This window comes from Puma concolor, chromosome C2 (assembly GCF_028749965.1).
Source record: "Puma concolor isolate L17-30 chromosome C2, mPumCon1.1.hap2, whole genome shotgun sequence".
Taxonomy (NCBI): domain Eukaryota; kingdom Metazoa; phylum Chordata; class Mammalia; order Carnivora; family Felidae; genus Puma; species Puma concolor.
Window position 1 is genome coordinate 66374010 of NC_141675.1, and position 1153433 is coordinate 67527442.

Below are 1153433 nucleotides of genomic sequence, written 5' to 3' on the forward strand. Positions count from 1 at the left end.
GGCTCTCTGGGATCTCTACTGACTGCCCTAGGGATTATCAAGGACAGTCCACTTTAGTTGGTTAATCTGAATGTCTCCCTTCCCTATATGAGCTCTTGGAATAGTTTACAGCACATTGGTCATTTTTTTTTTTTTTGCCTGGTGTCATGGAGTTTTGCTATATGCATGTACAGTTTAGTTTTAGCAATAGACTCAAAGGGATTACTATGAAGATTCCTGAAGTTCTCTTTTTGAAAAAAATTTTTTTTTCATCTAGACTTTTGCCGTTCAACTTCTGGTCAACTTATACTCTCTGAACTGCTATTTTTTTTCTTTTTTCAGTGAGATCATCATGCCTTGCTTGTGATTGTCCTCATTCTAGTAGAGTCCTGATTGTGCCTCCAGAAGGAGAGCCACATGCTTATAGGGCTCATTTCTATCATTTTCCTTTTTTTTTTTTCAGGGATCACAGTTTTACACTGTGTATTTTCCAGTATCTGAAAACAGGTGTTTGATGTATTTTGTCCAGTTTTCTAGTTGTTTCCAGTAGGAAGTTCAGTACAGACCCTCCTACTTCACTATGGTTGGAAGCAGAAATATTGTTACATTTTTAAAAATAGATTTTATTTTTTAAGAGCCATTTTAGGTTCACAGCAAAATTGAGTGAAACTGGGAGATGTCTCATATACTCCTTGCTTCTGCACATGCATAATCTCCTCCATTATCAACATCGCCCACCTGAGTGGTGTATTTATTATAATTGATGAACCTACATTAACAGATCATTATCACCCAGGTCAATGGTTTATATTAGGATTCACATTTCATGTTGTACATTTTCTGAGTTTAGAAAAATATATAATGACATGTTTGGTGTTAGTGATCCAGATTTAGGTCATTTTAATAGGTGTGTAGTATTATATAACTGTTATTTTAATTTGTATTTCCCTGATTGCATACGGTATAGGCCATCTTTTCAGAGGCTTATTTGTCATCTTTATATCTTCTTGGTGAGGTGTCTGTTAAACTCTTTAGTCCATTTTTTTTAAGTTTATTTATTTATTTGGAAAGGGGGAAAGCATGAGCATGTGAGTGGGTGAGGGGCAAAGAGAGAGGGAGAGAGAAAGAATCCTAAGCAGACTCCCTGCTCTGAATGCAGAGCCTGACATGGGGCTCAATCTCATGAACTCAACCATGAGGTTATGACTCGAGCTGAAACCAAGAGTCTGACACTTAACTGACTGAGCCACCCAGGTGACCCCCCTCCTTTTTTAAGTGCTCTTTAACCCATTTTTTAAATTGAGTTATTTTCTTATTTTTGAGTTTTAAGAATTCTTCATATATTTCAGATAATAGTCCTTTATCAGATATACCTTTTGCATGTATTTTCTCCCTGTGAATTGTCTGTGAATTGTCTTCTTATTCTCATGGCATTGTCTGGAGCAAAGTGAAAGTTTTTGATTTCAATGAAGTCCAGCTTATCAAGTCCATGGAAAGAGAGATTGAGAGAGAGAGAGAGAGAGAGAGAGAGAGAGAGAGAGAGAGAGAGAGAGAATATGTGTGTTGATTCCTCTTCAAGTGACTTTAACATATAGGGCTTGTATGAATGTATGTGGAATCACCATTAAGCAGCATATTTATTAACATGGACATATGTTTTCAAGTGAAAAGAATAATAGGGTATGAGGCTATCTATGTACACAAAAAGTCACATGCCAGTCTTTCTTTTAGTTCTGTAGCACGGAGCAAGTTTTTCAACCTCTCTCTTCTTTGGTTCCCATATCTATAAATTAGGAATAATAATAATAACAACATCCTAGAATTGTTGAGAGATTGAAATGAATTGTTATGTGTAAAGACATTTAAAATAGAGCTAGGCAGGTCTGCAAATGGTTGCATAAATATTAGTTACTATTTTCCTCTCTGTCTTAGCTGTACTCTGATTTCTGATCCTTCTACAATATGCACAACTTTGTTGTAATATGCACAACTTGTGTGATACAAAAATTATAAAAAATTAAATGTGAAAATACATATGAATATATGTACAACAGGTACAAATACTTCCTAAAAATGTAAAAGTTCCTGCATTTTTACTAAACTTTAAATATTAAGTTTATAAAATGTTGCAGCTAACATGACATTTTTACAAGAGGCTGAAAATTGGGGTTGTGTGCAGGACTTTGCTAAAAGATTGATTGCTTTGGATTAGCAATCTAATTTTCTGTCTGAGCTTTGCATGGTTTTAGGGGTTCTGATGAAGTGCCTTGGGGGTTAGGCAGGAAATGAAGGGAGAATGAATATGAGTAGGGTACAAGACTCTCCTCCTCCTTTTTTTTTCTTTTGACTTGGGCAACTTCATTTTTATCAGTTTTATATAGTACACTTCTGAAAAAAAAACTGGAAAACAACTGTAATGGATCAAACAGAACATATCCTACAAATATTTGAAGCACATCAAGCCTATGATGACTCATTTGAACAATGAGAAAGATATGTGCAATGAGCAGAAGAGACTTTTCATGGAATAAACACTACTTGTCAACTTCATGAGCATGACTAATGAGAACATTTTTTAATAAGACTGAATACCATGATGACCCAAGATCTATTAATTATTGTAGAAAACTTCTGAATTTTACAGTGACTATTATCAATTTTCTTAGTCTATAGACAAAAATCATTATCAGATTGGCTCTTATGTTCTTAGAATTTTGAAATTTAAGGAACCATGAAGCATGTCAGTGCCAGTTTTCACAAAGCATCTCAATTTTAAAAGAACCTGTGGAAGTCGTTGTCCCAAAAGGAGAGACTTTTCCAGACACGACTCACTGGAACTCATTTGCCAACTCAAGTTGGAGTCTCAGAGCCTCTTTGTAATGCTAAGATTATAAACCAGATGCCTCCAATCAAGATCAATTCCAGGAAATGCTGGCCCAGCTTATACTCAAAAAAAATGCTCAGAACTTTTTGGACTACACTCATCTATTCATGATGAGTTAGAATTAGAAGGAAAAGGATCTTTCTTTAGAAATCTTTCAGTGTTTCTCAAAAATCTTTTGACATCATATGTTTATTTACCCAGGAAGTATGAATTAAAAGTGGATTTATAGAGGTGTGATTTTGCAGGGTCTTTGATTCAGCTGGAATCCTTGATAAGTGGCAGGTGCTTTATCATGAAGGCTAATGGGCATGTTGCAGAAAGAGTGTGTTTTCTCCCTTGTACCAAGTAAGTACCTCTCTGAAGATACAGCCTGGAAGCTTCTCTCTTCAAACCAGAATGATGGGATTTTCTACGTGGCAGATAAATAGCTCTTTCTATCTTTCAAATAATCGAAGCAAAAGCAACCATAGAGAGAAAAGGTCAGATGGCAGTTTTAGGGCCTATGCACAGAAACACACCAAGAACAGTATGGGTAAGCAGTAAAGCAACAGTAGTATGAACAGAAGATTCAGAGGAATTAGAAAAGAGAAGAACAGTCTAATAGCACATAAAGCAAAAAGGAAGAAAAATGGAAAAAGAAAGAAATCTAATAAGAAGCAATATACAAGAGAAATTTTTGTCTATCTAAAGATTAAGTTACTTGCAGAGGGATAGCACAGTTTGTTGCAAAATAAATAAATAAATAAAAAGCTGTAAGAAGAGAAGTGCAATTTAGTTAGCAAGACCAGGGACTAAGAAGTGAAGGGATGGACTGAGACAAAGAGCTAGTCTCCATACTAGAAAACTGTTTCCATTTCTCTAGGGTAGAAGGAATGATGGTTAAAATGGAGTTTAAATTGTACACTGTCTTATCTATACTTGTAATGAAATTGAGTACATTTGATTTAACTGCTTCTTTTGATAATAATTTATCCATACTTCAGTGACTGAGAAATTCTGAAATCATTCATTTTTATCTAAGTCCTTATTTAAAAGAACTAAAATAGCTATTTGTTTTTAAGAATGCTGTCATGTTGCTGCTAATAACATTTCTCTTTGTAATAGAAACAAATGAATACAGTTAGGCCCACAGTTTTCCTGTGGTCTAGAATATTGACCATTTACTTTTTCTAGAAGTAACTTCTGCCACATTCTATTGAAGTAACTAGGATATTTTCTGTAGCGACTTTTTAATTGGTGCCTACTAGACAATAAATGTTTGTTGATAGAAAGATTGGTTCATTTCCCAACCACCTGCAATATTTCTATACTACATATTAAACACTGGTACATAAGAGATCTCCAAAAGATTACTAAATTTAAATTAAAATAGTCCTTGTGTTTTCCTTCCTGATTGGGTTTTCTAGTCCAGAAATTTAAGCTGGTTTACTTGTATATGAATTTAATAAACTAAAAAAAGGAAGCTCTTCTTACATTTTCATAATTTCAACCAATTTCCAAAATTCAGTTTGTTTGGGTTGCCTAGCCAAAAACAAATCAATGCCTGGTCCAAGTTAACATGCTATGCTTGATTAGAAAAAAAAAAAAAGGAGTCAAAATAGCACAACTGATTGTAACTGTAGGCATGGTTGATAGCTGTGGTGTTTAAAGTCTAATCTTAAATTTGTAAATGGCTCAAAAACAAAAGTGGAAAAGCCATTAGTTATTAAAAAGTAGTATAATTCAAGGTTTGTTGTTTCACCTATCAGTTCAGACAACTAAGGAATGGTGATCCCCTCATTGTGTTAGCTGTCCGGATAACTTCTCCTGGTAAATATAACTTTCTGTGGTCTGCAAGCAGTATAACAATGTGATGTAATCATCTCAAAATGTCAATAATATGATATTCCTTAAAGGTAAAGCTAATGAGGGAATCATGCATGTCATTCAGCTACACCCAAAGAAGATCATTTGCCATCAAGATCCTACTGCTTCTTCATCACCAGCACAGTGCTCTTACCTTTGTCCTCCCATATTATTCCATTCTGAAATAACCTGCATTTGTTGGCTTCTCTACTCATGGGCAAAGAAGTTCCACCAGAGCGTGCATTATCTCCTAAGAACAGATGTCAGTCAGCAGCCATATTGTCAAACTGCCCCCCACCCCATTCCAGTTCTCAGTCATGACAGTATGACTCACCCTCCTGAAATATCATTATCATATGGTTTGAAATGTCTCTACTTTGAGTGAAGCCTGGGCCTGGCGCTGGTGCCTTTTTTAATGAATTTCCCAGCTTTCATCACTCATAGCTATTTTAATTAGGGGCACAAATTTAGGTGCAAAAAGCTAAATGCAGAATCTACACTATTTGCCAATATTGCATTTCCTTCCACCTAGTGCATCCTCTGCCTGTCTCTAAACTGATCTTGAGGTCTTTCATATACTAACATATTGGTATTTTATCACTACCTAACATATTGGTATTTTATAATGGTGCTAATTCAAAGATAATTAAAATCACATTGTTGCATTTAACTATGTCCAGAGGCTCATGAACAGACTCATAATTTTGTATTAAATAATGAATTAATTCCAGCAAATAATGTAAATGTCCTAGGTTATGCAAGTGACATTGTGTTCACAATATTCAGTAAATTGTCAGTACCAATTTGCTGTCATTTTAATCAAAGAGTTATGAATCATTCCACTGATAGATTTTGGTGTTCAGTATGCAATCAGTATTATGGAAAATAAAAAAGATGATCAATATATGGACTCTATCCTCAAAGAACATAGAATCTAGTAAGTAGATGCATCAAGTAAACTGACAAAATGCAAACACCAACAATGAGACCAAAAGATAGGCATAAAAAGAAAAATTATATCTGGTTCAGGTGACTCAGAGAATTGAGTGTTAACAAAACACACATGACAAAAGAATGAACTGATTTGATGGGAGGAGCGAGGATGAGATGAGTTTGGCATCCAACATGTTTGCATTGTGTTTTGGTATAATGATTATCAAAGATTTTGGTCTTGGAACTCCTTTGCTCTCTTAAAAATTATTGAAAGAGTACCTTTCTTTATAGGAGTTTTATCTATGAACATTTACAAGGTTAGAAACTGAGAAATTTTAGAAATTAGTATTTAATAATTTAAAACAACAATCAAGTCTTGTATATCAACATAATTAATATATTTTATAAAAAACATTTCTGAAAAATATTATCAAATAGAGTGGTATATATTATTTTAAATTTTTGAAAATATCTTTAATCTATGGCTTAATAATAGTTGGATTCTCATATCTGTTTCTGCAATGTCATTTATGATACAGATTCTGGAAAACTCCACTGTAAACTCATGCTAAAATGAGAGTGAAAAAAAAGGACAAATAGTGCCTAAGTTTTATTACGAAAATAGTTTGATTTTGGTCAGAGAACATGCTTTATATGACTCAAGTCCTTCATACATGTTGATACCTGTTTTATTGCTCAGAATACGATATATTTTTGTAAAATTTCCATTTGAAAAGAATGCGTATTCTTTTGTATTTATGTGGTACTTTCTATAAATGTCAATAGGTCAAGATGTACTAGTATTGTTCAAATCTATATTCTTACTGATTTTCTGTATAATCATTTTATTATTAATTCTATTAATTATTATAAGAGGGTTTCTGTAAAATTATTTGTTAATTCTATTAATTATGGTGAGAGGTTAATTGAAGTATCTGATTATAATTGTGGATATGTCTATTTTTTCTTGCAGTTCTATCAGTTCTTGCCTTATGTGTTTGGAAGCTCTGTTATTATATGTTTAAGTATTCAGGATTGTTAAATCCTCTTAAAGAATGTAATCTTTTTTCATTATGAAATGACCTTATTTATCCTTGCTATTTCTTGCTTTGAAATATAATTTTGTATTAATGTAACCACTTTAGGATTTTTTTTTAATTAGTATTAGTATTAGTATTAGCATGGAATATGTCTTTTCCATCTTTTAAATTGTCACCTAATTTTATTATATTTAAAGAGTGTTTCTTGTTAGCGACATTTAGTGGTGAGTTGTTTTCTATTCAGTATAATAATCTCTTTTTTATTTGGAATATTTAGACCACTTGCTTTAAATGCTTTTTGGTTGATGCTGTTAGGTTTAAATCTATCATTTGCTATTTGTTTTCTATTTGTGTCATGTGCCCTTTGTTCCCTTCATTTTCATTTTCTGTCCTATTGTAGATTAATTTCCTGCTCTTATGATTCTATCTCCTTTATTGAAATACTAACTATAATTCTTTGTTTTTTTATGTTAGTTGTTGTTTTAAGATTTATAATATACAGATTTAACCTATCACAGTGTATCCTTGAATGATATTATACCAATACATAGTGTTATGTTATATACTAATACATAGTGTTAACACCTTACAATACTATATCCATTCTTTCATCTTGAACTTTATTGTGTTATCATGTAATTTAGTTTCACATATGTTGTAAAGCACTCACTGTAATATTTGTGTTTAAATAATTTTATTTTAAAGAGATTTACACAGAATTAAAAGGTATTTATAAATGTATCCATGTAGTTATCACTTTCAGTGCTTCTCATTTATTTGTGTAGGTTCAGATTTCCATCTAGTATCATTTTCCTTTTATCTGAAGACTGTCACTAATACCTGTAGAATAAGTCACTGGTGATGGAAACCTTCAGTTTTTGTACATCTGAAAAAGTTTTATTGTTCCTTCATTTTTGAAAGGTATTTTCATTGGTTATAGAATTCTAGATTAAAAGATTAGTATCTAGATTATTTGTTTTAGTAATTTAAAATTATTTCTCTCTTGTTTTCTAGTTTATGTTATTTCCAACAAGAAGTCTGCCTCCTTACTTATCTTTGTTCCTCCACACATAATGTGTTATCTTTTCTCTGACAACTTAGAAAAAATTCTTTTTTATAACTGGTTATGATTTTTATATACTTTGGTATATAGAAGTATATACCATATTGCTTCTGTTACCACTTATTGAGATTCCTGTATATGTAAGTTTTTAATTTTTATTTAAACTTGGAAAACATTTGGTCATTATTTCTTCAAATATTTATTTTGTACCTCTCCCCCTACCTTCCTCAGGGACTGTAATTACACATTTAATAGGTGGTTTGGAGTTGTTCTGCAATTCACTAATTCTTCATTAATTTCATTAATGCACTTTTTTTGTTTTGTTTGCAATAATTTTAATTACTTTGTCTTCAAGTTCACTTAGTTTTTCTTCTGCAATGTCTAATCTGCAATTAATCCTATACTGTGTATTTTTAACTTTAGCCATTGTAGTTTTCATTTTTAGAAGTTCAATTTAAATCCCTTTTATTTCTTCCATGTCTCTGCTTAACATGTTCAATCCTTCTTTTTTTCCTCTCATGTCCAGTTTTTCCAATAGGTTTTTGAACATAGGGAATAAAGCTGTAACAACTGTTTAAATATCAAGATATTTAATTGTTATAACTCTGCCAGATGTAATTTGGTGTTGATCAATTCTTTTTCTTACTATAGGTTATATTTTTCTGCTCTTTTTCCTGGCTGATAATTTTTTATTGGAAATTGGACACAATTTTTTAATAGGATGTCAGACACAGTGTAGTTTACCATATTGGTTACTGGATATTTTTGTATTACTCTGAATAGTCTTTTTTTCCCATTTACTGAGATCTAATTGACATATAACACTGTATAAATTCAAGGTATACAATGTGATGATTTCATACATGTATATATTGTGAAATACATAATTATCACACTGCAATTAGTCAACACATCCTTCCCCTCATATAATTACCATTTTGTTGTTGGAACGGTAAGAATATGAAAGCTTTACTCTCATAGCCACTTTCAAATATACAATACAGTACTGTTAACTGTAGTCAGCAGGCTGTACATTAGATTCTCAGAATTTATTCATCTTATAACTGAAAGTCTGTACCCTTTTACCAATATCTTCCCATTTATCCACCCCATCCCCTGGCAACCACCATTCTACCCTGTTTCTATTTTAATCAACTTTTTTTTCTTTAGATTCCATGTATAAGTGATACCATGAAGGAGTTATCTTTCTCTGCGTGACTTTTTTCACTTAGCATAATGCCCTCCAAGTCTATTCATGTAATATATCTGTCACATTTTCTCTAACAATCCATTGGTGGGCACTTAGGTAGTTTTCATGTCTTGGCTATGGTAAATAATGCTGCTATGAATGAGGGAGTATAGATATCAGTCCAAGATAGTGATTTTATTTCCTTTAGGTATACACCTAGAAGTGAGATTGATGAATCATATGGTAGTTCTATTTTTACTTTTTTGAGGAACCTCCATACTGTTTTCCAGAGTGGCTGTACCAACTTACATTCCCATCAACAGTGCACCAGGGTTTCTTTTTTTCCACATCCTTGCCAGTATTTGTGATCTCTTGTCTTTTTGATAATATCCATTCTAACAGGTGTAAAGTGATATTTTGTTGTAATGATTAAGGATGGCAAGGGATACAGAGCTGATGAATTAGGGATGTTGAGCATCTTTTGATGTACTTGTTGACCATTTGTATGTCGTCTTTGAAAAAAATGTGTATTCAAGTCTTCTGCCCACTTTTAAATTGGATTGTGTATTTTGTTTTTGTTTTGTTTTGCTATTGAGTTGTATGAGGTCCTTAATATATTTTAGATATTAACTCCTTATCGGATATATGACTTGCAAATATTTTCTTCCATTTCATAAATTGCCTTTGATTTTGTTGATGGTTTCTTTTGCTGTGCAGAAGCTTTTAAGTTTGATGTGGTTCCACTTGTTAACTTTTGCTTTTGTTGCTTGTGCTTTTGATGTCATGTCCAAAAAGTGATTGCCAAGACCAAGGTCAAGAAGGTTTTCTTTATGCTGTCTTCTAGGAATTTTAGAGTTTCAAGTCTTACATTTAAGTCCTTAATCTATTTAAGTTATTTTTTGCATATGGTATATGATATGTGTTCAATTTCATTCAATATCCAGTTTTCCCAAAACAATTTATTGAAGAGATTATCTTTCACTATTGAGAATTCTTGGCTTTCTTGTCAAAAATAATTGACCATGTATGTGGGGTGTTATTTCTGGGCTTTTGGTTCCATTCCATTGGTTTATATATCTGCTTTTATACTATTACCACGCTGTTTTGATTAAAATATCTTTTAATAGAATTTGAAATCAGGAAGTGTGATGTTTCTGGTTTTGTTCTTTTTCAAGATTGCTTTGGCTATTTGGGGTATTTTGTAGTTCCATACACATTTTAGGATTGTTGTTTCTATTTCTGTGAAAAATGCCATTGGATTTTTTTTTATGGGAATTGCATTGAATCTCTATATGGCTTTGGGTAGTACAGATATTTTAACAACATTAATTCTTCTGATCATGAGTATGCAATATCTTTCCATTCATTTGTGTCTCCTTCAATTTATAAATATGTTGATTTTTGGGGGGGTACACAATTAGGTTATTTGGAAAGAGTTTGATCTCTTTGGGTCTTGCTTTTGAGGTTTGTTAGACAGGGGTCTGATTGTTCTCAGTCTAGAGATAACTATTTTCTATTATTAAGGCAAGGGTGTTCTGAATACTCCATGCAATATCCTGTGAATGATGAGGTTTTCCAATCTGGCTGTTAGAACAAGCACTATTTCCAGCCCCATATGACTGTTGGGTGCTATTAATTTTTAATCTTTTGGTTGTACCTTCCTCAGTCACTGATAGTTTCCTCATTCATGTTCTGATTAGCACTCAGCAGAATACTTGATGGGGATTCTCTGAAGATCTCTGGAATTCTCTCTTTGTGTTGCTCTATTCTCTCTGGTAGTCTTCCCTGGTAACACAAGCTCTCCCTAGGCTCTCATCTTTATCTCCTCAATTCAGGGAGTTCAACAGGCATTGACTCAGTTCTTTTTCCCAAGGAAATAGCCTGGAAATGTCTTCATAAGAGTAAGGTGGAGCAATTGTAGAGCACACCTCATTTGTTCCTACTTTGTCAGGGATTGTCCTTCATTGCCTGATAGCCAGTAGTTTTCAGCATTATTGTTTCATCTAATGTTTCCATTTTTTGTGGTCCTCCGTTCCCCTTTTTAACTGAAGGTGGCCACTTTGACATAGGAACAATTTTGGTAGGAAAGCAGTACCCTTAATCTCATTTTTGCTAAGCAATACTGCAAAATTTCTGTGGCGAGACACCCATATTGTCTCTTGTTATTGTGCCTCCTTTCAATTGCCATTGCTGCTTCTGGAACAAATTATTATATTGGTTAAAAACCATGAGCTACAATGGACACTATTCTTGTTTATTTATGGGAAAAAATGATTTATCACCAGGTGGTTATCAATATAATTGAGAGTGCTAGAGAAACAGACTCCAGTGAACTTCTAGCATCAATTCTTAGTCCATAGTATAACATCATTTTTTATTTGAATAGGAAAGCAACTGCTACTACTGCAGAGAAATATCAAATCTGGAAGTGCTAACTACAGAACCAAACTGTCTCCACCATAATCTACAGCAGGAAAATGGATTCCTCATATTTTGTGTCTCCTTTCCTTATTTTGAATCCAGTTGATGAGGTAGCATATTTAATTGAAACATGTTTTGACATAGTGATTAAGAACGTCGAACTTAAAGTCAAACTTTCTGGGTTTAAATTCCAGTTCACTACAATGCACCTCTCTGTGCTTCAGTTCCATTGTCTACAAAATAGAGAAAATATTATGACTATCACATCAAATGTTTGTGAGGATTAAATGTTAAATGCTTAGAACAGTTTCCAGCACGCACAAAAATGTTAAATAAGGATTAGGGATTGTTTTATTATTGTTGGTAGCAGCAGCATCAAGGATGTCCAGCTTTACAGTGTTTTCACCATAAAAAGACCCACCAATAGGACGTCAGAATATCTATGTCAGCCATAGTATTGGGCCCATTGTTCTATATACAAGAATAGTTGCAGTTATGTATGTAAATGTAGATTTCACATAGATATAGATATCAGTTTGGGTGCATTTAATTTATAAAACCCAATAAATGTTAGCTAGTAGTAATAAAATGGAGTATGGCTGAGAAGAATAGGGAGATGAAAAGAACTATAACCCTGAGTACAAAAAACAAATTTAGAATGAATGGGAAAATGGGAAAAAAGGAAAAAAGTCTAAATGGTTTTTAGAAAATGCATTTTTGTACATTAAATAGTTCTAGTTGTTGAGAATTTAACAGTGGAAACTAATACATAATTAATTATAACAGTGTGATGATTACCATTGTATTATACGAGATGCAATGGAAACAGAGAAGAAATGTATTTCATCTTCCCGAGAACATCAGCACCAAATCTACACAAAAGCAACTCTTAGGAAAGATAGTCATTGGTTTTGAAGAGATTAAGGATCTGCAGGGTTAAGGTATTAGAAAATATACCATTATTAATACTGAATTTGTTGAAGAGACTATCAGTTAAAAGAAAATAATATTTTAAGCAGGAAAAATAAATACAGGGATCAAAGAATTTAATTTTAAGGGGGTAATGCAAGAAATGTCACAGGCAGTACAAAAATAATTGCTAATGCATATAGTTATGTAGTTCAAAGAGTACATTTGTGTAAATGTTATAAATGTTTTTGACTTATGTTGAGTCATCATAGTAATACAGTGACAGGCAAGGTGGAATCTAAATAATTAAAAGAAAAGCCAAACCAAAACAATGAATACTGTTTCAGTGTGGAAAAATCTTTTACTGAAAATACTTTTTTTTTATATACCTGGCAATTGACCCATGCACACATTATGACAATAACATAAAGCTGTCCTCCTTACTTGCTGTGGAAGATCTTTTTTTGCTCTTTTTTTACATACAAGAGGTCAGGGCAGCAGAACTGCTAGAAAATAATACCAAGATGAAAAATAAGTTTAAAGATTGCTATTAAATCAGACAAGGTGTGTTTAATCAAATGTAAAAATGTTTTCCACTTTCTGGGAAGAGTATCATAAATGATGCAAATGAGTAAATTAACATATCCGTTCTAGCATAAACAACCATATAGTGACTTTATTGTGTTGAGGGATTGGCAGGAAAAAGGCAAAATATTTTTTCTTAAAATAATTAGAAGTACTAAAAAATGTATTTGAGTATTCACAACATGAAAAATGTAAAATTAAGGAAAATTATTCCCTCTCTCTTTCTCTATGTCAGAATTGAAAGATTCTTCTCTCAGCACAGATTTCAAAGCTAGAGTAGTGTTAACTTTGGAGCTAGAATGGGTCAGAAAAGTGGCTACTGGGAACTTCATTATGCCTGTATAGACATTATGCCTCTGTATATGAACTTTCTCATAATGCCCCTGTTTCAGATTTTGAAATCTCCAAGTAATAGCCTATTCATTACTTGCCATTTACTTTATTTTGCTAATTCTAATTTTTTTGTACCTAACGACAATATTTCATCATCTTTCCAGTTTTTCTTTTTAATCTGGTGGGTACTTTTAATCATACTGATGGTTTATCTTATGTTCTCAGTTCTTCCTTTCTCCATGCATCTTCCTTCCCTTAACACAGATGTGAGACTGTCCATCATTTCCTTCTTTCAAGTCTCTTCTATCTCCTTTATTTCCAGCACTATGTTGCTTTTTTCAAGTTAACCCAAGTCTTCAACAAGTTGTCACTTTTGAGGCATGATGTATGTATAATATTGTGTCCAGATTAATGAGTTTTAATAATTGTATAAACCTGTGTGGCTACAACTCCAGGAAAGACAGAGGTAATCTCACCCCAGAAACCTCAGGCCAGCTTAATACGTTTGAGAGGTAATCAAGAAGTTTTCTAAAACTATACATTAGTGATGCTTGTTCTTAGCTTTCATAAAAATGAAATCGAATAGTATCAACTTTTTTGTGTCTGGATGCTTTCACTATACAGTACGTTTTTGAGATTTATTCCTGTTGTTGAAATTATCAGTACTTTGTTCATATTTATTCCTGAGGAATGTGCTGTATTGTGAATATATCATAATTTGTTATCTTTTTACCTCTTGATGGATATTTGAGTTTTTGTAGTTTTAGCTATTATAACTAAAGCTGCTATCAATATTCTTATGTAAGTCTTTGTATAACACATGTGCTCATTTATCTTAGGTAAATATTTAGTAGTAGAATTGCTGGATCATAGGGTAGACTTATGTTCAACTTCATGAGAAAATTCCAAACAGTTCTCAAAAGCAGTTGTATCGTTTTATACTCACACCATTGAAGAATGAAAGATCTAATTGCTCCACAAATTTGCCAACGTTTATATTAAAAATTTTTAAATCTTAGTTACACTACAAAGCATAAAATGATGTTTTATTGTGATTTTAATTTGTGTTTTCCTGAAGATTAATGGTGTAAACACCTTTTCTGTGTATTTATTGACCATTTGTATCTTCTTTTGTAAAATAAAAATTAAAATCCTTTGTTTTTTTTTAACTCCAGTTAACTAACATACAGTGTTATATTAGTTTCAGGTATACAGTATAGTAATTTAAAACTTCCATGGGGCGCCTGGGTGGCTCAGTGAACCGACTTTGGCTCAGGTCATGATCTCACGGTTTGTGAGTTCCAGCTCTGCCTCGGTCTCTGTGCTGACAGCTCAGAGCTTGGAGCCTGCTTTAGATTCTGTGTCTCCCTCTCTCTCTGCCGCTCCCCCACTCATGCTTTTTCTGTGTCTCAGAAATAAATAAACATTAAAAAAAAAAAAAACTTCCATAGTCACCCTGTGCTCATTACAAGTTCACTCCTTAATCCCCATCACCTATTATTTAACCCATCTTTCCACCCCGCTCCCCTCTGGTAACTACCAGTTTGTTCTATTAAGAATCTCTTTCTTGGTTTGCCTCTCTCTCTCTCTCTCTTTCTCTCTCTCTCTCTCTCTCTCTCTCTCTCTTTCCCTTTGCTGGCTTGTTTTGTTTCTTAAATTTCACATATGAGTGAAATCATATGGTATTTGTCTTTCTGTGACTGATTTATTTTGCTTAACATAATACTCTCTAGTTCCATCTATGTGGTCACAAATGGCAAGATTTCATTGTTTTTTATGGCTAATATTCCATTGTGTGTGTGTGTGTATCTATCTATCTATCTATCTATCTATCTATCTATCATCTATCTATCATCTATATATATATAACCTTTTCTTTATCCATTCATCAGTTAATGGACACGAGATGTTTCCATAAGCTGGCTATTGTAGATAATGCTGCTATAAACATTGGGGTGCATGTATCCCTTTGAATCAGTGTTTTTGTATTCTTTGGGTAAATACCTAGTAGTGAAATTGCTGGATCATAGGATGATTTTATTTTTAACTTTTTGAGAAACCACCATACTATTTTCTAGAGTGGCTGTACTAGTTCGCATTCCCTTTGACTATTTTTAGTAAATTATATTTTTATTATATTGACATAATTTTCTATATTTTTGGATATGAGTTCTTTTTCTGACGTGTGTTTTGTAAATATATTTTCCTCATCTGTAGATTGACTTTTGAAAAAAAATTTTTTTGATGTTTATTGATTTTTGAAAGAAACAGCATGAGCTCCTCTAACTCAGTAGCAAAAAAAAAAAAAAAAAAAGATTTAAAAGTGGGCAAATGATTTGAATAGACATTTTCCCAAAGATATAAGTGGCCAATAGGTATATAAAAAAGTGTTAAACATCCCTAATCATCAAGGATATGAAAATCAAATCACACTAAAACATCACCTCACACCTGTTAGGATGTCTATTAGCAAAGATGATAGATGATGAATGTTTGTGAGGACCCTTGTACATTGTGGGTGGGAATGTAAATTGAAAGCTGTAATAAACAGTGTTATGGCAAATATAACATATGGAAAACAGTATAGAAGTCCTTCAAAAAAATGGAATTACCATATGATCCCGCAGTGCTCGCTTCATCAATATGTATACTAAAATGATCCAGCAATCCCACATCTGGGTTTGTATCTAAAGGATATAAAATTACTATTTCAAATAGATATCTTACTCTTATGTTAATTGCAGCATTATTTACGATAGCCAAGATATTGAAAATACCTAAGTGTCCAGTGATGGGTGAATGTTTAAAGAAAATGTGGTGCCTGCACACACACACACACACACACACACACACACACACCCACGAATAGTTTTCAGCCATACAAAAGAAAGAACCCCTGCCATTTGTAATCACATGGATTGAACTTGCAGGATAATATGTTAAGTAAAATAAATTAGAACAGAAAGACAAATACCATGTGATCTAACTTATATATGGAATTGAGAAAACTCAAATTCATAGAGAGAGTAGAATGGTAGTTGCCAATGGTTGGGGTGTGGTATGGCGGAATTAGAAACTGGTCAAAGAACTTTCAGTTATGAGATGAATAAGTTCTGGGGATCTAATGTACAGTCTGATGACTACAGTTAGTAATACTATATTACATATATGAAATATGCTACAATGTAGATCTTAAATGTTCTCCCCCCTCCCAAAAAAGAAGGTAACTATGTGAGGTGATGGTTGTCTCAGTTAACTCAACTGTGGTAGTTATTTCACAATGTGTACGTATATCGAATCATTGTACATCTTAAATATATATAGTTTTTATCAATTATACCTCAGTAAAGCTGGAGAACAAAGAATATATAAGAATTCTTGTATTTATGAGCCCAAACCTTCAGCACTACTATAAACAGCTGGTACCTCTATGAAACAAGTTATGTGTTTTTTTTTTTTTAAATTTTTTTTTTTTTTCAACGTTTATTTATTTTTGGGACAGAGAGAGACAGAGCATGAACGGGGGAGGGGCAGAGAGAGAGGGAGACACAGAATCGGAAACAGGCTCCAGGCTCTGAGCCATCAGCCCAGAGCCTGACGCGGGGCTCGAACTCACGGACCGCGAGATCGTGACCTGGCTGAAGTCGGACGCTTAACCGACTGCGCCACCCAGGCGCCCCAACAAGTTATGTGTTTTATGCATGTCCACCAAAATATTAAATCAAAGTATACATTTTATGCATTTCTATAAAATATGATGAGTGAAGATAACAAAATTGTCATATTATGTGCATATAATGAGAATTTTAACAACAAAACAGTTAATGAATGCTAACATTTTAAAGAATATTTAAGATTAGTTGTTGAACAAGAAAATTTGAAATGTTCTGAAGTCTTACAGGTCTTAAATAAAGCTGAGTGAGATTTTTTTCCCCAACTTAAAAGGAATCCTATAAATTTATGGGATATTACAAATAACAATTTGTGAGGCTGAAAGAAATTTTCGGAAAAGTAAAAAAGTGAAATGTTTTTCATCAACCATAAGAGAGGAAAGTCTAAATGGTCTTTGAGTTTTCTTTATAGAAAATATTGCAAAACTGTCTTTTAAGAAGGCAATCACACTGTTTGCAACTAGAAAATATTTAGGAAAAAGTGTTGTATAAATATGCCAAGGAGATAATTAATGATGGGTCTATACAATGTTAGTTTCCTGAAATTTTTGATGCTTGCTAGTAGTCTTTGTTGGCATTTTAAAATTTATTATCTATTTTATTTCTATTTTCATGCTGAATACATATATCCATTCACACTTAAAAAAGGAAATTTTTGCCTACCACACGTTCATAAGGCTATTATCCTATAATCTCTAGTAGAAATTTTATGATTCTAGCTTTTACAGGAGGTGTATGATTCATCTAAAATAATTTTTGTAGAGTGAAATAAGGTCCATTTGTTTTTCATAGAAATCTCCAACTGTTCAAGCACCATTAGTTAAAACAAACAAATAACAAAACAACCCCCAAAAACTCTTCTTTTCTAATTGAAGTAATTTCATACATTGGCAAAATTCATATAAGTCTGTAGATTTTACAGACTCTTTAACCTACTAAGTTGATCTTGAGTCTGTCTCTATACCAACTCTACACTGTCATGATTATGGTAGCTTTATAAAATGTTTTGATATCAAGATTTGTAAATCTTCCAAATTTTAAATTATTTACATGATCATTTTTTCCTGCTTCTTTTTGATCTCCTGCTGGTGCTTCCCATTTGCTGAACTGTAGCTAAAGTCAGTGAACAAGAGAAACAGTTAATACTGACAATCAATATTATCTCATGGGTTATAGATCAGGGTGGGGAATGTCAAAACGAAGATGTGATGGGGCATATAGAGGTTGTCCAGCATAAATTACCCATGTGATTTTTGTCTTAGTCACTTAAAAAAAGTTATTCTCATAAATAAGTTGTATTGTTCTTTGGCCTCATCCTCTGCTCTAAGCATCCAAAGACTGCAACATGTAATAAACTCAACCATCCTACAACTTCTTAGTTCCAAAAATACACAAGTGTCTGCGTTTACACATGTTTTTATTCCCATACATAATTTTGAATATATAGTCATTTTGGCTATTTATTCATTCATATTATTTAAAATAGAGGGGAAGCTTTATAAAGTCAAACAATAAGAGTTCAATCTCTCAATTTTATTTAGTGGTTCCTCAATATATACACTCAAATTCAATATATGTGTTCAATATATTCAAATAACAATAATAGATACATTTTACTAAGAAATGCCTTTGCACAAGGTACATTGTAAAACATTTATAAGTAATTTCTTTGTACAATTCTCATAATACCATTATAAAATAATGACTTTCATAACTAATTTCTTGATGAGAAAACTGAAATTAAACTGATTAAATATATTCACAAGGATCATATAACAAATAGTGGTCCTTGGATTCAAGTGCTGGGTTTTCTGACTCGAAAGCCTGCTCTCTTGTTGCCTTTTTCTGCCTTGATAAAAGAACAAGAAACAACACAAGTTTAAAGACTGTCTTCATTGTTAGAATCCAGGAAAAAAAAGAAGAGAAAATGATTCGCATTTTCAATTCCTATATGAAGGTCAACTTAAGTGTCCCTTTAGGCAAGTTGCCCAGACTCTACTGTTTTTCCTCTGTAACCAGTTCTTTCACTCATTTGGCACCTCTCTCATATTGAACGATGAGTCCACTTCTAACATTTTTCTCTTAGTGAAAGAGAGAGTGAAAGAGAGAGTACTGAGCTTCAAGCCTTTTATTTAGTTATAGTTATTGAAATATTTTCAGGAATAAAGGCTCCAAATCTGTACTCAAAAATGGGTTGCTTGGCATTTCAAAATAGTACCATCTATGTAAAATTAGAGGATGCTATTTACAAACCTTTCTTAAGACAAATGCATATGCTGTTTCAAGGATTTTTGTCATCTTAAGACCAAAATGCCTATACCTGTTTTCTATCTACTACTGCATTAGAAGTGAAAAAAAATTAAAGATCATGAATTTAGCTCTGACTGCCTATGCATTGTTACATACAGATGAAGCTAGCTCCTTCCATATTAGCTTTATATGACCTTACTGACCTATTTACTGGTGCACAATATTTTCTATTTGTTGGGAAGAATGTGTGTGTGTGTGTGTGTGTGTGTGTGTGTGTGTGTGTGAGAGAGAGAGAGAGAGAGAGAGAGAGAGAGAGAGAGGGAGGGAGAGAAAATCAGAAATAAAAGGATAATAATAGGGTAGATAATGAATTGGAGAAAAAAGAGAAAATAGCCCCCTTTTTCTGGATCTGTAATCACAGAGCAAGGAGAAGGCCTTTCATTATCTTTAAAGTAAAATCTCTAACAGTTATCATCATCTTTAAACTGACATCAAAATAAATGTCTCAGACAACTCATAGGATTTGATGCCAGCAAATAGGTACATAGATGTCATATATTAGTGAATTCTCTATCATGGGAAATGTTCTAAAATTAAGACCACTTTGAAATATATTCATCAGATTGTGCCAAAGTAGAGTTTTAATGGAATGTAGTCAGAGATCCCTTACAACTATTATTTTATGATCTTACAACTGTAAGGGTTAAAAGTAATTCCATCTATATAACTATGAATTTATGATGTTGAGAGAAATTTCTGATTGTCACTAAGACAACAGTGTAAACACATTGCTTATTTCTGGTCTTTCACTGCAATCATAAAATAAACAAAAAAATGACAATTGTGATATTTAAAAATCATTATATTCAATAATCCATCTTACAGATGAGAAAACAGAGACTCAGAGAAGTGAAATGACTTATTAAAGGGCCCATAGCTACCCAGTCATAGACGTGGTAATTACACTATGGGGATTTGAGCCAGTGATCTATCTTCTACATGCTAAAAGTTATAGCATGTAGTTGTAGTCATAATGTGCAAGAAAGGCCTATGAAGTTTACTACTTCTTAGAATATCATAGGGTTACATTTGCTATTAATATTTTATTCATTTCATTGCTCCAGCAGTATAGTGAATAAACTAATATCTTCTTCCCAGAAGTCATATAAATGTTGCTTCCTATTTGTAATTTTCAAAAGATCATATGGAAATAAATCTGTATATTTCTAATATTTTACACTTGTAGGTATCAAGAAAGATATAAAATAGATAATTTTCAAAAACAAAACATAAGCTCACAGGAAACTTGAAGTTTATCTGGATATTTAATAGGTTGTGCTACTACCAGTAAATCATGAAGAATATACATTCTCATAATTCAGTTGCATTAATAGCTGGTTGTCTCTAAACATTCCACATCAGTAGGTGGTTTCAAACAGTCTTAACCATAGACTTGGTTACCTGAAACAAGACTTCCCGATAATTCATGATAATCCTGCAACCAACAGTATCAGCTAAGAAGCACTCTCCTCCTTGGAGTTCTATATACTGTCTACAAGACCTCAACTTGACTCCATGACTTATGCAAATCCAAAACTCTCCCAAGATTTCTTCAGACTTGCAAGGAATTTGCATTTTCATGATCTCTTCTATCATCTGACCCCCTATTTCCACCTGCCACTGTCTTACAAAATGCAACTCCCCTTGCCAATTTCCACCTGCAACTACAACAACTATCTACAACATCCACACCTCACAAAATATCCACAAATATGGCACAACTAAGTTATTTCCTGATGTGTTACAGAACCTGAGTCATGTGAAAGGGTGGAGTGGTCTCTGCTTTTCATGCAGTCAACACTATAAGACTGAAATCTCTTTTCCGTAGGTCTGTGGGTATCTCTCCTGGCTACCTCCCCATGCAGCAGTTAGTTACTTCTTCCTCTCTGCACTGTCCCCTATTTCCCTCTCATACTCTTTTTCCCTTACTTCTCTGGAGGAAAAAAATAATAGTCTTTGCCTGTCCCAAACAGAGAAGTTCCATCCTTTGCTGTGAGATCTTTGAATACCCTCAAGATTTATACCAAACAGTTACGGTATTTCTTTCTAATCTAAACAAAGGCAGTACTCCCTAGCAATTCTGGGACATATTTTTAGATAATCATATATTTTCCAGTTTTCCAGTTCTAAAGTAAACTTAAGGAGGCTACAAGGGGATGAGATATCTAGAATCAGCTTATGATAGACCAGAAACAACTGGGAGGCTTTGCCGGAGCAAAATACAAGCCTTTAGATCTAGGTGAGAAGAGACAAAGTAGGGTTTGCAAATTTCCATTACCTCCTTGAATCTTATTCAAGCTATAATTTTATCAAGGTTATTGTGTTAAAAAATTTTTTAACTTAACCATAATAATGAAAACTTTTACCCTTGTAAGAAGCTACAGCACTTCAGAATTGCTTAGTCATTTTATAAACATCATTTCAGTTGAGTTCCATGGAAACCTTGACAAATAGGCTAGGAAATATCATTAGTTCGGTTTTGTGCATGCCAAGAGAATGAATGATTTTAAAAATGGGATTTCAACTCGAGTCCCAAGTTGCTTACTCAACTTTACCTACTTTTCTGTTTCCTAAGTAGTGATCTCCGTCTTGTTTTGAATTTCTCCAGTTGAATCCTACTTTTGCAACCAAACGGGTATTTCTAAAGTCCAACTCTCCTCACTTTGTATCCTTTATTAAATTGCTTATTCAATTAATGCCTTCCCATTTCCTGCAAGATTAAACCCAACATGGCTTCCAAGGTCTGTCTCTAAGTCTGTCCCATTCTCCTCCCCAGTGTTCTCAGCCTTCTAGGGCATGCACAGTCATGTGATTCCTCAATTTTATGAATTCTCTCTCTTTTTTGGAACTTTGTACACATTGTTCTCTCTCCTCAGAAGTTGTTCACTTTTAATCTCCTACTTCCTCTGCTAATCATTTTATCACAAATTACCTCACCTTTGACGTTTAGAATGGGTATGACAGACCATACAACATCATGGCACCAGACACACTGTGGTACAATTCTTTCTTATTCATCTGTTTCAACTAGTTTCATGAGGGTGGTGACCTCATCACTTAAGAACAGTTGCTGAATGAATTAATTCAGGTGTCAGCAAATGACACCTGTGGGCCAGATCTAGCTCACAAGCTAAGAAGTTTTTAAAGTTTAAAGCATTTTAGCAAGAGAGAAAGAAGAGAAAAGGAAAAGGGGGAATAACAAGGGGAGGAGGATGTAAATGGAACTCAAAGCTAAAAAAATAATTTATTATCTGTCCCATTACAGAAAACACTTGTCTTCTGAAATATAAATAAAACAATTAATATATACATATATTAAAGATATATATATGTAAAGATATATAAAGATATAAATATATATATTAAAGTATTTATTTTAAGGGAGAGAGAGAGAGAAAGCAGGGGAGGGGCAGAGAGAGAGGGGGGGAGAGAGAGAATCTCAAGCAGGCTCCTTGCTGACAGCATGACATAGGGCTTGAACCCATGAATCATAAGACCATGACCAGAGCTGAAATCAAGAGTCAGATGAGCCACCTAGGTGCCCCAAATGCATCATGTTTTTGTTTGTTTGTTTAGTGAAGGGTGGGGAGGGGAGGAAGGAGAGAGTCCACAAGCAAGGGGAGAGGCAGAGGGTGAGAGAGAGAATCTTAAGCAGGCTTCATGCTCAGTGCAGAGCCCCACTGGGGCTCCATCTCACAACAACTATGAGATCATAACCTGAGCTGAAATCAAAAGTCCAGCGCTTAACTGACTGAGCCACCCAGGCACTTCTAAGATATTTTGATTCCAAGTCTTTGGCTGTTTTAATAAATCATCTTCCAAATGCCTTTAAAATCTATTGATTACAGGGAAAAAGTCACCAGGCCTGTTATATGCACATTCTAAATGTCAGTTCACCTCATTGATTAATAGCAATAATAAAAACGTCTGATATGTATTGCCAGGTAACAGCGGCTGCTAGTAGCATTAACCAGCTTCATGAAACTGATTCAAAAGAGGTGCCTTACATCTGCCAAAAGTATGATGAGCTTGGCAGACTACACAAAAAGTGAAAGGAAACTGTTTTCGAGAGCAAAATCAACCTGGTAATTTTGACTCTCTTCTGCTTTGTTTCCCAAAATATTTTATACATCAATTGAGAGCCCATATGCAAAAGAGAAGAAACAAAGCTTTCATTTCAGTTGGTGGCATATCCTCTACTGTTTTTACAAGAAAAGTGTGGTCTAGGTAGCTGTCAAGGGAGGAAACAGTTTTTTATTTCTGCTACCTTTTAATATGTTTTCAAAGTTGTTATTTAAATAGCTGGCATTGTTAAGGTCTATTAGGCATTCAACCATGTGCAGTTTTATGTATTTTGCCTGTAGCAATCACGGTTTTCTTTCTTGTCTGTATCAGAATGAAGGTACTTACGCAAAGGTTTTCACTTTCCAATCTCTCTCCCTACTTAGCAAGTTTGCTGCATGCTTGCTGATTCTCGAAAGCATCAATTTACAGATAGGTGATTAAATAAAATAGACTCGAATCGGTAACTTATAATTCTGTTTTGAAAACTTCTGGCTCCAGGGCTTTTTGCAAAATCATGTAAAGATAAATTAATGTACATAGCCCTTTCGTGATGAAGTGTTTTAATAGGCGTTGGACAATAAATTATGACAGATTTTTTGTTAATTTTCTTTGTAATGTGTATAAATTTGCTTACATGAGTAATGTCATTGGAAACAATAACCCAATAATTTTACAGAGCAATTTCTGAAAATGTATTTTTTGTTCACTGGGTTGCCTGCCTATTGGAAGTCTATCAGCTTTAGGGTATGATTTATTATCCACTAAGCAACAGTATGGCCATTCAAAATGATGGACAGCAATACAATAAAATCTGGTCTGTTAGAATTGGTGGGGAGTTAGGGGCGCCTGGGTGGCTCAGTCGGTTAAGTGCCCGGCTTCGGCTCAGGTTATGATCTCACGGTCCGTGAGTTTGAGCCCCGCGTCTGGGCTGTGCTGACAGCTCAGAGCCTGGAGCCCATTTCAGATTCTGTGTCTCCCTCTCTCTGCCCCTCCCGTGTTCATACTCTGTCTCTCTCTGTCTCAAAAATAAATAAACGTTAAAAAAAATTTAGAATTGGTGGGGAGTGAAGGGGCAAGTTATTTGAGAAGAGGGATGAGATAGACTTCCAAAAATCCTATTAATTTGCTTTTTATAGGGGTGATGATTAAAATATCGATTGCCTGTAGTCTTATCATATAGTCAGCTAATCAGATAAATAAAATCAGAATTCCTGATTCTCACTTAATTTCTAGATACTACTTGCAGTAAGTGGTATGTTAGTTTAGCTCTGGGCCATTGGTCGGTTGCCCTGATATACCTTTTATTGGAAAAGTATTAGAAAATGCAAAATCTATTACTGGTTAGTTTAGAGAACTTAAATCATAGATTCACCATTGGAAAATTAGGTGCGGATACGACTCCAAATACAGTAACTGACTTTTTTCTAATTCTCATTCATTCACTCAATCACATAACATTTTGGAGCACTAAACACATACAAGATATTTAAAGATAAATAAGACAGCGTCTTCTATCAAGGAACAGTTTAATTGGGGAGAGTAACCTATAAATACTATCATTGCAAACAGTATTAGAATAAATTATGAAAAATGGGCCATAAAAATGCAGACTGGGAAGAAATAAGTCTATCTAGTGGATTCCCTTATGAGGTTCATATTGGCAAATCACCAAATAACTGATGAAAGAATAGAAAGAAAACATGTTTGAACTTTGAAAAAAAACACCTCCTGATTTTCCAAAGATAAGAGCATTCAGACACTCTAAATATTCTTTTTTGTTGTTGTTGTTTTGCACCTGGACAGGTAATTAGTTTAAAGGCAAGAAAGATCTGGCAGAGCTTAGTATAAAATTTAGTTTATAACTTAAGTTCCTAAGATAAAATGTACTGTAGACATGTTCGTTTAGCAAATTTATTATTGGGATATAGTAAATAGTTGTTAGTGATGTAGCCCTCTTCATGAAATAGTTAATAAAAATACTAATATTATCTACTTTTAATGGAGCTTTATTTAAACTCCCTGCTGAGTTTTTAAATCTATGTTTTCCATTAAATTCTTCAACAACATGTTAAGCTGGATACTATTATTATCACTATAGCCATGAAACTAAAACACAGAGATGTTAAGTAATTTCAAGGGCAGATGAGCAAGGTATTGGTCAAAGTTGATTGACTCAGGATATACTTTTAACCACTGTATTAAAGCAAAATAAAGCTCAACATGCTTATATCTGAAAATCCCATAACAAAAGACATAGGCCCAGGTTAATATACTATAATGTGGGCATACTCACTCATATATGTTTCTTTGAAAATAAAATTCAAGATTTTTTGTCTTGTTTTCCCTGAGATATTTGACCTGCTGGATCCCAACTCTACAATTTTGCTCTATTTGTGTGCTTATTTAAACTTGTGTAAAATCAGGAAGGGATAAATTTAGGATGAAATGGGAATTCATTGTTTGAGACAAGCCAAGATGGAGATTGATGAGCAATAATCAAATTGTAGATACAAAATGTTTATGGGTTACACTATATGATATAAGGCAAAGAATACTAGCTGATAGTCATTTTTTCCCTTGTTTCTCAGAAAAATTTATATATTACTGTTGCCAAGAGTCAGAAACCTGGGTGAATTTTTTAAAATTATTTTTTAATGTTTATTTATTTTTGAGAGAGAGAGAGAGACAGAGAGAGAGTGTGAGAGGGGGAGGGGCAGAAAGAGGGGGAGACACAGAATCTGAAGCAAGAAGCAGGATCTAGACTCCAAGCTGTCAGCACAGAGCCCTACAATGTGTGTGTGTGTGGGGGGGGGGGGGGGGGCGTTCAAACTCATGGACCAGGAGATCATAACCAGAGCTGAAGTCAGACACACTTAACTGACTGAGCCACCCAGGCACCCCAGAAACCTGGATGAATTTTGAAGTTAAGCATTCCCTTGTCTTTCCTCACACATGCCTCTTGAACTACTTTTAGGGCAATGTGTCCTTAGCACCTTCCTTAGTCCCTTGTGAACTTTTATTTTAGTGTTGCCTTGTGTGGTACATCATACCAGTGTGATCATTTCAGTATTCCTATTTTGCCTGGACTGCCTGGGCCTCTCAGGACCCAGAAACCTAGTTTTACATTTTCACCAAAAACTAAATTTTAATTTTCTTATCTGTGTTAATTTCCTATTGCTGCTATAACAAAGTACCACAAATTTAGTGGCTTAAAGTAAGACAAATTTATTGTCTTAAACTTCTGGAGGTCAGAAATCTGAAATGGGTCTTTTGTGGCTAATATCAAGGTGTCAGAAAAGCTGTTGTTGTTGTTTTTGTTGTTGTTGTTGTTGTTGTTGAGGCTCTAGGGGAGAGTCTGTTATTGCTTTTTCTAGCTTCTTACAGGCTGCCTGCATTCCTTGGGTCATGGCTGCATCACTTTTACCTCAGCTTCTCTGACTCTGACTCTTCTCTCTCTAGGACCTAGTAATTACACTGGGTCCATCTGGATAATCCAGGATAATCTTTCCATTTTAAGATCCTTAACTTAATCATATCTGTGTTGCCTCTTTTTCCATGTACAGTAACAGGTTCTGGGATGAGGATGTGGATATCTTTGGAGGAATCATTATTCTGTCTCTCACAGTATCCCTTATTTGAGGCAATGTGTCCCCAAAAAGTACACAGCAAAGTTTGCAAGAAAAGCCATGCTTGCAATTTGCAAAACATGAACAACATTCTTTCCAGTTATAATAGGCCCCAAATAATCATGTTAATTCTGTCTGATTCTTTCTATTCTTTCTTTGTTTCAAATGTTAGGAAGAAAGTTATTGAATATGAGAATACAAGTCAAGCAATTTTACATAGCAAATTATTTTAATCTTTCTTTTCTTCAGTGCTTTTTCATTCACCAATGAAAACTGCTTCAGCACTATTATAGACTAAAGGAGGATGAACCGTAGCATGGGTCCCAATTGTATGTCTGTAGTACATGCGTTTTAGGAATTGCTTGAACATCACAGTCCTGTGAAGGGCATGCAGGAAGTGAAGATTGAAGTGTGGTCTTGTTTTCTTATACCTTTCAAAACCTACTCAAGGTTTGAGGAAGGAGTCCATCTGTTCTTAAGCATGACTCTTGAATAGTCATTTTGGTTCTTCCAAATGTCCATCCCAGAAATTTGTATTGAAGCTGGTGTTCACTGAGATTCTTGGATCTGCTCAGTTCTTGACCTGAGGTGACTTTAGTCCTTCACCAGATGGTATATAAAAAATAGATTAGTAAGTTTCATACCCTTGATGACATTACTAAATTTTGCATCATAAAATGGAACTTGAGCTGGAAGATTTTGAGGGTGGGAGTAATCAGAGTAATAAAATCTATGTTGTGGAACAGCGTTCAATTTAAGAAATGAATTGTCCTTTCTCCCTATGCTTCCGGCCTATACAAAAATACATTTCTTCATAGAAAACATGAAACAAGGAAAGCTTGCTTTGGGTTGGTTGGTGCTCCAACATTTGCTTCACTTAAAGTTTGTAAAATATCACTTCATTAATCCTTATTTTCATTTTCTTAGGCAACCACTGACTTGTAAAGGCCATTTTATTATTATAGAAACAAGTGAGAAACTTTGTTCATAAAAAAGATTACAAAGGGGTGCCTGGATGGCTCAGTCAGTTAAGCATCTGATTTCAGCTTAGGTCATGATCTCATGGTTCTTGGGCTTGAGCCCCGTGTTGGGCTCTGTGCTGAAAGCGCAGGGCCTGGAACCTGCTTCGGATTCCGTCTCTGTCTCTCTCTGTCCCTCCCCCACCTCATGCTCCGTGTCTCTTTCAAAAATAAACATTAAAAAAATTTTTTTTGAATTTTTATTTATTTTTTTTTAATTTTTTTTTTTCAACGTTTATTTATTTTTGGGACAGAGAGAGACAGCGCATGAACGGGGGAGGGTCAGAGAGAGAGGGAGACACAGAATCGGAAACAGGCTCCAGGCTCTGAGCCATCAGCCCAGAGCCCGACGCGGGGCTCGAACTCACGGACTGCGAGATCGTGACCTGGCTGAAGTCGGACGCTTAACCGACTGCGCCACCCAGGCGCCCCCATTAAAAAATTTTTTTTAAAGGTTACAAAAGCATATTTTATTTCTATCTTTTTAATTTTTTAAATAAGATAATGGACATCTGTGAATAATGGCTTTCATTTTTATTTAAAAAGAAAAAGATAAATTTAATTTCTTTCTGTGAGCGATTGTGCCAATGAGCCCTTATCAAATGAACAGTATGAGACCCTGATACACCTTGGAATGTATCTAGATTTCATAAAAGAACGTCAACATTTATTTAGTTAGGTTCAGCCAACATCCATTTACTGCCTGCTGTGAACTAGGCATTACACCACAAACAAGCACTGCAAATATAAATAATAAACCCTACCGGCAAGATGTTTATATTTGAGAACAACATTCAAATTCTACTGAAATACAAGAAGAGTACTCCTGCCCAAAGGTGACAAGTTTGGTTCTTGTCCTGAGGAACTCAGAATCTAATGTGGAAGGCAGACAAGTGAATAAAAATGTGTATTAAATGGAAGAGCTCTATCCTGAACATAATCAGTAGGCTAGTGACCTTACAGGATTGGATGGTATGGGCCAACTTACTATAATTCAAATTATATTTGTCACCCTTTTAGGTCAAGAAACTTGACATTATTAATGTAATAAGGAGAGATAATCAACCTCTCAAACAAGGAAATAATGGTTAAATTCTGGACACTAATCAATACATCACTAAAGATATTCTTTTGCCATGGTCAGAATGCTCATATTCCCTTTCTAAGACACTCTTCTTTCTAATTATCAGGAATGATATCAAAGACATATAGAGCTTACTCTGGGGTACATATTTACTTCTTGAATCCTCAGCACAACCTTATAAAGCAGGAAATAATATCTTCATTTTACAGCTAGGGATAATGAGACATAGAGAGGTTAAGTAATTTGCTTAATTTATGGCCAGGAATTGAAAGAACCAGGATTTGAAACCCATTTTTTTTTTTCTAAAATTGACACTTGTAACTTCTATATTGCTTAGAGAGTCTTTGGAAGATATTGATTTAAAAAAAAATGCTTTCTTTATATGGGTTACTATTACTGATTAAACTATAACTAGCTATTTCAAAGAGACATGTCTCCCCAATTATATGTTATTTAAGTAGTCTCAGCTTACACAGGGAAATCTTATTTCCCTGGGTCTTATTTTTTCTACCACCAGGTATGCCTCGAATAGTAAAGATGTGAACCAAGCATTCTAGAAACAAAATAGAGGGATGCAAATGTTTTAAAGTCATATCAATGGACACATGTGAATTAATGAATATCTCATCTCTGTCATTCCAATATGGCTTATAGTAAAATTCTTCCAAGTGATGGAGGTGATAACATATATCAATAAGAACATATTTCATTTCTCTCATCTCAGGATTTATCTGAAAGATCTCAGTGTCATCCAGCTCTAGAAATGGTTATGATTCCATAAAGAACCCTTCCATTTCCTTGTGTATATAAAGTTTTTGTCCTAATTGCAGAGTTAATGTTATTTCCCGTTGTAGCTATTAGCGTTAATCTCTATGTACAATTTGCTTATTACAGTAAAGCTTGGCTATCTGGAGACCAGGCATCCTAAAACCTCAGGCTTTGGTCCAAATCTCAAGACAACTGGAGAAAACATGCACACACAGCATCACCTCTGCCCATTTCCTTTTTATCATGGAGACTTGTTTCCTGTAGACACTACTGAAATAAACAAATGAACAAGCCTTGATAAAATGAAGACTCAAAGATTACAGTCCCATATTATAATTTATTAGTTCTTCAACAGGAAAAAAGGAAGATTAAAGTCTAGATAAAATGAGACTTTTGTGTGTGTGAGAAAGGATAGCATATATTATGTAAAAGGAAATAATGAGATAAAAAAGGAGAAAAGAAGAAAGAAGGAAGAGAGCAATGGAAATTAATAGCATCTTTTCTCTTACTGATGTTGGGGAAAATAAGGATGAGGAGAGGAGGGGTCTGTAATTGATTCAGGGAATCCTAATTAGAAATAATGTAGGAAATCCAGAGGGGCAAACTAACCCAGAAGATCTTCAGTAGAAAAGGTTAGATGCTGAAGATGAGTGGAGGATTAGGAAAAATGCTCAATCTCTAAGTATTAGAGGCCAAGATCAAAACCAGTATGGACACCAGGATTGAAACCAGCCAGCAAGGTGAAATGCAAGTAAACTGAGATCTCACATAAAGGAGAGAAGAGTTCTGTGTGATAGTTTATAACTCAGCAGCATTTGGGATTTCCTTTGGGGTCATCAGGAAGTTTTTGAAATGATGGGTAAATAACCTGCAGTCATGATTACGTATAAATAAAATAATTGAAGGCTATGGACAGCAGATACTCAGTGCTGAGCAGAGGTAAAATAAAAAGGCAATATGATGAGATAATTCCTAAATCTCAAATTTCCATTTTCTAACAGTGTATAGTATATTACTGTGTGTGCGTGTGTGTGTGCATTAATGGCATCTGCACATAAACACTACAGACTTCCTGACACCACTGGCACTTCAATGCAAGTTGCTTTGAGAATGCTATGTTTCCATTAAACTGTTGAAACCACCTACCACATGAACCATGGATGCAATGAAGGGTGAGATCACATGTTCAGTAACTATGGCTTAAAACCATTGCCCTATTAACTGTGAGGTACCACAAGGTCTGTCTGACTTCCCACCAGCTGTGTCATTACCCATATTAAATCCTGTGGTCAGTCATCATACTACTTCCTTGTATACATGCTTGATTACATTGGATTCTCTCCCTTCATCATGGCAAAACTACAATCCTAGTTAAAACTCTTTGCCAGCCTCATGCCTGTCTCTGTATCAGTGAATGTGATTGAAGAAAACACATAATCACACTGTGTTAAATTCATGACTACAACCTCAACTGAGCCCTTAATACCATGTCACAATAATATTATACTTCTGTAATATTATTACCTTCTTACTCTTCAAAATGGGAGTCATCTAAATCCTTGCTACTCAGAGCACGAGCCGTATGGGCCTATAGAATCTTCATTACCTGGGGGCATATTAGAAATGCAGAATCTCATTCCTCATGCCAGACATTTCTTACGCACATTGAAGTTTGAGAAGCACCGATCTTCTGACATCTCTCTTACTCACTCTGCTCTAACCACACTGGCCTCCAGCTATTCCTAAAACAGAACCAGGCACACTTCTGCTTTAGTGTCTTTGCACTGACTGTTCTCTCTGCTTAGAATACTCCTCTCTCAGGTATCTATGTGCTAATACCATCATCTCCTTAAGCTTTCTTCAAATATTACTATCTTAGTGAGTCCTAACCTGATTATCCTATGTTATTCTAACTTACTCTTTTTATCACACTAACCACCCCTTATATGCCTTACATTTTTCATTCCCATTGCACTCATTACTTTCTAACATGCTATGCTATGTTATTTGTTATGTATAGCTACTTATCATTTGTTTATTTTCTGTCTTATCTCTCTTGAGCAAGCCTAACAAATAGACATTATTATTCCTGTGTTACAAACAAAGGAGTCAGGGCTCTGCAAAATTAAGTCACGTGTACACATACACATGGTGAAAGTATGGTGGTATAGGTGGTACACAGAACCATTTGCTTCTTAATACTTTATTCTGAAGGTCTTCAGTCTATCATCCATGGTTGTGCGGAAATAAGAGACATACCTCCTTCCTTGAGAAGCTGATTGTCTGGTAGAACAGTCTAACTATATCATTATAATAATATAACAGGTAAGACACAGTTAAAGAAAATTTGTTAGATGTACACATATTTGGAGCATCTTGCCCGATGTACTGGACTAAAAGTAATAGTCAAAACGATTCTGTTGCAGGTGAAGACTACTTCTCCGGTGACCAGCTTAGCCATTAACTTTATTTATTTATTAAAGTGTTTTTAATCTTTTATTTATTTTTGACAGAGAGAGAGGCAGTGTGAGTGGGGGAGGAACACAGAGAGAGGGAGACACAGAATCTGAAGCAGGCCCCAGGCTCCGCACCAGGGTCGAACCCAAGAACCATGAGATCATGACCTGAGCTGAAGTCGGACGCTTAACTAACTGAGCTACACAGGCACCCCAAGCTTTAGCCCTGAAACTTTATAGTAAGACTCCCTCTCTCATAAAATGTTCTGTGCACAAGCAGCATACAAGTTAGGTGTCTCAGAGAATTAATTCTACATCAACAATTACAAAGAAAAAATAAAGAGCCAAAACATAAAAAGATTATGCTAATTTTGAAACCAAAAAGAAGAAAAGCAAACCAAGGAAAGAAAATCTGTACTAACGTTTAAAATGGTAGCTGTAAAAAACCTGATAGCAAGAGGCCCTGTGTGATAGTGAAGAGCCGCCAGCCCTTACCGTCAGGCAGAACTGGTTCCAATCCCCTTCCTACAATGTTGTGTAAATTCTTTAGCATCTCTCAGTTTTATGTTGAAAAGCAACAACGATGACAACTGCTTAATCGCAATACCAAACTCAGAGGGTCAACGTGAGGATTAAATGATTTGTTAACGTGTACTTTGCTTAGCAAGTATTTAATAAATGACAGCGGTTATTCTTAACCAACAAAATGTGTATTTGCCTAATGCAGATGCTCTTTAGCTCTCTGTCAGAAGCTTTTGGAAGCTTTAGCTGTGAAGGTCCTGAGTCAATGCAGGTCTAGGGTAAGGGACAGGCATTTGTATTTTTAAAAAGCTCTGCAGATGAAGCTGATGCACCACCAACATAGAGCTACTAATGCAGCCTCCATATGCACACTGATTTTCAACTTTATGCCTAGGGACCACTAATTAGCACCTTGGGAATGCGGATACCCAGGCCCCACTCCACAGCAGGCGTGCTCAGTGGATCTGGACTGGGGCCCAGGAATGATATATGGAAGCAGGACCCAGACCGTACTTTGAAATACACTGGTCCCAGCCATACTTTTTATTGATGGTTCTCTGTGAACAAATTTGAAGATCTGGCTTAAACTCACTAGAAGGGCAAAATATTTTTAAGAACACATGTTAACTAAACCATGTGACTTTTGAAAGGATATTTTAGTGATTCAAACAGATACATAACTCAGAAAGTCAGATTTTGCTCTTTTAAATCATCTGGAAAAGCACGAGGCTAAGATTTTGTGGTATTTTTTCCCCCTACGAAGTCATTTCTGCCTGCAGTCTACAGAAAGCACAAACAGCTAAACAGTACAACCTGGGTATCTGAGGCTGGAAGCAATATCAGGTGTCACAATCAAGTAATCAGGACTCCATGTTTTCTGTGCAGAGAAGGAACCTTTGTGAGGCAGGACTCAAATGGGGAGCCCCAGTAACATTTTGTTGAAAAGAAATGGACCAAACATCCCTCTTCCTGCCAGAAAGCTTAATAAGCTAGCCTCTTACTTCCATAGCACAGTTCAGAGGGGCCCAGAGAGAGTCAAAAGGCACAGAGAAGAGAGCACGCAGAGCAGAAAGGCCATTCCCAGGCAATAAGTGGCTGTGGCTGGCATTTTTCAGAGCTTTTGGAAGAAGAGCAAATCTTCTTAAATCCAAGAATTGTGCAGACAATGGAGTAGCTACAGGTTATAGAAATACCACTGATAAAGCCTCCAAAGAGTGAATGTAAGGCAGCTCTCTCCAGGGAGTTTGAGAATTTTCTGCTATTAAAATTAATAACCTTGGTTCTGATCTAATATGGGACATAAAAAGTGTGACATGCCGAAGAGATCAGCAGATGGCAGCACTAGATGATGAGGAAGAGAATCCAAATTGCTTGAGACAGAACTATTTCCCTTACCCTCCTTGGCAAAAGGGGAGCACACATGCACAAGTTGGTCATTTATAGTTTTTGGTATACAACCCTACGTTGGTAGTTTTTTGAACACTGTTTATGGATCTTCCTAAAATCCACATGTTCTGTTAGCTTATACTAACCGTTTTGTTTCTTCACATATTTCCATATAGATGGTTACCTTAAAAAAGTTCATTCCTGGGTAAGTGTGCTGCACTTAGCAGAAGCACAGTCCAAATGCGGAGAGTTTTAGGAAGCTGACTAAAGTAGTCTATCTGGATATAGTTAAAGAGAAAAAGTAATCGCCTCTCTTTGTATGTAATTTTTGCTTCCAAGTGCCATACTCTATGGTAATTGTGAGCAAATATCATTCATTATTCTAGAACTTTCTATTATGGTAAGTAATTTTAAGAATCTTGGAGGTTGTTCATGCAAAAATTGAAGTTTTCTATGATGATGGCCAGGGTTGGAATGGTAAGGAAAATCACGAGTCATTTCATGAAATGTTCAACAAACAGGGAAATAACCAGAAGGTCAATGGGTGACAGACAGTAGCAAAAAAGAGTAGTTCCAAATATTACACATTAAATGAAGACATATTTTGCACTCAAGAGAAAAAGTAAGATATCTAGAGGCAGCAATGGTGAGTTAAGAGATTGCCAAAGTGTCTTTTGCTCTTAGAAGTAACATAGAACCAAGGCGTATGACTATGACTAGGCAGTACTTGACAGGTCTTCAGGGGAAGCTATAGGGGAAGCTATGCCCTGACTTGGTTTTGGTTAGTGTAGAAAGTTTAAGGAAGCACTGAGCGAAAAAGATGTAAATAAATAGGATTACCACAGAACTAGAATTCTAAAGAGTACCAGGATGGATTGAAAAGAAAATCAACTATACTCAAAAGAGAATAAAGCACTGAGTTGTATGTGGGCAACGGGACTGACAAAGTAGTTTCCTATGGTGTCTTGGTGTTTGTCCAGTGGCCAAAGATAAAAGTGAGAAGGGACATACTTATAATGATAGTTTTTGAGGCTGCCATTTTAGAAAGGTGTGGCTAGTAGATTCATGCAGATAGCATATTCTTGAATTCTTCTGCAGTTTTGGTTAGGCATGGTTTGGTTTAGGGTTTTGGATTTGTTTTGTTTTGTTTTGTTTTGTTTTGTTTTGTTGTGTTTTGTGGTGAATTCTCCCTATAGTCCATAGCAGGAAAATATTTGGCTCCTGAGATTCTTAAGTTTCAAGTGTAATCCCAGTTGCTCAATACTTTGAAGAAACTATTGAAGGCATTGAACTTGGATAAAAATGGTCTTTAAACACAATTTTTTGTGGGTGGTTTAGGGTATTAGTTCAATCCTTGAATTCTTACCTCATTTCATTTAACCCCTAAACAATCCAGCAATTTATATATCATGACCCATTTGAATGATAAGGCTAAAAGAACAGTTTAAGCAGGAGACAAGTACAGACACTCCGAACCTCTTCTCAGCAGGAATAGGGCATGGGGAGGTAATCACCAATGCCTGGAGTTCTCCTCAAAGTTGGATTTAGGGAGAGTCTGAAGAAAAGCGTGGCCTGCTGTCATGTCAGCAGTAGTACAACGTCTTCACAGAGTGACAAAGGCTTTATGTTTCAAGAATATACTTTGCTGAAAACATTCTAGCAAATTTTTGAAACAATAAGGAAAATTTTATTGTCATACCCATCACAGAACACATAAATTTGGATAAGTATGCAGGCTGATAATGAGGTGTATGGTCATTGTATCATTGACATTAAAATTACCGATAATTTTTTAAAATAGTGGCGGTAAAATAGTGGCGGTTATACAGCAACTGCGAAGAAGGTGATTGTCTAAAGAGTAAGAACAACATCACTTGGCAAGATATGGCCCTTTATTTGATAGCTAAACTTAAATTACATTGCCCAGGAAGTCATTCAGCTTTATGCATTATTAAATCTTTACTTTAAAAAAGAGCAAAAGATCTACAATATGACATTAGAGGGGGAGAAATGCCAGTATGCTGTCAGACTTATATCTGGCATCATCTGCAATGTAGAGGTTTTTTTTTTGTTTTTTGGTTTTAGTTTTGCTGTTCATCTCCAGCTGCGATGGGTCTCCTTCAGCAGTACTCTGGGGGTGATAGTTTGCTGCCTTTCCTTAAGTGACTGATGGTTTTTGTTCCATAGAATCTAGAGTCTAGGTGGGGCCTCTAGCTTTTCATGCAAGAAAGACCTCTTCCCTCCTCCAGGCCTGCACCACTAAGTGAAGCTTTCTCCAGTCACCAACCCTGCCAGCAATCTTTCTCACTGGCATTTGTTGGAAACCGTGGAGAAGATACATGTAAGTGGGTGCAAATTCCCCCTGTGTCTATGACTCCCAGAGAGTCTATTCTCTTACAAACTGCCTTTAGCAATTTGTGAACATGATAACTGAATTCTTCTCACCCACTGTGTGCACCTGGTATCCATTTCTTTTTCTCCTCCTCATACTTTCTATCACAGGTAAAGCATGTTCATGTCCTGTCTCTACTTGGAGATACCTGGCTTTCCTTTGAGTTCATGCTACTTTGTGCCCTGAGAGCTTACCTGCCTGTTGGTTCAACAGAAGTTATGATTTTGCAATTTATTAGGCTTTTTCTTGTTTTCGGGGTAGGAACAACACTCTCCATATTTCTATGTTCTAGGCAGAAGCATCAGGCTCTAATTTTTCTCAGTACTTAATATTTGCTTACTTGCTCTTTCCCTTCTATGTTTTGGGTGAGGTCTTCAATACTATTTCTGAATTTATCCAGTCTGGAGGGGCTTTTTTTAAAGTTTTTACTTATTTATAGTAATTATAATTTTCTTCCAGACTACTTATTTTCCATATTTTTCTGTTCTTCATTCATCTGATTGTTTTTGATTCCTAGTCTTTATTATGTTTGAATGGCATTTCTTCCTTTATCTTATTGACAATATTAAATATACTTAGATTAAAGTGATTTTTAGATTGCTGGTATTTTTAATTTACTCTTAGTCAATTTATTTCTTGGATTATAGTTTTTATTTGAGTATCTCAACAATAGTTCAATTGTTTTTTTTTGGAAACTAATTTACAGCATTTTTTGAGTAGTTGATTTTTCTGTATGTGTGTGTGCATGTGTGTGCATGTGCCCATTGCCTCTCTCAAGTGATTTTATTGGTCTCTCTATCCCTGGGTCCTAAGTCCAGTTCTAATTCCTAATTCCTAATGTCACAACACAACCTGGCTCTGGCCCTTGATTGTATGTGGAATGCTTTTAGTCCCTTTTGTTTGTAGGAATTGACTTCCTCATGGCTTCCTAAGTTCTTCCAGACCTAGAAGCCAGGAGCCTGTGGTCTTAACCCTTCCTACCACAGTGTTTCTCTTCTATTTTGAGCTAGTGGAGATATTTACCATGTCATTGAGTATTACTACTGTATTAGTGTTCTCCAGAGAAACAGAACCAATAGAACAGAAACATTCTATTGGTTCTGTTTCTCTATATATGTATGTATATAGACATATTATAAGGAGTCAACTCACATGATTTTGAGGGCCGAGGATTCCCAAGATTTGCTGGAGACCCCAGAGATCCAATGGTATGGTTTCAGTCTGAGTTTGAAGGCCTAAGAAGTAAGAAGGTTAATATACACATTCCACTCCAAGTCAGAATCTGAAGAAAGGAGAAGATTGATGTACCAGCTCAAAGACAGCCAGGTAAAGAAAGAATTCTCTGTTACTCTGCCCTTTTGTTCTATTCAGGCCTTCAGTGGATTTGACGAGGCCCACTTACATTGGGGAGGGCAATCTGTTTTATGATTCAAATGCTAATTTCTTACAGAAACGTTCTCATAGATACACCTAGAAATATGTTTAACCAAATATCTGGACATCCATGGCACAGTCAAGCTAACACATAAAATTAATTTCTCTGCTTCATTTCATTTAAAAAAATGTATTTTACTTGTTACTGGCATAAATATGATGTAGGGAGAAGCACTTAAAAATTGAACCCACGGTGCCATTTTAAAAAAAGTGTTTTCATTAATTTTGATGTTTATTTATTTATTTATTTTGAGAGAGAGCTGGAGAGAGACTGTAAACAGGGGAGGGGCAGAGAGAGGGAGAGAATCCCAAGCAGGCTCTGTGCTGTCGGCACAGGGCCCAGTGCAGGGCTCCATATCAGTCTCATGAAATTTGAGATCATGAGCTGAGCTGTTATCAAGAGTCAGATGCTTACCTGACTGAGCCACTAGGCACCCCACCACAGTGCCATTTTGACCAGAAATCTAGATGAGATCAATTTTACTTCCATTTAATGTATGGTTACCAACATAAATAAATATTTGGGCCAGTAATACAACTTGGATAATTGTGTATAGGAAATAATTCAGGGGATTTTACCACAAAGATATTGAGCATATATTCACAAATAGAGACAGATACAGATCCCAATCCCAGCAGTTACTAAGTCTATGGGAGTTCATGACTTCTGAAATTTTTTCAGGTTATTTAAACTCAGTGCCTCACTCTCCTCAGATATAGCGGAGATAGTAAATAGTACCTATTTCATAGGATTATTGTGAAGATCATACAAAAAGCCTTGGACTTTTTGCCCTGTATTTTAATTTCTTTATCCCAGCTGTCTTGATTGCAAACATTGTGCATTAGGTTTTTTACCTGCTAGCCTTACAAACCTAGATCCATAAAATGGACAAGTCCATTCACACACACACAACACACACACACACACACACACACACACACACACACACACACACAGAGGGAATTTTAAATACACCTGTTAATGACATATTGTTAAATTTTTAGTTTTAATGACCATTAAATATATTTATGCTATTTAAAATATTGATTGTTTGGTCCTTTCAAACCTTCAATACCACTCTACAATACACACTTACACACACTGTTTATACATGTCATTGAATCTTAAGTCACTGAACAAATAAAACCATCAGGCAGAAGCTTCTCGACTTCCCAGGAAATCTGTAAGTTTACCTGTATCTGCACTTATCTCCCTGTTAGAAGGGTGGTATCTTTCCTCTTAGCTTTATTTTCCAGGCCCTTCTGCCTTCTTAGGAACCTTATCAATCTTCCTTTTCTCTGTTATGAACCTGACCTTCTATACTAGCTTCTTTCCATCAACATTTCAAAATAATCTCCCCAATAATAAAAACTAAAAGCAAAAAACAAAAGCCCCTCCTCTGACCAAATTTCCCTCTTCTGCTGGGAATCTATCTTTATCCTCCTTTTTACAGTCAAACTTCTTGAATGAATTTTCCGTAATTGCTGTTTTCATTTTCTCTCCTCTAACTATTAAACACACTTCAGTCTGGTTTCTGCTCTGAATATTCCACAACAAATGTTTCCACTGAAGATACCATGGTCTAAGTTGGACCCTGTCTTGTTTTCATTCTGATCTCTCTCTTCAGGATCCGATGCTTGTCACCTCTCTGTCCCTTAGACACTCACTACTAGGTCTCCAGAATCCTTTTTCACCTGAATTTAAAATGCTGTTGTTCTCTGATTCTAGCCCCTTCTCTTTCCTGTTTATAAAGTCTCCTTAGTGATCTCTCCCGGTCACTGATACAGCTTCAATGACCATGCATGTGCGCAGGCTATTCCAAAATAGATATCCGCACTCCTCTCCTGATTTCAGATCCATCATCAATCCCTAGTTGTTGTTTTTTTTCCACTCGGATTTCACATGCACTTAAAACTTGAGATATCCAAATAAAAGGAATTATTTTTCTCCCCTGATACTGCTATTTCTTCAGAATTCTCTGTCTTGGTAAATGGTACAATCAGCTGCTCATTGCTTCAAGCAGGAAATCAGAAAATAATATCGAATTCTCCCTCTCCCTCACTTTCCTCTCCATGCCCTATTTCCCGAATGCCTTTCACAATTTTCCACTTATATCCATTTCTACTTGCCACCACCCTAGTGTATATACTCCCATCATTCTGCTTTGAAAGGTGTGACCACTGAATGACTGCAATAACTTTTTAACTGCTCTTATTTCTACCACATTTATTTTCCACTTATTTATTAATTATATTATTTGTTATTCATTTTCACATATTTATGTATCCCAAAATGCTCATGAAGCATTTATTTGTGCAAGATAACCTATGTGCCAGGCACTCTAACAAATTTTCTAAAACGAAAAAAAAAATCTGCAAAGCACTTTTCCAATAGGGTAGATGAGAAATGCATAAAAATCACAATGAATCAATTAGTGATGTCTGCAAGGAGGGCATTATATCATGAGGCGGGAAGGGAGGAGGTTTCATGCAAGAGGGGATATTTGAGCTGTACTTCACATTTTTTGTATTGAGAGTTTTGAGTTGCAAATGATAAAAGGAAGGAAGTGCATGGAAGGGGAATGCTCCAGGAGGAGAAAAGAGAATGAAGTTAATCCTGTGGGGGGCAAGTATGCAAATCACTGAATCTAGCTGGCTACTAGGCAAGGTGTTTGAAGATGTTTAGAAGAGCTCAGAAATAAATGCTTAACATGATTCATGGGAGTGCATTGTTTCCACATTCCCTCCTCTGTACACTCTATTTTATTAGGAACATACAGAGATAGAGAGGGCCACATTTGAAATTGTTAGCAAATTGAAGGAGGGAAGAGATCCCTCTGGCCTCTGCAAAAATGAGGTGTGACCCAGAATAACGAAATGACCCTTCAGTGCATGTTACTCATCAAGTCTAACAACTTCAGAATTACATTTTACCTGGTTCTTCCCCATACATGCAATCTTTACAAGAGAAAATTTCTACTAGGGAATTCTTGTAGGCTTTACATTACCTCCCTGTACTTGTAGGAGCAAATATCTAGCACCTTCTAGTGATCAAAATGTTTTAGTTAGCTCTAAGTGGCTGTTACATAAATAAACAGAAATCTTGGCATATACGAATATGGTAAGGTAAAACCTAAAAGATTTCTTTTCATAATTACATCACAGATACCGAGTTTTACTGTATTTTCCATTGTGAGAGCACTAGAATAAATGAGAACTTGCTACTTCAGGCTTGCAATCTGTTTCATGAATTTAAAAATTGTAATTATTATTTTAGGTTTCAAATATAGCACTTTTATTTCTCTGAAACAGAGAAAACGAGAAAGAAATGTGAGAGGGCAATTATCTCCAACTTGAATCCCAAGATGCTTAAATCATCTCTTCTTTCCTTTACATTAAATATTTATATTGATTTCCTAATACTGTAAGGGACACTTAACACCTCTATTTATATATAAATGACTGGAAGAACACTTTTAAACTATCGGCTGAGGTAGATTATTAAGAAATAAGCACTAGATATTGTATGAGGAAGTATTTTCTTGCTTTAATGTAGTCCATAAGTTACAATTGAACAGATTTAAAACAAAACACAGTAATCCATTATAAACAGGAAAATCCACTGTGAACTAATTTTTTGCTATTTTAAAGTTAAGCCTATCATTTAAAGAAAGGTATTTTCCTATAACTTCTCTTGTTTGGTTTTGGTTTCCTAAATCTATTTAAGATTATTTTTTTCTTAAAAGATTTGGCTTTAAAACTCCATTTATTTTCTGTATCTCATTCGCAACTTTCCTAGGCCAAAATCTTACACCTAACCAATTTTTTTTAATGAATTTAAAATATCCCACTTCGTATTTTTCTGCTTGAAACATGTTCAATTCCCTACTAAATTAGGAAAAGAAAGAAAGAAAGAAAGAAAGAAAGAAAGAAAAAGAAACTTATCTTTTCTTGACTCTACTACCTTTTAGAATTAAAAGCCTAATATTTCTTTATAGATGATCGAAAATTTAAATGCTTTATCTGTTTGTTCATTTACATCAGCTCATTCATTTGTTCATCTATTCAATTCAAAACAAATATGCACTGAATTTCAATCACTTTTAAGAGCTAAATCAAATACTTTCATTTAAGCAAAGCTTATTCTGGAATCCATATCTCCCTCCTCTCAGATGTGCTTCATCCTTTTCTTTGAATTTCCTTTACTCTTTGTATTCAGTGCATTGTTTTGTTTCATACTTTGGATATTTGTGTATGTGTTTTCTATAACCTTCTAATCAAAAGCTCTTTGAGGTTAGTGACTCTACCCTGTGTGTCTTCTTGTCTCCTGAATGTCTAATGAATTGCTTAGACAATTCCCCACAATGAACATTCATTAAGCACCTAATATATGCAATGCATTAGTTTCTAGAATTTATATTTAATCAGGCAGATTTAGGGGAGGAACTCAAAGTAGCATAAATAAACTGAACAAAGACTCAGCGATGAGGAAGCATGAGATGTGGTTTTGCAACACCTAATAATCCATTTTTGCTAGATAAAAGAACTGAAAAGGAGCTCACAGGAGAAAAACTAAGAGCAGTATGTAGTGTACGACCATTATGACCTTAGTGTAGGTTTGCCCAGAAAAGTTTTTCACTTTTCTTCTTTTGGTAACCATCCTAGGGCTTTTCTTACATCAGCCTCCACTGTCTGTGTAAATCTTGGTGGCTTCTCTTACCTGGTGTAGAGGTAAATCATGTGTCCTGGGCTTGATTAAGCAAATTAACTCCATTGCCAGTCACAGAAAGGAACATGTCATCCAAGCAAAACCACTTGGAGTCTTCATAAGATTTCTTTCTAGAGTTAACAAAGTAATTTTCCCTGAGGACACCAGGTTGAAAGGGGAATCTGGAGTTGCACCTTGCCCCAGGGGTGAAGAGAAGCTGCCAGAAAGTAATGCTGAGTCAAACTGAAGAATGACAAAACAAAAGAGAAAAAATTAAGGACCACAGTTAAGCTTCTAAATAGTCATGGTGAGAACTCTGTAAAGTCTAAAGTTTTCAGTTACAACAATAAACTGTGTTTTTGCTTTTCAGGAATTTGTTTGTTTTACTTATTGGGCTTGAGTTGAGTTTCTGTCAGTTGCCTTAAAAAGAGAGTGGATTATATTGGAAGGTAGTCAGTGTTTTTACTATAAAGATGGAAGAACACTGAAGGTCTGATAAAAGTATTAGATAATTACAGTTATATCAGCTTTCTACTTATGTGTTCTCTGGTTTTCTTAACTCCAGAGGTCTTCACCTTTTTTCTACTCAAACTGATTCCTGAAAAATTGTTGCTAGATTCAAAGGTCCTTTCTCAGTTTGCTTTTTTCTTGACTTCATTACAGTGTGTGATGACAGTGATAATTTATTCTCTCAGTAGAGTGTAAGGCTGAAAAAGATAGGCTTTGTGCCAGACTTTCATTTGAATCTGGCTTCACTGAACAATTCACTTAAACATGGGCTTCGGTTTCCTCATCTATAAAATGGGGTTGGTAAACCTACCTCATAATTTAGTTGTGAGGATTAAGAAAGATAATAAATGGAGAGTGACCGAAAAATGTTTAATGTGGGGTAGCTATATAGTATGGAAAATAAAACATGTAATTTCTCACTCTGTCTCAACAGGTAAATGCTGATAATGTATTTTAGGTAAATGCTTTCATATCTTATTTTTACATTCATGTACAGCACTTTTAATTTTTTCTTTTATTTAGGGAATAGTATCCCAAAAATCAGTATATTCCTTTGAAATATTTCAGATACATCCTTGATTTTCATTCCAATTGCTACCATATAAGGTTTGACCTGATGACCCAGACAGATTTCTTAGCCCATATCGTTTCCTCTTCTAGTCTATCATGTATTCTGCTATTAGATTAATATTTCTAAAGCATGATAATGCTTTAAGATTCGTATTTTAAGATAAATACGAAGATTACATTTTTTTAAAAAGTTTGTTGGTTTATTTATTTATTTTGAGAGAGAGTGAGCATGCGCAGGTGCAAGCACAATTAGAGGAGGGGCAGACAGAGAAAGGGAGAGAGAGAGAGAGAGAGAGAGAGAGAGAGAGAGAGAGAGAGAGAAACCCAAGCAGGCTCCACACAGAGCCTGAGTCTGGGGCTCAGTCTCTGGAACCATGAGATCGTGACCTGAGCCAAAATCAAGAGTCTGAAGCTTAACTGACTGGGTGTCCCAGGTGCCCCTCAACCAATGAATTTTTTATGTCATACATAGTACTTTTCAGTTCTCGATTGTCCTTTTATTTCTTTTTATCATGTATATTTCTCTGTTTAAATTTCCTATTTTTTTAATTTACTGCAAGTATATATGCTTTTGCTTCATAAAGGGTAGTTACAATGGCTGTTATAAAATCCTGATTGGCTCATTCTAACATTTATATAACCTAGTGTTTAGTCTCAGCTGACTTTCTTTTTTCTTGAGAACACATTCTATTTTCCTGAATTTTTGTCTGTCAGATAATTTTGGATTACATTTTGAATGTTGTGAATATTAAGTTATGGGAACTCTGAGTTCTACTGTTTTTCCTCCAAAGAGTATTATTTCTTTTACTTTAGTGGGAAACCCAGCTACAAACTGGGCAATGATTCCAATACTTACTTAAATTTTCTTTAACTGAGCTACTATGATGTTGTGCTCATGGATGTGGTTCAGGGGTCAACCAAAGATGTAAGCAGACAGAATCTGAGTATCTCCTGTACATCTATTTTATCTTCCCCAAGATTTTCACTATTTTTCATTTTCCCCTGGCTTCAGACTTCTGATTCCCCCAAAGCAAGGTATCACTGGTTTTCCTACCACGCTGACTCATGGCCACGGGCTAACATCTGAAAAATGAGAACTCACTTTGCACAATTCCTTCTCTGTGTGTTGATTGACTAAAAGAATCTGCATGCTTCTGTTTGCTATAAAGTGCTTTTCTGTAGCTCTTTTTTTGTGTTATGCCCAAAGTTTATGGAAATTTTTGACTTCAGGAAGGCTAGTCTAAGATGTTATTCAGCCATTACCAGAAACAAGTCCTTCATATTAAAAAAAAATACTACTGTTTATCTAGAAGGTGAATCTATTCAGGCTGTTAGCTCTGTATGCTTCTTCCACGTAATTAAGTCAGATTGATCCTATAAGACTAACTAGAAATTCGGTCCTCAATTGAGCTTTTCCACCCCTCCCCTTCTTCTCTCTTCCCTCTCTCCTGTATGCTTACTGAAGTTTTACACAGTTCTTGGCATCAAACATATTAACTTCTTTTTAATTAACAATACAGAATACCTAAATTTCAGACATTTACCAGGAATCTCTAGCTTCAACAGTTTCTTCTTTTTTTTTTTTTTTTTTAAATTTTTTTTTTTCAACGTTTATTTATTTTTGGGACAGAGAGAGACAGAGCACGAACAGGGGAGGGGCAGAGAGAGAGGGAGACACAGAATCAGAAACAGGCTCCAGGCTCTGAGCCATCAGCCCAGAGCCCGACGCGGGGCTCGAACTCACAGATGGTGAGATCGTGACCTGGCTGAAGTCGGACGCTTAACCGACTGCGCCACCCAGGCGCCCCAACAGTTTCTTCTTGAACTCATATTAAATACAAACTTGAATATTTGAAAGCCATATTCTCATACCTGTTCATTCCTATTAAGTTCAGGAGGATAGTGTGACATAGTGGTAAGTTAATTGGTTTTGGAGTCAGAAGACACAGTTTCAAGTTTAAAGTGTTTTGACTCGGATCTAGTAATTTTACCACTGAGGTTGAGGTTTTCCATCTTGAAATAAGTGTACTAAAAATCACTATTTCATCAAGCTGATGTAATTGACATTACCATTTACTTTGTTGCTCCAGCTCAAAAATAAAAAATCATTTTACACTTTTCTCACGTTCCACAGCCAATCAGTTTCTAAGCTTTTTAATGCACTACTTTTAATTTCTTGTTGTAGTTTTTGCTATGTAGTTCAGACACCTGCATCTCTCCTGGGTACTATTGCAATAATTTCATAACTGGCTTCCCTGACTCTGGTTTGACCTCTGCTTCCCAACCCACTACCCATCCTACTTTGGACAGACTTTTCTAAAAGGCAAATGTGGTCACCCTGCCACCACTGGCCCTGCCTGAGGGTCAGATCCAAACTTCATTGTCTAAAATGCAAGTCCCCTCATTATCTGACTCTACTTACACACAAGCTCATTTTTGCTATTCCCTTATATATCTCCTATGCTCCAGCTAACCTGAGCTGCTTGCTTTTAATAATATATTTTGCACTCAAGTGAGCTCATGCCTTTGCATATGTTGTTTCTCTGCTTGGAATGTCCTTCTCTGGAAACTCTTTTTGTATAGTGCACAAAGTCATCATATTGTTTAGATATGATCTTACCTCAGAGATACTGTATAGGTAGAGAGGGACCATGTCTTTTGTTCTTTTGATCCTTCAATGATGAGGTAATGGGTACAGGTAGGCACTCAAAGGATGGGTGAGTGAGAATTCATTTACTTAATAACAAAGCAATCTTGACCTATTTAAGAACTAAATTCATAGTATACTATAAATGTCATTTTGGGTTTATATAACTGCTCTTATAAATTTTTTAAATTTTTAAATAATTACAAAAAAGAATTTTAGAACCTTTGATAAAGAACATTACCTGGATACACAGTTTAAAGTCATTAAAATCTGGGAAATGAGCAAATGCAGAATCTAAGTCATACATAATAAAGTAGCATTGGCTCTCAAAAGAATAGCATATTTTTGGTAGTACAGTATAGTATCATTGCTTTATGAACACATTTGGGGCTAATATATACCCATTCTAAACATTATTTTTAAAAAGTGGGCTTATGTTCTGTAATTATGGCTTTAATGTATTTTAAGTAAGACATATATTTTTAAGAAATGTCTTTCAAGAACATCTGAGCAAATTCTTATGCCTTTATGTTCAATTATTGGCTGAAGTTAGAGATAGTCAGTAATCGTGCCTCCAAAATTGCTATTAGTGAATCAAATTGACCACATTCATTCATTCGTTCATTTGTTTCACTATGTATAGAGCACTATAATGCAGCAGGCATACTTCTAGGTGTTTGGTACAGAACAGTGAACAAAACAGACTAAGTATCTGATTTCATGGAATTTACCTTCTGGTGAGGAGAAGCAAACAACAGACAATAAATATAATCAGGTTATAATAAGAACACTGAAGCAAATATAAGTTAAGGAGACAGGGTGAATGAGGAGGAGAATGCTGTTTTAGATATTCCGTGAAGACACCTTTTGAAAGTGACATCTGAGAAGAGTTCTATATGAAAGAGTGAGTCATCAGAAAGAGAGAGTACAGGGAAGAAGGATTGGAAAGTGCAAAGGTCCTGGAGTGAGAAATTGTTTAGTATTCTGTAAATAAGTTAGGAGACACAAAAGATCTAGAAATAATGGTAACACAAGATAGGATAAACTGCACAATTGCATTATGGGAAGTACACATCAGTTGTATTTAGAGCTAGAGAAAATAATTTCTGGCTGAGGGAATCTTTGAGGTAGTATTTTTGAGTTTTCAGTAGGTAGGGATGGTGATTTGGTAGCCCAAGAGAAGAAATTTTGAGAATTGTCCTTGGAGACCAATGAGTTATATCTTTTAGGGAAAAAACAGAGATGCGGTAGAAAAGTAATGGGAGAGAAAGCCGACTAAAGATGTATGGAACTGAGAGTATGTTGGCTTTGGATCCTGGGATAAGAAGTGTGCATTTCTTGTGATGGGAATTACAGATTCATTAAGGATTTTCAAAAATGGTTTGACTCAGGGGGCATCTGGGTGGGTCAATCTGTTAAGCATCCTGACTCCTGATTTGGGCTCAGGTCGTGATCCCACGGTTGGTGAGGTCCAGGGGCTCTGTGCTGAGAGCACAGACCCTGCTGGGCATCCTCTCTCTCTCCTACTCTCCCTCTCTCCCTGCCCATTCCCTACTTGCATGCTCTCTCTCAAAATAAATAAATGGTTTGACTTGGTAAAGGCTAGATTAAAAACAGATCAATTGGCCATGCTGTACAAAGTGCATGGGATGGAGAGGAGGTTTGTGGACAGACTGGAGTTGAAGACCAGGTGGATTGTGGCCAAAGAGATACTATATACAACTAGACTATGCTGGTACTCCGAGAAGTTAGGTCTGTCTTTTCTGTATGAATAACATGTATGTCTTTTGTCTAGGTTATATCAAAATACTGCCAGGAAGCTATGCAGGTGGTACACTTGGCAAATGCCATAACTTGACAGATTATTCAGCTCTGTTTTTTCTTTCTTTAGAAGCTGAAATATGAGCTTTTCACTGCCCCTATGAAATCGTTCTCAGTATATTATTTATATTTAACCCATTTTAAGTAATATACATATGATTTATGAGAATGTTGCAGTAAAATTTCATCTAAGCATGATATGATGTTAATACTTGTCCTTCTGAAGCCCCTTGGAAAAGAAAAAAAAGCGGGGGGGGGGGGGGGGCGGGTATTAATCTCCTGCTGTGAGTCTTTGGGATTTTCCAAAGAATGAGTAGTACTCGTGCTTTCTTTTTTTTACATGCCATTTAATTATATATATGTAATTACCGAGGGGAAAAGATCTTCCCACTTAATAACTTTCTGGACTGAAAGCAAACTGAGTCTATATACCACTGTACTGAGTATTTGAAAATACACTGTAATATTTACCTTCAAGCCTAATTTCCTTTGCCAATATTTTCTTTTTTATTTCTGGGAAAGGAAATTTTACCATCACAACAATTAGGGAATAAACGTATACTTACAAAGTTGATTTCACTATTCCTTTAGTGATATTTTCTGCCATTCTCACTCAAGAGAGATTGGCTCTTCTGAGCCAATATTTTCAGAAAATGCTAATACTTTACATATGTGTCATGTTAAGATCTCCTTCCCAATCTACAGATGAGCAGATGCATTTGGGCAAATTTCACAAGGTTTTTATTTGCATTTGACCTTACAGAGAGTTCCAGAATTCATTCCAGTGTCTGACCTGGTTTAAGGCAGCAAACTTGAGCACAGTTAATGTCACAATCTAGAAGATCACATGATTGGCAATGTGAATTGAATTCAACTTCCTACGTTTTATTGATGCCTTCATCACCTATTCATGTGTTTAATGTTTTCTTTTCTATCTCATTTAACACATTTAGTATGATCCCTTACACTGAAATTAGTGAATAGAAGACAGATATTGTACCATAAGAAAAAGAGAAGGCAGGAAGGGTCTAGCAATTACTCTCTAATCACTAATGGCTTCCATGCAACCAAATGTCATGATCAGTTTTTAACCCTAACCCCAAATGTCACTACATATACTGGTGTTTGAACCCGAAGAGGAAAGATATAGCATAGATACCAAAAATAAAGTGAACGCTGAAAAATTACTTACTCATGTGCCAAGCGCTTTACATGCATTATTTTGGATAATCCTCACAACATTCATACAAAGTAGGTACTGTTATTATCTCCATTTTGCAGAGGTGGAATTTGAGGTTTAGGGAGATTAAGTAACATGAACCAGGCAATAACAAATTAAGTGCAGATCCAGGATTCAAACTCAGGCAATTTGTTACCAGAGTCCCAACTCTTAACTACATACCAACAAAAGAAGAAAAACATAAGAGAAACAAAACTTCTTGCTTTCATTCTTTTTTTTTTTTTTTCTTTCATCAAATGGTATAGGATAGGTTTATTTTCCTCAGGGGGTTTGATGGGGAAAGTGGGAAAAATGGGCAAGAAGAGTGTGGCTCATTTGCCTGTATTTACAGATTGTGATAAATGCTGTTTGTAAGGTAATTCTATTTTGTTAAAATTCTTGGGCTTTTTGTAAGACTAACTAATAAAAATGAGATAGTAGTGCCCAGTTGATAAAGTACAGCTGTGAAAAGAATAATGAAAAAACACAATAGAACCTATTTAAAATTAATCTCATACTATAAATACCAAATATTAGAAATAAAAAAAAACATTCAGTCATTATTACCATTAGGGTTCTAATATTAACATCATCTGATGCATTTAGGAAGTGGTCCCAGAGCCTTGAGTTAAAAGAAAGTATACAAAACTTCATCTCTGTAAAGAACAATAGATAGCTTTATCACATTATCCTTATTTCTCTTTTAAAAGTTTGATTTTGCAGTTTTGATAACGATGTCCTCTATCAGTCTACCTCAATTGTGTAGTCTCGTGAAAGCTGAAAGGATTCACTTATGTACTTTTACTGGTATTGGAATAGATCGTTGTTTCTAATTTTTCCTAGAAAATTCCAGTGAATTTTAGAAATTTCAGAGAATTTTCACAGGATTTAGAATTTAGACAAACTTGGGCAAGGCAGATCTTTCACCGAGAAAATCAGATGCATGTTTTAGTTGAATGAAATTTCACTTTCATGGGAGCAATACTGAGATCTACTATTTGTCAACACATCGTCTAAAAGTTACTTTAAAAGAAAAAAAGAAAAAAATGACAAGATAGACTAAATTCTAAAACTGTCAGAAAAATGTGAAACCAAATTCCTTCTAAGAAGAAGGAAGGATATATTTAAGATGATTTTTTAAAAGATCACATATTCTAGAAACTTAGGTTTCTTATTTAGTGTTATTAATTAATTAATGAGTAATACTTCTGGACAACTGCAATCTAAATGTTGGTTATTTTAAAGTTCCTTTCTTTACTTGGCAGCGAGAAAGAATGAAATCATGCCATTTGCAGTGGATGGAACTAGAAGGTATTATGCTGAGTGAAATAAATCAGTCAGAGAAAGACAGATACTGTATGTTTTCACTCATACGTGGATCTTGAGAAACTTAACAGAAGACCATGGGGGAAGGGAAGGGGAAAAAATAGTTACAGAGAGGAGAGGGGCAAACCATAAGAGACTCTTAAACACAGAGAACAAACTGAGGGCGAATGAGGGGTGGGGGAGAGGGGAAAGTGGGTGATGGGCATTGAGGAGGGCACCTGTTGGGAGGAGTAATGGGTGTTGTATGTAGGCGATGAACCACGGGAACCTACCCCAAAACCAAGAGCACACTTTACACACTGTATGTTAGTCAATTTGACAATAAATTATATTTACAAACACAAAAAAGTTCCTTTCTTTTATCTAAATTTTACAGATGAAAACATACTCATTAAATCTCATTAAAACACGAGTTTGAGAAATTTGAGGCAAGCACTTAATAAGACAAAAACACCACTTTTCTACACTGAGTGTCACAATTTCTTCTAGCGATTTCCCACTGGTGGATTTATTTGTTTGAATTATGACACATTGCAATTGATTAATTTAATGCTTCTGTTGTCAGGGCCCTGTCCCACAATTCACTTTCATTCAAAAATTCACACAGAGAAGCTGATCAGAGGTGGGTAAACGATGTGGTATAGTGAGTCACACCCGTCACAAAAGCCAACACGGGTTAGCTATGATGAATTTTTAAATATCACCTATCCAGTGGCAGAAGATGTGGGAGCAGCCGGGGGGGGGGGGGGGGGGGCAGAGGCCCAAGGCAGTGGCATTTATCTACACTATTCCCACAAATGGGGCTACAACAGACGCTACAATTCGGAGCTTACTCTGCCTCTGGCTGGTGGAAACAAAATGAGGGGGAATTTGGTAGCAAGAGCTCTACCACAGGGACGAAAACTGAAGAGGCACGCCAGGAGGCTCTTGCCTCTAACTCTGCGCGTTCAGTTACCAAGACGAAAACGCCTGGAAGGGAGCACAATGACGCCGAGAACACAGAAACTCCTCGAGTCCAAGGCCTCGCGGCTCGGCGGCCGGGCCCGTTCACTCACACGCTCCTCCGAGTGGTTCGGTGAACGTCACACGTGACGCCCGGAGCCCTTAACCCCTCCTGCCGCCTTCCGCGCTGCGGGCGGAGGAGGCTAGGTCTCTGCGGGAGGAGGAAGGGGGGAGGGCGGAACTTGTAAAGGGAGGGACCACCACTAGCATAACGTTAGCTACCGCCGGACCCGCACCCCCGAAAGCCCACCCCACTGCGATCGCTGCTCGGGCCCGGGGGGGAGGGAGGGGACGCGTAGGGGAGGGGATGCTGAGCAATAAACCGGGAGAAGAAGGGGTGGCGGAGGGGGGGAGTCCTGGTTCTGAGGGGCAGGACGGGGTCTGAAAGATGGGTCTAGCTTAATTCAGACTCCTGCACCCGGCAACGCCACGGGGGGGGGTGGGTGGGTGGGAGAAGAAGCTGGGTGGGGGGAGGGTTGTGCTGTGTGTGTGTGTGCGCGCGTGTGTGTGCGTGTGTGTGCGCGTGTCTACAGGTAGCAGCGGCGGCGGCGGCGGCGGCGGCGGCGGGGACCGGAGCAGGGGACGATCTGCAGCCACCTCCCCGCCTGTGATTTTCGGAGGCGATTGCTCACTTAGCTGGCGGATCTTTACCCTCAGGAGATCTTCTCATCCTCTCCATTTCCACGCGTCTTAGGCGTCTTCCAGTTGCAAGTGTGTGTTTTGGGTATTTTATTAAATTTTTTTCTTCTCCCTGTAAATCTTCTCGGGAATTCTGCGTATTGAAGCAGGTGGCTCCTGATAAATCTTTGGATATATTTGGCTTGCCAAGTTTTTCTCTTCCCGGTCCCCTCCCTCTCCAGAGGCATCTGTGGTGCTTTTCTTTTTGGATTTATATGCAGAAAACGTATATATGTTTATATACCGACCGCATAATATGTAAATACATATATGCGTGCCCAAGCGCTTGGTTTTCGTCTCTCTTCCCGACAAAGCGGAATGTTTCGGAGCCGATGGATAACGAGAACAGTATTAACATTCTTTTGAGCCTGTTTTTAAAAAAGGGGAGGGAGCGTGAAGAATTGTTTAACATTCGGCCATCGTTTGGCTGCACACTAAGCATCACGAAGTATTTATGGTTGCAGATCAGGTGCAAACGGGGCTTAGAGAGAAAGGTAAGGGAGCTTCCTGCGTCCGCCGACCTCAGGCGTTTATCTTAATCCCGGGGATTGCCGAGAACTTCCTACTTCCCTGTCTCTTTCTCCTCTTCCCCACCTTCCACCAACCCTGCCCTGCTCACTCTCTTAGGTACGCTTAACCCTTTTTCAGTTCCGATGGATTGGGGAGAGGGGGTGCTGAAGGTTTAATCGTCTGTTAGAGTTTAAATGCTTCTCTCTCTCTTTTCCCAGCCGAGTAACCGAGTTTCCCAATCCCCCTTTAGCTGTTTCAGGAAACCCATTTTGTCTTTTTGAAAAAGAACGCTACCTAGATAGCTGTTTTAAGCATCTCATGGTGCCAACCCCTCACCTCTTTCCTCTGACGAAAATAAAAGCAATAAAAAAAATAATGAACTTTAATGAACTGGGTGGTTTCTTTAGCACTGGGGTTCATGGAACCTCCCAAACGCTTATTTTCATTTAAAAACAAACCCATACCTCAGGGGGAGTCCACAGTGGAGGAAATTCAGCTTCCGTTTTTACATTAAGCCAATTCATTTTACTTGGAGGGTCATTTACCAGAGTTGAGCGAGATGGAGCGGAGTCTAGTGTAGGAAAAACTACACGATACTAAATTCCTTTTTCAGATCCACCCTTGACACCATGACCAGTCCCTGTTTAACTCCCTGCCCAGGGGACGCATTTTCAGACTCGACCTCTGGGGAGAGGTGGAAACTTGCCCTTATGTGTTTCTTCTCTCCCTTCAGCCTCCTTCCCCCTCCGCTCACCCTCGCTCGCCCCGGCAGTTTGCAAATTGCCCGTTTTGCCCACCCCAGTCAGTGGGTGTTTTCTGCTCTTCTCCTCTCCTGCCCCCCTCTGTCCTCTCTTCATTGGCGCTTTCGGAGCAGATGCATCTTGGCTCTTCTTGGGCTCACTCTCCCGCCTCTGCCCGCCCCGCCACCCCCAGCCCCCGCCCCGGCCCCCGCGCTCCCCACCTGCCCCAGCTCTCCTCGCTCCTCCTCCCCGCCTCCCCGCGGCGCCTTGACCCTTCAATCCCGAGTCCCGGCCGGCGGGTGGGGGGGCGTCGTGTCGTGCGCCGACGACCCGGCGGCCGACGCCGCGCGGAGCTGGTGTGAGGAGACACCGCAGGAAAGGCGAGCCGTAGTCGGCGGACGCGAGGCCGGGAGAGCCCGTCCGAGCCGGAGGGAGCCGAGAAAAGGGAGAGGGCGAGTGTGAGGCGCGCACGCTTCCCGAGCTCGTGCGGACGAGTGCAGTCGCCTCCAACGCCTTAGAGCGGCGCCCCAGTCACTGCAGCTTTTCAGCCTAGAGCTGTGCCCAGGGACCACAGAGACCAAGAGCCAGGAAATCGGCCGAGAGGTACTAAAGAAATAAGGAAAAAAATACGAAAGAGCGGGGAGGGTTTGCTGGCGAGATACGGAGGCTGAACAGATGGAGGAACAATGCCGCCTCCAAAAGAAATCCCTCGCCCAGAAGCCCTGGCGGAGGGCGGCGGAGCTGCCTTCAGCCCCCTGCTCTCCCCAGGCCTCGGGCTAGTTCAGGGGGTGGTTCCGCCTCTTAGTTTGACAGGGATAAGAAAGTTGCTCTTCCCCGCATTTCCTGAGAAGAGCTTTTCGGATCTGCGTGGTGCAAGTCAAGATGTCACTCCCTAGATCCCCCCGCGACGAGCAGCTAATAGATTATGCATATTGGGCAATAAAGTCCCCCAGGAAGACAAGGTAGTCCAAACATTTCAAACGTTCTCCCCTGGCTCCTGACCGTCCAGCACAGTGCTTTGTGAGTAGAAATGAAAAACCACCTGCAGTGAATTTAAAATTATTTTAGGTTGAGATTTTGAGTTGGGAATAATTTATTCCAGAGGAGGTTGTTAGCGTGTTATAGAGATGAGGGAAATCATGTGTCTGACATTCGATTCATTTGTGATTATTCTAAATTATGGGCAGTCGGCCTCCACAAAGGTATTATACTATTTCTTTTTCATTTCCAGGGCCATAGTGATACATGTAGGATTTAGGAAACATGAATTCAAATGGCAAACCCTGTATCTGTTACTCTGCATTTTATAGGTACTTAATATTCTCATTTTTCTTTTTCTTATAGTGAAACTACAGTAGACTGTTTTCGCTTAAATAAATTCTTATGCTGTGTATGAAAATTACAGGGTCCTAATGCATTTCTCCAAAATTAATTTTGCTTAATTACAAATAAGAACATAGATATAAAAATATCACTAAGGAAAGGTGTGGGTACGTGTGTTTGAGTGTAAAAGCTATAAAATGTCTCGGCATTTCAATCAGCCATTGCAACCTAGCAGAACACCAGCTTTTTAAATGAGCTCAGAAGCAATGGCCATGCACACATTTAAGATATTAAATGTTAAGTACAAAAACATTAAGTTTACTGTGCCCTTGGCAGAGAATGAATTTAAGGCTACCTGCACTGCTGAGTGATTGAATGATTTACAGAGAAAGTGGAAGTTAATCATTACTCAGGCCTTCTGATTACATGGTTTGATTAAAATAAGTAACTGTTTTCTGTAAGCCTGCTATTCTACAGTTAGTCTTTCCAATCCTCTTAACATAAGCAGAAATTGAAGGAGTCAATCTTTTAGCAGACTATCCTAGAGTTCCTGCATCGTGGGGGTAAAGAAAAGCCTTCTTCAGTTCCCCTTCTTTTCACAGTCTCCCTTCCTTCACCCCCAGAGTACTTTCTGTCAGTCTTATCTCTATTCCCATGGTGTCATTTCATTTGTGAAAATTTTCTTATGTGTCTAGGTATAACATTTTCAAAATAAAAATGTGTCACTTGTTTTGAAATTGACATTGGAATATACACTCATGGAAGGTAGGCAGAGAACTCCATTTGCTGCACATAGAGTGCATGAAGGCTTGGTGATTCTTTGCAGGGCTGAGTGAGTTCCCTGACTTCCTAAAGCCTCTTCCAACTCTGAACTTTTCATATTTTTTTCCACTTTTATTATTTTCACATGGCTATCCAGTGACAGGATCTACATCTTCCTTCAAATTTCCTTAAATTAGTTAGGATTTTTTAAAATAGGATAATTAAATAGCTGTAACTAGAGACTACAGATACAAATCTAAGCTCTCTGAGTTAAAAAATTTTTTTTTGTTTCCATATAAGTTTTAATGTTATTGACAGCTTTGGGATAATATTAATACAGATTTAGGTATGCTTGACAAATGCCTCTCTGGGTTGCCATGTGTTGAAACAAATAATTTTGAGTATTTTTAGCAAAGCATAGTAATCCTTTTTTAAAATTTTTATACAAAGGAATTACTTTATGAATTACCTAACATGCCAGTTTGTAGTTTTTGTAAGCAAAACACAACTGGAATTAACAGTAAGATTTGAAACCACAGCAGTTCAACAGTACACTTTTGCCACATTTTAAAGTATTTTGAAGTGAAGTTTGAAGCCAGAGTGTAAGTAGGAAGATATGATTCCTCAGTTATATTTTCATTATTTGTAAATGGAATCACCCAAGTTCAGTTCATCAAACTTATTTTTTTTCCTAGAATGCAGGTCTGGTCTTGCAGATCTCTTGTTAACAATGGCCAATGTTCCTTATAGCATGGATGCTAATGTCCAGAATGCAGATGGCTTTTAATTCTTTGCACAATTTACTCCCCAACTTTACTTTTTAGGTTAAAATACCTTCCACCTAGAACTCCTCCCCACTTTCCTCTTTCCATTCACAAGACTGTAACTTGTTACATTCCCCAATACCACCCCATTTTATGCCTCTGTACCTGACTTATACTAATATTTCTCCATGGACTACTTTCCCACATCCCCTACCTGCCACACACACACACACACACACACACACACACACACACACCCCAAATGTAGGATAGGAGAACATTTTGTTTCCTTAGAGTGGCCTTTCCTCCACCATCCTGCTTCATTCCTGGATTCCGACATGAGCTCCCACAACACGTTTTTTATACCAGGAGTAGCCTGCCTTTTACACTTCCTGATGTTTGGTTTCCTCAGTTGATAGCAAGTTCCCATAGGTGAAAAACCATACTTGATTTATCATTTTATTCAGAATGCTTAGACCCATGTATGAACATGAAATAAATAATTTGAAATTGATTGAAATTGTATTGATTGATTGAAAAATGATTGAAATGATTGAAAACTGTATTCTTTAGAAATCCATTTGGCTATGAGGTAACAGAAAACTTGGCTAGCAGCAAATAAGGGTTTCTTTATTTCATATAATAAAAACTCAAGAAGACAGTTGTTTAAACATTTGGTGAAAGAATTAGACTTCTTTTATAATCTTGGTATTTTTCTTCTCATGGTCATAAGATTGCTGCTGGGCTTCTGGCATCATGTCTGCTTTCTAGGCCCAAAGAAAGATAACGAGAATACTCTAGGATTTTTCAACTGGCACTATTGTCATTTTGGGCCAGATAAACCTTTGTCTTCATTGGGGGGAAATTAGGATGTTTAGCAGTGTCTCTGGCTTCTACTCACTGGATGCCAGTGGCACATCCTACCCATCCAGTTTTGACAACCAAGAGTTATTTCAGACATTGCCAAATGCCCTTAGAGGTAGAATTGTCCTGGATTGGCAATGATTGCCCAAAGTCAGAGGAAGGTAATTCCCGGTTACTACTTCCTCTTTTTCTTTGCATTGTAGTGGTGGTGAGGATCTATTTGGTTTTTGCTTAATAAATGGTAGTGGACTCTTTATGTGATTGCTTAAGAAAGGAGGGAAGGAGGGACAAAGGGAGAGAGGGAGGAAGGAAGGAAGGAAAGAAAAAAAAGAAAAAAAGAAAAGGAAATGAAAGGAAAGAAAAGAAAAGAGGAAAAAGGGGGAGAAGAAAAGGCCAAATGAAACTTCTCCTTGGGCAGTTTGTCTCTTTTTTTGTGATGCGGACATTCTTCCTGTTGACTTCCATTCTCATATCACTGCCAGAACTGTGTCAAATGGCTACTTCTAGGTACATGAGAGGTCAGAAACAATATTTTTAGTGTGGCATACCAGTACCTCAGAGAAAATCAGAATCTGAAAAAAGAAAGGGAAATGGATTTGTAGTTGGAAACTAGAAGTGTTTACCACTATGACAGGATAAATGAATATGGAAAATTCATCTAAATATTTTAAAAGGAGAAAAGTAAAAAAAGGAAAGCAAACAATAATAAAAGAGGATAGATAAAATTTTTCACATGCTAAATATTTAACAAAATGACTTGGATAATACTGTGTTTTCTCCCTCTAGATGCTAATTTAGTTGGAAAATAAGTGGGCAGAATGGAGGCATTTTGCTCTTCCTAACATTGTGTGTGTGTGTGTGTGTGTGTGAGTGACAGCACTCCATCCCCTTCAATCTACTGAAGAAAGCAGTAAAGTTTGTTATTCATATTTATAAATTAGTGGTCAATAGTGAGAAATGTTGTCAGAGAAGATGAAAATGCAGATCTAGTGTTTTAATACAACTTTCTAATGCTTGTATTTGGAAAGCACATGCTAGTGATGGCATTAGATAAAATAATGGTTTCTTGTACAGCTATGTTAGCATGGGCTATAGTAGCTTTAAATTAGATTGCTCAGTTGTTTACCTCACTGTGGTAAAGAAGTACTATTGGATATCATTATAGGGGAGAATTCTACCTTACAAAGATATATCAACATTGCTGTGATGGGCCAGTAATCTTGTCTGATTGATTACAATTTTTTTTTCTGCTTCTTACCCTTGTTGTTCATTCTTTATGAGTCTTTTGAATGCCAACTTTTGCTCAATTTTATGTAGAATATAGAAATATAAAATATGGTGTCTATTAAGAAACTTTTGCCTTCAAGTAACAGAATAAAGTAAACCGATTAAAGGCTTTAACAGTGAAGACATCTCACAAAACAAAGATTCTGGAGGTATACTGGTCCAGCTAACTCAGAAGTTCAAGGATGTCAGGGCTCTAGGATAAACTTTGCTGTTATTCTCTTGGCTCTCCATCTTGGGAAGAAGAAAAACAATATGGCTATCACAGAGCCAAACAGTCCTACTCAAAGCAAAGAGTTGCAGTCTTATGGAAATGAGAATATGCTTGATTGACTAAAACTATGACACATCCTACTCCTAAAATGATCACTGGCAAAGAGATAATGCATTGTGCATGATTGATTTTGGTTAATCATGGTCCTTCCCCTAGGGCTGAGGGGAGGTCTCCTTTCCCTGTGGACATGGCAAGGTCGTACTTAAAATCAGAGCTTTTGTTAACTGGGAGGAAGGAGGCAATAGCTGTAATCTTGGGTACCTAATAGGGTATTCCATAAACGTCATGCTCTGTCTTCCTCAAACTTCTTATAATATGGAATGACTATATTGGAAAACACACACACGCATTAACCAGTCTTTGAATCCATGAACATAAACTGAATACATGTCAGGCTGCCTGCTTCTGATGTAGAATGATTCTTTCATGATGCTCCAGAGATTTAAAAAAATACTACCTGGAGAATCAGAAAATGTAGGAATGGGCCCTGGATAGAAGAATTACAAACACTAAATTATGGTACATTACATGTCTAAATACAAAACCGTATCTTTTCAACTTATGCCTTCATTATATAATATAGCCGTAGTTAAATCAAAGCATTTCCTCTTCTACTAAATAGATTATCTGTGTTTGTCACATGATATTATAATCATAATTCAGGAATAATGAGAGAAATAACTGAATCCTTTGCCAATTATTCTCATGATGAAGGACTTGATATTAGTTATGCCCAAATTAAAACTACCCTGCTGCTTTTGATAACTGTTTACTTGGAGGGCCTAGGGGAGGGTTTTCAGTCTACATGCCAGGGAGTATCTCTCTCAATGAACATTATGAGTCTTTTTTTTTAAAAACAAAGAAAGCTTTATTTTCATTCTTTTGTCTGACTTCATGGAAGGATAGAGTCAATTTTGTGTTCAGTTGAAAAGGGGTTCTTAACCATCTCCTTCTACCCTGCTTTATTATTTGAATCTATTTTTTTAACTTAAACTTTGCTCTAAGATTTTATTGTATTTTGGCTTTTTATCATAAATAATTTGTGATTCAAATTTTTTCTGAAAGAGGAAGAATATATGTATATGTGCATGTACAAACAAGTGCTGTCATATATCACTCAGTAAGTGTCTTCTCCTGAATGAATACATGTTCAGAAATTAGACAGTATTGTGTGCAATAAACTGCTGAATTATGCTTCCATTAGCATGTGCAATAGGATTTCAGGGAAAGGAGATACCAGCAGTGCTTGAATCATTTTGATAAACATTGTAGTTTACAGCTTGATGGTAAACTAAGGCAGGGTAGGTGGAGAAAGTGTAAAAAACTTGAACTCATCATACGTATTTTGCTCTGTGGTCATATAGAAATGGGTTTTCAACTTTTCTTTCCTCTGTAGCATAAGAATTTCTACGATCTCATTCCTATCTAATAACTTTCTCCCTAATAAAAATGGTCAAATAAGCTTTAACACCAAAGCCACCATGTAAAAGAACCATGAGCAAGAAAAGAATGGATTTGATCTCTCTGTCTTTGTTTTAACACAAATGTTGTGATGGCCATTGGCTATCTATCTCCTGAGTTAACTATCAGCATTTTAGAATGAATGCATTTTCAGCATCTCATCTTTCCATTGCCAGTGCTCTATTTTTGGGCTCCATGCCTGAAGCCGTTTGTGCCACAGCAACCACCTCTGACCTGGGCTGCTCACCTCCAGGTGAACTATTATTTGAATCAAACTTAAAATCATAATTAGTAACTCCATCTGTGTTTACGGGCAGAAACAGATGCTTCTCCTTTTTGTTTTAATAGAAGGTATGTTTAAAAATGGAACCATAGTGAAATTTTGTTCTAAACAGATCCACATTTTAGTGGGCACTCTTGTATCAAATGAAAACCACCAAGAGAACATGTTTTCTAAGCATCTGACATTCTCTTGTCTAGACCCAGGCAGTATCTCATACTTTGACAAATCCCCTGTGAAATAATTATGGTGCACAGAATTGACCTCAGATATTGCAAGTTCCTAAAGCTTCTCTCAGGGAATAAAATGGTTAATTATATAATGAATATACTATGTTTCATCAAAACTGAGGAACACCTGATTACAGGACACATTATTTTAAGTACACCTTTGAAAGAAGAAACATCTCAAATCATTACACAATTCTTTCCTACCACTTAGAATTTTTATTTTATACTTTTATAAGAGCAACCTAAATTAAACAGATGTATAGTTTTATACTATATCAGTCTTGTAAATATATAAGAAGCATAATATTAATAAATACATTGGTTTAAGAATTAAAGAAAATTTGTTCTATTTAGATCCTCACTCTTCTGAATCTTTTTTTTTCTTTTGACTCAGAGGTATCCATATCCATGTTTTTTCTGATGATAGTCTCTGTGTTTGGTGGTATGCTATTTCTGAAGAGTGCTCCATGATTATCTTCAACATTTCATTCCAAGCAGCTGATACCTTCTGAAAAGTTTGATGCTGGTGTTCTGTTGATCCTACTAGAAGGTGACAACTGAGAATTTTCAGATGACAACCAGATCTCATACTTATTTCTTAAATTGTCTTGAAATGTCAGAAGTCGTGGCTGTCTGTTTATGGCAAGAGGAACACAACCAATTTTTACACACAAAGCCAATGACACCTGTGCCTCCACTACTGCTTGGCTATAGGAATTCTAAAATGCATCCTGATTTCAAAGATGTTAAAGGTTACAAAAAATGTGTCAGAATCAATGAAATGTGGCAACTTTAATGCTACATCTGTCCTCATTTTTTAAGGGAGCTAATGCAGTAATGATTATTAATTAACCAACTAATTAATCTCTAAGCATTTGGATATGAGAGATTACTACATAATTCTTAGACAGAATGATTGAATCTAATTCTATCCCCTTTTATTCTCTACTTATCCTCCCAGCTTGTATTATATAAAACAGAGCTAGTCTTCCAAAGAGAGAATGGTAGGATGAAGAAAAGCACAGACTAGGAATCAAGAAACCTATGTTTGTAGAGTGGACTCTTACTAACTGTCACTTCCTATAATTCATGTAAGCTCTCTGGGCCTCAGTTTCCATGTTTAAAATGTACAGCTAGACTAATTGAAATTAATGTGTCTTTTGGCTCTCATAACTGTTTGGGGTAAAGACAATCAGTAATAAAGAATGTTTATAATAATAATATATGATTAAGCTGGTATTATATAAACATGTAATGATAAGTGTTCCTTTAAACTAGTAAGTTTAATATATATAATAGATATTATATAGCCTTAAGATTTATTGTATAGCTTTAAGATTTTACAGTTTCTGGAGGTTTACATATATCTTGTTTGCTCTCTAAAACAACTATAAGCAATACAGAAGTTTCAACAGAACAGTTAGGATTTAGGACCCTTCTCCTCAAATATACTGGATGAAAAAGATTACTGAATATACCAAAGGCAAATAAAGAGTGAAAAAGTGGGAAGAGGCAAGGAGAAAATGCATTTTATACCAAGAACAAAGAAAACTTACACAAGGAATTAACTATCACTATATATAAATATTCCGCTTAAAAAGAAAGTCATCGGAGGGCGCCTGGGCGTCTCAGTTGGCTAAGCATCTGACTTCAGCCCAGGTCATGATCTCACAACTCCTGAGTTCAAGCCCTGCATCAGGCTCTGGACTGACGACTCAGAGCCTGGAGCCTACTTGGAATTCTGTGTCTCCCTCTCTCTCTGCCCCTCCACAGCTCATGCTCTGTCTCTCTCTCCCTCTCAAAAATAAATAAACATTAAAAAAAAAAAAGAGAGAGAAAGAGTCATCAGTAAAAAGCAAGAGGAAATTGGCAGGTAAAAATGAATTTTACTTTTTTTTTTTGTTTTATCATTACTCAACTGCATACCACTGATTAAAAAAATATGAATAAAAGAAAGAGTAGTCTTGGGTTGGATCAGTCAGATGCTACTATTTGTGGAAATATCTTGACAGTTCTTACTGTGCAATTGCACAGGCGACAGTGTTTGTTCTCTGTATTGTATTTGAAAATTGCCACTGCTCCTAAGTGGTCAGAAAGCTGGGTACTTACTTTCTGATGACTAACAAGCTCTGCAGAGGTATGCCACTCTCCTTTCTCTCATTGTAGTATAGTCACCACAAAGAAAACACTGTGGCCTCTCACCTATCTTTTTGGCCATAAAAGTAAGTTGATTTCTAGAGCATGAAGAAAACCCTTTCTTTTGACGAGATATTCTTTTTTTTTTTTTTTTTTTTTCAACGTTTATTTATTTTTGGGACAGAAAGAGACAGAGCATGAACGGGGGAGGGGCAGAGAGAGAGGGAGACACAGAATCGGAAACAGGCTCCAGGCTCCGAGCCATCAGCCCAGAGCCCGACCCGGGGCTCGAACTCGCGGACCGCGAGATCGTGACCTGGCTGAAGTCGGACGCTTAACCGACTGCGCCACCCAGGCGCCCCTTGACGAGATATTCTTGAAGCTCCCATTTCATACAAGTCAAGTACAGAATACATAATATTGCTGCAAAGAAGTAGATTTTTATTGAATTTAATTAATTAAATTATTTTAATCCTCTATTTAGGTTACTTGGTCTATTAGAAAAATATCTGTGATAACTAATACTAGTGTTTAAGATTAAAATGTTTAATGGTTTAGAGTTTTAGATCATTAATTAGGGTATTGAGGTTATATTCCCATTGCAATAAATATTTTTTGACTAAAGGGGAAAATCCTTGTTTTTGACCCCAGATAATATGAAAAATATGATGTTAAAAGGGATAATTCCTTTTTAAAATTTAAAAATAAATATCCAATGGTATTTCCATCTGAGAAGCTGAAAGGGCCATAATGTTTTTTTTAGACAAGTGTAGGCCAGCCTCCTCAGTTTGCAAGTGACAAAGCAGGCCAAAATATATAATGTTTTGCTGGATTTATACAACGATTGAACTTGGACCAAAACATCCCAGTCTTCATGTAATACTTTCATGCATCAATTTTATGTACAAGACAGCAATACATACATGTGTCATATATGTACATATATGTGTATGTATATATATATGATTATAGAATTATTAGTTTGTAAATACAGGGAGATAATTGACAGAAGTTATAAAGAAGGGTGTTTTACTTTTAGGAAGGTTTTGTGAAAAAGGAGATTGAGATATGAACAAATGGAGAAAAGGGAGCAAAGCACTGCTTGAAGAAAAGCAAAAAAATTAAGAATAGGACATGTAGCAGAGGTAATTGGTCGTTCTACGCTTTTTCAAAAGTAAAGTAAGTAAATAAATAAGACAACCCACATTAAGAAGTACTATTGTAGAAGAGAAAGAAAGGTGCTTATTGAAAAGGTACATCTCATTCTGTGTTCAGTAGTTTGGCTTAGGACCTCTGCAAATCAGAAATGTCAATTATGTATTTCCCCTGAGATAATAGTTTCCTCAGGAAAACTGGTTCATATTACTCACATCAGAAGAAACTAGAAAGCAAATTAAATTATTTAAAATGGAAAATATAACTTTCTGAGTATATGTCAAGTAATATAACTGGTTAATGCTAAATAAATTTGAATATGTAAGTGATGAATCACTAATTTTACTCCTGAAGCCAATATTACACTATATGTTAACTAACTAGAACTTAAATAAAAATTTGAAAAAGAAGAAAAAAAAAAGTACTAAATCAATTTGAGATCATTGGTTGTCACCAAACAAGATTCTTCTTATCCTAACTTGCCCAGATACTGTTTTCTAACCTGGGCAGCCTCTCCCCAGAAACTACTAGAGACATTGTGCACCCAAAACATCTTTCCCATGCTCCCATTCAATATAATACTCTAGTCAGTCCCTTCAGAACTTCTGATTACAGGACACTTATAATCAAAATGTCCCATTTGCTTAAGGGAGAGAGGTTCTAGTTGGTGCTAATCTGTCTATTAACACCCAGAGATCATCCTCATCATTACTTAAAGGATTATAATATTACCAAGACCTAAGAAGTGCAATTTCAAGTGAGATATATTCCTCTGTTTCTACTAAATTGTACATGAAATCAACATGTCCCTCCCGACTCTCCTTCAATCCACTTTTTGTAAAAACAGCTCATTTTAGGAATCAGTGCTTAGAATAACCAGCAGCTGGAGAACAGAGAATGCATCAGAAAAGCATGAGCATGTTTTCTATACAACTCCATAAACACGGTTGTAATTTCTCATGAATTGGTGCATTTTGACTCTGCTAGTCAGAAATACACTGGGAATAGTCCTAGTAGTCAGTGTAGAATGTCGTTCCCTCACTGGTCTTCTCTAAAACTCCAAAGAAGCATGAAACGCCACAGAACTACCTCTCGTGGGGCCCTCTCTCTACCATGCAAACCTGAAAATAACAAAAGAGTGAGGTGATGTTACTACAGGGCAGAGAGAAGTCCCAGTCACTGAAATGGAATAGTCTATCAGGGACATACAGACAGTATAAAGAGCATCGTTTGCAATATCCTTTAAATTTTCTGCTAGACACAAGCTTGCGAAACAGGTATATATATGTATATATAAACATAATATGTTTACATGAATAATAAGTGTTTATGTTTATTTATATGAATACATTTGTCTGAATTCTTTCCTTCCCCATGTGATACTCATCTAAAATGAATGAAATGTAAAATAGGTATTTATGGGGAAGGCCAGGAATATTAGTTTAAACCAGGACCAATTGCCAATGAGATGAACCTTGGTTCATGCCAAGTGTTAACCAGAAGGATGCTTTAGAGCCCCAAAGGGAGGACAGGAGGCAATCCCTGGAGAAGGTGGGAGATTGAGAAACTTCGGTGTGAGAAAAGGACTATAAAATAAACAAGACTGAGGCAAACAAACCTCTGTCTTGCTCTTAGCCCCAAAGGTGATCCTGTTGCTACGATAGTATTAAAATATGTGTTTTTTTGTAGCCTTTAGGTTTTCTTTGATTTTGTTTATGTATCTGTCCAATAGGGTTGATAATGTCAACCTTGTAGGGCTGTTGTGGAATTAAGTGAAATAATGTATTTAGTACCTTTGCTTGGCACATAGACAATGTCTCTGAGTGCTCTTGTTATCATGATAACCCTCCACACGTGTACACAAACACGTTCTCTGCTCACTCAATAATAACCATTTATCCCACACTTTTTGTGTGCCGTGCAGTGCTAGTCACAATGAAGACAGCAAAGACAAGTCAAACCTTGTCTCAAATGTCCTGGGAATACTTGTTTTTTCCCCCCAGAGCTTTTGAAATTCAGATATAGAATGTTCTATATTCCTGGCTTGCCTAATGCAAGGAAGATAGGGCTGTTTTTATTTTATTAACACATGGAAGGAAGGATAAAGCATTTATAAATGGTGAAATTGGCAGCTTTAAAAAAATTCAAGGACTCTATCAGCATTAGGATGTGGAAACATTTGAGTCATAGGCTTGCTAGGGAGTGAGTGTTTAATAGGCGCCTTTGTAAAATCTCCAAACTAAGCTGTATCATTTTCTATACATGCTTAAATCTCTTAATTACAAAGCAACTTTAATTATACATAAAGTATGCCTCTTCAATCATGTTTTAATCACACATGAAAAAATTAAATTTATACCAAAGTTATTTTCTGCTTTTCAATTCTGATTTTTAAACTCTGGCATATTCCAAACCAAAAAATTACATTAAGCTAATGTTTATGCTTGCACATAATCCCACACTTTCAAGGCAACACTTAAAATATTCAGAAGAGCTTCATAAGAGGGAGTAGTTTAATTCTGCTGTTGACTCAGAGCCATTGTTCTTCACAGTTACAGCTCCGTTGGCATAGGCTACATATGGTCACTTGTTTTCTCAGTGTACAGAGTGATAATGCATTAACATTCTGGCTGGTGGTAGAGGATACGCTGTTTTAGAGAAGTACATCAGGGAGGATGTGCTGCCTCTTGGGCAGAAAGGAGGACAAGATCACCATGAAGGAGCCTGCAAATTGCCTTAAGAAAAATCCCTGTGGCTTTAACTGTGGTGACTGACTTGGGAGCCCTGATTTCAAACATTGGCTGTCTTTGGGTAGGACTTAATATTGAAAGAGCAGTCGTCAGAGACAATGATGGATCAGAGCCATGGAAGGAGATGTTGTCATTCAGAAATGCCGTTCTGGAGCCTTTGGTTGCCTCTTGGAAAGGACATTTTATGACCCCATGTTTGCTCTAATCACTGCTATGTAGGTCATAGGTTAAAGTGGAGCTTTGGGCTGGTGACTGATGGCCTCGGAGGTCCATTAGAAGTCTTTAAATGAAATCTTTGAGTATTATTTAAGTAGTTTCTTGGGGACTTTGGCCAGGGTTTAGTGAACATGACTTTTCTTTTACCTTTTGCAGTTTCCTTTGGTTTATATTAAATGAAGAAAAAAGGGCAAGGAAGATATTGTATCTATTCTTTTTATGCTTATTTATTTATTTATTTTGAGACAGAGAGAGAGAGAGAGAGAGAGCGAGTGAGCTCATGCACATGAGCAGGAGAGAGATAGAGAGAGAGGGAGGGAAAGAGAGAATCCCAAGCAGGTTCAGCGCTATCTGCACAGAGCCTGACTCGGGGCTTGATCTAACAAGAACCTTGACCTGAGTCAAAATCAAGAGTTGGAAGCTTAACTGGCTGGGCCACCCAGGCTCTCCTGTGTCTATTCTTATACTGTGAAAGATATCACCTTTCATCTAATTTGATTCCAAGTGGAATTGTATCCCAAGAGACATCTGTAGTTATGCAGGCCATGACTTTACTTACTTTTCCCAGCTAATCTGGTTTATATCTATGGTTGTGAATAAAAAAGAATAAATAAAACAAAACAATAATGAATATTAGTAGCATCACCAGAGGGAGCCACTTACACAGTTTTGTCTCAAGCATCAGCAAAGCTAACTATAAGGGTTGAAATGCAGAAATATTAAGATTTTTATTGTATTTTCTAAAAAGAATGGCAGAAAATTTGATGATATATAAAATCTGCTAGCAGCAATTCCAGATTATGGGACTAGCAGCAACCACTTCATTTCTCCCACTTGAAATATTTGTGAATGGTAATTGCCTGGCTGCAATCCAGAAAGTAAATCATATTTCAAAATGTAAAATTGTATTTGGAGCAAGAGGTATTTTCTCTGATCCTGTCATTGTCCCTCTACAGAATAGTATTAGCAAGTTTGTATGTTTGAAACTTATGCCAGTTTACTGTTTTTGTAATGTAAATTATGCTACCAAAAATAAAAATGAAGAATAAACTCTTTGGATGCACATGCCAGTGCTCAAACACATTCTGCTGCCCCTCTTTGTGACACACATGCACACACACGTGTGCATATTTCCTCTAGTATTTGTTATCAATCAGTAGAAGCAGTGTTGCTGTATGGACATCAGATAAGTGTGTCTTTGGGTCCCCTAGTAGGAAAGAGAAAATTAGTACACCTAAAGAAAAATAGGCACGCGTCTTTATTAGCACACTGACCTTTTTCATAAAGAAACAGTCTATGCAGTCTTGGGGATACTCTCTTAATTACCACTCTGACAGAATATTTCAGGAAAATGTATTGATTCCGACTGTCTGTTCTTGGAAGGGAGATTTCTAGGTCTTTGGTTGTTTTATCTTTAGTAGTTCTAACTCAAATCATAAAAAAAACTGGACAGGCAGAATTGCTGTAGTTCTTTAAACAAAAGCGCTTTATGCTTAATACTCCTCAACCCCCCAGCTCTGATAGAATCAGGTAAATCTCATTATATATAATCACAAGAAAGAATGTTCTATAAAATAAAATGATCTCCACTAGCTCATGTAATGGCACTTCGTTGATCTGATTACAATAAAGTCTGCAGTGCATAATATTGATACAGAATGCTTTCTTAGGTTCCTGTCCTTATAACAGTCATTCTCTTCAGGAAAGTATTTATTGTGGTTTGTGCTACAGATGGAAAGGAGAAAATGAGAGTGAAGATTAGTTGCACTTGACTCTGGCAGTACTTATCTTTCTTTCCTTATAACAGCCTTTCATTCTTTTCCTGCATTGCCACCCAGCCAAACTGCTCCCCTGACAAACTGCCTATATCTAATCTATTTGTGAGGGAAGTGGTGGGTGGTGGGGAGTTAGGGGCATGCAATGTGACTGATCAAAATGTCCTGCCTATGGGACTTCAGGTGTACAAATTTGCCTCGGAGGCAAAGGAGCACATATAGTTTATTTTTCGGTTGTTTTATCTACCTACTTTCTGTGTACTTATTCATCCATCCTTGCATCTGTGTATTTTATTTTAATTTTTAAAATAGTACTTCTTAGTGTAGCAAGAGGTACCATTACTGAGGAAAGAGTCCGCAGGACTAGCACTTCTTCAGGGAGCCTCAGCCCCCAGATGTTCTAGAGAAGTGCTGTGTGAGGACAGTGGGTCAGTTGGGAAGCCCTGTACCTAAAGATATCAGTTGATCTGCCTACCCCATAGGCAAGAAGGTAGAAAAATACCTCTTCTCTCTGGGAAGAAGGTGAGGGAGAAAGCAGTAGTGGCAGTGGTGTGCAAGGCCACCCTCAAAGGCATAGAAAGGTTGGCGTGAGCTTTGCACAAAGAGGGTGCCTCCACATTGCCTCAGTGGCATCTCCATACTTCGATTGCCTTGGGATGTGACATATTCGAACAGAAAGCCCTCAGACAAAAGGGGCATGTAGGGCCTGAAGCGGTCATTCTCATACTGTTGTCTCCAAGCTATGTCTGGCAGCAACATGGTAGCTGTATCACTGGCGTAAGAGAAAGAGGGGTCAATGCCTGAACATTGATTTGAGTGTGACAAAGGAGATAGTATATACTACTTGTCTTAGTCCACTTGGGCTGCCATAACAAAATTACCAAAGAGGGGCAGCTGAAACAGCAATTTTTTTCTCATACTTCTGGAGGCTGTAAGCCCAAGATCAAGTTACCAGCAGATTCTGTGCCTGGGGAGATCCTACTTCCTGGCTCATAGACAGCCATCTTCTTGCTATGTCCTCACATGGCAGAAAGGGAAGGAGACCTCCCTGGGGTCTCTTTTGTAAAGGCACTAATTTAATTCATGAGGGCTCCACCCTCATAACCTAATCACGTTCCAAAGTTTCCACTTCCAAATATCATCACACTGGGGATTAGGTTTCAGCATATGAACTGTGGTGGGGAGCCCACAAACATTCAGTCTGTAGTGGTCCTCTTACCGGTAATACTCGAGAAGCTAGGCAAGGGCAGGGGATAGGGTGAATAGAGGATCCAGTGTCCTACCCAGGAATGATTAAATGGCTATATTTGGATTGGACTAGAGAAAGAGCAATCCCCAGGCAGCTAGGATACCAATAAATTTAAGGGATCAGTGGTCTTTTGTTTGTAATCTTCTCAGAATTAGCAGAGGGTACATGGAGGCTTCAGTTTGCCTCCTCAAAGGAAATCAGGAGTTTTAGATAAGAAATTAGAAGGGCATTGTGTAGCTGTGTAATTTCTCCATGATTAGTTCCATCTTCTCTTTCTTTTCTTGTAATTAAGAGTAAAGCCCTGAAAGGAAAAACACCCTCAACATTTATGTCTTTAGCGGGAGCAAAGAAGGAGAATTTAGGGAGCAACCACTCACGATGAAGTCAGATTTGTTGGAGCAGGACCCTAAGGAGTGGAGTGAGTGATGTTGAAAAGGCTGAAGGTGTAGGCCCTAAAAAGATAAACAGTAAGAAACAGTCTGACATGGGAAGAGATCCTGGGACATAGCAGTGGAGAGGCCCTAAGACCCACATAGAAAAAGCTCTATCAAATAAGTCCATCTGGGACCTCTAAACAAACAAATTGGAATAAGATCTCACAATAAGATCCAGAAGAAGACCAAGGAGGAAAATGCAAAGTGAGCAAAATTTTCCTTGGTCTTTGGCTCAATGTTTATCAAGCAAAGTCAGAACATTTGGAGTATCTTAACCACATTTGTTTTGCAAAATAATTGAGATTAAAGGATGATTTCAAATACTTAGATTTAACAGTCCTCCAAATAATTATAGTAACTCAGTGGTATATGGTTAAATTCTGGGCATTCAAGTAATGCTTTCAGAGAACCTTCTTTGTCGTCTGCAAATCAGGCAAATTTATAGCTCCCTATTATATAGGGATTGCTATTTAAATCTAATAAGATGGCAGGGGTGGGAAGGATGATTATTTCAGGCCATTGACAGGCATTATATCTCTTTCTCTGATCCTTATTTTTTTAGTCCTCAACAAGTAATTTAGCAGTATGAAGACAAATCTTGCTTGTTTCTGGAAGAAGAAGGATGTTAAAGAACTTGATGCAGTGGATAGTGTACATGACTTGAAGTTGGATGATGTACATAAAAGTTCCAACTTTGCCATGTGTTGGTGATTTGGTGAAAAAAAAAAAAAACATTGAGATTCAGCTGCTTAACCCGGCTGAATCTCAATGTTTTTTACCTATAAAATGGGAAAGGCAACGTATCTTTGCCTGTTTCATAGCATAGTTGTAAGGCTAGAATGGGTCACAGTCTGAAAATGCATTTTATATACAATTAAGCTCTATATAAATATAGGATTCTGTTGAATATAACACAGCAGAAGGCACCATCTTATAGGCAGTGGAGGGAATCAGAGCATAGACCTTTTAGGAAGAGGAGTCTACATGTGAATTCCAGCTTTACCATCAAACTATTTAGCCTCTCTATGCCTCAGTTTCCTTATTTATGAAGGAAGATAAGGGTAGGTCTCCCTTTGGTGTACTACAAAGTAATGAAGACTAAAGGAGAGTGTACATAAAGTGCTTGGTATGGAGCCTGACACATGAGAGTCCATAGTAAAATAAAGATTAGCTATTACTAGGTGTGATTATTGTGGTCGACTCTACTGAGTTCATTTATCTTGGAAATAATAAACCAATGAACTTCACAGAAAGGGATCTTCAAGTCCAAGCACTGTATTTCTATATCACATTCACATCAATTTATCTAAGTATATAACTTAAATATCGAAGACTGAAATCTGTGTTAACTTTTTTTCACTTGGGTAATTTGGTGACCCAGAATTTAGCATTGCATTACTGGGATCTATCTGTTATCTATCTAGTTAGTTTTGTGGATTGCTGCATCCTTCAGCACTCACCTGTTGTGTCATATTGTCATCAGAAGGATCAATGAACATCATGTAATGGACAGACCTGTTTGTTCAAGAGGAAGGAATCCTGAGAACACCTCTTTCCCATTCTATGACCCCAACCATATTTATTATAGCCATGAGGACACAAAATCCAGTGGTTCACAGATGGTTTACAAAAGAGAAGGGCAAGAGGTGTTTCTTTTTTCTTTGTCTCTTTTTTTCTACTCTGCCATTATCTGCTTTTTATTTTTCTTTTCTCCTTTTCTTTTCTACCTTGTACTTGGCCCTATCCACATTTTCCCTATCTGTTCTCCTTCTTTATTATTAGCTTAGATAATTTTTTAAAGACCATTATAAATATTATTTATACATTTTGAATACCTACTATTGTTTGCCAATTAGTTTTTTTTCCTTACAGTTGCTTATGACTTGGCAGTTTTGCAAACAAATACTTAGAAGTGTAATGAATGAAAAATTTATTTTTTACCTTTGTCTTTGTTGACCGCTCCTAATTCTCAGCCTCTACCGTTTTTTTCCAAAGCTAATGTACAATAGCTTTGCTATAGCTATAGCTATAGCTATATAGGAATAGCTATAGCTGTAGCTATAGAAAATCCCACTTTACTTCCTGAGGGCACAAGAGCATAAAATAGGTTTATAAAGAGCTCGGGAATTTGGGGATGCAACAAGTTAAGTGATAATTTGACCTTTGGTTGACTTCTGAGGCCCGTTCTTATTTTACTGTTCTTCAGTTGGTAAATGGATATCTGTCGGGTTCCTTGTAAATAGATACTTTTGTCAGGGCATGTGCCCCTGAGCCTTACCTGAGAGACTGAGGTCTTGCTGCCTGCTCTCAGCACATCTTCAAGCTAACTTTTCATCTTTGTGATCTTCCAACTTCCCTGTCACCATTTCTGCCCCAGCATTGGATATTTTATTGGCCCTGAGTCCCTCCCAGCCATGTGCCATGCCCAAGGCTGCCTTCTCAAATGTTGCTCTGAGTTTTTGCAGCCCATTGAGATCTCCCTTTCTCATTCTATCCAGATGCCATGAAAGGGAGGTACTAACAGTCCAAATGTTTATGTCTCCCTACCCCCAACATTTGTATGTTGAAATCCCAGTGCAGTGGTATTAGGAAGTGGGGTCTTTGGGAGGTGAATTAATCATGAGACTTAAGAAGAGTCCCCAGAATGCTCCCTTGCCCCTTCCTCGTGAGGATTCAGGAAGTCTGTGACTTGGAATAGGGCCCTCACTGAACCAATCTGGCACACCGATTTCAGATTTCCAGCCTACAGACTGAGGAATTTCTGTTATTTTAAACCACCCAATCTGTGGTATCTCGTTATAGCAGCCTGAATAGACTAAGACAGGAGGACTTGTGGTTTTTTGCCCTGTATTCCTAGTATCAAGCAGATTGAGAGCTTAGCCCTGGTGGGTTCTCAGTAAATGTTTGAAAGACTGTTGGACCATTCCACTGCCTCTCCCAGTGGTTTGTTGCCATTCTACTGGAAGACTTTTTCTCAACCTCTACTGCTGGTAGGTTTGCATAGACAGGGTAGTAAATGCTATGCAGTGATGATCAGTGATAATGTGATAGGGGCACCTCAATTCAGTCTCTAAAGAAGAGTAGGGGTTTACCAGTTATTGGAGTCCTGGAATGGGGTATTAAGACAAATAAAAGCATGGATTTTTTTGGACCTGTAGCATGGTAATGCAGTGTTTCCTTCTTTCCTTTCTTTCTTTCATTTGCTTTTTTCTTTCTTTCTTTCTTTCTTTCTTTCTTTCTTTCTTTCTTTCTTTCTTTCTTTTTTCTTTCTTTCTTTCTTTCCTTTTCAAAAAAAATTTTTCAATGTTTATTTATTTTTGAGAGAGACAGAGACAGAATACAAGTGGGTTAGGGGCAGAGAGAGACGGAGACACAGAATCTGAAGCAGGTTCCTGGCTCTGAGCCATCAGCGCAGAGCCCGATGCAGGGCTTGAACTCAGGAGGTGTGAGATCATGACCTGAGCCGAAATCAAGACGCTCAGCCGACTGAGCCACCCAGGTACCCCCCTTTTCTTTTCTTTTTTCTTTTCTTTTCTTTTCTTTTCTTTTCTTTTCTTTTCTTTTCTTTTCTTTTCTTTTCTTTTCTTTCTTTTCTTTTCTTTCTTTTTAAGCCCCAATTGTCTTTGCTATTTGGTTCCAAAAAGTTTTGCTTTGGCCTATAGCAGAGAAAAGGTATTACTTTCTGAATTGCCTGAGTAAGCTTTAGAATGAGATAGAAATGGCTTCTAATTCACTCTCTATTTCTGGCCATTTTATGATCTCTGCTAACTAACTTCTTTGAGCATCAATATGTTGCTAAATGTGCAATATGTTACTGATATCTCAGTAAAGGTTCATTGCCTTTCATTCTTTACTTTTCATGGACAGATACTGGCATGCTTTCCTGGAACGTTTCTGGTACTTTTTTTTTTTGTGTGTGTTTATTTATTTTTCAGACAGAGAGAGAGAGAGAGAGAGAGAGAGAGAACATGAGTGGAGAGGGGCAGAAAGAGAGGGAGACACAGAATCTAAAGCACACTCCGGGCTCTGAGCTGTCAGCACAGAGCTGAATGCAGGGCTCGAACCCACGAACTGTGAGATCATGACCTGAGCCAAAGTTGGACGCTTAACTACCTGAGCCACCCAGGTGCCCTGTGATACCTTTTACCAGCAACTTGATAGGCTAAATATTCCCGGTGATGTGACTACTACCCTTTATCTTTTATTCTTACTGATCATAGTTTTGTAGATTTTTTTTTCATGATCCAGATCTTGAAACATTAATTTCCATATCATGGGCATACATCTTTGTTGGTAAGTTTTGTAAATAACTTTTCTGGTTTATCTTTGCATTTATTTTTCACTCTACTATTTTTTTTCACCAGTTTTTTTCATACTTCACCATTTTACTTTTATTTTGTTCTTTGGGTCATACATTCTTATTCCTTGAGATTCATATAAGATAAAGAATTTAGACATCAAGATGGGAATCTCTAGAAAAAATGGCTGATAAAAATTCAGTGGAGGATGAACACATTTTCATATTTTGATTTGGATTGGCTAACTCATGGCATGTTTTTTATGAAAATTCCATTGCAGTTGAATAATCAGATGTTTATGGAATTTGTGGTGATCAATCCAGAGATATTTAAACGAAGTGTAAAATCCTCCGTAGTGAGAGACAAAGAGGAAGCAGTGTGGTAAGATAGGATTAATAGTGAAAACTGGCTAGAATCTAAAGTTAGATTGATTCATTCATTTTGTCAAAGATACTTATGGTGCCAGGCTCAGTTCTAGGCTCTTGGGCTACACCAGTGAACTAAACAGGCAAAAATCCTTGTGCTCATGGAACTCATGTCCTACTTTGGGGGAGATAAACTATAAACAAAATGAGTGAATAATTTGTATAATGTGTTAAAAGATGATAAGTGCCATGGAAAAAATAATAAGGCAGAGGAGCGGTGTGGGGAATGTTGGGGAGGGAAGGAATCAGTTTGAATTCAAAATCAGATGGTCAGAGTAAGCCTCATTAACTGGTGGTTTGGAAAAGACTTAAAGGAGGTAAAGGGGCAATCCATAGGTGTACTGGGGAGAAGAGCATTGCAGGTGGGGGGAACAACAGTCAGTGCCAAATTCCTACAGTGAGAACATGCCTGGTGTGAGCATCAAGGAAGCAGCTGAGGCTGGAGTTGGGGAGTTGTTGGCATACAGATAGTATTTAATCCTCAAGACTGGATTAGATCACCAAAGGAGTAAGCAAAGATAAATGCCCAAGATAGACATTCTGTCCCCCGAATTTATGAACCTTCCGTAAGCTCCTTATCCCTCTGAGCCTCATCCTTCATCTATAAAGTGGAAATAAAAATATATTCCTCTTAGTATGGGAGGATTAAATGAGATAATGGATATAGAATATGTGGCCCTTCATTGGTTTGATTTCCTTCTGTTCTTTCCACGATAGCCCAACATCAGAGATGCCAATAAAGAACCAAAGGAAAAACAGGCACCAAGGGACAGCTTCTTCCTCTCCATGAAGTCTCTTCCTTGACTCACACTTCCTCTGTTTTCCAAACTACTCAATGATTGCTTCAGTTAAGAAATTATTGCCGTTGGGGCACCTGGGTGGCTTAGTCTGTTAAGCATCTAACTCTTGGTTTTGGCTCAGGTCATGATCTCAGGGTTCCTGAGTTCAGGCCTCGCATTGGGCTTCACACCAACAGGGAGGAGCCTGCTTGGGATTCTCTCTCCTTTTCTCTCTGCCTCTCCCCCTTTGCTCTCTCTGTCTCTCTCTCAAAATAAATAAATAAAATTAAAAAAAATAAAAAAGAGTATTTCCTTTGATCACAAAGCAGACCCTTGTCAGGTCTTTTGGACCCTTGAGACTTTGCCTGGGAAAAGCCATGTAAAAATTTACATTCAAAACAATACGTTATTCCTTATTTGGATATCCTACCAGGACATGTAGGAGTCAATATTGGAAATGAGGGGTGAGGAGATACATGGATGCAAATAATAATTATATCCTTTGGAATTTAATATGATTAAATAGATGCTGGCATGGTTCAAGCACAAAGATTACATCACTTTAAAATATATAGTTGAAGTGAGTCTAATGCACTTTGAAAGAGAAGAAAACCCAAGTGTTTATTTTAAAGTCCACAAATATGTTCTTGGGATTTCTAATTCTAATAAATTCTTTTGTTATCATGGGTTGAACTGTAACATTGTCACCTGTCTGCTTTAATTTAACACCTATGTCCATGTCAATGTATGCTATTATAATTGTAAAATTAAGATAATTTGTGATTACACACTGCTGACCTTGGGAATCCCTTATTTGGAATTAGTACTTTGTGTTGTTTGTTTGTTTATAGAAGATAACCTATCTTTTTGTATTAGATATTTATTAGGACATATTCTTCCATGTCACAAGGTATTCCCTGTGGCCACACAAGTTATGTTTGTATTAGTCACTTATGTCATTGCATTTAAATATCCTATAAATGTCTAAAAGAGTTTGTGGCAGTAGTAAATAAATCAAAAGTAATTTTTCTGATGCATTTTTTTAAAAAAAGTTTACTTATTTATTTATTTTGAGAGGGGCGGGGAGGGGCCGACAGAGAATGAGAGTGGAAATATAAAGTGAGAGAGAGAGGAGGAGAAAGAGAGAGAGAGGGAGGGAGAGAGAATCCCAAGCAGGCTCCTCACTGTTTGTGTGCAGAGCCCCACGTGGGGCTCAAACTCACAAACGATGAGATCATGACCTGAGCTGAAATTGAGTCAGACACTTAAGTGACTGAACCGCCCTGCAGTCCCTGATGCATTTTTTTTTTTTAATTGGTGTTCTTCCCTTTTAAGACTATGGAATTAGACATTTAAAAGTTCACTACAATTATTTAAAATAGTTCATGGGGCGCCTGGGTGGCGCAGTCGGTTAAGCGTCCGACTTCAGCCAGGTCACGATCTCGGGGTCCGTGAGTTCGAGCCCCGCGTCAGGCTCTGGGCTGATGGCTCGGAGCCTGGAGCCTGTTTCCGATTCTGTGTCTCCCTCTCTCTCTGCCCCTCCCCCGTTCATGCTCTGTCTCTCTCTGTCCCAAAAATAAATAAAAACGTTGAAAAAAAAATTTTAAAATAGTTCTTGATATGATATTCAACTGAATTCTCTAAATTATTTATATTTAAAAAGTGTTTTCCTATTTTGCTTAATTATCTGAATCATAGAAGCATTCCTAATTTTATGGAAACAATCAGTCTCTTTATGAAGTTAGTAATTCATATTTTATCATTATATAGATTTAAATTCTTAGAAAATATTTATCAAATACTAATGCTAATTCTTTTGGGTTGCTTAGTTTTATATTTTATACTACAGAGTAATGTACAAATTTATAACAGGTTGCTTGCAACAATGACTTGCAGTTTTAAATATGTGATGTTGGATCTCTATCAGTTATGTAGTTATTTTGTAGCTAAATGGAGCTACACGGAGATTGCAAGGCAGATATTATAATACAAAATATGAAGAGAATGCGAAATATGAAAAAGTAACTACATTCTTTAGATGTTTCATTTCTTCTTTCATTAAACTTTTTTTTTGATAAATTTTCTCCCTCCTTATGAATTCTCAGATTAAATATTCCCCACAACTTTTATAACTTTTATTATTTTTATTAAATAAGAAACACATGCTCATTTAATCATAATTAGGTAAGAAATAATTGTACAGGTAGAAAGAAAAACCCTAGAATCCTGTCACCCTGATATAACTACTTTTACCTATCCATTTTCTTTCTTTGACTTTCTTTTTCTAATTTTCTTCCTCTGAGAGTTTATGTGTGTACAGCATTTGAAAATGTGTGTGTATCCACACACACACTTTTAAATACAAAGATGATCTGTTAATGCTCTGTCATACATTCATTTCTTGTAATTATATGCCAAATACTGGATGACATAATTATTAGCTGGTTGTTTTAATGACATACTTTAACACCTAATTACTTGATTTGTACAATTGTTTCTAGCTTTTTCCCCTATTATCAGCAAGAAGCATTGCATATACATTGCACAGTTGATTATTTCCTTATGAACATTTCTTGATGGGGAATTTTTGGGTGAAGGATTTGCACATTTTCTTTATTTTTAAAGTATTTATTATTTATTTATTTATTTTTGGGGGGATATGCACATTTTCAGTCCTTTGAATAAATATTCCCAATGTGTCCTCCCTAATAGTGGTGGCCATACATAATCCCTCTGGCAAAAATTCAGGGTGCCCTCTTCAATACTAACATTACAGTCTTTATAATATTAGCAATCCAGTAGGTGTAGTCTTCTCTCTCATTGCCTAAATTGGCAGAACTATGATTACTAATGATTTAAACATTTGAAAATATATTTATTTGCCACATGAACTCCATATTTTAAGACTTGCCTAATTTTTCTAATCTACTGTCTGTTTATTCTGTTTATGGGAATATAGGTCTCCTTTATGGTTTTTTCTTTGACCTCAAGCTTAGGTTCTGTGATGCCAGTTATATGCATATTAATCTATATTTTCTTTAGATACCTTTATGTTTTGAATTTTTTACCACTAAATTTTCATTTCATCTGGAATTTGTTTTGTTGTGAAATAGGAGATAAGATTCTAAATAGCAGTATTGACGAGCCCATCTTTCCATATTAATTTGAAATGTTTTCTTTATTATGTACAAAATACTTACATGTACTCACATCTTTTGGACTTTTTCTTCAGTTTCATTAATCTGTTTATTTGGAAAAGTTCTCCATTGTTTTAGTTTATTATAAATTTTTCGTACTTTATAATATTGAGCAATATGGGTCCTGTGTATTAGTCTTATTTTTCAAATATTTTCTTTGTATCATGTCCACTCTTTCTTCAGTTGTAATGTAGGATAAGTTAAAAGTAATAGTATTGGATTTTATTAAGCAAATTTTAAATAATCTTTGTACTGTTGAATTTTCAGAATCAGGAACCCAGTCTATCACATTTTTCAAATAATTTTTGCTAAAGACTTTTTATTTTGAAACAATCTTACTATGGAAAAGTTGCAAGCAGAATACGAATGGCTTTTTTTCCCTTAAGCCATGTGGAAGTAAGTTGCCCATCTTCCCATCAAATACTTTGTTGTGCATTTCCTAAAAATATAGACATTGTTCTTTTTAATCACGATACAGCCATCAAAATCAGGAAATTAAGGTTGATACATGACTCTGTCTAATTCTCAGACCCTGTTAGTTTTTTGTCCAGTGTTCCAATAATATCCTTTATAAATAACAAAAGGGTTCAGTTTAGAATCCTGTTTTTAGTTGCCTTGTCTCTTTAACCTTGTTCAACCTGATGTAGTTTCTCAATTTTTCTTTGACTTCATAACCTTGGTACTTTTAAGGAATATAGGGCAGTTGTTTGGTAGTCTGTTAGTTTGTGTTTGTTTGGTCTTTCTTAGTGTTTAGCTTTAGCGCATGCGTCTTTGGGAGGTATATCAGGGAAGTGATGCCGCGCTCTTCCCATTGCATCATCACTGGCGGCACTTGATTAAAGTGATGTTTGCCGGTCTCCTTCCCTGTAAAGTTCTTCTTTTCCCCTTTGTAATTAAAAAGTATTTTGAAGGAGATACCTTAACACTGTAAATATTCCATTCCCAGCTAACTTTTAATTAATTAATTAATTTTTAAAAAATCAGGAAGTGCTCAAGATATTCACTTTTATTTAATAGGTTATGTGACTCTCATTTTTCTTTTTGTGTTCAGATCAGTTTTCCCATATTTGATTAGTGGGAGCACTTCAGGGTGGATGGCATGTCCCTATCATGCTTGGAGGAATACCTTGCTTTCTGACACAGTAAGATGTTCCAAGTTAATCTTGCATTTTCACTTCTGTCCTGGAACCAAGCATTTCTCCAAGGAGCCCTGTTTCCTTTTGATCCTCCTCCTCCTTTCCCTCCTCCTCCTTTTCCTTTTTCTTCTTTTGGTTATTTATACTTCATTTTGTTTCCTTAGGGAAGAGAGCAGTTTTGGGGCAAGTAGGAAGCTAATATCTGGTTTTAGTCATGCTAGTTTTCTTATCAAATCTAGCCAATATAGATACAGGTTTCCTCTGCTAGCTGAGAGTAGAGCGTTCTTATGAAAACTTTTGTAAGCCTAAATGGCATTAAGTGAAGAAGCATTACCATTAATGGAGTGGGAAATTTTTTTAGTGCTCCCAGACCCCAAAAATAACCTCTTGTAGGCTTTTCTGATACCTTAGGATACATCTTACTCATGAATACACAAAATAAATTGAGATAATGTTCAGATGCTTACACAGTTCATGGTGATGCTTCATGTTGAGTGTAGTTCCTGGGGAAGGAGCTTGGTGGGGCTACTCTCGCTGCTATGGACCTGTGGCTTCTGTAATGGCTCACTGCAAATCAAACAGTGAATGTTACTTTTGCTTTTATGAATAAAAGGTGAGAGCTTTCACCTTTCTTTTTATTCATAAAAGCAAAAATCCTCTTCAGATTCCTTTTGGTTAATGAACACAAGTACTACTGTTGGTATTTTGTAACAGTGAATTGCCGTAACATGAACCTTTGAAAAGTGGAGGATACCTGTAATATACAACATATTTCATATATATAAATGTCTTTATTTGCACATTTATTGACAAATCTGATGAAATCAACATCTGTTAGATTTTTTTCCATTTTGGTAAATAGTTTTTGCATGAATTTTTTTTTATATAAAATGTATTTTAACTTTTAGAGCAGTTTTAGTTTCAATGGAAAGTTCAGTGGAAGGTACAGAGAGTTCCCATATACTCTTGCCCCACACGTATATAACTTCCCACATTTCCAACATCCTCCACCAGAGTGGTCCATTTGTTCAATTCAATGAACCTACATTGATAAATTATTATTCCCCAAAGTCCATAGTTTACATTAGGATTAATTCTGGGTTTTGTACATTCTGTGGGTTTTAACAAATGTGTGATGATGCATATTCACCATTGTAGTATCATACAGAGTAGTTTTACTGCTTTAAAAACCCTCTGTGCTTTGTCTATTCATCATTCTCTCCTCGCTGAATTCTGACAACTGTTGATCATTTTACTGTCTCCTTAGTTTTTCCTTTTCCATGTTTGGTTTTGTAAGAAACTGACCAACTGTCTTCCGAAGTAGCTGTATCATTTTGCATTCCCACCAGTCAAGAGTGAGAGTTCCTGTTGTGCCACATCCTCAGCAACACTTGGTGTTGTCAGTGTAATGATTTTGGACTTTCTAATAGATATGTAGTAGTATCCCATTGTTGTTTTAATTTGTATTTCTCTGATGATATATTATGTGGAGCATCTTTTCCTGTGTTTATTTGCCGTGTGCATATCTTCTTTGGTCAGGTGTCTATTAAGGTCTTTGGCCCATTTTTGTAACCCAGTTGTTTGTTTTTTTATTGTTGACTTTTAAGAGTTCCTTGTGTATTTTGGATAGTAGTCCTTTATATAAGATATGTCTTCTGTAAATATTTTCTCCCAGTCTGTAGCTTGTCTTCTTATTCTTTTGACAGTGTGAATGTTCTGCAGAGCCGAAGTTTTTAATTTTAATGAAGTCCAGCTAATGAATTATTTCTTTCATAGAGTGTGGCTTTGGTCTTGTATTTAAAAAGTAATCAGGAGTGATTGTTCCCTTTTAGAGGAAAATAATATTTAAAAGCCAGAATCTGGGTGTGAATTGTTACTATTGGGGCATGACTCCTTCTAGGCTTCTCAATGGACAGAGCTGGGACATGTCTCAATGGACATGTTCACACACAGCTACGTAAATATTTCCATATCTTTCTACCTATCTATTTAAAGCAGTGAGTTTACCGCCAGTCAGAGTGGCGAAAATGAACAAATCAGGAGACTATAGATGCTGGAGAGGATGTGGAGAAACGGGAACCCTCTTGCACTGTTGGTGGGAATGCAAATTGGTGCAGCCACTCTGGAAAGCAGTGTGGAGGTTCCTCAGAAAATTAAAAATAGACCTACCCTATGACCCAGCAATAGCACTGCTAGGAATTTATCCAAGGGACACAGGAGTACTGATGCATAGGGGCACTTGTACCCCAATGTTCATAGCAGCACTCTCAACAATAGCCAAATTATGGAAAGAGCCTAAATGTCCATCAACTGATGAATGGATAAAGAAATTGTGGTTTATATACACAATGGAATACTACGTGGCAATGAGAAAAAATGCAATATGGCCTTTTGTAGCAACGTGGATGGAACTGGAGAGTGTGATGCTAAGTGAAATAAGCCATACAGAGAAAGACAGATACCATATGGTTTCACTCTTATGTGGATCCTGAGAAACTTAACAGGAACCCATGGGGGAGGGGAAGGAAAAAAAAAAAAAGAGGTTAGAGTGGGAGAGAGCCAAAGCATAAGAGACTGTTGAGAACTGAGAACAAACTAAGGGTTGATGGGGGGTGGGAGGGAGGAGAGGGTGGGTGATGGGTATTGAGGAGGGCACCTTTTGGGATGAGCACTGGGTGTTGTATGGAAACCAATTTGACAATAAATTTCATATATAAAAAAAAATAAAAAAAAATAAAGCAGTGAGTTTACATTAATACTTCAAATTCTGATCAAACAGCATAGAATTCATTCTGGTTTTCTCTCTTTCCATATTTGCAAATTTGTTATCTGTTACTGGGAACATAGCTCCCAGCATTTTATTTTATTTTATTTTATTTTATTTTATTTTATTTTATTTTATTTTATTTTATTTTATTTTATTTTATTATTTTATTTTCCAATATATGAAGTTTATTGTCAAATTGGTTTCCATACAACACCCAGTGCTCATCCCAAAAGGTGCCCTCCTCAATACCCATCACCCACCCTCCCCTCCCTCCCACCCCCCATCAACCCTCAGTTTGTTCTCAGTTTTTAAGAGTCTCCCAGCATTTTAAAGATATTTACTCATTTGATCAAGTCTTCTGCATGAAACCAATCTCCTATTGCTGCCAGTACTCCTTGCTTTGAATAGATGTCCTCCTTATGCCACCTGGGCTCTGAAAGTCCTCACTAGCCTCCCTGCTGTGCGGACACCCTCCTCAGCCAGTTTGGGCCCTAACAGTCCATGTCTGGGCTTGCCCCTCTATGGATGCCCTCCTTACCTTGCTCATCTTCTGACTCCCCACACTGGGTTGCATCCCTGTTAAACTCCTCCTCACCCTGCCAGGGTCTGACACCTTGCTTTTGGCCCTTTTGGACTCATTCCTTGCCCCATGAGGATGTTGTATTTCTTCTGCCTTACCTGATCACTTAATTGTTTAATAAGGAAAATAAGGGAGTGGGAAGAGAGATCTTTTATTTGTTTTATGTTTTTTTAAGTTTATTTATTTTGAGAAAGAAAGCAGGGTAGGGGCAGAGAGAGACAGAGGTAGAATTCCAAGCCGGTTCTGCACTGTCAGTGCAGAGCTGGATGTGGGGCTCAAACTCACGAACCATGAGACCATGACCTGAGCCAAAATCAAGAGGCAGATGCTTAACCGACTGAACCACCCAGGTGCTCCAAGAGTCAGATCTTTTATGTCCCTCAGTAAACTTTATACTTTGTTGTTAGTTTTCTTGTTAGATTCTTAGCCATCTTGTGTTTTTGTTTGTATTGTGAACATTTATTTTCTATTTTCATCTAATTTTTGGTATATTAGGAAAGTTTTATTTATATGTTGAATGCTTAATTTGTAACTAACCAAGTTCTCCAACTCTTATATATAGATTTAATCATTTTCAATTTGGAATTATAATTTTATCTTTATTTTTTTTTATTTTTTTTATTTTTATTTTTTTTTTTTAAATTTTTTTTTCCAACGTTTATTTATTTTATTTTTGGGACAGAGAGAGACAGAGCATGAACGGGGGAGGGGCAGAGAGAGAGGGAGACACAGAATCGGAAACAGGCTCCAGGCTCTGAGCCATCAGCCCAGAGCCCGACGCGGGGCTCGAACTCCCGGACCGCGAGATCGTGACCTGGCTGAAGTCGGCCGCTTAACCGACTGCGCCACCCAGGCGCCCCATATAATTTTATCTTTAAATAGTAGTCATTTTTCTTCTTCATATGTATGTAATTGGACTTTTCCTATAACATTAATTTCCACATATAGAAGTAGAAAATATACAATTACAAAGAATTCTAAAATTGATTTTAATCCAAAATCCTTAACCAGAAGGTAAGACTAGGTAGGATGGGGAATTATGAAAATAAAACAATTTGTTATTGTTGATTCATATTAGACAGTTTTAGGCCTACTTGAATTAATCAATAGATTCCTTCCTCAAGTTTCCATTCATTTCCTAAAGTCTTCTAAAGTTATCAACAGCATAGCAAAGTAGATTGTAATTTTCATGTTCTTGCTCCTGAAATAATACATGAGCTCTTTCTAGCAATGGTTTTCAAATTTTAACATGCGTATGAATTACCTACGTATAGGGGCTAGCAATTTGCATTTTTTAAAAAAAAATTTAAATTTATTTATTTTTGAGAGAGACAGAAAGACAGAGCATGAGCAGGGGAGGGGCAGAGAGAGATGAAGACACAGAATCTCAAGCGGGCTCTAGGCTCTGAGCTGTCAGCACCAAGCCCGACACGGGGCTTGAACTCACAGACTACAAAATCATGACTTCAGCCGAGGTCAGAGGCTTAACCAACTGAGCCACCCAGGGGCCCCAGAATTTTCATTTTAATCAAACACTCCAGGTGATTCCAGGTCCATGGGCCTCATTTAAGAAACATTGATTTAGAATGAAATAGTGTTTAAGTAAATGTTTCAACTAGTTCACTTTTGTTCCAAGTGGAGATAAACAGGCATGTTTTCTAGTGAGGAGATTAGAATTCAGGGACTGGAGAGCATCGTGTGGTTGCAGTCAACTGCACTCTATATATCCACAAGAGTCTGTTGATGTTCATTTCTCTGAGACTAAGAGCTAAGTTCCTTGAATGTTCCTATCCTTTCTTAGGTTTTTAGTAAAATGACACTATATAAAATCATCTAAAAGGAGTTGAAGAGCTACTCTGCTTTTAGTTATTTATCCAATTTTCAGTGTTTAAGAAGCTTTCTTCCAGGCAAGAGTAAGTTCAGAATTACCTGTGAATAGCTACAAAATAGTGGTTGTTCCTTGTAAGCTCCTAAGTATAGCACATGTTTGGGAGGAAATTATTTGGTCGTTTGGTGTAATGTGAAACTGAAAAGGGGGCCTGAAGTTTGCCCAATAATTTCACATATGTTGGTGTTCAATTCTGCATAACTAATGCTCCACTTTCTCTGTTGGTCCCTTTGCTTTCTGTCACTTCTGAGGACCAGAGCTGTGATGCTTGAGGCCACTCAGGTTCCAAATTTGTGACAAATCCCCCAGGGCTCACTGGACTGGCAGTAAGTCCTCCCAGTTTGATTTCCTTTCAGCCACTGAAGTGTTAGAAAAGTAACAACAAAGGCTCCCACGGAAAACAGCAGTTTTGTTTCTTAACAGTCCTCTCTACTCATGAATTACGTCTTTTGTTCCATGGATTTTTTTTTTTGTCAGATAATTTTAATAGTTTTCTCCATGTAATCTATGGTATGGTTTTCATAAACTGGCATAATCCTTTAAGGGTGTTTTGAGTGTAAGCCACTATTTCGCACATTTTTCCTCCTTCTATCCCCATCATCTGCCATAGAAAAGTTGATTTTATTTTTAAAAATTTCTTTAGCCTTTTAAGCTGTTATTTTCACTTTAAATATATGGTGTTTTATGTTATAAAGTTAGATCCTCTTTTAAAATAGTATAGATACATATAAAAACCCCATGCTCACTGAAACATTATTTTGTAATATTTCAGCATCAGTTCAATAAAAGAAAGTCATTTTTAGGGAGAAATGTATAGTCCATGCCATGCATTCAGTCCAGAAAGGAGGCTAACGTTTTAAATGAGGGAGAGATATTATGAGGAGAAAATAGTGGCTTTGGGGTTAGACAGAAACACCAGTACCAAACTGGTATTGCTCATTATAACTATTATTAAGAAACTGACAAACCTAAAAGACAAAGACAAAGTCAAACAACACAGCAGTATTGTTCTTACTTTTTTGTCATTCTTACTTTTGAGCATGTCTAAAACTCCCCTTTTAAATCAACTCATCAAATCCCAAGTGAATCCAGCACTCACAAAAAAAAAAAAAAAAAGAAATGATTATTTTATAGCCTTTGCTATAAAATGACCCACATTGAGAATGCAAACTGGTACAGCCGCTCTGGAAAACAGTGTGGAGGTTCCTCAAAAAATTAAAAATAGATCTACCCTATAACCCAGCAATAGCACTGCTAGGAATTTACCCAAGGGATATAGGAGTGCTCATGCATAGGGGCACTTGTACCCCAATGTTTATAGCAGCACTTTCAATAATAGCCAAATTATGGAAAGAGTCTAAATGTCCATCAACTGATGAATGGATAAAGAAATTGTGGTTTATATACACAATGGAGTACTATGTGGCAATGAGAAAGAATGAAATATGGTCTTTTGTAGCAACATGGATGGAACTGGAGAGTGTTATGCTAAGTGAAATAAGTCATACAGAGAAAGACGGATACCATCCATATGTTTTCACTCATATGTGGAGCCTGAGAAACTTACCAGAAGACCATGGGGGAGGGAAGGAAAAAAAAAGAAAGAAAGGTTAGAGAGGGAGGGAGAGACTCTTAAAAGAGACTCTTAAAAACTGAGAACAAACTGAGGGTTGATGGGGGGTGGGAGGGAGGGGGGGTGGGTGATGAGCATGGAAGAGGGCACCTGTTGGGGTGAGCACTGGGTGTTGTATGGAAACCAATTTGACAATAAATTTCATATTTAAAAAAAAATAAAGGTTTTAAAGATTTAAAAAAAATAAATGACCCTCATTGAAAGCAAAATAATTTTTCATCGTTACTATTCAAAATGCTAATGAAAACATCTAGATATATTTCCCAATATTCAAATTATTTCACAGTATTTAGAAGCAAAGACTGCTACTCACTACACATTTTCTCTTTGCTGTGATTAGCTGCTCCCATTACTTTGCAAATAACACATGGCACACATAGGAGTTCTGGAATATATTTTAATAACTCTGGGTTTCCTACCACTCATACCTGTCTCTCATAATTTGAGGATTTCATGCTATAGGGAAGACAAATGGGGAGATCTCTATATTTGTGGCCAGAATTCATTTCTAGGGATGGTTTAACTGTGTCCCAGTAATGCTGTAATGTATCTATTACTTATTATCTGTTTGTGACCCTGCCCTATGCACATCTACATTCTGCCTTTCTCTGTCTTGTTCTATGCCCTAGAAGGCTGACCTTGTCTTCTATGAGCATTTACCCAAGCTGCCTTGACGTCAAAGCTAGCTTCCTGTTTAAACACAGGCAAGTCAATGACAGGAATGGAGGGTAGTAAGAGAGAGTTTGGGTTATTTTTTCGCCATTCTTTCCCACCGTGTGCCATGGTTTCTAGTAGTGCCTGTATCCTCCCATGACTATGGACTATGACCTTGGCATAGGTCCATGCCTCCAGCTCTAACTGTACTCCAGTAACACTGTTTTTTGTTTTTGTTTTTGTTTTTTTTTTTCTTCCTCTTTCCCTAGGGCAACAAGTGCCCTAGGGAAATGCCTCTTTCAGTTGCTATTCTCTGGGTGCTGCAACATTCCTTTCTGGTTTCCTTCACCCTGCCCATAACTCTATCAGTGGTTCTGTATTAAAATCTTAGTTTGGATTCTGGTTCCTGAATGACTGACACAGCATGTAATAGCAATTAGAAACACTGTATAACACATTTGATTGTTAAGTTCTTGGACATAGAAATAAAGTGGGAAACCTAAGGAAGATCCTTAAGATGCGATCTGTCTAGAAAGTACTTATATTTGAAATAGCTTCAGTTTTGCTCTGTGTTGCTTCTCAGCTCCTGCTTTCCCAGTTACGATAACCAGCTTCTCAGCTGCTGGTTATCACCTGTCACCGCCAATGCCACCGTGCTTACTGTGGCAATAGCTACTCTTTGACCTTCACTCCTATAGTGAGGACCCCATGGCATACATTGATCAGAAACCTTTTAAAGTGGGATGAGGGAAGATAAGGCTTTTTCAGGAACGTAAATGAAAGACAGTTGAAGTTGCAGTAAAACTTGTGCTGGAATTTATCCAGCACTCCTCTTACTATTGAACCTTTATTTCTAATCCCAGTTGTGCTCTCTGGTTCTCAGCTTGTAGCTGGCTTTTCCTGCTCTGATTTGATTCTTCATTTAGTGTATTGGACTTTCCTCTTGTTTGGCTACTCACTTTTGATGCCCTTTAAATCTTACCCCCAGACCATAATATGCCAAGTCTAACACAGGAGCTACCATCTTTGTCTTCTCCAGTGCTGTTCCTGCCACCATCGTCCTTGGTTTGGCCTCTGCTAATGCCTTCACTTTGATCATCACCATCCCCACCCCTTCACACTTTCCTCCACCCCCATCACACACACTTGTGTGCCATCCTGCAGCCACCATCATCTCCACCATCAACTCTGTATTTTCCATCAACTGCCAATTGAACAGCCTGTTTCCTTCTCTATTTCAGCCCTTAAACTGAGCTCCCAAATATCTAGTCCCCATTGATAATGAAGTTTGGTATTTTGGACTTTGTTTTTAACACTGCAGACTTACTATAATAAAGAGAGGAACCTAGTCCTCAAGGATTCATTAGTTTGGCAGTTATAGCAGGTGCATATGAATATATTGTTCTCTTGAGAAAATAGGAATACACCTTTGATCACTTGGTTATTATGAGATAAATTTCATTTTAATAGTGTTAATTTTTTTTCTTCCTTTGGACTCTATTTCCAAACCAAAAACCCATTTATTTGACAATGGAGAAAATCTTATACCTTATATTCATACATGTTTTGTGCAGTAAAGTTTCTATAACAGAAATTCAATTTCCTGGTTAAGATAGGAGTAGAGTTTAAATAAGGTGATGAAAAAACTGAGTCTTATACATGTTGTCTTTCCTACTAAAACTACATAAAAATTGTCACAAATTACATCTTTATCTTCTACAACTCCAGTTTGTGATAATTCCTTGTTTATAGGGATTCTAGTGAGAAATGATGAATTAAGTAACCTCCTTATCAACTCTTCAGTGTTGTTTTGTTTAGTTTCCCCTCACTTTTTCTCTGGCACTATTAATTTAAGTCAAATTACACAATAATAAAAAAACCCCCTAAGTATAAAAAAAAAAAAAAACTATGAAATGAAGGAAAGAACCAAAAGAGAGACCTGCCAACTTTCTTCAGAAAATTTTCCCCAAATTCTGGGCTATACCATTCTGGGATCGCAGATCTAGTATATGATCTTTCTTGGGCGGTGTATAATATAAAACGTTTATTTTATTTTATTTATTTATTTATTTATTTTTTTATAAATTTTTTTTTTTCAACGTTTATTTATTTTTGGGACAGAGAGAGACAGAGCATGAATGGGGGAGGGGTAGAGAGAGAGGGAGACATAGAATCGGAAACAGGCTCCAGGCTCTGAGCCATCAGCCCAGAGCCTGACGCGGGGCTCGAACTCACAGACCGCGAGATCGTGACCTGGCTGAAGTCGGACGCTTAACCGACTGCGCCACCCAGGCGCCCCTAAAACGTTTATTTTAAAAAATGAAATTAACATGATCCTGAGCTCTCTTAATAATTAGGAATCATGGAGAAAAAATTTATTTGTTTTTATAGTTTTACTTTCAAAGTTCAGGGTTACCATCTTTAAGAAAGTCAAATACAAACTGTAGATTATTCAGGAACAGTGAAGGGTGACTCAAAAGTTTGAAAATGGGACCTCTCAAGAAAGCTTAAAGGAATTAGAGTTATTCAGTGGAGAGAAAAGATGAAGGCACACTTGCCTTTAGGGGGTTAATGGGCACTAAATGTTCCTTTTTTCCCTTGAATGTTAAGAAGAAGGAACAGTGAGTAGCATATGTTAGTAAGAAAAGTAAAAGCCATGGTTTCTATGTGGACATTTTTAGAAACCTCTTTTCTGAAGTTCTTCAAAAGTAGACTTATTTGGAAAAAATTTCCAGCATTTCCCAAATTACATTCAGTAGAAGCACAGTTTTTCAGTGATACTCATTTTTCTAAGGTTCCCATGGTCAAAGATGTTCGGGAAATGTTTCGTATTATATTCCCTTCTTGGATATTAGCAATACACATTAGCATGTTGCAGGCTCTGAGAAGTCCTGGAAAGGTAGGAACTTGTTGAAGTCTGTTTAATGCTTAGGCAACACAGTTTATGTGCACAGGGAAGAATTCCTCCCCCACTGTCAGCGCACATCATATTCTTTAGTTTCCTCTAGGGGCCTGTTTAGGAAGCACTGGTTTAAAGCCTGGAGAATGAATTTCCAAACCTGTTGAGGTTCACTGTTGGCTTTTAAGATTATATTAAGAAATCATTATGAAATTGTGGAATTTAATCCAAGGGATGAATGGGAATTAAAAGAAATATGTACAAAACTATACAAAGAAATTACCTTGAGGTTGCATGAATGCTTTATGCTTCTATTCACATGAAATATGTGTACCAGGATGTAAACACAAAGGAAAATATACTGGTTTAACATATTTGGAGAACCTGAGGTTTATTTTATACTGTTAAAAGTATTCTTCATGCACTTGCAAAATAATGTATATGAAGTGTAAAATCTATTAAACTATCAGCCCATGACGTAAATGCCTGGATGCCTTCTGCATTAATCTTAGTACTGTGAAATAAACCTCAAGAAATTTTTATTATAGAAAGTCAAGGTGCATCTTAGCCCTTTTAAATTCAAAATCACGACACTTGCATTCAAATTATGTAAAAATATCTCTAAACAGCAATTAACTTAAATTTGGAGGAATGAAAGTTTCCTTGTAGGTTGGAAAAATGCCAACAACATTTGGGAGCTTAATTCTGTTACTGGGTTTCCCCCATGCAATGGTTTTTTTTTTTTTTTAATTTTTTTTTTCAACGTCTATTTATTTTTGGGACAGAGAGAGACAGAGCATGAACGGGGGAGGGGCAGAGAGAGAGGGAGACACAGAATCAGAAACAGGCTCCAGGCTCCGAGCCATCAGCCCAGAGCCTGACGCGGGGCTCGAACTCACGGACCGCGAGATCGTGACCTGGCTGAAGTCGGACGCTTAACCAACTGCGCCACCCAGGCGCCCTCCCCCACCCATGCAATGATTTATGTTGAGTACATTGTCAACTTACTATTGCTTTTAAAGTCATTAAATATTGAAATTTGTAGTACTGTAAAGAACTAGAGGGGATGTTGAATGTATGAAGGGTATTGAGTTATGTGTAGTTGTATTTAAAGTTTGTTGAATGGTTATTTTTCCCTTTGAAATACTAATTCTATCCCATCTAATTCTAATTATTTTCATTCTAGTGTTGACTTGGTTTAGTCCCTCCTTTTAATAAAGTAGACCACATTTTTCTTGTATTCAACTAAAAATAATGTGTAGCATTCAAATTGTGTAATCCAAGGACGAATAGACTCCTACAGACTAATTTTTATAACTGTACTTTGTTACCACTTAGATGACTGTGTACAGATGTCTGTGTCAAAGTGTTTAAATTTCATTTCAGTTTTCTCGTATATTTTCAGTAATTACTGAGTCGACATTAGACTCAAAACAACTATAAAATATTATTTTCATGATTATATTGAAACTTTAAAAATTACATTCTTTTTGAAAGGTGCTTGATTCATTCTGTTCAAGTTTTACGAGATAAATACTAGGGAAGATGGTGTAACTTAGAGATCTTGAATCTCAGGATATTAATAACTTGGCTAGTAGTAGTAGTTGTATATCTTTTAAAATTTACACTCTGTCAGATTAATTATAGTAAGACTTAACCCTAAGACACATACACATACATGCACGCACACACACATACATATCTTTGAGTAAGCCAGGAACCTTCAGTATTAATAAAATGTAATTTTATACTCTGTATAAGGAGTGTACAAGAAATGACATGGTGGTTTGAAGTCGGTGTATAATAAAGCATTGGCATCATTTATATTTCTAGGGGAGGCAATTATATTAGATTTATAATTATATTATTATATGTTTTATATTATATTGTTATATATGTGTTATTAATTTTATATGTACATTTTAAAGTGGAAACACAAGATTTAAAATTGAATGCCAAATTTTATTTTTTCCCTTTAATAATATATGTATTCATGACAGACATTGAAGCTTTTTGTGACTAAATTATTATTTTTTGAAAATGGACTTTACTCCCAATACAGTGCAACACAACTTTATCACGATTTCCATTGCCTTCAGGTTTTTCTAAAAATTGTTTTCTAATTAAGAAAGCATTTAATGAGAAGGGAGAAAACAAAAATAATACGTATTTGTATTTGCAGTATCGATAAGATTTGACATCAAGTCTCTATGGTTGATTGTAGAACTGCTGTATTTTTGTTGGTTCATAACAGATCTTTTAACGTTACTTTCAGACTTGGACTTTGGATATTTAATTTCCAACTTTCCTCAGTATTTACTTTTCTCGATTAATGAATTTCCATTGCTTTAGGGGGAAAAAGTATAAACATTACTGTTAGGTTTTTTCTAGCAAACAATTTCATTGTATTTTCTCAGTGGAAAGACTATTATGGAAGTTAAACTCATAACCATTAAGTATTGAAAATTGTAATGCTATAAAGAACTAGAAGGGATCAAGTTCTTCCCAGGTAATGCAATTTTGAAATAGATCATTTGTACCTACTCATACTTATTCATTGACAGCATGTCACTCTGTAAATACCAACTCACTTAACTGACCAGTGAATATATTTTATTGGGTAAAAAGCTATATGTGATTGTATTGACATTGGTATTTGTTTGCTCATAATTTATGTTCCAGTTTATTTTTGGTAACATCTATATATATTTTTAACTTGAAAAAACCTGCAAAAAATGCAGCTTGAAAAATAGCACCGACGGGCACCTTTTTAAAGGTCTTGGCAACATTATAGGAATACAACACTCAAATTGTAGAAATTCAAAATTTTAATACACTCTTGTGTATAAAACTCCGACTTAAAACATCTTTTCAGAAAGATGTCTGCTTTTTTAAGGTTATTATAGAGTCCATTTCATATTTGATATTATGTTGTATGCCCAGATAAAATGATTGATAGATTTCTGGGGTTACCTGTCTGTACAGCAGAAGGAGAGCAGGTAACGCTACTCATCAAAATGGATAGGTTCTAATATCCATAAAATGGAAGATAAAACTTAGGCTTCTGCTTGAATTAAATGAGCCACTGATGTAATTTCATGCAAGTCCAGTATACATTTATTCCATCTTTACTTCTGCCATTCTCTTCTTCCAGTCCTGACAAGGTAACTTTTGCATAGTTGACCCATTATCTGGATATTACAGCAGTTACTTTAAGTGCAGATGTTTATATTTTGGTCCTTAAAACCTGCCTGCCCCTGATTCTTATCATTTTTGTAAAAGTAAAATCAAAGACCAAAAAATACATATTCTTTTTTACTTTCTTCAATTTGGTTGCTTTGATGTGATCAAAAAGGTTAAACTCTGAAAATGCCCTTATCATATTAGTGTATTCTTTATGCTCCCTGCCTTCAAAGGCTAGATGTTCACACTATAGGCTGCAGGATCATAGTGAGATAATTAATTCATTATATACATATATACACATATATGTTATATTTTATAGTTATTTAAAGTTATAAAAATGTATTTTTGGTGTCTTATCCTGCTGTTTCAGAAATGCAAACCATAAAGATATATATTTTCTTTTTTATAAAGAAATATATAAAAAGCTCATATTAAGAACCATCATGGTTTGTTTTTTTTTTTTTTTTTTGTCAATCAGTACCTTTCTTTTATCTGATATTAGAGTAGAATGATCTGTTCCACATGTATGACATTCCCAGGTTAATTAGAGCTTAATTCCCAGGCAAAACAACTCTTCAAGGAAGGCATACATGTTTCAAATTATAGAAGCAAAACCTGAGACTTGGAGAGATTAGGTAATTTGCCAATGATCACACAGCTAGTAAATGCCCAAACTAACTCCAGTTCTAAGCTTGTTGCCCTTCCCATGTGGTGAGTCAGTTTTTGCCCTTTGCGCTAATACACTAATGCTTTTAGAACCTGCTGAGGTATTTTAGATAGTTTTCTTTCACACTAAATGGCTTCAGATTACTAAACCTTTGCATTGTGCTTTTTATAGATCAGTAGCCTTCTTCATTCTTGTTGACTCCGCTAGGGTTTATTTTCTTTGTGCTTGCACCAGGGCAGCTGAGCACTGTTGGAGGAAATCACAAAACGGGGAGGTTTGGGAACACTTTAAATTCACACTGACCAAGTACAGCTGAGCCCTCAGCACAATCTAGCAATTCTACTGCCTTTCTCTGGTTTCCCCTTCTGTGTAATGAGAAGTTCAAACTTCTCTACCTTCAGCAGACATGTGATTTATTCACTCTGTGTCTTATTATGAGCAGATGACCCCTCTTTCTGCTTTATAGAGAGAAGAAATCAGATATAAAATTGGTAAACTTTCTTGCCAGCATTCACAATCAACTTTTCTTAGTCTTGCATTAAAATCAAAGTCATCCTTTTTGAACACTCATGCTAGGTAACTTTGTTCTAGACATTGTGTACACATATGAAAAAACTAAACTAGTTTCTTGGTCTTATGGAGCTATCATTCCATAGTAGAGACAGACAGTACACTTATATAGGAGTTAAATATAAATGGTTATTTAAAAAATAAGTTCTAGGAAGAGAATAAAGCAGGTGATAGGAAGCACAGTGGCTGGGATGGGAGAAGGCAGCATACTAGGGTGGCAAGGGAAGATGCCTTTTGGGATGCAATATAGCATGGTGTTAGGGCATAGCCTGGCATCTGGATTCTACCACTTATAAGCTGCATAACCTTAAGCAAGTTACTTAAACTGTGTTTCTGAGTTTCCTCATTTGTAAATAGTTGGAACGTTAACAAGACCTTTATAATGGGGTTAATGTGAAGATTAAATACATGCAATGAGTTTAGAATAGTGCTTGGATTATAGGAAATGTTCAGTTGTATCTGGCAAATATCAATTAGCCTCCTCAAAAGAGTTCATTTGAAGAGGTTGTGAGGAAGGGGGCATTTACAGAGGTATGGGTTTAGCTAAGGGAACCAGCAGGAGATGGCAAATCACTCAGGTAATGGCAACAGTGGGAATCCATTAATTACTACCTTTGTCTGGAGAGACAAAGAGAAATGATGGGAAGATGCAATAGCTATATCTATGGTAGAGGGTCCCCCCCAACAAGTGCTGTAGTCATAGGGAAACTTGGCCACTGTCTAAAGAGTGGCTTGGCAGGGAGGAAGCTGGGAAGGGAAGCGTGTATAATACCCTGACCTCTCTCTTCCTATTTAACCTTTCAGCAGTGCACTCTACCAGAATTCAGGGGATAACGGAGGCTAGATGAGGCAGTCAGTGGAGGTCATACCTCCAAGGCACAGAGTAAGGAAGAGAAGGGCAGAGAGTAGGCAGTCAGCTATCATCAGATACTTGACCTGAGAAGTCAGGTAATTCAGAGATCAGGGGAATAGTGCCAGAAAGAGAGAACATCAATGCCCCGAAGAAAGGTTGCTACTTGTTGTTGTGCAGATTTTGTGCCATACAACTCTAACAGCTGGTATTAGAGGCTGTGTCCACAAAAGGAGAGAGATAAGTGTGGTTTGAATAAAATAAATAAGGTATATGGAAGGAGAGTTGCAACTGGAGAGATAGGCAGGGCCAGGTCATCTAGGTCCTTATAGCTCATGTTAAGGAGTTTGAATTTTATTTTACATGTAATAGGAAGACCCTGGGGATTTTCAATGAGAAAGTGGCTTGATCTGATCTGTATTTATCAAAGACAACTTTGGGTACTACCTGGAGATTGAATTGTGAGCTTCAACACAATTGAAGTGTAGAAGCAGGTGTAGAAGCGGGAAGGTTGCCATCGTAGACTCAGTGAGAGATGATGGTGGCTTAGACTATAGTGGAGAGTAGTGGATCAAATCCGAATATGTGGAAGTAAAGCCCATAAGGCTTTCTGATTGACTGTGAATGGGGGGGGGGGGGTTGGAGATGATGAAAAAAGAGGAATCAATGATGATTTCAGGACTTTGGCTTAAGTAACTAGGTATAAGAGATTGGCATTTACCAAAAGTTAAAGCCTGGAAGTAGAAGAAATATATGTGTTTTGCATGTGTGTTTTCAGGGGGTGGGGGAGTGAGAAGGGGTAACACATAGTAATTGTAGGATTAAGAGTTCTGATATGTCTGTGAGACAAACAGGTAGACATATTAAGGAGATAGTCCCACAGTCAGTGGTGAATTAAGGCCTCAAATACACATTAGGTGTCTTCAGCATATTAATGGTATTTAAAGCTATACAAAGTATAGTTAAGAGAATTAAGGACTGAGCCCCTGGGGTCTACCTCAATGTTGAGAGATACAACAAAGAGGTACACAGCATAGGAGCTTGAGATGAAGCTGACAGTGAAGTAGGAAGGAAACCGGGAGTGTTCATGACATGTAAATGTTTCAAGAATGATGGAGTGGTATCCTGTGTCCTGTGGAGCTGGACATACTACCTCCTTCTTTCAGTCGCAGGAAGCTTACCCTGAAGATAATTCTTTTTCTATATCATGTACCTTCTGGTCTATATTGGATCCTTGCAATCATCACTTAAATGTATTCAAATCTTTTCTCTCTCAAAAACAAAAGCCAAACCAAACCCAAAACTGCAAATCTGTCCCCAAACTCCAGATCCAGCAATTTCCCCATCCCTCAGTATTTCAGTCATTTCCAAGAGCTGTGTAAACTCTCAGTTTCTAGTTCTTTATCAACCAGGCAGTTCTTAATCCAGTTAATGAGTTGTGATTCTTTTGGTGGAAAGTTACTAAATGCCCAGCTAAATGTGACTTTTTTAAAAATGAAGATTTACTTTTTAGTGTAAAAAGAGACTACATGTGTAATTCAACAATTCAGGAGTGTTGATGCTTTGTGATCTTTTTGGGTTTTTCCTCATGGGTATAAGGTAGCTCTAGCAACTTTAAGGGTAGGTTTTCACATAGGGCATGTCTTTATCTCTCACTGTTTCACGTTTAAGTGAAACGTGAAAGGAAAACCTTTCAAGAAGCCACCAGCAGAGGGCACTCAGGTTCCACTGGCCAACACTACATTCTCTAGCTGCAAGGGAGGCTGGTAAAGCAGGGCTCTAGCATCTTTAGCCTCATTGGTGGGAGACAGGCTCTGTCAAGAGGGAAGAAAGAAGAGGGCAGTGATTGCTGGATAGGCAACAGAATGCTGGCTGCCACAGTACTCCAATATTTCTTCCACTAGATCCCTCCACCAAGAGTTTTCACATCAATTACTTCACTTGACCTCCCTTCTTTTTAGAAAATAGCTTCATCCTTTGGATTCAGGAGCACCACGCTCTGCATTCCTTCCTTATTGTCTACTTCTCAATGGTGTCCCATTGTTCTTAGGATAAACCCAAATCCCTAACCTAGCCTACCAGCCTGTGCATTTCATGACTAGATCCCCTGCCATGATTTCTGTCCTTCAGCCACACAGATCTTCTCTCACACACACACTAACCTTAGCACTTTCCTACATGCAATTTGGTCTTTACCTGGAATTCTTCCCATCCCTTCATCTAGTTTATGCCTATCTTCCAATTTCAGTTCAAAAGTCACTTCATCAAGGAACGATTTCCTCATTTGCTCCTACTGACCTCCTCTCTTCTGCCCCCTCTTTCAGTATTATAGTTTACTGTACTTTTATCTTATTCCTTTCATCAGTTTGTATATTTATTAGATTACCAATGAATGACTAAACTACTTGATCTTATAGCAGTGTCTGTTTTGTTCACCATTTTATTCTGAAAACTCAACTCATTGTGTAACTCAGTTAAATACGTAGTTGTTTAATGAGTGAAACAATGAATTTCATGTCTTTCAATTAACTACTTCCACAATTCTAATTTTCTGTTTCTACTTTGCTGGGGATTAAGCAGATCCCCAAGCCCTTTCAGGTGTGTGTGTGTGTGTGTGTGTGTGTGTGTGTGTGTGTGTGTGTGATGAATGTCATGGCAAATTGGCTTGGAAAGAAGTATTGGCAACTATTGTAACTAATCACAAATTCTGTGACATTTATTTGGTTGATCAAAGCCTTACGTGCTAATTTTCTCATTCCTGAATTTGTTATGGTAAACAAATTAACAAATAGGTGGCTTCTAGATCAATGAGATATTATTTAATTTCTTATTGTAGAGAAGATCATAGAAAATTATGGCAGAGTTTTCTTTCCTCACATTTTTTTCTCATAACTGAAGTATTCTGAAGAAATATTAATGTCTGATTGCACTTAAAGAAGAAAAATAAAACTATTACCATTACTATATTTATGATAATTTTATGCTATAATGATAACCCATATACAGATACATTTCAAAAGAGTGTTTATAATAGGTTTGAGTGAGAGGCAAGTCTTGAATAATTAGGAGTTAAATACTATAATAGCACTTTTTGTAAAGGTGTCACATGTGTATTTTTATTTTATTTAAAAAGCAATTATAATCAGGGATTTTATTTATAAAGCTGTTATCCAGGGTTATTGGAAATTTTTGAGCTTTTATTTAAAATAAAAATACATGAGAAGCAATTATTTTTCTAGTGTATGTGTATGAAAGTTGGCAATACAGAATTATTTTTTGCAATGAGAATTCTTAGATACATACCTTAAATAGTAATTTTAAAAATCAATATTTATTAATTAACATAATAACTAACACATATTTAGAAAACGACTAATGTAAGCCAGGCACTGTGGCAATAAGTGTTGATTATAAAACTCAGAGTTGGAATACTTTTATAAATCATGTAAGAATTTTTATGTGCTGTAATTACCCTTTGAACTTATAACAGTGTATTATAGACATTCTTAGTTACTTGTGAAATATTCCTAAGTTTGCTGAAGGCAGACTTAAGGAAATAAACAAATTATATTGAATTAAAGGATCCAACATGTTTCATAACTAAGACAACCAGTGTGGCCTCCAGAAAGTTAAGGGGGTTTGGTGCTTAGTTGAAGAGATCAGACATATATAAAAATGATAAAAAAAAAAAAAGGGATAGTCAAAGAAAGCATTCTCTAATCTTTTTCTTTTCAAACACTGGCATCCCCTCCTCTTGTGCTGGTTCAAAGTACTTAATATTGATATATTAAAATGTTGGAGGTTGTGACCTAAATATTACCTCAGAGCTCAAGGACTGAAGGCACAATTAATTGATTTTTTTTTTCCCCCTGGGAACCATTAGAGGTAGAAGTACTAACCAGTAGGTTCAGCAATTGGTTGTTTGTGCTTTTCTTTTTCTTTCTTTCTTTCTTTCTTCCTTCCTTCCTTCCTTCCTTCCTTCCTTCCTTCCTTCCTTCCTTCCTTCCTCCCTCCCCCCTTCCTTCTTTTCCTTCCTTCTTTCTTTCTTTCTTTCTTTCTTTCTTTCTTTCTTTCTTTCTCCTTCCTTCCTTCCTTCCTTCCTTCCTTCCTTCCTTCCTTCCTTCCTTCCTCCCTCCCCCTTCCTTCCTTTCTTTTTCTTTCTTTCTTTCTTTCTTTCTTTCTTTCTTTCTTTCTTTCTTTCTTTCTTTCCTTGTTTCTTTCTCTCTTTCTTTCTCTCTTTATATTTGTACTGTTTGCCAAAAGTTAGATGTAGTCTATATTGTGGACTTTATATTTTCTTGTCCCAGACAAAAGTTGAATCTACCAAGGGTAAATAAATTTTAATTTGGTTGTAATCAGATTTGTTGGTGTCTATATGATAATAAAAGAGAGATTTTCAGGGATAAATAGTTTTAGGGATAAACATTGGTCTCAAGTGACCTTGGTATTCCCACAATGTAAAAAGCTGTCTAGAAATTCTCTCTTTCTACACCTAAAGCACAATTCAGCCCATTCTGTAAGCATCTTACAGAGTTGAGTTTGACAGGGACTTTAGGATGTTTCCCCAGAGACATCTAGACAGCATCCCCTCACCAAGATGAATCAGAGAGAAAGGCAGGAGTATGGAGAGACAGGAGTTTACACATTATTGAGTGCCAGGGAGGTCCATTATAAGCAAGTCAGATACATCTCTCAGTCAACTCTAAGCAGTTAACACCTATATGAGCTTTGATGTAAGGAAATCAATCAAACAGATTGCTATGCATGGCTGAAATCCTTGATTCTGAATTGAAAGGATGGTAAAGTACCAAATTCAGTTAGAGCTTTTAGTGAGTACTTGGGGAATTTTACACTCTAGCTAACCATATGGGTTTCTAGTTCACTTGGGAAAATGAACTTGTGTGCACTTGTACCTAACAACACATTTATTTCTATTCTCATTTTTTTTGAGCCCTTGCATTAGCCAGACATTGTGCTGCATTTTACATGGACCACATCACTTAATTCTCATATGCGGAAGATTCTACTATCATGACCATTATAGAGATATGGAAACTGAGGTATAGAAAAGTTAGCTTACGGGGCGCCTGGGTGGCGAAGTCGGTTAAGCGTCCGACTTCAACCAGGTCACGATCTCGCGGTCCGTGAGTTCGAGCCCCGCGTCAGGCTCTGGGCTGATGGCTCGGAGCCTGGAGCCTGTTTCCGATTCTGTGTCTCCCTCTCTCTCTGCCCCTCCCCTGTTCATGCTCTGTCTCTCTCTGTCCCAAAAATAAATAAACGTTGAAAAAAAAAATTTAAAAAAAAAAATTAAAAAAAAAAAGAAAAGTTAGCTTACTTAATTTCACCCAGTTAGAACATCACTTGACCCCAGTGCCTACTTTTCATCATAGCACTATGTCATACGTGTAGTAGTTTTTCAATACATATTTGAGGAAAAGAGTAATAACTCAGAAGTCAACATTAATATCATTCTTTTCATTTTCAAGTTGGTTTTAGGATTGTTCTATAAACATTTGTGATTTAATCCACAAATATTATCAAATCACAAGCCATACACTCACAAAAGAAACTAGAAAATTTCTCTTCTCATGTGATTTTTTTATATTTTGAAAGTGTACTGTAATATTGTGTGAAAAATCTCTCTCCTTCCCTTGCTTCTCCTTTTCTTCTCTTCACCCATTGTTTTAAATTTTTGAAAACTATATGAATTTCTTACCACTTAAATAGCTAATAGGTGTATGAGTTTGCTCAGTGCCTCAATTCTTCTGTAAAATGGGCATAAGAATATTACTTTATGAGGAGCGCCTGGGTGGCTTAGTGGGTTGAGCGTCCGACTTCGGCTCAGGTCATGATCTCACGGTTTGTGAGTTCGAGCCCTGCGTCTGGCTCTGTGCTGACAGCTCTGAGCCTGGAGCCTGCTTCCGATTCTGTGTCTCCCTCTCTCTCTGCCCCTAACCCATTTGCATTCTGTCTCTCGCAAAAGTAAATAAACATTAAAAAAAAGAATATTACTTTATGGTATAGCTGTGAGAAATAAATTAGATAAAGCCTGTAAAGTTGTGTTTCTCAGACTATCAATGGTAAAGTACTGTTTCTGGAATGAGTATTTTCCTTAAGGAAAAATTAAATTAAAAATTAAATTAAATTAAATTAAAAATTAAATTAAATAAAAAATTAAATTAAAAAAATTATAATTAAATGTCAAATTGCTGTAGAAATTTCTCAAAGCCTACTCTCATTTTTGTACGGGTTTCATTGCAGACTGATAGAGAATAGTTTTCTGAAGGGCAATAGTCCTTTGGCCCCATTTTGAGTGACACTGATGTGAAGTCCCAAAAAGAGTACCCAGCATATTAAATGCTCCATATGTGTTTGCATTTCCATTGTAAGCAAACAAGGTACCCATGACACTCTTAGTTCATACTTTTCTTGCTCTTTGTCATCCAAACTACTCCCTGAGGTTTCTCTCTTATTAGATTTGTACCACTTCCTCAACACCTTTATTGCTCTTGCTCATTTATTTTGAAAATTCTTTAAAATTTAACTCTCAGATTTGAGACTCTCTTTTTACATGCATTACCTTGAATTGTTAATTTCATTAGAAGGTCACTCCTAATCACTCCAGTAGTGATCACCAAATCACTCGTCCTGGCCTCTTCTGCTTCCTCTTTTGGTTATGTGTCTTCCCATACCCAGTCTCCAACTCAGGTAATTCTGCCTCCAAGGTGACTTTAATCTTCAGCCTTGTTATTATACTCCCAGATTAAGGTAACAACCTCCTACTGCTCTCTCTACCATCATTTTATTTCTGTTTCAAATTATTTTGTATGCAGTGGTTATTATCCCACCATTTTAGTACCCCATCTCTGCTTTAAATGATATTTATTCATTCATTCATTCATTCATTCTTAAATTTCTATCAGGAGTTGATGACTTGGTGTTTCCAGGGAAATTCTATGGGGTGTTTGTTTTCTCCTGAGGTTTATTTTAACTCCAGTAATAAGTTTTGTACCTAAATATTCTGTTCAGAATTCAAAATCCATCTCTTAGCTTCCTCCACCCATCCATCATTCATCTCTCACATTTTGTGTTAAAATTGTTTATAACTCTGGTCATGCACAATTGTTTTATGTAGGAGAGACATGATCTCCACCTTGCCTTAATCCCTCTGGGACATTTTCTTTGCTCAAATCTAGCTCTGTGAGAGCTAGATTTCCCAAACTAGGAGCTGAAGATCTTTGTGGAGTGCTAGAATTTTTTCCAGGTGGTCTGTGACTCTATATGTATCCCCAAGCATTGGTATTACTAACTATTCTAAATAATTAAAACTCCACTCTCACTAATAAGGATTATCTTGCTCAAAAATCTCAGTAGCACATTGTTTATTGTAAATAATTTGAAAATAAATCAGTGCAAAATATAAATCAAAATATGGTTTTTTTTCCAATTGCATTCAGACGTTTTCATATTCCACATTTCCTCCACCCTTAAAACTCCTAATTTATCTCTGATTTTTTTTCTCTGTTCTCTTCAGTACAGATCTATTACTCCTGCTGATATAATCTTCTCATGATATTTTACATTGGGCACATTCAGTTCCACATTTCAACTTTAACCACAGATGTTATCATTGCCTAGAATATTCTCTTGTAGTTTTTCTCTGATTAGGGTTTATTTGCTATTATTGTCATTATTATTATTGCCATCTTCATTTTCATCATCACTGAATGGACCTATGACTCATTTCCTGGGGGAAAGTATCTTGACTAACTTCAGGCAAGCAGTTTTTAATGGGTAATCGAATCCTTCAGTGTTCCTGATATTCTTTCAACTGCATATCTATGTGTGGCCAGCTTTTCTTCTAACATATCAAGAAAAACAACATATCACAGCAGACTGAATGCAGAAGTATATAGGGCAATACAGCTGTTTTACATGAAGCCCAGCATTAAAGACAGTTAAAAAAGTATAAACTAATACTTATCTTCTTACTGAATATTTTTGTTTCTGAAAATACCATTATTTTATATAAAATATGTTGTTAATATTAATAGGCAATGGATTCATTATTGTTATTTAAAGGTGAAGCAATACACAAATATTTTAAAATTTTCAAAATTTATTTTCTATTCTGGTTAATATCCATAGATTTATCCTAAATATAAAAACTCTTTGGAGTAGAAGTATACCTCATTTTATTGCACTTTGCTTTATTGCATTTTGCAGATATTCCATATTTTACAAATTGAAGGTTTTTGGCATCCCTCCATCAGGTAAGTCTATCTGCACCATTTTCTCAACAGCATTTGCTTCCTTCATGTCTCTGACACATTTGGTAATTCTCATAATATTTCAAACTCTTTCATAATTATATTTGTTATGGTGAATAGTGATCAGTGATCAGTGATGTTACTATTGTACTTGTTTGGGAGCCCATATAAGAGGTAAACTTGATAAATGTGTGTGTTCTGACTATACCACAGACTGGCTGTTCTCTGTCTCCCTCTCCACAGGTCTCCTATATACTGAGACACAACAATATTGAAATTAGGCCAATTAATAACTGTGTGATCGTCTCTTAAGTGTCCAAGTGAAAGGAATAGTGATCCATCTCTCACTTCAAATCAAATTCTAGAAATGATTAAGCTTAGTAAGGAAGGTGTGTTGAAAGCTAAGATAGGTGGAAAGCTAGCTCCTTGTACCAGTTAGTCAAACTGTGAATGCAAAGGAAACGTTCTTGAAGGAAATTAAAAGTTCTACTCCAGCAAACACATGAATGATAAAGAAGCAAAACAGTTTACTGCTTATCTGGAGGAAGTTTTAGTGGTCTGGTTAGAAGATCAAACGAGCTATAACCCTCCCTTAAACCAAAGCCTAATCCAGAGTGAGGCTCTAACTCTACAATCTAGGAAGGCTGGGAGAGCTGAGGAAGCTTCAGAGGAAAAGTTTAAAGCTAGCAGAGGTTGATTCATGAGGTTGAAGGAAAGAAGCCATCTCTATCACAGTGTTCAAAGTGAAGAGCAAGTGCTGATGTAGAAGCTGCAACAAGTTATTCAAAAGATCTAGCTAAGATAAGAAATGAAGGTGGCTACACTAAACAGATTTTCAATGTAGATGAAATAGCCCTCTACTGAAAGAAGAGGCCATCTAGGAATTTCATAGCTAGAGAGAAGTGTATGCTCGCTTCAAAGCTTCATATGACAGGCTGACTCACTTGTTAGGAACTAATGCAGTTGGTGACTTTAAGTTGAAGCCAATACTTATTTACCATTTAAACTTTTTTTAACGTTTATTTTTGAGAGTGAGAGCAAGAGTGAGAGAGAGTGCGCACAAGCGAGGGAAGGGCAGAGAGAGAGGGAGACACAGAATCCAAAGCAGGTTCCAGGCTCTGAGCTGTCAGCACACAGCCTGATGTGGGGCTCGGACTCCCGAATCACGAGATCATGACCTGAGCCAAAATCAAGAACCAGACACCCAACTGACTGAGCCACCCAGATGCTGCAAAGTGGTTTCTTGAGATGGAAACTACCCCTGGTGAAGATGCTGTGAAGATTGTTGAAATGACAGCAAAGGATTTAGAGTATTACATAAACTTAGTTGATAAAGCAGCAGGGTTTCAGAGGATTGACTCTAATTTTAAACAAGTGCTACTGTGAGTAAAATGATATCAAACAGCTTCACATGCTACAGATAAACTGTCTGTGAAAGGATGAGTCAATCAATGTGGCAGACTTCATTGTTGTCTTATTTTAAAAGGTTGCCACAGCCACCTCACCTTTCAGCAACCACCACCCTGATTAGTCGGCAGCCATCAACATTGAGGCAAGACTCTCCACCAGCAAAAAGGTTACAATTCACTGAAAGCTCAGATGATGGTTTTAATTTTTTAGCAATGAAGTATTTTTAAATTAAGATATATACATTATTTTTAGACATAATGTGATGGCATACTTAATAGACTACAGTATAATATAACTTTTACATACACTGGAAAACCAAAAAAAATTGTTTTACTGTGATGTTTATTTTATTGTGATGGTCCAGAATTGAACCCACAATATCTTTGAGATAATCCACAATTATTAAGAGTCTAAAAATGTCCAGGGACCAAAAACCTTGAGAACTATTTCTTTAGCATTAAGATGTAAGGGATGTTTTGTTACTATATATCTGCTCATACTCCCTAGTTTCATAAGTAATCATAGATATCTTTTACTGACACTGTTATAGAGAGTCATGTTATATATATTATCTCTAATCCACCCAGTAAACCTATAAATTAGCTTTCTTATTCTAGTTGTACAGATGTGGACACTGGGATTTAGAGAAATTAAGGAATCCCTCAAGTTTTCCCAGAAACTAAGTAGTAGAACAAGACTGCTGGTTGACCCTAAATTCCTAGTATTTTTTTACTATTTAACACTACTTTTTATAAATGCTTATTATTCCTGAAACTACTTCTTGGACCACCAGTTACAACTCCGTACACAAAGAGTTAATGAACAAAATGATTGTTGAATACATATGGACAGCCCATTTTTCAGGAGCCATTGACGGCAAAGGTCAATCTTCAAATGATATTTCTCTTTAGAACTATTTTTTTTTTCTCTGAATTATTTTCAGGTCTGGATTGCCTCCTGTAGGCAGTGAGGTATTGGTTTTGCAAATCAATAGGTTTCAAAGAATGAACACAATTCATTCAGCTTCTACTTGAAGTAAGCTTTTGAAACTTAATTCTATGTTAATTCACCAGTAGATCCTTAACTTGATCTGGAAACATTTCATAATTCCATTTCCCGATAATATACTTAGTGATTTCTCCACAGAAGAATTAAGATTTTCATAGTTATCAGTGCATAATTAAGCTTTGTTCAATTAACTGGCCTGCTGCCATGCTTGCAGGGTGCTGTGTCCTGCAACTCAGGAAACTGACACAGCATCACAGAGGATGCTGGCTTTTGTAGACTGAGCCAACGTTGAAGACATAATGCTTAGGGAAAAAAAAGAATGAATAATTGATTTTATTTGTTCCTGAGAACTTCTTGGAGGAAGGAGCTCTGCAGGACAACTGACTCATCTTGTAGCAACCTTATATAAACTTTGTGCTGGGGAAGATCTTGGTAGGTAAGACATACGAGGGAAGCAGAGAGAAGAGAAATACCCCAACCTAGCATACAAAAAACACGGGATTAATCTGGGGAAAGGAATTTGTAAAAAAAGGTAATAAATTTAGTTTCAGCCAACTTTGATGTAAAGGCTAGACTTTCAAATGGAAATGTCAAATAAGCAGAAATTTCTGACTGAGCTTAGGGAAAGAACAGGATGGAATTTATAGAAGTGAATGTTTTAAATTAGCGGTGAGAGATGAAGCCATACTTTTTTTTTAATGGAAATCATAAAGATCTAGCTTAAAGAGATGACTGCTAAATCTTGTACAAATCCTATGTTAGACTGAAGGAAGGAACAAGATAAAAATGGCAGAAAATGAAGTGTGGTAGAACATGCAATTAGAATATGCAAGTGCCTCTAAGGTCTAGTGAGAAAAAAGTTTTGGAAAAGAGTATTTCATCAACAGTATAAAACGTTCCAGAGAAGATAGACTAAAGAAAGGAAGAGAATATCATACTTGTTAATAAGGAAGTTATTGGTGACTTGTGAGTTGTTGATGTGAGAGCTAGATCCTACGTCAGGATACACAAGAATAGAAATAAGATGATAACTTCAGGAACTAATGGAAAGAAAACCATTATAAATAAAGATATGAAAATTGACAAGGTTATAGAAAAGACTGATAAATGAGGTTACAATGATGCATAGTTGACTTGAAAGAAAAGTTTCATCATCTCAGGTTGTCTACTAGACACATAGAACATATATTCATTGAGCACCTGTGGCATACAGGCACTCTTCTAGGTACTTGGCATACACCAGTGAAAAATATGAACCAAAATCTTTATGCTGTGAAGCCTGACATCTTTTTTGAATACTTAGGCTAATTGAGCACCATTAGAAGCACTATCCTGTTATGTATATGCCATGGTTTGCTAATAAACAGGAAAAAAAAAGATAAAAAATAAAAAGCCTTGATACAGGTAAATACTCACACATCGGCCAATTTCTAGGTAGAACATGATACCATGCTGTCTCCATGTCCTGTTTTGTGTTCTAGATATATTAACATATCTCTGCCTTTACTTGATTTGCCTATAAATGGAGAAAATGTTTTTAAGTTATTATGAGGAAGGAGGTTATTTTTGAATAGTTTTGGTGGAACCAAAAACTGGAGAAAGAAATATAAGCTATCAAAAAATCACCACAAGTCATAGATCGTTATATGTGAAAACAATTTTAAATTTAGCTGTGGAAAACCACAGAAAATTAAAAAAATAAACTCACAGATGGTAGACAACTTTTAGAAATACTGTAATAACACCTCACTTATCTAACATCGTCAGGGAATTAGCTGTTTCACATAAGTGAATTTTCCTATTAAATAGAATTACAGATTTAAGCACCAGTTTGTATGGAAACTTTTCAAAAATGGGTTAGCAAATTCCTTGCCTTCTTTATTTTTATAACATATATTTTGAATAAAAAATAATGCATGATCATTATAGAACATTTTTATTTTTTTTTTTTTAATTTTTTTTTTCAACGTTTATTTATTTTTAGGACAGAGAGAGACAGAGCATGAACGGGCGAGGGGCAGAGAGAGAGGGAGACACAGAATCAGAAACAGGCTCCAGGCTCTGAGCCATCAGCCCAGAGCCCGACGCGGGGCTCGAACTCACGGACCGCGAGATCGTGACCTGGCTGAAGTCGGACGCTTAACCGACTGCGCCACCCAGGCGCCCCATATAGAACATTTTTAAATAGAGACATATAAAGGAGGATATTAGCATATTTCTAATCCCATCATTAGAGGTAATTAATATCAACATGATGGTTTATTTCCTCTACATCTTATTATTTGCATTAATTTAATATTTTGAAAAAACCGAAGTATTTTGTATCTAGTATATGTCACATAAATTTGTGAACATTTTCCCACATCATTAACTATTCTTGGAACATATGATTTTTAACAGCTGCATAATATTTCATCAAATAGATATATTAGAATTATTTTAAATATATGAATACTGCTAGTCATTTAGGTTGTTTCATTTTTTTATAATTATAGTTTATGCTACAGTGGATAACCTCACATATCTCTGTGTAGATCTATGACATTTATTTTTATTTTTACTGGTTAAATGAAATTTTATTTTATTTTTTTACCACGAATGATGATATATCTTATCAATTGCTATTTTTTTAAGTTTTTATTTAAATTCCAGGTAGTTGAAATACAGCATAATATTAGTTTCAGGTGTACAATATAGTGATACAACATTTCCATACAACACATCACAAAAAGCACACTCCTTAATCCCCATCATCTATTTAGCCCATCCCCCCACCCACCTCCCCTCTGGTAACCATGTTTCTTGGTTTGTCTGTCTCTCTGTCTCTCTCTTTCCCCCCTCCTTTGCTTGTTTTGTTTCTTAAATTCCAGGTATGAGTGAAATCATATGGTATTTGTCTTTCTCTAATGATTGTGCTTAGCACAATACTCTAGTTGCATCCACATTGTTGCAAATGGCAAGATTTTATCCTTTTTTATGGATAAGTAATAGTCCATTGTGTGTGTGTGTGTGTGTGTGTGTGTGTGTGTGTGTGTGTGTGTGTGTCTTTGAGTGTGTATTACCTCTTCTTTATCCATTAATCAATCAATGGACACTTGGGCTGTTTCCATACTTTGGCTATTGCAGGTAATGCTGCTGTAAACACTGGGGTGCATATAGACCTTTGAATTAGTATTTTTGTATCTTTTGAGTAAATCCCCAGTAGTGAGATTGTTGGATCATAGGGTAGTTCTATTTTTAGCTTTTTGAAGAAACTCCATACTGTTTTCCAGAGTGGCTGCACCAGTTGGCATTCCTATCAACACTGCAAGAATTTTTTTCTCCACATCCTTGCCAACACCTGTTGTTTCTTTTTGTTGTTCATTTTAGGCATTCTGACAGGTGTGAGGTGATATCTCATTGTAATTTTGATTTGTATTTCCCTGATGTTGAGTGATGTCGACCATCTTTTCATGTGTCTCTTCGCCATTTTTATGTCTTTTTTGGAGAAATGTCTGTTCATATCCTCTGTGCATTTTTAATTGGATTATTTGTTTTTTGGGAGGTGTTGAGTTTTAGAACTTCTTTATATATTTTGGATACTAACCCCTTATTGGATATGCCATTAGCAAATAACTTCTCCCAATTCCATAGGTTGCCTTTTAGTTTTGATGTTTCCTCCACTGTGCAGAAGTGGGTTTTTGTTTGTTTGTTTGTTTGTTTGTTTTTTGTCTTTGAGACAGAAGGAGAGAGTTCATGTGTCTGTGCATGCATGCGAATACAAGCACCGGAGGGGCAGAGGAAGAGGGAGAGAGAGAATCTTAAGCGGGACTCAATCCCACAACCTTGGGATCACAACCTGAGCCGAAATCAAGAGTTGGATACTTAATTGACTCAGCCATCCATTTGCCCCCAGAAGATTTTTATTTTAATAATAATTTTTTTGGAAGTGGAATTAGTGGGTCAAAAGATAAAGATATTGTTTTAGACTTTTAGTGCAGTTGGTCAAATGTTAGTACAAATTGGTCAAACCTTGACTTCAGAAAGATATTGATAACTAATATTTCTATAAGAAATGTCTGAGAGTACCCATTGTTCTATGTTCTTGCCATCAGCAAGTGTTGCTGTCTTTGCCATTGTTTTCAAGCCATGTGCTACATATTATAATGACTCAGAGTCATCATTGTGTATGTAAGTGAGATAAATGAGATAATGAAAGGGAAAGCGCCTAGAATATTCCTTGGCACATAGTCACTAATTATAAAATAGCTACTTAGGTCACAGTTATGGTTGACACAATAAAAGTTTCTTATTCACATTTCATTACGGATCAGTGAAGAATCTGCTTGATGTAGTCATTCAGCGATCCAGGTTTCTTCCATCTGTTGGCTCTACCATTACTCAGGGTCTCAGAATCCTGTTTTTATTGAGATATAATTGATATATAACATTGTATAAAGTTAAGGTGTACAATGTGATGATTTGGTACATGTTTATAACTGAAAAGTGATTACTGCAGTAGAGTTAGTTAACACTTCCATCACCTCACGTAATTATTTTGTGTGTGTGTGTGTGTGTGTGTAGAACATTTAAAATCTCTCTTAGCAACTTTCGAGTATATATTACAATATTATAGTTAACTATAGTAACCATGCTGTATAGTGCACCTGTAATAAGTGAGTTCAAGCAATGCAATTTCATATTATGGTTGAAAAAACTAGGTATAAAATATGTTCTAAATGTCCACTGCAATTGAATTAAAAATTAGCATATAATAAGGAAATTCACTATGTATTCTGGAATTGAACCAATTTTATTTGGTGTATGACTAGGATATGGTAGGGGTGCCTGGGTGGCTCAGTTAGTTGAGTGTCCAACTTTGGCTTAGGTCATAATCTCACAGTTCGTGCATATGAGCCCCACTAGGGCTCTGCACTGACAGCTTGGAGCCTGGAGCGTGCTTCGGATTCTGTGTCTTCCTCTTCGCCCCTCCCCCCACTTATACACTCTTTCTCTCTCTAAAAAATAAGTAAACATTAAAAGAAAAAGAGAGAACAAATGACTAAGGTATGGTAGAAAGAGCTACTTTGGATTCCACTACTACTAGGTGTTTTAATCTGAAAAGTGTTTTATAATATACTAAAGTGTTCTGTCTCCATCATAAGGTTGTCAGACTTAGGTGAGACAAAGTAGTCAGAAGAAATAAAAAGTGTGGGGTGCCTGGGAGGCTCAGTCAGTTAAACATCCAACTCTTAATTTTGGTTCAGGATCTTGATCTTACAGTTGGTAGGCTTGAGCCCACATTGGGTTGTGCACTGGCAGTGTGGAACCTGTTTGGGATTCTCTCTCTCTCTCTCTCTCTGTCTCTCTCTCCCTCCTCCCCAACTCTCTCTCTCTAAAAAATAAATAAACTTTTAAAAATTTAAAAAAAGAAAAAATGTTATCAAAACTTAAGGTAATACTATTTTATTAAATAATATGCTATTTATACTTTTTGTAAGCTCTTAATTTTTAATCATCTAATTTTTCTAACTACTTGGATATATTTTACACAAAATTACAATAATTTATTCCTGACATTATAATAGATAATGCACCTTTAAAATATTTTCTAAAATATCTCTTCAAAGAGAGCAATATTTTCAACATCCAACTAGGCCTTTGCCTGGGAGTTGGCCCACAGAAACATAGCAATACCTCCCTGATTGTCAATTAGTTCTCCCGCATCCACTTACCCTGATGGTTGCCTCCCCTTCTCTGATGATTCCTGGGAAAGCAGCACCATTACATAGACTAATATATGTTTAGTTAGCCAGTTAATACTATGGCATTTCAAACGCTTCTTGGCTTGTAGCACTTGTACCTATAACCTTTAAAGATTCCGGAGAATATTCTTAGGGTAGTTGGATTGGAACTGGCATTTGAGGGATGTTTGTGAAGAGAATTAAGTCTTCAAAATGTTGGTAAATATACTCCAAAACACTTCTTTTTTTTTCTTAAAGGAATTCATTGGCATTTTGTACAGTCTCAATGTCATGTAACCCCCACCTCTGTCTAGTTCCAAAACATTTTCATTATTCCAAAGTAAAAATCTCTTACCCGCTAAGAAGTTTCTCCCCATTTCTCTCCCCAGACCCTGGCAACCACCAATCTAAATTCTGTGCTTCTTAAAACTTATTTGGAAATAATTTCAAATTTACAAAAAGTTGCCAAGTAAAACTAGGACAAAAGACACTTGTATATGCTGTATCCAGAATCACCTATTGTTAACTTACTACCGCTTTTACTTCCCTCTTTATATATGTAATTATTATAATTATATGTTAATGATAGATGTGTTTATTTATAATTATATATATACTTATATATATAGGTATAATTATATATACATATATCTAGGTATAATTTATTTTCTGAACCATTTTGAAAGTAACCCTCAGGGTGATGGGTATTGAGGGGGGCACCTGTTGGGATGAGTACTGGATGTTGTATGGAAACCAATTTGACAATACATTTCATATTAACAACAAAAAAAAGAAAGTAACCCTCAGACACCTGTGTGGTATCGACAGATTTGCCTTCTTGAGAACTGACTTACCTTCTTGTACAAGCCAGCAAGGGTGCATCTAAAGCATAGATGAGGCTGTTTCTCTCATATGCTCAAAATCCAATGAAGACTCCTTTATTCTACAGAGTAATTACAAACCGCTCTACAGGGCATTCAGAGTGCTCCACACTCTGTCTTCAATCTTGTGTCCTACCTAGTCTGGTGCCACCATTCTCTTATCTGTCATCAGCCCCTCCTATAGTGAACTGCTTCTGATTACCCATGTCTTGCATCATTTTTCTGGAGATTCCTTCTTCCAGATATATCCGTCTCTTTATCTCATTGTCAAATTCATCCATGGCTCAGCTTAAATATTTTTGTTACAGCTTCCCTGACCTCTTTCTCCAACCCCTAATACTGTTAGCACTTATAGTGTAAGGACTAAAGCATGGATTTGTCTGATTGAATTCAGTTTCTGTCACTTTTTAGCCTTGTGAGTTTTATTAATTTCCTTGTCTTTTTTCTACTGCTCACCTGTAAGGTGAGAATAGTAACAGTTCTAACCTCCCAGAGCTGTTATAGGATTAAATGAGATAATACTTTTAGGTGTCTGGAATAGTCTATGGAAAATAGTAAGCATTCTGTAGCATGTTTTTTCAGACATAGCTCAATATATTTCAGACATAGCTCAATATATATCAGTCTACCATGGTAAATTATGAACTTCTTAATAGTTAAAATCTTGTTTATTCATCTTCATATCTCCAGCCCAGCCTTCAGTACAGTTGACTCTTGGGTAATAAATACTGCTAATTCTACAGGTAATGCCTTTCTTAGAGTGGATTACAAGAGTTATCTCAAGGTGACACAACCTAAAATAAAAGCGAGATCTGCACTGAGGAGTCTTTAGCTTATAACTACTCATATAATCTATAATGAGCAAATAAGAATTGTCATTTATTTTAGGAAAAAAATAGGTATGTCAATTGATCTCCAGAAAAAGAAATAGAAGACCTTATCATTTCAGAAAAAGAAATAGAAGACCTTATCATTTCAGCAATTTATTGAGGGAAGATATTATACTTTGGGATACACCTGTTGGTTCAGGCCAGCCTCAAGGAAATAAAGGCAATTTTCAGGAAAGACTCTAGTGCAGTCAAGGTGGCAGAAGTATGAAGGAGATAGACTACAAAAAACACATCCATTAGAATAAAAATTTACAATAAGCCAGTAGCACTTCAGAATCATACAATAACTAAGGTCAAAATCTCTAATAGATATATTAGTCTTCTAGGGCTGCCATAACGAGGTACTGCAAACCAGGTGGCTTAAATAACAATTTATTGTCTCATAGTTCTGGAGGCTGGAAGTTTGAGATCTAGGTGTCAGCAGGGTTGATCCCTTCTGAGGGCTGTGAGGAAGAATTTGTTCCATGACTCTCTTCTAACTTCTGGTGGTTTGCTGGACATCTTGGTGGTTTGTATATGCATCACCCCTCTCTCTGCCTTCATGTTCACATGGTATTCTCTCCATGTGCATGACTGTGTTTAAGATTTCCCTGTTTATAAGGACACAAGTCATATTAGATTAGGGCCCCAATCTACTCTAGTGTGACTTGACCTCATCTTATCATGTCTGCAAAGACCCTATTTCCAAATAAGGTCACAATCTGAGATCCTGGGGGTTAGGACTCCAACATACATATTTTGGAGTGACATCATCAGCCCATAACAATAGACATTAGAGAACATGTTTAAAATTCAGTAAAGGCAGAATTTCAGTGTATTTGGTTATATTCTACTGCATCTTCAATGACCTTGTTTTTGATTTTGTTTTTCTGAGCTTAAGTGCCAAGAGTAAACACATTTATTGTTTCTAAACTTGTATCTATGATACCTGATATTTCTGTGGACTAGAGAAATTTCCTATCCAAATAGATAGGTTTATGATTGCTTAGAGATCATGAACCTGAACTTTGCTGAAGCAGGCAGGTTTGCAAATTTTAGCAGTGTTGACATTCCAAGAAAGAAGGTAATGAATTCCAACTTCCAGAAATTCAATCTGATTATTAATGCAGAAGTGTTTTGGGTTAATAGAAAACTCAAGAAAGTAAAATATTTAGAAGAACTGTGGAGGTATCATAGAATTCAGGGACTTGGGGAACATAGAATCCTACTCTTAAGAAAAGATAGTTACATCCAAAAGAAAGAACATAACATTCTCGGTCCCTAAGCAAAGAGATGGGACGCTGGTTACATTAGTGTATAAGATAAATTCGAAGAAGCATAGCTTCTTACTGTGTCCAGTGGTAAGATCTCTTACAATTTGACTATAAACTTAAAAACATGTCTATTTTTTCTGCTTTCTTTTTCCTTAAAAAGAAAAAAAGTCTCCTCTGTCCTTTTTATTATTTTGTCCTAATTTGTAATGTCTTTTTGAATGATTTTGTTGTTTTATATCCTGAAATCTTGCCCTATATAGAATATTCATATGTGAGCTATACAGGAAATGATGTCCTTTGCCCAGAGAGGATATTTAAGAGTAAAATTTGTAGTTAGGATTTATATTAAATAGTTAAAATGGAGAATTAGCTTCATTTAGCAAATTATATTTGAGTTAACCTTGAGGAACTTCCAGTATCTAGCATTGTGCCTTGGGTAGACAGAATTTATTAATATTTCCAACCCCCTTGGACTTATTAAAATGAGCTTCTATTCAATATTTTTATCTAAAAATTAATATTTTGCTTTTTTATTACTAATAAAGGAATAGGCTTACCTGGAATGTGAACATATAAGAAATGTCACAAGCACGCAAGTTCTTGGTGAATTTAATTACTGTGCCTACGGTATTGTTCTTAGTATTTTCAATCATCAACTTAAAAAAAAATCCATTGTTTATACAGTGTTAAGGCATTTTTACTCAGTTCTGAGTTTTTGACCCAAATAAGATAACAAGTTGTTCTTATCTTTCCTCTCAGGAATCTTTTGGCTTGATGTATCGCTCATCATGAATAATTAAACAGTGTTGGATTGTAAATTCCATCAAAACACAATATCTCAGAGATTAGTATTTATTTCACAAAAGACAGATATACTGAGGAAGCAAATGTGCCAGATCTATATAAAGCTTATTTTCAAGTGTGTAGTATGAAGTATTTTTTCATGTAATGAGAAATCAAAATCTTTGATAGCCAGAGCCAATAAGGACACAACTGAAATCCATGAAAGATCCATTATCCTTCCTTCTGTTAAGATCTCCTATGAAAAATTTAAATGTCTTAAAGTTTGAGAATTTAAGCCATTACGAAGTAAAAGAAATATTTAAAAAGCTGTATTGACCATTACTGCAAATTGAGAATCTGTACTGTCTCAGAAAGAGTACCTGAGCTTTCTAGAATAATGAAGCAAAGTTTCAAAGAAGGCATTGCTTACTCTGTTCATTTTGAATGTTGGCCATTGGGTTAAAAGTAGAGGTTAATTCTCCACTGTGGAAAATGAGCATTGAAATTCTATAAATGCTGATTTGCAGAAAAGTGTTTAGAATATACTCCACTTTTTCTACCTTGACCTTCAAATATGGACCTTGAATCCAGGAAGCAAAAATTATATGTCTGAAACTTTCGTGAAATAATTTCCACTTAAGGAATCCAAACCTTGAATACTACTCCTTTCAGATAGTGATACAACATGGTGTCTTCCAGAAAACTGTCACTCTTCCCCTTCAATTTCCTCACTTTCAATTGTCCGTTTGTAAGTAGGACTATTATATAATAAAACAAAAGATTTCTTTTTGCATTAGGCAATAATTCCTAGTCTGTTTTAATGTGTGCATTCCCTAGTCAGTCCCCAAAGAAGTATTCCTAAGTCAGCTTCTCAGCATCTTTTTCCTGGTCAAGAGGACAAGCCTGCTCTGTACTCTACAGCTGCTGAGATGCCAGCGGACTAATAACACAGCGCTCCCTTTAACGAGGTGGCAGATTTCTTACCTCTGAAAATTAAGAATGTTGGTCTCTGCAGTAATTTGGCACAGGGTTGCCTTTTCCTTATAAAAATTCTTCTAGTAGCAGCAAAAAGCGTGCCACTATTAGACTCAAACCTAGAACAGACTGGAATTAAAATATGTTGTTAACCTAGACCAAGTCTCTAGCGAAGTTTAGATCTCTGTGTAACTTTTCTTCTTCTTCATCACCTCCTCCTTCTCCTCCTTGATCATCTTATTATTTTGAAGTTTAGTTTGCCTTCAACTAGCATGAGGTACGATCTTTAGTGCTTTATAAAAGAATTGTCCTTCTTTTACGTGAAAACAAAAAAAAATAAACCTGAATTAATACTTTATTCAACAAACTATTCTGTAATTCATACACTGGAAAAGTGCCACATGTTCTGCAGAATATTGTATCATCCTAAAAAAGTTAATTATATTTAATTTTCTTAAAAATACTTGTGTCTATATTCATAGATATAGATATTTCCATGTAAGCATATAGATATTTACATATATAAAGTATATATCCATACATACAAATATACAACTTTAATGAAATGTTCAAGATTACTTTTAAGAATAGAACAGAAAAACTTGAGAACCACTTGCTTAATATAAATTTTAGAAGTTTTTCTGACACAGTTTGACTAATATATGCATACCGATTGTCGCAGTTTTCCTTGGTTGTACATATGTGTATTTAATTTATAATATGTCCTCATGAAATGGTATACATTATGCATAGCAAGTTAGCATGGTTTCTGATATTCTGACATTATATGTAAACCAAAAAAATAATGTTTACATTATCTTAAATGCAGAATCAAATTTACTGAAATAAAGTTATACCCTGGCTAATAAATTTTCCAAATAAGAATAGAAAATAACGACACTTTATTTTTTACTCATTAATTAAACTGTCAGGTGATCACCTCTACAATTATTAAAAGTTGTGAAAGATAGAATTTAGTTCATGTAATGTTATTGCAATAACTGTTAGTGTGGTCAGTGCTATTTATATATGTAACAAGTTACATGTGTCTGATGCTTTAAACTTTTTTCTGAAATGAATTACGATGTTGTTTTCTGATTAATTAATAATATCCTTTATGTGAGATAGTTATAATCTTTGCATATATGTATGTATGTATGTATGTATCTACTTCTTAGCATCTGATATCACAGCTCTCTTACCTGTCATTTAAATATGTAGAGTTGTTCATTATTGTTTTTATTTCCAAAATCCAACAAAATGTAGGAATTAGAATGAGTTGATCAAAAGCAGCACATCTCATATACTATGCTAATTTTTGCTTAAACCTGACTGCGTATTAGAACAAAACTTTGTGGCAGCAAGTACTACATCTTGTCCACCATTGAATCCTCAGATCCTTGCATGATGATTGATATATGATGAGATATTTGCAGCACACATTAATGAATGATTGATTCACTTAATGAACAACAATTATTACTAGTCATTCTTCAAGTTATGTTTAATCTTTTTTGACTAAGCACATTAGCCTTAGTAAACTTATAAAATTTTGGAAGTGATGTAAATACTTTAATCTTTGTATCAGAAACAGTTTCTAAAATAAACAAACTGCTAAGTGTTGTTAGAAATCAGTTAACTGGGTCCATTTATTAACTTAACAAGCATTGTGCTTTAAAAGAATTGGCGTTCAGTCTAGCTAATGGAATGAAAGGCAGGAAGGGAGTCATTTTCTTCTCTGAGAAATTAGTGAAGTCGACATAGTGTTATGATATTTTATGACTGTAGTTTTCTGCCTCCAGTGTCTCATAAATATTGATTACTTGAGAGTAGAGTGAGATAAGCTGGAGAATTACCTAAGGAGAAGGCCAAGAAGAGAACAAAAACCCCATGTGGCCGGAAGACATAATTCAACTTGGAAGCAAGCCGATGTCTCCCTTTGACCAGTGGAGCACAGCCTGAGCAGGCACTTTGTCCTCTACAGATTGCAGTAATACTAAAAGTTGAATATGGGTTTCCAGGGAAGTATTAGCAAAAGTCAAAATTTTATAAACTATATAAAATGATTTTTCATCTATTAATTTGTATATGGAAGAAAGGTTTGGATAAGCTTAACATTGCAGCTTTTAGGAGTTAAAATTATTAGGCAAGATAACTGCATACATAATTATAAATCTATTTTTCAAGTACTTGAAAAATTATTCTAAAAACTATGGGGTTTTTGGCTGTTTTACACCTGCTTGATTCTGGAGTTGGGGGTCCAGAAGGAATAAATACGATGGGTAAAGGTCTAGAGGCATGCAGCATTTAGGGAACTGTGTAATAAGTCTATATCATAGGTGATGGGATGAGACTAAGGAAGTAAGAAGGGCCAGAAGATGAAAGTTCCTTGTGTGCTAAGTAAAAAATATGTGCTTTATCTATCATTAAAGTGGAGTGAAGGGGTGCCTGGGTGGCTCAGTCAGTTGAGTGTCCAACTTTGGCTCAGGTCATGATCTTGCAGTATGTGAGTTTGAGCCCCGCGTCGGGCTCTGTGCTGATAGCTCAGAGCCTGGAGCCTGCTTTGGATTCTGTGTCTCCCTCTCTTTCTGCCCCTCCCCCGCTCATGCTCTGTCTCTCTGTCAAAAATAAACATTAAAAAAATTTTTTTAAAAAAAGTGGAGTGAAAAATTAAAGTTGTATTTTGAAGGGCCATTCTGACATCTCTATGGAGGGTGAGTGGATACTTTACCAGGGACAGACCAGTAATAAAATATTGAATGTTCTAGAAGAGGTGGAAAATGTATTTATCTGCATATAAAAGGTAGAGTCCATAGTACCTATTAGGAGTTGGAGAAAGAAGGAGGAATCTAAAGTGTTATCTGAGTCAAGCTCATTGTAGGAATGAATAGTGGTAACCCTAACCGAGAAAAGGAAGAGAGGAAGAACAGGTTGGGAAAGAGTTTGGAAGATTAATGTTTTTATTTTTTGAGGTTGAGTATCTGTGTAACATCTACATGGAATGGGCATTGTCAGCCAATTGGATATATTGCTCAAAATTCAGGAGAGAGGTCTGAACTGGAAAAGTGGACATGGGTGTCATTTACATATATGAGGAAGCATGGAAAATGAAATGAGACCAAGAATGAACCACTAAATAATGATGCATTTTAAGGGATAAGCATAGGAAGGGAGCCCCTGAAGGGACCTGCACTTGGATAGCAAAAGATAAAAAGCAAAGAGAATGGAAGCATGGAAGACAAAGGAAGAATATGCTTCAAAGAATTAATAATCAATATATTCATGTATTAGAGATAGGCCAAGTAAAACAAAGACAGAAAAGTGAAAATTGGATTTGAGAAATAGTATGTCTATTTTGACTGTTGTATAATGTATTTCAACAGAGTAAACAAGGGTAAAACCAGTTTCAAAAGTGGAGTAAACAAGTATAGGCTATCCTTTCAAGAAGCTTACTTTAAAGGAATGTAGAATGAGAAGGAAGTAAATAGAGCAGAATTATGTCATGGAATTGTATGTGTTTGCATGCAATAGAAAAAATACATAATAGAAGGCATCATTTGAAGACATAGAGAATAAAGTCTAGATTGGAAATGATTTGGTGAAGCAGAGTTCCTCAGGAAATGGAAGGAATGAAATCCAGAATATAGGTCAATATATATCTAGCCTTGAGTAAGAGTGAAGATGAAGCAACTAAGAAAATAAAGGAGGGAGAAAGTGGGGGAGGGGAAGAAAGAGGAGATAGAACTGATATATATAATAACATCTTAACCCAAAATATCACAAGCAAAAAGGGGAATTTATTGACACATACTTGTGTGTTTCAGGTTTCAAACTGGCTTCCATAGAGCTAGAACCAAAGGATCAAAGTCACTGCAGCTGTGACAGTCATGGTCTCTCATGGCACATCGTTAGTTTGGTGGTCACTGAGAGGTCTAGATCCCACTCCTCTCATTTTGGCAACCTCATGGGAAAAGACTCTTCTACTCCCTATGTTTGAATATCAAACCAGAGGAGTTCTGTGCTTGACTTTTCCTGGCCATGTGCCTGCCCCAGATTACAGACAAGGTGGAGGTGGGGAACTGTGGTTGACAACCCAGTCAAGACCACAGGGGATGGGATTGGGATGGGGAGGAACCATCAAAACAATCTGGGACAGGGAAAAATCTGTCCTCAATGAAGAAGATTTGGTATAATTTGAGATTGGGCTTAAGATCGAGGTAATGAATACACAATCATCTTTATTTTTATTTTTTGTTGTTTATATTTATTATTTGTTATTTTGTATATGTGAGGTTGAAAGAGAAATTATAAAAATGAGACAGATTAGAGTCAAGTAGGGGGCAGTGATGGAAATTTGCAACTCTACTTGCAATTGAAGAGAACTAGAAAGGAATCTGACCTGGATCTGTAAAGTGATGGACAAGTTGTAGGGTGTTTATTTTGTAAGATAGTTGAAAAGATACTAGATTTGGTTCAGAGGGATTAGAGTATATTTTAGTGCTGCCATATATTTTTGTATGAGTTAAGGTAACTCCTCTGACCCCCTATTATTTTCATTTTTCATTTATACAATTGAAATGTGAATCCCAAGGCTGGCCGCAAACTAGGTATTACATTATGGATTTGCAGACTCCGAATCGGATGAATGACGTTAAAGTGATATAGAGGACAAATGCATGACTTGCTTCTTGGAAAAGAAATGAAGAATAGGTTTCCATTTGAAATTAATATCTAACTTCCACTGAATGGAAAATGTAAAATAAACCAAAGTTCACTTTCCCTTCTCCAGTTTTAAAATATATTAAAAATGAACCTGCTATATTGGTGATGCTCTACACACAAACCCTCAGATTTGAATAAACTGATAGAAAATATAAGAAGAGGAAGAGGTCCAAGATGTTACTCATGGAGTCTGGAGAGATACTAAGACAGATTTATAGCAGTTGCTTTATGTATCTCATTACATAATTACCCAATCAAGGACATCAACAGGATTTAGTCTGATTAAATTTGCAGCAAATGTAGTAAATTTTCTAATTTATCAATAAGAAATCTCTAGATAATCTGGCTAGGTGATAGTTCTTGCTTTTTAATTATTCCACTTAATTAGTCGATCACTTATCTAGGTCTCTAAGCGCTTTCAATAAATGTTACTTGAATTTAGCAACTATGGAGCCTGTGAAACTACCTAGACTGCAGCCAAACTTCAGTGTTTAGTTCATTTGTTCATAACAAGGGAAGTAAAATAAGATCAACTGAGTAATTGAATAATTAATGTTTCATGAGCACAATGACATCGTGTGCGTGTATGTATGTGTCAGTGTGACCCAAACCTTGACATGGTGTTTATTATGTGTCAGTCTTATAAATACTTTCCATATATTAGCTCATTTAAATTTCACAAACATGCCTTGAGATAGTTATTGGTGTTATCATTACTAGTGCAGTGGTCATATTCTGGTTTTTTAGATAAGGAAACCGAGGCATGAAAGCTGACATTTAAACCAAGGCAGTCTGGCTCCAGAATCCATGCTCCTGATGATGCAATACTTATATTCTATATATAAGCTATTTTAAAAAAGTTTTCTATGCAGAATTTCATATTTTTCCAGAATTGTTAAGATTCAGTAATGATTCATAACAACTAAAGAAATATTTGCAGTGGAGTATTTTAAAACATTTATTATTTTTCTGACTGTAAGGTTATATGAATCATCATGGAAAAGTTAAAAAAGAAATTAAACATTACACATACACTATTGTGCAGAGCCAACAGCTGTTATCGATTGGGTCTATTTTGTTCTTTCCTTCTTATTATGAAATTATTTTTTTTATTTTACAAAATTTGGATAAAATTTAAAATTTTTTGTTTTGTTTCTTTCATTTAACATTTCATGAGAACCACATATATTTAGATGTCATTACATGTTCTTCAAATCAATATGTGTCTGTATATAACATTTTCATATGGGTGTATCATGATATATTAAATTAGTATTCTATTGTTGGGTATTTTATGAGTCCAGTATTTTAATATCTTAAATAATAATGTGATGATCATTGTTATGTATTTTGAAAAAAATGTAAAGATAGTTACTTAGATGTTGAATTGCTCAATTAGAATACATGAAGATTTTTAAGGCTCTTTGGAGGGTACTCCAAAATTGCTCTACAGTAATATTATTATGCCAGTTTGCATTCTCACCAGCAGAGTATGAAAGTATTCATCTCATCACACCCTAATTAGCATGAAAAGTTTCGATTTAAAAATCTTTGACACTTTGATAAGTGACAAAATTAAATTTCATTGGTACTTTAAACACTTTTTTTGAAACAGTTTTTTTAACGTTTGTTAGTCATTTTTATTTCTTGGATGAATTGCTGAGGTCTTTTATTATTTATCTCTTATTAATTTAAACATAGTGATTTTGTTTTTCAAATCGCTTTCCATCCTTTCTAAATTGTCATTGGTCTCCCCATTTTGTTTCTGGTGATGTTAGATGACATTTCACTTGTGTGTACTCAAATCAAGTGGACACTTATGTGTTATTTTTCATTCTGATGGTATGTATGGAAATATCTTTCTTACTCTTAGAATGTATTAATCTGTATACATGTCTGGGTGGTTTTACATTTTCATTTTTATAATTAAACTTTAATATAACTGAAATTTTCTTTTATATAAGGTGTGAGGAGGAACTCACATTTCTTTTCAAAGTACTTTTGAAATTACTAACTTATTCAATGTAATGGTTTAATATACTTGATTTTTTTTTCTCCATATGGATTTACCTGTCTCTTCTGGTTTTTGTAATCTTTTGTATTCCTAGCCCTCACTGCCCACATCTTTACAGATTCAATACACTATCAATACACTTGGATATTTGTATGGGCTTTCCTGTCCAAGTGAATTGTAGGAAAAATTTTGTTTCCTCAAAATATCACATAGGAATTTTAATTAAAAAAATGGGTTAAATCCCTTGGCTTTTTGAATGAGATCTATTTATTTTTAATGTTTCTCTTGGAGGCTGTTTTAGATAGAGTGCTCAGGGAAAGTCACTGTTTTCTTCCTCCCTCTCATTCCCCCTCCCCACATCCCTTTTTTCCCTGGGAGTATGGCTTACTCTGTCTGGCATTCCTTATGGGGATGGCTGAGATGACAGTCCCAGTTAGCCCCAGTCAGCTAGGCAGTGAGGTAGGGGGTGAACCACAGGGAGCAGAGTGAAGCCCAAACAACACACACTCAAAGAAGATCTATCTTGCTCCACAGACTAATCCTCAGGTTAAGGCTATACTCCTTTCCCCTAAGGAGAGGCAGCATTAAGAGAAGACATCAGATCAGGGGGCCCATGAGCACATGAAACAAAATCACATTTTTTTTTACTATTATCTAATTGAAATTTAACATTTCTTTAAATAATGAATGTAGACATTACAGTATATATCAGATATTTTCATGCCATTTATAGTTGGAGATACGTCCGATATTATTTCTGCTTATTATTTTGGAATTACAGTAAGTACTAGCCTATAGCTATCATATTTAATGCTATACTTTTTTTTTTTTTTTTTAAAAAGCATACATAGTGCTATGTAAAGAGTTTGGAAAATATGGTTGAATTTCAATTTAACTTCTTTCCTTCGTAATGCTTTATTTTATTTACTGTATTTTTTGATATTTTGAGAAGAGATTTATAGGTTCACCAGACTGTCAAGAAGTTCATTGCACACAAAAGCTAAGAACCTTAGATTGTAGTCATCAGTCTAGGGATTTGGAGCAAAAGTTGTGGAGAAAAGACTTCATAAAGCTCGTTAATTCCCCTTCTGTCTTTATCCCTCCAAAATCAAAGGGCTCTGTACCCTCCGATGCTACTTCCTGGATACCTGAACTAGAGATCTGAATCACTGTGACTCTCAGAAAGGTATTATTGAGCTCTAGTCAGTGGTAGGAGCAAAGCAAAAATATAATTCTAATTGTTCTTCACTATTTTATCCTTTTACACTTGTGGCTGGCTGTTTCCTGCTGAAGATTCATACCTGAGGAAGAGTGTCCTTTTCGGTTTTGGGGTTTCTGTTTTCCCAGTTTCTTTTCTAATAATCAACTTTTGTCTGATTTATTCTATTTTAACTAATTTGTATATGTCATTAATTTCTGGTCAAACAGAATTTTCTTCCTTTTAAAAATTTCAAATTAATATTTCTTAAAAATATGTCTAATGCTTAAGTTAGAAATTTAGTTTATTTTTAAACTTTTTGGATATATGCATTTAAGCTTATGAATATGCCTGTTAGTACTGCTGTGGATGTATTCAACAAAATGTATGTAGCATTCTCATTATCATTTCAAATCTATATATTTGCTAATTACCTTTATGATTTTTTCTTTGTCCCGTGAATTATTTAAAAGTACATTTATAAATTCTTAAATCAGGGGCGCCTGGGTGGCGCAGTCGGTTAAGCGTCCGACTTCAGCCAGGTCACGATCTCGCGGTCCGTGAGTTCGAGCCCCGCGTCGGGCTCTGAGCTGATGGCTCAGAGCCTGGAGCCTGTTTCCGATTCTGTGTCTCCCTCTCTCTCTGCCCCTCCCCCGTTCATGCTCTGTCTCTTTCTGTCCCAAAAATAAATAAACGTTGAAAAAATAAATAAATAAAATTTGAAAAAAAAATAAATTCTCAAATCATGATAAGGGGATTAGGAGATTAAAAAGTTTTGTTATTTTATTTTGTTTTGTTGCAGTGTGATTTGTATTATATCAATCCTTTGGTGTCTGTTAAGATCTGCTTTGTGGGCAGTTTTGTAGATGTTCTATGTGGGTTTGAAATAATATTAATTCACTAATTGTTCTGGCTAGAGTTTTGTACTTATTCATTAGATAGAATTATTTGTCTTTTTAAACTCTCCATGTTTTAGCATTGTTTTTGTTTGTTTTGTCTGGTAAATGTTAAGATACTTATGTTAAAATTGACAAATTCAGTTTTCATTTTTGTTGATTTCTCCTGATAAGTCTTTCAAGGTTTTTAATGTATTTTGTAACAATGTTATTGGGAACAAAAAGGTGAAATATTATTATGTCTTTCTAGTGAATTATTCTTTCTTATCACTCTGTATTATTCATTTTACCTCTGATATTTTTTCCATGTAATATATCTTCTTTGAGATCAATATAATTGCACCAGTTTTCTGAGTATTTGCCTAATTTCTTCTTTTTCATTCCTTTTTTTTATACTTTCTCCGTCATATGTTTTGATTGTTTCTTTTTTAAACAGCACACAGCTGTCATTTTAAATACATTCTAAGGGTTTCTATCTCTGAAATAATGTTTATTTAATGTATATTTATCATGGTTACTGACCCATTTGAATTTCTTCTTTAATCACAAGTTTTTGTTTTATTTTGTTGTTGTTTTCTGTGTGTGTTGTTTTTTCTTCTCCTTTTGTTTTATTTTGTTTTGTTTCCTTTTTTAATTCTTCTTTCCTGTCTTGTGTTTGATGACATTTTCTTTATCTTATTTTGTACATTTTATATTCTATTGCTAATTTTTAGTATTATATTTACATTTTTAAACATTCTTTCCTGCCAAAACAGTACCTAACATTAAATAGCAACTACACTTTTCTTTATAACAATATAAGAATCTTAGAATACTATTTAACTTTAATCACTACCACCTCACCATTTTATGTATTATCTCAACTTGTTTTAGAATTTTAACTTGTTTTGGTACATGTACACTTATGAGTCAAAAAAGCAATATTTGCGTGCAGAAAGAGATGAAATGTATAAATGATAGCATTTTTTATCATAGGATTTCCTGTATATTTGGATGTTTTCTAAGCAAGGTTAAAATTAGTGTGCATATATCTGGTTCATGTTTCTATTAAAATTATTAAATTATAAAGAGATTAGAGTATAGCAGTGAATTAGTCATAAGTACATAATAAGAAATATAATTGGCAAGAGAAGATTTTTTAAACATATTAAATCAGAATTCATTGCAAACATAATAGTTCACTGTATCTGAGAGCCAATAGAAAAGTGGAATAGACTGGAAGGACATCCAAGAATAAAGGAAAAAGTAACTTCTGATTAAATTATTTGCACTGAATTATTAAACAAAATGACTGCATGAATAAACTGGTTTTACAGCACTTTGCAACTAGGCAACAAGAGTGACATTTTCCCAAATTTGTTGTTGGTATTAAAATGCACAGACTTAAAAATATATATATATTCATATCTCTCCAGATAAATATACTTCATTTTTAAATTCTGGAGAGGCAAATAAATTACCTAAGAAGATGATGTCAACTCTAGTAATAAAATATTCAAACAATATTCATATAAACTATAGTGTTCTAAGCATAATCCTTCCATTTTTCTCAGGAATTTATTTTTAACCATTCCATATTCCTCTCTGAAAATTACTTGCACAGCTTTTTAGTTTGTTTTATAACAGTAACTTAGTTAAAATGCAAATGCAATTTTCTATATCTGAAAATTTAATTGTGTTAATGCAACCCTCTATTTGGGGCTTAAAACTTGGAATACTGACATTCTAGCATGGCAAATTGAGTGTCTTTCTAGAAGTCCTAATAGAAGGAACTTTCTGGATCTTTCTGCCTTATCCTCTAGCTGTGGGTCATTGTCAGCAGTCCCTGAGGCATCTTATTATTATACATCAATACGTATTTCTCAAGTAGTAAAAAAAATAAGAATTCCACTTATTGAGTTTATATTATATGCCATACTCCGTAGTAAAGTTTTACAAATAGTAAATTTCATTTATTCCCCAATATATGCCTGTGGGTATTATCAACCTCATTTTACGAATGAAGAAATTGAAGTTCAGCAACATTAAATATCATGCCCCAGGTTACACAGCTGTTGAGTCACTTGTCTGAGAATTCAATCCAGGCGTGTTTATGAGGTATGAACCACAGTCTCTGCCTTCTGGATATGTGCCATATTTTGCCTAAGTAGTGAAGGGATTCATTTTTACATGCTCCCTGGTCCAAAGAAAATAAAATGGGATAATTTTAGCATCTAATAACAAACTGCAATTTGTGTTAATCAATTGAACCTGCTAATAAAAATGGAGATCAGTTACTTAACAACTTTAGTGTGTATTCTTGTCTGTTGCAAATGTATACGGAGCGAATGATGTACATGAATTAATGTATGTATGTAATAATATCATAATAGCTAATGCGGTTAAGTATTTACCCTGTGCCAAAGTTAGAAGTGCCTTACATGTGTAAACTCTTTCAGTGCTTATAACAACCACATGAAAATGGTACTCTTATTACTTATATTTTATAGATGAAGAAATTGAAGCATAATGAGGTTAATTCTCTTGTCTAGGTCCACCCAACCAGTATATAGAAAATTGGAATTAAAATACAAGCAGTGAACCACAAGAATTTAGACATCAGGCCACTGCTCTATAAAACAAATACACATAGAAAAACATTTAAAACATACATAGTAAGGGCTGCCTTGGTGGCCGATTCTTTAGCTCAGGTCATGATCTCACAGTCATGAGATTGAGCCCTGTGTCAGACTCTGCACTGAGCATGGAGCCTACTTGTGATTCTCTCTCTCTCTCTCTCTCTCTCTCTCTCCCCCACCACTCTGTCTCAAAAAAAAGTCTTAAAACATGCATAGTGAATGATTTAATTTAAATGTATATAAAACCAACTTTTCCTTGGGGTTAATATTCTTGTTTTTAAAATTTTTTGAAAGTTCTAAAGATTTATAAAAATTGAAAAATAACTATAACAAACTTCCGTTTAGTCACTACCTCGCTTCAACAGTTACAGTGCTCTGCTATATCATAATGATCTATAGAATGTTCTAAAAATCCAGACTTGTCTGTTTAGTGGCTTGTGTGTGTTTTCAACTTGTTCTTCTAGTCCCTGTTTTTTCAGTTCCTTTACATCTGTCAGTATTTAGTATCACTAGTTGTGTGTGTGTGTTTGGTGTTTTGCCATTGTTTAGTTTAGTTTTAGTCATTCTAGTCAATGGATTTAATTTGGTTAATTTGTGATTAATTTGGTTAATTGTAATTTTAATTTTTAATTTGTCTTCTGAGTGATGATGTTGAATAATTTTTTCATGTGCCTATTGGCCATTTGTATATCTTCTTTAGTGAAGTGTTTTATTTCAGGTCTTTTGCTCATTTTTCTTATTGGTCATTTGTCTTATTATTGAATTGTAAGTGTTCTGTAATATATCCTGGATACTAGTCCTTAATGGGATATTGTCAAAAATATTTTTCTCAGTTTCTTGCTTTATTATTTATTTTCTTAATAATTTTTTTTAATATGTAGAATTTTCTGATTTGATCAAGTCTAATGTATCTTCTATTTTCTCGTTTGCTTTGCTTCCTGTGACCTAACTAAGAAATCTTGACTACCCTCAAATTACATAGATGTTCTGTGTATTTCTCTAACAACTTTTAATTTTAGATTTTATGTTTAAATGTGTGATTTAAATTATTTTTATGTATGATATCATATAACGGCTGAAGTCATTTTTTTTCTTATGAATATCTAGTTATTGCAACACCACTTACTGGAAAGGCTTTCCTCATTTGATTACTTTTGCATATTTGTCAAATATTAGATGACTAAATAAGTGGAAATTTAATCTGGGTTTGTTATTCTGTTTCATTGATGTATTTTTCAGTTCTTATGCCACTACCATATAGTCTTGATTTCTGTAACATTATTTGAGCTCTCAAAGTCAGATAGTGTAAATCCTCTCATGCTTTTACTCAGTTACTTTGTTCTAGATGCCTTGCATTTTCGTATAAGTTTTATAAGCAACTTGTCAATCGTTTTGGGTGTTCAAATTCTTTGTATATGCATATAAATTTTACAATTTGCTTTAAATTACTACAAAAAAAGCTGCAAGGATTTTATTAGGGATAGTATTATGCCTATGGAATAATTTGGGAAGATAGATATCTTTCAATTCATGAACATGTCATATTGCTCCATTTATTTAGAAATTCTTTAATTTCTGTCAGCAGTGCTTTGTGGTTTTCATTGTCTTTCATGGGTCTTTCACATTTTTTGTTAAATTTATCTCTTTATATTTCATATCATGATGTTATCATAAATGGAACTGTTCCATCTTCACACTCTCCCTTTGCTGGAGCACCACTATTTCCTGGAAGGAAGCTTTTATACTTGTCTGGTGCTGTGATCTTTGTGATTACCATCCAGGGGAACACCTTTTGACTGCCTGGCTCTGGAAGTCAGAGTAGAGCTTGAGTTCCTGGTCCCATGGGACTGAAATAATCGGTGTCACCCAGAAAGAAGCTCATACCTCTGTTTGGCATTCCAATTTTTATGGTTGCTGTCAAGGTACACCTCTGTATCATTTGGTTTTGGAGGCCAGTGATGCTTATGCTTGTCCATCCCACAAGACTGTAACCAATGGAGAAAGAGTTCTTAAATAGCTACTACCACCAGGGCACAACAAGAAGCAACAGACTCAGGAACTTGTTCTTCTGAGAAGGAGACCTATTAACTAATCATCATGGCTGAAGCCTGAGGGGCAGGCTTCTAATTAAATATCTAGGGGCTGACCATAATCTTTTCCAGGGACCTTGGAGGGTAGGCACTGCCTTTGAACTTTCCCTCTGCCATATTTCAGAGCACCAGTATCTCCTGGAGGGGACCCTTATATGTGGCTCATACCCTGCTTTTTACATCTGGTGCTCCAGTGTGTGCACCTGCTTTCTGGGGGAAGTTCCTTGATCACCTGGCTCTGGTGGCCAGGGTTGGGGGGGTAGGTTTAAATTTCTGGGTCCTACAGGACCATGGCTATCAGAAAGACACTTCTGGCAGGCTACCACCCTAAGGTACTTCCAAGGCAGCAGGTTGAGCCCCATTTTTGTAAGTATCACCCAGGGAATACAGCCCAATCACCTGCCTGGAGGAGCTTATGCTGGTAGTCCCATAGGACTGTATATATTTGCATTAAGAGCCACTGACTGAGGGTCTGGCTTACAAGCAGCATGAATCTAGGTGCTGAGATTTCCTCCTTAGGGACACTGACAGGTCTTGGCACATCCTCAACAACTGAAAGCCATTAACAATAAAATAATAGGCTGCTTGGATAAACACAAAAGTTTGAGAGGCAACAAAGAGTTGGAACAGGGTTGAAAGACAAGGTTCAATGCCTACCTAAGGCCACCCCCTCAAGATTGGGAGAGATGGTTGATCTTCTATAAGAAACTAACACAGGGAATCAAGAAAAATAAAGAAATGGAGGAATGTGTTTCAAATGAAAAAACAGGATAAAACTTCAGAGAAAAACCTTGATGAAATGAAGATAACCAATATTTCTGGTAAAGAGTTCAAAGTAATGTTCATAAAGATGCTCACTGAACTTGGGAGAAGAATGGATGAGCACAGTGAGAACTTCAATAAAAACATAGACAGTTTAAGAAACTACAAAACAGAAATCACAGAGCTGAAGAATACAATAGCTAAACTGAAAAATATGCTAGAGGGTTTCAACAACAGACTAGATGAAACAGAAGAAAGAATCAGTCAACTCAAATACATGGTGATGGACTTCACCCAGTCAAATAAGTCAAAAGAAAAAAAGGAACATAAACATGCGAAGATAGCTAAAGGGTTTATAGTACAACATCAAATACACTAACATCTGGATTTGCATTATAGGGATCCTAGGAAAAGAGAGAAAGGGACATTGATTGAAATATTGTTTGAAAAAATAATGGCTGAAAATTTCCTTAACCTGGGAAAGGAAACAGATATGCAGATCTAGGAATCCCAGAAAGTTCCAAACAAGATGAGTCCAAAAAGACCCACACCATGACACATAATAACTAAAATGTCAAAAGTTAAAGGCAAGGAGAGAATCTTAAAAGTGTCAAGAAAAAACCCAAACTTGTTACTAGAAGGAACAACCCTCAGCCCCACCCCATAAGACCATCATGATATTATTCAGCAGAAATTTTGCAGGCCGGAGGGAGTGGCACAGTATATTCAAAGTGCTGACTTAAAAACAGCAACAACAAACAAAAACAAAACAAACAAAACTTCCAGCCAGGAATACTCTACTGGACAAAGTTATTATTATTCAGAATGAAAGAGAGAGAGATAGTGTTTCAGGCAAGTAAAGCTAAAGGAATTCATCCTCAGTAAACTGGACTTACAAAAAATGTTCAAGGGACTCTTTTAAGCTAAACAGAAAAGGCACTAATTAGTAGCAAGAAAACATGAAAGAATAAATCTCACTGAAAATGTAAATATGTAGTAAAAGTAGTAGATTTATGACTTGTAAAGGTATATAAAGGTTAAAAGACAAAATTAGTGAAAATAGCTATGATAACAATCATTAGTTAAGGAATACACAAAATAAAAAGATGTAAAATGTGATACCAAAAAATAAAACATGGAGAGAGAAGAATAAAATTTCGAACTTCAGAATGGGCTCAAACTGAAGTTATTAACTTAAATGGACTGTTATAGATAGAAGGTGTTATATGTAAGCCTCATGGTAACCACAAAGCAAAAGCCTATAGTAAATACACAAAACATAAAGAGAAAGGATTTTAAATATAATACTAAAGAAAGTCATCAAACCACAAAGGAGGAGAGCAAGATAAAAAGAAAAGAGCAGAGAGGCACCATAAAACAGTAAACAATTAATAAAATGGCAATAAGTACATACCTATCAATAATTATCTTAAATATAAGTGGACTATATTCTCCCATCAAAAGACATAGAATAGCTGAATGGATAAAAAAATTCCAAAACCCATCTGTATGCTGCTTATAAGAGACTCACTTTAGATGTAATGGTACATACACATAGCGCTGAAAGTGAAGAGACAGTAAAAGATATTCCGTGCATATGGGCATCAAAAGAAAGCTGGAGTAGCTATGCTTATATCAGACAAAACAGACTTTAAAACAAAGACTATAAATGAGAGGCAAAGGTGGATTTTACACAATGGTAAAGGGGTCAATTCAACAATAGGATATAACATACAGAAACATTTGTGCACTCAACATAGAAGCAACTAAATATACAAAGCAAATATTAACAGACCTAAAAAGAGAAATAGACTAGCAATACAGTAATAGTAGGAGATTTTAATACCCCACTTACATTGATAAATAGGTCATCCAGACAGAAAACCAATAAGGAAATCTTGGCCTTAAATGGCATGTTAGACCAGATGGACCTAACAAATACATAAAGAATATTCCATTTAAAAACAACAGAGTAGGGACATCTGGGTGGCTCAGTTGGTTAAGCGTCTGACTCTGGGTTTCTACTCAGGTCATGATTTCACAGTTTTGTGAGTTTGGACCCTATGTCAGGCTCTGTGCTGGCAGTGTGGAGCCTGCTTGGGATTCTGTCTCCCCCCCTGTCTTTTTCAAAATAAATAAATAAACTTAAATAAAAACAACAACAACAAAAAACCCACCACCACCGACAACAACACAACAGAGTACACATTCTTTTCAAGTGCACATGGAGCACTGTCCAGGATAGATCATATGTTAGGCTACAAAACAGCTCTTAATAACTTAAAGAAAATTGAAAAACATATCAAGCATCTTCTGACCACATGGTGTGAAACTAAAAATTGATTACACCTGGAAAATCTGTAAACTTACAAATATTTGGAGATTAAACAACATGCTACTGAATGACCAGTGGGTCAAAGAAGAAATCAAAAGGAAGTAAAAAATCCTTCAGACAAATGAAAATGAAAATATAATATACCAAACTGTGGGATGCAATGAAAGCAATTTTAAGAAGAGAGTTAATAACAATAAATGCCTACTTCAAGAAACAAGAAAAGTCTCAAATAAATAAGTTAACTTTATGCCTCAAGGAATTAGTAAAAGAAGAACAAATGAAGCCCAAAGTAAGTAGGAAGAAAATAACAAAGACTGGAACAGAAATAAATGAAACAGAGACTAAAAAGATGATAGGGGCAATCAATGAAACTAAGACCTGGTTCTCTGAAAAGAGAAACAAAACTCAGTAAGAAAAAGAGGACTCAAATAAAATCAGAAGTTAACAGAAATTTCACAACTAATTCCACAGAAATAGAAAGGATTATAAAAGATTACTATGAACAATTACACTTGAAATAATTGGACAACCTAGAAGAAATGGATAAATTCCTAGAAAAATAAAACCTACCAAGACTGAATCATGATGAAATAGAAAACCTGAGCAGACTAATTACTAGTAAAGAGATTGAATCATTAATCAAAAACCTTCTAACAGACAAAGGTTTAGGACAGCTTCATTGGTGCATTCTACCAAACATTCAAAGAAAAACTAATATCAATCCTCTCAAGCTCTTAAAAAAAATAGAAGAGTAGGGAACTCTTCCAAACTCATAACCTTGATGCCAACACCAGACATGGATGCCACAAGAAAAGAAAATTATAGGCCAATATCACCGATGAACATAGATGCAAAAATCCCCAACAAAATATTAGCAAACTGAATTCAATAATATGTTAAAAGGATCATACACCATGATCAAGTGGAATTTATTCCAGAATGCAAGGGTGATTCAACATCTGGAAATCAGTGTGACATAACACATTAACAAAATGAAGGATGAAAACCACATGATCATTTCAATACATGCAGAAAAAATATTTGACAAAATTCAACATCCATTTATGATTAAAAACTCGCAATAAAATGGGGGTAGAGGGAACATACTTCAACATAATCATAGCTATATATAATAAGCCCACAGTTAATATATTAAATGAAGAGCTGAAAGCCATTATTCTAAGAGTAACAAGACAAGGGTTCCCACTCCCACCACTTTTATTTAGATAGTATTGGAAATCCTTGCCAGAGCAATTAGGCAAGAAAAAAGATAAAAAAGCATCTAAATTGGGAAATGAAGAAATAAAGCTGTTACTATGTGCCCATGACCTGATGTCACTTATGGAAAACCTTAAAGACTCCATCAAAAACTGAAAGGTTGCAGGAAAAAAAATTAAAACATAAAGTAGGTATCATTTCTATATACCAATAGCAGATTATCAGAAAGATAAATTAACAAAACATTTCATTATTTCATTTACAATTGCATCAAAAAGAATAAAACACCTAGGAATAAATTTAACCACAGAGGTGAAAGATTTATTTATTGAAAGCTATAAGACATTAATGAAAGGAATTGAAGAAGACACAAATAAATGGAAAGATATTTTGTGCTTATGGACTGGAAGAATCAATGTTGTTAAAATGTCTATACTATCCAAAACAATCTACAGGTTCAGTGTAATTCCTGTCAAAATTCCAGTGGCACTTTTAAAAGAACTAAAACAAATAATTCTGAAATTTGTATGGAATAACAAGCCCCAAGTAGCCAAAGAAATCATGAGGAAGAAGAATAACTCTGGAGGAATCATGCTGTCTGATTTCAAACTATATTACAAATCTGTAGCAATTAAAACAGTATGGTATGGCATAAAAACAGACATATAGATCAATGGAACAGAATAGAGAGCCCAGAAATAAAACGATTCATATGTGGTCAATTAATTTATGACAGAGGAGTCAAGAATATACAATGGGGAAAAGACAGTCTCTTCAATAAATGGTGTTGGGAAAACTGGAAAGCCATGTGTAAAAGAATGAAAGTGGACTACTATCTTACAACACACACACAAAATTAACTCAAAATAGATTAAAGACTTGAATGTAATGTCTGAAACCATAAAACTTCTAGAAGAAAACATAGCAAGTTAACTCCTTGACATAGGCTTTGGTAATGATTTTTTAAAATGTGACACCAAAGGCAAAAACAATAAAAGCAAAAACAGAAAAGTAGGACTACATCATGCTAAAAATCTTCTGCCCAACAATAGACACCATTAACAATTGAGAGTCAGCCTACTGCACAGGAGAAGATATTTGCAAATCACATATCTGATAAGAGGACTAAAATCCAAAATATATAAGGAACTCCTACAACTCAATAGCAAAAACAAAACCAACAACCAACCAAACAAAAATTCTATTAAAAAATGAGTTGGAGGTCTGAATAGATATTTGTTCAAAGAAAACATGTAGATTGCCAATAGGTACATGAGAAGATGTTCAACATCCCTAATTAGGGAAATGCAAATCTGAACCACAGTGAGCTATCAACCTCATATTTGTTAGGATGGCTATTATAAAGAAGACCAGAAATAACAGCTGTTGGTGAGGATGTGGAGAAAAGGGAACCATTGTGCATTTTTGCAGATGTAAACTGGTAGCCACTATGGAAAACAGTACTGAGGTTACTCAAAAAATTAAAAATAGAACTACCCTGTGATCCAGCAATTCCACTTTTGTATATTTATCTGAAGAAAGCAAAACCACGAAATTGAAAAGCACTTCCATGTTTTTTGCAGCATTATTTACGATGGCCAAGATACGGAAAAATTGTCCATCAGTGGCTATATGGGTAAAGACAATGTGGCCTATGTATACAATGGAATGTTATTCAGCCATAAAGTGGAAATCTTGTCGTTTGTGACAACATGGATAGACCTTGAGGGAATTATGCTAAGTAAAGTTAAATAGGGTAAGACGCATACCATATGATTTCTTTGTTATGTGGAATCTAAAAAAAAAATTCCAAAAACCAAAAAACACACAAACAAGCTCATATGTATAGAGAATAGATTGGTGGTTCCCATCAGTAGGAAGTGGGGAGTTAGAGAAGTGGGTGAAGGGGATCAAAATAGATAAATGAATAGTAGGGAATTATCCACTTTAAACATAGAGTTGTGTATGAGAATTATATTAAAAAATAGAAAAAGAGTAATCTCCAGTCATAAGGACAGTACCCATGATATATTTTTTACTGCTTTTAATATTAAATCTGCTATTGTACTCTCAGCCTCTGACCATGTATCTTTTCATATTGTCTACATTGAACTTCAATATTTAATAATTAAGGTAAATAATTATTTATTTAAGTTATGCATACTGGGATCCATAGAATGATAATCAGTATAAAATAGAACTTCAGGTCATTTCTGACTTAATGAAAAGGCTCATCATTGAATATATTGGCTTGTGTTATGTAGGAATCATGTTAATCAATCTGAAAAAAAAAATAAATGTTTTAATGGAATTTGGTAGATATACTGTAGTCCCTTAAATCAGTTATTTAAAAAATACTTTTAGAGGATTCTTTGAAATTAGTGGAAATTGTTGGTTCTAAGTATATAATCGTTAAAAAACAACATCCCATCTATTTTTGAGTCTAAAGGTAAACTTATAAACTGAGACATTTTGTATTCACAGACTCTTTCAGAAGACAATGTTGTTCGGATCATCTATGAGCATACTTAGTTTTTGTCTACTTTTTTCTATATAATCTGAGAAAATTGTATCAAAATCTCTAACGATTATTGTGTAAATGACCATATTCACCTCTAATTTTGTCATTTTTGTTTCATGTAGTTTGAAGATTTCTTATTAGGTGTGAATATCTTTATGAATGTTTTATCTTACTGAAGAATTAACTCACTTATCATTAGTAAGTGTATCCATGGTAATACTCTTTGAGTTGAACTCCATTTTATCTGATATATTATAGAAAAATCCCCATTATCTTGTTTTCATGGTGTATTTTTCTATATCCTTCTACTTTATATTTAAAGTGTATCTTTTCTGGCTGGCATATAGTAGGGTCTCTTTTTTATACATTTAGGTAAACTCTACCTTTTAATTGGGGAGTTTAGTCCATTATCTAATGTAATTATTGTTATGGTTGAATCTGTGCGTACTATTTTATTATGTTTCTTTTTTTCTTTTCTTGTTTTGATCCTCTTTTCCCCCATTTTGGCCTTCTAGATTGTATAAAGTATTTTTAGATTTTAAATTTAATGTCATTTTTAGTGTTTTTTCTAAGTCTTTTTGTATTACTTGTAGTGGCTCTAGGGATTCAAATATATACTTCCTTGATGTATCAGTCTGCTTAGAGTTAATATTTTGTCATTTCACCAATAAAACAGAAAACATGAATCCATTTGGTCCATCTATCCTACCCTCTCACCCTTCAGTTATAGTTGTCATATATATTATATCCACATACACTATAAACTCCACAATATAATAATGTAATTTTTAGTTTTACGTATTTTAAGGAAATAGAAGTTAAAAAATGTCTTCTGTAGTTATATAGATACTTTGAGTGCCAGTGCTTTTCATACTTTCCTGAAGATTCGCATTTCCTTTTGGTACTAATTACCCTAACCTGAACAACTTTACTTAGTATTGCTTTTACTGTAGATTGGCCAATGAATTCTTCTTAGTTCACTTTTGCCTTTGAAGAATATTTTCAAGTGGTATTGAATCCTGGGTTGACGGTCTTTTTAAAAAGAACTTTAAAAATGTTTTTCCACAGTTTTCTGGTCAGTATAGCTTCTGATGAAAATCCAGTGGTCATTTGCCTTGTTCTGTCCTGCATGTAATATATCCTTTTCCTCTATCTACTTTGAAGACTTTCTGTTCATCGTGTGTGTGTGTGTGTATGTGTGTGTGTAACTTTCTAAAAATATTTTTTCCCTGTTCCTTAAATTGTATAACTTCTATTATTCTGTCTTCAAATCCACTGACTCTTTTTCTGTTGTCTCCATTCTGCTATCCAATTTTATTCTATTTTATTTTGTATTATTTATTTTCAGTAGTTTATTCTTTCTGAGAATTCTTTTATTTTTACTTGAGCATATGTTATTTTATCTCATTGTATAGGTTACAATAACTGTATTAAATTCTGCTAATTTCAGTCTTAAGATCATCCAATATAGATCTTCATTTTTTTGAGAATGGGTTATATTTATTTATCTTCCATATGCTGAATAATTTGGGACTTAACCTAGACATTGTAAATGTTATGTTGTAGAGTCTTTTAGTTTCATATCATCCTGTGAAGTATTGTTATTTTTGTATAACAATAATAATAGTGATGAGGATGATATTAGAAATATTTGAAAAATGATTATAGTGTGAATTAAAAGAAGTAACTACTATGGCTTTTATTAAAACTTTTATTTCTTTAAAAAATTTTTTATTGAGGTACAGTTGACCTAACATTATATTAATTTCAGATGTGCAACATAATGATTTGATATTTATCTATATTATGAATTGATAAATGGTTTTCTTTTTTAATGCAGAGTAAAAAGTATTTTCTCAGTTGATACTCAGGTTATCAACTGGCAACTGATCGTGGAGGAGAATCATTGTCTGTATATTCTCATATTTATCACTAGTGAAACTCAGTCATAGTTCCTTCTGTAGTTACTCAGCCAGAAATAGTGAGAATTAAGTATTGAGACCTTGCCACAGACCCCACCTTCTTTATATCTACTATAGAACCTAAAATTGTACCTTGTTTTTTGAGACTCTGCTGGTAGAGTTACTCATCTTGCTAGTGGGTTGTGATTATTTCTACATCTGCTTAGATTGTTATTTTATACTATCAGAAAATAATGTAATTGCCAAGGCATGATATTATGAGTAAGCAGAGCTCTTATTGAACCTAATTCCACTCCATCATTGTTACTAGAGCTATCTCTGACATAAAGCAATAGCTGAGATTGTAGTTACTCTTAGGTACAGCTCCTATAAAATATCATACTTGGTACAGAAGCAAGCAAAACAAAACAAAACTTTTTTTAGATTATGGAGTATATTTTGCCTATTTAACTTAAGTGTGCAATTAACTTTTTCTGAATGCTAACGTCACATTTTTCCGTGTCTCTGGATAATAGCTGATAAAATGTTTCATCTGTTCTTTTTGTGCTATCTACCTGATTTAGGATGGTTTTACATGTGCCTGTATCTTTCCTTCTATATCTCTTTTTTTTTTTATTTTTTTTATTTTTTTAAAAATTTTTTTTTTCAACGTTTATTTATTTTTGGGACAGAGAGAGACAGCATGAACGGGCGAGGGGCAGAGAGAGAGGGAGACACAGAATCGGAAACAGGCTCCAGGCTCTGAGCCATCAGCCCAGAGCCCGACGCGGGGCTCGAACTCGCGGACCGCGAGATCGTGACCTGGCTGAAGTCGGACGCTTAACCGACTGCGCCACCCAGGCGCCCCAACCTTCTATATCTCTTTACATGTCACAATTTGATGTTGTCTCTTGCTCCTTCCATTTTTGTCTTCACTATATTTTCTCTCTTGTTTCCAATTAATTCAAATAATTCAAGTGCAGTTTAGTTTCATTACTTATTTATTAATTTTCGGCCATTTTGTTATTTCTTCATATTGAAGATTCTGGCTGCAAAATTAACTGCTTCCTTATACCTTGAAAGTTCACCATTCAAGATTTTTTTTAACAAGGCTAATCTCTGTGCTATTGTTCTCATCTCTTCTCAACTTCTATGTATTTTGTGTTACCAAGTGTACTTGGATTTTCATATCTCTATGCCCTTTCTTAGGTTTGTCCCTAACAGTATTCCATTCCTTCTTCATCACCCAACTTTGAGAACAAAGACCATGTCTTCATCATCCTTATATTCACTCAGTCCATTCTTTTTTGAATGCCCGTTTTGTGTCTGTATAGTTTTGAGCATCTGGGATGCAAAGATGTATAAGCTGTAGTCCCTGTCTTTGTTTTTGATAGAGTTCACACTCTTTCACACGTCATCTCCAGCACTTTTGTCAATCCCTAACTTGACACCTTGCAACAAACAGTGCAACACTGAACTGAATAGCTATTATAGAAATAGTCTGTAATTAGATGCACCCTCATTTATTAGTCTTTTGTTATACTGTATATTCTTTTTAAAGCTGTAGTAAATTATCACCTCTGCAAAATTCAATCTCTAGACTAAACTCCCAGCCTCTATTCAAATCATAACATTTTATTTAAAATCTTCTTCTTATTTAACCCATAATCATCATTACTCCTATCAGTCCATCAATAGTTACCTTAAATATGGTGAATGAGGGGCACCTGGGTGGCTCAGTTAGTTAAGGTTAAGAATCTGACTCTTGATTTTGGTTCAGGTCACGATCTCACAGTAGTGAGATCAAGCCCGACGCCAGCCTCTGCACTGAGTGTGGAGCCTGGTTGGGATTCTCTCTTTCCCTCTCCCTCTGCTCCTACCCCCACTTAAAAAAATTAAAAACCTGGTGAATGAGACAGCTTTAACATATCTTACTAATTGCTCATTTATAGTAGTATTCAGGGTTCTTAGAATAGTGTTTCATAAACTTTAGTGCAGGTCTGAGTTGCATGAAAATCCTATCAACAAGGAGATTCTAATTCAGGAAGTTTGGAATGGGCCTGCATTTCTGCATGATGGCTACTAAGTGATACCTATACTGCTGGTTCAAGAACGATATTTAAAGGTGCAAACTTCTAGAGTATTCTGGGATATTGAGGAGATAAAGGTTAGAGCAATAAATATTTCTTAATCTAATAAAAACAAAAATGTGATGTTATGTAAGCATAAAAAGTATTGAAATTTATATTCATCAAAAAAGCAGCATATACTATAGGAGAACAGGACTAACTTGAAGGTGTATATACATGTACTAAATTTAATTTTTTCTTTACTTTGCAGAAAATTGGAAATAATTAGGTGATTGGATTATTAAAGAGAAATATTTTTATCAAAACATGAAAAAATCTGAGATACATTGAACTAATGAGTAGTGGAGAGACTAAATATATGGTTCTTCAATCAGGGGCACGTTAATAGTTAGCTTTCTGAGGTTATCTCATCATAATTGACAGACATGCTTTGGTTGTGAGTTTGGAATATGAACGTAAGTGTGACTGATGGAGAGAAAGAATAGACAATATATTAATGAGAATATAAGAAATATCTTGGTATAGCTAGTTAATATTACTCATATGTTTAAACTGAGTATATACTGAATTAGAGTAAAATTTAAAGAAATAGGACTTCTTGTTTTAACTAGGGGTCTTATTAATCTTTATTAATTACTAAATACCTAAATATCTAAATACAGCTTGGGTTTCTGTTACTCTACCAGCAGCTGTTTTCAGTTTTTCTTATTCTGTCCTTTAATTTTGTTAGCAAAGAGTACCAATTATTTCTAGAATGGCAGGGAAAGAAAGTTATACCGCCATGTGAGGGCACTGTTCTTCACAAATCATCATGAATACATTTTTTTTTTTGTTTGTTTGTTTAGACAAAGGGTGTTTGTTTTCTGACTTTGTCATTGTTTCTTCAGAAAGCCTTATTTATGTCCTATACTAAACCACTACAGATATCCAGTAAACCAGCAGTATCTGCTCACAAGATGATTTAGACTCTTATTTTTTTGAAAATCTTGGGATTAAAAATATACCCATATACATATATACCTGTTTCATAATATAATGTTAAACTCAGTAAATTTATTAAACAGTCACTAAATGATTTGTAAGGTACAAAAATTGTCTTCAAATTTTTCCTCATCTTTTGAAAAATCTTGAATATGAACTCATCAGAACTTTTGACAACTTAGAAATTGATATTCTATTAAAATTCAGTCATAAAATGAACATTTGTCTGAGGAAAAAAATAAATCTGTATTCAAGGCCAACGTAGCCTAAACTTTTTAATGTTTGCTTTAAAATAATGATCTTCAGTAACTATGGCACTTGTTTTATTTTATGGTGTCTAAAAATAGTCTACATAAACAACGCTGTAATAAATATCTTTATACATAGAAGGATATATCTGGTAATTTTAATAATAAAAACTCTTGTTGGACTGAAGGTAGGCACTTTTTATAAGGCATTGGCTGTGATTAACAACTTGCTTCCTTTTAAATTTGCAATAATTTACAATTCCCACGCCACAGAGTCATTTGTGCCAGTTTTCTTAAACTTCCCCCCCAATACCGAGTAGGACCATTCCTTTAAAAACCTTCATTTTCATGGAGAGTCTTTCTCTAACTCTCCAGCGTGGGTTTAATCCCATGACAACCTACTCTCAGACTTCCACAGATTCCAGTAATAAATTACATAGTAGGAACTTAAAAAAATTCTGAAAATAAGCAAACAAATAAATAAAACAAAACCTAAAGTCCACTTCTCATGCAGAACCTCTCCTTTATCCTATTACAGTAGTTCTGTTTACTATGTTCCATTTATGTGACCACCGTTTTGTGACCACCTCCCATTTTGACAAATGGGAGAAATCATGTGAAATAATGGAAGATAATTCCAAACATATTAAAATAATTTATTTTTATGTTCAGTGCGTCTTAAGAAAAACCATCATGTAAAGAATAGATATAGATATAAAATTTTTATCAAAAGAAAGTTGGTTTTTCCTTACCTCATTAAATAAATGCTGAACAATCATTTAAATACTATTGGTTGGAAGAGTTCTAAATTATTAGCCTACCCAGGGCACCCACATACCTCAGTATAGTCTTTGCCTTATCAGTAATAAGACAGTGTGTCTGAGTACCCACAGTTTGCAAGTCCATGGCAGATCCCAACATTGTATCCTCTCAGTCATTCTTGATTTAATAATACCTGTCACGACCCAGACTTTGAGGTTGTTAGACATTTACGACTTTATATTTTAACTCATAATGTAATAATTTTTTCCACAAATATTTTTGCAAGTTTAAACATTTCAAGTGGCGAGTAGTTCATTTTGACAGCAATCAAACTCTATTATCAAGAGTGGATTTCAATTCTTCAGTGTTCTGAAGTGATTATTAATTTTTTTGGCCATAAACATTAAAGTCTAGTTCTTGGCAATTTTCCTAGAGACTTGGGAAGAAAGTATCTTATGTCTCAAATCTCTGAAGTATATAAATAAATCTCCAGATCTAGAGGAGTAATTTCAATGAAATGTGATACCTTTATTCATGTGTGAACTCTTAGATGACACAAATTAAGTTGATTTGAGGTCTGTGCCATGTCAAGCAATGTATTTAATAAATGCTTCCAGGGAATATGAAGCACTACTCTGGTGTTGCCATGATTCTCAGTTTTTCACAAGGGAACTACACACTTTTTTAGGTAATGTTTTCTTCATGTGCAGACATGTTTTAAGTGTGTGTGTGTGTGTGTGTGTATTGTGCCAAATATTTAAGTAAATTCTTTACACGGAAAAGTGTATGTAGGGATATTTTTTCTAGTCTATGAAGTCAGTCACTTGCAAGAGAGGTATTAATAATTTGATGCAGCATATAAATACTAAGTGTTGAACAACTGGGTAAGAGGAATCACAAATGGCACACATCACTGAATTTTGATTGAGACCCTGTTCCCTGGCAGGCCTTATAAGTTCCTATAGGAACTTCACAAAGGGGGTTCTTGTTAAAACATTTAGAGGAAGCAGTGATTAGGCTAGGAAAAGAAGCTAAAAAATAACTTCTGGTTCTTGGAGACTATTTGTTGTATTTTTATAAATTAAAGCTGAATGGTATATGGTTGCAATATGTTTATGAATTATATAATTTTATTGACCTTTTACAACTTGTGATGCCTTATCATGTGTAGTATTTCCTTTTTCTTTATAATTAATACAAAAAGATACGTGTGTATTTGTGTGTGTATACATATACATATATAATGTATGTGTGACATATATATTTATATATGTACACATATGTATGGGTGTGTGCATAATTAACCCTAGTTTACAAATGAGAAAATTGACACTTAAAAACATCAGATGACTAACCTGAGTCCTCACAGCTATTAAGATCTGTATATAACCTCTTGGATACTTAGAATCTTGGTTAAAGCCAATAGTAAATATATAAGAAGCAATATGGCAACAAATAAAACAAATCCATTTGCAAATATTTGCAGAATGCCTACTGGGTGCAAAACAAGGACGGAACCCCATTTCCTCATTGCTTAGCTACACTTTCTAAATCCCTTGGCTGTTTTATAGTTGCATTTTCATCATTATAAAGGCATGACCCTCTCTGGGCTTCAAGCCAAATACTGAACAGCATGAGATAATGTGCAAAGGCTTATTCTTGTCATCTGATAATTTATAAAAGTAAAATAGTCCATAAGAAAGATTTCTATAAATATGTTTTATATAAAATAATTTGTAAAAGATTTTACTTTTTGAATTAAGCCATTTATTTTCACTTATATTTTAAGTTTGTTGATTAATTTGGCCTACTAAGTTGTTAGAGAAGCAGACATTCCTAGTTCCTGCTGTTGTCCCTGGGAATGCTTGTCACTTTGTGGGAACCACATTATCTTTTCGAGGGCACCTGGGGATAGTTTATTAATTTGTTGGTTTACCAGTCTCTAATTATCTTGAAATACTTACTGCCATTTCCAAAGGTGCTACGGGGAACAGCACTGTAAATCTGATACTTGGTAATTTTCGCTTTATGATATCTTTCATTGGTAATTCTGAATGCATGTCTAAAAGGGAGCCCTGGCTGGAGTTATTTTCTCCATCACTTTTTATCCCCCACTGAAGACACTTTGTTTCTTTGTTCACTGAAGAGAAAAAATAACACATTCAAATTATTGGCAACAAAGTAGGAAAATAGCAACATGAGAAATGTGGTAATTAGGAGGTCTATAATGGCACATATGTGTTATAAACTGCCAATTTATCTTGATGATAAGAAATGTAATCAACTTTAGTTACCAGTAATTCCTCTTTCAAGAAGATCTGGACAACTATCCATGGTCAGTGCAGTTTCTAACTTTACTTCTGTTTCATTGAATCACTATAGGCACATTTTTTTTTACTCCACTTCAAAATATTCGTCTATAGACTATAGGGAATACTGTTTCTAGCTATTGAATATAATCCATGTATTTTCTTATTTATACATTATACAGAACATGTGTATAAAGTACTGGGTGAATTCATGATGTAATGTGTGGAATACATTCCGAGATTCTTAAGCTGATAGCTCACTCATATGTGTGCTTCAGCATTTCCAGAAATAATGTTTTAATTTCCTTTGCATGAAATTTACTTAAAATGCTTCATCTGCTTCAATAATTAAAAATAGAGCCTAAAAAAGAGGAGAAAGAAGAGTTTGCAAAGTGCATATCTTCTGGTTCAAATGTTCTGATGGTATGAGGACACTTGAAGTATCTTGACCTCACATTTGGTCTCCACACTAGCCTATTGCCAGTTGCAGCCTGAGGTTAAGACATACCTGTTTGCACTGTTTCCATTTCTCCTTTTCCTTTCACTCTTCAAACCACTCCAATCTGGCTTCACATCAACTCCACACCGAAATAGATTTGATCAGACCTGGATGTCACCAAACATCATCTTTCATTTCTCCTAATTCTTGCTCTCTCAACAGCATTTGACCTGACTGGCCACTGTCTCTTTCCCTTATCCTTTATTCCTACCACTTTCATTTTTTCTTTCTTTCAGAATTTCCTGCAGGCTTGTCCTCTGAAATGTGACTATTGTCAGGTTTCCTCAAGACTGAAAACTCCTAAATAGATATATATGGGTAGGGCCCCAATTCTAAGCAGCAGGCTCAGAAATCCAAAAGCCTGCTTGAGATCTCCAGCTGGATGTCTCATAGATGTCTCAAGTTTAATAAGTCTCTAACAACAAAGTGTATTTTTCTCCTGTCCTCCCCACGCCCCTTTTAGATCCAGCCTTCCTCTTGAGAACTGAGTCTGAGTAAAGAGTATCTCTTTTCAACCATTGCTTGAGTCAAAGGGACTCATGCTGGAAATCTACTTCTTTTTCATTCCCTTTATCAAGTTATCATTTTTATTTATGAATTAAAATCCACCTTGGATTTGCCTATTTCCAGTTTCCTTGCCATAACCTGAATTCACGTAACTCTGATCTTTTGTCTGGGTCAGCTTCTGCATTGGCAGATTCTCACCGAGCAACTTACATCTAATCTAGCCACCACACTGCGGCCAAAGTGAACTGTTAAGAACAGATCTGTCATATCACTACCTTACTTAAAACTGCAGTGGCTTACCATAATTCTTAGGAAAATGATCACATGTTTCATATAACCCATGATGCCCTACAGAATTTAATCCTTGCTCCTTTTCTAGCTTTATTTTGTGCTGTTCTCCTCCTGTCTTTCACTGTACTAAGCACCCTTCTGTCTCAGGATTTCAGCACATTCCATTCACTCAAACTTGAAAGTTCTCTGTACTCATTGAACCCTTATCTCATCTCCCTTTACCAGTGAATAACTACATATATTTCCAAGCTCGGTGAAAATGTTAGTTTCTCAAAAGCCTTCCCTGACCATTCAGGATGCTCTTGTTATAAAGAGGTCATAAGTTGTCTGTTCCTCTCTGTTGTGGAATTTAGCACAATTATTAACTAATGGCTGAAATAAAACTACTTGTTAGAAGTCTTTCTCACTTGCTATAATATATGCTCTATGGGATAAAAACCTGTATTTATATTGCTCTTTGCTGTACAGCATTCAAATAATACCTTGGCCTGAAAGCACTGCATGTATATTTACTTAATGAATGGTTAAATAAATAAGTTGCCATTTAAATGATAACTGATACTAGGTATTTCTAAAGCTACTGGCACATGGTAGGTATTTAATAAATGTTTATAAATATATCAAGGAATATAATTTTAAAAATACCATTTTTGTTTAAATAAGGAATGGTCCTGATAAACATTGAATCCTGACTGGATTATTAAATATATCTTATATTATAAAAATAATTTTGTTATCTTTTTCTTTGGCAAAAGAATTTTTTTGTCCTCTTTTTTCTGTTGTTGTTTTTAAGTAAGCTCTATCCCCACATGGGGCTTGAACTCATGACCCTGAAATCAAAAGTTGTATGCTCTACCGACTGAGCCACCTGGGTGTCTTGTCTTGTCTTGTCTTTTCTTTTCTTTCCTTTTCTTTTCCTTTCCTTTCCTTTCCTTTCCTTTCCTTTCCTTTCCTTTCCTTTCCTTTCCTTTCTTTCTTTTCTTTCTTTCTTTCTTTCTTTCTTTCTTTCTTTCTTTCTTTCTTTCTTTTTTTGTCTTCTTGAAAGCTTACTTTTCAGAGACAATAATTTTGAATTCTTGTATGTCAACATATTAAAGCTGATAGTTACCATTTTAATATCTAGGAAGTTTCTTCCTGTCAGAGTCTACATATTTTAGATTTTAACAAAGTAAGGTTGAATAAAATTTTCTGCAGCTTTTATGTTTAACTTATTTTGTTATATTATTCCAGATTTTTTTTTAACTCTTAAGCATTCAAGGACAAATTCAGTATCCTCTGCTGAATTGTAGCATTTCCTTTAATGATGAATTTAGACAATACACATACTAGTACTAGCTCTAATTGTGACTTAATTTTACCTACCGAAATTAAAAACATTTTATATCGTATTCTAGTTGCTGCAGTCATTTCAAAATAGTGTAAAGAATTCCAGATATGAAATCAGGGCCCCTGAATTCAATCTCAGCCCTACTACAAACGAGCTGTGGCATTTTAATTTTTAAGTGATTTTTATTCTGAAATTATGGTAGTTTTTTGACCTGCTACTATATTTTGTTACTTAATGTGCTAATATGCACATAAAATGTTATATATTTGATTAATTTAAAGTATTGATGACTGTATGATTGGTTCCTTTGGAATTCTATGCATTTTTAAAATGAATTTTAAAACATTATTCTGGGAAGAGGATGATAGGTTTTACCAGATTGCCAAAGGTTCCATGTCACATCAACGGTAAAGCACTCCTGTATTACACTATTTTTGTAGTTGTGTCATACATTAGGTTTAGTGTTGATTCAGAAAAACTCTTGAGGGAGGATATTCCAATCTTCAAAAGAAAGATCAAAATTAAAAAGAATGCCATAGGTCCTACACTCAAGTTTGGTTGTAAAACCTGTATTCTTTTCCATCTCTGTTCTGCTTTGTACCCAGACTCTACTCCTTTCAGGCTGAAAGTGCAGTTGGGTGTCTGAACACTTGCTACTTCACACCTTTCTGCATGGAAGAAATTCTTTTGGATTACATTTTTTACTTCCACTGTAGGAAATAAATAAATGCTTGCTGCTGATGAGAAAGAATTAACCTCAGGCTCACTCTATTCTGGGCCACACAAATCTATGCTTCTGACTGGAAGGAGATTGCAGGGAGCATCCTTATCATTCTGTCACACTGAGAGTGGAGGAAGTGGTGTAGGAACCTTTTCATGCCTGGTGAAGGACAATCAAATCCATCCAATTAAAATGAAAAAACGAGAACACAACTGCCCTTCTCTTTTAAGCTAGATTTTCGTGTTGTTTGAACTGAATTTTCCATTTTTTATGGTTTAACCACCCAAGAAGAGATAACATAGTTGAATTCTATGATTGCTATTGAAAGTATAGTTCCACTCAGTATTTCTACTATGATATATATAATGGCCTTAAACAAACTAGCAATTAACCATTTGTTTTAGTGAATTTTACAAATAATTATTGATTATTTTATACATGTAGAAATTTTGTTTCATATATTTTATTGATGAAGTTATTTCTAAATGCATTATATCTTTGCTTTCACACACACACAACACACACACACACACACACACACATCTGCATTCTAAAAATTATTTCATTATGACCATAAACATCACATTCCGGTAATTGTGGTCCACTTTTTCTGACATTTTCAGATTACTAATAATGGCAGCAAGTGTTGGCATTGGAAAGGACATTGGCTTTGAAGCAAGACAGCTGGGCTTGATTTCTGGTTCTGCTGTTCAGCACGTGGTTTTGTGAACATGGGCAATTTATTTAGCCACAGCTCAGTTTACTCAGCTGTAAAAAGAAGGTGTTAATACTACCTCATTAATTTAATGAAATAGTAGATATACATTGAGAGGTACATATCTGGTACCTAATAAATGGTAGTGACAGTATTAGTGTGTTATAAAAGTCTATTATTGGGGCGCCTGGGTGGCTCAGTTGGTTAAGCGTCCTACTTTGGCTTAGGTCACAATTTCATGGTCCGTGAGTTCGAGCCCCGCGTTGGGCTCTGGGCTGATGGCTTGGAGCCTGGAGCCTGCTTCCGATTCTGTGTCTCCCTCTCTCTCTGTCCCTCCCCCGTTCATGCTCTCTCTCTGTCTCAAAAATAAATAAACATTAAAAAAATAAATAAAAGTCTATCATCAAGACAACTGAAAACTCTGTGTTTTCCTTTATGAAAGGTCTGGTCTAATGTTGCTTTGTCTACTTTTAGTGGTTAGCATATCACTGCTGAAAAGGTATTTGTATCTTAAAGCTCCTGCCTTGGCTTTTTCTTCCTGTCTATAATTTTGGTTCATAATTTTTAGTGTTATGATCAGCAATTCTGTCATTTTATGGATAGGATCAGTACATTTGATCAACAAATTAATGAATCATATTATGATGCATGCGATTATTTTTTTCTCACAGATCCTGTGTTGATTTTATATTGTCTAAAGGCTTTTCTTTTTCTGTTTGGTCCCTTTTGAGATTATGGGAACTACCACGAATAAACAAATATAATCAGGTCTGCTTTGCTGTGTAATCTTAAATGTTGCTTAGGTCTGCAGGTCACACAACTAAGGGGACATCTTTATACCTTTAGGTGTGCCAGAAGATAGTGGGTTGGGTAGGGCGCATGCTTTGTCCTGTAGAGATTCCTGTAGCGGTACAGTTCCTCTCCTCTGGAACACACTACTCCTGCTTCCCTCCGCTTCTCTGTGTGCCAGACCCGTGGGGCATGTGTCAGTCCCCGAGCTGTGCAATGTACTGTTCTTGTCCTGCTCACTAAGAGAGAACCCCACAGCTCTTCAGTTTCTCTCGCAGGAATACAGTTCTCCAGTCATATCAAATTCTTCTCTCTGGGGCAGACAGGTATAGGGTGAGGTTGAAGTAGGCAGTATGGGTCCGGGGGGGGGGGTTCAGCCCAGCCTAACCTGCATGCTTGAACAGACAGCATCTGACACCCTGACCTTGTGGCTCCAGGTCAACCATCCTGCTTCCACCAGATGTCTTCACTCTCACTCATTTTCTCACAATTTTCCTTGAGAGTCTTGCCATCTTCCCGACATTCTCACTTCATAGTTCTGTCACTCCAAGTCCATCAGAAAGATGATGCTTCTGGAATAGGTTCAAATCTCTTTCCCACAGGCCCATATTTAAGAATATTCTGAGATGGGAAGTTCATCAAATATTCTGTAATAGTTAGGCTCCCTTCCCTCTCTTGTCCCCCACTCCAAATGAGGCACAAAGTAAAATTCTAATATAACCTTCAGCTCTGGCTAAGCTAAAACATGCTGTTACAAAAATAAGTTTGGCAAATCTTGTTGTTTCAACATTTAGATTTTTTTTTTAATTTTTTTTTCAACGTTTTTATTTATTTTTGGGACAGAGAGAGACAGAGCATGAACGGGGGAGGGGCAGAGAGAGAGGGAGACACAGAATCGGAAACAGGCTCCAGGCTCTGAGCCATCAGCCCAGAGCCTGACGCGGGGCTCGAACTCCCGGACCGCGAGATCGTGACCTGGCCGAAGTCGGACGCTTAACTGACTGCGCCACCCAGGCGCCCCTCAACATTTAGATATTTTGAGGAAAGATTTTAAAAGTCATTTTATCCTATGTGAAGCTTTTGCCATTCATTGTTTCTCTTACCCTGTCTTTATGGGTTTACTTTTCTTTTAGTCAAATTTTTATTATTTAAAATATATTTAAATTATAAATAGTATTTCTACATTCATGGATTTTTCATACATTTCTTTTCACTAACAAGCAATAAGTCAACATATCTAACTAAACAGCATATCTATGTAATAGTGGTTCTAAAAATTTTAGGTAAATTTGTGAACATTAGAAATTATACCTGACATGAAATTATAGGTTCATGTAGAACTTTTTTTGAATTTCAAAAATACCATCATAGACTTTCTTTTCCTCTGAACTCATGAACTGATTGCACTGGTGTGTTTTTAATCAACAAGTTCATCTTAGGAGAATGGATTTGCTGTGAGATGGGCTCTTGGTTGGCTCAGTTGTTTGTGCGTCTGACTGTTGGTTTTGACTCAGGTCATGATCTCAGGGTTGTGGGATTGAACCCCTTGTTGGGCTCCACACTAGATGCAGAGCTTGCTTGGGATTCTCTGTCTCCCTCTCACTCTGCCTCTCTACTGCTCTCTCTCTCATTCTAAAACAAAAACAAACAAAAGACTGTGAGAAATATCTAACTTTAATGTTCATATGACCCATGCTGTGAAGGAAATAAGCTTGAGGAAGTATGCTTCAGTACCTGGAACGGTTTTCAGTCATTGGAGTAGATTTGATAGGAATCACATCAGTTGTAATGGGAATTTATATGAAGCAATGGAGCAAAGTACATTTTTCACTTAAGGGATCAAAATATAAAGCAGACTTAACTAGCTTCTAGTTTTGTTTGCTCCTAATGTTTATTTTGTGACTCTACGTAAAGGATAGGTTTTACTGTTTGGTTTGGTCTGGTTGTGGGTATTTTTTACTGGCTTTTTTGTTGTTGTTGTTGTTGTTGTAAGCATTTTCTTTCTTCATTGTTTCACATTTTTATTCAACAAACATTTATTCCATGCCGAATCTGGAAAAAGCTTTGTTAGATTCTATGGAATGACAGAAATTAATAAGATATGAACTTGAATTAGCTCCTAAGCTACTGAGGCAAAGAGATCTACAGACAACTGACTTATACAGAGCAAAGGAAACGAGAGCTTTGGCAAGTATGCAGAGGGCCAGTTTTAAACTGGGTGTGCAGAGGAATATTTCTGTATTTCATAGCAGATTCCTAAAAATGAAATCAAATTTTTGGGTGCTGGACCTGGAATTCCATTCATAGCTTGTGATTAATATGGGTTATTATTAGAGATTTATTTTTTTTGTATTCAAGTATGATAAATGGGAAAAATTAAACATTTAAAATCTAAAAATTACAAAAAGTGAAAAATACACATAAGCATTTATATCACATTGGCTTTACTTTGGGAAGTAATATAAAATCAAGTCAGAGAACAGGGAAGTGGCTTCATCTGAAGGGTTCTTCTAGGAATCACTACGATTTGTATTAAAACTAGATAATTATTTCAAAGAAATATAGCTTTCATCCCAATGACTCTGTTAAACTCTTAAGCAATCTATCTAGTCAAGGTAAACATGGTTTCACATTTCTAGACATAGATAGGTACTATATAGTCGCTCTTTCTTGCCACTGTTTGCTGTTTGTGACAAAACTGATTGAATCTGAAAGGTTTTGTTGTAATTTTTATTTATTTATTTTTCTGGAGGGAATAAATCCAAAAGATTTTGAATGGCTTAGGAAAAGACATTTATTTTTATTATAGAGATTACTTTTCTGTAAGATGTTAAGAGTGTTTTATGGGATTATTGGGGACATATTTAGAAATCCAACTGAGAAAAGGTTTTAATAAAACCATGTTTCACAGTATCTTTCTGAATCTCTCACATATCCATTAGCTCAGTTACCAAAGCTCATGCCATTTTGTGATCATGGAACTTTAATAAAAGTGCCCCCATTCCCTTCATTTAAATGTTGGATATGAACAAAGTAGTAATTGTCTTCAGTAGTAGAAAATTCACACGAAATTGGTAAGTCATGTGGCTCAATCCAGAAAAGAAAGTAACAATAAACACAAAATAGTGCCATTCCTCAATATTCTCTTTCTGTCCTCAGTAGTATGGGAGTTTAACATATTATATTTATTTCCATACAAATTTTATAAATCTATTTGCCCTTTTGGTGGCAGAACTATCTTTGTTTTCCTTGCAATAGATAACATGGTCCTTGCATATAAAGGACCTGTTTGTCTAGAGTCAGATATAATCAAATGCTAGTAATGTCAGATGGTTCAAACTAAATTCATTGAATGAATGAAGAAATGAATGAATGAATTATTCTTCCAACTCATAGTCTGTGGACTTTTATCACATACCCAGAACTTTTACTGGAATGTGCACCTTCCAGTCTACCTTCTTGCCACTCTAGAACGTTGCTTTCCAAGCTGTTTTGGTCACACACCCTCATTAGTAAATCATGTTTAAGGTGACACATCCAAATATTTTTTCTTATCATGGCTTATATGCATATATTTTATTACCATATTAAGGTATTCTTGAAATCCTGTGCATCATCTATTAATCACCTGGGGTTTGCATAACTCATTTTGGAAAATATCATTCACTGCTGAATTTTCTGATTTTTTTCACACAACTCCAAGTTTATTACAACTAATCTTTAAAATCAATACATTTTGGATAATTTGATCTAAAATACAATTTCTGGGTGAATATTTAATGGTAGATTCAACCAAAGTGGGGAAGGGACATTTTTCATATACAGACACATTATATATATTTCTATATATAGACACATTAATTAAACAACAAAGGGGGAGGCCTCATGCATTCAAGAAAATTCCCCTTTTTGTGAATCTATTTTAATGCAATTAAAAACAGCCACTTTTTATTCCAGGTTATGTTGTTTTAATTTGTATCTATTGAATCTTTCATAAATTATAATATATTCTACATAGGATTTATGATTTACAGTTACTCTGCCTCATAAAATGTCCTTAATACTTTAGCCTACATTTATTTCTCTTTAAAAATCCTAATAGCATATATTATATAGTGTACATAACCATAGTCATCATCATATACTGTTTTTGTTGGGAAATCTAAGGTAGGGGAAAAGGCTTGAACTGGATGATCTGTTAAGTTTGATTCTAAGATTAGGTGCTTCTTAGTTTATGAATGCTTTTAGGACTTGAAAGTGGTCTTTCTCGATCTATGCAAGCAATATCCACATAACCAAAATTATTTTTTTATTTTTTTAAAAAGAAAATTAAAAAAGGCTGCTGGAGGACAGTTAGAGAAACTGAGACTCCAATTCTTCCCTTAAATTTGATTCCTTTATTCAGTGTGATGATTCATATCACTCACCTATCATTTAACTTGATACTCTACTCTTGGCAAGGATTACTGTCCATTAGGCTCAGTGGGTGATATCATCACTGTCCATATGATTAAATGACACTTAGTAATATGGATTTCCCAAATTGTGTAATATCTTCCTACTATGTCATCACTATCCCCATTTTATAGCCAGAACACAGGCAAATTTGGCTGTACAATGAGGAGTTCAGATAGATAAATACAAGAAGGGGAGGTTTTAATTTGGCATTGGCATTGTTTAACATTCATAAAAAATTGTTTTACTGCCCAGATGTTGGAAATTTATTAATTATCATATTGGCTCTTGGGCCTGGTTCTTGCAAGAACTATAGTAGATGCCAGAAGCTAAATAACCTTTTGTCATTCTGCTGAATAAAGGATTGTTTGTGCTCTCCAGTTGATGAATTATCTCTGTGCCTTGTCGTTATAAAAAGAAACTCATCTTGTTCACTGGCCTGGCAGGAGATGAAAAGGCCCTAGAGAGAGCACAGAGAGTTTTTCCTCTCACAAATCATATGTAGGATGTATGCTGTGGGTCCTGTCTGGAAATGAATGTGGAAAGAACCCAGGACAAAGCATAAAACTTGCATTGTTACTACTGGTTGATATGTGATAGATTATTACAAATTTATAGAACCAAAGATCTGCTTTTACCCATACTAACTTATTTTAAATCTAGCCATCAGTTCTAGCACAGACAAATGTTCTTTTGTGTGTGCTTTGGATATAAGGGAAAGCTTAACATTTTAACAGAGCTAAGACAATACCAGTAGTTTTATAATTGTTCTACTAATGCATGATAAATTTAGGGAAACATTTGATATCAAACCTATATCATTGTGTATTGAAGAGAAAAAACTAACTTATTTCTTTACAATACTATGTTTCCATTAAATAAAGTGTGTCCAAATCTACAGCTGGATAAGCTGTTTTGCTGTTTTTTTAAATTAATGAATAAATCTTATTTTTAGAGCAGTTATAGGCTCATAGCAAAATTGAGCACAAAGTACAGAGAGTTCTCATATAAACCTTGATCCCACACAGACAGAGCTTTTCCCATTATTGATGGTCTGTCCCCACACATGCATAGTCTCACCCACTTCTGATAGCCCACACCACAGTGGTACATTGGTTATAGTCAATGAACCTACACTAACACATCATTATCACCCAAAGTCCACAGTTTGCGTTAGGTTCACTCTTGGTGTTTATTCTGTAGTTTTGAACATATGTGTAAAGGTATGTATCCACCATTATGGTATCATACAGAACAGTTTCATTACTCTAAACCCTCTGTACTCTCCCTATTCATTCCTCCCTTCCCACCCCAACCACTGACAGCCACTAATTACTATCTTTATAGTTCTGCCTTTCCCAGAGTGTCATATCATTAGAATCATAAGTATGTAGCCTTTTCAGATTGGCTTCTTTGACTTAATAATATGCATTTAAGTTTCCTCCGTGTCTTTTTAAGGCTTGGTAGCTCATTTCTCGTTGTCTGGGTGTGCCACAGTCTATTTTTCCATTCACCTACTGAAGGACATTCAAGTTTTGACAAGTATGAGTAAAACTGCTGTAAACATCCATATTCAGGTTTTTTTTTTTTTTTTTTTTTTTTAATGTGGACATGTTTTTAGCTCTTTTGGGTAGATGCTAAGGGGCATGGTTGACAATAATACAATATGTTTAGTTTTATAAGAAACTGTCCATGACTTGCACAGTGTCTGTATCATTTTGCATCCCACCAGCGATGAATGAGAGTTCCTGTTGCTCCACTTCCTTGTCACCATTTGGTGTTGTCAGTGTTTTCTAGTAATCCTTTATCAAGTTTTTATCTTTTCAAAGAACCAGATTTTGGTTTTGTTGATTTTCTCTATTGGTTTCCTGTTTAGAATTTTTTTGATTTTGGCTCTAATTTTATTATTTATTTTCTTATGCTTACTTGGATTTAATTTGCTTTTTGTTATTGTTGTTGCTTTTTAGTTATTAAGGGGATGCCTAGATTATTGATTTTAAATCTTTCTTCTTTTTAAATATTTTTTTTCAACGTTTTTTATTTATTTTTGGGACAGAGAGAGACAGAGCATGAACAGGGGAGGGGCAGAGAGAGAGGGAGACACAGATTCGGAAACAGGCTCCAGGCTCCGAGCCATCAGCCCAGAGCCCGACGCGGGGCTCGAACTCACGGACCGCGAGATCGTGACCTGGCTGAAGTCGGACGCCCAACCGACTGCGCCACCCAGGCGCCCCATTCTTCTTTTTAAATATATGTATTCAATGCTGTAAAATTTCTCTAAACTCTGTTTTCACGGTATCCCATAAATTTTTTTTTTTTTTTTTTTTTTTTTTAACGTTTATTTATTTTTGGGACAGAGAGAGACAGAGCATGAACGGGGGAGGGGCAGAGAGAGAGGGAGATACAGAATCGGAAGCAGGCTCCAGGCTCTGAGCCATCAGCCCAGAGCCCGACGCGGGGCTCGAACTCACGGACCGTGAGATCGTGACCTGAACTGAAGTCGGATGCTTAACCGACTGAGCCACCCAGGCGCCCCGGTATCCCATAAATTTTAATAAGTTATATCTTCATTTTCATTTAGTTCAAAATATTTAAAAATTTCTCTTGAGATTTTTTTCTTTGGCCCATATCTTATCTAGAAATGTATTTTTTAATCTTCAAGTATTTTGGAAGTTTTTCAGCTATCTTTCTGTTATTTATTTCTATTGTGATCAGAGATCAGACATTGTATGTTTTTTATTTTAAATATATTAAGGTGTGTTTTATGGCACAGAATGTAGTCTCTCATGGTGAATGGTCCATGTGATCTTGAAAAAAATGTGTAATATACTATTATTGGATGAACCGTCTATGTCTGTTAATTATATCCAGTCGATTGATGGTGCTGTTTACATCTGTATCCTTACTGATTATCTGCCTACTGAATCTGTCCATTTCTTTTTTTAAAAAATGTTTTAATGTTTATTTTATTTCTGAGGGAAAGAGAGAGAGAGAGACAGAGTATGAATGGGGGAGGGGCAAAGAGAGAGGGAGACACAGAATCCGAAGCAGGTTCTAGGTTCTCAGCTGTCAACACAGAGCCCGACATGGGGCTTGAACTCACAAACTATGATATCATGACCTAAGCCGAAGTCAGAAGATCAACTGACTGAGCAACCCAGGTGGCCCTGAGTCTTTCCATTTTTGATAGAGGGGTGTTACATCTCTAATTATAATACTGGATTCCTCTATTTCTTTTTGTAGTTCTATCAGTTTTTGTCTCTCATGTATCTTGACTCACATGTACATTAAGAATTATATATCTTCTTGAAGTTTTAACCCCTTTATCATTATGTATGACCTCTCTTAATCCCTTATAATTGTGCTTGCTCTTCCATTGTCAGCTTGTAGTGCCTGAATGAAGTAACGAGGAAGGAACGAATGCAGGAGTTAGAATAGGAGAGCTATGGAGGTTTAGTTGGACTCACCATTCTCACTTATTCCTCAACCAAATGCAATTACTAATTCTGCACACATATTGATGAAATTGCTTGTTCTAAATCCAATGAGGTCATTTTTAGTCCTTATCTTATTTGTTCCCTCAGCTGTATTTAACACATACAGACTGCTTTCTTCTTTTGAAATATTCTTTTCCTGTGCTTTCTGTGATGCTACAATCTCCTTATTCTCTTTTTTCTCCTACTCCTCTGTTTCAGATCTTTTATCCTGTCTTACTTTGTAGACTATGGTTCCCTTTATGACATTACTTTAAATATTCATCTTTTCTCCCTTTGTGCACTTTCCTGAGACAATCACATTCATATCTGTGGCTTAAATTTCAATTTTTATCGTTAGGATTTTCACATACACTTTCAGTTTAGGTCAATCTCCATAGGCTACAGACCAGAGCTTACTGGAAAACTCCACTGGGAAATCTTTCAGACACCCTAAACTCAGTGGATAGAATATCGAGTTTAAAGATTTTCCTTATAACTTTAGTCCTTTCTCTATATTCCTTATTTTAGTTCATGATGTCAATCACCATATCATGTGCTCTAGCAGAGAAATTTGGAATAATTCCTAACTTCTTTTCTTTCTCATTTCCAATATCCATTCAATTGCCAATTTTTGTATTTGAACTCCTCAAATTTTTTGAATATATTCAATTACCCGTGTCTTTTCAAATCCGTGTTATCATCATATTTCACATTTGAATGGGATTGTCATCATTATCTCCTAATTGGTCTTCTTCCCTCCAGTCTCTCTACTTTCAAATATCTATCCTCTGTCAAACTCTTTATAACCTCTTGTTGAAATTTCAACCACTTTAATCTTCTTTCAAAAAGGACAGTGGGTTTTTTTCTCCTGTCAGTGTACACTCAGGTTGTTTTCACTGAATGGAACTCATTCTTATGATGAGCTGTCTCTTAGTGATCTTTCTTCTGTAGCTTAAATGCTACTTTCTCTGGAAATCACTTTATGGACATCCAAAGTGTGTGTGAGGGGCCCCTTCTATAAACTCCTATATCATCTTGTATATTCTGTAGTATAAGACCTAATACACCTTTCCATTAGTTGTCTGATTAGCTGTCTCCTCCACAAATTGCAAGGTCCGTGAGAACACAGACCTTGACCTTTCTCAATGTTGTGTGTCCCTGGAATCTAACACGGTGTTTGGCATGGAATAGGTAGTTAAAAGCATTTTCTTAATGGAGGAATAAAAACTGAAACAATAGACAGAAAACAATATGAATAATTGGAGGGAATTTTATTTGTTTGCATTTTTCAAGTTCTTCTCACAAAGGTTTGCGGTAATTAAACAGAAAGAAAGGGGAGGCTGCATTTGAAGATGCTTGGAAGGAAGAGAAAGAAGGGGAACAGCAGGAGGATGTTTCTTAGGAAAGAGGTAGGAAGAAAAGTATTAGAGAGAAAGCATAACTCTTATTTTAAATATTAAAATGTTTTGTTTATTTTCTTGAACTAATATATATCCATGGTACGAAATTCCAAAGTACCCCAGAGAACCCTCTTGCACTGTTGGTGGGAATGCAAATTGGTACAGCCACTCTGGAAAACAGTGTGGAGGTTCCTCAAAAAATTAAAAATAGACCTACCCTATGACCCAGCAGTAGCACTGCTAGGAATTTACCCAAGGGATACAGGAGTGCTGATGCATAGGGGGCACTCGTACCCCAATGTTTATAGCAGCACTCTCAACAGTAGCCAAATTATGGAAAGAGCCTAAATGTCCATCAACTGATGAATGGATAAAGAAATTGTGGTTTATATACACAATGGAGTACTACGTGGCAATGAGAAAGAATGAAATATGGCTCTTTGTAGCAACATGGATGGAACTGGAGAGTGTGATGCTAAGTGAAATAAGCCATACAGAGAAAGACAGATACCATATGTTTTCACTCTTATGTGGATCCTGAGAAACTTAACAGAAACCCATGGGGGAGGGGAAGGAAAAAAAAGAGGTTAGAGTAAGAGAGAGCCAAAGCATAAGAGACTCTTAAAAACTGAGAGCAAACTGAGGGTTGATGGGGGGTAGGAGGGAGGGGAGGGTGGGTGATGGGTATTGAGGAGGGCACATTTTGGGATGAGCACTGTGTGTTGTATGGAAACCAATTTGGCAATAAACTTCATATATTGAAAAAAAAAAAGCAAAAGTACCCCAGAATGTATACCAAAAAGTTAATCTGTGTTTCCTGTCACCCAACCATCCTTTTCCCCAATGTTGAGGATAATCACTATGATCAGTTTTCTTTTTCTTTTTCCCTGTACAGTCTATGTACTCATAAACATCTATATGTTTATATGTGTTAATTTTAAAAATGTATTTTAGAGCCAGCAGCATAGTACATACTTTTCTCTTTTCCATTTTGCTCCTGCAGTTAGCTATCTATCTATCTATCTATCTATCTATCTATCTATCTATGTATCCTACCTATCTATCATGTCCTCATTAGTAATATAGCATTACATTTTTCTTTTTAAACCTCATGGAGTTCCCTTATGTGGATGGGCCATATTTTATTTAATCTGCTCCACACTGACGGGCAATTTTGTAATAACAAACAACACCACAATGTATACCCTATATAAGCATCATTTTACTCACATGAAAAATAAATAATACTTAAACGTAGAAATGTTAAATCAAAGGGCATATATATATATATATATATATATATATATATAATTTTTTTTAAATGTTTACTTTTTTTTTGAGAAAGAGAGAGAGAGAGAAAGAGAGACAGACAGACAGAGCTTGAGAGGGGAAGGGCCAGGGAGTTAGGGAGACACAGAATCCGAAGCAGGATCCAGGCTCTGAGCTGTCAGCACAGAGCCCGACTCGGGGCTTGAACTCACAAACCGCGAGATCATGACGTGAGCCGAAGTCAGACACTTAACCGACTGAGCCACCCACGTGCCCAATCAAAGGGCAGATATATTTTTAATCTTGAAATATCTTACTAAGCTGCCTTTCTTTGAAGCTGTACTAGTTACATTCCCACCAGCTGCATCTTCGACCACCTTTGTAGGCATTGCCACCAATGAGATATGTTGCCAGACAAGTTTATTTTTGTCTAAGTAATGGGTTAAAAATGTCTCATTTTAGGGGCGCCTGGGTGGCGCAGTCGGTTAAGCGTCCGACTTCAGCCAGGTCACGATCTCGCGGTCCGTGAGTTCGAGCCCTGCGTCAGGCTCTGGGCTGATGGCTCAGAGCCTGGAGCCTGTTTCCGATTCTGTGTCTCCCTCTCTCTCTGCCCCTCCCCCGTTCATGCTCTGTCTCTCTCTGTCCCAAAAATAAATAAACGTTGAAAAAAAAAATTAAAAAAAAAAGTCTCATTTTAGTTTTAATTTAGATTTCTGCTAATATGACTGAGATGCAGTGTCCTTTTCTATGTTTAAGAGCCATATGTTGTGGATTTTTTTTTATAAATAGTCCATATGTTTTGCTCAATATTTTTTAGTGGAGTGGGTCTTATGATGATTTACATCAAAGTTACATATTGCTACAAATATTTACACATATAACATATAATTATATTTAGGAATTTACAACTATAACTGTAATTATTATATATGTTTGTATCTAGAGTTATAGTTTTGTATATATAGTTATAGAGTTATAGTTGCATGTCACAAACATATACAGATATGTATGTGCATTGTCTGTGATGTGAGTTGAAAATATGTCCCCCATTTATCTTTAATTTTCTGACTTTGTTCATGGAGCTTTTTTCCCTTTGGAAAATCTTTTAATTCTATGAGGTCATATTTAGCAGTTTTTATTTTATTGCCTCTGAGTTTTGTATAATTCAGAAAGTTATTCCTTATTCTAAATTATGTTTTAAAAATTATTTGCTGCTTTATTTATTTATTTATTTATTTAGACATCTATTATTTGATTCAGCAGAACTTTATTTTGTCATAAAATATTAAGTTATATCCAACTTTTTTCAAAGAAAAAAATTTTTAATGTTTATTTATTTTTGAGAGAGACAGAGACAGAGCACAAGCAGGAGAGGGGCAGAGAGAGAGGGAGACACAGAATCTAAAGCAGGCTCCAGGCTCTGAGCTGTCAACACAGAGCCAGACACAGGGCTCAAATCCACAAACCGTGAGATCACGACCTAAGCCATAGTTGGATGCCCAACCAACTGAGCCACCCAGGTGCCCCTCCAACTTTTTTCAGATAGTTTCCCAGATTGTCTCAATACTATCATTGTATGATACATATTTTTTTCACTGACTTGAAATGCCATTCTTTTCATATATGTCACTGATCATTTGCTAAGTTTTCATCTGTGGTTTATTATAAGGTTTCAATTCAATTTGATTTGATTCCTCTTCCTTTCTACTTCCCCACCAAGACATCAGTCTTTTAATTATTATAGTCTTATATTTTGATATCATTATAGTAAAGATAGTTCTTTCTCATTACTCTTTATTTTTTACTAGCTAGTCATGATGATTATTCTGTGTTGTCTTTAGAATAGTCTATGTGCTTTAAAATATTCTGTTGAATATTTTTATTAAAGTGCATTTATTGCATTGATTAATTTACAGAATACTAACAACTTAATGAATGTGTATCTTCCTTGGCAAAAATATAGCTTCTATTCCTTGTAGTTTTATTTGTTCCTCAGAGGTTTAGAATTTTTTTCCTTATATAGAACTTACATGTTTCTTATAATTTATTCCTAGATTTTTGGTGTTTTGTTGTCACTTAATGGAGTATTTTCTTTTTTTATTCAACATAACTAGGGTTTTTTTGTGTGCGTGCATGTATTGAAGGTATTGATATCTATAATTAATTTTTCACTGTCATTAATTATCTTTGGGTTTCCACACAAAATAATTATATTAATATCAAATGATATGTTCACCACCTTCCTTCCAAATTGTATTTTTTTCCTTATCTAATTGCATTGGATAGTACCTCCTTACCTATGCCAAAAATTATGTGTAAGAGTGGACATTGCTGTCTTGTTTATAACATTAATGGGGATGTGTCTGGTGTAAACTTATTAAACATGTGTTGTGGGCTTATGATTTTAGGCAAATATATTTTATCATACTAATAAAATATGAATTGTAATTCATCAAGAATCCATCAGGAATGGATTTGGGTTTATATAAAATGTAGTATACTATACGATTTAATGTCTCTGTACTTAATAATGAGTAATCATATGTTTTTTTAACTTTAGATCTATTATTATGATAAATTACACAGATACTTTAAACAAATTTTTGTTAATGTTTATTTATTTTGAGAGACAGAGCACGAGCTGGGGAGGGGCAGAGAGAGAGGGATACATTCAAAGCAGGCTCCAGGCTCTGAGCTGTCAGCACAGAGCCCAAGGCAGGGCTCAAACCCACGATCCATGGGATGATGACCTGAACCAAAGTTGGACGCTCACCCGACTGAGCCTCCAACTCAGGAGGTGCCCCATACAGATAGTTTTTTAATATTTAAATTTCCTCACATTTCTGGAAACAAATCTTACTCGGTCTTCTGATCTGCTGCTGAATTGTTTGTACTTAGACTTATATGATAGGAATAGATACAAAATTATGTTGAGATGGGAATGAGCAAATGTGGGACCTTATTGTTACTAAACTTGGTCATTTCACTGAAGGGATGTGATAATCTATTTAATTACAAAGCATTTTAAAAGCTCATGCTAGAACAAGGTAGTGTGCATTGGGGTTAAGAAAATGAGTAGGACATTATTCTTATCTTCAAATCCCAACACATAGCCCATTGTGAGAAAAACATTCAACAAATCATAATACAGTGTGGTCAGTTTTTTTTTACATGATTGCAACCCAGGAAATTCAGGGACCTGGAATGTTTGAGGGAGTTGGGGAGGGCATCACAGGTGGTGACAAGTGATCTGGTTTGGAAGGGCAAGTTTAAATTTGGCATGAGAAGTGGAAGGAAAGAAATGCAGAACAGAGGGTGGCACATGGGATATTCTCAAATCATGATGACATGCTAGAGACTGAAAGTTTGATGTGAAATATACATGGAACACCAGCTGGATGTAGTTTCCTAGGAAACAAAGCAAAGAGATAGTTTCAGGTAACCCATACCTAGGAAGAAGTGTCAACTTGAATTTAAAGTGTAAGCTTTTATAGAACTAAGTTTACTAGGATTATTGAATATAAAGGCTGCAAGGAAACTTAAGACTCATTTCATTTATATGGCCACCTTAGTTGATAGCATCCTTCTCTAGCCTGAGAGCTAGGAATAGAGAGATTGGACTAGAAGCAACCAGGATGTAAAAAGGCACAGTAGATACCAATGTATGCAAGAGCCTAAGGAGGTCTTAGCGCATCATGGATATTTAGCCCAGAGAGGGATAAGAATTAATCCATTACATAAAGAGAGACCATTGAGAATAAACACATTCTGATGGTGTGAGACAAAGAAAGAAATCAGATAAGGCGACTGTGTAGTTGGTGCTTAATGACCACTTGCTGAATGCATGTCAGACATTCCTATGTATAATATCCCCAAACTTTACAGCAACCCTGGGAGACAGGTATTTCATAAGTGAAGCATCAGATACACTATAGAATATGCTTAAATCACAAAGTTGGTAAATGACAGAGCCAGGACTAGAACCCATGCCTGCCTGGTTCTGAAATATAGTGAGAGAACAGAAGCATCAAGCACAACACCACATACTTGAAGTGATGCCTTCTGATATCACAGTCCCATGTATGACTTGCCAATGTGAGACTTATGGGAACTCAGAGAAGTGTGTAAGATCTCCCTGGGGGACTAGCCTTTCATCCTCACAAATTGCATCTGTAAGAACCCAGTTCTTCTTGTGGCTATGATGTGCCTATAAGCATTGGACACCTCCATGTAGCAGTGACTGTCAAAAAAGGTGGTGAAGCCTAGAATCAGCACTGTCCTATGGGCTGGTCTTTTATTCTGTACTAATTTTTAAGATCATTAATTCTTAGCCCGTTTCTGATCATCCTAGTTGTGTCTGTTTTCATAGAAAGCTTGACCTCTATGTTACATATACAAAGTCTATACATTAGGGCTTTGTTATTTCCAGAACCTCCCAGCTCACTTAGATACTCTGAGCCTAATAATAATAATGATAACACTTACGTGGCATTTATTATTTGCTTGTCACTATTCTAAGTGCTTTACATATTTTAACTTATTTAGTCCTCACAGTAATTATATGAGGTAGGTACTATATCATCAGGAATTGAGCCCCAGAGCTTCTAATGGCAGAACAGGATTTAGACTCAGATCTTTAGAATGAAATTAACTAGTTGAATACTTTCTACATGCCAAGATGTAATAGGCACTCTATCTGAATTGTTAGCTCTAATTCTCACTATCACTCTGTGAGGCAGGTACTATCATCCTCACTTGGCAAATGGGGAATGTAAGTATCATAGAGGTTAAACAACTTGCCACTAGGTGGTGGATCTGGAAAAATTTAAGCACAGTCCTGTTTGACTCCCAGACCCATACTACCTCTCTCCCGCTGTGCCTAGAGCCAGCCCCTCATTCTGATCTAGCTCCACACGTCCATGCTGGGTCATGAAAGAGAGGAAGGAATAAAGGACAATGTACTGTCATCCTGGATAAGGAAGAGGGATGAATGGAAGAAGCTAAACTTACCTAAGGGAGACATCTCGCCTGGGCAGTAGTAGATATTACCCTCAAACACAAAAGCTATTTGTAAGGGTAATTTCCAGAGGTGAGTTCAGTAGGATTACTTCCAGATATTAACCATCTCAATGAATGAAGAATTTCTATCATCTACTAATTTGGCACTTTTGACTAAGAGCTGTTAGTGTTGGTCTTTTATCAGCAAAGAAAACATTACTGCGTTAATTGTCACTTAAGGTGTTAATCTGCTGGTTCTTTAATTTCTCATGTTTCTACTCATAAATCTGATTTGATGATAAGCAAAAGCCTGGTCTTTTGCTTTAATTCTGGAGATAGGGTCTAAACAATTATTTCATAGACTATTTCTTTACACTTCATCACTTTTGTCATTTGCTTACTGTATAATTATATTTAAAATATTCTTTGGTTTTAGTTGAAATTCTTTTCACTGCTTGATGCTCTTTTTGAAAAATTAGGTTTCTTAAAGTATTTTTTATTATCTTGGGCTTTGCTTTAATTGACACAACCTTCCAGTTCTCCAATTTTTGAAACTTTCAAAATACTGTTTTTTTTCTTCCAAAATCCTTGATATTGTTTTTGGAATTCTGTGACTTACACTGCTCTTTACTTTTAACATATACTGTTACATATTAGAAAAATTATGTATTAAACTATAATGACAATTTTTGAAACCTACATACATTCCATAAATTTTTCTAAACACCTTAACATCAAGAGATATTTGTGGGGAAATATGTGAGAATATATAGGGGTGTAGTGCTTGCAGAACTTGATTTTTTCAAGAATTTTGGTTTGGTATAAACTTAGAAAAACAGTAGATAAGCACAATAACATGGTACTGTGACAGGCGTTCTAAAAACTCTCTGGAATTTCATATTACTGCTCATTCTCTGAAATGTTTAAAGGCATATGCATTTATGGTATTCAATTTTAAGAAAAAATTCAATTTTTTTTAAAGTTTTCTTCCTTTGTGAGTTATTTCTAGTTCATATGATAAACTTGATTTTGATTCATTTTTATTTTCCCTAAGAATTTTATTCATTTTTACCTGTGTGAAAAAATACATACCTATTTCTGTAGAAATCATGTTATTAGTCAGTCAAGTTCTCATTACCTTTATTCCCGCTAAACTTACAACTACCTATAAATCCCATGCCTTCTTTCATTCAAAGTCAAGGTAACCAATTATTTAAACATGTAATTCTCAATAGATCAAAGATTTTGTCTTTGATTGGCAGCCAATCTAAAGCTCTGCCTTACATTTTATTCCTTTAAGCCTCCAGATAGGGTATTTGATCCTTGTCTAAGTCCTTTGCTCTTTTTTGCCCTCATGCCACTCATCTCCTTGTAAAATCCCGCATTTCATTATTAGCTTCACACAGACCCACAAATGGCTGTTTTCTCTTATTAAGTTTCCCTGGGCTCTTCAGCTGAAATGGAGCTCTATTTTACAGAAGTGTATTTCTACTCCTACTATTACTATTGCCTTTCATTCATTGCTTGAATTTACTCTTCACTAGATTTCTTTTGAATTTTCTTTATTGGTCCCTTAACTCATGAGTTCACCAAAGCCATACTTCCAAATGTCACTAATAATTACTTCTTGTTAAAAACCCAAAGATTTCCCTCTGTTCTTGTATTTCTTTCACTCTTGATTAGGTATATTCAAAATTCTATTCATTGCTTATATTTTTTTCTTAGCTCTAGGACCTATGAGTGCTAGATGTTTGATGTCATGTCTTTCAGATATGTCTTTCAAAGTGTTTTAAAAACTCATTTATATTATTTGGTCTCTTGAGGACCAACTGTAGATTTTTCAAGGTATAGCTGAGCCCTCTATTCTATTTGCAGGTACTAGCAAAGTGAAGGATAATTGGAACTACATTTATATTCCAAAAGTTCTGTGCTTTCTTTGTTCTGTATTTTCCCATTGCCCAGAGGACATATCCACTAGAATAGCCTGTTGCCATGTTAAAACAAATAATTTATCAACTTTCTCCAATTTCTAAGCCATTTGTCCTACTGTATATATGTGTGCTTCTTGATGAAATCTTAGTGATTAATTAAATACTATATATTGTCTGTATCACCATAATAAGCAAAATCTGCTCTGTCCAATATAGTAGCCACTGGCCATTTGTGGCTTTTGAGCACTTTAAATACGACTATAATTAATTTCACCTGTTTATTTTTCATTTTTAAATGTGGCTAATACAAATATTAAAATTTCAGGGGCACCTGGGTGTCTCAGTCAGTTGGACGTCCGACTTTGGCTCAGGTTATGATCTGATGGTTTGCGAGTTTGAGCCCCGTGTCTGGCCCTCTGCTCTTAACACAGAGCCCACTTCAGATCCTGTCTCCCTGTCTCTTTGCCACTACCCTGCCCACTCTTGCTCATGTGCGTGCTCTCTCTCTCTCTCAAAAATAAATGAACATTAAAAAAAAATAACATAAAATTTCATATGTGGATCATGTTTTTTTTTTTTTTTTCTTGGACAGTGCTGGGCTAGGATTTACTACAGTCACAACAACAAAATCTTAGTGACTTACAGCTACAAAGGTCTAATTTTCCCTCATGTTCCATGTCTGTTGCTGGCTGACTGAAATTTGTGTTCTATATTCCCTCACTTTTGAACCCAGCTTGATGGAGCAGCCACTGTCCAAGTCAACCAGTCAGTGGAATCGAGGGAAAGAGAAGTGTCGGGGTCTTGAACAAATAATGAAATGCTCTATCTAGCTTGGAAATGACATTTTACATATATACTCTGATTCACTGACCAGCAAAAGTCACAGGGTACAACATGGTAACAATAGCATCAGAAAGTGTGTCCAGAAGATGGAAAGGAAAAAACACAATGAATGGTACTAATAAATACTACACAATCTTTCGAAAAGTTCTTTCTGGTGTTTTTTTCTCATTTCTTATAGTCTCTTACTTGCAAAGTGGCCTCAATATCTGTTTTCCTATAGATGGCTATTTGGAAATGCTATATTGGCAACTCTGCCATTATTTTTTATAGCATAATGATAATTGTAGCTAATCTTTAGAGGTAGCTTTAATTATTTTCAGTTTCTGATTAGAGCATAGTCATTGTTGGACAAGTCATGTAAAATTGTTATAGTTCAAATTAAATATGTATTTGAAAATTTAGAAAAGCAAACACTGGAAGGTTATCACTTATTCTCTTTGCTTATACATTGTTTTGTTTTTCTGTTTTTTTTTCTCCCTTTTAACTGAAGGACCTTTTACTTTTCAGAATGCTACAGAGATGTGCTCCCAGTTTAGCAGAGACTTCGAAACAATTAGCACACTGTCAAGAGCTATAGTCACTAGTAGAAAAGAAAATACCGAGTTAGTTGTTACCCCGTAAGTGTGGGGGCAACCACTCCTTATATAAGACACTGCTGGCATTGGTGTCACTTGCTTCTCTGGAAAATAAAGCCTGTATTCTTATTTATTCAAATTCACATTTTGACTTGTTCAGAGAATTAATGTAAAATCCTATGTGAAGGGCTCACTCTTCAGGTAAACAATCAAACCACATTTTTGGCACAGTCATTAAAAAAGATCCTGTAAGATGCACTTACATAGAGAGGCTAAAGATGATAGTGAGAAGGGCACAGGCTTTGGAACATGGACTTTGTAGCCAGGAAGCATCTCCATGCCATTATTTACTAAGTGACTTTAATCAAAGTATTTAAGCTTATTAAACCTCATCTTCTGCTCTGGAAAATGGGGATAATTCTTATCTTGCTTGATTATTATGTATCTAAAAGACTTCTGGAACATATTAATTCTATACTGAATGCTAGTTGTTATGAGAAGAACTATAATGTAGCTACATATCCTAATTGGGGCAACATAAAGAGCATATTACTTTTCACAGAATGATTCCTTTGCGAAAGCAGTGTTCTCATTATTAGTTTCTTCTTGATAGCATTTTCATTTTACTTTGACATTGTACGGTCTATTCCAATTTGTCCTTCAAGCCAATTCTTGATGTAGTTTTGCTATGTGTTTTCAAACACATTAGGTAGCCTTTCATTCAAATAACTACAGGCTTTTCTTCAAGCTGACCCTACAGCTGGGGTCTCTGACTTTGATCATTTTTCTCTTGTTTCTCTTACCCCCATAGCACTTTGCATATGCCACCATCATGGTATTTATTACATATGCCCATCAACTATAGTCTTGTATACATGACTTAATTGCTCTATAAATCTCAAGTTTTTTAGGGAAGGAGCTGTCATAAATAGAAAGCAAAAGTGAATGGAAAACATATTCTGTACTAAGTTCTCTAAGGCCTTCATCTCAAGTTAAATCTCTAAAGGACACAAAGTTATTCCTGTTTTATAGATAAAGGAAATTGAGGCTAAAACAGTAAGTACCCAATGTGACACCAATAGGAAGGATTCAAATCCAAGTTACCTCTATCTAAAACTCAAATTCTGAACCACTGTCCTCTTTTCTGCCTTCATCCTACCCACGTCCTGTGGAACTCTCCACCCCTGAATACTCAGCATAGTGCTTTGATTCAAGCTTTTACTTGATTAATAAGTAAATTCAAATGTTCTTACCACTAATATTTTTATCAGTAGGCAACCCTTATGTTACTCATAAGAACTGAAAGTATCAAAGCATTCATAACTTAAACACTACAGAAAGTAATACTTCTGTCTCCCACTATCTTAGTGAAAAAAAAAAAAGACCAATCTCAGGACATGGTAAGAAGGTCTGTTTCAGCTGCGCAGGAGCTACTTTCTAAACTGCAATGCCACCATCTTGAATTTCCCTCATGGCTCATCTACATGATAGATATCATTTCCCTTTCTATCTCTCTTTCTTCTTCATTTATTGCCTACCTACTACTTACACTTTTTTTTTAGCTTGGCTCTGTTTTGAGGTATCTCATAAAAATACATACCATTTAACAAAATAACAATGAACAGATGAAAAAGATTAGAGTAAAGGAAAAATAAGGGTAGAAAAAATAGATATCAGGGTTATGGTTTAATTACAAAGATGCAAATCATAAGATCCTAGGCAGTGAGTGGGAAAAGACTGTAAATTTAATGCTAATCTTCTTTACACCAAAGTAAAGTGGAAATATAACCAGGTATAAAGTTTAGTGTTACTAATATGGAAAAGACTGCTCACCCATGGAAAATTTATCATACACAGGCACGTTTTGGCATAGTGAAAAATATGTATTACATTCAACATTACTTTTTTCAGTGGCTACTTGATAAGTTTGACTTTGAGACCCAGCAGCTCAGTGAAACTTAAAACTTATTAAACAGTGTGTATTCTGTCTTTCCACCAAAAGCCAATCTTGTTCTCTACTGTATTTGAACGTCAGGCTGCAAATGACAGGACTGAGACTTTGAGTCTTAATGAGATATAAAATGAAGCGGAGATATGTAAATAGGATTGTATTTAGGTTACCAAAGTTATGAGAGGCCAAAACTGGAGTGAGATGGTAAGCCAGTATGGACAGTCACCACAGATGTGAACTCACTTTTGGTGATGATGGACAAGATCAATTTTCAATAGTGACTTCATATACATCATTTTTAATATTTGTTCACATTTCAGTAGTGTTTCTCCAGCAACCATTGCTAGCCTTTAGTTTTATGTCATCAAAATAACCAGAAAAAAACCCAGAAGTCAAATGGTTATGGCATTTTTTTAAGTTTCAAAATATGGCAAGATTTTAATATAGCCAAGGGCATGCATAGATGAGTTTTAATAGAACTGGGAATATATTCACGATCATCAGTTCTACTGTTATGATCTGAAACTGATTAACTGATTTGCAGAGTCATGTGGCAAAAAAAAAAGAGGAGCCTAATCTCAGAATTTTTACAAAGCAAGGCTCTGTGCCTAGGCCACAGCAGGCAGTGGTCCCCTATGAGGTGGGAGAATAGAAACCAAGTTGCCTCCTGGAGTGCTCTGTTTGAGTGGTGTTGGGGCCTTAGGAAATTTGATTGGTTTTGTGAATCCCTTCCTCCTTGAGCCTGACTGCCTCTCTGGGATGTGTCTGTGGGAATGTGAAGATGGCCATTGATCCAGCTGGTATCTTATCAATCACTGAATTCTTCTGAAAGATGACTAGGCACAACCCTCATCAGGTTCCTGCTATGTTTTAATCACTGTCAATTTTTGAGATGCTTAATCTTCCCTGATAATGAGGATTTAATTCTATTTTAAGTGTGATTTTGACTTTCTCTTAGTTTCCATTCTTATCACTGTGTTTAATGAGAGAGTTAATCACTCACTGATGTTTGGGGGCTGATGTAAACAATCTTTTCAATTTCAATGTGTATATAGTAAAACATTAAGGCAATATTTTTAGTGCGTCTAAAGATTACCTATCTCAGAATATCTTCAGGTGCCTGATAAAATGCAAATTTCTGTTTCCTACTCCAGACCCACTGAAGTTTGAGAACTGGTACCTTATATAAATTAGGATAGCAAAAGAGTAATTCTTATTTAATCATTATGGTTTTAATTATTTAATGCTTTATTGTGGTATAGCAATGTTAAAGAATGACTAGCTGTCTTTCCATGAATTACCATATTCCTTATGGGGACTATAGTCCAAGTAGATTTCCTCATCTGGGGCTCCACAAGAAATTAAGCCCTGATGACTTAAGGCATCTATTATATGTAATGAATTAATTTCTCTTATGCCTCTAGAATGATACCATTTATGTACCAACCCAGGAGAATGGAGAAAATAATTTCTCAATTTTCTGTGTTCTGAGGTTCAGAGGAAGAAACTTGTTGAAAAGAATTAAAATTATCTTATTAAGCTTATAGATTTGGCATTAACAAAGTCATTATATTTATATATTTAGGACAAGTTAGAATCTTTCCATGTCTTCTGATGTTTTAAAATATCTTATTATCAAAATAAATCATGCACATGTGAAAAAAATCAAATAGCATTCTTTAACTAACTTTTGCTGCAGTGGCAAGTAACTCCAAAATTTCAGTGGCTCATAATACAAAGGCTTATTTCTAGACCATGCTGCATATCATAAGTTGTCTGGGGCCTAGCGCTGAAACGTGTATTCTCATTCTGGTACTCAGGCTGATGATTAGCCACCAAAGTTTCTGATTCATGTTACAGAGAAAAAAAAAAGAGAGAGGGTGATGAATTGTGTATTGCTTCCACCTAGAAGTGACACATGCCACTTTCACTCACAAGTCCTTAGCCATGACTAGTAATATGTTTCCATGCAGCCCCACAGGGACCAAGAGGTGCAGTCCTGCCATATTCTTGAGGGGTAGAGAACTGGGAATATTTGGTGAACATCAGTAAATAATTATAAGTTATATTGAAAAGCAAATGTTGACTATCAAAATCCTCTCTCTTGCCAGGCTCTGCCCTCAAGTGACAACCACTTCAGTTTCTGTTTAGCTCTTCTGATGTTTATTTTAAAATGATATGTTGATATCTCTCTTTAAAAAAAATCTACTTATACATTGTGTGTTGACTTGCTGCTATGGAAAAAGAGTCTAGTTCATTCACACCATCAACCTTCTCTCTGCTTCCTGCTCAGATCCTTCCCCCCTATTATCTTGCCTTCTTGGAAAGTTAATTAAAGATGTACTATAGTGAGAAGAGGGTATACCAAGAAAGATGAATACATGATATCACAGAAAGAATGGGTTTGACTTAGAAGCACAGTAACATGCCATCTCTCTACAATAACTAGACTCTGCCTTAGAGAGAAGTAGAACAAAGGCTTTGGACAGAAGGCTCTGGGAGATAGGAAGAATCTGTAAAAATAAAGAATGATTCCAAATTGTACAAAATTAGGAATATGGTAAAGGCATTTGGTAGAGGATTTAAGGAGAATTCATTCTAAAACACAAGATGGTGTTTTTCTTGTGGAAGTATTGGACTTATAGGGGATGAAATATAATCCTAGTATGTGACTCAAGATTGCAATAAACTACATTTGCAGCAGTAGCATCATAGTAAAAATATTTATTAAGTTTAAAAGTTTGGAACTGATCTAATGGTGTAAATGTGGAAGTAAATGTAAGGCTATCAAAGCTTCAGTAGAGCCTGATGTGGGGCAGGAACCTGGAGATCGTGACCTGAGCCGAAGTAGGATGCTTAACCGACTGAGCCCAGGTGCCCCTAATTAAAACATTTAAAAAAATCTTATTCTTGGGGCGCCTGAGTGGCTCAGTTGCTTAAGTGTTCGACTTCAGCTTAGGTCATGATCTCGCGGTTCGTGAGTTTGAGCTGTGCTGACAGCCCAGAGCCTGGAGTCTGCTTCGGATTCTGTGTCTCCCTCTCTCTCTGCCCCTCTCCCTCTCACACTCTGTCTCTCTCTCTCAAAAATAAACATTAAAAATTTAAAAAAAAATCTTACTCTGTTTTCTAATTTTTTTCTCTTTTAGAGTCCACTTTTCTGTTTGCTTAATTTGACCTTTTATTTTTTTCCACATCACTTGTTTTCCTTAAATGTCCATTAATCATCGGTTACCTGTAATGGTTAGAAATGAGGTATTTCCTAGAAGCTCTATGGGTGTGGGCAGAACTGATCATTACCTTTCTCTTTATGGTGAACATCAATAAGCCAGCCTTTATACTGGGGGACAGGAAATATCATATGCTGAGATTTCTTTTAATATTTTCTTCAGAGAAGAGCCCTCTGTTATTTGTTTTTGTTTTTACCTGGGATAAGTGATGAACTACTAGGTATTTTGCTAGTTCAGGTCTTCTATTTAGAGACTCTCACAATATCCCCATTTTTTTAGTTTGTCTTAATCCCTAGTGTTATTTATATACTCTTGCCCTTTAATTTAAAGATGGCATTGATACAAATGTCAACTAATACTCTAAGTTGACATTACATGCTCCATGTCTATTGTCCTTTCCATTCCAATAACTATAGGATACATCGTTTGTCTAAATAGTTGTTATTTGTGTCTAGAGTTCTAAATATTTCCTCTAACTTTGCTGCCTCAGGCTAAGATGACTTGTCTTTAGCTCTTAATTTGCAGTAGGTAGTCTAGAAGAATGTACTGAAGAAAAACTCAGTATTTAATTGCAGCATTTTATTTATTTCTCTTGCAACCCTGAGGTGTGTCAGATGAGAATACCACCTAGCTTAATTCTGTCTGATTTCTTAATTCTATTTAAAATACCCATTATTGGTTGCTTTTCTTGCACACTAGTATGTTAGCAACTATGTCTTTGAACTCGATCTCTTCATCCAGAAAAAAAAAAAATGTTGCTTGTAAAGCTTCCAGCTAATTTCATAACATATGTTCTGATTTTCTACTTTTGTCTATTAGCATAGCACTTAACAGTGTTCTACAAAGATAGCAAAAACGGATGTGCTGGTAATGAAATCTGTCACTGAATGTGGGGCTTCCCTGGCACAACTTAGTAAAGAACTTTGAGCTTCTTCAAGGTAATGATTCATTCCCAGTACTATTCTGCCTTTTCAAAGTAGTACATGAACCCCTGATGTATACTTAGGAGCATATCCATTAGGATAAAACCAGCTCTTGAATAATTGTTTTGAAGATGTTTGATGACTTTGACAAGTGTTCCTTGAGTGGAAAGTATGTCAGAAGATAGCATACATATTTTATTATCCTGTGTTCTGAAACATGGCTAAAATTGATTAAATAAAGTCAGATATCATAAGTGAAATTCTTGTAAGAGAACCTTGGATTTCTGAGAATAAGACATTGATAGGATTGATGGTGATGATTCATTAATTTATATATGCAATTAATAATGTTTACTGAACACCAAATCTGTACCAGTCACTACATTAGAAGCTAGAAATAAAATGATAAAGAAAATAAATGCAGTCATTGCCCACATGAAGCTTAGAGACAAGTAAAGAGAGAATTATAATACAATGTGATAAATGCAACAAAATATTACTTGTCATGGAAACATAGATGTGACAGTAAAAAAGACTTGGGTGGAGAGATGGAGGTCAGAGTAATCCTCTCATTGGAAATAATGCCTTAGCTGAAATCTAAATGATATACCGAAATTAACCAGGCATGAGAGTTCAAACGTGTGTGTTTTAGAAAAAAGACATGTGGAAAGTTCCGAAGTATGGGTGGGAAAATGGTATAATTGAGTAACAGAATGATTTTGAGTGACTGAATTATTGTGTTGGATTGGGTATGACATGTGGTAAGTCATAATGATGTGCTAAGTCATAATAGGGACATAGCCTTTATCTGAAAAGTAATAGGGGACACTTATTTGATTTAAGTAGGAAAGTGCCATGATTTTGTGTATGCGTGTTTATTACTCTGGCTGCTGTGTGGAGAATGATTTAGAGAGAAGCAGCAAAGGAGGGCAGGGAGACAGAGGGCTATCATTTATTTGTGTAAGAGATAAGGAAGTGGCAACGAGTACAAAGAAAAAAGTAGGTGTCATAGAATTTGTACATTCTAGTAATTTATTGGTTATAATGGATGAGGAAAAAGGACTCAAGAAGCACCATATTTTCTTGGGCACTAAAGTGGTTATCAGTACCATTCTCTGAAAAAAGGAATACATGGAAAGGATTGGGTTTGAAGAAATCCCTTGAGGCAAGGTTGAGGTATATTGAGTTTGAAGTAGTTATGGAACATCCAGATAGAGGTATGTAGTAGGCAGTCAGAAAAATAGGTTTAAAAAAAGATTTGACCTAGATATATAGACTTGGAAATTTTCAGTATGTAGGTGGCAAATGACACCCTAGAATTCATGACACAATCCAGAGACAGACTAAAGTGAAAAGGGAAAGGGTCCCTAAAGAGAAAACTGAGGAATCCCAACTTTCAAGAGAGGGGAAACCTAGAAGGCCTTAGTTAGGAGAAAGACCAGCAAGGAGCACTGTCACAGAACCGAGGAAAGAAAGAAAGAGGCAGGAGGGAGGGAGGGCATAATCCAGAATGTGACATGATCGTGGCAGGCCAATGTATGATAGAGTATAAGTTATCTTTTAGATTTGCTACAAAATGGTCATTGATGGCTCTGCAAAGTTTTTAGTGTCAAAGATGGAGAGAAGTCTTGGAGGTGGTGTTAAGGCAGAGATAGAAACAAATGTATATTCCAGGAGACTTATAACTAAGGAAGTATTATGAGAATTAGCTTTCTCTGAAGCCCTACCAGGGAAGAATAGAGATTAAACTAGATTGATAAATAGATTGATTTTAACTAAAATTTGAGGCCTTCTTACAAGACTAACAATAAAAGGAAAATGTAAATAAATTAGATTTCACTAGATTGCTAAGGTCCCTGATTCTTACCAGGTGACAGTTGTATGATTCTATTATATTTTCTCTCTGTGTTATGCATGGGTATGATAAGCCTTGACAGTTGGGTTATGTTATCGAATCTCTGAATTATTTTTTAACTCACAATGGAGTGATAACAAATGTCCAATATCATTCCTTTACATACTCTTTTACTTATACACATAAAGTTGAGCAATACATACAAATCGGCAAACAAAAAATTATTGCATCTTGAATGAAGAAAATAATTAAATATCTTACATTCTGTAATTTAATGAGCAATACTCTTTCTTTATAAATAATATTTTAAAATTAATACATGCATATGCTTTTAAGAAGAGTAAACAGTACAAAATTAAAAGGTATAAAGTAAAAATGTAACCTTTTAGCGTAAGCCCCTTGCTTACTCCTTGGAGGGAACTATCTCTTCAGAACTTTTCCCTGAATCTATAATAAGATATGCATTCAGGAGAGGCTTACTTACTTTGGGGCACTAGTTAATTGAATTTGGGGCTAGAGTGACTTGAATTATTTAAATTGTTCTTGGGTACAAGTAGTATTTTCTCTTGTGAATATCTCAGTGAATATCAGTCTGAATCTTTCCAAATATTCTTATTTTCATACCAGAAGCCACCTGCCATCCGCTGTCATTTGCGTTCTCTCTCGTTCTGAACTATAGTCTTGTAAATCTTTTATTCACTCAACAGGATTATAGCCCATACTTTGAAACAAGTACTTCATCCTAATTAGTTCCACAGGTGCCTTTCTTTTAAAAAGGAGATAGTTTCCACGCTGTCTCCAAAAGAATGTTTTTGGGTCATTATCCCTTTGATAAATGAACTCACTGTTGAGCAGGGGTTTCCCTAAAGGGTCTCTGTGATGCACAAAAATGCTGTGTTATAACTTTTGATCCATTATTGCCCCAATTTTCTCAATTTATCCAATATTATATCCAGATATGCAGTCCCAGATCTCCAATGAACCATACTGATGCTTCCTTGTTGATTTTATGTACTTATTTTTCCTCAGGTTGCTACTAAACATAAGTTCTTCTCTTCGTACTAGGTATTATGTGTCAGCTTTTACAGAATTAGATGGTTTATGGCATTGGTATGAGAATAAAGTGCTTACAGACAATGGATTAGTGGTTTGAATTCTTCCCAGACTATCAGTAGTCAAAAGTTGTTAGTACTCTCTTGGGGTCTATATAAAATGAAGGTGGTCTGATTATAATTCCAGGCCAGCAAGAAGGAGCATGATTTCTGTTACAGAGGGCAGAGACAGAAGTCTTGGTAAGGACAGCAGATGTCTCCTTTGAATGGCTTATAAAAACAAAACCTGAACACATTTTAATTTTTTTTCCCAAAAGCTCTATCCCCAGGAGTAGGGATAGTGTAGTCCTTCTCCCCAGTCATTTCCTCCACTATTGTAATTCTTTAATTTATTAACTTACTCATTTACTGTTTTCTCCAACACTCATAAAGTTCTTTGAAATTGTTTCTATTTTCCTTGTTCCAAAATAATGCCCACCAGAAACACCTTTGGCCCCTCACTCAACATCTGCAACCATCTTGTTCCCGATGTTTCTCTGGATCCCATAACTTATCACCTTATCAAATGGGAGCTGTAGATCTATACTGCTTCTCTAAAATTAATTGTCTGGTCAGTATATCAAGGAAGCTTTGTGCACATTTGACTATGTCAAGCTAGGATATAAAAATATATATAAAATTCTTAAATGATTCCTATATTAGCTAGACTTTCAAATTTTTGCATGCCTTAATGTAATAAAAAAGCAAAAGAGAAAGTATTGAGGAAATTCAAGTAAACCTAAATTTTTCTTTCTAGATCATGTGATGGTTCTGTGTTGATTATAGATTTAATATGATATGTAATACGATCTAACTGTAAAGCTAATGATGATCAGTTAATTTAAAGACAATTCTCTGAAAAGAAGTATAATATGTGATTTAATATTGTTGATTAAAGACTGGGCTTTAGGGGCGCCTGGGTGGCGCAGTCGGTTAAGCGTCCGACTTCAGCCAGGTCGCGATCTCGCGGTCCGTGAGTTCGAGCCCCGCGTCGGGCTCTGGGCTGATGGCTCAGAGCCTGGAGCCTGTTTCTGATTCTGTGTCTCCCTCTCTCTCTGCCCCTCGCCCGTTCATGCTCTGTCTCTGTCCCAAAAATAAATAAACGTTGAAAAAAAAATTAAAAAAAAAAAATAAAGACTGGGCTTTAATATTATTTATTGAAGCAGTTTTCAAAAAATTTTTTTTTTACCAGACCTACAAAAATGTATTATTTTATATTAGGATCTAGTATATAACAACATACTGATACATGTGTGTATGCATATATATATATTATATATATATAATATATATGTATACTTGTATGTGTATGTAAATGATATGATATAGAGATTTTATTAAATGTTGTTACTTTACTATCTGCAGTGCCCTCCAATATATTATATTCTTTTTTCTTCTGCTGTGTACCATTAAGAAATAGCTGGCCACATCCCATTAGATTTATTTCATGTAATGTCATAGATTACAGTTTGAAAAACACTAAGGGTTCCTGGCTGGCTCAGTTGGTAGAGTATGCAACTCTTGATCTTGGGACTATAAGTTCAAGCCCCACATTGGGTGTAGAGATTATTTAAAAATAAAATTTTAATAAAAACACTGATCTATTGTGACCCCTTGAGAATTGTGAATATATATCTATATTATATCCTTCCTACCACAGTTGCTTTTATTTCAGAAAAAGGTTTGTGATAAGACGTGTTCTACATTGGAGATTTTTTTAACCACTAACTGTGAATTTCTATTAGATTAAAGGTACCACATTTTATGAATGAAGACTAAAAATATGTTCACCATCACCATGGAACTAAATAGTCTGTAACTATCTCCCTTTCACATGACTAGATAGTAAATTCAGATAAATTATGTGTTTAAAAAGATTTTTCTTTTATTTCTACTTATCTGTTTCCTGAATAAATAAAAGACTGCTTTCTAACATATTATTCCAGCATACTTATAAACTTTAAATGTTACTTAGCAAAATATAAAATAAAATATTTCAAATTTTGGTTAAGCAAAGTGATATATAATATGTTTCACTTTGTATACCTATTTTAATATAGTGCCAGTGAGCCATACAGGTTTTTTTTTTTCCCTCTGTTTACTGGTCCATATTCCTGTGTTAATAAAAATGTTGCTTCTCATTTTATACTAAAATTTACTTTCTCCCTGAATGAAAAGAATGCTTCCTCTTTTTTTATTAGATTAAATTATTTATAGGCAGGATGGTAAATCATGCAATGCTTGTGATAAAAATTGTTTGCACCAGTTCTTTATGATGCTTATATTACTGGTGGAAAGATGACCGTGCATATTTCTGAACCAAATTTAGCCAGCTGACAACATTAACCCGTGGGATTTGGAGAAAAACCAATCCTTTGTAAATTATTTTTGAATATATATTTTATATTTATACTTATATTTAGAATATATTTATGAAAATTATTTCATATTTCCTCTGCCTGCAAGTTACCAACATTGTTCACTCTACTATGGAGGTCAGTAACATAGTCTTTCCTAAAAGCTAACCTTTCCCAGTGGGCCATTATTGGTGACATAACCTTATCTTCTACCTCAATGATAAATTCCGCATGTTACTGGCAGATGATGGTATTGAAAATGCAGAAGGTGATGAGGAGATTGTGAGGATCTGTGTCACTTGAGTTAGACTCTGAAAGCTGGTAAGGAGTCCTGAATCCTATTGTTGGCTCAGTCAAAATTTGACTTTCAATATCTTAATTGAACTTAGCCATGGTATCTTTCTATACAGTATTGCAATTTGTTGTAAATTTCTCTTTGGCAAGCTTTTTTTTTAAAGTTTATTTATTTACTTTGTGAGAGAGAGAGAGGGAGAGAGAGCATGAGTGGGGGAGGGGCAGAGAGAGAGAGAGAGAGAGAGAGAGAGGGAGAATCTCAAGTAGTCTCCACACTCAGCACAGAGCCGTATGCAGGGCTTCATCTCATGAACCCTGAGATCATGACCTGAGCCAAAATCAAGAGTCAGAGGCTTAGCCAAATAAGCCACCCTGGTGCCCCAGGAATCTTTTTTTTTTATGTTTATTTATTTTGAGAGAGAGAGAGAGGAGAGAGAGAGAGAGAATGGTGGAGGGACAGAGAGAGAGGGAGAGAGAGAATCCCAAGCAGTCTCCATACTCAGCACAGAGCCCAATGTGGGGCTCAATCTCACAACTGCAAGATCATGACCTGAGCCTATGTCAAGAGTTGGACACTTAACCAACTAAGCCATCCAGGCGACCCTCTTTTTTTTTTTAATTGTTTTTAATGTTTATTTATTTTTGAGAGAGAGAGAGAGAGAGACAGAGTGCAAGCAGGAGAGAGGCAGAGAGAGAGGGAGACACAGAATCCAAAACAGGCTCCAGGCTCTGAGCTGTCAGCACAGAGCTCAATGTGGAGCTCGAACTCACAGACTGCTCGATCATGACATGAGCCAAAGTTGGGGCTTAACTGACTGAGCTCCCCAGGTGCCCCCCAGGCACCTCTCTTTAGCAATCTTGCAGATTTTTTTTCCAAATGAAATGTGACATGAGAATTCTATTTGGACAATTAAGGTGGAAATAATTTTGTTTTTAATAAATATATGAAGAAGTTTAGAACAAAAATCATCCATGATTTTCTCTTCTGCCCTTAATAAGGTATGGGATTCTATATGTGCCATGCTTGGATAAAAAGCATGTTTAGGCACACATGCATATCAAGGTGCTAAGGAAGGATCTTCTGTTGTTATTATGTCTTCCATCAGGCTACATAGAGGACTAAAGGTCAAGTAAAATGAAAGAATAAATTAAAGCAAAGGACTTAAATGAGTTCATCAATAAAAATTATGTTAGATATTTACCTTACATTTCCCTTCAGCACACTCATCACACAAAATTTGCAAATAACCTGGGAGTCTTCATAATTATCAGATGGCCACTTGGTATTTTAGTATATTTCCTGAAACTACTGAAAAGAAATATTGAAAGTATTAGCTAAATTCTCAAAGTTTACAAAAAAACATTTGTAACCTTCAGTGTCTTCTTTTGTTTTGTTTTAAAGGAAAGCATTTGTTAGCATTTAATGAACCTCCCTCCACATGGCTTCAGGCTACCAGGACACAGCACCCTGTCCCCAACCCCCCCCCCCCCCCCCCCCCGCCAGCCCTTAATCTTCTCAGCTCTTCTGTTAAAGAATTAGGCCTTCATGATGATATGCTGTTGTGAGGGCTTTCCCTTCCCCAGAACTTTGTAGTAGCCCAGTCACACCACATCAATGGTAGAAGCAGCTCCAGTCTTGTTTTGGCGGCATTTACCCATGTCTGCTCCCTAACCAAGGTCTACAGTTTATAAAGGTTGATGGTTGAGTAGAAGTTCTGGTTCCTCCTTAAGTGATAATGCCTCATAGCAACTTTTCCAAAGTGACCTGGTGATTTTTGTTGAAGTTGATCCTGTGGTGATGCATGCCACCAGCATTACTCCTACCTCTTGGGTGCTTCCCACATTTCCCCATAAGGCCATTGCCATGGCTCACATGACCCTGAAGCTTCCTGGTCTTCCTCAGTCTGGATGGCATTGTTGGCAGCCCAGGCAAAAGAGCCCTCAATGTCTTTTTGGAACCATTATGCTAACTATTTAGTGAAGTTAATTTTACCAACAGAGACCTTAACAGTAGACCAGTGACTTGAACAATAGAATGAAAACTGGGATACTGTCATGAAACATCTTGATATGGAGAGGTTCTGAGTCTTTAAAAGATGCACCATAATTTGGTTGATTATAGCTGTATTCTGTAGGGAATGCATTATTACTTTAATTCCTTGGCAGTATTTTTCTCCCTACATATAATGATAACTTCTCTTTTCTAATCTCAAGAATTTCTTTTCTTTTCTTTTTTTTTAATGTTTATTTATTTTTGAGACAGAGACAGAGTGAGAGTGGGGAAGGGGCAGAGAGAGGGAGACACAGAATCTGAAACAGGCTCCAGGCTCCAAGCTGTCAGCACAGAGCCTGATGTGGGGCTCTAACTCATAATGGCGAGATCATGACCTAGGCTGAAGTCAGACGCTTAACCAACTGAGCCACCCAGGTGCCCCTCATCTCAAGCATTTCTATGGATCTAATCAGATTTCTTCCTTCACTTTACTATACTTATTCTGAAAAAGGTCATTCTAGTTCTTCTAATCACCTGCACTTTCATCCTGCTCTCATCTATGACATTTATAGTACAGGAGTCACCGATTGAGTGGATTGGAGGTGTGGAGATGAGCAGATGTGATGACTGCGAAAGTGAAGGAAGGCCAGTGATAGGCAGTGTAATTTTCAGGTTCTTACCCAAAGATTTACAAAAGAAGAAGCAAAAGTTGGGGGAATTCAAATTAAGGATCATGGCATCTTGGGGAAAACAAAATAAAACAAAACAAAACACAAAGCTAAGCCACTTCATTGCTAACTTAAACTAAAGCCAGGAGTGCTTAATTCTGCTAAGGTCTATATTATGGATTCATTAAATTGGTTGAGTGCTCTTTGCCACTTAGTTAATATGTGAGATTTGAATAGCTTAAAGTAATTGTTAGACTAATTGTTTTATGTTCTTAAATAAAGCATTGTGTTTGAAAAATTCTCTTTTTATGATCCCTGATCCTAAGAAAGCTTATTCTTGTGCCCTGAGGATACTCTACATTTTAAAATATCCTCTTGTCTTCTAGATGTACTTTGGATCTAGTTTGATGGAACCTTCCAGTCTTGAAGATTGCTATAAATACTTTCTTCAAGATAAAAGCTATTATGAATAATATGAAATACTTTTCAAAGGCAGGCAGGGTTGCATTCTGATCATGGAGCCTAAGCTATTTGGCTCCAAACCTCAACTTAACCATTTACACTCATTTGACCCCAACCGAGCTATTTCACATCTATCAACTTCTATTTCTGCATCTGTATAATGTTCTCTGTTATACTTACTTATCTAGAATTCTGTAAGCATGAATAAGGATAGTACTTTTCATGAGATAAGTGCTCAGTAAATTGTAGTAGTAGCTGTTTTATTATTGTTGTATTAATAAAACCTCTGTAGATAGTTCTTAGGTACTAAAGCAAATTATTAGTTATTATAATCTATATAATTACATAATTTTAATTTTGTAAATTATAATAAATCTTATTAATAAGTTAGTAGAAAACTAAGTAAAACAAATATATCCAAAATGACAGAGAATACTATTTGTAATCCAGCCATGAGATGATGACTGTTAAGTAATGGATGATTCTTTTTTCTTAGAAGAGAAAAAAAAATTATTCCATATTGAAATAGACTCACTGTGGAAAATTCATGTCATAACACATGAGAAAATTTCTGTAGTATGTGTGGCTAATACCCTGGAGAATAAATTCATTTTCACCTTTGTGAAAATAGAGACAAGGTTTTTTGATGGTAAAAGTGAGAGCTGGCCAGCAGGGAGGAATGAAAGTCAGCCTATGGAAATGAGACACTTAATTAACAGGTATAGGGTTAGAAAAGTTGTGGTGGTTTTAATTACCTCACAAGTTTTGGACAATTACTGTCCTTTAAACAATCCAAGGTAATTTGAAAGAATTTTTTTTTCATAGCTCAAAGCACCCATGCACTAGGTAATAATTGTTAGCAGTGGAGAATTAATGTAATAATCTCTATCTTGTCTACATTTTTCTTGCATTAAACAGCATCACCTGTGTTTTTGTGTATATATGCTAGTGCTAATGTTTTGCCTTATTATGTGTTTATATAAAATACAGTAGTATACAAAAGCATATTATATTTTTGGAATTTAATGAAACCTGTATAAGAAATTCTATTTAGACCCTATTACTCAAAATGTGATCTGTGGACCAGTAACATGGTAGCTTTTAAAAATGCATACTCTCAGGATCTTCCTCAGAACTACTGAATCAAATATTACATTTAAATAAGATTTCAGGTAATTCAATACACATTAAAGTTTGAGAGTCATTGGGTTAGGTCACAAAGCTATTCCTGAGGTCCTTATCCCTCCATATTATAAATACTTGGAGGATTTGCCTTGCAATTCCAAATTTCCAAAGTGATGGGAATCACCACATTTAACTAGTACATTAAGAAACAAATCTAAATTAAATGAGAACTAATTGCATACGGATATGTGTGAAATCATATTGTTTACCATGGCTGATACCAAAACCCAAAGAATTGATAAAAGGCTGTAAATATATGAAGCGCTGTCCAGTAACTAGATGAGGAATTGAACTAACTCCATGTAGGTACAGAGAGAATTACTGGGATCAATGAATAGATTTTACAGCAAAAGAGATTTTGGTGCCAGATCATCGAACTGTGCATATGTGCAATACATTCTCTCGCAAATGATATCTATTTATCTCCTTTCCACAAGCAAGAGGCTATCCAGTTATTAGTCAGGAGCACTGCTGAAAGAGCCTTTTATGTGAGAGGTTTAAAATGAAAGATCTCAGAGGAACAACCTCAGAGGTGACTTTGAACTCTAAAATTCTAGGATTTGTCCACTCAGGTACTAAAAATGCCTGTGAATAATTGGATATATGTGACAAGTGAAAAGAGAACTGTTTGAATGAACATAAGTAGTGGTTAAGTTTAACAACTAATAAGAATAATCAGCTACACTGCCTATGCAGATTTAAGAGGCAAATTACATGTTTAACAAAGCCGAAGAACAGAGGTGCTCTTAGCTATTTTCTGAGGACTTGGGAATTCATTCATTATGCCCTCTGCTGGCTGATAAGCAGGGCAGCACTGATTTTTAGATCGGAAAGGAGACTGAACTTCCTCCTTGGGCATAATATTAGTAGGTATTTGCACATGAAAGAGAGGTACTAAGAAAGAGCAGGGAAAAGTTAATTAAGATAGCTCATGAGAGCTGCAACTTGTTTGATTCTTAGAAATTTATTTTTTATTATCTTTGTTATAGCAGTTGATTCAATTGCTGCCATATGGTGACACCAGCAAATAACTTTTACCTATTTTTTAATACTTAAATCAACTGTATTTCCAAAACCGGGCTGAGAATTATAATTCTATAAAGCTTCAAAAAGCATAATTAGCTAAGTAATGTTAGTTTCTTAAACTAAAGATGAAAGATAATTTAAAATTACTTTAGAAGAGAAAACCATCTAAAGTTTCTTCCTCCGGTTCAAAATGTTTAGAAGTAGGTTTGCTTATGACTGAATCAACAATGAAGTTTAACTCACTACTGTTTTCAGGAGGTAGTGGTGACTTTAAGGGAAAATCCAGCACATGGGGGAAAAACATACCATATGGAATATTTCTACCATCCCCAAATGGGGTATTTCTGCTATCCCCAAAAGTTCTTATTGTGCTTTTTTCTAGTCAGTCTCCAACATCTGCACATCCCAGGAAAGTACTCTTCTGAATCTTATCATACTTCAACGATCATAGATTAGTATTTCTAACCTTTAGCATGATTAGTAATCTATACTAACCAGTAAAGATTAATATAATCTTTTACATAGGATCATTAATATAATCTATACTAATCAGTACAGATTAGTCTAGATTAGTATTTGGCAATACTAATACCATTTCAATATAAATGACATGTTTGGGTTTTTTTGGTTCTTAAAGATTCATCCAGGTTGTTGACTTTATCAGCAATTTGTTCCTTTTATTGATGAAGAATATTCTAACAAATAGCATTCTGCTGTTTATTTGTTCTCTTGATAATGGACATTTATTTTACATTTTTAGCTCTTGTAAATAGCTGTTACAAATTTTAAATTTCTTTTGTATAAGTAGGAGTGGAATTCTGGCTATTAGGGTAGATGTGTAATTATAAGAACTTCTAATTCTTTTTATATAGTTGACTCTTTCTGCATTCCATAAGCAACGTATGAGAGTTCCAGTTGCTCCACATCCTTGCCAACATTTGGCATTTTTAGTCCTTTTTATTGTAGTTGTTTTAAATTGTATTTCCTTGTGGTTTTAACTTGTATTACTCTGATGACTAATGATGTTGAACACCTTTGTCTGTGCTAATTGGCTGTTCATATATCTTTAGTGAGTGGTCTGTTAAAATATTTGACAACTTTTAATTGTGCGATTTACCTATGTATTGTTGATCTCTTAGTATATTCTAAGTATAAGTCTTTATCAGATCAAGAAAAATTCCTGTTATTGTTGGTTTGCTGATACATATTTTTAAATCACAAATGGGTATAGAATTATGTAAAGTTATTTTTCTCCATCAGTTGAGATGTTTATGTATTAACCTTTAATTGATAAATTATATTGAATGATTTTTTAAATGTTAAACTTCCCTTTAATTAGTAGGATAAGCACTACAGATTAAATCTTTTCTATGTATTGCTAATTCATTAGCTAGTATTTTGTTATAGACTGTTGTAACTATGATCACAAGGATTATTAGTGGATAGTTTTTCTTGTGATATCCCTGTCAGGTTTTGGTATCAGGATTATGTAGAGCTCCAAAAATGAATTGCTATGAATGATATTACCAGGTCAACTCAACCTACAAAGATGCTGAAAGGGTATTCCCTCACCTTATCTTCCAGGAAGAGGAAAGGGTTTGCACTTTCAGATATTTGTGTGTATTTGTGGATTTATCCCTAGCAAAGCCCTAGAATCTAAGGTGGTGGAAATACTACGTATTTCTCATGCACTGCTGCATTTTTGGAAAAAAAGATTTTGGAAAAATTCAGCTGGGAAGAATTATGGCTCAAACAATGTGCTTTAGCATTTGGATGTCTTTCAGATCCATATGCAACCTGCCTTTCCCACGCTGTCGTCTAAGACATGGGGGATTTGACCTTGTCCCTGAAAACTCTGTGGCAGACCCACTGTGTGTCTGCTCATACCAACCATTTAGCCCAAGGTGTAGTGGCTGCTATGCTTATGGCTCATCTATTAAGTGTTTGTTCTTGTCTGGAATTTGCTTTACCAAGGTTTCTTAGCATGCACCAGGCTTTAATAACCACACAGAATATTATGATTTTTAATTTATCTAGTTTTTCCTCATTATTTGATGGTAGGAAAGGTGTTTTGATCCCTCTACATCCTATTTGGAAGCAGAAAACCCACCAGCAAGTAAATACTTTAAATGAAACTCTCTCCCTGCAGATATAAATAGAGATAGAGATATACAGAGATAGAGACTTAGTATAGTTTTAGAGGAAGATTTTACTTTAATATATGTTTTATATTCTAAATGCTAGAATGCTTTTATATATATTTTATATAAATAAAGATATATATTAATGGATTTTAAAATAGTATATGAAATATTATTTTCTGTCATGAAGAGAATACATTTTCATTAATGAAAAACATTAAAGTTTATTATCATTTGGCTTCAGTGATAACATTACTTGGTCTGGGTCAACTTTATAGTAAATCTGAGCATTATGACTTTTCTTCTAGCCATCTAAGTGTATAATTGTAACAAGGAAATTGAATAAAAATAAGAAAGGAAAGAAAGGAAGGGAGAGAGAGAGAAGAAAAGAAAAAAGAAAAGAGAGATAAAAGAAATGCAAAGGAAAGGAAGAAGAGAGGGAAGAGGGAAGCGAAGAAGGGAGGGAAAGACAGAGAAGAAAAGAAAGAAAGGGGGAAGGAGGGCTAACTTGTTACTTACTCCTGTAATTTTAAAGCAATCAACAGATTGATTTTCTTTTTCATTGTTTAAGTACCCACCGTGTTTATATCAGTGCTAATTTTTCTTCAGGCCTTTAAATTTTGGACTAGACTTCCACTTTCCACTTAGAAAACACAATAGCAGACATTAAATATGTTTGGCAATAATATAAAATCAATTGAAATTAGAGACCAAGTACTGTATCATAAGATAAATATTAGTTGAAGACTTTTCTCTCCAAAAGAAATGAAACATTGCTCAGGATAAACATATATTTATTACTTTATTCTTTGACTGATTCACTGAATTATTAAAAATTTATAGACTCCATATGACATATTAAGGATTAAATTAGATGCTGTTAGAAATACAGAGATTATTTAAGACATCTGTCTATAAAGCATTTAACCAGCCAGCAGGAGAGATAAAAACATGTACATTAACAAGTATAGTACAAGGTATAATCTGCTGAAGGCTATAAAACATTTCGGAACAATGTTTTAATGGTTCAGTTTTTAAAATGGTATTGCAAAAAGATTGAAGAAGTTGGGCCGTGGAAGGTCAGAACAGTTGGACTTTTTTTTTCTTAAATTTATTTATTTAGTTTGTGAGAGAGTGAGAGAGATTTCATGCAAACAGGGGTGGGGCAGAGAGAGAATCCCAAGCAGGCTGTGCTCTGATGGCACTTTACAATTTATGAAGAGCATTTATATGTCATCTTACTTTATTTCCCAGCAGTGACCCTCACTCATCACTCCTTAGTCTCCATTGGTGGTTTACTCCTCTTCATCTAGACATTTTAACATTTGGGTGCCCTGAGGTTCCGTTCTTGGTTCTCATCCTATGTGTTTACACTCACTCTCTCTTGATTATTTCATCCAGTCTCGTAGCTGAAAATAGCATCTATATGCCATTTTCAAAGTTACATCTCTATTCCTGGAAGTAATTCTGAATTCCAGGCTTGTATTGAAAGATACAAAGCCATACTACATATTGGACATGTCCTCCATGATAGCTAATAAGCTTTACCTAACACATCCAAAGGTAAAATCTTTTTCTTTACAACCTGCACACACACATATACCAAAAGCCTGTTCTACCCACAGCTTTCAGCACCTGAGATGACGGGGATTCCACTATTCTAATCACTCTGGCTTATAGAATGGTATGTTGCAGTGGTAGAGAAGCCTATTTCCAATCTGGGTCATCTGAGGACATCAGCTGGTTACAGCACAAGCCTGCAGCTTTGCAGTCATCAAACATTGTATAATAGAACACAGCGTGCCTGCTCAGAGTGAATTATTGTTAGGTGAAAATTCACAAACAACATGGGATTATTGATAATGTACATGCACTTGTTAGTTGAAAATCATCAATTTGAAGATGCCCTTACCTTTACCTGAAAAACCAATGCATGAGACATTCAGAATAAATAACTAGATATGTAGGGAAAAACTAAGGGAAATTAAGCACAAGTACATGTACACCAAAAGCCAAGGAATGATTTAATTTTTACCATCAAGAGACATTTATTTACATCAAGTAGTAAAGTTATGTTGCTGAAAAGATGAAAAAAGCAACAACTTTATCTAATTAGGAATCCCTAGCATTGCCAGGACTTCTGATTTCTCTCCAATCTGCTTGTATCTGTTTGCTCTCAAACAGATTTACATTTTACTGAGCTCTTTGCAAATGTGATAATGTTATGCAACAAGGTTACAGACCTTAGTATCATCTGTGGGCCAGTTCCTTTTCTCACACCCTTATACATTCAGGAAATCATTTTGGATCAACCTTCAAAATATAGAAGAATCCCATCCCTTTTCCTCCCCACTTCCTCATGCCTGCCCCGTAAACATAGAAGCACCCTTGCTATTTCCTCTGCCTAGAATGTTTTTCTTCCCCTAAAAGTTTGTGGGTTTTTTTGTTATACCTTTCACTTACTGTAGGCATAGGTTTCTGTTAAACATCTCTGTTTTTTCTCTGTGCTCTTTATAGACCGGAGTAAAAAGAATATTTAGGGATGTAGGACTGATACTGAAGAATGCAGATTTCTATTCATCCTCCTTGTTTAGGTAGAAAGATATTTAAGTAGAATTGTGCTGATTTTACTGACAAATGAGTGCTTAAGGATATAAAACTTTGTTATTAATTGTGTCAAACATGACTAGTTCTCATCAATATTTTCAGTTCTCTTCATCCAGCGTCATGGGAGGATTATACTTCCATATCCTCTTGAAGTTTGATTGTCACTATATAACTTGCTTTGTCCATATGAAGAGATGTTAACAGATATGCTATTTGTTCATTTAAGAGCCAGTGTGCAATTCTTAGGCTTTCTTCCCCTTTGTGAATTTTGGACTCATGAGGAGATGGTAGCTTCACAAGATAGGTCCAGCCTCATTCCCAGAACTCTTCAATGATTGTGAAGATGAGAATCCTTATTAAATCAAGTTGCACATATGCATGCACAAAAAATCAATCTTTATGGTTATAAGCAATCTGAAATTTTAAGGTTGTTATTATAGCATAACCTAAATTATTTTGAATGATATATTATTGTTTTGTTTAATTCTTCCATCTTGTTTTACCAAAATTATCTCTTATGAAGTGGTAAGACAGTTATTAGGAATTCATGGAAGAAGAAAATCCATTATTTCACTCAATTAATATGTATTAGCTATTTCTATGTTTTAAAAGACTGGGAATATAGTCATAAGCAAAATTTCCCGTTTTCATGTAGTTTACAGCCTAAAAGAAGTTGGAGTCAAGTGTTGAGCAGAAGCAATTATGGGGTCAAAAGGGAAGCCTAGGATGAAGAGGATGAGGGAGTGCAGGGCAGAGTTGGAAGGGATGTCACGCTAGGTTATAAGCCAGTGTGGGGCTGGAAGGCAACAAGGGAGAGTTGGACCAGTCCTGGTAAATGGGCCCCATGAGGATGAGGAAGAGAGCAGAAAGCCAGATGAAGAATACAAGAGAGTAGTCACCTCCCTCAAGTAGACTAAGTAGAGTAAGATAGGCTGCCTTACAGATGGAGGGTGAAGTAGATGTGAAGGTGAAGGCGAGTACCATGCCTTGTGACAGCATGCAAATGGGAAGAAAGAGATCTCCTGAAAATTACTAGCCTTTGGGAGCTGAGCGCCAAAATTATATTTTTCAAACTCTACTAAATCCTGGGACCTGAACTGCTGAGTTCCCACTCGTTCTACTTCACTGAGGCTAGAGTGCATTCAGAAAGCTGGTGCCTACTTCTAATAACTATAATGGGCCCAGAGGAGGGTAGGTGCTGAAAGGTGAGGGAAGAAACATAAGCAGTTCCCCAGACAGGTAGGTTTATTACTTGGCCTAGGGAAACAGAAGGCCGTTGTAAGATATCTGTCACCTCAGACAAAGAAGGAGTAGTTCCAGAAATATGGTTTTGAGACATGGCTTTTCTTCCTGGTCATATGTACTACCACATGAAGATAAACTGATTTATACTACCACCAAGGTGCTTTGACAGTTTGAAATTCAGCAGGTGTAGTTGGAGTGAAGGTGAAGCAGATGTTACGATGAGAATTTTATTAGGACTCTAGATGTATGTATTGAAGAACAGTTCTTTTGATTGAATTAAAACAATATCCATTAAAACTGTTTTAGGAATATTAGAATTTATTGAACCAAACTGCTCTTTCCATTAACTGTGAATAGAGGTTTAATCCCTCACTATGTTCATCCTCTTCAAACTCAAAGCAAACAGATTTATTCATAGAGAAAGAAGAGGACCTAAGAGTAGTGGTGTTATGTAAAGAATGGCCTATAAATGTTGAGGTATAGTGGAGAGATATAAGCCTATAATTAATGGCACTGAGAGTGGCTGATGTCAGGCAGTTATTACACAACAGAACTTTATTATTTCAAATTAATCTAAAGAGAGCCTGAAAATATCCACCAACATGTCTGGTTAGTAAATGGGTTAACTGATGCACAAGTTTCATGAGTCATGATTTCAGTGGGAAATAACTTCAGGATGAATTTTGAAGCTACAGATTCTAGCTTCTCCCCTAGGCTTTGTAATTGTTAGGCATTGTTGACCTTCCCTAACCTCAACTTCAACAGCATTCAGACAAATTACTTCATTGTATGAGTTAGCAGATGACCAAAACATGTGTAGTTAAACAAACAGTATGAAATCAATACTAAATTATTTGGGAATTAAATAGTGCTTGCAAAATTGGATTTTTTAGTGATACCTATTAACAAAATTCTATGAAATCCTTTAATTTGGAAAAAGAATTTACTTTCTAAAATATGATCACTCTCTGCGCCATCTTTTATCTTATTAACTGCTACTTATCCTCCAGGTTTGACCTTTCTCAAATACTTTCCCCAAATTCCTCTTTACACCCATCCCACAAATGATTCAACATTTCCTTGTTTGTATATAATTGGTATCTGCCTCAACAGTTATCGCATTGACTCATACTTCTTTACTTATTTGGATGTCTTCCTTCCTGAACTGCAAATCCTTTGAGGATGGAGGTATCTTGGGCATTTCTTTATCTCTAGCACTTGGTAGACTGCCTGTTTGTCTTCAAATTTTTATTGCATAAAAATAGGAATGAACAAGTGAAAAGTAAAAAATTAAAATTTTCCCGACATACAGATGGCCAACAGGCACATGAAAATATGCTCAACATCCCTGATCCTCAGGGAAATGCAAATCCAAACCACAATGAGATATCACCTTTTGGCTATTATCAAAAAGGTAAGAAATAATAAAGTGTTGGTGAGGATGTGGAGAAAAAGGAAACCCTTGTGCACTGCTGGTGGGAATGTAAATTAGTAGAGCTACAGTGGAAATCAGTATTTTGAGGAATGGAAATTCCTCAAAAAATTAAAAATAGAAGGGGTACTTGGGTGGCTCTATCAGTTGAACATCTGATTCTTGATTTCGGTTCAGGTCATGATCTCATAATTTTGTGAGTTCAAGCCCAGTGTCAGGCTCCATGCTGATGGTATGGAACCTGCTTGGGATTCTCTGTCTCCCTCTCTCTGCCCCTGCCCCACTTGCTCTCTCTTTGTCTCTCTCAAAATAAATAAATAATAAATAAACTTAAAAAAAATTAAAAATAGAACTACCATATGATCCAATAATGTCACTACTGGCTGTTTACCCAAAGAAAAGAAAAACACTAATTCAAAACAATATACACACCCCATGTTTATGGCAGCATTATTTACAATGGCCAAGATATGGACACAGCCCAACTTACCATTGACAGATGAATGGATAAAGAAGATTTGGTGTATATATATATTATACATATATATATATCATATATATAATATATATGATATATACATATGCATATAATACATATGCATATATAATATATATTATATATGCATATGCATATAATACATATGCATATATAATATATATTATATATAATACACATGCATATATAATATATAAAATATATGCATATATACATATGCATATACATATATACATATATATTATATATATAATGGAATATTACTCAGCCATGAAAAGGATGAGATCTCGCCATTTGTGACAACATGGGTGGACTGAGAGGGTATAATGCTAAGTGAAATAAGTCAGAGAAAAACAAACACCATCTGATTTCACTTATATGTGGAATCTAAAAAAACAAAACAAATGAATAAATAAACAAAAAGCAAAAATCAGACCTATAATACAGAGAACGAACTGATGGTTGCCAGAGGGGAGGGAAATAGAGGGATGGGAAAAATGGGTGAAGCGGAGTGGAGATATAGGCTTCCAGTTATGGGATAAATTAATCATGGGAATAAAAGGTTCAGCATATGGAATATAGTCAATGATATTGTAATAGTGTTGCATGGTGACAGATGTAGCTACACTTGTGGTGAGCATAGCATAAGGTATAGAGTTGATGAACCACTATGTTGTGTGCTGAAACTAATGTAACATCATGTGTCAACTATACTCAAAAAATAAATAAATAAACTAAACTAAAATTTTCCTACATTTTAAAAACTTAATGAAAAGAAATTTATCCTCTGTAAGTTAAACATATAATGAATTATCTGTTATTAAGTGGGGTCATGAGATGATGCTAATGTAGAAGAAAGGATTGGAAATGGGTTTCATGTTGTGCCCCTGTGGGACCTTAAATTCACTTGACCCCTTAATCCTTATATATTGAAAAAGATGATAATACCTATAATCTCTATTCCTTTTATAGTACCGATTTCCTTTATCTACTTTAACCTTGCTTCATGGTTAAGAGAACTGAACAATTGTGTGTGTGTTTGTGTGTGTGTACTTCGAAAACTATAAAGTGGTATACATGTAAGTTTCTATTTCTACATTAAAAATGGTCACCTTGGATAAAATGAGATAAATTAGCGGACAGATTAGCAATTTCAAGATACTTATTTGATGTCAGAGTTGAGTGTATGAACCACGTATACATTTTACTATTAATTCAAAAGTGAATCAACTTTTTTTCTTTTAGGGTACTCTTAAATTTGAGATACTGACAGGATAGAAGAAAAATTCTATTATTTTTCCCTTAAAAATCTTATTCAAATAAAATGAAAATTGTATATGTTCTTCAAAATTCTTCAAATTCAAATGTTGACATTTTTATATAATTGGAATAGGGGCACAGATTTAATTTTGAATAGTTTTCTTCACTTCCATTTTATCCTGAACATTGTTCCATGTTGCTACATAATCTCCTAATAATGTTTATCAAATATATTACCATATTTTACTTAAATATTTTATTACTTCTGCATATTTTGATTCCTTCTAATTTTGCTATTATAAATTATTTTGAAAGGAACATCTTTTCCTATGTGGGTCTTCTTTTGGATTATTGCTAATCGATGGAAGAGATAATTAAATCACTAGTTTAGGTCCACCTCCAGAGCACACCTATAGAAGAAAAAGGAAATAATTTATTTCTTACTAGAGAAATCTGTTGATCTCAAAATCCTGAAGCTAAATTAGTGACAAATAACAATTTAAGATATTTCACGAATAGTCAAAATTATTTAAAAAAAACAAATTAGGGAAATAAATACAGCTTCAGAAGGAAAAGGAATTTCCAGGACTTATTTTTTCAACATTCTATGTTTCTTTTCTTGGTACTTTTGCCTGAGGTGAAAAATGCAAAAGCACAACGATAATCTGATGGTTCCTGAAAAGTACAGTAAAATTATTCTTCAAGAGTCTTTTACACAAATAATGTGCTAGGTTATCTAGTCAGTTTTATGACAGCATTGTGTACAACTTGAAAATATTTTATTAGACATAATTTTAATAAAATTGTTTTATTAAGTTTTCCTTAAAAGCAACAGAAGTAAAAGAAACCAAGGGAAAACATGGAATTGTGAGTCTTCATATAAATGTTTCTGTGCTTTGTATAATTCTTAAAGGAGGTATTTTTACTTCATCTTTCAGCTTATAAATTAATCTGCAGCCCATGTGCATTCGGCTACTCAAGGCTTCTATTACAGTTTTCATTTCAATATTTAAATTTTATAAAAACTATTTTCTTATAGATATGTTTTTAGAGAAGCCTATATTTGTTTTCTCAAAATAGCAGTGGTGATAACATTAAATTAAAAACTTGAGCCTCAGTAAAACATTAAATTAAAAAATATATATATATATATTTTTTTGTTTCCTTAAATATGTTTCCCCACCATATATATATTTTTTCTATTTATCTGTTCTTCCTCTTTAATGCTATTGGTTTTCCTCAAATGCTTGCTGTTTATGGTTTTCTGTTCAAATTTATGAATAAAAGATTAGATTGTTTAATATAGGTATCTGGCAAGGTTTTTCTGTCATGGAAATGGAAAGTTCTAGAGCTGCAAATTAGGAGTTGCTGAGGACCATGGCTGTCCTATTTTCTGGCAGTATGATACAGCATATGCAGCAGGTTCAAGTGAGGCCTACTTCTCTGGAATATATACCACACTGTCCCACATTCGTGCTTCTTTGTAAGAAGTTACTTAGAAAATAGCATTGATTCAATCTTGTATTTCTTGTTTTATTGTAATGCTGAATAGGTTCAAAATGCTGGTTAATAAACATAGAAAAAGTCAAAACTGTCTCCTTCAGAGAGCAATTAGTGAAAGTGCAAATGTTCTTAAGAGACCCATTACTAGCTAACCCAGTTTGGGAGTGGGAGAGGTATGAAGTGGGGTGGGATGGTAGTGAGGGGTGGGATGGGTGGGTGCTGTTGAGGAATGGTCTCTAGAGTCAGTGCTAAGGTTTGATGGATCTATGGAAGTTAGAAAAGTGAATAGGTTGGGAAGGAAGGCATTCAAAGAGAGAACTTTGCAGACAAAGAGAAAACCATGTGCAGAAGTTTAATGCTTAATAAAAAGCATGGAAGATTTGAAAAGAAAAAAAAATGATATGTAGCTCTGTGCATTTCTGATAGCAAATCCTGTGCATTTCACTTAAGAAAGCTTTGTTATCATTCTGTGGCATCTAAAATGCACTCTCTAGGTCAGTGTTCTTAAATCTGGCTATACATAAGAATTATATGGGAGCGTTTTAAAAATGTTGATGACCTAGTCAGAGATTCTGATTTAATTGGTTTGTGGGGGGCAGAGAGGTAGGGCTAAGCACTGGTATTTTTAACCTCTCCCCGTAAGTGATTCCAGTGGGCAACTATGGTGAGAACCACTAACCCTGGTAATAATTAATACAGAAGTGTTTCAACTAGATTTATTTAAAAAAATTTAATGTTTGTTTATTTTTGACAGACAGAGAGAGAAAGAGAGAGAAAGACAGAGCTTGAATGGGGGAGGGACAGAGAGAGAGAGGGAGACACAGAATCTGAAGCAGGCTCCAGGCTCTGAGCTATCAACACACAGCCTGAAGTGAAGCTTGAAATCCATGAACTGTGAGATCATGACCTGAGCTGAAGTTGGATGCTTAACCGACTGAGCCCCCCAGGTGCCCCAACTAGATTTATTTTATAAACAATTTATTTTGGTGTCCATATGAGGAACAGATTGAAAAAAAATTAGATGAGGGGAGTGGAGGCCAGTGAGGAGGCTGGCACAGCCATGCAGGATGAGTGTATATGGATCCACATCAAGAAGTCCAGTGTCACTTGCAATTCCTTGATGAAGAATCTTGCTGTTACCTGGTCCTCTAGGATCTGTCTCCCCAACCTTAGTTGACTCTTCTGCTGTCATAGTCTACTCTGAATATGCTTCCTTGGTGCATCTGGCTATATCTTTCAAAGTTGGTCCTGCCTGTGGTTTATAGGCAGCAAGCACCCTTTCCAAGATAATCAGGGAAACAAACTCTTTTGCTAGCAAACCGCAGTGTTGGCTTTGGTAGCCTGGTGTTTTCCCTTAGTTGATGGTCATTTAAAGAGGATTTTGCCAACTGCTCCTAAGTTGGACACTAGGCAATGCTGTCCTCTTGTAGTCCCTCACTTAAGTACATAGTTTTCCATCTCAATGGGTGAAATCACCATGGTGTCTCACCACAAGAAATACCCTTACCCTCTACTGTTCTTCAAAATAGTCAGCAGCATTGACCCTATGTGAGGCAGGGTGAGTAAAGCTAATCTAATCCTGGCATTATCCCTGCTTCTTGAGGAGTGCATGGGGGCATCCCTTTTCCCAAAGGTGACCCCTTATCATTTTGGGGGTCATTCCATTTGCATGAACTCCTGAACACTGAGTCATTTCTTCAGTACCCATACTCTTCACCTGTGAGTTTACTTCTCTTTGCAGTAAAAAGGAAGTACAAGAAACTTGGATTTAAATTTGAATGCAATCCTAGTTTAATCCATTTATAGTGGCAGCAGGTCATTTAGTGTTATGAGGTTTCTGTTTTCTGTAAAAACAGGAAAAATTATATGAACAATTCAAACTTGAAAGACATACATAAGAATAAGAACCAAGTATAGAAGATGCATTAAACAAATGAAAGTAGACATTATTTTTGTTATTATGATCATTATATCTTCGTGTCTTAAAAGCGCTCATGAGCAAAGGAGTAGTTAAAACTGTTAGTCTTTGCAATAACCACATGGGAATATGTATATCTTTATTTGTATATTATGTATATTTAATGATATGTATATTGATATATATAAATATACATATATTATAGATGTATATACATAAATATATTTAATATAATATGTATATTAAAAACAAGATGTGTAGAAGGAAGGAAAGAGAATGAGAAGAGGAAAACAGCCTATATTGAGATTTTATTCTCTTTTCTGTTTTTATTAGTTACTACTACTATTATTATTATTATTATTATTATTATTATTATTTTGTCTGTTATATTGCTTTCTGATCTATTTCTTGATATATCAGGGGAGAGAGAGGATAGAGAAAGGTTATCTGACTTTGCCAAAATTAGGAATCAAAAAGATTAAAGAACACTTCCATGTCTTTATATCATAAGAGTTCACTTGAAATGCATGTAGCCAAAATTAAGATTGATATTGAGTTGTATTTTGATTGATTCACTTTAAATTTAGATTGATTTTGAAGCTTTTATTAAAACTACTCTATTTATAACCTGAATTTCCTTGTAATCCAATTCAATACTATCAATAAGAAATGCCTTTTGATAAAAACATGCTTGATTAATTAAATAGAAATAGTTATATCAGTGAGTAAATTAAAAATAAGGAGACTTTGGTTTCTATGTTGCAATGGAGGATACACAGAGGATCTAGATGTCAAAATCTGATTAAATTGAATTAAAATTTAATTTAAAATTTACTATTTAAATGCTTTATATCAAACTCCTATTAATAAATAATTTGGAAAAGCATCATTGAAAAGTATAATTCCCAAAATAGTTAATGGTTTTAAGTAATCTATTTAAAAGTTCATGGTCTAAGTCCATCTCCTACTATAGCATCTCATTCATACCCATCACTAGACTAATTTGTTTAATGGAAAGGCCTGATTACAAAACAAATTCTTTTAGAAATTTTAACTCTCAAAAAGGGAAAAAAGAAGTAGACATCAAAGAACATTCAATGGATGCTACAGAAGAATGATTGTTCAACTTTCAAAAGATTTACTCAACTACATCATTCAGCCTATACTTCATAATTTTGTCCAGTAGAAAATTATGAGTGGTGTTTTTTAATAAAAGGCCTTGCATGAAGTCAAGATAAACAATTCAAACCACATTTTTGATCTGCCATTCCAATAACTCTAATAAGATTTTATTCTTTTTGTCATATAGTTAGTGAACACATGTGAGCATGAGTTCTAGAATTTCAGTTAATGTCAAGAATAGTAAATGTCAGTTTCTGGAATTCTATTTGAAAACCAGGACAGTTAACAGTTTTCATGGCATTTTTCCATGGTGACTCAAAGATATTAGATATTCATTCCAAAAACACATCTTCAAGTATTTTTAGTATCCTGTTAGGTAACTGATTTGGACCTGGAATCTTAAAACTAATTTAAATCACCTTCAGGCTTTCCTATCATTTTCTCACCATCAAACTCTTTTCCAGTTCAAACATCATTCTTCTCTGTGGAGAAATTGGAAGCTGTGGTTTAATAGTTTTGCTTTTCTCTTGGTCATTTGTTCATATTACATAGTTGGCCCCAAGCAATGTCATTCTTATCTTTTACTTGGTTTATCTTTTTGCTTTGAAAATACCAGAGAAATTTCTTTTCTGTTATCCTTAGCATTTTTCACAAACATCAGACAACTCAGTGTCATTAAGTGATCATACTCTTCTCTCACATTATTCTTTTGTTTTTGCTCCTTTTCTGATCTCCCTTTTGAAATACACTTCTCAAGCACATGGTTATTAGAAAACTGCCTGTACAACCATCCTGATTTCTTTAGATGCCTTTGTGATTCTCAGTCTAGATTGTTATAGGTAAGAGAATATTAGAATAATCTATAGAATAATATATGGATTTTTCTTTTTAATTTGCTTCTTATAGTTTAAAGCTGTGCTACCCAATATGGTAGTCACTTGTCATATATGGCAACTGAGCTCTTGAAGTGGACTTAGTCCAAAATGAGATGTGCTGTAGATACTAGATATCCAATATATACATTTGATTTGGAAGACTTTTACAAAAATTATAAAATGGTTTATTAATAATTTTCAATAGTGATTACATATGAAAATGATTATATTTTTATATATTGGGCTAAAGAAAATATATTAGTAAATTTAATTTCAGCTGCTTCTTTTTAAAAGTGTATACTAGAAAATCTTATATTGCATATGTAGCATGTATTATGTTTTTATTGGGCAGAAATGATTATTCTCAGAATAATTTTAATACATATTTTTGGTGAAGTGTATTAGCTTCCTATTGCTGCTGTAACAATTTACCACAACTTTAGTGGTTTAAGACAATAGAAATTTGTCAACTTGCAGTTGAGCAAGTCAGAAGTCCAAAGTGGGTTGTCAAGGGCTGCGTTCCTTTTAGAAGGCTCTAGAGGAGAATCTGTTTCCTTGACTATCCGACTCCTAGAGGCTGCGTGCATTCCTGGGCTTATAGCCCTTTCTTCCTTCTTCTAAAGCAACAGTATAGCATCCTCAAATCTCTTTCTCTCTCTTTATCTGTCTCTGATTTCTGCTTCTGTTATTTCTCTGGCTCAAAATTTTCTGCCTTCCTTTTATAGGGCACCTTGTGATTACATTGGGCCCATTTCAAGATCCTTAACTTAATCATATTTGCAAAGTCCTTCATGTCACGTGAGGTAACATATCCATAGATTCCACAGATTAAAATGTGGACATCTTTGGCGGGCCATTATTCTGCTAACTATATTGAGCATATCTAATGTTGTGCTTTTTGACTTGTTAATATGCAATTTTTGAAGCTTGGTTGTGGTCAAATACTTTAAGAACAATGACACTTTAATACCAAGAACCAAAGGAAAAACAAATCTAAAGTGGCATGGTGCAGTGGTTTCTCATCTAGCAATGTTATTGACCTCAGTGTGACCTTGGTTATTTTAGTCATTTGCTTTCTTAGGTTTTTTTTTCTATTTAGCAAAAGGAGATCTGTGGAGTCTATACATGGACTTTAAAACTGCATTTCTTTGGGCCACAGTTCAAATGTACTCTGCTTACTTTAATGATAAGTTAATGGTAAAACTAATTTGTTAATGGTAAAACCATCTTTAATGGTGAAACTAATTTCAGACATGTATCTTTTATCAGACTTATATATGATGAGGATGTGAACTGTGAAGTAGGCTTAATATATTACAAATAGTTAAGAATTATATTCTTGTTTGATCTTATAATAGGTAAATTTTCTGTTAATATGTAAACTATCTACTCTGGTAATCTATCAACTTGGTGACATAACAAATCTTTCTTTGAACTTTTTAAATATTACTTTCTCTGAATAATATACTTAACTCTAAGAAGGTTTGGGAAATTTTTAGAGAAAAAAACCCAGTGCTTAGGCTGAGAGTCATGATTTTGAGAATGGATGGTTGGAAGTTTGAGCCACTTATGCATTTAGTGTTAATATAGTTTGACAATCATCTTTTTAATATATCATTCTAATGTGGTTAGTTCACTCTACTTTTTGTTTCGAGGTCATCAGAAATAATTTTTATTCATATATAATTAAAAAGCAAGCTCTAAACCAAATACAAATGATTTTAGGAAAATTCATCCTTTTGAACGTTTGTGACATGATTTCCAGTTTTCTCCAAATGATAAAAAAATTAACTAAGGAGGTGGATTTATGTGTTCAGAGATTCTCAGAGAGAAAGAGAGTCAGAGGGAAAGAGAAAGACATGAAGACACATGTACACATAGGGAGAGAGAGAGAAAGAGTGAGGCAGAAAGAGGAAGAAAGACTGACAGAGAGATCATTCCTTTTGAAGATGTGATTTAAAGGTCTCCTTTATTTAATATTTTAGGAAATTATGAAACTAAATATTTTCGGACGGGTAGATGATGCTCATTAAATCACTAATTGAACAATAATGAAAATCCAGGCCAGTGTTTACTTCTAATTGTGTAATTAGCATAAAATCCTATCCAGAGAGGGAAGAGTACCCAACCCATGTATGTGAAGTCAATGAGATGGTAATGTCATTGGGATGTAACAAAATTTTTCCTTTTCTAGATTGAAATACAAATCATTAATTTTCATGTGACTTTTCCATAATTGAGTTAAAGTTTATAGTAAATTTTACTAGTACTGGAAACATTGACTCAGATAAAGTAATATTGTACAATAAATTTCAATGGATGATGTACAATAGGATGTTTTTTTTGGTTGTTTTATTCACTACTAAAGAAATACTTAAGATCATTTATATAATTTAATTCTAGGCTATACTGCAATGGATTAAAATCAACTATGGTATGATGGAGTCAAAAGCAGCTAAAATAGAGAATCTGCTATAAAGTTATTATTTATATAATAATATAAATATTATTCAATTTCAAAAATATAAAAATCTAAACTCTAAAATACTGTGTAAAATAATAATGTAGTAAGCTGTTAACAGCCAAAATCTTTGAAGATGAGAACTCACATATTTTTAAGTAAAGAATAATTGTGCCAATTTAATATAAATCATAGATTTAAAAAACCTCTTTCAAAAAGAAACAAAACAGATTCTTAATTATTAGCATAATGTCACCAAAATTTAGAAATTGTAACAGCTCAAACTGACTTAAATTTGTTTCAAAAATCTAGATTTATTTCTGACTTAAGCCCTTGAGCTTTGAAAATATGTTTTAGAATCTCAAACTAATCTTGATGAAGCCCCATTTCTCTATTTGACAGTCTCATCCTAAAATATCTAGTCTTGATCATTACTTCCTTGGTTTGCATTACAGGTCTTCAAACCATGAAATATAAAGACACATCTGGTAAATTTAGCATTCAAGCAGGTGTGTTCTCCCAATACATACCTGAAATATTCAGTATCGGTCAAGTGTTTTAAGTAGTCTTTTCTAATTAAGCAGAATTATCTGAGCACATTCTTCCCTGTAGAGAGAACCTCTTTATAAACAGCTACCTTTGCAGTAGTTAGGCCTGTGATGTTGCAATACTTTTTATTTTTATGTCTTTCATAATTTCCAGTTGCCATTCATTTAGATTCAAGTTTTAAGCATGTAAAATGAGGGTACATCAGGGGAATTCTGAAGATGGTAGAAGAATATATTTTCCCAAGACTTGCTTTAGAAAATCTGTTTTACAATACTTTATAAGATTAATTTTTTTTCAGACATAGAACACCAATATTCCATAGCATCTTAAAATGTTAACTACCAGGCAGAACTTAATTGATTTGACTTGGTCGCATAAGATGTACTGTTATATCAATTATCTAAAAAATATCATAACCCTCTTTTCATAATGACTCTTGTATTAAAAGCAACAATTAAACACTTGCTCATCTGTTTTTAGTAGAACTATGCCATTTCTTTACATGATACATTTGGTATTAATCATTTTGTTTGCTTGTTTAAAATGTAAAAACCAAAATAAGATTTGTAATCCTACTATAAGTTTTAGCAGAGCTGAAATCTTAGTGACACCATCAAATTGGAATCCCATATTCCAACTGGCACTCAAGCTTGCCAATCTTGGCCTTTCATTTCCCGTTGTTGTTAGTCACAGTAGTCTTTTACTTCCCTACTCTATTAATTTCATTTTCTGAAGAGATATTAGCAAGCTTATCCAATATAGAGAATAAATTTGTTTTCTTCATGTGCCAACTAGCTTCACACTTTGGTCCATTAAGTCATTCATTCACTAATCGTTTGTACTCTGAGGGATCCAAAGATTAAGTTTCTATGTTGTCTGTAAAGTAAATCACCAGGGAGAGAAATGAGTTTGATTAATACTTTTATCCTCAGTCTTTTCCTTTCCTCTACAACCCTCATCCTTTTACTTCTTGTTTTATTCTTCCTCCTTCATTGACTACCCTAAGCCATCACATCAGTTTGTACTTAAACACACTGAAAATGAACCTTCAGTTCTATATTAGTGTCTAATATCTCATTTTCAGTATAGATGGTGAAATATTAATTCAAAATAACTATTAACCATTTAGAATGAATGAATCAATTATCAATAGCTAACTAAGGGTTTGTGGTGGCTACTTGTTTTAAAGTTAACTCTCTTGTGGAATACTTTATACTATGTCCAGTTTGCAGGAGGTATTCCATAAGTGGTTGCTGAAAGAATACGTCAACATCTCCAAATTTTGGAAATGCTACATCTGCTCTTCCCCCTTATTCATTCTATCATTGAAGGATATTAAATTGTCTCCTCTCTCTTTCTTTATTACAAAGCTGCTTCGGCTGTTGCTCAGGAATGCTGTTGTGAATGGTTGAAAATTGATTGATAATTTGTCCAGGTATCTTTACTGAGTTCAATGTGAGTTGAGTGGTATTAACTGCTAATCTCACTTTTACTTCTAACATTGGGTTCTAAAAAATTCTTTCCTAATATTTGATATGATATCTTCCAGTTTTGTATGAATTATGAAAAATACTGTCTAATGATTTTGAAACAAGATTTCCAGTTCTTATATTTCATATCAACAAAGCCTCCCTGTTTGAATTCACATGTGTAATTTTAAATATTATGGAAGAATTATGTTATAGTTTGGTTTAGGGATACTCTGGTTTTGGTGGTTCCTAGTTAACTGGTCAGAATTGAACATCCATTGATTGATTGCCTGTTTCATAGTTTCAGAGCCTGGTTATTCTATGTGAGATCAAAGGAAAATACAAAAAGGAGCTAGTTGAGGATTATATTTTCCTTGTACGTAACCACATTTTTGTCATTTAGGTGGTAGTTTTTGCTTGTCAGCTGGAAATTTTCATACCTATGGTAGAAATAAATAAGCATTGATCCATTTCCACTTTCTAGAAATAGTAAATACTTCAGATGTTTTTAAAAAAGCACATTATTGGGGCGCCTGGGTGGCGCAGTCGGTTAAGCGTCCGACTTCAGCCAGGTCAGGATCTCGCGGTCCGCGAGTTCGAGCCCCGCGTCAGGCTCTGGGCTGATGGCTCGGAGCCTGGAGCCTGTTTCCGATTCTGTGTCTTCCTCTCTCTCTGCCCCTCCCCCGTTCATGCTCTGTCTCTGTCTGTCCCATAAATAAATAAAAACGTTGAAAAAAAAATTAAAAAAAAAAGCACATTATTAAATTCTAGACTCTCATACTAATTTTTCACTTCTACATTATATTTGTTCTAATTTAAAATATTCTAATACTGTCAAGTGTTCATGGAAATCATCCAGTTTAAATATTTCATTTTTAATGAAATAGTTAAGACATACAAACAATTTATATATAATATAAACACATGTGTACTCAAGATTTAGTCTGAGAAATGAAGCATGTAAAATTCAGCTGAAGTTCCCTGTGATGTCTTTCCAGTGTCATTAACCTCCATTCTTCCCAGAGATAACCTCTACCAAGAATTTCAGGTTTATCATTATCATGGATGTTTATATACTTTTGTCACATATACATATGCTCAAATTATATATATATATATATGTATATGTATATATGTATATATAATTGTTTTTGCATGTTTTAAAACTTGATACATAAATGGTATCACCCCACAAGTATCTTTCTGCAGCCTACATTTATTGTGGCTGCTTCACATCGCATTTTTGAGAGGTATCCATGCTAACTCAAATAGCTATAGTGCATTTTTTTTACTGCTTCAAGTATCACAGTATGTGACTATTCCATAATTACTTGTCCACTTATTTATCTAAAGGTGTTTAGATTTTTTTTCCTTTTCCTTTTTTTTTTTCTCCTTCAAGTAATTCTGCAATGGATATTTTCTGTACATGTGAAGAGAAGTACACAGGAGTAAAGACTAGATTTTAGGAAATGAGAATCTTCAACTGTCTCTAAACTGCTCTCTGAAGTTGTCCTATTATAAACCTCCCATGGTTTCTCCACATTCTCATCCATCTTTCATATTGCTGGACTTACACATTTTTGCCAATTTCATACCTGTGAAATTATATCTCACCATTTTAGCTTCCATTTCACTGATAACTAGGGTATCTTTTTCAAATGTTTATTGGATATTGAAAATCCCCTTCTGTCAATTGACTGTTCATCTTCTTGGCTCATTTTTTCCTATCATATTTTTTTCTTTGTAAGTTTGTAAGAAAGCTTTATGTACTAGAATACTAGTCCTTCTTTGGTTATATGCATAGCAAATTTCTTCTCTCAGTGTATGCCTTGGATTTTTTGATATACATACATCTTTAATTTTAATATATCAAAATTAATATTTTTCCTTTTGGACTTCCTTTTCGATGTCTTAATGTTTAATAAACACTTCTTGTCTACTCAAAATCACAAAGTTATTTCTCTTTAAAAGGTTTTAAGTTTTGCTCTGTATCTTTAGCCTTTATCCTACCTTAAATGCATATTTAGATGTGAATTGGAAAACTAGCATTATAATTTTTTCATTTGTCTAATATATTGTCTGAATAATTCATTTTCCTTCACTATTCTCTAATGCCACCTGTTATTTATCAAGTTTCCATAAATTCAGGGATTTGTTTCTAAGCACTCTGTTCTCTTCCATTGGACTAATTTCTATTCCTGAACCAAAGCTACATTGTCTCAATTACTGGCATTTTATATTAAGTCATAAAAGTTTATATGGAAATTATCCATACCTTGTTCTTAATTGTATTGTACTGTATTGTATTGTATATAAAATCGTATTGACAAGGTTGACCCTTTAACCCTGCAAACACATTTTAAGATTCACTTTTCAAGTTCCATGAAAAATTATAGTGGGCTTTTAATAATAATTACATTAATTTTATAAATTAATTTACAATATTGAGTGTCCCATCTAGTAACAGATATGTTTGTTCATTTATTTTGGTTTACTCTTTAATTTTAATAGATAAGTTCGCCATGGGCCAAAAAGTGACTGCTCAAGGTCACATAGCCAATTAATAATAAAACCAGTAATAGAAGATCTCTTGACTCCTTAATAGCTCATATGCTAAAAAGACTTGATTATTTAGTTAGTTAAGAATGAAGATGGTGGAGTCCTTGCAGCCATTGCACCCACTCATGAAAGTGAATTAAACTTCCGAAGTTTACTAATCCTTGATAATCAGAGTGTAGTGAGAGGGCTTGTTAGAAATGCAGAATCTCATTCCTTCTCTGATGCTACCAAAACAGAATCCTCATTTTGAAAAGATTCCTGGGTCTTTGGTACGCACAGTGAAGTTTGTGAAGTATTGCTTACCAAAATGGAGTCTTGAAATTGATTGCATCACTTTTTTCTCTAAAACCTGTCAAAAATGTTAGTAGTAATCTTGAGATCATTGAATTGCACAAGGTTCAGATAAACATTGAGAAGTAGTATATAATGACCCTTAGGTTTTGCTCTTTGACCATAGGCTTACAGCATCCATCATCTGCTCTGCTGAATGAATATCAAAAGTCCAAAATGAGAAGAGATTGTCTAAAAAATATGTATCCATAATCATATTCTTTTAAAGAAAACAAAACATTAAGGTTTTTTCCAAAGAGCAGCATCTCAGGAAGACTGAGGTTTCTTTGGGTATCTGTAGTTATTCAGGAAACAAATACATTTGCTTTGAAATCACTAGCTGCTCCAAACTGGCATTTTAGCTACTAAATGCCATTGGGGAAAATTCTGTTGAAAAAAAAATGCAATACTGGGGAGATAGACACACAGAAGATTCGGTCTTTAAAGTAAAACAAAGAAGAGAGATCAGACGATGTTTCAAGTAGTCATATACTATTCATGTTAATCTCGGTTCACCTTCTTCTTATTTAACTACTACAGCAGCCAGTTATCTAGTGGGGGGCGGGGGATGGTGGGGGGGGGGAGAGGTGAGGAGAAGGGATTTAAAAAAAAAAAAAAGTGAGATTCCCTGCAATATCACTTCGAGCCACTAGGGGTATCTTTGTACCATTTTTCATCCTGCACCGATTTGGAGTAGAAACCTATATTAGGGGAAAACCAGGGTCCTCGGCATTTTTTGCGAGCAGTGCACCCAGAATTCAAAAAGATTTTTTAAAAAGAAGAAGAAGGAAAGAAACCACAGTTCCTTCGGTCACCCGAACAGGGCTACGAAATCGCTCTACTGGACATCAGCGCCAGGGATTCATTTTTGAGGTCAATTTCCAATCGAGATAAATCTATTGGATTAGTAGGATTATCTGATTGCAGCCGAAAGAAGTAACGTTGTTTGATCATTTGTATTTCTTGCCTGATGGTCGGAATTACATGGAGGTGGCTTTGGGTCCCGAGGATTCTGGATCGTGGTTTCATCTGGAGAGAAAAAAGGATCAATCGACACGTTTTGGAAGTGTCCGTGGGTGAATAAAAAAAAAAAACGGGGGGGGGGGGGCGCGAAACTGGGGTTGCGGCTGCTTAAAGAAGAAAGATAAATAAAGGAAGCATCTTGAATTCTGAAACAAGAATTACCGGTGCTCAAGATTCAAAAAAAAAAAAGAAAGAAAGAAAGAAAGAAAAAAAGCGTCTAGAAGCTGATAAATACTTTGACCAATTCAGCTTAAATTTGACGGCGAAGTGTTGTAGAAACTGTCTCCTTGAATGATTGGAAGGGGACTAGGGAAGGTTGAGGGGGCTCCCTCTGTGGATTTATCTTACTGAGGGTAAGTTTGGGGGTCTTTTGTTGGGAGGGGGCTGTCTGCCTGGGTTTGTGTGCCGCTGCGCGGTAGGTGCTGCGGACGCGGTGCCAGTGAAATGGGGAGAGAAGCGGGTATGCAATAAAGCCACGTCGCGCATCTCGGGGTGGATCGCTAGGGAGCTACCCAGATCGAGCTTAAAAACCTTATTTTGTGGCGTCGGAGGGGAAGCCAAACAACCCCCAAGCTCTCAACTTTGCGTTGAAAACCTCTCAGTTAGGAGATCCCTCTTGGATCCAGGGCTTTCCTCCTAGTGATACTTTAAAGAGAGGTAGCAGTGATGCCTTGGAAAACCTGCTTGTGCAGGAGGAAAACCCAAGTAGAAATCGCTGCTGCCTCAGCCTTGGCTTCGGTGGCTGGCTTGGCTTCTAGGGGAATTTTGCAGGGGGAATTGGCCCTTCTTCTATTATCTTCTTCTCCCTCCCTCCCTCCCTCCCTTTTTCCCTTTCCCCTCCCACCTTCCCGTTCTCTCAGCCGAACGCTAAAGGGTTACAGGGTCACTGCATCCTGTAGACACAGAGGTGGGTGACCGGCCTCACATGTTGTCTTGTAATTCACTTGCACGACTTTGCATAATACAGTCCGAGGTAACTTTCTTGGAGTTGGAAGAGTCCAGGAAGGCGTTGCAGCCTTTATGCCGAGGGCCCCGACTGGCGAGTGCGCCAGGCAGCCGGCTGCATTTCTGATGCATCCCTGCCCTGGCTGCTTCGCCACTCGCTGGCTTTTCTTTCCAACTGAGCGGTGCGCGCGCGTTCCCAGACATTTTCTTGCAGCTGAATACATACAAGGATTTTCCCCCCTTTTTATTATCTTAATTTATTTTTTTAGCTCTCAAGAAAAGATCATCATTATTTGCAGAAGGAAAATCAATTAAAATTAATCACTCAAATGAGTGAATATTAATTGACTTCGGAAACTAAAAGTTGCTTTGGAATCCAGTAAAGCATATTATTCTGAACCAATTTTGGAACACACATAGGTTCAGAACAATAACATATAAAGAAGTAATTCATTTAAATATAGATAGGTAGATAGATAGATATAGATATGTTAAACAGGTTAATGAATATCCCCCAGCCCTTTATACCTTCTGACATCTCAGCACTATAATTTTAGTTGGTTCTTCCTATTTAAGGCCAATTCACTAAATTTTAAACCTTCAGATATCCAAATACGTTAGAATAAAATGAAGATAGGTAATTGTTAAAATATAAAATATTTTTTTTTGTACAGTTTTATCTTTAAAGAAAAGCACCAAATATTTTTTCAGGGGTTTCTGTTTACAGGTTATGATATGATGTGGATACCTTTATGGCTTTAGCACTGAAGCCTCTCCATTATGTGTGAACTCATGAAAGGCAACTCTTCACTGTCATCTGAAGCACTCATCATCCCACTACTTATTTCAGGAATCCCAAATACATCAGACATTCTGGTATTAAACGAGGAGTCTTGCCAAACTTTGTTCCTGGTTTTATGTGTGTCTATGTGTTTCTTACATCTAAGTTCTGAAACAAGCACAATGCCATTCCCTTTTTCTTTTTTAAGATGAAATAGCAAAATATAAAACTTTGTCCCCCATGGATTCTATGATGGTAAAGTTAAATATTTCCTATTTATGCAGATTTTGTGTAAGCTTGCCTAAAGGTGACAAAAATAGCAATATATATATATATATATATCGTTTTTATAAGCCCAACTGTTAGTTTTAAGGAGATATCTGAGAGGCTAGATTTGCCTTTCTTTTACGCAGCTCTCAGTCACGTGGTTCATGTGCAGAGTGAGCTAGAAGAATGGATGTTCTGTGTATTGGTACACTAGCCACTGATCGTAGCCACACAGCCCAATAATAGTTAACATATTTTTTCAAAGTTTAAATTAATAAAAAAGACAGCCAGTAAATAACATAATAAATGATGATAGTAAATAAATAATGAAGGCTAAAGGGTGATGAACTGGAATTTTTCTTTTCAGTCTAGTAGAGAATGTAATGTTGATATAAAGGTAGATGGAGAATATGAAACATGAGAAATAGGTTCTTTTAGAAGTTTATTTGTGTATTTCACAACCATTGAACTGGTGGTCATGGCACATACCATGGTGCTGAAGCAGAAGACTCAACCTAAAGTGCCTTTGTCATGGCTGGACAATGTTTTTCTCTGTCAAGAGTAATCAATACCCTCTACTCTCTTGTTTTATTCCCTTTCATCAGTGAAAAAGAAAAAGGGGAAACTTTGGCCTACTCTTTGGTTTCTATAAGCAGTTCCTGCACCAAACTTCAGTACCTTTGCAGGTAGTGGGTCCACTTTGGAAGGTCAACAGCGATGGAAATAAAAATAAAATTGCATACAACAAAATTTTTTAAAACTGTAGCCAATAAATAAGAGCAAGGTATCCAGTTACAGAAATACTCTCTACTAATAGAGTGGATCACTGTAAGAACGATTGAAAAACCCGAGCATTCACTTAGAAAATTAATTACATTTTGCTCTACCTTATCCAAACACATATCTTGGGTTGTGATTGTTAAAAAGAACATGGTGGTTTTGATCAGCTGTTCCAATTTTGCTGAAGAAGAACACAAACTGTGGCAGTTTGGGATGAAGGGATGGAAGCCTTCCAAAAAATTGGAAGCACAGAGACTGATATATGTGATAAGAAATAGCACTGGGTTGCCCAAAGCTTATGACTGTGGAAAAACTGATGCTGCATTCACTGGACAGCTTCACCTGTCCCTCAAAAGCCTCCCATGTGTTGTTCTAATTGACCTTACATTCAGTGGGAGTTAAGATATTTACTGCAGCTTCCTTCTGTGATTTTGAGATGATTAAATACAGTTAAATGCTATTCTATATTAATCGATTTTTGAGAAGAAAATTGCTATACACTCTTAATTGAAAGTAAAATGAAAAGGGAAATACTTCTTTAATGATTTGTTGAAATTTAACATATGACATCCAAAGATGCAAATATTCCATCTCTGGCTTTCTCAAGAAATGTAAAAACACAACAAAAGTTTCAGTTCATTTTAAACTTCAATGTTTTAATATCTCAAATTTGCAAAGCCCAGAAAATTTTTAAAAAATAAAATCGCGAATATTCATGATGAATCTAGAGTGCCCTTCTTAATACCTTTTAAAAGGTAACTGAAAATATTTTGAGGTAGCTAACCTGTTACTCTTGTGGGGTAGCTACATTCTCAACTGTTTCTAAGAAGAGTGATTCCTTAACAGTAACAAATTTGTTTTGGCTTTGTTTTTAATGGAATCACATTAACAATATACAATATGTCTATGTTGTTATAAAAGGATATGAATTATTTCTGCCTTTAAATTACACCCCCCCCCAAAAAAAAACCCACCTATTTGGTAGTAAACCTACACGAAAGAGAAAGACTGCCAACTCTAAGCTTAACTGAAGTTAGAGAAAACTAGTAAATCACTTCAGGCATTTGAAATTATTAGACATTAAACTTTTGGGGGATTTTATACGAATTCGTTTTATAACAGTCAGTACAATCTCTTCTGTGCCTATTTCCATTGCATGTAAGAGAAATTCTAGTCAATGGCAAAACGCTTTACTGCTGCCATTACTGCAGACTTTATAGATCAGAGACATGTCAGCATGTTAGCTTTAGCAGTAATGCCTCTTTTGTGTGAAACCTTATGGGCCTTGCAGGCAGTCTCTCATCCTGACACTCATAAAACGTTCAAGTCCCCATATTTATTATTTAATTTTCTTCCTATATATAGCAACAGAACACTTCAATATATGAATGTGTAGCCAAAAAATGACAGGCAAGCGTGAATGGGACTAATGAGTTTTAATAATACACATATTAGGGACTGCTAAAGGAAGTTTAATTAAGAAAAACAAGTTGAGCATGAAATTCATTTTGGAACAAAAGCAAGTTAAGTTACTGCTACAGATGTAAAATCAGAAACCACAGTGATAACATCACTGGAAATAAAGGGTCCAGCCTGAGACTAGAGCTACTTAGTACAGTTGACATCTTAGGACCTGCCTTTAAGTTCATGAGCTTGGATTTGATGTATGAAATGGAAGAATATATACTTTTTTCACAGTGATTTCCCTTTTCTCTGGTTTCTGTAGCAATTTAGTTTAGTATTTTAACTATGTAGCCAGCCACACTTTTCAAACATAATACTAGTTCTCTTGAGTTGAGCCACACAGTAACCTTTTCTTTTTCTGTAGTCTTCTCTAATACCACATCTGCCTGCAATTAGAGGTACCTGATGAAGCCCATGCCATCCCTTTGGGTGTGCTGTAAGTGGTGCTTCAGTAAGAGAACTGTTTGTTTATCGATTTACCTGCACCTATAATTCTGTTTAATTTTTGGCATAATTTAGAAAATAAGTAGACCTACTTATTTGTTTGCCTCCCTATTTGTTTATTTGGTACTGCCAGTGGGGACAGATAGGGCAGCAATTGGGGAGCAGATGGAATATTGGGCAAATATCTTCTTAGAATATGGTTTTCTTACATTTTGCCTATATCTAAATAACACAGTTATACTCTGGGAAGAGCGAAGATGTCAGGAAATGATATGAAGGTCTTGTATGTGTTCCTCAACTTCCCTTTTTGAAACACCTAACTGATATACTAATATTCTTTTGTATAGGTCTTTGGTATCACTTAATGTAATAGGAGTTTTATCCTCCCTTAACACACCCAGTGAATGCTGCCTTTTAGGAGAAAAGAGATTAATTGTAACATTTTATTTTATTTTTTATTTTTATTTTTTTAACATTTATTTATTTTTGAGACAGAGAGAGACAGAGCATGAATGGGGGAGGGTCAGAGAGAGAGGGAGACACATAATCCGAAACAGGCTCCAGGCTCTGAGCGGTCAGCACAGAGCCCGATGCTGGGCTTGAACTGACGGACCGCGAGATCATGACCTGAGCTGAAGTCGGACGCTTAATGGACTGAGCCACCCAGGCGCCCCTAATTGTAACATTTTAAAGTGAATTGAAAATTCCTGCTGACTTTAAAAGAAAAGAGTTATGGTGAATACTTTCATACTGTAATATGGAATACTCACTTTGCTTGGAAGTTCAACAAGGTCCCTCATGAAATCAATGAATATTGATTTGATAAAAACTAACTTGGGTTTGTCACTAGTATAAATTTTTCCTATAAGATAACCACTCCTCTTTTTTTTTTTTTAAGTTTTTTTTAACGTTTATTTACTTTTGAGACAGAGAGAGACAGAGCATGAACGGGGGGAGGGTCAGAGAGAGAGGGAGACACAGAATCCGAAGCAGGCTCCAGGCTCTGAGCCGTCAGCACAGAGCCCGATGCGGGGCTTGAACTCACGGACCGTGAGATCATGACCTGAGCCGAAGTCGGCCGCCCAACCGACTGAGCCACCCAGGTGCCCCCACTCCTCTTTTTTTTAATGTTTATTTATTTTTAAGAGAGAGAGAGAGTGCATGCGTGAATGTGCAAGCAGAGGAGGGGCAGAAAGAATCCTAAGCAGCATGGAATCAGACTCAGGGCTTGATCTCACAACCGTGAGATCATGAGCTGGGCCCAAATCAAGAGTCAGAACGCTTAACTGACTGAGCCACCCAGGTGCCCTGATAACCATTCCTCTTATGATAGAATTAACCAAGAAAATAATGATTGTAGCATATGACATTGACCAACAGTTGTCACAATATTCCCACACCTAAAAATAGTACTTGAGCCATTTAATAGTTAACCATAACACTACAAGGAATAAAGGTTCACTTCAGTAACCATCATGTTTCAAGTCAGTGCATCTGTCATTTTTAATTTCAATCTATATTACTTAGCTGTCTAAAACTTTACACACAAGTGACAGTGTTATCTATCCTTTTTCTTATGGGTAAAAAAGTCACTAGTTTCATTACCTCTTTAACAATGCCAAGTGTTCTAAATATGTATGGTGCTGTGAAGCTGATACCAAAAGTTCTCATTATTGAGAGCTGTGGTCTTCAAGTAGTAACTTCTGAGGAGTTATTGAATATACAAAGGCAAAATATATTACACACTGAAATAATATAGTAGTAACTGTATAACTTCTATGATGGCAAGGATTTTTATCTGGTGTTTCAAAGCTGTACCTGGCACATCATTGGTGACCAATAAATATTTGTTAAGTGAATAAGGACACTGGGTTCTAGTCTTGAATGTTGACAACTAAATATGTAACCTCTTGCTTAATACATGGTCTCTTCATTTTTGCCATTTTTTCCTTAACATAAATCAGTTGTTATTTGAATTGACAGATATTTTGATGTTATATGCAAATTCCAAAGGTAGAAAGGAATATATTTAAAAGGACTGAATTTTAATCAAAGAAAAATAATAATTGAAACTTTGTAATGATTTCTTACATAGTTTTTAATTTTGATAAATTATTAAGACTTACAAGTATAATAGGATTATTTCTGGTTGTAATTTACCACAATACATTAGAGTTATTTTCTGCCATGAAGAAAATGTGGTCTCTCAAGGAACTTCGGAAGGACTAAAAATTAGTCAAACACTTACAAACACTTAGACCATAGACAATAAGATCTAAAATACAGTAAAGTTTGGTGTTTTGGTTATAATCTTAAACACTTTTTTTTCATTTTTTAACACTTCATAATTCTAACCCCCCCATTCAATTTTATTAGAGTTGGTGAAATCATTTAATTGGTGAAATCATTTAAATGATGGATTCATTTAGCAACTTATGTTCCATGTATATGTTAAATTCTTGCAAATATCTATTCATTGATGTTTTGTTACACAAATGGCCCGTGAATAGAGCATTGTTTTTAATTTTGTTACTGTCAGTACTAATAGAACTGTAATATGCAGGGAAAATAAAAGATGTGAATATCTGAAGATGATTGCAAGTGTAATATGCTTTCCCCTTTGGGGTACCGGTTGAGCTCTAAGCCAGGTCAGGAGTGGCAGGAAGCCATTATTGTTGTTTGGTGCCTTACGTGAAAGGAGTTGGTGGTCTTAGTCCAGTTCCTACTAGACAGTTACTCCTTAAACAATAGTCACTATAGTGTTTGCCAATTCCAGCAGAAGCCTGGGACTGAATGGGCACAAAGGTTTAACTACCCCCTCTCTGCTAATCATCCTCCAAGGGGTCAAGATTGACACAACCTGGCACAAGGCCATACTGAGAAACTTAGTACTGCTTCTGCCAAAGTTGTAGCTATTCTCTGGCAACAAGGGATTTTTTAAAGAGGACTTTAATTAAGCAGGGCACCAGGAATGGCAATTCTCCACTCTTCCCAGGCACAGCAGCTCACTAGAAACAAAAATAAGCTTAAACAGTGAATTGAGAATGTTGTAGTGCTCTTAGGTTGTGCTATCTTCTCTATAAAGATACCGGCAGCCGTAATTAAGTTGCATCTGGAAGCAACGACTTGTGACCCAAAAGTGGCCCCTTTCAGACAAAAGCATCAACTTAATATCAAGGGAAGTAATCAGCCCTACTTTGCTGGCTCTCTGAGCTCTTGAGTGATTGATTATTCATTTTCTTTTGGGGGATCACAGGGTCACCAATTGGTTTTAAAAATGTGTCCTGCAGTGTTTTACATATACATTAAAAGTGTTACCCATGCTTTTTTTTTCTTCAGCATCCTCTCTTATGAATTCCTGTCCCTCTCACCTTCTTCACCTTCTTGTTCATTCAGAAGTTGAGATTACTAAGTTAGATATTAAATTTAACAATTAATATTTGGAGATCTTATCTGAAAGTAGATTCAGAGTAAACAGAAAGCAAAGCTTATTATATATAATTAAATGTTAAACAGCCTATTTTAGCCATCTCTCCAAAACAAAACAAACAAGAAACTCTCTAATAGTTAGCTGTTAGTTGTAATGATGGCCATAGTAGAAATATTCAGATATGAATACAGAAGGAAGTGCTGTCATTTTGGTCTCTTTTTCTTTGTGTTGTCAGAAAAGCTATGGCCTTTCAGAATCCCGTTTTTTGCCAAACAGCAGTGGAATTAGCTACTAGTCTACATGGGTCATCCATGCACATTCCTGCATGATGAGGAATTTTTGTTGTACTCTAATTTGTTTCTACCTCTTCTCTGTCTTACCCTCTCTGGCTGTAACTCTAAAGTAATGCCTTCACAGAGGTCAGACATCACTGATGGATAAAATCTGAGGGTAGGGTTAAGTGATGGCAAATAATATAATAAATGAATGGGTTTCTCTCAAAGACTATGGCCACCCTAATTATGTCATTATTGTGATTGTAATTCTCATCATACTTGGGATAAGATCTTAAATTCCTAAAATGGCTTAGACTTTCTTGAATTGTCAGCTCCTCTCCAGCCCAATGCCCTACTCTGTTCTCAAATTACACTTACCTCTTTGTTCTTGCAAAGCCCCAGGCTTGACAGCATTTGGGCTTTCTCTTGCCTGTCTGTCCCCTGATCTTCACCTGCCAACTTCTACTCATTCTTCAAAACCCAGTTTATAGATCTCTTCTTCAGGAAGATCATCCATCCCACTCCAGACTGATTAAGTCTTCCCTCAGAGCACCCTGCATTATCCTTCTTGGCAAAGCATTTATGACTAAATAGTTGTCTGTGTGATTGATTTACATAAAGTGTGTCTTTCCCATGGAATTTTAGTCTCCATGAGAATTAACACTATGCCTATTTTGCTCATGTGGACTTCACCAATGGCTGACACTAAACAATATAAGAGAATGAAGAGGGAAGCTTTGTTTATAAATCACTGTAATAGAATGTACTACAGATTCAGTTACAAGAAAGGTAACGAGTGCTTTGAGAGTTGAGGGAAAGGAGTATTTTTGTGGCTGGAAGGATCTGGGAAGGAAGTACTGATATTTGAGCCAGGCTTTGGGGGATGCTAGCTGGGGTTCCTTCAGGCAAACACTGCTCAAGTGAGTACTTCCTAGACAGAAAGATGTTGGTGAACGGTTGGACCCAATTCACTGGATCCTGCTCCCGGTGCTGTGCGCTGCTTTCCAGTAGTAGTCTTGTTTTTTTTTTGCAAAGATACTTTGTTACCCGGTGTAACCTTGGCAACATACTCATGATTTTTTCCCTGCTAATCTTTAAAATATTTTGGTCGTAAAATTTGTTCTTCTATTATTGTCAAATTTTAGTTTGCCTTTTCTTCTTAATAATTGTTTCTCTCTGATATTTTCTCACATCACTGGAGAGCTTCATTTAGAGTGGAAGTAGCTCAAGGAGAAAGAAAACATAGAACTGCTTACATTTTCTTCAGAAGAGAGGGGGATGGTATATAACTGAAAATTATTGAAGGCTGCCTACCCTTTTCTCTGAAAAAGAGGCTCTGGAAAAAATTGAGAAGGGGGCAGGGCTTATCTTTAGAGTGTATTAATTCTTCAGCCTTTTATTTATTAGAACTCAGTATATTAGAACTATCCCCTTTTATTTATTAGAACTCAGTATATTAATAAAACTGTGGTCTTGTTTTATTGAAAAATGTTTCAGTGGCTTTGTGTTCCTGATTTCCCATTTAATTATCAGTTACAAGGAGATGGTAACTATCTCTACTTCATCGTAATTAGAGACAATTAAATGAGATGATGCTGTTAGCTCACTGGCCCCAGTCTATGCTCAGTTGGAGCAAGCCATTAATCAAGTTATTAATTAATGGTGGTAATGGCAGAATATACTTGTTACTGCATTAGTTCTCAATAGCTCCATGGTAGTATGGCCACAATATGGACCATGGCATCTCTTGAAATTCTGCATGATCAAAATCTCAAATTTTGATATTCCCATCTCAGAGTAGACCTTTCATAATCCTTGGTTCTAATTATTTCTTACTTTTTCTCCTTGTACCCTTCAGGTACTACTTACCTTTCTACCTAGATATAGTTTATTCAACACTGGAATTACCATTTCTCATAATCTTTGCTTCTTGAAATTCTAACATTCTTGACTTGCTTATTGCCAGTCCTAACTTTTTTCATTACTCTCTAGTCTATATTATGGAATGTTTCTGGAAGAAGTCTCAATATCACAGTGCTTGGAACTGCTCTAAACTATGCCTATTAATTAACCCTGGCAAGCTGATCAAGAGCCTTTTTATTTTCCTCCTATTAGTGTCTGGTGTGTTTCACTTTCTTCAAATGCTCAAACTGAACATATGACTTGATTGAGTTGGTCTCATTGGAGAACAAAGCAAAATGTCATGTATCATAAAAGTTCAGGGCATATTCTGTGGAGTTAGGCAGTCCCAAGCTTGTTTCTTGGGTCTGCCTTTTCCTAGCTTTGCCTTAAGAAAGTTACCTAAGTACACAAATCCTCATTTTCCTCATCTCAAATACCAGTACTTGGCTTATAAATTGGTTGTGAGGACTAAATGACATGAGACATGTAAATGGTTTGGACAAGGCTTGGTGAGTAATTGGTGATTTATAATATTAGTCAATTTGCTGTCATTTTCACATAAATGTGGTATATTAACCTATAGTTTAAACTGACCATAAAAATAAAACTGTTTCTTCTTTCTTTCCCACTATTTCATTCACTAAGGTAATGGTCTCCACATTTTTGTGATCATGCAATCCTGTGTTTATGATAACCAAACCAAAAAAGTATAAATATATACATACATTCCTACACAAATAACTTTGTGTATCAGATTGCAAGGCACACACAAAAATAAACATTAAAAGATGAGAAAGATAAAATTAGTATTTTTAAAATTTTATAAATGTTGACGCCTTCATTCTATCATTCATGAATATACCAAGCCACTGAGATCCTAAGGACACAGTTCAGTTAGTGAAATGGATATAAATCTGCATTCTTTTTTTTTTTTAACATTTATTTATTTTTGAGACAGAGAGAGACAGAGCATGAACAGGGGAGGGTCAGAGAGAGAGGGAGACACAGAATCCGAAACAGGCTCCAGGCTCTGTGCGGTCAGCACAGAGCCTGATGTGGGGCTCGAACTCACGGACTGTGAGATCATGACCTGAGCTGAAGTCGCACGCTCAACCGACTGAGCCACCCAGGCGCCCCTAAATCTGCATTCTGAGTTACTTTCTTGATTTTTTGAAAATGTTTGTCTAACTTATTATTGTATATGATTCGATAGCCATAGTTTTGAGTCTTGCAATATAGTTGAAGAGCTTGTATCAGAACTAGAAGTTTCATGTTTGTTTCTTGTTCTTATGATTGTGTTACTAGTATTTCCTTTAACATATATTTCTCTTGCGAGAAAAACTTAATTCAGTAGTTCTTTTCTGTGACGGTTGTTTTGATTACAACATGATGAAAAAAAGTATAAATCTACTTATCTAGTGATGTTAACTCTAATATATCATTGTGTGTTGGAAAGAAACAATAACAGCAAAAATGTCACTGCTGGGAATCCTACCATGTTCTAGACTGTACACCTTCCCAAGAATATCTCAAGTGCTATACACGCCATGCAACCATGTGGAGACACTGGTATTTAACCATGTATTCATATTAGCAAAGCTTAATTTCTCTATCTTCAAGCTTTATATAATTATGATACATAGTTCAACGATTACCTTCCTTCTCTCATCTGGTCATCTTGTAGTAGGGTATGAGCACAGTGCTTTGGAGATCCCTGCTCCACAGTACTGCCAGTTTAATTTTCTTCTGAATAAATTTGATAATAGTCTTCCCCTGCAAGGAATATTTAATGACTTTTTATCATCCTGTGAATAAAATCCAAACTCTTTAGCCTTTTATTAAAGGGCTCGCTTGATTTGGCTGTAACCTGCCTTTCCAGTCTCATTCAGTACTGAACCTCATTTACTCTGTGTTCTTGCCAAACTAAACTGTGCCCTCCTCAAACACTGCTGCTTCTTTCCTTTCTGTCATAGGTCAGGTTTCCCAGGGGGGAACAAAAAAGACTCTGAGATGGGGATTTACCTGCAGGAAATTTACTAGGGCACGCCGCTGGGAAAAACACATGGGAGGGAGTGAAGGAATCATAGTCAACTCCTCCTTCTGTCCCTTTCCATACAGTAGGGAGCTTTTGGGCCAGGATAGCCCCTCAGAGTTGGTCTGCATTGAGGCAAAAAGGCCAGGCCTTACACTGATGTGGACCAGTCACTGGAATGTGAGCTGTTTCCAGGAAGACTGAGCGCTGCAATGTCCACTACATATTCTTTCCATGTTTCTAGAATGTGCCCCCTGCCTGGAATCTCTTCCATGACCATCAATATTTGTTCAGATGTCTTTCCTAATCTATTAACTAGAGGTAGACCTGTCTTTTCCTTTAAAGCCTAACAATTTTGTGCAATTGCATTCATTTGTTTATTCATCCTATTTCTAAGTACTTACTGTGTGAATTAATTACACATTAGTTACTTTAAGTGTTCAGGTACTGAAAGGACTCATGGGATTCAAACAGTTTATACTCCTTGGACAGCTTTGTTACACGCAAACAGTACCAGAGAGCAACAACAGGGGAAGGATATGCATTGAATGGGGTCTGGACATCTCAGATGCAGCCTTCCTTGTTTTCCCACTGCTGGGTCACGCAGGATACTCCTTGTCTCCAAATTTTGAACCACCTCCAGAATGTATGTGAAACATCTTGCTATAGGAATCCTAAAATCTGCTGGTGGTCAGATTCTCTTATAGCGAGCTGACTGCAATAAGCACATTCCAGTTACATGGGTGGCGTCGGCTGGCTGAGAACACTGTACTCCACTAAAACCAGTTATTATTAAATGCAATTATTATTAAATTATTAGTAGTAAATCCAATTCTTAAAACCAATGATTATTACTAGTTATTAGTAGTGACAGGCTGGTGACAGGCTGATATATTCTGACCTCAAAATGACTCATAGACCCATAGTTATAAAATATTATTTATCTTTAGTTAATACAGTCAATCATCATTATTCGTGGACCTGTGTTTTCAAATTTGCCTATTCACTAAAATTTATTTGTAACCCCAAAGTCAATACTCACAGGTATGCAGCCATTCACAGAGCAGCAAACACTTTGCGTCTTCCTATAAGCATAGTTTCCAGCTGAGGTTATACAAGGGTATCTTCTCCCTCCTTGTCTCAGCTGTCACACTGAAATGAATGGAGGACAGAAATGATAGACATAGTGCTGTGTGGTGCAAGAAGGTCCAGTGTTGGGGCCAGATGAAGGGGCTTTGAATCTCAACTCTGGCACCTGTTAGTGGAATGGCCTCAGACAAGTCACTTAACATTTTTGAACCCTGTTTTCTCTTTTGTAAAATAAAGAAAATAGAATCTACTAGGATGAACTGTTTTTAGGGTTGAAGATTATAATTTACAACTATGTGAATGATTTATAAATATTTAATTTGAAATTGAGATTATGATTTATAACTATGTGAGTAATTTATAGCTATTTCCCTAGGAACATGTATCCATGTTTCTTAACTTGACGTTTGCAGTGACTTTATGGAACATAACTACAGTAAATAACAACAATCAATTGTATAGCATTGAGCAGACTCCACACCACTCTGGTGATAAGCATTCAGTCAGTCCATATGAGCTGAGGTTTTACCCATGTCTGCATTATATAAAGGATTGTCAACATAGAGTTTATGATGGATATGAAGATACTATTTAAAAACAACAAAATCCTTGCCCTTGAATAAGAAATTCAGTAGCGGGAGGAGGGGAGAGTTGGGTTCAACAATAAAACAAATTAAAAACAGAGCAAGGTAGAAAATAAATAGGTCATATTTTTAAAAAAGACATATAAGACTATGTAAAGTTATCAATCAGAAACTTTTTGCTGGGTTCCATATCCCCATTCATTGTGTATTTGTTGCACACATGTCACATTCCAACCTACATTAGAGTCATTTTTTTTAATGTGACTTATTCCTTTACACTATTATAGCTACTTGGGAGCAAAGATGCAATTGTACTTGTCTTTAAATTCTCATAACATTTAGCACAATAGCTTATATATTACAGATACACAATAAATGTTTATTGAATGAGTGGAAGATTGGATGAATGATTATCTAATGTTTCAAGAAGTTCTCTCTATTCTCTCCAGTGTCATCTCTTTGATCTGGGTTACTCAGGAACAAACTAGTTCCACCAGTTATGATGAATTAATGCAAGTGAGATAATATATTTCCATTTATGATGCCTTTTAAAATGTTATTTAAAATGTTATTTATTTTAAAATGTTATAATTCAGTGGAATTACTCATACTTTAACCCAAAGGGAAGAATTTTTTGAGCTAGTGTCTGCACTAACTGCAAAGTCCAATGGAGCTAGTCCTATATGAATTAATAGACTCATCTACTTGCCTGGCCTGCTGAATAAGGCTTGCTGATCTTATTATTTTAACATATTTATTATAAAAGATTTCAAACACATAGAAAAATACAGAGAATTGCATAACAAAGATGTATAGGTGTGTGTGTATGTATCACCTAATGCTATCAAATGTTAGATTTGTAAAACTTAATTGTAGTCAATTAATTATGGTCTTTTAAGACCTCACCACAGGTTATCAATCTTAATGCCAATTAATTAATTAATAATGTTAATTATTAACCATTAGACTAATTTCATATGCTTTCCTCCTTACCCAGGGATGACAAATATTCTGTTACTACATATTTATGTAATCTGTGAATAATATATAGCTTTGCTCTGCATATTTTATACTTTATTTGAATAACACTTTACTTTGTCTCATCTGCAATTTGCTTGTTTAAAACTTCTAGGATTTATCTAAGTTGACATATTTAGGTCCAGGTCCTTTATTTCACTGATGTATAGAATTCTAATTTATGCATATATCATAATTCATTTATCAATATCTATTAATGGACATTTAGGCTATTAGGCTACAAGGTTGTAATTTTTTTTGTTATTTTAGCATAATCTTAGGTAAACACATATGAATAACTGATCACTGCAATAGATGTAAAAAAAAAGTTAAAAAGAGTAAAATAGAAGAAATCTAGCAAAATAAAATCGAAATTTCCAATAAGAACAGGGTAATCCATTTAAATTTCTGTTCCTATGAAATTGTCAAAGTATTTACCTAGACTCCGTCTTTCTGGAGGAACATAAAACACTTTTACAATTCAATTTTAAGTGCACTAGGATCAATTTTTTAAAAAGTGTTAATTGTGAAGTGAGAGTGTTATCAGGTGCAGTGATCAAGAGGGCAGCTTTTAAATCAGATTCCAGTGGGCTCCTGGATCTGCTATTGATTAGCTGAGAGACCTCGGTCAGGGTATTTAACCTCTTGAAGTCTCAGTCCCTCTGAGTAAAAAGGGGATAACTGTTGAACTTATGTTATAGGGTTATTGTAAATGAGATGTAAATGCATAAAAGCTAAGGGTTTGGCATATAAAAAAGCTAAGAAAGCACCAATAAATAGGAAAAAAAGTCTGCCAAGAAATTTGAGAGTCTTTATATTTAGTAATCTATACACGTATGTGCACACACACACAGACTAATTTACACACATATTTAAAATTTCATTAACTTAAGTAAGCCATATTTTTAGGTTAGACTTGGACAACTGTTATTAATATAACACCAACTTCTAAAAAATCTTTGGGGTCAATACCATAATTCTCCATACAGGTAAGCCCTTGTAAAATGGGACATTTTTGTAACCTCAGTAACAAAATGTTATTAGAATTTGAAAATTTACCCTGGTGTACAGAAATCTAATCCTTCACAACTTGTGTTAAAGTATCACATCAGTGGTAAACAGGACCCCCTTTATTTTTAACACAGTTAAGGGCTTGTGAATACAAAAATGAGTGTTCTTTGTTAATAATGAAATAATTACTTTATAATATTAATAAGGTACCAAGTGTATAAAGAAGAACTTTTGGAAATCACTGTACTTGGAAATAAGGCTGAATAAAAAATGGTGATGGAGATTTTTAACGTGCCACCCAGTTTCTGTATTTTGGGTGTCGATATGGTGCTTTTTATTTGGGATTTTTCTTGTTTCTTGAGATAGGCCTGGATTGCAATGTATTTTCCTCTCAGGACTGCCTTCGCTGCATCACAAAGCATTTGGATTGTTGTATTTTCATTTTCATTTGTTTCCATGTGTTTTTTAATTTCTTCCCTAATTGTCTGGTTGACCCATTCATTCTTTAGTAGGATGTTCTTTAACCTCCATGCTTTTGGAGGTTTTCCAGACTTTTTCCCGTGGTTGATTTCAAGCTTCATTGCATTGTGATCTGAAAGTGTGCATGGTATGATCTCAATTATTTTATACTTATTAAGGGTTGTTTTGTGACCCATTATGTGATCTTGGAGAATGTTCCATGTGCACTCGAGAAGAAAGTATATTCTTTGCTTTGGGATGCAGAGTTCTAAATATATCTGTCAAGTCCATCTGATCTAATGTATCATTCAGGGCCCTTGTTTCTTTATTGATTCTCTGTCTAGATGATCTATCCATTGTTGTAAGTGGAGTGTTAAAGTCCCCTGCAATTACCACATTCTTATCAATAAGGTTGCTTATGTTTGTGATTAATTGTTTTATATATTTGGGTGCTTCTGAATTCGGTGCATAGACATTTATAATTGTTAGCTCTTCCTGATGGATAGACCCTGTAATTATTATATAATGCCCTTCTTCATCTCTTGTTACAACCTTTAATTTAAAGCCTAGTTTGTCTGATATAAGTATGGCTACTCCAGCTTTCTTTTGACTTCGTATAGCATGATAGATAGTTCTCCATCCCTTCACTTGCAATCTGAAGGTGTCCTCAGGTCTAAAATGGGTCTCTTGTAGACAGCAAATAGATGGGTCTTGTTTTTTTTATCCATTCTGATACCTTGTGTCTTTTGGTTGGAACATTTAGTCCATTTACATTCAGTGTTATTATTGAAAGATATGGGTTTAGAGTCATTATGTTATCTATAGATTTCATGCTTGTAGTGGTGTCTCTGGTCCTTTGTGGTCCTTGCAACATTTCATTCACAGAGTCCCCTTTAGGATCTATTGTAGGGCTCATTTAGTGATGATGAATTCCTTCAGTTTTGTTTGTTTGAGAAAACCTTTATTTCTCCTTCTATTTTGAGTGACAGACTTGCTGGGTAAAGGATTCTTGGCTGCATATTTTTCCTGCTCATCACATTGAAGATTTCCTCCCATTCCTTTCTGGCTTGCCAAGTTTCAGTAGATAGGTCTACTTACTACCCTTATGTATCTACCTTTGTATGTTAAGGCCCATTTATCCCTAGCTGCTTTCAGAATTCTCTCTTTATCCTTGTATTTTGCCAGTTTCACTATGATATATTGTGCAGAAGATCAATTCAAGTTACGCCTGAAGGGAGTTCTCTGTGCCTCTTGGATTTCAATGCCTGTTTCCTTCCACAGATCAGGGAAGTTCTCAGCTATGATTTGTTCAAGTACACCTTCAGCCCCTTTCTCTCTCTCTTCTTCTTCTGGTATACCTGTGATATGGATATTGTTCCATTTGATTGCATCACTTAACTTCTTTAATTCTCTTCTCATACTCCTGGATTTTGTTTTCTCTCTCTTTTTCTTAGCTTCCTCTTTTTCCATAATTTTTTAAAACAATTTTTCTTTAATGTTTATTTTTTAGAGAGAGAGAGGGGGGGTGGGCAGATTGTGAGTAGGGGAGAGGCAGAGAGGGAGGGAGACATGGAATCTGAAGCAGGCTCCGGGCTCTGAGCTGTCAGCACAGAGCCCAATGCCTGAATTGGCTCAAACTCACAAACTGCAAGATCATGACCTGAGCCGAAGTCAAACACTTAACCCACTGAGCCACCCAGATGCTCCCATAATCTTATCTTGTAATTCACCTATTCTCTCCTCTGCCTCTTCAGTCCACACTGTGGCAGCCTGCATTTTACTTTGCACGTCATTTATAGCATTTTTAAATTCATCATGACTATTTTTTAGTCCCTTGATCTCTGTAGCAATAGATTCCCTACTGTCCTCTCTATGCTGTTTTCAAGCCCAGCAATTAATTTTATGACTATTATTCTAAATTCTTGTTCAGTTATATTGCTTAAATCGGTTTTGATCAATTTGTTAGCTGTCGCTACTTCCTGGAATTTCTTTTGAAGAGAATTCTTCCATTTCGTCATTTTGGCTAGCTTTCTGTCCCTTATGTGTCTTAAAAGCTTGTTGTGTGCTCTGCACCTGCGAGCACTGCTCTGTTAAAGGAGGGTCATACACTGTCCAGGGCCTGGCCCTTCAGGAGGTGTTTTTCTGGAGATTGTTACTTGCTCTCTGTTGTTGTGACTTTGGTTATTTTATTACCCTACTCGTAGTGATATTTTGGACCCTCCACCAGGTGTACTTTGATTTGTTCCTTGGAGGAGCCCTGTGTGGCAGAGCAAATTTTCTTTACCAAATATTTCCTTGTCTCATCTTCCTGTGATCTGCCTTCTTACCTTTTGAAGCGCCCACACCCCCTCTCCCTTTCCTTAGCTCAGGATGGCATATAAGGCTCAATTGCTTGCTGTCTTTTTGGAGTCTCATATCTTTGTGGGGCTCCTGGACGTAATTACAATGGCTTTTCTACCATTAACTTGACTGACTGTTGTGTTTCATCTGTTGATACGGTGCTTTTTACCACCAAATGTGACTAGGAAAGACTCAGCCATGCTGTGGCTCACCACGATTCTGCACAAAAATAAACACTGTGTACTCTTAATAGAAATGGGTTCGTGTAGCTAAATCTTCAGTATGTGCTTGAGTTTTGAGACAGGAATGGGATGGGTCTAAGCCTGCCTTTTGTATGTTAATGAGCTTTCACAGCAAAGGTTTATGAATTAACACAGACGGAAGTACTCTTGAAGAAAGACATTTATCTCCTTATTGCCTTCTGTGATGGATTGTTCAGAGCTAAAGGAACACCAGGCCTGAACCAAATCTCCCACTGCCCTATATAGTTTGTACAATCTCCTTTTCGGTAACACAAAGTCAGGGCAGCCTCACTGCCAGACCAGCACTTCTTTGGGAATCTTCTCATAAGATGACAGGATAGAACCATTTGTAATACAAATCAACACTATTATTTTCAAAGTAAGCACTTGAAAAGGTTGCTTGAATAAGAAAAGATGAATTTGCGGAGTTGTATGCTATCTTGCAGTTAAAGTAAGATTACGCTGTGAATTGCACTGCACTGAGTGTTACATTTTATCCTGATGTGTTTTAAGTTGAATTGGGTAAACAGTGTTAGATGTTCTGTTAGTGTTAATATGCAAGATGTGGTGATTAAGTATGATTGTTTCACAGAACTACTACACTTTATTTTTTATTGTTCCTTTGATCTCTGATAGGTAGTGAAAACAAAACTTGTAACTTACAATACATTGATGCAGAAATTAATTTTCATGTTGAGAATTTACTGATTTTTAAAATATTATAGCTAGATTGTAAAAAAAAAAAAAACTAAAAACACTTTAGTCCTCAAAAAGATGCCAATTTCTGTTTCTTTTTCAAATTTGTCTGAAGCCATTTTATCTTTAAAATTTTTGAAACTTAATTTAAGGTGAGGGACCTATACCCAATGATTTGGTGCAAACTTTTGAGAAACATCAAGGAGGTTGATCTTATAAGGTAGTTGCACTTAAATGATCACAGTTGAACTAGTGTTAGTTTTCTTGCTCTAACATTTACTTTGTTTTTTCTATGTAGCATAATATTGGGGACCACCTTTTTGTTTGTTTGCTCTTAAATATATATAGTCACTCTTATAGTTTGTTTACATTCCACTAATTCCCTACCAATAATTTTCAAAAGGTTTTCTGCTATTTAATTCTAATTTTTAGTGTGTTTGCTGATTACTTCCGTAGTTCCTTGATGTGATTGAAGACCATCAATAAAGGGGAAATTTTACATATAGCCTTTAGTATTTTTTTAAAAAAGTGTACTGTGAAATGCTCCTGAAATCGCATATTTTGAAAAGGCCCGCTTCCACTTAAATGTGTGTAAGTCAGCAGGCAAGTTTTTCAAGAATCTAATAATCAGTTATTTCCCCTTTCACCTCGCATCAAACCATAATTTTCCTATGGTAGTATTTAACTTAACTGACTCTAGCAGCTATTTATGTATTTCTGTAGCTTGTAAAACATCTAGTTATTGCTCTATTTCAGCTTGTTCATCCTAATGATTTATTTTCATTTTCTTTAGGATGCAGATCTGCTGCTAACTGGATTTGATTTGTAAGAGGGCAATCTACAGTCAATGGCCACTCTTGTCACATTGCTACTATGGAAAACAGAATGGTCAATAGGATATGGTCTGATAAATAGTGATGATTGAAGATGCTACTTCAATACATGTGAAATCAATGGGAGATACTGGATGCATAAAGAGCTTTCTGAGCTTTTCTTGACAAGCTTGCCTTGAAGAAGTTGGAGGTGTGTTCTACCATTATCCAGTCTTTCTAAAGCGGATACAAATACCTTTGCCTCACTGTAACCAGACAACTACACAACTAATGTGGGACCATGGCACTGCCCAGATGCATGTGGCCAAATTATGTGTGGAGAGCAGTAATGGCATGCTTGGTACACAGGGGATTGGGTGCCTCATTGACTCTCTGTGTGTTGGGATGTTTACTTCAGGCTGCCCATGTGCTTTCACAAAAATTGGATGATGCAGACCCACTGGTCACTACCAACTTCGGCAAGATAAGAGGGATGAAGAAAGAACTCAATAATGAAATTTTGGGGCCTGTTATTCAGTTTCTTGGGGTTCCATATGCAGCTCCACCAACGGGGGAACATCGTTTTCAGCCTCCAGAACCACCATCTCCCTGGTCAGATATCAGGAATGCAACTCAGTTTGCTCCTGTGTGTCCCCAGAATATCATTGATGGCAGATTGCCAGAAGTCATGCTTCCTGTGTGGTTTACTAATAACTTGGATGTGGTTTCGTCATATGTGCAAGACCAGAGTGAAGACTGCCTATATTTAAACATATACGTTCCGACTGAGGATGGTGAGTTTACTGCAGGAAAAACAGGGAGATAAATTTATATTTTCTTTTCTATTCTAAGTTCTAACAATATTGATTCATGTGTACTGGTAGCATGCATGGCTTTTCCTGTTGGCATGTAGACATATTTTACATGCTTGCATGCTGCTCTTTTTGTTTATGTGTGTTAATGTTTCTGTTCTTATTTTTTCCTGTGCCTACTCATTTTCTTTCCTCCACAGCACGTATATTTAGGTAGAAATGGGTTCCTAATTTCCATTTCCTACCGAATGACTTCTGAGAAGATGCATCAACATTTCTCCATTGCATGTGCAGGCTCAACGAATTGGGGATCTTTCGCACTCAGTAAATGCAGGAGCGTATTAAGTTAGATAGTGGTGTTGCATGTTCCGGCGGTCTGTGATGGAGCGCCATGTTATTTTCTAGTCTTCTATTCATTTTTCAGTAAAAAGAATATCCAAGGAATGTGCCAGAAAACCCGGCAAGAAAATATGTAGAAAAGGAGGTATGTATAAAAGTGGAAATAAAAAAATGGGGGAAAAAGCTTACAGAGGAAGAAGATATTCTCCCTAAGGATGATTTGCTGAGCTGAGAAGTAAATGGCTAGGTGATATTTGGAATTTAATGAAGGCATGTCAAGGAATAGAAAGATGATTAAGGAGAGCTGTAGCTGAGTGGATAATATTGACAAAGCTCATTGGTGGTGCCTGATGTTTTGGTGCTGGTAGCATCAATAGGGGTTGAATCTCTGCTTTGAGTTTGTGTTCAGAGGACAAGATATGTTTAGGCTATGACATTGCCTGCAAGGAACACAAATGATGCTGCCTTACCAACTGGTCGACTTTATCTCTGAACCCTGTTCTACAGATACAGATTTCTGTTTCTCGTAACACTGGTGAGCTCTGTCACACACCTAGTTTTTTGTTTGTTTATTCTCAGCTACTTCTGAAAGCCCTGTGAACTTTCTCAGATAAGGGTAAATTTGCCGTAACTGTCTGGTAGTCACCATTATTCAGTCATGGTATTTTTTCCCAGATAGTCTATATTTTCAGTTACTCTTCCAGAAAAGAATGAGATTTTACAGATTTTTATACTAAATATTTACAGTCTTAAAATTACTTTAACATTTTTGTATTTATGTTAAACAATTTAACACATAGGGAAGAACATGATTCAGAAGCTACAATTAAATCAACCTTCAAATCATCCTCTAGCCAGATTGAGCACATGTACACACTGACAGCTGCAAGCTTGCATCTGAATGTAGCTTGTCCACACTCCATTTTTATATAACATCCAGTAAATCACTCATAGGAGAGTATGATTTTTTATGGCAGTAAATCATCTAAGTGTTATTTTGACCTTATTCATAACTTTGTAGACTTTCCAATCTTCATACAGAAGTCATATTAACATTCCAGTGCTGTACATTCTGTCTCCCTATGCACTTCTAATCTGGCTGGACCAAGTCAGATTTCATTACAACATCCCGGTGGGGCAGGGAGTGTCTAAACTGTTCTGTTTTATGAGGATTGCATTGTATGGAAGAAGTTTCATATAACAAAATTCTCAACTGCTGACCAGAGTGTTCGCATTCAATTGAGTTTTGGTTTGGTTTTTATTTCTTTGGTCATACTAGTAGAATGGGATTTAACCTCTATTTTATTATTGATGCCATGATTTGGGTTAAAAGCACAGTATACTTGAGAAAAGCACAGATACAGACACAGCAAAGGTGTTCTAAATGACCAAAACAAAGTCTCTTGTTCCCCAAATGAGAAAAACTGCAGTAATTTACATACCTTCAACTAATGTACAATACTGCAGTGGTTATTATTATGCAGCTTGTCAAGCACGTGTAATTAACTAAGTGACTTTCACCTCCTATCACAAAGATGTTGATTCACAAAGTCATAAATAAAGATGCTATTAAAGAATGCATAAATAGAGCATAATACATGAAAATATGTACAATCAAGAAAATGATAAAATACCAAAAAGGTAAGCTAGTAAGTGAGAAAGTGACCTTTCCTCTCATATAACTTCAGGGGGGAATGAATTCATTAGAAAATTCTTCTTCATCATTCTTTAGATGGTCGGTTCCATCGGCTGTATGAGAGAGTTGGCAAAGAGGTGTGTAAGGTTGTGCTATTTACTTTGGCAACTTTGAACTCATTTATAATTAGCCTGAGGACAAAATCTGTAGATACCTACTTCAGTCTGTGTGGTTTAGAGTCCAAATCTATTGTGCTTTTATGTTAAGCAGTTCAAACAATTATTTTGCTTTGGTATTTAATATATCTTATTATTAATACATAAATTTTGATCATTCATTGGCTGTTTGTATATTACTCCAAAGTCTAAATAACAAAGATTTTAAATGTAGCTTTCTATATAGATAGCTTTTCTTAAACTAAATAAAACTAAATTTTAGAGCTTGACTTTAAGCAGAGGAGTAGAATTCTTTTTTCCAAACTTTTAACTTTTTTCCTTCTCTATCATGGAAGGTCTCTTTTGGTCACTTCATGAAATCATAGTATTCTGGTTTAAGAAGATATTAGTCATTTATAATATCTATCTATCTATGCCAATATTTATCTCATATGGACTCTAAGTTCTTCAACAGAATTCTAGATGTTTATAAATGATGATTCAGGAAGTATAGGAATAGGTGTGCTGCATTTTATAGGTGATAAGATATTTTGGTTTGTTATTATTTATCTTTTTAAAAAAATTGTGTGTAGTCATCTTCCAAGGCGGGTGAACCCCCATCCCTGTGCCAAGTACATTATAATCCGTGCATACTGTATTCATCCAAAACTATTTCTTAATTGCTTAAGTCATGCACTATGCAAAGGAGTCAGTAATGAATGAAACGAAGATCTTTCTTCTCATAGAACTTACTGCATTCAAGTAAATATACAAAGAACAAAGCATTTTCTCCACTTTAGTCTGCATAACAGGATCTTTTACTTTGCCTAAGAGATCCCTTGCTATAGTTTTTAAATAGAGCTTTTGTAATATTATCCTGTTCAGTTGAAGGGGGAAAAACATTTTACCAATAAGCTCCCACTCATTTAAAACAGGTCCTAGTTGCACTTTTCAATCTATCTTTTTATATTTCCCATGATAGTTTCAGCCATATGTTAATTACTCCTTAGATATTTCTTCAGGGTTTTATCCTTGCAAAGTGAAACATGGGGGCTTAAAATGGGATGGCTGTCAACACTTGGCCAAATGGGCAGATAATGTGTGACAGAAACTGGAATTTGGATGTAGAGGACAGATGTAATTTATCACCAACAAATTTATGAGAAAAGATACTGCTATCCTTATTATATAAATAAGAAAGTAGGTTCTGAGGTTAAGTGTTCTGACCCAATTTCTATTGCCAGTAAGTGATAGGTTTGTCTCTAGTTCTTGCTTCTATTAGATGCATTTCCATCGTGTTAAATTACCTCTTCTAGAGATTTCTTTTTTGATTTTAAGTTTATTTATTTATTTTGAGAGAGAAAGAAAGAGAGCAAGCAGGGGAGGGTCAGAGAGAGAGAGGGAGAGAGAGAATCTCGAGCAGGTTCCATGTAGTCGCAGAGCCAGATGTGGGGCTCCATCTTACGGTTCTTGAGATCAAGACTGGAGCTGAAATCAAGAGTCGGATGCCTAACCTACTAAGTCACCTAGGCACCCCTCCTCTAGAGATTTCTATAGCTTTGGTAATATATCGTATCTCTCTACCTTATTGATCTTCCTTTCCTTTTTTTCCTTTCAAAAATGTCATGAATTCTTTTTATTCTACCTGTTGACTCTATTTTAGGTAAATTTCATGCTCCCGTTAATTGAATTGGGTCAAGACAATGATAGCAACTGATTTCCAGAAACATGCTAGTAACCATTGTAGTTACTCGGATCTTCAATGCTACACATAATTTTATTACTGTCTAGGCCAAAATCTCAGCATATTTCTCCTGGCTACTATCAGGAGTAGCTTTAATTTGCTTATGTTTCATTTTGTTTCTTTAGTTTGCTGTCTTGTGAGAGTTGCCAACAAACAGAAGAGTGGTCAAATATTAGGCAGTAAACATGAGAAGGAGGAACAAGGGACCCAGAGAATCCACAAACAAATTGATTGGCTCATGGATACCCTAGAGTTGTGTAGCTTTGCATTTCTCCAGCACTTTGACTGTTATTTGCATAGCTCTTCTGAGATGAATACAGAATTGATTTTCCTTTCTGCAGTGGTGAGAAATTGTTAACCTAATTTTCTCATTTACCTCAATTTTTAATATACAGAAAATTAGAATCTTAATAGACAACTCTTGCATAATTGTTTACTCCTTGAGCATTTTATTCCTGATTTTCATAAGTATTTTACTTGTGCATTCTCCGTTTAGTAGTCATTACCTGAGATAACATTGAATTCATTCAAGAGTCTTTTCCACACATTTAGGGTCTATCTGGTTCTTTGTTGTACATAGAGACTGATTTTTCCCTAATTAAATATGTATAACACTACTCCTTTCATTGTTAATGTGTTTAAAAGGAGATTATATTCCAGAATGCTCTCCTTCTTGCCTCATATATTTTTAACAAATTTATGCATCTAACAAATATTTATTGAGTCCTTACTCTGTGCCAATTAGAGTACTGTTCTAAGACATCAGTGAAAAAATAAAAAAAATAAAAATAAAATAAAAAAATCCTTGACCTCCTGGAGCTTACATCTAGTGTGTGGAGACAAATTATAGACAATAAACACAATTAACAGTTAAAGTTAAAAGGTGTAAGAAGATGAGAAATCAACAGAATATGGAGGATCAGGAGTGCTGATGTGATGGATGAAGGTAATTTTAAATGAGATATTTAGCATAGCCCTCATTCCAGCAAAGACCTGAAGGAGATGAAGTGGTTATCTAGGGAGGTGAAGTGGATATTCGGAGAAAGAGGAGAGTAAAGAGCTAGTACAAAGGCATTAAGGTGACAGGTTGTGTTGTGTAGTTAAGGAACAATTATGACTATTGTATATATGAAAGGGGAGAGAGAGAGAGGCAATGAGATTCAGAATGATCCAACTTTTTATTAAAGAGGTAATGCCAGCACAGCAAATGAAACTATGAACAAAATTAAAAGGTAACTTACTGAGTGGGGAAAAATACTTGCAGATGATATATCTGATAAAGGGTTAATATTCAAAATATATAAAGAGCTTATGCAACTCAACACCAAAACAAAAGCCCCACAAATAATACAATTTAAAAGTGGCAAAGGACCTGAATAGACATTTTTCCAAAGAAGAGATACAGATGGCCAGCTGACATGTGAAAAAATGCTCAACATCACCAATCATCAGGGAAATGCAAATCAAAACCACAACAAGGTATGATCTTATACCTGTCAGAGTGGCTAATATCAAAAAGACAAGAAAAGACGAGTGTTGGCAAGAATGTAGAGAAAAAGGAACCCTTGTGCACTGTTGGTGGGGATGCAAATTGGCATAGCTATTGTGGAGAACAGTATGAAGTTTCCTCAAAAAATTTAAAAGAAAACTACCATACAATCTAGTAATTCCACTACTGGGTGTTACCCAAAGGAAACAAAACCACTAATGCAAAAAGATACATAACGCCTATGTTTGTTTTAACATTATTGATAATAGCAACCTATTATGGATATGGAGATATGGAAGCAACCTAAATGCTCAACTATATGATTTTATTTATGTGTGGAATCTGAACAATAAAGAAAAAACAAACAAACGAACAAAGCTAAAACAGATCCATAAATACAGAGGACAAACTGATGGTTTACCAGAAGGGAAAGGGGTAAGAGGATGGACAAAAATGGATGAAGGAGAGTGGGGAAGTACAGGATTCCAGTTGTAGAATGAATAAGTCATTGGGATGAAAGATTCAGCAAAGGGGAAGAAAAAGTTATTATGGCTGATGAATTGAGAGTAGATTGTAGAAGAGTGTGGGGAAACCGGGAGAGCAGATAAGAAGCTATTATAGTCCAGACAACATAGAAGCCTGGTCCAGCCTCAGTCCAGGGAAATAACAATGGACATGATAGTCTCGATGTATTTTGAAGGTCACATTCCACCCCCCCCGCCATTAAATTGCTATGGGCTGTGAAAGAAAATGAGTCAGAGAAGACTCCTAGATTTTTTGTCTAAGTCCTTACAATAATAAATAAACTTGCCATCAATTACTATGGAAAAAAAAAAGGAATGTAGAATGGTTTAGAGGACGTGTTAAATTTGAGATCATTTTTAGACATTCAAGTACAGACATCAAGGAACCAGTTTGAAGTTCAAGAGAGAGGTATAGGAGGAATACATTTAGGAATCATTGTGTATAGAAGGTAAATAATTAAAGTCATGAGGATGAGTGAGAATGAAAGGAATTGAATGAAAATAGAGAAAAGAAAAAGACACCAAAGGCCAATCCATGAGACATTCCAACATTAAGAGGGCTGGAAGAAGAGAAAGAAAGCAATGGAGACTGAAAATGTGTTACATGTGAGATGGAAGGTAAGCCAAGATTTTGTTGTTGCTGTCCTAGAAGCTAAGTAAAGAAAACGCATCAGAGTAAACACAGTTATCAACTCTATCAAATGGACTTTTGTGGAGTCTGATGCACTGGAGTGGAGTCTAAGAAAAAAATGGGAGATTTGGAGTCTCTGAGCATAAATAACTATTTTAAGGAGTCTTGCTATAAAAAAAAAAGAAGAAAAAAATGGGAACAAAGGAAAATAGAGGTTGATTTTGTTGCCGTATGTTAAGATGAAAGAAAGAAATATTTGTATAGTAGAAAGAGAACAATTTAAAATATAGAAGATGGTAGACTGCTAAAATAACATTCTTATAGAAAGATGTGATCTAGTACACATTTGGAGGTTTTGGATTAAAAAGAGCATAGGCAGATAATTTAAATTAACATTAATAACTAAGAAGAGTTCATGAGTGGGATTCCATGGGTAGAAGTGGTAGTAGGATTCTATTTTCATCCGAGTATTTAAAAAAAATTAATGTTTATTCATTATCGAGAGACAGAGACAGAGCATGAGCACGGGAGGGGTAGAAAGAGGGGGAGACACAGAATCTGAAGCAGGCTGCAGGCTCTGAGCTGTCAGCACAGAGCTGGACGCAGGGATCGAACTCATGACCTACAAGATCATGACCTGAGCCGAAGTCAGACGCTCAATTGACTGAGCCACCCAGGCGCCCCGTATCTGATTATTTTTATTTTGTTTGGTGTGTAATATTAAAGGGAATGGGAATAGAATTAACATTGGCAAGCTCTTACTTTGTTCTAGAATTTAGCCTCATTAATTTAATATCATAACAATCTTATGAGATTCTTAATACCATATTACAAATGCAGACATGGAGGACCAAAGAGGTTAAACATCTTGTCCTAAAATATGTAATTTGTTGGTGATCAATTATATTTTCTTTGAGGAGACTATTTTTGAACAGAATAGAGCAAAACAATACAACAGCAACAACAGCAATCCTGTTTATGTGGGATCCCAGATCAAACAGAAAATGAAATTGGTGGCCAGTAGAAAAAAAAAATTATATACTGGAATAATTACAACATCTGGTTCATTTGGGGGTTCAAAGATGAATGGGAAGCCAGATTGTACCAGAGATTTGGGATCACATTTGAATTAGTAGCCTTGGACAGATGTGGTTGTCTTCTAAAAGCTAAACAGTTTAAGTTGGAACTCTGAAATGAAGTAGATCTAAAGCACTGTAAAGTTTTAAAAGAGTAACATCAATTGTTCCATTGTTTACTGACAGGCAGAGAGAGTCTTCTGAAGCGGATGATTAAAAGACCATTATAGTTGTCCAACTCAATTTTTCCAGAGAATAAATACCTTTTTTTCTTATAGAAACTGGGGTTGAAGTTGAAAACATGTAAGACTTATGTTACCAGCAAAAAGAGTTATTCCGCAAAATAAATCCTTTGTAGAAACTGCTTTTCTTTCTCCTATCCAATGTATAATAAATAATATATTTTCTTTCATGTATTGTTTTCACATATGGGACATGCTACTAGCTTAACAGTTATGATATAATTGTTGCTTTAATTCATTTCTACATTACTTAGCATTACAGATTTTGTTGATAATCTTTTGGTTCTTAATATTTCTCCTATGAATGCTCTTCTTTTTCCTCCCCATCATGGTGGTACATGCTAAAATAGTTTAGGAAATGACCAATTTTAAAAATCACACCAGTATATAAATTTGCTAGAAGCAATCATATGAACTCATTCTAGATTTGATCATCTTAAATTCTTGACTAGATGTGGAAACATAATTTCTACTCATCAATTTTCTCATAGCCATTTCTAAGAGGACAGAGTACTTAATGTAACACTTCCTATATTAGTTTCCTGGGACTGCTGTAACAAAGTGCACAAATTGTGGGGCTTAAAATAGCAGATATTTATTTTCTCACAGTTCTGGAGTTGAAAAGTCCAAAATCAAGGAGGTGACAGGGTTGATGATTTCTGGAGCTTCTGAAGAAGAATCTCCCTGCCTCTCTCTGAGCTTCTGGTGGTTGCCAAACCTCCCGGGCATTCCTTGGCTTGTAGATGCATCTCTCTGATTCTACCTCTGTTGTCACATGGCTTTCTTCCCTGGGTCTCCCTGTTGTCTGTGAGTCTTCACATGGCCTTCTCATAGGATGCCAATTACAGGATTTATGGCCCACCATAATCCAGTATGACCTTATCTTAATTACATTTTCAAAGCCTCTGTTTCCAAATAAGGTCATTGTCTTACTTTGCTAGGACTGCCATAACAAAGTATCACAAACTGTATAGTTTAAACAACAGGAAATTTTTGTCTCAAATTTCTGGAGGCTGGAAGTCTGAGATCAAGGGGTCGTGAGGGTTGATTCCTTCTGAGGGCTATGAAGAAGAATCTGGTCTAGGTCTCGCTCCTTGGGCTTACAGATGGCCGTCTTCTCTCTGTGTCTCTGTGCATGGCATTATCCCTGTATGTATATCCGTGTTCAAATTACCCCCTTTTAAAATCTGTTTTTTTTAAATTGACATATAATTGACATATAACATTAATTTCAAACGTACATAATATTTGATATTTGTATTTATTCTGAATTGATCACCACACCCAAGTCTAGTTAACGTCATCACCATACATAAGTACAAAAATTCTTTTTCTAGTGACAAGAACTTTTAATATTTACTCTTAACAACTTTCAAGGGTGAAGTACCATATTATTAACTATAGTCACCAGCTGCATAGTCACCAGCTGCATATTACATGCCATGACTTACTTATTATATAACTAAAAGTTTGTACCTTTTGACCTTCTTCATCCATTCTACCCACCCCTCACCCTCACCTCTGGCAACCACCAATCTGTTCTTTATATCTATAAGCTTGTTTTTTGTTGGTTTGTTTGTTTAATTCCAGGTATAGGTAAGATCATACAATATTTATCTTTCTCTGTCAGACTTATTTCACTTAGCATAATGCCCTTAGAATCCATTCATTTGTCACAAATGGCAAAACTTCATTCTTATTTATGGCTAAAGAGTATTCCTGTGTGTGCATGCGTGTGTGTGTGTGTGTGTGTGTGTGTGTGTGTGTGTGAGTGTGTGTGTGTGTGTCTCTGCGTGCATGTGGGTTATTACATCTTTTTTTTTTTCCATTTATCCATCGATGGACACTTGGGCTGTTTCCATATCTTGCCTATTGTAAATAATACTGCGATGAACATAAGGGTGCATAAACCTTTTCCAATTAGTGTTTTAATTTGCTTCAGATAAATACTCAGAAGTAGGAGTTACTGGATTGTGTGGTAGTTCTATTTTTAATTTTTGAAGGAACCCTTTTGCTGCTTTCCATAGCAGCTATGCCATTTACATTCCCACCAACAGTGCATGATGGTTCTCTTTTCTCTACATCCTCAACAATACTTGTTATTTCTTGTCTTTTTGATATAGCCATTCTGACAGGTGTGAGGCGATATCTCATTGTGGTTTTGATTAATATTTCCCTGATGATAGGTGATGTTGAACATCTTTCCTTGTGCTTGTTGGACATCTTGTATGTCTTCTTTGGAAAAACACCTATTCAGATACTCTGCCCATTTTTAAATAGGATTGTTTTTTTGTTATTGAGTTGTCAAATTACTTTTTGTTTTATAAGGATACCAATCATATTAGGGTCCACCCTAATGACCTCATCTTAACAAATTTTATACATATATATATGTATATATATATATATATATATATATATATATATAGAGAGAGAGAGAGAGAGAGAGAGAGAGAGAGAGAGACCTTCTTTTCAAATAAGGTCACTTTCTGAGGTACTCAGGGTTAGAACTTCAACATATTTGGGGGGGCACAATTTAACCTATAAAGTGAAATGCTGAGGTTCTAGTTAGACATGAATTCTTGAGGGACACTAAGCACTGAATCCCCCTAAAAATTTCAAAATGGGTCATCATTATATCCATTTTATAGGTTTCTTGTTTAAGTTAAATAACTTACCCAAGGTCACATGCTGCTAGTTAGGAGCTGGGGCTTCTTTTCAAATCAGAACTCAAATGTAATATTCAGGCCCTCCAACACCTGTAGATTCTTTGTGCTCTCCTGAGAAGTTTCTTGAATTTGTTTTTTCAGTATTTTTTTATCAAGAGAGGATGCTATGCATTAGTTTAGATACTTTTAAATATGCAAGTGTTTGATCTGTGATAAAATGATTCTGATTTTTTTAAACTTTCCCTGAATTTTAAGCATTTTATCCAGATGGTTACTTACATGCAAATATGGTTTCAGTTAAAATTAAGATCCTATAAATTTAACATTGTAGTAGCATTGATTTTCAATACTATCTCATTTGTCATATTTAGGCAGTTGAACAAAGTTCTTTTTAAAATGATTTTTAGGGGCGCCTGGGTGGCGCAGTCGGTTGAGCGTCGGACTTCAGCCAGGTCACGATCTTGCGGTCCGTGAGTTCGAGCCCCGCGTCGGGCTCTGGGCTGATGGCTCAGAGCCTGGAGCCTGTTTCCGATTCTGTGTCTCCCTCTCTCTCTGCCCCTCCCCCGTTCATGCTCTGTCTCTCTCTGTCCCAAAAATAAATAAACGTTGAAAAAAAAAATTAAAGAAAAAAAATGATTTTTAAATTTAAGAACTATTTCTTTGTTTGCTGTAATTGTGTTCATCTGGTATCTATGTAATGATGGCATTAGAGCAATTTAATTACAGTCCTTAATTTTCATTAAAGCATGTAAAATGTGGCAAGAATCAGTTTTAAACACTTACGAAAAGAAATCTTAATGAAAGGAGTTGGGGTCATTGCAGCCGTAATTTGGAAAATTATAAAATCTGATTAATCAACAGTCCTAATTTTCTGCTTCTCTTTTGAGGACTGAAGAAAAAAAGTTCATCCTCCCTTTTATCTCTTTTCTTTGAGGCAAAGACTTTTGGAACAGTTAGGCCAAAAAAGAAATTACATGTTGTCTGCTAGTCTTAGGAGGGTAATACAAAAGCACTTTCCCTCTCTTCTCTTTCTCTCACAAAAGAGTTCCTATTCTGTTTCCCCAAAAAACTTCTGGGTTCCTCTTCTAGAATCTTTCCAACTTCCTCAAAGTGGAAGTGGAAGGAGGAAGAGAGGGAATAGAGGGATAAATGAGTGCAGCACAGGTATGACATGAGGACAAATATAACCCTGAAAGGTAAATAAGAAGCATGAATATAAATTGTAAATATAGCTGTTCCCAGGAAAGGAGGAGGGAAGCCTAGGTAGAATTATTAAGAACACATATGCTCCTTCTGATTTGGATTCCTGGGCCTTTCTGGAATAGATATGTCCCTGTGAAGTGGATCTTTGGAGAGGAATGCCTATAGCTCGTGCTAAGTTTGCATTCCTGCGAAGTTCCTACTCACCGTTTTCCTCAGCTCATCATCTTTGCAGGCAGTGAGTTCAGGCCTCAGTTTGTAGCTCTAAGCTTTCATCACAAAGATTAATATTGTCCCTTTGGCACAATAATTTACAGGCCAGGCAGAGCCTGAGGTTTCTGACCTGCCTTTGAGCTAGGTAACCAAGGAGCCTGACAGTTGACCTCTGTTGACCTACCCCCAAGTCCCCACCATCGCACACCCCTACACTCCCACACATCCCAACACCACCAGGACAGCTCGGCTTTCATTCCTTACACATGTAGGGAAAGTCCACCTATAGTGCCAAGATTTCTCTAAAAAAAGAAGAAAAAAAAGTGGGGGGAAGTGAGATTTTTTCTTTTGTTATTAAAAAAAAGTTTGGCATTTATTTAGGGAATTAACTTTGTTTCCATGGAAACTAAAATATCTATAAATTTGGATTTTGAAGAGAAAACAATTTTTCTATAATGACCATTTAAAATATTTTGTATTCCAATTCACTCTGAAAAGCTAGGGATGATATTTGGGCTTATTTCTGTTTCTATAGTGTGAAGGCCTTTGGCCACCTGTCCAGCTCAGCAAAGGCGTTTTGGGCAGGGGGGCGCAAACAAAACCTTGTAAAATGTTTACTGGATCCTCAGATTGTCGTTAAGTAGAGTCTTTGACTATCAGAATGATGCTTCTCTCTCTTTCTCTCTTTCCTTCTTCCTTTCGTTGTCTCCCTCTCCCTCACCCTCTCCTTCTCTCCCTCCCTCTGTCACTCTCTGTAGTATTGATGTTGCTTTGGCTTAGTTTGTGTTCTGTGTCCAGAAGGCACTGTCTTAAATTTCCTACATGGCCATTCTCTGTCTCTCTCTTGAGCCTACCATAGGCAAAATATATGTCCCCAACTACTGGAGGCTCAGTTGGGCAGGACAGATTTATTCTTCGCCCTCAGGGAGCTTCCTTTGCAGTGAGAACCCGCCAGTAACAAGAAATCTGATATTGTTGTAGGTGGCCATGTCAATATTACCAAGTAAATGTAAGCCTTATTTGTATTAAAATCTCAAAACCAAATGAGGAAATGGCTCTTTCTGTGGGGGGAAAAAAAAGGTAATGAAGCTGATATTTGGCACTGTGTTCCCTGTAATAAAACATTTAATTAAATCTTTAAATGTGTATGGAGCACAAAATATGCACATCAGAATAAAACACATCAGGCATAACCAAAACTATAATTATATCAGCCCTGTGCCTGAGCCCACCTCCGTTGCTCTGCCAAGAAGCAGTGCTTTAAAACTTTCTATCCATCTGTTAAAAAAAAACCAAAAAACTGCACTGTACCTATACAAATCTCTGGAAAGCTTGAGAATGCTTTGGCTACTGATATAGCAGCTGCTGAGTTACTGGGCTATAGGCTGTCTCTTCTGGAGATAAATTAACAGCTGCTGCGCTGTAGTTCTTTCCACACTTCTGTTGAGTGTCTTCTCTGCGCAGGGCCCTGTGGTAGGCCCCAGACACACAGAGATAAAAGAAGGGCCTGAAAGGGCTGCCCTCAAAGCATTCACTAACTCTTGGAGGTAGTGGATTCGGAAACAGAAAATAGCAAAGTAGTAAGTGCCCTGAGGAATGGAAGCAGGGGGCATGATGGGGACTCATAGGAGAGATGTCTGTGGTTTAGAGATGTTCTGTAGTAGAAAGTTGTCCCTGATGTGACCACTCAGGAATAAATATTGTTATCCGTCTAGTCTAGTGTGGTGTGTGGGACCATCGTACTGAGTTACTCCAGATTGAAATGTTTGTGTTTATTTAAAATGTGTGTTTGTATGTGTCGGAGGACATGTATGTATGTATATCCATGTGTCTCCTCCTCTTTTCTGGGTTGTCTCCTTTTACTGCTCTCACTTTGCCAGGCTGTAGCAACGCTGCCTACCCACTTCTGAGGTGATTAAAACTGTCATGGGTTGGAAGACTGAGCAACCACACTTTAAAAAACACACAAACAAAAAACTTGTTTGTGAAAGAAACACAAATAGACTTAAAAAAAGTGTCTGCACTATGAGTAGTCCATAACAACTTAAATACGTAGGCTTTGTTCAAAAATAATCTTTAAATTTCATATTCTGAATAAATGAGGCTGCTGAAGAGGTAGCTTCCGAATACGTGAGGCAAACACCTCACCTATTGATTTTGAAGCTGACTGTGCTTCACTAGTTGTGAAGCTATAGGAGCCAACCCTTTCTCTTCACAAAGTCACCTCTCGGATATGTGTACAGACATTGCTTACCTCTGATACTCAAGACATTGCAGACATTATCCTTCCATCCTGGTGCACCTTTTCCCTTCTTCTCCACTTCCCTCACCTTCACCTGGAGCCACTTGTCTGAACCACTGTAATAGCCTCATACCAGGTCTTTCCATTTCCATTCCTGCTCCTGAATTCCATTCCTCATATGATGACTCCGTGATGACTCCTGCCACTTCTGCAGTCTCCTTCTGTATATTTCCCCCTTGCTCTCTACAGTCTAGCCTTGTTGATCTCCTTTTGGGTACCGATCTCTATCCTACTTCAGGACCCTTGAACTTGCTCTTCCTTCTAACTTGAATATACAGCATCTACCTCTTTTCTTGTCTAAGTCTTATAATTCAAGTCTTGGTAAATTGTCAGCCTTTGCTGAGCACTGTTAAAGTAACCTCTTTTCACCCAGGTATTCTTTTACATACCCAGGATTATTTCTTTTATTACATTTTATCTCCATATGAAATTATCTTGTTCATTTATGTGCTTACATATTTACTCTCTGTCTGCCCCAGAAGAACATTTTTCTTCTTCACTGTTACATCCCTAGTACTCACAAGGGATTAAATAAATATTCACCGAAAACATAAACAGCCTTAAGACACAATGCACTTTGTTGGAGAGAACCTTCATCTCCTACCATCTGCATTTATTTGAGTAATACTACACCTGCTATCGTTTCTCACCAGACATAGCAGGTAAGAATATATTCTATTCCTCTCTGCTCTGCAATCACTGTTTGTTTATGGCTCCCAAAATGAAGAAAATTTCGAAGCCAACATCAGAGTCCTTAACTAAGAAATAACAGTGTTCAGTGGCTCAGTGTCTGACAGATATAACCTGGACTCTGTTGCAAGGGCCCTTGGGGCCGAGTGGCTGCCAACAGCCAAGGCTCTTGGCTCTCTGCCTGTGCACGTTACTGCCAGCCTTATTGCCTCTGCACTGAATTTATATTTTAATACAGGGCGCCAACAACGCATTTGTGTAATAGAAGCACAGAGAATGATTTCCCTTTTCCAGGCCAGAAGCTTCATTTTCCCTTCCCACCCTCTAATTTAATTTCCTTTTCCTCTTACCTAACCCCAATTTCCCCCCTGCTACAAATATATCTTCTCTTATAATTATTTTACTTTCTTTGTCCTTGTTATACCATCTACCTCTATGATAGAATTTCTTGCCAGTGTTTCTAAGGCATGTCATTTGAGGTTACTAAACAGGCAGAATCTGGGTACTAAAGGATCTCAGAAAAGGTCTAACTGGATTTGTTTAAGGGATTTTCTATATAGCATGAAATAGTTCCTTCAATGCTCTGTGCTTATGATTTAGCCTTTAGTTGTCTCAAATTGCCATTAACATGTACATGCATCCAGAAGGTTGTTTTGTTATTTTCTTCTTTTATTAGATATTAGCAACTGCCAGCTTTCACAGGAAAATCCAGAAATCACATTATAAAGTGGGGCACATGAGAGAATGAGACCTTATTGTATATATAACACCATAGGCAGAGCTTGTGAAATATGGTTGGAGCCCAATAATTGGTTGATAAATGAAGGAACATTTTGAGCATGACAGATAATGGGCAGCTCAGATTCCTAAGCTACATGGAGAGGCCATTGGCTTTTGTAGTGGACAGTGGAGGCTGGATCCTGGACAGTTCAAGGTGGAGAGGTGTAGTAAGAGCATTACAGATTTATAATCTCTTAATTTAGTTGTAAGAGACAAATCCGGCAGTCACATAGACTAGATCCGTGTCTCCAAACACATTGCGTAGCTGATGGAGAAGAGAATGTTAGATTCCTGGCAGGGCTGGCTTCACGGGAGGGCGATCTGTGCAGTCATATTGATCCCTGTGCTGAGAAAGGCTCCATACTTAGTTAAATGTTCCACTGTCACCATCTTGAAATTCATATTTATTTTTGAACAAGGGATCCTACATTTTCATTTGGCACTGGGCCCCACAAGTAACACAGCCAGTTCTGCTTCCTTGTTTCACTGGCATTTCCCCCATGCTTCATACCCACTGATGTTCATACAATTCTGAGAGATAGTAAAACAGAAACCCTCTGTGCATGTTGGAAAGTTCGATTAAAACTCTCAGCTAAACACTAAGAACATTTGTGTTTGTACCCTTGCAGTCTCATTCACATTTAAGGGGAACAAAAGGGACCACATGGTAACTTGGGGAAACAAAAGGTCTGTTTTTCTCTTACTCCTATTTTTATGTATTTGTTCATTGTCTCACAAAATGGTTATTGAGTATCCACTATGTCCTAGAGACTGTGTTAAACACTAGGAAAAAAAACAACTAAACGTGGTGTTTACCCACAAGGGGCATTTAAGGGATAATAAAAAAATATATTCTTATTATTGTGGCAACCTACTGTACCAATACTGTACTGTATAATATCTATCAAGGACCAGCCATTGATTTAAGGGTTTTATATACTAGCTCACTTAATCCTTGTGATTAATCCTCCCACAAATGCCCTGTGAAATTATTACTATTAATATCCTTACTTTACTGATGAGAAATGTGATGCACAGATAGGTCGCATAAACTCTGCAGGTTCCAGAGCTAGAAAGTGACACAGCCAGGATTTAAAACCAAGTAGCTTAACTTTGTTGACTTAGTGCCCTTAGCCACTAAGTGCAACAAATGTTAGAGGTGCTATGAGGGAAGGAGGCAAAGGTTATGCATGGTAGGAGGCTGCCCAAAGGAGGGAATTACCAGTTCTGTTTTGGAGGGGGCTGGTGAGGAAGGTTTTGTCAAATTCATCTTGCTTGAAATGGACTATGAAGCCTGAGGAAGTGGCCCATCCACTGAGGAAGAGAATGTACTGGGGTGAGGTGGGAGGGGCTGGGATAGGTAGATAGCAGAGAAGTAAGCCTGGAGCTCTAGGCAGCAACCAGATGTTGTGTCTAAGGAGCTTGAAGGTATTATATAGGGATGGCAAGTCATTAAAATTTTTAAGCAAAGACTTGACATGATCAGATAATAATTATAGAATACTCTCTACAACAGCATTGTAAATGATAGAATCCAAGGATAAAAACTCACAGTAGAGACAAGTAGAAGATTATGGCAATGGTGTGTCAGTGAACCTGAGGGACTTCGCAAAGACAATGGCTGGAAGAGTAGAAAGGAGGAAATGAAGGATAAGCGATATTTTTTTGGCAGCTCAATGGGATTGGGGTATTGGCTGGTTGTCAGGAGGGCTGAAGAAGGGATGGAGCCTAGGATGGCTCACTGCCCGGTGCCTCCCTTCTTGACTTACGGCTCTCACTTTCCCTTGAACAAGCCTTCTTTAACATAGCTTCTTCACCAGGACTCAAGAAGGGAGGAAAGTATAGAGAGTAAGTTAGAGTAAAAAAATGAAGTCCGAGAACGGGAAAGTGTCCATTGCAGAGGAGAGAGAGAGAAGGGGGAGAAAATTTCCAGAAAACAAATGGAAGGACTAGATGGAATACTGAACAGTTTTTTAATCTCTCATGTGACAGATTAAGGTAAACTCTTGAAAATAATGCCACATATATGTATTTATTTTACTGAGTCATCTTCTAAAAATGGAACTTGATGAAAAGATAAGTATGTCAGAACAAGACAGAGACAGGTGACAAGGATGTGTGTCAATGAGGCAGAGGAAAGAGTCATAACTCTGTAACCTACCTTTGATTGGGGCAGGCTTGAAAATGAGAAGGAAGACATACATAGACAGCAAATCACAAACTGTCAACTGGAAAGAAAGCAAAATCATCTATCAAAATGTAAATTGGTAAAAAGAACAGACAGGTGTATAATTTATGTAGATTTGTATTAATGACGAAACAAATGAACCTAATTTTTCAGAACACTAGTAACTCAGAAAATACATGTTGATTGAATTCAACATGTATTTTTGAAGTGTTTACTGTGTGGCATGCTTCATGCTAGGTATTGGAATACAAATCCAGCCTGTGCACATTAGTAACGCACACAGACATACACACACTGAACTCAGTACTTAACATGTAGCATGAAAGCAAATTATAAATAACCAAATATATGTACTATAAGACCAGAGAGGTCATTAGGGGAATGAAATGTTATAAGTCTTCATAAAAATACAGGAACTCATTAAGAAGGGTGTGAATCAGCAAAGTTTCCTAAAAGAGGTGATAGTCTGGATCAGCTTTGAAGGATTGGAAGACTCTCAGCAGGTAGGGGTATGAGAGCTTTTGTCTAGGGTGGAAACTAATTTGATTGTAGGAAAGAAAACTAGATAGGAGGTAATGGCCTTATAGTTCATATGGAAAGTGGTTGACAATGGCAATACAAAGATGATGGATTGGGGAGACATTTCAAAGCAGAATTAGCAGAATTGGAAACTGATGGCAAAAACACAGACATCAATGCACATTAATTTCATCAATGTGCGCACACACACACACACACACACACACACACACACACACACAAATGCTCTGAAAAAAAAAATCCTACATTCATTTCTTACCAAAGAGGAGAAAAAAGGTGATGCATCTTCTGTGCAAAAATTTCTCTATTACTGTCATTTATGAGCTGTGCATAGTTCTAGATTTCCAAAAGAGAAATGAGTAGGGTACATAATACTTCTCTCAGGAAAAGGCCACCCACTGCCATAGTGTGTGAGTATAATTCTCACTGACAAGCCAAGATTGAAGGATGTATATAAGGCCAATTGCACAGACTCAGTGTGTTTTTCCAGCTATTTAACTCTTCACATCAAGTGCTGTGTTTATTTGCATGGAAGTGGAATGGACCCAAAGAACTAGAAAGCAGCAAAGCTACATACCTTGCTGTGAGAAGTACAGATGGGACTGGAGAGACTTTTACTTGAGACTTATACACCTAGATCATTAAAACCACATAAACCTCAGAGAAAGACTGAGAATATGGAATGTGCGACATCAAGTAGAAAATTGTCTAAAGCAATGGCAAGAACATCTGGCAAGATCAGAGCATGACAGAATGCGCAAATTGCTTTTTGATGCTGACCTGCTGGAAGAAGAGAAATAGTTCCAGGCAAAAGAGAGGTAAAAATATCAAACTCATTTTGAGATTTTAGAGAAACAAAAGTTTACCTGGAGTGATCATAGGGATCACTTTTCTTCTTATGATTCAAATAAGCAAAGTACTTATTTAGGGAATTTCTGAAAAATAAAAAAGAGAACAAAGTTACTAACTGACCCAATTAGTAAACACAGCAAGTTGCCATATTTCCTGCCCAATAACAGATGCAAGCCTTAGGGGAGCTGCACACTGCCTTCCAGATCATTGAACAAATGACTTCTTCAGTGCACTAATTATGCTGAAAGAGTTAAAAGAGCTTCTAACTGCATTCTACACCCAAGGGAGTGTTGAGTCCCAGGGAAGCTAAGCTAAATGAAGAACTACACTAGGCTATTCCTGAAGCTTAAAATGCCAGCATCCTATCTCATCACTATTCTACAGCAACATATGATATTTATTCCTCACAGTCTACCTTGTTAGCCATGTCCCTGTTGGTGGCCTGCCTCTAACATGACTTCCACATAAAACCTCAGTGAAGATTAACATTGGTGAAGGTTGAATGCTTCTTGTGTATTCTGTCCTTAAAGTGCTTTGGCATGGTAGTCCACAATACTGAGTGGATGTTGGCAGCAGGGGTGACAATTGACCTGTGTCATCAAGAAGCTTAGTCTGATGAGAAAGGAAGTTGGGCAGGTTACATATATAATGTAAATGTAAAGGAATATGATAATTTTCATAAAAGACAAAAAAAAAAAAAAACAGAGTCTTAGGAGGGTTAAAGGAGAGAGGGATGATACCTAATCATGAATGTGTTTTTGATGAGTTTAGAGAGTAGACAACCAGGAAATGATAGGATTGAAAGTGACTCGAAATAATGCAGACTTGTGATGGATAGATATGGAAGGAGAGATCTGTTCTCTCAGGAAGAGAGAACAGCAGGGGCAAAGGAAGGCGTGAAGATGGGAAAGAACAAAGATGTGACTGTCACATGGGTGGAGTTGGGCTGGGAAAGAAGTAATAAGTATCAGGAAGAAAAGATTGATTGGGACTTTTGTGAAGGACTTTGAATGCTCGTGTTAGGATTTAACATTTAATTTGGTAGGCAAAGGAGAGCCAGCAGATGTTTGTGCATAAGAGAGTGACAGGATTAAAACTGTTTTAGGAAGATTAGTTTGGCAGTTGTCTTTGGTTAGATGGATATTGCAAGGGGCTGGTGCTTGGAAAAAAAGTTAATAGACTTTTACAATTGTGTCATCTGACAAGAAGTTGATCAGTAATTTAAAAAATCTTATAAATATTTAATTTTTCCTAATGTGCCACCAATATCTATTTAAAAGGCTCCAAAGATTTGGCAATAAGGAGTATTACTAGCTTCCTTCTTCCTTCCTTCCTTCCTTCCTTCCTTCCTTCCTTCCTTCCTTCCTTCCTTTTTCTTTGTTTCTTTCTTTCTTTCTTTCTTTCTTTCTTTCTTTCTTTCTTTCGTTCTTTCTTTTTTTATTCTTTCTTTCGTTCTTTCTTCCTTTTTTTGTTCTTTCTTTTCTTTCCTTCTTTCTCTCTCCTTCCTTCCCTTTCTCTTCTCCCCTCCCCCTTCCTCCCTCCTTTCCTTCCTTCCTTCCTTCCTTCCTTCCTTCCTTCCTTCCTTTCCTTCTTTCTCTCTTTCTAAGAAAAGAAAAAAAAAGTATGCCAGAAGTACCAGTATGTAAGGTTAAAAGGGGAGATGTGCTGGATTCTCTGGCTTTCTGTCAGCATATCAGCTCAGGATAGAATGCTGGACGCAGGGCTTCCTGGTCTGGCTCTGTCGTTGCATTGCTGCGTGACCTTGCGCAAGTCACACCTCTTTGGGTCTCAGTTTTCACTTGTGTGAAATGAGGGTTCAGGCTCCATGCCATCTAGAGTCATTTCCAGCTTTCACATTTTCAGAGTCTTTATAGGAACAAAGTGAATTGCAATGGATAAAAGGGTTAATGTCCGTCTTCGTTTTCTTCTGCCTATTTCACTGACTTCCCAAGAATCCTAGTAAGGAGGAGGAGTTGAAGATTTCAGTTCATGCATGGATTTAACTTAGCATGAGCTCAATTCATTTGTTGCAACAGTTTAAATACCATCTTTAATGGTTTCTTGTCATGATACTCTTGCTGTTTTTCCTTGTTTCCAAGAAGTTAAACTTTTGCTGATGCCTGCTTCCATGTCTTTACAACGAATTAGGATGCATTTTCTTCTTTATATTTAAGAAGACTCGGAATACCAGTTTAAATAAATTAGTTATAATGTAATATTGGTATATCTTAGTTTCATAGGGAATAATTTAAGTCAGCTAGATGTGCTTTGTAATACTTTAAAAAAACGAATACAAGACAGCTAGGGACCAAATGCAGTAAGAACAAACAGAAACTATTTCAATCAGTGGGTTAATTAATTAATTAAATGAATTATAATAGAATGTAGAGAGTATTAAGGAACCAGTGGTTGTGTTTCCAAGACTAATTTATAGCTCATAAGTTGTCTGATTGTTCTTAACTAAGATGATAAGGTTTATAATTCTCTCTGATATTCTATTCACTTTGTCAATTTGTATTTTTTTTTCTGGGGGCTTCCATATAGTTTTATAAAAGGCTTATGAGGACAGCATGATCAATATATTCCAGTGAGAATTTTAATGTTTATTTATTTATTTTGAGAGACAGAATGCAAGCAGGGGAGGGGCAGAGAGAGAGTCCAAAGCAGGAGCCACGCTCAGCTTGGAGCCAATGTGGGGTAAATCTCATGAACCATGGGATCATGACCTGAACTGAAATTAAGAGTCAGATGCTTAACCCACTAAGCCATCCAGGTGCCACCCCCCCCACCCCCCTCCCACCCCCAGTGAGAATCTTCTTGAGCTCTACAGTAATTGTTAGAGATTTCATACATGTCAATGTGGTCAGACAGGTGTAGAGAATGGGTGAGCCAAATATTCTTGACTGTACCCACTTACCATTTGCCTGATTCTAATTAGAGAGACATTAACTCTTTCTGGATTTACTCTATTATGTCTACACAGCCTTTAGCAGAGTTTGAGTCATCAGAGGACTGAGGCTACCACTGTTAAAAGTACCACTCCCCCACTTTTTTTTTTAATTTTGCAGAAAAATGGAAAGATTAACTGGAATGGTAAAGAATTTGGGTAAAAGAATGACATTATATAGATTAGGAAAAATATCCTTGATGTGGGTTTTAGAGATAAGCTAATGTGGACCATTTTCTGAGAGGGTGGACACGTTTTTTGTGATTATAGATACTGGAAAGAATAAGCCTACATATTCACACCCCACCCTAACTCCCATGCTTCATGCTCAGCACAGACTCTAACATGGGGCTCGATCTCATGACCCTCAGATCATTACCCTGAGATCATGATGTGAGCCTAAATCAATAGTCAGACACTTAGTTGACTGAGCCACCCAGGCACCCCGATAAAAGAAATCTTTTTAAGAGGTCCATAGATACAAATCAGATGACTTTTACCAGAGTTACTAGTGTGAAAAACTCAGTACAAAATTAAAATAAACCTACTGTTAGGACTCTGACTTGGTCAAAATATAAAAAATGATAGAAACATCTTTGAAATTTAGCATGATTAATTTTTCTTGTAGCTAAGAAATACAGCTTTGGTAATTGAATTTATATTAGCTTTATATCAACAATACATTCAAATGTATGAAATCTCATCTCTGTTTATAGCCTGTAGGTTAGTGCTAATAGAACTTTCTGCAGCCTTAGAAATACTCTATATCTGCTCTGACTGATATGGTAGCCACTAGCTACAAGTGGCTATTAAACACTTAAGACATGGCTAATGTGACTGAGAAACTATTTAATTTTGTTTAACTTTTATTAGTATAAATTAAATTTTAAGCAGCTACCTTTCATTAGTTGTTACCATTTATGGCAGTGTAACTAGAGAATGAATATTAGTATCACCAGAGGAAAGATAAAAATCATCTACGATTTTCTAATATGAGTAAAACGTAGTCTCCATATTGTGATAATTTTTGAATTTAGAAGATAGTAGCTAATTTTTTATAAGAAATGAACTTGTTCAAATACATTGTGTCAAGTATGATTATTTTTAATTTCAGGGATTTTTTTTATAACACTCTCAAATTTAACTAGGTCTTTCCAAAAATTTTTTGAAAATAATTAATTAATTAATTCTCAGTTTTTCAAAATTAAAACAAAAGTAATTCAGAACAATTTATTACATTAAGGATTATTTAATATATAGCAAGTGTTCTTGCTAATATTTTCTAAGAGATCTATGGAGTTAAGAACATTTTGTTTGTTTCTGGAACTAATGTATACAATATTTTCTCCCAAGGATATACACCAGGATGGGCCACATACCGCCCGCCCCCCCCCCCCCCCCCGCCCCAGCTATTTTAGAATTCATCTCTCACAAATGACTTAATCATTAAGAAATATTTTTATTAGCTGTTTTTTGACAATCAGCTTACAAACTTATCATGCAGTTTGTTTTTAGAGGTTTTGAATTGACTATTATAACCACTGACTTTTCAAATCCTTTTCTAAGACTGTGCTTATGATTTATAATCTATTCTTTATTTTTGAAAACTAGCTATTGCCAAAAATAGTAAAACTATCCCAGTGGGAAAGAAAGGTATATTTCCCTTGGGACCTCTTGAAAGTCACTGACTGGAAAACAAAAACATTTCCATAAGACTGGCTCACGAGTAAACTGACGTCATCAAAAGTTATATCTTCTTTCTCTTTCTTTCTTTATTCTCATCTCCTATGGTTTTAAGTTGAACACATTATATAGAGGCATTTGCAATTTGTGATTTTCTAACATATTAACCTCAGAGTCAAAATATTTATTATTTGCATATTGCATCATCTCACTTAGTACTGGGTTTTTTGTTTGTAGCAAATGGGTTCATTCTAGCTCTTGGTATGAAACTACCTCCTTTTAGGTCATTATTTTTTCATTCATGATTTTCTTGATAGCAACTGAGTTTTTCCTAATCTTTAGGAAGATACATGCCACTTATTTTGCATACTTTTTTCTCACATGCTTTAAGTTATTCAAGCAAATGTAAAGGCTCTACGTTTCATCCAGGTGAGATTTTTTCTTTCTAATTTGTTGTTTTCTGTTCAGCAAAAGAAATCATCCCTGAAAATCTGTATGCATTACCTGAAGTCTGCTGTCTTTTTGTGAGGCTTTTGTTGATGCTGTACTTGATTCCAGTATTTGTCCATTGAACCTCTCTCTTTTCTCTGTATTTTTCTCTTTTATGTGAATGCTTGTTTCTCTTCCTGACAGATAGTGCTTTCACTTTCTATCATTTGCATGAAGAATTAGGCAGTGTAAAAGTTTTTACCTATGTGAGCCTGGCCTTCTGGGGTGAACAAGCTTCCTGGAGCCTCACCGTCATCTGCAAGGGCTTGGATTCCTCACCTCTGGGATGACCTTGCTCCATAACACATTCTTTGTAGTAGAGACTGTTTTCTGTTCCTGTATATAGATATGAGAATGTCATTTGTCATTACCCTTAAGGTAAGCCAGTCAGGTGGGGAAACACACACACACACACACACACACACACACACAACCTCTCTTATTCTGTGATTATTACTGATTTTTTTATGCCAGAAATTCATGTGAAAATGTCTTAGGTTTTACCTTATAGCAATAGTCACTGAGCATCCAAACTGCTCTGAGCAATCTATTAGTCTTGTGATTGGTTAGAAATGAAGAAATCTGGGGCGCCTGGGTGGCGCAGTCGGTTAAGCGTCCGACTTCAGCCAGGTCACGATCTCGCGGTCCGTGAGTTCGAGCCCCGCGTCAGGCTCTGGGCTGATGGCTCAGAGCCTGGAGCCTGTTTCCGATTCTGTGTCTCCCTCTCTCTCTGCCCCTCCCCCATTCATGCTCTGTCTCTCTCTGTCCCAAAAAAATAAATAAACGTTGAAAAAAAAAATTTAAAAAAAAAAAAAAAAAAAAAAAAGAAATGAAGAAATCTAAGCAAGTGTGCACATAAAGAAAATTCAAGTTTTAATATAAATTCTATCAATATGTAGAACTCTGTACAGTTTTTGTCTAATAAAACTGGGAAGACTCTTAAGAGATATATTAAGCTACATCTTCATTTTTTAGGAAAATAACTTGTTTGGGGCCCGATGTAACTTTAAAATTTTGTCCTGAAAAAGCTGAATGTAATATTTTAATTGCTTACTCAATGAGGTCAAAGCACTTTGTGGAGCAGTATATAAATAACTATTTTTACTGTATAAGCAATATTAGAATTTCTATTATAATCCTTTATTTTTAATTTGATCACAACAGTGAGGGACATACCTGTATTTAGAATATCTTATTGCTTTTTTATTTTTAATAAGTCTTCTAAATAGAAGGATCTAATTATTTCTTTGTGTATGTGCTTGGACCATATTCCCAGACTGGGGTTGATCCAATGTTAATTAGGTTGGCAAACACCATCTCTGTGTTCCTAAAAATGAGACTTTCAGACTAGCAAAATGATCAATAGACAATTATGTTTTAATTAAGAAATACTTCTCAAATTTAAAAGAAATATCCTTTACTCAAAGACATAGCTTTACTTATCATTAAAAAGGAAAATAATAATTTAGGTTCAAAGGAAGAGCCGTGTAACAATAGGTTATAAAACATCCAGTGAAAGGTTGTTTGAAACTTGGGAATCCTTAGATAAAGGGCATTTTAGCAAATTGTATATCAAGTTTCTATGAGACAACTCCCTTTGAATCATATATGCATAACTAATCCCTTATCTCCAACTCCTTCACATCTTGTTTAATATTGCTGGTTTAAACATCTGTACCTTCATTGCTTAGAAAAAAAGTCTTGACTGTGTTAAAATAGTGAAGAAATCAATCTCCATTTCAGACTTTATCAGACTTGTATAATTATAGCTTAAAAAAGCTTGAACACTCAATCAATTCTTTTTCTAACCTTTATAGAAAAGTTTTTTTAATACTGCATACCAAAAATTTAGAACTTAAAAAATGTTGAAGGTTAAAGAAGGCAGGAGTTATTTGAGAATGATTTTCTTTTTTATAGACAAAGAAAAAGAGAAAAAAATGTATGACTTTAGAGTAAACTATGTTTCTCAGTTATGAAACCTGCCTGGGAAAGTGAACAAAGGCACAGCCAGTCAATTGTGATTGGGAAACAAAGCTATTTTGGAAGGTATCACAAAATCTACACAGACAAGGAGAAAAGTATTTTCACTGAGGCACTTAAATGACTGATATGCTGTCCAAAGTATGAGGAAGATTTCCAAGGCAAAAAGTTGATGTTTCCCCCTATTGGCATCATGAACAGTGAACAGTAATCTTGTTTTTAAGTAATAAATATGAAGTTCTAGAATCCCTAACTGAAATTATTCATACTCTTACCTGATTTTCTTCGATTTAGGAGTAAGTCTACTATATGTAAGAAGATAGAAACCAAAGGCCATTTCAAAATAAAGCTGAATATAATCTAAAAATTAAAAAAAGATAAAACATGATTAAAGTATGTGTGAATTGGCAGTGTTCTGCATTTCCCTCCAAATCAAGTGGTCAAGTATATTCCTTTCAGGTAGATCCTACTGACCCTTATAATTAGATTCCTTCCTCCGTCTTTCCCCTTCAACATAATTTTTATTTAATAGTATCATATTTTAGAATTCCTCCTCTTCCAGAGAAGGAAGCTCAGTCCTTTGTGGGGTCTCTTATCTCTTCAAGGACATCTCTTACTAGGCACGAGTATTCTTTAAAAGTTCCTTTTGAACATGTTTTCTTAATGTAGAACAATATTCTTCTGACATGCCTTGCTTAAATTTTTTTCAAGTACCATAAGCCTGTTGACTTTGTTACCCCAATTATGCAACATTGTATGCAAATACTAAAGTATCGGACTTTGGAAAAGGAGACTCTTGTAATGAAACTTGAGCGGTGTGCTAAGGGAGAGGTGGTTTGGTGGAAGTTAGTTTAGACGGAGACCCTCAAAGAAAATTCCAAGATGAGAGCCAATAGTTAAGGTGCTTTCTCAGGACATGAAGATGTGGTATTACAAGTTGGCCTTCCTAGTGATATTCCAGATTGGTAATCGTATAGGTAGTTGTAGATTTAAATGTTTGGAGAGAGACAAGTTCATTCTCAAAGTGCTTATTTTAAATCAAATGTGTGGTTCAAATCGTTATTATTGGCAACTACCTATATTAAATTGTCACCGAGTAAGACATAGTCTGTTAAGCAAGCAAGTAGAGGATTCTCACATGTGGAGAATATAGATTTCTTGTTTTGAGAAAGATTGGTTATGGTACTATTGGTCTATCCTTTGTATGTGTAGGTTAAGAAAAAAAAAATGAAGTCTTAATTTTCCTTTTTTTCCCCCTTATTTATTTTGGGGTTTAACTTTCCTTTATTCTTGAAGAACCAAAAACAACAAAAGACTTTGTGCTTGACATATACATACTTGTGTGTTAATGTGTATGCATGTGTGTGTATGTGTGGGGGGTGTCAGTGTATGAATTTATGGATATATGTGAGAAAGAAGGAAACGCTACCAGGAACAAGGGTTTCAGTTTTACCTTTGTACTTGTTGGTTTTGATCCTGAGTAATTTTTGAAGTATATAGTATCATTTGACAACTCAGTAAGAATACATATTTGTAGTTACCTATAAGTATGGTAACAAGAGTAAATCCAGTCTAACTAGGATTAAAATCTATTCTGGAATGACAGCTATTTAGTTGAAGCTTTTTTCCAACATGCATTCAGAATAGGTGAAAATAGGTTTCCATTTCACAAATTTCTGGTCATTATTTTTATTTCATTATGTCACAAATTTCTGGTCATTATTTTTATTTCATTATGTATTAAAATTAAGTTGTGGCACAAAAGCCTTAAAATCATGTTTTTGTAATTTACAATTTCAAGATGGAGTTTAAAATGTTCTTCATTTGATAATAAACTTTAATATTTTTCTCCTTTCTTAAGCCTACAAAACTTGATCCAGGAGCAGATTTTTTTTACAGCTGGTTTATAAACTCTTGGAAAATGGTATTTATAATGGAAATACTGCCATAACTTTAAATCTAGCAGTGCTACGAGGCAGCCTTCAAGCTTTATGATATTCTGATAACGTAGAAGTTAGTTTTCAGATGCATCTGCAGTGTCTATCTTGAGCATTTCAGATGTAGGAAATGAAGTGTCTTACTTTTAGAGAAAAAAAGAGACAAACAAACAAACATACTCATTTTATCGAGGTCAGCATCTGTGGAAATGGGTTTATTATGCTATACATATCACTTAATGCTTCTTGAATTTTGTTAGATATTTTGGTTATAGCATGGGGCTTCCCAGCTGGTGGTTGTGAAAACATTTGTTCTGCTTCATTTTATCCCCAGAATTTCTGGGAAACAAAGGTCTGAAATTCTTAGGAGTAAAGAGTGTCATCTTGCTTCTTTTTCAAAAATTTGGTATATCCCAGTCTTGTGGAAAATGCTTGAAGTCATCATGAGCTTATTTTATCTGAAGAGATCCTTTTGTTGATGGTCTATATATACACACACAAAGAATTGCCATAAACTGTAGCAGAGAAAAATGACCTTTTTTACTTTTAGTTCTGTCATTTGTGCTTCATGTTTAGGTGAAGGTCAGAGAAGTCAGTCAGTCAATTATTAGATTCTTGAATACAAGCTGGGTGCTTGAATATTTGGATGCCCTGCCTCAAGCAGGTGGGATTTTCTTATCAGCTGACTAAGCTTCCACCATCCAGTCTTTCTCTCTTGAGATTAAGAGCCAGGGAAAACAGCCCCAGACACTTGTTTCTCTAACACTATCGGTTCCTGGTACACGGACAGAATTTTAGATAACCACACAGGGTTTGTCTTGAGGGCTGGTTTCTGTAGTTGTTGCCTTCTATAGCAAGAGTGGGATGAGAATACTTTTGTACTGCTCCCAGAGCAATATGAGTCTAATTTGTTTCAAGAAAATTTTTTCAGTGGCCAAAGTTTGTAGTTTGCTCTTAAAATATATTTGACTTTTGATACCGTGAAATATTTGTTATATGAAAGAGATTTGTGGGAATGAAAATCTGAGAAATGGGGGGTCAGATCACAGAAAAGCTTTTAGGATACTTTAAGGATTTTAGCTTTTATTGTGTTTGAGATGAAGAATCTCGGAAGGGCTGTGCTCCAAGGATTGACATGAACTGATTTTTGCTGGCTCCTTTCAATCTGTTCTTAACATGACAGCCACAGTTGGTATCTTAAAATGACATCTTAACAAGACTGGTTATTTTATCATCCTTTCATAGACTCCAGTTAAAAACCCTTCTGTAGTGTTCATTTGGTCTTCATACAATATACTCATGGTTTGGCCTCTGCCGACTTTTCTACCTTTATCTGGTTTCCACACTCATCTGTGCTAATTGGACTACAGTCACTTTGTCCTTCTTTAAGCATTGTTAATGTACTCTTCCCTAATTTCCTGCGTTGTTTGCTCTTGGTCACATATATATGCCCTTCATATCATTAAGTGACAAGATGGGTGTCTATAATTAATCTGATAGGAAATGGGACATTTTGTAAGTTCCTGAAAAGAGGAACTTTGTAGCCCAGGAGCTTACACACTGAGGGAACCTCAGACATATGTAATTCAAGCCATTCACCATAGCATTCAAAAATGGCAGCATGGGTTCTATGTGGGCACCTTCAGTGACAGGCAGGGAAACTGCCACTCTATAAAGGAAGCCCAGTCCACTGAGGTCTTAGAAACAGCTTTTCTGAGAAAAGGATTTCTGGTGAAGTCTTTTAGATGAAGAAAATTAGACTTCTAAGGCCAACAACAAAAAGAAACTTTCTGATTCTCATCTTATAATTCTCATTTAGCAGTACAGTATTCAAAAGAGAATATATTGGGCTGTATTTTTTTTCTCATAGCCCTTTCTGATCCCCCATAGCTTGTTAAACCTCTTATGCATAATCCACTTATATTAGCTTAAACTCAAAACAACACTGCAAGGCATTGTACTGTTGCCCATTTTAATAGAATTTTGAGATGGTGTGATAAATGACAACTTGTTTAAGTAATTCCTTACTAGAATAAAGACAATCTACTCAAGGCTTTATCTGCCAATAAAGGTAACCTTGCCTAAATCCTTATTTTTAATTAAAAATATCATGGGCTTAAAATTTTTTCAAATCAGTAAAGAAATACATGTACTTTGTTTCTTAAAAAAGCAAGCAATACAGTGTTGGATAAAACAACAAGTGAAAATTCCTATTGACTACTTTAATCTCACTAGATAATTCATTGACAGTATATATGAAAAATATGGTTAAAAACAACAAAGAATAAAGTTTAACAAAATGCCCATATCTCTTGTAAAAGAAATGAATAATAAAATCTCCTCTTCCATTGTTCCCAATCTCATCCCACAGATATGATCACTGCGAACAAATTCATAATCCTAAGTATATTTACATATATTACTATGACTTATGTAATATGCTTTCACATACATATTTCAAATATCTAACATATGAATATATAATTTACTCTTTTACAAAATGGGGTAACATAATAGATGTTATTTAGCAATTTGCTTTTTTTAAATTAACAATAAATGATAGATTGTTTTCCACATTAGTAATGCATACTTTTTAATTTTTTTACTAATTTTTAATACATATTTAAGAGGAGGAGTGCACCATGGTTAATTTAATCATCCTGTATTTTTTTGTTTTTTTGTTTGTTTATTTTGAGAGAGGTGGGGGAGGGACATAGAGAGGGAGAGAGAATCTGAAGCAGACTATGCTGCCAGCACAGAGCCCAGTGTGGGTTTCTCGAACTGTGAGGTCATGACCTGAGCTGAAATCAAGAGTCAGACGCTTAACTGACTGAGCCACCTTGGAGTCCCCCCAAAATTTTTTAAATGCATGTTGAGTATTATTTTAAGTAGTGCGTTTATAATTCAGCTTATTTACTATTGTTAACAAGAACTATGCTTTAGGAAGATTGTTCTATCATTGGCATGCAGGAAGAATTGGAACTGAGAAAGTAGGTGTGCAAGAAGAGCAGTAAGATATTTTTTATCCTTGTGATGATCCCAATGTGAGATGTAGAGAGATAGAGCAGGATTGGGCAGAGGAGGGGCTGACACTGAGAGATGGAGGAAACAGAGTCAGGGAAGGAGCTCTTAAGATGGCAATAGAGCATTTAAGCAGACATGGAGGAGACAAGAAGACAATACTTTGCTACATAATGCAGGAATGTTATTGTTACACATGGATACATTAACTTAATTTTGGATCTTCTCTAAAATATAACACTTAAAAAAATTTTTTTTTGCATTTTATTTATTTTTGAGAGAGAGAGAGAGAGGGAGCACAGGTAGGGGAGAGGCAGAGAGAGAAGGAGACACAGAATCCGAAGCAGGCTCCAGGCTCTGAGCAAGCATTCACCACAGAGCCCGACGTGGGGCTCAAACCCACAAACCCTGAGATCATGACCTGAGCTGAAGTCGGATGCTTAACCGACTGAGCCACCCAGGCGCCCCTAAAATATAGCACTCTTAAAAAAATAAGTCATTAATAGTAACATTTTGCTTTGCTTTTTACAGAGTCCATGAACACTTATTTTGCCTGAAAATACTAATAAGTATACAATACCATGAATAATAACAGATATCTATGGGTTATTGTATGTTCCCACCTGCCATTTGCTTTTTATACATATAGAATTCACTCTCTACATCGTCTTGTGAGACAGTCATTGCCGTCCCTATTTTATTTTGTTTATGTAGCTCAGAAGTACTAAGTAATTTAAGTTTATAGGGGTTATTATCTTTGGAGTTATACTGCTTCGGCAGATGAGGACAAGGGAGCTCTGTTTGCTATATCAATTCTCAGTAGTTCTCTAGTAAGTATGAAATAAGGCATAATGGCATAGAAGTAGAGTCTTTGCTCCACTTTGGAATACTGTTATTCCACTATTCTGTTTTGAATTGAAAGTTTGGGTTCATTTTTTCCCCTGCTTTTAGAAGAGGAAAGCAAGCACAAATATCTAGTTTTTTAATTGTATTGCTAACAGGAATATACAATGTTTACCTGAAGAAAATGATTTCAAAAGACACTTTTCTGGAAATGAATGCTCACCAGGCCATTCGAGGAACTGACTAAAATTTGAATTATCTTTCTTTGTTTTGATGTTTCTATATTTGGAAATAATTTTCCTTTATTATCTTAATTTTCTCTCATTACTGTTATTAATTAGAAGACATTTTATATCAATGAAAATCTTGAAATATCATTCATTTTCCCTCAAAACTATTAAAGACTGTGTCTGTGGGGAGTTAAGTTAATTGCATAAAATATTTTTGAAAGGACTGAGTTTTATATTAATAAAAAGAGACTCACATTTCAATTGAATTCTTTTACACTTTAATCTTAATAAATAAGTATGGAAGAAGATAGCAATCAAGAAGAACATTGGACAGGTTCCTGATGTGCAGTTCTAAGCAAAGGAGAACTGTAATTTTCTTACTAGCCTTCCAAAAAGACATCAAAGGTGGCAGTATTTTATTCCCAGCTTCTAAATTATTTTAATTTAGTATTTCACAAATTTCTTACCTTAATTTCTGTGCTTCTACTAAAAAGTAAGAAAAGAACTCAACAATGGTATTTTATCAATTTGTCATTTACTAGAATATAATTAGTCGCTATAAGGGAAAAAATATCATATATAGATTATCTGTGATCCCCCCTACCTCTGCTGCATTTCTGCAGAGAAGTCACATTTGGTCATTTCTTTTTGGCCCTTCCACCAGTGCTAAAAGAGAAAAGAAAAAGAAGAGGAGAAAATGCTTTCTATCAACCACCTTTTCTATTGTATAGCTAATAGCACAATGAAGTGGTTTTATTACACTTAGGGAAAATATAGAGCCCCAGAGGAAAGAGTCAAGGTGCAGGAGTTGAAAAGGTGTGATAAATCCTTCAAGGGCATTATACCCATTTGTATAGATTGAAAAACTGAGGTTCAGAAATTAAATATCTTCCCTACAGTCACAAGTTATCCATGGTATTTCTCTCATTCCTCATCTTTAGTGTATCTTTTTTTTTTTTTTTAACTCTTCACATAGGGATATTCTTAGGTATTTTATAATGAAAAAAAAAATTAAGCCAAGAGAATTGGGCTCATGGTCTGGAACTTCAAAATATGATTATTATAAACTTTTTGTTCATTCTTGGAACTAGCTGGAAAATAGTTCTATGGGGATTTAATGTTAAATTGATATAACTTTAAAAATGGATGGAAGTGGTTTTCTAGATAACATAGTGACTCTCATTTCTCTCTTGAATTTACACACTACTGAGGCCATTAATAAGCATAATGGGAAAGATTATAATAAACAAAATTAGAAGTCTTAAATAAAGAACTAAGTTGAAAATAATTTCTAGTGAAAAGAGGTCAATAGAGGACATTTGGATGTCTCTTGACAGTGCTGTGCCTAAAGCCGCATAAAAAAAATAAATAAAACCTGAGTTGTTAACTTCATGATGTAAAGAATAAATAGAAATATCGTAAATTCTAGGGAATTTTTTGTCTCCTTATATTAGTCTAATACTGATTAAGATAATCGGGGTTACCTTAATGATAAATTCATAAGAAAATTGTTATCTTGGTTAAACAGGGGACATTGGGTGATATGGAACACTCTTTATTCCCAAGGAAAAGACTTGGCTGTGTAGGGACTCACCTGTCTCCATCATCTGAAGGTCAAGGAAAATAATAAAAAGACCATTAAAAGACTTTTTAGCATATTATTCATGGAATGATTTGATAACTGTATCTAAGAGTTTATTATAAAATATCTTTGGAAATATGCAGTTTAAAATATTGAAAATCATTTTTGGTTTCCTCCTTTCTCATTTGTTTTGCTATTTTAATACATAAAGAAGACAATGATCATAATAGTCCATAATTGGCCTCTGAATAACAAGAAAATTGAATGACTCACCCTTGGTGTGGATCATATAGAAAACTATTTTTACCACTATTCCTTCATATGTAAGTTTGTTTTATTACTGTAAATGGTGAAAGTAATATTTAAAAATGAGTCTGATAACATTATATTTATTTAAGGCTATTGATACAATCAAAATTTGACTTTTATGACCCTTATTGCTTTCATAGGCTGAGATAATTGAGTTAAGATTTTGAGATATTGAGATACTGTGACATTATGAAGCATGTCTATTTAGCACAGGTAGGCGTTTGTTCTTTGGTGGCTGAGTTCAGGAAGGTTTCTATGATGCCTTAAAATACAGAATTGAGTTATGGGTGAGAAGACCATGCTATATTAGTATGTAGAACCATGAAAATGGCTTCTTCTGTGCCTAGTCACCATAATATGTGCATAGGGTATAAATCTCAATGGTGTTTCTTCTTCTTTGTGTCTGTGTTTTGGATTTAGTCCTCTGGACCCAGATAAAAATCACCAGAGATGCTGTTTCATTCTTTGCCTTTCAACATTTGCAAGTGGAAAGTTGTGAAACTTTGATGGTAAACCACTTACTGCAGTTGAAGATATATGCTAGTAGGAACATTGATAGATTTCAGCAGAGATATTTGCTTTCTCTACATCCTCCAGAGATCTAAAACTTGAGATATATTATCTAGGATAAAACTCTGGTTTTGTGCCACTTCATGTTCATTAGTACAGTTCTCTCTCTTTCTCTTAAACCAATGAATAGATGGGGAAATTCGTTTGTTAGAATATTTCTTTTATGTAGCCATAAAGTTGAAAAAGCCTAGTTGTGCCTCTGTTTTGATGTTCCAGGCTGAGAAAGTGTAACTGTGTTTGTGAAATGAAGTGGGTATGAAATGAGTCTGATGGTTCAGTCAACTTCAGTAGACAGATGTTAATTTTATCCTTTAATAGAAAAAGGTTATGCAAAAATCCTTATAAAATTAAAAGGACAAGTTGCAGGTTTGTGAGCATTATTAATATATATATAAGTAAGGAATTTTAAAATAAAATTGGGGATCATATTCTTCTAAATATTTTGTTTTTATGTTTTCACAGTTCTCTCCCATTACCCTCTAAATATGTGATGTTAGGTCTTTTACTCCTCTGCTATTGTTATTTCTCAATTGTAAATTGACGATGACACCTACTACACAATTCATGAGCAATTAGATGATAAAATGTGAGAGAATTTTGATAAAACGTGAGACCGCTTGCATGTAATGAATTATTTTATCAAAGATAGAATCTCCATGAAAGAAATCTTTTTTTTAAATTTTTTTTTAATGTTTATTTATTTTTGAGAGAGAGAGTGAGAAAGAGTGTGAGCAGGAGAGGGCCAGAAAGAGGGTGACACAGAATCGGAAGCAAGCTCCAGGCTCTGAGCTGTCAGCACAGAGCCCGATGTGGGGCTCGAACCACGAACCGTGAGAATGTGTCCTCAGCCAAAGTCAGACGCCTAACTGACTGAGCCACCCAGGCGCCCCTAAAGAAATCTTCTTTATGGAAATACTGATTTTTAAAATATGCTTTATAATTTCGGGTTATATCATTTCTCCTGTGAGAACACTGTGAGAAGTAACCAGAGCAACTTTGGAGGGAAGAATTTTTTCATGTATTAATTTTCATGTAATAAATACAGGCATTAATTGCTTTCTGAACTGATAGAATATAAATATGTAGTACAGGAAGGTATTGCCACACACTGAAGGAAATATTTCATAAATTGGAGAAATATATTTATAATATTAAAAACTCAAAGAAATGAGAATTTAAGGAAAAGTCCAAACTTAGCTCCATGTTTGGTATCACCCATACTTTTAAATTATATCATGTTCATATTTACTGTTACCAAAGGTGAATTATTCACATAAAATGAATTATAGGATCTTAGTTTTTTTGAATAAAGGGAGAGGTTCTTATAAAAATAGAAAAACAAATAGGAACTTTAAAATGAGTAATTATCATGTCTCTATATTATTCCTAGTCTTTTTTGTGACAAACAAGAATACTGAAAGGATCATGAGTGCTGTAGGGATGGGGGGGAAGGATTGTTGAGCTTGAAACTTTGGTATAAGATACTTCACCTACTCAGAATTTTATTCATTACATTTGCTTTCTGACTCTAAATGTGAATAGGACAGGACATTAAGAATAAAATATCTAATCAATAAACACTTTTCCTGGCCAACATGTTCTTTCTGGCCTACTCTAAGTGTTCTTTGTAATAACCCACATTTAATATTTGATTATTTTTTCATAATTAGATTAGTTTGGACATTTTTAGCAAGAATATTACCTCGGTGATGTTGCTTACCCCTATCAGGAGCAAGTAATGTCAGGGTATCTTATTATTGATAATGCTGTATTTTTGGAGACTTGATTAAGACCATGCTCATTATAGCTCACCACTGAGATATTGGCGACAGACATTGATCCAGCTTGGAAGCTGGTAAACTAGGGCTTGTGAGCCACATCTAGTGTTCTTCCTGTTTTGGTAAATAACATTTAAAAAAAATTTTATGTTTATTTATTTTTGAGAGAGAGACAGAGCATGAATAGGGGAGGGGTCAGACAGAGAGGGAGACACAGAATCTAAAGCAGGCTCCAGGATCTGAGCTGTCAGCACAGAGCCTGACATGGGTTTCAAACTCACGAACTATGAGATCATGACCTGAGCTGAAGTCAGATGCTTATCTGACTGAGCCACCCAGGTGCCTCAGTAAATAACATTTATTGGAACACCTATGCTCAGTTGTTGACATGTTACCTATTGATATTTCCACACTACAATGGTAGAGTACTTGCAACAGAGACCATATGAACTTCAAAGCCTAAAATATATACTATTTGACCCTTTGCAGAAAAAAAAAAGTGCACCAACCTCTGAGTTAGATGCTTTTAGTGGATTTAGTGTATTTAGGAATACATTTTTTTAATGTCACGATTTTACTTCTCCTTTGACCAAAATGGAGTAATAAAGACTTGATTTACCTCCTGCCTGAAATAACCAAGAAACAAAACAAAATAACACCAGACAAAGTATATGAAACAAGGAGTTATATATTGTATTTCAGGCAATAAAAACAAAGGAGAGCAATCCCTGAGAACAAGCAAAGTGAATCCTGCAACTGTCCCAGCTTATTGCCTTAAGAGAGTTTCCAGACCATAACATAGGGACAGGAAATCCAGATAGAATCTAACCAGCTCCTGGAGAAATGGAGTCCAAGAGGTCAAGGCAGCTTATAAAGTAAAGAGATGAGAAAGCTGCACACATAGAGAAGCCCCAAGATCTTCATAAGACCTACCTCAGGTATTCAGTACAATGATTAGAAGATGCATGTGTAGAAACTATCAGAGGCCAGGGAAAGAATTATCCAAAAGTATTAAAGTGAACAGTACACAATGCATGGTAAATCTCATAATTCATGAGGTACAGTGTAGTGTAGAGTATATAGGAAGTTCTTCTATTGGTAGATGTGGAAAATAATTGGCCTTAGATTAAGCACTGCTCTGTACCTACCTAACACTTCCTAAAGCATGACTTGAAGGACAAAACTGTTTCCAAGTAACTTAACAGAGCCCTGGAACAATGCTCAGGAATATTTATAGGACTCTAAACATATCCAGTACCCAAAAGGTAAAATTCAAAATGTATGGTGTCCAGTAATAGGTTACCAGGCATGCAAAAAAAGGAAAATGTGACCTTTCATGAGGAAAATAGGTCAATTGACACTGAACTTGAGTAGGCAAAGATGTTACAATTAGCAGAAAAAGATTAAAACAGGTACAATAACTCTATTCTAGATGTCTAAATAAAGTTAAATGGAGACATGGAAGATATAAAAGAAGACCTAAATCTAACTTCTAAACATGAAAACTACAGTATGTAAGATTAAGAATCCATTGACAGATAAAGACAAATAAGCATTGCAGGAAAAAAAGTCATGAACTTGAAGACATAAGAATAGAAACTATTCAAAATGAAATACATAAAGAAGAGAATTTAGAAAAATGCACAGTATATCAGTGATCTGTGTTACAACTTCAAGAGGCTTACTATGTATATAATTGGAGTAAAAAAATATAAAGCCACAGATATGAGAAGCTCAATGAGCCCCAGTGAGAAGAATTATATAAAAAAGAAGAAAAAGATAGTGACACCAGTAGAATTTTCATCAGAAGCAATGCAAGTAAGAAGACAGTGAGCAAAACACTTCAAAGCAGTTTTTAAAACTGTCAACCAAGAATTCTCTGTACTCAAAAAAATATATTTCAAAAACTATAGCAAAATAATGGCAGCTTAAATAACTAATCATCAGTAGACAGACACTATATGAAATAATACAGAAAGTTCTTGAAGCAGAAGAAATATAGTACCAGATAAGAACATGGTTCTACACAAAGGAAATGAAGAGCATTGGAAATAGAAGCCACATGTGTACTTGCATATGCTTTTTAAATAATTTAAATCTCTTGAGAAAATAACTATTTAAACAAAACACTTGAAGGGTTTATAACACATGTTAAGTAAAATGCATGACAATGGTAGCATTAAGTCCAGGAAGAGAGAAATGAAAATACACTCTTAGAAGATTCTTATACATAATATTATATAATATTACTCAAAGGTGGATTATGGTAAGCAAAAGATGTGTATTATAAATCCTAAATCAATGACTAAAATAACAAAACTGAGTTATGTCTAATATGCCAACAAAAGATATAAAATGGAATTATAAAATCATTCACTTCATCCAAAGATAAGCAGAAAAGGAGGCAAAAAGGAACACAGAACACATGGGAAAAATTAAAAATACATAAGATAGGGCCAAACCTAACCATATCAGTAATCACATTAAAGATGAATGGCTTTAGACATCTTCATTTAAAAGGCAGAGATTGTCAGATTGTATAAAAAAGTGAAATTCAAATAATTTTGCTGCCTAAAGAAACACACTTTATTATTAAATATAAGTAGTTTAAAAGTAAAAGGATAGGGAAAGACATGTCATGGTAACACCGATTACAATAACGTTTGTATGTCTTATTAGTATATTTATATAAGCTGTGTTAATTTGAGAACAAGGAATATTACCTGAGTTATATAAAAAGTTCATTTTAAAATACAAAGGACTTAATTCATTAAGAAAAAATAACAAGTCTAAATGTTCCGACCCCTAATAATAGTTCTTAAAAAATACATAAAACATATCAAATTTTAAAGAGACATAGATAAACTCAAAATCTTAGTTAGAAGTTACAATACTCAAAAAACTAAGAAGTTACAATATTCTTCTCTCCATAATTGATAAAACCAGTAGTCATAAAATCAATAAGTAACACTATCAACCGACTTGATGTAATCGAAATATATAGAATATTCCACCTAACCTAGAGCAGAATAGATTCTTTTCAAGTGCACACAGAACATATACCCAGACAAACCATATTTGAGCCACAAAGTATGCAAAGTATGCAAAGAATGCAAAGTATGTTTCTGACCTTAATGGAAGTAAATTATAAATCAAAAAGAGAAAGTCTATGGAAAATTCTGAAATATTTAAAAGTAAATAATATACTTCTAAATAACATATGTGTAAAGCAAATCAAAATGACTATTATAAAGTATTTTAAACTGAATGAAAATGAAAATCAGTATATCAGAATTTAGGGGCTACCTCTAAAGCAGGATATAGGGAAATATCTATAACAATAAACTCTTATATTAGAAAAGAAGAGCCATCTCAAACCCATGGCATCAGCTTTCGCTTCATGAAACCAGAAAAATAGGAGACAATTCTACCCATGTTTAACATCAAAACACCTAGGGATAAACCTGCCAAAAGATATTTAAGGCATGCATTCTGAAAACCGAAAAATATTGCTGAGAGAAAGTGAAAAAGACTGAAATAAATGGCGATATCGCTTAATCATTAGTCAAAAGAGTCACTATTGTCAAGATGTCAGTTCTTTCTCTAATGATGGATGGATTCAATGTAATGCCAATAAAAATAGCACTAGTTTTTTTTTTTTTAAGAAATTAGCACCTGATTCTCAAATTTATAGGGAAATGGAAAGAAACTAGAAGAGCCAAAAACTTTGAAAGAGAACAAAGTAGAAGAATAGAAACTACCTGGTTTCAAGAAAAAAAAAAATTGATAAGTTGGATTTCGCTAAAATTCAAAATTCTGTTCATCAAAAGATACTGTCAAGGGAAAACAGAAATGCCATACATTGGGAGAAATATTTAAAAATAATATCTTTGTAAAAGACATATCCTGAATATATAATAAAAGTCTGAAAATGCAGTAATAAGAAACCAAAACACAAATAAAAGCTGGTCAAAGTATTTGAACAAATACTTCATCTAAGAAGATTTAGGGATAAGCACATGAGAAGATGCTCACCATAATTACTTACTGGAGAAATTCAAATTAAAACAATAAGATACTACTACACATGTATTAGAATGAAAAGTTAAAAAGACTGACTATGCCAAATCAATGGAGGATGTGAAAGAATGGAAACTTCTGTGTATTGCTGGTAGGAATGTAAAAAGATACAAAGTCTTTGGAAAACAGGTTGGCAGATTCTTTTTTTTTTTTTTTTCAACGTTTATTTTTATTTTTGGGATAGAGAGAGACAGAGCATGAACGGGGGAGGGGCAGAGAGAGAGGGAGACACAGAATCGGAAACAGGCTCCAGGCTCTGAGCCATCCACCCAGAGCCTGACGCGGGGCTCGAACTCACGGACCGCGAGATCGTGACCTGGCTGAAGTCGGACGCTTAACCGACTGCGCCACCCAGGCGCCCCAAGGTTGGCAGATTCTTAAAACTCTTCATAGACACCTACTATTTGATCGAATCATCCCACTCCTTAGTAATTAACCCAGAGAAAAGAAAGCATGTGTTCATGAAAGGATTTGTATGTGCACATTTATGGAATTTTTATTTGTATTAGCCAAAAATCTGAAATAGCACAAATATCCATCAATAGATGAACAAATAAGTTAATTGTGGAATATTCATAAGATGGAATATCACTGAGTAGTAAAGAAGAAAGTATTGATACAAGGAAGAACGTTAGTAAATTTCAAAATAATTATGCTAAATGGAAAAGCCCAACTCTTCTCATTGAAAAGAGCATATACTGGATAATTCCGTTTATATAAACATTTAGAAAATGTGAAATAATCTATAATTACAGAAAGAGTGTGTGTGGTCGCAAAGAGTGCAAGGAGGAGGACTGGAGAGGAGGGATAAAATAGAAGAATTACAGAGGAAAATGAGAAAACTGTGGGGAGTGATCAATATGAATGCAAATGATCAAATTATACATTTTAAGCATATGCAGTTTATTGTATGCCAGTTATATCTAAACAAAGCATTTAAAAAACAATGTTGAGTTCACATCACTATCTCAAATTCAAACACAATACCATAGAATTCTTTCTCGACTTCCCACAATCTATGTTTGTGTTTTCCTTACTCATAGTGAAAAATGGCTCTTTACAAGATCAGAATAGGTACTCATTATTCTATTTTTCAACATGCAGACACGCGCGCGTGCGCGCGCGCACACACACACACACACACACACACACACACACACACACACAGAGTTAGTTAGTTTTGGGATCACATCTATACCACTGTTACCAAAAGAAAGTCAAAGAAGTTAAAAGTTTAATTCTATACCTCCAATGCCTGATAAGCAAGAGGTGGTCAATAAATATTTGATGAGTGAATTAATGAATGTAATGATGGGCATCATAAACATTTATTAGAAATCTGTGTGAGTTTTCAAAATAAAACATAATTTAACTCTAAAAGTGAAAAAAAAAGACTTATTGTAGTTCTTTTGGTCCTTTTGATGTATACTCATTAGGGTACCCTGAAGGTGTACAATTAGCAACCTGTGTTTAATTTATTTAAATTATTCAGTTTTCTTTGTGTGGTAATAATTATACATTTGATATATAGGTACAGTACATTTATTTGTACATGGATTGAATTGTATGATTTGCCCCTTCCACCCTAATTTTTTAATATATATCTATATGATCCCAAAGGCAAAACTATATGAAAACATATACTCAAATCTTTGTCCCATAATAATTTGCTCCACCTGCATAGAAAGAAAATTATTTTCTTAATTTATTTTTACAAAAAGAAACAAATTGTTATATATGTGTATGTATATATGTGTATACACACACTTATTTTGTATTTCTAATTTCTTTTTCAGAGGTGGCATATTGTATGATATCCAGCTACTCTCTTGAAGCTTGCTTTTTTACTTAATACACTGGGGATGTAACATTCAGTCCATTGACATCTTTTTCGTTCATTTTCCGCTACATACTTTTCTCTCATCATTTTTTACTCAAATCAGTTTCCCAAGGATGACATTTAGATGGTTTCCCTATTTTGCCTTTGCAAATAATGGCAAAATGAATAACCTTTTGCGTGTATTGGTTTTGACTTTTGGAGGTTTATTTCAGGATGAATTCCTAGGAGTGGAATTGCTTTTGTTGTGGAAGGTATTACCAATTTCCCCTCCATGTGGTTGTGTACTTTACACTCCCACCAGCAATCTGTAGACTACCATTTTCTCACAGCCTCGCCTTTGGGTGTGTTGCCAAACTTATGAAGTTTTACCAATTTGACAGATTTGGAATAGTATCACAGTTTAGGTTAAATTTTGAGCACCCTTTGATATGATTGTTTTAAAAGTGACTACACACTTGTCTCAACATAATTTGTTTAAAACATCTTTTTCTCATTGATTTAAGATACTATTTTTATGCCATACACTAAATTTTCATATATTCTTGAGTATATGTCAGGTATTTATTTTATTCCATTGGAGCAGCATCATATAGTTTTAATTTTAAGGTTGTAGAGTATGTTTTCATAACTGGTACCTGATTATTATTCTTATCTAGGGACTTCCTAGCTATTCTTACATGTTTATTTTCTTATATAAATTTGATCGTCAAATTGTTAAGCTCAAGAAAATGAGCTTAATCATTTCTATAGATATTGTGTTCAATTTATATATTGATATGGTTGATTAATGATAGCTGAACACTCTTTGCTACTCATACAAGAAGATGTGGAGTCTAATTCTCCATTCCTTGAATCTGGGCTGGCCATAGTGACCTGCTTGTCTAACAGTATGTAACAATGTGAATTCTGGGGCAGAGAAAGCATCACAGACACTTTACAGGTCTCTTGGGACCTTTTGAGACCTAGACACCGTGTTGTGAGGAAGTCCAGACAGCTCAATGAAGTGGCTACATGGAAAGGAACCAAAGGTTCTGGCCCACAACCCTGGCTGAGTCGACAGCCACTACCAACTAGCCAGTCACTTGAGTGTCTCTTCTTTGAAGTAGATTCTATACTGAGTTGCCTCACCTGATGCTGTATGGAGCAGAGATGAATCTTCCCCACTAAGCCCTATCAAACTGGAGATTTTTGAAGAAAATGAATAATTACTAAAGGTTATTGCTATTATTTAGTGTAGTGTATTACATGGCAGTAGATTGCCAGAGCAATTATGTTCAGGAGAGTTAAAACTAGATAATATTTTAACTTTACATCTTGAACTAAGATGCTGTTGTAAATTCTTTACACTGTAATTTACCTACCTTATTTTATTGAAAAAACTGTTGGGAGTATAGTAGATTTAAGTAAGTGTTTTACCTTAAACACATCAACAATACTAGTGACATCTTATAAAACATTGATCCTGAAGAGCATAACATAAGATTATCTTAACAGAATATTTTCTAACAGTTGAAAGCAACTTGTTTATTACTTTTATCCTATCTACTTTAAATAAGTATTCAGGGTGCTTAAAATGCTACATATAGGTCAGGTTCTTGTTATAACAATATAGAAGGTGAAACCTATAAAAAGAAGAGATTAAATTATTATACTGTTTTCTTTGTTCTAAGTTTCATTCTTTTAACATTTTAATGTTTCTCAAGTTGAATACTTCTTGTGATTGACATATATGTTTAATATAGTGTTTCTTCCTTCCCCAAAAGCTATTATTAAATCAAAGAAATACCTCACAATTGAGGAACCATGTACACATCGTGAAGCATTTTGTTTTCTTTTTTTTTCCCAAAATAAAATAAGCATCTATAGATGTCTAGTATCTACAAGAAGATTCTTCAGGCATTTTGTTTGAAATGGAAAATGTAGATGGATTTATATCCCAATTCATATAGGAGGTTAGGAATTCATGTATGGCACTATTATTTTTTGTTAAGGCATTGCCATATATGTATATATAATATATAACATGTAAGTTATACACATATATTATATGTAATATATAACTATACACACATATATTACATATAAATTATATATAACATAAATTATATATTATTTTTAAATATATTTTTGTATATTTACAAAATATTAAAATTTGTATAAATGTTAAATATTTATATTTAATGTATAAATATATACGTTATATATATTGTGTAAATATATACATTTATTATATATACATTATATATATTTATATATATCATGGAGTCGGCTGAGTATGCAGTGATCACAGATGCTGAAGGCAGATTGCTTGGGTTCAACTCTTCCACAGTACTTTGTAATTTGGGGAAATTTTCCCTACATTATAGTTTGCTATGAAGATTAAATGAACTAAAATTGAAAAGCACACAGCAAATTACCTTCATGTAGTAAGCATCAAGCAAGTATTTGTTAAATAAAAGCCAGAGAGGACCTCAGAAGGGGGATAGATAGCTAAGTATCTTAGGGGAAGAAAGAAAAAAGAAATAGAACTGACAACATTATAATCAGATTTATTTAAACAGCTGCTGTTCATTTAGGTCAACTCCTGTTCCCGCACATGTAGCCTCTCTGTAGCTAAAATGAAAGGTGCTTTTGAAAAGTTTTTAATTCCTTAGAAAACTCCAAGGTCTAAATATATGTGAACTTTTTGTATTGTAGCAAGTTGTTCTGTTATGTACACACTTTAGCACAGATGGCTATTTTGAGAGAGTGTAAGCAAAACTGGTTATAACAAATGAATTTTGTATTCCCAAGATTTGTTTTTCTCTCAGTATGTTATCATTTTGAGCTACATTTTTGGAAGCATATATGACAGGTGTACTTACCAACTGTGCCTGAAAGAATTATGTTTTGAAAAAAATCTACCACAGCAAATCTCTAGCTCCCTGTCCTTTTTTCATGTTGAAATTATTCCTGCATGAATTTGTTTACTTCATATTTCTCAGGTGTATTTATTTATAATTTATACCCTGCCTACTTCCCAAATGATTTTAAGATAGCTTTTTTAAAATTCATGTATAAGACAATTAAACTAAAAATAGCTCAGACTCATGTGAGTATATGTGAGGGAGGGGTTCTCAGTGGAAAAGTACATATGCCTTAATTAATAAAGCATTTATTAAAAGATGGTCCTCTTGCCACCTGCCTAGAATTACTTGAATAATTTGTTATTTATTTGTTAACTATTTAGGACCTCACCTCAGTCTTCCTCAATCAATCTTTGGGATTGGGTTGTTTTAATTAAGCTCCTCAAGGGGTTGTTATGAGCACCAGTGATGGCAAATCACTTGGAGAGGGAGAGCTATGGGAAGAGATCAAAGGACAATTTAAGCTACAAGACATTTGGTATTTACAGACTTTGGAAACCATTATCAAGGTTTTACAACTAGTGAGTTGGTTAATTTTTCCTGTTTCTTCTTCATGTAAAAATAAAGAAAACCATTTTATTTTGTCTCACCTGCTGGAGAGAACTGTGATGATTACATTAGATACTAAATGTAAAAATGTTTTGAAAATCATGAAATTAAAAAACAGCCAGTTTTTATTGTTATTATTGAAAACATGTGGTTTAATAATCTAACTACTAAGGAAGTTGTATGGCCTGGGGGCTTTGGGATCTCACGGTGTGTGACTCCTGAATCCCACTCACTATGGTATCTCAGATAAGAGCCTTAAATAATGAAGATGAAGGGATCTGGGGATCCTTCTGCTTCTTACATAGACTTTCAAACAATCCTGCTGTTTTCAGACTTGGATTCACCACCCTTCGAATTACTTGTGTTGCCAATTCCTGGGACATTTGGAGTTCTGTAGTGCAAGTTGGGTTGGTTTTTACCTTCTCTACTGCCAGTTTAGCAACTTTCTTAGCTAAGTACTTTACTTTTTGTTTTTGGTGTGTGTGTTTTAGTTTTTTATTTTTTGCATTTAGCTTCCAAAATAGTACTATTGTCTGCCCTCTCTTCTTTTGTTATCGTAAGATTTTGCATCTTTCAAAGGCTCTGAACTATCATTTAACCGGGTGTTGGGGAGTAGTGAGGAGTGCTAATACATGGTTTTTGCTTTGAATTTATTCTTTTAAAGTGTAAATGCCTTCTCTTTAAACTCATTAGTTGGAAACCTGATTCACACCCTTATCTTAAGAATGTTTGAAAATATGGTGTATATGTTTTGCTTTCAGCTAAAGATATTAGAATTATCCCACCCACTCCAAAGCCCTAGGTCCGTTCATTTTACTCTCAGTAACATTAAAGAAGTTTGTAAATAAATGTAAAAAGGCTTTTCTGAAAGAGGGAGCCATGAATAAAGGATGTCAATATTTTTTAAAAGTACTGGGTGGTGATCCTTGTTGGCAATGCTCTTCCCAAAAGTCTCTTAGGATTTCATGGGTTTTTTTTCCTATAAAAGCTCAAAAATGTGACAGCAGTATTCCTAAATCTACTATAGGAGTGATAAACCTAAGTTTGAAAGTACATGGACACTTTCACCAAAATCTAGTAAAGGAGACTGAAAGAAATTAGGTTTATCAACCTTACCAATAAAACATAATTAAGGAAAGAAAAGTGGTATAATTTATATGTCTAAGTGAGTGTACTTTAATGGATATGGGGGCAATGTCTACATTAGTAGATGCTGTGGCTGTACATATTTATACCATAAGTCCAAGTACCACATCATGTAACTGTTAGCAATCGGGATGATCTTGGGCCTTTGCTGACACAGGCCCCGTTGCTTCTCATTTGCCTTAGGTCTGTTGCTACCAGGTGTGCTATTAGGAAGCTATAATGACCTGATGTACTCTTTAATTGACTCTCTATTGGGTGTAATTACATTAATTACTTTATGGAAAAGAGAATTCACTTGGGACAGAGAAGTTTTGATGAGAAATAAGAAAAGCAATCTACATTTTTAGAGTAGAATCCAGGATAGTGACCTACAGCAATGATAATCTAAATTTTTTACATGCTTGGTTAATCCTAGTCTAATCTCTATATTGTGACTACTCTAACTTTTTTGGAAATAGCATAGAACGATCCTATTCCATCACATGACTTTTGATGTGTCTACTCTCAGTTGTGTATACTCCTGCAGAGTTGGCAAAATCAGGGTGAAGAAGATATCAAAATCCTTTTCCTACTTTGCTTTGGTTTAAAGCTAAGGATGCTGCTAAACTAAGACTTTCTTGTGCTTTAATCTTGCTACCCATCCCCCCTCCTCCCCTAAGACCCTCTATCAGGCTATGAAGGCATGGGATTGATTCTAGCGCTATTGAATAGTAGTATCTAAGTGGAGTCCTCCAATGACCCACTGGGCCATAATATGTCTGTGGTTTATAATGTGCATTGTAATCTACTCTTTAGGTACTACATTTATATGATGTCTACACATGCATAGAATGGAGGTCCATTCTCAAAGTGTTTGTAAAACTATTTTATAAAATTAGAAAGTAATTCAAAGAGAATAAATATCCTCAGGTAGCCTTATCTGATACTTCCATGAAGACAGGCACATGATTATTGTAATTCTTTCACTCCAAAAGAGAAGCATAACACCAGGAACTTGAAGCCTCGGGTTGTCTCATTAGACTGATGAGCCCTTAACTTCTATTGCCTCTATTTTTATATTTTAACCAAAGAACCGTGGCTTACTATTAGTGTCATTGTGAGCAATAACCAGTGAAGATAATAATATAATATCCAGTGAAAATAAAACACAAATATAGAAAAACTTTAGAGGTCAGAAGAGTGCCAAATTAAGATATATGTATTCTCATATTATATTTAATGATGATGTATAAACTGTTAAAACCAAAGCAGATTAAAGAAAATGCATTTGTACTGCAATTTTTTTTTCAAATAAGCAAGTGGAGATTTCTAAGTCTGTTCTATTTGCTGACTCCTCTTTTTGCTGGTGTCAACTCTGTGAAAGCTGAAATGACAATCACTGCATGACATAACCATCTACCTGGGTATGTCAGAAATATTAACCACGTGGGAGTCATTTAAAAAGCAAGTAAGTATGACCAGGATCATTTAGCACTTAGAACCTTCCAGAGCAGCAGTTTAAAAAATAGCCTTGGGCCACAGAGTCTTCTTTGCCACAGCTAACATACTGGGTTTATTATATAAAAGGGACATTGTGATGCTTTGATCCCTGATTCACACATTTTAGAGCATTGCTGGCTTCAAATCTTGATGTGTGTATTGTTGCTGTTTATTTGTAACTTTTCTGGGTTTGTTTGTCTGCCTTTTTTGGGTGTCTTGTCTTCACTGCTTTAATCATTTGCATGCTGGTGTTTGTTTTTAGCTAGAGGATATATTTGTGTGGTCCTGTATTTTGTCAAAATTCTTTATCACAGTAGGCCCCCACCTCACTATCAGTCTTAGAGATTAAGTATCATGCCTAAAAGTCATATATTTTTGTTCTGAATTTACTTTCCTCTTGCATTTAATTGACAGATAAACAGGTTTTCTTCTCTTGCATTCTGTTGGTTTATGTAGGTCGCTTGTTCTAAGTATATAGCAAGAAAAAATGTGGCATATGTTCTAGTAAAATGAGTGGCTATTCTTGCCATTCTGTAGAAACCTCCATGACTTGAAAACAATGGAGGCAGGTGAATTGTGTTTCACTATGTCAGCCCCAAGCTAAATGGAGCTTTATCTTTTCCACACAGTGAAAGCATCTAGAGGAAATGCAAAGTAGTTTCCATTGTACAATGAATCACTCATTAAAGTTAATTGACATCCATGGAGCACTTGTTTCAGATATCACAGGTATAGGGGCAAAATCTGGTTGTCAAAGAAAGGCAGAATACAGGAGACCCCCTTGTCCATGGGGGATACGTTCCAAGACTTTAGTGGATGCCTGAATCTGCAGATCATACCGAACCTGTATATACTGTCTTTTCCCACACATACATACTTATGATAGTTTAATTTATAAATTAGACACAGAAAGAGATTAACAACCACTAATTATAATAATATTAGAACAATTATGACAATTTTCTGTAACAAAAGTTATGTGAAGGTGGTCTCTCTGTCAAAATATTTTATTGTATTGTCCTCACCCTTCTTTTTCTTGTGATGATGTGTGATGCCTGCATGATGAGCTAAATGTCACAGTGCCATAGCATTAGGCTATGGCCTAGCGTTAGGCTACTATTGATTGACCTTCTGAGGATACTCAAGAGGGTCATCTACTTCTTGATTGTGGTTGACCACAGGCAGCTGAGCCCATACAAAGTGAAACTGGATAAGGGGGTACTACTGTATCTCACTGGACCAATTTTAACTTGCACCGGTCATTTGACTTACTTATTAAGGTTTTACGGTTGAAAGGAAGCACTGAGGTATGCATCTATTGTTCATTGAAACTAGAGAATAAAATATGACGAAAACAACTTTTAAAAAAAGAAAGTACTTGCATATATAGACACTGGTGCCAGAAAATAAATAAATAAATAAATGGCACTGGAAAGATACCTAAAGAACTATGCTGAACAAAAGAAGCTCCTAGAGATATTAAAACCACCCACAAATGAATCAGAAAAAAAGCCGCAGTTGAAAGATGGCTTGAAATCTATTAGTAGTTGAGCTGGGGACTATTTCGACCTGCTCATCTTCTAAACGCTCTGTCTTTTCTGTGCTAGTATGTCCTGTACCAGTCAGTAACCTTGACTAGAACATGTTCAAGTGTAGATCTGTGATCTCATGAACTCCTGAAAGCGAAGTTCCTTGAAAATCATCGTTTAAAATCTGTAAATCAGTGCTATTCTTTTCCACTGTGAGCAGTCTTTTCCCCAAAGGAATCCTGCCTGATGAGTAGGAGTGCATTGTTTGAAAGAACTGCAGAAGTATTTCCTAGGTGTTTTTCCCCTTTAGCAAACCGTTGGGAAGATGGAGGAGTATGCAGCATGAGGTGTGCTGTCATTATATTTATTCTGGGCCTTTTCAGCACTGTAATTTATTTCTGTGCCAAAACAATATGAATGGTTAAAAAATGTACTTCTCCACAAAATGAAACAATTGGACTGGATTCCTATTAAATTATGCACATATCTTAGCGAAGAGAATGGTATTTTCTGAATAATAAAAATCATATCTTTTTGCAAAAACAAACTACTTAAAATCCTTATCAGTACATTTTTAAGGGGGACTCTCCCAGTTAGACCTAAAATGAACTTTTGAAAAATTTCAACAATTCCCTGAAAGCTCACCACATCTTTAATTTAGAATAGATTATATCCACCCTCTCTTGTCTTTTTTTTTTTTTTTTTTTACTAAGATGCCTCCTTCTGGAAATGAACACTTAAAACAGAATTCATGTCTACTTTTGAGACATACAGAATCACTTTATTGTACATGGAGACTCTTAAAGAATAAGTATGGCCAGATCATCCCTTTTATGAAAAAGAAATGAGCAGCTTGGGTAAGGGAACCATTAAAAGTCTAAAAAAATGAACACTAGACAGAATTAGTAATTCCCTGTCCTGTGATCCTAAAGCAAAGGATAAGGAAGTTTCCAGTCATTGAACATCCAGCATTTTTCTGATGCCTCCACATGTGTTCTCATGGAATTCTCAGAGCCACCATGCAGGGTGAGTACAATCAAATGGCATATATATAATAGATAAGGATACTGAGTTGTAGAGAGGGTAAGCTAATTCAACTAGTGAGTAGGTCTGAGTTTGAGTCCAAATGTGAAGGTCTCTAAAGTTTAATGCCCTTCCCTCGAAATCACACTACTTGCATTATTTATTGTTCTTTTATAGTGTTTCTATTTGAGCACTTACCAAACTGCTTTAAATTTCCACTGCTAGATGAGTTCTTCAGTGTCAGAAGCCACGACTTGCACATCCTAGTGCTCATCAAATATTCAGTATTAGTGACTGGCATATGGTTGGTTCTTACAAAGATTTGTTAAATAGATGCCAAGGTTGAAAACATTCATCAAGTACAGCTTCCCCCATTTGTCAAACAAAGGTGGTAAAGTGGCATACCTGTCAAAGCATTTAGATATTCTGAAGATCAATGTTAAATACATGTGTAGTTATACTACACTTCTACTGCAGTGGCAAGGTTTACATAATTGACACTGAAGACTCTAACATGTGTAAACAGTGCTTAACTTCTGTCTACTTGAGTCACCTTACCAAAAAAAACTCTTTAAGTACGCGTTCAGAAATAATAATGTCAAGAACAATATGAGAAAAATAAAAAGATATGTATTTCAAAGGAAAGCATTTACATTTACCTGTGTGGTGTGTGCATTACCTAATGTGCAAAAGGAAAAAATAAACTGTAGTTAAGTTTAAAAGAGTAGTGACCAAATTCTTTTGGTAAATTGTTTCTATAATATGTGAGGTTTGTTATAATTCTTCTTACTTTGGGATTCATAATTGGTATTAGTTTCTAGCTCCCATTAATATGATAATGGAGTGTTGCCCAAGTGTTTTGTTTATATGCCTGACCTCTTTTCCATGAGCACCTGGAGGGCACAGACTGACTATTCATCTTTGTAGCCCTGCAGGTGGTTAATGGGTGAATTCATACTTTACCATACTGTTGTGCATGATTGAGGATGCAAATTGTGATATACTCAGAAAACCATCATGCCTAGATTGGAAACACCATCCCCCAATCTTTTCTTAAATGTCTCTTGACTTTGAGTTCCTAATAAGTAAAATAAACATTACAGTAGTTATAAAGTCTTTTCTCCCTCTGGCAGTCATATCTTATTGACGTAGATAAACATAAGCCTAAGGATATCCTCTTTTTAAAAATTAAATTTCCTATTAATAGGTTACACTGGTGCAATTCTGGATCAAACCATAAGCTCCAACCAAAATGTGTATCATTTTAAATGAACCATAATTAATGAGAGTTAAAAGTTATACTATGAAGGGAGCTGGAAGTATGCCTAATGTATTCGTGTTAAAACAGTTTATTGTTTTAGGAGGAAAGTTGTGTTAAGTTAGAAACAATACTGTTTTAATCAGAGGATGTCAGAGTTTAAGGATCTTTTCTCCTGCCTAGATATATGATTAACAGATCAATCATTCCCTAACAGGAACTCTCTTGATGATGCAGTCTTTCTTTGAAAATGATCCCAGTTCTCTTTTGATGTGTCATAGATTCATTGCTACCCTGAGGGTGAAAACTCTGCTTCAATGATAAATTTAAAAGAAAGTCCACCTTTCAATGAATAATAACTAAAATTATAACAAGGATGAGCAACTTTATTTATAATAGTAGCTTTTTATGGTATCCATCACCAAAACATCTTGAATTTTATTTTTTTAATCTAAAAATTTGGGGTTTGTTTATTTTTGAGGGTGAGAGAGACAGAGTGCTAACAGGGGAGGAGCATAGAGAGAGGGAGAGATAGAATCCAGAACAGGCTCCAGGCTCTGAGCTGTCAGCACAGAACCTGACGTGGGGCTTGAATTCAAGAACTGTGAGATCATGACCTGAGCTAAAGTCAGACGCTTAACCAACTGAGCCACCCAGGCACCCCAAAACATCTTGAAGTTTAAAAACAACAGTTTTTTTTTTAAATTTTTTTTTTCAACGTTTTTATTTATTTTTGGGACAGAGAGAGACAGAGCATGAACGGGGGAGGGGCAGAGAGAGAGGGAGACACAGAATCAGAAACAGGCTCCAGGCTCCGAGCCACCAGCCCAGAGCCCGACGCGGGGCTCGAACTCACGGACCGCGAGATCGTGACCTGGCTGAAGTCGGACGCTTAACCGACTGCGCCACCCAGGCGCCCCAAAAACAACAGTTTTTAATTGCACTATTGGAACTATTGAAAATGCATATTAATGAACTATTGAAAATGCATATTAATAAACTTATTACCCTAACTCATAAAAAGCACATCTTAATATTGTATATTACTCAAGATCCATTCCTTTGCACATATTCAAAAACAGAAAAACTCTTTGGACTAAAAATACAAAACAATTAAAAATTTTTTTAATATTTATTTATTGTTGAGTGACAACATTATTTATTGTTGAGAGTGACAGTGTGAGCAGGGAAGGGGCAGAGAGAGAGGGAGACACAAAATCTGAAACAGGCTGTAGGCTCTGAGCTGTCAGCACAGACCCCGATGCGGGGCTCGAACCCATGAACCGTGAGACCATGACCTGAGCCAAAGTCGGATGCTTAACCAACTGAGCCACTCAGGCGCCCCTAAAAATACAAAATGTGCACATAAAATAATAATTACATTGTATTTTACCCTGCTTTTTTATACAATAGATTGCAAACAGCACTGTATGTCAGTAAATCTAAAGAAAATATTATAATTTGCATGGCTTAATATAGCTTTTTATGGATGTAGCATAATTATTCATTGGGAATTTAGGTTATTCCCAATTTAATTTTTTAAATAATGCCATGGTGGAAGACACACACACACGCACACACGCGCCTGCTCACACACACAGAAGCATGCATACACCCATAAAGCTTTGTGGGCTTTTCTGATTATTTCATTGGAATAAATTCCTACAGGTAAATTTGTGAGATTAATAGGTATGCACACTTTTTTTTTTTACATTTGGAAATATAACTAATTTAAACTTACAGAAACCTGGCAAAAATAATACACAGATTTCCCCAACCCCTCTCACCCAGCTTCCTTTAAAATTAATGTAGTGTAACCATAGCACACTTAACAAAACCAGAAAATTGCATTGGTAGGAAACTATTATCTAAACTGCAGACCTTAACTGAATCTTTCCAGTTTTCTCTTTCATTTTTCTGTGCTAAGAAAATGCACAGAAAATGAAATGTATGGGCTCCCACATTACATTTAGTTATTTCTCTTTAGCATGTTCCAGTCTGTGACAGTTCCTCCGTCTTTTCCTGTCTCTCATCATTTTGACCCTTTTGAAGAATACTGGTCAGTTATTTTGTAGAATGTTCCTCAATTTAGGTTTGTCTGAGGTTTTCCTGTGACTTGGATGAAGTTACACATTTTTGGCAAGAATATGGGAGAAATCACGTTGCATCCCTCACAGTGCATAGGACCAGGGGTTTTGTGATGTCCTCAGGTGTTATCACTGGTGATGTTATCCACCCTGAACATGTGCATGTCATGGTGCTTGCTGTGTTTCTCCACTGTAAATCTGCTATATTTACCTTTGTAATTTATAACTGTCTTGGAGGAGAAACTGAGATTATGCAAATCTTCTATTTCTCCTCATTTTTTGCCCACGAGTTTTAGCATCCACTTGTGAATCTTGTCTGCAACAATCATTACAATGGCATTTACCCAGTGGTGATTTTTCTAATTTCTTTTCCCTTTAGATTCATGCTACACATTTTAAATAACTTGTTTTTATTCTTAATTGTGGAATGCTCCAGAAGTAAAATATTCAAAAGAACAGTAAAACAATTATCTCTGCATTTCCCAACCTGATTTAATACACTGGTAACATTTGGAACATTAGCTTTAGATCTCTTATTTTTGCACATGTTTTTTGTTTTGATATTTCTTTAGACATAAAACATAATGGATATGGGTAAGTTCCCTTCTGTCCCTTTACTCTCCTTACCTCTCTGGGAAGTTGGCATTTATCCATTGCATGCATTTTTAATTACATATGTGCATATATATTTGATCACAAATATTGTAAAATATTATGCATATCAAAATTTTATCTAAACCATATCATACATATAAAGCTAAATATACTTTCTCTATTTGCTTTTTACCTGTTAATATTATCATTATTTTTTTAGATTTATCAGTGTTGATACATATAGATCTAGTTCATTCATTTTAACTGCTGAATAATATTTCATATGTTCTAGGAAATATGCTTAAGATTCAACATTTATTCAAATAATTTATTGAGCAGTTATGATGGGGCCAGCAAATGTTCTATTCTCTGACTTTAGAGAGTATCCATTAACGAGAAAGAAGATTTACATTTTAGGACAAATATTGTGGTGTAATAGCAAAAACTTGAAACCATGAAAACTTCTTAACTTAATCATGTGTTATATTTTCACCAAAAAGAAAAAAAAAAAGCTGGTCCAATATGTGAAGTGATGGATGTGTTAACTTGATGAGGAGAGTCCTTTCACAATATAGACATATATCAAATCAAGTTGTACACTTTTTTTTTTTAATTTTTTTTCAACGTTTTTATTTATTTTTGGGACAGAGAGAGACAGAGCATGAACAGGGGAGGGGCAGAGAGAGAGGGAGACACAGAATCGGAAACAGGCTCCAGGCTCCGAGCCATCAGCCCAGAGCCTGACGCGGGGCTCAAACTCACGGACCGCGAGATCGTGACCTGGCTGAAGTCGGATGCTTAACTGACTGCACCACCCAGGCGCCCCAAGTTGTACACTTTAAATACTTACAATTTTTATTTGTTAATTATGCCTCAGTAAAGCTTAAAAATAATGTTATGTCTCATTCATTCATTTATATAATCTACAAATCCATACTTATCATCTGTTGTAGGCACTAGGGATATAATGTGCTTTCCTTAAGAAGCTTATAGTCTAGAAGAAAGATATAAACTTGTGACTAGTAATATATTTGTCTAAATGCTATAATTGGCATCTTTCCAGTTATCGTGAATTCAGAAAACAGGCAGTGATCATCAGATTTTTCTTAAGGAGAAACTAACTAGACTTCACAGAGGAAGTGATAATTACCAAATTGTAAATATTGGAAAGTAGCTCTCAGTTTGGTTGGGCTTTCAGAAGAAAATTTTAAAAAAAGGTATTAGTAGAAGTAATGAGGAGAGACACATACAGTTAAATTTAAAGGCACATAATCTGAAATGAATGCATGAGACGGCAGGTATGTAGTGGGAAGGGTATTGTAGAATCAGGAAATAATACTGAAGTACAACACATATAGAAGCCATATCTAGAAGGGACTTTCAGCTATTGTAGTTCCCTCACGGCAGCTAACTGTGAGTGTCCTCAAGGAGGATAACTCTGGGTGAAACCTGGCTTGGCTCTTCTTTAACCGTGTGATCATGGGCAATTCACTTTCTCACTAAGTCTTGGTTCTTTCATCTCTAATATTGGAACACTACTACTGGGTTCAAATGGATGCTATGAGGGTATAATAGATGTGACTAAACCCCATGCATAGCCCATAGTACATTATCATAAATATTAAAGCTGTCATTGCTATATTTGCATGCTGGGTTTAATTTTTTCCTATCAACATGAGGAAGTCCTTACAGTTATTTTAAGCAGTAAAATAATTACCTTTTAGAATGTTGGGATGGGGTAATAGTTTATTTTTTCATTTTGAGTTTAATAGAAAAAATGATTTCTTTTTTTTATCCATTGCCTTACATATTTATGTTTTTTGTTTATTTGTTGGTAAGAACACTTAAGTTCTACTCTGAGAAAATTTCTGCTTTACAATACAGTATATCAACTGTAGTCACCCATGTTATACGTAAATCCTCACACCTTTTCATTTCACAGCTTTAAAAAAAAAGTTTTCATCCTTTTACCAACCTCTCCTTACTTTCCCCACATCCAGCCCCTGGCAACACTTTTTTACTCTGTTTCTATGAATTTGAGGTTTTTTTTAGAATCCGCTTTTTTTTTTAAGACTCTACTTATAAATGTTACCATACAGACTTTGTCTTTTTCTGTCTGGCTCATTTCATTTAGCATAATCCTTTAAGGTCCATCCACATTGTCATAAATGGCCGGATTCTCTCTTTCTCATGGCTGAGTAATATTCCATTGTGTTTATACATACCACATTTTCTTTATCTATTCATCTATTGATGAACACAGGTTGTTTTGGTATCTCGGCTATTGTGATTGATGCTGCAGAGAACATGTGAGTACAGATATCTTTTCCATATCCTCTTCTCTTTTCTTTAGGTTACAAACCCAGAAGTGGGATTGCTGAATCAAAGAGTAGTTCTATGTTTAATTTTTTAGGAGCTACATACTGTTTTCCATAGTGGCTGCACCCATTTACATTTCTGAAATTACTGTTTTTTCAAAAAAAAATGTTTATTTATTCATTTTTGAGAGAGAGTGTGGGGAGGAGAAGCAGAGAGAAAGGGAGAGAGAATCCCAAGCAGGCTCTAGGCTGGCAGTGCAGAATGCAATGCAGGGTTCAACCCACAACCCTCGGATCCCACAGCCCTGGGATCGTGACCTGAGTTGAAAGCAAGAGTCAGACACTCAACCATCTGAGCTACCCAGGCACCCCTGAAATGATCACATTCTTAATTTAAGACAGAACAGTATTGTAGCAATTTGGGTAATGACTTGAAGGGACTTAAGAGACAGTAAGACTTCTTATGAGAGTGTTACATTTGTTGAGTATGTAGAGGGTAATGAGGTAAAATTTTTTAATACATTGTTTGTATTAGTTTCTTAGGGACGTTGTAAAAGAGTACCATATGCTGGGTGGCATAGACAACCAGAAATTTATTTTCTCACAGTTCTGGAGGTCAGAAATCTGAAATCAAGATGCCAAGAAAGTCCCACTCCCTCTGAAGGTGCTCCCTCTAGGTTGTCGTAGTTCTTTGGTTTGTAGCAAGAAAACTCCAATATACTTATGGCATTCTCCCTATATCAATGTCTGTCTTTCACATGGCTTCCTTTAATGACACCAGCCATATTGGATTAGGGACCCACTCTACTGCAGTATGACCTCTTCTTAACTGATTGTGTCTGCAACAACCCTATTTCTAAATAACACCACATTCTGAAGTGCTGGGGGTTAGGACTTCAACATATGAAATTAGGAAGACACAATTCAACCCATAACATTGTTTTTTCTAACCTTAGGGTCACATGATTCTTTCTAGGTGTTTCCCAGGATTATGGTAATGATTATGTGTGAGAATTCATAACTAATTTTTAGTTATAATGTTAGCTTTGTAATAGAATCAATTGTCTCAGCTCATTGTCGCTATTCAAAAACAAGCATCATCATTCAAATACTGGGCAAGTGTAGGGTGGTATCCATAACTTCTATTTATTGATACATGTAGTTCTTGGATCAAGTAGTTTAAAATTAAGTGGTGTCAGGTTTTAATAAAACAAAATACAAAATTTTGTTTGTGATATGATTAAAACTATGTCGGGAATATGCATATGTGTATGCATGTATGAAATTTAACATGCTAAAAAGAAATGTTATTTTTATTATGATACTAAGATTATGATTTTTTTCAAATTATCTTTTTGTTGATTTTTCTTATAAATAGGCAAAAGCAGATAAATCCAAAATATCAGCTGATTTATTAAACCTGATAGTTTTGACTCAGATCTTGATTTCTATGCATTGAAAGCTATCATCATTATTCTGAGCACATAGAAGAAGCTTAGAAAATGCTTGGTGTTGTGATGTGACTATTAATTCTACACCTCAGATGTAACATGGAAAGTGAGTAGAGTACAGAGTTATTTTACTGCATCCATTTCATTTTTTTTAAATTTTTAAATTTTTTAATTTTATTTTTATTTTTTAAAATTTACATCCAAATTAGTTAGCACATAGTGAAACAATGATTTCAGGAGTAGATTCCTTAATGCCCCGTACCCATTTAGCCCATCCCTCCTCCCACAACCCTTCCAGTAACCCTAGTTTGTTCTCCATATTTATGAGTCTCTTCTGTTTTGTCCCCTCCCTGTTTTTATATTATTTTTGTTTCCCTTCCCTTATGTTCATCTGTTTTTTATCTTAAAGTCCTCATATGAGTGAACTCATATGATTTTTGTCTTTCTCTGACTAATTTGACTTAGCATAATACCCTCCAGTTCCATCCACATAGTTGCAAATGGCAAGATTTCATTCTTTTTATTGCTGAGTAATACTCCATTGTATATATATACTACATCTTCTTTATCCATTCATCCATCTGTGGACATTTGGGCTCTTTCCATACTTTGACTATTGTTGATGGTACTGCTATAAACATGGGGGTGCATGTGTCCCTTCGAAACAGCACACCTGTATCCCTTGGATAAATACCTAGTAGTGCAATTACTGGGTCATAAGGTAGTTCTATTTTTAGTTTTCAAGGTGGCTGCACCAGCTTGCATTCCCACCAGCAGTGCAAAAGAGATCCTCTTTCTCCACATCCTCACCAACATCTGTTGTTGCCTGAGTTGTTAATGTTAGCCATTCTGACAGGTGTAAGGTGGTATCTCATTGTGGTTTTGATTTGTATTTCCCTGAGGATGAGTGATGTTGAGCATTTCATTTTTATTTTAACTATTGGCCCATTTCTTGATCCTGAAAGCCATAAAGTTTAAATTTCCTTAGTTCATTTTAACTAAGAGTAAGGATGAAAAAGTGATATGCACCTCATTCATTTACAGGAGGATTATAAAGTATCATGGCAGATTCTTTTTTCTGGAAAAGGAATTTTTTGACTCAAAAAAAAAATACAGTGCTTTTTGAGTGTGATGAGATGAGAAATAGATGTATGCCGTTTGTTAATTATGAGTTATTTGTGATATTTTCAGAAATCCCATAAGTAACTCAATTTAAAATTAAAACATGGACAAAGTATACAAAGTTATTTTGGAAACAAAATGTCATTACTGAAGGTGTACTTTTTCATATCCCGAACTAATAAATAGTTCAGAAAGTCCTTTGCATATTTATCAAAATGTCATCTTCAGGTACTGGGTTGGAAAATTAGTAACTGCTGGAGTGTGTGACTGTTGAAAGGTGTTACTATATGCAGAGGCCTAAGTTTTTAGCTTCTGGCATAAAGCAAAGATGTTAATCATAAATGTCGAGATTTAAAATGCCAGAAGTTCTAAGCATAAAAATAAAGGCCAAGAGTTAAGCATCTATTGTACTGTAAATCCCAATGTACAAAAAGAAAACACAGTACTCTAAAAGTGCTCAAACTTACAGTATTTACTATAATAGCTAAGAATGCCATAAATAGCAAACAGCTTTATAGAGTATAATGGCAGATTCCTTAATTTTATTCTTAGAGGATGGCTTGCCTTGGCTTTTTAAATTGTCTGAGGGATGGTGTGGTGTTAGTTCATGCTTCACACCTATACCACTTGTTCTTTTAGTTTTTTAATGTTTCTTTTGGCGGGGGGGAGCGGGGGAGGGGCAGAAAGAGCGGAAGACACAGACTCCGAACCAGGTTCTAGGCTCTGAGCTGTCAGCACAGAGCTTGACATGGGGCTCAAACCCACGAACCGTGAGATCAAGACCTGGGCCAAAGTTGGATGCTTAACCGACTGAGCCACCCAGGCTCCCCTATACCATTTATTCTTAAATACATATGTGACTGTTAATATGTTTGGGAAAATATAATTTTGCTTCCCTGACAAAATTCTTTGCAAGTAGAAGCACTAGCACAAAACCTCTAATGGAATAATGTGGGATTGGACAACTTACCTTAACAGAAGCACGTTGGAAGAGAGAAGATCTAAGACATGCCTCCATGCTTCACTATATTTGTAACAATATTTCTCATGCCACTTTACATTTGACGTTTTGCTCAATTTCCCAATACTTTCACATATACTTTACTCATTTGTTCCTCCCCATGATGCAGATGAAATAGGTAGGAAATCCCATTTGATAGGTGAGGAAACTGAGCCTCTGGTTTTTCTAGTATCTGATCCAAGGGCAAGCACTAGCTAATGCTTGAAAGATTGGGAGTAGAGAATGGGTCTTCTAGAGGGCAGTGCTCGACTATAGAGTATTGTAGATAAAATGATATTTTAAATGCAGAACAGCAGAGTTCAAACAAGAAAGAATTTGTTTAGAGCTGTGAAGTTGTACTGGTCTTTATGGTTTTAGCAGATTAACATTTGAGATTTATAGGCTGCCTTTCCTCCAAAGAGAATAGAGGCATTTTTCAAGTATTATTAATGTATACCTGTGAGATAGCACAGAGTGTCTATGATGGTGAATAAAGACGACCCAAACACTTAAGTGACCTGCATAAAGTCTCTGTTTACAGAAGGGTCTGTTCTAATGCCTGATGATGTAGAAATCCTTGGACAGGTGAAGGTTAAATCCTGGCTAAATTCTCCATGGCTTTGGACAAATTTAACTTCTGAGAGCCTCTGTGCTTCATTGTACAATTGGGTGTTGCTGATACCTCTTGGACAGAGTTGACCTAATGATTAAATGGGAGAACACGTGTAAATTGCCAAACAGAGGCCTGACACATTTGAGAAGACATATTTCTTCTCTCTCTCTCTCTCCTTTCCCTACCGCCTAATACACTATTATTTCAGCTTATGTTATGTTACTTCAATAAAACCTAGTTACTATTTACCTCATTACCATATGTATAAGTATTTTGTAGTTTTATTCTAGAGTTTAAACACCTTTTATAGTGTACCTCTTTCAACTGTATTGTTTTATTACCCTTGCTGAAAAGTAGAGGTCAATGCCACTATATAACAGCACAAATGGTTATGTATTACTCATTATTCAGGGGACATTTTTAGAAGGAGGCAGACGGGTAGGGACTGACTTTAGGTTTTGCTGGTTTTATCCTTGTCAATAAAGAATTGATATCTCAGAATAAAAGAATTTGAAATGACTGAGTTATATTTTTAAGAATTGTTATGGTATGACATGGGAGCTGGTTGTGATAAAGGTGTTTTTTTTTTAAGGATTAAATGGAGATTTTAGGAAATCTAATGTGTAATTCAAAGATTTACATTATCAGTTTCATTTTTTTCTCTTATGACTAATATAGAATAACTGTACATGATCAAAATGGCATTATCTTGTAGCTATGAAATGCACCCCTGGGTAATTGAGAAAAATAAGATGCTGAAAACACATAATGGCCAGTCAGATTGTGAAGAATGTCTCCAAATACAGTGATTTCAGTGATTCATATTGAGTCATTCCTTTGTCAATAATTAGGTACCAGTGCTAGTTAACTCCTGATGCCACCTTTAGCATACAATGATGTATCATATCATCCACATAGAGGAAGATAATATCTTCCCAATTGCTATGGTAGATCCTTGTGCATTTATTCTAAAAGCAGTATCAGAGCATTAGGGTATACGTTAAGAGAAAAGGCATTAAAATAAGTCTGTTTTACTCTTTTTGAAATACTGGTCTGGTTTGTCAAGTTAGCATACCTATTAATGATTTTTGCAATAATATTAAACTAAAACGTTTTCAGAAAAGGAAAGGAGTATCAAGCATGGTGCCAACTATCTTACCTGCATTATTGTATTCAGTTCTTAGAAGAACCCTGTAAACTCAATAGTATTATCTCACTTGACACATGAGGAAACTGGAGCTTGGACAGGATAAACCCTTGTTAATGTCACATAACCAGTTAGTTAGACATCAGAATGCAATCTCTATCTGACTATGATATCCCTTATTTATTGTTGTTGTTTCTCAGTAACATGCAGTCAGTCAATGATCATTAGTATCTGGAGACCTATGTTAAGCTGCTAAAGTTTTGTTTCATTTTCTGGAGTAACAAGAGGTGAATGAAAAGTATACAAAATAACAAACTTTTTGTGGCAGATTTCTGTAAAATATGAAAGAAAATATAAACACAATCAATAGCAGAATGGTCATATCTGAAATTTACTTATTTCACATATGAATTACTACTCATTGTATCAAACATATTAATCGATTCCTTATTTTGTACCAAGAATTATGCATTTGTATTATTATCCCAGTTTTACAGATGAGGCAGCTGATGCCTGGGGAGTTTAAATAACTTATTGAAGGTGACAAAGCTTTGGAAAAGCTAAAAATTGAGTAATGTCTGAATGACTACAAAGTCTTTGCACTTAGTCACTATATTATATCTTGGGCTGAAGAGGGCTTTGCACTTAGTCACTATATTATATCTTGGGCTGTAGGGAAAAAAAAAAAACATGGTAAATTTTGGACATGTCATTCAATACTGTAGGTATTGAATGTAGACATTACAATGTAGACATTACTCAAAAAATTGAGTAATGTCTGAATGACTACAAAGTCTTTGCACTTAGTCACTATATTATATCTTGGGCTGAAGAGGACTTTGCACTTAGTCACTATATTATATCTTGGGCTGTAGGGAAAAAAAAAACATCGTAAATTTTGGACATGTCATTCAATACTGTAGGAAAATGTGTTAAAGAAATAAAAGACTATCCTTTCAGAAATGAATGGGTAACTCTGCATCTGCATAAGATACCATTACTGGTGAGTTAACTAGGACAATAGTATATTAAGGATTTAAGCTCATTAATTATTAGAATAGCTTTTAAAATTTCTAGTATAAAGACCATTTCTAAAGTTATTTTTTTCCATTTTAAGTTAAATAAGACAGAATAAGAGAATTTAGAGGGTACCAGTTGGGATGAGACACAGGTTCGTAAACTTGGAGAAAATGATCCAGATTAGGATAGATTTTCTGACTCCCAGGAATCTGCAAGGTAATAGGGATTTGAGATGTGCCTTATTATTATAAAAAACTATTTTTCCATGGTTTTGCATGATGATTAAATTTATTTGTTTTTTACTCAAATTCAATCAACATGGTAGCATTGTTTTCTCCATGCTGACTAAAGGAGCTCTTCTTTTTTTAATCATATATGTATGTATGTATTTTCATGTATTTATTATTAAAAAAATTAAATTGTGGTGGGAAAACAGTAATATAAAATTACCATCTTGCCAAGACCAGAATTTTTGATCAGCACATATATACCTTTTATTTTTTTAATTCAAGTAGGTTAACATATAGGTTAGTCTTGGCTTCAGGAGTAGAACCCAGTGATTCATCTCTTACAGATGACACCCAGAGCTCATCCCCAAAACGTGCCCTCTTTAATGCCTGTCTCTCATTTAACCCATCCCCCCACATACCTCCCCTCCAGCAACTCTCCGTTTGTTCTATTTAAGAGTCTCTTATGGTTTGCCTCCTCTCTGTTTTTACCTTATTTTTCCTTCCCTTCCTCCATATTATCTGCTCTGTTTCTCAAATTCCACATATGAGTGAAATCTTATGATATCTATCTTTCTCTGAATTATTTCGCTTAGCATAATACCCTCTAATTCCATCCATGTTGTTGCAAATGGCAAGATTTCATTCTTTTTCATTGCCGAATAGTGTTTCATTGATTATATATACCACATCTTCTTTATCCATAAGTCAGTGGACATTTGGGCTCTTTCCAGAATTTGGCTATTGTCAATAGTGCTGCTATAAACATTGGGGTACATGTGCCCCTTCAAATAATCATTTTGTATCCTTTGGATAAATACCTAGTAGTGCAGTTGCTGGGTTGTAGGGCAGCTGTATTTTTAATTTTTTGAGGAGCCTCCATACTGTTTTCCAGAGTGGCTACACCACTTTGCGTTCCCATCAACAGTGCAAAAGGGTTTCCCTTTCTCTGAATCTTTGCCAACATCTGTTGTTGCCTGAGTTGTCGTTTTGATTTGTATTTCCCTGATAATGAGTGATGTTGAACAATTTTTCAAGTATACCTTTAATGTGTAAAATACATTAATTATTTATATGGTCTTTGTTAGTCTTTAAGAATAATACGGTTTTAGATTTGGTATAAAGGAGTAGAGGAGTAAATGGGAAGAAATCCTGATGGAAATGGTTGTACTGATGTCCATGTGGATCTTTCTTAATGAAATATTTTTATTCTAACATGGATAAATATCAACAGAATACCTTTTTTTGGTCATTTTTGGTCTTCTAAGTAGCTGATTTGCAAAATGCCAGAATCTCAGGCTCATTTCATTGCACATACATCTCCCAATTGACCACTCAGCCCAATCTGTCTCTAGACCTGATTATTTTAATACATTTAGGAGCTTCAAGTACAGATGTAAACTGAGAAACTTATTAGAACAAATAAACAACAACAAAAAAAGCTCCAGTAAATTCTTACATAGAAGAACTCTGAAAATCAAGTCATTGTAAATAAGAAAAAAGTGGTTGTAGGTAGGGAGGTATCACTTTACCTAATAGTTTTTAACCAATTATTTTATTCTTGGTGGCTGCTAGTACTTTATTAACTACCATTTACTGATGTCAGGAGCCAAGCTAGATATTTTATAAATGTCTAATTTAATATTTGCCAAAACATTTGGGGTTGGTGTGTACATGGAAAAGATTAATTAACTTGTCCAAGATTACATAGGTTGGGATTGACCCTGAGCTTGCCTGATGCAAAAGCCTATGATCTTTTCTACTATGCCATCATACAGTGTGCTAAAAGATATAGCAATGGTACCATGGCATACTACTCAGAAATAAAAAAGTAATGAATTATCTGTGTGCTCAACAACTTCCATGAAACTCAAAAGAATGATGCTGAATGGGGAAAAAAGAAGCCAATCCCAAAAATTACATACTACATTATTCCATTTATGTAAAACTGACAAATTGTAATATGACAAAACTATTGAAATGAGAACAGATTAATGGTTGCTAAGGGTTAGGGAGGGAGCAGATGTGGGAAAAGGCAAGAGGGAAGTGGATGTGGTTAAAAAAGAGCAACACAAGGGGTCATGATTTCATTGATGAAATTCAGAATCTTGACTCTGCTATAGGATACATGAACCTGTAAATGTGATAAAAGTGCATAGAACTACACACACACACACACACACACACACACACACTAACAACACCCACATATTCCCATGTACAAACATACACACATACACAGAAATATAAGTAAACTGGAGAAATCTGAATAAAGTCAGTGGATTGTACCAATGTCAATATCCTGGTTGTGATATCTGCTATAGTTTTGCAAGATGTTACCATAAGGGAAACTGCATAAAGGGTAAGTGGGCTCTTTCTCAACATTTCTTTCAATTGCACATGAATCTACAATTATCTAAAAAAAAGGAAGTTGGATTTTACAAAGGATAGCAAAGGGAACCTAGAAAGAGAAACTTTCAGTGAGTTTTGGGGCTTGATGGTCTTCCCTTCTTTCAGAACAGCCAGAGAGCTGGGGTAGTGATGCTTTTGACAGATTGTATGATCTGAGCAGGCTAACAGGCAGATCAACAGGACTGAGCATAAACAGGGTGCAGATGGAAACTGGAACTAACAGTAAGGCCTGACAGTGGGTCCAGAGCCCTGCTCCAATCAGTACAGAGTCCAAATCAGTACAAATCCTGTGTAAAGAATTTTAGCCAGTCTACCCTTCCTGGGCCTTTGCAATGGCCATTCAGCCCCCAATAATTGCTAAAGTATAGAAAATACACATGCTGTCTTTTCCAGTTAATATAACATTTTTGTGTGTTTTTTTTAGATAAAGGTAACACATTAAATGTATAACTGATTTTGTGTATATATTTTTCACATAAATTTACATATTACAAAATTCATTTAATTCACAAAAGATTTTTATTTTTATTTTATATAGTAGTTACTATAAACTGAGATATTAAATGAAGATCCATCCTTAGATTTAAGAATGCCTAAATGTTCACCACACATCTCAACATACTCCAAACAAAGCAACTGTTCTGCTTTCTTATGATTTATTTGTTTTCATGTGTTTCTCCTAACTAGACATTGAGTCCTAGAGTTGTGAAACAGTTCTTCACTTGTTTGTGTCTCTCTTCTTCTTTTTATCCTAGGCCCAAATGTCTAGCATAATATCATGCAAATAATGACACTTAATTAATGTCTGCTGAAATAATTTAAAAGTGAATTAGAAGAGGTCAGGTGAAATTTCCAGGGAGGAGGAATCCTACAGAATCAGAACTAAAAGACCTGAAACTCCAAGAAAGAATATTTTGTTAGCCATCAAACAAGGACTTGGTTGAGGGACTAGCGCAAGGTGTATAGATGTCCAGCCAACTGTAGAGTGAAGGCAGCTGACGGACATCAAGGCCAGAAGGGTGATCTGGAGACCAAGGTTCACACCTAACTATACAAATAGGAAGCCAGCAAATGATGTAGAATACTGTCTTGCACCAGGTCTAAAGATAGTGCCATCTTACATCTGCTGGAGCTAGATGCTGGAATATTTTTCTGACATCCAGGCTAGTCCAGAAGCATGTACAACATTTAAGCTTTACTTGCATGTAACTCCACGTACCTCATAATTCTTTTTGTCTGCTTTCATTGCTTCATTTTCATTTGCCTTAATTTATTAATAAATTTATCATTTTAAGTCTTCAAGTTGCTGATAAATTGAAAAGAGAAGTTAATTTTGACTTCCTTAGCAACATTGTTTTTTGTTTTGACCCAGGACAGTTGCTTCACAGATGGACAGAAATATTGTTGCCCATAGACCACCATATAGATTTGATAACTGTATAACTGGTGCATAAAAATTATGGATTCTGAATATATGTTCTTCAAAAATTAATGTAGATAGATAGAAATATATATGGACGCATAAATATTTAGATACATGGGAAAAAAGAACTACTGTAAATGGACAATTTTACTATCAGCCAGACACTGTATGCTAACCATTCACATAATCTTCCTAACAATTGTCCCTTCATTGAGTATTAATGTCCACACTTGTTAGGTACGGAAATTGAACTTTGGAAACATTAATTGACTGAAAGTCATACACAAATACTTGAGATGGGGTTAAATTTGATGGCTGACTACAGAACCCTGTTCATTCGGTAACAGTAAGTGTTTTTAACTCCACCCCTGCCCCCAAAGACCTAGGGTGGTATAATTTAATTTTCAGTTATCTACAGATTCTGGTGCAATTTTTTTTATTTATGTCCCATTCTGTAAGTGGAATTGTGTATTTGTAATTTCCTCAGTTTGTCCCTTATCTTTCTGTATGTGGAAGCAATTATGATATCAGCTATTGAAACAGTTTCTGAATTGAAATACAATATGTCTAGTCAACCTGAGTGCCCACAGACCTTTAATGTGACAAGAGCAGTTCATTCTATTAAAAATCTGATATATTATCCAACAAACATATACTAAATGCCTACTCTTTATCAGTACTTTTCCCATATATTGGGGAAACTGAGATGAAAATGACATGGTTCCTTCCTCTTAAGGAACCTGGTAGGAGGGATATATAAGAAAGAATAATTGGGGTGCCTGGGTGGCTCAGTCAGTTAAGCGTCCGACTTCAGCTCAGGTCATGATCTCACAGTCTGTGGGTTCGAGCCCCGCCGTCGGTCTCTGTGCTGACGGCTCAGAGCCTGGAGCCTGCTTCCGATTCTGTGTCTCCCTCTCTCTCTGCTCCTCCCCTGCTCATGCTCTGTCTCTCTCTGTCGCAAAAATAAATAAAAAAAACATTTAAAAAAAAAAAAAGAAAGAATAACTACACAAAGTAATTAGCAATCTAGATAAAAGAAAAAGCCATTGGTTATACAAAGAAGAAGGAGCTTATCTTTGCTTAGTTATTATGAAACCATAGAAAAACTAGGGCAGACTTCACAAAGAAGGTAATTCTTGACCTATGAATTAAAGAAGTAGTAGAGATGTTAGGTGGAAAAAGTCTAGACTCATTCCAAATGAAAAGATCCATGCCATGGAGGTTGCAGGGATACTATAATAGTTCACCAGTCCTAACTATAGTGACAATAGATAAAGAAGTTGAGGGTGTGACTGAAAATGAGGCTTAGAGGGGTATGCTGAAGCTAGATTTTAAAGGGCCTTGTGCGCTAGCCAAGGGATTTAGTTTTCATTCTTGTGGTAATGAAAACCACTCATGGGCTAATTTTTTATCAGAAGAGTGATGTGGTCAGATATGAATTTCAAAACGGTCACATTAACAACATTGTGGAAAAAAAGATTAGACAAACTTAAAGGCAGAATACTTATTAGGGATCACAGACCTAATCTAGGTGAGAAATATTGGGGCCCTTCAACTAAGGCATTGTCAGAGAATTCGGAAAATTGGCAGATTTTCAAGATACGGTAAAACCTTGGATTGCGAGTAACTTGTTCTATGAGTGTTCCACGCGATGAGCAAACATTTCTAATAAGTTTTAACTTGCTAAAGGAGTGATATCTTGAAATACGAGTAGTACGTGACCCCAAATGTCACATGATCAAAACTGAGCCAATGGTGCTTAAAATTCTCTTTGCTATATGAGTGCTTTGGATTACAAGTATGTTTCCAGAATGAATTATGCTCACAAACCAAGGTTTTACTGTATTTAGGAGAATGTATTGTTTTATAACATGTTGGAGTTGAAAAGTCTGTAATAAATGGGTGGTTCCATTAAGTGGAAGAGGACATAGCTAAGTAGAGCAAGGGTTAGTTGAGAATTAAATAAGTTTGGCTTGTGTATGTTGTGAGTTTGAGAATACTCTGGAAACCACCAATGAGTACTGATCTCGTCTGTCAGTACAAAGATTTCCATTCTGCTATGTTATGTAGCCTAGTTGCAAATTATATACGATTAGATTTTAGAAGCAATGTAGAGTTGAGGAAAGATGAGTAGCAATTGAGTTTATTGAGGTTTTTGATTAGAGAAAAATATGATTTACCAGAGCTAGTAAAAAAGAATAAGAACAGGAAGAAACTGATAAATCAGCAGAAAACATACAGATCAGGGAATTAGAGTTTCCAGGATTTCAGAAAGAATAAGGGAATGAAAGAGCTGAAAATAGTTGAAAGTTTTTACAGGTACAACAATTCTGAGTCATAAGGAATCCTATAGAGTGGGGTTACTGACATGATTTAAGGATAAATGTTATTATAGGAGAAGAGATTTAAAAAAATGTGAGAACCTAAGAAATTAGATAGGCTATCTCCATGTATTGAAATCACTCAAAATTATTGCATGAGTTGGATTGAAGAGGGAGATTGTAAGCTGAGTTATATTTCTATGAATGTAGGTGGGTGATCTGAAGGTCAGTAGAAGAAACGATTGAAGGAAGGAGTAAAAGGATACTATAATAAAATATGTTGGCCTCAAGGAGGAAGGAATTTTTCAAGAGCAGATTAATTATATTCTTAAAGTTGAAGCCAGGAGCCAGGAAAATGCCTTACGTAGCCTCTGCATCTGAATTTGTAATCATTACACTATGAGAAACCAGCTGTACGAATACCATGACTAGACACTGACCATGGATGACTGAGACATAGAAACCTCCTCCCTGTCCTAAACAATGACACGCTTTATGACAGGGTTTCTTTGGAAAGTCTATGCTCCAGGAATAGTTATGGTTATAAGAAATCAGGACATGTTCTACAAAAGAGAAAATACTGGATTAATACTTTGAAGGTGCATAGGATGTTGGCCAGAGAAAAAAAGAAGGAGTTAGAGGGAAATACTTTGGAATAGCAGATATTTTGAGGCTAGAATGAAGGGAGAGGAGGATGGAAAGACTATCCTGTACGGAAAATGAGGTTTTAAAAGAGTTTTGTTTTTGTTTTTCCCTAGCAGGGTTATGACTTTTATGCTAATTTATATGAATATACCGCAGGTTTCTTAGAAATTTTACTTATATATTCCTCATTGATAAAATAATTTGTCTAAAAGTAACCTAGCATTGATTTGAAAAAGGAGATGTCATTTTAGGGATAATCAGAAATATACTTTTAGTATAAATCATCGCTGTCATAGTCCTAAAAACTCCTAAAAGTAAAAGCAAAGGTGAAAGGTTAATAATGTAATTTTTGGGTTACTTTTAAATATAATCATGAGTTTTTAGACTAATGTTCTCTGAACACTGAAGGTGGCAAATTTTTAAAATTCTAAGCAACTAAATTCATTTTAAATTCTAATTCTCTGAATGTCAAGTGGCAAGATGTATCAAGGTTGGGATCCTTGTGTTTGCTCAATCCCAGTTTATGACAATGATAGTATTCCAGCATACATTTGAAAGGTGTTAATGGCAAGTAATTGAAGGGGGGAATTGAAGGGGGGGCATTAGTTGACAATCCAGTCAGACTTCTGTCACTAGGGTAAGGGAACAAACTTTGGGGTTGAATAATATGTATATTATTTATTTTAGTTGTTGATCAGAAAATTCTTTGAAATATAAATGAACTTATATATATCATGCATGTTAAATATGTATGTCACATATATATTAAATATATATTATATGTTTATATTACATATACATTTGATATATATATCTCAAATATATATATTTGATATGTATAAATGATATACATTTGATATATATATATTTGATATATACATTTGATATATATAAGAATGTTCTGAACCAAGAACTGAAACAAATGCACCTTTTCTGGTTCCAACTTCAGCAATTTGATGCCTTGGAATTGGAAATTGAGACATGGGAAACTGGGCCAGATTTTCTTTCTGCTTCAAGCTACATTAAAAACAAAACAAAACAAAAACAACTAGAACAATTCATCTTAAAGATTGCCCATTTGCTTCATGTTAAAACAATATTTTTCAAGAAAATAATGTTTACCGGTAGAGATTTAAGCTACATATTTTCATTTGAAATTTGTTAGGCAATCAAATACATGATGACAGGATTGGCTGGTAACTGTATATGTTCAAACTACTCTCTCTTCAAACTGTCTGCAGCATTTTCTGTCCTGTGAGATGAGATAAGCAGAGGTTGTTTTATATGCTGAGCACTATTTTTTTTAATATGGTAAGGAAATAGAAACATGAAATGTTTGCTCCAAGACAAGGTAACAAAATGGCTTTATGGTCAGTGTTTGGATATGAAAGAGAAATAGAAGAAGATTGATGTTTTGATAGATAATAATTGACTCTTAGCTGTTCTCACTCTTCTAAAGCAAGGATGAATTTGCACTGATGCTTCCTTGCTGTCATTCTAAATAATATATTTCCGTGGCTCAAGCTGTTATCAGTAATTGTAAGTAGGTATTTTTGTGACAGTCAGTCATCTGGAGTCTGCATGATGAATCTGTCCTTGGCCTCTATAACCCTCCCTTGCTGATGTTTTGAGGTTTGCATCTCTGCACCCACCTCTCAGGGTGAGACCTGCATACTCTTTCTGGAACTGTTTTTATGGGTTACTCCCTGAATAAGAAGCATTTGAATGCTCTGATTAAGTGCTTTGTCTCTGGATGCAGAGTAACTACCCACTTGATGAATGATCAGAGCAAGTTATTTAAGCTCTACACCAGATTCCTACACAGAGAATGGGAATATTGACAGTAACCTATCTCACAAGGACATTGTCAAACTGAATGATCAGGCATGTAAAGCCCTCAGCACAGTGCTAATAAGTGCTCAATGAGTGTTCAATATTGTATTAACTATGATGTTTGGAAATTCCCTTAACTACTCCAGTTAACCTCCTTACTTCTAAAACTATTGTAAAGGATTCTGAGGTTTGTGAAATGAACTCACTAAGAATTGACAGACAGTGTAAGCCCTATTTAGTAGGAAAATGGACTATGAAGTTTGTTAGATCTGATTTGAACCTGACTATGCCATTTACTAGTGTTTGTGGGCAATTTGTTTAAACTTTCTTTAGTCATTATAGTGATAATAATAGTAATATCCACCTCATAGGGTTTTGAAAGAATTAGACAGGAGTGTGTATATATACCATTTCACACAGTGATTGATATAGAGAGTTCAAGAAATGATACCTTTTGTCATTATTAATATTATTTTGAAATTTTTCATTAAGTGATTCTGTTTATGAATTCGTCTCTTCCAACCTAGCATAACAATAGCTATTACTACATATGCCATGACTTTCCATATTTAAGAAATCATATCTCTTAAATTGCTGCCTGAGGTGTTAATGAATTATATACTGGAAAGTAATGGATGTTAAAACCTGAGGCTCATATCAAATTTAGATATCTCCTGGGGCGCCTGTGTGGCTCAGTTGGTTGAGCATCCAACTCGATTTCAGCTCAGGTTATGATCCCAGGGTCGTGAGATAGAGCCCTAAGGGTCGTGGGATTGAGCTCTGCATCAAGTTTTGTGGTGGGTATGGATCCTGCTTAAGATTCTTTCTCTCTCTTTCTCTCTCTCTCTCTCCCTCCCTCCCTCTCTCTCCCTCTGACCCTCTCCCTGCTCTCTCTCTCTCTCTAAAATAAAAAAAAAATAATAATTAAAAAATAGATATTTCTTTAGTTGAAAAAAATCTATCAAAGCTGTTGTAATTTAAGGAGCCTTCTCCACCATAATAGAATATTTAAAGATTTTTATTAAATTGTCATCTTGTATAAGTTGCTGTTCTTGCAACTGTTGACAGAGATTAAAGCTGTGCTTTTCATTACAGGGCATTCTGTATACTGCATGCATATTTGTGGTTAGTTTTACAAAAATAAATTTAAATGTTGCTTCCTTCCATTTAGTATTAATATGCAGCTGGCATGTATTTATAAATGATGTATAAGTAGCTATTTTTTGCTCCTTTTAAAATACAGAGATTTCATTTGATTTGCTTTTCTTTCATTTTTATCCCCTTGTGTCCTCAGTGGAAGAAATGATCATCCCTACAATTTCAAGTCCTCTTTCCCTTCCCCTTCTTTGGTTCCACATAACTTTCATACTGCTTCAGGCATTGTGTGTTTGAAAACACCATCCTTAGTGAGTGCTGGCCCTATCTTTCCAGGAAATAGAGTTAAAATTTCCCTCAGTCTGTGACATTTGAGGATATGGAATTAATTCCAGATGGGGTGGATCTCCCAGGGACAAGACAATAATTGTTGCTTGTAAAAGGTAAAGAATGAGAGAAAATACTGGATTTGATAACCTAGAGGTAGCAACTCAAAATAGTATTTCCTTGCCCTTTTTTCTCTCATTCCTTAATTTCATGGTAATGAAAAATTTTAATTACTTAACTTCCAGTTAATCACTTACTGTGAGCAAATATCTTATGCTTATTTACTCAGTCTTAGATCCTGTCCATACAGTTGAGACTTGGTAGATCCCTTTATTTGGTTGATGGGATCAAATAAAACAATACATATGAAGGCCCAGGAGAAACTGTAAAGTTGATAAGGGTATGTTGAGTATTATGCTTTGTACTTTGCAAATGTTTTCCAAGTTTAATCAGCATTTCAACCTTAAGAGATGCCTATGGGCACCATTTTGCAGATGAAGAAACAGAAGCTAAGGATGCAAGCAAGTAATTGTTTATAGAGTTTGAGATGGAGCAAGATCCAGATGATTCCAAAGCTGGGGGGTTTTATTTTTTAATCACAATATGCAAATATAAGATATTATTATTATTATTACTTAATTTTACATAACAAGAGTACCTTATTATACTCAGTGTGTTAAAATTCAAACCTGCCAAAACAGAAAATAATTTGGTGTGATTATTAGCTTTTCAAAAGAATTCTTTGCTTTGAAGATACAATAGTGTCTTTTTAAACAGAAATTTTTTTTTTCTAGTGCAATTAAGACCCAATTTGTATTTTAAGGATTTCATTCATGTACAGATTTCCAGCAACATGTGTTTTGGCTAGATCAATATGCCCCTCCCGGTCCTTTTCACTTTGAGTTCAGGAAATAGGTGAAGCACATTTAACAAAGATAAATGTGAAGGTTAAAAGTCAGATTTTACATAGTGTACACTCCATGTCTCCACAATGGTGTAAGTCTGAAGCATACCTGGGTGATAGGATGTGAAGGATGTTAATTGCCCTAATTTACTTATAGGCTATTAGCTTACCACACATCTGGGCCTTGAAGAACTAGACCAAAGGAAAATATAGTTGTGATGACCAAAGAACTCAACTTTTTTAATGTGTGGAAGTACTCCCATTAGATCCTTGAGCTCCGTGATGTCCCATGTAAAGCATGCTGGAAATGACAGTTACTAAATCAGGTTATTGTTTGATTCCTTGTTTGAAGATTCCCTATTGAGAATTTACATGAAGCCAATATGTCATGGAGAAAATATTTGAAATGTATAAGTTGGATGGAGTTTAACTGAATATTTATTCATCTCAATTCAGTGTTTTCCTGATCATAGTAGTTAAGATCATAACTAAGCTATTCTAAAACTTAATCGAATGAACAACGGAATGTTGTTTTAAAGTCTTCAAGGTAAATAACCTTGCCCTACATCTGATGATTCAGAAGTTACTATTTTTTAATAAAGTTCTTTTGAATTATAGATAATATATTATTTCATACTGATAGAACTTAATTTGTGTCACCATTTTAATCCTCTATGTCCCTGTATGGTGCCAAATGATTCTTTCCATGATGTTAGCCCTTATTATTAGACCATGCAAGGGCCTTTCTCTTTAATAATGGAAACTCATTTAATAATGTATGGTTTGTGTTACATAAAAGATAATTAGAGGATACCTTGTAGTTGCTTCAGTTGAAAATCAATTTAAATAAGTTGCTCCCAATATTATAATAGACACAAAATGAAGCTTATTGGTAATTACTAATTATGAGACAAAATCATTAAGAACCCCATGGACAAGGAGAGAACAGATTTGAATCATTTTTTTTTATGTGTAGTTAGGACATATTCCCAGGTTTTATGAGCTATGTGGGATGAGGTTATTAATACCTTATGAAAATTAAGTGCTAATCACATTTTAAATGCATCAATAATTTGAAGTGTCCTAAACACTATGGTAAAAATGCTCCCAAGATTCCTTCTCAACCATTTTTGAAACCTTAAGTTAATAGGTATCACTATCATCCCTCACTCCCTGCATAGAACATGGGCTACCAGGCAGATGCCAAATCTCAAGAAGAGAGGATATTAGGGCCCAATAATCAGAAATAGGCTGTGACTCAAGTCAGTGATTCAAAACGGTGAGCTCTAAGTTCATAGAGAAGGAAGATGGCAGTGTCAGATAAGAACCCAAATCCAGAAATTCAGAAAATCAACCTGAAAGTGTTGTATCTAGATAGGGTGATCACAGGTGCTTCCAAAGCAGAGACTGGGGCTTTTTCATCATGGGTTACCATGATGAGGTTTGATGTGAGCATGGACAGAGCATTTCCTATTTCTCAGCCTCAGATGTCATCATACGACTAAAATCTAATTTATACTCTTCTCAGTTGGTTGAGAAAAACAGAACCTGAACTCATGAGGTGTGTGTGTAGAGGAAGGGAGTACACTGTATCAAGCTATAAGAAGGTAAAAGGAAGAAGGAGGAAAAGAAGCATAGCAGATTCCAGCAATCGTTGAACATGCTCACTTTTGGAGGTGTCATCATCTAGCAAGTTATCTCCAAATTTTAAAACACTTTACAAAGAAATACATTGACTTAACCCAGGGCTGAAACTTGTTCTTTTGGTCACAGTATACAACTGATTTTTCACAGCATAACTCTGGAATAATACAGTGATAAGTGTGAAGCTGAAGAAATTTTAACTTATTCTTGCTGAATTCAGAGTTCTCTTAATATTGTACCATGATGAGGAAGTGAGCACCAAGTATTTGTCTGAAAAAACCCCCCAAAAAACAAAACAAAACAGAATAACCCCAACAGTATAATGAGTAAAAGTTCCTTCTACTTTCTCTCCTCCTTTATTCATTTCAAAAAAAGGTTTTTTAAACTTCACTTATATTTAATTTCACATTTCTTTAAGTCAGAATTACTGTATTGTTAAAATTTTTAAATTCAAATTATGGTCTCTGGTGATTTCCTAAGGATAGTTAATTTTTTGTTTTTACCACTATGTAAATTTCTGCAAACTTCTAATCAGAAGTGTGCTATTGCTTTATGCATTCTTCTCACAGCCTTTTAGATGAGATCAATAACCTCAATATCCTGCATGTAAATAGACAGTCAAGGACCTTGTATTAAATCTTAATGGTATGTGTGGTATAGTGATTTGTGTCTAGGATAGTGATTATTATGAGGGGTAAAGTGTGTAGCTCTGGGACAGTGGTAGTCTATGTATGTTGGGTCTGCTGTGATTACAAAGAAACTCCAAATGAAATCCACAATCAGGTTGTTTTCCTTGGATTCTGGATTTAACATTTTGCTTGTAGAACCATGATGAATTCTCCTGAAATAGTGGTTCTCAATATGATCAGATCCAATAGCTCATTTGTATAAAGTCTTTTGTAATGTACTTTTAATTATACTGAAATGAATTTAAGAGTTGATATTCTCTACCTACACATGCAAGTTTTAGAAATAATTCAATAATAATATATACTTTTATTATATAAATGTATGTGCATGGCTTCACTAGAAGATAGATCAAGTAGTTAGATGCTTATGCTTATACATAGAATTATTAAAATGGAAAGGCTAAAATGCAGACAGGTACAGGTATGCTGTGCTGGGGACTCAAATACCATGAACAGCTCTGCTGTCAGTCACCTGATTTTCCTATAAGCTAACTGAACTCTTGACAATATTCTAAAATGAAAATTTACCTGCATTTGTAAAATAGTTGTATTTTGGGAGAATGCATTTTTATGTTAAACTGAAAAAATAAAATGTTAAAATATTAATATGTAAAAAAGAGTCAAGTTATGGGCTTCAATGAATATACATAGTTTTCTCACTTGTATATGTCCAGCAAGGTACTTGAAAGATGTGTGAGATGTAGGATAATTCTTCGTTCTACAGGATTGCTCTTGAATGAAGAGCACCTAGCCAGTAGTGGCCAACAATCAATGAGAGCGCCTCCCAACTTAAACAAACAATGAAAACACAGGATAGCAGACACAACCACTGTAGCTGAGAACTGTTCCTCTATACCGGTGCACCAGGTTTTAAAATCTTGGTTAAGTTTCAAGAAATATTAATTTTTAAGAAGGGTCTAAAATAAAATAGAATGGTAGGAGATGTAAAATAAGTCATGCTAGCATCTAAAATGCCTGATATTGGGGACATTCTGCAATTTATACATAGACATGTATGTATTTGTTTGGGTTGTAGATCTAGACCAAATCTGAATGAGATACTGCTGGCCATGTGGCTTGACTTTTCAAAGCCCTTTTCTTCAGATGTTAAATGACACTACATGACATAGTGTTATGTGAACATGCTTTGTGAACTATTAAGCCAACTATGAATGTTAGCAATGCTCTTGTAGAGATTTCTTTAAATACTGACTCCTGAGAAGGCAATGTGATCCTCTTAATTCATTTGCTCTCCTGGGGTAGTAAGTTTAAGTAAGCTGAAAGAAAGTTAATGATTCATTAGGCTTTGGATCAGAAGGCTACTGTTTCCTTAGGACTTTGTCTTCCTCTGAGTACTGCATGGCTGGGCAGTAGAGAGCAACTAAAAGGTCATTTACATTTTCTTTTTAATCTTAGCAGTACACTGGAATCAAACAATCATAGCTATTTAGAGAGCCCTTTAGTTGTTTCAGTCATTAAAATAAAGCTCTTTATCGAACACTAAACATATGCCAGACACTACTTTATTAAAGATATTGCAGACAAGTCACGTGGTCAGGTTCTTACTCTAACTGGATGTATAAGAAAACTATTCTGCTGGTTAGAAATTAACTAAGTGTCCAATCTGTCCTAAACAGTCTTTTTAATCAGCATTTAGAATTAGTCTTCAAAATCTCATGGACACAATTCCTAATCTTTGAAACAAACTTTTCTTAAGGTCTTGTATCTCTTTAAAATGATGTCAGGGAATATTTGGTAAGGTGTAATATATGAGACATGGTGAAAGTTTAGTCTCCATGTCACTGTCCTGTTGTCTCATTTCATCCCTGCACCTTCTACTTGGGTTTACCAATTACTTATGATGGATATCTGCAGCTAGTGTAATTTATATATATTCTGCTCTGATAGATGTTGATCTGCTCTGCCTGGTTGCCTTGGCACTGTTTGGTTCCAAGAAAGTCAGATCCTAGGTTATACCCTGATTCACTTCCATACCCTGCTTTGGATTCCTGTATATTACCGTGGTGGACCACATAGCAGGCTTGTTGGTTCTCAGCTCAATATCTTGGCCTTCCGAGATTGTGCCTTTAATATGGCAAAACCAAACCCAAGAGCCTCTCTTTGCTTGACTACTTCTGTGTCCAAGGGTATGAGAGTTAGATGTATTATAGAACAGTATGTATTATAGCCCATGATGTGGCTTCCTCCCAAAGTTGTAGAGACTAGAGTAATGGTAGTCTGCTCTTAAGTTTACTCCTACTTACTTGATGCCCCTTCCTGTATTCAGACAAATCCGGGAAACTCAAGACACACATCTGCTGAAATAACTCTTCTACTTTCATTTCCTTCTTCCCAAACCTCTGTAAGGCAAAACAAAGAGAGTGGAATTTGGTTCTACAGTCTTTTCCTATTGGCCCTGCCAAGTCTGACCTTTGTTATTCTAAAAGAGGAGCCAAAGGAATTTTGACAATTATCTTTCAAGATAATGGCCGGGCTTGAGAGCCTCATATGTGCTGCAAAGTCATATTTTGAGTATCCAAAGCTGAATTTTATCTTGATTGTTTTTCTTTTTACATTCCATCTGTAACAAATTCGAATCCTCCCATATCACCTTGCCCCATTCATTTAGGTACTATAATAAAAAACTTGTTCTCAAAAATGTACACTAGAAAAGTACATTAATAATTTTCAAAACGTGTACCCCGTAAACTAAGAATTTGGGATACAGAGGTGGAAAGGGTAGATATGATCTCTACCCTTATTCTATTTTTGGAGAATGGGTACAAGATAAATAAATACAAATACAATAAATTACAATTTGTGTTACAAAAAATGTAAACAGAACGTTAAAGTGGGAAATAATTGTGAGGCTTAAAGAAATTGGGTGGCTCTATTCTTTTGACTATAGTTGAAGAAACTGAGACTTGGAACTTTCCAAATAGCAATCCTTTAGTTACTGTAAGAGTCATGAGTGAAGGCATGACTCTAGAATCCTTGCTGAGTGGACCCATAATAATAAAATAATGGTTCTGGCATGATTTCAAGTATTTTTATAAAATACTATGCTATAAAATACTCACCAAATCTCAGCTCCAATTAAACTAGGCTCCTGACCACCTGAATCCAGACTTACATATGCCATTCCTTTAAGCATTTTGTTTCTCATTCCTAGAATGTCATCTCATTTTATTTCTAGGCATTGTAATATTTTCCAGCTCAGAAACATCCTTATTTATGAATCCAACTCTGATTAACATATCTAACATATCTAAAAATAATCTCTTAGCTCTTGAAATCACCTCCTTTGGCATTTTTCACATTCTGCTTGCATTACAGTTCAATTTTCCACTGAATTGAAAACTTTTTGTGGTCCAAATACTATGTACTATAAATGTATATGGTGCTTTGAATACATAAAGTATATAATGAAAGCCCATGATTCTGATTCTAGATTCCATAGAAATCCCTAGTACATAAATGATTCAAGAACCTCACAATCTAATCTAATTAATAAAGGACATGGTTTCTGCTTCTGTTTACAGCAACATTGAATGCATGCAAGAATAAAAAGCACATTGAAGCATAAAAATAGATATGGGACTCATTTGGTATATGAGGAGATCTTAACCACGTGTGGTTAGTGAAGAAAGACAAAAATGGAAAGACTTGAGTTTAAACCACTTTTGAAGTATGAGCTGAGCAGTTTATGGTACTTTAGGTAAAGTGCCTTATGAGAAGCTGTAGAAATTGCAAAAGTTGTGGAAGGGTGAGCATTAGTTCTGTGTAGACTCTATTAAGTTGATATGCCTAATAAGTATTAGCTGGAGAATCCAGGGAGTGGCGGGTGGAAGCCTTGAAGCCTGTAATTAGGAGTCTTAATTACATTCAAAGGATAATCAGAAGCCATTGTCCACTCTGAGAAGGGGAACTTGAAATAACATTTAGGTAGTGCTCCTTCTCCTGTCCTTCACTCTCGCTCTTTTTCCATCTGTAAGAATTCTGTTCCTCTTTTTTCAACCTCTGTGTAGCTCATTTTTCCCTCAAGGATTAGTGCAGGTCTTTCTATCTCTGGAGGTTTTCTGATGATTCAAGCCAACACGTTCTTTCTCAAACTTTCGCTCTCTTCCTCATTCTCTCTCCCTCTCCATACCCTCTGTATTTATTGCATTCACTACAAAATTAGCACCCTTCTTAATTCTTTCTCCTTAATTATAAATTGAATTTTAAAAGATTTTTTGTCTTATGGTCTTATTCAATAGCCCAGAGATGTTCATGTACATATACGAAAAATAAGGTCCCTGAAGCCAAGATTTGTATATAATGTTTTTGTATGCTCTAAATAGCTAGATCTAGGTTTGTGGGTGTTTAATATGTATCTTTAACTTAAAGTGAGAGAACCTAAGACCCAAGTATCAACTCAAAGATAAATAAAGCTTAAGGATTAGAAGGGACCTTAGAGTCCTCTTCAGAACTTGTGTTGGGATCAAATATAAAATCAGTACTAATGGTTTGTATCACATTTTTCACCTTCAGGGGTATTATGTAGCTTGATCATATGCTAGACTCACCAAACTTGACTCTGAATATACTCCTCTGACCCAAAACAAAACTAAATGAAGCAACAACAATAAATACTCCCTCTAATGTTTTCACTATTGAAGATTTTTTGAAAGAGAGTTATTGACTTCTATGTAGTAACTTCAATGCAAGTTAAATATTCCCATTTGTGGAAGGACTTCGGTTATGCGAAAGCCAAGATTGTCAAGCACTGTACATATTTTTGTAATTGAATGCAGAATTACTTTTATTGCTTTTAGGTACACATAACAACTTGCATACTGTGGATTTAATATATCAGAAATTACTTGAATATTTTTCTGGAGGCAATAATCAGTAAATAACATTCAATGTACAAATAAAATTCAATATAATACCTATTATAACAAATTCTGGTATCAGTATGATTCCCTTTATATTTAGTTGTTAGAGACAGGAAATTCTCACTTAAAATGAACATGTTTTAAAGCCTTTTAGTGTTTGAAGAAGATTGTTCTGATAATAACCTTGTAGATGTCACTACATCACTTACTGGGGTACTCACTGTCTTTTCAGGTATAAAAGGAGTAAGCTATAAACTTATTTGGCAGTTATCACTTCTCAGTGCATGGAAGAAGTTCATTTTTACTCAATTATTTTTTTTAAAAAAAGAGCAATGATATATACTCACATTTGTAGCATAAGGATTAATTGACAATTATCTCTACAACCCCCAAATACCATGTGACTGCTGTATAATAAAGCAAGTGATCAGTTATGTCTTTGAAAATGTAAAATACTATATAAGTGCAAAATATGACTTTTTTCAATCACATTTTTCTGCAGTACAGAGGTAAGATTAGACTTATCAAATATCTGCAGCGGGTGTTGAAAATCCTTGGTAATATACTAGTTTAACTTTTATATTGAGTATTTCAGAAATGTGTTTGATAGCTGAGATTTGGAAGTGCAGAGAAAGCTACAGAGCCCTGAAGGCAAAGATGAGCTGCTTGAATTTAATATGAACTAAAATGATAATACTTATTCTTAAGAGCTAACTTTTTTTTTTTTTTTGCAAGATACTCAGAAGTCTTTAGCTGTATTACCTCTAATCCTCAGAATACATCTGTGAAGATGGTCTCTGTGAACAGGGTTAAATGCATTGGAAAGGACACGGATAGAAATAAAGAGGGGTCACTTTCCCATTAAGAGCTACTGTATGGAGTCAAAAGTACGTGCCTGATTCCAGAAAGAGCCGATTACACAAGTATCTTCTCTACCAGTGGGACAGTTCAATCAAATCAAATATCCTTGCTGTTTCGCGTGGTACAAATTTGTGGCCTAGAGAGTTTTGTTAGATGATTTCCTCAAGAATACACTGTAAATGAGAGTAAGAACAAGAGTTGTGACAAGCTGGCTAAGGAATATTTAAGGTATCTTAATATCTAAGGTAATTTTATAGAAAAATAATAGAGTGAGTGATTTGACATCTGGAAGCAGAATGAGATGAAATGTTGAGGATCTTGCACCATTGGAGGCAATATTTTGGATGATGATCAGACCATCTGTAGTCAGTCCTATTAAGGTCTGAGACTATGTTTTAATCATGAAATTCAAGGAGGAACTGAAATAAAATTTACCTATTATGGGAAATAAGTGCCATTATTGCAAATTCCTTCATAGACAGCTGAGTAGCATATATATGTAACTTGTCAGAGTAGAAAACAAAGGAGAATAATAGAGTATGTGGGAAAATGAAGACTAAATGACCCACCTACAAGTATTCAACTCCAATTTACATTTCATCAGAAAGGCAAACATCTGAAGGCCCAATTTCAGGCTGCAGGATTTTAGACTGAATCCTCTGATATATGTCAAAATGTTCACCAGAAATACTGACTATAATTAGCAAATAGCATTTGGTGGAAATTCTATACTATAAGCTCAAATTTGACCAATACTTCAAACACTATGTAGATAGTTACTTAAAACGTTGATATGTTTATCAATTAAGTGATCTATTTATTGAAGAGAATTTCCCTCTCTAAGTATCACATTGACAGCCTGATTATATTCATGTTTTATTAGAACTTTAACGCATATTAGACTTTACGCCTCTGAATTTTAGTAGCATGAATTAAAGAAAAATTTTCCCTCTTATACTAGCTGTATAACAGAATCACAATGTTTGGGGGGAGAAGATGGCATGGAAAGTAATGAACAAACCAAAAAAAGGAAAATATGGTTAGGAAGAATGAAAAAAAGTAACTTTCCCAAAAAGATTTTTCTTGAGCTTATATAGGGTCTCAGGAGTATTAGGAGCAAATATTTTTAGAGAAAGTTAAATATTTGGAGAAAAATTGGAGAAGATAAAAATGATTAGAAAACTATTAATATGGAGGTATAGTTTAATCCATGCTACAGAATGAAATTTGTAGAGAAACATAAAAGAACACACATTAAGAACAACACACTGGCAAGAATAGGAAAATAATGGGAAGAAAACAGCTCTTTTTTTTTTTTAATGTTTTTGTGTTTATTTTATTTTTGAGAAAGAGAGAAACAGAACACAAGCAGGAGAGGGGCAGACACAGAATCCGAAGCAGGCTCCAGGCTCTGAGCTGTCAGCACAGAGCCCGACGCGGGGCTTGAACCCACAAACCGTGAGTTCATGACCTGAGCTGAAATCGGCACTCAACCGACTGAGTCATCCAGGCACCCCAGAAAACAGCTCTTAAAAAGTTTGAGAGAGTCCAGAGGAAACTGAATTCTTTTTTTTTTTTTTAATTGTGTATTTATTTTTGTGAGAGAGAGAAGGAGCACAAGTGGGGAAAGGGCAGAGGGAGAGGAAGACACAGAATCCAAAGCAGGTTCCAGACCCTGAGTTGTCAGCACAGAACCCAACATGGGTCTCAAGAGCCTGACATGGGTCTCAAGAGCCTGACGCAGGACTCAGACTCACAGACTGCAAGATCATGACCTGAGCCAAAGTCAGACGCTTAATCCACTGAGCCACCCAGGGGCACCCAGGGGAAACTGAATCCTAAATTATCAGCCAGAGTGCTGTGAGATAGAACCACCCTATTAGTGCTTTTGTGGGATAAACACCTGTTGTTGCTGGTTGGAATTATGAAACTTATGGTCTTTTTTTCTTTGTGCTTCGAATAAAATCAGATCAATTATCAATTATATCTATTCTATGTGTTTAAGCCAATGATTCATTGTGGGCAGGATAGGACAAGATATGGTAAGATGAACCACCAAATAAAACATTACATAATGGATAAAATGCATAATGTTACAGGTGTTAAACAAACTGGAAATGATTTGGACACTTGGGGGTCAAGTGGGGTGCTGAAAGCTTGTGACCCATAAGAAAAAGGTCCCATTTAAAGTCTCAGTGTGTTTTGTTATGTGGGACACATTGATGGGTACATAATTGAGGGCTTCAAATAAACTGATGTATGAATTAATTCAAAAGGACACATTTTGTTATTATATTACTTTGTGCTACAAAAGAAACAACAGTGGGTAAATTTCTGTTAGAGGATGGGATAGATAAATAAGATTGCCTTTGTGCATAGTTTCTGGTATCTACAGTGAAAACCTGACATTTTTGCATAGGCACCATTGGAAATATTATTTGCCTGATAGATGTAAGCCTTGATTATAAATTGAAAAGTAAGTTTATTAACCTAGGGCCCACACCATATCTATGCAGTGCTCCTGATCAGATTCCTTTTACATATGCATTTTTGTGTTGTCTTTTATTGACTAGGATGCAATACATACGCAGCATATACACAATCAATTGCTTCAGAGGATTAAAAAATAAATTCCAAAGGTGGAGAATGGAAGTGTATTCCATGGGCAGCCTTCCACTGAACTGTAGACAGATAGCTGATATGTTGAAAATTTCTAGATTTATCAGATTCTACTAATAAATTCTGCATATATATCTTTTCTTGTCCTCACTTTTTAACTAATGGTATTGAGACATTTAGCTTGGCTATTTGAGATGTTTCCAGAGACTATTAGCTACATACGTTGATCCTTATAATCAAGGACTCCTAATTTTTTTTAGTCATTTTTTTTAATCATGCATTTTATGGCCTAAATAAAGTCGCCAATAAAGAATTCATTTCAAGGTAATTTACTTTTTCAGGAGAAAAAGACAAATATATACTTTCTGTACCTAGAAGTACTTTGAAAATATGATTCTGTAATCTTAAGTATTCTATCAAATTGAACATTATTAGTACAGTCAGTCCCCAAATTTCAAAGGAGTAGTGTTCTAACATTCACTTGTTAGTCAATAGCTTGGCAATAAAAACACATTTTATGCAGGAAATGGTGGTTAGGTTCCCAGACTGACCCACAAAATCCTCCTCAAAAAGAGTCCATCCACAGGGATACATTCATACTTGGACTTTTATTACCACCCATTTTTTTTTGTTCTGGATTATTGATACAGTTTTAATGGCAAAACTGGGCCTTGTTTTCAAATCTTTTGATGCTATTATTTTCCAGTGCCATTGTACCAGTATGCTACCTCTAAAAGTTTTTTTTTTTTTGTTGTTGTTGTTTGTTTTGTTTTGTTTTTTAAATCTGATACCTGTTATTAGTCCAGCAGTCTACTTAATAGATTTTCTCTAGCCAACTATTTTGGGAAGCATATTAAGCTTGATTCAACCTTGTCTTTGTGACTTCTTACAGTAAAACTTTGGGCAAATTATTGTCTTTCATCCAGTTTTTCTACCCTGTAAAATGCAGACAGTAATACCTGTATCATAGGATGTCTGTGAACATTAGGGACAGTTTGGGAAGGATCTGGCCCAGTGTCCAGTATATGTTGAGATACTTGATATGTGGTAGCTGTTTATTTGCAGTTCTTTGTGGTGCCTGTAAAGAAACTAAGTTCCAACTAAATTTACCAGAAAAATGGAAATCTACAGATTATACATTTTAACAAAATATTGAACAATAAGATAGTGACATGGTACAGGAGCAACAGGTCATCAGAAATAACCACAACCAAGGATTTAAACATTCTCTCTTGAACTTTCATTTTGGCTTGTCTTTGTAGCTTGACTTCCATGATTACATCACAGTCTTTACCCATCTACAAGGGACTCTGCATAAATTATGAAGTGGACACCTACATAGAGTAGTGTGTTTCACAGAAGTATTCTGCCAGATAAGAAGAGGTTTGTTGTGAAGGAAAATAGTACATATCTTGAAAATGGACAGTCTTCTTTAGCCACTGAGTAAGCCACCGTCTGTAGCTGACCGTGATTACCAATGCTACTCTTTTCATACAATTAAAAAATATATAATCAGAAGTATTATTACTATACTAGTTTTGACTGTGGAGAAATTAAAATGTTTCTCTTCAATTTTATGCTTTTATTTGCCAACATATAGATACATATTTTAATTATAGGATACTATGTACTATTTTAATTAGAAGATATATAATTCATAGATATCCACAGAAAATCTTATGAGAGTTAATAGAAACAAAGATGTGAAGTGGGCCAGAGCAGGGATCAAATCTTTTCTGGGGAGGAAGGGAGAGTCAGTATTTTGTTCTATGTGTCCTTAGGCACTTATTTTACTTTTCTTTTTAAAAATATTTATTTATTTTGAGAGAGAGCACACATGCATGAGTAGGGGGAGGGGTCATGCTCAGAGAGAGAGGAGAGAGAGAATTCTCTCACAACTCACGACTCATGACACACTACTCAATCTCGGGAAAAACCGACTGAGCCATCCAGGCACTCCTATTTTACTTTTCTAAGCCTCAGTTTCTACATCTGTTAAAAAAGAAAGTGAAGATATAATAATAGTACTTACCTCCTAAGATCTTTTGTGAGAATTAAATATAAAATGCATGCAAAGTATTTTGTACACAGTATTTTTTTTTTTTTTTGAAAGAAAGAAATGAATGAGTCATGGAAGGATAGAGGGAGAATCTTATTAAGCAGGTTCCATGCCTAGCTCAACACCGGCTCCATTCCATGATCATGAGATCATGACCTGAACTGAAATCAAGAGTTGGACACTTAACCCACTGATCCTCCCAAGCCCCCCAACACATAGTATTTCAATATCGGTTAGTGATGATAGAGGTGATTATAATGAATTAGTGGCCCTTCTTTTGTTGTTTGCTTTATGAAAATTTTAAATAAGGTTAAAAGAGCTGTGTGCAAATGTCTATATTGTCTGTTAGAGAGACAGGGTGAGGGAGAAAGATTTCAATCCAATTTTTATGCCCATTCTCCCTTATAGGTTGGAAGTTTTCTGTGATTAGAGGATTAACTACTCACTTTTTAGTGGCTTATTAATTTTTTCAGGTTACTGGGGCCATTTTGTAAATGTGTGCTCCAGTGCATTGAGTGGTAACCAGTGGCCTAAAACCATTAAGATAAGGCTTAAAGGGGCACGTAGGTGGCTCAGTTGGTTAGGTGCCAACTTCGGCTCAGGGCATGACCTCACAGTTATGGGTTTGAGCCCCACTTTGGGCTCTGTGCTGACAAAGACTGCAGCCTGCTTTCAATTCTGTGTCTCCTTCTCTCTCTGCCCTTACCCACTCACACTGTGTCTCTTTCAAGGATGAATAAGCATTTAAAAAAGAAAGGAAGGAAGGAAGGAAGGAAGGAAGGAAGGAAGGAAGGAAGGAAGAAAGAAAGAAAGAAAGAAAGAAAGAAAGAAAGAAAGAAAGAGAAAAAGAAAAAGATAATGCTTAAAAAGTGAGAAAAAATTTTTGTATATGTTTCATTTCTTTCTGCTTCCTCATGTGTTAGTTTATCAGGTCCATACATTCTTAGGAGAATCATTGCTTTGTTGCAGAAGTTTGCTGATTTGGGGAGCTTTGTACTCTGTTCTGCAACTATTAGAGAATCAATAAATGCTACTTGATGATAATGGTGCTATTGTTTTTCCAAGAAATGGAAATTCAGGAAAAAAGACATATTACAATATTAAAATATCAAATGGAAGATTTTTCCCCACATGCCAGTGAAAACAAAATCAGGGCTCAGGTGTTCTTCCAAATACCTATTCTTCCACTGATGAGAAATAAGAGACCTCCCAAATCATTCCATTAAATAGCTTCTGATCATCTAATGTATTCATGCACTTTCTAATGGGAGAACAACCATATTCCCTTTTGATGTTTAAGGGTTCACCCACTGATGGCAGAATGCCTTAAAATGATAGTTGCTTCTCAGATTCAATTGGGTACTATATTTATTGAATTCTCAATATATACCTTGTTCTATACCATGCCCTATAGAATATACAAAGGAAGTATGTCCTCAAAGAGAAAGATTTTTGCTAGTTTTTTTTTCCTATATTATAGGAAAAAATATCTGAAATACTGACTCTGTTGCCCACACACACATGGCAAGCATTCCTAAATGAATGAATGATTACTTTCAAAAAGCCTTCACTTTGTTCTCTCTTGGTAGTAGTTGCCTCTTTGGAATTAGGATAATGCCACTGATGAAATGGGGGAAAATGTTGGACATAGTGCAGTTAGAAACTGAATTCTTAGCAATGAGGAACTTTGCCATCCCCTTAATCATGACAAAGCCATTTCTTAGATTACTATTCTATTTGGTCACACCATAACAATGATTAAATCTTTGCAATAGTCAATCTTAGGAACATCTATTCATTGTTTTATTGCGTAAAAATGAGAAAATAAGGCAAAAGACTGTTTAATCCAGTTCTAAATAACAATTTCAGATGAATTAATTATACAATGAAGCTGACAAGTATATGTTTTGACTAGAACTGTGAATTATTTCAGTTGTCCTATGTGTACTTAGCTTAATAATAGTATGATTTATCATATCACTTGTCACAATGTTCTTATAATTAATTGAAAAAGCTTAATCGGAAATTAATCTAGGGGCACCTGGATGGCTCAGTCAGTTCGGCGTCCAACTTCAGCTCAGGTCTTGATCTCATGGTTCGTGGGTTCGAGCCCTGACTCAGGCTCTGTGCTGACAGCTGGGCGCCTGGAGCCTGCCTTGGATTCTGTGTCTCCCTCTCTTTCTGCCCCTCCCCTGCTCACACTCTGTTTCTCTCTCTCTCTCTCTCTCTCTCTCTCTCTCTCTCAAAAATAAATGAACATTAAAATTAATCTAAATTTTATTTTATTTGGATTAATAGCATTACATACATAAAACACATATGACCTCACTACTGCAACCTGAAACATATTGGTTTTACTTTATGCTTTTTATGCTCCCTTCTAGCCTTTCTACTTTCATTCATAGTTGTAATCAAAACTAATAATGGTGTGGATACTAAAATACATTTCCCTTCCAAAAATATGACATGAGGTATGGGATACCTCATTAAAAACAAAACAAAACAAAACAAAAAAAAACACTACATAATGCCTTAACTCAAAACAGATATATGTATGACTCTGATTTCAAACTTAATGGCAACTTATGCATCATATAGATGTACATGCATAGATATTTTCAGTAGCTTGATTATTAATTTTTGTAATGTACTCTGTTTTTTATTTCCCTAAATATGAATTAGCACTTTTCTATGAGAAAGGAGATACTTAAAATGGTAGGTATTGCTTCTATCTTAACTTTATACTGTATTCTGGCTACCTTATCTATTTTTCCATTTCAAAGCCCAAATTTCATGATGATTTACCAAATGTGAACCAAACTAAACATTACCAATACAGTTTAAAAATGTACATTCATAAATTTTAGGGCAAATCCAAAATCAAGCTGACATTAAATACATTAGCCTGCTCTTGTCAAGCTCTTTTCTCTTGGTTTGCTTTGACCTAAATTTTCAACCTGATATTCTTATTCAAATGTGTCATGAGGGCAGCCAGATGGCCTGATTTTTCCAAGGCAGAAGTAAAAATTGTTCTGCTTTCTCATGGATTATTTGAGATATTTTTCTCTTGCAGTGAGTATAAATGTAAACTTCCTGTCTCAGTAAGCTAAGCAACGGAAAGACGTTTAAAGTCACAGATCTGAGTTCTGGTCTCCTGTACTGAGTCACCGTGTACCCTCTGTGGCTTTGACTTCTTGGCTTTGATTCATGAAAATAGGAATTGTAATATGATAGATTTTATGTGCTAATGTTAGGAAAAGAATAATGTAGGAAGCTGTAGGATTAACAGCAGGTAATTTTTTTTGAAAACTGGCTAATAGAGATGTTGTAAAGTGTCTCGCCCCAAAAAGCTCCCCAATAAGCTCTCCTCTCCCATCAGTGGGTAGAGAATTGGCCACCAATGGAAGGTTAGAGGATGATAAGAAAAGAAAAAGAAAAAGAAAAAGAAGAAAAAGAAAAAGAACTCTGCTGGTCACAAAGGTACCATTTAGTAGTAATAATTTATTAAGTGGACCTTTGTGGCTAAAAAGACCAAATTCATCTACCAAACTGAGAAAATTTACATTCTTTCCATCTGAAGGATGAGATTCCACATAGCCGGTTATTCATCTTTTGGGAAATAACTGGGTAAGATATAGGCAATGGAGTAAATCAGCAAAATGAAATGTACTCCCAAATGCCAAAATCCACAGGCTCCTGGGAAATATACTAAAATATTATTGTTAATTGTATATCTACAAAAATTCTTGTAAATGCACTCATGTTAATCACTACTATAGAAGTGCTATTTTTCCTTACTTTTTATAACATTCCATTTCTTGGAAAAATACAAGATAATTTGAAGAGCAATCAAAAGAGCCAGAGTAGTTCATTTTAATTAAATCTTACAGAAAACTGCTTTGTTATAGATGTGAACCTTTGTTAGTGACTTTCTCGAGGTGAGAAAAGATATACCCCGACCTCTGTACCACTGTAATGCACCTTGTACTCTACAGGTAGAAACAAATAAATTCCACCATTATTAAGACTGTGTGAATAAAGCTGAACAGTAGTGTTTTATGTTTTCATAATGAGTTTCTTCTGTTGAATTCAGAGCTTCTGTTATATTTTCATGAAGTTTTCATAACATCTGTACATAATGAAATGCTTGTTTTCTCCTCTTTGATGAATCATCTTTAGGCAGAAACCTTCATTTGTGTTTTTGAAGTGTAACTATTACCTGAATGTAATCTAGTCTCCAAAGATTTCTGTCACATTTATTTTTTGCATGCAAAAGATTTCCATAAAAGCTATGACTGATATATGGCAAGACAAACCAATTATTGAGAAGCCAGAGGAGAGTGCCAATGTGTGTGTTTGGGAGTAGCTTATAGAAATCTTAAAATCCAGACCTCACACAGGTGCCAGAAAATCCCATTAAAGTTTATCTATAGTTTTTCTGAAGCATATAGCCAGAATGATGGTTCCATGTCTAATCAGGGAATTTGTGAATATGTTCATATGGCAAAAGGCACCTTGCAGATATGAATAAGTTAAGTATCTTGAGGTGGGGAGGTTATACTGGCTTATCTGTGTGGAATCAGTGTAATCCCAAAGGTCCATATGAGAGGGAATCAGGAGAGATCCAGTCAGAGGAGTGAGGAAGGAAGCAGAAGGCAGTGTGGTATAGCCATGAGACAGGAAAGAGGGTAGCCTCCAGAAGCTTTAAAGGTCAAGGGAGTGATTCCCCCAGAGCCTCCAGAAAGAATGCTGCCCTTGCTGCCACCTTAATTTAGGCCAGTGAAACTGATTTCGGACTTTTAATCTCCAAAACTGTCAGATAAGGAATTTCTAGCATTTTAAGCCACTGAAATTTGTGGTAGCTTGTTAACAGGAAACTAATACACAATTGTTAATATGATTTTCAACTTTAGAATATAGAATTCTGAAGTTCAAATTAGAACACAGTGATTCAGGGATGCCTGGGTGGCTCAGTCAGTTAAGCGTCCAACTTTTGGCTCCAGTCATGATCTCATGGTTCACGAGTTGGAGCCCTGTGTCAGGCTCTGTGCTGACAGCTCAGAGCCTGGAACCTTCTTCAGATGTCTCCCCCTCTCTCTGCCCTTCCCCCATTCATATTCTCTCTCTCTCTCTCTCAAAAATAAATTTAAAAAAACATTTAAAAAACTAAAAAATTTAGAACAGTGATTCAGACTCTACCCTGAGCCATAGTCTTCATCCTTTTCAAATAATAGAAGTAGAATAAATCTTAGTGATAGAAGCTTATTACACTTGAGTAACTAAAACCAGAGGAGATAAATCACCTGCTTAAGGTAACATAGCTAGTTATCAAGAGATGAGACGAAATTGGGGGTTACATCATATTGCCTCTGTTTCATGGTATGAAAACATTTGCATATAAAAAGTCAGCATTTGAGAAGTGTTTTCCAATGTCATGAGATGGAGTAGGGGTAAAAGTGGGCATGACAATGAAGGGATAGAGCTGAGGAAGAGTTACTTCAGAACAAGAATTTATATGTCTCATTAAGTTCTGGATTAGGCAAACAGTCATGAACTGATTAGCCGTGGCCCCTGCCCTCTTGCTAATTATTAGTTTTGAAGGCAAAATAAACCCATATCATTATAATTCATTAATAGCTTGAAAGGGAAAAGATTCTGCAAATGTCACAAATGTCACAATGTCCAAGGAATTTCCCTTTTATCTATATGTCTTTCAATAAGATGGTGACCAAAAAAGAACTTAATTTCATCAAGAGGCTATCATGTGAGTCTTGAGCTGTTTGTTGTTATTGGCAAATATTTAATAATTGCCTTCTATTTGGGGGAAGAACAGATACATGTGTTGTTCAATGTCTTTGGAAACATACTCGTGTATATTTTAGAAGCCCAAGTTTGTTGATGACACTTTACAGCAATGCCATCAGTTTCTATGGAGACACTAACTATTGTGCAGTTAGGGGGAAAAGACTCCTCCGCTTCCCTGTGGCTTTAAAACAGTTTCAGAAACAAAATTAAAATGGTTTTCTTTTAAGCAATATTACTTCAATGCCAGTAAGATTCCCTTTTATTTCGCAAAGATTATAAACATTTACAAATTACATACAGTACCAACAGAAAACGAGATCTTTCCTGACATCCCATTCTGATGACAAAGATAGTGTTTCCTCTGCATAGTTTGTAAATCTAGAATTCTCTTGGCGTTATATTACTTCAGTTTTTTTAATAATAATTTATACATTAAAAACTACCAAAAACTTCAACTTTGGTGTTTTGCACAGCTGTGGTGTGTAGATAACTTTCGTTTATATTAACTGAAGTTACATTTGCATGCTAGTAGGAAAGTACCCTTTACAGAACCAAATTAGTACAAAGCCATGTGAAAGAACAAATCTTTTCTACTTAGAAGAGGCAGGGCAATTCTATTTAATAAAGAAATTCTACATTAGCATCTGTTTCCTGGATTCAGATGCATCCATTCTGTCTTCTTTGCATCATTCATTTTAAATAAGTTTTTAAAGAACTATTTGGTAAACAACAGATAGGATTCCATGCTCTGAATTCCCTTTTTACACTGACTTTATTTAATGGTTGGATTTTTTAAATTCATTTTTATTCCTCTTAAAAATAGGATTCTCTGCCTTACTAAAGTGGGGTTTTTTTAAGTCCTATAAAATGCTGAGTTACATACATATCAGTAAATATTACAGTTGGCAAAAGCTTAACACCATTCCTAAAAATAGTTTTAAGAAACCAAAAAAAGAATCATTCCTGAATTTATATATCCAAGTATATTTTAATATCAGAGTTAAATGTTAAGTGTTAACAGTGAATCCATGGAGATGGCATAGTACTTTGCAGTCTACGTACTTTTAAGTAGCACAAGGTCTTTCAACATAATTAGCACAGAATATTGAACCCCGCCAGAAATATGGGATTCGTCATTAAATTTAGAGGCTTCCTTATCTTTCTGAGTCTAATCATGTGTGCAGAAGACTAATTGTTATTGGCATGGTCTTTATTGCTCATAGCTTTCTTTTATTTTAAATGGAATGGTCTGCTTTGTGAGAAATAATTAGGTTTTATAGGCCTACCTGCATAGAGCCTTTTGTTGAATGTCTTATGGTTTTGCCAATTCAGATCCTGAGAGCAATTAGAGGCTGTGGCAGAACTGTTCCTTAAATCACACACATATTGTGTTATTGCCTGCTTTTTATTTTTTACCTGCAGTAGCAGATGCAGAAGCTTCAGTTACTTGCGAGTACACAGAGTAATGGTTAGCCAATGCAAAACTTGGTTTGGGAGGTATAAGCTATGAAGAAGATGTTTTGTGAGTCTGGCACATGGCAGTGCGTCCTGATGTCTGACATTGTCCCCAAAATAATTATGTTCTCAACTGTAGAAGAGCAATTCTTTATCCACTCTGTAAAATGACATAGTGATTTTATTGTCTAAAAGAATGGTCAGAATTGGTCAAACTGTAGGCTTTTAGTATGTATGGATTTGTCCAACGAGAATGATTTATTTGCTTCCCATAGTTGTTGGGAATTATTTGTTGCTCAGTGAGGTAAATAATAGAGACACTTTTCAAAAGTGCTTGTAACAGTTGTAGAAATCATTTCATTTATAAGCGAGATCAATTTATATGATGAGTCAGAGAATTCACTGGTGAGATCTGATAGAAGTAGTATCTAAAATTTTGCCAATTCTGATAGATTTTTGGAGACAAACTTGTGTTGTGGTGGAAGTTTTGTTGCATTATTTTGGTCACTTTGCCTACTTAATTTCTTCATGACACAGGAGGACTCAATGAGATTACTGTTAATAATTTAATGAGAATGAAAATCATTGTCGTTTCTATATTAGAATGTCCCTATAAAGTGCATGTTACCTTGGAGTTATTTGTTAAAGAGCGGTGGTCAGTAGGTATTCATTTTTCCAATAGTCTTTCACCAAGGGGGAGCGAAATGTATGTATACTGTTCTGTTTCACTTGAACTTAATGTTTTGTCCTCTCTGTGTCTTCAACATGTTAGCCAGTTACCATTTGCTCAAGCAACTCTACTCCTACTACCATATAATCAATAGCGGTCAAGGTACTTTCAATCTTGACAGTTTTCTGTACTGAAAAATTACTTTGCACAGACTTTTTACTATTCCAGTTGACAAGCCATCTTCACTCAAATCTATGATGTCAGGCATTATCAATCCCAAAACAACACTGACAGTCTTAGACATATACATGTACAACTCAATATTATTTTTCAACTAATATCCTTTGAAACTTTTTTAACTGAAATAATGGAAGCCAGATGAATTCGTGATCTAAATCTAGTAGCAAACTTAAAGCTAAGTTTGGAAAATGTCATGTGAATTTGCAGAATCCACAGTGAAATATACTGGTGAGGAGTTGGGTGGGCCTGTCATTTTTGATATATAGGTCACTGTGAAAATATTTCATAGCAACCAGTGGTACCTAGATGTTTATTTTCTGAATCTCTTCATTTCATTTCTTTTCCTTTATTTTTTTCTTTTCTTTCTCTTTTTTTTCTTTCTTTCTTTCTTCTTTCTTTCTTTCTTTCTTTCTTTCTTTCTTTCTTTCTTTCTTTCTTTCTTTCTTTCTTCCCTTCCCTTCCCTTCCCTTCCCTTCCCTTCCCTTCCCTTCCCTTCCCTTCCCTTCCCTTCCCTCCCCTCCCCTCCCCTCCCCTCCCTTCCCCTCCCCTCCTCTCCTCTCCTCTTTTACTTTCTTTCAAATTCTTTCCCTGGATAAAAAAAGAAACAGGAAAATCGCTTTATATTACCTGGAAGATTCCATTTTGGGTAATGAATTTCAGACAAGCAAAAATGCAAATTGTTGTTTTGAAGCATGCCTGAGATTTTTGAAATCCTAAGGGGTTTACAGTTGTATAAGAAATTGGCTAATTAAAATATTATTTAAAGATAATTTGAGGTATTATATTTTTATGGCAAAGAGATGAAGAAAACAAAATTCAAGAATAAACTTAAATAGAAAGTTTTATTTGAAATTATTTGACTTTTTTGTCATAAAAATAAATGGAATAATTATTCTGTCATGGAAAAAAACCTAGCCTGTTTTTATTTTGTCTTATTTTTAAGTGTAGTCTCCACTGAGAGCATGATCCTTTAAACCGCCTATGAGGTTTTTGACATTTTGCCCACAAAAAAGCTCTTTTGTATTCAAGGTATGTAGGCCTTATGAAAATCAGTTGTAGTGTTATTTTGTAGTCTCCAGAAGATCAAACATAACCAAGGAAGAAAATCTAAATAAAGTTAGGATTATTTGAGTAATTTATCCTTTGTATGCAATAGAGTTTACATGTTGTGAGTTAAGATAACTTATAGTAATTAAACTTAAAATAATTAAATTAGAAATTATTTGCAGACTCCTTGCAAATACAAACAGCATTAGTGCTAAATAGAAGTTGAAAGTTCCTTGTAGTCGTATTTGCAGAGATAAATACTGCTTATGATTTGATGTAGACCTTTCTATATTTTTATGCACATATACCTTTATTTTATCAACCTAAATGCAAGCACACTGTATTTACTGTTCCATCATTTGCTCTCTTTACTTAACAATATAATGAGGATTTGTTAATACATATAGATCTATAATTTTTAGAAATAGATGCACTGTAATTTGTTTAAATCATTCCATATGCTTAAGATTTGGATTGTTTTCAAAATTTTACCCATTATAAACACTACTGTAATAAATGTTCTTATTCCTATATCTTTGCATACTTGTTCAATTACCTCCTTAGCATCGGTTCCTGGAATTAGATTTGCTGGTTCAAAGGTGTTCAGGCAGCTAATACTATTTTAAACTCCTACCATCCATGTTTTAAAATTTGGATTTCCACATCCCTTAGTAACATTGCTTTTAACTATCTTTTTTCCTTGTGTTACTCTGATAAGTTAAAATATATCTGATTATTTTTAAAATCTGCTGCCCTTTGTTATTAGTAGGTCAGTTGTCTTTTCAGCCTTCAGATTTAACAGGTATTATGTAAGGTATAAATATGGATATTTACCTGTAGTTATAGATCTAGATCATATAGATGGAGATGTAGACATAGTTATTGATATAGGTACAAATACAGATGTAGACATAGGCAAACACACACATATATACACACACTTTTTCCTTTTATGTTCCACAAATACCTTATGATCTGGCAATATTTATTGATTTGAGGATGGTAGGAAGTCAGTGTTGGGTACTTATAGATTTTCATTGTTGTCTGCCACAAAAGGTATGATTTTTGTGAAGTATAATGTTCTGGTAAAGAGCATGGGATTTAGAGTCAGAGAAATTGCCACTTGATTGCTGTGTGACTTTGGGGATGTTCCTCATCTTCTATGAACCTCAGTTTAATTTATCTGTGAAATGAAGGCAATAACAATATACTTCACAAAATAGTAATGAAGAATAAGCAACATAATAGTTTGACAAATGCTTTGTACACTTTCTGTAAACATAAATATTATTACAGCTAAGATGTGAATTTTTATGTCAGTTGAAGGTAAATAAAAAGACTGAGTCCCCCATTCCTGATGTGTGCTCAGTGATGTGAATCTTAAGAACATACATAGATAGCAAGATTTCATATGTAAATGCCATAACCATAGGCGTTGATCAGAAATTGTTTAGTAAAAGCAGAAAGTAAAATCAGCTCACAAATAGAGTTAAACTTACTTTCCTGTATGATAGAATAGTTAAATTAATGACTACATCTAATTAAGAAACTGAAAAATTACACCATGCCTGCTGTTAATACTAAACTCAGTGAACTGTGAGATAAGAATATGGTAACACTAAAAAATTACCTCACCATTTTTGAATATTAAGGCAATTTTGCTACCTATCCTTAGAAATAAAATAGCCCTTGCAATTACATTTTGTGATTTGTTATTGGTTCAAAAATTAATGACTTTTATTGTAGTAAATGGATCATCACAGGTGACAAAGCACAGTTTTAATTAACAGTGACAGGTAAAGCTCCTCACCGTCAGATGGAATTTGTATTGCAGTTATATAAGAAATGATGTTTTGATCATTACAGTTTTACATTGAAGTTAAGAGTACTAATTGTATGGCTTTGCCCTTAAATTTTTATTGTGAATGGGAAAATACATAAAAATTGTAAAATAAGTTGACCAACTGTTAAATATGTTCCTCTGGCCTATCTTGATAGATATACTTTCAGAATGACCTAGAATCCCAGGTTGGGTTAATTCTTCAACTCTTGAACTTCCATATCAGATCTTGGCTAAAGAGTAGGCCCCTTACGTGTTGCCTGCCTTTCCACCCCAAGCTCAAGTGCTGCACAAGAGATTTTGTGCTTCATATCTAGTGAATCGTACTTCTAAACGCCTTAACACTTACTCCCATCCCCAACAGGCTGTGTCTTGGCCAACCTTCTGATCTAGGGAGATACATACTTGCATCTACCTCCAGGAAGATGGAATAGGAAAGAGGCCTGCAGAGGTCCTGCATTGGGCTCAGGACCTTTAGGGCAAGAAATGTCAGTTTTAAATACCTGGAGAATAGTCTAGGGAAGGCCCTGTACACTGCAGATGGACATGTTCGTTCAGCTCTACATACTCCTTGTCCCCTGATGTGTACAGGAAGGTAAGAGCCATAGTGAGGTCTTATAAAGTACAGGGTCTAGGAGTCTACCTTTCCTGGATCTAGGGGTGGTAATGATCATATACATGAAGAATTTGAATATATTTCAGAGATGTCAGTTAGATAATGGCACAAACATCTCAATGATGATAAGTCAAGTGTACTGATTTTAAGTTATATATACTTTAGAAAAAAATAAAGCTTTATATCTAAACCAATGCGTTACTCACTATATTAATTTTATTTTAAAGGCAGGGTTCTCAATAACATGATTTATGTTGTATTGTGCTATTGTTTCTTTCTTGACATATTTGTAGGGCATGTAGTTATTGAGAAATCTAGTTTCTATGTGTCAGAGACACAAAATGTATCAAGTAATTGAAACAGACATAGCTATAGCCATGGGTATATGCACTCGTCAGGAGATCTAGGTATTTGCTAACATGACCAATAATTAATCAACTAATCTGGTAGAGTGTACAAATGTATATCTAGAAAAGCAAAAAAAAAAAAAAAAAAGATTAGATGCATATGCACCACATTGTTAACAATGATTTCCTTGGGTGTAGAGTTTATGATTTTAAAACTTTGTGTTTTTAGTACTTTTGTAATGTTTTTAAAACTAAGGCTTTGTGATAGAATTTAAAAGTACAGATACCTAATGCAATACTTACATGTTGAAAATTAAAATATTTGTCCATCTAGCATTAATTATGCCTTCATGCCATGCCAAACTGGTGATAGACATCTCTTTAATTAAATTTGACATTTGGTAGACACAACTAATTATGGATTTTTCAAAGATTTAATGAGTGTATATATATCTAATCTGACAATGTAAAACAATTAAAATGACATACTAAAGATATGGTAGAAAAGATTAGCCATACATAAAATAGAAAAGGACCAACAAGGTACCCAGCTTGACCTTCTTGACTTCTTTGGAACTGTAGATTCTGGAATCTCAGTACTGCCATGTTTAACATTTAATCTAATATTCTATTATTAGCTGTATTCCTATTCATATTAAAAATAAATAAATAAAAATTCTCTGCAAAGATTTCCCAGGATTCATTTCCTTCTTACTTGACCGTCTACAACAGTCTAATTTTTCAGCATTTAAATATCTAAACTTAGTTTTAAATGCAATTTTTCTGAATTATTCCAATTGTTACCTACTAAAAGTGAGTCATATTACTTAAAAGTAATGTGATTTTCTAAAACTTGGTTTATGAATGCTCTCTAAATCTATGCCTACAACGACCATTGAATGACCCACAGCACACAAGTGCAATGCCTCAGATTGCAGGGCTTTTGTTAATGAAATTTTAATAATTACATTTTTAATCACATCTGTAAAATTTGGTTAACTGAGTCCTTTTTAACAATAAAGTCCCTTTATATCCGAGACACTTTGGAGGTAATACCTACTTTGGAGGCATGTATTCAGGCTTAGAAAACACAAAAACATAACAAGAACCAGTCAAGTACCCTAAAAGAACAACTTGGGTAATCCATAAGAAAATAGGAACTCATAGTTCCTGTGGTGATCTGGGAGTATAGACACCTCTTAAGAGCATTCAACTTAGAACTAATATTTTAAAATATACTATGTCAGTGAAACTAAACACTCTCCTGGGCAAAATTTGAGTATCTGGCTACAAGTTTGAGATTCTAGAACTCAGATTCCCATCTAGTATACATATTTATTATTCAATATTTAGCTACACAGACAAGAAGGTCCACAAATTGCCATATTGGAGAAACAGGAAAAATATAAACTTGTGAGATGCAGACAATCAAACAGTATTGATTTAATGTTGGGTACCTAGTTTTGTTGAGCTCATCTTTTTGGACTTAAATGATTCAGGATAATATTTTATAGATATTGCAATTTAGATGTTTTCTGGTTGAGAACCAACAGTGGGCCTGTTAGTTTGTTTCTGGTGACAGTGGGAGAAAAATCAGGGTGTATTTGTTTTCAGGTCAGGGAGGCAGAGGGTAATCTCCCAAGTTGAAACAAGGCACATAAAGAAGTCGCCGGCAAAACACAAAATGTTACAGCTATCACTTACTGCGTGTCTGTGTTTCCTAAGGTAATGTGTGAGGGCAGCATGGCTCATTATTTCTGTATCTAGAGTCAGGTCAGCCAAAGGCTTAAAAGAAAAAGTGGGGGCTTGAGAGAACTTGTTCTTTTGCCTGCTGTGGTTCTCTCCATCATTCTTATCTTTTACCTGTTTTTTGAGGTTCCCACTAAGTATGGTGGTTGCTTATACTTGTTACTGGAATTGGCCTACCAAGGTGATGTTGGGTCCCCTTGAAATGCTAGCCCATCTACCAAGGAGGTGAGAATACAGACTGGAACTTGACTGATTATGAGGCTGTTTGAATGCCATCCAATGTATTGAGCACCCCAGCCCCGCAAGGGTAGGGACTATACTTTTTCCAGCTTCAGAGTGTTCAGAGTGGCAATGAGACCGAGGCCAATCATTAACTGATTCGGAGAGTGAGCAATAGAAAACTGTGAGCAATGCAGGTCATTTTACTTTTGAATCACTTTTGTTAAGAACCACAGTGTGTTATTTAGTTCCTGCTTTTAACCAGCTTTTAAAAGTGAACTGAACACAGATCAGGAGGTACACATTTCTATGGCTGTTCTTAATAATAATTTATAAGGCATGTAACATACATATGCTGGTCACTACATTGAGTGTCTTGTTTGTTGCTAGTTCACTTAATTTTATTTTTTACTTCACTTAATTCTTTTTCTTTAATTTTTTAAAATTTATTTTTGAGAGACAGAGAGAGCAGGAATGGGGGAGGAGGAGAGAGAGAGAGAGAAGCAGAGAGGGGGACAGAGGACAAAGTAAGCTCCCAGCCATTCTAACAGCAGGGGCCCTGCCTCAGGGCTCAAACCCAGGAACCGCCCTTGAACCACGAGGTCACAACCTGGGTCAAAGTTGGATGCTTAACTGACTGAGCCACCTAGGGGCCCCTCACTTAGTTCTTACAGTGTAGTGTAGGTATTATACTGAGATCTCCAGATGAGGAAACTGAAATTTAGAGAAAGTGAAATGTTTGCCTAGGAACACATACCTAGTAAGTAATAGCAGAATGATTTTTTTGGTGTGAATCATCTCACTGAAGAGCTTTAACTTTTGCGAGTCTTGCTTTGCACTGTTGCAGAATAAAGACAGCAAACAAAGGAACTAGGTGAACTATTCAGGAGAAAGGTTTTCAATTTCTTTTATTACAAACAAACTTGACTTCAGTTTTCTCTCACTTTCTGCCCATCAAACAGTATATAGAAAAATTAAAATTACTCAAATAGGTTGCATTCATTGTTTTTGCAGATGGAAAATTCATTAGTCAAGAATATATAAACAAGTCCATACACCGCTTCCTTTGAATGTTTAAATGAAAAAAATAAAATCTTTGTCGTGTTCAAAGTGTCTTTTATGTCTTGACACTAGGAAAAACAGGGTTTCAGGCTTAAAAAAATTTTTCTTTGCTTCTATTTTGATTAATGTTTTTCAGCTCTTCAAAATAACAAACATTTAAATAAAATAAGAGTTGTATTTTAAATTACTTGAAGGATTTTAAATGTACGTAATAAGTAAACATGTTTACAATAGCCAGAGATAGTCATAAGACAGTTCTACCACTAATATAAAATTTCTAAGTTATTTCACAGACAAAATTGAGTGAGTATACATTTCTCTTCATTTCCTCTAAAAATTGACTGTATACAAGAGATGGTAGACACAATGACCTTGAAGTTTAAGAACAGGGATTTAAAGTAATTAATCTTTACAGATATTTATAATTTCTTAATTTAACTAAAATATTCCTCAGTTTTTAGAAAGGGGGTCACAGATTTTTTAGATGTATTCATTTTACCCAAATATATGAATGCTTATCAATAGGATAATTTTTGTTCATGTATAATATATAACATACATATGTAATGTCTGCATTTCAGTTTGAAGCACCAGTATATAATTTGTAAGAAAGTGACGTATTTAAATTCGAGAGTCTCTCTTATAGCAGCAGCATCAGTGTTAATAATATATAGGAAGTAAGAGGCAGCAGGGTTTTCCCTTCCAGAAGACCTTGGGTTCACACCCCTTTGGAGTTCATCAGAGCCCATTCAGGTTTATCCTGAGGGATCCATTGCCTGATACTCCTTCTTTCCAGAGGCTGAATGCACAGCTTCAGCAAGACACCCAACTCCTGCTGGCTTGAGAAAAGTGTTATTTTAATGATGATTATAATGAGCTTTAGTGTTGCTGGGAGCCAAATGTATCCCTTAAGTCCAAGAGAGAACGCTGCAATCAGAGTGAAGTATAATGTAAGTTAGATTATTATTTGATAAATTGGCCTTTTAATTAGGATTTTTTCCTTCTTCTATGGTCATTTATTGCCCACTGTTCCAAGGTGAATAATTGCTATGTTTCTTTATGAAGATATCATAGCAACGGAAGCACACTGAATGCACTGAAAGGAGGGGACTACCTCAGACCGTTTATCCTGACACATTAATCAATGAAACTGCGCTTTTGATCCCAGTACTGAATGCATTTCTAGTATTTGATTTTGCCTCCAGCAACTTTAATAAGTTACTTTTTATTAAGTGACTCCTGCCTTAGCAGATGGTTTTTAGCCACTTTTAAGCCCATTCCTGGACTGTATTGTCATGAGAAGTTCATTAGGGAAACATCTAACAAAAGAAACTTCAGCTAGACAATTGGGTAAGATGATGTTCTAGCAATCCTCAGAGTTAGAGCAATTTGAGCATGAACTTCAGTCTTTTATAGAATTTAATGTAACTTGGTCTGAATTTAATGTGATTGAAAATTTTATGAAAAATAATACAATTAAATAGTTTTTATTTTTAAAGCTGTTTAGATCACCTAAAGAAAATACAGTGACTTGATAGTTGCCCATTTCCATTTTTACAAAAAAAAAAAAAAAAGTATGTCAAGCCAGATAATACTGGGAATGCATGCCAGGTTGGAATCTAGAAGTTTTGTTCCAGCTTACTATGTAACAGCTCTTGACCAGCAGCTTCCACACTGTTTAGGCTGTGATCCATAGTAGGTAACACATTTTCCATGGTGACACAGTATACCAGTGTATGTTAACAACTGAAAACATGTTTCCCAGAATAGTGCCCTTTGTATAGAGTACGACTCTATTTTCTATCCTATGGTGTACTATTTCACTAAAAAGAAATGCCGGTCACAGATCATTACAATGATTTCACAATCCATGAATAGGTCTCAGTTTATAAAACCTGCTCTAGACCACAAGTTACACAACTTGGAGGGAGGGAGATAGACAATAAATTTCTAAAAGTTCTTTTCAACCGTAAAAATCTATGACTCTGACTAGAAAATGCATGTAGATATGACTTTCACATGTTAGATTCAAGTCAGTGAATATCCTGAATAAGCCAATAGATGCATTGCTTGCCTTTGTGATCCTGTTCAGTATATGGTTCTGATGCAAATTGTTTCTAAAATAGGTAGCAAGATGTAAAAATTTTAAGTTTATTTATTTATTTTGAGAGACAGCACATGCATGAATGAGGGAGGGGCAGAGAGAGGGGGAGAAAAAATCCCAAGCAGGCTCCATGCTGTCCGATGAGGGGCTTGATCTCACGAACTGTGAGGTCATGACCTGAACTGAAATCAAGAGTCAGACACTAAACCTACCCAGGCGCCTCAGATGGAAAATTTCACTAATTATCAAAAAAATACTTATAATGATACCTGAAGCTTTCTGTTAATGTACAGCAATGTGTATTAACATTGGTGAACTGAATGTGAAAAACTTTTCTTGAACCATGAAAATGAAATAATTTCTTATGTTGCTTAGCCACAGTTGAAAGTAATTTAGGTAATGAGGTCCAATTTTCATACCACTGTTATTTTCTTTGTCCCCAGGGTAGACTAGGTGGGCATAGGAACTACATAAAGACAGAGACAGTATCTTTCAGCCTATTGACCATTTTTGTCCACAAAGGAAAGCACCACTTGGTGTACTTGTTAGATTTTTGTTGTTTCTGTAAATATAAATGAATGGACGGATGGATGAATGAGTCCATTTTAGTAAGGCTTGCCCTAGGTAACTTGTAAATAGCAAAATTTTCTTTTCATCTCTGGTTTTCCTTTCTTTCAATTTTTCTGGGACTTAATTCCCTTAGTAAGTACACATATTCTGGTCTCATATTTGATTGAAACTCCTTTCTGTATTTTCCTGCTTACCTAAACTTCCAACCTTCCCTTTTTAAAATTTACAATGCCTGCCCAGTATCTCAGACCATTTAGTTACACACTAATTAAAATTCATGTCAAAGAATGAAGAAATTTCAGTAATGACTTATAGTGTAACTGCTTCCAGAAGAGTTTAAATGTCAACCATTTTTATGGAACAGTCATCGTATTGGATGGTGGTTTTACTAGCACTGTCAGAAAGATATGGGAATGTTAAAAGATAATACTGTATCAATGTCCTGTAAATAATCTCATGGAGTTGATGTTTGAACTTTCCTCAGAAAACACTGAGACTTATGCTGGGGGCAGAGGTTAATGAGAAATATCATATCATGATATGATATGATGTGATGATATGATATATCCTTTCTAGGGTCTAGGATAGGGTTTTCTCAAACTGTGGTTGTAGATTTTGGGGTGCTTCTAGAAAATTCCTATTTCTGAGTTATAGTCCAGACTTGTTAAATCACAATTTCTGAAAATAGCAACCAAGAATCTTTCTTTTAAATAAACTCTCAAATGGGGTGCCTGGGTGGCTCAGTCGGTTGAACGTCCGACTTCAGCTCAGGTCATGATCTCACAGTCTGTGAGTTCAAGCCCCGCCTTGGGCTCTGTGCTGACAGCTTGGAGCCTGGAGCCTGCTTCTGATTCTGTGTCTCCCTCTCTCTCTGCCCCTCCCTGCTCATGCTCTGTCTCTCTCTGTCTGAAAAATAAATAAAAACATTAAAAAAATAAATTTAAATAAACCCTCAAATAATACCTATGCATGCTAAATTGAAGACACATACTTAAACATTTTTTTCATGTTGAAAAGTGTCTATGATAGCTTGTTTGAGGGTAAGTTTCAATGTCCCTTTATGCTGGTGATCCAAAGGTTACTTATTTCTCCTTTTACGTTATGAATGGGCATTGGGCCCATGTGACATGGAAGGACAGTTTAGCCAATAGAAACTTCCAGGGAATTCTGACCTACTTATCAAAAGTTCACCTCCATAATAGGCAGAGCCAACCTCCAGTATATCATAAATTATTTGCTTAGGAAAGATAAAAAAATTTAAATGAGAAAATAGGAGTTGACAACTTTTTCGTCTTTTTTCAGCTTCAAAAACAAACAAACAAACAAAACAAAACTTCCATTATACCACACATTATTAGGAAGCTAATTTCACTAAAGAGAAAATATAACAAAACTAAATGTTTTGTTTATATTTCTATGCCAATACATTTTGGATACTCCAGACCTTTAGATTTTCCATTTAAATATCCCTACAAGCATGGGTAACATAGTTAAATTTATTCTTTAAACAAGTATTATTGAATACCTCCTAGATAGCAGGCATACTGCTAAGATATGGAGACGGAGAAACAAAGACTTGGTACCTGTTCTCAAGGAGCATTTGATAATGCTAAGGAAATAACTATTTGTGAAATTAATTTTTAATGACATCTAAGTACAGTTGTAAGGAGGAGAAGTATGAAAGAAGACCAGTGTGTCTGGTCTAGCCTTGGGGATCAGGGAAGGCTGCCTCAAGGAAAGATATTTAATCATAGTCTTGAAGAATAAACAGGAGGGAGTTGACCAGGCAAAGGGTCAGATAGAGCGTTTCAGGCAGAGAGACAATGTGCGTGAAGAGTATATCCTCTCATTCTTAAAAGACTGTGTTTTTGAGTGTTCGTATGCAGCACAGCTTATATTTTCTAACTAAACTCTATAGTTTCAGTTGTACATAATCATTTCTTTACTTTCTATTTCCCAATTTTTCACTTCTGGTCACTGAACTCTAAAGTAAAATACAAGCATATAATAATTATAATAACAATACTACTACTACTACTACTACTACTAATAATAATAATAATAAGTTTAGGGTACTTATTCTCTGCAAAGTACAGCTCTGAGTATATTTATGAATTATCTTATTTCATCTTTACAACAACTCAATAGGTTTTTCTAAGGCAAAACACACTATATAAATTTGATGTAATTATTTATGGAGATTATTACAGAATGCCTGGAGATAGTAGAGAACTTTAAAAGCAATAAAATATGTTTATTGCTGCTAGAGGAATTATAAAATAATTTTGTATCATCTCTACAATATAATAATCACTAAAGCATGGCTTGCTCTTCACTCTGCATAGCCATTTAATCATTTTAACAGATTGGAAAAGTGGCCCCCATTTCGCCAGGATAAAGTACCAGGCATGCATTAGAGTTGAGTGTAAAGCTGCTGTGACTTGATGGACATCATGAATATATGCTGGGCAAAAAAGCGATACCAATGGACCTGCGTTAGATATTTAATTATTAGGGATTTGGAGTCTTTTGTATTTTTCTGGAGTCTCTACAAAATTGCAAATGTCCTAGAATGGAAAGATACATTATGCAATGGCACTTCTGATGAATTAGTAAAATACCAGAATTGACTATAAAATTGCTCCAAAATGAGTGCCTGAAACTGGGTTGGTAGACTTTGCTATCTCAGTCCACGCTCCATGATAGCTTTATGAAAGTCATTGTCCTATACAAGCTTTTCTTTCTTTATCTTCGTAAATGGCCTCAGACCTGCACTCATATATTAAGCCATGAGAGATGATAATAACGATAAAAACCCAAGACCTCTCATTTATACTACCTGTAAGACCTTGACCTAATTATTTAATCTCTCTGTACTTCACTTTCTTCATCAGTCTAAGCAGAATGATAATATTATCACTATGGACGATAATGTCAGTGACTATCATAAAATTTTTGTGAAGATCTACTTATTCATTTATTCATTCAACAGATTCTTAAGAACACCTGCTATGTGTCAGGCACTATGATGTTTTTCAATGGAGGAAAGATAGCCAATAAATAAAAGCATGAGAAAAGTATAGAGTATGGAAAACGTAATTTGAGAGAAGCAGAGATATTTTAAATAGGATATGTAGGGAAGACCTAATAAGATGGGATTTAAGCAGAGACCTAAAAGAAATGAGCAGATGAGTCCTACAGGTATATGTGCAGTAAGAGTACGTCAGGCAAAAGGAATAGCAAAGACAAAGGTCTTAACACAAGTGTTCATGGCATATTCAAAAAACTTCAAGGAGGTCATTGCAGCTACAGCTACGTGAGTAAAGAGGAGAGTTTTCAGAGATAAGTTTAGAAAGGTATCAGGACGGTAAGAGCACAGCATATAAGGGCCATGTAGAACATTATAAGGACTGGCTTTTTACCATATGTCATCAAATTTAAGACACTCCTGAGTGTTAGCTTTATCATTATTCCACATATGACTAGGAAAAATAAACTTTTCTATGTAAACAATGACACAGTACTTTCTAATCAAATACAATTTTTTATTTTGTATTTATTTACAGAGCTCATTTAATCTTATTTAGACAAAGATTCTTTTATATTCCATGCTTGTCTGCCACTGTGAGTTTTTGCATGTACAGTAACTTCTAACCTCAATGACCAATCTCAGAGAAAATGTCTTGAAGACTTTAAACTCAAGATGCTTCAACAATGCCTATAAGTCAACTGAAGTGATGCCATGATGAACAACTATGTCTAAGCTTGTATATGTGCAAGCGATGACCACTGCCGCATTGGATGCGAATATAAGACACCTCTTAATTTCATACATAAATAAATAAACGTGTATTATAGTAAATTAAATATGCAGTGTAAATGAAATAGGAAGTCAGAAGAGGATGTTGAGAAAGGGGGTAATGATTTAATTCAGAAACCACTCTTGCGCCCATGAAGATAATAGGCTGAGTGAAATGAGCAAAGATGGAAGCAGAGAGTGGCCAGGACATTTATTTTAAAAACACTAATTCAGACGGGACATTTTGACTTGAAGTGGTAGTTCAGAAAGGGTATGAAATGATCAGGTTCTGATATATTTTGAGGGTAGAAATTACAAGGTTGCTGATAATTTGATGTAGGGTATAAGAAAAGAAAGAAATCAAAATGACCCCCAGCTCTTTGGCTTGAGATGGGGAAGACTGTGGGCAGATGGGTTGGTATCCATAGAGAGGTCAGGAGTCTGATTTGGGACATGATACATTTGAATTGTCTATTATTCATTCAAGTGGAAATGTTGAGCAAGCTGTCAGAAAATGATTCTGGAGTCCAGAGAAGAGATACAGTCTAGAGATATAAAACTCATAAAATGACTCCATCCTGGTTTGGATGCTGTTCAGTACTATGAAACAGGATGACATCACCTAGGGCTTTACCATGTATGATACATTTTGGGGTTTGTTTGTTTATTTGTTTCTGCCTTTATTTTTGTTCAAAAGCCAAAAGTTACTGCATGTTACTCAGATTGAAAAACACTGGCTTAGAGTGTGAATGAGGATGGAGAAGAGAAGAGTTCCCAGGACTGAGCCTTGGAGTGCTTCAACATTCAGAACTCTAATTGATGTAATATGTACATATGCCTAGCTCAAAACAATTAAGTGCTTAACAAATGTTAGTTTTTATATTAAAGTAGACTTCCTCCCCCAAATATTCCTTGATTTATTTTTATCAGTTTCATAGAAGGATTAAGCTATTATATACAGAAAAGGAAATAGGTGCTATGTTAAGCTTTCTATGGTGCTTAATTAATCACCACAAACTTTGCAGCTTAAAACAACACACATTTATTATATCAGTTTTGATGCCTGAGAGGTCTGGATACAGTTTAGGTGAGTTTTCTCTTTCAGGATCCCACTAGGCTACAATTCAGATGTTGACCATGGCTGTACTCTCATCAGAGGCTCGACTGGGAAAAGATATAGTTCAAATCTCCTCAGGCTGTGGGCAGCATTCATCTCTTTAAGTTGTAGGACTGAGGTCCCCACTTACTTGCTGGCTGTTGGCTGGGGGTTACTCTCATCTCCTAGATGCCACCTCTTGCTCCTTGTCATGTGACTCTTTCCCTAGACAATTTAGAGCAATCCTTTTACTTCCTCAAGGGCAGCAGGAAAGTCTCTGAAACTTCAGTCTGCTAAGAGATAGTCTTATATAGCATTACACAATTATGAGAATGACAACCGGCCACCTTTGCTGTATAGCGTAACTTAATCAAGAGAATAAAATCACTTTTGTCAGACTCTATTTAGAATGAAGTTATTTCTCATGTTCATGCTCAAGGGGAGAAGACTTATATAAAGGCCTGACTTACTGGGGGTCATTTTAGGGTATGTCCCTCTGCCTATCTCCTTCTTATCCAAATATTCCCCATAGCCTGGGACTTGTGGTACAGTGAGATTTCTGTTCTTCATCTTGATTATGAAATAGAATAGCACAGACTAAGGGAAAAATCATGAGCTTTACTCTTAGTACTTTCACTTTTATTATGTGAAGATGACAAGGTAACTAATCTGTTAGAACCTTGGTTTTCCCATCTTTAAAGTAGTGATGGGGAAGTGTCTTTCCAGCATCTTTTCTCATAGGACTCTCATGAATATTATATGAAATAATGTATATTTTGATTTTGAACTATAAAATGGTAACAATATAAAAAACTGTAAGTTGGCATTATTCTTTATAATAACAATTATACTTTGGTTCTCTGTACTTTGGTTCTCTGAGCTGTCATTGGCTATCAGAAAGTCTATAGCAATGTTGTAAATGGCTTATAGCCTTTCACCTCACTCTAAACCTTGTCCATAGCAAGCTCTCAAATATTTATTGAATGAATCAACCATGTTTTTCTCCATTTGGCTTATAACTAGTTTTGTTTATCTTGGGAGCCATAGATCGTTTACCTTCCTTTATAAAGCATGTTTGATTTTTAAAACAAACCACAAGTGTTGCACAGTTTGTACTAAAGGACTACTTTATTGCTTTTTTTATTACCTGAAAAATGCAACAAAAGTTTAAAATTAATAACAGTCAGTAACAGGGAATAGGGATAATAAAAGTTATGTTCCTTGCTTCGGAAGCAACTCAGTTTCCATTTCCTTATAAAAAAAATCAGAAAACTTTCTGGTGGTTTATCAAGGGATTTTTTTTTTTAAAGGAGAGGGAGAAAGAAATTAAAAAAAAAAAAACTTTTAACGTTTCTATTCGGCATCTCTCTATTGAGAATAGCATTGAGAATTTGCTTGAGGAGTTGGTTCCTCAAATCCCAGAAGACCTATATCCATAATAGGGAGGAGAAAACAACAGTGAAGCATTAGGGGAAAGCAGCTTTGTTAGGACATAACTAATCCAGGTACCATAAGTATTTCATGGCACCATGTCAGTTAGTCAAAGTGACAAACTTAAACGAACATTCCTAGGTCATTTAACATAATTTACAGAGTTATCTACAAAGCTGACTTTCCAGGGAACGGGGGGGGGGGGCATTTACAGACCAATATCTATTTTGCAATTATCTAAAAAATGGAAAAACTTTCATCAAATTCATCTTCCAGTTCTACTCATTTAAAATAATAGAGTCTGGCCAATATCTTCCATTTATGCCTGTCACCAGTCATCTTTGTGCTAGAGTTTTATCCCCTTTTGGCATCTTAATTGTTCTCCTAGAAATGATATTGACACAGTTCAGGCTTCCCTTTCACCATCTGCTGGATATTTCCAAATGGATATTCTTTTCTCAATTGAAATTCACTTTGGTAAAAGCTGATTTCTAACCTTCCAGCTTAGCTGTTGCCCGACCACTTTCCCTTCTTTGTCTCCACAAGCGCATCAACACCTTGCGTATGTTGTGGGCCTCAGCCCACAACAAGTAAGTATTCAACCTCTTTATCCTCCATTCAGAGAAAACACTCTCATTCACTTACAAACTCTTTCTACCTTGGAACACTAGTAAAAAGTGCCCTTTGAGATGAAAGCAGAATTATTCTGTACATTTTTTGATGTTGCTGAGAGGGAATTTCTATAATTACTTTCTCTTCCAAGCAAGAAGTGAATGAGGAAAACTGACACAATGGACCCAGGCTTCCTGAAGATGAGGTTTCTCATTTAGTTGAAAAAGAAAGCTGACAGTGCAGTCTGCTTGGGATTCTCTCTCTCCCTCCCTCTCTCTCTCTCTCTCTCTCTCTCTCTCTCTCTCTCTCTGTCTCTCTGTCTCTGTCTCTGTCTCTCTCTTTCTCTCTCTCTCTTTGTGTGTGTCCCTCCCCCACTTGCGTGGTCTCTCTCAAAATAAATAAATAAACTTAAAAAAAAAAAGTATAAGTGGGTAAGTGGGTTAGGTCAGATCACAAATGTCTTTCCAGTTGGTCTGAAGAGCTTAGATTCTACCATAAAAAAATGGGGAGCCACTGATGGCTTAGTGATCATGATAAAAATGTGAAAAAAATGTAAGAAATTAATCTCTCATGGTTTGTGTTATGATTCAAAAGTGTTGAGGCAGTTGTTGCTTTAAAGGTGATTATATTCATGCTGGTGCCAAGGTTAAGTAGAATTAAGAGTGAGAAAGAAAAATGGGTGTTAGAGATATGTAGAAGAAAATTGCTAGACCTAGCGTCAGGATGTAAGTGAAAATGCATAAGATGTGGCTAGACTGTATAAGCCCTAAGAAAACCAAAAACAAACAAGCAAAAACATAAGTAGAAGCTCACTTAAAGGCACATTGTTGAAAATGGAAACATTGTATTTTCATGCTGCAGGTCTAGGTTGACATTGTGTGTATGTATGTATAAGAAGACAATACGTAACATAGATGACTATTTCTTTCACACTCAATTGTTTTTTGACTTTTCTCTCATTTTGCTTAAAACCACATGAGCTTTAGATTTTGTTAAATATCTCTAGTTGGTTGAACAGTGCCACCCTAAAATTCATGGCCACCTAGAACCTGAAAATATGACATTACTTGAAAATAGGATCTTTGTAGATGTAATTAGTTAAAATGAGCTATGCTGGACTAAGGTGGGCCCTTTATCCATTGACTGGTGTCCTTTTAGGATAAAGAGGTGCTACACAGACATACACATATAGGGAAGAACCCCATGTGAAGACAGAGGCAGAGTTTGGAGTGAAGCAGCTACAAGTCAAGGAACACCATGTGTTGCCGGAAGCCACCGATAACTAGGAAGAAACAAGGGGTGATTCTTCCCTGGACCCTCCCAGGGAAGCATGGTCCTGCCTGCAGCTTGACTTCAGACTTTAAGCCTCCAGAACTGTGACAGAATAAAATTGTCATGTTTCAAGCCACCAAGTTTGTGGTAATTTGTTGTAGACACTGTTCTTAGTGCTTTATTCAAATGAGTTCACAGAAACCTGTGTTGGAGGGACAATTATTGTATTATTTTTAAATAAGCAAACAGAGGCTTCCAGGGTTTTTGACCAAGGACATATGTTGATATCTGATGGAGCCAGGATTCTTAAAATAGCAGTTGGACTCAGATTCACCAAACAATGCACCTCTCTTCCATTCCTTGAGTTTCTGAATAACTCCTAGCAAATGTATTTTAAAGTTTAAGGGTCTCTGGAAAACATTTTTTCTTGAGTAATCACATTCAGCAATGGATCAAGGGTTCCTGCCCTCGCTAAGACATCTATGTGTTTAGATTTCTTGGGCTTTCTGTAGGCCATTGAGTCTTTGGGGATTACAGTAACGTCATTCTGTTTCCATGTCTTGCAATTCTCCAGACTTTGGTATCTAACGGTTTTTATAATCCTTAAATTTTTTTTTACCAAGGGATGTAAGTTGTGTGGGTGTTTTCAAATACACACACTCCCATAAACTTGAAGTCACAGTGTAGCAATATGCAAAATATTTGAGCTTTTCTAATGATTCTTCTTAATTTATCCCTAATGTTTTTGATGGAATGCAAATATGCGCTTTGGAGTTTCTGCTGTTTGTAGAAGGTACACGTTGGCAAGTGAACTTTTTGTCTTTCGAAGGAAAGTATCAACAACATTGAATAGGAAGCTTTACAAATATCTTTTATAGCCATATTTGTGTATTTTAAAGGTGAATGCATTTTACATTTCCAGGTTGCCCCATTATAAATGTTGCATTCATAAATGTGGGTTCTGTAATCTGATCTTATGTAATTTATTTTACAATTTCTGTATTATTTCTATATTATTACAAATGCTTCAAAAGCTACATTTTTCATTTGTTTCATTAGCATGTCTCTTTGTTTCAAAGATTTCATTTATGGGGCTTAGAATTTCTGTGTGGGGCTGTTTTCCCTTCTAACTCCAAATTGCATTCAGTGCTGGCAAAGCACATTGGCTTAAAATGCAGTCTATGATTATTTACTGAACACCTACTGTTGGCCAGACGCTATTCTAGGTATTGAATATACAACAATGAACCAAAGAGTAAAATATACGTAAATGCTTATGTATATGTATGCATAACATAATTTTACCAACATATGAGAAACATACATTAGGGTATAAGGGAAAGAGTAAAACAAAATTGTTTTAGGAAATATCTTGTAGATCATATATGACTTCAGACACAAACTGCCGTGCCTCTTGCTTTGTCTAACACAGTGCTGCCCCAAATAAATACAGTATTAGCTACACATTTCGTCCACATATATAACTTAAAATTTTTCAGCAGCCATGTGAAAAAAAGTAAAGAAAAATAAGTGGAGTAAATTGTTACCATACAATTTATTTAACTCACTATTTCCAAGTATTATTATTTCGACAAGTAATGTAAAAATTCTCACTGAGATTTTACATGTGTGTATGTGTTGGTGTGAAGTTCAGTGCTTATTTTACACATTCAGTACATCCCAGTTCAGACAAATTACGTTTCAGGTTTTCAATAGCCATGTGTGACTGGTGATGACTATAGTAGATAGTGCCTATCTAATGCCTGATTTTTTTCCCTTGCCTTCTCCGTTTAAGATGGGGACATTGGTTAATTCATATCTTTCTCTTTTTTTTTCTTTTTTGCTCCACATTCTGCAAATGAAAAAGAATAAAAATATATTCTCTCTGGTTTTCTCAAATATTCCAATATGAAACCAAAATAGTGGATTTATTAAGAGGCCTTTTTTAAAAATGTAAAGATAAAACTGTTCAGAGCTTACTTATAAGAATATGAAATTTCAATATCAAAAACAGATAATAAAATCTCTGATATAGTCTCTTTGAAAATAATTGAGCAAACAACATTTTCTAAGTTTAGAAATCTAAATAAAAAGTATACATTATAAATTTGGATTTAGGCACATATGATACGTGCCTTGAGAGATCCCTGGCCAGCAAGTGAGGGGTTCTCTCTCTTAAAGCAGCCCCGCAGAGTAATTTTCACATATAACCTGTGACTGTTTCCATTCCAGTATCTACCACACTGAGTCTCAGATGAAAATTTCTGTTTTTCTCTGGCACAATTCAGTACTGTTTTATGCATAATTTAGATTGCACTATTAGTAAACAGCTTTAAGAAGAAATAGGGTTGTTGGTTTTTTTTTTCTTCAATTCTTAGTTTCATTTCATTCTTGATGAGCTTATAGTTATGATGAATTTTATACATTTGTTAATTAAATATGGTAATGAAACCTAGCAAAAAATTCTGGAGAATGAAAAGAGAAATGAAATTACTTTATAATTTTGTTGATAATTTTTGTAAAATCATTTAAATATAAGATGGACTATGTTCCATTTTAAATCTTTACTTCAGAGATACACAAATGGTATGAAAAATGTAAGAGGTTTGGATCCTGGGTCCCATTAGGGTTATGAGTTTCCTCATTGTGAGATGGGAACAGTATTACCTTCACTACAGAGCTGTTGAAAGGGTTGAATGAAATAAATGCATGATATATAGCATGTATGAGTATTACATCAGGCTCTTAATAAAGGTTAGTTATCCTTTCTCCCTGAATCTCAAATTACAGCTTATTTTTCTGTTAAAAAAGAAAAAAAAAAAACAACCAAGTTTTTTCTTCAATGTGAAACAGAGTAGATGAAACCTTTTTTTCCTTCTTAAGAAAACTGACTTAAAAAAATAATAAACTTGGTTTAAAAAATTATATCCAGAACAAAATCTTGTCCCTCTATATATGTAGGTCTATAAATGTTTAAGTAAAAAATGCAAAATAACATGTAATTAGTTTCTTACATCATGACTGGTCGCTTGAAGTAGTCAAAAAACAAAAATTGATTTTTTTTAAATTACCATTGTTTTAAATGGCTTCTCTTTGCCAACAGATTAATCAAAAGATAAAAATCACTGAGGAATTAACTCAATAAAAATCATAAAAGAATAATCATTATGGTTTAAGAATAGCTAATGTATGTTTTTATCAAGAGAAGTACAGACTAAATTACTGTTTACATTCATTCTTATGCACACCTCCAATTTATCAGTGGTTAGGATAGTATTTTAAGCTAGTTAAGATAAAATATTGTCTGTCATTTAAATTGCTTAAATCCCCTTTACTAGGACCCTAAATGCCCCAGTAGGACATCTTAGCATAACTAGATGTTTTCCGTCTTTTAATTACTATGACTAATTTTTTACAGCTCAGTTACAAACCCTTGAAAATAATGAATATGGTGACACAATCTTAATTATAATGGTGCAAATAACACCACTCTAATACAGTGTGAGGCTTACATTGAAAAGGAATTTCCCCGGAATTGAAGCTCCTCTGATTGCTTTCCACATCACGTTTTAAACAAACACTGTGGTGCTTTAGCCATTACTTGGTTGCCTAGGATACACAGTTAATGTAGCCCTAAGATGCTGCTACCGGTTAGGCTTTGAGACCATGCCTGGAAGTGCTGCATATAGCTGCTTTTTAATAAATTAGGAGAATTTAACAGTGACACTTTTGGGTGGGGGGAATTCATTTTGATTAATGAAATATCCAACTGTGTTTTTTGAGTGGTTACACTGAAAACAGTTATTTTTATTTCAGTTTAGTTTGTTTTTTTTTCTGTGAGAGAGCTAAAAGCAAATGTTTTTAAAACAAATGTAAAATTGATTCAGTGACCTAATTCTAAGACACATTCTCCAATAATATATTTTTTTTGTGACTGAAATAGTGGAAAAGGTAACTAGCTAAATCACAGGAAGTCCTTTCTATAAGCTTCTTCATTGGGTCATGTCTTTTATTGTTAGATTTTTACTTCATCTGTATGGCTAAAACAGACCACAGTTTATTTGTATTAAGATGTTGAAAGGTTCATGTGTTATCATAAAAGTATTATTACAAGAAAAATAATCACCAGCAAGACAACATTGTAACCTAGTAACTCACCAGAGTTTTGATGCTGAACTACAAAAACAGACATAAAATGTCACTATTATGTGTATAGGTTATTGTATCTTTCACACTAACAGCTTACCTTTCAATTCCTGAAACAGTGCATTTTTAATGTTTCACCAAAAGTTGGTTTGGGTTTAAATATGAGATGGAAATACAAAGCTAGTTTTAAATCTTAGCAAAACTTTAGGTTGCCTGATTTTAAAAATCAGTAGTTTTCTTGCCTTACTTTTTCCTATGAAAAATTGAATTGTCTTCTTGGCTGATGTGAATGCAAACCAAATTGGAATTGTTGTTGAGGAAGTGGGAAGATCCAGTGCTGAACCAGCAGGTGGTGCTTAAGTTATAAGTGCATTTAGAGTAGAGATTTTTTTTTTTTTTTAAACCTGCAAAACCTTCAGGAATGTTTGCTCTTGTTTTTGTATATTTCATAAGGGGCATTATATCTTAGAAGGGAAAATATCATTTTGGGCTTCTGAATTGTCACCAGAATCAATAGGCTTAACTTTTTTCCATTTTCTTGCTCCCTCCCTTCTTCCGCTTTTCTGGAATCATTGTTTCCTGTCCTACAGTGGCTTTCTGCAGCTGTACTCTCAGGGAGGAGGGATGACATCTTTTCTCCAAAGCAGAGCACCTGGGTGGTGGGAGTGGTATTGTTTGTACAGTCAGGTGTACAGGGAGAGACGCAGGCATGTTGCCGGCATGTGCAAAGACTCTCTCACTTGGGAGAGATTCCGGGAGGTTCCTATCTTCACTTTAAATCTCAGTGCATATTTACGGCTTTACTTCTTAAGTTCACTCTTTTGTGCCTGCTCTCTCTTTTTGCCTGTGTTTGTTAGCATGCAGAGCTCTTCACAGTGACTTTACTTTAATAAGTCCTCAAAGTACATGTGGTCTGAAAGGTAACAAAATTATGTCCTTCAACATTTGTCACAGTACAAGGATGGTGTTTATGTACTAAATTCTACAGAAGAGTTGTTCATTTGGCTAAATTCAAGAAGAAATAAAAAAATCATTGCTTTTTGATAGATTGTGCATTTTTTATTTAGATGTACTAACTCTAGTGAATGAGCATAGAACCTAAATAACAAAGAACATTATACTGCTGGTTACCTAGTGTTGTTGATTCTTTCCATAAGCCTATCAAGTATACTTTACTAATTACACTTTAATTATTAAATATTAAATCTTATGGAAGTCTTAGATGTCTATTATTTCCACAGAAATAATCAGAGAGCAGATTATAACTGTATTTATTAACTTTAGACAATCCCTTTATTGGTTGCTTTTATTAAATAATATTTTGTTTTGTAGCACTGATAATTTTGAGGTCCTAGAGTTTAATTTATTTGAATCATGCTTTAGTTTACGATGATAACTACCCTCTATTCCTAAAGTAATAGGTGTCCTGTGCTGTTTCTCCATTCATTGTGAATCCATTGTGAATTATATTGATAATAATTCAATTATATGGATAGTTAATTCATTTTAATAAGCAATCTGAATAAATTATTTTCTCCTCAAAAAAAAAAAAAAAACATTTTCTCCTGTTTTTCCTCAGTAGAAATTTTCCCTGCAAGAGTTAATATTTTTAACCAATTATTGTAATGGTTTCTTTCTGAACTCTGGTTCAAAGTAGTCAGACTGGTTGGTGTCAGCAATGGTACAGTGAATAAAATAATAGACCTTTCCTTAGATTATATACAGACCTCCTTCTATATGATGAACATGGTATCATATCCTTCTCCGCAAAGATTTTTCTTTTCCCTCTAAGAATTAAACTTAATAGAGTATTTGTCAATTATAAATCAGGCTATGCAAATAGGGGTCTGCTAGGTCTCTGATAAAGGGAGTGAATTTCATTTGCCTGTGTGAGATCCACTGGGTTTCATATCATATGAATATTCCAGTTTCCATGTTCTTATTATTATGAATAAACATTAGATGCAAAATGTAAAGATGATTTATTCAAATTCCAACTGCTATTGAAAAAAAAAATAACCAAAATCCAAAGTCCAAGCAATTTTGGGTTCAGGGAATGGAATGTTTTCTTGTTTTTATACACAGGAACTTATTTTCATATCCTTTCTATGTGTGGGTCTTGCTTTGGAAACAAATGTTCTCCTGTCCCAGTTCATCTTTGGCTACTTGATTTTATTGCAGAACTAGAGACAAGAAATATAAAATACTGATGAAACAATTCTATCTTATGTCCCAGAGTGCTGCGGATCAAACTTAAAGGATTAAGAAAAGACACCTCTTACCAGTTTATAAGAAGGACTAAAATTTCTTACCAGTTCAGGAATTATCTTTAACTTTTGATTCTGCAGCATAGAACGAGCGCTTGTTTTCAGCTGGCCGATTCCTTGCTCACCAGGCCAACTCTCCTGTCTCAAATCTGCATAGAGATAAGTTTTGAGAAGAGCAGAGTCCCTTTGGGGATGAAATTTGCTTTTGCTATTTTTGTTATTCCTTTTTCACAGGAGGCTGTATAATAATTTTCTGCTCTAGGGTCTTGAAATAACATTAAAGATTGACAATTCAGTTAGACTTGTTGCTCTCAGGGCCACAGCTGACTCATATTGCACAGGGGAATGGTGACGTCCACATGATTTTTTAAAAATATCTTTTACATAGAAATTTTATTTTTCCAATTACAGGTGGCATTTCAAAAATGCTTTCCTGTATTGTGTGTCATTCACACACATAAAAGTATATTTTATCTTTGTATACACATACTGTCCTTCAGGGTGATTTTGGTGTTTGGAGTAGCTTTTAGAAACTTCTTTCTCGGGCAGACACCAAACAGAAGGAAGCACAGAAAAGATGGAACACTTCATGTTTGAAAGAGAGGCAGGGAATGAAGGGCGTGGATACCCTAGGTTAGACATATGTGGAATTTAAGAAGCAAAACACATAAGCAAAGGAAAAATAAATGAGAGAGAGAGAGAGTCAAAGCAAGAAACAGACTTTTAATTATAGAGAACAAACTGATTGTTACCAGATGGGAGGGGTTGGGGAGGGTAGGTAGAATAGGTGATGGGGATTAAGAAGGACGCTTGTGATGAACACAGGGTCATGTATTGAATTATTGAATTATTGTACACCTGAAACTAATTTAACATCATATATTAATTAACTGGAGTTAAGAACAAAACAAAACAAAAAAAAGGATTGTGGGAATAGAGTAAAAAGAAACTCAGCTTGATTTATTTTTAGGCTTTATATTCACTATTTAATACAATATATGAAATGAGAATGTTTCTACCTACCTTCAATTCTTCTTGCTCTTCCTTCTTTTCCCTACCTTCTCATACATGGACGTGAAATTTCTCACTAATGTCTATGGCTGAAGAAGGAGGAAGTTTATCCTGTACCTCATCTTCCTTCTCTGCAAAGCCCTGCAAATGTGATCGCTGAGCTTAGAAAAAGTATATTAACTCATTATGTATATTTTATATTTAGTATGTTGGGAAACGTAATGTTCAGGGGACATGATTTACAGACAGGTGTGCAAAACCAATATCAAAGAATGGAGGAGAAATAAAAACCCAGAAAAGGACTAGAACATAGTTATAACTTGTGACTAAGCCTTCTCCCTTTTGTTTTTATTTCTGAACAAAGTATTTCCTTTCTCACTTCTCATGGAGCCTTCTTTGTAGAAGGGGGGTGTGGGACCCTGGGGAGGATTGCAATGTGAGAAAGAAGACATTAGGTTACCAAAATGAGTTTTCACTTGGAAAACCATGTGCATATGAAATATTTAGAGATGCTAGTAAACCATTTATTAAACTATAAAATAACTTTACAAGCTCAACTTAAGTCATCTACAATATAATTGTGAATTCAAAGTAGAAATATACTTGTGTATGTTCCATGTAGATATATACCTTAGTATTGGCTGGAAATGCTCATTATTGATAAATAAACACTATAAACATTTATATAATACTCTTGTTTAATAATGAGCAATGTTGGCACACATACTTCATTTTAAAGCTTATCTGAAATTTTAATCCCTAGCAGTAAATCAGAGGACCTATTTATGATTTAATTTTACCAACTCAAAAATGCTTACTAATTTTTACAAAGAATCTTTCAAATTGTAGCTATATTATTAAACCAAACCTATTTGAGTTATTAGATCATATCATAAATACAAAAGCCAAAATCTACCATGAATCTGAATCTCAGATTTCTTTTGATTGGAGGCATAGTATGGATCCATGTTAGCTGAGTTTATTACTAGTCAATAAAGGATAATTTTTTGTACTGTAGCATGATTGCTAATACTGAATATTCTCATTTAAAAAACTATTGACAGTTTTATTGAGATATAATTCGCATGCCACACAATTTATCTATTTTAAAGTGTATGATTCAATGGTTTTTAGTATTTTCACAGAGTTTTGCAATTATCAACACTGTGAACCTTAGGACATATTCATTATCCCCCCCAAAACCCCAAACCCATTAACAGTCACTACCCATTTCCTTCCAAACCCCTACCCCAGGCAACCACTAATCTAATTTGTGTCTATAGATTTGCCTGTTTTGGACATCTCATATAAATGGAATCATACAATATTTCATCTGTTGGCTTCTTTCAGTTATCAGCTTTTTTCAGGATTCATCCATGTTGTAGTATGTATCAGTACTTAATTCCTTTTTATTGCCAAATGTTTAATTGTATAGATATGCCACATTTGATTTATCTATTAGTAGATGGACTTTTGGGTCCTCCTACTTTTGGCTATTATAAATAATGCTGCTATAAATATTTGTGTACAAGTTTTCATGGAATACATGTTTTCATTTCTCTTAAGTATATACCTTAAAGTGGAATTGCTGAGTTTTTTGAAACTCTACATTTAACCTTTTGAGATACATTCAGATTGTTTTTCTAAAGTGGATGGACCATTTTACATTCTTATCAGCAGTGTATGAGGATTCCAACTTTTCTAAGTCCTCACCAACCTTTGTTGTTTTCTGGTATTTTGATTATAATCATCTTAGTGAATGTGAGGTGGTATCTCCTGGTGGTTTCAATTTGCATTTCCCTGAGGGTGAATGCTGTTGAACATAGGTTCACTGCTTATTGGCCATTTGCTTATCTTCTTTAGAAAAAGGTGCATTTAGATCTTTTGCCCATTTTATTTTTTTTTAGTATTTTTATTATTGAGTTGTGAGAGAACTTAATATATCCTAGATGCAAGTTCCTTGTAAGGTAGATCTTTGTAAATACTTTCTCCCATTCTGTGGGTGGGCTTTTTATTTTCTTTATGGTATTATTTGCAACAGAAAAGTTTAAAATTTTGATGAAATCCAATTTACTATTTTTTTTTTTCATTTATGCTTTTGGTGTCATACCTAAAAGAGCTTTGCCAAACCAAAGTCACAAAAATTTACTCATATATTTTCTTCTAAGGGTTTTATAGACTGCTCTTACCTTTAGGTCTATGGCCCATTTTTAGTTAATTTTTTGTGTAGTGTGAAGAAACAGTCCAACTTCATTCTTTTACATGTGAATACCCAGTTGACCCAATATCGTTTGTTGAAAAAATTGTTCTTTCTCCATTGAATTGACTTGGAATCTTTGTCAAAAATCAGTTACGGCAAATTTGAGGGTTTATTTCTGGATTCTTAATTCTATTCCATTGATCTATATTTCTGTTCTAAGCCAGTACCACATAATCTTTCTTGGTAGTAAGTTTTGAAACTGGGAATTTTGAATCCTACAACTTTGTTCCTTTTCAATATTATTTTGGCTTTTCTGGGTCTCTTGAATTTCCATATGAATTTTAGGAGCAACTTGTCAATTTATGTAAAACAGGTAGAATTTTTATAAGAATTGTATTGAATCTGTAGATCAATTGGAGATCACTGCCATCTAAACAATATTAAGTACTTTGACACATGAACATGAGGTCTTACCTTTTACTTAAGTTTCCTTTAATTTATTTTGATAATGATTTTTGTTTGTTTTAATTTTCAGAGTATAAGTTTTACCCCTGCTTTGTTAAATCTATTTCTAAATATTTTATAGTTATTTTTGATGGTATTATAAAGGACTTGTTTTCTTAATTCATTTTCTGAGTAGTTGCTGCTAGTATACAGAAATATAGTTTATTTTTATGTTGATCTTGTAGACTGCAAAATTGCTAAACTCATTTATTAGTTCTAATAAATTTTTAATGGCTTCCTTAAGGTTTTATATAACAAGATATATCATCTACAAATAGGTGGAGTTTAATTTTTTTCTAATATGGTGCTTTTTATTTTAATGTCTTGCCTAATGGTAATGGTGAAAACCTCCAGACCAATATGAATAGAGTATGAGGAGCAGATTTGCTTATCTTGTTCCTGATCTTATGGGGAAAGCACTCAGTATTTCACTATTAAAATGATGTCATTAGTTCTGGGTATTTTGTAGATACCTTATGTAAGATTGAGGGAGCTCTTTTCTATTTCCAGTTTGTTTAGTGTTTTTATCATGAAGAAGTATGGGGTATTTTCAAATGCTTTTTCTGCATACATTGAAGCAATCATGCAATTTTTGTCCTTTGTCTAACTGGTATAGTGCATTACATTAATTAAGTATAAAACAAATATTAAATTCTTGGGATAAATCCTAATTGGTCGTGGCAAATTTTGCTGGAATAGCTTGCTAGTATGTTGTTTCAGAGCATCTTCACTTTTACGATGCAAACCCTTTGCAAAAACCAAGCTAAAAGATATAAACAGACCATGCATCCACACTTGTCTTGTTTTTATTCCACCACATATTTGGCATCTGCAACAAAAATGAAGAGATACAAATTTAAAGTGTTTGGTATTTTTAGCACCCTTTTACATTAGTGGCATGGCTAAAGAAATACATAAAATATCAAAATCATGCCAGTACTAACCATCTGGTGGTAGCCAGAAAGAAACATTTTGAATCTGAATCTTTATGCCCCAGAAAGGTGTCCCTGTCTCCATTGTGAGGTAAGGGGAAAAAATTACAGATCTGGAACTATCATCTAATATCTTATCAATTTATATATATTATGTATCATCTATCTATCTATCTATCTATCTATCTATCATCATCATCATCTATAATCTATTTATCATCATCAACGTCTCACAAAATTAAAACATATTTGTTGAGAAATGCCATTTTCTAGGTTTTTAGCCTTTACTTGGTAGGTGATGCAGAACCATTGCAGTCTTTGGATTGAGGTTGTAAAATCTGGTTAGATGGGAAGCATGTGTATGGGTAAGTGTTTTAACCTATACAAAAGGCTACCCACTAAAGGTCGTGGCTTTGACAATCAGCATAGTAGATCTTCTGGAAAACAAAGGGAAACATTGTTTATCTTGTCAATAGAAGAGGTTTGCTTATATTAATTCAGGATTTAATAGCAAGCTAAGCCATAGGGAGCTGCTGTCATGATGAAAAACACCACTGGAGTCCTCCCGGAAAAGGTACTTCTGATGTAAAAGACCTCAGGGAAAGGTTTCTGGGGAATCCATAATTAAATGTCACATCACAGCAAGGGCAGAGGGAAAAATAATGACTCTACTGGAAAATTGTAAAATATGAATGTCTGGTCAAAATATTTTTATACTTTATAAAAAAGCTGACTTTTTACCTACTGGTTCTGGACTTCCAAGCCAGAAGCCTCAGTGAATAGACTATTTGTTAACAAAACAAGGGTAGTGAATATACTTCAGCATTACTTGTCTTGATAATGCTGGTAGAAATTTCTGAATTCTGGGTGGGATTCTTTCATTCTGGATTGATGATCAGAAGAAAATTGAACAGAATGATATAATAGTGATTTGTCTCCTAATGGACAGTTTAAAATATATTGGGGATGAAGTAGTTGTAGCTGCTTCCTGCCTATTCCCTAATTTAGTTTGTTTATTTTTTAAAAAATCACACACACACATATACATACACACGCGCACGCGCACACACACACACACACACACACACACACGGTAAAAAAACCTACTTTGGTTTTTGGTTACGTAGTCTGATAAGAGAGTATTGTGATTCAAAAACCATTCATTTCTCCTGATGGGTCCAACTCACTGTGATAAACACATAAAACATGAAGGTAAGTAAATTAACATACCGTACTACCCCTAGGGGTGCCATGGAAGCCAGACAATTGAAATGGCTGGGCATCAAGGGAACCAGGTAGTTGGAAGGAGTTCAGTGATTTTGTAACATGCTGGCTTAATCATACAGTAGAAGTAATTGAGAATGTATGACTTTTCTGTTCTTTAACACCAGAGTTCCATTTTCATAACCTTCTTATAGGTAGGTTTAACAGCTAAAGGACCGATTCTCTCTTGCACATGGCACGGAATAAACATGGCTCTGTTGACGAAGTCAGAACCTGCCAATATAAAATCAGCATCCTGGCCACAGCTTCTCCCTAATCCTTCACCCAATTCTCTTTTCCCATGAAATTCTGATTGGAAACAGAAGAAAATGAGTTATAGATGAAAAGAAAGAAAGGAATGGAAGTTAAAAGAAAATTAAGTTTAGGAAATGGAGACCATGGAAAAGAAAGTCATGGTGATGGGCAGTGATGTCTAAAATGAAAATGTGCTTGTTTTGCCTCATACCACAGTTCATAGACGAGGAAGCATCTATATGTTTAATTCTTGGATAATGACAGGTTTTAGAATTAAAAGAGAAAAGGAAAGAATAAATTGTTCTCAAAAACTGGAAAAACTGTACATAAGACAGAAATGCTAAAGACCAGCACTGACAAAGAAGAGCCAAATAAGAGTCAATGAGATATGAAATCAAGAAGGATTTATATTATATTCTGTGACACTTTGAGGGCCTGCAGAAAAAGTTTTGACCTTACAAAACACATATTGTACTATTAGCATCCAAAAGCAAGCTAGTAGATTTATGAAAACTCAGCATATAGATATGCAGTTAGTTACAAGAAGGACTAAATACACAGAAAATTGACTTAGTCAATATTTTATAAACTAATGGAGTCTAATGAAGATAGTTATTAGTACATAAGTATTGCCTCTTAGACATCATAAGAATCCAAGCAGTAATAATCCATTCACTTGCTGCTTGATTTTCATTAACAGCCACCAATTGTGCTCTTGCACTCAATACAATATCTGGCACATAGCAAGCAATCAATAACTACTTCTTGAGTGATGTAGAAATAAGTTCTGGCCAGTGTCTTCATGGAGCAGAAGATATTACTGGACTACCAAATATTTCTTACATGTCTACGATGTGCTAGACAAAAGGGACACACAATGTTCCAAGGGGATGACGGTCTTTGAAATGGCATAAATGAGCTCATTAGCATCTACTCTATTTACCGTTATCTTTTCTCAATGTTTATTTGTTTTTGAGAGAGAGAGAGAGAGAGAGAAAGAGAGAGAGGAAGATACAGACTCTAAAGCAGGCTCCAGGCTCTGAGCTGTCAGCGCAGAGCCTGATATGGGGATTGAACTCATGATCCATGAGATAGTGACCTGAGCCAAAGTTGGACACTTAACCAACTGAGCCACCCAGGCACTCCTACTGTGATCTTTTATAACAACGTTCCAACTCATGGAAGCATATAGTCATGGTCCAGCTAAGAAAGCCCAATATACAAAGGCTGAGAAAAGTGAGAAAGCTTCTATCCCTGAGAAAGTCTGGTGTGTGTCCATGTACTGCATGCCTCTAATTCATGCTCTATTCATCAAAACCAACATCCTCATTCCCTCTAGGCCCTCTGGTGAGCAAGCAGAGCTGGTCTCACTTCAACTCTTACATCAACCAAGTCACAGAGATGTCTTCATTCTATGATGTTCTCCATCCTTTCGGTAATATGATTTGTTTCTTCTTTTTCTCTCCTTTTCCAGAATTTTATTCCATTTCATTCTCTCCAAGCATAACTATATTACCTCTTCTTTTTTTTAAATTTTTAATGTTTATTTATTTTTGAGAGACAGAGAGAAACAGAGCATGAGTGGGGGGAGGGGCAGAGAGAGAGGGAGACACAGACTCTGAAGCAGGTTCCAGGCTCTGAACTTTTAGCACAGAGCCCAAATGTGGGGCTCAAACCCACGAACCATGAGATCATGAGATGAGCCAAAGTCGGATGCTTAACCGACTGAGCCACCCAGGCACCCCAATTATATTACCTCTTCTTAGGGATGCACAGTATATACATTTTCCCTTTAAAGGATCTGATAGTTTTACTGAAATTAAAGACAAGCAATCATCAATAGAGACACTGGGGAAGAAGAGGTAGGGAACAGAAGAACTGAGATTTTCTTATAATATTAGGACCAATGTCACTGTACCAAGTAATAAATACGGAGGTTTTCTACATACCAAGTGACTAAATGTAATTAATGCCTTTTCAAAAATACTGTTTTTATTAATGAAAGAAAGTGAGAGATATATTTTCAAGTGTCTACTACATGCTACATACGTTTTATGTGCAACGTCTTATTTAATCTTTTTTTTTTTTTTTTTAATTTTTTTTTCAACGTTTTTATTTATTTTTTTGGGGACAGAGAGAGACAGAGCATGAACGGGGGAGGGGCAGAGAGAGAGGGAGACACAGAATCGGAAACAGGCTCCAGGCTCTGAGCCATCAGCCCAGAGCCCGACGCGGGGCTCGAACTCACGGACCGCGAGATCGTGACCTGGCTGAAGTCAGACGCTCAACCGACTGCGCCACCCAGGCGCCCCTTATTTAATCTTTACAATGATCTTTTTAGGTAGCTAGTGCATTCCCTTTTTATAAATAAGAAAGTAGTCACAAAAATTAAGAGATTTCTTTAAGGACTCATAACTAGGTATGTTATGGATATAACTAAACTCTTATATTCTCTTTCATAAAAGATAATGGACTGTATAAGGAAATCAAGATTTAATTTTTTATATGACATATCGGTGCAAAAAATTCTGAGTCATGTATACATATCTTTACTTTTGACTTGTGCCAGATTCCTTTGCTAGAAGGCAAAAGTTGTGATTTTGTTCTCATGCAAGTAGCACCTGGTTTCCTCATTTTATTTATTTATTTATTTATTTATTTATTTATTTATTTATTTATTAAGTTTATTTATTTTGACAGAGAGAGAGGCAGATAGAAAGAGAGGGAGAGAGAGAATCCCAAGGAGGCTTGGTGCTAATGGCACAAGGCAGGGTCGTGGGGCCCAAACCCACAAACTGTGAGATCATGACCTGAGCTGAAACCAAGACTCAGACACTTAACTGACTGAGCCACCCAGACATCCCTGGTTTCCTCATTTTAGTTGATGTTTTAGGAACCTCTTCACACTGGTCATCTCTGATGTTAGAAAAGCAGAAAATACATTTAATGTGACTTTGAGTAAATTATTCCTCTAGATTTGGGGTGGGTTGTTTGTATTACACCTATAAAATTATTTGAACATATTTGTATTAAATAGATCTTTCCCCAAAGCTTCAATGAAGAAATTGCCTGGCTATACCTATGTTCTAATAGCATCAGCTTTGCTACAGGGCATCCATTGGCTCCCTCAGTATATGGTATGTCTACCAAGATTTGGATAGCACTATTATTGGGACATTTCTCCAGATGGAAGTTCTAAGCTGTTGACCCTTAAAGACTCATAATAAACTCACACTTCAGCAATATGTGGCAACAGTTGAGTTCTGCAGTCTACATTTAATTTATTTTTATCATTAATATTTGATAACGGCTTTAATATTTAAAATCACACAAATACCTAGCGAGGAGTAGTGAGATGTGTAGAATCCTGAGTAGCTTGTCCTGGAGTGTAGTCTAAATTATGTTCTCTGGAAGGATGGTTTCGTAGTGACTAAGTACTCATCAGCTCGAGGGACAAATACACCATTTACTCTATTGAGTTATATTTCCTTCTTTGAACAGCTGCTACTTATTATTCATAATACCTCATGTCAGTACTTTGCACAATCAAATATATCATAGCAAGTACTCACATCTTTTGCTTCCTTCACACAGGATTTGAGAAGAAAAACAGGGCTTTTGTTTTCTTTAGACTTTCCTCTTCATTTTTTTTTTCCAGCTTTGAAACACAGTATTGCCTGCATTGTTTTCTGTCTTAGGGAAAAATGTTTTATCCTTGCTGGGGTTACAGGGCTGAAATAAAAGAGATGGCAAGCTGCTGGCTTTTGATTGGGCCATTTGATGAGGAAGGAGTATAAATTGTTCAAGAATGGACTCTGATTATCTGGGTAGGTTCTCTGTCTCTCCTTCAGGTTTAACTTCAGTCTACACAATTTCTTTGACTGCCTGCAGAATCCAATGTTCAGAGATAGACCGTCAGATTTCATTTGCTGTAAGTTTAATCTAGTAAAACCTGTCAAAGGAGGCAGTTGTCAACTATGTCATACTTCTGAATACTGTAACATCACCACCAGTTTATTTTAACTTAAGAGAAGCTACTTAGGAATTCAGATAAATTTCTTTAACATAAAGAGGCAACATGGTATAGTAAAGGTTGGTGGAAAATGCATGGATTTAGGGCCTAACTGATCAGGTTTATATCTGTGCTCCACCCATTTTAGTTATGGAACCTAAGGCCATTGACTTCATTCTCCAAGATTCAATGAAATGGAAATAATAGGACTCACCTTGAAGGGTTGTCGTGAGAAATGCAGGACACATCAGGATAATAGATGCTATGCACTAGATGTACAAAGGTGTTTTTTCCCTTTTATTCCCCTCTTCCTTTAAACAGACATTTATTGAGTCTCCAGACACAGTGCTTAGGTAAGGAGATAATGAGAGGCAAAAGCAGATGTACTATATGCTCACAGGGAGTGTGTAAATGAGTGGAGAGAAATTACAACAAAGAACAGTCATGCAAATAGAAGCACACTGTCACTGGAGCAGCTGCTGCAGGAGGGAGGGAGAGGTGAGAGTGTATTTTAGAAGAATTTGAGCCTGTTATGAGGGTCTGGGAAGACTTCTGTGAGAGGGCAATAATTGAGCTAAGATATAAAAGATAAATAGGAGTTAAGTTGGCAAAGTGGTGAGTGAAGAGCCATCACCATCATCATCATCATCACTACCATCACCATTATAAAATACAAACTTCTTTTCATTGTTTGTCCAGACAAGTAAAACCCACCCCAAATTTTGTAATTCATTGAATTTTGCAGTGGATGTGCCTCACATTCTTGTCTTTCTTTCCACTTTTCTCTATGCATGTCCCTGCCTTTGGTCCCTTGTGGAGGCCACTCATTAGCGGTGGCACTGAAGAGCCTGTTCTTAATCTTTTGTCTTTATTGCTCTGTTGGGATGAGGCTGATAGATCTCCATCCACTATTGCACATACCATCCAACCAATTAAAAAATCTCTGTATCCTCCAGCAGAGTCGTATCAATCAGTCTTTGTCCACATTACCAACTCCAGATGTTCCCAGCATTGTTAACAGGCCACCTGTCTTTCCTTTCACTAAATTGAAACTGGGAGGTACAGTTGGATCAGTGGTGTGCATTCTTAATGACCCATTCCTGACCAGGGCAGATGATCCCTGTGTATGAGCAGACACAATGACGGTTCTCTTCATCTACCGTGAAATGTCTTTAGAATTTAGTGACTTGATAATTCAGCAGTTATCATGTTTTCTGTGCTCAGAGATGCCTTGCTTGTGACTAATGACCTTATTAGAGTTTGAAAGAAGGGAAAAGGGAAATGGGGATCAGATAACAGTTTTTTTTTTTATGCACTGAAAGAAAATTTTTTCCCTTTCTTGTATTCATGTACTCATCCAAATATGTTGTCGAACATCATTTCTTTAAGTAAGTCTTGGAGATCCTACTTAGTTTATGCTTAATTGGATTAACATTTAGTAATCAGCTAATTTAATTAAATAAATGACTGATCTTACTTTCTTATAAGTACATCTAAAGCATTTTTCACAAGAAGGAGTTGGTTATTTATTTGTTTGTTTATTTATTTATTTATTTATTTATTTATTTATTTATTTTAAACAGACATAAATTCAACCAAACTTGGAACTGCCTGAGTTGCATCACTGATCAAAATAGAGAGGAAAATAATGTGCATTATTTAAGGACTAAAAAGGAATTTTTTAAGACCATCAAGTCCATACCTCTGGTTTTGTAGCTGAGATTATATGACTTGCCCAAGATCACGTGGCAGACATTTATGGGACTCTTCAAGCATCCCGTTAGATGTTTGAATGCAATGTAACAAGGTTATTGGGTGACTTAGTTACTTAGTACCAGGACTCTGGGCGGGGGGGGGGTGGGGGGGTGGGGGGGTGGGGGGATAGGGGGGTGGGGAGGAGAGCCAAATTTCTATGTCTTTATTAAATTTTGACAAAGGCTTATTTGAATTATGAACTATTAGATTAAAAGAGATCTCATGGGGCGCCTGGGTGGCGCAGTCGGTTAAGCGTCCGACTTCAACCAGGTCACGATCTCACGGTCCGTGAGTTCGAGCCCCGCGTCGGGCTCTGGGCTGATGGCTCAGAGCCTGGAGCCTGTTTCCGATTCTGTGTCTCCCTCTCTCTGCCCCTCGCCCGTTCATGCTCTGTCTCTCTCTGTCCCAAAAATAAATAAACGTTGAAAAAAAAAAAATTTAAAAAAAATAAAAGAGATCTCAGACTAACTATAAATCAGACACATTCACTTCATAGATAGAGAAACTGAGACTCAGAATATTGAAATCAGTTATCCAAGGGTGTGAAACTGATTTGCAACCAGGGCATTGGACTAAACTAAACTAGTATCATTGAATGCCATCTAGGACAATGGGTTGTGAAAGTAATTATAAAATTTGCTCCCTGAAGATTCAATCTTGTTTTCCTGATTCTTAGCCAGCAGAAGGAATGGAAGGTTTATACCATCCATTAAAAGTTGATCTCCAGTTAAGGAGACTCTATAAAAATCCTTCAATTTTTTTCTCATTATTCTCAAGATAAAGTTTAAAATCCTTAACCTAGAATCTACTTGGCCTTCTACAACTAAATCTTCCCTTCTTACAATTTTAACTTATCTTTTAATATACTCCTCTCTACTCACTGGCCATGAAATCTTCATCCCTCTCTCTGGCTCTTTGTAGGACTTCACATGCTCTTGCCTCTACACTAGCTCCTTCTGACTTATTTTCAAGTCTGAATCCAAATACCCTTCAGGAGGCCATCAACAATTATTTGGCAAATGTCTGAATAGATGAATGAATCTCTCTTAGACTGACTTGTCAGTGCTCTGCTTGATTGGCAAAAGAGAGTCCCTTTCTAATTTCTAAGGTATGTTTTTTCATAATCCCTTCTAAATCCTTTAGGAGATGCTTTTTCATGCACTCATTCATTCATTGACACAGAGTAACTTGTTACTTGCTGAATAGGACTGGTATCCAAAAGCAAATAATACACTCTTTGTTCCAAAGCTATTCACAGTCTTATTCATTTAGGGAATATTCTTTAAGATATGTGCAAACATTGGGGTATTATGAGAAGTTAATAAAACAAAATCTTCTTTCTCTTGAAAACATATATTTAAGAACCCCAAAGCATATTATTAGTTGATATATTACCAATCTAGAAATAACTGCATTGTTTTCCATTTGTTGTAAGAATCAAGAAACATTCCATCTTGAAGGGTGCAAGTAATAGAAAATTTCAAGTGCAGAAGAGAGAAAGGAGTTTATTCCTTAAGTTGACTTTTGCTGCTGACTTTCCTATTTTCACAGGCAGAACATTATATCTGGTCACATGGGGCAAATAGAAAAATGAAGGAAACGGTATCCACCTAGTATGTGCAGAATAATCTTTGATTCTTGCTGGCAACTTCTGGAAAGAAAGTGCCATGGTGGAATAGGTTTCCTTCAGGTTTATTCTTCAATGTGTGTGAAAGAAACTGGTTGAATTTTTCATATTTGTATAAACATTGACCATTTGCCTTCTCATATATCTAAATGATAGAGAGAGAATGAGGAAAGGATGGATGTGAGGAATTAGCCTCATGGCAACTGAGTATGTCTACATATTATTGCAACATCCAGATAAAGTATTTAAAAAAATACCTTTTCCCAGAAGATCACCCATTAACTACTGAAAAATACTTGGATATGGCCTTATGTATTTTACTTTTCATCTGGAGTATTTAGCTGTGAAGACATCTCCTTATCTATAAATGTAGCCATTGTATCATAAGTCTGGAAAACATATTTAAAATAGTCATATCAGAACATTGAGGTATTGACATGAGGTCTGAGAAGTAATTCTGATGGTGGTTCCAAATTCTTCTCAATGAATAAATGAATCTATTATGTAGAATATGGATGAATGAATGAACGAATGAATGAATGAATCTATTCATTTTCTGTATGAATCTATTATGGCTAGATAAACTGTATTTGAAATACCTTTGAAGGTTTACCAGGTGTTTTTACATATGTTTTCTCATTGAATATTTACAATAATTCTCTGGAGTATGTGAAAATAAATATCAAAATGTTACCCTGATTGAGTGACAAAAGTTAATAAACATTAAAGTAGGATCTCAAATCCAGATTTTCAGATGCCAAGTCTTATTCTCTGGGTCTAAATCATGTCTGTTAAATATATAACCAGATATAGAACAGTTTCAGAAACTTACTGTATGAACTCTTAAGACACATTGTGCATTCAGATTCTCCTGTTGCTAAGATTGCCCCTTGTTAACACTAGTATTTGTCTTGTAAATGCTCATGCTAATATTAAATACTTTGACATGGCTTAGAAATATTTAATTTGTATATGCAGTTTAGTTTGATGTAATTCTTCTTAGTATTTAAGGCACATTATATATATATACTTTATACTTTATATATATACTTTATACATATACATTATATATATATTTTATATGTATTATATACTGTATCTAAATATTTACTGTATATACTGTATATAAATATTTACTATATATATAAATATATATCTACACACACACACACAGACACATACTGTCCTCTTTTAGAATTCATATTGTTGGCATCAGTTACTGTCAGTCTCTGAAAATACTTTAAAAGTTACAGGTAAAGTAATATCTAATGATTTTCTATCTAGTTAATAAATTTGGTTGGCATCCAATATTTAACTTGAAATAATTTTTGTTAGCATTTAATGCTATCCCTTAATTAAATAATTATAAGTTGAAACTATTACTCTTAAAATGACTTTTACTTAGGTATATATGGGCTATCTATTTCTAGGTTATTACATGTGAGTGTTTAGAGTTGGAAAGTTAGCTGAAACATATACTTTTTTCACGTAGATGAAGAAAAATGTGGCAGTTTAACCTTAACTATCTAAAAAGCCTTTGTGGAACAAGGTGGAGTATAAATAAATAAATGAATAAATGAATGAATGAATGAATGAATACATAAATAAATAAATAAATAAATAAATAAATAAATAAATGCAGATGCATGCAAAGTAGAGGCAGCATTGGAAAAGTGTCAGAATTTTAGCTTATATACAGAATTATAGCTTATTTTTTTTTTACAGAGTGCTGTACTATAACTCCTAGCTTTTATATCATCCTGTGAGGGAATGGCCCCTGGAAAATGATGAACTTGGGACTCAGACCTGTGTCTGATCCCCAGCTCCTCACCCATTATATATGTGACCTTAAGGATCTTTCTACCTCTTCTATAAAATAAGGGTGATTGACCCCCTGGAATGATGGAAGAGATGAAATGATTTTGTGCATATGTACACAGGCACACACACAGTGTGGGAGTGCCCAAGCATAGGATCTGACCCATACTCAGTACTTAAAATATACGAAAATATATTCACTTGTCTTCTGTTTAAAGGCAAGGAAGAAGCTAGCATTATTATAGCAATAGCAAATAGGTTTCTTCACAATGTAATGTATGAGCTGTAAGATTAGAAGATAGAAAGATCATTTATAATATAATATCTTATATATTGGCTAATTTATTCATTGTATCTCGTTATCTAGAAGTAGAGCCTGAGGTAGAAAATTCCTGTAGAGGAAGTGCACATGCAAAAATGGCATGAAGGAAGCAGGATGGGGTAGGAGATAAAGCTAATAAGCAAGGTGCTCTTAGCGGGAACTGAGCTGCAGTCTGAGCCCACCAGGAGCCCTGGAGCACAAATTACTCCACAAAGCTGACCTGATCTTGAAATGAGAAGGGACAACCTTTTGTCCACCATGTCCATTGTGGGGGGCGGGCATGCCATGGGTACAATGTTTAATCTCTTGGGCAAAGTGGCTCCTGTTTGCCCAAAGACAATTCTCCAAATAAAGAGGAAGCTGTGACCATTAGCAGCCAAGAACCACAGCAACTGAGGCAAGTTCTCTTGCCTGATAAAATAAATGTGGACAAAACCACCACAGAGGTCAGAGCAGTATCTTATTAAATTGTCCTCTATGACACATGCCAACCAAAGGTAAAGACACATAAAGCAAAGCCTGGGAGAGTTCCAAATGAGAAGCTTCCATAATTCTCACAGATGAGTTACTATTCTGGCATCGATGGGTGATAATGCTCAAAGAGCGTTTCCTACTAGTCAGTTCACTTGAGCATTTCGTATCCAGAATTTTACTGAGGCTTCATCACCACAATTTAATTATTGCCAACAGAGTTGAACCCAATGTCCTACACCTCCAACCTCCCCAAAGATATGAGAAGATATGTGGCACAAAACCATGTGGTTGGTCTTTTTAGTGTGGCTACCTCTTAACTCTAAGATGCCTTGTTAGCATAAACTATCAGATGTGGTCCATGGGGCCTTCCATGGGTCACCTAGTAGGGAAAACTATCAGATATGAGGGGAGGGGCACCTTAAATATGAAGGTGCTATCACTCAGGAAACTCCAAAAGATTAAAGGAACCAGGATAAAGATCAAACCTCTCTTTACATGCAGCCATTTTTTATACTATACATATTCAAAAATTCCATTCTTTAAAACAAATTGCATTTTGCTATGATAAATACATTGCTGAATGGCTTATTGGACCTGAATTCTCACATACACTCCAAATTCATGTCTACTACAAATTAGCCCAAAGTCCTAGATCCTTTCTCTTAAACATTACTGTTTATGAATGTGACTTAACCTACCTCTACAGTTCTCATAAAGAAAGAGGAGAAACTCCTAAGTTTCTATAAAGGAGAGGATTTTGGTAGTGATACAGTTAACAGAGTGGAAGATTTGTGTAACTTCTGAAAGCTACATTTGTGGCTCAAGTCTACTGTTTGAATAAGATTGCTTATTTATTTGCAGAAGTTTGAACTGAGATACAAAAAGACTAATTGAGATAATAAGGTGGTAACTCCTTGGTGCTGCCCTTATATATAGAATCTGAGTTATTTGTGGCCCTGTGATTGCAAAATATATGAACTGGTGATATGCATATAGCATGATTGAGTTATTGTGAATGAAAAAAAAAAAAAAACAAATCTGTTTAAATGCATGCTTATGTTAGTTTGTGAGTTTCGAGACCCGCATTGGGCTCTGTGCTGACAGCTCAGAGCCTGGAGCCTGCTTCGGATTCTGTGTCTCCCTCCCTCTGACCCTCCTAGCTCATGCTCTGTCTCTATCTCTCAAAAATGAATAAACATTAGGGGCGCCTGGGTGGCTCAGTCGGTTAAGCGTCCGACTTCGGCTCAGGTCACGATCTCACTGTCCGTGATTTCGAGCCCCGCGTCGGGCTCTGTGCTGACAGCTCAGAGCCTGGAGCCTGTTTCGGATTCTGTGTCTCCCTTTCTCTCTGACCCTCCCCCGTTCATGCTCTGTCTCTCCCTGTCTCAAAAATAAATAAAACGTTAAAAAAAATTTTTAAAAATGAATAAACATTAAAAAAAAATTAAATGTATGGATATGTTTTGTTTGCATATATGAAACATCTGTGTGGTTGATGTCATCATATGTAAGTGAATAGAATACCTGAACATCATTCAGTTGTACTCCAAGATTCTGGTATATGGATTAATTCCTCCTGACTGCAGTCCCTGTTTTGACATCTAATTGGATCTATGGTCGTCCTTTCCTGGTCACACTCTTGGGAATGCTTTCTTTCCTTTTTTTCCTTTTTCTTTTATTCATTTACATTCCTTCTGTTTCATTTCTTTCTTGAGGAAACCAAAAATGTTATAGTTGAGAAAGACAAACCTTAGGTAGATTACATTTTAGTTTATGCTTAATTTGTTTTAGTTAACCAAAGAGTAAAATAAGAAGGTAAAAACATAAGGTGGAGAACCCAATAACTTAAAAGTACAGCTTATCTTCGAAAAATATTTCTCACATTTGCTCTCTCTCTTACTTTTTTATTTAAAAAAATTTTTTAATGTTTATTTATTTTTGAGAGAGAGAGACAGACCGAGTGTGAGCAGGGGAGGGGCAGAGAGAGAGGGAGACACAGAATCCAAAGCAGGCTCCAGTCTCTGAGCTGTCAGCACAGAGCCAGACTCGGGGCTGGAACTCACAAACCGCGAGATCATGACCTGAGCTGAAGTTGGACAGTTAACTGACTGAGTCACCCAGTCAGTTTTTTAATCTAAGCATCTTTTTTAATCTAAGCATTTTTTAATCTAAGCATCTTTTTGTGAGAATTTAGAAAGCAAACTTGGCATAAAGTCACAGTGCAAAATAAAATGATTTACAGTCTGCTAGATTTATGGTAATTTTTATGATCAAATAATTTATTCAAAAGACTATCAAACAGATATTAGGAACCCTGGGTGGACCTGGGAGGATTGGTTTGTCCTTCTAGGTTTAGTTTCCTCATCTATAGAAGAAGAAGGTTGTCCTGGCTGAAAGATCACTAAGGATCCCTTCTAAATGTAACATTATATATTTTATAGTGTGTTACATGACTTGAATTTGACATTTTGCTGAAAAATTTAATTAATGTAGACAATAAATTATGATTTAATTAACTAGAAAGACCCCACCCCTCCTGAACTCCAAAATAAAGGCCCAGCCTTCCAGTTTGAAACAATACCAGAGATCCTTATTCCATGAGTAATACACCATTCCCTTGACTAGTGTTTCTTCTCCAAAAATCAATTGATAGTAACACGTAGGTTCAAAACCTTTGTCTTCCAACAAAAGATTATTATAACCCATTAAGAATTACTGTCACTGTGTATGATGACCGCTACATATTAACTACAATAGAATGAAGTATGCCTCCAGTATCCGATTTTCTGTAAATAACTCCCTTTGTAAAAGGGTGACTATATGATCATAAAAACTTCAAAAACTACAGTTAACTGTCTGGACAGTGGAAATATTCTTGGTAAATTTTGTGTACCTTTTGTGTATTCATGTTCATTTGAGGATAACAGTGCTCAAACTAAGTAAACTTGATGAAGTTTGTCCCCAGCCTCCTGCCTTGTACCTTTCTTCTGCTCTGGTCAGAAGTTTGTCCAGCTAGAACTCTGGAGACTGGACTGAGTTGATTTTGCCATCCCATCAGAAGCTTCCAGAATGTGGAAGCTGCCCTGCCCTGATTTGTCTTGTACCAAAGTGATCTTCCTTATCCATTGCCCTTCTTCACATAAGAGCACCTATTCTCTCCTTCTACCTCTCAGAGCCTTGCTCATTATTTTGGACTTTCTGCTGAAGCTTATTTCATGTTGTCCAGTCTTTGTGACTTTATTTTGCTCCATACTTAATGTTACTTTATTACCACAACATCACTTTTCTCCTGTCTTGGACAACACCCTCGTGCTTCCTAAATTTGTTTTAAACTCAGGTAATGAAGTTTCTAGTGAGGGTGTTTCACTGGATTGCATCGCCTCTGCAAATTGGAGGTTACTGAACTAAGATAGAAAACTAATTTCTTTGGCATAGTCAGCATGTTATCTTTTGTGCTTAATAAAACTTAACAAAACATTAGCTTGCAGATTGAATGGGATTTGCCGATTTTTCTAAGAACTAGAACACAGTACAGTACAAGCAGTAGTGGATATGTACCAAAATAATTTTGTATCTATTGAGAATTCAAAATGCACTCCTGTGCCTCAAAGGAATCATTATGCACACTAATTATTGTTGTACACTGCAGAAATAGCAGTTAGTAGAGGTTTCTTTTGATAGAAGGGCAGATAAATCAACTTCCCCGTAGTTAATTCTTTAGATGGTGCATAATCCTTTTATGCAAATGCTGGTATTCCTGCAGTTTACACTGAGGTCTAAACTCCAACAGAGTTATGATGTGTGGAGGAAATTCAAAGCCAAAAAAGTTCTTTGTAATGTACTTGACCCTGGGATCATTAGAACATTTCAGCACAACTCAACTGCCTGGAGAAATAACAGTGCTTTAGAAATACTTCAACTATGGGAGTTGGGGCAAAAAGTACAGTAAGCATATGAGTTCCAGAAGAACATGTTTCAAAACACAATTGAAAGGCCAGTTGTTTGAGCATGTGACAAATATGTTCCTTGAAACTGTGAATTCTAGTTACAAACTATGGAAGTATAGCTTTGAATTTCAAAATATGATTCCAGGATGACCAGAATAGGGCATATCTATAACAGGACTATACTAGATTATAATAATGTTTAGTGCGAGGACAGAAAATAACTGACATGATTAAATTTCAAATGGACTAAATATTCTGAATTTTCATTTATTGCTTGTCAAGAAAGATCATAAAACTGTATAGCATATTTATCGGGGCACATGGGTGGCTCAGTGGGTTAAGCATCTGACTCTTGGTTTCAGCTCAGATCATGATCTCATGGTTCATGGCTAGAGCTCCACATCAGGCTCTATGCTGACAGTATGGAGTCTGCTTGGGATTCTCTCTCTCTGTCTCTCTGCTTCTCCCCTGCTCATGCTCTCTCTCTCTCTCTCTCAAAACAAATAAATAAACTAAAAAAGAAACAAAACATATAGCATGTTTATCAATATCTAATATACGTAAAAAATAAATGCAATAGTCATAACTTGTCAATCCAACATTTGTTTATTAATTTTTTAGTACTTAACAAAGTAGCTTTACTTCAATCCATCTTTATTTGCTGTATGCTTTTGTAATAATGAAAGCATGTGAGCATAGCTATCATATCTCCTTAAATGCAGGCATGTCACATCCATTTATTTGATTCACTCAAACAGACCTTAACTAAATTACCTCTGTGAAAGTCTGATATGCAAAGAATCAGATGCTGATAAGACAGTCTTAGCCAAGGCATCAACAGTCTAGATAAGCGAATCAACAATTCTGTTGTATATAGACAAGGAAGACCATATCCTTAAAAGAGAACACCAGGAACAAAGTCATGGAAGTGTGAATATTTCAGGGGATTTGGGAATAAAATATAATAATAGCTTCTAAGCACTGTTCCAAGAACTATGTTAAGACCTTTATGTATGTTTTCTAATGTGAGTCCCACAACCATCCTTCAAATTAAGTTTACTCTCCTTATGTTGCAGATAAGAAGCTGAGGATTAAGGGGTTAAATAACTTGACCAAATTGGTACAACTAACATATCATGGAGCTATGATTTGAATCCTGTTTTCACTCCAAGGCCTGTACTGTTAAAACACTGTCTTAATGTGAATGTTTGGCATAACTGGAGAAAAGGGTTCTGGGAGAAGTGATAGAATCACAATCTGTTTACGGGAGTAGTGAAGGCCTTAAGGAACCATGTACACTCTATTTGTATTTTTCTGATTCTCAAAATTTCATTTGTAAATGTAAGTTAGTCCCAGGATTATGGTGATACAAAATACCCCTCCTGCCAGACTTCTGAGAAGCAAATAACAAATGTTACCTGGTGTCTTAAAAATATAGATTTGTATTCTTGAATTGACTTCTCTCTACATGGAAAACATACCCAATTTTTAATATGTAAACTGTTGGCCTACTAAACTTTCCTTCTTTCTTTTTGCCCTCCACCTTCTTTTTTTTGAAAAATGGGTTTTTTACTGTTTGTTTATTTTTGAGAGAGAGACAGAGGTGAGCAGGGGAGGGGCAGAGAGAGAGAGAGAGAGGGAGACACAGAATCCAAAGTAGGCTCCAGGCTCTGAGCTGTCAGCACAGAGCCCGACATGGGGCTCAAACTCACAAACTGCAGAGATCACAACCTGAGCCGAAGTTGGAGGTTTAACCAACTCAGCCACCCAGGCACCTCTTGCCCCTCCACCTTCTTATCAGCTATTCACAACTACAGACACACCCTATACCTCACCAAAAGCAGAAATCCCTCCATAATCTTGCCTTCAAGCATTCCATTCTCCAACTACTAACTACTTTTTTTCCCCTCAATGCTCCAAACATGACATATTCTTCAGTCCTACCCAGCCATATGATTCTTGATTCAACCAACTCTTCTTTGTTTCTCATCCCATTAATATCTTCTTCTACCTGTTTAGACAGCTTACATATTCTGCTAAACATGACAGGAAAAGTCATAACCATGTTGAGTGGTGTGCCAGTCTAAATATACTGCCAACTTCAAGTGGTTGCCAAGCTGCCAGTAATTATATTACAGTTCTCTGTTCATTCTCCTTCCTCCTTCCTTAGTTGACTTCCCCTCAGCCCCTCAAATCTTCAGCAGTTCCTCTATAGTCTTCAATCTTGGTTGATCACCTTGCTTCCTATTTCAGTGAAACCATAGAAGCAATTAGAAGAGAATGTTCACTCTCCTCCCTCTACTTACTACCTATCCCTGTCTCTGCCCTTATACTCCAAGAAAGGCCAACCCCTCGACTTCTATGCTAAACACCATATCCTTTTGCCAACTCCTGGGCATTGTTCCAGAAAATCTTACCCAACCCCCTTTTCAACACCATCCACTTATCTCTCTTAGATCACTTCCATCATCATGTGTACATGCTACAGGGCCCAATCCTTCAACTTTTCTGTAAAGCTATACTTCCTCCCTTATTTATTTTATCTAGACTCTTGGCTTCAAATACTATCCATGAATTTATAATGCTCAAATTAAATGTTTGCTCTAGGCCTCTCCTTCAATACAGATTTGAATATTTTTCTGCTTCTTCTCCATCTTTAGTTGAGTATCCAATATCTATCCCAAACTTAGCATGCCCCAACCATTATTCCTTCCATACTTTCTTCTTGGTCTTCCTCATCTTAGTTAATAGCAACTCCAGACTTCCAGTGGCTCAGGTCAAAAAATTTGTAGTCACCATTGACTTTCGTTTTCCTCTCACATCCCATATCTAGTCTGCTGGTAAATTGTGTTGGCTCTACCTTCAAAATGTGTCTGAAACCTAATCTCTTCTTACTATATGCACCCTGAACCAAACGCCATCATCTCTCATCTGGATTATGCTTTCCTTCCTATCCTTGCCCCACTAGACCTATTCTCAACTCAATAGCCACAGTAATTATATTCAGCAACAAGTCATATCATATTGTTTCTCTCCTCAAAACCCTCCATGGTTCCTTTTTCCCCCCAAATAAAAGCCAACATCCACACAGTGGCCTACAAGGCCTCACAAAGTCTAGGTCCTGTTACTTCTCTGAGTAGTCTACTTTCTCTCTATTCTCTCACTATACTCCAGCTACACAAGCCCCTTGCTTTTCCTCAAACAGAGCCAGCATACTCTAACCTCAGGGCCTTTGCAAACCTTGATGCTCTTTCTACAGGGATTCTCTCCTTCTACTATCTGCATGGTATGGTCTATTAATTTTTCCATGTCTTCACTAAAATGTCATCATATCATAATGCATCTTCTAACTATGCTATATGAAATAGCAGTGCCCCTTTCCTCCAATGCTCCTTATCCTTTCTCTGCTATATTTTTTCTCCAGAGGTTGTATCACCATCTAAAATACTCTGAAATTTACTTATTTACATGGTTTATTATCTGTGTCCTCATTAATAATTTTGTTAGTATAAGAATTTGTTTTTACTATCTATGCACTGATATATATATCTGGACTGAGTATATAGTAAGCATGCAACAAATTTTTTTTTCAATATATGAAATTTATTGTCAAATTGGTTTCCATACAACACCCAGTGCTCATCCCAAAAGGTGCCCTCCTCAATACCCATCACCCACCCTCCCCTCCCTCCCACCCCCCATCAACCCTCAGTTTGTTCTCAGTTTTTAAGAGTCTCTTATGCTTTGGCTCTCTCTCACTCTAACCTCTTTTTTTTTTTCCCTTCCCCTCCCCCATGGGTTTCTGTTAAGTTTCTCAGGATCCACATAAGAGTGAAAACATATGGTATCTGTCTTTCTCTGTATGTCTTATTTCACTTAGCATCACACTCTCCAGTTCCATCCACGTTGCTACAAAGGGCCATATTTCGTTCTTTCTCATTGCCACGTAGTACTCCATTGTGTATATAAACCACAATTTCTTTATCCACTCATCAGTTGATGGACATTTAGGCTCTTTCCATAATTTGGCTATTGTTGAGAGTGCTGCTATGAACATTGGGGTACAAGTGCCCCTATGCATCAGTACTCCTGTATCCCTTGGGTAAATTCCTAGCAGTGCTATTGCTGGGTCATAGGGTAGGTCTATTTTTAATTTTTTGAGGAACCTCCACACTGTTTTCCAGAGCGGCTGTACCAATTTGCATTCCCACCAACAGTGCAAGAGGGTTCCCGTTTCTCCACATCCTCTCCAGCATCTATAGTCTCCTGATTTGTTCATTTTGGCCACTCTGACTGGCGTGAGGTGACATCTGAGTGTGGTTTTGATTTGTATTTCCCTGATGAGGAGCGACTTTGAGCATCTTTTCATGTGCCTGTTGGCCATCCGGATGTCTTCTTTAGAGAAGTGTCTATTCATGTTTTCTGCCCATTTCTTCACTGGGTTATTTGTTTTTCGGGTGTGGAGTTTGGTGAGCTCTTTATAGAGGCATGCAACAAATATTTGATGAATAAATGAATAATCTGTAGGAAAATAAATGATAGTTCTGGCACAAATACAACTAATGCAGGAAAATACATATTCAAACACATTATCCAAGTCTTAGACCAAGATAGTATCAAACCTTCTTAAACATTTAAGAGTTGAAGAGACAAAATTATTTTTTACAAAAGAGTTCTGTAAGTAAGTTGTAAAAGATGATATAACTAGGAAAAATCAACATTTGTGCAATATCAGATGAAGTCACTGATTTAGGTAATATCATCAATAGATAAAACCATTGGATGAAAGATTAATGGGGAATCAGATGTTACCATCTTAATCTACAGTTCAATCTTAGAATCACTGAAAGTATGACAAACCAACATTATGTGACACATTCATCCTGATATGCTGAGAAATGAATTATATAGCATCATTTATGAAATCTTCTTGGAAAAAAATTGAAAGTTGTACTTGTATCTAAAATGAAGTCTTTAGACTTAGGTGATGATTTGCAAGAAATGCAGGTGATTGTGGGACAAATTAAATGACATTATAATAAAATGCATACATTTAAAATATAGGACATTCCTGCGGCGCCTGGGTGGCTCAGTTGGTTAAGTGACAGACTCTTGATCTCAGCTCAGGTCGTGATCTCACAGTTCCTGAGTTCAAGCCCAGGATTGGGGGCTGTTAGGACTACACTGTTAGTGCAGAGCCTGCTTGGAATTCTCTCTCCTCTCTCTCTCTGCCCTCCCCTCTTTCTCTCTCTCTCTCTGTCTGGAAGTAAATAAATAAACTAAAAAAAAAAAAAAAGAATATATGGCATTCTACCAAAAGAAGTACAACTCATTTTCTCAATTAAGCTAATGATAGAAAAGTAAGTTAGTGAGAGAAGACAGTTATAATAAAAGAAATTTAAGATATTAACAACAAATGACAATGTGGAGACATTGTTTATATTCTGGTGTAGACAAAACAACAAAAAATATCATTTTAGAGATAATCAGTGTAACCCAAATGTTTATGTTAATAAAGCCCCATATATCTTGAAATTATATACTGAAGTTTATAGGTATGACATGATATGATACCTGAGACTTCCTTTTAAATACTTTATAACAAAAGAAGAAGGATATATGATAAAAGAGTGGCAAAAATTTTGATGTTTATTGGAGGCCTAGGTGGCTCAGTCGGTTGAGCGTCCGACTTCGGCTCAGGTCATGATCTCACAGTCTGTGGGTTCGAGCCCCGCGTCAGGCTCTGTGCTGACCGCTCAGAGCCTGGAGCCTGTTTCCAATCCTGTGTCTCCCTCTCTCTCTGACCCTCCCCCAGTCTCACTTTGTCTCACTCTGTCTCTCAAAAATAAATAAATATAAAAAAAATACTTAAAAAAATTTTTGATGTTTATCAAACTCAAATGATGGGTGGTGCTATGGACTGAATTGTGTTTCCTTCAAATTCACATGTTGAACCCCTAACTTCCAACAAGACTGTATTTGGAAATAGGGCTTTTAGGAGGTGATTAAGATTCAATGAAGTCTTAGGGGTGAGATCCTAATCTGATAGGATTGGTGACTTTATAGAAAGAGGAAGAGAGAGAGAGAGAGATCTCTCTCTCCACATGCATATATGCACCAAGAAAGGGCCATATTAGGACAGAGCAAGAAGATGGCTCTAAAAGCCAGGAAGAGAGTCTGCACCAGAAACTGAATCAGGTGGCTGATTGATCTTAGATTTCCTAGCCTCCAGAACTGTGAGAAATAAATTTCTGTTAAGACACCCATTCTACAGTATTTTGTTAGCAGCTCAAGCAGACTAAGACAATGGGTATATGGGAATTTATTAGGCTCTCTAATTTTATGTATTTTGAAAACTAAAAAAAAAAATCTGTTGCTGAAAGTTTCTCACCTATGTTACTAGAAATAAAATGTTATATAAATTCTGATTTTGTGACTCTGCTCCCTGCCCCCATCTATCCAACCTGGTAGCTTTCCTATTATTGTATCATCCACAGTACTTCAGCCTACAAGAGAAGTCCAAGATGCTTAGCCAGGCAGTCTTTCCCATAATTGAGCTCTAAATGAATCTTTTCAGAAATGTCTCCTTTTGTTCTCTGTAACATATCCTTATATTTCAACCAAAAGAAACCTTACATCATCAAAAATGTCCTCTCTCCATTTATTTGTAGTGATTCTTCTAGTTCAGCTCAATTTTTACATTAAAATGAAAGATAACTAAACAGTTATTATACCCAGTTATATGCAGCTAAATAAATGAATATTTGTGTAGATTCTGATATCAGCCCTCAATTTTTCCTTCTTAGGAAAGTGGTAAATACCGAATCAGCAACTCAAGGATTACTTCTGAGACAACAGTGGGTCCTCTCCCATGGCTGTCACACTAGGAGCCCCATTGGTACAGTGTGGTTTCCTAGCTTTGACGCCTTTATTGAGTTCTTACTTTTGCACTTAGATATGTGTAAGATGCTCAGACCATACATATTAAGTGTTATTTTTCTTTTACCTTCCCCATTTTCTTCCCCTTTCCCACCACCCACTTTTTCATGCCCTCAGGATCTCGGTTTTAACTTGTTGCTATGCATTCTTCCATATTATTTTAATTCATTCATGTAATCACATGCACACGTGCACACACACGCGCGCGCGCGTTTCAACTCCTTGTGTGGCTTACAAAATAGAAATATTTCATTTATACTTCTCTGCATCTTGCTTTTAATTAACAGTTCATTACAGAAATCCATCCACATCAGCTGATGATTTGACTCAAAAAAAAAAATAACTTCATAGTATTTCTCAGCAAAGATAAAGCACAACTTATTTAACCATTTTCTTACTGATAGGCGTTCACTTTTTCTTTTCTAGTTTTACTACCAACACAGTGTATCAATGAACATTCTTGTGTATAGTAACAGTTTTACTTCTTGGGAGTGAAATCACTGGTATGTGTGTTTTAACTTGAACACATGCTTTCATGTGGCTTTCTGAAAAGCCTGTGAGACCTAGCATTTCTTTTTTTTTTTTTTTTTTTAACGTTTATTTATTTTTGGGACAGAGAGAGAGAGAGAGAGAGAGAGAGCGCGCAACCGAGCATGAGCAGGGAAGGGGCAGAGAGAGAGGGAGACACAGAATCCGAAGCAGGCTCCAGGCTCTGAGCTGTCAGCACAGAGCCCGACGCAGGGCTCAAACTCACGAGCTATGCCATAATGACGTGAGCCGAAGTCAGACGCTCAACAGACTAAGCCACCCAGGCGCCCCGAGACTTAGCATTTCTTTAAGCAATGTATGAGAGTACCCTTTTACATGGGGAGGATGTTAGACATTAGCACACTTTTGACCATATGCCATCCACTCAGGAAAAATTTATCTCAAGATTTCTTTCATCTGCATTTTTTCTCACTCCCTGGGTGGTTCATCATACTTCCATGTATTGATTAGTCATTTTGCTTTGCTCTGTAAATTGTCTATTCTTCTTCCTTGGCCCATGTTTCAACTGAGATGTCAGCCTTTTTGTTACCAGTCTTAAAATCTTGTAGTATAGTAAATACAATAACACTGTTTTTTATTATCTGTATTACAAGTATTTATGTCCCAATCTATTATTCATCAACTTCTTAAAATATGGTTATCTACATGCAAATTTTAAAGTTTTTGTAGCAAATATATTCATTTCTTGTTTCCTAACTTCTAGGCTTTTTATCTTATTTTTAACAAAATCTCAAATATCTAGGTTGTATATGTAATCTCTTAAGTGTCTTGTAAGATTTTTATTGTTTTATAATTGTACCTTTAATCAACAGGAATTGGGTGAGACTGGGATCCAATGTATCTTCTCCTAATGGAAGTCAGTTGTAATATCCATTTGCTACATTAGACCCTTCTTTTCATGTGAATTAAAATACCTCCTCAGTGATCCATTATATTCCACAATATACTGTGATCCATTTCTTAGCCATGTGTGCTACTCTGCCAGTGGCTTTAAAATTTTACATGCATATAAAATCTTCTCTGACTAGTTGAAAGTTCTGTCTTGTTGTTCTGAGACCCCATAGCACTTAATTTTTACTTCTCTTAAAGCAATTACCACTTCCTACCTCAAATTGTAGTTGCTTATATACATGACTCCTTGATCTCATTTATAATCCCTGAAAGGAAAATCCCCATCTAAATTATCTTTGCACCCTTCAGAGTTTTGTGCAATTTAGAAACTTCTGACATAGCTATTGAATGCATATACTAATAACTAAATATAAATTATTAAAACCATAAGAGTTCCATGCAATTTTTATTTACTTTTTGGGGGTAACTTAGTGTTTATTCTGCTCTAAAGAAAACCACTCTTGGGACATGTTTACATCAGTTCCTTTCCTCTTCCTCCAGAGAAAATGATCAAGGTTCAAACTCAGTTTGTGGTTAATATTTCACTCTGAATTTCTTGAAGTAGCTTCCAGTATCTTCCCCAGAAGATGTGGTAGAAGCTTAAGAAATTTAGGGTATTTGTTTTACTTTTTCTTAATGGGTACCTTTTTTTTTTTATTAAGTTTTTTATTTTAATTCCAGTATAATTAACATACAGTGTTATATTAGCTTCAGGTATACAATATAGTGATTCAACAATTCTGTACATTACTCAGTGTTCATCATGATAAGTGTACTCTTTTTTTAAAGTTTATTTTTGAGGGAGAGAGAGAGAGAGAGAATGAGTAAGGGAAGGGCAGAGAGAGGGAGAGAGAGAATCCCAAGCAGGCTCCATACTGTCAGCACAGAGCCCAATGTAAGGCTCAAACTCAAGAACAGTGAGATCATAACCTGAGTTGAAACCAAGAGTTGGACACTTAACTGACTGGGGGACCCAGGGCCCCCTTGATAAGTGTACCATTTAATCCCCATCACCCATTTCACCCCTTCATTCACCCACCCATCTCCCCTGTGGTAACCATCAGTTTGTTCTCTAAGGTAAGAGTCTGTTTCTTGGTCTCTCTCTCTCTCTTTGTTCCTTTGCTTATTTTGTGTCTTAAATTCCACATATGAGTGAAATCATATGGTATTTTTCTTTTTCTGACTGACTTATTTCACTTAGCATTATACTCTCTAGTTCCATCCATATTATGGCAAATGACAAGATTTCATTCCTTTTCGTGGCTGAATAATATTCCATTACATATATCCCACATCTTCTTTATCCATTCATCTATTGATAGACACTTGGGCTGCTTTCATAATTTGGCTATTGTAAATAATGTTGCAATAAACATACAGGTGCATGTATCCCTTTGGATTAGTGTTTTTGTGTTTTGGGGGTATATACCCAGTAGTGCAATCACTGGATCATAGAACAGTTCTATTTTTAACTTTTTGAGAAACCTTCATACTGTTTTCCACAGTGGCTGCAATTTCATACAATTTTAGAAACTCACAGTGACAGTGATTCTAGACAAGATGTGACAGGTCTTTGTTCTTACTTTACTTCAGAAGTTCTTGCTACAGTGAATGGAATTAAACAAAGAAATTTCATTTATGTAATCTCTCAGTGTTTCACTCATCAATACATAAATCCAGACTACTCCATCAAGCATAGTTCTTTGTAATATATAAACAGTTAGTAGGTAGTTCATTTAAATTTAGTTTTGTTTATTACATCTTTCTACTTATTAAAGCCATAAAATGACATAGATGAGTTCATACATCTGCAGGATCCAGAAAACTTTGATATTATTAAACCAAACCAGATACAAGCATATAAAAAGTCATTCATTCACTTTCTTAATCACAGCTTTTGAGATGCGAATTTTGTCATAATACGTAACAAATGACAATTATGGCAACTCAGATTTCTAACTCATTAATGTGTTGGCATTACACAAATCATGATATTCAAGTCAGCAAAATAGAGCAATTAACAGATGTTTACCTGCAGCTACCTAAAATCTGCAGCTTTAACTCTAGGCCTATAGCAATTTGTATAGGAAATGCTTGTGGTAGCCTCTGGGTAAAGTAAAATAGGAAATTCTGCTTCATTCCCAGACGTTTTGTGCAATACACTGAGAAATGTTGAAAGCTGACTCAATCTTGCCCTTTTTGACATGTTTTCTGTCTTTATAGTCAGCATATAAACTGAATATAAACCCGTGTACAATAATTTTAATACTCAAATTAACATGTAATGATAATCCCTAAGTTGCAGTCCTTGTGATAAAAAAACAAACAACAACAACAAAATCCACAAAACGTAATTTGCTTGTGCTGATAGGAAACTCAAAGTCCACTGGTGTGACCCATTATTTTCTCTTCTATTGAAGAGTGAGAGAAGCTATCTTCCTGCAGGTTAGCAGGGGTTCCAAACCAGGAAGAAAGGTTGATCAGATAGCCTACACATAGTAGCACTGACAGACAGGGAGCAATGGGTAAGATGCCAGGGAGCCAGTGTCAACAATCGAGTATGAATCAAAAGTGCAGTTGCACTGGGGCAAAAGCTGGGGGTTCTAATGAGGCAAGTCAATTGGAAAGCTTAAGGGAACATTGTCATCATTAACTGTGGCTATTTGTTTCATTTTGGGCAGCTCCCTTTGAGATTTCTTATTAAATAGATCATTACATTTCTGATATGATGGGGCCAATTATTAATGTTTTAATAGATTTCTTCTATGGCTTTTATTTCCTTCAGAATTATTTCTTCTAACCTGCTGGCTCCATAATTAGCCAAATGAGCAAACAAGGTTTTGACCACCATTGTATGCATTCAATGGATGCTCTTTTTATCCCCTTTACACTTTTTCTCTGATTTAAGTTTCTATTTATTTATTTATTTATTTATTTATTTGAGAGATAGAAACTATGGATGAGGGGCAGAGGGAAAGAGAGAGACTCTTAAGCAGGCTCCACACTCAGTGCAGAGCCCCATGTGGGGCTTGATCCCACAACCCTGGGATCATGACCTGAGCCGAAATCAAGAGTCAGATGCTCAACTGACTGAGCCACCCAGGCGCCCCTGATTTAAGCTTCTTAATTGAGGTAGACATGTAGACTTTTTACCAGGAACAAAACCAGTGACAGAAGGCTAACCTAATAACAATGAGCCAAGAATGAACAGTCTAATATCAGTCTTTGATTAAATCTTTGGAATAGGCCAATAGTGATATCTAGTTCTCAGAGTTCAAAGCAAAGAAGTAATACCAGAAAACAGATTAGAGGAGATTGGAGGGGCAAGAATCTATGGTCTGCTAGTAGTTTTAGGACTAGTCTCTAATATTGAGGCATTATTCTGATCCAATCCTTATTATTTTATTTCTCCAGGACAGGAAATAAGCCAAGGGTGGCTTGGGTGGTCGTGAGCTTAGAGGAGAGGCAGAAAAGTGACTCCCTTGGCAAGAAGGGAAATAACAGCAGGTCAGTGTTAAAGTAGACCCCAGAGAAAGATATTCTCTGACAAGCAAATGTGCTGGGTCTAACTTGCCTTCCCTGATAATGAGGCACTTTTTTTTTTTTTTTAATAAAATGGAAAGCAGTTTACTATAATGTTGGGTTGACAAACATGGTATCCATCATAAAAGTGATGATGCAAACAAATATTTGTACCTTTTAAAAATGATAATACATAAAAAGAAGTGCACAGCCAAGGGTTCGAGTGATTAAAATATAAATGAGATAAAATATACTATAGCTATATAAAATATGCAAATGATGTGATCTTTTTCTTCATTTACTATGTCTTAATGGTGGGGGAAATAATGTACTTCCAATTGATACTAAAAAGAAACTGTTTTATTATGTTTACTACACAATGAGCCTGCCTTCGGCATTCTCTAGTTATGTTATACATTATTAACTGTTATAAACCATTACTCTGAATAGCACCCAAGAGGCCTGAAAGTTAATGTATCTCTTTAAGTGCTTAGCTCACTACAAGGGAGTAACTTAGACATTGAAAAGTGATTGTTTGTTCATTGACTCTTATTCTGCCAAGATTAGGATAAGGTTTGGGGTGGGGTTGGAGCATGTCAAGAAATGTAAAAGGAAGAAGGGAAGGGGTTAAGTTCATTGAAACAGAAATTCCAAATACTATTTTTATGCTACTCTAGGGTTATCTCTTTGAATAATTATCACAGATTTTTACAAATAATAGGAGAATATGTCTCTGATATGACTCATGAATACACATAGACACGTACAGATCTTTGACGGGCATGAGGCATGTGGTTTCACATTTCTCCAGACTGCAACCTATTCACTGCTACAACTGCTAAAAAATAAAGGGGAAAATGGGCAAGTTTTGGGGAGCTTCCTTCCTTCTTTCTCTTCCTTCCAGTCTGGTCAATTTATGTGGTGAGAAAATGTGTCTATACATCCTATACTGCTAATAAAGACAGAGATAATTGACTGTTGATTATATAATGACTGCTATTCCAGCACATGATGTAAAGGAAGCTCCCCTTCCATTTATGTTCCAGCCTCCATTAAGAATGTATAAATACATATTCTCTTGTCTGATGGAATTTATTTCTTCAACAAATATTTATTGATGCATTTACTATGAACCAGCTAATACGCAAGGGGTAGGGAAAAAATAAGATACATATCCATGTCCTTCCAAATAAAATTAGAAATTGATGAGAAAATAAGGGAGAAGTTCATGGTTTGGGTTTATTTATTTTTTAAAGTTTATTGATTTATTTTGAGAGAGAGAGAGAGACAGCATAAGCGGGGAGGGGTAGAGAGAGAAGGAGAGAGAGAGAGAGTCCCAAGTAAGCTCCACACTGTCAACACAGAGCTTAATGTGGAGCTTGAACTCAGGAACTGTGAGATCATGACCCAAGTCAAAATCAAGTGTTGAACGCTTAACCTACTTAGCCACCTTGGCACCCCCTGAGTTTATTTTTCATATTACAATTACGGTTTTGGTTTGATAAGGCACTTACTATATTTTAACTTACCTTCTATTTCTCACTCATTGTGAATTTTTCCTAGATCTGTGAAACATGTTTTTTTTTTCCTTTTGATACTATGAAGTTCATCGTTTCATTTGCATACATGGTATACCATATACTTGGTATAGCTAAAAGAGTTTCATATTGGTTAACAGGTAATAGAACTGTCCCATGACTCCAACTCTGTTCTTCCTGAACTTCCCAATGAACTGTCGTCTCTTCTATCAGAGAGATACAAGAAAAGGGAGAGATCTGAGGAAGATAAAAATTGAAGAGGGAACACAGAAAATGGAAAAAAATGAGATGAAAAGGAGGAAAAAGAGAATATGTAAAAGAAAGACAAAGACATTCAGAAGAGGGAGCACATAATCAATGATGTTAAAGACAAGCAAAGTCACACTCATTTATCTTTTCACACATCGAGCACGGCCGCTCACTGTTTCCTCTGGGTAAATAACCATTTATACCCACACATTTACAAGAATATCTTTACTATGTCCAATACTCTAACAAACGTCTGAGACACTGCATTTAAGAAATTGCAAAACACTATTCTTATATTGTTTTTAAACTTTATTTTCACTGGGCATCATTACTCCTTGAAATTGCCTGGAAAATTTTTGTGTTCCCACAGATGAGTTTCAAACAAACAGCACAAAACAAACAAACAAGGAACAATAACAAAAAAACCACCTACAGTTCAGGATGGAGAAAAGTTTAACAGGAACTCATGATGTGAAAGATCTTGAGATTACAGTCAAGTCTTAAATATTGGTTAAATTGTGGGATGTGGTCATCAAGGAAACTGGTATGATCTTAAGTGGCATTTTGGAAATATAACTTGCCAAAGCGGTAATAATTACCCTACCTGACTAGATCCAACTTAGATTTTGTGGTCACTACAGAGGGCTGCTGACAGACTATACTTTGTTTAGAGGGAATGATTAGAAAAGTGAGAAACTGCTGATTAAGCAAAATGAGAGCAGAACCGGGGAGGGTAGTATGACTAGCTTCACGTATCTGAAGGGCTGCCTCGTGGAGCAGGTATTTTTTGTGTGTGTCCCCAAAAGGTTAAGTGGAAAGACTGTAAAAAGTATATTCTAGCTCACTTTTTGAGGGATGATAGTCTCATACATAGAGATGCCAATAATAGATTGGGTTACACCAAATGACCACTGGTCATAATTAGTGCAATCTGGATAACTGTTTGGTAAGAATTTTGTTGAAAGGACCTGGTCATCAGGTGGGTAGTTAAATGAATGGATTTCTGTGTCTCTACTCTAAAACACAATTTTCTGAATAGGAATAGGAAATAGAAATATAGAGTTCTCCATTTCATCAAAAGATATATTTATTAGCAAATATCTTGGTACAGTTTTCCTGGAATAAATAATTTTTATTACCTATGTCAATGAATCCATCAGTCATTTATATTATTTTTATAGCACTACTTGATGCCATCTGATATTTTTTGTTGAATTTTTTTGTCTTATACAGTAGAAAAAATATCTTCATGTCCATCATTAGGGCTTCAAGATGGATAAGTGAAGACATGTGCCAGAAATTGCACATGTAGATGTGTGTGTACACATACATTTGTTATGGGGGAGATTGTTTACTTAAAGACAAAATTCCTTCTGGCTCGCAGAATTCCTCCTGGTTCATGAGGATTAAGAAGAACAACAGTAACAACAACAACAACAACAACAACAACAACAACAAGAAGTTTGGGGCAGCAGAGAAACTTTAACTTAGTGAAAAAAGATATACAGAACAATGGGTTGTCAGAATCTAAAATAATGTGAAAGGAAAGTTCCCTTGGCTTGATGATAAAAAGTAATTGATTGGACAGACAAGAGCTATTTCTCATTATGCCCTAAGCAGATTGAGAAAAAGAGATTATGTCCAGTGATGTCTCTAGAGAGATGGTAAAATGTCACACACACAAAAAACAAAAAGAAAATTTACCAGTAAAACCAGAAGAAAAAAAGGAACTGGTATTCCTTGTCCTCCTAGATTGGAATCATTCCTCCTATTTCCATCTCCTTTCTCTAGAACCCAAAATAGTCAGTAAGCATCTTGATAGGAATGGCATCCTGCTCTAGAGAATTGTACATGCTCTCTTCAAACCATAAATTCCATTGGTCCAGTCTGTGTCTATACCTTTATCCAGTTTCCTTCAATGCCTAGGGTTTGGAATGACCACTGGTACCATGCAGATCCCTATACTTAAATCATGCAGTAAGAATACCAGGAGAAGCTGTTTCACATATTTTCAGTATCTGCTTCCATGAGAAAACAAAAGAATGACTTCCATTTCCTTTCAGCACATATATATACTTATTTTGTCAGAGGTCCTTTTCCATCATCCTTGTGTTCCATCACTTAGTTCTTTTGGAGATAGGCCATGCTCAGAGTTTTAGTGGCATAGAAGGACTTGGTGGAGGAGGAAATCTTCTATTTTCTAAATGATTACATACATATTATTATATAGATGCATACACACATGCACAAACACTTAAAATTTCATTATATTCGTCTTTTCTTCCTCTTTTCCTCGTACGTTTTCTCATTCACCTTATTTTCCCTCCTCCTCCTATTTTTATTAGTAGTAGCAATATTAGTAATTGTACTGGTAGCAGTAGCAACAGTATTATCTTCTGTTGAACAAAGACCACATGTTAGTTGTGTGCTTCTAATTTCACATACACTATGTATAGTCCTAAAAATGGCCCCTACAATGTTATTATTTCTTCATTTTATGGGAGTAAAGCAAAGGAAAAAGAGGTTAAGTTACACAATAGAACAAGATCCATGCATGGACTTATTTTAGGAGTCAGGTTACTATTGAAGCTAAAAATTCGCAATTTATAAAGTTAAGAACTGGTCTCAAAGGACACTGAAAAGAACAAAGGGAAACTTGTTTTACAATATGCAAAAAATAATAAACAGTTTCCATTTGTGTAACTTACAAATTAGTTTATAAACAAAGGCAGGGTATAAACTATGAGTTATTTATAACTCAATCTTGTGTAAATAGTATCAGGAATTCATGAGTTAATTGAAAAATGATTATTACTATTTTTATTTAAATAAATGATTTTAAAATTTTTATTAAAAGTTATCTGTTGCATCTCTCCCTAAAATTATCTCCTTCATTGGTGTTCCATTCTTTAGATCAATAATGATAAAATAAATAGTAATTATAGTTTATCTTGAGAGGATACTTTAAAACTTCAACTGTAAGAGGCTGTAAATGTTTAATATGTAATTATCATGTGGACATAACTTAATAACCTGGACAAATAAAAGAAGGGGCTGGCATATTTTACTTCAATGTTGAACATTTTTCTCTCACAGACATTGAACCAGAAATGTGAAATTGGTACTTAAACAATACTATAAACCTAAAGGGGTTTCCTACACTTGATGACCAAATTATATTTATAGCTTCTTTCAATAAGGAGAGTCTAGTATATACCTGACACAAATTAACATTCAACAGATGTTAGTGAATAAATGAATAATGGATAACATAGACTGATAGTTGGCTTATACTTAGAATAAAAAGTATTTTCTTGTATATAGGCAATGATGGCCAAAATCGTGAAGGGTGCAAAAAATATTTGCAAAGAGAATAGGCATTTTTACTGGAAAATCAATGAAAAATAAGAGTATCAAAGAAATCTTCAGACAGTTTCAGATACTGACTCTTCAAGATCTCTCCATGATAAACTTATTATTTGGTTTACTTTATCCAGCTAATTTATTAAGTAATGCGATTTGTTTTGTATGTGTAAGTATATTGTTTACTAAGTAAGAGTGGACCCAGAGTAAACAATAATGACACACTGAATTTGGAAGAAGCAGGCACACATTGATATTCTAATTTTATGTTTTAAAGTTTCTTTTTTTTTTACTTTCTCTAGTTAATTGCTAGTTTCAAGTCTAGAAACTAGTCTAGAAAAATCAAGTCATTTGTCAAAATTCAACAACCTTCACAGCTGATGCAATTCCATCCATCATCACTCTATGCCTTTGAAGAATTAATTTTTTGTAGTTTAAATTATAATTTTTAACAGTTTATTTTGAACATTTAAAAGTTAATTTTATTTAAACTTGTCAGTTAATTTCAACATTACATAAGTACAATTACTACTCAGAAACAAGTTCCTACATTGACTTTTATTTTTTCCCACTTCAAATTCTCTCTCAAGTTTATATGTATTCATGAAATACTTAGAAAATTTAATTTATCCATTAGAAACTGAAAATTAGGTAGCCAATATATAATAAAGTAATTTGATTTACCAGTGTCTGGGATTGAGAAAGAAAGAAAGAAAGAAAGAAAGAAAGAAAGAAAGAAAGAGAGAGAGAAAGAAAGAAAGAAAGAAAGAAAGAAAGAAAGAAAGAAAGGAAGGAAGGAAGAAAGAAAGAAAAGAAAGGAAGGAAGAAAAGTATTGCTCAGACAACAATACTTCACTGAGTTTTTAGAGAATATTTGATTGCTACCATGTAAAAGCAGAGACGCTTGCTATAAAGCTTTCCTTTTATTGAGACTGAATTTATTTATCATTCATCAACTACTAAAGATGGTTCAACAGGAAGTGACGGAAAAATTGCAAGACAACTAATGCACTACGTAGTTTATTAATGAATGGATGAATAGTCCCCTCCCCCAATACTAGTACATAATCTTGTGCAGATTTGCTTCTCAGGATCTTCAGAAGATTTTTATTTCAAGAATACTCTTTTAAAAAAAGTACTCAAGCTCGGGGTGCCTAGATGGCTCAGTTGGTTAAGCGTCCAACTCTAGATTTCGGGTCAGGTCATGATCTCATGGTTTGTGAGTTTGAGCCCTACATGGAGCTCCACTCTGGTAGTGTGGAGCCTGCTTGGGATTCTCTTTCTCTCTCTCTCTGCCCCTCCCCAGCTCATTCCCTCCCTCTCTCTCTCTCTCTCTCTCTAAAAGTAAATAAATAAACTTAAAAAATACTCAAACTCTTGGAATGGTCACTCTTCATCAGCTTACACCTTACATATTACATACACCAAATATTTCTTCAAGGTCACTGTTTAATTAGCTCTTCCTAGGACCTTTTATCAAAAAAATTCTGTCAAACTGTATTTATATTTTAATTAATTTTCTTACTTTTACACACACACACACACACACACACACACACACACACACACATACATATACGTATAATAGCCAATAAGAAATACTAAATTACTATTTTAGACAAAAGCAAAACAACAACCTCAAAACCAAAACTAACACTTTGATTGATTTAAGTATGTCTCCATTACTTTGAGAATCTACAGGGACCAGGAAGTCCAAATTAGGGACTTGGTGGAGGTATTAATAGTGAGCTTCCCCCTGCCCCCTTGATCTAGCCTTTTCGCAACTGCCAGAATATCAAATTTACCATAAAACTCCTTTGCCAAAAATCCTTTAGTGGTTCACTGTTCCTTCCAGGAGAAAGGCCAAGATAATTAACATGGTTTACAAGGGCAGCCATGACCTGGCTCATCCCTGATCTTCCACCATTCCTTGAGTTTTGGTATATGCTCAAATAATTCTAAGCCATATGCCTCTCAATCCATACTTCACATCCCAACATTCTCCCCAAACACACATAGTAGTGCTGTGTGTTTCTGCCAGTTACGCTCCTCCTCAGAACCTCTTTTATTTTATTTATTTTTTTTATTTATATATGAAATTTATTGTCAAATTGGTTTCCATACAACACCCAGTGCTCATCCCAAAAGGTGCCCTCCTCAATACCCATCACCCACCCTCTCCTCCCTCCCACCCCCCATCAACCCTTAGTTTGTCAGAACCTCTTTTAAACTTTCATGATGTGTTCCTATGACAACACATGTATGTATCTGGAGTAATATATGCTATGCATGCAGCTGTCTGTCCTTCTAGGTGCTTAGCGCATTGAGACATAGGACTGTGTCTCAGAAATCTTGTATTCATAGCAGTTCTTCCAGTGTCTGGCACAAATAGCAGAGGGCAAGATTAGAGATGGGCTCTAGGCTGTTAAGAGACATGCGGATTGGAAAGATAGAAGAGTATAAGGTTGAGTTCATCTATTTAACTTTTTTTATTCATATGCCAATTAATAAATTGGTTTTGATATCAGCTACCTAAAAGAAGAGTTCAGAGTCCTTTGACTATTGCTACACTCTTCCCTCACCCACCCCTCTGGAAATATCTAAAAAAAAAGGTGGAATTTCCCCTCTAAGACACTAGAAACATACCCAGTATTCATGCTGATTATATTTTCCATATACAGAATCTACAGTTTTCAAAGATCAAGGCAATTAGTGGAGTTTTCTAGTTTTTATTGTGTTCCAAAGATGCAACAAGTTTGGAAGTTATATTCTTTTCCTGGAATTCTGGAAAGTGGTGTACCCTAATAGAGGGAATTCTCAAAATGATGGCAACCTTACGAGAACTAGAGCAACTCCTTATTTTACAGATGAAGAAATATTTGCTCATTCATCCATCATCCATTCCATCATTGAACATGCCAAGAAAATGTGTGGTGCTGGGACAAAGATGAGTAAGCATGCTCTTCAGGGAGCTCACAGTCTAGTTATAAATAATGATGTGTAATAAGATAAGTATACAAGTGAAACATTTACAGAATTTGGTCCCACAGAGGTGTGGATTCACTTGCCCAAGGCTGCATCCACAGATAACTGGTGATGGAGCTAAAGTGTAGGGTAAAAATGAGCATTCTTAACTCTTGTCTTTTGCTCTTTCTAAAATTAATAGTTTTTTAAATTTTGCAATCTATAGAGTGATGTGTAAATATTTTAACTACTTTATTGCTACCTCCTGATGTTTTACTTTTTTTGTAGAATATTAAATCAATATTTACTGCAATATATCTAACATTCTAGTTCAGTGCTGTTTCCCTTGGATTCCTAATTCCTTTGGGAGACAGTATGGTATAATGAACAAGCTTGGGTTTAAAAAAAAATGGAATCACAACTCTAGTCCACTGCTGGCAAGAAATACAACTTCAGACAAATTAATTGACCTTTCTAAGTCTCAATTTTCTCATCTGTGCAATGGGCATGACAATGTTCCTCCTACATAAGGCTTTTAAGGGGATTAAATAAGATATGCCTGTGATGCAATGAACAGTTAGCAGCACCCAATAAAATGAAAAAGAATGTCTCCTATTTTTGTCATTTTGTCATGAAAAGCCCTTCAACCTTTAGAGTACAGCTTATGAATCAGAAAACATACTGCCAATAACATAGTCCTTTACAACTGAACCTAGAGTTCATTCCGTTTATAAAGTAAAAATCCTTTGTTCACTCCTTTGTTCAAGTTGTACCCTCAACTTACAGTGGTTTTTCACCTCTCAATAGCCCTTTGATTTTTCAAGTTTCATCTCAAATGCACTTCTACAAAGGAGCCTTCACTGAGACTGCACACAGAAATTTAATCTCCCATTTCTTTCCCTTCCCATTGTGGTTTGCTGTTATCACTTTTATATCACTTATTGTGAGAATCTTAATTTTACAATTGTCTACCTGTCTATCTTTCCATAATACAATGAGAGCTCTGAGAATATGGGGAATGGTTAGCACAATGCTTAGCACATAGTAGGTTCTTTTTACAGCAAATGTCTGTTGAACTAAATTGAAAAGAAAATAAGGAACTTTAAAAATTTAGTGGTTTGTCTTAATTTTGCAATCATATGCCATCATTTAAAATCAAATCTATAAACTGAAAAACGGATGTGATATTTAGGGTATTTGAGCATTGAGGAATTTTATAATTTCAGAAAACTGTAGAAAAAGTAGTTTTCTTGATGGGAAAGCAATGATAAATTCCCTCATTTTTAAAAATTTTGTTAAATGTTTTTATTTTTTGAGAGAGAGAGAGAGGGAGGGAGAGGGAGAAGCAGAGAGAGAGGGTGACATAGAATCTGAAGCAGGCTCTAGGCTTTGAGCTGTCATGACAACACAGAGCCCAACAGGACTTGAGCTCATGGACTGCGAGATCATGACCTGAGCCAAAGTCAGATGCTTAACCTACTGAGCCACCTTGGTGCCCCTAAATTAACTCATTTTTAATTGGCAGAGCAAAAGAAATATTCCTTGAATGATTAAGTACTCAAGGAGAAAATTGAGAGCTTGAATTGTACAAGGTTTGTATGTGACATTGTATTTTTAAAACAACAAGCTAGGAAACACAGAAAATTGGAGCTTCATTCATTCATCCATTTATTTTCTTCAAATATTTATTGAGCCTTTAGCAGGACTCTAGAATTTGAAAGATTATTAAGACTTTACCTTCTAAGAACTCAATATTGTTAAAATATGATGACAACACTAGTCTTGTTGGTCAGTGTTTACACCTGATTTTTATTTAATTCAATTTTGATATATAAGCGAACTTATTTTGTACATGCAGTATTGTAAGATACAATCCTTTTGAGAAGAAGATGGGGAAACAAAATATTATAATTCTAAAGATGCATGTATATATACATACATATTTATATGTACATCTTCAAATGGCTGAGCATTTTAACTTTAACATTAATGCTATAATTAATTTGTAGTCTTTTCAATCTAGAATTTAAACAAAAACAAAGCATAACCTTATATATTTTTTAAATGTTTGTTTTATTTTTGAGAGAGAGAGTGTGAGTGGAGGAGGAGCAGAGAGAGGAGGGGACAGAGGATCTGAAGAAGGCTCCAGCCTCCTCGCTGACAGTAGCGAGCCCGACTCTGGGCTCGAACTTACGAACCGTGAGATCATGATCTAAGCTGAAGTCGGATGCTCAACCAACTGAGCCACCCAGGCACCCCAAGTGTAACATTATTTTGAAAAACTCTGTAATTCCCTTTGATTAATATACTGTTCATTAGTATTGATCAGAGAGGCAACAAACTTCATAGCATATTTTTTTAGTCACATAAGTGTGTTTTTTCATTAAAGGGAGAAATGAAGAGATTTAAAAGATTACTGGCTCTTTTCCATTTTTTTCTTGTGTAGATGTTAAAGTTTTTGACTCATGTAGTCTCACCTTAAATAGTGTACAGTAAAGATTTTTTTTTAATTTGGAAAACACTTTATTATAATGAAGTAAAAATAATTTTTTCACATTTTCTCATATTGAGTAATGGAATGTTAGAAGGTATTCAGTTTCACATTGTAGTTAGAGAGTCATAAATTTAAAATGCACAAAGGTAATTATATTTATAAATGTGTACAATGATTTCAGAAGTTGATAAGTTCTATGAAATAAACAAAACAGTAATATGACAAAGTGACTAGAGTTTGCAATAAGATGAGTTGTGGGGGGGGGAAGGCTTTTCTATAGAAGTGGCAATGAAGGTGAATTAGAAAAATGGAGTTTGTCATGTGAGGAATAGAGAATAAAACATTCTGATCAGGGAAAGTAACACATGCAAAGTCATAAAGTTGCAGTGTAATTGCATGTAAGAAACAGGAAGGACAGTAGAGCTAGAGAACAACAAAGAAGGCAGAGAATGGTAGTTTCATTCAAATAGCAGTGCATGTGGACCATGGTAAACAGTGTTTTGTTTTGTTTTGTTTTGTTTTGTTTTGTTTTTTATGTTTTAAATGATTGGAAGAAACTGGAGCGTTTTAAGCAGGAGAGGGACTTAAAGGTATAAACTGAAGCTGTCACAAGCAGACCTTGATGTGTGATCATCCTATTTATAAGGATATTAAGATAGACAAAATAAGGAAATGTTAGTGACTCAAACAAAAGTATCAGTATAGAGATGGAGAGAACTTGTATGAAATGTGTGTCAAAGTAGAGAAGAGCATCCTGCCAGATGCTTCAGTAGCCAACCTTCTGCCCATGGGCAGTCCCTAGTCTTCCTCTAAATTTTCAGCCGCCTGATCATCCTACTCCTTATTAAAAAAAAAAAAAAAAAATCCAGTAACCAGTGACTCTTGTTTCTGGTCTGTTTAGGATTCCCCAACTGCTCCAATTGTCATATCCCAAATAGCTATACTATGGTTTCTCAGGACTCCCTTCTACTTCTAGTCCTTGCTTAGTGTTGAATCCACTTTCCATGGTAGTTTTCTGGTGATCATTTTGATAGTGGTTTCTTTGTTTGATCCAATCTTATTTGCTCTCTATCTTTCCGGGATGCTTTGATGTGTCTAAGTACATTGATAGTCTTATTCTGTTGTTTTCCTGGAATACCTAAATATGTGGGGAGTGAGAGAGATGCTAGCTTTTGTTTAATCAACAGTCTTGACCTCAAACAACTCTAATATAACCTCCCCAAACACACGTACACAAATGATATCACTTATATTGATTTAACATAGAGTGATTTTCCTTACTGCTGCACTATATAAACCACTTCAAATCTTTTAGGTATACCTTAATGTAGTATCTATTAGTTTTGAAAATTTTTTAGATTTGATACTTTACAACTGCATCTTCTTCAGTTATTGAGAATGTTTTATAAACTTTTGTCTGTGTATCAAATTATTGCAGACAACGGTGAGTCAATGAAATATTTTTTAGTTTCCTAAATTTCCCATCTCGTTTTCATTACAATGCAAATTTACATAACCTAATATGCTTATATTTTCTGAGTACTTATAGGAATTACTGGGTTTTCTAAATCTGTATTTAATTTATAATAATCAAAAAGTAAAATCAACAATACATAAATCTTTAAAATATTATTAGTTATTATATATTCAGATTATATAATTTAGATTATTTTGTATCTTTATATTCTTTGTTACTCTTATATTATCAGTTTTAAAATACATATGTTTCTTCTTGTGTACTCTTTAATCTTTTAATGGGAGTGTGCTGCTCTCCCTTAAGACTTTGGTCTTTGTATGTGAACAGACCTGGATTTGAATCCTAGCTTTGCCACTCTGTGACCTTGGGTAAAAGACTAATCTCCATAATACTTATTTTTCTGATCATAAAGTTGGAATTATGCCTACTGCATGATAATTTGCAATGTAGCATATTTAAATCTCCTTTCACAATGCCTGGTTCTCAGTACATTTGTTACCATTGTTCTCCTTATTGGTTGCATGTTGGGTTTCCATTCTGGCATCACCATTTATTAGTTGTACAATCTCAAAAAAGCAAATTAATATTTCAGACAGCATAGAATTTTGAGGTTAATTAAATGTGAGAGTGGATATTGGAGTACTTTAAAAACAACAAAACATTTTAAAAATTCAAAGTAGCAAAAACAGAACTAGAGTAACACCTTTTTTTAACTTAGGACATAAGAAAATATACCACTATTACATAGTTACAAAATAAAGGGAAGGACAGCAATTGTGAGATAGGGCTGCACAGCACTGAAGCTAAATGAGGATAATCATTATAGACAGTACTACCCAGATATAAAAACATCAACTTTTATCTGTGTGCTTCAGATTTTCTGCTGGGGTTCTTTCCTGGGAATTGTAGTCAGTTTCTACCAGCAAAATTACCTTGTCTATCCAACTAGTTTTATTCCTTGATTTTCCTTCACTTCCTCACAAAAACATACAGATGAAGAGGTCACACTTTTATTTTTCTTAACTAAATTTCTTCCTTGACCATCAAATGAGTGAAATTCTAAATAATTGTAATTTCCTTCAAATACTTGGGTACTAAGCAAGAATATTTACTGAGAGATTATTATGTTTTATTATATCTTGCCATTTGTAAATTATATCAGCTGGTTTTAGGAAGCCCATAAGCTGAATATAAACAATATGACAATAAATGAAATTTAATTAATGTGGATTATATGAGGAGTTTGGTAAGATATATTGTGGAAATCATGGCTTGTTTAAAATAATAATTACAGCTTTATTCCTCTCTTATTTTTAATATTCAACAATAACAATATTAATTATTTGAAGATATTTTGTTTCCTTATTGTTAATAAATTCAATCAATTGACATTGATGATCAGGTTCAATCTGTTCTAGTGTTGACAACTTAATAGAACTGTGATTACTCTAGCAATGTGTGTGGAGAAATCTGTTTAGTTGACTAACTCTTAGTAATTGCCTTTGAGTATCACATTTTTAGTATTTTGAATGTGAAAGAAGGAAGCCAATTAAATGGTTAAAAAGAATCTCCTCATATAGGATCATCCCCTGATGGTATATCAGATTTGCTGGAAGCAATATGAGTGACTTGGCTGTTAGGTGTTTATTTGCCTTTATACACAAAAATAATATGGGGGACTCTAGAGCAATTCTCCAACGAGAGTGACTGCTTTTGCCAACCTAGATGCAGATACTTCTCTGATTCTTTCTTATGATCCACTGAAAAATAACTCTTGTGGAAAAGTTGGACAGATGGGTTTCAGTAGCAATAGCATAGACTTTCATAGGGAAACATGAGCTGAGCACAAATGAAACCTGTGACCCTGACTTTATTAATGCCCTAATCTTGTCATCCAATCCAGCAAGCTGTGTGGACTGTATAGTCCACACAGGTATAAGTGCTAATGAATTCAAATTTTTAAAAATAAAACCCAGTCAAAATAGAATATCTACATAACTGAGAAAAGAATAATAGTGACTAAAACTAACATGTACACCTGCCAATCACTAAGCTACACCTGACACTAATGTAACATTGTGTGTCAAATATACTCAAAACAGATGAACAAAGAAAACACTACAGGTTCTGTAGCACTGCTATAAATTTGGGTTCTCCACTCATTGGCTTGGGCAAATTACTTCGTTTAGAAGTATTAGTTTACTTATCTATGAAATAGGGGTAATAACAGTACCTGCCTCATGGAGTTATTGAGTGTCAGAAATGAGGCCATTCATACATAGTTGTTTCCCCAGTGCCCAGAATTTAATAGAAAATAAATGTTAGCTTTATTAGATTTTATCACAACCACAAGACTATATAGTTGACCCTTGAACAATTCAGAGTTTAGGGACACCAGGCCCTCCCGATATAAATCCCTATATAAATTTGATTCCCCCAAAATTGAAGTACTAATAGCCTACTGTTGACGAGGAGACTAGCTGATAATACAAGTCAATAAACACCTATTTTCTACGTTATATGTGTTATATAATGTATTCTTTTTAAAAAAAATTATTTTTAGTGCAAGTATAGTTGAGATATAGTGCTAAGTTAGTTTCAAATGTACAACATAGTGATTCAACAATTATGTACATTACAGGATGTTCACCACAATGTGTCTTACAGTATTATTGACCATATTCCCTATGCTGTACTCTTCATCCCTGTGACTTATTATTTTATAACTGCAAGTTTTTGCCTCTTAATCCCCTTCACCCATTTGCCCAACCCTGTCTCCCTTCCTTTTGGCAAATATTAGTTTGTTCTCTATATTTATGAGTCTACTTCTGTCTTTTTTGTTGTTATTGTTGTTTGCTTGTTTGTTCATTTTGTTGTTGTTATTTTTAAGATTCCACATATAAGTGAAATCATATGTTATTTGTCTTTCTTCATCTGGCTTATCTCACTTAGTATAAAATCCTCTAGGTATATCCACATTGTCACAAATGGCAAGATTTCATTATTTTTATGGCTGAATAATATTCCATTTGAAGTATGATATGTAAATATAGATATATCACATCTTCTTTATCCATTTATCTATCGATGAACATTTAAGTTGCTTGCATATCTTTGCTATCATAAACAATGCTGCAATAAATATAGGGCTCTGTGTATCTTTCTGAATTACTGTTTTTTGTTTTCTTCTGGCAAATACCTACTTGTGGAAAAACTGGGTCATATAGTATTTTTACTTTTAATTTACTGAAGAACCTCCATACTGTATTCCCTAGTGGCTTCACCAATTTACATTCTAACCAACAGTGTACAGTTGTTGTTCCCTTTTCTCCACATCCTTAGGAACACTTATTATTTCTTATCTTTTTGATACTAGCCATTCTGACTGATAGATATTTTACTGTGTTTTGATTTGCATTTCCCTGATCATTAGTGATATTGAGCATTTTTTCATGTGTCTATTGGCCATCTGTATGTCTTCTTTGTTATGTATTGTACTCTTACAATAAAGTAAACTAGAAAAAGAAAATGCTATTAAGAAAATCATAAGAAAGAGAAAATACATTTACAGTACTATATTGCATCAGAAAAGAATCTATGTATAAATGGACCCACACAGTTCAAACTTCTGTTGTTCAAGAGTCAACTGTACTTTCAATACCCAAAGTAGTGGTCTAATGGATTCTGGAGTAAATATTTGTAAATAAGTGATAAGCTCTATCCCTGAACATGAAAGTGACTACTTTGAAGTCATTTTCCAAAACTCTTTTCCAAATTCCATGCTGGTCTGTAAGGATTCATGCAACTCTCCAAAGTATTTATTTCATATATGAAAAATCTAGCACATTTGTGACTGATAATGAAAATAATCATGTCATTAAATAACCAACACTTTAGTGGTACTAGTATATTCCTAAGAAATATAATCCTATGAAGTATTAATCAAATTCACTTTTCAGTTGAGGTGTTAAAGATCATCCCTGGTCCCTAAAAGGCCATTTCTGATATAGAGACTGGAGTTGTTAAAGTGTACTTTAAAATAGCATACAATTTCTTTAGTGTACATATTTATTTACCACTTTTTTTCACATTTATATCTAAAAATATGAGTGTCTTTTTCATGTGGATCCACTTTATCTTTTCTAGTTCTAAGAATCTCTTATTTAGTTTGAAATTAGACTATAAATTGCCCAAAGGAAGTACCTCAGTATCCCTATCACTATTAAAAAATGGAAAAGTCTAGAGCCTTAGAAAATATGCACTGGACTTTATTAAGCAATAGTTTTAGGAAACGGAAGTGAATTTTTTGTGTGTGCCAATATTTCCATCTTATTACAGATGGCTCTTTCTGGCAGAGGATAAGGACAGAGGGAAGCCAATTAATTTGCCATCATTTTCCTAAGAATATATGAATAATATAGTATATTGCCCTTAAAAATGAGTTTTTGCCTTCATTCTCTACTAATATATATATATATATATATATATATATATATATATATATATAATCTGCAACCTTAAGGTTGCTCTACAAAGGCAATATTTTATTTTATTTTTGAGAGAGAGAGACACACACAGTGAGAGCGAGGGTGGGGCAGAGAGAGCTGGAGACAGAATCTGAAGCAGACTCCAGGTTCTGAGCTATCAGCGTAGAGCCCAATGTGGGCCTTAAACTCACAGACTGCAAGATCATGACCTGAGCCAAAGTTGGATGCCCAACCGACTGAGCCACCCAGGCGCCCCTATAAAGACAATATTTAGCTTCCATGTTTCTTGCAGGAAAAATAACATATTGCTATTGAGTGGATTTTGCCTCTTAGTCTTCCCTTTCTTAACAATGAAGTTAATGCTCCAAAATAAATGGCAAAATCAATTTTAACTGGCAGTTGATGTCTATTCAATAAGCAACTTAAATCACTTCATGTTCTTTAAATATAAGAACAAAAGTAGAATTTAGGGTTACCTGTTACAAAGAGTAATATGGGTAATTAGTTGATACGGTCAAAGATGATATACTTATGGTTTAATAATTTACAATAGTAAATTATTCTCATGAGGTAAAAGTAATGCAAAATTATGCAATTTAATTTGCATGTCTAATACATCCTTGATATAATAACCAATTAAGATGAGTGGGCTAACATCACATTTAATGATTTATTCATTAAAATAGCAAATATTTTAAATAATAATATTCTTTAAATAAGAGCTAATCATACTATATTCTACACCAATATTCTGTGGAAACAATAAGATTTTGATAAGCTGGAAAACTTTGCGTTTGGATTTTCTGGTTAATTAGACATTAGTTCAGAAATTCATTTTCTTTTAACACTTTAAAAATAATCTTTCTAGAAAATATTATTTGTTTTTCCTGTATTTAAAAAAAATTTAATGTTTATTTATTTTTGAGAGAGAGAGACAGAGTACGAGCGGGAGAGGGACAGAGAGACAGAGACGGATACACAGAATTGGAAGCAGGACCCAGGCTCTGAGCTGCTAGCACAGAGCCTGACGTAGAGCTCGGACCCACAAACCGTGAGATCATGACCTGAGCTGAAGTCAGATGCTTATCCAGCTAAGCCACCCAGGCACCCCTTGTTCTGTCTTAATGAGTACACTGTATTGAATGCAGACAGAACATTTAGTTTTGTTTTTATTTTTCCCTTTATATTAGGATCAGCATCCTGAGTATCAATTTAAATTGCAGTATATGGTGCCTGTAAATATATATAAAGAGAAGAGATTCACTAAAGTCTTTAGAATATTTATTACCCTGCCCCCCCTTATTTATTTAAGAAACTGAGTTCTGAAATGTGTCAAAACGTGGGCAGCGACTTCAGGTATAAAGATGAATTTGGCATGATTTCTCCTTCAGATGCTCAAAATCTACTGGAGAAACCAGATAAGCATCACAGTAACTGAAAGCAGTGTGACAGGGATGATTAATGTGGTTTGAACTTACTATTATGGGCATAAGATAAACCTGCAAAAATTATAAAATTAAGCTGATTTAATTTCAGTTAAAGAGATTTTGAGAAGATTTGTCAGCTCTGTAGATCCCAAGCACTAGGTAAGACCTTAGGGATGAGTGGCAGAATATGGAGTAAAATAATGAAAAATGTTTTACTAATTATCTCTCATCAATTACTATTTTTTCAAGATTATATAAAATGTTCATAATTTGACTCTTCATTTTATAACTTCCTTAAACTATTTTTTCATTTCTGTCAGTTCTTATTTTTGATAAAAAGTGTTATCCATTTACCTACAAGGTCTCTGAGTCAGGGTATTAAAATACATGAATAGAATTTCAAAAATGCATGCATAAAAAGCAACACATTTTCTAGACAGCTGTCCATGGAATATATCATTTGTTATTTGAAAAGTCCATATTTAAACTTAAGGTTGACACTTTGTCCTTAATTCACGCTGCAATGCTTCTAACTTCCCTACATAATAATGTGAGTTAAAGAATGTATTAATACAATTGCTACTGCTGTCACTTGGTTCATATATTTAGTGATGATTCTTACACGTTTCTCTCTGGATACATAAGCACATGCATGTATGTCCACGTATATGCTTACTGGGATCACAAACGAGCTAAAATGTTACACTTAGGTCTAAAATGTGAATCTCAAATCAGACTCAATAGTTTATCTGCTGAAATCATTTCTATGATAAGTGAAAATAACTGGAAGACTTTAAAGGTTCAGAGAATGTTTCATGAAACATACACACTTTTGAATTGCCCATCAGCACCCTCAATGTCATGTACACTGGTCATCCAGACAGTGGCATGTGTCTTGCTAATCCAACCAGAATGTCATTCTGAGTGGCTATTTTATTGATGAGGTAAAATTCCAATACATTTATCCCTGTAGTTTAAGCTTCCCACTAGCCTTATAATTAATTGGAGAAATTAAATATTCATTTAAAGAGTCAATAGAGATTTGGGCACAAATAAAGTCGAAGTTTCAATGAATGATCTAAGAGAAGCAGACATTTAAAGGTATGCATAGAGTATTTGCTTGATTTGTCCCAAGTTTAATAGCAAGTTTAAATTATTTTTTTTAAGTTTTTATTTATTTTTGAGAGAGAGAGAGACAGAGCTCCAGAGGGGGAAGGACAGAGAGAGAGGGAGACAGAATCTGAAGCAGGCTCCAAGCTCTGAGCTGTCAGCGAAGAGCCTAATGCAGGACTTGAACTCGTGAACCACCAGATCATGACCTGAGCAGAAGTCGAAGGCTCAACCGACTGAGCTACCCAGGAACCCCAAAAATTCTAACCATATGATATTTTTTTTTTTTCTTTTTTTTCAACGTTTTTTTTTATTTATTTTTGGGACAGAGAGAGACAGAGCATGAACGGGGGAGGGGCAGAGAGAGAGGGAGACACAGAATCGGAAACAGGCTCCAGGCTCTGAGCCATCAGCCCAGAGCCTGACGCGGGGCTCGAACTCACGGACCGCGAGATCGTGACCTGGCTGAAGTCGGACGCCCAACCGACTGCGCCACCCAGGCGCCCCAAACCATATGATATTTTTAAGTGATAAAAATAATATATAGTCATGCTTTTAAAAACTACAAGCATTGAGAAGAGTGTAAGTGAAAAAGTAAAAAAAAGTTCTATTTTTCCATATGACATACTATACTCCCTTTATATTGATTGATTGATTGAGAGACAGAGAGCACAGGCAGGGGAGGGGCAGAGGGAGAGGAATAGAGAAAATCCCAAGCAGGCTCCATGCCCAGTGCAGAGCCCAATGCAGGTCATGGCTTCATCTTATGACTGTGAGATCATGGCCTAAGCTGAATTCAAGAGTTGGACACTTAAGTGACTGAGCAAAGCAGGTGCCCCCATATTATACTCACTTTCTAGAGAGTACAACTATTGGATATCCTTCCATGAAATGTCTATGTATAGTTAAGAATTTGTGTGTTTAATATTTTTTGTATACAAATGGGATGATGCTTTTCATGTTATTATGAAATTTGCCTTTTTTAAAAAGTATGTATGTTAGATAACTTTAATATAATAACATATGGATCCATCTAATTCATTTTACCAAGTGCATAAGACCGAATTTGTTCACCATTAAGGATGGATGAACTTTGATGGATATTTTAGTTGCCATTTTGATTTTTTGTCTTTCCTTTCTTGGGACTAAATGACTAAATTGTTATCAAGTCCAATTATTCATTTCTGGATCTGAGGATAGGTTAGGATGGTTTCCATGAAAAGCATTGGATCAAACATGAGCAACAGAGTTGCCACCACTTGTTAGTGATGTAACTTTGGGTAAGATGGGTTGTCTTCCAATGTTTCCATGATTAGATTTACAAAATGTGTATATTTCTAAAACAGGAACATCAGCCCTTGACTTACAACGTGGTTAGAATAAGTGAAGCAATATATGTTGAAGTGTTTTTTTTAAAAATGAAATCTTTTAAAAATGTAATGTAGATTTAGCATCCATACTCTTAGTAGAGTCATAAAATAAACTATTAGCTCAAACCTGGGCAGTATTTTTATGTGACTTGGTTATGGACAAAGAACTTAAGGTAATTTTATTTTAGACTTAACTTGATCTGAGATTTAAGGGAAGTTTGAAATTTCACTGGGCAACAGGTAGGACGTAGAATAGGAGAATCTACCTCTCTTTGCTCCTTACTGTGTTACTGTGAACTGTGAACTCCGCAAAAGCAATTCTCCTGTTAGAAAGGCTTCTGAAGTTTTCAGTTACCTTTGCGTATTGTTATCTACTGTGTATTTTGGATAGGGAGGAATAAGGCAAATCAGACGTAGATCTAACTGTGTTTCCATGGACAGTTGGGGAAGATGGGGTGAGCTCACTAGGATAAAGTACATACAGCACCTAACAACATTCCTGACAGGATTATAGTCACTAAAATGTTAATTCCCTGAAATAATATAGATAAGCGAATTAATTGGACTGTAGGAAAGACAATGGATAATGGAATTATAGTAAAAAAATTTCTCAACCAGATACTTTGTTTTACTGTAATACCATAAAAAATTATTCTAAGAAAAAACTGAGTTTGTGTGTACATGTATGGGTTTTTGTCTTGGTAAGTTTACAACTTAAAATGGTAGTTTGAGCACTGCATATTTTCAGGACGTTCAGGTCCTGCTAGGAGCTCCTATTTTATGAATGTTTGTATTGTATGGATTTTTGCTCCTGGGAGTAAAAAGTAAAATAACTGTAGACATTTTATGTATTTGTTTCATGACTCAGGCAGCCCTTGGGAGGTTAAGAAAGGGAACACGTGTGGCCAGACGGCTTTTACTGTGTGCTCAAAGTTCGCCTTGACCCTTCTCTTTGCATTATTCCTCACCACCCATGAAATAAAATTGGTGTGGGAATTTTTCCATATAGCCTTGTATCATTTTACCAAGCTTCATTTTTTCCCCTTTGGTTTAAGTATTCACAACTAATTAGATTCTTAAAAAAAAAAATCTGAAATCACTGTGCAGCTATAAAAAAAAAGATGAGGAAGTTTTTCGTATACTGATATAGAAAGATCTCCCGGATATACGGTTAAGTAAAAAAAAGAAAGGGGCAAAACAGTGAATTTAGAATGTTATCCTTTATGTAAAAAAGAGAAGAAATAAAAATACATGTAGTTTGTAACTACTGTGTCTATATAAATAATCTCCTTGAATTTGCATAGAGAATATGGAAAGGACACACACAAAATGGAAGAGTGCTTACCTACAGGATCAAGGATGAGGCAGGAACAGGAGAGCTAAGGGTAGGTGAGATGGACCATGACTTTTCAGTATCCCTTCGTATTTATTGAATGATTTTTTAACTTTGTGAATGAATTATCTATTCAAACGATGTGATTATATGAAAAAAAAACTGTTTTCAATCCATAGTGAAGGTAGCAAAACACACTGGAAACAGCATAGACTATAAACCTGAGGGGCATGAAGGTTTGTGGCACATTTGCCACTGTTGCCTAGAACTTCAGACAGGTCTCTGAGACTCAATCTCCCTGGCTTCAGTGTTCGCACCTGCTACAGATGAAGAGGTTACAGTAAATGATCTCATAGCTTAGATGTCATTATGAGTTATATTTTAATTGATCTAAGATTGTGCATAATCTGGAGCTACTGGATTAGTGCCATAGGCCATGGAAGGCATGGAAACATATGTTCTAATATATTTTCCATCCAAAATGTTGTCATAGTATTTCTTAGACGAGATCCATTTTATACCATTCTTCTAGCTATATTTTTTAAAGGTAGGAATGTTGCATGAAATAATCTCTCTTAAAATTGTTTAATTGTATAGCAGGTTTCCTTAGAGGACTTTAACTTTTCAACAAAATTTAGCCTAGAAATGTGCCCTGATAAGAGTCATAAAATTATGGAGCACCAACTATGTGCTAGATAATGTGCTAGGAACTTTACATCTGTAATTTTCACAGCAATCCTACAAAAAGGTGCTTCTTTTATCATAATTTTTACTTGAGGAAATAATGCTTAGAGACATTTAGGTCATGGAATAGATATTCTATGTGTAAAACAGAATATATTAGGAAAGGTAAGAAAGATGGCTATTAACATCTCTCTGTGGAATACGTTAGCAGTAGCTCTGTCTGGAGGCAATAAAAGACTAGATAATTTCCTTGAGTCTTTTCACTGACAGACTGGGCTTGAGAGAGGGTATATATCACGGGAGCTTCTCGTCTGCCTAGTCTCCCACAGGGCATGCTCAACAGAGAGACATATAGAGAAAAGAGGACACATTGAGATGCTCAGAGGTGCCCACATAAATGGGAGCAAGCTTGCAAGAAAAACACGCATACAGGCCATACCCAGAGGCGCAAAAAGGAAGAGAGGGAGAGACACATATGGATGGATATATGTAAAAACAATAACATGTGCCCTCAGAAACACAGAGGCAGAGACAACCACTGTAAACCTTCCTACACCGTGAGATGATCAGGGAGGCATACAAAGAGAAATACACAAAAGTACAGATAGAATGGGACACAAGGTGTCAACAACACTCAGAAGTGGAAGAAGTCTTCTAAATGGAGACACAAAGCACATATACAACAGAGAGGAGAAAAAGCACACACTTGGTCAGAGAGATACACAAGGCAGAACAAAGTATGCAAATAAGCAGCAAGATGTAATTGGGAAGATCTCATATATTCAGACAAAGTGAATGACACATAACCCCATAGGAATGAAATGTGCGCCTAACTAGACAGGAAAATTCACACACATTTATACACAAGGAAATACACACACAAGGGTAGATGTGACATCCATGCATGGAGAGAGACACACACAGAGAAATAACCAGAGACGTAGTTACTCATAGCTTGAAGACAAAAAGAATAAGACTTTAATTCTCACTATAATAATTCAAAATTTTCCTAGCTTCCCTGGCTCCTGCACTAGGCGGGGGGTGCGGGGGTGGGGGTAGGGGGTGGAGGGGGGTGCCCAACGATTCCTCTTTTCCCAGGCCACAGATGGTGCTGCCACCCTTAGATTGCTGTGCTATGTTCTTATTGTATTTTTATACTTCTGTTTATTTCATTATGTTCTAGGGAGCATATTTCCCTCACTCCTGGACATTTATACCCCTTAGATATCTCTTAAGAAATTTTACATCATCCTTACGTTACATTCCTTAATTTTCCTAGAAGTATGTTCTGAACTACTTCAGGTTGATCTCATTGCTTTGTCTGAAACTTATTTCTTCCTACCAGCCTTAGTTTTACTAAGGTCTGGTATGATATTACATGAGATAGTAAGGTGAGTTTTCTTAGTAATATGTGAGCCTCAAAGAATCTAAATTATTGTCAGGATTAAGTACATTTTAAACAAATATGCTGTGAAATATTTTGAGATGGAGATTATCTCTTGACTAAATTTCTAAATACTAAAGCAAAGGAATAGAGACATTTAATATTTTCAATGACATATTTGTGTATTATTATATATATGTATACATGTATACATTATTATATATATGTATACATATGTTTGTATACATGTTCATATATACACATATCTATCCATATCTACCTAATCTATATATCACCTAAAGTATTCTAAAAAATAAAGCTTTATTTGGGAATAGACCACTCTGTTTCTTTTGGGTATTTTCTTCTCAAAGAGAAGACACCATATGAGTCAGAGAAATATTTCTAGCTCATGTGGGTCATAACTAAACATGCACACAATGTTGTCAACTTCATATATTTATGTAGATCTTCTTGTTTTATTCCTAGTGAGAGTTAAAATAAGAGTCAAAATCCCCAAATAGGAAAGGGGTCTAGATCCCAAGCTTTCCTCAAAGTGTGTTCCATAGACCTCATTCATCATTCCATTGCTGAACTCTGGACTGAACCCTGATCAATCTCAAAGGGAAGGGGAGTAGGAATTGTCACTTTTAATAAGATCCCTGGGTATCTTTTATGTACACTCATATAGGAGAAGCACTGCCTAGAGAACTGAATTTTATTGATTTTCCTACAGGGATTAATCTGAAAGATATGTTCAAATACAAAGGGAGAGTCATGTGAGGGAAGGATTCCACCTGAGAATTTTGTACAATGTAATTGTCCTGAGTATTTCTATCTATTCATTTTTTTTTTTTCTTTTCCTTTTGTTTTTAACACAGAACCATTTTGGTCTTTTTTTTGCACCCTGTTCTCTTAGGAGTTTCTCTTTGCCCTTCTGCTTAAAAAAAAAAAAATCTACAGAAGCACCTGGGTGGCTCAGTGGGTTAAGCATCCGACTTTGGCTCAGGTCATGATCTCAAGGTTCCTGAGTTCAAGCCCTTCGTCAGGCTCTGTGCTAACAGCTCAGAGCCTGGAGCCTGCTTCGGATTTTGTCTCCCTCTCTCTCTCTGCCCCTCCCCCCACTCGCACTCTGTCTGTCTGTCTCTCTTTCTCAAAAATTAATAAACATAAAAAATTTAAAAAAAAATGTCTACAATAATTAAGCTGACTGCAGAAGAAAATTTCTACTCCATTTCAGCAAAGTAATGTTGAAAATCATTCATTCTCAGTGAAAAATATCTTTAGGTGAATATAAAAGATAAATGAACCCTAATTATAAGCAATTAAAACATTAGATACTATTTCTTAACATGAACCAGAAGAGTTGAGTTTACTACTAAATAAATATAGATGCATCCATATTTAAAGGAAAAAAAATACATAGGAATGGTAACTTAGAAAACACATATTGGGGTGGCTCTTCTCTTATAAGAGAAATTTATTTATCCAAATAATTCACTACAGGGTGCCAACACTAAGCCTTTCTTAGTGTATTCCAAATTTACAAACATTGATTCATGTGCAAATTTCTGAAACACATCTCTTGCTTAAAGTCAATTGCATATTTTTATTGCTTTAAATTTTAATACAGCTATTTCTAGATTTCTATATTAAAACAAAAATTCTGTGACATTCAAGAAGTGGCTATTTACCTAAATGTGAAATATTTTAACAAATCAAATGTGATCTCTATATATTTGGAAAAAGTGCCTTCGTTGTAAAAATACTAGCAACTAAACTCAAAAGCTTTTATATTGATATAAGTAAATATATTTTCTTCAAAGGCAATCTTGACTGCCAATAGCAAAATATTAGTATTAGATATGTTATCTTTGATAAATATTATTATTCTGGACCATCTTACAAAAAGTAGCTTGATCTGAAGCATTTTAATAGCTTAAAGGAAGAACGAAAATGTAGCGAAGGAGAAATCAATAAAACATGGAGCCTCTTATCCCATATTGATTCTTGTAATCCAGCAACCATTAAATACTTGAGAGATAAACCCCTTTTAAGATGGCATGTTTATATTTTGAAGATCAAATACCTTAATTTTGCTCATGGGTTTCCCAAAACACAATCATGCACAATATAGAATGTAAGCTTTCGGTGGCCATGTTTCCTATTGCAGATGTTCTTAAACTGAGCATCTTAAATGCACATCGTGAGTGGAGTCACCCGCAAGCAATTATTTCTTGCAGTGCTGGCATACATATCCACATTTAAACAGTACTACAAATTATGAAAACAAATCTAGAATATCAAAGTTGGTAAATAATAGAATTAGAAAAAATATTTTAATATTCACATAATTTAAAATAGAATTCTATCCAGAATATCACTTTTGCCTTTCTATAAAAATTCTTGGTGTTTCAACTGGATAAAGTATTAGAAATTCTAGCTTGTCCCAAACCTGTCAACTCTTTCCTTAATGACTATTATTACAATGGAAATAGAGAACTATTATGGCATTTTGCTTTCAAATTTTCTGCACTTTTTTCCCCTAATACTACAAATTCAGACCTGATATTGTGCCAAAAAAGAAAGTCTCTTTAAAATTCTCATTAGCAGATAATCAATTTCAAACCTGTAGTGACTAAATATTAAACATATTATTAATTAGATTCAGAGCCTTCACTTTTTTAAAGACACCAGAAAATACCCATTTTTTTCCTCTTGTAAAATGACAATTAATCTAGTTTTCTAAATGTTGTATTCACTGTGTTTTAATACGAATTCTTAATATGCATTGTGTCCTTAAAATACGCCAGACACTGTTTTAAGCGCTACATATATATTACCACCTCTAGTCTCAGATGCAATGCTATGAGCTTGGTGTTATTTCTATCCTCAGTTTGCAGTTGGGCAAACTGAGGTGTGGAGTTGTCAAATGACTTTCGAGAAGTCTGACAGTGGATAGGTTGATGGAGTCAGAAAATCTGATTCCAGAACCTGTGGTTTTGATAGGCACATAGGGAAGCAAGAGGATTTTAATTAAAAAAAAATATTTACATGTATATATGGACTTTTTTCTTTAAGATAGTATAGATACTCTTCTTTTGAATACATGATGCAGCCAGTCCTTTGTGTCAGTCATGACCTTTGTAATGAGCAGTCCCCACTATTTCCACTTGTTCAGAGCCAATAATGTAAAGCTTTCATATTACATATGATAAGCCTTTTGCCATGTGTTCACAAACACCACGTGATTTGATTTACAACGATTTCATGAGGTGGCTAGACGATATTGTCTTCCTTTTGACAGCTAAAGGAAGGCTCAGAGACATGAAGTGACTTGAACAATATCATATAGCTCATCTTGGACTCTTTTACCAGAGAACTTGGCAGCTGGCATTCTAAAATGAACCATCTCATGCTGTTGGGGCCTCTGGTTACTGTGGGAGAGACTGCCTCACAGCTTCACCATCTGGGCCCTAATATGCCTAGGGTCCACACCCCTGGGGCTAAGTAACAAACCCAGGTTCAACTTTGATGTTCTCCATTTGAATAAACATTTCTTGCCTTTTTCTAGACTGTCTTGCTCCCATGAAGTGAATTCCATCCTGCCTACCCAGTGTTTCTGTTAGGGATAAGCCATTCATAAGACTTGGTCCTTCTGCACAGCATAGTACTCACATGTCATCTTATTTTATTTTATTTTATTTTGTTTTATTTTATTTTATTAATTCTGTATACACAACCCTGCTTCTTTTTCCTCACACCATAAAAGAGTTTCCCAACACATCTTATTTTGCACTTCCCCACATTTTAAAGTTTCATTTCTTTTTCTCTTCATCATTTCAATGAAACTAATGTCATGTAATAAGTTAACAGTAAAGTTTACTCTGAGCAGAGATCCAAATATGTATATGTTATGAGTAGATATCATGAGATACATAGCTACATATAGATACATAACTATGTGTGTATATGTGTGTGTATATATATATACATATATATATACACATATGTATGGATATCCTATTGAGACAGTCTTAGTTTTAACTGCTATTCTACTAATCTCCCTGAAAGCAGTTTTGTGACATTTTTGTGATACCCTTTGGAAGCACAGAAGAAGCCTAATGGTGTGAATTCCAGAATAATACAGAACTTGTCCTGCATCCTGGCATCCCTATTTATTAGATGGAAGATATTGGAAAAATACATAATTTTTCTAAGCCCCAAATTCCCCTCCCAGTCCACCCACAGATGGAATAATAATAATCCTGGGATTTGGAATAGCTGTGAGGAGCCAATAAGATAATTCTTGTGGAGTAGTTAACATAGCATCAGGTTTTTTGAACAGTTCATTAATTTCTATTAAATGAAGATAATCACTACCCATCTCATAACAATAGGTAACACTTTGCTTCACCATTTACAGTGTATTGAGTAAGCAATTTGGTACATTGACAGTAACTCCATAAATAGGTACCATTATTAATTATACTTATTTTACAAATGAGGAAATGAAGACAGAGAAATTAGCATCACAGAGCTTATAATAACTACAGACAGGATTTGAAACCGGGTAGCATAGTTTTAGAAACTGTAATTTTAATTATTGTGTCCCATTCTTTGGCATGACCTTATAATTAAAAATATGTGAAAATCCATTATATGTTAGATGTGTAAAAGTAGATGCTCAATTTTTGACTCATTGAGAAAATTTCTTTCTACCACAGTCATTGTAAAAATCTGGAGCTATGTATAACTTTCAGGAAAACTGCTCCTGGCAGGTACTACCAAGAGGTACTTTGACATAATCTTCCTGGAGGTCACTGGTGGAAAATAATGTTTATACAGTCAACTATTGCCACACACCTTCTAGGATGCTTGGTGCTCAGTAGACTTCATAAAGCTTACATACTATTACCATCTGAGGAATATTCTGGTAAATTCGTGTCAGTACTTTTAGGTGAATGTAAGATACCATAATCATCTTTTTGCCAGTATATTCTGTTGATAGATTATTTGGGGAGAATGATGCAATATTAGACTCTAATTAGATGTTTGTAGATTAAGCAATGGAAGACTGGGTCAATTCTGTAAGTTCAGTGGAAATAGTTGTCATATGTGTATATTAGATATTAGTACATCTCAAATACAATTTAATTTCGCATTTAGATAATTCAGTGATAATTATCATTATTATTATAGTGTCTTTATAAATTAGACACTATACTAGGTATTTCATATCCATGATCTTGAATCCTTTTGATAGTCCTGGTAGGTGGATATTGTCCAAGTTTACATTTAAAGAAACTGAATACTACAGAGGTTAAGAAAGTTACAAAAATCACACAGCTAGTAGACAGCTGAGTGGGAACAACCTAATTCCAAAGTCCTTTTTCTTGGGGCACCTGGTTGGCTCAGTCGGTTGAGCATCTGACTTCACTCAGGTCATGTTCTCGCGGTCTGTGAGCCTGAGCCCTGCGTTGAGCTCTGTGCTGACAGCTCAGAGCCTGGAGACTGTTTCAGATTCTGTGTCTCTTTCTCTCTGACCCTCCCTCTCTCATGCTCTGTCACTCTCTCTGTCAAAAATAAATAAAACACTAAAGTCCTTTTTCTTTAGCATATATTACAATGGGAGACATATGTGTGAGTGTAGGGGTGTGTGTGCATAGGCACACAGGTGCATATGTGTTAAGCATTTGATTTGAGACAATACATAAAAGAAACATGGAGGGCAAACAAAAATTTAACTGTACTTCTCTGCATTAAGCCCTTTAGTAGGCACTTTGAATTATATCATAACAATATTGAGGATGGGGTGGCACTGTGTTCCTAAGGTGTTCTGGACTTAAAAAAAAATGTCCAGGATTACACCACTAGCACATGAAAGAGCCACTATCCAAACCTGTGTGTGTGTATATACAATTATATGCGTGTGTGTGTGTATATATTTATGTATCTGTTTCCAAACCCATTAGAACACAGTCACAATACCACGTACTTTTTTTTTTAATGTTTATTTATTTTTGAGAGAGAGAGGGAGAGAACACGAGCAGGGGAGAGAGGCAGTAGAGACAGAGGCTCTGAAGCAGGCTCTGTGCTGGCAGCAGAGGGCCCTATGTGGAGCTCAAAATCACAAACCATGAGATCATAACTTGAGCCAAAGTTGGACGCTTAACCACCTGAGCCACCCAGGTGCCTCTCAAGTAGTATTAATATATATTTTAGGAAATGTATTAGAGTCACAGACTACTAGGTTTGAAAATGTCTTTGAAAGTAATCCAGAGGGGATATTAAAATGCTAACATTGCCTAGTTAGAAGGGATATCAGTCGATAGCACTGTAGGTGGGTGATGGGAGCCCCTGCGATACCAAACATTAACCCTTTAGTTTCTTAATTATGCTACAGTTAGGGGATCTGAGGAATGGTTTGAGCTAAAGCATCTTAGGTGCTAGAGTACAGGGACTTCAAGAGTTCTGGACAGTAGTCATTTAGCCTGTACAGAGCATTTCACTATTTCATTGGCCTGTGGGCCATACATCCCCTAGCTATTGTTTTTCTTCTAAGTCAAGTGGATTATTTTTTTTTCACACTTTATTCATTCTACACATCACTCAGTTTAATAATACTGGGAAATTGTACCTCTTAACTGATTTTACTTATTTGGTTTAAACTCTTTTTCTTTGTCCTTCCAAATCTGTTGGTTTGTTTTATTTTTTTTTGTTTTTTTTTTCCTTTTAAAGAAAGGAAAATATTTCTATAAATATTTATTTTTGTTTAAAGTTTGACCTCATTGACATCTAAATAAATGTTGGTTGGAGGAGTACTAAAGGCTTCATAGTTGTAATAATGGTCTGCCTGTTGATTTGTGGTTTATTTAAAAGGTATCTATGCTACATCCAATACCTCAACACCCAATTTTTTTTTTCCTTTTCTCTGCTTATCTTTTATTGCCGTGTGACTTACCTGAGATCTAGACTGAGCTCTGCTTTTAATTAGTTTTGAGGCTTGTGCATAATCAGTTAATGGTTGTTTGTTTGTTTGTTTGTTTGAGGACTTGTTAAATGAGAGAGTTTGGTAGTCAGTAGGGTCCTTTCCAGCATTAGCATCCTATGAATCTGGGCATATAATTACTAGATTCACAAGTGGGATATATATATATATATATATATATATATATATATATATATATATCAAATGTAAGCTTATCATTTATTGTATCAGGCAAGAGGGAGCACAGGATTTTGTCCCGAAAAGACTCCTGATTGCATGGTAAGAGAGAATCAATCCATGTCTAATGGAATGCATGAGGTGGAAAGAGTGAAATAGCTTCACTGAGGACAAGAGATATTTAGCCAGGAGGGACATGTGTGAGACTAGAAATTGTCAAGAAGTCACTTCAGGGGAACATACACTCACAGTTAATCTACCTCTTTTGGGACTTCAACAGTAGAGGTCTTGTCTTTACTGACTTATTTCCCAGTGAGCACCACTCAGAAAATAGATCTTAAATATCACTGGCTCAACTGGGTGTTGTATGTAAGTGATGAATCGTGCAAATCTACTCCCGAAGCCAAGAACACACTGTATATGCTGTGTGTTAGCTAACCTGACAATAAATTATATTAAAAGAGAGAAGAGAAGAGAAGAGAAGAGAAGAGAAGAGAAGAGAAGAGAAGAAGGAAGAAGGAGGAAGAAAGAAGAAAGAAGGAAGAAGGAAGAAGGAAGAAGGGAGGGAACAGAGGGTTAGCAAAAATGCTAGTAAATATGTGAAAACTAAGAAAAAAGATTACTGTCTCAATTTATTTATTTCACTTATGGAGATAAAATTTAGTAATGTCCAGGAATTAAGGTATTTTCACAGTCAGGTCTTGCTGAGCAATATAGAACTATCTCTAGTTCGTATCCTGGAGACAACAGTTCAGGCCAAACCATACAATAGTACCCCTTTTTTTTCAATGTGAAAACAAATTTTACATGGGATATTAGAGGAGATTCCCTATGCTCATCATCCTTCTTTCCTCCTCTGTGTTGAGTTGATTAGAACTTTAAGGAATCAACTCTATGAGACAAAACACACAAGATGTGAATGTGAGATCATTTTTGTGCAACAATGACAAGACTCACAATGGAAAAAGATGTATTTTGGTTTTTTTTTTTCTCACATATTTACCTTTGTGTGTGTTTATGACAGAACATTTAAGCTGTACTCCTGAGCAAATTTCAATTATACAATATAGTGTTATCAACTATGGTAACCATGTTAAGAATTTCAGACTTTACCTATTTTATAACTGAAAGTTTTTACCTTTCACTCTAAACGTCTTCCTATTTCACCCACTCCCCAGCCCCTGACAATCATTTTTCTACTATTTCCATGAATTTGACTTTTATTTCCTTATTTGTAACTCTTTTTAGATTCCACATATAAGTGATACCATGCAGTATTTGTTTGTTAGTTTGTTTTTCTATCTAGCTTATTTCACTTAGCATAATGCCCTCCAGGTATATCCGTGTTACTAAAAATGAAAGAACTTTGAATAGTTTGAAAAAAGTTTGAATAGTATTCCGTTGTGTATGTATACTCCACATTTTCTTTATCCATTCATCTGCCTATGGACAGTTAGGTTTTTCCATACCTTGGCTATTGTGAACAATGCTGCTGTGAACATGGGGGGGTGCAAATATCTCTTAGAGGTAATGATTTCATCTCCTTTGGTTATATAGCCAGAGTGGGACTGCTAAATCTATCGTAGTTCAATTTTTAACTTCTTGAGAAATCTCCGTACCGTTTTCCACACCAGTTTACATCCCTATGAACAGTGTACAGGGGTTTCCTTTCCTCCACGTTCTTGCCAGCATTTATTTCTTATCTTTTGATAACACATTCTAACAGAGGTGAGATGATAATCTCATTAGGGTTTTGATTTGCACTTCCCTAATGAGTATGGATGTTGGGCACTTTTCATGTACCAATTGGTCATATAGAGGTCTTCTTTGGGGAAAAAAATATGCCTATTCAGGTTCTGAATTTTTTCATTGGGTTGTTTGAGGTTTTTTGTGTTGTGTTTGTTTGTATGTTGGTGTGTGTGTGTGTGTGTGTGTGCGCGCGCGCGTGTGCGTGTGTTGTTTTTGTTTTTGATATGGAGTTGTCTGAATTTATTGTATATTTTAGGTATTAACTCCTCATTGGATATGTGGTTTGAAACTGTTTCCTCCTGTTCCATAGTTTGCCTTTTCATTTTGTTGATGGTTTCTGTGGTGTGTAGGAGTTTTTCAGTTTAATGTAGTCCCTTTATTTTTGTTTTTGTTGCCTTTGCTTTTGGTATCAAAGCCAAAAAAAATATTACCAGGGCCAGTGTCAAGGAGCTCACTTGTTACTAGGTTTTTTTCTAGGAGTTTTATGATTTCATGTCTTACATTCAAGTCTTTAATACATTTTGAGATTACTTTTTGTACGGGGGTCTAGTTTCATTCTTTTACATGTGGCTGTTCAGTTTCCTCAGCACCATTATTGAAGAGACTATCCTTTCCCTATTTTATATTCTTGGCTTCTTTGTTGAAAATTGATTGACCATATGCTTAGGTATATTTCTGGGGTCTCTATTCTGTTCTGTTGATCTGTGTGTCTGCTTTTTATACCAATATCATACTGACTTGATTACTATAGCTTTGTAATACAGTTTAAAATGAGGAAGTGAGATGCCTCCAGCTTTGTTGTTTTCTCTCAGTATTGCTTGGGCTATTTGTGTGTTCTGTGGTTTCATACAAATTTTAGGATTGTTGGCTCTATTTCTGTGAAAAGCACCCTTGGAATTTTAAGAGAGATTGCATTGCATCTGTAGATCACTTTGAATAGTATAGACATTTTAACATTATTATTCTTTCAATTTATGAACATGGAATATCTTTTCACCTATTTATGTCCTCTTCAGTTTCTTTCATTAGTGTCTTATAGTTTTCAGTGTACAGATCTTTTGCCTTCTTAGTTAAATTTATTACTAAATATCTTACTTAACCTTTTTGATTCTATTGTGATTGAGATTTTTTTCTTAATGTTTTTTTTTTACATTTCATTGTTATAAAAACACCACTGATTTTTGTGTGCTGATTTTTTTCTCCTACAACTTTACTGAACTTGTCTATTAGTTCTATTAGTACTTAGGTGGAGTCTTTAGGACTTTCTAGATATTTCATGTCACCTGCAAATAGAGGTGATGTTACTTCTTTCTTACCAATTTGGATACACCTCATATCTTTTTCTTGCCTAATTGTTTTGAATAAGACTTCTAGTACTATGTTGAATAAAAGTGGTAAGAATGGGCATCATTGTCAGCATTTTACCATTAGATATGACGTTAGCTGTGCACTTATTATATATGACCTTTATTATCTGTTGAGATACATTTCCTGTATATACAATTTGTTCAGTTTTTATCATGAATAGATGTGTTTGTCACATGCTTTTTCTGCATCTATTGAGATGATCGTATGATTTTTTTAGCCTTCATTTTGTTAACATGATATGTCATATTAATTGATTTGCTAATGTTGAATCATCCTTGCATCCCACTCCATCATGATATATGAGCCTATGAATGTTTTGTTGTATCTGGTTTGCTAATATTTTGTTGAGTATTTTTGCATCTATGTTCATCAGGGATATTGACCTGTAATTTTCTTTTCTTGTAGTGTGCTCATCTGGCTTTGCTATCAGGGTAATGCTGGTCACATAAAATGAGTTTGGGGGAAGACTCTTCAGTTTGGGGGAAGACTTTGAGAAATGTTGGTATTAGTTCTTTTTTAAATGTTTGGCAGAATTCAGAAAAGATGTGTTTTGGAAAGCAGTGGAATGAAGAGATAAAATCTGGAACGAATAAGGAGAGTCTTAAAGTTTATTCTGGGGCATTTAGTCTAAAATAATAAGAAAGAAGGAGATAGTAAAAACTTTTAAACAAAGTGGTGAAACAATGAAAGTGGTCTTCAATGAACAGTAATCTGAACTACATTTAAAAAAAAATTTGAAATGACTTGTTTCCATTTTGAATAAAAAAATCTTTCTGCTCATGAATTTCTAAAACATCAAAATGAGTGTTAAACTATATTTAGTTTTCATCTGTCTTGTTATAGCTATTTTAAAATTCACAGTACAAGTTTTTTGTATACGCTTTTGAGTTCCTGTTCCCTTGGAATGCTTGCAATTTTAGTCTTAGAAGGAGTTGAATGTGTATACATTTTAGCTGGTGGTGATTAAATCTTTTTCTCTTTGGGTTTGCCACTATTATTATGTACAACTTCAAAAACCTATGGTATACAAAATGGCTTGGAGACAGTCTAGAGTCTAGATGACAGTGGGAACAGTTATGAGACTACTGCAAGAATTCAGGCACGTGACCATGATGGCTACAGACAAGGCCAATAATAGAGAGCTTTGGGACAGTGTGACAAGAATAAAATTTCTATTGGAAAATTGATGAAATCTGGGTAAGACCAGAGGGAGGAAGAGGAAATGGTTAATGACTATCTCCAGGCTTAAAGTTTGGAAGCAGAGGGAAGTTATAAGTCTGAAAGCAAAACCTGTATGGGAGATACAACTGGCCTTGAGGTGGACCTTGTGGGTATTCCTATTGTAGTGAGAAGGGGGTGAGATATCCAAGTAGAAATCACTTAAAGAATATCTGCCTTTGTATGAATATTAGAATAGTTATGATATGTTAATTCTCATTATGTTAATTCTTAGGCAACATAAATTTAACTTTAAATACATATTTAATAGAAAACTTTAAAAATATTCATAGAGGTGCCTGGGTGGCTCAGTCAGTTAAGCCAGATCATGACCTCACCATTTGTGAGTTCGAGTCCAGCTCTCAGTGCAGACACTGGTTGGGATCCTTTCTCTCCCTCTTGCTCTGTCCATGCCCACCTCTTTCTCTCTCAAAATAAATAGATAAACTGAAAAAAATAAAAATACTCATAAAATTTTAGGTGTGCTGGAGTCTTAGATTTTCCTTTTTGGTGATATTCATTTTATTTGCAAGCAGAAAATAGAGAATTATAGACTCCTTTTCCATCGTCTGATTTCTTCTAATGAAACTCCTTTCATCTCATAAGAACATAATGTAGATCTCTATGTAAGATATTCTCTGCCATATTATTTGGAGTGACTTTGCCTCTTTCTGATTTTCTGTTGAAGATTCAGATAAGCCAGAATTTGTCAGTGTGTGCTTAAACCCTTTAAATGACTTTCCTTATTGCTTTTAGGGTTAAGACAAAAATCCTCTGGCTGGAGGAGCTGTGTGCTCATCCTCATCTGCCACTACTCTCTGCTCCCCATTGCCAGCCACACTGACCTCCAGGCTTCCTCTCATTTTAGGGCCTTTCTGGCTGGAATCTTCTTTCCACCCTACCTACTCATCCCCAGCCTCTTGGCTTCCTTCGTACTGAGCCAACCTTCAGTCCTCAGGCCACATTGCACTTATTCAGTGAAGACATCCTAGGCTCAGCTAGGTCACTTTGTATAACCCCTCATAACACTAAGATTCTTTTCCTTAACACAGTCTGTGAGTATATGTTTATGTGTGTGATTATTTGACGAATGTCTCTTTCTCTGACAAAATTAATTTTCATGAGGGCTAGGGTCTTGCCTGTTTTGCTCACCATGTATCCTGAGGACCTAGCATAGAATATATTTGGAAAGCCTGGATGAGTAAATACTGGAAGCCATGTGAAGGAGTTTGGGCTATTAATGCCATCCCAATCCTCAAGCCTTGCTCAGAGAGCTCTGGGCATCTGTGGCACTTGTGTCCTCACCATACTTAGGTACATCTCTGGATAATGTGTGGAAAACCAGGTCAGTGGAGAGTATATCTTCACAAAGTACTACTGGTTATACAACATACAGCCACATTACTCCAGATGAGAAGGGAGCATTATTCTGACATTCTTCATGCTATAAAATACTGCATGTGCATTTTTTAAAAATCAAACAAATATAATGTAAAAAAAATAATAAGCTTGTGCAAATTTGGTGATGCTCAGATTGTTAGCCTAGTTAAATTTCTTTTTATCTACTTAAAAAAAAATTTCCCCAGACCCTATCACTTTTGTTCTAGACAAGATTTCTTCTGACTTCAAAGTATTGTAACAAAGGTAATTTTATGAAAAAACAACTTGTTTTTCTTATAAATATGAATGAGTTCTTCTCAGTGTACTGGATCCATGATTTCTCTTTCCCTTTTTCCTGGCCTTAACATTAACTTTTCTTTTCCCCAAAAGTCATGTTTTAAGCTGTGCTCTGCCTCTGAAGAACTGTCTGAGGGAATGTATTTTTTGTACATGTAGGTGTTTTCTCCTAACGCAAAAATAAAACACAGAGCATGTCTGCTACTTTTATAACCTTGTAACCTGGTCCTTTCCATAGCATACTTGAAACACTAGACTAGCCTAAACAGGCAGATTTCCTAAAAGATACTCAAACATCATACATGGCATAGTAGTGCCACCAAAATTTTCACAGGTATGGATTCTTTAGAAACTATGAATTCTCCCAAAGTTTGCTTCCAATACCTTATCACAGAAGTTTGCTTTCCATTTTTATTTTATCATAATGCATATTTATGATATTGTATAAGAATGCTGTATTTTAATTGAAAAATTAAAAAGTTATTTTAGCTATGATTTCTTTATATATTCATATAACTGATAGTTTAAGAAGTATAATAACCTTTAATAAATAACAGTAACATCAAATTAATGAGTATTATTCCAAATCAGTTTATCTCATTCATTTCTATATTCTCAAGAGTTATGTATCATAGTTATATAAAATCCACTAAATTTCAATAGGAAAAATGTACTACCTTTGCAATGACACCAACTGTTGTGATGTCTGATTTCTTTAAGTCATTGTATTTTAATGTTTATCAATTTAGAAAAATTCAAATACAGTAACATACTGCTCTTTTTATTTATAAAGTACTGAATTCTGGCATTGTCTTCCATAAAGAGCAGATATAATTAGATTTTTACATCTTTGGTTCTAGTTTTATAAAGACTATGAACATTCCTGAAAAGATTTAAACTGCTTCCAATTGTCCCAGAATAAGTGGCAACATTTTTTTTTCTTTTCTTTTCTTTTCTTTTTTTTTTTTCCTTTTGGCAAGCCCAAAGCAATTTAAGAAAGTACACTCTCGGTGGGAGAGCAGGAGAGCAAGCAGGTTCCTGGAGGTGGACCAGGCCCTGGGTTGTTTTGGGATTGGATATTTGTTGCTTCTCTCTGGGCTGGGAGAAGCAACGACTTGTAGTGGGGTGGTCTCTAATGGGGGCTGCTTCCAATCATCTGGGGAATTCCTCCCACAGGCTGGGAGGGGGAGATGTGAAACCTACCAGGTTTGTAGTGAAACAGTAAAGGAGACTTTCTCCCTAGGAACAGTTGTGTCTGCAATGCTAATATATTCTTTTTTTTTTATGTTTATTTATCTTTGAGAAAGAGAGAGAAACAGAGCATAAGCAGGGGAGGGGCAGAGAGAGAGAAGGAGAGAGACACACAGAATCTGAAGCAGGCTCCAGGCTCTGAACTGTCAGCACAGAGCCCCACATGGACTTGAACCCAGGAACCTTGAGATCATGACCTGAGCCAAAATCCAAGCTCAACTGCTCTAAACACTGAGCCATCCAGGTGCCCCTGCAATGCAAATATATTCTAATGAGTCTAGGAGTTAGCCTGGGGTGGAAGAGGACAGTAAGTGTTCTGCACAAGTGACTCTGGGTCTGTCAGACCCAAGATCATGGAAGTCACAAGGTTAGACTGTTGTGCCCCTGGGTGTTTAATGTGTGGCTTATTTATCACCATCCCTGCCTCCAACTCCTGTCTCTATTATTTCCCCGTCAAGGACTTGGGACTCTGCCTCTGGGTATGCCTTCTACTGCTTATATCTAGCTGCTACCTAACATCTTGTCTTTTTAATGATGGCCATTTTACCAGGTGTGAGGTGATATCTCAGTGTGATTTTGATTTACATTTCCCTGATGATTCGTGATCTTTTTATGTATCAATTGGCTATTTGTAGGTCTTATTTAGAAAAATATCTTTTCAAGCCCTCTGCCCATTTTCAATCAGATTATTGGTTTTTGTTTGTTTGTTTTGTTTTGTTTTTTTTGCAGCCTTGAGTTGTATGAGTTCCTTTTATAGTTTGGATATTAAATTCTTATCAGATATATAATTTCCAAATAAATTGCAACATTCTTCAATTTCCCCATTCTGTGGAAATAGCCTTAGGAATTCCATGGAGTCAGTTTACCTCAAAGTCTGGTGGGGAAAGAATAGAGCAAGGTCGTTAGCCAGGGCTCTCCATCTATCACAATTGTATTCACAGGAGCCTGGAGCTCTAAATAATCCTAAAATTTTCAAAGACTCCTTCTCTTAAGAAGGACACATTTCTCATAGCCAGCCTTCTAACTCAGGAGCTAATAATACCCTCAACCTGCTTGCCTTTTGCAGATATGTGTGACACAAAGTACAGATAATTTCTGCTAAATTGAACCCATAATGAAGGAATTTATAATCAGTTCTAATGTATTTGAGACCTAAAGTATATTAGCCCTTCATCAAAGGGAATGATAAAAAGCAGCATTAATATGGGTGGATAGTAATTATTTCGGAGCCTCATAATTATTCTCCAGTTAACTACAGAGAAATGCTGATATTTTCATTCCTTTTTTTAAAAAATAAAAAGCACTGTGGTCAGATCCTAAAATGTAAGACTGTATCATAAGTCCTTTGTAAAGGCCAGTACTTTGAATTATGCTTATACTAATGGCAAAGGAACTATTTTGGATTTAAATGAGTTGAAAGTTCATGGTTAGGAGTTCCCTTTACCTTCCTAGTCCTGTTGTTTCACCACTGAATCTATTTATTGCCTATAGGAGATATAAAATATAGTAATTACTCTCACTCCCTTTCAAAATGACATGAGGTCCACTTTCCTATTAACTCTAATGAGAGTTATGTGTGCATTCCTCAAGGAGGACAGATCCGATAGAGTTTCAAGGTAAAATAAATCACTTCTCCAGGTTGTAGAGGACTCATTCGCTTTATATTTTGATGCTTTAAGATACCCATTTAAACTGCTGGTATTGAAAATACACTGTTTGTAGTTTAAAAGAAGCATAAGCAGTGGTTGGATTGTTGTTAATGATTGCTATGTATTTTCGTTGAAGGATAAATGTTTTAACCTTCTGGGGAAATCATGTTGATCAATTTATAGGAGCATGTGGTCTCTGAAATGTGGTTGTCTAATTTTCCTAAAACAATTAATGACAATTACCTTTTACTGTATTTTCTTTCAACTAAAAAAAAATTAACATCAGTAATTATACCAAATTATGTCAGTTTAGAGAAAAGAAAAAATGAACCAGTGTTGCTGATATCCTAAAAAGAAGATAGTTTAAGGCAACAGACTGTTTTCCTTCTAGCCTTAGAATAAGGAATCTTGAGATCATGTAGGGATCTGTTTCTGTAATCCACAGTATGTTTACTTGAGGCTTCCTCGGGGAAAGCAAGGTTGAGTTTTTTTTATTTTGCGTTCCTGGACACTTTCAGATACTTGTTCTCTGTGCCTTTAAGCATATGAGATAAAGGAACTCTATTTTTTTTTGTTTTTTTCTTATAATCATTTTTGCCAAAAACTGTTATCAGCCCTCTTCTTCCCAGGGAACCTTTAGAAAATCAGATGTGTAAACAATTATTGATGTTAAGAAAACCCAGTTATGCTGGAATTATGAAATTACTGCTGGAACGCATAGTGTGGTTAACAATTTGATATCCTATGATAATAAGATTTTATTTAGTATTCAGTAAGTGAAATTCTTTAGTTGGGAGAACTTGACTTACTCTTTCTCTACAATAATGATGTCACCATCTACTTATGATGCTGAAGCAGTATCTATATCTGTTTTTAACTCTTCAGATTTACTACAGTAAAAGATGTTCCATACAGTGCATGTATGTAATCATTATTCTGCATCAGTTAAGAGGCGTGCAGCTTCCTGAGTAGAGAAGGTGATAATAAATAATGAAACAAAAAAGGTTGTTCAACCATTTCATCCATGAAAAAGTCATCTCATTGTATATGCAGTATCATTTCCATTGATTCCCTACTTATGTAGACCCAGAGTCAGTTAGCAACTGAGAAAACTGAGAACTCTGTCCCACATGCAAACAAGTGGGAGATCAGGTTTTAATGAAGGTTCTCTTAATATTGCATCTTATGCAGACCTAAGAACCAGCAGTTCTGTGTGTGTGCAAAGTATGTAAAACTGGCTGTAGAAGCTGAATGATTTCCTGAAGAAGTCATGTAAATTTCCTGGGGTACCCTAGGACGCTTCGCCTGAATTATCCAAAAGAGGCCTGCACAAAATGAAGACAGGGACTTAATTTAATTGTTACAGGTTTTACATGTGTATCCAAATGTTAGTGAATTGATGATTCAGCAAAAAAAATTTTTTGAGCTCGTATTAGTGGTTTCTTAATAGAGTCAAGAATTAAGCAAATTAAGGGGCGCCTGGGTGGCTCAGTCGGTAAGCGTCCGACTTCAGCTCAGGTCATGATCTCACGATTCGTGAGTTCAAGCCCCGCGTCGGGCTCTATGCTGACAGCTCAGAGCCTGGAGCCTGTTTCAGATTCTGTGTCTCCCTCTCTCTCTGCCCCTCCTCAGCTCCCATTCTGTCTCTTGCTCTCTCAAAAATAAATAAACAGTAAAAAAATTAGGGGCGCCTGGGTGGCGCAGTCGGTTAAGCGTCCGACTTCAGCCAGGTCACGATCTTGCGGTCCGTGAGTTCGAGCCCCGCGTCGGGCTCTGGGCTGATGGCTCAGAGCCTGGAGCCTGTTTCCGATTCTGTGTCTCCCTCTCTCTCTGCTCCTCCCCCGTTCATGCTCTGTCTCTCTCTGTCCCAAAAATAAATAAAACGTTGAAAAAAAAAAAAAGAAAAAAATTAAAAAAAAAAAGAATAAGCAAATTAAGTAGTTTGGCAAAAATTGGAAAGTAGATAGTGGTTTTGGCAGCAATAAATAATGACCATTGCACTTAATCTGTGTTGTTAACCAGTAAATAAAACTATAACTTCTATATAGCATCTTTGAAAATAGAAATGCAAGAAATCATAATTGTTGAAGTCTGTTCATTTACTGCTTAAGGTAGCTAAAGAAAAATAAAAAGTTTGAAAACATAATTTTATGAGCCTAACATTTTGTGTGATGTTTTAAAATTGGGACTATTTCAAATAAAGTTTTTGATATAGTAATTTTTAAATTTAAATTAAAAAAAACCTCTATTTTTCAGAAAAATAGCATCATTGTTACATGGACTTCCAATAACATTGAGGGTATTTTTTCCACTAAACAGGGTCATATTAAAGAAACGTAGATTTCTGTGAACTTATAGCTGAGTGTCAATTAACATAGACTTGTTTTCATCTAGGTTTTCTCTTAATGGAATGATTGCTTGCAAGAGTGACTATAAAAGTGTATCACTTAATTTATTGTGTACCCCTTCTCCCTATTTGGAATGACCTTGAAACCATGACCTTACAATTGAGTAGTCAATGGGTCCCTTCAGTTACATCGTTAATTTCTTCATTTACAATTTTGGATTTTACCACTTACTACTATTTTTCAGGGATGTTTCTCTGAGCTGATGAAACAACTGGATTATCTCTCTCTCTCTCTCTCTTTTTTTTTTTCTTCCATTTTCTGGGATGGTGTTTTTCATTCTTTGAGGGTTGTGATAATAGGTATGGTTTGAATTACAAACATAATGCACAGTAATCGCTGAAAAGACTCAGAAATCTTTCTCGAAATGTTTAACAATCTTTCCGTATGAAGTGTGCTTACAGTTAATGCCTGCTTCTTTTCTATTTATATTATTGAAATCAATACATGACTTTCAGTCCTTTTTCCCCCTTCCTTTTTCTATGACTCTTATTTTATGCATGACAAAATTCTCTTGCTTATTGCTGTGTTTGGCTGTCTTTTAACTTGAGTGTCCTGTGTTTGTAATGATTGCTTTTTGCATGAGGATTATGAAATGTCATACAAATTAAATGGTTGTGGAAACAAAAAGAAATGTGGGGCTTCACTTGCTTTTTCATTGTGCTGAATATGTCAATAATGTGACACTTAAAATTACTTTCACATGGCCTTTGGCTTCCCCTTTGGTGTGCTTCTTTATTTTAGCAAATTAGTATTGTTAAGTATAATAAAACATTTATTAAACATTCACAGTGTTTTAATGCAATTATTATCCTAAAAGATGATTCCATTATAAATAACTCTACTGGACATGAAATTGCACAAGGGCACAATTCTGTTATATTACTAAATTGCTTATGAAATATAAGGCCTGACTCTGTAACTTCCTTAATAACTAAACACTGACTTCTAATGATAGTAGCTTTCTCTACAGAGTGATGAGATTATCTGTTCATATTTTTGTGCAGGCTGCAAATGTCTTAAGTCCACAGCTAATATTTAATTAAAACAAATGGGGAAATATTTGTTTTATGACAAGTAATTTTAAAGTCACAGTTTCGAAAAATGTATGATATAAAAATGTGTAAAATCCAAGTGTTAACGCTCTTATAAGAAAAAACAGGAGAAAAAAAAGAAAAAAAAACACTGTAAAAATGTTCATATCTCTGTTTTCCCTAATGTTATTATATTGTCCCAAATTAAAGACGAGTTTGGCCTACTTTATTGTTGTCACCAATTCAAATTAGAAAAGACACTGAATAAATTAAGTTCTTTCAGCTAAAACTGTTTACTTTTTTATATGCAGTAGATATTTAAAAAAAATAATTTCCTTTGCTTATGACTTGAGTTTCAAACCATAATGTATTTTTTATGCTGGATATATTCACAAACCAAATCTTCTATAAGATATTTTGGGGAAAGGGATTCTTTTTTTTTTTTTTTTTTTCCTTAAACAAAATAGATAATCACTTTGACGTAACCACTTCCCTGCTCTTTTTGGAAATACCCTTGAGAATTTTAATATTTACATTTATTTTTTCCCCCTCAGTCTTGTTTATTCTTGAATTGTCTTTTTTTTTTTTCCCTCCATTTCTCCGTTCTCAATCCTAGGTCCCCTTACAAAGAAACAGACAGATGATTTAGGTGATAATGACGGTGCGGAAGATGAAGGTATTTTTTTCCACCAAATCTATTTGCATGACAACGGCCTCGATCACTTTTTCCACCCCTTTCTATTTTTTTACTTCTTGTCTTTTTTTGAAGAGTTGTTTTTAATTCCCGTTTTTGATGTGTTTTGTCTTCTTGCTTGTTGTTACATATAAATATACATTTTTAATTTTTTTTCAAAATGAATGTTAAGTTTTACATTTTGATGCCAACCATTGAAATGTTTTAGAAAGAGGGGCATTTTTTTTTTTTGTTTTCTTGAACTGACTTTTGATATGTTTCATCCCATGTTTTGACTGAAATTTGTCCATATTCTTTGAACTAACAATCTCTCCCCTGTAGTCTCTTTGTACCCATTTTGCATGTTTTCTAATATATGTAAACATTTTACCCAATATCAAAATGTGTTTCATTTTTACATATGATATTTGTTTAAAAAGAACCCCATACCCAATAAAATGAAGGAAAACTAAAGTGTTTCTTGAGCAATATAATTTAGATGACAAAAATACTGTTTTCTGTTGATTTGCTTAAATATTATGTTAATAAATTTAATTGTATAGATAAAGGTATTCCGCCTATTTAGATAATTTCTAGACCGGCAACTGGAAATGTTCTGATTTTCAAAGTGTTGCCAGCTATAAGCAGTAAAATATTTCCTACTTTGCTAATATCAAAATTGTTTTCTCTTTCTAACTTTCTTACGATGTACAATCTGATATACTCTATAAATGTAAGTACTTGCTGGATTGATTTGACATTTCTTCTGCCACTGTGTCCCTTTATCTGGTGTTAGGTGGAGTGTCCACTGATATTTTCAGTTCACCTTCATTCCAATTAGGACTTTTTTTTTTTTAATGCTACCCTAGTTATGATTCTCAGAGAAGTGACTAATGTAATCCCAGGCTTAAAAGTAACTCCCAGAACCCTAGAAATTAAATTTCATAAAAATATTAATAATATGGGAGAATGGTTTTTCAAAAGAAAATAAATCCACAAGCAGACCAGCAGAAATACTATCTCCATGAGTTACAACTATGAATGAATGCATCCTTACTAAACAATTTGAATTATTTTCGTTGACATATATATTTAATAAACTACCTCATAGTAGAAAATTGAAGGTGAAGTATTGAAAGCTTAAAAATATTATTGTGTTTTCATATTTTTATAACATTCAAGAAATATTTTGATTAAATGAAATTGATGACCTTTGATTAAAAATATGTTTACCCTGAACCCCACAGTGGATTAAAGATTAAACACAAAGCCGTCATTAATATTTGAAATAAATCACTAAAACTGTCCAAGAGTTATCACTTTGAATGCTAAATTGCTAAGAATAAACTTATAATGTCAAAATGCAAATTTTGATTTTTAAAAACACTGTTGGAAATCTGAAGTTTTTAAACATTCAACACATTTATTGACTTTGTTCTCACAGCTAAGAAGGCTGCTTCCACTTAGGGGCTTTGAGATTTGTTGAGAAAATTCTTAACTTTGAAAATTCTTAACTCTTAGACATTTGTTATCTAAAATAATACTTAAATATAAAGGACTTCTTAGTGTGTAGACTTGTAAACTCCAAATTATCTGAAAGTACTTACAAGGTCAGTACACATAGTTTTCCTATTTAAAAAGATATTTTGATTGCTGACTTAATGTACTTCTTTTCTTTTGGTAAAATGTATCAAGTAAGACATTTACATGTTTACAAAAGATACCTCTGAGCCACCATAGTGAGCTAAGCCCTGTAAATGTGAATCTATTTTATAGACCTATTTTGAAGCACATTTAACATTTTTAAATAGCCATTAAAAATGTACTAAACTCCTGTTTAAATTGGCAGATTAAGTACTGAGCCAGTTAGTCACAAGAGTTATCAAATCAATAAATATTTTTAAATGCTCAAAAGTGTAGAATGTAAGAGCAGTCAATTCAAGTTGAGTCTATTCCTCTGTGCTGTCGTTTTGGGCAATTGTTTAGAAGACAAGAAAGATAAATCAATTTCTTTTAGGATTAAAAAAAACCTTTGTAGAAAAGTCTGAGCATCTTCTATTCAATTCCTTTTACAATTATTTTGTAGATGTGAGTGTGAATAAAAATCAAGGCCAACTTTCACATTTAATTTGTTCCAAATGTTAAATCAACATCACTAGACATAAAGCAAACAAATATAAACTACTTGATAAATTATTCCTTTTACTTTAGTCAAAAGTCTAGTTACCCATTCTCCATTACTCCCTGATAACCCAAATCCTTTACTAGATTTCAAGGTTCCTATGACAGCCACCGCATTCAGAGGCTACCAGAGGCATTGACTGGGGTGTGCCCCTCATTCACTTAAACTAACCCAAATCATGCTTCTCAGTGGAGCACGATTGTAACTTCCTATTCTCCTTTGTGTCTTTACCGTTATTCTTTTGCTAATTTTAGGCCAGACACAATTGTATCACTTTTCATTTGTGTTTTATAATACCTCAAAAAACTACATATTTCATAGACTATTTCCATGGTTCCAAAAAGACTAATCTGAAGTGATAAAAGTGGGTCAAAGCAACACCCGAGATTTCTACCAATTTATTTTGGGAATTTAAGAGATGTTTAAATGTTTTTAATTGTGCTAAGAATACCTTGATATTAATATTTCAGTATTCAAATGCAATTTTATATTCTACACAGAGCCTTTTAAAAATTGCTCTTGTAGATTTTTATACACTTTTAAACTAAGAATTATATTCAGTCAACACTTCTATATTCTTTTGCTGGTTTGGAATGAAGTTGGTAACTGAGGTTGGTAAATTCAGTAAAGAGGGGCACAAAAAATATCTTGAAATATCTTTAAATGTATCAGAGAAAAATTTAATTGCAGCACTACCCCACATTTTAAAAACTTTTAAATGCCAAAACCTCTAAATTATGGGCAATTAAAAACTTCATGAGTTTTTTTTAAGAAAAAGGAAACCGCTAAACTTGTTTAAGGAGTTATGTGACTAATAAATATTCATTAAGACCATTAAGGAGAGTAGTGATTTCCAAACCCTGGTTGCCAGGCACAAATAAATCCCCATTAATTGCTCTAGAACTATTGGCACTTGCCACGTTGGCTTAAACTTTTTATCAGAAAGGTAAAATAGCTACTAAAATTTAAAATCGAGATATTTACTCAGATTCCAAGTTTATTAATTTTTTTAACTTGAAACACTTAAATACTTTCTTACCATAAAAAATAACCTTCCGTGTAATATTTCCCCCTTACCATCCTACTCTTTTCAGAGATTTAGATGTTTGGTAAAGCCTTAAAAAATGCATATAATGGAAAATATAAATATGCGTTATGAACATTGGTCTTTTCACTGTACCTGAACTAGTGCTTAAGGCTCTGAGAGCGGGTTTGATTTTAGTAAAGTCAGTAGCAGCTGTTTAGGCAAAGTCAGAAATTTTAGGTGAAATTCACCTTATTTATAAAGAAAAATATTAGACACGTTTTAGAAGGATGACTTAGCTCTAATAAATTCATTAGCAATTACTAAAGGACATCTAATACATTTGCATGAAAGACATAATGGCTCCCCCAAATTTTATTATTAAAAGAATGGCATTAGCAAATAGTATTCAATAGTAAGCTATCTGATATATTAGTCTCACTTATAAAGATTCTGTATAAAAAAACAAAGGAAATATAAATACAACTTAAGCTATTTATATTTATCATTATATTATTATGCTATTTAAACTATTTACGACTTACATTTGCATCAAAAAGACTGTATACTATGAAGAAAATAAAGTCTAGGGTAGACCTCTGTATAAACACTATCATAGAATACCAATTGTTCTGTAATAGAAATATGGCATCTTTCCAAACTATCAGTAATTTTAAGGGGTGTTACATACAGTAATTTTACTTATTTTATTAATTAATACCCCATATAGAATTAGCTTCAGGATTACTTCAAAAAAAAAGAAATACTGTTCAGAACATAGCATTCAAATTTCATGTACCTTTCTGGAAAAGAGCTTAACATATTAAGTTCTTAGACAAGGCTGAAATCTTTGAGAAGTTTGAAAAGACAAAATGGAAATGAGAATGGGCCCAAACTATCAGTAATTCTTTCAAGTCTGAATTTTCAAAGAAAAATAAAGAGACACCACTCAAAAGGCTCCTAGGATGTACTGTCATATTTTCAGTGTTTCCTGACAATGTCCACTTCATTCTGTTATTAAGTATAAAATGTGGCATGTCTTCTCAATGTGTGCCTGTATTGTTTTCCAGGTGAACAGAATGGTTCTACCAAGATTTCATTACTGTTCACAGTTGGTGCTTTGTAATTCTATGTAATTTTAATTAAAGAAGAATTCTGAAACAGCCTCCCTCTGTGCTACCTACAAGCATACAATTAGCAGAGTACAGTGTCTGCTGTGAACAGTCAGTTAATGATTTCAGTTTAATAATTTATTATTGCTTCTTCAGTGCCAGCCATACTAGAAAAATAAGCTAAAACTGTATGTAGCAAACAGGTATTTAAAAATGGAGGATAGTTTCAAAATTTCCAAAGGATTGTTTTCTCTGTGTAAGCCTAACATCTCCACAAGCCCTCAAATCTTTACAAATGAGTGAATACCATTTTCCCTCCCAAGGATTTAAGGAGAAAATAAATTTAGATTTTTCTTCGAAATGAACTGTGTCTAGTGGATAGTTTCTATGTCAAAGTATCCTCCTCTACCACTTAAAAGTAAGACATTCTTCTCAAGTACGCCCTTGGGAGTGGTGGGCTTATGGTAAATTCATATGCTAGTATTAAGTCAAATTTAAAATAGTCTTTTTAAAAAGTCTCTAAATTCTGCAATGAGCTTATTTCCCCAATTTGAAAATCTGGACAAATGAGTTGAGTTGCAATTCCTGATCCTAAAAGGAATTTTTCATTTAAGAAAATCACTTTGTTATTACAGTAGAAAAATGGGCACATTTATATTAGTCATCCTTTTCACAGGAAATGTAAAGCAGCACCTAAATAATCATCAGATTTTTCAATCAGTTCGTATTATATTAGCCATTCTGAAAGCAGAAACCTCAACTGCAAAGATAGGAAATTTAAGTTTGACCAAAAAATGTCAAAGGCAAAGGAACAAAACTATAATTTTAAATGACACTTCTAATATTGGCATTAACAAGAAGATAATACACTTGATCTAATTTTGTTTCAATTGTAAGTAGAAGAGATAATGAGCTATTATAGAATAGTAATGTTTTATATATGTATGTATGTATGTGAATGTTCATAATCATATACATACATATATAATATTTTAATATATAATAGTTAACACCGTGTTTGCCAATACAAAGTTAAGCATGTATTTCTCTAGAGATTAGGGCATTTTTAATATCTATTAAAATTATCTTATGGTTCCCTTATATATCATTTCTTACTGAAATCCTTACTGAAAACTACAAAATTTGGGAATAGTATCTTAGAAAAGCAAACACAGTTGATTAAAACTCAGAGCTGTAGAAATCATTTTAACATCATCTTAAATTTTGCACTTGACACCTGGACTTAGGTATATTCTGTTTCATGTCTACAAGACAAAATCAGAGAGCCAAAGTGGGATTAAGAAGAGTACAATATTACACAAAGAGGTGAAAAGTATAATTTAGTCTGTTTTCTTCTTCCAAAGGGTAGAGTAGGTGAATTGGGCGGATAACACAGACTTAACTAAAAAATATCATTTAAGTGACAGTCCCCTAAGTGCAACAACAAAAATACAGACGTTATTACCCAAACATTCATTTGCCAGTTAATACTTGAGTCGTGAAATGAAACTTCCTGCAACCTATAACACAGTGTTATAATTATGTTCACAAGTTAGAGCATAAATTATTCAATATAATCATTATGCATTTAATAAAATCCTTATAGTAAATAAGAAATGAAAAAACAGAGTGTTTTATTCACAATAGCAGTGATAACATTGTCCTTAGTATATGGTTCATAAATTCCATATGAGGTCGAGAACATTAAAAAAAAATAGTTCTAAGAACTATTATCATTCTTTCTTTTTGTTCTACTGTCACTTTAGAAATCAATCAAAAAGCACCTATTTTCAATTTGTCCAAGTTTTGAAATTCAGATTATAGTTTTTAACGGAATTTTATCGGAAAACAGTGGATATCTATTGCTCTCCTTTACAATAGCTCATTATATGAGTTGCTGAAGAAACACTTTAACAAAACAGCAATTTAAATAACTGTATTAAAATCATACTCTTTCGTCCCTAAAATGGAAAATTTATTCTCTGTTTCATGATGTGTGTTTTTTGAGGATAAGAACAATTGCCAACCATTTGTTTTTCAGATATTCGGGACAGTGGGGGTCCCAAACCAGTGATGGTGTATATCCATGGAGGCTCATATATGGAAGGTACTGGAAATTTATATGATGGGAGTGTCTTGGCAAGTTATGGCAATGTGATCGTCATCACAGTCAACTATCGACTTGGGGTACTTGGTAAGAAGTCTCTTCTTTTCTTTTCACCATTAATCCATGAAGTATGTGATAGTTTTGCTTTTGACTCATTTTGTTTTGCTTTGCTTTGTTTCACTCATTGTTCTATGCTTGTTGATTTTGTTTGAACCAAATTTTTTGATATTTTTAATAAATTCTATAAGTATGTTCATAAATTACGTGATGAAAGACAGGGTTGATTTTAAAATTTGAAAGTAAAAGGTACTGAAATTATTCACATTGTTGAGTAATGTATTTCCTGGTTTCACTTTACAGAACTGTGAAAGGCAACAACGTCAGGGCCTTTCTAAAGAAAAATTAGTCCCTGGACAAATTTTCCCTTCTACTTTTCTTTTTTACAATGCCATAAAATTGTCTGAAATTTGACATGAGCTTAGAAACAAGTTTATAGTCTCTGAGAATATGTGGATGGACTGGCTTTGGGGAATGATTGTCATTGTGGTATAGGTTTGGGTTTTTAAAAAGCTGGTCAGATAAGAATTAAAAATATTTGTCTCAATGCATTTATATTGAAATATTTGATTTGGAAAACATGTGTTGATATCATAAAGTGATAAAGAGTTCAAGTCAATTATATATATATATATATGTAAAACAAAATCAAATTGGAGATTCTTGGTTTGAAGAAAATATAAGGAAATACTATTTTCAAAATAACTTATCAAGCACTCTGAAATACTGTTTTATGTAATAACAAACCATTATTAAAAGATAAACCTGATATTCTACTTGTGTAAGTATATTTTCATAGTATTGCCACAATCTCAGGAGTGAAATTACTTTATCATTTAATAAAACACCTTTATTGTGGTATATTAGTTAAGAGTATTTGCTAAAAGAGTACAATTGATCACAAAAGATTTTATCTTTTAAATCTTAATTGTTCTTAAAGTCTTATCACATACTATACATTTTTTAAATGTATACAATTTATACTGTTATTTGCACACAAAGAAGGACCTCACTCTCATTCTTTAAAAGATTTTGAAAAAGCAATTTAAGTAGGATTTTCTTTTATAATAATTGTTCATATCATATATTTTGGCCATTGAGAATCAGTTTTGTTTTCTTCTTCAGTGTTAGTTACTTCTATGTAATCATAAGCCTATGTTCATGCCAATCTCAAAATATAAAAAAAAGAATAATTTTTTTGAATCAATTTTACATGTCTTGGGGAAGGAGATATTTTAGCCCTGCAAAGTGAAATCTTGATCTCTTTCTGGTTTTCTATTTTGAATTTGGAGTATGGCAGACAATAGATATAACGTGGCAAACTTAGGTATAAAATATTTCTGTAACATTTTTCAAATACACATTAGTTTCCCATAGTGTCTAATCAGGCATTGCTTCGGATGTTCTAATAATTTCAGTGAGCAGGAATGTGTGTTTTCCCACCAATGAAACTGTATATTAGAAAGATATATAAAGAGCTGTTCATAATCATCTTCTTAACTTTAAATATCCTAGTGTTGTCATTTGTTTTTTATGCAAGACTGTAATGCAAGAATTTTTAACATTTTAATACATTTAATTTTAATTATTTAATACACTTAATTAATAAATTTTAATACATTTAACTTTAAGTATTATTTATAGCTCAGTTGTTTATATTCTCAAGTTTCTTATGAAATTTTCAAATTGAAAATCCCAAAGCAGTCAACAGTTTGCCAGTTGAAAATTTAAAATTTAATGCCGAATTGTGACCGCAATGTTTTCAAGAACTTCACCATGCACTTAATCATATATATTTATTTTATTTAAAAAAAATCTTTTGGCCATACTTTATGTTGCCTCACTTTGTTTAGTTGTACGCACATAAAGTAAGATTCCATAAAACAAGCTGTTATGTTACTAAATCTTTGCCTGTTTTTTTTAATGTATTCAGAATTGATGAGGACTTGATTTTGGTCCAATTTGAATCCGGTATTTGTGCTCATATCCTATCTGTAAACTCCATGCTCTGAATGATTGAAATGCAGGACAGTAGACTAACCAGCTAAAAAATGAAGAAATTGATCAGTTGCTTGGTCTGTGAAATGGCAAACAGAGTTGGTGTTGATGATGGATAATTTTCTCAGTGCTAAATATTTGTTCTGCTGTACTTCAGTTTAGGGTTTAACTTTCAGTTGGCTCCTTTGTTGCTCACTAATAATCAGCATTAAGAATCAGGTGTCCTTTCTAGACCTCTCAACATGATAAAGCACGAAACTCTGTTGGTGAACAATTTTAGATGCCTTTTGGGATACTAGTTCTGGAACAGGTATATTCTGGTCACTTTGTTCCTAAAATATGTATTGGGCTTTGTGAAAATATATTTAAGTGAATTAGTTCATGAAAAATAAATTATTGAAACATTCGTTTCAGTATACTTAGCATGTGTAGTATACTACAACCAGATCAACAGCTCATCTGACAGGTGATCTACAACAATAAAGATTATAGGGTTTTGTTGTTAATAATTTGTCTAATAGTAACAAGGTAAGCCAAGGTTTCTTGGGTATGGGATCCAAAATTATTGCGTTTAGTTTGCATTTGGGAGTGTTGGAAATTAAGTAGAAGATAAGATTTGGTTCCACATTGGAGGAAATCTTGATCTGTGTTTTGGTTTGGATGCTTTGGTATGAAGAATATGAATTTTGGGGTTCAGTGTACAATTTAGCTAATTACAAGACTATTGCTCTCAGAAGACTTGCAGAAAAAAATCAAGATGTCTGAAACAGGTAATGTAATTAGTGTTGATTGATTTTGCCATCCCAGAGGAGAAATATTACAGGTTTTATTTGTTTGTTTGTTTTAGCAATAACTAAAAATGTGGTAATGTTTTGGTAATAAAATTCATACAGCTATCTAGAGGCAAGGTTCCAGTTTAAAGCATTTCATGTTGAAAATAAGATTTTGTTCACTGCAAAATAAAGTGGCATAGAAGACAAAAAGATCTCCTATTGTAGCATTGTTCTAACGAAGCTAGGAATAAGTGGGAGTTAGTTTATCAACCGAGACTGTTTTGGGGTTTCCTTTAGAGTGGTAACATAGACTATCACTATTATGATCATAAGAAACACTGCTAATAAGTTTGAAAAAAAGGGAAGGGGAGGAAAGGTTGAAAAAAAGAGCAGGGCTCTGCCTGCTAATCTCACTTCCCCTGTTTTGTCTTCGAGCTCTCTGCAACCCTATCTCTTCAGTCTCACCCGTCCAGTGAACATTTAGACTTTCTTTCACTTCTGGTTGTACACATTCTTTGTCCTTAGCCAGCTTTAACTCATCATCCTCTGTTATTTAGTACATTGTTGCATAGTTTTTTAAAATACATTTAAAATCATTGTTAATGGACTTATTTTTAATATTATAGTGTATAGTTAATAAAAGTACCATAATGGAAATTTAGGGAGAAGTGTTTTGATCATATGTCCTTAAAAGCCTTAGGGGGGAAATAATATTAAATATTATGGTTCTAAATAAGATAAACATATGTACTTATGAACAAGAACCGGAAGGAAATATGAAATAAATCTCACACTATTAGGATGGGGTATTGTGCAATTAACACTTGAAAATAGAAACTATCTAAATGCTATATTTTCAAATCTCAAAAATAAAAAACATATCAACTAAATTAGTGTTAAAAATGTGTTTCAACTGCCTCTTTAAATTTAGAGTGAATTTAAGAGTTATTTTTAGAGAAAATGAAAAAGTTTTATACCATTGTTAGGATCTAATTTAGGCAAACACAATTTTTATCTGATGGAAATTTAATGTTACTTGGATCTTTATATGGATATTTTGGAGGCAATTATGTGTTCATAATTCTAACCTATATGATTTAGATTAGAAAACAATTGTTTTAAAGACTTTGGAAGTACCGATATCTATCTGAAATTTGGCAAGTTTTAGCAGTCTAATGTCTGGTGAAAAAGTTTGAAGTGTACATACTTGTATTTGAAGAATTACACTTAACTTACTTTTTAATGCAATGTAAACTTAGCAATTACACTTAGCAATCACACAATAATATAATGCAATTACACTTAGCTTACTTTATAATGCAGGGCTAAATCATTTAAAACACAAGTTTTTTTTTTTTTTTTTAACTTTACTGCATATCAACTTTAATGAACACCTGAATTAATTTTTATTCTATTAGAAATGGCTGATGAAATTTGTTGATTCTTATAACTATATTCTCTACCTTATGATAATACTTCAAGTATTATTAGACAAGTGAAAGAACTATAACTTTAACTATAACTTTGGTGGTGCTCAGTTATCAAATATATAGTACTTGCTCCAATAACATACATCTTCTATGAGGGATAAAAAGTAAGAACAATATAGTACTTATCTTTAGACAGTTTCAATCTAATAGAGGGGAGAAATAAACATTCACTAGATAACAATAATTGACATTCTTTTCCGTATTTATAATAATATTTTTATAATTATAATTTTAAAAAGCAAAGAATATCACATGGATCCCTATGGATGCAGTGATTGAGATTCATATTTGAATCTGAGCAGTCTAGCAGCAAAGAGATTTGGTAAAGTCTAAGTTATGCTTATGATTTAAAAAGAAAAGCATGTTGGGGTGCCTGGTTGGCTCAGTCCATTGGGTGACAGACTGCAGCTCAGGTCATGATGTCCCAGTTTTTTTTTTTTCAAAATTTTTTTTAACGTTTATTTATTTTTGAGACAGGGAGAGACAGAGCATGAACAGGGGAGGGTCAGAGAGAGGGAGACACAGAATATGAAGCAGGCTCCAGGCTCTGAGCTGTCAGTACAGAGCCCGATGTGGGGCTAGAACTCACGGACCTGAGATCGTGACCTGAGTTGAAGTCGGCCACCTAACAGACTGAGCCACCCAGGCGCCCCATGATATCCCAGTTTGTGGGTTCAAGCCCCACATTGGGCTTTGTGTTGGCAGCTCAGAGCCTGGAACCTGCTTTGGATTCTGTGTCTCCCTCTCTCTGCACCCCGGCCCCTGCTCGTGCTCTCTCTCTCTCTCTCAAAAATAAATAAACATTAAAGGAAAAAAATTTAAAAAAGAAAAAAGCATATTAATTTCTGAAGATGCACAATGTTTGGTCATTATTCTTGGTTTTTGTTTTGTCTTTTTGTTTTTATTTTTTTGCGTTGTTTTTATTTCTGTTTGGCTATAAATCCTAAAACAAATAAAAATCTTTACATGTGACCTTATATTTGAGATCAATGTATAATAAAATATAAGATTTTATAAGATGATCCAAATATTTTCTTGGGAGGTAGAAGAGAGAGTCAGGCTGTCCTTGAAGAGTCAAAAATTCTTCATAAGATTGATTTTATTCGAGTAAGATCATGAAAAGTAGATCATGTCTGGGATTAACTGAAGGGAAGAGAAAAGGTCTTTCTTTCAGTTTTTCTTGATTAATACTCTTTCTACTTCAAAAATGTGGAGATAATTTGTGACAAAAACACAGATGTAAATAGGCTGCTAAAATCATATAGGAATACATATGCTTTAGAGAAAAGATACAGACACTTAGGTCATGAATCTGTATTAGAATTGAAGATAAAATGTATATCTTAATTTTTCAGAAGGAAAGTAAAAAGGATAATGGATTGTATTTCATAATTGTTATAATCAGATAAAGAAAACATACTTATTAATCAATAAAAAATACACGGCTTTTTCTTACACTATACTCTAGCAAAATTTATCATATAGCTTGTTTATATTTGGAACCCTGAACAATATTGGAATCCTGTGATAGTTTTGATGTCCTTAAAAGATACAGATATAGTCTCAGTATATGATTATTTATATTAATGCTCTATAAAAGCCAGGACATAATAATAAATGTCCACAATTTCTATAGTGTCATAAAAAGACCTAATCAAATGCAATTCAAGGAAGATATTTGGTGATTTCACTCACTCATAATAGGATAGAGCTAAAAACCAATTGACAGCAATGGACAGTTAACTTGGTCCACAGAATTCTTTTCTCAAATATCTATATCAACTCAGTTTTAATAAGGATGGGATGGCAATCAATTTTAGGTTGAATGCTAAAATGAGCTACTGGAGTAGAGATATTGTTTGTCCTTTGGAATAAAGAAACATAAGACAGATAATGTCACAGGAGAAGCTTCACTATTTGTTCACTATTTTTATTCAACCTACTTCCTCCAAAATGATTTCAGGTGGCTTGAGATAAAAACAATTATTTAGTTATTCCAACAATTTGGAAGTAACCTGAAAGTAAGCATGTCGATTAGTGTGAGTGTTAGTCAAAAGAAGTTTGTTTTCTTTAAAATTGTGTTTTTGAACCAGTCATGTAGTGTAACTAATTAATTCATTCATTATAAATTGAGTAATATTATGTATCAGACATTCTACTAGTTATTGAGAATAATGTGAAAACCATGATAGATGTAATCCCTGCTATCCAGTAGATTACTAGCCATTAGGCAAGATAGAAAATAAATGAATAATTATACAAATGATATCTTTTACATAGATGATGATTTAGTGCGAAGTCAACTTTCTTTACAATTATCTAGATGATATGTACTAGAGAAATGGCAAGTGTTAATCTATTCTAGAAAGTCAGAAAATGTTTCTCAAAGGAGGTGACATTCAAGTTTCCATTTCTTATATTCTACTGAGAAAGCCCTCGTCAAGATTCCCAAGCACCTCCATTTTGTTAATTCCTTTGGCCACTTCTCTGTTCTTGTCTTACCTGATCTCTCCATTGCGTTGGAGACAGTTAACTAGTCCCTTCTTAGTATGCTGTTTCTTGGCATCACCCCAGGGTTACTTCCTATCTCACTATCTGCTGCTTCTCAGTCTCCTTCCCTATCTCTTTCATACCCTGATCTCTAAATGTTGAAATACCATTATGCAGAATTGTTGGCTCCCTTCCTTTTCCTCTCTACAGTGTCTCCCTAGGGAACCTCATGCATGGCTCTAAATACCATCTCTATGGAAGAGACTTCCAAAGCTGTATCTTCAGGACTGCCTATTCCTTAAAACTTCACAGTTACATACTTTGGCCTATCAGCATCTCCATGGAGATATCTAATGAATATTTCAACCTTAATGGCTAAAATATGTTGATTTTCTCATGAGTGTATTTCATTGTCTTCCACAATTATTATAATAATTGCAACAATAGCAATAGTAGCCACACTCATTGAGGACTTATTATATTCCAAAAGCTATTTTAAGCAGTTTACATTAATTGCATTATTAAATTTCCACAATAACCCTGTGAGGTAGGGTTGTTATTTTCCCAATTTTATGAGTGTAGAAACAAATGAATAGAGAGGTTAAGTATGTTATTTATAGTCAGACAGGTCAAATGGCATTAAGTGGTGGAGCCAGGCTTCTAACCCAGGCAGTCTTCTCTTCAACACCGTACTGATGGCATTAGCACTGCCATCCGTCTGGATAATCAAGTGAAACTGTATAGATTTTTCCCTGATTTGTCTCTCCTTTATGCTCAACATCCAATTCATCAGCTTCTCTTGCTGAATTATTCCATGCATCCTGGATCTGTCTTCTTCTTTCGCTTTCCTCCTTTACCACACTAAGTCTCCTTGAAACTCTTATATTATTTTCTTCTTTCATTTTTGCTCCATACCTATAATCCATTCTCCATACAGCAAAACCAGATTATCTTTTTACAACATAAAGTGTATCAGCTCACTTTTCTGCTTACCACCCTCTAGTGGCTTTCCATTATTCACTTAGAATAAAATTCAAACTCCTTCCCTGACCTGACAAAACCTTTCATAAATCTGTATCATGTATCTGTATCTCTTAGTGTCTGTACCTCTTGTACCTATATCTTAGTTCATCTCAAAATGCTGCTCCTCTCATTTCCAGTCATCTTGTTTCCTGTTTGTTTGTTTGTTTGTTTGTTTGTTTGTTTTGAGGGGGGAGAGGGGCAGAGAGAGAGAGAGATAGAATTCCAAGCAGGATCCCCTGATATGGGGCTTAAAGTCACAGACTGTGAGATCATGACTTGAGCTGAGGTCAAGAGTCCAATGCTCAGTGGACTGAGCCACCCAGGTGCCCCCATCTTTTGTTCTTTATATACCCCAAATTCATTCCCGTTTTAGATATTTTATACTTGCTGTTCCCTCTCCCTATACCTGTGTGGGACTAGTTCCTGCTCTTCTGATCTTGGTCTGAATGTTTCTCCTCAGAGAGACCATCCATGTGCAGTCAATCTAACAAGAGCCACCATATCACAAGTAATCTCCTTTTTAAAATTCTTTGCGTTACAATGATCATACCTGATTAGCTCCTATTTATATTTGGATTGTTTGTTTTATTGTTGTCTGGTGGTCTATAATCTGAAATAGTCCCTGACATAATGGATTTGCTGAGAAAATATTTGTTGAATGAATTTATGTGAATCTGAAGAATCAATAGGTGTTAACCCAACGTGGTCCTTGACTGGAGGGTGAGGCTGAGCTTCAGGCAGTGAGGAAAATCTGGGTGAAAGCTGGAGGAAGAGAGAATTTTGGCATGTTAAAGGGACTGAGCAAACCCAGCTGGAATGTTTGGAGTACAGGGCAGTTGGTGTCAGGTAAGGTTGAAAACAGGCAGCGGACTGTGTAGCATCTCTTTAAAGATGTAGGACTTCTAAGAACAATGAGAAACAATAATAGGGCTTGAGCAGATAAATGACATGATTAGATTTGAATTTCGAAAAGTGTGTTGAGCAGGCCTAGACTTTGATCAAAGTTGACAATCTGCTATGGATACAAAGAACATGGCTTGCGCCTCATTAAAGTGAGATGCTTGGTAAAGTCAGTGAATAAGGCAAATATTTAGCTCATAGAAAATTGAGGGACCAGCCAAGCCTTGGCTGACTCAGGTGAGTATGGAAATCTGTCTTTTACACAAAAAGCAACATAAACATTTTGCCAATAATGGAATGAACGATAATGGAATGATCAAGCCAGTATGTTCCATTTTTACCACGACTGCTTATTTAAATGACTAATTTTGGTTCTAATTTTCTTACATCTTTAATAATGGAATGAATCAAACCAGTGTTATGGAGAGATCTTTTAAATTCCTGTTTTGAAGGAGTGTGAATCAATATGATCTGTATTATTCCAGAGACTGGCCAATATAAGAAACTGTAATAAATTACTATATTATGATGTTTCCTTGACCTTATTTAAGCTCTTAGCTTCCTAAAAAGGAATTTTGTTTTGTTTTTTTATTAATCCTGGGAGGAAGTTGGTAGTATGTGATTTATGATTTTCTTGAGACATTAAGATCAGTCATTTGGAATAAGACCTAAGAACACAGAATAAAAATTTCCCTCATTCCTACTCAAGGTGTTCTTCTGGGTCCAGAATTGGACAACCATCTTCAAGTACTCAAAAGACTTCAACTAACAAACCATAAGCAAAAAGAAACTTAGTTTCCTTTTCAGAGCAGAAGTCATCATCTTAACTCAGTCATTCATTTATTCACTCATTAATTCACAAGTATTTGATAAGTGCCCACTACAGGTTCCCAGGAGTTGGGGTGGTCGGTGTTCACAATTCAAAAAATATATATAAAATAATATATATATCAGACATCAGACTCAATCCTTCCTCTCTGGATTTCAAAGTATGTAAGGCAGATCGACATGAAACAAACCAACAAAGCTATTCGTACAAATTTTGGTAAGTTGTGTTTTCAAAAAGATGAGGATGTCAAGAAAAAGAATATTTGTGGAAGTGAAATGTAGAATGAGGGCTTCAGGAAACATTATGTTTTGTTTTGTTTTGTTTGTTTTGTTTTTTGGTACCTCTCATGCTAGCTTAGTTGTGTTTTTTTTTTGTTTGTTTGTTTTTTCCCCTCATGCATTTACAAAGTTAAGTATTAAATGACAGATAAAATATTTTGAAATAGTTTTAAAAGATGTAAGATGTATTTAGAAGCTAAATAAGCATTTAAACAAGCAGCTGTGGTAAAAATGCAAAAATCCAAACAAACAAACAGACCACCCACAAACAACCAGGCAAAATTCTCTATTTGAATGTAATGAGCAAAATTGGTCTGTGAAATACAATAAACAGGGAAAGGATCCCAGGGGGGGAGTGACCAGCCCTTAACTATTGGGTCTATGGAATGAGAGTATAATCATAGGAATTTTCACAGACAATTGAAGGTTTTCTCCCTCACCTGCCCTATTGTGACTAGAAAAGCCATGCAGTGTGTAAGTTAGTCACATTAATGATTTCTTAAATGGAAATATAAATATCTTCTTCACCCAGTGTCAAGTTTTTCCTCTTTGTTCTGAACAAAGTGATGGCTCGGATTTTGCTTTCTAGTTTAGCTTGCTTTCAAATGATCCTTTCCCACCTCTGATGATCCCTCAGTAAGAAACTAAGGCCTTACTCCCCCTACCTTCCCATGATCTATCTAGTGCCATGGTCCTTGGTATTTCATCCACTTTCAATACTTTGCCTTAAAAATATACTGGAATTTCATCTGCCAGAACACCTTGTAATGTCTTTCTCTTTCTAAAGTTCTTCCTTGAATAATTTACTCCATGAACACTTGGATATTGTTCCCTTTTCCTTTGTCTTTCTATTTTTAATTGGCATAGTTCATTTAAAAAAATACCTTCTATTTGTCTCCTTTTTTCTATTTCTGTTGCTACTAACTACTCACCCTAGGTTACCAGGTTTTCCAGCTGACTTAAAGCCTCCAGACCCAAACTTACATGCCAAATTACCTTAAAAATACCTTAAATTAAAAGAAATAAGTTTATTCGTTTCAAGAGAGATAGAGAAAGTGAGCAGGGGAGGGGCAGAGAGAGGGAGAGAGAGAATTCCAAGCAGGTCCCTGCTGACAGTGTCAGTGCGGGGCAAGAACTCACAAAATACAAGATCATGACCTGCGCCGAAACCAAGATGCTTAACCAACTGAGCCACCCAGGCACCTCACCTTAAATAATCCTTAAAAATATAACAGAATACCAGTTTTCTTTAGTTTTTCTCTGCTCTGTATTTCTAAATATTTCTCACTAACTCTGGAATCCATTCCAGATTTTTCCTTCCATTTTAGGGTTGCTAAAGTGTGTTGCTTCTCTTCTTAGCAAACTTTATCTTCTATTAGTTTCTGGAAAGTCCTACACTCAAGCCAGGCTAGCCTCCTCACTGCATACCAGGACCATTTCCAATTGCTTACTTGCCAAATATAGTCATCTTGCTCAATCTACACAGCCTGGCTATCACCCTACCTTCTACAAAATTATCTCAGGCCAGACTGATTTATCTCTTCTGTCTGCTTCCATAGCTTAGGCAGCCTACCCTTCATTTTGGCATGCATAAAACCAATTCCCCTTGTTACTTTGTGTATATTAACTGCTCAATATAGTAGATGCCTTGCATCCCAAACTAGAAAATAAATACAAAATAAATAGAAATCTGGTTTTCCAATATCCTCAAGACTTGCAGGGTGTTCTGCATACATAATCCAAAAATCAATAAGCATGCAAATTAATTCACTTTGTCCTATTCTTATGATATGCATGTCTTAGGATAAAGAACAGATAGAATGAGTGGCTGATAGTGGAGGATGTGGGTAGTAAAGACTACTAACCATGTGCATGCCAGGTCTCATGTCTTGTCCCACATAAATGAGGTGAGGTCTTGTTGATGGTAGCAATACTTTGCTCCCAATTGCAGTAGTATGAAAAGCCCCTGGATCCTCTGGAAAAATGCCCTGGGTACTGGAACTGTAATGCATGACAACAGTAATTTATTTTAAATTTTTTAAAAATGTTTTATTTATTTTTGAGACAGGGAGAGACAGAGCATGAACAGGGGAGGGTCAGAGAGAGGGAGACACAGAATCTGAAACAGGCTCCAGGCTCTGAGCTGTCAGCACAGAGCCCGACGCGGGGCTCGAACCCACGGACCGCGAGATCATGACCTGAGCTGAAGTCGGCCGCTTGACCGACTGAGCCACCCAGGCACCCCAACAGTAATTTATTTTAAACTGAGTAGTGATTTCTGAATTTATCATACCTTTACGATCTACATTAATTGTTTCCTCCACAACATATAGTGAGTGAGAAGGTTGGTGTTCATGAGAATTAGATTAAACATAAAAAGAGTGATGAAACACAAGTCTTCGAATTAAAATATATACAATATTAAAGAAAGGATAACTATTGACTTTATGTATGTAATGGCCTGTGAAATTTATGTTTTTAAACGCAGTTTAAGGTTGTTCTTTTGTAAAAACAATTTTATAATTTCTTTGCCTTTTGATACTTCACCTGTTTTGAGTTTAATTACAGGTTTTCAATTATTGCCACAAACAGAGGTTGGGGTGAGAGATCTTCAACTATTGATTACTCACACACCGATCCATTTTATCTAACAGAACAATTAAGACAACACATTTAATTTTTTTTAAGAAAAATTTCTAAATACTGGGCAAGTTGTATTACTCAACTGATTTATGTATCAACAAAGTCACCATTTAGAAACCTTTCTGAAGATTGAGGCATATTCCTGATACGAGACATATCCAAGGGAAATACTAATTTCTGTTCTGGTGTTTGTTAGCTTTTTGCATTTGAGCTTTTCAAAGCAGTACCTTTTCTAGAAGAGTCAGTTCTCTTAAAAGACTATGTAACATACTCAAACAGAAATAAATTATTAAAAAGGATTTGTTAGTAACATTATAATTTGAAGCATTTTTTTCTGACAGAAAAGAATATGTAATGATTTTTTGTCATTTAATTATGCTAGAATTAAGGTTTTTTACTTTGAATGAAATAAGCTTTAAAAAATATGCATTCTTTCTTTTTAACCTAAATTAGAAAAATGCTTAACTAGATACAGTTTTTCCTTGAAATATACCACAGTTGTATCTGTTTAAAGTCAACAAAGAATACGTTTTTCAGAGTGTATTTTTGACTCTTCTCTTTTTTTAAAAAATTTTTATTTACTTTTGAGAGAGAGAGAGAGAGATGGAGTGTGAGCAGGGGTGAGACAGAGAGAGAGGGAGACACAGAATCTGAAGCAGGCTCCAGCCTTTGAGCTGTCAGCACAGAGCCTAACTCGGGGCTCGAACTCACAAACCGGGAGATCATGACCTGAGCCAAAATGGACACTTAACCGAGTCACCTTGGTGCCCCTTGACTCTTCTGTTTTAAAGCCAATCTGCAATATTTACCAAAATAGACAGTTTATAGTTGACAATTAATATTTGGGTTTATTTTCTGGGAGATGTTTACAGGGACCACATCAGTCATGTATAACTTTTCCCTAATCCCAGGCTATTCTGCATTCAAATGCATATTATCCATGTATTCCTTTAGTAATATTTTATCATAATTTATATAATCTTAATATTTAGAAAGACAATTAACCACACATTTAGTAAACTTATGTGTTTTTACCCTTCCATTTTCTAGAAAGTATTTGTGACAGATTATGCAGAGTATATACATAAAATTATAGTCAGATGTAAATAATGAATCAAGTCTAGAGAAAATAGAAGACCTGGAAAAGACAAAAAAATGTAATCTCAGAACATTTTCTGAGTTGACGATTTGCACTCTGAGCTGGAAACTCTACCAAGTTTTATTTATTTGTAATTATCAGAAGGGGTGTAAAACATGACAATTCTTCAGAGAAATTAAAGATATTTATTCTAAACACTGATTTTTTCAAAAGAAATTTCTTATGTGAGATTTCATGTTAGGGGCAATTATAAAAATAGAACTCTATGATGAAATGCTTAAAAATAAGCAGCCCAAATCCTGTTGTTTAAGCTTATTCATGCACCATACTTTTTTATGCTCTATTTCCTGCAATCGTCTAGCCTATGAGTTACATTTTCTCTGCTTGTTGCTGGAGTCCAGCAAGAGGGATCTTTCAGATACAGAGCAGATAGGGGACGGGGAGACAGAAATTAAAGCCATGTACAGAGATGCATTTCCATGGTATGTGTGTATTCTATAGGCAAATCTAATTGGATATTTGTTTTATATGAGAAAACTACCTATTATTTTACTTTGTTAATCCACTAGTATAGGAAGACTGAGTCAATGGGTTTTCATAAAAAAGACTTTTCTGTGGCTGGCTCAGATCATCTGCTGTTTTTAAGAGGAAAGAATAATTTACTTAGTTTTCCTTTTTAAAAATAGAATCATATGATCCATATCCCATACTTGTTGTTTTCTATCATTTTCTTAAAAAGATACAAAGATTGCTATATTTATCCTTTTCTTCTTTTTCCTGTCCTTTGCTTTTGGTCCAGTTTTTACATAGAAGCAAAAAATCTGCTGTTTTTCTGAAATACAATTAAAATTGGCTAATTTCAATGTAATTTCATGGCAGTTAACTCTATATGTCAGTATTGGCATTAAGCTCAATAAATCCCAATAAAAAGTATCTTCACATTGTGTTCAATTTGTGTGTATATGTATACCTTGTATAGGTTAAAAATGATTTATTATTCTAGTCTTGAATTTTATAAAAGACCTATTCTCTTAAATATTCCTTTTGGAAACTTCCCTATTCACTACTTTGCTTCTGGATCAGATAGAAATACAATGCAATCAAATATGTAATTTTAAATTTTATAGTAGCCACATTAAAGAAAAATAAAGAGACAAAATTAATTTTAAAAACTTTATTTCATTGAACCTAATATTTCATTCAACTAAAATATTACCAATTTTAGATGAAATCACTATAAAATTATTAATGGAACATATGCATTTTCATTCATTAAAATATTTTATACTTCCAGAACATCTAAATTCAGATGCTATATTTCCAACAGCTAAAGTGAAATGTAGTCTTCCCAAAATAATATAGTTGTATCAGAAAACAATATTTGGTGCTGCTTCCCTTTTAAAATTTTAAATCAACTAAAATTAAATAAAATTAAAAAAATATGGTTCTTTTGTGACACAGGTCACATTTTAAGTACTCAATAGTCTAATGTGGATAGTGGCTACTTACTGGACAGTGCAGCTCTAGACATTAGATACTTTACTTTTTTGATTATACTCATCTGTTAGGTAAAATTTTTGAAGCAAAAACCCTCAATTCATGAATATATTTACAAGTTACATTCATATACCAGGGTATTAATGGATTATATATTACAAAATTAGACAGAAGATAAAAATCTTGAAGGTGAAACAGCACTTTAAAATAATAGTTATTTTGGGGTGTCTGGGTGGCTCAGTCGATTAAGTGTCCAACTTCGACTCAGGTCATGATCTCATGGTTCATGAGTTTGAGCCCCGTGTTGAACTCTGTGCTGACAGCTCAGAGCCTGGAGACTGCTTTGGATTCTGTGTCTCCCCTCTCTTTGCCCCTCCCCTGTTCACATTCTGTTGCTCTTTAAAAATTAAATAAACATTTAAAAAATTTTTAATAAAAAATAGTTATTTTATCTTCATTTAAAAAGTTCTTTTTTTTGAAGTATAGTTGACACATAATGTTACATTAGTTTACAGCTTTTTAAAAGACAAAACAGATGAACATAAGGGAAGGAAACAAAAATAATATAAAAACAGGGAGGGGGACAAAACAGAAGAGACTCATAAATATGGAGAACAAACAGGGTTGCTGGAGTGGTTGTGGGAGGGGGGATGGGCTAAATGTGTAAGGGGCATTAAGGAATCTACTCCTGAAATTATTGCTTCACTATATGCTAGCTAATTTGGATGTAAATTTTAAAAAATAAAAAATAAAGTTAAAAAAAAACAAAAAACAAAAAACAGCTTTTTACTTTAAAATTATGTGATAAACAGGCTTTATTATTTTTAAGATATTAGTTTTACATTTTGTGATCCATATATTTGGAAGATTGTTTCTACAATCAGTTTAATATTTAGTTGTAATGACTATTAGAACTGAAAAAGATGGTTTACAAAGGCAACAAACTACACATTTAAGAAGTTCAATGTTATCATAATATATTTAAATCCATATGATAGTCTTGACAATTTTGCAGACTGAATTCTTGTCAGGTAGGATTGAATTGTCATGGTTTCTACCTTGGAATTTAGTTGGCTATGAGCTCATTCTTAACACATTCACATACAGAAAGTGTCAGCTTTGCCTTTTTTGTGATTTATTGGTATCTGTAATGTCTTCAGTCTGTGGTGAATTTTCAGGAATCTTTTGAAGTCACTGACCCCCCGTGAGTGCTAGTTTTATTAAAATTAGATGACATAAATGATAGATCTACCCAAGCGGGCTCGTGTAATCTGCAGCATACTTTACAATAATGAAATTAACAAGGGCATAACAGGCTGCCAGGCAGTCCCCCTGCCCTCATGCACTGTAAATGACAAGTTTATATGACATGTGCACTTAAATGACATGTTTCTTTTACATACCCAAGAAAGGATTCAGTGTCATTCTGTGTGTTAGAAAAGTTAGATTTCTTTTTGCTTTTATAAAAGATAAATATAAATACATGTTTTGCTGTTTTTTTCTCATACCCCTTCAGATCATATGACTGATCACGATCACTGTGTCTTCCCTGGGTAACCACTTATCATTATGAAGACTATTGATATAAGTTACAATGCTCCTTAGCATCAGGATTATGATTTGGTGATATTATATGCTGATACTTTGGTTTGAGGATTTTTCTTTTATTGAACATTGATAGCAGGTTCAATGTATATAATATAAATGACTAGAAATATCTTTCATTGACTAACATTTAATACCAGAATATAGTTTTTATTTTTTTAATGTAATTGAAGTGTAATTGACAGACAATGTTATATTAGCTTTAGGTATACACCATATAATTCTATTTTTGCAAACATTATAAAATGATCACCTCCATGAGGCTAGTTCTCACTGTCATTGCACAAAGTTAAAATCATATTATCAACTATATTTCCCAGTCTGTGCATTACATCCCCATGACTTATTTATTTGATAAGTAGAAGTTTGTGTTTCTTGATCCCTTTCACCCATTTCACCCTCCCCATTCTTTCTCCCCACTGTAATCATTAATCTGTTCTCTGTATCAATGAGTCTGGGTTTTATTTTGGTTTATCTGTTTTGTTTTTTAGATTCCACATATAAGTGAAATCATGCAGTATTTGTCTTTCTCTGTCTAACTTATTTCACTTAGCATAATACCCTTAAGATTCGTCCATGTGTGGCAAATGACAAGATGTCATTCCTTTTCATGGCTTAGTATTCCATTGCATATATGTGACATTACTTCTTTATCCACTCATCTATCAATGAACACTCAGATTGCTTCCATATCTTAGCTATTGAAAATAATACTGTGATAAACATAGGAGTGCATATATATTTTTGAGTTAGTGTTTTTATTTTCTTTGGATAAATATCCAGGACTAGAATCGCTGGATCATATAGTAATTCTATTTTAATTTTTTAAGGAAACTCCATACTGTTTTCCATAGTAGCTGCAGCAGTTTTCATTTTCATCAACAGTGCATGGGGTTCCCTTCTGCATGTACACAACACTTAACATTTGTTTCTTTTTGATAATGGCCATCCGTTGGTGTAAGGTGATATCTCATTATAGTTTTGATTTGAATTTTCCTGTCAGTTAGTGATGTTGTACCTATTTTCATATGCCTGTTGGCCCTCTGTATTTCTTATTTGGAAAAATGTCTGTTTAGATCCTGTGTCCATTTTGTAATCATATTGTTTGTTTCTTTTGTTAAGTTGCATGAGTTCTCTATATATTTTAGATATTAATGCCTTATTGGATAAGATTTGCAAATATCTTCTCCCATTCAATAGCTTGCCTTTTCATTTTGGTGATGGTTTCCTTGGCCATATGGAAGCTTTTTAGTTTGATGTGGGCATGTTTGTTTATTTTTACATTTGTTTCCCGTAACTTTAAAGTCAGACCAAAAAAACATCTCTAAGACCAATGTCAAGCCGCTTATTGCCTATGTTTTCTTCTAGGAGTTTCATGGTTCAGGTCTTAAATTCAGGTCTTTAATCCATTTTGAGATAATTCCTGTATGGTAGAAGATAGTGGTTCATTTTCATTTTTTGGCAAGTTGCTGTTCAGTTTTCCCAACACCATTTATTGGAAGACATCTATGCTTACCACTGTACCACCAATGCACATCTGACATCATTTATTGAAGAGATTGTCCTTTTCCCATTAATATTTTTGGTTTCAATGTCATATTAATTAACTGTATATGAATGAGTTTATTTCTGGGCTCTCTATTATGTTCCATTGACCTATGTGTCTCTTTTTATGCCAAATCATACTATTTTGATTACAATAATTTTATAGAATAGTTGTAAATCCAGGAACATGATACCTCCAACTTTGTTCTTTCTCAAGATTGCTTTGGCTGCTCAGTGTCTTTTGTGTTTCACACAAATTTTAGAATTATTTGTTATATTTCTGTGAAAGATGCCAATGGAATCTTGATAGAGATTGCAATGGGTAGGCTATAGATTGGGGTAGAATGAGTATTTTAACAATATTAATTCTTCTAATTCATGAGCATGAAATATCTTTTCTTTCACTTCTTTCATCAATACCTTTATACTTTTCAGTATATATGTCTTTAACCTTCTTGGTTAAATTTATTTCTAGGTATTTTGTTCTTTTTGATGTAATTGTGAATGGAATTGTTTTCTAGACTTGTCTTTCTGATATTTCATTATTAGTGTGTAGAAATAAAACAGATTTTTAAAATAAAATTAATTGATTTTGTATCCCGCAATTTTACTGAATTCATTTATTAGTTCTAGCAGTTTTATCATGGAGTCTCTAGGGTTTTCTATGTATAACATCATGCAATCTGCAAATAGTGACAGTTTTATTTCTTCCTTTCCAATTTGTATGCCTTTTGTTTCTTTTTCTTGCCTAAGTGCTGGGGCTAGGAGTTCTGATAATATGTTGCATAAAAGTGGGGATGTGCGCATTCCTGCCTTGTTCCTGACCTTAGAGGAAGAGCTCTTAGCTTTTCACTATCGAATATGATATTAGCTATGGATTTGTCATATATCTCCTTTATCATATTGAAGTACATTCCCTCTATACTCACTTTGTTGAGAATTAGTATCATAAATGGATATTGAATTTGTTAAATGCTTTTTCTGCCTCTATTGAAATGACCATATGATTTTTAACTTTCATTTTGTTAATGTGGTGCATTGTGTTAATTGATTTGCAAATATTGAATGATTCTTACATCTGTGGAATAGTATATATAATGGATATGTTGCTTTTCATATATTGTTGAATTTGGTTTGCTGATATTCTGCTGAGGGTTTTTGCATCTATGATCATTAGGAATATTGGCCTGTAATTTTCTTTTCTGTGTAGTGTCCTTGTCTGGTTTTGGTATCAGGGTAATGCTGGCCTCATAAAATCAGTTTGGGAGCATTTGCTTTTCTTCAAAAAAAAATTTTTTTTGGAAGAATTTGTGGACCAAGTATCAAATCTTTGAATGTTTAGTAGAATTTACCAGTGAAGCTGTCTGGTCCTGGACTTTGGTTTGTTGGGAAGTTTTGATTACTGATTCAATTTCTGTATTAGTAATTGGTCTATTCAGATTTGTACTTCTTCCTGATTCGATCTTGGAACACTGTATGTTTCTACAAGTTTATCCATTTCTTGTAGGTTGTCCAGTTTGTTGGTGTATAGTTGCTCATAGCATTCTCTTATAATCCTTTGTGTTTCTTGATATCAGTTGTAATTTCTCTTTTATTTCTGATTTTATATATTTGAGCTCTCTTTTTTTCTTAGCAAGTCAAACTGAAGTTTTGTCAAGTTTGTTTATTTTTTCAAAGAGCCCATTCATAGTTTCATTGATCTTTTCTATTGTGCTTTTAGTCTCATTTCATTTCTTTCTACTCTCTAATCTTTATTATTTGCTTCTAGTAATTTTGAGCTTCATTTGTTCTGCTTTTTCTAGTTCCTTTAGAAATAAAGTTAGATTGGGGCGCCTGGGTGGCTCAGTCGGTTAAGCGGCCGACTTTGGCTCAGGTCATGATCTCACGGTCTGTGAGTTCGAGCCCCGCATCGGGCTCTGTGCTGACAGCTCAGAGCCTGGAGCCTGTTTTCAGATTCTGTGTCTCCCTCTCTTTCTGACCCTCCCCCGTTCATGCTCTATCTCTCTCTGTCTCAAAAATAAATAAACGTTAAAAATTAAAAAAAAAAAAATAAAGTTAGATTGTTTGAGATTTTCTTGATCCTTGAGTTAGGCCTATGTATTTCCCTCTTAGAACTGCTTTTGCTGCATCCCATAGATTTTGATACATTGGTTTTCTGTTTTCATTTTTCTTTCCTTATTTTTAAATTACTCCTTTAACTTCTTCAATGACCCAGTAGTTGTTGGTAGCATATTATTTAATCTCTACACCTTTGTGAGTTTTCCAGTTTTTTCCTTGCAATTGATTTCTAATTTCATACCTTCAGATCCTTGATATCTGAAGGCTTCAGTCTTCTTGAATTTATTGATACTTGTTTTGTGGCCTACCATGTAATCTATCCTGGAGAATGTCCCATGCACACTTGAGAAGAATATGTATTTTGCTGCTTTTTAATGGAATATTCTGTATGTATCTATTAAGTCCATCTAGTGGAATTAAGTACATGTAATTTAAGGCCAATGTTTTTGTATTGATTTTCTGTCTTGATGATCTACCCATTGCTATAAGTGAGATGTTAAAGCCCCTACTATTATTAGTTTATAGCTACTCTCTGTTTCTTTCTTCTCTTTTTCTCTTCCTTTGAGGTATTTTGTTTTTCTTTACTGGTGTGTTTAGATTACTTTCTCACTTTCTTTTATGTATGTACTATAAATTTTTGCTTTGTGGTTACTGTGAGTTTCACATATAACATTCCATGTATATAGCAGTCTATTTTAAGTAGATAGTAACTTAAATTTAAACAAATTTCAAAACTCTACATATTTATCCCCTTCCCTACATTTTATGTTTTTGATGTCACATTTTACCTTTTGTTTTATATATCCCTTAATTAATTATTGTAGCTTTAGTTACTTTTATTTCTTTTGTCTTTTAAACTTCATACTAGCTTTATGAGTGATCTCTCCACCACCTTTACTATATATTCACCTTTTCCAGTGAAATTTTTATTTTTGTATGTTTTCTTACCACAAGAAATAAATGAGTACCATTTATTTTTAGCTTAAAGAAGTCCCTTTAAATATTTTTAACATGACCAGTTTAGTGTTGATAAACTTTAGTTTTTACTTATCTGAAAAATTATTTATCTCTTCTTCAATTCTGAAGAATCTTGCTAAGTAGAGTATTCTTGGGTGAAAATGTTTTCTTTTAGAACTTTGAATATGGCATGCCACTTCCTTCTGGCCTGCAAAGTTTCTGTTAAAAATTTGATAATAGCCTTAGGGGTTTCCCTTGTATGCAACAATTTGTTTTTCTCTTGTTAAGATCTTTATTTTTAAGTTTGACATTTTAATTATAATGTGACTTGGTGTAGATATCTGGGTTCATTTTATTTGGAATGCTCTGGACCTGAAGGTCTGTTTCCTTCCCTGTATTAGGGAAGTTTTCAGCTGTTATCTCTTTCAATCAGTTTTCTGCCCTTTTCTCTCTTTTCTGCTGGGAGCCTTGTAATGAGAATGTTATTCTGCTTGATGTTTTTCTATTAGTGTTTAAGCTATCTTCAATTTTTTTAAAATTCTTTCTTTTAACGGTTTTGACTGGGTGAATGCCAGTGTTTTGTTTTCCAGTTTACTGATTAATTTTTCTGTTTCATCCAGTCTGCTTAGTGTATTTTTTATTTCAATTATTATATTCTTTAGTTCTGTGACTTTTGTTTGGTACTTTTAAAAAAGTGTGTTATCTTTGCTAGTTTTCACTGTGTTCATCCATTCTGTTCCCAAGTTTGGTGAATGTGTTTATCACCATTACTTTGAATTCTTTATCAGGTTGATTACTTATCTTTATCATTAAGATCTTTTTCTGAGGCTTAGTCTTATTCTGTCATTTGGAACATATTTCTCTGTTCTAACTCTGTTTCTATGTATTAGATGAAATAGCTACCTCTTTCCATCTTGATGTGTGGGAAGCCCGAAGCCTGTCTGTCGGGCTAAAGCTCCAGGATAAGTAACCAGGTCTTTCTCACTGAGAGTGCGTTTTAGTCTGCTGTCTGTACAGTATCCTGGGTGTGTTGGCTTACCAAGACTTTTTAGCAAATGTTATAGTCCCTTATAGCTCAGGAATGTCAGCTGCTTTTGACACCAGAGCCAGGTGAACAATGGGCATCCCTTGTGTGGTTTATGCATGTCTGTGGGCTTTAGCAGGGCAGCTGGTGAGTGTAGGAAGCAGGCATGCTCATCATCGTCAGAAAGGCAACATGCCTTGGCTGCACATGCCCACAAGCTTCAACAGTGTTGCTGGCAAGTGCTCCTTCTGTGTGCATGTGCTGGCCCCAGTTTTGGGCAGGAGAATTTTGCGACCATTTGTGCTCAACTACCCCACCCAGGGAGCAGAGGATCATCACTGCAACTGTCCCTGTTCTCCAGCTGTGGCAAGGCAGTGGGACAGTACAATGACTCCTTGCTCCAACCCATCGTAGCAAGGCAGTAGGACATGCTTTGTCTGCGTGCACCTGCCTGTACTAGCAAGGTAGGTGGAGAGCACACAATTGGCATTCACCAGTGCCTCCATCTCTGGAGAGAGCCCCAGTTGTCTGCCCTTCCTGCAGATGCCCCCAGATCAACAAATGAATCTCCTTCAAACACAGTCTAGGGGCTTTTCAAACTGGTGCTTTTGCTCTGGTTCCCCAGGGGAGTCAGAGTGTATGTAAGACTTTTAAAAGGAGAATCAGTTTTATATAGCACTTTGGGTCCATAGGATATCAACCCCATTCATGTTCTACTGCGAGCATTTTTGGAAATTCATCTCTCCAGTGCAGATCCCAAGGGTTAGGATGCTCATGTGGGGCATCAACCACTTGCTCCTGCAAGAGAAACTCCAGAATGGGGAGACTTCTTCTTATTGTAAGCCTCAGTGCCAGCCGTGAAGATTTTTGCTGAGACTGTGTCTCTGCCTCTCATACCCTTTTCAGTGTGATCCTTAATCTTTTGTTGTGAAGAGCAGTTCATCTAGTTTTCAGATCTTTTTCAGAGGGAAATGATTCATATGTAGCTGTAGATTTGGTATGTCTGTGGGAGGAGGAGGTGAGTTCAGGATCTTCTATGCCTCAATCTTGGAACCCCCTCAAACACCATAATATTCTTAAAGCAGATTCAAGACTTTATATGGGTTCTTTCAGCTTTGTGAATATATAAAAACTCCATCCAACAATCTGGCAGTCTTAAAGTAGACCCAAATAGCCACTTAGACCTCCTCAAACTGTGCCCAAGAGAAGAGCACAAAAAACTGTGCCAGCTAACAAGCAAATGTAAGAGTGGAGGAATTAAGATCTCTATTTTAAAAATATTCCTCATTTTCATTCACTTCATAAGAATTCACATTATGCTTTATTACATTTCAGACTATGCTACTCTGCTGAAAGGGACTAAGAAAGCTTTTTAGCAAATAAAAAAGAAAACATTTTAAAAGATGCTTTAAAATGTTGCTAGTATGATTAATATTTATTTATTTGAAATTTTTTAATGTTTATTTTTGAGAGAGAGAGAGACAGAGCAGGAGAGGGGGGAGGGGCAGAGAGAGGGAGACACAGAATCTGAAGCAGGCTGCAGGCTCTGAGCTGTCAGCCTAGAGCCCAACGTGAGGCTCAAACCTACAAAACTGCGAGATCATGACCTGAGCCAAAATCAGACACTTAACTGACTGAGCCACCAAGGTGCCACTATTTATTCTTTAAAACTAAATTTAAAGTCTGGCCATTTATTTTTAGGAGCACCTGGGTGGCTCAGTTGGTTGAACGTCCAACTTCGGCTCAGGTCATGATCTCACAGTTCGTGGGTTTGAGCCCCTTGTTGGGCTCTGTACTGACAGCTCAAGAGTCTGGAGCCTGCTTTAGATTCTGTGTCTCCCTCTCTTTCGCTCATGCTATGTCTCTCTCTGCCTCTCAAAAATGAATAAACATTAAAAAAATAAAAAATAAAATAAAGTCTGACCATTTATTTTTAAATGCCATGCTGATAATGAGTGATAGAAAAGGGATTTTTTCATATTTTGTAAAAATATGCCATTTTTTATTTCAATTTGATTGTTGTTTTTATATCATTTTTTCATCCTTGTTATTTTTGTATGGCTAATATCAATAAAATGCATTCTGTACTTAAAGTTTTTTCCTTTATTCTATTTTTTCCAAAAATTATAAAGACTTTTTTTTTTTATTTTTTTTTTCAAAGTTTATTTATTTTTGGGACACAGAGAGACAGAGCATGAACGGGGGAGGGGCAGAGAGAGAGGGAGGCACAGAATCGGAAACAGGCTCCAGGCTCTGAGCCATCAGCCCAGAGCCCGACGCGGGGCTCGAACTCACGGACCACGAGATCGTGACCTGGCTGAAGTCGGACGCTTAACCGACTGCACCACCCAGGCGCCCCAAGACTTCTTTAGTCAAAAGTAATCAATGTTTACACCCTCTTCTCCAAAGCTCAGGCACTTCCCAGCCAAATTAGTTGGATGATGATCTCTATTCAATGTGATTTTTATTTACATGGTACTTGATATGCTGTTTTCCACTAATGAGAAATAGATCTGAGAGGGTTAGATCTAAATAATGGTAAAATTAAAATCACCATACTCCTCATTTTGATCTTTTATATCAAATCCAAAAAGGCTTGAGGTGTCCCAGGTGAAAGATTAGTAATCTTTTACTATAATATGTTTTCTGTAGGTAGCTAAGAGAGCCTGATCTTAATCTGTGATTTTGGTTTTTTATTTTATTAAGTTTATTTGTTCATTTTGAGAGAGACAGAGTGAGTGAGTGGGGGTGGAGCAGAGAGAGAGAGAGAGAGAGAGAGAGAGAGAATCCCAAGCAGGCTCTGCACTGTCAGCCTGGAGCCCGATGCAGGACTCGAACCCAGGGAATGTGAGATCATGACCTGAGCCAAAACCAAGAGTCAGTTGCTCAACCAACAGAGCCACCCAGGTGCCCCTGATTTTGGTTTTTTAGATAGGTCTGTGGTAGAGCAAAATGCAGTGGATTTGAGTCATAACCCTCATGGAAATAGGCAAGATTACCCCAACTCACTTAGGGTGGATGTTCATCTCCTTGTTTATTTATATACTTGAACCAATGAGACATATTAATGAACAGAACTGACAAATTCCCACAATTTAAATTAGAGTATAAATGTAATATTTTTTTTACAACAAAAAGTGCATTATGTGTGTATAGAAGGATGTTTGTCCCTTAGAATAAGCTAAATTCTGATGCAGGGATAATAAACTCAAAATATTAGTGGTTTAGTATGACAAAACTTCTTGCTCACTCAAATTCTTCTGGAGATACAGACAACTCTCTTGATCAGCCATCCATGTGACATTTCTGTAACTCAGACTGCCGTGATCTTGATCTTGTGTCTCTGCCGTCTCAATACATGGCTTCCTCATTTCCTGAAGCAAAGGAAGATCACAGAATTGCACACAGCCTTTACATTGCCTCAGCTCAAAGTAAATAATGGCATTGGTCAGAACAAGTGATAGAGTTCCACCTAACTACAAGAGGACTGATAAATGTAAGGAAGCAATAGACTGTGTTGTGTGTCATTACTGTTTCTGCCACAATGCCTTAGTCATTTAAGGCAACACTTGAACTTCATGTGTCTGATTTCTCAGAGATTTATTCTCAGGTTCCATCTGAATATTTTGTAAAATCTAGTTGTCAGTGTTTTGAGAATAAGGGCTTCTGATGAGGGTGTTAATAATGATCCATTCATTTGAAAAACAATTACTAAATGGTTAATTTATCCTAGATAGACAATGGGGACAAGGAGTAAGCCACACCATAGTCTTTCTATGTCCAAGAAGCTTACTTATTTATGAAAAAGATATATAAATTTTTAAGTTATACTGGTAAATACATTCTCTCATTTATTCAATAATTATTTATTTATCACCCATAAGGGTCTTAAAATAGGGATTAGGACAAAGTTTCTAGTTTCTAGTGACTATATTTAGAGTAGGGTAGGGAAAGGTGTATAGGGAATAAACACACCAAACAAAATTTATATCAGAGAATAATGAGTATGGTGAGGAAAATAAAACATTATGATGCTGAGAGATGAAGCTAGAAAAACTACTTTAGATTAAGTAATCAGGAAAGAATGCCCTAAACTGGAACCATTCATGCTGAGACCTGAGGAACCAGCCATTCCAATATCTGAGAATACAGCATTCTAGCGGGGGGAAGACCAGGAAGGACCAAGTTTCTTAAATTGTAATTAGTTAGTGTACAGAACGTTGACCAGTGACATTGAGAATAATATATCAGGAGTAAAGTGGTAAGGAATGAATTTGGAGATGGAGGCAAAATCCCGATTTCATAGGGACTGTAAACTGAGGTAAGGATTCTATTGAAGAGATGTAAATAAACCGCAGGCTATTTAAGGCCACCAAATTGGTCCTATTATCTTAGAGTAGGATAGGGGGTTAGTTAGAAAAACTGTTTGGGATAGAGGATACCTGAGCAAGATTTTAAAGAAGAATATGAGTCAGCTGCCCAGAAGAGTGGAGGGGTCAGTACATGCAGGGAACTGTAAGCTGTAAAATTATTATGACAGCTGAAAATGGGAGGAATGGACTAGTAAAGATATATCTGATTGTGCTGAGAATTTGGAGGCATGGACAGCAAAAAGACAGCAACTTAAGACCCCCATCATATCTTTTTGTGTTCCATAAAAACATAAACAAAATTGTACCATTTCCCACATTAATGTTTTGCTTGCCTAAAGAAAAGAAAATTAAAAGATGTTTTATAACTTTCATAACCTTGAGTTTGCTAAAATTATTTATTTCATTTCTGTGATTGGAGCTTCTTCATTTTGTGTATATACAATGGCATGATTGGAGTTGCTGTCATGTCATGTAGACACTTATTTAAAACATTTATTAATTTTGACATTGCAGATTTCTTTCTGCAGTATGAACCCTGTCATGTTTTTCAGGACTTAACCAGTTGTGTAAGCCTTTTAAAACCATATGGAATTTAAAAAAAATAAATAAAAGGCTAATAGTATATGTTCAGAAACAGAGGTCTTATGTGATATGTAATAAAGGCAGGTGATTCCCAGATAGTAAGAGTCCTTCAACATTCACCCAGCTAATAGTCACAGGATACTCTACCATGATAGATACCATTAGATACTGGAGACACAGCAGCAAATCAAAGAGGCAAAATCCTCTTCCCTGTTGTGCCTCATATCCTAGTGAGAAGAGAAAAGCAATAAACAAAATAAAATATAAGTAAAGTACAGAGTATGTTAGATACTGATAGGTGCTGAGAAGAAAAATACATCGTAGAAGATAGATGGGAAACTTGGAAAAGGAGGAGTGCATTTTGATAGGGTAGCCAGAGAAGGCTTTCAATAAAGACCTGATGGAGAGATTACACCAATAGATACTTGGGAGAAGAGTGTTTTAGGAAAAGAAAAAAGCAAAAGCAAGGGATATGAGCTGAGAGGGACTCAAATGTTCAAAAAAAAAAAAATCAGCTTGGTCTGCAGATGAGTCAGATAGGCCCTGGAGAGTAGGTGAGGGCAAATGATGTAGAGCTGTCATTGGAAGGAATTTGGACGGCCTTCCTTCCTTCCTTTTTTTTTTTTTTTTTTTTTTCCTTAGTAATATGGGAAGACCCTAAAGAGTTTTGAGAAATAATGCAATGACCTGAATTGCTTTTCAGCTGTCATCCTTTGGCTTCTGTGTTTGAGAATGGATTGGAGGGGAGGAAGACTTTAAGCAAGGAAACCATGTGGGAGGCTACTACAATAATCCAGGCAAAGTATGGTGGTTCCTTGGACCGGAGTGGTAGGTGTAGAGGATATGAGAAGTGACTAGATTGTGCAGGTTTTTATTGATTGATTGATTGATTTAAATTTTTTTAACATTTATTTATTATTGAGAGACAGAGCGCAAGCAAGGGAGGGGCAGAGACAGAGGGAGACACAGAATCTGAAGCAGGTTCCAGGCTCTGAGCTGTCAGCACAGAGCCCGACGCAAGGCTCGAACTCACAAACCGCAAGATCATGACCTGAGCTGAAGTCGGACACTTAACCTACTGAGTCACCCAGGTGCCCCTAGATTGTGCAGGTTTTTAAAGCAGAGCTGACAAGAATTGAGGGATGAATGAGAAAAGTCAAGATGATTCCAAGGTTTTTTCTGAGAAGGAGAAAATGGCATGAAAAATTTTGTGATGGCGAGGCAGGAGATCAGTTTTAGATATCAAGTTTAAAATGCCTATTAGGTGGGATGCCTGAGTGGCTCAGTCAGTTAAGTGTCCAACTCTTGGTTTCAGCTTAGGTCATGATCTCACGGTTGGTGAGTTTGAGCTCCGCATTGGGCTCTGCACTGAGAGTGCAGACTGCTTGGGATTTTCTCTCTCCTCTCTCTCTCTGTCCCTACCCTGCTTGTGCTCTCTCTCAAAATAAATAAACTTAAAAAAATTTTTTTTAATTCTATAAAATGACTTTTAGGTATCAAAGTGGAGGTTTCTACTTGGTAATTGGATATACAAGTCAGGAGTTTAGAGGAGAGGTCTGGACTAGAGAGAGAAAAATTTGGAAAATTATTGGGTTTCCATAATCTAAATAATCATGATTTTCAGGGTTTGAATTTTCTGACAGGGTTTAACTGATTTGTTTTCTCAAATCCTTTCATTTAGATTTCCATTTATTCTTCTGCCCCCTTGTATTCTAACAGTTAATATTCAGTCTTTTTTATTTAAATTGGACTTGAACATGTCATATATCTAATGGTTTGTAAAAACTTCTGTGATGTCTTCTTTTTACCTGCACTAAATAGTTGATTGGTTTCAAAATGTCCTGCTGAGTGGTCATAATATTTTCCAGATCAGTTTTAGCAGTTATAGAATTAGTGGATTGATATATATATCAACATACACACACATACACACACACATATGTTTTATGTATATACATACACATATATATGTGTGTGTGTCTTAAAAAAGTCTTTATATTCAATTAATTTATCAGTATGTTTCCATCTGTTTAAATTGTGCTCACTTGGACTTATCTGAACATGTTAAAATATATCTTTTTAAAATATGGTAAGCTATGCATACAGCCCAACCTGTACTCACCAAGATTTATAATTCCCTAATTTCATAGGTCAGTTAATAGGATTCCCATTCAGCTCCCAGGCTGTCATAACTTATGACATTCAAGTGTATGTTTCGGTATGGTTTTAGCCAAGGGAAGTCATGTAGCTAGTGAAGCAGAGAGAGGAAAGAAGATTGCCATACTTGAATCTGTACCATCAAAATGACAAAATGGGTCTATAATAAACAATAGGTTAGTGCTTGATATGCCTACAGCATCAATTGCAATGCACAACAGGCAAGTTATTTATGAAATGAACCTCTTGAAAATATATAGCTCTTATCATATGAATCTCATTTCTATGTCCTTTCCAACAAAATAGATTGGCATTATTCATCTATTTAGAACACATCGTTGCTTTATTATTTTTTAAAATATGATGACACCATATAGCTAGGAAATATTGAAGAAATCTAATTCATGTAACAAATAAAACACATTCTTTTTGTAAAAAATCACTGTTGTGATATTTAGCTTTTCACAATTTAGGAAAAATGTAATTTTCTAGAACACAAAGCAATCTATTGTAGCATTATTTATATATTATTTGCATTGTATACAGAAATAATATTAAGGATGAATTAACTGTCATATGCGTGTATGTCTATAAAAATTGGTCAGTATAGCAAATACTCTAAGAGGAACATATGACTAACTAGTCATATTTACCTTGTATTCCTAAGATCTTTATTTACTCTTATTTCTACATGAAGATTGAAATTCAGAACTTTCAAGGAGACTGATTCAGAGTGACATCAATAAAGAGTATATTTGAGCATTGGCCTTCTTTAATAGGAATAGACAGATCATTTCAGATTTGATCTAGAGTTCTTATAGTTCTCAACTTGGTCAGTTCCAATATCTTCCTTAAAAGCAATAGTTTGTAACCATCCTTAACTATCCTAGAAAAAAAAAAATTATGCTTAGCATTGTATTACCTACTTACACATATATTTAAAAAAATATATATCAACCACATTTTCTACTGTAAAACAAAGAGGAGATAAACGAAAAGTAAATTTTAAAGAAATTTGTGTTTCAAAGTGCAAGTTTTGCTTCAGGATCATGCTAGCAGACATAGTGAAGTATTCATATGTCTTCCCTGATACATAGCACCACTGTGAACACACAACTATGAAGGCAGGATGACAGACACTGATGTTTGTGCTGGTGTCTCAGACACCATTAGTGGCATTGTAGGTGACGCCCTTTTCTGAAATAGAATAAAAGTTTTGATAAAGTTTCAAATAAAACAAAGTACAACATTTGTACTCTATACATAGTGTCATAACTGTTGTTCTTATTTGTCATGTGGAAAATGGGGCAATTTTCATTTTGCAGGATAGTGCCACGCATTGCGTGACTGTCTAGCCCACTTTATACCAGTTAAAAATATATTTAAAAATTTGTTAAATCTAGGGGCTCCTGGGTGGCGCAGTCGGTTAAGCGTCCGACTTCAGCCAGGTCACGATCTCGCGGTCCGTGAGTTCGAGCCCCGCGTCAGGCTCTGGGCTGATGGCTCGGAGCCTGGAGCCTGTTTCCGATTCTGTGTCTCCCTCTCTCTCTGCCCCTCCCCCATTCATGCTCTGTCTCTCTCTGTCCCAAAAATAAATAAACGTTGAAAAAAAAAATTAAAAAAAAAAAAATTTGTTAAATCTTTAAACTGACAGCTCTTGGTCTAGAAATTTGGGGGACTTACAGGTTTTTGCTGCGTATCACAGCAGCAAAAGGGAATGTTACATTCCCTTTTATCTTTGTTGTTTTTCTCATTTACCTTAGAATGACCAACTCATTATTAATTATTAATATTTTCATACAGCTTGATCCATATTGTACTTTATTCTTTAAAAAAGTGATTTTTTGGGGGGGGCGCCTGGGTGGCGCAGTCGGTTAAGCGTCTGACTTCAGCCAGGTCACGATCTCGCGGTCCGTGAGTTCGAGCCCCGCGTCAGGCTCTGGGCTGATGGCTCGGAGCCTGGAGCCTGTAGCCTGTTTCTGATTCTGTGTCTCCCTCTCTCTCTGCCCCTCCCCCGTTCATGCTCTGTCTCTCTCTGTCCCAAAAATAAATAAAAACGTTGAAAAAAAATTAAAAAAAAAAAAGTGATTTTTCCTGACCATTGAATCACTAAAGTTCTCATGTTTCTTTCAACACATGTAAAACATTCTATTAAAACTGGAAAACTTCCTTTATGTTGCCTATTCAGTTTATTGTTTTTTTTTTTTCCACCTTTCACTACATCATTTCTCCTTAATTCTCTACCACATAATATAGGATTATTATTTTCTATTATATGCTACTTTTTAGTTATACCAGTCTTATATTTTTACCATTGCAAAAACAGATCCTTCAGTTTGAGACTAATATTTGTTAGAAAAGTTTATATAAACATTAAAAGCTAAAAGACATGTATGAAATACTTACCTCCCTTTAAAGAACAGAAAGATTATTTAGGATATAAAATACCACTATTGTTATTCATCAAAACTAATATTTTCTGCAGTTATTAAATTGTATTAATTAGGAAAGTATGAAAAGTTAACTTCTAAGCCACATTAAATATATTATTATAATTAGTTTTTATTTTAAAAGTAACACATGTGTATAGTAAAAGTAAATAAATGAAGATTAGAAAAGAGTTATGAACATGACTGTTTCCTTTTACCCCTGACTCATAGTCTTTGACTTTAAATTCTTTTTATGTAGTCACATTTACATTTTTTCCTTCATGGTTTCCATCTTCTATGTCTTCAAAAACTAAACTGATTTGTAATTTCAAATCAGACTAAGATTCCTTTTTTTTTTTTTAATTTTTTTTTTCAACGTTTATTTATTTTTGGGACAGAGAGAGACAGAGCATGAACGGGGGAGGGGCAGAGAGAGAGGGAGACACAGAATGGGAAACAGGCTCCAGGCCCTGAGCCATCAGCCCAGAGCCCGATGTGGGGCTCGAACTCACGGACCACGAGATCGTGACCTGGCTGAAGTCGGACGCTTAACCGACTGCGCCACCCAGGCGCCCCTAAGATTACTTTTTAAATGAGTTTTAAAATAATTTTTTGAAAATTTCATTATTTTTACAGTTTATTTTTCAATTAACTCATAAGTCTTCTAGGATTTATTTTGGTATGTAGGAAATAAGATTTGCTTTAGAATGTGGAAAATAAGGATCAAACTTTCCCGCTCAAAACCATGTTTTCCTCAAATGGTGGACCCAGTGTCATTTATTATTATCTATTCCCCCTATTTAAAATGCGAACTTTTCATATTCCAAATTTGTATTATCATCACATACACATCCATATTCTAGACTATTCTATCTTTTAGATTAACTGTATATCTATATGTCATACCAAAACTATTTATTGTAGTTTTATAATACATTTTGATATTGGGCATAGCTAGTCCCTGTCCATTATTACTCTATTTTTAAGAAAAACTCTGACCTTCTCCGTGTATTATTTCTTCTATGTGAATTTTTGAATCAGCTCACCTAGTTTTAAATTTTCATCATATTTTTATTGGGATTGCATTAAATATTTACTTAAGGAAGAATACCTTTCATGATGTTGAGTTAGTCTATAGAAAATAGATGTAGTTTTCCATTTGTTCAAGTAGAGCTTTTTTTTTTTTTTAGTGAATTTCCACATTTCCAAATGACCTGGAGTTCTTCTACATTCTATAACAACAGCAGCAGCAACAACAACAACAACAACAAAGACAACGATTACCCCTTAGGGAGCTTGTGTTTTCCAAACACTGTGCTACAAGGTTTAAACATATTGTCTCATTTAATTCTTGCACCATGTATTTACTTAAGTGAAGAAGTTGAACATCAGAGAAGTAATTACATATGTTCACAGTTAAGTAGGAAGCAGTACTGATTATCAAACACAAGTATACATGAATTTAAAGCTCATGCTGTCCTTACTATGCTAAACTATATTTATCTCTATTTAATCTTTCTCACTTATCAAGGGAGAGGAAAAGGCAAACAAAGTATATCTACAAACTGGCCAGGAGTTGTAACCAAGGATAAATTTGTTCATTTCACTGGAAAAAAAGGGGCATCACTATGCTCTCCATTATACCAGCGTCAAACCAGAATAAAGGTCACTAATTGTTCTGTAGACAATGAATGTATGTAGGCCGCCTTATTCTGCCAGTGGATGCTTACTTGAATTTTCTGATAATTTCTTCAAATATATCACAGGAGGAAATATTTCTTATTAATAAGTACTTATTGATAAGTAATATTTCTTATTAATAAGTATTAATAAAATTCTTATTAATTTCTAATTAATAAATTATTAATAATTCCCCTACTATATTTGTCTCTTTATACCATTGTAATTTCCCTTGAAGTTGGTAGTGATTTTTCATTCGACTCTGAATATTGTAAATATTTTATCAGAAAAAAAAATTTTCATAAACATTTTCTGAACTTTAATATATGGCTATTTTTTATCATTATATCATACAAGAAATCATAGGTATTGATAGTGTACAGACAAATAAAAGAGAAACTTCTTAGGAAAAGATGTTTATTTGTAATTGATAGTTGATAAAATTTTCTTTGCTAAAATTTTCCTGGAGTGATAATTTAATTTTGCAACAGAATTTAAGTCCCAAATGTTTTCTTTGGAACACATTTCATTGTCAATAATCTAAGTCAATTGGTTATTGAATTTTGTAAAAATATAGTTTATATTGAATAATACATGTGTTATTATATGTAATATATAGGTAAAAAATAATATTTTCAGTATTTTTTTTTTTTTTTTTTTTTTTTTTTTTTTTTTTTTATATGAAATTTATTGTCAAATTGGTTTCCATACAACACCCAGTGCTCATCCCAAAAGGTGCCCTCCTCAGTACCCATCACCCACCCTCTCCTCCCTCCCACCCCCCATCAACCCTTAGTTTGTTCTCAGTTCTCAACAGTCTCTTATGCTTTGGCTCTCTCCCACTCTAACCTCTTTTTTTTTTTTTTTTTTTGTTCCCCTCCCCCATGGGTTTCTCTTAAGTTTCTCAGGATCCACATAAGAGTGAAACCATATGGTATCTGTCTTTCTCTGTATGGCTTATTTCACTTAGCATCACACTCTCCAGTTCCATCCACGTTGCTACAAAAGGCCATATTTCATTTTTTCTCATTGCCACGTAGTACTCCATTGTGTATATAAACCACAATTTCTTTATCCATTCATCAGTTGATGGACATTTAGGCTCTTTCCATAATTTGGCTATTGTTGAGAGTGCTGCTATGAACATTGGGGTACAAGTGCCCCTATGCATCAGTACTCCTGTGTCCCTTGGATAAATTCCTAGCAGTGCTATTGCTGGGTCATAGGGTAGGTCTATTTTTAATTTTCTGAGGAACCTCCACACTGCTTTCCAGAGCGGCTGCACCAATTTGCATTCCCACCAACAGTGCAAGAGGGTTCCCGTTTCTCCACATCCTCTCCAGCATCTATAGTCTCCTGATTTGTTCATTTTGGCCACTCTGACTGGCGTGAGGTGATATCTGAGTGTGGTTTTGATTTGTATTTCCCTGATAAGGAGCGACGCTGAACATCTTTTCATGTGCCTGTTGGCCATCCGGATATCTTCTTTAGAGAAGTGTCTATTCATGTTTTCTGCCCATTTCTTCACTGGGTTATTTGCTTTTCGGGTGTGGAGTTTGGTGAGCTCTTTATAGATTTTGGATACTAGCCCTTTGTCCGATATGTCATTTGCAAAGATCTTTTCCCATTCCGTTGGTTGCCTTTTAGTTTTGTTGGTTGTTTCCTTTGCTGTGCAGAAGCTTTTTATCTTCATAAGGTCCCAGTAATTCACTTTTGCTTTTAATTCCCTTGCCTTTGGGGATGTGTCGAGTAAGAGATTGCTACGGCTGAGGTCAGAGAGGTCTTTTCCTGCTTTCTCCTCTAAGGTTTTGATGGTTTCCTGTCTCACATTCAGGTCCTTTATCCATTTTGAGTTTATTTTTGTGAATGGTGTGAGAAAGTGGTCTAGTTTCAACCTTCTGCATGTTGCTGTCCAGTTCTCCCAGCACCATTTGTTAAAGAGACTGTCTTTTTTCCATTGGATGTTCTTTCCTGCTTTGTCAAAGATGAGTTGGCCATACGTTTGTGGGTCTAGTTCTGGGGTTTCTATTCTATTCCATTGGTCTATGTGTCTGTTTTTCTGCCAATACCATGCTGTCTTGATGATGACAGCTTTGTAGTAGAGGCTAAAGTCTGGGATTGTGATGCCTCCTGCTTTGGTCTTCTTCTTCAAAATTACTTTGGCTATTCGGGGCCTTTTGTGGTTCCATATGAATTTTAGGATTGCTTGTTCTAGTTTCGAGAAGAATGCTGGTGCAATTTTGATTGGGATTGCATTGAATGTGTAGATAGCTTTGGGTAGTATTGACATTTTGATAATATTTATTCTTCCAATCCATGAGCAGGGAATGTCTTTCCATTTCTTTAAATCTTCTTCAATTACCTTCATAAGCTTTCTATAGTTTTCAGCATACAGATCCTTTACATCTTTGGTTAGATTTATTCCTAGGTATTTTATGCTTCTTGGTGCAATTATGAATGGGATCAGTTTCTTTATTTGTCTTTCTGTTGCTTCATTGTTAGTGTATAAGAATGCAACTGATTTCTGTACATTGATTTTGTATCCTGCAACTTTGCTGAATTCATGTATCAGTTCTAGCAGACTTTTGGTGGAGTCTATCGGATTTTCCATGTATAATATCATGTCATCTGCAAAGAGCGAAAGCTTGACTTCATCTTTGCCAATTTTGACGCCTTTGATTTCCTTTTGTTGTCTGATTGCTGTTGCTAGAACTTCCAGCACTATGTTAAACAACAGCGGTGAGAGTGGGCATCCCTGTCGTGTTCCTGATCTCAGGGAAAAAGCTCTCAGTTTTTCCCCGTTGAGGATGATGTTAGCTGTGGGCTTTTCATAAATGGCTTTTATGATCTTTAAGTATGTTCCTTCTATCCCGACTTTCTCAAGAGTTTTTATTAAGAAAGGGTGCTGGATTTTGTCGAAGGCCTTTTCTGCATCGATTGACAGGATCATATGGTTTTTCTCCTTTTTTTTGTTAATGTGATGTATCACGTTGATTGATTTGCGAATGTTGAACCAGCCCTGCATCCCAGGAATGAATCCCACTTGATCATGGTGAATAATTCTTTTTATATGCCGTTGAATTCGATTTGCTAGTATCTTATTGAGAATTTTTGCATCCATATTCATCAGGGATATTGGCCTGTAGTTCTCTTTTTTTACTGGGTCTCTGTCTGGTTTAGGAATCAAAGTAATACTGGCTTCATAGAATGAGTCTGGAAGTTTTCCTTCCCTTTCTATTTCTTGGAATAGCTTGAGAAGGATAGGTATTATCTCTGCTTTAAACGTCTGGTAGAACTCCCCTGGGAAGCCATCTGGTCCTGGACTCTTATTTGTTGGGAGATTTTTGATAACCGATTCAATTTCTTCGCTGGTGATGGGTCTGTTCAAGCTTTCTATTTCCTCCTGGTTGAGTTTTGGAAGAGTGTGGGTGTTCAGGAATTTGTCCATTTCTTCCAGGTTGTCCAATTTGTTGGCATATAATTTTTCATAGTATTCCCTGATAATTGTTTGTATCTCTGAGGGATTGGTTGTAATAATTCCATTTTCATTCATGATTTTATTTATTTGGGTCATCTCCCTTTTCTTTTTGAGAAGCCTGGCTAGAGGTTTGTCAATTTTGTTTATTTTTTCAAAAAACCAACTCTTGGTTTCATTGATCTGCTCTACAGTTTTTTTAGATTCTATATTGTTTATTTCTGCTCTGATCTTTATTATTTCTCTTCTTCTGCTGGGTTTAGGCTGCCTTTGCTGTTCTGCTTCTAGTTCCTTTAGGTGTGCTGTTAGATTTTGTATTTGGGATTTTTCTTGTTTCTTGAGATAGGCCTGGATTGCAATGTATTTTCCTCTCAGGACTGCCTTCGCTGCGTCCCAAAGCGTTTGGATTGTTGTATTTTCATTTTCGTTTGTTTCCATATATTTTTTAATTTCTTCTCTAATTGCCTGGTTGACCCACTCATTCGTTAGTAGGGTGTTCTTTAACCTCCATGCTTTTGGAGGTTTTCCAGACGTTTTTCTGTGGTTGATTTCAAGCTTCATAGCATTGTGGTCTGAAAGTATGCATGGTATGATTTCAATTCTTGTAAACTTATGAAGGGCTGTTTTGTGACCCAGTATATGATCTATCTTGGAGAATGTTCCATGTGCACTCGAGAAGAAAGTATATTCTGTTGCTTTGGGATGCAGAGTTCTAAATATATCTGTCAAGTCCATCTGATCCAATGTCTCATTCAGGGCCCTTGTTTCTTTATTGACCGTGTGTCTAGTTGATCTATCCATTTCTGTAAGTGGGGTGTTAAAGTCCCCTGCAATTACCACATTCTTATCAATAAGGTTGCTTATGTTTATGAGTAATTGTTTTATATATTTGGGCGCTCCGGTATTCGGTGCATAGACATTTATAATTGTTAGCTCTTCCTGATGGATAGACCCTGTCACTATTATATAATGTCCTTCTTCATCTCTTGTTACAGCCTTTAATTTAAAGTCTAGTTTGTCTGATATAAGGATGGCTACTCCAGCTTTCTTTTGGCTTCCAGTCATGATAAATAGATCTCCATCCCCTCACTCTCAATCTAAAGGTGTCCTCAGGTCTAAAATGAGTCTCTTGTAGACAGCAAATAGATGGGTCTTGTTTTTTTATCCATTCTGATACCCTAAGTCTTTTGGTTGGCGCATTTAATCCATTTACATTCAGTGTTATTATAGAAAGGTATGGGTTTAGAGTCATTGTGATGTCTGTATGTTTTATGCTTGTAGTGATGTCTCTGGTACTTTGTCTCACAGGGTCCCCCTTAGGATCTCTTGGAGGGCTGGTTTAGTGGTGACAAATTCCTTCAGTTTTTGTTTGTTTGGGAAGACCTTTATCTCTCCTTCGATTCTAAATGACAGACTTGCTGGATAAAGGATTCTCGGCTGCATATTTTTTCTGTCTAGCACACTGAAAATCTCGTGCCAATTCTTTCTGGCCTGCCAAGTTTCAAAAGAGAGATCGGTCACGAGTCTTATAGGTCTCCCTTTATATGTGAGGGCACGTTTACCCCTTGCTGCTTTCAGAATTTTCTCTTTATCCTTGTATTTTGCCAGTTTCACTATGATATGTCGTGCAGAAGATCGATTCAAGTTACGTCTGAAGGGAGTTCTCTGTGCCTCTTGGATTTCAATGCCTTTTTCCTTCCCCAGTTCAGGGAAGTTCTCAGCTATTATTTCTTCAAGTACCCCTTCAGCACCTTTCCCTCTCTCTTCCTCCTCTGGGATACCAATAATGCGTATATTATTTCTTTTTAGTGTATCACTTAGTTCTCTAATTTTCCCCTCGTACTCCTGGATTTTTTTATCTCTCTTTTTCTCAGCTTCCTCTTTTTCCATAACTTTATCTTCTAGTTCACCTATTCTCTCCTCTGCCTCTTCAATCCGAGCTGTGGTGGTTTCCATTTTGTTATGCATTTCGTTTAAAGCGTTTTTCAGCTCCTCGTGACTGTTCCTTAGTCCCTTGATCTCTGTAGCAAGAGATTCTCTGCTGTCCGCTATACTGTTTTCAAGCCCAGCGATTAATTTTATGACTATTATTCTAAATTCACTTTCTGTTATATTATTTAAATCCTTTTTGATCAGCTCATTAGCTGTTGTTATTTCCTGGAGATTCTTTTGAGGGGAATTCTTCCGCTTGGTCATTTTGGATAGTCCCTGGCGTGGTGAGGACCTGCAGGGCACTTCCCCTGTGCTGTGGTGTATAACTGGAGTTCGTGGGCGGAGCCGCAGTCAGACCTGATGTCTGCCCCCAGCCCACCGCTGTGTCCACAGTCAGACTGGTGCGTGCCTTCTCTTCCCCTCTCCTATGAGCGGGATTCACTGTGGAGTGGGGTGGCCTGTCTGGGCTACTTGCAGACTGCCAGGCTTGTGATGCTGGGGATCTGGCGTCTTAGCTGGGGTGGGTAGGCAAGGTGCACAGGGGCAAGAGGGGCAGGCTTAGCTTGCTTCTCCTTAGGTGATCCTCTTCAGGAGGGGCCCTGTGGCAGCAGGAGGGAGTCAGATCCGCTGCCGGAGGTTTGGCTCCGCAGAAGCGCAGAGTTGGGTGTTTGCGCGCGGAGCGAGCAAGTTCCCTGGCAGGAACTGGTTCTCTTTGGGATTTTGGCTGGGGGATGGGCGGGGGAGATGGCGCTGGCGAGCGCCTTTGTTCCCCACCAAACTGAGCTCTGTCGTCCGGGGGCTCAGCAGCTCTCCTTCCCTTTGTCCTCCAGCCTTCCCGCTTTCTGAGCAGAGCTGTTAACTTATGACCTCCCAGACGCTAAGTCGCGCTTGCTGTCGGAACACAGTCCGTCAGGCCCCTCCGCTTTTTGCAAGCCAGACTCGGGGGCTCTGCTTGGCCGGCGAGCCGCCCCTCCGCCCCGGCTCCCTCCCGCCAGTCCGTGGAGCGCGCACCGCCTCGCCGCCCTTCCTACCCTCTTCCGTGGGCCTCTCGTCTGCGCTTGGCTCCGGCGACTCCGTTCTGCTAATCCTCTGGTGGTTTTCTGGGTTATTTAGGCAGGTGTAGGTGGAATCTAAGTGATCGGCAGGACGCGCGGTGAGCCCAGCGTCCTCCTACGCCGCCATCTTCCCTCTCTCCCTATTTTCAGTATTTTACAAACACACACATACATTCTTTCACCTATGCCCTCATCTGTCTCCAAGAAAATGTAAAATAACATTTGGATGCAACAGATACATAAAACGTGAAGTTTTTATTATTGAATTAAAGTCATGAATCACGAGATTTTTCTTTTGGGAGTGAAAGAAGTTTTCATTTGTTGAATCTTGAATATGAGAAACTTAGAACTGGAGAATAAATAGAGCTCAATAGGGTTACAGAAGTTATACAAATAATATATTTATTTATAACTTTGGCACCTATGAATTATTTTCACAGTTCTTATCTGATTTGACCCTTACAACATTTCAGTAAAGTTGGCAAAGTAAGTACTAATTGCATTTTGTATGTGGGATATCTGAGACTCAGTGATGTTAGCAAGAGTATCTCCACCTATAGTCATTGCATGCCAGAGCTGGAACTTGAAACCAGGTATCCTCACTCAGGATAAAAATGTAACTTCAAAATAAGATAAATAAGGGATGCCTGGGTGGCTCAGTCGATGGAGCATCCCACTTCGGCTCAGGTCGTGATATCACAGTTCGTGAGTTAGAGCCCTGCGTTGGGCTCTGTGCTGACAGCTCAGAGCCTGGAGTCTGCTTCAGTTTCTGTGTCTCCCTCTCTCTCTGCCCCTCCCCTGCTCATGCTCTGTCTCTCTCTCTCAAAAATAAATAAACATTAAAAAAATAAGATAAATAAATCTTATAAGATAAGATTACAATAAACACATAACATAAACCTATACCATCATGACTATAGGGGATAGTAAAGACACTAGAATGTTTTGGAGCACAACCCTAACTTTATGATGACTTTGTATCAAGTCTCAACCATTGTGACAATTCTATAATGACTCAAAAGTCTTATAATATTATTATAAGACATATGTTAGAATTTTAAAGTGTTATCCATTCTATGAAGTTAATTATTCTTTGGGATTAGTACCATATTACCATAACTGCTATTTCTATTATTACCTCAACTAATACTGTTGTGGTAATAATCATTATACTAATGATAACCGTGATAATAATGGTCTATTGATTTATAGTCCTTACTATACATGCAGGATTGGAGGATTTTAGAAGTTTACTTTTTAGAGAAAAATGGCTAAATTTCAACAATATATTCTCACCAATGGAAAAATATAAACGTGGGGAAAGAAATTATGGTTTTAGGGAATTTTCTTTAGGAACTTCTGCCAGGAAATTTAAATTCAATTGACCTTGTTAATTTTTATACCCTAACCTAGTATTATGATTTATGAAAGAACTTTCTAGACTTTTGAAATTTGACTTCCATTTCCTCCATTACTGAGAAAGAAATTTTTTCTGATCCCTATCAGTATCCCTGTATCATAATTTTTCTACATTCAGACTGTGGCATCAAAAGTTAGAACACTATAGCATTTCCTATAATTTCATGTTAAAATGAGCATTCCTGGTTTGGATTTTTTCTAAGGCTGCCAACAATGTGATAATGCTCACATGGAGAAAGGAATCTTAAATATATAATCACTTGCTAGATTGATTTAAAGACCCTATATTGATCTACTGAGTAATATGATATTTATTTCTGAAAACACCATAATGTATATTATTAAAATCATCTAAAATATATTTACATATAGATATTAACATCTCCTTTGGAACATTTGAATCCCTTTTACATATTTACACAATGCACCAAATAATTTAATAATTGTGGGTTGAGGAAACAATTTTCTTCTTTTCCCCTAAATTATACATAAAAGTGATAAGAAATAGGAAATTAAGACAACTCCATTTCATTCATAATTCACCTTCCTGCGGGCTCATACTATAACTAGTTTATTTTTTGAAGACAAAAGGGGGTTCTTAATGCATATAAAATTAAGTCAAATGATATTTATACTTTAAAGTAACATTTCTATTAATTTTTAAAAGGGTTTCTTATATTTAAATGTACTTACCATAGAAATTATAGAACAAAGGAAATTCTGCTTCAGGACAGTAAACATAGACAAGTCTCCTTCTTTCTGAGGCAATCTGAATTTTAAAAGAATGTCTATTATAAAAGTGTCTGAAGACTCTGAAAAGCCTTTGTTCCATAATGATATTCATTAATGTACAATATGTTGAGCAAAAGGAATAGCTGTCACCTGAGGTAGACTCTATGGTTATCTGAGCTTAGCACAGAAAAACAAACTCAGTGACATGCTGAACATTCAAATTCAAATTCCACTGTATAAGATGTTCTACATTTGTATCCATATATTGAAGTGCTAATTACTTTTTTCTACTGCAGAGCATTTTCCCAGCCTACATTAGTATACATTTAAGTTATTTTTCTTTTTAACTGCGGCAAATCAGAAAAATATAAAAGAATAACTAGCCAAAATGTCTGTGTGGCTACAATGACTTTCTATGCAGTAGAAGGAGGTGGGAAGGGAGTGGAGATCATGTGAAACTCAAGACAGTAAGTATTCTTGATCTGAAATTTTTATATACTTTCATAAGTAATTAAATCAGTTTACATTTTTAAGCAGCTTTATTGAGGCATAATTGATATACTAGAAACTGGGCATATTTATTGTATACAATTTGATGAGTTTGGATGTATGCATGTAACCATGAAACCATCACCACAATTAAGGTATCAGCCAAGGTATCAATCAACCGTATACATTACCTCCTAAAGTCTCCTTGTGTTCCATTGTCATTGTTGTTGTCTGTGGTAAGAACACTTAATGAGATCTACCATACTAATAAATTTTTTAAATGCAATAGGCACTATATACCACAAATATCTAGAACTAATTCATCTTACATAACTGAAACTTTATATCAATTGAAAAACAATTCCTCATTCTCCTCTCCCCACCCATTCCTAGTAACACAATTCTATTCCCAGCTTTTATAACTGTTTTAGGTACCTCAAATAAGTGGAATCATAAAATGTTTGTCTTTCTGTGATTTACTTATTTCACTTGGCATAATGTCCTCCAGGTTCATCCATGTTGTTGCAAAAGAATTTCCTTCTCTGTTAAGACTGAGTAATACTTGATCATATGTATATTTCCCATTTTCTTTATCCATTCATCTATTGATGGATATTATGTTGGTTTAGACTGACAAAAATTTACCACTTTGACTTTGATTTGACAAAATAAGAAATAATGCTACACAGGTAAATCATAGGAAGTGAAAGCAAAACTGAGTCTAGAACCAGATTTTTTGATTCCTAAGTCAAAGTTTGACCTGTTACACAGTGCCTGGTTAACCTGAACATTTTGCTTAATGTGAACATTTGAAATTGCATACCACCTAATTAACTTGCTTGTTTCAACAGGAAAAGATTAAAAGATATATTTTAGTAATAGACTATACAGGAATAAAATTTTATTTTTATGTGTTAACATCAGATTTAGCCAAGTGTATAGCTTTATAAAATAGGTATGGCCCCCAAATTTTGGAGAATTTACATCAATTATATTTTGGATAATTTACATTTATCTTATTTTGTTTGACCAACTGCAAACTTAAGAAATATTTTATTGGGGCGCCTGGGTGGTGCAGTCGGTTAAGCGTCCGACTTCAGCCAGGTCACGATCTCGCGGTCCGGGAGTTCGAGCCCCGCGTCGGGCTCTGGGCTGATGGCTCAGAGCCTGGAGCCTGTTTCCGATTCTGTGTCTCCCTCTCTCTCTCTGCCCCTCCCCCGTTCATGCTCTGTCTCTCTCTGTCCCAAAAATAAATAAAAACGTTGAAAAAAAAATTAAAAAAAAATCATTTTATTTTGAAAGTTAACTTTTACCCTTTATGTAGTGGTTTATTCAGATACTGATTAGGTTACTACATTTATCAAATAAAAATTTGCTTAATAATTTTGTACACCCTTCAAAATTTAAGTTCTTGGCTTAGTACAATAAATAGCTTTTGCCAACCCTAGGCCCCAAATCATTCTGCTAGAATGTATGTCTAATATGAACTGGGGATTTGTCTGTCTGATTCAATGCTGGATTCCAGCCTTAAATTCCTGACTGTCATACAAGAACCTCTCAAGAAGTATTTGTTGAATGAATGAATCATTCACTGTTGCTTTTCCATAGAACTTGTTTTTTTGTTGTTTTTTTTTTAAGTGGCTAATGATGTTGGTAGAGTTTCAGAATATTTCCAAGCACTTCTGAATTGCTTAGAGAGAGAGAAAAAAAATTGGGACTTATGATTGCTGAGGCAAAGGATTCTATACTCATAGGGTGAAATTGTCTCTATGTTTGGAATCCTGAGAGTGTGCGAATAAAAATATGATGTGCAAGCAGTCTAGTTTGACTGATGCTTCACATGAAAAGTCTTACTGATATTGAACTATATTTTTTCTTCTGCAAATATTCATTCAGTTCAAGATGTTAGAGTGTGTTATTTTTTGCTCAGGAAACCATTTTTCTTAGTTTAATTTCATATTATCAAGAATCAAATTTTGAAGAGAAAATTAAACCCTCACACTATTCTTTCTTTGACTTCTTGAATCAGATGGCTACTTCTTTTTTCTTTTAACAGATTAGGATACAAGCCAGTAAATTACTTCACCTTTAGTTTATATGAATAGGGAAAAAAAATCCATCAACCTTTTCTTAATTCATTAAACTTAAGTCATATAAGATAATAGTCACTGCCCTGTTTGTCATTTCATTACTTGTTTTTATTTTTTTCAAGTCTCAAGTCAATTTAGAACATTTGCATGCATATAAAATTGTCATCTTCTGACACAATGAGATTTCACCTGGTAATGATCTAGGCCAAGTCATCAGCATGACAAGGCCCTGAAGACCCTTTGAGAGGCTTTAAAAACCAGTGTGTTTTGTTTGTTTGTTTGTTTGTTTGTTTGTTTTTCAGTAAAAACATTTAACATGGTATCTACCCTCTTAACAAAATCCTAGGTTTAAGGATGTGTGGATAATGTTTAAATCATCCAAACATTAGTGACAATCAGAAAGGAGAAAATTTAAATGGACTGAAAAACCAGTGCATCACTTCAAGAAATGTATTATTACAGCTATAGCTACTGGCCCTACTATTATTTCCCCTCACCTAACTGATAAGGCAACTGAGGCACAGAAAAATAAAGGTAACTTGAAATATTCATTTTGCTAGTAAATGGTCAATGTGGACATTTGAGCCCAGAGACAACTTGAGACAAATTCCAGCCTAACTACCATGCTGTTTTACAAATTAAAACCTAGGTTAGGGCATCTCTTATACTCACGTTGACAGACAAATTGATATTGGAAATCTAGTGACAGTTTTTGAAGCAAAAAGATATGCCTGGACTGCTATTAAGAAAATAATGGTAGATAATAACTAGGTACATAATGGTGGGCGATGATGAAGAGAATATGAGGTTCCTGCAAAGAAAGGTAGGAGGGTTGCACTAAGAATGTGAGCATGAAAAGGAGGGGTTTTGTCATTTGTGAAAGACATTACAGGACATCTCAAGAATAGATGGAGGAAGGAGGAGCCAAAGATGAAACTGTTTTTTTGATAAGCACAACCCAGTTTTTAATATTCTCACAACTTGACTTCAACTTACCTATATAACCTCATTTCTTTCAGGATCCCTATGAGTATCATAGATGTCACCCCATGCTAAGAATTATAATAATGCAGACAATTTCACACTGTGAACATAAAAGGTATTAGGTTTATAATTATTATTCCCCACTTTTTTGAGTGTCTAAGCAATTCTAAAGTTCTTAGAAATATTTGAAACCTTGACCAATTTAGCTATATCTGTATCTCCCAAATCAAATACCAATCAATTGTGATAACTTCATGGTGGTCTATAAATTGCTTACTGTAATACTATAAGGGGATCATTATTTGCATTCCTTTTGAATGGGGGTATATTTGTCCATTAAGTCATCTTTGGGAGTTTTGAATTTAGCATGTGACATAGATGGAATTAAGATTGTCTTGGCATTTATGAACTATGTAGGACAGAAGGAGGTTGTTCCAGGGAGATGAAGGAGGAGTTCAGTCATTAACATGTTTGCCGATTTAAGTTTATAATGAGATAGTGAGGTGGAGATGCCAAAAAAACAAAAACAAAAACAAAAACAAAAACAAAACAAAACAAAACAAAACAAAACAAAATTAAAAAAAACCCACCACTGATCTATAGTTCTTGGAGGAGCTATTGAATTGAAGATGTACATGGGGATAGCATCCATGGAGAGCATACCTGAATTCCTGGGTGCAAGTGAAATTACTGAAGGCAAAATATTGGAGAACAAAAGTGGAAACTTTGGAAACACTATAGACATAGAGGGAATCTCAGCAAAAAAGATGGATCAGCATAAGTGAAAAGAAACAACAGTGAACGGATAGCCAGAAGTTGAAATACAGTGAAAAGGAGGCATCAGTTTCTTTTTAAAAGATGATTTCTTTTTTAGAAAATCCATCTTTTCTAAATTCCAAATTTTTTAATTCTCCACGTAAAGTTCTATCCAGTGTTACCAAGTAAAGCCTCATTGCACAGAAAAGCCACTATGTTAGGTTCTGTGGCCTAGCAGGGTGCACTCTCAGCAGATAGTGGATGACTGAGGGCTCAGTGCTTTCCAATAAGGTAACTCTGGTATTTCAGGGACATTTCTGAGGGGTGCATCCCCAAGTAATTTAGAATAGGAGTTAAAAACAGATTATAGGGATTAGCTGGAGTGTCAGGGATCAGGGAAGATGGAAGGAACATACAATGGACTCAAGCCTAGGAATATTCATTAAGATCCCACCAAACTTGCAAGTTTCTTAATTCTCTTGATGCTCCATCCAGAACTCTGACCTGGAGAGATGGGGAATCTGACTTCACTGTATGCCATCCTCTCCCATTTCTATGAATTTTCTGAACCATAGAGCATCCTATTGGGGAGAGACTGATGTTATTTTACTTTATTGAGGAGGAAATTGAGACATGGGAAGATGAAATCATTTGCTCAAGGGTAAAATGAGTTAAGTGTGCTCAGAGTTCTACACCAATCTGACACTCCACTTTCCAGGTGTTAGTATCACTGACCTCATACAAATACATTCCTCGGTCCTCTATGTGCTATTAAATTAAATGGGAACTTTTCTCTTTGGTAGCCGTCTTCATAGTGGGTAAACATTGTCCTTATGTCTAAAGGAATCTAAGAACCACTGTAGTAAATATCTCCCTGAAGTATCAATAATTTAAAAATTTTAAAGGCTTCCTTTGGTTAATATTTTTTTCTTTCCTACCGTACTATGTGTACATAAAAAAGGAAAGTGTTAAATTGTCCATGCTGCTTAATAACATTCCACAGTGGTTGTCTTAAAAAATATATGAAAGGTGCCTCTCTTACATGTCTTCCTTTATCTGATTAAATGTTTAGAGAACAACTGTTTGAAAAGATGAACTTGCAAAAGACAGTTAAATATGTTCTTGCTTAAAAAATACTGCAATGAGAAGGTTGTTTAAAGATATCTTGGGATTGCATTCTAAAATGACAACTGATGAATAGCTTTGTTTTGCTCTTTTTTTTTTTTTGCCAGAAAGACTGTTCATACATTACTTAGATCTCTCAATGCATTTTTCTCACATCTTAAAGATGGTAAGGTTTTTATATTACTTACCAAATGCAAATTAAACACAAAGGGAAAACAGACTTTTTGATCAAGTCTTCAATTCTTCAAATAAATGTTTCCCACAATGACTGCTACCAGCTATATTATAAATGTTGTCTCTAAAGAGAGTCATTTATTCCAATGAGAATGTTTTTTTTAGGTTATATTATTGTTTTATTTTAGGCATTCCTAAAAAGCATATTCATTATAAAATTGTATTATAAGTATGTAGAGAAAAAGGTAAAACTTCCTGATATTATGAAATTTATTCCACTTTCACCTTTTCTTAACCTACATTTCTCTAAAATTCATCCTTGGCTATATGGGTACATTTTTAGAAATGGCAATAAAGGTAACTATACCAATTATTCCCTTACAAATAAATGTTATTTTCTTTCAACCAATAAGAATAATAGGAGAAAAACTTACATGCAATGCTATTTACTTGTATAATTAAAGCATATACGGAGGATTTGAAACAGGTTAAGTGAATATAATGTCAAAGAAATAACAGTCATTCAATAAACAAAAGTTTTCTGTTCACAGTGAGCTCACAGTCTAATGAAGGAAGTTAGTAACAAACATGTATATTAGTTTCCCTTCTACTGAAAATTTACTCAATGCCATCTATCTTGTTAATGGAAGAACATGATTTCCTGAGCTGTTATCACCTGGATTCAGATTATAGATTCTCCAGTTACTAGCTGTGAGACCTTGAACATGATACTTAATCCCACTTTCCTTTTCTGTAAAATAGTGATCATTGTAATATCTAATGTAGTTATGACAATTTAATAAAATGATGAGGCTAAAGATCCTAGAAGAGTGGTAAGCACACAGTAAGCATGAAATCAATATTAGCTATTAATTACTCGAATCCTCATCCACATCTATGAGGTAAGTGTCATAATCTCTGACAGAGAACTTTAGAGAAGTCAAATCATTCTCTCAAGGTTGTATTCTAGAGAAGGGAAAATAATTCAGCCCCATGTCACTCACCAGGCTCCCAAATCCACTGGTCTTTACACTCGTTTTCAAAGGAATTTTAATATTTAGAAATCTTCCAGTCATTTATCTCACAAGACAGTAATAATATCAAATTATATTGGGTTTTTCCCCCTACTGCAAATGTCATCTTTGTGAATGCTAAAATGTCTTATTCTTCCATTGCTTTTAGCATTAAAAATAACAACAGCAACAACAACAACAATAACAACAAAATGCCATTTTCCCCTGAACTGCTAAGAAAGAGAAGATTTGAAATAACCAATAGGCTTTTTAGAATATTGGCCTGTATTTATTGAAGTATAAGCAATCATCTTCCAGTCTGGAATACAGTGTTGATTTTGTCAGATATTTTTGTTCTATTTTTAATAGATATTTTATTTAATCTTTTCTTAATGTTTATTTATTTTTGAGGGAGGGAGAGAGAGCGGGGGAGGGCAGAGAGAGAGGGTGACAGTGGATCCTAAGCAGGCTCTGCTCCATGCTGACAGCATTGAGTTCAGTGAGAACTGTGAGATCATGACCTGAGCCAAAGTCCAACTCTCAACTGACTGAGCCACCCAGGCACCACTATATTTTATTTATTTATTATCTTTATGTGGATTGTTTTACCTCCTATTGAGTTTTAATGAGATGTAACTATTTTATTTTCTAGCTGTTATAAAGTTTAAAAGTGTTTATTGATATTTAAATTAGTCATAATTACCTGCAATAGATTTCTTTTTAAACAAAACTCATAAAGAATTGAAAAGCATTTTCTAGGCATAAGGTGTGTGTTGTGGGGGTGGCCTGTGGGGGAAAGGAGAATTGCATAGGAGATAAGAAACTAGTTGAAGAGTCCATGATTTTATATACAATTTATCATTAATTCTCCTTGAATGATAGATAATTTTTAAAAAATATTATATAAGCTTTATAGCAACCACCATACAGTGAAGAGAGACCTTTTTTTTTTTTTTTTTTTTGCATTTGGGGAAGTATTATATTTTTTTCCTTCAAAGTGATAGATACTCCTTTTTGAATTTGAATGACTTTGTATGTGGTACCAGGTAGATTGGCACTTAATTTTAATTCATATTGGTTAGTCACTTCTGTAAGTTCTGCTGAAGTTCATAGACATTAAGGCATAAAATGTTTGACAAACTCGAGTTACCTTCCCAAGAAACCAGACCTCTCTGTGTGACACTTAATCATCTGAAATGTCAAGACAAATCAGGCGAAGCAAGAGACTGCAGAGTGGCAGTGGGTCCTTCATCTGAATGTGTTTGAACAACTACCAACATTAGTAGGGGTCACATGTTACTAGAAGTTTGTTTGAAAATTCATACCATTTTATTAACACAAAATCTGTGCTATGCAAAATGTGAAGTTATTTTTAGGATTAGTAATTCAGCATTAAAATACTGCTTTAGCCATTGCTAATTACCTGTCCCTAGTCCAGCACTATGGAGCAGTGTGGGAACTTGGAAGGAAAACTGTGTGATATAGTGAAAATGGCACCAATTTAGAAATTATCTTTGTTCTGGCTTTAGCCTCTAGTGTGGATTAAGGCAACTCATGTCAACTGCCTGACGTTCTTTCTTCATATATAAAATTATGACAGTTAAACCAGATAACTTCTATGTTCCTCTACTGTGACAGAATTCTCAGATCCTAAGGACGCCTGGGTGGCTCAGTTGGTTAAGCGTCCGACTTTGCTCAGGTCATGATCTTGCGGTTGGTGAGTCTGAGCCCCGCCTCAGGCTCTGTATCAACAGCTCAGAGCCTGGAGCCTGCTTCGGATTCTGTGTCTCCCTCTCTCTCTGCCCCTCCCCTGCTCACACTGTCTCTCTCTCTCTCTCTCTCTCAAAAATAAATTTACATTAAAATTAAAAAAAAAGAATTCTCAGATCCTATGACCATGAAAAATCTCCACGTAATAGATGTGTTCTTTCAGAAGTGTGATTCATTGATACCACCAAGTTATTTGAGTTCAAATGTAATAGAGTATATATACTACTAAAATGAAATATATTTATATGAGCTTAATATTTTCTCTATATTAATGTATTTGCTTTAATTACATACATCACATATTTCTTCATGTAACTGTAATACTTGATGTAGAAAATTCAAATAACACAGGAAAAAATATAATCAAGAGTATTAAGATCCCAGAAGTCTCATTTTATATTTAGTTGGCTCTCTTTCTAGATTATCTTTTCTGTTCTGTGTATCTTTTAAACTTTTATATTGCTTATACCATGGTATTATTATTTAGCTTTATATTATGCTTTAATATCTGGTGAGTCAAGACCACTTCACACACATGTCCATTATTTTTGTTCATCATCTTCCTATGTTATTTTTTCTGACAAGTCTCAGAACATTTCATCAGATCCAATCTCCTAATGTTCATAATAGGACTGTCATTAATCCTGTAGTGACTGTGTACCTTAAGTTAATGAAGATAAACAATTTTAGAATGTCCAGTCATTCATCTCTAAGAATAAGGTCTCTCCTATTTTCGAGTCTTTGATGTTTATTTCAATAGACACAAATATCTAGGTCGTATAAATTTGTGTTTGTATTTATTCCTTGACTTTCAGGCTTTTGGTTCCAGGCATATTTGAGACTATTGTTTAAATTATATGATCCAAATAGTTCCTTTTCTAAAGTGATTTATAACCAGCCACGTTAAAGAATCATCTTATAATTTCTGATAACTTTTCTAATAACTTAAATTTCCCATGTAAACAACCAAGACATTTGAAAATATTACTAATGTTATCCTTGTCTTTCGCTGCTTATGTTAACTCTATGAGGACCAGATCCAGGTCTGTTTGTTAACAATATTATCACTTCATCAACAATGCCAGTTACCTGGAAGATGCTCAAAAAGCATCTGTGAATATATTAAGGACTTGGATCTCATGGTACTACTTAGGATTTGAACAAAAGGGGGATCAACCCTTTGTTGTGCCTAATTTCAAGAACGCTTCAAGAGTCCTATGGTTAAGTCAGACTCCATCTTTGGGTCAGCTAATAACACACTCATGTCAAAAAGTTTAAGAATCAAGCACCCATTTCTTCCATGCTCAGAGTCATTAAAAATAAATTTAAAATTTTATCAGATGCAATTTGATATCGTTTAGCACTCCCCCCCTTTTTATCTATTATTATGGTAAATTAGAGTGTTTCTCATTTTTGGCGATCCAAAGCTTACATACTGAAGGGCTTGAAAGTAAGTAGTTATTTAGGATGGAAGAAGAGCTGCAGTGGGAGGGCCCCTCAGGAGTAAAAGATCCCGAATCTAAAGCCTCATCACTTTCCTAGTGAGTCTGCATCTTGTGGAGAATTATTGAGAATTCTAATATTTAACAAACCTTGTATTTCTGAAACGAATCTTACTGCTCATGAGATACTGTTTGTGGGGCCACCGCGTTTGGGTAGAGGCCAGTGGTGTGGATAGTGAAAGAATTCACCTGAGGCAGAACAAGGGAGATTGAAGTTTATTGAATACACAGCAAAGGAGCAGCAGTCAGGACAGCAAAGGAGAGACAGCCAGGAGCAGGTGGGAGGGAGGGGGGTTGCTGTAGGTAGGGGAGGAGGGTGAGGAGGTATGGGAAGGTATGGAATTTTCCGCTTTTGGAGCCTGTGCCTGGAGCCCATTGGTCGGCCAAGGCTTATGGCTATTTCGAGTTGGGTCACCCAATCGGCCTGTTTACATTCAGCCTGGTGGTGGCAGTGAGCCCTTTTACCTTATTCAGGTTTCCACTGTTCAAGCATGTTGCCTAAAAGCGGCCTCTACACTATTCATTAAATATCTTGTTTACTTCTATTTATTATTAAAGCGTTTATAGCTTTTGTATCACTATTCATGTAAAATTGTTTTACAGAATCATTTCTTTATAAGATACATTTGTGAAGTTGTGAAGTTTTTAATTCCATGATAGGTTGGTTTTGTAAAAACAAATAAATTGCTTTTCCTTTCTCTGTATTTTCTATATTCCAGCAGAGCTGAATGTTCTTGCTTAAAGTTATGTCTTTTATATTCTTGAAATTATCAATAACAACCTGTCTAGATCTATTAAGGGATTTTTGTTAATAAGAACAATATCATTTTACTTTGAAAAAAGTCATTAAAGTTTTTTCTCAAATGTTTTTCTTTATTTTTGAGAGAGAGAGAGCAGGGGAGAGGCAGAGAGAGAGAGAGGGACAGGGAAACTGAAGCAGGCTCTGTGTTGTCAGCAGAGAGCCAGGAGTGGAGCTCGAACCCATGAACTGTGAGATCATGACCTGAGCCAAAGTCGGATGTTCAACTGACTGAGCCACCCAGGAGCCCTTTAAAAAAAGTCATGTTTTGGGGGCGCCTGGTTGGCTCAGTCGGTTGAGCGTCTGACTTCGGGTCAGGTCATGACCTCACGGTTCGTGAGTTCCAGCCCCGCGTTGGGCTCTCTGCTGACAGCTCAGAGCCTGGAGCCTGCTTCTCATTCTGTGTCTCCCCCTCTCTCTGCCCCTCCCTGCTCATACTCTGTCTCTCTCTGTTTCTCAATAATAAATAAACGTTAAAAAAAAAAAGTCATGTTTTTAATCTCATCATGCTGATGCAGATAAATCATAAGGATAAAGATGTTTCCAGTAGTCTCAAGTGAGTTTATTTGTGTTCTTCCAAATGGCCTATATTATTGCTATTTCAATATGATTGCTGAGAACAGATTTGGGAGAAATGTACCAACTCTTCTACATATTTATACCCATATCTTCTTCACTTTGCACACTATTCTACTTTTAAGACACTACCCTAATCACATGCAACCTGTCTCATTAGTCAATGCCCTAGACTTCTTCCCAGATTTTAGCTGTAGGTTGTCAGCATGGTGGTCCATCCCAGACAGGATAGCAACAAATGATACTTTATAAGTTTGGCAGGTAGCAAATTATCTGTAGAGTGGAGAAATATTCCTCTTTCATATACTCCTAATGCTTCCATTGCTGATGCTTATGGGGCTTAAAGAGAAGAATTGAGTTTAATTATTAACTTCATATAAAATAGTTTCAATACATCTGAAAAGTCAGGAAACCTAGTATGACCTGATTTTTGTACAGTGGTAAATACATTTTTAAATAGCCTTAATAACTTTCTCTTCCAAATCCAATTGCCTTTTCAGAAGGTGTACTTTTGTATTTAAAGTAATAGTTCTAACATTAGATGCAATATAAAAATAAATACAACAAATACACAATAGAGTGTCCAAAAAGTCTAACATGGGGGAAATTATGTATTTACACTGCAGCATGATGAGTAGTTGAAGTGCATAAATGGATGGAATTAGAGTGGCACAATTCTTGTATGTATTTATTACTAAGTGCATTTTTACTGTCTTTTACCTTGGACCGAATATATGTTTTTTGACAAACTACTCTAATCTTAAAAACTTTCATTACTTAAAAAGACAGACTGTATATAAGCTTCATGCTTTCTGCAGATTTTTAGTGCCTTTATAAATACCATGATCTTTTTTTCTAAAGTTTATTTATTTATTTTAAGAGATTTTGAGAGAGAGAGAGAGAGAGAGAGAGAGAGAACAGGTGAGGGGCAGAGAGAGAGGGAGAGAGAATCCCAAGCAGACTCTGCACTGTCAGTGCACAGCCTGACTTGTGGCTCAATCCCATGAACATCAAATCATGATCTGAGCTGAAACCAAGAGTTGGATGCTTTACTGACTAAGCCACCCAGGCACCCCTAGAAATATTATGATTTTAAATATTAAAATAATCAATCCAGTTGTGATAGGAACTCAGGGTCAGCAGTAATGATGATACCTTTTTAGAATTTTAAATTTAATGAAATAATCATTTTATAATTTAGTTATCAAAATGTGTGTACTTTTGATGGCGATGTATCGTTTTATATAGTTGATGTATTACACCCCAAATATTTTTACTCAATATGTAAAATATTATATCTTTAACGTACCTGTGAAAGTTAATTATAAACATCCTTATCAAATATTTAAGCAATGTAAAAAACAAAGGAAGTAAACTTTACCATTCAAATATCCAAATTCTCATTTTATCTCGTTTATGCTTTAGAATATTATGTTAGGTTTTTAAAAGTAAAGTACGCTTTTAATATGGAAAAAAACCTGCATCCATAATTCAAATATCCATTTTCTTTTGCAAAATACATCAGTATAGCTTTTAAAAATGATAGTTACTTAGGAACTCATTTTAATTAAAGCAATCAAATTATGTTTGCTACCTAAATTAAATGTCCTATAACCACTCTGCCATTTCAATATATAAAAAGCAAAACAGTGCAAGAATGCCAACTGTAAGCTTTATTTTTTGGCTTCTCCCAGGAAGACCATTTCCTTAAGCACATATGAAAATAGTGAAAATTATAAAGAAAGAAGGGTGGGTTATGTGAGTATGAATCTGTTCTAACTTTCTGTGTCTATATAATAGTCACAAATATCATAACCAGAGCTAATTTCTTATCTACAAGATAATGAATAACTCATTTAACTTTTTTAAAATCAATGTGTGCATTCATTATTTCATTATCTCAATGATAGCCAAAGGAGAGCTTGCATAGGAAATTCAACATTATTGACTGATTTTTAAAAATATATGGAAGTTCAGGGGTAGATTACCATTGAAGGTGATATCCTTTGGGGAAAACATAGGAGAAATTGATTCCTAATCTGGGTCCCAAAGAATATATAGCTTTAAAATAGAAGGAAACACAGATTAAGGCATTGTTACCATTTTGCCAAGATGAGGCTCAGGAAGATTAAGTTACCTCCCTAGTTATATCTAGTGTTTAGAAGAGTCAAAAAAAAAAAAAAAAAAAAAAAAACAACTCGGATCCCCATCAGGCTATTTTTTTTCCTTCTATACCATAAGTATAAGATCACAAATCTGAACAAAAGGGACTAAATATTTTATTCAAATCCATGGAGTTTTTTTTTTTTTTTTTTTTGGTAGAGCAGAGTGTATCACTCCTTGCCTGTTACATATTAATGCAATATTCCACATTTTTCACAGTTTGAAAGAAGGACTAAAAGTCTGTCACTTTAGATTGTTTAACAACAGAATTTGCCAAACTGTGGGTGATTTTTGTAAGCCAATTATTATTAATGATTGATGATAGTGTTTATAAGTGTGGTGATATTAAAAATTTATATTTTGGGGCGCCTGGGTGGCGCAGTCGGTTAAGCGTCCGACTTCAGCCAGGTCACGATCTCGCGGTCTGTGAGTTCGAGCCCCGCGTCGGGCTCTGGGCTGATGGCTCAGAGCCTGGAGCCTGTTTCCGATTCTGTGTCTCCCTCTCTCTCTGCCCCTCGCCCATTCATGCTCTGTCTCTCTCTGTCCCAAAAATAAATAAACGTTGAAAAAAAAATTAAAAAAAAAAATTTATATTTTAAAATTTAGTCTTATCTGCATGTGATACCAAGTTAGTGACTAAAGCTGACCCTTTTGTTTTTTGTTTTTTGTTTTTTGTTTTTTTTTTATTTATATATGAAATTTATTGTCAAATTGGTTTCCATACAACACCCAGTGCTCATCCCAAAAGGTGCCCTCCTCAATACCCATCACCCACCCTCTCCTCCCTCCCACCCCCCCATCAACCCTCAGTTTGTTCTCAGTTCTCAACAGTCTCTTATGCTTTGGCTCTCTCCCACTCTAAACTCTTTTTTTTTTTTTTTTCCTTCCCCTCCCCCATGGGTTCCTGTTAAGTTTCTCAGGATCCACATAAGAGTGAAACCATATGGTATCTGTCTTTCTCTGTATGGCTTATTTCACTTAGCATCACACTCTCCAGTTCCATCCACGTTGCTACAAAAGGCCATATTTCATTTTTTCTCATTGCCACGTAGTATTCCATTGTGTATATAAACCACAATTTCTTTATCCATTCATCAGTTGATGGACATTTAGGCTCTTTCCATAATTTGGCTATTGTTGAGAGTGCTGCTATGAACATTGGGGTACAAGTGCCCCTATGCATCAGTACTCCTGTGTCCCTTGGATAAATTCCTAGCAGTGCTATTGCTGGGTCATAGGGTAGGTCTATTTTTAATTTTCTGAGGAACCTCCACACTGCTTTCCAGAGCGGCTGCACCAATTTGCATTCCCACCAACAGTGCAAGAGGGTTCCCGTTTCTCCACATCCTCTCCAGCATCTATAGTCTCCTGATTTGTTCATTTTGGCCACTCTGACTGGCGTGAGGTGATACCTGAGTGTGGTTTTGATTTGTATTTCCCTGAATAGGAGCGATGCTGAACATCTTTTCATGTGCCTGTTGGCCATCCGGATGTCTTCTTTAGAGAAGTGTCTATTCATGTTTTCTGCCCATTTCTTCACTGGGTTATTTGCTTTTCGGGTGTGGAGTTTGGTGAGCTCTTTATAGATTTTGGATACTAGCCCTTTGTCCGATATGTCATTTGCAAATATCTTTTCCCATTCCGTTGGTTGCCTTTTAGTTTTGTTGGTTGTTTCCTTTGCTGTGCAGAAGCTTTTTATCTTCATAAGGTCCCAGTAATTCACTTTTGCTTTTAATTCCCTTGCCTTTGGGGATGTGTCGAGTAAGAGATTGCTACGGCTGAGGTCAGAGAGGTCTTTTCCTGCTTTCTCCTCTAAGGTTTTGATGGTTTCCTGTCTCACATTCAGGTCCTTTATCCATTTTGAGTTTATTTTTGTGAATGGTGTGAGAAAGTGGTCTAGTTTCAACCTTCTGCATGTTGCTGTCCAGTTCTCCCAGCACCATTTGTTAAAGAGACTGTCTTTTTTCCATTGGATGTTCTTTCCTGCTTTGTCAAAGATGAGTTGGCCATACGATTGTGGGTCTAGTTCTGGGGTTTCTATTCTATTCCATTGGTCTATGTGTCTGTTTTTGTGCCAATACCATGCTGTCTTGATGATGACAGCTTTGTAGTAGAGGCTAAAGTCTGGGATTGTGATGCCTCCTGCTTTGGTCTTCTTCTTCAAAATTACTTTGGCTATTCGGGGCCTTTTGTGGTTCCATATGAATTTTAGGATTGCTTGTTCTAGTTTCGAGAAGAATGCTGGTGCAATTTTGATTGGGATTGCATTGAATGTGTAGATAGCTTTGGGTAGTATTGACATTTTGACAATATTTATTCTTCCAATCCATGAGCAGGGAATGTCTTTCCATTTCTTTAAATCTTCTTCAATTACCTTCATAAGCTTTCTATAGTTTTCAGCATACAGATCCTTTACATCTTTGGTTAGATTTATTCCTAGGTATTTTATGCTTCTTGGTGCAATTGTGAATGGGATCCGTTTCTTTATTTGTCTTTCTGTTGCTTCATTGTTAGTGTATAAGAATGCAACTGATTTCTGTACATTGATTTTGTATCCTGCAACTTTGCTGAATTCATGTATCAGTTCTAGCAGACTTTTGGTGGAGTCTATTGGATTTTCCACGTATAATATCATGAAGCTGACCCTTTTGAAGGAAAATTACAATACATCAAATGTGAAAACGTTTTCAGTGCTCAAGTTATTTTTCTCAGGATGTTTATATATTGTCACTGAAGTGTGTGTGTCCAAATAAAATAAAATTATAAGTTAAAATAACATGAAAATATTTAAATTTTTACAAATAACTGTACTCTCTTGCCTTATAAATGTTAATTTTGGTACATTAAGTAGAAGGCAACTAATAACAAAATATTCTTGATTTTTTAAAATTGAGAATATGTACTTGGCAAAGGAGTTTTATGCACTAAGCCCTACATATTTGAAACATTAATTTTAGATGCCTCTATGGCAACATAATGTATTCTTGTAGTCTTCCAAGATGTGCCATAATTTGGAATCTTTCCTAAGAGTCACAAACCAAGAGACATGTCACAAACAAAGTAAAGGATGACCACGGCTGTTTAGAGAATTGCCAACACTAGCACTTTTAATAAACTTCTATTATTTGACATGCATAATTTGAATGTCAAGCAATACTGTAACTAATTTTAGCATGAAATTCTAAATAATTCTAAGTATTGCCAGTTTGCTCCCAGTAGAGACAAGGCAATGTCCTAATTCAACTCTATAAATAAATATGCCAAATATTTTCTAATTTATATCATTAATGGTGGCCAGGCTGTAGATTGGGACCATATACTACTACACCTTTATCATTTAAGAAGCCACTTCATTTCAGATTCCCCCATCACATTAGTTGCTTTTTGATGAAAGAATGGTACTGTTGAGAATCTTTCCTCCCCCTGAATCTTCATTACCAGGTCTTATTTATCCACTAAGAGCAAAAAGCCAAGAATTTATTTCTGTCTATTCCTCAGTGGTGTGCAGTATGGGGATCTGGAAGCATTCCTCTTGAGGTACGTTGTCAAATATATGTCTTCTTGCTTTAGTATGGATAGAAAACAAAAGTTGCTTTCTGAGGGTTAGAGAGACTTTGCCTCTAGGGAGTGTTGTTGCAACAGACTCAGGCTATCACAGTAGTAGTTACAGTAACATCACTAATAAGGAATTAGTAGCATTTTGTAGCCCTTTTGCTACACATTATCTACTGTACCCTGCATTTGGCTCAGGCTATCTCATTTAATCCTTAAGACTACCTGTGGTATAGGTGGAGTTATTCCTATTTTGCAACTGAGCATAATTGAACTTTGAAAAGGCTTAAAAACTTTATGTAAGTCCTATAGTGGAAATGGGAATATAAGACAGATTTCTCTAGGGTAAAAACTACCTGACCATATACAGATCTCAAACTCAATATTTAGTAAGTGTGTTTACCATCAGGAACTCCCTTTGTAGCTAGAAGATATTGTCCAGCAAAAGCAAGAGTGATATTATATATTGCAGGTGTGACAGCTTGGTTCAAGCTGGGATTCAAAACCAGCTCTGCAAAAACTAAGAGGTTGATGATCTTTCCTGGAGTCTATTTGCATAAATCCATATGCATGGAGACTGTTCTAAGGAGAGTCTGAATAAAATGAGAGTTGTTTTGTACATGGAGGTCAAGAGAGTGGTAGAAGACTAGAGTGTGAAACAAATGGCATGAATATCACCTGAAAGCCAGAACTTGACAAATACAATTTCATGATAGGCTTTGTGAAACTCACGATAAGATGAACTTAGGGGCCCAAGTTGACAGAGAAGTACAAACTGCAGGGGGTGGAGTCACTGTTCTTCCACACAGAACCTGACAGGACCTTGGCTCCTGGAACGCTGGGGACTTGGGAATCTAGAAAAGATTCTTTGGGCATTTTCCGAGAGCATTAGTGGGGGAAAGAAAAGAAAAGAAAGAAACAATATTCTTCATGCAGCTTATGTTCTTATTTAGGACTCCCTCTTGAGCACAAAAGGAATTTCATGTTAGAATTACCGGCAAACATTCTAGAAACATGTAAGAATAACTACCAAAGGCTTTGAAGAGAGCCTTGGGTGAGGGTCCATAGGTCAAACAGATGGAAACTAAGAGCCATGCTAATTTGGACACAAATTTTATTGTTGATAAAATTTGAACCCACTGACTTTTGATATCTGGGATGTTGAGACTCCCACACTATTTGTGATCAATATCCTAAGAGACGAGACAACTTGATGTCTAAACAATCCCCAGTTTCATGATTTGTAGAAAGTCTTCTCAACCTAAAACTCCCTCTATGTCTGTCTTTGAGATTTTATCACTTATTTTTCAAAACCCAAGTCTATGTTCCCATTTTCCTGACTGACCTAACTGATCTTCTAACTCTCCCACTTCCCCATCGTACAAAGTGGACACAAAATAAATACTTTTGGAATTGGCAATAACAATATTAAAGAAGCTTTGAAAAGCGACACGCCAGTACAAAAAAATCATGGGGATATCGTATTGCCATCTTGGAAGGGAAAAAGAGAGAGAAAATGGTTAAAGACTGGGGCCTCTGAAATAGATTTTGTTTATTGAGCTATATATATCTTCAGGATGTTACTATTTTCTTATTTTACTATCCAAGAACTTTAGAATCCCTTTATTCCCTATCCCAAGCACATTTTTAAAAATTAAATCAACAATGATTCCTAATAGGAAAAATATGAAAAAAAAGGTTAAATCTCAGTATTATTCTGCATGCAAAAACATGTCTATTTGTGATTTTTTTCTTTTTTTTTACATCTTGCTATTTCAATGACCTCATTTTGCAATTTCCTCTTTGTTAGTATCTCCACATGCACAGTGAGCCTGGAAAGAGATTTTCAACCTCTTCTCTTCCATTTTGAATTCCCAGGGGACAATACTGTGCTGGATTTTAAAAGATGCATGAGTGAAGAAAAATGAGCTCTGTCAGATTTCTCTGCTTTGGACAGAGTCATATATTTTCCCTATATCCATACACCAGACAAAACAGAAGGATAGAATGATTTGTCATTTCCTGTTCTGGAATGTTTAATTTCAGATACCTTTTTCAAGGACTGGAAAAACAGTTACCTTCTGTTTTAAAATTATATTCTGGTAATCAAGCCTATGTAAGGCCTTGGTAAAATGCTAAGATTTGATTTATTTCAAGGAGCACTGCCATTTGAATAGGCTTCCAATTTCTGAACACTCTTATTTATCATAGTGGTTGATTAAAATGGGTCATGATTTCTAACATTGGTTATCCCATTGTAAACACACAACTTTAATATCAAAAGGAGTCGGTGTAGATGGTTCCCTCGATGATTCCTAACTCATACATTATTAGATTTTATTCATTTGGAATCCCAGTTTCAAACCTTTAAGTACTGAGCCCAAATGAAATTTTTATATGAGACTCCTTATTCATCATTAGAACTAAATTGCATGTATAGTTCATACAGGTAGCTCTGGATTTTTCATTACTACAGCATCTCTGCAAAATACTTATTCTAGGTCTAAAAATGATCTTCAAATCATTTATTCATGTCTTCACAACCATAGAAACCACACTAGTAATGTCAGTGGTTAATTGAAATCGTGGATCATGTCTTAGTTTGAAAATGTCTGTGCAGCTTTTGTCTGCAGTAAAACTGTCTACAGTTTTAGATTGGAGAAAAAAATCATAGTATATATTAAGGCTGTTTCACTTATTATTAAAATATGTATATTTGATATTCCATTTCAGTATTTTTTTAGTTTACCTTTATCGTTGCTCTTGTCTTGCTTTGCTTTGCACAGCAATGAAGTCTGAAATACTTTAGGGAAAGAATGAAAGAAAGAAAGAAGAAAAAAAAAGAAAGAAAAAGAAGGAAGGAAGGAAGGAAGGAAGGAAGGAAGGAAGGGAATAAAACCTTCTCAATTCAAGGGATTTTGTATTTTATCTAGTTTGACAGTAAAATATTGGGTATTTTGAGTATCTTCCACATAACTAACACTGTGAAAACTATATATAGCTCTCAAAGAGCTTACTATCTAGTACTTCCCTTAAAAAGTCACTGTCTTCCTGTTTGTATTCTAAGAAGTTTGCCTTTGAGCCTCCTTTATTTTTTTGATCTCCCAAGCATACCTAACTGTGACCAAGCAAAGTTGTTCTCCTTTTTCTGTTAGTCTATTTCTTTGCACCAATAGCAGGCCACACCCATTGTATTCAGAGACACCTGCTTGCAAGTGGGAGTCATGGAAAACATCAGTAAGGGCTCTGTTTGACTCTTTAGGAAGCTATGCTGTCATGTGATATAAACTAGGGAGATAACAATAAAAGAGGTACTTGATAATATTTTTTAATCCATTGATATAGTAAGTAGAACCAGCTAATTTAGCAGCTTTTTCCCCATTGATTTTCTCATCTGTATATTTAGGCCGTTGAAACAAATAATGTATAGATCTGGTCTCCTAGTTTACATACATGAAATTTTTGTTCAATATATCATACAGAACACATACACTAAACTTCATCCATTTCATTCAAATTTTTAAATTTTGGGCATAAAGTTGTTCACAGTTTTCTCATTATTTCCAAATCTCAGTTGTACCAATAGTTACATCACTTTTACTCCTTCTTATTCCTAATCTTTAAAAATTTTTGCTTCTCCTTTATTTTCTTAATCAATCCTGCTAGAAGGTTATTTTATAAATCGTTCAAACATTTTTCTAATGTTTATTTATTCTTGAGTGAAAGAGAGACACAGCCTGAGCAGGGGAGGGGCAGAGAGAGAGGGAGACACAGGATCTGAAGCGGGCTCTAGGCTCTGAGCTGTCAACACAGAGCCCAACCCAGAGCTCAAACCCACGAAGCATGAGATCATAACCTGAGCTGAAGTCTGATGTTTAACCAACTGAGCCACCCAGGCGCCCCTATTTTATAAATTTTTCAAAGACTCAACTCTTGGTGTAATTAAGCCTCACTCTTTTGTTTCTTTGTTTTCCTTATCATTAGTTATATTTTATGTTTACTTTTTGTTTATTTTTATTGTTTGGGGTTTATTTTGTTATATTTTATCATATTTTTAGAACCTTTAATTCATTAGTTTTACTTCTTCTTTCTTATTATGTATTTACCATTAGTAAATACTTTATTAATTATTTAATAGTAACCTTTAGATGTATCCCAAATATTTTTATAGGTAATATTTGATTGTTATTCAGTTCAGATATTTAGAAATATCCATTATGATATCTTCTTTGATCCATGCATTATTAGATGTGTTTTTTGAGTATCTAAATTTCTAAGAATTTTTGGCTGCTTTTTACATTTCCAATTTGATTAGTCTTTCTAATTGCAGTTTATAAGCTATCAACTATTTTGTATCTGTTCAAATGTCCTTTTGTCATCCAGTGTAGTTATGAAAAGACTATTTCATTCTAGAATCAAAAATATTTTCTAAAATTAATAAATCAAGGTACAGATGCAAATATAGCACAGAAGTAAAAGTGAGTGTCATTAATAGAGTAGTTAAAATTCACTTAAAAGGGCAAAGAAACTGCCCTTGTAAGCAATGTGATTAGGTTGATTCATTAAAAATTCCAAAAGGCAGGGATATTTGTACTCAACCTTTTCTATTCTCTTACAAAGAGAACTGCTCTCTAGGGAGATGAAATGTAAATAATTTTAATTAATTATAACCTTGTTCTTAAAGAAGGATCTTCCCTAATGTCTGCCTGCCTGTTCTGCTCTGTATTAAAATATGAAGGAGAGCTTGCCCATTGATATGACCTAAATATACACATATCTAAGTAGGAGGGCGCATTTAAGGGACAGGCCTGTGGGATAGAAGCTTATAGGCCTGTCAAAGAAATCCATGTTAGTTGCCTGTATTGGTCAAAATAAACATAAATAGACAGCCAAGTAGTGTTAGACATCTTCTTTGAGTGGACAAAGTTTTTATAATATAAGCTTATATTTCTTTCTGTATAGATCAATCATAGCATATGATTCATACATTAATGCCATTGATCTGTTTTTATTTTTTTTAGTATTCAAGGACACTCTTTTTAAGTTTATTTTTGAGAGAGAGAGTGCATGCTCAAGGGCACAAGCAGGGGAGGGGCAGAGAGAGAGCACAGAGACTGAGAAATCCAAGCAGGCTCCAAGCTGTCAGTGCAGAGCTCAATGTGAGGGGGTTCAAACTCACAAACCTTGAGATCGTGACCTGTGCCGAAATCAAGAGTCAGATGCTTAACTGACTGATTAACCCATGAACCCCTGTTTGATTAGTCTATTGTAAAGGCTAATTGAAAACTTTATCATATCTCAAACTTTAAAACATATGCTTAAACCTTGACAATATAAAAATCATAATAATTATAAAGTAACACAAATTCGATGGTATAAAAAGGAGAGTTTGAAAGAAAAGTATTTCCTCTTGTCTTCCACAATATAAAGTCAATAGATGTATTATTTAGACAAATCAAGAAAAGTTAGTGAAGGAATAAAAATCTCAAAGTCCTTATGGCAACCACTACAGATTTAAAAAGAAATTATAATGATAAAAGAAATAACAGAATCTAGAATTGAGAGATACAGAGGAGAGGAGAGATAGTGTTTAGTTTCCTGAATTCCTTATTTTTCATAATGCCTAGTTAATGAATAGATACTGTTAGGAGTTGGTAAGTCAAGTGATTGTCATGTATGTGTGTATAAGTTGTAGAGATACTATAATAATTTAACTATACAACAACAATTATACAACCATAAGTATAATATTTAACAAATAATACAAATTTGATTGCCAACAGAACAATTGAAAATAGAAACTTTAGGATAGCGGAGATGACAGACTAGAGTGTGTGTGTGTGTGTGTGTGTGTGTGTGTGTGTGTGTTACCAAACTTTTAATTTTACACCCTTCCAGGTGGTTGAAAATATTTAATTATGGGCATGACTTATAATACTTTATTTAATATCCTATAGTCAATCAAAGAAACACTGTTCAGTTAAATAATTAGCCACATCTATATGTATTGATAAGGAAAGAGAAGTACAATATATTTATGAGTAAAATAAAAATATAATACATATAATTGTATGTATCCTGAGCATTTAAAAATGGTAACGATGCATATGTTTATATTAATCAATGCATGAAAAATATCCAGAAATAAACACATTAAATAATAACAATGACTACTTGTGTAGTGTTTTGTTTTGTATTCCATATATTATTTATATAAATTTTTCACTACTGCAATGCATTGATTATATAATAAAATTTTAATAGTAAAAATAATTGAGATCCTAGATAACTTTGTCGGTAGGATATCCAACTTAACCTCATTAGTCTGGGCCTCTAATTCAGGTTTTAAGGTCTATGGGTACAGAAATTCTCTGTGCCTTGCTCACTGCTCTAATCCCTGCAGCTAGCCCAAGTTAGTCCCTACCCATAATATAAACCCTTTCAATATTTCTGGAATAAATTAATAAATATAAACTGAGTGCTTAATATAATATGCAACATATAGTAGGTATGCAATAGATGAAAGCTCTTTTTGTCAGTCTATATGAGCCACTAAGAATTGATAGATTTTAGTAATTAAAATTAAAAATCATTCAGATAGCAATGTAAGTGAAGCGTGATGGAAAACATGTCTTCTATTATTTTCCTGCCTGTTGATTTTCACTTATCTATTTGGACACATCCCATTTTTTACATTAAAAAGCTATGAAAAAGCTAATGCCAGATTGTTTCAGCTCAAGATTAAAAACCAAACATTCTCATCTGTGCCTTTATGTTTTTCTCAATGGCATATACCTGTCTTTCTTTGTGGTTCATATTTAATCCAGATTTCTCCAAAATGGATAATACATTTCCTAAAGCTTCTTCATTATCATCTTTCATATCAGCAAAGCAGCAGCAAATCTTTGCTTACTTTTAGGTTTCAGAATTCTAATAAACAGAGTAATGCTTCTTTTTTCTAAGTCCTATCTACAATAAAATCCTGTTGAGTACAAGAGTATATAATGGCATTTCCTTCCTCAATTAATTTCATTGTGAATGTGCTAGAACTTGTGTCAATGAAGGCATTCTGAATATCTCCAATAGACAATAAACCTCAGTCATGACCAGAGTGAGGAAGAGGGAAAATATGCACATGGGCTAATTTGATGGCTATGGCTTCGGATGAGTTTCCATTTCCCTTCAGGGTTTGGACTCAAGCTGAAAGCTAAAGTAAAATTCAAGATGCTGGAGACACCCCTCTCTGACTTCACTTTAAGCAATCTGCTGTGTTACTGGCAGAACTGGCCCTTCACAGAATGGCGGTGACCATATTACTAAAACTACAAGGTGAGGCCTGGAAGTCTTTGGGCACAAGAGAACTTGATCGGCTGTCACTGAGCCTTCATCTTATATTAATGAAGGGAAAGTGATCAGTCTATTGCAAAGGACATAGATAATTCTCCCTTCAAACCCAAAGTACAACCTGACAGAGCTTCTGATATTTGGATGACGGTGATGAGAGGAAAACTGGAGGAGTAATGATCTGTCTCAAATGGAAAAATTATGATTAGAAAGGAAAAATTTAACCATTTGCTTTGGTATAAATAAAGTTGTCAATCCAATAATAGACCATTGAATGGCTTGTTTAAATGCAAGAATTTAGTATTGAATTCATGAAATACTATATTGTACTCCTTAGTTTCATAAGCATTAAATATGACAGGAAAAATAACCTCTTGTCTCCATTTTAGAAATGAGGTATAAGTAACATATTATAAATTTGTCCTAGTTCATGGATGTGACAGCTAATAGATGCAAATATTGGCAATTTGCTTAGTAGATTATCATTTACTGTCACTTTTTTAATTAGAATGTGATCTTCCATTGTCTTTAATCTATTTACATCATGGATGACAAATTTCTTTCCCTTAAGCAAAATCTTTATTTATCATAAAGCAATTTCACCAAAACTGTTACATGAAGGAGAAACCATTATAGGAATCATTTAACTTTTGAATTTTCAGACTACTTTGTGTCTTAAAAAAAAGAATAGAAAATATTTTATTTTTAATGACTGGTATTTGCACACTTGCCTCTTCAAGAACGTCCATATTTTTTTCTGTTTATCTTAAAATTATAAAGATATAATTACTTTACCATTAATTTTGTAATCATGCCATGAAAAATCTGAGTAGACTTAGGCTTTGTTTATGTAAACAATGAAAACTTAAATGCAGGTGTAATTAAATATTGCTGGTCAGCTCTGAGGGCAGGAATCATCTACGTGTGTTTAGCACTGGCACGTAACATCTCTTTAGCCCATCAAGGGACTTTTAAAGCAAACAATTCTACTGGTAAGGAGTTATTTGTAGAGGAACTTGGGAATATGGGTGGTGGAGGAGGGAAATGGAAAAAGGAGTCAGATGGTCTGAATTGTCTTTTGGGAGAAAAAAAAATGACATGGTTTTGACTGGATGTGATTTGATATCTATCAGCTTCTGTTGCAAGTATAACAGAAAGCATGTATATAGATGATGTTTAACTAATGAAACTTGTTTAGATTATTTTTGATTGGATTGTCAATTTAATGGTATAATTGGCTGGCACTAATTCCAGAGTAAGATTGTGAGTTCAGTATGGTATTTGTCAAAACTGAGAGCTACTCCATATTAAGTGACATCTTTAAGTCTATTTAAAATAAATAATGAGGGGCGCCTGGGTGGCTCAGTCGGTTAAGCGTCCGACTTTGGCTCAGGTCACGATCTCACGGTCTGTGAGTTCGAGCCCCGCGTTGGGCTCTGTGCTGACTGCTCAGAGCCTGGAGCCTGTTTCGGATTCTGTGTCTCCCTCTCTTTCTGACCCTCCCTCGTTCATGCTCTGTCTCTGTCTCAAAAATAAGTAAACGTTAAAAAAAATTAAAAAATAAATAAATAATGAAATAAATATAACCTCATATAACCTCAATTATGTTAATTCTTCACTTTTATACCTCATGATAAATATGAGGAATATAATAAATATGGGGAATAAAAATGAATTAACACAATTGAGGTTATATTTAATTATTTATTTAAAATAAACATGGGGCGCCTGGGTGGCGCAGTCGGTTAAGCGTCCGACTTCAGCCAGGTCACGATCTCGCGGTCTGTGAGTTCGAGCCCCGCGTCGGGCTCTGGGCTGATGGCTCAGAGCCTGGAGCCTGTTTCCGATTCTGTGTCTCCCTCTCTCTCTGCCCCGCCCCCGCTCATGCTCTGTCTCTCTCTGTCCCAAAAATAAATAAACGTTGAAAAAAAAAAAAATTAAAAAAAAAAAATAAAAAAATAAAAAAAAAATAAAATAAACTTAAAGATGTTGCTTGACATAGTCCAATTTGTAAAAAAAAAAAAAAAAAGTCCTCAATTTTGAACTTACCTTCAGCTCTTTAATTTCCCAAGGTCCTAAAATCCAGGTGTATTATGTGATCATGTATGTATTGTTATTTCAGTGTCTTTAGGAAAGACACTTCCTCACCTCCAAAACGCTCTAGCCTCAACAACTGTGGTTAGTTCTTATGCATACATCATAATAGCTAACATGTATTGGACATATGTGCCAAGAACCATTCTAAGTGCTTTATGTATTTATTATTATTGTTATTATCAGTATTATTATAAGTATTATAATAATAATAATTACTATTATTATTCTTGAGTGCATCCCTGTGAGAGAGGTACTCTTATATTTGCAAGCTTACAGATAAAAACCTGAGATACAGAAAGATGAAGAAACGTGATCAAGGTAGCCCAGCTAAGAAGTGGAAAAGTAGAAAAATTGGGGTCTAAATCCAGTTAGTTTGACTCTAGAAACATTGTCATGAATCTTAAACATGGAGCTTTGATATTTGAAATACCCCTTTAATGTGGTTACTAGACATTATTTATGCACCTCGGTGAATGACAAGGAAGAAGCCTTTGATGATCATACGTTTAACACTGGATGAGAGATGGCTTTGGGGGAAGATATATGACAAGAAACTAAATGCTAAAATTTTAGGAAGCAAAACCCTTACTTCACAATTGTGATTAGAAAAATGTGTAAGAGTTGTCTTGTGCTGTTAGCCATGTGGTCCTGGGTCTGAGAAGTAAGGGGTGGCAGGCTTCCTCTTCAGCTGACTAGTCTAACAGCATTGGTATTAGTCTAAAGGCACAGTAGAGAGAGCCCCCTAGAGGAACCAGACACCTCTGACTACATATCCTTTTTTTCCCTTGGGCCTGACATCTTTTCTTTCATCAAGGTAATTTTACAGTTTGAGAGGGTGATTGCAAGAATATCTTTGTGAAATAATAAAGCAGCTCATTTGTAAATAATAAGGCAGATCATTACTTTGACAATTTCTTTTTTTCTTAAGTAGGCTCCATGCCCAACATGGGGCTTGAACTCACAACTCTGAGATCAAGAGTCTCATGCTCTACTGACTGAGCCAGCCAAATGCTCCAATGTTGACAATTTCTGATAATGCAAGCAGGCAGCTGAAAATGGTAATGACAGTAATTAGATAATGATTATTTTTTTACATTATATAACTGATATGAGCTAATATATGTTGCTCTATATATGAATGAGTGAATGAGTAATGAGAGAGGGAAAGAGAGGGAGCATAATGATGTTTTGATGAGAAATTGGTCATATGTTTACTATCATCTATTATGAGTAAAACTCTATTAGAAATTGAATTTTTGGCAACTGATTTACATAGCTGATTTTATGTTCTTAACTAACTTTCAGTCAATATCAAATTTGAAACCTCAGCAGAATCCAATTCATTTGTTGGTTTTAGGTAAAAAGGAATCTCGTAGAAGATGTAGTGCCTGTTTTAACACATAGCCACTGAAGAGACCCCTTTTTCAATAAAGCCAGTGATTTCTGACTTGAGAATATCCATTAGGTTGGCAGTAGAGATTTATGTAGTGGTGGTGTTAGTTAAATGGCACCTTTCTGGAGATAGTCGTCCTCCTGGAGCTAGACACCATAGGGTTTAACTCATTCCAGAAAGATGTGCAGCATTTTTGGAAGAGAGAGGTAAAAACAGAGAAGAGCTAAAACTTAGGAAATTACACCATTCATAATTGTAAGTTTCAAACTGTAATTCTTGAATGTTTATAGATAGTTTAGGCACAGTACTATCTTCCAACAGTACAGTCTGTCTGCACTACTAGGAAGATCTGAGCAGGACTTTAAGGATCATTTATTTGGTGATCAATTAAGCTGTCTTAAAACCGATTTATATAGAAACTATCAAATAAAATTTAAAATGTAACCCTCTCCTGACCCAAATCTAGGGAGATGTTATCAGATTTCAGAATAACAATCAGTCATTTGTCTCCCTTAAATTTAGTTTCAACCTACCAACAAATGTATTCCCTGTATTTAGCCACAAAGTAGAGGCAATCATGGCCAATAGCTTGAGTTCATACATCTACTAAACAGGTTGTATGAGATGAAAAAAAATAGTATATTTTTCTGTATTTGCCAACTTAAAATTCGTTGCACAAGATTACCGACCTTGCCCACTATGTGTCACTTATAGGATGTTTCTGACTTCTGTCTTCAATAGGTAATTGATTTTTATGGTAATTTACTCTATGAATAATTCTTTTTAAAATATAAATATGACTTTACTTTCCAGAAATTAAACAGACTATATGAGCTATTAAACAAATATACAATGTAGGTATATTTTCTAACCTCATGACTTGTTAGTAAATTAAAATATTAGTTCATATTGATTATCAGACAACTACTTATAATGAACATTGTGAACAAAGGTGGTTTATCATTATTATGTAATGGTGGCTGGGAGGATACTTAAATTACTTTTTCAATTGTAATAATATAGAAACATTTGGCCCCATAAAAAAATCACCTGAAGAGACAGAGTGATAGGGATATATGATAGGTTGAGAAGTTTCAAATTCACTTACTAAAAATACATAAATGAGTGTGTGTTTGTGTGTTTCAAAGTGAGGTGGACTATTGATTCATTTGTTTGAACTGAGAGTTGCACTTGCTTTGACTATACCAACTGTACCCCTAGAGAATATTCTTATGTGGCTATTGCCATTAAGAACAAGTTACTTACTGTCCAGAAGCCTGGATCTTCACATGGACAGTAGTTCAGATCTTGTACATATCTTAGGTTTCCTGTGTGCATTATGAAACTGTAGCTTTCTAATATTTTCCAATTACATTTGTAAATGCCATCCAATTCATGTTTGTGGTTTCTATTCACATCAGTAATTGATAAATGGTTGGTAAAAGTACAACAGTTGGAAAGTCGTGAACTTGTCATCAGTTACAGAGCTCTATTGGTATGATTACTAAGTGTAGGGAGAAGTAAGTGAAGTGGGTCAATATAGGCAGTAGATAAGGTGATTGGAGAATCTATAGGAGTTGGATAACTAAGAGGTTAAGGGAAGATATTGAAGTCAGTAATATGTTAATTGTGTATATACGTTCAATCAACAGCTGTATCTATATCAGTACTATTCAGAGGCTAGGAAATACTGTGTTTTAGCTACCCAGAGATTCTGGTATATATTGCATCATATAGACTTTATTTGGATTGTTGTTTTCAAGTCATTAGAATACCGTAAATCACAGAGTAAAGTTACACCAACTGTCATTCACTCATTAGTGAATGAAAATGCACTTGGGCATCTTGTGTCCCTTGTAGTTGTGGTTTTCACACCTTTGAGTGAGAACAAAATGATTCCAGTTGTGGTGAAAGACAGATTCAACCAGATATTAGTCAGGTCTAGAAGTTCTACATAAATTCTGGAGCTGTGGCTGTCAGACTTCACCAGGCATATCAAACATTGTAACAATGTGGATTTACTGGAACCCTATCTCAAAACAAAAACAAAAACAAAAACAAAAACACCCTGATTCAGTAGTTCTTTTCAGACATGACTCTTGCATTTTAACAAGCAGCTCAGGTAATCTAAGACAGGTGTCCCACAGGAGTGGGAAAGAGAGAGCAAGAGAGAGCATGTGAGAGAGTGAGAGAGAGAGAGGGAGGAAGAGAGAACAAAGAAAGCAAAGAGAGAAATAAAAGAAAAACCTTGGAACACCCACAGTTTAACTGAAAGGCAAAAGTTCTCATTATATTCTCAAAGAGCACATGATACTGGCTTCTACACTTAAATGTCATTTTTCATATTTTTAACATATTTTTACTGACTGATATTTCAAACTTTTAAGGAACGTAACAATAGATCAGAAAAGTTAATGCCAACTGCTTAGGATATCACTTGGCTACACCATTATTTCTTTTAAGTGCAGATAAATGGTGAATAATATTCAATATGAACTTTGTAGTTTAAATGGCAGCATCATGCACTACTATTAAAATTGCAATCAGATTTGGGAAGAAATAAAAGTAATTCCTTTCAATTAGTAATTGCTCATAATTGATGAAAATGAGCTATTGTCTCAACACAGATATGAATATATGCCTTTAAAACTAGTTCTACATATAAAAATGGTACTAAAAATCCATAAATTTAATAAAAATTATAAGCAATTCTTAACTTTGTGACATAATCATATTTAGGATTTTATATGTATACTAACTAATGGCCTATGGAAAACGTTGTTTAGTTTTATTCCCTGGACATCAGAAACCTATAATCCTTTATTATAAGGAAAAGTGAAGGTTCACTTTAAATCCATACCAAGAGGGGCGCCTGGGTGGCTCAGTCGGTTAAGCGTCTGATTTTGGCTCAGGTCACGATCTCGCGGTCCATGAGTTCGAGCCCCGCATCAGGCTCTGTGCTGACTGCTCAGAGCCTGGAGTCTGTTTCGGATTCTGTGTCTCCCTCTCTCTCTGACCCTCCCCCGTTCATGCTCTGTCTCTCTCTGTCTCAAAAATAAATAAACGTTAAAAAAAAAATAAATAAATCCATACCAAGAATCTACACTTAAGAGGGCACTCTATTTTCTATTTGTTAAATAGGAAATGGATGAAAATATTTGTCTGTAGGAAGCCACATTTGTTGGTGGTTATTAACCTCATCTGATCATGTCAGTGAAAACACATGCCTCTTGGTGTGGGAAAAGAACCCTTCAAATCAGCACAAGAGAGAAAAACTTCCTTCTATTTCTATTCCCCATTTTTTTTTTTTACTGATCCTTATGGAATTAAATATATACACTAATTATATCATATATTCTTATATTAAATATAATTTATATTATCATTTATAACATATATATCACAAACAAGGCTCTAATTCATTGTCTTTTTGACTGGTGTTTTTGTTGCTGTTTGCATCAGATGCTCAACAGAGAACAAATTACAATTTCAGTCTGTATCGAGAATTCCAGCAGCCAGAGGCATTTGATTCAGATAAATTGAGCACACATTTGAAAGAAAGTCTTTTATTCTAGACACGGCTGACTTCATTGCTAGCTGTGATGTTCGGCAATAGATCCAGAGGCTGGAAGAGAGGAAATGCTGACCAGTACAAATACATTTCAGTGTGTGAAGCATGCCAGATTATCATAAAGTCTGTTCAGAGCAAGGGGTCCTAGGTTTTAGTAGAGATCCTTATTTTTGTAGAAACGATTATACACGTTACCATGTGTCTCTTCAGACCTGTTACTAAGTTGCTGTTTATACTTTGCCATTATTTTAATCTTATTTTAAATCTGAGCTTTTGAAGAAATTTTGTAGATATCTCATGATAGCGGTGACTACATGTTGAAGGAATGAATCCTTACTTAGTCTGAGGCAGTTTGAGAAATTGAACTAGAAAAACAAAGATTTAGAAGCTGATTTTTAATGATAAAATTTAGTACTTAATTTAGTTCAGAGTTTCTGATAGTTCCAGCAAAATGGAAACTGGTTTGATTTTGCTCTGTTTAAAAAAGAGCACTCAGGATGAGATATTTACCTGGTTCTGAATTTCAAGAATGTATCAACCTGGAATACAGTTGAAAACATATCGTTTTTCAAAAGGGACAGAAACAGTCTTCAGGCTTCTTATGTTAGCCTTCAATGAAAAAGGACAGTGTGAAATTTTATGTTTACTCAGTGAGGATTTTACATTGAAAAGCCACCAGAGGCAAGAAGATCTTTTTGATCTTTGTTTCCCTAGGATTTAGCAAAATACATGGTACATAAGAGGTTCTCAGTAAATGTTGCTTGAATTGACATATCTCAATCTCAATTAAAAATCAAGTTGATGGGGCACCTGGGTGGCTTGGTCGGTTAAGCGTCTGACTTCAGCTCAGGTCATGAGCTCACGGTCCGTGAGTTTGAGCCCCGCGTTGGGCTCTGTGCTGACCGCTCAGAGCCTGGAGCCTGTTTCAGATTCTGTGTCTCCCTCTCTCTCTGCCCCTCCCCTGTTCATGCTCTGTCTCTCTCTGTCTCAAAAATAAATAAACGTTAAAAAAAAATTAAAAAAAAATCAAGTTGGAAATAGATCACTCTTTTTAGTTCTCCAAAGGATAGTATAGCCCTACTAGGAGCTATATGATACCTGAAACCCAGAAGTGATACCATAGGACCATGTCTGGACCACAGTCTTAATGATGTATCCAGAGAAGCTCCTGACCGGGTAAAGCCTGCATATTACTGCTTTTGTTACTTTTCATCTGGTAGAATGGTCTAGAGGCCATAGGTGCATGCATGCCTCTCTGCTTCAGGTAAAGTACTAATGTATGAAATGCACAATCATTGTCTTGATGCAGCCAGAAACCTTAGGACATTGTTTAGGATGTAAAATATTTTAAACTTCGGAGACATTCAAATAAACTTTGAAATATTAATTATTTATAGGACCTTTCATTTTCAAACACTTGTAGCAGTTAACTAGAATTCATTAGAAGCACATTCCTGAATACCACCTGTGGTCTGTAATTTAAATAGATGAAGACCGTTTGGATGACCCACCAACAGGAGGTGAGGTGGAGCTAGCCTCCAAAGGGTGGCTGGGTAATGAGACAGGAAGGCATGCACAAGGGCATTGGCAGTCTCCTCCCTCTATTGGAGTGAGAGAGGGTGGGGTAGCCAAGGCAGTCCCCTTGTCTACCCAAACAGGCAGGAGGAGAATTTGATTTGACTGACTCGCTATTTAAATTGCTCTAAATTGAGCATGTGGACAATGGAAGGGTCTCTAATGTGTTTCCAGTGTGGGCCTGTGCTGGTGATTTGAGTGATCATGATTTAGATGGCAGTGTAGTTGAACGAAAAGGAAGTGAAAAATCTGGAGTTACAAATCACTTCTGTACTATCTCTGCCATCTTTCCTTTATCTCTGCAGGCAGACAGAGCCTCTGGAAAAATGCCTAAATGACCCCTGGATTTGTCCAATGGTGTCTGATGTCTTAACAAAACAAAGTTGTTATTGTTGGGTTCTTTCTGCCCACCCCCCCCCCCAAACCAGGGAATTTGTTTTTCTGCTACTTTTACTGTAGAGATGTCTTTCACCTGGGGTGTGTGTGTGTGTGTGTGTGTGTGTGTGTGCGCGCGCACCTCCAGAAGCTCCTTAGTTTCCTGAGGCTAAACAGAAACCCCACTGCATAGGAATCTTCAGTGTTTGGGGTGAGCCCAAGTGGCTTCAGGGCTATCAGAATGACTGCTTTTCTTTCCCACTGAGGCCCTGAAGCTTGCTTCAAGGATTTTAGTGTTTTCTTTCTATTTGGCTTCTCTAAATGTAAAGTTTGAATGTCAGTTTGAAGCTTATAATCTCACTAAGTATCTGTAGTTTATATCTCTGCACAAAGGGCTTTCATTTGAATAACATCTGGAACTTCCCTTCATCCTCTGGCAGCTTTGTCTTTTGTTCTTTATTGCAGAGCGAGACAGAGGCGATATAGGAAAGTAGGTGAAAGAAGAAGTGAGTCAGTTCTTAGAGTTTGATGACATGATGTCACCCACGTCATGCTACTGTGGAATGTCCCTAAACCCCAGGCCAAAAATGCCTAGCACATGAAGGAACTCAGTAACAACTTGGTAAATACAGGAATGCGTGTGTTATGAATCTTAAAATATTGTACTTTTAATCTAAAAACGTGCATTAAAAACTTCTTTCTACTGGGGCAGCTGGATGGCTCAGTTGGTTAAGTGTCCGACTCTTGGTTTTGTCTCAGGTCACAATCTCATGGTTTCATGGGTTTGAGCCCCATGTCCGGCTTTGTGCTGACTGACAGTGGAGCCTGCTTGGGATTCTCTCTTCCTTTCTCTCTGCCCCTCCCCCACTCATGTTGTCTTTGTCTCTTTCAAAATATAGAAACTTAAAAAAAACCTTATTTCTATCAATATAATGAAAATTAACTTATAACTACTCAAAGTTTTACCTATAAACTATTTAAAAGAGCTATTTGTAAATCTAGATGTTTTTGCTCTATATTTATACAAGAACAAGAAACAAGAACAAGAAACTATTTAAAATTCTTGTTTTGTTTCATTGTGGAATTTTTTTCTTAGTAAAAGAGATGCATAAATTTTGCAAATGTTTTTGGAGTTGTCTTTCATTCGAGTCAGTATGGCCTGGTCATCTATAGAAGTCTAATCTTTTAAAATTACCATCACCTGAGTACAAGCCGGGGTATCCCAAGATGCTCAGGGCAGGGGGGGCGGTGCCCTGGCTGGGCAACATGAAAAGATGCTCAACATCACTAATCATTAGGGGAATAAAAATCAAAGCCACAATGAGCTATTACCTCACACTTGTCAGAATGGCTAAACTAAAAAAGGTAAGAAATAAAAAGTATTGGCGAGAATGTGGAGAAAAGGGGACTCTCGTGCACTGTCAGTGGGAATGTGGATTGGTGCAGCCACTGTAGAAATAGCATGGGAGGTTTCTTAAAAATTAAAAATAGAAATACCATATGGCCGAGTAATTCCACTGCTGGATAGCTGCCCAAAGAAAACAAAAACAATAATTCAGAAAGATAGATGCATTGCTATGTTTATTGCAACATTATTTACAACAGCCAAGATATGGAATGAACCTAAGTGTCCATAGATAGATGAATGGATAAAGAAAGATGTGGTATACACACAGACTCACATATGCACGTGAATACACACAGGAATATTACACAGCCATAAAAAATGAGATCTTGCCATGCACAAGATCTTGTGACAACATGGATACACCCAGAGGGTATTATGATAAGTGAAATAAGTCAGACTGAGAAAGAAAAACACTGTATTATTTCACTCAATTGTGAAATCTAAAAAACAAAACAAATAAGCAAACAAAAAGAATCTATAACTACAGAGATATAATAGACCTATAAATACAGAGAACAAAATGATGGTTGCCAGAGGGAAGGGGGTGGAGGGATGGCTAAAATGAGTGAAGGGGAGTAGGAGATACGGGCTTCCAGTTATGGAAGGAATTAGTCATGGGAACGAAAGGCACAGCATGGGCAATATAGTGAGTGACATTCTAGTAGCGTTATATGCTGACAGATGGTAGCATAATGTATAGAGGAGTTGAATCACTATTTTGTACATTATATTGAAACGAATATAAAATCGTATGTTAACTATACTCAAAATAGTAATAATAATAATAATAATAATAATAATAACAATAAAATTGTTATCATCTGGTTTCAGACATAGTATTTTCTTCTTTCAGGTACACACCCTACTTCTTTGATTGCAGACTTTAGAATCATAAATTTTGCAAAGGGGGGGTGTTTTATTTTGTATGATGATTTGTTTTGTTTCCTTATTTTTCTTTATGTTTCCTGTCCTTGCTCTAGATTTTTGTCTTGTGATTGCTGTGATGAGAATTGTATAAACGGCCTTATAGATAAAATAGTTCTTTTTCTGCCAATAGCAACTTAACTTCATTGGCCTATACAGGTTCCATCGTTTTCCTCCTTCACTTTTATATTTTTGTTGTCACAAATTATCCCTTTTTATGCTATGAGATTGTTACCAAAGTGCATTAGCTATAGTTATTTTAATACTTTTTTCTTTAACCTTTATGCTGTAGAGTTTAACATCCTATTCCATTTTTTTAAATTTTATTTATTTTGAGAGAGAGAGGGAGTGTGCAAGTGCATGCATATAGAAGAGGGGCAGAGAGGGAGAGAGAGAGAGAGAGAGAGAGAGAGAGAGAGAGAGAAAGAGAAAGAGAGAGAGAATCCGAAGCAGACTCTGAACTGCTGGTGCAAAGCCAAACATGGGGCTTGATCTCACTAACTGCGAGATCATTACCTGAGATGAGATCAAGAGCTGGATGCTTAACCCACTGAGCCACCCAGGTGCCCAACACCCTATTCTAAAATACAGTTACAATTTTCTGATTCTAATACCTTACTCAAAAGCTTTGGTAGTTTTGCTTTTTGTTTCTTTGTTTCAGGTAGAAGAGCTCCTTTAAACATTTCTTGTAAGGCAGGTCTAGTGGGTGGTAAACTCAGCTTTTGTCTTTATTTCACCTTTATTTCTGAAGGATAATTTTGCTGGACAAATTATTTTTGACTGGCAAGTTTTATCTCTCAGTACTTTGAATACATAATTCCACTCTCCTGGCCTATAGAGTTTCTACTGAGAACTCTGCTGATAGTCTAATGGGGTTCCTTTGTAGATTACTGGGTGTTTCCCCCCACCCCCGACTCCTTTTAGGATTCTTTCTTAATCATTGACTTTTGATAGCTTAATTATAATATGTCTTGGACACAGTCTTTTTGCATTATTATAGGAAGGGGATCTATTAGTTTCAGAGATTTGTATGTCTGGTTATTTCCCCAGGTGTGAGAAGTTCTCAGCTATTATTTCTTTAAATAACCTCTCTCTTCCCTCCTTCTTCTCTTCTCCTTCTGGTATACCCATTATTCTTGTGTTGGCTTTCCTAATGGAGTCTGATAACCCTCGTAGGGTTTCTTCACTTTTAAAAAATCTTAATACTCTCTTCTCTTCCACCTGAATCATTTCTAGATCCCTATCTAACAGACCTTGTATTGTCCCTTCCATCTGATCTGCTCTATTCCTGTGCTTTCTAATGCATTCTTCATCTCATTATTGGGTTCTTCATCTTCAGAATTTTTGTTTTGTTCTTTTTTAGAATTTCAGTCTCTTTGGCAGAGTACTCCTCTTCATTAATTTTATTCCTCAGTTTATTGAACTGCCTTTCTGAGTTTTCTTGTAGCCCATCAAATTTCCTCAAAACAGCGAGTTTGAATTTTCTCACTTAAATCCCAATCTTCCATGACTTTGAGTTTGGTTGCTGGAGGATTGTCATTTTCTTTTCTTTTTCTGATACTGTATTGCCGTGATTTTTCATGATGTTTGATGAGATGTGCCTTTTTCCATGCATTTGAATAGCAAAGACCTTTCTTATTTAGGTAAACTTTTGCTTACTTTAATTTTAACAGTTCAACAGGTTGGCAATTAGAGGCCTTTCTTCTTCCTTCCAGCAGGTGGCACTATAGCACAAGTTTTTGGTTTCTCTTAACAGAGCTGCCTTGTGGCTATTTGGGAACCTGCACTTCCCACCCCCCGCCCCATCTGCCAGGTTGGGGGTGGGCATTGCTAAGGTCGTGGGGTCTCTGGCATCGTGCAGAGAGGTAAGCGTGTCACAGGTGCTGCCACCACTGCCAGGGTCATCAGGTATCGCAGTCAGTCCCAGTTGCTGAGGTTGACAAGGTCACTGATGTGTCCCCTGCTCCCAGAGCTGGCACTGCCACTGCTATCCTGGTTCCACCACCTCTATTACATCCAATCCACCTACTTTAAGATGTATAGATGTAAGAGTCTCTCAGGCGTCCTGGTGTTCTGTGCAGAGGGTTCTTTGCAGGACTATGGATGTCCTATGGGTTGTAACTTAAAGGGGAGAGACAAAGGGAATGACTCATTCTGTCATGATGCTGATGTCACTCTTAAAAAAGGTAAGGATTTGAGACTACCTAATTAGATGCACTTTTTGAGTAATGAATTTGCAGGTTTATCTCATCTCTCTTGGTCATTCCCCTTTGTCACTAGTGGTATGTTTTTGACAGGTAATGGAAAGGAGGGAGCAATCTGATTACAGATGGAAAAAAAACCCTGAATCCTAAGAAAGTTGCCTTTCTAAATTAATAGGTTCTGAAGTGTTTAGGGAGTATGTGTACTACAGACAATATGACTACTTATGTCTAATAACTTCAGCAGGTCTTAGGGCATTTGGTTTTCAAAGACAATGTACTATTGAGGCTATAAACCATTCCCCCTCATTTATTCCTGTGGCAAAGCAAGAAATTTTTTCATACACTTCCTCACATCCTGTCAGACTTTGACATCCAGGACTCGAGCATTGCAAAGAATAACACAGAAGGTGTTTGGCAACTACTGGAATGTATGCTTTGGTGGGGCAGTACTCTGTCTGAATGTTTGCGTTTCCTCAAACCCCTGCTAAATTCACATACTGATATCCTAATTCCCGAACGTGATGGTAATATTAATAGATGGGGACTTGGGTGGGTGATTAGATCATGAGGGTGGAGCTCTCATGAATGGGGTCAGTGCTTTTATAAAAGAGATCCATCAGGGCTCCCTAGCCCCTTTCTCCATGTGAGAACACAAGAGGTCTGCAACCTTGAAGAGGGCTCTCTCTCAACTGTATTGGTATCCTGAGCTCAGGATTCCAGTCCCCAGCACTGTAACAAATAAATGTATCATTTTATAAGATACCCAGTCTATGCTATTTTGTTATAGCAGCCCAAAGGCACTAAGACAGGTAACACAGAAATTGCCCATGGCAATTGTTAGTTGTACATGTGACCATGACTTTCAGCTCCTTCTTACTTCCATCCAAACCTCACTTGCCACAGGTAGAATCTGTGTCTGGAGCCTCAATTCCTAGGGTCTGTATTCAAGTCCTGACTCTCAACTGTGCACTGAATTTCTCTCACTAAGCGAGACATGCACATAATAAAAATATCTGTTTTGCTTTCTAAAAAGATTTGTTTGAAGCATCAGATGTAATAATACATGCAAAATCCATTTATCATAAGTTGTGTAATTCAATGCAAATACAAGGTAATAATATGATAATAAAAATAAATATACTGAATGTTGTACTGGGAAATGAAAATTAATGTAGCAAGGTTTTTTATTTATCCAAAACAATTTTAAACAAAAAAGGCACCACTATTTTTTAAATGAGAATGCACTTTAATTTTAGCTCTTTTACCCAAATATATTCCTAATAATGGCCTATATTTTTGTAGAGTTATGTTTTTAATAAGTTTTATAATATTAAACAGGATAGAGTCCCTAAATGTAAGAAAACTTCTGACTCTATAAAATTATAAGAAGAGTTCATCATTTCAATTCAATTTCTAATCAAATGACAGACTTTTATTGTCATATGATTAGCAGGTAGTGTGTCAGATATGTCTTTGTAAATGAAATCTAACTACCCAGTAAGAACCGAGGCAACACGTACAAAGAGTTTAATGCAGGTCAGGCTGTGGTAGATAAGAATTTTTAAGCTTACCACATGCCTTAAAAGTCTGAGAAAATTTTGAAACTGAAGATACTGATTGATGACTGTGATAACATTGTAAGTATAGTAACAGTGATAAAGAGCTGAAAAATCAAATTGATTCCCTGGAAGGCAGGGACATATTAAGAAATGTCAAGTTGGTAGGGGTTCTTAGAGGAAACAAGATGCATAATTTTTGAACAGTAGGTTATGAGGACTGTGGCAGTGGGTAATTTTGACAATGCATTTGTGGTGGTTATGCATCAGAACAGGTTAAATCACTTTTACAAAACACTTTTTCCTCCTTATAACCCAACCTTTGAATATTTATATCTTATAGTTTAAAATATTTGGGGAGTTTCATTTAATTTTAAAAATTAGCAAGCTTTGATTATTTCTAATTAATTAAAATAATGTTCAGGGGTTTGTCTACATGCATCAAATAATGAGGCAACTAAAATTCAATAGTAATTAGAGAATTTTAGAGGGATACTGTTGGCTTACATTGTTGTGAAAAAAATGTATAGGCATTGCTAAAAATAGTGTGATTTAAAAGCTATTATACAATCCTAGAGCTGGGGCAGGAAAACTTAAGATGAGCCTGGGGCATCTTGTGTTAACAGAAAATAAGAATACTTTAAAAAGGGGGTGGTATCCAAAAGGCTTACTAGCTAAATGGAAAGAGCTCCTGGTGACCAAAGCTGAAGCAATGAAAGCAACAAGATAAATAACATAAGTAAATACATAAGTGAACAAATAAATAATTTTTTAGATTACGCCCCTGAACTAAAATAAATACCTATGAATCCATACTGACACAGATACATAAGTGGATCAATACATAAATGGAGTCGAAATGATAGCTCTTTCTACCTAAGAATTCCAGTGAATAAATGTAGAAGGAATAAGAGAAATAGAACATCCTCACTAGAACACCAAAGCCGTAATTGCTTTACTCAAGATCCACTGATGGATACTAAGACTGGTGAGTAAAGGTTGAAACAAAAACTGGATATTTGCAGTCTCAGAGTATCTCCCTCCCCAAATGTGTAATTACAAAGGGAAGATAATATCACAGTGAAGAATCCTGACAGACACTACATTAACGAAATGATCAAGGTTAATTTCACTGATAATATACATCAATATGATGTACCCCAATGTGATGCACTGAGAAGGGCACATCACCTCTCTGATATCTTTTCCAATAACATATAAATTCAATCTAATAATAAGGAAACATTAGATAGACCAAAATTATGGGACAGTATGTGGAATAACCGACCATCACGCTTCAAAAGTGTCAAGGTCAAAGAAGACAAGGAGGGGCACCTGGGTGGCTTAGTCGGTTAAGCGTTCTATTCTTGTTTTCAGCTCAGGTCATGATCTAATGGTTTGCAAAACCGAGTTCCTTGTGGGACTACAGGCTGCGTGCCGACAGGGAGGAGCCTACTTGAAATTCTCTCTCTTCCCTCCCCCGCTTGTGCTCATTTTCTCTCTCTCTCTCCCTCTCTCTCTCCCTCTCTCTCTCTCTCTCTCCCTCTCTCTCAAATAAATAAACATGAAAAAAAAATTAGAAAAAGATAGGGAAAAACTGAGGAACTGTCACATATTGGAGGAGACTAAGAACACACATAAGTACATAAAATTCAGGGTTCTGGAATGGATCCTTGAACAGGAAAAAAGTGCTGAGGAAAAAAATTGGAGAAACTTGAATAAGTTCTGTACTTTACTGAATATTATGCACCCAGGTTAATTTCTTAGTTTTCATAAATGGTATATGATTATGTAAGATGTTAACATAAGAGGAAACTGGGTGAAGGATATATGGTAATTATACTATTTTTGCAACTCTTCTATTAAGTCTAAATTTATCTCAACATAAAAAGTTAAAAAATAAAAACTATGATGACAAAACTTACATATGCAATTGTAAGATAATGACTAACACTTACATAGCAACATGTGCTAGGCACTGCTTTAAAAGCTTTACATATATTAACTCAAAATGTTTACAACATTACCTTGTAGCTGTTATTTTAAAGATGAGAAGACTATGAAAAGAGGATACATAAGGTCAGTTAATAGTGGAGCTGGGACCTTAGCCCAGATTTTAACTCTAAAGTAAATATTCTTTGTCCTTTGACAATGTGTTTGGTCTTTAAAAATCATTTAGTGCCAAATAAGTTAGGTAGCTTGAAATAAAAAAAAATAAATAAGGTGTGGTCATATAGGAATGACTCTAGTAGTCCTTTGTCTTATTATAGGTTCTATTTTTAAATTTTAAAGAAAAGGTTTTAATCATCTCAGTCTGTTAAACACATGACATATATATGCTGCATATATATGCAGCCTACTTTTTCAGTAAACATTAGATCATGGGTATTTTCCTTATCTATAAATACTCATCTGCCTCATTTTTAATATGAATGACATTTATTTCTGTGAATGTATTAGACTTCATACAATCAAATATCTGTCTTTGGGCATTCGGTTTTATTTTTTTAGAAACAATACTTCTATGAACATTCTTGTATATACATTCTTGTATCATTTTTATTTATACATGTATGTATTTATTCATCCTTTTTCTCATTCATTAATTCAATTATATTATTTTTCCTGCTATGTATCAGGCACTGTTCTAAGTGCTAGAGATACAGCAGAGAACAAAAGAATGTTTCTCTTGCCCTCAAGGACCTGATACTCATGGAATTGCTGAGTCAATAGTTACATGCATGTTTACATCTTTTTTTTTAATGTTTATTTATTTTTGAGACAGCATGAATGGGGGAGGGGCAGAGAGAGAGGGAGACACAGAATCTGAAGCAGGCTCCAGGTTCCAAGCTGCCAGCACAGAGCCCAACTGTGGGGCTCGAACTCACGGACTGTGAGATCATGACCTGAGCTGAGGTTGGATGCTCAACCGACTGAGCCACCCAGGCACCCCTCTGCATGTTTATATCTTTTGGCCCATTTGTCACATTATTGCCTAAGGAGTTATAGCAATGTGCAAGCCCCCCAGAAATGTTTCAGGATCCAGGTAAACTGATTCCTCAATATTTTCTCTGTCTATTCCTTAGATTGGATAATTTCTGTTTCTCTATCTTCAGGTTCACTTAATCTTTAGGTATCTTCAACCTATTGTTCACTCTATCTAGTGAAATTTTATTTCAGGTATTGCATTGTCCAGTTCCAAAGGTTCATTTTTTGACAGTTCCTGTTTTTTCAGCTGACATATTTGTTATTGCATTAATGCAGAACGTAGTTTTCTTACATCCTTGAACATTGTTGCAATGGCTGTTTGAAATCCTCATTTGCTTATTCCAACACCAGGGTCACTTCAGAATTGGTCTTTATTAGTTGTCTCTTTATTGAGTATGGATCTTGCTTTCTTATTTCTTTTAATGTAATTCATGAATAGCACAGTGTAGAGACTCTAGATTCTGTTATGTTCTTCCAAAGGTGTGTGTATATTCCTCTAGAATCTGCCTCTTTGTAGCTATTGTCCACTGTCTTCAGATTGTTGCGTCTTTTGCCCAGAATTCATAGTTGTTGTATTTGAGACTTCAACAGGAGCTACTTGGCCATGACCAAAAACATAATTCCATGTAAACTGATTCTTGAAAGTATTTCCCAAGTGTATTTTAAAATGCTTTGAGCGCCAGAGTATTATTTTGTAGATGGACCATTACTGGACATATAAATTATTTGGACTTTTTAAAATTTCACTACTTTGTGGCTATGTCCTATAAGTAGATATAATTTTTTTCTTGCTCACTTTTAAACCTATTAATGTGTTTGATTATCCGAAAAGGTTTTCTTTCTCATAAATTAGATCAAAATTAAAAAAAAAAATTACATTGCCTTTGCTAAGAATCGTCTATTCTGTAATTGGTACGAATTCTCTGTAGGAGATAGAACTACTTTTAATGTTAAAAATTAAAAATAAGGCAGAAAACTCAGGAGGGATCAACTGCTATTTATGACTATGTTTCCTAGCACCTAATTTCTATTTCTGGACATCTCAATCCACCCATCCTAGTCTTAAAGTTTTATCCTTACACACTATTTCTAATGAGGCACAGTAGAATATAGATGGTTTCAGATTTATGGCGTGCCCTACATCTGTTCATAGTGATCTTCATGTAAGAAGAATAAATATAACACTTTCTGTGCTACCTGCTAATACATTGTTAACAGTGAGAGATGGGAGGTATTGATTTAGGTTATTTAATAACGACCTACATATTTGGAAATGAGTTGAAATTTTTACACCCATCCATACCCATATTACAAAAAAAAGTCCCCTGCATATGCATATACATAGGACCTTCTATCTATATCTGTATATATATTTTTATCTTGTGTGAATTAAAATCATATTAACACATATATGATCTACCAATACCATAGTATTCAGGTAAATTGTCACAATGTTAGTGGATTCTGAGGATCTTCCCTGAGGAATCTAGCAAGTATTAATGTTTCACTGTGAAATTGTGTTGTACATCTTCCCCTGCCCTCATTTATATTATTTAATTAAATTTTTGTAATCATCCCCCCACATAATTTTTTAATTTTTTTTTAACATTTATTTATTATTGAGAGACAAAGAGACACAGAGCATGAGCAGGGGAGGGGTAGAGAGAGGGGGAGACACAGAATCCGAAGCAGGCTCCAGGCTCTGAGCTGTCAGCACAGAGCTTGATGTGGGGCTCGAACTCACAAACTGCGAGATCATGACCTGAGCTGAAGTCGGTCGCTTAACCAACTGAGCCACCCAGGCGACCCATCTTAGAAAAATAAGCATACTCTCTATTTTGTTATTTTTTTGTAAATACATTATGTCTATCCAGCTCACTTGAAGTACTTTACATAAATGAAACTCAAAGTACTTGTACTAGATACAGTAGATGATTCAGAGTTGAAAAGAATGACTAAGTCATATATTGTCACTACCATATTAGAGCTTAAAGACAAGGGAAACACTAAAATACTAGTTGTATTTTAGTTGTAAAACTAAAATTGTACTAGTTGTATTTTAGTTGTAAAACTAAAATACTTAACATAGTGTTATTAGTCTAGAAATAGATCCTGTTATATATAAGAATTTACTATCTTATATGTACTGTGTTAAATATATGATAAATAGCATTGTAAATCACTAATAGAAAAGTAGGCCATTCAATAAATGGTTAAGGGATAAATATCTAAAGGAAATAAAATTTATAATTTCATCATTATCAGTTCACTAAATATTCAATTAAACACTAGAATATTTTTAAACTGCTGAATGGGAAAGCTAAGGAAACAGAATAAACACAAGGAAGAAATAAACTGTAGGGAAGAAAACATTTTAATTATCTGAAACGTCATTTTCAGCAAACATTAAAAACAATACAAATATTTATTTGCTAAAGGATTCATAAATACTAAAAATATTTTAGCATTCAGCAGATAAATGGACAAAGACAGGAATTGATCGTGACAAAACATGTAATTAATAAATCTATTAAAAACTAATTAACCCTACTTGTATTTAAGGAATTATAAATTGAAATGACATTAAAGATCTATTTCCAATCCCCAAATTAGCAATTAATAAACAATAATACTATCTTCCATATTCTCAGTTGTATTTTGACTGGTAAAAATTTTTTAGAAAGTAATTGGAAGTTTGTGTCAGAAACCATATACATGATAACGTTATTTGTTATTATTTCCTTGACAAAGAATGAATTAATTGGAAAGAATCCAAAATGTGAAAAAAATACACCTACATGGGGATGTTTGTTTCAATATTTTTTAAGACAGAGTATTTCACACTTCCTAGAGGCTCATCAATGGAAAAATACTTAGGTAAATTATGGTACATCCACACAGACACTTAGACTGGCATTACAATAATGGTCACTCAAAACCTATAAGGTCATAGCAATATGTTTATTATATACTATTAAATTAAAGATTAGCATATAAAATTATAAAAACATTTTGAGTATAGCTATAAGCTAAAAGAAGCTATAGCTAAAAGAAGGACACTTACAAAAAGAAAATGAAAGTAAATACTTCATTATTGTAAGAGTATGTGCATTATGAAAGAAACACCATGAATAATTTTTGTCCTCCTTCGTCTAGTCCTCAAATTTGCTATTATATGAATATTACTTTTTTAAACGCAAAAACAAATGTTAAGGTATAAAAAGAAAAAAAGAAAAAAATGTGTATCTTTAATACTAGAGATACCCTACTGTGAATTCTACATGTTTAATAGTTTCATCATTTTACTAATCACTATTTTTCTTATAAAGACGAGTTTTCAACAGGTGGCAAGTACAAGAATCTCTCTGGTTCTCAAGATTTCTATAGCTCTTAAATTATAAACTGAGTCTTTAAACTGTATATAAAGCAAAATACTTTAAAAGCAAAAATTTTTAACAATACACTTTACCAATACAATCTAAAATATGGATGAGTGTAAAAATCAAAATGATGGATGAAATACCTCAGTTGTATCACCTTGGTGTTTCAACTGAGGAAATTCCTGGGGAAAAAAGTAGCCTCCTGACTCCATGGGAAATATATGTGCATGACCATAGACCACCGAAACCAATAAAAATAACCATCAACCCACCACATGCCTTTGCAATGACACCACATTATGATTCCTCTTATACTACAGACTAGATATAGGAGAATTCAAGAAGAAAATTGATTTTAAAAAATATGGCTCTTTTATCTGATTAGATTTTATAGTTTGTCAGCGGCAAAATATTTCTACACTTCCTTATCATCAGAATCAGTCTTGAGATTTTCAGCTTTCAGCATGTAAATCAAAATTCATTGTTATCATTAATTTTTTTAAGGCATAGCTTTTTCATCTCATTTGAGACAAAGTGCGTTAATCCTTAAATTACAGTTTTGGGGAACAGGTTGTAGACACCATTTACAGTAGAGATATGTACCTTTCTTATTCTTAGGATTTGATCACATATAAGAAACTTTAATTGGGTTGAGGGCAGACCTCCAGTTTCGTTCTTGGATCGTAATGGCTCTGGAATCTTAAATAGTTCAGAATTCAGATTTCAGACATCTGTTATCAATTTTGTCTCCTTTGATTTCTTGCACTGTTATCACTAAACACTTGATGTAAAGACAAAATCTTGTTGAACTTATGAACTTAACATTTTTAGCATAGTGATTATAATCAAGAATATTTGATAAATTTTGTCTGAAGCATCAAATAAATATTTTTTTTTTAATTTTTTTTTTCAACGTTTATTTATTTTTGGGACAGAGAGAGACAGAGCATGAACAGGGGAGGGGCAGAGAGAGAGGGAGACACAGAATCGGAAACAGGCTCCAGGCTCTGAGCCATCAGCCCAGAGCCCGACGCGGGGCTCGAACTCACAGACCGTGAGATCGTGACCTGGCTGAAGTCGGACGCTCAACCGACTGCGCCACCCAGGCGCCCCTCAAATAAATATTTTATATTTAGAGGGGAAGAAGTCTTGAAACCTGTCCTCCAATTGCACTCCATCTCACTAAAATTGAAAACTTTAACTTGCTTTAGGGGAACAGCTAATTAGAGGTAGAGTTCTGACAGAAAGCCTATCTCTCAACTCCTGTTCGGTACTCTATCCAATACATTATGTTGCTACTGAGGATAACTTTAATTCGGATGTTCTTTAGTTAGTATTAAAATACAATCATTTCCTAAATATACTAGTGAAAAATAGTTTTTGCTTTCTAAATATAACCAGCTCTGAAAGGGATTGTTCCAAGTTTTATCGTTATTTTAATAACTGGTTTTTAAAATTACCAATCTGTATTTTAAAAATTTTACTCAGAAGATTCAAAACAACAAACATGACATAAAAAAACAAAAACAGGGGCGCCTGGGTGGCGCAGTCGGTTAAGCGTCCGATTTCAGCCAGGTCACGATCTCGCGGTCCGTGAGTTCGAGCCCCGCGTCAGGCTCTGGGCTGATGGCTCAGAGCCTGGAGCCTGTTTCCGATTCTGTGTCTCCCTCTCTCTCTGCCCCTCCCCCGTTCATGCTCTGTCTCTCTTTGTCCCAAAAATAAATAAATGTTGAAAAAAAATTAAAAAAAAAAATGAAAACAAAAAGCCACTTTCACCAACACCACCATTGCCAAAATATGTATTATTGTATTTAAAAAAATGTTTATTTACTTATTTTGAGAGAGACAGAAACAGCGAGCAAGCAGGGGAGGGGTAGAAAGAGAGGGAGACAGAGAATCCCCAGCAGGTTCCATGATGTCAGCACAGAGCCCAGCTCATGGCTGGAACCCACGAACCGTGAGATCATGACCTGAGTTGAAATCAAGAGTCAGACACTTAGCCGACAGAGCCACCCAGGCACCCCCATATAAGGGTTATTTTTAAAGAAATAATTTATGAACTTCAGTTAGAACTTTCTAAGTGACCTTTTGCTAATATTCTAACTATATCTCACTTGAAATAATGCAGATGTTTAGCGTAATAGAAAATGCATATTGCAAGTGACAGTGAAATGCATTGGCATATATGATCCACAAACATAAGGCAAGGAATAACATTTTTTGTGAATCACAATACCCTCTTTATTGTATTCCCAAAACTCTCAATTAAAAGCATATCTAGACCTTTCAGTCCAATAATAATTGATTTAATAATAGATATCCTAAAGCAAAATAAGATACTGAAGTGCTTCTGAACACCAGAGATAAACTAAATAGTATTGAAAATATTTTTATACTATGCTCATTTCAATATATGTGAATATTTTGAATGCATAATGAATGTATATTATTATATTATGACATTTTATTAATATGGATATTTGAGTCCTCAAAAATTCTATCTAAAATAATAGATTGGAGAACATTTATCATGAAGTGTTTTTTTTTCCCCTCCATTATATACCTACATGATTTTTTTTTTAGATGCTGAAGGGCATTAAGATTTTTAGTATTTCAACTCAACAGCATCCCAATAAAAATCAAGGCTCAAAGGTCTTCCTTTTGTTACCTTTTTTGTCATTTTCATATGGACTATTCACAGGTCACCATTTATAAGACATGTACAAAGACAGGCTTATCATGATTTAGTTGTTAATTAACTGTTTTGGCTGGAAACTTTCAGTTGTTAGGATAGAATACTACATTTCAACCCGGCTATAGAAATTTTTTGTTTGTATTCACTATTTGCATGCAGAATGATTTTGAAACTAAAATTGAAGGCTTCTAATTTTATGCAGAATGACAGCTATGTATTTCCATAAATGTAGGAGCATTTTGATATGAAACTGTTATTTCTCATCTGAAGTCATAATTGTTCAGTCTGAAAGTAGGTCATGGGAATGAATAATAATAATAATTTGCCTTTTTGAGATCATGGCAATAATAAGCATAATTTTCGGAGCTGCATATAAGCAAAAGGAGCTTTGCCTGTAGGCAGCATGACATGATGGTTATGAGGGGAGGAGGATTGTGAATCGCTGACAGGTGGATTACCCATCTTTGCAGCCATCTTGTTTCTCTGCCCTTTCTTTCTGCATAACTGTAGCCTCTAGCCAGCTCCCTGCCATTGCTTTACTGGAGACTGTGACAAAGAGAGCAAAATAGAGGTCAGTGTAGGAATCCCAAGGGGTTAATACGTTATATTATAAAGCTCGGTGGCACGACTATTTAGTTGTGACATGTCGTTTTTAAAGCAATCTGTTTCCTTTTAGAAGAATCCATTTCTCTGGGTTGTCAAGAAGTAAAAAGGTTTTTTGTTGTTGTTAAATGATGTTTTAAAATCCCGTCCAATTTATGTTAAAGAAGGTAGCTAGGATGGTTGAGACTGAAAGACAGTGATACGTGAAGAGGAATAAAAGAACACAGCAAACATAAGGTCTGGCAACAACCATGATGGTTGTTCAGCTGCCAACAGCAGTAATAAGAACTAGTTGTACTGGGTGAGAAAGCTGTTTAATTCAGATGCATCCAATAAAATACACATCCTTCCAAAGAGATATGGTGTATAAATTTATACTGTAAAGGAACCATCTCCAGTTCCAATGCTGAATGACTCGCAAAAAAACACTTAAATTCTTTAAGCTCATAGACATGGGAAAGAATGTGTCAAATTGTGGAAGTCAGTAGAGGTTTTGCCTGAAATAAAGGGCTTTGTGTATGTGTGTGTGTGTGTGTGTGTGTGTGTGTGTGTGTGCGCGCGCGCGCGCGCGCGCGCGCGTGCACGCATGTGTGTTTGCTTAGGTAAAATCACATGAGTTCATTTGGGCTCTGTAGCATATTCTGGTGATCCAGTAATCATTTTCAGTTACCCCACTTAGCTGTATGGTGTAGGTATCTGCAATCAAAAGCTGTTCTATTTAAGACTATACATGTACTAACCTGGACTGGAAAAGGAAATTCCCTTATAAAAGTGATGGTGTTATCTTTTGCACAGGGGACTGTCTCTCATGTGTTCGGACCATAATACTAACACTCATTTCAAAGACCTACCCCTCAGTTGTTTTTCAGATAATGGTGAGAGTTTTGTTCAGAACCACCCACACACGTTTGTCTAATTCCTGGGTGATCAACAGAAGGCATTTCTGAAAAGGCTGCCTGGATTGGAGATAAAGCCTATGCCTTTGGTACAGACATTCTTCTCAGCGCAAAATCTAACTGGCCTTTTTGGATATTGCATTAGTATCATGCACAAAATGTTCACCTGCCTTACTCTTGAACCCTTTTTCCTGACCCTAAACGAATGCTTTTTGGAGATATAAATGTGTGAAAGGTAGTCATTTATATAAACCTGGAGAAATACAAGGAGATAGCATTGGAAGAAAATTGTTATTGCACTCTGATCTTGAAGGAAAATTGATTTATTATTATGAAATAACAAAGTACTCTTAAGGCTAAAACCTTCTTGCCCTCCCTCAACCTGACAAAAAGGTTTACTTCCAAGTTATAAACCCGTCCAAAGCATGGCCTCTAATGGGAAATCTGAGAGCTCCTTCACACATGGCAATAGAAGCCACTCTGCTAATAAAAGCCTTCATTAAAATATGGTCAGAAATCTGTGTGCTATGGCAGTTTTCGGCTACAAATTAAAAAAGAATTGGTTGCGCCTGTAATGAGAGTTCAATGACATGATCTTGGAAAAAACTAGAAGGAAATTAAATATTGAATCTTTCATCATTCAGTGTCCATCTTGAAGGGAATAATGTATGGACTGGAGAGGAGAATAGTGAGGATTAACAGACATGGCCTGCCCTCTGTTTATTTTTTACGGCTAAGTAGCTGTTTTGCAACCAACCGTTTCTCCCTCCATGTTTAGTTCTGCGATGAAATAGGATGATGCACGGCCACTTGTTCCACACAACACAGAGATGTTGGGAAGGTTGACAGGTAAAGCCAACAAAGAACTGTGAACTCTCTGGACACATTAGTAATATTGTACGCTGCTCATTCTCTGAACTATTGATCAGGTGCAATGGCCTAAATAATGGAAGCAGCAAATACATACCTTGATCTCTCAGTCCCCAGCTGGGAGCATTGCGGGCTAATAACAATACCTCCCTAGATTCTCTTTAACTTGATGTGGTATTTTGTTGGATTTTCAAGTTATCTGAATAATCAGAAAATCATTTCAGATATTTATAGAGCAAAGGGTTTTCAAATCCCTTCAGAGTATTTCATTTGATCAAAGCCCAACCCTAAAATAGTTTCTCTTTCTCAGGTGTTCTATGCCCTTTGCCCAGCACATCCTTCTTCCCCTGTATACCTAGCTTGACCTTTATTTTTGCCTCTAAAATTTCCAAATCCAATTTTGCCTGGCTGAAATGTCCACAAACCTTGAACAGTGAGGATGATTTACTTCTGGCCAGTGTCCAGGGCCATTTGTCAACCTCCCCAACACAGTCTCAGAACTTACCAGGACAGTGGGTGTGAGTGGCCCCCACAGAGGGTCCTGGGGACTCCTCAAATCCAACACATTCAGATTTAGAAAGGTTGAGTTTTTCTAATACCTCACGCTCAAATGAAACCTGATTATACTATCCCTAAATAAACTCTCCAGCTCTGTCCTAATCAAGTCACAATAATGCCCATCATGCAGAAAAGACAAAATTGCTTCTAGCACACTGCCTCACACCTTGCAGTGAGTAATAAATACTTGATGAATGAATATGCAGTAAAGTGCACTAAATGGCAGAATGCATATTCTACGGCCAAGGTCAAAGCAATTACTTTTTTGGAAGCAGGCTTCGAGGGGAAGTAACAGTTACTTAAATCACTGTTCTACTTAAATACATAAATGAAATGGTTTTATTTATCATGGAAGCTTTATATTTGAGAGAAGTCATCCATTTTTAGTTTATTAGTATTTATCTCTTTTAATTATATTCTGCATCAAGACAATATTTAAATAAATATTTTTGCAATTCCACAATTTTTATGTATATTCACATTAGTTTCCTTTTCCTGTTGGGCCTGACTCTCTATGTCATATCCTCCAATAGTTCCTTCATCTCTGTTCTCTGCTTTCATTTTATGCAGCTTTTTTCCCCAGACATGTTGTATCCTTTCAAAATGTGGGTTGGTAAGATGAAAGGTGGGAGGAACAAAATATTATTGAGTTTTTCCTATACATATTTGGTGTACCTCATTTTCTTTGAACCTTCAGAATAGCACTGTTGGGTAAACATTAGCTGCCCCAGCTTACAGATGTGAAAAATAAGTATCAACAAGTGTTATAACTTCCCACAGATTAATAAGTGTCAGCAACAGGAAAAGACAAAGCAAGCAAAAAAAATGACAGTTAAGAAATGAAAAATAAGAGATAATATTAAAGTAGTCTATTTAGCACTACAAATTGGGACATTTGCTATGATTTCCAATTGCTGGAAACTTGAAGGTTTCCTCCCTAGCTCTGTATCCCAGTTATGTTTCAGGAGCCACAGGGCAGGAAAACAGGAGGCAACACAGGAAGGTGACTGCACCAGTAAAGGGAAAGAAGAAGTGAAGCGTGCCTATAATGTACAGCCATAACCCCCCAGATAGGTTTTACAATGACTCAAGATATGTTGTCCTTGATAGCCATCATGGTAGGTGGTGATATTATACTGTCTTGGAGATTTGGTGAAGCTTTGTTTTTGTTTTTGCTTTTGTTTTTATTTAATTTAAAAAAATTTTTAATGTTTATTTATTTTTGAGAGAGAGAGAAAGAGTGAGAGACAGAGGGGATGAGTGGCTGGGGGGGGGGGGGTGGCAAAGAGACAGAGAGAGAGGATCTGAAGCAGGCTCCATCCTGACAGCACCAAGCCCAACGCAGGGCTCAAATTCAACGAACCAGGAGATCGTGACCTGAGCCACTCAGGCACTTAACTGACTGAGCCACCCAGGTGCCCCTGGTTTTCAATATCTGAGGTTAATCTGTAGTATAGCTGTGTATTTCCTGGGTTCCTCCCTCTTGCATACCTGCTAGTTACATTAATTTTTGACCCATCGTGAGAATCAGACAGGAAATAGGTATCTGAGAAATCAGATCCAGAAATCCAAAAGCCCTTTGTCTCTCCACCTAGATGTCTCTTATACTTCAAACACAGCATGCTCCAAACTGAATATATTCTGACCTTTGGCTATTCATCTTTCATTTTTAACTTTTTAAATGAGTGTTACCCCATCTACACAGTCACCCAAGCTGGTAACCTGGGTGTAAGCCTTTAGAGACATAGTAGTTAAGAATGCAGCTTTTTTAGTAGGTGGTTTCTAAGGTCAATGGTTGGAGTTTGGAATTTGGCTCTCATGCTAACAGTGTAACTTTGAAAGAGTGACTTACTTCTTTAAATCTCATTTTTTTCATAAATAAAATGGATGTAACAATCACACCTTCTTCTTATTTTTATTGTTCAGGTCACATGATATAATCTAAGTAAAGTGCTTAACACAGTGACAGGCATCTATTAAGACCCAGAAAAAATTAATTATGGTTATGACCATTTTGATTAATGATGATCTTTGACTTTTTCCTCAACCTACCCTTCAGGAAAAAGTCACCAAATCCTGCACATTCTAAGTACTTCAGATCTTCACTTCTTTTTTTAATCCTTTTTTTTTAATGTTTACTATATTTGAGAGAAAGAGACAGAGAACAAATAGGGAAGGGGCAGAGAGAGAGAGGGAGACACAGAATCCAAAGCAGGCTCCAGGCTCCAAGGTGTCAGCACAGAGCCCGATGCAGGGCTCGAACTCACAGACCGTGAGATCATGACCTGAGCTGTAGTCAGCCGCCCAACTGACTGAGCCACCCAGGCGCCCCCAGATCTTCACTTTATGTCTATCACTTTACCTCAAGCTCTAATTATTTTTTGCATAATCATTATTGTAAGGGCTCCTCCCATGTGTCTTTATTTCTTGCTTAACCTACCACCATTCGTCCTTCATGCTGCCCCAGAAGCATAAATATAATTTTGTTTTCCTCTGCTTAGAATTCTGAAGTAGCTTGCCTAGTGTTTATAAATCCCAAACTCCTTTTTATGTCATAGCAAGTCTTGCATGATATGGACCCTGAATATTTATCTAACCACATCTTTGGCCTCCTGCCACTCACACCCTTTACTCCCGTTTATGCAAAATGTGAATGAGAAGGAACCAAAGTCATTTCACTTCTTCACGTCTTCACTTGTACCCTTACTTCTGCCCGAAATGTCCTGCCAATTTATCCAACTTTCAAATTCCTACTCACTAAATTCCCATAAAGCACCTCCACTTCTTCCTTCCTTCCATTCCCAATCCCTGAAAGGAAGCTGGTTGCTTTCTCTTGTAGGACATGCTATATTTAGTATAGATTTCCACTACAACACTCTCACAGGGTGGTGCAATAGTAACCATTCAACAACAACAATAATAACAATTATACAGCTAGTCTGGTCCTACTGGACGTCAATATCTAGCACACCACTTACCGGAAACCTGAGTGGAAGCCTTGGGTCGGAACTAATGGAGGATACTGGCTTACCAAGAGGAAAAAGGAAGGCATTCAAACTAGTTAGCTTTCAAGTGTAATTCATTTCCAGAGACTCAAGTTTATAGGGATGGAAAAGTCTTCTGTCTCCTGCAAGTTTTGGGGGTCAGAGGAGGAGTCCCTAACTCATTCATTGTCCTGGAAGGTTATATATATTGATTCTCATTCTTCTTTGATGTTCATTAAAGATACAGTCTCATAGATACTTCAGAGTCATATAGTATATTAGCTTGCCATTGTTGCCATTCAAATTACCACAGATTTACTAGCTTAAAATAATTCACATTTATTATCTTAAATTTAAGTCTGACGAGGGTCTCACTGGGCTAAAATCAGGTGCCAGGAGGATTGCATTCCTTCCTGCAGTCTCTAGGGTAAAATCTGTTTCCTTGTTTTTTTTCAGGTTGTTGACAGAGTTCAGTTTCTTGCAGTTGTAGGGCTGGTGTTTAGTTTCTCAGTTGGACATCAGCTGAATGCCATCCCTAGCTTCTAGAATCTCTCACTTTGAGTCACTCCTGCTTATGCTTTCCTGTTGTATCTCTCTGACCAAGGTCTTTTAAATAACTATATGTGGGTGCCTGGGTGGCCCAGCCAGTTAAGCATCCAACTTCAGCTCAGGTCATAATCTCCCAGTTCACGAGTTCGAGCCCCATGTCAGGCTCTGTACAGACAGCTGAGTCTAGAGCCTGCTTCGGATTCAGTCTCTCTCTCTCTCTCTCTCTCTCTCTCTCTCTCTCTGCCCTCCCCAGCTCATGTTCTGTCTTTTTCTCTCTCTCAAAAATAAATAAACATTAAAAGCATTTTTTAAATGAAGAACTAATAAGATTAGACTGAGCCCATCTCGTTGTCACACCTGTGAAGTTCCTTTTGCCATGCCGGTAACATATTCACGGGTTCTTGGGATTTGGGCATGGTCCACTTTGGGGGAGCTGTTTGGCCCACTATATATAGAACCCAATAATTACTGTCAGGCTGATCCTTCTGAAAGCTAGGAGGCTTCTGATATGAATAAAATCTCCCTGGTTCTGAGAAATAGGATAATTGAGTCCTCTGAACATCTTGTTGTGAGGTATCTGAAAGAACCAGAGGTAGACTTCCATCTCTAGTGTAGCAAGGTTTTGGGATCGCCTGAGTAAGTTTCTCATGCCCTGGGAAGGCCTTTTACTTCCCTAGTATTTAGGATTGTATTTGGCATGTGTTAGTTAGGTTTACAAAATGCAGGCCTGTGGGACAAAGTTGGTATGTCTCTATTAGGCATTCTCTGACATTACCTCTACTTTTTCATTCTCCTTTCCATTCCAGTCTTTGGTTTCAGTTCCCAACCACTCAGTGCACATTGCATTCTTCATTATAAGGTGCTACTCGGCCCTAAAATCTCCAGCTCTCTCAATCCAGCCTTCTGATCTAACGTAATTTTCAATCCCTCTTCTCACCTAGCCACCCTCTCCCTCAGCTAGAGACTGTGACTCTCAATTCCCATTTCACCCAAATAAATACTTCCTTCCCTGTCACACTCCTTTTTCCTCTTCCTTGAACTGGACTGTCACTTGGTGTTCCCAAACCTATAGCTTGATTCTCAAACCTATAGCTGAATATATCCCATCAAATCTTCACAATAAAGTATTGTGATGTCTTATTCTGATGCTGTTTCCAAGGTCTTCAAAGATCTCCTTGGTCAGAATCAGGGTTCTTTCATCCAGAAGCATGTACCTTACTTCTCTTCTGCATTTGGCTACTTCCTTCTTGAGACGCTATTCACTGACCCTGTATGTTTTTACTCTTCCAGTTTTCACATATTTTTAAATTCCTTACCATCTATATTGACTTTTTTGCCTCATAATAAGATCCCTCAAGATTCAGTTCTACTGCTTTACCTTCTGGCAGCCCTGGTAGAGGTCATAGAGGTCATCACCTGAGTAGCACCTCGATGCCTTTATAAGAAAATCTTCAAGCACCCACTATCTTCCTAAATAACCATCACATTAAATTGAGGTAGTAAGATTTGGAATCTCCCCTCAACGGGTACTTTTCCATATTGCTCCTGCCTTCCTATAAGTCTATCGTTTAACAAACACCCTTGCTGATGCCCACTGCAGCTTTGTAGAATCTTGAAATTAGAATTCGAATATGAATATCTAAGATTGGATAAGTTGGTTAGTGACCAAGTATCATCTCCGTCACCACCAGGCATGGCTCGTCCAAATAAGAAATTTTGCTTTTAGAATGTGCACCTTAAATTAAGTGGCAATTTACATTTCTATCTCATTATGTCTAGGTTAGGTATAATATACAGATACCCTCATTTAAATGTAAAACAAGTAAAGCATTCTTGCTGTAATAGAGAAGGCAAGATAAACAATAGATTATCTTACAAGAGGAAAGCCTTGTTCACTGAACTGGATAAGCTTTAGGGACTCAGTTCTATAAGGAAACCATAGATTTTTTTCTCTCCTTGCCATGAACATCTACCGCTCATGTTACAAATCAATATTAATAGAATAGCATGGTATTCTTGCCCCCTTTAGACTACATGAGTCATGGCAATCAATCAGATTTGCATTCATAAAAGCCATGGTATACTGTAAAAAGCTAATATTGGGGAGAAAAAAGAATTTAAAAGTCATACATAAGAGAAATGCATTTTGAGATTATACTTGAATTGCCATGAATATAGAAAGGAAAAATATCTAACAAAAGGTTATATCTTAAAAAAGAAGCTTCTGCTGACATTTATCCATGATCATTTCTCTGTTAAATTTTTCTCTCATTATACATAACAATTTTAAAAGATGCAAACTGTCAAAACCTTTATTTGTAAGTTATCTTGAAGATGTGTTTTAAGTCCAGTATTTGGCCACAGTTTAATCATTTAGAGGATTTTATTTTTATCATACATTTTGTACAATTATATTTCACCATACATTTTTACCTTACATTTTGCTTAAGTGAACATTGGAAGGACTTTTACTTTTCAGTTTCTCTTTTAGACATGAGCAGAAAAATTACCACAATCTCTTAGTACAGCACCTGACAGTGCTGTGCTGTAACTAGTCTTTCCATAGCGTGCAACTCTTTCTGGTCCTGCATTCAGAGATGTTACATTGTTGCTTAAAACGGGCCATGGTTTGGAGCATTCACACAATGGAAATCAGCAAATGTTACAAATCAAAGCTGTTCTCCCCAGAAAGGTAGGTATAAGCTTAGCCAGCATACCATTGATATTAGTGTGTATACACCTCCTCTAACAATATAGTTAGCTGCTAAATCTAGGGAGACACTTGTACTGGTTCCTTATTTCTCTTATTGCTGTTGCTGTCATGGTGTCATTTTTGTTTGTTTTGGGTTGTTGCTTATTTTTGTTTGTTTTGCAGTTAGCTGGGGACTTACTCATTTCTGCTGTAAAACTGCCACTATGCACTGTGGATCCTTTTTTAGTAGTAGGTTGTATACTCTTCTGACAAGTCACCAACTACAAATAATCAGTGTAATAAACATACTATCAGCCACACTATCAACATAATTTCAGAGTTATCCAAGGACATTAAGCATACTGAACCTAAAGGAGAAATGAAATTGTCCTGTGGGTCATTCAGATAGAGCTTTAAGAGAACATTAAAAGTGACTGTAGCAATAAAAGTCAAGTTTGATCAGTGAGGTAAGAAGTCAGTTGTTTCCCAAAATAATAGAATTATTTGAAAATGTCAACTCTTAAAATAATTAAGCATAGAGAGGGAATGATAAAACACACATCTCTGAATTTTTTAACCAAATAATATTGACATGGAGCCAATTCCATTCCTTCTACTTTTCCTTCACTTGCCTCATTCCAATCTCCATCAAATTGTGGATTTCGGTTAGTTTAGCAGAAGCAGAAAGCTTGAGAGGTTGGGAGGCTCATAGCTTAAATAACCTAAAGGACAGCCTCAGACAACAAAATTTTGCTGAACTTGCTACAGTGTGAGAATAGAGTCTGCATTTGTCATTTTTGCCATTTGAAATGAACACACTGGAAGTTTTCAAACTAATTGGTTAAAAAAATTTCAGAGTGATGTGCATTAGTAGAATAATTTAATGGTTTTTTTTCAAAAACATTTGGAATAAACCTAAAATGTTTCTTCTATGAAACTTTTAATTAGAAACATAGCTGAACTTTGTCCACTAGTTTGCAATTCCTAGCAAAACTAGACTAGCCAGGGTAAGCCAGGGCCTGACGAACTATGACTGGTAGACCAAATCTGGCTTACCATGTGATTTATATTTCTCCCGAGATAAGCATGATTTTTACATTTTTAAGTGAGAAAAATCAAAAGAGAATATTTTCTAACATGTGAGGATTATATGAATTTTCAATTTCCATAAACTTTTATTGGAACGTAGCCATGCCCATTCTCTTACATGTCTTTATGACTGCTTCTAGACCAGAATGGCAAAGTTTAGTAGTTGCAACAGAAATTACATGGCTTTCAAAGCCTAAAATATTTACTAAATGTCACTTGACTGAAATTTGCTTAAGCATGGAGTAAAATACACTTATTTTTTATTTGGTGTTTGATTCCATTCTTTTGACTTGAATCAAATTAACAAGATCAACAATTTTCTTAAGGATATCAAATAACTACATAAGTTAATTATGAAACATATAAACAAGGAAATAAGATGATGTATAGTCAGTCCACTGAGTTCATAACAAATCATCTGTTCCATTTCCTCTCAATAGTTTCCAGTCAAAGGCTTTTAAGCAGCTGGTGGATCTTCTACTCATGTTCCTTCCACAAAAAAGCATAGAGGATAAAAGGGCAAAGGTTTTTGGAAGTCTTTTTAAAAATGTCAGTAAAGATAATGCTCAAGGCAGAGATAATAAAGAGATCTTGTAACTATATTGTGTGCTATTTTTCTGTATATTGTAAGCATTAATTTGTCAAACGTATACTTTTAAAATATGCCCAAGTTTTATAAATTCTATTGTGGTATTATTTCATTTTTTAACACCAACAGCCTCAAATGATTGGAATCATCTGGACCTTCTGAGAGCCTGGCCACAGCTTTGAGTGTATCTGTTACAACATAGGTGTGAATATAGCCTAATGTCATTTGTCCTGACTTATTTGCAAAATGCAGCTAACCAGTCAGAAGAAGAAAACTAATTATCTCCAGATTAAAGCTAGCCAAATATAGACAAAAGTGGATTTTGAAAAATCATGAATTTCTCCCCATGAATCCCTTTTTATTACTTTCCTTATATTACTAAATGTGATTTTGAATAATTCTATCTCTGTCTCTATTCCGTGTAGTTTTCATAAATATGGGTAGAAGAGAGGGAATCTAAGTTCTCATCTTTAAGAGGCAAAATTTACTTAGGATTATCTATCCAAATCTCAAGCTATCTTGAGATCTTCAGAGTTTCAGGGGAAGACAAACACGCAAAGTACAAAGATTCAGGGATAGAATTGACACTGAGACAGGGCAACATTCATTTTGGCCAATAAAGTAATCCTGGTATATCAGTAAAACAATTCAGGTTTAATTATCATTTGCTTAGCATTTATCCTGATAGGAGAGTATGAGATATATTCCCCATATTGTGGCTGAGAGAACTGGGTAATTACAAAGTGACTATTTTAAGGTCACAAAAGCAATAACTAACGTAAGTCTGTCTTCTGATTCCAAATTCATATCTTTTGCAATTGCTTTTCAACTCTATGGTGCCAAGTTCAAGAAAAGCACCTTAGAAATTCTCTCTTAGGACTTTTGACCATCTGATTAAAATATTCAGTTAATGTCATTTGGCCTACCAGAATCTAGAATATAGATTTATTTCCCCCCGCTTCCCAGGAAACCTTTCTTCAGGGTTTAGCATGACACTGTGACCAAGAACACATTAGGAATTCACATGTGTGTGCTCCCTTTAACATGTACATGTATTGTGTGTGGCCCACCATGGTGTGTGTGACTGGGAAGGGAGAAGCAGTTAATATATAGACCCCCTTCTGAAATCAGTAACGAAAACAGAAATAGAAACAAAATACTTGGAAGCTAGTTACCATATTTTTGTTGTCGTTTGTGCGAATTTTTTAAAAGAATGTATTTTCTTTCAGGGGCTTGGCATTTCTTGCTATTGCATATTAGATTTGAATAATATGAAATTCCATTTAAATCTGCTTGCAATCTCATTTTGGAGTTTATTCTATTTGTTAGCTGCCCCCTAAAGAATATTTCTTATTTTTCTTATTCAAGATTTGCATATTCTGTATATAAAATTTAGGTAAATGAGATCCTTATTTCTAAGATTCCCTGCAAAACGATAAAGGATTCTATTTTGCAAAACTGAAGTTTGAAAGAATGAAATCTCTCTTCGTGGTGCTCAAGACATTTTGAATTGATCACTTCATTTTGGAAACTGTATTGGGAAATGATCTGAATTTACACAGGGGCTTAATTTCTTTTTGAAGACTCGGCCTTCAAATGCTGTGGAGTTTTATTGATTTACTTTGAGAATCACTGCACTGTCCTTCAAGAAATCTGAGCTGAATCAGAAGGACGTATTGCAGTTGCTGTGTCAGAGATGGAGCCATTTGTCTCACAACATTACACAGTATATATTGAAACTTCAGATACATTTTGCTTGTCTAAAATACAACTTTTATATTTAAGTCATTTTAATGACGAGCTAGAATAAAAACTAATGAGCAGATCCTCTGGTATAGATCTTATTCTGACAAGTTTGCACTTTGCTTGGCATCCAAAATTTGGTTCCTTACTCAGATGGCCCTTGACTGAATATTATTTGAGTATCCTAATCCATGTTCATACTTTTTAAAAAAGACTTCCCATGTTTCCCATTCTTCCATATCCCATACTTTCACTTCTTATAGCCTGGATGCTTTTTCTTTAACTTTTCCAAATTTTAGTTTTTCTCCTCCTCTTGTTTAGGACCGATGACACACTTCGTTTAGGGATTTCAGCTTCTGTCTGTGGTGTTAACCTTCGCACAGGGATGGACACACGACTTGCCCATGTCTTCATCTCCCTCCTTGGTGGGTGAGGATTTCAGGACTGACATAGAAAGACTTGACCCTTGGCTCAAAAAATTGTGGCTTTTAAGAGAGTTTGTATGAGGGTAAAGAAAAATACGATATTTCAAAGTTATAGGTCAACTTGAGTCCTAGGAGTTACCTGTGTATTGACTAGATTTTCAAAAGATAGAAACATTCAAGGTTGTATTTATTCTTATGAATGACCTTTCAGTAACCAATGGCTATTCGGTTTTTAAGCTGGCAAGCCTCTGGCAGCTATATTTTCATATTTGATCATTAGTTATTTCAACAGACTAGATAGCTTTACTTTTTGTTTGTTTCCATTGAGGTAAGCATAGGGCAGACATGGAATAGTACCTTCTGGCTTTTTTCTAGGCCAGCTGAAAATCTAGAACATGATTTTAATTGCATTCTACTATAACTATTTTGTGAACCCATAACATCAAGTCTAAAGATGCTATCAGGAGCAGCCATTTAATAAATGTGTGTTTTGCGACTACTGTGTGCCAGGCACTATTCTGGTGTTAAAAACAAAACACAAGTCTGTGTACTTGTATTAAAGGGCTTTCATGGGTAAGGCCATGGGTAAAAACAAATACAGGACTATGGTTAGTGCTATAATAAATATACTATGAGAATTCTTGGGTTTATCACCTAACTGATCTTTAGTGGATCAGGACATTCTATGCAGAGTGAATGTCATGTGTAAAGGTCTGGACAAGTTTAGCACAGAGAAGAGACTTGTGGAATAGTGACCAGGTCAGGAAGGGCATCTTATGTTCTATTAGGAGGTTTATCCTGGGGACAAAGGGGCACCGTTGATGGGCTTTTAGGAGGGCTATGGCCTTATTAGATCAGATCTGCAATAATCAGCAAGATTGGTGATCAGATCTAAGGAAAAGAGATTGCTATGGAGAGAAGAGGATGGTTCAGAGAGAGAACAGACCAGAATTGACTTGGCTATCGATGGGATGAGAAATAGTGAGGGAATAGGAGGAGTCAAAGTTAATCATGGCCTGGATGGATGAGGATCTTACTGTAGGAATGTGTGTGCCAATATTTAAAAACTTTTGCATGATAGATGATGTAAACTTTGTAATTTGACTATGTTGTATATTTCACTATTTGACTATTTATATGTATAAAACATAAACAGGTTTATTTATACTCTTTAACAAGCAAAGCTCTCTATTACTTCATTTTCATATTTCCTTGCTAGAAGGGACAGATGGCAGCTGCAGATTGGGAAAAGGTGATTAAAAGGTGAGAGTTCTCTATTGGTAAAGTCAGGCCTACCTCATCAAGGCAGCTGTACTGGAGGTAAAGGATATGGAAGAAGAGAAGGTAGGAAACTCTACCTGTGGGTATACACCTCCTGAAACAACGAAGCGGTTGCTGAAAGCTGGGACAGTTTGTCTTCTATTTTAAAGTCTCAGATGAGAGCCAGTGTCAGTCTCAGCCAGATTCCTTGAAATACTGTCATATATTTCAGGGAGCTGTAAGGAGATCTTTTATTACATCCTTTCAAATCCTGATGTGCCCTCTAGAAGTTGGCTTTAAAATACTTGTAGTCTTTCTTTTTTTCTCCAATGCAGACTCAGAATCCTTTTTTTTTTTTCATTTTCAAGGAGCTACAAAGTTTACTTTTGAAGTAGAGATTTACTTTTCTAAGAAATGTTGAAGGTCTTCTATATGACAGTCCAATTTGAACTTTAAGAACTTTGTAATATATTCAACTTCTGTGGCTTTAGGCTGCCAATTTTATTTTTTGAAAAGTCAAACTAAGGTTTTTAGTCTGATATAAATTCTTGTGGGTTCCTTTAGGGGCCACCCATTATTTGTTATTGCAAGGCCTTTTTAAATAAAAGAAGTATGATGTAAACATCTCCTTCTCATTTTTTTTCTGTTTCCTTTCTTCTTATCCCTCCCTTTCTTCTATTCATTTTCAGTCCAACAAATATTTATTTTTGAGTTTGGCATTGTTTTACCCTAGAAACTCGAAGAGAGTAAAAAGCTATTCCTACTGCCACATGATTAGAATCGCACCTGCTTCTCTCTTTTTAACTTTCACCTTTTTTGTTTTGTACCTTGCTTAATTTATTTTCTGCCTTTTTTCCTCATCAATGGACCATTGTTTATATGTGAATATAATTTTTTAAAAATGTTTTATTTGTTTATTTTGAGGGTGAGAGATTATGTGCGGGGGAGGGGCAGAGAGAGAGGGAGAGAAAATCCCACACAGGCTCCACACTGTCAGTGCAGAGCCCTGTGTGGGTTCCATCCCATGAACTGTGAGATCATGACCTGAGCCGAAATCAAAAGTCAGACACTCAACTGAATGAGCCACCCAGACACCCCTATAGCTTTTTTTTTTTTCATTTAATTTTCAAGTAGGCAAGCACAAATGGGTGACATGGGGTCCAGTGAATGTTTTCCTCTTCAACATGGCAGATAGAAGAAGATGTGGATGGCACATCCTTCCATTTCTTTTTCTGGATCACTTCTCCTTCCAGAAGGGAATGCCTTGGACCAGATCTGACCATATACAGACACATTTATTTGCATTTGTGGCTTTGCTTAGTAGTCACCAAAATGATGGTGATAACACTTGATAGAAAAATACCAACAGATGCAGAACAAGAGTGACCTCTTCTTCAGGTAGGTAAAGGATAATTTACTAACACAGACTGCATAAAGCTGGAGACACCACAGTGTTCCCAGTGAGGAGGCCAGGCCGCCCCTGCTTTCCAGTCCCCATAAAGTCCCTGATACTGCTGCTTCTGCCATTTTCTTGTGATGAAAATTCCATAAGAACTTTGGAAAAGCTCCCTTTTCTGGTCTCATGAGGTTTTGAACCTCCTTGGCTCCTCCTTGCAATAAAGGCGAGTTCTGGCTGCTGCCTGATACAAGCGATTGGTAACAATTCCAGAATCTCCCTACATGCTTGCCCACGCTCTCTTTCCCAAGTGGACCATTGCCATAGCAGAATTAGGCCTCAGGCCTGCTGAGGTCTATTCCTACAGGTTTCAAACACTGTTCATTTTTTACAGATGAATAACACTGCCAATTTCTTGGTTATTTTTTGTTGTTGTTCCTATTGTGTACAGTTTGAATTTGCAACTTCAGCTCAATTGTTAAAACAACTCTAAAGTGAGGGGAGCCAAACATTTCTTGTTAACTTCCAACCCCAATTTGTACTGCCTGTTTAGAGCAATATGTTAAGGAGAATTCTAACGCTTCACTCTGGTTCAGTGAAAAAGGGCTCTGGTCCATCAGGGATACATTCCATAGGCAAAGGAGGGGAATAATGACACGTGTTCCTGATGTTTCCCATCCCTGGCCTCGCCCCATCCTAAATCTTTGAAAGAGAGGAAGACATACCTCTTGTGTGGCCTTCACTGGGGCATTCATTGGCCTGTTGGATGTTGGCTGTGACTTTACATTTCTAGATCTGCCAGTGACAATGGATGTGATATGAAATACAACACTTGAGGCATTTCAAGCAAGCACAGAAATGTCGGGTAAAAATAACAGAACACATGGATACAGCCACACTTTCTCTAGCAGGTTTGTCTCTATGATTACAAGGAAGTCTCCGTGCATAGCCTTTCCTTGAGGCAAAATTATGTCATTGACATGGTAGGATTTGTGGGGTTCTGAAAATTCTTGCCATGACAAAAATAAAAATTTATTCCATTGGTTTGTGCGAGGTCCTTGAAATTTAATCACAGGGAATGTATCCCTGTGGTACACCAAGGAAATTGAACTCTCCTATGTAAATAGATTATAGAATTAAAGAACTCTTGAAGGGAGAAGGGATGCTAGGGTCACTGACTCCACTGCTATTGTTTTCTAGTTGAGGAAACAGAGGCACCCTAACCAATTGGGTCTCTTTAATTTCAAGGGAAAAGAAAACTAGTATTTATCCACTAGTTATTACTGACTGTGTTATAGATTAGGAAACTTAGAAGTAGAGAGTTTGACTAATGTGTTTAAGAGCACACAGCTAGTCTTATAGCACACTTGAATCCAACTTTGGCCCCTAAACCTATATGGTCTATGCACAAGATCATATTGCTCTCCATTTTATTATCATAAAATGGATCACTGTCCATTTTCTTCAGTATCCAGTTCACTTATGTGTATCTTACTCAACAGAAATCTGATCTCTGCTACTTTTGATTTCACAAGCAGATGATAAACTAATTTATGTCTCGTGTTAATTGTTAATAAGACTCAATGCTTTATAATACTTATTGTACACCTACTTTGTGAATGGTCTCTAGAGATATAAAAGAGATATCACTACTGCCCTGAAAAGTTCCAGAACATTACTGCATTGCCATCATTCTAGACAACCTATCACTTTTTGTGAACAAATTTGCGATAAATTATAACCATATTTTCCATCATTCCCAACACAGAGTCACTGTGGTCTTTGGGCTATTTCAAATCTGCTGCCTCTGTAGCACTGTATTTCTTTCCTTTTTTTTTTCTTCTCTTTATGAAATATAAAAAATGTCCACCTAACCAAGGCTCTCTTTGATTAATTAATAACTTCTTGAAAATGTCTTTGAGGGGCGCCTGGGTGGCTCAGTTGGTTAAGCAACCGACTTCGGCTCAGGTCATGATCTTGCGGTCTGGGAGTTCGAGCCCCGCCTCAGGCTCTGTGCTCACAGCTCAGAGCCTGGAGCCTGTTTCAAATTCTGTGTCTCCCTGTCTCTCTGACCCTCCCCCATTCATGCTGTGTCTCTGTCTCAAAAATAAATAAATGTTAAAAAAAGAAAGAAAGAAAATGTCTTTGAAAGCCTGAAATACTAAGCAAATTGTAAACTATTTTCTCCTATAGCTTTTGGCATTTTTCCTCCCTGGGAACACTTGAAGGTCTTTCCCATTGTCTGGGCGTCATCATCATTTAAAATTAAAGAAGTGGGATTGGTGGTATGAATTATCCACTTATTATTACCCCTGGTCAGGCTCAGCAAGCAGGAAATATTGAAAACCCAGAAAGCCTAGAGCTGTGCTTCACCACCAGCATCTCTCACATCACTTTCGGAGAGGATATTTAAGTGTAAGAGGTTTTGTTGTTGTTGTTATTTTGGTTTTTTGTTTGTTTTCCCCAGGAAGTCCTTGTTATTTCACATTGAAACATAATGTCAGGTGATACCCTCTGACTCTGAGGTACCATTTAAAATATGTATTTCCCTTCCAGTTGTTGGAGAACAGACCTGCATGGCATTTCCAGAGTCCAGATTCCACAGATTTCTTTAGTGTCAAGGACAAACACTATTCCCCCCCCACCCCACGTCCCTACATTTCTATCCTCAAGCTAAGTCATTTTCTCTCTTCTTTTTCATATAAAGAGCTGAGAGTGGCAGTAAAAGAAGAGTATCCTAGAGCAGGTGTAACTTACAGTTGCTTCAATTATTTTTCACCTTTCCACCAACTACAGAGCTAAGAGGAGAAAACAAGGAACATTTGATAGAAATGATAAATATGTGTCAGTTAAAGCTCTTAAAACAAGGAAATAAAGGCATATTTATATTGACTAAATTAGAACAAAAACAACATTTAAATGTTAATACCCAGACTAGTTTGCAGTAAAAACATGACACTCTGTAGTTGCTCTCAAATTAGGGCTGCACATTAGAACCCAGTCGGCAGTTTTTGTGACTTACCAATGCCAGCCCTCTATCTCCACCCCCGATCCTCAGGGATGGAGCAAAACATGCTTCTGGAAAGTAATTTTCATAATATTTAAAAGACTCCAAAAATGTTCACATCTCCAAACCTCATAATCCCACTTATGGTAAATTATCCTAAAGAAATAATTCATAATAAGGGGAGGGTACGTGAGAAGAGTTCACAGTTATTTATTATACATCAAAATTTAAACAGCCTAAATATTTAATGGACAATAGTAATTTCTCTCCCCATCACCACACACCCACCAGTATAACACCACCTGCCTGTGTGGGGTGGGAAGCCTGTGTAATGCAGAGTTGGCTCTGGGACCAGGCCGAATGCAGCCTAATGGTAGCAGATTAGGGCTGGAAAAGTCAGGGACAATTGGTATTGATGTCATTACTGAAATTATATTTAAAAAAAAATAGACACTTAATGTAAATGACCAGAAGGAAATAAAAAAAAAAAAAATGAATGATTTGGTTTGTAGGAATAGTAGAATTGTGCAATAATTATTTTTCTTTCATTTTTAATTCTGTTAACATAATTTTAATGTCTGTACAAACATTTTTAATGGGAACTATTGGCAGGCTAAAGAGATTTTTTTTAGCTTTATTAATTAATCTGAAGATTAAAATGCAATAAAATCAACTGGCCAGACTCAAGTACCTTAAGCCCGGTGCCTTAAGAATCACATTTGTCTCCACTGTCACAAAGAATCTCTTCCTATCAGTGGAAGAGGAAAATGGATCATTCTTTCATTACTGGCACACATTTGGATTAAGACATTGTCTCCCAAGATTAATATTATTCATTTTTAGGAAATGACTGGCATATGCATTTTATTATATTAGCTAATTTCTAAGTCAGGAAGTCCTTATGGAATTATTCAAGGCAAGAAAGATTTGATTGAGGGGAGTAAGGGAGGCTTAGTTAAGACAAAGAAGAACCCCAGGCTTTGGCATCTGGCACTTAGAAAGAAAAACAATGCAGAACTGCAAACCCTGGACTTGACTAGCTAACAAGGCTAACAGTCTGTTGGTCTTCTTTTCCCTTTCAGATACTTTTGTTGATAAATTGCTCCCGGGGGCCTGCATTACAGATCATCCTTTATCATAGACTTTCCCAAACAAAAGCATTGCATGCTTTGGGACTTTCCCTTAACAGAATTCAATTCAAAAGGGATTGTGTATGTGTGTGTGCGTCTGTGTATTTTGTGCTAGGTACAGTCCCTGGCATCCGAGACTTTACAATTTCATATCAAGATTCACTTGTTCAGTCTGCACTATTGAGCAACCAATTCACTTGAAGATACCAATTATTGCTATGGATTATATTGTTGTCTCATCTGTCAGGTCAGTGTGTGAGAGAGTTATTAGCTTTAAACCCTAATGTCAATGTAGTCTTCATCCAGGCACTTGAGACACTGGCATTGGTGTTCTGTATTTTTCTTCTTTTCCTTCCTGATTACTGGTAGAGATTCCAGCAAATGCAGTGCTTGTCAAACATTGGAATGCACATGAATCACCTGAGATCCTGCTAAAATGCAGATCATATTTCAGTAGATCGGGAGTGGTGCTTCAGATTCTGCAGTTCCAGCATGCCCTCCAATGATATAGGTTGTGTTGCTTATCCATGGAATATACTTTGAAAAGCATGGACTAAGGAATGAGACAAACCCTGAGGGACATAGAAAGAGAAATGCAGTCTTTTCCTACAACAATGTGAATATCAGCCTTCATTCCCCACTTCCAGTAATTCAAGTGATCATTCTAAGTCTAAAATTTGAAATTTGCTACTATTTTACTCTGCTCTACTGAGGTTTTCTTTTTTCTTCTTTTCTTACCTCATACAGGAAAGAATATGGAAATAATGATGTAGATACTTCCTTAAATAGTTTGTATTTCTTTAACATTCTTTTATTTTGGTTCTATGTATGGTATACAGATTTACATGCAACTCAAGCATATATATTTAACTGGATTTAAGATTTTAAAATTACTGAATTTTTATAAATAATACATAATGCTTTCAGCTAATGTATATATTATGTACATATAATGTGCTTGTTTGGAAAAAAGAGAAGCAATTATTTTGGTAGTGATGTAGCATAAAGAGTCTATATTTGGAGTCAGATACTTGATTTTAAGTTTGGGCTGTTTTAATTTCATTATAACTTTGGGAAATTTCTTATCTTCTCTAATTGTTCTTAATCATCTGTAAAATGGGTGTGATAATAAAGTGAGGGGTGTTGAAGATGAAAAGAGAAAATTTATGTGAAACACTTTGAAAACTGAAAGCATTTCACATAGTTGCTAAATATTAATTATTATTAAATTTTCATGTACATTGTCTGAAATCACATTATATTTTAGTACATTTCACATGCCAATATCAATGAACTGTATTACATTTAAGCATAAGAAATGGAGTAAAAGAAAAAAGAAACACCTGCTAAACTCATCGTACCTCTGGAAAGAAAATAAACTGTTGATTTGTATCCACACAGAATTTATTAAGAAAGTAATCCCCTAAACAATAAAAATGTGCTAATTTTTGAGAAATAATTATTTAAACTATTACAAACTCCAGTGCTTTTATAGCTCACAGTTTTTCCTCTAGTTTTACTATATCTAGTAGTTTATCTCAATTATTCAGTGACAGTAATACGTAAGTATCCAAGAGGTGAAATAAATCCCTATTAACCTTGCATAGAATGGCTTCTGAAAGAATGATCAAACTTCGTCAGAATGCAAAAATACTCCTTAAATATGATAATTCTTCAGATACAGTGACACAATGTATCTAATGAGTGAAAAATATTAATTTCCTTTAACTCTCCCCCAATATATGTAAATGTTAGCAAGCCTGCTGAAAAGGTTGAATCAGAGATGAGCTCAAAACTGTCAAGGAGAATATCAAAACGGCACCTTCTAGGGCATGTAGGCAAACCAAATACTTAGTGGCGACAGGCTAATTTATCATAGTGCAGTTGCGATGGCAACAACAGTTCTTGGTACCACGTGCCCCAAAGCAGTTTCTGTTGACTGGCTCTAACTGACTGTCAGTTCAGCAAAGGTTCCACTGTTTCCAGTGAAAGGGAAGAGAGAGCATTGATACTTGTTGAAAAGGCATAATAATAATAGTGTATCTCAAACCATGAAAGCGTCCCTTTGTCTCCTTGACGTTTATTTTTATTCTGGTTAAAGGGACCCCTCTAATTTTTGTTACACAAAGGCCCCTTATTTAGTCACAGATTAAATATGTGTTTCTCTGTTTACTAAGAATTCCATCCATGCTAAATAGAGTTGCAAGCAAATATTTAAATCTTCTATGGTAATAATATTTTATTTACAACGTGCTAAATTTTGAACAGCATTTTTTCCAAGATTTTTCATAAAATCACAAGAAATCTGCTTGCATGAAATATGAACTAATAACTAAATTTCCCTGCATATAATTTTCTCACATGTAAAAAATGAAGCCTGACAGCATTCCCCTCTGATCAGAAAGAGCGTGAGATCTTTGGGAAAGGTAGACAATAAGTTTGCACATGATTTTTCTTGTCTCCTTTTCACTGTTATTTTCAGTGATGGGTAAGTAACAAGGCCCACAGAGATAGTCACACTCTTTGGTTCGACAATTCCACTCTTGGGATTCTATCTTGGGGAAATTCCGCTAAATAAAGAGTTCTATGACATAGAGGAGAAAGAATGAGATTTGGAGCCAGATAGATATGAATTTCAAATCCTGGTTCTGCCACATGCTCACTGAATACCCTTGGGGAAGTATTTTACCTCTATAAGACTCCAGTTCCCTCATTTGTAAAACAGACTTGAGAGTATCCACCCTGAACGGTGATTGGGAGCCTTATAAATCATATGTGTTAAGTGTCTGGTCTATGCCTCGTGTATCTATCAGGGCTCTCAGTATGTGGTTCTTCTCAATGCAGCACATTTATAAAGCAAAACCTCAAAAACAATCCATAGGTACTAAATTAGAAATAAAAGTTAGTAAATTCTATATTACTAAATTAGATATATCAACAGAATTAAATATAATGTAATCATAAAAGATTTGAATTTTAAAACTGACTGATGGAGGAACATTTATGATATAAAAATAACAATATTACATGGGGCGCCTGGGTGGTTCAGTAGGTTAAGTGTCCGACTCTTGGTTTCAGCTCAGGTCATGATCTCATGGTTCATGTCCGGCTCTGCACTGACAGCACTGAGCTTGCTTGGGATTCTCTCTCTCCCTCTCTCTCTGTCCCTCCCCCGCTCACCCTCTCAAAAATAAATAAATAAACTTAATAAAAAAATAATAGTATTAGAAATAGCAGAAGAAGAATTATGGGCTTTGTAATACACTATCATTATATACAATATACATGCATGAGGAAGGTAATTTGCTAAATGAAACTAGTATGGGTTATATGATTATAAGTGATTTCTGTATTTGTACAGAAGACCTCCTTTAAGGCACATTACTATCTCTTCAATTGAAAAAGATAATGAAAGAAAAGCATGTAGAGGTTGGAGTGGTGAGGTGAGCCCCTTCAGGAGTCTACAGCAACTAGAATGCATCCTTACTTTCCTCTTTCTCTTTTATTTAAGAAAACTCATTCACCCAAGCTATGGCAGACACTAAAATGTAGTTCTGCCAACACTTTTGAATATTTCCTTTATGTCCCCAGAGCAGTGCTGCTTCAAGTGAGAAACAGAAAAGAATTTATAAGAAAGAATCCATGTGTGAAAGAATTCCAGTTTATGTACCAAGGAAATAGAGTTAGTAGAAGAGAAGTGGAAGAGTGAAAGCAATTTGCAAGGTTGCTTAAAAGGTGTGGTTTGCATTTGGAATGCGTTTTCTTTCAAATTTAGAATTTAGACAGTAGATATCCTGGCATACGGGAAGAACAGCTGTAAGTCCACATTCTAGAGTTTTCCATAGGACTAAAAGTTCATTATAACCGCAAACTAATGATCACAGGAACTAAGAGCCACATGATTTTCTAGCTGAATTTTTTTAAGTAGCAGTAGAGCAGTTCATTGAATGCCAGGTTCAGTGCTGACAGCCCAGGAAGGAGTGAGGAAGACAGATAAGAAGGCATTGACAGAGGCAGCTGGGTAAGGCTCACAGTGAATGCTGACATGTTCTCCTCTCTCAACATTCTAACTAAATTGGCTAGAGTCCAGGTACTATTATCTACTCTGGCAAGGACAGGCCACATTTCACTTCATGCAAAAAGTATGTCAAACAGAAGAACTCAGTAATAGCTAAAGAAAAGTGCTTGATGCCATATATATATACATATATATATATATATATATATGTATATATATATATATATGTTTTACTCTTTTTTTTTTAAACTGAATTCTTACCAAGACTGCTCTGCTTCTAACCATGAGGTGATTCTTAATTTACCTGAGGAGTCTCTGTTAACTTGTTGTTGTTGCTGCTGTTTTAAAACAGAAGAATATATACTGAAGAAGGTTAAAACTATAGACTGAAACACACTCTCCTGTTGGTTAGTGAAAACTCCATCTCATTCATTGTTAGGGTCCTCTCCCCAGACCAGAATCACATCACACTCCAGTGGACTTACATGATATAATCGAAACAAGGATATGGTACTAAACCTCAGTCAAGTGTGGTTACCACTGGCATTCTCATTGACAAGCCAATGTGGTCTTTTGAAATTGGGGGGCCCTGTTCTTCCTTACGGTAATGGTCGTGTCATATCTTTAAGCTGTGGTTCTGCCTTCCTAGTTCACCCCAAGATTCACCTCTGAGATCTCATCACTCTCTGACATGTGGCTAATTCCCACAGACTTCTCCCCTTCCCCAAATCCTGGGACAAATGACTTTCGAGTCAGAGGGAACTTCTGCTCCACTTCAACCTTTCCCAATCCCTTTGCCTTTTCTTCAAAGGAATTAGGCTTTTGTAAAACAGAGGCCAGTAGGACTTACAGACTGCCTCGTGGTCAGCCTTATATATCTCTAGAAGCAATGAAACATGGAGGCTACTAGAATAGAGAAAAGAAAAAAAAGGAGAAAATACAGAGTGAGAGAGAAAAAATAGTATTATCCATAAGGTGCATACTTTCATGGCCCAAGACAAAGTACAAAGTAAAGAAGTTGTGTATGTGTGTGAGTGTGTGTGTGCATGTGTGTGTGGTTGTTATTGCTGTGTGAAAGTGAAAGCATGGAGGTGTGGGGTCTTTGAGACAGGGAGAGACTGAAGCAAACATAAATCAATAACTGCAAGATCACCAGGTTGAGTGGAGTAACGATTTGAGTTCCCTGATACAGGCCCTGCACACTAATGCTGGGTCAGCTCTAGAGATCACTGTTTCATAAATCAATAAGTGTTTCAAGTTGATTTGTTTGGACTTTTTTTTAAGCTAAAAGAATGCCATACCTTGTTTGTGGTGATGTTCATTAGATGACTTGCCTATATTTGGATGTGACATGGGATTTTATTTTGAATGACATATAATCTTTGTGCATTTAAAAATAATCAATGAAATTATTAATAGCATTAATTGTAACTTTTTAAAATCATGTACACTTTTAATTTGACTTTGGCCCTTTAGATTAGCTGGTTTGGGGGACATATTAACAGGGTCCAGATCACGGGCATGAATTTCTTGGGGCCTGGCTAACCTGACCCTGTTCCATAATTATAGATTATACTTCTAACCCCAACCTACCAGTTATAAATGCATTTTTCTGGTCTCAAGGATTATTTTGTAAGAGTATGTGAACAAATCAATGGAAATTGATTTCCTATTGGGAAAAAACTCAAACTTCATGACCTATATCTCATGAATAACCAACACCTTTGCATATGGAAGACACAATTCATTCATTCATTTTCAAGTGCAACTGTCTACATGGATGTCAAGATTGAACACATTTACATTAAAAGCATTGTTTACTCTGGGCAGATGAGTGGACTGAAGTCTATATCTGTAGGCAGGAAATTTATTGATCTTGAATGAAATCCAATTAAGCTTTTCAACATTTTCCAAGAGCATTCCAGAAAGAAAAAAATATATGTATATATTCTCCTGCTAATAACCAGGTAACTTCTAGAATTATTTAGACCATTGGTAATACATTCTATTTAAAGTAATAAAGTAAAAAAGACCCATTTTGTCTGTTAAATCATGCAGATACTATTGTAAATTGAAATAAATGTGTCAGAAATAGCAATGGGGAACCACAGTTTTAGAGGCTCCAGTCATGTAACTTGTAATCTGCTTCTCCTTTATTCTGGCCCTTGACTAGCCTTTTAATTTTTTTTTTTTTTTGAGAATCATAATGTCTTATTTTGCATCCAATGTCCATGTAGATTTTATTTCCAGATTAATGCTCATATTTGACACTTATTCTAATCTTTCTTATTTTTTTCTGATGTCATTTTTGAATTATAATATCATTTTAGGCTAAATCAAGATTGTGTGGGAAGGCAACACATGAAAGTAACTCTTCTGAGCCTGTTTTCATATCTATAAAATTTAGATTATTTAGATATTTACATTTAGATATCTTAGGTTTCTTGTACGAATGAGATCAGATCAGCGCATTATATAAACTAATGCCGTGTAAGCATGTAGCACATAGTGAAAATACGTGCGGTTGTGATTACTTATTTTGATCATCACTCATTGAGAGGTCTGCATCCAATTGCCTTTCAGCCACCTCACTTTTACTGAGTTTGATGAGCAAGCTATTCAGAACTGTAATGATACCTGACAGCTACGTCATTTCATGTTGCAACACATCATGAAGCAATAAATAAGTGCAGTTAAGATGCCATATGAAATTAATTAAAAAGATTATAAATCCCCTACTTTGAAAGATATTAACATTGTACCGCAGGTATCATATCTGTTGTATTATGGAACTCTAAACACAACTGGTAAAACACACCTGTGGCATCCTAGAAATATGCTGTCCATCCATTGACTCATTCACCTGTTGATCACCCCAAGTGGAGAGACATTGGGAATAAGGAAATAATAAGTTCTGGCTTAAGGAAGTACATAGGAGAAGCACATAATTACAATGCAGTCTAATTACAGTTGACCCTTGAACAGCATGAGTTTGAGCTACGTGGGTCCACTTATACACAAATATTGTTTTTATAAATACAGTAGAGTACTGTAAATGTATTTTCTCCTCATTATTTTCTTAGTAACATTTTCTTTTCTCTCTATAAGAATATAGTATATAATATGTATGACATAAAAATATGTGTTAATCTACTGTTCATGTTATATAGGTAAGTCTTCCAGTCAACAGTGGACTATTCGTGGTTAAGTTTTGGGGGAATCAAAAATTCTATGTGGATTTTCGACTGTGTGGGAGGTCAGCACCTTTAACCCCTGTATTGTTTAAGGGTCAACTGTATTGTATTTACTATGAAATGATTGGATACATGTAAAATTTCTTTGTATGTGTTGTTATAATAGTGACAATAAAGAATTACATGAAAGCCATTAGATATGATGACCAGTTAATCACTGGTGACTTTCAAGACAGCAATTTCAGTAGAATGGCTCTTTTAATGCTATTTTTTTATTATTGTAAAGCCTAAAGAGATACATACTTTAGTGAGAATTACACAAAATATATGGAAAATGGAGATGAGGCTGGTTTTTCACAAATGTGCTTGAATTTGATCAGATTATAAAAAGAGGGAATGTTTCATTTTATCCATAAAGGATATCCTGGTCTTGTGAGGTTGAGGCCTCATTGCCTCCTGGAGAATACTGAGAACAAATCTGAAATGCTTTAATCAGCATAAATTTTTTGAATATAAGAACAAATGAATGTTCTGGATGGTTTCAATGATTGGACCAAACTGTCAAAGGAAGCAGAGGGCAGGACAGCAGACTTATTTTGTGACAATCTGGATGTAGTTTTCCCCCCAACCGCAGACTGTAATTGCAGAATAAGCTGATTTCTGGCATGCCGCTTAATTAAATGAGAGTAACTTAGAAATGGAAGAAGATACACATTGCTGAAAAACCAGTTCTAGCAAAGAAATCTGAGTAAGTGTACTCCAAAGGGAGAATCCACATGACAGAAGCTAGAGCCAAATTTCGAGATGAAAGATCTGATTTGCAGAATCAAATACTGCCTCCCTATATAAGGAGGAAGTTCATGGATTTTATCATAAAGGAAGATTATTAGGAGAGAATAATCTTTTGGATTACTTTATATCTTCCTAGTTGATACTCTATCATGACTATGAGAATCTGTCCCACCTGGGATTCAATTAACTGTGTAATTATGGACAAACTTTGTGAGGCTTGGGTTCCTCTTTTGTAAAAATAGGAACATTAAAATACATAAAATATTATATGTGATGATGACTGGCATAAGACTAGGCACAAAATCAGTATTCATTTAATTTTAGTTTAATTTTACTTTTATTTCTTATACAGAGCTGCATCACCTCTTAAGAAAATAGCAAGAGCTAGAACATAAGTTGAATAAAAAAGCAGATTTTATGTAAAATTTGAAAGAAGTAAATACACCTTTTTTTTTTTTTTTTTTTAACCTGTGTATTTTTCTAAGCCCTGACCTAAAATGCCAGTCCTGAGTTCTCTAGTGATGGGTAGGTCAATTGCTCCCTATTAAAAAAAAGATGTTCAGAGCAAAAGTAAGGCAGAAATGGTGGGGTGCCTGATGGCCTTCACCTTGTTCAAGAAACCTCATTTCTATGACAAGTTGAAATATTATCATCTGAAGTCAGGAGGGAAGTGCTCGAAAATTCTCACAGAGCAATCTTTTGTTTTTGTTCTTTTTTGTTTTGGTCTCTTAATTTATCTTTGGTGAATAACATGCGATTTTAAATCAACAGACTATGGTTCAAATCCTTTCCCTTTCTTTTTGTTTGTCTTTTTGCAAGTTAAACAAAAATTTAGTCCCTTGTTTATAAAACCATAGTATGAATACTTCTCTCTAAGGTTTTTTCCAGAATTAAATGAAATATTGTATGTAAAATGCTTACATTTTGCTTACACTAGCACATAGTAAATATACAGTAAATATACAGTGAATTATAGTGAATTGAAGTTGTTTATTAATATAAATAATACATTATTACATATCAAATGTGGGATTTGTAACTTTTAAAACATATATATATATTACTTTTAAAATATGTTTTTATGGGACTGTAACTGTACTTATTTACTGCTTCATGATGTATTACAACATGAAATGACTTACTTACCAGATATCACAGTTCTCTGTAGCTTGCTCTCTATCTCCAAAAATATTAGACACCAGAATTTTTAAAATTTATAGAATGAGAGCTTCTTTTAATTCATGTCTAGTCTTCACTGATTGTATCAGCTTTCGATTGCTGCTGTAGCAAATCACCACAAACTTAGAGGCTCAAAACAATGTAAGTAATTATCGTACAGTTTGGAGATGAGAAGTCCAAATCTCAAGGTGTTGGCAAGGTTGCACGACTTTCGCAAGCTCTAGTAAAGGATGTATTTCCTTGCCTTTTCCATCTTCTAAGGGCTACTTTCGTCCCTTGGCTTTTGACCCCTTCTTGCATCTTCAAAACCAGTGGCCTAGCATCTTCAAATTGCATTTCCTCTCTCTGACTTTTGCCTCCTTCATCACATCTCTTCCAATTCCCATTCTCCCGCTTCCATCTTTCCCTGACAAGAACCCCTGTGATTTTACTTTATCCATTCACAGGATCCAGGATAATCTCCCCATCTCAACATCTTTAATTTAATCAAATCTGCAAGATCTTCTTTGTCAGTTAAGGTTATCTATTCAAGATTCTGGGGATTAGCACTTGGATATCTTAGGGAAGCCATTATTTTGTTTACTGCGGTGAATTTAAAAGAAAGTCTATTTATTCCTTAAGGTCGTAAAAGGCATATTATGAAAAAGATTCAAGTTTAATGTTCATATTCTCCTTTCCAAGTGTAAATCAAGAAGGATAGAGCCAAAGCATAAGAGACTCTTAAAAACTGAGAACAAACTGAGGGTTGATGGGGGGTGGGAGGGAGGAGAGGGTGGGTGATGGGTATTGAAGAGGGCATCTTTTGGGATGAGCACTGGGTGTTGTATGGAAACCAATTTGACAGTAAGTTTCATATATTAAAAAAAAAGGATATAACAGAAGAAACTTTTATTGGATTTTTATCCTGTGACAGAATTGTGCAAGATAATTTACATAATTTCATAAAATTATCTAAGCCACACTCACTTTGTTAGTTGGCTTTACTCTATTTCACAGAAGAGGAAACAGGACTTGTAGGACAGTTTGTCCAAAGTCACCCAAGTGGTGGTGGAATCAAGAATTTAGAACAAGCCTAGCCATATTTAAATTTGCATTCTTAGCATAGATCATGCTCTGCATATAACTCATCACATCTTCACCAGAATGGTTTAAGAGGATTCCTAAAATATAAATAAAATCTTCAAGGATTCCTATAATATTTTACATGACTAATTGCTTAACCATTTCACCTGTGAGTTTATTCTCTACTAAACTAAAAATGGAAAACATGCAAACAGAAAATATTACTCTATTACATATGAAGCTATTAAATATTTAGCAAAAGAGTCTTTTTGCTAAAAAGATTATTTTTTCTTTCATAATGGATAATTGATACTTTTTTCTAAGGTTTGCATAAATCTTAGAAGATATTCAATCCAAATTTAAAATGTTAATGTGGTTGCTGAAGAGCTTTGCAACTTTATTTAGTCAAACAAGTATACTGAAATGCTATTTATTTTTTAAGGTTTTGTAGAGGAACCCTAGATTGTAAACTGCCCAGAGTAGGGATGAGACATTGAGAAAAGAGGAGAAAACTTTATAACTTATGAATCTAGCAGTTTTAATGTTGATCTTCCAGTCTGAAAAGAGAGGTTAAATACAAATACTTTAAGGGAAGTGGAAATAAAATAAAATATTGAATTATTACTAATGATTTTCAATGTTCTACTCCACCTATATGGGCGACTAGTCTAATATATATATATTTTAAGTGCCAAAATGCATGACCCTTTGAATTGAATGACTCATTACTTCCTAAAGTAGGTGTATTAGAAAGGTAGTGGAAATGAAATATAAATATTATTTCGTCATTGAGACTACTCATGTAATAAATGAAAAGTGTGATTAGTTAAGTTAGAGCTGAAAACTCTAACCCTTCATTCTTTTCAAATTTGGGCAAAATCATGTATCATTTGATACAAGAAAACTAGAAGGCCCAGTCTGGTAGAAGGGCTACCCAATGTAACTGGTGCAGATTGTTCCTGGTTAAAGGAACAGCTCTACCATAAAGGCAACAATTTACTCATTGGTTACTGTTATCCTCAGCCATCCTCAAACTTGTAAGAATGTATATCTGACATCTCATTTGTTATAACTCCCTCCTACACTCAAAATATGAACCATTATTTCATTTCACTTTCTTGAAGATTCAATTTCTAGCCCAAGTGATAGGTTTTAAACTGTTCATGAATTCATTTATGAATCACCTAAATGAAGGAGGAAAGGTTACTGAGAAAAGGAAGGATTAAGTGTCCCAAGCCTTCCTTCCTTTTTAGTTCTTAGTTTTGAACGAGAGAGAGAGAGAGAGAGAGAGAGAGAGAGATGGAGGGAGAGAGAAATCCCTGAAAATCGTTGTTCTAGCACTTTATACCTGGTTGACAAATGTATAAACATGTTTAAAATGAGAAGCTTATAGTTTCAGGGGCACCTGCATGGCTCAATTGGTTAAGCATCCAACTTCGGTTCAGGTCATGATCTCACAGTTCATGGGTTTGAGCCCCACATCAGGGCTCAACTGTGCTGACAGCTCAGAGCCTGGGGCCTGCTTCAGATTCTGTGTCTTCCTCTCTGCCCCTTCCCCACTTGTGCTCTGTCCCTCTATCTCTCTCTTTCTCAAAAATAAATGAACATTAAAAAATTTAAAAATAAAAGAAGCTTGTAGTTTCAAATACTAAATTATAAATTCTAGGAACATAATATAAAAGTGAATTGGATTTCAGCTTATGTGTTTCAATTTCAAGATTTATTGTTGACTTGTTTTTCAACTAAGATGCTTTCAACGTTTGAGAATTTAAATGAGTTCAACCTTAAAAATCCCCCCAAACAACTTGGAATTCATATGGAGCTCATAGCAACAGATTTCTTTTCAATTTGATGCTTAATGTACATACAGTGGAAAATAATGCAGTTGACTTTAGTAATCTATTGTTTTGTTTGTAGTGATTTATTTTTTCTGTGTTCAAGTTCAGTTGATACTGGGATTGCATTTAGAGACCTTCAAAATGGTTTTCTTTCATCAGTCTAAATGCTAAGTTTCTTTTGTTTTGATTGTGATCAAATCTTATTTATTTTACTCTAGGAAATAATCATTGCTCAGCAACTCAAATTTAATTGAATGTATAAATATGAATTTCCAGTTCACTTAAGAGATTATCAAGGTGTTTTTCCAATAGGAAAGTACAATCGTCATTCAAGGAAGCAATTAAAGTGTGTATGAATTTTATGATGTGCCCCAAATCACACAGTGACTGTCAAAATGAAAAAAGGAACTGGAGACTCTTAACAACTAGTATGTATTTTCACCACGGTGTTCCTTCTTCTGTACATAAAAACTTTGACAATACAAGTATCAGAAATTGACATCATGAAGAATTAAGTGCTGTTGATCATTACTAATTGTAGCAGTTGGATTATTTGAATCACTTGATTGACTGAAACAAACCCCTAGGGCATTACTATTCTTTCTTGATGCCCATTTCCTATCCTAAGCAGAATATTTTTCCCTATGCCATTCCAAATGCATTATACCAACAAACACAGCAAGGCAAAGTTCAGGGCCTCTGCAACCAAGGTGGTTCTACACACTTCTTGGACTTACTGAAAGTGTCTTGTAATGGTGTTCCTTCATTAGTTGCTAAATTTATCACTTACAAAATAATATTTTAAGGAAACAGCCACATTGATCCAAGTAAGTACAACTAGAAATCTTTAGGGAAAAATATAGAAATGGATTTTCTTTCTGACTTGGAATATAAACCAAGCTGTATGAAGAACTAAATATTTATGTTTTTTATATTTTTGATCAATTTTCATTAAGAAACTCTCTTTGGTCTTCAAATGGAAAGGATCAAGCAACCCTAGGCTATTTGCCAAGCATGATAGAGGAACAAAATATATAAATACAGTTCAGGCACTGTGCCTCCAGTTGCATGTTTACTAAAATAAATTCAGAGAGAATTATTTAATCATTTGTTTGCAAGGCATCTTCAAATGAGTGATTTAAGGTACATGGCCTAAAGGTTTTGAGGAATTGTCTCATGGAAAAATACAATAATTTTAGATTTTAGGGGGAAATTGGGCACTCAGGGGAGAATTTGATGGCTTGTTAGACATGTTTGTGAAAGGTAGATTTGGAATGCTGAATAATGAGGCAATTATATCAATTCAAGTTGTCTTCAGATAAAAACAAAAACACATTGAATTGGCAACGTGCTAATCAAATATATATCAAGTGACTAGCAAATTATAGTAAGCATTTTTAATGATTTAATTCATATTGTAATTTTTGATCTAATATCAGTTCAAATGATAAGATAGCTCAATACGAAGAAAAGAAAAATAAGGGTGCCTGGGTGGCTCAGTCAGTTAAGCATCTGACTTCGGCTCAGGTCATGATCTCATGGTTAGTGAGTTTGAGCCCCGCTTTGGGCTCGCTGCTGTCCACACAGAGCCTGCTTCAGATCCTCTGTCCCCTTTCTCTCTGCCCCTCCGTGGCTCTCTCTCTCAAAAATAAAAAAATAAAACATTAAAAAAAAAAGAAAAGAAAAATAAAACCTATTTCCTGAACTCTTACTTTAAACAATATAATCAAGATAATAAAAGAATTTAAAACACTCAAATAAAATTATATTTTGATAAAAATGTCTTGATAGGGGCGCCTGGGTGGCGCAGTCGGTTAAGCGTCCGACTTCAGCCAGGTCACGATCTCGCGGTCCGGGAGTTCGAGCCCCGCTTCAGGCTCTGGGCTGATGGCTCAGAGCCTGGAGCCTGTTTCCGATTCTGTGTCTCCCTCTCTCTCTGCCCCTCCCCCGTTCATGCTCTGTCTCTCTCTGTCCCAAAAATAAATATACGTTGAAAAAAAAAAAAAAAATTAAAAAAAAAAAAAAAATGTCTTGATAGCTGATCAGCCCTGGAGGTCAATGGGCTACAGGCCAAGTAGATCAGAGGTCACAAAGTTGAGGCTCACTGTAGGCTAATTAAACATTGTGGCTATTCTGATTATTGATTGCTGCATCTCAACCCAACCCAGAACGTAGTGGCTTACAGAACAATTTATTTTTGAGCTGTCTCATGGGTCTGTGATTGACTGGTTTGACTTGAGGAGGATTAACATCTAAAATGGCTTCTTCACTCATGAGAGATGCCTCTGTGATCATTTCTGAGGCCCCTCTGCAGCAGAGCAGCTTGGACTTCTTTCCAGGAGCCAGCCCAGAAGGCAGAGATTACAAACCTTATTTAGGTCCTGCTATGTAATTTGTGAAGCCAAGTGCAAAATAAAATGTGGGCTTCATATTCCACCATCATTATAAATTTCAAGATGATGAGAGCACACCATTAAGCCAAACATGAGGCCCTTTGAAGCATAAGATCCTGTGTGGCTGTAAGCAGTCACATGCCCATGAAGCTGGCCTTGGCTCTACTAAAAGATATGTATGCTGGGGCGCATGGGTGGGTCAGTCAGTTAAGCGTCCTACTTGACTCTTGATTTGAGCTCAGGTCGTGATCTCACAGTTGTGAGATCGAGCCCCGCATGAGCCTGCACGCTGGGCAAGGTACCAGTTTAGGGTCCTCTTTCTCCCACTTCCTCTGCTCCTCCCCAGCTTGCATGGGAGCGTGCTCTCTCTCTCAAAAAACAAAAAAATCTGCAGCTGACACAGTGTCACTTGTACCAACTCTCTGTGGGGGAATTCCTTGTGCACATCGGGCATAAAGAATTTATAGTGGCCATTTTGGAGGTAAGATAACATGGTAATTTAAAAAGAAATGGAGTCAATGACTGATATTGAAAAGCAGACAATTTTACATTTTTTAAAAATCCATATTTAAAAATCCATGTGTAATGTCTTCCATTACACAATGGGAAACTCTGGGAACAATGATATATAACTGAGAAATGGCTACCTCTTTCAGGCATATCATGAAAGCTCCATCCCCCACACTCTGTACCTGATGCACTTCATACTTAGCTATGGCCTGGCCACCACAGGCATTTGGGTTTTAGACCTTTTGTGTTACCAGCATAAAGTATTGTTTTACTTTTTTTTAATGATGTAAATATATATTCTAATAGCCATTGTATAAAATTATACGTGTACTATTCTATATTTAAAATTTTGATTTTGTACATCTATCTTTTCCCCTTCTGATTTCACATTGTTTTCCTTTTAAAATAAACTATGGATTTAATTCACTAAAAATACAATATGATTTACTTTGACAAAACATGAATAAATTACAAAGCCTTGTATTATCCGGCAAGGGCTCATTTATACTTAATTTCATATAATAAATTTTATCACAGTAGCAGATTTTATCTAATTATTTTAATCATTGCTGGTTTTGTTTATGGATATTAACCATAATAACATAAACAAAGAAACAAGTGAGCAAGAAAAAAAGTTTTGACCAATAAACATCTTGCAGACCATATTCTACAGATCTTTCAGAACTATTTGCTGTGTTAAAATAAAATAAATCAGGATTTGGATACATTAAAATTAATATTGCTATATTAAATAGTCTTTGTTACTGCTAATAGTGACTTATGAAGATTTCATATCATAATTAATTGAGCAATTATATTCACTACATTTTTAATATATTAATAGTACCTTCAAAATATAAATATTAAGAAGCTGCATATATTTCTTTGAGCATTTAACAATATGAAAACACAATACTTTTCTTTTGTAACTTTCAACTAATTGTAATTCCCATGTGAATACTAAAATTGAAAATGTAGTCCAATTAAAACTGATAAGAAAATTTAACATCTTACAAATACTCCATCACTCACTTTAAAACCAATCAACTCACAATTTAGCTGGCATGGCTAATTATTTCATAAATAATGTTGACCTTATTAAGAAATAAAGCACAAATTTAAAAAAGCTATTTCTCTTCATGCATCCATATTTGTTCACATTCTAAAATTGAAAAGTTATTCTAGAAATAAAGATGTTAAACATTATGCCTTATAAAAGCTGTTATATGTTCATAGAATTATTTAAAATTTCATCCAAAGTGGGCATTGGCTGAATTTTTCCACACTGGTTCATTTATGTCACTTTTGCACACTTCATCAAGACCTATAGAATTTCAAAAAAAAAAAAAAAAAAAAACCAATGGAATTTCTTTTTCAAATAGAGGAGATGGGAGATTTGGGATAAAGTAATTAGACAACAAACAAACAAACAAAAAAGATGCCAGAGGTTCTTTACTGGAAATAACTAACCACATTTTGCCTTATTTTGTTTTTTGGTTTGTTTTTTTTTTTTTCATTTTGCCTTATTTTGTAAAGCTATGTATCTTCACTGGGGATTCATTGCATTGACCAATAAATGGTTTTGTTATGGGATGGTGGTAGGTGTACAGTCACAGGAGACAGACCACTTGGGGTTAAATACCATGAGCAAGTCACTTCATTCCTCAGTTCCCACGTCAGTAAAATGGAGAGTGTAATGGTGACTACCTCAGAAGATTTTAATCAAGCCAATGAAATTTGAGGAAGTTAATGTGTGAAAAGCTTTAGTTACAATGACGGGTGCATAATAAGTGTTACATAACTGTTTGCTATCATCATCTTTGTCATTATTGTGGTTTCACATACATTTTGTTATTGTTTTCCAATAGAGTCTTACTTAAAACGCTAACAGGCAAGATTGATGTCCTAATGCAGTATTTTCAAATCTTATCTCACTATAATTTAAACATTTAACTATATGAATCTTAGAAATGAAGAGGAAAAGAAAGTTGGAGATGGAAAAAAGTCGATTCAAAGCCATCGTTGCTAAGGTCTACGAGAGAGGGCAGAGGAAAGATTGGCAGTAGAGATTGGACCCTTTAGTAGAGGGTCCTGTTGGATGGTAACTTTGTTCTTCAAACTAAACTGGCAAACCTCTGGAATTTCAAGATTCCTCAAAGGTTTCAGAATCAACACTACTAAAAGAATCAATATCCTTCTGCATCCCAAATGGTCACATATGATGCTAAGATGAATTGGCTTGGGAATATGCTTGCTACAGAGCTATTGTACAGTGCTCCTTTTTTTTTCTCCTTTAGTGCGTGCGCTTCATAAACGGTGGCATCCTTCTCTCGCTTCCTAAAGTTTACTGATCCCTGTGATTTAAAAATCTCAGGGACAGATTAAACATCTTCCAAGATGAAGCAATCTTGAGGAAATATCTGGTTTTCTGAGTGAGATATGATATAACCTCCCTTTTCTAGCTCCTGAAATCTTCAGTATAAATCTGATAAATGGATTAAAACAAAAATATCTTCAGTCGTAAAACAAAGAAAATTTAGGATATTGGTAACTGTATTGGGAAAGAAAATGGCTGGGTAAAAATTATTTTATAAGTTAATTTCCAGTTCTTTCTTTTCAAAAAAATTGAAGGTGATGTTAATTGAGTTGTCAGCTGAGAGTATTTTTTTATTATACATTACAATGTGATTTCTGGCACATAATTTGGAAGAAGTTCAAAGCACTAAATGATATTTTATAAGAAAACTCTTTAGATTCTCATTTTATTATATATGTGAATTAATTTTCTCAGGGCTGACATATATAAAAATAAAAACTAACAAATTTATGTTGAATATTTTCTTACTATAGCAATAAAAAAATTCAGATATGAATATAAGGACTAATTGAGAAATAAAGGTCATTTATCTCATTAAGAAATGAATTTCCAATATATTTTTATTTTTATGTTTCATAACTATCAAGCATATTTATTTGTTTAATATGTATTAAGATACTAGCATATATAATTAATAGTATATAATATACATATTTATATACTAAAAATATATACTATTAATAGTATATTATTAAAATAATACTAAAGGCTAAATCTTGAAGAAAAATATTAACACTTAGTTTCTCATGATCACAGAATTTTTTAAAAGTTTCTATTTATATACTTTTTTTGGCAGAAAATTATAAGAGGATGATCAATACAGATCTTCCAATGTAAAAAACAAATTATTCCACTAAAATGTAATGGTGTAGGACAGGTAAAATAAAAATTCAAAGAGAAAAAGAAACAATGAAACATATTTTAACTACTTAAGCAGAGTTTGTTGATGTATTTTACTTTGTAATATATGATGGTGCTTATTAAGTTGATGTGACATTTAGAATCAATTAAAAACAAATAAAAGTTAAAAACAATTATTTTCACCTACCAATATTTATGTTACATTGTGAATTAAATATTTTCAAATGTTAAATTTATGAGAAAATATCTTAGATGTGAAATGTATGAAAGTACATAGTTTTTAAGATATTTTTTTAGATGGCATATGGGCAACAATGCTTAAGAACCACTGGCTGGTGAAAACTTTCAAGGAATCATCTGTTTCAAAGATGATATCATTATTTTGAAAATGAAACACTAACTTCATGTATTTCATAAACTTTTATTTGGAATCTCATCCAGAATTGCTTTAGAAATATTTAGTGTTATGATCTTTAAAAGACCTAGTTTTTATTTTATTTTTTTTGCTCTGTGGAAATTCTCTTTGGAAATTTGATGTTCTTCCTAAAAATTGAAAAGGAAATAAGCACAGGCAGAAACACACAAAAGGCCAGACCTGTGAAAGTTTTTGTGGGAGGGTGGTAGGGGGAAGAGGAGGAAGCCAGGGATATTACAATACTATTTGATGTACTACAAAATTCCCTTTTATAAATGTTAATAATATAATCCATTTTAAGTACTTAATTAGAAAGTGACATTTCAGAAAGCCGTACGTGGCTGATGAAAGTAAGCCATTGAGGTTCTTTTGGGGATGTTGGTATTTTGATGCAAGTTTTGCGCTAACAATATTTTGAAGAAAAAAATAGTTCATTTAAAAAATTCAGAGTAGGAACTCCATGACTGACAAACTAGCTCAGTGCCTTCAAGAATGAGGAGAGAAATTTCCAAGGCAGCTGCTTTTTATTTCACTAATTCAGAACAATTGAAAAGGCATCTACCTGGACCAAATGTCTAGTAGTAAGAACTATTATGCCCACATGTTTTCTTTAACTATCTACCTCCAGAACCAAATGCGGTTTGCTGCTAACTAAAGAGCTGGAGGGCATACAGTCCTGCCTGATGGGGAACAAATGATAACGAGAGACTGCTTCCAGGGCAAAGCCCATCTCTATACAATAGGGAGAGATAATATTAGATTCCCACCCCCCATGGATCCATTATCTATTCTAAAAAGACAAATTTGAAACATTTCTATCTTTAAAATTATTATTTAAAAATATACCACAGATATGGAAGGGTGAAAAATACATACTCATAGTTTACCTAATAGTCAATAAGCGTCCAGATTAAGAAACAGAACATTACAGTACCTTTAAAAAATGTATTTCTCTTTTAAAAATAGCATCTATGTCATTGTTCTCATTTTTCCCTTTCCATTTAGGATGCAAAAATTTTCAAAAATTTTAAGTGTCATTCAAAACTTCTTTAGCTGTCATTCATTCTTATTTTAGTGCTGCCATTTTCATTAGAATCACGCTGTACTAAAACCGTTAAGATCTTACTATAATCTAATTCCATTTAAGAAAAACTTTAAGTGATTATGCAATGAAATACTTCTAAATCTTCAGTTCTAAAGATTTTTTTAAATATAATTTCATTCTTTTAATGGTGTGGGGTTTTTTGTTTGTTTTCATGTTATCATTGAAAAAACAAAGAACTGTCTCATAAAAGACAACTATTTTGTCTACAAAAGAGTTATCTCTGCATTCTGGAAAAGATATCTTAATTTCACTAATTGTAATTTAAGTATACTGTGAAACCTCAAAAAAAAAGGCTATGCTCCCAACTCTAGTTGCCCTAGATAATGCTACTTTATTTCATCATTTTCTTTTCTAATCATAAAATCAAAAAACAATTTGTAGGCTCTCAGATAATGAAGATCACCTGAGTCTGTTTTGATTCCTACAGTCTGGTCCTACAGTGTCTCCCCACCTTATCTTCCACTAAATTCTGAGACTAATCTGCTTAAAAAAAAACTACTTGTTTTATATATTCACACATCCATCATTCTCTACCACCCATCTAGATTCTGTCCACATTAAAACAGTTCTCTTTTGGGATGTCTGGGTGACTCAGTCGGTTAAGCACCTGGCTCTTGATACCAGCTCAGGGCATAATCTCATGGTTCTTGAGTTAGAACCCTGTGTTGGGCTCTGCACTGACAGCAGAGAAGCCTGCTTGGAATTCTCCTTCTCCCTCTCTCTGCTCCTCCCCTGCTTGTTCTCTCTCTCTCTCTCTCTCTCTCAAAATAAACAAATATTAAATTTTTTTAATTAAAAAAAGTAACACATTTCTCTTTCTAGACTAGTATGTAGTGAATTTCATTTCTTTGCTCACATGAGGGTTTTATTAGCCATACCATCTTTAGTACCTACTGTGTGTTGTCCCTTGTAATATTCTTTTACCTTACAAATGTATATGTGGCTACTTGCTCCATGAAATTTAGAAATTTTAGGAAACTGTTTGGAAGGTGGGTAGATGCAGGGCGGGATACATTATCAATCCTGACTTTAATATAGGCCTTAACTTAGTGTTTATTAAACCTTAAAGCAACCCAGTACCATCTTCAAAATGTCATTATAGCTGTATTACTGTTTTACTGACTGGGTTGATTTCGGATGGGGATAAGCAAAAAGCCAATTAAATCTTTCTTACCACTTCCCTCTTAAAAAAAAGTTTATTTATTTTGAAATAGACAGAGACAGCATGACTAGGGGATGGGAAGAGAGGGGAGAGAGAGAGAGAGAGAGAGAGAGAGAGAGAGAGAGAGAGAGAGAATCCCAAACAGGCTCTGTGCCATCAGCCCAGAGCCCAACTTGGGGCTTGAACCCATGAAACCTGAGATCATAAGAGCCAAAACCCAAAGCCTGCAATTTAATGGGCTGAGCCACCCAGACGCCCCTTACCACTTCCCCTTTTAATAAGCTCTGACGACTAAATGCTTTCTCCCCATAATTAAAAAACTTCTCATAGCTTTTCCAGACATTCTGTGAATTAATGAATTTTCTCAATTTTAGTATTTAAAGTCTAGTATAATCTGCTGTCAAAACTGGAATATCTCATCAAATTTGAATTCTCTCTTCTCTGTCTCTGAGCCTGACTGAGGCTCAGAAACTTCTAGGGGGGATGGGAACACAGTCACTTACTACTGTACATCTCTGTCCATTTGCTGCTTCCTCTTCCCAAGCTGGGAAAGGAGAGGAAGAGGAAGAACAGGAGAGGGCATGGAGTTAGAAATACCTCCTTTGGAACTTATACATTTTTCAAGAATGGCTTCATTTTCAAGTTGGCGGAGACAATGGGGACCATTGAGGGGACCTTGGCCTCCCATTCTCATACACATAGGCACACATGTGTAAAGACACACATGTAACATATGAAAATAAACACAGAGACATGCATGTTCACATGTAGTCGTTCCGGTATGCCACCAAGAAGAACAAAGCCTTTCTTCATTCTGAGCCAGGGAGCATCTGCTGAGGGAAACTACCCCTTGTGTCCCTGTACCCTGCTTTTAGAGTGATAGGAAGAGGGGTTGCCAAGAGTTTCATACTTCTCTGTAGATCTGGTTATGTCCAGCACAGTGCCTTATTCATTAGGACTATAAACCTTTTCTTGAATCATTGAAATTGCCAATATCCAGGGTCACACCCAGATTTCCCAGAATACATCAAGTGTAGATAGATTTCCATTATTTATTTTTATTACTGTGACCAAGGAGAAGTTATTCTAAACAATTTTAATGTAAAAGCAGATTTGATATCCTTAGTTACAAGTTACCTGCTGTTAACCTTAAGAATTGGATAGTGTCCTTATTCTCTTATATGTGGAAACTGAGACTCAGGTTAATTAATTTGCCCAGTGTCACACGCTTGTGACAGAGCCTTCTGATCCTTTTTTCTTTGGGGTCACCTCATAGCCTGTTTCAGTAAGGCAGTTAAACTTTGATAACTTCCCATTTTGCCTTGTGAAGAATGCTGTGATCCCCTACTGAGTGGTACATCAACCTCTGTGATCATGGACAAGCCACTTGAACTTTTTGAATCTCAATGATCTCATCTGTTAAAATAAAATAATCTTAATAATACCTATCTCTGAGACTTATTGGAATAATTAAGCCCTACAATACCCAAGGGCAGGGACTATATTACATAGTGCATGACACATGAAAGACACTTAACATTGGTTGTATTGAATTAATTCTCACAGATAATAAGACTTTTGCCTTAATTTTCAACTTCATATTTGTTTTCTTTTGTGTTTCTCTTTCTCTACTATCAATGAAGTGGCATTTAGAGGTACTCAAAATAAATAATGTATAGTAATTTTTGAGGGGGATTTTAAAAGAAGAGGTCAATTATTATTATAAATCTCATCCTTATAGAATTCTGTATGAAAAAACTTCTAGTTTTTCTTGTGAAAGTCAAATCCTATATACCAAAACCAGGTTTTATATCAACGGGCAAATTAGATACATTCCATTTATTCTATGCTTCATACACAAAAGTTACATGAAGTGCTTACTTTTTTCTGATTTGAAAGGAGCAAAATGCTCCTTGCATAATTCAATGGCTCACAATGGCTTCAGATGGAAGAAAAACTTGTAACAGTTGCAAGATGATCAGCTATCTTCTTGTCATCAAGGGTTTCCAAACTGAGCGCCATATGGTTGGTGTCATTTATTTTACACTCCTGCATATTCTTTCTTTTTGCAAATTACCAGCTAAGTTGTATGTTCACCTTAAAGGAATTCAAAGTATATGGCAGGTTGTCAGATTTGCCCACACAGTATCAGATGTCAGACCACCCACTGAGAGTCTTAATTGGAGTTACCTTTTGCTGAGTGGATGGGAATTATGTGACTTTTGATTCTGTAGTTATAATGGGATATTTTATAGATGATCACTGTCGTTTACACAAAGAGAAGAAAAAAAAAAAATAAAAGAGCAGCTTAAAGTCTCCCAAATCTTTTCTGGGAGGAAAAATCTCCTTATCAAAGTGTGTGTGTGTATCCAGTAAGCTCTTTCAAGTTACTCCCTCCCTAGACTTCCCTCTGATGACACCTGATGGCAAAAGAACTAGTAGGTGCTTTCATGGTGAGAAGAGAATATCTATCCCAGCGTCTGCACTTGATGTTTTTAGAAATGATGAATGTTTTAGCTAGGAAACTCTGCACCTCCTGGGAGATTTATACTTTCATGTCATCTATCAAAAATGTAAATTGCATATTACTTCAGGTTGGGCCTGATTATTCTAATTATTATTATTTATTATTTTTTGAGCACCATCAGTGCAGCACTGGGCAACTCTGGTGGAAATGTTCCAGTTAGAGGAGGAACTGTTATTTTCATATTTCCTAAGCGACATCGATTTGTATGGCTAACATTTTAGCAATAAAAAGCAAAATGTAAAACCGCAGCCTGCTGTGAAGGGAAGTCTACACATTGAATGAACACTGCAGGGACATACTCATAAATATTCATTAAACAGGGTTTCATTGAAAATGAAATTTAAGTACTTAAGGTAATGCAGTGCAAGTCAGTGAAAAGCTCTTACACCTCAGCTAAGGAAACAGGATAGAATGAGATAATCTAAGAAAGGAAGATTGAGTTTAGACCACTCCTTTTGTACTCCAAACTCTGAATTAAGAAAATGGAGAGTTAATTCAATTGTCATATTTATCCTGGGGCTTCTGATGTCCAGTCTTCATAATAGAAAGTAACAGTGTTTTTAAACATACTATCATCATATGACTTGAGGAGATGGTTTGGAGGTCTAGAGAGTTTCTATAGAAGAGGTAAAAAAAAAAAAACAAAAAAAAACAAAAAACAGGATGCTGGAAATAGCATTTTTCAAGCACTCAAGGTAGCCTCCTTCTTAAAATATGTGTGGCCTCTAGTAAGTCACTAAGGTCTATGGTGCTGTTTCCTACCTGTCAAATGAAAATAATGCTACTCCTCACTCACATGGTTTTGTTAAGGAGAGTGTATGTTTGCAGAAGTTTTATAAATGATAATGCACCATGGAATTATCCATTGTTATAATTCCCTAGTATTCATTTCAGTGTACTTGTGGAACTTAGTTCCAATCTCTGTGATTGCTTATTTATACTGAGATTTTTACATTCATTGCCTCTATTCTTTTCTCTCATAATAGATGAATTAATAAATGAATTCAAATACTTGATCAATAAATATGAAATGGAAGCCGATTACATCTCAAGCATCATTTTAGAGGCTCAAGATAAAACAACAAATAAAACAAATAAAATATTCCACTTGCATAGAGCCTATGTTTTATTTAGAGAATGTCAACAAGATACTAACATAATAACTCCATAGCAGATAAAATTTGTTACAGATGAGAAGTGCTTTGGAGGAAAATAGAGCATGGAAGTGTGATAGGGAGTATGCACGGTGGCAGAGATGGAGGGGAAGTGGGTACAGTATTTTCAAAATAGATAGGCAATGGAAAACATCAATATGGAAATATTTAAGGACACACTTTGAAGTGAGCAAGTAAGTCCTGTGGATATCTAGGAAAGAGTATTCCAGGCATAGAAAACAGCACATGCAAAGGCCCTGTGGCAGAAGTACGTCCCTGGTGTTTGAGGAACATCACGAACTCCTGAGGGATTGGAAAGAAGTGAATAAGGAAAAGAGTGGGTAGAAATATAGTGTTGGAGAGTAGGAGGCCAAATATCATAGGGACTTTTAGGTCATTGAGGAATTTTATCTTTTGCTGTGCATGAGTAGAAGAAATAGAGAGTTTTGAAAGGACATATGACAAAACCAGACTTACATTCTAACAGAATCAGTGTGCCTTCTTTGTGGAGGACTTAGATGTCCAGTTAAGAAGTTATTCTAATAATTCAAGTAGGAAACGGTGGTAAAATGGAGAAGGATAGTAATACAGAGAATAGGGAGAAGTGCTAAGATTCTAGATGTCTTTGAAAGTACTGCCAAAATAATTCGTTCACAGTTCGGATGAACGATGTGACAGAAAATAATTTAAAAAAAAAAAAAAGAAGAAGAAGAAGTCAGGATAACTCCAAGCTTCTTCACCTGAGCAAATGGAAGAATTGGTTTTTGTTACAGGAAAGCAGGGTTTGTTTTTGCTTTGTTTCATTTTGTTTTTTTAGTGTGTTTGTGTTTGGGTGCACATGTGGGTACCTGGGGTCAATATTAGACAAGTTACTTGCTTATATTTTCCAGTTATTTGTAATGAGTTTTTGTATTCCTGCTGTTATCAAGCAAAAAGTGGTAGTATTTCAAATTGATTTATGTTGTTGTGGCAATAGTTTAGTCCTTAATTTTGTTTTGAAGTTGATTCATAAGAAACAAATTGGGCTATAACTCCTCTTTCTATATCATGTTTGTTATTTATTACTAAACTACGGGTATATGGGGAAAATATGTTTGTATGTTTTGATTCATTCCAATATACTGGAGAGCAATGAGTTATATTCAGTTAGAAAATGAACTCATCCTCAACTAGGCAATCTGTGAGAGAAAAGTGCTTATTATTTAAAAAGTGTGATCACATTTAAGTCTGGTAGAAGAATAGGAACAAAAAAAAATAACTGTGATATTATTGTTTGGTAAAAGTGTTAAGATAGGAGCATTACCCGTGGTGACTGTAGTTTGTGTGTGAACAGATTCTTTGGGGATGTGGTGATGGTGGGTAGGGGACTAAGCCACGAAGCTGATGGAAATCCTAAAATGTGTTTTCTTTGTTAACTTTGATTAGAATGCTGGTTCCATCACATTTCTTCCAGGCTAAAGAGAATGGATGAGGTTAGCACTCTTGAAGGCTGTCTGTCTGGGTAACTGGCTGAGGACCAGGGAATGACTGATGTGCATGCAGGGTGAGTCAGGTAAATGTGACTCATCCCAGACACCAGCTGCCTCAGGGAGCTGCTGTGTTATAACTTTAGCTTATGTGTAAGCGTGGGAGTATTTGCTAAGGTTCTTTTGGTAGAAGCCACCTGAAAGCAAGCAAATTCAACTCAAGCATAAAGGTGGCTGGTGTGATGGGTGAGGGTGGAATATATTTGAAGGATGCTCAGAGAATCACAGAAGTCCTAAACAACAAAAGCTTGAGAAACACAGTGGCAGGGAAGCTCAGAGAGCCTTAGGGACCAGTAAGAGAGGTACCAGGTCTGAGCAAAAATATGGTATCTTGGGAGTCATTGAATGATTGAATGGAACATATAGAAATCAATGGTCAAAGATATGAGAAGGAACAAATTAAACATTCAGAAGGACATTGGAATCATCCAGGGAATTGTAGCACTTAGATTAGAAATGACCACAAATCAGATGTGAATTCTTTAGAAGTTAAGTAAATGGTGGGCGCCTGGGTGGCTCAGTCAGTTGGGCGTCCAACTTTGGCTCAGGTCATGTTCTCACGGTTCGTGGTTCGAGCCCCGCGTCAGTCTCTGTGCTGACAGCTCAGAGCCTGGAGCCTGCTTCTGATTCTGTGTCTCCCTCTCTCTGGCCCTCCCCTCTGCCCCCCACTCACACTCTGTCTCACTCTCTCTCTCTCTCTCAAAAATAAATAAACATTTAAAAAAATTTTAAAAATAAGTTAAGTAAATGGCAAGAGAAGGGGGCCAAACCACCACTGTGGTGGTTTGGAAGCCACATTGTGAAGAGAAGGGACATGTTTTCCACCAGTGGACTCACAAATAAGATAAAAATGAGCCTCACTAGCAGAACCCTTTATAATAAAACACATTTCAGGTAAGACAAGAAGTTAAAAGGAATTGTGGATTAAGGGAGCTTGATGACTACAGATGGGGTTCTAGAGAGAGGGCATTGGAAAGGAAGTGATAAGAAGGGGTGGAAAAATAGCTGTCTTGGATGATCAATAAAGAGAGCAGGCATTTGAGGGGTGCCTGGGTGGCTCAGTCGGTTGAGCGTCCGACTTGGGCTCAGGTCATGATCTCACAGTTCGTGGGTTCAAGCCTCGCATCAGGCTCTGTGCTGACCGCTTGCTCAGAGCCTGGAGCCTGCTTCAGATTCTGTGTCTCCTCTCTCTGCCCCTCCCCTGCTCACACTTTGTCTTACTCTGTCAAAGTAAAATAAAAATGTAAAAAAAAAAAATTAAAGATAACAGGTGTTTGAGACAGTTTATTTAACTTGCCACAAAATTACAAGTGACTCAGACCTACTGGTGCTTGGGAGAACCCCAAGCACTTTAGGAGGAGTTAGATTTGATATAATTAGTTATTGCTCCTTCTGGCCTTTTCTATTTCCTCTTTCAGAAACATATGATGAGATGATAATGACTATCAGATAAATCAACTGAGCTTTCTTGTGATATATTATTTACTTTCCCTTAATGTAGACACAAATCCCATTAGGTAGTGAGTAGGTTATTTCTGTGTTCTGAATAACATCAAGCAGACTCTCACTGCACTCCATAAATGTTAATCTCATATATTTCAACAAATCTCAAAGGCTCAGTTTGCTTTTGATAGATTTTCTTTCTCTTAAGATATTTGTCAGATCACAGTCCTTGTAATAAATATATATTATAATTGAATAAGTATATTTTGCTAAGAATGGTATAATAAACAAATATTTCATTCACTGATGAAGAAATGTTTAACACCTGAATAATGCACAACACTGTTCTCAGTATTAGGGGACACTGGGTCACTCTCTAAGACTTTATAATATCCTTAGAGAAAAAAGCACATACATAAGTAAAGTAAAGCAACTATATATAAATGGACAATTTTAAGTAACAATTTACCAGAAAAAAAATAACAATTTACCAGAATCTTGAAAGAAAAAGTTGAGATGTTTTACATTCTGTGGAAGATAAATAAAACAATGAATATCTAAGTTCCTCATTCTACTTTGTTGTTTTATGAAAGGGTTGAAAGAAAAATTGAATAGCAATATGAATAGTAGATTTGCATTTAAATTATAAGCACATATTTTTATTGATTACATGCTAACTATAAGTTATAATTAATATTATGATAAAACTCAAAAAGTTTATTTTTTTAATGAAGGATAAGAATTACTTTGAAAAACTGTTCACTTCTCATTGGCTACTTAGCTTTTTGACTCCTTTCTTCAGTAGAAATCACATTGTGCTCTTTATCTTTATCCCCGGAAATTAAGATTTTTCCCCTTATCTTTTATACCCTGGAAAAGCACTCTATAAATAAGCTACAATTTTCTTGTTTTTAATCAGTATTCTCAAACTGCTTTTTTGTTTGTTTGTTTGTTTGTTTGTTTGTTTCAGAAAAGCTCTTGATGTATCAGTCTTGATCACAAAATTAACCTTTAGGTAAATATCCAATCACAGGGAGGGTTGAGGTCATAGCTTTGCCACCAACATGTCACTAATTATCTGATGAGTATGATTTAAAAACTCAGGAATATCTCTTTAAAGAGATAAGAGATTGTGCATGCTTGTGGTAAAGTGTCTAATAAAAAAGCCAAAATTAAGCAAAGGCTTATTGTCAGTCCCTGTCCTAGGTAAGTTTTACTTTCATGATTTCATTGCTCATAGCAACCTTGTGAGGTAAGTATTGTTACTGCCACTAAATGGATGAAGAAGTGATGCTTAGTGGGTATTCACAAGCAAAGCTAATTTTTCAGACTAGCCATTGTTCTTAAATTCTGCTCTCTAAATTCCCTCCTTCTAAGAGCTCTGGAGTCTTTTCCTTTTTAATCCCACTACCTCATCATTTTGCATCAAATCCAAACTAGTTATCTAGCACATGTCTTTCATCTTGCCTATGTCAGCTAAATTACAGTTAAACTATCTGAGGCTTATAAAAGTTAAGAGACTCACCTAAAGTTATACAGCTAAAAAAATATCAGACATGGGATTTAGCTGCAATAGGGAATGAGAGATACAATTCTTAGTTAAATCTTGGGACAAGAATCAATAGTAAAAGTCTAATCTAAAACTTTTCTTTTATGCAGTCCAACATGAAAATATGGATTTTTGTACCTGCCCTAAAGGTCAATAGATGCTAGGTTCATTGGAACCTAGGAGAAACAAAAAATCCAATAATGCCACACCTCCACAAAGTCAGCCAAGTTCTTTCTAGTCCCTTGAAGTTCAAAGTGGCAGGTTCCATTTGTTATGAGAATATGGAATCTACATAGTACTCACAAATGCACACACACATACACACACACACAAACACACTTTCCATTAAATTGATTCAGACAAAAATAAATAACAAATAAACAACAACAACAACAAAAAAACCCACCTGTTAAACCAGAAACTAAGTTTTGGATAGCCCAATTAGTTTATTTGAGATTTTGTTTTAGGTATATGTGTATGTGTTTTTAAGTCTTTTAACCAACTGTTAGTGTTCAAAGCGATGTATTTTTGAAGTAACCAAGACACAAAAAGTTATTAGAATTCATAGACTAAAAGAAAATATTGAATTATACCATGCGGGAAGGTTATGACTAATGTAGATTTTTAGACTCCAAAGACTTATCAATCCCCATGGACAGTGTAAAGCCTTCAGCAAGTGTTGTTCTGAGCAAGTTAAAATTTCTTAAGCATATTTTTAAGAGTAATACCTCAGGGAAAACATTGAACTAGTTGCCAAAACTTCTCACAGACATGGAATCTGTTGTGCAAAACTGTCATTTACTTCATAACAATGTTTGAATTCCCACATTAATATTAACCCTGTGAAGAGAATAGTTTCCTCTTTTTTATCTAATGTTTTTTTTCAAATGTTTATTATTTTCACCTGCAACTAGCAGAGGATTGTTTTTTAATAGTAGGACATCTAAGATAAGGATCAACAAACTACAGCCCATAGGTCAAGTCTAGAATGCTGCCTACTTTTGTATGGCCCACAAACTAAGAATGCTTTTTACATGTTTATACGGTTGAAAAAAAAAATCAAAGAAAAGAATATTTTAGAACATGTAAAAATTACCTGAAATTCAAATTTCAGTGTTCATAAAGTAACTTCTATTGGAATATAGCCCCATTTGTTCATTTAAGTATTGCTTATGGCTGGTTTTGTGCCTTTAATGGCAGCACTGAGTAGTTGGAAAAAGACCCTATGGCCCTCAAAGCCAACAACATTTAGTATCTGGACTTTTACAGTAAAATGTACCAAATCCTAATCTAAGACAATGATTTTTCAATTGTCAAATTTACTTTCAATGTGAAAGGCATTTGTTTCCCTTTTTTCCAAAATGTGAACCCTTTTTCATTTGCTTTTATCAGGCCTCTCTCAAGGCCTAGAATATTTGTTACATCGATAATGTTGGCAACTTCAGTTACAAAGATAATTAAATACTTAAAATAAGAACATTTTCTCTCAAGTAAATTTTCTAAACAGAAGCCTCTATTGAAAGGAAGATTCTGGAAGTCTCATTTTTAAAGAAAAAAAATTGCTTTTCCTCAGACTATATGTTATAATCAAAAAAATATGAACTTTGATTCAAATTCTTATGTAGGATATTTAATCTTGTGTAGGATATTTAATATGTATACCAACTTCATAGCCTTGTTGTGTAGTACAAATGTATTAATGACTCAAGTTTCAAAGATGAAAACTTGTAATATTTCAACTTTGTAGTAGATATTCAATGCATGTTAATCCTCCTTCTCTGTGTCTACTCAAATGCTGGGTGGGCTTTCTGACATCTTAAGGCAGAAAGTAGATCTACAATCATATATAACTGCTATCACAAAATAAGCTAGGAGTGAGTGATCAGGTTTTGTATTGCTTTTATACGTTTCATTCATTTATTCTGCATTTGTAGTTTATTAATCCAGTCTCTACATTTGCTTTCTCCTTAAGGGCACCATTTTTCATCTTAAGCATGGCCGTATAGGTGTCTACCTCCCACACTTCCTGATAAGTACCATGCATTTCATGTTTATTACAGTGTGTTTAATTTGCATTATTTCTGGTCCCTACACCATGAGTTTAGAAATTTCAGGTTAATAAACACTATAAAAATTATTTCTCTCATTTATTCTGGCATTATAAGGGTAATTACATCTAAGCACAGTGACACTATTGTGACTCTGTGTAGATGACCAGAATTATAATGGCAGATGGCAAACCATGGGCATTGTTATTGCAGTTCATTGCAGCATTTTCACAAATTTTAAATTGAAATTCTCAGCTGAAAGCGTATCACAAGATCGAAGAAAGAATCTCAAAGCAAGATTTGCCTAAGATTTCATGAATTAGCATTTTGATTCTATTATTCTTTATATGCCTTGTTTTGTTGTACCACAATGGTTATAACATGGCAGACTCTTGCCTCAGGTTTTCATTCTAACATTGGTACTTTTGCTTCAACATTGACCATCATATGTTAGGCAGTGAGTAAATTAAGAAATTGGAGGATTTGGAAGTGACTCTAGTTTTGCGAGATCTGTCTTGGATTACTACATTTAATTGCTTAAAATGTAATAGAAAATAATTTTTTTCTTAATTACAGTAGCATGTGAAATCATATAAAATCCAACTCATGTGAACACAGGGACATACACAGAAACATAATGCAAGTTTTTTGAATTAACTTGTAAAATAAGCTTTCAGATTATAGAACTAATAACTTTCTTTTTTCCCTTTCCATCTGCTTCCTCTAATTCTGTAATGCAGTTCCCAGACAATATAATGAGCACAAGACCATCGAGATTGTTAGAAATAAGAGCAAATTTAGGATACATTGACTGTAAGTAAGGGCATACGCGATTAGTTATGAATGCATAATCTTCAGTTAATGGACTGTGACTACATTAGCAACTCAGGTGCCTTTTTTTTTGTTTATTAATTATAAACTGAGTTCCTTACTAGTGAGTTTATGAAATAATTCACCCACCAATGAGGGGTGTTGAGATATGTACAATAAAACAAAGATTCTAGCTCACAGGACAAAATCAATAGACTTTATGAACTTTATAGTGTCTTAGATTGGGAGATGTGATTTATCAGAATCCACAAGCACTCAATAATGGTACTACAAACAGCAGGTGTACCTTGATAAGATCTTTAAATTGCAACTGATTTATTACTACTGAGAATTAACTATCCAAGGTTAGTAAGGTTGTTTTTTTAATTAATTAGAATGCAAAGAAAGAGATAGGGCTAATATACGGGAGAAAGCAATGACTTCTGTGACTTCTCTTATCTATGCTATATCCCTTAGTAAGCAATTGTTAGAGATAAATCACTAATAGCCACTATACCCTTGATAAGTGATTTTATATCATCTGTAGCTATTTGTTTATATCTCTCTAAAATGTTGGGGTATTCTCAAAATGTGGTTAGCCCAAGATAGGGTAGTAGGGGCAAATGTCTTTCATCACATAATGTGAAGCAATTAAGTAAGAAGATATATGTCAGTGTTTACATTTTACAAAGTTACTACTAAATGCCCTGTTAACATTTAAAAATTTGAAATGTATTTGTAGATGTGATCCAATAATATAGTTACTCTGATGTTAAAAATAACCCTTCTAATGCTAATGTTAGGTAAATATAACACTTAAAACAATTAAACATAAATCAGTCATTATGTTATCAAATATTTATTGAGCACCTATTATTTGTCAAACAGTGGGATACAATGATGATTAAGAGAAGGTGCTTGTCCTCAAGAACCTCACTTTCTAGCATGGGAAACAAACAAACAAAAAATTGCATCCAGTTCTGAATGTAATCTGGTTCTCTTTGTAAGTTCAGAGTAGAATTACACTCCACAGTCCCATGAAGTTATGTACACTTGACTAGTTTTAGCAGATTAAATGTAACCAAAAGTGTCTCCCCAGCAAGTGTCTCCTCCCCATCGCATAAAATGTATAAGCCAGAATGAGTCACCACAGTCCTTCCGCTCCCATGTCAGGCTGAGCACTGAAGCATGTGTTCCTCATAGGACTTTAGCCACCATGGCCAAGTTACCAGAATGAGAAGGCTTTGGTGATCTGCACTGGACATGTACAAAGAGCAAAAAATACTTATTTGTTTTGTTAAGCCACTGAGACTTCAGCGTTCTTTTCTACTGCAGTGGAACTTAGCCATCTAGGCTGAAACTACTGTTTTGTATGAAATGTCAAGTAAGCACAAAGGAAGTTCTGATCATACTATTCCAACTTGTAAGAAATAGAATAAAATGAATAATTAGTCATTGGCTTGGTTTCTCCAATGCTGTTGTTTGACAGGAGGACTAGAAGAAACACTTTCCAGACTGGGGAAGTCTCCGACCTCTCCTTTTCTATTCTGCATCCCATCTGATCGGCTCCTACAAAGAGAGAGGTGCTGAGAAGAAGTGTGCCCTCAAAAGCTCCCAGAGTCAATGATTTATGACAGATGTCTTTGGTGGCAAGAGTAGAATGTAGGGATGGTGATCTATGCCCCCACACAACTTTTACCTTTCAGCTGAGTCAGGGATAATATTTGGGGGTGAAATGAGTGTATCAGTGTTTCCCAAAACTAATTGGTCAATTCAGTGGCCTGAGGAAAAAATTTTAAAAGTTGAATTTTCTTTTTTAAACAATACCAAACAAGCCAAACCAAAAGATTTAATAAGATAAATCTCTTCCCTCACTAGACTGTGAATCTTACTCCAAGAAAGAATTAGTATAAATAGTTTTTTTAGGCATCCAGAAACATGCAATGTATTTATGTATTTGTGTAGCACATGGAAAGTCTTTTATTATTATTATTATTTATTATTATTAATGTTTTATTTTTGCTAAGGTAGGTTTATTTTTCATTCTATTTTTACTTGTTGCTTTTTCATCTTAATATATCTCCATCTGAAGACCTTTTGAAAATTCAGATTACCAGACCTCCATAGGCTCTGATTGAATATATATGAAAGAAAACTCCAGAAATATTTATATTTAAAAAGCTGACCAGGTAAATGCAGGAGTCAGTTATTTTGGAAACTCCTGCAGTTGGTGAGCTATAAGATTCCTTTCAGTTATAAGAGTTGTAGATTCTAAGATATGTCCATAAAAACTATAAAATTGTGACATTGTCACTGGTTCTTCATATAACTACCATCTATTTAACCTTGATGATTAAATAACTTTGATCTTGAATCTTCTCCGCACCTTACTTCACTGTTTTTTACACTAGAGTAGCATTGTGTGTATTGTGCACAATGGGCTTATATAAATGCATTGTTAGCATATTTTGTAAAAGCATACCCCAAAATGCCAAATATGCACATACTAGAAAAATTACTGCCCGCAATATAGCTTAAAATTTCAGCCAGAAATGTTTATCTAACAGTTCTTTTGAGCAGAGCTCAACTGTGTTGGCCTCAACCAGCAACATTGATTTTCCATGTTCTTCTCCCTTCAGCTGAAAAGAATCAAGTTAAATCTGTAGGGAATGAAAACTAAACAGCCCTTAACATGAAGGTCCATGTTCTATTCCATTTATCTCGTAGGTTAAAATCATTCATTGATCGCTGATCACCTGTGGTTGTTTACACACAACAGGTTCCCTGGATAGCACACAACCACGAGGAGGATTATACATACCACAGGAAGCAATCAATAAAAAAGGCTCATAATGATCTTCCTGAGAGGAAACTGAAAGATTTTCCCTTTGTGACAGTCTGTATATGTGTGATAGGATTGTCAAAACAGACATAAGGGTTTCCAGCTGGCAGAAAAATGTTTTTAACATTTTGCTTTCATATCCACTTTTCTTGTCTAACTATAATGATATTAAAAATGAAAAAAATCCTTAGAAAATTTATTTTAATAGAGAATTCAATTCTTGTTTTGAATTTTTGCCCAAATAATCGTGACACATGACTTTTGTCACCTTTGGAATGTTACTGGGTTGTTTTGATTTTTGTTTTTTACCTTGCTGTTGCCTATAGCATCTGATCAAGTCACTTTTATCATCTAAAAGAAGTTGGATGATATTTATCTTAGGGCTTTAAAAGTGGTTCAGTGTATCTTCAACTTAAAAATGATTAGTTGGTCTTAAACATAAAGCACATTGTGTGAAATCGACTAAAATATATTAAAACTGATGTTTCAAGCACTGGTCTAGGAACAAAAAATAAATCCATGAATAAATTAAAACTCAGTTTTTAAAATTTCACATTCTAATAGTTTCATCTTGTAAATTCTGGTCTATAGTATATACTATACCTAGTTCTTCTTGGAGGAAATGATGAAAACCATTAACTCAGTCAACATGAGTTTATCTTTCCTGAGTTTTGTCCTAAAACTGTTGGCATTTATTTAAAAGTGTAGATTTGATATGTTCCATTTTGAAAAGTCGATTTGAACAAATTAAATTTTAAAATAAAGTGTTCCCTCCAACTCCCAACAACAAGGATGAAGAAAATTGACCCATCTGAGAACACCTGTGCCTTGGGAGACAGAATATCTCATCTGAAATTCCTTGAGATCTTCCAATAATATCCTGTTATTTTCTTATTTCATAAAGTAGTCTCATAGTTTCTCCCCAGATGATATTTGATAGCCACATAATTCTCATAAACAGTTTAACATTATCGAGTTTCTATGTGTATTTGTCAGCTAGGTGTTCTTGAAGCCACTCAGCTGCTTATTATTATACATTTATAAGAAGATCAACTTATACTATATTGTATGAATACTATCTAGTTTTAATAGTCACCTTTTACTTCCACTGCTTCTGAAACTTCACAACTCTCCCTACATTTTCCATAATTATAGAAAATTTTTAAAGTTTTAATGTTACATTTGGTATAGTTTGATAAAGGGGCTTTTGAGGATCTGTCAGGGTGTAATTATGGGGAGAAAACAGTGGAGGTTCTCTAACTGTATAAATGCATATAGACTCTGAGAGTGAATGTCAATATCGGCATGCCAGAAAGTTTTGCTTGCTGTTCCAATTACTCTAAGATCACAGTATGGAATCATAATTTGCTCCCCAAACTTACCCAGGCCTTCCAGAACACTGCCTAAAATTAAATCTTCTGCTTGTGCATGGCTTATGAAAAATTGAATGGCAGTTCATTTTCACAACACATGACAAACATAAAAGAAATTATGAATTAATTTTAAACCCTGCTTAGCAGAGTTTTATCAAATTGATGGCACCCTTTGTCTCACTGAAGTCAAGCATCAGAGTTGATATGCTTAATTAGAATCAGGCATCTCTAAATGTTTTAGAATGACAGCTCAGATCATCCTATTGGACCCCCTCCTTCTGATGGTTTGAAGCCTAAAACAAAACAATTGGCTTAAAAGGTGACTTTCACTTCACGCTCTACATTAAGCATATCAAAATGTATTATTGTGCAAGATGTTCAAATAAACAAAATCCAAAGGCTTTTGAGAGCTTATTTAGACAGATGGATGGATAGAGATTAGGTAGATAGATAATAGATGGATGGATGGATAGATAGATAGATAGATAGATAGATAGATGAGATAAAAATCTGTATGGGCTTGTGTGTCCTTGGCTCTCAATTTTTCTTTTGTTTATTTCAAGAGAAAACAAGATGGAGTTAGAACTAACTGTCCTTCTGCAATAATCTTTGGCTCCTTCACAAGCTAACTATGCCCTCAATGAATTATTTAGACTTTGCCTCTCCCATTTTGATTATTTCACTATTCATTCGATGCCATTGTCAGCTTCTAACTGACACCTTGCCATGAATAATACATGTGTATTATGTATCATAAAAGCATCCTACTTATAAACAACAGACACCCACAGATGCCATGGGACACTAGCTTATTATATACATACGTGTGTGTGTGTGTGTAATATATAATATATAGTAAAGTAATGTGTGTATTTTTGGCAGCCTGTAATGGCTGCTCTACTGTTTTAAAGCTAAGAGCTATGATCGGTCAAGTTTAGTCACATCTGCTTAATTAACTCATTAAAGTTACCCAGAAAGAGAAACTCACTCTCATGGTGTTGGTTTGAAACAAAAAACAAAATGTAAACCCGAAGTGTATTAGTCAGTGGGGACTACCTTAGTGGCCATTATAGTATGAGGGGGAGAGACCTCAGGTTGACTCAGGTGATTATCATGTGGTTCAGATTTTACTGTATTTCCAGCATTTTCTGGTCTCAGAATATCACCAACAATTACTGAAAGAAAGTGTGGCATAAGCTTTATAGTTCAAGGGTTAGTTTCATAGCTTTTTTATTTTTCCCAATTTGGAGGGGGAAAAATGTTTTCATCTGCTAAGAGCAAAATGCAGTCCAAAGGGATATGAAACTCTTATGCCTATGAGATCAGTGTTGTATCTGTTTCCCTTGTTTCTCCCCATATTTTATTACAGCGTCTAATATTACCTTGCATGAATGACTTAATCTTCCACAAAAATAGTCATATTCATGACAACCATGAAAGACGCAGATATAGGAGTTAGTGGTAAAACTAAATTTTCATATGTTAATTTAATTAAAAAGGACAGTTTTGTTGTTGTTTGTTTTGTTTTTACTCTTTTTCTATTTTTGGACTGACAGTTTAGCATACTGGTAGCCATGAAGGTAATAAAAGACATAAAATACACATTTTTCCTTTAGAAGCATTTCCTTATTACTTTTTTGAAGGAACCTTATACATTTCTGTACTTCTTATAACTGAAACACACTCCGTGCTGAGCCACTCATTCTTTCTTTGGATTTCAGAACTTAACAGGTCTTTGGGTATCACTTGCACCAGAAAAACCAGCCATCTCAGGAAGACACCTAAGGCTAGAAGTTAGCTTCAGTGGAAGGCCATTCACAGTCAATTACATTTGAGTTCTTTTTCCTTTCTTAGTTACTTAGAGTATTTACTCCCCTTTGAGTTAGTTGGGTAACATTTTGTGTCTTGTGCTTTGTAAGGGAACTCTAAGAATTTGAAAATGAACCAATTATTGAAGCTTTTGGAGGAATTCAACTTTTTAGTTTGGGGGGTGGGGTTGTGCTTTTGTGTTTTACAGACAAATTTCCTTCCCTGCCATCTGATTTTTTCACATCTCCTACTATTATTGCCTATAAAAGTGAGAACAGCATTTAGAGAGCCCAACAAAGCTTTCCAAGTGTGAAGCTGTGACATTTTGTTATTCCAGAACCACTTCAGAAATCAATGTTGTATTTCTACTTAACATTTAATGTTTTGCAGCTGCTAAAGAATTATTCACTAAGTAGTAAAACAGAGGAAAATCAATCTCTTTCTAACATTATTAGTAATAAGTATGTTTGCTTATATTTTCCAAAAGAAGTGACAGGAAACGGAGATATTAAGCAACTCTTTGACAGACATATGTAACTGTGCCAGCTAATATTAGAAAAAACGAAATACAAAATAAGGAACCAAAACATTTTATCATTTCTTACTTAAAAACCTCATTTCAAGTGTCCAGTAACATATTATAGAAATTTGTTGGTCTCTGTGCAAGGAGAATTCAAATAAATATCCCAGGAAGGAAATATTGTATGCCTTAGAAGCAATTAGGTCCTATTTTATTTTTGATATTTCCAAACTAAGCCCAATGGAAACGAATTGTGAATGAGCACATGGAAGATGTGCTTAAAATACCATGTTAAAAAAGTACAAAAATTGAACTTTTGTCTGAAGTGTTGTTTACACGGGCAGTGAGAAGTCGATGGAGACCTTCCCTGAAGCACCTCCTGATGCTCTCTGTGCTGGACTGCACAGAGACACTGGGAGGGGCAGCCTTCTCTGGTCCTGGGAAAGTTGACTGGGATGACCTGTTAGCAGTCAATTATCCCCCTCTGAAACCCAGAGTGTTCACTGTCAAGGGTAGAGTTGGCTGGCAAGGCTAAGGTGGATGTGGGATGTGATTCAAGCTAGAACGGAGGATGCCCCCATCAAGTCTCACTGGCTTTTCCTGTTATCAATTTAGATTAACTGGAAAGTTGTGAAACTCCCTTGCAAGGTAGTCCCCCTGCTATCCCACTGTACCTTGTTCCTTTCCGGTGCTTTCTAGCTTGACAACTTGATGCACAATGTTTTAGCCATTTGTTTTGTATTGTTGTTTACCCTCCTAGATTGTTAGTTAGCTTCCTGAAAGAAATGGCCATGCCAAATTCTTATTTGTTGTCCAGAGTTGTCATTCAGTAACCATCATTTGTACAAATGAATATATAATAAAGACAAGAGTTTTAACCAAAGCTTTTTCGTTGCTCTAACAGTTCTCTGGGTAACTTTATATTGACAAACTTTGATGGTAAAGTAAAAATGAGACAGAGGCCACTTTCTGAATAATTTAGATCCTTAAGCCTCCTTTACCTGGACTTAAATGAAAATTTGATTGGATTGCTTTCATCCAATCTGGGCTTCATTTGACCTGATTTGAAAGTCTATAATGTGATCTGATAGAAGGACTCTAATCTATGGCTCATCTGCTTGATTTCAGGAGTCCTTTGGAAATTCTGCAATAGATGGGTATTTTCCATCCACTCTCTGCTCCCTTCGGAGGGGTGGTGGGAACAGGAACCAGAAATCTCTCTCTGGTTACATTGCTTGCATCTGTGCAGCCAGCAGCATCTCCTCCCACACCTCTATCCCAACAAATACATTTTCTGATGTGGGTGTAAACCTAATTTCCCTGTGCATAATGTTAGTGCCTCTGGAGTATACAGAGCTGGCTGGAATCTGCACTAAGTGGTTTGAGAATAAAGGCTTTCCTTGTCATTATTTGCACAGTCTGTAGTATTCAGCTGCCAGCCCATGCCATATTATTTGTGTGATGCTTGGTGACAGTCTGTGTTGAGTTTCAGCTATGATTCTTGACATAATTTAATGAGCTGGAATGCCATTTTCCCCGGTAAGAAATATGCACATATTTTCAATGCCAATGAAAAGTTGTTTATTTTACACATATATTATGTGTCTGAATCCAGGATTTCGACTCTTAACACATATTAACATGATACATTCAGTATATAAATGTACTTTTCTCCCACTTGCATTTATGAGAGGTTTAGTCTTCAGCATAATTGAGGGAGAAAAATGTACCCACTTGGTTGCGCAAGGCTTGCTTCTTTCCTTCTCTTCCTAATTAGCTTTTAACAAGCTGTCAGTCTTCCACTCTACATGTTGCATTTGTAAGGAAAGGACGAGTTGCAGTTGCCCTGTGAAAGTAGACTGTGCTTCTTAAGGGAAGCATCTCTGGGCTGTCAGGGTGGGTCTTGGCATGACAACTTTGAGTCAAATACAGTATGATTTTTGCCTGGTGCCATAAACCAATGCTGAGTACATATTTATGTGTCTGTGTCATCTGTCCCTTTCCTGAGAGATGTCATCAGCCTCTTCCGCACAGACCCACTTTCACAGAATAGGAAAGAACCAACTCAATGTTTTTCCTCTTGTTAAATTAGATTTTCAAAATAACATTTATTTTTTTTCTTTCTGTCTAATAACAGCAGTAATGTTCATTCAATCTAAAGAGAGGTTGGAGTTAAAAAAATTATAGCCAATAAACCAAAATAACTTGTTATTCCACCAGACAGATAACCAATTTAATATTTTGATGCATTCCTTTTGACAACTGTGTAAGGGCTTTTGTATGCTTGTGTGTGTATTTATGTGTGTATCTACATACAGGCATTTAGTATTTTCTTCACAGAAAAGGTAGCATTTCATATAATATTTTTGTAGCATATATTTTTTTTAAATTTTTTTAATGTTTACTCATATTTAAGAGAAAGACAGGGTATGAGTGGGGGAGGGGCAGAGAGAGAAGGAAACAGAATCTGAAGCAGGCTCCAGGCTCTGAGCTGTCAGCACAGAGCCCCCACATGGGTCCTAACTCACCAGCCATGAGATCATGACCTGAGTCGAAGTCAGACGCTTAACTGACTGAGCCACCCAGGCACCCCTGTAGCATGTATTTTTATTTAACAATAGTTTATGAACATTTCCCATGTCAATAAGTATTGTTACAGTAGGATTTTTATGATACTCTTTCATGTGGCAGTGTGATAATTTACATAACCTACCTCCCTATTAACGGTTATTTAATTTATTTCTCAATGTTTGTTATGCATAAATTACGTCTGTGCATTTCCTGAATCTTGTCTTTTAGGGCAGATTCCTAGACATGGAATTACTGGATAAAAAGACTATTTACATGCTAGATCTATCTATCACAAATTGCCCTACAGAAGGATTAACTCTTCATATACTTCCACTCGCGGAGGACAAAAGACTCTTCCTGTACACTAGCTTCTGCTTACTAAGACTCACATTGTAACTTTAATCATTGCCAACATGACAGGTGAAATATGGATACTTTTCAAAATTTACATTGGTGAGGGGCGCCTCGGTGGCTCAGTTGGTTGGGCGTCCGTCTTCGGCTCAGGTCATGATCTCACAGTTTGCAAGTTTGAGCCCCGTGTCAGGTTCTGTGCTGACAGCTCAGAACCTGGAGCCTGCTTCAGATTCTGCTTAACTGACTGAGCCACCCAGGGACCCCTTCTCCTTCGGATTCTGTGTTTCTCTCTCTCTCTCTGCCCCTTCCCCACTCACACTCTGTCTCTCTCTGTCTCAAAAATAAATAAATGTTAAAAAAATTTTTTTTGGTTAAATTACATTGGCAGGCTGAAACGGTTATCACATGTTTAATGGTGATTTCAATTTAGACAGGAAACTCAACATAGATAGCAGCTCAGTGTTGTGTTTGGGAGAGCAGTCCCTAAAACCAGGTGTCCTGGTGCTCCATAACAGTGCACCCAAGTCATGTGGCCTGTGTCAATTGCCTTAGCTTATCTATATGATGTGGACAACAGTAGTAACCATCTCATGGATTAGTTGTTAAGATTCATATATTCCCTTATATAATAATAGTAAGAATGGTAATAATATAAACATCTCTGTAGTCCTTACAATGTGCCAGGCACTGTCCTTAGCGCTTTATATATGTTAACTCTTTTAGTATACATGAAGGTGTATATAAAGCATTTAACACAATGCTTAGTACATAGTTAACTCTCATAGGAAACCCTCATGACTGCTATTATTTAATTATTATGCTTTTCTCATAGTGCGTACTGCACATGGACTAATGTTATGGATGAAATTAATTTTATCAAGCCATCTTCAGATTATCCACATAAAATTGCTTTACAATATCAAATATAGACATTAAATATTGTGAGTGGCAATTTAAGATTGTTTCAGTGTAGCATAAGACAAACTTATGAGAAGAATGGATGTTTAAAAAATAGGGGCGCCTGGGTGGCGCAGTCGGTTAAGCGTCCGACTTCAGCCAGGTCACGATCTCGCGCTCTGTGAGTTCGAGCCCCGCGTCAGGCTCTGGGCTGATGGCTCAGAGCCTGGAGCCTGTTTCCGATTCTGTGTCTCCCTCTCTCTCTGCCCCTCCCCCGTTCATGCTCTGTCTCTCTCTGTCCCAAAAATAAATAAAAACGTTGAAAAAAAAATTAAAAAAAAAAATAGGTTAATAAGAAATAGAATTATTGTTGACTTATCAAGTGCCAGTATTCGATGTTCATACTCATTGCTACATTTGGAATATACGGATTAAATAAAGTAGAATCAAGCACATATCTAGCGAACCGGAATAGTGGATGCAATCTATCTAGACAGTTAAAAAAAAAAAACAACCGCGTCACCATTTTACTCAATTGTAGTGTCTGTTACTATAAGAAATACAAGCAGCTGAGAGTTTAAACACTTAACTATGTTCATTTGCTTCTCAACATCTGACGAGTGGCTTCAAGTGGACATGAGTGACTTTCAAAGTTATCATCAACAGATATGCTTCTGTGAGACAATGGGGAGGCAGCATAGAGGTTGCTGAGGGGCACATATTGTGTTTCAGTAAAACCGATCTTAAATCTCAGGTCCGCCACTTAGAGTTGGTTGGCACTGGACATGTTGCTTACATTCTCCAGGCTCTCATTACATTTACAAAATGAGAATGTTTACCTGAGAGGTTGATGTGAAAATTAAGTGAGATAAAGAATATCAAACTCATCACACAGGCACATAAGTCAACTAAATGTTAGGTGTTGATTTTAATTACTGTATGGACAATGATAGGTTATCCAACAAATGTTCTGTTGATGTGTCAAGATGTGACTTTGAGGCATCTGCAGAACATCATTGTGGAGAAGATGGGAAGACACGGCATTGTGCTTGCCTGTAACTTAGAAGAAAGATCTAAGTTTGGAAATCAATCTGTTTGTCATGAGTATATGGGTGGTAAATGCACAGACGTAAAAGTTCCAGGAGAAAGCCCCTGAAAAGTTGGGAGGGAATAGGGCCAGAAGATAGGACCATAGGCAGGAAGAGGGATGGGCAGTTATGCGGTGTGACATGAGGGAAGGCAAAAGGTGGCTGCAGACAGATGCATGAATATTTATATATTTGTGTTAAACTGCTCTGAAACTCAAGTACCTATTTTTATGAATGTTAACAATTAATACTTTCCATCCTGATTCTTCCTAAAGTTTTATTTTAAAGTGATCCTGTATCTAGAAGTTTTAGTCAATTACAATAAACTGAAATGGAGTGGCAATCCAGAAAGACACTTGGTAAAATAAAGGGATTTGGAAAAATTTATAATTAATGCATTTAAAAAAATTTTTTTTTAAAATGGAAGATAGTTTGTTAAATTTTTTAAATCATAGTTTTATACCCTAGGGAAAATTTGCCTTATGTGTAGACACCTCTCTTCACTCTTTTCACTGTAGTCAACACATGTAAAAAATGCTACTTACTCAGGAGCGCCTGGGTCTCTCAGTTGGTTAAGCATCTGACTCTCGGTTTCAGGTCAGGCCTAGGACATGATCTCACAGTGGTTTGTGAGCTCGGGCCCCTCGCTGCCAGTGCAATGCCTGATTTGAATTCTCTCTCTCTCCCTCTCTCTGCCCCTCCCCATCTTGTGCTCTCTCTCTCTCTCTCTCTCTCTCTCTGTCAAAGTAAATAAACTTTGAAAAAAAAATGGTATTTAGAAAGAAAAAGAGCTAAATAATTAGATAATCAGTAGAAGTTTGCATTTGGAAAAACAGCTCCTAGCACATTCTCTCCAGACATACAGTTCCTTTTACATAAGGGTAGCATGTCTTTAAATGTCTTTTACAGTAGTTGTAAATCTTCAAGATACACATATTCTTTCTGAGTATATTCTTAATTATTTAAATAATTGGCTGCCAAAAGGGAAGTGCTTTAATTATGATACAACTTTTAGTCATTTTCCTCTCCTAACAGAAATAATACATTGAAGAAATATAAGACTTCCTAATCTGCACGGTAGAAAAGAGCAAAATTATACATAAAACATAATTAGAAAGATTTATTTTCCTATATAACTTGGGGCATTTTGTAAGTCCTACCCTGCTTATTTATATTTTCAGAAAAATCCTTGTAATAGCCAATGCCATAAATGTCAATTTATATACTCTGAGGCAAAAGAGGCGTCTGAAATGTGCTTTTGAAACCTTGTCTTTACTATTTTCAGGCTAAATATGATGAATTGTGAAATAGTCTTCAGTTGGTAAAACCAAGTCTTAAAAAATGAAGGCATCCTATAAACATTCAGGTTAAAAATACTAAAGAATATCTGTATAATATTATGTCAGAAAGTGAAGCACAACAGTGCAATAATCTTAAAATGAAAATTATATCAAGCTAGAATTTATAAAAATTTATTATAGTAGATTTGCCAGAGTGTTACTAGACTGGAAGGTGTCAGGAGGAAATCATTCTGTCTTGCAGTTCTGGATCAATTACTTATGTGGCTTCTAATAAATTTTGTCCTCTGATTTTGATGGATGTTTAACCATCTGCTTCTGGAGTGATTTCTGTTTATAGACCTGGAAAATGCTTCAATGCAGTGCTTGTTAAGTATTAGCAATCATAAGATACAAATAGTTGTTGGGTCGTTACTGTGGCTAAAACAACTGTTAGTACCATATGACCACTTTATATTGAGACTTGGTATCCTTTTGTTACTAAAAAAATTAAGGGAATTTGGTAAAATTATTGTTTTTCTTTATTATCTATAAAATGCTCCAAAGAATAGTTAATAGAATAATTTATGCTAAACTTTTAAACTGCATTGAACAAATGGAACAAATTGGTAAATACTTTGAAATTTTGCCTCTGTGAATGTAAGACTTTTATGTAGCCAAGTTTGTTTGGTCTCATTTATAAATATTTAGGTAAACATTTGCTGGCATAAAAATATAATTACTGGGAACTGTAAAACATTTTTTCATGGTTAAAAACATTGTCTGGAATTGAAATGTTAAGTGTATGTTGTAAATTTAATTTCATTAAATACACATATTTTAGGCAAAGGAGAATTTAAACAAATATACTCATGTTCAAACTTCTTAAGAGATCACAAATAATAAAAAATAAACATGGTATTATTTCTATAACTAGATTTTAAAAGAAACTATGTTTCCACCTAACTGGAAAAAATAAATACTAAGAAAATTTTCTTTGGAAAATTTGTGGTAGTTTTTCAGTTTATTCAAATTAGTATAATACGTGTATATGTTATTTGAGAAGGCATTTGCCATAGAGAAGGCATTTGCAAACTTTTTCAGCAAATGGCCAGATGATAAATGTAGGTTTTATGGGTCAGATGATCTGGGCTGCAACTATTTGACTCCGCCGTTGTAGCACAAAAGCAGCCATAGCTAAAATGTTAACAATGAATGTGGCTATATTTTAATAAAACTTTATTCATGGGACACTGAGATTTGATTTTTATATAATTCTCACAAATCATGAAATAAAATTCTTCTTTTGAATTGTTTCAACCATTTAGAATATAAAAACCATTCTTAACTCATAGGCCACAGAAAAACGGTCAATGGGCCGAATTTGGCCTGGAACCATAGTTTGCTGACCTCTGTCATAGAACATTAACGCTGTGTCCGATCCAGAATTTAAAAACAAAAAAAATGGTAGAGAATTGTATGTGGCCTTCAACAAACTTCTCCAAATGTGCCTCAAGGTATATGTAATATGTCTAAAAAGTGGTGCTAAATTTTTTTCTTCCTTTAAAAAGTACAGATTGTTATAGCACTGGGAAAAGTCTATAAAAACAATAGCTTCTGATTGGTTTTTAGATAGAGTCCATGACAAATACGCTGTCAAAAGAATGCTTTGTCATGCAGGGATATGATGTCAGTTTCATGTGTAACCAGCTTTCTTGCCAATCAAATGATGCTATAGATGGGTGTGACATCATGTCTGGGCATAATCACAGTTTGACTGATAGGTTGGAATATGGAATATAAACAGGAAACTGGAGAATAATTGCTTGACTTAAGGTTTCAGGTAAAAATAGTTGAAGAAAAATATTACTAACATATCAATGTACTAGGAATTACTCTAAAATTGTTTCTTTTGTAACTGTCAAGATATGATCTAATGATGAGAGAAACGACCTTGGAAATGTTTGATATCATTTAATTTATGTTTAGTCAAATAATTCATTTGAATACATTTCTATTACATATATCAGTACTATTAATAAAATTAGAGACCATTCCGAACACTCAAGAATAAATATGGTTTATCATACGAAAGAGCAAATTTAATCTGATGTCAATTATTAGTAAAAAACAGAATTAATGTTATACTTTTACTAGTGAAGTTAATTCTCTTTTTAACTTAAAACTACATAGATGGGGCACCTGGTGGCTCAGTTGGTTAAGCATCGGACTTCAGCTTAGGTCATGATCTCACAGTTTGTGAGTTCAAGCCCCACGTTGGGCTCTTTGCTGAGAGCCCAGAGCCTGGAGCCTGCTTCAGAATCTGTGTCTCCCTCCTTCTCTGCCCCTCCCTGCTTATGCTCTGTCTCTGTCTCTGTCTGTCTGTCTCTCTCTCTCAAAAATAAATAAACATTAAAAAATATTTTTTTAAACTACAAAGAAAATGCTTTTCTAGAGCTTATAGAAGTCTTAATGACATTAAAATAAAATCACTCAAATTTGATTAGGTAGAGTTTTCTTTAAAACTGTTACAATACTATTATCCAATCTACAGATCTTATTCATATTTAATCAATTATCCCAAGACATATTTTTATCTATTTTTAAATGTATTATCTAATATTTCATATGTAAGAATACTTGAAAATTATGAAACAAAATAATAAAATGATCATCTGTCAACCATCATTCAACTAAGATCACGAGTCAACAAACTGTGTGCTTTATTTACACAGCAGGTCAAATCCAGTCCACTGCCCATTTGGTAAATAAGGATTTAATAGAACAGTCATTTGATGGGGCAGTGACTTGCTTTGTTACGTCATGTGGTTTGTCCAAGCCCTGCTTAGAACAAGGAGATTAAGTACAGAAATGCAAAAGGACTTACTTACAGTCACACAGCAAATTAGTGGTAAATAGAGACAAGAATCCAGTTTTTTCTCTAACAATATTCTACAATTAAAGGAAACAAAATGAAACCAGCTTATGAACTGAGGAAAGAAAATAACAGTATCTGAAATTGGCCAAAAGGTCCTTCATCATTGCCATCCTCTCCTTCTTCCCCTTCCTCCTCGTCTTCCTCCTCCTCCTTCTTTTTTAATTAGCTAGTTGTAAGTTATTAATGTTATCATTTAAAGTAAAGTAAATATTATTTGTAATTATTGCTATCCTACAAAAATATATTTTATGTATTCTCAATTAAATTGTATTTTATGAAACATTAATTCCTACAAGGTGGTCCTGTATATTTGAATATTTCCAAATATTTGTGATATACTAAATACACTTAAAGAGTTGTATTGCGTTGCATTTGTTTTATTCCAAACAAAACATGATGATACTGTTCATGACTAAAACTTCTTATTGATAAATAACATTAAGTGTAATCCTCACTTATGAATCCTAAGGAACATTAGTAAAACCTTGCATAGTAAATAGCTTACATTTTTGTATGGGGATGGGAAAATTCATTTTCCCCACCGATTTGAGCATATGGCAGATTTTCTTTTCTTCAGAGAATTCACTCTTTTCAACAGAGCTTTATATATTTTTTAATGAGTTGGTAATATGGTGAGCATCATGAAATGGTGATTTTAGGCATCTGTATGAAAGGCTATCAATAACAAAAAATATTAGAGATACAGATATAAAACTATGATTAATGCCATAAAATTACCAAAAAATAACCATTTGGAGGGTAAAGTGATTTAATGAGGATCAAATACTATGTAATACAAATTTTAAAGTATCTGAGCATTAAAAGTATATGTCTTTCTGAGAGAAGCAAATGTGTTATTTATTTGTATGGGTAAATTGTTTAGGTTAAACCAATACCAATTAATCATTGTCTGCATTAAGGCAAAAAAGACAATATTATGAAAATTTTCTCCCCCAACAGATGCTCAAAGCCTTCAGATCATAATGTATATATAAATATCAAAGCTCATTATATTTTAGATAGCTGTTAGTATATTGGGAACTTTTGAAATATTATTCTTTTGCACTCATGGCTTAAAATCAAATACTGACAAATAAAAGACATGTGATCTGAAGCATATATTGCTATGTTTCCCTATTATGCGTGCTTCTTTTCTTGGAAAACACCTGATTCTTAGCCCAGAATAAAGGCTGTACTACTTAAATTCCTAGATAATCCCATTTAAATGGGGCATGTGCATAATTTCTCTCTAATGGGACATAAATAGAAGTTTCTTTCTGTCTCCCTTCTGTGGTCCTAGATAGACATTTAGTAGTGAACCATCTTTGTCAGATCAGAGGCAGGAAACACTGAACAGCAGAGTAACAAGAGAGAAGGAATCTGGGTTTTCGGTGCTTAGAGCCACCGAACAAGCCTTGGACTGACCATGCTTACACACTGATACAAAAGAAATACACTCTTATTTTTTATACCTTAATTTGTAAATTTTTGTTATCTATCAAGATGATCATGTAGTTTTTTTCTTTATCTAAAGGTAAGAGGAACTACATAAATATTGAATCCCAATATTCAATGAGCAAACATTTTGCATTCTTGAAACAAACTCTACACGTTCCAATCTGCAATAAATTCAGTTTGGTGCTATTTTATTTAGGCTATTTACATCAACATAAAAAAAAGTGATATTGGCCTAGAAATTTTTCTTTCTTAATGTTTTGATGACAAAATTATGCTAGATTTGTACAACAATTTTCAGAATCTTCCATAATTTCTATGCTCCTTCATTATTAATATGTAAAAAGAATGTTGGTTTCTTGAAAGTTTGAAAGAATTTGCTTTTGAACCTCTTTGGTCCTCAACATTTTTGCCAACTTTTCTGGTTTCTTCCATAATTATTGATATTCCAATGTGTTCTTGTTGTTATTGTTTGTGGTTGATTTTGGCTAACGACATATATCTAGAAAATCATCTTTACTTTGAGATTTGTATGTTAGATTGCACAGATTTGTATATCACATTTTTAAGCTTTTTCTCAGATTTTGGACATTCTTTTCTGAAATTATACACTTAGTTTTTTTTTTTTCTTTCTCTTCTTTTTCTCAGTAGTACATAAGGCCAGAAGTTTGTCTATTTTATTACTTTGTCAAATAATTTTCACTGATTTTTTCAGCTTTATGATTCATTAACTTATTTACCAAAACATGTCTCTGCCTGTTTTCCTTGTTTTTATTTCCTTTTATATATTTAATTTGTCAATTTATTTTTAGTTTTTCTTGCTTACTAATAAAACATTTGCAGATAAAAGTTTGATTTTTGGTTAAACCTTTGACCATGCCTCAAATTTTTTTTTTTTTTGACCATGCCTCAAATTTTTAATGTGTAGTATTTTCACTGTGATTTCTTTACTAATATCTAAATGAAATTTTTATCTGTTTGGCCACAGCAGTGATTTTATGGTGTTTTTTGTTTCTTTGTTTCTTTGTTTTAATTTCAGGTGATTTAGGAAAGGTTGAAATTTTATAACTAATTTTAACTTTTACCATGTTGAGTTTTAGAGAATGTGGCCTATGAGCTATCTACCATTAGAGATTTATTTAGATTTTTTGGTACTTATACATGATCACTTAAATACATTTGCATGAAGTTTTAAAAGAAAGAAATAGGTTATACCTTTAATTATAAATTATATAAAGAGAAATATATTATATATGTATTAATTTTTTTCACATCCTTTGCATCCTTATCTGTTCAAACTTAAAATAGACAGTAAGGCAAGTTATGTTTTTCCTTCTATTCTAATGTTTCTGTACATTTTCTCTTGAAGTTATAAAATTTGTTTTTCTTTGTATAGGTAAATAAAATATTATTTTGTAAATTCTCATGTATGGCCTATCTTTAATATATATTTACACGTCATCAATTTTGCAATATCAATGTCTGAAATACCACTTAAATTTATAGTATTGCATTCCTTATCTGTTCATTGAATTTGGATGAGTTATCCTTATCTGTCTTTTCATTTTTAATCTTCTTTTTTTTTTTTTTTTTTCCAACGTTTATTTATTTTTGGGACAGAGAGAGACAGAGCATGAACGGGGGAGGGGCAGAGAGAGGGAGACACAGAATCGGAAACAGGCTCCAGGCTCTGAGCCATCAGCCCAGAGCCTGACGCGGGGCTCAAACTCACAGACCGCGAGATCCTGACCTGGCTGAAGTCGGACGCTTAACCGACTGCGCCACCCAGGCGCCCCTCATTTTTAATCTTCTTATGGCACATTCTTTAGATGTGGCTTTATGGATAGCATTTGGATTTGGCTTTTAAACAAATTTGATAACCAAATTTCTATTTTTGTGATTCTTTGTTGTTTCATATACATGGTTTACTTATATGAACTAGAATGCAAATTCTATCAATGAATCAATCTGTCAGTCTATAGGTCTGTACTTTTTCCAACCGATCTTCTGTCCCATTCCTTCTTGTTTTTATTTTTATTTTTGATACATTTTAGCTCTGAATGAAAATAGAAATATGACCTGCTGGAAATAATTAAAGGGGAACCTCAAAGTGTTGGTACCCAAAACATAAACCAAAGATATGTAGCAGATCTTGGATTTGGGGAAACTTTTTTTTTTTTTTTTAATTTTTTTTTTTTTCAACGTTTATTTATTTTTGGGACAGAGAGAGACAGAGCATGAACGGGGGAGGGGCAGAGAGAGAGGGAGACACAGAATCGGAAACAGGCTCCAGGCTCTGAGCCATCAGCCCAGAGCCTGACGCGGGGCTCGAACTCACGGACCGCGAGATCGTGACCTGGCTGAAGTCGGACGCTTAACCGACTGCGCCACCCAGGCGCCCCTGGGGAAACTTTTAATATACTCACAACTTTACCAGTCACCACATATTGTGATTTGATTCCCCTTCCATCTCAGGGCCAATTTAGGGGTTCTATGAAATTATTGTTTGTACATATAGACTATTTTTGAAAAGATTACAAAGTAGACAAGTCATTTGTAATAGTTGGAATATATACACATATGACTAATTCCCTTAAGATGATTACAAAAAAAGGCCATTAGATCTAGAAGTTAGATATAGATACAGATGTTAAGGTGGGTACAATTTTTATAAACCTAAGGAAAACCTATGACAAGACAGAGGTCTCATAGTTCAGCAGAAATGGGGATGGCATTCTGTATGCAGACAGAGAAGGCTATATTCCATGTTGAATGGAAGGCCTGAGGATTCAGGCTTATGATGATTCTTCTTCTCCTTTGAGAGAATTGAGAAAATAGATTCACACAAGCCACCCAAGTTAGAGAAGCTTCACCAACCACTTCTACCTTAAATCTTGCGAGGGCTGACCCTAGTGTTTACTCAGCTATTTGGAGCCCCAAAAGTGACTCCCAGCTGCTCTGTCACATATGGAAATCTTCCTTAAGCTATCTCTTCTGCTTCTTGCTTCTTAACTTTCTGCTTGTCTGAGTAGAAAGTGACTCAAAGACAGAAAAACAATAAGCTATTTTGAAGAGACTTGAACATTTGTACTCAGTTCATAAACAGTTTTAACTGGGAAGAGACTTTTTTAAAATGAGGTTGAACTTTGAAAACCAAACAAAAGACACTGGGTTTACAACAAGATGAAGTTCAGAATTAATATATATTTATCTCTATATCTATATTATTTATATTTATATTTAATTTACATCAATTAAAAGTTAGCAGGAGTTCCTCCCATAGTCAGGCAATTGGTATGTCAGGAGCAGATTGAATGTTAGATGAGTTTTGTTTTCTGTGTCTTTGGAGGCATTTTGGAGGTCATTGTAAGTAGGTCACTAAGTTTCTTAGTCAAGTACAATCTTCCATTGGAAGCCCAATGAAAAGAGCATTTTGCTCCCTCTTTTACAATACAGTATGTTAAGTCAAACATACTTTTCAGACTGAGCTTACCCCAAATGTGTGCTTGGGGTAGAGCTCTACCATGGGCTGTCACATTGTATTCAAAGCTTTCAGACTGGACGTTTTATTGCTCTATTTTACCTGAACACACTTGAAAATGGTTTTGAATTCTGAAAGGCATGCTAGAGTGGCTCAAATATTTCCTAGTCATTTCTTATTTCAGGTGGAAATTTAGTCCCAAAGATTAGAGTTCTGAAATGGTAAAGAATTTACTCTGCAATAAACTAGGAAACTTTCTATTAATACCAAGGCATGTGTTAGTTTCATTAACTAACAAACAAATTCTTGGATTTGACTCATTAACTACAAAGTTATCTTTCTGATATAGAATAGCCTAAGGGTGCTTTCTAATTAAAATTTTGAAAGCTGATGCTCAGTATACCATATCTGTCTCCAATTCTAAATTAAGCTGGGATCTCTTATGTTGAGTTAGTCTATAATCTTTCTTTTCACTGCTATGAAGCAGTTGAAAAATGCTAATTTAGTAAATCAGATCAAGTTCAACCCTAAACTATTATTACTATAGCAAATAAAGTTAATGGTAGTTATGGTCGAGTTACAATTTATGGAACCTCATAATCCTACTAGTAATAAAAATAATAATTCCAGCAATAATAATATTCTACCATTTATTGCACTCCTGCTGTGTTCCAAGCCTTTTAAATGCATTATCTCATCTGACTCATGCCACAACTATGTGAGAGAGTAATCATTTCAATTCTACAGTTACAGCAGCTGAGGTGAAAAAAGAAGATAGTTTTAACTAACACAGGGATTGGAGTCAAGGAGTTGAATGGTGGGCTAAAAGGGGCAGTTAGAAGAGGGGGTTCATTAAAGAACTTTAAGATCCTACAAGAACATTTTTGTAGTTTTATAAATTGCTTTAGTAATGTAGGTACATCTTAGATAGTGTGGAACGGTAAAGGAAAACATTGAAGAAAATAAAAATGACCAATTCCATTTCATATATGTTATGCTTAACATGATAGATTTCCAGAAGGGGTTGCCTATTAGTTAGATGTGGAGGTTTGGAGTTCAAGAAAGGGGTCTGAATGTTAGCTTTGAGATCATCAGTAGATAATAGAAGTTGAAGTTTTGGGTATGGATAAAGTATTTTTAAAAAGTTTTGTAGACTGAGAAGAAGAAAAAAGATAGGATCTGGTGAACAGTAATATTTAAAGAGCAGTAAAAATTAGAGATAATATGAGAATTAGCACAGGGTATTATCACCAAAGCTAATAGAAGACAGGTTTTATAATATAGAAAATGGTCAAAATATTAAATTCTGGGATCAAGTAAGATAAGGCTTGAAATTTGTCTAGAGGGTTTGCCTATTAGTTTGAAATGAGCAGAGTAGAGGTAGGCAGGCTTGAGCACTCAGTGCTCTGGAGTATTCAGGAATGTATGGTAGGTGATGAGGTGAGAAAGTAAATGGAAATTTTATAGAAGCCAGGGTGTTCAGAGAAGCAGATTAAGAGGTCAGCAGCTAGAAATCAAGAGAAGAGTTTTATTAGACTTAAACACATTTATCTGGAGAGAGAGAGAGAAAATTAAGATATAGAACAGAGAGATGATACCAAAATGAGGTCTTGATAAGTCAACATGATGTCCTGAGAGGACTGACCCAGATGGGTATGTAGGGCCCTGAGTGGAGAGGAGACTGGATGCTGAAATCCAGCCTGAGTCTTGCTTGGTGAGCCATGGCTGATGGAGAAAGGGTGCTTTTTTGTTAATAGTCCCAATAAATGTGGCTTCTTTTTCTGTTTAGTTTTCTCAGAAAGGAAGCCTTTTACAATGTACCCTCCCAGAAGAGATATCTTTTTTTTTCTAATTTGAAAAAAATTAGTATTTGCTAGTAACAGCCCAGACTTTAGCATTCACTGGCATTACTTTATGTATTCTGAATAGTGAGTGACAACACAGAGTCTTGCAGTTCATCTCGTTACCATACTGAAATCGTAAAATGGTGAGAGGACCCCAAGGTTATCTGCTGCAACGTAGACATGTTACATATGAGCACATTCAGGGGGTTGTGGAACTTGCCTAAGGTCAGGTAACTAGGTAGGGGCAGAGCCAAGACCAGGATTCACTTCTGATTTCCAATTCAATGTTCTTTTCACTGTAGCAGGAAACAAAGACTAAACCTTGCACTTTGGGTGATAGAATGTCAAAGCACGTTTTGACAGCATCCTGAGTATTGAATTCACCTGATATGAGGTGGAAGCTTGAAATACATTGCTCTTACTTTCTGAATTTGCCCTACTTGAGAAAGCTGTATGAATCAGCTATAATTCTGACTTTTAATTTTTAATAATTGTTCTTTCTAAATGCATTTTTTAAAAGGGCATGGTAAAAATGGGGCGCCTGGGTGGCGCAGTCGGTTAAGCGTCCGACTTCAGCCAGGTCACGATCTCGCGGTCCGTGAGTTCGAGCCCCGCGTCGGGCTCTGGGCTGATGGCTCAGAGCCTGGAGCCTGTTTCCGATTCTGTGTCTCCCTCTCTCTCTGCCCCTCCCCCGTTCATGCTCTGTCTCTCTCTGTCCCAAAAATAAATAAACGTTGAAAAAAAAATTTTAAAAGGGCATGGTAAAAATTTTTTTAAAAGGTCATGGTAAAAAAAAAAAAAGGGCATTGTAAAACCAAAAAAGTTTGGTTTTTATGGTGGTCTTATACATTTGTGTCCTTGAATCCAAATAATTATGCTTTTGGAATTTTATGCTAAGTTTTTTAAAAATAAGACTATTGTTTGAGTTACAATAAACATTTTTAGGTTGTACATGAGAAGGGGATTGGTAACTGCATGGATCAAATTTAGAGAAAATTTTGGATTTTGTGATAATTGTTTAATATGAAATCTGCATGGCCATTCTGAGTAAGAACATACCCTGAAGAGTGGCATGCTGGTATCTTGGTTTATATTTTCAGCTATTGTCTTCCAAATGTGTTTCTTAAGTTACTGATATGTAGTCTCTGAATAAATAAGTCTATGATTAAATGGTGCCACACTTTTAGTATACACTCCCTCATCCCCTATGTGAAATGTATAATGTGGAATTAAAGGCCTAAACAGTCTTGCAGTAAAGAACCCCTATTAGGTTTGTTGAATAACATTTTCCAAACTTGTTTGACCACAGCTTGTTTTGTTTCCTGGAACATCTGCTAGCATCCCAAGATAGAAGTGTTCCTTAGTTGGTAGAAAATTTTCTTAAGTTAGATTTTTTTTTTCAGGATCTTTCATTATGTAGCCAAGTTTTTAAGACATCTTTGGACACAAATGTGTATATTTCCCTGAAGTAAAGGTGCACTTAATGCCCTAAAAAACTGCTAAGCTAAACAACAAAAGGGAAAACATATTTCGTTGTACATGTAAATACTATCAATACTGACATTGTAAAAAAATAATAATTTATACATTTTATTTATTTATTTATTTATTTATTTATCTATTTTAAGTAAGCTTTACATCCAATGTGGGGCTTGAAATTAAGACTCTGAACTTAAGATTTGCATGCTCTACCAACTGAACCAACAAGGCACCTCTAAGTATACATACTTTATATAATTCACATGTGCATATGTGTATGTAGATTTTGGGGAAAGGGGGAGATCAGTATAATTATTGATCTTTACCTGGGCTTACAATCTTGCAAACACTTCAATTTTATACAATTGAGTAATACTTACCTTATCTTCTTTATGAGAATGAAATATTTTAGCTTTGGATGGCATCGACATTTGAGATAAGTATTATTTCCAGTGGAATTTTGTTTCTTGTCCCTTTCTGTAACAATAGAGCGAATGACCTCTTGCCTGAAATCTCTCCTTCCCATACTTACCATCTGATCAAGTAAAAAGTCCAGAGCTCACTTTAGTACATTCACCTTATAGGTGATAACATGGTTTTCTAAATATAAAAGTGTATGACATGTAGTTAATCTGAAGATGCCAAGATATATATATATATATATATGTATATATATATATATATACATATATATATATATGTATATACATATATATATATACATATATATATATGTATATATATATATATATACATATATATATATATGTATATATATATATATATATATATTTGTTTTGATTTGAAATACTATTGTGAAGTAGAAGGGTAGTCCAAAGGGGCTAGCATCAGAAACAGATATTTTTGTGTTATCAAGTAAAGGACATAAAAATAATTAAATAATAAACTAAGACAGTATGTGAATTATTTGTACCACCTGTTTTTTGCATTATGTAAAAGAACATGGAAACCTGTTGTTATTAATTTAAGAATGTTAAGATGCCTCAGCTGGTTGCTGAAAGGATACGTACATCCCATACATTGACTCCATCTGCTATATATCAGGCTTAGTCATAAGCAGACTTTATGAGTTGTATTACTTGCTTGCTTAGCAGAATCAGCCTTGATAGTCTGATAGATTTAAAAAGACAAAAGTTGAAAAGAACACTATATAAAAATAGATGAAATATTCCTTTAAAATAGTGTCACTATTGCAGTATTGGTAGTAAACATGGATAAACCCCCAAATTGAAAGTGGCTGGATGAACTAGAATGCATTTTGCAAGGTAAGTATATGGGACTATGATGTAATCCAAACATTTAGGTTCATTCAAAGAGAAAAGTCTAGGACTAAATGATGACAATGCCAAAATTTCTCCAGCACATGAATTGAAAACTAAAATCTTAAAAAAAAAATCATACAGTTTCTGGAATAGTTTCATCAACTTTGCCTACAAGTCATACTTAACATCTAATGGCAAGACAAGGTCAACAACAGCAGGATCCTCGGACATCAGGGTAGAAGTCAAGCTCACTGAAATTCAGATATACTGGGTTGGACATGTGTGGAAGATGGATAACAGCAGGGTGGCGAAACAGCTGATAGACTAGCCGAAATGGAGTAATTGTAAGCACAGTAGGCAAAAGAAGTTCTCTAAGGCCTTTAAGCAATGTGGCATAACTCCTGACCGCTGGACGGTGATAGCAGCAAACAGACCATGCTGGCGCACAGCAGTCAGAACCTGTGTGGCTTCCTTCTAGTGACTGCTCTGCAAGCCCTAGGACTCTTGCCTGAACTGTAATAAGGTGACTCTATAGAGGTGTGTAATGGCATGCTTTCTCTTAGAAATAGTTTAAATATAGATCAGTCTTCATTGTATTATTGATCTGGATGCAACTAACATTTGCACTGAAAAAGAGTCCTTGTCAAAATCTGACCTTTGTCACCCAAGGAAAAAAGTGCCTTATTTCACTCTGCAGTCACCCCAAACTTCCCTATAACCTCTGTTTAAGTTTTCATAATACTTACTACATAGTTCAGTTTCTGAGAAATTTTTACGGGCTTTCTGTTCCCTTTGGTATGTACTTTATAATGTTTATATCTTGCTATATATATCTTGCTATGTCTATTATGATTCTCAATCCTTCTGAAAAATATTTCATCCCATTTCCCTCTGTCTTATCCTGTCTATAAACTTGGCAGTCCCATGAACACTTACTTTCACGGGAGCTGAGAAGAAAATCAAGAGGTCCAGTAAATACATATCATCTTATTTCATCCTTGTTTCCATTTCTCTAAGCACTTATTTTTACTTTTTTAGAAACTTGACATAAAGTCTAAGCCCTAGGATTAAGTATTCCAAAAATAGCAAAGTTGATTGGAACGTACTCGAGTTTATTCCATTAATGAGGGCTGGGTTGAGGGCCCTGCAAGCCTCGCTGGTATGTGACATGTGCCCGGTAATATACAACTCAAATGTGATGACATGAGACTTGCTGTGGTTTTCAACCTTAACTTTCAACATTAAAACTTGAGTGGTTCAAGGGGCGCCTGAGTGGCTCAGTCGGTTAAGCATCCGACTTCGGCTCAGGTCATGATCTCATTGTTGGTGAGTTCGAGCCCCGCATTGGCTCTGGGCTGACAGCTCAGAACCTGGAGCCCACTTCAGATTCTGTGTCTGCCTCTGTCTTCCCCTCTGCTGCTTGCACTCTGTCTCTCGTATTATCTCAAAAATAGATAAACATTAACAAAATTAAAAAAAAAAAAAAAACTTGAGTGGTTCACGCTTGTGGTGGTTCACGATAAATGAATGAATAAACAAACAAATAAGTAAATAAATAAAATGTAAAATTACATTTTAAAAATTCCACAGTCTTTGAAAACACCTTGGAGACTTTCAGTTGCATGATTTTAGAATAGGTCATATAACTTACAACATTCATTTAACAAGTCCACCATATCTAAAATCTAGCTTGGGAACTATCCAGGACATCATTTCCCCTTAGAGAAAATGAATCTTTTAAATACTGACTGAACTTTGAATTGCCATTTTACCTGTTACACAAGCTATATGGTTACTGGACTTTTGCCTTTCAAATATAATTAAACCTAATTTCTTTTAACAATGAGGTATAGAATATATCTATATATCTATTTCTGTAGCTATATGTATCTCTCAAACAGTTATAGTTCTTTAGATAATTTCAGTAGTTTTAAAAAATGAGTCAGTGACAATTTTTATTTCTTTGACACAATATTTCCTGATACTCGTAATAAAGTGTGTTAACCACACACACACACACACACACACACACACACACACACACCTCTTTATATCCAGAAGGTAGTCAATGAATGTTTTATTGAATATGAAGCTTTCTGAAAAATTATTATGATTTGTTAACTTCTCTAATACTCTATAATCATTTAAAAATAATTTTTGACATGATCAGATTGTCAGCTGGATAAGGCAAAAAAAAATAAGGAGATTAAAAAATGTCTTGTTACTGTCAACTTGTTGATATATATTTTTTATTTTATTTATTTTTATATCCCACTTATTATCTAAACAAAAATAAGATTGAGGATATATCAACATTACAGTGTGACCATACAAAGAGAACCAAAAATAAAATAAATTATAAGACATATTGGTTTTCTCGTAGTCAAAGACACAGGACATTATGCTGTACAATATGATGTTAAATATTTGATAAATGAACACATACCAGCTCATCTGGAAGACAGATTATTTCCTAGTATTGAATTTTATATGGAGTTTAACCTATAAAGCCTTACAATGGGTTTTTAAGTAACATAATTGGCAGATGTATTTTGCAGAAGAAGGGGGGAATTTCTTCAAATATTCTTATATCAGTCATTTATAGAAGCCAAGAATTAAATACCACTAGTAAATATATTTGGTATTTTCTAAAATTTAGACAGTTTAGATTCTAAATTAATACATGGATAATAGAAAACTAGAGCAAGAATTAGCCTGTCTCTTGAGCAGTCTGTCTCAAAAATCCTTAATTTAAGTGAGCCTGTTTTAGAATTAGGCTATATTCAATTCAGGCCTGGATTTGTGATGAGTCTCTGAAATACCGATATTCTATGATGTTCATTCAATAGCAATCATTTTTCTTTAAACGTGGTATATCAGTAGAGAACTAACAGTTGTTAGGAAAATTTGGGAACTTGATTTGTGTTCTTAACTCTTTTGCACAGAAAGGTGCCTATGGGTAAAATACGAATTGTTTCAAAAAAGAGTTTTTACTCATCCCAAGTAATTGCCCAATAGTTTATTAGAAATCTCAGAGTTCTGCTTCAGGAAGCATGATGAGGATATTTGTACTAAAAAAATTTAATTATAAAATAAAACCTTTTAATGCCCTATTTTATTATATCACTATAATATTTTACATGAGCTGCATACAATCATTGAAATGCATTGAATAAATGCCTATCATTTGTTTCATTTCTGACTGTTAGAGTTTCTCTTTTAACTCTTTTTTTTATAGATTTTGATACCTAAAAAAGTAGGTGCAATTAAGTTTGGCTTTTCTTACACATCTCTAAATAATATACTCTGGTCTATTGAGCAACTATGATAAGGTAAACACAGTCCTTTTTGCTAAAGACCAACAGAGCAATTGTGTTTAGTGGCAGACCAGACAAATTAAATGTAATATTCTGTGGTAAGTTCTATAAGAAGAGATGTTCAGGGTGCTTTGTGAGAACAGAAGAAAATCATCTGTTAGATGATGAGCACTTGAGATAGAAAGAACCACATTTTAATGAGAATCAAACCCAAATGCAAGACATTCAATGTGGCTACAGTCCAGATGTTTTATGGGTAAGTAGGAAGATATTAAGTAGGAAGGGATAGAAAATCCAGATAATGAAGGACTTTGCTTAAAATGGAAAGAAAGTTGGATTTTATCTGAGGCTTATAAGGCATGAATTAAACTTGAGGATTTATAGAAAAGATAAGTCCAGATCTATCAGAGAATACAACATAACATAGTGACTGAGAGGACCCATCTAGATCTGGGTTCAAATCTTGGCCTTGCCACCTAAGAGTTCTGTGGTTTGGGCCCGTTACTCAGCTTCTGAACCTAAGTGACCTTTTTTGCTGCTGATGCTAGCTGCAACTTCTTTTTTAAAAAGTGGGAAGAAAGACTGAATACTAGAGGTAATGGAGGAATTGAGTGCTACTGGAGAACTGACTGAAAATACAGGAAGAACAATGTGTTTGGAGTTTGGTGTTTTAGACATGTTGAATTTGAGCTGGCAAGTTGAGAGCTTCTGGAAATTGGTTCATGAGTTATTGGCAATGATGTGGTGAATGGTGAAATTGCCTAGGAAGAGAATATAGACAAGAAGATTCAAATATGAAAACCTGGGTACATGCTCTAATATTTGAGGAATGGTCCGGGGGGGAAATGAAGCCTTTGAATGAGAAAGAGGAAACCATAAAGGGAACTAGGAGAATGTGATGCCACAATAGTCAAAGAAAGATTCCAGAAAGGCAATTATGTATACTGCAGATTGCCAATGGAAGTCAGCCTTGATAAAGGCTGAAAAGATACCCATAAAAAAGAGAAACTAGGAAATCACTGGCCACTTTCAGGGAGGGAGAGGGGCTAAAATCAAATTTCAGTGGGACGGGGAGTGATTGAAACATGAATAAATGGAGAAATAGTACAGAGATTTGACTGAAAAGGGAGAGAGAGAGAGGCATGATGCTGATAGAGGAGGTGAAAGATGTGTTTTATTTCACTTTAATTTGAGTGCATTATCATACCACAAGGAAAGAGCTGATTAAGGAGTGTAAGTGCACAAGAAAGTGGTGAATAATTTTGTAACATAATTCTCTTTAAAATTTCCCCCAGGACACTTGGTTGCTCAGTCAGTTGAGCATCTGACTTTGGCCCAGGTCATGATCTCATAGTTCATGAGTTCGAGACTGCATCAGGCTCTTTGCTGTCAGCATAGAGCCTGCTTTGGATCATCTATCCCTCCCTCTCTGCCCCTCCCCTGTGTGTGCTTGCTCTCTCTATCTCTCAAAAATAATTAAAATTTTTTTTAATAAATAAAAAAAAAGAAAAATTCGGTCAAATCACTGAGAAACAGTAGATGTAAAATCCTACAGTGAGGCAGTGGATTGCTTTGTAGAAAGGCCGGTTTAGGTTTCTTGGGCTTCCCAGGGGACATGATATGGGTGCCTGCCAGTCGCAGGGCACAGAGGACTGGTACTCAACTCACACCAAGAAAGTTAAGACCTCCCTGTGCATATCTATATTTCCAGGGCTAAGGATGTGTAAGGATTACCTCTGAGACAGAGAACTGGCATACTGTCATTTTGACCCTTGCTCAAATGGACTATCTGGGGTGGTAATGAGATAGGTCTGTAGGGAGTGGTCTTCCAGGAAACCAGAAGCCAAAAAGGGAGCAAGTCATTAGCCACATCATGAGAGTTACAATGGAAAGTGCTCAGCTGAGGAGCTTCTGAAGAACCTACAAGTGTCCCCATGAAGAAAGAAAAATCAGCTTTAAACATATAAACAGGATTAGAGAGGATAAAGCATCTTACAACAGCATTAATCAAGTAAGAATGTTGCACCTTCCCTTTCCTAGTGAGAGAGGAGACAGTAAGAAATACATATGCCTTTCCTTGATGACAGGAGATCTGCCTGCCTGCAGTAAGAAAAACTTCTACTTGGCTATGAGTTCAGAGTTTTGATTATTATTTAGAGCTGGATTGCTAGGTCTAGTTAGTGATATTCTGTTTGTTATTTAAAGTGCTCTGCCCTCTTTACTGCCTAGACATGACCAGAAAATTCATGGAACTGTTTGGATTTTTATAGTGGTGGTGGTGGAGGGGAGAGACCCCTCCACTGAATAAATGTGAAGGGGCATGAGAGTATACAAATAAATTGTGTTTTAATTGTGTATAAGTCAAGTTCATTTGACATGCTGTTACATGTGGTCCCAAGGGAGCGTGAGTGATGGAGTCCACATGTGGGAAAATGGACCTTAAACAGCAAATTTTCACAAATGTGGAAGAGAGATAAATGAAAGAAGATAAGACTGAATTGGAAGAGGCAGTGAGAAATAAGAGAAAGTGAAAATAAGAGAAATTTGACTTACTGAGCCTCATTTTCCCTGAGAAGGCGTCGGTTTCTCTTCTGAGAATTAAGAGTAGTGGTAAGATGGTGGGCAGATAGGAGACTTGAAGAGACTGAGAGGTTTGGAATATAGTAGAGCAGTGGTTCTCAAAGTGTGATCTGTGGACGGGGAGCATCAGCATCTCCTGGGAACTTGCTAGAAATGCAAATTCTCAGGCCCCAGCCAGACCTCCTGAATCAGAAACTCTAAGGACAAATATATGCATTAACAATAAGTGTTTTACCAAACCCACCTGTGCATGGTGATTCTCATGCACACTGTAACATTTGAGAACCACTGGAGAAGACTGGTTTAAAAGTACAAGCTCTATGCTTATGTCACAGAACTGTCACTTATTAATTGAGTGCCTTTTTTTTTTGCAAATTATTCAACCTCTCAGTGCCTCAGTTTCTTCATCTGTAAAATGAGGATATCTAATAACAACCAACTCATAGTATTCTTGTAAAGTCTATATGAATCAGTGCATCTTAAGTCTTTAGAACAGTCTCTGGTATATTGCAAATGCTCAAAAACTGTCAATAATTGTTATTATAGGAAAATAGAATAAAGTGCTAATTACCTCTGTAAGAATTGATAGTTCTGATTAGTCCGATGTGCTTTGTGACATTTGCCTCTTAGTGGTACAGGCTCATTTTTTCGGTCTCTTGCCACAAACTCTGAGCCCAAGATTTGCACCTTTTTCTTTTTGTGCAATGTCTTTAATGGCATGAGGTATGTGCTCAGGGATTGCTTGATGAAAAAAATGGAGGAAGTAATGTAGGAAAGAGTGAAATAATGCATGCAGAGCAATGCATATAGAAGTAGTCAAACTCTATAGAGGTTTTGAAAAACTATATGATAACTAATTTTTGAGGAATAAATTGTGTTTTGATTTTTTTGACACATTTTAAGTATTTCTTTGAAGAAATATTGCTGGGAGACCATCAATTATAGTGGTATGGTGAAGGACAATTTCTGTGTTAACTAGAAAAGCCCAGTTTCCAGTGTATTTGAAAAGAGATGTCAGTTTGCACTGATTATTTTTCCATTTACTTAGATCTACATGGCTTCATTTTTCAAAGGTTTAATAATGTTTTCCAAGATCCATATCCTTTGATCATAATGTTAGCCACATAGATGAGTGCCTGGTAGTTCTGTACTTAGTAGCAGTGATAAAACTGCATTTGAAAATCTCCTATTTGTCTTTTTCTGGTTACCCTCTAATAGGCTGGAAATGTGTAATAAAATACCCTAATGACTACACCTTGAGAACTAAACCCCATTCTAATTGTTTTGATGCTTGGGCTGGCAGGATAATTGATTGACACTAAGACCACTCAGTAAACAGACAGCTAACAGAATTAGATTAATGAAAACATATGGTAATTACAACTGTGCAAAACAACTTAGACTCTACAATGTGGCCCCAGGGTAAATAATCAAAAGTCTGATCAAAGAGCAATTAGAGTTAATAAAAGTCTTATTGTGCGATTAGGATTAAGAGAGGCTGAAAGATAAAATTGTAAAGTTTTAGGAGGGTATTTGATGAAAGATTTACTTCATTCCTGAAAGGAAGTTTTGGTGATCATTGAACTTTTAAAGGAGTGAATTACCGTGTATGTTTTTCTTTCAACTTTGCTTGGGAAGCATTGAAGACTTTTCGTACTGAATTGATACTTTTTTATAAAATACATGTATTTTTATTTAAATGAGTCCTCAAACTGACTCATTCATTCACCTGACAAACAATTACTAAGCATTTACTATATGCAAGGATCTAAATAAAACACTGTTGAGAAGAGGTAAAACGGCCACAAATCCTGACCTTTGAAAACAGAGCTCAGTGAAGAACTAAAATGTGTTTTAAAATTTTATGGTTCAATGTGGACGGAGTAGAAAATTCTTTAAGAAAGGTACAAGTAAATTACTTACAAAGTTTAAAAGAAGTGATTGCTTTTGTGGGGACTTCAGAGAAAGCTAAGGATTGCTCCCTAATTCTTATAAGTTTGAAGAATCTGTTACACGTAGTGGTAAAGATAGGGATGTTTTACAGTAGTCCACAGAGCGGGCCCTACTTTATGTTTTGTTGGTCGATGTGTATTCTTTTATAACTGCAAGCATACATATTTGATTTTATAGTCTCATCTTACTTCCTAGATAAGTGAAACTAGAAATAAAGCCATAGATCATAAATCATAAATATTAGGCTTTCCTTTGTTAGTTTCATTCGGGAACCAATAATGCTCTTCTCACAGGCCACCCTGAATATTTAATATTCGGTTCAATGAGCTCAAAAAATAGTGGTGACCCAAGCTCACACTTCTCTAGAAAAATAAAGAACATTGGCTAATTGGATTTATGCATTGCCAGGGCTGGGTTAGCATCGTATTGTACCAATTTCTGAAGATGAGTGTGTTTATAGCTTCAACTTTCTTTAGATACAGCCATTGCTTCTTCCTACATACCTTGGGCTAAAAATAATCTAGACTTTGTCTCATTAATTTGGGGATTCAGGGAAAGTAAGGAGTGAGTTTACATGGATATTTGATGGATGGGAATCTCCTCCAAATCTCTCCCTCTTTTCTCCTCCACTCCTATATGCCCCCTCCCTTTCCAATCAGTAAAGAGTGGTTAGCTAGGGAAAGAGGCTGTGGGAGGGAAAGAATGACAAGACGGGAATTATTGATCAGAAGAAAGTGACAGTTTGCTGCTATGTAAACCATGGGATAATATTGGTTGCATATGGAAATGTTACTGATTTCCAAGGAAGGTGAATATCCTAATACAACAACCTAAAAGGGTAATAGTTCTTTGATGTATGAAAAATAAATATAGGATACCTTTTTAAAGGTACAAGAAAATGAAGATTCAGACAGGATACCTGACCTACTGAAGGTTGTACAACTAATAGAAGCTATTATCTAGAGATAGTATCTTATGAATCCTATTCCAGTGCCCTTTTTACTCTGAAATTGAATTTTCAGCTCTTCCCTGCCCACTCTAACAACTCCCTCCCCCCACAATAATTGTCCATCACATTATCCTGTATCCTGCTTTTTGTGATATTTTATATTCATGTCATTGATTTATTTTCTTATATTTGGGTATTTATTCACTGTTTCTCTCCACTGGAAACTAAGTCTCCTAAGGACAGGAATATGCCTTATTCATTGTTGTTTCTAAATCTGATTGTCACCGCTGTATCCCCAGCTCCTGGTACACTATTGGTAAATAAAAAAGAAATATTTATTAAGTGACTATTTACTATAGAAAGTGGGGTAGATGGTGATAAATCAGGGTGATCCCAACTGAGTAATATACATTGAATATAAAAAGAGCTATGGAAATGACATAAACATTTAATCACTCTACACTTGGGGGCTTTATTCCCTTATTTAACTATATTATACAAGCTTCTGCTCTTCTCCCCCCAGGAAAAAATGCACCTCCAACCTACACATAAATTTTTGCATATATTTTAATAAGAGATTTATTGATTTAAGATATTCTCAAGTGTATGCTATAGAACAAACAATTCAACTGGGTTAACATCACAGATCCCTAGGCACAATATCCCATGCCAGAGCCTGGGGAGTACAGCAATGAGTAAGATGTGATCCTTCCTTTGAGTAGTTGATAGTCTCATTTCATGTAAAACTCTTCTGGAATTACAGAATCGGAATTTTAGAACTATTACTGATGAAGAAGTCACAGTCAGTATATTTAAGTGATTGAGCCAGGCAAGCTGAGAGAGAATAGCAGAGCCAGAACTAGAACACAGATTTCCTGATTCTCAGTCAGTATTTTTTCCACTTTAAATGGTTATGAACTTTAGCTATTCTCTTACTGCTTCTCTATCATGGATAAATATGCTTCATTATGATACAATTTCTCTAATCTTCTTCATTTCAGTTAGTTTTTCTGGGCTACACTGAAGAATGGGATTCTCTAAACCAATGATTCTTTCCCTGACATGTGCCCTTAAGGGATCTATGACCTTTTATGTTTCTTAACTGTCATTTTCTCAAGCAAACATCAGCAGTTCTTTTCATCTTTCCTAATAAATACTTTTTCAACCTCTTACTAATTTGATTTTTTAGGCACTTGCTAATTTATTAAGTGTATATATTTTCATTTTACTGATTTGTATCCAGGTTCAACCACAGTGGTCTAAAAGTCTTCTGAGCACTACAGCAAAGAAATTCACTCACTCATTCATTCTCTCATGCATTCTTTCATTTAACAAATTTATATTGAATATCTACCGTGTGCCAGGCGCTATGCCAAGTACTATGGATATAACAGTGAGAAAATATAGTCAATTTCCCACCTTTATAGAGTTTCCAGGCGAGCAGAGCGGAGGAGAGACATTCAAACACCCACCCACCCACCTGCACTCATACACGTATTTACATCTGTGATGAACACTAAAATAGAAAGATATCCAAACTATGTGAACCTATGAGAGTGCTGTATGACATTGCAAAGTACATCAGGGAAGGCTTCTCTGAGAAAATAACACTTCAGCTGAAATCTGAAGCATGACCAGATGGTAATTAGACAAATAAGGGAAGAATGCTTTCCTATGGGGGTACTGGAGATGGAGGAGGGGGGTGGTACATGTGAAAAGATTCAGTGATGGGAGGAATCATGGCAAAGGATAGGCGAAAGAGCAGTGTAATAGTGTAACCGCAGTGCAAAGGGTGAAGGGGAGCTTTATCTGAGTTGACAACGTGGGTGGAGATTGGATCATGCAGGATCGTGTACGACAAATTAAGAAGTTTCTTAATTATAAATGAAATAGGCAGCTACCAAAGTTTTGAAGCGTGAATTAAATTTTTTCATATTAGAAGATGAAGGTATTAAAGATGACTTTAGTGATTTGGTTTGTGCTCCTGGAAGACTAGTGGTGCTATTTACTGAGACTGGAAACAATAGACAGAATCCAGACTTTGGGAAAGTGAGGAAAGGAAAATCGTGTATATCGATTTTTGGTCATGTTGAGTTGGAGATGTCTTTGAAATGCCGAGGGGCAATGTAAAGTAGGCAGTTGGCTATACAAATATGGAACTCAGAAGAGTGTTATTGCCTAGAGATATAATTGTATGAATCAGTTGTGACTGGAAGATAATTGAATCTGTGAGGATAGATGAGATCACACAGGGAGAAAATACCAAACAAAAAAAAGGAGATAGAGCTAAGGCGCAATCTTAGTGGAATGTCAACACCTTGTGGCTTGAAGGAGGATGAGCATGCCAAAAGAGTAGAAAGAAGGAGAAAAAAAGAGGAAAACAAAGTGAGAATTGTGTTGAAACCAGGGGAGAGAAAATACCAACAATATCAGTGTTTATGATAGACTAAGCAAGGGATAAAAGGTCATGAGTCGAGTAATGAAGTGGTATTTATTACTTCTGGTAATCATATGTCTGGCACTGATCAGGCTTTATTCAAGCCTTGATCAGACAATTTCACTAAGAACCACATGTCTCCTCATGCCTTCTTTGACATTCGCTTTATCTTCATCCTCGATTGATTAGATGGAAGGATGAGTGATAAAGGAATATTGCGCATGGATCCCAGGCTCCAGCTGTGCAACTGATCATATACTGGCATTATTAAGATGAGTAACACATAGGAAGAATAGTTTGGGAAGGAAACTTTTAGTTTAGTTATAAGCATGTTGAGTTTGGGAGATATGTGAGACATCCAAGTGCAGGTGTTGCATAAGCAGTTAAAATTAAAAGAAGGTGCTAAGTAAAGTCATGAAAATGCATGGGATTACCTATAAAGACAGAAAGAAACTGAAGAGTGCCTAGCACCTCGCACCTCGCACCTAGCAATGTGGGACTCTAGAATTTAAGGGTTAGGTGCAGATAAAAGAGCCATCAAATAAGAACAAAAAGTAGCAGTTAGGAAGAGGAAATATGAAAAGAATATGGTGTCACCAATGCCAAAGGAATAGAAACGTTCAAGAAAAAGGAAATAAATGGCCAACCTTGCAAATATTCCCAAGAATCAAGTAAAATGGGGATGAGTAAAATGAAAACCAAAAGCAACCATTTTAATTAGCAATGAAATACACTGGTGATATCAGGAGCTGTTTCATTGATAAACTAGGAGCAAAGGCAGGTGGAGAGGGGAGGGTTAAGTTAGACTGGAGTGAATTAAAAACTGAATGGAGAAACAAGAACTAAGGAAGGATGTTAGACTATAAAAGCAGATAAGTCTTGCAGAATAATTAATTGTATAGAGGAAGAGATAAAGCAGTAGCTAAAGGAGAAAGAGGGATCAGAGAGGTATTATGTTTGATTAGAGAGACACCTAGGCATGTTCAATGTGGATAGGATTAATCCAACAGAAAGGAAGAAACTAAAGGTCTATAAAATAAAAGGGATATCAACAGATGGGAAAGGATGAAATTCATAGTGCAGATTTGACAAGGCAGGTACCAAGCACAAGGTCAGAGGATTATTAAACATAAGAGTTTATTAAAATGATGGCTCCTAGAATCCAGGTTGAATAGAGGTGTGAAGATAAGATAAAGAGTAAGAAATAAGAAGTACCAATGATGTGAAGACTCCAATGAGACAAACAACAGCAGTGGTTAGTGTAACTGAATACCAATATCTCAAAGGTGTTCTGTTACAGCATAATTCATGCTAAGCCTTATATGAAATGCAGAATTTTTCAAGATAAGCACGGGACTGGAACTCTGCCCAAGATTACTGGAGGAACACGTTATTCTCCTATACAAACATGGTACTTTTTTTATGTCCCTGTTCTAGTCCTTTCACCGTATCCTTTCATTGACTGCTTGTGTATCTGTCGAGATGAGTCTAGTTTATGAGGCCCTAGATTATTCCTTTCTTTACTCACTTCAAGCATACCAAATATTTTTGACTGTGAGAATACTCTATAGTGGGTTCAATGGATTGAAATGAGATTTCCCATTGGACATCTTAATGACTACTATATTTGTACCTCTGAAGTTGATCTTCAGCTCTCAAGTAGCAGCAGTAGCATGAATTTACTTCCATCCCATCTTCTGGGTTGAACCATGGTATCTTAATGATATAGAGACTTAGAGGTAGTGTTGCCCCTCATCCAAACACACCTACTCAATACAAATACAGTGAGTTGTATCACCTGTTATGCCTCTTGGCCAAATTTAAATTATTGGAAAGTGAATTTGAAAAATTATTATATAGCTTTAACATATAAATCCCTCATTTCAAATATCTGTTAAACAAGAAGTAACAAGACTACATTGAACAAAATAACAGTATTTTAGAACATGCATTCTTCTTAAGTTTCTTTCATGTTATTTTTACCTTTAATTCTTATTTTCTATTATTCAATCATAAATGTTATATCTCATTTCACTTTCCATTGTATCATAAAAGTATTCAATGTTGCTATTTAGTCTTCATATTTATCATTTTTAATAACTGCACAAAATGCCACTGGGTTGGTGCATTATAATTTACTCAGCTATTCCCCTTTTGTTTGACATTTAGTTTATTTCTATTTTTTCCTCATTATACCTTAATGAACATCTTTGGGAATATAGTTCATTCTTATTGGATTGTTTCCCTAGGATATGTACCTATGAGTGAGATTACTAGATCAAAAGATAAAGACATTCAAGCAAATGCTGATGTGCTTTCAGAAAAAAGGTTGTATAAATTCCATACTGGTCTAGACTCATCTTATCTTTGCCAACATCAAGTATAAATTTTTTCTTAATTATATGTAAAATGGCACCTCTGCCTTAATTTGCTTGGGGTGGGAGTTATTTCATATTAGTGTGAATATTTCTCCAATATTTGCATACTATGATTGTCCCATTTACATTTTGAGGAAAATCAGTTATTCCTTATCGATGTATTTGAGTTTTTTTTTTTTTTTGGAGAAATCATTCCTTATAATTTGATCCACATATTCTTTCTAGTCCACACTTTCCCAGTTATTAAAGTACAGTTAAGTTTGTTATATGCAACTCTACATAAAATATTTAATTAAATACTTATATCAAATTTCTACTTAAAGCCTACATTAAAGAAGATATTATTGGCTGAGGCTCTAGGGATTGTAGTCATGTAAAACTTTAAGTAAACCCCACCTCTGAATCTCTGGTTGTCCTGCTGATGACTTACCTCAGAGTTTCCTCATCCGAGGATAATACTGCAGTATAACAGTTGAGGATTAAATATCAAGTACTTAAGAATTATGTTTAATGGCTTGGCTACTCAGTGACTTAGATTATCAACCAAGCAAGTTAAGATAACTGCTTTTCTTTTAGTTTATTTTACTTTTATCGTTCTGTTGTAGATTCACCAAGAATTTCATGTGGTAGTGTTTGGATGGTTTTATGGCATGAATAAAAATATAGAATGGTAAAATCTTTAGTGGGAATGCTGACCAAATATATTTCCATTTGAAGTTGTTTTAGCTCAAACTGCTAAAGAGTTTAGGTCATTGTTTACAGGTATCACTGATACACCATATAATTCCAATTCTTTCAATATTACATTAAAGCAAGGATCTCATTTAATTCAATGGATTACATCTGCTGTTCAATGGTATTGGCTGAATAATGTCTTCTGTTTCTTATAGTGTTTTCTAAGATCATGGTTTGATGTGCTATTTATTTTAACATTCTTGGGTTTGTCCTTTTTTCGATATAGAATTAACATATCTATGTAATAGTGTCTGCTCTTTGCATTATCTACCTCTTCATATTCATCATGATACCAAGCATAATTCTTACATATAATCACATTCTAGCAATAACACACATATTCATATAGCATTTTATAGTTTTCAAAGCATTTTACAAATATTCATTTTCTCTTTGATTAATAAATGTTGTTTGACTAAAGTCAGACACATATGAGTGTCATGATACAGAAATCAATTAAATGCCATGTTGCTTTTTTTTTTTTTGCTTTAAGTAAAATGATTTAAATTTTTTTAATGTTTATTTATTTTTTAATGAGAGAGACACAGAGTGTGAGTGGGGGAGGGGCAGAGAGAGAGGGAGACACAGAATCTGAAGCAGGCTCCAGGCTCTGAGCTGTCAGCACAGAGCCAGACACAGGGCTCAAAGTCATGATCTGTGAGATCATGACCTGAGCCCAAGTCGGACACTCAACCGACTGAGCCACCCAGGCGCTCCAAGAAAAATGATTTTAATAGCTGACACTCTGTACCACATTTATGATTTTTGTAACACACTCACACTCACATTAAAATTTTTTTGTTTGATATTTACTGCAAACATGTGAAAGATAGAGAACAGATATTAGTGTCCTTAATTTATGGATGGGAAAACTAAGACTTCAAGACATAAATGACATGTTGTATAATCATATGAAAATGAGGTAAAATAACTAGGACTAGAGCTCAGCTCCCTAACCATTAGCTATATCCTAACCATTCATGCATGCCATTCTTTGGTTTGATATAAATGTAATTGCCCAGAGACACTCAGGTTTCTGAGCATCAAAGGAAAATAAGTATTTTTTTCCAAGACACATACTAAGAAGTCTTATCTAAAATAATAAAGAAATAACAAGAAATTGAATAATTATATATTTAATAATTAATTATTACACGTATCCTTTTTTTTGAAGGAGAAAGAATATGCTAATGGAAAAATGCTTTTAGAGAAAAAAACAGAAATCCAGTAGCCTCTCTATCATTCTAATTCTGCCATGTATCTTTATTTTTTTTTTTTATTTTTTTTTTAAAATTTTTTTTTTCAACGTTTATTTATTTTTGGGACAGAGAGAGACAGAGCATGAACGGGGGAGGGGCAGAGAGAGAGGGAGACACAGAATCGGAAACAGGCTCCAGGCTCTGAGCCATCAGCCCAGAGCCCGACGCGGGGCTCGAACTCACAGAGCGCGAGATCGTGACCTGGCTGAAGTCGGACGCTTAACGGACTGCGCCACCCAGGCGCCCCTGCCATGTATCTTTAAATGCTTGATCCATAGAGCTAAGGAAGACCCCACAGGTAAAGAGCCAGAGAATGTCATGGGTAGTAAATTTAGAGTAAGGGCAGTTAATTCTATCAGGTGAAGAATTATTGATCATTCTAGAGAATAAGTTTAGGAATGATAAGCAGTGAATGAATTGATTGATGGTCACAGTCAGACATACCGTATCTGTATCAATTTCTGAGTCAAACTGCTACCTGTCATATTGGTAAGGTTGGTCCAGTTTTCATCTCTAGTGCTGCTGTGAGTTTCAGTGAGAACCGTGCTGACATGTACCTAGAACATTTAAGTAGTTCAGAAATATCAGACTCTGTTTTTTTTTTTTTTATTTTTTTTTTCAACGTTTATTTATTTTTGGGACAGAGAGAGACAGAGCATGAACGGGGGAGGGGCAGAGAGAGAGGGAGACACAGAATCGGAAACAGGCTCCAGGCTCTGAGCCATCAGCCCAGAGCCCGACGCGGGGCTCGAACTCACGGACCGCGAGATCGTGACCTGGCTGAAGTCGGACGCTTAACCGACTGCGCCACCCAGGCGCCCCAGACTCTGTTTTTTTAAGTTAAGTTTGATTGTAGTTTATTCGATAAAATATATTCGCAAGTTTGGGATGATGCGTTGCGTTTCCTTGACACCATCAGACTTTTCTTTGTTGTATGGCAACATGATGGCACTCCATACCCAGGCACCCATCTTAAAAAAGGTACTGGTCACTAGCCAAATGAGTAATATATGTACAGTCATCTAGAGATACTGGATAGAGTTAGAATGATCGACTATTGGAGTTTTACTTTTTTCCTTATAAAAACATTTTTGTTTCTATTATACCTGTTCTTTCTGAAGAAAAAAAGAAACCAAATACAGGATAATTAAGTTTAAAAGCATATGTAGTTGATTTCTTCTGGGTTTTTTTCTTTATTATTTTGGGTGAGTGTCTTGGCATGCCTTCCATAAGAATTGTCAATTTTCTTTTATTTCCCCTTCATATTTGAAGGACAACTAACCTTACAGATTTCCCCTGCTATCTGAAAGTAGAACATTCCTATGAAAACTTTCATAAACCAAAACAGCATAAAGCAAGGAAGCAATTACCATTAATTTATATGGAAAATTTTTTTAGCATTCCCAAACCCAAAAAGAATCTCTCTTAGGCTTTTCTGATAACTTAGGGACACACCTTACTAATGGATGCAGAAAATAAATTGAGATAAAGCCCAGATGCTCATGGTCACGATTCAAAGCTACAGTAGCTTGATGCTGAGTGTAATACCTGGCGAAAGAGCTGGGAGGCACCACTCTGTCTGCATACTTCCTCTGTAATGGCTTGCTGCAAAACGGATGTCAGACATTATTTTTACTTTTTGCCTTTTTTCCATAAAAGCATAAGTTCCTTGGAAATTCTTTGGTTAGTTGAAACAGGTACAAAAGTGGTCTTTTATGAAAGCAAAGTGACATAATTTGAACTTTCACAAAGTAGGAGGGATACCTGTGTTTGGTCTTACATGGGCATGACAGGATGCATTGCCAATAGGCACGTACTACACTAACTAGTCAGTTACTTTATATAAAGCATGACTATAGAGCACCCTTTCTTTAAATTTCCCTAAATTAGTTGATTTGTTCCTAAGTTGCCCTTAACATAGGGCTGTGAGTGGAGAGTAGTGATTCCTCTTTACTCAGCAAATGTTTCTGTATTTCGGTTTTGAGTCCAGTGTACGTCCAAAGGATTAGTACAAAATTTCATTAGGTTATTGCATGGACCTCCTGATTCAGAAACACTTGGATCTTTGTTTGAAAGGCAGATCCCTAGGTCTATCCCAGACCTAAGAAATCAAAATCTTCCCTGGATCCCAGGAATATGATCTCAATGCCCATTTCTTTTCCTATCCCTTGGTCCTTATGCTCCAGCTTCTTTTAGTCTCTGACTCATGGCAAGTATGTCTCCACCAGAGGCCATGCACAGCTCTGCTTCTGCTTGAGTCTCTCATTTCCCACTTTCCATCAATGGTTACTTTTCCTCATTCAAGTCGTAGTTCAACGAGTTTCACTGTCACCTCCATAGAGCAGAGTTCAATGACTATCCAAAGTCAGCTACTACGCTCACAGACTTTTCTACTCATTAGTATGCTTTATCTGTGTCAAAGTGTTTAGCAGTGTCACATATTATTTATTTCTTTACTTATTTTTAACATCCAGCATCTGTTTCTGCTAAAATTGAAATTCCACTAACACAGGATTGTTTCTCTGCTTTGTTCACTGCTATATTTGCAGAAGGTGCTCCAACAAATACTTGTAAACTAAATGACTGAATTCTTTAACAAGCTCCCCAGGTTACTGTCACAGATCTTAAGATTTGACAGCATGGGACTAGAGGATGTCTTAGGACTAGGATATTTCTCAATTAAAAACAAAACAATGTGATGATTCCAGTTCTTCTGGGTAAGCAAATATTCTCAGAGGCAAATCAAGTCTAACTGAAACCCCCAAGAGTACTCAGGTATATGGAGTACTGCCCTGTGGCAGTGTAGAAGTTCACTGGCTGGGGTCAAGACGTTGGCTTTAGGTCCTGGTTCTGCTGATTTATTATGTATTTATTCAGCCAAATAACCAGAGATTTTAGACTCTAGGACTTCTCTCTTTAGGACTTTATCTCAGAGTCCATATTTCTGCATATGTAAAACAAGGGAATGAGACCACATTAGTAACCCATGCTGCAAAATTCTAATGCTAGTGAGCTAAATATTGGCTAATCTAATATAACTGGTGTCCTTATAAAAAGGAGAAATTTGGACACATGCACAGAGGGAAGGTGATGTGAAGGGATATGGGGATAAGGTGGCCATTTAAATCCAGGAGAGTTCTAGAATAGATGCTGCCCTGACAGTCCCTCAGAAGGAACCAACGGTACCAACACCTTGATTTCAGACTTAATAGCCTCCAAACAGGTGAAGCAATAAATGTCTGTTCTTCAGCCCACTCAATTTGTGGTACTTTGTTTCAATAGCCCTAGCAAAGTAATACAGGATGTAACTGTTGGAATCAGGTCTCTTGGTCCTGTGTGGACACATCCTATTGCCAGACAAATTCCTCCCTCCAGAATACCAAATGTCTGAGTGGTCCTAGGGCATGACAGAGCCACTCAGTGAGCAATCTTCCTCAGATCACGTTCTTTAGTTCTTGTGCTTAGAACTGCTGGTATAGCTCAAGTCTTGGAGTAGATCCCTTAATGACATTTCGGTAAAGCCTTCCTTTACTGTTCTAGTGTATTTTGCTTCAGTCAAAATAAGCCAAGATTGGCAGAAATTACAAATATTTGGAAAGATAAAAGGCAATGAAATTACTTTGAAACCCACTTTGTACAGCTCCGTAAGGTTGAGCAAACAACATTTTGGGCAAAACTGCCTAGATTTTGAAAGTGGATGTTAGAAGCAGGTAATACAGAAAATTGAAGCGAATCTTCCTGAAATTACTGCTACCACTGCCAACGTTCTTTGGGGATTGGTCTAATGCAATTCCTACCTCTTCAGCCTAACAGAGAGAGGTCAGAGCTTTAACATGGCACTTGTAACAAAGGAAAGAGTCCAATTGTTCTTGTCATTAATTAGTTCAAATGTTATTTCAAATTGACTTTGGCCCTGTCATTGACTGAAGAAATCCAAGTTGGAGGGAATCAACTATGAAAATGCTACCAATTGGGAAAATGAGATCACCATTTGTAATTTGCAGTTGGAAAAGAGAATTTAATGCCCTCGCTTGATTTCTATTTAGCACTAATCTCAACGTAAGAGGGTTGACGAAAATATGGAAAGAATTATATGAAAAATACCAAGGCTTGAATCCAAAAGTCTGTAAAAATTGCCATGACTTCTCCTGTGTTTTGTTTCTGTGTTTATAGTTCCTTTCCATATCTGTTAACCCGGCTTACCTTAGTATAATAATTCCATCTACAACACTACCATATCACCTTTACCTTTATTTTCACCAATAAAACAACTATTCAGCTGTGCAAAGGGCAATGTGCAGACCCAGCTCTGCCCTGTAGTTATTTATAATTATATGGTTGCATTGAGAATATGCCATACTGTGATTCAGTTGGACTTAACAATTGACTTAATAATTCTTTTTGGTTTTATCAGTAAAGGAAGGTCTTACTTCCTAATTCTCACTTGCTTTGAGAATTAATGAGATTGTCAATTAGTCATGGCTTTACTGTCAAATATCCCAAATGCCTTTCCTTATCAATGTCAGTGATTTAGAGTATATTTTCATTTTATTAAAGCTAGTAGTTTCTACTCAGTTAATGTGACTAGAGCAATGATAAAGATGTACAGCTTCATTTTGAGAAAGTTCACTTTTTTCTACTACCTCGAGTAAAAAGATACCCAATTACTGAATAGGCCCACTTTTGAAATATAGTTTCATAGACTCTTAGTAAGGCTTCTCATAGCCATTATTTTCAGCCAGTTCTAGGATAGATGAAGAAAAAAAGCAGGTTGCTTTGACTTTAACTGGGAGAACCAAGGTGGAATTACTTTACCTTCTTATTAGCACAAGTCTACCTATCACAACTTCCAAGGAATATTAATATTTGCTCCAGTAATTATTAATGCTTTCTCAAGCACAGCGTCCAGGCAGGAATTAACCTTTTCTTCTCTACCTTCTTTGTTCCCTGGTCAAATTTTCTGAATTCCATATACCAATAGTGCTGTTTTGAAAATTTATTAATCCCTAAATAATATTTATCTCTTACTTTCTAATTTAATTGAACAACCCTACTTTAACGTCCTCTTTTCTTCTTCTTGTCCTTCAGTACCATTACTCTCTCCTAAGCATCTTATTAACCTCCCTGACATTTCCATCCACCGTCCCCATCATCTCACTTCATCACCTCTCAACCTTGTTCTCTGGTTCCATCTCTGTTGTCCAATCCACTTTTGTTTTCTCCCACTTAAAATGCTGAAGGCTAGATAAGGCAGGAGAGACTAGCCAGCTGATTGGCAAGAATCTTCATGAAGTGACACTTAATTTGGTGAAGTCACCAGGCTTGGGTTCAGCTAACTTCATTCTGTCATGGCTTTCTCAGGTTGCTACTTATTAACGAGGCCTGCAGGGCATGAGGTATAAGACAGTTGGTATCCTAGAATGAGAACCCCAACAGTCACATCGACTGCTGTAACAGCATCAGCATGACTTACACATTCCTTACCTTTAGGCAAATCTACGTGGGAAGTCACATGCTGTACTCAAAACAGTCTGAGTCCATTTTTCTTAAGAAATTATCTTCAGCTAAGAAAGTTTGAAAAACCCCTGTTATAAAGATAACTTTGACAACAGGATCATAATACTTCAAGTCTATTGCCAAAATTCTCTCTCCCATGTGAAGTACTTGAATAAGGGTCAGGGTTTATGTTTTTCTCTGTTTCTTTTTCTATACCTCCATGCCTGAGCAGCCTCCTTTATAATTGATATATCCTTTTTTAAATTAGATTGACTTGAGTCAAGTTATAGTCTAATTTAGGAGTCTTTTTAACTTTAATATTACTTTGCATACCTTTACTCTCACCCGCTGTAACAGTTAGAATATGTTTAGCCAAAAGTAACCAAAAATTCCATTCACCTTAGCTTAAACTAGAAAGACATTTAAAAAGAAACATGAGGGACGCCTGGGTGGCTCAGTCAGTTGAGCGTCCGACTTCAGCTCAGGTCATGATCTCACAGCTCGTGGGTTCGAGCCCCGCATCGGGCTCTGTGCTGACAGCGTGGAGCCTGCTTTGGATTCTGTCTTCCTCTCTCTCTGCCCCTAAGCCACTTGCATTCTGTCTCTGTCTCTCTCAAAAATAAATAAACATTAAACAAAATTTTTTTAATAAAAAATAAAAAAAAATAAAAAGAAACGCGAGAATTTGTAGTCTCAGGGCAAGTGTAACAAGCAGTTCAACTAACTCATCGAAGACCTTCTTCTCCCACCCTTCCTTTCCTCCAGGCTCAGTGTTTTGGTTTTGCATCTCACGATCCTCACAGCTACAAGTGCTTGTAGAACATCACACAAACCAAGAAAGGAAGGAAAGGGCAACAAGGCTCTTTAATCTTAGAGCACTGTCTTATCAGAAACATTCTGGCACCCCACCTCATCCAAGCTACCCGTCACACTTTACTTCTCTGTGGGCAGACCTGGATCACCAGCTCAATTCTAGCTAGACAAATTACTGGCATAGAAAAATAGGATTGGCATAACTGGTTTAGAATAATCATGATCCATTCTCAGTGGCTGGGCACATTGCCCAGGATGAGAGTGGAGGATGCTTAACAAGCAAGAAGTAAAAATGGCTGTTAAATAGGCCACCAACAATGAGCCGCACCAAACTCCATTGGATGATTATATAGTTATACTTGAGGAAAATGTGACTTCCTTTATTTCCTAGTTTTTAAGGTGCTAGGAAACCTAACAATTTTCTCCATTTACTTATTGCTTACATTACTTTCTCTCTCATTTAGACTCTACTTGTTGACTATTTTCTTTACTTCCCTATCATGAGTGAACACATTTTAAAAGGGATAGGTCAACAATACATTTATAAAGAAATACATTTTGTTTGATACATACTTAAGATTGCAACTGGTTTGAAAATTTTTGCAAATGAGTATGCAAATCTTTATGACTTGCATAACAATTTCAATTTACAATATTCCATTGCTTTGAAGTTTTATTTTTCAGAGGGTCTTAATCTATTTTGAATATTATTTGATGCGCAGCTAGTATCATGAAAGTTGTTTACTCTATTGGCAACTTGATTATAATAGCAGTTCAAGCAGTATGTGCCTTCTTGAGACAATAATTTAAAGGGAAAATTAGTAAACAACTCACAGCTGTTTGATATGAAATGTGTGTATCGTTATGAATATTCATAAATATTGTATTCTAATCAAATATATTTTGTTTTTTTATTTAAAATGGTATATGATATTAGAATATAAAGAACGCTTTTTGACTCTGTTTTATTTTTTTATTAAAATATGTTTTCTGGGGCACCTGCATGGCTTAGTTGGTTAAGTGTCCAACTTCAGCTCAGGTCATGATCTCACGGTTCATGGGTTCGAGCCCCACATCTGGCTCTGTGCTGACAGCTCGGAGGCTTGTGCCTGCTTCAGATTCTGTGTCTCCCTCTCTCTCTCTCTCTTTCTGCCCCTCCCCCACTTGTGCACACACTCTCTCTCTCTCTTCAAAACAAATAAATAAATAAACATTAAAAAATATTTTTTCTAAGCATATATTCTTTTTTTAATAGACTTGATTTTTAAGAGCAGTTTTAGGTTCACAGCAAAACCGAGCAGGAGGTATAAAGGTTTTCCATGATCTTCCAGCTCCCACACACATATAGCTTTCTCGGTTATCTACATACTCCACCAGAGTGACACATCTGTTACAACTGATGAGCTTATATTGGCACATCATTATCATCCAAAGTCCAAAGTTTACATTAGGGTTTATTCTTGGTATGGTACATTTGTGGGTTTGGACAAATGTACAATGACATATGTGCACCATTGTAGTATTATACAGAATAGTTTCACTCCTTAAAAATCCTCTATACTCTATTTATCCCTCCTTTGCCTACCTGTTGTTTTTGAAATGTTAAAAAATCTTAATAATTGATATAATCCAACAGAAAATATTTTAATATCAATAAAAATATATCATCCCTGTGACTTATATACGTTTTAGAAACTGTATGTGATTCAATATCCCAGATTTGTATGAATGTATTCAGTGTCAAAACGTGGTGTACCAAATTCCATAATTCATTGTAAACCTCTAGAGCAGAGCTGTCCAATCGAACTTTCTGTGATGATAAAAAATATTCCATATCTTCACTACCCAATAAAGTAGCCACTAGGCATATGCGTCTTGAGCACTTGGTATGTGATTAGTGTCACTTGGGAAATGATTCCTCAACTTTATTACATGTTAATTAATTTAAATTTAAATAGCTGTATGTAGCCAATAGTTACTGTATTGGACATCACAGATCTAGAATGAAGTAGAGTGTAGAGAAGATAATAATTCCTCTGTACATATTGAAGGCTCTAGACACCCCCCTCAGTGTGGAGATGGTCTCTAGAATAATAAACCAAAAGTGTTGGGACACAGAAGAATTAACTGGAGAACCAGTTTTGCATGAACAGGCTCAACACCAGAGGTACTTGATCAGGAGGCTTTCAGTGGAGCCTAGGGCCAGGTGATTCTGATACAAATAGTCTAAGAATCACACTTTGAGAAACACTGTCGTAGGGTCTTCCTTTCCTGGCTATCAGTAGCTGCTCTCACTTGAATGGTGACTTTCAAACATTTTTGACTTTTTTGTCAACAATTTCAATAGTATGAAATTAGTTTAGCATTTCCCAGAACACACACACACACAATATACATATGTATATTCATGTTTGTTTATATATTATGTTTATACATATGCATGTGTATATATATATATATATGTGTGTGTGTGTGTGTGTGTGTGTTTGTATACTACTCATAAATATATATAATACATATGTATGAATACAAAATATATAAATGTTATAAAGCCATATTTACTTTTATTAGTGCAAGAAACTCTAGTCTTTTAAGTTATGTTTCTCTATTTGATTTTTTAAAAATCTGGTGGTGACCCATTAAAATGAGTTATGACTCAATAATGTGTCAGTACTCAAATGGAAAAGCATTGTGCTGGATAGTCATGATTCTGGCCCTGAAGCTGTGCATAGAACCTCAGGGCAGAAGTATAGAGACAGGAAGTGGAGAAAGCTTTTTTTGTTCCACCCTGCACTAAGCTGTGGGCACACCTGCACAGCTAAGAAATTTCTAATTCAACAAATGCACCGGTGGCTCTATTTATTTATTTATTTATTTATTTGTTTGTTTGTTTATTTAATTTTAAGTGGTTCAAGAATAAGATACATATTTATGGTCTAACTGCCAGAAACATCAAACATTAATGTCCCATGTAGAAAGTATTTTCGTAAGTAAAGTAGGTTTATCTTTTTTGGGGGGCGCCTGGGTGTCTCATCTGGTTAAGTGTCTGACTTTGGTTCAGGTCATGATCTCATGGTTTGTGGGTTCAAGCCCTGCATCGGGCTCTGTGCCCAAAGCATGGAGCCTACTTCAGATTATGTGTCTCCCTCTCTCAGCCCTTCCCCTGCTCGCACTTTCTCTCTCTCTCTCTCTCTCTCTCTCTCTCTTTCGCTCTCTCTCAAGAATGAATAAACTTAAAAATTTTTTGAAAAGAAATAGGTTTATCTTTTTAAAATATGATGATGAATTTGTCCAGAAATAGATATTGTGGTGACCTTTTATGCTGAACAGTAAATGTGTAGCTTTAACACACTCTTAGAGTATGTTGTGTTAGATTTTAACATATTCTTTCATTTTCATAGATGCAAAGAGACAAGAATATATTAATGGCATGAATATCATCTAAAATTCTGTTTATCATAAGAACCCAAATATTTATCTTAGATCCTTAAGCCAAATAATTCAGCATTACTTGTGCTTATTTGTTAAAAAATAGCCTGGAAGTTATTTCTATTTACAGCAGTCTTAGTCTATTTTTCTCACCTGTTGGAATGGATTTAATTTTATCCATGTGGGTTACAAATCTGAAGCAATTAAAATGATTGTGTAGTATAATAGGAGAAGAAGCTATTCAATTCCTGGGGGATAAATTGTTCTTCGCTATCATTTATTATTCCTCCTGTTTCTGGTTAAAATGTGTAAATAAATAGAAAAGGGACACCTTACAGGCATTTTCATTATTTTGATGTCACTGGGACACAGTTTAATACTCTCATAATGAGTGGTATATACATGGTTGGATCCTATATTCAGTGATAAAACATTTTCATTAAAACATGTTAAATTTGTTGTGGAGCATGTAAACCATCTTAAAGATCAGTTCTCCATGGGTTCACCTGTATGTGGCCAAGGCAATTCACTCATTTAGTTATTTATATTGCTACTTGTGGTTTATAAAGGATATGCCAGGTGTGTAGTAAAAGGTCCATTCTGTGCTCTCTTTGCAGCATAACGTCAGATCAAATTTGAACATATGATTCATGCCACTTGCTGCAGAGCAGACACAAGTTATCATAGCATGAAATGAAAAGAGCTACTAGTAGTTAGGTCAAACGTTAGTGAGAGAGAGTGGGGTGCCTGGGTAGCACAGTCGGTTAAGCCTTCCACTCTTGATTTCAGCTCCGGTCATGATCTCACAGTCATGATCTCACAGTGGTGAGATGGACCCCACGTCGCGCCCCACACTGGGTGTGGAGTCTGCTTAAGATTCTCTCTGCCCCAATCCCTCTACCCCCCTCCCTCTCTCCCTCTCTCTCTCTCCTTCTCCCTCTCCCTCTCTCTCTCACGAGAGAGCATTTCCCACGAGAGAGAGAGGGAGAGAGAGAGAGAGAGAGAGAGAGAGAGAGAGAGAGAGAGAGAAGGACTATATGTGCGTGTGCTCGCGCGCATGCACGTCTGTGTGTGTCTGGAGAATGCTATAGTAACTTTTGGTCAGTAGATGGAGTTGCAGGTCCCAAAGAGTTTTGTTTTGTTTTGTTTTGTTTTGTTTTGTTTTGCTTTGCTTTTTTTTTTTTTTTTTAATGCTTTGACCTTATTCAAAGCAGAATATCCATAGATGTATATAGTGCAGGGGACAACTAAGAGTAGCTCAGCTTTTTCATTCAGTAATTTAATAGTAAAATGTGTGTGTGTGTGTGTGTGCGCGCGCGCGCGCGCGCGCGCGCGCGCGCACACACACACACATAAATGCCTACAAATCAAGTTAAGAGAAACACAGTTTTTTTTGCCTCATATTATTGTAGGTAAATATTTCACCTCAATCCATGTAAGTAGATTGCCATAAAGGATTTTGGAGGTTTAACTTTTATGAAAAAAGTAAAATAAATTAAAAACATAAGTTTCATACTTCACTTAAAACTGCAAAACACATAAATTGATATATTGGCAGGTATTACTTAGTGCGAGTTTCTTTGGTGTGAAAATTTCTATATTTAACCTTGAGAAAAAGCAAAAAAAAACCTAATTAGTAATGCATTGACTCTGTTTTAAAACCTGTTAAAATTTAGTTCTCTATCTTATATCTGATGGCAAAATGTTGAGCTATGTGTGATTCATACCTCTTTTACAGTGAAACATTTTGTTTGGCAAAGACAGAGGCAAAATTAAGTGACAGCATAAATCCTTCATTTCTCTCTAACAGCATCTAAGTCCTTGGCTTTAGGTTATAATTGGGGACAAGTGCTTTTTTTAAAGGGTACTGAAATTTTTGTTTTTAAAATTCTGAACAGTTTTTGGAACAACATGAATACCTCACAAATGTCAAATAACTGTAATAATACAAAGCAGAAGGCTAGACCAACATCAACAGCTTTCCAGAGGAAATGTCTGAAACTTTACCCTTGTGAAGAGGAAACAGAAGGTGAGAGATTAAAGCTAGCAGAATTGGGCACCAAACCTTCAAATACTATTAGATATTTTAAAAGTATAATACTGACTTTGAGTGAAAGTCTCTAATGTTTGTGTTTATCTCACATTCATTACATGTGAACTTCTGTGGATTTTCATGCACCAGAAAATTCATCTTTCCTCTTCCTAGTTTGTTAAAAATTATCGTGCCAAACAGGCTATGTTTTGAGGGTTTGGTTTCATATGAGAGAAACTAACCAGAGCTGGCTTTAGCTGAAAGGAGGTTTTATTAGAAGATTATTCAGGAGTCATGAACCCAAAGGCCAGAATTTCAAGATTCTCAAGGAAGGAGCTGCAACCAATGACTTAGAGCCTCAGGGAACTTTCTGCTCCTCTTGGTGCCTTTCCCCATTCTTTCTGTAGACCAGATTTCTCTCTTTCAAAGGCACATGGGAAAAAAACTTAGCCTCCCCTTAGTTCCTGAATTTATATATTTCAAGTCTAGCTGCATAAAGATGGAATGAGTAAATCTCCATGAAGCCCAAGCCCAAATTCCTGAAATGGAGGATCTGAGCTGGAATAAGTCAGGTGCTCCTCCTGATCGAATCAAATGTGCCCAGGTGGCATCCCACTGTACAAAATGGCTGCAGAGAACCTTCTACCATGAATGAAGTGGGGATTAAGAAAAAGATTACTGTGAATTGATCAGACTTCCAAAATGCTCCTGATTAACGGTAGACTGTTTTGTGTTTTGTTTTTAATCACAACAGACTTTAATAAGTTCCAAAACACCAACAAATATGTATTGAATGCCCAAGAGCATAGAGTATCAGTCTAAGCATTAGTGTATCTTTATTGTCATTTTTTAAAGTAAAATTTAGAATCACAAATGGTGTCAAATAGAAAAATTCTAATTCCTGCTTTTATTCAATGGTTGTGGCTCAGCCTCTACAATTTACATAGCACTTTCTTTCCATTCCACATGTCTTAAATTATTTCTACTTCTATTTTGAGATCCTTATTGCATATGTAACAGCAAAGAAATGCTACTTTCTTGAATTGGTTCTCCTCAAACTTTCTAGTGCATCAGAATCACCTGGAATGTTTGTTAAAACACAGACTGCTCAGTCTTACACCCAGAGTTTCTGATTCAGTTAAGTCTGGAATGGGTTCCTAAGAATTCCTTCCAGGAATTTCCTCAGAAAAAAAAAAAAAAAACCCTAACAAGGTATAATATAAGCCCCAAATTTATGCAAGGCAATGTTTTTTCCCAATAGTGGCTTGTGATATGTCAGTGAGTGGTGAAATCAATTTAGAAGGTTATATCCATGTTTGGGGGATGGAACAGGATGGCATATATATACATATATAGTTTTTTAATTTTTTAATATTTATTTATTTTTGAGAGAGAGAGACAGAGCACAAAAGGGGTAGGGGCGGAGAGAGAGAGGGAGACACAGAATCCGAAGCGGGCTCCAGGCTCTGAGCTGTCAGCACAGAGCCTGACGTGGGGCTGGAACTCATGGACTATGAGATCATGACCTGAGCCAAAGTCGGTCGCCCAACCGACTGAGCCACTCAGGTGCCCCAAGGATGGAATATATTTTATACACAGGTAATTATACTGTGAAACTTGTTTCACAAGACAAGTTCTCGTCATAAAAATGCACAATAAACTGCATTAAATCATTTTTAGAAGGGGGTGAGATATAAATGAAAACAAAACTGAATTATCTTACAATGAGGCTTTAGGGTACTTTTGTGCAAAATTATAATGGAAAAGCAACCTATCCATAGCGAACATAGAGATGAGTTATCTAACAGAGTAGACATGGTAGACCCCTGTTAATTGATTAAGATTCTGCATCTCTGAAGAGTTTCAAAAGTCATAGCACTTTTATGCTGGATAGAACATCCAGAATCATCTATTACAGTGACTTTTAAACTATGTTTATAGACTCTTAAGAGTGCCTTAGAGTTTCATTGGCTGCTGAGAGTTGTCAAATGGAGGCCAAGAGTGTGGGGCTTTTGATCTCTAATCCTACCTCTAGTAAGCTCTCTATCAAATGGATTCTAGAGTTAACTGTATTTCTTGAATTCTTACTATGTTTCTAGCACTGTTCTAAGCATTCTTCTTCTTCATAACTATCCTATGAGGATGGTAATATTATATTCAGCCCCATTTTTTAAAAAAATTTATTTATTTTTGAGAGAGAGAGAGAGAGAGAGAGAGCACTCTCAGGGAGGGGCAGAGAGAGAGGGTGAGGCACAGAATCCAAAGCAGACTCCAGGCTTTGAGCTGTCATCACAGAGTCCAACACAAGGCTCAAACTCAGGAACCATGAGATCATGACCTGAGCTGAAGTCAGTCGCTTAACTGACTGAGCCACACAGATGCCCCACCCGCATTTTTCAATTGAAGAAACTGAGGCAGGGTAAATTTAACTTGCCCAGATTTCCAGATTGTGTTCTTAATCATTATACCATAAATACCTCTCATATAGTAAGTACCCCAGAGCACAAATGAAAAAGAGTTTGTTTTGGAAAATATTTCCCAAAGTTAACCCTTAATCCAAAAGAGTCAAGATCAAAGTAGTAAAACAGAGAGTGTATACAAAGTAAAGAGAGGAATACTGCAAATGAACACAAAGTAAACAGAATAATAATAGATATGGTATATAAAAGGTTTACATAAGCAAGGCACTATGTTAAAGATCTTTACACATATTATCTCAATTTTTGTGACAACCCTCTGGAGGAGCGTGGCAGAGTCAGCTAGCTCTCCTATTCCCACCTCCATAGTGAAGGGTTTCTGCCAAGTAGCCATCCAATGGTGGCTTCAGTTTCTACCCCACCCCTTTGCAGTTAAATAAAGTAATGTGATTAATTCCTATAGTAGATTGAATAATGGCTCCCAAAGTTACCTACTTCATAGCCTATGGAACTAATGAACGTTAATTTCACATGGCAAAAGGGACTTTGCAGATAGGAGAAAAATAAGGGCCTTAAAAACAACAAAAAAAAGTGTGTGGGGGGGTACTAATAAATCATTTTTAAAAGACCCTGATCTAATTCAAACACCTAATTTAAAAAGGAGACTTTTACATTGCAGTGAAGTAAAATACTGGAACCAGGCTCCACAGCTGCAGGAGATCCAGAGCTAGAATTGAGATGCACGGTTTGTTCAGTGCTATTCTCACTAAATAACGATTCAGCCAGGATCTTGCCCATTTAAAGTATACTTTGACAAGTTATGTCCTGGTGGGCAACATAATACCATCAGTACAAATTTCTCTAGGAATTGAGCTACACTTGAGATTAGTTGAGAGGATCTGTAAAACCTCCTGGTAGGTACTCTTTCTATACTCATTTTATGAAGGAGGAAAGTGAAGTACAACAAGGATACATAGTTTTCCCTGTGTTACTTTTTTAGTAAGAAGCACAAGCAGGCTTTCCACTCAGGACAGCCTACCTCCAGAGCATTTATCTCTTTTATCTTATCCATTGATATTTCACTTGCCAGGTACTCTATGGTCATGTTACTTTGGTTGGAATATTCCTAGTTCACAGACAGCTTTCCCATTCATATGTAATTTATCTAAGTTTAAGGCACACTCTTACATCTTTAGAAAAAACTTCTGCGTGCCTTAAGTGTTTAAGTGGAAGAAATAATAGTGTTATGATTTCTCTTTAGCAGGTGGCTAAAATACCTTAAGAAGAAATGGTTAAGTGTAATCTCAAAGTCAGGCTTCACTTGATTATGTGTGAAATAAAAATATAACTTTTATTAGAACCCAAATTATGACAATTTCATCCCTTCCCTGCCCACCAGGGATTAGCTACCTATAGTCCAATTATTTCATAGAGTCCCCAGAGCACTGACATGTGTTTAGGATTAATTCTACCTATGTTGTTTCATTCTCATCAGAGAATCGCTTCATGTGGTACCACAGATCCCCTAAGAGCACCAACGATCCTGCTGATTTAAGTTCTTCCAGTGAAGTCACCCCCTGAGATATTGGTCTGATTCTGGGCTCTGGACAAAGATAAAGAGAACATCATTCACAGACACGCACCCTCTAACCTCACTCTAAATGCTATCACCTGAGTCTGAAAATGGTATTACTCATTATACAGCCTGTGAAAGGTCCCTTGCAAATAGTTCCTTCTGCTGCTGATCTTCAGCCTCTAAATTCCTATCAGGAGTTGTACACACCAGTAAAGGAAATACAATTACTTCTCTACGGGTCAGCAACAGTCTTTAGACATAAAGCATGCTTTCTCCATACTTACAAACCTGTCTCTATAGGTGTCATTATTTCCAGAGTGCAGTGCAACTCTGGGTGCCCCATAAAATAACTTGATGGAATAGTTGAACTCCTTAGAGATACAACTGACTAGTTATATCCATTTTAGCAGAGCGTGGCTGTTTGATATTCTCATAATAGAAAGTCTAGTTGGTAGTTTTCCCAGAACACAAGAACAATCTGCCCCAAAAGGGATTTCATGGAGTTTTGAAAAAAAAACTTTTAGATGACATTTTTTTTCCAAACTTCTACCCAGCAAAGTTTTAAAAATTCTAGGACTGCATTTCATTTGAAGTACTTGGTCATAGATAACATTAGAGGGATTCTAAGAGATGATCTTACCTTCGATATGTCTGAATCTGTGTTGTAAATAGCCAGAAATAGAATTTCCACTATTAATGGAAAAAATTACTAAGAGTTAGATCATGCAAATACAAGTTTTATAGAACATAACATTTGAATTTTTTTTTAAACTCACTGATTAAAAGAATATAAAATTTTCTAAGAGTTATAGCTAATGGGTATCTTTATTCGCCTACTACCACTTTATATTTTAAGATCCGAATAACATTTTGGGAACTTACCTCTTCAGTTGCCTTCTGAGCCAATTTATAAGACAAAGAGATCAATTTCCTTTCTAGTTATACTTCCTTTTTGCCCGAAGCTGGTATTACCCAGCATGATCACTATTTTATTCGCAAAAGTAGTTTCAGTTGGCATTTAACTAATTCCAAAGAATTGAATCCACCCTTGAATAATGAAAACATATCACTAATAAGTACACAGGGCAAAGCATTTTGAAATACAATCACATCTCCAAAAGAAGAGTAAAACTTACTTTAAATAATGTGATAATTACAAGGCTTTCTAGAGTTACTAATTTGAAGGAGTAACAGATGTTTTCTTTAATAATATGACTAAGTCTTCAAAAGCCCATTAACACAGGGGATCATAATAAAGAATTGCATGAATACTCTAAATATTTTATCCCTAAACATGTAAATACACATTACTGTGCCAGTCTTTTGATGTAGGAACAACAACTTGCATTTGTGTCCTGGTCCACTGATGGGAATTCTTTTCATTCTTTCTCATCTATGATACCCTGACTGCAAATGCCCAGCTTTCACTTCCTTAAACAGAGTAAATCTTCAAGAAAGTTGTTCATCAATATGAGCAGCTATTTTGAACTGTTATGCTGCCACACCTAATTCACAACAAGTCACCTGAATTTTTTTCAAAGCATCTAAGTTAGTTTTCATAGAGTGACTCTTTATATTGACATTCATTTTCATTGTTAAGAGAAAGAATTTACGTATACACCTACACAAATTCAACTGGCATAAACAATGTATGAAATAATTTTGCTAAGCAAACAACTCCACTTGTGAAAGCAAAAGTAAGTGGATGAGTCAGAGAAAATCCTACAGCCTCTCAGATTCTGCAAGTGCTAGAGAGCAATCAATAGGTTTCACAAAGGTAACAGAGAGTTTGCTTAATCCATGGAGTTGGCTAAATGATTGTTAAGAAAATTCTAGTGTATTGATTAAGAAATTGCCTTTGTGTTTCATATAAGTTAAAATATGTTAAGCACCCAATATGAGAGTTGCACAATGAGAGTAAGAATGCAAAGAAGAGAGAGATCTCATTGGGTGGAAGTGACTAGAGAATAATTCACGAATTTAGTGGAACTTAAATGACAGTAAACTTAAATGCTCTAGGTGAAGAAGGGAAAAGGCAAAACTGACCTGAGCGGGGCAATGTGGCAACATGTGCAAATCCAGACATGTGTCAGATCAGATGTGTTCATTGGTAGACCGGAATTAAATTACTCTGTGAGTGGTGGGGGATGAGAGCGAGGGGTGAATGGGGTGGTCACTGGTCTTCCCTTGGGCTCTTCCAAACCCCAGGAGATCCAGGGAGCCCGGACAAGGACTGGCTCTGTAGTGTTTATTGCATGGTACTTAAGCCTACTGTACACCATCCCCCACCCCTGCCACACACACAGCTCAATTATACTTTGTCAGGCTTAAATGCAAGATTTAATTGTACTGAGGATTCATCAACAAAAGGTGTTTGTAAAGCACACTAATCCAATATCTTTCATGGAAGATAAAGTTAGAAAAGCAGATGGAGGCAAAATTAAAATGTGCTTTCAAACTACCAGCCTAAAATCTTCAGGTTTACCTTTAAAGGTTAGAATAGAATGATTTGAACTGGCTAGGTAATGAGTTAAAAATCCAGGTTTTAAAAAGATTTATCTTTTTTTTTTTTTTTAAAGCTGTACCAATTTGCATTGGAATCATTAGTAAGTGCACATGCTGTACTTGATTTTGGAACGCTTTTAATTTTCTTTTCTGATACATTATTATTCAATATAATTAAATTTTAAAAAGGTCATCATTTTTCTTCACCCCTACCCCCAACCTCTGGTAATCACCGATCTGTTTTCTGCACCTATGAGTGTGTGTGTGTGTGTGTGTGTGTGTGTGTGTGTGTGTTTTAGAATACACATATAAGTGAAATCATATGGCATTTGTCTTTTTCTGACTTATTTTACTTAGCATACTGCCTTTAAGGCCCAACCATGTTGCTGCAAATAACAAAACTTTATTCTTTTTTATTCTTTTTAATGAAATAATATTCCATTATATTATATATTGGTGGATATACCAATATATTTATCTGTTCATTTATCCATGGACACTTATGTTGTTTCCATGTCTTGGTTAGTATAAATAATGCTGCAGTGAACATAGGGGTGCATATATCTTTTTGAATTAGTATTTTTGCTTTCTCCAGATGAATACCAGAAGTAGAATTGCTGGATCATATGTTAGTTCTATTTTTAATTTTCTGAGGAACCTCCACAACATAGCTTCACAACAAAGACTTATCCAGTCCCAAATGTCCATACTGCTGAGGTTGAAAAACCCTTTTGAAGAAGAAATGCTTAACATGAGTAAAAAAGATGTCTTAGAAACAAAAATGAGAGAGTTTGGAATGAAAGTGAGGTAAGTTAAGTTAATAAAATCACCGAAACATATTTCTTAAAATACCAATGCTCAGGCTCCTCCCAATGGAATGGGACTCTGGAATGGAATTGGGGTCCAGGAATCAATATTTTTTAATGCTTCCCAAGTGATTCCAATAGCATTGCAAGTTAAGAACGGCTGGCCTAGATGAAATCACTAATAGGTGGAAGGTTGTATGAAACTGGACCTTGAGTTTTTTTTTTCCTCAGAAGCAGACAAGTGTTAAAGGCCACAGTAAGTTTTACATTAAGTTTTCTGCCTCTAAGGAAGTCATTCTGCACCACCTACTGGGAAGAAGTTTAGAGGAGCAGAGAAGGCATGTGAAAGGAGTTGGTGCTGTCCCAACTTTCCTCATTCATGGTCCTGTATGGGTCAGAAGCATGACTACTCATAGCAAGAAGTTTTGTTTTTTGTTTTTTTATATAGGTCAGGATTTTAAGTTGGGTTGGGATAAAGATTTTTGAGTAATTCGTATAGCCACAAAATGTCAATACTTTGTGAAAAGGAAATTAGAGAAGTATATAGAAGACCCCTGTCTTAACTCAGGCTGCTTTAACAAAATGCCATAAACTAGGTGGTATCTAAATAACAGAAACTTATTTTTTGGAGTCTAGAAGTCCAACATCAGGGTGCCGGCAAAGTGAAGTCCCTCTTCCAGTTGCAAACTCATATAATGGAGGGCAGAGCAGAGAAAGCAAGCTCTATCAAAACTCTTAGAGCAGTACTAACCCTACTCATGAAGGTTCCACCCATGTCACCTCCCCAAACACCCCTCCTCCTAACACATCACATTTGGGGTAAGATTTCAACATATGAATTGAATTGAATATGGGTAGGACACAAACTTTCAGTCCATAACAACCTCAAAGCCCTATGGGAAAGAGTACAGCATAAAACCAAAAGGAGTAGCAGGGAATTGAGGAGGAGTGAGGCTGAAATGGCAACCACTGAATGAGAGGCAAGTTGGTGAGCCCTCATGTAAAGGAAGGGCCTCACCTTTGAGGTGGAGGAGGTAGGAAGAAGGCCTTGATGTTTCAAAGGAAAAAGAGTGACATTATTCAGTAGAATCATATCAGAAGTGCTAAGAACTTTCAAGGAACAGAAAATTGCAAAGGTTCTTTTCCCTTTTTGAAGATAACTTCTTTAATTTTACATGATATACTTAGCAGGAATTATTTCAGAATAGTTGGTAATATTAGAAGAGCACAGTTCTTTAAATCCTTGCTAGTCAATGAGTGGTCAGTGGACCAGAAGCATATCACCTGGGAACTAGCTAGAAATGCATAATTTGAGGTTTTATGCTAGATCTGCAGGTGTATTATATGCACATTAAAATTTGAGAAGCACTGCTTTGAATTGTGAAGTAGATATATATTAAAACAAAATGATTTGGGGAAACTATTTTATATTCCAATTCATGCTTAGCCTAAACACAATTTTAAAAGATTTTCTTGTCTAATAGATACCTTTTCCTACAAAAATACACATAGAGTATTTTTTAACTCTAATGTATCTCTTTATGTAAATTTCAGTGTAAAAATAGAGTTTGTTACAAAAGAAGCTGGATGAAAAATAAGACTCTTGAAGAAAAAAACCATATTTGCCTATCTTATCTATAAAGCCTAAATGATTAGATGCCTTCCCCTGAGTTAATATGATGAGAGCTGGTATTGTTTTACAGTGGGATTTATCAAGGTAATAATTTTGATGCAAACTCAGATTTTAGAAGTACTGGTATATAAGAAGTACTGGATTATATGTACAGTATTTAATGGGATTTGTTTGATACAAACATGGTCTGCAACAGTTTACACTTTGCATGGAATCATAGCACTTTAATGCTAGAATGGATCTTATAAATGACCTAAAATAATTCACATTCAATTCTGTAATTTCTTCCTCTGTGGATGAGGTTTTGATTATCAGTGTCACTTAAATTATGTTTCTCAGAATTGAATCAGGCACCAGATCCACAAAGCAATGATCACTTTTCTATTATTATATGGAACCTATAGTTTGATTTGGGTGGCCTGCAGATTCCTGTTAGCTTTGTTATTATTATTTCTGTATTAACACTGTTCAGGGCCATTTGTCTAAAAACTATGGCTAATCACACTCTTGAAAGCAGTATGGAGGTTCCTCAAAAAATTAAAAATAGAACTACCCTATGACCCAGCAATGGCACTAAGGTATTTATCCCAAGGATATAAAAATGCTGATTCAAAGGGGCACATGCACCCTAATGTTTATAGCAGCACTATCGACAATGGCCAAAGTATGGAAAGAGCCCAATGTCCATTGACTGATGAATGGATAAAGAAGGTGTGGTGTTACTTGGTGATCAAAGAGAAAGAAATCTTGACATTTGCAACCACATGGATGGAACTAGAGTGTATTATGCTAAGTGAAATAAGTCAGTGAAAAAAGGACAGATTTCATATGATTTTACTCATATGTGGAATTTAAGAAACAAAACAGATGAACATAGAGGAAGGAAAGGAGAAATAAGATAAAAACAGAGAGAGAGAGAGAAACCATAAGAGACTTAAATACAGAGAACAAACTGAGGGTTGCTGGTGGGTGTTGGGTGGGGATATGGGCTAAATGGATGATGGGTATTAAGGAGGGCACTTGTTGGGATGAGGCACTGGGTGTTGTATGTAAGTGATGAATCACTAAATTCTACTCCTGAAACCATTATTACATTATATGTTAACTAACTTGGATTTAAATTAAAAAATAATAATAATAAATTTTAAAAAATAAAATTATGGTTAATCTAAACTATTAGAACACTTTCCCATAAATTCTTGGCAAGAAAGTTCTCTACCAAGCTAGGCTTGTACAGTTGATTGTGTGAAAACCTAATTGCTGCCTCACCAGTAGTTTGGGTTTAGGATTACCTTGTTAGTATTTGTGAAGTATTTTACCTATTTGTGAAGGTAAATTTCAACCTTGATTCTGTTACTTCTCGTAACAGCTAGCCTTCTGTGTTTGGTGTCATCTATACATTTTATACACTTTTTTATTTCCTTATTTAATTACTGACCAAAATGTTCACATCTAAGGGAGTGCTCTACTAAAGTCAAGATATCCTGTTCCCTGATTTACCAATAGTAACTATATTAAAATTAAATGAGTTGGACATGCCTAGGTGGCTTAGTCGGTTAGGCATCCCACTCGATTTCAGTTCAGATCATGATTTCCTAGTTCATGGAATGAAGATCAGGCTCTATGCTGACAGCACAGAAACTGCTAGGGATTCTCTCTTTCCCTCTCTCTCTCTGCCCCTCCTCTGTGCTCTCTCTCTCTCTCTGTCTCTCTCTCTTTCTCTCTCTCTCTTTTTCTCAAAATAAATAAATAAACTTAAAAAAATGAAAGCCTTTAAAAAATTAAATGAATTTAGAAGAAAGTTCTATGAGATCTATGCTGGCTTCTTCTGTTCAGTTTGCTACTTTCCACATGCAGATACTAATTTATAAGCAATAAGAAAAAATATTTCTACTATACCTTTAAAGTGGAAAAATACTCCTCGAGATTTCAAAATGCAAATACTTTAATGTTTTTGGTCAGACAACAACTCAGTCCAACTCTTAGCGTCTATTATTTAAATAGAGTAAAAGGCTACATAGAGAGAGGGCGAAGTATGGTTACTGGAGGAGTCATAACAATGTCTTAAATTATGTTCATGTTAAATCTCAATCATAACATAATTTTACTGTAAGATTTTTTCATTTAATTAACTTCTGATTTTATAAATTATAGCTTTATTACTTCTGGAGAAAACCATAAAAGCCTCTAAAGATTATTGAAATAACAAGCCTGCCTGGGTCAAATCCAATAATTAATATTTCCCTAATGAAAATAAAATGAAGATTTCTTATTATTAAACAGTATTATATGCTGTCTTCATTTATTAATATTGCTTCACCTCTCCAATGTACCTTTTATTCAAAGATATAAAAGTCTGTTATAATTTTATCTCTGTTTCATTGATGGACAAACTGGGATATCAAAGGTATAACGACTTTCCTTGAATTGTATGTCCTGACAATGGTGAAGGTAGTTTATTATAATCTATGACCTCTGATATCAAATAGCTAGCTCCATTCTTTATCAAATTGCTGATGGTCTCTGTAAGCATTACTAGCTGAAAAATCTATAAGTCCTGGGACCAGTTCTGTGGGGTTTTTTTCCATCATATCTTTAGATTCTGGTGTTAAGTGCCTGGAATGTAGTAGATATTCAACAAATATTTGTTGAATAAATGTACCAATGAAGCGTAATATATATGACTCTTTCACTTAGGAAATGACTCATACTGCAACGTCCAAATACATAAAATTTACCTATTTCCTCAACTTGCTCCCATTTTATTGCTTATGACGAGTACTCACATAAGCCCTCTGCTGTGTAACAAACTTGTGAAATGAATTTCTTTTCACCATCAAGCAAATTTATGTAGAGAAACAAAATAACAATAGTGAAATATATGTATTATGAAGTTAGATGCCTAAGGTCAGATCTAGCTCTTTGATTTACTAGCTATATAACATTAAATATGATATTTTACCTATATGTCTTATCTTCTCCATCTGCTTATTGGGGATGATGATAGTTTTTACTCCATGAGGTGTTGTAAAATTAAATGACCAAATAGTTAACAAAGTTAACGTTATGATATTTTCTACTATATTTAAGACCTTGTTTTTATACTCCCTTGTGCTGTGCAATCAAGCTTCTATCCAGCCTCCACTTCCATCTCCTCTGTAACTCATCCCTGCTCTCTTCTAGACTGATAAGGTTGCCAATATTTCCCTAGTTACCAAATCTAACACCCTTTCTCAGAATGTGCTTTTGTTTGCCCCATACACAGTTTTAAAGACTCTACTGATATTGTAAAATTACCTCCTCTAACTTCATAGCTCATTTCAGAATCTCCTTCTACTTCTCTAGACTATATTTCTTTCTCTTTTTTTAGTTTATTTATTTATTTTTGAGAGAGAGATTGTGAGAGGGGCAAAGAGAGAGAATCTTAAGCAGGCTCTCTGCTGTCAGCACAGAGCCCAATGCAGGCCTTGAACCTATGAACTGTGAGATTATGACCTGAGCCAAAACCAAGAGTTGGACATTCAATCAGTTGAGCCATCTAGGCAACCCTCTGGACTCTAGCTCTGTTTTTAAGACTTACATTTCTATTCTCTTCAAGACTCTTACCTTTTTGTGGCCATAAGTGTATAAACATCTGGTCACCAAAATAAAATCAGTTATAGTTTTGTTGTCATTATTTATTCTGTCTCACATTTCCTCCCATATGTATGCCTTTTCTTCCACACCCAGTGATATTATCTTTAACCAGGTTATTGGCTGCCTATATTTGAAAACATCTGTGCAATCTGTGCTGGTCCTACAAACCTCACATGAACTATCTAAATCACCATTCTAATTGTGTGTCCTTATCTTGATCACAAATTTTCAGTTCTTCCCAGTTGCCAATCAGCCTCTACTTTATTCAGTCTACTCACCTTGTTATGGACTGAATTATGTCTTCCCAAAATTCATATGTTGAAGCCCTAACTCCCAGTATCTGAGAATGTGAATGTATTTGGAGCTAAGTCTTTCAAAGAGGTGATTAAATTAATTAAGATGAAGTCATTAGGATGGGACCTCAATCTGATAGAACTGGTGGCCTTATAAGAAAAGGACATTCAGGGGTGCCTGGGTGGCGCAGTCGGTTGAGCGTCCGACTTCAGCCAAGTCACAATCTCGCGGTCCGTGAGTTCGAGCCCTGCGTCAGGGTCTGGGCTGATGGCTCGGAGCCTGGAGCCTGTTTCCGATTCTGTGTCTCCCTCTCTCTCTGCCCCTCCCCCGTTCATGCTCTGTCTCTCTCTGTCCCAAAGATAAATAAACGTTGGAAAAAAAAAAAAGAAAGAAAAGGACATTCAAAGAGATATCATGGATGCACTTGTACACAAGAAAGATCAAATGAAGACAAAGTGAGGTGGCCATGGCAAGCCCAAAAGGGCGGCCTTAGGAACAACCAAACCTGTTGAAACCTTCATCTTGGACTTCTAGAGCCCAGAACTGTGGGAAAATGTTGTTTAAACCACCAATTGGTGATATTTGTTATGGCAGCCCTAGAAAACTAATATACATCTCTTAAGTCATTCTGAGTCCCATGCTTTAACCACAATGAGTTATTATTTCCCATTCTGTGCTTTTAATCACAGCATACACTCATTCTCAAATGCTGTGACTCTCCTCCCATCAATCAACAATTTCAAAAGCTACTTCATCATGGAACATTTCTCAAATCTTTCCTGAGTATGACCTCCCATAGCACTTTGTTTCACCCTCCTTTATGGTATATATTACTTTATATCTTAAGATAGTTTCTAGCTGATCATGTGCATATTTATACCCTCTATGCTAAGGTATAAATATGCTATATTTGGTGTATATATATATATATATATATATGCCATATATATGGTATATAATTGCTAGGAGGCAATCTCCTTGATAACAGAAACCACATCTAGAAAGATGTTATGTGTATGCATCATCCTCTATACTTAGCACACTAACTGTGTGGGACAAACCAGTGTTTGATGTAATGAAATAACTACTTGTTCATGTTCCCAGGGTTTCATATGTGAAGTTCCATCAATATTGTAAGTCCTAGAAAGCAGGAGTCAGGTCTTCTCATAATGCATATCTAGGGATCCAGTCAGTTATAAAATCAATGTGTACACATACATATGCACATATACTTGTTAATGTTTGAACATGCACAAACAAAATGATGCAGTATAAGTGTGTAGCAGTTGTTAACTACTGAGTTTTCCAGAGTGAATAGAAAGTATAGTGAGTACCTTGATTTTGCTGGCCCAGACTAGTCTTGGCTAATTTTGGTGTGTGTGTGTGTGTGTGTGACAAGGGCAGAGGAAGCTCCTGAGGGGTTTTGCAGGAGGATTTAATTGCTCTAAGAATGAATCCCAGATGAGTTCTATATCTGTTGTAGTTTGTTGGTTTATGGTGTGGTAATAATTCCCCAAATCTCCATTCTTGCAACTGGTTGCACTGGTCTGGGAATTATATTCCCCCCATAGGGAATCCCTTTATCAATGGGGCTTATAAATACTCAGTTTTGAAGAAAATATATGAGGCGTGTCTGACTGGCTCAGTCAGTAGAACATGCAACTCTTGACCTTGGGGTTGTGGTTCGAAGTATAAAGCTAACTTCAAAAAATGTGAAAATTAAGGGAGGTACAGAAGAATCCTAAATTCCCATTGCTTCCAACATATTCCTTCCCATATTTTTTTCTATTTTTTCCTCATTTATGCTCTTTCTCTAACATCAGAGCAAAAGTGATTCACTCTTAGCTCTTTAGCCAGGCACTCAGGTTTGCTTATACAGGCATGATGGGCATGCCTGTATAAGGGGAGCAGGGATATAGCTTCCCTATATAATCACCTTCCCAACAAGGAAACAAATTTCTCCATAAAACTTAGGATCCTTTCACAGTTTTAGATGTTCAGACAGTGTTTCTTAGGAAGAGTTGATAAACTCTTTATAAATTAAAGACTTTTCTTCCTCTTTATTGACTTAATTTTGTTCATTTATTCAGTTATTCATCCAGGAGTATTGAGCATCTGCCTTGTGTTACTGTGTTCAACTATGAAAGATACTAAATAATCAGTAATTAAAATATCTAACAGCTATTGAGAATTTATTATATGTCAGTCACCAAGATACATGCATTATAAGTTGCATGATTTCTTTAAATCTTAACAAAATCCTAAGAGATACATACTATAGTTTCATAGTAGACAAGAAAAAAAGCTTAGAGCAAACTTTGCCATATTTGCTCCCCAAAAATTGGTGGAATTAGAGCATGAATCATGGTCTCTGACTTCTTAGCCCAAACTCCTAACCACTGAATATACACAGTTTACTTTCTTAGGAATCTTATTATCTAGTTGGTAATGAGTAGAATCAGGAATTTCTAAATATCTAGGTTAAATAAAAAGTAGAAAACTAAATGTAGCATTTGTAAGCTAAGTTCCATAGAAGAATAGAGAAAGGTAGGAGTGATTAATTCTAACAGGCAACAGAAGGGAGACATAAGAGTTCTTCATCAAGAAGGCACTGGTTCAGCTGAGTATGGATGATGAGTAGGCATTCCCTACATAGAGGTCTTTTGTGACTCAAGCAAGGTCAGAGGGATGTGGCCATGTGGATAGGACAGAGTACATATCTGGGTGATGCTACATGAAGAGGGTACCTAGTGGGTCAGAGGAAGCTGGGATCACAAAGGACCTTAGTGACTACACTAAAGGAATGTGAACATGTCTATGGAAGTCAATGGGAACTACTTCCCCACTAAATCAATGTTTTTATGGGTATTATAGGAAATATGGTATGACAGCTTTAAAGATGGCTTAAAAACAGGACTTCAAAAAATTTTGTAATCAAAACATAATACCTTGAAAACAAACTCTGTGATGCTTAAGGCCAATTCAGTCTTCAAGTGAGCATGAATTCAATTAGCTATTCACTTTTTTAAAATGAGGATAGATCTGTCTAATGTGGCTTGTAATTTACCAATTGTATGTAAATCATGTTCTGAAAATCACAGAAGTTATATAAAGGGACAGTCCTTTCAACATGTTCAACCCACATACACTGTTTTTTTAAATATTATTTGATTTTTAAAATTTATAACATAGTAATACAAAGGCATAAAGCTCTTCAATTAAATTAAATATTGTTTAAATGCTTTAGGAATAATTCTATCAAGGCATTTAAACATAGTATTATCTATTTCATATACCACATTTCTTCCCACATGTAGTCACAATCTTTCTTATATCAGATTTTGCGTAATCTTTAAACTGCTTATTGTTAATTTTTTTATAGCAGATAAAATGTTAAATGAAAAACTTGGATTTGTGAATCAAGTTGGGCTTCCTCAAAATTTTGTGTTTATGTATGCAGGTGGATGAATTTGTTGATGATTCATGCATTTTCCATTCGAGGGCATTTTATTTAGTACCATTAGGTTACTGTAAAAAAATATATAAAAAAACTAGAAAAATTAATACCACGTCTCCCTCGAATTTGATGATGGGACAAGTACGTAAAATCTGAATCTCAGACTTCAAGGTCAAAAAGGGATTTCTTGCCTGATTCAATTACTGCTCAATTTGATAGCAATAAAGGAGTTAAGAGCATCTCCTATAATTTGGCTAGACTTTCATTATAAAAATAGAACACATTAACAGGAAACCATTAAACACAATTTACGTGTGAATAGCCCCCTCAGTGGAAGCTTTGTGTCTGCCATTTACAGGATAAAGTAAAGGTAACTGTTTCACATCAATTACCAGTGACTGCAGACAACATACTTTTATTAACTCTATGGTAAAAGCATTCATATTTATATTTTAAGAATGACACAAATCCATTCTTTTCAGTATTAATCCACATCCCACACAATTACTGCCCTGACATTAATTGAAGTAATAAATTGGCTTTAGTGTTTGTTGGCTTTTCTCCTCCTTTGGCCATCCTGTTTTGCTGTATGGTATAATGGGCCTTCATTTTTTAACTGACTAGAGGGAAAATGTTTTCAATTTCACATTAGTGAATGTGGCCCATTTATTTTAATTTCCTTGGTACCCCTAAGAGAAAAAAAAAAGTATCTGTATTCAGTTTCAATTCAGAACAGTAGCTATAAACACAAAATGCAAACTAGCTTTGCAAGTTTAAAGCTTCTATTTATTGTTAAAGTTTTAGCTTATGTTTCTTGGATCCACAACTATGCTGAAATAGCTGTGTGCAATGAAAAGACCCAGGTTCAAGTCTAGATTGTGCTTCTCTCTCTCCACGAAACTGTAGGGTGCTGGCAGTTCTGTTATCTTCTCCAGGTCTTATTTCCCCATCTGTACAATTGGGATTCTAAAACTTCCTTTCAGAGTTATTGTAAGGGTGAAATAAAATAACACATATTCAACAGTATTCCCTGAAGCCCATATTGTGCCAGACACTGGCGTAAGTACAAATCACATCAGTGAACAAAACCTAGAAAAATCTCTTCTCCCCTGGAACTTTATATTTTACCATATAAGAAAAACTGCCATTTTATGGTGTAGAGTAGGTGCTAATGATTTCCAGACCTTTTCAGACTATGAGTATAAAATGAGATGGCATTTCCTTTAAATGCCAAATTTTGATAGATGTAGGACCAGAGCTTCTCTTCAAAGTATCATTCAGCACTTCTCTGAGCCCCCAAAGAGCCATCTGGTGTAAGCTCTAAGAACTTGCTCAAATTGCCTCCTTTCTCTCCCTCCTCAGGTCACTAAGTCAGCTTGTGCTGCTGAACTTGTGCTTGGTACAGCCCTGTACCCCCAAGGTGCCCCTCACCTCCTCCCTCTCTTACCTACATCCCAGCCTCAGGGAATACCAAGTCCACATTGCCCTACTCCCCAGTAGACAGAAAAGAATTTACCCCAACTCCATTTCTCTGATTGTTATTTTCAATCCCTTAATTCAATCTCTCACTTTCTTTTTTCTCCAGTATGAATGTCTGGGAAATCTCATGGGTTTCAAAGGAAGTACCTTTTCCTACACAAAGGACACATGCTTTTACTCTCAGTTTCTGGCAGGGTATTTAGCAGAACATAACAAAGTATCCTGTCACTCATTCCTGACTAACACTACCAGGTGTCTATTGTCCAGTTCACATCCTCTTTACCACTTCTCCTCCAGTGAAGGAGTTCTACGAGTTCTTCCCACCATCCTTGCCCCAGCTTCTTAGCTTCAAAGCCAACTACTTAAAGATTTGCAATTCTATCTTCATTCTCATAGTTTCAGAGAAACTAGAGTTTGGTCATAGCTCATACCTGAGATAAGAACAACAGATGGTCTACTCCCTTTTATTGACCCCTTTAAATAAGTGTTCAATAATTTTTTTGTTTTGGTAATGAGGTTGAAATTGTAGATACCAGTGTCAAGGTATGTAGTAGAGATGCTAGATTTAGATATAACAATTAATGATTAACAAAGGTCTCTTCTTCAGTCCTTTAAGGATTTTTGATGTGCTGTTGTAGAGGAGGAAATAATTTCCTCTCTACCATTCTGAGTTCTTAGTTGAAACCCCTGTAAAACAAGACAGATTAACAAGAGAAAAACAAGTTGATTAACAAGTATACGTGAAAACATTGGAAATACCTGGGGAAATGACGGTCTTAGGTGACTTAGAATTCCACTGTATACAGCATCTTCAACAAACAGCCAAAGAATGGTAAATCTGTAGATAAATGACAGCACAAAACAAAGCAGTTTTAAGCAGAGATAAAGCAGAGGTAAAGGCTAGTTAGTAAAGTTTGTTATGTAGATTCCTCTGGTTCCTTCTCTAAGCTGAGATTTCTCTGGGGACTAATTTTTGTCCTTCTTGGTAGAAAGGGGAAGAGAGACACCTGTTTTTAGGTGTAAATGTATGTCCTACTTCTGGACAAATGGAGGAAGGCGGAAAACTATTTCTTTTGCATCTGTTTCTTCTCAGTTGCTTTCAATTCAAAATAATCCATATGCCAAAGTGGCATATTTTGGGTAGCACAATCTTCAGTGTAAACTACCAAACAGAGCACAAAGTTTAGATTAGATCAGTAAAAGTGAATCAGATAGTGAATTGGAAAAGCGGGTACTGTATTGATACTCATACATAGGCAATAAATGCATCAAAATTGTCATCTTCAAATGTAAAGAGCAGCTTTTGCAAAAATGTGAGAGGATACTAAATTCAGAAATGAGAATAACTTTAAATTGTGATGCACATGACAGGTGAAGTCTTTCAAATAGCACCTCCAGATTTTCCACAAAGCAGTGCATATTGAATAAGGCCAATTCTTGTTTAAGGGTATTTAACCAGTTCAAGGGTATGATAACAGACACTTGGGATTTTGAGTCTTCTTCAATAAACTATTTCCAGCAGACCTTTGCACTGTTAATATCTTATTATGAAGAATTTGAATATTTCTAATGCTCTATGATTTACAAATACCTCTTTTCCCTCAAAATAACAGCACAATTGAGTTTAACACCCATATGCTCAAAATTAACCAAAACCATTTTTAAAGATGCTAAAATAATAGTATTTTAGTAACCCAGAAGCAATTAAATTAGTGAGTGAGAATTTATCTTTAGGAAGATCAAATTCAATACAATGATGTCAACTGCTAATTAGCTACAAGGTCATCTAGCGGTTGTTTAACATTTTTGGTAATTGAAATAGAACTTAAAATTCCACACTAAAAGACAGAATTCAAGAAATGTGTGATGCCTCAAATACATTCTTTAAGCCAGAGAAATTATCCATTTTTCTATTTTCATCTTGAACTGGTGTGTTCTAAAGATATGGTTGATACTGCTACATGTATCGAAGAATCTCCAAGTGTTGAAAAAATATCAAGATAGTTAACAGAGTTTCTCAAAATTGAAAGCAACCCAAGCCCCATTGGAAATGTAAAAAAATAAAAAAAATAATAACATTAAAATATCTCAGAATAGGGAAACCACATTGTTCTATGTAAATGCATAAACATATGATTTATTCTTTTTTGGGGGCCTACGTAATAAACACCAATCTTATTAATATATTAAACTTTTTACTCTATCATCCTCACCTACCTTTTCAGATTATACCAGGTATTGCTTAGGTTTAAGCTACATCTGGCAATTGCTTGTCCTTGAGCCCATCTGTATTGTTTCTCCCTTTTTACCACCTGTCAATATTCTACTTACAGTTCAAGGCCTTATTTAAATGTTACCACTTTGAGAAGAAATAATCACCTCCCCCTCACCTGATGCACTTGGTGCATTCTTTTATTAAATATTTATTACCATCTCGCCTTATGATTGCATTTTGCTCTTTTCCTTCACTCATTAAATTGCTGGTTTCCAAAGAGAGAGCATGCTTTATCCTCTCCTTAATCTCCAATAGCATGTGATAAAAGATAGAGTCTTTGGAGCCAGACAAACAAGGTAAGATTTTGAATCCCAGTTCACAAGTGTTATGCTCCAGAGCAAGACCCTCTGTTTGCTCATCTATAAAATGAAGGTATTAACCTACCTCTTAAGCTTGTTATGGCAATCAAGTGAGATACCATGTAAAGCACTTAGCACAGTACCTAACCCTGAGTACAGGCTTAATAAATGGTGATCACTATTCTTGAGGAAAGAGTAGAAGAAGGGAGTTCATTTTCAAGTCTATCTAAGCAATGGTGAAAGTGGAAATGGTGAACAGGGGCAGCGCTGGGGAGCAAATTGAGTAGCTGGATAAAATTTCTACCAACTCACGTATTTGAGTAATTCTCACAAGGACAAAAGCATGGTCTTATTTAGTCTGTGTCTCAAAGTGGTGGTTTCATGGTTGTAAACTACGTGTTTGCTCTTTATTCCTGTAGTTCTTTGGATGAAAATATGTTAAGCCATTATTTTAATTTTATGGCCATCAGTTTAGAAATAACACAATATATTCTTACAGAATCTATTATCAAAGTATATTCTGTATTTAAAAACATTCGAGTATTTAATCATAACTCAATACAACTATAGATTTTAAAGGGACTTACTTTTTATCTATCCAACATCTCATACAAGTGAGAAAACAAAAGATAGGTTAGGTATCTTATCCAAAGTCTTTACACCAAATAACAGATAAAAAAAACAACAACTAGAACTCAGGTTCTTTGAGTCTTCATCTAGTATTTTTAGTGTATAAGTAGCACATAAGTGACACATTCACAAACCACGAAGAAAGCACATGCAGAGTGAAAATAAAAAAAATAAAAGAGAACAGAAAAATTTGGAAAAGGAAGAAGAAAGATGACTGAGAATGAACATCAAAGGGGTGACAAGAGATCATAAAACAGGAGAGAATAATGTCTGGAATGCCTAAAGCAACCTTGAAAGAATAGCATATGTGACCATGAGACAGTATTCTATAGAAAGCAGCAGCATCCCTGACCTCCCAGGAATTAGAATACAGTATTGGGCTGCAATAATATGTATGTCCCCAAGAGTTCTGAATAATGACCAACAACTGTATAAGTAGTAGATGCTCCAATTTGAACCAAAATGTGTTTATGCTAAGATTGAGACATACTTGGAAACCTAGAAATATAGGTTTGTCAGAGGACCTTTAGAGTGAGAGTCAGAGAAACTGCTGGGTTATAACTTATCCTAAAGTAAAAGAGCTTAGAAGTATATGGGACAGAGTCCAAGGGTACAAGTCCAAGTACAACTGAGATTGTGTTATAACCAGTTCCCCATGGAGTCATGGTTTGCTCACATAGCACTATAATGAAAGGGTAAGTAAGTCCCAGAAAGAGCTTTCTCATTAAAATGACCATGGGATATTGAGTGTACAAGACATTAGCAGCCCTGGGGCTGGCAACTGTGACTAGAGCTGGTTCTGTTGGCACAGACAGCAGCACCCTCAATATTGGGCATAAGCAGACAGAGAAGATGCCAGAAAAAAAATGGCAGCACTCTCTGTGTATACTAATAATTGACTTGCTCCTTTGGATGAGCTACAAAGCTACAAAGCTACAAAGAATATCCTCCACTTTAGATCTCAGCAAGAAAGAAGGAAATACACCTGAAGCTACATAGCAGCCAAGACGATTACCTCACAAAGAACAGTAGAAATTCCCAGGCCACTAAAGAAGAATATCATTTGGAGTCTTATTTTACCAGGAGCATTAGACAGGGTTGGGAAGGAGATGGGGCTAGGAAAATATTATTGAATGACTTATTTTAGTATGAAGGACAGGGAAATGTTTGATATGATCTGGAGAACAGAGGATGCAGTTCTTGGGGTACCTGGGGGTGGCTCAGTTGGTTGAACATCCTACTCTCGATTTTGGCTTGGTTCACAATCTCACAGTTTGTGGGTTTGAGTCCCATGTCCCCTGCTTGGGATTCTCTGTCTCTCTTCCTCTGCCCTTCTGCCCCCCTTGCTCAAAACTAAATAAATGGACTTTTTTTTTTTTAAAGAAGCAGCTCTTGACAACAGAATGCTAACATTTGAGAAAGAAGACCATATGTACGAAACAAAATTTAATGAATAAGTAACTAACTCTATCAAGGCTGTATAAGGGAGGAAAATACCATTTCCCTCCACTCTACTAAGCTCTTGGCACAGGGTCCTGTAACACAAGAAAGACAAACAAGAGAAAAACATACGTTTTTTAATATGTTTTTCATGACATGGGAGCCTTCATAAGGAAATGGAGACCCGAAGAAGTTGTTGACCTGAGTGTTTCTGTGCTAGTTTTGATGAAGAGTGGAGATTCAGAAAAGGGTAAAAAGGCTAACTGTATTAAACAGGATAAAAGAGCAAGGCCTGTTTGTTCATATTCCTCTTCATGTCTTAGAGATAAGGATGCCCCTTTTCCTCTAGCAGAGAGAGGGCACTGCTCACATGAGGGTTTTATGACCCATTTCAGGGAAAAGTCAGAAAACCCCTTCTTCACATGCCATTTCTCAATTTCCTTCAGCTTAAAATATTCAATGTGCCACGTTGCCAGATTTGGGAGTAGCATGTCTTGAACCCCATCATCTGCTACTGTATTGTTAGGGGCCTTCACAACTGTATGTATTATTTGGAGGTATTCATTATTTGAAGGATGAATTTAGTTGAATAGAGGAAAACTCTAATGCATGGGCTCAGAGCGTTAATACATTATTTAGCTTGTTTTTCCACCCTTCTTTTGGCTAATGTTGGGTCTAGAGCTGTTCATTTTATTTAATTTTTTGAAAAAGTGTTCATTTTTCATTGCTGTCTAGGACTTTAACAGAAGTCTATGCTTGCTCTGTGAACATTTTATTCAAAGCCAGGTTTATGATGCATATATGTATATTTAATCTCTGGAATGTGTATAATGAATCATTTCTTTGACAGCCTGTCAAAGTATCCTAGTTGGTTGAGATCCATTCATATCAGTTGTCTCTTTGGTAGAATCATAGATAGTGGTACAGTTTGTAGTCATTTCATAATGGATTTATTTAGAAGGTTCTACATGATGTCTCAAGAAGTGAGAGTCCATAGATACATCTAGAAACATTCCTAAAACAAAATTAAAATTGCCTTTAAAGCATATTATATATAGGGTTCTCCATTTAAGTCTATGAAAGCGTTAAGTGATGTTGATTTGATTCAAATACTGAGTATAATTTAGATCCAATACAATGTGCATTGCATGTGTGTGTATATGTGTGTGTTAACTTTAACACATTTTTTTAAAGATAGGACTAAATCAGTAAAGATGTATATGAAACAGAAGAACTGAAAATTAACTCCCAAAAAACAAATATTAGCTAAAAGGTTGATGGCCATAATGCTATTTATAGTATCCAAAAAGGGAACTTCAAAATATCATAAAACTGGAGTATTAATGAATTGACATACTCAGATATACCATATACAAGCAGTACTAATATATATACATATATGTGTGTGTGTGGGTATACACACACACACATATATGTATATATGCATATATAGTTGTATATATGCATATATATGCATATATATATGCAACTATATATATGTATATATAGTTGAATTTAAGCAAGAAAATGTGTTACCAATGCATCTATATGTTATGCAAGTAGATTATAAAATTATATGTACAGTATGATACTATTTTGTTGAAAGTAAACACTTTCAAATATGCAAATACAACTAGAGATAAGTAGACAGAAAGGCACCAACATTTTTACAGTGAGTATCCCTGGATGGTAGAATTATCAGTGATTGTTGTTTTTCTTCTTACTCATTTAGGTTTTCTACAATGAGTATGTATCACTTCATACTAGGAGAATGGGAAAACTTAGTTTTCACAAAGGAAAAAATCTCCAAAGAGCTCTATTTTCTTTTGGTATTTGGTTTAAACAGTTTATATGATTATGCAGTAGAACAAATGATTGACTGCTACCATAATAATAACAGGTAAACAGAAAGCATGATAGAAACCATTTGAACGATAAACCTTGATTCACACTGTAACTCAGCCCTCAGGGTCTGTGTCACTAGATTGTATAGGTTGAGTTTAACAATGTTCAATGGCTTGCTTCTAAAACTTGAAGTAATAAAGCTTCTAGGCTGGAGACTTCCTGTTACTGAATTTTGTACTGGAATATATTGCATTATGGTAGCTTGTGCTCCTCTGGTATTTTAATGCGTGTGTCTTTTTGAAATTTTTGTTAAAAAGACAAATATCTTGGATAACATAAGTTTGTAGGTCACATATCCATCCGAACTTGTCATTTACCCAAATTGCAAAGCCATCATGTATAATTTGTCTCAATTAGCAATTTTATAGTTTGTAATTAACTTTACTGTTAATTGATTCTCTCTGTAATAAATGTTTGAGGAAGTAAAATGAATATGATGTGATTTTTTTTTGTCAAAGAGAAAAAAATATAACTCGAGGTTTGAATGAAAGCTACATTGCCTTGGAAGGACAAAAAAAAAAAATTTTCCCTGCCAAAAATGACTCCAAGTGATTGATGGGAATTGATACCAGCTCTTTTTAAAGATTGGAGATTATGTAAATAATTTTAGTATTGTTTTATTTTTTACTTTTATTTTTTTCTCATTAGAAATGCAATTTTACCTAATTTTTTAAACATTGATGTCTAGGTCTTGATGTACTACTCTTCCTAAAAGATGTAATTAAATGTGCTTTCATAAGGAAATCTATTACAGTAACAATTTGAGGAAGCCTGTATAAATTTGTAAAGGATTAATTTTATATTATATCAGAGTCATTCACTAATGCAAATGCTAATTTGAAAGCTTGGCTGGTTGTTGAATGACTGAATATATTTCAGTACAGCAGTTTGGGTTATGCTCTTTAGCAGAGGAGAAAAACTTTCAGTTTAAAGACCTCATTATGCTTCTGGATATATGGAGGGATGGGTAGAATGCAATTATAAAACAATACCAGCAAATTAGCATACTGTATTCTTACATGAATATTTGGAATTCAAAAGCAATTTTGTATTCTTTAATTGGTGCTAAAAGCAAAGATTTAGGGGTGTGGTCTATGTTTTTATATTGTGTAGCAGAATCAAAGAGAGGAAAGGATTTAAAAGCATATACTCCAAAAAGGGAAGAAGAGTTTGTAGGGAGGAATACCTTTTCTTCTTATGGTCCCAGGCTGGGTTTGAAAATTAAACTGAGAAAGACAGATTAACAGGAGAAAAGCATACACATTTATTTAATGTAAGTTTTATGTGACACAGGAGTCTTCATGAGGAAATTAAGACCTGAAGAAATGGTTAACCTGAGCATTTTTATTCCAGATTTGTTGAGGAGTGCAAAGTCCTGGAAAACCGTGGTAGGACAGAAGATAGGAGCTAAGGGTGGTAAACCAGGGTAAACAGCAAGGCTTATTCATTCAGATTCCTCTGGATTTCTTTCATCTTTGGAAATATGGGGCTAGGGAAGACACCTCTCCCATGAGGGTCTTTTGACCTGCTTCAGGGGAAAAGAGGAGGTCAGACAGACCTCTCAGCACCTACCATTTCTATGACCTGCTTCAGGGCAAGGGATTTATGACAATTGAGTTCTTTTGGGAGGCTCTGCTTTTAGGCAGATAAGTGATTTCAGGAACTCAAATATTTTCAGCTCAAAATAAAACTGATGTTAAAGTGGTTTCTTTTGGGGTGTCATAGCCTGATCTCTTTCAAGCTCCATATCTTTCCCATAACTGATTTTACCGCCCGAGGTGTCTCTTTACCCAATTGTTGCCCCTCTCTTGTTCTTTTCCCTTGATTTCTTGCTTTTGATGAATCTCTTTTGGCTCTGGTTTCTGGGTACTAATGAATTGAGAGCACTGGGCAATAGCGAAGACAAGAAACTTAAAGCAAGACTGTGTGGAGAGAGAAATACATCAACCCTGCAGGTCCCCGTGACAGTAGTCTGTATCTCCTGGTATCTCTGAACAGTGATTTACAAGGACTAATGCTGGTCAGTGACGATGCATTCATGGGTGAAATGGCAAAAAAAAAAATAAGGACACTGTAATAAATTTTTCATAACACTAAATATATTCCATTTAAAGAACTGTCCTTTATTTTGAGATTATAAAACTCTCCCCACCCCCCCCTTTTTTTTTGAGTTAAAAATGTCCTTTTGTTTAATGAAATGATAGTGTTAATAGAAGAAAGTTCATTCTGTTTTGTTTTTTTCTTTTCTGGGGAAAGCAACAAAATGGACATTCTGCCTTGGTTTTCTAGAAGTGTGTATGTGTATATCTTAACTTTAACTTGACTATTTTGCAAAATACAATAATCTTGGAAGCAATGTAATAGAAGCTAAGAGAAGAAAGACAGTTCCTCTCAGCATTCAGGTGAAAATTCACACGTGGGAAATGCCAGCAGTGATGGTTCTAGCTTTGTGGAAAAAGCAGATCTGAGAGAATAAATCTGTATGCAGAGAAAAGCAGGGAGAGAGAGAGTGCACGCAAGAGGGGCTGACAGAGAGCTTAGGAAAAAGATAGAGGGATCCAGTGGTCACCACATTTCTGGTTCCTTATCTCTGAGTCCAGCTCTTCTGTTGATTTTAGTTACCTGAAATAGTATACACATATTCCCTTTTTTGAATGCGGTAGTTTGAGTTGGGTTTCAGTCACCTGCAAACAAGAATGTCCAGGTGAAGGAGATTCTGGAAAGGGCAATTTCCAGCTCTATGTGAGCGGTCTTTGAACATTTTCTTTCAAGAGCATGCCTTCAGGCAGATATGGGAATGAGAATCTAGACCTGGGTTAGGTGGCACAAGTCTGAGGGGGGCCTGCCATGCTGCCTACCTCTCCCCTCCCTCTACAGGCTCCATTGCGTGGTGTTCTGAAAATAGCTAGTAGGTGGTGGGCACCTCCTACAACTTTGGCAAATTTTTGATGCTCCATTTTCTCTCTAGGTTTCTTCATGGATGCTTGGTTGATTTTCACTCAGAATGGATCTCCTTTTAATGTCAAGCATAACGTGGGCAGCCCTAGGGTCTCTCCTCAATCCTAATCAAGCATCTCCTTTGTATATTCAGTTTGCTTTATACAGCATTTTTCTCTGGAACTGAGTTAAAATTTAACATATGTTGGGATGCCTGGATGGCTCAGTCGTTTAAGCAACCGACATTGGCTCAGGTCATGATCACACAGTTCGTGGGTTTCAGCCCTGCGTCTGGGCTCTGGGCTGACAGCTCAGAGCCTGGAGCCTGCTTCAGATTCTGTGTCTCCCTCTCTCTCTGCCCCTCCCCTTCTTGTGCTCTGTCTCTTTCTCTCACTCTCAAAAGCAATTAAACATTAAAAAAATTTAACGTGTATTTATTACCGTGACATAAAATAATCTAGAAGATTCCACATTTGCAAGGTGAGAAGGAATACATGAACATGTAATTTTTCAAAAGCTATAAATACAAAAACAAGGCGATTCGAGCTTACATGATGATTTTCAACACAGTATTTTCCTTTACTTCTCTGAGATCATATCTTGGAAATCTTTATTGAAATATGTCTGGAATTACTTCCATTTTTTTCTGCCTTCCCTTCTAATGATATGTAGTTCTCATATTTCTCTCATTTTAAGGTCAATTAAATAATAAATCCTCCTTAATTCAGATTCTAGTAATATATAATTTGCATAAGTCAGATAAGGAATTTTTTGTAAATTGATGTATCTTTACCATCATAAAGTGGAAAATGTTTTTTTTAATTTTTTTTAATGTTTATTTATTATTGAGAGACAGAGAGACACAGAGACACAGAGTGTGATCAGGGGAGGGGTAGAGAGAGGGGCGAGACACAGAATCCGAAGTAGGCTCCAGGCTCTGAGCTGGCAGCACAGAGCCCAACGCGGGGCTCGAACTCACAAACTGCGAGATCATGACCTGAGTTGAAGTCGGTCACCCAACGGACTGAGCCACCCAGGTGCCCCTGGAAAATGTTTTTTACAGAGAAAACCAATATTGTAAGCATGACTATTAAGGTAATATCTAATTTTTGAATCACTTTAAATTTGCATATACTTGCAAATAATTGATATGCTATTTTTAGAACATTCAAACTTATCTCATGAAGTACCTTTACTTGATAAGACTGTTAATTATGTATGCCTTGTAGTAACAATTAAAATTTGAATTTTCAGTTACTCTTATGGAGTATACCTTGACTAGAACTGAGTTACTAGGGCTGCACCACAAGTTTACACCACATAAAAATCTTAGAGTTGTTTTTAGACTAAATCCTGATGTTAGGGATTTTTACATCTTTTTCTAAATTTTTTAACAGTGTCACATCAGAATGCATATCAAGTGAATGCCATTAAGCCAACATTTTTGGCCAGCAGTGGATTATCTTGCCTCTTGAAGGCTGAATTTCTCATCACTAAGATACCATTTATGGAATTGCTTGTAGGAAGATGAAAGAGAGTCATCTTTTAAAAACAGCTAAGAATATGGACTCTGGACAAGTCAGGAAAGAAATCTCTGGAGTGGAAGTCCTGGGTCAATTACTGAAACACTGCTGACCAAGAGTACTGAGGCAGAGTGAGACACAGATTGGGAAAATTGTGGCTCCAGAGTTTCTTCTGGAAGAACATTCATTTGGTGTATGATACATTATTTATCCCTGGTACAAAATTTCCCAAGATCCTTTGTATCTGCTAAGTATTATTATTGAAAGACATGGGTTTAGGGGTGCCTGGGTGGCTCAGTCGGTTGAGCACTGACTTCAGCTCAGGTCACAGTCTCACAGTTCGTGGGTTTGAGGCCCACATCGGGCTCTGTGCTGACCGCTTGCTCAGAGCCTGGAGCCTGCTTCAGATTCTGTGTCTCCTTCTCTCTCTGCCCCTCCCCCACTCACGCTTTGTCTCACTCTGTTTCTTAAAAAATAAATAAATGTAAAAAAAATTAAAAAAAAAAGAAAGACATGGGTTTAGAGTCATTGTGATATCTGTAGGTGTCATGCTTGTAGTGATGTCTCTGGTACTTTGTGTTCCTTGAAACATTTCACTCACAGAATCCCCCTTAGGATCTCTTGTAGGGCTGGTTTAGTGGTGATGAATTCCTTAAGTTTTTATTTGTTTGGGAAAACCTTTATCTCTCCTCCTATTCTGAATGACAGACTTGCTGAATAAAGGATTCTTGACTGCATTTTTTTTTTTCTGTTCATCACATTGAAGATTTTCTGCCATTCCTTTCTGGCCTGCCAAGTTTCAGTAGATAGGTCTGCCACTACTCTTATGTGTCTACCTTTGTAAGTTAGAGCCTGTTTATCCCTAGCTGCTTTCAGAATTTTCTCTTTATCCTTGTATTTTGCCAGTTTCACTATGATATGTTTTGCAGAAGATCGATTCGAGTTACGTCTGAGGGGAGTTTTCTGTGCCTCTTGGATTTCAATGCCTTTTTCCTTCCCCAGATCAGGGAAGTTCTCAGCTATGATTTGTTCAAGTACACCTTCAGCCCCTTTCTCTCTTCTTCTTCTGGAATTCTTATGATACGGATATTGTTCCATTTGATTGCATCACTTAATTATCTAATTCTCCCCTCATACTCCTGGATTTTTTTTATCTCTCTTTTTCTCAGCTTCCTCTTTTTCCATAATTTTATCTCCTAATTCACCTAGTCTCTCTTCTGCCTCTGCAATCTGAGCTGTGGTCACCTCCATTTTATTTTGCACCTCATTTATAGTATTTTTTAGCTCCTCATGACTATTTCTTAGTCCCTTGATCTCTGTAGCAATAGATTCTCTGCTGTCCTCTATGCTTTCTTCAAGCCCAGTGATTAATTTTATGACTATTATTCCAAATTCTTGTTCAGTTATATTGCTTAAATCGTTTTTGATCAATTCATTAACTGTCGCTACTTCCTGGAGTTTCTTTTGAGGAGAATTCTTCCATTTTGTCATTTTGGGTAGTCCCTGCAGTGGCTCCAAACTGCAGGACACTTTCTCTGTGCTGTCCGGAGTGACTTGTGTTGGTGGGCAGGGCCTCGGTCAGACCAGATGTCTGCCCCCAAACCACCACTGGGGCCACAGTCAGACTGGTGTGTACCTTATCTTCCCCTCTCCCAGGGGCAGGACTCCCTGTGGAGTGGTGTGGCCCCTGTCTGGGCTACTTGCACACTGCCAGGCTTGTGGTGCTGCTTCGATGGGATCTGGCATATTAGCCGGGGTGGATCTGCAAAGTGTCCACAGGGCAGGAGGGGCAGGCTTAGCTTGCTTTGCCATCAGCGGTCCCCTGCTGGAAGTCAAAAGAAAGCTGGAGTAGCCATACTTATATCAGACAAACTAGACTTTAAATTAAAGGCTGTAACAAGAGATGAAGAAGGGCATTATATAATAATTACAGGGTCTATCCATCAGGAAGAGCTAACAATTATAAATGTCTATGTGCCAAATACGGGAGCCCCCAAATATATAAAACAAGTACTCACAAACATAAGCAACCTTATTGATAAGAATGTGGCAATTGCAGGGACTTTAACACCCCACTTACAACAATGGATAGATCACCTATACACAGGATCAATAAAGAAACAAGGGCCTTGAATGATACATTGGATCAGATGGACTTGACAGATATACTTAGAACTCTGCATCCCAAAGCAACAGATTATACTTTCTTCTCGAGTGCACATGGAACATTCTCCAAGATAGATCACATACTGGGTCACAAAACATCCCTTAATAAGTATAAAAGAATTGAGATCATACCCTGCACACTTTCAGACCACAATGCTATGAAACTTGAAATCAACCACGGGGAAAAATTCTGGAAAACCTCCAAAAGCATGGAGGTTAAAGAACACCCTACTAAAGAATGAATGGGTCAACTAGGCAATTAGAGAAGAAATTTAAAAAATATATGGTAACAAATGAAAATACAACAATCCAAATGCTTTGGGATGCAGCGAAGGCAGTCCTGAGAGGAAAATACATTGCAATCCAGGCCTATCTCAAGAAACAAGAAAAATCCCAAATACAAAATCTAACAGAACACCTACAGGAAATAGAAGCAGAACAGCAAAGACACCCCAAACCCAGCAGAAGAAGAGAAATAATAAAGAGCGGAGCAGAAATAAACAATATAGAATATAAAAAAAACTGTATCTGCTAAGTATATTCCTGCTCATTATTCCCCTTCAGAGGTTTATAGGACCTGGAAGGGGGCAAAAAGGGCCTTCTGGAGGTGCTGCTAGTGGTCTGTTTTGGATCTGGGTGTTGGTTACACAAGTGTGTTCACTTTGTGAAAGTTCATTAGGCTATAACTTAGAATTTGGGTGCTTTTTATGTATGTAGTGTATTAAGTGCAATTTCACTTAAAAATGAAAAATATCTAAAAGGAAGCTCTAATTGATATATAAAAATTACACACATAAAATACTGCGAGAGGGAGTCACTGATAAATAAGGAGGAAAAGGAAAAAAAAAGATGTAAGAGAGACAACATGCCATTGCCCCAGTGTGGTTCCCTGCTGTAGCTCACGTTTACTAAGCATCTACTGAGTGCCAGGAATCTGCTCTGTGCAAGATGTTATATAGCTATTCAGTTATCCCCAAAATTTGGTGGGTCAAATTTATTATCTCCATTTTACAGGTGAAAAAAAAAAGGAGTTCAGCAAAGTTATATGACTCTAGGATCACAAACCTGGTATCTGCAGGAGCTAAGGGTCTGCTCAGAGACAAACTCCTTCTCCCAGGATATATATAATGCTTTTTGGTAATCTTAGGAGCTCCTGCTTTTCAGGCGTCCAAAATGCTGGCATCTGCTTGCTGTTTGCATGGGTGAGGAATGGGATATGGGTAAAACAACATAGAATGAGTATCATGAAATCTCAAGGGGATTAATGCCCATTACTTCCTTTGAGGTGGAAATTCATCATCGCAGTGTGGAGAGGCACTGCTGTTAAATTCTCTGCCCTCTGCAAACAGCCATCTGTCTGAGATCTCCCTGAAGTGGCTGCCGTCCAGGATGACTGTGTTGCTGCAGTCTTTGAGTGGTTGGAGCACTGTAATGTCTATGTTAATAGCTGGGAAATAGCAGCAGCAGCAGCCAGACCACTCCAATGGAACAATCTGAATCGGGGTAAGTTTGATTGAGCAAGAAAGTCCTGCTGACTGTGTGATGAAGAGGCAGAACTGGTAACGGTGACAGTCCCTGCAGTCAGCAGCTGCAGATTTTATGCGAAGGGCAGACTGATCCGGAAAATGGGAAGAGCCAACTGCCAATAACACCTTGGGGGTTTGGTTCAGTGAGTCTCTCCACTCCTTGTATACCACCCATCACATGTAGAAGCTTGGGAAATAAAACACGCTCTTAACACCACAAGGTGCAGGTTAGTACATGTGGATACTAATGTAGAGAGGAGAGAAAACTAGTTTTTATTGCAAAAATCCAAACAGGGCACCAGGATTTTTTTGTTGTTGTTGTTCACTACATGCAGAAGTTCATCACTCTCTGGTATTCCTAGCATCTCTATAATAGTAACACGGGCTTGACCACAGTAAACTGCTACAGTAGAGCATAGATCATTGATAAGTCAGCACATATTTTTTTAAGTATCTAGTGGGTATAAGGATTGGAGTGGTAGGTACTTGGGGGAATAGAGAGAGATCCCATGATTCCTGCCAGTAAATGTTAACCCATAAATGAGTAATACAAGCACTGAGCATTATAAGTAGCATGTCTCTCTTCAGGAAAATAGGTTAATCTGCTGGGCAGAATTAATTATATTTTCAGGAATGAGAGAGAGGCTAGGATTGGGAATTCTTGAAGTTTATGGTGCGTATATAACAACTCACAGATTTACACTTTCTATATCCCACTGAGAAAAATTTTCTGTTTGTACACAAGACACTCATTTGTATTTGGCCCTCCGTAGACCACCCCAGGGTATTTCTGGCAAAAATAAAATAAAATAAAATTTTAGTTATCATTCAGAGCCATGGAAGACTCTGAAGTCTTCTATCACACAGTGAAAAGGCTGGTGAAAGTCAGATTGCCTACCAAAGAGTCACCATGAATCAAGTCTTCCATAAACACCAATGGTTCCTGGAATTTTTTCAATCTGTTTATTGACAATATAAGATAACCACTCTGCTGTTAATCTAGCTGTCATTAAATAGGTTGCTCTGTAGAGATGCCATTTAGGTTTTGTGGCATCTTTCACTAAGAAATCTTTAAAACAGAAAATAAATGCATTTCATCAGCATTTAATTGCACAAGGTAAACAAATAAAAATTAAATCCCCATCTTTAAATCACACCCATCATTTTTCATGAGACCACATGTTTTTTTCTCTGTTTTTTTCTGGCCAATAATACCTCTTCTAATAGTAATAATGGTAAATGCTACTTAGTATAATGCCTCCTATGGGCCAGAAATTGGAGATGCTTGACCCGTATTATTTCATTTAGCTACATTCTGAGTTCTGACTAATAACAAAATTCTGTAGATTTTTCTAGAAACTTAACTTTGACAAACTGATTAACAAGTACATAGGCCAAACTTAGATTTTCCAAATGAGGGCACCATTACTGAGAATCATTAAGCACTAAGTTTATAATCTTTTGATTTAGAGTTACATAAGTATGACTTATACATGACTCAAAAAGCATAACCAAAAATACAAAGCATACACAAGAAAATTAAGATATTCTGTTTAATGAAAGATATTATACTATACACAAAGCTAAAGTAAAGATGGCAGCTTAAGGTGGTAGAAGATATACTCAGCATTTAAAACTAGTGAAAGGGATTGTTATCTAGAATATACTAGGAACTCCTTCAAATCAGTAACAATGCCAGGGACTCCAAGAGTAAATGCGCCAAGTATTTAGGAAAGGGAAATGCAGAAAGAGAAGCACAAACACATAATAAACATGCAAAAAGACGTTTACATTTGCTAACAACTAGAAAAAAGTGCAAATTAAAACAGTGAATGATTATTTTATATCAATCAGTTTGGCAAAAACTGGAAAGGTGAGTAACTGTCAGGATTGCTAAGGATGTAGGTAGCTGGGCACATGTTTGGGCACTGTTATTAGGAGTGTAAACATGATTGGCCTTTCTGGAGAAAAGGTTATCACTGGAGAGAAGCCTTTACAAGGCTGCCATATGACTGGCTACACAGGAGAATTTAGCTACGTAAAACTCCTTTATTTAAAAAGTCATAAAGAGACAGCAACTTGTATTTTGTGGGACATGTTTTCTTATAAGAGAGAAATTTTATCAGTGGTTTCAAACCCTTTACTAGAAATTGAAACCAATAAAAAAATTGAAATATTTTTTCAGATATAGTTACATATTTAGTCCTGTCTTCCCAGAGGCCAAAGACTATGTCCATTATTATGCCCTGAATGTATTTGATACTAATAAATAGCTTCAGATGAATAAGTGAATAAAAAAATACACAGAAATAATTTTCCAACCCTAATACCCCAGTGTACATTCAACCACATAGCTAATCTTAAAAATAATAAGTTAAGAAAAAAACAAAAAATCAACTAAAATGTAGACTACATCATAAGCACTACCCATGTAAATACAGAACAGATGAACATACAACACTATTACATACTTTGCAAGCATAACTCAGGTCATATTTCAGGCATAATAGAGTATGAGATAGGAGAAGTTGGATGAAAGAGATGGTCAGGGACAAAAGGAAAGAATAAATAAATAAATAGCTTTAGAGTACTTGTCATGAACTATCAGTAATAGTTAACCCAATTCTCTGCACTTGAGATTCAATAATCAAACAAAATTCACTCCATTATATATCTTATTAACAGCAAAGGCAGAACTTGAAGCTAGGTTGCGAGACTTTCTGTCCCTAATCTTACCCTCTTTCTATACTGCATACTCCTTTTATACTAAATATTCCCCACACTACGTAGATTCATGCAATAAGGGTTATTAAATAAACTTCAAAAGCACTTTTAAGCAATATGTGTGTGCAAGAAATTGATTGAGTGAGTCCTAGATGCTCAAGAAGAATACAGCTAGAAGGGTAAGCCATATAAAACTTGGCTAAGTTAGGTCCAGGTCCATTTTTAAAATGGAAGAAAAAGAACCCCCTATAAACAGAAATTGATTTTCACTAAACCTCTAAAGCAACACAAGCCTATACTAAAGTTTCTGCATAGTAGAACACCCAGAAGGAATTCCTAAAAATGCCATTTATCCAGTTGTCTGCCCAACAACTATTCATCCTGACAATTACTCCCTCCAAAATTTATCTTCTTGGACTGTTTGAACAGTTCCAATCTTTCTCTCTCACACCCTCTTCTCCAACTTTTGGATTTGTTTTAGTTTTTCCTCTTCCTATTATAGCTACTTCCATTTCTCATTTTGAGCTCTTCAGCTGTACTCATAACCCTAATCAACAAAACACAAAGCTAACAGGTAAGCTTTAGAGGGAAAGGTTATAAATACTTACACAGGGCCACAATCCCTTTGGAGCCAGAAATGTTTCAGAATTTCAGATTTTTCAGGTTTTTAAAAGAAATATGGTACATAAAAAATACCACTAAGGAGACAGGGATGCACTAATGTATGACAATTACATTATTTTTAAAGGATTTTTTTAATGTTTATTTATTTTTGAGAGAGAGAGAGAAAGAGAGAGAGAGAGTGAGTGTGTGACTGGGGAAGGGGCAGAGAGAGAGGGAGACACAGAATCCAAAGCAGGCTGCAGGCTCTGAGCTGTCAGCAGAGCCCAAGGCGGGGCTCAAACTCACAAACCATGAGATGATGACCTGAGCCGAAGTTGGACACTTAACCCACTGAGCCACCCAGGTGCCCCCACATTATTTTTTCTCTAACAAGACCTATGAATATTCACACTATATGGGATAGAGATATCAGTTCAGGTCAAGTTTTGCCCCCAAATAAACTCAAATTGAGTGAAGTTTACTGTAAAATGAGTTTTTAAAAGCTTGATTTTTATAGCTTTTTGGAATTATGAAATTGAGGATAAGGGAAATGCTTTTGTATATTGATGAGTTAATTTGTATAAAACAAGCATCCAAATGCTTGCTTAAAACCAGAGAAGGCACAAAAAAGAAGGGGGGAAGTGGGCAGAGAGCTACAAAAAATAAATATAACAAATAGAAAAGATAGGTAGACATTAATCTAACAGTAATAATTACTTCAGTTGTGAATAGTCTAAACAGAGCAATTAAAAGACAGATTCTGAGAGTGGATAGAAAGACAAGATTCTAATATAAGTGTCTATAAGAAAACTACTTCAGGGGCACCTGGGTGGCTCAGTCAGTTAAGCGTCCTACTTCAGCTTAGGTTATGATCTCATGGTTCATGGGCTCAAGCCCCACATGGGGCTCTGTGCTGAGAGCTCAGAGCCTGGGGCCTGTTTCGGATTCTGTGTCTCCCTCTCTCTCTGCCCCTCCCCTGCTTGCACTCTGTCTCTCTCTCTCACTCTCTCAAAAATAAATAAAGATTAAAACAATAAAAAAAAAGAAAACTACTTCAAGTGTAAAGACTTAAGTAGGTCAAAAGTTAAGGGATGGAGGAAAATATACCATGCTCATAATCAAAAGAATGCTAGAGTAGCAATGTTAATTTCAGAAGTAGGCAATTTCAGAACAAGGAGATTGTCAAAGTTTAAGAGGAATATTACATATAAAGCACCTGCTGTGTGTCTTAACATTATGACAGATTTTTTTTCACTTACATTACCTCATTCATTACTCATGAAAATCCAATTGGTAGATAGCATCTGTTTGAATGTAAAGATAATAAAGATGCAAGAAAATAGCATTGCCTCAATTTCCTTATATTAATACATTGAAACAGCAAATGTGAAATCAGCATTTGAAAACTGCAAACAGGTACTCAACACACCATTATGTTTGTTAGTCTTGTATTACATTAATAATTGTCATGGGAACCTATTCAAAACTGCTCACAGTAGTACTGCTCCCAGGTAGGCAAGAGACCTAGGATGAGTGGTCAGCAGAACTTTCACACCGGCCTGTTGTCATATATGATATGTGATCATCTTGACTCATAGGCTACTCTTTCTGCTGGCAATTTCCACTGTTTCCTGGGAGCTTGATGTTGTTTTTGGTATGTGTTTGGTACATTTCATCTGCCTGCCAAGTTTGAGTTTGCTCCACTTACAGCAGCTCCTGTGTTGGTGTCCTGCTACCATTTATCATCCACAAGCACCTCACCCTGCAGAGAGAGCAGAGCCAGAAGGAGTGTGCCTCCAGCCTGGCTGGGCTGGCTGGAATCCAGGGTCTCGTTGCCAGAGATCTGCAATTCTACTCAATAAAAAGGGCTGATGGGGTCGCCTGGGTGGCTCAGTCGGTTGGGCGTCCCACTTCGGCTCAGGTCATCATCTCACGGTTTGTGAGTTCGAGCCCTGCATCGGGCTCTGTGCTGGCAGCTCGGAGCCTGGAGCCTGCTTCAGATTCTGTGTCTCCCTCTCTCTCTGCCCCTCCCCCACTCACACTCTGTCTCTCTCTCCTTCAAAAATAAATAAACATTAAAAAAAAAAGGGCTGATGATGTTGTTGGTGAAACTGCCTTAGAACGTCATGTGATGGCAATTCTACATCTGATTATCACTGCCCTGTACATCAGTATTACTAACTTCATTCATGGTTACATGACCCTTTGGATCACCAATCTTACATACTCTCCATTACAAAGCAGACAACATATGATTTGGTGATGTGGGAAATGGCATGGTTTAGGATATCTTTATAATAATGAGATGGTCGGTGTCTTTTGGCTATTAAGTGTCCTTGGCAGTTCAGCAACTTATGCAAGAAACCAAACATTAATGCTATATTACAAATATTATTCTTTTCAAAAGTTGTCAATCAAGTAGAGAGCCTTGGCAAATAAAACTGAGATCAGACTTCAAAAACAAAATGAAACAAATAAGCAAGTAGTTTAACCTGGATGTTAATGCTGCAGGCCTCCTCTCCACTTGTGGTTTGGTTTTTTAAATACATATTAGTTTTCTTCAACACTCTCTTATATAATGCTTATTATATTCCAGGTACTCTTTTAAGTACTTGACAAGTATGAACTCATTTAATGCTTGTAACAACTGTATGAATTAGGTACGATTGTCATTCCCATATTGACAGAGGCACAGACGAAGAAGTAACACACCAAAGTCACACAGTTAGAAAGGGGCAGAGTGAGATTCCATGAGGCAGAGGTGCTGCACAATCTGAGATCACAACCATCTCTGTGTTATAGCCTCAGACACACAGTAGTGTATCCCCAGTGGTGAGTTTTATGGAAACATTTTATTACTCCCTCTAAGAAATCATGATAAGGACACCCTAGATGTTTCCTGATTGCAGCAGAACTAGACAAGGCATAAAGGAGCTCAATTTTGACCCCAAACTAACAATTAAGCAGGACAGTAAAGTTTAGTGAGTTGTGCATAGAAGATAAATGAGATTTACAGTGTTGAGAGGAAAAATCTGACAAAAATTATATTTCCCAGAGTCACACTGACTGGCCCCCCTTGGATAAACTTAAAACAACAGTGTCAAATGAGTGAGGCAGCCTGGTGTAGGCAAAAGACCACAGGCTGGGGATCACAAGCCTAAAGTTCTAGTCTGTCTTGTATCCTGGAATAATTGTATTACTTGGGGAGTCAGTATATAACTATATAACTCTATAGTTTCTGGAATCAGATGAACCTAGTCCCTAACCTGGCTTTTCCATTTCCTTCCCATGCATCTTTAAGGGGGTAAGTACCTACCTAGCTCCTTACTTCCTTTTCTTTTCATGGCAGACATGTGTTTCCACTTTTTTTTTAATTGCCTCACAACATCTAGCTGGATGAAACAAGCTTTACTTAAATATATTTCTTTATCCTGGAAGCCAATGAAATTATGAATAGCTACATACTAAGTACTAGCTATGTAACTAGGTCCAAGGCTGTCTTCTGGGAATACAAAGTGAAGGAGACCTGTCTTCAAAAACTCGGTCTAGTGGGGAAGATAGGTGTTTAAGTGTGCTAAGGTGGAGATAAGTCAAAATTTTTAGAGGCTTAGAAAGAAAAGTAGCACAGAGAAAGCTTCACAGGGGAGATGATGTTTCAACTGGGCTTGAGAATGAGTGAACTGGGTGCCCCAATAGGGAGATGAATAGGATCTGAAGATACATGGCCCGTAGGAGGAACCTGTGAGAGCAGAAAGCCTGTGGTGAGAAGGGTAATGAGAGAGTAATCCCATGGATTAAGAAGGTGGCAGGTAAGGGAAAGATGAGCATATCAATGGTCCTCAAGGTATGGTCTTGGCGGCCTCAACATCACCTGGGAACTTGTCAGAAACACATTTTTCATGATCCACATCAGACCTGCTGAATCAGAAACCTTGGGGATGAGATCCAGAAATACATGATTTCACAAATTCTCCAAGTGGTTTTGATGCAGGCTAACCCACTGACAAGAAGTAAAAACCAAAGCTCCTAGAGACTCCCTTTTGTATGAGTCTTCTTCCCTCACCTTTCAGCTGGCTTTTTCAACATGTTCTTTTTATGCAAATAAAGACTAATAGGATAATCCCACCTCTGATTAAGCATGAGGAAGTTTGAATCAAATTGTAAATCTGGAAGCTGAGAATTCCGAGGAAGAAAAATTAGGGAGCAACACCAAAACAAATTCTGTCTGGTGACTTAGTATTTATGGAAAGAGGTTTTAGGCTATAGCCTACATTGTATAGGCACAACTTTCATCCACCTCTGTTATGTTTCAACACTGAGCATTGTTGGTGATATTTTCTTTGTACGCTCAATTCGGAAACAAGTGTGCCACCTTTCTGTCAAGTGGAATGATCTCCACCAGTGTGATGGAGTTTGAGAAAACTCTCTTGACGTTAGCATTCACCATGTTGATTAAAGCATTAACAATGCAATGTTCCTCTGAGCCAAAGGCACAATAACATAGAGGTCCATGGAACAAGACATTTAGAAAGTTCCATCCACAGAATTCTCTGTATTGATAAGCACTGGGAGGAAATAGGAAGCAAAACTGGTTAGATATTAGCTAAGGTTGTTAGTTAAGGATGAACTTGATTTTAGTGTGTTAATTTAAAGCAATTATTTTTTTTTAGGGGCAAATATGTCACTAATGCTATTTTTTGTGTTTCTGTACCTTTGGCTTCCTCTGGGGTGACACATGAAAAGGGTAATTAATAGCGATAGATGAAGGTTGAGAGAGTGGTTTTGAGCACGTTAATTGGGTAGTAATTTCAACAATAACAATGTACAATTGACAGTGTGATGAAACATTATTGAAGAAGGGTGTTATGAGAACAGTGGTTTAAACAGATTGAAGGAGGAATTATTGATGTGAAAAGTAAGGGCAGAGATGATGCCTGATATTAATGCCTCCAGTAATGATAAAACTATATTGAATGAATTTTATGACACAAATACATTTGCAAATGTGGAAAATTGTTTATTATTCAAAGAATGTTATGAGGCATGAAGCCTCCTGAAGAATATTAACTAAAATAAGGTAATAAAGAGAGAATTTAGTAGTCAGTGTGAATCTGGACAATGTAATTCTCATCTGGTTTTAACTCTGTAAATCTCATTTGGCTCCTGTGAACAAGTCATGGAACTTCACTACCCCACTGGATTGTTAGGTTTGAGCCAAAATTGACATTTTTTTAAATACAACGTCTAATTGCCCTGTTGCTAGTGGACAGGTTTTTTGTTTTTGTTCTGTGGGGTGTGTGTGTGTGTGTGTGTGTGTGTGTGTGTGCGCGCGCGCGTTTACTCAGTGTACTAAGCTGATTCATTGAGATGTCAGCTGTTTTGTCTCTCCCTTAGTTTTCAACTCATTCACTATATCAACAAGGAATTAAACTATATCCTTTGCCCTTCTTGTGATACGGGAAACAGACTCTTCCTGAAACACTTCTTCAGAAAAGATTCTCAGCAGTAGGCCACTTCTGTAACTTGTCCTAAGGATGGTCTTTGCATCATATAGTGCATACTAATAATGAAGTTCAATGCCAAACTTCTTTTATCTTTCTTCTACAAGTACTGTTGCAATTGCTCCTGCGTGTGTCATATCTTATGGAGCATTTCCTCTAAGGATACGTAGTGAATCTATTGTTGGTTAATTTAAGGAAATCCTTTTCTAAAAAAGAAAAAAAAAACGAAAAAAAACCCTAAAAATAGCTACTACCAAGAGTTAAAAACTTGTTTTGGAAAAAGAAAAATTATGTTCTGGTTCTGCAGCAGTCCTAAATCTCTTATGTTTCTTTTCCTGAGCATTCGGGTTACCTTTCATAAACCCTACACATTCTTAAAGAGGTTTTTCCTCTCCTTTTCTAGAAAGCTTGAAGAACTAAGGAAATATACCCCAGCTCCCTTAATCTTTCTCTGTGCATATATACACAGTACCCCGTGATGCCTTATTGTTTCACATTTTGAATTGTTCTTTAATTGTTTCATGTACATAAGTCTTGAGGAAAAGGACATGTGGCATTTTTCTTCTATAGGCTTCAAACAACCCACATAGACTTGAGTATCAGAAAATGCTTGTTGAATGTAAATGCAATTATCTTAGCTAGCTCTAGTTTCAACTGAACTTGTTGCATATGGTAGATGACTCCTCGTGTACCAGAAAACAAGAGAGGAACCCTTAGGAGTAGATCATTTAGGAAGGAGACATCCAGCCTCCAGTACAATTCACCTCATGGTTTTTAACCTAAAGATCTGGAAGATGTTTTGTACCACAAAAAAGGTGACCATGTAGGAAGGACTGTCTAAGATCCTTAGGTTGATATTTGTATTTTCAAAGTCTTTTCATTGGCTCCAAGTGACTTATTTTCCCTTGAGGATGAAGCATTAAAATGCATTAGATAAGAAAGATAAACCTGAGTAGCTGGTGAAACTTTGGACAAAATATATACACCCGAAAAATGAAAACAGCAATAGAGTGCTTTCCAGAACTAACAAACATAGCTGGGGTTCCTGGCAGTGAGCATGCCATACGCTTGAAATCATTTGTGTTCATGGTGCCTTTGTAAGCCTGTGACTGCCTGTGCTTAGGAAGATAAGGAACATTGAGAGGTAACAATTTTCTGCTTAAGAATGTGGGAAACTAACGTAAAATAGTCAGGACCTTTATCCTAAAGCAAGGGTAGCTGGAAAGTTTGTTGAATTTGAGCTATTGATAAGCCCAGAATAGAAATAAGGCCAATCCTCTGATGTTCCAGCCACTTTCCTGAAAATGATCCTTCTGAGGTCAGTATTCACAGTCCTCACAATTCAAAGGCATCTTCTTCTGTCCTAATTCTCCCTGACCTTCCATAGCATTTGACACTGGCTCCCAACCAGTCATGAGACCCTCATTTGACATCCTAGCTGCTGAATTCTTCAGTTCTGTTTGTTTTTGTCCATTCTTCTCTCTTTTGAGAGAAAAGGGGCTGGGGGCCAAAAACGCCTGAATGTCTACATGGATCTATTGAGGAGCTCTGTGTGTTGTGAGGGAAGGGAGGGAAAGGAAGTCTGTCACTAGGAGATACCCTTCAGAAGATATCCTGTCGAGGATACTCTTCAGAAGGAACTCAGCAAGTGACTGCCAACCATGTGCAGGAGGATGAGGAGTTGAAAGTAAGGTTGAGGAATCTGAGTGGAATCTAGACTCGTAAAGGAGGAGTTTGCAGTTTGAGGCTATTATGGATAAAACTTGCTGTGACCCTGAAAGGGAATGCAGGTGAAGTAAGGGATGAAAGAACCAACACTTATCGGAGATCAACTTTGTGTGGGCCACCTCATCCATTCATTCTAAAGGAGAAATTGATAAATTACATCAAAATGTAAAACTTCTGCTCATCAAAGGACACCGATAAGGAAATGAATTGATATCACAGAGTAGGAAAAGATATTTACAAAACATATCTCTAAAATGTCATTGTCTCATTTTATCTCTGAAGAACTTTTTAGGTAGTAATTATAATTCACCCTTTCCAGAAGATGAAAGAACATCAGAAAGCTTTAATTTTTTCAACATTAAAAAAATTAATGTTTATTTATTATTGAGAGAGAGAGAGAGAAAGAGAGCATGAGTGGGGATGGGGCAGAGAGAGAGGGAGACACAGAATCTGAAGCAGGCTCCAGGCTCCGAGCTGTCAGCCCAGAGCCCGATGCAGGGCTTGAACCCACGAACTGTGAGATCATGACCTGAGCTGAAGTCCGGCGCTTAACCGACTGAGCCACCTAGGCACTCCTTTTCAACAATTTTTTTTATGGAAAATTTCAAACATCAATAAAGTTGAAAGAATTTTGGAATAAACACTCAGATATCTATCACCTAAATTCTGTCATTAACATTTTATTTTATTTTATTTATTTTACTATATATTTATCCATCTATTCATCCCTCTATGTAGCCTTAAGTCCATCTTATCTTTTAATGCAATTCAAAGTAAATCACAGACATCAACACATTTTTGCCAAAATACCTCAGCATGCATAGCTCTAACTAGAATTCAGTATTTGTTTATAGAGTTTTTTAATATAATATACATGCACACACACACATAAATGTAATGAAACAAAATGCAAAAATCTTGAGTATTTATTCACTGAGTTTTGACAAATGAAAACACAACTGTGCGAGTAAACTGTGCTCAAGGTACAGAACAGTGGCATCATCCTCATGCTCCGTCTAAGTCATTCCGCATATGAGTCTTCCAGGAGGTAACCACTGTTCTGATATTTTTCCACAACAGTTTAATTTTACCTGTTTAAAAGTTCTTATAATGGAATCAAAGAGTATGTACTTTTCCCTGTAAGGCTTCTTCTTTTCAGCATAATTATTTTGAGATCTATTCATGTTGTTGGTTTATTACTATTTTTCCCTTTTTATTGTTGAGTAGTATTTTATCCCATTATACAGCAGTGTATTTATTCATTCTCCTGTTTTTGTTTTTGAAGTAGGCTCCACGCCCAGAGTGGGGCTTGAACTCATAACCTTGAGATTTAGAGTCGCATGTGGTACTGACTGAACCAGCCAGGTGCCCCTCATTTTCCTGTTAATGGACACCTAGGCTGTTTGCAGTTTGAGGCTATTAAGAATAAAGCTTCTGTGAACATTATTGTACAAATCTTTATATAAATATATATTCTTGTGGCACTTGGGTGGCTCAATCAGTTAACGGTCCACCTTTGGCTCAGGTCATGATCTCAGGGTTTGTGAGTTTGAGCCCTGCATCAGGCTCTCTGCTGACAGCTCAGAGCCTGGAGCCTGCTTCAGATTCTGTGTCTCCTCCTGTCTCTCTTCCTCTCCCCTGCTCATGCTCTATCTCTGTCTCTCAAAAATAAACATTAAAAAAAAGTTTAAACATATATTCTTATTTTTCTTGTGTGAATACCTAGGAATGAAATTGCTATGAGGTATTATTCCAAAGTGACTATACCATTTCAAGTTCTTACAAACAATATGTGAGTTGAAATTGTTCCACATCTTTCCCAAAATTGGTGTGGTCAGTTTTTTAATATTAGTCACTCTGGTAGGTATTTGTAGTAGTATTTATCATGGTTTTAATTTTCATTTCCTGGTGACTAATGATTTTGAGCACTTTTTCATGTACTGTTTGCCATTCCTATATCTTCTCTTATTGAAAGTCTGTTCAAATATTTTGCTTATTTAAAAAATTAGGTTATTGGACTTTTATTATTAAATTATAGAATTATTTATAACCTGGATACCTGTTCTTTCTCAGATACATGTTTCATAGACATTTTCTCCCACTCTGTAACTTACCTATATATTTTCTTAATGGCATATTTTGAAGAGCAAAAGTTTTTAATTTTGATGTATTTTAATTTGTCACTTTTTATTTTATAATTATTGTTTTCTATGATCTAAGAAACTTTTGTCTAGCTGCAAGTCATATGTATAGTCTCCTGCATTTTTTCTCTAAAAGCTTTAGAATTTTAGATTTTACACTTAGGTCAATGTTCAAAATTAATTTTTATATTATGGCGTGAAGTAGGTGTTGAAATTTATTTTTTCCATATGGATATCTGGTTTTACATTACCCTTTGCTGAAAAGACCTTTCTTTTTCTATTGTATTTCTTTGGTATTTCTCAGAGACTTTTAAATAAATTACCCAAGATTTCATAGGTAGTAAACCAAGAAACAACGGTCAACACTCACATTTGACTGAAAAAGATAATTTAGGTTATTTCCCCCAAAATTGTGGCTAATGAAAAAAAAATGCTAATATAAATAGTAAAAAATTATTGGTCAAGTTTCTTAGCATAGGTTATCTCATTTAGTTTTCATATCAACTCCATTAAATAAATTTTTATATGACGTCCACTTAGAAATAAAGAAACAAACTTGGTGTGGTAAAATAATTTGCCAAAGTCGCACAGCTTATAAGTGACAAAACTGAAACTTGCCCCTAGGTCTGTTTAAATCTTTAAACTGCTCTCTTAACCAACGTATTATATTGCCCCTTAATGAAGAACAGTGTGCCAATCATATATTAAACCTGCTAGGAAGAGATTTAGTATCAGCACTGTTTCTACTATTTAGAAAGCAGGCATATTTGAATCCACACACTACCTTGAGAAAACTGTAATTCAGACCAGCATTATTTATATGGTATCTTGATGTGTTTAATGACTTGTTTTTATCCTTTCGTTATGTCTTATCCTATATTTTACTGGCAGTGTTTGAATGAATTTATTTGCAAATGTGATTAAAAATTGTGTAGCAGAGAGTAAGTATGGAAAGCTGAGCTTTTAAAATCAGTTTTTCTGGAGCGCGGTTAAGCATCCTACTTCAGCTAAGGTCATGATCTCACAGCTCATGAGTTCGAGCCCCGCATCAGGCTCTGTACTGACAGCTCAGAGCCTGGAGCCTGCTTCAGATTCTGTGTCTCCCTCTCTCTCTGCTCCCTCCCCTCCCCAGTTGCGCTCTGTCTCATTCTCTCTCTCTCTCTCAACATGAAGTAAACATTAAAAAATTTTTTTAAAAATCAGTTTTTCTTATCAGCTGAAACAAAGCAAGTTTTTCAATCCTCTAAAATGATCTATCAAACAAGAGTTCTTTTTTTAAAAAAGGATTTTTGTTTATTTTAATTTGAGAGGTGGGGAATAGGGAGAGAGAGAGAGAGAGAGAGAGAGAGAGAATCTGAAGCAGACTGCACACTCAGCATGGAGTACGACATGGGGCTCAATCCCATGACCCTGGGATCATGACCTGAGAGAAATCAAGAATTGGTCACTCAACCAACTGACTCAACCAACTGAGCCACGCAGGCGCCCCTCTAATAAGAGTTCTGATATTAAGTCATATTTTCTTAGTTTCAGGAAGTCTAAAAAAATACATTATGATTTAGAGAACTACTAGGGTAAAAACTGAATCCTATTTGTTTGGAGAATATTTGGCCATTATACTCTCAGTGTTTCAACAATGACCTAAAGAAAAAGGTGCTGTCTCAATATGTGTGACATTTATTGCAAGCACATTAGTAAGAACTGCGCCTACTGTTTTGCAAAAGCATGTGAAAAATTGAGGCTCCATACTATATTTTCTTAAATATAATTTAGCAGTGAGTTGAAATTGCTTTTATACATAAAAATATGACAATAGTATTTCCTCAAATGGACTCTAATAGAAGAGTTTTGTGGTTTAAATAGTAACGGAAAATTGAACATTGGTGGAATAACATATTTTGTCTTGCTTTAATAAGAGTAGGTGCTATAGGCTCTAATAGAAGCACAAAGTTTTTTTAATTGTTTTCCTTTGTTTGTTTATGCCTCCTGTAGCTCTGCACTAGTTCATGGGAAATGAGGCTGTGCAGAAGCTCTGGGATTTGCTTGTAATCTTACAGGTGCAGTGCCCCTAGTGTGACACTTCTTGGACTCCAGTTACCTCCTGTTTCTGTGTTTGAGCCCGTATTACTAGGTTGAACAAACACATACTTCTTTGTGCTTACATGGAATAAAGAAAACAATTTCAATGCAACTTTGTAAGTATTTGTTTCATAAGGATTATGTCTTAGGAAATATAGACTTCTAGTTTATTTCATAAGGGGCTCCCTACACTAATGTTGCCTTCTTTATAATATTGAGGTGAAAATCAAACAAAATTTCTGAATCAATGTATTTCTGCAAAGTACCAGGGTGTGGATTCCACTGCTCAATAAGATACTGTTTTTTTTATTTTTTAATTTTATTTAGTGCTGTCATCATCCACCCAGCAAATTTTAAGGAGCTAATAGTAAGTATATATGAAATTTGTGCATTATATTTGAAAGAATTTCTTTTAAGTTTTTGGAAAGTTAAAAGCAAATCTGCCTTGCATTTAAAAATATAATTGTTAAGAGAGTTATTGATGATAAATAAGTGGGATTTCTAGATTTTTACATTTTTCTACCTTCACAGAGAAAGAAATATTAAAGAAAGAATAAAATAGATGCCATTGGATCAGAGATTCTCTTTGTCTTTCTACTTAGTATGTTTTCAATATTTAGCCTACATTAAATACAAAACAATAATGTTAATATTCTGAATACTAACATGCATTTAAACATTATCATCATGCTCTAATTTTAAATACTGGCTACCATATGTAAGTATATCTTTATGAAGTGCACATTTTTCCATTTCCTCCATGTTAGTGAGAAGACACAATTCCATTAACAGAATATTATTTTACAGTAAACCCTTAGATTACATATCTATTCTGTCAAGTAAAGTATTAGACTTTTAGCCAAGGTCAGACATACAATTCTATATATAAGTGAGATGGTGACTGAGAATTGAGATATGAGTTAGGATTTAGCAAGATTGAGAGTCATCCAAATCCACTTACTGAGTTGCTACCATATGCACATACTATTATATTTGCTGGAGAAGGTTGAAAAAAAGGTTTTTTTTGAGACAGTTTCTGTCCTTGGGGATTTTACAATCTGATCAGATATAAAAACACAAATAAATCTTAAACACACATGCATACACACAGAGATACACAGCAATATGTATCAAAAAATATAAAGAACAGCCAGAAAAGACATGGTGTGCTACTAGGAGTCTAGGGACCTTGTACTTAGTTCAATCTCTCTATTTTACTATTTTATCTGTCTACTTATCACAATTTTCCTTACATAATTAAATATTTTCATTCTGTTCTATTCACCCAAAATACTCAACATAGTCCAAAAATAGATATAATTTACAAGTTGTTTCTTTAAGATGACTGAATGGTAATTGATGAAATTTATGCAAAGGGAAAATATTGGTAGGAAAAAGTAATTTGAAATCAAAAGGGACACTAAGGTTCAAACCAGATGCTCTGAGGTCTTACACACTTGCTATATGTGGGCAAAAACTGGAATATGAACTTTCTAGAAGGTAATAGGAAGATCTGTTCAAGTTTGTCGCAGAAAGCCTAGCTAAAGCCATTGCAGAGGAAGCAACCTATCTATTATCAGAACTCAGAAAGGGAAGAAAGGATTTTTATCTATCTTAAAGAAGAGAACATTGTGGCAGAGTCAACATCCTCAACATATTGTTATAAACACAAGTTCCATAGGATTGTTTTAAGACATCCCCTCAGTTAGGCTCCTGGTTTAATATTAACTTTATCTGAAGAACAGTTGTGTTGTGTAATTTTGGACCAGTGACTTGCCCTTTTTAAGTTTTAGTTTAGTTTCCCCATGTGCACACTGAGGATTAGATGATTTAGAGAAGGAATTTCAGCTTAGTGTGCCAAAAAGAAGTGAAGTCATTTGTGGCAATGATGGAAAGGAGGCTTGGAGGAGGAGGTGTTAAGTTGGGTCACATACAAGTAGACACCCCAGCAGAAACTTTAAGGAATCCTTTGGAAACAAGGCAACAGAGGGGGCTGGAAAAAAAAGACAAAACATCTTACAGGTTAGTGTCACAAGTTAGAGTTATGAGAAAAAGAATTTCTCCTGGAGGGTGTATATAGGTAAGAGTCAAGAACCAATCCATGGGATGCATGTATTAATCCATAAGGAATGCCAGAATTAAGAGAAAAAACAGGAGCCAACAATAGGGATACAGAAAAAGAGAGTTCAGGAAAATGATGATTCATGATGTAATGAAAAACCATACTTGAGGCTAAGATATATTAAGTATGATGAAATACAATTAATGAATTCAAGTTAAATACACAGAAGAATTTTTATTAGATAAGTAATTGTAGATGATAGGTAACACAGAAGGTTTTATAAAATATAAGGCAAACAGTTATTGCTTTAAAATATTTTATATTCCATGAAAAGTGATAAAATAAATTTTAAAAAACCCACAGAAAGTAAGTTAGACTATCATAAATGCCAAAAGACAAGTACAATTTTCTGAATCTTTGAAAAAGATAGGTTACATATGGCTAGCAGATCCAGGATGGAATTTATGGAAGTAAAATATTCAAAATGATTCCCAAAAAGAACAAAGCAACAGGATTAGCAGAGACGAGGAGACAAGTGTTTCTGAGCATTAGAAGTGGCACGGGCAGGAGCACCTGGGTGGCTCAGTCAGTTGAGTGTATGACTCTTGATTCCAGCGCAGGTCATGATCCCTAGGTTGTGGGATTGAGCCCTATGTTCAACTCTGTGCTGACCATAGGGACTGCTTAAGATTCTCTCTCTCTCTCTCTCTCTCTCTCTCTCTCTCTCTCAATCTCTCTCTTGCTCTCTCACTCTCTCTCTCTCCCTTTGCTCCTCTCCTTGACTTGCACTCTCTCTGTCTCTGTCTCAAAGGAAAAAATAAGTGGCATGGGCAAAGACTTGGAAGTGGGAAAGTTTGGGGCTTGCAGGGAAGAGCTCATAACTGTATTGGTCAAGTAGCAAGTAAGAATATATGTAAGGCAGTCATTGATATATTTGAAAAAGGTTGACATCCTCAAATGCTGATATAAGAAAAGTTTAATTTAATTTGGTGAGTGATAAGTAGCTATTGAAGGTTTATGAACCAGTAAGTGGTATGATCTGAGAAGTTCTTCAGGAAGACACATCAGGTGGTAATGGATATGACAAAGTAGAATAGAGTTTGAGCAGATAGAGTCTGGGATGGGAGATCTTAGTAGGAAGTCCAGTTATGGCAGTAGTGTAGATGTCCCAAACTAGGACAGTCACGGAAGGAATGGCAAGAAGAGGACTGAGAGAAGTAGCAAACTTGGCCAGCGATTGAATGTCAGTTTGTAACTACTAGAAAATGACAGTGTGACCTAAGCTAATTCCCTATCTCCAGTGCCATCTTTCTTACTTAGTAAAAATGGATTACGGTATTTTGCTTCTACCTGTCTCAGAGATGCTGTCAGAATTGATTATACATATTTCCCCAAAGTAATCTAAAGTCCTTTAATTCTTTGGAACTGGACACTATGTAAATACAATTATTCATTATGTATAAAAGGGGCCACAGAATGATAGATGTGCCAAGCCAACACGAGAGAACTGTTTAAGAATATAGAGAGGAAAAGAAGCTAGAAAATCAATACAGTGCTGAATTTGGAGGGCTAGAGACGTTGATGGAAGGATACGGAGTAAAAGGGAAATGAAGAGGATGATGTGTTTGGGAGTTAGGAACGATGGAAGAGGACCATGTTACCTTAAATAATTTCAAGAGGGGGCGCTTGGCCGGCTTAGTCAGTTAAGCATAGGACTCCTGGTTTCAGCTCAAGTCATGATCTTGTGGGTTTGAGCCCCACATCAGGCTCTGTGCTGGCAGTGCAGTGCCTGCTTGGGATTCTCTCTCCCCCAGTCTTGCTGCCCCTCCCTGACTCACGCTATCTCTGTCTCTCAAAATAAATAAATAAACTTAAAAATTTTTTTAAAATAATTTCAAAAGAAAAAGTGAGTATTTTAGGGTTCAGTGTTAAGAAGTAATAAGAGGGGCATGTGGGTGGCTCAGTCAGTTAAGCATCTGACTCTTGACCTTGGCTCATGTCATGATCTCATGATTTGTGAGTTTGAGCCTTGCATCCATCTCACTGCTGTCATGCAGAACCCCTTTGGATCCTCTGTCTCCCTCTCTCCTTTCCCTCCCCTGCTCATGCTCTCTTGAAAATAAATTTTAAAAAAGGAGTTATAAGAAAAAAGTTAAAAATATAAAATTGAGGCCATTTGTAGCATTTATGAAAAGGGATCAGAAAAATTATGTATCTACGTGTACCTTTTGAATTTTATACCAAAAATGATCACTACTTCTATGCACAGCTGCATTGCAGAGTAGCATTGTATTTTAAAGACAATTGCTAGAGCTCTAGAGGTCAGTGACTAGAATTGAAAAGAATGGGCTATTATGTTCTCAATATTAGGGAATAGACACTTAGAGAGCCCACAAAAATCACTCTTGGATCACAGTTTTAGCTGATACCTGTATTGATGACCATGAAGAGAAAGAACTTCCATTGAGTAAAACTTGGATTTTGAAACGTTTTTTTTGCTTTATCCTAGCATGATTATGGATCAGATTGACCTACTACTTATCATAGCTTGAAAGTCTATGATAAACCATTAGAAAACACTGCATAATTGAGCATAAAATAAGCTGTACCTCAATTGGACAACTAATGTTGTAGCTTGGTGCAGAGAGGAGGCTCTGCTTTGGGTTGAAAGATGAAACTGGTCTCTTGGGCCTTCCCTCACCTTTATTGGACCAGCTGTTTGGTCTTTTCCTCACCAAAAGTTTGTTTAAAACTTTTTCTTCTCTCGGCTCATGATATGTTTAAAGTCAACTAATGAATGTTGAAGAACGTTCTAGAATCACAGGAGGGAAGCTATACTGGTGAAATGGGGACTAGAGCTATGTATTGCTCTAAGGGTTAGAGGTGTTACTTCTGTCTGTTTGTCTGAGTTGATCATGAGGACTCTAGCCACAGAGAAGAGAGCTCTGGGCTGAGAGGTCAGATATTGGGAGAGGTTGGCTGCTTAGAATTCTACAGCCAGTGAAACATTGTCAAAGGTTGCCTTCAGGAGTGCTTGTAAGAACATTGTCAGTACAATTACTAGCAACTGCAGGGACATTTCACAGGAGGTTAGAATTTGGTGAGTGTGTGAAATCACCGAGTCCACAGTTTTCAGAGTTCTGTGAGAGTCTAATATTCTTAGACTTCCCTCATGGCCAAGTGCAGGAGGTAAGAAATCAGGTAGGAGGGCCTCCAGTTCCCACCTTCTGATTCTACCACAACAACTCTGCTTGTACCTGTTTCATGTAATGGGGTTCCAGGTGTTAGGAAACAAGAGATTCTAAAAAGTGTTTTATCAGATAAAGTAACTGGGATTTAGGGAGTCAAAGTGATTCACCTAAAGTTGCTTTCCAGTTCCAGGTGCCATCCACAATGTCATTGTGCTGATTTGTAGAGTCCCAAGTGGATTCAATTTCCATGGCCCCCATTTAAGAGACAGACTAAATGAAGGTTTGGCATGTCACCTCTCAAGGGTTGCCAAGTCTGGGGTTTCACTGATGAGACATTCCATTCTCTCCTCTGTGTGCTGGTCAGCCGCCATCTACACCAAAGCTCCCATTTGCTTTTTGTGAATTGGTTTTTGCTGTAGCAGAACAAACTAGCTGAGAGGCAGATTTCTTACAATCAATTTGGAATGGCTCTGACTTTCTCCTACCCTTATGCATGGCAATCAACTCTACATGGATGCCTGAAGGATGCTTCAGGGATTGGAGGATATGAATGGAACTGAAAAGCTTACAAACCAGGGCATGTTACAAAAACTGAAGAAAGAGGGTAATTATAGAACTCGGGGCTATGGGGAGAACTAATGGGATCAAACTAATAAAACATGTTCCTCGAGAGTAAGTGACATTAACTTGCGTGACAGCTTCAGAAATACTGTGGAATTATGCTTCGTATCATTAAAATTTTTACCCACCCACCCACAGGTGGAATGTACACCCGTGGCAGACAGATGAGCTTCATATGTTTTGGTTCTATCTAATCTTCTGTTTGTGTGAATAAAGATACAACGCGATACTATTGAGAAGAGATGTAGATGTATGTGCTTGACAGTAATAGCTCTAGACACTCGAATCCTCTGCCTTTCCAGGGCCAATAAAAATCCTCTTCCTCTCTGTGGGGAAATTTAGTTTTCCATGTAACATAATCTGTTTTAACACTTAGCTCAAGGCTCACAAACTCCAAGCAATTTTTCAGTAAGATGTTAATTTCTTCTTTTACTTGCAGCCTCACACTCATATTGAGATGTCACTGGGATTTTTCTCTTCCTGTGAACCAGTTTATGAATGTGCCAGGTGGGAAATGTAAAATGAGATTGTCATTTTAAGCTGGGGCAAAGGGAGGGCATGTGTTGGGTAGGGGCAAAATTATTCAGTGCATTAATTTGTAATACATGTGTAAGACTTACTCTGACATAATTTTGGGCTCTTTTGATAGCATGTTCTACATGTTCTGTTCTTCCTTTTTCTCAAAAAGAATATTAATTATTTTCTCTGGAAACTTTATTGAAGAGTTAACAAGAGAACTGATGAGTTTTTCTTTTAATTAAGCAAGGGATATATTTTAGAATGCATAATTTATAATAAATAAGCATCAACATTTTAAAGAACCATGAAGCAAAGTTCTTTGGGACCTCTTTTTTAGCTGGAATACATGTTACTGAATAGCTATATTTTTATAGCATATATTTCAATGCATTAAATAGGGTGATATACAGGTATATTTTAATACGGTGATAAAAGTCAAATGGAACTAACCAAATTTGTGTGATGGGGCGCCTTGGGGCTAATATTTTACTATCCCATTTGTTTAAATTTTCATCTTATTTGTTTTTAATAGGACAAAGGTGAGGTAATTGAGTGCTTCTATTAGAGGGTGTACAGTTTTAGCATCTGTGTCACTGATATTCATGCAGAGATCTGTGAGACTGTCAGTAGTGTGGACTTGAACAACAAAATTCACAATCAATAGACTTCTAAGAAAATCCCCAATTTTGTTAATCAGTTGAGATGATTACATCACAGTGCCAGTGCTCTGTATGAGTAGCAGCAATGCTCTATCAAATATGCTTCTAACAAAATGGATATAGCAGTAATATTTTATAGCTAACTAATTGCTACCTTATCCAGGGAGAACCATTATGGAATGGGGCTATTTGGACTCCATGTCTATCTTCGTGCAATTCCCAAAGCACATGTATAGGACTTTTAGAGTTACTGCATTCTGTCAGAGAAATATTGTCTTTTTAGAAGGATGGTGGAGTATTGAAGAAAGTGCTCTGAAACTGGCATTTAAAAAGTTGGGGGGAGCCTAGGTGGCTCAGTCAGTTAAGTGTCCAACTCTTGATTTCAGCTCAGTGCAGAGCCTGCTTGGGATTCTCTCTCTTCCTTGTCTGTCTGCCTCTCCCCACTTGTGCTTTCTCTTTCTCAAAATAAATAAACTTAAAAAAAAAAAGTTGGGTGAGTCTCTTGTCTTCAAGATTTAAGATCATGTAATTAGGGAGGGACCACTTCCTCAATATCTCTGAGTGTCAGTGTGCCCATCAACAACATAGGAGTAAAATTCCTTGTTATACTCAGATCTGTGTTGTTATGATAATAAAATATGATGAAAGTTATTTTGTAAACTGTGAGGCCAGAGACAAATGATCATTGTTATATTTTTTGAAAAATCTATGCTTCTATTGATCTTAACACAATTTTATTAACTATAAATATGGCATTTAAAATTGACTCCATTATTTACATATAGTTTTGACATCTCACTTAATTGATTGTACTTTTTTCAGCTAGCTTTACTGGGCTTCTATTAGTTTGAAACCATTCCAAGTAAATCTTTGTACACTTTTGAAGTCACGTTTTGATGAGTTCATGTACGGAAAAGGACCAATAGGGAGTGGGTAAAGCCAAATGATCATTGAGTTCCAGGTGCTAACATTTAACAATTACTTCCCGTTGGGCTTTGGCCTTTGCTTCTTCTTCTTCTTCTTTTTTCCCCCCTAGAGCCATCTGTCTATATTCTCCTTTCCTGTTTCTTAATCCTTGTCTTTCTTTCCCAACTTTTACTCTTCAATTCCTCCTTTGTTTCATTTCACTATTTTCTCCCTGGTATCTAGTGTCTAGAGAAGAAAATTTACAACATTGACTAAAACTGATTACTTTAAAAGTTTTGCCTTTCTTTAGTCTAATTGAAAATTCTGAAATGTTCAATATAGGGGACATATTTATGCCATGCTTCTTAAATATTTCTTTATGCTTAATACAAATCTGAACGGCTTTCTAACATTTAAGAAGCCTTGAAAAGATCGCTGGAACTTTTAAAACCATATAACTTGCCAAACTTTTACTTGTTCAATATATGGCTTCATTGTGAATGACAGGTTTGGCTCCTTCATGTATGTCCACTGACACAACTAGACAGTAGGGTCTATTCATGTCTATTCAGGTCTATTCATGTCTAGATCCACAGTGCCTAGCTTGGAGTTCTGAGTCACTAAACAAAATGGAAAATTGACAGATTAGTTGTAAATCTATGCCAGTGTTTCACAACACTAATGCATCAGGAAAATTTCAAATGCTACATGGAACCTAACTAGCCTCTTGCTATGAAGGAAATCACACGCATACACAAATAATTTTATTCAAAAAGTACTTGACAGCACAAACCTGGGCAGTTGTGAGGAATACAGAGATGTCTAAATTCAAATCAGTCATTGATAAAAACTTTATAATCTTAAAGGGACAGACTAAATGAGTTGTGTAATAAACTTATTATGTTGATCCACATAACCCTTTAGGATCTGACCCACCCTGTCCCCTCTTAGTTTCTCGCCATCCCTCCTTCCTATGCTTCAGATGTTCTAAATCAGTATTCCTCAAACTGGGTTGAAGGATCTGTCACTCTTGTTTGTTTTATTTCTAATCCAAGTGGACGTGTACACGGTCCTACAACAAGTGAGTAGGACGCTGTTCATGCCACATGTGACTCCTTATGCTAGTTCAACAGTACAAGATGGGATGTATACCATATTCAAGGCAAGTATGGGTCCACTGAGGCTTTCATGTCACAGCAGGGTCAACTTTCTATAAATGTTTCTACACGCTTCCTCTCAATCTCTGACTTTATCTCTTGCACAATCTGCCAGTGAGGTGGTGGATCACAGTTTTAAGTAACACTCTTTTAAATTAGTTGCAATTTGCAAACTGTGTGGCACCCGCTGCCATTCCACTTGTGGTTTCTCCTTCCTGGAATGAGCCTGACTTCCCCTGACTAATCCCCGACTTGCCTGTCAAAACTCAGACTGTCAAGTTACCTCTTCCAGAAAGCCTTCCAAGACTCTGATTCAAAGCCCCATTACTATGCTTATTCTCTGCATGTATCGCATGCATTTGGGCAAGTAGGTTCACATTTCTGAGTATGAACTTCTTAAAGGCCTGTCTTTTCTTTCCAGTGTGAGAGTGCCTGGTGGTCATCACTGACATTTAATATGCAGTTTGTGAATAAATGAACACCAAATGAACCAAAGAGCATGTAAATAGCTCTGGCAACACAGAATAGGGAAGTATTAATTCTGGTTGAAGGAAGTAGAGAAGATTTCACTAAAGAAGCAGTATTCGAACTAGCCCTAGAAAGAAGAATAAGATGGTAGGCATTTGAAGGAGCAGAATATTTCAGGCTACAGAAATGGCAAGGGCAAAAAAAAAAGAAAGAAAGAAAATAAGCATTGATCATGAATTTATGATCTGACCAAGAAACTGTGACTTGTCTTGTGTAGCTAGAATTGTGGGCCTCTGGCAGATTAATCTGGAGAGAAATCTGGAGAAGGAAACATTTGGACTTAACTTGTAGGAAGTGTGAAAACATTAAAGATTTGGGGCATTTTAGAAAGATTCATTCATGTGTTCAGTTCACAGCTCTTAAGCAACAACTGAATGGCATGTTCTATGTTCTGTCCTGCTCCTAAAACATAATTCGCATTTTCAAACAGTTAGTGGAGTGGTCAGACAAGCAACAATGGAAACTATCTCAAGATTTTTGGTGAGAATTAAGTGATTTAACATGTGTGAAACAGTTAAAACATCACTTGGCGTATTATAAGCATTCCATAAATTATCAATGATTAATTGTTCCCATTCTTGACTTTTCCCTTAATTTTATCAATAAATTCACAGTATCCTTAATGTTAGGTATCTACTCACTGACACTGGACACTGAACTTGCTTTGTTTGCCTCTTTTAGAAATAGGTTACAACCAACTGTATCTGTCCCAATAGAATTTAAGTATAAATTATGTTTTTAAGTAAGTGCTAATATGTATTGAGAGCAGATTATATGCCAAATATTGTGCTCAAAGCTTTATATGTGTTACCTCTACTATTCAATCCTCACAACCCTATGAAGCAAATACTATTATTACCCTCTTTTCAAAGATGAGGAGGCTAGAGTTCAAATGATTTAAGTAATTTGCCCAAGAGAATTTGAGCACAGGTCTATCTCCAGAAATCAAGCCCTTAACCATGACATCTTACAGCCTATTTGTCCAGAGATGCATTTAGATATTTTGCAGTAATAATGACGTATATTAAGTGATTCTTCATGTCTGTGTTTTCCCCATACTTCATGCTTAGTTCTCTTTCTAATGTATTTTTTTTATTAAGAGCAGAACAGGTTTGCTCTCTCTCTTTTTCAGATTTAGGTTCTGGGGATTCCGAAGGCAGTTCATATGGATGGGAGGAACGTTGAGCTGGAAGATATTTTTTCATCTTTTCCTTCTAGGAGTAACTTTTTTCTCTTTATTGAATTGTATGTAATATAAAATTGTTATCAGTCACATGTCATTTAAACAAATTGTCTATTTGACTTCTCTTTCCTACTAACTCAGGATTATAATTTTCTTAAAAGATAAGTAAACCTTAAATCTTTCATTGGAGGAGGTTTTACTTCCAGCACAAAAAAGAATTCAAAACTCTCACCAGAGAAGTTCTCTAAGACCAGTACATATAATGGGATTTTTATAGTCACTCCTCAAAGATAAATGGCCATTTCTGTTTTTATTTTCCTGTAATGAACCATTTAATAAAACATTAAATTTCTGTATGGCATTTGCAAATAAGCTCAAGTGCTATATTTCAGACTTAAGAAAACCATTCTCCTTTCAGGCGGTTTTAATAAATTTAGAAGACTTGTCATTTATTACGGTAAACATGAACTTGATCAAATTAATAATATAGAGCTTCTAATTCATCTTGGATGCTTTCATTTCCCTGGGGAATACAGTTTATATAAAATGACTTTTAAGCCATATATATATATATATATATATATATATATTCCATTTTTCTACCTTAAGATTAATTACTTGCTGATTGACATCTTGAGTTGGGTCCTATTTCCCTCCCGCCTAATTACATCCAATCATTTCCTTATTCTTCCGTAATTTCATGACAATTCTACTGAAAGTATTGTGACTGTAGATTGATGTTCCACAGCTTCTTATATTCTTGTAATTTAGGGCCTATTAATGGCAGACTGGGGAAAAAACTAAGAACTTAATTGGTTTTAAATTGCCCTTAGATTGTAATTAGTGGAGAAGAAGAGAAGTAAGTCATAACTTACGTATTTTTTATCACAACAAAATTTAGAGGTGTTGATCTGTCAGGGCACTGTTTTTGGTAGGGGAGAGGGAACCTCCTGACAATTAGACATGTGTTAATACTCCAATGCTTAGCAGACAAAAAAAAAAAAGTCAGCACCTGTGGACATGCTGATGAGCCTCAGACAAGTAACAGTGGGACTCTTGGCCATCCCATGCTAGCAGTCCAGCCCCAGGTCTTGGAGTGGCCAGGGAGAAAGGTGAAACTATAATTGTATATATATGTGAAAACTTTTACAAAGCCACGGGCATAGAAATGCGTTGCTTGGCAATTAGATTTGAGATTTGGCTGAAAGTAACATTGATCCTGCCATGGTCTTTGTGTGGATGTCGATGGGAGGGCATTCTGGCTACCACATCTATTACCCGTGTATTTTCCAGAGATGGTTCTGCTACTCTGACTTGCTAAGTGGGGTCCCTTTTTTTACCTTCAACTCTCTATCTGCATCCCTCCCACAACTCAGTTGAAAAGGATGACCTTCCCATATAGAGAAGAAATCATTTTCAAGCAAGGGAATCGAAGTTCTTGAATTCCCTGAGTGTAATTATGAAACTAGCTCTGTTTGTGGAGGGTAAACAGTTTCCTTTAATTTGCTAAGTCCTTCTACCTCTTTTACAATAGAAGGAGATAGTGTTAGATGTTGAAAAGAAGTCTTTGTGAAGTCAGATGTGGAAAGAAGAGTAAAAGATTTGGATTGGCATTATCCCAGGGCATTGATTGTGATTTTGAGGGAAGAGAGAGTTGTAGCTAAGATGATTTCTTTACATTTGCAGTGAAGTGACTGTAGAATGCAGTAACAATACAGATGGCAAGTGGTAACAAGGCAGGTAAGAATATATTTACCAGTATTTTTTATGCCTCCTTTGTCAAGTGAACGAGTTCAGAGTCTTTTGTATTATTATTCATGTATAAGCAGTCTGTGCATGGGGAATTAGCCAGAGAGGCAGTTTTTATTTTCACAGCTGACTTTTTAGAATTATGAAAATTTAACTTCTTTAACTCCATTTTCTTGTACACCATTTTGACACCATCTGTAATGAAATTTTATGGCAAAGTAAAGCATTTATACTGAAGAGTGCCTGTCTCAGTTAAATTAGATAAAAGTATATGAATTGGACATACTTCCCATCTCATTGCAGATGAATCTCTCACTTTTACAGATTTTGGAAAAGAGCATTAGGAGTGCCATGTTATAGTACTAATGGAGAGATTCATGTATATCATCCTGCTTCTTCCTTGCCCAGGGCCCATCAAATTGCTTAAACCACAGAAAGTAGATACCCATATATTTGTTTAAGAATTCATGGGTGAATAGATGAATACTAATCAAAAAATACTTAAAGATTTTGTCATAAATCAACTTGCATATGTATTTTAAATATTAATAAAAATCTTAATACATCTCTTATTCTTAATTTTACCTCACCTACCTCTGCTGGAATATGTAAAAATAGTTTAGAAGTAGGCATGTGCTTTGTACGGTTATTGTGAAAAAACTTATTACTTACAGTAATCAATACCATTTTCTTAAGATTTTAAAGCAGCAAGTGTCTATGCAGAAATACCTAAAGAATGAATATGTTGATACCTCCTTTTCTATAGATAATTTCTATTGCCAAAGGTTCAGCATTTTCTTGGGCAAGATATTGAGAACTCTTAAAGCAAATGCCAGATCTTTCCCATTTAATGCTGACGACTTGGGGATGAAATGTGAATAATCTGACCTACAAATATATTCACAAATGTGTATAACAGCTGTATGAAGAGAGAATGTGAACAGTTTCCCCTTGCTGTATAGTACTTTCCTGAGCTTTCGCAATGTGCCTGGTGCTCACCGGGCACTTCAATTAATCCCCGTCTGTGCTCACTAGCAAAGCTGCCAGCCGTCATACTGCTTAGGACCCAGAGCCTATGGCAGAGAGCCTGATAGGGTAAATGGTGCCATCTAGTATTTCTTCCCAGGCTGGACTTAGTTAATCCAGTCAAAGGATCACTTTTTTCCCAGCATCGACTTAGACTATGAAAGAAAGTCATGGGTTATTATGGCCTCAAAGGCAACTCTTCATGGAAAAGATAGTACATTATAATTCCATATAACAGTATTTTCAGTGCCAATAGGAAGGAATGGCTAAGAGTGAAACTACAGTAAAAGAAAGGTTTTGGGGGAGCATTGGAGAAACTTAAGTAATCAAATTCTGGGGTTGTATATAAAATACATTAGCTTCTATTCCCAATTTTACCCCCTATCAAACAGTTTGCAAAACTGAATCAGATGGCCTTTTCTGCAAAAACTTTGGGAAAATTATTCTTACTCTTTAAGCTGATAGCAGTTTTTTACAGTTACTGAGGCTTTTGGTGAAAATGAACATCCATGAGTTCTTGCAATATTTGGATCAAGTCATATACTCTATGATGATCGCCATTACCATTTAAAGGGAATCCATTAAGTAGCAAGCTATGTGCAAGAAGTTCTATATGGATTAGCTCTATATGCTATTACAAATTGACAGGAAGGAACTGAGACACAGAGAAGTTATGTAGTTGGGCTGAATTCACAGGGTTACAAGTGCCTGAGCTGCAGATTTGAACCTGGCTGTGTTTGGAGGCATAACCTACATCCTTATTTCAGTGTACACACGGCGTCTAGCACTCAAGGCCCCAGTGGGTTTAGAACCAGTTTCTGTGGCTTCTGAATTCTCATCTTTGTCCTCCATAAAGCTGATGGTTAATGTGTGAATTGAAGGAGAGGCACCCATAGAAATTATTTAGCATTTTAAAGGCATTTGAGGATGGTCATCATGGTACCACCGATATTGGACTTGAGGTCTTCAATTAAGAGACTTTCTTGTTTTTCATTTGTGTTTTCACATGGCTCTCAGTATATACTCTATAATAAAAATTTGAGTTAAGGGATGAAAGGAGGAGGAGGAGCAGTGAATTGGAATGTTTCCCCTTTTCCAATTAAACCTGGACAGGCATCTCTCCATCTCATGTTAGCAGATCACACAGCCTCAGCCATGAATTGTATAACTTGGGCTTCTTGCATTGATGTGAAAAATAGAGAAAGAAGAAGAAGAGGTAAGATAGGGAAGGACAAAATGGAAACCAACCCTGGAAGTGATTTAAAATTGCAAAAAGAAGAACCAGATCACATGTTCTCCTTCACTCTCTGAGCAATAAGGTTCAAAGCAAGTGGAACTAAACTTTTTTTTGAGGCTCTTTCCCTTAACTCTCTTCTTCCTCAAGCAAATACTCATTCTTCTTGAAGGAGATTGCTGATCAGAATAAAACTCTCTCTTCTTCTTTCTTGCCACATCCTGTCCTGCCTTAAATTCAACTTGCTTGCTCCTAGGCCTTCAAGATTCTTCTACTTTCAATCAATCATGCAAAGAGCTATGCTGTAATTTTGTACTTTTCACATTCTTAACTTATTTTACAATGGGATTTTGAGGTGCTTTTTTTCTGGCTCAAACTGATGAGAAAAAATATATAGAAGTGTTGGCTTCTTGAGCTTGCATCAGTGTTGTGAATTACATAATGAAACCTGTCTGGGTTGGAATTCTAAAGCTATTATCCTTCCAGTACTGAGATAGGACACCAAAGGAACCATTTAGTATCCCTTAGCCTTTTATGGCTTGAGAATTGAGATTCTTTTCCCCTAAAAAAAGGTTTGTTGAAGGTATTCAACTTACCACATTGTCAATATTTTGCATTATAAGCCCTTGGGAGACATACTGAATCCTAAGATATGATTTCTCCATAAGGTTATTCTGCCTCTTAAATGAGTTCTCAATAACTATTCTCGTGGTGTTTGAAAAGTTTTCACTTGGGATCTTCTGTGACCTTGGTGTTGTGTGCCATTTGTGCATCATTAAAAGGTTGTAATGAAGTTCTGCTGCACACAGATTGTAAAAGGTCAAGCAGAAAGTTGGGAGCCAATGAGGTTGGGAAGAAAAATTGTGCTTGCTGCAGAATTTGAGGGATTCATTATATTGATGCTGTGGGGTTTTCAGCAGAGTAATAACTGGGTTAGCAATAGAATGTAAATCTTCTCAGCCACTTAGTCTGAATCTGCTTCTTCTTGATTTGTGGGGATATATTTTTAACAGAGTACAAGGAAAGTCATTACACTCAGAGGAAAGCCAGTGGAATTGGTAAATGCATTGTAGATGGGCCAGCCAAAAAGAGGAGTAGAACCAGAGGGATAAAGCATATCAGCTTTCCTGGTTGCCAGTATAAGAAGTATTGTCAACCCATATGAAACAATTGCCTCAGAAGAACTTTGCATAAGTGATTACTTTAATTCTTTAAAGGGATATACAGAATTGTTTTTAGCTTCAGTGGTTCAGAGTTGCAAGTATAGCTAATTAAAATGCTTAAAATAGCTATTGACAGAATTAATTAAAAGAATTTAAGATAAAAGTAGCATCAAAATAGCAGCAGCTTCAAGCCAATTTGTTTAGTAAGGACCAGCAAGGTAAGCTAATGAGGTCTTGACTACTCCTAAAAGGGAAAGAAACTCTAAAATTACTGGTTCTCCATTGAATGTTCTGTGGATCCATTTTCTTAAAATGGAGTTCTAGAAATTATGTGCAAAAGTGCAGCAGTTGATTGCACATCTCACAAGTGTACATATGGAGTGATATAATTTCTTCTTTAAACAAGCCCCAAACCATCTGTTGACTTAAGTCAACTCTGAATCTTACTTGGAAATAATTAGAAGCCTAGATATTCCATAAGACTAGTTCAATGTGTTTCTTTAATTTATGCATGGACTTTTAGGAGTACATGTGAAAGGGGAGGGATAAGAAAGGTTTTTCTAGAGAAGGATAAAGAGTCATTAAGATATGTTTATAAAATTAACACTAGTTTTAGGAGTTTCAACTTAAGACCCATCGACCTAAATTCAATGATTAAAATTTTTAGAAAAAAATGAGAATGTGGGACAATGAGAAATTACTGATGATTTTATCCAAAAGCTTATTTTGTAAGTATCAAGTGTTAAGGTATCAAGGCCTATAATATAACGTAGAAGAACTTCCCATAGCTCTATTTTCAATAAGTAGCACCTATTTTATATAGAAATTGATATTTTTCTTTATCAACATTTGTTAAATGACCTCCTTGGGCCAAGTGGAGTTTGAGTACCTCTTACTGTTGTTCACATATAACAATCCCAACATTTCTCAAATTCTTGTTTTCCAGAAATTAAATATCATCTAAGAAGACAATATAATTTGGTGTATTGAAAGTATTTCCTGAGAGGAAATAAATAATTGTGTGAACTGGAATTATATAGCACAGGCCTTTGAAACTAGAATGATCTCTATATGTCATATGTATCATTCATTCAAATGGTCTCATTGTTCAGAGAAGAAAACTATTTTTCTATCTAATTTTTTTTTCTCCGAAATATAAGTATCATTGAAATCACTGCCTTTATTTGGGGCACCTGGGTGGCTCAGTTGGCTAAGCATCTGACTTTGGCTCAAGTCATGATCTCATGGTCATGATGGGATCAAGCCCCACATCAGCACTGTCAGTGCAGAGCCTGCTTGGGATTTTGTCTTTCTCCTTCTCTCTCTGCCCCTCCCCCACTCATGATTTCTCTCTCTCTCAAAATACATAAAATTTTTTAGAAAAAATGACTGCCTTTATCATGACAGAAACATAATCATTTATTAATGTTATTTCTTTATCACTTTAGAAACTGCCTTTTCTATTAAAATGTATATACTGAAAACATGCTAGCTACTAATCATATGATTTGTTTGATAATTATGAATAATAACTATTATATTTATTTTGTTTTCTCCTAAGTATGACATTACATTACATACTGATGATAACAACCAAAGTCTTTGTCTTGGCAATAGTGCCTATCTTATTAATTAATTAATTCATTCATTCATCCAACAATTTCTTAGTCATTGTTGTACACTAGGCTATAGAAAGTTGCCTCTGTGAGAAGAGCCTAGCTAAGAAGGAGATATCTAGGAAAATTACAGACCAACGTGGTAATGTATATAGTGGAAATGTGTAGTTATAAGTATAGCAAGTAGACTAGTTATCAAAGGTTTCTTTGTTATATAGAATAAATCAGGGTGATTGTGAGGAATAAATGTGATAATCTGAGGGTATGGCATTCAGAAAACACTCAGGGGTTTTAGAATTAATTGGTTCACCATATACCAAATATTTATTGAGCCTCTTCTATGTGCCACCCACTTTGTGAGACTCTTGAGATGTAAAAGCAAAGAAGACAAGCTTCTCACCTTCACAGAGTTTACTGCTAAGTAGAGGAGGTGATAGACTAGTAGAGGAAATAAAATCATTACAATCCAGTATGATAAGTGCTTAAGTAAAACAATGTATGATGCTTTGGGCAACCTGGAGGGCAGGGACTAATTACCTCTTTAGTGGATTGGGAAGACTTCACTGAAGGAAGAAAGTAAACAAAGAAGCAGCTGGTATAGAGAAGAGGGTTTCCTGCGCAATGGAAGTTGATCTAAGGAACAGGAATAAAAAATATACCAATAAGGTGGTCTGAAAAGCCATGCCAAGGTAGTCTAGTATTAGAATATGAATTTCAGGGAGAGTGAGTTAAGGGATAGGCAAGGTTGATCATACCATGAAATTCCTTAACATATGGGCATCCAAACCCTTCTGAAGGGTATAGCTCTTTCATTTAACTTATAATGTTGTAGATTTAAAATAGTATGACAAATATTTGCAGAACATAGATGGACCTAGAGGGTATTATGCTGAGTGAAAGAAGTCAGACTGGGAAAGACAAATACCATATGATTTCATTCATATGGAATCTTAAAAAAAAAAAAAAAAAAGAATACATGAATAAACAAACAGAAAGCAGGACCAGACCTATAAGTACAGAGAAGAAACTGATGGTTATCAGTGGGAAAGGGGATAGGGGATAGGGAACAGGTGAAATGGGAGAAGGGAGAGAGGGAGGTATAGGCTCCCAGTTATAAATGAATAAGTCATGAGAATAAAAGGCACATTGTAGGAAATAGTCAATGATTTAATAGCATTGTATGGTGACAGATGGTAGCTACACTTGTGAGTGTAACAACCTATAGAGAAGCTGAATCACTATGTAGTACATTTGAAACTAATGTAACATTGTGTGTCGACTATACTCAAATAAATAAAACTTCTAAGTAAATAAATAAAATGGCATGGCAAAGTAAAAGAAGACTTTAACATTAATCAGTCTTACTCTAAGGACAAATGAAATAGAAATAGAAGAACTGAATACATAATCAGGTAGATATTGTAAATAGATAGTAAAATTTACATCATGATAGTAGATCATATACATTCTTCTCAGGTTCTCTTGGAACATTAATAAAAATTGACCATTTGTTAGGCTATAAAGAAAATTTTAGTGTGCTATACAAAATTTTAATAACATCAACATTTTATCAATACATAGGAAAACTAGAAAATAATTTTAAAAGGCTTCGTTCTACTTGGAAATATTAGAATTCTCTGTTAAACAACTCTTGAGAAAAACAGGAAATACAAACCCTGATTTCAGAATTTTCAAAGATTAATACTAATATTCCACATATTCAAACCTGTGTGATATAAAAAAGGTAGTGAACAGAGGAAAATTTATAACCTTAAATATTTGTATCAATAAAGATGAAAGAATCCTATAAATTAATTAATTTTTCAACCCAGAAAGGTAAAAGCACAACAACAAATCAAGCTGGGAAAAAATAAAGAAAGAGACTGAAGTTAATTAAGTAGAAAAGGGAAGAAGGGTAGATATAATAAACCCATCATAAAGTTGGCATTTTGAAACATCAACAAATTAACTAAATCACTAACTATCTTGATCAAGAAAAAGGAGGAGAATAAAAAATTAAAGGAAGTAAGTATATTCAAACAGAAGAAATTAAAAATCATGAGACTACTTTGCCTAACTCTGCAAATAGATTAGAAAAGTAAAGCAGCATGGATAATCTCCTAGGAAACACAGTGTGCATGAACTCTAATACATTCATATAATGGAGTACTATAAAACCATGGAAAATAGTAAGAAATATCTCAATATAAAGGTACAGAATTGTTTCTAGGATACACAGTGGATTGAAAAGCAAAATTTTAAATTGGGCTTTTAATACTGTATTTTAAAGCAAATTTGAATAACTAGATAGCATAATGACAAAAATAGATAGACATAATACTAATTATTCACGAACTCCCTAATAGAAATTTGCAGAGGCAGTTGATTCTTTGTTTTTTTCCTTCTGTTCCCCTCATTAGGAATACATAATCTAGTAACTAAAGTAACTTAAAAATTATGGACAGTTTTTTTCAATTTATTTTAATTCCAGAATCGTCTGGCTCAAAGAAAAAAATGAAGGTATATCAAGATAGAGTATTTGACATCCAATTTATTTTAAATATGTTTAAGTAACCTGTCAATTTATTCCATACTTTTAAAATATTTCTTTTCTAGTTTAGTTTTTGTTATTGACTCTGACGTCAACTCCATCTAAATACAGCTTTTACTTATTTGTTTTTAATTTTTTTAATGTTTACTTATTTTTGAGAGAGAGGGAGAGAGAGAGAGAGAGAGACAGAGTGTCAGTGGGGGAGGGACAGACAGAGAAGGAGACACAGAATCTGGAGCAGGTTACAGGCTCCGAGCTGTCAGCACAGAGCCGGACGTGGGGCTTGAACTCATGGACCACAAGATCACGACCTGAGACAAAGTCGGACACTCAACTAAGTCAGCCACCCAGGCGGCTCTTTATTTATATTTAAGAGAATGACAGCAGGAGCAGGGAAAGGGCAGAGAGAGAGGGAGACACAGAATCCGAAGCAGGCTCCAGGCTCTGAGCTGTCAGAACAGAGGCCCACACGGGGCTCCAACTCCAGAACCCCGAGATCATGATCTGCGCCAAAGTTGGATGCTTAACCAACTGAGCCACGCAGGCAACCCTAAAGGCAGCTTTTAAATGGCTTATGGAGAAAATCTGTTTGTGTCTCTCTCTTTCTCTCTCTCTCTCTCTATGTACCCCATAATATTGGCTGTTTTAGGTTATGGTTAATTCTAACGTAGTGAAAACACTAGTGTCTTGTCAGCGAAGATGTATTACATGATCTGAAGGTAAAATCACGTCTCTGTGACATACTTTATCTTTAGGTGATAAACTTAAATTGGTCCTTGCTAGGGGCAAGGTGTGTTTAGCAGGACTTCATACCTGAATGATTTGTTTATGTTGGAAATTATGACCTATACACAAAGGATCAGAGCCAGCAATTTGTTCAAATGACTGTTGGGTGTTTGACTGAGGAGAGATTTGATAGGAAGTAAATTTTTCAAATATCCTCACTGACACTAATGTGTTTTTCTCAGATTGTGGTGCTCTTGGCCATAAAATAATAACACAAAGAAACTTATTTGACACACTTAATCTAAAATCCTTTTATTCTCTGTATTTCTGACTTCTTCACTTAATAAATATTATAACTATTTCACTGTTTCACTGAAAGAAGTTGCCTTAACTGACTCCTTCAGATAAAGGAAAAAAAAAAAAAAAACAACACAGTCACAAAGGAAATTAGGTAAATAATGATGCTATGTTTAAAGTTGTCAAGTTGGCAAATCTTGATCTTTTTTCTTCTTTTGCTGAGACAATAAAATACATTTGATAGATCTACCTTTCTAACTCCCAAGCCCTATTAAATTAATCATAGTGCAAATGGGATTTAGTAAAAGTAACATATTTTGAGGGCATATCATTTACTGACTATCAAGGCAATCTGAACTATAGTAACTTTTACTTGTACTGAGCATTTTGAAATAGCAGATCAATAATTGTACATTCAATATCTAGAATTGATTTTCTTCTGTCTTATATTAGAAGTTTACAATGGTGTTTGTTTAGGAAATGTGACTTAAAAGTCTATGTGAAGAGTCAGTCTTCCTTTTCTTCTCAGTAACATTACTGAGTTTGATCAAGTTTTAATTCGGTTAAGGTAGGCAAATCTAAATAGATTTCCATGAAAATAATTGTTCTCAGGTCTCCTCTGTTCTAATGGGCACACAATGTTCTACCAAGGGAATTTCATTTGGCAAAGTTGTTATCAATCTGTGCAGACCAGCTCCATTGCTGGTTTCAGTCATCTGTTACTCTCTATATCACCTCCCCCCACACTCCACACCCCCATCCCCGCCCCAACCCAGTGTCTACACACAGACACGCTTTTAGAAATGGGATCATCAAATTCATCTATTCGAAGAAAATAGTTTGGGGCATTTGGGGAAAAACTCAAAAGGACGTAAATTTTAAAGAAAGTTCATGTGGAATGTTCAAATACAGAATATTGTCTTGAGAATCAGGACACAAAAGTCCTGAATAACACACCCTAGTTCTTTACTTTGAAGCTCCATTGGATTTCCTCTCAGCAGGCTGGCTTGAGGCAGAACAGGGAAGTAGGTGAGATTTGAGTATTTTTCCCCTTTGTGTCATTCCTTCTAGTTAGGTATGTGCATTTGCATTTTAACTGGGCTCTTGCTTTAAGTACTGGAAACTTGTTATTTCTGACACTGAAAATAGCTGAGAGGAAAAGCATTTCTGAGTAGGATGGACTTTGAAAACTCCTCTAAGTTCACTATACAGTGTCTGGTTGCTGTAAGTACTCGAGGGCCTTATCTTGACGATAGGTAGGTAGCATAGCAAAAAAAAAAAAAAAAAAAAAAAAAAAAAGTTGAATGAGGGGCGGTTGGGTGGCTCAGTCAGTTAAGCAGCAAACTTCGGCTGAGGTCATGATCTCAAAGTTTTTGAGTTCAAGCCCCGCGTTGGGCTCTGTGCTAACAGCTCAGAGCCTGGAGCCTGCTTCAGATTCTGTGTCTCCTCTCTGTCCCTCCCCCGCTTGCACTCTGTCTGTCTGTCTGTATCTCTCTCTCTCTCAAAAATAAATAAACATTAGGAAAAAATTGGTTAAATTTGTATGAAATGCAAACATTGTATGAAATACAAAGGCATCTGTTGGCAAGCTTTGTCTGTCCCAAGCTGCTACCATGTGCCTGGTGTGCTAGCTACTCTGACCTCTACAAAAGCACGTGTGCTTGATTTGAACTGAAGTCATTTTGCACTTAGAATTAGCAAAACATTATTTGCTCATCACAAATGTTTATCTTACACTCACTTTACTTGTAGGCTTTCTTTGTTTTTTTTGTTTTTTTGCTTTTAATTTTATGGATTTAGAAAATGATGTACCTGGAGTTATATTTGATATAGAAATGATCCAAACCACAACTTTACTTTGATGGATCTTAATTCTGATTCATTTAAACTTTTTAATATGATATTTATCTAAGATGATAGATTGAGTAAAAACACATCTTTAATTTTTAATGTGAAATAGCAAACTAAAATCTTTTTGTTGAATGGCAAGTATATTCTAAATTAAGGTGTGAAGAGATAGGTTGGTGTGATACTAGGCATTTACTTACACTTATAGCATGCCGGCTATGGAGAAAAAATGAGTTGGTGGGGAGAAAACAGGTCTTGCCATACATATGTATGCATATGTATATAATTCTGTGCTAAACTATGGGATGGGGTCAAGGAGGATGTGGAGTTTCGAAGGTCCCATTGGAAGACAGGAGACTTGTACAACCTTTGGAGAAGTAGAAAGAATGGGGTTTAATGTTTCTGAAAAATTAAGGAGAAGTCCCATGATATAAAATTAAGAATAAGTGTGGGGCGCCTGGGTGGCTTGTCGGTTAAGCATCCGACTTCGGGTCAGGTCATGATCTCACAGCTCGTGGGTTTGAGCCCCACATCGGGCTCTGTGCTGACCACTCAGAGCCTGGAGCCTGCTTCAGATTCTGTGTCTTCCTCTCTCTCGGCCCTTCTTCACACTCACACTCTGTCTTTTTAAAAAATAAGTAAATATTAAAAAAAATTTTTTTAAGTAAGAATAAGTGCAACTTTGCATAAGGTATAGAATAAGTAATATGTTATCTGTAGCAGAGTCTCATGGGGAAGTAAGGTTAAATACTTAAGAAGAACTTAATTGCCTTGGATACGAGGCTAAATAATTGAAAGTATGTCCTGAAGGTTGTGAACCTGGGTGTAATATGATCAAAGTAGTGTCTTGGAAATGTAGCTCTGACAGATGTGCATAAGCAGATTAGAAAAGAAGGGACGAAGAAGAAGAAGAAGAAGAAGAAGAAGAAGAAGAAGATAAGGGACCAGATGAGATAGACAAATAAGAAGGCTATTGTAGTGACCAGACTGGTGGTGATAGTGGGAATGAAAAAGAAGGGAATACCCTGGGAGACATTTTGAAGAATTAATTAATAAGACTTCATGTTTCTACATGAAAAATTTGGAGGAAGGCTATGATATCCCTAGGGTAACCACCCACGTGTGCATCATACATTTTCTTCCCATATATGGTAAAAATAAAACCTTTGCTATCTAAACATATATCTTCTGAAGCAAGTGAGTGTTTTAAGGTTGGATTGGAGGAGAAACCCAACCAATCAGTTGATAGTAGTGTGTGGAAATGTGACACTGGGCCACACAAGGGACAGTGTAGAGAGCTCACTGATGGTGCAGCTCTCTAGATAGCTTTTGGACTGTAGATTGAGAGAAGATAAAGAAACCATCTTAGTGTTCCAGGTAAGTGACAGGAAAGTTGTTTGAACCTCAGTCTTGTTATTTCTGAAAAAGGTATGGAATAGAGTGGTTATTAACAGAGGATTTGGAGGCTGAAAGACCAGATTTTGAGCTCCAGCTCTAAAACTTACTACTTATATGACCTGGGCTGAATGACTTAAACATCACTGAATCTCAGTATCCTTGTCTATAAAATGGAAACAGTAGAGTAATCCTGTAGGGTGATTAAGAGAATGAAATAAGACACTAATGTACAATATTGACTGTAAAGTTTGGCATATAGTAATTGATCATTACATAAATATTAGTTCTTATTGTGGTATTGCTATAATATGGACAAATGAGCAAACCGGTGACTTGGGAGATGGTAAGAAGCGAGTGGAAATCTGACTTTTTCTGCAACTCTCAAAGAAAACAAAGACTGTGCAAGGCTGAATTAAAGAGAACCTAGATAGAATACTCTGCCTAAGATTTTTTTTTATTACATACAGGACAAAGCACTGTAACTATGCATTGTAGTTAGTTATTATTTGCCGGATAATTTATAACATGCACCTCACAATCCCTGACATTTTAATATAAAAGTTTGTATATTAAATATCAGAACATTAATTTAAAACTATTTTTCTTAGAGTGTCAGGAATGGCTAAGTATATAAACTGATAAATTACTGTGAAGTTGTACTCATTAAGACTAAAGGACATGGCTAAGATACGAAATTTTTTAAAAAATGAAAGTTTAAATAGGAAAATGTTTTAATTTATTTGTGACCACAGGAATCTGAGGCATCTTCCAGTTTTCTGTTACTGTAGTATTTGATCAGAATTTATTTTTAAGATAACTGAATTTTTTTAAATGTTTATTTATTTTTGAGAGAGAGCCAGAAAGACAGAGGGCGAGTGGGGTGCAGGGAGCAGAGAGAGAGAGACACACACACACACAGAATATGAATCAGGCTCCAGGCTCTGAGCTGTCAGCACAGAGCCAGTTGCAGGGCTCAACCCCGGGAGCTGTGAGATCACGACCTGAGCCGAAGTCTGATGCTTAACCAACTGAGCCACCCAAGCTCCTCAAGATAACTGAATTTTTGATCATGGAAGACAAAGATATGTTCATAGAATATGGAAGGATTTAGTAATGTAGGGAAATAGAATCAATTAAGGAGGAGGTGATGAGACTTTAGTTTTGTTGCATGGAATTTAGGACAAGAATAAGCTATTCCACCTAGGGAGGTGTCAGGTGGGCATATGGAAATATAAGTCTGGCAAGCAGGTAAGAAATATTCTCAGTTCATTCAGTTATTTATTAAGCACATGCGTCCTTTGAAAAACAATGTGAAGTATTTCCAAGGATATAGAAATAATTTTCTGCTTTTCAGTAACTTACATACAGGTTAGATGTAGTTACAGAATCCGGAAAGCCTTCTGAAGGAACTGGAAAGGAAATAACTTCAGGAAAGACTTTGGTTGGCAGAACATAGAGAGCATTCTATGTGGAAGTGACCTGAATGAATAAAAGGGTAGAAGAGCTACATAGTTGTGAACAGAGAAGTAAAAATAATTATGCTATTTGGCTGCGGAAGAGGACAATTATAGTATCTTTGGAAAGTTAAGTCTAGGGTAAGAAAAATGCTTTCATATTATTGTATTTAATCTTCACAGTTCCACTGAATAATAGTTGCTTGCTCTTTGCATTCTACAAATGGGAAATTTGAGAACCAAAAAAATCTTTGATTTGTCTAAAATCACTTAAGCAAAAAGTGTGATATGAGGACTCCCAATCCTGAAGAGAGACTTTATGTCCTTGTGGAAAGGAGGAAAGGAGAAGGAGGTTTTGATCTTGGGTGAACTAAAAGGTGGTATTGTTATACACAGACCAGAGAGCCAGCCGAAAACTAACTTTGGAACGATGACGAAGAGTTTATTCTGAGATTGTTATGTAACAGATGACACGACGACATCCACACCAAGATTGGAAAGTGTAGACTCAGGAGTTATAGTTGACAACTTAGAATAATAAAACTATGAAAATAGTGGGCACATCAAGGGCACTGATGGCAAAATAGAAGACTGGGTTACAAAGGTGAGGTCTGAGCTGAAACTGGGCAACAGCAGTGTGAATACTGCCAGATTGGTAAAGCTCCCCACAGTGTTTGTAGTCCAGGATAGGAACAAAGAAGACATTTTGGGTGACGGAAGGGTATTGGTGTGGCTGCTTTGGCATAAAGAGTCGAGAATTGGTTTGAAAACCTCACAGAAGGAACTGACAATGGAGTCAGTCCAAAATGAGTTCATGACCAGAGTAGCTATGAGGAAGCTACTGGGATATGAGCAATTGGGGAACAGAGGAGTGAATCATTGTTGTTATTCAGTGTGGATTCTGGTGAAGTGTATTTGAAACATAAATGACTCAAACTGAAGATGACATTAAGACACATTGCTGCTCCCAAAGTAATGGGTGTTATTAATAAAGTGAGTGGGTGAATAAAATTTGCCTTCTTGTGTGGGACTTTATCCAAGTATCAAATGACTTCATTACCTAAATAATTCCTTAAGTTATGTTTATATAATATTAATATAAAATATATAACTCAGCTATTTAATCAGATTCTCAAGAGAATTACAAGTAAATAAAAACTAAAATTTTTAGATTTAATGCAGTCAAGAAGCATAGATTGCCAGAGCTGAACCTAGAAAAAAATTAATCCACTCCTTTGGGGTTTTTTTTTCCAAATGAAACAAACAAACAAACAAATGAAGTTATACTAGAGGTAGCGAGGACATTCCTTTAATACCAAACGATGTTCTAATAAATTACATAGTTTATATACAACTTTTACATATTTTAGCATTTTATTTCATTAAGATTGACTAAGTTTATGCTGCAAATAACTTCAATAACTTTCAATAACTTTCAAAATGCTTTCAATAACTTTTAAAAGAGAATTTCAGAATTCTTAGATGTGAAGGCCACTTTAGAATACCTGAATACTGTCAGGATAAATGTTTAAGAGCATATCTTGTGAGCATAGAGTTGATGAGAGTTACCTAAAAGCATTTCCCCTACTGGTAGAAAATTCTAGACCTTGAAATCACTCCTTTGGATTAAGACCCTTATTCTCTGCTTCAGTTCTCTTCCTTCTAGATGTCTGCATAGGTAGCAGTGAAGCCTAAAAGATTATTTTCAATATTTTGGAAATCCTCATGAAAACATAATTTACTCCTTCACATTTGGTTGAAAGTATAGCAGCCCTAATTTCATGCTAATCAGCAGCTCAGATTAACTTCAGTGATAGCACACGAACCTCTGGGATGTGACTGGTGGAGCCGACACACTTAACTGCATCGCATGTCTGGTCATCACAGCGCCGATTTTGATCACTTCTTTCCACAAAAATTTAAAGTGATAGTCAAAATCTTTCCAAACATAAGATCTACAGCTGAAAGAATAAAGCAATTGAAGAAAAATAAGAACCACTATTTTTACAGTCTTCATAACATCCTGACTTAAAATGTAAACGTTGCCTAGAATGAAGTAATAGTAAAGTGTTGGCCCCACCTAATATAAAATCAAAGGCTGGTTTACCAAACAAACTAGAGAAAGCAGAGATGGATACAATATGCAGAAAAAGTGTCAATCAAATTGAAAACAGTGGAAAGGTCAGGAACAGGATTCTCCTGGGAATGTTTATAACATAAGCTTGAGTCCAGTGTAGAAGGAGCATCTCAAAATCAGACTTGATGCCAAATGGAAGATTGAGGGTACAAAAGATAACTCTCACATGCGTCTGCTTAAGACTAGCTCTGTTTAAATACCTGGAAAAATAAAGAGAATTAAGCAGATCTTACAAGTCATAGTTACTGCCCATGTCCTATTGGCAAAGATGATGACGTGATAATATTTATGGTTAAGCTTCCATGGTTTGGGTGTTGCTCATGATTATAATTTTCACACTACTTAAGTAGTGAAAAATTGTAGTAGAAAAGTAAGACATGAAAAGAGAAATATTTAATTCAAAGCTGTCTCTCTGGGTGATAACCAATGAAAAGATTAAAAGTGAGTTTAATTTCTGGAGTATTACTTGTTTTCTTTGGAGAACATATTGAAAATATGGAACAAAATGCAAGTCAAAGTTTAGGATCAGACCTGGATTTCACTCCATGCTTTAACTTTTAGCAAATGATACAAAGTTTGCTTTTCTAAGGAATAGAAAGCAAGGTCAGCACAGTCAATGTTGACAGCAGATAATCAGCAATGTTATCCTATGACAAACGTTGATGTAAGCTCCTGGGCTTCCCCAATGCGGCATCACTAGTGGAAACAGTTGTGGGTGATTCTCAGTGAGTAAGGGTCACATCACACTTTCTGAAAACTCAATCTTTTCTGTAAGTCCACCCTGAAAAACACCAGTTAAAGCAGGCTGAGATGTAGCCTTGCCCTTGACCATCTACTCCTAAACCGGGAGCTTCTGATCAACCTTAGGATTGTACAATGCACATTATTATTGAAGTGCATAAAATTACCTTGTTCACTTAGTTCTGAAAAAACTTCTCCTTCAGCACTCTTGGCCTTCCCAAGATTAGCACGCTTGAACCAAGTACGTTCCTGAATATAGTGCTAAAGAACCAGAACAAAATTTAGCTATCCAGATATCTCTTGGAGTGAAGCTAATAGACCTTGCATGAGCTCTAGGACCTATTTGACCGAAGAGTATCTACCATGAATCTACCATGAATATTCATCCCAAATGGGAGTGGCATTTAAAGGGTGTTTTTACAGTAGTCTAACTTAATTTTTAACTTGTCTGAAAAGTTTCCACTAATATTTGAAATATATATATATATATATTTCCATGTCCTAGGATCTGAGGAAATTGAAGATATAATCAATAATTTATTTAAGGATGCATACTGTCAATATAAGTTATTATGTGATGACAGTGATTTAAAACCACATAATATTGGCTGATTATGTTCCTTAATCAATCAATAAACAGCAAATCAATTTAAAATATAATCAGAACCCCCAGAGTAGACACAATTTTGATTAAGTGATCCTTTAAAGTAAATGCCAGACATGATTGAAAATGTCAGAAATTTTATTTCTGATATTCATGTTAGCAGTATAACCTGCCCAGGAATTACACATTCTAATTGAGGGCAGAATGGAACCACATAGGAATAGACATTTCTGTAAATTAATATGACTTTTCCTTCAGTTTTTACCACTAGGCCTAGAAAGCATTTGTGTATTAAAGAATATCATAAGGGTAAATAAAGTTCACTTCAAGATATTTATTTTTTACCATTAGAGCTGAAAAGGAAAATAAAGAGGACATAGAAATAATCTATATGTGGATTATTGATTCTTGTGGATATCAATATTTAGATATACGCCTCCATGGAACTGAAAATAAGCTATTAGCATCTTAATGTCATTGCTTTAGTTAACTTGATCAGTATCAAATCATGCATAGAAATAGCTAATTTATACTAAGAATGTATACTTTACATTGTTGTATGAAGAATCACTGTGGGTGTAACAGCATCTGAGATAGTAATTAAACTAAGAAACAGCACTTTATTTTATATATCTCTGCCCACACTGTATCACTGAACTAGCTTATAATTGTTAACTCAATTAAATTATAATTTATATTATATATAGCTATTATACATTATGTTATTTGTCTACCATATATATCTTGTGTCCAAACTTGACTAGCAATTTTGAAGCAGGATGCTTTGTAAGTTTAAGAATAATTTATTTTCAACTGAATATTGTTTTTAGAAATGATACAGGAAATGTTATTCTAAGTTTTAGAATATAAGATGTAATCTTTAATCTTTAGACTCAATTTTCTTTTATTCATTTAGCTGCTGTGTGGGCATATAAATATAAAGCTTTAGTCTTCTTCCTGTCACTCTATTTGAACATCAGTGAGATTTTCTGAAAGCTCAGAATGGCTAGATCTGTACCAAATTACAGTCATTCAGAAGGGGTCAGAGAAGACCCAGGCATATTCCACCGTGTTCAACCAAAGCTTTCATCTCAACTGGAAATAGTTCTCTATGTTTCCTTTGCTTAACAAGTTCTTATACAACTTTTGCAGTCCATTTAAATTGTCCTGTCCTGGCTGTTCTTGAAACTGCCAAGGAGAGTCAGGAGTTAATTCTTCCACGCCCCCCGCCCCTCCCCAGGCCAGAAAGTATGAGAATGTGTGTTTCTGTTCATGCTCGCATGTGTCTGTGTTTCTAAAACTATTGGTGGTTGTGGATTTAAGTTTTGTTACCAGGAATAACTTGCAGTCATAGTGAAGTCCATTTGAATCATCCACACTCAAAGTAATTTACATGATGCTAAAGAAGCTTCATATTCAGGACCTCTTATTTGCACAGGCCCCTTGGCATACTGGGAGTTACTGGAAGGTATATAATGTTCTAGGTTGAGAGGGCCAATTGAGTCCATAAATGATTTGCTTATATAAATTGTTGATAGAGATCTCAAGTAAAGATATTGAATTCCAAGATTTAAATATGTTGTGTGTTTTATCTTCCTATTTTTTTTAAGTTTTTTTTTATTTATTTGAGTACTCTCTACAGCCAATGTGAGACTCAAACTCACGATCCCGAGATCAAGAATCTCATGCTTTTCCAACTGAGCCAGCCAGGAGCCCCTTATTTTCCTATTCCAAATAGATATTATTTTGTACCTAAATTAGTGTTTGATTTTTGTTCTTTTTCTTAAGGGAAGCACCCCAAATAATATAAGCTTCAGGCACCACAGAACTTCCTCTTTTGAAACTGCAAGGTAGACGCAGGGGAGTCCAGCCCTGGACTAGTGAGCAAGTTTGGCATTTGTTTGCAGTAATCACTACATTCAATAGGGTAGCAGTGGGTCCTGCTGAGGCCCCATATTAGAACTATAAAAGTCTTTGGTTTTATTCTTGTTTTCTGTTCATATGTAATTTTTGCAAGGTGCAGTTTCTAAAGACTAAAAAATAAAGACATTGTAGTAGGGAAGAAACAAACATGTTAAAGCCAGTGAGATCAAAATTCAAAGTCCAAGTCCCACACCTAGCCTTCACTATAGGGTATACTCGTAACTATAATCAATTTAAAATTTCTAATCTTTTATATCTATATGTGTGAAATTCAAATAATGGTATCTCTCTGGCAGAGTTTGGGGAAGATTAGCGATAATATATTTAAAATATGTCATATATTGGGATGTCTGGGTGGTTCAGTCGGTTAAGTATCCAGCTTTGGCTCTGGTCATAATCTCGCAGCTCTGATTTCAAGCCCCGCACCGAGCTCTGTGCTCTAAGCTGCTTCAGATTCTGTGTCTCCCTTTTTCTCTGCTCTTCCCCTGCTCATGCTCTCTCTCCTCAAAAATGAATAAACATTAAAAAAATTAAAATATTTTGTATATCTAAGCAATCAAACCAAGTAATCAAAAAATAATGTAACTGCCATTAGGAATATTTATCCTATTAGCAAAACGTTTTAGGAAAAGATTCTGCCTGTTTCTCTCTTATAATTCTAAGTGTAGCTATGAAAGACTCTCAATTTAGTGCTAATATACCTTTAACAGCTCTCTTTATAGCAGGTAGCTTCTGATCTTACCCAATAAGGAAGAACCACTAGGTTCTATTTTGATGAGAAAGACCTTTCGTAGCATAAGATATTTACCTTACCCACTGAGAAAATACCAGGGAGAAGGCTGGCGGAGGGCAAAGAATATTTTAAACCAAAACAATCAAACATGTGAGTCAAGAAGATTTCTTGTTTAATAACATTTCCTCTGCCTACATGGCTGTACATTTTGGATACAGGAATAGACTATGTGTACTCCCTCTTGCTTTTAAAGAGCACCACCATTTGGCTGAGGAGGCTATGAGATTGTTGGAACCCTTGGAAATCACAGACAATGATACCTAAATTAATTCAAATTTCTCTTATCCAAAGCAGCTCCAGGTATGCCAGCTTATGAACAAAATTAGTCTACAGAATTTTCTGCAGGTATTAATAAAAGCTAATTTGTTCAAACAATGACATTTTAAACTGATTTCCAGGAGAGAGTTTACTTTATGTATTTTGTGTGCTATTTTGCTGCTAAATCAGCACTATGATGGGCACATCAAGTGACAAGTTACAGAAAAAAAATAGATTTCTTTTCCAATTGAAAATATCTATCCCCATTCTTAAAATGAGATCATGTAGGAAATATTGTGGGATGAAATGAAGCATTATACACTTACAAAATGTTACTCCATGAAGACTGGAAGGCATCAACCTAGATACCCTGACTAACCTTACAAGAGTCAAATGCACTACTAGAACACTGAAATCTGTGAAAAAGTTTCAACTAGCTTAGTTTTAAAGTGGAATCTGTTTAAGGGAAGCACTTTACTTTCTACACTTGTGATAATAGAGCGGGGAAAACTGATTGTATAGACAGTTGAAAATGTTGGGAAAATATTCACATAACAAAACGAAAGTTGGTATGTTTAGACTTGTATCTTTATTGCTCAGTTTCCTTGTTAACAATATTCATTCAAGGAAGGCATATTTTGTATGGCTCAAAATATCAGGCATTTGGTCTATAGAGGGAACGAAAGCCAGAAAAATCTCACAAATGTGCCACTACTCTCCAGTGAATTACAAGGCTGTTTCCTAAAGCTGATGTAGTGAGGTAGGGAACGGAGGAACAAAACCTAACAGGTAAACATTCATGCCTTATACGATTTCTATACATACGTATGCTGTATATGCTGTATAAGCTTTGTGTACAGAGGGAAAAACTTAGATTGTTAAAACTTAAGTACAATATTTTAAAAAGTCTATATGATGACTTCATTGTATTTTTAGAAAAGGAGCTACTATTCAGTGAGGTTTTCAAAGGAGAGCAACATATGGAAAACAGATTATTTTACTGATTGCATATGCTAGATTCATCCCTTTGGAGAAAAGAGTGAAAACCCATTTTGTTAATGGGTTGTCCTGAATGAGCACAATTTGCTCATTGAGGAAAGAGAGGTATTCCATAGCATTTATTAAAAGAATTAATAGTGATCAATTGTCCATTGGAAGAGTTTTGGTGGAAATTAGACTATATGGTTTCTGAAGGCCCTTACGACTCTAAAATTCTGTTGTCTTAATTTTGTTTTTCTATTCATGTATATATAGGATTCTTTCTCACAAGAATGCTTGATATTTCACACAAACAAAAATGTAATAACCTGATGGAAAGAAGTTACCTTCTGGGGTCAAAAGAAAGACCAAAACTTAAATCCTGATCCTCAGTTCAAACCTTTGTAACAGGACTCTGGTTCTTGTTTTACAAGGTGATCTTAAGGATGCAAATTACTTTCCCTGTTCTGCATCACAGTATCTGAAAAAGAAAGGGGCCAGCAATTTGACTACTGCTGTTTTACATTACAAGTGATATTGGTTGTGTTAATTCAAGAAAAATTTTATCTCATTCTTCCCAACTACTCTGTGAGTATCTTGCATAACCCTTTCCCACCTACAAATCTAAAGAACATCTATTTCTAATGTTCGCTGGATTTCTGAAAATGCAGATCATATTACCTTAGTGAAACAAAATGCCGTGGTATAAACTATGTGTGTACATGTGTGTACAGGTAAATATATTGCTCTTCCTTCTGTCATATTGCAATGTTAGTGCATGTGGCTTTAGACTGCATGCTCTCCATATATTACCTCTGATTCTTTCCACTTTATTGGAATAATTTCTGTCATAACAACTATTTTGCCACTGCCTGCATCCAAAATATATAGCCAATAAGACAGAGATGCTGAATCATAACAGACAATAAATTAACCCTTGCCTATAGTTCTTATAGAAATTAAATGCCAGAAATCTGGTTGCTGTGTTGGGTAGGCTGCTGAGTTTGAAGATCATTTTCATCAGTTGGTAGGCTGCAACTTTCTGCTACATACCTCAACTATGAGTTGTAAACTGGATGAGAAAAAGTCTGCATTGCTCCATATTGGTGTCAGAGGGAAAAAAAAACACACGTAATATGTTTTTATGACTTGGGGGAAAGGGGGACACTGACATTATAAAAGCTTACCTTGAATTATTTAATCAAATTTAAGGGCACATCTACGTCCCAGTTTAGCTCATACCAGAGAGCAATTGAGGGTTCTAATTTGAACCATCTAGGTTACAAGACTGTTATTGAAAAATGTACAATGGCTACAGTATTATTATTATTATTATTATTATTATTATTATTTTTAATTCAAATTAGTTAACACACACCCAGTGATTCATTTCTTACATATGACACCAGGTGCTCATCCCAAAATGCGCCCTTCTTAATGCCCATCACCCATTTAACCCATCCCCCCCCCACCCACCTCCCCTCCAGCAACCTTCAGTTTGTTCTCTGTATTTAGTAGTGTCTTATGGTTTGCCTTTCTTTCTGTCTTTATCTTCTTTTTCCTTCCCTTCCCCCATGTTGTCTGTTGTGTTTCTCAGATTCCACGGAGTGAAATCTTATATCTGTCTTTCTCTGACTGACTTATTTTGCTTAGCATAATACCCTCTAGTTCCATCCATGTGGTTGCAAATGACAAGATTTCATTATTTTTGACAGCTGAATAGTATTTCAATGTGTATATGTATACACCACATCTTCTTTATGCATTTTTCAGTTGATGGACATTTGCTCCCTTTCCATAATTTGGTTATTGTTAATAGTGCTGCTATAAACATTGGGGTGCATGTGCCCCTTCAAATCAACATTTTTATATCCTTTGAATAAATAAATGCCATTGCTGGGTTGTAGGGTTGTTCTATTTTTAATTTTTTGAGGACTCTTCATATTGTTTTCCAGAGTAGCTACACCAGTTTCCATTCCCATCAACAGTGCACAAGGGTTCCCCTTTCTCCGCATCCCCACCAACAACTGTTGTTTCCTGAGTTGTTAGTTTTAGCCATTCTGACAGGTGTGAGGTGGTATCTCATTGTGGTTTTGATTTGTATGTCCCTGATGATAAGCAATGTTGAAAATCTTTTCATGTGTCCGTTAGCCATCTGGATGTCTTCTTTGGAAAAGTGTCTATTCATGTCTTCTCCCCATTTCTTCACTGGATTATTTGTTTTTGGGGTGTTGAGTTTGGTAAGTTCTTTATAGGTTTTGGACACTAACCCTTTATATGATATGTCATTTGCAAATATCTTCTCCTATTCCATTGGTTGCCTTTTAGTTTTGTTGATTGTTTCCTTTGCTATGTAAAAGGTTTTTATCTTGATGAAGTCCCAATAGTTCATTTTTGCTTTTATTTCCCTTGCCTTCAGAGACATGTCTAGTAAGAAGTTGTTGCTGCCAAGGTAAAAGGGATTGCTGCCTGCTTTCTCCTTTCTCCAAAACCATTAGGATTTTGATGGTTTCCTGTCTCACATTTAGGTTTTTCATCCATTTTGATTTTATTTTCGTGTATGGTGTAAGAAAGTGGTCTAGTTTCATTCTCCTGCATGTTGCTGTCTAGTTCTCCCTGCACTGTTTGCTGAAGAGACTGTCTTTTTTCCATTAGATGTTCTTTCCTGCTCTGTCAAAGATTAGTTGCCCATATATTAGTGGGTCCAATTCTGGGTTCTCTATTCTATTTCAGTGGTCTATGTGTCTGTTTTTGCGCCAATCTGTCTTGATGATTACAGCTTTGTAATAGAGGCTAAAGTCTGGGATTGTGATGCCTCCTGCTTTGGTTTTCTTCTTCAATATTACTTGGGCTATTCAGGGTCTTTTGTGGTTCCATACACATTTTAGGATTGTTTGTTCTAGCTCTGTGAGGAATGCTGGTGTCATTTTGATAGGGATTGCACTGAATGTGTAGACTACTTTGGGTAGTATTGACATTTTAACAATATTTATTCTTCCAATCCATGAGCATGGAATTTTTTTCATTTCTTTGTGTCATCTTCAATTTCTTTCATAAGCTTCTATAGTTTTCAGATTATAGATCTTTTACCTCTTTGGTTACATGTATTCCTAGGTATCATATGGTTTTTGGTGCAATTGTAAATGAGATCAATTCCTTGATATCTCTTTCTGCTGCTTCATTATTGGAGTATAGAAATGCAACTGATTTCTGTACATTGATTTTATATCCTGTGACTTTGCAGAACTCATGTATCAGCTCTAGCAGTTTTTTGGTGGACTCTTTCTGGTTTTCCATGTACAGTCATGTAATCTGTAAAGAGTGAAAGTTTGACTTCTCTCCTGCTGATCTGGATGCCTTTTATTTCTCTTTGTTGTCTGCTTACTAAAGCTAGGACTTCCACTACTGTGTTGAACAACAGTGGTGAGAGTGAACATCCCTGTCCTGTTCCTGATCATAGGGGGAAAGCTCTCAGTCTCTCCCCATTAAGGACATTAGCTCTGGGCCTTTCATATATGGCTTTTACTTAAATATTATTATTGTTATTATTATTTGACTAGTGGTGTGTGTTAAAATGAGAATCTAAAAAAATGGATTTTATCATTCAAATTATACTTATGTACCTGTTTCTCCATATATTACCAATATTTTCCTGATATGACTACCCATCCCTCCCTCTTTATATATCCAAATATTCTTTTCTTTTTTTTTTTTTTTTTTTTAAATTTTTTTTTTTTCAACGTTTATTTATTTTTGGGACAGAGAGAGACAGAGCATGAACAGGGGAGGGGCAGAGAGAGAGGGAGACACAGAATCGGAAACAGGCTCCAGGCTCCGAGCCATCAGCCCAGAGCCCGACGCGGGGCTCGAACTCACAGACCGTGAGATCGTGACCTGGCTGAAGTCGGACGCTTAACCGACTGCGCCACCCAGGCGCCCCCCAAATATTCTTTTCAAAGTATAAATATTCATTTACCTAAGACCTTGTTTAGATCAGATAGATCATTGGGCCAATGAGACATTCATTTGATTAAAAAAGTAGCAATTTAAAGAGAGATGGTAGATATTTTATCCACTTTGTTGATACTACCTTTAGCAATAATTTTTCTATGACTTTTGGTTTAAAATTAAACCAGTATTAAAGTAGTTGCTGGCATGTTATTCCATCATTTAAAATAATGATCAAAAGGACTACATAATAGATTGGGGAAGAGTTTATGATACAGCAGTAAATTGAATCAAAGGATATACAATATATACCAACAATGATTGGAGCTTTGTTTTAAAGTGCTATGAAATTTTTTAAAAATAAGGAAGTGTACCAAAATATTAATAGTTTTTCTTCATGTGTGTGGCAGAATTTCTGGTCATTTTGTTTTACATTGTTTTTTATTTATTTATTTATAGTTTTCCTTAATGAATATAAATTATGTTCTTAAAACAAAGTAACAAATCTAGATAAACTTATGTTAATGTGAACTTGCATAGGATAGCCAAGTGGTTAAGCATGTAGATCCTGGACCAAGACAGATTGAGCTTAAGTGGTGATTCCTCCTCAGCAAGTTGTCTCAACTCTCTCTATCCCCACCTCTTAATTTATAAAATGTGCATACTTAGACTTTTAACCCCTGTGTCTTGTTGTGATAACAAATTTGTTACTGTATATAAAGCAATTAAGATAATGCCTGGTACATAGGTTGGTAGTCAATGGTATTAGCTATTATGATTAAATTTGTAATTAAAATTACATTTCAAATTGAGGACAACCTAACATGCGATGTTCTCTGAAAACAACATAGTTAAAATTTAGAATTTGATTTATAATATTCGGTAACACCCACATTTTGAGGTTATTTACTTAAAATCTTTAACTATTTGGAACATAATTAAAAATATGCATTTTAAGGGTTTGAATATTTAAAAAATTCAATATCAGAAAGTTTATATTCTGATGCTAATGTAATTCATTCTTTAAAAATTCTCAAGCCTTCAGAGGATCTGTTCTTATTTTCAACCCAGTGCTAATACTGGGTCACAGTTTTCCCCTTATAACCATAGCAAATAAGAAACCGATGAAAAGATGGTGGCCATTCATAACAGGCTTTCCAACAGGAAAACACAGAGAGAGCCAAGAGCCACATAGGGAGGACAGAGATATACCAGCTGTACATTATGAAACAAAACAAAACGAAAGTAAAACAAAAAGCCTGAGAACCATTCATTCTGTGGACAAACAGCTTCTGAAAGAAAAATATAATTTTGTATTTTCCAATACAGTGAATACAAAAAGGAGATGCTTCTGCTCAGTTGTTATCATTAAGGTGCAATTAGAATTCACTATTTCATAAAGCATGAACTTTTTTCACACATTTTAGAAAATTTTTTTAATTTAATACTTTTGTGTGGCATGGGATGTGGGAAGAAATAATTACATGAAATCGCAGATTCCTTAACAATTTCGGATAATTGAGTACTAATACAAAAATTCCAAATCACAGGTTTTTAAAAGTTTTCTCCTTTTGAATTTCTCAGATATATTTCTAAGATTGTTCAGGCACGTATATTATAGCTATAGTCAATTAATTTAACTAACGGTAGTCCTTGAAGATTTATTAATGAGAAGATGATAATAAAAATTTACATATCTTTTCATAGGCCTTTTCTCCAGCTTTTACTTATTTATTTTATTTTATTTTATTATTTTATTTTGTTTTATTTTATTTTATTATTTTTTCAGCATGCTTCTTTCTACTCTTGGAAAGATGACACAGAGTGCAAAATGAAGAGGGAGATCAACAGAGATTGAACATATAAATGATATTCTCATATTATTTGTTCTCTAAGAATTCAGAATAAAAGAACCCAGATAACCAAAATAACGGAGTTCTTATGGTTATGTTTATCAGCATTCAAAAGTTAAAAAATAATGAAAAGGATTCTCTGGCCTAAATACACAGATAGGGATGTCAACCTGTTAATAACTTCCCCGAGAAATACTGTACCTGACATTTAGTGCTCCAAATTCTTTGTTTCACTCTTTTATATGCCATAAAAGTCTATTCTGTAATTCAAACATGATTCATATTTTTAATACTGGAATGATGAGTTTCAGTCTTAAAATCTTGCTCAAGTTAACTCCAAATATTTAAAAAATGTGAAATACCTCTTTAAAAAACTTAATATGAAGACTGAATTACAATTTGTCTTTTTTTTTTGTCAAAACTAAGACTATATTTCCTCATTTACTAAGTATTATCAGAATCATCACTAAGTTAGAAACAATCCTTGAAAGAAAAACAACACTATCATATTTAATGTATATGTTGGTTGTGAAATGCAACTCAGTATCATGAAAATTGCAATTATAAAAATATAAAAATAATTTCTGAAAATTTGCTTCTTAGGAATGAGTAGATGGATACATATGTGATAAAGGAAGTATAATAAAATGTTAGGTGTAGTTGTTATATGAATGCTTACTGCATTCTGTGGACTTTGGTGTGGATTTGAAATTTTTCCAAACAAAATGTTGGGAAAAATATACTTCTTGGAATAGAGTAATTAAAAATACCTTATTCAAATGAAGAAAAATAACATTTATTAGACTTTCAATTGCTTCACTGAATTATCTATTATCGCTCATTTTTTAAAAAATTATTATTTATTTATTTATTTATTTATTTATTTATTTATTGAGAGTGCCAGAGATTGCATGTGCACAGGGGAGGGGCAGAGAGGGAGAGAGAATCTTAATTAAGCAGGCTCCTGCCCAGTATGGAGCCCAATGCAGGGCTTGATCTCATAACCATGATTGAGGTCATGACCTAGGCCAAAATCAAGAGTCAGACACTTAACTGACTGAGCCACCCCTCCCTCATTTATGAATCTGTTTTCATGAAGTTGTATCTCGTGAAGCTTGAGTATGACTCCAAGTCATTTCTTGAGCAATATAGACCCTATAAGTAATTTCTCTCTTATCCTTTGGGTCTTGTTCAAATTTCCTTCTTCCCTGATACTTAACACTTCATGTAGAATAATTTTCATAACGTTTCATACAACTCTTCCCCTGTTAAGGTCCCTCCCACATTCTACCTTGTATTGTGGTCATTGTGTCTGATTCTTAACATTTTGAGGGAAGATTCTTTGTATTTTGTCCTCAATAGCAGAATATTACAGAATAGGAAGAAAGGACAGCCTGAGGAGGAGAGGAAAAAGGTCATTTTTTGTTGCTTGAATTAAACATCTAATTGGTACAATTTTAATTTTGGTTTATTGTTAACAACTTATTGAAAAGTGAAATAGCTAGTATACCTGTTTGTTAGCAGAAAACCGATTTTAAAATATATCTGAATCTAAGTTCAATTTTTTCAAGTGAATTTCTTTATTCCATATTTTTAACATACATAAGTTGAGGTCCTACCAGAGTTGAGAACAATCTGCACTAGAACAGTCTTCTAATTTCCATTACAATAATAATTGTCAATTGTTTTTAGCAAAATGAATACACTTTTGGATAAAAATGTTAATATTGATGATTTTTAAAAAGTCAAATAGTATTAGAGCACCTGGGTGGCTCAGTTGGTTAAGCTACTGACTTCAGCTCAGGTCATGATCTCATAGTTTGTGAGTTTGAGCCGCACATCAGGCTTGTGCTGACAGCTCAGAGCCTGGAGCCTACTTCAGATTCTATGTCTCCCCCTCTCTCTACCCCTCCCCTGCTCAAGCTCTGTGTCTCTCTGTCTCTCAATAATAAATAAACGTTAAAAAAATTTTTTTAATAAAAAAAGTAAAATAGTACAAAAATATACATATAGTGAAGAGTTACTCTTTTCTGACCAAATGTACCAAATATTTCACCAATCTCCTATCTCAACGACAATCACTTTTTCCTTTCATTAATATTTGATGAAGCACGTATATGTATATGTCCATGTATAAGTATACATACATACAGTTTGGGATTAATATGTGACTGTTAAACAAGTGATGTTTAAGTTTTTACTGATCTTGATACATTAATTATTAATAGCTCGAATATGCGCTCTGAAAGAAAAGAAGTCATAAGTGTAAAAAATATTCATGACAGCCTTCAACACAATGGGAAAAAAGCCTCAGTAGAACTGTAGAGAAGTGAATGTAGCGTAATGCTAAATTCAGAAAGCAATACAAATTTTATAACTCTCTATGAACAACTATATAAACAGTACACTTACTTAAAATAACTGGATGGGGCGCCTGGGTGGCGCAGTCGGTTAAGCGTCCGACTTCAGCCAGGTCACGATCTCGCGGTCCGTGAGTTCGAGCCCCGCGTCGGGCTCTGGGCTGATGGCTCAGAGCCTGGAGCCTGTTTCCGATTCTGTGTCTCCCTCTCTCTCTGCCCCTCCCCCGTTCATGCTCTGTCTCTCTCTATCCCAAAAATAAATAAACGTTGAAAAAAAATTAAAAAAAAATAACTGGAAAGGAAAACTCAAAACTATTTTGTTTTATGTTTTTATTTTAATCACCTCAAGCTCATCATGACAAGTACATTCCTTAACCTCCATCACCTATTTCGTTCATCCTCCCATTCTCTTCCCCTCTGGTAACCATAAGTTTGTTCTCTATAGTTAGAAGTCTGTTTCTTGGCTTGCCTTTCTCTCTCTCTTTTGTTTCCCCTTTTGCTCTTTTATTTTGTTTCTTAAATTCCATATATGAGTGAAATTACATTGTATTTGTCTTTCTCTGACTGACTTATTTCACTTAACATTATACTTTCTAGCTCCATCCATGTAGTTGCAAATGGTAAGATTTCATTCTTTTGTGGCTAAATATCATTCCATTGTATATATACCACATCTTCTTTATCTATTCATCGATAGAGGAACACTTGGGCTGCCTCCATATCTTGGCTACCGTAAATAATGCTGCTATAAACATAGGGGTGCGTGTGTCCCTTGAGATAGTGTTTTGTATTCTTTGGGTAAATACCCAGTAGTGCAATTGCTGGATTATAGGGTAGCTTTGTTTTTAACTTTTTGAGGAACTTTAATACTGTTTTCCAGAGTGGCTGCACCAGTTTGCATTCCTACCAACAGTGGGAGGATTCCTTTTTCTCCACATCCTTGACAATACCTGTTGTTTCTTCTGTTTTTTATTTTAGCCATTTTGACACAGTGAGGTGATATCTTATTGTAGTTCTGACTTGCATTTCCCTGATGATAAGTGATGGTGAGCATCCTTTCATGTGTCTGTTAGCCATCTGAATGTCTTCTTTGGAGAAACGTCTGTTTAAGTCTTCTGCCCATTTTTAGTTGGATTATTTGTCTTTTATAAGCTCTTTATATATTTTGGATATTAACCCTTTATTAGATATATCATTTGCAAATATCTTCTTCAATTTGTTACGTCGCTCTTTAGTTTTGTTGATTGTTTTTTTTCACTGTGTAGAAGCTTTTTATTTTGATGTAATCCCAATAGTTCATTTTTGCTTTTGTTTCTCTGGCCTCCAGGGACCTATCTAGAAAAAGTTGCTACAGCTGATGTCAGAGAAGTTATTACCTGTTATACTGTTGCCAAGTTTTAGGTGATTTCACTACCTAATATGCCTTACTCTCCCACTCTCAAAATCCAAACCCAAATATGAGTTTTGGATCTTTTCATACATTCATTCTCTGGGATTTTTAATGAGAATATATCTTGACCTTTACATGTAATGTAGAGTTCTACGCCACTGCTATACCTACAGTCACTGCAAACTTGATGCCAGTATGTTCATATTTGCCCATATTCTTATAATTCTTATCATTCTTTCCATCATTGATAGTGAATCCATTGCCACATGCTTTACTCATTTGAATAGCTGTGAACGAGAATTGTGGTGATATATGGAATTCTCTTAATTCCAAGCTATGTAACAGGGAAAGAAAGCAAATGTGTTCTCCATCTCAGGAAGGATTTTTTACCGTCATCTTTACTTCTGTATTCCTGCAGTCCAGTACCATTTACCGCTCAGGGCAGAGACTTTTAAATCATTATGAATGCAAGCAGAGTTTTAATAGATTTTACTACATGATATATATTTAGCATTCATTACATTTTGTGTTTTTCCCTATAATGTCATGATGTAAAATAAAGTAATATCATCGAGTAATGGAAAAAGACACCCATTTTGTTTCGAGATTCATTTCATATTGACATTAATAACATAAGTTAATGTAAGGTTCAGTTGAAGAAGAGTAAGCAATTCATTCCAGGGGCCAACAAAGGTTCAGATACTTCTAGAGAGAAGGCAGTAAGATTCAGAGGTAAGTGAAAGTAAAAAAGGTGACTACAGGGAAAATAGATCACTTAGAGGCCTTGAGACAACATGAAAATGAAGGACACATTAAAAGTACCCATTTTGCAACTTTTATTATCACAATCCAGGACCTTGTTTATCAAATTGTCAAAAGAAAGGAGTGGGGAGGGGAAGGAGGAAAATCATTAACCAAAACAAGATTGTTTTATTCCTTAAAGTTAAACTCATACCCAAATCTTTCAGGACATATTAAAGAGGGTGCCTAAAATGCACCACCAAGTTGCAGACCCTCTGCACTGAATACCCATTTCATGACAAATTGGAAATAGGAGTTGAGGGTAACCCAGAATAAGACTACGATCTCTTTTTTAAAAATCAATAGCTTTTAAAATCCCAAGTGCTCTCACTGCTGAGATTAATAAAGACCGAGAATCCATCCTGAACACACACAATGACTTCTATTACAAAAGGAAAAATGAAAACGCTCCTATTACTGACACAGTCAATAGATCCCACCTCAGTATATACTGTACTTTCTATATTTTTAATTTAAATGCATATAGTTCCAGGGACTGGAGCATGATCAGCATTCATTCACTTCAGAGAATAACGGGAGATGTAGAAGTTTGTCCCATAAATAAACATATAACCTGCTTTCAGTACCATTTGCTTAAAATATTTTCCCTGGAAACTTATCTAGCCATTCTCAGTATGTGGTTCTTCCTCTAGCCTGTGCTTCATTACTGCTTTCCTTCTTTCAACTAGAACTTGATCAGAATATCATGAAATTTGGCCTCTGACTCAGGTTTGAGGACATGTCATCCAGAGTCCCTAGAAGCTGCAGCCTTGTTCAAAAATAAGAAAGGATTTAAGAAATTTGTAATCAGAGTTTCCTAAATTTAAAAAAATGTGCAATTTTATAAGCACATAGTCTTTCCCAACTACCTGAAAATATTTCTTATCCTTTGTGTTTATGAGCCCTTGGGGTAAAAGAAGCCTCTACTTAAAAAAATTAAAAAGTAATTAATATATATTAATCTAGAAGATCGTTTAGCAACACTTTTATTCTTGTTATAACAGAAGAGGCCACCAATAAATCATTCAAGAGAGCTCTGAAGTATTCATGTGGAGTGTGCAACAGATCCATTTAATCCAATTAAGTTCAAGTAATTCTCTCACTGATAGGCATCCAGGATTTCTATGGCAAATTCACAAATGCATTCAGGAAGCAAAATATGCTATGTAGTATTTGTCTTAGAGACTTATGAACAGACTTTTTTTTTTTTTTTCTTTCAAGATAATATGTGGTAGACCCAGGTTTTTGTGGTGGTGCATTCACTATATCTAGATTTATCGTTATTTTTATTTGACCTGTTATATTAACTCTTTATCACCCAAAAAGCAGTTCAATAGATAAAGATGTGCTTTTCATTAGGAATCAGCCATCATTTCTCTGTGCTCACAGTGCAGACCCTGCTTGGGATTCTCTCTCTCCTTCTTTCTCTGCCCCTCCCCTCCTCTCTCTCTCTCAAAAAATAAACTAAAAAAATAAAAAAGAATCAGCCATCATTTGTCTCATAAAATAGGCATCCACTCAATGCATTAATTTCTAAAGTGAGGAATAAAGAAAAAATTCTATGCATGTAAAATAGAACAGATGTAAAAGTAGGGAGAAATCAACCTGCCTGTTATAAAGAAAAGCACGCATTCCTATGTGTAATCATTTCATTTCTGTGTAAGAACCAACAAAGTGTTCCATATACTTAATGAAATTATTTTGTGTTAGAATTTTAAAGAGAAAAAAGAAAAAAATAGACAATTACTTAAGAAAATTGTTTATAGCTTTAGAAATGCTCACAAAAATATTTCAGGGGGAAAGAGCACTTGGATCAATTCCTACAGAATGGGAGTATCAGTCTTTTGCGAACCAAACTAAAAAGGAATTTTCTGTCATGAAACCAGTAGAATTCAGTTTGAATATATGGGCACATAAGGATAACTCAGAGGACTGGCAATATTTGAACATGATGCACAGGGAGATATAAGAGAGCAAAGATTTTTCTTTCCAGATTATCAGCCATCTTTGGCCCCTTTCTACTCAAAGTGTGGTCCTCAGATTGGCAGCATAGACTAGGGAGCTGGTTAGAAATGCCAATCTCAGGGTGCCTAGGTGGCTCAGTTGGTTGAACGTCTGACTTCAGCTCAGCTCATGATCTCGTGGTCTGTGAGTTTGAGCCCCACATCAGGCTCTGTACTGACAGCTCAGAGCCTGGAGCCTGCTTCCGATTCTGTGTGTGTGTGTGTCTCTCTCTCTGCCCCTCCCCCGCTTGTGCTCCCTCTCTCTCTCTCTCTCTCTCCCTCTCTCTCTGTCTCTCTCTCTCTCTCTGTCTCTCTCTCTCTCACAAGTAAGTGAACATTAAAAAAGAAAGAAAATGTTAATCTCTGCCCTAGTGTGACCCATCCAGGTGATTCTCACTCCCTTTAAAGCTAGAGTAGTAAGGTTTAGCCTTCAAAAATACTTGATTTTCCTCCTGATTCTCACTTGGTAAATAATGGTGCAACACTGTTAGACCATAAGCTGTTGTACCCTTATGGAAGTAGAGTGCTGAAGCTGTGGGGTAAACTTTCTCTTTTCCAGACAGCTCTGTCCTTCCCAGAGCAGTGATTGATCTTGGTTGACCTGGTACCTGAAGGAAATTAAACTGAAGGAAGTTGTGAAGCCAAGATGAACTTTGCGGTGATCTCTAATCAATCGGGCAAATGGATGATTCAGGGGATTTAGTTGTGGTCATCTCTAGTTAAACCTTTGAAAACAGCTTTTGGTTTTTATAGCTTTCTGTTTGGGTGACTGGTGCCTCTTGTGGTTTCTTTATTTATTTAACAATTATAGAATATCTTTCCTCTCTGTGAATTTTTAAAAATTTATTTAGGCGTATTATGTTTAATTACATCTGATGATAGAAAATACTTTCCAATTACTTGAAGGAAACTTCACATTAATAATAGGCTTGCCTTCAAACTTTGCCTATTGTAGAAATATTTTCTTAGCTGGTATAGTATACTATTCAGCCAGGGACCATACTAGATACAAAACTATTCTTTGATCTTTCACAGTGTTTTCTTCTTTAAAACTAGCAAAGAGATCATGCTGAGGTTACTATCATTTTTAATCCAGAAATATCATTCTTTAATATAGCTCGATGAATCATTTATTTTTTTCTTTCCTTAGGAACTGGAAAACGTAAAAATGTTACAGTTTGCCATTCTAAAAGGAATATGTTTGTGGGTTCTGGGGGGAGGTTCTTTTGCATTTAAGATATTATAAAACCTTATGAAGCCTGCCTGATTGCAGTTATACTTATGAAATAAATAAATAAATTAATTAATTAATGAGTGCAAGCAGGGAAGGGGCACAGAGAGAGGGAGACACAGAATCCAAAGCAGGTTCCAGGCTCCAAGCTGTCAGCCCAGAGCCCAAAGTGGGGCTCGAATTCACAAACTGCGAGATTATGACTTGAGCCAAAGTCGGACGCTTAACCGACTAAGCCACCCAGGCGCCCCTAGAATTATATTTCTTTTTTTTTTTTTTAATTTTTTTAATGTTTATTTATTTTTGAGACAGAGAGAGACAGAGAGAGAGAGAGCATGAATGAGGGAAGGTCAGAGAGAGAGGGAGACACAGAATCCGAAGCAGGCTCCAGTCTCTGAGCTGTCAGCACAGAGCCCGACGCGGGGCTCGAACTCACGGACCGCAAGATCATGACCTGAGCCGCAGTCGGCCGCTTAACCGACTGAGCCACCCAGGCGCCCCCAGAATGATATTTCTAATCCATTGATTACTAACCGGTGGTTCCTCTGCCTCCTTCTGCCATTTAGACTTTGATAATATCACTCCTATTATCAGCCTCCTCAAAAATGGCCAAGTCCCCCAAGTTCACTGAATCTAAGAATACTGTACTAAGAAGTCCCGAGATAATTAGCTGAAAAATAATTCTCCATCTCTGAGCTTATAAGGCTCTCATATAAAAGAACAAATTTACCTAAATTATAATTACGAATAAAAATATATGGAATATAAATAAGTATGAAGAAAGAAAAAAATTAATATGTTTTGTGCAAAGCACTCCTGAGGTACCTGGTAGCCACATGAATACTTGGTATAAAGTGCAGTTGTTCTGAGAAGAGGTCCAAAACAGATGACTTTTTTGAGCTCGTAAGAAGAGTGGGCTAGCAAATGAAATGCAGAAACTCTGATCTGGAAAAAGATACATGAGATAAACCAGAGGCAAGAGGGCCTGCAGAGGAAAATACACAAGTGCGAAAGAAAAGAGAGAAAGAAAATAAATTTACAAAAAATGGAAGACAGGTACCATGGTATAACAGATACAGTATGTTGTCTTTTTAGCAATTATAAAAGAAAGTTTTGTGGGAGGTTATGTGAGAATTTTAGTACATCAATACATTTCATTCTTCCATAGGTGCTCTAAGAGCTGTGCTTACCTCCCATTAAAAACTACTGAAATAGGTTGTCATTTGATAATTTAGAGAAACTAAATGAAACATACCAACAATAGGATCTGTGTTTCACATTTTTTAGACAAACCAAAAGGTGACATGATTTATAACATTTCTCTTATTTTTTTTTTCACTTCAGAGAGGAAAGTGGGTCTCTAGAGCCACGTCTGCTGCCACATAACCATAATTATGGTTATTCAAAAGTTATGGACAATTGCCAATTCAAATGTGGTCCATGGATTCTAACTTCAAATCTGTCATCTACTCCCTTCCCCCAAGTTTTAATCCATCAAGTCTTTAAATTTTCTAAGTCATTATCAAGATGAGCTGGATTTGTACCAGGATTCTAGAAGGGAGCAACCCCATAGCTCATTGTTATTCCCTTGAGCTAGCCAGTCCCAAGGACCATACCTAACAGTGAATGCAAAAATAAATCAAACTCTGGGATGGCTTTAAAAGGCTTACTTTTCTTATGAGAATGAAGCTTTAACCTTAGCACATCAGGGATCTAAAGGAATACAATCTTCCATTTATTTGCATTAACCAGAAAGGCACTGTACCAACACGAAGCCTTATTTTCAGCAAACAGGATTTTGCAGAAGAGAAGGAAAAGGAAGAATTGAAATACCTATATGAAATAAATTTAACCAGATACAAGAATTCAGTTATGGCTAAAAAGTGCAAGCAATAAAGATACATGTTTTCAGAATAGTGCTTTCTTTAATAAGTGACATCCCACATAGCCTGTTAGAAGATGAGAGTATTTTAGAGGTACAGCTTCCAACTAAATAGCTGCAATACATACCCCACCTGTACAGGACATAGTGGGTAGAGGAAGGAAATGAAGGTAGATCTCAGTATAGTTAAGAAAATAAATTAAAACAGCAGTTTGTGAAGCAAACTAATTAATAGTTACACACAAATTCATCAATAATGCTAATGCCTGGTAATAAGTTAATGCTGCACATTAGCTTATTTGATATAAATGAAACCATGGGAAACATTTATTCAAGGTGTGCATTTCATTGTGATGGCCTGCTTTGCAAGTTTGACTTTATGATTAAATTGTCCACACCGCAAATATAATGTTTTCTGCTAGTTGGTTTACATCTGACAATCCTTGTAGCCAATGTCAGAATAATTTAGTTAATATCCACTATTACAAATATAAAGATTGAGCATCTTTGTTTCTTCTCACCCCCAACATATACCCACTCACAAATGTCTCATAAATGTGTTTTTCTCTTTAATGGTCTTTATTGTCTGTATTCTCATATCTCTGAAGAGGATAATATAATTAAATTTGCTATTATGGTCTTGGTATTTAAGTAACGAAATTCTGTTTTCTATTGAAATTAACTTGAGGAAATTTGTCTTTATTATAGGAATGCATAAATATAAACATTATCCAAAGAAGTAAAAATCTATATCCTAGTGTTCTGTATCATATAGGCTAGATTCAAATTAGTAGCAACCCATACAGAACTAGAAGTAACAGGATTATTTTATATATTTTTAAAACATTTTAGATACTTGGAGCCACCCAAGTGTCTCAGTCAGTTCATCATCTGACTCTTGATTTAAGTTCAGATCATGATCTCACGGTTCATGAGTTCGAGCCCTGTGTCGGGCTCTGCACTGATGGCACAAGGACTGCTTGGGATTTTCTCTGCCTCACTCTTTGCCCCTACTCAAAGTAAATAAATAAACTTAAAAAAAAACATTTTAGGGGCACCTGGGTGGCTCAGTCGGTTGAGCGTCCGACTTCGGCTCAGGTCATGATCTAGTGGTTCTTGAGTTTGAGCCCCGCAATGGGCTCTGTGCTGACAGCTAAGAGCCTGGAGCCTGCTTCAGATTCTGTGTCTCCCTGTCTCTCTGCCCCTCCCCCACTCACACTCTGTCACTCTCTCTCAAAAATGAATAAATATAAAAAAATTAAAAAAACATTTTAGACACTTTATATTTCATCGATGTACCATTTGATTGTCTAAAAAGCAATTTATTAACTATATCCTCAAAATAGCATAATATCCTCAAAATAGCATAAAGTTTTCCATCTTTATGAAATATATATTTATATAATACTAATATAATAGATATATAATATAGATTTTATATAAATAGTATCTATTTCCTATATAAAATGTTTTCCATCTAAAATGTTTAAGGATTTGTATTGTAAGGACTCATTATCTCTTCCAGGGCCCTGTGGCTACAAAGTGAAGTGGCCATTTTTTAGCTGGTTGGAAGCATGTGTGGCTTGTGGTTCAAATCCCTCCATGTCACTTTGCCTTAGTTTTCCCATATGGTAATTGATGCTTACTATTATACCATTTTCCATTAAGATTTATCAGATATCCATTGGGTGTTGTTTTTGTTGGGTTCACATTTGAAGATTACACTTTCTGTTAATCCCCAATAAATCTCTGTGAGAAATTCTACTTGAAGCTTTCATTATGCAGCATAATTGTCTCATGGAATAAGACAGGTGGGATTTTAGTAATATCTGGGATTTATTCATCTGCAAGTATAATGTCCTAGGAAATTTTCTTCTCCAAGCCTCAGCTTCCTTTCTGATAAAATAAAAACTGTAATAGTAACATGTACCTCGCTGGATTAGTCTAAGAAATAAATGAATGTGTAGAGAGTGCTTCGTAAATTGTGAAGTTGTGCTGTATATGGCTATCAATAGCATCATTCTACAGATTGCTATTACCAGTTTTATTTTGTGTTATAAAGAGCAAAAAAAAAATTATGTTCACATTTGAAATGGCTTATCTTAAAAATATTCATTCCTTGTTGGGTAGGATTTCTAAATGTATGGCTTCCCTATTCTCACAACAAAATTCATGTGGACGTCACCTGCTTATCTGCTTATCTGCTGAAGGATTACTCTTGTGTCTTCTTCAGTGGACTCCTGTTCTGCTTCATTTAACTGAGATGCTTCAAAATGGGAGGAAGAGTGATGTCAGTTAAATGCAAATCAGAAAAATGTTTATATTTTCAAAGGAATCTTCGTTCTTAGTAAATTTCCCTCTTCTTTCTGGTCACTGGACAAAACTGGTTTCCTATTTGGCACACACTTTACATTTCCATTTAGTGGTCTCTGCCATTGCAAATTTAACAAATCCACCAATTTCATCTCATACCACATTGTTCTTGCATTCCTAAAATTGACAAGGTCTTGTGGCCCTCAAGATCTATCTATCTATCTATCATCTATATACTGTTCTTTTTGCCTAAAATAATCTTTGAATATCCAGGTCCTTCTTATCCTTTGGGTCTCAGATTAGATGTCATTTCATCAGAAAGAATGTCTCTGACTACAGAATCTAAAATACATCCCCTATTTTACCCTTTTCTTTTCCTTCAATACATTGATCTCATTTTGTAATTATAAACATTTCTATCTCCTTATTTGCTGTTGCCTCCTCCAGTTGACTGTAAACTCCATGAGAAAAGACTGCCATGACTCTTTTGTTCCTCTCCATATACCTAAAAGAGGGTCTGATTCCTAGAAGACACCCAATACTTACTGATTAAATGAGTAAATTAATAAAGAATAGAGCAGTGTCATTTTAAGCACATTTGTGAACATTCAGTTTGTTTAGAGACACCATCTCAGAAGATTGGATTGGATGGTTTTAATTGCTGACTGAGCATCTCCTTATGGAACTCTTGCTACAGTTCAGCTCAATATGCCTTAAGCTCAGCTTATTATTTCTCTCCTTCCTATAGGTTCCACCAAAGCATCTTATCCTTATGCACTGCCTATCTCTTGTAATGATTCCATTCACCTCCTAGTTTAAGAGTAAATTTGGGGATAATGTTTAGGTCTCTCATCTTCTCACTCTGTACATCCAAGTAGATCTTCCCATTTGAAAGTCTCTCAGATTCATTCTTATTTCATGTTCATTTGTCTCTTATCTGAAAATCTGCATTATCAGGCCCATGTCCATGTCTCCTGTTCCTCTATCCTTATTTACATGTTAACATCTCCTATTAAATTATAAAAATATAGGGGCGCCTGGGTGGTGCAGTTGGTTAAGCGTCCGACTGCAGCCAGGTCGCGATCTCGCGGTCCGTGAGTTCGAGCCCCGCGTCAGGCTCTGGGCTGATGGCTCAGAGCCTGGAGCCTGTTTCCGATTCTGTGTCTCCCTCTCTCTCTGCCCCTCCCCCGTTCATGCTCTGTCTCTCTCTGTCCCAAAAATAAATAAACGTTGAAAAAAAAATTATAAAAATATTAAGAGCAGGTATTCTCTTAGTTATTGTAGTTGCAAACATAGTGACATACACATGGTCAATTCCTACTCAGTTCACTTCGTTATCCTAAGATTCAGTAATTTACACATGTCTTTGTAAAACCAAGTTATAATTTCTAATAATTATGACTTATATTGGTAAAGTTACTTTAAAAAATATCTTCAAATCCTTTGTCTCATAATTTAGCTCTAATTTGGTAATCGTTCAAATATCATCATTACAAAACCTGTAAAGCCTGATTCTTCCCTCTCTTTCAGGCAATCTGCCCTGAGGGTATAAACAATAGTATCTATTATTTATTCTTTAGGACTCCCTTGTTATACCCTATTAAACATCTATAAATATTCTCCTTCTGTGTTTATAGGGAAAATGAATTGCTTCCCTGCTCAACATTCCTTGGCCCCATGCAAAAAAAAAAAAAAAAAAAAAAAAAAAGAGTTGAGCATGTATTTTCAGCTAATAAAGGGAAACTTGGTAAGCCAGTCACAAAGCCTATAACTTAAAATCTCAGCAGTTTTGGGGACTTGGTGAGCAATAGTCCTTCCTTTTGAAAAGTAATCAGAGTGGAAATTCAGGGCTGAGGTTGATCAAAGATTGGCGTCCAACACCTAGCCATTTCTCTCTGCCCCAGAAAAGGGCAAAGAGAGTTAATCAGGTACACAGCCATTGTATCAAATGTTCTGGACACTTCTTTGGGTCATGTGTGTATTTATAACCAGACAGGCCCTTCTTGCCTCAGCACCCTTGTCAGGGTGTTTCTTCCCAGTCACCATGGCAGACATAAGAAAATGTATAAGGCTCACTTGACAGGGTCTGAAAATGGACAAATAGATCCTGAACCTGATGAGAAAGTTTCAAAAGTAAAAGTTATAAAGGTGCTCTGTCAAAAATAAATTACATGGGTATGGAGCTCGATTAAGGTTAAGAAGAAAAACCTAATTTTAGTAACAAACAGGTAGTCAATGAAAATCAAATAAGGGCAGTCCTCACCCATCTTATAGATTACTTTCCTGGAAAGTCACTAGGAATTGCAATGATCAATGCAAAAGCAGACTGTATACACATGATAGGGGAGTCACTGTCTTATATAAGAGTCTACACACACACACACACACACACACACACACACACACACACACAGTTACCATGATTCTTAGTAAACTTCATATGAAACATTATATATGTTATATATATATATATATATATAATGTTTTATAGACAGTACCATAAGCACCAAATCCAAAGAGTGAGTTTTCAAGCATTTTTAGCAGTAGAATAGTTTTTTCATATGCCAGTTTTAATGGACCTTGAATGTATAAAACCGATAAAAATAGAATGACTGTGATTAAAACACTTATGGAAAAGAATTGGGAACCCCACACACTTGGTCTTTCTCCCATCTCCCATCATGGCCCCCGAATGGTCTTTCATGCAACTTGGTCTGATTTAATCAATGACAGGTAATATCGCCGATATACTTTAATAGTGTAAACTTTCTAAAACACACTTAATGTAACCTAGGAAATATTATTTCATAGAGCATTAATTATCTGTATATTTCTTACCTTATTTTTGCAGCAGCAAATCAGAGATGAAATAAATATTTTCACAAAAGCTATTGAGTTCAGGAAGGGTTTGAGGGAAGTTTGGCACACGTTTTGAAGAAAACGAGGCTCGTAGTGACTTTATTGTCATAAATTTTCCTAGGAGGGCATGGGCATTAAAAATCAAGTGGTTCCTCCGCATTTGACATTAGAATTCCATCACCTGGAACTTGGATAGCAAACATATCAATCTATGTGCTGCTCATCATAAGGGTCACAAAGAATATCACAAGTGTTATGACAGATTTCAGTACATTCACAATAACTTTAGATTAGAATAGTCTCAAATTAGAAGACCAAAGAAGACCAAATCATACAAGTAGGGAATCCTATTTTTTTTACAAGTTTCTCAGTGCATTTAGCTCTATTAATTTGTAAATACCTAAGGGTGCAGTTCTTTGGAAATTTTGCAAAGTGAACTTCTATTAATATTTAAAGGTCTAAATGGCAAAGCTGGTCACACACACTCTCGAGGGTGGTCAGAATTCATTCTCATCACCTCCACTCCCACAGAGAAAGAATGAAATGAGTGGTTTTCTGGGGTCCCCAGTGAACTACAAATACTTGAAGGCAGAAACCATGTAATATTGTTACTGTAGCCATTTTGCACAACCCCTGGTTCATTGGGGGCTCTCAATTTTACATTAATATAGAAACATTACTTTTATGAATGGGTAAACTCAAATTGTGCCAACAAATAGCACTCCTCATAAATAAGCCTCTCAATAAAATTTTTGTAACCAAGTGACAGCAGTCTTTTATGCATCTCCTTTAAATGATACTGCACCCTCAAATACTGATGGCAGAATGGGTATATGGATGTTACAGTTCCCCCAGTCTGTGCTAAGAACCACTCCTGAGAAAGTCATTTCTTCTATCATTAATACCTCTTACAATCACACTCATTTATCCAGATTTACTTTTTTTCTTTTAGAATCCAGATGACAACCAACTCATCTGATAGACTAATACATAATGATTAATAAGTAGGTGTTAATAGCAACAGAATAGCTTAATACCTAGGTCTCTTTCATTCTTAGAATACATGCATTTAAAAATTACCTGTAAGGGGGCTCCTGTGTGACTTAGCCAGTTAAGCACAGGACTCTTGATTTCTGCTTAGGTCATGATCCCAGGGTCATTGCACCAAGCCCTGTGGCTTGGTGGAGCCTGCTTAAGATTCTTTCTCTCCATCTCCCTCTGCCCCTCTACCCTGCTCACACACTCTTTCTCTCTCTAAAATAAAATAAAATAAAATAAAATAAAATAAAATAAAATAAAATAAAAATCACCTGTAAGGCTTAATCAAGAGTAATCCTACCTGGAATGTTAGAGACCATGGAAAACAATAGCAAGAGATTATGACTATATGTCTACTTTACAAAAATAGATACGAGGTCAGTTTGAAAGTGGATAAATTATAAATGTAGAAACTTCTAGGTAGAAACCTAGACTATGAAAAATGAACACTTGACTAAGACAGGGTTTCTAGTAATACTTTATGACTTTTTGAATAACAGAATTTATAACAATGGAAAACCACCTGATCTTCTGTATATTATTTACGTTTTTGTTAGGAGTGATCATTTTTGAGAAAGCTTATTGAACTCTATTATTTTGGTGGGCACTCTCAACGTTATTCTTAATTAATATTTGTTTGAATTTTTAAAAAGTGTAACTGTATTTCTAGAAACCTCAATGACAGTGGTATTTAGAAACTCTGAGACTTTCATAAGTGACCTTAAAAAGCAAATCGCATCTTTTTGGAAGTAATAACCTGGAGTGAATTAAGTAAGTAAATAATTAAATTGTGCACATGTTTGTGTATGTGTGTGTAATTTTTGAACCAATGGCTTTGCCACCACATATTTTAAGGGATTCCATTTCTCCACTCTGGGAATGATTTGAGGGTTAATGAGACAGTGGGTCTATGAGCCCCACTGTAGAAAGATGCTAGCTTCATATAAATGATTATAATTATCCAATTTTCTCAATGTTTTCTTAATAAGCAGATGGGAAATTTCCATTCATGGCAAGGAATTTCAAAGGCTTAATCATTTCATTTTTGTAACTATTCAGAATTTCAAGTCTAGCTCTGCTTAGAACTCAAAGCACTTTTAGAAATCATTCATATTTATTCCTCGGAGCAAAAATCAGTGAATGGATGTGAATCACTTTGGATGGTCTCCGCACCAAACACCAAAGTGAAAACTTGGCAGTTGTTCAATTTATTTGATCAGTGTAGATTGTCAAATAGAATATTCATTGCCCAAATGGGAGCTTTTAAAAATGTTTGGATTTGGATCTGCAAAGAATTGTTTTTATGTATTAATACAAAGTTCGTGAGTCATTTCTATCAAGTCTGTGTTAAAAACAGATAATTCTGCCAGTCACTCACTCAACCTTTTGAATAGTCAATCATTAAATCCCAAATTATTTCAACTGATATGAATATAGGGCACAATTATGTAGTGTTTTGGAGTCAGTGTATCCAGCTGTGAAGAAAAACATAGTATATAATGGAGAAAATCTTTGCTCTGAGAATACAAAGAAAGCAGTTACAAAGAGTCACTGAAATAACTCATGGAGTTTCATGGAAAGATCAAGTGCTGATGGAAGTGGTCAGGGATGGCACAGCTCTAATTAGCGACAAGGACACCCACTTATTATCACTCCACACCAGTTTGCCCTAATAAGGTGGTGAGTCATTGTCAGTGGGTGAGTGGTGCAGTTACCGGCAAAACTGCCCACCGTTTAAAGTAGCTCTAAGCATGTGTCTGAATTAGCTGTTTTATCTGTCTCTCCTCCAAGTACTTTCTCTGCAGCATATCACTGAAGGGGTATTAACATTCATCTGATAAAATCAAAGCATTTCCCATAAATGTTGGACCAAAGCAAACACATTCGCAGGAAAAATAAAAAGGGAATTTAAATACAAATCGCCTTCATAATGTTGCTAATTTGTTGCTACTTGCAGTAAAGCTCTTAATGAGATTATCTAGGATTGAGCCCTGTTTCCACTGAGAGTTTCATTAACCTCCCCAAACATTTTTCCTTCATTTATGGCTATGTACTTAGTATGTTTGATTATCTATGTTTCACATCTTGTAATTCAGTTTCTGCAAATCTGCAAAATTTGTTTTTATAATAAAATGAGAAAACTCAGAGTAATTATGTGCATGATAAAAATTTTCTTTATGTACTATACTTACGTCCATGACCATTTGTCTCTATACCCACCTAGCAGATTATTTGGTGAAGGTAAAAGGAAGAGCAGTAGCAAACATTTTTATCAAATTCAGGGAACGTGCTACCTCAAATGCTTTTTCAAGTATGGTAGACAATAAGAAAATACGTAAATGTTGGATGTCTGGTAGTCTCTGCTTTCTGCAATCCTATTCAGCAGTGATACACTATTTAAATAGAGTACAGAATAGTATTTCTCAGACTTTCCTGTGTATCCAGATCACCTGAGCATCTTATTAAAATTCAGATTCTGATTTAGTCAGTCCAGTGTGACGCCTGAGTCTCTGCATTTCTAACCAAATCCCACAAAGGCTGTTGGTCCATAAATCAATCGTACTCTGAGTAGCAAAAGTATAGTATATTAAACTATTAATAGGTAGAATCACATCTAGTTTAAAGAACTGGACATAAAGCAAATGAGTATTATAACCAAGACCCAAAAAATTGAGTAACCCCCCCAAATACATAAGTTATTAGAAAATTCAATAGGAGCCTACTTACGCATGTATCAGAAATATTAGCTTTGTTAACATAAATAAGACCTCTTTACACGAATGAAAATGCCACAGAATGAAAGTATCAGCTAAGTCTGGTTCCCTGCTCTGAAATTCTGATAGTCGTATTAAAGATAAATTGCTTTATTAAAACTGGACATTTCTATTAACACCGGAAGCAGTCCTTACAAACAACTATATAAATCAAAAAGTGATGTCCAAAGGAAAACAGTAGGAGTTATGAAGCAGACATTTTATCCCAGCTCTGCCATGGAAACAGCTTTCTTTATCTGTAAATTGAAGATGATAAACATCTGGCTCAAATCTCATAAATATGTAGTGAGATGTGAATATGGTCATTCACATGTATGCATTTGGAAATAACTTATAACATACTTAATACACGTTTTAAGTTGTAGATATTATTTTCTGATGTAGACAACAGACCATGATATAGGCCATGCTAGAGCATATGCTAATTTGTAGTGTTTAAGTTTGTTTATAATCTCCAGGTTTTAATATATGTGAAGGAAAGGGTGGTCATTTTTATTTGGTAGTGTACTTTTTTTAAATGCCCTGATTTCACCTGAAAAAAAATATGCTTAGAGTTTCCTTAACCTCAGATTTCATTCATTCATTCATTCAGATTGTTTCTTTCAGTTTATTGAGAAATAATTGACATGTGGCACTGTAAAAGTTTAAGGTGCACAGCATAATAACTTGACTTATATATATTTTGAAGTGATTACCATGGTAAGTTTAGTTAACCACCATCATCTCATATAGAAAGAAAAAAAATGTTTTCTTTATGATGAGAACTTTAAGAATTTACTCTCCTAGCAACTTTCAAATATATCATACAGCATTGCTAACTATAGTCATCATGTTGTAACTTACAGCCCAGTATTTATTTATTGGAAATGTGTACCTTTGACCACCTTCACCCAATTTCTCCTCACATTCCCACCCCTGGTAATCACAAATCTGATTTCCCTCTCGCGCACGCACGCACAGATTCTACATACATATAAATTAGGTCATACAATATTTGTCTTTCTCTGACTTTCACTTACCATGATACTCTTAAGGGCCATCCATGTTGTTACAAATGGCAGAATTCCCTTCTTTTTTATGACTGGATAGTATTCCATTGTGTATATATACCACCTCTGCTTTATCCGGTTTTCTGTCAATGGACATGTAGGCTGTTTGCATATCTTGTTGTTGTTTTTTTTTTTTATTTTTTTTAACATTTATTTATTTTTGAGATAGAGAGAGACAGAGCATGAACGGGGGGAGGGCCAGAGAGAGAGGGAGACACAGAATCTGAAGCAGGCTCCAGGCTCTGAGCTGTCAGCACAGAGCCCGACACAGGGCTCGAACTCAGAACCATGAGATCATGACCTGAGCTAAAGTTGGATGTTTAACCAACTGAGCCACCCAGGTGCCCCATGTCTTGTTTATTTTAAATAATGCTGCAATGAATATGGCCATATATCTTCGAAATAGCAAGTTTGTTTCATATATACATATGAATATAGATATATGTATATATATGAATATATGTGTGTATATATATATGAATGTTTATATATATGTGTGTGTGTATATATATATATATATATATATGAGTATGTATACATACACACACAGAATTGACATCACTGGACGTATATTTGTTCTCCTTTAATTTAATTTTTTTAGGAACCTCCGTAACGTTTTGCTTAGTGATTGCCACTTTATAATCCACTCCTGCCCACCAACAGTACCGAGGGGAGCTTTTTGCTCCACATTATCACCAGCATTAGTTATCTCTTGACTTTTTGAAATTAGCCATTCTAACAGGCATGAAGTGATGTCTCATTGTAGTTTTGATCTGCATTTCCCTAATGACCTACTGACTAGTGACTTGGAACACCTTTTCATGTACCTGTTGGCCGTCTGAATATCTTTGGGAAAGTGTAAATTCAGGTCCTCTGCCCATTTTTATGGGATTATTTATTTATTTATTTATTTATTTATGTTTTGCTACTGAATTTATGAGTTCATCATATATTTTGGTTATTAATCTCTTATCAGATATATGACTTGCAAATATTTTCACCTATTTGTAGTTTGCCTTTTTATTCTGCTGGTGGTTTTTTTTGTTGTACAGAAGATTTTTAGTTTGATGTAGCCCCACTTACTTATTTTTTTATTCCATTGCTTCTGTTCTAGATGTCATAACAAAAAAAAACTATTTCCAGGACAAAAAGAATTTTTCTATGTTTTCTTCTGGGAGTTTATTTTCAATCTTACTTTTAAGTCTTTAATCCATTTCCAGTTAATTTTTGTGTGTGGTGTATAAGATAGAGCTTTACTTTCACCCATTAAATATGAATATCCAATCTTTCCAACACCAGTTATTGAAGAGACTGTCTGTCTTTGTTTCATTGAGTATTCTTGGCTCCTTGACAAATATTTGTTGACCATATAGTCTGGGGTTTATTTCTGGACTCTTAATTCTGCTTCATTGGTCTGTGTGTCTGTTTTTGTTTTTGTTTTTGTTTTTGCCAATTCTATACTGTTTTTATTACTCTAGCTTTATAATACAGCTTGAAATCAAGAAATGGATACCTTCCTGCCCCTGCCACCATTTTCTTTTCCCTCAGGATTGCTTTGGCTATTTGGGGTCTTTTGTGGTTCCATAAAAATTTTAGAATTATTTTTCTACTTCTGTAAAAAATGCCATTGGACTCTTCATAAGAATTGCATCTATAGATGGTTTTGGGTAGTATGGGCATGTTTTACACAATTAATTATTCCAATCCATGAACATTGCATATTTTTCTATTCGTTTCTTCCATTTCTTTCATCAGTGTCTTACAGTTTTTAATGTAGTGATCTTTCATCTCCTCTGTTAAATTTACTCCTACTTTATTGTTTTTGATGCTGTTGTAAATGGGATAATTTCTTTTACTTATTTTTCTTTACGCTTCTGTTCTTACACTTCTGTTGTTAGTGTATAGAAGTGCTGATTTTTTTAATTTAAATTTCTTTCTTATTTTTCTAAATTAACTTATTTTATTTTTTATTATCATTCTTTTTTGCTTAAAACAATAGAAATTTATTATATCACAGCTCTGGAGACTTAGAACTTGGTTATATCTTTTAGAGGACAAAATTCAACCAATAACAGCTTCTAATAAAGAACAATTACTCTACCTTACCTTGTATTCCAACCTCTCCCTTCCCTGGCTCTTAGATCATATTACAAGTGGAATCATAGGTAGTAAAGGTCATTATAAAAATTTTAATTTAAATATTACCTGTTAAATACTGTCCCTTACACCGTATATATCAATAGCTATAACCCAGTTAGAACCTCTTATCCTCACCAAAATTTTTAGAAACATTTCTTTATGTTGATCTGTCTCTACTTCAGCACCTCCTATTCTGTCATCATTTCTGCAGACTAAATATTTTTCTCAAACATTGTGCCAAAACCACTCTTGTTGAGGTTGCTAATATGTTGCACTATGTAAAAAAATCAATTGTTATCTTTAAAACAACTTACATATTTTTAAACTCTCCAACTACTTTTTTTACTTGAATGAATAGGACATAAGAAGTGCTACTGATTTTTTAATGTTACTTTGATATTTTGCAACTTCACTGAATTTGTTGATTAGATCTAACATCAGATTCCATTTAAATGTGTGGTAACATTATTAGCTCTTCTTAAAGGTTATATTTAACATACTACTGTTAAGTTTTGTTCCCCTGACGGAATCATCTTCCAAAAGTGCATAGCTAATCCTGTCTCTCAGTTTAAGTCCTGCAGTGGCTCTGCTTCACAAAGTTGTTGAATAAAGTCATAACCTCTTTAGCGTAGCATACAAGGTTCCTTAGGATCTGGCCTCACCTACCTGATTTACAGTCCAACTTCTTTACTCTCACATCCTCGATTCCAATCATACTGAATTCTAAGAGTGTTTCCCCCATCAAACCACCAGGCCTTTACTGAGGCTGTAGTTTATATCTGAACTTTGTTTATATATATATATATATATATATATATATATATATATATATATATGAAAGAACTTTGTGTTCTTTCTCCAGAATCTCCCAATTTCAGTTCAGAGGTCATCTCCTGCCAAAAGCATTATAAAATCCTTCTAAAGGGTAAGAAAGATGCCCCTTCTGGATGGAGCAACCATTGTCCTGGTTGACTAGGAAACCTAACTATGTCTGTTTTCTCAGCATTCCATTTGGGTAGCACCCCCTTTGCTTGGCAATATAGTGATTTCTGGGTTTGGGTAATATATTACAAGGCTATCACACTTCTACAGATTGTGTAGAAGTGCACTTAATTGTGCAGCAAGTAAGAGGTCAAGAGCATGACTATTTTGAAGCCAACCAGGTCTGATTTCAAACCCCACTTTCACCTTCTATCAACTATAGGATATGAACGCAGGTATTGACTAAGCTCTGTTTGGCCTTGATTTCCTTATCCATAAAATTGGAACAATGATAGCTTACTTCTAATGGTTTGTGATTTTAAATTCAATTGTGCATATAAAAATCACAGTTTAGTTCTTGTGCATTGTAGGCTTTCAATAAATTACAGCCTTTTTTGTAAAGTTAATAATGGGCCTGTGTAGTAATTACATGTTACTTCCTTCACTGGACTATGAACTTCTTTTTTTTAAGCTTTTATTATTGATTTTGAGAGAGAGGCTGTGAGTGGAGGAAGGGTAGAGAGAGAGGAGAGAGAATATCAAACAGGCTCTGCACTGTCAGCACAGAGCCCGACATGGGTTTCAATCCCACGAACCATGAGATCATGACGTGACCTGAGCTGAAATCAAGAGACAGATGCTTAACCAACTGAGCCTCCTAGGTGCCCCTGGACTATGAACTTCTTTTTTTTCATTTATTTAATAAAAATATTTTCCTTACTTTCATTTAAGCAAAATTACAAAATATGTTTTACGAACAATTTTTCACATAATTTTTGCTCTTTTGACATTGATAAATTAGATAAGCTTTCTTGAATCATTATAGTTGTGAGATTTATTTTTATCAATCAAACCTTGCCCTGCTGAGGCGATAGCAATTGGTATTAAAATTATTTTTTAAGTTTATTTATTTTTTATAACTATAATTTGTTGTCAAACTGGTTTGCATACAACACCCAGTGCACATCCCAACAAGTGCCCTCCTCAATGCCCATCACCCATTTTCCCTCTCCCCCCCACCCCCATCCACCCTCAGTTTGTTCTCTGTATTTAAGTCTCTTGAGATTTGCCTCCCTCACTCTCTGCTTGTAACTATTTTTTCCCCTTCCCTTCCCCCATGGCCTTCTGTTAAGTTTCTCGTGATCCACATATGAGTGAAAACATATGGTATCTGTCCTTCTCTGACTGACTTATTTCACTCAGCATAATACCTTCCAGTTCCATCCACATTGCTGCAAATGGCATGATTTCATTCTTTCTCATTTCCAAGTAGTATTCCATTGTATAAATAAACCACATCTTTTTTATCCATTCGATGAACATTTAGGCTCTTTCCATAATTTGGCTATTGTTGAGAGCACTGCTATAAACACTGGGGTACATGTGCCCCTATACATCAGCACTCCTGTATCCCTTGGGTAAATTCCTAGTAGTGCTATTCCTGGGTCATAGTGTAGTTCTATTTTTAATTTTTTTGAGGAATCTCTGTACTGTTTTCCAGAGAGGCTGCACCAGTTTGCATTCCCAGCAACAGTGCAAGAGGGTTCCCATTTCCCCACATCCTTGCCAGCATCTGTAGTTTCCTGATTTGCTCATTTTAGCCACTCTGACCGGTGTGAGGTGGTATCTCAGTGTGGTTTTGATTTGTATTTCCCTGATGATGAGTGACGTTGAGCATCTTTTCATGTATCTGTTGGCCATCTGGATGTCTTCTTTGGAAGAGTATCTATTCGTTGGACTGTGAACTTCTTAAAGACAGATTTGTGTTTGTCTTTTATCCATTTTTTCCTTGAGACCTAGCACAGTAGCTGCCACATTATAGATTTATAATTAATGTTTATGAAATGGAAAAATGACTAAAAGAATGATTGACTTACTGAATGAATGAATGAATGAATGAGTGAATGAATGGAGTAGATTACCTGCCCTCCAGGGAAGAAAGGTGCTTTTACAGAAGCCATAGTACACGTCAGAAGTGCTCTAAGAAATAAAAGATAATGTAAGTAGTGAAGAAATTGCACTTGTGTCCACTGGGGTGATTAAGGAGTATTCACAGAGAGAATGGTACTTGAATAAACTTCAACATGTAGAAAGATGTGAGAAGAAATGGCATTTTAGACAGAGGCCCTGAGCACCATTATTTTCATTGTACAATAAAAATCTTAGTAAATAACATGTACTATAACTTTAAAAAACAACGAAGAGTAGTTTTAAATCTGAATGCAAAAGTTCAGACTTTCTACCCTCTGAAGGCATTTATGGTTGCCATTCTTTTCAATGACAGAGGTGTTGCTAGCTGTGATTTCTCCTATGTCAATATGCAATTTTTAAAAAAAATCACAAAAGTCAGGCTCTTTTCCTCTTGGTTTTACTGTTGAATGTTCATGTGTTTGAGTGGTGGGGCTAAGTGAAATGTTCATCCCCCCACCCTTTGCTTTTTAATATGATAATCAGCTCCTAAAACCACAGTAGAAATTAATAAAGATCTTTTTTCTAAAATTAGAAGGATCTATTTGCTTTGACAAGTTCTAACTGTTTATAGTGTCAGATTATTTTCAAAATATTACACATGTGGAAAAGGGGTAGAATTAGTTTTGAGTAAAATTATGGCTTGTCGGCAGATAACACAATCAACCTTTCAAAAGCAAACACCTCTTTCCAAGTAGTATAGTTGTTAGGAAATGAAAGCCTTATTCAAATGCTAAATAAGAAAAATGAGGATAGGAATAGAAACTCCTCTAAAGAAAAAAATAAAGACCAGCATTTTAGGCCTGGTTTTTAAAGAGATCCCCACTTGCAGGTGCTACCCAGTTGTTGATTGGTTGATTGGGTGGCCTTGGTGGTGTTGACAGCCCATCAGAGTGGGGCATTCCAGCTAATGGACAGCTAATATCATGATTGAATGGTGCCTGATCTATTTAAGGATGGAAAATCAATAGTCTATTAGATTCACCGTATTTGCCTTCATCGTCACGGCTGCACTAATTAAGCACCGCCTTAAGATGAAGAGGAGCCTGGAGAATTGAACTGGTAATGAGATTCAGGCTTGAAGTAAATGAAGCAACTTCACCATAAGGCACACTGACAGACAATTAAACCTCTTTATCAATGCAGCTTTCATCCAGAAATAAAATCTCATATGGCAGCTATAAAATAAATGGGGGACTGAGAAGAACTGTAAATCTTTTTCGCAGCTTGCTGTTGTACTTATAATTTCAACATTGTTTTGACATTTGGTTTATTTGCATTAGAAGTTAGTCATAGTGAGTAACATTTCATTTTTCTACATAGAAATTCCTAGTGTGTCACTTTGTTGAAATGTTTCAAGAAAGGTTTTGATTAAGCATAAAACTGGTTAGAGATAAAAAGCAATTTCCTCAAAAATTTTTGGACTTGAGAGGGAATATTCTACAGAGTAATAATTGCTATTAACATTTTTAAAATGCTTTCAAAAATATTTCAAAGTAGTTAATTTTACAGATAAAGGCTCATTCCTGCTTATCCAAATACCACCTTTTCCTCAAATTAAGAATTTACTGTTGGAAAGGACTATCACAAATAGCCAGATAATCTTCTCATCTTACTATTTGGAACTGGAGAAGATATTATTTTAAAATACAATGGGGGCGCCTGGGTGGCGCAGTCGGTTGAGTGTCCGACTTCAACCGGGTCACGATCTCGCGGTCCGTGAGTTCGAGCCCCGCATCGGGCTCTGGGCTGATGGCTCAGAGCCTGGAGCCTGTTTCCCATTCTGTGTCTCCCTCTCTCTCTGCCCCTCCCCCGTTCATGCTCTGTCTCTCTCTGTCCCAAAAATAAATAAACGTTGAGAAAAAAAAAAAAATTTAATGATGGGAGTTGACAATTAAATGCTCTGGTGAAGAGGTAATTATCAAATATGTTATTAGAATACATTCAAATAATATAACCTATCTGCATTTTATAAGAAAACATGCCTTTGAAAATAGGCTTTTTGTTATGCTGCAGTATATTAGTGGTATGGTGAACTGCTGTACATAACATAAAAGATACTATTACCTATTAGAATCACACCTAAATCCCCCACTACCAATGTTCTGGAATATAGTTTATACTATATGGCATAGCTGTACATTTATTTACCTGTCAAATTCTATACACATGTTCTACGATTTTGAGGGGAAATGGCCAGAATATAACATCTTTTTTTTTTTCATTTCCCATGATAACTAATGCTATGTACTTCACACAACTGATATTTATTATTTTGTTGTTCCTGCATGTAGGTTATTGGTAACATTTCCTAGTTTATGTTTTGAGTAAAGGCAGAAACATAAGAACACCTGGCTGTTTCTTCTCATCTTGTAGAGTGATGATATTTCACTTTATCTTTTGTTTACACATATATTTAATACAATTTTCCATTTCATAGTCTTTCACAATAGGTTCTCATTTCTTCTTTCAGCATTACATATCATCTTTTTTTAGCCTGTATTTCGTTATTTCTTCTATAGCGGTTTGGTTATTTCTCCTTCTATCCCTGTTCTATGGTTTGATTATTTGAGCTTTAAAAATATTATAGTAATACTTTAATCAAACTGGCTGTATGAATTTTAGGAATGTTATAATAATATTTCACTCAAAGCTATTTTACTCAGCTTTTACTGAGCACTTACTAGATATATTGCACTGGGGTATATTTGTAGAGAGATACAGATATGTGTAGTTATTCATTCATTTAATCAAAAAATATCTATGGAACATTTCGATGTGAGTACTCTGCATGTACCTAACACCAGGGAGGATACTAGAAATTCAAAGATAATCTTACTAGGCCTAGATTGTGTCTTTGAGTATTTGTAATATTTATTTTAAAAATTCAGTATCTTTGGCCAACTAATCTTTGACAAAGCAGGAAAGAATATCCAATGGAAAAAAGATAGTTCTGTAACAAATGGTGCTGGGAGAACTGGACAGCAACATGCAGAAGAATGAAACTAGACCACTTTCTTACACCATTCACAAAAAAATAAAGTCAAAATGGATGAACGACCTGAATGTGAGACAGGAAACCATCAAAACCCTAGAGGAGAAAGCAGGAAAAGACCTCTCTGATCTCAGCCACAGCAGTTTCTTACTTGACACATCTCCAAAGGCAAGGGAATTAAAAGCAAAAAATGAACTATTGGGACATAATGAAGATAAAAAAAAAAACTTCTGCACTGCAAAGGAAACAATCAACAAAACTAAAAGGCAACCGATGGAATGGGAAAAGATATTTGAAAATGACGTATCAGACAAAGGGCTAGTATCCAAAGTCTGTAAGGAACTCACCAAACTCCACACCCGAAAAACAAATAATTCAGTGAAGAAATGGGCAGAAGACACGAATAGACACTTTTCTAAAGAAGACATCCAGATGGCCAACAGTCACATGAAAGATGCTCAATGTCCCTCCTCATCAGGGAAATACAAATCAAAACCACATTGAGATATCACCTCACGCCAGAGTGGCTAAAATGAACAAATCAGGAGAGTATAGATGCTGGAGAGGACGTGGAGAAACGGGAACACTCTTGCACTGTTGTGGGAATGCAAACTGGTACAGCCTCTCTGGAAAACAGTGTGGAGGTTCCTCAAAAAAATTAAAAATAGAACTACACTAGGACCCAGCAATAGCACTACTAGGAATTTACCCAAGGGATACAGGAGTGCTGATGCATAGGGGCACTTGTACCCCAATGTTTATAACACATTCAACAATAGCCAAATTATGGAAAGATCCTAAATGTCCATCAACTGATGAATGGATAAAGTAGTTGTGGTTTATATATACAATGGAATACTACTTGGCAATGAGAAAGAATGAAATCTGGCCTTTTGTAGCAATGTGGATGGAACTGGAGAGTATTATGCTGAGTGAAATAAGTCAGTCAGAGAAGGATGGATACCATATATTTTCACTCATATGTGGATCCTGAGAAACTCAACAGAAGACCAGGGGGGAGGAGAAGGGAGAAAAAAAGTTACAGAGAGGGAATGAGGCAAACCATAAGAGACTCCTAAATACAGAGAGCAAACTGAGGGTTGATGGGGGGTGGGGGGGAAGGGAAAGTGGGTGATGGGCATTGAGGAGGGCACCTGTTGGGATGAACACTGGGTGTTGTATGGAAACCAATTTGACCATAAATTTCATATTAAAAAATAAATAAATAAAAATAAAAATAAAAATTCAATATATAACATGACATATAACTCAAGCTAGACACACAAAAATTAGGTATAATATAAATAAAAATAATAAAATAATAAATATATATCTTGTGGGCTGTAATATACATAAAAAGTTGCAGTTCTTTGGTTTTGTTTTTATTCTTACTCCGATTAAAAAGGGCTTCAGGGAGGAGTACAATCTTGCAAATGAATAGGATTTTTGTAAGTGATGAAGAAGTGGAGAGATATGCTCATATTTGTGAAGATATACAAATCAGCAGAGTTAAAGGTAATAGTTTATTTTGGCAGGATCATAGGTTGTGTTAAATGAGTAGCATGAAATTAGGGTTAGATCATATAGGGTATAAAGTGCCATGATGAGGAGTTCAGAAATTATTCTGGAGCCAGTGTACATCTACTAAAGATTTCTTCTGATCAGGAAATTACATGACTTGAAATGAGGTTATAGGGTATGGCTTGTGGCAAGAGTGGGCAATAATGAACAACATATGTACCTTCATATTGTAACCAGCAGCAAGAAAGGAAAAGAATGCAGATTCACAGATTTTGGTGAGGAGGCTACAGCATGAGTAAAAAATAACATATACTTATGTTTTGGAAAGTAGGGTAGAGCTGAGAAAAAGGAGAGACCAAAAAGTAGGTTAGAAAGTCTAATTTCTAAGACTTAAGTTTTGACTCATGTGGAAGGTGCCAGAGGGGGAGGAATTGAAACTGAGTTTCTAGCTTGATTGTTTCGATTAAAGGATTTTGCTGTTCACTTAAATCAGTGACACCAGGTAATTTTCACTTTGGGTAAGTGTCTTCACCATATTGAGGAGATTGTTTTTGTTTTGTTTTGTTTTGTTTTGTTTTGTTTTGTTTTGTTTTGTTTTGTTTTGTTTTTCCCTCGGAAATATATAACTCTCTGGCTTCTGTTGTTCCCACCTTTTTAATTTTCACCTGGTGAGTTGCTGCCACTTCTCCAATAAAAAAATAACAGTACAGAAGACACTAGGGACCCCATGAAAATGTATATTATCAGTGATGTTGGTTTTGGAGCATTGTATGAATGGGTACAGTATCCCATGGCCACAAAATGTGTCTGGGGCACATTGGTAATCTGCTGAAGAAGGTAGATTAGTCTTTACCTGGGATCTTGAATCCCTGAAATTAATGCATTAACTACCATTTATTGGGAATTATATTGTGTCTGACCTAGTGATGAGATCTTTACATAAAATATCTCATTCATCTGTTGATGGACAATTTGGCTGCTTCCATATCTTGGCTATTGTAAATAATGCTGCAATGAGAAACACAAATACCATATTATTTCTCTCATATGTGGAATCTAAAAGACTAAACAAATGAATAAACAAACAAAAAGCAGAACAGACCTATAAATACAAAGAAAAAACCAACAGTTGCCACAGGGAAGGGGGTTAGGGGGATGGACAAAATGGGTGAAGGGGAGTGGGCAATACAGGCTTCCAGTCATGGAATAAATAAATCACGGGAATGAAAGGCACAGCATAGGGAATGTAGTCAATGGTACCATTATAGCTTTGTGTGATGACAGGTGGGGACTACATGTGCGTTGAGCATAAGGTAACACATAGAGGAGTTTAATCACTATGTTGTACAACTGAAACTAATGTAACATTGTGTGTCCACTATGCTCAAATAAAATGATTTTTAAAAACCCAGATATATACAAGGCACCCGCACACATACACACATACAAATATCTCATTCAATCCTTGATAAGAATCATTAGTCTTCTTTTATAGATGAGTAAAAGGAAGTTCAAAAAGTTTAAACCATCTGGCCAAACTCTTACAACTAGAGTCATGGAAGAACAATTTTAACTGATGTTAAAATCTAAACCTAGTGTAAAGTTTGTAAACTGCCCTGATATCTTTTTGAGATTAAGGAGCTCTCTCATATATGCTTTCTTTCACCAAGAATTTAGTAGTATTCTTTGTATGTAGTATTTTCTCAAAAATTCAAGATTGGTTACATTTTTCCATTATAAATTAAAGCTAACATTTTTCTACCTTATCTTTTCTCTTAATATTCCTGGATCCAGAGCAAATGTACAAAAATCTTCCAGCCATCCATGCTCAGGCTTACTCAACAAAATATTCTTGTCTTTCATAAGGATTTTGAGAATTATTTTACTGCACTTCACTTACTCAAAGAAATTAATAGCCATGATTTCTGGAACACCATATTTCTTAATGAAACTTTCTTAATTTTACTTGAGATAATTGTAGATGCACATACAGTTGTGAGAAATTACACAGAGAGATCCCATGTTGCCTTTACCCAATTTCCTGCTGTGATAATATATTGTGAAACTACAGTAAAATATCATAACCAGGATCTTGATATTGATGGCAGCCAAGATAAAGAACAATTCCATGACCACAAGGAATTCTCATGTTGCCCTTTTTTAGCCACACCCAACTCCCTTCAGCTCCACCCACTCCTTGCTCCTTATCCCTTGGCAACCATTAATCTGTTCTTAGTCTATAATTTTGTCATTTCAAGAACATTATACAAATGGAATCATGTAGTAACTAAGGTTTGGGATTGGCATTTTTCACTCAGATTAATTCTCTAGAGATTCATCAGGGGGGTGTGTGTGTGTGTGTGTGTGTGTGTGTGTGTGTGTGCGTGTGTATGCGTGTGTGTGTATGTACACATGACTTTTTTTCTTTGCTAAGTTTTTAGAAAGAATGGGTCTATTTGGAAAGGGAGAAATGAAAAATGACTAATAGAATTGTATAATCTTAAAATAAGTATCTTCTAATGATCTTAAATTATCTTACTTTGGGGGTGACTTACCCTTCTGGAGTAATTTAAAAAATAATAACCCCCCAGGGCACCTGGGTGGCTCAGCTGTTAAGCGACAGACTCTTGATTTCAGCTCAGGTCATGATCTCACAGTTCATGAGTTTGACCCTCGCGTTGGGCTCTGTGCTGACAGCATGAAGCCTACTTGGGATGCGCTCTCTCTCTCTCTCTCTCTCTCTCTCTCCTGCTCTTCCCCTCCCCTGTGCATTCTCTCTCTCTCTCTCTCCCTCTAAATAAATAAATACATAAATACATAAATAAATAAACTCCCTTATTTAATCTTTCGAAAGTATTTTCCCCCATATCTATTTGCAGCCTCTCGTTGACTGTGCATTACTTCTTGTGCATCACTTTCTAGTTTGGATTTAACCAGCTTTGAAAAGTCACTGTTATGTGCTGCCAAATGGCCATTATAGCCTTTTGAAGTTGCTTCTCAATTTTTATTCTCCATTCCTAACTTATAAGAAGTCCATCCTCTTTTTTGACCATGCACATTTCATTAAGCCACCTAGTTTTCATAAACATTTTATTTGTCCTACACTGTCAAAGAGTTACCTCTCCTTTCCTTTGATGATATTTTTCTCCCTGCTGATCTTAAGACTCCATAAGAAACTAACACATTAAACATATTCTTTTATCCTTCTTTATTTTGGATTCTTTGAATTTTTATTCAGTGTGGAAAAAGTATTAGCCATTAATGGGTTGTACCTTATTAGAATATTTATGATAAGCAAAGATGTGAAGATATTTTAAGCCTCTAAAGATCCATTCCAGGGTTACATTTGGTGTTACTCTCTAGGAACAAATCCTTTGAAATTTAAATGTGGGTTCATGTCTGCTGATGCTGTAGTGTTCACGTCTGAGGTAAAATCAGAAGCTGTCCATGAGTTGCTAAACTATTTCTCACTTAGTTGAACAGGAAGAAAATGCAAAACCCTTTTTGTGAGTTAAAAACGTGTTAAAGAACTACAAAAACCTAAAACACTGCCTTCATTGAATTCTGTGGAGTGTTTCACATTTTTCGGTTTTCAGAGTGGTATGCACTCGATTTGTCATTTTTAGAACATTCTGCCAGTACATACTTCCCCAGACTTGTTAAAGCCTGAAACTACAGATGTTCACTTGGGTGGCTTCTCCTTAGCGAACATTTCCCTGATTTGTAGTTATTTAATTCTCTATTCCATCGAGTACAGTGCTACATTTCCCTGTAGATTTGTACTTTCTTTTCCACATATCTACCTCCCACATGGACTCATCACAGCATTCAGTTGGGTTGCTTGCATTTTTGCTGTATCCTGGTTTTATTTTTATCTTACTGTTTTAAAGGAATGTTTGTTTCCTTTCATTTTCTCAGATAAAGTTAAATATTATTTCTGTTGTTGTTTGGATCCAATATGTAGGGAAAAAAAGCATAAAAACCTGAGACTACTGGAAAACAAACTGTTTTATTCTTTACTAACTGGCTTTTCAAGTATTTTTCCTTTGGGTTTAAGTACCTTGTAAAAATGAATGAACATGGTCAAAAGAGAGTTAGCTATTGCAACACCAATCCCAAGGACAATGCCTACCACATAGTAAATACTCAAGAAATATCCAGGATAAGGAGCTTTCTCAAAAAATTTAAAACAGAACTACCCTATGATGCAGCAGTTGCACTACTAAGTATTTACCTAAAGAATACAAAAACACTATTTCAAAGGGATACATACACCCTGATGTTTATATCAGCATTATCTACAATAGCCAAACTAATAAAAATAGCCCAAATGTCTTCTCAGTCCACCAACTAATCAATGGATAAAGAAGATACTATACATATGTGTGTGTGTATACACAGTATATATAAATATAATACTCAATATATATACGTTTTCTAATATGTATAATATTCCATTGACATTTGCAATGGCATGGATAAAGCTAGAGAGTATTATGCTAGGTAAAATTAGTCAGAAAAAGAGAAAAAGAGAAATACTCTATGATTTCACTCATGTGGAATTTAAGAAACAAAACAAACAAGCATGGGGGACAAAAGAGAGAGAGAGAAGCAAACCAAGAAACAGACTTGAACTAGAGAAAACACACTGATGGTTATCAGAGGGATGGTGAGTCGGGATGGGTGAAATAGGTGATGGGGTTAAGGAGTGCACTTGTGATGAGCACTGGGTGATGTATAGAATCGTTGAATCACCAAATTGTCCACCTGAAACTAATATTATACTGTATGTTAACTAACTGGAATTTAAATAAAAACTTTAAAAAACCATAATTTTAAACAGGAAAAATATATCCAGTGTATGAACAAATGAATAATTGTAAGGGTTAAAATGTTTGGTTGATATGTTATTTTGACCAAAGAATTATTTTCTTAATATCATGACTCTTTGCTTAAATTATCTGGACAAATGCTTCAATTTTCAGTGTATTTTGACTATATAAACATAGCGCCTTGGAACATTTTCTTTTAACCAAGGGAGACCCAGGGTAAAATGTGGATAGGTTAAATAAATTTAAAGCACTAAACAAGAAATATATTATTCCAGAGAACAATCCTTTTCTGGCTTTTGGTAAACAGTTATCGCTATTTTTTTAAAGGTCACATTCAGCAACACCTAAGGCAAGTGTTGAGAAATATTTATTGTCAGTCTTTCTTATACACACTTGGGTACCACCTGGCACTAAGCAGCAGTAACTTTGTTCTTGTGGATCAACCAGAGCAGATTATTTTTTAAATTACCATTTTTTTAAAAAGAAAAAGTCACATTAGGGCTCAGTAAATTGACCTTCTGACTCCTGATTTCAGCTCAGATAATGACCCCAGGGTGGTGGAAATGAGTCCTGCCTCAGGCTCCACACTCAGCATGGAGCCTACTTAAAGTTCTCTCTCTCAGGGCGCCTGGGTGGCTCGGTCGGTTAAGCGTCCGACTTCAGCTCAGGTCATGATCTCACAGCCCTTGAGTTCGAGCTCCGTGTAGGGCTCTGTGCTGACCGCTCAGAGCCTGCAGCCTGTTTCAGATTCTGTGTCTCCCTCTCTCTCTGCCCCTCCCCTGTTCATGCTCTGTCTCTCTCTGTCTCAAAAATAAATAAACGTTGAAAAAAAAGTTTTTAATAAAATAAAATAAAGTTCTCTCTCTTTCTCTCTCTCTCTCTCACTGTCTCTCCCCCCCCCCCCCAAAAAAAAAGTCATTTTAAAGAGTTGAGATTCTGTGCTTTTCTGAACTATTAGGTATTACTTTTGTCAATTTCTGACCAGCCAGTCTAAGAAAGGAGGTACCAACTTATATCCCATAGTATGCCAGGTGAGGTGGTGAAATCAACAGGGGGTGGAATGTAGCATATGGTATGGTCTGGAAAGCACAGTCCAAAAGTAATGCTTCTTACCTCTGATCTATAATATGTAAAAATGGGGACAAAATATCTCCAGATCTTAAAATTGCTTAAGAGAACTTTGGATTTCTCCCAGTCTTTAAATAATGGTGGCAAATATTTCATGGGTTTTTTTAATTTATCTATTTTGAGGTGGGAGGGGTCAGAGAGAGAGAGAGAGAGAGAGAGAGAGAGAGAGAATCCCAAGCAGGCTCTCTGCATCATCAGAATGGAGCCTGACTCAGGGCTCAAACCCACGAACCATGAGATTATGACCTGAGCCAAAACCAAGAATGGGTCACTCAACTGACTGAGCCACTCAGGAGCTACTATTTCATGTGTTTTTAAACCCACTGTGACCAAAACAAATGAATTACAGGAATATGCAAAATAAAAATGAAGTTTAACAATATATTAAGTGACAAATAGAGTCCCCAAATGATTCACTTAGTCTTTTTACCTTTTTGTAAAGTTTACAGTTATAAAATCTGGGGCACCTGAATGGCTCCGTCTGTTAAACAAGTGATTCTTGATTTCAGCTCAGGTCATGATCTCACAGTTGTGAGATCTAGTCCTGTATTGGGCCTGTGCTGATAGTGTGGGTCCTACTTGGGATTCTCTCTCCCTCTCCTTGCCCCTCCACTGCTCACTCTCTCTCTCTCCATCCAAATAAATAAATAACCTTTAAAGTTCTAAAATCAGCCTTTCATAAATACATACATATGCAATAAAACCCTAGAAAAAGAAAGCAATGGAATGATGAACACAAGGGATACAGAATGTGGTACTTATATTTGGTGGAGGAAGGAAAAGAATGAATTATTGAATACAGGTTATCAGTAAGGTCCTGTCTTATGATTTAAGTGAAGGGTTCCTGAGAGCTATTACATTATTAAAAATAATCAATTAAATGAGAACTAAATAAATGAGTGCCACACATGAACCTACAAGGAAAGTATGTCATGAAAGAAAGGTCAAATTCTGTGCATATTTAGTCTAATTAAAAATATATTAGACCACATCAAATACATGTACTGTTAGATCTACCAGTGAACCTAGTCCTGGAATCACCAATTTTCAACTACTGTTCTAAAAGAAGGACCCAGCTAGCAAGATGATTATTATCCAGTTGAGAAGTTGATGTGTAAGAAAAACATAATTTAGTAGAATGACCCAAAAAATGTCACAAAGTAATATCTGAACATATGCCAAATTAATATATAAGCCATTGATACTAGATCATGAACTAGGGAAATTTCTAATGGCTTGGAAAGATTTCTAAATGAGGTATAAGAACTAAGTCTTTTGATGTATAAGTAGTTCATACTTAGGAACTTCACAAATTATCTAATTGAAAAATAAAGTCATCTGGAGATTGAAATAGATTGATATCAATTTAAACTTTCTTTTAATCTATTACCATATCTTAAGTTAAAAAAAACTCTATACTTAAGAAGACTGTTATGAATCTGAGAATTAATTCACAAAATAGAGTTTGAACTTTGTGCATATAGTCATTAAAATAAATGTGGGAGAAGTCAATATTATTATTATTATTAATCTGAACTTAACACTGCAATTCCAATTTCTCTTTTTTTGACTCAATGCCTTTTCAGTGATATTTGCTAATATCACTCTTGTCTTCTCACTGTTCAGTAGATCCATGACACTGATTAACAGCCCAAGTTGGATGCAGAACGTACTTTACATCTTCAGTTGTATTGAAAATTCATTCTAAAATGTCACTCATTACTCCTGCTTCTCTATTAAAATGATGAATTCAAACAGAAGACAAAAATAAATTGATTTAGAAGTGCTTATTTATAAGCCAATCATATCACATTTTTAAATATTTTGACTGAAATGCAAATATGATTTATTCTTTATTTAGGGCCTGTTACTGATTAATCATGAATATGGCACAGTGGTTAGCATATAGTAGGCACTCAATAAATAGTGAAAAAATGAATTGATGGTTTGACCTTTTTCTCCTTTAATTGATCCTCAAAACAACTTGATACAAATCACAAATCTTTTTGGCTAAACATAAGCATGTATGTATGTTTGTATTCTTTTTATAGAATATGCGTATAAACAAGTATGCCTACATGCACATAGTATTCTCTATAATTTCTGCATTCCCACTTTCAAGGAATATTCATGTGATCATAGGATAGAAGCATTAGTAAAGAAAGGAATATGAGAATAGTCAAAATAGAAATAATCCCACCCCTCAAACACTTTTAGTGTTTACTTTTTATGTTCTATACCATGAGTGAGAGCTTTGACATTTTTTTCCTCACTTGGATGCATAACTCTTAACAGCATTTGCTTCTCAACAATATGCAAGCTCCAAACATACATCTTCACGTGCCAGTAGATTAGGATATTAATTTCATATACTTTCAAACAATTGATCTTCCAAGAATCAATACCATACAGTGATTTTGAGCTTCAAATGTTTCTGAAGAAAAATCATAAAGTAAAAGCAATACAAAAAAGAAAGATAGGCTTTATTTTCAAAATGAGACAAAGTTTTAGGAGACATGATCTTTACTATTTAATTCCAATATATTCTACTGTAGTATTTATTAGGGGAAAGTATCAGTAAAAGGTAATTTAAAACTTTGTGGTAGTACAACTTTCTTATCGTTCTTGTATTCCTGAGCTAAAATAAATTTAAATACCCTTTTGTCCCAAGGGCTTTGTAATAATTATTGTCATAAGGACAGCAAATGGAGATGCTCTGTGTTGTTTCAGATCTGGTAATAAGAATTAATGAGCTTAACTTCTACATAAACAATTGCAGCTAAGAATCAACCAAGCTAGGTTTCTATCCTTGCTTTGCCATATATTAGCTGTGCGAACTTGGAATCATCACTGAACTACTCTGCACCTCAATTTAATTATTTAAAATGTGAATGCAAATAACAATTATAGTATAGAGCTGTTGTATAGATTTAATAAAATCACTTGTATAGATCTTACATGGCTAATATTTAGAAATATAACATATAAAATGATCCTTAAAATATTTGATGTTTTGATAAGCACACTGTTAAGTTTATATATCAGTAGCTGAACATGGATGAGTCAATTTAAATCTTAAGCGCTGAAAATTTGAAGGGGCTATATCAGCCCCTTTTATAGTCACACTATAAATCTTTGGAATTCAGGATTTATTGCATCGGCTCAGACAGAACTTAACTACAACCCAGCAATGGTAAGTGCCACTCTAATAGAGATAATTTTTCATTTTGCCAGCTTTCTTCTCCAACGTTATCTCCCTCTCCTTCTCTATTTTTAGATTAAGTGGTACAAATATTAGCTTGAAATATTCAACATATGTTAAATGGAACTACTCTTGTGTAACAGAAATATATTTCCGCATCATATTTATTTAGACTGAGGTGCTAGGTTTAATTTTTCAGTGTTGTGCATCCACAGGCTTTGATTTTTTATGCCACGCGATCCTAACTACTGTGTTTCCTATCTGTTTTTACCCACATGGCTTTTAGGGTACTGGAAGTATTTAGGCATTTGAGTTCCTAGCAACACAGCTTGCAGTACCAACCATATGTCATAAACATTAAGGGGGAGACTTTATGTAACTCATTAAAATACCAATCTACAAATATCAACATAAAGCCCCTAGTAATATGACTGAAGTTGTAAAAATGATCTCTTCTCTCATTTTGCATAATCTTCCATTTTAAAATGGCATATAAACAATTCCAAAACTCCCAGGAGTACTCTAAATATTGTAAAGTGGATGCTTCATGCCAGTTTATCTGATGCCTCACTCAATGAGGCTTTCAGTTTCAACCAGACCAAGCCACACAAATAATTAATCTGTCAAAAATGAAAGAAAACAAAATCCATGACTCCCTTCTTTCAAAATCTGTTTCCTCTTAAATTCTGAATTTGGGAAACATGATTTTGCTCACATAGCTTCTAGTTATGGTTGGCACATGCGTATTATGCTGCAGAGTCTCCATGTACTTCTATATAATCTGTAAGGTGCTGTTATCATTGTCCACCTCAACAGAAGTACCCAGCAAATGCATGGCTTTCCTTTAGGCTCATTTTTACCCAAACTGGAAGGTTTCCAGCAAAGCTTTTAGGTCTCCTCTCTCACCTGGTAGGGTTTCCTGACTCCCTATCATCTCTGACTCTCCAGATTGCTTAGTCTCAGAACTATTTTACAAAATCATAAGCATTATTATTCATCTTTTCAAGGCAAGGAAACTGAGATTCAGAGTGATTCATTCAAGATTAGAAAGCCAATAAAAAGCAAAATTTGGACCAGGACCTAGGTTTTCCAAACCTTGATGGGAACATCCATGCTGTCTGGTTAGCAAAGGACTATTAACTACACTGACATTTAAAGTGGTCCCAAGATTGTGGACTGTCTCTCTCAGCATTTCCTATGATTTGGGTTTTTCTTATTTGCAAATTAAAAATCAAAGTCAGCCAAGTGTGGTCAGCAGAGTAGTATACTGAAGTTAGATTTGGGTTCAAATCCTGTAACGCTGCTTGCTAGTTCTGGGACTATGGAGAGTAATTTAATCACCCTGAGTTTACTCATTTGCCAGTGAAAAGATTAAATGAGATAACTAAAGTACTCAGGCACAAAGACTGACATTTAAATTCCATAAACGATAGCCATTATTTTGTAAAAATTAAAGCTTATGGGAAAATAGGTTTAGATATCAGGCATTGTTTAGGCTTCAACCCTGGTTCTTCATGTCACAAACTGCTGCCTGACCTTGAACAAATCTTATCTTCTGGATATTGTTTTCCTCATCTGTTAAACAGATATATAAAACCATATTACAGAATCCAAATAAAGATAAATGATTCATAGAGAAGTCCTTGAAGCCAGAGAGCCTGGAGGTCATGGAGATAACTTTTGAATCCCTGATCCAAGAAATGAAAAGCATGAGAGTCTAGGACTAGGTGATGAGGGAAAGGATTGTCAGGGTTAACTTGGAGACTGGGCAGAGATAAAGGAAGCCTGGGGCTATTATTTCATTGCTTGATGTAATGAAAAGGACACAGCCCTAGATTGAGAAGTTTGGACTATAATTTCTCCTCTACCGCTAATTTGCTATGTAGCCCAGAAGATGTCATTTAAATTCTCTGATCTTCAAAGCCCCTTATGTTCAGTGAAGATGTGGGACTAGATGACATGAGACTGTGGTCATCTCTAGCACTAAGATTCTATGTATTTATTCATGAGATGAAAGCATCATAAAGTATATTCTACCAAATAGTTAATATTCCACTTGGTGTTTTGGAGTGAGGGAATGAAATGTTCCCATGGGGAATTCTGTATATGCCATCTACCCTCTGAAAATGTACAGTGAAAACCTGCAGGAAATATTAAACCTGTAGGAAGTGCAGTACAAAAGGAAAATTATTAACACCTCAGATTCAAAACTTAACAGCTTCTAAGGACTTTCTAAGATCACTTTTATAAATGCTGCACTAGATGACATAAGGGCTTTGGACAAAGGTTGAGTCAAAAGTAAGAGATTTTTACCGTCATCATCCTCATCCCCATCCTTACTACCACCGCTATCATCATCATCAAAACATTACTATCTTCTTACATTTATGAATACTGCACTTTGAATTGAGACGTGGTATTTTGGGAAAACACAGGCAAAAAAATAGAATTTGGAAACTGTACACTCACATGCCAAAAAGCTAAATGTTGATTTTGGATTTTGATATTAACTTGCTACAAGTGTAGAATTCAAATATTCATAGATGATGGCAATTGAAACAGAAGGCAACTGAACCTTATTCCAGTTAAATTTCATTTTAGTACTGAATGACTTTCACTTACAATATTTTTTCATTTCTTAGAAGAATTAACAAAATGATGTATGTTAAGTGATTTCTAGTCCATACGGGGGGGGGGGGGGGGGGAGTGTAAGCTGGCATTGACAGCCTTACAATTTAATAACACACAATGCTCAAAGCACTTTCACATCCATTATTTCATGTGATATTTGTAAAAGTCACGTGAAAATAGGTTTGGCAGATATTTTGTATGTTTCATGGATAAGCAAACTAAGGATAAAGAGGTTAGGTCACTTCTTTAAGGACACAGATAATTTTGACTTGTTAATGATCATCAATTTTTAAACTTTATATCCTATTTTGTTGTGCCGCCATTCCCTTCAATTATATTACCATCTGTAATAGGCATTTATCAAAAAGCTGGTTCACATGAAAGAATGAAGATTTCAAATGACAGTAAATCAATGTGTCTCAAGTTTTTTATATCATAGCACACAAAGAAAATCACTAGGACAAATGAGCCAGCCTGCTTATGGCTGGTGAGGAATGACCATGAGGGTTGCAGGAGGTCAACATCTAATACACCTGCAACCTCTGCCACACACCAGCTTGGAAGATCTGAAACCCGTACAAAAGATGTGATTGATTCAGCCAAAGATTGGAGGGAAACTCTATTACTTTCATTTCCATAGATTATTTTATTTTATTAGCCATTACAAATGCCCTTTATTTAACATATAATCTTAACACACATTCAAGTCCAACACTCTCTTTCAGGAATTGATTCTAATCTGGCTTCACAGAGAACAAAAAAAAAAAAATCCTACATGCAGGGAATAAATTTATTTCACAAGGAGTGGGTTTTTTTTTCTTTCTCTTTTTTCTGATAATTAAGGTCATGCCATTATTACTTATTTTTTTTTGTGGATTTTTCATCTCTTTTTATAACTGCTGATTTTCTTCTTTTAATTTATTTTTATTTTTAAAATTCATAAATTGTTTGAGCAATGACTATTTACCACTTTTCAGCAATGTTTTTAGGGGGGAGAACAGCAAGCAGTTTCTCTAAATTCTTCTCATGACCCTAATCACTTTCTTCTTAGTATCATACTTATTTGTATGCATTTCACTTATTTTCCTAGAGAAGCCTGCTTAAGCCTCAAGCCCTCAAAGAGCTCACTATACCATCTTACACATAGCATCCTAACTTCATGACCAAAGCCATCCATTTACTTTATTTCTTTTCTTTTCTTTTCTTTTCTTTTCTCTTCTTTTCTTTTCTCTTCTTTTCTTTTTTTTAGAGAGATACAGACAATGGGGGAGAGGGGCAGAGGCGAGGGATGGGGTGTGGGGGGAGATAGAGAATCCCAAGCAGGTTCCACACTCAGCACAGAGCCAGATGCAAAGTTCAATCCCATGACCCTCAGATCATGACCTGAGTCAAAATCAAGAGTCAGATGCTCAACTGACTGAGCCACCTAGGTGCACCAAGCCATCCATTTTGGGAATTGAAAACAAATACATACATACATACATACATACATACATACATACATATTTTAAAGTGTATATGATTTAGTGACAAGAGCTAAGGTTAGACAATAATTTCAATGCATTATAATAAATGGTAAATAAAAGCATCATTTATTCACTCCTGGTGGAGAAGGAGCTAAGTCAGGCAACATTTCATGAAAGAATAAAATTCTGAAGTTATTCCTGAAGGATTCTTAGAAGTCAACAAATACATGGGGGTGGGATGGGTAGTAGAACGAAGGATGTTTCTAGCATTTGCTGCCTATGTGGTCGAAAAGAAAAGAAAAGAAATCTGAACATTTGAAAGGATCTGGGAAGAAGTTTTATACGTGTGGAGTGCAAGTAAGGTACTGGGGCTTCAGTTCCATACTAAAAGCAACAGTATGGGCTTTCTCACTCACACCCTAGGCTTGCATAAGGTACATAGTTGCATGTGAGCAATGCCTGATGTTTTCCAGAGTCTATAGTAAATAACCCTATGTATTCCCAATATTCTTCTCTATAATCTTTTAAAAGGCATTAATAATTGATATTCCATCTGTAGACAAAGGAAAAGAAAATCACCAGAATATGGTTTTTTTCCTCATGCTTAGAATATGTATAATTCAATTAAAATAAAATTGTTACAAAATTAATGCATGCCAGCTATCGAAATCTCAAATAATACTAAGGTTATTAGAGTAAAACTGAATGTCTTCCTTCACCCACAACCCCTCACCCCAGAGTTCATCTTTTCAGCAGACACCATTCAGTGTTTTGTATGCATATTTCCAGACCTATTTCTATGTATTTCTAAATGTACATGTTTCTTAACATTATAAACATAATCATTATAGAATGTGCTTTCTTCAATTTGTTTCTTTCTCACTTAATAATATGCCATAGACAATTTCCCCTGAAGTACACCTAGGTCTACCTCACTGTATTTAACCACTTCATAGTACTACATAGACTGGATTTACCATAATTTTTTTTAAGTCCTCCTTGTGTTATAATTTTGTGCAATCCCATTAGATTGGACAATGTTCTAATTTCACATGGATCTATGAAAGCTTTTTTCAGGTACCAAATTATTCTGTGGACTTGCAGTAAGGTCCTCTGTTCTATAGGACAGCCCCTCTGGCTGGGGACTCGAAAACTGCTTCAGAACAAGCATTTCTTCTTAGAATGACTACAAGATTGCTGTATGACTTACTTAGAAGCCAAACCCTCAGGTGGTAGCAAGCTCTTTTTGACTTGGGAAGTGCTCTGGGTATATTTGCCAAGGACTCATAATTCTAGGATTGATTTATCTAGATTAGAATTTCTCCAACTGTGTTCTGTGGAGCACTAATAGAGTTCAATACGTGTTCAACCAAGAAGAATCCTTCGACATATAATACAATAGTATCCCAGTGCCCCTGGGACATTCATGGGGCACCAACTTTTATTAAAAGTCAGGAAATTCCTATAGTAAAGAAACTTATTTATCTTTGCTTCATCTAGCTTTTCTTAATATGGACACTAAACCTTTTTTAAAAAATATTTTTTGGAATGTTTATTTTTGAGAGAAAGAGAGAGAGAGAGAGAGAGAGAGAGAGAGAGAGACAGAGCATGAGTGGGGGAGGGGCAGAGAGAGAGAGGGAGACACAGAATACGAAGCAGGCTCCAGGCTCTGAGCTGTCAGCACAGAGCCCGATGCGGGGCTCGAACTCAGGAGCTGTGAGATCACGACCTGAGCCGAAGTTGGACGCTCAACCAACTGAGCCACCCAGGTACCCCTAAACCTTTTTTAATAATTATGATATCTCATGAAATACTGTAGTCACAGTTTGAGAACCATTGGTGTAGATGCCTAGGTATTTCACAAAATGTCCATTAACATTAAAAATAACAAACGTTAAGAAACTAGATTCCAAATATCACAAAATAATAGAGCTAGGGATATCATTAGAAGTTTGTGATTGTAAGGATCAAATAAATTGATTATATGATGCAACAGGACATCAGCACATAGCAGGTGTTCAAAAAAATGTTTTCATCATCCGTTCTACCTATCTGATCATCTCATTGGATCACTTATTAATTTGACTCTCTAGAAAATATTTACCAGTAACACACTTTCCTTCTTTAGGAACTTAACTTTGATCCCATGGCATTTAATAATTGGAGACTTTAAAGCAGGATATAACATGGTCATGTTCGAGTTTTAGAAAAATCTCTTCCTCCCTGTCTCTCTCTCTCTCCTTCTCTCTCTTCCTCCCTCCCTCCCTCTAGAGTGGAGTTTGAATTGATAGAGGAAAGTTAAACCCCCAAAAGGTAGAGTTTTAAGCCTCAAAATATAAAGCTTCTTGGCCAAGGTATCATAATTTAAAAGTGCTAGAACCAAGACTAGAACTCTGATCTACTTAACTCTGAATCTAGGCTTCACTTAATACCACTATGCTGCCTATGTTCCTGGCTTTTGCTAAAATAGGGCCCGACAGTCATTATCTGGCCTGAGATATATCTGAATCTGCACAGCAATAAGCCTTGTTATGTTAGCTCTTCACTTTGGTAATCTAAATTGTCTGAAGCTTTCAAATTCCTGTAACTTATGCACTAGGAAGTACCTCAGAGCCACAGATATTCAAGTTCAATTTGAATGATACCTTTAGAGTCAACTGGCTAGCCCTGTATGTGCCCTACAGTTGGTAAAACATCGAGGGTTCAGACCAAGCACATATACTCATTATTTTTGCTGTTTTGGAGCAGAGACTAGTGACAGCATTTGAAAGAACAAAAGCAGTGAGTTCTGTCTGAGAGCCACTTGACCTTTTCAACTCTACTTGGCCTCCATTCTGTCCATAGGTCCTAAGTGGAATGAGTGTGCCTGAGAGTGCTATTGTCTACAGCAGCATTTTATTTTGAGATCACTGACCAAACACATTTCCACCCAATAGGGTGACCTGTGCTTTGTGTGAAAATGCTGTGTGTAGAGCACAGGGCAACACTGCCACATTGATCCACATTTGTATTCCAGACAAGTTGGCAAGTGTATGAAATGAATGCAATCAGTGATTACGGCTTGAGCTTCCAGCAGCCCTAGAAATTAGTTCTAAGGTAGACCTTCAGCACAGTGAAGGAAGAAGAAGAAGAAAATAAAACTTTGCTCCTTAGCTGGGGGAATGAGATTTAGTTCTGAATAGATGCATTTCTGGATGCTCAATCTCCAATTCTCATCACTGAATTTTTCATCAAATATAAACAACTCCTACACCTCCAGGATTTTACACAATGAGAACTATACACTCATATATTAAAGCACCCAACATTTAAGGTACATAGGATTTTACAGGAACAAAAACTGGAATATACTACCCGAACATATGTTTCTAATTTCTTTACTTCATAGAGCTGAACTTATACGTGCATGTAAATATGAGAAACCAAACTCACTATTCTTACACTTGTCATTTTTTTCTCTACATCAAACAGACTTTCCTGCTTTTAAATGACACTCACACCCTCCTGCATCTATTCTTTTACCATATTTTATATCTAAATTTCCCATCTTTTATAAGCAAAGACTTCTCTTTCCCTTCTTTGGAATCACTTCACCTCTGGACTGGCTGTTGATCATGCTGCCTTGAAATGTCCTATGGAATTAAGAAACTAGGTGAAAGGAGAAGTGAGTAAACATATTTCCCAAGCCCAGTGAGTGATATTGCCCATTTTGAGTCTCCATGAAAACATTGTATGTTATTTAAAGCCACCTGCAACTGATTATTTTTCCTTTTTTAGGAGGTAACCTCCTTGAGAGCAAAATTTTTTCACTTAAAGTTTTAACCCATTTTTAAAACTGGCTTTCTGCATGTTCTATAAGAGTTTGAGCATGAAGGCTTAATAACCATAACATAAAAATAGCAGGGTCATACAATGGAAATGTAACCTTGCTGCGTTCTTTCTTGCTTTAACTGAAAGAAGGTTTGTGCCCTGTGTTAGCTGAAAATCCACCAGGATCCCTTAGTCTTTTATTATCTTCTACCTAGAGGCGAAGATTATTTTTTTCCACCTCTCTGATGACATTTTCAAAATAATTCTTGCTCTATAATAACCTCTTCAGGGAGAAGGAAAGAATGCAATTTACGACATCCCTGTGATTATCATGTGGTAAATTTGCCCTTCAGATTTAACAGTGACATTGTTTTTAAGCCAAAACCTAGAACTAGATCTCAGAAAGCAAAGATCACTTGCCCTGGCTTCTCCCTCACCTGGAAAATCATTCCTAGCCTTGCTTCTTTTGTGGCTTTTAAATAACAGAAGAGAGAAATTTCTTTCTTTTCTTTTTTTTTTAATAGCTGAATCTGTCATGCCTGTATACACTTGTAGCTTTCATAGTCAGAGATATACAAAGAAGATTGGTTTCAGCACCATGTTATTTTAAAACAAATAAATAAATAGATAAATAAACAAACAAATGCATGTCTCTTCCTTCAAAGGAGATAAGGAGAAAACTTTTTATGATAGTAAGCATATACAGTTGACTCTTAAACAACAGGGTTTGAACTGCACAGGTTAAATTATATATGAATTTTTTTTTAGAAATTCAGTATAATACTATAAATATATTTTCTCTTTTTTATGATTTTCTTAATAACATCTTCTTTTCTCTAGCTTATCTTTTGTATGAATATAGTATATAATACATAAACATGCAAAATATGGTAACCAACTGTTTATGTGATCAGTAAGGCTTCCCGTCAACAGTAGGCTATTAGAAATTAAATTTTAGGGGAGTGAAAAGTTATATGTGGATTTTTGGCACCCCTAACCCCCATGTTGTTTAAGGGTCAACTGTATTCAAATAACCACTAATATTTGAGCACAATTTAGAAACACCAAGAATGAGAATACCAAACACTACCAGTTACGCATTTAGGTAGTAGGCAAATGGCACTACAGATACCTAATCTAAGGTAAATTCACCTGACATGAGGCTCTTTAGTGTAGTCTCCAACTGGAAGGTAAAACTACTTTTCTCCTCTCTTCTTGATAATTCTGGTATTGGATATGTGGGGGTTTTCCTACACCAACCAGTTCTCCAATTTCTCAGCTGACAATGACCGGATGTCCTACTAATTGAACTTAATTCTGATACTATCTACCTGGAGATAGCTTCAGATCCCACTGGTTAGAGGCTCAGTCCCACAAGACTGTTCCCATTGCAGATGCCAATCACAAGTTTAGGTCCTCACCAATACTTCTGACCAACCAGCAACAAATTGGGATTCCCACAATCCCCTCCTCAGGTTTGATAATTTGCTAGAATGGCTCACAGAAGTCACAGAAACATTTAGTGATTTATTATAAAAGGATACAACTCAGAAACAGCTAGAGGGAAGAGATGCATAGGGCAAGGCTTAAGGAGAGAGGTATGGAGATTCCCTGCCCTCTCTGCATGCACCACATTCTCCCATTTCCATGACCTAGAAGCTCATCAAATCCCATGGTTCAATACTTTTTATAGAGCTTAATCTCCAGTTTTCTCTGCCTGCACCTCCTTCCCAAGGGTTGGTGGGTGGGGCTGAGAACTCTACCTTCTAAACACTGGGTCTTTCTGGTGACCAACCCCATCCCAAGTCACCTCATTAGCATAAACTCAGATGTGCTCAAAAGGAGTTCCTTACAAATAACAAAAGACACTGCTGTCATTCAGAAAATCCCAAAGGTTTTAAGAGTTCTGTCCCGTGAACCAGGGACAAAGACCAAATATATTTCTATACCATACCAACTCATCAGGATTCACAACTGGGAATCCCAAAGTAAAGATAGAGAACCATTTGTAAGTATGTTTTGGAAATGGAAACCAATAATAAAAGACAGAAAAAGTAATGGTCACCTGAGTAGGCAGAACAGTGGTATTTGTTGCTGGTGAATTAATAGGAGATAGATACCTAAGAGCCTATGTAGCCACTGTGGTGGTCAAAGATTTCTGCTGATGAGTAGTCAATGCTGAGTTTGCAGTCAAGTGGCTGTTTTCTTTTGTTTGCTACCATTTGTTGAACATAAAAAAATCTATCAACAAATATTTATTGACCACCTATTTTATACAAGGCACTCTACTAAGTAGTGGGGATATACTGGCACTGGTGAATAAAACTAACATAATTTTTGTTCTTTGGATCAATCTTCAGCAGAAAAAATGGAAAAGAAACAAATATATTATGAATATGCTGAGTTATAGGAAGTAGAAACACAGAGTTCTGTCAAAGCATCACACATACACACACACACACACACACACACACACACACACACGCACCAAGCTTAGTCTGGAGGTTCCTGGAGGTTTCTCTGAGAAAATTTAAACTAAAACTTGTAATTTTAATGAGGAATTTACCAGGCAAAGATGTAGAAGGGAGAGGAGGTACAAAAAACCTGACCCAGGAAAAGACTTAGAGCATTTGAAAAACTTGACAAAGGATAATCTAGCTGAAGATCATTGAACATGATGTGGAATAAATGATAGGAGGTGAAGCTGAAGAAATACTTAATTGGCAGATTACAATGTAGGCAAAGGTTAAGATTTTTTCTTTATTTCAAAAACAATGGAAAGCCATTAAAGTGTTTAAAGTAGAGGTACCGTATAAGTAGGTTTTCAGTTTTAAAAGAACTTTTTGATGACCGTGTGTAGGATGACGTGGATCAAAAAAAGAAAAAGTATATAAAATTCTATAGTTCAGTCTGGAGGTAAAGTTGGCTTGCACAAGGGTGCAATGAGGGCAGATAAAAAGTTGAAGTTTTGATTTAGAGTATATTTAAAATATATTGTGAAACACTTGACAATCAATTTGATATGGGGACAAGGAAATGAGGATTATCAAAGATGACACCTGACTGTCTGGTTTGAGCAACTAGGAGGTTAGTGGTGTCATTCTCTAAAACAGGAGTAGAGGAAGAGGTGGTTGAGTGTGGGAGTCAGTGTGATATAAGGAGCTCAAGGAATATGGACATATTCCTATTGGGATACTGGTCACATGGATAGTCAAGTGGAGGGTTTGGGGGGTATTTTTTTAGTTTTTATTTAAATTCTAGTTAGTTAACATATAGTGTAATACTCGTTTCAGGAATAGAATGTAGTGATTCATCATTGAGTGGAGGCATTCAATACACAGTGGCATAATCCAGTTTAAGACTCAAAAGAGAAGTCAAAGTCTGAAATGTCCTGTATGGATTTGTTGGAATGCATGTGTCTATGTATCTGTTGGTTGTACATGAGATTGTATAGAAAGAGAGTGTACAATGATAAAAGAAATAAGCAAAGGCCTAGCACTGAGCCCTAAATAAATAAATAAATAAATAAATAAATAAATAAATAAAAGCGTATCCAAAGAGATAGAAGAAAACCTTTAAGACTGGAATCTTAGGCCCTGAGGAATGAGGTTGTTTCAAGAGAATTAGCACCACTTACCTTGTCAAAAATTACTGTGGTCAAATAATATGAGGCAGCAAAGAAATGCCCATTGAATTGAGTAACACAGAGGTTCTTCTTTGTGGCATACACCATGCAGGGTGCCTCACATCTAACTGTAATTCTCATAGTGCAGTAGGTTTTATTGCCATGGGGCTGATGAGGAAATAACATCAGTGTTCAAGGTCACACATTAAGAAGTGGTGGGGGAAAACCTGAGGTTCAAACCTAAGTCTATAACACAGGAGAGATGGAGTCCTATGGTCATGCTCTGCACGACTTAGCCCTTTCCTGAATTAATTTTGCTGTTTCTCTTGTTGCTATTTGTTTGTTTGTTTGTTTGCTTGCTTTAGCATTAAAATCAAGGGCACAGAACTAGATTCTGTTTATTCTGTTATTGCTCTAGGTGGATGTAGTAGCCTTGCCTTTCCCACTAGATTTATGAGTTCGCTAAGGGCAAGCACCAGAGCATAGTGTAGGGGGGAAAGAAAATAGATTTTGCAACCTGACAGACCTGGGTCATAGTTTAAAAATTATAATGTCCATGAAGTGTCTAGTGGAGTGACAGGTACAGATGAGCCAAGTGTTGAATGGATGTGATTTTTATTATTTCTTTGTATCCCTCTTTGCCCGGTGTGCTTTACAGAACAAGATAAAATATATATCAGATTTAATTCTTAGGATACTGTTAAGTGATAATAAATTCTTCATCTGTTAATTGTACCCATCATAATTGCTAATATAGTTTAGGAGTCAATCAACTCCTAACAAAAACTTGCTTACCCTGGGACTGAGAAGAGAATAGAAAATGAGATACTCTGCTTTCCCTTAACCCTGTGCAAATGCCACATTGGAAAACTAGACCCCTGAAAATCATGAGCTCCTCAAGGACAAGTTCTGTGATGTCTCTAAGCTGCCATTTCCATTGTACTTAATCTAGCACCAGGCACATGGTATTTACACAGTACTTACGAAAATAAGGTAAATAAATTGGATGTTGATGAGGAAGAGATTTCTTGCCCTCTAAAGACATTAGAAGTTTTCTTTCCTGAACTACAAAATGTCATGTGCTAACATGGCATTCTAACTCCTTAACTACTGCTCTAAACTCTATTTGTAATATAGTTATATATCATTTATGTGCACATAAAATACACTACATCTTACCACCCTTTAATGTCATGGGACTTATATGATTTCAGAGGTTATGTTTGACCCATGAACAAGCTAAAACTATTTCCTAGACTGAAGCCGGGCTTAATCCATATTTTCATCCCGATGACTCATCAAGCTTAATATGTTGGAGTACTGTGTGAGAAAAGTTATTTAAATGGTTCAATCACGCCGAAGTATGTGGGATTTATGTGGGACCAAAGGTAGACATTTAAAAACTCAATTATCAGTTTTCCCCTTTTCAAAGCTTTACAAGTAGAGTAGCAACTGCATAATCCAAGTGTGTGCTCATGTTCCGTTATGCAGGCATTATAAGAATATAGTATTTTAAAGCTACTTGATTCTGTGTTATCCTTCTGTTCTTTTCTGGAGGATTTGTTTACCTGTAATAGCTAGTTCTTTGAACAGAGTGACGGTAGCACCGGCCCCTTCTGACTGTGCGGAGTGTTATGAAATATTGCTCCGCCTCTCCTTGTCCCATTCTCCTGCCACGCTGGTCTCTTCAGCACTTTTGAATAGTCCAGTTCTACCCCCTTCTCCAGACATATCACTTACCTCCTCACACACATTCTGCTGTGGAAATTCCACTCCTTTCAAGGCTCAACCTCCAGACCACCCTCTCAAAGAATATACATGTAGCAGGTACTCAATAGAGGCTTGAGTTGAGTTTAATAACAGCAATTTTCCTCCTAAACTAACCTCTCAGGTACTACTATTTGGAATGAATAAATTTTGTCCATTAAATAGCTTTTTCTAGAACATAGATATACGTATATGTGTAAAGTGCAAGTGCATTGCAGGCATCACAGACAGCAATGTTTACAGGAATCAAGTAGTTAAATGAATACAGTAGGCTTGGTACTCAGAATATGGATGGGGGTGTGCTGTGATAAAACTAGACAGCATGTGCTTATACATAGAAGCAGCCCCTGATATTTTTAGCTGCTTTTTGCAAGATTTTGTTCTGTCATTTTCTTAATGCTTAGAAATGTGCCTGGCACATAGTAGAACCTCAATAAATATTGTTGGATGAGTGACTGAATTAATGCTAAATGAGAACCCATTGCTTCCAGATATCCCAATTTCTCAATAAAGAAGAGAAAGCCAACATTTCTGTTGGAAGCATTCTGAATTTTTAATTCTACTGACAAAGTCCATTATGATGAAAAGCCTGTTCTGACCAAATACAACTACAAGCTTAATCTGAGAGCCAGTAATTTACTACCCATCCTATATTTGTTTTTTTTTTTAACAGGGCATTCATTTCTAATAAGTTTGTAAAGGGTAATAATTCAGATATTACTTCTAGCTTCTCTCCAGCTGGAGTCATGAAAAAAATACTAAAATAATAGAAAAGATAATGTGTAGGATAGATAGGAATTACGTTTAACATTTTCTGAAACATTTTTATTTGGATTCTCACTTGATCCTTACAACAGCTCAGTTAAATGGAAAGAAAGTAGCTTTCAACTCCATTTTACTGCTGTTGAATACATCCAGTCTTTCCACTGTTGCTCTGATTGAATGGTGATTATTTATTGACCCATTTTAAAAGCAGCCCCAAAGTTCGTGTAGTTCTCGTCTTTGTACATTTAGTCAAACTGACTGACCTCAGAGAACTCAGAGTGCAGTGCTTTTACCTGCTCAGTTGGTAGCTTGTAACTTGTCCATTTTGGGACGAGCTATTTCAGTGGGCTTCATAAAGGAGCCACCTGCCTGGACATTCAGGAAGGCTGGTTTCTTTAGATACGGTGCTGCATAAAGCAACCTGAAAAGAACATCATAAAGCATGTCCTGATTGTTGCTTTTCTCACGGCCTCATCTGGAAAACGTGTCTGCCTGCCAAATACAGCAGTCTCAGGAAATCAAAATAGAAACGGGAAACAAAGGAAATTAGAGACAAATTTATTTTCAGAGTGCGTCCTTGTCCTGTGAAGAGCAAAAGAATGCTGCATCTGTTTGAGGTCATTACCTAGACATTATAGGTAACAATCCTCAATTCAAACATGTCCAAGCATGTGTGGTTAGTCTGCTGTCAAATCTGGAATGAGAGACCTAATATCAGCAGATAGGCATCATATAAAAGTGGGTGACTTTTCGCTCCTTATTAAACCTTCATTTGGGCTGCCAGGGAAATCTTCTGTACCTTCAAGACTTAGAAGTACTAGGGCCCAAACAATCCATTTTTTGGTTTATAATATAAAGAGATAAGAATCCCAGACAGTTGGTATGGAATGGATGAATAAATGTGTTTCAATACACCACCTATTCCTCCTGTTCCCCCACCAGGTATACCACACACGCACGCGCACACACACACACACACACACACACAGAGACATTCATTAATTCCACTGTATCTAATAAAAAGTGTTCATTGGAGCTGAAAATGCATATAATCTTATGAAATAAGAATTTTCCTAAATTCACAAAGTTAAATTTAGCAATCAAGGTGCATATGACACTTGGATTAAGATGGGTTTATTAGGTTCTTTGACATTTTTAAAACTTGTGCGGGCTAGACATCATCTGTGCTGCTGGCTAGTTGGGGTATCCCAGCCAATGAAATAGTGTAACTTTATCTTTAAGCCTAGGACTGGGAACTATATCAGTCCATACCACTATATAGGTAAAGAAATATTTGTATTTAATAATAATTGCTTAAAATCATGCAAAAATAAAGTAGCTAATGTGCCTCATAAAATAAGACACCTAAATTTAAGTTAAATGGGTCATACATATAATTTTTCAGTGTCTGCTCCAATACATTTGCCACTGAAAACTCATGTGTAATTTTCAAATAAATAATGCCTTTACATTTATTACTGATCTTACTATGTTGGTCACTAAATCCACACTTCTCATGTAATCAGCCTCTGTTCAGGCCTGTCTATTGCTAAAATACAGAATTCAGCCACAGTGCACACAAGGAAAGAAATAGAACATCAGGATAAAGTGCAGATGATACTTCTCTGAGGTGTTGCAGACCCACCACATGCCTCTAAATCTTTTTCCAGTGTCCAAACCAAAATCTTTTCCTTTCCTGGCATCTGTAAGGCCTGGGAAATCCAAATCGATCAAGCAAAATGTAATAAATAAAAATGAATATACATTCATGCCTTTATTCATTCCACACCATCTTGAGGACCTGTGATATGTCTGATAATGTGGTATATGACAGACACAAGATAAAAAAAAAAAAAAGCTGGGAGATGGTGGCTAGGACACAGTATGGCGAAGGTGTGCCAGATGGAGCAGACAATAAGAATAAAGGCAAAGGGGCACGACAGAATGTTAACAGAGTTGTGGTCATTCATGAAGACAGAAAAAATGGGGTATAAAAAGAAGAGAAATGAGAAAAGACAATAAAAACTCAATTTAGGAATTTGATTTTTACACTGAAAGTTTAGAGCATGCAGAACATCCCTCGGTCAACAGCAGAGAATACTTATTCTGAAACTACTTGCTAGAAATTGTGTTTTGTAATGTCTGGCATTCAGTTCCTGCCAAATGCTTACTGGGACAATATTTTAAAAATTGTCATAGGGATGTAGGCATATATTGTGAAAGATCTTCATGAGATTCTTATTCACCATACCCTCTTCCCAAGAAGAGAAAAAAATAGTGAAATAGTATAATGGATATATTAATCATTCATTTGTTAAGCTTCATCTCTATATTAAGCCAGGTTACCAAGAAGCTTTTAAGCATCATCATGCATTTTAACTCCTCCTGTAGGTAGCATGATACCCTGGCCTTTCTCCAAGGCTAATATGGGAAATAATCATATATGGGAACATCTCTGCATTGTTCAAACTATTAACAACAGGTGTATTCTCTATTATATTGTCCAAAATGATTAATATCTATGTTTTCACACATATATGTGTTTTTTCTCCAAGTTCTTTGATTACCTGTGAAAATTACATAACTGCAGTGTTTACCTCTTTATTGTGGAAGATGAAAGCCCAGAGCTAAGTTTTGATTTACATGGACATAGAGTTGTTTCCATATTATTTGTATGATTTAGAGCAAACTCTGAGCATCAATTCTCTCATCTATAAAATGGGAATAATAATGATAATATTAATGACAAAAACAAGAAATAATAGCACCTGTTTTACTGCCTGAGATAACTTACTTTTTTTAAAATTCTGGTAAAACAGTGTAATATGTATCTATATGTGACTATTTAAATTAAATGTAAATTATTCCCTAGTATTTGAAAAGCTCTGATCAAGAATCCGTATTCCAAGGTAAACACTTCAAATATTATTAATGAAACTACACCAGAAAGTTTGCCAATAAGTATGAAGGATGTTAGAAATCTATGTAGTGAAATGACAGATGTTTAAAGTTCGCTGTTGCCTGGAAAGACGATAAGGACATCACTGCCCTTTCCTAAACAAGTATTAGAATACAAAAAGCCCAACAGCTCAATACTTTCAAAAATGTGTTTCAGGTCTGAACAACCATGTAATACTATGTCATTCCCATTTCATGGAATATTTTGTTGCCTGACCCAGCTCAAAAATTGGCTGGTCCTTCCATTGCAGCAAATGCCTAGAATGTAAAAGAAAAGGAAAATTCATTCACAGTTTTTCCCTAAAGATTCTCAGGACAGAGAGAAGCCTCCCTTGAACTTACAAGAAAAGGATGTATGATGTTTGTATCGCTTGCCAATCAATCCTTGTAAAAGAATTTGGTGTAAGATTTGCTGTTATTGTAATAAACACCTGGTAGCCTGGAGATCTATAGAACTCGACTTGCCTTAGATTACTAGGCTAAAGATATTTACGAAACAAGGACACAATTGAAGGTGATGTCATATCTAGCCTTATGGTAGACTTATAGAGCAATAGGTAGACTTTTTATTTTTATTTGTTTTTAATTTTTTTTTAATTTTTTTAAACATTTATTTATTTTTGAGACAGAGAGAGACAGAGCATGAACGGGGGGAGGGCCAGAGAGAGAGGGAGACACAGAATCTGAAGCAGGCTCCAGGCTCTGAGCTGTCAGCACAGAGCCTGATGTGGGGCTCGAACTCACAGAGCGCGAGATCATGACCCGAGCCGAAGTCGGACGCTCAACCAACTCAACCACCCAGGCGCCCCTAGATAGACTTTTTAAAGTAATATGTGATAAGAAAATGTTCTAAAACTAAATTTAGGCAAAATAAAATTAGTCAGATTTAAACAAAAAAAAAAATTAAGCAGGAAGCTAAATATGTAGCAACAAATAGATTTAAATGTATCACAAGTAGTTGTTTTTAAGTGTGTATCTTTTGATTTAGCAATTCTACTTCTAGAACTTTTATATGAGAAAATATTATGATAATATAAAAAAATGAAATACAGGAAAGATCACTGTTATAGTTTTCACAACAGGGAAATCTAGTAATGTCCTGTTACTTTCAACAGGTTATTATTTAGTAAACTATAGTACATCTATACAATGTAATAATTTCCACCATTACAATGATAATATAAAATTATATTATTGACACATAAAGATGTCTATAATATACATTAGATAAAAAAATATAAAAAACAGTGAAATAGCATCACTGTATTTTTTTAAAATATATATGTATAGAAAAAATCTTGAATGATGTACACTAAAATATTTGAAAAGGATATATCTAGAAAATGTAATTAGGGGATAACTTTATTATTCTTCTTATAATTTTGCATGTTTTACTAATGAGATGCCTAGAAATATATGTATATATATATATATATATATATATATATATATAAGCAGAAAAAAATAAAGGCAAACTTCTTATTTCTATCTCAGATCATAGTACTAGAAAACCACCTTGTGCAGTCAGGCTAACAAAACCACTTGGGTCACTTGGGTCACTCTCACTCACAAACTCAGGTTTGCTGATGAGCTGTGCTTCTTAATGACTCAAGGAACTTCCAGCCCTTTGTACTTATTCAATTTCTGATTTTGATAGTGCTGAAATGATCTGCACTAGAGAATTTAGAAATTCTTTCCATTCTTGAAGGTATCAGTTGGTCTTTCTAAGTTACTTTTACTGTCTTACTATTCAGGCTTCAAAAGTATTTACTGTTTATCCCCCACCTTTGTTTCTTGTTTCTTGTTAAGTTATTCTAACATGCTTATTATCAAACTGTTCCAGATTCTCTTAAAATAACCAACAACGGACGAAGACCTCCATAGTGTATATGACAAACGATAAAGGATATCTTCTTCAAACTTCCTTAAATCTTTGAACTAATTTTGAAGTATCTTTTGCACAGAAACAAACATGTTCTGCCATATATTCAACATATCCCAACTGCTATCTATTTATATGCTAATCTGGAGGCTCCCAGATGAGTTGAAGACAAAACATTTCTATTAATGGTTTGGCTTCCTCTTTGTATTTCCTCTAAGATATCACTTAACTTGTGTTTATGGTAATAATAAAAAGTGCTGAGAAATCCCCAGTAAAATGATTGATTCAGAAATGGATTACCAATGGATGCTGAAACCATTATATGAAAGTTTAGGTGGTTAACAGAGTAATAGTAAAGTTTCAAAATATTACCTTATAGATTACTTGTTAATTACAACTGGGAAAACTTACCTTTACTATAGAAAAATCTGGTGGAAACCACTAACCAAGACATCAAATTTAACTTCATTAGTAGTGGGAGAAGCTGATATTATGTGGATTCTGAAGTAATATGAAGTGCAAATTATTGCCTAGAGAGTATATTTGTCAACACTGTTTAATTTAAGGGGTGCCTGTGTGGCTCAGTTGGTTGGTTAAGCATCTGACTCTTGATTTTGGCTCAGGTCATAATCTTATGAGATCAAGCCCTGCATTGGGCTCAGGGCTGACAGCATGGAACCTGCTTGGGATTCTCTCTCTCTCTGTCTCTCTCTCTCTCTCTCTCTCTCTGCCCCTCCCCCACTCAAAATGAATAAATAAACTTAAAAAATATATATTGTTTAACATATCTAACCAAGCCTTTAGATCTAACTTTTCAATTCACAGGAAATGCAGAGGACGGAGAAACAGGTTACTTAACATCAGGAAGAAACAATATGAGAAATCCAGATTGTAGGCCATTCTACAAAACAACTACCCTGATGTTTTCAAAAAGTCAATGTAATGAGGGGAAAAAAAGTGGTGGGGAGAATGCTTTAGACATAACAAAACAAACAAAAGCAATATGGGAAGATTTATTGGATCTTGGTCTGAAAAAAAAATAGCTATAGTAGATATTTTAGGGACAATTGACAGTATTTGAATGTGAATCAGATATTGAATAATATTTCAGAATTGCTAAATTTTTAAATGTGATAATGATGTATTATGGCTACAAAGGAAAATATGCTTATATTTAGGAGACAAATACTGAATTACTCATGGGAAAGACATGTTCCTCCCAGAATGAGAAGAGAGCAAGAGAGAGCACGTAAATGTGGCAAAATATTAATACTTGTTGAATTTAGATGATAAACATATGAGTATTCTGTTTGACATTCTTCATAATCAAATGGGGGATAAGGGAAGGTTAAAACAACAAAAAAGGAGATAAGCCCTTTATATGAATATTTGGCATTCTGCTTGCACTTGCAAACACATGTCGTAAAGATAGGATATTTAGAATTGTCCTTGCATGGTTCTTTTCTTCTAAAACTGCTTCAGAGAAAATAGTTTGAATACTCTTGTAAGACTGGCCCTGGCTCGAGGGATTTATGGATTTTTTTCAGTCTGTTTATAACCTCCTGGAAAGCTTCTGGAACCTTTTGGATTAATCATCAATAAACATTTACTAAGCACTTCCCAGAGATCAAGGCACTCTACTAGTCACAGTGGGCTTAATAGTGTTCAGAGTGGACTCAGTCACTGTGCCGCAGGTGTCAGCAAAATGATTCTGTTCTTTATCTAGTAATGAGATTATTTTAAGTGATCTCAACTGGGAAATTCAATCTAACAAATGACTGAATATGTCCCAGGTATAAGACTCAGTGCCGTCTGCCAAGGGAATGGATGAGCTTGCTTAAATTTAGGACACGGAGGTTGAGAGAACTATAGGGAATGTTAACTAAGTGTGGGATTCAAAAATCTACTAGGAGCACTCTATCCTTTGGCAGATAAATTAGACTTAACCTTTACTCCATGATTTTTGGAAAGTCCAGGGCCCTCCCCAAGGTTGTTGTGAATTCCTGGGTACTGTAGATTCTCATGGTCATCTCAGACTCCGCTCATCTGATGGTGAATTATTTCGGTTCTTATTCTATCCATGGCAGCTCAGTCCCCACTCCTTGATTCCTTGATTCTCATATGAAAACAAGGATTTTATATACTTATTAGAATTTTCTCAGAGATCATGTGGTCAGATATGTTGCCAGGTAGATTGGGGAGACCCTTAGGCCCTGAGGCTTCCATCCAGCCCATCCCCAGGATGCAACCAAAGGCTCTTGGTCTCCTCTCAAGAAAGAATTCAAGGATAGACCAGACACAATGGTTGAGTGGTACAAATAGGAAAGTTTATTAAAATGAGATGTAAGAGTGAGTGAGCCCAAGGGAGACCTCAAACCCAAATCCAAGGGTTTGGGTCTCTCTCTTTTATTGACAATTGTTAACTAGGGGGTAGAGTATTTATTACTTGGGGGAGGGGATTTCTTTGAGACCAGGGTTTCATCCTTTTTCTTCCTTACTTGATCAGGGTCTCTGATCTTCTTTGTCTTGGGCCTGTCTAGTTTGATCTGGCTTCTAGTGGCTTTGCTTTTGGAGTGCTGCCAGGACAGGTCTCTAACTTCTCCCAATAGCTAGCCATGACCCTTTGCTGGCCTCCAGGAATCCTGTTAAAGTCAAGAAACTGCCTACTCTAACATTAATTTATGCAGGAAAGGGTCATATGTAAAACAAAGAAAAAGCAGCCAAGAAGTTAAAACCTGCACAGGTCATAAAAAATTGTAGATTCTATCCTGTTTCCTTACCTTCAAGTTGAGCCTCTCTGGGAAAATGTCTTTCTAACCTTTAACATCTAAATTTACAATGACCTTCTAGGAAAATCCATCCATTTAATCTCTCCTTCAGGACCCATCCCCCTTTCCCCAACAGTGAAAGTTCCAAGTCTAGGAAATTCAGTGTAAATCCATGCTATAGGTCACCTGGCAATCACTTTTTAGAGGGTTTTGTCCTTTGAATTAAAAACAATGTTTACTTTTTGGGGGAGACATGTGGAGAAGTGTTTTTCTAGGGTTCCTAGACCCAATTCCAAACTGGGAAACAGAGATTCCCCCACCCCACCAGACACACACCAGCAGGCATCAGATTCCACAGGTTAAGGGTTCAGTACTATGAGACTGCCTTCCCCACTCTCCATTTCAGATACCAATGAGGCAAGCTTCAGGCTGTTTCCTGTGCTTCTAACAGACCGGCTGTAGAACAGAGGTTCCCAGGACCTTCTCCTAAGGTTTGATCAATTTTCTAGAGCAGCTCACAGAACTTAGAGAAGCATTTACTTACTAGATCACCAGTTTATTGTGGAAGGATATAACTCAGGAACAGCCAGATGGAAAAAATGCATAGGGCAAGGTATGTAGTAAGGGCATTGGAGCTTCCATGTCCCCTTCAGGTACTCCAGTCTCCCTGTATCTCCACATGCTCATCAACCCCCAAGATTTCCAAATCCTGTCCTTTCAGGTTTTTATGGAAGCTTCATTATATGGGCGTGCTTGATTAAATCATTGGCCACTGGGGATAGATTCAACCTCCAGCCCTTCTCCCCCTCCTCAAAGGTAAGGACGGGTGTGGGACTGAAAGCTCCAACCCTCTAATCAAAAGTTTGGTTTTCCTGACAACCAGCCCCCCACACTTAGGTTACCCAAGAGCTAATTTATAAAAGCCACATCATTAACATAATAGAAGACACCTTTATTGCTCTTATGGCAGGAAATTCCAAGTGTGTTAGTAGCTGTGAGCCAGGAGCCTTGGCAAACCAAATGCATATGTGAAATAAAGTTTGGCCATCCGAATAACAAAATATATATTTCTTATACATCATAAAACTGCAGGCACCAAAGAGATAGGGAAAGAGGCCTTGGTACTCCCAATTAGGCCAAATAGTATCTGTTGAACAAGATCTCCTAGTCTAGTCCCCCTGAAACTCTTCCCTCCAGGGTAACCTGAAAACATTGTTAATTACTGTTCTGACCATGAGATCTAATTCACATAGTTCCCAAAGATAAACAAGTTTTTGGAGGCAGATTGTCAAGTCCCAAGAGAGAAAACCTTTCCCTGCCTGCCTCCTTCTTTTTTTTTTAAATTTTTTAATGTTTATTTATTTATTTTTTATTTTTTTTAATGTTTATTTATTTTTGACAGAGAGACAGAACATGAGCAGGGGAGGGGCAGAGAGAGAGAGGGAGACACAGAATACGAAGCAGGCTTCAGGCTCTGAGCTGTCAGCACAGAGCCCGAAGCGGGGCTCGAACTCACAGATTGCGAGACCATGACCTGAGCTGAAGTCAGGTCATGCTTAACCAACTGAGCCACCCAGGTGCCCCTCCCTGCCTGCCTTCTTAATTAGCAAGGCCATCTTTCTCACAATGGAATGAATGGATCTTGTTATCACACAAAACAGTGATATTTTTTTAAATCTCTGCCCCACGATACCAGTCATGTGTATGTGCATGTGCACGAACAACACGCGCATACACACACACACACCTCTTATTTGAGTCTTTTTAAGAATTCGAAACAGACCTGGTTCTTAGTAAGTTCTTAGGCAAGGCCTTCTTTCTCCTCAATTTTGATCTTGAAGGTGAAGGAAGAGGACAAACTATATTTTATTGTAACCATGAGACCAAGAAGGAATGGTTGTAGTTAAAAGAAATCAGAAATCAGAGAGTAACAGACGAAGCAGTCAACATACTAAGAAGAAAATTAAAAAGACCATTTTAGAAAATGGTGGATGGGAAAGCCAATTTGCAAAACATTAAGGAGTGAAGAGAACATGAGGAGTTGGTGAGATAAAAACCAACAGCATTTTTACAAAATCTAAGGGTAAATCCGAAAACAATGGGAAAGCAGCATGGCCCATGTTTGGTTATCCATTCAATGCTTTCATGTATACAAAGCAATGTACTTAGCCAAGTAAATAAATAGATCATTTGGGGAATCTTTATAATTTAAATTGTATCTGCATTTGAGGGTTTGAGGATGAAAAATCTATATTCCTTTGTAAACCTGAATGAAATATACTGTCCCCTTCCTGACCTGTACTGAGAGGCTGAGAAACCAGCCCTACCTACAGTGAATGCCCAACATGATATTACACAAAGAGACTGAGGCGTGTGAAGTACTAAGAGAAACCTGATTATCCTAATATTTCAACACGGCCCCCAAGGAGGCTGCAGTTTCTAAGTAAATGACTTGAAGCTACATGGTGTGGGCCCCAGCAATTCTGAGGAAACACTCTTATGCCACCAGGGGTGTGAACACTGGATCAATTTATCATACACAGTGAAAAGCTACCTGACCAGTTGTGATACAGCTGGGTACCCAGATGAAAGCAAAAGCCAGGGTCTGTCTGATCCTGCCTTCCCAACTATCAAGCAAATTCTCTGAAGGGTATCCAAGAGAGATCCAGGGCGGTGCCCTTCTACTGTTTTCCTGGAGTGGATGGCACCTTCCCTGCAAGAGCCTGCTATTTATTCTTTCTTTTTAGAAGCAATTGTACCTACTTCTGATACAGAAAAAGGCAATTTAGAGTTCTGCCAAAGTTCTGAGATTATTAAAATCATTTCCCTAATGTCTTTATTATAATAGCTATCATTCTGATCATCCCACATGTAACATTATTGTTTCTTAAGATTTCTAATGCATCTTAATCAGACATTGCATTTCCTAAGTTAACCATTTTTGAAGCAATTTCATACAGATTGTATTTCTCAGAACGTTTATTTTAAATCATTTATTAAATAAATGTCTGAAAATGCTGAGTGAATGAGGTAAAATTTTTATTTTTATTTTTTTTGACAAATAAAATTGTGAGCAGTTAGCTAGAACATGCAATAGGATTGTTTTCTGTTACATCCTAATGATAAGCAGGTGACATGGGGTGTTACATGTGTTTCAAGGTAAACAGTGTTAACCAAGCTTGGAGAAGGCTGGTGGTTGCCTAGAGACTATGTGGCTTACAGCAAATATTTTTCTCTCAGCAGGTTTTAATGATTTCCATTAATAACCCAATTTCATTATTTCACTCTAGTTCTAGGTACATGGGTTTAAAGTTCTAACAGTCTTGACTTTTAAAAGCATATTCTGTCACTTCCAGATCTTCTGTGGAATAGAATGATGTTCAAAATATGCACTCATCACTGTGGTCATTTGATGCTTTAGTTTTATTTAGAATAAAAATTAAAGTTTATCTAACTGCTAAGTACGTAGCCAAAAAATTACAGAACATAAACTATTTTGAGTAAATAGTTCTGAAGTATTTTAAGTTAATAGCTTCTGAAAAAGCCATTTCTAAGATTCAGCTCTAGATTAAATCTGGTGAAATAAATAAACTGTTAGTGTATCATTGAAAGTTGAAAGTCAATAAAGTGAAAAGTGACTATTATTTAAAAACCATTGTTTTTAAAATTTAAAATTCTACCCTCCTGTTTTCTTGCCACACATAGCTTAGCTTCTATTCTAATATGTTTGACACTATACACACATGTAGAGGGCTTTGATCTCTGCTAAATCTTGAATTCCAAAAATTGCAAGATTGGGACAGTCTTCAACTACTGAATATTTTGCAGCACACAGGATTATAGCAGATGTCTGTAAGCTACAAAAATATATGTCCAATGTTTTGGTGGGGTGGATGTTCACATTAATATTCAGAACAAGAAAACAAAGGCACATAGAAATACATATCGTATTATTGGTGTTTGTTACCTCCACTTTCCAGCTAGTTCAGGAAGGTACCAACTCAAATGAAGACTGAAGTCTGCCTTCATGAACCTGTTTTTATGTGTCTCCGTATTATAAAACTTGGTCGTAGAATTGTGACACCACAAAGCCAGATAAGATACAGGGAAATTTTTGCACGTTTTGGAAAACTTTGCAACATTATTCTGACAGTAAAAATTACCCCAATATAATAAAACACACCAAGAACAGACCATCTGGCTCAAAGGAAGTTGGGAGGGGATTCTACTAGAGGCAGAAAAGATACACGGACATTTTTCATTTGGTCCAGGAGAAACAACTCAGTTTACCATGAATAAACTAGCTCTCTTCCATTTAAAACAATGTCTGGTCCAGGCAGGTCTGCGTAGCAGCTTTGCATAAGACTTCAGGGCAAGGAGTTGGGATCCTGTGCTAGGCTGAGCTCTTTAGGCTTCTTAACTATCTCGAGAGCCAGATACTACCAAAGAGGGGCAATCATTCGTAATTGTAATAGCACCTAGCGGCCATTTTGGCCCTGGCTCAGACTTCCACTAGCATAGCTTACAGTGATCTATCCCTGCAATTATCTTACTGTGCAACTGCGTGCCTGAGAATTAAATTGAATACACATTATTGTGTATTAAGTCACTGCTTTTCGAGTCTTGGTGAGAGGTGTGTTTGTTTTTGTTTTTGTTTTTTTTTCAAACTTATTCAGTGCAAACAAACTATGAAAAGAAAATAGTAGGAGTTTTCACCTAAAAATACTCTTAACTTTCTGGCCCAATGAAAAATCTAGTTAAATTTTACTGGAAAGGGCCGGATCAATTGTACACTCATTCAGTGTTTGCCTTATGTCAGCTCTCAGTCAAGTTCCAGGTACTGTGTGGTAAAGGAAACAGTCTCGGCCTCATGAGGGTTAGAGTTTAGTCATACCATTCTGTGAATGGTGTTAAGAACATTATAATCAATGCTTGAAGATCCACTTGCTTTCTATCATGAAAGCACTCTTCAATCAATGCCCTGCCCCCAGTGCTATTATCCTCTGATTTCATCACACTTAAAAAGTGTGTGTGTGTGTGTGTGTGTGTGTGTGTGTGACTCTAGTTTATCTTATCAACAGTGGAACCATTTTCCCCTATTGAACCTGGGGGCTCACTGGGGAAATGTGCTTGTTTGCTCTTCTTCATTCCCTATCAGAATGGAATGCATTTGTATTCTCATATGAAAAGAAGAGACAAATCTCCAGGTTAGAGCTCTAATCTTTCCTCTTCATCATTGATTTACTCAATACTAGGAAAATTAGTACAAAGTGGTCATAAATTTGTTTTTACTCTTAATGTAATAGCATTTTATTCATAGTAACTTAATAAATGTCTGGTAATTGTATTCATATAAAGCTTACCATTATGTGTCCAGCAATTATTAGTTAGTAGGAGGTAAGAGGATGAGTAATGTATAGTCCCTGCCCTCTGAGTGCTTAAAGTTATGAAAATGTTGTCATTAACACTAGAGAGGATTCAAGGCCTTTACTAGAAAAAGTAAAATTAAAGAAAACTACAGTAATTTATGTTTCATTCCATTTTCTTTAAGGAAATATTTCAGAAACTGTTCCAAGGTCAATTATACATTAATACATTCCATGAGAAAAGGAGCTAATGATGAGTTGAATTTAGGTTATATTCCTATGTATACAACAGATATGCAGCAAACAGGTAACTTTACTGCAGGGCTTAGTACACTGACTGTTTAAAAGGGGCTAATGTGCTAGATTTCCCAACTAATTTAACTCTAGAACTTGTTTTTCTAGAATACTTATTAACTTTAGTCCCACAGAACACATGTGTTCCATTAAACACAGTTTGGAAAACACTGCTTTAAGTTTTATTTTTCGAATAACACCTCCTGGAATATATTTCTGTGTAATCTAAAAGAAAATGAAATATACCAACAAGCAAAACATAAAAATTTATAAACAAATATGAACTATACAATGTCCTAAGGCTATTTAAAAATAACACTTTAATATTAAGAATGAAAACATTATTTTGTAGTTAAGAAGATCAGTTTAGGAGTCTAGGTTTTCATCTAGACTCTACCTAACTTACTTGTCATATGACCTTGGGAAAGCAATATCGACTCTGAACCTTAGTTTTTTCATTGATTCTATGGGAATACTATCTATTTTGGCAACCTTGCTGGATCATTGGAATTCTCAAATGAGGTCATGGATATGAAGCAACTTTAAAAACTCTTACATGGAAGGACTATTTTTATGCTTTACCAGAAAAACTATGTGTCAGTTAATGCCCTAGGATAACAGAAGACTGTTACACATAACGAATCGTACAGACATGTTAATTTTGACATTTTGGGGTGTAAGAAAATACATATACTTCTGAATTATTTCAGCTATCTTACATCTGGGGGAACTTAAATGTTGAAAAGTAAATCATTCCCTCTGGTCTTCTTGGGCAGAAAGGGGTAATACCAGCTCCTGATTTCTGGAAAGACAAAAATAGGTTTTATTTGTACATAAGGTGTCCAAACTATTGTGGAAACCATTCATCTGGTCACATTTGGTCAAGTGTCATTCTACTTGTTAACACTGTTAGCATAGAAGAAATTGATCACTCCAGTTGCACTACTAATCCATTTGACTCACAGTTAGAATCGGCACTATGTTCTAACTATTCTATTAATCATCCTTGCAAACACTAGTAAGTTTTGGGTCCCCTAAAATCTAGCATAATGCTTAAGATAAGCTATAAATAACTTGGCATTTGGGTATATTAAATAGTCTAACAGCAAGTTTGGTCTCAGTAGAATGTATATATATGGCATTTATGTGAAATTTGGCATGAAACTTAGTCTCCAATGTTCTCTTGGTAAGTAAATTCAAGTTACTAGGAAAAAATGTTGATTGTCAAAATTCATGCAAACTTTTTTAATAAGGTTGCTTTTTGTCTTCTCAAGACGTAATTCTAGTTGTAATTTAAAATGAATGATATCATTGTTTTAAAGTTATAATTTATTCTACATTTACTACTATTACTACTTCCTACTACTCTTGAACTAAGATTTACTTCATTCTGCATATAATTCTAAATGTTTTTTCAAATAATGAGTATATTGCTTCAAATATCAATTTTTAGTTCCTTATTTTTGGCTGTTCACAAGAAGACAAATAGGGAGGGCGGGTGCTGAATGTAAAAAAAAAAAAAAAATTAAATCATCTGGTTGATCAGTTAATTCCAGGCAGTAAATTTGAAACAGACATTTTTGTTTGTTTATTTGAATTTAATTCTCTAGTTATTTTATAATTATGGCTAAAGAGTATGTAGGCTAAATATATTTTAATACCTAGTTTCAAATCTTTGTGCAGAAAACCCAGATTCTATGTTCTACTAATATTATTGTATATTGCTTGGTCAATATCTACATGCTAGATACTTTTTTTTAATTTAATTTTTTTTTAATTTACACCCAAATTAGTTAGCATATAGTGCAACAATGATTTCAGGAGTAGATTCCTTAATGCCCTTTACCCATTTAGCCCATCCCCCCTCCCATACCCCTCCAGTAACCCTCTGTTTGTTCTCCATATTTGAGTCTCTTATGTTTTGTCCCCCTCCCTGTTTTTGTATTATTTTTGTTTCCCTTCCCTTATGTTCATCTATTTTGTCTTTTAAAGTCCTCATATGAGTGAAGTCATATGATATTTGTCTTTCTCTGGCTGACTAATTTCACTTAGCATAATACCTTCCAGTTCCATCCATGTAGTTGCAAATAGCAAGATTTCATTCTTTTTGATTGCTGAGTAATACTCCATTGTGTGTGTGTGTGTGTGTGTGTGTGTGTGTGTGTGTGTGTGTACCACATCTTCTTTACCCATTCATCCATTGATTGACATTTGGGCTCTTTCCATACTTTGGCTATTGTTGATAGTGCTGCTACAAACATGGGGGTGCATATGTCCCTTTGAAACAGCACACCTGTATCCCTTGGATAAATACCTAGTAGTGCAATTACTGGGTCATAGGGTAATTCTATTTTTAGTGTTTTGAGGAACTTCCATACTGTTTTCCAGAGTGGCTGCACCAGCTTGTATTCCCACCAACAATGCAAAAGAGATATCTTTCTCTGCATCCTCACCAATATCTGTTGTTGCCTGAGTTGCTAATATTAGCCATTCTGACAGGTGTAAGGTGGTATCTCATTGTGGTTTTGATTTGTATTTCCCTGATGATGAGTGATGTTGTGCATTTTTCATGTGTCGGTTGGCCACCTGGATATTTTTTTAATTAATAAACTTTATTTTTTTAGAACAGTTTAAGATTCCCAACAAAATTCAACAGAAAGTACAGAGGGTGCCCATTAATCCTTGTCTCCACACATGTACAACCTCCCCACTATCAACAACCTGCACCAGAGTGGTACATTTGTTGCAATTGATGAACATACTTTGACACATCATTATTGTCCTAAGTCCATAGTTTACATTAAGGATAACTCTTGGTGTTGTGCTTTGTATGGTTTTGGACAAATGTATGGTGACATGTATCTACATTGTATTATCATATACAATAGTTTCACTGTCACCGAAGTATTCTGTGCTCTGCCTTCCTAATCCCTGGCAACCACTGTTTTACTGTGTCCATAATTTTGCCTTTTTCAGACTGTCACACAGTGAAAATTATAGGTGTGGAAAACTTTTCTTCCCTTCTAGATTCTTTGGCTGGTCTAGTAATTAAATGGACATAAAACAGGTTAACAGGAGAAGAAAAAATTTCATATGTATGAGAGCCTCAAAGAATGAGGTTCCAAGAAGTGACCAAAGCAGGCAGCTTTTATATCTTTTAGGCAAAGAAAAAAAAAAATGTGAAGAATTGACAAGACAAAGAGGTTTGGGCTTAAGACAGTATATTAGTGAGGAAGTAACAAAGTTTGTTTTTACAGCCTTCTCGGCCTTGAATTCCCTATCTCTGGCAGTAAGGATGCCTTTTCCTCTCCTGTTATAGGGAGGATACCTTCACATGGGAGATTTATTTTCTACTTTCAGGAGGGACAAAGGACAGTCAGAGTGTCCTTCTTGCACCAACTATTTCTCAATTATGAAAATAATCAGAGGTGCCTGGGTGGCTTAGTCCATTAAGCATCTGACTCAGCTCAGGTCATGATCTCACAGTTCACAAGTTCAAGCCCCACATCAGGCTCTGTGCTGACAGCTCAGAGCCTGGAGCTTGCTTCAGATTCTGTGTCTCCCTCTCTCTCTGCCCCTCCCTTGCTCTCTCTCTCTCTTAAAAATAAATATTTTTTAAAAAAATAAAAAAATATAATAAAATAATCAATATGCCAAAGTGGCATATTTGGGGTGGCATATTCTGCTCCCCTTCAGAATCATAAAGATATGTGGCCTTTTGAGATTGGCTTCTTTCATTTAGTAATATGCATTTAAGTTTCTTCCATGTCTTTTCATGTCACGGCTTGATAGCTCATTTCTTTTTAGCATTGTCTAATATTCCATTATCTGCATGCACCACAGTTTATTTATCTGTTCTCCTCTGAAAGACATCTTGGTTGCTTCCAAGCTTTGGCAATTATGAATAATGCTGCTATAAATACCTGTGTGCAGTATTTTTGTGGACATAAGTTTTCATTTGACTTTGGTAAATATGAAGGAGCACAATTAATGGATTGTATGAGAAGATTACTTTCATTTTGTAAGAAACTGTCACACTGTGCTCCAAAGTGGCTTACCATTTTGCATAAGCAATGAATGGTGTTGATCCACATCATTGCCAGCCTGTGGTGTTGTCAGTGTTTCAGATTTTGGCTATTCTAATGAGTGTATAATGGTATCTCATTGTTGTTGTAATGTACAAATCTCTGATCTTTTCATATGCTCACTTGTCATATATAGATCTTCTTTAGCTATTCAGAACTTTTGTCTGTTTTTTAGATTGTGTTGTTTGTTTTCTTACTGTTGAACTTTGTGTTCCTTTTTATATTTTGGATAACAGTCCTTTATCAGATATGTCTTTTACAAATATTTTCTCCTAGTCTCTGGTTTGTTTTCTTCTATTGACCAGATACTTTTCTTCTGTGGAAATATTAGCTATATCTCTAAGGTGATTTGTCATAAATTATTTATTTTATCCAGTTTTAAACAGATTTGATTTTGGACAGGCAAGATTTATTATAAGACTGTAAACATCAAATTGATCCATGTTTTTTTTTTTTTTTACCAGATGAATTTATATGTTACATTGACTATTCCTAACATATTTTCCAGATTTATTTTAGACATATTCATTGACTAGAGTTAGCTTTAAGTTAATATTTTGTAAGGGACCCATCATTTCTTTCACACAGAACTTAAGCATTAAATAAATTAATCTTTACACTTCAAGTTCCATGTTTTATATAGGAAGTAGTAAACTCATACTATATGCTGAGGTGTTCCAGATATTTTATAGCTATTATTTCATTCAACATTGAAAATCCTATGAGACAGGAACTATTATTATTATCCCCATTTTGTGGATGAGGAAACAAGGCAAAGAGAAGGTAACTCTCTGAAGGCTATATAACTTGTACATGGGTGATAGAAGTAGTATTCAAACCCAAGCAATCAATATAGTCCAACAACCTAGATTTGTCTATTACATTTCATTACTGTAGGTCATGTTCCTCTTCTCTGCAACATTAAAATTCATGATTGCTCTTGGTTAGTAGTATCTCCTTCCGTTTCCTATCTTGTAGATCGTTCTTTTTTTTACAGAGATTAAATTTTGACGAAAGAGCTGAGGAGGAACATATCCCCCCAGTTAGGTTATTTTTTTCTGTAAGTGTTCATAAATCATATAGCCAAAATTTTAATGATTTTGTATAACTCTGTGATTGGAAAAAAATTGTCTTAGCTAATGACTCAATTCTTGAAAATGATGTTAGGAATTTATTTTTAATCTCTACATTAAAGTGTTATCAATTATTATTTCTAAAATAATTAAACACCCAAATGGTACCATTTGAGTAAAAGCAAAATTTTAAAATACATATGTTAAGTGTTGTTTAATGGCTTCTCAGCTCATTTTATAATTGTTGTTACACTTCACTTAACATTTTTCTGGTCTTTCTTGGTAATTAAGTACTTCAGGATTTTCCGTGCCATTTAAGTAATAGTTTCTACACTGTTTTTCATTAAGAAATTAACAAGAAAAAGACATTCCTTTAATACAAGCACATTATTTTTCAGGCAGTTAACCGGAATAAGATTATATTCTTTAGGAAATTTGTGACTAATTTTCCTACCCAGTGATAGGATAGATGAGAGGAGGGTTGCCGAAGAACTTCCTGATCTTTCATCTTATCACATTAGGATTCATTAAATGCCAAAATTCATACGTCTGCTGTGAAGAAAATAAAATCACAAGTGTCAGTGGTCAGCTATCCAAGGAAGAGCAATGGGTACATGGACATAAAGTCAGTTTGATAGGAGAAAATGGTTTGATTCACTGAAGATATGTAATGTTGAACAAATCCAACTAAAGGGCATGATAAAAAATGTCCCCCTCACAATTCTCTGTAGTTAGTTTATTTGTAAAACAAATCTGCTAGGACTCCTTAAAATAAGAAATAAGTATATGTAGTGCTTACTGAGTATGAGGCATTCTCCCACCTTGAGCCTTGAACCAGGTATCAGCTTCTGTGAAGCCTGCAGTCTAGTAGGGAAACGGACAGAGACAGACTAGAAGCCTCAGCAATAAATGAATATAGTAACTTCAGATAGTGATACATTATGAGAAAATAAAACAGGACGACTTTAAAAAGGACTGATAGTCCATTGTTTTAATTTATAATATTAAATACATAAAGCTGTTATTATTTAAACTCTTATTTATATTATTTATTACATGTATATATCACATGTGTAAAACTAAAACACATAGGTTCTTAAAGTGTTCTTAAAGATTAAGAAATAAAACATTTGAAGCCTCTATGTGCCCTTCCTATCTCAACTTTTCCCTTAGCCCTTACATCCAGAATTTGCCACCATTTAAAATTTGTACTTGCCATTTGCTTAGTTTTCCTGATGATTTTACCACACTTACCTGAAAATATATTGTTTGGTTTTGTGTGTTTAAAATGTTATGAAAATGAAGGGCACCTGGGTGGCTTAGTCGGTTGAGCGTCCAACTTCGGCTCAGGTCATGATCTCACGGTCTGTGAGTTCAAGCCCCGCGTCAGGCTCTGTGCTGACAGCTCAGAGCCTGGAGCCTGCTTCGGATTCTGTGTCTCCCTCTCTCTCTGACCCTCCCCTGTAATATTCATTACAGAATATTTATCCATTCTGCTCTCTATTGATATTGGATTCTTTCCAGGATGTTTGTTTTCTTTGTTTGCTGTTACAGCAAACATAGCTCACATATCATTTTTTATGATACTTATAATCTGATACATATGTGTTTCTTTATGGATATGTGCCTAGATGTGGAATTTCTGAGTCACAGTGTATGCTAGTGTTCAAATTTTCTAGATACATTTTCTGGTTTGTTTTTCAAGTAGCAGTACTTGTGCACACTGGAAATGAGACTCTTTGGATGCAGAATATTCTACACAAAGAGAATATAAGCAAAAGCCCTAAAGTGGGATGAACTTTGTTGTTCAAAGAAGAGAAAGAAGGGCCAAGAAGCCCAAATATAGCAAAAGGTCTAAAACTTAGGAAAGGGCCAGATCAGATGAGGTCTTGTAAGACATTTGAAATAGTGATCAGGATGAGAAGCACATGATTTTTTGCACTAAACCAAATTGTTGGTAACTTTCAAATATAGATACATTTCTTTTATATCAATAATATATATTGATGATATATTAATATATAATAATATTAATGTGCAACATATATTGCTATATAATATGTTGATATAAAGTAATTTATAATCTATAACATAATACAATATTGTGTGTGTGTGCCTGTGCCTGTGTGTGTGTGTGTGTGTGTGTGTGTGTGTAATTTACAAATTGCTACAGACTTCATAGAGCAGGGAGAAAACCATAGCCACCATGAGCCACTGGGACATTTGTGTTTTATAAAATAAATCCAAGTTATGAAACCAAAAGGAAGAAAACCACGGAAAACAAAGGTACTATTATTGATGTTTGCCCCAAACCTTACAATTATTATTCTTCCAACATATGATGCAATCAATCCATCTACCTCAAGATGTCCCCTCTAATAATGTCTCTGCTCCAAACGGACGCCATTGTTGTGCAAATTGGCTATGAAGCAGCCAGCAGAAGAAAATGCTATTAGATTAAACTTACTTTATTTAGGGTCAACTTTGTGAGGTGCTATTGGAGATTATTGAGGTCTAACACCTGTCCCCACAAGGCACCCTTTGGTACAATCCCAGAGAAACAGCTTAAGTATAAAAATATGGTCAGTTATTTCAGGCTCCAATGTGTTTATTTTTCTCCATCAGACATGAGTTCAGGATTTGTTAACAAATTCTTCACAACAGAAATTAATTACTCATTAACAATATCTACAGAGCCGAATAAAGCAATGTTGCCTGATTAATGTGTCTACCTTGTGTTCACAGAAGAAATAAGGTGTTTAAAATAAAAGAGTTAGGGGCGCCTGGGTGGCGCAGTCGGTTAAGCGTCCGACTTCAGCCAGGTCATGATCTCGCGGTCCGTGAGTTCGAGCCCTGCGTCAGGCTCTGGGCTGATGGCTCAAGAGCCTGGATCCTGTTTCCGATTCTGTGTCTCCCTCTCTCTCTGCCCCTCCCCCGTTCATGCTCTGTCTCTCTCTGTCCCAAAAATAAATAAACGTTAAAAAAAATTAAAAAAAAAATAAATAAAAAATAAAAATAAAAATAAAATAAAATAAAAGAGACAAAATGGTTTAAAAAAAGCACTGGCAAAACATATATTGTACTTTTTTTTTGAGTCATCAGTCTTAAATCTCTGACATTGCTACTTGAATTTTATGGCACATTGATTCAATCCCAAAAACATTCTCCTTTTTACAAGACTAGTTAATGTCCTAAAAGACTAAGGTATAACGATTATTCTTAATTTGGAAAGTTGCAATACATTTTAGTAATTTTTTTGCACTGTAATGTTAAAGGAACATAATGTGTTTTTAAAAGATGTTTAAATCTAAACTCTATACCTAAAATATGAATATAATTTCATTAAATATTATAAGTTCTAATAGGAGAAGACATTGTAGTGTAGTGCCTTTAAACTTTTTTTTAATGTTTATTTATTTTTAAGAGAAAGAGACAGAATGTGAGTGGGGTAGGGCCAGAGAGAGAGGGAGACACAGAATCCGAAGCAGGCTCCAGGCTCTGAGCTGTCAGCACAGAGCCTGACATGGGGCTCAAACTCACGAACCGTAAAATCATGACCTGAGCTGAAGTTGGACGCTCAACCAACTGAGCCTCCCAGGTGCCCCACCTTTAAACTTTTTTGATCAGATTTCACATTAAGGAAAAATATACCACTTCTAGGATGTATGAACACATGAAAACATATACATACTCACACATGCACAAACTTTATAACTGCATGGAAAGTTTCAGAATCAAATTTACCAGTAATATATGCATGACCTAGATATAACCAATTCTATTAATCTATTCTATTCTATTCTATTCTACTCTCTTCTACTCTGTCATTTCTTCCCTGCTTCTTCTTTCCTTCTTCGTTACTTCCTTTTCTCACACTGCTGCAGTGGTTAAGAACATGACTCTGAAATCAAGCAAAACTGGCCTCAAGACTTAATTTCACCACTTTGAGACCTTGGGAAAGTTATTTAATCTCTAGTTATAAAATTATGATGATAATAACACATACTTCATATGGTTTTTGTGAGATTAAATAAAATAATGCATATAAAGCAATCAGTACAATTTTATAACAAATAGTAATTGCTCAAAAAATGATAGACATCAGTAAAAGTGTTGGTAGTTTTCATTTTAAATCAAAAGCAAATACTTTTGCATGTTTAAAGTTTCAAATAAAAATATCTATAAAATAGCTGACGTGTACCTGAATTACAAAGTGAGCCTTTAACAAACTAGTCCATAATCTGTAATCCACCCTTCTCTTTAGTAGGGTTTATATAAAACAGGTTTATGAGAAAAAGAAAATTCATGTCATGGAAACTGTCTTTTAACAAGGGTGAAAAACTGAAGAACTGAAAACTTTTCTCTTCAAGATGGCTTACAGATATAGATAACCAAGGTGCCCCTCTAATAGTAGAGATCAGCTTTACCATTCATCCGCATTTCCAGAAACAGTATTCTAGTTGCCACCAGTGTTTTTGATTCCTGCCAAACTATAGCTAAAGCCATAGATAATGAAATTGGATTGGGCTGTGTGCAAGGGCGTAGCACCCGTGTATGTTCCCAGTGTCTGCAGAAGTCCTCTTCAAGCCAAGAGAAGACAAGTTGCGTGCGGTGGGGCCTGCACGAAATCAGACTGTGGGGGCCCTACTCAGAGGCCTACTGAGCTAGGGCAGATTATTGCAAAAGGGGCTGAAAATCTGAATTTTTGTGGAATGCTTTCTATTTTTAGATTCTGGCAAATACTTAAAAAAAAAAATAAACACTGTATGAGCAAAACGCATGGCCAGCTTGATCTGGCCCATGAGGTGCCAGTTTATAGCCTGTGATATAATTCAGCCTGAAGATTCACACTTGCTGAAGCTAGAGGAAGGGAGGTGTGGGAATTAATTAGATTATTGTGAATAAGAGTTTCTTAATATATTTGGAAAGACCTCTACTTCTAACACTGCATATGAATAATACATGATAATGACATGAATATTATTGTACTTTAAACATAAATGTACCACCACATAAATTAAAATAGCTTCTAAATCCTCCTCTTGTTCCTAGTTGCAGAACAAATTTGCATGCCCCAATTGCCAACATTCTGGTGTGCTTTTAGCAGAACACTTCTACAAAAGAATGTGTGTCATTTTGTGAAGAACGTGACATAACAGGGTTTCAAGCTCTTAAACTGAACAATGAATTTTTAATTTTGTCAGTGACAAACATCAGCTATTCTCCAATCTGATTAAAGAGTATTGGTGTTTTCCCACTTGTAAATGTTACATCCTTTTTCTGGTTTAAAAAAAAAAAGGAAGGCCTTAGCAAAATGTGTCACTTATGAATATGTTGGTTTTCTATTCATTCTCACTAGTTTAGATTGCATTCAAAAGTGACATAATGTGTTCTGGATAATATGTTCTTAGAGAAGCCACACATTACCTGTGGAAGTAGAATATAACTAATTGTTCCAAAATGGTAGGTACTTCTTCTCCAGGTGCATAAATAAATAAATATAAATATGCAACGCTTTTCACCTTAATGATTTGGAAACATGCCAAATTGCCACAAGCTTATAGCTACATTTACATTTTTTTCTTTCCTTCCCACTCTCTTGCCTATGTTTCTTTAAATCCATTTTCAGTAACATGTAATTAATACTCAGCAGCATAACTGAATTTACTAGTGTTTAATTATGTCCTCCCACTTAAGTATATAGATCTGTTTGATACAGACACCATCCACACTTGTACGTGTATTCTAAGAAATTTTACATGTTATAAGTTCAAGTAGGATCATTAAACAGGGATAAAAGACAATAAGCTGTTGAGAATTGTTGAAGACTTAAAATAGCTATTTGTGTGGCTTCATTTATTCGTCAAATATTTACTTAGCACCTACTATGTGCCTGACCCTAGCATAAGTGTAAATAATACAGCAATAAAGTAAAGCATTTATCACTTGTATTACACATTTCCATAGTTACATTACTCTGTTTATAGACCTTCTGTAGATCTACCAAATGAAGTACAAATTGACACAATATATCATTGTACACCTGTCGCAACAGTATATAATCTCCTTCTGACATGATTCCCTACTTTTCTATGTGCGCCAATGATCCTATCACATCTGATCATATTATAAATTAGAATACTTTTATTTGCAAGGACTTAATGAACAAGGAAGTGCTAAAGGTATAACTTCACCCAGCAGTCATGACCTTGTCCAGCTCTCATACTTTTGTATTTAACAAGGAGGAAAAACCACCCCTCATGTTCCCCAAGTTTCCATTCGCTAGAATTGGGTCACATCATGCTCCAGCCAAAAGTATCCACCAAGAGCATCTGCCACAAACACTCATTGTAACCCGAACTTCACTATTTTCTCTTAAATATTCATCTTCTCACATCCTATTCCTTTGCAATATCTTCTTCCTCTGATATCTCCACTTGTGAAGAGCCTGCATTTTAATAGCCAGCCTTAACCTGAAACTTTCATACCCCTTCCCAAAAAGGAGTGACTCTTGTATTTTGAACATTTAGTCTATTCCTATCTCCCCCTTTACTTTTGCTGTTTTGCTTAATAGTTATTAGCATGCTTCTCTTCATTTACTTATCAAATTTTAAACATCCTTCAATGTAAGGAGTTTGGTTCTTATTTTTTATGCCTTCAAACCTTTTGGCGCATTTTTTAGAAGTTATTTATTTATTTATTTTGAGAGAGGGAGGGAGAGGGGTAATGGCAGAGAGAGAGAGGGAGACAGAGAATCCCAGGCAGGGTCTGCAATGTCAGCACAGAGCCCGGTGTGGGGCTCCATCTCACAAACTGTGAGATCATGACCTGACCGGAAATCAAGAATTTGACTTTTAACCTACTGAGCCACCCACGCGCCCCTTTTATCACTTTCTTAAAATAATACAGGCACTAAACAAATATTTGATAAACAATAAAATTCAAAATTTTTAACCCAAAGATCTCTGAAAATATTTGAAGTGATTTACAAGTGAAACTTAGAACAACGTATGATAGATAGTAGTAAAAGAGAATAGAGACTAAAGAAAACAAAATTGGGTACTACAAGAAACCTGGATAAGCAGATCACGGAGGGTGGGTAATAAATTTGTTTGAGAGCTTCTGAACAGCTAGGCAGAAAAAGGAAAGCATGCTGAATTACACAGATGTTGCCTGCTGTCAAAAGTGACTTACAACCTCATTTTTTCTTGTAAATAAACTCAAGATATGGCATTCCAATACATGGGTAGCTTTCAATCTTTATTGACGGATAATCGCTACTCTTTTACCAGGAAAACTTAAAAGCATTATTTTCCCCATCTTCTTAGACTCTATTACTGAGGATGAGCCAAATAGTCACAATGTAATCAACAGCGTAAAGGAAGGAATCAGCTAGTAACTTGGATTATATGTAGACTGGAAAATCCATTGATAGAAACTTAGTTATTCCTCTAAAATATCAGAAATCATGCCATGTGGTAGAAATTCTTATTATTTGAAGTATAAATGTTTACGAACACTTACAAAAACAAATTCTGCCCCCTTTTCTTTTTCATACTGAGATTCATGTGTTTCAGCAAAGTTGATTACAAAACAAATGCCCCTAGAGCAGAGTTTCTTCGCAATCTCAGCACTATTGACATCTTGTATCAAGTTAATTATTTGTTGTAGGGGGCTGTTCTATGCATTTCAGGATGTTTAATAGCATTCCTGACCTCTGCAGTCTCTCGCTTGTGGCAATCCAAAATGTCTCTTAACCTTGCCAAATATCTCCTGTAGGATAAAATCACTCCTGGTTAAGAACCACTGTTTTTTGTTTTGCTTTGCTTTTTTTAATGTTTTTTTTTTTTAAGAACCACTGGTCTAAAGCCAACCCTGTGTCCCAGGGTTATGTTGGGAGCACGGGCTACAAGTAAGCCAGAACCAGGAAAATCACACGACCTAACATAATGTGACACTATGTGAATCCTGAAGCTGTTATGCCCAGAATTCGTGATCCCCAAAGACCAGTAGGGAGCCGAGTCCGATGCAAAAGCAAAAGAGCCTTTATTCGAGCTAGCTCGAGCTCAATCCCCTACCTGCACCGACGCAGCTGTGAGATACCAGGGAGAGAGAGAGAGTTTCAAAAGCACAAAGGTTTTATAGGGGTCTAGGGGCAGTTGGTGAGGTAATGACTGTGGCCTCAACCGATTGGCTGGGGAAGGGTTGGAGTCCTGTTACGCAGGTCGCTGGGTGTGTTTTGATCAGGAAGTTTGAATGGGTGAGCGGGAGGTTACTCAAGGGGAGGAGGCGAGGTCTGAGGTTTCTGCAATTTTCCCGGAAAAGGGGTCATGTCGGGGACATAGTCACTCAAGGTGGAGGACACAGAACAAGATGGAGTCGGCCAGCGTAGGCCCGCCATTTCAAAGCCTCATATTAATTGCTATTGAAGCTACAGTTAAGGGATATGGCCAGGATCTACAGGGGTTGAGGAGACGTATACAAGTAGAGATGGCAGATCACTAGTTCTAATTGGAGTGGAAACTGTAGATGTGGAAAGAGATTAGGAAGTTCTAATACTGGAGAATGCAATGGCATAAGAAAAGATTAAATATTCAATCATTAAGTTCTTGCTAATAAAAATTCTAAATAAAAATTAATTCTTGGGACACCTGGGTGTCTCTGTTCGTTGAGCATCTGACTCTTGATTGTGGCTTAGGTCATGATTTCACAATTGTTGGATCGAGCCCTGCATCCAGCTCCACGCTGGCATAGATAGAGTATGTTTAAGATTCTCTCTTTCCGTCTCCCTCTGCCCCTACCCCACTCTACGCTCACCCTCTCTCTTTCTCAAAAAAATTTTTTTTAATTAATTCCCTCATATGTTACCATCATATCACATTACTTATGGCATCTAACATAGTCCTCTCAAACTAACAGGACTTGACCTAGCAGGTCATTTGTCTCTAATAGCATTTTTCCCATTGCAGTTACTCTCCTCTGTCTTAGAATTCCTTGGGCCATAGACATGTTTTTCTCCAAGTCTGGAAACATCTCTTTTGCTCACATAATTCCCTCTTTCATTTTGTCTAAATGTGTATGTCTGATAGAGCTAGGCTGCAGTTTTATATGCTGACAAATGATGACCTTTACATATAGAAAACAACAAAAACAATCTTCATTTTGAAATATTGAGTTATATAAAAGAAGTTAATTCCTCATTCTTATTTATGCAAGCTTTAAAAAAGCTGCTTTTGTATTATAGCTTAGAAAAAGGTGTTTATTAAACAGAAAAGTTATTAAATAGGTTGCTATCTGTTGGTTGATCACTCTATACTTGTCAATACTTTAAAATTTTATTTTCTACCTTCATCACCTTCTGACAACCTTTGCAGGCTTTTGAAATAGTTGCTATCATGTTGAATATGCTGGTGATGTGCATAATTAAAAATATTCCTCTGACATCTCTGTCATAGTATATGTTCATTTACATTTCTCTGAAAAGTTGAATTGTCCTCAGGCCTCTAAGTTAGAACATATTTATGTTCCCAAATAAATTTCTCATAAGAACTTATCACAGACAGATTACATTCCCATGAATCTCTAGAATGTCTGTTCTTTGTAAACCTTTACATAGCCTTCAGAAAACAAGCATAGCTTGGTAAGGATTTATTCAGATCATTGTGTTATGTTGATGGATTTCCTTTGTGAAACCTAGTTCTAAAAAGGTTTTGGCATTAAGGACTGATTGACTGATTTAGATAAAATATGCTGCCTGAATCATTTGTGTATTAAATGAGATCTAGATATCCCTACAGTGTTTGAACTGTCAAGAGTTCCTCTTCAGCTCTTTAACTGATCCTCACATTACAGATGGACAAAACACATATTTCAAAAATCCATTTCCAAGTTAAAAGTTGGCTAAGGAAAAATATCTCATGAAGCATTTTTTGGGACCTTATAATATGAATAGAAAAGAAAATGGCTCTGAGAGAAAGAATATAAGTCCCCAAACACCTCTGTGTATCAGTTTTCATATCAAAACATTGTGGAAAGGCTTTAACCACAAATCACATGAAAAAGCAGCCAACAAGAATAGGTCTCATTTTTGTATTCTTCTAAATTGCAAAATACAATGTTGGGAAATAAATAATATTAACTAAAATTCTAAAATGTTTAAAGGAAAATAGAACTAAGCTTTTCATCTATATTTATCCCAAATGTACCATATGTTATTCATATAACAAGATTTATATATAAAATGTACCTATCTATCTACCTGCCTGTCTGTCTGTATGCATAAATATACCATCAAATCACTTTTAGTGTATTTAGGATTCTTCACCAGAAGGAGAGGATGGATGTTCTCAATTTCAATAAAGCAAAATAATTTAAAGATGAATGGTATGTTACCTATCAAATCTATTAGCTTTAAAGGATACACCATTTAGGCCTGCACATGGTGTTCATTGCATCCAGTGAGTTCTGTCATATTGTGGGAAAACTGTTTTGTATTTCATACTCATCTAAGAAATCCAGATAATATAACTGAAGATCCTGAACCAGCTTAAGCCTGGATGATCGATCAGTTCTTAAAATTTATCAAATTACTTTACTCTTTTGCTTTTATGTCTGCACTGGCTTTTCATTCATTCAGAATAAAATGAAAATTCTGTTTCAGTCTCTGCTAAGCTCTGTATGGTCTAGCCCTAGCCTACCTTCCCAGCTTTACCTCGTTTCTCTCATCTCCCTCTCTCACTATGCACCAGACAGACTTTAAACACCTGCTTGGGTGCTCTTTATGGGTAACTAGACTCTTCTGTTAGCTGACTTCCTCATTGTCAAGTCTTAGTTTAAATGGCACTTCCTTGAAGACGTTTACCTTAATATGTCACTAACTTATTAGTCTTCCTCAGCACTTCATAGAACTTACCCCAATTTATCATTTTGACATATTGTGACAGTTGCATTTTATAGAACAATGGTCAGTGTGATGAGTGTAGCTAATGTAAGCAAGGTTACATTTCAAGGACAATTTTAACCTCTATTTCCTTCACGTTTGAAAAAAAAATGTGGAAGTAAACATGGTGATATTCACTTTCCCCCACACATTTAAAATACTCATAGGTATAGATATATGTAGCACTATTCAGCAAATAGTACCAAAAATAGCATATAGTTTGGCTAGAGGTCTTAACTTTTCTCTTCATCTTTAATGTCAACTCTACCATTTTATAACAACATTCATATTTATACTTAAGATTTAAAAAATATTTTAAATGCTTACGATTCCATTAAATTTAAATTGAGTTAAAGTTGGCATATCATCACAGAATAAAGCCACAATATGTTGTAGCATATTTTTAAAAACATCAGCTGCATTTTGAGCCTCCAGGATTTAAAATTTTACTTAAATCTTGTTTTATAATTTTTTATTGTTGCATTTTGATAATTGAATTTTAATTATCAAATAGTCATTTTCAAAGTTTTTTTTAATGTTTATTTATTTATTTGAGAAACAGAGAAAGTGAGAGCAAGCAAGGGAGGGGTAGAGAGAGGGAGCGAGAATCCCAAGCAGGCTCCCTGCTGTCAGTGCAGAGCCTGACATAGGCTGCATCTCACAACCACGAAATCATGACTTGAGCCAAAATCAAGAGTTGGCACTTAACTGACTAAGCCACCTAAGGTGCCTCTAAAGTTTTTGTTTTTTGTTTTTTGGTTTTTTTTTGGTTTTTTGTTTTTAAACAGTACTAGATTATAATGGCTTACAATGTTTGGATATAATCAAATATCAAAATAATTTGAATAAGAAACTATGAATGAATATGGTTTAACTACTGAATTTATATACAAATGATTTGAGTGAATTTTTTTCTCCTTAAAGCAGTCATTATTTTCAAATGCTAACCAATTCACAGTGGCTGCCTATTTTTTTTTCTATTAGTGTTTTCTGTTGTCTTTGACATTTACAAAAGTAGGTATAATATGTAATTGCAGGTGGTTAATGCCCATGGAAAATTTTGAAGACAACCCCTTTTCACTGAATCATATTAGGTTATTAGAGAATCAAGAAGAATCTAGAAGTATCTTTTTTACGATGTGCATTTTTTCCTCTCAAGGCAGAAGTCAGCAGAAAGCATCTTAGAATATGGATTACAAAAGAGATAGTTTGTGCTTCATTTTATAAAGAACTTCAATATTAAACCGATTTTAAATAAATCTCTTTATTGGGGTGATGGTATAAATACACCTTAAAATGCTATAATGGAAAAATGAAGTTCCTTTTCTGTGGAAGCAAGTGGCAATCTTTCCAATCTAATCAAGGGCTCTCTGTTCTCAAATAAATTGTTCTGTAGATGACATAAAGTAAGTGGTTTGGTCCTATCTACATAGGATTTTTCAGATCAAGCTTTTATGAAGGAATATTACTACAAGGAATTTTACTGAACCAGAAAGTGTAAATGAAGGATAATTGATGAAATGTGTTGAGAAGAGAGCAAAATGTGAAATGCTGCTGAACTAAAATGAACTTTGTTTTGTCTCCAGGGCAGCCATGACTTAATGAAATACAGCTATGAGTTCAATAAATCAAACTGCAGAAAAAATTGACGATGAAAGCAGTTAAAAAGAAACTGTAATGTCCCCCAAATAGAATAGATATGCATATATGTTTGGTATATGTGTTTGTGCATGTGTGTATACATATATATGTTTTATACATGTTTTATACATATGTGTGTGTGTATATATATAATATACATTTTTTTCATTTTTCTTTTCTAAATACATCTGATATATTTGGAATGTTTTTGTTCCTTGGTTATTGAGAGATCAAAAGTCCATCATTTTAACATCAAATAGCGTAACTTGGATTTTTTTTTATTAAAAAATCTTGCCCTTACTATGTCTTTTCTCAAAGACAAGACATTGGTACTCTAGGTGGAGGCCGTTTATGTTTCTTTCTTTCAAGAGAAGTTTGACAGCTGCTCCCTGGAGAGGAGCTCGGACTCTTTAAATTTTTATTAGGCTATGGTATTTGAAATTTGGAAAGTAGACATTAGCCTTTGAGGTGCAGTGTTTGATGGTATGAATCTTTTAAGCTGTAGTACTGCAAAAGAAGATTTTAGAGATTTGCTACAGACCATTTGTCAGGGGACAATGAAGCATTTGTGAATAATATACAGTGAAAATATGCTTGCAAACTTTTCATTAAACAATATAGGAATATCTTACTGGTATGTCTTTCAGGTTTCAATGATATGTCAAATAACATAGCTACTAAGGGTGTAATGGATTTTTTTTCCATTTAGTTCTCATTTTCAGACAAAAGAAACGTCTCCCTAGCTGGAGTTACTTTATATTGTAGAAGTTGTATATAGCATAAATTGTAATGAAAATAAGCAAGAGCATGCAAAGTGAATGAAGAAGTGTGAAAATGAATAAAGAAATAAGGATGGCAAGAACTGGAGGGTGTCTGTATGTGTGTGTGTGTGTGTGTGTGTGTGTTCACATTTTTTTTTAATTTTTCTTTTAATGTTTTTTTAGCTTTGAGACAGAGAGAGACAGTGCATGAGCAGGGGAGGGGGAGAAGAGAGGGAGGCACAGAAGCTGAAGCAGGCCCCAGGCTCTGAGCTGTCAGCACAGAGCCCGACGCGGGGCTCGAACTCACGAACTGTGAGATCATGACCTGAGCCGAAGTCGGACGCTTAACCGACTGAGCCACCCACGTGCCCCCACATTTTTTTTTTAAATGTAAAGAAAGCCTTGCAGGTTTTCCAGAGAGTAAAGTAGATCTTAGAGAAATCCCTTTTATAAGCCTTACAGAAAAGAAAGAAAGTTACTCCTTTAATTTTTTTGCCCTTACAAGTGTTTCTGTCTTCATTTATAATCTAGCTACAATACTTTGAAATACCTTTCCATGATAAGGTAAACTGGCAGGAGGCCAAATTTAGGATACATGTTGATTATTTGAAGAAGCGTGGTACGTTGGCTGTGAGAAGAAAATTTACCACCTTTAATCAGTCAGGGCATAAAGAGCGGTGGTAGAGTTTTGGTGTAAAAAGTTATTTTCCTTTAATAATTAACATCATGCTCTGCTTTTTTCTACTCTAAGGCCTTTATAGCATTATAGCAGCTGAAACTCATTGTTTCCTGGATATGACTTTAGGAATATCTTTTAAGCCAGTCAACTGCCTTAATACTGTAGTAAACCTTTTTAACAGCTATTCCCAGAACAGTTTATTTCTCTAGAAAATCTGTCTAGGAGATATTTCAATCAGGGTCAGTTGGGTTTCCAGAAATATGTTTATCCCTGTAGACTGATATCTTAGTCTGTTTAGACTGCCATAACCAAATAATCACATGTATTAAACAATGTGGGTTAAATAATAGACATGTATTCTTATAGTTCTGGAGGCAGGGAAGTCCAAGATCAAGTCAACAGCCAATTTAGTCCTCTGATGAGACCCTGTCATTGGCTTTCGGCTGGCCACCTTCTCACTCTGTTCTCACATGGCTGAGGTCTGGAGTGGTGAGCAGAGAGGAAAGAAAGGGAGAGAGGGAGAGAGAGAAACAGGGAGGGAAGGAAAAAGAGCTATCTGATATGTCTCCTTAAAAAACACTAATTCCATCATGAGAGCCCTACCCTGGTGACCTCATCTTAACCTAATTATCTCCCAAAGGCTCTCTCTCCAAATTCCGTCACACTGGTGGTTAGGGCTTCATCATATGAATTTGGAGAAATGACACAATTTAGTCCATAGCACCCAGGGTTTGTTTGTTTTTTTTTCAAACCTATTTTGTTGTTTTCGTTCTTTTAATGCTCCTAGTTTTCTGAATGAAAATAAGATGATCTAATTTGAATTGAATATTTAGAAACCTCCTTAAGTGCTCACTTCAGCAGCACATATACTGAAAATTAGAAACCCCTTTCATTCAGTGACTTTATATAATTACTCCTCTGTCAACAGAGTGAGGTTTGCCTACAAAATTATGGGTTACTTAAGTTTGATACCTATGTATCAAAGGTAATTGTCTTAAGAATGATGTTAATTAAGGCAGTCTAAATTTAAACACAAGGGGGTACATCTCACTTAAGGAGGTCCTCATATTTAAGAGGTAAATATAATTTCCAATTAACAAATTTGAAAAAGTGTGATATTGGTAATATTAACAAAATCTAGGTTTTATACAAAATAAAAATTTATGCCGAAATTTAAAATAAAAACATCAAAAATAACCAAATTTCAAAGCTAACTGACCAAGTGAATTATAAATATATATTACTATTCTGTTTCTATACTAGAGTACTACTTGAGATGGGAAATAGAAATATCTCATTATCATGTGTAAAGATTAATTTTAAACATACGATTTTAAAAATTAAACTCTATGCTCTTTAAATAAAATGGAAATGCCCTGTATTTTAATTACACATTCATTAACCCGAGAACTTCAAAAGCACTTGGTGAGAGGTAGACCTGGAGATGTGTTGGAGAGAACATGGTTATTTTACTCAAAAGCCAATTTGACCACAGTGCTCTGAAGAAGATTTTTAGATCAAAGATGTTTCTTAACAAGATGCTTGTTTAATTAATAACATAAACACAATGACAAGTGTAATCAGTAACCTCAAAACACTTTTTCTTTTCTCTTTCATATTTTTGTGCATTAACATATTAAGAATAAACAATGTAGCACATATTTATATAATATGCAGGCTTTTGTTTATTAAAAAGCATTACAAGTAATATTACTAAATATGATTAATGCAAGTTTCCTAAAAATTCCTTTCTTATCATTAATAGATTTAGATAATTCAGATATATTTTTAAATGTTTATTTATTTATTTTGTCTTTTTTTCCATTTCTTTTTATTTTTTATTTTTTTAATATATGAAATTTATTGTCAAATTGGTTTCCATACAGCACCCAGTGCTCACCCCAAAAGATGCCCTTTTCAATACCCATCACCTACCCTCAGTTTGTTATCATTTTTTAAGAGTCTCTTATGCTTTGGCTCTCTCCCACTCTAGCTTCTTTATTTTTTTCCTTCCCCTCCCCCCTCCCCCATGGGTTTCTGTTAAGTTTCTCAGGATCCACATAAGAGTGAAAGCATATGGTATCTGTCTTTCTCTGTATGGCTTATTTCACTTAGCATCACACTCTCCAGTTCCATCCACGTTGCTACAAAGGGCCATATTTCATTCTTTCTCATTGCCACGTAGTATTCCATTGTGTATATAAACCACAATTTCTTTATCCACTCATCACTTGATGGACATTTAGGCTCTTTCCACAATTTGGCTATTGTTGAGAGTGCTGCTATAAACATTGGGTTACAAGTGGCCCTATGCCTCAGTACTCCTGTATCCCTTGGGTAAATTCCTAGCAGTGCTACTCCTGGGTCATAGGGTATGTCTATTTTTAATTTTTTGAGGAACCTCCACACTGTTTTCCAGAGTGGCTGCACCAGTTTGCATTCCCACCAACAGTGCAAGAGGGTTCCCGTTTCTCCACATCCTCGCCAGCATCTGTAGTCTCCTGATTCGTTCATTTTGGCCACTCTGACTGGCGTGAGGTGATATCTGAGTGTGGTTTTGATTTGTATTTCCCAGATGAGGAGCGATGTTGAGCATCTTTTCATGTGCCTGTTGGCCATCTGGATGTCTTCTTTAGAGAAGTGTCTATTCATGTTTTCTGCCCATTTCTTCACTGGATTATTTGTTTTTCGAATGTGGAATATTTATTTATTTTGAAAGAGAGAGATAGAGCACAAGCAGAGGGAGAGGCAGAGAGCGAGGAGAGATAGGACCCGAAGCAGGCTCCATACTGTCAGCAGAGCCCAATGTGGGGCTTGATTCCAGGAACCATGAGATCATAACCTGAGCTCAAACCGAGAGTCAGATGCTTAACTGACTGAGACACTCAAGCACCCCAATTCAGATATACTTTCAAAATATATGCTTTGAATTTCCCCACAGACATTAGTTGATATAACCCCTCTCCCCACCCCTCAAAAAAGTAAATAAGAGACAAATGCTTAATACATTGGTGGTACTCAATAAAGTTTAGCTATTCATTATAAAAGTAGAGTAAGCTTTTTAAATGTTGCATTATATATATATATATATATATATATATATATATACACATTATATATTTGCATGGTATTTATATATATATATATATTTATATATATATATATATATATATATATATATATATATATAAAGTATTTATACTTGCACATTTATACATATTTCTACTTGCATATTTGGACTAGATAATTGCAAATACCTCTTACCTCTAAATGATCCTGAGAACTTTTACTTCTAACCCAAACCCCTCGACCTCCTGGAAATAGATTGCCGTGGTCATGATTTCTAGCCATCTCCTCAAGCACAGGGAAGAAGCAGACAGAATTCTGAAAGGATATTAAAAACAGAATGAGGGCAGGGAAGAAAAATATTTTTGAGGAAATGTTAATAGACACTTTTTTTTAGATACATCCTTTTTTTTCTCCTCTTCAGAACTCTCTTATTCATTACTACATAATTTTTCTTCACTACTCCTTAGTCTTAATCAACAATCTAAGATTGTAATGCCACTCATTAAAACTACTTCTTTGCCACTGTCCTAAGTAGAAAGCACTTTTCCAGTAGACTAGTCTATCTATTGTAGGCTTCTGGAGGGTTGTAAGTGAGAGAGAATATCTATAATAAATAAAGTGCTATGTCCCTATGGCATTAAGATTACACAAAGAACAGCAGTATGTTTTCTGTTTACTGACGTTGTTAAGTGTGTTTTTTTCTCTCCTCAAATCATGATAATTATTTTTCTACTTTATTTTGGAGTACTAACCAACAAAATTTCACCTATAAGTTTCCCCTGTGCAAAGAAGAAAATTTTTATTCAAAAATTAGATAAATTGATAAAATTTAAGGTGGAACTTACTTGAGAATGCATTCATTAAGTGCCTACTGTGCATCTGGAACTCGAGGTTATTAACCTTTGGAGAAAAAAAAGATTCAGCTATTTTGCCAGCAAAATGGGTTTATTTGGGAATAGCAGAGAATTGCAATTCAGGACAAGCAAAGTATGGTCAACATAGGCAAGTCAGGAGAACAGAAGAGAGGGGCTTGCTTTTATGGAGGAAAGGAGGAAGCCTGGAGGGTTCTTTCAAAAAGTTCAAGGTGGTGATGGCCTCTCATTGGCTAAGTGTGGCAGTTTCTCATTGGCTGAGCTGTTGCTGTACAAGGAGAAATTCTTTTTTCCTCCTTCTGGGATATGTAAAGTAAGCTTTTTCCTATTCGGAGTCTGAGCAATAGCATGTGAAAGCTCTCCCTTCGGGGCTTCCCAGCTCTATTTTTAATAAAGCTTCTTTTATTTTCACTGTATATATTATATGGTGATAAAATATAAGTAGAAACCAAATCCTAAATAGTTTATATATTTAAGGAGGGGGGAAGAATAACATAACATTTATAATCATATAAACATTACAGACAATATAAAGTAGAAAATCACCAGAAAGTCATTGAGATACAGATCCTTGCTGCTCTGTGGTGTATCCACTAGAAGCCCTAGGCCCTCTTAGATACTTGTTACAAATGCAAAATCTCAGACTCTGTCCCAGATCTACTGAGTCAGAATTTGCATTTTTGCAATAATTTATATGCACATCAATGTTTGAGAAACACTTACATAGAACAGTATTTTTCTTATGTGGGTGTGTACGTATTTTATAAGATGAGGGATCTGGGGAGGTGGAAAGAGGATGAGGGGAGCCAGGACAGGATATGTGAACTAGAGTTTGAAAAAGCCGTTAACCAAACTGTCAAGGATTGCTTAGTACAGACATCAGACTCATCTCTGAGCTTCTGAACACCACCTTATGAACCCACTTCCTTTATTCTTCAGGCATTTCCAATCAATTTCTATGTTAATCCAGGCTATGGTAACAGATGCTGACAGCTACTGGGTGTCCTCATCTTTTTTTAGATTCCCTTTCTAAAATCTTTCTTCTGAAGTCTTCACAATGTACGTGAAAGATATTAAAATTTTTTTCTGTAGGGTGCAGAATTCCTTACTGAATAACCACTGGGCCGATTCAGGAATAGCCAGGCTGATATTCATCCAGTATGCACTGGGTAGCATTGTATCTATTCTAAAAATAGCTTGACTGGCTCCCTAGGGAATATCTGCTACCATAAAAGCAAGACTTCTTCTTTATCCACAGTTCTCTGAACCCATGGTGTCTAAAGCCAAGTATGAAATAGGATATTTGAGACATTTTTACTCTTGGTATCTACCCCTATATGACTGCTGTTAAATTTTGATCCATTTTTAAAAACTAAATGTCACTCAACCAACAACCAACAACCACCCTCCCCCCAAAAAAGAAACCAATAAAGGACCAAATCCAAGGAAATAGCAATTTGAGGGCAGTTTAATTACAAGAAAAGTTTTAAAACTTCAGATCTAAGTATAAAATAGTAAGGCACACACTGTATTCATCAATTGCAACAACTCAATTTTATAAAGTCTTGTTTGTTCTGATTATAAAGACAGAAATGGATAAGAGGGAGACAAACAGGATCTAGTGAAAAGTAACGAGAGGGAAAGGAAAAAAGAAAGCCCAATAAAGAATAAGATTTTCTAAAAGAGGTGGAGAGACAAGAAAATTTATAAAGAGAAGATCACACAGAAGAGAAAAAAATTTAGAGAGGCAGCAAGAGACAAGTTCCCTAGGCTATGGGGTTGATGTGTTAATTAAGTTAGGCTGCTAGTCTGATTCCACAGTTTATTTGTAGAATAGTCATCAAAGTAAGTTATCACCTGTTATGCCTATCCTTTGAAATTCCAATGAGCTTTTCAGCAATTATCCACTAGCCACTACTATTCAACTATACTTATTATGCTTAACCTTCAGTAAGCATTTAACAAGATACCATGACAGCCTCCATGGGGGATTGATTTTATTCTTAGATGCAGCATTACAATCATAGCAGTATCATTTCATAAGTACTTGGAATGGGCCAGATGAAATCAGTTTCTTATGGGATTTTCTTTTTCATGCAAAACACATATTCATTTTGTTCCCTTATTTTTAGCATGGAACTTTTCCTTTCATCCAGCTCCAGAATCCCCAAATAGACACACACACACACACACACACACACACACTCATGCACACACACAGCCTCTACAAACAGAAGCCATTACTTTTTTTCCTTTTTTAACTTGTATTTTAAAATTATTTCAAGTTTAAAGAAGAGTTATAAGAATTATTCAAAAAATTATACTGAGATGTTTCAAACGTTAGTATTTTACCACTTTTGCTTTTTGTCTTTCTTATTATTTTTTGTCTGAGCCATTTGTGAGGAACTTGTAGACCTGTACATCCTGATTTCTCTTTCTCCTAAATACTTCTTTCCCTCCTCCCACCTCCTGGAAAAAGAAAAGAAATTCTTTTATATTTAACCATAGCAATCAGTTATTTTAAGACTATTTCTACTATTAAAATTGATCGGCACCCTCTACTACTGAATGTCTTATTTACAATAAAATCAGTGGTTAAAAAACATCTTTATTTTGGCTTTTCTTTCCACAAGAGCATTTTTCAGTTACTGACATCTCGTCTCTTCATATTCATTCTTATCCTTTTGTGAAGCGTTTTGGAGGAGATGGTTGCAAAGCATAAAACCTTGGACACTTTGTTTTTCCTCTAAATATTTATTCCCACCTCCTTCTGAAATTCCAGGCTTAACCCTACAAATATTTCAATCCTAAATAACTTTCAATCATACCAGTATAATATACTATACCGCTTTAACAATGGTGTTTTGAAGAACTGAAAATGGTTTATTTTGGTTAGCCAATGTAAAATTCTAGAACAACAATCTTTGCATTCCTAACTTCACTGAAACCATGTCAATGTGGATATCTACCATGTAAGGTTTTTGTGAGGATTAAACGTGTTAATCAATGTAAAGAACTTAAGAACAATGTTTGGTGGTATTATATAAGATCTACTATTATTATTTTTATATCAAAAAAATCTTCAAAACCATCTTTCCTTTCTGTTATTTTCCTACTGCTCTCCTTGGTTATATCATATTCTTAGCCACATACATTCAATTTCTTTTTTTAATATTTATTTACTTCAAGAGAGAGAGCGTGCATGCATGCACAGGGAGGGGAAATAGAAGCAGAGAAAGAGAGAGAAAGAAAGAGAGAGAGAGAGAGAGAAAGAATCCAAAGCAGGCTCCATACTGCCAACACAGAGGCAAATCTGGGACTCGATCTCATGATCACAAGATCACAACCTGAGCCTATATCAAGAGTTGGATGGTTTACTGACTGAGGCACCCAAGCATCCAGGTTCAATTTCTTAGAATGATAAGCAGCTTTCCTTTCAGTCCCTGCCACCTCATTCCTATTCCTATCCTTTAGCAAACACATCTGATTATTTTTGCTTTTGTAATGGCATGTGTTCCTGTCATTACTGCCACCAGCCCGGGCCAGGCCTCACCATATTATGTCTCCCGCATTTAGTCTTTCTAAATTACATTCCCAGGTTACCTCCTCCAAACACTGGAAACAAGGCCCTCCACACTCCAATACTCCTATTGACTGTAATCTATTTCTCTTATTATCTATCCATTAAATGAGAATATTTGTGAATGTACTTTGTAGACCATAAAGTTCCCTGTGGAATATTATGGTCATGTTACATTTTAACATCTCCAGTTTGTAATCAGGTAGGATAATATTCTATTTTTTATTACCTGTATAATTCTGTTTTGAACCAATGTGACAACAATGAAAATTACTGTGTCCTTAAGGAGTTAATTTAACTAAACATCAATTGTAACACTATATACAGTCACTTCCATTTTCATAAAGAAAATAGTGACCAATTTCTAAACACCTTGATAATGTAGATTTGTGTTTTCTTTATCTTTCCCTTTTTCTACTCAGTTGAGTAAAACATTGTGAAATCAACTCTGAATCTGTGATGGAAAACTATATGAATAATATTCAGTCAATGGATCATAGCTTAGAAATGCAATAACAACCAAAACAATTCACCTGAAAACCATAACTCACTGTCAGAGTTTCACATGTCAGAAAGCACAATATTTACTCAGAAAAGAAAAGAATATTTTGTTTGGACTTCACATAGGCTTAGTGTTTACAAGAAACTTCTGGAGGAATCAAGGAAGAAAAATATGTATAGAGTACCTACTGTGTGCTCAATATATATGTGTGCTTGTACATACTTGTATAAAAAGTTGTTTCAGTGTGATTCAAGATTTTCATCATTGTGAGCCTCAGTTTCCATCTGCTTTCACAAAACAGGAATTCTAGGGTTGGAAGGGCCTTAGCTGGCTGGTCCAAATCTCTATCCAACACAGGAATCTTCCATCATTTAATTTAACAATTACAGTTGACCCCTCATAAGTCATATAAAAAAGCAGACAAACCTACTTCTGGACAATTTAGTGTCTAAATTGAGGAACTGTCTGGTCTCCCAGGATCTTGTACACATGCGTACTCGCTATAACTTCTTGAGCAATATAAACATGACTACATTGCACCCCTCACCCACAAACAAAGACAAGACCTCTCATGTTCTTCTTGGGATTTTTGTCCCCCATTTGTTGGATTTATTTAGTCAGTTTTCTGTTTCTAACTAACATGAGATGGTTTCCAGACTCTAACATCATGCTTTAGTTTGTCGAAATGAAACATCCAGAGACATACCAAGTAATCCAGGTATGGATTGAATTTGATGTGAATAAAAACACTAATATAAACTGTTGCCATTCCTCTAATTCTAAAGCAGTCGCCTCCTAGTTTTTTCATTTATTACAAAAGTGATTGACAGGGTGGATGACCCTGTTAGTCTCAGTAAATGAATCCCACAAAAGGATAGGAGGAGGGCGAGGCCCAGGGTGAAGATACTGGGTTTAATAATACAGGAGGAAGGTGACATGACCACATTTTTACCCAAGCTGGAAAATATTAATATTATCTCCTCCCTGGGCAATAGGATTAGAAAAGGATTGTAATTTTGAAAAAAAAGAGATCAATAAAACCATTATTTTTTGTTCTGCTTTTTAAGATAAACTGTATCAACTGAATTATATCCCATTCTGTACTATACAAATGGTGTCTTGAATTTAGTCAAGATTTTTTTATTTGTTCCTGTAAATCTTACTTTGCTATTTTCTAAAGAAACAATTGGATTGCCCCCAACGAGAGAATGGGTATGGATACTGACTATGGATTTGAAGTAAGAAATGGGACAAATTTAAAGCATCCTTATGGCTATTCTACCATCTTGTGAAAATGCAAGCTCTCTGTGGGTTCAAATGTAGGATAATGTGAGAGCCTATAATTCAAGGAAGAAACATGTATTTAAATGAGGCTTAGGGAAAGGAAAGAAAAAAGATCACTTTACGGCTGTGTTTGCTCTGTCTGGCACAGAACTAAGTGTATGAATTATCAGTTTTTATTGACACCAAGAGGTAAATATAAACATATCTATTCTCTTTGTAGTCTGCCACACTGAATTTAAAATCCAGAGACAGGCTCACATTTTTTATCCACCACTTGAAAGCTATGCATTCCAAGCAAGTACCCTGAATCTATATCTTAAAGTGGAGAGCAGATGAGATTAAACTATACAGAGACTTTTCATTAATAAGTACTGTCCATATTGAGGTTATTACTAATTACAGGACATCTCTATCTGCTAGACTGTAATATTTTCTAGACTGGGAGAAAAAGCATCAACCTTCTCCTGGTTAGAAAGTTATTTTTTTTCTTTTTTTCTCCTTTTATGAAATCATATTCACTACCCATGGACATTTCTAAACCCAATCTCTCTAATCAAACTTGTGTTGCTTCTTTAAAATATGCAAAGTTGGGTCGCCTGGGTGGCTCAGTCCGTTGAGTGCCCAGCTTCGGCTCAGGTCATGATTTCACAGTTTGTGGGTTCGAGCCCCGCATCGGGCTCTGTGCTGACAGCTTAGAGCCTGGAGCCTGCTTTGAATTCTGTGTCTCCCTTTTTCTCTGCTCCTCCCCCGCTCATGCTCTGTCTGTCTCTCTCTCCTTCAAAATACATAAAAACATTAAAAATATTTTTAAACTATGCAGAGTATATTTCCATTTGGGTCAGAAACCTAGAAAAGTTTTTGTTTTTTCTTCTGTGTCACCTAAAAATGTGTTCAACTAGTCCATCAACATTTCTCACCTCTTTCCACCTTTCGTAATGTCTTTTAAAATGGAAAAAAATAGAGAGCTTTATCTGGAATTTTCAGTTCTTTCAAAGCTACTTTGGTTTTGTGCCCCAGTAAGAGTGTATTACAGAGCACATGGCACACGGATGATCCACTACTCTAATCCATCAGCAGGGCTCGCTGGCCCCATGATGGATTGTTGTATTACATCATCAGCCCAAGGGCTGACAGGAAGGAAAGTGCTTCAAACAGACCTCTTCCATAAATTGTTTTAGTCCTAATGAAAGAAAAAAGTTTGAAAGGATATGGATGAGTGGGAAAACTCACTATACCTTTCAGCTGTATATTGAATTATATACATGAGAAATCAGGCACCAGATTTTCTTGGTTCACAAGGTAGAATTTTCTTTTCATTTGAAACGTATGATATCAGTTAATGTTGGTTAACGGTGACCATGTGTTTGGCAACGTCCAAGGAACTTTGGATCAATTATCTGAGTTAAAGAAAAGATTTAAGTAATATCAGTATAAGTTTTTTTAATCTGCGCACTTGTGGTTCTTCAATCGTACTCTGGTGCTCTATTAACCCAAATTTTTAATTAATTACATGTACACTTGTACTCCTATCAGTTGACAGAATTATCTCTGGAGTCAAATGTACCTATTTACATGTTTGTTTACATATTTTTATACATGAAACAAAATGTGAAACAAAAATTTGCATTCTTATTTAGGAAGACCAATCATGAACCCTGTTATCCATTTACTCAATACTTGACATTTCATAGGGTTTTAATAAGTCTATTGAAGGAATAGATAGACAAATGCATGACTAAACCTCTAAGTTCACTTCTCTCCTTAAAAAAAAAAATTCAGGGTCCCCTGAGTGGCTCAGTCAGGTAAGCACCAAACTCTTGATTTTGGCTCAGGTCATAATCTCACGGGTCGTGGGTTCGAGCCCTGTGTTGGGCTCTGCGCTGACAGTGCAGAGCCTGTTTGGGATTCTCTCTCCCTTTCTCTCTGCCTCTCTGTTCCCCACGTGGCTCTCAAATAAATAAATAAACATTTTTTTTCTAAAGTTCAGTTTGAAATGTATAGCAATGTCATGTTTTTGAGAGTAACAAGTCAAATATTTTTGCAAGCAAATTAAATGAATATTTCATACAAATCTGAAAAATAATTTAAAATCAGGTGTCACTATTGGTAATCATTAAAAAGTGCAGAAAACATGGACTTTGAAAGACTTACTGTGTAACTGTTCTTCTTTGCTACTAAATTAAAAAGCATCATGAATAAAATGAATTTGACAATAGAACCTGTTATATCTATTATCCTGAGTATGCCCCTTCTGTATCATTTTTCAATGATAGGATTTGCCATTCAAAAATAAATAGTGGCACACTATTGGCAGAGAACCTGATCTAGAATATGAGCTTTAAAAACTAGTTTTTATCTTTTTCTAATAACTCATTTAGTGTTTTAGAGAGATCTTTTATGTTGAAAAATTAAATATTAAAGTCTTTAATTTCCTTCTGAGGCCACTAATAAAATTGGGTAAAATGAGTTCATAAGCATTTTCATGGATTTCTCATAATACCAGTACCACAAATCATATCATACTTCGGGAGTTTGAATTTTTAGGTATTACTTTACTCCCAAACTATGAAGCATTTAGTTATATCAGTTAACTTCTTCTTTAACAGTCCCAGGACTCTCTCCTTATCACCAATTGTTCTACCTCTCAATCCGAGTTTTGTGACCTTGAGATGCTTATGTTTCACATGTAATTCAAATTTTTTATTCTTCCCTCACGTTTTAATTCTTTCCCTCACGTTTCCCAATTTATTTGCTAAACCCCAAATTCCAATGTAATTCTTAGGTAGAGTTTAAGCTCACTCAGATCTTTGGATCTTTGGATTTCAAGAGTTTTTCCCAAAGCCTTCTCTATCATGCTAAATATCTCTTATGAAGTTCTCCTGACCTTTAAATACCCACCCCCTACTTTAATGGCATGGATTTTGCATGGAAAGTTATCATTAAAATTTCATTGCGAGAAACCTGTGGCATCTATTAACCCCTCCACCTCTCATGTGCAGATGGCTTTAGCATTTATAAAGCGTCCCAATATTTAATTATTTTAAAGGACCACAAGTGTTTTTCACCATTTTCAGAGTGAGGAAAACCAAGCTCAAAGGAGGGTAAAGATTTGCCCACCGTAATCCTGGTGTGGTGAAGAGAGCCACACCAATCCTGGGTGGCTGCATGCTAGAGATATCACAAATGCTTCCAACTCTGCTGTGCTTGCCACTGGTCAGATTGCCACTGAGACGTCTTTGGGATATTTCTCTTCTCCCACCCATGGTGAAAATGTTAGAGTTGTTTTTCCCATTCATCCACTGCACATATGCTTCCCATATTAAATCCACATCCACTAGCAGTTCAAAGCATATATTATTAGGAGGACTTCTGTACCCCGCATCCAGGAGTTCTGTTTTCAGGTCAGATTTCTGTCTCTGGTATCAGCTTTGTTGAATAATGTATTTTACTACATCGTTTACGAGTCACATTAGGAAATGGGAACACGCAATTATACATTTTTAGTGCAAAATACCCTTCACTTTTTACCTTAGAGTATCCAATGGAGCCTCATTCAATACATTTCTATCAAATATAGGAAGTGGCCAAATAAGAATCTCCGTAACTCCGTTACCTACACAAACATTCAGGATTTTTACAATAAAAATCTCCATATAAATGTTTAAAACTTTATTGTCTTTTGTTACCTCCAGCTATACATAGATATAAGTGAAATAAATCACCAGTGGCATTTTAAAAGTTCCTACCCTCATGTATAGAACAACGGAAATTTGCATTTAAAGTAAATAGCTTTTCTGCGAGCCATCAGATGTAAGATTCCTTTTTTCTACTGAGTAGTCTGCCTCCTTGGGAAGGAGAGAACCATTACAGCTTAGTGCTCTGAATTGTTTTTATTTTATTTTATATTATTTTTTTGCAGATTATAAGTTGTTTTGTGTGTTCAAGTGTAGAACAGTGAAGAAACAGTGAGTAATGGCTTTGTGATATAGATTGCTGTCTAAAGAGAACAGAACAGAGGCCAGTAATATCATTTTAATTAGACCTAAAGATCAAAACGTATATCTTTTTTTTTTTTTTTTTTAATTTATTTTTGGGACAGAGAGAGACAGAGCATGAACGGGGGAAGGGCAGAGAGAGAGGGAGACACAGAATCGGAAACAGGCTCCAGGCTCTGAGCCATCGGCCCAGAGCCCGACGCGGGGCTCGAACTCACGGACCGCGAGATCGTGACCTGGCTGAAGTCGGACGCTTAACCGACTGCGCCACCCAGGCGCCCCAAAACGTATATCTTTAAATGTAAGCGTGTGCACGTAATCATACAGGCACCCCCATATAGTCACAGCTAATATAATTTGGCCATAATTTAGATACATTACATTCTGACGGAAAAGAGAGCTACTAGTAATGTGTATGACTTGCCTCAACCCAACACTGCCTTAGTTTTGATAACTGAGAATTAATCCGTGCATGCTACTGATTGTGAGGTGCTAAATTTTATGTAATACATCAAATAGCTATCTGGTCAAGGCCTAGAGTAAGAGATTTTCATAATCTGACAAGCTATAAATATTTAACTTAAAATGATGCTATTGTAGAACATACAGTTAGTGTAGAAGATATGCGATTATAATTTTTTTACATTTATTTATTTTTGAGAGAGAGAGAGAGAGAGAGAGACAGAGTCTGAGCAAGGGAAGGGCAGAGAGAGGGGGAGACACAGAATCTGAAGCAGGCTCCAGGCTCTGAGCTGTCAGCACAGAGCCTGATGCGGAGTCGAATTCACAAACGTGAGATCATCACCTGAGCTGAAGTCCAACGCTTAACCAATTCAGCGGCCCAGGTGCCCCAATATGCTATTATAATTCAACTGTGCCCTTGTCTATGTAAGAAACTAAAAATTTAGAAACGATTTCAGAATTTTGGGCTGCATGCACATTTTGCTTCACTAACAATTCCTTATTAAAATATTCACGAAAATATTTTAGAAGGAAATAAATCAACCCATTATTTTTCTCCAACTGAGTGTATCACCTATAGGTGATTTTTCTCCTTCTTTTTCACAGTTTCTTTCTCCCAAGTTTCCTATGCTAAGTACATATCTTATATTTTTTTTGTTTTAAAAGCTACTGTAGGAAATTGTCGAGTATAAAATTTTAATATTTACTGAAAAATTTAACATTAATTAGTATTCTGATTTGAAGTTATGACCATATGATTGGTGATCATTGCTGCTCGATTCCTTTGTTTATAACCTCCATTCTTGGTTTTCCATATATATCATGTATGATAAATATGATGAAATAACAAATTAAAGTCAGTGTCTTCAGCAAGAGAGAACATTATTGAAATTTGTGCAACAAGTTTCTTCTCATTTTTAGGACACCAAATAAAAGACTATTCTTTGGTTGGTAAGTCTCAATAGAAAGAAAAATGTAAGACTTTTAAATTCAATTATACTTGCCTACAGTCAAAACATAGTCATTTACTGCTGACCTCTCATTGTGTTATATTCTCAAGAAATATGAGTAGTCTTGAGAATAGAAGTAAACGCATAGTCACAATTAATAAACCTTTGATTTATTCTCCATGTTGGAATCGGTCTTTAATCATGATGGAAAGACAACCCAGACAACGGTACTGCTGGTGACACATTTGTTTCACCACGGGAAGATAGGAGAGCCAAGTAGTGAGAGCTCAGTCTCCAGAGCCAGGCCCAGGATGGACTGTTTGTTCTGCCACTCGCTAGCTTTATGAATTTAATCTCCCCTTGCCCCAGTTTTCCCATCTGCAAAATGGGGGTAGGGAGGTAAAATGCTTAATAGTGCCTGACACGGTGGGACGTTCAGGATAAAGATGAACAGTTATTATAGTTATAATTAGTGATTTCTACCAATTATAGTTACTGATAAAGGAAACTCATTTATACCATGTGAAGTATTCAAATTATTTCTAAACAGGCAGTGCATTATTTGTTTTATATTTGTCACATAAAAGGCTGTCTCTGTACCCACCAGAACAAGTGGAAAGGAGAGCAAACTGGCTAATCTAGGGCAAAAAGCTTTATCCCTTGATTTATTCAGATAACTGACCCCCGAAGTATGCTTGAATTATAGTTATAATTTTCTCCATTCTCCACACAGTGTGTGTAGTCAGCCTAGGTGTTATTCAATAGACCTGTTCCAACATCTACCGTGATTGATTTATTTAGAAATACCTCCAGGCCAAAATGAGAATGAAAATAAATGGAACAGATGAAAGTGCCCTGCTGCAAGCAAGAGCTACAAATTGAGGTTAAGAGTAATTGCTTTGGCATAATTGTTATTTGTAATCTTAGAACAAATGCAAATCTCCCATTAGGAGCAGTAAATCTGGTGCTTAAAGTAGAAGATGAGTATTTCACTGCCTAGCAATGGGAAGCCGTAGCTGAATGCTAAATGCAACGACATATAAATTCCCCCAGGTCTTTCATTTTGACTAACAGTTCAGGGGATATGGTGGACACAGGAGTACCTCAGAAAATGACTATCAAGATGATTTATTCGCTCTATGTGTTTTCTTTTTCCAAGACGCTTTATATAAAACCTTTCTCTTTGCATTTAAAAACTCCTTGTGTGCTCTCTTTCATAAATACTTTATATTTATCCTGAGCCTGGCTTGCAGAAAGCCTGATGTACTTTTTATGGTTATTAGTCTTCACACCTTCATCACTGAACTAGGTAATAAGGCAAAGTCATTATCTTTATTTTAAAGAGATGAGAGTAGAAGTATAGAGAGGTTCAGTGACTTTCCCAAGGTTATAAAATCATTCTGTGATACATCTGGGAAGACTATAAAGAATATGTAATTCAAACTCATTTTAACTACCACATCATTGTTTTTCAGATTATTTTTTAAGTCACTAGGTTATTAATAGCAGTGGAGGTTATGATAATCATAGTGATAAACCAAAGGGTCTCGTTAGATTCCTCAAATATCCAACAATTTCTGGGCCAAGATTATGACATAAGAAACACCATGCTTATTTTAAATGAATCATGTGCCTCACAAGAGCATCTTAAACTTAAAGCCTAGATAGGATTAAATTGAGTTCTTGGTTAGTAGCAGGTTACCCTGTTTGTTTTTAATTGGGCAGACAAAATGAGATTCCAAGGTTCATGTGTACCTGCAAGAATATTAAGAAACATGAGAAGTTGCAGGGGAAAAATAGGTAAAATTGAATCTGTGTATTTGAGAAAGTGATGGGTGCAGTGGAAAAGAAATATATTGTAGTTTTTGCAATAGAATAATGAAAAACATCAGTATTCAGTTTCTGATGTATACATAGCCAGGGTCAAATACCAAGTAGATTTTTTTAGTGTCTCTGACTGAGATTATATTACCTTAAATATTATGTGTTAGATGTTGACAGGAAAAAAGTTTAGGATGGTAAAAATGTATTTTTCACTTACAACTTTTATTTTGTATATTTTTAAAGAACACCATGTCAGCCCTTGAGAGGAAGGAGGACAATGCATAGTTCATTGCAAAACCAGAGTATTATATCCTGCTTCAGAAAATGGGTATATTTGAACTCTAGAGAAATTAAACAGTTCTGGAGGTTACTACCCTAAAACTGCTATCCAAAGATGATCTCCGCTTTCTCACAAGGCCTTTCACAGTTTTTAAGAATAGAGTTTTAATTTGAAATTCATTTCTAAGAAGCAACATCCACAAAGCCATCCTCTACTACGTCGTTTTAACTTGTGACCTCCTTCCACAGAACCTATATAGCAACAGCTTTTGGTCTGTGCCCATAGTTAATCATTTATGGTGCCCTGGGTTGGGAGGGACGTTCTTTCCAAAACAGTGACAGAATTATAGCAATATAATCCCAAGCTGATTCAGTGAGGCCATCTATTTTTCTTTAATAAAATAAAATAAAAGAGCTGTCAAATACTATTTATGCTCCCTGCTACCATTTCTATAGCCAAAGAACGTAGCCCCTTCTTTCAATTTAGTAAGGAGGCAAAAGAGTCACAGAAGAGTTAGAGGTAAAGAAAAATTAAACACAATGCAAAAATGTGAGCGCATGTTAGCACACATTAGGGAGAGGAGAGTAAAACACCAAGGACATTGTATCACTGGCAAGCAAGTAGAAGACTCAGACCTCACGAAAGAAAAAGGGCAGTCCATGGATAATGAGCTAGAAAAACTTTGCAACTACAGAAAAGGGAGAGAGAATAGGGTTAGCTTCTTTAAAAATTAAAAAAAGAAGTATTTAAATGGATTCTGAAAGATCAGTGGGATTCTATCAACTGATTGGAGTGCAGAGAAAACAGATTTAAATTTGATTTACTTCATAGCAGACAAGGAACAAGGATAACACTAAATTGCTGTGTTTTCCTTATGAGAGACGTGGTTTGCAAGAAATTACTTTGTACTTTGATCTGCAATAACCAGATCAGTGACACTTTATTACATTATCTACCTATATTTTTCAGTATAGCAAACCTCCTCTTGGCCCTGCCGCCACGTAGAACAACATAAATTTACTGAATCAACCATCCACACTCTCTCTCCAGGGTCTTCCCTACATGATTTGCTTTGTGTGTGAAAGTCTACCCACCCTCTCTTCTTATCCACTGAATATATGCACATATGTCTGCCTGCTTATTGAGTTTGAGGGGTCTTGTGTGAGTCCCCTCTTCTGAGAAGCATTTTCTGAAACCACCCACCCCAAATCTAGATTCAGACTCCTCCCCAGGGCCATGTAGCCTGTTGGGGTTACCTGTGTCACAGCACGTACTTTATTCCATTCCAGTTGCCAGTTTGTTTTTCTCTCCCTTCCATTAGACTGTAAATTCCTTGAGGGCAGAGACCAAATAATATCAGATGAGCCTTTTTATCTATAACACCTGGAAGAGAGCCCACCTTCTGGAAGGCACCAACTCAATAAATATTTGTTAACTAGAGAGAAAAATAGAAAAATGTAGGGAAAATGTCTGAATAAAATTGGAATCACATCCAATCTTCAGTTGGCCGATAAAATCAGTAGGTGATGTTCTCACCTCACCCACACATCCTGTACTTTCTCTTACCCTCACTTTTTATATTTAATTATCAAGCCTACCAATCTTTCTTTCTAAATATTTCTTTTCTATTGCCACTTTTTTTTTTTACCTCTACTATCATTGCCTTAATGCAGTACTTCATTTTTCACCTAGACAATATTGCAATAACCTCTTAACTGGTCTCCCAGTTGCAATAAATGTCTATTAAATTGAAATGGTTGAACTGTTTGAAGTAACACTCTTATTTTGAAAATAAATCAACTAGGAAGTGCTTGCTGCCCACCTACCACATGCACTATTATGTGCTTTGGGGGAGCCAAAAGAAACAGAGCATAGAAACTACCACTCTAGACCCCCCTCCCCTCAAAAATACAATGTGGGCATAGAGCACCAGGAAATGTGCTTCTCATATGCATCACGCATACAAGTCACCTAGGAGCTTGCTAAAATATAGGTTCCACAGGTCTTAAGTGACGCCTGAGATTTTGCATTTCTAACAAGTTCCCAGGTGACGCAGGTGCTGCTGGACCATGAAACACCCTTTGAATAGAAAGATATTAAAACCCATTAAGTGCCTTAGAGTAGCTTCCTAGTGAAGATTTTAAAGACAGACAGGCTTCGTGGACGCAATAGGAAATATAATGATAACCTGTCCATGTTGAGGGAAGAATGTAAGCTGAGAAGATGACAGTTTATGTCCTAATCCTATAAGGCTTGACTCACTTTTCATGTTATCCCCAAAGACTTCCTGAAACTCCCTGGCACAGTCACACCGCTGCCCTTCTTCCTGACCCTCTTCTTCCCTACCCTCTAAAGTACACTCAGAAAGCTCTTTCTAAAATACAAATCTGACTGTGCCATGCCCGGGCCTAAAGCCCATTAGTGTCTATCCATCACCTGCTGTATACATTCCAGACTTGAAGGCCCTTCCCACACTGGCCCTGCCCAGTTCTGTCACTTCACCTGCCACCACTGCTAGTGCACGTAACCTGCATTCACCACATGCTTTCTTATTTTTTTTAATTTGTTCTGTTTATGTATTTATTTATTTATTTATTTAGAGAGAGAGCAAGAGAGCAAGTGGGAGAGGGACAGAGCGAGAAACCCAAGCAGGTCCTGAGCTGTCAGTGCAGAGCCCGATGTGGGGCTTGAACTCACAATCTGTGAGACCATGACCTGAGCTGAAACCAAGAGTCAGACGCTTAACTGACTGAGCCACCCAGATGCCCCTCACCCATCCTTTCTTTCCTCTGCTTTTTACAGGCTGCTGCCTTTGCCCGGAAAGCTCTGTCCCCATTGTCTATTAGGCAAAGTGTACTCATCCTTCGAGGTAATTTCCCTCCCCCTGAGGCCTGTCTTGACCTGGCCAGGAAGAGTTAAGTATTCAGTGTTCTTTTTAGTTCCATAGTACATAACACCTATTTATTTCCACTGATGTCAACACTTACATATAAGCCTCTATTTGGAAGCGTCCGAATCTCATCTTTCTTTGCAGCCTCTACCTATAAGGTTATGTTCAAAATATAGAAGGTGTTTCAATAACTGTTGCTTAAAAAATGACTGAATGAATAAATCCTAACTAATTACTTACTTAGGAAGTAAATGTTGGGGTGAAAGGGCAGAAGAGAGGGAAAATAGAGGAGGAAAATGCTAAGAAACACTGCAACGAGGGGAAAACATATTTCTAACTTACATGTTAAGTCTCTACTCCCCTGCACATGTGCACACATTCATAATTAAGTTGCCTTAAAAAAATCTAACCTAATTTTAGCCCATCTCTAGAAATCAGCAGAAAAGACAGAAAAGTGTGTGACTGCTCCTTCCTTTCAAAGTACTCCATTATTTGCTTAGGTCCTGTGAATTGTGTCTTGAATATTAGACTGAGCTGAAATGAAAAATCTCATGGCAAGAGGAGTCAATGTTCCTCCTACTTAGAGAGGGCATATCTGTGTGTATAGACACATCTGTGAACTATTATTTTTCGGTTGAAAACAAAGCTCAACCTTGAATATCAGGGAGCAATTCAAAGATGATCCTGAATGAAAAAAAAAAAATCATGTCCCATAGCAACTCATGAGAAAGCCACACAGATGATCATATTTGTAAGAAAAAAGGATATCTTTAGCATCTTTTCTAGACCAATTCTCCATATAAAAATATGAAAGTCAAAAAAACACTAGACAAAGTGATAAGCAAACAGAACGTTTGAAAGATTACCTGTCATTTACCCTGAACAAATTATATTATACGAATTGTTGTTACTCAGAAATCTTACATCATTAACATCAATAAAAGGAATTTGGCAGTGAATAAAATGATTTAAAATATTCATTATATCTCACCCCAAACAAAAACCACTACACCAAAAATTAATTTACATAGAAACATCAATGGATGATTGTTCACATTGTAAAGCATGGTGTCACATTACATGAGGATTAACCTCAGTAATCCTCTATATCCCATCATTCTTCTATAGCAGTCGTATATAATTTAGTCCCCCCTCCAAATTATTCTGGAACTTTTCCATATCTTCCTTAATTTTCATTTTTTTATCCCCACTATTTTAGAGTGCCTACGTGGGTTGTAAACTCTGTATGTATTGAAGTGGAATAAAAATGATTTATAATTAGTTACTGTATAAACCAATCTGAGCATCTACCTATATGCCAAGTACTGACCTGAGGAAAATAGAAGAAACAGAGGACATGGACTCTCTCTACTTTCCTGGGCATTAAAGTGTAGTCAGAAGACAATGCCTAACAGTGGGAACAGTGAGAAACTGTGAAAGCCAGTATATGGTGTCTACAATGTAGCTCAGAGTGAAATTGTTTTGGGGACTCAGTGTTGAGAAGTTCTACAGTTCAGGCATTGTCTTACGGTTGGGGATGGAAAGATCAAAAAGATGTCAAGAGGAACCAGACACGCAGTCCAGAGTGTAGAGATGTGAGGAGATGTAAATGTCTCCAGACTCAGGAAAGGGCATAATCATAGATCCAGAGACCAGAAGGAGTATGGCATACAGCTGGGCACCTGTAGTACAACTAAGATACAAATGGAACCCTTCAAAGTTGTGACATGCACAACCTACTTAACTGTATTCACAGGTCCTACTGAACAACTCTCTGAACACATGCTGTTTCAAGCCTCTTTGAGACCCAAACATTGATTCCATCCTTTGACACCCAAACATTATCACCTCTGGGAAGCCTTTCCAGACCTTCATATTTCCATCCTACTCTGTACATCTATTAATAATTCTTTCTATAGGTTATAATTTAAAACTAATCATACTACCAACTTCACTACTAACCCTCCCACACATATTCTAACCAGCACTGTCCAATAGAACTTTCTGTAATGATGAAAACACATCCTCACTGTCCAAGAGCCTCTACCCACATTGGCTACCAAGCATTTGAAATGTGGCAAATGTTATAAAGGAGCTAATTTTATTTTATTGAATTTCAAAGATTTGAATTAAAATTTAACTTGCCACATGTGGTTAGTGGCTACTGTATCAGACAGTGCATTTCCACCTTCTTAGGGGAAAGAATTATCATCCATATACCTCAGCATATTCAACTGTGGTATGTATCCAGTAAAATGAATGGTCCAATCTGAGTGGGTCCCAATGTGTATTTGACAAAGTAATGAATATAAATATTAGATCCCATGAAAATGTTACAAATTTTAAGGGCACTTAAAAATAACTATTGGGGCACCTGGGTGGCTCAGTCAGTTGAGTTGACTTCAGCTCAGGTCATGATCTCATGGTTTGTGAATTCGAGCCCCACATCAGACTCATTGCTCTCAGTGCAGAGCCTGCTTCAGATCCTCTGTCCCCTTCTCTCTCTACCTCTCCCCACTCTCTTTCTCTGTCTCTCTCTCTCAAAAGTGAATAAACATCTATTATAAAAATAAAGAAGGAAAAATAATGTGACATGAATAGAGTTTACATTAAAAAATTATTGGTAACGGTGGCCTAGAATGCAAACTAACTAAAAAATCTTCTGAAATACTGATGCTCTATATTATTTCTCTGTTTATGTTTTATAATACATTTATCTCCCTAAAGTGTACTCTCTTCATTATATCTAAGTCTTCACGCACTATGCTGTGACACCCTTGAGAACAGAAACTTCTAATCTCTACTGTATCTGCAGTTCCTAATATAAAGCCTAGAACACTGTAAGCACTCAATAAATATTTACTGGATAAGTGAAATGAATGAGAAAACAGAAAACAAATTATTTTAATAAAACTAGCAGAGTGGATGTTCAGAAAGAAAAGATAGTTACTACAAAGGCCATAAATAACGATCATCAGTAAACATTCTGCAACACCTGCTTTATACGTGCATTTACACCTTGTGCTTGAGAAACCTGTAAATGTTATTTCCAAAGACTTTTTCTAAAACAAAATCACAATTGCTGTTTTCTCCCTGTCCCTTACCTATTGTTCTATACAGTCCCATTGCTTTTAGTTTTACATTTAATTTCAACCACTTTGGCTCTTTCACTATTTTCTTTTAATATTTCATGACCTGTATGGAGTTTCTTTTACTTTCTTATAGTAAGAGGTTAACACTATGCAAGGGGAAAATGTCATCAAAGACTAATCGGGACAGATTGCAGTTTTGCCTGATGCTTCTGCTTCAGACCAAGCAGGCTGACTAGCATATTCAGTTTATCATTTCTGATAGATTGGAGTCTGGTTTATATTTGTCAACCAGTGCTGCATGCGTTAGGGTAAAGCCTCTAACTGAAGAGTTTCTTAGGAATCAGGAATGATGACATCAACTATTCTTAGCCTCACTTGACTTGATGGTCTCCTGGGAGAATCATTTCCTATCTCTAACTTCCACCGTGGCTTTCTCTTTGGGAGAAGTGATATTGTAGGTGTGCTGGGACAATGGGTTGCTTACATGCCAGGGACTGTGCTTCAGTTACCTTTGTATCCTCCACACTAAGCACAACTTCTACTGCATGGTAGATATGAATCAATCAATCAACATAGTATTGAATAACTATATTCTAGTATTTATCCAAGAGTAAAATTCACAGACTTGGAAAATATTCTTAAATAGCTATTTGAGTTCTATAACGTGTATGTTTAAATAGCATTTATCAAAGAGAACAAAATTTTAAAGCCAGAGCTAACAACAGCTAAATGATTTTAATAATGAAAGTAACATTCACGGTTACATCACCACGCGTTTGTATAGTTTATGCTTTTCTAAAATTCTTTTGGACATTTTCTATGGTTTTAGTTTTGTATTTTGTATATTTATGAAATAAGTATATTTGAATTTGTATAAAATAAGTATCTGTTTACCCAGAATGTTTGGAGAAATGAAAAGGTATAAAATAATAGCCAATAATAATAAAACTGGGAACAACAATAACATCAAAAATATGAGCTACCATTCATGCTATGTTTCAACTAATACGGTAAATACTTCTCATGTATCATCTTATTTAATCCCTGCAACAATTCTATGAAATAGAGACTATTGGAAGCTCCCTGCTATAGTGGGGGAAATTCAGAATTTGAAATCTTAAAAGAATGTCAAAGATCATACAACAAGGAAATAGCAAGACCAGGACAGAAGCCAAGTTTGTCTGCCCCCGAAGTCCTGACTCTTCACCACCCCCACTAAACGTTTCCCCAGGCCTAAACAACAAGAAGAACAACAACTAATAGTATTTGTAAACTCATCCTATGTTCTATGTGTTGCATCTTCATTGTATTACTTATCCTCAGAACAGAAATAGGGAGTTGTACGTGGTCATCCTATTTTCCAGATGAGAAAACTGAGTTTGGAAGAATCATGACTGCTCTCCCATGTTCACAAAGCTAGTCAATGTTAGAATGGAGAATGAACTCAAATGTTCTTCTAAGAGACAGCAATGTTCTTAATCACCACCATCTATTAATGGTAATCAAATATTCTGGGTAGGAGAAAATTATTATACTCAGAGTATGTGAGTTTTTACTATAGCTAGAACAAAATAACATACTTAACATTAAAGTCATACCAAATAGAATTTCCTCTTTCTACAGTGATTAGAAAGGTACTTCAGAATGTTGAAGTGCTTCATCATACACATAGTTAGCATATAATAATATTTTTAAAGTGTGGGTATTTGAACCTTTGGGCCATTTAGCTTCTGAATATGTGGGAGTTGGCTTTAAACATTTTCCTTTCCTGTACCAGTGTCTGGGTAAATTATTTTGAAGTCAACTCTGAACAGAAGACACAGAGCAAAGAGTGCTTTCAATCCAAGCCCTACACTCTCACGTGAGAGAAAAAATACCACTCTTCCTCAGAGAGATGGAAGCATTATGGGAGAAAGGGAGCGTAGCGATAGTGTTTCAACCTTTTAAATTACTCTTCAACACCTATTTCATTTCATTAACAGCACAATCAAGTACCACCCTATTTGAGTAATTGCTAATAACCAGAAAAAGTTTCCCCATCCTTCAGATCTGTTGCATGAAAGCGAAATTTTCTCTAGCACCATGACAAAGGGGAAAAAATCAAGTTCTGTAATGTGAACATACTTCCCATTTCATTTGAGGTGCTGAGATTTAAATTATGTATATGTCCATCATTCTTCAGCATGTTTCAAAATCTGCTGTGTATTGTCTTTTTTACAACTAATAGAACTCATTACACTAATAGTCTAGTATTATGTAAATGTATTTTATCCAAATATCTAGTATCCATAAGTAGTTTATTCTCTATATCCCTAATGTAATATATCAAACAATAACTCATTTGTCAAAAGAGACAGTTCATTAAAATTCAACAACCATTTGGCCAGGATAAAACAGCAACAGTATAAAAATTGATGTTGCGAAACTTAACAAATGAGGGAATAAGGAAAGTGCAAATCAGGAAATTGCAGGCCTGCCCTCTAGGGCCATTTTTGGGTCACTTGCCTGAATTTTAATATTACAATTGTTTTACAAAAAAAGTCTCCAAGTTATTAGGCCGGGAGGAAAGCCAATTTACAGCTAGGTGACTTGACTATCAGGGGTATTCAATAAATGAGAACATGATGCCACTTGAGACTTAAGAGTAGAAAGGTACAACACTTGAGCACTGTGCTACAACCCAGTTTTTAACAGTGCATTATTATTTGATTTAGAAAACACATTTCCTACTTGGTTGAGTTGTATTTAAGTAGCGTGGAGAATAAGAGTTTTAGACTCTTGTTTATGGTTTTAAATGCAACATTTTCTCCATGTTTTTTTTTTTTTTTAATTTTTTTTTTCAACGTTTATTTATTTTTGGGATAGAGAGAGACAGAGCATGAACGGGGAAGGGGCAGAGAGAGAGGGAGACACAGAATCGGAAACAGGCTCCAGGCTCCGAGCCATCAGCCAGAGCCTGACGCGGGGCTCGAACTCACGGACTGCGAGATCGTGACCTGGTTGAAGTCGGACGCTTAACCGACTGCGCCACCCAGGCGCCCCATCTCCATGTTTTTTAAAAGAAAGATAATTTCAAGTGCAGAATAGCACCTACCAGGATTTTGCACAATTTAAAAAGCAAAGAAAATGAACCTGCTGATTGGCCAAAACTCACCCTATTGTGAAACTCACAGTATTAGAAAACATCATCAAATGGTTAATTTTTAGTTTTAGAAAAAAATGAAAACATGTAACTTTTTAAGGTACTCAGAGAAAGGCATTTATTTTTGGTGATATACCTATGAAATCAGTTTAAAATTAACAATAAATTTTATTTTAATTTTTTCAATGTGTATTTATTTTTGAGAGAGAAAGAGAGACAGAGCATGACTGGGGGAGGGGCAGAGAGAGGGAGACACAGAATCTGAAGCAGGCTCCAGGCTCCCAGCTGCCAGCACAGAGCCCGATGCAGGACTCGAATTCATGAACCACAAGATCATGACCTCAGCCAAGTCAGATGCTTAACCGACTGAGCCACCCAGGTACCCCAACAATAACATGTTTTTAATTATAAAAACAGACATTTTTAGTATAGATTATGTTCACCAAGATCATTATATTCTAATCATTAAGATATTAATTTGTGCATGTGTACACACTTAAGAGTTTTCTTAATTGCTACACACAGCTGTTGGTTTGCACATGTGCACACAATTTATTAGTTAACTGCATATAATTATTATGTAAGTCCCCACCTCGGGTAGTCATCACCTCAGTGTTACCCACACAAATTGGAATCCCTTTGCTTGTGTCTAAACAGGCTCTGTTTACATACTCATCAGGGAATGTCATATTTGATGCTTCGTGTAGCCAAAGCAACTAATTATCCAGAAATCTGTCTTTCCAAAGGCAAATATTAGGGGTTTGATTGGCCGCAGGAATTTCTGATAACTGAAATTTTATTGTATTCTCTCCTCTTGATATATAAATGTATATTTATATTTATATACTTTATAAAGTATATAAAAAGTATATAAAGTATAAAAGTATACTTTATAAAGTATATAAATATAAATATATTTAAATTTAAAATATGAATATATTTATAAAATATGTAAATATATTTATATTTATAAACACATAAGGCTGTATACTGATATACATATTACTCATATAAAATTTATATACTATTTATATATCAATATATTTACATATTTTATATTTACATACTTTACGTAAATGCATATATTAAAATAATAAATATATGTCTTTTATTTTCCTGCATGTACCCAATACATTGCATTTTTACTTCTATGTAAGAGAAGATTTTGCATATAGTTAATATGGCATGCATTATGAAAGGAATCCAAAGTTGCCAGCCTTGTTTGGCTCATTCATGGATCTAGTCTTCCTTAGAAATCCATTTTCTGGTCTCCACCAGTTTATTGTAAGGAAATTTGCTTATGCAAATAAGCAAACCTGTATAGTGATCTCCCTAACATACTGTTGCTCTAGCTAAATTCCACCTGCTGTTAGAAAGTGAAAATGGTGGTGTCACAACCACTGCTCTATTATGCATGGGAAATGAAGTAATCAAAGTATATATTTTATTAGTACATAGTGGAGTGGTACAGCTATGCTTCCTTTTAAGCAGTTAGTCAAATCATACAGCTAATAAGCAAAAGACAAATAAACAAAGCTATTTTTGCTCCCCAGTTTTGCTCTTGACAGAGATCAAAAAGTGAGGCTGGCTTGCAACTCTATGACCTGTCATTATGTGAGAAGTGTGTCTGTTGCCAAAAATGAAACTACAAATCACATGTTGTTTGATAGTGTTCGTATGCTTGTTTGAGCAGGCCACCTTGTTCAAGCTATGAAGAAAGTGCTGACAGGTGTTGTCTGCTTAGCAAAATTATAATTGCAACAAAGCATAGAGAAACGGAATCATTAAGATTACTTAAATGCGGTATCCCAGGCTTTGAAGCTTGAACATACATTTTCAGATTTTTTTTTTCAGTTTCAAAGGTCTATCTTCAAATAAAATAATCTGAGTAAGCATTTTGTTTATCTATAAAATTTGCTTCAAGTGGGTGTCTGATATTCAGTTCTGCAAATGAAGTCCATTAGAATTTCTTCTCAATGCTGTTTGACAGAAGTATGTTAAAACAAACAAAAATGGCTGTGGTTTATTCAAAGTCAGTAACACTTATACTTCAGTTAGTCTCCCTTGAGCCTAAACCCCAGAAATGCTGTTGTGCATTGATCATACAGCAGGATACCCAGAGCAGACATATATGTTTTGTTTTTGACAGTGTCAGAGGGTGGAAAAAATTGCTTTATTTGAAAAAAAAATCTTGAAAGATATGCTATCATAGGATTTTTGAGACACATTAAGGAATTTTATCTTGAAAAATTCAAAATCTTAAACAGAAAACTTGTTTATGTGTTTAATCTAGTTTATTTTTGAAAAATGAATTCAATTACACAGGGTTTTTTGCTTACTTGATGACTAGTAATTTCTTGGAGTAACATTGCCTTTTCAAATAGTTGCTTGGTGTCCAATCGAAGATGCAATTAAGAGAATATTAAATTCTTATAGAAATAAGTGATACTGTGCAGATGTTGGAACTCAGGAATGTTGTTCTCAACAAGTTAACAGGGCAAATATATTTTTTATACATTTTTTAACGTTTATTTATTTTTGACAGAGGCAGAACGTGAGAGGGGAAGGGATAGAGAGAGAGAGAGAGAGAGACGTAGAATTCGAAGCAGGCTCCAGGCTCTGAGCTGTCAGCACAGAGCCAGATGTGGGGCCCAAACCCACGAACCGTGAGATCATGACCTGAACTGAAGTCGGACGCTTATCTGACTAAGCCTCCCAAGTGCCTCAAGCTAAATATGATTTTAAAGCAGTTTTCTCAATAGATTGTTTTAAACCACACTCTCCCCTACCAACACACACACACACAAACACACACACACAAGACAGTGGTAATTATTTTGAAGGTTACAACTATAGATATTTGTGGAATTTTGACTGCCCATATCTATTTCCATTTCCTAATAGTAAGCTCAATGGTCTTCAGGAAAGGCATATTGTCCTCACTGAACATAGTGTAGCTGGATTGTACTCTAGTCCCCTTCCTTTTCTAGCCAAGAAAGAATCATGTTATTGAAGTCCTCCTTTATTATAATTTGAATCTAGAATTTGAGTAGAGTAGCTAAACGAACCAAAAATATTTGGAATTCTGTCATCTTAGTATGATTCCCTCGACCACTCTACCTGATGTAAACTGAATCTATAGTTCTGCTTTCCTTCTCCACCAAGATCACGTGGTCCCTGTTAGTTTCCCAGCTTGGTTCTCCAGCCTTCCTGTGATTCCGTGGCCTCCCTCTATTGTTTGAATACATTTCCTTTTGCTTAAGGTAGCCAGAGTTGTCTTCTGCCGCTTGCAACCAGAGATCACTTCGCTTGTAATTGAATCCAGTCTTGAAGCAATGACTAAATAAAAACTCATTCACTTATTAGTTAATAACACTAATAAGTTGGTTTTAAGACATACAAAGAATTTTAGTTTATCATTAGAACACAATACGTACACTATGTTGTTGAAACTTATCCTTGCCTTTTCAATTCTATGCTCTATTTGTTAAAACTGGGTACATAAAATGTTCTCACCTTCTGTGGGCACAGCTTCCCCCATATTTCAGGAAAAGTCATGGTTAAACAGGAAAGTGATTTTTTTTTGCCATCTATGCATCCCTAGTAACAGGAAATGTTACAAAAGACTTCGTTCTAAATAGACAGAATGAAATATTCATTAAAACACAGACTCTGGGGCTTGACCACCTGGAATTAATTCCTACTTTTCCACCTGCAATCTGAATGACCTTGAGAAAGCTACTTAACCTTCAGTGTTCTTCATCTGCAAAAATTGAAATAATAACTGTTCCCTACTCATAGCCTTGTTATAAAGATTAATAATTCAACATATTTAAAGTACTTGGGGTAGAAGCTGTCATATACAAAGTTTACACACAAAGGGGCACAGAATGTGTCTCCCTCTCTCTCTGCCCCTCCCCCACTCATGCTCTGTCTCTGTCTCTCTCTCTCAAAAATGAGTAAACTTAAAAAAAAAAGAATAGTACACATCTCATAGGTTTGTTTGAGGATTAAATGAAATAAGACATAAGGGCTTAGGACAATATGTGACTCACTATGAGTTAACAAGTGTTAGTTACTATCAGTAGTAGTAGTAGGGGTAATAGTATGAACAGTGAAGGTGGATGTGTGGTCCAGGTTATCTTCTCTTAAAAGCAGTATTTTCTGATTCTCATTGATCTCAATAACTCGCAGAGAGCAAGTCTGGACAGGGTAGAAAGGTTGTCATAGAGCTCAAAATCTAGGAGATCTCCTCTCAGGATTGTCCTCTTGCTTGGCAGACACCTGTGTCAATGAATGAGAATGACAGCTAGATGAGATTTATTTGCCTTGGAGTTAGGGCTGGAGGTGGAGGAGTGTCAAATACGCACTCTGAACCATGAAAATATATTGAGGTGTGAACATCAATAATTGGTACACAGAGTAGAAAGTGGTAAATGCTTCGATAGGATAGACTTTGGAGAAAGTGCTACAAATGTTGGGGAAAGAGTTCCACAATTATCATTGTGGTACCACAAATGCCACCATTTTACTTCTGCAGAAACACAGATTCGAATGGCCTTCATTGACGTACCTACCATGTGCCAAGGTGCTGCTCTAGGAGAGTTTTTCAAGCATCTCATTTTAACCTAACACAAAAAAAATACTCAACAGCTGTTGAGGAAGTACTGTTATTTACAGAGTAATACTATTTGCAGAGGAGGAAACAAATGCCATAGGAGTTTAATATCTGCCCAAGCCCACAGTTATAGTTAAGTTTGTCTGGCATTTTTTTTTCCTTGCTTGTGACCTTTTTTAATCATCTATGCATGGAGAGCTCTCCACGCAGTCCGGATTTAGCAGGGTAACTTTTATAATTCCTGATCTGACCAATATGTGTCCAATATTAATGCACCAGCTGCCCTGAATTTGAATTCAGCCTCTCTGCCTCTGCCTTTTACTCATTACATCACCTTGGACAAATTAATTAATTCCCTGTTTCCTCATCTTCAAAATGAGGATAATAACAACTAGCTAGGAATGTTAATTCACGGAGGAAAGGTAACTGCTTTAAAGATCCTAGCACATAATAGCAATTGATAGTTATTATTAATAACTATGTTCTCAGCTCAATTTCCTCAAAATTAGCAACAAAATTAGAGATAAACTCAAAACTTAAGTCTTTATATGCTGTCCCAGAAACAGACCCCCTTCACTGCTTCTAAGATTCATGCACTGAGTGTTTCCTGTGCACAAGACACTATCCAGGGGCTGTGGAAGGCATTACGATTAAGCAGACAGATTCTGCACTGAAAGTCCTTACAGTCTAGCAAACAAGGTGAAGTGTGAACATCAATAATTGGTTCACATAGTAGAAAGGGGTAAATGCTTCACTAGGATAGATTTCTTTTTTTTTTTTTAATTTTTTTTTAACGTTTATTTATTTTTGAGACAGAGAGAGACAGAGCATGAATGGGGGGAGGGTCAGAGAGAGAGGGAGACACAGAATCGGAAGCAGGCTCCGAGCTGTCAGCACAGAGCCCGACGCGGGGCTCAAACTCGTGAACCACGAGATCATGACCTGAGCCGAGGTCGGACACTTAACCGACTGAGCCACCCAGGCACTCAATAGGATAGATTTCAAAGAAAGCCTTTTAAATGTTGAGGAAAGGTTAATTTCAACTAATAAAGGTCACAAGGTAGTAATAGTAACAACCCTTCCTTTTATATGAGCTTTTATCTGGGACTAAAATCTCACTCCATCCTCCCTCTCAGCCGTTAAATTGGGCAACTTTACCTTACTGGATCCTAAACAGACCACTTAGCCCTCCTCTCACTACTGATTCTACTTAGCCATCAAGCACACATATTCCAATCGCATGGGGTATAAAACACTGACAACCTTTTCTTCTCCCCTAAAGAAAGAAATAGCATCCTTAGAATCTACACGTGTGCATGTCCTGAGGGTAGAAATCGGCTGCAGTTTGTTCTTGCCTCTCCTAAAGTCTCTTTTTGTTAGTGGCAGTGCTGAGATTGATTCCGTGTCTCCTGACTCTCAGTTCTGCCTTCTCTTTACTGCAGCGTATCCTCTCCTCTGCGATGGCAGGTCGCTGACAGCTTGCTGTCCCTGGATAGGTGGGTTAAAAACTGCAGCCTGGATGTAAATTTAAAAATACATATATTAATTAATTTAAAAACAAAAACAAAAAACAAAACCCTGCAGCCTGGAGATCCAGGGACTGCACATTTGAATGGATGTATTCTAACCAGAAGTAGAGGGATCAAGATGTCAAATTCTTCTCAGAACTTAAATGTAAAAGGAGAAGACAACATCCAAAGAGGTTTCTCATTTAGAAAGGTCTCCCAACGGGACTGCCACTTGCTCCCAAGGAAAGCTTGTGCCTGGGGTGTGAAGGAAAGAAGCCTCATTCGGATGGACAAGATAATGAGTGTAGGATGATGGTAGCATTCCATTACTTGCTTCTTTCCATGGTCCCATTTTACCTAATTTGCCCAGATCTTTTGGGTGAAGTTTCTTGTTAAAGGTAGGAATTTTCCTATTGTGTTCTCTTTTTCATTCCGATTTCTTTCCAGTCATCTTTCTCTCTCTGCTTCTTACTCTTTGATCACTCTCTGTCTCTCTCTCTCTCTCTCTTTTATGCTTCTTTCACTTCCCTGTTCTCTCTTTATATTTCTTCCTTTCTCTTTTTTCTTCTCCTTTTCTGCTTAATACAGTCCATCAATTCCTTTTTTCTTGTTTCACTATCTTGACATGTCCCTATCTCTTGATGTCTCTCTGCCTTTTTTCTTATCTCTCCCCCTTGAAACATGTCTTCTATACACAATACCCATAGTACAGGAGGAATTTGAGATAAAATGACCTTGATCCAAATACAAATCTTCTTGTCCAAAAAGCTAAACACAGAGTGTTTGGTATTTCATTTTTGTTTCCTGCTCCTCTTAAAGAGCCATTTCTATTTCCAAACGAAAAGACTGTTAATGATGTAGCAGGTTCACATTGTAGATGGAATCCAATTATCTGCTGTTTGGGGTACAATGGCCTTTATGTCTACCAGCCCTGCACCAGGTGGTGAAAATAGCATGCTTACTTTATCCCTAAACATGAGGGTGTTTTCTACTAAAAAACAAACAAAACCTGCAAAATAGTTTTGAAACAAAGTATTTTATCTAAAAGATTACTTATCAGAGATTTAATGGAATTCTGTTTTCTTTTTCTTATTATTTAAGTTGGCACTTTTCTGTAATATTAGCTGTGGCATGTTTTCAACCTGCATTCTCTCTGTCCCCTACTATTAGACTTTGCCTTAAACTCATAATCCTGCCTGCTGATTTTCAGAATGTTCATTTTTCCATGGCAACAGAGATGCAAATGAAGAATTCTGGTGTTACTGTGGGGAAGAACTAGAGGAGAACTGAGTGTGACTCATCCAAAAATCTGTTATTCGAGAATAAATATCTGCAGCAGTAATAATAGAGGTCAGCACTCACAGAAGTCAATGAGTTGCACATGAGTTGTGGAGGGCAGGATTTTAGCCCTCAGTGAGTGCTGAAACATGTCAGTCAAGTAAATTGCCCTTACTTTCTGCTAGAAGTTCTGGATTTTTTTTTTCTTATAAAAAGGAAGCACTTCCTTTACAAGTTTTATGGGCTTTTTTTGACAGATTTGAACGTGTCACTGAACAGATCTATCTGTATAAAGTGCTTGCTTACTGAAGCACACACTTAAGATCTCTTCTCCTATGATTATTGGAGTTCTTGGCCATGTCTACCCACCATCTCACATCCCTGACTGGTAGAAATTTCCTCATGCTGCAGTGACCTAGACAAGAGGAGTAATTTTCTGCCCTTGTGCAGTCTGGCAAAGGTTACTATTCCAATTGCCACTAAGGATTTCTTTCACTGAGAGATGTTTAGAATTCTTGTTGGAAGGTCCTGGGGTGGGTAGAAAGTGAGGGCAGTATGTAGGCATTCACCCCTACAGATTAGTTAGTTGCACATTTGTTCTTGGACAGCTGGAGGCTGATGGATCTTAGGAGAAAAAGAAGCCATCATAAACATGCTTTCCTGTAGTGTTTTGTCTCAGGACTTTCTTCTCTTGCCCAAGGCACTGTTATTCCATCATCAGCCATGCTGCTTCAGCTGCAGAAGGCAGATATAGATCTGATACACCCAGGGTACCCAGATGTATGAAGGAAATGGATGAAAGACCAGAGAACACCCTCCTGTCACCTCTGCTCCAGCATCACAAACGTAACATGACCTGTTACATGCATATAGGCTAACAGTTGTGGAATTATACTTAATGGAATAGGATCTTCAAAGAGGCAGATTTTTAAAGAATATTTCTACAGAATTTCTAGATTCAAATGATAAAGCTGTGGCTATTCTATTATTATTAGACACTGAATCCAATCCTTGTTTATTAAAAAAACATTTCCACAGCAACACAGACACAAAATAGGTTTCTTAAATAGATATTATAATTTGATTCAGATAATATAGAACTTCTATTAGAACCATTTTAAAATTATAATGGTTGTACAGATATTTTTCTCAAAGCATTAATATTAACATTAATATTAACATTTTTAGGGAAAGAAACTCATTTTATAAAAGAATACATTTTTATATCTTTCTATTAGACATAAGAGACAACAGACTTGTATCTACATAAGTAAAATTAGATCAGTTAGTAATTATTAATTAGAGTTATTTTTCCAAATCTCCAATTTTTTCACAGCAGTGGGGGTTCTTGTTTTGTTTTTATAAAATTAGCATATCATTAGCTAAAGTCTTTAATAACCTCTAATGCCAGAGTAGTTTTCTTGTTCTTCAAGGACAGTGAATCAGAATATATTTTACCATTCCACAACACTCTTAGCATGTTTCCAAAAGGAGAAATATTCTTCACGTATCAAAAAAATTTTTAATTTAAAATTTAATTAAGCAAAAGCATAGATTAATTGTGTTTCCGCTGATGTAAAGAACTCTTTATTGAATGTTCCAGCTGATCAATCACTGGCTTAGTTCATAAGATAAATTCATCTGTGAATGGTAACTGAAGACCCTGTGGTCTCAGTGGAGTGTGCCAGATTCTGTTGGCATTTGCTCTACTAAGCATAGGATTTTTTTCTTTTTTTCCCCTAAAGAATGAAGTTTGGGGTGAAAGTTCTGAGAGAGCATAAGCTCATGAAGAAGCAAAAATGTAATCTGATTAGCAGGATTTGTATCTATGCATGGTAAATTATAGAAGATCGTGGTGTTTCCATGACTAATTCCCAGAAAAGCTTGAGAGATGAAGACTTCGGTTGTTAAGGTGGGCACTTCTTTATCTCTAAGACAGCTTAGCCTGTCATCTACCACAACTTTCCAACTTCTGAATTCGTAGGCATGAAAAACATTAAAGTGCATATTAACTAAACTTCAAACAGGTTTTTTTTTAGATGCCACCTGTAAATCCTTCTGGATTACCCACCTCCAGATATCATATTTTAGCCTGCTGTGGCTTATTAAAGAAGGATTTAAATGTGATAGCCAGCAATGAATCGACAGAAATGGAACTTAGCAAACTAGTCACGTGATCATGTGGTTGCAAAGTCTCCGGGACCAGAATGTATGTAACTGTGCTTAACACCAATAGTTAGTAAATTATTATGAGGCTTTTATTAATTTCAATATGACTCAAAATAAAAAAACCATTTTATATCTTCAACAAATATCTCAAGTGACATGAAAACATAGTTGTGGTAATTTTACCCTTAGGAATCCACTGAATTTCTCTCTTTAGAAAACTAAGATATTCAAAACAAAGCACTTGAAGATTTAACATTGATTCTGTCATATTCCCTTTTCAGAATACAATTAGCCTGAGGTTAAAGCTAAATATTATATCATTACATTTTTCAAAAGAAAATGGAGACGCTTAAATTCCATTGCTCACTATGACTTCAGTACTTCTTTCAAATTAGTCTCTATACCTCTCCAAATTTAATACTAAATGAAAATTTAAACTTCACTTAGCATAGAAAAGTCAAAGTAGCTGTATTTTGTTACTGAAAATAATATTTTAATGCTTATTATGGTAGTCATTTTTAAAGTTTTCAATTCTTCGGGACTTTTACTCTTCAGCCATAGTATCTGTGTGTGCACAGTTCTTTTGTATTTCTTTTTAAATTGTGTTAACAAAGGAATTTGGAAGCTAATTCTCACAATAGCAAAATGATTAACTAAATAAACTAGAAGATATAAATTAGAAGATATGTCTCTTTTCTATTTCTATGAATTTGCATTTTAAAAATACGGAGATAAATGACTGTATATTTTTAAATAAGAAATACAGAAGCCCTTAAATTCAGGCTAGAAAATGTGCTCTTTTAATTTTAATGTTTCCCCAATATATTCTGGAGAAGGACTGTTTTAAAGACTGTTTCCCCATACTTCTAAGTTCAACCTTAGAAGGTTCTTGTGAAGATTGCTGAGGTGGTTACATGTAAAGTGCCTCAGTGCGGTTCCTGGTACCCAGTGCCCAACAGATTGTGGCCATGATTATTTTTATTAAATATTTTCATCAACATAAGAAGTGGATATGGAAATTGTGTGGTTAATTTGGTCAGTCTAGAACCCAAAAAACAAATGGAGCAACTGAGCACACATCTCAGTTGTTAATGTCTACACGAATCTACCAAAACTCTCCAGATGTGATGACCATATTTGTTTCGAGTCAAAAATAAGAACACATGACTTGATTTCAGATCAAGAAAATAACCACAGATCATCACTTGAGCAGGGACTTCCAAAGACCTTAGAGATGCATCACGTTCCTTTCTTTATTTAATCTTTTTGTCTGTGGCCAGAGGAGAGAAATCAGATGGTGGCTCAGGGCTCACATCAGGTTTCAGCCACCAAGATCAGGAAGGCAGATCCAGATCAAGGAGGCATGATCAGGCACCTCAGAAGCAGAGCCGGTCCTTGGCAAAATCATGAATCATGTTTTAGTGTGAACACCTTTCCATCTTTCTGGAGAGAGCCCCTCCTTCACTTCACACCACTTTTTGTGACTCATAGGCTTCCCCTCAAACCTTTTTTATTTACTCAAGAGATCTAATCACTGCTCTCCACAAGGTTCCCACTCCCAGATGAGGAAGAAGCATCCTGTGTGTAGACTCATCCCATTACTGCTTGCATTTCAAAATGTTCTGGAAACCTGTCAGTGCTCTATAGGAGTAACTTCATGGAGTTTCACAGGCTTTATTTGCAGCTCCTGGTAAATAGTGCAGGTTAAGGTCTTTGTTGTGTGGACACTTGGGTGGCTCAGTCAGTTAAGCAGCTGACTCCTGATTTCAGCTCAGGTCATGATCTCATGATTTGTGTCATAATGCTGTCAGCAAGGAGCCTGCTTGGGATTCTCTCTCCCACTCTCTCTGCCCCCCCCCCCCCTCTCTAAAGTAAATAAACACATGTTTAAAAAAATATTTTATTGCTGTGAATTGCTTGCTAGTCTTCTCTTCATAGCTGGTACTCTGAAGACCTGTGTGGAATGGGGAAAAGAACTCTAGAACCCAGGCAGCACCATATGCTCCTATCCTGGTGAAACTGATAAGCTTCAAAAGGCACAGATGTACCTTTATTTACCCACGGAGACCTAGTACAAAGTCTGGAAAAAAAAAGATACCAATTGGCATGAGTCTTCTAGATTATCCAAGAGAGCCTATGAGCCTATTTCTGGTTGAGAGTATGAAATATGGACTTCTGCATACTTGCCTTATCTTCCCTTTCCCTAGACCCCAGACTGCTCGCAAAGTTACAGTGGAAGCACACACACATCAAAGACTTGCCAAGGGCTAAGACCACCCTGCCCAGCTCCAAGGACTGCTGGGTTAGCCTTTTGTAAGAATAGTAAAAGGATATTAAAAATTGTCTTCCTCTTTCCTCTTCTTCTGGAGTGGTGAGATTTTAAAACTGAATGGTGCTTATGTTTTTAAGATTTAGTGGGGTCTGAAAAGAGTAGAAAGAACAATAAGTAAGAAATGCCTGGGTGCATACTCAGACCTAGTAGGTTAGTATTTAGACTTGAGAAATCTAGGGGATACGTGAGGACTCTACATTGTTTTGTTCAGCTCGTTTGTGATGAAGGCAAGATCTGGGAACAGTACGTGCTAATAATGAATAAAGAGAACATACGGTGACCAGAGCACCCCTCTATTGTATCTCTTAGCGTAACGGCCCTACCAAGACCGTACATACAGTGAGACCCCAACACAGGCACAGGGCCATAGGCACAGGGCCTGACAGGTAGTAGGCACTCAATACATATCTTCCTAGCAAATACATAAGGATACAGACAGCATGCAGTCTGTTCTCAATTCAGTTAGAAATCAAATGATTATTTTTTTCTATTATGAAGAAATTGATTCATCCTCTCTTGCCAAGCTAAGTGTGTAAACTGAATGGATTTTATTATAGTCCAAATGTATGTGGCTCCTATACATGGATGTCACTGACTATGAGAAATTCAACTATAAGGATATTTTGTATTCCAGGATACTTTTCTTATTCTATTCTTCAAGTAAGATGGCCAAGAATAACTGTCCCCAAAGACATTTACTTGTAACTTTTCATGACTATTAAGTCGTTGTATGTCTTGCTGCCTCACCAAACCATAATCTTTCTCCTCTTTGAACCCCTCATTGTACCAAGCATAGAAATTTGCACATTCTAGGCCTTCAGTGAAAGTTGAATTAATATTCTTGTTAGAGATGTACAAGTGAATTTCTCTTAATTCAAATATATGCAAACTAGAGCTGCTTGCCAAATTCTAATTGGTAAATAATGCAAACAGGGCATGTGTTTGCTTTGCTTTCTTTGAATACTGCCTATATTTTTCAGACCCCTTCACACATTATAAAACAAAGCTTTAGCAAGAGGCAAATCAATTTGTTTTCACAGAGACTTCTTAAGAATGCCTTTGGGGGACATGAATGAATGATATAAAAAAGGCATCCGCTCCCCATTATTTCTAGGTCATGAAAATATCATTCATTTCCAATTTTGTGTTTCCTGCATGGCCACCCAAAGGAAAGCAGCACTCTAACTTTGTATGCTCATTTCCGAAGGAGAGTAGTCTGTAGGAGGTGGGGAGACACAGTTGAATTCAGATTAAATGTTACTGCTCTTTGCAAAGCTTGTACTAAGCCTGCAAAGCAAGGAACAGAAATGGGGGCCATCTGATTTGCTACCACAGCTTAACAGTGAGTTTATCCAGACAAGAAGAGGAAACAAATGGTATGTCAAGGTAGATGATACACCATTACTATAACGGACATGACCCCCATTTCAAACACCTGATTTAAATCTGATCAGCATTACTTCAGAGAGCTACGTCTGGGATCAGGTAGTCTGGGCTCTCTCTGAAAGTCCCCTAACCCTCTCTAATATTGTGGGCACACAGCCGGCCTTAAGTAGCCTGCATTTATAAATTTGACAGCCTATCCATATGTTGCCTTCAAAGGTGTTCCATTATTGCAACATAATGCCTTTACAGGGAAAAAAAGGAAATGATAATTTATCAATCATGAGAGCCAAGAAAATAAGCACAGCGCCTAGAACCTCAATTCAATCAGCAAAGGCCCATAGGAAATCAACATCAGACCTAAAAGAACTGAAGACTCATCTTTCTTTCTTCTTCTGAGTTTGTGAGGGTCTTTAGTATATTTCAGACAGGGAGTAGTGATATAGGCAGGTAGTAATTCTACATTTTTAACTGTGACACTTCTCCTTTTGATGATTTGTTAAATCCTTTATCCTTCCCTGTGACCGCAGCAGTTCTCTGTTTCTTTCTTACTGCAACCTTTAGCACTGTGCATAGATCAGGGTGCGGAAGAACAACACAAAGTTTATTGTTTCAATGCTTGGCACCACAAAAATAGTGTTTATCTTGTGTTTTCCAGTAGATCACTCCACCACACAGTGTAGACTTGTTCCTACAAGTAAATGCTTAATAAAGTAGTTAGGTCAGATGAAAATATGTGTTTATTTGAGTAGACACATCATCACTCTGGAGGAAGACCAAGTTGACCACACTGGTACATCCCCTCTGGCTACTCCACTGCTTGTCTGTCAACATTTCTACCTTCATCTCCTACTACCCCCACCTAGATCACCATTTCTCAGACCCTCTGGAATTCTCTCTCTTTATAGATCCACTAGGCTCATTCTTATTTGAGGGACTGTCTGTTGCCTCTTCCTCCAACTCGTCACATGGCAGGTTCCCTTCTAATATTTACATCCAAGCTCATATGTCACTTCCATGAAACTTATATCATCTATATTCTCCAACGCCTTCCTTGCACACTACCATGGGTTTTTACCTGTCACATCCCCTTGTTTGGTGTTCTTCAGTTCACTTGTCGCCATATAAATTTATTCTATGTATTACCCTGTGTATTTCTCTCTTCTCCACTGTGAGAGATCTATGAGATTAAAGGCCTTGTCTCTATCCCTTCCTGTTGTAACTCCAGCACCTTGAGGAGTGCCTGGCACATAGTAGGTATACAAGAAATATTTGTTGAATAAATTAATGTGTCCTTCAAAGTGTATTGTAGAAAGGATTAATAAGCATGACTGGTGTCAGCAAAGGTGAAAGTGGGAGAACCACTGCATATTTTCCCTGATGACCAAATTTTCTGAAGGCCCTGAAATGCCATAGAATTTAAAAGCTGAAAAGAGCTTGAGGCCCAAGAAAATTAGATATTCAGTGTCTTGGCTAATAATTGGCAGACCTGAGACTAAGTCCAAAGTCTTTGTGTATTGCTTTCCTTCTCCCTTCCAACCCCTGCCTTGAGGCTCTAAACTATGCTTTCCTACTCACTTTATTACAAATGGCATTTTTAAATATAGAAAAGTTTATTAGTTTTCCATAGCTGCTATATACCAAGTTACCTCAAAGGTAGTGGATTAAAACAATGTAGTTATTACATTATAATTACATGTGTCAAGTCACACACAGGTCTCCCTAGGCTGAAATTAAAGTGTTAGGAGGACAGTATTCCCTTTTGGAGACTCTAACAGGTGATCATTTCCTTGCCTTTTCTGGCTTGTAGAAGCTAGCCATGTTCCTTGGATTATGGCTCTTCCTTCATTCCATCTCTCAAGGCAGCAACTCATGGTCACATCCTTCTCACACCATAACACTCTGTCCTTCTGGTCTGCCTCCCTCTTCCACATTTAAGAACCTTGCAGTTACACTGAGCCACACTGCATAATCCAGGATAATGTCCTTATGTGAAGGTCAGCTAATTAACCATCTTAATTCCATTTGCAACCTTCCCCTATGTAAGGTAGAACATTCACAAATTCTGGGGAATAGGCTATGGACATCTTTGGGGGGCATTATTCATCTTACAAGAAGCAATATGAAAAATGTTTTGAAAAGTCTGTCTCTTCCAAAGTAACTATGGTTTACATTGGAGTGTGTGGTACCATTTGAGTTGTAGGCAATTTTTGGTGCTGATAAATTCTGCTGAAGCAGTTGCCCAGATCCATGGTTCATTTTTCTGTTAAAATATACTTTATCAAAAGTTAAAAATAAAACTCTCATATAAGCTTAAAATAAACACATGTCAAAGATTTTATTCACTTATCATCTAATAATAGAACCATGATTATGAGACTGGTTCAAAGGAGTATATGAGGAACTAAGATGTATATAATCAATCAAAGAAATGCTAAATGATTTTGCTAATGTTAAGAAACATATATGACCATAAAATTATAACCTTTGGATTTATTCTTTTCTATCAAATAGAAATCTACTAGTTAAGATGTCATTTACAATGCCTGCACTGTCATCAAACATCTAGGTTCATTCTCTTAGATAATTTTTTGATTCCTGGGTGTGCCTATTAAAATAATGACACTGGAAAGGATTACAGTCACTCTGCTCTACTCCTAAATCTTGGATAATTTTTCTTAACTAAAATAAATAAAATTCTAAAAGGACTATTGAGTTAAAAGTTATGCATAATTTCAAAGTTACAATTTACCTTTGAAAACTACTACATTTGCAGGTGATGATTCATGGTGTTTGTCTCCCTTAGATTTAAATTTAGGAATGAATGGGGTGCCTGGGTGGCTCAGTCAGTTAAGTGTCTGACCTCAGCTCAGGTCATGATCTCACGGTTTTTGGGCTCGAGCCCCGTGTCGGGCTCTGTGCTGACAGCTCAGAGCCTGGAACCTGCTTCGGATTCTGTGTCTCCATCTCTCTGTCCCTTCCCCTTTCATGCTCCTGCTCTCTCTCAAAACTAAGTAAACATATATATATATATACATATATATATATATAGTATATATATGTATATAAATAATATATGTGTATATATAATGTATATAAATAATGTATATTTATAATGTACACAAATTACATATATATATATATAAATGAAGCACCGGCTTTGTGATGCTATTTTACCATAACTAATTTACAATTATTTGTCTTAAAGGGATTTTTAAAGGATTAGCAAGTTAATATATATAAAATATTTTAGCACTTTAACAATAAATCATTTAAGACAATGTTACTCATTACTTGGAAGATTTTGACCTACTCTAGAGGGTTTTTTTGATGTTACCGTAGTTTATTAGATACAGCTTTTGTCTTTTAGAATATTTGTGATTTGTTTTAATGGATGCAAATCATAATCCACATTATCAGAGATGAAATTTTGCAGTGCCTATTATGTCCTCAGAATTTAAACATACCCACTATTTTCATCGTTTCCTCAAAATCATTATTTTCACCACATTCTGAGTTTCTGAATTATGTAATTATTTACCTGGATTTGCATTAGCTATTCTGAAATGCTTAGTAAATTGCTGTGAAACTATCTTATAAAAACAGACTGCCTTTAGTGACTTCTTAGCTTTCTTTGCCAGGCAGCCACAGTGGTCCCTATTAAAAGTATTAATAAGCTCTTAACATTGTTATGGGCATACATTTTAGTGTTATTTTCTGAGATAAACCTAGGTGCCCTTTTGTTGATCCAAGATGGCAGATTCCAAAACATTCAGTTATTGAGTTTTTAGAAAGCTTTCTATTTTCATTTTGTTTTGTTTCAAGCATAGCAATAGCATAGTATACAGTTTGAATTAGTCTTAGCTCTATACAGTATAGAAAACCCAAAATAATAGTAGCTTATAAAATAGGTGATTATTTGTTTCTCAAGTGAAAGAAATTCACAGATGATAAGTAGAATGGATCTGTGGTTACTAGGGACCCAAGATTCTATCATTGTAGCCTGGGTTCCTTGAAAGTCATCTTATAGTCCAAGATGGCAACTTCTTAGAAAATGCACCAAAGTCTCACACTTAAATGTTATTGTCTAAAAGTTACCTGGAAAATGTAGTTTTTGGACTAGATGCCTTGTTGCTGAGAATAAAATCAGGAAAAGATAAAAATGATTATTCGGTAGCAATGAGCAGTTTCTGTCATGCTTAATTATTTATTAGAATCTGATGGAATTGACAGGGAGTTCAAATCAAAGTCAAGACTTCTGAATTTCAGGTCCACGTATTATTAATTAGGAGCTTTCTTTCTAAATTTTGAGCCACAAATCATCAACTGATTTAACAGTGACCATGTGTTGGTTTCTTCCAGTTCCCGAATTCAGTAATTTTACAATGCATTGCTATCTATATTTTCCTATTATGTAACATTTCTTTCTTGGTCTAAGAAACAAATTATGGTTGGATTTAACTATTATCTAATATAGGCTCCTGGTATGCTCAAGACACAAGATAAGAACTTTTTGGAGAAATATTTAAGCATACAGAGTGCGACGTGCTGTCCCACTAATAAAAAATGTGACACTCCCAGAAGCTGTGGATAAGCTTCAAAGCAGAAATACCTATTTAAAATGATAGCTCCTGCCTATGATTGAGCCAAGGCACTGAATGCTTTCCTTCATCTGAAACTTTAAGGACTATTTGCATATAAGGAGTATAAATCTTAGCTAATCCAGCAGGAGGGAAAGTATTTATTTTGTACTGAGAAAATTTTGTTTCAGGCAGAGTGAAGATATTTGACTGATGATTGTCATCTTTTATATGCCTTGTAACTGTGATAGATGGTCTTGAGCTTCAGTGATTCATAATGGCTTTTGGAAGCATGTAAAAAAAAAGCAGCTAATTCAAATGAAGTAGTCAGTAAAACATCACAGCAAATGTAGGTCACACAAAACCATGGAAATCTAACAGAAGGGCAGTGTGTTGCCAATGAATATACTTGAGGGCGGTAAAAGAAAACTATTTCTACACTCATCACTGGCTCCAAATAAAATGGTGTTTTTATCTTTTCTACCGCAGCCTCCCAGCTTGACAACCTTCTTCCCTCCGTTCAGCTCATCCTTCCAAAGCCCCTCACCCCACAGAGCCAAATGGCTTTATGCTTACTTCCTCTTAACTAGTCAAATCTCCTTAATATCCTGAGGGGAAAAATGTGACCCAGAGGAGATTCAGGACAACCCCACGGGGTGAGTTTTTGGCAGTACAGAGATTAGAAATCCAATTTTAGTGGATTTCCAATCCAGTTTCAATTGCATTACTGTGTTTGTTAATAATTCCTATTAAATTGTGCCCTGTTCAGGTTTGGGTATCTAGTTAGTAGGTGAGCTGAGACCAGAATCCAGACTCTTCCCACTGACTCCCTAATACTTCCCTCTATACATGCTGCTATCAGCCAATTGATCTGTATTCTCAGATTTTCTTTTAAATACGCTTCATGGAGCAGGGGTCTCGGCAGCTCAGTCAATTAAGCATCCAACTCTTGGTTTCAGCTCAGGTCATGATCCCAGATTGAGCCCCACATTGGGCTCTGCACTGAGCTTGGAGCCTAGTTGAGGTTTTCTCTCTCTCTCTCTCTCTCTCTCTCTCTCTCTCTCTCTCTCTACCTCTTCCTCTCTCTCCTGCTTGCATGCGCTCTCCAAATAAATAAATAAATAAATAGATAAATAAATTAAATTAAAATAATAAAAAAATAAAATAAAGGCTTTGTAGAGACAATGAGAGAGATAAACAAAGGAGCATAGAGTCCCCCAGCAAAGCACCCATGAAATCACAACAAATGGTGACCCCCCTGTCCCAAGGGTAAGCCAGTTCAGACTTTATGGACTGATTATTTCATTCATTCTTTCAAATATTTTTGAATACATACTGTGTCCTATGCATTATGAAAGGAGCTGGGGATTTAAGGGGAAGAAAAATATTACGTTGGCCTTGAACAACTGGGTAGATGGAAGTGCTCCTTCCTGAATTGGAAAAGACTGTATGAAGGGAAAATGCGGGAGGAGAGCAAGGATGTACCAGAGTGCCTAATACTTTAGACTCTCAACCAGTGACAACTGCCTCCCTTGCCATGTTCCTCTTTGTATTGCAACATTTAAGAACTGAACCCCCACAGGATAGTTTAGATGTTAGGTTGTGATGCTAGGTCAGAAATCAGAATCTCTCATGTGCACTTGGTAGATACCACACATCCCTTTCCACTGCAAAATACCTTCCTCATTGACCAGTTGGGTCATTGGTGGTATTGCTTCTGCTATGACTTTGTCTACTGAAGGCCTTATTAAAATAGACATGTATGTAAGTTACTCAGAAATAGCATCTTAATGAGTTAGTCTCCGTATTAAGTGTCCTGTGCCTGCCATAAACTCTGTGTTAAAACAACAAAAATTACTCTCTCACAGTTCTAGAGGTTAAAAGTCTGAATACAAGGTGTTGGTAAGGTCATGTTCTTCCCCAGGGCCTCTAGATGAAGATGCTTCCATCTTTTTGCAGCTTCTGGTAGCCTTAGGTATTCCTCAGCTTGTAACAACATCACTCTGCCTCTGACATCTTATGGTGTTTTTTTTTTTTTTCATGTGTCTGCTTTTTATGAGGACCCCAGTCATATTGAATTTAGGGCCCCCCCAATAGGGTATGACCTCACATTAACTAGTTACATCTGTAATGACCCTACTTCCAAATAATGTCACATTCTAAGATAATGGGGGTTAGGATTTCAACATCTCTTTTGGGGGGACATAATTCAAACCGTAACAGTTTCCAGTAACAAACATTAAGTTGTTTACCAGGTTTGTCAGACCTCACCTAGCAGGAAACAAGAACCCTTAAAAAATGATAAACAACATGAATAAGTTCTCACAAAGTGAAAGTGGGGGTTAGGAGGGTATAGCAGCATCGTGAAGGAGCAAAGAGTGAAGCCAGGATGCCAGGCCCAAGAGAGGTATAATAACAGCAACCCAGAATCCACACATATAAGTATGTGAGGCATCGAGGTGGGGGTGGCTACAAGATTATGCCAGCTAAAGGAGTGAGGAGGGCTGAAAAAGACAAACTTTACCTACTTCATAAGTTTGCCTGGGCCAGAAGATAAATGAACTTTAGAAGCAGAGTTTTGCAATTTAAAGTAAATTAAGTCAATGAATAATTTCCACAGAAAATTGTCTTTGGCCCTCTCACAGCTCTTTTATGGCTTATACCATTTTTTTCATGGGAAAAATTAATGCTTTAGACGAGTTGAATCCATACCACTTAAGTTCCCTTTAAATAATCAAGCAAGGTTAAAATGAGAATATTCATGGTAATAGAATCTGCCACCAGGGGAATATAGCTTACCAAGAAAACTATGACTAATGCCATTCATTGACCACCCCTTACCTTCCCGAGAGTAATAAGGTAAAATTGCATTAGGGAGGATTTAAGACAGATAATAAAAATGCTCCCAGTACAGGTTTTTTTTCCCCCCAGTATTGCTGCACCATCTCTCCTTGAGGGAGATAAGGGATAGGAAGGAGATTATCAGAAATGGTTTAAGTACAATGCTGCCTTACTTCACTCAGAATTACAGACTTTTCTCAGTTTAACCAAAATCCTTCCTCCTTTTCTTTGCCTTTCAGCACAAACATAGAGTAACTTTTTCAGTAAACAGCACTATGTCTTTGAGAACCTTACTCTGTAATAGTATTGTAGCCAAGGTCCATGCTGTGGACCTCCTTCAAAACAAGACATCCTCATCTTTGGAAAACTCTTGATGGGAGCTATCATGACCCTTTAAAATAAGACCTCTCAGAGGAGAAGTGCATCAGAACAGCATAATTGAGGCATTGCTCAATGAGCCTTGTATCAGATAAGTAACCTACATTTCTCAAGCTTTATTTCTCCCCTTGGGCTACATTGTAATTGTAGTTTCTTGATTCTTGGCATTCTCCAAGTTTCCCACTCTGTTCAGGGATCCAACTGACAGTAGCCCATTTTCTATTGTTTGAGAGCATTTCATCAGTCCCCTCAAGTGCAAGGATTGCCTCTGGGCTGTTATTGCCATTTATCAACATTGGGATGATGCTCTAGTTCTGACAGAACAATCCTGGTTTATGTTCAGCTAGTGACTCATTCTGACCTAGAACATTTTCTGCCATATTTGTTCACACTCAGTCTTCCCTCTTTAAAGCAAGTATGGAATGTCCGGGTTTATTTCAGGCAACTTGTCAAGATATCCAAAAAATGGTTCCATATTTTTCTAAAATGCTAGAAAATGCTATTTTATTAGTGAGGGTCCCCCAGAGCAAAGACAACAGGGGAGATCATATATATGGTTGGCTCATGCAATTATGCAAATTATGCAATTTGCAAACTGCAAACTGGAGACCCAGAAAAGCTAACATGTAATTCCAGTCCAAAAGCCAGCAGGATCAAGACCCAAAAAGAACCGATGTCTCTTTCCAAGACCAACGACCAGGAGACAACAACAACCTCAGCTCAACAATCAAGCCTTGTTACTCAGCCTTTTTGTTTTAGTCTGGTCTTTAGTTGATTGGATAAATATCACCCTCATTAGGGACAGCAATCTGCTGTACTCAGCGTATGATTCAAATGTTAGTATTGTCCAGAAAACCCTCAAAGACACTTCTATATAAATAGTGTTTGGCCAAATGTCTGGGCACCCCATGGCTCAGTCAAATTGACACATATAATTAGCCATCACTGCTGTCAATAGTACCAGCTACTGCTATTATACAGTTTGTCTGGGAGACCACTCTGGAAGGTGAATCAGGGACCCACAGGTAAGATGCTCTGTGAAGGAGAGTGGAAATGACAATGGTTTTCAAACCATATAGATTGGGTTTGGTTCATGCCTCTTCCACTCTTCAATTGGGAAACTTCCATAACTTTCCACTCTTCCCCAGAATCTTTATCCATAAAATGGGGATTATTCAACCTAGTCCATAGAGTTGCTATGACAGTATGTCTCAAGGTAAGGTCCTCAGATCATCTACTACATAATCACATAATCATAGGAGTTGCTTGCTTAGGCAGTTTCTTTGACCCCATTCATGATGATTCTGAATAACTAAATCTAGAATGCAGTGCAGATCTCTGGTATTTTTGCAAACATCCCAGATGATGACCAAGTCTGCCAAGCCTAGAGAACCCACCTTTGTGGTATTTAAGTGTAACCCTCCTGCTACATAGTAGGAATACAACAAAACAGAGCAATCTTGTACAAGCTATTAGCTCCTTGAAAATAAGGACAAATTCTGTTCCACCTTGTATCCCCAATATGCAATGCCTTGGCACATAGTAAATGCTTAGTGTATGTTTGTTGATATGGATGGTTAGAAATCACTGGTCAGACTTGGAGGTGAAAACCAGGAGGGTCAAGGAATGTTTGGTTCAAGTGAAACAGCATAAAAGCAAGACATACCATCAGAAAGTAAGCAGGATTGTTGACTGCAGTTCAGTTTTTCCAGATGTCAGCATTATGGCAGAAGAGCAGCCAGCAAGTATCACACAAGTAGCAGCCATCTGGAAGACAGTGAAAGGAAGAAGGTAGAAGATAGAATGGATACTGTAGCAGGAAGGAACCAGGCAGAGAAATGATGCAGTATTCATTGGCAGTCGGGACTAAGGTGTCCGCAAGGTCTGATGGGCAAAACACCACAAGCTAGATAGCAGAGATGTTGTCCATACAGTCTGAAGCAGAAAATTTGGGTGACTGAGTCTGAGAATTTGTGAGGAGATTTCTTGTGAACAAATCGTCAGAGGTATGTAGTTTCAGGGTACCAGATTAAACTGAAAGTAAAACATACCAAAAGAAAATAGAAACATCAGTACTTCTATGATAAAATTAAACAAATTGGGCAGACTTATTCTATCAAAATTTTGGTTGTAAATCAGCGTGGCGGTCTTCTGAAGAAATGCACCTACTGAGACCCTCTTTCACATACTCTCCATCTCTGATCTAGACCTAGGAATACATAATTAATATCTTATAACTGGAGCTAAACGGTTGTAATTGGAATCATAACTAAGCAGTGACTAGAATATTCTAACGAAGTATTCTTTGACTACACATACACATACTTGAAGACAAATTTAGGCAAAGATAGCATTATTAAAAATAATAGTGAATTGACCATGTGAAAATGATCTCACAGATTTGAGAAATATCCCTGACACGTGTAAATATAAAGCTTTATTCCTCTTTCATTTTACATTTGATTACCTCAGATATTATCCATAACGAAGTATGGATCTATTTTGCTAGTCTCAGCATAATACAGTTTTCTAGGACATCACTTTACATATGACCATGCTTTCTCAGTACTTGAGCTATAGCCTTCTATCTTACAATGCATATGAAATATTTAGACAGCAATCAGTCCAGCGATTCGGTGTATTAATTACTTGCTTTTTAGAAAGTTGCATGCCAGCAATCTACAAAGAAAATCACAAAATATTCTACGGCAATACAAACGTTTGTGTGTTTTTACAGATAAGTCCATTATATAGAGTCATTCATGGGGAATAAATGGCAAGCAAAAATAGGATTTATCAGGGTAGAGCCCTAAGGGTTGTAGAAAACACAGGAAAATCCAATTAGAACTGCGGGGAGTTGGTTCAATCTCTTAATCGGCACTGCAGCACAGCAGATTAATATTATTGCCTACTATTTAAACTTTATTACTCCATTTTTCTGTCTGTGGTCCTCTGCTTTGCCAGCCCACCTTGAAAAGATGGCAGGCAGAACCATATAATACTTTTTATGGCCTTGGCATCAGCACTGTTTTGTGGCTTGAAAGATAAGTACCGTTCTGGAAATGATGAGGTGAGGAAGCAGGCGACACTTTAGCTTGTTTTATAAGCCAGAGTGTGGGACTGTTTGCCCTGCATTCTAATCACAAAAGCCATCAGCACCAGCACTTTGCCAGCTCCCACTGACTGACAGCAGAATTTACAAGAGTCATTTTTCTATAGAATTATCCTTGTAAAGTCAGAGGCAGCAAGACACAGAGACTACTGCAAACACTCCCAATAGTTGGTGGTCTTGAGTTCCAATTACAAAACAAAGACACATGTACCAAATAACCTGGAGCAAATCACCCAAGTTCTTGGACTCAAACAATGCTTGAAGTTCATTAAAGTCAGATTTCTGGATAAGCAGTACTTATGTAAACATACATAAACATCTCCTTTTCTAAAATACTGGGTATTTTACTTTCCTTGGGCTCCCATAATAAATTACCACAAACTGGTGGTTTAACACACCAGAAATTTATTTTAAGTTCTGGAGGCTAGAAACTTAAAATCAAGTTGTTGCTAAGGCCATGTACTCTCTTAAGATTCTATGAAAGAACCAGCCTTGCCTCTTCTGATGACTCCCAGCAGTCTTTGGTGTCCCTTGGCTTATACCTGCACCATTCCAGTCTCTGTCTCCATCATCACATGGCTTCTCCCCTGGCATGCTTGTGTCTGAATGTCCCTCTCTTTTCTTTTATAGACGCTAGTCATTGGATTTCAGGCCCACCCTAATGTAGTATGACCTTATCTTAACTAATTATATCTGCAAAGATCATATTCCTAAATAAGTTCACATTCTGAGGTCCCGGGGGGACATAAATTTTGAGGAGACACTATTCAGCCCCCTTCATGAGGAGAATTAAATTTATAGCCCTAAATCTTTTGATATTTTGAGCTGACTAGACATGAGTATTCAAATAATTTAAATCATAAGTCTTTCATTAATGGGCTATTGCATATACGTATTATACATGGACACAGTCTGCTTGATTTTATGGTATGTTAACTTATGCAGCATTTATTTTATTTGAAACCTCTTAGATAGCTATAATAGAAGCAGATTTTATAATTCTTTCTTGAACTTTATTTTACAAATACTTCAACTAACAAAAGACTTCTAGGGTTAAGAGTTCATTCTTTTGCTCTATGTGGAGACTCAGTAGGTAAAAGTTAATCTAATTTAGAGTTTAGAAAACTTATAAACCAGAGCATTCTCCCCTCCCCAAATCAATGCATATACTACTGTATAAACAGATGTAATATGTGGCTTGCAAAGCAAATAACTTACTCTTTCACAATCAACATGGTTCTCTCTCACTTAATCATTTTTAGAATAAAAGGTTCCTAGGTTAGGTTTGGGGTCCATTTTGCATTGGCACAAGAACTCATTAGATTCAGCCCAGTCAATATATCTGGCCAAATAAGATTCCTGTTTGGGCAAGCAACGTTTTCTCTGGGTTTGCAATTCTCTTCCATTTTTCAGGTTCACAAGACACATGTAAATGTAATCTCCTTTTGCACACCACTGGCTCATTTCTTTCATCCATTTCTTCCCAGGTGTTGATTAGACCATCCTAGCTGCTGTTTGTATCTATTTTACCATATGGAGTTGTTGAATTGATATAAATGGAAGTGTTTATTTGAAAACACATCTTTTTTTCTCCCTTATACTTTTACTATTCTAAGGTTGTACTTTATTTTTTGAAGTGTACCACTAATTTTTTCACATTTTCAAAATCAATTCTCACATTTCATCTGATTTATTTTCTTAGATTCTTGCATGTTTTGTGCCACCAGAGAGGTGAGTAGCTGATCACAACTCCTTCGGGGCTTTATATATCTCTTCTGCAAATCACTGAGAATACTTTCCCTTCTGCTAACAGGGTTCTCACATTGATCAGAGGAGAACTGACAACTTCACATTGTTCTTATCCCTCCCTCACATCACCTCCCACATCTCCTCCTACCCTTGGCTTCCTCACCAAATATGTGTTTTATCTATCTTAACTCTCCCTTTGTGCCAAATTAGTGTGCCTATTCTGCTTTTTATATTTATTGTTAATCTGGCCAATGTCGACTTGGTATTTGATGATAAGTTCCTACAGGGAAATCTGTGTAATTTTCTTAGCACAAAACCTAAGAATCAGACGCAATTAGCTTCCTGATGAGCTGGGTCTTCTCTCTTAGCTTTCAGGACACTTTTTTGTATCTTTTCCTGTCTCCTTTTCCTCAGTCTCTGACTGTTGGTATTCTCCAGAGTTTCTTCTTTCTCACTTTTCCTTTACCCAATCTCACCCACTCACCTGCCTTCAACTAACCTGCCCACTGGCAACTCTCAAATTATTCTGCACAGCCAGATGTCTTTTGCTAACTTCTAAATATGTATCCTAAATTGAGAACAAGTACTTTGTTGACAACTGAATATCTCATGCGTACTTCTTTAAAAAATGTTTTTTAAACTATGGTGACTGCTGCCCACAGAAATAAACACGTTTGGCATCTTAAATCACAAAGTATACCCAAAGATACAAAAGGGACACCTGACTGGGTGCTCCCAATAACATGACCTTAATTTAACAAATCATCATTACCTCCCAAATTGCTCCTCCTTCTGTATTTTCTTTTCTGGTTAATGAGACCCCAATAGAGAAATCTGAAAGTTATTTTGGGTTCTCCTCCCTCATCTTTCATGCCATGTTGGCCATGAAGTCAGAAGCATTCTACATCTAGACTGTCTCTCAAATTTACTCCCATCCTTCCATCCCACTGCACGGACGACTATTGCATGACAGTCCTGACACTCTGCTTGTGTCTTATTTGTCTCATGAACATTTAATCCATCTTCCATACTGCTGCACAAATTATTTTCCTTCACCTTCTGTTTACTTTTCTCCTTCTATATAACAACTACTTCCTCGGTTATAGAGATGGGCAATAAATAATGCCTCTCCTGAGTTACTAACAATCCCGTGGAGGAAATAAAATTGTAAACTAAAAATTACCACACCATATATAAAATGTTCTCCTAGAAGTTTGGGCAATTTCAACATCTCGAAAAGATCTGATGTGAGAATGCAAGGGAGCAACCTAACATAATTTAAATTGGTGAACTTGAAGACGTAAATCTATGTACTCACTTGGCATCTACCATCTCTACCTTTCCTTTTAGGAGGTGCATGAAGCTAACTGAGCTTTTTTACACTAGTCTTTTATCTTGGGAGGGCCACTGAACTACTTCTCCAGACCCCCCAGGCCCTTTAGGACATCAAAGAACATGCTTTGAACATCACACTGATGTAACCCAACACACTCTGTTTAGAGACAAGGAATCCAAGACCAAAATGAGACAATTGATAAGTATAAATCTAGAGAATTTTTCATGGGTTAAGTCAATCTGAGGCAGTCTGGGTTGCTTAGTTGGTTAAGTGTCCCACTATTGACTTTGACTCGGGTCCTGATCTCACGGTTCATGAGTCTGTGCAGATCACACAGAGCCTGCTTGGGATTCTATCTCCCCCTCTCTTTCTGCTCTTCCCCTGCTTGCACTCTCTTTCTCTCAAAATAAATAAATATTTTAAAAAAAGGAAGAAACAAAGCTTCTAAGTAATAACCCATCATTTGGGGGGGGGGGGGTTCAGTACAGGCTCTTCCTTTTCCCTCCTGCCCCTTTCCTCTCTCCCAGAACAGAAAAGACAACTGTCCTATCTGTGCAGCCTGAGATGTTAGTTATAAAATAATCTTTTTAAATAATCTCAAGACAAGAGTTTAGAACCTTGTTTGAAATCTTAATGAAAAATATGGCCTTTTTCTACAGATAAAAAAAATGTCTAGAATTTTAAGGATTTTCACATCCCAGTAAACACTTCCAGGGATCCCATGTAGAGAATCCCTACCCGAGGGATTAATGGGCATTCATTTTGTGTGGTAGATAAGGGGAAGAGAAATTCAACAATGAGCATCTGGTCCAACCATCTTGTAACATGGATAACCAAAATGATATAACATGCCTTGTACTGTTGGTTTATCCCTGTACTATTAGATTAGCCTTGCAAACCATAAATACAAGCAAGAAGAAAAACAAAACTTATAATTAGGACTATGAAGTGTTTTTACTTTTTTGGGTATTTAGAGTTATTTGTATTTTGTATCATTACAGTTAAACTCTAGAGTAGCAAAGCATATTAAACAAGTCAAGGAGAAGATTTCTACAACAGAACTATCAATATGAAATATAGCAAAAGAACAGAAGGATCTTATTTTATTAGAATTTGTGCAGATACGATCACAATTTTCCATACAGTTTTCTCCTTTATACTGAATGTCATGTTTCCTATGTGAAACAAAATTGAAACTTACTAATGGCCTCCAAGTCTTCATTATCCCCTGGATCATCAAAATATGTTCAAAGAGATGATTAAGAGACAGATGGCTGGAATTGTCTCAGCTATGAAGAAAGCATGGAAGTTCTTTATGAATACAACTAGAAAACGATTGTGGATGCCAAGAAAGTATATGGTTTCTAATTAAAAGCACATACTGAGTCATAGAGGGAGATGGGCCATTAGCTGCTCCCCTGGTTAGCTAGGTGTACCTGTGACCATCCATCTCTCATAGTATGAAGATCTAAACAGGTCATGATTTAAGAGGGATTTTCTCTAGAGTTGTTTTTGGTTGTTTTTTTTTTTTTTTTTTTTTTTTTTCCTGGTTCACTTAGCATGATACTGAAGTAGTAATTTTAAATGCTAGTTTGTGTGAGATTTCTCTATTGCTGTAACATTAGGGTGCTATTAAAGATAATCTATGTATAAGAGGCTTTTAGGCTCGTTTTTCTTTAACTCAAATTTTACTAGACTCATGATGCATTGAATTTTATTGTTACTTCCTCTACTTCTGAAGTATTTTATGACATAAGAACCAGGTGCTATATGTCTGTTACTCAATTAAAAAAGGTTATATACCATCCACTAAAATTTAAAACAACACTAAAATGAAGTGACTTGCTGAAATATTCCTTTGTGAATATTCCCCCTACTTCTTGGCTCCCTGATTATGGCTATTTTATCCAATTGGGAGTTCAGAGAATTATTCACTTCAGGGGGTGATGACTTTTTCCATTTATCCTAGCTGCAAAGGAGCACATGTTTTAATGAAGTTAAAGACCTGATTATTTATTGCTGGTATATAAGAAATGAAAACAAGTAGAGATAGGATCCTTGACTATTTTATTTTATTTTATTTTATTTTATTTTATTTTATTTTTGAGAGAGAGAGAGAGTGCATGAGCAAGGGAGAGGAGGAGAAGGAGAAGAGAGAGAGAATCTAAAGCAGGCTCCACACCCAACCACAGAGCCTGACTCAGGGCTCATACCCGCAACCAGGAGAGCATGACCTGAGCCGAAATCAAGAGTCATATGCTCAACCAACTGAGCCACCCAGGCACCCCAGGATCCTGGACTTTTAGTCATTCAAATATTAAAAATAATTCTAGGCTTGGTCTAGTAAGGTTTATAGCAGACAAGTTGTTAAGAGTAATGAGGATTAATTTCATAAGCTTTACCTGAATTTATACATGGAAATGAACAATCCTTGTACTTACCTGCCAGGTTCACATAGACTTTATGTGAAAAGCATAAATCCATGTTTATTACCTTTACAAGTAGCTGATTGAACACTTAAGTAATTTTAAATACTATGGATTCATTACATTAATCAAATTCCTATGAAATGGTAAGACTAAAATATGGCCACCTGAGAGGAATATTCGCTTTTGCTACCTCCTGGGGAAAAACAACATTTTTACTACCATGTTCATTTTACAGATGAGGAAGCAAAAGCTCAGAGAAGTTAGTATAAAGTCACAAAGCTCACCAGAGTTACAGCAGGCATTTGACCACAAATCTGCTCTTGATTCCTCTAAGGACACAGTAGTCATACCACTTAATATAATTATTTTATTTTTACTTTTAATGATTTCATAATTTATCAGTATAGTCATATTTTTAAAAGTATATTTTTGTAACAGAAAACAAGCCTTAGATTTCATCTAGTTAAACCCGTTTATTTCATAGATGAGAAAACTGTGACCACAACAGGTAAAGAAAATGTCTCAAAGATTAATAAATGTCTGGTGGCAAATGTGTCTGGTGTTGGGACCCAGATTTCAACAATCTGTCAAAATTGTTAATAATTGTTAATAAATATTTTTAATAAATTTATTAAATATTTATAAAATAGCATTATTAAGTTAATTTCAGTGGAATTATAGTTCAAGTACAGAGATGGAGAAAGAAATTAATGTTAGCCTTATCTGATATATATTTGTCTTAGATATACCAAGTGTATTAAAAATATAATTTGGCTAGTTGCTTGGAAACTTGGCCACTGTATAAGCCCAAATAATAGAATCAAACCTGATATAATTCGCACATTATATATACTTAAGTCATATTTGATGTATATTTGTACATATGCCTAGGAAAATTTCTATACCATATTTGTGGGGGGGGAGTTTATTGTTACCTTAGAATTATTGTGTTTATCTCTTTCTACTTCCTTACATTGAAATCATTTCTCAATTGGCTTTCCCAAAGAGAATTCCTTAATTAATTATTTAGGTATTTATTAAGATAATTGATTCATGAAATTAAGATTACCTTTGTTCATTTGATTTTGGAGGAACACTACTGTAACAAATAAACAACCTTGTCATTTGCTACTTTTTTTCCAGTGAGTGCTCATGAAAGAAATTAAAATGATAGATCATCAGTGTATCTTCCCATAAAGTCGGATGGAACAACTTTTGCAAATCAAATAGCATGCAGTTCCACATAACAGAATTTGGCTCAATTATGAGTCTAATCATGGTTCTATTAGCATAAATCATTTACCTTAATCCCCCAAAGGCATGCATTTGCAGGATACTACTACATGATAGGGGCTACGGAAACAAAACTAGCGATGCCAATGTATTTTCTTCACTGTGCATATAAGGGGAAGGTGGACATTTCGAAAATATCTTTTAAAAAATAAGTGTGGCATAGATGCTATATAGTAACTATACAGTTGCATTTAATTCCACTGATATTACGTTCCTGCAAATAAAATTCCATTTGCCCTGTATCTACATTAGGTGAAAAAATTTCATTTCAAACTATAGCATGAAATATGCCCTTTCTTTTCACAGCTTTCTTCTGAATATGTCTTGTCTCCAGATAAGCATTTTTGTACAAATCTATTGATGGGATAATAACATGGTGTTTCTAGTCTACCAGGTTTCTGTGGGAACCAAGAAGTAGTACAAATATTCATTATGTAAGTAGACTATTATATCCAGACATTGGATAAAGCAGACATTGATGATTTCCTGGAGAGTGTCACATGGTAGAAATTAGGCTGTGATGTCATATATTCACTGAAGATCATTGATTTCATCTATTTCCACAGCACGTCAAGAGGTAGTGTGGTGTTGTGATCCAGTGTGCAGACTCTAGTCTCAGACTACCTGGATTTGATTCCTAGCCCTGCTGCTTACTAGCTGTGTGACCTTGAGCAAATTCTTTACCTCTCTCTGTGTTAATTTCCCCACAGTAAAATAGGTAGTTATAGTTCCTATCATATAGAAGTATTAAGAAAATTAAATGAGCTACCTGGGAGGCAGAAAATTAACTAGAAGGAACATGGGCTTTGGTGCCCATGTTTTAATTATGAATCTGCCATTTTATTACCTGTGAGATCCTGTACAAGTTTTCTAAAATTTGTGAGTCTCAGTTTCCTCATCTAAAAATAGGACTCAGATACCCATCAAGCCAGGCTTATAATACTTACATACCCTTTTCCCTCACCACTTTTCTTCAAATTCTGTTTACAAACTTGAGACAAAATCAGATTTTGTAATGCCAAAATTAATAAAATTCAAATGATAAGTTTGTTTTAGTATCTTAATTTGAAGTATAATAGATTTTCTTTCAGGCCCTTTTCTTTAGCAGTCTCCTGCAAATGAATGTTTAAAAAAAAAAAAAACCTAATAGATATATTTGTTTATAGAATTTGCCAAATATCTTTAAAATATTGTTGGAATTTTGGTTCATTAATTTAAGGAAGTGTTCGACTAGAAGAAATCAAAAGAATAGAATAAGTCTCCATTTTATTGTAATTATGATTATGTAATGTCACTTTTAAAAGGAGTTCTTAGGTCTGGTTTACATAAACCTGTTCCTGTTGCCATTTATTGCTTGCATACGGAGATCTGTCTACCCACTTCTGTCTGAACAGAATACGCGGGAGCCTCCAATTCTTGTGTGATACTAATTTCACAAGAAACATATTCATCTCAAATTCATAAATTAAAGGAAGCTCAGAAAAGTCCTTAAATTCCTTCTCATCAAAACATTTCCCCCCATTTCATTATAGTCTTCAGATACATTTTTCTAGAAGAGTTTCCTACAAGTGAAATCCTTACATGTTCATTCATGGCAATATAGTGAGATGCAAATAAGGTTCTCACTCCAATACATATTAAACACCCACTATGTGCACAGTGCCTTCCTGGTGCCTTATGAGGCCCTGTCATTGGAGAGGAAGTATAAAATTGAAAAAACACCACATTCAACTTCAAAAGATGCCTGAGAATTGAGATGAGTATTTTCCTGGGAAAATTTCAATCAAGGAGCTTAAATGTATTCGTGAACAACATGAGAAAATTTTAAGCCTCACTAAAAATCAAAGAAATACAAATTAAAAGAAAATGAGCTGCCATTTTCTCCCATGAAATTATCAAAGATGATTACAAAAACTATAATAACCAGTGCTAAGGGTAATATAATAACATGGATCTAACATTCAATAGTATTAGTGTGTGAAGTGATATAAACTTTCTTGAAAGAAATTTCATAGTATATATCCACCTTAAAATATGAGTACAATTCTCCCCAGTAATTTCACTACTAAAAAGCTAAAGATGATCAGAGTATGGAAAAAAATGATATATGCCCAGAAGCCTTCACCTTGGCATTATTTGTTTTAGTGAAATATTGGCATCCATCTATATGTACAAATATAGAGAAATCATTAATAAGTTACAGTAGACTTATAAGACAAAGTATTATCTTGTTATTACATATTATACTTTGAGGTGACTTTAATGATATAGGGAATTATTTCTGATACAATTTTAAGTGAAAAAGCCACATGAAAGCTATACACACTATATACATAAATGTAAGAAATTCTCTTGATTAACAGGAGATACCCAGGTGAAGAAATTATGGGTGATAATTAATTTAATTTTTTATAGTTTTATTTTTTCTGATTCTTCAACAATGGCATGTACTGGTATTATAGTCACTGAATGCCTTTTAAAACTATAGAAATCTGATTTAAATGACATTAGAAAACATAGCAAAGAATATTAAGATATTAGCATATTATTGGTTTATGAAAATTAATTTAAACTCTCATCCACATGGCAGGAAGTTGCTAATGAATCCAAAGAGAAAGAAACATAACCCTCTGCTTTCATTTATGTGTCAGTTTGCTGTCCAGCAGTAACACCCAGAAGCACATCCGCCCCATTGCTAAAAGTTGTACTGCTCAAGCTCTAAAGAAGAGATTTGTGAAACTCTCTGACATCCCAATCACAGCACAGCTAGGTGAATGGAACGTCCTGCCCCTTTAGTTCTGTCCCTCCAGGAACTCAGTGAGAATCAGGGAATGTCCAAAGAAGGAGCAAACTAGAGCCACAGGCAGGGGCAGGACATTGAGAAATCACCTCAGTGGAGAGTTGGTTGTCACAATGAGTCTGGAAGCCTCTAAATGTTGGGTGGTTTTATGTCTGATACTCATAGCTGAAAAATTATGCACATCCGTTCTCTGCTTTCCAAAAAATAGGTTGAGTTAGGATTCAGCAGGGAAGTTCTTAAAAGTTGACTACTTGTACTTTGGACATTCTGAAATGTTTCTTTTTCTACCCCCAAATGATTTCTGTCAGTCTAGCACTAGTTCTTAAAAACTAATTTAAAAGATTACCTGGAATAGTCTTGGTTTACACCTCTTCTTTAGATATAATTGTTAATAATGTCCACTTTCACTCTCAAAAATGTCTTGGTTTGGTGAAGGTGTAATCCCTGATATTACACAAATAAACCTCGAAGAATAATAGATTGAACTGTTGTTATGTGCAAAAAAACCATCTACTATTTTCCTTCTTATTAGGGCTTTAGTTTTAGTTGATATCATTATACACTAAGAATAATCCAATAATCTTTAAAATAAATTTTTTCCCTCTAGCCTTATGCTTCCCCAATGTACTTTCCATGTTGCTGTCAAACTGATGGAAAATCCATGTAACCTCTTGTTTTCTCCTGCATATTAAAGCCCTGCACTGAACTTCGGTGTAAGATTAGAAGATATATTTTCAGCATGACATGTATGATCCTTCATAATATGGCTCCTACCCAAAACAGAAAATACTCAATAAAAGCAAGCTTTTGTTATTATTATCCTCCAATAACCAACTATATCATTTCAAAGGCTTCCCTAGGTTTTTTGTGCCACCTCTGTTTTCTAGATTCTTTATTGCTATATTTTTCATACTATATTTTATTACAAGTTATGTTCCTCACTGACCTAAATAGACTAGATCTTATTTGTATTCCCAGGGTGCCTGGGAGTAGGTGCTCAAAAGTATGTATTTATTCAAGTGGATTTTAACTTAAAAAATTTCTTTAATGTTTATTTATCTTTGAGAAAGAGAGACACAGAGCAGGAGTGGGGGAGGGACAGAGAGGGAGACACAGAATCTGAAGCAGGCTGCAGACTCCAAGCTGTCAGCACAGAGCCCGATGAGGGGCTCAAACTCAAAAACCGTGAGATCATGACGTGAACCGAAGGTGGACACTCAACCAACTGAGGCACCCAGGTGCCCCAAATAGAATTTAATTTTTGATTGATGTTTGTCACAGTCTTTCCAATGGGTCAACTTGCTGAGGAATGATTTATAAGGGGAAGTGGGAAAAATTAGGGCCTTCCGAGTCTAAGACATGGAGGACTAGCTCATGACAAACAGCAAGTGCTGAAGATAGACGTGAGGGAGCCTAAAAGTTCTGGACAAGTCTTCCGTGGTTTTCCAAGCAGTGTGTCTGCAATGTTGAGGATTGCCGGCTGCCAACAGGACTGGTGTTGGAAGAGTGGTAAAATACGCAGACTTGCAAACACACTTGCCAACAGTGCTTCTCTGCAAAGTAGCGCTTTCCCCAATCCAGGTGTCTCTGCACTCATGCTTCCCAATCTTGGGCTCTCATGCCTTCCTATCATCCCAGAACCCAAACTGGGATGCCACGTTCAAGTTAAGTCGACCTGGCCGATGCTGACATGCTCCTTACTTGACTCTTTTCTCACCTGTGAGGCTCCTGTTTATGGTGGCTACATGGAGAAATGGCATCATCTTTCTAAGTCTGGGTTAATCCTTTATAAAATCATGAAGTTGCGCATTCCTTGTTTTTATGGCACAATGATACTGGAAAATTTAATTTTTTTTTTTCAACGTTTATTTATTTTTGGGACAGAGAGAGACAGAGCATGAACGGGGGAGGGGCAGAGAGAGAGGGAGACACAGAATCGGAAACAGGCTCCAGGCTCTGAGCCATCAGCCCAGAGCCCGACGCGGGGCTCGAACTCACGGACTGCGAGATCGTGACCTGGCTGAAGTCGGACGCTTAACCGACTGCGCCACCCAGACGCCCCGATACTGGAAAATTTAGATGAGTATCCTTTTGAGCCAAAGGAATGATTTACAAATTTGGAGATTTCAGCAGAGAGAACTTTGCACTGAAGATGGCATTTAGTGAATACCAACCTCTAAAGAGTAGTCACCATTACCACCCTAGCCATTTAATTCTTTAGTAATAATGCAAATTCAGTATTTATTATATTCAGTATTATATGTTAATTTCTAGCTTATTTTGGTTGTTCCTGTGACATACTGACATACAGTTCTTTTTCCTTTTATTCTTTATGTGGGCATTTAAACTTTAATTTTCTATAGTTTTTTTTTTTTTTTTTTCAGTAACCTACTTAAAGTTCCATATGAATAAAAAGAATATGGCATTTAACCCTTCCACACTAAATCACTCAGTTATGCTTTTAGCACCAAATTAATGTAAAATAAAATTGTGCAGTTTATAACTTCAATTTAAAAAAATATTTATATATATAAAATCTTCTCTTCCCCAAATTATCTTATATCTTGAATTTTAAAATAATTTTCCTTCACATTTCTTCTCTTTGGTGCATATTTTTATAACCCACCCTTATGGGCTTTGTAAAACAACAACAACAACAACAACAACAACAACAACAAAAGGAAATTATTCCTCTCATTGTTCTAATGATGGCTAGGTTTGTTTGTTTCCTGTTTTTTTTTTTTTTATTTAAATTTTTTTTTTCACGTTTATTCATTTTTGGGATAGAGAGAGACAGAGCATGAACGGGGGAGGGGCAGAGAGAGAGGGAGACACAGAATTGGAAACAGGCTCCAGGCTCTGAGCCATCAGCCCAGAGCCTGACGCGGGGCTCGAACTCACGGACCGCGAGATCGTGACCTGGCTGAAGTCGGACGCTTAACCGACTGCGCCACCCAGGTGCCCCGTTTGTTTCCTGTTTTGTTTTGTTTTAGTATTAACATATAATGAAATCAACATGTGGAGACTTTGACCTGAATTTTTCCAACTGTGTCACTGACTTGGACTGAGAACTCAGATTTCACATGTTCTGAAGTTTAAGTATGCTTCCCCCAAATTCATTTAGAAGTCTACTCATAAGAACATTTAGCCCAATAAGCATTGTCCCCTCCTTACCCCTTTTTGGAATATGGAAAATATGTAACCCCCAGTCCTTCTCCTGCCCTTTCCTTGAACTTTTTCTCTGGGCCAAAACCTCAGTCCTGGGGAGTGGTAATAATTAACTCGAGTGAGTCTGGTGTAAGGAAAAGTGAACAATGGAGAGCACATACTTCTTAGTATGGTTACTTGTTCACACTTGGGTATTCTTCTGTATCTGTGGGAGACAATGTGACTCTAACTCAGTGGTTTATCAAACCTTTTCAAATACATATCACCTAATTGTTCTTTTATTATTAAAAAAACAAATTTTATTTACATTTATTTATTTTTGAGAGACAGAATAAGGCAGAGCGTGAGTGAAGGAGGGGCAGAGAGAGGAGACACAGAATCTAAAGCAGGCTCCAGGCTCTGAGCAAGCATTCAGCACAGAGCCCAATGTGGGGCTTGAACCCACAAACCATGAGGTCATGACCTGAGCCGAAGTCAGACACTTAACTGACTGAGCCACCCAGGCGCCCCACCTAGTTGTCCTTTTATAATATCCTAGTCAGATGAATCGTAAGGTCAGATTCCTAAACCCAGAAAAAAAAAAAAAAATAAGGAATCTGTTTTAATTAAAAATGGAAAATCCTCCTTAATAGGCTGATATTCTTTCTATCGATTTAAGTTCTTTGTGGGTACAAACAGGATATATGGTTGCTACTTACATGTTAAAAGTGTGGATTTGTTAACTTACCCTCTTTGTTATGGTCAGATAGCTTATGTGAAATTATAAAAGGCTTAATTCTAAACAGGATAGTGTTGTCTTAAACAGCAGAACTAAAGAACAGCCCAAATTTCCAGTAGGTTTGAGAAAAAATTACTCCAAAAAAGCGAGTACTTAAAGTGAATTCTTCCAAAATCATCATCCCTCGTTCCCCTGACCCTTCTTTATTTCTATACCACTCTCCACCATCTGATATACAATATATTTACTGGCTTATTTGTTTATTCCTGTCTTTCCCCACCTAAACATAAAATCCAAGAAGGCAGGAAGTATTTATTCTGTGTTGTTTACTGATGTATTTCTAATGCTTAGAAGAAATCTGGCTCATAAATATTGAGTGCTGGCCCTCAATAAATAGTAATAAATAAATGAGTGAATATGGCTAATATGCTTTTTGATATCTATAAAGGTTTGAGGTCTGTTGTCTAATCAATTTTGGTAAATATGACATAGGTGCTTGAAAAGAACTTGTATTCTCTATAGGGTGCTTGTGGTCCTATTTAGGCATGTTAATTCAACCTACAATCCAAACAACATGCATTCATATCATGTAATTCAAATTCTCTGTACCCATATTTATTTTTATGTAATCTGTCAAATGCCCAGAGTTACATAAAGTCTTCTAAAATAACTTTGTGTTTCTACCAATGTTTCCCTTGTTTTTTGTTATATTTCTAAGAGGCTTATTTTACAAATTTTAATGTTATTCTCTTTGTCATGTAAAGATTCATGACAACTATTATCATTGCAGGTTATAATTCTGGTCCAAACGAAAAAAAGTTCCTCTTTAGAAAAAAAAATCAAGGGGCGCCTAGGTGGCTCAGTCGGTTGAGCGTCCAACTTGGGCTCAGGTCATGATCTCACGGTTTGTGAGTTCCAGCCCTGCATCGGGCTCTGTGCTGACAGCTCAGAGCCTGGAGCCTGCTTCTGTTCTGTGTCTCCCTCTCTCTCTGCCCCTAACCCACTCGCATTCTGTCTCTGTCTCTCTCAAAAATAAATAAACATTAAAAAAATTAAAAAAAAGAAAAAAAATCAAATTGTTTACTACTTTCTTTCTTGACTTTTACTTTGTCTACATTTAATCCTGCCTTCGGTGCTTCCATTTAGTTTGTATCACCTTGCAAATCTTGTTCACCCATTGATTTCTACATTTTTAAATGTATTGCTTGCAATCAGCATTTATTTGGAATTTGCATCCTAACCAGTCAGAAATTCTTCATCTTTTAAAAGTAGAATTTATCCCATTTGCATTTATTATGATTGCTACTCTCCTTGATCTTCCTTTTTTTAATTTTTTTTTTTTTAGAGAGAGAGAGAGAGAGAATGCATGAGTGGGGAGAGGGGGGGTAGCAAGAGAGAGAATCTTAAGCAGGTTCCATGCTCAGCGCAGAGCCTGATGCAGGGCTTGATCCCTGACCCCAGGATCGTGACCCGAGCAGAAATCAAGACCCAGACACTTATCCAACTGACCCACCCAGGCACCCCACTTCTTGGCCCTCCTTATTCTAGTTTTCAATGTTTTCATTTGTTTTTTATCTTGCTTGTAATTTCTGGCTGTTACCTTCATTTTTTGTGTTTTTATTATATGGATTCTGGGGGTTTGCTTTCAGTTTCCCAATGAGTACAACTATTTTCAAACCTATAAAAATAAATACAAATACATATATATACACTGTGCTTCTAACTCTAAGTTCATTAATTCATTCAACAGATATTTATTGAGCATCTACCGTGTGCTAGGAAATGTTGTAGGCAGTTGAGGTATATCAGTGGCCAAAATACAAAAATTATGGAATTTACAATCTAATGGGTTCCTTTTAAGAAATTATAAAAAAAAAGTGTTATATTACAGTTAATTCATTGGTAAAGTCAACAAGTAAATAAAATCCTTTCTGCTTTTCTAATTTAATGTTGGGAATTTCAAATACTTTATCTTCACCTCTATTTGCTGCCCTCCCAATTTAGAGACTTTGTTAATATATGCTATGTGTTTAGATCAAAACAGTTACAGTGATTTTTATTTATAGTTTTATTTTAGCAATGTGTTATGTTTTACTCATTTACCCACCCAAATTTATAATTACTTAGAATATTAATTATGTTCAACAATTTTAAATCACACTAGTCCTTTAGTGATATAATTTCCCTGTTTTTCAATTCCGAGTTTTAGTTCATCAGTCAGGTGAAATGCATCATTAAGTAATATTTGCAAAATGGACATAACTTGCTGAGCCAAGCATATCTGAAATTATCATTCCATTGTTTTTACATTAGTATACAATTTTAAGCCATAAGTTGATATCCTGCCCTGAACACTCTGTAGCACCTTTTCTATTGTCTCCGGGTATTTTATGTCTCAAAGTAGTTAGTTGCTAGTCAGACTTTTATTCCTTTGTGGACAGCCTTTTCACCTGTGTAGTTGACAGTAGGATGTATTAATTATCCTTCTGATTCCAAAATTTTGTTCTACTACATGCCTATATGTTCATATCTTTTCAGGCTAGATCATCGGAGTACTTAGTTGTTTTGTTTTGTTTTGTTTTGTTTTGTTTTTCAATCAAGTACAAGTATCCCTGTACTTGATTTTTTGCTTTGATAATTTGTACCTGCTAATTGCCCACTTTGTAACTGCCCTGATGATGTCTTCCTCTGGAATTAATATCTATAACTCTAAGATTACATAGCCATTTTCTCAATATCTAATTTCTGTTCTTTGTTTTTGTATCTTTGTCCTTTTATTTTCTATTATAGGGAAGCTTCCTAAGTTTTTCTTTCTCCTTACAGATTCCATTTTCAAATCAAGCTTTATTTTATTCTTATGAATTCCTAATCCAGTTTTATAAACTGTATATTTTTGTCCCCTAGAGAGAATGCAAAATAGTACTGTCTATATTTGTTTTCCAATCTCCATAGTAAATAATTTTAGAGATAAAAACTCATCTTCAGTCATACAGATAATTCTCTTTCTCTTTTTCAATTTCTCCTTAATTTTCTTTACTTATCCTCAAATGAAATATCATCTATACTCAATAGTGTGGGTAGAAGGTTATGGCTCCAATCACTGACTACCCTGAGAACTGCATAGATACCAATTTCATACCTATAGGTAAAAGGCAGAATGGTATGCTGCCTAAATCTGAGTACTTACATCTTTGCTTTTAGTGTGCATTAGTACTGTACTGACCTTGTATCTAGAACTTATATATTCAGGAGAAGGTCCTGATGGTAGGGGTTAAACCCTTGGATGCAACCATGCCTGATGCCAATTACTTTTTAGTTATTTCATCATATGCCCCAATAAATTCCTTTTATTGTTGTTGCTCTTTTTTGCTGGATTCATTTTTATGTTTTCCCCTTTTATAAAAGAATCCTGACTAATACAATAGTTATCAATATTCATGTATTTTAGCATGTCAGAAAGAGAGCCCATAAAATTGTAGATATTAAGGCAGGGTTAAGGAGAGTGGACATCAACCAGGTAACCAGTCTTAGATCTAAGAAGGGCATTTTACCAGTTGAAAAGTTGACTGAGTAGAAGTAAGAACAAGTCAAAACTCATAATTTGACATAATTCCTGTCTGGATACTATGTTCCAGGTGAAAACTAAAAAACCAGAAAACATTAAAAATACATTTTTCCCATTTTAAAATGTTATCAAGCAAGAGAAAGATATCATCATACAAAAAGAAAAGCAGACCTCTGAAAACGATGTAGAAACCAGAATATAATTTTAGAAATTTGACATTTTCCTAGAATATATAATACATTACCTTTGAAACAGAGGTATAAATCAACTTGGAGAACACAGATTGAAATAAAAGGCAGCAGGCTGATATTAAAAAATGGGTGGTGAGATAAGGAAAGATATCAAGAGAATGAAATAATAATGGCAGATTTTAAATCCAAAATGATTGATGTCGATTCATTGATGTGGAGGTCATACTTTAAAAGCTTACTCATAATATAGGGAAAAAAAGGAAAATAGCATTGACATGAGGAGGGAGAAAAAATAGGTATGGTATTAAAAATATGGAAAGTTAACCTTAGAAGAGTTTTCTAAGAAAGATGTAAAATTGGAATAGAAGTATAATGAAATATATTATGGAAGAATTTTCTTGAGTTGATAAAAATGGCTCGAGTATCCAAACTGAAAAAGCTTTCAATGTAAGCAATGACTAAAAAAAGATACCCATATTTAGATAAATCCTAAAACATTTTTAATTACAAAGAATGAAAAACACGTACTCTCATTTTCCAGGCCACCCCCTCCCCACCCCAAATAAAGTCCACAAAGAAAACAACAAAACTAACACACAATAGTATACCTATTGTGGAAAGGAAAAAAAAAGAAATCACACTGGCCTCAGCCCTCTCTGGAATGTCATTCCAGAAAATGACAGAGCAGCATCCATAGTTTTAGGCAAAAACATTGTTACCTGAGGATATTATTCTATCCTCAGATATTCAAAGGCTCACAATATACACCACACCTGCATTCATCTTGAAACAAAAGTAAGGATTCAAGCACAAGTCTATAAGAGAGAGGACTTATGGCTCTTTTCATACCTTTGTTTGGCCCCAACTCAGGAATCCAGGTGGACTATGCCATGTCAAGGAATTCTACAACCCAAGGGAGATACTGGGCTCTAACATTTCCTCAGCTGTTTCCCTTCTGCCTCCACACTCCCATCAATTTCCAAAAGGTGTTTTTTGTGCCATGTCTTCCACGTTACAACTGAAATGGCCTCTCTCTCTCTCTCTCTCTCTTTAATGTTTATTTGGGGGGGTGGGGGGCAAAGAGAAAGGGAGACACAGAATTCAAAGCAGGCTCTAGGCTCTGAGCTGTCAGCACAGAGCCCAATGCAGGGCTCAAACTCATGAGTCGTGAGACCATGACCTGAGCCAGTTGGACACTTAACCAACTGAGCCACCCAGGCACCCCAACTGAAATGGCCTCTCTTGATTTATTTGGTCACTACTTAAAATAGTAAGTGCTGTCCTAGTCTAATACTTGCTAACAACGACAAGCTTAGTTTTGACAGCTACACACCATCTTGAATGCCTTTTTATAAAAAAATCTTGAATAAAGCTTTTTTATCCTTTCTTTCCCTCCTAGAAAAGTGGAGGTGGATAAAGTTCAGTTTTAATCATTATAATTATTAGGAAATTTGATCATATCTTTCTATATCTTTTTAAAATTCTTATCTTATAACCTAAGTTGTTGTTTACCTGTCTGTCTAGTAAGAACTGAGTAATTTATTTTTTCTCTAATTTATTTTTATTTTTGTTGTTTTACTTTTCAGGTTTTAAATATTCTTTAGTTTACTGCTTTTATGATTAAAAAAAAAACAATAGATGATTAAAATTTCAAAAAGCTGTTCTCATACAGTAGAGAGAGAGATGCCCAATCAGATATTGTTGATCTTGGACTTTGGAGCCAGGAATCCTTGAAAACAATTTTCTAGCTATTGTTCAGGCATACACTTATCCACCAATAAAAAATTTCTTCGAACATTTTCTGGTATTTAACATACAAAAAAAACCAAAAAACAAAATCAACACAGCCTTTGTCTTGAAGGATCTTGTGTCTTTGGGGGATATAGGTACTAAAACAATAAACCTACCTGCATACACATTCTTGTCAATTGGGCATGTGCTAACACAGCACAACAGCTCTGTTCCCCAAAGTAATCCTTTATCTCACAGTCGCAGAGTGGAATGTTTTTGAGAGGACTTTGGAATTAGAGCATCTGGGTTCAAATCCAAGCTCTACTACTTAACCAGTTGTGTGATTTTGAGCTGATGTTAATAAAACTGATCTGGGGCGCCTGGGTGGCTTAGTCGGTTAAGCACCGACTTCAGGTCAGGTCATGATCTCGCAGTTCATGGGTTCGAGCCCCGCGCCAGGCTCTGTGTTGACAGTTTGGAGCCTGGAGCCTGCCTCAGATTCTGTGTCTCCTTCTCTCTCTGCCCGTCCCCTGCTTATTCTGTTTCTCTCTCTCTCTCTCAAAAATAAAAAATAAAACATCAAAAGATAAACATTAAAAAATTTATTTAAAAAAATACTGATCTAATAGGATTCATTGGGATCAAATGAGTCAACATTTGTAAGTTGTTTAGATTGCTTGGTACATCACATGTGATCTACAGATGTTAAAGAAATAAAACCTAGCTCGATCAACTTCATGATCAGTTACAAATCCTCCAAGATGCTTATTATACCTTAACTCCCAGCCTTGACTTCTTTGTCATTTCCAGCTTTTAATTTCTCTATGTGTTTTTTATTATTTGAGGGAAGTTGAGAGAACGTATGTTGGGGCTAAATCATATGCCATTTTTAATCAAAAATCTTCCAAAGCTGAATAGGATATCTAAACAGGCCCAAGCTACTGGTGTATTTAAATATTCACTTACAAACATTTCTAATTTCTTAAAAAAATTATTCCTTTTGCCTACTGTTTTGGTAACCCTTTTCTTCAAGAAAACCAGAGATCATATTTAAATTTGTCCTTCCAAACGTGTCTATCTTCCCAGATACAGGGCTTGCAGAATAACTGAATGTGACTTTTCAGGCTCACAGGTGGGCAGGCCAAGGACTTAGTCACTATGGCAATGACAGCTTTAACAGTGTCAGCAATATAAATAAACTGCTGCCACAAAGCAAGAATTCTAAACTAAACATAGAACCACATTTTAATGACTGTAGGTGCAGAAATTTTTACCTAATATTAAATTACCCAGGTCTTTCCTTTCTCAAAATCTCTTTCAAATTAACCTCTGTGACCCCTTTTCTACCCCAACTTTTTAAACCTTCCTAATATGTTCTTTAGAAGTCAGATTGGGTTGGTGGTTTTACAGGTGCTCACTAATTACAATTTATGTGATTCCTTCCTCTTAGTAAAAGGACCGTAGAATACTTGCTACAGAGAGAAAAAGAAATGTCTCAGAAACATTTTAATGTTTATTTACTTATCTGTTTATGTGATTTTGAGAGAGAGGGAGACAGAGCACGAATGGGGGAGGGCCAGAGAGAGGAAGACACAAAATCCGAAGCAGGCTTCAGGCTCTGAGGTGTCAGCCCAGAGGCCACTGTGGGGCTCAAATCCACAAACTGTGAGATCATGACCTAAGCCGAAGTCAGATGCTTAACCGACTGAGCCACCCAGGAGCCCCTCTCAGAAACATTTTAGAAATTATCCTGGTGTCCTATTTGAAAAGTACTCTGCAAAAATGACAATTGCTCTTACTACACACAGTCAATATATGCTAATCCATTTAGTCCTTATAACAACCCCCTGAGCTATCATATCATTCTCCAGAGAATCCCATTTCACAGAAATCAAAATGTCCACCCAAAATTCACACCGCTAGTAAGTGGTAGAACTCACTTGAGGACACAGATTGTCTTACTTTATTAGGTCCAAGCTTTTGGATACTTCCATCATCACAGGAAAAGGGGAAAAATCAAGTTGTTTCACTTGTGTTTAATTCTGCTCTTTTGTATCTAAGAGTAAGTCATTAAATAGACCATTTTCTTGCTTAATACAATAAATGTGAGTTTTCTTTATATTTCAGTTTGTTTCTTCAGATAATAACTGAAGAATAGAAAGGGATGGTTTCAATAAAGCTATTTTTACTTCTCTTCTTTACTTTACTGTTTCTTAGCCATGTCTGTAGACACTTAAGTACTGATTTGAGAACAGATAATCAAGGATAATCCTCCTGCTTAATTTGAGGAGAGTTTAACATATTACGCACAAAAATTTCTTCATGATGATCATCATGTACTAAGACTTAAAATTTTAGTTTGAGGAAAACAGTAATTAAGAATCTGGTTTCTTTTTACTACAAACACTACATATTCACATTGTTGAAAGTTAGTTATGTATGTTCATTGAGGTGAAAACACAATACAGAACATTTGAATAACAATGTTATTCAAAAAATGTCTTCTTATTGTTACTTTATTGAAGAAAATGTCCTTTAATGCTAAGTAAAACCAGAATTGAAATAAAAGAAAAATGTGTAAGCAAAACAATAGAAAAAAATGGGAGATGATTAAAATTGATTATTACTGCAAAACACTTGTCGTTTAGGGAATTTTAAAAAGGAGAAGTCATAGATGTGTAAAACAGGTATATTGAGTCTTTTAAAAGGCAAATTTAGAGTGTTGCTAGTTTCTGACCAGATATGAGGACAAGAGGTGACAGAGAGACCCCCATTAAAATGCTTGGTGAGCACTCCAGAGGCCGCCTTTGAGTTAATCGGTAATTTTTCACAAACGACATCTAATCTATGAGTATAAATTACTTTGCACTCTTATTATTCCTTAATTGAAGTGCACCAATGTGAAATTGCCATAGATGTTGCAGGAATGATTCTCGCCTCAATTAACTTGGGTGGAATTGAAGCCCTTTTTTTCCCTGAACTGGGACTATTGTCTGACATCTTGTATTTATTTAAATTGTTGCTGGAAAATTAGAGGGAGACTGTGTGTGACTAGGTGTTTTATAAGGATGTGCTGGAGCCAAAAGAGCATCTACACAATCTATTTCTATTTTAATCTCTACCCTCTGATGCAGCTGTTTTGTGTAACAGATGTGCAGCCAGCAGTAGCTTAATCTCCCCAGATTCCATTTGGGAAGTGTAGATTAATAGCACTCATTTTTTTTTCAAAATGGCATTTAGAGTCTGTGATTTTTAATTCAAAAGGCAACTACCTCTGTTATTTTTTTAATGAATTCTCCTACATAGCTGCTGTTGTTTAATATATAAAACATGTTAAGCTTTCTGTCTGGTTTGTGGGGAAGGGCAACACAAGTGAACTCAATACTAGGCATTCCACTCTACCAATTCTAAAAACAGCTGGAAGAACATATCACCAATAGCTGCTGAATATTAATAGGTAACTGATTTAAAACTATGGTCTTCTGTTTTATCATAACCAGTATCATTTGGATAAATATTCTTGGTTTATTAGTTTTTACCTGGAATTAAAAACCATGAAGACAGGGGCGCCTGGGTGGCTGGATCGGTTAAGCATCCGACTTCGGCTCAGGTCATGATCTCACGGTCCGTGAGTTCGAGCCCCGCGTTGGGCTCTGTGCTGACAGCTCAGAGCCTGGAGCCTGTTTCAGATTCTGTGTCTCCCTCTCTCTGACCCTCCCCTGTTCATGCTCTGTCTCTCTCTGTCTCAAAAATAAATAAACGTTAAAAAAAATTAAAAAAAAAAAACCATGAAGACAATACACCTGGCCTCTAAACACAACAGTAATTGAACAGATATAGATACAATTAACTGTACAAAACTATAAAGTTTTGATGAAATTGCTTCCCAGTTTTCCTCTTTACTAGTAAATACTATTTATATCAAGGATAATACCTCTAGGTGTTTTCCAAATTGTAAATTCTCTATAAGAACAAATTGATCAGTTTATGTTTTGATTAAAATATCCTGCCCAATTACTTTTCACATTCTTAAACCTATAGCCAGCTCTGAACGTTGTCTCCAAGAGCCTCCAATGACATGAAAATATTACGCAGTATGGTAACCTAATATGGTATCTGATATGGAGCCGAACTGGCATTACTTGGAGACTAACATCAAACATGGTTCTCTAGCCTTGACAAAGTTGTGCCTCAATGCACATTTTTCATCAATTCAATGCAATGTACATTTATTGGGTGCACATTATTTGGCAAGCCCTTACATACTTAAAGCATTCATCAGATTATTTACCTAGTCCCAGAACAAATATTTTAGGACTGAGAATGGTAATGCTGGCCCTGGATAGCACTGGATACCTGTAGAGGATAGAAGAATGCAGAATGATCTAAAAGAAATGCAGCAATGTCAAGATTCCCACCACACTCTTGTTTATCTATTTTGCCTAAGTCGTGTTTAATGAAAATGAAGTCATGGGGCGCCTGGGTGGCGCAGTCGGTTAAGCGTCCGATTTCAGCCAGGTCACGATCTCACAGTCCGTGAGTTCGAGCCCCGTGTCAGACTCTGGGCTGATGGCTCGGAGCCTGGAGCCTGTTTCCGCTTCTGTGTCTCCCTCTCTCTCTGCCCCTCCCCCGTTCATGCTCTGTCTCTGTCTGTCCCATAAATAAATAAAAACGTTGAAAAAAAAATTTAAAAAAAAATAAAAATAAAAAAAAATAAATAAAAAAAAGAAAATGAAGTCATTGTTCTTTCAGTGTATTGATTGCTTTATATGTGATCTCCAAATCCATCTGGTTATCAGTGTAAAACCAGCTCTACAAGCAGACAAAATTTTTTGGGAAAAACGGGCAGGGGTATGCTTTAGAAAAAACTCACTGGGATGACCCTAGTTTCATTTTTAACAAGACCCTTTTCTGGATCCTAGAGGAAACACACTCAAGAATGAATGGGTTCTTAAGTTCCTTGCAGTGGTGAAAAATGGCTCTTGATAATCAGCAGATGTTCACACTGATGGACGTGATCAGTAAGAACTAAAGGGAGCACAGTTAGTAAGTATACTGTAAGAAAGTGACTAGTAAATTGAGTTCATCCAACTCAAATGCCCATTGAATCTTAACCTAGTTATGTTATGGGTCAGATAGGTATATAGAAAATAATTCTTAAGAATCAAAACCACAAAAGCCTATTCAATTGGAATGTTTCCAATTCTGAAGACTGGTACATATTAAGCATTCTCTAAATTATTGTGAATCATACAGTAGAAAAGATTGCATATGTCTCTTTCTAATGCCAATAAAATGTATGGGTTGTCGTTATTTTTTTGGCATTAGAGATCAACATCGAAGGTGATGCTCTAGTCTTGACAGTACTGTGGCCATTTTAGTTCAAGTCTGTGTACAGGTATTAGGAGCCTATTCTGTGGTTAGCCCTAGGGATACACATCACTTGAAAACTGTAAAAATAATCCTTGACCTCAACAGGCTCACCACTCAGTGAATGTCTTCTTAACATGAGTTCTCCATCCTTATCTGGCAGAAGGTATATTCAATGTCTGAGAGAAAAACCCAACCTTTATTTCTCTGTTAAGGGCCTGTCTCTCAAAACCTTTACAGAGGGCCTTGTGACAGGTCTTTCTTGTCCTGGTTATCTCAGGACTCCACCTCTTACTCAGACTTCTCATCTAAATGATTTTATCAGTGCAGCTGAGAAGTCTCCCATCTTTTAACTGTACTTACAGTTATCTATAGCCCCTCAGCAGTAGACAGCTGTCAGCTAGACCAGCTTGCATTCATCATTCACCAATCAAGCAGCCCAGGTCGGAGAAGAGATAGAGAGCCTAAGCCAACAGTCCATTACCGCTATCTCAGGAAGTCACTAACAGCCATCCCAGCTGGAAACCTCCCTAGCTGTGAAAGACTAGCCTGTTCAGGTTTCATAGTGATGGCTACTGCTCTGCTTTGCTCCAGTATCTAACCTCATCTGAATAAGGGCTGAGAGTGTCTGTAAAGCTGCCTGAAAATTTGCAGATGTGTGTAAATTATAGATTCTTGAAAAAAATAATAATCCACATGACATGCTTTTAGCTTGTGTCTGTACACAAGAAATAAGCAGACCAGGCATGACTAATTCATTCATATTGGCTGTGTTAGCGAGTGATGTGGATCACTGCACAATCAGTTCAGCTTCCAAACTGGTAGGTGCCAGACTTCCAGCTCCACCTTCAGATTTGCAAGTGGAGCTCAGCTAGATCATTAACAAGCAAGGGGTTGGCAGAGCCAAGACCCCATTTGGGGTTAGAAGAAAAGATACCCAAATTCAATTACACATTTTGCCATTCTATAAAATATGACCTACTGTGTGCCAGAGTCTGGGAGGGGATACAAAGATGAATTCTCTTTCTCTTCCCTCAATCTCCTTCAAATGTTTTTAGTCTAAAATGGAAAAAAGTCATGCACATAATTATTTATAAAGATTATCCACAATTGGGGTGCCTGGGTGGCTCAGTTGGATAAACATCTGACTCTTGATTTTGGCTCAGGTCATGGTCTCATGGTACCTGAGTTGGAGCCCCACATCCGGCTCTGTGCTGACAACAAGGAGCCTGCTTGGGATTCTCTCTCTCTCTCCCTCTCTGCCCCCTCCACCCCGTCAAAATAAATCTTTAAAAAAACTTTAAAAAAGGGATTATCCACAATAAATATGTATAGTCACCAATGCAGCAAGCATTAATTGAGTATTTATTATTTATTAGAAATTATACTAGGAGCACTTACTGCATTATACAATAAAGAATTCTAATATAAAGATTGTATCTCACAGATAATAGTTTGGGAGGTTAGAAACAAAAGTAGGCTCTATAATCCAATATACAATTTACAGTATACAATACATACAATGTACAATATAGAGTATTTTATACTACTTCTACACTGTCATTTTCCCCACCCTTGCTTCTCTGCCCCCTTAATTCCGTGTCCAGGAGATTTGTAATGGTACTATATACAATTGAAAGTTTCAGATGAGAGTTGTAAGGAACCCTAAAGGAGATATAACAATTATGTTAGTGCCCATATCTTTGTCTCTTCATGTTATGGCCTTAGACTCTGAATAAAATAATGCACACCCAAAGTCTTATTTTCTACATGTTTTCCTTTAAAAGAATTGCATTTTATTGAAATTTGGTTATTTATTTTTGAGAGAGAGAGAGACAGCACATAAGTGAGGGAGGAGCAGAGAGAGAAGGAGACAGAGAATTCAAAGCAGCTCCAGGCTCTGGCTCTGAGCTCAAACCCATGAACCATGGGATCATGACCTGAGCTGAAGTTGGACGCTTAATCAACTGAGCCACCCAGATGCCCTGTATTTTCTACATGTTAAAAACGTACCTATTGTAATACTGCCCTCCCCCCACATCCCATCTTTCATATTATGGCACTGCTCCATTTTGGAGAGCAATAAGTAAGAAATGCATTTCTTCCTTCATTGTCGTTAAAATGTGATTGTTCTATGCCTCTCCAAATTCAGTGCCTAGTGCTGTGCATGTCACATGTTCCAATAAATCTTCCAATGAACTAAACTATACATTCTGAATATAATTAGGACACTCTTTCCCCCACCCTACCCCCCTTAGAACCACATGGTCAGAAGTTATGAAAAATGGAGCACTTAGGGCAAAGATCCAATGCCCATTTCTTTAAGTTGCATGACCAGGGAACATGGCCCTTTCTGGAAAGAAGACTAGACAGTTCTGTCCCCAGGAACTCTGACAACCTGCTTTCTTTGAGATGAGTGCTCATATCAAGTGGAGCTAATTCACATTCCCTTTAAAATTAATGTAGAATTGAATGAGTACTTTATCCACTTACCTACTTTATGAAAAGTGAGTCCTATTCTACTTAAATGAGGACTAAAGAAACCACAAGTCATTAGCCTGGAAATACTTTTGATGAAAGACAAATTTTCTATTGAGTTATGTTTAAAATCAGAGTAGTTTTTCTCTCACTTTCCTTTTTTTTGCCTAGCTATTTTTCTCTTCTCTGATTGTGCCTTTGTATTATAAGAAGGAGGCTGCTGTGTTTCATTGTCACAAATGGATCATGCATTTGTTCCAGTGTGTGACCTATGGAAAGGAGAAGATTATATTATCAAGGAATAGAAGGAGGTTATGTAGGCTGGATGATTTGTTAAGGGGGGAAAAATGTTAAGTGTTCAGAATAGAGACGCTTAGAATCCCAGGAAAAGTTTGTCTTTTATGTTGCTACAGCAGATGAATATTTTGCTTAAAAAAAAGATCATACAGTAAAGACACACTTCATTATCAAAATATTAAGTGTATGCCATTCTTCAGAGCAAATCCTTAAGTCTTACTCTGTCATTAACTCACTAGATGACCTCAAACTCTTATCTACTATTCAGAGTTATTATATAGGTTAAATGAAATGTGGCATGCAAAGTACTTAACTAAGTGCCTAGAGTGATGTGAGGTTCTCAGTAATTTGTAGTCATATTACATAGGACTAATCACCATTATTTTTAATTATTATAGTAATAGAATAGGAATTATTAAAATCACACAATTAGTCCATATTCTGGAAGGATTTTACATATATATACACAAGATTTTATATTTTTTTAATTTAAATTTTATTTTATTTGGCTTGGAATAAGGGGTTTATTTGTATTCAGGAAAAAAGACGGTAAAGAAAAAAATGATCACTTGAGGAGTGAGAATCTGATGCAGAGAAACTTTAAAACGGCAAAGGAGAGACAAGTTGAAGGACACTGGCATAACTGAAAGCCTGGAGGAAGACTGGAAAAGAAAGGAATAAAAGTATGCCTGGCTGAATCAAAGAGGCTGAAAGAAAGAGAGGGAGAAGGAGGTCATATTAGTGGAGCAGACTTGGTGGTAGGCCTCCAAGCTGAGTTTGAGAAGTTAACATTCCTTACTTCTGATCGTAAATAATTTAAGAACTATGGCCCAGCTCAGGGAGAGAAGCAGCTGTGACCTAGGATGTATAGATAATCAAATATTGATCACCCCTTCTACCCTCAGAGCCTTACTTGTTCCTGTGAGCAAGGTTTCTCTGGGCAGAATCTGACATGCTGTTTTAATAAGGAAAGGGCTTTTCTGTTTTTCCACTGAGTACAGTGTGATTATACTAGCCCATCTTAGTAGGAAATCAAGCTTTGCTCCATTGCCAAACTTAGAGTCAGCCTACCAAGTGTGCTTTTGTGGAATTTTTCATCTTAGATGCTAGCAAAATCCACTAACTCCATTAAAAAAAAAAAAAAAAAAAAAGGAAGCTAGGTACAAAATAGAAAGCTGCTAATTGTAGAACTCTAAAATATTCACAGAAATGGCTACTAAAAAATGAAAACTTTTCTTTTTTTTTTTTTATTTATTTATTTTTTTTTTTTTTCAACGTTTATTTATTTTTGGGACAGAGAGAGACAGAGCATGAACGGGGGAGGAGCAGAGAGAGAGGGAGACACAGAATCGGAAACAGGCTCCAGGCTCTGAGCCATCAGCCCAGAGCCTGATGCGGGGCTCGAACTCACGGACCGCGAGATCGTGACCTGGCTGAAGTCGGACGCTTAACCGACTGCGCCACCCAGGCGCCCCTAAATGAAAACTTTTCAAATGATGTTCATTTAATGTTGGACCAATTTGCAGCGTACAACATATTATTCTTATTTTTTCTTTGTGAGAATGGTAGAATGGCCTTCTCTCTATGTCTAGGAAAAGAGTCTAAACCTGTACAAATACAATGCTGAACAACTGGTGGAAGCTTGTGGCGGACCTCGAGCCAGGTGCCACTAACTCATAAGGCACCTTTGTGTAAATTAGATAAAAAGGTGCCCCTTGCAGCCTTGTGCCGTGATGATTTCCTCACCATGAAGTTGCTTACAGGCACCCCTACGACACCTGGTAAAGGCTGGTCAAATGCAGGCTACCAGCCAGCCTTTCCTCTTAGATAAGCTCAAAAAAAAAAAAAAAATCCTTAACATGCTGCATAATGATATTTCTTTTGGCATGGCTAACAGATGAAAAACCTAAAGAGCAAATTATTTCCTGTAGAATTTATTAACATTGCTTTTGTTATAATTAACTTTATTCAAAGAAATGGCAAATTAAACTACTATAAGTTGGCTCTGATCAACAAATATCCATCTCCATTATGCAATTTATCCATTTATGTAAGAGTTGGAGAGGAGTTCCACGCAATGTAGACAAAAAGGAATTGGATTATTTTGCCTGAAGAGTAAAGATTTTCCTTGGATATCCTGCCAAAAGAACCTGCCAGATGTTTTCCATCTTCTCTGAGCACAGAACAAAAGGAAACTGGCTTAAGCTACATAGATATTTCGACTCTGAAAAGAATTTCCTAGCAAAGAGAATAATAAAATTAGTTTAGAAGAGAACTTTTTTCCCCCAAGGTAGATAGAACCTTAAAAGTAAGATTAAAGATTTTATTGACTCACATTTTATTTTTCTATTTTTATTTAATTTTTTAGTGTTTATTTACTTTTGAGAGAGAGAGAGAAAGAGAGAGAGTGAGTGGGGGAAGGGCAGAGAGAGAGGGAGACACAAAATCCGAAGCAGGCTCCAGGCCCTAAGCTCTCAGCACAGAGCTCAACACGGGGCTCAAACCCACAAACCCCGATACCCTGACCTGAGCCAAAGTCAGAATCTTAACCAACTGAGCCACTCAGGCACCCCTATTGCCTCACACTTTAAAATCCAGTTTTTACTTTACTTTGGAAATAAAAGGATAACTTGTAAATAAAAATTAGCATTTTTAACTGCAAGAAAAATTAATAAAGGTATGTAGAATAGGAGGGCCTCACATAATCATTTTTTGTTGCAGGAGATCTAATTTTTGCATGGGACAATACCCTTGCTTGTCTAGATAGTTAAGGGTGGATGAAGGGTAGTCTGTAGAAAAGGTCAGGAGAGTAGAGAGCTTCATATACGAAACTTTTGTCATCATAGTTGATGGAAATAACTGATTACTAAATAAAAAACAAGAGGGGAACATATACAATGCAATGCATTGTTTGAGTTAAGAAATCCAAAACAATGTCCTTACTTTGCAAGCACTGGGCTTAGAAGACAGGAAAACTGGGGTCCTAACCAGCTGTGTGACACCAGATAATTTATATTCACTCTCCAACCCTCAGTGTTCTCATCTGTAACATACGTGGTTGCGCTAGTTACTAAAGTTCCTTCCAGCCCTAATATTTTTGGTCAGGATTCCCTACATTCTTTACCTTTAAGACATCAGAGTTCTCAAATTTTGGTATGCTTCAAACTCACCTTGGAACTTGCTCAAAGTGCATATTCCACCCCCAGATTTTGGGCCCTTCTCTCAGACATTCTGGTTAAACAGGTAGAGTCCACAGAATCTTTTTCACACACTGTCTTTATGGTGAGATTGCAGGAAAACCAAGGAATACATTCAAGAAACATTCAAACGAAAACTAACTTTCTGAAGGACAGAGGACATGATGTATATTGGGTAAACTAGCAGAATGCCTGGAAAAGAGTAGGTCCCACCGAATGTGGATTTAATCAGCTGTTTTCATTAAAAGATTCATATTTGTGATATTAATTGATCTCCATGATTATCAAATTCTCTAAGAGAAAGAAGGGGTATTTCTAACAGAGGGAAAATTGTTTATATAAAGGTTCCTCGGTAGCCACAAAGTGATGTAGAAGTGCTTTGTAGGTCAGCAAATTAAAAAAAGAAAAATCATAGCTTCTCTTCAATATAGCACTTCTCCTGTCCTCAATGTAAAGGAAAAAATTGAATTCTGCACTTGTATGCATTTTACTAAGTGCCATAATGACAGGATGCTCTTTTTATTCTGAAAAAGGAGTAACTCTTTCCATTAAAGTGCTAGAGAATCAAGCTGTCACTTCAACCCACAGCAGCTGTCTCTTGCACCACCTCTGCCACATGTCACCCTTCCTCTGTGGGGTTTGATTCTGCTACTGGATCCGGGGGAGTATGCCTCACTGCACAGCTTGTAACATCAGTCTCCGTGCCTTCGAGTCTCCGATTCTTTCTCGTTTCCCCTCATGTATATTAATACAGAGATTAGTTTCACTTTTTTCTTGAATAGCTAATCACTTGGCAGCCAACATCCTACTCTGGCATTGCAGGTCAAATCAGCTGAAAAGGACAGTGACTTCAAGCTGGAAAATATAATGCTTAGTGAAAACTGTACCCAGGACAGGACCTCAGACTTGTCACCCAGACATGAAAGATTTATTTTCAATTACAAATCCAGGCTTAATGTGAGGGCACCCTGGGGGAGATTCAGATCACTGCTTCTTCTAAATTGACCTTCTACTTGTTTCAATATTTCCTTCACTATTGAACAGCATTCCATGACCCTCTGAGCTGAAGATCCATATTAGCTACTGTAGGAATTGCTGGTCTAGGAAGACTTTTGAAAAATTCCTCCAACTGAAGGCCAAGTTACATGAGTAATTTTCTCCTTGGTGAGCTTTCACAGATTAACACAGCAATAGATTTGGGGCTTCAGACCATACTTCCGATGGATTGCAGGGGCTAATAGCCCTGTGTTACTTATGCTCAAGTACAAACCCAAAAGTTATTCCAATTTTCAAGATTAGGTGGATTTATTGTTAACATCTAAGTAACACCTATCATATATCCCTTTGGCGTTAGTAAATGAGATTACACAAGGCTAGCTGCTGGTGCTGCTACATTGGTCCCTGGAATTGGTTTGCCTCAGGATATTTTGGGTCCCTTCTGGTGCCTTTATGTACATTCAGCAGCTGCTCTCAAAGGCATACCATATGGTCCTAATCTAGGGTTCACAAACTTGCCTTTTAAGAATCACTAATTGAAACTTCTTGGGAAAAGTTAGTTAAAAAAATAAATAAATAAATAACCTTTGTAATTTAAAATTTGGGAGAGTGAGAAATTTGGATTATCATTCAAGTTTTATCAGAGATATGACTATTGGGAGGTAGTTGAGTGTAATCTTCATATTGTAGCTTTCACTACTTTATATTGTAGATTTTCACTCCAGGTAACCCATATTACTATGTTCTTTCCATAATCTGTATACTTTGAGGCATTAAAATATTTTTAGCTAGGCTGAGTCATAGATTTGTTACTGCCATTGTTTTTGTTTGGTATGTAGTTGTGTGTTTGTGTGTGTGTGTGGTGGTATGTTAGTATTTTATATGTGGTGTTGGTGAAATTATTTAGTGTTGTTCCAACACTAGTTGGTAGTGGTTTCAACCTTGTTGTATGACACTTTTTCACAAATGAGATACCTTATACTCCAAAATTCAAGAATAAGCTTCAGTTTCTGCTTTTTTGTATTACTAAATATTTTTGTTATTTTTGTAAATGATTTTCATAATCTTAATTTACCTTTACTAAATTACTTTGGAAATTTAATTAATTTTGCAATTACTAAAAAAAATGTAATTGCCTTATATATGAAAAAGTATTCAGAAATTTTAACCAAAGGGAAGTCCAACACCCCAAGAGTAGTTAGAGGTTTCTTGCAAAAATACTGTTTTTATTGTTTCAAGGAGAAGTAACCATGTGCTCAAAGATGATAAGGACATGTCAAAATGACATAGGGGCCAGCTTGGAGGGAATGCTACTGGCCAAATAAGGAACAATTTAAGTATAAAAATAAATGATAAAAGATTCAAACTCCTAGAATAAAATAAAAACCCATGAGTCCATTACAATACAAATAAATGAATGAAAACAAAGTACAGAGAAGGGAAGGCCTTTTTCTTGCTGCCAATGCCAACTAACAATAAAATAAATGATGAAATTAATATTTGTTTCAGATAAGAATCATAAACAGATGCCAGTTAGTGGATGACAGCGTGATGAGAGGCAGGATATTTACATAGTATCAATATAATCTGCCTACCTTATATTTATTAACTGTGAAGGGAAAAAATGTAACTTTTAATAGTGAAAAAACATGGAAAATTACCACCTTAACCAAGTGGTCATGAGACAAATCAACATTGTGTGCCTGTTGTTTTGATGAACTGAGATAAATACACCGTTACTTCCATGGTCCTTCTGTCAAAAATTGATAACCTGAGGAAATATATCAGGAAGAAACATCAGATAAATCTTAATTGAAGAACATTCTACATAATAACTGATCTGATCTGTATTCTTTAAAAAATTTCAAGGTTAAGAAAAACAAAGAAAGACCAATAAATTGTTCAAAATTAAGGAGATTAAGTAGAAAACTAAATTCAGCATGTGATTCTAGATTTGATGGTGTGAGGGGGAGTGAGAACTAGTGGTAGGAAGGAAGGAAAGAAGGAAGGAAAGAAGATGTTAATATGTGGGAAATCTGGGTGATGAATACATGGTAAATTTTTGTACTATTTTTTGAAATGTTTGGTAATATTGAAAGTTTTCAAAAATAAAAAAAATTAAATTGGTAAATCAGGGTAGCTTTTAGTAGAGAAGAATACAATGGAAGCAGCATTAAAGATTATCAAATTTTATTAGTCATACCTTAGGACAATATTATCTTCTCAAAAACTCCTACTATAGTAGAAACAAAATATATAAAACAATCTGGTTTGGTTAACATTCATATGAAATTAGTTAAATTGTCTTAAGTTAGTTAAGCTTATTCATTACCAGACATTTATTCATTACCCAGACCTTATCTCCTTCCTTTCTTTCGTTTTTTTTTTTTTTTTTAATTAATCGTATCTTTCTCAGAGGTCAGCTAGTGTGGGATTGAAGAACACAGCATCCCTCCGTCTCTCTCAGGTCTCAGCTATGTGCAGTTGAATACTGTTGCCTGTTTTATCATAGTCAAAATTCCTAAAAAAATCACTTATCTTTTTTTTTCTGCTATTTTCTTCTACATAAAAAAATGTACTACTAATATGTTTCAGCAATTTTGCTGACTATTCTAAAATAATGAGTGATCAGCAAATCAAGATGCCACGTGTTCTATTTAGTCATCATCACAGTATTTTGGCTTATGAAACTGTTCTCATTACAATTCAACCCAATTATATGTTTGAGTTGAATTCGAAGGATGTATCTACAATACATACAAACATGCTTTCTAAGCTTAATAGGATTCCCTAAATGTGTTTATGTCACAACAAATATCCTTACGACCTGACTAGAATTTAGAGGGCAACATATGTATTGTCAGTTGTCTTGCCAACCACAGCCCGTAGGACAATTTTGAAACCTCTGTGACAGAAAACAGACTGGTGGTTGTCAGAGGGAAGTGGGGTTGGGAGTTGGGAAAAATGGGTGAAGGGGATCAAAATAAATAAGTAAAATATAGTTATAAAATATAAATAGGTCATATTGGGATATAATGTACAGCACAGGGAATATAGAAAATAATACTGTATTAGCTTTGTATAGTGGTGAGTGATAACTAGATTTACTGAACTGATTATTGTAATGTATACAGAAGTTGAATCACTATGTTTTATGCCTGAAACTAATATAATATTGTATGGCAATTATACTTCAATAAAATAAAAAATAAAATAAAATAAAAACTTCTGGTAAATTTAACCTTATTGTCTATATACATACATTTAACTTTTTTGTAATTGAATATTGTTTTTCTTTTTTAAATTTTTTTGAATGTTTTTTATTTATTTTGAGAGAGAGAGAGAGATCTCAAACAGGGCAGGGGAAGAGAGAGAGAGGGAGAGAGAGAATCCCAAGCAGGCTCCGTGCTGTCAGCGCAGAGCCCAACACAGGGATCAATCCCACAAACCATGAGAGCACAATCTGAGCCGAAATCAAGAATCTGACGCATAACTGACTCAGCCACCCAGGCACCCCAAATTTTTTTTCTTTTTAATCCTTTTGAAGTTCATATTTTTTCAATCAAAATGGAAAAAAAATTTAATTAAACAGGTCAAGATGAGGAAAATGTCAAATTAGTTGATTAAAACCAAAACAGTTTTAACTAACATATATTAAGCCCTCCTGTGTGTCAAGACATTATCTTTTAATAATGATAACTCTGTAGGGTAGGTACTACTATTAATATTATCTGTTAGGAAACTGAGGCACAGAGGGGCTAACTAACTTACCCAGCAACTTGCTTGCACATCAAAGTTGTCCTATTAAAGCCTTGTGCTTTTTTCACAACACTAACTATTGAGAGAATCTCAAATGCCTTTCTAACTTTATGTCCTTGGGACGGTAATCTGAGTCAATATCGGGGCCAGTTTGCTGGTTGGCATGTCCTCTTCTTCCATCAGGAGGTCTCTACCCAGTATGGCTCTACTTTTCCCCCTTTAATGTTGCTACCATCCACTCTATATTTAAGAACAATTTCCAAACAGATTGGCTGCTGAGAGGTTCCTAACTTCTCACTTCATTGCTGCCATCAAAGAAAGATACATAGACCTCTTCTGTTTGGAAAGAATTTAATTGTTGGTCTCCATATTATAACAGAATTATAATATGTTAATTCCTGCCTTCATTCAGAAAACATGTACAGAATGGCCATTTGGGGGCAGGTACAGTGGAGCATCCAGTTCAGAGGAAATAAAAAAGATGAACAAATTGTAAATACAAATGATAAATTACAAAATACACACACACATTATAGCAAGACCAAAATATGCATTAGACAGATAGTTGGAATATTCTTATAGTCTTTACTGTTCCTGAAGCTATATAGTTCTGAACTATATATATAGGTGCTGAAGATTTTTCTTATATGGCAGCCATTGTGTCTCCTTGAATGTCCTGCTTTGAAGTAAATTATGCTTTTAAGTCATAAACACATTCCTGCATAATCAGAACAGTTAGAAATTAACGATGTGATTTCTTTCCTCTAAATAGCTTTTTTAGAAGGGAGAGTCCTTTTTCACTTCTTTGTGAGAACAGTTATTCAGAAAGGATGGGAATTTTATCAGTTTTGATACTAGGTCTGTTGTCCAGATTCAAATAGCCAGAAAGTACACAAAGCCTAACTCAAGGAATGTTGCATAAGCATTTCTTGACATGGAGACCAAGAACTGTGAACATTAACAGCCTCACGTTGGGGTGAAGAATAGAGGTGATGGCATGGGATCAGGAACTGAGTGTTACCTTTTCCCTAGTATCTTGGGCTATCCTTGAAATGGGAATAGTGTACACAATTCAGAACCAAGCAAACCAGAACCTTTGTTTCTTCATTACTATCTATGGGGGAAAGAGTCACAAATGTTACCATTGACTGTAATATAGAAAGACCAATCTCACCTGTTTACCTTGGAGATGGCAAACATATGGGAAATTTGAAGATTGAAAAATAGAGAGACATCTACAGGTGTCTTATTTCCAGACATCTGCTGGCAGTCACCTTCACCTTTTCCATGTCAGCTGTCAGCAATCAAGAGATGTGGCCAGTAATTCAGTTTGCTTTTCCCAAACATGAGCCATTAAAAAGCAAATTACCTCACAATAAAAAAAATAGGTAGATGATAGATGATGATGATTAGATAGATAGATAGATAGTAAATGTACCAAGATATAAAGTTTGGAAATACCACCAAGTTATTTGATATTAAGATATCACCCATTTCAGAGAAAGTTTTTTCTGGAGGATACATACAAAAAGGGAATTATTTTGACTTTGTCTTTTATTGCTTTCTAAGAAAAATTTAGATGATAGCTCTCAAAAGAACACATTAGCAAGGAAGTTAAGCTAGAGGTGATGAGTAATTAATAATATTATGTGTATTCTTTTTCCCTACACAGACCCCAAATTGTCCAATTTGGACATTTGGAATTTTAAACCATCATATTTTAAACAATCCTGACTTGGGGCGCCTGGGTGGCGCAGTCGGTTAAGCGTCCGACTTCAGTCAGGTCACGATCTCGCAGTCTGTGAGTTCGAGCCCCGCGTCAGGCTCTGGGCTGATGGCTCGGAGCCTGGAGCCTGTTTCCGATTCTGTGTCTCCCTCTCTCTCTGCCCCTCCCCCGTTCATGCTCTGTCTCTCTCTGTCCCAAAAATAAATAAACGTTGAAAAAAAAAATTAAAAAAAAAATAAACAATCCTGACTCAAAGAGAAATTGAGGAGGAATTGTCCAATATGTGTTAACATAAGGGTTTTATTTGATATAACAATGTCCACCATTAGAACAGAATATTTTTCAAAAGTGAGTCTGGTGACAGAATGGAAGGTGGACTTGTTTGCTGAAAGTTTGGAGGTTGAATGACTAGCTCGAAGAATTTCATGAGTCTAAGAAAGAAAGAGGAGGAATAGAGTAAGTCAGGAACAGGAGTGAAAAGCAAGAAATAGAGACAGAGCGCACAGGAAGAACAGACTGGATTTGGCAGCTAAGAAGACAGGGAAAGTTAGTACATGGGATTTTCAGTCGGATTTTTAGTTGGGAGGTTTTGAGATATTAATCCTACTGTTTTAAATCCTTTTATGTTTAAGATGCAAAATCCTTAATGAGTTATTTTTCTGATCTATATTCCCAAGTCCCTAGAAGGATGCCTCACTATCATTCAAAGTCTCATGTCTTGAAGGCAGGCTCTTTAATGCTCAGTATGGCCTCTATTTTGAAGTTCTTATCAATTTGACTCAAAGACCAACCACAACTGTCTGTATCCAGGCAACAGCATTGATAAACAGACAAGATTTCTTTCTTACTTTTTTATAGCACGAACACATACTGAGGACTCCTATATAGATGTAGATATAGATATAGATATAGATATAGATATAGATATAGATATAGATATAGATATAGATATAGATATAAACACTGTCAGATATCAAACACTATAAGCATAGGCATTCAGATTTGCCCTTCTCCCCTTAAAAAAGAAAGCATAACTACAACATAGAATCACTAACATCTTATTTTTTTAAGTTTATTTATACAAATTTGTAAACAGAAAGAGAGAACACAAGCGGCGGTGGGGGGGGTGGTTGGGCAGAGAGAAAGAGAGGCACAGAGTCTGAAGCAGGCTCCAGGCTCTCATTTGTCAGCACAGAGTCTGACCCAGGGCTCTAACCCCCAAACTGTGAGATCATGACCTGATCCAAAGTCGGATGCTTAACCAACTAAGCCACCTAGGCGCCCCTAGAATCACTGACATCTTAATTTCTGAAAATCTAGATGTCATCTCAGATGAAAACAGTCTGCATTTTCGCTACTCTCAGTGTCCTCCTTGAATATGTTTAGATCTTTTTTACTGAGAAGCACCCTGCTTTCCTTTTGTTTTACATTCAAAATATGTCGTCTATACAGTTATACTGTAAGCGACCTGAATATAGATCGGGTCAACCAAGAAGCTGCAGGGCTGCTGCCAGACAGCTTAACTCAGCTTCTCTCCTACTCTCTCAGGTCTGTCTGTCTGAATTTGGTGGGCACCAATAGCCCAAACCAACAGCTGGTTACAGCCATTATCTGTTTTTATTTATTTCTCCCTTGCCAATTTATTTTATGCCTGATCTGATTTTTCCATTCCAAGGGCCTGTGGACCCATGTTCAGTTTGCTTGGTTTCTAACACCTGAAAGTAATCCTAGTTGCTAGATCAGGTAAATATCAAACCCTGCTCAGTAAACTTAATCAGATCAGTAAAACTAGTAGTCCAGGTAGTAAAAACAATGATTGGAGAAGTTTTTTGGTTTTTGTTTTTTTTTTTCTTTTAGTAGGACTAATTTTTAGGTGGGGAAAAAAAAGGCATTAAATAAATTCTATTTGAACACATAGTTGGTGAGAATTATAGTGTGTACATGAGCCACTGAAACAATTCTTGGCATACTTGTTATTATGAATTTGGAAAGTTTACCTTAAGTTTAAATGTAATAATGTTTTCAGGTTTTATACTCATGAGTCAAGTAAATTAAATAGGTAAATATTGTTTTCTGGAGAATTCTGTTGCTATCTCCCCCAAAAAGAAGAAGAACTTGTAATCATTATTGTTCTATATTACAAAATAATGTGTAATTGTGTTAGGACAATAATTAGTCATACATTCTAGGAGCTTACAATTGAAAGCCAGGAAAGGCCTGATAAATTGAATGACTATAAAGAATGACTTAAGTGACATTAAGGGAAAAACCTTCTTGAAAGTAATCAGGAAGGTAAGGAACACTGGGATCTTTGCAAAATTGAGTTCTGCCATGGCTGGCCTGTAGTTGAGAAGTCCAATGTAAAATTCCAAGTAGAGTGATCTGAAATGATTCTGCTGTTAAGGACACAGCACCTAAGTCAATTTTAAACAGAACTTTAAATGACACTTCACTGGATAGTAAAGTATAAAGAATACTGCCAATGCAAATCACTTGGGTAATTAGCGAACTGTGTCTCTTTTGAGGCAGCGATTTACTTAACTTTCCTCATTTATTACCCTTGGCTGAGCCACAAACTCTTGTTTGAATATAGCATCAGAAATCAAAGAATTCATACAAGCATGTAGTATTACTTTATCAAGTCTAAAGAGATATGATTTTGATTGGCTGGCTGACCTTAATAAAGGCAGTAGGTATTATTTTTTCCTAATTCATGCTAATGATCAGTTGCTTTTAGTTAGAGGATGATAGATGATTGATAGATAGATAGAGAGATAGATAGATAGGTGATAGATAGATATAGATAAAGTACAGCATACACATGAAATAAAAATTAATAGTGAAGGAAATTCTGTAATGAAAGGTAAAAATGAAGTTTGACAGAGTAGCTTGGACATTCCAAGCCTAGGACCACAATCTTTTATCTGATGATTTACTCCATTTTCCATGCTATGACTTAACAGTGCAACTTTGGAATTGAATTGACTTTATTTTATTTTTTCTTGATGATGCTATAAGATTTCACTAAGTCATATATAAATTAGAACTTGCTTTTTGGCCAATTGACATGCTTTTACAAGTATTATGATATAAACACAAAATTACTTGACCAACTTACCAGAGTCCTTAAAATGATGCTACTAAAACTGGAATTATAGAGGCCCTATATTTTAGTTAAGTTAGAGATAATAATATTATTACTATGGTTCTCTACATGCTACATATTGAGTTATGATTATTTTATTAGGAAGTCAATTTTGTATGAATATAGAGATTTATTTGAATAATACTGGAATTATTCAATATTATTTCAAAAGGAATTAAATACAAATCCTGGGGTTTTTGCTGAGTGGCATAAGCTATATTCAGAAATCTAATTTCTATCTGAATATAAAATTATAGGTAATAAACTACCTAGAGTGCACTCCCATTCTCTCATTCATTTATTCTCTCTCTCTCATTCACACACACACACACACACACACACACACACACACACTTATTATATCCTTCAAGAGTCACTTGTATCTAGTGCATAGTAATCCTTTCATAAGGTTGTGTTCAGAGTTCATGCTATCAGTCCATGTTTATAGAAAAAAAAGGTGTAACAGACCCCTTCAGGAACTTAAACTAATGGTTCTATCTTATACCAAAATTTACTTAATAGCAAATAAAGTTAAAAGAGCTGTTTGCCATGTTTTTGTTCTGTATTTTAATATGCTCTCATTTATATGACCTTTGAATATTCAAAAGTGCTTTTATGTTAAGAAGATACAATGAAGATTTCCTTAAATTGTTATGTATATTTAATAAAAAAGTAATGAGTATGTCCAGAAAGATATATTTATTTGAATCCTATTTTTTAAAAGTTAACCTCTGTATCAAGGGTGATTGGTTTTGCGGTTACACACACACGCACACACATACACACACATACACGTGCACACACGTGAACACATATGCTCGCATCATGGACTAGAGATTGTGTTTTTGTTTCTTAAATTTTTTGGTCTTATAGAAAAAGAATGACTAATCAACATTACCTCATATTTTTTTTGCAAAACTATTCAAAAAGATTTGTCTTCATCTATTGCTTCCTACAGTGATCCTAAGAATTTCCTGTCCCTTTATTCATTTTGGGTATGGATTGATTCACTTAACTGATAGGTACTGTTATCACAGTCTGGTTTTCACAAGTATCACTGACTTCCTGACTTATAAATAAAAGTCAGGTATAAATGTCAGTTATAAAATAAAGATATATTTCACATTGAACAAACTAATTTTTACTTTTTTTATGTTGAGTTCCTCTAATGGGTCTGCAATAAGGGAATATATCTAATTAAAAATATGAGTTCTATACACTTGGTGAGATTGGAAATTATATCCCTAAATATAATCAATTTATGTGTAATATATCTCTAAATATTTCCTACACAATATGTGAATAATCTATAAAATGGAATCTTTTATGAATTACTTTATACTTTTTCATTTATAGCAAATGTGGAAATATATTAGAGAGTAGATATTTGTTTTACAAGTTGTAATAAACATAATATAAAAGCTATTAAGTCAGTGAAATGAGTGAATATGTTTAAAGTATTATTAAAGTACTATCTTTGACTCCTCTCTAAAACTTTCATATATAAAGAAAGTTACTCAGCCAGCTGTTACAGCCACAACATTTTTTCTATCCCCTTTTTTCAATTGTCTTTGCCAATCTGTCAGTTCAGATCCTTATAAACTTTCTTCTACCTCCTTTCTTTGTATTATGCAATATATATTCCTCTTCATTATCAGATTTACTGTTAAGCAGAGCTTTAAACATTCTAGATATATGAGTCTGAACTTTTTAAAAACCTCCAATTATTCTATGTTGTTTTCTAATTGAGCAAATATGCTCAGTTTAGCATTTAAGGTATTCCAAATGTGTTCTCAAATTACCTCTAACACACTGATTCATTCTTTTCCTTTAAAGATTATATTTTATTTTATTTTGAGAGAGAGAGAGAGAGAGTGAGCGTGAATAGGGGAGGGGCAGAAAGAGACAGAAAGAGAGAATATTAAGTAGACTCTATGTTCAACATAGAGCCCATCACGGGGCTCAATCTCAGGACACCGAGGTCATGACTGGAGTCTAAATCAAGAGTCGGACACTTAACTGACTGAGCTACCCAGGCGCCCCAACACAGTGATTATTTCTTAAACATGGACCATCATTGATAAAAATGTGCATATATATCTACATGCAAAGAGTTGCATATAATTTTATGCACAAGTCTTAGAAAAATACCCGTGCTCATCACCCTCACATCCTGCCCCTGTGCTACACATTCCTTAAATTCCAACCATGTTAGATCATGAACAACTTGAGGACTGACACAGTGTTTTATGCAAAAGCACATTCTCATATTCCCCGTGATACTATCTCAAATATCTCCACCAAGTAACTTGGCCTATAGAATGTCTCCCTTGAGGTTTTTGAGAATGTTTTCATTCTCTTTATCTGCCCCTTGTTACCTATTACCTGGGTAACTTGGGGAGGATAAATGTCACTTTTCAGATTTCAGTGTCTACTATTCTTCCTCAAGTATATTCTTCTATTCTGGTGGGAAATAATTTTTTACTAAAGAATTTGTACTGTACTCACCTTGATGAATACAAGCTTTAATTGTATTTTTTAATGTTTATTTATTATTAAAAAATAGAGTCAGAGTGCGAGCAGGGGAGGGGTAGAGGGAGAAGGAGACACAGAATCTGAAGCAGGCTCCAGGCTCTGAGCTGTCAGCACAGACCCCGACGTGGGTCTCGAACTCACAAACCACGAGATCATGACCTGAGCTGAAGTCGGACGCTTAACCAACTGAGCCACCCAGGCGCCCCAAGCTTTAATTGTATTTTAATTGAATGTCTGTTTGATTCATGTTAACTCAAAAAGGTGATCTAAGGTATTCTTTTATTTCAATCTTCCAGGTTTCTTAAGCACAGGGGATCAGGCTGCAAAAGGAAACTATGGACTCCTTGACCTCATACAGGCTTTAAGATGGACTAGTGAGAACATTGGATTCTTTGGTGGTGACCCCTTAAGAATCACTGTTTTTGGATCTGGCGCTGGGGGTTCATGTGTCAATCTGCTGACTTTATCCCATTATTCTGAAGGTAACCGTTGGAGCAATTCAACCAAAGGTATTATGCAGGTTGCAAATTTTGACAATTTTGGTGTCTGCATGCTACCACCATCAGTAGTATGTGATGCTCTGTACATATTTCTCTGTTGAAACTGAGTGTTAGGTTGAGCTCAATAACTGTTTAAATTTTTGTTTCTTCAGCTTTTCTATGCATGTTTAAATTTTTGTCAAACTCTTTTCTTTGTCTCCTGTGGAGCTTGGTAAGGATGCCCTTTCAAGCACACTTCAGAATAGTTAGCATTACAGTTCCTTTTCTTTCCTCTAAAAGGTGATTTTGGGGAAAATCAAAGATGTTCACAGTTCTGTCATCTCTGTTTATTCAGTAATCAAAAATCAAAGACAGGTTTTTTTTTTGTTGTTTTTTGTTTTTTTTTTTTTAATGCAAGGATTGTGTATTATCTATTTTCAAGACAATAGGCATTTAAAACCCTTCACCAGTAGGAAGATAAGGAAGCAGTCACAAGCTGGTTTGTCTGGAAACAAGGTTTTCACTTGTTGTCTGAATAGAGAATGGATGTTTGATTATTTTGCATGCATGATCCAAAATTGTCAAAGCATCAAGGTCACTGGTAGAGCTTTTCATTAAAAGGAATATTAGGTTTGAATTTGTGCTTTTTCTATTTTCAACCTCCAAAGTGTTTATTTTTTTTCCCTGTAAAGCTTGGCAAAGCAGCTTGGAGCACTGAGGCTGCTTAAACCCATGAAGCATTTTTCTTGTCTCCATTTTCATGCCTTGACACCCTTTTTCCAAAGTGCCTGCCCAAGGCTCATCATGTTATTTTTTTTATGAATTTCCATTTTACCATGAGTTTAATTCACTCATTCTAATTGCATTATTAACTTGAAATATCCGCAAGAACAGAAGTGTTTTGTTGGAAAAGACTGCAAAAGCAAATACTTTTTCTCTATTATACATAACAGAGAGGAAGACAGAGCAGGCACATCAACACAGACCATTTTGTGTTTTCTGCTTTTTTTATTGTCATTTTATATATATTAAAGAAGTATATACTGTCAAGTGTAATTCATGAAGCATCTTGATCTGTAAGACTGAGTTTTATGATATGGAGCATCAGACATAGAATATGTGTTTTCAGTATCAAAGATATATTGATGTAGAATTTCAAAAGAACAGCCTATCACTAAATGAGTATATATATTTGGAGAATCATATATTTTCATAGACTTAATTTATAGGTATAGTTTATGTGACATCTTCTTTATGTCATAGAGTTAATAGAGTTCTGATTTGAGATGACAAAATGACACATATGAGAACATTTCCAAGTGTATAGGGATTTTGGTCTATAATGAAGTGACTTATTTTGAAATAAACTTTGTTGTTATTGTTTTTTCATTGAAGAGATTAGATTGTTCTAGCTGAGGACTATATGAATGCCAATATTTATGTAGGTTAACATTAGACAATCTGGTCAGACTTCTTAGGGTCGTTTGATCTCAAATATTATTTCTTCCTATTTATTCTAAAAGTTTTTCTAAATGTAGAGCAAAAATGGGCACCAAAGCTAATCACCTAGTATAAAACTATCATTTGATAAAGAGATGAACCAATTAGTAAGTTGGCCAGCATTGCTATTCATCAATTGATGATTTAATGAACAGTGGCCAATGTCTATGCCAATAGTTGAAAATATAATATTCCATCACACTCTTCAAGGAAGACTGTCCATGGCAGGGCCAGAGAAATGGACTTATATTTGATTTAGTCCTAAGCCTATCTCTACAAAAAGGCTGCATGATTTTTCGCAGGAGATGCCCAGGAGATCCCTTAAAATCATCAAGCTAATTCTATCTCCAGTGCAGACATTGATTTAAAGTCTGTAAACTCCCCAAGGTTACAGCAATGCTCAGACTTGTATCTACCAGGAGTCAACCACAACTTATATATACATAATAAGCATTTTCATTAATGATAAAATATTTGGTTTTTCTAATACTATCTAGATGGCATATTTCAGAATATAATGTAATATGTATTTTTCCCAAATCTTCTTTGGTATATTTAGTTAATCTCAATGAGCCCCTGAAATGGGAAATAATCACCAAGTTTATTTCAGTTGTAAAGTTTTTAATTAGTAAAATATTTTTTCTGAACAAATGTTAACAAACACATAGCCTATGTAATTTTTAAAAAATATCTGTATTTATATCATTTGCTCTGGCATACTTTGCTCTGATAAACTAAAAATATGTTCATAAAGAAGTCAGAAACCAAAACAAATTTAAATTGGTACTGTTTGATTTTTTTAATATTTTTAGAATTATCTAAGAACACATTATAGACACTTTGAATACATGTACATGTTTGGAGAAAAATCTGGAACTTTGTTTCTAATTCAGACACTGCTTTAACACTTTTTGAAAAGAATAATTCTTATCTCATTAACACATATGAATAATTGAGCATGTGTTTAAATAACAACTATGAAGGTATTTTTGGAAATTGATAATAAATGTAATTTTTAAAGAAAATAGATAAATTATGTTTTAAAAACAAGAATTTTATTTGAAAATATCTTAATGAGTAGATAAAGTGCATTTGTAAATTTGAATGGGATGCAGCCCTTATCAAACTGCATTTGGGACCATGATTTATAATTCTTAAACGCAATTAAGTAAAAAGCAGTGGACCATGACTTTTTCATCTTTTATGATAAAATATAGCAGTGAGTATTCAACAGTGGAAAAAGTTAAATCACCCCCCCCACACACACACAAACACACACTGAATCCTTCTGCTGATGGTTTTTTCTTTAACCTAGTGAAAACACTTCAAATGTTATATCTTCTTCTGAAAGATGAATATTCAGCACACTATGTCTGACATGAAGAGTTGGAAAGAGTATGTCTAAAGTGATATTCTGTTCTGTGTGCCTTCTGGGCCATCCCCAGGGTATTAGCAAATTCCCCAGCCCCAGTAGCTGTGTGAGCTCCCAGCAATTCTTTTTTTTAATAAATCTGATTAAAACAAGCATACAGAGCCATTTTGAAAGAAGATACATGCAGCCAAATTGGAAGAAATATTCTAAAAAAAAAAAAAAAAAAAACAGTACAAATTCTAATGAAGAGTTAAGGGGGAGAAAGCCCACCTGGTTGGCTTTCATAATAACATGGGTGTTTACATGTTGGGTGAAAAAATACTTGGGACTTTTTACCACTAATATTTACATGTTCTCCATCTCTCCTTGCTTATTGCCTCTTTGAGACACTAAGCAATTTAGACCTCTTGATCCTTAAAGCAGATGCCACTCAAAGCATAAGACTTTACCTCTTTGACTCCTTATACCTTGGGGATGTCTTTATGTACCTTCTCTTAAGCAAAAATGTCTCTATCTTCCTGTTTCTTGAGTTGTATATGGGTTTTTATTTACACAGCTAAAATATCAGATGTTATTGTTTTACCACAACATTATTCAAAAGTCATCTCAAACTCTGTTGTTTTTCCTATAGGACTTTTTCAACGAGCAATAGCTCAAAGTGGAACAGCCCTTTCCAGCTGGGCTGTTAGTTTCCAACCTGCAAAATATGCTAGAATGTTGGCCACAAAAGTTGGTTGCAATGTTTCAGATACAGTAGAGTTAGTGGAATGCCTACAGAAGAAGCCTTACAAAGAACTTGTTGACCAAGATATTCAACCAGCACGATACCACATAGCCTTTGGACCTGTGATTGATGGTGACGTAATACCAGATGACCCTCAGATATTGATGGAGCAAGGAGAGTTTCTCAACTATGATATAATGTTAGGAGTTAACCAAGGGGAAGGGTTAAAATTTGTTGAAAATATAGTAGATAGTGATGATGGTATATCAGCTAGTGATTTTGACTTTGCTGTTTCCAATTTTGTTGATAATTTATATGGATATCCTGAAGGCAAAGATGTTTTGAGAGAAACCATTAAATTCATGTATACTGACTGGGCTGACCGTCATAACCCTGAAACCAGAAGGAAGACATTATTGGCTTTGTTTACAGACCATCAGTGGGTGGCACCAGCTGTAGCTACAGCAGATCTTCACTCAAACTTTGGTTCACCTACATATTTCTATGCCTTTTACCATCATTGCCAAACAGATCAGGTTCCAGCTTGGGCTGATGCAGCTCATGGGGATGAAGTTCCCTACGTACTAGGAATCCCCATGATTGGACCTACAGAGTTATTTCCTTGCAATTTCTCCAAAAATGATGTGATGCTGAGTGCAGTTGTAATGACATACTGGACAAATTTTGCTAAAACTGGGTATGTACCTAAGTAATAAAGTTACCTATAATTGAATAAAAATATCCTTGTAAGCATTTAAAAATAATACATACTTTGTGTCCAAATGATTTAACTTAATGGATTAATACCAATAATACATTAAGTCTCTATTCAAACTTGTATATTGTGCTGTTTCAGAAATCATTGCTTTATTAGTTCTTACTTCTTAGAAGTTTATTAAGAAAGACATACCTCTGGGGAAAAAGAAAGAAAGAAAGACTTATATTTCTGTTGTATTACTCAATAAATAAATTTATTTTATTTTTTAATTACACGGGACTTATTCTTGTTATTTAGTAGTGACAAATATTATTTTATAGTGCTTTCTAATTTAGACTATTGTTTGTCCTTTGATCCTTCCAACTTATTTTTTAGGTGGGCAGGCCAGGTATCATTAATCCATTTTGTAAATAAGGGACTGAGGTGATGAGAGCCTAGCCTCATATAGATATTCATAGCTCTATGATATACATAGCAGTACTAGGACTTACAGCTTCATCTGCCAATTCCAAAACTCGGGTTTTTTCCACTATTCCATGCTGTCCTTGCTAGTTTGCCTATGAGACAATGTGTATGTGTGTGAATTTAAAAACCTTTGGGTAGATAGTAACCCATCTCTAAATGGCCAGAGAGAGCAAGATCGTGAGGCTTACTCGCATCACGTCATCATCCATTTAACCTGCCTATGAGAGGATCTATATTTCTAAGTTGACCCAAATTGTTATTAAAACACAATCTAAGGCCTTGCTAACTTGCCAAGTTACCTCTTCAATTAGATGTTAAAGTAGTACTATTTTGAATAAGAAAAAACAAAAACAAAAACAACTTTGTTCTCATGAGCGCTTTTGTTCTTCCCCTAGTGACCCAAATCAACCAGTCCCTCAAGACACAAAATTCATCCATACCAAACCCAACCGCTTTGAAGAAGTAGCATGGACCAGATATTCCCAGAAAGATCAACTTTATCTCCATATTGGATTAAAACCAAGAGTTAAAGAACATTATAGAGCCAATAAGGTGAACCTCTGGTTGGAGCTGGTACCTCATCTGCATAATCTCAATGACATTTCTCAGTATACCTCGACAACAACTAAAGTGCCATCAACTGACATCACTTTCAGACCTACGAGAAAGAATTCTGTACCTGTCACATCAGCATTTCCCACTGCCAAGCAGGATGATCCCAAACAACAACCGAGTCCATTTTCAGTCGATCAAAGGGACTACTCCACAGAGCTGAGCGTCACTATTGCAGTTGGAGCATCACTGCTGTTTCTGAACATCCTTGCCTTTGCAGCCCTGTACTACAAAAAGGATAAGAGGAGACATGACGTTCATAGGAGATGCAGCCCTCAGCGTACTACAACCAACGATCTGACCCACGCACAAGAAGAGGAGATCATGTCCCTCCAAATGAAGCACACTGATTTGGATCATGAATGTGAGTCCATCCATCCACATGAGGTGGTTCTTCGGACCGCCTGCCCCCCAGATTACACACTAGCTATGAGGAGGTCACCTGATGATGTTCCCTTAATGACACCCAACACCATTACAATGATTCCCAATACTATACCAGGGATTCAACCCTTACACACATTCAATACATTTACCGGAGGACAGAACAATACTCTGCCCCATCCCCATCCCCACCCCCATTCACATTCAACAACCAGGGTATAGCCAGATAAGAGAAACAAACTCTATTTTTTTGATGGATTGCAGTAAAAGATTACTGAAGATTCCTTGGCTTTCAACCTACAAGACTCTTACTATTTAAATAAGGAGGAATATTATGTGAATATACATATCAAGAACTTTGGGGGTTTTGAAAAAATTAAATTGTACATATATACACAAATCAACTTTAAAAATGAATTTCAATTGCTTGAAGCAATTGTCCTGAATGATACTTTTTCATTCATATTCAAGAATTAATTTTTTGAAGATTTATGTTACATAATGGAATTAGGCATGTGGAACACCAAACAGGAAAGAACTATGTCTGAAATATAAAAAATAAAAATAAAAAAACAACCATGAATATGCACAAGGGACACACCAATGGAATGTCAGATAATTTTCACCAGTTTTTATTTGGAGCTGTTTTATTGTGTAGACCATATTTACATATTTGGATAAGTACACAAAGCACCAGTGCTGTTAATGGCCTTAGCGGAGGCTCATGCTGAAATTTGCCAGTAAGACAAAGAAGTTTAAAGACTGGCAGGTACAACGTTATCACATAAGTGCTGTCAGTATAAAGTTGTGGGGATAAAGGAAACTGGATATTTTTAGCACGATGTGCATGATAATTTATATGCTTGGTGGCTGTGCTGCTGATTAAGCCGTAATTAAAATTCTTCTCATCCCATTGGAGTCTTTAATAGAAGCTTCCTCTATCAATTGGCAGAACCTAAAGAAGATTTTTAAGGGGCAAAAGTAATTAGAAGTAAATAATTCACAGTAGTTTTGATAATAGGAAGAATTAGTTATTAAAGGTATTTGAAGAAACTATAGGTATAGTGGTGAATACTCGCTGATATGAATCCCAGGAAAAAAACATTCCTGTGTTTTTAATGTTATTTTCATTCCAACCTAAATAATTTATAGAAATACAGCCCTAATTGGACATGTGCTACAGGATCTATAATTTTCTGTGGTTTTTGTTATTCTGTATTTTGTTCCTTTTGGTAAGGTGAAGTGTGTCCAAAGAGTTACTTGCAACAGTCTTTTATGATATGAGGATGCCCCAAATTACCACTCTGATTACAGTTCTCAGTTAATTGATTTACTCATGTTGCATGACAAAATGTTTACTACTAATAATTCAATATACAGTTATGTCCCTCCTCATATCACTTATCTTTCTCACTGAGGTTCATCCACTGGAATTTACTCACGCAATCTCAGTAGAGTACAACATAGATACAGAACCTAGAAGGAGAGTCAACACCTGGAGGATTTTAGTCTTACACGTATGTGTGATTTTAAATGAATACTTTAAGACCACAGGAAACTCTTCATCCCCCTGTTGTTTACCAGTAACAGTATATCACAGACCTTTCCAAATGTTTGTATATGTAATCAGATGTACATTTATATTAAAAAAAATTGAGATGGACTTAAAGAGCACATCCTGATAAATACTTTCTCTCTTACCTGTACTATATTTCTATTAGACTAAAGTTATGTGATTTTTTTTTACATTTTTTCAGATGACTAGCAATTTTGATAGTTTGTAAGATAATGCAAAGAACTTTCTCTGACAAACTAACTGCAGTAACAGAAACCTTTCTTTTCAGTTACTCTTTTTCAAGAATGAAAGCTTATTATACAAAAAAAAAAAATTGTATACTACTTGATGGAAACAACTTTGTACATCTTGGCCATGTCACTGGTCATTGCGTGAAATAAAGATAATCTGGATAATGACTATTAGTCCAATGCTAAGAGACATGATCTTTGCTCATTAAAGAGCTAAAATGTTTATTGCTGTTTTGTCTTTTTTTAAAAAAGGAAAAGAAAAGAAAAGAAACATGACTGTCTCAGAGAGTCATTTTTCTAGACCAGTAGGGTTTTTGAAGACATACAGGTAACTTCTACAGGAAACACACCATGTGTTTAAAGGCAAGTCTCATCTAAGATGAAATTGATGAAACTTTATAAGCCCAAGAACTCATGAAAAATATTAGCTTTGTACTTTTAAATACCTCTTATGTGAAAGTGTTGTAGAAATAAAATGTGCCAATTGTTTTCAATTAGAAACACAGGTCCCAATTCTCATTGTCAAGGAAAAGGTCTATTGGAAATAAATGTGCAATATTTCATGGAATGAGAATAGCTAGGTTCATAATATAAGGGTGATTAAGCTATCATAAAGTAATGGATAGGAAGTTATCTTCCTAAGAGAATTTAAAAGTGCTGAGCAAGACATTAAGCTGACACTAAAAGATAAAATCTTCTATATCAAGGAATTTCTTTGCTTGTAATTTCCCCTCCCAATTATTAACTATCAATTAAATGTAGAAATTACTCTATAACTTCAAATAAAAATCCCTGTTAGAAGCAAAAAGTCTTCAAAACCCGGAGCGGTCTACATGCAGTTTTTGCCTGATGTGGTTATGCTTTTAGGCTGTGAACTGCCAATGTAAGCCAAGAAAACGAATTGCTTAGCATCTGAAATATTGCTAATCAGAAACCCGTCTTTTAATACACTGGTTAAAAAGCAGAAATAGAAATGGTAACAAAATAAGATATGAGTGAAATCTTTCATATGCATTACTTCACTTGGCAAAATCAGGCATTCCGTTATATCTTAATGATGGCCATATTTACGTCCACCTACGTAGCTGTTACTCTAAATTAATCTATCAATCTACCTATATATGCCATAACTGACATCTATGTTATATTAATTTAGGGAAGTGATTTAGTAAAACAAAGCGTAGTCCTACTCTTTTTTCTAAATTAATGTAGTACCAACTCTGTGAAAGATAAGAAGCATTTCTAGGTTTTATTACTGTTCTCAAGTTGTGATAAAGTCATCGTGAAGGAGTGTTAGTTGTTAGTTTTATAATTACAGCAGCTAGTTTTCTGAACATAAAATGATTTCCCACACTAAACAGAATATTAAGAACTGTTTTTAAAGCTGAAACATAATTTCTAAATCTAAGAAAGACTTTGGATATTGTTAAATTTTAACCAATATCTTTAAAATGTATTTATTTAGATAATCTTCTTTAGAAAGAAGTAAGTCACAAAATTAAAAGAATATTTTTGACATTACTTATTAATTCAGATTTTCCTCCCTCAGATTAAATTGCAAATAGTCAAGGCTGCTTAGAATTTATACAAACATTAAGCCAAAATGGACTTTATTTCACTGTTTTGCTATTCTATAAAATTATTGCCAGACATTGATCAATAGATTAAAGTTGTCCTAGAGTATGGGATTAGAAACATGAAAGTGATAATTTCCATAGTTTTAAATTTCTATTGAATATGTTGACTCTGAACACAATCTGGTTGGCTACTACAGATGTGACATAAGATTCATTAGCTTTATGGAAATTGGAAAGTCATTTGCTAAAGCATTAAAAATGTCCAATTTGAATTTGGAGAGATCATGCTAGCAGCTCAAAGAAGAAAATCTGAGTAAAGTGTAAATTGTTTCATTCCTCATTTCAAATTTAAAAGTTGGCCATAATGATGCTTTCATTTGATTTTTTGATCTGTACAATGTGAAAACAGCAACAAATTTTTAAAAATAATTAACCATATATAATACTTAAAAGGAAAACAACGCACTAATTTTCTTACAGAAAAGAAATGCCAAAACTCGATTGTTGTATCTTTGTCATATTCTTCTCAGTGATTTCACCTGTTGACATACTCATACTGACACACATATTAATATCATGAAAAGATACAAAGAATGTGGCAAATGTGTTTCAGCTTTAACAGCACTACTACATAAAAACTACTGGGGTTTTTTCTTTGGCGAGTTTCACTGAAAGATTTTCACAGGGCAAAATGATGAATGGAATTTTTAGGAAGCTGTCAAATATCATGGCAATCCTTTGATGTTTGTTTTCCTCTGTGTTATTGGTTTAAACTGGGCTTTTTCTTCATTTCTAGTAATTAGTTGTTATAGACTATCAGTTTTTAACGTGAGTGAAAATTAGATAATTTGGTTATATATACTTGTGAAAACATGCTCCCAAATAAATTCAATTAATGGGCATTTCCCTGCTGAGATTTTGTTATCATTCATTTAATTATCTTGTCAAGCTTTACTGTTAACGACAATTGTTTTGGCTTTTTAGTCAATAAACTAAGGGAATTTCTCCAACAGCCTTATACCTCTCCTGCACTTGATATGATAACATATACTTCAAATTTCCATCAGAAGCCTCTAAAGAAAAATCCTGCTAATGTGAAACAGTTGGTAGCCAACTTGATTCTCTTTATTCTGGCACTTGGGTGTGTTTGTATATAGGCCAAAAATCAATTACATTTGATAAGAATTATGGAGAATACAGCCTAGAATTACCATGTGCAGGGTATAAGTGCCTTCCTTCCTAGAGTTTTATTTCTTATTGTCTTTTTTAAATTTGCAGATCCTGATAATTCAACTCAAAAGATACAATAGGATGACCATGTTATAAATTTCCAAAAAGAAAATTTTATTTAGAAAGATCTTTTGTTGCATTTAATTTGATTTTTGTATGACAGCAAATGGGTCCAAACTACTCCTACAAAAGATTAAGGTGAATTTTTGGAAAATAACAAATAATTATTTAGGCATCTGATGTAATAGTATTTAAGTGTAGAAACTTAAATCTCTAACAAACTTTAACCTTTTTCCAAATAAGTAAATTTAACTTAAAAGGAGTCTGAAGCTATTAGGGACAAACATAAGTTAGAAAGTATATCACTTTTTCTAGTCAACCATTATATATATACCACATGGTATATATATCCTATATAGTATGTGGTTTATAGGATGTTTGTAATGGTCCTTCCAGACTCATATATTTTCAAATGACTTTGTATTCCATTCTACATATGTACTAATGTCATAGAATTTAATCTTCTGTAGAAGGTCAAGCCAAAGTGCTAGCAGTTTTGTGTTGAACAATAACAATTAAAGCTTTAAAGAAATTTGTAAAGGTACAGTAACAAAAACACAGCAGATGAAGTTAAAACAAAGGGACTATTTTTGAATGCCATGTCTAGGGTTGTTGTCTATATTAGATGGTATGTTCAAAAGAACTTTAGTGTTTTTGATTCATCTTTTCTGCACTCATATCATTTAGCAAATTAATGGGACATATGTCATGGTTTTTGTAAAAAAGGCCATTGGGTGTCATGATTCAGTTTGTGTTTGGACATCCATGGCTTTCATTAAAACACATTTATTATCATGAATAAATATTACCATGTTTTCCAAGTTGTGTTGACTATTTTTAAACTCAGAAATAATTTCTTGTCTGTGTGACACACACAAAAACATTTCCAAGATAAATGTTCCTTTCCAACTTCTTCGTATTGCCCACACATGTGCTGACAGTTCTGATTTGACAGAGCAATGGTCTGTTCACCTTTGGTGAATGCAGAGGAAGAATCTAGAGAGTGAATTTGGGGAACTTGAACACTTATTGCTCAGCTTGTCAGAAAAGAGAGAGGAAAGGGGGAGGAGAAAAAGGGAAGGAGTAAGGAAATGAGGGAGAAAAAAAGAAGAAAACCTTCTCAGTTTTAGATTAATGACTTTATATCTCCAAATAGTTATTTTTTAGAGGTTAATGACAGCTTATTAAAAAAGAAGAGTAGAGGGGCGCCTGGGTGGCGCAGTCGGTTAAGCGTCCGACTTCAGCCAGGTCACGATCTCGCGGTCCGTGAGTTCGAGCCCCGCGTCAGGCTCTGGGCTGATGGCTCGGAGCCTGGAGCCTGTTTCCGATTCTGTGTCTCCCTCTCTCTCTGCCCCTCCCCCGTTCATGCTCTGTCTCTCTCTGTCCCAAAAATAAATAAACATTGAAAAAAAAAAAAAAAAAAAAAAAAAAAAATTTTAAAAAAGAAGAGTAGAAATTTAAATAAATCTCTTTAAACCATAATCCACTGTCCTTAGAGAAGAAGATTTAGGAAGAGACAATGAATTTAATCCTTAATCCAGGCCTTGGTCAAATTGTTTCACTGGAAACAAATAAAAATAAAATCTAGGGTGATATGTTTCTAGTCATGTTCTATTTAATCAATAGTGATCTTGATAGAGAAGACTGAGCGAGGTATGGGCATTGCTCGTCTGTATATAGCCTTAGGTAAGAATACAGTTAAACAAATAAGCCATCATAGAATTTCCCAAAATATGCCCTAAAGATCAATATTTCCAAATTGCTAAATAAAAGAACTGTCTTGTTTTGCAGGTCTCTGGGGCCACATATAACCATCAGTACCAAATAACATCAAAAAGACATTCAAAGAGTTTCACATTCCACAAAAGGGTTTAGATGTTTTGTAGGGTTTGATGTCTTACATGATTACATTTTTACCACATCTTTACATTTCCTTGTAGGTTACAGAATGTTATTTCTGAGTTCAAAAACCGGTCCCAAATATATTCCATAAATGTTTATTTGAAAACACTATTTACCAATGGAGTGACAAAGTTTTCAGTTCTTCTTACTGCCCCAAATCTGGAGAGTTTCCTTGAATATCCCTTTAAAACATTTCTTTCTCTCCCACGAAAATATTCAGCCTCATTCTTGAGTTGGCGTCCTCTGCACTAGAGATCTTCCTACCAGCTACTTTCTACCAGCAGCTTTTATTTCCACGCCGTCTTCCATAACTATCTATGACTTCTTCTCCAAGAATGTAGAATTTATAGGGAATATGTCCAGGTGATCCAGATGAATGGTGCCTTAGGAATTGGCTTCCTCTGTTCCTCACACAGGTTAGAAGCTAGTGTACATCATTCAAGCAATGAGAAGAATTAGTCATTCATTTATTCAACAAATAGTGCTCATCATGGGCCAATGTGCTGAATTTTAAATACAATGGCCTGAATGTTAAACACCCAATAAAATACAACTATTACCACCCTTGGAATAGGTTTAAACACTTAAACTATTCAGATATCCTTCTCTACTCTTCACTGTACCAAATCATTACACAATACTTTGTTTTATCTGTTTTAAATGTCTCAAAGTAGTAAATATAAAACAGTATTTGCTGAGTTCACAGCCATATTAGTTGAATTCTATTGGCCAAGTTCACCCATAAAGGCAGGTGTGTGACAATCCTTTCCAATGATAAATATAGCAATATCTGAAGCCACATTATACTATGCCAAAATAAATCAAACATGAAATATCCAGCTTAAAGTTCATCCAATCCAGCCACTTAACTGATTCCTTAATCCTCTACCACAGTTCTAACATGTGGTTGTGAACTTTATTATTGCACACCATTGGTCTGGAATTCTAAAGCAGGTGGCTACTCTTGAGAGCATTTGGAATTTCTTCCTTATATTGATCTATTACTCTATTTTTTCTTTTGAAAGTCATAAAGTCTCCATCACATGACTTCCTTTCAAATATTTAAAGACAACTATCACATCTTTCATTAGTCATTTTCTTCTCAAAGCAAATTTCCCATTTTCAATACATAATAACTTAGTCTTCACCATTTTGATCACTTTTTTAAAATATTCTCTCAATCTTATATTTCTTAAGATGTGTGATGTCTATAATTGCATATAACAAATGATTTAAGTATAGACTGATCCCTAATAGAGCACTACTAACAATATCCTCATTGTAGAAACTGTATTCTTTTAATATAACATGATAACATTATATTCTTTGGTGGCCACAGTGCACTGGTAACTCAGATTGAGACCTACTCCCTATTAAAACTCCTTAAAATTTCTACATGTACTACTGTTAAGCAAATTATGCCTTCATCCTGTCCTTGATCATTTGAGGATTATCTCATCGTCAGGATACTGGACACTATTACATTCCACCTCATTAGATTCGGCACATTGTTCCAGCCTATGAAGATCTTTCTACCCACCCCAGAGTAATTACATCCAATAAAGTGATAAATATACCTTTTTTATCTTCACCCAGGTGATACAAAGATACTATGCAGAGTCAGGTTAATGATAAAGTTCTGGAGTAATGTTAATAGAAATAGTATGTATACTACTGAGAAAATCAACAGCTGACATTTACTGAGCACTTACTATATCCTAGATTCTGTATCGTACCCCACAATAAACCACTACATGCCACCCTCAAAAATGTATCAATAGTTTTAGACCTATTTATTAAGGATCTATTATTATATGTGAGTCACTGAGCTACTGATGATAGAAAAGTAAATAAAATGTAGCCTTTATTCTTTTGCAACTGACTGATTCTTCATTTGGTCTACACACATAGCACAAGCTACATTATCAGATAAATTTGAAGAATCTGTTTTCTTCCATTTAAAATATTTGAATGATGTGATAGTCATCCTAAGTAAGAAAATTGAGATTACTTTAGACCCATTTGGAGATTTCTGAGTTGCTGATGCTTATTAAATGAAAGAAATTATGGAAAAAGAATGTGGTTCTGCTACTATGATGTTTTCCCCAATTCTCATACCAGTCACCTGTCATAACTAAGATGCTGATGTAGGCCAGTCAAGTGTAGTCTTCAAATGGAATTGCTTACGAGAAAAGGTAATACATGCACAAGGTTAATAAAACCCAAATATGATAAAATATTTTACAGTGAAAAGTAAACATCCTACTCACATCAGGTCCCAATTCCTCAGTCCCCTTCCCCAGAGACATTGACAGGTGCTAATTTGTATATCTATCTCTACAAATATTCCATCCATATACAAACATTAAAATGTGTACTGTCTATGTATATGTGCAAGGGTCATTATATGTATGTATTCTTTTTTAAATTCATCTGGACACCATGAAAGCACAGTACATGTCTGCTTCATGAAAAAATTGAAGTACATTAAAATAAGTCTCAAATTTATCCACAAACCCAAAGCTTTTCTGATCAAAATTGTAACAGAGCATGTTTCTGTGTGTGTCTGTGTTTAGACCTTAGGTGGGTAAAGGTCAAGAATGGCCAAAATCATTTTGAAGCAAAAGAACAAGGAGCAACTACTTCACTTCAGAGTTACTATTAAGCTATTGTAATTAAAACAGTAGTATCAATTTAAAGAGAGAGAAATGAAAAATAATAGTAAACTCATAAAGAGACCTATGAAAAAGGAGCAATTAGGTGTATGCTAAACATTACAAATCAAGAGGAAATGCCAAACTCTTCAGCTAAAAATGGCTCTGTACTTGAGGGGAAATGATCTCTATGTCCTACTGCACACAAAAATTAATCCTACATAAATTGCATCCATAAACATGAAAAGCAGATTTTAAATGTTTTAGAAGAACACATAGGAAAATATTGCCATGTCTTCTGAATAGGAAAGAATTTATTAAACAAGACAAAAAACAGTATAAACCATAAAGGAAAGGATAAGAAATTGAAATGAAAATCTCAATAAATTAATTAACAAGATTGCTTAAATGATGACAAGTACGTACTAAAAGTAAATATTTATAAAATGTATAGCAATGAAAAATTCACTAATGAGTTGGATAGACAACTTCTATAAATCAAAGAAAAGACAATCCCCAAGAAAAATGAGGCTGATTAAATATTATGGATTGAAAATATGTCTTTGTTTCTTTCCTCTCCCTAATCTTCACAAAAATATAAGAGGGAAAAAAAATACATAAGGCTATCAGAACAAGGAGAATAGAAGAAGAGATAACAGCTAAGAAGTTCTAAAACGTTTTTGGAAGATTAAAATTAAATAAGCTAAGATATTAAGGAAATAATACAATCTATAAATAATAACATAAAACAAATTAGAAAAGTTGAAATGCTTTAACAGAACTCAAGAACGAATTATAAATAAAAGACAGAATGATTTCAAAAGTAAAGATTAGGGGCACCTGAATGGTTCAGTCAGTTAAGCATCCGACTCTTTTTTTTTTTTTTTTTTTTCAACGTTTATTTATTTTTGGGACAGAGAGAGACAGAGCATGAACGGGGGAAGGGCAGAGAGAGAGGGAGACACAGAATCGGAAACAGGCTCCAGGCTCCGAGCCATCAGCCCAGAGCCTGACGCGGGGCTCGAACTCACAGACCGCGAAATCGTGACCTGGCTGAAGTCGGACGCTTAACCGACTGCGCCACCAGGCGCCCCCTAAGCATCTGACTCTTGATTTCAGTTCAGGTCATGATCTTATGGTGGTGGGATGGAGCCCCAAATCGGCCTCCATGCTGAGGATGGAACCTGCTTGGGCTTCTTTCTTTCTCTCTCTCTGATCCCCTTCCCCACTCACATACACACTCTCTCTCTCAAAATAAATAAATATACATGTTTTTTAAAAACATGAAGATTGGGTTGAAAGAAACACAGGACCAAAGAATGCCTTAAGAGACTTAAAAAATGTCGAAAAAGAAATATAAGGTAAAAAGGAGAACATGTCCAAAAGAAAAGAGAAGGTAGAAGAAAAAAATTTAAGAGTAAATGACTAATAAAAAGACAGACAAAAAAAGACTCAATATATGTATATAGGGAGTCTTCAGAAAAGACAATCAAAATAGGGGACAGAACAAATACAATAAAAACCAGAATTCAAGACAACATTCTCAATGCAACAGAAAAATATTTAAAATTGCATTTTTGAAATGGTGCACTGAGTATCTGAGAAAACCATTAAGACATTCCAGGAAGATTATTGAATATCAAAGAAAAAATTCTTCAGGCATTCACATCCAGATAAAAAGACCAAGTCTCTTATAAGGGAGACTCTCATAATATAATAATCATCCAACTTTTTGAAAACAATGCTTTATGCCAGAAGAAAATTGAGTTGAGTGTGTAAGATGCTCAAGAAGAGAGAATGTGAGCCAATGATTTTTTATATTCAGTCATAAACTAACTTTACTTAGGAAGCAAATATGAAGGCCACAAGAAACTATTATCCACATTCAAGAGCTCATGTAATACTATTCCTATGAACACTTCCTGAGAAATTTAACAGACAATGACCTTCAGACAAACATAAAGGTGACACTGATGTAAGGACTGGTGATGGTACTTAATATATATATATTTGCTCAAAGAACTATGACTAAATGAAGATTGCAAGGTGGAAAGTACATTCTATAATGGTTATATGTTTTGACAATGGATACAGATTACAACTATTTTTAAAAATGTGAGGAGAGTAGGTAAATCATATGCAGAAATTGTAGTTACCTTCAGTCATCATATTGGTTTTGGTAATAGTGTTATTACTACCCTGAGACTGTTACCAGTGTAACAAGGGTTACAGCAGATGAGGAATACTATGATACTATGATACTATGATATGCTAATATTGACATCTCCACTGTCTTGAGAATGAACAATCTTAATGTGGAAGAAAGGATATTCTGAGGCAGGATAAGTGATGTTAAGTTTAAACCCCATGGTGTGGATTTTAAAGTGGAAGTATCAGAATAAACATGAAAAATGTTATGCAAAAAAATGACCAAACCAGTAGCAAAGAGCATCTCCGGGCTCAGATTATAATCTTGAAATAACATTCCCTATGATAAAATGTACACACATACACACACACACACACACACACACACACGCACACACACACACACACCCACAGAAAGTGAAAGAGAGAGCTGGGGAAGAAACTATACAAGATGAACCTGGAACATCTTGTCAAAGACTTGTATGGTTATATGAAAAAGACTCAAAAGCCAACTTGAAGATCTGACTATGTAAAGATGGGAAAGTTTGAACGTCAATAAGGATAATCTCCATTAATTGAAATAAATCAAGTTGAACATATGAAGGATAACTGCAATTCAACTAATTGTTTTGAAACTGATAAATAAAAGGAAGCATTAAAGAATCTGTCCTACTATTCTTCTGTGAACTATATAACTAAGTAGCCAAATAGCAGATAAAGGGAAGTACACTTTATAAAATTTATTGCAGCTAATAAAAGAAGGAATCATCATATTAGAATTTCACCCTTTTCTCACTCCTAATGAATTAATGCATCTAACTATTGAGCATCAGTGGCTGATATCATCATAAAAAACAACCAGTCATTATGTGCTTCCTGAACGGAAATACTTAACACTACCTCTGAAGGGGTCTTGCACCCAAAAATGGACCTGTATCTAATGACGTCTGTAGGTCTAACTATCAGGAAATACACAGGACAAAAGAGCAGGTCAATATATACCATGGGGATGAAATCAACAAAATTCATACTATAGGAAGTTTTATCAATTAAACCTCTTGATTTCTTCAACAAATGATTAAAAGAAAAAATATGGTGGGATAACATGTAGATTAAAAGAAACTTACAAAAATGTAAAAAATATACTGCTTAGGGAAGTATCTTTGGGGGATAAAATTCTAAAGAAAACAAGGTGAGTAGTGAGCCCTCAACATGGTGATTATTTATAGGAAAGAAGAAGTGGTTGTGATGGTGCATGTGGAAGATTTTGGGGTAATTTCCAAAGTGGTATTTCTTAATCTGGGTGTTTTTCTCCAGAGTTTTGCTCTGATGATGTTTCAAACCACTTATTTCATAAGTTTTTTTCTGTGCCAGTGTTACATTTTATAATAAAATAAAAAGGATTGTTATAAAAGAGATAATACATAAAAATGTTTTAAACTTAAAAGGTACGAGTTTATTAATTGAAAAGGCCTTTCAACCGCCTACTATAATGGATGTAAAAAGCACCCTATCAAGGCATACCACCAAGGAATGTCAGGACATCGGATGAAAAGAAAAGTTCCTACAGCTTCCAGAAAGGAAGAAAAGGGGTTCTCAACACCAGTCCTGGAAGCTTTAAGAATAGATGCCTTGAATAATGGCCTTCACATTTGTTTAGGGGAAATTATGATCAATTTAGAATTTTATATCTAAACAAAATATTAGTGCAGTGCTATTAGTCCAAGAAGGCATAGATCCAGGAGGACAGTTAAGGGAACACCCAACATGTCTGCTGGAGAACAACCAATCCAGCTTCAGAGTGTGACACAGGGGACCCAGGTAGAGATGTCACTAGAATAAAATTGAAAGTGATAGAGTATCTGATGTGTTTCATTATGCAAAAAGAAAAAAGTTATTTGTACAGGTTTTATATTTTCTTTGCTGAATTTGGGAAGGATGTAAAAAAAACAAAACTAAGCAACAAACAAAAAGACCATTGTTAATGAGAGAAAAGCAAAAATTATTATAAGAATGGAACATAATCCTTGAACATATATTTGTGCACATGAATAGAAGTACATTTAAGGAATAATTCTTACAAATGGAAAGTTTAGAACAAAAGATATTTTCTTTTTTTTTACTATTTCCTGATTTATTTTCAAATATGGTATACAAATTTACACTCCCACCAACACTGTATTTGAGTGCCTGTTTCCCTATACTATGGCCAAATTTGTAATTAGCACTTTTTTACCTTTTCATTTTAATATAAATGGGATATCATTATTGTATTAATTTGCATTTTAAATTGAAGTAAAGCATCTTTTCTTATGCTTATAAGCCATTGTATTTCTTTTTATATTAAATGTCTTCTGTATATTTTTTCTATTTGTTTTTTAATCTCTTCTGGAATTATAAGAGCACTCTATAGATGAATAAAATCAGTACTTTTTGTCACACATGTTGTAAATAATTTTGCTCAATTTTCCTTTGAATTTTATGTTATTTTGTGCAGGGTGGAAATGGTTGCATTTTATTATTTAAATGTATCAGTGTTTCCTTTATGTTTTCTGGATTCTGTCTTGCTTGGAATGATGTTCCCTATTCCAAAATTTTTAATCTAATCATATTTTTTTCTTTATTGACAGCCTCATTGTTTATAGTTAAATCTTTACTCCATCTGAAATTTATATTGTTGTAACAGATTAAGGAGGAAGTTAAGCTTTATTTTGTCCCAGATTAAGTCAAGATTTTAATACATTTCAGACCTGAGTAAAAGTAATGTATTTTATTGTAAAGATAAGAACTTTTTATTTTCAGATTTTGAAATCTACAGGACTATAGAAGAGCAAGACGTTAACTAAACCACACGTGGATTGTTACTACCTATGCCTGTCTTCTTACATGCCCATGACTGAAACCTACCTGCCCTGTTACTATGTGACATCTTATTTCCAAATAGGAAGCTGCCAAAAAGCTTAAAATTATCCAGCCAGTGAAAGGAAAGTCCTCTGGTTTATAATCCCAGTCTGCTCATGTGTGCTGCTATGGGCTTTGGATTATAAAATATATTCATGTCTAAAGACCTTATTTTCTAACTGCCATTCAATTTTAAAATAGATTAAGAATAACAAGTTTGCTGAGTCCTAGAAAATCAGCAGCAAGAAAAGAACTATAATGGGTAAGTATTTCGGTCTAGATTGAGTCAGGAAAGAGAAATTACAACAGAAGTATACCTCCACCTGCCCCTGGACTCACAGACCTAAACCAAATGCTAGGTAGATGCTGCCATAGTATTGCCAGGGATTTCTACCGAGTACAGTATCTTAAAGACAACAATGGTTGTCTTGGCATCTTTACGGTATCTTTCTTGTGGTCTTAGGTTTCTTCCCAAATTGTACAGCTATAGAGTAGATAGTCTTCTGATCACGTTTTCTACATTACTAAGAGAAATCTAATTTCACTCTGCCTAATTTCCTCATCCATTGCCCAAGACATCTATTGCATCTCTGATTCTCTGGCCATCATTTTTTTTGAAACTGACTCTTGGGGTCTGCACTTGGCTACATGACTTATTTCTACACTTTTTTACTCTAAACCTTAAAGAGCCTAAGAACAGCTATTAATAAAAAAAAAAGGGAAGAGAAAACTAAAAGGAAGTAATAAAAGGCTGAACATTAGAGTTGAAGAAAATTTAATGGAAACTACTTTTGTTCAGATTTCCATGAAGGCTTTTAGCAAAGATGAATGAGCTCATGCCATGAAGCTGTGTATGTTTTAAAAAGTGATAAAAGGTTAATTGGGTACCATGTGAGCAAGGCTGTATATAGAGAAATCCTTTAGTTGATGGTCCAAGTACACTTAACATCCATCTATCTTAGGTCTACATCAGGTTGCTATTCTGCACAAAGTCTGCACAGTGTTATGGGAGACAAAAAAAAAAAAAAAAAAGCTTAGCAATATGTGCACAGTTTCCAATAAGACATTTTGGGGGAGGGAAGGGAAGGAGGAAAGAATTGGGCTGTCAGCAGATGTGAACAGATGTGTTAAGGAGGGGGAACTCTAAGTATCTTTTTCCCCTGGCAACGAAAAAGTTCTTTGAATAATAATCGCATACATTTGCTTCAAGAGCTGTAAAAACTACATAGGAAACATGGGGAAAGATTGAGCTAAAGCTGAAATAATTATTTATAGAGAAAAATCTTAAGAAGAAAGAAGCAATGATCAAGATAAGAGTCAGTCTTGTCAATTTCCCCTTGAATTTTCCACAGTTAAAATCCAGTGTTAAACTATATTTTCTTCCCCTTTCCGAAATCAAGAAATTCACCAAAAACCAAGAGATATCAAACTATAGATTTTATATACATTTGACATGAAGGGAACGATGCTCACCTACCAGAGAATATGATATCCTGTCTTTGCCATGTAAACCAACAAAACAGAAAAGTTGAGAGATGATTTGAAGCTCATGACAGTCTCTTTCTTATGAGGATTTAGCCTTAAATATCTTGGCCAAATCATCTAACCACTCTTCTGTACAGTAGGTAAAAAGATTCATCAAGTTGCATCTACCCAGCTAAAGTGACTTCATTACAAAGGCTACCTTCGACATACGGTTGTCTATACTAGCTTCTATGAAAAAGAATAGTTCACTGCAGATTCTGAGTTTCCTGAGTTCTTCCCTCACTTCTGCCTTCCCATGACCCTAACCTTTATTGCAATCTTGTTTCATCCTTTCTCCTTAGATGCACCACCTTTGTCTTTCTCACCTTGGCTTTACTCCTAAGTGAGTTTTCATCACTTCTGTATAGCGATACATTCATAGAGACTTTCTGTGGTAAAAACCCCTCCTTAATAACCCAGGTTTCTAGGTATCTTCTTTCATGTATCTCATATCTATCTCATCTGTATTCTCTTATTAATCCTCATTGCCGTTTCATAGTTTTGACCCTTAACCATTCTGATCTTGATGTTAAAACAGACTCCTACCTGGTCTCCAAAATCCTGTATGACTCAGCTGCTGTTTACATCAATAGGCTTCCTCACCTCTTCCCATAAATCCTGGACTCCAACCAAAAAAAACTTTCTGAAGTTCCTCAAATGCATTGTGCTCTTGCTCTCTGCTATGGGTCTTTGCACATACTTTTCCATCTTCCCTCTCTTCACTCGGGCAACTCAGTAATCCCTCAGGACTTAGCTTACATGCCACCTCCTCTGGGTGGCTTTCTCTGGTATTTGTGATTTCTAGACTAGGTAAAAACTGGACACTGTGTTTTCTCTCTGCCACAAGGTAAATCACACTTTACTGTAATTGTCTGTTTCTCTTTTCCCTTCCCAAGGCTGTAAGCTCCTTGAAGTCAGGGACTGTCTTACTTGCAGTTGTATTCTCTGTGCTTACTGCTCAGTTCTATTTTGGGGACAAAAATAGCAATGTACAGTCCCTGAAAAAGTCTTGACTTTTCTACCTCTGTGATTTTTCACATGTTGTCTTTTTGCCTGAATTTCATCCCTACCAATATACTCTCCCTCGAGCCCTATGTACATGCCTTGGTCTATTGTAACCCTGCTTATTCTTTCAGGTCAGATTGAGGTATTCTCTTCTTCATGAACTTTAGCTTAATCAGACCAACTAAAATTGATCTGATTTATATTCTAACCATGTAACATGAATCACACATTGCTTTGCAATATACTCAATCTCTGGTTTTTTTCCTCCCAAAATAGATGGATTAAAAATAGGAACTAAGTCTTAATAGATTTGTATCCCTTATATCATCTATCACAGAGTTTTGCAGTCAGGGTTTAATATATACTGAATGAATTATTATGAAATAATTTCCCACAGCTATAAACTTTACTGTGTTTTCTCCAGAATATATTTGGTAATAATACTTCCCATTTGTAAATTTCTTACCCTTTCCCATTCTAACAAGGAAGTATGTGATTTATTTATACATATTCTCCTTACTAGACTGCAGCAGAAATCCTTCCGAAGACCCAGTGAGAGTAATAGAAGCGAATAGAAGCGAGTAATAGAAGCGAGTAATAGAAGTGAATAATTCTGTTCACTAGAAGTGAAATTGGAATTAGAATTTGCATATCTTCAACTGATGTTTCAAAGACTCAAAGATCTCCATCAAGAACTTTTTTTCTCCTCTACCTAAGAAGTGAAACACTTGCCCCTCTTTATGTCTCTCTCATTGCCAAAGCCCAACCACCCATCTTTAGATACCCCAGACATCATTTTTGAAATCTTTCTTGCTATATCTAACCTGAAAGTATTTCCTTCCAGCTCTATATATACACAATACCAAATATCTCTCTTATGATAGTCATTTCTTTATGCCTCATATTTTTATGAATATCTATACCCACATCTTGTACCCTTTGTAAAGTGTGAGCATCCGGAGAGCAGAATTTGTGTCTGATTTTGCTATTCCCCTTTGCCCGTAGAAAAGGATTTTGCTCATACTTGTTGATTCTATTGCTTATTTATGTCTTGAATGGTATATTACATATACATAAAGAATATGTATATGAATATAATATGTTTATACAGTACCTGTATTTATAACTTTGGAGTATAACTAGTATCTATATTAAGCCAATCTCACCACTGTAAAAGTGAGAGAATCAGATTGTCTGATTTTATTAAAGCTTAAAATGTTGTACCAAACTTATTTAGTGCCATTATTCTCCCTCCTAAAATGTAACAAGAGTCTCAAATAGAATTTTAATCATGTCTTAGATATCACTTCTTTCCAAGGCCTTCCCTGATCCCCAAAGATTTCCTATAGCTTGTATTATAATTCCATTGCAGTAATTATAGGATATTATAGCTGCCTACTCATTTAACTGCTTTGTCTCTGATGTCCTTGAGGGCAAGGACTGTATCATCATTTTGACTTTTGTGTTCACACTGCTTAGGAAGATCGCTGTGGTAGGCAGAATTATGCCTCTCCCAAGATGGCCGTGTCCTAATCCCCAGAAGCTGTACATATGTTGCCTAATGTGGCTAAAGTGACTTTGCAAATGTGACTATGTCAATAAATTTGAAATGGAGAGACTATCCTGGATTATCCAGGTGGAACCTAAGTATAATCATAAGTTTCCTTACAAATAAAAGAGAGAGGCAGAAGAGTTAGAGAAGCTATGACAATAGAGGCACAGGTTGGAACATATAACTAGTAGCTTTGAGGATGGAAGAAAGACACAAGTCAAGGAATGTAGGTGGCCTCTAGAAGCCAGAGAAGTCCAGGAAATGGAGTCTCCCTCCTAGAGCCTCCAGAAGGAACACAGTTCTTCCTACACCTTGATTTTAGCCCGGTAAAATCCATTTGGATTTCTGACATCCAGAAGCCTAAAATAATAAATGTACCATTGTAAGCCACCAGGTTGTGGTAATATATTATGGCAATAATGTGAAACTGATACAAGAGCCAACACATGGCAAATGATTCACAAATATTTGTTCACTAAAAGAACCACAAGATATTACACTGCAAAATAACAGAGAATTAATGAATGTTGATAGCAACAGAGGGTGGCTTGAGGGAGAAGGGTAGGTGAAGAAAAAATTCCCCATTACTAACTGAAGGTGGGCTTTAGAGGTGCAAGTAAAAAACAAACAAAACAAAACAAAAACTCCTCATTTTCTGGCTTAGGCCACTGAATGGATAATAATAAATATATTTTTAAAAAAGCTTATGGTCTTAGTTTTCGTTATGTTTGGTATTAGGGTCATTATGGATGACCAGATGGAGCTCTCCAGGAGACAATGGAAAATTTGGTCCAGAAGCTCAGGATATGTGATTTAATCAAACAGCCTTTGAATATAAGAGAAATAAGAAAATAGCTGAAGATAAGGCTAGAAAAGCAGCATGATGTTTCTTAAATGCCAAGAGAAGTCAAACTCAATTCATCAGAAGGAGGTTGGGATGGGCACTGAAGGGATTTGACCCAGGAAATGATGTAATCAAAGCGATGCTTTCAGAAGATTAATCTGGTGACCTTATGTAAAATAGGTTGGTAGGAAATGAGACTAAGACAAAATACCGTTGATACTTTACAGATCACTTTCAAAAGACACTGTCTTACTTGATCCTCATAGCAATCTTGTGAGGCAAGTAAGACAAAGCATTATCAAAAGCTTACATCTTTTATATCATCATAAATCACTTGTATGATACTGACAATTTTTTCAACCTACTTTTAAAGCTTTATGTATAATTTTACATGTGCTCAGTTTCTTACTACTTTAATCAGAGAATTAGGATTTTGGTCAAATTTCTAGCCTCTAATATTCAGGAGCCATTTATCAATAGAAAATCAACAGAAATGAATGAAATTCAGCCATATAAAATATTTCAATCCTTACATATGCCAAACTGTCTTGAGGGGAAGAAGGGAGAACATTGTACTATTATTAGATGGAATAACAAAATGTTTCTGTAAAAAGAGTTGGATTAAGAACTTTTAACAATTAACCATTGTTATGAGACAGCCATATTAATCCAACATGGTTAACAGAGAAAAAGCAATTGGATGAGCCATTGCAAACTTTCTCTAGAAGTTCTCTCACATGGCACCTTGAGATTTCAATATTGACTCTAATATCCATCTGACAAGGCTTTAAAATCAAGAGCTTAAAAATCACATACCATAATGAAAGAGTCTCTGGGGCTAAATTTAGGTGCTGTTAAATCACCAGGAATGATTTGATCAGAACAAGAGAAAGATTACTGAGAGAGTGCCCAGGTAAATCAGGTTAGACGCTCAGAATTTCTCACCATTACAATTCCCAATTCATTTCTCTTCATTTGATTTATAGAAAGCGTCTGTGAAGCATTCAAATGAATAATTCAACACTTACAGACATGAGAAGCAACGTAGACCTATCTTCATATGAATTAAAACAGGTCTGAAGCTGCTTTCACTGTGACTGAAGCTCGCCCAAAAGGTTCACTTTTGACTCATGATTTGGCCTTCCACCATCATTAATCCAGATAAAACTATCACTTTTTGGACATTGTTTACTGCTTGCAATGCATTTTTTTCAAAATGCAAATATTAGCAATTATTTAGAAGATATCAGTGTTTCAGCAACCCAGAAATGGTCAACATGGTCTAAAGCTTTACTGCTCAAAGAATGGTCCATGGACAAGCAAGGTACACACACGAGGGTGCTTGTTAAAGAAGGAAAACCTGGAGACCTCCCAGGGACCTACTGAATGAGAATCTGCATTTTCACAAGATCCCCAAGTAATTTATTTACACATTACAAACTTGAGAAGCACTGATCTGAAGCACATAAATTTCAGAAATTGCTTTTAATTTTATTTCCTACAGTCCACCCAACAAACATTTTTGTGACATCACAGGAACACCAATCCTCTTAAAGTTTCTTATTTGTTTTACTTCTTTTGATCAGTTTTTATGAGAGCATAAGTAGCCAATTATCTAAAGGATTTTCTGACTCTGTACCGGAGCATAGTGGTTGAACGTATGTGAGAGTTAATTTTTTTCATTATACACACGTCTTGCTTGACATACACATGTCACGTATCCTTTTGTCCAACTTAATTTGCACAAAACTTAATAAGCAAAGAAGAGGAGCACAGCTAGCAGAAACTATGTGCTGAGATGAGTGGAATGTTTTACAGCTCAATATCTATTTCTTGAGTTGGTCTTCAATGACAAGTTAGAGATGACTAGATAGAGAAGAGAAAAGAATTGAAAAGAACTTGAATGATATGTCATTTCAATCATACCTCCTTGCTTGACCCAGTTTGCCTGAGTGGAATTGTGCAAACAATCCTAGAACACCTCTGCCACCATGAGTACATAGCACCCTGGTTAAGTTTAAAAACCATGAAATGAAGTATGCTACAATGAAATAGAGTGTTTTTCAGTTTGGTCTTTAAAGGTTCCTCCTTAGCAATTTATACCTTCTCTCCAAAAGCTTACAACAAATTTAAGTTCATGGCATTAACATTCAGTTTTTCTTTTCTTTTTCTCTAATATTTCAGTGTGAATAGTGAACTTAAGGGTAGAAAATCTGAGAACTTACACCTGAATTTTTAAGGATATTTTTATGACATCATTAGTTCTTTACAAATACATGCATGCACTTAATTAAAGAAAAAATAATAGTAAATAATATTAGAAGAACTGAGTATAAATGTAATGAAACCAATTAGAGTAGTTCCTAAGTGACTGCTTAAAGATAATACTGTAACACTAACTAAATGATTCAAAAAATAAATGAATGCAAGCTAAGCCTATATTAAGTACTTTTGGTAGAATATAGTGCATTTTCGTGTTTGATCAATAATTAAGTTGATAAATAAACCTTTATTGTATTAATAGGCAGTGTTAATTACATTTGGCTTTTAAATAATACTTCACTGTTGAGAAAAGAAATGAGAATTCTGTTAGTTTAATTATTTTTAGTCTCTATTTTTCACTTCAATAATTGCATTTGTAAACCTGAATCCAAATGTTTTAAGCATTGGCATAGTTCAATCCCTTTACCTAGCAAGTGGGTCAGAATCTGCATATGGGCCTTATCATCTGCAAAAGGCAACCCATCTGGATGGAAAATAAAATTGACCTAAGCCAAACAGCTTAAGCATCCCCAAAACAACTTTTCTATGTTACTGAGGTCTAGGTCTTCCCCTAAACACCAGGAGGGATAGTGAGGATAGTTATTCATTAGGAAAGAAACCCAGATTCAGGTCCTGCTAAAGAGCTTGTAGGAGGAAAGTTAGATACTCTAAGGATTTCCCAAGCACACCTAGTCAAAACTGGGAGGCTAAAACATGACTCATGGGATACGGAATATGTACCATCTTACCAAAGACTCAATTGTGGGCACCCCATAAAAGATATCTTCCTCCCCCAATGACCCATTGTGCCAAGAATCTTTTCCAAATATCCCCCCACAAACCCATGGCATCACTCTTTATCTTTTCCCCAAGTCTAGAGGTCCATTTCTACGCATTACTTCATCCATACTTGGCTCCTGGAACCTCAGCAAGGTCTATAGCCCAAGTGAGTCAGGGTAAATCAAGAAAACAGAGCCCTTGACAGGTAGTTCAAAAGGGACCTTAAATACAGGGATAAGTTCTAAAGTATTAGAAGAGATGTAAAATTCAAAGGGATGATAAGAGAACCCCTAGGTTAGCAAGAGCAGAAAGCTGCCATCATACCTTGGGTTGAAGGGTTAAATATATATATATATATATATATATATATTTATATGGAATATATATATATTTATATATACATATATATATTTATATATACATATATATATGTGTGTGTGTGTGTGTGTGTGTGTGTGTGTGTGTATGGGATTATTAGAATCCAGGAGCCAGGGATGTCAATAGAAAATGAGACCACAGAAGGAAGAACAGAATGCTAAGCTAGTACCACAAGAAGAGACATGGCCATTGCCCTAAATCTCTCCCAAGTCAGAGTAAAAGGGAATAAAACCTTGGCTACTTGACTTCTCTACCTTCCATTTCCTGCCAGTTCCTTCCATTGGCCAAACCAAATGTAAACCAACAAGGTCAAACCCTTGTGATGCAAAACAGACCAAAAGAAGGCTGGAAATGGATGTGAGATCAACACCGAGTGACTCTCATAATCCGCTTTTCACACCCCACTCTCCAGGGGTCCTTAAGAAGACATCTGGGATCCACATACGAGAACACCCTGGAGTAGTATCTTTCATGAGCCTCTCTGTATCCTTCAGTGTCTGATTTGTGTCTTATTTTTTTCTGGTTAAGGAACAACTGAGAGTTGCTGCAGAGCCTGACTGTGGCAGCTGCTGAAGGCTCCCACCTAATTCTGTCAGCCAGGAAACATGATCTAATGACAGATGCAGAAACTACTCTCTTACTTTAGAACTCAGAACCCTTATCCCACAAGTGCCTCTGAGGTCCCTAATGCCATTGTAGTGGTTCACTGTGGACCTGGAGATCTTCCAGTTCTTTCTTCAAATCATATTGCATTTAATGAGGATAATCATTTTTAGCTGCCATAATAAAGGTACACCCAATTCTCAGTCTCAATGGTAGCCTAACATAATAAAGATTTCATTCTCTTTTTCATAAAGACTGATGTGAGTCAGGATCTCTCCTCCATCTTGAAGCAAAGTCATTTGGATCACATGGCCTCCCAGGCAGCTCAGCCTTAAGCTGGGGTTTGTGACAATCTATAATGAGATGGCTACAGCTTTGACATGAGGCAAGGTCAGTGACCAATAAGGCAGTGCAATTCTTATACCTCAACCAAGAATAAGAATGGAATAATAGAGCAGAGAAAGAAGACTTATTCACTGGTGTCAAGATTCAGAAATATCCAGCAGCATAATGGCCCAAACCTTGGTCATGTAAGGCTAATTTCCTGTTGAAATTATTATTCCCATTAATTTATATGTAGAGAGCATTTCAACCACTTAGTCCTATCATCCACCCACTGCCCAAGCTACTCAAGGGTCCAGTATCTGCTCTGGCTATCACCTCACTACATTTTCCTTTAGAGATCAAGGATAAGGCCATTTAAAAGTACACTAATAAAACCCTTGGAATACGGAGAAGTATCAGCAGGATTCCCTCTCCCCTTAGGAGACCTTGTGTTTTTGTTAAACAACAATAAAATTGAACATAAACACCAGAATAGTGAGCTCTTTCACCATTACAATAATAAAATGAGAAGTATCTCCCTGCATTCTTGTACCCATAGAGGTCTCTGGTCTCTTGAACAAGATAACCCAGTAAAAACATCTACTGATTTCATTTGATCTGTGAAATGGCCAAAGTCGTGTAATTGTTCATGAATAAATAACCTTATATTACTTCTTTTTTTTTTTTAACGTTTTATTTATTTTTGAGACAGAGAGAGACAGAGCATGAATGGGGGAGGGGCAGAGAGAGAGGGAGACACAGAATCAGAAACAGGCTCCAGGCTCTGAGCCATCAGCCCAGAGCCCGACGCGGGGCTCGAACTCACGGACCACGAGATCGTGACCTGAGCTGAAGTTGGACGCTTAACCGACTGAGCCACCCAGGCGCCCCCTTATATTACTTCTTAAGGAAGATTGAATTGAGTGGCTACGAGAATATTGTCCCCTCTCCTGACAGTTAGATTCCTTCTGTTTCATCTCTGATTTGCTCTCTCTCATTATGGCTATCATCCTCTCCCTGAGGTGACTGTATTTTTCACCAAGATGTTGTTTGTTTGTTTGTTTGTTTTCTTGCACACATAACTAAAACTGTTCCAGCATATTTATCAATGGGCTTCCAGTTCCATGAAGCACCTGTCAATCTGATGTTCTAGTTTGTCTATTTGATTGTTTTTTCCTTTTAAAGTTAGTGTTGATCACTGGATGTTGTATGTAAGTGATGAATCACTTAATTCTACTCCTGAAACCAATATTGCACTGTTAACTAACTAACATTTAAATTTTTAAAAAAGGAAAAAAATTAAGTTATTGTTTAGTTTTTGTCAAAATAATGTGTTCAGAGGGTTTAAAAACCAAATAGTACTAAAAGTCACATAAGGAAAAACAACAGTCAGCCACTATAACTAGATTTTTCTCCCCAGAGACAATTAACTTCATCTGGTTTGATTCTTTTATATGGCATTTACCTTCATATATATATATATATATATATATATATATATACACACACATATATATAATTTCTTTTACTCTCCAACTTTTATTTTCAAAATTTTCAAAGCCACAGAAGCACTGAGAGAATGGCACCTTTCACAGAGATTCACTGATTGTTAACATTTTGCCACGTTTGTTTTATCCTTCTCTTTTGACTAAACTATTTGGATGTAGGTTGCACATATTATGACATTACAATCAAATACTTAAGCACATATCCTCTAAAATTAGGGTGTTCTTAAAAAGCAGAGGAGTGCCTAGGTGGCTCAGTTGGTTAAGTGACCAACTCTTGATTCCAGTTCAGGTCATGATCCCAAAGTCATAAGATCAAGCCCCATGTTGGGCTCCATGCTGGGTATGAAGCTTGCTTAAGATTCTCTCTCCCTCTCTCTGCCCCACCTCTGTTTGTGCTCATACATATACATGGTCTCTCAATTGCTTTCTCAAAAAATAAAATAATAAAATAAAATAAAATAACAAAATAAAATAAAATAATAAAATAATAAATTACAAAGTAAAATAAAATAAAATTAGAGTATTATTCTCCAAATGTCTTCTGGCTTTTGGTGACATTGTTTAAGGAACTCACAGGCTATGTTAACAAATCTCCCACTTAGAAATTAAACTCATGGCCTAGTGGAGCATATCCCTTGATCTGTATTCCTCTACTGCCTACTAGCACATTCCTAGCACAACTATCCTAGCACAACTATCAATTACACTATAGTAATTGAATATGGCTCCCTGCATTCCTTTACCCATCATATGAGCTTCCACAGAGATTGAGATCCTTTTTCATTGCTTTCCTTCAACCCTTAGTGCCACATCTGCCTTTTACATCTACTAATAACTTCCAGTTGATCTGTACAACTGGTGACCTAGAAGGATCTCAAATGTACCTGGAACTGTACAAGAATTACATTAAGCAGCACCAGGCCCTGGTGTGAGATATTCTTTGGGCCTTCCTACAACATTCACACTTACCTTTATCCTAAAAGCAGAAGAGACTAAAGATGATAAAAGCCTCTATCTTAATAATTGCATTTTATTTTCCTCCACAGGCATATCCATATCATTGTCCATAAGTGTACTTATACCCCGGGCTCCAGAGCCCCCACTTAATGATACAAGATGAGAAACTACTATGTTACCCAGAAAATGGTGCTCTCTCTAATGGTACAAACTGTTATTCCTAAAAGACCAGTAGTAAAACTGTCCTTCCACAATTTGGAAAATGTGGAAAAATGTCCTTCCACAATTTGGAACACCCCATGCAGGACTAAAACATTCCATAAAGATATATGATTTCTGCTTTATCTGGGAAAAGATGTGGGGAACTGGCATATGCGTTAACGTAGGAACCCTGAGCTGTCCTTCCTAGTTACCTACTCAACCCTCGTATTACTACATACTCAGGAAGCAGGACAAGGGAAGGGACCAACAGAATTGGGATTCCAAGAGTCTGAAATACAGCCTAGCTGCAAGCAGAAAGCAAGGACTTATCTAGATCTGGTCTGAGGCCAGAGAAGAGACCAAAAAGAAAATGTGCAGTGTTGGGATATTTAGGAAAATAAGTTGAAAATTTAAGTCTTCACTGTGAAGGCTCTTTCATCTGGAGTCCAGCATGGGCAGCCAAGACAAGGGCAAATCCTTAATGGTGCTTTACATACAGAAAAGTTGATCTTTGGTTTTCATTTTTCTTTTGGAATGTTTGGTAACTGCACACCTTTGCTGGTCAGATTTCCACTTCTCGTCAATAGAGATCCAAATCATGTCTAATGATGCCTGCTGAGAGCGTTTTTCAAAGTCTGTTTAGATCTTCCTGAACAGGGAACACTTTTATCTCTCTAGTGAGAACCCTGCTTACTTACAACTTATAAAGGAGCCGTCATTAGCTTTTCCTCACAATGATCCTTCCCCTCCAAGAATTTTGGCCAAGGGTTAGCTTGGCTTTTAAGTCTGCCCACTCATCTTTCCTTCATTTGTATCTCTCTTCATGAGCAGAGTCAGAAAGTGGAATGAGAGCACCCAAGCATTTCACCACCAGAAGAATAATTTTCCAATTTTTCTTTAACCAATAAGAGGAATGCCTTTTTGTATTTAGCTACTGTTTATTTTTTTCTCGGAGAAACCCAAATTTAACTCTTCCTTCCCAAAGAGTACTTCAGCTACACAATTCACAAAATTAAATAATAATTCCCATAGCAAATGTAGACAGGATCAGAAACAACTGTTTTCTAAAGCAAACCTCTCTTAAAAGAGGTGATAAAACCTCCATTCATGTAAGAATATAACACCTAGATTTTATTTACATCAAACTTAAAAATCATTTAAACTGAGAACAAATGTAGAATCATCATGAAAGGAAATGGCAAATAGTGTTACACTGATGGATTCTAAGTACTTACAATGGACATAGAGGGGAATAAAAGAAAACACCTTAAAAGTGGCCTTCACGTGAAACACATTCCTTTTAACTTCACAGAAATACTTTGAAACTCTAGTATGAATTTCTACAGTCATGCTTTTCAAAGTGGGATCCACAGATCAATAGTATAAAAATTTTTAGCATGTATGTTTAAAATGCACATTCTGGGGCATCTGGCCGGTTAGAGCATGCGACTCTTGATCTTGGGGTTGTAAGTTTGAGCCCCATGTTATGTGTAGAGATTATACAAAAATAAAATCTTTAAAAAATAAAAATAAAATAAAGTAAGATAAAATGTGATTTCTTGACCTCTATCCTAGATGCTTTCCTGATAATTCCCACCTGCACTGACGTTTGAGAACTGTTATGCAAGAGAAGAAAAAAAATGGAGTAATTATTTGAGGGAAAAAATTTTACAAATGTAAAACGTCAAAGATAACTATGAAAATGACAATAAACATCCATATATTTGGAGATAAGTGTTGGAATGTTTTTTACTAATGAAAGAACATGGTGTTTTGGTAGTGCAACAATGATCCCAGTTGCTCATTTTGGTTTTGTTTTGTTTTGTTTTTTTCTATTTATTTATTTATTTATTTATTTTACTTGAGAGAGAGAGAGAATGAGTGCAAGCAGGGTAGATAGGCAGAGGTAAAGAGAGAATTTTAAGCAGACTCCATGTTCAACAGGAGCCCATGCTGGGCTCAATCCCATGACCCTGGGATCACGACCTGAGCTAAAATCAAAAGTCAGGTATTCAACAAACTGAACCACCCAGATGCCCGTTGAGTTGCTCATTTTGAAGTTGGATGATGGAAATATGGAGCCATTATTATTCTACTTTTGTGTGTGTGGTGGGGGGAGGTTGTTTCTGTTTTAGTTTTATTCTATTTTTATATGTTATTAATTTTCAATACTACAAAGTCTTTAAACTTGTTGCTACACATGGTTCCCCAAATAAGAAAGAGACATGGGCTATAGGGTGACTTATCTTTTTCACATGATGAACTAAGAGAGATCAATTCCATGTGCCTTGAAATCATTCAGTGTATATCTGGTATTTAATCTAACTATAACTAACCTTGATCCAATTAAGTACATAAATTTGTGTTTGAAAGTATTTTTTCTTTTGAAAACAATATTCTAAATTACAATAGTCATTTAAAATTATGTTTTTTACCTTCTTGACATTTCTTACAGTGTTTTCAGTAGCACTTATTAATTATAACTACTCTGATGTGACATCACTTTTCATTTTCTGATCTTATTCTTTCCCATATGACCCTGTCTCTCTTGAAAAATAAAACTCTTACTTTGGAAAAGCAACTTTAATATCTGGGATCAGTGTAAAGGGTCATGTCTCATTTATTAATGTGTTAGAGTCTTTGTCCCTTTAGTCTTTTTTGATCTGAAGAAAAATAACTTCATTTTTTTCTACTAGCCCCAGATACTCTGAGGCATTGAACTCTTAGCCTCTCTATGCCCAGCAGCTGCTTTTTAAAGGGCTAAACTCTTCTTAGATTGGTTTGTACAAGTAACACAATTTGAAGTACATCCATAAGTTTTATGAGATCAATAGTCTGATCTACACAGGAGATCGCAGAATGGTACTAAGAGCTGTCCAAGCCACTTTCTTTCAAATGGCTCAACAGTCTTCATAGACATCAGCAAGATTGAATTAATCAGTATCTCCAGCTTCTGCCAATCATGCTGTTATGTAGACAACAGCAATCAATTAGCTTAATCAATATCAAGGTTGGAACCGTCTACAGTCATGAATGTAGAAATAGCCCAAGATGTAAAACACAAAAACAAACAAAACATTATTATGAAACTATGTTTTCACATTTACATCCTGTAACATTTTTAAAGGAGCAGGGAGATTAAAAGGAGAAATCAAGAGGAAAAGAACCTAAATGGAAGAAAATATTGTTTGAAAATCAATTAACTTCTTGTTAATAAAGGCATAGCTAGGCTGGATTGTGGGAGCATGCTTTGTCTCTAAAATGGTGATTGGATTATATTGACTTAATCACTACGGAGTGGTGATGACCTGGTCTTCCACATACGCTAAGTCATTTCTAGCCAAAAATGTATTGTTTTTGTCAACAAGCAAAACTAAATTCCTTTGTTTAGGAATGCAGTCTTTGGTGTTAAAATTATAAAGCAAAACAAAGAAGTGATTACCATAGAAACTGGATTAGTGGTTACTTCTCAGAGGGAGACAGTTATAATTGAGGGGCACACTGAGGGCTTAAAGAGCGCTAACAACATTCTCTTTTTGGAACTGAGAGGTGCCTACCCAAGTGTTTGCATTTACAATAATTCATTAAACTATATATTTATGTTTTATCCCTTTTTAAATATATATTATATTGTACAATTTAAAAAATGTTTAAATGAAACAGCTACCCAAAGGATTGTGATTTATACATCTGTTTTGCTAACCGTAGTTCTAACTTGGAACAGAAACTGAACCAGAATTTCGAATACTAATTTCATCATTAAAAATAGTGTACAGAAAGATATACTATATATTTATATTAATGCAAGTATATATATATACACACACATTTTTGTACATTGTTTTACTTCTTCAGTAAAGATGTGCCTGAAGCAATATTTCTGGCATCTGGTTAAATCTAGAAGATCCTACATTCAACTAATATTTCAGAGTAAACTTTGTGGTTTGAATACCATTATAATCTAATCTTTTTTCAGCTTTATATTTTTCATAATATCTACTCATATTTCATAGTCAGTTTCTCTAACCTGTCTTCTGTAAGGTCTCAAATCACCAAGGCCACCTGGTGCTCTCTCACTGAACATGAGGTGAAATGACTTCTGGAAGTCTTCCTAGTCACTCCCCAGTCCAGACTAAACAGAACAAAAACTAAAGTTCGGATAGCATACATGGCTTATATGTGACTACAAAACTAGAGATAGGTTTTTTGAGGCCAAAAGTAGTACCCATATCATATCACAACTAAAAATAAATCCTATTTGAATATCACATAATTCATTTAATTCTAGGTTTTAATGTTTTCTGATAATCAATATCCACAAACTCAGTTCAATAGAATAAGAACTCTCAACATTCGTTAAACTTGAACCCAAACACTATCAGAGAAATCTTACGCTACCAATATCACACCAAATAAGAAATTTTTTAAAAAAATGAAAGCAGGAGAGAGAAAAATAATGTTTTCTAAAGAATGCTACATTTGTAGTTGCAGTGGGAGGCTACTAAAATGAAAGAGAAGAAAATGTGTTGTGTTACCATAGGGCTGGGCTAAGCTTAGTGATACAAGTTATCACTTGGTTACTACTCACCTCCTTAACAACATCTCCTAAGCATCTAACTCGGTCACTGTTCCCAAATTGTCTCCAAGCTTCCCACAGCCTCCTGAGTCTAACCTTCCCACATCCTGCCCCCTCTCATGTAGTCAGGTTCTCTCAATTTTCCCCAATTCTTTGCTCAGGACTTTTTTTTTTTTTTTTTTTTATCCATTAATTCTCAACATTCTTTCATTTAAAACTACTTCTGAACTAAAATATAAGACTCTTCTGGAGTCTGGATTCATTTCACCCAAAGAAATTGTGAACATTATAAGGCAGGGATTTTAGGGCAGGGAGTGTGCCCAGGCAGAGGAGTAGATGGTTACCACCCCAGCCTCATTACGGAGCTTCTGCTTGCTCGCTGTGTGGAGGTTGGCCAAGGAGCCAAACCTTGGCACCTGACAGCCTAGAATTCTTGAACCCAAGCAGCCAAAAAGTAGCCACACAAATCTCAAATAAATATAAGTATTTTAAAAATCCTTAGAGAAAAAACCCTATTTCTCCCAAATGAGGCCATGGTAAACTGCTGTAAACAGTTTGTTTGGATGATTAAGTATTTGTCTGACCCATCAGCAGACAGACAACTTGTAAGAAAAGGCCCTTGGTGGCAGAATGTTGGGAACTACTGCTCCAGGTAATAGGGATTTAAGCTATTTATATTCTGAACAAAATCTAACATACACAAGAACTCCATAAATATTTGAAAACTGCTTTTCAGAAGTAACATTGTGATAAGTAGCTGATCCTTTGAAAATGATTAACAGAGTCCTAAAAGAAATAGTTGATCCTATGATGACAATGTTCCTGCAAGGAGACACCATATACTAGCAACTGAAACATTGTACTACTACTGTTACAAGCCTTAAAAGATTTGGAGGAAACTGAGGGGTGCCTGGGTGGCTCAGTTAAGCTTCAGACTTTGGCTCAGGTCATGATCTTGTGCAGAGCCTGCTTGAGATTCTCTCTCTCTCTCTCTCTCTCTCTCTCTCCCCTCCCCATCCCACTTGCACACTCTCTGTCAAAATAGTAAATAAATAAACCTAAAAAAAATATTTGGAGGAAACTGAAATGCCAGTTACTTCACTGCTAGCAATAAAGTTTGTTTATGCATGGATGTATTTGTTACTTGTTAGGGATTGGTTAGTTGGTTCTGAGAAGTAGGACATTTGTTTTTCTTCTCAAAGCTAAATAAGATGCTTCACAAAACATGCATGGAACAGATACATTCCTAACAAGTTGTCTGTAAAATGCCCCCTAGTGTGACCTGAGTTCAACTGGCACCTCTACTATACCTTTGAGCTGAGTAATGCTGGGCAAGTTGCTTAACTTCTCTGAACCTCTTATGAGGATAATAATAACATGAATTGAAGACTAAACAACACATGTGAAAAAAAAAATACATGTGAAAACATTTTGCAACTATTAGAAGAAAATTTTTGTAAAGAGCCAAAAAAAAAAGTTGCCATTATTTTGGTACTATACGAAACCAATGTTTTCACCATGATTTTCTCCTACATTATTAAATATACTATTATTCTGGTAGGTTCAAGAGAGAATAATCAGTATGATTTGTCATCAAACTGGCATGTGCCAACTACAGCAGAGTTATACATATTTAAATACCTTGGATATCGATTGAAATCTCTATTTGTGATTAGTAGGAATAAAGCCTTGCCAAATTAGACATGTAAAACTTAAATACAAAGCAAAGAATAAACAGGTACAAACAAATGTCTTTTCTGGTAACAAACCCTTTCATATGAATTAATTTATCATGGTTTTAGCATATAAATATTAGATGAAAGGTGCAAAAACTTAGACATTAATATTAAGGCAAATTATCTTTGACATCTGTTTGAATCAAATAAAAAAACAATATTGCACATGTTTTGCAAATTTAGACATACTTTGATTGCTGTAAGCTGAATGGTATGCAGTAAGTGATTGACATTTATCAATTTTCCAGATTTCTTCCTTTTCTTTTGTCCTCTGGCCTACTGTTACTCCTAAAGTTTTTGTAAAAATTTTCTAAAATCTTTTATTTCACTAAGCAAAACAACAAAACAACAATATGACATTCAGAGAATTAAGGGGTCAGCTACTTGCTTTATTAGAACAGAGGCTTGTGCTCAAATGTGTTGCTTCTCTAGAGCACTAAAATTACTAAAATCCATATTGCCCTTGAAGTGAAAAATAAAATATAGCAGTTGCAAATAGGTTAAAAACTGACAGTTCCTGTGTTAGCTGCTCTAGGGATATGGCAGGAAATTGACTTTTGTCATGAAGTGTTATTCATGCCTTCAAACATGGGATTACTTTTTGTGCCTCCTGGGGTAACACATGCATGCCACTCTCTCCTTTCAAAACCTCATTCTTCTAAAAATTGTCCTGGAGTTTGGAACCAACGTGTATAGCATACAATTATTTCTCATACATACTCTTATTGGCTAGAGGATATTAGAACACACATGACACGCAAACATTTAAACCCATTCATCTGTTCACTGATTCAAGAAACATTTACTTGTACCCATAAGCCACCAGACACTGAGGTAGGCACTGTGAAGACACAAGGAGAATGTATCCCCAACATAGTCACAATCCAGGATGCTGCGTACAATGGAGTAAGCAACTATTAGAATCGAGTGTGATATGGATAATGACTGAGATGGATACAGTATGCTGCAGAGAAAAAAAGAGCTGCTAAATATCCCACAGGCATTCAAATTAAAAACAATTATCATGAAAGCCATATACTTTCCAAAACATTCATTTAAAGGCCCATCACAAATATGTGGAAATTAAACAACATACTCTTGAAGAAACAATGGATTAAAACAAGTCAAAAAAGAAATTAGAAAATGTCTTGAGACAAATAAAAATGAAAACACAACATACCAAACTTAAGGAATGCAGCAAAAGTGGCATTAAGAGAGGAGTTTATAGCATTAAACATCTACATTAAAAGAGACGAAAGACCTCAAATAAAGAACCTAACTTTATAACTCCAGGAACTAGAAAAAGTAAAACAAATTAAACCCCTGTTAGCAAAAGGAAGGAAATAATAAACATTAAAGCAGAAATAAATGGAATAGAGAATAGAAAACAATAGGAAACTTTAATGAAACTAGGAATTGATTTTTTGAAAAGATAAATAAATTAATAAATGTTTATCTAAACATATTAAGAAAAAAGGACTCAAATAGTCTAAAGTAAAAGAGGAGACATTATAACTGATGCCAGAGGATTAAAAAGGATCCTAAGAGACTATTATGAATAAGTATAAACCAACAAACTAGATAACCTAAAAGAAATGAATAAATTTCTAAAAATATATAATATACCAAGACTGAATCATGAAGAAATAGAAAGTCACAAGGCACCTGGGTGGCTCAGTCAGTTGAGTGTTCAACTTCAGCTCACGTCATGATCTCATGGTTTGTGGGATTGAGCCCCACGTCAGATTTTGCACTGACAGTACAGAGCCTGGAGCCTGCTTCCAATTCTTTGTCTCCCTCCCACTCTCTCCACTCACACACACAAACTCTCTCTTTCAAAAATAAAGAAACATTTAAAAAATTAAAGAAAGTCTGAATAGATGTATAACTAGTTTGGAGATTGAACCACTAATCAAAAACATCCCAACAACAAAAAAAAAATCTAAGATTTGATGATCACACTGGCTAATTCTACCAAACATTCCAAGAAGGATTAATGCCGATTGTTCTCAAACTTTTCCAAAAATTGAAAATGAAGGAACACTTTCAAACTCATATTTTATGAGACCAGAATCACCTTACTACCAAAGCCAGATAAGGACACTAAAAGAAAAGAAAACTGCTGGCCTATATCCTAGATGAATATAGATGTGAAAATCCTCAACAAAATACTAACAAATTTATTTCAACAGTACATTAAATGAATCATACATGATGACAAAGTGGGATTTATTCCTGGGATGCAAGGATGGTTCAACATATGCGAATCACTAATGTGATACCCCACATTAGCAGAATAATGGATAAAAATTGCATGATGATCTCTACAGATAGATAAAAACTGTCAAAACTCAACATTCATTCATTATAAAAACTCTCAATAGACTAGGAATTGAAGGAAAGTACCTCAGTTTAAAAGACCATATACAAGAAGTCGACAGTTAATATCATACTCAGTGGAGAAAAACTAAAAGCTCTTCCTCCAAGATCAGGAGCAAGGCAAGGAAATTCCTTCTCACCACCTTCATATACCATCATACTGGAAGTTCTAGCCAGAGCATTAGGCAAGAAAAAGAAATAAAAAGAATCTAAATCATAAAGAAAGAAGTAAAATTGTCTTTGTTTGCAGATGACATGATCTTATATAGAGAAAATCTTAAAGACTCTATTAAATGTTAATCGAGTAAAGTGGCAGGATGCAAAATGGATTGTATTTCTGCAACTGATGAACGGTGAACTATCTGAAATGGAAATGAGGAACACAATCCCATTTACAATAGTACCAAAGGGAATAAAATACCAGGGAATAAGCTTAGCTAAGGAAGGGAAAGACTCACCCACTAAAAACTACAGAACACTGATGAAGGAAATTTGGCAAGACACAAACAAATGGAAAGACATTCATGTTCATGAATTGAAGATTTAATACTGTATTTGTCTTATATCTCAGTTCCTCTTCCTGAGGACTAATGTGGTAGAATTATGAGTTAAATAGAAAAGACAGAGATTGGTAGAATGGATAAAAATACAGACTCCAACTACATACCATTTAGAAGAGCTCACTTTTAGATCCAAAGACACAACTAGATTGAAAATGAAATGGTGGAAAGATACTCTATGCAAATAGTAGCTAAAAGAGAACATAGGTGACTTTGCTAATATCAGTCAAACATACTTTAAATCAAAAACCTTCTCAAGAGACAAAGAAGGACATTATATATTAAATAGAGTTACATATTTTAAAAAGTTAAAAGGTTCAAAACAGCCAGAAGATGTAACAATCATAAATATGACAGACCATCAAATATATGAAACAAAAACTGGCAGAACTGAAGGAAGAAATAGACAATTCTACAAAAATATTTGAAGACTTCAGTCTCGCACTCTCAATAATGGATAGAACAACCAGACAAAAGATAAGTGAAGAAATAGAAACTTAATACAAGAAACCACCTAGATCTAACCAACGTATGGAACGCTCTACCTAACAACAATATGTACATTCTTCTCAAGTGCACATGGGACATTTTCCAAGAAAGACCATTTGTTAGGCCACAAATTAAGCCAATACATTTTAAAAATATAATATATTATACAAAATATCTTCTGCAACCACAATGGGATGAAGTTAAAAAGAAATGATCTAGCAAACCAGAGAAACCCATGGAAGAAATTTAAATGCATATTGCTAAGTGAAAGAAGCCGGTCTGAAAAGATTACATATTGCATGATTCTAACTATATAACAAGGCAAAACTAAGGAGTAAAAAGATCAGTGGTTTCCAGAGATTGGAAGGGAAGGATAAATAGGTGGGGCCCAGGGGATTTCTATGGCAGAGAAACTATTCTGCATGATATTTAATGATGGACACTTGACGTTACTCATTTGTAAAGACTCTTCGAACATACAAAACAAAGGTGAACCTAATGTAAACTATGGACTTTGGTTAATAATAATGTATCAGTATTGGTTCATCAGTTCTAACAAATATACCAAATTAATGCAAGATATTTATAATGGGGAAAACTGAGAAGGACAAAGGTATGAAAAAGTCTCTGTATTTTCTGGGAAACTTTTCTGTAGGTCTAAAACTGCTCTAAAATATAAACTATATTTAAAAAGAAAAAAAATCAGTGAAATTAATTTTAATAATATACTCAATAGATCCCAAATATTTCAACATGTAATCAATATCATTACAGTATTAATAAAACTTTTATGCTTATTTTCATACTAAATATTTGCACTTCAGTGTTTATTTTACACCCACTTCAAGTGCTCGATATTCACATCTGGCTAGTGGCTATCATACCACACAGAGGAGGTATAAATAGATTATGTTCTAATTGTTAAGATAGAGGAAGGTGTGTACAGGATATAAAAGAGTGGGGAGAGAAAGGTATTTAAGGCAGGCTGTTGGACAGGAAAGTCTTCAGAATGCGGAGAAGACTGAGTTGAGACTTGATGGAATCCTGGGAGTTACCAGTTGAGCATCAAACAGCAGGAGAGCCAAAGGACCCAGTCAGTGAAGATATAATGAGCCACGGCTAGATCTAAGGAGCTTATTATCTGCATTAACAGTGAAAGGAAGAATAGACGAAAGTGCCAGCTCCATGAATCTGTGCTACACACCAAGAAAGGATGACATGAAAACAAAAATGCTGGTTGACTGCAGTATGAGTTGTTGGACACCCCATTGCCGAGGAATCAGTTCCAGACTGCTGCTAAGTGGTTTTATGGTCTGCAGCTCTCGTCTGAAGGAGACTGGACAGAAAGCCTCATAGGTCATCAGAACTTTGGGGGGTGATAAGAAGTTGTTAATAGCCTCCCTGGTGAAATAGGGAGGTGAGCAAGAGATGACCTCATAGGAGCTCCTTACAAGCGTCCTATCCTTTCAAGTCCTGGAATGATCGATCACGAAGACATTCTTTCAAGCTTCAGATTAGCTGTGGTTCAAGCCTCTGCCTGAATGCCCTATGTATATATGTGCAAGGCTGCCAGCACACCATGGCAGAGCCACTCCCCTCCATCATTGAAGGAGATGAAGAAGAAAGGACATCCAAGAAAATAGAATAGCACGCAGAAAGACAAAAGGGTGACATATCTAGCTAGCATATGGTAGGTATGTGGGCAGAAGTGTGAGACAGGAGGCTTGAAAAGTAGGCACAGACTAAGCTTGAAGGGCTTTCTTTATAAATTATATTGAGGGTTTTCTATGTGAAGACGTTTCAGGAGAGAATTGGGTCACATTTAGATTTTAGAAAGGACCCTCCGACAGTACTGTAAAGGAAGAAATGAAATAAATCTAGATTGAAAGTGAAGCTGGGGCTGCTGGAGTCAATGCATCTTGGAGACGAGGGAGAGAAATGCATTATCCAATTGGTATACTCTCCCTATATGGTTGGAAAGAAACAATAGTCAAGCATGTGGTCACTGTTAAGCAGGGAGGGATGATAAAGGGCTCAATATTACATGTCCCATATTCCATTTGTTAATAATCCAATTTTTCCATTCCTTTTCATGTTGTGAAGTTTGACCTTTTCAGGGTTGTTATTTTTTTCCCACTTTTTGCTAATTAATGGAATTCTCCCATTTGGTTATTCAAAACAAAGTCTGAATGACTGGTGAAGAAGCTCTCAGCAAGGTAAGAAGAGGAAACCGTTGCCTATCCCCATGACCTACAGAAAACCTGGTACTGTTATGTGTTCATAAGAGTGTACATGAAAATGTTATTTCTAACAGAGGAGTCTGGCAAACACCCAGGTTAGGTCTCCCTGCCAACTTCCCAAGCCTTCACTGAAATACTTCCTTCTCATGATCACTTGATTTAAAATTATAATCTTTCCTGACCCCCACGCCCACCCAGCAATATATTTCCAGTGTGTCCAGAAAAGTACTGGTCACATTGCTATTTAATTTTTTAAAAAGAAAATATATACTGTGTGATTCCATTTATATAAAGTTCCAAAACAAGAAACACTATTTCATGATGATGGATTTCAGAAGAGTGAATTGCCTTTGGGGAGAGAGTTAATGACAAGTAAATGGCATGAGCAGGGTTTCTCTGGTGCTAATAATATCCTCTTTTTTGATTCAAGTAGTCGTTACACAGATGTGTGTTGTACTCATGATGTCTACACTTTTCTACCTCTGTTATACTTCAACTAAGAATTTATCTAAGGAAGTTGGGAAGAAGGAAGTTCTGCCTAGCAGCTGGGTTTTCTTCCTGCTTTTCTAAAGCTCAGTTTGTTGCCTGTATTACCTCATCATTCAGGATGGCGGCTCCCCCTTCGGGCATTACTTCTGCATTCCCCCCAGGGAAAGGACTGAAAGGGAAGGAGTGAAGGAGTTTCTTTTGGTGAGATTTTGCTTCCCATTATGAAAGGAAGGCCTTCTGGGGACTTTTGCCAACACATCACGGGATTACATGTTACTCTGCCAGAGATATTTACTTTCCAACCTCTATACCGGAGATACATTAGAAATGGATTTTGAGGGGTGCCCGGGTGGCTCAGTCGGTTAGGCGTCTGATTTGGGCTCAGGTCATGATCTCACAGTTCATGGGTTCGAGCCCCGCATTAGGCTCTGTGCTGACAGCTCAGAGCCTGGAGCCTGCTTCGGATTCTGTGTCTCCCTCTCTCTCTGCTCCTTGCCTGCTCATGCTCTGTCTCTGTCTCTCAAAGATAAAATAAAACATTAAAAAAACATTTTAAAAAATGGATTTTGAGGGGCCAGTTTGAATTATCTCTACACATTGGGGAGAAATTTGAGAATGATGGTAATACTAGTAATGGTGAGTATTTGTAATGTAAAAGGAAGATAGCAGGACCCAAAGGACTTACAACTACAAATCATTAGTATATATGTTATATCCTAAGCTTTGTATGCCCTTTACTTCCATCTGGTGCTTTGGATCCAAATCTTCATCAGGTCTTCTCTGATGAAGAAAGCTGGGCCAGGTGTGAGCATCTGTCACTACTCTTTCCTCTGGACACACCCAGTCTCTTTCATGACTTCTCATGTTCTCCCAAGCCGATCCTACCACGGGTCACAAATGCTAATGAAAGAAATCAAAGAGCACAGTGCAAGAAAGATTTAGAGAGGGCTCAAAGAGGGGTGTAAGAGAATGATCAAATGAATCCATTTAATTTGTTTCTAAATTTGAGACAGTTATCTGTTTGTTCCTTACTCAACTCGTTTCAGAAAGTATTCAAGGTAGAGTCAGATTTACTTGTGATATGAACATTTCTCCCACAGAAAATCAAGCCCTAAGCCATTGGTCTAAGATAATGTGATTGAGGGTTCCATTTTGTATTTGTCTCCCATCTCAGTTACTCTTCCTGAGGAGTAAAGTAGCAAGAGGGGTGGGAATACTTCAATTCCCCTAAGAGATTAAATCTTGTAACCCACACTCTCAATCATGGTTGTTTGTTTGTTTTTTCCTTGAGTCAAAGCAATGTTTTTGTAAATGTATAGTTTTTTCTGGCTGTTGTTTTTGTCTCTTAAGGATTTTTCCTAAAAAGGGTCTGCATCTTGATGAGAATTATTTCCAGTTTTTTCCTTCCAGTCCCGTAGTCATTTGTAAATGCTGATTGTTAGTGAAATATTTCAGGTGGCCTTATATACTGAGTCTAGCAGTCACCCCTATGCTATTCCCAATTCTCAAAATATTACTGACTCTGTTGTCCTACTGCACTAAGGGCACCCTGTTTATATCTAACATTGATTAATTACTACATGCTGGGCACTATGCTGAGTACTTTGACAGACATTAATCCATTTGATCCTCACATAACCCTATTTAGTAGATGCTACTACCATTCTAATTTTATAGATTAGCAAATGCATAGGCCAAGTAATTACCTCTAGTTAATTCATCCACTAACTGAGGGGATTAGAATCCATGAAGTCTGGCTCCAAAGAGGGAGTGCTTTCCCTCTATGCTACCTTTGCCCCCCAAAAAGTATCATCTCAATCCAAATAATGCAACATACAATTGTCTGACACTCCATTCCATAAAATATAAAGCTTCCAACTCTATCTGATGTTCTAAATCAGTGAAATCACCTAATGTATATTTTAAGTGTCTAACTGTACATAAACCACCACCAACCTCCCAATTTTCTTCCTATTCTCTTGAATCCTACTCAGAGGGTCACTGGTTAGAGTCTAGACTTCTCATTCAACAGCTACAGCTGGGTTACTCCTCCACAACCTCCAAAAATTGCATGACTTAAGCTCCAAGACTCTATTATCAAACTTACGTTTTCCAAAGTCAGTCACATAAGAATATGTCAGCACCACACCCACAAACTTTAAAAAATGCAATCAATCCCAGAACAAAAGTAACAACTTTAACAGCTATTAATCTATGCAATATTTCTCTTTACAATAGTATTTTCCTTTCAAATTTGAGTAAAAGATTCCAACGCATTTCCTCATTTCTAGTCCAGTTATTTTCAAATACTTTTTCAATATCAATACATCCAAAGGATAGTATCTATTGCCATTGGTAAGGTGGCTCGTTACAGCAGTGATTTGAGGGTATGGAGACGAGCAAAGGGTACACAAAGGAAAGTACTTTTTTTTTTTAATTTTTTTTAACCTTTATTTATTTTTGAGAGAGAGATAGCATGTAAGCAGGGGAAGAACAGACAGAGGGAGACACAGAATCCGAAGCAGGCTCCAGGCTCCGAGCTGTCAGCACAGAGCCTGATGCAGGGCTCAAACTCACTCACTGTGAGATCATGACCTGAGCCAAAGTTGGACGCTCAACCAACTGAGCCACCTAGGTGCCCCTAAAGGAAAGTATTTCTTAGGATACGCAACCACATGTAAAGAGTTGAAAAAAATTTTTTAATTGAAAAAAAAAAAAAAGAATGCACCATAGTTGAAATTTATACTCCTTGTCAACCTGAGAATCAGCATTCTGAATACTAAATCAGAGAATTAGTGATTAAGTGAATCAGGGGAGCATACAATCACTAAAGAGGGATGAAGAAGGCTCCAGGGTCTGAATTCCACAAGGTGTCAGGCATTTTGGGCCATTTCTTCAGAAACTATCACAAGTAAATTTCATAACACTTATATGATATGCCCCTGAAGGAGATAAATTATGAAATTAAGATTTCAATAGCCTTGGGTTAAAAACAACAACTCTACTTAAAAAGACATCCTTCTCTCTCAGTGAACAGTGCCTGTCAGAAAAATTGGAAATTTTTATAAGTAGACTCTCCAGTCCTCAGTCTCTCATCATGTCCCTTTCTGCAACTTTTGTATCTATAGGAACTACCTGTCATGTGATGAAATAAACAGGCTTTCAAGAAGTTACATTAAAAACTGATAGACCAGATCAGAGGTAACTAAAGCTCTCTTAAGGAGGCAGAATAGTTCTAGGATCAGCAACACTTGAATCTAATATAAAACCTTAAAGAATATGTCCATTAGAAGAGGATGTGGACAGGGGTACCTGGGTGGCTCAGTTGGTAAAGCATCTGACTATTTTGGCTCAAGTGATGATCTTCCAGTTGTGGGATCGAGCCCCAAGTTGGACTCCATGTTGAACATGGAGCCTGCTTAAGATTCTCTCTCTCTCTCTCTCTCTCTCTCTCTCTCTCTCTCTAAGATAAAATAAATAAATAAATAAGAGGCTTTAAAGAAGGGGATGTGGACATAGATGTTGCATAGAGAAAAAACAAAATATCCAACACAAATGCAAACAATATCTAGAACAGTCATAGTGGGCACATCCAACAGTTGCTCTATTAAGTGAATGGCAATAAAAGGAAGTACAATATAGTATAGAAGTGAAGCAGACTGACTTTGGGTCCATCAAACCTAGGTTCAAATTCTGGCTCAGCAATTGCTACCCCTGACACTTTGAGTAGATTGTTCTGGGACATTCAATTTTTCATCTCTAAAATAAGACTAATAATACCTACTTCATAGGGTTTTGTGAAACAAAATAGTGAAACAGGGCATGTAAAATGCTTATTATAATGCCTGGCACAAAGTATCTTCTCAGTAAATGTTATGAGTGTAGTAGGCTAAATTCAAAGATGTCCCCCAAATTCCTTCTTCTCATACATGCACCCTCTCTAATCACTTCCCTTTGACTGTGGCAAGAATCATTGAATATGATGGGGCATCACTTCCATGTTTAAGATTCCTAATCAATTATCTGTAAATTAATCAAATGAAATATTATCCCCAGTGGGTTTCGCATAATCAGGTGGGTTTTTAGAATTAGGAGGATTCTCCCACTGGCTTCAAAGACTAAGTGGACTGTCATTTTGTGAGAGGACGTGGCTGTGGGCAAGCACCTGACAAGGAGTTCTAGCTACTGAAAGTGGTCCCCAGGTGAAAACAAGCAACAAAATGGGCACCTACAAGATATATATGGAAATAAATTCTTCCAATAATCAATGAGATTGGAAGAGGACCTCGAACATCAGGTGACGGCTCTTGCTGATATCTTAATTTCACTGTGGTGAGATCTTGACCAAATTACCCAGTTAAGCCATACTCAGACTCCTGACACATGGAAATAGCAAGATAAAAGATTTGTGTTGTTTTAAGCCACAAACTCTGTGGTGATTTGTTATGCAACTACAGAAGATTAATACAGGTAGTACCTGTTGTTGTCATAGTGTTACTATTACTTTCTGAGTCTAGGGTCACTTCAACTTTCTGATAATGTTGACATCCCATATGGCTTGTTTGTAAGCAGAGAATACTGATCAAGTGAACAATTATAGGATATATTTAGTATGTACATTTCAAATCAATTTATTGGTAACACCTGGGAGGTCACAGCTACTTAGAGTAAGGAATAAATGAACTAACAGTCATTCCATTTTTCTTGCTTTTTCCATCCCAGCCAGTGATCTCATTCATATACTGATTAGAGTCTGACGGCCACCAAAGAAAATTGGTTTTGATCTTTGTGCTAGACATTTTGGGTTCAACAAATATCCCACTTGCTTTTCTAAAGGGTCATAAGATTTTCTACCCAATGAAATGTGATTGAAATTGACTCTAATTACTACTAGACTGAGACAATGAAAAGCCCATGAGCAATCACCATTCTTTATATTTTCTAGGGAAGCCATATGAGGGGGTCATGTGTGCCATATGATATAGATACAAGATGGGGAAGCCACCGGCAGCCTAGGTCGCTGAATAACTGCATGGAACAATTCCCCACATTAATTCTCATTAAACATGTAGCATGAATGAGAAACAAACTTGTGTTATTTTAGTATCTAAGATTTCAGAGTTAATGTGTAACTACAGTAAAACAGACTATATTAACAGGTTAAATAAGTAGAAATGGATGGGGAGAAGCCACTCATTTCAAATTCTTTTTCTTTCTCTGCCCTCTGTATACCTTTTTTCTCCTCCTTGTCTAATGTGAATAGTTTCATAACATTGAAACTGATGGGACTTCCTGCTCAACTGACTCCCTTCTCACTAGTAGATGAACCACACAAGAGGCTAAGTTTGATCCTTCAGGATCACATATCTTCCCTGATAACATGATTGAAGCCATAGCATACAAGAAAAGGTATCCATTTGGCTATCATTTCTCACATGTAAAAACTAAGGGTAGATATATCAACACCTGCTGATTGGAAGAGATTAGAAGACTCGGGGATGCTGGCCATATTTCCTTTAGAAATGACAACCAGAAGCCATCCTTATCTTGTTCATGATTTTTAAAGGCAATCTTCTAAATGTTTCACCATTAAGTGTGACATGAACCATTGGTCAAAGTAGATATTGTTTATGATTTTAAGTAAGCATTTTTCTTTCTGAGTTTTCTTGGAGATATTCTCAGGAAATAACATTTTTGGACTCAATTGGGATGATCATAAGACTTCTCTTCCTTGACAGTTTGAAGTGATGAATTACGTTAATAGATTTCCTAAGCTTGAATCATCTCTACTTTACTGGAATAAACTGTACTTGGTCATGATAGATGATATTTTTTAATGTAGAGTTGAATTTGACATGCTCATATTTTATTTATAATTTATACATATATATTTCGAAATGATATTGACCTAAAGTTTGCTTTGTGTTTTTTGTCAAGTCCAAAACTACCAAGGTTTTCTAATTTATAAAATCAACTTGGATAGTCTTCTCCTTTTTGCTATGCTATGTAACATATTATGTAGTATAAGCATTATATGTCTTTTGGAGTTTTAAATAATTGGCTAACAAGCCATCTTCCTCCAGAGATAGGCCAGAAGTCCCTATATTTTACTAATTATACTTTTGAAATTATTCTGAAATTTTGCAGCTTATACTTTTCTAGAAAATTATTCATTTGATTAAGGTTTTCCAATTTATTAAAACTTTTATCCTTTTTGTGGTCTTTCTTAATTTTAATTTGGGTAATTTTTTTCCTTACCTAGAGTTGTTAAATAACTCAGCTTAGTAGTTATTTGATCTATCAAATCAGTGTTAAACCATGCAAATTGTTGCATCTGTGGCGATACAAGAAATGGCTACTAATGTTATATGAGCTCCATTTCCAAAGTATCATTGATAACATTTCTAATCCAAACTTTCTGCAAGAGAATGCAAGTAAAGACAAAGTGATACCTTAAACTACTCAATTATAATGAATGAAAATAACTCAATGTGAAAAGAAAATTATCTCTGGGTTGTTTTGTAACAACCCAAGTTTTGTAACTTGTGGGATACCAAAAATCATGCAAATTATAGTTGAAATACAGAGAGTCCAAGGAACATATTCTGCTTGTTGTCAAAGGAATCTTATTACATGGGAATGAAATGAAAGACATATTAACACAGACATGACTGTAAGATCATGGTGTTCATTTTATGTATATCTTTTCCAAAACAGATACAGGGTATAAACAAGACCAACATGTATCACAGTTATAAAGAAAATCAAAATATGATGTTTTATGATAATATTATATTTACATACAATGCAAAGAATAAAATGAGAAATAAAGTCTTACTAATCTGATTAAAGTATAACATAAATGGATTGGCAACTCAGATACAGAAAATGATTTATTTTTCTCAGGAGAGCTATTCATAAGAGTACAGTCTTCTACAATGTCAAGCACTATCATTTATGGAATATTATCTTCTCAATATACTAAGATAGTAATTTGTAATATGATTAAAACAGTGTTTCTTGATCTCATCACACTCTTTTCCATATCAGAAAGAAAGAGGCAGTCTTGTGGATATTCAATGTGTTTTTGTGGAACCAAAGTATTATGAAAGCTCATTTAAGCTAACAAGGCTATTTTCTGATATTGGGTGAAAACTTCTAAACATACATTGAACAAACTAAAAGATACAGAGATACCTCAGCAAAGGCTTAGACTGTAAACTTTCAACAAACTGAAAGATACTAAAGAATTTCTGGAAGATTGATACAGTGAACTAGAAATTGTGATATTTGACATAGAATGGTCATACACTTAGATACTGAAGTATTCACGGTAATGGAAGAATTTGAAACGGAAAAAAAAAATGTATTTTGCACATCCAAAGCTTGGACACATGTTGGGAAATAACCAGGAATTTGGTCAATGATAACCAAGAGGCAGGATAAATTTTTATACCTAGACAAAAGAGTAGTAGTTTGTGACCACTAGCAATGTGTGGGATGGATTAGAGAAAAGACTGGGTGCAGAGAGTCCAAGTCTATTATAACAGTCCATGCAAAAAAACAATGAACGTTTGATTTAATTCAACAAATATTTATTGATACTGACTGTATGCCAAATACTAAAATTGTGAACAAAATAGTATATCATCCCTGACATATAAGCAACTGAGTGAAAAAGCAATAGGAAAGAAGACTATGACAGCAGGAGTTATTGCAAAGATTGAGTTGACAGAGCCCTGTTTATATTGATGGTGAAGAAAAGCAAGAATTTCAAGAAAATCGCCTTACACCTACGTAACAAGTAAAATAGAAAAGCCACTGATACAGAGAAGGAGTAACTTATTCAGCATATGTTGAATCCTTCCCAGTGCCAACCACTAGGAAAATAAAGATGATCAGGAAGGAGCACCATTCTGAGAAAGTGACAGGTGTGACTCTAGCAGCAGTCCTGGACAAGGTAAAATGTTGATTCACAAAGGACACCCTTGTGAAATATTCAAAAAAAACAACGGAGAATGTGGTCTTGAAATTCAAAGCAGAAGTTAGACCAAGAGAAATCTGATTAGGAAATAATTTTCCAGTTATCTATTATGAAATTACCAAAAGAAAGTGAATAGAATAAGAGGTAACATGTAGAAACAGAAACTTTAACAGTGATAATTATGAATATACATTGTAAAAGTAAGCAAAGAAGACTAACTTAGAATAGCAATAGAGATGGATATAAAATAATAGGAAAATAAAAATGCTGAATATCATCAAAGTGATATTGATCTATATAAAACAATTTCCAAAAAGATGGCATCATTAATAACAAAAAGAGTAGAGATGGAATAGAAAAAGAGCAGAAAGAGAAATGTTTCAGAAGGAAAGTGTGAGTTTAAGGCAAAAAAAAAAAAAAAGCCAGAATATAAGAGATTGTTAGCTTTTTATTAGAAATGGGGAAGTTCATGTAGACTACCCTTTTAAGGAAACTTGGTAGTGGGAAGAGTAATCAGCAGGTTGAGATAATCTTGGTTCTTTGTGGGAGAATTAAGAGATGCTTGAGTGTGTTTATAAACTGAAGTAGCAGATTGTGTCAACCCAAAATATGCCTCATTGGCATCAGGATTACCTTGAACTATTTTGAAAAACAACAGGCACAAGAGAAACTCTGAAAATAGAGTTTTTATATATACTTTATATATTATTTTATATTCCCCCTTTTATATTAGAGGGAAATTACATTAGAAAAGGGGCCTGTACCAGGAAAAGTTATTATCAAAGATCACTTTTTTTTCACCCCACCTGGACCTCCGAAGCCACTCATCCACCCTGAGAAACTTATCTGCAAGGCAGAGCAAGTTTTGTTTACCAAACATTTCCTCTTCTCACCTTCCCATAAATTACCTTCCTCCTTTTGAAGACAAAGACCCCATAGGGGTCTGAGCTTTCTTTAGCTGTGGATGGTGTATAAGCTTCAATTGTCTGGCTGCCTTCTGAGTCTCATATTTTGTGGGGCTCTCATACATTACATATGTAATTAATTTTTTTCTACTGGTGATCTGTTTTTTATTACAGGGGCATCTCAGCCAAGAACTCTTGAAAGGTAGAGGGAAAATTATTTTTCCCCTGTTACAAAGCTAAAAAGAAAAAGTTAGTGGTTAGACTGAAGATCCAAAAGCAGGTGGTGATAGAATAGTTCTCAGAAAAGACATTATCATTTGGAATCTGGACCAGAGTCAAAGGGATTAGCATTAATATAATAATGCATTCCCACTGTCAGGCAAGCCGAGGATGCTAAGTGAATATACTTTGAGTTGCAAAGAAGAAAAAAAATCAGAGGGAGTTTATATATGAGAGCTTGGATTTTACTCAATAAAATAGGAGGAAGATTATATGCCACGTCTTTGGGTGATAAGGGTAATGAGAAAGGTGATGAAGATTATGGAAATTTTGTAATGTACCACCTTTATCTTCTAACACCTTAGTGAAATTCAAGACCAAAAAGGAATTTAAATCAAGAAGGAAAAGAGGGGAGAATATAGAAAAGAAAGGGACATGTGTGTAAAGGGAGATATTGAAGGAAGATCTGAACTTGAGGAAAAACATCTGCCTTTCAACCCATTGAAGAATGACTTTAGAGGATGTAATTAAAATAGTTATAGGATGGCACAAAAACAGACACATAGACCAATGGAATAGAATAGAAACCCCAGAACTAGACCCACAAACGTATGGCCAACTAATCTTTGACAAAGCAGGAAAGAACATCCAATGGAAAAAAGACAGTCTCTTTAACAAATGGTGCTGGGAGAACTGGACAGCAACATGTGAGAGACTAAAAGAAAAATTACCAGGTGTACTCACAACTGCAAAGAAAAGATCCCCCCCCCCCCATTCCCGAAACCAGCCAGGGCGTGCCCGGTTGTAGTCTGACCTAAAGGCAGGAACCAATCAAGTTCTGCTGAGCGTTCAAATTTAAATGTCAACCAATAACAGCTCTGTAACCTCAAAAAATCCCTAACTTTTTTGTGCCTGTCTATAAAAGAAGCTGTAAGATCCTTGCTCGGGGCCTCTTAGCATCACCGGCAACGAGTGCGCGGAGGACCGGGTTCGAACCTGCAATAAACGACCCTTGCCGCTTGGCTTTGACTCTGGACTCTGGTGGTTTGTTTTCGGGGGGTCTCTCCAATCGGGGCATATCACATGCAGAAGGTTGAAACTAGACCACTTCCTCACACCATTCACAAAAATAAACTCAAAATGGATAAAGGACCTGAATGTGAGACAGGAAACCATCAAGACACTAGAGGAGAAAGCAGGAAAAGACCTCTCTGACCTCAGCCACAGCAGTCTCTCACTCGACACGTCCCCAAAGGCAAGGGAATTAAAAGCAAAAATGAATTACTGGGACTTTATGAAGATTAAAAGCTTCTGCACAGCAAAGGAAACAACCAACAAAACTAAAAGGCAACCAACAGAATGGGAAAAGATATTTGCAAATGACATATCAGACAAAGGGCTAGTATCCAAACTCTATAAAGAGCTCACCAAACTCCACACCTGAAAAACAAATAACCCAGTGAAGAAATGGGCAGAAAACATGAATAGACACTTCTCTAAAGAAGACATCCGGATGGCCAACAGGCACATGAAAAGATGCTCAATGTCGCTCTGTATCAGGGAAATACAAATTAAAACCACACTCAGATATCACCTCACGCCAGTCAGAGTGGCCAAAATGAACAACTCAGGAGACTATAGATGCTGGAGAGGATGTGGAGAAACGGGAACCCTCTTGCACTGTTGGTGGGAATGCAAACTGGTGCAGCCACTCTGGAAAACAGTGTGGAGGTTCCTCAGAAAATTAAAAATAGACCTACCCTATGACCCAGCAATAGCACTGCTAGGAATTTACCCAAGGGATACAGGAGTACTGATGCATAGGGGCACTTGTACCCCAATGTTTATAGCAGCACTCTCAACAATAGCCAAATTGTGGAAACAGCCTAAATGTCCATCAACTGATGAATGGATAAAGAAATTGTGGTTTATATACACAATGGAGTACTACATGGCAATGAGAAAGAACAAAATATGGCCCTTTGTAGCAACGTGGATGGAACTGGAGAGTGTGATGCTAAGTGAAATAAGCCATACAGAGAAAGACAGATACCATATGTTTTCACTCTTATGTGGATCCTGAGAAACTTAACAGGAACCCATGGGGGAGGGGAAGGAAAAAAAAAAAAAAGAAGAGGTTAGAGTGAGAGAGAGCCAAAGCATAAGAGACGCTTAAAAACTGAGAACAAACTGAGGGTTGATGGGGGGTGGGAGGGAGGGGAGGGTGGGTGATGGGTATTGAGGAGGGCACCTTTTGGGATGAGCACTGGGTGTTGTATGGAAACCAATTTGACAATAAATTTCATATATTGAAAAAAAATAAAATAGTTATAGGAAAGAAAGAAAGGGAAAGAAAGGAAGAAAAAAGAGAAAGAAAGAAAGAAAGAAAGAAAGAAAGAAAGAAAGAAAGAAAGAAAGAAAGAAAGAAAGAGAAAATTATTTTCTTGGAAAAAAAACCCACATTGATATATGCTGCATTTTCAACCATATTAGCTGAATTAATGTTCCTGAATTCACTTCATTTGGTCATCTTTAAATATTATCATCACATATATTTTGAAATTAGTAAATTCAGTAATAATATCATAAAATATTTAGATGTCAAATGGAACTCTGGTTTTAAAAAGCCACTATTTTTATCTAATAGTAGAATTAGCAGGCATAAAAATGTGATCAATTTATGTTATCCTGGTTTATGTGAATGGGTAAGTAAGTGATGCTGGATATCCATATTCATTTATTACCACAGTCATTGCTTGCAAATGGCAATTGAAAAGATTTATTTGCATTTCACCAGGTAAGACAAGGTAAGCATTTTATATAGCTTACAATTCTTAAAGAGAGTATTTGAATGTGTATCTACTGCATTGTTTTTCAAAGACTGGCATAATCGCGAAGGAAATTCACTACCTGCCTGGTTGCAAATGTTAGTTGAAATGCACAAATTTCTTCTTTAAAGTGTTTAATACTTTCCAGAGACAAACAGGGTTTAATTTAATGATGGGATGAAAGACCTGTAAAAATAAAATATGAATAAACTGAAGTCACTGTAATTAAGAAAAAATGAAACAATCCAATGTTGAGAGTAATTCCAAAAAATTGTTGTATAAAAAAAGCAGTCTTTTTAAGTGTGGTGCTTATTATGGTGCTATTTTTCATTTTTCATTTCTCATTTCTCTCCATAAATCAACTCTAACTCTGCATTTAGACTTTAACTGATGATCCCAAAATACAATGTCTATTTCAGCATGTGCGCATAGTCTACCGCACTTTTTTCATGTTTTGCTCCTTGATCATCATTATGTATGAATGAAAGCAAAATGCAGTCAATATTCATGATGCTTCATCTTAGTGAAAAATGCCTACTGTAAACATAGCAAAATATAGCACAGATGGAAAAAAATTACATTTTTAATGATGACACTCAAACAACATTAAAACTCTTTAAGCAATTTCTCTATAATATTTGGTGGTTTGTTGGGTTTTTTGGCTGTTTTATGTTTCACATCCAAAGTTGCTTTACATTAAAATATTTTGCCATTTGCAAGAACTAGATAAAGTAGATCTCAGATTTAGTTCTCAAATACTTTCAGAAATCTTACAGTTTTCAAATTTAAAAAATGCTATGTACATCAGGCTATGAGTAGAATAGGGGCCACACCAGACTGCAAGGATCACTACACAGATTCTGAAACCATAGTGCTTCTTGAACTGTGTTCTGTTGATTGCATACAACAGAATCACTTTTAAAATGCATATTCCTGACCTCTCTGAGACCTACTGAGCCAGAATTTGTTAGGACTGGTAGCCAGCAAGCTACAAATTTAACATTTTTCCCAGAAGACTCATGCACACTTAAGTTCAGGAATGTGAGAAAGAAGCCCACTGACCCAAACAAAGGAGGGACATGGAGACTCGGAGCACAGTGAAGTGAGGCTTTCAACATTCTTGCAGGAGTGAGTGTCTGATGGGCAGGCACACTTGAGGTGGTCACAGCAGGCAAATTATCTCCTGGTGTGAAGTCCCTCCCCTGATTCCTCATTGGCTGAGTACTAGAGAGGTTAGAGCCTTGCCCAGAAGTCGCCTGTGCCCATGTAAGGCCAAAAAGTAGTCTGTTTGGAACAAATAAATGTACATTCCTTGAGGTGTCGCAGAGACTTCAGTTCTTTGGCACATGCTTATCGCAAAGCCTATGAAAAATAAGCCCACGAAATGGAGAGGGGAAAAAGAACTAGGAAGTGAAGTGTCTAAGGGTTTGGGACTCCACTAGGGGGAGAGGGGTCTGTGCATATTTCCAATAAGTTGTAAACCTATTGTTAACTAGACAGCACAGCTTTTATTTCATATTTCTGAAAATGAAGTCTCATTTACTTCTCACAGGAACCACTGCCTAATGTGTCATAGTTTGGCAGTTTTCACGGTTGTTGGGACAGGAGGACAGTGATAGATAGGTAGAAACAGGTTGAACACTAGAGTGATAATTTCTTTGTTTGAAATATAGACCAGTGTAGACTTAACCACCTACATTTAGGTGAAAGAAAGGTATTGTCCTTCCTGTGGTAAGCATAATTTTAGGATGACCCCCCCCCCAAGATACCCACTGCAAATAGCCTGCATAACCCGTGATACTGTGAATATGATGGATTTTACTCCCATTATTAGGTTATAGTATGTATACGAGACAGTGGCTTTTAAGAAAATGGGATTATCCTAGGTGAGCCTGACCTAATCAGGTATGCCTTTAAAAGGGACTGGGCTCTTCCTGAAATCAGAGATTCAACACAAAAGAGATTCAACAAGATTTCCCATTGCTGGGTTTGCAGATAAGCCATGGGCCATGTGGCAAGGTATGCTGACAATCTTTAGGATAGGAGTAGAGAGCAGCCCGCAGGTGACAGCCCACAAAGAAACAACCTCAATGAACATGGAAACAAATTTTCTCCCAGAATCCCCAGATGAAAACAGAGCTGGCCAACACTTTGGTTTCAGCTTTGCAAGACCCTGAGCAGAAAATTCAGCCATTCCCATGTCTGAATTTCTGACTATGAAACTGTGGGCTAACAAATGGGTATTGTTTTATAAGCTGCTAAATTTATGGTGATTTGTTTCACAGTAATAGAACACTAATACATATTCCCTTAGCCCAAAAGGGCCTCTGGTCTGTGGTGATAGTATAACCCAACCAATCTGAGTTCACTTGTTGGTGACTCACCGATAGAAACTACACCATATGAGTTGTCACACAGTGGAAACTTTATCTGCAGCAAATCAGGAGATCACGGGGAATAACTTCCAAAGGTGTGACTCTCCTCAGAAGGGTGAGTGGGTCCCTTTTATTTAGGGTTAGGATGAGTAATTAGATAGGGAAGCCTCGTCATTGTATGCAGAAGTAGGCACAAGGTCATGAATGTGCCTTAAGTAAACATGCTATACATACATTGTGTGTTATGCAAATGAGGCTGGTGCTCCTCCTGGGGCAGAGATTTTAGCATTATAATGATGTAAAGGTAATTGTGGATCATTCCAGAGGTCATTCCATGGCCCATCTGCACAGAAACAAGTTGGGGGTTTGACTCAACCTGGTCTGGTGATCTGGGCCACCAGAGCTCTTCCTCAGGGAGGTCCTTATTGCTTGAGGGGTAGTTTTTTATTCCATCATGGGATATTATGCCTGTAGGGTATTTTGTTATGAGATAAGTTGGAAAGAAGAGGTTAAAGGAAAAAAAAAGAAATATATATATATATATATGGGACAAACGTCAATGGGTATAAGTAGTTGAGCAGTGAAGGTCAGATCTTGGGGCTTAGCTGGTGACAATAGCCAGTCTTAGGCACACTTTTACTTCCCTGAACCATGCAAATGAGTGAGATTGGTGTTATGAACTAGCAGATTTTGCATTGCAGAGCTAGGTTTGTAGAATCACCAAGATCTGTTGTGTCTAGGTTTAAAAAAAATTTTTTTTTAAGAAATCCTTGGGGGGTGACTGGGTGGCTTAGTTGATTAAGCATCAAACTCTTGATTTCAGCTCAAGTCATGATCTCATGGTATTGAGATTGGTCATGAGATCGAGCCCCGCTTCAGGCTCCATGCTGAACATGGAGTCTACTGGGTTCTCTCTCTCTCTCTCTCTCTCTCTCTCTCTGTCTCCCCCCACCCCAACTCATGGTCTCTCTCTGTCTCTCTCTCAAAATAAATAAATAAACATAAAAAAAAGAAAGAAAGAAAGAAAGAAAGAAAGAAAGAAAGAAAGAAAGAAAAGAAATCCTTGGTAGGAAGAGCAGAATCCCAAATAGTTCAAAATTCCCCCATCAGAAGTGATTTTTAAAAAACTCCAAGCAAGTTTATATGTTACAATCAACATTGTAAGGTAAATTGATATTTTCATCACTCTTAGCAAAGGGACAAAAGGACTTAATTGGAGTCAATGGTCCAAGATTGTGCAACAAAGCTGCCCGCGTAATGCCTCATTCTCAGAACAATTATTTTCCTCACCAAAGAGAAGCTCATGAGTCCATCTATTCAGCCAAAATAAATCATATTTTTTCTCTTAATGTGTCCATAAGCAATATCTACTTTCCATTATTTCTTGTGGTCATACAAGCATTTCATTGAATATTTCCATAAATAGTTCCCACATGCCTGTGCCTCCTTTAACGACTTTGTGATTCTAATAAAGTGATTAGAACTCCTTATCCCTGCTGTGGCCTCTGCTAAACGATGTGAAAATACCCCTCCTGCTGGGGTTGCCCCGCCGGCAAAATTCAAATGACCCACCAACAAGTACATCTGTTGTAATTTGACTTTCTTTGCCCTTGTTACTTTTCCTACTATTTTATAAGAACTTTAATTTTCCCCTTGAGGCTCTAAATTCCTTTTTAATTATTTATTTGTAGAGAATCTCTTCTACAAATAAAATCAAGTTGATTGGTCTTCTAGTTTTCCTCTAACCATTAGAATTGTAACCTGTCATTTGCTCTCTCAAACCTTGCAGTGCCCCTAGCTAATACATGTTCAAACACGACAAGGGCATCCAATTTGCCTTATGTATTCACTGAATGTTCTCTTATGGGCCTCAAATATCCTGACTCACATGTGTAGAGTTGTGATCTTGCTGAGGAGAAATGTAGCAGTGAATCTCTGCAACACCGAGTCAATACAATCTCAACAAGTAGTTTTGCTAAACCCAGGAGGTAATTTACAGTGGCAGAACATTTAGACACAAACCGTTAAATGTTTTGTCAATCTTGAACAAATGTTAAAAATACAACTGGGTTTATTGGAATCATTTCTCTTTTTTTTTTTTGAACTTTCTAATTTACACATTGCACACTGGTAAAAGGGTACTTGGTCCTTTGCTGATTTTGCCTTTGGCATTGTACTCTTGGTAGCAGCACCTTTTCTTCCTCTGGGCAGGCAGCCCTTTTGTTGCAGGATGTTATTATCTCAATACCCAGGAGTCTCCCAACTTTGAAGAATGAAGAGGTGGATGCAAAATGAGCAGCAGGTAAAAGTTTATTAGAGTACAAAATCAGAAAGTAAGAAGAGTAGGAAAGCTGTCTTTACATAGAGGAGACATTTAAAAGTGAATGCCTGCAGACTGTAAGCAAGGGTCTTTGTTTTATAAGGTTCTGCCCCACCCCCTGCCCTCTCATTCCTTCTCAGGTTCTACCCTTATTTGCTCTATAGCTCTAGGTGCTGAGTTGTCCATTCCTGACTGGCAGGATTCCATTGTATGAGAGGTGGCCAATGGCCTATGGTCTTGTGTCAAATTCCTCAGGGAAACCTGAGGGGAAGTAGGTGAGGTCTGTTACATTCTCAAGAGGAGCCTTACACCTGAGGGGTTTTGCTGAGGCCAGACACTCCCAGCATTGTTGCAAAATACGTGCTTTTCCCCACCCTGGGAGTTCAGGTCCTAATCTTTCCCTCTCTGCCTATTGAATCCTATCTTTTCCTATCATACTTTTCCTCTTGGTCTGGATCAGACAATATTAAACCCTCTGACTCCAGGATACACCAGTGACCTGTCCTGGCTAAAAGAGGCTGCATTTCACTGACCACAGTGGGAAATTCATTGCCACAGCGGGCCAATAATAGTCTGAGGATTTTCATAAAACTGCTGGGAAAGATAAGCTATCCTTTTCCTCTGGGGTTTTCACATGGGTTAAGAAACCTCTGCAGCTGCTACTGACAAAATTTGTTCTCACGAAGGAGAATCTGCCCAACAATAACAATAACCTAGGAGAAAGCAGAACTGAGAAGACAGAGTGATCATTGCAGTATTCTATCCTTTGAGACTCTCCACCCAGTCCTGCCTGAAGGTATACCACCCCCTAGCCTCTTCAATTACTTGAGCCAATCAATTCACTTTAATAGTTAAGCTCCTTTGGGCTGGGTTTTCAGAGTTGCAACTAAAAGAATCCTGGCTTATAGAAAAGGTCTCTTTCACAAAAGTTAAATTAATTCAAGATTCTACCCTTTGAATTTAGGAAAAATGACATTATAAAGCTAATTTATTGACTTAATAATTTTTGAATGGAATACAATCACACTCCTGAAATATACCTTTGGTGATCATTTTAAAGTCATAACCATTTACATAGTTTGAATTTTTCCAGTATTTAAAGGTACTCCAATGATATAATCTCATTAATTCTTACAATGTTCTTTTGAACTAGCCAGGGGACAGGTATGCTTATCTAATAATATAATAGACCTGTTCTCTCTTGCACTTCATGACACATTTCAGTGAAGGTTGCATAACAAAGCAGGAGGTCACCTATGTAAGCACCTAGAGAAAACAGTAATTACTTCTCCAGTGGTGTAGATGGGATATCACTGTGGAAATCAGAATAAAGATTATAGCACAAATTCATTACCTTGAGGAACTGTGTGGCCAATAGAACTTTTAATAATGTAGGTACATGGAGATAAAATTTACGTGGCACATATTATATGAACTCTATAATCATATAATCAACACATTTTAATGAAAGCCCTTCTACTTTGTTATATGTATATCATATGTAAGATAATTATATAATTTATAAATATAGCAATATATTAATAAATGGTTACTATGTCTAACTGTATATTCAAATATATGAGAATATAAAATTGAAATATGCTAAAAATAAACTTTGGTGTTCCTCATATTTTTCTTCATTATATAAAAAGATTGTGGGTTTTTTTTCTCTCAATAAAATAGCAGCTATTTAGACTTTTTAGAAAAGCAAGATTAGAATAAAAGATATTCCACATTACTGAATATTTTTCTTATTAAGATCTAAATTATATTTTAATTTGTCAATAAATTTTTTTCTAAAATACATGATAGAACCCTGACAATTTAATTTGTTCTTGAAAACTTAGTGGCCTCCTCATGAGCAGCCTTCTGAGTTATAAAATTTGAAATGCTTCTGGATCTATTAAAATATGTCAAGTTGTTCAAACCCAAGTGCTGTGCTCTATGAATTCAGATGGATGCCCCATTTTTTTGAATTCTGTGGAACTTGTGCGCCTTTCAATAAAACCCTTCTTATTTGAGTGGATTTGAGGGAGTTGTTATTACTTATTGGATATTTTAGGAGCCATTTTAATGCACAGCCTTAACCAACTAGGAATTCCAGCCTCTGGATATGATCCACCATAAGACATGCTCAAAATGTTCAGAGAAGCACTTATCACAGTAGCCAAAAACTGGAGATAACTTTAATATCTATCAACAGTAGAACTGGTAGATTTGACTATATTCATACAATGGAATGTTACAAAGTGGGGGGAATGAATTAACTATGCAAAATGATATGGATGAAATTCCAAAACAAGTGTTGAGTTAGTGAAACTGGATACAAGGCAACGTGGTATATGGAGGCCTGTAGTAAAAAAAAAACAAAAAACAAAAACCAACAAAAACAAAAACAAAAAAAATAAGGGAAACTTAGGGGTGCTGGGTGCCAGTAATATTTTTTTCCTTGATCTTGGTCCTGGCTATACAAGCATGAATACTTTACCAAAAGCCATTGAACTGTGCTGTGATATGTGCACTTTTCTGCATGTGTTTTATAGCTGATTAAAAGTTTGCTCAAAAGGAAGATAAAAATTATCATCTGTGCCTTTATATTTGTACTGAATACCACTTTCAAATCACACATATTATCTTTCAAAAAGCACATGTATTATCTTATTTCATGTATCTGTTCAATAATTGTTTATTGTTTATTTCTTTTCTGTCACGATCTAGGTAATAGGCAATGGTCTGGGGATGCAGCACAGATTAAAGTAGACAGAATCCCTGCTTACATGGAGTTTATACCCAAGCCAACTTCATGCCCATCCATAACATTCCTGTGAAGTAGGTGGAGAAAGTATGGTCTTTTGTGTTTTGTTTGTTTCTTTGTTTGTTAAGATAGGAGACAATTAAGCATGCTTATAGGCTTTAGAGAAGAACTCCTTCAAGAGGCAGCAGATTCTGTATATGAGAGGGAAAGAAGGATCTAAAAGTCAGACCCCTTAGAAGGACAAGACAAAGGAACCCAAAATGCTGGAGAAAGGAAGAAAAACTCTAAACCTGGGATTATCAGGGGTCATATGCTGTTTGTTAGCTAAGCGTGAACTAAAATCAAGAACCTGACATTTCAACCACATTAAGTAAAACTTCTCTCCATTGTTGCCTTCTGGAATGCCAACAAATCCCTTTTATGCCCACATGTGCATGCACGTGCACACACATATACTTTCAATAATGAGCTTTGGTTCTGTGTGCACAGTTCACCATCATTTGTTGGTGATGTGTTGTATTTCCCTCAAATGAGGCATACAGGACACATTCCATGGCTTAAAACCATGGTGGAGCACTTTGCCTTCTCTGGCAGTGGAAAGAACTAGAATGAAAAAGAGGGAAATAGGAGAAGTGTGGGGAAAAGATCAGAAAATAGAATAATGGCACTAATGGAAAATATGGGAGGAAATTCTTCTTTGGAACCCATTGATTTGGATAGTGAATTTCTGAACACCTTGGGATTTGTCATCAAAATGCTTTCCAGGAAAGCAAAGACCTGAGCAAGGGAGAATGTCATGGGCCCTGGGGAAAAGATTCCTTTATGTGTTAGTCCAGGTCCTTCAAGAAGCAGACAGCAAGATGGAATTAAATGTGGAGAAGACTTACAAGAAGCAGTGTCTATGAGGGAAAATGAGGAGGAGGCTAGGGGAGCTTGGAAGAGCCAAAAGACTGCAATGTAAATCTACTCTTGTAAAAGAGACAGGGAAGAAACGAAGGTCAAGTAAAAGAGTCTTAGATTAGGGTTACTTCTAAAAACGTCAGACTCCTTAAGCCAAAGTTGTCCATCAGACAAATTCCACATTCCCCAGGTTGAGCCTTCCTTAGTATCTCTGCTGCACTCAGTCAAGGGCTGGGAGCAGCCCCCAGAATGCTGCGCTGTCATAAATGTGATGTCATACTTGAGAGAGCTGCCGCTAAGGCCATACATGAATTCTTTCTCTGGTGAGAGAACTGAGATAGGCATTTTCATGGCCACAAGTTAAATATCCTGGACTTGCCATTTTGGATAAAAATGGGTCAATATTCATTTTGAGAGTAGTCTGGGGATTTTTTAATATTGTACATAGTCATCTGGACTCTATAGATGTGATGCCTGTAGATACATAGAGAGAGAGAGAGAGAGAGAGAGAGAGCTGTCATCTGATAGGTGACACAGAGTTGTCTCTGATAGGGGATGTCAGGCAATGGCATGAATCAATTGAAGAAGTAATCCACTTTGGTATCTGAGAGGGGGCATTCTAGATAGAGGGAAGAGTAATGCAAATGTTATGAGGAGCAAGCATGCTTGTCTTGCTCTAGGAAGAGCAGGGAAGCCAGTTGAGAGAACAAGAGAGAGACTATAAGAAAATGAGATCAGGACTGGGTCATATAGGCCTGGATGCCCTGGGAGAAGCTGTAGATTCATTCCCAGTGACATGGAAAGTCCCTGGAGATCTTGGGGTAGAGAAGCTATATGATCTGACTCCTGTTATTAAAGGAATCACTCTGGTGCCTATATGAACAATTGACTGTAAGTAGAAAGAAATTCCAAATTCACATTTTCTCAACTTCTCAGGATTTCTCTCCCTATATGAATCATGGTCTCAGTCCTTATGGGTTGCCTTTTCCGTGGGCTTCTTCCCAATAGGTGATGTGTTGAAATGGAGTAACTGAAAAACATTTGATGAAGAGATTGCATATGAGAATATGTAAAGGGTAAAGGGAAATCATCAAAAGAAAGTGATGCTCTCTTTTCTCCACCCATAGGCCTGAAGGAGAAAGAAAAGGGTACAGTTACCAGAAGGCAGGATTCCCATTGCTGTGGAGAGTACTACCAGACAAAAGCCGTGTAGAACTTAGCCCTTCTAACCCATGTCCCAAACAGGGAGGAAGACAGAGCAACAAATACCTTGAACTCACTTGTGGACAACGTTTCATCTTCTGCTTGTGTCTCCCACTGATCAAACCTAATCAGAAGTCAGAGGGCAAGAGAGCTCATTGATGCAGTTCTTACATGTCATCTTCCTGATAGAATAGCCAGAGAAGGGTGCTCAGTGGATTTATGGTGACATTCGGCAATTAGTGACTACAGAAATGCACAAGTATTTATCTTTGAAGAAAGTTATCTGAACAACATGATATTTTCTGTTGCCTCTATTTTCTTTCTTGTTATTCTCATCTCCTTCCAGGAGAAGTTCCTCTGCCCACTTCCATCTCGATGATACTTCCATCACTCATTTGAAAGTGCTCCACCCAAGGTTAGCACTAAATTCTTACTTGTCACTTATAACAATCTCAGTCTCTGTTTTATTTGACCACTTTTCAGCATTTTAATAACAACACCCTTTTTCTTGAAGAGACTTTCTGCATTGATCCCTTCTCTTCTTCACCTTATCCTTACCCTTGTTTCCTAGCAACACCATCACAAAGTACCACGAAATAGGTGACTTACAGCAAAACAAAACAAAAAATGTACTATTCTCTTACACTTCTGGAGGCTAAAAGTCTGAAAGCAAGGCATCAGCCGGGCCATGTTTTCTCTGATGACTCTAAGAGAGAATGTTTCTAGTGGTTGCTGGCAATCCTTGGCAGTCCTTGGCTTGCAGATGCACCACCCCAATCTCTGCCTCTGTTGTCACATGGGGTGTGTGTCTGTGTGTGTCTGTGTGTGTGTGTCGTGTATCTGTGTGTCTGTGTGTGTGTGTCCGTGTTTGTTCCCTCTTTTTAAACAGACACTAGTAACGGTCAATTTAGGGTCCATTCTCAATCAGTATAACGTCATCTTAACTTGATTACATCTTAATTTGATTATATCACATTCACAAGTTCAAGATGAACATGAATTTTAAGGGGACACCCTTTACCCCAGTACAGTCTCCTTTCTCAGATCTTCTTCCAAAGTATCCTCCCCTTAAAATGTAATGCTTCCCCAGGGTTTGCCTCATCCCTTACTTCCTTATTCTGCACAGATTTCAATCACAAATGCCTACAAGGAGGCAAATATATAACAAAAGTGAGTGATGTGCTTCTGTTACAAGGAAAACTAATGAATACATTCATGATAAAGAGCAACTGACTCTCAGTCTAAAGGTAGAGCAGGTGGTGTGTCCTGCATTGGGTTGGAGAGAGCTTGTCCTTTTCTAAAGCTGACATGCTCTTCAGACCCATCTGAGTGCTGCCATTCATAAATGCAAGCTTAGTATTGTATTTTTATGTAAAATAAGCTAGAAAATTATTCCAAATAAATGAAAACAAACAACAACAACAACAACAACAAAAATACCAACATATGGGGAAATAGTAGTCAGACCAAATAAAAGCCATCTATGTGTGTGGCCTGTGGGGTCCAATCTGGAACCTCTATTCGGTATACATTTCTCTGATGATGTTAAGGGTTGCTCAGGGTCAGTGGTAATTTGTTCTTTAGACCGCCTGTCTTTTTAGCTCTAGATATGTAGAAAGAATATCATAATGGACAGTCACATTTGTCCACCCACAAGAGTATCAAGCTTCTTCTGTCAAATATGATTTTCAGTACTTCCCACCACTAACCTGTCTCTCTCTCCTAGTCTCTTTCTCAAAGAACGGTAAAGTCAGAATTCTGGAAGTCATCTCAGATTCCTCACTATCCCTTAGCATATCTCACCATCTTAATAGCAGCCTTTATATATGAAGTACTAAAACTCTTCTAAGTAAATATCCCAATCTTCATAGCAAGAGTATGATAGTGTCTTAATTTAGCTTCTAAAAGAGAGCATGAGAAAAGTCTTAGGTAGAAAGCAGAGGTGAGAGAATGGGCAGGAAAAGCTAAAATAAGGTGCATTATCATGATTGCTGCTATCAACAACAGAAGCTGGAATATCTGAGAAATGAACAGAATGCCCCCAAGAAATGGCCATTCAAAATATGACTACAGCATACTGTAGGTCAGTATGCATACAAGGTCAGTCGAGGACTGACCTTGGGCCAATTTTGCATTGATTGAGAGGCTCCCACAGCCCAGGGACAAAAAGAGAAAAGATACACAGCACACATTTGAGCTGGACCAGTACCAGGGCAAGGTGAGCCTGAGCTCACAGGAAACTATTAAGCACAGCTGCAGCTAAATCCAAGGTAAGCCAAGGGGAGGTGACACAAAGCACCAAAGTCATCTGTTTCTCATAAAGAAAGCTTTTTGAGAGGTAACGCAGACTGCAAAGTAACCAAGCTAGGATTTATAACCAGGTCTGACTCCAAAGCCTGTACTTTTAATTACTATGTGCAAGAAGTTCCAGTGAACTTTAAAGTTAGAGGGCACAGTCCCCAAGACTGTCCTCAATTTTGACAGCAATTGCAAGTATCAGGGGGTTTCCCAAACCCACCCTGGATTTCAATAATTCAGTAAAACAACTCAAAACTCACTGAAATTTATTATACTCATGGTTATAATTTAATACAGGGAAGTATAGAGATTAAAATCAGACAACGGAAGAGACAGATAGGGCAGAGTCCAGGGGAATTCCAGATGTTATCTTCCTTTGTTCATTCCCCAACATGCTGGGATGCATTAGTCTCCCAGCACCAACATGGGATAATACTCATGGAGTTTTGCCAACCCCAGGAAGCTTTTTCAAGCATCAGATTTCAGAGTTTTTATTGGAGTTTCATTACACAAGATTGATTGATTGTCCATGTGCTCGATCTCAGCCTTTGGGTTGACTGATACTGTACCCTAAATCATATGGTTGGCCTCTCTGGACAGAATTAGTCCCAGCCCTCATGCAAGATTATCAGATGTTACTGGCTCCACCCTAAGATCTGGTATGGTCATTCCCTACCCTGAACAAAGACAGTTCTCTCAGGTTTGAGGAGATTAACTCCCAAACTGAGGGCAAAAGCCAGACCTCTCTCTGGGCAATGCCACACACTACAAAATACGATTAATCATGCCCATTATAAAATGTAGGTCTGACTGTGTCTTTTCCCTCCTTGAATATTCATTGGCTCTTACCACCTTCAGGCTAAGATCTATTTTCTTTAGAGCGGCATACTAGGCATCTTGAGATCTGTCCCCTGTCTACCTTTCCAATCTCATACTTTGTGCTCTTTTCCTCTTTGTACCTTCTAGCCCTTCTAAATTACTGGCACTTTCCCTAATGATGACCTTGTCCTGTTCTTATCAGCAACCTAAATAGTAAAAATGGGTGACAGCACATAGACACTTCCTCTACAGAACAAAGGAAAGAAAGAAAGAAAAAGTTACTTTTCTTCTTTTTCTTTTGAGCAGTACAAACAAGTTAAGACGAGGTCCTAGGGCCTGTAGGTGTATGTAGAAACAAAGTCTTTAGATGCAATGTCATTTGAAGAGTAGAGAGATGTGATAGGAGAGGAGAGAAGGAGGGAAAAACTCTAGTTTGGCATTTGAATTTTGTGGTAGGATTGAGGCTCAACTTCTCATCCACAATTTGGAGCAGGGGCAGAAAGTTCAGCTCTCCATCAAATTCTTCCATGTGCGGCCTTCTTGCCTCAGGATTTGTGCAGATGCAGTAACTTCTCCCAAGAAAGGAAATCTACATGCACATAGTTAACACACAGCTATGTTTCAAGGCTCAACTCAGAATGTCTTCCCTGACCCTTATCTCCTCCTTTCCCTTCTCCAGATGGATTGCTCCTCTTTCTTTTTATTGCACAATACCCTCCAAACAGTTATCAAGGCATATCATTACTGTTGATTTGTATATTATTCTCCTGATTATGAGTTCTATGAGGAAAAAAAAGCTGTATTTTTTTAATCTTTTCATGCATATCAGCTAGCACAGGGCCAAGTAAAAATTGAGGTAAAAATTTACAAACTACATGAGCAAACAAAGGAGAGAGAGAGAGAGAGAGGAAAGAAGAGAGAGAAGAAAAGAGGTGGGGGAGGGAGAGAGAGAGGAAGTACTGAAAATTAATTTGGTTTTCAGATATGCAGAGGAGGAGTTAATGCCAAGTTTAATGGAATACTATCCCCTCAACCCCCCCCAATCCCCGGCCCCCAAGCAGCAGCCCTGATTCTGATGGCGGAGTTTAGTTAGCTTAAGGATAACACACGACATAAGCTGAATGACATTAAACTGCTCATGGGTTCATGCCCAAGCCAATTCCCTCTGCAGGGAGGTAACATTTCTGTAGTCTTCTATGATACTTTTAGAACCTCTCCAGGCTATGGTAGCAACAGATTTAGTAGACAAGAGGGATCTAGCAGCACATCACATGAGCTGAACTGGAAAATGTCCTGGCCAATTAACAGCAAATGTCTGTGGCAATTAACAAACAGCCTGGGAACAAAGACTATCTATGTTGTTATGCTCAGTCCTGGAATGTTTATTGTCTCTTCATGTCTTCAGTTTTATAGTTTCAACATTTGAAAGATGTATATTCAATTCTTTTACTAGTTTGTAAGCTCCCTAGAGGACCCAAACCCATCTAATATATCTTTTTATTCACACAACACCTAGCACAGTGTTTGACTCAAAGTAAGAAAGCCATAAATATTTCTGAAATAAATTAAAAATTCTACCCCAAACCTGAAGCTCTAATTTAAGTCTCCTGCTACCAGGTGTCCAACAGCATGGCATGGGCACACATGTTAAATAGGGTGGCTTAAACCTTTCTTCAGGCCTTTTAGTTGCCCTTATGGAAATTAAAGCCGATAAAGTTGGGTTTGTATTAGGAAGGACATTTAGAGGTCATTTAGTTCATCTCCCTTTCAGATAAGAAATCTGTTAAATTGGCTTGTCTAATATAATGGAGCTGGAAATATGGCAAGACTGTAATCAGAAGTCAGTCTCCAGTGTTCCGTTTACAACATCCTTTCTCGTCACTTTTTTCTAGTAGTCAGGATGAGTGTATTTATAACAATGCTTAAGAAAACAAAGCACTTGGGTACATTTTGGTAATTTTCTCACTAACACACATCAACCAGCCTTCAATTTTTGTTAGCTAACGTTCAAGAGCCATTTTTTATGGTTTGTCATTAACCTTCCCTCTTGTCTCCTTGAAAGAATAGAGGTCATCAGCCAAGGTCAGTTTTTACTGCTGATTCCTTCTGATCTACAAACATCTAATTTCCTCTCTGCTAACCTTTGAGAAAAAGGTGTTTCTTCTCCTTTTCAAGGCCAAGAGTGCCATTCTCATTCGTGATCTCATTCTTGTCAATATCCAAGAGCTTTGTCCTATGGTCTATTTTCTCTCTCTCTCCTGAGGCTTAGACCTCTCCCTAGATACTAGCACCACAAGTAGGCTCAACTTTCTTCCATCTTAAACCTCTTGACCCTGTGTACTTGAATAACTACCTAAAAATTCCCCTTCTCATTGAAACATTTTGAACACATATGCTCAGTCTTCACTTTGTTAGCTTCATTCATTTCTTATCTCATTACCATCAGCCCTCCACCTCCAGAATACTACTAAAATGGCTCTAACCAAGGCCACAGGTTGCTTCCTAATTATTAAATGCAGGGGAAATTTCCAGTCGTTTGTTACTGTCTCATTTCTTTCTTTTCAAAACAACTCCCTATTCTTTTAGTTTCCATGACTCTGCACTCATTAGATTTCCTGAAATGTGTTTGAATCAGGATGATTTTTCTCTTATTTTCTATGTGGGTTTCTTTTTCTGCCTATTCCCAAAATGTCAGCTTCCCACAAAACATATAATCATGATTTCAAGTACCAGATATATACTGATAGCCACTAAATCTGCATATCCATCTCAGTTTTGATTTTGAAATATATGTGTTCATATACAGCCCATTTTCATGCATGATAAGGGCACCACAAACTCAGTATTAAAACTCATTACAACATCTTTGATGCTATCCCCCTCCTATTTAGTAGGATACCAAAATGCTATATGTGGGGTCCAAAAAATTGTGTCAGCTAAAATTCAAGGCCACATTATTGCAAGATTAATTAAAAAGTCATGCTATAAAATTATAATAGGCACAAAAGTAAAGATAGTGAAACATGTATTGAATATAGATGACCATACACTGAGAAAGTCTCAAATGAGCACATGGCACTTACTTCCCAATTACTTCCTGCTCTGTATTCCTGCCTTCTGTATTTTTTTTTCCCTCCTCATCTCTCCCTGTTTGAGAACTAGGGCTGGAAGGAAAATTTGACCCAATGATAAATTCCATTGTATCCAAATTTGTGTTATTGAGTAATTTTACTGAATTTTCTATCTTGCCTAAAGGTATCATCATCAACTAAATGATATCACTTAAAATAAAGACTGGCAGGGGAGTGTGCCTGGGTGACTCAGTTGGTCAAGTGCCCCAGTCTTAACTTTGACTCAGGTCATGATCTCATGGTTCGTGGGTTTGAGCCCCACATCAGGCTCCATGCTGACAGTGCAGAGCCTGATTGGGATTCTGTCTCTCTCTCCTTCTCTCTCTCTCTCTCTCTCTCTCTGCCCCTCCCTGGCTCATGTACCAGCTCTTTCGCCTCATTGTCTCTCAAAATAAATAAATAAACTTAAAAAAAAAAATTTTAAACAATAAAAACTTGGGGCTGATTCTTACATTCTCCTTTCATGACTATCTACATCCCATTAATCAACAGTTCTTGAAAATTATACTTCTTTAAAATTGCACTTATTTTAAATTATATTTCTTTTTTTTTATTTTTTTTAACGTTTATTTATTTTTGAGAAGAGAAAGACAGAGCATGAGCAGGGGAGGAGAGAGAAAGAGGGAGACATGGAATCTGAAACAGGCTCCAGGCTCTGATCTGTCAGCACAGAGCCCAACGCGGGGCTCGAACGCACGGACCGCGAGATCATGACCTGAGGCAAAGTCGGACGCTTAACCGACTGAGCCACCCAGGTGCACCTTAAATTATATTTCTTTAAAAGTCCTCAAATTTGTGGAATATTTCCATATTCCCTAACCTCTAACTTAGTCTTTTCCTGGATGACCCAAACATCCTCTATTGGGTCACTCTGCCTCCAGACTTGTCCCACTCAAACTTTAGAATTGGTATTCCAGAGAAAATTTAAGGTATTAAGGCCGCCTCCCTGCACTACACCCCATAATCCCACTCATGATTTCAAAATATGCCAAGATTTTTCACATGTTGGTGGTTTGCACCTTCTCAGCCCAGAATTCTGGATTACCTGATTGTTCTCTTGACAATTTCCAGTTGGTCTGGTAAGACTCACCTCTAATTTCACCTATGAAGCCATCCCTCTTCTTTCCCTCCTCTCTCCAGTGAATACAATTAATCTATGCCCTGTTTTGGGTGTCTACTCTTTATATGCAGGCATGGGTCTTTTAAAATATCTATAACATTTCATTATATTTTGTCATTTACTGTTTCCACTTTTCCACTAAAATTGTAAATGTATTGAAGATTGGAGCTAGATGTGATTTAACATTTGGTGTAGATAGTGATACAAGGTATATATAATTATTTTTTAAACAGTACATTTTATGTGTTATATAAGATATCTCACAACTTTAAAAATAAAGGGAAAGTAAAAGAGATTATAGAGGGCCACTAAGATCATCTGAAAGGCAAAAGTAAAATTAAAAACAAACAATAGGTAGGAAAAAGAGAAGCATAGGGACAACCGTACATAAGACAATGATACAGGCACAGTCTGTTTGCTCTCTGTCACTTTCCAAATCGTGACCACTCTTTTGAAATGACTCTTTTGCCTTGTTTCCTATTCGTTTTTCCCATCTAGAGCGAGAGAAAGCTCCAATGTCCAGAAGCCTACACAAATATTGATCACTCTATCTCAACATACAGATTTAAAACAACTAGTAAAAACATAAAGCCTGAAGTAAAAGAGAACCCCCCCCCAATTTATAAAACCCTCTAAAATTGCTTCAAGTGAGTATTGTTGAGTATAAATGACCTTACCCATCCTTTTATCCTTTTTTAATCGTTTTTATCCCAGACCTCTTAGGGATCTCAAAGAATTCTGATTTTACCTTTTTGTCATACTTTAAATCATAGACTCTTACAAATGTTAATATCCAGACTTACTTACTATTTTTCTTATCCTCTGGAAGTATCTTGGTAGAAGTAAGAAGTTTTTTTGAGAGCTAGGTGTTCCAATGAAAATGTAACCTGTGGCCACTTGAGAATTTCTATATGAAAGGACTTGGGGGAAGTAATTTGGCTAGAATGAGGTTCAGAGACTTATCTGAGAGATATGTTGAACATATGTTCTCACTGTCTAATTGGAGTGTGTGTTTTGAGGGGGAAGCTCAAGGAGTGGAATGTGGCCAATAGAGTTTGTAAAAGGGATAAATCATCTCAAACCATTCATGTGTGCTGACACTGAACATCCTGTGTACCTGGATCATTGGGATTTCTGGTTTTGCTTTTCATTTTATAAACACAAAATAAAATATCTGGAAATGAATCTGAGTGATCGTAGTGATCTGAGTGATGAATCTGAGTGATCTTTCTAAGCTGGAAAAATCGCATAAAATGACAATGGCAGGAATCCGTGTAAAAGTTTCCTTTCTATCATGTTTAAAGGTACAGAGAAATCAAGTAAAAAGCCCCTCTTCTACCTCCCTCTATATTCAAGCATTTTTAAAACATATTTTTAATGTTTATTTTTGAGACAGAGAGAGAGATGGAGCACAAGCAGGGGAGGGGCAGAGAGAGAGGGAGACAAAGAATCTGAAGCAGGCTCCAGGCTCTGAGCTGTCAGCACAGAGCCCAATGCAGGGCTCAAACCCATGTGAGATCATGACCTGAGCCGAAGTCGGATGCTTAACTAAGCCACTCAGGCGCCCCTATATTCAAGCTTTATGTGCAATGATTGGGCAATATCTCTCATTTTATATCACTTGACTTGCCTGAAGGACACTATTGCATGTATTGCCTGAGGAAACATAAAATTGTGGGATTCAGTGTCCTAAATTTCATTGAAGACACAATAAGATGAGCAGACTCTCTCACTTTGTCTTAGTTTTTATTCGAACAGTTGGAAGCGTGTGCCATCAGACAACCACACATTTTCCCTAAACAATAGTTTTTATTCCCTAAACTCTTTTTAGTTGTAGGGTGGCATAATGTGACAGTAAGTGTCTCCAAGTACTAGTAGAACCAAATTATACTCTTGAGCCTGTGCGTGCCCTGACTATTGATGGCAATGTCCCTGTTCTATCGTCCTTCCTCATCAGCTGTCTTGCTAAAATGTGCAGTGAGTAATGATTAGACGGCGATATTTAATGAAAACGCTACTCATGACTCTGAGCCAAATGTGACCCCTACTATTCTTCTACTATTAAAGAATAATTACCCATTCCCCATGCAATTGCAATTGCGGGCAGCAGAGATCTTGAGTTGCCAAAATATGCCAGTAAACTATTCAATTTAAAAATATCTCAATATACAAAATGCTAATATTGATATAGGAATACATAGGAAGTAAAAAGTATGGCTCTTGGGAAAATTAAATATAAATAACCTTGCTTTCACTAATTTGTGTGAGAGTTGCAACATCTTTTTAAACCAGCTTTTATGTAGGAAATGAAACAAAGATGCCAAATATTAATGCTGTCAATTTCGATGGCCAGCATGTATGCAAAAGGCAAACATATAAATCTAAAGCAAATAGAAGTGCATTGCTTAATTTCTGCTTATCATTCATTACACAATTGCCAGGAAGTTAACCATTACATTTTTTATTCCATCATATCTTAAATTCATCTTGGAAAAGTTCCTTCTTCCATTATTGTAGTAGGCTTTTATGGACCTTTGATGGCTCTCACAGTAATCAGCACTGGAGGACCTACAAGATTAACGTAGACTGAAGTTCTGAGAAAAAGAAGATGAATATATTTGACATTATACTCTAATTTTTTTCAGTGCTTCAAAACTAAGAGCATGAGCTTTTCATCCATTATGACACTTTGCTTTCAATGACCATAATTCTAGCAAGGAAAAAATAAGTTTAGGGTTTTCAGTCACCTTTTCCCCAATGTAGACAAAAGAGTAAGCAAATTGTAATTTTTCATAATCCCCAAAGCCAAATGTTCTTAATATTGGAAGAAATGGGTTAATATAATTTTAAAAGTAAATCTGTTTTGGGGGCTGCTGGGTGGCTCAGTCGGTTAAGCATCAGACTCTTGATTTCAGCTCAGGTCATGATCTTACTGTTAATGGGATCAAGCCCCACTTCGGGCTATGTGCTGACAATGTGGAACCTGCTTGAGATTCTCTCTCTCCCTCTCTCTCTGCTTCACTCACTCTCTCTCTCAAAATAAATAAATAAACATTAAAAGAAAAAATATTTTTAACAACAAAAAAAGTAAATGTTTTGTAACAAATTTTATGGCATTTATAAGTTGCACATATATTCTCTTATTTCTTATTCAATTTTTTATTCAATGCATTAGTTATCAAATTAATAGTAACCCTACTCCTTTTTTTTTTTTTTTCAGGCACTGGGCCAAATAATCGAGCTGAAGAGAAGAACATAGAAATAATTTCTGCCCTTAAGAAATGTGTATTTTAAAGGCGCTTGGGTGGCTCAGTCAGTTGGGCATCTGACTTTGGCTCAAGTCACAGTTCACGAGTTTAAGCCTCACGTTGGTCTCTGTGCTGACAGCTCAGAGCCTGGAGCCTGCTTCTGATTCTCTCTCTCTCTCTCTCTCTGCCCCTTCCTTGCTCATTTTCTCTCTCTCTCTCTCTCTTTCTCTCAGAAATAAATAAACATTAAAAAATTTAAAAAAAAAGAAATGTGTATTTTAACAGGTCAGATAGTATGGAAGTATTGAATCACTGTATTGTACACCTGAAACTAATATTACACTGTGTGCTAACTAAATGGAATTTAAATAAATAAATACCAGATAAACATGTATACAAAAAAAGACATCATACATGTAGTAATAGAAATAGTAATTCTCCATACAGTGGAGAATGTGGTCAATTTGAGAAAGGGAAAGGAGTCAGGTGGAGCACAGACTTGGCCTAAAGGCCTCATTGTGAAGGTGATTATCAAGAGGAGCCTTGAAAGGTAACAGGTATTTTCCATGTGTGCATGGTGGCCTAAAAACATGCCCACATTTTTTGACACTTGTTCTGTCAAGAGATGGAGTCTAATTCCCTTCATTCTGAAGATGGGCTGTCCTTAGTGACTCAGTGTCTGACTTTCAAAGCTAATATAAAAGATGATACAGCTATTGCCTGACTCTGCTCCTCCACTGAGGCACGTATTTTGAAGGCCCAAGCCAGCATGTAAGAAGTCTGACTCCCTGAAGCTTCTATAATGAAGAGACCATTTCAAAAGACCACATGAAAAGATGCCCAAAAAGCCAGCTATTCTGGATACCAGTTGTTCAAGTCCTTCAAGCCCAGCAATAAGACATGCGAGTTAGCAAGTCTCAGACAATTCCAGTTCCAGTCATCATCTGATTGCATCTACATCACAGACCTCACTGAGCAAGAACCACCTAGTTAAGCCCTGCAGACTCCCAGGACCACCACTAAGTGTTGGCATAATTTATAATATAGCAGTAGGTAACTAGAGTAGCAGACAATGGGAGCAGCCTGGGAAAAACAACCTGGTGTTTCCAAGCAAGAACAAGAAGCTGAGTACTGCCAAAAGACAGAATAGGAGTCAGGGGAAGTCCAGAGTCCAGACTAAAGAAAATAGCAGAGGCCAAGTCATGGAAGTCCTAGTAATTCAGGCCACAGAGTTTGATTTTTACCCTGGAACCGATGGATATGCATCCATATTTTAAAACATACCTATTTATATAGATCAGTTTATTACTTGTGAAAATGTTGTCAGAATATTAATTATTTACTCATGGACACACATGTACTCTATACATTGTCTATATATTGGTATCTATACATTAAGAAATAACATGTTCTGTAAATATGCTTGTTTTATTGGTTTGTATCCTCTTTAGTCTCTGGGAACTCTGAAGAACTAACTGCTTAGATTAGCACTTCACTTTACTGAAATCAAAGCATCCCATCCTGGATAATGGCTTGTCCAGACATATTATCAGTCAGGGGTTATTTTCTAGTCAGCAGCTTCAATGGCTCTGGCTTTATTTAGAAGGATTTCAGTGCCTTCGTTGAAATGGTTCATCTAAGCACTATGTGCATGGTTAACCTTTTATGGCTCTAAAGATTACTTAGTAAGAGTCTTTAATTATAGGAACCCTGAGTGGAAGAGAGGTTAACATATTTGCCAGGCTCATACAGCTATGCAGTACTAAGGCCAAAAGTAAGATCTATATCTTTTTTCAATTAGCAGTTCTTTGCAGGACACTTTTAACCAGCCAACTAGTGGCGATGTTGGGAAAAAAGCAGAATAAAATGGTAAATTCCTTAATGCTTGCTTGCAACTATTTCCATAGAAATATTGCTGTGTTTAGCAAATACTGACATTTTGATAATCTGTAGCTGCAATTCAATATTATATTTGTATAGGATAACACATAGCTTGTGTTCAGAAAAGAAACAGAGATAGAAATAAGTTTCACAATATAAGGTCTGGTTACTTTTTAGTACATATATATTTAGGGGTGCCTGGGTGGCTCAGTCAGTTAAGCGTCCTACTTCAGCTCAGGTCAAGATCTCGCGGTCCGTGAGTTCGAGCCCCGCGTCGGGCTCTGGGCTGATGGCTCAGAGCCTGGAGCCTGCTTCCGATTCTGTGTCTCCCTCTCTCTCTGCCCCTCCCCCATTCATGCCCTGTCTCTCTCTGTCTCAAAAATAAATAAACGTTAAAAAAATTTTTAAAAAATACATATACATTTATTGTCATATTGAACGTCTTAAAGGTGGGGTATTTAAAGAATGTGAATAGATCCACATAAGGTGAATTTGGAGAAATAGGATGTTATAGTGAAAAGACTAGGAACTCTAAAAACAACACAGCAGGATGTTAAATGGGTTTTGTCCTATTGCCTCTGAATTTCAGCTGAACCCTGAAGACTCAGAAAAATGGATGATAGGTACCCCTTACACTTTAAAGAAAGGTGTTAGCTATACGTATGTGGACCAAATTAAGGCAGCAATGTCAGTGTGGTAATTGACCCCTTCTTCCTGGCTATATAAAAGAACACTATCAATGTGTTTGTTTATTAAAGAGGTTAATCAGGGTAAAGAGTTATCAGCCTTGTTGAAGTATTTCCCTTCACACAAATCAAGACAAAGGAGAAGGAATAGGAAAATTGGCATAAATATTAACAGTTTCTGAAAGGGGACTTTGGACCCCAGCTGGCTATTGGGAGAACCTGACATATCTTCCTAGAGCCTATGCAAACATAGAGATTGTCCCCTGCCTCTCACCTGGACAGTACTAAAGCTGGGAAGATCCTTAAGTGGATTTGAACGGCAAGGTAAGTGGAAAGGGCAGCAGTGGGAAGCAAACTGCACTTCCACTGCTTTGTGAAAGAAGGCGCTTTAATTTCCCTCATGCCAAAGGATATCTCAGAAGGTAGGGTGTAAAACATATTGATGAAGCCCAGCCAAAAGGGCATCCCACAGGAAGAAGCTGGAAATATGGCTTACTGTGGGGGGAGTGAAGTTTCAAGAAGTCAGCCAGAGAGTGAATCCCCTGTGTCAGCCAGCATTTGGAAGCTTGCCATCAAAGAGGACCCGGGAAGATGAATTACTAGAGCCTACTGCAACAGAGGCATTGCTTTTTCCTGTTACCCTCCTTCTTTCTTCAGCTCCCTCTCCTCAGGTCCCCTTCCCCCAAACTCTGGAGCAGACAGCTATAGACTAAGTGGGGAGAAGGAGTGAAAAGGCCTATAGCAGCTCTTTCACTTCCAATCTCTGATGCCCATCTCAGGCCTTACATGAGGCAGGGGAAAAACTCTGAATTAGATGGAAATTTGGAGAGTTGTTTTAGAAAGGATTAGACTTGGGAATACCTGAAAATCAAAAGTATCCTTAAGCTGAAAGTGATTTAAAAGCTGTGCAATCTCCCTGATCAGGTAAGGGAGAGGCGCGCGCGCGCGCACACACACACACACACACACACACACACACACACACCTTTTCAAATGCAAACATGGGAGAAAAAAAAAAAAAAAGCCGCGTCCTGGTTATGACCTATCAGAATATTGCTCATTTAATAAAGTGGTTATATACAGGGAAGTCTGAATATCAACACTGTCACTTCAGATCTGTTTGAATCCGGCGTCACTTATAAAAATGGGATAAGAAGACCTATGTCACAGGACGTTGGGAGGAATGGTGAGGTAATAACATGTATAACACATAGCACATCATAACATTTTGTTTCTTCTTCCTTCTCTTGGTTACCATATTAAAACAAAACAGAACAAAACAAAACAAAAGTTAAGGCCACTTATAATTAGGTTGCTTATTTAGAAATTGAAAGTCAAAATAATTTTTAAAAGTGAGTGGCATATAAATCAACAAAAGAGCCAGGTTTGTAATATGATTAGGCCTTAAATTTGAATTTATTAGAGACTAGAACAAAAGAGTGACAAAATTCTTACTATCTCATTAAAAAATAAAAACAAAAACAAAAACAAAAACTTTCTAGTCCTTTAAGAGAAAGAAACTCTTTTGGGGTGTTAAACCCTAAAAACAACTTTATGATATTAACCTTTATTCAGGAGACTCTCCTTTTATTTATGTTGTCTAGAAATTCCAAAATTTATAATCCAGTTACATTGCAAAGGCTTATTATTTTTGTCTATAACTTGAAATTCAGAAAAATGTTCTATCTAAGCCAGTCCATAATATAAGCTATTTAAGCCACAGTATAGCTAATCCTTATGGTGTTATTGGCATGCCCTGACTTCTATTTTCTGGCAGAACAGAGATATTGAGTATACCTGTGTGTGTGTGTGTGCGCGCGCGCGCGCATGTGTGTATGCACCTACAGAGAAAATAGAGGATGCTTTTTAAAAAAAAATCTCTCTTCTTATATTTAATCATATCTATCTTTAGTGTGATTCCTGTCCTACAATGTCGTCCATCCAGGCCTGGCTTGCAACAACCCAAATACTCTATTTTCAAATGATTTGCTTTCCTTTCTCCAAACAAAGACTCATATTGCCAAAGGGCAGCTGGGTTTAGGAGGAAAGTAACTTGATTAAATGAATTCATATTTACATGCCAAGGCCTCTAAGCCATTTACCATTCCCAGAAATGTTTGCAATTATATCAGAGTAATTTTTTTTGAGTCCAAATATTCTAATTATAGGAATTTCAGGTAGCATAACAAAATACAGTAAGAAACAACTGCCAGAACGCAACCAATGTGGCCTATCCATTAAAGCTCCAAGTCTTTGTATGGTACCCATGCACTGATTTTCTGTGCTGGAAAGATAGAGCGACAGAAATAGCAGTCAATTTATGCAAGGGCTGTGTATGAAGTGGGTCTTTCTCATTGAAGACTGACTTCCTTTATGTAAAAAAAAGAAAAAAAAGATTGACTTCCTTTATTACAAAACCCCATTCTATATATACCTCTCATCTATATTGTATTTTTAATTAAATTGGATCATTTGCAGCATTTGTAAATGTTTCTAAATTGCTAATAATCAAGCTAAATGAGAAAGGAAAGTCTGCAAAAAGATAATCTCACTGAAAAAATGCACTTGATGTGTCAAATGGAGTGAGTTATCTAAAACGATAGCCAAGTAGCCTCTTAAACTGGTGAGGGCCACACAGCAAAGACACTTCATTCTTCAAAGAAACTTTGTGTTCCTGTTCCTTTCCAAGATTTTCAATGTTTTGGAAATAACAATAAGGCTGTTTATTTATGTGTGATGAATGATTTTCTGAGCATCTCAGCTCTAAATTTAGAGAACTTTGAAAGAAGTAAATTGTCCCTACAGCCAACAATGCTGGACAGGCTCCAGGGCTCAGAATAGTAGAAGGAGCAATGAAACATTCATCAGCCACCCTGATAACTTACCATTTTCCCTGCAAATTAAGACATTTTGTTTAATAACTGTTGATGTTTACTAGGTTGGGGCAAAGCATTGTGAAAATGGTTTTCAAACAAAGAATTTTGTTAAATTTCTCTAAGCCTTCCTCATTTTTTAGAGGCTGACAGTTATGACAGCTCGTAAGACAGAAGTCTGAATTCTAATACAACGTCTGTTAGTAAACCCTTGCTATGACTTTGCTGAATCAATGAAGTTCTCCTTTTCCTTTATTTTTAAAATATGAAGAATTACTATACTCTGTATGGATCCACTCATACAACATTACTGCTATCCCACAAAACTCACTTCTGGCTCAGGCAATTTTTTCGGGCTTTGCTTTCAACATTTTAGCTGACATACCTCCCAATGAATCAGCAACAAAGACCTTTTTGTCTTAATATCTTTTTAAGATTTTTTAATACTTATTTATTTTCAAGAAAGAGGGTAATAGAGCTTGAGTCGGGGAGGGACAGAGAGAGAGAAGGAAACACAGAATCAGAAGCAGGATCCAGGCTCTAGGCTGTCAGCAGAGAGCCCAATGCAGGGCTTGAACTCATGAATGGTGAGGTCTTGACCTGAGCAGAAGTGGGATGCTTAGCAGACCGAGCCACCCAGGCACCCCTTGTCTTAATATCTTAACTCACCTGCCAACTCATCTCATTTTGCCACTTTGAGATGTGGTTAAGGTATACTTTATAGCTATTCAGAAATCCTGATGTTTATTATTGTTCGTTAGTTCCTCTCGCTACTCCACAAGTAACCACAGCAAGAAAATTCCATACCATGACATTCTCTGTTACTTAGTACAAGCTACCGGGAAGCTATAGGCGAAGAGTTCCTGCTCTATCCAAAGAAGAGGGAGCATCTTTGAGTTCTAAAATACTATGATGACTTTTTGATCTTAATTTTAGTCATCCTATGGTCTTATACAATCTCTGAATTTAGTGCCTTGGGTTAATTCTTTTTCTCTTTAATAGCTAGAGCCTGTAAATCTACTTTGCAATTGAATGTATTGAGTGTCCTTTCATAATTTAAAATTATCTTTCCACTTTTATTACTCAGAATGTCCACTTCTTCTTCTCAAAGTAGCCCAGCTTTTCTTCATCTGATCCATTTAGATTTTGGATTCATCAGCACATGAATGAGAGCGGCTGCTCTGCTAATGGATGAAGTCACTCAGAATGAGCACAAACTGAGAAGTCTAGGGAGAGTAAACCAACACTTTAGAGTCAGGCAATAGAGGACACATTGAAGACAGAGATCACAAGTCAATATTAACAGCAAAAAAGAAGAAAAAAAAACCCACAAAAACAGTTTCGTGAGGGAAAAAAAAAATAGAGCATTAACCAGGAAGCCAAGAAAGAGGAGATAGTTCATGCGGGAAGTGAGGATGGGGCACATATAGGAAATAGAGTTCATGTCAAAAGACAATTTAAAGGGATCTGACAGGGGTGCCAGGCTGGCTCAGTCGGTTGTGACTGTTGATCTTGGGGTTGTGAGTTTGAGTCCCACCTTGAGAGTAGAGTTCACTTAAAAAAATAAAGAGATCTGATAATATGAAGATAATGAATCACAAACAGTTGGAAACAACAGATTGTGAAGGATTTAAACATGAACATGAACGGTAGATGAATAGTGTTCCACCATGTTTATAGGCGAATGAAAAAAGAGTTACAATGCAACAATAAGAAGGAAAAATTTCTGAAGAAATTGGTTTTTTTTAATTAATATTATTTAAGAAAATTTTAGAAGTAGCTAGCAGAGGAAGAGGTAGAAGATATAAGAAAGAGGGCAAGTGAGGCAAACTGCTAAAAGTGGAAAAAGAGAATGAAATCTGGAATCCAATTACGATATAAGTAAAAGTCCCCTCAATACAGGAGACTTTTTCCCACTTAACTTTTCGAAGTTATACAACTGTTGTTTTCCTTCCACTCTAGCTACATAATGACCTTTTCTATGTTTGCTGCTCTGTTTTGCCTAGTCTATACCTAAGTGATAGTAGCACAGTGCCCTTTACCATCCTAGTGTGCCAGTGCATCATAGTGTTTACCACACATAAATAAACATTTTAAAAGGACCTGCTTTAAATATAAATAGTTAGGTTTTATGTAAGTATTCTGTTGATTAAGCTAGTATTTTTATCTTGTTCTCTTCAGATTTCTAGGTAATAAATAAGAAAATATGTCCCCAAGGGATAATGTACTTTAAAAAACACGATTACATTAGAAGAAATGTATTCCCATGGAAATAAAACACACCATCGCATTTGACGAATGGAAGGACAGACTTTGAAGAATTCATGTCTCAGTTAAAGTATCTGCTGAAGCTTTGAAAGGGGAATTGTTAAAACTATCTTAAATTAAATAATACCCTACCGACAAACACCAAGAGGGTAATGTTGGGTTTTACTGGAGTTTAATACCTGACAAAATTATTGGATCAATGACAATAATTAGAATCATAAGCTACTAAATTACACAGTGAAGGGTGTATAGGTCTTGGTCTTTTAACACAAGGAAAAGTAGTCTCGGTCAACTTGCCAATCATTTCCTTAGATGCAGACTCTCATTTTGGATAAAATGTTACAAGTAATGAAGTGCTGCAAACTAAGCAGCCGCTCTGTATACAGAAACAATACGTGAAGGACTATTAAAATATAATGTAATTTAAATGCGACATCTGATGGAAATGCTTATACAGAGTACCATCCCAAATATCTGTCTTTGTAGTCTCACTCCAAAACAATTCCAGGTCAGCTTCTGTAGGACACCCCATGATGAGTTAAATGGTAAGAACCCACAGCGCCTAGAGCAGGGAGTCTACAGTGTTTCTTCCCCGCATGGAACAAATTAGCTCTCCTAGTTTCAATCTTCAGTGGGGATCAATATACATTGTTGTGTTTTTCTTCTTTTTAATTTAGACTTAATGTTGTGTAAGCTACCCTACCAGTGGCTCCTAGCTCTTCTTGTGGAAGAGAGTACTGTCAGGCACCAATTGACTGCTTCCAGTGTGATCTCACAGCTTTGTTCTACACCTCTAGTAGGTTAGAAAGTCAAGCCAATCTTAGAAAAAAAGTTCAGAGTTGATGAGCTCTTTCAATCCATAAACAACCTATTCTAAATAAATTCGGGACCACTTTGGCTTTTAGATGAAGCTATGTCAGTAACTGGAAATAGGCAAAGGTTTGTGACCATAATAGGATGAAATAAAATTAAAAGGGGGGATTAATGTCAGTAGCTGTGGTCTTGTTTCTAAAAGACATGTATGTAAAACTCAGGATTAAAATTGGAAATATGTATTTTTCACATGTCAATTTATTAATTATCAGGAAAGTTCAGGATTATAAAAATAAAATTTGAAGTCGTGTTTAAATAATTTTTGTCAGTTTCTGCCACCTGTGATTTCAAGAATTCAAATAAATTAAAACCTCCTCTTTTAGAACAAGTTATGATTTTAGATTTTATGGGGGTATGGATTATAGTATCTTTAAACATTATCAGACATGTGCCATGAGGAATTAATTAAACAAATTTCCTATTAATTAGTCTATATTGAAAGATTATTTAAATTCCTTATTATCTTTATTGTAAGGATGTTGTGAAAACCCAAGAAAGCAAGGTCTCTTGAATCTCATTTTTAAGAGAAGCTGCCCTTCTCCTGAACAAGTAGTAATTGTTTTTTTGTTTTGTTTTGTTTTGTTTTTTTATATGCTTATGTATACTAGAAGTCTTCTAACTTGCTTCATTTTCTGCTTTGACTGCTAAGAAACTCAGAAGAAATATGCAGTCCACCTTCATGAGAGAGCACAGGAGAACAACAGTATGAAATTTTTGTACTGGCTTTACCAAAGCTTTATCTTATCTATTCCTTCATTCCAAATTCTTCATCTATTTACTTTTTAATATTTATGTCAGTATGTTCTTATGGATACTTATTCTTTACTTTGGGTTATAATCCAGTACTACTTTGCTTATTTGGGTGCTCAAATGTTCTGTTTTGGCCCTGGAGAGCTCTCTCAATTGGTTCCTGTGTTCCACTGACATACTCTCATTATTATAGATTTTTATTTCTAAACCCCTTTTTTAAAATTTTTGGCACTAGTGGATTCTCCAGGATCATCTTGTATATTTCCTCCTCCAGCAAATCAGCCATTTCTCTAAGCAGTCCTGGATCCTTTTATTGGAGAATGGTATTAGAAACCAGATCTGAGCTCTAGGCATGTCATTGCTTCTAGGTCCTCTCAGCTGACAGAGCAAGGAAATATATGTGTGTACACAAACCCATATATACACACAAAGCTATAAACATTTCCATATATAACCATCTGTATCTTTTAACTAAATAAGTTAAAATTTATTTATACTGATATCTCTAATCCATTACCATATGGATCATTCTAGACTCCTTCACTTGTTTATCTGTACATTCCTACTCCAACAGTGAGACATCTGGCTCCTGCTGCCCACCACACATTTACTTGGTTGTTCATTTCGTATACATGTACTAAAATTTCAGAATTATTAACCCACCCTCTCATGGGGGAAAAATGATCAACTAGAGTACAATGCCATGGGCAGTTCTTTTTGCTGCTCATTTCCAAAAGTACTTAGGTCAGTGCTTTTCCCTCCCACCCCCTTCAGGAAGTTATTTCATACATTTGTAACACGGTTAAAGTCTCTTGTCACAGTGTGCAATCCTTCCTGGGAAACTGCAACCTAAAATTTTAAAAATCAAATTTATATACGTTAAGTTTCACTTGTTAGGCTATAAAGTTCTACAGGTTTTGACAAATGCATAGTGTCACACATCCATCATTACAGTCTTTTAAAAAAATTTTTTTTAATGTTTATTCATTTTTCAGAGACAGAGAGACAGAGACAGAGAGTGAGTGGGGGAGAAGCAGAGAGAGGGAGACACAGAATCTGAAGCAGGCTCCAGGCTCTGAGCAGTCAGCACAGAACCCAACACGGGGCTCGAACTCACTGACTGAGAGATCATGACCTGAGATGAAATCGGGCGCTTAACCGACTGAGCCACCCAGACGCCCCCATCATTACAGTCTTATACCAAATAATTTCACTACCCTAAATGTGTCCTCTGTGATTCACCTATTTCCCTCCACCACGGAACCCAAGAAAACCACTGATATTTTACAGGTGCTACAGTTTTGTCTTTTCCAAAGGTATTTAATTGGACTCCTATAATATGTAGCCTTTTCACATGGGCTTCTTTAACTTAGCAATATATAGTTAAGACTCACCCATATCTTTTTTGTGGCTTGATAATTCCTTTCCTTTTATTTTTTGCTGAATAATATTCCATTACATGGATGTACCACCCACTTTTTATCCATTCATTGATTGAAGGATATTTTATTTTTTCTAGTTTTTGGTGATTATGAATAAAGCTACTATAAATATTTATGCATAGGTTTTATGTGTCTACACTTAACCTCCACCAATTCATTAACAATACCTTTTAAGTATTTCTACCAGTTTATGGCTTGCTTCTACTTTAGGCGAGCAGGCCTTGACTATGACTCTGGATTTACCCATCTCTAGATATTTCTGGGTGGCAGTTTGCCCTGTGACCTCAATTACCTAATAGGTTCAAGAGAAATTGTTGATTTTCCATTTGTTTACCTTTTTATTGTAAGGATTAGAGGGCAACTTCCAAGCTCTTTCAATATTGTAACGGAAACCATATGTTCTATTTACTTTTTATGTATTTGTCAAAGCTATCCACATTATTACTTTTAATAGAGAAAAGTATAGAGATGCAGGGAAAAAAATTAACCTATAATTCTATTAAAGCCACAGTTTCCTCCTCAAGACTTACTGGTATTCAACTTTTTAATCTTAATATTATATTTCCCCATGTTTTAAAAAATCACCCACAAATTTTGCTGTATTTATCTTACATGATGAATATGCCAAGTTTGCTTCATGTTCTGCAGAATGTGGAGATAAACCTGTATTACTGTTTCCTCTTTTTAACTTTGTAACTGGTAGAAATTCCTACAGACACTGCCATGTAAAGTAAGAGATCTTTACCAAGTTCTACTCAGTCAGCTGCCAGATTAACTAGAAGTATTCATTCACCTTGTAAAACTTAGTAATATTCCCAGCATATGAAACCTCATGTCCAGGTAGCCACTCAGCTCCAACCATAGAGGCATATAATTGCATAAAATAATGAAGTGTGAATATAATATATAAGTATAGAATGAGAGTTGATGTTTCTATGAAGACTAATTTACATAAAAGCTAAGTTGGATACTTTGGGAAGAACTAAATCAAGATCATTAAATAAGGAGTAAGCTGTGAAATGGAAGGATCTGGCAAAAAAAAAATTCTAAAAATGTAGGAAGAGTTTGCAAAGATATGTTACTGCAAAGAACCATAGAAAATAGAAAATAATGAATGATTTTATATTATGGCTTTATATTATGTCTATGCAAGAAATTCCAGTCAGTATCCCAATCTTCTGAACATACTCTGTGATAACAGCTAGCACTCAATTAGAACTCACACATATTAAGTGTTTTGTATATTATTTTTAAAGCTTACATGAACCCCATGATACCCCCATTTTATAGATGAGAAAAGAGATGAAGAGGTCATAAGAAACTTACCCAGTTTACACAATTTATGGAACTCAAAGATGTAGTTGTTGTTGATGCTTATAGAAATGAAAAACTAAGTTATGAAGAAAACAATGTGGCTGTTTCACAGAAAGTTAAATATGAGTTTACAACCTAGTAATTCCACTTTTAAGATCCTACCCAGTGGAAATGAAATCCTATGTCCACACAAAGACTAACAGGTGAATGTTCAGAGCAGAATTACTCATAATAGGCAAAATATAGAAACAACTCAAGTGTCCATGAGTGAATGGAAAAATAAAATGTGGTTTATTCCTACAATGCAATTTATTCAGCAAAAGAAAAAAATAAATAATGAAATACTGATACATGCTATGCAATAAATGAACTTCAAAAATATTATGCAAAATGAAAGGAACCAAAAACAAAAGATAACAAATTACATGATTCCACATATGTGAAATGTCCAGAAAAGACAAATCTAATGAGACAAAAAGTTGATTAGTATTTGCCTGGAGCTAGAAGTGAGAATGGGAGTAAAATCTAAATGGACACAAAGAATCTTATCAGGGTGATGGAAATGTTCTAGAACTGAGTTGTGGTAATGGTTGTGTAACTCTGTAAATATGCAGAATTCTTTGAATTGTGCATTTTAAATGGAGGAGTATAAGATATGTAAATAGACCTTTACAAAGTCGTTTTTAAAAGTTATGGACAGGAACTAGGTAGAGGTGATGTTGGCATAACATTTTAATGTACTAAATGCCACTCTTAAATGTTAACTTTATGAGATTTCACCTAAAATAAAAACTAAATAACTAAAAAGTTATAGACACTGTCAAAATATGTGGGGTTTTTAATGTATTTTTAAGTTTGTTTTATGATTGCCCTACTCATATATCCACTTTTATATAAGCAATTCATTTTCATTATATAAAAAGCAGGAAGTGAAAAAGAAAAGCATTTTTAATTGTCCATTATTCCATCAAATAGCAATAACTTCAGTTACTTTTGGGGCATATATCCCTTGTGTGTATTTTTTTCTGTGTATTTTTACCAAAAACTGTAATCTCACAATACGTAGTCCTGTAATACACTTCTGCAGCTTAACAATATACATAAATATCATATTATGCCAATAAGATGACAATGGTTTTAAAGTTTGAAAACCAAATGCTTGCCTCACTTAAAGATGAAACCCACTCTGTGGGGAATACAATGATCAATCCACCAGGTATAGATTGAGTCATCACCCTCTGCATGTCATGTACTATAAACTAAATTGTGTCCCCCAGTAAATTCACACGTTAAAGTCCTAACGTCAATGTGACTGTGTTTGGAGAAAGGACCTACAAGGAGACAGTTAGGTTATGGGGCTCCTGGGTGGCTCAGTCAGTTAAGTGTCAGACTTAAACTCAGGTCGTGACCTCAGTTTGTGAGTTCAAGTCCTGCATCAGGCCTGCTTTGCATCCTGTCTCCCTCTCTCTTTGCCCCACCCTGCTCTTTCTCTCTCTCTCAGAAATAAGTAAACATTTTAAAAGTTCATATAAAAAAGATTTTTTAAAAGGAGGTAATTACATTAAATAAAGTCATATGGGGGAGCCCCCGACCCCATAGAATTAATGTCTTTATAAGAAAAGACACCAGAGAGCTCGTTCTCTCTTTCCACCACATGAGGACAGAGCGAGAAAGTAGCCATCAGCAAGCCAGGAAGATAGCTTTCACCAGAAACCAAATCGTCTAGCACCTTGAGCTCACACTTCCCAGCCTCCAGAACTGTGAGAAAATAAATTTCTGTTGTTGAAGCCACCCAGTCTGAGGTACTTTTTTAATGGCAGTCCAAGCTGACTGATAGACCATATCTTCTAAGCAATCCTAGTTCTTGGACTAAACAAGAAACTATGCAATAGCCTTTCTTGAGTATGAACTGTTATATTAGGTATTTAAAATGTATTACTTCATTTTATTCTTAGAACCCCATGAAGTCATTTTACAAATGAGAAAACCAAGATTCAGAAAGCTAACTTGCTCAAAGCCATGCAGCTAGTAAATGCCAAAGCTTTAAGTTGAACCCAGGCATGTCTGACTAAATCCTATGCATACACCTGACTGTTTGCTGCACAGTCCCGCCCAACAGGACAGGAGACTGCTGAAGCTAGGAGACTGTGCTAGAAATTAATTGTGTAGGATATATTTCCAGCATAAATTTTTACCTAGATTATGCTTTTATTGATCACCTGCTATATTCCAACTACAGTTTATGAAAGGCCATAGATGCCAGACTAGAATTTTTATTTTATCCTGTAGTCCAGAGGTCAGCTAACTTTTTTTCTGTGTAAAAAAAAAAAAAGGTGGGTGGAGGCAAAACAATGGATTTTTTTTTCTTTTTTTTTTTTTTTTTTTATTTATATATGAAATTTATTGTCAAATTGGTTTCCATACAACACCCAGTGCTCATCCCAAAAGGTGCCCTCCTCAGTACCCATCACCCACCCTCTCCTCCCTCCCACCCCCCATCAACCCTTAGTTTGTTCTCAGTTCTCAACAGTCTCTTATGCTTTGGCTCTCTCCCACTCTAACCTCTTTTTTTTTTTTTTTTTTGTTCCCCTCCCCCATGGGTTTCTCTTAAGTTTCTCAGGATCCACATAAGAGTGAAACCATATGGTATCTGTCTTTCTCTGTATGGCTTATTTCACTTAGCATCACACTCTCCAGTTCCATCCACGTTGCTACAAAAGGCCATATTTCATTTTTTCTCATTGCCACGTAGTACTCCATTGTGTATATAAACCACAATTTCTTTATCCATTCATCAGTTGATGGACATTTAGGCTCTTTCCATAATTTGGCTATTGTTGAGAGTGCTGCTATGAACATTGGGGTACAAGTGCCCCTATGCATCAGTACTCCTGTGTCCCTTGGATAAATTCCTAGCAGTGCTATTGCTGGGTCATAGGGTAGGTCTATTTTTAATTTTCTGAGGAACCTCCACACTGCTTTCCAGAGCGGCTGCACCAATTTGCATTCCCACCAACAGTGCAAGAGGGTTCCCGTTTCTCCACATCCTCTCCAGCATCTATAGTCTCCTGATTTGTTCATTTTGGCCACTCTGACTGGCGTGAGGTGATATCTGAGTGTGGTTTTGATTTGTATTTCCCTGATAAGGAGCGACGCTGAACATCTTTTCATGTGCCTGTTGGCCATCCGGATATCTTCTTTAGAGAAGTGTCTATTCATGTTTTCTGCCCATTTCTTCACTGGGTTATTTGCTTTTCGGGTGTGGAGTTTGGTGAGCTCTTTATAGATTTTGGATACTAGCCCTTTGTCCGATATGTCATTTGCAAATATCTTTTCCCATTCCGTTGGTTGCCTTTTAGTTTTGTTGGTTGTTTCCTTTGCTGTGCAGAAGCTTTTTATCTTCATAAGGTCCCAGTAATTCACTTTTGCTTTTAATTCCCTTGCCTTTGGGGATGTGTCGAGTAAGAGATTGCTACGGCTGAGGTCAGAGAGGTCTTTTCCTGCTTTCTCCTCTAAGGTTTTGATGGTTTCCTGTCTCACATTCAGGTCCTTTATCCATTTTGAGTTTATTTTTGTGAATGGTGTGAGAAAGTGGTCTAGTTTCAACCTTCTGCATGTTGCTGTCCAGTTCTCCCAGCACCATTTGTTAAAGAGACTGTCTTTTTTCCATTGGATGTTCTTTCCTGCTTTGTCAAAGATGAGTTGGCCGTACGTTTGTGGGTCTAGTTCCGGGGTTTCTATTCTATTCCATTGGTCTATGTGTCTGTTTTGGTGCCAATACCATGCTGTCTTGATGATGACAGCTTTGTAGTAGAGGCTAAAGTCTGGGATTGTGATGCCTCCTGCTTTGGTCTTCTTCTTCAAAATTACTTTGGCTATTCGGGGCCTTTTGTGGTTCCATATGAATTTTAGGATTGCTTGTTCTAGTTTCGAGAAGAATGCTGGTGCAATTTTGATTGGGATTGCATTGAATGTGTAGATAGCTTTGGGTAGTATTGACATTTTGACAATATTTATTCTTCCAATCCATGAGCAGGGAATGTCTTTCCATTTCTTTAAATCTTCTTCAATTACCTTCATAAGCTTTCTATAGTTTTCAGCATACAGATCCTTTACATCTTTGGTTAGATTGATTCCTAGGTATTTTATGCTTCTTGGTGCAATTGTGAATGGGATCAGTTTCTTTATTTGTCTTTCTGTTGCTTCATTGTTAGTGTATAAGAATGCAACTGATTTCTGTACATTGATTTTGTATCCTGCAACTTTGCTGAATTCATGTATCAGTTCTAGCAGACTTTTGGTGGAGTCTATCGGATTTTCCATGTATAATATCATGTCATCTGCAAAGAGCGAAAGCTTGACTTCATCTTTGCCAATTTTGACGCCTTTGATTTCCTTTTGTTGTCTGATTGCTGATGCTAGAACTTCCAGCACTATGTTAAACAACAGCGGTGAGAGTGGGCATCCCTGTCGTGTTCCTGATCTCAGGGAAAAAGCTCTCAGTTTTTCCCCGTTGAGGATGATGTTAGCTGTGGGCTTTTCATAAATGGCTTTTATGATCTTTAAGTATGTTCCTTCTATCCTGACTTTCTCAAGAGTTTTTATTAAGAAAGGGTGCTGGATTTTGTCAAAGGCCTTTTCTGCATCGATTGACAGGATCATATGTTTTTTCTCTTTTTTTTTGTTAATGTGATGTATCACGTTGATTGATTTGCGAATGTTGAACCAGCCCTGCATCCCAGGAATGAATCCCACTTGATCATGGTGAATAATTCTTTTTATATGCCGTTGAATTCGATTTGCTAGTATCTTATTGAGAATTTTTGCATCCATATTCATCAGGGATATTGGCCTGTAGTTCTCTTTTTTTACTGGGTCTCTGTCTGGTTTAGGAATCAAAGTAATACTGGCTTCATAGAATGAGTCTGGAAGTTTTCCTTCCCTTTCTATTTCTTGGAATAGCTTGAGAAGGATAGGTATTATCTCTGCTTTAAACGTCTGGTAGAACTCCCCTGGGAAGCCATCTGGTCCTGGACTCTTATTTGTTGGGAGATTTTTGATAACCGATTCAATTTCTTCGCTGGTGATGGGTCTGTTCAAGCTTTCTATTTCCTCCTGATTGAGTTTTGGAAGAGTGTGGGTGTTCAGGAATTTGTCCATTTCTTCCAGGTTGTCCAATTTGTTGGCATATAATTTTTCATAGTATTCCCTGATAATTGTTTGTATCTCTGAGGGATTGGTTGTAATCATTCCATTTTCATTCATGATTTTATCTATTTGGGTCATCTCCCTTTTCTTTTTGAGAAGCCTGGCTAGAGGTTTGTCAATTTTGTTTATTTTTTCAAAAAACCAACTCTTGGTTTCGTTGATCTGCTCTACAGTTTTTTTAGATTCTATATTGTTTATTTCTGCTCTGATCTTTATTATTTCTCTTCTTCTGCTGGGTTTAGGCTGCCTTTGCTGTTCTGCTTCTATTTCCTTTAGGTGTGCTGTTAGATTTTGTATTTGGGATTTTTCTTGTTTCTTGAGATAGGCCTGGATTGCAATGTATTTTCCTCTCAGGACTGCCTTTGCTGCGTCCCAAAGCGTTTGGATTGTTGTATTTTCATTTTCGTTTGTTTCCATATATTTTTTAATTTCTTCTCTAATTGCCTGGTTGACCCACTCATTCATTAGTAGGGTGTTCTTTAACCTCCATGCTTTTGGAGGTTTTCCAGACTTTTTTCTGTGGTTGATTTCAAGCTTCATAGCGTTGTGGTCTGAAAGTATGCATGGTATGATTTCAATTCTTGTAAACTTATGAAGGGCTGTTTTGTGACCCAGTATATGATCTATCTTGGAGAATGTTCCATGTGCACTCGAGAAGAAAGTATATTCTGTTGCTTTGGGATGCAGAGTTCTAAATATATCTGTCAAGTCCATCTGATCCAATGTCTCATTCAGGGCCCTTGTTTCTTTATTGATCGTGTGTCTAGATGATCTATCCATTTCTGTAAGTGGGGTGTTAAAGTCCCCTGCAATTACCACATTCTTATCAATAGGTTGCTTGTGTTTATGAGTAATTGTTTTATATATTTGGGCGCTCCGGTATTCGGCGCATACACATTTATAATTGTTAGCTCTTCCTGATGGATAGACCCTGTCACTATTATATAATGTCCTTCTTCATCTCTTGTTACAGCCTTTAATTTAAAGTCTAGTTTGTCTGATATAAGTATGGCTACTCCAGCTTTCTTTTGACTTCCAGTAGCATGATAAATAGTTCTCCATCCCCTCACTCTCAATCTAAAGGTGTCCTCAGGTCTAAAATGAGTCTCTTGTAGACAGCAAATAGATGGGTCTTGTTTTTTTATCCATTCTGATACCCTATGTCTTTTGGTTGGCGCATTTAATCCATTTACATTCAGTGTTATTATAGAAAGATATGGGTTTAGAGTCATTGTGATGTCTGTATGTTTTATGCTTGTAGTGATGTCTCTGGTACTTTGTCTCACAGGGTCCCCCTTAGGATCTCTTGTAGGGCTGGTTTAGTGGTGACAAATTCCTTCAGTTTTTGTTTGTTTGGGAAGACCTTTATCTCTCCTTCTATTCTAAATGACAGACTTGCTGGATAAAGGATTCTCGGCTGCATATTTTTTCTGTCTAGCACACTGAAAATCTCGTGCCAATTCTTTCTGGCCTGCCAAGTTTCAAAAGAGAGATCAGTCACGAGTCTTATAGGTCTCCCTTTATATGTGAGGGCACGTTTACCCCTTGCTGCTTTCAGAATTTTCTCTTTATCCTTGTATTTTGCCAGTTTCACTATGATATGTCGTGCAGAAGATCGATTCAAGTTACGTCTGAAGGGAGTTCTCTGTGCCTCTTGGATTTCAATGCCTTTTTCCTTCCCCAGTTCAGGGAAGTTCTCAGCTATTATTTCTTCAAGTACCCCTTCAGCACCTTTCCCTCTCTCTGCCTCCTCTGGGATACCAATGATGCGTATATTATTTCTTTTTAGTGTATCACTTAGTTCTCTAATTTTCCCCTCATATTCCTGGATTTTTTTATCCCTCTTTTTCTCAGCTTCCTCTTTTTCCATAACTTTATCTTCTAGTTCACCTATTCTCTCCTCTGCCTCTTCAATCCGAGCCGTGGTGGTTTCCATTTTGTTATGCATTTCGTTTAAAGCGTTTTTCAGCTCCTCGTGACTGTTCCTTAGTCCCTTGATCTCTGTAGCAAGAGATTCTCTGCTGTCAGCTATACTGTTTTCAAGCCCAGCGATTAATTTTATGACTATTATTCTAAATTCACTTTCTGTTATATTATTTAAATCCTTTTTGATCAGCTCATTAGCTGTTGTTATTTCCTGGAGATTCTTCTGAGGGGAATTCTTCCGCTTGGTCATTTTGGATAGTCCCTGGCGTGGTGAGGACCTGCAGGGCACTTCCCCTGTGCTGTGGTGTATCACTGGAGTTGGTGGGCGGAGCCGCAGTCAGACCTGATGTCTGCTCCCAGCCCACCGCTGGGGCCACAGTCAGACTGGTGTGTGCCTTCTCTTCCCCTCTCCTAGGGGCGGGATTCACTGTGGGGTGGGGTGGTCTGTCTGGGCTACTTGCACACTGCCAGGCTTGTGATGCTGGGGATCTGGCGTCTTAGCTGGGGTGGGTAGGCAAGGTGCACAGGGGCAGGAGGGGCGGGCTTAGCTTGCTTCTCCTTAGGTGATCCACTTCAGGAGGGGCCCTGTGGCAGCAGGAGGGAGTCAGATCCGCTGCCGGAGGTTTGGCTCCGCAGAAGCGCAGAGTTGGGTGTTTGCGCGGAGCGAGCAAGTTCCCTGGCAGGAACTGGTTCTCTTTGGGATTTTGGCTGGGGGATGGGCGGGGAAGATGGCGCTGGCGAGCGCCTTTGTTCCCCACCAAACTGAGCTCTGTCGTCCGGGGGCTCAGCAGCTCTCCTTCCCTTTGTCCTCCAGCCTTCCCGCTTTCTGAGCAGAGCTGTTAACTTATGACTTCCCAGACGCTAAGTCGCGCTTGCTGTCGGAACACAGTCTGTCAGGCCCCTCCGCTTTTTGCAAGCCAGACTCGGGGGCTCTGCTTGGCCGGCGAGCTGCCCCTCCGCCCCGGCTCCCTCCCGCCAGTCCGTGGAGCGCGCACCGCCTCGCCGCCCTTCCTACCCTCTTCCGTGGGCCTCTCGTCTGCGCTTGGCTCCGGCGACTCCGTTCTGCTAATCCTCTGGTGGTTTTCTGGGTTATTTAGGCAGGTGTAGGTGGAATCTAAGTGATCAGCAGGACGCGCGGTGAGCCCAGCGTCCTCCTACGCCGCCATCTTCCTATTTGACCAAAACAATGGATTTTTAAGCTTTGTGGGGCATCCAGTCTCAGTGGCAAGTACTTAATTCAGCTATTGTAGCAAAAAAGCAGCCGTAGACCATATATAAATGAATAAACATGTCTGTGTTGCAGTAAATTTCACTTATGAAAATGGACAGTAGGTTGGATTAGGTTCTCATGCCATAGTTTTCCAAATCCTGCTGTAGTCAAATATTAAGTGATTGAAGGTACTTGATGTGTTTTTTGAAGATAGATTTGGTAATAATGTACATTATAATTTGGAGGAGGGAGAAAATAGAAGCAGAGAATCCTTAAGACACTAAGACTTAACAGACTTGATATAAAGACACGAACAGCAAGGACCAATGTATATTAGGTATGAATATGTCAGGTGTTTAGATCATAGATCCCCTTTAGTATTCAACCTTAGAACTTAATCTTTTGAAAACTCACAAGAAAAGATTATGTGTCAGTTTAAGTCACTAGTTGGGTTTTTTCTTTCTATTTTTTTTTTCTCGGTCAAAAAATAAAATAAAATTCAATAACCAAAGAGTTTAAAGATATTTAAAGCAAATATCTCTCTCTTCTCTCTCTCTCCCCTTTCTCTCTCTTTTTCTCCGTGTGTGTGTGTGTGTGTGTGTGTGTGTGTGTGTATGATAGAGTCCAACGAATCACACATACCAAGGAACACAAGAATATCCATCAAATGTCTTTATTTGTAATCACATTACTTAGTGAATCAACCAAAGAATAAAGATGTTAAAATAAGGGTGATGCTGAGGAGTTCATGGCTCACAATTGCCGTAATTCTAACACAAACTGGATTGATGAATTAGAATAAAGTCATTTACAAAATCTTCCTTGGGAAGAGATAGGAACTAAGCCATTTCATCCTTTCTTTCTCTATATAAAATCCTCTTTTATAAAATTGTCAGCATGACAATTTCCTTGTGAGGCAATGAACAGGCAGAGTTGACTATACTCTTTAGCAGGTGGAGAAAAGAAGATCCAGGGAGATTTTAATTTACTTGGTCAAGATCATCCAATTAAATATTGCTTTATCTAGGAAGAAGACAAAACACTACGAATTTCTATCTACATGAACTGATAGCCACAGACTGGAAAGTGAACAATCCAGTTAATGAGCCAATTTTTGTCTAGGTGATGACAAAACATTGGTTTGATTCATATTACTTTTAAATTAACCAGCTGTTTAAGTAACATGGTACAAGACAACTGGCATTCCAAGCCACCCATTAGTTCTTCCAATTAAATTGTATTGCCTTATAACTGTTAGCAAAAGAGCATTCACTCATTTGTTCATGCATAGTTTACTGGTTAAACAGTTAGTGAGCACCAGCTGTTTCCCAGGGCAAAGCACTGTTCTTAACAATAAAGGAAATACAGAGATGAGTGAGCCACAACCTCCACCTGTAAAAAGTTTAAAATCTCACTAGTGACATAAGACAACAAAACAAATAATGATAAATTAATGGAGAATATGAAAAGTGTCATATGCTGACAAAAATTCAGGTGCTTACAACCTACTGGGCTTCCATCTTTCTTTTTTTAAGTTTGTTTATTTATTTATTTATTTATTTAGAGAGAAAGTGTGTGTGTGTGTGTGTGCGCGTGAGCAGAGGAGGGGCAGAGAGAGATGGAGAGAGATTCCCAAGCAGGTTCTGTGCTGTCAGTGGACCCAACTCAGGGCTCAAACTCACAAACCATGAGATCATGAGCTGAGCTGAAATCAAGAGTTGGATTCTTTTTTTTTTTTTAATTTTTTTAACGTTTATTTATTATTTAGAGACAGAGAGACTCAGAGCGTGAGCAAGGGAGGTGCAGAGAGATCGGAGACACAGAATCTGAAGTAGGCTCCAGGCTCTGAGCTGTCAGCACAGAGCCCGACGTGGGGCTCAAACTCACAAACTGTGAGATCATGACCTGAGCTGAAGTCGGTCGCCCAACCAACTGAGCCCCGCTCATGCTCCGTGTCTCTCTCTCTCTCTTTCTCTGTCTCTCTAAAATAAATAAACATTAAAAAAAATATGAGGTTCAGGTGTTTCTAGAGTTAACATCTGATCCAACCAAGATTGGATTTGGTTATAATGAACAAGTCCTATGGGGCACATTTATCATGGTATTGAAATTCCCTGAAAAGACTGTAAAAGAAATAGTAAGTAGCTCCGTGATATGTCCTGCTTCACCAAGTTCGATAATAATGGATCTGTTGAGGGATAACTCTCTCTAAAGCTTGTAGAACACATGGTCAGCACCAAGCACTAGGAGATATTTAAACACACCAAACATGTCTCAAGTACAATGCCTTGAGGAAGCCAGAAAAGAAAAGTGGAAGCCAGAAAAGAAAACTATCCTTAGTTCCCTCCTCCTTTGCACGGTTCTAGAAACTCCCATGGCCTGAGCCCTGTCTTCCTGCACTTTGTGGTATCTTCAGCATTTGAGCATAAAGATGAGTTGAGGTGAAAATTGAAGTCAACCCCTGCAAGCCTGCTGGGTTGCTTGGGATTTGCCCAAGGGGATCAGCACACCATCATGTTAAATGACTCAAGGGCATTTCCAGAACAATCTAGGACGATTACTTTGTGAAAGATTAATTACCTAAGGGATCCTGTTAAAGAACTGTTGGCTAACAGGATCATTACTGAATCATAGCCCATATGCCTCTCCAATTTTTGTAGTGAGAAAGGAGTCTGGAAAAAATTGAGTGTGTGAATTATCATACTGTTAATAGCTGAACTCAGAGTGATCAATAGACTACTTGGAAAGAACACCTAGAGTTCACCTTGTTAGATTTTCAGAGTGGGTATTCCCCGATAGCATTTCCAGCTGATGAGGATAAAGAGAGTAGAGCTTTTATCTGAAGAGCAAGGTTTCATCCATCTGCAATGACACCTCAGGGTCTCTCAAGGGGCCCTGCTGTCACCCCTTAATGAAAAAGGTTATTTGTGATAAGAAGTAGCTTCAGGCATATTCTTCCCTTGATCAGAAACATCTAAGTTTCTTGAGGGTAATAGGTGAATTACTTCTCACCTTGTGTTAGCAAAGGCCCCAACTCAGAAAGCATTTGCTGTCCATGTCTCACCTATATATCTTCTCACTGCTTACCTCTAAGCTGAAGATTGCTTACCGTGAATAAGTATGACTCCTTACTGAAGAGCTGCCTTTTCTTTTTCTCTGGCTTAGTAGCACAATAGGCCAGCTATCAAGGTAGGACAAAAGTGATAAAGAATTAATTTCCTTAGAAGCCGGCCTCAACCAATGAGGAACACTCATCCCTCTCTTGAGATAATTCTAAGGCATAGTCTGCACAGAGTTCCCCAATGAGATTATGCTCCAGTTGTCAACAGTGGTAACTTGGTTGATAATTTGCTCTCTCTTGGCCTCCTTCTTTTTCCTGCCTCACTTTCATATTCCCTACTGGTGTTTCCGGGGACTACCTTCCTACTGAATCTCAAATCTTTGTCCCAGTATTTGTTGCTGGCAGTATCCACAGACATTCAAATAAAAACCAATCTCAAAATCTTTTTGCTCTTGGTTGTACCTAAAGATTAGGAGCACAAACATATATACATGTCTAATTTAATGCAAGGCCTTTCATCTTTTTCCATCCCTTCTTCCAAGATAGAAAGGAGGTTCAGGAGAAGTCTATAATTTCAGGACACAACTCACATCTTACCTATGCAGTGGTCATCTGAGCATCCTATCTGAGGGAAAATGGGAAATAGGAGCTCAAGTCTGTTGCCTCTAGTTCCTTTAAAAACTTTCTCCTCTGGGGCACCTGGGTGGCGCAGTCGGTTAAGCGTCCGACTTCAGCCAGGTCGCGATCTCGCGGTCCGTGAGTTCGAGCCCCGCGTCAGGCTCTGGGCTGATGGCTCAGAGCCTGGAGCCTGTTTCCGATTCTGTGTCTCCCTCTCTCTCTGCCCCTCGCCCGTTCATGCTCTGTCTCTCTCTGTCCCAAAAATAAATAAACGTTGGAAAAAAAAAAAAAAACTTTCTCCTCAAAGTTTATTCCTTAATATTACCCTGGACCTTGTTAGGAAAGCAGAATGTCAGAGCCCACCCAGACCTACTGAATAGGAACTTTTATTTTTTTAAACAAGATCTCCAGGTGATTCATTGCACATTATAGTTTGAGTGTCACTGCCCTCAGACACAGGGTTGTGGTCTTTTGGAGAAAGAAGGAACAGTATTTCCATCAACAGATCTTAGCAGCTGTAGCTCTCTACTTAGTTGTATCATGTAGATACGTGCTGCTACGTCAAGTAACCCAAAGGGGAGTCCTAGAATTTCCCTTTATATGGAGTTACCTAGGTATAGATGAAGTTTTACCAGTTGCCAATGGGTGTAACAAGGTGTCAGGTATAATAATGTCCTCCAGCCAAAGACCCAAGAACACTTGAACAAGTTGGGTTTATTATTGGTTTCCAGAAGAAGTAACACACATCATGGGGAATCCTGGGATGTCTCAGTAAGAGAAGGCTGGAAATGAATTATTATAGGATTTGGATTTGGGTTGAGTGATTTTGGACAGGGTCCAAGGAAGTAGGGCTTTGTCATGAATCACGTGCTGTCAGAAAGAAGGGATAATTCTGTAATTGGGTATCTCAGTAAATCTTAGCTATAGAAAGGACAAACTAAAGTGAGGCTAAAGTCATAATTGGAAAAGCCATTGAGGGAGAGTGAAACAGAAGATATGAATCTGCTTTTTCCTTTGTAGGCCTCAGATCCCGTATGCTGAATTTTATCAACCTAAATTTAGATTAAACATACATACTATTTGTACAACATGGCCTTTAACAAACCAACTACTTCTTTTAATGTTCAACACAAGAAATAGTAATATGGGTCTAAAGTAAAAAAAAAAAAAAAAAGTTGTATTGGATTTACTGAAAAATTGTGTCATTCAACCATTTATTGAAAAACAGTTCTTAACTGTTTAGCTACTATGCACCACACTATTTTCCCGTTGCTCAGAGATACATGGTGAAGAAGACAGAACATGTATCTACTGTAACAGAGTATGTAAATAATGGAGACGGACAGACAATAAACAAATAAGATAAAAATTCAAATAGTGCAAGTGCTATGAATAAAATGAACAAAACATAGTAAGATAGACAAAAATGAGAAACATGAGAAGGGGCAGCTTTATTTAATTTTGTCAGGGAAGAGTCCTCTGAGGACATGACATTACAGCTGAGACATGAATGATATGTGAAAGAGCCAGGTATGTACAGATCTCAAGGAAGAGTCTTCAGGACAGAGAGAGCAGACAGTGGAAAGCCCAAGAAAACATAAGATTGGTGTTTTCTAATAATAAATAAAAGGTCAGTGTGTCAGGAATATGATGAATCTGGAAGACACTGGTGCAAAAAGAGGCTAGAGGATAGAGAGATGATCCCTACAATTTTGTTTGCAATTTCTGAACCCGTGAAGTTTGAGGTGCCTAATAAATAAATGGCAGTTGAGGGGCGCCTAGGTGGCTCAGTCAGTTAAGCATCGTTCTTAGGGTCAGGTCATGATCTTGGGGTTCGTGGGTTCCAGCCCCGTGTAGGGCTCTGTCCTGACAGCTTACGGCCTGGAGCCTGCTTCGGATTCTGTGTCTCCCTCTCTTTCTCTCTGCCTCTCCCCCACTTGTGCTCTGTCTCAAAAATAAATACACATTAAAAATTTTAAAATAGATGAAAATAAATAGCTGGGAATTGAATATTTGAGTTTGGGGTTTGAGTGAAGAGTTCAGACCCAAGATATAAATTTGGGAGCCATGAACTAAATCGTATGCTCTCTTGTTCAATCCTGACTTCTGCTTAGTCTTCAGTATATAAATTCTAGATATGAGGTATAACAACCATTAGGTGAAGAAGATAAAATAATGGGAAACTATGGCTATAGATTTAAGCAGATATCCTTGGAATAGAGCAAAAGAACTGTAAGGTCTTTGAAATGTTTTCCAGATAGCATGTCTTCCAGCTGATAAAATCCTGAAGAACAGTATCTTCGAGTTGAATCTGCTTATCACTCTCTCGTTAAGGTGGAGAGTGGCTGAAACTAGGAGATGTAAAACCCAGTTCTCACAGGGCAGCAGGAATGGGAGGAGGGAAAAAGTGAAAGGGGGAGGACTCTCAGGTAGTATTAGTCAGGGTACTAAGAACACCCCTGTGCACTCATATAGTACAAACTTTAAAGGAGGAACTACTATTTAAAGACTGGAACAATAGCCTTCAAGTGGTAGTAGGGGTCATAAGTATCTTCAGATTTGGGAACTTTGTTTCGGTTATCTCATTAATATGTCCTACCTTTGCTCTTTCTGGTATGTCTGTTAGTTAGGTCTTGCTCTTCCTGGACTGATACTTGAAGTTTTAATTCTAATTCTCTCATGTTTTGGTTTTTGGTATTTTCTACCTATTTTCTTAAAATAGTTTTCAGAAAAAAATCTCTTAAAGTACATATAAATCATGTAAGTAATTTTTAAAGTTTCATGTGTAAACAGAAAATTTAAAACAAATGGTTATGTTTAGAAATATAATGATGTCCTGTTCTGTACATTTTTTACCATGTGAGTGAGTTCTTTTTTTCCGACTAGTTTTTTTTTTTTTTTTTAATCAAAGAGACTGGAAAGCACATGGTGAAGAATGGATATAAGCTCCTACTATTTGATCAAAAAGTTCTACATTCAGTAAATAATCAGAAATACAGACAGAAGTTTGTGTGTGTGTGTGTGTGTGTGTGTGTGTGTGTGTGTGTGTGTGTGTTTTAAAGTAGGTTCTATGCCCAGTGTGGGACTTGAACTCACACCCTGAGATTAAGAGTCAGGTGTTCTACTGACTGAGCCAGCCGGCCACCCCCAGGTAGAGTTTTATATGAAGATACTCAGTATGACATTATTCAGTCAACATACTCATTAAATAAATTTATTTTTTGCCTACTAGGTTTCAAGTGTTATTTTTAGCTGGCGTGCAGAATAAAAAGTATCTGCCCTCATGGATTTTACATTCTTATTTAAAAATATGTAAAACTGTGCAAACAGTCTTAATTTTCCATAACATAGAAATGCTTAGATAAATTACACCCATATGATAAAATGCTAAGTAGTTATTAAAAATAAAGTTTATCTACATGTATTAATTTAAAAAGTTCCCAAAGATACGTTATGAAGGGTCTAAATTGCTTCCAAGGCTGAGCATATAGTGGGACGCCTGGCTGGCTCAGTTGATTGAGCAACTGACTATTGATTTTGGCTCTGGTCATGATCCCAGGGTTGTGCTACCCAGCCCTGTGTCCATGCTGGGTGTGGAGCCTGCTTAAGATTCTCTCTCTTTCCCTCTGCCCTTCCCCTGCTAGTGCACTCGGGCATTCTCTCTCTCTCTCTCAAAATAAATAAATAAATGAAATAAAATATATCATCTCATTAAAAAAAAAAGCTGAGCATATAGTTTCCCAAATGACAATATCTGGCATACCAATAAATATTTTTAAATATTAACATGTGTTCTGTCATCTTTGAGGGCTTAGAATATAGTAATATATATTTTCTTAGTTATATATTCTGTCATTTCAAAACACCACTACCAGGTATTGTATCTATAATCAATAAATGTATGCTACTAAATGTTAACCGTATCATTTACTAATAAGTAATATTACTAATATTTTAAAGTATTAATAATAAAGGCTTCTTTCTAGTTGTAAATGGAAGGTCTAATATAAACCTGGAAAAGCATTAATATTCACAATAATTTCAAGAAAACTTCATTAAAGCATTTAAACCATTTTTTTCTGGGTCTGCTTTCTTTGGGTACTTACCAGGAAAGTTTCTTCAAAGATGAATAATTTGTGTTTGTTTTAATATTTGTCCATCTTCTCTCACTTAGAACTCTTGTCCTATCTCAAGTGGAAAACCTGAAGTATTTCCATTTTTCATGTGGGACTTCTTATAGATTAAAAATAAAAATTTCTGCCATCTCATGAGGCGCCTGGGTGGCTCAGTCTGTTAAGGGTCTGTCAGGTCACGACTTCATGGTTCATGAGTTTGAACCCCACAAGGGGCTCTGCATTGACAGTGCAAAACCTGCTTGGGATTCTCTTTCTCCCTCTTTCTCTGCTCTGTCTCAACTTGCAGTCTCTCTCTCAAAATAAATAAAGACACTTTAAAAAAAAATTCTATATCAAAAAAAAATTCTGCCATCTCACATAAAAATTTTTTATGGTTAGATTCTTGAAAGTATAAGGCAATGCAATGACTTACTTAAATTTGATGGGGGCAGTGAGAACCCTGAAATAATAATCTTAATTTTAATGACTACTATCATGAATTAAGATCTAAACGTATTTTGGGAGTTTTGCTTTTTATACATTACATGCATTGTTATTTCTTATTCTTTCAAGAAATCTGTTCAGTCACAAGTGCTGTCCAGGTGGTCTCGCCTGGTCTCAACACATTGCTCTCTCCAAGTGGGGTCCTTGCAAGCCAAGAGGGCTGTGGAAACAATAGTAGAGGCAGGGTCAAGAGCTTCTGACTGCCACCTGGGTCAAGCTCCCAGGTCAACTGGTGGTCATGTCCTCTCGATAACCTCCTCCAGCAGTTACTTAACCACTATAAATCTCCATTTTCTCACCTGTTAAGTGGAGATAAGAAAAACTACCTTAAAAAATTGTATCATGTACATTGTAAAAGATAATGCATTAACATGCTTAAATAGCACGTGGTATTATATAAGTACTCAATATTTGAAGAAACTTCTTCAGACCCAGAAATATTATCTCTGAATGGTTAGTCTTTTGGGCTAAAACAGCCTGATTGAACTGTTGGACTAAAAAGTCTGATTACAAATAAAGAAGTATGTTTCTTAAACAATGATACAAACCAGTCAGATCTCTCTCCAGGCTGGATTGGTAGGACAATGACAATTAATATTGTCTTATTAAATTAAATTAAATTAAATTAAATTAAATTAAATTAAATATTGTCAGTGTTGGGGCGCCTGGGTGGCTCAGTTGGTTAAGCATCCGACTTCGGCTCAGGTCATGATCTTGCGGTCCGTGAGTTCGAGCCCCGCGTCGTGCTCTGTGCTGACAGCTCAGAGCTTGGAGCCTGCTTCAGATTCTGTGTCTCCCTCTCTCTCTGACCCTCCCCATTCATGCTGTCTCTCCCTGTCTCAAAAATAAAATAAACATTAAAAAAATAATAAAAATAAATAAAAATAAATAAATAAATATTGTCAGTGTTAAAAAGATGCAAAAAGAGAAACAAACCAGTAACTCTCAAACTTTCATTAATGTAGGAATCTCCTAGAAACTTTGTTCAGCTGAGAAAGTCTTAGATAACATGCAGGAATTTGCATTTTGAGAAACACTAGCATGAAGGTAAGTCTCAAATAGCTTGGAGCTTATAAAATGACACTTATTTTCTTTGCCATTCTATAATGCAGAGGTTTTATGAATCTGGATAAACCTTAGCAAATAATATTAATAAATGAAGTTTTACTATTGACCCAAATTCTGTGTTAACTATTTATTGCTGTAAGTATTTAATAATTACAATTACAAAGGGTGTGAACTTGTGGTTTATATAACTGATATATTAGTAGTTTGGAAGGTAATATTCATTACCAATTCTCTTAAAATGTTGCACAATAAAATAGATTTACTATTTTTGTTGTTATATAAATACTTGATCATTACAAAATAGTTGAGACATACATAAAAGATTAAAGATGAAATTAAACATCATCTAAAATCCCCAGCCTGAGGTAAAAACCATTAATCATTTAGCAATCGTGTATTCGTGCATTTCTTTATGAATATAAACCTATACACACATGCATATTTAGTTGTATACATTTGTATGTTTGTGTACATCCATAATGTATGTACACATACATGCATACAAACATACATAATTTTATATAAAAGAAATACTATCACATACGCTGTTTTATCTTCAACTTTTCATAAAGCTGCTTTCGTGGGTTTTCTTGCTATCCTTCTTGCCCTCTATTCCCTCACTCGATCTATATACTTCCCCAATATTACATGTATCTCCTCCACCATGTAACCAATTCATAATTTAATATTTATCCTTCTCATGAAAGCATGTGCATAAATTTATCATTCTTTATTTTGCAAAAATATGATCATCTTATGTACAACTCTTTATTATGTACAACTCTGATATTATCTTTGCAACTAGTATAGATCTCACTCATTATTTTAAATCCCAACCCAATGCTTTGTAGCTTTGACTTTGGGCAAATCATTCTGTTCCTGAGTTCTCACCTGTAAAATTATAGTATCTACTTCATTGGGTTGCTATTAGGTATAATAAATATATAGAGAGTGCTTCTAAGCAGTACATTTGAGTAACAGTACATTACTCAAAGTAAGCCTTTTAAAAGGCTTAGGTATTATTATTTGCAATAATTGCAAAATATTACTTCATAGTATAGATGTACCAAAATGCATTCAACCAGAAAACTTCTAATGAAATAATGAATCTAGGCAAAGATCATCAATGGATGCTAAACCCTTTGGGTAAAGAGTAGATTGGTCATCAGATAGACAATACCTGAATACATTAATCAACGTTAACATTGAAAAGTGGAATAACTAGATATCGTATGCTTGCAAATGTGATGCGAAGGAAGTATTTAGCACTACCTATGACATATTTCTGTCTAGACAATTTAACTAAAACCTGGTAGATCTTCAGTCTGTAGCGATTGACTCATTTCCAAAGAAGGGAGGAATCAAAGAGAATGTTAAATAAAACCACAAGGAAACAAAGAGCTAAATCAAGAATGTAGAAAACGCTACAGAATGAATAACCAAGTTTCTTCAACAAACATATTGCATAAAGAATCTAGAAGGAGGAAACTCTTATAGATTAAAAGATGCTTGAGAAATATACCAACAAAATGCAATGTGTAGACCTTGTTTGGATTCTGATTTAAATAATCAATTGTATAAAAGCATTTTTGAATCAAAGAGGAGATGTGAACATCAAATGCATATTAGATATTGAACAGCTACTATTAATTTTCATAGATATAATGATGTTGTGGTAATTACTTTTTTTTAAGAATACTTATTTGAAGTGTTTATGGGTGAAATGATATAATACTGGGATATATTTTGATATGCCAGGAAAGAAAAAAGCGAAGGGATAGATACATAAAATAAAATTGGAAAAAATGTTGATAATTTTTAGTATATGTGCTGCCGAAGCAAGCACTGTTGATAATTTTTAAATATGATTTGATGTATTTGTAGGGATTCGTTGTATTATGCTATCTACTTTTATGTATGTTCAATTTTTCCATAATAAGAGGTTTTCTCTCTAAATTTTTTTTAACGTTTTTTATTTATTTTTGAGACAGAGCATGAACAGGGGAGGGACAGAGAGAGAGACACAGAATCGGAAACAGGCTCCAGGCTCTGAGCCATCAGCCCAGAGCCTGACGCGGGGCTCAAACTCCCGGACCGCGAGATCGTGACCTGGCTGAAGTCGGACGCTTAACCGACTGAGCCACCCAGGCGCCCCAAGAGGTTTTCTCTTTAAAAATGTATTCAAACATACCCATATCAAGGGACGTTCACTTGCTTCTGGTTTTTTAACATTAAGCAGTATGCTGTAATATACTTGCATATATATATATAGTTACACATTAATGCTTTCTTTTAGTTCTACAGATTTCTAAGAGTAGAATTGCTAGATCAAAGGTGCATATACATTTTAAAATTTAAAGTCTATTGCCATATTTATTTCCAAAAAAATTGTAACTTTACATTTCTGTCAGCAATGTATATAGCTTTATTCCATCTTACCAACATTGAAGCTTAACACTATTTTTATTGTTTACCATCAGATGGATATAAAATAACATAGTTCATTGTTTTTTAATTTGCATTTTCCTTACTACTAGGGATGTTTAACACATTTTTAGTGTTTAACAGTCATCTAGATGTCCTCCTTTGTGAATTGCATTTTAATATTCTTATAATTTTTCTGTTGGGACATTTGTTTTCTTGTTACCAATTTATGAGTTCTTTGTGTAATAGACATCAACTTTATTTATGATGTGTGTTTCAAATATGTTTTGTTATCTATAATTTGCCTATAAACTTTGTTGATGATATGTTTTTCTAGGCAATGTATCTTAATGTATATATAGCTAAATATGCCTACCTTTCCTTTAATATATTTTGAGTTTCCCATCTTGGCTAAAAATTTATCTCTAAAGCCTAAGTTATACATTTTGTCTTCAAATTTCTCTTTCTAATTCGTATTATCTAATCTTTAAAAAACTATTAAGTATTTCATCAGGAATGTATTACTCAAGCTTCTAAAGGATTTACTTGTTTTACTTTTTAAGAATCAAATTTTGGACTTATTTATCCTATTTATAATTTTTTTTTCCATTTCATTAACTCAACTTATAGCTTTAAGCATTCCTTTCACCTATTTCTTTTGATTTTGAGGCTGTTTTTATAAATGCTTTGAGAGGTGCCTGGGTGGTTCAGTCAGTTAAGCATCTGACTTCAGCTCAGGTCATGATGTCTCAGTTCGTGAGTTTGAGCCCCGCATCCAGCTCTGTGCTGACACCTTAGAGTCTGGAGCCTGTTTTGGATTCTGTCTCCCTCTCTCTTTGCCCCTCCCCTGTTCACACTCTGTCTCTCTCTCAAAAATTAAATAAACATAAAAATTTTTTTTAAATAAAAAATGCTTTGAGATGGATGCTAAGTTCCTTTCTTTATATTTTTAACTATAAGGACATTTAAGGCTAACTACATTCCCTTAAATATTCTTGCAGTGTTCCATAGGTTTTGAAACTTTTCATTTATTTCTGGATAGTTTGTATTAAGTTTTTATTAAGTTTTATCCTTGAGCTAAGAATTAAGATATATATTCCTTCATTTCCAAGCAATTAGGGTTTGTTTGTTTGTTTGTTTGTTTGTTTTAACGTTTATTTATTTTTGAGACAGAGAGAGAGACAGAGCATGAACGGGGGAGGGGCAGAGAGAGAGGGAGACACAGAATCAGAAGCAGGCTCCAGGCTCTGAGCCATCCGCCCAGAGCCCGACGCGGGGCTCGAACTCATGGACCGCGAGATCGTGACCTGAGCTGAAGTCGGACGCTTACCCGACTGAGCCACCAGGCGCCCCAGCAATTAGGGTTTTAAGGTAAACTTTTATTATTTATTTCTAATTTTGTTGGATTATAATTATATTATAGAATGTAAGGTAAAAATTTGTCTCTCTAAAAAAAGTGTTAAAGTTTACTTTGTGGTCAAAGAGAGATTTGTTTTTGCAGTTTTTTTTTGGACTTATGAAATTTTTTTCTTCAAACGATCTAAAGTTTATGTATGTGTATATATACACATATGTATGTATACATACATGCATTTGTAATCAAGTTTGTTGATTATCTGCTTCAATTTTTCTATGACCATGCATTTTTAATAAAGTTTCTAAGAATATATATATTAAAATTTTCCACTAAAATTGTTTTTTTTGGGCCCGTATTACATTTTTAATGTTTTGCTTCATTTATTTTGCTGCTAGTATTATTGGATGCATAGAGATTTACTGTATATTCATTCATTAAAATATGCTTTTATCATTTTAACTTAAATTTCCATATTGACTGACATTATTATTATACTTCTTGCTTGTTTTTAGGGTTTTTTTGGCCTTGTTTGTCTTCAGCTATTCCTTTATCACATTTCACCTTCTTTATCATTGCTTGTTATAAACAACATATACCTTCGTTGGTTTTTTTTAACTGTAATTTCTGGGGGTTTTTTAGTGCCATTTCTATCTTGAAGGCAAAACATTCAGTATACTCACATTTAGGCAATAACTGATATAATTAATATTACTCATCTTACTTTGTTTCCTGCCTAGTGTATTATTTTCTCTTTTTCCTTGTCCTTATTTTTTCCGTTTTTTAGTTACTGTTCTTTCTTTACTTGTTTTTTTTTCTAAGTTAAAGTTTTATTTCATTTATCTATAGTTATTTACCAACTATCACTATATTTTTAGAGACATCCATAATCAAACATATATCTCTCCCAAAATATGAACACAAGGTACCAAATATTCTCAACAAAGATGCTGTAATTCTCAACTACTTCTTCTTCCCTTCCCATAAGATGGGAACTTAGGGGACACCTGGGTGACTTAATCTGTTAAGCCTCTGACTTCGGCTCAGGTCATGATCTCACAGTTTGTGAGTTCGAACCCCACGTCGGGCTCTGTGCTGACAGCTGGAAGCTTGGAGCCTGCTTCAGATTCTGTGTCTCCCCTCTCTCTGCCCCTCCCTTGCTCATGCTCTGTCTCTCTCTGTCTCTCAATAATAAATAAACGTTAAAAATTAAAAAAAAAAAAAAAAAAGATGAGAACTTAGCATGCCTTTACTTCCCACCACACATCCCTGACCAGCCAATCCCTACTTTCTACTGAGATGGTTTGGTACTATTGGCAATCTAGCAAGCTAGGCTAAATTGCATACTGTACTTGTAGTTGTCTACGGTGGTCACACCACCAGCTTTCTACTGATGAGAAGTTTAATGCCAATTTGATTTGTTTCATTAGGTAAGCAACTTTTTTCTTTCCATCGGTAGCGTGTAATGCTCTTTATTCTCAGAATTCAGGGATTTTATTATGAAATGTCTGATCTCTCTTTCCCCCGCAATCCTGTGTGGAATTTGCTAAACCCCTTCAGTCTACAGACTACCAACTAGCTTCAGAATAGGACATTTTCTTCAATTAAATAATTTCTCTTTTTCTATTGTTTTTTCTTTTTCTAGAATCCATAGTACTTGAATTTTAGGATTCTTGAATTTTTATCTTTTATGATTTCCTTTATTATTTACATTTTTATCTGTTTATTTTGTTTTGTTTTAAGATGTTATTTTATTTAATCTTCAGGATCACTTATTCAAGTCTTAGCAGTGACCATTTTCTCTTTAAAATTATCATTAACTTTTTAGTTCAAACACAAAGTCTCTCTGCTGAGGAGAGAGAGAGAGAGAGAGAGAGAACATTATTTATCTCCTCAAGTACTCATCAGTCCCCTCCAGCACTACTTGGCTAAGAACTGAGAGACTAAGAGAAAAATTACCAGGTGTACTCACAACTGCAAAGAAAAGACCCCCCCCCCCCCCCCATTCCCGAAACCAGCCAGGGCGTGCCCAGTTGTAGTCTGACCTAAAGGTGGGAACCAATCAAGTTCTGCTGAGTGGTTTGAAATAAAGGCGGGAACCAAACAAGTTCTGCTGAGCGTTCAAATTTAAATGTCAACCAATAACAGCTCTGTAACCTCAAAAAATCCCTAACTTGTTTGTGCCTGTCTATAAAAGAAGCTGTAAGATCCTTGCTCGGGGCCTCTTAGCGTCACCGGCAACGAGTGCGCGGAGGACCGGGTTCGAACCTGCAATAAATGACCCTTGCCGCTTGGCTTTGACTCTGGACTCTGGTGGTTTGTTTCGGGGGGGTCTCTCGAATCGGGGCATATCAGACCCATGATTGGTGGAGTTTTAGTTTTCTCAGTGAGATCTGGGTATAGCTGCTAATCTAACTTAATGATGATAATACCACAGGTGAGGGGAGATACAGCTGTCTCTGTCTGTAGACTTCTCGACTTTAATGTGTCTATAGGTCATCTGGGAATCTTGTTCAAATCCTGGTTCTGATTCAGTAGATCTGGGTTGAGGGCTGAGATTATGTATTGTTATTAAACAACTAAGTGATGCCATTGTTGCTGGGATCAAGGATCACAGTATATATATCAAGAGATTAGCATGTACCAGCCAGCAGTCTGTCAGTTGCAAATGGAAACATCACAAAAAAACTTCATTTTGCTTGCAGCGTCCTTCTGTGCAAAAGCCAGCATTTTGCAAGCCTTAGTGTTACAAAAAACCCACACCATCTGCTTGACTTCCCTGCTGGAAGCCAACTGGTTTTCCCAGGAAACTTCATCTTTCCCCCTGGGCAAATCTTCCTGGATTTTGTGAGTTTCTACAGGGCAAACTCTCTCCAGAATTTAAATAATTTTGATCATCATTTCAGCTCTCTCCATGATTGGTCTTCAGAGGCATCATAAAACAAAGGTCAAAAGGTCTTCCATTTCCTTTCATCTGTCCTGGAAGAGATAAGACCTGGCTCATACTCAGCAGGCCCCCAGTCAGTTGGTCCAACAGTTGTTTGGCTCAAGAAAAGTTGTATACTACTGATTTGGATTTGGGACACATGTTCAAGTTGGCATCTTCACATATCAATAAAGGGCCTCCACCATATTTTTTAATCCAGGAAGTTGTTTTCTCGATAATAAGGAATATATACATAGCTTTTAAGTTTAATGTCTGTGAGTCTGATCTAGGCTTTCATAAAGAGCCCAGATGTTAAACAGAAAAAAGAAGGGAAAGGTCAGATGGAATTACATCACTGAGCTACAAGGAGAAAGAGTTAGCATTCTGTTAAGGGAGACTCCATTTGACATTCCACTGAAGAAGTCAAGATGGTATTTTATACCTTGGGATCCTGAACAACTAAAAAAGAAGAGAAGAAAAAGTGTGAGTAATTGAAAATTAAAAAGAGTACAGAATCATCTTATTTTCTCATCCCTCTTTCTTCTGTGGGAGGATCCTGACATTGTTGACTATATGGGTACATGAGAATGAAGTTGATACATTGAGTTTTTCCCTCCATATCATCTAGGAAGTGTGGCATCATCTTTTGGTACTTTTCCTTTGCACCATGGAAAAAGAAAGCCAAACATATATGCTGTGTAGAAGCTAGCAGTCTTCTTTTGTTTTTATGTCCTGGAAATGTCCAGACACAACTTGTACAGTATTTTCTTTTTTTTCCAAAACTCAAACTGTATTTTTTATATTTAAAATAGCTGGTTAAGCCAACAGTGATGCACTTTCCATAAGAATCATTTTCACCCTGTTTTAATAAGGTTGGTCTGCATGGAGTACAAGGGAACAGAGAAGCTGTAGGCAGAATAAATGGGGCTGCTATGAAGCAGGGAAGGTCTCCCTTAGGAAAGAACTGTGCCGTTAACAGTGTGACCTAATGGAAGAGCTCCAGACATAAAAATGCAGCCTTCCCAAGGCATGAAGCTTTCATTCTCTTATAACTGCTGTGGTGAGAAAAACTCCCAGAGAGACTGTAAAAGAGCAGTGGTGTTGTCATTATCATTCCTGTGTAAAGGAAAAATCTTTTACTTCTAAAGGTGTTTTTTTTTTTTTTTTTCATTTGATAAGATGAAGATGTCTCTGTTTGAAAACTTTTAAATATGATTTTAGGACTCTGCTTCTAACAAGTATGCCAGGTGTCACACAGTAAAGACTCAACGTCAGCTACTCAGTGGCTGCTCTACATAAATTGTTTTCTTATAAAAGTTCAAAAGATCATCTATTTACAGCCTAAATACCACCTCTGGGATGCTATGGCATATGTGTGAACCAATGGCAATGCAGTAAAATTTCATGAACCTGTAGATAAACTCTACAATGATGAGAATTCATGTGTTAAGCTTTATTTTGCCTACTACCCTGGTAGTGACATAATCATAAGACTATAGATCTAGAAAAAATCTCTAGAGACTCAAATTTATCCATTTTTCTCCAGATATCTCAATGCCATTCCAGACTGATGGTTGTTTGTTTTCTTCATAAACATATTCCACGACAGGTATTTCATAATTTTCAAGTTCTTTAAATCATCCAACCTATAAGAAGGGCTTCTATTTACCCACTTAAAATCTCATTTATTTTAATGTATTTTTTTTAAACATATAGGATTTTTATTTTCTATGATAACCAGGGACATAAAATGAGGAAACTGAGTCCTGAAGAGAGTGAGCAGGATTAGAACTCTTGTCTTCTTACTGCTAACTCAACATTCTTTCCAATATCATATGCCACTGCAAAACTGGACAAAAAAATATAATGCATATGAAAAGGAGCATAATCCCCCCCCCCCCAAAAAAAATATTCTCTTTGGCATAAGGACTATCTTGAGTTGGTTATTTTTTTTTAATGTTTATTTATTTTTGACAGAGAGAGAGACAGAGCATGAGCAGGGGAGGGGCAGAGAGAGAGGGAGACACAGAATCCAAAGCAGGCTCCAGGCTCTGAGCTGTCAGCACAGAGCCCGATGCAGGACTCAAACTCACAGACCGTGAGATCATGACCTGAGCTGAAGTCAGAAGCTCAACCGACTGAGCCACCCAGGTGCCCCATTGAGTTGGTTATTTTTAAGAAACAGCAGACACAGGAGAAAACTGAGTAGAAGTTACCCTTTTGTAAGAGACATTTACATTTATAAGGGAAATCTGTTTGTAAAGATGTCTCCCTCTCAGTGCCAGGAAAAGAAGGATGAACAAATCTAAAACTCTTAGCAGTGGGGAAGACAACAACTTAAATTTGCATAACAACCTTAACCTTATTTTCTGACTCCCTACCCCCTAACCCAACATCTTTCTTTTGTCTTTAGCTGGAGATGATATTTAAGGTGGTGATGTGGGCCATTTCAGGGAGTTACTCAGTTTTCCTGGCTATCTCTTGTGTATTCAGCAGTATTCATGTTATTAAAGCTCTGTTTGTTTTTCTTATTACTTTACTTTTCATTTGTGTTGGGGGAGGGGGAGGAAGAACTTTCTTAGCCAAGAACCTAGAAGGGTAGAGGACAATTTATTTTACCTCCTCTATACATGCAGTAATATTTTAAAGTACCTTCATCCATTACTATTCAGAAACATTTTCTTTTAATTTTTAAATCCTTAGTTCTGTCACCCTGCGGGTGCAATATAAGAAGGAATCAAAAAAGAATGTGTAAATGTAACAAAAATTTTTTAAAAGGTATGCTATGATTGGTTAACAAATTCTTGTGAGCTTAGAGAAAATTGCTTCATCCAGACTATTTTACTCACAAGCAAAATGAAGAAATTGAACTAGGTGATTTCTAAGGCTGCTTCCCGTTTTAACACTATTTGAATCAACTTGATCTTATTTTATGAAAGTTTTCCTAATGCTTTCAACATTAAATGTCATCCATCATATCCACCATGAAAATACCCAAGGCTTCATGATATGTACCTTTAGAAAAGGAAACTGACATGAAATTTACAATTTCGTGTAGTGATTGATGAGGTTTTTTGGGGTGATAGTCGGGTTTGTGGGGTCCAGAGCCGACGACCAAGAAAGAATTCTTGAAGATGTCTTTGGTGCAAAAAGGTGATTTCATTAAAGCACGGGGACAGGACCCATTGGCAGAAAGAGCTGCCTGTGACCAAGAGGAGAGACTGGTTTTATACTATGGAGTTGGGGGAGGTAAAGTCCAGGGGAAGTTTCCAGTGAGATGTCCATATGCTAAAGAAGACTCACCGGATACTGGAGGCCTTGCTAGTGTCAAGCTGAGGTTGTTTTCCCTTATTAACATTAAGACTGTAGGGAGTTCCTGGAGAAACATTTTACTCTGCCAGCCTCAGGTATTTGTCAATGGGCTGCAGGCTATAAGTAAATTTAGTTCTATCTGCCATTTCCTCCTTCCTTTGTTTCCCACATCACTATGGAGGGATGATGGAGACTTAGGTCCTGCAGGACTATGATCTCTAGCAGTTAACCATTTGTTTTTTCACTTTCCTTTGTGCTTGGGCAGCCAGGAGTGCCTGAGGAATATCACACATATCCCCCCTGCTTGGGAGGGGGGTGGCGGTGTTTGTGGCCTGTCAGCTTGCCTTATGCTCCCTTATCAGTGATCTCTCTGAAACCAGCCTAGGTTTCATTAACAGTAAAGATGTGGGTTTGCAGTTATGATCTTACACTTCATGTTTTCCAGTTATTTTTTGAGATCCTAAAGAATTTGGGAGAAATCAAGGTTAATCAACCCATCAGAGATTCGTAGGACAGTCATCTATAAGTTATGATTCCTTTTTATACTTGAAAGTTTCTCTCACACTCTCAGGAATATACTATAATTTCAATGACATATTCTTTATAAACAGAAGACAGAAATGAATGGGGCTTGGGGAATGGATAAGAATTGGTCCTTGCAAACTAAGAGGCTCTCAAGTCGCACATTCTTATGATAATCTGCACTCAGTGAATACTATTGTGGGTCTCTTGCATCCTGCCTCAGGATTTCTTTCTGCTAATGTAACGAAGAATGGAATGGTATCTCCTCCTTATGGTACAGGGACAAAGAGTAGAATGAACAATGTCAAAATCATCACAGCCTCCTTCAATTTTTCCCACTCTACTCAAGGCTTCAACTTTACCCCATTAATCCCCTCACTGCCAACAGATGTCCAGATTTTACAATGTTGCTGTGATAACATTCCCTGATTATAATTTCCTCAGCTTCCTTCCTTTTTCCTACCTGAAAATCTCTAACATCATTCATTCTAGTTTCCACATTATAGAGAGGAAGCTGCTAGAATTTAACAGACAGCTCTGCCTGGGACTATTACTTACTATCTAAGCAACCTGTGCAAGTTATTTAATCTCTCTGACCCTGAGTTTTCTTAAAATGGGAATAACAATGCTTCTCCCATAGGAAGCTATAAGGATTGGAGATACAGTTACTTCTCTATGTAAGTGTGCTTAGTAGAGTGGTTCTAGTTGGCACCTCATAGGTACTTAATAAATGGTTATTGCAAAGTGTCTTTGGCAAGGCTAATTTCTTGCATCTTTAAATGTCCTCTACTCATGCTGGGATTTTTAATGATTAAAACAGGGTTCCTCTTGGGCTTACAAACATGTTCTACCCTTTTTAGAGTACAACTTTGTGAGCTTTTGTTCAAGAAACTGGACTGGATCACCTGGCAGAAGAACCAAGCAGCACTTGGAGATCTTGGGAGGCAGCAGGTTTATTTTACAGTTGGGCTCAGAGATCATTCTCCAGAGGTCTGAGTCCTGAGCATAAGCAGCGGGGACAATTTATAGTCTTTATGAGCTCTGCAAGCGGGGTGGGAAGAAAAACCCAGAAAGTCTTAAGCAGGGACTGGAATTCCCCTATCAGTCCTGTGGGCCATCTTATAACAGATTTTTCCCTATCATTTTAACAAGTGTATACAGTCATGAAACTACCACCATAATAAAAATAAGGTTCAAAAAACCCCACAAAATCCTCTGGGTCTTTCCCTCATCCTCAGATTAGGGCAATCACCAATCTGTTTTCTATCCCTGTAGTTTTGCTTTTGTATATATGTCATGTAACCTAACTTCTTTCATTTAGCATAATGCATTTGGGATCCATCCATGTGGTAGCATGTATGAGTCATTTGTGTCTTTTAAGTAGTATTCTACTGAATCAATACACTACAGTGTACTCTTAAGTTGTGGGAGTTCTTCATTCTATAGTTGAGAGGTATTTGAATTATTTCCAGTTTTTGGCAATTATAAATAAACCAAGGCTGAGTTTTAAGCTGCTCATATAGTTTAAATTACTTTTCATTTTTGTATTAACTGTTTGAGATTGAGAAGCCGTCACCTTTTCTATCTCTACAAATCTATAAATTCCTAGATTCCATTATACCTCTTCATTTCTGCTTGCAAAGTGGCAATTTCTATCTGAAGCAACTTTCTTGTAATATTTTGCCAGACTCAGGTTATGTCAACCAACACTTGCTACTATCATTCTGTTTTCTAGTCTTTTCCCCCAGGACAAAAAGTTCATTAGATATATAATCAATCATCCACATCCTTGTGAGCAACAGTTTTATGATAAGTTTTGCTACTGCAGAACATGGGAAATATTCCAACTCCAGTAATAATTTTCTTCCCACCTGCTTTCCAGCCTCAATGCTAATGCAAGAAGTTTGGGTTTTTATTAAAGTATCTCCAGGGCAGGGCGCCTGGATAGCTCAGTCAGTTAAGCGTCCAACTCTTGGTTTCTGCTCAGCTCAGGTCAGGACCTCACCGTTTATGAGATGGAGGCCAGTGTTGGGTTCTGTGCTAACAGCACAGAGCTTGCTTGGAATTCTCTCTTTCCCTCTCTCTCTCTGCCCCACTCCCGACTCACATGCACTTTCTCTGTCTCTCAAAATAAATAAACATTTTGAAAATTAAAAATTAAAAAGAAATATCTCTAGGGCTGCCAGGATGTGAGCTCAGTCAGTTAAGGGTCCGACTCGATTTCAGCTCAGGTCTTGATCTCAGGGTACTGAGTTCAAGCCCCGTGTTGGGCTTTGCACTTGGTGTGAAGCCTACTTAATAAAATAAAATAAAATAAAATAAAATAAAATAAAATAAAATAAAATAAAATTAAATTAAATTAAATTAAATTAAATTAAATTAAAAAATAAAATTCTCTAAAGTTCTAGATAGCAATTTTTATTTTAATCAGTTTGTGCTGTGGTGGCAAACTCACCAAAATCTAGTTACTTAACACAATAAAAATTTACTTTTCCCTTGTGTATCCTATCCAGTGCAGGCAGGTAGGGGGTGTACTGCTTATATGGCACTCAGAAAGCCAGCCTTACAGAGGTGTTATCTCAAGATGCATTTCAGTTATCACTGCAATAGCAGGAGAGGAAATGGTGAATTGCACATCCACTGCCTAGAACAGATACACATTACTTCCACCTGGAAATGACACCTGCTACTTATGCTTACATCTCATTGGCCAAAACAAATCACTAGGCACATCTGGCTTCAAAGGTAATGATGAAGTATAGTCTTATTTTGTGCCCCAAAATAGAGAGCTAAAAGTATGTGAAGGACGGTACTAATGACTATAATAATAGTGTTTAATTTTCCCCCAAGCATTTAGCCAATTTTTCTGACACCACTTATTAAAGATTACATCCTTTGCCCAGCAAATTTAAGTGGCGTCTCTATTATTTACTAAATTCTCATATGTAGTAAGTCTGTTACAGGACTCTATTCTACTTAGTGCCTTGTGGCTTCCCATAACTGTACCTAAGGTACCATAAGTATTTAAAACCTTTTAGTAGTGTAGGGCAGGTTCTTTTTCACTATTCCTCTAGTTCAAAACTTTTATGGTTTGTTCAGAAATATTATTTATTCTTTATAAGACTTATTTTTATCAATATTAAATACACAAGTGACATACGGATAAAAGTAATCCAACAGTAAAGAAATGCATATAAATAAAGCTTGGATGTTCTTCTTCAATCCCTTTTCCCTTCTCATTCTCCTAAGAAGTGATCTTTGATCTATATTCTGCCAGGTTTTTTTTTAATACATGTATATGTATATTTTGTGGATTTATAGTATATTGATTTGTGTGATCAATATTGTTTAACATAAATAGGATTACACTGTACATATTGTTCTACTACTTTTTAAAATTTAATTTGGTTGTGGACAGGGAACGTGATGTCAAGACTTTGAAATTTGTTAAGATTTGTTTTATGACTCAACATGATTTATCTTAGTGCATGTTCCAGGTGCTCTTCAGAGGAGTGTATTTTCTGTAGTTACTGGATATAGCATTCTGTAAATGTCAGTTATGCCAAGTTGATTGATAGTGTTATTCAAATCTTCTATGATGATCTATATTGATATTTGGTCTACTTATTCTATCAATTACTGAGAGAAGTATTAAAATCTGTAACTTTGGGAAATTATCTATTTCCCCCTTTAATTCTGCCCATTTTTTGCTTGGTGTACTTTTTTTTTTTTAAAGATTTTATTTTTAAGTAATTTCTACACCTTGCATGGGGCACAAGCTCACAACCCAGAGATCAATAGTCACATGCTTTACCGACTGAGCCAGCCAGGAGCCCCTTGCTTGGTGTATTTTAAAATATTATTATTAAATGTATTCACTTTAAGATTGTTATGTCTTCTCAATGAATTGACTCTTTTGTGATTATAAAATGACACATTTTACATCTGATAATGCTCCTTGTCTTGAAGTCAGTGTTGTCTGGTGTTGTTATAGCATACCAGCCTTCATACTCTTAGTGTTTGCCTGGTGTATCTTTTCCATTTCTTGTGTTCTGTCTTTATCATTATATATCCAGTGGATCTCTCGTAGACAGAAAATAGTTGGGGTTCACTTTTGTATACAGGCTGATAAATTTGAATTCAAATCATTGCTGTAATTAAGACTGTCTTCATCATGGTATTTATTCTCTGCTCTGTTTTCTTGTTCTTCCTTTCTTTCTTTGGGTTAATAAAATTTTAATATCCCATATTATCTTTTCTATTGGCTATTTAGCTAATACAGCCTTGTGGAAGTTTTTTGTTTGTTTGTTTACTTTGGTTTTTCATTTTTGCCATGTTTCCTCTAGAGGATACAATATTCATTCTTAATTAATTAAAGCCTTCTTGAGTTATGATTGTGTAACTTCACAGATTAGGTAAGAAACAACGGTAAAATTCCATTTATACCTTCCTATCTTTTGCAATATTTTGTCATATATTTACTTCTAAATGTGTTATAAACCCCACAGTATACATGGTCTATGACTTAAAGAACTTATGAAAATGAATAAAAGATAACATTTTATATTTACCTATTTTATCTGAATTCCCATCTGGTATCAATTTTTTCAATCTGAAGACATTCCCTTAGCATTTCTTGTACAATGGCATATTCTGCTGGCAACATGTTCTTTTAGCTTCCATTTCTCTGAAAGTATATTATTTTTTCTTTCCTTTTCAAAAGATATTTTTGCTGGATCTAAAATGCTAGGTGGAACTTCCATTTACAGTCATGAGGGAATAAGACGGTCCAGAATTGCGTCTTGCTGTCAACTAGAAAATGGAAAAATTATGGAAAACAAGTATTTTCAGATAAGGGAGTATAGTTAGCAAAGGACTGTGATCCCTAAGAAAAGGAAAGAGGGGTGCCTGGGTGGCTCAGACGGTTAAGCCTCTGACTCTTGATTTCAGCCCGGGTCATGATTTTAAGCCCATGGGATCAAGCCCCGTGTGGGGCTCTGAGCTGAAAGCACAGAGCCTGCTTGAGATTCTCTCTCTCGCTCTGTCTCTCTCTGCTTTTCTCTCTCTCTCTCTCTCTCTCTCTCTCTCTCTCTCTCTCAATAAAGAAATAAGCTTTAAAAAAAGTTAAAAAGCAAATATAAAACTGTGCTTATTTAAAAAAAAAGGAAAGGAAACATTGCTTTGGCTATATGACTGGAAATTATTGCCAGATTTTGATGCAGGGAAGGCAAACCCAAAAAGAGTCCAATACTCTCACTGAATTGAGGAGATAGGTCTGAGACAAATGCAGCTCGAATTTTCAGAATTCAGAATAAGGAAATTCACAGAGAAATATATGTCAATCTACCTGGGGTCCCCTTCTCCAAGGTTCAAACTCCCTCCAGTTTCTGTATGATTTCAGTTGCCTTTGAGCAATCTTTTTCAAATTTCAATTTATAATTGTTGTCAACAGGAGGATGAATCTTATATTCCTTTGTTACTAGAATCCAGAACCCTAATAGTTATTTATTTTTACCTGGAATATGTCTTAGAGATATTTTGCATCAATGTCGCATACCACATCTCATTCTTTTTAGGGCCTGCATAGCATTCCCTAACATAAACATTGCTCCATTTATTTTAAAGATTCTTCATAGAAAGACATTTAAGTAACTATAGGATTTTATATTAGAAATAAAGTGATGATAAATAGAATTACAAATGTACCTTTTGCATTTGTTCTAACAATTTTATAGGTTAAAGTCTCAGAAGTGGAATTCCTGTGTCAATGGCCTAAATATTTAAAATTTTTATAGATACTTATAGGCTTTATCAAATTAAACTTTACAATATATATTTTCCTGTTTAATTTACTCCTCAAGAAAAACTTGAGAGTCAATGTATCAAATTCTACTTTAAATACCATTAGCATGTAAATTTAGATTATTTGCTTATTTTATTTGTATGTATGTTTACATTTATCTTAATTTTCTTTTATATTTTTAGCCCATTAGAATTTTTTTAAGTTTGTTTTTAATGTTTATTAATTTTTGAGAGACAGAGACAGGATGCAAGTGAGGGAGGGGCAGAGAGACAGAGACACAGAATCCGAAACAAGCTCTAGGCTCTGAGCTATCAGCACAGAGCCTGATGCCAGGCTCGAACTCAGGAGCCATGAGATCATGACCTGAGCCAAAGTTGTATGCTTATAAGTGACTGAGGCACCCAGGCAGCCTAAGCCCATTAGAATTTTTGTTGGTGGTGGTCCTCTTGGTGGTTAGTTTTAATGTTAATAAACTTGGTCTTATATTTCTATTATAGTTTAATAAAATACTAATTAGGGAAATTTTGAAAAACACAAAAGAAAATATTTTTAAATGAAGATAAAATCATTCATTTTCATTTTTGTTTAGATATTTTCTTCCAGTCTTTTTACATATGCACAGGTTTTGCTTTTAAATATTTTGATCATATTATATATAAAACATTGTTAAGATACTTTTCCACTTACCGTTGTATGAAAAGCATTTCCTCCTTTGTTAAATACTCAGATGCTTTTCGGTTTTGATTATTTTAAGTAGCACTGCAGTGGTTTTGTACAATCCCTTTATAATAGTTTTCCAGAATTGGAAGTGCTTCATCAAAAGTTTTTGGGATCAATTTAATAAATATTGTTAAATAGTTTTCCATTTTTTAATAGTTTGCACTCATATTATTAAATTATCTATTTCATTACATCCTTGACAAATTTTTTTTGACAATGATTTTTTAAATCTCTGCTAATTTCATAGGCAAAATAAATGGTTTCCCATTTTTCTAATTTATAGTTATTTTATTAATTGTAAAGTTGGACATTGTTTTATAGGCTTATTAATCAGATAATTTTCTTCTATTAAAAATTATTAATGTCTTTCAATGAGTTATTTTTGATCCTTACCAATACTACTCTCATCTCCTCACATCCTGATCACTGTCCCTCATTTATTAAAGACTTTGTAAAATCACTCAGACATTTTGTACTTCACAAACTCTGAAAATCTTTCACTGTGTGGCAACTTTAAGGGTAGCAATTTGCATTAAAAACTATCATATTGATACATTGATACTATACATATCAAAATAACATTTCTTCAAAAATCGAATTATATTTTTACTTACTTGGTTTTACTGATTATTTAAAAGAGTTTAAGAATTTTATTCTCGAATTTTTTAAGTTTCCAAAGTAAATAAATTTTAGGTTAATTTAAATATTAGAAACAGGAACTATAAGCTCACAGTTCATATGAATTCTTATAAGATTTCATACTACCTATAAGAACAGATTCCTTAAAAAATTTCAAATATACTTGAAGACTTGAAATTCATTATTTCATGCACCAGATGTCACTGTTTCTCCATGCTAGTAAAATGGACCAATAAATTTTGGCAGTTAAAAATACCAAACTTACTTCAGATTTTTATTCTTAAGTGTATACCCAATAGAAATGTGTAAGTGTATAAACAAAAAAATAAGACCACAAATGTTCATAGTGGCATTATTATTTCAGACTAGAAACTACCCAAAATGCCAATCGAGACTGGAATGGATAAATACATTTGGGGGTATATATACACAATGGAATACTATGCAGCAGTGAGAATAAAAAACTATAATCACATACAATATATCTTAAAAATATGTGAGCACAAGAAGTCAGATTTTTAAAAAAGTGTATATATTGTAAGATTCCATATCTGTTATTAAGTTCAAAAATATCCAAAACTAGAAGTCAGATTAGCAGTTTCCCCTGGGGGAAATTGTGACTGGAAGAGGGTAAGAGGGAGTTTCTGGGGGTGCTGGTAACATTCTGCCTCTTGACTTGGATGTGATCATAGGGGTTTACTCATTTACTGAATGATGAACACTTATTGAACTATAATCTTATGATTTATACAATTTTATATAAACATATTAAACTTTATTTAAAAGTTCAATAAAATATTAAGTAAGGATTAATTGAAACTAGTTAATAAGTTAATAACCTCCTGAAGGCCTACTCAGAATATAATTCAAATGTAATTATTACATATGTTGGGTAAAACTTAAGAATTCCCAAGCTTTTCCCTTCAATTGATTTCAAATCCCCAGATACTTCGGTTCTACTCCCATGACTGCTTCCTCCCATAATTCAAAAGAAATTCCTTTACCATGGGTTACTATTTCATCCTGCTGTGTATCCAAGGAATGCACTCTCATTGATCAGCTCCATTCTCCATTATCTCAACAATATCCTGTATATTGACACTTTCCCCTTAGCATGTAAGCCTTTTAAAGCTTCTTCAGTCTTCAAAAACAAAACAAAACAAAATAAAAATCCTCTTTGCTTCTCAGCTTCCTCTAGCTGGTATAGCTATTGTCAGGATAGGAAAATATTTATTCTCCACCCTCTTATGTTCAGTATTTGGGAACTGCAAATTAAACCGTCAAAAGACAGATTAGAAAGAGAAAACGCTTTTTTTTTTTCTTCCTTTTCATAGCTGGGCTTCCTTGACTCCATACCCTCACCTCCTAAGCACATCTCCTATGGCAACACATAACTTCATGAAAATTGTTCTCCCTAAGTTAGCAAGAATCCTCTGTATTACAATTAATTAGCCTTTGTGTTATTTCCTAAAGCATTTCACACTACTGATGATTCATTATTTCTTGGGTAGAGCTAAGATGTCTGGAACATCAAAGTCCTCACCTAATGGGAAATGGGGGTGAAATTTTAGTCTTATGTAATAATTTAAGCCACATTATTAGGTCATTTTCTTTAGGTAAAAAGTCCTGGTTTCTTAGATATTAATTGCCATTCCAGAAACCACTCCAAGATGACATCTAGGTACAAAGCGGGGAGTTCCTTATTGTTTCTTCTTGGCAGTGAGGATAAATGGAGATCCTTTAATCCATTTAATGTACTTGTGTTTTTTGGCACTATTGTCTGCTGAGAACATTTCTTGTCTGATTTCTACTCCCCTAACAGCATGTGTGGTTGAAATCTGCAGGATATAAATCAGTGGTTTTCCATGAAGATAGTACTACCCTCTAGGGGGATGTTTTAGAAATATGGAGGGGAGGGGGAGAATTAGTGTTGTTTGTTACATTGATCAGTAGATGATACTGGTATTCATTGGGTAGAACAGGGCTGTTAGATGTTCTGCAAAACCAAAAATTGTCCTGCATTCCATAATACCTTATAACATGCCACCAGATGGTTTCCCAGTCTAATATTAGACCTGACTTCATTTTATATGTTGAAAAATTTATTTCTGACAAATTTAACATACACTGAATTTTCCAACAAAGCAATTACTGAGGGAAGACTTTGCTAAGAGTGTTCACCATTGCTGAAATTCACAATGACAATATTAGTTGTAATCCTTAATATGGCATTAAAACATGTTTCATCAGTCCATATTTATAGTTACAGCATTCACAGTGATTATACATATAGGTGCAAACAACTGTCCATTTTATTACATATTGCAGTAATTAAAGTTATGGAACATTTACATATTGAAGTACATACTAGTTTGTGAATTGTTTTCCTTTCATTCCTCCTTTATATTACATTAAATATGTTGATTGATTTTTATTATTGTGTAGATAGGTTATATAAACTATAAATTTAACTTTTGCATGATAAAGAGAGTGCTACAAAATATTTGTTTAAAAAGGGATCCACTGGGGGGAGAAAAAGGACCCATTGTATACAATAAGTTAAGAACCATTGGTAAATTTTTTTTTTAATTTTAGGGAGAGGATATTGGAGAGAAAGAGAGAGAGAGAGAGAGAGAGAGAGAGAGAATCTTAAATAGGCTCCATGCACAGCACAAAGCACAACACAGGTGTCAATCCTTGTCATGACCCTGTGATCATCACCTGAGCCGAAATCAAGAGTCAGATGCTCAACTGACTTAGCCACCCAGACACCCCTAGAATCATGATATATTTTGTACATCAGCCACTTTCTGCTTGTTGAGAGCCTGGTGATGCTCTCTGACTGATCATTACCATCTTCTACTTTCACAAATAATCCATAATGATGGCCAGAGGGCTAAATAGAGACTTACTTACCCATAAAATATTCTCATTTTGAAACTGATTAGTCTCTTCAGTACTCCCAATTGCTTTGTTCTATCCAGGGCCTGAGGTGTGTCTTCAGGGAATATTTGCAATAATTCTTATCATTTTTATCTCTTGTATGTCTTGCCTACTACCAACAACCATGCTTTTATAGGTAGAGGTTAAACCCAGTCTAACTTAGCCACTTAAACTGTCCAAATGTTAGGGAAAAGAGTCAAGTTTTCTGTGAATAAATAAAATAAAATAAAATTGTTCTTATGGTGGTAGAAGCATGTGACAATAATTATCTGTTCCAGGCACAGGTCTAAAACTGATGTATTCTCTCAGTTTACCCCTGCTATGAGGGAAATACATATTATCATCCTCATTTTATAGATGAGGAAATTTAGGCACAGAGAGTTAGGTAACTTGCACAGGGTTACAAAGATAATTTTTAAATGAAAAAACATTGGGAATATGAATTCCTAGTGTCCTGCTTAGGTCTAGGGAAATTCTTACTATGAAAGTCAACACTATACAGATATCTAACACAAAGAGTAACTTAGGGGAGGATGAGACTACCTAAGTGATGCCACAAAATCAAACGTGGCAAAGTCTATTGTCACATTAAATGGGAGCATAAGATGTAGTTGGCACTATCAAATCTAGTTTCTGTTTTTGCTTGTTGAGTTTTTTCTTTGCAGAAAAATCTGTTTCTGTTTGTCAGGATGAGAGACCGTTTCATAGTATATGCCTCTATTTCTCCCTGCAAAGAATCTGAGCAGAGGAGCTTCAGTAGCCCTGGGAATGGCTTCAGAAAGTCTTTTGCTCTTTCATCTTCAGATGGGAATCCAGAAAAGAGGTTAGTAGAAAACTACAGCCTTAACCACACAGTGGTTCAGTTAACTACTTTCATCATTTAGATATTTGAAAAGTTACACTACTTTTCAGACAACTACTTTTTCTCAGCATTACAACCCTTTTTTTTTTTTTTTAATTTTTTTTTTTCAAGGTTTATTTATTTTTGGGACAGAGAGAGACAGAGCATGAACGGGGGAGGGGCAGAGAGAGAGGGAGACACAGAATCGGAAACAGGCTCCAGGCTCCGAGCCATCAGCCCAGAGCCTGACGCGGGGCTGGAACTCACGGACCGCGAGATCGTGACCTGGCTGAAGTCGGACGCTTAACCGACTGCGCCACCCAGGCGCCCCTACAACCCTTTTTTTAATCCCAAAATTCCTAATATAAATTTTCTATATGAAAAAATAATCTTGACACTATGGCTTTGGGCAAAGACACACCAATTTATTTATCACAAGATTTTCTAGTGAGCGAATATCATATGAAAAATTTGAATTGTGCACTATGTTTGGATATACACAAGAGGAATGAAGAGGTAGAATCTTCTTTGATTTTTCACCCTATTGTGAACTTGGGCTATTTCCACTTGGGCTATTTTGTAGCCCTGAATATTTTGGCTTTATTTTGCCCTAAAGTTGTTTGCCCTAAAAGTGAAGTTTTATATAAAACATATATGAGCCTCAGAAGGACTGAAAAAAAAGGTTTAAAATGGAATAAAAAAATACACCTGCCAAAGAATGATTCCCTTGCACCAGCCCTCTCTCTTTGCCCTGCTAGTCACCATCTTTTATCAAGTCTTGTCTCCCTTTATTGGGAGACAAGTTAAATCATAGTTAAATTTTAAGTACAAACTGGGGCGCCTGGGTGGCTCAGTTGGTTAAGTGGCCGACTTCAGCTCAGGTCGTGATCTCGCGGTCCATGAGTTCGAGCCCCGCATCAGGCTCTGTGCTGACAGCTCAGAGCCTGGAACCTGTTTCAGATTCTGTGCTTCCCTCTCTCTGACCCTCCCCAGTTCATTGTCTGTCTCTCTCTGTCTCAAAAATAAATAAACGTTAAAAAAAAATTTTTAAGTACAAACTGAAAACACTTTTAGTTTTTACTTATTATTTATACTTGCTTGTTTTTGTTGTTTAATTGAAATTTTTTATATTTATGAATATTCTTTGGTTACCTTGGAATAAGATAGAAAGAACACATCATAACATTTCCCATTTCAACTAATGGAAAATGGCTTTCTTTAAGAGCTTTTGTGTTACAGTTTTCAGGAAAAATTCAAATTGCTTAGCAAAGGACAGGTATATTTATCCTTGACTTCTTAACACAAACTCAGGTTTCTTCTCTTGTATCCTCATAGAGTTGTCTACAGAGCTCCCATTGTACAATGTGAATCTTAGGCAGATGCTCCTGATATGACCTGGAACTACAATTGCTATTCAGTTTTTTGTTCCCATCCAAAGAACACAGAGTAAAAAGAAACTTTTCTATAAATATGATACTTCAGCTGAATATTTTCTTTCCTGTTATCTAACAGTCTGTCAGGAATTTTTGGTAATATCTCGTATGTCATGTCATTATTATTAGAAATTGGATAAATTAAGACAAGAAAAAATAAGGAAATTTAGGACAAATTAATACCACCACTGATAAATCTCCTTTTATTTGTTGATAAAAGTGAAGAGTACAAAGTATTCTAAGAGTTATAAAGGCTGAGAACACAAGAGCTTGGCAAATTTCCCCTCTGTGGCTTAATTTTTTCTGTTTATTCCTATCTACTACCTGCTTCCCCAGCCCCATTTCAAAATAATAATATGAAGGGAAAATTAATAAGTAGTATTATACCAACGGATATGTGTATAAAAATATGTAAACACTGTTAGATTAAACATTCCGCTAATACTCAATTTCATACAATGTAAAATGCCTAAAAATTTTTTCTGCACAATTATATTAACTTTTCAACCACATATTATTATTTCACTATAACTTTATTTTCTTCAAACTTTGCCACTGTCCCTGTATCATTAGAAGCTAAATAATTATATTTTGTGTAGGGAAAACACTACCTTTTATATCTGTTCGACTGCAGTTAACAAAGAACTTCCCAAACACCATCTGTCACCCTATTCTTCCTTGTGTAACTTTTCTATTCTCTTAACTTTGATGCTAATGTATTAGATTAAGTTGCAAAAATTGTCTTCCCCACCCCCCATTTAAGAAAAATGGATATAGTATGAACTCACATGAATGCAATGGCCAGAACTATTCATTATATCTCATTTCACTACCATCAACAAAGTTCCTGAACATCTGCAGAGCACCTAGCACCGTATTAAGCACTGAGCATTGAGAGAGGAACACAAAAGAGAGAAACTGCCTTTAAGGATATTAAATCTAGTGGGAGAGAGAGACGATAACCCAGTAAACAAATAAGTATGTATACAATTACAAATGGTGATAGCGGTATGAAGCAGACAGGGTACAGGAAGAGACAATGATGGTGGTGGTCAAGGAATTTCCCTAAATCTAAGACCTGAAAGTCGAAAGTTGGGAAGTAGTTCACCATGTTTATAAAATGAGACAAAGTAAGGGTGCCTGGGTGGCTCAGCCACTTAACCATCCGACTCTTGATTTCAGCTCAGGTTATGATCTCACAGTCTGTGAGTTCTACCTCCATGTCCTGCTCCATGCTGAGCGAATGGAGCCTGTTTGGAATTCTCTCTCTCTGCCTCTCCCCTGCTCTTTCTCTCTCAAAATCAGTAAATAAACTTTTTTAAAAAGTCTTTAAGAAAATAAATAAAGTGGGGCAAAGGAACAACATTGCAACCAAGGAAAATAGCAGATCAGAAGACCCTCAGAAAGGAGAAAGCTGAATATGTTCATAGAACTGATTAAGCTTTTCCTTTACCTCTTATTGCCAATATGAGACTGGGAGATTGGGAATATATGAACCCTGCTATTGGAGATTTGCCTGAGGGTTCTTTATCCTAAGTACAAACCAAGGTAACTGTTTCCCTCGTGAATTCTGAATCCTTACCATTCATAGGTCCCATCCTGAATCTTGAATCCTTTTCTCTTTTCTAATAACTCTGCTTAATCCCTCCCTCCCCCAAGGCTCAAGACAAGTCCTTGGAGTACTTGTCCATCATTCCTTCCTTCCTTCCTTCTTTCATTCCACCAGTCAAATAAGAAATATTTATTTATTGAGCTTCTATTCTGTGTCAGTTCCTTTTTTTAGGCACTTAAGATATAGCAGGAAACAAAACATACAAATTCCCTGATCTTATGGACATTAGTAAAATAATATTCAGTGATATGAATGAAATAAAACAGAATAGTTCCTGTCAATGCTTAACAAAGCATTTATTATTTTAATTATTTCATTGCTATATCTATTTGTTGTCCAGGTGTAATAAAGTTGAAATTCATTTCGATATATGTATAAGTAAACCCAAATACTTGAGACTAGACATATTTTTTTTACTTTGCCCATGTGTGAGATCAGGTTCTTCCTCACCAGCTTACAGCTGAGCAGTGGTACTTGCCTTGGTAACTAGAAGTCTGTTCCCCCAAAGTGACTCTGGATTCAGTGCTTGCAAGGTCTGTTTCAGCCTGTTAGCTCTCCCTGGGGTGACCAACTCTGTGGGTCCTAGTGTTGCCCCTGTTGGCCAGCATACTCCTCTCTTATAAATGTATCATGCACGGCTAGTTTAGTCCACTCTTGGTACTTCTAGTTGATCCTCTTGTTTGAGGCCCAAATTTTCCCTTCTTTCCGTGCCCCTATTTGTTTTCTTTTTTTAAGCCAAAGGTGAATGCTTATAGATCAGATAATTTCATTCATGCTTCTCATCTTAATAGTCAAGCACCATCATTCAAAATGCAGATTCTCCTGGTGTATTACTCTGTTCTGTCACTTAAAGATTTACGCTGCCCATCCCAACCCCTCTCCCATTTTCTTATTGTTGATTGCCATCCAGAAACTTTCACTTTGCTCTCTGGAGTCTTATGTCCTTGGCAACTTTTTTTCTGCATACTCATTCTCTTCAGAGAAAGTTCTCTTCATCTCCTTGCTCTAAAGTAGTGCCTCAAAGATTACTTCAGGGTGTCCGTTGGGTAAATATTTTAATTTTAATAACTACATTTTTAATGTGTATTATAAAAATATATATCAGAGTCATCTTTGCAGACATATTATTGATTAGGTTAAAAATAAAGGAAACTTTTTGATTAAAAAAAGGAGAGAGATGGTGAGTTGATTTAAAGAAAAATACTGAAAAAATAATAGTTTATGTAGAAAGTAGAGATGACAAAAATCCCAAATGGTTGCATTTTAAGAAGTGCTACCTTAATTTTCCATTGAAAGCTTCAGTTTCCGTGTCACTTTCTCCAGTGTGTGCTGTGCTTTTCTCCTATCCCAGCTTCCATAAGGCCAGGCGATGTCAGTTGCAGTCTCTTATTATCTTTTCCAGATCTTGACTTTGTTTGACTTTATCTGGAAACTGTTTCCTTTGAAGCCCACATCTTCAAATTATAACTCTTTATATGCCCATTTTTTCTCTGTGGACTATTGTCCTTCAGATCTGTGTTTTATAGACATAAAAAGCTTGAGCAATCAGCTCCCATGTTTATACCCTTGTGGTTAGTCTGTGTATATATGGGTGTGTATTATTAATAAAAGTAATGTATCCCCATTTGTGAAAACTTGGAAAACACAGAAATTAATGCTGTTTATCATTATTAATGTTTTTAAAAGATTGCTAATAGTTTGTCATATTTTCTTCAGATTATTACTGCTATTACTGTGTTTATACTTAATAGCTTAACAGTACATCTTAAGAGTTTTTATATTATTAAGGTTGTCTGTCTTTATAGCATAATGAATCCTTAATAGCCTAGGATAAATAAGTAGCATCATTTAATCATCCCCCTATTGTTGGACACTTAAATAGTAACAAACTTTATTATACAATTTTTGCAATGAACATCTTTGTACCAGTTTGAATTACTTTATTGGGCTAGATTCCCAGAAGAGTTGCTATGTCAAAGGTCACAAAGGTCATGAAAAAATTTGAAGTGTAACTGGATAAACTGAGGACTCCCCAGGGGCATTCATAAAGAACAAAGGAAATAGCTAACAACCCTGCTTTTGGTGCTTTTGTGGTCTAAAGCTATTCCACATGCTGGCAGCCTTTTATTATGTTGAGTGGGCTTGGTGCACTGAATAGACTTTTTGAGAAACCCAGAGTTAAGGAGACAGAGCGGGGAGTGAAGCAAAAGTAGAAGAGAGAGATGTGAGAGTGACCAGGGGTAGTGAAACTTTGTAAGAATGAACAGGGATGGTTAAAGGAGATATAATGGGATTTAGGAAAAATCTTTTTATATGGAGCCTACATTCTCTTTCACAAAAAGCTTGTAATGTTTGTTCACACTCTGTCTTCAAGAAGTTCAGACAGGTCACATGGAAATTTACAGAAGCTGGTACACAAAGCCTTATAAATGCAAACTTCAAAAGAATATCTGCAAAGCTTGCATGCTATGAATCTATAAAGTAGGTATCTGGGTTAAGGCTGTAAGCTTCTGGAACACAAAAAGCCATAAAAGAGGCTTTTAGCTGCTGCCTAGTGGTTTTGAATTTGGAAGGTACATGTGGGAGTGGGGCTTATAAAGAACCCTCAAGTTTACACATTTAAGAACTAATTACAAACATATACAATTTTCAACGGCATCACTACCCAACCCCATCCCCACCTCTACCCCTACCTGTGTTAAAAAAGGATTTGGTAACTTCTGATTGGCAGTTTCAATCTACCATTGTGCTTAAGATCATGGACTGAGGAACCAGACTACTTGGGTTCAAACCCAAAATCCAAAACAAGGAAAGGACAAAAATAAATTTTAAACGTTTACCAAAACAAGGAAAAAGAGAACAGGAGAGATAGTCTAGGATAGAAGCTAAAAAATTCAGAATCATGTAATGTCCTGCATATTTTTTTTGAAAAAATAATAAATCAAAGGATGACAAAAAAAAAAAACATGCTTAACATTTGAAAACAAATTGAAATGCATCAATCTAAGTGTATATCTGGTTAAAATCATAAGTCTATGAACAAGAATTATTCCAAATTAACTTGAAAACAATATTTTGACTGTACATCACTAGTAGATATACCCTAAGGAAAACAAACAAACAAAACCAAAAACATACTGAGATTATTTTCAGTGGTCTTGTTAGTAATGTTGGTGTCATTATTTTGGTATTTGGCATACTGACATTATTATTTTGAAACTATTACATACATATATACAATGATAAAGCAAATGAATATATTATTTAGAAACCAGGTTTTTCAAAGCAACAGAAAAGACATACAAGTATAAAATTAAATACATTAGCAAAATAAATAATAAACTTATTAGTAAAATAAATAATAAACTTATACTATATTTATTAAAAAATATTCATTTCTTAGCTCCATTTACGAAAGAACAAAATGAGCAATAAAAAGATAATGACTGCGGGGTCCCTGGGTAGCTTAGTTGATTAGGTGTCTGACTCTTGATTTCAGCTCAGGTTATGATCTCAGGGTTTGTGGTTCGAGCCCCACATCGAGCTGTGCTGCCAGCTTGGGGATACTCTGTCTTCTTCTCTCTCTGCCTCTCCCCTTGCTCTCTTTCTTTCAAAAATAAAACAAACATTTAAAAAAAAGTAGTGACTACACTAGACCAAAAAAAAATGTCTCCCATATATAAGTTTATATATATAAGTCCTTAACTTCATAATTATATTAAAAAAGAAACTCATGGGGCAGCTATGATAGTTGCTAAGATAGGAACCTTATAAATAAAAGAAAAAAAACATTTATTTATTCTGTCTTTTCAAAGTGTATTTCAGAATATCTCCCCCCACCAGCCCCCCCCCAAAAAAAAGATGGAAGTTCTTCTTTAAAAAAGAATAATAACTAATAAATTCAGGAGGAATATTAGAATTGAAACATTACCATTTTGCAACTTATAACCAAATAACAAATGTTAAATCTGTTAGATGAAAGATTTATGGTACTTTTTTTTTTTTTAATGGATGGATGACATTTGAACCATCTTAACCTAAGTAAAAGTGGACAATCATATCATGTTCTTGGTGAGACGCAATAGGAAGTATGCACCGTATCGCCTCTTTGTGGTTTGTTACTGATAAAAGAGAGAGAGAAGCAAGAGCTGAATTTAATGCAGTCCGGATCTATTGCCAGATTACTGCAAAAACATGGGTGTGGAGGAACATATTGATACCACACTGATTCTGAAGTACCAAATGCCCTGGCAGCTTTAATGAGTAAAACGACATAAAAGAGGGTGAGGAGAGTCGTTAGCATGCAATACAGAGATGATCACACTGCTCACCCAGTCTCAGAGGCCTGAGCACATGCCTCTTTCCTAGGCCTCCTGGACCCCAATCTTCTCTTTCCAGACTTCTGACCAAACAGCTGATCTGCTCACCAAAGCTTATGATTCCAGGTACACTGTGACTGTGGACCACTTCCGTCTCTACACAAAGTGAATGACCAGATGAACTGGCTTGAGACGATTTCCCTTTCAGGGTCATTCAGGGTCTTTTCATTTCAGGGTCATTTCAAGGTCATTTCAGGGTCTTTCAGGGTCATTCCTGAGGAGGTCATTCCTGAGGAGGAGATGCAGTTTTAAAAAGTTTATTTGCAACTTGCAACAGTATACCAAGACAATCCATTCATGAATCAAGTTTAAACTTTCTTTCTCCAACAGCTGGCAATGGAGAACCCGTCCCACGAGGCTGAAGGATAGCTGTTAATGCAACGGCTGCAGCTGGCATGAGGGTCTAAGCCATCTGTTCTTGCAGGTTACTTGTGCCCTCTGGACCTAGTTGAGCCTGAACCTCAGCATACCACTTCCATCTTACAACAGATTGCTGTCAGCCTTGCCCAATGTTACGACCTGATAGCTCTGACTCAAGACAGATCATTTTTACTACACGGTCATTTGATGTTCTTGAGTCAGAAGCTCAGTTTCTGAGTCCAGTAGTATGCCAGGACCTGTTTTTAAGTGCTGCTTAGCTTTCTTTTGTAAATCTTACATCCATCTTAGTACTATGAAAAGAAAGAAATGACAGAATAATTTGAACAGGAAAAGTTTAATGTAAAGAATCATCAACCATAAGGAATTAAAATAATGAGGAATTGGTTAGTAAGAAGTAAGAAAACTTAGCAGAATATAGGAACAGCAAATACAGGGAACATCCAATACAGCCTGGGGCTGAGATCAAGTACCTAGGGAAGAGTCTCACTACTCCACCCCAGCAAGGAGGTATAGGCTTTCTGTCAAAAACTGAGAAGGGCTTAATATTTTGTCCTCCTTGCAGGCTAACAGGTTAGCCTGCAACAGATATGTAGACACTGGAGAAAAACACAAGACTCTAGAATCAAAGACAGAGGACTTCATTACTCAAAGCACAGAATAGGAAAATTCCTTACTGGATGCATTTTACCACAAACCCCTACCTTCCTCCCTAAGAAGGGATACTAGGGGAAGCTGCTGGCTACTGGGTGATGATGGGCGGTGTGCACTGAAGGAGCCAGGCACTGGAGAAGCTACAAGGGCTGCAAAAGCCTGGTGCTAGGGAAAGCCTCACATGCCCTAGTGGCACTGGGACACTATATGCACTACGGGAGCCTGCCTACCAGGGATGACAGACACAGGAGGCACACCCCTTTTTTCATTGCAGTGTCTCTCCAGTACCTTCAACTGACAAGGCTTTGGTGCCAGCTTCCAAAAGGAAGTTGTTTAAAGGGCTCAGCTGTACTTTAACAGAGCAGACAAAGGTAGGAATTTAGAACTGAGAGTAAACAGATGGACAATCTAGCGAAGATAGCATGACCATGATTCAGAATGTAGGGATCTACATGTTGACTCTGCTTTTCATGCTTGCCAGAGGTTCCACAGAGCATCTTTCTCTGCCAAAGATAACTCTAATACCTTTGGATATTCTACGTTATATGATCCAAATAGATTTACTTATACCACAACCAGGACATGCTCTAAGGACATCTCTTATTCTGAGTCTGAGTCCTAAAGCTAGTAGCCTTCCACATCATCCTATAAATCATTTTGGGTAGTGTTCCAGGTACAAAACACACTGCTTCTAGAATACAAATGGAATTACCAAGCATTGTACTTCTTTCTTATTTGTACATTGTGTAATAACTTGCTGTTTACTTTGGAAGAGAAGAGATACCCCAACATTGTGACCAACATACCAATGTATTGTTTTGTGCTCTGTTCACATGACCCAGGTCCCTCTTCAATATATTATTACAGAGAGCATGTGAATTTGCATGGTCTTGAGGTAAAACCACCAATGTATACGGTTGTCCATTCAATGAATGCATACTGCATCTGGTCCTCTTTTCTGCTGGGAATGGAAACTCATTCCATGTGCTAGAGGCTTTGTCAATCTACCCTGGGAAGATACCACAGCTAGTGCAGCAGATGTAATTAGGGTCACCACATGACTAAATTTGAAGCAGTTCACTGCCATCTGCCATGATTCATCCAGTTTTTGCAGTAGTCAACCTGGTAAATTAAATGGGGGGAAGGGATATGATGAAGATTTCTTATTACAATAGCTTTTAGTTTAAGTTCAGTGAACCAATGCATGGAATCTTCCAATTGCTAAGTACATCCAATCTAATTTTACATTCAGGACTGGGAATATTACCACCATTTTTGTTCTTTAACCAGCTGCAAGATGGACCTTAGCCAGATCTTCTATTCTAATTGTGGGATGCATGATGGGACTCTGGGTCCAGCATAAATTCAGACCTGTTAGCCATACACTCTTTCCCTAGTGTATGTTTATCTCAGTATATAGTCATAGGTCATTTTCAATAGCAAGAATTATGACTATATATATTTGCTGTGATATCATTGAGTTACTCCTCATGAGGTACTCCTCATGACCTCCTCATGAAGTCTCTTATTAGGTAAGTGAATTGTGGGTCTGAGAACTGGCTAAGGTCTGAAAATTGGGAATAAAATTAGAACTTTCTATGAGATCAGCTAAACTTGGCCTTTGCTCACTCATTCTTGATCTCTTTGATTATATATTTACATTTTGATTATATAAAGGTGTAACTTCATATTGGCTTCCTAGCAATAGACAATCAATTGGCTGCCTAGGAACCAGGTTTTCTGAACCATTTTAATAAAACCTTTTAGATCAGACCCACTAGCTAACATTACAATATTCTAACTTTGCTGCTCATTAAATCTACAATCTACCTTGCTTTTGATAGCTAAATGCCCCTCCCAAGTACCAGTCCAATACCTATCACCCTCCCCACTTTCATTGATACTAGTAAGCCCCGTATCTCCTACTCAGCAATGCTAGTGACCCTTCACCCATGCATTCTTTTTCCACTTGACAGTGTCTTCCACTTCCCTCCTGAGGAACATGGTTAACTTGTGGATACTTTTTGGCTTTATATACTTGATGTGTTCTAACATGCCCACTTCTTAAGACTTTAGATTCTTTTCTCCACAATGTACTTCATTTATTAGGAAGAATTAATTTTTCCAAGCTTTGAGAAGATATCCCAGCAGTGAACTAGGAACATCATTTGGGGATCTTACCAGGGTATTAAACCCTGTATCATGGGGTTGCTCTCCAATATCAACAAAATCTCACTTGCCCAGTTTTATATTCTGTTACTCATCCCTAACCCTCGCCCCTGGCTCCCAACCCATTCAGCATTCCTGGGAACAACACCCAGGTTTATTTCCCCCACACTTGCCCCTACATGTTAGCCATATCCAGTAGCTATTTTGGTGCACAATTCCCTTCTACCTGAGCAGGTCCAACACTTCCCCAACTGGGTTATGCTAAACATTGATGAGTTAACCTCAGCTGAGGGTAAGCATAGTCTTGTTAAAACACCTTCCTCACTCTGCATCATATTTAAGCATGGGGATGGTGGGTTCTATCATCCAAAAGGGAGAATGGGCCAATTTGACAAACCAAGAGGGTCTAAGGGATCTAAGCATTCAAAATTTTCAATCACATCTATCCAGACACTCCTACCACAAGTATCAGAGTTCCACTTCTCTATCAAAACCCCAACGTTGGTGTAGGAGATGCAAATAAATAGTGAATTTAGCCTTTTCCGAAGTTTTAAAAATTAAGTCTCATTCTTGATCTTCAGCTTTGTTGTCCGGCTGCAAATGAGTGGTTTCTTTATATGCCGTCAGGAAGGCTCTTTGATTCTCACAATTGTTTTAAGTTGTTGATTAATAGATTTGAACCTGTCACTTTCTCTTTCTATACATTAATTTCTTTCTTCAATATATCAATGGCATTCAGCAATAGCCAACAGTTCCACAGTGTTTAGAGCCGCCATTTACCCCATACCTCTAAAATTCCTGAGACAGTGTACCATCTATTGCATGTCCTTCCCTCATCCTGGTTAACTATAGATGAAAGTGTTAACAATTGCTAAAATAAATAAAATAAATAAATAAAATAGTCTACCTCTCATCCATCTTTGGGCCTTTTTGCCACTGAACTGTGAGTAATCCAACCCCAAACCCCAGACTTAGAATCTGCTTCCTAGCACAACTGCTGCTGTTAACTATCTCAGTTCAGATTAGAAGCAGAGCCTAGAATAATGATTTGTGTTCAAGTGATTTTTTGAGAAAAGGAGGAGTGCCTAAAGAAGAATGAGGAAGGCAGTCTAGGGCAGTGAAAAATAGCTAGCTAAGAATGTAGTCTTAGCTGGAGACTAACTTCCATCTTATGCCCAAGGTAGTTCTGAAGAACCTTGTGAACTCATGTGTCAGTTTATCATTGGGTCAGCCAAGGTTTTCCCCTACCTAGGTGTGGGGGTGGGGGACAGGGCAGGGAGTGGGACAGTCTCCTTGTCAAGGTAACTCCCATTTTGTCCAAGACAATTCTACAGTAGAGGGAAGAAGCTATAAGATATTAGCCAACACTCACAGAACCTGAGATGGGTGCACCAGCTAGTGAAGTGTATTTGTACGGAATTCCAATGGGGAAAGCATATGATACCTAAGATTGGCTTTAAAATATTCCAATACAGAAAAAAGAAGGAAGGAAGAAATTGAGAAGGGATGGAAAGAGAGAGGGAGGAAAAGGAAAGAGAGAAGGGAAAGGAAGAAGGGAAGTGAAGAGAAAGGTTACCAGTAGGGGTAAATAGATAAAACAAGAGCAGTCAAAAATTTGCAGTCCTTGAAGTAAAGTGAATGGTAAATAGGAGTTTACTATGCTATTTTTTTGAGTGCTACTTAAAATTTTAATACTGAAAGTTTTCTCATTTTCTTTTTAAGTCAGTCTCTCCAGCATTTCCTATGTACACAATTTTGGGCAAGATACTTAGCATTTCTGTGGAGCAATTTCCTCATCTGTAGAATGAAGATCATAGTAGTAAATTATCTCAATGGGTTATTTTTGGAAATGCCTGATTTAAACACATGTAAAGTGTTTGGGATAGGTCCTGACATAAAGTAAGCACTTTGTTATTATTGTTGTTTTTTTAAAAGCCTGTCCCACACAGCCCTTTAAGCAGAACTATGAACTTGTCTGATAAGAGAAAAATTCTCAGGTCAATTTCTGCATCCACTAGGTATGCTGCACATTAAGTTTTAGAGTCATAGCTATCTGGACAATCTGCTTATTAACATGGAGAGAAGACATTGTCTTGGACATCTGATGATGATATACCATCTCTTGAACTTGAGATAGTCGAAGACTCCAGCAGGGTAGGGGAAGTAGCAATCAACACTGTGTGGCTTTCCTTTCCTTTATATTTATAAATCCCCAAGACTTGTGATAAATCTAAGAGGCATGAAAAGATTGGTCTAAGAGTTCTTCTTGCCTTTCCCAAGACAGAAGAATTGGAGGAATTTTTTCCAGTGTGAATGTGATGCAGTCTTCATCAGTACAACCTGCATGTGTTACTAGTGCTTTTGGAATTAGTTTGTTGGCTTTCTTGGCTTAGCAAGAAGACTGTGCTAGACTGGCCTCAATACAGATTCAGGGTAAGAGCAGAGATCGACAAAGAGGCCAAGTTATATTTAAATTACATAAGGGCCTTGATCCAAATTGCCATATTATTACTGGAAAAATAGATTATTTATATTCCTCTCCCAATAATGTGTTAAGATTTCCATTTAAAAATATGCTCACCAGCACTGTGATTTGTCCATTTTTCATCTTTACTCCCTCGATAGGCATATAACCATCTTCCTTTTTATTGAAAAAAAAGACATCACATCTGTATATATTCCTTTAACTCTCTCTCTCTCTCTCTCTCTCTCTTTTATAGCTACAAGGCTATCTACAATTATGCCTCTCTTTATCTCCTTCCCTTAAGCCTTAGAAATTGTTGGTATCCCTTCTCCTTCTGTTTATGATATGATTCCTATACCCATGCATTTTCTTCTGGAACTTGCTACATTAGTTTTATACTCTCAATGGTAACTTTACCTTTTCCTTCTCACTATTACTTCCTTTATGCCTGAAACACAAATGAGTCTCTACGATCTTAAAATTATTTTTTCTTGATCCTGCATTTACCCTCATCTTGCCACCTCTTTTGTTTCTTTCCTTATCCAAAGTTCATTAAAAAGTAGAATTGAATTACTGAACTAAGACTTCTATGTGTAATTCCTCACTATTGGTATCTTGGAAAAAATTTCCAAATACCTCCCTCCCCCAGTTCATAATTCTAATAGCCACCTTCCAGTTCATGTCATATTTCATTTCCAGATTATTTGGCAACAATGGCACTTTTCTTCCTTTACTTTTCTTTTTTTTTTCAGGTTTATTTATTTATTTTGAGAGAGAGAGAGCATGTATGAGCAGGGGAGGTGCTGAGAGAGAGAGAGAGAGAGAGAGAGAGAGAGAGAATCCTAAGCAGGCTTCCGCTGTCAGCACGGAGTCCCATGTGGGGCTCCAATTCACAAACTGTCAGATCATGACCTGAGCCAAAATCAAGAAGTGGTCCCTTAATGAACTGAGTTACCCAGGCACCCTTATCTTTTCTTAAACCTGCTCTCCATTGGTTTTTGTGCTAGAAATTGTTTTATTTTCTGCTTTTCGGTTTTTGTCATCAAATATTCATCACCACTCCTTTTTATTCTTTTCCCTGTATTGCTGCAGCTGGAAACTCCAGAAACTGTATTTCCCAAATTCCCTTCCCACCAGAGTTCTGAAGTGATTTACATTCTGATAAAGAGAATTTGTTCAAGATTGGAAAGACAGAAAAGAAGCAAAATTCAATGATTCTTCTTCTGAAATCAGTAGGTATATGCAAAGGCTTCTGCAAACATGTGGATACCTGTGATTATTGCAGCAATTCTCTGTGGTTCCTGACCCAAGCAGCAGTAGAAACTTCCTGTTTCCCTGAGGTAGTGGTCTTCTCTGACTTTCCCCTTTTCAAAAGTTTTGTATGCACCTGAGTCCTCCTAAAATATCTCTACCTTATTGTCACAATCAGAGGTGTTTATGTTGTTCTGACCAAAGCCTTACTAGTCAGCTCCCATGAAAAGTGTTTGGTATTCATTTTGATCCTCCTCCTATGTTTCAGCCCATTCATTCTGTCTCCTTTGCAGGGTTCACTCTTTACATGTTTTTGATCATGGGTGTTCTTCTTATTCTATATGATCTCTCTAGTCACTATCTTACTCTATACCATCTCACCTCCCCCTTCTCTATATTGTATTCTAAAGCTCCAGACTCATGTAAAATAATGATCATATTTATCAACTTTGCCTTGAGGTAAGGGATGATTCTACAATTTCAATAGCTTATAACAAGCAACAAATGTTTATCAGTCACTTGGATTTCATGTCAACTGTGGGTCATTATTGAATTGGATGTGAGTCTGAGCCCCTAGTTGAGATATGCTGTTGTCATATGGTTTTCAAAGCTTCTGCTTAGATGTGGTACATATCACATACATGTCACCTGACCAAGCATAACATGAATGGAGGAGCTATGTATTTTCTTCCCATGGAGGCACCACAGCTCACAATTGTAATTGCAGCAATTATAGGAATATAAAATCTTCCTACAAAGATGAGGAAATGCATATCTAGGGACCATAATTCAACTTGCTGCAATATTGCTACTACAAATACTATTGATAAAAATAGCTATAATATGTAGCACTCCCACTATGGAAATCTTCAGAATACTTTTTATGTATTACTTCATCTAATATATACAAAAAAGATAAAAAGATAACAAAAAATCATGACTTTCTTGCCATTTTCTTCTTAGTTTCTTGCATTTCAACTGTGAAGTATAATTGATATGAAGAAGCAACTGGGTGTTGGTAAAGCCTGGGGCTTTATTGAGATCTGTGGCAAATCTCTAGTTGTCTGTTATTATCATTCTCCTCTTTCCATGTAATAAAGTTTTAAGTGGCTATATATTTGCCCAAGTAAAGGTTATAGTTTCCAGATATCTTGCAGTTAAGCGTGGCCACATGACAGAGTTTTGTCTAAGGAGATGTAAAAAAACAAGTACTCTGTGTCTTGTACTAAAAATAATTGGGCAGAGGCTCCCCTGTCCACTGGTTGGGAACTGGCAAGCATTGGAGCATCTTCCCTGAGTTATATGTAGAAGTCCAAGCCATGAGTTGGATATGGCAGAAATGACTACAAGGCCAAGACTGCCTGTTTAATTTCTGGACTGTTTACATTAGCAGGGAATAAACTATTATCTTATTGGATCCTCTTTGTCCTTTCATCATAGTAGCCTAGCTTGCAGCCTAAGTAATATGGGCTTTAGTGGAGAACATTAGTGTGGAGTATTTCTCCTTCCTCTATTCCTTCTCACCCTGTTGGTGGGCATCCTATTAGGAGACTGGCATTCAGAATGAGTGCACCCAGGAGGGAAAGGTTGACAATGACCACACATGGGCATGTTGGGTCTCTAAATTAGTGCACAACCAGACTCCTATTCTCCTTTATCCTGATTTTTTTTCTTACCCTTTTGAATGAATTTATAAAAGTCAGAGAAGCATATATTAATCCTGGCATAGTTTTAATTTTTAGAAGTCTTTAGAAATGTTAACAAAATAAAAATAAATAGAAGAATATTTTGTAAAAAAGGCATCTGGCTACAAATGTGGTCCATTTAATCGTAGGAGAAAATTGATAACAAAGCTTTTTAATTATTTGCTTAAGACTCCAATGCTCATGTTATTAGGAAGTCCAGGGTCTCTTTCTTAAGGCTTCCTCCCCTTATGTATTGTCCAAAACCCCAGGCAGAAGAGAGAAATAGAGTGTGACCAGTCCCCTGAGAGGACCCACATTAGGTTTGCCATTGTCCCCACTGCCACTTAAACTGGTTCTTTAAACATTTTCCTGCGCAGACTGGAGCATCACTGCCCTCTGTTGGCTGCCCTCAGTTATGTAGTTCCCATCACAGGCTTGGGAAGAGGAGGAGGGTTGCACCATGCTTAATGCCCCAAGGTGAGAACCCAGGCTCAGCTATTGGGACCAATGTATACAACCAAATGAGGTCATTTGATGTTGAGACAATGGTCACATGCATCTGCTCCAAGGAGATTTTCTGCACTTACCCATGTCAAGGGGAAATTGAAAATGCATCTTAATGTTAAATAAATGAATTAATGTTAAAAAAAAAAAAAACTTTCAAAAACTCCTAGAAGTATACATGTCAAAATATTTGTTGTGTCTGCATGTTGAACTTGTGGTTGATTTGGTGTTTGATTTTCTATATATTTTCAATGAAATGAATTACTTTTATAACCAGGTATTTAATGCTATGAATTTTTTAAAAAGAATAATTAGAAATAACCATTAAAAAAAGTTATTTGGGGCAGTGGTTGGACACATAAGGAAATGTAGAGGATACAGGGCAAATATTCACCCCATAAACTATAGTCAGATATACTCAGAGAGAAAAATCAAAAAAGATTTGGTTCCCTGGAGTAGAAGCCAAGATTCCATAGGCTAATATGAACATTTCAACAAAATCTTTGAGAAATTGCTGGAGGCACAGTGCATGCTATCATGAGTGTGAAAGGTTTCCAGAAGTTGTAGTCATAGGAGGACCCCATATACTTGCAGGGTTTCCCTCAGGAGCCCTGTCAGGTTCTCACAGGAGAAATCTAAGAAAACCTCAACATGGAATTGCCAGGGGGAGAGAAAGAGTATCCACTGAGAAAACCTCCCAAACTTTCTCCCCAATAACAGTCAATTCTGATATTTTATCTCATCTGGAGGAAGGGAAATCTGCCCTAATCCAGCCCTATCCAGGTTTCTGGTCTCATGTAATGGAGATGGGTGGGGCAAAGCCATATTAAGAAGGAATAAGTAAGCCATAGTTAAGAAGGGATAGAGGAAATAGTCTGGAAATTCTGTACCTAGAGAAGGTTGGGGTGCTAGAGTGGGAGGAAACAGACAGGCAAGGGACGAAAGCTAGAATGAACCATGGTACATATGTACTAGATTAGAATTAGAGCTCTGTGTGCTACAGGGCCTAGAAGTTATGAAACCCCTGTAGCAATGAGCACACCCATCATTGGTCTCTAACACCTGGCAAGGATTTAGCCCCACCCTTTCTTATCCTGGGATCCATGAATATAGTCTATCTCCTAGGTTTCTTGAAAGTGTTGTTCACTTTTCTTTTACTAATGGCTATATTATTTTTCTGTTGCCTCCATTGTGTTTTTAAATATTCTAAAATATATGTTAGAAAGCATGATGAAATACAGAGTGAAAGGGTGGCAAGTGAAAGCTTTTAATTTCTAGACTCTTGTTTGTGAATGACAGAAATCTAACTGAAACCAGCTTAAGGAAAATAGGTGTACACATGGCTCATGTACCTGGGAGGTGTAAGGGCTTAGGCTCAGGCTAAGGCTGATGCATGTTATCAGGGCACTTTCTGTCTCAGCTCTGCTTTCCTTTAGAGATTCTCTGTGAAGTGAGGAAACTGGCCCTCAGCAAACCTAGGCCTAGAGTCTGTGGAGCTTTTCAACAGTCAACTGATGCTTTTGGATCATGAATTTTCCTCTGGTAATGGAGGCAAGGCCCTTTCCTAGGTAGTCCTATCAGTTTCATATGGATGGAGAAAACCACTTCCCAAAGCAAGGACATATATCAGCGGGGAAAATTAACATGTCTATGGCACAGACTGGGATGGAAGACATTGAAAGTTATATCAATAGATAAAATTCTAAATTGAACAGAAAAAAAATCATAAAAGTGGTGAATTGAGGGAATCACAATTCATACATATATATATAGTATATCTATGAATTGGAGGACAAATATTATGTAATATTTGGGTGGTTATTTAGTCTGCCTATATAAGACTTATTAAATCATTAAAACCAATCTGTATTCTAGGTGTCTTTTTTCCCCTTAATCATTAGAGAAATATTTTCTTTTTTTTAAAGTTTATTTCTTTGTTTGTTTATTTATTTATTTATGTTTTGAGAGAGAGAGAGAGAGAGAGAGAGAGAGAGAGACGGCGCAAGTGGGGGAGGGGCAGAGAGAGAGAGAGAGAGACCCACGCAGGATCCACACTGTCAGCACAGAACATGACATGGGACTAAAACTCATGAACTGTGAGATTATGGCCTGAGCCAAAATCAAAAGTCAGGCGCTTAAACTGACAGCCTCCCGGGTGCCCCAGAAACATTTTATTTCTATATTAAAGAGGACTCTACATTATATTTAGGACTGTTTGCTATAGCTATTTAAGACATGCTTTACTATGGCAAACTTTCGCAGGTATTCATGCTAAGCCATCCATCCAAAAAACAGAGCTTGGCTGTACTTGCTATTTAACTTTTTTTTTTCTGGTTCATTTGCTATATTTACGGAGGATGAAAAAGAAAGTCTCAAGTCCTTTTTCCACCTTGTAGTCTAGCTATGTATCACTAAAAAGTGGATTTTCAAGATGTGATCATATTTTAATGGGTTTGTAGTATAGTAAAAAAGAGAAGTGGCAACCATGCAGTTATTCTTTTAGTTAATAAACCATTTTGGAATAGCAGAAATATAATAAATAAAAAAGCAAATTATATTATACATAAGAGGGAAATGGGAATAGAGGTAAAGAAAACTTGCCTTTAATTTTCTGAATGATTAAATTTTTGACTTTATGAAAATTCTCTGATTTTTTTAAATACAACACATCTTTTAGACAGAAAGAAACCCTTTGAGCTACTTGAAGTGTTGATATTTTGAAAGAAAATTAATCAATAGTAATAACAATAGTGATAATAAACAGTTGTAGTAGCAATAACATTTAAAAAAATAGTATCCTTATTATTCAGACATAGGAAACAATTTCTGAATGAAGACAGAAAACTCAACGCATCAATCAAACATAGAAATATGTGTATTAATGTTAGATGTTAAAAGGATAGTTTTTGTGTAGATAACTGTTTCAGTCTTTAATTCTTTCATGGGTGTTTATAATTCTTTTATTTTTTGTTGAAGGCAAATTTCCTGCTTGAATTAGTAAAAATAGACTGAAAGTTAGTACAAACAACACTAAAATCTCAGTGTCTTAATGCAGTAAAAGTTTATTTCTCACACTCAAAGTCTAAAGCAGATGTTTGGGGTGTATTGGCTCTCCTTTAAGAAGAAAGTCAAGGACTTCAAGCAAGTCTTTTCATTTAGTGGCTCCTCCGTGGTGGGAACAGGGATTTGACTTCCAGGAATGCACATTTATTCTGGGTATGGATCTGCTTTACTTGCCAGCAATGCTTTGGCCAGAAGGCACTATTCATAGACTCGCGGAATGCTTAAATTCACCATCTTGAAATCTCACATAACATTGTTTTACAGCAAAAGAAGTGTGGCAGAATGGCATTCATTGGTCTTTCCATATATGTCCCTGACTGGGATACTTTCCTACAGCATACAATGTATGTTTTGAACACACATGGTGCTGTTTCTCTCAAGGTCAGAATGTATGGCTTCAAGAACCAAGAGGAAGGAATATAAATAGCTCCTCTGACTATTACACCTAATTATTCATTTCTAAAAACTTTCTTCCCATCTTTGAAACTTTGGACTTTTCTGATTCTTTTAGCAATATCAGTTCCCAAGGTACTAAGGAATGTTACCATCAGGATATGTGGCCATTTTTCCATTGAATTGAAAGTTGAGACCACCATATGGCAATTTTGAGTTTTTCATATCACTGAATTAATTGTAAAAGACAAGGATACTTTATTGGGTGAAGCGATCGATCCTAATTATCAAGAAGAAATTAGCCTGCTGCTATACACTGGGCACAGAGAGGAGTATATTGGAACTAAGTGGATTCTCTGGATTACTTCTTAGCACATACATCTTTAATAGTAAAAATTAATGGAAAACTACAGAAGTGCAATAAAGATAGAATTACTGAGACATTAGATTCTTCAGGAATAAAGATTTGAGTCACTCTATCAGCTTAATAACCATAACAAGCAGAGATACTGGCTGAGGTCAGAGGAACATGCAGCAGATAATGGAAGAAGTTGTAATTATAAACTTTTTTTCTGACTAGTTACAGAAACAATGACTCTAGTAATAAGTGTTGCATACAGTATTTCCCCTTTTTCCTCCTTATGTTCTTATTATAAATAAGGATTGGTGATGATGGCTAGTGCTTTTACTTTTGTGCTAGTTATAAAGTATCCAAGGTAGTGTTATGATTGGAGCAGCAGAGGAACTAACTTAACCAATAAATCATTAGGGTGATGTTGACATTCTTGAGTGTGTCTTCTCTTCTGGAGGAGATGATTAGAATATTTTCATTGGGATAAATGTGGAAGCATGAAGTTCTTGCTAAAGAAATTGAAAAATGTGAGGAGGGTTGTGTACAGTACTGAAATGACAAAGGTAAGAAGTGTTCTGGGTATTGTTTCTGCTCTAAATCCAGCCTTCCATAGTGTCTTCTGTATTTCTAGGGCTAGGATAGGTTACATTCTTCTTCTTCTTCTTCTTCTTCTTCTTCTTCTTCTTCTTCTTCTTCTTCTTCTTCTTTATTGTTTATTTAGTTTTTTGAGAGAAAGAGAGAATGAGTGAGGGAGGGACAGAGAGAGAGGGAGGCAGAGGATCTAACGCAGGCCCTGCGCTGACAGCAGAGAGCCTGATGTGGGGCTCAAACTCACGAAGTGCTAGATCATGACCTGAGACAAAAATCAAACGCTTAACCGACTGAGCCACCCAAGTACCCTGGATAGGTTACATTTCCGAGACACCAATTCATTTCTGCTAATAGGCAGTACTAAAGGAGTTTTGGAAAGTGGAAAAGAAGAGAAGAGACTTTCTTTCATCCTGCAGCATGGTTTGAGCAGCCCTAATCAGACACCTTTTCAAATATGTTTTGTTACCCCCAAACCTGGACTTGTGCTTTCTCAGAGGTGTCAGCTGCAGCCAACTGTGTGTCTTGTTAAGAGGTCAGAGTACCATCTCCTGGAATCCCTCCTCTGTGCTCCCGAATTACAATCAGTACCTGGGAGACACCTAGTAATAAAGAGTCTGATTTCATTTTTTGATATTTGATTTCTGACATTTTTTTAAGCCTCACCCTCCCTTTCCCATTTGGCCCCACATTTGAACAAGCTAACAAGAAACCCCAACTGTGCCTCTTCTTTGGCAGCAGCGAGCAATTCGAACCTTGCAAATTGCCAACCCATGCACAAAAACTTTTACCTTTTAGTCCCAATATAGGAGCCACTATGAGGGTCCAACCCACTCTGTCTGCCTCACTAAAGTCAGCATGGACCTACTTGTGAATGCTGTTCTTTCCCAGGAGTCTTTGTGTCAATAATAAACTTTTTCTCAAATTTTCTTGTTGTGTGGAGTGTCATCAGCCTCTATGTTTTACCTATAATTGGGAAGGGGTCTATCCCACCTACATCCTCCTCACAGGACTGAGAGCCAAGTTACATACGGTCACTCTCTGAGTTCCTAGGTTTTGGTTACTCATCTTTTCCCTTTTGATTCCCTACTGTATTTGTCATTATTACTACATAACAAATTACCCAGAAACTAGTGCCTTACAGCAAACATATATTATTTCACAGTTTCTGAGGATTAGCAATGTGGACACAGATGGATGCCTCTGGATCCAAGTCTCTCATGAGGTTGCATTCAAACTGCTGACAGGCACTGTAGTCTCACCTGAAGGCTTAACGGGGAGGAGGAGAAATCCGTTTCCAAGCTCTCCTATATGGCTGTTGGCAGGCTACACATCTTTGCCACATGAACTTTCATCTCTTTTATCTCCAAAGCACTGCTTCATGACTTGTCAGCCGGCTTTCCCCAGGTGAGTAATCCAAGAGAGAACGAAAGCAAGCATGCCAAGAGAGAAGCCATAGTATCTTTATATCCTAAACTTGGAAGTCACATCTCGTTATTTCTGCTTTATCCTTTTCACTGTAAGTATCACTAAGTCCAGCCCATTTTCAAAGGGAAGATATTGCATAGGGCACGGATACCAGGAGGTGGAGTCATGGAGCCTATTTTGTAAGCTCTACCACACCCAGCTCTAGAACGGTAGTTGTTGCCTGCAGTTACTTCTGAGTTACCTGAATGTTCCCTTTCTGCTTCTTCAGCTTCACAGATTACACACTGTATAATGACTGTCCTAATATTAAACCTCCTATCTTTGAATAATGTGGTTTATTTTTCCTAACTTGATACTGAGGGGTAGAGTACTTAAAGTCCTTTGGTGGAGCTTCTCCAACCACCCAGCACAACAACTAAAGAGATCATGGCATACTTGTGTCCACATTCCATTGGGCAGAACTCAGTCATATGATAAATATAACTGTAAGGGAGGCTGAAAATGTATGGAGTGTATAGATATTAGTGAGATTGGCAGTTTCTGTCACACTGCTTAATTTTCAAGAAGTCATACACACATTGTCAACATCTCCTAGATACCACTTTCTCAGCTAAGTAACTTTTTCTTTTTTTTTTTTAATTTTTTTTTTTAATGTTTATTTTTGAGACAGAGAGAGACAGAGCATGAACGGGGGAGGGGCAGAGAGAGAGGGAGACACAGAATCGGAAGCAGGCTCCAGGCTCTGAGCCATCAGCCCAGAGCCCGACGCGAGGCTCGAACTCACGGACCGCGAGATCATGACCTGAGCTGAAGTCGGACGCTTAACCGACTGAGCCACCCAGGCGCCCCTAAGTAACTTTTTCTACACAAATAAATGTAGAAAATCAAAACACTCTGTAAGCAGAGTAATTAGAATTTCTTTTTTTCTTTATTGTCATTAAGTTCCTCACAATGAGACCATTAACTTCCCCAAAAGCATTGGAAATAGCAGGACCATTATATAGGTAACAATTAAAGAAAGTATGTGGTTCAAAGGTATTTATGTAACAATGATTTTCTTTAAGCCATTATAGAATTAAATATTAGTATTTGCTACTATACCATATTTTTAGCAAAACCAGTGAGTTGTAGAAACTCTGAACAATTTATTAGCATAAAATACACTGTATTATATATATTATTGGGAACTTTATTTATTTATTTATTTATTTTTTAAATTTTTTTTTTCAACGTTTATTCATCTTTGGGACAGAGAGAGACAGAGCATGAACGGGGGAGGGGCAGAGAGAGAGGGAGACACAGAATCGGAAACAGGCTCCAGGCTCTGAGCCATCAGCCCAGAGCCCAACGCGGGGCTCGAACTCACCGACCGCGAGATCGTGACCTGGCTGAAGTCGGACGCTTAACCGACTGCGCCACCCAGGCGCCCCATATTATTGGGAACTTTAAAGTCATTAGAGAGAAATGAAAATGAATTTCAACTATTTTCAAATACTATAGTTCTTTATAGTCAAAACAGATATAGATAGAATTCATAGTTTAGCTTTCAGGAATTCTTCTCATAGTAAACTTCAAGACTTTTGGAGTTATGACAGGGAGATTATTCAACTACAGAATAAGTTTCCTAACTTTATCTTTTTATACCTAACATATACTATTTAGTATTTGTTTTCTTTTTTAAAAATTAATTTTCAGGGGCACCTGGGTGACTTAGTCAGTAAAGCCTCAGACTTTAGCTCAGGGCATAACTTCATGGTTTCGTGGGTTTGAGCCCAGCATCGGGCTCTGTGCTGATGGCAGCAGGGCCTACTTGGGATTCTCTCTCTCTCCCTCTCTCTCTGCTCCTTCCCCACGTGTGCTCACAGGTGTTCTCTCTCTCTCTCTCTCTCTCTCAAAAAAATGAATAAACTTAAAAAAAAACTAAAAATTAATTTTCAGGAGCACTTGGCTGGCTCAGTCAGAAGAGCACACAACTCTTGACCTTGGGGTCACGACTTCAAGCTCTAGGTTAGGTTACTTAAAAAATTAAAAAAATAAATTAATTTTCAAATAGGTAATATATTTATACGGAAAGGAAAACAACAACAAAAAAATGCAACGAAGTCTCTTTTGCACCTGTTTCTCAGTCCAATGAATACATTTGACTACTCCTTTACTGTGAGTAACTACTGTTAGTTTCTTATGTTCCCCTCAAGAATTTATGAATGTATAAATGAATATAAACATATTTCTTCTTTGCAAGTACAATATTTTGCACATTGTTTTTTTTTCTACTTTGTGTATCTTGCATTTCCCAAAACTGTTTACAGAAAAGTTCATTCAATTCCTCCCCCCTCCCTGACAACTACAGTTGCATACAGTACATTCTATTGGATGAATGTACTATAATTAATGTAACTAGTCTCCTACAGATGGACTTTTAGGTTATTTCCAAACTTTTGTTGTTACAATGAATAATGTTGTACATGTGTTATTTCTACAGAAATCAATTCCCAAAAGTAATTTGCTGGTTCCAGAAGAGTGTAATTTTGGTGTTTTAATTTTGTTACTAAATTGCTCTCTGTAGGGGGTTATAATAACTTATACTCCAATCAGAAATGTATGAAAGGGCTTATTTTCTACAATTGTTTATGTTTCCAATGAAAATTTTAATTAACCCGAGAATCTGTAGTTGTGACATTGTCCAAAACCGAAACCATAAAGAGATCATTCTTCAACCCACTTCAAATGTCTAAAAAAGATCAGTGCTATAGATATGAATAATTTCAAATAAACCTCTTCTAAAATACGTAAGATTTCATAAGTACATATAGATTCATAAGTACATATGTGTTGTTGCTGTTGACAGAGAAGAACAAGGATCTGTATCTTTAAGATTGTCCTCCCTTATTGAGCCGGATTAGCTAGGAATCTTGTAACATAATGTTCTCAGCTAACACTCAGTTTTGGCTTGAGAATCTCACTTCAGCTTTGCTATAGTCGTTAGTAGCATTCCTGAAATTAGTTTTCAAAACTAAATTTTGTTGAGGCTGTTTATTGCTCCTATTACTCAGTGATTTAGCAACAGGTAACGTAACAGTATTTGGAATGTGGCAAGAAACCTTTACTACACTGGAGTTTTAAGTTAGAACAATGTTGACTTTCACAATGCAATCAGTCCCTTCCAATAATAATCTTATATGAAATAAGAAATTTCTTAATTAGAAATCATATTAGCACACGAAAGTTTAATTCAGTTGTGTCAAAGAAACTTGTAATGTCATCAATTGATACAATTATAACCTGTTATATTCTATCTATAAAAACCTTAAAAAGCAGGTCACTCTGCTTTACGTTATTAACATTAATAATGATGGAATAAGAATTTTAAAAGCAAACACTTATTAGTCAAAATATACTTTTGGATAAATTCACAAAATGCTCAAAAGCCCGTGAGCCAAGGTTTAGTTCACAAAGTGCCAGGAGTCCTACTAAAAAATGCATTCAAGTAGATTCTGGTGATTGAGGTGTTAATGGGCATACAAAACCAGGTGGTGAGTTTTTGTCTCTACCTAAAATGAATGGAATTATCTTCTCAGACCAAAACATTTCAGGCAAGGTAAGCTTTTTTATCTGAACTGACCAGATCTTTTTGGTTTCAGCTTTAGTTTGTATCTCCTATTTGCCTAAAGCAAGTCACAAGCATTCACATGACAGCCAAAAGTTCAAAGGTTCCCCTTAGAAAAAACTTCCTAATCTCTTTGTTTATTTTCTGGGCTTTGGTTTTGTTTTCTTGCTCCTTTTAGTTTAAGGGCTTCACACCATTTAAGATTTCATCTCTTTTTTTCATTAATAAAGGTTTAATGAAAATCTGTTGGACTCAGCCTTAAAGCTTAGCAAAACTGAAACAAAGAAAGTGGGATTCTTATCTTAGGGTTTTCCCCAATTCTGCAAAAATTAATCCCCTCAAATATTTTGCTGGTGTTTTTCCCTGAAAGAGGCACCTCCAAATTTTTTACCCGGCAGGAGACCTCCTAGGAATTCATTTTAAGAATCTGATAAAGGTTTTTTTTTTTTTTTTCTCTCCTCTTTTCTTTCTTTTGTTTGTATTTGAAAGGCTGGGTGGTAAAGCAAGATACCCATTTTTCTTGATCTGATAGAGAAAACTTTCCTCTAGTCTTCCGTGCTTCCAGTAATTAGGGAATAGAACTCTTTCTGATTTCTATTCCATTCTCTTTTTCAGTCTATTTTCTTGTTTGTCTAGAACAACTTCTGATTTCACATCTGCCAATTTACCCTTGCTCTCATTAAAACTTCAACTGAAAAACCTTTCTTTCAGAAAGTTTGACCTTACTTAGAGAGGCCTAGCTAAAATTCCTTCCATGCCTTAGTATTAATTAAAACCACGTTTCCCCTGGGTAGGTTCATTGTATAAAAATGATATAATAAAAGTGGATAAAAAGAAATACATTAAAAGCAGAAACAAAGGGAAGGGAGAACAGAACTGGGAGAAATGATTACTTGTTTTGCAGTCTTTAACTGTATGCTCATTGTGGATGGATACTCATGTAATAAATAACTAGCTTAGCTTTTATTTTCAAGTTCTCTTCTCAAATCTTTATTCAGATTCCTTTCTTCCAAAATTGACAGTACAGAGGGAACATCATACAGTTATTAAAACTAAGCAGAATGCATCCATCTGGCATGTCTTTCAGGAATCCAGCCCACTAAGTTTTGCTATGGGTTTGATGACTCAACCCACTAAGATGCAGCACAAGGAAGAATTTCCTCATTTTGCAGAACTGCCAAATCTCATTCATTGGAGCGAAGTCTCCTCATTTGGGGCTCATTTTGAGACAGTTGTTTATCTGTTTAAATATTTTTTAAAAATCTCCCTCAGCAGAGGGAGTTTGTCATGATTTTCTAAATAGCAAGTAAATATACTCCTCCTCCATTCCTCATGAAGCTTCAGATGTCTGGTCACTGCACCTAGTTTTCCTCCCCCCTCCCCCTTTTTTCCTTTTCTTTTCCTTTTTCCACCTCAGCTACATCTATTGACTTCACTTATTTTTTTAGAGGCACCAATTTATTTCCTTCCATTGAGGCATTTGTGTAATTTACCCCACTTGCAAAAAGTCCTTGCTTTATTTTTGAATCCTTCCTTGTAAAGCTGCTCATCTAGGCTCGTCTTCACTTAACCCCACTTTATTTTTAAATCCTAATAATTAACGTTTACTACAGGCACTATGCCAAGTACCCTCCAAGCATTTTCTGTCCGGAGGGAGGCACTTTTATTATCCTGTTTGACAGATGAGAAACAAAGGCAAGGGATTCAAGTAACTTGCACAAGGTCTGAGAGCTGCAAGTGAAGCTGAGCGTTATACACCATTCACTGGCTCCACAGGTAATGCACTTAAAGAAAAAAAATCTTTAATAAAAAGTTTTATTAGACACAAAGAGTATTTGTAAACTATTTACAAATTATAAAAGAAGCTCATATCTGCCCCACCTTGAGACAAGCTTTTCAGTTTTGTCCCCTTAAAAAAAATTCCTTTCCTATTTTTGAACCTCTTGCCATTTAACACGGCTCCTCGAGGCCCCTCTTCCCACTCCGCTCGGCAAACGTGTCTTTTATTATGACTCAGCCCAGCCCGCTCCTTGCCAAGCGGCTGACGCTCGCGGCGGAGGCGCCGGGGCCGCCGCTCGGGGGCGAGGGCTCGCGCCGCGGCTCGCGCGCTCTCCTCCCGCTTTACGGCTGCTGAAAACCCGGCCCGCGCTCGGCAGCCGTACCGCAGACGAGCCCGCGCCCGCGCCGCTCAGGTAAACGAAGTCTTTCTGTTTTCAAAGTTTTGCCAAAACCAGCTAGGCGCTCTGAGGCGGCGCGGTCTGGGCCGAGCCTTTCGGCCCTTTCTCCCGCCCAGACTGGCGCGGCTGTGGCGCTGGCCGCACCCCTGCGTGGGTCCCGGGACGCCGACCGGGCGTCAGGATCCGGGCGGAGGGGCGCCCGGGCGGCGGCAGGGCGGGGGCAACCCCGAGGGGCGGCGCGCGGGGCACCTGGCTCCGCCAGTCCCCCCGCCATTCGCTGGCTGAGGGAGCCCCCATCCCCGCCTCGAGGCCCCCGCCCACCTCTCGAAGCCGATTGTCTACGAGCGGAGCCTAGCAACTCCCGAGTGCCCTTTTCTGACACGTTCACACATGCACGCAAGCCGGCTGGGCTGTCCCACGCGACACCCTAGCGGGACGCAGGTAAAGACGAGCGGCGCTGCGGACCGGTGTTTTGGGGATGGCTCGCCCCGAGTGACGCCCCGCGTGTGGAATGCCGCTCCGGAGGACGCGCAGGACCTCTTTCTCGAGGAAGTTTATGAGAAAGTGTTGAAAGAGCAGCCTGTGATTAGCGCCTGCGCTGGCTTCTACCTTAGCGTCAGCCTTAGTACATGTTTGCCCTGCGGTCTCCTTCTTGCGTAGCTCCATCCTCTAGCCCCCCTGACCCCTTCGTTTTCCGAATTCTGTACTTTTCCCCCTTCCATCACCCCGTTTGTTGGGTGTCTCATCTTTTGGTGTCTGTGTTCTTTTGTTCCTCACTGTTAGAATAACAGGCACACGTACAGTATCATTTACTTTTCTATCCTCCCTTTGCTTCCTGTGACTTGTGCATCCTGAGAGGAGTAATAGATCCTGGACCTGCGCGTGAATGTCCTACTGCCTCACTTAGACATAACAGAAGACGTGGGTTTGTTAGAAACCGACCGTAGAAACCTAGATAGCGGTGCTACTTGTTGATGGACTACATCTTGACAACTATAAGCAGTTATGTCACAGGTTTCTGTGGTATTCACTCCATTGAGTTCAATCCAGTAACAGTTCTTTGAATGCCGGTCATGGATACTGGATGACGGGTTAAGAGAGAAACAAGATTCAGTTCTTGTCCTGCAGAGACTCCATATCCAGGAGAAGGGACCATGGTGAACACTGCAAAAGTGATACAAAGTGCTCTGGGTGAATGGTCAAAAAGGATTAAGGAAAGGATTGGGTTTTATGTTGGAGTGGGATTTTCTCCATTTCTTTAAAATCCCTTAAGAATTCTCAATAGGAAGAGGATATCTTTAACAGTAGTTTCAATTGGCAGTAATCTCTGATTTCAAGATTTCTGAGAAATAAGAAAGTAACTCCTCTTCACAAGAGTGATCTAATATATTCCTGGTACCATACAAAGAGTATTATGGACTTTTATTATAGGACTAACAAGGATGAAATGATCAATTTGTTACTTGCTTACAAAAGCATTATCAGATTTACATAGAGACATGAATACTTATTCATTTAGTCAACAAATATTTATCGAGTGCCCGATGTGTGCCAAGCATTGTTTTTGGCGCTGCAATAAAGCACTGCTTTCTTGGAATATACATTCTAGTATATTGCCTTCTTGGAATATACATTCTAGTGGAGGGAGACCGTATATACAATACATAGAAAAATATGTGATGGTACTATAGTAAGTGCCGTGGGGAAAGCGTGTGTGTGTGTGTTTAGTAGTTTAAAAAAGGATTGTAAGGGAAGACCTTCAGAGAAGGTGACCTTTCATTAGACTTGGAGTAGTTGAAGGAGTCAGCCATGTGATATTTGGGGCAAGAGCTTTCTAGGTCTACAGAACAAAATGGTGTGTTCAGAGATCCACAAAGAAGCCAGTGTGGGTTCAGTAGAGTGGAGGAAGGAGGGAAATAGGCTATATGGTCTTAAATGAAAGAGAGACTAGATTGTACTAATGGTCTAGTAAGCTATTGTAATGACTCTAGATTTTACTTGAAATGATATGGGAAGCCTTTGGAGTGTTTTCATCAGAACTAACAACTATTTAACACCATTACTGTGGCATAATGAGAACAGATTGAAAGAAGGCAAGGGGAGAAGCGGGGGGGGGGGGCAGTTAAGCTATTATAATAATCCATGTGACAGATGATAGTAGGTTAGACCAGGATGGTAACAGTGGAGGTGGTGAAAAGTTCAGATTCTGGATGTATTTTGATGGTACAATGCACAGGATTTGCTGACAGATTGGGTATGGAGTGTGAAAGCAAAAGAAATTTAGGAGAACTTAATTGCCTAAGCAACTGAAAATATAGAATTTCCATTTACTGAGATGGGAATAGAGCAGGAGAACGATATGGTAAGGATTAAGAATTTGGGTTTGAACGTGTTAAGGGTTGGATGCATGTTAAATATCCAAGTGGGGATGTCAAGCAGGCAGTCTGAAGGCCAGGCTAATGATAATTTATGATTCTTCAGCATATAACTGATTTTAAAAGTGAAGAGATTGGATACATTCATAAAAAAATGTGTGAGCTTAGAAAACTGAGGAGGACCAAGGACAGCATTGGGGCACTCACACATTATGAGTTGAGAAGGAATGATCAAAGGATTCTAAAAACTAGCTGCATACTTGGTAATAGGAAGAGCTGGAGAGTGTGGGCTCCTGGAAGCCAAATGAAGGAAGTGTTTGAAGAATTAGGGAGGGGACTGGTCACCTGTTTTAAAGATGAAGATTGACAATTGACTTAGCAAAGGAAATCATTGGTGATTTGATGATAGTTTCCATGGAGTGGTGGATGGTGAAAGCTAGTTTGGAACGTGATAGAGAAGAGAAAATTGAAGAGCATGATGGTATGCATCAAAAATCTTTGAAGATTTTTATTGAAAAGATAGGGAGAGAAATGGAGGATTTGTTGGAGGGCTGTATGATATAAAAAGAGTTTTAATGATGTGTGAAACAATGGTATGTTGTTATGCTAATGAGAAAGAGCCCAAAGACCTGGGAAATTGATGATGCAAGGAGAGAGAGGGATTGTTCTTATGTTGGAGAGGATGCAACAGTCGAGAGGTTATCTATTAGTAGGATGGACTATTTATCTATAGTAATAAGTGGAGGAGAACTGTGGACACAGATGCAGGTGGGAATGTGTGTGGATGTCCTCTTTGGATCTCTTCTCTTTTGTCATTGTGGTGAGTGGCAGTTGTGGTACATTAGAAATTTGTAGGAAATATTATCTTTTTTCCTCTTGGTTCATGGTATATTTGATGAGCACATACTTTAAGATTGTGAAAATTTCTTGAAGCAAAGAAATACGTGTTTGTTGAGGAAAGAAGAGGGAATTTCAGCCTTGGGTTCTGCTCGGGAGAAGACTTGGAAAGTAAGTTGAGATTCTAGAATAAAATTTAGCTACACATGAAAGAAGAAATAAGGTAAGCAAGATCATATCATGAAATCTGGGAAAGGCTACGATGAGGAAGGTAAAAACATTGAATTTTAGCTCTAGTGCCATTAGATAACTACAGTAAAGTTCTAAGAATATTATCATCACATCAAACAGATGGTTTAGTTTTTGAGTACCAAATGGAATCTGATGGAGAGCAGTGTTGCTGGTGGTGAATCCACTTATGGATAGGTGGTATCAGACCTAGAAAGAGATGTTAGCTAGAAGTAGACTTCAGGTTAGATTTTGAAATGATATAAATGAGGGGCGCCTGGGTGGCCTAGTCGGTTAAGCATCCGACTTCAGCTCAGGTCATGATCTCTCTGTGCTGACAGCTCAGAGCCTGGAGCCTGCTTCAGATTCAGTGTCTACCTCTCTCTCTCTGCACCTCCCCTGCTCACACTATCTCTCAAAAATAAATAAATGTTAAAAAAAAAAGAAAAAAAAAGAAAATGATATAAATGAGATATAAATGAGACTGGATTGGCAACAATTGGGTATAGGGAAAGATAGCATGTTGACAACCTTGCTTATGGATATTGAGCAGTTTGACAAGTTGGAGAGGATTGTTGGAATTGGAAATAGTATCTGTTTGAGATGACTCTCCTTTAGTTATTTAGGGACCATTTGTTTATTGAATTCTAATTATAAAATAGGATTCTGTATGAGGCAGGAGACAGTGATACCAAGATGCAAATGACATAATCCCTGCCTTCAAATTGCCATATCTACTAGAGACAAAAGCAAAAGAATGTACATTAATATTCTGAGAGACTTGCTAAATGTTTGAAGTTTAAAAAAATTTTATTATGGAAATTATCAGACACTCAAAAGTAGGGAGAATAGCATAATGAACCCCAGTGAATTTATCACCCTTTAAAATCTGTCAATTTTCTGGGGTGCCTGGGTGGCTCAGTCGGTTAAGTGTCAGACTTCGGCTCGGGTCATGATCTCGCGGTCCATGAGTTCAAGCCCCGCATCGGGCTCTGTGCTGACGGCTCAGAGCCTGAGGCTGTTTCAGATTCTGTGTCTCCCTCTCTCTCTGCCCCTCCCCCACTCATGCTCTGTCTCTGAGAAATGAATAAGCTTTAAAAAAAATTAAAATCAATTTTCTGTTGATCTTGTTGTGGGAGGGTAGAAAATGGAGAGATTGCTTCTGTTTGTAGATAATAGGAAGACTTCATGGAGCCTCTCCTATATGATAGGTAAAAAGACAGTTGAACTGAATTTTAGTTGGTTCTAGTTCTGTACCTGCCAATGACTTGCTGGGCAAATTTCTGTTACTCATTTGATCTCTCTATTCTTCACTTTTTGTAAAGTGTGTCTATATCAGGGGGCTGTAAACTCCAGTCTGTCACCTGTTTTTGTAAGTAAAGTTTTTTGGAACATAACTATATCCATCAGTTTATTGTCTGTATCTATTATAGATCATAGTATCTGCATTTGTCATAGACTGTAGTGTTGGGTAGTTGAGACAGAGATGGTGTAGCTGGAGAAGGCTAAAATATTTATTCTGGTCCTTTACATAATGTTTGCCAAACTGTATTCTACGTGGTCTCTGAGATTCCTTTGGCTCCAATATGTTAATCTATTAGGCCACCAGAAATTAGCAATAATTGCTAATATTTTTTTAAGCATTTACTAAGAGCTAGCACTGTTGTTTTGGTTTGTATGTACTAACACATTTAATTTTCACCAAAACCCCATTAGACAGGTCTTATTAGTTCAAAAATGAAACTGAAGCATGGATGGGTGAGTAACTTACCCAAGATTACATAGTAGTAAGTAGTGGAACAAGCCGTTCTGTTACAGCATCCTTATCCTAAGCTATATTGCTGCATTCTTTTTAGATACATAGGAAAAATATATATGAAAAGAATTTTAGCCAGAGAATGAAAATTAATTGATAAATCAATGATTTGTACTTAGGTAGTCCTATATTGTGATTATATGTAAAGTCTTTAAGATGCTGACTAATCCTGAATGTACATTACAGTTGAACAGGTATGAAATCTAAATATGCCTGGGTAGAATATTCTAGTATGTCATTATTTTATTTTCTCATGAGGGCTTAGTGAATTTTTGAAAGAACACTTTCCTTTAAAAAGTAAGTAAATATAAAATATAACAATAGGAGCCCATTATTGTTTCATCTGACAGTACCTAACCAGTTTTTAGGAGTCTGTGCCTTTAGTATATAACATGATTGTTTGGGCAAAAAATTATCTAATTATTTTTTACCAGTCTGTCCCTGGATAGCTTTTGTGTCCATGTCTTCTTTGGCCTTCAGGTTTTGTTTTGTTTTGTTTTACTGAAAAATGAACAGGTAGCTCAAGATCATTTTAGTCCTTTTTACAGCTGAAAAAATAAGGTGGTATAATTTTTTTACATGGTACATTTAGAGAAATAGATAAGATAGCAACATGGAAGAACTAGGTTTGTTAAGCCAAAAATTTAAGGTCTCACATGTGTAAACATGTATACAGATATGAATACACATAAATATAAGTATGCACATATAGCTAAAAAATCAATGTGATTTTTAAAAATGTGATTTATAGTCATATTTGGTATATAGGCAGGTAAGTATCTGTCCTATGTTTGTCTATTTTTGTATTTGTATGAAGGAATGGATAATTTCTCCCCCTGAGCCAAAAGCATATAGTTACATAGAAAGTGAGTCTTGGTGAATTCCTTGACCTCTGTGATCTGGCATATTGTCTCATGTTTTCTTTTGCAAAATTTGATTCATTGCTCAATTTTTTTGCCATTTAAAAGCAAACGGTATGCTTGAAATCAGGGTTGTCTGTTTTGCACTGTTGCATAGGATATTGGATGTCAGACAAAATTGTAATTTAATTGTTTTGACATTTTGATCTGAGCGGTTCAGATAAGAAAGGTGATTTGTCTTCATAGAAACCTAGTATTTTGAGTTCAGCATGATTTTCCCTATTTGTTTGTAAGTGTGGTTTCAAAGTATAAATAGTTAAGTTTTAATAATGGAATTTATGCTCTCAGTATTAATTACCACAGTGTGGTTTGTTTAGGAATATATTATGGATATTTTATTTTTAGATGTTCAGTTGTGAAAAATTTTAGAAGAGCTATGAATCCTTTAAAAACAGATAATGAAAAGTCTATATTTTTGACTTTTCCATTGTATATAGTACCATCGATGAATGTTTTCTACATTAGAGATGGCTTTTTGCTTTTTTACAACGTTAGTATATAAAATTATTCATTAACTTCTTCAGTTTTAGGACTTTATTTATTACATTGGTCCAGCCTTATTTATTGGTAAATTTATAACTCTGTATGAGCTGTGCTGTCATATTCCTGTGCATTGCATTCAGTTATCATTGGTGATAAAATAACCTCAAATAATGCATTCTTAAATGTACTTTGGATCTGTTTATTTTTTTACAATTAGAAACTGGAGAAAGAACACAGTAGAAACACTTTTAAACAGATCATACTCTGTATGTAAGTAGTAGTTTATTTTTTTGTTTGTTTTGTTTTAATTTTCAATTTAACACATTACTCAGTGATTTAACAACTTTTTGGGTATCTCCTGGTTTTAAGAAGCACTTACAGCTTAGCTCCCAGAGGGGACCATTCAGTTTTTGTTTGTTTGTTTTACCAAACCAGAAACATTATTTCCTGCTAGACTTCAGAACTCTTAGAGTGTGTTCAAACCAAAGTAAATACCTTCTGGTGTATTGTATCACTTTTTTGAAATGCTGGTCATAGAAGTCAGCTTGAGATTTTTAATTACGTTGAGGTGATAAAAGCTTCCTTTATCTGACCTTCTCAAGTGATGTGAATCTGATTGGGAACGACTAAATGAGCCTTGTAGTTTTGGACCTTTTCTCTAAATTTAATTTTGCTAAATTGCCAGAAAACTTTAAAATAAGAACCAGGTATTTTTAAGCTACTTATGCAGGAAGCCTACTCTTACATATGTTTGTGAAAATGCCTCAGGCTTTACTCCTTCTTGTTGAAGTGAGACGGTGTATAGATGATGTTTCCTTGGGGAGGCTCTGTGTACAGGAGGCAGGTACATGGTTCCTAGGATAAGGCCTTTTGGAAGTCATAGCTGAAATGATAGATTGCTAGCAGTTATTCCTCTTCTAAGAATTTTCCTGAAGTTAGCTTAGTCAACAAGGATCTAATGGCTATTTCAGAATAGGCCAGCAAAACAGTTTGTGAATCACCACCTTGTAAGTGGAAAATAAAATGATGATTCTCCAGTTGGGGTACTCTGAGTTATGTTGGAGGGTTCCAAGCTACAGATAAACTTGTCCATCTTCTGTGAATGCCAGATTTACTAACGTTTTTTTTTTTTTATTTTTTGGAGAAAGTGGTGTTAACCTTAAAAATAAAATAGCCAGTTATTTTATCAGCAAAATGAATTTATTTGGGAATAACAGAGGAATTACAATTTGGGACACACAAGCGATGGCAAACCATAGACAAACCATAGTTACTTGATAGAGAAAATGGAGGATGTTGGGGAGGGAATGCTTTGAACAAAAGTCTGTTGGAGGAAAGTGAGAGTTCAGGGTGCTGATTGTTTTCTCATTGGCTGAGTTGTGGCAGGTTGTCGTTGGCTAGGCTGTTGCTGGGCAAGGTGGAAATCTTCTTTCTTCCTGCTGGGGTAGTAAAGTGAACTTCTTTCTGCCCAGGAATGTGAAGTAAGCTTTGATGGCAAGATTTGCATGAGAGCTTTCTCTTCAGGGCTCCCTGACTCCATTTGAAATGAAGTTTCCCTTTATTAATTTTCTGGTAAAAAAATAATTCTGGTAAATAATTTAACTGGTAAATTAAATGTTTAAAAACATAAATGAATGTGAAAATGACATCAGTGTAAAATACATGCATTTTAAAATAAAATTCAAGATTTTGAAAGAATTTCTTGTTTATAGTAGATCTGTAGGATATATTTTCAGACCACGGAAAGGGATATAGGTTGACATACAGATAGATAATTTGGTTGTTATATTCACATCATGCTTAGTCCCATTAAGCTTATTATATACTGTCAAATATTCAGATTATTGCCATTATATACCTGCTTTTGTTATTTGCTTTCCTGGTGTTTACCCACATTGATATCTTAGATTTGCAGGAATAATGTTCCTTCTTACTCTTTCTACTTTTCTCCTATACTCCTGGCAGTGAGATCTTATGATTTCTGTGAGATGCATTAAACTGTAGATAAATAGGAACATGCAAAGATAGTACAGAGTGGTCCTGTGTTCTCTTCATGGTTTCCCCTATTGATAACATCTTACGTGTATTAAAACGAGTACAGTTAAAACCAGGAAATAGATTTTGGTAAAACATGTGTCTAGTTTTTTAAAAATTGTATTTATTTGTTTGTTTGTTTGAAGAGAGAGTGAGCAAGTGAGCAGGGGAGAGAGGCAGGGGGAGAGGGAGAGGAAATCTTAAGCAGGCTCCACAGTCATGGAATCTGGTGCAGGGGTTGATCTCACAACCCTTAGATCATGACTGAGCCAAAATCAAGAGTTGGATGCTCAATTGACTGAACTACCCAGGTGCCCCAATATGTGTGTATAATTTTATGTCATTTTATCTCAAGTGTAGATTCATGCAGTTTACCACCATAATCAAATTATTCATCACCACAAAGATCCCTCTTAGAGCATGCTGCAAAAATAGATACTAAAAGAATCAGAGATATTTAACTTAGTTAAGGAATTACTCACTTCTTTCTTTCTAATTTTTAAGATATTTTTATGTACATGGTAGATCATTTCATATTTGGGGCCATGTAAGAGAAAGATGAAATATTATCATGCTTCAGGAGAGCTTTAAATAGCTAAAATAGTCACAAAGATAGAGATAAAATCATTTGTGAAAGTTTTTTAAGGCTCAATCTCAAGTTTGTCTTCTAAAACTTGTGTTTTGGAAGGTTAGACATTCATATGCCTGAAGATGGGGATGAGGTGATACCCTGTGATGCCAGCCTATCTTTATGACAAATCCTTATTTGTGTACTGGAATTGCCCAGACAAAACTTCAAAGTGAAAATAGGGGAATACATAGAAACAGGGTCTTCTTGAAGGTCTTAAGTGCCGAACCAGCCTTGTATTTTCCTGTGGAACCCAGAGTTGGAGGAAAATAACATTTTAGCATTATCAAAAGCACTATTAAGTGACATTGTGCCACATTTGATTTTTACAGGTGTTAATGTTTACAACTACCGTATCAAGTTATTCACTTACTTTGTTTAACCAACATCCTGTGAGGATAATTACTCTTATCACTAGGGTCTCACAAATTCTTCAGAAGTATTTCCAGGAAGTCATGATCTGGGATTTTAGTGTCACATATTATTATATGAATGATATAAATGTACTGTTGAAGTACAGTTTATATATATCTTAATAACTTTAAAAATATTTTTAGCTTCATTTTTTGACAGTTTGTGCTTTTCAGTATATGAAACAAGCTATCTTCTGTCTGGTTTCAGATAGTAAATTAGAAACTTTTTGGAGTTTTGGAGATACTATTGAAATTTTGTACTGTCATAGTAGTAGCTGCTTTTTCATTAGTTCTTCCCCATTCTTTTTATCAGAATAATGAAAAGAATTCCTGTTTCTCTTCTCTGTTTTTGCTCTGGTATCTGAATGTATGTCATAATATTGTTATTGTAGTGATATTTAAACAATAGTTCAGGTTACTGTCATCTTCATTATGTTCTTTATCCATTTTCCAATGTTAAAACATAAACATAAATAAACATATATACTCATATATATATATTTTTATACTTCCTTTACTAATTTTGAGTTGGGTACATAGGGCAAGACAGACAGTGAGCATGGTCATCTTTCTAATATATTTTACTGTGTTCCACCAGTTGAAATGATGTAATTTTCCCTTAAATCTTTAATTTCACTCAGAATGAAAAAAGAAAAACCTATTTTATTCGTTATTAAATGTTGAAAATTTCTTAAGTTAGTAAAAAAACCCCTGATACTATGTATGTATGGAAAGAAAAGGTCGCTTGGTTTTTATCTTTACCGAGGATGACAGGGTATGTTGCCATCTGTCTCTAACCTCTGTATCAACCTCAATTTGGGAATGTTGGTGTGGATTCTGCTAGTACTGAGGGATTAATTTATTGTCAATATTAGAGATAGTGACATTGGTGAGATTCATGTAACTCATCATCACCGGTTCTTTCCTTGAATGGAAAAATTGCTCTTGACTTCATTGTAGCCTGGTATATATCTATAAAAAAGCAGCTGTTCTTTGTTCAGTATCAAATATAAAAATCTAATTGTGTGATTTTTTTTTTTTTTTTAATTTTTTTTTTCAACATTTATTTATTTTTGGGACAGAGAGAGAGCATGAACAGGGGAGGGGCAGAGAGAGGGAGACACAGAATCGGAAACAGGCTCCAGGCTCTGAGCCATCAGCCCAGAGCCCGACGCGGGGCTCGAACTCACGGACCGCGAGATCGTGACCTGGCTGAAGTCCGACGCTCAACCGACTGCGCCACCCAGGCGCCCCTAATTGTGTGATTTTTCATATCAGTCATTTCAATTCTAAAGCAAGCAGAAAGCTACATAATAGAGGCTTGATGTGTTTGTATTATAATCTAGATATTTTCTTAGTATTTATCCAATTTGAACTCCTCTAAGCATTTTTATGATACAAAAAGCATAATGTATTCAGGACAAAGTAGTTACAAAACCTATAAATTAATGTTTGATAAAGAAGGACTGCCATTATACTAGTCTCTGTGTCTGATTAAAGAATTGCTGTTTCTCATGTCTTCCTTTTGGTTTACATATTTTTGGGGGGTAGCAAAAAATAAATCTTTACCCATTTTTACAATACATATTTTATCTCCATAACTATTCCTTCACTTTAATATAGAAACAAAAATAGCATTGAAACCAATAAAACATTGTTCATTAGTGCAGTGCTAAGGATAATGGAAGAAGAGTCTTGTCAGTTTGATACCTGTATTTCAGTAGCTCGCTTTTTTATACAGTTAATGCACCCTTCTAGGACATCTGCCTTGTCTTTCTCTTATACCTCATTTCCTCCTGAACCCACTTATTATATGTATGACCACCTTTCAGAATTTTAATTTCTTTATTTATAAAGTGATACTAATAGTCCACTGGACAATGTTCATTGTAAAAATAAAGATGGCAAGAGGGGAAAACTACATTATCCTTACATACATGAATATCTTTGGAGTTAGTTGAGTTTGGGTTTAATTCCTATTTTCCGCCTCCATATTCTACTACTCTGTGATACTTGGCAACTTGGTTGGCTTCTCTAAAATGGGAGTGATTTTATCTACCTCAGAAGGTTTTTTTGAATTAAATCTGATAATAATGTATGTGAAGCACCTAGTACCTTGCCTGGTACCTAATGCTTCATGTTTGTTCTCCTTTTTTCCTCTTTCCCTTTTCTCCATTTTCTCATCCTCCAGCAGTCTTGGGGAAGAGGATCTGGTGAGATCAGATATGGTCTAGATTGAAACCGTTTTCTGTATTCTTTGCCAAGCCCCAAGGAAGGGGCTTTCTTTCTCAAAGAAAAGTCTTTATTGAGGTTAGTGAGGGGGCTTTCTGTGGGTGAAAGACTGGGGAGATTCTACAAGTCACCTTCTATCAACAGCTGTCTGATATCCAGTTGTCTAATTCTGTCACTCCTCTGGTTAAAAGTCTCTGACATCTCTTCACTGCCCTTGGATGAAACTAAGCCCAAGGAACAAAGCCCATTGTAATCTGGCCTCCATTACAGATTCCACTTTCATCCCTGTCCCTTATCCTAAACATAGTTTTTGATTTTAATTCCTCTACCCCCACCCCATTCTTACACATGTGTGGGGAAAACAGGGCATTCTGGCCTGAAGATGTTGAAGGAAGGGGCGTGTCCAGTGAATTTAGGGGATGTGTTAGCATTGTTTTGTGCCCACTTGTGTTTTGTGTGGATACTTTGCCTGGAATGCTTTTCTCCTTTCTCTAAATGATAGATGCCTATAAATCCAGCAATAGCCAGTTGAAATATCTTTTGGGAAATGGCTCTACCTCCATCCCCAGAGCCAGTCACGTTCCCTCCACTGTGGTCCTATGACCTTTTGTATATATGGCTGCCTTTATTAAAACAGTTTTTAGTGCATCTTCCTTTTACCCTGATGTTCTATTTACCACATGGGCAGAAATGATGTCTTTTAATCTTTGCCTCCTTATTACAGTGCACAGAGTGTGCTTACTAAACTTATTAAATGAGTTTATCTTCATAACAAAAGCTAAGTGCTCTATAATGTGCTATAGCACACATAGCAGGCCAAACCAGAGCTTCTACTGCATTCTACCCCCCTACTCCCTATGTGAAGATACTGTACTTCCACAAGTAGATTATAATCTCGTGCGTGTACTCTATACTTAGCCTTGCCAAGCACACAGAGGATCCCTAAGGCTAACATCAGATAGGGTTGGTGGTTGAAAATACAACTTCATCTTGTTATTTCACTGCCTTTTGCTGCTTAAGCAAAGTTGGTATATTGAAAGGAAAAGATAGATTTATTGATAGGAAATGAAAGTTTCCTTTGCAGGAAGGTGTCTGAGAATAGCCAGTAGGACCAGGTTTTGCCCCTTGGCAAGCTTACAAAGGAGAATAACACACGTGTGTGTGTGTGTGCGTGCGCATGTGTGTGTGCATGTGCGTGCGTGTGTGTGTGTGTGTGTGTGTGTGTGTGTATGTGTGTTGGAGGGATGGGTGAGTGGGAAAGCAGGAGTGAGAGGGCAGGAATGAGAAAGATGAAAAATCCTAGCGTCATACAAGGGAAGTCTGTTTCTAAGTAGTTCTCAAAGACACTTAGAATATAAGAACTTTGTGATTAAGAAGCAGGAAGCTTGAGAGTATAAAAGATGTTCAAGGTAGAGCTAACAGGAATGAGTGAGAGTCAATAACAGAGTTGGAGTTGAAATGATAGATGGGTCACATGTGGGTGTCAGGAATGCCATCTCCTGAGCCCATGTTCACCTTTTGGGACACTTACTGTCACCAAGTTATACTACAAAGTAGGGAGTCATGGGGAAAAGTAGAGATATGGAAAGATTAAATCATTTTGGCCATTTTTTTTCCCCAAAATGAATCCTGGGATATATGACCTGAAACATGGTTTATGAACAGGTCTAGGAAATCATGGATTTTTATAATGATAATACAGAAGTGAAAACCATTTGCACCTAGAATTAGTTCAGTTCAGCTAAACTCAGTAAACATCGAGAGCTATTCTTTGCTGAGAAAAACGAAGAAGAATATTCTGATTTGCCCTTCACAGAGCTTGTGTTGTAATTGGAGGAGTGAGAAAATCATTTCTAAAAGGTAAAATAGTGTTTCGTCTTATTTTTTTAAAATTCACAAAACTATGGTTTTATCTGAAATACTGATTTTATTACATAGTTTGGAGAGATGATGGTTTGATGTTGATATTATTAGATAGCAGTACTTATAACATTTTTAGGATTTTCTTTTTCAAAAGTTTATTATGCTTAGTCTGTTTTCAGCCACATTTTGTTTCTTCTGTTGATATTGAACATGTGAATGTGGAAATTGAGATTGGTAAACTTGAAAAAAGTATATTTTTAGAACATCAACTTTTGTTATAACAGCCTTATTTTATGTATCATTCATTAAAAACCACATTACATCCTTCTTTGAAATATATAATTATATGAGACTAATAAACACAAATGTTGGGAGATAAAAATCAACACTTGGGGCGCCTGGCTGACTCAGTTAAGTGTCTGACTCTTGATTTCAGGGTCATGTGTTCAAGTTCCCAGGTTGGACTCTTTGCCCAGCATGGAACCTACTTAAAAAAATCAATACTAGTTTTATATTTGTTTTATTCTCTAGAGAAGATTATACTTATATTGTTAGAGTATAAGTTACTGTAAGTGATCTTCTAGTTTAGCCCCTTTCATTTTATAAAGACGTATTAAATGATCTGCTCAGACTCACACAAGTTTGATTCAAATGAGACCAAGTTGGGACTAGAAATTGGTGTTCTGGCTTAGAGTCCAGGTCTCTGCTGCTGTCCAAATCCATGTATTAGTGTTAAAAAAAAATTTAAAAAACCTTTATTATAAGTAATGGCCTTCCCATTTTTTTCATTCGAATGTGCAGATACACTGAATGTACTTTCATTCATTATTTTGCATTATTCTTGTAGAGCTACTGAACTACTCAGGATTGATCCTAATTGATCTTTTCAAGTCTCTGTTATGTTTTTGGGGACTCTAAAGATCAGAGTAACAAGTCAGCATTCTTCCAGGGCAGAGGGAAACCTGAGGGAAGGGGTAAGAGAGTGGGGCAGGGGTTGGAGGGAAGGTGGATAGTCCAGAGAAATGGTTCCTAAGGTTTTTAGGGAATTCCCACTGTTCTTTGACAAAATGAGAAATTATATAAGAATTATGCAGTAAGTTTTTCCACCGTTTTTTTATTTTGTAACTGTATCCTACTCTTAGGAGTAATAATATTGACAAAAAGTTGGTAACTCTGTATTAATACTCTCATATTATTTTGTTTGGCTTTTTAAAAAACTTTATGGGGGGTGCGCCTGGGTGGCTCAGTCAGCTGAGCGTCCGACTTCGGCTCAGGTCATGATCTCACAGTCTGTGAGTTCGAACCCCGCATCGGGCTCTGTGCTGACAGCTTGGAGCCTGGAGCCTGCTTCAGATTCTGTGTCTCCCTCTCTCTCTGCCTCTCCCCTGCTCGTGCTCTCTGTCTCAAAAATAAATAAAAACATTAAAAAAATTAACAAAACAAAACAAAATACTTTATGGGTCCATGAAGCCCAAAAGATATAGGAGACACTCATCCAGAATCTGTAGTACTGTTTGGGGGAGAAAAGGCCCAGGTGAGAACTGGATGATATGAAGGATGGATACCTATGATGAGAGAGATGCTAAGAGACCAGTGTGTTTTAAAATGGATGATAGGTCAAGTTTGAGGATAGTGGGGGAAGAGGGGAAAATGAAAATGAAGGCTATTTCTTTAGTTGGCTTTCTCAGTGTCAGTGTTAAATGAGGTTTGCATGCGAAGAACATGTAGCGGATAGTGAATTGGAAGAATGCTTATTTGGAATTCTTGGTGTCTGCTGGATTCATTCTGTAATGCTAGCCCAGTTATAGAATCACTGAGTGCTTCACCCTCAAAATGGGAATTAAAGATGCTGACTTTTAAAGCACTGTAGGATCCTCAAATGAAGTGTACCATTGTAAGCTTCAAAGATAGTTTCTTCACTTAGATACAGTCTTTGAAATGATATTCAACTGAAGCTTTACAAAGTGGCATTAGACTTCCTAATGACAGCAATCTTGCCTTTTGTTCATGTTTTCAAAACCCACCTGCATGTTATATTGTACGTGCTCTGTAATTATGAAGTGATGTGAAAAATTACTTAATTTTTTGGAAAGTTGCCTTAACATGTTAATGGGACACTGACAACATTACTAAGATTAAAAATGCAAACTGCTTTACAGAGATCTCTTATAGGAGCATAAATGCATGCTGCTAAAGCAAAATGAGAAAGCAAAAAAATACCCCAACCAAACAAAAAAACCAACAACCCACAAAAAACACCAAACAATCCTTCTCCTCCACCAATAACAACTATAAATAATCCCCAATAGGTAAAGGGATATATTAGAGTATATTAAGAGTCATGTCATCTGGAATCAACATATAGAATAAAGCATACTCAGAACTATTTCTGTTTTTTTTTTTTTTTTTCCTTTTTTGTATCATATAAGCCCTAACTCTGTTTTCTTCTTGGATCAAGAAGAGAAAGAATTCAAAGATCAGTGTGTTTGGTTAGCTTTTATGTTCATGTATAAAAACTGTGAGATAAATGGAAACATTTAGTATTTATTCCTGCTTGAAGTTTGAATAGAAAGATCTCAGTGATCTAGATAATATATTTAAGACTTGTTTACTTATTGTGTAATTTTCTGAAAGCAAAGTACAGTTGACTCTGGACAACATGGGTTTGAATTGCACAGGTCCATTTATGCACATATTTTTTTTTAATACTACAGTGAATGTATTTTCTTATTATTAATGACATTTTTTGCTTTAGCTATCTTTATTTTAAGAATATAGCATATAATACATATAACATACATATAACATACAAATATGTGTTATTCAACGGTTTTATGGTATAGGTTAGGCTTCTGGTCAACAGTAGTAGTTGTTTTAGTAGTTGTTTTTGGAGAGTCAAAGGTTATATGTAGATTTTCAAGATATTCGGCCATGCAGGGGTCAGTACCCCTAACTCCTTCATGTTGTTCAAGGGTCAACTATAAAACTGTTTAAAAAGAGTGTTTCTCTGATTTATTACATTGATTTCAAATTGACTTTCAGAGACTGTTTTTGAAAATAAAAATTCTATGTATATAAATATTTTTTCTAATGATTTCTAATGATGAAAATAATACAGAGTTATTGTAGAAAATTCTGAAAGCCTGGAAATATATATATATAAAGAAATAGAAAAAAAATCACCTGTTAGTTACTACCCAGAGATACTTTCTTAAAAATCTCAGCATTTTTTTCTTCTGATTTTTTTCTATTTTATTTTTTCTTTATATTTTTGAGATCATACCAGAAATTTTTTAACATTTTGCTTTTTCAACACAATATATATTATATAGAGGGAGTATATTATAATATATAGAGATTATATTATATAGCCATAGTATTCCAAATATTATTTTAAACCTTATAAATATAATTATTGATTACCCGATGATACATTATCTGGCTTGGCCATAGTAAATCTATATCTCTGTTGTTCGACATTTGAGTTGTTTGTATAAATATTAAATCTTTAAATTAATGCAATTTTTTTTTGAGGCTTTCATCTTGAATTGGGTAAGCTTATTGATAAAACTCTTCTTAAGATTAGATATTTCTTTCCTTCTTTCATTCCCCCCCAGTTACATGCTAGCTAATTCCTGGGATTTTTTCCTCCCTGTTCTTTATAATCTGAAAAACTCCCTGTTTTTTGCTACTGGTATGACAGCTTCAGTTTAGCTGTGATTGATGTATTGTGATTGTTCGTAAGTAAAGTTATATATGCTCCTTTAAGGTACCATGAACCTTAATAGGAGGTCCTTATGCAGTGTGAGAGCTATAAATATACTTTGAGAGAATGTATACAAAGATGCTTAATAGAATATAAGGAATGAAGTACTACTTATTCACCGTACAGTTTAAATTTTTTTCTAGTATGAAGCATTTTACCTCAGTTGTATGTAAAATGAAGTGTTTTACACCAATATTAATACTGATGGCTGCATGAATTAAGTATTGATTTTTTATGTATAATTTACTTTTTATTGATTTCAAGAGTACAACAACAGTTTGTCAGTACTATATTATAAATATTCTGTTGGCTGTAAGGGGCATATCTGAGTTTAATAGTTATATTCTTTTCAATAAAATTTGTCATTTTGTAGGAAGAGATAGATAGTATTATGGACAAGATTATTGAACAAAATGCTTGGTCTTTAGATTCCTTGATAAGGCTGTGTGGCTTTTTCCCTAGTTTAAGATCTTTTCATTCATATTGGAAAAAAAAATACTACCACTCTTTGCAAAAGTGCATTTCTATTCAAAATAATGTAAGTTTCCTTGGGAAACTTTCCTCAACATTCCTTTCCTCAGACTTGATTGTAATTTATTTTAAAAATAAGCTTGTGAAATGAAATTTGATTAAATGTTGAAATTGTTTCTGGAAGTAGTCACAAAATATAATAATAAACCAAGGTCTAGATTTTTGTTTAACAAGATGCTCTTTGATAATATTGGCCTGCTGTACTACAGTTCTTATATATATTTTGCAGAACTTCTAAGACCGTAGTGTTTTGTACATATGTGTGCATGTGTGAGTTTCTTGGTCTTCTAATATCTATATGGCAAAATTATTTTAAAGAATAAATAGCTTATCTGGCATATGCTATGAATTTCACATCTTGTTAAAAGAATAATTTGCGGTGGTAATAATAAATTGTATGTTTTATTGTATATTTTAAGTGGAATACTTAGATTATTTTAAGATTTTGTCATATAACGAGATATGATTTGTTCTTTATCAGGTTTTTATTGCATAAATATCTCTAATTTTAATACTCTGTTTAATACCATTGTACTTAGAAGGCATGAGAAAAAATATTAGCTTACACATAAAGAACCCTGATTTTTGTTTTAAAATATTTCCTCCTTAAATATTTCTTTTTTATTTCCATAAAGGTTGGGTTATTATTAGAGCATGTATCCTTGGCTTTTGCAAAATCCTCCAGAACTCAACGCAAAGACAGCTTTAATGAATAATCGAATAAAACAATGCAGCCACTATCTTTCTAAATGGAAATCAAATCAGAATATATAACCATTTTTTCCACAAATCTATTGAAATTGGAAATAAAATTCCCTATGATTTTTTTTAAGTTAATTTAGTAATCAAGCAGTTCTCAAAATACTTAACGTATTTATTGAAGATATCATGGACTTCTAAAAATGATATTTTAGGAACAAAAATATGAAAGTATTGTGAAAACTAATGAAGAGTTGCTAAAGATGAGATGGAAAAATCTTCAATATTGTAGGTATCTGCGTACAAAATGCCTGGTGCTCTGAAAAGTAGAAATAAATCTGGATTCAAAATTGACTAGCCGAGGTAATTTAGAGAATTAAGTCAGTGTTGGTAAAAAGGTGTTAGTACAAGCATCTCTGAGTTAAGAGATAGCAGCTCCAGCAGTATATTCTTAAAGTGAAAATAATAAAAGGCAAAAGGCCCCATTTAGAACTGGTATTAACACACAGTGAAGATAGCTAAAATAACCCAGTTCACATTAGAGTTAGAATAGAAAAGGGTCTTAAAAATTAAGGGTTTATTTATTTTCTTTTTAACTGGCCAATTGGTTTATAATGCAGAGGTGTTACTAGAGTGTAGTTTTAAAAAATGGCCATTCAGTAATCCTATTTGCTTCATTATCAGTGTTGTCTCCTATCATTACAAAGCTACTTGTGAACAGTCTATATATCTCTGGGCTTTAATTAGCCATGGGAACATGCAGAGTTTAAAAGTAAAGTAATTGCTCAGCCTCTGATAACTTGTGCACAGTGAATCACCTTCTTTCAAAGAATGCTACATAAAACAAACCATTGTATAGAGGAGACAGGAAAATATAGTTTTGTTGCTGGGTCTGCTGGGAGGGATTTGCAGATTTTGTGAGATCCTGCAGAGAGTGGAGCAAAATCTGCATTACAGCACATTATCTCCTGTGGGGAAGAACCAGCAGGACTGCTTCTGCTTCTCAGCTATCTCTGCTGTGTATACTTTTGTCCTACTATGTAAAAAGCCTCCCATTCGCTGGGAACAGTAAGAATGTTGGAACACTAAGAGAAAAGGATAAAAAAATAATGAAAAATATCAACTACACGAGAAGGACCTACAAAGGCCAAGCTTGAAGGGGAGACTAGGGGTCAAGTTGAAGGGGGGTTAGATAAGCAAATACGATTCTGCATAGGGTTTTTTATTTTAAGAAATAAGTTAAACAGTAATAGGTTTTATCATATAAAACCTTTATAAATTGAACTCTAAAATGATCATTTTAAAGTTAGTTGTCAGACTCACTTTTTGTATGTAATTTATCTTAGTTTTCTACTTTACTAATTGTAATTTCTGGTACTTCTTAGGAGGGAGGATGTCATTTCATCAATAAACTGTTTATTTACATTGTCTTAAAAATAAAAGCTTATTTCTCCTCCACATAACAGTGGTAGGGTGGTTTGTAAGATTCCAACAACTTTTAAAAATGAATAAAATTGTAACAATGATGTTTTCATGTGATAAAATTTGTCTAAAATAATAGTTTCTCCAGGATTTTGATGCATTAAAGTGACTTTAAAGCAATGATTCAATTGGCAAAATTCCAAGTGAATGTTAAGTTATATTAATATATACATTACTTTTAATTGAACTAAGTATTTGTCATTTTCAAGTAGATAACATTTTAAGATATCCCATTATGATTCATTTTTCAGGTGTTAAATGAAATTTCAAAGTGTTTGCCAATATTTTCTCTAATAGTTGAAATAAATAATATAGAATAGAAGGAAAGAAGTTAGTGACTATGCTGTTATTTTAAGCATTTTACAATCTTTATTGAGCAGTTGGTTTATATAAAAAGGCCTAAGGATCTTTGGTATCTTTAAGAACAGTGCTTAATGATGGAAAGCTATTGATAATTTTAAAGTATATGTAGTATGAATTTTCATTATAGTTCAAAATAACTTTTCTTGAAACTTATTTTTATATACAATGAAGACTTTTTCTTGAAGGATCCTGTATTAAAGAGTTTCAGTATATATGTATATTCTGTGTGTATGTGTTCTTTAAAAAAAATAACTGTTCAATTGATATTGAAGAAAGCAATTTTGACACAATTGAACAGGAAAAGTCTTATCTTTATATATCAACACAATTCATGAAATTTGCTGCTCTTTTCTGAAAAAAATTATTTTATTTACCTTGATACCCCATATCCAGCAGTTTCTGTCTAGTATATATTCGGTAATTACTGAATGCATTTCAACATCTTTTCTCATAAAAGTTTTATTTGTCACTATTTAATCAAGCTAAGATATTACCTTTGTTACATAATCCACTGAAAGTTTAAATGAATTTAAATGTTTCTAAATTCAGTTAATTATATTTGAATTACTGTGCTTTTCTGCTGTGAGGAGTAATCATTTGAATAAAAAACAAGGTGTTGTGAACTACAATGCATGTTTTTCTTCTAATGCTTTTGCAATGTTATATTGATTTTCTGATCATAGAAAATATATTTCTGATATCAGTCCTCTTTTTGGTCAGTTCTCTAATGTTCTCTTCCTGTTTATTAATTTGTAATCATCCTTATTTCTTTTTTAAGTTTATTTTGAGAGAGAATGTGCATGCATGAGTGGGGGAGGAGGGGCAGAGAGAGGGATGAGAGAGAGACAGAGACAGAGAGGGAGAATGAGAGAATCTCAAGCAGGCTCTGTGCTGTCTACACAGAGCCCGATGTAGGGTTGATCTCATGAATTGTGAAATGAGACAGTCCCAAGTAGGCTCTGTGCTGTCTGCACAGAGCCCGATGTAGGGCTTGATCTCACGAATTAATGAGATCATGACCTGGGCCAAAATCAAGAGTCACACTCTCAACCAGCTGAGCCACCCAGGTGCCCTTGTAATCATCTTTATTTCTTAGTTGTATTCTTACACTCTGATGCCTAAACAAACACCTTTTCCTTTTATTTTTACTTCAGGTTTTCCTTAATCTCTCACTGTCCTATCTTAAGTGTGAATATATGCTCATGTTTGTGTGTGTGTTTATGTGCATATTTGTAGAGACAAAGATACTATAACAAAGAGACCCAGCATTTACATTGGCTTAAATAAGCTACAAGCTTATTCCTCTTTCATGTAACAGTGGTAGGGTAGTCCAGACTGTCAAAGTGGTTGACTTCACAAAGTTAGCAGTCCCAAATTCACTTAATGTTACTGTTCTGCAGTCTTGTAGGACATTGTTCTTGTCAGCAAGATTAAATCTGGATACTACCATGTCTGTATTCTAGTTTAAGAAAAGAGGGAAAGAGCAGAAGTGCAGAAGGAAAACAATTTCCTTTAAGAAAGTAGCCCCCAGTTTTCACATTCCATTCCAAATTGTCACATGGCTACACAGGGGCTGCAAGGAAAGCTGGGAATTGCCGTCTCTCTATAGGGGGCCACTCATTCACCTAAAACTCTGTTACTATGAAGCAAAGGAAAAATGGATTTAGTGACCACTACTGGTTGCCACAGTGCATTGAAATTTTATCATACTGGTTGGTAGTCCTGTTTCATTTATGCTATTAAGGAAAGGATCGAGGAAGGATAGAGTATTTCTGTTTTTTTGCCATGTGTCTTCAGTGACCTTGCAGCATTGTATGTCAAACATAATTAGGATTTCCAGTGAGAAAATTGAATCTTAGTTGTGCTTAAGGGCCTAAGTGACCCCATGTAAGGACTTTACCTTCAGTATTAACCATAACAGAATTTGGGTTTGAGGGTTTTTTTTTTAAATTTTATTTAAATCCAAGCTAGTTAACATATAGTATAATAATCGTTTCAGGAATAGAATTTAGTGATTCATCACTTACATATAACACATAGTGCTCATCCCAACAAGTGCCCTCCAAAGGCCTATCACCCATTTAGCCCATCCCCCTACTAACTCCCTTACAGCAACCTTGAGGGGTTTTATTAAGGTAAATTGGGTTTCATACACAGGACATCTGGGTATCCATCGTTAAATATACTGCTGCTTTATGTTAATGTTACTGCTATAATTTGCTTCATTTTTTTTCACAGCACTTTGGTGAAGTCATAATTCCCAATGGTGCTTTTCATATATTGTCCACTCTCTTAGCTTAATGAGTGCAAGACCTATTAGAACATTTTTTATGGTTTATGTATCCTATCTTCAAATATGAGACTTTTCACAGTAAAACACACAGAAAATTGTTGCATTATTAAAGCTGAGGGAATTCAGGGGCCCTCATATATTGCTGGTGGGGGTCTAAAATGTCAGGGTTTTTTTTGGACAGCAATTTGTTAGTATTTATGAAAATTAACAATACATACCCCTGTAATACAGCATTTCTATTTCTATAGTATACTTATACATGTGGCATGATTTATTTATAAGGTTATTTGTTATAACATTGTAACAGCAAAGATTTGAAACATTCTGAATCACTGTCCATTATGGACTAAAGGAACATTCACTTCTATAAAATGGAATACTATGTAGCTATATAAAATGTTGATGCAGTTTAGGTACTGAAATGAAAAATCCTCTAAGATTTATTATGTGGGAAAAAAATGGTGTAAAACAATATGTGTGATAAGACTCCTGTGTAAAAAGAAAGGAATAAACTGATACATATTCAGATAGCTTGTAAGCACATAAAATATCTCCCACAGAAGGAAAAATGCATATGGTAGAACCAAAATCTATCTCTATTTAAGCATTACACTATAAACTCCCTCTTAGGAATCCTTATTTTGTTCTTCTGAAATTACATCTATTTTGGCATAGCAAAGGGGATTTTTTTCATTAAGATAAAAATTGCAGTGTTCCTTTTGGGAAAGTACAGTACTGACTGGCTAGTCTAACTCTCTGACACAGCAGTTCTCTTATACAGTATCCCAAATAATTGGTTATCTATCATGTGTCTGAACACTGTCATTGATAGGACTTGCTTACCCTCCCAAGGTAGCTGTTAGTTTTGTTCACTTTGCTACAATGAGAAAAGATCTGTCTAGGGCAGGACAGAGATCTGGGAATTGGACATTACTAGTCTGAAGGTACTGAAAAATTCAAATTCATTTCATGAAATGAGGGGTCAGATTGTTGTGGGGAATCTTGTAAACAGTGTCCATTGTTCAGATTTGAGGCAGTGAATTCTCTTGCTAAATAGTGTTAGAATTCCTTTTTATGTGAGGCTAAAGTCTACCCATATTTACCTCTTGTATGACTTCTGTTTATTAGATGTTAACTCTATCTGTGACTGTTATTTAAATAAAAGGTCTTCAGATATTGGAAAAGAGACATCAGATTAAAGAACCTTGTTCTTTTGACTATTCTTCATATTATACAATTTCCAGACTTTATTATCCTGTTTCTGTGGATATTCTTCAATGGACATGTGGTATGCAGAAGCGAACACAAATTTCTAGATAGGATCTGAATATGCAAAGGATAGTAGGGCTCTCACCTGCCTTGTTTTAGATGATGATGATGATGATGATGATGTGTGTGTGTGTTTTAATGCTAAGAATACATTAGTTTTTTGGCACTTAAGGCACATTGTTGTCTCATTTTGAGTTTGAAGTCCATTAGAGTACCTAGACATTTTTCGTATGAACTGCTATTATTGTCTCTATAGTTACTGTACTTTTTATTTTTTATATAAACTATTATAATTCTCATTTGTTCATTGTAGACAATTTTTTTAAACATTTCGAAAAGCAAGAAGGAAATTCCAAATGGCACTCATCATAGCCTCTATTAATACTTCATTGTGTATCCTTGCAGGGATTCTCTGGAATAGTGTTCTTTAAACTGCAGGATGCTACTCAGTGGTCAGCTATGAAGTCAATTTAGCGAGTTACAATTAGCATTCAAAAGAAAAAAGAAACAGAACCATGTAAAATGGAAAATATTGCTTTGCATTATACACAGAAGAGTAAATATTGTTCCATTGAAAATATCTTAATTAAGTGTATACACACACACACACACACACACACACACACACACACGTGTGTGTGTGCAGTGGACCAAGATGTACAATATATTAGGACTGATCACATTTGATCAGTGGACAAACTTTCCTTCTTTTCCCTTTCCTTCTTTTCTTTCCTTTTTATTTCTTTCTGCGTCACCATCCATCTTGGCAAATGTTCAGCCAGCTTTGAAGCTGCCTGCTTAAAAGATCAACCAGCTCACTATGTCCTTTCATTTCCACACGAATTCCATGAGAGACTTTATCAGATTTTTTCCTAGGTATCTTATATGAGGCACCATACACAGCAATTATAAGAACAAAGCCTTTGGAAGAAGAGTGTTCTGGGTTTGAATCCAATGCCCACAAGTGTCTAACTCCATGACCTTGAGTAGATTGCTTTAATCTCTATATGACTCAGTTTCCTCATTTTTAAAATACAGTAATTATATTTTCCCTAATAGGGTTATTATAAGGATTAAATGAAATAATACTCAATTAAAATATTAAGTAAAGTCAGTATTCAATGAGTGTTGACATTACTGTTAATAGCTTCAGTGTGTCTTTAATTTTCCAGGTTAGTAATTCTAAGAGAAGATTATTAAAATCTTCTTAATGAAGAATTCTTAATGAACTCACAATAGGTCTTGATGATCAAGTGTTTCCTTTCATAAGAGCTCACAAATCATCTATTAAATAATTATTTTTAAAAGATGTATTCTAGAAATTTGCTAGGGATTATATGACTGTCTCTATTCTCTCTAATTGCTATCCTTTACTCTTTGAGAATCAGGATTTATTTTCCAGTCTCAGTTTTCTGGCACAGTCAGTGGTCATATCTATACTTCATGAGAGAATTTTGAATTAGAATTTGTCTGGTACTGAAGAGTTGAAATCATTCATTTAAGACAGCCAGTTACTCTTACTGTCTCTCTATCTATCTTAGCTTTCAGTTAGCTCCTAACCATGTTTATTATACCTTTTTCAGTTTGAAGATCATTCTTGATAGAACTAATAGGAATTGAATAGTTCCACTTTCTCTATCATTTGTTTCCATTCATCAGCGAGTATTTATTGAGCAGCTAAGTACATGGGATTGTTCCTGGTGCTTGAGAAACAAGGCCCAGGAAACAAGACTTGTCCTCAGAGTACCAGTGTGGGTGTGTGTATATATATATATATATATATATATATATATATATATATATATATATGAGTGTGTGTATGAGTGAGTGTGTATAGAGGAGAATTGTTGAGCATCAGGGAAAGAAGGAGGGATCACAACATTCCATTTATAATGTTTCTCTTTGTTTTAAAATGTCAAGATCTCTCTGTGCTTTATTCATCATTTCATTAAACTTGAGGACAGAATTATTGTTTTTGCCAACCATGTATTCTCAGTCTATTCCACTAGACATGAGTTGCATCTCACAGTGCAGTGAATCCAAGTATTGTTCAGAAGCAGATGTTGCCCTTATAGAGCCATCTATACAACAAGCTATTCCTTTTCCATAGTTGTGGTTATTTTCCAATATCGCTACTTTACATGGGTAGGAGAGATGAAAACACCTCAGTTTCAATGTCCTGTAATTTTCTACCTAGGACTTTAAAGATTTCTTCTGACACAATCCTGTGAATGTGGTAAAGTGGAAAGAGCATACATAATCTTTGGAATCAGAGAAATTTGTGTTCAAACTCTGATATCCCCTCCAGTTAGCTATGTGATTTTCTTTTCTTTCTTATGAACTTCAAACCTAAATTTCCAAATATGCAGAATGGGGCTAATAATACTTATCTTGGTGAATGTTAGTGATCTCCTACTGTTCACCCCACCCTGCCACACCTGCCAGTTTGAATTAGTAGACTGGTTAGTGGTTGAGGATTGCCACTACATCTGATCTCAGCCAGAATGCCTAGAAGCAATAGGACTGTTAAGTTTTGAAAGCCTCTCTTGCATTCTGAGATGATCTGCTTCAAGAAAATACCACTTTCTGCTTAACTAAGTCACATCTATAGGGGAGCATTCATCTCTGTACTCACTTTTCAGAGTGTCAACCTCCTCATGTTTCCTCCTACTCTGGCTAATAACAGGAGTCCCCTAATCTTAATGAAACTTGGTTCCTTCCTGTGAACTTTCCTTATTTTCTATGTCAATGGAATTCTCTTTCAAAGTTGAGAGACTTGGATCTTGGATCTTTTCCCTTTTCTGATTACTCTGTTTACTTGCTAACCTGTTGTTTTTACTGAAAAGACAAAAATGTGCCTAGACATATTTAAGAGTCATTATACATTAAGTTCATAATTAAGAGTGGCCTTACCTCATGAGAATATATAAAAGTTGGCAGAAGTTTTTCTGGGGTAGGGTGGGGTGGAGAGGAGGGATGTGATAATAATAACAATGTTGGACTAGGGAAGATAAAATATATCCATTTGTTTTGGAATTCACTATTAGATGTTTTTTGGAGAATGTTTTTCTGATAAATTCACATTTTGAGGCCAGTATAAAATAGTATCTCATCCTTTCACAACTTAGCTTAAAGGAAATTACATATGTTGTCTAAATAATGCCTTATTGAATTTTAACATATTCCTAGTGAAAATTTCCTCAGGCCATTGATTCACAAATTTTAATTAACAAAGGTGAAATTAAGATTCCTTTAAAAACACTGAATGTAGTCATGAGCCTTCAGACTTTGAAAATTAGGGTCACAAGTTTCCATTTATAAATGGAACATTCTCAAGTCGTATTAGAAATGAGATTTTTGAAAAAAAAAAAGATGAGATTTTTGATTGAAGAATTATTATGTACTAGTTAATAAAAAACGAGAATTAAAGTGTATTTTGCCAGAGTGATTTTTGTCATTACTGAAAGTATGAACCAACCTAATCTAACCTATATTATAAAGGGGAGTTATTTGAAAATCAATAATTTTTACATAGTTATTGGTGTGAAGAGTGAGTTTGATGAAATCTGTATTTTGTAGTTTTGTGTTGTAAAATTCTGCCACTGCTTAACTTCTTCCAGTTACTTGAAAAAAATCTCCCATCTTTTGCATTTAAACCATCTTTCTTATGGGACTGTTTTTCAGTCTTGCCATAATTGGGCTCACTTCAGCAAATGCTTGTTGAGTCTCTTTGTTGGGCACTATCCTAAGAATGTGGGATCTGAAAATGAGGGAGACAGGTGTTTTGCTTTAAAGGGTCTTCTAGTATACTATGGGAGAATGACATATGCATTTTCAATATCATATTTAGATCTCAGAGCAGGTCAAATACCTGAGAATTTTGTTAATAGAAAGCGTTTATTTAAGTGCCTAGCAGTTTATTCCATTGTATTGGGTGTAGCACACACAGGATGTTACATAGGTATGAGTTACACTCTGTTGCTTACCACAGTCTGATACAGACATTGGCCTTAGAATAAGAATTGCTTATATGTATAAATATAAGATATGATCAAAGAGCTCAATTTGTGAGAAGAGAAATCATATGTAATACATGGTGTTTGGACTTTTTCATAGGGATTAGGAAAATGATTAGATTCTCACCTAACAGGTCATGGCATAATAAATTCTACCTGGAATAGTAGTAAAATTAAAAAAAAAAAAGGAAGCCACTGGTGAATTAGAAAAAGTAAAACTGAATATTAAATATCAGAAGGGAAAGGAATTTCAGTGTCTAAAAGCAAAGAAACATGACATTAAGGAAAACATGGACTGGTTTGATTAAAAATTTTTTTTACATAAAATCATTAAAAGGGAAAAATGTACTATTAGAAAACAAAGTGGACAATATTGATGTTGCAGCATATATAAAATACATTTTACAGGAAATATTAAATTTTTGAGTAAGATATATAAGGGATGATCATAGAAATAATAAATATAATTATATAGTTTGTGAAATTAGTTTCTTTTAGTCTCATAAAAAAAGTAGTTACAGGGACTAAAGTTAGAACCAAAAAGTAAATTTTTTTATTGTTTATTATTTTTGAGAGAGGGAGCGAGAGAGAGAGCAAGCAGGGAAGGGACAGAGAGAGAGGGAGACACAGAATCGGAAGCAGGCTCTAGACTTGAGCGCTCAGGACAGAGCCTGACACAGGGCTTGAACTCACAGACCACGAGATCATGACCTGAGCTGTAGTAGTTGGCTGCCCAACTGACTGAGCCACTCAGGCACTCCCCAAAAGAGTAATTTATGAAAGGATTGACTAAATTTCTAATTATTAATACAAACTGTTGTAAGAATCACATACTTAGTGAAATTCCAGCATAAATCAGGTACTTATTCATTCTGCATTCTGCAAACATTATTTGAAGATTTAATATGTGCCAGATACCACACTAACTGCTAAAATAATAAACATGAATAACAAAGAGCTCTTTCTCAAAGAATTCACAGTCTAGGGACAGAACATTGCTTTACCTCCTTTCTTCTCTTTCTTTTGTAAGGCGAGTCCCATCAACCCAGCCATTCATCTGTTTATACTATACAAAACACAGAGTTCATGAATCCCTAGAGGTTATAAGACTTTATGCTAGGTGCAGGGATATTAAGACAAAAAATGAGACTCTGTCATTGAGGAATTTATTCAAGGAGATGGGCAGAGGAAACAGTGGTTAAGAGACATCAGAGGTAGATGCCATTCCAGAGAATAGCTATCTCTAGTTCTCAAGGGGAAATATACACTGTGTTGGCAGATCTTACAAATTAACACCAAAATAATAATGCAATTTATTTATTCAAAGTTTACACTTTAAATACAATTAAAATGTTACTGTTCTTGGGGCGCCTGGGTGGCTCAGTCAGTTGAGCGTCTGACTTTGGCTCAGGTCATGATCTCGCGGTTTGTGAGTTCGAGCCCCGCGTCGGGTTCTGTGCTGACGGCTCAGAGCCCGGACCCTGCTTCGGATTCTGTGTCTCCTCCTCTCTCTGCCTCTCTCCTGCTCATGCTCTGTCTCTCTCTGTCTCTCAATGATAAATAAACATTAAAAAAAAATGTTACTGTTCTTTCCAGATATAATACTTACTGAAATAATCAAATCCTTATGAGAACATTATTTCTTGTCAAAGACCCTATACAAGTTTGTTAAGATATAAGCAGATTTTACTAAATATCTGTCCTTGTGATTTGTTAGTGGTTATTCAAAGGCTAAAAGAGAGTCTTCTTTTTGACACAATTATTACTGATAGAATGAAGTGCATGCAGAAGATGAGCACAATACCCAAGAACTTTATAGAGATCAGTTATGTGTTTTTCCTATTTTCATGTAATACTTTTTGTCTTGTGGTATCTTGTTCTTCCAATTTTTAGTCTTCCTCTCTTTCCTTTAGTTTTATTTCTGTCTTATAGTTAATTTGATCTCTATGTTACATTATAATATCCTAATTTTTCTCAAAGTTTATTCACGTGGTCCATTTTACATGAAAACAAAATGTTCCTAGGTATATAAATGCTCAAAAATGAGTATGATTTCTTAAAACATGTTTGTGTGCCATGTAAACTTTGAAATAAACTACACATATTGTACGTTAGAGAAATACAGAGATTAGTTTTTAATAAAAATTAAGTATGTATAATAATATATTTAAAATATATATTTAATAAAAATATATTTAAAAATAATGCTTAGAAATGGATTTATTGATATAAACCATTACTTGTATTGACTAAAGTGATTTCATGAACTATACCCAATTGAACTTTTCTTTAACTAACTTAAATATTTTTAAATGGGAATTACTGAGGAGGCATTGAAGTCCTAGTCTAGGGGAGGAATGAAAGCCTCAGGGAACCAGATTTCCCTTTGTGGTAGGTCTGTCTAAATACTTCCTGTTAAGGGGCACCTAGGTGGCTCAGTCGGTTAAGTGGCCGACTTTGGCTCAGGTCATGATCTCACCGTTCATGAGTTCAGGCCCTACATCAGGCTCTGTGCTGACAGCTCGGAGCCTGGAGCCTGGAGCCTGCTTCAGATTCTGTGCTTCCCCTCTCTCTGCTCCTCCACCCTCATACTCTGTCTCTCTCCGCTCTCAAAAAATGAAGAAACATTAAAAAAAAAAATCAAATACTTCCTGTTGAAATTGACCCCTAATGGCTTATAATCAGGACTAAAGTTCTATGAAGATGAAAGAGCAAAATTACTTGTATGCAACTTTTTTTTTCAAAATGTGCACAAAGTCTTGAATTCATTAGTCTTCCTTATGGCCATTCTGTTATATATCTGGTGTTTGGACCAAATATAGTTTTTTCCATATAGAACTTGGGTTAGAATCTCATTCTGATCCTGTGCTCTTCCTACACACTTTTCCAGTTTTATTTATAATAGAAAATTGAAGAAATAAAACCACATGGCAGAGGTAGGAAGTGAAAATAAATCAAAACTCATACTTAACAAATGCATCCCATTGGAATGCTTGTATAGGCACCTTGAGTCACTTTTAAACAGTCACTTGCTGTAGACGTACACTCAGAGATTGACATCTTAGAATCATAAAACACCATATTGGGTGTAAGTAAGGGGCAGTGATTTGCATTAAGTTGCTGCTTAAATTGGTTAATTGGCTTTCTACAGAACGCCCTTGTTAAATTTGTTTTTGAAATAATAACAGTTACAGCATTAAAAAACATGCTTCCAGAGCAAAAATTTGCATGCTGTAGTTTAGCTGTTCAGTTCTTATTATCAGGAACCAATCTGCAAAGGCCCTAGAGCAAAAATTATCCCCACATAGATTTCCTCTGGGGAAGGATTATAACTGGAAAGTCAGTGAGCTGAAGAGAGTTAACATTCTTGGGTTATAAACATCATAGAATAGGTGAATAGTTGTTCTGAGGAGGTATACAAGTATTATTCTTTCACTGTTACTCATGAGTATCTCTATGGGAATTGATAAGGAACAATTGTAGTGTGAAGGTGATAAAAAAGAAATGGGTTTTCATAGATTAATGAAGAAAAGTCATTAGCTATAATCTATGTAGGAAGAGTTTAATGAAGAGTGGTTACTACATTTAGCTGAAAAGAAAAATGCCCATTTACTTCAATTAATGATTGTTTAAAGTAAAATATGATTTATTATTTTCCATTTTACAGGTGGAAATTTTGTGATGTATTTATGATGCAAAAATATAAATTGCCTGTAACATTATGTTTTACAAATATTGATCGGTTGTGTTTTCACAAGCTTATGACTGATTTAAAAGGAGAAATATTGTCTCGTGTTTTGCATTGTTTTCTGATATATTTTTATATATAGACATGTGCTGCAATTGTAAGATTTATGGTAATTTAAATTTAGACTCTGGAAAACAAGACCTCCCCCTAGTGACAGTCTCTAACAATGTTTCTGATAATTTAAGCATTAGAAAAACAGTACTATTTTATGTACTGTGCAGTTACACAAATACCTAGAGTCTAATCAGATTGCTATTTAAACTCTCCATAGTATATACAGAAAAAATAATGTTTATAATATCACTTGTTCAAACTGTGGTAAAAAGTTAGTCAGTTTTAGAAATCAGATGTAATTTGGGCTATCACTTTTCCCTCTAGTTGCACAAAAAATACAGTACTCATCTGTAGCCTTATTAAAATATGTTAACAAATGTGTATTAGATATCAGTTGAGAAGATATTCAGTGGGAATATTCATGGGTAGTTACTAATACATATATTTTTACTATAGATTCTTTTTTTTTAAACAGAAATACCAGTTTTTGTCTTAAATATGATCTTTTATACCTCTTATCCCAGCAATGTATGAGAATATATTTATTCTCTAATAATAGCCAATAATGTCTGCAATCTGTCTTTTAAGTATTTGCCAGTCTGATTGATAAATTGGAAATGATAGCTCATTGTTACCTTAATTTACAAATCTCTGAGTTTGAGCTTCTGTTTATGGAAATTGCCACTTGATTATCCACTTTTCTATTGGGTTGTTTATATCAACCTTATCAAGTTTTAAGGACTATTTTATACCATAGAGTTTAATTGCCCTCTTTAATGCTTTTTTCAAATACATGGTTTGTTGATTTTGTTCAAAATATCTTTTGCCATGTGAAAGTTTTAAAGCTTTGTGTAGTCAAATATATTTTATAATTTTATAATATATTCTATTATGATCATGAAAGTCTTCTAAAACTACATTATGCATATAATATGCTGTATTTTTAACCAGATTTTTGTTGTTTTATTATTTTATATTTAAGTCTTTAATCCTAGATTTTTAAAGATATGTTGTAAAATAGTCAACTAATTTTAGTTTCTTCCAGGTATATATATATTTAATTTTGCCAGTACTATTTATTAAGCTATGCACTCTTTTCTCCTTACTGGCCTATTATTATTTGTGAGATTATCTATCTGATAATCATATTATCTTCTACTCTTTGTTTTTATGTTAATCCCATGTTTTGATAATAGAGGTTTTTTTTGGCAAATTCTCATATGTACATGTACCTTCTAGCATTTTTTTTCTTCAAATTTTGGGCATCTACTCTTCAATATAAATTTAGGAAAATCTTATCCACTGAAGGACAAAATTGGGATTCTGATTTGGATTTTATTAAATATACATAGTAACATTGAGAGGCAATATTTTTAATATTAGGAATTCTTATTCAAAGCATTAAATAACTTTTCATTTTTGGAATGTCTTTATATTCTCTAATAAGATTTTAGTGTTTTCTCTGTAAAGTTTCTGTGATCTTTCTTACCGAAAATAGTCCTAAGTATTTTATGCCTTTTTGAGTACTTCAAATGAAATTTTTTGTTTTTACTGTTTTTAACCTTCTTAACCAATTCTTATTCTAGGAATTTCCTTTCACTAGAACTTTAAGTGTTTTCTTTTTTTATTTTTTCTTTTTTTTTGAGACAACATGCATGTGCAGGTGCCAGAGATCAGGGGAGGGGCAGAGAGAGAGAGAGAGAGAGAGAGAATCCCAAGCAGACTACCCACTGCCCACTGTCAGCACAGAGCCCTACACAGGGCTCCATCTCAGGAACTGTGAGATCATGAACTGAGCTGAAATCAAGAGTTGGGCGCTTAACCTACTGAGCCCACCAGTCCCTTTTTTTTTTTCTTTTCTTTCCTTTCCTTTCCTTTCCTTTCCTTTCCTTTCCTTTCCTTTCCTTTCCTTTCCTTTCCTTTCCTTCCTTTTCCTTTTCCTTTTCCTTTTCCTTTTCCTTTTCCTTTTCCTTTTCCTTTTCCTTTTCCTTTTCCTTTCCTTCAAATGTTTTATTTATTTTTGGGGGAGGGAGAGAGAGAGAAAGAGAGAGAACATGAGAGAATGAGCAAGGAAGGGGCAGAGAGAGAGGGAGACAGAGGATCTGAAGCCAGTTCTGGGCTTATTGCCGAGAGCCTGATGTGCGTTGTGGGATGTGGGACTTGAACTCACGAACCTTGAGATCATGAAGCTGAAGTTGGTCCCTTAACTGACTGAGCCATCCAGGTGCCCCTCCTTTTCTTCCTTCCTTCCATCCTTCCATCCATCCTTCCTTCCTTCCTTCCTTCCTTTCCTTGTACCATGTTTTTCACGGGTTTTCATGTCCCATTTTATGTGTGGTCTGATGTTTGGCAATGGTAATGCTACTGTTTAGAGACAGTGCACATTAGGATTTAGACTACATGGAAGAGTCACCCATTATTCTCTATTGAAGCTTTAATTCATACAGAGTATTTGAGTGGGGATGCTTGCAAGAATAAGCAACACTATAGTTTTATTAGTTATATTATTAACTTAGCTCCACATTATGTTTTGTTCCCTACTTAATTATGTTTTATGCACCTTTTTTCTTTCTTTCATTTTTTTAAGTTTATTTATTTATTTTGAAAGAGAGGGCAAGTAGGAGAAGGGCAATGAGAGACAGAGAGAATTCCAAGCAGGCTCCTCACTGTCAGCCCAGACCCTGACATGGGCTTGAACCCATGAGCCATGAGATCATGACCTGAGCTGAAATCAAGTGTCAGATGCCCAACCAACTAAGCTACCCAGGCATCCCTCTTTTATGCACCTTTTACCTCATGCATGATCAATCATTAACTTTGCCTTTTTCACCCCTACTCCCTGTTTACTTACTGATTATAGAAACCTCATCGTGACTAGATGGTAACATTTGTCTTGAAATTATCTGACATATCTGATCATACCAGGTCCCAAATGGTATATTATTACCCAGAAGAATGTGTACCTCTAGATTGGTTCAAGCTCTCCCCCACCCTCTACGAAGGTTTTAAGAGACCCATCACCTGCCTTTCATATATTCACTTCATTCCCCAAACATATGTAAGCTATCCCTAGACTCAACTGGGCAACGTAACTTTGGGAACAGTCCTCTTCTCTGGGGGTGGTTGCCCATCTGATAATAATGCTTTCTTTGCTTCAGAACCTATGACTTAGACGTTGGCTTGCTGCTCGTGTGCACAGGCAAGTTTGAGTTTGTAAAACTATGTACTTGTACTTTCTCCTCAGTCTCATTGTATCATTTTATTGGAAGAATTTTGTGTGTGTGTGTGTGTGTGTGTGTATAAAGAGCTAGAAAATAGAATGGGAAGTATCAGTAATAAAATATTTGACATCTGATTATTTTTCTTTACCCATACTACATAACCTCCTTGGAATATTACTTAAAATAGGAAATATACATATTTCCCCCAACATTAACTATCCTCCCCCCCTGCCCCCCCCGCCATAATCTTGGTTTGATTGGTTTGACTAGTACTGCAAAAATACTTATACACTAAAGGATCCTTAGGGGAAAATAAAGAGGGATACCTGGATTGCCTGAAGAGCTATTCACAGTGGTTCTTTACATTGGTGTAATATGTACTTATGCTGCTCTCTTGGATGGAATGACAAACATAGAGATGATAATTAGACCTGTGGGCTAGTCATGGCTTTGCTGCTTACAAGATGGTACAATCAGTGATTCTCCAAAAGTATCTTTTCCCCAGTTTTGTTTTTCCTTAATCATTTTGGGATTATGAACTCCTTTTTAACTCTGATGAGAATATAAAAGTCCTCCCCAGAGCATGTTTACATGTACATATACATAGTTTTGCATGTTATAAAATTTGTGGGATTTGCATATGTCTTGAAGCTTGCCCATTGAGGGATCTGGTTCTTTCATCTCTAGCATGCATGACTTTAAGTATTCGTTCTAACACTAACCATTTATTTTATCATTGGTTAATCATTTAAACTCTCTGACCCTCAATGTTTTATCTACAAAGGAGTAGATTGGATCTGATGACCTCTAAAGCCTGCTCTAGCACTAACTTCCCAAAGGTTATTGCAGTATCATAGTCTAACTTGATGAAAGCAGTGTACTTTTATTATTCCACAATTATAGAGCTCATCCTAATTAGTATTTGCTATTAATTGAACTCTTTTGCACTCGTAAATTGTTTTTAATCTGATTTAACAGATGTTTATCAAGTACTGAATAAGTACAAAGCACTGTGTAGTGCTTATAAAGTTGAGCCTTTGCCCTTAAGGATTATAAAATGTAAGTTGAAAAGATGAGTAATATAATGAACGATGCTTAAGATATGAAGTGTGGGAGTTAAAAGTTATAATTGTCCTTTTAATATTTTTTTGAGATTGGAAAATTTTATCTATAAAGGGCCAGATAGTACATATGTGGTTTTTTGTACCATACAGACTTTGTCATAATTACCCAACTCTGCCATGGCATCACTCACAAACCTAGACAGCACCTAAATGGATAGGTATGGCTGTATTTCAGTAGAACTTTTGTTTAGAGAAACAGGCAGCGTGCAGGACTGTAGTTTGCCCACTCCTGAAATAAAGATTATATTCATCAAGGAGCACTTTAATAGAGGCGATGCGGTATGTTATGAAGGACTGATTGGCATTTAGATGGAGCAGAAGCACTCGGGCAAGAATTCCAGGCTGGAGAGACAACATGATCAAAGACTAAAGAATGTTTCAGAAACTGTTACATCATTTCAGATGGAGAAGCAGTTTAATTCATAATATTCAGTATTGGAAAGATTTCATGAGAATTATATCCATTATCATGAGTCACAGGACCTTCAACCTTATTTTAACATTTTAAATGTTTTACTGCAACTTGTTTCAGGAAATTTGATAAAGGATGGATGACTTGGAGAGAATTGTGGGCTGTTACTTTTGGTGAGGGTAATCAAGAAAGAAAGCTCTTTCAAAAATTTTCTATTACATGTTCTTAGATTGATGAGGGAAATATCTCTCTTAAGAGTTTATTGAGATATAATTGCATAAAATATAATGCAATATACAGCACCTACTTAAAATGTATAATTTGATAAGTCTGAATTTACTTACGAATTGTCAAACATCACAACAGTCAGGATAGTAAATGTACCCATCATCTCCAGGCATTTGCCCATGCCTCTTTGTAATCCCCCTCTCACTTCTGGCCCCTTTCTTCACATCACCAAGTGACTACCTCTTTGTCCTCTGTCACTATATATTAGATTGTATATTCTGTAGTTTTATGTGAATGGAATCTTATTGTATGTACTCTTTTTTTTTTCTTCTTTTACCAAGGTAATTTTGAAATTCATCCATGTTATAATTTGTGGTGACAGTTAAAATTCCATTCATGTCTTGGTCTTTGAGTTGTTACTAAGTTTTTGCTGTCCTAAATAACACACTATGAACATTTATGTACAAATCTTTATATTGTTATATGATTTTTTTTTGTTTTGGGTAAATACCTAAGAGTGAAATGGATGAATATTATGCTAGGTATGTGTTTAATTTTTTAAGAACCTGCCAGACTGGTTTTCAAAGTGATTGATCATTTCACATTGTAATCAACAGTGTGTGTGATTTCTAGTCCCACCACATTCTTGGCAACACTTGGTATGGTTAGTCTTTAACATTCTAATTGGTTTGTAGTGGTGGTATCATTGTGATTTTAATGTATATTTCCCTAATGTCTAATGATGTTTAGCATATTTTCATTTGCTTATTTTCCATTTACATATCTTTTTTAGTGAAGTGTCCCCATCTTTTGCCAAATTTATTGGGTACTGTATTTTCTTATTGGGTACTGTATTTTCTTATTTATTGGGTACTGTATTTTCTTGTCAGAGTTTTAAAAATTCTTTATTTCTGTATACAAGTCCATTATCAGTTATATGATTTGCAAATACTTTCTCCTAGCCTTATTCTCCTAACAGTGTCTTTTGAATAGAAGTTATTAATTTTTCTTTGTTTGTTTTGAGAGAGAGATAGCGAAAAAGAGAATGTGTGAGCTCATATGAATGGGAGAGGAGCAGCAGGAGAAAGGGAGACTCTTAAGCAGGCTCTATGCTCAGTGCAGAGCTCGATGTGGGTAAGCCTTGAAGTTGGGTAGTGCCATGTCAGTCTTCCAATTTTGTTCTTCCCCTTCAATATTGTGTTGGCTATTCTGGGTCTTTTGACTCTCCATATAAACATTAGAATCAGTTTATTGATAGCCACAAAATAACTTGCTGGGATTTTGATTGGGATTGAGTTCATTCTGTAGATCAAGTAGGGAAGAACTGACATCTTGACAACACTGAGTCTTCATTTCCATGAACATGAAATTTCATTACACTTATTTCGATCTTCTTTGATCTTATTTTCATTGTGAGATGCTTTTTAAGTACAAATTTGATCTCTTTAATAGATAAAGGTCTCTTGAATATATAGTTGCTCTTCTTGGGAGGTTTTCCATTTCATCTAATGATACTATTAAATTGTAAACTCTCTCTTTTGTCATTATTTTAGGTAGATGTTTATCAATCATTTTGATTTTTCTCCAAGAAACAGCTTCTGATTATATTGATTTCATTATGGCTTTAGATTGCTGTTCTGAAGATTTTTGCTCTGATTATAATTAATCTGAGTATAATTATGATTTATGTATTTCTCTTTAAGTTCTATCAATTTTTGCTTTATGTATGTTGACATTCCCTTATTAGATGCATAAATCTTTACAAATGTTATGTTTTCTTGATTAATTAATCCTCTTATTATTATGAAAATCCTTCATCCCTAGTGTTATTCTTTGCTCTGAAATCAAATTTTTCTGATATTAATATAGCCATTCCAGATTTCTTGTGGTTAGTGTTAGCATGATGTATATTTATTTATCCTTCTATATTTAGCCTATTTGTTTCTTTATATTTATTTATTTTTTTTTTTAATTTTTTTTTTCAACGTTTATTTATTTTTGGGACAGAGAGAGACAGAGCATGAACGGGGGAAGGGCAGAGAGAGAGGGAGACACAGAATCGGAAACAGGCTCCAGGCTCTGAGCCATCAGCCCAGAGCCCGACGCGGGGCTCGAACTCACGGACCGCGAGATCGTGACCTGGCTGAAGTCGGACGCTTAACCGACTGCGCCACCCAGGCGCCCCTGTTTCTTTATATTTAAAATATGTTTCATGTAAGCAGTACATCTTTGGGTCTTGCTTTTTTCTTTAAATTCAGTTGTGTAATATTTGCCTTTTTTTAAAAATTTTTTTACATTTATTTATTTTTGAGAGACAGAGAGACAGAGCACAAGTGGGGAGGGGCAGAGAGAGAAGGAGACAGAATCCAAAGCAGGCTCCAGGCTCCGAGCTGTCAGCACAGAGCCCGACGCGGGGCTTGAGCTCACAAACCATGAGACATGACCTGAGCCGAAGCTGGACGCTCAACCAACTGATCCACTCAGGCGCCCCAGTAATATTTGCCTTCTAATGTTAGTGTTTATAAACAGTTTGCTTATTGTACAGTTATTGACATGGTGAGGTTTAAGTTTATCATCTTGCTATTTGTTTTCTATTAATTCCATCCTTATTTTGATATCCTTCTTTCCTTTGTCTTCCATCTTTTGGATTGAGTACTTTTAAAAATTATTTTATAGTATCTAACTCATTGGCTTATTATTGGCTATATTTCTTCATTTTGTTATTTTAGTGATTAGTTCAGAATTTGGAGGATTTTTTTTAACTTATCTGAGTCTACTCTCAAATGATATTATACCACTTCATATGTAATATTAGAATATTACAGTAGTATTCTGCTATTTTTCCCTTCTGATTCTTTATGCTATTGTTGTCATATATTTTACTTACACACATTATATTCTCTACAGTACCTTCTTTTCTCTTTCCCCTTTTCTTCCTATTCCTTCCTTTTCCATCGCTTCCCTTTCTTTGCATCTTCTCTTTTTGGTTCTCTTTCTTCTCAGTTTTCTTTTGCATAGTTTCCATTGCTGTTTTTCAAATTCACGAGTTTTTTTTCCTGATTTATATAATCTGCTGATAAATTGATATGTTGTACTTTTCACATCAGGCATTATTTTTTCATCTTTATAGTATGATTTATTTGTTTTTAAGTCTCTTGTAATTTTCTCCTTAACTCTTAGGGTGAGGTCTTTCCTTTTATTTTCTGAAAAAAATATATTTCCATTTTCCTCATCATTTCATTTAGGCTTTTTGTCATAGATCTTATTTTTATATATGTATCAAACACATTTACATTATTTTTTCTTTAAGAACTCAGGTATCTTTTAACTAGATTATTAATATATCTTTTACCCATATATCTTGACATCCATTTTTATTCTTTAACTTTCTCCCAACATCTATTCATAGTCGTTTCTATAAGTAGTGCCTTCTGGTTCTCATATTTATCTCCTTTTTTTTTTTTTTCACAGGAATTGACAGTTCGTTGGCAAATAAATTCTTGATTTCCTTCTGTTTGTATCCTCAGTTGACTAGTGCTATACACTTATTGCTGAAGTACATGGCAAACCATTTATTTCCCTTTCCCAAGTTCTAATAACCAATAAATTTGAATCCAACTGGATCTCCTAATAACAAGTTTATTATGTTTTCTGTTGTTCCACTGATTAGTCACAAAGCTCTTTGAAGCTTGGGAACATGTGATTAAATAACAACAAATGAGGACTGTAGAAACTCAGATATCAGTATGGCTGATAGTGGTTTTAAATGCCTTCATAAAGAGGATTAAATTGAGCAGTTTAAACACTTAAGTAATAAGGAATAAATGAGAATGACAGTAAATGCTGGCTGTGTGATAACTTAATATTATATGAGAGAGCATCTATAAGAGTGAATTGATTATCCATTTGACTAAGTTCTTCAGAGATAATTTTTAGCATTACATTTACCTAATGCTTCCCATTAACAAAAGAAGAATAGTTCTTAAAGTAAATGTTAAAATTTTAAATAGTGTTTTAATGGACTAAGACCAACATTTTCTTCTGGAGAAAGTAATCTTTACAATTAGAATGTAATTAATAGAAAACTATGATTTAATTTGCAAATCATTAATTTTGTACATTAGCATTCATTCAATGAATACTTTTGAATATATCTACATAGGATATGAATTGGTCTGTTTGGCATGTACAGCATTTGAAACAATATTTAAATTAGTGGCTCACATTTAAAAATCAGGAGGTTTCATATATAGCCCTGACTTTCTGGAATTTTTTAATAAAAAGAACCACATGATTTCACCACACTAGTTTGCCTTCTATCAGTGAACAGTTGGCTGGAACAGCATAGCAGCTGCCCACTTCGAGTAGGCCCTTCTTACAGCACCATATTTCTTACTCATTTATGTTGTCTTCTTGGCCATTATGGCCATTTGAAACTATGATTCTTGATGTCCTGTGTGTATGATACTCTTGAGAGATACATGATGGATATTTCCAACGATGATAATAGAGGAGATAAATGTCGTGCAAGGAAAAAAATAAGCTACATAAGAAAGGCTATTATTTTAACCATCACAGAATATTAGATTCCCAAACAGTTATGCTAAGCGGCCATTTTCTTTTCCATATTTATGAACAGTTGTGCACAGCCTTACTTATCCATAAACTATGTACAAAATCTGAACCTGCCCATGTAAGAATGTTGGAGAAAGAACAATGATATGAAGAATGGGAAAGTAAAAGATGTGATGTGTATCTTTTTCTTTTTTTACTAAGTGTCCCAAAATGATGTTCATAGACTGATAGACTTAAGATTTTCCTTTAATCCTTTTTTTTTTTTTTTTACTCAACTGTTTAACAGTTAATCAGTTATTACCACTGAAACTTTTAGCTACTTACAGTGGACATCAAGTATTTTCTCCACATAATGCGTCTTCCCTCATTTTCTGAGTAAGTCATCACTCCAAAAAATGTACACACATATGAATACTTCACTTTATCCATGAGGCCTGAACAAGAGCTAGCACCTTCTATGCTCAACTTTCGTCCACAGTTGTTAATTCAGTGATCTAAGCTGGGCCAGTAAGAGATTTTTTTTCACGTATTTAAAATTTTTTTTTATGTTTATTTCAGAGAGAGAGAGGGAACGTGTGTGCGGGAGAGGGGCAGAGAGAGAGAGGGAGGGAGGGAGGGAGGGAGAGAGGGATTCTCAAGCAGGTTCTGTCCTGGTTAGCACAGAGCCTGATGCGGGGCTCGATCTCATCAAGGGCCGTATCTCATGAACTGTGAGATCATGACCTGAGCTGAAATCCAGTCTGATGCTTAGCTTACTGATCCATGCAGGTGCCCTCCCTATTTTTTAAACAGATGCAGGGATAAGGGTGAATGTTGTAGAATACTCCTTTTCTCTCTGGTCCTGAAGGTTAGAGAATGGAAACTGAGAAGCTGTTAGTGGCTGTCTCTGAGGAGGTAGGCAAGTTCAGTCTGTAAGGGGTGGGGGTGGGGGGGGGGGACAGAGCCAACCCAAAGGAGATACACAGCAACATAGTAGATAGTCCTGTCAATATCTGTCATTTGGAGGCCAGCCCTATCATTTATTCTTCATAGTTTGTTTACATGTACCAAAAGCAATTCCCCCTTTAAGCTAGATGGAACACATGCCATTTACAGCCAAGATATTTCTGATTAACACACCACTATATTGTTTCAACTTTAATAATAGTTTAATCTAACAATTATTTTTTAGTGCCCACAATTTCAAAGAATCTGCTAAGTGTTTATGGAATTCAGAGAAGAATAATATATAGGTTTTGCTTTCATTGAAGTCTAGAAAGAGAGAATAGGAAAATCCATAAAGCTAGAATAATTTAGAGTCATATGAGCCATACAAGAAAAATGTAATTAAAAGAGGAAGCAATCATTATAATCATTATCTTGAGGGAATTGGTTTTCAGGGATGTTTCTTGTATAATGTGACATTTGAGGTGGATTGGATCTTTCTTTCTTGCTTTCTTTCTTTCTTTCTTTCTCTCTCTCTCTCTCTCTCTCTCTCTCTTTCTTTCTTTCTTTCTAGAGAGTGTGAGTGGGGGAGAAGGGCAGAGGGTGAGATAGATTTATTTATTTATAAACTTAAATCCAAGTTAGTTAACATATAGTGTAGTAATTGTTTCAGGAGTAGAATTTAGTGATTCATTACTTACATGTAACACCCAGTGCTCATCCCAACAATTGCCCTCCTTAATGCCCATCACCCATTTATTTAGCCCATGCCCCCACTTAACTCCCCTCCAGCAACTCTGTTTGTTCTCTGTATTTAGGAGAAAGAGGGAGAGAGAGAGAGAGAGAGAGCGCGAGAGAGACAGAGAGAGATAGAGAGACAGAGAGAGAAAGAGAAAGAAAATGAGAATCTTAGGCTCCACGCTCAGCATGGACCCTGACCTGGGCTTGATTCCATGACCCTGAGATCATGACCTGAGCTGAAATCAAGAGTTGGAAGCTCAACTGACTGAGCCACCCAGGTGCCCTGAGGTGGATTTGATTTCTGTGGGAGGACATGAGGAGGCATTTCATGCCAAGGAAAAGAATGAATAAATGCATTGAGTTTGGAAGCATGGAACATTTTTCAACGATAGTAAATGATACAGTTTGGCTGTAGGCGGCTAAGATGTTTAGGCTGGATGCGGAAGACATGACTATGTTGTAGAGGCCTGGCATGTGGAGGTCAGTTTGCTATATTTGATGAACCTGAGGGGAGATTATTCAATATTTTTTAGAGTAGATGTGCCTTGATTAAAGCTGCATTTCAGGATTAGTTTTGTAGTACTGAATCACCTAGATTTATGTAAGGCAAACCAACAGGAAACTTTGGTAAATATGACAATTATCAAGTCTCGGAGTAATGATGACCTGAAATATATCTGTGAGTGTGGAATGGAAAGGGGATGGATGTCAGGTAGAAATGACATGTTGGGTGAAGAAATCAGAGAAAGCTCAAGACATTTCTTTTTTTTTTTTTTTTTAATTTTTTTTTAATTTTTTTTTTTTTCAACGTTTATTTATTTTTGGGACAGAGAGAGACAGAGCATGAACGGGGGAGGGGCAGAGAGAGAGGGAGACACAGAATCGGAAACAGGCTCCAGGCTCTGAGCCATCAGCCCAGAGCCCGACGCGGGGCTCGAACTCACAGACCACGAGATCGTGACCTGGCTGAAGTCGGACGCTTAACCGACTGCGCCACCCAGGCGCCCCAAGACATTTCTAATACAGGTGATTAGTTTGGTGGTAACACTAATAACCAATGAAGATTAGAAACCCTATCAACCTCTAATCTTTAGCATCCAAGTCATATACCACTTATATATTACTTTAAGTAAAGGGCTAAGCTTTTCGCTCCTGATGCAGTTTTTTTTTTGTCTTTACCTGTATAATCAGACGACCAAATAATTTGGAGTCAGCTTAATCTGGTTTTAAATCTAGACTTAACTGTTTTATAGCTGTGAGACTTAGATAAGATACTTAACTTCTTAAAATCTCAATTTTGTTATCTCTAATATGAATATAATAGGGTTAACCTCTTATGGGTACTCATGAGAATTAGGTGAGATAATACATGTAAAAACAACAGAGAGTGTGCCTGGGATATAGCAAGGATTCAGTAAATGCTTCCTTATTGTAGGCATTGATGTGCTATGTCTACAAATCCATAAGCCATTCCTTACTAAGGATGCAGTGTGAAAAGCCTCTTTTTAAACAAAAAGTGGAAATTGCTTTCAATTTCTATCTAGGGTTATCTGGGGTAAATTCCTAGTCTATTTTTTTTTTTTTTTTTTTTTTACAATTCCATAGCATTCCCCAAACTTTTGTCATAGTTGCCTTGTATGCATAACTTGGTTTCCACCTTCATTTCTTGATTCATATCCTCCATTGGATCTAAACCCTATTCTGAATCAGGCTACTAAGGAATTGGTTTCTATATCCTGTTTAGTTCCTGTTATTCACACTCACAGATGCTCCACCTTATCCTGTGAGGCTGCTCCTCATATATCTTCAAAGTAGATCAATTACATAAAATATTTCCATAGCCAACTACTTGACTTTAGTCATTATTATGGCTTATAAACACTTGATATCATTGCCTACCTGTGTGATTTCAGCTTTTTCATCTCCTAGCCTGTTATCACTTTTGTTGCTTATATTGATGTGGATAAAGTCAGTGTTTCATTGACACACTCTGCCTGTCATCTGGATGTTAGCCAGCCATTTTTCCACTTCATTGATGGTTACTGGCTAAATCTCAGATTATTATTTTGAAAATTTTCAGGTGACCTTGTCGCTTAAATTTTGTGTTATTAAACTCAATTTTATAGTCCATTATTTTTTGACAAGAGTACCAAAACAGTTGAATGAAGAAAGAATTCTTTTCAACAAATAGTGCTAAGACAACTGGATATGCTCATACAGAGAATGAAGTTAGATAGCTCTACTTCACACACCATACACAAAAATTAATTTAAAATGGATCAGATGCCTACATGTAAGAGCTAAAACTATAGAACTCTTAGAAAAAAATTATGAAGAAATCTTAATGACCTTGGTCTTTGCAGTATTTTTGAGATATGACTCCAAAAGCACAAACAACAAAAGGAAGAATAGATAAATTAGATTTATCAACATTTAAAGCTTTTGTGCTAGAAATTATATTATCATAAAGTTGAAAAAAATCCATATTATGGGAGAAAATGTTTTCAAATTATATATCCGATATGGGATTTATATCTAGAATATATAAGTAATTCCTACAACTCAGTACTAAAAAGACAAATAATCCAATTAAAAATGCATAAAGAATCTGAATAGATATTTTACCGAAAAGGTTATACAAGTGGTAAATAAGCATATGAAAAGCGTCATTACACATTGGGAAAATGCAGTTCAAAATCACAGTAACATACCACTTTATACCCACTAAGATGACTGTAATTAAAAAGTCAGATAAACAGAATGTGTTGGTGAGGTTGTAGAGAAATTGGAACCCTCATAGGTTGATGAGGGGAATGCAAATGGGTGCAGTGGTTTTGGAAAACAGTTTAGTAGTTCCTTAAATTATTCAGCATAGAAGTTCCATATGACCTAGAAATTCCACTGCTAGCTATATTTCTAAGCAAAATGAAAACCTGTGTGCATCTACACAAAGACTTATACATGAATGTTCATAGCAGCATTATTCATAATAGCCTAAAAATACAAACAACCCAGTTGTTCATCAACTGATGAATGGGTAAATAAAATCTTGTGTATTGGAATATTATCTGGCAATAAAAGTGAAGTATTGATATATTCTACTACATGGATGAACCTTGAAAACATTACAGTAAGTCAAAGAAACCAATTGCAAAAGACCACGTACTGTGTGATTCCTTTTATTGAAATGTCCAGAATTGGTAAATCTCTATAGAGACAGAAAGTAGATTATTGGTTTCTTAGTGTTGGGAGAGGAGGGAATGGGATGAAAATGAGTATGAGTTTCTTCGGGGAAGGATGAAAATGTTCTAAAATTAACTACTGTGATTGTTGTACAACTCTGTGTATTTGCTAAAATCCATTGAATCATACACTTCAAATGGTCGAATTTTATTTATGTGAATTGTATCTTGATGAAATTATTAAAAAAAAAATCAAGAACCCTTGGTTTCAAGTTTGGAGGAAAGTGATAGTGTATAATTTTCAAAACATGGGGAGAGTATAGAGGTGGGAAACTTAGATGAATTGAAAACAATTGAATGAATTGAATAAGTAAGGTGGGGGATGCAGCTTCTATCCCACAGGTGGGAAGAGCCTTTCTGTTTGGAGAATGCACCCTTGAGAACCTTTGTTTGAGTATCTCAGTGAGTGAAATAGGAGTTGGGTTTTTATTTCATGATTAGCAAAATAAGCTGGCCAGTCAATCTCTTCATACTCCTGCATATAAAATAGTGTGACCTCCAATCTTTTTTTTTTTTTTTTTTTTTTGGCCACCTCCAATCTTAATTAAAATTTGCAATGGGATTTGTATTCTGAAAGGAAAAGGAGAGCTATGTACTTCAAAAGTATTTTATAGGTATGTAAAGTACTTATATTTTCCAGGGCTATTGTCAGCAAGAATGAGTAAACCATTCTCTGGGAGCACTTAGCCATAAGAAGTGAATCAACCATATAAGAACATTTGAGACACTATCTTGTAAGAAATTACTTGTAGAATGGGGTATTGCTTAAATGGAAGAATTACTTTATCAATTTTGAGTGATTGGTGTACTCTTAGAAAGTACATTATGAACTTTCGATCACCGTAACACGCCTTAATATTGCTGGTGTTCTTTGTTCAACCCTGTATCATTTTCACCATTATATCAATTACTGAATCTTATAACTGTAGACCATGATTATATAGCCATCTGCACCATGCTCTACTATGCTCTATAGTACCTTTTTGACTATACAACAGCAGCAGTCTGAGCAAAATTTGTGACTCTTAGAGGGTTAGAAGGTTCAGGTAGTCAAAGAATCCTTTTAGACTTAGCCTGTTCATTAACATAGTTATTTAAAAAAGAACCTGAACATGCATTTTATACTCTTAAATGTTTCATATATATGGCACTCTTTAAATAATTTATCATTATCATTGTCAAGTGTGGAATATTAACAGAATTGCTTTTCAATGTCAGCTCACTTGTTCTTCTCCAATATCTATATTAAGTTTAAATAAATAATGCTAATCATACATAGCTGGTATCCTCAAGAATTCATCTCAGCTGGTAATTTTACATAGATATCCCTTCTGAAGGATTCTTTGTATCTTAAGCAAGCTTCTGAAATATTGGCATGTTTTTTTTTTCTTCCAGCATTGATGTTTCAAATTGTCCTAACATACCCTATAGTCTTTGTTGTAATAGTCCATGATTATTTCTCAAAGGGAATGTTTATATGAATCATTCTCTTCCAACACGTTTTCCTGAAACTTTTGATCATTATGCTCTGTATCAAATTTAGAAAAAGCACTTTTATCAGGAGACATGAATTCTCTTTCAAATGCATGTTTCTTTCTCCTGTGTCAAGAAAGACCATTTCATTCTTGATTCTGTTCTCATGTGGTGTATTTAAAATATGGATATGGTGATGTATACCTTTTTTAATTTACGAGTTCAGAATACGTGGACACCATTTAGTAAGTGAATAACTAGATGCTTTGAATTTTATCATAGAATCTATGAGCATCCAAGGAGATTTTCATAAATTAATAACTTAAGTCCTATGGCCTATTGTGATTAGTTCTAATTTTCTAGGACTAATTTTCAAGAAAATAAAGACTGCTGGAATATTCAACCTTAATAATTTTGGAGTCACATAAGATACTGTTATGAGGGATACCTACCATAGGTATTTTTTTTTGTGCTGAAAGCAACATTCATGTGCATTTACAAATCCAAAAACAGTCTATCCTCAGAGAATGGATGAAATTTGTCCAAGAAGTTTGGAAGGTTCATGGTTTTCAGCTGTGCAAACATTTCCAAACTCAACTGAATTTATATTAATCTCTTCATTTAAATAAATATTCTTGTACTATTTCTAGTCTACCTTCAACCCGCCAATTGCTGTAGCAAAATAAGACAAGATAGAATCAGAGTCTTTGGTCTTGTGGAGTTGCAGAGGGATTCAGTCCAACCACTTCGTTTTCCAGGTGAAGAATTAAAGTATGCATTATTTAAGTACTAAATACAGGGCAAATTCAATGGTTAATGGCTGAGCCAGGACTAAAATCAGTCCATTTGTTCTTTTTTTCTACTGTTCTACTGTCGAAGTTCTACTGTTGACTTTGCTGTAACAATTGAGTTTCAAAAGCATAGTTAGAGACTTTAGGGACTTTTCCTTAATATAATGCTTTAAAGGTAATAGAAAAAAACTTTTAAAAATATGGCTCATTATTTCAAAACATTTTGAAAAGACCCCAAAACATAACCATAGCACAACTTTTTTTTATGTTTGAGGAGGGATGTTATAGGCTGAATTGTGGCCCCCACAAAAAATCATGTTGAAATTCTAGCCTCCAGTACCATAGAACATGTCATTATTTGGTGATAGCATCTTTACAGAGGTGATTAGGTTAAAATGGGGTCATTAGGGTGGGCCCTAATCCAATATCACTGGCATCCTTATAAATTTGGACATAGACATGGACAGAAGGAAGACCATGTGAAGACACAAAGAGAAGATAGCCATCTGTAAGCCAAGATGAGAGGCTTTAGACAACTGTAAAGTTAAAATAATATTCTTGTGGGGTGCCTGGTTGGCTCAGTCAGTTGAGCATCCGACTTTGGCTCAGGTCATGATCTCACGGTTCGTGGGTTCGAGCCCTGCATTGGGTTCTGTGCTGCCAGCTCAGAGCCTGGAGCCTGTTTCGGATTCTGTGTCTCCCTCTCTCTCTGCCCCTCCCTCGCTCATACTCTGTCTCTCTCTGTCTCAAAAGTAAATAAACATTAAAAAAAATTAAGATAACATTCTTGTAATTGTTTTCAACAAATGACTTTGGAAAAAAAGGCTTTTCCCACTGGGTGAGATCTGATTTAGGTCAAATATAGAAAAACTTGAAATGAGTCTTCTAGGAACCATAAAATAGGTCATATCATGACATTTCTTTGGGAATGAGAGTTTGAAGATGCTCCAGACCCATACTGCTTTTTTTTTTTTTTTTAGAGGTGGCCTGTCTTCTAGTATTCACCACAAATATGTGTGCTTAGTTTTCAACTAATGGGGGAAAGGAGTAGGGCAAATTCAACTTCCTTAAAGATCACTGTTTTTACTGAGATCAGTTATTTTTCTTGAATAAACATTCACAAGAATGCTGCAAGCCTTCGGTATTTTGAGTTTTGAAAAAGTTGATTCTAACAATTTTGCCAGTTCTCTTGTTGGTTTTATGTAGGAGAGGCTTTTGGAGGTTCTCACTCTGATTTTCACTGTTGTCACCCCATTTCATGAATTTTATCTAACATGTATTTATTATTTTTTAATACGTTTCCTGATTTTCCTTGTTATTCCTCCATTGGCCCATGGGGATGTTGGAAGTGTGCATATTTGGGGATTCTAGATATCTTTTTGGTACTGATATTTAATTGACTTTCATTTTGTTCAGGTAATATATTTTACTTCAGTATGTATATTTCATAAAATATTGTTTTAAATGTGCTGATAGAAATATGGATAAAATGCTAGATTGGAAAGCAAATAACTGACTTCCTGTGGGGGAGACAGGTAAGGTTCTTTTTGCAGCCTTTGCCTAAGCCATGAAGGAAAGATAGCATCTATGCCTCATGGAAAAAGTGTCAGAGAGTGTTTTACGGAGTGGGTACAGTATATGCTAAAAGTTAAGGGAATAAAGAAAATAGGCTGACATGGAGAACCTTGGCAAGGTCTCTAAGCAGGATGTTTAAAAGAGCCTGTAGGAGATGTTACGGGTTGCCGCACAAGAGAATAGAAAGAACACCAAGCTTTAATTACCTTTAATTTTAAGGTAAAAATCTGAGTTTACTTGAATGCAGTAGGAGGCCACTAATAGGTTTCAGGCAAGAGTAAAAAATGATTAAATTTGCTTTTTAGAAAACAAATTCTGATGTCATTGAAGGAATAACTAGAATGGGAACAATTAAAGGTAGCAAGAATTGTGAGTTCTGGCTTATGCTGATGAGGGCCTATAAGAAAGCATTGGCCATGGAAAAAGGAAGTTGTGAATTTGATAGATAAGATATATTTGGGTATCCTTATTCAGTAGATGTTTTAGGTAAGAGAAAAGTTTAGTAAACTTTTTGGACTGGGCACTAGATAAATTATATGCTTCTAATCACAGTAGTTAATAGGGAAAGAAGCAGGTTTTGCAGAGGAAAGCACTTTATTTATATGTGAGATGGAGAATTTACTTTGTACAAAATCATATTTAGTCCAGTGGCAGCTTGCCCACAATAGCAATATGTTATTAGACCCCAAAGACCACTGTCAAACCATCTGAAAGTGAATCTAATGATGTTAATTAATTTGATGAAAGATTCTTATTAGCCAAAATATCTTACTAGAGAGATTTCATCTATATATCTATGTCTAGGTCTAGATCTAGATATCAGCAACACTGAGAGAAAGTCTTGTAAATTTATCGAACTTGTAAAGCCCTGGCTTCTGTTTGTAAAATCAGAGGTATTTTGGAATAACTGAAACGTTGATGAATATGTATGGAGTTGCTTAAGGAAAGCTAATTTAAAAAAATAGCCTTAGTGTATTCATAAGGGAAGCAATTCTTGAGCAAGAATTCTTCCTCCTTTGGTAATGGTCAGAGTGACCATTTGTCAGATGGTTTACACATCAGTTCAATTCAGTTCAGCAAACATTTGCTGAGCATCAACTATACACAAGGCAGTATAAGTTACTGCATAGCTCTGCCCTTGAACACTTATATTCTCAAACCTTTTTGTATCCTCTAATTTCTTCCTTGAGTGTTCTGACAGACTACCTTTGGTTTCTGAGATGCCAGTAGGGCATGAGCAGCTACTTGTGTCAGATATTGATTCACTTGCAAGGGCTGCCAGAACACAAATATCACACAGGTTATGTTTGGCACTTTGACAAGGAAGGGCAGTATAAATGGACTCTTGGAGAGTTTATTGAGTGATTACACAGGGTGTATTGAATATTTTTGAAAATCTCAGATTAGGGATTGCAGCTGTCTTTTTCTGCTGCAGTTAAGATTTTTAATACTTAATACTTGGTGTGTTAGCAAAAACAAATAGCTGGGACTCAAGAGATCTTGTCTCTGATTTAGTACTAGTGAGTTGTGAGTATCAGTGGAACTGTTTCCCCATCCATTAAATGAAATGATTCAACTAGATAAATGGTTCTTCTGCATGTGTACACAGATCTTTGTATATAATTTCAAGAAGTTCATAGAATCACTGAAGTGTAACCATGACCTACTGATTTGGATACTGTTACTATGTGACCTTTTAGAGCCTTTCCAGCTCTAACATTTTCTGATTGTATGATGTTTGTGCTCTTGAACTCCAGTGATTCTTCCTTTTGGTTCAGCAGCTGCTGGCAGGAAGAGGGGGCACCTCTGGCTCTTTTAGGGTGGCTAATGAACAGTCAGCAGGCAAGCTGAATTGATTTGTTCCATAACCTCATTAGATATCCCTCAGTATTTCTCAGCTCATTCTATGTATATACTGTCTCTACTGCCTGAAATTTTCTCATTTGATATACTATGAACATATTGGACACTCTTAAAACACTAAATATGCCAAGAAGAAAATGTAACTTCCATTAGCACTTTGGCTCCCTCAGTGTTGACGTTAGATGTTGATAATATTTGACTCATTTCTTGGCTATTTGCATGATCATAAAACTGTAAAGATTTATTTTTCCTTTGCCTAGATCATGGGATAGAGAATTCTCTCCTAATGTTAAAGGCATGTATTCATTGATGCCAGCTGATGTTATATATGTGAGAGTGTGTGTGTGTGTATATATACATACACATATGTAAATGTGTGTGTGTGTGTATATATATAATACATATACATATACATATACATATATATACATATATATTCCAACACATGCATGTATTAGAAGTGGGTAAAGGAAAGGATTATTTGGCCATCTATATATGTAGACGGGATCTGTTCAATATTCAAGGTTGGAATTATTAATCTTTTAGATATCCTCAGTTAAAGCAGTGATAAATTCTGGTTTTTATCTCACCTTATTCCTATCCTTGACCTTGATGAGATTAGCTATAGTGTTGTTATTCTGATGGATACTGCAATAATAGAATATTTAAATAACATGGAACCCAAATCGTGTTAGCATACTTCCATTACTATTCTTCTTTACCTTCATAAGTTCCACAATTCTTGTGGAACTCCTCAAGGTCTATAATACTACAAGAAGTTAAGCATGAATCTATTGGTAGTAAGATTTAGACTGAATATATTCTTTAAAGAATTAATTCATCCTAAGTAATTAAAATAATAAGGCCAGCATACAGATGCATTCTCTGTCCTAGCTCCATTATAGATCTGTCCCATTACTTGCACATGAATAAAAAAGTGAATTATTTATTAAAGCTATTACTAAAAACCTTTACTTTTATATTCTTATCTAGAATCTTTTCTCAACATTTTATCCATTATTTTGCCAAAATATTTTAATATTTTGGAAGTACGGGTGATATGCATACAGGTACTACCTTTCAGAATCATTCCTTCTCTTTTAAAGGAACATGTCAGTAGGTACTAAAAGGTACTAAAAGGAAGAGATTTATTTTTGTAACTGAATTATCATGTTATTTTAATGTTACTATTTACATATGGTTTAGAAGTTTCTTCCTTTGCAAAGCTTTCCCTCCCCTAGCCTGCATTGTATTTATTGTCCCCAGCCAGTTAGGTATGCCTCTTCCTTGCTCACATTATGCAATGAACACACTTCTGCATATCTTTAATATTGCACTTGCCACATCTTTTGAACATTAGCTTCAAAAATTCCTGTCTTCCCCACTAGACCATGACCTTCTTGATGGTGGAAACTCATTTTTATTTACTGTATTTTATTACCTAGCACAGACTGTAACACTCAGTAAATATTTTTCTAGTGAATAAATGATAGTTTCACCCCTTGCTGATTGCTTGTGATGATTATGAAAATTAGAGGACTTTGCCTAAAATAAGTGACCATGTATTGAATATCTAACATTTTTTGGTGCTGGAGTCTTTTATATCAACAACTGAAAGATGAACCTGGCAAATGGTATCTTTGGAATGAAAATGAACATTTCAATGTACACATGTTTAATGGTTCAAGTGAAAATCAGTGAATCCTAACAGTTTAGAGGCCTTATTTCTTTTTTATGTTTTTAGAGCTTTATTTTTACCTTTATTGAGGTATGATTGACATACAATAAGGTACATATAAAGTATGCAGTTTGTGAATTCTGACATATTAACATACCAGTGAAATCATAACCACATTATATAGTGAACATAGCCATCAGGCCCAAAAGTTTCCTCAGTCCTGTTTGTAGTTCCTCCTGTTCCTGCCCCTGCCTTTATTTCCCGGGCAACCACTGATATGCTTTCTGTTATTATATATTGGTTTTCATTTTCCATAATTTTGTGTAAATGGATCATATCGTATGTGCTGTTTTATGTTTCCTGAAGTATAGTTTTGAGATAACACTTGTATTGTTGTGTATATTAATAGTTTATTTTCTTTGAAGAAACATTCTATTATATGAACATGATACAATTTGTTTATTTCCCTGTTGATAAACATTTAAGATCATCTAGTTTTTGGCTCTTATAAATAAAGCTACTATGGACATTCACATACAAGATTACATCTGGGCTTCTGCTTTTATTTCTCTTGGGGAAATATCTAGGAGTGGAATGCCTGGGCTATATGGTAGGTCTGTGTATAAGTTTTTAAGAAACTGCCAAACTGTTTTCCAAAGTGGTTGTATCATTTACATTCCAGTCAGCAATATATGAGATTTTCAGGTTGTCCTCAGTTTTGTTGCCACTTTCCATGGCCAGGCTTTCTAATTTTAGCCATTCTTAGAGAAATATAATTGTATATCTTTGTGGTTTTAATGTTCATTTCTCTTATGACTAATGATGTTAAGTATCTTTTCATTTGCTTATTGTGATCCATTTATATTTCTTGATAATGTGTTTGTTTTAATCTTTGGCCAGATTTTCAATTAAGAGTTCTTTATACATTTTAGATACAAATTCTTTATCATATAGCTGTCTTGCAAATATATTTTCCTAGTCTGTGGCTTGTCTTTTCATTCTTCTTAACGGTCTTTCGAATAGAAGTTTTTGATTTTGGTGAAATCCAATTTGTCATTTTGTTCTTTTATGGATTATGCTTTTTCAGTATTATACTAAGAAATCTTTGTGTACATCAGGCGCACAAGGTTTTCTTTTATGCATTATTCTAAATGTTTTAATTTTTTAGAATTTAAGTCTGTGATTCATTATGAGTAATTTTTATATAAGGATTAAGGCATGGATCAACTTTTTTTTCTTTTTCTTTTTTCTGTATAGTGATTTTCACTTGTTTCAGCATCAGTTCAAAAGACTATTCTTTCTCCACTGAATTGCCTTTTTTGCCTTTGTAAAAAAATCAGTTGTCCATATATATATATATATATATATATATATATATGCCTCTTTTTGGAATATCTATTTTGTTCCATTGATCTATTTGCTTATCTCTGTCTGAGCCACTACTACACTTTCTTGATTACTAGCTATATAATAAAATCTTTTAATCAAGTAGATAATTCTACTTGATTAAAAGCCCTACAGTTTTGTTCTTCAAAGTTGTTTTGGTTATTCTAGGCCCTTTGCATTTCTACATGAGTTTTAGAATCAGCTTTCAATTTAATACAAAAATCCAGCTAGGATTTTGTTCTGGGATATGTTGAATCGTGTCAATTTGGGGAGAATTGACAATTTCACATTGTTGTTTCTTTTGACCTATGGATAAGGTATGCCTCTCTGTGTACAGATGTCTTCTTTAAATTCTCTTAGCAATATTTTACAGTTTTTATTTCACAAGTCTTGTACATTTTGTCAGAGTTACTTATTTTGTCCTAAATATTTCATATTTTTTATATGTGTTAAGGGCGTTTTTTTCAAAATTTTGAATTTATGATGATTCATTACTAGCTTATAGAAATACAGTTCTTTTTATATATTATATGTTGACCGTGGATCTTACTACCATGCTAAAACTCATTATTTCTAGTATTTGTTTTTTGTTGTAGATTCCACTGGATTATTTGTATAGATTATCATGTCCTATAAGATTATTTGCAAAGGCAGTTTTCTTCCTTTCCATCTGAATGCCTTTTATTATTTTATTTTAATTAAAAAATTTTTTAAGCTTTATTTATTTTGAGAGAGAACATAACCAGGGGAAAGGCAGAGAGAGGGAGAGAGAGAATATCTTAGGCTCCATGCTGCCAGTGTGGATCCCAATATGGGACTCGAACCCACAAGCTGTGAGATCATGACCTCAGCCAAAATCCAGAGTCAGAAGCTTAACTGACTGAACTACTCAGGCACCCTATCCTTTTATTATTTTAAACTCCCCATTCCCCTCAACTCACTCACACACACACACACACACACACACACACACACACACTTACAACTGCTCTAGCTTAAATATCCAGAGTGATGTTGTATATAAGTGGTGACAAACATCTTTATGTTTTTCTTGATCTTAGGAAAAGAGATTAAGTGTGGTGTTAAATGGAGGATTTTTGGTCAATGCCCTTTATCAGGGTGAGAAAATTCTCTGTTATTCCAGATGTGCTAAAATTTTTTAGCATGAATGGATAAGGGATTTTGTCATATAATTTTAATGCATACATTAAAATGATCTGGTTTTTCTTTTTTCAGTCTGAAATATGGTGAACTATATTAATTACTGTTTGAATGTTAAGCCAACCTTGCATTTCTGGGGTAAATGAATAAACCCCACTCCATCATTTATATATTGTTGGTTTCCATTGGCCTAAATTTTGTTTTCAAGTTTTGCATTTTTTAAAGTGAGGCATATTGGTCTCAATTATCTTTTTCTTGCAACATAATTGTAGTAGGGTAATGATAGTTTTATAGAATGAATTGGGAACTATTCCTCCTCCTCAGTTTTCTGGACGATTTTGTTTGGTGTTGAGATGATCTCTTCCATAAATATTTAGGAAACTTCTCTGGTGAAGCTGTCTGGGTGTAGATTTTTACTTGTGGATAGGGTGTTAGCTACAGATACAATTTCTGTAAAAGGTACAGAGGTATAAATGGCTACCTGTTTCTTCTTGAGTGAGCTTTGACAGTTTGAAACCATTTTTTTCAGTTTTATCTAAGTTGTAGAATTTATTGGCGTAAAGTTTTTCATGATATTTTCTTAATTAATAGCTATAGCATTTGGAATGATGCCATGTCTCTGATTCCTGATAGTGAAAATCTGTGTCTTCTCTCTGTTTTTACCCCCCATCTGGCTATTTTTTCTTGATTATTTCAAAGAATCAGTTTATGGTTTAATTAAATTCTTCTATTATTTTCAGTTTCATTGATTTCTATTGTAATCTTTATTCTTTCATGTCTTTTACTTAATTTACTTTTAATTTTCTCTTCCTTTTTAAAGAAATTCTTACATTTTTAAAGATTACTCATGTAAGATGGATATTTTATGATCATGTTGAGTTTAATTAATTTTGGTTTAGTTTTATATTTTGTAAAGAATATACTGTCTCCCCTGGAACAGTGTAGAAGACTTTAATGCACTCTTAAGATCAGCATTTTCCTGGGCCACCTGGTGGCTTAGTTGGTTAAGTGTCCTACTTTGGCTCAGGTCATGATCTCGAGGTTCGTGAGTCCAAGTTCTGCATTGGGCTCTGGGCTGACAGCTCAGAGCCTGGAACCTGCTTCAGATTCTGTGTCTCCCTCCCCCACTAACACTCTGTCTCTCTCTCTCTCTCAAAAATTAATAAACTTCAAAAAAAAATTAAGATCAGTGTTTTCCTCTCCATTCCTTTCCCATACCATCTTTTTTTTGTAATTAAAAAAATTTTTTTTAATGTTTATTCATTTTTGAGAGAGAGACAGAGCATGAGCAGGGGAGGGGCAGAGAGAGAGGGAGACACAGAATCCGAAGAAGGCTCTAGGCTCTGAGCTGTCATCACAGAGTCTGACGCGGGGCTCGAACCCATGAACTCCGTGAGATCATGACCTGAGTCGGATGTTTAACCGACTGAGCCACCCAGGCGCCCCTCCCATACCATCTTGAAAGCAGCCATCTGTTGATTGAAATACACTGATTTGTAAAGTATATATGCTGTTAATGTCAAATTTATCATGCTTACAGAGCATTGAATTTATGTTTATTATTTTTTGTTATAATGTAACAGTTTTAATTGATGTAAAATTTATATTCTGGCAATTCTTTTCTTTCTTTTTTTTGAGTTTTAAATTTATTTTCTAAAAATCCCTCCTACAAATATTTTTCTTCCATATCTTCTTTAAAAATGAATAATTATGGGGGCGCCTGGGTGGCGCAGTCGGTTAAGCGTCCGACTTCGGCCAGGTCATGATCTCGCGGTCCGTGGGTTTGAGCCCCGCGTCAGGCTCTGGGCTGATGGCTCAGAGCCTGGAGCCTGTTTCCGATTCTGTGTCTCCCTCTCTGTCTGCCCCTCCCCCGTTCATGTTCTGTCTCTCTCTATCCCCCCAAAAATAAAATAAAACGTTAAAAAAAAATTAAAAAATGAATAATTATGGAAAGAGCCTAAATATCTATCCACTGATGAATGAGTGAATAAAGAAGATGTGGTGTATATATACAATGGAATATTACTTGGTGATCAAACGATTGAAATCTTGCCATTTGCTGCAATGTGGATGGAACTTGAATGTCTTATGCTGAGTAAAATAAGTCAGAGAAAGACAAATATCCTATGATTTCACTCATTTGTGGAACTTAAGAAAGAAAGCAGATGAACATAGCTGAAGGGAAGTAAAAATAAGATAAAAACAGAGAGGGAGGCAAATGATAAGAAACTCGTAAATACAGAGAACAAACTGAGGGTTGCTGGAGAAGTGTTGGATGGGGGGATGGGCTAAATTGGTGATGGGCGTAGGAAAACACTTGTTGGGATGAGCATTGGGTATTATAATGTAAGTGATGAATCACTAAATTCTACTCATGAAACCATTATTACACTATATGTTAACTAACTTGGATTTAAATAAAGTAAAAAAAAAATGAATAGAAACAAAGCAATAGTTTATCTTAATATAGGTTTAAAATCAGCCAAATTAAGGTTTTAAAGAGTTAAAGTCAGAAGTTCTGCACTTAGCAGCAGCAGATATCTTGTCTTTTCCCAGAGATGGAGTCTGTGAAGACAGCTGCTGAGAGAAATGGATGAAGATGATAGGCCTCTATGGTGTAGAGCACATACTGATGCTCCCCTGAGTAAGGCACCTCTTTGGTGGTCATTTGCTAGAGAATGATAGAAGAATAGGTGTCAACTTTGGGTGTTATGGTCTTTCAGGAGCTCTGGGGCTTGGTGGATGTATGTGTTCTCTAGATGGTAAGAAGTCTCTGGAAACACAGCGAATCTTCCAGCTTCTTGAAGCAACCAGTCACCAATTTTGCAGGCATCTTGCTCACTAATCAAAATGTTAGCAAGCCTCAGGGCCAAGTGCACAATACTTTATGAGTGACGGAAAAGCAGGCCATCAAACATCTAGGGAATCCTTATTTCCCTAGGTGTATGACAGTATATACTTTCCCAAATTTAATTGTTTTCTGGCACAGCAGTGAAGCCCCCTTTCTCTTTCTCAGGGCAGCTGATAGCACCATATATGACTTCGTGTAAAGTGCCATTGCCACCAAACTCCACGATTATGGCATACAGACTATTAAAGCCCATGGGGCTGTGAGTGCTCACAGTCACAACCTGCATGATATTGTCGTGACAGAGCCCTGCTATATGTGGCTTAGCCCAGAAGGTCCACTGGGATGCCATTCAGTGTGTTTTTAAACATTTTTTTTTTTGAATGTGTAGGAAGAAGCATCCCGGAAACAGAGAGAAAAACTAGGTAGAGAAGAAGAGAAACAAGGGATAATGTTACTCTAAAACCAGGAGATGGGGTGCCTGAGTGGCTCAGTCGGTTGAGCATCTGACTTTGGCTCAGGTCATGATCTCATGGTTCATGGGTTCGAGCCCTGCATCAGGCTCTGTGCTGACAGCTTGGAGCCTGATGCCTGCTTCCAATTCTGTGTCTCCCTGTCTCTCTGCCCCTCCCCTGCTCGCTCTCTCTCTCTCTCTCTCTCAAAAGTAAATAAACATTAAAAAAAATTTTAACCAGGAGAGCACTTGAAGAGGGGAAATTGATGAGTAGTATCAAATATTGTAGGGAGCTCAAGTAAGAGAATGGAAACCTGGCCTTTAAACTTAGAAACTTGAAAGTCATTTAAATGATCTTAGTGAGAGTAATACCAATAGTGTGGTTGAAGTAGCAGCAAACTGCAAAAGGTTGAGAGATGCAAAAGGGGATATGGAGACAGGGAGTATACTTATAAGAGGGTACTTGGGAAGGGAAGAAGTAAGCATAAGTCAAAGGTAGGATTTTTATTATGCTGGGAGAAATGTGAACATATTTATATGTTGCTGAAGGAAGGATCTAGTTGAGACGAAGTTGATGATGCAGCAAAGAGAAAAGATCATTGATAGTATAAAGATCTTGAGTAACTGAGAGTGAATGGGATTTAAAGTACAGATGCAGGGACCAGCCTAAGGTAGAAGTTTCTTCCTTTAGGGCATGAGGAAAAGATGGCATGATTCTAGGTAAATATATCTCTGGGAAATGGAGAGTGAGAAAGATACTTCTTGATAATACTCTGAGGAACTATTTGCTAAAGGAGAAGAGGTTTGGGATGAGATACAGTGCTGGAGAGAATAATAGACATTAGGGATAGTCACTGAGGGGAATGGAAAAGACGACCAACCAAAGGGGAGCTCAGTGGCCTGGGGAGCTCAGCTGGGGTGAGAAGCAGTGTATTTTTAGCATGGTGTCTGCATTAGTCTTCAGGAATCTGGGCACAGGAGCATAGAGGGCAAATGATAGGTCTGAGAAAGGCCTTTTTTAGCAGGGCTGGAGCAGAGGGAATGGATTTTTGATAAGAAATTTGTTGAAATGATGTGCCATAAAGTCTAGGTTGGATCAGAAGGTATTTAGACAGGGACATGGCAGAGCTGGGGTGGGGTAGGGAGTGGATGATGACCTCCAAGAAAGTAGAGGTGGTCAGAGCATCAGAAACTCCAGTGAGTTTCAAGATCAAAGGTATCAGTAGCAATGGAGTAAGATTTTTGGAATGATGAGGACTATAATCAGTGGGAAATTTAAGCTGTTTGAGGTGATGGTGGCCCAGGATGTGACCCTGGGAATGGGGTGACTGAAAAGGAGCACTGCTGCTGGAGTTGAAGGTCAGAGTTGAGAAGTCTCAGAAATATTTAGAGCTGTAACTTAAGAAATTAAAATTACTTTTTATATGAATTTTTCATTTATCCAGAGCCATGAGGGTTTGCTTCTTCCCACAACTCAGCAAAAGTGGCAGTGGGATTACTTTGGTGAATATCTCTTGATAGTTAACTTTGGCCTGTTAGGTATTGTTTAATTAGCAATGTTGCTTTGCAGAAATGTTCATGTTTGTTCTCAGAAGGCTTGTTCTCAGTAGATGAGACAAATAAATCCCAAAATGCCACTTGGTCATGGTGTATGATTCTTTTAATGTATTGTTGAATTTGTTCTGCTAACATTTTGAAATTTTTGCATCTATGTTCATCAAGGATATTGGCCTAATTTCCTCTCTTCCCCCATCTCTTCCTCTCCCCTTTACTCCCCTCTCCTTCTTCCCCTCCCCTTTCCTCTTTTAACTTTCCTTCTTTCTTTTTTTGTGTCCTTGTCTGGTTTTGGTATCAGGATAATGCTGGCCTCATAAAATGAGTTTGGAGGCATTCCCTCCTCTTCATTGTTTTGGAGGAATTTGAGAAGGATAGGCATTAAATCTTCTTTGAATATTTGGTGGAATTCACCAGTGAAACCCTCTGGTCCTGGGCTTTTGTTTGTTGGAGGTTTTGATTATTGGTTCAGTCTCCTTACTAGAATTCAAAAATGTATTACAGCCCAACCAAGACAAAAGATATGCTATAGACTATGCTTCAGCCCAAGAACGAGGCAGATATTTGATTAGGCCTTTTTTTTAACTTTTAAAAACAGGGTGGATTTAAATAAAATATGAGTAAATTATACTTGGCTCCTTTCCCTTTGCTCATTTTTTTTAATTCCTGTTTTTGGCAAAGAATCTCCAAAAGATGTTCATACTTAGAAATTCATGCAGGATCGCTCAGTGGTGTACTCAAACAGATGTCAAAGACAGAGATAAGGAAATTTGGCTAAAGACAGACAACAGAGTATGGATGGTGTGATTATGGAGGCTGGCAAGCCCAAATCTGTAGTATGGGCCAGCAGGCTTGAAGCCCAGGAGAGCTAACGGTGCAGATACAGTCTGGAGGCAGTGTGCTGGAGAATTTCTTCTTGTTTGGGGAGGCTTATCTTTCTCCTATTCAGGTCTTAAGCTGAGTGGATGAGATCCATAGCAAAATCAGTGGCCAGAGCTTTTTTTAGAGTGACTTCTTTCAGGTCCCAATCCTTCAAGTTTCATGAGGGCAGCACGAGGACCTCTTCCTCACCCCTCTTCCCACACATGTGACACCTAGGAAGATGCGAGGTAGCATTTTGTCATGATTTGTTTGTACCATGTACCTTCAGTCTCTGAAATCGCTATTCTCACATAGTCTCCTGCCTCAGATCTTGTACAGTTTGAGTGTCCACCTCATCTATGCTGAACAATCTCAAGCATAGAGGAATCCCTAAGTCAGTGATTCTAAAGTGTAGTCCATACAGTGATATCAGCTTCACCTGTGACTTATTTGAAAGACAAAAATCTCTTTTTTATTTTTTTAACTGCTTAAGTTTTTTTCTGCTATCCTACCTGAAATATTTCTTTTCTAAAATGCCATTATATTCATTTAGTAAATGCATTATGATAAGTAATTAAAAACTGATATAGCATTTTTGATACACATTATTTGTGGTCATTAAATTATCTAAAATCTTTTTTCTTAGCTCTATTTTTCATTAGTAAATCATTTTCATGTCTATTATTAGCTATCACTATGTGTATATTATATTATATTATATTATATTATATTATATTATATTTTACTGTTTTGAATTAAAGAACCTGTTGATTGGGGAGAATAATCCTTTTTCCAACTTCACAGTAACATGTTATACTTTCTAAGTGTGTGCACACGTCTTAGGCACTCAAAATACTTGGTATAAGTAAAAATAATCTTGGTGTTTTTCATAGAAAACTTTGACAGCGCAGGAGGGGTGGGGGAGTCCATTCAAAAGCAAGGGAAAGTAAGGGAAAGTGAATGCCTAAACAGCTACGAGAGGGAAGTTTCTTGAGCTCTACTCATCTCTCTCTATGCTGTTTAATTCTGGTGTTACTTAAATTGAAGCACTCTTGTCCATTTCATAGATCTTCATTGCCCTTGGTATTTCAGAGGCAGAGTATTATGACTTTTTTTCTGTTAATACAGTCATTTTAGTATTTAACATGTCTGTGCATTATAAAGTGAGGGTTGCATCATACATATAGCTACACTCAAGAGAGAAGACTAAAGTCTAGAGAAATCTTTGGCTTTGGCTGAGATTTCCTAACTTTATTTCTATTTATTTCTATTAATGATTTCTGGCACAGTCTCATGAATAAAACAAGGCACTGGATGTCTTTCTTGGCTTTTCTTAAAAAAATATAAAGGTAGGGGCGCCTGGGTGGCGCAGTCGGTTGAGCGTCCGACTTCAGCCAGGTCACGATCTCGTGGTCCGTGAGTTCGAGCCCCGCATCGGGCTCTGGGCTGATGGCTCAGAGCCTGGAGCCTGTTTCTGATTCTGTGTCTCCCTCTCTCTCTGCCCCTCCCCCGTTCGTGCTCTGTCTCTCTCTGTCCCAAAAAAATAAATAAACGTTAAAAAAAAAAAAATTAAAAAAAAAATATATAAAGGTAAGCTAATAAGGAAATATTTAACATGCCTAGTCAGTCCAGTTTCTGAAAGTAGAAGACACAAGTTATAGGGCATGAGGCAGCGTTTCCTACCCCTCAGGCGGCATGTCTCAGTACTGTAATGGTACCAAAGATGTCTGCTGTATTTCTGCATCTACAAAAGGATTTTCCAGATGCTGTAAGTAGTCCTTGATATCAGTGTTCCTTAAGAAAGTCTAACTATAACTTAACTATTTATATTTTCGTTTATATTACCTCAGTCTATGATAAAAACAAAAGTTAGTAATAGGTAATACTTATTTTTGACGATCTGGCTCAGTTTACGTTATTGATAAGAAAGGTAATTGTTCAAACTACTTTTCCTTTAAAAATGCCTTTTTGGAATTTTAGTTTAATAATTTGACTACTTAAAACAAAAAATGACCGACTGAGATTTTGCTTATTTCCCTTAATACTAGAAATGCTATTTTAAAAAGAATGCAATTTTGAACAAATAGAATTACCTTGAAGTGGTGAACATTTTATGGAATGTCTTGTAATACAAGAATAACAAAATGGATTGCTTTTAAAATTTAATAATTTTGCAAGAATAAAAATATGTTCAAGTTATGGCTAAGAATTTCCTTTTATTATTAAAATATAAAGTACTCCTATTGTAGTAGATCTTCTAATAAAATATATTCCATCCTTGTTTCTTATTACTTACTGCTAGGATGAATGATTGTATGCTATTTAGTCTTTCAGTTTTCAGTATTTTCTGTGGAAGGGTCAAATCAGCAATTTTCACAATATAAATGATGAATCTTGACATTATTTTTCAAAAGTAGGAAATTTTAAGCTACAGGTTTCTCTGTAGCTTGTGCACCAAATACTGCTACCTTAATGCATAGAAAATCTAGGCTAACTTTCTCTGTGTTACCAGCTTTTATAGAGGAACAAGCCAAACTACTCTACCTTTTGCTTGAAATGGGGCCTGCCCAGTAGGACAAGAGTAGACCTGATTCTAATCTTTGGAGCATTGTATTTGTCTCTCTAGAGCTTTAGAGAAAGAAAGGAAGGAGCAGTCTCTTCCTTTGGTCCCTCTTCCTCCTGCTTTTCTTTTTTTCCCTTTTTTTCCACTTCAGAGGCTGGTAGAAAAAACCAGCCTATATTATTGACTATATGCTATTTGATGGGCTATTTGCTATTAATTAGTATTTATAACAAAAACATTTTATTAAACATGTTTATTAAAACATGCAAAAATTAATAAAGGAACTGTATTACATTTAAAATGTATCATCTTTGTTTTACCTTTATTATTTGTATTAAAATAACTTATTTTATTTTAATTATATTTCTTAAAACTTTAGCATGTACTGTGTATCATGCAGATTAATAAAGGTGTATGTTTGATATTATCATCTTACCAATCCTCTTTTTTATTATTATTATTTTTTAAAAATTTTTTTAACGTTTATTTTTATTTTTGAGACCGAGAGAGACAGAGTATGAACGGAAGAGGGGCAGAGAGAGAGGGAGACACAGAATCAGAAGCAGGCTCCAGGCTCTGAGCCATCAGCCCAGAGCCCGACGCAGGGCTCGAACTCACGGACCGCGAGATCATGACCTGAGCTGAAGTCGGACGCTTAACCGACTGAGCCACCCAGGCGCCCTCCAATCCTCTTTTTTAAAAATTTTAGATTGGAAACTTTACCTCTTTATCTCAATGAAATGGTTAATCTCATTTCTGTATATCATTTTGGAACTTCACTTAAAAACAAAATATTACTCTAAACTGTTGCTGTAAAAGCATTTGATCTGTTCAACGCTAAGATGCTGTAGTCACTCAGTGGAAGCTCTTTGCTATGCAGCTCTTCTGTCAATTTACATATTTTGCCAGTGGTTAGACAAAAAAAAGATAGCAAGCAGTCCCATTTATATCAAAATTATATTGTGAGGTAATTATAATGTCTGTGGTGAAATAGTGTTTAACTCAGTTTTCTTAGGGGAACAAAATATTTTATTCTACAATTAGATACAAGACCTCAAATTCATATGTTCTGGGGGACAGTAGCAGTTTAATATTTATTTATTTATTTATTTATTTATTTATTTATTTATTTATTTATTTTTGGCTGTGTGCACAAGTTGGGGAGGGGCAGAGGGAGAGGAAGACAGAGAATCTTAAGCAGGTACCATGCCCAGGGTGGAGCTGCACTCAGGGCGTGATCTCATGATGGTGAGATCATGACCTGAGCTGAAATCAAGAGTCCAGTGCTTAACTGACTGTGCCACTCAGGCGGCCCTGATTTTCTTTTTAAGTAATATGGTGATGACACATAAAGATTTTCAGGAAGAAAGTAATGGTTATCCTAGTAAATAGTTGTCCCTGGTTTGGTATTCTACCTTGACACTACCCTGGGTGCAATTGGATACTAATGATCAAATCAAAATAAGTTAAGGGAATTAGTGACTCAAGTAGGCATTTCTCATTTTTTTTAATGTTTAAAAAATTTTTAATTTATTTTGAGAGAGCACAAGCTGGGGAGAGGCAGAGAGAAGGAGAGACAGAATCCCAAGCAGGCTTTGCGTCATCAGTGTAGAGCCTGTTGCGGGCCTTGAACCCACAAACCACAAGACCATGACCTGAGCCAAGATCAAGAGTTGGACGCTCAACTGACTGTGCCACCCGGGCACCCCTACATTTCTTAGTTTTTTAAGACTGGAGGAGACTGGTCTCTAAGTCTCTATTCTAGCTACCCATTTAAATATTGTCTTCAGATTTAAGGGATATTTCCAAACTCAAATTTGTTCTCTGATTTACTATGTTCCTTATTATAGTATTCTTTATTTTTAAAATGAATATTCTGTCCTCTTTTACTTGAGGGAATGACAACTTACCTATTTAGTGCCTATCATAAGATGGCTAGTGAATAGCATGCTGAAAGGAGATTCTGGAAGAATCTGGATATAAGTGGTCATCACCAGACTACTGGCACTGCGACTGGTTTTATGGAGGTAAAGAAGGAGGAAGGATGCAGCAAAAATAGATGCCACCTATCTAAAATTAGCTCCTAGTTCATTAATAGTAGTACAAGTTTATTTCCAATCTGTGTCACTGGACATCTCTGTATAAAGAAGTGTTTTCTATTTTCATAGACATTTTCTTTAATCCCAGCAAATAAACTCTTGAAAGCATGGAGTTGTCAAAGAAGAATCAGCCTAAACCATCTCCACTAAGGAAATGTTTCCAAGTATATAATTGGTCATAACATCAACTGTGTATACAGAAGGCAGCACTTTAAAAATTTTTTAAATATGGTGTAGGTCAGTACTGTTATCTTAATCTGATTATGTATCTTCAACTGATAAGTTGTCTCCAATAGAAATCCATTTTGTAGACATATAATATTATGGAGTGAGGGGGGAAATCCCTTTGTAAAAATTCTCCACTACTATCTCCATAATCTCTACTTCACTGAGTTTCATCCAAGTGCGAAAATGAAAAATTATAACCTGCCAAGCATCAGTGGCAGAGTGAAATGAAAAAATTGCGAGTTAATAACAGTGATGCCTCAAAAAAATTTCCTGGCCAATTTAACATTGCTTCATCCAAGGTCACTTCCCAGAGCTGATTATTTTTAGTAATTTGCAGATGAGACCATTCTACCTTGGTCATGGTTAGTGAAGATCAAGAAAATGCCAGAGAAGGTTTAAGACTCAAGGTTATCTATCTTTCTCAATTAAGATGCAAACCACAGTTCCACTTTATTTTCTTAAGACCTAGCAGAAAATAATTTTCAAAGAAAAGAAACTTAAAGCCAGTAAGATCTTTTATTGGAGATATAAAGCCACAAAGTGAAACACTGGGGATAAGGGTAGCAGAAAGACTATTTAGTAGATCCTTAGGTAGCATTTCATGTGGGAAAGAAATCCTCAAGATATTTTTCTAAAATTTTTAGTCTGACACTTAAAAAAAAAACAGTAAAACTTGCTGTAGATTGTACTTGGTGTAAACATTGATTATGATGACTACACCTTGTTTTTAAGCTTTTAGAAAATGTCCGGATTTACTTTTTCTTGTCCAATTTGAAATTTGAAATTACATTGTAAATAATCCTTTAAACAGTCTTATTTTTACACATAAATAATTTAGATAATATAGACAAATATAAAAAAAAAGCTTTCCTTTAATTTTGCTAATCACAGCTAACTTGTATTGATCTTTTAGTATAACTTTCCATACCTGTGTATCTCTGTGTGTATGTGTATGTATATGTAGGTAAAAAGAGAGACAGATAAGTAGAAAGATAGTTTTTTTTAAATGAGTCTTCATGCAAAGTATATTCATATTTTATCTAACCCCTTGCCATGGATACATACTTTTTAATTTTATTTTTTAGAGAGAGAGAATGAGAGAGAGAGAGAGAGAGAGAGAGAGAGAGAGAGAGAGAGAATGAGTGGGGGAGGGGCAGAGGGAGAGGGAGACACAGAATCTGAAGCAGGCTCCAGGCTCTGAGCTGTCAGCACAGACCTGGATGTGGGGCTTGAACCCACGAATCGCCAGATCATGTCCTGAGCTAAAGTCTGACACTTAACAGATTGAGACACCCAGGTACCCGCCATGGATATTTTTCTATGTCAATAATTATTGGTTACATTCTCATTTTCAGTGGCTTCAGACTGTGTTTGTAGCATCTGATATTTATGAACATTTAGGATGGTTTTCCACCATATAAACAGTTCTGAGCTAAACACAAGTCTTTATATATCAGATTATAAAGTAAATTTTAAAACTTTTAAAAATGATGAAGATTTAGACATTTGATACTTACTGCAAAATGCTCTCCAGAAAGATGTAAACATGTATTTCCACTAGCACTGCATTCTTACAAGGGTATTCTTTATTTAGGCAGGTGAACTTTGATATTTCAACATTGGATTTGTTCATTAGTCATATATTTTCAAATATTTAGTAGCCATTGCACTGTCTTTTGTGAATTTCTTGTTCATGTCTTGCTTTTTCCCCCTATTAGTATAATCTTCTTTTTCTTATTGCCATTTAATACCAACTCTATATTTTTAAAGGATATTAGTCTTTTGTCTCACCAGTTAAATTTTTTTTTCTATATTGTCAATTCTAATTTCATTTGTATTTCCCCCAATAGTTGTTAATCTTTTCCTTATAGTTTCTGGCCATGGAGCCATGCTTACAAAAGCTTGTCCTACATGAAGTTATAGGACTAATTATTTAACATTTTCCTCTGTTACTTTTTTATGTTTAATGTTTAATCTGTAAAGAATTTATTCTGAGGTATGATTTAAGACAAGAGTCTAGCTTATTTTATTTCTAAATGGCTAGGTTAGTGACACACTACCACTTGATGACTAGTCCAGCCTTCCTCATTGATTTGGAATGCCTCAGTTATCATGATAGATGTTTTTCAACTGTGGTCTGAGGAGCTTCAGGCATTCCATGATGTGCTCTCAAGGAATGTCGTTTACAATCTGGAAACTAAGTAACTGGTTTTCTCTTCTTAACCTTCTTTAGATCTTCATTGAAATATCTGTGAATTTTTTCTGACTAATTTTTTCCATATTTTAATGCAGTTTCTGCATTTTTTATTGAGGCATAATTGACATATAATATATTAATTTCAGATGTACAATATAATTTCATTTGTAAATATTGCAAAATCACCACAATAAGTCTAGTTAACATCTATTACCATATGTAGTTACAAATGTGAAGTTTCTTCTTAATTTTTGAAAATCAGCTTTATTGAAGTACAATAAGTATACATATTGTATGATATATACATTCAGTAAAGTTGTATACCCCACAAGTACATTCAGGATAGAGAAAGTTTCCATCACCTGAATAAACCTCCATTGTGCCATTGCAGTTGATCCTTTTTCTCTACTGCTAGCCTCTGGCAACTATTGATCTGCTTTCTACCCATAGCTTAGATTTTTCTAAGAGTTCATATTAATTAAACAATACAGCAAGTAGTCTTTTATGTCTGGATTTTTTTCACTCAACGTAATACTTCTGTGATTCATCCATGTTGTTTGTGCTCAAGTAGTTTATTCCTTTTTTAATCATGAGTAGTATTTAGTTACATAGATATACCACAATGGGTTTATCCACTTATATATGGATATCTGGGTATCATAGGTATAGCTGATTTTTGGCTATCATGTATGTAGTTACTATGAACAGTCTTATACAGGTCTGTGTATGGACATATGTTTTATTTCTCTAGAGTAAATACCTAAGAGTGGGATTACTGGGTTGAATGATAAGTGTGTATGTAATTTTACAAGAAACTTTGTTAAGAAACTGCCAATGATTTTCTTAGGTGCCTGTACCATTTTGCATTTGCACCAGCAATATATGAGAATTGTAATTGTTTTACATGCTTCCCAGCACTTAGTAAGATCAGTCTTTTTATTTTGCCTTTCTACTGGGTGAATAGTTGTATCTCACTCATTGTGGTTTTAATTTGCATTTCCTTAATGGCTAATGTTCTTTGCATTTCCATGGAAATTATAGAAGAGTTACTTCTCCAAAAACCCTGCTCAAATTTTAATTTTGATTTTGTTGAATAAATTTGGGGACAGTTGACATTGAACAATATTGAGTCATTCAGTTTATGAACAAGTTTTGTATTTTTGTTAATTTGAATATTTAACTTATTTCAATGAAGTTTTACAAGTTAGACAAAATTAAAAAAAATCATCCCTAGGTATTTCATAATTTCATGTTATGTTATTTGAACATATTAAAATTAAAATTTCTACTTTTATATTAAAATTTTTTATTAAAATTAAATTGTTAAAATTTAAATTTCTAATATTTATATCTAGTATATTTTGTACAGTTGGTTTCTGTACATTTGAGTTTATTCTGTGTATTTGGTAAGTCATTTTTTAGTCATAATAGCTTTGCATATATTTCCTCAGAATTTTCTGCATGAACAATTTTTTTCTGAAAAAAGTTTTTCTTCTTTTTTTTCAAATTGTATGCCTGTATTTCTTTTTGCTTTATTTTACTAGCCTAGATATTCAGTACAATATGATATATATATGGTAAATGCCAACATTACTTTTTGTTCTTGATCTTAAAGGGAAAACATTTAGTGTTTTTAGTATTTCACCATATAAGAATGATGTTAACTGTGGGATTTTCAGAGATGCCATATTAGTCTGCTTGGGTTGCCATAATAAAATACCACAGGCTGGGTGGCTTAAACAGCAGAAATGTATTTTGTTGTAGTTCTGGAGGACAGGAGTCCAAAATCAGAGTATTGTTAGAGTTGGTTTCTGGTGAGGGCTCTCTTCCTGGCTTGTGGATGGCTGCTTTCTTGCTGTGTCCTCACTTGGCCTCTTGTCTGTCCAAAAGGAGAGACAGAGGCAGAGGCAGAGTGTGAGAGATGGGAAGGACAGATTGGGAGAGAGAGACAGAGAGAGAAATTTGTAACTAGTCCTATTGAATTAGGGCTCCACTCATGACTTTATTTAAACTTAATTTCATTAAAGGTCGTGTTTCTGAATACAATCATATTGCGGGTCAGAGCTTTAACAAATGAATTTGGGGTGAACACAATTCAGACTGTAACACATATCCTGTTTCAGATTAAAAGGTTCCCTTCTGTTTATAATTAGCTTAACATATCATGAATAGATGCTGAATTTTGTGAAATACTTTTTGGCATCTATTGAGATGATCATATGTTTTTTTCCTTTTTAAAAAATATTTTAGTATGGGAAATCACATTATTTTTGGAACGTTAAACCCATCTTGCATCTACTTGGTCACATTTCATATGCCTTTTATATGCCTTTCAGGTATTATTTTTTAAGTGCAATATATGTTTATTATATGCATTTAATCTATATATTATATATTTTAAATATCAGAGAACTAAATTTGCTAAAAGTTTGGTAGGAATTTATTTTCATGTGTGTGATCATAAAAGACATTGATCTGTAGTTTCTTACAGTTTTGTTTGGTTTTGGATCAGGCTAATGTTGGCTTTATCATGTGAATTGGGAGATGTTCCCTCCTCTTCCACTTCATGGAGTAGCTTATGTAGAGTTGATACTATTTTTTACTTAAATATTCGGTAGAATTCCCAGTGATGCTATCTTGGCCTGAAATTTTCTTTTGGAAAGGTTTTTAAACTTGAGTTTAATTCTTTTCTTTGATAAGGGCTATTTGGGTAATCTATTTCATGCTGAGTCATATCTTCCAAGGAATTTTTTTTCACCAAGTTATAAAATTGTCCATAATATTATTTTCTAATGGTTTTGTCTGTAATCTGAGTAATGTCCTCTCTTTCATTCCTGATATTGGTAATTTGTTGTCATTTCTCTTTTTCCTTGATTAATCTGTTTGGAATTTTATCAATTTTATTGATTCTTTCAAATAAATACTTTTTGGTTTCACTGATTTTCCTGTATTATTTGTCTGTCTTCTATTTCATAGATATCTGCTTTTACCTTTATTATTTTCTTCCTTCTGTCTATTTTGTGCTTAATTTCCTTGTTTATTCTTTTTAGTTTTTTAGTTTTTTAAGGTAGAAACTTAAGGAAAGTGATTTAACAATTTCCTTCTTTTCTAACATAAGCATTTAATGCTACAAATTTGTTTCTATGCACTGTTTTAGTTGCATCTGCAAGTTATGATATGGGGTGTTTTTGTTTTCTTTGTATATATATAAAAACATATAAATTACATTATATATAACTTATATATAATATGTTTATATAATTTATGTAATTATATAAATATAATTAATATACGTTAATTTATATTATATGTATAATTTAAAATTTAAGTTTAATTTTATTTATTTATTTTGAGAGAGAGAAAATCCCAGGCAAGCTCCACACTGTCAGCACAGAGCCTGACGCAGGGCTTGATCTCCTGAACTGTGAGGTTATGACCTGAGCCAAAATCAAGAGTCAGATGCTTAACTGACTGAGCTACCCAGGTGCCCCATCAATTGATATATTTCTTAATGTATTATGTTTTTTTTTCCCTTTTGACCCATGTGTTGTTTACAAGAATATTGTTATTAGATTAGTATTGGAATCTAATATTGTGGAGTTTCCAGATACATTTTTGTTACTGATTTCTCATTTAATTCCATCGTGGTATCATACATTGTATAGTTGCAATCTTTTTAATTTATTGAATTTGTCTTATGACCTAGAGTATTGTTCATTGTGGTGATAGTTCAACGTGCACATGAAATAAAAATGTTCTACAGATGTTAATTAGATCAAGGCAATTGATAATATTTTTCAAGTCTTCTATATACTTACTTTTCCTGGGCTTGTTATACCAATGATTGAGAAAGACATGTTCAGATATCTTACTGTAATTGCTATTTTTGTATTTCTCTTTACATTCCACCAGTTTTTACTTCATGTTTTTAAAAGATATTTTATTAAGTGAATAAACCTTTAGGAATGTTATGTCCTCTTGGTAAATTGACCCGTTTAACACTATGTAATTATCCTTTTCATCCTGATATTATCCATTGCTTTTAGATCTTCTTTTCTGGTGTTGATGCAGCCATTCTAGTTTTCTTTTAAATAGTGTTTCCAGATTGTTTCTTCCTCCATTTTTAAATTTTAATCTGTGTGTCATCATACTTACAGTAATTTTTATTGGTAGCTAGTATATAGTTTTTATTCAATCTCTACCTTTTAATTAGATTTTTCAAACCATTTATAGTCTTAAGTTATTATTCCTATGTTTGGGTTTAAATCAACTCTCTCTCTCTCTTTTTTTAATCAACTGTCTTGATATTTGTTTTCTATTTCTCTTATCTGTTCTTTGTTACTTTTCCCCCTTCCCTTTTTTTAGATAAAATGAATATAATTTATGATTCCATTTTGTATTCACTGTTTTTTCCCATCTGTACCTTTTTATTTGTTTACTGGTTACCCCAAAGTCTGCATTATTTCTAACTTTTCAGTTCACCAACAAATATGCTGCCTCATGTAAATGTGAGAGTAATAAAAAATACACTGTTTATTTCCCCATACCTTCTTGTTTTCTTGCTTTTATAATTTTACCTCTCTGTATGTTAAAGAACTTACAATAATTCACTATTATTTTTCTTATATGATTATCTTTCAAAATGATTAAAATGGGGGGTGCCTGGGTGGCTCAGTCAGTTAATCATCTGACTCTTGATTTCAGCTCAGATCGTGATCTTATGGTCATTGGATCGAGCTCCGTGTTGGGCTCTGTGCTGACAGCATGGAGCCTGCTTGGGATTCTCTCTCTGCCCTTCCCCTGCTTGTGTGCTCTCTCTCTGTGTCTTTCCCTCTCTGAAAATAAATGATGAATAAATATTTATTTAAAAATGATTAAAGTGGGAAACAGTATGCTCTGTATTTACCCATGTATTTACCATTTTCATTACTCTTCATCTTTTGCATAGATGAAAATTTCCATTTATATCATTTTACTTCTACGTGAAGACTTCTTTTTGTGGTTCTTATGGGCTGGCAAAGAATTCTCTCAATTTTTTGTCTGAAAAAAATATTTCTTCACTTTAATTACTGAAAAATGTTTTTGTTGAGTGTAGGTTTCTGAATTGATGGTTTTATTTTTGTGTTGTTTTATTTCAGTGTTTTGAAGCATTCTCCATTGTCTTTTGTTTCTCAGTTTCTGATGAGAAATTGGATATAATTCTCATCTTTATTCTTTTGGAGTTAAGGATGTCTTTTCCCCCCTCTGTATGCTTTTACTAAGGCAAGACTTTCTAGAGTTTTCTCTGGATGTCCCTCAGTATTTTTTGATGTCTCTCCTAAGTGGTGGAAATCTTTTTCCCAAATACTGTGAACTCTGCCAATTGTTCATTCTACTGTTTTCCAGTGAGTCTTTTCCTGGTCTCCAGTGATTTCTCCTCACATAGGCCAAATCAGTAGCCACCTAACTCCTGAAATGGACCTCCATGCAGATGTTTAGAGCTGTCTCTGTGCAGTGTCTGTATCCTTGGTATTCTTTCCTACAAATTCAACTGTCTGGTCTTCCCAAACTCCTGTCTATTTCCTTAACATAGTGAGACATCCAAGGTCTATTTGTCCTCTTCCTTCCATGATACTTCTTGGAGACTGCCTCCAAGTAACAAACTGGGGCAATCATAAGACTCATCTTTCTTGTTTCCCTTCTCTTAGAAGTAACAGTCCAATGTTACTGTTGTTTAATGTCTGAAAACAGTGTTTTCATATATTTATTTTGGTTTTCTTGTTTAAAGTGGAAGTGGTAAGTCTGGTTTCTGTTACTTCATCTTTATTGAAGTTGAAGCCTAGAATTTCTTTTGAACAAGACATACAATGTCAAAAGATAAGCTTGAATTCCAGTGATATGTTGATGTTATATATAAGTCCATCTGTTTCTGGATTATTCATTCTGTTACAGATTTATTTATTTATTTGTCACCAATGTCACACCAACTTAATTTATCTATTTTTAAATGAATCTGTTCTTCAGTTATAGTTAGTTTTAAAATTATTTAATTTTAAATAATTTTAATTTAAGTTTAATTTTAAATAATTTTAATTTGATTAAATTATATGGTAAGATTATCATGTCCTGTGAAGTCCAAAATCCCTTGCAGAGGTAGAGTAAAAGATGTGTTTCATATTGTCACTATTGTTTTTATGAGCTCCTGCTTTTATTGAATAGATTCGTTTTAAAGATCCTCTTGTCATTTTGTGCTTCCTCAGTTTACTCCCTATTGTGTTGACCCAGATGTGAGACTCAACTTCATTACAGAGTCCATTCACAAAAGGCATATGAGGTTACATTTTATTAAGTGTTTGGCTTTGGAAGGCCAGGATTGTGATGTCATAATACACACAATTTCACATAAAATATGAGACATCCCTGTTTTTAAAAGTCCGTCTGTTACCTCAACATCAGAATTTTATTTTACCTGTTTTCAACCCTGTGCCCTGTCTTTGCCTAATTTTTAGTCTTGCTAATGTCTCTTTTTCTCTGCTTCTCAGCTCTTGGCTCTCTCCCTGCCCATATTTAAGTTTTGATCACTTCTAGTGCAAAAAGGTTAAGCTGTCTTTTTGGTTTTACTGGAATGTACTAGACACTTTGGTTGCTTTACCTAAAGTGAATCATCAATTATTGTTTTCTAAATTCTGGTGCCCACTGTTGAGATAATGAATTTTTCATCTCACTGAATTTATAAAATGATGCAATTTATTTCTATTTTAATTTTTTAAAATTGAAGATATATATTATTCCTAGGAGATTTGATGGCTGTGGTGGCACTCTAGATGCTCTCGCCTTAATCATAGTCTTGTATAAGTTTCATAAGAAAATAATTAATTATGTGAAGACCCATATGAAAGTTATCTACAATACATAAAAATATATGCATATATATATGTGTGTATATATATATATATAAAGTTTCTAATTCAAGACATCTAATATGAAATACATATATTCATTTATGCCCATGGGTTTAATTGAGGATTATCTACACTTTTACTTGTTTCACTATTAATAGAATTAATTAGTTACTAAGTAGTTATTTAAGAATCTGTTTTAGGGAAATGAAAATGAGTTGTATGCATGGATAGATTAAATTATCTATATATTATTCATTGATCCTCTTTCAAATTTAGGGCTCTTTTTTCATAAGTGATTATGTTAGCTATCATCTTATTTCTTATTGTTTCTTCAAAAATATATAAATATTCTTATTTTTTTAATTGACCACATTACATTTTATTACCAATTCCTGAACAGAATAAATATAATTTGGAAAATAACAGTACTGCTTTTTTACTCAGTAATGTTACTATTTTATTGATTTTTGTTCCCCAAAGAATTATTTGTATGTCATCATTTTTAAAATGCTACACTAGGTACCATCAGGCTAATCAGAAGAAAGAGTGGTGTGATACCTACATCCAAGAATATTAGTATCTAGTTGAGGTCGTAAAATAGTCACCTGTGAAATTTCTTATAAAGAATGTTTTCAAATGAATTCAAACTCAGTATTCTAAAGAGATTTCAGAAATGAAGCAGATAAGGAAATCAACAAAATGCAAAGGCATTCTATTGAATGAGAGAAGATATTTCCAAATGCTATATGCAATAAGGGGTTAATATCCAAAATATATAAAGAACTTAACACTAAAAAACCCCCAAACAATCCAATTAAAAATGGGTAGAAGACCTGAATAGACATTTTTCCAAAGTAGAAATACAGATGGCCAACAGACACATAAAAAGATTCTCAACATCACTAATCATCAAGTAATGCAAATCAAAACCACAATGAAATATCATACCTGTCAGAATGGCTACAGTAAAAAAAATGTAAAAACACACGGGAAATAACGTGTTAGCAAGCATGGGGAGAAAAAGGAATCTTCATCACTGTTGGTGGGAAAAAAATTGGTATAGCCAGTGTGGAAAACATTATGATGATTCTAAAAACATTAAAAATGTCAATACCATATGATCCAGTAGTTCCACTACCGGATATTTACCTAAAGAAAACAAAAACACTAATTTGAAAAGATACATGCACCCCTATGTTTGTTGCAGCAGCATGATTTACAACAGTCAAGGTATGGACAGTCAACCTAACTTTCCACTGATAGATAAACAAAGAAGATGTGGTACACGTACGTGCACACACACACACACACACACACAGACATGAGTATTACGCAGCCATAAAAAGGATAAGAATTGTGCTATTTGCAAGAGCATGATGGACCTAGAGGGTATTATGCTAAGTGAAATAAGTGAGACTGAGAAAGACCAATATTATATAATTCCATTCATGTAGAATCTATCAAATAAAGAAACCAGAAAAAGAACAAACCTATAAATACAGAGAACAAACTGATGTTTGCCTGAGGTAGGGGTATAGGGTGATGAACAAAATGGGTAAAGGGGAAGGAGAGATAGAGGCTTCCAGTTATGGAATGAATAAGTCACAGGAATGAAAAGCACAGCATAGGGAATATAGTCAATGTTACTGTAATGCTGTCCTATTGTGAAAGATGGTAGCTACACTTCTGGTGAGCACAACATAATGTATAGAGAAGTTGAATCACTACATTGTGCACATAAAACTTATTAACATTGTGTGTCAACTGTACTCAAATAAAAACATTAACAAAAGAGGGCAGGTTGATCCAAGTATGTCTTTTGCTACCAAAATACCATAGGACATTTATTATTGGTTTCATACTAATCTACAATACTGACAAAAAGATACTTTGGTGATCATGCTCTCTGTACTGTCTCCCTTTGTTTTCTGTTAGTGGAGCTTTGTAAATGTTACATTCCAGGAACAAGTACCTCTAAAATATCGACTTCACTCCACCCTGCCCCACCCCATGCTTCTTGTCAGTATTCAGATAGCAATCTTAGTTATAAGCAATTATTATATTTTAAAAATAATGTGTTTTCAGACATCAGTTATGCATCTGCTCATTTGCTCCACTGCTGTATATATGAAAGGGAATATTACCTACCCTGAGATGCTTATATTTTCTTCCTGGGGAAAGGAAATTACTACTTTGACATCAGGACACAGTAGCTCACCTTCTGTTTGCAGACACTTCAGTCTTACTTGGTAATTCGACTTTACTAACCAAGAGTTTTTGAAAGGGCCCATCAAGCCTTTATGAAATGACTGGAACAAACAGCTCATTTCTCATAGTTGCCCTAGGAAAACCACTTCATCGAATATAATCTTAGTAGAACTCATTTGGATTAATTTGAAAGGCTTCCTATGAAGTTATTACCGAACAAAGATGATTAAAATTGATCTGTATACTGTCGTCTAATAAAAGTGGTTTGTTTTTATATTACCTTTGTTTTAAATCATGAGTATGTATAGTTTGTGAACAACTCCTATGATATACAATTCTGTTATTGCTAAATTTCTACTAATTTTTCACTTGATGAAAGAAATTATGAAAAGCGTGTTTTTATGCTTAATGGGAAGGAATTTCAAACTTAAGTTTTTTATAAATGTTATACACAGAAAAAATAGTAACTTTTTTTGAAATTTGAAAAAAATCACAAAATTTGAAAATTGAAAAAAAATCAAGAAATGAATGAATTTGAAACCCTAATATTTGACAGTAGTATTACAGTTTCTAAATTATTCCTTAGGTTTTTTAACAGTATATTTAAAAAGTATTAGCTAAGAATTAATTGTGAAAAGCTCCCTTGCTATAGTTACTTTTAAAATTAATTTTAACTGTTTATTTTTGAGAGAGTGTGTGCATAGGGCAGGGGCAGAGAGAGAGAGGGGAACAGAGGATCTCAAGCAGGCTCTGTGCTGACAGCAGAGAGGCTGATGGGCTTGAACCCCCTAATTGTGAGATCATGACCTGAGTTGAAGTCAGACACAACCGACTGAGCCACCCAAGCACACAAAAATTATTTTTGAAATCAATGTGATTTTCCTATAGTAAAATACGTATATTTTCAGTGTTGATTGTAATGTGAAGTTGTTTTCAACTTGAAGATTCTTGTTTTTTGTTTGTTTTCTATATTATTAGAGAAAATGAACAAATTTTCACATTCCAATTAAGACTTGGATTATTGTTTTTGGGGGGGAGTTGTTGCTATTTACCTATCATCTACTGATTATTAAATATTACATAAGGAACTCCTCATTTATGCCAATAAAACATTCTTTTGTCATAAAAATCAGTATGATTTTTCATCTTTAATTGTAGTACATCCCAAACAATTATCCTAGCAGTTCCTTTTCATATTCTTGAAATCATGTTTGCTTGCTAGATTTCATTGAAAATAGTGTTGATCATATATTAGGATTTTCTTTTCCTGGTAAGGTTATATGTAGCATGGCAAGTGTTTCTGCTTTTATCTTGGATATTGTTTTTTTTCTTCTTCATCAGTTTTAAGAACTTCTACCTGAAGAAAATCTAGGTGACATATTTAGCTAATGAATAGTTGATTTTGCTCTTGATTAGTTTTGAGATGTTTTAAATTCAAGTTGAAAATTTGCAAATTGTTCTTTCTTGAAGAGAAAGTATTTGATTCGGTTATAAGGCCAGATTGACACAAGTGATACGTGGCACCAAGCTACATAAATGCTTTCTGATTAGTCTGGGTTTTTTTAATGTTTATTTATTTTTGAGAGACAGACAGATCATGAGTGGGGAAGGGCAGAGAGAGAGGGAGATACAATCCAAAGCAGGCTGTCAGCACAGAGTCCGACACGGGGCTTGAACTCATGAACTGCAAGATCATGACTTGAGCTGCTGTTGGACACTTAACCAACTGAGCCACCCAGGTGCCCCTATTCTTTAAATGGTGGTACAGTAGATTATTATTCTGTTATCTTGCTCACATCCTTCTACATGTTTCTTTCAGAACTTTCCAGTATGTTTCTGTTTCTTGCTGATTTCTTCCTGAAACTGGAATGTCATTTAAAAAATAACTAAAACTCAAATGCCTGTAGAAGTCATATAAGTAAAATAGGTGAATGGATGTGAAGGTGATCTGTAACGAACACAAGGCCTCCCTCTATGCTGGTGAGAAAGTGGGGGAATTCGGGGAATCTCTACAAACTGGAGAGTAAATGCCATATTTAGGGGAAGTAGTCATTAACCAGCTTCAGCCAGTGCTTGCTAAGTGGGTATGATGGCCCACAGTTGTGAGATCTTCCAGTTGTATAGAGAAGTTAAAAATCTCTGTGTGTGTGTGTGTGTGTGTGTGTGTGTGTGTGTAATTTCCTGATTTTTAAAGTTTGGCAAATAATTTTTAAAACACACTCTGTGGACTAATGCTGTTTGGCATGTCAATAAACTACCTATGAACAAATTGCTTTTGGATCTATCATTTAAAGTTTTGTCTTTAAAAATAAGACTTTCCAGGGGCGCCTGGGTGGCTCAGTCAGTTGAGCATCTGACTTCGGCTCAGGTCATGATCTCTGGGTCTGTGAGTTTAAGCCCTGCGTTAGGCTCTGTGCTGACAGCTCAGAGCCTGGAGCCTGCTTCGGATTCTGTGTCTCCCTCTCTCTCTGCCCCTCCCCCCACTCATGCTCTGTCTCTCTGTCAAAAATAAACATTAAAAAAAAATTAAAAATAAGACTTTCCAGGGCTCCTGGGTGGCTCAGTTGGTTGAGCATTTGACTTAGGCTCAGGTTATGATCTTACAGTTCATGAGCTCCAGCCCCGTGTTGGGCTCTGTGCTGAGAGCTCAGAGCCTGGAACCTGCTTCAGATTCTGTGTCTCCTTCTCTCTGTCCCTCCCCCATTCATGCTGTGTATGTCTCTCTCTCTCAAAAATAAATTTAAAAATAAAAAAAAGTTTTTAAATAAGACTTTCCATCTAGTAATGGTTTAGGCATATTTTTTTATGCAAAGTGATATTTAAAAATATTTTTGATTGCCAACTTTTTAAACTTATTTAAATATAAACCAGGCCCAAGGTTGACAGGTTGGATGGCAGGCTGCTTAGAGACCATCTTCCTCTCTTCCTTCCCAAGTCCATTTCTTTTTCTGTGCCTCCACCTGATGTGTTGTACTATCCTTATTTCTCAAAATTAGTTAATTAACAAGTCTAGGTAATTCTAACTTCCTAATAGCTTTCATATTTATATTTGCCTTGATATCTGTTTCCAAAGTTAACATCCATCTCCACATCTATCTTAAACACTTTTGTTGACTCCACCATCCCGTTTCATATGTGTAATGCCACCATTTCCTAACTGGTCTCTTTTTGCTTGTAGTCTTTCCAAATCCATTCTACACACTTGGGATAGAGGAATGACTTAACTATAACATAAATCATAGTCCTCTTTCAGATATTTCAAGTATTCTTTATTGACCTCAGAATAAATCTAATTGCCTTAACATGACCTGTAAGCCCTTTATTTTCTGGTCTTTGGTTACATGTCTAACTTCCTCTCTTGCCATACCTCCTCAATATTCCATGTCACAATCAGATTGAATACTTTCAACATTTATGTTTACTTTTGTTAATAGGTCTTTATAAATGTGGTTCTCCAGCCCAGGCTTCTTCTCTTTACCCATTTTGCAGCAAGTTGATGTGTGAAGGAGAAGATAAACTATTAAAAAAGTTCAGATGTATGTATTCTTTTTTTTTACATTTTTTTTAACGTTTATTTATTTTTGAGACAGAGAGAGACAGAGCATGAACGGGGGAGGGGCAGAGAGAGAGGGAGACACAGAATGTGAAACAGGCTCCGGGCTCTGAGCCATCAGCCCAGAGCCCGACGCGGGGCTCGAACTCACGGACCGCGAGATTGTGACCTGAGTTGAAGTCGGACACTTAACCGACTGAGCCACCCAGGCACCCCAAAAAGTTCAGATGTATTCTAGTTGCATTGAGCACATGATTGTCCCAGTTGCTCTTTCAAAGACCAGAAACCTGGTCAACTTTTTAACAAACCAGACATTTTAAGAAAGACTTTCTAAGAAAGTAGCCCTTACATGATAAATCTCTTTGTACTCTGGACTTTTTCAAGGTAAAGTCTCAGTGATTTGAATTATTCAGATAGAAAAATCTCTGACATTACAAAGGTATCTCATAATTTCTCTGAGTCAGCAAAATATCTCTCTTCTTCTCTTTGTTATCTCTGTCTCTCTCTCACACACACACACAACGCACCTACAAAAATGGCAAACAAATTCTATTAATGAGAGTTTATTAAAAGTAATAATCATGGTTCACACCAAAATTTGGAGAGAGAGAGCTTAATTAAAGATTTTAGATTTTTAAATATGACGATAACATTTTTGAAGTAAATAATTTCCTTATAAGTCATTGAAACAAGATCATCCAAAATATTCAACCTGAAGACCAAGCTTGCCCTTGGCAAGTTGCTGAAATGAATGAATGAATGAAAGGTTTTGTTTGTTTCTTTTTGTGCTTCATGTCTTTCGTTCACTGTCTTTCTTTTACTTACATGTTTCCAATATTTCTTTCAAAAAATGCCATGTACAATGGCATTCTATGTGTCCCACAGAATACAGTGGAATCATTATCTTATGTGTCCTGTAATTTGTCCTGGTATTAATATAGCCCAAGTTTGAATGGACTATTTTGGTAGTCACAGCACACTATGAACTTAGAGGCAACTAACGTTGTTAGGTGATGAGATTGATATTAACAAACTCTCATTTATTTTATTAAAAATGCTTAAACAATAGCAGTGCCATTGGGGTCAGTGTGGAGTCTTGCATGAGGAAAACAAATAATTTATATACACAAATTCTGGTTGTACATAATAAATCCACATTTTTATCATTGTAACTCATATTCTGTCATTTTGATATAGTTTTGTGGCTTAATCCACATCAAAAATAACCTGTTTAAAAGCATTAATCAATTATGGTCACCTAATAAAGTATTCTGAAATTTTTGTCTACTTCTCTTAGACAAGTGCACTTTGTTTAAGCTTTCCAGTAACAAAGATATGTTATAGGTTGGTTTAAGTGTAAAAACAGAACCTAAAACAGGATAACAAAAATGGAGTAACAAGAATAACAAGTGCTTAGCGCTAGCTGGATGAATTGAAAACAGATGAAAGATAATTCTATCTTACGGGATTTTGCTGTGTGCCAGAACTAATCACATTAACTTTAACCCACCTGAGGCTTTATATTGCCTATTTATCTCGTCTGTGGGGTATTCTTTATTTATGACTTTGCTATTCTTATATTGACAGATTATTTCCAACCTGTGCTTAAATATAACAATTATATTTCTTATTATTTTAATCATCACAATTGTATGATGCTCTAACATTATTTTGCTTTTTTCCTCTTTTTAAAGTTAGTTTGGGGACAGAGTACAAGAACAGTATGCACTTCATTTTCTTTTTATTGAGGTGTAATTGGCACATTATGTCAGTTGCAGATGTGGAAGGGAATGATTTGATATTTGTATATATTGCAAAACAGTCACCACAACAAGTCTAGTTAACATCTGTTACCTTACATAGCTACAAAATTCTATATTCTTGTGATGAGAGCTTTCAGGATCCACTATCCTAGTGGATGTAGTATGCAATACTGTATTATTTACTACAGTCACCTTGCTGTTTATTACACCCCTCTGACTTATTTATTTCATAACTGGAAGTTTGTACCTTTTAACCCCCTTCACTCACTTTGCTCACTCCTTACCTTAGGCAACCAGCAATCTATTTTCTGTATTTATAAGCTTGTTTTTTTTTTTTTTTTTTTAAGATTCCACATATTAGTGAGATCATATGGCATTTATCTTTTCTGTCTGACTTAATTCAGTTGGCATAATGCCCTGAGGCCAATCCATGTTGTTGCAAAAGGCAAGATTTCATTCCTTTTTATGGCTGAAAAAGATTCCATTTTATATACATACCACATTTTCTTTACCGATTCATCATCTATGCATGGACACTTAGGTTGTTTCCTCGTCTGGGATGTTGTAAATAATGTCACAGCATGGGGGTGCATATATCTTTTCAAATTAGTGTTTTCTTTTTCTTTGCATAAATTGCTGATTGTATTATAGTTCCATTTTTAATTTTTTGAGGAACTTCCATACTGTTCCACTGTGGCTACACCAGTTTTCCTTCCCACCAACAGTGCACAAGGTTTCCCTTTTCTCCATATCGTCACCACCACTTATTTATTGTCTTTTTGATAATAGTCATTTTAACAGCATTGGGGTGATATCTCAGTGTATTTTGATTTGCATTGTTTTGATGATTGGTAATGTTGAGCATCTTGTCATGTGCTTGTTGGTTATCTGCACATATTCTTTGGAAAACTGCCTATTCAGACAGTTCTGTTAAGAGAAAATGACAAAAAAAGACTTTGTTTCTATAAATATGGTTGGTCTCCTTATTTATTTTTTTGTTCATTTGTATGTCTTTCTATTTTTTCCTCTTTTAAATTAACAGAAGCTCATTGAAATATGATCTGCTTCTTTATGATTGTGCCCAATGTTACATAATTAATACAATATATTGAAAATTTTAGTGGTGTATGATTTAGCTACATTAAAATGTTTGTCACCACCTCATTTAATCACAAATATATCAGATGGCATTCAGTAATACAGTTCTTTTCTATCTTTGGTGCACATATAGACAGTGATAAATGATAATATTTCTTTTTTTAATAAGTTTATTTTGAGAGAGACAGAGACAGTGCAAGTGGAGAAGGGGCAGAGAGAGAGAGAGGGAGAGAGAGAGTCACAAGCAGGCTCCACGCTGTCAGCGCAGAGGGGCTCTAACCCACAAAACCATGAGATCATGACCTGAGCCAAAACCAAAAGGTAGACACTTAATTTACTGAGCCACCCAGACACCCCAGGGTTAATATTTCTATATGACACATTGGGGAAAATGGATGAAGGAGGTTGCTTTAAACTAGAAATAAGCAGATGGAGTTGTGTGAGAGGGTGTTGAGCCTTCCTGGCCCTGTAAGGCTTGCAGAAGACTGAAGGGATCATCAAAGCATACTGTATCTGTGTATACTGTGTATACTACACAGATAAGGTAGGTAGTTCTATGAGTTGAAATATTGAAATAACAATAGTATCCATGTAATATGTTCAGATGAAAGTGAAAAATTCAGTCAGTCTTCTAGAGAGTTGTTTTTATGATTAATCACAACTGTTTTTTTTTTTTTTAAATGTGATTTCTAGCATATAGGAGATAATCAGTAAATTTTGAGAAACTCAGAGTTATATAGACAAGCCATTTAAGTGTTTGGATACATTATGTCTTTTTATTCAGATGTCTGGTGTCTTTTAACATAAACACCATTTGCCACTTCTGTAATTAAAAACAAACAAAATCCTGAATAATAATAGCAGTTACATTTTGAGGGCACCTAGTATGTATCAGGCCCTTATGAGCTTATTTAATTTTCATAACACTCCTGAATAACAATTCTGATTATTATCTTTATTTTATACAGCAGGAGTCTGCATTTCATAAATTATATAAGTAATCAAAAAATGACCTGGTAAGTAGTATGGACTTAGGATTTAAACAGGCTAAGCTGATTCCAAAGCCTGGAATAAATGTGTTTGGCAGGTCTACAAGGAGCATTATTGACCTGTAGCATTTGTAGAAAAAATAAGTTTGGTTCCCCAGATATAAACTTTCAGGAGGTTCCCTCTCTCATCATCTGTCACTTTTGGCCTGTACTTCTCTGTGTTCACCTTTAGTTCTTGATTCATTATCTTTGCCAGTGGTGACTTTTTCTAGAGTGTAGAGCACACTGGCTGTGCCAGTAGACTAGCATTCCTGTGTAGACCCTGAATCATGGCCTTGACCTCATTTGCATTCGGAGCCTGGAACACTTGGTTTTCAAATCCTGTCTTTGCTACTTAGTAGATGTGTGACCTTGGGCAAGCTATATAACCTCTCTCTGGCAGTTTTCTCCTCATTGTATAATGAGAATAATAATACTATGTGCATGACATAGGATTGAGTATTAAATGATTTAATAAATATATAGTACTTGAAATATTGCCTGGCCTATAATAATTAATCGTTATTTATTACTTTTTATTATCATTTGGGAAAACTAGATCATGATCACTTTTTATAACTTTTCTATAGGAAACAATAGAGAAGTCTTAATAGGCTGGATTTTTAAATAGCTAGCTAGTGTTTACCAGTTACATTTTATAAAGCTGACATTTTTATTAGTGGTTTATCACTGGAATAATTGAGAACCATGTTACAATTACTAACATTTTCTGTTCAGAATTTTGAATGTTTTGTGATATATTACATGATGGAAGTTGTCATGATGCTTAAGGATACTTGTACTTAATGATAATTTTATCCTGTTCTACTTTCTTCTTTCTTTCTTTTATTTATTTTTATTTTTTAAGTTTGTTGATTTATTTTGAGAAAGAAACAGAGAAAGGGAGCAGGGAAGGAGCAGAGAGAGAGAGAGAGAGAGAGAGAGAGAGAGAGAGAGAATCCCAAGCAGGCTCCACACTGTCAGCGCCAGTGTGGGGCTCAAGCCCATGAACTGTGAGATCATGACCTGAGCCAAAACTAAGAGTCAGATACTTAACTGACTGAGCTACCCAACCTGCTGCCTCTGTTTTACCATCCAATGTATTGAAATATTTGGATTTCCAGGAAAGAGGTGTAAAATTGGGGCACATCTGAGTGATAGAAAGATGTCTTTTATTTTTGTTTTTAAAATGTAAGTAAGTTTTTAATTGTCAAAATTTGTTGTATAGATGTTTGTCAAAGTTATTTCAATTGCCAAGGAAATTCAGTGACAGGAAATGTTTTGCCTAATTGGTGGATTCTAAAGAATCTGTTCTTAAATGGTGGGAGGAATTTGCATGGATAATATTAAACAATAGCCAATAAAAGCATCCATCAGATGTTTTTGAAATTATATTTGGGGGCACCTGGGTGGCTCAGTTGGTTGAGCAGCTGACTTAAGCTCAGGTCATGCTCTTGCAGTTTGTGAGTTTGAGCCCCGCCATCAGGCTCTGTGCTGACAACTCAGAGTCTGGAGCCTGTTTCTGATTCTTGTCTCTCTCTGCCCCTCCCCTGCTCACACTCTGTCTCTCTCTCTCTCAAAAATGAATGAACATTAAAAACTTTTAAAAAATTATATTTAAATATAAGTGTTTCTAATATTCTGGGATTTCAGGGTGTATCTACAAAAATTCTACCTTTCCTCAGTCTTTTCTTGCTTTCTATTTCATATTGAAAATGGGACTCATCACTTCTCAAAATTGTGAATTAGACTGGGGATTGTCAAGTTATGTTCCCCAGTCCACAATGGCCCTCCAGCTGTTTTCATAAACAAAGTTTTATTGGAACACACACAACCATGCTCTTACATGTTGTCTATGGCTATTTCACATTGCAGCAGCAAAGCTAAAAAGGTGCAACAGAGATGGCTAGCAAAGCTAAAAATATCTACTATCTGAACAATTTCAGAAAAAAGCTTCCTAATCTGTAAAATAGACAGATATGAATATGTATGTGAGAGCTTATTTTAAATTGCTGTTTCATACTTTCTCTGCAGGGAAGACTACCTGTCCTCACTAGATTTTACTAAGAGCATCAATAGTATTGACTAAAAATTGGCTATTGTTTCATGTGTTAATCTTTTCCTTTCATTTATATTATAAACTTCTGTAGCATGATTGGCATTGTAAGATTATCTATATAGAAAATATAAAATATTACAAATATAGGAAATAGGAAATGTGACTATTAAAATATTGAATGGGACAAGTGATTCATCTCTTGTATGATCACATTTTTTGTGAGACTATAAGCTGATTTGTTGAAGCAATTTACTGAGGTTAGGCACATTGACTTACATAATTCATGTGACTTGAAAAGAAGACATAAAATTATGGGTATTCAAAAGCAATGAAACAAAAAAAAAAAAAAAACAAGCTATCATGAACATCATTGTCTTAGTTCCCAGTAGCATCATTAAAAATAACCCTATTGATGTTTGAACTTATTTGGCCTTATGTTTGTATGCGTGGTGTTTTCTTCTCAGAATTCTTCGCCAATTTTCATCACATTTTCTTTCACTTTTGCTTATTTCATTCTAGCCTTTTTAGTCATTATTTCTGTGACTCTTTGCATAGTTTTTGGATTATTTTAGTTTGGTCTTAGTTTGGAGACCAGATGTGAGATCAGCACTCACATAGAGCTCTCATCAGTGCAAGAGTGATAGTGGGATTACCCTCTAACCCATGCAATCTTGTGAAGAGGCATTGTGCATCATCATAGCATCAGCAAATAAAACCCATATAAAGGCCACTTCCCTAGAGTCTTCTTCCTCTTTTTTTTTTTTTTTTAATTTTTTTTTCAACGTTTATTTATTTTTGGGACAGAGAGAGACAGAGCACGAACGGGGGAGGGGCAGAGAGAGAGGGAGACACAGAATCAGAAACAGGCTCCAGGCTCTGAGCCATCAGCCCAGAGCCCGACGCGGGGCTCGAACCCACGGACCGCGAGATTGTGACCTGGCTGAAGTCGGACGCTTAACCGACTGCACCACCCAGGCGCCCCTTCCTCTTTTTAAATGTAAATTTAAATAAACACTGCGAGTAGAATTTACTAGGATCAGAATCCAATGAGAGTTAGTCCTCTATAAGGATTTCAGAACTTCCTCTAGTTCATTTGCCTGTAAGTGTTGTTTATCTGCTCTGGGGAGATGGTGCTGATTATTTAAAAATCAGAGATGAAAGAAGAAACCCCAAAGCAAGATGATTTATTTGCTTTTTGGTAAACTTGATTCTGTTTTGTAACCTTTGAAACATGGATTTTATGAGTGATAGTATTAAAATTTATACTCCCTCTAGAGTGTGTTGTTAATCATTATTGCTCTGCTGGGCCTCAGGATTACCTGTCTGCATTGTAATACAGCTTTCCTTAATATTTATATTGAAATACCAATGGTTCCTAAGACATCTCATATATTTCTATGAATGAACTAGGATTCGCAAGAAACAAGGGCTTGCCTCCAGAAATAAACTACAAAATATTAAATTCCTCTTAAAAATTTGTAGAATTTTTAAACCAGTGTTAATTCTATACTTCTGAAATAAAAATATCTGATTCTAATGGTTGTACTTAAGTGGTCCAAAAAGTAGATGCAATTATTATCTAAGGATAGTTATAAATAAAAACAGTAAACAATGTGTACTTGATGTATAATTTAGTTCAGTGCTTGGGACATTTATTAAGCCTCTATTTTGGAAGTCCTTGCAGAGATGATGTCAGGTTCCAGTCCTTGGATGAAAAGGATTGAAGACAGACATGAGTATGTACCACTTTTCAGAGTGTGCAGATACATTAGTATGTTCTTGGATGCTCCCATCTTTAGCAGAGTGAAAAAGACACCAGAAATGGAACACGGAGCTACAGATGAATTTCAGTAAAACATACTACACTTTGGGGGAAGGTTTTGAGTATTATTCACTGGTAGTAGTTGTCAGGATTTATAAGTAGGGCTTGAGGAGTGGGATGCTATCCTAGGCCCTCTGCTAAGCAGTAAGTGATTTGGAGTTACAGGGATGACCTCAAGCCAAACTTGTCGATGATATTTTCAGTTCTGCTAACTTCTTAGCACTGTTGAGAGGTCAGTCTTTTTTACATTTTGAGTAGAAAAGGAAAATTGGGTATAGAGCTTGCCTAGATTTGGGAGTGGTATGCAAATGAAAAGACCCTTTTTGGAGGAGCTTCCCCACTTGAAGCTAATTCAGTCATTTATTGAGTTCTGTTGTGATTCAAAGAGTACAAGATAACACTGTTCTGAGGAGCTCATAGAATAGTGAGGTAGACAAAAGAATACACTAAGATTTCCCAGTCTATACTGAGGGAAAATTGGCTTGAATGCTTGTTTCGCACCCTAATCTATTCTAGGGCAGGGAATGTTCTCAGAAATTCTTCCCTTCTTGTTTTCCAGTACTCTTTTCTTTCTTCATTGAACCTACTTAGTTTCGGCCCTTTATACTTACTTGGTCCTGCACCAAACTATATCCCCTATTGATTTCAAAGAAGTCCATCATATTATGCATGCCATGGCAGTTATAAATTTATAACTTAATTGATGATTTGGTGGGTTATGTGGGAAGAAATCATGTCATGGAGCCCTCCATCAGCTCCACTTCATGTTTTCTCCTGTGTGATCATTTCTGATGCTCCCAAAAGCTCAGACTCCTGTATGTTTTCTTCTCTATCTAGCAGAGCCCATCTACCAAGGATAGTCTGGTTTCCCCCTTTTCTACAAAAGTGTTGGTAGTTTTTTTACATTGTTGAATAAATAATACAGAAATTATAAATGGGATGTAGAGAGGGAGAAGCAACACAAAGGAACTTAGAGATTTTGTAAGTAACTGGATTTAAAATGTCAAATTGGAACATGGTAATTATAGTGTTAGCCACTTTAAAACTTCATAGTAGATCTTGGGACAAATCCCTTTTAATCTCATTCCAACTGTGTGGTTGACAGTAAAGCATCATTCCAAAGTATCCCTAGTATTTTCTGGGTCAGGAAAATACCACTTAAAGAAAAGAGAGGACATTTTGGAACCAAAATTATAATCTGGACATTTAATAATAAGACTCACTACATTCAAGAAATGCAAGCTATAAATTAAATAAATAAATAAAGAAAAGCAAGCAAGCTACATATAGAATCAAAAGAAAAAACAAAGTTATTAGGAAATCATGTGATTGTTGTGGTTGGATATTAAAAAACACATTTTTTTTCTCCACTTTAAGCCCCATATGGCTGGCAACAACTTAAAAAAGCAAACACATGCACGTATTTATATATGTGTATATATATATATGTATATGCATATATATGCATTTATATGTATTTATGTATGTATACATATATATATATGTATATGTGCTGTAGGAAAATATATTTTAATTGTGTACATTATGTTTGTCTATAAAACACTAGAACAAATTAGTACTTCTGAAAAAAGTTATTTGATGGGATCTGCTGTTAAATTTCTTATATTGTGTATTGCACAATAGTTTTTAGTAAAAATAAATGTTATAAAGCCATTTAAATAAAACTAAGAATTATCTGGTTTGTAAGAAAAAATGGAACATTTTTCACCAGTTGGTTTACTTCATAAAGGATTTCAAAATAGAAACAATAAAAGAAATTTTTGACCAAAACTTAGACTTGGGATATACCCGTCTTTGTTGGTTTAATATAGTTGGGATGCTATGTAAGTACAGAGTGCTTTGATGCTATTTGAATTTGTTTCACGTAAGTTCAGAAATGGGACAAATTACTGCAGCAGCTGAATGACATTATCACAGACTCTGTTTCTTTCTAACCTTCTGCTCTGCCATCCTCAAGATGTTAGCTTTGTCCTCAGACTGTCTTCCTTCATGCTTACAAGATGACTACGTCAGTTCTAGGCATCATATCCATATGTAACAGCAGGAGAAAAAGCATTTTGTTAGGAGGGTGGAAACTTTGCTAAGAACCCCAGCACACCTTCCTTCCATTTTATAAGGGTAACATATATACCCTGAAGTCAATCTCTGGCAAAGGAATTGGGACCACTATGATTCACTGAGCCTAAATCAAAGTTGTCCTGAATCTGGGCATAAGCTTTCACTCCAGAGTTTCTTAGGAAAAGACACCTAAGGTGAATCAGGGGCTCTGATTCACAGAAAAGAAAAGAAGAAAAATAGGTAGAAAGCCAATAGTGTTTATTAGAGAAATGATACAGCTGTAGGCCAGTGGTTCTAAACCCTGGCTGCACATTACAATTACCTAGGAAGCTTTTAAAAAAATATTTTGAATTGGTCTGGGTTGCACATAGATATTAGCATTGAACACATCCCCCTAGTGATTTTAATATGTAGCTACATTTGGGAACCAGTGTTGTAGGTAAACTGAAGATAGAATAAGGAGACAAAAACTTTCACGAGTCTGTACACATTTACCTGCTTAAGCAGTTTTGCAGCTGTATTGAGCATTACTAAAAATTAACCATTGTTAAGCTGGGTAAAATTACCACCCCCAAATCTTGGACCATGGTTAATTTGCCAGACTTAAATGGTGCTCACTGCCATATTTACTGGCCATATTCCAAAAGAATGTATAATATTTGGGTACTTGGAGTACCCAGACAGTTTTCATAGCCAAGCTAAGTTGGGGTTTTATGTAAGGATAGGAATGTCAGTGCCATATTTGTGATGAGAGAATTGAGTTGCAAAGAGGCTATTAGTGGGAGAGATAGAACTAGAGTTCTTATTATAGTATCCTGACAGCCAGGGTTTCCTCCTATTTCATGTTGCTACTTATGTTCCTGTTGTATTTGAGAAAGATGTCATGTGTTTTGATCAAGATAAAGCCTTATAATTATTATAAGTATATTATTTTTGACAGCTTACTGTGTATGAGCCAAGCACTCTGCTAGGTGTTTTATTCCTCCCCCAACATTTGTTTAATCCTAACATTCATATGCAGTAAATATTACTAACTCTACTTTATGGACAACAAAATTAGAAACAAAAGCTTGTTACTTCTCTCCTGTCTCTTAATTAGTTCACTTCTCTGGAATCTAGACTTTGAACCTATAATGCCAAAGATTGTACTGGCGTATTAAATGCCAAAATGCATGTTTTTTCATTTTGCTGTTCACAGATATTTGACTTTATGCAGTTTACCAGTTCACTAAATACCTATTGGCTGACAAATAAATAATAGATTCTGGGTAGCCCAGGATTGGATTGCATTTTACCTGCACATGTTTTACATGCACATAATTTATGTGTTTTTTAGAAGTAAGTTTTTGCCAGTTGCTTTGCAACTTCACCAAGAACTTAGCATATGATCAAAGAACAATTGAATGAATAAATGAAGTGGAAACTTGAGACTGCTTAATTTGGAGTTGCTCAAATTATAAAGACTAGTGAAACTACTTTGCTGATAATTTCCTTTCCCTTAGGAACTTAAAATATTAAAATTAAAGGCTTTTAAGATATAGCTTTAATTATACTCTAATATTTTCAAACAAATATTGACTTACTGGAAAGTGTGCCTTGACCTGTTCAGTCATAGTCCATATTGCCATTTTTAATAAAAAATAATACTCTTTTAATAAGAAGACATAATTAGTCTATATGGCTGACATTTATTCAGATACTTGTTTTACCATTTTTTCCTAATTGAAAAATAAGAAGAAAATAAACTTGGCAGTGGCTTCTAAGGGCTGACTGGTTTAGTTTTTCACAGAGATAACATTTTCCAAATTACTGAATTATGATATTGAAAATGAAGGGCAAGCTCCTTGTTGGGGGAAAATGTTAGTGTAGCCCTAATACAGAATCTCATTAAAGCAACTGTCAGGATTTCTCTATTTTACCATCTCCTCCCCTATTCTGTAAGAATCAACTGTCGTTTTGAGTGAGTGTACTGCCAAAGAGGCATTTACAAATAAATGAAAAATGTCACAATTGATTTCACTCCTTCCAGAATACTGTGTGTCAGCTTTGTCACAAACTGTCTTTGTTATTCTCTGTTTTAGATCTCCCAGCTGGACACTGGAAATAACTTTTGGTGGTTTAGGGCCTCTCTCATTTGACCCCAGGTAAGCCCTCTATTGGTGACTTTTTACAAATATTTGTAAAACCGTTTGAACAGTTAAGAGAATATAAAAGCCTTTCCCCTCCTTCTCTCTATAACTGCTGTTTTTGTCAAAAGTATTCAGATGTCAATATTGTTTACTTACATTTTTGGACATTGGAGAGAATTATTCCATGCATTACAAAGCACTGTAAAATTATGGAATTATATTTCACATTCTCTTCTCCAGTACAATGGTTTGCTGTTATCATGCTTAATCTAATAATAATGTTAATAACCATATTACTTGTAAGGAAGTTATATGCCTATGCATTTCTTGTATTTTGAAATCTGTCTAAATTTTTATCATTTTTTATGATATAATCTCGAATACATGTCTTTCGTATAATTTGTATATGATATCATTGATACATATTCATTTTTGTCATCACCCTAAACCAGTCCACTATTGTGCACTCCTGCCATCATGCTAACATTATTGAGGTCTTGTACTGCGCCATGTACTGTGCTAAGCAGTTACACGAATTATCTTCTATAAATGTATCATAGTGGTACTTGAATTCTGAGTTAATATGGATTTGGAAAAAAAAAGGAACTAATTACAAATTGCTAGCAGCTTTTTTTATTATGGATATTAAATTAAAGTAAAGTAAATCTTCATATAATTATACTTTAAGAGATTTTAATCAGTATAATTGGTTATAGATTGTGCCGTCATTTGAGATTATTTAGCTTTCTACTTGAAAGATCATGGAATGGACCAATTAGTAATATTCTGTTTCTCTTGGAAATAGAAGTTGAACTAATTCACTCATTCATTCAACAAATATTTATTGAACACTTATTATGTGCCATTTACTTTATATTGACGACATGATAGTGAAGAATATGTATCTGCTTCTCAAGATCTCACAATGTAGTGGCAGTCAGTCAAAAAATAGGCAAATACAAGGTAGTATAATGAATGAAAACAGTAGGGAAAAGCATGGGGTACAATAGGATAAATGCAGTGAGAACCTAAGCCAGACGCGGGATGGATGCTCAGGGAGTGATGTGTCAGTAGAAGGTGGAGGAAGATTAAGTTGTAGTTGCAGAGTGGTTTGTAATGTCTGAAGTAGAGTAAGATAGCGTGATATGTCTATAAAGAATTAAGCATGAGGCAGATCATGAATGTCCTCATGAGCCATGCTTAGCCATGCTTAGGAACTTAGATATAATTATGAATAGTGGCAGTTAAATTAGAAAGACTTCATCTGATATTGGATGTTCTCTTCAAATCTGGCTGGTCAAATTCTCACAGCACTAGTTACTATGCATAATAAAGGAGGTCATCTTCCTCCTTCACACCTATATAAATGTTTTTATTAGAATATAAGGTCTTTAGAAGCAAGAACCTGGGTTAATTCACCGTGTTTTCTCAGGATCTATTTTAGTACTTTGCACATAGGAGGCTCTCAGTATTTATAGTGTGGGATGACAGAATTAAATGTAAAACTCTGGAAAATGGATAAGTTGACCTACCAGGGGCTTCCTTCAAAGACTCACCACTTATGACTCCTTCTTTCCCTGATCAGTTGTCACAAATGGTAAAATTCTTTTCCACATCTCCTCCTTACTTTTTGATTCATAATAAGATGTTCCATCAAAGTAAATCCGTATGAAATGCAATTTTAAAAATAAATAACATGTCAATTTGTAAATAAAAAATGTCAATGAATTCTCTTTAAACAGTCTAAAAAAGTTTTGGAGGAAACTAAGAATAAGTGAAGAAAATGATTTTTAGCCAAAGAAGAAATAAGCAATATAACCAATTTTAATTTATTCATTTTCTAACTCTAGAAAATACATTAGTTAACATACATTATAAAAGCTTTTAAATACATTATAAATGTTAAAATGCATTATGTAATTCTTTTGTAATGAGAGAGATGAAATGGTAACTTTGGTTACACTTTTTATATATTTTAAGATAACATATAAAGAGGATAAATTTTATTTGTTTTTTAAGCAAAAATAACTTATAAGGAACCTTTAAATATTATGGTGATGGGGGGGCAGTGCCTGGATGACTTGGTCAGAAGAGCATGTGACTCTTGATCTGGGGTCATGAATTTGAGCCCCATGTTAGGTGTAGAAATTACTTAGATAAATACATTATTTAAAAAATTATGGTGATTAACAAATCACAAAAGTACTTTAGTGTACAGGTGACCTAGGGAGTCATACCCCAGGTGGTTGAAAATGTGTGTATAGCTTCCAACTTCCTCAAAATTAACTGCTAATAACTTGCTGCTGACTGGAAGCCTTAGCGATAACATAAATAGTTCATTACCACATATTTTGTATGTTATATGTATTTCACACTATATTCTTAGAATAAAGTAAACTATAAAAAAGAAAGTGTTATTAAAATGATAAGGAAGAGAAAATACATTTATGGAACTATGTATAAGTGGACCTGCATAGTTCAAGCCCATATTGTTCAAAGGTCAACTGTATATTATTGTATAATGTGGACATTTTGGGTTCAGTTATAAACATAGATTCTATATTTCTTACCACTTTAACAGTGGCAGTTCTCCATTCTACAGACTTTTCTTTGACCAGCTTTTCTGGCATTATTCCTTTAAATGTCCTGTTTTATGGTCATTTTTCTGCTGGATTGTCCTTTGAGACCAGTGGAGTATTTCTGAAAATTTTTTTGGCATGACCACATGTAATCATGGAAGGACTGTGAACACCCACTCAAAGCTGCACAGAGTAAGGATGTCAGCTTTCATGTCTTTTTAGTGCCCTAAGGATAAGGAGATACAAACTAGTAGTTTCAATAAACCCAATAATTTTGGCAGAATATTTAAATTATGTTTTTTCCCCAAAACTAAAAATAACCTTTAAAAGTACAAAACCTAACCATATAGAATATTTAAGCAATAAAGAAAATATAAACAAGGATGTCATATTGTGTTAATGTAACCTGTTGTCCATAGGGTAATGACAACATTTTGCAAAATGAAGAAGAGGCACTTCTCAAAGAAATGCTGCCTAGTGTGATGGATTAATGGACACTTATCTGGCTTGCTATCAGTCAAAATACAGGCTAAGAATACCCAAATAAAACAAATAAAATGAGGAGTAGAAATTATGAGTAGAAAAGTAAATTAAGAGTAGTAAAGAAGCAGAAGTGAGAGCAATAAAACTGGGGAATGTTGTGGAGGGGATCAGGATATGCCATGTCTGATTTTGCCTCTTTGGCATAAGAGTTATTTTGAGCTGAAGGTATTTGGGTTCCTGAAATCCCTTATCTGCCTAAACACAGAGACTTCCAAAAAGAACTCAAAGTCATTACATCCCTTTCTGCAAAGCAACTCTAAGATTACCACACCCTAACAGATACTACCACAATGCTGTCACATCCTTCATTTATTTTCCTAAAGGCCCATTTATTTTTCCAAATAGTGATTGCTTTTCCAAGGTTCCCTTTCTCCTGCTTCCTTTCCCTTAGTAAGTTAGATATATAGACCCCAAATTCTAACCTTATCTTTGAATTACTCATCTCTAAGTACTGTCTTGTGTATGTCCAATGCACATGTTAATGAATTTTTGTTTGGTTTTCTCTTATTAATCTCTCTTTTGTCAGTCTCATTTACAGAGCCCTGGCCAACAAGTTATGATGGGCAGAAGGCAAAAAGATTTCCTTTCCTACAGTTGAGGCCTAGGGGTTCATAACACAGACACAATACGTATTATGGATTTAATTTTAGGAATATTTAGTGTAGGAATTTGCTTCCCCACACCTCCTATGTCAACATTTGATATAAGCTACCTCTTGTTATCCAGTCTCAGTTTAGCAGTCCTGCATCTGATCTAAAGCTGGTCCAAGTGAAATATACAAACAAATGAAGAGATTAAAGGTGAACCACAAAGGCATTCTAAATGTATTTATAATCCCTCTAAAATACGGGTTTTTTTTTTTTTTTTTTTTAGCAAAAACATGACCCTCTGTCTTTAACAACTATAGGTTTCTAATATATAAAATAAAAATTTGGTTACAGATCTTCTACTTTTGATGGGGTTACATCCCAATAAACCCATCGTTAATTTGAAAAATAACCTGTCTAAAATGCATTTAATGCACTTCACCTACCAAACATCATAGTTTAGCCTAACCTACTTAAAAAAATAGTTTTTTAAATGTTTCTTTATTCTTTGAAAGAGAGAGAGAGAGAATGAGCAAGGGAGGGGCAGAGAGAGGGAGACACAGAATCAGAAGTAGGTTCCAGGCTCTGAGCTGTCAGCACAGAGCCTGATGCGGGGCTTGAACTCACGAACTGCAAGATCATGACCTGAGCCGAAGTTGGACGCTTAACCGACTGAGCCATCGAGGCGCCCCTTAGCTTAGCCTACTTTAAATGTGTGCAGAACACTTACATTAACCTATATTTGGACAAAATGATCTAACTAAACCCTGTTTTATAGTAAAGTATTGAATACCTCATGTAATTCATTACATGTGGTCCTGAAAGTGAAAAACAGAATTGCTATATGGATAGCAGAATGGTTGTAAGCATATGGGTCATTTACCCTTGTGATTGCATGTCTGACTGGAAGTTGCAGGTCTCTGCCTTTGCCCAGAATCACAAGGGAATATCATACAGCATATTGCTAGCCCGGAAAAAGATCAAATATCAAAATGTGAAGTACAGTTTCTACTGAATGTACATCCCTTTTGTATCATCTTAAAGTTGCAATATCATGAGACTTTGTAAATCAGGGATCATCTGTAATTTTCTTAATGTGTAAAAGAGACCAAGGATATCAGCCCCAAATCCATAATGTCTTAACATTTATAAGTGTACAAACTTTAACAATAAATAGGAATTTCTAGTAAGACAAAAATGGTTATTTCCTGGCTGTATCATAAGAGCTCAAACCAATCAGAAAAATCACTAACTCATTATATATTGGAAGTAGGGAATCAAAAGTAGGGAGTCAAAAGTTCACAGAATAGAATTTCTTTTAGTAAGAAGAAAAAAAAGGCAGAAGATGTAGCCAAGCCTGCCAGTGGGATGTGTAAACAACTGCAAGCTGGACGAGTGGCCGAAGGATGGCTTCCGGCTGGACCAGGTGTTGGTAACAGTATGAAGCACAGGCTGCCTTGTTTTGGGGTCATTTCCTATGCTCGTTCTGTCTATTGGTTTCCTTCTTTTGCTTTCACCTTCTGGCTCTGACAGCACCTGTTCTATACTATTACCTTGGCAGGGAGCCTTAATGTACATTTTAACAAAATCTCTGTGCCAAATTTTCTTCTTAAGTTACCAAAGACAATTGTTAAAAAACTTGCAGAACAAGTAGGACAAAGCAAAACAGTTTTCTGTCAAAGCTTTGATAGTCAAATATACTATTGGCAGGAAGACCTCTTGTGAATTTTGCACACAACATTAGAAGCTGGCTGTTGACAAGGATAACTTTAATTGTTTTTAATTGTCTCGACAAAGGGGTATAAATCTCCTCCATTCCATTACTGTTTATTGAACGTCTGTTCATGCTAACATGCCCAATTTGGCTTCTCTTTTTCATTAATATAGCTATGCAGATTTTCAGGAACTGAGACAAAAGTGCATTTTTGTTTTGTTTTGTTTGCATTAGGACAAAGCCTTTCCCAGCAATACAGCATGGCTCATGACAACTTGTTGCCTGGATACTAGGGACTTCACATATGGGTTTTCTTAATAATAGGTATTTTGAATTTCTCTCTTGAAAATTGGATAGAATTTTCTTCTGTTAGTAGTTGTGGCCCATCTATGTACTATTTGCCATATGGGTATGGAAGGGGAGAGTTAAAATAAAACATCTCTCAAAACAGGAATAACAGTTTCTGTTTGGGACACATACTTAATTCTACTCTAAGTAAGGTTTTGCACACAGTAGAACTCTACAAAGCTTTTCTCATATTTTTTTTACTCTTACCATATTGTTCTTCTTTAATTCCAAACTTTTATTGGATATTTATTCCTAAAATATTAGAATTCAGGTAACATGAATTTCAAAGAAAACTTTTCAGAGGCTCCTTCCTCTCAATATCTATTACACCATCCTCCACATTCCATTTGTTTCTAAACCCATTTCATTTTAACTTGGAATGAAGCACACTAAAAATTATGAAGAGACTTTAGTAAAGAATTTTTGTAACAGATTATTTTTGATTACCAGATATCTGAATAATCTTTTGTGAATTTTTTACATAATGATCTAATTGCTTCTAAATTAGAAAGTTGGAATGTGTGACAACATTGATTGATATGTGCTAAAGTACAGATTCAGGTCAGAAAGATGAAAGGCAATAATTAAATAACATGAAGGATAATCTAGGGATTTGACAACTGTATAAGTACAGTATGTTTATTTAGTAAATTTAAAGTGGGTTGGTCAGTGAACCATTCAGTATATCCTGAGTATGTGGCATGTGTATGAAAATGCACTAGATGCTAAGAAATACATTTTTTAAGCAGTCAAAAAGCTGTACTGGACTCCATTTATGATTTCAGTTATAGAATGTGGCATTCTGTATGTTTCCTGCTGCACAACTGTCTATAATAATAGGAAAACAAAACTGGCAATGAAAAAATAAGACAAAATTGGGGATAGGAACATATTTAAATAGGTGCTAATATGAAGTGAAAGCAGTGTTTGTCAAAGTCATTAGATAAGAGTTAAATATGTGTGCTGTGGAATTTTCAGAGAAGGCATGTTTTGAAGTCAATATGACTTGACTGGACTGTGACAGATGAGATTTTTGGTAAATGAGACAGGTAAATAGAAACCTTTCTGGGGTGACCAATAGCATGAACTATAAAAGTAGTCCTTTGGTAGTAACACCAGGGAGAATGGCAGTGCGAGAAGACCTTAGTGACTGGAACAGAGGATTTGTCCTGGGCAGGTACTGGATTTGAAGAGAAGTAAGCAGTGTCAGGATTTCACAGCCAGGTAGAGTACTTTAAACCTAGGCAATGGATAGTGTTAAGTTCTTGAGCTGGGTGTGCCATAATGAAGAAAGGTCTTCTGTGAAAGGAACCAATAAGAGGCAGGATGGTTGTCTGGGAAGGAGTTGGGACATCTGTGTGTAAGAAGAGTAGGACAAATTAGGATATGATGGGAGAGTGAATGAAGAAATACAGTGTAAATAATTAAGCTATTTTACTGATGCTTATTTCTTATTTACAAATATAGTACAATAATTAACACATTCCAGAGATAGTAATTAGCAATCAGGTTAAATTACTTTGATTACTTCTTTTGCATTTAACGAAAAACATTTTGAGAAAGCTACTTTCTGAGGTGTTTTATAGATCCTCTCTGTATAGTGTCTCTTTTGCTTTTACTTCATTCTTTTCCTCTCCCTTTCCCTCACTTAGGTCTGTTTCTCTGTCCTCTTTTTCCAAGTTTTCCTTCTTAAAATTTATTTAGAAAAATTGTTTTTAATGTTTAATTAGAGAGAAAGAGAGAGAGAACGCACACAGGTGAGAGCCAGGGAGGGGCAAAGAGAGGGAGACACAGAATCTGGAGGCTCCAGGCTCTGAGCTGTCAGCACAGAGCCTGACGTGGGGCTTGAACTCACCAAAAGTGAGATCATAACCTGAGATGAAGTCAGATGCGTAAGCAACTTGGAGGTGCCTCTCCAGGTTTTCCTTCTTAAACAACAAAAGTTTAGGCTGTGTTTTATTTTTAAATCATTTTCTGTAAGTATTCTCCAAACAGTTTAAAACTTATATAGGCTTAAAATGAAAAAAACAAAAACAAAAAACAAAAAACAAAACCCAAAAACATAGCAACCTGCTACTACCTCTGTCCATTCCTACTCCTAAGAGATGAGTTTCAGCTGTTCCAAGTTTTTCTTCTGATAGCTCTGTGCTTATGTAGTTATCTCTTAATTTATAAATTGTTATTATCCATTGACTTCTTGTTTTGTTGGTTGAGACTTTATTTTTCTAAGATCACATCCCAGCTATCCAAATTACCCTCCATTTTAATTAGAAAGTTATATCACAGTTGATTGTTAAATTAATGGTTTTTACATTTGTAATCACTGAGTATTGTTTACTTCTGAACCAGTACATGCATTATGATTGTTTTTTTCTGTCTCACATACTTTTCTTTATACGTTTTATATGTGTCTGTTGCTATTTGTTCCCCAGTGTTCTATAACAGGGCTATTAAGTGGCTATCAATAGCATTATTAAATGATCTTTGTTGTTCTCAGGAAAGCAGGTCCTTTAATGCCTTGTTATTGAAGGCAGGGGCTGAAGTAAAGAACTTTGGTCCTTAGGAAATGAGAACACTGAGAGATCCCAGAAGAAACTAAGAAAAAAGTGTTCTTTTGAAACACCAGCAAAATAAACTCCTGGAGCTTGGTGGGGAGAGAGAGAAAGGTTGAGAGTGAAGAATGGAATGTATTTAGGAAAAGTTCATAAAATAATTATTAGCTACATTAAACTGTTCTTGTTTTTGTCCTGGAAATATTCCTGTTGTGTCTCTTCATTCTCTTGCATCAGTTTAAAAAAAATTTTTTTAATGTTTATATATATTTGAGAGAGAGAAAGAGAGACTGAGTGAGAGCAGGGGAGGGGCAGAGAGAGAGGGAGACAGAATCGGAAGCAGGCTCCAGGCGCTGAGCTGTCAGCACAGAGCCCAATGCAGGGCTTGAACCTATGAACTGGGAGAACCGTGAGATCATGAGGTGAGCTGAAGTCAGGCGCTTAACTGACTGAGCCACCCAGGTGCCCCATCTCCTGCATCAGTTTTAACTGTTATTTCTTGCCCAGGTACCACTGTCATCCCACAACTTTTCTGTTCTGCTTTCGGTTTAGGATCCTGTGTTGCCTTTATCTTATTTCTGCCTCTCGTGGGTTTCTAAGAAAGAGAGTTTGGGAAAATTTTTTGACTCCTTACATGTTTGAAATGTCTTTATTCTTCCCTTATGCTTGATTGATAGTTTGGGTGAGCACAGGCAGATTCTTCTCAGAATTTGTAAGCCTCTATTATCTTGTGATATTTCTGCTGGGAAGTCAGAGGCCGTGCGATGGTTGGTACTGCTTTTCTCAGGAAATTTCACGGTCTCTTTTTTGGGCATCTATGTGCTTTTTCAAACTTGTCTTTTAGTTTGATGATTTTGGGGTTCTTCTCATTATTTTTATTGCTATTTTATTATTGTGATTTTCTTTGATGTCTCTCTTTATTTCTACAACTCCTATTGGAGAAAATTGTATCTATCCTGGATTAATTCTCAGATATTTTTCTTTTTTTTCCCCTGTTACTTTCTATTTCTTTTTGTTCCTGGTGCTTCTTTTTTAAAATTTCATCTTTTATTATTATTTTTGTAACTTTTAAGAACTCTTTATTCTGTGATTATTTCTGTTTTATGGCATTCTGTTCTTGTTTTATGGTATACTATATTATATTTTGTTGAAGTCTTTCTCACTCTGCTTAGTCTTTTTCCCTCTGGTTCCCTTTTTTGTTTGTTTTACTGTCTTTTATGTTGGAAGCATTCCTCACATGTTTGATAGTATATAAAGGACTATTTTAAGAATGAAACACTAAAAGCTAATAACTTTATGCTAAAGTGGGATTTGTGTCCTATAACTATAGAATGTATAGAATGGTGATGGGCAAGCCTTTTCCTTTTCAGTATCTCATGACACACACACACACACACACACACACACACACACACACACACACACACACACACTTCATACGACAATCCGGAACAGTAGACATTGCTCCATTTTAGTGTTGGAGAAACAGAATCAAATGGGGTAAAACAATTTTCTAAGGTTACATATCTCATTAGGTACAATATTCTGTGTTTTCTTCAGGTCTGTAAGGTTGAAAATCTCATGCTCTTTCTAAGATATCATAGCTTAATTTTATTTTTGCTTTTCTGAAGCTACAGTTCTGAGTCAAGTGGTATTATGGTAAAATTTGGTGAAGTTAGTAAGAACTCTTTAAACTGCATATTGCAAGTAACTTAACATGAGTGTAAGTACATTTTGAAATGCTCTCTGAAGCTTTTCAGTTTATAGCATTTAAACAAAATGTTAGAATAGTAAATTATAAAGGAATTAGAAATGCTTCACTGACGTCACCACATTCTTAAAGCATAAAGCTGTAAGTGGAAAAGGAATCACCTTCATGAACTCTTCATGAAGAGTCACATGAAAAATATGTAGTCTTTTGAGAAAGCAGTTTGGTAATATATATATCAATAGCCTTTAAAAAGTTGTTACCTCTGACTTAGACATCTAATTTTAGAAATCTTTTTGTATAGGAGGAGATCAGAAGCATAGATAAAACTA

The 1153433-nt window shown here is 35.7% G+C and overlaps 2 protein-coding genes and 2 pseudogenes across 12 annotated transcripts in view; 2 read left to right on the plus strand and 2 right to left on the minus strand.

The window, feature by feature from the left end:
• The first annotated feature begins 52278 nt into the window (after positions 1 to 52278).
• Positions 52279 to 901023, plus strand: NLGN1 (neuroligin 1). 9 transcript variants are annotated; one of them, XM_086674737.1, is made up of 8 exons: positions 52279 to 52428; positions 230359 to 231171; positions 231614 to 231673; positions 427310 to 427369; positions 433726 to 433878; positions 893037 to 893249; positions 896723 to 897512; positions 898394 to 901023. In XM_086674737.1, exons 2-8 carry the CDS (start codon positions 230679 to 230681, stop codon positions 899214 to 899216), a joined length of 2592 nt encoding a protein of 863 aa, XP_086530863.1. In that variant the 5' UTR covers positions 52279 to 52428; positions 230359 to 230678; the 3' UTR covers positions 899217 to 901023. The 9 variants fall into 9 exon arrangements, with proteins under 9 accessions (XP_086530863.1, XP_086530862.1, XP_086530861.1 ...); XM_086674736.1 differs by lacking the exon at positions 52279 to 52428 and adding an exon at positions 52458 to 52889; XM_086674735.1 differs by lacking the exon at positions 52279 to 52428 and adding an exon at positions 53903 to 54248.
• Positions 166162 to 183398, minus strand: LOC112849947 (large ribosomal subunit protein uL15 pseudogene; annotated as a pseudogene).
• A 148045-nt stretch (positions 901024 to 1049068) lies between the features above and the next one.
• NAALADL2 (N-acetylated alpha-linked acidic dipeptidase like 2) overlaps positions 1049069 to 1153433 on the plus strand; it is a 1363282-nt gene continuing 1258917 nt past the window's right edge. For 2 of the 3 annotated variants that reach the window (XM_086674748.1, XM_086674747.1), the window contains exons 1-2: positions 1049069 to 1049217; positions 1143023 to 1143085. The gene's annotated coding sequence lies outside the window, so the exon portion shown is untranslated. Of the gene's footprint in view, positions 1049218 to 1049264; positions 1049644 to 1143022; positions 1143086 to 1153433 lie in introns of those variants that run through there. The other variant, XM_086674749.1, reaches the window with a different exon arrangement.
• On the minus strand, positions 1108171 to 1108846 carry LOC112849946 (proto-oncogene serine/threonine-protein kinase mos-like; annotated as a pseudogene).

Coding starts and splice junctions, on each gene's coding strand:
- NLGN1 (XM_086674737.1), top strand. CDS start 230,679: ATGGCACTGCCCAGATGCATGTGGCCAAATTATGTGTGGAGAGCAGTA. Junction 427,370..433,725: donor TGACGGTGCGGAAGATGAAG/GTATTTTTTTCC, acceptor TTTGTTTTTCAG/ATATTCGGGACAGTGGGGGT. Junction 433,879..893,036: donor CTATCGACTTGGGGTACTTG/GTAAGAAGTCTC, acceptor TCAATCTTCCAG/GTTTCTTAAGCACAGGGGAT.